This window comes from Hetaerina americana, unplaced genomic scaffold, assembly GCF_022747635.1.
Source record: "Hetaerina americana unplaced genomic scaffold, ioHetAmer1.1.p SCAF_9, whole genome shotgun sequence".
In the NCBI taxonomy this organism is placed as follows: Eukaryota; Metazoa; Arthropoda; class Insecta; order Odonata; family Calopterygidae; genus Hetaerina; species Hetaerina americana.
Genome location: NW_027287538.1, coordinates 33,086,356 through 34,053,033, shown reverse-complemented (window position 1 = coordinate 34,053,033; position 966,678 = coordinate 33,086,356). Strand labels below are relative to the sequence as shown.

The 966,678-nt window shown below is 38.5% G+C and overlaps 14 protein-coding genes and 3 non-coding genes across 22 annotated transcripts; 8 read left to right on the top strand and 9 right to left on the bottom strand.

Annotated features, from left to right (window-relative positions):
* Nucleotides 1–214: 214 nt before the first annotated feature.
* Nucleotides 215–30,314, top strand: Sec10 (Exocyst complex component Sec10). The gene is made up of 17 exons (XM_071597934.1): nucleotides 215–521; nucleotides 618–736; nucleotides 866–983; nucleotides 5,255–5,452; nucleotides 5,824–5,888; nucleotides 10,142–10,325; nucleotides 12,829–12,969; nucleotides 13,085–13,161; nucleotides 15,366–15,476; nucleotides 18,678–18,773; nucleotides 19,344–19,503; nucleotides 21,652–21,887; nucleotides 25,902–25,988; nucleotides 27,336–27,438; nucleotides 27,547–27,703; nucleotides 29,802–29,962; nucleotides 30,055–30,314. Exons 1-17 carry the CDS (start codon nucleotides 489–491, stop codon nucleotides 30,151–30,153), a joined length of 2,145 nt encoding a protein of 714 aa, XP_071454035.1. The 5' UTR covers nucleotides 215–488; the 3' UTR covers nucleotides 30,154–30,314.
* Nucleotides 30,315–36,794: 6,480 nt separating this feature from the next.
* Nucleotides 36,795–42,287, bottom strand: Art1 (arginine methyltransferase 1). 2 transcript variants are annotated; one of them, XM_071597838.1, is made up of 6 exons: nucleotides 42,205–42,287; nucleotides 41,342–41,575; nucleotides 41,066–41,236; nucleotides 40,830–40,984; nucleotides 40,600–40,747; nucleotides 36,795–37,908 (listed from the first exon to the last, which is right to left on the bottom strand). In XM_071597838.1, exons 1-6 carry the CDS (start codon nucleotides 42,268–42,270, stop codon nucleotides 37,525–37,527), a joined length of 1,158 nt encoding a protein of 385 aa, XP_071453939.1. In that variant the 5' UTR covers nucleotides 42,271–42,287; the 3' UTR covers nucleotides 36,795–37,524. The 2 variants fall into 2 exon arrangements, with proteins under 2 accessions (XP_071453939.1, XP_071453940.1); XM_071597839.1 differs by lacking the exon at nucleotides 42,205–42,287 and adding an exon at nucleotides 41,954–42,076.
* Nucleotides 42,288–42,531: 244 nt separating this feature from the next.
* LOC139699048 (microtubule-associated protein futsch-like) lies at nucleotides 42,532–100,513 on the top strand. The gene is made up of 26 exons (XM_071598051.1): nucleotides 42,532–42,654; nucleotides 43,177–43,244; nucleotides 43,449–43,556; nucleotides 56,803–56,868; nucleotides 58,479–58,572; nucleotides 60,500–60,671; nucleotides 61,112–61,336; nucleotides 63,916–63,995; nucleotides 64,498–64,622; nucleotides 65,693–65,830; nucleotides 67,768–67,895; nucleotides 68,007–68,175; nucleotides 70,294–70,663; nucleotides 70,718–71,316; nucleotides 71,742–72,004; nucleotides 72,952–73,054; nucleotides 73,810–73,971; nucleotides 75,403–75,769; nucleotides 76,722–79,434; nucleotides 87,366–87,462; nucleotides 89,022–89,404; nucleotides 92,533–92,651; nucleotides 93,450–93,725; nucleotides 95,126–95,254; nucleotides 97,729–97,869; nucleotides 99,107–100,513. Exons 2-26 carry the CDS (start codon nucleotides 43,215–43,217, stop codon nucleotides 99,139–99,141), a joined length of 7,092 nt encoding a protein of 2,363 aa, XP_071454152.1. The 5' UTR covers nucleotides 42,532–42,654; nucleotides 43,177–43,214; the 3' UTR covers nucleotides 99,142–100,513.
* On the top strand, nucleotides 86,678–86,750 carry TRNAS-GGA (transfer RNA serine (anticodon GGA)). Its single transcript has one exon. It is a non-coding gene; the product is annotated as a tRNA-Ser (tRNA).
* A 2,684-nt stretch (nucleotides 100,514–103,197) lies between the features above and the next one.
* On the top strand, nucleotides 103,198–436,900 carry ERR (estrogen-related receptor). Of its 2 annotated transcripts, XM_071597615.1 has the most exons (10): nucleotides 103,198–103,303; nucleotides 207,420–207,599; nucleotides 395,729–395,884; nucleotides 416,181–416,411; nucleotides 419,240–419,366; nucleotides 421,576–421,797; nucleotides 422,186–422,434; nucleotides 423,650–423,831; nucleotides 425,489–425,661; nucleotides 426,423–436,900. In XM_071597615.1, the coding sequence occupies exons 3-10, from the start codon at nucleotides 395,735–395,737 to the stop codon at nucleotides 426,583–426,585; spliced, it is 1,497 nt and encodes a 498-aa protein (XP_071453716.1). In that variant the 5' UTR covers nucleotides 103,198–103,303; nucleotides 207,420–207,599; nucleotides 395,729–395,734; the 3' UTR covers nucleotides 426,586–436,900. The 2 variants fall into 2 exon arrangements, with proteins under 2 accessions (XP_071453716.1, XP_071453714.1); XM_071597613.1 differs by lacking the exons at nucleotides 103,198–103,303; nucleotides 207,420–207,599 and adding an exon at nucleotides 269,755–271,292.
* A 2,858-nt stretch (nucleotides 436,901–439,758) lies between these two features.
* Nucleotides 439,759–444,288, top strand: MED6 (mediator complex subunit 6). The gene is made up of 6 exons (XM_071597666.1): nucleotides 439,759–439,865; nucleotides 439,956–440,115; nucleotides 440,198–440,372; nucleotides 440,573–440,828; nucleotides 440,916–441,068; nucleotides 443,772–444,288. The coding sequence occupies exons 1-5, from the start codon at nucleotides 439,850–439,852 to the stop codon at nucleotides 441,032–441,034; spliced, it is 726 nt and encodes a 241-aa protein (XP_071453767.1). The 5' UTR covers nucleotides 439,759–439,849; the 3' UTR covers nucleotides 441,035–441,068; nucleotides 443,772–444,288.
* An 843-nt stretch (nucleotides 444,289–445,131) lies between these two features.
* Nucleotides 445,132–450,691, bottom strand: LOC139698827 (uncharacterized). 2 transcript variants are annotated; one of them, XM_071597761.1, is made up of 5 exons: nucleotides 450,476–450,691; nucleotides 449,369–449,489; nucleotides 449,149–449,291; nucleotides 446,384–446,448; nucleotides 445,134–446,305 (listed from the first exon to the last, which is right to left on the bottom strand). In XM_071597761.1, the coding sequence occupies exons 1-5, from the start codon at nucleotides 450,590–450,592 to the stop codon at nucleotides 446,248–446,250; spliced, it is 504 nt and encodes a 167-aa protein (XP_071453862.1). In that variant the 5' UTR covers nucleotides 450,593–450,691; the 3' UTR covers nucleotides 445,134–446,247. The 2 variants fall into 2 exon arrangements, with proteins under 2 accessions (XP_071453863.1, XP_071453862.1); XM_071597762.1 differs by lacking the exon at nucleotides 446,384–446,448 and having other exon boundaries at nucleotides 445,132–446,305.
* Nucleotides 450,692–450,782: 91 nt separating this feature from the next.
* Mcm5 (Minichromosome maintenance 5) lies at nucleotides 450,783–470,494 on the top strand. Its single transcript, XM_071597641.1, has 15 exons — nucleotides 450,783–450,984; nucleotides 451,072–451,198; nucleotides 452,951–453,079; nucleotides 453,166–453,338; nucleotides 453,678–453,833; nucleotides 456,322–456,403; nucleotides 457,682–457,925; nucleotides 459,504–459,697; nucleotides 460,831–460,971; nucleotides 461,072–461,248; nucleotides 461,888–462,003; nucleotides 464,131–464,259; nucleotides 465,716–465,858; nucleotides 469,846–469,973; nucleotides 470,307–470,494. The coding sequence occupies exons 1-15, from the start codon at nucleotides 450,830–450,832 to the stop codon at nucleotides 470,406–470,408; spliced, it is 2,196 nt and encodes a 731-aa protein (XP_071453742.1). The 5' UTR covers nucleotides 450,783–450,829; the 3' UTR covers nucleotides 470,409–470,494.
* A 594-nt stretch (nucleotides 470,495–471,088) lies between these two features.
* Nucleotides 471,089–479,386, bottom strand: LOC139699113 (aldo-keto reductase family 1 member A1-like). Its single transcript, XM_071598140.1, has 7 exons — nucleotides 478,871–479,386; nucleotides 478,596–478,763; nucleotides 478,296–478,499; nucleotides 477,569–477,825; nucleotides 474,748–474,913; nucleotides 473,209–473,306; nucleotides 471,089–471,499 (listed from the first exon to the last, which is right to left on the bottom strand). Exons 1-7 carry the CDS (start codon nucleotides 479,255–479,257, stop codon nucleotides 471,460–471,462), a joined length of 1,320 nt encoding a protein of 439 aa, XP_071454241.1. The 5' UTR covers nucleotides 479,258–479,386; the 3' UTR covers nucleotides 471,089–471,459.
* A 21,334-nt stretch (nucleotides 479,387–500,720) lies between these two features.
* On the top strand, nucleotides 500,721–510,473 carry LOC139698655 (molecular chaperone MKKS-like). The gene is made up of 5 exons (XM_071597513.1): nucleotides 500,721–500,915; nucleotides 503,670–503,881; nucleotides 505,837–505,947; nucleotides 506,215–506,310; nucleotides 509,422–510,473. The coding sequence occupies exons 1-5, from the start codon at nucleotides 500,777–500,779 to the stop codon at nucleotides 509,791–509,793; spliced, it is 930 nt and encodes a 309-aa protein (XP_071453614.1). The 5' UTR covers nucleotides 500,721–500,776; the 3' UTR covers nucleotides 509,794–510,473.
* Nucleotides 510,474–514,846: 4,373 nt separating this feature from the next.
* Nucleotides 514,847–623,878, bottom strand: LOC139699047 (cyclin-dependent kinase-like 1). The gene is made up of 8 exons (XM_071598050.1): nucleotides 623,800–623,878; nucleotides 595,300–595,489; nucleotides 523,217–523,502; nucleotides 520,918–521,028; nucleotides 520,596–520,685; nucleotides 519,639–519,781; nucleotides 518,722–518,859; nucleotides 514,847–515,739 (listed from the first exon to the last, which is right to left on the bottom strand). The coding sequence occupies exons 1-8, from the start codon at nucleotides 623,865–623,867 to the stop codon at nucleotides 515,605–515,607; spliced, it is 1,161 nt and encodes a 386-aa protein (XP_071454151.1). The 5' UTR covers nucleotides 623,868–623,878; the 3' UTR covers nucleotides 514,847–515,604.
* Nucleotides 623,879–627,007: 3,129 nt separating this feature from the next.
* sas (stranded at second) lies at nucleotides 627,008–805,901 on the bottom strand. 3 transcript variants are annotated; one of them, XM_071597510.1, is made up of 15 exons: nucleotides 805,079–805,901; nucleotides 683,045–683,479; nucleotides 654,306–654,543; nucleotides 649,363–649,490; nucleotides 644,391–644,984; nucleotides 639,645–641,600; nucleotides 637,157–637,234; nucleotides 636,029–636,170; nucleotides 635,464–635,675; nucleotides 635,152–635,321; nucleotides 633,145–633,313; nucleotides 632,704–632,965; nucleotides 632,075–632,178; nucleotides 630,700–630,945; nucleotides 627,008–628,515 (listed from the first exon to the last, which is right to left on the bottom strand). In XM_071597510.1, the coding sequence occupies exons 1-15, from the start codon at nucleotides 805,368–805,370 to the stop codon at nucleotides 628,508–628,510; spliced, it is 5,034 nt and encodes a 1,677-aa protein (XP_071453611.1). In that variant the 5' UTR covers nucleotides 805,371–805,901; the 3' UTR covers nucleotides 627,008–628,507. The 3 variants fall into 3 exon arrangements, with proteins under 3 accessions (XP_071453611.1, XP_071453609.1, XP_071453610.1); XM_071597508.1 differs by having other exon boundaries at nucleotides 627,009–628,515; nucleotides 630,725–630,945; XM_071597509.1 differs by having other exon boundaries at nucleotides 627,009–628,515; nucleotides 630,725–630,945; nucleotides 644,391–644,966.
* Nucleotides 713,649–713,721, top strand: TRNAK-UUU (transfer RNA lysine (anticodon UUU)). The gene has a single exon. It is a non-coding gene; the product is annotated as a tRNA-Lys (tRNA).
* A 77,389-nt stretch (nucleotides 805,902–883,290) lies between the features above and the next one.
* On the bottom strand, nucleotides 883,291–893,456 carry LOC139698991 (isocitrate dehydrogenase [NAD] subunit gamma, mitochondrial-like). The gene is made up of 10 exons (XM_071597984.1): nucleotides 893,403–893,456; nucleotides 892,953–893,013; nucleotides 891,383–891,482; nucleotides 890,322–890,437; nucleotides 889,572–889,762; nucleotides 889,353–889,486; nucleotides 885,121–885,352; nucleotides 884,475–884,661; nucleotides 884,234–884,389; nucleotides 883,291–883,352 (listed from the first exon to the last, which is right to left on the bottom strand). Exons 1-10 carry the CDS (start codon nucleotides 893,454–893,456, stop codon nucleotides 883,291–883,293), a joined length of 1,293 nt encoding a protein of 430 aa, XP_071454085.1.
* Nucleotides 893,457–899,818: 6,362 nt separating this feature from the next.
* On the bottom strand, nucleotides 899,819–910,005 carry LOC139698990 (uncharacterized). The gene is made up of 3 exons (XM_071597983.1): nucleotides 909,841–910,005; nucleotides 905,745–906,120; nucleotides 899,819–900,045 (listed from the first exon to the last, which is right to left on the bottom strand). The coding sequence occupies exons 1-3, from the start codon at nucleotides 910,003–910,005 to the stop codon at nucleotides 899,819–899,821; spliced, it is 768 nt and encodes a 255-aa protein (XP_071454084.1).
* A 17,120-nt stretch (nucleotides 910,006–927,125) lies between these two features.
* LOC139698653 (UDP-glycosyltransferase UGT5-like) lies at nucleotides 927,126–959,809 on the bottom strand. Its single transcript, XM_071597511.1, has 6 exons — nucleotides 959,679–959,809; nucleotides 938,240–938,586; nucleotides 934,971–935,493; nucleotides 932,647–932,869; nucleotides 928,855–929,074; nucleotides 927,126–927,857 (listed from the first exon to the last, which is right to left on the bottom strand). Exons 2-6 carry the CDS (start codon nucleotides 938,557–938,559, stop codon nucleotides 927,548–927,550), a joined length of 1,596 nt encoding a protein of 531 aa, XP_071453612.1. The 5' UTR covers nucleotides 938,560–938,586; nucleotides 959,679–959,809; the 3' UTR covers nucleotides 927,126–927,547.
* On the bottom strand, nucleotides 952,726–952,797 carry TRNAE-UUC (transfer RNA glutamic acid (anticodon UUC)). The gene has a single exon. It is a non-coding gene; the product is annotated as a tRNA-Glu (tRNA).
* Nucleotides 959,810–966,678: the final 6,869 nt, after the last annotated feature.

The window sequence follows — 966,678 nt, the reverse complement described above, 5'->3', positions numbered from 1 at the left end:
AATTGACAAAAATGTCCATTTCCTATGTTTAATAACCCTAAAATGGTCTTCCCCTTATTTCCGCATTTTTAAATTCGGTTTATAATGTTCGATTTTTGCTCTTCATTTGAACCACCTTGTCATCGGTTCATTCGTAATTCGCTATAGTTATGTTTAATCTAGAATGCATTTTCTCGCCTGAAAATTGATGTTTTATTTTAAAGTGACGGATGAACAATCTAATAATTGGTGTAAGAAAACCAATCTTTGGGAGGCTTTTAACAGCGACAATGACTTTATTGCGACATGTCTTCTTCGGATTCGAATCACTCATTGACTCATAAGACCGGTTCATTAAGAGACATTTAACGGTGGGCAGTCTCTTGTTTCTTATTGCATTGTATTGTTCGAGATTTGACACCTCTGTGGGTGGGTGGGATACGTGATTTTATAGTTAATTAACGTTGAATAAGTTCTGACGACTGTGTTCAAACAATAAAGTATGCAAGATGATGATGCAGTATATGAAAGAGTTGGAGCAGGTACATCTTTATTGATAAGGGATTTCTCGACTATTTCCAAAAACTGCTAGAACTAAATAAAGCATAAGTGTTTATGATATTTTTCATTGTGTTTAGGAGCCCTTCGATCCAACAGAATTTGTGGAAAGAATGGCATGGAGGACTGTAGGGGCGACCAGAGAGGATGATAACTTCGATCCCGTTTTGCTCAACGAAACGTTCATTCAGGCAATCAAGTTAGTGATTTTGATTTAAATGATAACTTTATTTCCCCACTAAAAATGATTCGACAATTATTGTGAGTGTACTGTGTTTTGTTCGAAGTACCCAATAGAACAAGAGCTTAATTCACTTTTTGGTTTTAGAGATTTGCAAGTACTGCAGGAACGTCAGCGCAAAAAATGTGAAAAACTTGAAGTTATATGCCGAGAAGAAGAAGTCAACCATTGGAAAGAAGTAGACCGATTGCAAGACAGAAATAAGGTGAATTTTAGCTTACCAATGGGTCAGATATTTTTTAAGATTAAATTTTAATTAACTGACTAGCCATCTCTACAGACAATCTTTCTATCAACGACGTTTGTGGAATTGGTGAAGATTTGGAATGAATTTCTATATGAGGTGAAAATGAATGGAGTGCCAATTTTGTCGCAAAAATACAGTATTACTTGCGTTTTGACTGGGCTATCATTATTGTGGCACCATACCCAACACTCATCTAATTTCATTTCATGCATCACCATTATCTTTGCCCAAAATCGAAATGATAAATGTTGCATTGTTTGTCTTTCTCTTATTTGTCAGCGAGACTTGGATGTGACGGTTGCCTTCTTATATACAGCTGAGAAATCAGAAGTTATTGGTGTATTAATGTTTTCATTAAAACATGAATTATTGACCGCTGTATTGTGTAGAATGCTTTACTTTACTTAGCCTTAGATTTAATGTGTGTCAAGGTTTGCTGTCATAATTATAATTGCTTGTCTAAGGCAAAAGATGGATGCATGGGATACATGATATATGATGGGCCAAGATCGGATAGTTTCAAAAATGGCAATAAATATGAAGCTAACAAATAAACAAAATCTACAGAACTCAGGCCCATAAGTATACGCAAACATTGCAGCAATAAAACTAGTAAACAACCAGCTTGTAAAACTTGTTATAGAGATGCATATTTTCAATTAATATGAGGTTTTCATTTAACTTGTAATAACAGGGTCAACATTATATATCCCATTGCATTTTCCCTTGAGTATAAATTTCCAATGGAGAGAAATTGCTTTTAACATGAAGAAAATGGCCAAAAATATTTAACAAAAGCACTGGTAGCTAGTTGAGTGATTAATGCAGGTGCATCACTGCACTCAATGGCAATAAATCAGATTAACCTTTTTTGTTGCTTGAAATGTTGTTATACTGGGTAGAGGGTACCCAGTAAAAAATACTGTGAACAAAGCTACGAGGGTCATCCGGAAAGTAGTACCCGTTCGTGAAATAAAGACACAAAAGTAAATATTAACAAACATAAAAAATTTTATTTGAAAGAGGATACTTTAAACTACTTCTCAACATAATCTCCAAGCAAATTAAGGCATTTGTCATAACGTGTGACAAGTTTCTGTATTCCTGCTGCATAGTCCTTCGCCGCCAGCTCATTGAGATACGCGAGGGACCCATCTTGCACAAATTTTTGCATAATGCAGATGGTGTTTAACAATTTCATGAACAATTGTTCGAGAAACATTGGGAAAATGCTCACAGATGTCATCAATTGTGACGCGCCGATCGTTCCTCACGAATTCGTCAACTGAGCTCACCAGTTGGTCTGTAATGACAGACGGTTTCCCGAACGCTCATCGTCGTGTGTGTTCCCCCTCCCCATGTTGAAGTTGCGACACCACCGCCGAACAGACGACTCGTCCATTACATTGTCTCCATACACCTCCTTTAATTGGCGATGAATATCACATGGGCGAACGTTTCTTGCATTGAGGAATTTAATCACTGCCCTCACTTCACAACTGGCGGCGTTCTCAATTTTTTTAAACATTGTAAACAATCACAGAAACAACACAGGCAATGCTAGCATCACGCAACTTGGCTCAGAGAAGGCAGACAAGCCACTGAAGCTATCTGACCTCGTCCAGCGGCTACTCGCGTCGTCAGCACTTCATGCGGCACGAACGGGTACTACTTTCCGGATGACCCTCGTAGATATTCAATTGTGGTAATAAATATTCTTTATTTGCAGGTAAGACCACTGTTTTTGGGAATAAAGTTTACAAGGGACCAAATATTTCTTTCAAATAGTAAAGAAATATTGTATTTATTTATGGCTATTAGCCAATCATGATACAGTATGTCACAAAAGAGTTAATATCAATCTCAACTCATAAAGAAAGATGTTGATAAAATGAATATCCATAAACCATATTATTTTGTATTTAGATCTTCAAAAGTATAGAAAATAATTCCTGGATATATGTCTTTATTGTACCAATAGACCTCGTATTGCAAGTGACTACCTACAATTGGTTGTCCAGTGTTTGGTAGGTAATTGTTCTCCTGAATGATAATAATACAGTTTATTTGCCCAAAGATCATATTTCAAAAATATCAGCTGGAAGGTGTATGTACATGATATAAGGCACGTCAAAAAGGAGTGAAATGCATACAGGCTCACTTCAGATACAAAATATGGTACTAATTACATTAAATGTAGTGCAAGCACACACATTAAATGTCACATACCCACAAATATCCATTTGAAATCACGGAGCATTAATATAAACTAGACTAAGAGCATTGCTATAAATTTAAAGTATTAGCTCCAAGATCAGGAATATTGTTGAGATATTCGTCAACCGGGTAGAACCTGTTAAGTTGTAAATACCTTTTTAATTTATGTTTGTTTGCAGTAGTTCCCTTAGTATTCTTTATACTTAAGAATAATTTGTTGTATAATTTGATGCCCATTTCATAGGGCCCTAATTTTATTGCTCTAGTTCTAATATTGCCATAATGGATGTTGTGCCTTCCTCTGGTGTAATGTAGTGGCAGTGTAAGAGAAGTTAATCCCCTTTAATGAATTTGCTGTATCCTGATTCATATATATTGAGTAATGGTAAGTATAATTGTTGCATTGTAAAGGAATGATAATCATGTAAACTTTGCACTGAAATATGACCCATGAAACTTCATTTGTTCCTTAAACCAAAAGAATATATTTTATTATTAATAATGCTAAACAAATATAATGTTTCGAGAGGAATGGCATAATTGAAAAGTTGGAATATTAAAGTTATGCCTTAGTTTTGTAATTGAAATATAGTGAGTTACCATGTTTCATTTGTATACAACATATCTTAAAAACTTATTTTGGGCTTGTTCTGTGTCGTTACAAACATTTGTATAATGAATGACCTGGTTAATGAGTAATATTTTAGTTTTGGCCTCACTAGACTATGTTATATTTTAATGTCATTCAAATTTATAAAATGTTGTTCCTCCTCTTAAGAAAATCAAGGGTTTTCATAGATGAATTCATGGTGGACAATAATTGTAAATGAGTTTTGAAAGTATGTCCTTAGTCTATCATGATGCCTAAGTCTGTAATCGAGGCCTTCCTAGCTGAAATATGAGAGCCAATGAAGCAGTTGCTGTATGCATGTATAGTGATCTTCTCAGCAAAAGAAATTTTGGAGTATTTAGAGGAATTTAATCACAAGCCAAATGACAAGTGTTGATATATTTGAGAATAGTTGTATATGATAGGGCTTTACTAAGATTTTGATTTGATTGACGAAAGAGAATATTTAGAGATGTAAATGAAAAGAATAAAAAGTAGTGGCATGAATTGTGATCCCCGTGGTAACCTAGGAGTATAAAATAAAGTTAAGTAGATGACCCAGTGTGTTGACGTGTTCCACTCACATAAATTATTTATCAATTAGAATATCTACTATTTTTGTGGATTAAATCTGTGGGCTCAGGTTTCCTGTGAAGTCATCATTAATGTTTGCATTCATTTTATTTTTTTATTTAAAGAAACTGCATTTTCAGCTTGCAGATTTAAAAAGTTGTTTCTACACCAAGTAAGTAATAGTTTCCCTGCATTATATCTGCATACAACCTAACTTGTTACCAAGGGAGCTGAAAGTATTATTTCTACATTGTCTTTGCATAAAATGAGGCTGGCACCAACAATAGAACAATACAATCTGTCAGATTATCACTAGTTAAAATGAAGAGAACTGGTCCAAGTACACATCCCTGAAGAATGCCTATGTAGTTGCTTTTTGAGGTGATATGTATTCATCTTATCTGTCCATTTCAACTGTACATAAGTAGTACAGTTGTTTATGTAAGATTTGGTCTAATCGTATGAAGTTCCTCTGGTTCAAGTCGACATAATAGAAAATGGTGATTCATGCCATTGAAAACATTTTTAAAATGGAAAAAAATAGCTCCAGTAATTTTTATTTCAAATTAAGTGCTGCTAGAATATTGTCAACCTCTGAAATATTGTTGAGGTTGATCTAATCTTTCAGAAATCATGCTGAAAAGGTGATAGTGATTGGTATTCGTTAAGATAATCCTTGTGAATATTATAATGATCTTTTTCAAAACTTTTGCTGTACTAAATCAGTAAAGAAATAGTTCAATGGAATTTTCATGCTTACTTCCCAAGTTTTCTTGGCTGTTGGTTACTTTTCACTGAAATAAATCTTTTGCTTTCAAAATACCACTAGGCTGCTTATGAGACATTCCAGCAACTAGATGAAAGGATTAATGGAGTGGCAACGAAGGTGATTCATCTGGGTGACCAGCTGGAGAGTGTAAATACCCCCAGGTCCAGGGCTGTTGAAGCACATCGACTGATGACCCATTTTGCGGAATTCTTAGCCCCTGGGCCACTTTACTCTGATGTTTTCACTGATAAGTCACGGGTGGGTATATTGGCCATAAATTATGAAAGTAGTCGTGTTTCTTTTGCATTAGAAGATAAAAATTAATTTGATGCCATTGCACCAACGCATTGTTACTCTGTGATAAAAAAATTGAAATCAACCATGGTATAAATAGAACTGCACTGTAGCAAGGCCTGAAAAATGAACCTTTTCGATAGTTTCTCTCAAAATGTGTATAACTCTCACTTATACTATGCTGACAAAAGTATTCAATGTGTTTAACATTAGAAGCTATGTAATTTTTAGTACTTAGTTTTCCACATGAAAATTGTGTGTGAAATCGGTTGTAAATTTTAAAGGAGCTAAGTTAGCAATAATCCATGTCCCTGTCTCTCTCTTGCTCTCTGCAGATAGATGAAGCTGCAGACATTATCCAGAAACTTCATCTTATTGCTCAAGAACTCCCATCAGGAAAGTATGTCTTCACGATTTCTCTTCCTGAAATCATTAGTTAGGTTTAGTAATTGCAAATGGTTTTGTGTTGCATGGTAAAATTTAGTGAATGGAACAATGAAAAAAATGTGATTTTCCACTGTTTTCATCTTAATTCCTATTTAAGATGATCTGAACCCAAGTAGCCCAATTCTCATCATCCTCTTATCAATCAGTTGACTGTGTTTTAAATAAAGTTCTTTAAAATGTCAACTACACGAAGATTATATTTTAGATTCAAAATAGAGTGAACTGGCAATAATCCTTGTTGTTTACTATCCATGCTACTCTCTTCCCTGTACCTCAAAATTGTATTAAAATTACAATGGTAAACATAGTTAAATGTTTTGCAACTTCGATACATTTAAAAAAAATACAAGTTTAAAATTCCTCAGCTCTTTTAAAAGTTTTCAATTTCACCAGATGAAAAGTTGTCAGCAGTATCAAATGCCTTAATTTAAACATTTTTGTACTGTCTCTATTTCCTCATTATCGTTTCCATTGCATTCATTAGCCCTGAAAATTCCACATTCTCATTTAAGGTGAGCTAGTACATGATTTTACTCTACAAACCAGTTATGAACTATCTACAATGCGTTATTTCAATCGGTATAATATGCCAAATATGAATCTGCGTTTGCAATCCTTTTTTCAAAATTTATCCCTCTCCAGTCATTTGTTTTTCCCGGCTACCTGATCAGTTTAGCATGTGGGGAAAATATGTCATGCTATCCACTTTATGATAATCATTTGCTCTTGTTCTACCCTTCTAAAATGATTAAAAAATGTACTTTCCTTTACTTAAAGCTCAAATTAATGGCATGGGATGAGAAAGGGTAGTTTTGTTGTGCGTCTGTTTATATCACAACTGTATTTTCCATGTATTTCGGTTATCCATATTTTTGGATTATCTGTGCTTCATCATGTACCCATTAGCATGGATAATCAAGAGCTTATTGTAAAAGAAAGACTGAAAGATACTTATCTGCCAGCTAGGGAGTATTGTATTTTCTATTAAATAGTTTAGTTGTAGTCCATATCATCAATTAAGTAAAATAAGTAAATGCAAAAGTTTTATGAATGTGAGAGGGATACATCTCTGCCAAAATATTTACCGGGGGATTTTTCCCAAAAAAAATAATCCCTTGTATAGTAAAATAATTCTTTTAAGCTTCATTTATATCAGTTGATTTACTCTTCACCAAGAAGATGAAGTATCTGAGAATAAAACCTTTTTCCTTCTAGAGATATTCACCATATTTCCTTGTGCATGAGATGCACCTTGATTTTTCATGTTATAATTTTCAAAAAATACTTAGATCAGACAGAAAAGGATCAGAGTACTTTGATGTTAAAGCTTAATACAAAAAAAATTGAATTGTTAAAAATTAGCGGCTATATTCACATTTATTCATCGTTGAATCCCAGAATGCATCATTACTTCTTCTAAAATCATGTATGCAGTTATTTTCACCAAAGTTTTCACTTAGTTAACGTTTCACTTAAAGTTATTGTCAGTTTGAGGGGGGCCAAAACATCTATCAGCTGCCTTATTCCCATGTTCTGAATCTTAATTTATGACTTCAAGTTTAAATGGAATGCCATATGGCAATCTTCTGTCTAAAAATCCCATGAGATTATTATCATTTTAACTTTTTGTGATTGCTTAGTTACTGCTGTTATTTTGATATTATCAAAATTTTTATGAAAAGAAACCATTCTCTAGACACCCTCATACTACTTAAGGTTGAATGCTTTTTGACTCCAAGTTTATCGAGGGAGATGCAATGTATGCATGTATTAGGAGAGGGATGATATCCTTTTTATTCCAATGCATATAAGTTTTGTAGGAGCATCACATGTGAAATGTAACTAAATATGCTACATTGTTTACGTTTGCGATGTTTGGGAAATTTTATTAGAAAGAACTTTGACCATTATATTATAACTCTGTTGCTTACTGCTGATGCCAAAACAGTGAAATTAATGGCATTTGTTATAAGTTTTTTCCGCAAATTGGCTTGCAGTCATAGGTAGAAGTTATACTCGTATTTCGTATGAGATGTTGGCACTGCACTGCACATTTTGGAGTAAAAAAAGTGTTTCTAAAATGGTATAGAAATACAGCAAATGTAGTTAGTAGTATTGGTACCTAGGCAAGGTCAAGTACTAATGTATAGCTCTTCATGGCTAAACTGGATAAATGCAAAGTGAGATGTTCAACTGGCAAACTGCTTGCCCACATCCTAGGTGGATGATGCAGGTGGTTACCTCAGCTTGTGCAATAATAATTTGCAAATTATGCTTTGACTACCAAAGAAAATTGGCTACAATGTGACAGGTGAAGGAAAGTTTCATGTGTGGCATGAGTAAATACAATTTAATTTAAATAAATTCAAGCACTGTGTGGTTTAGTATATCAGTTGAAATTTTTAGTTTTCGTTGAAAACATTGAAATTTATGGAATAGATCCTCTTTGGATATTTCACAATTGATAATACTGCACTCATATTCAAATGATGAATAGTTAATATCCGAGTGAGCTCAATGAGGTGTATTCAACACTGTGCCTTATAACCTATGCAAGGAAAGGTCGAAGTTGGATGAAAGGGCAGGTGGTACCAAGAATTTAACCCTTAGAACCAAGCTATTTCAAAATCTTGACTTCTACAGCACCAATTCAATGCTAGTATTCCGTGGCTGTGTGCAAAAACATTGCAAAGTTTTTCTGTTTTGTTATTGGAGCTTGATTTTTAATTATTAAATCTTTCTTTAAATTAATGCAACAATTGGTACTGAAAATTACTAAATTCATTGCCAGAACAAAATCCAAGCATAAAGAGGATGGACTTGAAGGTCTGCTTAGGATTGTGCAAACTATCTGGCAGATATGAGGATGTAATGACTAAAGGATTGATACATTATTCTATGTCTTGAATACAACTCTAAGGAAGCATCAACCACGAAGATCAGGGCAACTCCTATGACAATAAAAAACACAATGAGCCCTCAGCAGGATCTTATACTCAGAATCAGCTTTACACATCATCTTATCAGCTATCTATTTCATCAATAGACTTTCCTGTTCTAGTATTGAAAGGCCACATGCTGAAATTTAAACCGAATTGGTATTATAAATGCCGTTTTATCTATGTTGAACCTAATGAATTGAAAGGAAGTATTGTACATTATGCTGCATAACTTTCATAAGAAATTATCTTGAAAAAATCTGCTTAAGAAAATTGAAGATGTATTCTGAATTTAAAGATTTACTAATTGAAAGAAGTCAACCGAGAAATTTCAAATCAATGGAAATTCACAATATGATGCAGCTATCAGTATTCAGTTTTAAATGGGAGTCACATCAGATTGAAAACCAGTCAAGTGTAATTCATAAGAATGAGAAAAGAATAGCCATGCCCATTATTAAAGTAGTAACAAAGTAGATCCAGAGTAGGCTTGATTTTGAGGATAGCCACTTCAAGGAATAATCATGACAACATAGCTGAAAAGTATTCCCTATGGGGTTAACTGGTTGCAATCTCTCACATGTAGACATTTTTATTAAATGGTGGAGGGGTATTTATTACCTTTCGTCACTTAAATCCATCTCACAAGTATCCTATGATGAATTAGGCCCAACTGTGTTTGAATTCGTTTGCTACAAGTGAAGGATCGGTCTCCTGTGACATAGATAGTCTTGACAGTAATTGCTATTGAGATCTAAATTTTAGCCAAATAAAAATTGAAGTTACACTAAAAATGCTCTTGGGAAGTATATAAAAATGAAATAGAGTGAATCCATTTGACAAATAAAATAAACATTGTAAAGTATTTTCATCTTTATACTATTTTCCTGAAACTTTCAGATTTGCTGTATTAAATCAATATTTTTGAAAGAAAAGATAATTCTGACCTGAGTTTTTTTCAACAAAACGGCAGTGTGTTGCCCTTTTGAAGGAATTGCAGAGTTACTGGGAATGAGAGCCTAAGCAGAGTTTCTTGCAGATTGTATTGGAGCCTTTGTGCCAATTACATAATAGTTATGACCATGGCACTCAATAAGTATCATGAAACAGTCTTGCAATAACTTATTCTACTTTGTTGATTATATTAGCTTCAATGGATTTATTTGAGCATAGATTTTGAAAGAGAGAATACAAGATTTACCTTCTACTTCTCAATTATTCCCTGGAATAACAGCTAGTTAGTCTGTCTTTTTGGTGTTTTTTTCAGGTTTGAGGTGGCAAAGAAAAAGATCGCATCAAAATATGATGAGATAGAGAGAACGTTGCTTGAAGAATATGTGAAGGCACATAGTAACAAAGATAGAGTGAGAATGAAGGAAATAGCATCTATATTATCTCACTTCAAAGGATATTCCCAGTGTATCGATGCCTTTATTGAACAAAGTCAAATGGTAAGTAAACCCCCTTTGTCATATAAATTTCTTGTTATAATTGTGGAAAGGAATGTTTGCTTCACTCTTGATTAGGTGTTTTAGGTATTGCTATGTCACCAAGGCAAAGGATTTGTTTCCATATTTTTGGTTGTGCCATATATTTTATTCCATCCCTTTCCGCTGTGTTCCCTTGGCAGTAAAACTTTTTATTGGGATTGCAAAAATGTCTCTTATTTTATCTGTATATGATATTCAAATAAGGATTATCATTTATTCAATTCCCCAATTTACATATTTTACATAATCATAATTTTTGTTTTCAAAAGAAACTGATTTGATGCAATAAGGGTCCAGGTGCAATATATTGGAAATATTTTATATCAGCAAGCTATGTAAATACTTGTGTTGAACTTCTTATATGCAGTGGATGATTGCAGTATTGTTCCTTACTGTGGCATTAATATTCCCCGATAGTAACCCCTATATGATTTTCATTTAAAGTAGGCTCAAGTCCTCTGTAACTTTGTCTCAATTATTTTAAACCCTTGATTTCCTTTTGTATCCCTAAACATCCATACATTCTTAATGATGCAAGTGATCCCAGAGTTTGAATCTCCAACAATAGTTCTATAGTGTTTGACTTTGTTGTAAGTTCAAGGTTTTTTTCATTCAATTTACCATGGTAGATTTTTTTGGAGGAAATGATCATATAAATATATGATCATTTCCTACATTTAGACAATACATATGCATATAAAGGCGTAGACTACACTATAATAAAGCTCACTAGAAGATCATTTATCTTAAATGATCAGGACTTGGCCCATTTCAGTTTTTTAAGATTGAATATATTGGTCAGTTAAAGATATTTTATCTCTAAATTATCCTTTTCTCATTAAAAATGGTTTCCAATGTAAAATGTATTCGTGAAACTCTGTATTAATCATAAAATTCACTCTATGATATGATAAAATGATTCAGGATTGCAGAAAGTAGTTTTTAATTATCTAGTTTACTGACCTGAAAAATGTATTGGGTAATTCACTTGCAAGCAATTAATATCCCTGAAAGATGTTTAAGGTGGCACATCAGTGTGGGTGTTCCTCGTATGGAAATAATTTGTACTAGAAAGATATAAGATGTGTTTTTATGTCACTATCAGGCATGTCATTTATTAATTGTGTGGTATTAACTTTTTACAGTTTTAAGAGTTTTTTTTACTTAAATATAAACATATTGATGCCATAAGAGCTTGCATGTTTTTAGTTATTGAGTCAAGTCAATATTATCACTTCCTCTTTTGAATATAAATTTTTTTTTACATCTGTGTATACTAGTATTTTACATGAATTACGGCTGTTGCACTTTATATGATATCACTGTATACTAAATGGAACATTTTTATTAATTAATTTTGATGAACATAAGTTTTATGAAATTTCAAAGCATATTAGTTTCACTGAGAGAGTGAAAAGGTACATTCACAGTAGCGTACCGTGCGAACAATTTAGGTACTTTCACAGCAGGGAAAGGGTTAACATGCTCAACATGAAAAACTAGGAACTTATTTCTGTAAGGAACTTATTTCAGTATACAGTAACAATTTCTTTGAAAGATAAATTTCTTCATCCCTGCCATATTATTAGTTACATTTTAGTCACAATTCTATGATTACATGCATCACTGAATCTTGTTTACTAGAATTTTACGTTACCAAGCACATTTGAATACTAAACTTCCAGTAGCAAGAAATGTTTTGAACTGTCATGGATTTTTGTGGAATGATTAATGGGTGCAGCATTTATGACTTCAGACTATAAAAATTCAATCACTTTTTGTGGACTCTTTTCCTATTATGTGACATGAGAACTGGAATATGCACAACACATTGTCCCTTTGGTTCTTCTGGTGACAGGGGTCTGCAGTAAATGTAAGATAAAAGAGGACCAAATCTAAATATTGGCATGTTACTAAGTCATATCTCTTCTTTAACTTCATTTTCTGTCAAAGTTTATGTATGCGAATAAAAAAGTTTAAAATGAAATTTCTCTGAAAAAGTGAAAGTATACGGGTTTTTGTTTAATCATTTTAGTTTATGCCCAAATTATTTGCATTTTGTTTAATATAAATAATTAATTTTGGAATAGTATTTCTATACTTGTCAAATTTTCTTACAGTTATTTCAGGACATATAGTCACTAAGCAGTTCTGTTAGAGCCAATATTCATTTCTGAAAAATCATGTAAAATCAATCTATAAAAATTTTATGAATGGCAGTTATACCTTAGGACACCTCATGTCTTCAATTACTGTGTTCTTGGGCATTTAAGTTATGTAATCTAGTACCAGTTTTCTTTCAAAAACTGTTTGATTAACAATTTGCTAGCATGCACTGAAAATGACTTTCAAAGTAACATATAATGTAGTCAAGGCATTGAAGTATATATAATGCTGTTAAATATATAAATTAATGCTTTTTATGATGATTAGCATGGAAGTGATCAATTTTTCATTTTTTCAGGAATCATTCCACAGCAAAGATATCTTTCTAGATGTGATTCCTTCATGTCACAAGAATTTTGCCATCATGAAAGAAGTTTTCACTAATCCTGATCAAGTGATGGCAAAATATGTCCTCAACATATTCCACTTGAAATTACAAGTTGGTACAACTTATTTATAAATAAAGTACAGATAATATAGCTCAGTATAGATAATACTACTTCTTTACTGCAGTCAGTTTTCTGTGCTAACACTTTTGTTTGGTTATATTTCAGAACTACATAGTTACAAAACTTACAGAAAAAACGGATCTTGAATCTCGGTTAAAAAATTTGTATGAATTATATAGCAGGTTTGTATACTAAATTTATAGCTTTTAATGACATTCATATATTTAAATCCAGTTTTTTAAATTACGAAACCTAAAATATTTTGTCTATGCTTTCATTTACCTCAATAAATAACATATGATGACTAATTTATATTAAATTGTTCTCATTTGGGTGAAAAATTCAGATATGTAAGTAAAATGTTCAATTTATTTTCATTTGTTCAATTTTCTTCTTATTTTTTAACTTGTATTAACTGTTTGACTATTAAATATCTATAAACAGTGTTGCTAAAAGTTATTTGTCTGGATGTGTGAAAAGTTGGTTATTTTTATTTCATTTTGGCCACGATGAAATAAAATTATTGTGATAAAGGCAATATTTGAATCTATAGAAATGGTTTGCTGTTAGCTCTAATTAATGTAGCTCAATAAGCATATAGGTATTAGGATAGATGGGTTATTTGCTGTATAAACTTGACTGCTCTTGGTGTAAAGGCAAGTCTGGGTGTTATTAATACCATCTGCAATTAGTGACAGTCCCTTTTAAATTGACACATTTACTTTTGTAGTCTAATGTTCTTCTTGAGCCCTGGTTAATTCAGCTTCATTAAATTGGGAGGCATTTTTTTTTGTTATTGGAAAACCAAGGTATGGCCAACAAGAATTTTTCTTAAGCTTTCTTCTCAAGCTTAAAAATGATGTAGCAATTATTGAAAAAAGTTCCTTTTTTTCTAAAAATATTGGAGATATTCCTTTTAATCATCTCGTACCAATCAATTTGTACAACTTTGGCTTTAATATGAGCTCCATTTGAGAATATCTTCATTGATAGATAATGGCATTCATTCCAAAACTAAAGTTATAGAAGGAATGTTGAAATGTATTCCATTAAAGAAATTTAGTATCACAGTAAAGATATTTACAATGTTAAGCAAATGGAAAGGGATATAATTGTGCGTGGTGACTTTTAATACCTAAGTATGTGGTGATTCTTGAATTAATCTTGAGAGAAAACTTGGGAGGCACTCATGAAGTTTGCCATATTTTTACTGCTACCTGGTGAAAAAATAAATTTTCTTTGGTTTAATTACCAGTGTTTCTATTTGTTGGCATTTGGCCCTCTTCTATTAGCTATATTTTATTGAGTATTCAGGTGCAGCATGGTAAGTGCTTTTTTCTTTAGGGTACAGGAAAAGATCAGTTAATAAACTTGTAGTCCACACTTTCACATATAGTATTTGCTGCTCATGACTGCTATTTGCTCCGGATATATGAAACAGTTTCTGGCGTCACTTGGTGGAAATTCTTCATATTGAAATTAAATTTAAAATATTTCGCCTTTCCACATAAACTGTGGAAAGGCAAAGTTTGTTTATGTGGAAAGGCGAAGTATTTTAAATTTAATTTCAATGCTCCGGATATGTTTCATATTAAATAAGCTTTCAGATTTTACAAGATAGAAAATGCGTGTGTCACTTCAACTGTTAAAATAAAGCTACACAAGACCTATTTAAGTAAACTCACAAATAGCATTTTGATTTTTATATGTTTACATTTCTATTGTTTGAGACTCATTCATGGTAATGATCCAGGATATAGTTGTGCTCTACACAGTAAATCTCCGTACTCTATTTATCATCTAGGCGAGATGAAATATGCGTCACCATTATTTTGATGTCCTCGATAATTTGTGTTGGGTAAGCTTGCGACTGTGATATTACCATATCACAGGGCCTTGAAATTAGTTTGTAGTTTTTGTTGTCCCAATGAAGTACCACAAGAGTTTTTGCATTGCTGCCATGAGCATTCATGTTCATCCTAGATGGATTTTAATGATACACAAGTTCTTACTAATAAGAATTTAGAATTTTAACTATATAGGAAAGTCGCAGTTTATGCTTAGCTAAAACTTTTTATTGAAAATAATTTTTGGTCATCTTATATGAAATGCAGGGGGTCTGAGCTATTGGCTGTGTATCTGTGAGGTGACAAGCCTATTGTCAATATTGATTTTTTGTTGAAAACTCAACTGATATTTCAGTCAACTGGGGGACCAAAATATCAGTGTGGAGTGCCACAAAAAATCAATTTGACATGAAATTAACTTTCATAATTAATTTTTTAATAAAATCAACAAAGTCTAAATTTAATACCCTTGTGATTGAATATTTTATGGATTATTTTTTTTATTTATAATTTTTAAAGTGTATTTTTTTCTCTTGCAGGACAATAAAGTTGTCAAATGATCTCAGTCAATTTGATATGGGAAGTGATAAAACCTTTTTAAGTAAACTCACTAGCAATATTTTTCAAAAATATTTAGATTCATATATTAGGTGAGTATTTCAATATATTATGCTGTTATTGTAATCGTTCATTGTTTGTGATTAATACTTTGTAATGGTCCACCTAGAACAGATTTAAAAAACCCTTTGAGTTGGGCATCACAGCTTCATTTTAAAGATAAATTAAAAATTTATCCAAGAATAATTGTGTGTATTTGTTGTAAAGGAAGGGAGGTAATGGGTTGTCATTGTGGGAGGAGGAGTTTGAGAGCAAGGGATAGCTTTGTAGACTGAATCATTCTGTGTGGACATAGGAAGGTTTCATAAACTTAAAGGACTGGTAGTAGGCCTGTGGAATGTTGCAGATGCATTATGTTGTGAGGAAGGATAGGGGTAAGGTATTGGGATATAAAAACTTTTAATGCTATTGGTATTTTAATTATGCAAATTTTTATCTCATTGATTACTATTTTATAGTGAAGGCCATTTATTTAGCTTTGTAATAATTGTTAAAACATTTATGATTTAAAAGAGATTTGGTACCATAATATTTCCCCCTGCAAAACATATCTGTAGACCCTGAAAGGTGGTTCATTTGACTGCATGATATATCATAACTATAGCACTTGATGATGGAAAGTAGTCACTGTTTTTATTTTCATCTACATCCCAAGTTGTTGGATGCTATGTGAACATTTATGATATAAATGCTGTTTGCAATTTTGTTCAATTAATTCTTCAAGAAATTATTTCTTGTTTCCAATCTCAACTTGCAAGTTGTTTTTGTCAGCATATGGGAAATTATATTTTATTGCCTTTTATCTAAATTTTTGAGTTTTTTTACTGAATAAATACTACCGCTATGTATGATCTAGCCATGGCCTTGGTTTAATCTTTGGGAACTATTAGTTTGCATTGTTTCCTGTGGAATTATTCACATTTACCACCTTTATGTTGCCTTCTTGGGACATTTTTTCCAAATATTATCTCCATTACAGCATTATTATGAGTATCTGTGATATACCCATCTTTAACACCAATGGGCATGTATAACTCACAGGTTGGAGAAGCTAGGTGTTTTAGAGGGTGTGCACTATGAGCTGTGAAAGATTCGACAAAGGAAAAGGGCTATCTCAACATCAAATTTTGTGTCCTTTAAAATTTTCATCCTACATTGCTATTCTGTCATAAATGTTAAGAACATATTGTCTGCTAGTATCAATGGCCATATTTTAACCATTATTTTTACTTATCTGCCAAAAGTTCAAGTCATCAATTTCATTCCTCCCAGATAATTTTATCGTGCTTTTTCTTACCGCTTTGCACCCTTTCACTTGTACAACTGCCCAAATAAGGAAGGAGTTTCTTTTTGCATTATTTTTGTCCTCCCAATTCAGGTGTGCAAGTCTCCTTGCCTTCCTTTCCATTTGATTTATCAATATTCTAATACTATTTGCATAATTGCAGAAATTCCTTCAATGCCTTGTAAAAGATGTGATATAAATGAGGTAGTAAGAGGAAAGTAAATCATAAATGGTAGATCTTGTGTTTTTCTTCTCCCCTTTGGCATGCTCTACTCTTTCACAATTTACATAAGATCTTAGGCTATGTTTATTTTCACCGGTGACTTTGAATGATAAACCCCAGAAAGTTTGGAAGATATGTGATAAAATTAACATTTTAACTCAAAAGGAAAAGAATGTGCATTGAACATTGCACCAATTCATGTAATTTATTTCCTTGCAACCTGGATCAACATCTCCATCCATGTCACTTTGAGTTTTGCATTCATGGCAAGCATGGCCAAATTGATTTCATTTTCTTATTTTTGTTGATAATTCTACTCTTTCTCTTATGAATCGCCTTTAACACTTTGAATTTCAGTTTGTGATATTTGACCATGTGAATGAGGCAATCATCTCCTCTTCTTCCATACAAAACTTCAAATAAACCTCATTTCATTGAAATCTTTTTTGTGCCATGTTATTGTTGCTATTCCATTGATATTTGTTTTAGTATGTCTGCATTCAAAAGTGCATGTCTGAGCGGAAAAGCTGTGTCATAATAATTTTCTGCTGGGATTGGAATCAAATCCTATATTTCCCATTCCATTAATTACCATATTTAATTGCATATAAGATGCTCTCCCATTTCATTAGGGTACTCACAAGAAAAAAAGTTAACAGTGTACACAAAAGCATGACACCCCACCAGCATAAGTCATAGTTCCTTTTAGTTTTATGTTTCGGAAAAGCTGATTAGCTGAAAAGATTAGCTGGCACAATCATTGATGTAATTACCAAAAGAAAGTCTATCTATTTATATTCTTCTTAGCATAGTCTAAAACTTAGTTTAAATGTAATTTTGTGGCTTAATCTCTTGTTCCTGTTGTCATTTTTGAAAGCAAATAATTCTAGTCAGCAAGGAGAGCATACTGTTTTGTTATGGTCAGTTTTGATAAAATATGATGAAGTCCATTCGATGTCTTGCTCACACCCCTTTCAACATTGTAGAATTGAGCAATATAATATTCGCCACGTAATAGCGATGACCTTAATGATGACAATCTCTGCTACTACATTCTTCAATTGAATAGTAAATATTATATCTAAGTAAATATAATGGAGTCAAAAAAAAGGTATTACTGACCATCTGGGGGTAAAAATTACATTCAGTATGGGATGTTAACCCATTGAGTTCAAACCTTCATGTGTTAGACACTGGTAATTTTTGAACCATAATTTTTAAATAAAGTTGCATTTAATATGCCATCAATATCAGTTTCTGTTGTGTGGCTTTGTCTTTCATAGAGTTATAAGGAATTTAAGCCCTGTAGAAAATGAGTCCTATCTGTGTTTCATCCATCTCTTGCATGAAACACACAGGTAGAGAATCTATATATGATAGAGCTTGATGTATGAGATGGTGGATATTTATAGTGGTGAGATTATATCAGTGTGCAAACCATTTATTTTGGGACAAATGTTTCAGCAGCAAATTTGGCAAATGATTGAATTAGACTTGATTATCAATGTGCTCAATCGTTACCCAGGGTTACTCTGGGTGGTGGGTCAGTTCTAACCACAGTCATGGATATTGATGAGATCAAGAGTGTTTAGAGTTAAATATTCGATTTGGCCTAAGACATCAGGGCACCCAAAACTCAGTATTCACTACTGAAGCTATTTGAAATACTCAATGTGAACAATTTTCTGGTTGTGTTTGATTTATTTTTCGTTTATATTTACCTAGTGTTGAAATAAGAAGCCTAAGAGAAAAATGTTCCTCAATCATGCAGAGATATTATGAGTCAAAAAATCATCAGAAGAAACAAATTCAGACGGGAGGGTAAGTAAACATCTTGCAATCATGTAATTTTTATGTTAATGCATCCCTTCTTCTTTATGGATGGGCACAGAATTGTCTCCACCAGTGGCCCCTTAGGATATTAACAGCCCCCATTCTCGTTCTTACAAGTCCATAGAAGGACTGTCATTAAACATATTCATATTTTTAGCTTCTTTTAGTGATTAAATGCTCTTATGCTTAAAAAGATTACAAATTGGCTTGAATCAACTGGTGTAATTTAGAAATTAGTGCTGTTAACATTTTTACAAGGGAAAGTAAATAATTTAATGTATTTGCTAAACAATGACAAATGGGGATTCTATTAATACATAAATGTAAATTTAACTTCCTCATATAAATATGCCTGAAAGTGATGCCTATAATTTCCATTATATTTTCTTGCCTTGCATCTTTTTGCTCTATGTAGGCATGAAGTTATGAAACTTCTCTCCTAAATATCTTCATATAGTATTTGAATTACTGAATCCAATGATCAGTGGGTAAACACCAAACAATTACTTACCGCCGAAGTAAATACCTAATAATATGAATTTAACCCTTAAATTTCAGTTTCCAAGATTTGAGAAGAGATTTACAAGCAGTTATTGGTACTAGAGCCAACATTAACATTGCACAAATTGAGAATTATGGTGGAGAAACATTTCTATCTGAAGAAGTGGCCATTGCATTGCTGCAAGAGAGTAAATTTGCTTTTCTACGTTGTACATTGGTAAGAATTCATATCTTGTTCATGTCCGGAGTGCTTTTGCTTTGTGTTATCACAAAAGTATGGGGGGTGTTCATTTTGTGGCATTTCATCTTGAACTTCACCAAATTATGATATAATTTGGTGAAGTTCAAGAAATTCAAGGAAGGATATCTACCCTCCGAAGTCATTGAACATGGAATGTCAGGGTACAGTTAATAGGTAAATGAGAAATACTTGGCAAAATTTTGACTCCAGAGATTGATTGAGGAAGTGGTTTGAAGGTTAAGTGAATGCAGCCAGGAATCATATGGATATGTTTAAGTGACATCAGTATTCTTATTGGTTTTTTACCATTCAAGGTCAGTTTTGGATGGACAAAGACAACTATAAATTTCTTTGCCTCTTCTTACAATACTTGACCTGACATCTGTCACTGCAATCAACTGCTCTTCAATTCCTCATATTTCATACCTCCTTCATCTAATATGCCTATCATTTTCCTACCACTTACTTCCTTGTCTAACGTTCACACCCATCACAGATTTCAACATCCCATTCCCAAGTAAAATGCTCTGCATCCATATTTGCTTTCTCCTTTGAATATCTTCCAAAAACTCCCTCTCCTCCCTCCATGGTGGGGGAGAAATGATGTGGAGAATATTATTTCCCGAAGTACTTCTTTTTTTTTCTTTCTATTTCACCTTTTCCATTCCTCCTCACACCCACATTTCAAAAGCCTTCAATCTGCGACTATCATCACGCTTCAATGTCCGTATTTCTGCTCCATACAAAACCACACTTTATCAAAGTTTTCATTCAAATCTTTTGTAAACATCCTTACCCAACATCCCAGTCATCAATTCCTTCCTTGTAAAAGCTTCTTTTTCCAGTGGAATTCCTCTTCTAATATCCCAACTACTTTGGTTGTCATGATCCAAAACACTAATGTGATAGTTAAGCTGCTCCACCTGTTGTAGCTTGTGCCCCCTATTTCAATGTTTATCATGGTCTTCTTCTTTCTCAAAAAGTTGTAACCTTAGTTTTTTTACATTGATTCTTATTCCATACTTATTACACTCATGCAACATTACACGCTACAATCTACACACTCAGCAATACTTGCAACCCCTTGGCTGACTGGCAAACTAAAACTTGATCATCCATGAACCTAGCTGATTTTATGAATTCCCTGAGTAAATCATTTGTTCTCCTCTCCATCTTATTGTTGATAATCCTAAATTCCCTTTATCAATCGCTATTGGGGATGTTGTCCCTCTGCCAAACATTGTATCTCTCATGGTAAACTCTCTACAGGCACTCAACCAGATGTGATATGATAGTGTCATTCAATGCCTAATACAATCCTTTCTATTCAGTATGCATATCTGCTTTTCTTGCAAAAACTAAGTGTTGCGTAAAAATGGTAATGAGAATAATCTCATGGGATGTAAAGAGAGAATATTGTCACCAAGTATTGCATTTTAACTTGAAGTGGTGAATTGCTCTTCTGAATACAGAAACGTTAGCTGAAAGGTGTTTTGGCACCCATACTGGGTCCTGACAGAAAGTTAAAATTAAGATTATCACAAAGTCTTTTAAAAGTTTGAAATAAGCAATGCACTAGATGGCAGTGAAGGTGACATAGCATATGAGGAAAATGAAGACTCTGTGGAGATGACATTTTGTGTGGGAAAAGTGGAAAAATCAGTGAAGAGAACTGTGTATGATTTTAGCAGCAGTGATGATGAATATCCGAGTTCTTCAATGAATAAATTTTTATATATTTGCAAATTTTTAATGAAACAATTCCATTTTCATCATATTAAGTGTTTTCATAAAAATACTTGGATCTTTTTGATTTGATTCAATAATTTTTTGTTGTTCTGATCTAAAAAATCACAGAGCGTGTTTTATGCCAGGAAATACAGTTATTTCATCAAGGAGAAAAAATCATCCTGCCTCTCAGAGATATTTAAATCAGAACTCCAGATCTCAACTTGGAAGGAAGATGTAAAGTCATTTTAAAGAAAACCATTTTCCACATTTAATATTTTTTGGATATATTATTATTAGAAGTTGCCAATTTGCTATCATGATTATGGAATGGTTCCATGTCATTAGATTTGATGCCATATTGTAAATTGATTGTTCTCAATGGACTATTTCCAGCTCTCCCGCCCATCCGAACTCCCAGGTAATGCTGTGCAGATATTTGACTGTTTGCTACATTATTTGGTAGAAGAACATGTCGACTATGCCCTGGAGCTGGGATTGCAGTCTGTTCCCATACCAGAAACAAAAGTAGTGCAGCCCCAGCTATTCTTTTTTGATGTAGTGAGACAATGTAATGCTATCATTCACCTCCTGGAGAGGCAGTGCATGGACAGTGTCATGCCACTAGTTGTGTGAGTATTTCACTGCTTCTTGATTTTCACCGTGTCATAATAATTTTATCATAATATAGAGCATGTCTTGCTTCATGACGATGTTTGGTTCCTTGAAAATTTGTTATTAATTGGCTTAATATATCATTGAAGCATTTATCATTTCACATTTATTCATATGATGAAATACTAGACATGTTGAAATTACTATGGACTCAAAATACAGAAATTTCACAATTTAAAAACAAAATGCCTTGACCAGGATATGAACCCAGATCCTCCCTATTTCCAGAAATTTTACCATTTGAATGAGGCATCCTCTTACTATGTGAATTTATAGGGGCTTTTAAGGATCAAGATGTTATGATGAATTGCAGTACATTCAATGTTACAAGCAATTGTAGGCATGATCATTGCACCAATGTCCAGGAGCTTAAAGGCTACTTAAAACGCCAAGGTATTTTCCTCTGAAAAAATTCAAATACTGCAGGAGATGTCATGGCAGTTACTTCAATGGAGTCATGTGCTGATCAGCATCAAAATGCTGAAATTTCAGTGTAAATATCATTCCTTGTGATGGAAGCTGAAAGTTACTGTCCCAGTATCTCTCACAGTTCTTTGAGTTTGCTATACTCTGATCAAATTTCTTTCAAAGAATTGTTAGTAGTTTGATCACAGGGATATCAATTTTCCAAACAATGAATGCTTTTACTCAGTTGTTAGCCAATTAAAACTTTGTTTTGCTCATTTAGAAGCAGATTTTTGTCATTGTTTGTGAAATGACTCGGCATAGAATGTGAAAGTGAGAAGCAGACATATTTAAATATGAATATGATATGCTTAAAATATCATCTGATTTATGTAATTATTTATCATTCACTTATATTGGTTTACCAAAATAATAATTTACCTGAAGACTTATGGCTCTGCTTTTAAATTTTTTCTTTCGTTATGTTTTTTACAAACATATTACATTTATATTTTCCTGTCTAAAATTTCCTATTTTTGTATTAATGCCTGTATTTGCCTTTTTTTTCAAAAAAACTTGGGAAGGATGAGGTTGCACTGCTCTTATATTATGTGAGCAGTATTGTCATAAGACATGTTTAGAAGGGAAAGTTTACAACTCCTATCCTCCCTGCCATCCACGGGTAGGTTTCTCACGTCAAGTATTCAGGGGTGAAATAAAATGAGAAATTTCCTTATAAAGTCTGTGACATATATAGTGGCTAATCCCCCAGGATATTCAATAACAAAATTGTATCATTAGAATGTGTTGACTTTGATATTCATTTGAAGTGAAATCTTGGCTATAACTAGCTAAAATGGTTGTGCTTTAGCAGTTTGCCTTCTGATATTTATAGTAGTTCAATATACAGTTTGAATTTATTAACGTAATACTTTGATATGATCAAAACTTTGCTGAAGTGGACACTGAATTATAATTGTCTTGAAATAGCGAAATTAAATACAAATATTTTACTGATAATTATCCCCTTAAAGATACATTTTTGGAATATATTCTATTGTTTCAGGCTTCACTTCGTGGAAGTATTTAATATCCATTCTAAAAGGAAAGAAAGACTCGTACTTTTCCACAGAAATCTGTGGAAAAGTACGAGTCTTTCTTTCTTTTTAGTATGGATATACATTTCTGGGTGTGTAAATTTGTTTTTGCCTTTTTTGCGCGAAAACCTTTAAAGGTCTTGTAGAAAAAATGGATGGTTAAGTCAGCATTGATTCTGTTCAAATTTTAAGACAACAGTGTGTTCATTCATTGGTTGGGTGTGTACTTCACACAATGGTAACCATCACCAATTCAGATATGTAATACGTATGTCACCGTGAGAATAGAAGTATTTAAAATGTCCATGTCAGCCCAATACAATAATGCAACTCTTGGTGAGTTCTCGCATGATTATAAAACATTCTTTATGGTATTGAATATACGTTTTTATTTTTATTTAAATAATGATTTATCTCATTATTACTTGGTTATAGAAATTCATTTTATGTAGGATATGGATTACCTTTAAGATGGTTTTAGTGCTTTCCTGTAAAAAATTTTGTTCTTTGAAATCACAGTTGTTTACTGATATTTTTTTTATGGGTGTAATATTCATTCCTTTTTTGATTTAAAGTTAGTTGTTGGTGGAAATAATGCTTTATTTTTTATAATAATGTTATTATAAGCATATTGTCAAATATTTAACATTTTATAAAGGCTGATTGAGGTAAAAATTTTTCAAAGTGTAAAAATCATTCGCTTTGACCAGGATTCAAACCTGACCCTTCGATGTCCGGCTTAGTGCTTAGCTAGTTAAGCTACTGAGGCATCCTACTCTTCGAAATGTTAGGGGCCTTAAAGCAACAAGATTTTTTGTTGAAATATCATGCATAAAATATCAGAGGTACTTGTAATTGTGTGCATTGCACCTCAGTCCCCAAGGTCAAAGTCAAAGTCTAGCTAGCATTTTCCACAGTTTCTTTGGATTTGTCAAAGGTTAAACACCCGGGTGTTTAAATTTTGGCTTTAAATTTGTGGACTGTGGTGCAATGCAAAGTAGTAATGCATGTAATCTATAGTCTAGTCATGACATTTGAGGGATTAGCTTGTTTTTAATTTTCCACTATACCAAATTTAGGCATGCCATCAAATGATTATTCTAAGTGATTTTGAATTGCCATAAAGCAAGGCATGCCTCTGCCCTTTTTGGCCATGTGATAGGAAAAGTAATGATGCCCTTATGAATGGAATGAATTGGTACAAATGGTATGTTTGGTATAGCATGAAGCTAGTGATGTGTAATTGTGTGTACACTAAAATAAGCTGCTAAAGTAATGGTATCAGGCTTGACTTTGTGAATATGCAAATGAATGTGTTACAGTATAGCAAAATGTGTTGTATCATACACCAATGAAAGTGTGAAAAATAAGTAATTTTTTAATTATGAGAATACTACTATTTCCAATAAATATGTGACCTGAGGCCATAAACACTTTACTTTGAAAAATTTAGTCGGCATCGATTTTTTCCCGTTTAAGATCCTCTCAATTCGTTGCTATGCACCTATTCCATCTTCTTTTCCAATGTTTAAATCACCCTTGGAAGTCCTCAGCAGTAGGCTTTTTAGTTTTCTCGTCGTTTCTTGCTTTATTGTGTCCACCCATGTCCCCTCATCACATTTTTGCATTTTAGGAATAGGAAAAAGTCGTAGGGGGCGAGATCTGGTGAATAAGGAGGATGATCAAGGATGGTGAATGAATTTTTAGCCAGTAACTGGCAAACAATCAATGCTGAATGTGCAGGTGTATTGTCATGGTGAAGGATCCATCTATCGTATTCAGTTGAAATAGTGTGAACTGTTGATTTTCTTAAATTTAGTTCATCAGCTATCATTTGGACAGTTTTTCGATGATCAGTAAGAACAAGAGACTACACACGATCAATGTTGTTGTCAACACAGGTGGTTGAAGGTCGTCCTGGTCTTGCATTATCCGTGGCGACTTGTCAGCCTTCTTTAAAATGCTTAATCCGCTTGAAAATGGATATTTTCTTCAGAGCATTATCATTGTAAACAGCTGTCAACATTTCAGAAAATTTTGATAACTTTTACCGCACTTCACCCAAAACTTGATGTTGATTCGTTGATCCGTGATTTCGTCAATTTCCATTTTCAACAAACAGTAAAAACAAAGACAACAGAAACTAACATAGCTGGCACCATACGCACAGGTCAACGATCCGCCAAACACAGGCAGCTCATTGGTTCTCAGGCAACTAGCACCGCTAGTGGGTGGGGCTATAGTATGCGTCATGGCCGCCAGATTGCATGAGTTCGCGCCTTTATTGCACAGACGGCGTATACTGTCGTAAAGTTACAGGTTTTAATTCTGCCTTTCATATTTTCGTCACCTTCTTCTTCCCTGCCTTTCTTATTACAATGGGTTGGCTTTAGTTGTTACTATCCTTTCTCAAATTCATTTTTTGATCACCTTGTGTACAAGTAATAACAGGAAATACTTACTTTGCAGATCTACGCCTAAGCAAAGTGATTGCTTGTTCAAGAAAAAGTTCGTGTTGGAACAAATTGAGATGAAGCTGGATACTGGATTAGATAGGTGAGTTAAGTGATGTGTGCAAGTTGAAGTTTTCAATTTCCATGATTATAAATTATTTTCATTACTGCGGTATGATTTTGATTGCTCTGCATATAGGTTGCATCTCTTTCTGGAGTAAATACTCCATCTCCTTCACATGAAACGCAGGACCCAAAATCATGAAGTTATGAGAATCTGTCAATAATGAGTATTGTTTAGGTCTTTTCAGATTTGCAACTGCTCCACGAGTGCTTTCTAATTGACTAAAAATAGATAAAAGAGGAATTAAGTTATCTTATGAAGTAGCAATTTTTCATGTACTAAGTTTCGTTTCAATGTTTGTCATTACTGTAGATGAATGCAACATTGAGCATGTTTCTATTTATTGGGTGATGAAAGCATTTGAAAAAGCATTACAACTCCATTTGGTGGTCATCTGGAAAAACATGATTAATTTTTCCCATAATTTAAAACCAATTTTTAATCTTTTATTTATTCATTACATCCTATCTGTAAGGGAATCTTGCTGGATTCATTTTTAATCGCTATACATTTTAAATTTACCATTTTCATATATTGTTAATCTAATTTTGTTTATTAAAAATATTCATTAAGTACAAATATAGAATACCATTCATATGAAACCAGTTCAAATAATATGACCTTTTTCACAGAAACTCAAAAAGGAGTGAGGACGGTCCCTTCCCTATAGGCATAAAACTGTATAACCTTATACCCGATGCCCTAAGAAACATTTCTTTATCGGAATCTTTTATAATTAACATTTTATACCTTGGATGAGTTTGGCCAATATTGTCGAGAACTCAACTAAATATCTGTACCTACAGATTATGTTTATAATGTGTTTTGATATGTCATAATTTTACAGTACTTACAAATGCCTATCCCTGCAAATTTTTGTATTGCTATTGGTCAATAAATAAATTTAAATTCAATTGTCACAACTATAATCAACCTAAAGGCAATTTACCTAGGTGATTTTAGAGTTCCCTATAATTAGTCTCTAAACATATTAAGTTCTAACATTATGGTTTAGATCTAGTTCCTATCCTGGTTCTGACTTGGTTTATCACAAAGTTCAAATAACCAGAACGTCAAACCCTTTTTATTATTAATGGGGATGTGTAAAGGCATCACCTTGGATTTGAACTTGGAACCTTCTGGTCAGCACCTGATCACTCAGCTCCCTAGGCTACAACTTACATTCTTAATTACCTTAAAGTAGAGGCATTCATATGTACTTGCAAATATTTATCGATGAGTGCATATTTTTATGGCCTACCGCCATGCTGAGCATTGTTAATATATTCCATTAAAAATAGGTGAAACTCTTAATCTCTTTCACAGGTCCATCAATGCTATTATAGGTTGGGTAAAGATATATCTCCAAAGTGAGCAGAAGAAGACTGATTTTAAGCCTGAAACTGACCTTGACACTTTGGCTTCACAGGTATAATCTGCCCTTGATAAATCTTTTCAATGCCCTCTTAATGCGATTATTTTTTGTCATTTTAAATCATTGTCTTCAGTGAGAATGATACAATATTTCTTTTTACAGGCATGCATTACAGTGGTTCAGTATGTTTCCAAAATGGTGATTAGAATCAGGGACAGTCTAGATGGGAAGAATGTGGAATCCCTGATGATGGAGTTGGGATGTCGTTTTCACAGAGTTATTTATGAACACTTGCAGCAGTTCCAGTACAATTCATCAGGTGGGGATGTTGATACTTTCTTTTACCTTGTAATTTCCTTTTCTAAATTATATCATCATTCAGGTCAGGGCAAATGAAAATCAGAAATATATTTTTAAAAAAGGAATGATCATCTCAGGTATAGTTAAGTGACTGTGCTTACTGTTTTTAAAAAATTAAAAAAAACTGCATGACAGATTTTTATGATAAAGTGGAAGTGCAAAACTCCTTAACATGAAATGGAGAAATAGTCCATTTTGACTCTTATAATTTTATATGTATTCATTTTACTTAAAATGGATAAACATGAAACAATGATTATCACAAAAATAACCCTTGGTCCTCGGATAGTAAATTGCCACAATATTATTCTGGGTAACATGAAGTGGAAGTTTTGGCTGAATTGCCTGATCCACTAGTTTCTCAATTGCTGGTTCTTTTAGGGCCTACCTATAAACCCATAATCCTTAGGGAACCCATAATCCTTCAGGGAACCCATAATTCCCTCACTGGGTTGAATAGCTTTTTCTTGAAAACAGGTACTTTTGTTTCATATTTGATTCATGTGGAAGCTCATTAAATAACCTTAAGCCCATTGCTGTGGGCCCATGAGTAGTGTTGTGTGTTCTGACAAATAGCTGGCATTATATTGGCACTATTTTTGTAGATTTAAGAGGGCTTGGGAAAATTCCAATTTTTAGGGATTCATCAATTAAGAAAAGCAGCTGATCTTTAATTGTATTAAATTACCTTTTTATGACTATCTCCTGGCTGCCATCTAATCCAGGGTTAAATTTATTTTAGGAATTTATTGATAGTCAGTCAGTTCTATACCTGAACAGCGGAATAGATGTAATGAATTGCCTGTGTTAGGAAATGAGAATGATTAGCTGGATGGACTGAAACTGTGGGATTTTGATGGAATATCACCAAACCAATATAACACCTGAATGTAAGAGTGACAATGGCAGTGATGACTCTGACGCTGTAGTGTTGACCTCCCTTAGGGCTGTTAATGTCAGCGGGATGTTTAATTGTGTGTTTATACTTGGATATTTAGGCCGATCTGGACAAATTGTATGAAATGGGTTATGATTTGGTACATTTCATAGACTATAAAATAATCACCAAAACTGATGACTCTATGACTGACTTTTTTGTTAAAAAGTAGATTTAACGATAGTGGGATGATCCTTGTGTCAATGTCAATACATTAAAGATTAAAATATATGCTATTGATAAAATCACATTGTGACTGTGGTGAGTTTATTGGCTTATGTAAATATATTGTCTTCATTTTACAAATATATTCTCGTTGCCAAGGGAATATATAAAATGCATTCCTACTTAGTGCTTATGTTACTCAAAGGGGAAGAAAAAATTAGGATAAAATTTTGATGCCACTAAGTTCAAATAACACAAAACTCTTGGATTGGTCCTGTACATACTTGTCAACTGTTTCCAATTTACACTCAGACCTCTCAAGACATATTTTGATGAGGTAGAGAAAATATAAAATTGGGGTTTGTTTAAAATTGAGTTTATAAAGAAAATATATTTGAAATGTATTTTTATGTTTTACTCATTAAATATCTCACAAGAATATGTTAAAATTGTGTATGTATTGAATTGGAGGTTGCATTTTCGATAGAGGTTATGTTAAAATTAGTAGGAAATTCATGTTTTTCTCCGATAGTGGAGGCCATCTCTTCATCTTACATTACTGCTTGCAGTTATCTTTGTGATAGAAGTTGCTCTCTTATGTTTCTAAGAGCAACTGTCTGTTTAGTTTTTTTTAAGAGGCGAATATTAGTGCATGTTAAATCAAAGGGAAACAAAAATTGGTGCTTTAATATTCATATCATTGTAATATGTTTGTCATTCTCAGTGACATAAACTTATATAACTAACACACAGGAGTGACTTGGGTAAGGATTGAAGGGTTTATATTTCAATGTACTAGAAAAAATTTTGGAATTCATCTGACTAACCTATAGTAAATTAAACTTCTCAGTCTATAAAAACTGAATTAATTTAGTTAAATTAAAATGAAACTTCAATTCTGGTGATGGGTTAAGTACTATATCATGAGTTTAACATTATTATTCTTTTTTCCCAGGTGCAATGTGTGTTATATGTGATGTGAACGAGTACAGGAAATGTGCCAAAGAATTTCAAGTTCCTTTGGTGAACACACTATTTGACACTTTGCATGCTTTATGTAATTTATTACTGGTTAAACCAGAAAATCTAAAGCAAGTTTGCAGTGGTGACCAACTTGTAAGTTTGCATTAAAAATGTAAATCTTATTGTGTTATTTTCATAGAAGTGTTCAAAGATAGTGTGACAGTTACTTTTTTATTCCATTACAGGCTGTACTTGACAGATCCATTCTCCTCAGCTTTATTCAACTAAGAAGCGATTATAAGACTCAGAAAATTGCAAATTCTTTAAAAGGCTTGACAACATAGTAAAATTTGTTGAAGGAGGCTAATGTTCAACGAATGTTTGTTTTTGGGCACTAAAATGGGCAATATTTAAAGAAGCCAACTCTGTAAGAATGGTTGTCTAATACTCTTATCATTTTTATATAAATATTAGACTTAGTTACCAATAAAGCTTTATTGTTATTTATGCTTCTGTGCATCAAAATCCTCTCGACTACAATGGAGTACACTGGGGGCCCATTAAGAATGACATTTTTACGTGAGGAACGCATTATTTGGTAATATTTATTGTGAAAACTTTAAATGTATCTGCAGGGAATGGAAAATCATGCCTCTTTAATCACCGTATGGGGCATAGTAGGTAATTCCATTTGACCACTCAAAAAGTTGGTTACTGTATTCGACGGTATATAAGATGTACCCTCATTTCAGTAGGGCACCAAAGAAAAAAGTTGTAACAGTGCACGTAAAATCACAACACCCAACCAACTTTAAGTTCTAGTACCTTTTAGATCTTATATTGCAGAAAAGCCAAATAGTGGGCACAATCATTGATGTAATTACCAAGAAAAGTCTATTTCTACTTCTATTCTCCTTAAAGTAGGCTAAAACTCAGTTAAAATTAAATTTGGAGCTTAATCTCTTGCCTCCTATTGTCATATTCATTACTTAATATTGTTAAACGCAAAAATAATTCCACTCAGCAGAGCGCATCCTTTTGTTATAATCAGTTGTGATAAAATATGACCCAAGTTCATTTGATATCTCTCTTTCACCTCTTTTGACATCACAGATGAAAGGGAGATGATATTTTTGTCACATAATAGCAATTAGCTTAATAATAACAATCCCTACTACAGCATTCTTCATTCTTCTGGGGTACAAATAACATTCAGTTTTGTAAAACAACAGTTTCAGGCTTACCTTTAAGGAATTCCTTCATGATGAGGGTAGGAAAAGAAACTTGGCACTTCCACCGAAAGATTTAATACTTCTCATGACCATGGTCATCATCATCTAAACCATGGTTGTGTGAAGTATTAAATCTTTATGTGGTAGTGCAAAGTTTCTTTTTCTACCCTCTTCAGTTTTGAGAGTTGGCCCATGGAGTTTGAACTCTCACATGTAAGATGCAGCTGAATTTTTGTAAACCATAATTTTGGAAAAAAAAGATGCATTTTATAAGCTGTCACAGACAGTAGTCTAAAGTAGTAGTAAATAAAGTGTAGAAGGTTCTTCCTAAGTATCATTTTCCTTCATTAACATTCAGATATTGGGAAATTGCACCATTATTAGTTTTTGGTAAATGCAGATTTTCTTTGGAAACATTTTAAAATTTCTTAAAGTTCATGCTATGGGTTGGTGTGTTATGTATGTCCCACTATTCCAAGTATCAAAGCAAATGTGACTGAACTAACAGTATATACTTTTCGTGCACTACATGCTAGACTGTTTTGCTATCCGAGTGATTTTCTGCAGGGAGTGGAAATCACTGGTATTAGTTAACCTCTCTCTCTTGTTCTTAAGTTGTCTTTCATGAATAAAATAGGAAAGTACCTAAAAAGGCATCCATCTGTGTGGGATGAAAATATCCTCCAATCAGCCAGCTCCTTCACATCACCCATAATTTTTCTCTGTCGTGAAAATGCTTGATAAAATCATGCATCTCTGTGATTTTTTCACTCATCCACATCCTGTTGGACAATAGGAGCTGCAGAGAAAAGATTGGAAGCAATGGAAATGTTGTGCTACTTGATAATAATGAAAATAAAATGGATTGAGAGAGTAAAGATGGAAGTACTTAAAAGAGTGAATCATATGGAACGCACTTTAAAAAGAAGTGGGAAACAATTTGATGCACCCTGAGGAATCATAATCTATTGGGGATCAGTCCAACTAGAAGGAAACATAAAAGAGGGGAAGAACAACAGAGGAAGGCCGAGGATATTATTCCTTCATTCAAGGTATTCTACCCATGAAAGGTAGGTTTTGGATGGTTCCCAATGCCTATTTAATTACATGTCTCGCAAGAACTTCTTCTTTTTGTACTACATTATTTCTTTGAAACTTCTGCCTTCTTTCTTGTTATCTAATAAGCCTACTCTCTTTCTCCCTCTACCCTGCATACTCAGCTTTCTCCCTTCTACCACAGCCTTCAAAATCTGTATGTTTCATACACTCACTTTCTGCCTCTTTCATATTGCAGAAGACAGTAATTATATGTTATTTTATATTTCATGTGATATGCTTGATTGATTTGGTCTTTAATAATACTATGGCTAAAAACTTATATATTTTTCTATTCTGCATAGCACTCCAAATTGCCTTTTCCTCTACTTATTTAGTACTTTTGTCTTTATAGTCCATATTTATTAGATTTCCTTTCTTCTCTAATGCACTTTTATAATGATATATATGGTCCATTGACTAAGACACATTTTCATGCTTTTTTTGTTTTTAACATTATTTTCTTTGGGCATAACATTTTCCCATCAATAAAACATTCATTGTCTCAGGTGTACTTTATGTAATTTTCTCAACTTAATGCATTGAAAGCAATCAATTTGGGTTATATACATAACTTTGTTTTTGTACCATCTTTAGCTAGTTTCTACAAAATGCACTGTAATTCAGGAATGTATGAAGATAATGAAATAGTTTGATTACTCTTGCCCACCTTTTAGAACAACATGAGAAAAAGAGCCTTAACCATTGACATGAACTAAAATAGCTGTTAACAGGTTCCCTCATTTCCCATTACTGATGAGTGGATTTACTTGGTTTTCAATCTTGAATTCATCTTGGTTAAACTCCATAATTATTTTTCGTTAGTAAAGGAACTAACTGAAAAGCACGCTCTTGAATTGTGTAGAATTATTTCCATGGTGATAAGCTTAGGCATAATTAGCAATCTGTTTCAAGGAAAATATTCAACATGGGGCCAAAATTATTATAGTTTTACTATTAACATTTTTTAATGCTTTCTCTGGGGTTAGCAAAATTTTCACTTGACAGGTCAATTCGTATACTTATACCCCTATATGTGACGCAGGAATGATTTGCCACATTGTGCACCTCTTTTAGATATTGCCTTACTTCTGGGGACATTTTGAGAATCAATAACTTATAAATTCTCCACATTTCTATCTTGTCTTATTTTTTGAACTCTGATAATTGTCCATGGCCATTTTTTGAGTGGGCAGCACGCACAGTTATTATTATTATTACTTTTTATTTGCCCAGAGATCACAATACAAAAATACCAGGTGGGTGGTGTATGTACATGATATAAGGCACGTCAATGAGGAGCAAAGACACAGGCTCAGTTAAGATACATCAAAGAAATGATGCTCATAGTTACATAAATGTTTGGTACAAACCCATGAACATTGGCTGTAACATGCACATACAATATCAAATTCAGAAAAATCATTGATCATTAACATGAATCAGACCATGACCATTGCTAGAAACTAAAAGTATGAACTTACTGGTTGGGAATATTGTTGAGATATTCATCAACCGAGTAAAACATATTGCGCTGTAGATATCTTTTTAATTTATGCCTGAATGCAGCAGTTCCCTTTGTATCCTTGATACTTTTGGGTAGTTTGTTATATAATCTGATGCCCATTTCATTGGGTCCTAATTTCAATGCTTTAGTTCTTATATTCCCATAATGGAAGTCATTCCTGCCTCTGGTGTAATGATGATGATAGGCAGAGTTAAGAGAATAGTTTCCGATGTTATTTTTTATATATAGAATTAAAAACATAATGTAGATGCATGGAAGTGGTAGCAAATTTAATTCACGGAAAATAGGCCTTGATGGAGCATACCTGCAGTATTGCCTGTAGATCATTGTGAAGTTGAACATTTTTTGGTCATATCCGTAAAGGTCAGGGAATTTTGTGATTACGTTTTGCTGGGCATGTTGATTTTGTTCCTGATAATTTTGACCTAGTTTCCCGTCTCCAGTCCTGAGTTGTTATATTTTCTCCTCCACTTAGTATATTCATTACTTACCATCTCTGTAATCCATAGTTTCCAATTGCTTTCTTTTACTTCCTGGGTTATAATTAGTGTGCAATTAACTCCTCTATATTTTCATTTTGTATTCAGAGCTTCATGTAGTACCATTTAGAAGGCCAACGAGTGTTGCTTCCAAATGGGGCCTGTATTTCAAAGCTAAAGTCAATTTACAGCTCAAAAAATAGTTTTCCATAATTGGGAAACATTCTAAATAAGAGCTTGAATTTTAGCAAAATGGGAATCCAAAAATTATTAAGGACATATGCTATGGAACATGTAGTTACATGATGAAGCTGGGAAAACTTGCCATTTATAAGTCCCAATTTGAAGCATGCTATTAACTTGACTTGTGGCTTTGAGAAATGTGCCCTTTCCTGTGATTTTTGTTATCTCGAACAAAAAGTTACTATAAAAAATTGAATGTTCTTAATGATTAAAGTGAATAATCCCTTAGATTTGAAAATTACATTAACATATCTAGGATGTTTTCAATCAACTTGACTATTCTTGAGAAAACATTTAACCAAGCTGTCTTGTCAATTTTCTATATCGCCAAGTTCTAATAAATTTTCAGTATGAAATTGAAGCAGGAAGACAAGATGAAATACTTTCTTGTGAGAGGGTCATTTACATTGTATCAGTGGGGTTAATATTCCTGGATATGACTTCTTTCTTTGTTGGACCATTATTGGCCAAAAGATTGATTGCACTAAAGAGTGTTAATTTTGAAAATAAATGATTGATTTTAAATGAATATACGATTCATTCTAGTAATTCACAGAATTGTTCTACGAAAAAAGCAAACAAGTTTAATCTTGGATTATTTTTTGCGTGACAAATCCCATTTAATTGAGATTACCAAAGTCAGTTGAAGTCAAGCATTACCGTTGATCTTAGTGGAGCACAAGATGGTCGTCCCTTAATCTGGATGAAATTTTGTGATTTGATATTCCGGTTGGGTAAGAAGCACTCTTTAGTTGAATATTTTGGTTGAAGACCACCATCATCATAAAACTTAACTGCAAATCATAGCAGATTCCATGACCTTCTGGTGGGCCAAAAGAATAGTGTTCAGGTGCAAAATGTCAGTATTTTTTTTACTGTCAGTGGTTCTTCAACTGTTGACTCATTTCTTTCTTCTTGGGAAGAATCTTTTAGCACTCAATTGAAAATTATAATTGTTACATCTTTTCATAATAGAAAAACGCAGGTCTTAAGCACACTTAAAATTAGCTTGCTTTCCCATACGACTTCATTTAGGCTGTGTGTATATGTAAACAACAAGACATTGTCAATGTATTTTGAAAATTAAGTAAACTCATTTGACCAGAGGATGCAGTACACTCCTTAAATGCATATTACTAGGATGTTGATCCAAAAATTACTCTCACCTAGTTTTCTCCCTTTGTACACCATTCCAAAGCATATCATAGTTTTAAGTGGGTATTCAAATTTCTGCCACTAATGGCAGTGTACATACTCAATTACTATTTTCAAATTCTAATTCCAAACGTCACATTAATACCAGAGATGAAGTTTATCTATGCCATGGAAGGACATCTCTTGGAAATTAATTGAGTGTATGACAAAACGAAGTTGCAAAATTTTCTAAACAGCTTGGAAGCACAAAAATATTTATAAAACTGAAATAATTTAATTGCAGTTTTACATACATTTAATGGGACCTGAGAAAGTTGTAAAGGGGGTATAATCCAATGACACAAGATTTTACTGTGCTCATGTCCATGTTATGTCTCATGATGATGCCAGTCAACCGTCTCCCCCTGAATTTATACATGAATCAGTTCACAGTAATTATTGCCACTTTGACTACCCTGAATTTCCTTTTCAGAAAATTTGCACGTCTAAGAGTAGTAAAGAACTATAATTAATAGACTCGTGATTCAGATCTAACTTTAATGAAAATTATCTATCGTTAGAAAAATCTTTTTAAATTCTTTTCCACCATATTACTTTTTCATAACCAATCTCTTCCATAAACGGATCATCTTGCATAGTCTATTTTCCATTAATCCTTTACTTGCACAGCTGATGGTGACATTTGAGTTTGGAAACTGGATGATGGAATTGAAAAAAGAAGAGGCAATGAAGAGTAAAATAAGAAGTGCTTTCAGGCTTAACTTCTCAAGTTGCAAACAGAACAAACGTTTCAGAACTCTGCTTTATTTCAGTACATCAGGTTTATTATTTCATCACACAGCCTCTTCAGGCACTGGTCAAATAGCAATATATGATTTGAGTAATCCAAAAAGGTTTTATTTGATCTTTAAATGGTACAAAATTGTTTTCACCAACGTTGAAACTTAAGTTATTCTTTGAAATACTGCATCCCATCAAGAGATCCTGATTAAACACCATATTTAAGAATTTCGCACACTTGACACAAAAATCATCATCAGAAAATAATTCTGCAATGCAATATCATGATGGGAAGTACTCTCCTATTTAGTAATTTGAATAAACATCTTTAAAAGAATGCTTAAGAACACTGTCCCTGGTAACTTAATTTGAATATTTAATTCAAACTTTGTGATGCTTTCAAAAAAGGTCATTGTAACAATGTGTGAATGAATCATTGTGTGTGTATGTGGGGCAGAAAAAGATTATCCATATATGGGGCTGTGAAAATCTTTTTTAATATTTCATCATTACAATAGACTTACAGAAAGTAAATCAAAATATAACGAGGATAAGTATCATCTCATAAATACAACTTTGGCACAAACCTTCGAAGATAATCTTAAGTTTTCCGTGATCTTTCAGGAACCAAAGTGGTTTTTAGATGAACAAATCAAAAAATTAAGTAAATAACTACCCTCCAGGGGTAGTGCACGCACAAAGGTTTTCCAAGTGATATGGGGCCTTTTCTCCAACCAGTAAAAAGCTGCTATGTTAAAAATCAATACAAAATGACGACAGGACTGAGTGCCTGATTTGAAAGTCCAAAAAGTGCATCCTGTCTAAGCTGTGACCACATCACTGACGAGCCACACCAACGGCAAAAACCCGTTGGGATTTTTAAAAAATTCAACAGAATCGATTAGTCCACATTGACGTTTTTTAATTAATAAAAGAGAGAGAGGACAATGTCTCACAAGTGAGAACCCAGATTTTTTTACTTTTTTTTTGCACAGTGAATCACGAAAGAACTACTTTGTGGAACCATTTTGCATAGTCCCTCTCCCTCCTTTACTTTTACAAGAGAGAAATTATTTCCTTTGTTTATTATCTACTCCCATCTTTAAACATGGGAACAGGTACCTCATTCAGAGTTGACTGAATGCTGACACAATACGAGATTAAATTTTAATATGGAGAGGAATACAAAGAAGTCACTGCAAATCAGCGCATACGATATACATTTGTTTCATGCATCTCACACAATTCACCCTTAAAGTCAATCTCTATGGTGAAGTCAAGATCTCGATTGTTGCGCTCATTTGGACGCATTGAGAACACTCCGTAGATTTCCTCCCCCTTACGAACTGTGAGGTAGTCATCAAAATAGAATACTGTTTGCTTCCAGTGTGTATAGGGGGCCTCAGGTGCAGTGCTGAATCCTATGCGCTTGTGGCATTTGGTGAATTCCATGTTGAAGAATGTCACCAGGGCCTGGATATAATCATTGCGCCGGACTTGGAGATGGAAGGGTGCCTGGAAACTAAGGTCTGCCTTCTGCACTGTGTACAGGTCCACCTCCTTCAACATACACGCATTAGACACCACCTGCAAACAAAATTCCAGTGTCAGCAAGCTGAATCAGAGGTAAGAGAGCCAAAGCTTATAATTACTTGCTCCTAATATTCCTCGTATGACCATTAATCCTAAGTATTTTATGGCCTAAAAGCAATTTCGTGAAAAGTTGGAATTTTCATGGATTGATAACCAACCTATAATCACATATTTCATGATAAATGATGTCAAAAAGCAATCTTGAATTTGTATTCAACCATGCACCAGTATGTAATATTCTATTGTGTCAATAATCTCAGGATAATAAGTTTCCATTATAATAAGCTCCAGAATTCACTGTAGTAATTTTCTACCAGTCATTATGAGAACCATTTGTTCTGGCCAACTTACTCCCAAGCTGGATGCTTATTCAATTGAATGTAGATGCAAAAATAAAATCTTCAAGTTAATTCTCTTGTGTACACATGAAGGTCTTTATTTAGGCCTGCTATCTCAAAACAATTGTTACTTCCTAACTTGAGGAACAAGCAATGATCTACAGCAGCATTTATAGTGTAGTTGACACTCCAATAGATGACAAATTTTTGAAGATGAGCGACCAAGAGCAACCCATAGAATCTAAGTTGCATACTTCATCATTAGTAATGATATGTCAAATATAGAATTCCAAGAGATACTATATTGAACGCTCATTGCAGATACCCCAAAGATTAATGTGAGCCATGGCAAATCTCGTCATTAAACATAAGCGATTGCGATGTATTTACTAGCAACGCAGAAGAAAATAATCATTATGAGATCACAACAATTAAGTTATGATAGACGTGTCAATCTAGCTGCAATGTCAACCACAAATACCCATGGATATTATTGTCAACTTCCCACAGATCAATGGATGTGTGACAATAGAATTTCACCACTATATGCTCAACAGACATTAAACAGGGTGGCCACTTGACTTCAATTCTATAATTTTCCTTAACTTTCCCGACAAAATTGTCTTCTTCACTCAATTACAGCACAAGCCTCTTGTATCACAGCTGTCAAACATCCTCATAGCTTTAGTTAGGGCCAGCACACATGGGGCCAAACATGAGATGGTCTCACAACTAATGGGATCACTTTTCTCATCAGGAATTTCCAAATTATTTACTTCAATTTGAACTTTTTTCCATTCTTAAACAAAATTGGACACCTTTATAGATTAAAATTCAGACACATGGGAAGTAATTAAGTATTCTGAATCAGTTTTAAAGTTGGTATGAGTGCAATTTATCATTGTAATGCTTTTGTGTTTCTAATGTATCATTGGAAATGCTTTTCAATAATTATAGGATTGATAACCCATCAAAATCTCTTCTAAGCTTTCATAATCAAGAAAACAAACTTCTGCTATACCATTTTTTGGGAAATCTAAGTTAACTGAACTGGATTTCCATTCCATTCTCATTACCCAGCCAATTTTTAACAGAACATTCTTATGTATGCCTCACGTTACTCTTACACTTTCCTCATTTGTAATTCCCAAATTCTGAAGAAAATCTTAACTTTTTTCAAAATTAGGCCTGTTTCCCAAACTTAACTAACCTCCCTTATTTAGAGCATTTGAAATTCCAATTCTGCTTACTGATGAAACAGAAAATGTTTTTCACAGAAGCTCCTCACTAAATTATGTGTTTTACCTTTTAGTAATTTTGTGTTAAATCCAACACACAAAATTGAACCCCAAACCAAAGGGAAAATGGTATTTTAAAAGTTAAAAACTTTCATTGCTTGCCAGTATTACTTGGAGAGATGAAACCCATGAACTCTGATTCCACTATGCATATGTTACAGAAAGTTAGAATATCAGTTTAGGAATTTTTTTACTGATTATGGTGGAATATGGGTCTCCCAAAGTGTATTTTGCAGAAAAATAGAGCTGCCTCCTACTCAGCTGAACATTCATAATAATTAAATTCTCATTTACTCTCTAACGTGAAATTTCACTTGAAATCACAAGACTTCACCCTTCTTAACCTACATTAAGATCTTAATACATTTGCCAAGGTTGAACTTAGTAAATTATTTCTTTTCAAACTGGCAAGAGACCTATCATTAGTAATAGAATAGATTGTGTACAAGCATCAAACAAACAAGTATGAACATTCAAAGCCGACCTTCCCTGACTCCTATACACTGCTTAATTGTAATATTTTCAAAACTGGAAAAGTAAGTAGCATTTGATTACAGTGACAGTGTCATGGTAGCATCAGTTTGCAATGCTCCTAATGTACCAGAGAAACACTATAGCATTTATGTGCCATGAATTTTGTCAAGTGGGTAGCTGATTATTTGAACCAAAATTGATTTTTGAATATTTACACTGCCACATTCCATAATCTACTGGCACAGACATATCCCTGGAATGCATACTTTTTTCCGACAATTTGAAATTTGAAAAATTAGAGTGTGGCCATTATGCTAAAATGATGCAAGGAGAAAGAAGTCTATTCCTGCAAATATATTTAAGGAATTGCTACGCAACATATTGTACAGTCAAGCAAGAGAGCTTATATTTGGGCAGAAAAGTGGAGAAGCAGTGGAAAAATTGTTGGATGCCATATGTGATCTCCGAATTGCCTATCATAAATTACACCAGCAACAGTCTTTAGGGATAAAGAGAATTATGATTACGATTGTTGTTACATCACTTTTTAATGCGATTTGATAAGGTTTACATACCTGCTTAGGATCAACTACATCAACCAGCGGTTCACTTATGGCTACCTTCCTAATTGAGCTCATGTCAAATCCATACACATCATCCCACCAATTGATTTTCTCGTCCTTGTATTGCCTGTCTTCAATGCCACACACGAACAATGTGGCCCTGAGATACAATTGCAGAAATTAAAATAACCATGTAACTAGGAAATTAAACACCAGTAACACAATGCAGCAAAGATACATACTTATCTGGGAACATTAAGCCATCGGGTTTGAGCCACTTATCTCTGGCGTATAAAACTGTATCCAACATTGATTCATAAAATAAACAGTATCCCATCCATTCGGAAATGATAATGTCAACCTTTTCTACGCCATCGGGTAAAGTAACTTCCTCAACCTAATGAATAATGAAAATAATGCATAAGTTCAATATCATTCTATTCAAAGATAAAACTATTAAACAGCAGGTTTAACTAACCTTTCCCTTGACTATTTCTACGACTTCGCTCAGCTGATTCGCCTCAACGATTTTCTTTGCATATTCAACGATGTTAGAGCACTCGATGCCATAAACCTTAGCAGCTCCTGCTTTGGCGGCAAACATGGACAGTATACCGGTACCACATCCTATGTCAAGGACGATTTTACCCTAAGGAAAGATTTTCACCAGGTTAAAATAAATTCGTTCGATTGAGTCTACCACCCATTGAATGAATACACATTCTTCATGTCGAGTATATGTAAAATGAAAGACCTTGAATAAGTGCTTGTTATGGTACATTGAATTACGGTACGTTAAGGTCCGCACTTCATCCTTAAGCATCTCTTCATGGATACCAAAATGTGCGTACGAATCAAAATAATAATCTCTGGACGTCATTTCATCAACATTCACATCCTCTTTCACTTCTTTCTCCACATGATTTTGCTTCAGCTTAGAAGGAGACACATTTTCTGAAGAAACTTCCATATTTTCCATGCTTCCAATCTTAAAAAAAAAGAACAGTTAAAAATTAGTAAAATACGAAAAAGCACAAGCCTTAATACTACAGAATAAATTTTACTAACTCGCGGTATGACAAGAGATCATGAACGCATCTTGCGCGGCAATTGACAATGGGTAGCAATCGATAAGTTGGAATTAGTATTAAAACATTCAACAAAAACACAAAATTAACATGCAACACCATATGTAAACTAATGCTGTCAAAAATCCTTCATCAGAGTCAAAATTCATCAACTGAAATACCCTCAACACGTGTTCTTAATGTAAAAGTGAAAGATGAAGCATATAATGAATGTAAGTTTATATTATATCCTACTGACATAAAACGGAATTTAAATCATAAATCACTACAATACTCACTAAAAAATGGGTTATTCGATACAGAATTCCAAAATATTTCTACCGGCAAACTAACAATGACCACAACGGCGCGTCGTGAGAAAATTAAGGAAAAAGGATAACAGCGCCGTATTTGAGCAAACTAAGGTATTGACTGAAAGCGAGTCTATAATATATACAGCAGACAACTCAAGAAGTTGCACAATATAACGCTAATATAGTACGAAAACCTTAAAAATATACGCACAAATGATCTATAAATGCGTACGTACCGTAATAGGGGTATCGTTTAAAGTGTTCTCATAACCCTCAACGGTCTCAACTACAGCATTCGCCATATTATAAGCCGGATGCGCAGGCGTTCGCCGATGCTTCTTTTTTGACCGTTTATTTCAGATAAATAAATAAACGAAAAGAAGTAATTGAAATTAATATTGCAAAAAAATAATTCGTCTTCAATGAAATTGGTAAAGAAATTTTTCCAATGAACAAAGACGAATACTGAATACGTTCAAGAGTAACTGTGTTTGGGTTGACCAATCGGAGCAGAGCTTCCTTTGACAAGTTGTTGTAGCCTCAGCTTGCCTGATGTCCTGATGGATGAGAAGGAGGTCAGGTCAATTTGTTTATTCTTAAGTAGTTCAGCTATTCTGTGTAAATTAGTGTAAAAGTATCCTTCCCGAGTAAAGCGTTTTTTCAGATCATCATTTGTAGAAATGCTGGTAAGTACAAAATATCCTTGGAGAGATGCTGTAAACAGAAAGAAATCACGGCTGCTCTGTAGTACACTACGTTGAAAACACAAACGTATTTTTTACTTTTTTCTGCCAATTAACATTATGAAGTAGATCATCTTGAATTAAATACTTAGGATTCATAATTCAGCGTAGTTGTAGCCTCAGTTAGCCGAAAATATCTGATATATAAACGAAATGCTCAGTAACTAGAATAGGTAGCTTTCTACTTGAAATCTCTACCTGTGATCATGTTTATCAGACATTCCTCCGGTTATTTAAACGAAATCTATATAGGGGTGGTATTAATTTTGCATGGTTTTCCGAAGCGTTTCATTTTCGTGGGATAGTGTTATGTTGTTAATGTGGCGTCGTTAATTATGCGTTATATGTATTCATCATTGCCGCGAGACTTTATTTGAAAATTTTCATTTTGGCTTGGCTTTTATTTAAATAAATAGTTGTAAAAATGTCGATGAAACTATTTTTAACCCAGAATTTCAATTTCAGACAGTTGGGCTGCCTGTGGAGGCTCCTGGTACAACTTAATGCAGGCTTGTATTAAAAGAGAAGCTATGGTAAGTGTATTTCTCCTAGACTTCACTTAATTAGTTCCTCTAAGTGAAAATATTCTCGAGCCAATAACTCTTCAATGATATCCGTGTTTCCTGAATGTTTTAGCGGAACTTAAAAGTACCTGGTTCATTGAAGGATTTTCTTTACTTTAACGTTGCAACATGTATAAATACTTAACCTTGGTTGATACTTTTCTTCTGTTTCAGGGGGATGATCCACCCTATTTGGCAGTCGGCACTGAAGTGAGTGCAAAATACAAAGGGGCGTTCTGTGAAGCTAAGGTTCGGAAGGTGGTTAGGAGCGTTAAATGTAAGGTAAGTGTTCATTCCATGATGTCGTTTTAGCTTACATCTACATCTACATAATACCCCGCAAGCCGCCGCAAGGGCGTGTGGCGGGGGGTGTTAGGTCACCAACCGTAAAAAAGAAAAATACCACATGCAAAAAAAACAACACGGAAAATTACACCCACAGCAGCGCACACACTCATGCAAAAATCCCTTCATCCAATACTCATGCAAACACATATACCGCAAAACAACTAAAAAATTGCACCCCATGATGCAGCACGAAAGACATTCTACAACACGGAAGCCAGGACACAACAAGCAAGAAATTGAAACATCACTACCACATGAAAATGGACCACGAAACACTCTACCCCCAAAGAGTCTCTAATTGGCAGGGAATGCGACCCAACGTTGCAGGTAGCAGGAATTTGCCCCCGCGGAGAGGGACGAGGGATTGAGAGGGAAACTTAAAAACAGATGAACGGAACACGAATGAGGTCATTCGGAAAGAATGGGTTATTATAGCAAAACCCATAAGGTTAGTGGAAGAGCATGCATTTAAATACAACTAATTATTTTTTAGACGCTGAGGGTGGAAAGCTAATTGGTCGAAAGAAATATTAGGAAGGCATTCGGACTAGGAGAACACATTTTATAGATGTTTTGTTTTCGAAATACATTTTCATGCTTCTGTCGCGATGTACAAAACGGTATGAAATTGTACTGCCACTTGTACTTTCACGGCGTATTTTAAGTATCGTCCTTTGATTATTACATTTACCAGTAAGATTGTACTTATCTCCTTCCAGCCATTTAAAGTTCTATTTTCTAGCTCCTCATAAAATGTAGAAGTCTTCCTACCATTTGCTTGGTGCGATTGTTTACCAGTAAAACTCAATATCAGTAGTACAGAATATTTTCAAAATATTTTACTATACCTGTGATCAAATGTTGCCCTGTGAAAGTATATGATGATCTTTTTCTTAGCTTCTAATGAAACTTATTTCCTATCGTTGGGTACTGTGTACGTCTTCACCATATTTTAATATTATCAGATGAGGCACAAATGGAGTTCCTGTTCTTGAGGACCACACTGAAATATCTTGATTCGATTTTACATTCTTATATTTTGGTCTGCCCTGGCGTTGGGGTGTACTTTATAGTTTGGGCTGAAGTTGAACTGAATTGGTTATTTGCACCATTAATGTTAGTCTAAATAGATGGTGGCTAATTTGTAATCACACAAACTAGTGACAATAATGGCAGTTGAAGTTTGCATTCAGTAGAAATTTGAGCAGATGTGATTTGCGTTTTGACTTTCAGATGGAATGTCATGATGTGCATATGATTACAATGACCATCTTGGTCATTGGTGCTGTTGTGTGATGTTATTGCATTAGATCATTAAAAATAAAATTTATGTAGCATGTGGGAGTTACATAATTGTGTACAATGAGGAGAGACCCAGGAAATAACTATGAGTGGACATAGTATGTTTCCTCCACACTGATAGTTGTCTGACAAGATATCATGTGGAGTTGAGTATTTTGTTAAAATTATAAGTTATGATGCCATTGTACCTAGAATGACACTATTTTCGAGGAAAGTCCGAATTTCCTATTCTTTAATTTAGCAATGAACCTGAGGTATGTTTTGAAAGGAATTTCATGAGTGGCCTTGTTGCTTTCACACTTTCAATTTTTCCGAACCACCAAAATGGCTAATCGTCTTCATATAGTTACATTCTAACCGATACAAATGATAACACTAGTTGCTGGACACAGTCTTGTGCTTTGAAATTGGTAACGTCATCTTTTTATTCATGCTATCAGAGGTGATGGTGGCTATTCATGATGGCATTTAACTGTCAAAGGTATCTTTTCGCTTGTCCTCTTTGGCTATTCAAATACCGAAATTTTTAATATTTATTGTATTAGTTAGTTGGCTGCGGTATCTCAATTGAAACTGCATTTCTATCATCTTAAAATTTATTTTGGATTGTTTGAGGAACGTGATGTGATGGTTTTGTTTGCTGTAGGAGCCATGGATTTCCTTAATGTACTCCTCATCATAAATTATTGTGTTTAAAATTGGGATAATCATGCGGCAGTGTTTTGCCATCAGATTCAGTGAACAATGCACTTCCCTTGAAATATTCTTCGTGTAACTTCTCTTTTTGGGGTGTACATATTCAAACAAAGCCTGGTTTAGTACACAAAAGGAAATGAATTCTTTTCTAATTTCCTCCATTTTGCCCTATTCTTACACCCATATTTTTTCTTTTTACATTAATGCATTGTTTCTTGCAATTTCTTCTTCAACCATATTCACGCAAGATTTTTTCAGCCTACTCCATACTCACAAACTACTTGTTCTTCTGCAGGAAAATTTAATTTCTTCCTTGAGGAATCATTGAGTAGTGAGGGAAGCGTACATAGTTGTTTCATTTTCATGTGAAGTTTTTCATGATAAAAATGTGTATGAGCCTTATCAAATCTTTACCCATACTTATTGTGTATTGTTTATTTTAGAGAATTAGCTGAGGAATTATTAATGTTTGAGAAGGACGGGAAGTGGAAGTCATGTTATAGTTTCTGCATGCAACTAGTACTGATGCACTGAACATCCAAATATAATGATGTACAGGTTTATTGCTTGTGTTAAATGGTGAAGTACAATCTGAGGCAATAAAATATTTAATTAATTATGAATCACATATTTAGTAGAAATGCAATGTAGTCTTCTTCATTGACAAATGACACTCAAAATTATAATTTAAGGGAGGTTTTTACACACAAGAAAACCTTTATAAAGCTAGATCATTGTAGGTAAAATCCAAGAATGCAGCACACATTTTAACCTAGAAAAGGAGACATTTCTATCCCTTTAGGATTATAGGTTAAACAATCAAATTTTTGAACAGGAAAGAATTTGCTGGTTTTTGATAACCTGCACAACCTGAAGTCATTCCTGAGTGCAGTAGAAAATCAGTGTGATAGGCCTGGGCAGTGCATAAATGTAAACAAAACAAAGATTATGATGTTTTTGAGAAATAGGAAAGCAAATACTATAGCTGGGGAAGTTTTTTGCTAGTGTCTTGGACCAAAATGGTCACAGTAGTAGGGACATCAGATAGCGCAATGGAAATATTGGGTATTCTAAAATGGTGAAATTTGAAAAATTGAAGAAAAAGGAGTAGGTTGGGTGTGGGTACGGAATAGTTAAAGATGACGAAGTGTTGGAAGATTTATGGAAGGAGATAGAAAAGCCAAGGTTTAAGGGAAAAACTACCACAGTTTTGAAAGAGAAATAAAAACAAAAACATAAATAAGAAAAAATATTTATGTTTTAACAGAAGTATTGTTGAATGAAACCAGCTGCCTGGAGCCCTTTTCATCAAATTTTAGTAGTTTTAAGAATAGTTGTAAAGCATCCTTTGGACAAAGGACTGGATAATAAACTTTGTCAATGATTATTATATTATTTTGTTTATTAAAATATTAAACTGTACTTAATGTGGATAGCGTGAGAAGTTGGATTATAAAAGTGCATGGTGTCATTACGGTGCATGAATTTGGAAGGGGTATGATGTAGAAAAGGGTGTGGTTTTGGACGGAGTGTGATGCTAAGTAGTGTGAACCTGGGTCATATGTAATGGTATGGGTTGGGTATGGTTGTGAAGTTCGTGAATCTTTAAGTGCCATTGTTTTTATATGCGTTTTGTTACAAATATGTTCTTCTTGTGTTTATAAGGGTGAATCGCTAGACTGTTGCCACCAGGCACACCTAATTCAAATGAAAAAGAAATGAAATAATAATATATTAAGAAGCCTTGCATTCGGAAAAGGAGCTTTCTCAAAATGAGGCAATTCATGATGGGAATGTTAAATAAGGAGTTTGAGAAAAGACTAGTGAAAACTTTGGCATGGACTAGAGTTATTGTAGTATGTAGTATTGGGTTATAGATATGTCATGTCATGTAAGGTATGGCTTGGGAATAAAGAAGTGTTTAGAGCCAGGATTAATCGAAAACCTAACCCAACCTGTTAGAGTACTGCTAGTATTTCACCCTTTGAATATTCTTTGAAGAAGAAATATCATAATTAATTCAATGCCAGTTATCCCACACAGTAAATAGTCAACATGACCTCAAAATGAGCGTCATTGTATGATATTTCATAGTTTCCTTTTTTGATGGTTATTTGAAAAAGTTGTGTCAGTTTCTGTCACTATGATTGATCAATCTACTGAATTACAATTTACAGTCCACCCAAAACTGTGGGCTTCCTTTATAAGGCAATATGATATTAAGTATACATCCTTTCACTAAAATAGAAACATTTAATATGTCATGAGTGTCATAGTAAATAATGGACGCTACCTGGTGGCATTTTGATAATGAATGGCTTATATTGGATAACTTAAAAACGTGAATTGTTCTGTTAAACCGGGAACATTTGGTTGTACAATATTTTTCTGGAAATAGCTAAAAACAGACAATAGTTATAATTTCATTGGTACTTGAATATTTTAGCTTAGAGATTAAGCATAGTTAAAATGGAGTGACTTACAGTATTTGGTGTAATTATGCCATAATTGTAAAATCAGTTCTAAACAAAGGAATAGTTACTTGCAGAATAGTATGTCATCATATATATCCCAAATGTGGGAAGGCAAAAGCTTTGGTTGTACTCTGCTTTTAATGGACTGGTTTTTCATGATTGGTTAAAATATAAAAATTAATCTAATATTTGGCATAACCAAGAATGGTTCAATTATTTTCACTCATAGTGCAGAGATTTGTAATTTATTGCAGGAAAAGCAACTATTTGTTAAGTTCTGACACCCTAATGAACCTTCATTGAGTTTCTTTTTTTCTGAATCGGTGCTTTATGCTTTCCCTCAACATTAAGTGGATATTCATTTCATTTTATACCTCATGAAACATTTTTAAGGTTTACTGCTCTGCTAGCTATATTAACACATGTTCTGTGTAGTGCTGCAATGTGCATCAGTTTTATTGCTTAAAGTAAAAATTTGTATGTGTTTAACAAAAATTTATTGATTTCAATTGAGTTTGGGGCAATAGTTTATTTCACTATTGTTTGGACTTAATAGAATTGAATGTCCTTCACTGTGATATTTAAATGGCATAAAAAGGCTTTGAAAGACGCTCTTTAGGGGCAATCCAGAATGTGAAATTTGGAAAGGTTAATCGGGAGAAATGATTCTCTTAATAGAACTGATATTTAAATACACAAAGTGAATAACGTGAAGCTTAAAGTTCAGTCAAAGTTAAGCATGGAGATCCTCTTTTTTTCATTTCATGCATCTTTTGATTGTTTACTTTCATCATCATTACGGGTTATCAATCTAATCGTTTGTCTGTAGCAGCTCTCCTAACTATTCTGTTCTCTTACAATCTATTCATTCTATCCTAACTCCTTGCACTGACATTTTCTGTGGCCTGTTTCTCATAGTTAATCCTATGCCTTCCCCTATAATTTTTCCACTCCATTTCAATGCAGCAATTACAGAGTGTAAAAATCATTCGCCTTGACTCAGGATTCAAACTTGGATCCCTCAATGTCCGGTCGAGTGCGTTAGCCAGTTAGCTATCAAGACGTCCTCTTAAACTCTGATAGCTTAACTGACTAAAACACTCAACCAGACGTTGAGGGATCCGGGTTCGAATCCCTGTCAAGGCGAATGATTTTTGCATTGAAATGCATATTAGCAGATGACTCCATTAAAAGTCGCTGTTACGGCATCTCCTGCAGTTACTTTGGAATTTGTTCCACTCCATGTTTCCTTGGTTAGTGTTTTACTTGACTTTTTATGCAACACTGTAAATGAACTTTTCTTGGTAAGAATAAATTCAGCTTCTTACGACCTCTTTTCAGGTTGATTATTTTAAATAATTTTTCCATAAGCTGTAAAAGGTTTTTTACACCACTGTGAGTGAAAATAGAAAGGGTGGTGTAAAAAATCTTCACAGCTTTGGGAAAAATTATTTCATATAATCCATCTGAGATTTTATAGTTGATAATTGATAGTTATTGAGACTGCATAGCATAAGTATATGCTTCATCTAGGCATATGGAGCAGAATAAAATTTATTACTGTTCTATACCAATAGTTGTACTTGTTGGTTACTCCCAAACATAAGCTTCTAAGAATCCATTAAGAATAGTCACCTTTTTCAATTAAGTATTTTTCAGTATACTTACCAAGATAGGTCAAATTGCCTTTCATGGGGATGTATTTTTTGTTGCTATTTGATTTTGAATTATATAATTATTTTGATCTCTTGAGTTTGAATCCTTATTTGAAATAGCCAATGAATAATTTTTAAACCACTGACATTAGCTCTTAGGGACTAAAGCCACCAAAGATTGTTCATCTTTTTACAATGTAATCCCTTTATTGCATTGCTTTGATGCAAGTAATATTGGTTCCATGTTAAACCAATGCCAGTCACTACATAATTGACCTATCCCACTTCAGAGAAATAAACAGACGGTAAACCTGTTTTACCTAATAGTGCATTTGCATAATCAGCTCTTTCATAACTAGAGTTATTATGTTATTTTTCATAATGTCCCTGGTTATGTAGTAGATGATCTTGACATTGTATGATTATGTAAAGCAGTTATAAATACAAGGCATGTGTCTAGTTGTGACATTTTGGGGCCAATATAGAAGACTTAAATGAGAAGGAGGGGTGTGAGATATCATGGCATTTTACTGTGAATACTAGTATACATTCATGTATTTTTGGGCACAAAGTGTCTTATGGTTTTAGTTTATCTACCTCCCTCGCTTTATTCAATGGCCTATTTCTCTGAAACTACACTAAATTGAATCATAAAATTATTGTATTGAAAAATTGCTCATTTTCTTCTGATAGCTCACTCTTCTATAAGGTGTTAAGTTACATTATTATTTATTATTAAGTAATCTACTGTTTAAGGTAGGTTTTGGATGGGCACAACTACTAAATATAAATTTTGTGACTCCTAACAAAGCACAATCCGTTAACCTACTCTACATCAAGTCCCTCTTCATCTCTGTGTAATTCCTTCCTCCCTTCATCCCTTCCAAAATCAGTATCCTTTTCATACCCTTACCTCATTTGCCTTACATTCTCCCCTCTTTAATAGTCTTCAACGTCCCACTTCTGGTCAATACGCCCTTCATCCATTTTTCCTGCCTCCATGGGATTTCTCCCGGCAAACCCCCCTCTTCACCCAACATACCCAGTACTTCCTCATTTGTTTTCTTCTTGGTCCATTTCACCTTCTCCATTCTTCTCCACACCCACATTTCAAAAGCCTCCTATCTACCCCTTAATATCCTGCTTCAGTGACTATGTTTCCATGCCATACATAACTATACTCCATATCTAAGTGTTGGTGAGACTTTTCTTAATATCCTTAATCAACATCTCTCCCTCCTTGTGAAACCCTCTTTTCCTAGTGCAATTCGTCTCCTTACGTCCCTACTACTTCGACCATGTTGGTCCAAAACACTTCCGAGATACGTTAAGTATTCCGGTGATAATGGGTAACTCTGCCTTATACCTCTTCCTAACACAGCCCATCTGGACTCTCCGTTCACCTCTCCCACCTGAGAAGTCTCAGACATCTACAGGTTGCGGATTAGCCTCCTGTCCCCCCAATCTATTCCTATTTTCTGCGATATACCTGTACACATTAGTTTTACACCATTTCACTCACTCAAACCTTTGAAATCTACAATATGGGCAAATACGTACTGATTGTATTCTATATTCTTCTCGATTAGTTATCTCATTCCTGCAACGGTATCACGCGTAGCTCTCCCCTTCCTAAACCCAAACTGGTCATCCCCTAAGTAATCATTTGCCCTGCTCTTCATCCTTTTGTTGATGGTCCTGAAAACCACTTTAGCCGCGTGGGACATCAAATTTATTGTTCTGTAGTCTTCACATGATGTAGCCTTTACCTTTTTCGAAATAGGGACTAAAACTGATCTCACAAAGTCTTCTGGCCAGATTCCTTCCTCATAGATGCAACGAATCAGTCCTAATAGTCTCCTCCTGCCACATTTTCCTAAGCCTTATAGTAGTTCCGCAGGAATGCTGTCTGCCTCCTCAGCCTTATTTGATTTCATCTCCCTTAATGCCCTTTCTATCTCATTGTCGATTATACATGGACGGAAGCTATCTTCCTCTACGTCATGTTCCTTTTCTATGGCTACCTTTTTAGCCTAAGTTCTTTACCGTACAGTTCTTCTATATATTCCTTCCATCTCTCTTCGATCTTTTCTGTTTCAACTAATATCTTTCCTGACTTATCGCTAACTGTTAGAACAGATCTTCCCTTCTTACTTCCTGTTAGTGTCTTAACCGTCTTGTATAGCACACTGATTTCGCCCTTCTTCTGCAATCTTTCCATATCCTTGCATTGCATCTTCCACCATGTTTCTTTTGCTTTATTTTTTTCCTGTCTCAATTTATTATATAACCCTTTGAACTTCCTTTTGACTTACTCTTTGTTTACATTCTGCCATTTTCTTCCGTCTTTATAATCTTCTCATTTGTGATCCATGGGTGATGACTAACCCCTGTCTTCCACAATACTTAATTGCTTTCGCCCCCGGTCATTCCTCGTACCTAAACTTTAGCCCCCCATATCATCACCATCTTTACCTTCGCCTATCATCTCATTCCAATCCTCCATCTTTATCAAATGTTTCCCTGTAGGGACACACGCAATTATGTCCTCTAACTGATCGTGTATCCTATCGACTGCTTCCTCCTTATGATTGCTTTATGGCATGTATAGCTGAGCAATTACCAAGTTAGTCGGGTCTGCTTTTATCTCTACTAGCAATATTCTGTCCGTAGCTTGTTCTGTGTTAATACACCTCATCCTACTTCTTTTTTCAATATTAGTTAAGGTATATGTTCAAATAAAATAGAAAAAGCTATATGCTTAAAATTTTGGCCAGAGATGTGAATTAAAACTATAGCATGTATTTTGAGTTAGGAGGAGCATTTAATTTTTTTTAAATTTTCAATAAAGAAAGGGGCATGGGGTTTGGTACAGGTTAAAAAATACTGACCACATTTAATAGCCTGAAAATTGCATGAATTATATTCATGTATAGCCCTCGAATTTAAAAATAATATGAAGAGGATGGCGGTAATTAAAAGAAATAAAGTAATGATGCTATCAAAATTCACGCCTGAATTCTCTTTTTCTATTGAGGAAATGTTAATTTTATCCAATCGGTTTATAAACCTTGTTAATATCAGTCGCTGTTCTTGTGAAAGGTTTTACCTCAGGTCAGATGTACGCGGGCAATATTAAGGTTTATTTCCTGATGGATACCCAGTTTTCTAAGATGAAATGGAAGCTTACAGATGAGTCCTGTTTTTCACCCCGCTCATTGGGTATCAGCATCGTCCTCCATTTCGCATAGACGGTAGTCTCGATGCCGTTCTCAATCATCAAAATCTCTGGCGGCCACGCCGTCTTCCCGTTTTTATTTCATGATTTTATTTGCTCGGCAGTTTAAATGTCCGAAACGTGCACTCTCAAGGCCTCCGCCTAGGCAGTCGCGCCCGTGGTGTGTGCCCGCGCGAAACTCTTCCCCTTCGTTCCCTTCACTCCCACAGCTCTCTCGACCGATCTCACTTTCTCTCCAGACGACGCCATCACCTGAATTCGGTTGCTTAAAAGAGAGAAGTGGGAGAACCCTCTCGGTGTTTCAGTCGTAACCTCTTTTCAAGCGCTCCGAGAGGCGGCTATAACTCATGACCCTGACCCGTCATTTGGATTGCCACGTGACCCCGCTCTCGATCGTTTTTCCCCGGAAGATCGATGAGACCTGAATCCCGAGAGGCTCCAATGAGCTGCTTAGATGGCGAATCTTCCTCTGTTGTGGCAAAAGAACTTACACTGTTGCATACGCTTCGGCCACATCACGCCGTCCGTCTCGTTCGCCGGTTTCGCGTGGTTTCATAATTACGCGCCTTCGATCTGCCGCGTCCTGTCGGAATCCAGCCGCGACCTTCGTGCTTAGCAGTTATCGCCTGAGATTTTTTTTCATTAATTTTTATTCAAGGAAAAATTCCAGCTCTGCTGTCATTTCTATAGGATTGAAATTTCAATCTGAAGTAATTGTCTGGGGTCGTACGCTCGAGGACTTGCGAGGCAGAAAGATTATTTGTTTGATAACAATTCGATTAGGTACATACTTCGATGATTCGCCGTTAGAGGTCCAGGCGCTTTCAAAGAGCTAATCTAGGCGCGTAATACGAGGAAATCCACCGAAACTCTGCCACCCACGTAGATAAAAAAACCATTTACACAGTAATTAACCCAAAGGTTGATTTGGTAGGTGATAGTTGAGGTCACCCAGTGCTAAGTCCGACGGTGTGTTAAATTCACATATCAGGGTAGGGGGCCAGTTCTTTCCCCTGTGCCGATTATGGTTTCCCAGGAAGATCTGGTACCCGAAAAATCACATAGCTTAGGTGGAGCTGCCGGCGCCCAGAGAGGCTTGCCCGGGAATCTAACCCGGGCCCTCCAGTCAGTATTCCTACGCTCTACCCTTGGACTACCGCGACCCACCCATGTAGATAGGATGTAGATATTTTTTCAGCTAATTTTTTAATCGGGCAAGGTTTGAATGAAATCCAACGCATTGGCCTCATACTATCCCCGCTGACATGGAGTCGATTCATTCATAGCCTATGGTCCTTTGTCGTGGTGTAGTAAAATGTTCTCACTTGCCGTACTTTACATAATGTTTGCATCGAGCGTTGTGGCTCATTGGGATTATATTTTCCCAACGTGTACGATTTTCTCCAGTAGTACATTCTAAATAGGTTCAATTCGAGGCATCCATCGTTATTCATCTGTTTTTCTTAGGTTCCTATTGATATTGTGAATGAAAAGTAGAAGAGAATTGTTCTATGCATTGTTTTTAGGCTGCGTAATACGTGGCATGGACTCGGAAGGAAATGCTTGTGAAGAAAATTCATCTAAGACCCGTTTTTTGCGTAAAAAAATGTTTACGAAAATTAATAATATCAAAAAGTGTATCAGCGAATTAGGTCTCAGTTCGTAAATACGCTATATAGTCCCACCAATGACTTCAAATGCTCGATATTCCCATGCTTTTTACGCGAACGCCACAAATTCCAACTGTTTAGGTTAGGCACTTCTATTTTTTGGTAGAAAGACCTCGTATTGGCCTCTTTTATAGAAATCATTCTGCCAATAACCGGAGGGCCGGGTTCGATTTCCGGTGACTAGGGGCACTCCCTAGCTTTATCCCAGCAGATTCACTAGATACCAGATCTACATGGCAAGGCGGCGACGACCCAGGAAGGGAACTGGCTCCCTCAATCCTGATGAGTGAATTTCAAAGGCCGTAGGTTTTATTTTTAGGTGAGCTTAACCCTCACCTATGGAACCAAGCTTCCGATTTCTTGCAGTGGTGGTTTATATAATTAAATATGAATATTATAGCACTCATTGTCTAAATGCTAGATGCTACTTCTCTTTTGATGCATTTACGCGTTTGAAACAAAGCGTTAAGGGTAGTGAGTTTTTATTGGAAGCGCTATTTGTTAAGTTCCGTGCCACGTTTATTTCCTCTTTTGCGACGGGTGAGACCTCATCATTCAGTAATACTATATGATGCCCCCAAATATGGAAAGAATGTCTCAATAGTGTAACACTCACTGTGATTTTTCCCCACCGAAAATTGCTTGCCACGCTACCCTACATGAGGACGTTTCAGGATGTACACTTTTGTTTGTCCTTTCGGGTATTTAGTTTGCCCTTTCCAAGTAAGGTTTGAGGAACCGAAGAAGGCAGCCCTACCAACCCAACTGCGAACTTGTGTTATCGAGCTGCTTTGTATCTCGTCCGACGGATATGCCATATATCGTATAACTGGGTACGATTATGGAAAGGGAGTTCTTAAATTTGAATTACTTTCTTTGGAAATACCCCTAACGTTGTCGTGGGAGACCCATGGCATGACCGAATGCACCATTGCTTTTGCATAAGTAATGGGATAATTCCTGATGCAATGGTTTTATCAGCCGACTCCGGGGGCGACGGGGTAACGCCCTCGCTTGCCAATCCGAAGGTTTGAGTCCCTCCTAGGTGGGTTTTCCTCCGTCAGGGCATGGATGTTTGTGATTGTCTTTCGTAATGTTTTAAGGGTTACGTGGAAGTAGGGACTCGCCAACGGACGGACAATATCGCCCCAGGAAACGTAAAATAAAAAAATGACAATAATATCCATGTCATTGTCTTACGATGACCATCTTTAGAGGTATTAATGATTTATCGATATTACTGAAATATGCCCAACGATGAGGATGAAGCTGCTTGTCTGCTAAAAATGTGAGAATTATACACTCATTTTCATGCATTTCATTTTCCATGTCCTTGTAGCTTCCGGGGTAAATTAATGGTCAGTAATTGAATAGAATGAAAATTCCGTTGCGGCGTAGAAAATTATTGGAATTAAGTGTTTTTCAAACAAGGCAAGGTATTGTTTATCACTAAATTTCCACCAGTGGATAAGTTGATAGCGATCGTAATGGTTGGGGAAAACATTGGTCAGAATCAAGAATCAAATAAGTTGGTGTTGATTACGTACGTACTGTATTTAATGGAAATTTGAGGCAATGCTTGAGTGTTTAAAAGGATTGTTATAGACCTAGTTGGCGAAGTAACAAATGTGTTAGTTGTAAAATAGTTCATTTTGAACTTTTGTGGGCTAGTATCAGGACTGCCGTGGTCACCTCTTTTCTCGCTAGCGAATGTTGAATATTAATTGACAGTGTCATTAGCTCGAATCACTCAAGTGCGGCATGTTTCCGTGGAATGCGATCATTATGTAAGGGCTTAAAATGACTACAGCTATAGAAACACCAAAATATAGTATTGTTACCTTCAACATTTATTCAGTGATTGTTTAATGTAGTTTCTTAAATGGTTACACTACTACTGGGAGGGTTAATGTATAAAAACATGGGAGTACGTCGTCGGGCGTGTAATATCCCATCGTCCAACGGAGGCCCTAGTGTAAGGGGGAAGATATCTCCTCAGTTAGCTTCTTAGCTTACCACTGGCTTGTGTACCTGCCGCCAATCACGCTCGTGAAAAACACGCTACGGCGCGTGAAGGCGGAAGGTCGCGCCTCTCCTCACGGCTGCTGACTGACCTGCCTATCCTTTGTCATCTCTTTCAACCAGGTGACCTTCAAGCTCGGCCTTGGTACAGCCATCGTCACTGATGACCAGATCCGTGGAACGCTCAGGGTAAGTACGAACTTAATTGGATCTTTCGCTGTGCCATTAAGTAGCCATTAGCGCGCGTTAAATGCGCCTTGGGGCGGAAAACGGGGAACGTGAATGTAACCATCTTTGGTGACAGTCGTCATTTCTCTCAAATAAATGCCTAACTTAGGGAATGAACATTTCCAAACTCAAGAGTATTTTAAAGTGTTTTGCTCTTTGGCTACAATTCAAAGCTTTCTTAACATTATCCTAACTGGATTTTCCTTACAAGCCAGTCGTTTCGTCCTCCACTCCTTCAAGGGGTCCTGGAGAATCAATCAGCAGATGTTGGAGTGCTTGTCCTATCTTTCCATTTATTTTATCCGCTCATCTTCAAATCGTGTGTCTGCTCAGGCTGATGTGTGATTGAAAGCGAAATTGTCTTCCTAAATAGAATCCGCGTTAGGATCTGAATATTAGTCGTACGTGACCAAGGCCTAATACATGCGGGGTCTCCGAGGAGGCGTGAAAGCAACCATATGATTGTTTTTCAAAGTATATTTGCAAATGTAAGTAATAAATCAAGTGTCAGATGCCAGGTGCTTTGTGAAGCCGTTCTTGGCCGCATTGAGTATAAACACTTGTGGGTGGTGTAAGTAGGCTACCGATGTGAATTTATCTCCCTTGCCCGTGGGCGGGTCTTTCACTTGGAGCCGGCGTCGTGAGGGAGTATTGGACTACCGTGATTTGTCGCTCGCCTCAGAAGTTTATCTAGATCTCATTACGTTATCGTGTGCGGTCGCAATGTTATCTAGTACGGTAGCCATTCTCCGTTTTATCGGTTCTGCAAAACTGAAACTTACTACGACAAACTAGAAACGCATTACTTCGTAGCCGATCACTTATTCAGAAATAATGGATTTTGGTTAAATTTGATGACATATGGAATGTATGGTTCAGTTAACTTGATTGCAAACTGATGATGCAAGGAGTTCCTAGCTGGGAAACACTTCTGCAAGAGCTTGGAATGCGAATGTGCAACCTGTGAAGATGTTATGGTACCAGTTTGACATATGGCATGAACATTTGATCTCAGACTAACTGCTACTGGAACTTTCATTTGACTGCATTTTGTAGAACTGTGCTCTTTTTATTGGGTTAGGTGAGTATAAATTCAATGGGCCCTTTCAAGGTTATTTGAAATAGTAGTTTTCTGTGTATTTCAAACTACTGCTCAGTTGTATATTACCATTCCTTTAAATACTATGAAAGCTTACGAGAAGGTAAATTAGTTTTGAGATACCGCATTCCCAAACATTTTAATATTTGTTTTCCATTTTTCATTGTTATTTCCTAAAAATTTCTGATATTTTCAAAATAATATTTTAAGATTAGCGATTGTAAGTATGCTTACATGAAATCCAAGAAAATATTTCCAAGCATAATTTTAACTGTGGAATCTATTTTATTTTTTATAATGCATAGGTGTTCATTTAAAGATTTCATGATTGCATCACTAAAATTTTGTTTGAACAGATTGTTCTTTTTGTGATTAATAGTAAATTAACTTGATTTTAAAACGTAGCATTTTGTGCTCTGATGTGTGTTTATGGTATTATTTCTTATCATGATACTCATTCCTTTTATTTCAGTCGGGTTCATCGGTGGAAGCAAAGCATCCCGAGAAAAAGGATTTTGTTGAAGCCAGTATTACAAAAATTCAAGATTGTAGTCAGTATACTGTTGGTAAGATATACTTTTTCACGCTGTTATGTGTAGTATGTATAACATTATTTTAATAATCCACCATAATAATACTCCCTACCATATTTTTAACATCAAGTGCACAATTGAGCAGCTTCAGCTGTCATTAATTCATTGAATTTTTTGGTTTCTTCAATGATGTAGTCACCTAATTTCTTCCTCACTTATGACATCTACCCATTTTTATATATGCTATGGGTACTTGTATTTGATATATTCTCTTCTGCTGCTCTACATAACAATTTATCTTCCCAGTATTATTTTCTGAAGGCTGTGATCCTGAGTCTGTTTCTGCTGTCTTGTTGTCAAGAGTTAATTCTTCACTTAACCCATTACAAAATTTTGAAGATTTGTTCTGCCCATGAAATCATAATTATTCTACAGTAACTTCATATTTTTCAATCCACTCTTCTCTGCTGCTGTTCTTGTCGGTGCCTTAGTACCATAAGGGATTATGATTCATATTTATGTTATTATGCAGTGTTTTCTCACATTGAGGACCATTCTGTAAGCTATTGGTGGACTTCTGTTTTGTTAGAATACTTTCTTTGTTTGAGCTATTCTAAAAACTATTTTGTTTACATTTTTATTGCTGATAAGCCAGGTTAATCGCGGAAAGCAAAATCCTTCCTTTTATTCCTGTTTTTGTCCCTATAAATTTCATGGTCTTGTTGCATTGTAGTCTTCTATATCTGTCCCTTGGTTTTAGATCCAATATCATCAATGTGACTTATTTCCTTTCTTCCAAAATTTTATCATCAACTAAGTGTAACTCCGCAGTTATTTCTTTGTAAGTTAAAACTTGTCAAGCATTAAAATCTCTGTTTTTACGATGCTGCAACCATTAATATTTTAAAGTCACAGGATGTGATATGATTCTGTGATTGTGGCATGTACATAAATGCCAGTATTCAATCTGAAGGTTTCTTTGAGAGGTGGCACAGACCTCACCTCAAATCAGGGGTATTTAAAGGAAAACTGAACGCGTACTACAATGACCAGTACACGCACCAACAAGGAGATAACCCAAAAACATGTGCCTGTGAGTTTTCACTATGCAGTTCTCCTACCCCAGCGATGGCAGTACCAATATGTAAAAATTTTAGCGGACTGTGTTATGGTAGGTGTTCAGTTTTCATTTGACTGTCTCTAGTCTCCTATGATATTTTTAATAAGAATTTCAGAGTTAGGCAGATCATTCTTTTTCCTGCACCACTTTGTCTCATAAGTTGACCCGGTCCCCAGGGACATCACTTGGATACAAACCTCTGCTCATTATTCATTCCAGATGATCTACCTTGTGAGCTATGCATGGTAAAATATATTAATTTGTCCTTAAAAATTTCATTTTCATACACTAAATCTTTTACTTCAAAAGGAATATTTTAATATTTATTTATTTATTAATGTCTGCTGCCTACTTCATTGAACAGAATATAGAGTTATTTTTACTTCACTGCTTATATATTAACATGTTCTTAAGGCTATGACTTAAAAACTGACAATTCTAAGGATTAGAGTTTATTCATTATTTGAGGAATTTTCTTTTCCTTTGTGTTAGTTTTCCCATGCTGTTACCGATGCATTATATTTATTTATTTGATTCGAGTGTTATAGATGTTTGAAATCCATCCCTTTGTTATCAGTTTTATTTCGTACTCGATTGTTCAGTATTCCTTGAATCTTTCATCTTTTTTTTCGATGAATTTATTTTGTTCTTCAGTGCATCTTTGTCTTGCTTCCATGAATAAACAATGTGAAGTTTTTTGTTCAATAACATTATCATTTGCATACTTTTTAGTGAGAGTTTGATCTTTGAAGATAGTCAACAACCACAGAAAGATATGCAGAAAAGGATAACCTTTTGATAGGATGCCTCCTATGAATGTTGTTGTTTGCTATTTTACAGTGTTTGATGATGGGGACATCACCACCCTAAGGCGATCAGCTCTCTGCCTCAAGAGTGGTCGTCATTTTGCTGAAAGTGAAACATTGGACCAACTGCCACTCACACATCCAGAGCATTTCAGTAATCCTGTCATTGGAGGAAGTCGGAGGGGAAGGAGAAGCCGTCAGACACAGTAAGTTCCCTTGGTTGGTTCTATGGAGCCAGTTAGTTCTTGTATTCACATTTATGTCATTGAATGACTTTGGAAAGTGTTAGGACTGACTTGATGGTTTTTTGTATTGTTAAATTGACCCAGTGGATCTATTTTTTGCCTTTTAAGTCCAGAAGTCATCATCTTGGTCGCCATCTCAAATTTTAGTATTTTATTAAATAAATTTAAAACCCTTGGTTTGTAAAATGGCAGTAATCATAATTGGACAGTGTTCAAGAATGAAGCTTTAGTAGTATGGGTCTGGAATCAGAAAAATATTTATGTCACTTAAATATGCCATTAATCTATATGGGTGAATTGTTTTTGAAAATATCACTGTAAGCTATTATAAATGCTGAAATTGTTTGATGGTATGTTTTGTGTGAAGGTATAGAAACTAAATTGTGATTTTTGTCAACCAGTGATGATGGTAGTGAAGATGAAGAAGATTCTACAGCACGCAAGGGCAAGAAGAAGGAGGAAAAGGAAGTGGACATTGGTAAGGTGGTGTGCGTGGAGCTTGGAGAGCGGAAGAAGCAGAAGGATAACTGGTTCCCTGGGTTGGTGGTTGCCCCTACTGCACAGGACACCGTTAGGATCCGAGTGAAGGACGAGTATCTTGTGAGGTCCTTCAAGGATGGGAGATAGTAAGTAGACTTCAATGCTCAAACAGTCTTCCTGAATACCATTTCGAATCATTAGCAACCATATTAAGTCATGAAAGCATATGTCTTCAGAATCAGTGTTAACTTAGGTTATTTTCTTGTTTGAGTCAATGTCATGGTCAAATTTGATGTTAGTAACTTTCTTTATTTACTATTTTGTTACAATTGCAATTGAGCAGTAGTCTCTCTGGTGGAGCAGATATATTTATGACACAGTAAAACCCCTTATTTAAACTTTTCTAGGAATCCCAGAAAAAGTATAAAATATGGAAAATGTAAATAGTGGGAAAAGGAGAATTTTCACTTTTATATGCTTAATGACTGAATTATAAATCTATAGAATTTTCAACACTATGAATAACTTCAGCTGGAATTTCACCACTGCTCACATAAAATCCTTCCTTCCTAAAGCAGTTGTACATTATAGGATTCTAATCTCCCTTCCAAGTCCATGATATGCAGTGTAAAGCATGCAGTACTTACAATTTGATTACCTTTATATTCCTACCACAATCATGCAGATACATGAATTACTGTACAATCATTCTTCAGTAATTTACCTCCAATTAGTTAACTATATCTAAATCAAGTGGTTGGAGACCATTAGTGAAATTCGTGGGAAAAATTGTAACTCTAAATTTCTCAAGTGTGCATTTGGTGGATGGGCTGGATACTGATCCATAAACAGCAGATTTTGCTGTTCTGAGAGACCATTTTAGCATCCAGAGCATGAAGCTCATCTTCAGATATTTCTGAGGTGATTCTTCTTTTGGAATATGTCGTCTATCTATTGGGAAACATAGGTACATATTTGACTTAGGGCACATCTAGGACTTTGATTTACCAACCACTTGTGGCTGAGACAGCTCTCTTCCATCTGCATTTGCGATTAATAAGACAACAAGCCTTTGTTTGCTCAGCATATGTCGATGACATTGAATACCTCTGAAGCACAGTGTTTTTGCTGGCAGCACCTTAAAAAATGTCTCGTCTGCATTGAGAACACATTTTGGGTTATAGCTTTCAAGAAGTTTATTAAATTCTGACACTTTCCGCTGAGTTGTAGCCTCAACGTCAACACTTCTACTTTTTCCTCACACCAGCCTTGTATACAAGATTGTGCCTATTTGTAAACCTATCCAACCAACCATTGGACGCTGAGAAATCTTTGATTCCCAATCTTGTAGGAATGTGCAATACTTTTTATCTTATGATAATGCATTTCACAGGGATAGTTGACGATCTATCGCTTAAAAACCACTCTTTCAGTAATTCTTCATGCTTCGAATTGTTGACATTTGTTTAGACAAATGCTCACACTGGTTTGCATGTTTCAGGATCAAATGGCAATTTTCACTACTGTATTCAGTTCAGATACCTGCAATGGTAGATGTTTCACCATATCAAGACTAATTCTATCTTGAGAATCAACTTGTTCCTAAATTTTTATTTTACCCTCAATTGTAAATGCTCTTTTTTGCCTTTTATTTCCATTTCTGTGCAGGATAATTGCAATACTTAATGTGGTTTTATCTGTTGTATTGAGGTACGAGTCCACATGTCGTGCATCTTCAGTCACCAGTTCTTGCATTTTTCCCTAGTCATCATGTTTGGGTCGAAGTCATTTTCATTCCCCATGTTTTTAACATGTGTGCGATATGAATACATAGACATCCCTCTAATTTTATTACAATGCATAAATTACAAAACTCCTAGTTGTGCAATTTATTCATTTTGTAGCACAAATCGAAAGGATAAGATTATGAGTTCAAGTTGTACACATTTCCGTAAATAGTGCCCACCCTATACAAATTGTTAAAACCGTCACATTACCGCTCTCTCCTGGCTCTCTTAGGTGTAAATATGATAAGCAAAGTCAAAAGTTTTTCATGGGATCGTGATGGTGCGGGGGCTAACGTACTGGCTTCCCACCCTGAGGGCGCGGGTTCAACTCCCGGCGGTGTTGAATATTTTTCAGAGGTATCTCGATCCCTACTTGAGGTGCTTTGTGGAGGGCACTTTGAGTGAGTACGCCGTCCGTCGGGTGGGACGTTAAGCTGAGGACCCCTTGGCGCCTTTCGTTAAGAGTAGGTTAATGCCGACGCCGGGTTTCTCTCCACCCTTCATCCTTTCCTGTCCATCCCCTATGGCGCAAATGACCTTAGCTGTCGGTCGCCTCCCCTCAAAACTACTACTAGTTTTTCATAAAGCCTGATGTACATTGGTAACTGTTTTAGAAATGTGAAATTTTTTTAAATCCAGCAAATAGTGATGCCATTAATGGGAACACCCAAATTTGAACTCGTGCAAATACGGTGTAACTCATACATAGTGGCAATAGCAAAATTGTATGGGTCATGATAAAAATGTGGTTATTTGCTTGAAAATATAAATTCTGACAATGCATATACTGTTTTAATGTATTTTGAACTTAAGAAAAATAATTCTTCAAAAATGTGAAACATTATTTCATCCAAATCAAAACCCACATTTTTTGTTTTAATGTTAGATCACATTTTGATTCTAATTTTAGATTTTGACTGTGTTCTATTGCTTTTTAGTTTTACAGTTCCTAAGAAAGAGGCCACTGAATTCACACGTGAGATTGGTGCGAAAGTGGACAACAACACATTGAAGGCTGGTGAGTACTGGTTTTTATTCCTCTGGATTTCCTACAGTGATACATTTTATTTGAGAGATACATTTTAATTCCGATGAACTGATGTAAGCTAGTTGTAGTAAGATGTAGCTAGTTATGTAACAAGCTGGAAGTTTGGCAGAATATCTTTAAATTTACCTTGGTGCCCTGTTGCTTCGTTTAGCATTGTAATTAATAATCAATTGTGACCCAATATTTTTTCCAAGCAGAATCCCAAAATTTAGAATTCCGATTGTATTATTAGAAATCATTGAAATTAGAAATCAGTGAAAAGTTGTGTGTGAGGAGACGGAGTTAGTTTTTGGTCAATCAGCTTAGAACGTTTTGTGTGATAAGCAGTTTTTTATGTGGAAAACCACTCTCCAGTAATTTTCCTTCTGGTTAAAGGAATTAATCATCTTCATTTGACATTTTTGTGAAATTTTCGCCATTTCATTGAACAAATATAAGCATTTTCTATGTAATATTCCTCTTGATGGTTCAGCTGTGGAGAAAGCCCTCCAATTTCTAGACAGAGATGAGCTGCCACCTCACTGGGATCGGGAGTTGCTGTTTAGAATGGATGGAAGCAGTGGCGACAGCAATTCAGAAGCAGGATCAGATTCAGATGTAAGTGTAAAGTCATTCCTGTGAATTATTTTGAATTATTGACCAAATCTTTCATCTGAAATAATTTTGATGGTTCTTAGCTGCATCTGGAATGTAAAATAAATGTTTATTTTTATATTCATAAATTGTTTACAAATAGTGATATTTATTTCAGAAATAAATTCTCTCCCTCATTATCTCTGTTGAATAAAAGTATTTTATTTCATTTTGCAAAAGTGAAAAATGATAGTTCCAAACTGAGAATTATACATTCATTTTTTATTTATTTATCGACTTCATTGGGCGATATTGAGACTAATAGTCCCATCTACCACCTAACCCTTAGACATGTCATTGAAGACAATTACATGCACCCAAGCCCTAAGTGGAGGAAAATTCACCTAGGTGGGAATCGAACCCGCAACCATTAGGTTGGCAGGCAAGGATGTTACCCCGCCGCCACCGTGGCCGGCTTACATAAACTATTGCTAACCATCATAGTTCTATGTACTGCAGTAGATATATGTAAACTCTGCTTTTATTCTGCCATACATTGTTTAATGCTAGCAGTAATAGTATCCAAATATATGTGAGAATAGGTGGTTTACTTGGATTGAAAAATATATTCTTCAAATAATTTGAAACTACACTAGTTTTAGAAATACACCTAATCAATTCAGGTTATTTTTGGTTTTAGTGTTGATTTAGATGCATGGATGGCCGAAGTTCTCTGTGAATAATAATTATGTGATGGAAAGAGGAAATTGTATGAAAAGTATTATTGCTTTGAAGCCTTGTAACTCAATGTTTAATTATTCCATTTAATTTAAATATACTTAAGTCTTCATCATAATGGATGTCCAAACTCAGACTAGAAATAATTTATGTCACAAAAATATTAATGCATTTGATTTTTTTATATTGATAGTATGAAGTATGGCGTTGTTAAAATGATTATGTAGTGATGGTATTAATGTTAAATCAAGTTTACCTTTAATATTTATTTACTTTCATGTTTCTGCTTTTAATCATGTAAATGTTTACGATTAAAGCATGAGTTATTTATAATTTTTTCATAACCTTTATTTCAGAGTTCTGATGATGAGCCGAGAGAAGAGAAGGATCACTTTGTTGCACAATTGTACAAATTCATGGATGACAGGGGCACACCCATTAACAAAGGGCCTACTATTGGAATGAAGGATGTTGATCTTTATAAATTGTTCAAGGTAAAGAAATTTCCCATGAAGTTAACATTCAGATTTTCTGCACCATGATATGTAAATTTCAAATATTCAATTGCTCTTAATGGCGTTCTCACTCCCTGTTTGTTTGAATTCTTAATAATTTTTTGGGAAAGGGGGCATATCGTTTGAACATTCACTAGTATCAAAATTACTCTCTTCATTATTCTCTCTCTCTATCATTACTTTCAAGAATGAATTTTTCTACTCAATTTCTGTCAAAATCAACCCCTTTTTACTGGGTGTTGGTAATGAAAGGAGGGTAAGTAATACATGACTTAAAATACCTACAATTCAATAAATATTGTTCGAGTGCTGTTGTTATACAGTAGTAAGGCAAAAATTAGATTATTAACGCAATGAAAGTATATGCCGTCAAAAGTGAAGGATAGTATGGTATCTTTGGCGATACAAATTTCCTATGAATAGTGAATTTAGATTGCTGAATCAGGGTGGTGTTCAAATACTTCATTGATGGTATGGAAATACTACTCGCCATATAATTTTATACACAAGAGTAAAAAGAGTTGTAAAGTTAATATGCTCTGGAAACACTATAAGGACAAAAAAATATTGTAGAAACCAAACAATGGTTATTTGAATCAATTTTGATGATGTTCCATTTTCTGGAAAAGTCACTATCCAATTATTTTATCTAGAAGAATTCCCCATATGTCATTTTGAAAAGCATTCTTCTATTCTTTCATATTCTTTGCAGTCCCTACCCTGCTTCTCTCTCCATTGAGAGGTAATGCTTTCATGTTACATTTGTTGAGGCGGTACCTTTTGGTGAATTTAAGGATATATGGGTTTAAACATTTTGTTCTGTGAATACTTTTTGAGCTAACTTATTTTCTATTAATTTTTTACAAAATTAGCTGCAGCAATTGTTTGTTTGATTTTTTTTAAATGATGGAAGTATTAAAATCAACCATTTAAATTTCCAAGAATGGTTTTCTTGTATTTTCAGCCTTTCCTTATTGTATGATAATGGTAAATTTTTAATTTGACTGAAATGACACTGTCCTCACCACTGTTGGCATTCTATTTGTGGTGTATGGTTACAGTGAAGCAGTGTATTATTATTTTATCAGGTTGTTAGTTTAATATTCCTGGCAATCCATGTTTCTCTATAAGAGTGGTCAGTCAACTGTTGGTGATCAAATGTCTTTCTACATTAAAGATTAGATTAGCTCGAGGGTTTAAAGATTGGCTTGAACTGTTAGTGTTGCATGTTTATATAGAAAGAAGCCATGGTGCAACTGATAGAAAAATGAATGAATAAGTACTAGGCATATTAAAGAAGAAAGAGAAATATTTGGAAAAAATTGAAATACAGCAAGAGAAGTATACTCGAGGCATTTTGATTAATGATGAAATGTTGAAGGTTAGCCAAGCAGTTAGTGAAACTAAAAGAATAGTCCTGTTGAATGGAATGGAGGCAGAAGAAATGTGAAATTTAACGAGTTGTGATAGAGGTAGTGTTGCTGCTTGTTGACACTTAGACTTATAGATGTAGTTAGTGTTGTGTATCAATTCAAAACTTACCTTAACCAGCTAATGAGTGTTGATAATAAATTATTATTTGTATCAAGAAAGCTAATTTTTTCCCAAGCCTTTTAAGGTACTTTTAGCATCAACAGTATGACTGAATTTTTGTAATGTAAATAATTGGACTACATTGTCTGCAGGCATTGTACTACAAATTATCCTCAATTATGAATTATCTCCACTGAAATCGTTATCCAGAAAAAAATGTAGCTTTGGCCTGCTCATGAATCTAGAAATGTATTTACATTTGAATTCACATGAAGATTATTCCTATTTTTGTGGTGGCCTTGTGCTACCATGTCATTCCCAACCCTTTTATAATAATTTCATAATTCATTGACTGTGAAAAATTCCTCTAATTTATATTGCAGGTTGTGCACAAGATTGGTGGTTATAATCGTGTCACCAATCACAACCAATGGAAGATGGTTTCCCAGAAACTTGGATTTGGTCAAAATAACACAAGCAATACAAACCTTGTCAAACAAGCATACAAAAAGTAAGTGTTATTAATGTTAGTTTATTAGTGCTTTTTTTTAGATTAATGCATTGTTAATGTCTAACAATGATGGTAACATGAAAATTATGTATGATTATTTCTTAATTTCAGATTTCTGCACAGCTTTGAAGATTTCTACAGGAAATTGGGTTGCACAATGGTGAATCATCCCCGAGGAAGCCGCTCTCGCCACCGCTCAAGCCGTAGTTTAATTCGTGATAGAGACAGAGCTACCCCCATTAACACTCCAAAACGCAAAGAAGCTGATGACAAAGAAAAGGTATGTTATAGTTTTATGTTACTTGTTGTTGTAAAGAAATGACTTTTTGAAGTTTGGCTTGTGTTTTCATACATTTTCGAATGTGAAATCTAGTCTTTGAACAAATATATCACTGTAATTGGTTGTAATTTTATCTCACCCAAAATAAATTGTGTGCGCTTAATCTGAGGAAGGTGCTGATTTCATTTTCTGGATGGGTCTATATTTAGTTCTGCCCATGCCTGTGTGAAGCTAAAATGAGCTTGATATTTTTATTCCATTGTCCATTACCTTCTAAGAAAAATATTCTGAAATAAAATTTTAGTAGCATGCCATCCAGGTTAGTTAAATGGGTCACTCAGCCACTTGCCCATCCAAAAGGTGTAGGTTAGAGTGCATCCTCGGGCATTTGTGCTGTATTAACTCTGGGGGTCTGGTCCACCAAAGTTGCCCTGAGAGCCAAAAGAGTAAGATATACTTCTCAGATTTGGCTCTGCGTGTTAAAAAAAACTAAGGTTTACTAGACACAGGTGCTTCGAAGCCCATAGCTGTTTTCAATTTTGAATAACAAACCCATACCCAATAGCTGCAAGGTCATATGAATTTGAGTTCTTTAGTAATCTATGAAAAGTGAAGAGTCAGGCGTGATATTGTGGAATCGAGACATAATGAAAACTTCGTTGCAATTTTCCACAGTTAAAACTTTATTGCCGACCATGGTTTCGATACACTGTATCATCTTCAGGTGAGGAAAAATACAAGGAGAAGGGATATATATACACAAGTTACAAGAAGGGGTGGCAGGGGAGGAGGGAGCGGGGGAAGGGGGGGGGGGGTTTGTCATAAAAGGAGAAAGGCAGGAAAAACCAATGGAACCCCCGAAGTGCGGGCAGCTCACTCTTACGGACCTAGTGATTCCTTCTGATTCTTGCCATCCCATTTCCCATAAGCTGGCAAGCTTCCACTGCATGCTTCACAGATTAATTAGCATTCCAATGCCTAAAACTTCCTTTGACCGAGAACTCACCACCATCAAGTTCATTGCAGAGAGGAATGGCTACAACGACGACCTCATTGATTCCCTATTAAGGGAAAAAACTGAGAAAAAGTGCCGTCGAGCTCCACACAACCCTCCTGCCATACTCCAACCCCTCGCGTAAATGGTGCAAAATCCCCTTCTCAAACTCTTTGTCCTATAGAATTGCCAACATTCTACCCAAGGATAAATTCCGTGTTTCATTTTACACCCCTTTTTCCATATCAAAAGCACTCTGCTTAAACAAAGATAAATTTGACATCGAAAAACAGTGTGGTGTTTATGAATTAAAGTGCCAATGTAATGCGACTTATGTGGGACAGACTGGACGAAATTTCGCCACACGCATCAAGGAGCATCGGAAATGTTATACGTTAGGCCACACCACATCCATCTTTGCCACCCACCTTTTGGAGAAGAACCATTCCCCGGATTTTGAATTTAAGCCGTTGCACAAATTCAAAAAGAGCAAGAAATTGGACGCTCTCGAGAGTTTAGAGATTATCCAACGGAGAAACCAGAAGATAGAGCTACTTAACGACATTCAGTTCCTCTCTTGCCCCTCCCCACTTTTGTCCATTAACTTCCCTCAGTGCCCTTCATGACGACACCTTCCCCCCCCCTCCTCCCCCCGTAGAGTGAGCTGCCCGCACTTCGGGGGTTCCATTGGTTTTTCCTGCCTTTCTCCTTTTATGACAAACCCCCCCCCCTTCCCCCGCTCCCTCCTCCCCTGCCACCCCTTCTTGTAACTTGTGTATATATATCCCTTCTCCTTGTATTTTTCCTCACCTGAAGATGATACAGTGTATCGAAACCATGGTCGGCAATAAAGTTTTAACTGTGGAAAATTGCAACGAAGTTTTCATTATTACTTTAGTAATCTATTAACATTTTTGAATTTTTCAATGCAGAGAAATGTTGAAGGCTGTAATTCCATGTATCTAGCATGCTCTGGACTCATTGTCTTGTCATCTCAGTCAGTAGAATCTTTTGCTGTGAGATCATACATACTATTGAATATTGTTGTTTAAAAAATAACCCTTGTGCAAATGGGGTTTTCATTTCACGTATGTTTTAACACTTCTTTTTTTATTCACATCAAGTCTGGTGCTGCTGCCTCATCCAAAAAGACAGAAATAAAGTCAGAGGAGGCGAAACCAGAGGAGAAGGAGGATACAGTGGTTGCCAAAGTTGAGGAGGAGAAGAAGGAATCCGGGAAAACATCCACATCCACAGAGAAGAAGGAGTTGGAGAAGAAAGCAACAGAAGAGAAGGGGAAGACTGGAGGCTCAGAGGAAAAGGGAAAGGGTGCTGGTACATCAAGTGAGGAGAAGGGCAAGGGTTCGGGTGCAAGTGAGGAAACCAAGGCCAAACCCATGGCAGAGAAGAAGGGAAAGCAGCGGGAGCAAGAAAAAGCAGCAGTGACAGTGGCGGTGGTGGAGGAGGTGGAGAAAGTTGTAAGCGTCCGAGGAAGTAGGGGAGGTGGTGGCGAGGAGGGAGGGAAGGGAAAGAAGGAGGCGAAAGGGAAATGGAAGGATGACACACCCGGGAAGGGGAGGGAGACTGGGGCAAAGGGGAGAGCCAAGGAGGATGCGGGCACAAAAAGCAGGATCTCAAAGGCAGAGGAGAAGACTCCAAAGGAGGATTCCAAGGCAAAGGCAAAGGAGGAGGCCGAGAAGAAGGTGGTGGCTGAGGAACCCAGTCCTCCAGTCAAGGTTGAACCCTCTGAGAGCACTGGAAGCAAGGCTGGGACGCCAAGCACACCGTCATCTTCTTTGAAGACAGAGAGTGTCAAGACAGAGCCAGTTGAGCCCTCAACTCCTGTTGCGGAGGTACGCAAGGGAGGGAGGGAGTTAGGGTTGCGCTCGCAGGTGAAGGAGGTGGCCAGCTTAGAAATTGCACCAAAGGACGTGAAGCAGGCAGAGAAGGATAAGTCCAGAGGGGTTGTCGATGATGCAGAGGACAATGAGGAGGAAGAATTGAAGGTGGATGATGACGAGGGAGAAGAGGAGGATGGGGATGATGAGGGTGAGGAGGAGAGTGTTGGGAAGAAGGAGGGGTGTGGGGATGCTGAGAGTAGGCGTGAGGAGAGGCGAAGGGAGAAGAGAGGCGATGATGAAGAAAAGGTTTGTATGGATTGACTCATTGTTTAAAAATTTAGAGAATGACCCGTGATGTCTTTGATATCATTGATTATATCCTCATTAATAATACAGAATTCATATAACTCCTAATTCATGGAATGGGGAAATTTCAATTTTTGTGGGCCAGTATGGAGCTTGTAGATTGCTAGTCAAAAGTTAATGTATTTTGAAACATATTTTTGACTCCATCCCTTTCAATCTGCTGCATGTGGCATTGAAAGCCATCTTTACTGAGAGAGCTTTTGAATGAACAATTTTCTTTGGGCGTTATCCCATCTGTAGCAGTTTTACCCTTATTATGCTCTTACCTTTGTTGGTGTTGACAAAATAGTACTGTTCAGTCTTTGTTACTATTACAAAGGAAATTTTTGGGTTTTGAGCCTGATTTAATATCATTAATGTTGCAGCTGACTCGGTCAAAGTCAAAGGAGAGCAATCCAGAGGGAAGGAGAGCAAGGGAGAGTCGCACACCTATCAGGGAGTCTGAGATGAAGAAAGGGCCTTCGAAACCTGGCTCTGTCCTGGGTGTGGTGGGCAGTTCAAGCACAAAGAGGCCCGTGTCAAGCAGCAGCAGCAGTGCAAGCAGTGGAAGTGGTGGTAGTACTGAGGAGGAGAGGAAGAGGGGACGGAAGAGGAAAGACCTTGAAGAAAAAGGATCTAAGGCAGAGGAGTGAGTTGCTTTCTCCTAATTGTTACATTTAGGTGCTTTTTATGTTAGGTGTTTTTTGGGCAAAGGATTGTGCTATCAATCTGCTAGATATCTATTTGGAATGAGTTGATTCCGAAAATCTTATTTTCGGTGCTGAAAGTCATTCCCTGAGTCTGATCTTGAAATCCACTGCCATTACCATTAATAAACATTACTACTAAGGAGTACATTAGCATAGGAGGTAGAATGAGCCAAGAAATCATGATAGCCTTACATTTTTCTTTAAGCTGGATGTAACATATTAAATGAATTTGTAAATTACCAAGGTCTCTGTTGCAAGAAACAAGAATTTTCATAATCTTTGCAAGTCCAGTCTGTTTGATGATTTGTCCACAATAGCTCCAAAAATACTGAAACTGCTTGCTACCATTGCCAATGGCCCTCATGTATTTGAAGGCTAGTGTTATCGATATTTAGTGCAAATTATTTTTCTGAATTCCTTTCATCAGCTGTCCACAGTCAATTTCAAATTCAATATTTGGTAAAGTTAAACACAGACTAATTGATTTATCTTAAAAGGAGAACATGTTTTATTTTCAATAAAGTTGAGTAGGAAGAATACAACATATCATTATTTAATTTACTTTTGGACCAAAAATATTTGAAGTTTTTAGTTGGTCAATTTTGTCTAACCTCAATACATTCCTCACCAGGTGTAATGCTTTGAGAATTAACTAACCCTTGTGTTTGTTATCTGCCAGGTATTTTGCAGAGAAGGATGTCAGTTTTGTTTTTGAAGCGAGCCTCATAAAATATCCTGAATCCTAGAATTTTACATATTTTGTGATTTTATTTTTACTTCATTATTTTTTTAATGCTGTGTTTGAAACTAAATGGATCAAATATTTGTTAATATTTTAATGCCGTGTTTGAAACTAAATGGATCAAATATTTATTAATGTTTTCAGGCATATGGGACAGTTGTCCAATCACATTCATGTTGGTGTTGGTGACAAGCTCAAAGTATATTATGGACCAACTCATGAATCAAAGGTGACATATGAAGCCAAGGTAAGCTAAATAACTCTAATTACAGGTAACTAACCTGTATATCCTCTGAATTAGCCTAGCTATTAATGCCCTATTTTTTGTATTATTTTATGGTTTGGATGTAATGTTAGTTGCTCTAATTAAATTGATTAACTAATTTGCATCAATTAAACCTCATTTCAAATGTCTTAGTGATTGAGAGGAAGGAAAAATTTTGTGGTAGAAAACTCAGTCATGCCCATATCTCTGTGATGTCAACTTTGATTTTCTGTTAGTTCCACTGCCAAGTGTGTTGAAAGTTTCTATTTGAATTTTTAAAACATTTGTCTCAAACCACTTGAATCCCATGATAAATGGCAGTATTGAGTTGAAACCCTCTCCCCTTAGCAAAAGGTACATATGTTCAAAGAACTCTTGTATTTCTCAGACAGAGTCAGTTTCATAGATATTTGAAATAGATATTAAGTATCAATCAAATCTCAAATACTGTGGCAGCTCTAATTTTTTGGAATTTCATTTTAAATAAATAACTTGGGTCTGTATTTTTCTGCTCTACTTTGATTTAAAGTTTGCAATGTGTCTACATTAGTACCTCATCATTCCGTACATCCATGTATGAATCTGAAGATGGCATACCAATGCCAAAAAGAATAGTAGTAAATTACAAGCCTAAGCTATTTATTTTACTATAAATCAAATTTACATTAAAGTAATGTCAAAGGGACATATATCAGTGGATCCTGGATGGTCTTGAATTGTTGTCATTTCATTTACAGGTTGTAGATACTGAAATGGATGGCCACCAGACCCTCTACTTGGTCCACTACACTGGATGGAACACTCGGTATGATGAGTGGATTAAGAGGAGCCGCATAGCGGAGAATCTTAGTTGGAACCCCACTAGGGCCAAGAGATTGAGGCAACAACAACAGTCACAGGTAGGTGTAGAACCCAATGGTGGAATTATTTATGCATAAATAAATCCTTGTACTTGCCACTTATGATTAACTTGTCTAAGCATTTTTAACAATAGTTGACCATTGCAGTAACGCTGTATGTTACAGTGGTTGTAAATATAGGCTTTATTTGTGTAACAGAATGTGACAGAGATTCAACCAGAGCAATGGGTTTGTTTTACATGATAACATATTGTGTTAATATTTTTTCTTTTGTTAACTTTTCATGGGAATCAGAATCTATTTTGAGTAACGACTTATGGGGTATATATTCTTAAATATAATCATATTATAGTATTTATGAAAACATTCTATTCCGTGAACTCTTAATACTAGTGCTGATAGGTGTGCATTAAAAGTTGGAAAAAATTAGTCTCATTGAGAAATCAGGAAAAATGATTTTCTGAATACTATAAGTACTTCAAAGTATTGTCAATACAAATGTAATTTGCAGAAATTCTTCACAATTACATTAATTGAAACCAGCTTGTGGCAGTTCTCTTGCTTGTGATGTATATGCCCAAATAGAAGTGGACACCCCTCCCAATGTTAGGTTTTTTGGAAAAGTTTAATTTTAACAGACATTATGCTAAGTATTTTCGAGGCATGTATTTGCAATCTAGGATCAATATAACTCCTGTGAGGGTTTAGTGTATAGTTGAATAGTGTCATTGTTCTACACCAGGAATGAATTCTCCTAATGTGACACAAATAATTTTATTGTTAGCCCTCTGCTCTTCCAAAAGCAGTTTTTTTATCACTTTTCAAACACCCTTCAGGTAGTTATCCATAGCCATTTCATTAATTGCTTTTCTATTCCTGAGGCAACGTTCAGTTCATGCTGTCACTCAAACTGGAGGAGCAGACATCACTATCATTGCTATCTGAGATATATAAAAATGCAAACATTTGAGCATCAAAATCCATCATTGAGTTTTAGTTAACAATATTCAGTATTTGCTATTTAATAGCTAGTGTAAATTGAGTGGACTGATTTGGACAAAAATCCAGTTAAAGTTAACTTTCAATTGTCATGAAGACAATAAAAATTGCTTTCCATTATGATGCATTACATAGCCATGAGGAAGATGTTTGGTTAAAATTTTAGCCGCTGAATGACTTTTTCAATAGTTTATTTTCGGAAACATTGACTTATATTTAGGCAGATACTATTCAAACTTGAAATGCTCATCCAGGATATATTTACAGGCGTTCCTGGGAAAATTGTTGAGACCTTGTCTTGTGAATAAGAGTAATAAAAGTATACTGAGCTGTCAATAGTAAACAAAACTCCCTTGTCTCACTTTTCTATAGGAGTTACTTTTGCAGGTTACCATTGTAGGGAGGCATGGTGGAGTTATTCAATCTGCTCAGAATGTGAGAGAGGCTTTAAAGCAATTTCATCCTTTTCAGTCAATGAAACCGATGGGTAAACGTGGCAGGCCTTCACTGTCAGGAGGAAGTAGCCGTACATCTGTGGATAGCTCTGGTAATGGTGGTGGTCCACCAGGCAGTCAGCATTACCAACCGATGGGTGCTCAAACACGGTCTGCCACTCCCAGTGGATCGTCGTCACAATCTCCAAGTGTTAGAGGTGCAGGTAGTATGTCTGGTGCTTCCCCCCATCCCACAACCCCCACCTCCAGTGGCAACAGTTTTCGAGGTGTTACCACCAGGGGCAATGCAGGCTTGAATACTTCCACCGAATTTTCTCCAGTTTCAAGTGGCAATTTCTCTTTGGAGATGAGAAGACGGTCACGGAGGATGTCAGGACACACGGGTAAGTCTAACCATATATGAGATTGATTGGCTTGGATGAAAAAAGATCGAAGGAGTGCATGCATGCAGCTCTCTTCCTGTGCCAAGAAAACCTCGCAGTTCATTTCAAACTATGTCATAGGTTATTTAATTATGACTTAAATATTGTATACTTTTTCTTTTATAAGTTCTGCATAAAATAGTTGCATGTAGTAAATATGATGACTGATAGTATTTATGATTTCAATTACAGAATCAATCAAAGTACACTGGTTTCTTGGTACAGTCTGCATCAGTTTCACTATATTCTAACTTCAGTGATATTTTGCTACTCTGTATGTTTATCTGTCGACAAATTTGATTATTGCAGAAATTAAATCTATTAACAATCAATATTGTCCTGATTTATGCACGGATTGTTAAATCAATGTTTCCATTTTTATCAACTTCAGGTTTCACATTTGAGGGTGTTATTTGGAAAAATATTATATTCATTTGAAAAACTGAAGCCTAATTCTTAGCTTGTCTTTGATATATATAGAGCTAGCCTTTTTTTATTTACAGCTGTCTAACTATTTGCATGTAATCTGAAACCTTATGTGGTATAGTCCTCAAATCATAGTGGATCTGGGAATCTGATAAATTGTTTGTAATTAAGTATTCACACTAAACACTGTTGATGCTTCATTTTTATGACGAAAATAATTGTTTGCCTTAGGTTTTGCTAATGATTTTATTCTTTTTAATTCAAAAATTTCATAATATTTGCTGCAGCAACATAACTTCCTTTTTTGAAAGCATTTTGTGTTTGAAAAAAGCAAGTTATGTTGCCCCAGCCTACATAACCTATTTTAACTTCATGATTGTCTTTTTTCTGAGCATGTATGTTAGTAAGAAGTGGTACATTTTTTAGTTAAACATGGAATATTTTCTAATGCAGCTAAGTCCAATGTGAAATGGTTTCTCCCTTTCAGATGTGTCCATGCCATCAGAATCTGAGAGTGAGGAGTATGAATCTGAACCAGAACCTGAGGTTGAACCACTTAGGACGAGGAGTCGTGGGGAAAGAAAAACCTCCATCACCATAATGCCATCCAAAGCTGAAGAGGCAGTCATTGCGGCAGTTGTTGATGAGAAACCCAGCACCAAAGAGACCAAGGGGGGTGACAGGTACCTTCGTAAACGTGGCAAGAGAAAGAAGGAGAAGGCAGAGGAGGAAGAAGAGGAGAGGAAGGAGGCAGCCTTGGAAGAAGGCCCTGAAGGTGTTGAGGGGCCTTCAGGAACCCCTCATAGCTTTGAGGGTCAGGAGCCAGAGAGGACATCAGAAGTGGCAGCGGTGGAAGAACCACCACCCTCGAGTGAGAAAAAGAGGGTAAAGAGGACAACCAGAAGGTCAGCAAGGGATGACTCTGAGAAGCAGGAAGTCAGCTTGCCCCCTGAGACTTCTCAATTAGAAATGGAGGAGGACACCCCCAAAGGTAGGGACTTTGACCTTAACCAAATCAGGTCAGAGTTGAAGGGCATAGAGAAGGCTGTCAAGCTTCCAATTGATCTCCCTCCCATGCAGAGTGATAGTGGTGAAGCGATTGATGTTACCATGGAAAATACAGCTCAGGAGGAAATGGACTCCAAGGAATCTGATGTAAAGGAGCCTCCGACGTTGGTTTCTGAAGCAAGTGCTCCTGTTGTTGAAGAAGTGACAGAAGACATTTATGAGTTCAAGGAGCCAGAGCCTTTTGAATTTGAGGTTCGGTCAAAAAGAGACACACTGATAATCGAGGAGAGGGGTATGAAGCTAGGGCGTAGGTGTAACAGTCGATTGATGAGGCGAGAGGTGAAGACATCACCTTCCAAAGTGTCCGAGGGCAGCAAAGAGAGCCTAGGATGGACTGATAGTCTACCAAGCTTCCGGGCCACCTCTAGCAGGAGGGCTGCCACTGCTGCTGCCAAGAAGAGTGAGGAGTCACCCAGCAATGAAGAAACTGCTGCCAAGTCACTATCTCCTGTCAGGCCTGAAACAAAACCTGATGCTGAATCACCTCATGTGACTCCATCTAAGGCTTCCTCCTCATCTCCATCTCAGACAGAGCATTCATCCACCAAGATGCATCATTCTTCCACTCCCACTGGCACAGAAGAAGATGAAGCTCACTCTCCTCTCTCCACAAAGCATACCTCACTGCCAGAGGAGGATGAGTCTTCAAAGAAACCTGTGCCTTCTTCAACAGGTAGTGCAGCCAAGAGTCGATCAAGTCCCTTTGGACTGATGTCTTCATCAATACCCATGTTTTCCCCTAGGAAATCCCCCTCCCTCAGCTCCCCATCAGCCATCTCACCTCCTTCAATGCACTCCATTGATCTGGAGCCACTCTGTCTCTTTGGGGACCTCCCATCCTCAGCCGATGGGGATGTGGGGGAGGATGACGATGGAGGTGATGAAAGTGGGGATCGTCTTATCATCTCAGACAAGCCTGGAGATGCAGAGCCTCCCCTTTTCACCTACCCCCAACGCCATGAGGAGCTCTTCCCAGCCTCCCTTGTGAGTAGCGGAGGAGTGGGCAGCTCATGCGATGATGCTGAAGATTCAAGGAAGCAGTCGGATGATGAGCCCCCGTGTCTCATCCCCATGCCCATCTTTGATCTTCCCAGCAAGTCTAGTGCGGAGAAGGGTGACAAAGATAACAAGTCCACAGCAATTGAGAGATCAGAGGTTGTGAAGGTGGTGGTTCAGGAGGAGGAGGATGGGGTTGAAACCGAGGCAATCGTAAAGAAGCCACAGGCTCTTAAGTGTTCAGATTCCTTCAGCACTGATATGATCAATCTGCTTCTGAAAGACGATGAGGAGGAAGAAGGGGAGGGAGAAGGGGATGAGTCCATTAGTGCAGCGATCCAGAGGGTCATCTCCTCAGAAATAATGGATGAGGATGATGATGATGAGGAAAATCTAACTCTATTTGGAAAAAAGCCTACCAAAGAGTTTTTCAGGCGTGGTGGAAAAGACAAAGAATGCCCTCCACCTATGGAGAAGATTGAGGAGGGAGCTGCCAAGATGGTACAGTTCACGGTGGCTGTAGAGGAGGAGTGTGCCCAGGAGGAGAAGCAGGAGAAGATGGAGGTGGTAGAGGAAGTGAGAAAATCTCCAGAACTGAGGGATCAGGTTGTGAGCCAGGGACACTCAACACCATTGCGAGATGAAAGCATGAGTGTAGTGATGAGAGATGATGATTCATCCACGGACACGGACTCTGATAGTAGTGAGGAGAGTCGACTGGTGATCGACAAACTGGACGAAGGTGGTGATGACGATGAATCAATGCAGTCTAGTTACAATGAGTCTGAGAGGAAACCGAAGGAAGAGACAGTGGTGATAGTTGACAGTGCCAAAGTGGATTGTGTAAAACAATGTTCCTTGAAGATGTTTGGTGTCAAGGAGTCACCAAAGGCAGAAGAAGAGGCTGCCAAGGAAGTTGAGTGTGATGAACCACACCCTAGTCCCATAATTTCTTCTCCCAAGAAGGAGGTTGAGGAGGGTGTGCCAAAGGACAAGAGTGAGGATGTCATGTTGAAGGTTGCTGTGAAAGAGGAAAGTGCGGACTGGAAAGAGTCAGAATCTGACAAGGAGGGTGAATGTAAGGTGCAAACAGAGATGCAGATAAAGGCAGAGGAGGAAGCAGAAAGCAGTCTAAGGTACGTGCCCTCACTATCTTGGTCTATGGCTAATTTTCTTGATTATTTATGGATTCCATTCTTAATATCAACGTTTTTATTCATTTTATATTTGTTTGTAATCTAAAAGTCACTCAGGTGCACCTATTTCAGTTCATTCATAACGTACCATGTTACTTTTGGTAGTTTATATTAAAAAATAAGGTATCCATAACCTTTTAGTAACACTAACTTTGTAATGTTTTCATCTTTTGCAATCCATCATTTTTAGTATAAAGAACTTATTATGAATAAAATTAGCATTTTGACATTTAAAAATGCTGCTTAGAGATGATAAGGGAAATTGCGACTATTATTATTTGTAACCCTCCCATGGACTACTACCTTGAAGTGGTGGAATGGCTTGTACATTCTGATGACCCCTAGAGCTGTGCTGGCTAGAGCAATGTTAATTGCTCCTGGTAGGGTCACCCATGCCAGATAGGTCAAAGGTTAGGTGCCAGACAAAAGGTGGTACACACAGGGTCTGCTCCTCATTGAGGTATCTGACCCTAGTGGAATGGTCATTGAGTGATGGTGTCATGTTAAAAACACTATTGGGGAATGCGATGCACCTCAATTATTATTCCCAAGAATATAATGATGGACACTATAAAGAATATGAGTCCTGGCAACTATGGGACTCCGCCCAATCAGCCGTGTGGCATGCCCGGGAGCGGGAGAGACAAGGCTTCCAGTGTCGTCTTCTCACGAAACCCTTGCAAAAGAAAATCTACAGCAGCAGGACCGAAGATGCAGAAGAAGAAACCAAATTAGTTAGAATAGGAACGTGGAATGTTGGGACAATGTTGAGAACACGAAAGTTAGAGAATATTAAGCGAGAGATTGAAAGGGGAAATATAGATATTTTAGGTTTATTCGAGGCGAAATGGAAGGATATCAGGGATTGCTGAAGTGATAGTTATAGAATGATATACTACCTTGATCAAAAATTTCCCGGAATTTATTCAGAAAATTAAAAATACAAGTTTATTCATCTAAATCTATATTGTCCCCTTCAAAGTAATCCCCATCGACTGCAACACACTTATGCCAGCGCTTGATCCAATCCTCGAAACATTTTTTATATTCGGTTTTCGGTATGTCCATCAGTGCTTCCTGCGATTTTTCCATTACTTCCTCTCGGCTGCTAAAACGCGTTCCCCGCAATGGTTTTTTAACTCGATTGAACAGAAAGAAGTCACAGGGAGCCAAATCAGGTGAATTCGGTGGCTGTCGGATGGTATTTGTTGCATTTTTCGTCAAAAAATTACGAATAATGATAGCACTGTGCGACGGTGCGTTATCATGGTGCAAAATCCACGAGTTTTCTGCCCACATTTCTGGTCTCTTTCGGCGAATTGCTTCACGCAAACATCTCATAACGCCCAAATAATACTCTTTGTTTACTGTCTGGCCTTCTGGCAAAAATTCATGATGCACTACACCGTTGTAATCCATGAAAACCGTCAGCATTGCCTTCTTTTTTGACTGAAAACGACGTGGTTTTTTTGGTCTCGGCTCATTTGGTGAACGCCATTCACTTGCCTGATGTCTGGATTGCGTGTCGTACTCATAAACCCACGTCTCGTCTCCAGTAATGATCCTTTTGATGAATGTGGGATCGGATTCAGCCTCGCAAATCATGTCTTTTGCGACGTCAACACGGTCTCTCTTTTGCATGAAATTGAGGTCTTTTGGCACCAACTTTGCTGCTACACGACGGAAACCCAAATCATTAACCACAATGTCTTGGGCGGATCCATAGGCAATGTTCAAGTCCTCCGCTATTTCTCTGATGGTTAATTTGCGGTTATTGACCAACATTTCTTTTACTTTATCAATTTTTTCACCGACTTTCGATGTCGATGGTCTGCCACTGCGTTCATCATCTTCGATTGACTCACGACCACTTCTGAACCGCTCGTGCCACTGGTAAACGACCGTTTTTTTTAGAGAATCGTTGCCGAAACACTTTTCCAACATTTCCAACGTCCGTGCGCCACTAAATCCGTTTTTTACGCAAAATTTAATACAAGTTCGTTGTTGCAAATTTAAATCCATTTCTGCAATTGTAAAAAATCGCCAACACACACAGAGATAGATGTACTCTTGGCTACGTAACTTTTGCAAATGTCAAGTTATGACACTAAGATTTAAAGGGAATATCAACAACAGATGTACCAATTTAACAAAAAAAACAGAACTCAAATCGGAACGATGGGAGCGCCACACGGTGGTTATTCCGGGAACTTTTTGATCAAGGTAGTACAGTGGCGGGGACGAGAGCCAATGAGGGATTGCTGTAATATTGAATAAAGAGATAGGTGTAATGTTAAATGAAGCGTAGTCAACATAAAACAAGCAACAGATAGAATAGTACAAGTAGAGATAAAAGCAAAACTGACAAACTTGGTCATTGTTCAGGTATACATGCCACTAAGCAATCATAAGGAGGAAGAGGTCGATAGGATATATGATCAGTTTGGGGACATAATCGCGTGTGTTCCTGCAGGGAAACATTTGATAGGGATAGGGTATCGGAATGCGATAGTTGGCGGAGGAAGAGATGGTGAAGAGGTGGGGACAATGGTTTAGGTATGAGGAATGACCGCGGGGAGAAAGCAATTGAGTTCTGTAGGAGACAGGTTAGTCATCACCAGCATTTGGTTTAAGCACCACAAATGGCGAAAGTATGCATAGAAAATGCCAGGTGACTCAAAAAAGTATCAGTTCGGTTGCACTATGGTTAGGCAAAGATTCAGGAACAGTGTGATCAATTCATACAGCTTCCCGGGAGCAGATGCAGACTCTGATCATAATATAGTTGTTATGAAGTGTCCATTTCAAAAAGATAAGGCAGGGGCGGTGGGTTAGGAAATGGAATGTAGAAGCATGAAATGGATTGACAAGGGAGGAGTATCAGCAGGCTGTAGAGAAAATCATGGATGATGGTAAAGAGCTGGGTACTATCGAAAAAGAATGGGAATGTATCAGGAAATGGGTATCTCAAGCTGCAAAAGAAACTATTGGAACGTTCATGGGAAAATGAAATGGAAATCATGGATCACGGATGAGATGTAAACACAGAGGCAAAAGGGAGTACAAATAGTTAAATATAAATTGAGACAGGCAACAAATAAAGTAAAGAAGCATGGTGAAAGACACAGTGCAAGGATATGGAAAGTTTGCAGAAGAAGGGTGAAATTGGTGCACTATACAGCAAGGTGAAATCACTATCGGGAGGTAAGAAGGGAAGATCTGTGCTAATAGTTAGGGATAAGTCGGGTAAGATAATAGTTGACACAGAAAAGATCCAAGAGAGATGGAAGGAATATATAGAAGAGCTGTATGATAAAGAACTTAAGCCAGCAAGCTTCAACATATAAAAGGAATATGACATAGATGAAGATAGCTTAGGTCCAGACATACTCGGGAATATGACGTAGATGAAGATAGCTTAGGTCCAGACATACTCGACAATGAGATAGAAAGGGCACTAAGGGAGATGAAACCAAATAAGGCCATGGGGGTAGATAACATTCCTGCGGAACTACTGAAATGTTTAGGAAAATGTGGGAGGAAGAGGCTATATGGGCTGATTCGTAGTATCTATGAGGAAGGAATCTGGCGGGAAGACTTCGTGAGATCAGTGTTAGTTCCTATTCCGAAAAAGGTAAAGGCTACATCATGTTAGGACTACAGGACAATAAGTTTGATATCCCACGCAGTCAAGTTGTTCTGAGGATCATCAACAAGTGAGTAGGGAAAATGATTACTTAGGGGATGATCAGTTTGGGTTTAGGAAGGGGAGAGGTGCGCATGCTGCCATTGTAGTAATGAGATTATTAATCGAGAGGAATATAAAATACAATCAGGAAGTATTTGCCTGTTTTGTAGATTTCGAAAAATCATTTGGTAGGGTGAATTAGAAAAAACGAATGAGTATATTGCAGAAAGTAGGAATAGATTGGAGGGACAGGAAGCTAATCCGCAACCTGTACATGTCTCAGACTGCTCAGGTGCGAGTGGGGAGTGGATAGTCCAGATGGGCAGTGCTAGGAAGAGGTGTAAGGGAGGGTTGTCTCTCATCACTGGTGCTGTTCAACGTAAATCTGGAGGAAATGATTAAACAGACATGAGAAGAACTGGAGGTAGGAATGAAAGTCAGAGGGGAATTCATAAAATATCAGTAGTATTTACCTTGTGACTGCCTAGTTGATTTGGCTGAAGGAAGATCAAATGCCCTAGTCTGCTGCAGTAATTCATCTGGATGATATTTCTGAGATACAGCTTATTTTCTTGTGAAAAGCAATTTTAATTATTAAATTGAATGAGCCTGAGAACTTACATGATTTATGATGTATCAAACTTATGTATGATATGAAGGCGTATGATTTCAATACTTTGGTTTTTTCAAGTTATTTAAACACAATAGAATCCCTTTTTAAATCTTTTCTGGGGACCTGGGAAAAAGTGGAAATTGCAGGAAAAAATTCATCAGTTTTACTTGAAAATTTTCTTAATTGGGCAAAGGTAAATTATTTGTAGAATAGTAAATTAAGGTATAAAATCAGTACATGAGATTCTGAGCTATGGTTCCCTACTAACTACAATGACTACCACAAGTCCTAATGAAAAATTCATTTAATAAATAATTTTCAAGGTGTTAAACTTCATGAAGTGGGTTTTCATGGATTTTGTCAAGATTAATATTCTTCAAATTGTATCGCATTTTCACGTCCAGACTTTATCATCATTAAATGGAATGAATCACTTCTTCACGGTTTGAAAATCTATGACCACTGAGCCATTTTTTCAAGTTTGCGAGCAGAAAATAATCCAAGGGGGCTAAATCTGGCAAATAGGGTGCATGAGGTAGCAATTCAAACTTTAATTAAAGAATTTTGGCCATTACAATAACGGATTTGTGAGCTGGTGCATTGTCTTGATAACACTTTCTTCTTAGCCAAACGTAGCCACTCTTGCTTGATTTCTTCGCTCAAACTTAGCAAAAAGTTCGCTTATAACTCGCCATTGACAGCTTTTCCTTTTTTTAAGATAGCCAAAGAAAATTATCCCAAGCGTATCCCAAAAAAACAAAGCCATGACCTTGCCTGCAGATGAAACTGTCTTTGCCTTCTTTGGAGCTGGTTCTCCTTTTTGAATCCATTTGTTTGATTGTTCTTTTGTCTCGGGTGTGAAGTAATGCACCCATGTTTCATCCATGGTTATGAAACGGCCGAAAAATTCTGCTTTGTTGGTGTGAAATTTTGCTAAACACGACACAATTGAAACATCTTCACGACAGTGGTTTTGCTCGAGTGTGATTAAACGTAGCACCCATCTTGCACACAGCTTTCCCATGTCCAAATTTTCAGTTAATATACAATGAACCTCATTTTTTGAAATGCCTATTATATCTGCTAGCTTATGCACTTTCGGGCGACGATCATTCAGTATCTCTTTGTAGATTTTCTTCACCATCTATAGAGGCGTCACTTCATTTGGTCGACCAATGCGATGCTCGGCTTGACAGTTCATATGGCCTCGTCTAAACTCAGCTACCCAATATTTTACTGTGGTAAACGAGGGAGCAGACTCACTCAGGGTAGAATCCAGTTCAGCTTTTATATTAGTTGGGCTGAGGCCTTTCAAATAAAAGTATTTTGTCACATAGCAATGACCAATTTTCTCTGTTTTCACAAATTCACTGAAAACGTTCACTATTGATGGCTGCCAAACAAATACTACGTGGCGTCTTCAAACTGGAAACATATGCTTTATAGATTGCATACTTTATAATGCAGTGACATTTTTGAAACAACTACCGCCATCTCTAGTTCAAGCCGGGTACTAATGGGACCACCCTCGTATCATTGAAAACTTGTCGTTTTTTGATCAAAATTAAAAACTTTTACGAAATCCGATACATTTCAAACTTTAATTTTTTTTAAAGTGTATCAAAGTTACAAAGCATTTAATTATCTTTACAATTGAAATTTTATTAAACTTTTTGAGTTGCTGGAAAAAGAGAATAGAACGGATCAACTGCTCAAAGATAATCAAGAGTTTAATGTGTTGGAAAAATTGAAAATGAAATTATACGTCCATGATTTTGAATGCATAGCATTAATGGGAAAGTTGTCTCGTCTGAAATAAAAGTTGTAAATAGCCAAGAAATTTAAATCCAATAATAAAAGTGTTCTACTGTAAGTGTATTGTAAAGTTCTCTGTGGATGTCAGCATTATTTCATTTCCTAAATTTTAAATAACATTGTTTCTATCCTAAGTTGTGGCCACTGAATCTTAGTCTATCCTTTTCAATGGCAGCAACCTTATCCTCTGTGTTATTCTCTATCAATTGAGAGATATTCAGCTCCAGTATTTCATTTTTTATCAATGAAGCAAAAGAAAAGTAATAGGAAAACCAAGGAAATGAAGGCAATAAATGTTTGTCAGTGCAGCGTGCATATTTATGATGTAAACAGCTGGGGCCCGGGACTGAATTTAATACATCCGAATTGGTCCCTGCTGCATCACCTTCCCAAGTTTCCTTAGTCTCAAATAAATTGAGCCAGCCCCAGGTTATATATATTGATTACAAAAAAACTATTACAGGTAGAGAAATATATTTTTTATTTGTGGAAGTATAAAGACCACATATACTCGGATGTTAATGAATCACTGTGGTTGTAGGTGCTTTCATCATCAATGTATATTACTATTAATGTTAGTTGGTTGCATTAATTATTTAAGTAGGTTGTTTTCTAATACTCACTTCAACAGGGTCGCCACTTGGTTGGGAAAATAGTGTGGGATTACTACATTTCTGAAAAACTTTGGGGAAAGGTCCAAATTTTTTTTAAGTGTTGGAATATAATGTGTTTTGCATAGGCTGTTGTACTTATATGACCCCTTTGCAAAAACCAGAGCTTTATTAAGACTATCTTTGTTGATATGAATGGTATGTGTGGTAATGGGCTATGATTTACTTGAAGAACATACCGTAGTTGATGGCATATAAAAAAAGTTTTTTGTTTACAAAATTATGTTTCGAAAAGCACATGTGTTGTTTATGCGAAGGTTCAAACAGCATGAGTTAAAATTCAGTACTAAATGTTATTTTTACCCCTGATGATCAGGAGTACCCATTTTAACTCAGATGATATTTAGACATAATAATTATTATTCATTCCAAAGACATTTCATAGTTTAAGAGGACGCCTTGATAGCTTAACTGGCTAAAGCACTCAACCGGACATTGAGGGATCCGGGTTCGAATCCCGGTCAAGGCGAATGATTTTTACACTGAAATTGTTGCATTGAATTTTTATTCAATTTTAGAATGTTGTAGTTGGGATTGTTATTATTAAGCTCATTGCTATTATATTGTATGAATATGATGTTGCTCACTTCTGATGTCGAAAGAGATACAAGCTTAAGCTGAATGAACTTAATTGTATTTTATCACAAATAATCAAAGCAAAACAGTGTGTGCTCCATTTGGTGGAGTGCTCCGTTATTGTGCGGACTGTCAAAACGTTTTTCATGAAATGAGGGTGCGTCCTTCATGCTGTCAGATGTGGCAATTGTATTCCAAATGTTCTGGGGAAATTAGCGCATCTTTAGAGGGATAATCTGGAAAGTATTATAATTATGATTCATATATTTTTCCTTTGGGTACAAATCTATTGGAGTGTTTTATTTTTTTCATCAGATATTCCTCTTGTGTTAGCTAAATTCAGAATTCTGGTTTTAGTACATGTTTATTATCATATTCCAGGTGATCATGAATGTAATTGCTTTGGACAAATTAATTTCTAGTTCCTTGAACCTAGCATTTTGTTAATGAATGTCAGTGATTGATTGAAGGATTAATGTTTTTTTCTGTTTTCTTGGTGGCTGAGCAGATCCCTTCTGTGTGAGGAGACAATACCTGGTAGTCCTGTTCCTGCTGCTAATGATTCTCGAGAATGTTGTCAGGATATTCCTGAGAAACAGTCAAAGGTTGGTGAATTATTTAATTTGTCTACTGAAAGTAGCCATGGGTAGAATTATGATGCATATAAATTATAATCTCATAGAAGTTGGCATACATTTAAGTCTGGACAAATTCAAGTACCTTTAACATTGGTTCATTTATTTTAATTATTTATCTCTGAAAAACAATTGCAGGTATTGCTCAATATATTTCTATTTAGGATTTCATGTTCTAATAATGCTTATAAAAGTATAGGATTTGTGCTGGCTTTCGTGTTAGTATCTTCAACATTGGAAAATTTGCCTTTTTTTGTAAATATTACTTGGAGATAAAATTGCAAAAATAAATTTTTTCAGTGATCATTTTGCAGTTTTCCTCACAATATTTTTTTACGATTACTCTTAATCAAGGCCATAATGCTAGTTTCATATCTTGGTGAAGAAAAGAATATTCATCGCAAACCGTAAACTCAAAAAATCAAATGAGCAAACTTTGCAAAAAAAAATTTCGGCTTTCTATAATGCAAAGTGCAGTAGCCATTTTATTGTGGAATGGTTTTTATTTCATAGTGCTATAATTATTTCTATTATACCAATACCTCTTAAAAATAAACTGTTAATATATCTAAATCAATATATTTTTGGAAGGTCAATTCAAATTTGGAAAATATATTCAATATAAACTTAAATGTAACATATGTTGGAACATGCATCACCCTCATCAACCATGGAGGTTGCTTCCTGACAAGAAAACTGTGGTTGGTAAACCAATTAGTATATTTTAAGTTAAGGGCTAGGTTTTGGTGTCCACATTAATATGGAAAAAATTCAAAGGTGAGATGTTTCAACACTTCATCAAGTGTTAAACAACTGATGACTACTTCTTGTAGCTATAGGCCATCTTTCTAGTAATTGTAAGGCCCCTGCTTGAACTCCAGTCTCAGCATTTTGTTTGTGATATATTCATAAACCTCTTCTTTTAATTGCCCAAGTAATGAGCTCCCTGGCACCATGATCTATGCAAGTCAGTGCAAACCAAACTCGACTTACATTCTAGAGCACCATCCATCCTGTAACCTTAAATATAAATATCTTAATTGCCCTATAACATTAGTGGGGCTTTGTTTATGGTAAATTTATTTTGTTGCTTAATTAAAAAAGGCATTATAATGATAATATCATGTGGGGGACTTAAAAGTTCAAATCCTCGAACTCCTCCTAGGGGAAACTTAAAGGGAAAGAGGGAAGTGAATGCAGTTCGGGAGGGGAAAAATATCCAACTAGTTGAAAGGGAATGGGATGCATTTATATAGGAGTAAAGTTTGCAATCATCATCATTGATTTATCAGTTGTAAGACTGGTTTGATGCAGATCTTCCCTCAGGTCTTCCATCAGCAAAATTCTTCATATTTCTTATTCGCGGCATCTGTCATTCCTTTTTTTATGCATTTCATTTGGAAGGCTTTCTCTGTAGTTATTGAATGATGCATTGATTATAATAAAATGCATGGAATTTATAATTGATAGTAGTTCAGTATTAAATTTCACATGAATGTGACTGAAAATGAAAATTTATTACCTTCAAGGTACCAGAAATGCCATTTGCCAGTGTTCCTGGGAATGAGAATAGCAGCTCGAGCAGCCTCCTTCGTTCAGAGAGTGTGAGGAATGATGGGAACATTTGTGGTGGCCTATCATCTAGTGCCCAGTTGTTGAAAGGCTCCCTAGAGCCATTTGCCTGTGAGAGCAATATCACCACCAATCCCCCCCCGTGCCGGCCGTCGGCTGCACCATGTGCTGCTGCTGCTGCTGCTGATGATGAACCAAGTGCACCAGGAAGTGAAAGCACCAGCACCACTGCACCTAAAGGGAAGGATGCGGGTGGGAATGATGCTGCACCTGTGATGGATAACACTCCTCCAACCACCCCTGAAAGTTCGCTCTCCACCATTTCGGGTTCACCCAGAGAGTGAGTATAAGATTTTTACTCAAGCTTATGAAAGTATTTGGAAAATATTGACTTGTTTTCCATTTTGTATTTCAGAAGTATTGAGGCATTATCACTTGTGTGGTTTTCTATTTAATTTACTTCTTTCCAAGTGCTTCAGGCAATTTGGACAAGTTTTGGCATAGACCAAAGCAGCTGAGGAATGTGTCATAAAGTCGTAAGGGATAGCAGTAATAATATAGAAAAACTTTGAATTTAGGTACCCTGATTTGCTTTAACCTTAAAATTACATAATATTGTAATGGTCTGGCCGTGACATAAATCAATTGAGTAAAAACCTCAAATTTATGCTTCTTTATCTGGAAATTGTGTAAAATGTCGAAACCACTTAGAGATGATGGAGCGAGTTTTATCCAATACTACCTTGATCAAAAATTTCCCGGAATTTATTCAGAAAATTAAAAATACAAGTTTATTCATCTAAATCTATATTTCAATGCAACAATTTCAGAGCGTAAAAATCATTCGCCTTGACTGGGACTCGAACCCAGATCCCTCAATATCCGGTCGAGTGCTTTAGCCACTTAAGCTACCGAGGCGTCCCCGGTAGCTTCGTGGCTACCGGGGACGCCTCGGTAGCTTAAGTGGCTAAAGCACTCGACCGGATATTGAGGGATCTGGGTTCGAGTCCCAGTCAAGGCGAATGATTTTTACGCTCTGAAATTGTTGCATTGAAATGCACATTAGCGGATGACTCCGTTAAAAGTTACTGTTGCGGCATCTCCCGCAGTTTCTTTGGAATAAATCTATATTGTCCCCTTCAAAGTAATCCCCATCGACTGCAACACACTTATGCCAGCGCTTGATCCAATCCTCGAAACATTTTTTATATTCGGTTTTCGGTATGTCCATCAGTGCTTCCTGCGATTTTTCCATTACTTCCTCTCGGCTGCTAAAACGCGTTCCCCGTAATGGTTTTTTAACTCGATTGAACAGAAAGAAGTCACAGGGAGCCAAATCAGGTGAATTCGGTGGCTGTTGGATGGTATTTGTTGCATTTTTCGTCAAAAAATTACGAATAATGATAGCACTGTGCGACGGTGCGTTATCATGGTGCAAAATCCACGAGTTTTCTGCCCACATTTCTGGTCTCTTTCGGCGAATTGCTTCACGCAAACGTCTCATAACGCCCAAATAATACTCTTTGTTTACTGTCTGGCCTTCTGGCAAAAATTCATGATGCACTACACCGTTGTAATCCATGAAAACCGTCAGCATTGCCTTCTTTTTTGACTGAAAACGACGTGGTTTTTTTGGTCTCGGCTCATTTGGTGAACGCCATTCACTTGCCTGATGTCTGGATTGCGTGTCGTACTCATAAACCCACGTCTCGTCTCCAGTAATGATCCTTTTGATGAATGTGGGATCGGATTCAGCCTCGCAAATCATGTCTTTTGCGACGTCAACACGGTCTCTCTTTTGCATGAAATTGAGGTCTTTTGGCACCAACTTTGCTGCTACACGACGGAAACCCAAATCATTAACCACAATGTCTTGGGCGGATCCATAGGCAATGTTCAAGTCCTCCGCTATTTCTCTGATGGTTAATTTGCGGTTATTGACCAACATTTCTTTTACTTTATCAATTTTTTCACCGACTTTCGATGTCGATGGTCTGCCACTGCGTTCATCATCTTCGATTGACTCACGACCACTTCTGAACCGCTCGTGCCACTGGTAAACGACCGTTTTTTTTAGAGAATCGTTGCCGAAACACTTTTCCAACATTTCCAACGTCCGTGCGCCACTAAATCCGTTTTTTACGCAAAATTTAATACAAGTTCGTTGTTGCAAATTTAAATCCATTTCTGCAATTGTAAAAAATCGCCAACACACACAGAGATAGATGTACTCTTGGCTACGTAACTTTTGCAAATGTCAAGTTATGACACTAAGATTTAAAGGGAATATCAACAACAGATGTACCAATTTAACAAAAAAAACAGAACTCAAATCGGAACGATGGGAGCGCCACACGGTGGTTATTCCGGGAAATTTTTGATCAAGGTAGTATTTACTTACTTTTAATTAACTTTTAATTTAATTACTTACTTTTCATTTTTATGTTAAAAGGGCCTTTGATTTTTGCCAAATAGGAATATAATTTCTTATGGGGGTTTCCATCGGCCAGTGATAGTTAAACAGAGAGAGTTAAAGTGGGATAATGAAGGGGGAAGATTAAACCGGGAAATGTGGGCTAATGAGGCTTGATCACTGACTGGAGAATCCATTGGGCACCTGCAGGACCACTTAGATGCTGGTGTAACTTGTATTGTATCCTAGTTGCACTTAATCCTTGACTTGGTAGTCCTTGAGGCAGAGATGTACTGTAGTAAAAGGGTAGTTTGTGAGGGACAAAAGGTCTTTAAGTGAGGATAATAGGGAAAGGAAAGAGAAAAGGAGGATCTGATAGTGATTTGAATTGAGGACTAGACAAAATCAAATACATCACCCGAGTAAATGGCTACAATTTATAAATTGTTTTTAAATTTATAAATTATCAAATCTTTTTAAGTCAAAAGGAAAGAGATGTAGAAAAAACGTTTATGGAGCTATCTCAGATGTGGATGCCAAACTCTGCTGAAGTAGATGGTAGGCATTAGCTTGGAGACCTGAGAAAGCACTGCTGAATAAAAATGTCATTACTGAAATATGATGTGAAAGTCTCCTTTATATAAGTGTAAGTTACAGAACCAATGTTTTTGGTTTTAGGTGCCATTCTCATTTATAAATATAGTGGAAGCTAACTGACCTAGCACTACAACCTTTGATTTTCAGCCATCCAAGTTATATTTTTATTCACTCATGTCATATATAGCATTTAATTTGAGATTAATCAAGGGTGAATTTTCTCACTCTGGAAATCAGCTTCGTTAATGAAATCAAAGTTCTTCTCATGCTTTTATTCTCAGTTGGGTCAGGATTGTTTGAATGGTTTGAAAATTGTTTTTATCTCTTTAAATTGAGGTATATGAACGAGATTTTTTCATTTATGAAAATGTAAAATGGTGTCATATGATTCAAATGTTTATGCATGCATCATAGTTTAGTTTGTTTTTCTCATTTTGATCACTTCTATTCATTTTTAGGGAGAGGGGTGGTTCATCTCCAGGATTGGACAATGACAGCTCAAAATCTCATAGGGAATCCTCAGAAATAGATCTTGACAGTCCAGTTGAAGGAAATAAGGTGGATCATTTTAGTGAAGGTAAGTAATTTTTGTGTCATTGTTTTTGGGCTAGTATTACTGCAACTTATAAAGAGAGTTTAATCAGTGTCATCAAAATATTGTGAGCTCATATAATTGCCATTGTGATGCTTTATTTTTGACTGAGCCAATACCTAGAAACATTGTGAATTTCAACTGTGAATGAATTTCAACTGTCAATGTTATACATTGTTCTTGAAAATATAAAACAATTTTTTATTGTGTCTGCTCCATATTGGAAGAAAATGTGATTGAATGATATTTATGTTCCCATCCTTGAACTGAGAATATCTAGGATTATAATCCTAGTTACCAATAGCTATATTTTTATTGCCCTAGGAAACATTCCTTAGTAAACCCATATGGAAGTTAATCCTAGGAATATTAAGAGGCATAAGTATTTATATTTTTTTTCATTTTTTAATGGATGAATTTGGATATCTGTAGCAATTACCAGTTAAATTAGAAGGAATTGATTAATATGATTTCCCCATAAAAGACGTTTTAATGCAGGAAATAATCGCAGATTAAAGTTAGTTATTTCCGGTCTCATATATCCATTGAGGATTCTTACACTAACCACCAACCCCTAATTAAAACCTTATCCTTTCCCATCAGTTGTTGAAACTTACTTTTTGAGTTTTCAATATGATCCTCTATTACGATGCATTTCTTTTATGACGTAGAGCTATAATGTCAAGGTAGACTTTTTTTTTAGCACTTTTGTGTACAATTATGTTTCCACTCTCACATCAAGGTTTTCCTTTCTTTTTGGTTCCATCATTTTTCAAAACGCAGATCTTTCTGTCTCAGATTCCCTTCTGAACATTGATGTGTCCATCTCCGAAGACAACAACCAGCTCATGCTCCTGCAAGGGCTGAAGGTTTCTGGTCCACAAAAGAGGTCTGGGGTACAAGATCTTGAGAAGGACACTCCTAGCCATGCAGCTGGATCTGCAGGCATGCAAGATTCGCCATCAAAGAAGAAGAGGAGGACGCACAGGAGATCTGAAGATCCAATGTCTCAAGGGGCCAAGAGATTGAGGCATAGTTCAGGCCGAGGGCGAAACCTTGGTAAGTTTGTTGAATTAGTTGTGTTATTATTCCACTGATGCGATGAAATTTGAAATGTTGGCCAACATTTGTGAGTCTCATAATTTAGAAATGTTTGATGGTTGTGTGGTATTCAGATGCTGGGAGGCCTGACCATATATGTGACCACTTCCTAATAGCATAAGCATTAGAAGTTATCATTATTATTCCTTTATTTCATTATTAATTTAAAAGGGTGAGCAATTAGAGGCTTGTGCTCATTATTAGCCACATTGCCAGCCATTATGGAGAGTTTGATTATTTGTGGCTTAAAATAGCTTCTGCCTGGCTTAAAGTACCCTGTATTGTTGCCTTTGCTGGAGTTACACATATCTCACTATTTACATGAATGGTAACGTGGTAACAAATTCTTTTGTGCCCCAGCTCTATCTTTTATGAGAAACAGCAGGTGGCCCAGGGTGGGCATTAGCCATCCTATCCTGGAACTCTGTCTTGCTATTCATGGGTCTTAGTTGAGCTCTACCTTGGCCCATCAAGACTTACTTGAGATTGATAACTGTGCTGTTGGATGCAATAAAAATTTTGAAACTGATAGTATGATATTCATTGTCGATAGGGAATTTTACATTGGAGTAATTCGAAAGGGTGGTTCTGAAGGCAACATACTTAAGGATTGTTTTTAAGTGATGAAATAGGATGACTTTTGAATCTTAACCTCGGTCTTCTATAGTCTGCAGAACTTAATTTGATTTGGAAGTCTGCCCTTCAATACTTTGGACATTTTTGTGAACTAAACAAAGCACCATGTATACGATGTATTTAATTATCTAATTTAGTGTTCTCAGTTTTGTGAATTATATACACTAAATGGGCAAAATGATGGTCCTTACCCAGTATTGAAATAAGATGCGTGTAAATATTGTAGAGAATTAATACTATGCTGCATACATGTATATGAACAAGAGAAGTAATCATAAATTTCATATAAATCACCCATGGTACAAACGTATTTACGTACTATATCTGCCGCAATGTGTGGCAATGTTTTTTGCCAAAATCGCCCATTGAAATATCCATTATCCTTAACTGATGATAGCATGTTTCCAAGTGGCATCACAAACAAATCATAGTACTACATTTGTCATTTATCTTTGAACTAAGATTAATTTTAATAGATATTAAGACAAGAGTATTTAATTTACTATTCAATATTTTTGCTAGTCTTGAATGCTGATTTTTTTCATGATTTTCGGTTTCAATGATTTTTGATTGATGAAACTTCTCAGGAACTCCTGTCTCTGAGACAGTAACAAACAGGTTGGCCACACATACTATGACCTCACAAGTTTTGCTGTTGAACAGGGTACTAGCAAGTGAGGCAAACATTTGAAAAAAATTTTGTTTTTCTTGTTTGTTTGCAGGTGGAAGTGACAGTGATGACACATCAGAAAATTCCACTAGCGGGGGATGTACTCCTCTGACCAGTACGGAGAACGTAGTTTCCTCTAGGTCACCACGGCCTTCCAAGTACAATTTCTATGTTGAGCTGGGTAAGTCTAGTTCTGGGAGTCTTGCCTGTTTTTCAGTAATTTCTCCGTTCAAGAATATCTCTTATTGCTTTGTCGGAACGAATACCACTGAATAGTGTAAATAATAATAATAATAATACATTTATTTGTCCGGAGATTTGTTGCATATTCATACATACACAAATATAGGACCCGTCAAATATAATTTTCACAATTTCACAATAGAAGAGATACAATATATAAATATATATCTATATATATACATACCAATACACTAGTATAATTACATATCAATTGTTTAAGCCGGAATTGATGCATTGCGACAATTCAAGGTATTCATTTACAGAATAGAACGTATTATTTTTTAAAAGGTTAAACAGCTTTTTCTTGAAAACAGGTACTTTTGTTTCATATTTGATTTCATAGGGAAGTTTATTGAATAACCTTAAGCCCATTGCTTTGGGCCCATGGGCAGTATTGTGTGTCCTGACAAATGGTTGGTGCAGGTCATTGCAGGTCCTTGTGTAGTGACTATGGTAATTGTGGTTGCACTTGTAATGGGAAATATTACCCTTTGCATGTAAGATGACATTAAATATATATATGCAAGGTACTGGTAATAAACCAAGTCTTTTGAAGAGAGGTTTACATGGTGCATCGCAAGGAGCATTGCTCATAATGCGTATAATCCTCTTTTGGATTTTGAAGATTATGCCCACATGGGGAGAGGAACCCCAGAAGAGGATACTGAAAGTAACACGAGAATAAAATTCACCATAGTAAATGGATAGAAGGACCTCTAAATTTACAGAATACCTAATATTTCTAATAAGGAAGCATAGGGAGCTTAACTTGCTGCGTAATTTGAAAATATGTTCCTCCCAAGACATGTTTTTCTGCAGGACTACTCCCAGGAATTGGGTACTGGAATTTTGGGGAATGCTCACACCTTCTACATCTACTGAGATTGCAGATGAAACTTTCTTTTTATTAGTAAAATAAATCAGGCTGGACTTATTTATATTGGGTTTTAGAAAGTTATGAAGACACCATTCATTGAAAATCTGAGCTACTTCGGCTGCTCTTTCTGTCAAGCTGTCTACTGAGGAGGCTGATACAATGATATTTGTATCATCAGCATACAGTATTGGGTCTATCCCCTTAATGAGCTTAAGATTGTCTGGGAGATCATTGATATAGATTAAAAATAAAATAGGACCAAGTACAGAACCCTGGGGAACACCCAGTGTTACTTCTCTACCAGGGGAAACAAATTTGGAGCCATTTCTTGAGAGCTCAACATACTGATGCCGTTCACTTAGATAAGATTCAATCCATTTGTAGGGTGTGCCTCTTATACCATAGCATTTCAGTTTATATAGGAGTAACTGATGATTGACGAAGTCAAAAGCTTTACTGAAATCGAAAAATAATCCTAAAGTTTCAGTTCTATTATCCAATCCTGAAAGTATTTGATTCACCATGTGATATGTGGCTGTTGTAGTGGACCTTGTTTTCCTAAATCCATGTTGAGATGTGGATAATAGCTTATATGTCTCAAGATATGATACAAGACGTTGATAAAAAACTATTTCAAATATTTTCCCCAGCTGGTTTAACAGGGATATTGGTCTATAAGAATTCATTGCCATTTTGCAATCTTTCCCTTTGTATATTGGCACAATTTTTGCTGATTTAAGAGGGCTCGGGAAGATTCCAGTTTTTAGGGATTCATTAATTAAGAACAGCAGCTGATCCTTAATAGCATTAAACGACCTTTTTATGACTATCCCTGGGATGTCATCTAATCCAGGACTAAATTTGTTAGGTAATTTATTGATTACGTTGGTCAGTTCCATGGCTGAACATGGGAATATATATAATGAATGGCATGAGTTAGGAATTTGAGAATAATTAGCCGAATTGACTGAAACTGTGGGATTTTGATGGGATAGATAGAAATCATTCAGGATGGAGGCCATTTTAGAGTAATCTGATATAGCATTACCAGCGGAGTCCTGCAGTTGAAGATCTTGTACATGATGTCGACCCTTGGATTCGTTAATAATTTTCCAAATCTCTCTAGATTTATTGTCTGCATTGGTAAGTCTAAGGTTGTTGAAAGATTTTTTGGCATGCTGTAAGGTTTGGCGATAACTTTTCTTGAGTACTGAGTATTCTTGGCGATCTGCTGGATTTGATTTACTTTTGTAATACACTGCGGCATCTTTCATTTTCTTTGAAAGCCAACGAATTTCATCAGAGACCCACTGACTTTTGTAGTTAACAGAAGAGCTTTTTTCGTATGTAGAAGAAATTTTTCGTATGTACGCCAAACACTGTGTAAACATAATCCAAGGAGTCCAATTCATGACTAGATTAGGTGTTGCATTTGTATTGCTCAAAATATCACAGATGTTAATGTATATTTCATTGAAATATGTTCAAATTTTGTGCGGTGTTATTAAAATTGGATGTATGTTGCTATTGTGTAGATCCAGAATTGGATGGCACTCAGAGGATAGCCCTTCTGCAGCAGAAGTTGCAGGAACTTAGGAAAACATACATGTCTGTCAAAGCAGAGCTGGCCTGCATTGATCGGAGAAGAAAAAAGCTGCGAAGGCGAGAGAGGGAAGGTAAGTTGTGGAGTTAATTGTTATTATGTTGTGGCATACTTAAACTTAAAATTACTTTTCTTTTAGAGTTACTTACATTTTGAGGCTGCAATTCTTTGCATATTCATGACATTTATGTATAATACGCTGTTTTCTATCCACATACATATCAATTTAACAACCAGTGCAGTAAAACAGCCCTGAGGGGGGGAATATGCACTATAACACTCAATACTTAATGTAATGATGTTTGAGGTGTTTGGATTATGTTACATTTGACCGGAAAACCAGACGAATAGTTTTCATGGAGAATAATTTTACCTTTTGTGTGAATTTCTATTATAGCTGCATCCAGACTCATTAGGCATTAGGGAACATGGATTTAGGTGCCTAAATGTTAGGCGCCTAAACAAAAGGCAGCTTGAGTTTTGACACCCTACGTAATAGTTCTGCCATCTAGGTAGCTAAGAATAATGAATAAACAGATGGTGTCCGAATTTGACGTAGATTGTGCAAACAAATTTTGTTGTTGAAAAACTGCAGAATGGTTTTTGTGTAATTCTGAGTTCACTTTGCAATTCATTCGGTAGTCTTTTATTAAAGTTTTCATTTCTGTCTTTTAATTCAGCAATATGGGTGATTTTTGGTACTATTTTTGTATTAGTTTGATCTTATCGGGCTATGTTTAATAATTGATTATTGGTTTTTTTATATTTTGCTTTTATTATTAGGTCAGATAGTATTACATTTAAAAAATTTAATACTTTTTATCTTATTATATGGCATTTTACTTGGGGTTTATTTTTCAGTCATTAATCCTTGTCAGTAATAATTTTTAGATATGCTTTGTGTCCTCTGTAGTTCATTTATATTTTTGCATATTATTCTTCAGCTAGTTGTCCTGCTTTTAGCATGTAGAATTATAGGGTTGCAATATGGTATATTTAGAATACACTTCTTGTGTCCTAAATCTGGGGATAAAATAGGTGCCTAAATTTTTGCCCTCTTGCTGCCTAACGATTTTGGACATCCCTCATGATGGCGTTCACCCTAAATCAGGCAATTTAGATGTCTAAATGACGAGTCTGGACTCAGCTTATTTAATTTTGGAGTGATGTGCTCATCTCTTGTACATCCAATGAAAATGGGATGTGTGCATTGATATTGAGTGAATAATTAAATTAATTTTAAATGTTTCATTTTTTCTCATCTGCAATTATCCACCTGATTAATTTGTTAATGATCTTGATTTCAACAGAAAAGGCAGCAAAACATGAAGTGGCATGCTCATGATGGTAGCCGTTCTGCTTGCTTCCTGTTCAAGCCAAAGGTGCAGTGATACTTGAAGCAGTGCTCTCGTAGCTATGTACTTCAGAAACACATGCCAAATGTGGGGACAATTTATAATCATAATGGTTTGCAGACACTTTCAGATTCGAAATTTACTGAGGTAGTTACTTAAGTGGGTGGCAAATTATGATGAATTTCATCCTGTCTATGGACAGAAGAGAGGATGTGTATACATGATTATAGTCTCCCCTTTTGTGGATCCCTTGATCTTTAATGGTTAAGGGTCTGAAATTTGAAATTGAAGTTCAAAGATAGCAAACTGTAATTTACCTGATTCCCAATAATTGCCTTCCTTTGTAAGGAACGTTAAATGTACATTTTGTTCTGTATCATGAATTCCCCCCAAGCCCTTAATTGTGTGATATGTTTGTTGTAATTAATAGGTTATTAATTTGTGTTTTCGCATCATGCAGTTGTGAATTGTTTTTAGAGATAGTTGTGTGGTCGTCTAAGAAAAACCCCAGTTGCCTCAAAAATTAGAATTAAATATTGTTAGAGCCCCTCCTGAAGCGTGATTCAAAATTAATGTAGTTTTATACAGAAAAAAATATTTTCATGGTCATTGTATATAGTGATACTGTCCTTATTGATACACCAGAGAATCAGTTGTTCAGTTAACATATGAATTATTCTGATAAACTATTGTATTATGAAGCAATACAAGGCAACGAAGAAATATGAGAGAAACTGCAGCAATCACCTTCAGGGTAATGTAATTTTCTGGCAGCAGTATTGTAAAAATGTTTTAAAGTGTTGAGAATATTGTAAAGTTGTACATGTTAAGCTCATCGCAAATAAGGAAATTATTTAAAAGGAGTTGAGAAATAACTTGTGTTCTATGAAATGGGACTTGTTTCTGACGATAAAGGATCCACATCCTTGAGTTAATGAATTTGGTTTGAATCAGAGGACCATGTTGCTTTTGTATTTTGTCTACTTTTCTACTCCTTTAATGACATGCATAATTTGTATAAGGCATGATCCAACTTATTTATTTATGCAGTGTTGAAACTGGAATTGAGTTGGCCCCATTGTTTTTATGATCTAAATGTTTTTATGTAGCTGTTAATGTGATTTCAGTCATAGGTTGTGGTTGTATAAATTGATCAATTTTTTGTTTCCACTTTACACTGTTGTGATGGAGATGTTTTTTTTTTAACTGAACTCCCTACCTATTGAAAAATATAAATTTTATTGTTTTATATTGAAGCCATTTCACTCAAATAGTTTTGTAAATCTACAGAATTAATCTCCCTTTCACAATTGGTGCATTTGAGATATTTATACTGATGTTTGTAAAAATACCATCGAATGAGAATATTCTGGTTTATTAAATGGCTAGATATGAAAATTTCTGCCATTTGAGTTTTTCGCCTCACATTATTCTTGCATATATTTTGTGTTATCAATACATTTTTCATTCATTTTATGTGCAAGCATGAGCAATTGAGATAACAATTTACATCGCCCTCATCCTGTTTCATTTCATGCTAAGGTAGAAGATGAGGGTGGTGGCTCTTAAAATTTAATTGTTTTGCTATTTTGAAATTAACTTTCATTTAAATTTTTACTTATATGAATGCAGTTCAGCACATTTTTGCTTTTCTCGCTGATTTAAATTTAGAGTCGACATGATATCAGATGAAGAATGGTACCAGATACAAGTGAAAGTAGTAAATCATGCAGTGCTGTTTCAGGACGGGATTATATATTTGTAGAATTGTTGGTAATCATAATTCAAAATCACCAATGTGTTGAAAAAACCTTAAGACATTATACACACTCCTTAATTTTCCAAAACAAAACCTTAAAAGGCGACATCCTAGCATAAAATGAGCTCTGATTATCGGCATCACGTAATGACCAGAAACTTGTATGTTCATTAGCTTAGTTTCAGGTGCGATATTGTGGTTTTGGAATGTGACCGAATAATAGTACTTTTCCACTTGATAAAGAATTATATATACTATAAATATCTATTTATAATTTTTTATCTGGTATTAAATTAATTAGTGGGAATGTGCTCTTATTTGATCATTAACAGATGTTATTTCGCCATGGGATTCATATTCTCCCTATGAATGGTAATGCCCTTCATAGAATGTTTTTAGATGAAAATCAGTCCGCAAAAAATCTTAATTGAACATTCAGAAATGGTTACCTGTGCAGTGCATATTCACTTTTCGAAGTGTTTCTGTTTCTACAAAGCATCAAATCTGGACCAATGTCACTCTTTTCTTATACCACAGCTACCAAGCACCAGTTATTTTTTTTATTAAAAAATGGTGGTAATAGTGGTGCATTTAGCTACATTAGTATATAGAAGCCATTTACCATTACTTAGAAGCAGTCATTCATATTGCTCCGAAATGAAATATTCACATCAAAGTACTTAATTGAGTGATATATAATTTATTTTTCCTTTCACAAATGTACTGTGTTATATGCTTGAAGCAAACTTTTGAATCTCTTTCAAATCACAATATGAAAGTCTTGGAAGTGATTTGAGAATATTCAGAAATTACTCTCTTCATTTGTAATTAGTATAGATACAAGGTTGATACCAGTAACATGGTTGTGATGAAACATAAAAGCTCCTTCAATTTTCCTCAAATTTAGTTAATTATTATATGGTTTACATTTGCACTTTTAGTATTAGCAAACATTGTCAAATGAGGTTTGATGGTCGAAAGTCATGCCTCAAATCCTTGAATGACCTCTAGGAAAGAAAATGTAACTAGCTAAGTTTGATTACCATTTTAAATATCTCTATTACATCAATTAACCGCTACAGTAAACTTCTCTAATATTACGTGTAATTTGTGAACAATGGAAGCCTAAGGATTAATTCCTTTACAAGGTGTTTGTTATTCTATTTTAACATTACCATATTGTATTACTGAAAAGTAATTGAAAGTAAGTTGACTTAGTTTGGAATTACAGAATCTTGAGCCAAAACATTTGGGGCCTGAGATGAGAATATAACATTCGTACTTAAGAGGCAGTAAAAAGTCATTGATTGCCTAGTCTTGGATGAATGACACAATGTACGAAGGTATCCATTTACGCAAAGCAATGTATAACTTATATTCTCCAAAGAAGGCAATTCATTGAAGTGTACCTAGAATAATTACGCCACAAAAATTTATAATCCGATACATCAAAGATTCTTTCCATTTGAAACCACTGTTTCGTCACATGGGCCATCTTTGCAAAGGTGATATGCTATCCTAAAGCGCCCAAACTCGTCTTGAAATTATTCAAAAATGTAATTTCTCATTCTATACTCCAACGACCTATGAGCTGGTGCTGCTTTAATTTGTCGTCATTATGATTTATCATTCCAAATACCTATTGTACTTGGGTGTTAATAAACTTTTCGCCAATAATTCAATTGATCACTCCAAGGCAAGCACAAGAACTCATTCTGTAAGTCAATACCATGTGCCTAATTTCTTCCGACTGATTTTTTATGATATTAAACTTCCCTCGAGTTAGACTGTGGTCACGCTGATCCCTGAAAATTGTCGGCAAGTTAGAATATATCAAAATTAATATTAGTTAAGACGTTATCAACGTCAGACGTTATCACATCCTCCGATTCAAAACCAAGGCATTACCAGTTCCTAATTCACGAAGGCTGTTATAGAAATGCATAGAAACAAACACGGCGTTGCATATTATTACTCTCTTTGCCCATGAACTAATATATTAAAGGCTATGGGGAATACTAAGCAACATTGAAATAAGTACATTCTATACAGAACCGGATTGGAATCGGCTAAAATATCTGGCTGTGTCGATCGGTGGCAAGTGTTATAGTTAAGTCACGTATGCCATACATGGTGATTTTTCCGAAAAGGTTGGTGGTAGAAGGTGTATTCATAAGGAATTGTCGAGATATTGTTGTGATAGATCACTAGAAATGGTCCAACTAAACAAATACGCGTGCGCTTGCAGATGAACCGATTCCACCAATTTCGTTGTTAGAGCTGCTCTCTTCAGGAAACAAATTGAACTGCATTTCTCCAAGGACAAGTTGTATTTTGATTGTGTTTATGATGAAAAATGTGTGTCCTCAAGGTCTACTAGCCCATTCTCGTCGGTGAGTAAATTTTTTTATATCAATCAAAACTTTTAGTGTTAGCACATAGGTTAAGGAATTGCGCCCAAAACTTGCCGTTATCTAACTTGTGTCAAGGACGTGTTTGTTTTATTTTTTTATTTTGCTCGTTGTTCAATACTTGCTCAAGAATAAATGTTAATGTGACTTGAACTTATTTACGTTGGAGAATGCAATAAGCCGAGTTGAGTTATTTTTACATTTCACCGGATTCAAATGAAATTGAAACTTTGCTTCCAAGATCATCAAATCATACTTCAGTTCGTGGACTATGACTCTTTGTGTATAGGAATGTGAAATAAAACTAGAAACCAGAAGTTAAAATTGTATTTTATTCATTACACTGCATCGTGTGGAACATTTTGAGAGGAAGGAGCGCATTGTTAAATGTTCCACGGCGTGTAAGTGCTTGGTTTATCAAAGCTGGAAAGTGTTATTTCTTATCACATTTCACCGAGTCCTGTTTTCGTGCATTCTGCTCTTAGTGGTCCTATGGTTGTACGTCAACTATTTAATTCGCACTACACCCCGAATCAAACGTAATCACTCGCTATTACAGAAGCAAACTATGTTACGACGGAGGTAATTACAAATTAGACGACTAAGTGCCTGTGGTAGCATGCGTTTTGTCAACTTTAATGCTTTGCGGGTTATTGCTACATGAGGCTGGAATTCTAGCAAAACAACTCTGATAATTTGAATTTATAATGATCTTGAGAGCAGTTATATTTTTCTAGTTCCAATATGGGAGGCCACAGCCTCGGTCAAGGACACAGGAGGTAACCCTGAATCTACCCTTTATGAGTTTGAGGTTTGTAAACTCATATACTGGGATAATTATTCAAGTAATCGAGTCTCATCGTCACCGCAGTTGCCACATTTTCCTTTAACGAAATGTGTGTGGTTGCAGTTTCAACCGATACTAATGAAATTATTCTTTATATATTTTTCTTGAATTCTATGGATAACTTATTGAATTCAAATTTTTATTCAAGTGTTTTGTGATTTGCTTACGTTATGCAGTCATTTAAATATGCTTACGGCTCTAACTGGTGATGCAAATGTTGACATAGTAGCAGGATGCAGTAGTGCAGGATCGGGAGGGGAGCGAATCGGCGAACAACCCCTTTGAAAGTACCGAAGATAAATGTACAAATTTCATTCCGTATTTCGACAAATATGAATGTGTCATTTCCATCGGTTGACGGCTCATTAATTCTTTTATGTTTCACCGTATTTGCATACGAATTTCACCTGTAACGATAATATCAAGTCTTTCATCCGTAATTCGTTTTGATGCGATGATATGCAGTCACAACTTCTTTAAAACGTTGTCAATCGTTATCAGGTAAGGTATGAGTTGCAGCAACATCAAATGTCAATGCAATAAGTTTTATCAAGCTGGTAGAACTAATTCAGTTTACCGTAACGTGCCTAATCCATCACACGGTCTGCTATAAAAAAGTAGAGCTGTTATACATAGACAAAACGGTCACCAACTCAAGAGGGCAAAAATTATTAGTCTGCTATCTGTATTTCCCGAACAATAATCGTTAGGGTGTACAAGTCACCTCAGAATATTTATTTTCTATGTATCCTCTTGAAGTAATATTTTTTTTAAGTGCTCATTAACGTTTAATTGGTAGAAGGCTGCCGGCAGTTAAAACATGGGAGAGCATAACTTTAGTCCAAAATTTCATCTGTTAAAATCTTGTTTGAAATGTGTTTATTCATATAATTCTTGGAGTGGCAATCATAATGCCACCATTATTCACTCCACAACACCAAATTACATTCCTGTACCCACTTGTTTTTCCTTCTGGAGATCTTTTCAACCTTGGTTCATTGATTTATAGTTGCTGGGATGTATAAGTTAATTTAGTTTACTAATTAATGGTATACTATAAATAGTTATGAAACATTAAGAAGTGTCCTTCATGAATTTTGATGACTTCATACCTCCTTTGTGCGCATATCATTTTTCTTATCAAACTTCACCTTCAGGTTGATTAAGGTTTCTCAGTTCTTCCACCGTGTCAGGGGTTCCATGCTAATATGGAACCCCTGACACGGTGGAAGAACAGGTGGTCCATGCTAATATGGAACCCCTGAACTTCAAGTAATTACACTAGGAAAGCACCAGATCTTACTTCACCTTCAGGTTACGCAGTTATTTCTCTTTTATGCCGTTTTCTTGTTTATCTTCTTACCACATCCAGAAGAAATTCTTTAATATGGTTCTCCGGCATCCTCTATGTTGAACATACAAAAACTTTAAGCCCATGTTTAGCCTCCTTTCTGATTCTTACTGTACAGCACAATGGTCATTGACTAATCTATGAACTGAGCCTCTCTCCTGCCAGCTCAGCATCTTATTTAGTTGTTAGATCTTTTGGATAATAGCTAATTTGCTTCTTTATGAGTTTGATCAATTGGTTCGATAAATATTTCTGTTTTGGATATCATATAATCCTGATCTCTTTCATCATTCGTCGTAGTACCTTGATTGTCCAACCTGAAAGATGTGTGAAGCTCTCTCTGTATTATTCAGGTAGTGAATGTAATAATATTATGCTTAGTTAAGGAATTAGGGCTACGCTATCCATCAGGCACAGTGGCGTGGGCCTACTGAAACATGATTAACAAAATAATTTACGGGGTATGATACTTAAAAAATTTGGGGAGAAAAATATTTTATATATTCAACCGTATGAATAACAACATAAGTTGACTGAACACTTTTTGGGACATGCTTTTGACCCTGGAAGGTATTACCTTGGAATCTGGCAGAGTTACAGGAAGTAATTTCGAATATCATTTATCTCCTTTAGTAGGCTGTGTTGTTATATGCCTGTAGGATGTGTGTTTAGTTTGGCCTAATTTCCTCTTTTTGCCTGTTCACTCATTAATTTGTCAGTTGAAGATAAAGAGTTTTGGTGGCGCTTGACTTTGTATTCAGTGCACACCACCAAGGGATAAATTAAATGTTATTTTAATATTAAAATATTTCTGTTGATAGTCTTAGTTGGCAGAAGTACTGATATTTCCCTCACATCAGTTTGAATTAACAATATTATTTTGTTGAAATTCAACTTATTCATCTGTAAATAATTTATATATACTAATATTTTCCATAGATTTTGGGTGAAGAAGGCAAGTGATGTAGTCATGTGAGGTGCTTGGTCATTTTTACAACTGGCTCATGTAGATGTTCGCAACTTCATTAGATTTAATAGGGGCATAGTCATTAGCCATCCATTGTGAAGAGGGGAAAGAGTAAAGGAGTCTTATGAATGAAAATTAAGGGTTGAAAAAGAATGTTTATTCATTGATCTTGCTCTCTCGCTGGAGGTTGTTGGTAGTGGGTGTTTGGAGGACCAGTATGATGTTGATAGCACTTGCATTTCTTTCTGAAAAGCATAAGAATGGGTGTTCAAAAGGCTGTGTTCATGTTAATTCCGTCTTCATCAGTGTGATTTCAAAATGACTGTATATCTGATCCCAAGGAAGTAAAGTGAAAGGGGTTAGGGAAGCAAGTGGAAGATCTAGAGAGAGGGAGGTGGTTGAGAGTAGGTTAACTGTATGAGGATCATTGGAAGAGGTGGCCCAGAGATAACAGAGCCTAAGTCTGAATTTGAGCAATTGTCAAACTCTGAGAGATGAGGTACATTCATAGCATTTCAAGGTGGTGGTTAGGATTGATTTATAAAGGAAGTAAGTCTAGAGTTGGTTTTGGAGGGGTGTGTATCAATTAGGTATTTGCTGATTCTGTAATTTTATGGTCTATTGCATCTAAGTGGGCTAAATGTTCCTTGAAGGTAATGCAAAATTGGTGTTTGGTTAGCCCAGTGTATGTATTCTTGCAAGATATGGGCAATTTGATTAGGTGTATGTACTAGATTTCTTAGGGTTACTGGTTAGGTCTTTTACATGGAAAGTAGTTTTTTAGATTAAATTGTCTGAAGAAAGAAATAGATCTATTGTTGTGTATTGAAGTCACAAGCAAAACTAAGATTAATGTCTGTGATAAAATCTTCTCAGACAAATTCCAAGAAACTACGGCAGATGCTGCAATAGTAACTTCTAATGGAGTCAACTGCTAAATATGCATTAAAATTCAACAAAATCCGAGCGTAAAAATCCTGGTCTCTGTGAATGATTTTGACACTCTGAAATTGTTGCATTGTAAATCTTCTTGGGCTATGTTCTTTATTTACAAGGTGTTACAGTAAGTTTGGTGGATGAATAGTGGTTTTCCAGTTGCTAGAGAAGTATTTTCAAACAGTTTCTGTTTAAAGTAGGTGATTCCTGGCATTACTTTGTGGAAGCCATAATAAATAGAACACTTAGGTTTCCCCTATATTTAATACAAGACCCAGATTTTGACGTTCTACACCATCATCAGGTGGAATTTGTAGAAGTGTTGCAAAGGATAGTATATACAAAGATAAGGGTGGGACATCATTGAAGGAATGAAAGAGGGTAATGGTTAAGGGAATATGAGTCCAAGGGCTATGGTTTGGTGGATGAAAGAAATGTGTGAAGATGGCTGGACTCTCTCAATCAGGAAATAATTTTAAAATGTGAACAGAATGATTGTGTAATTTTCAGCAACATATAATATTTCTATTCTCCTATCTTTGACCTTTTACCTTTACATAGATTAAGAATTTCTCAGCTCCGCAGGATACTCCCCTCCCCTCTCTCTGGTCGCATTCATCTTTTTCACCTGCCACTGTGCACAGGTTGCTTTTCCAAATTACCTGCCGTGTTCCTCCCCCAGGAACTCCGCCACATGCCAAGCCCTTTGATTCTCATTCTCTGAGGTATCTCCCACTTAGGAGTATCACCACATTCCTCCATAACGTGTGTTTTTTAAATGCTATACAAGTGACAACTCTTTTGTATATTTCACCGATGATTTCATAGAGCAGCAAAACCTGGGTTGTGTACCCCGTATCAGATGTTGCAAAACTTAAAATGTTCCTTTTAAATTACTCTCCGTGTGCTTAATTCCACTTCATTTCTAAGATGACCTAAAATAGTTTTTAAAAGTGTATATATGTAAACAGCACTTCAAGGACAGTTTGTTTCTTTTCCACCTCATTCATAGAAATTGGAAACCTTAGGAAATAGGATCGTTGATAAGATGCAATCATTGGTATTCTGATATCAGTTTTGGGTCAGTGTTAATATATGACATTTTGAGCAATGGCTGAGGCTTAGTTTAATTACAAGACCTGTCAATGATCAGCTGTGATTGTTTATTTATTTTTTTCCTAGCCTCTACTGAAAAGATCCCATGATTTTGGCTAGTGCTAAAACTTAATTGAGATTTTTATTTTGCATGAATATTAGCTCAGCTACAAGCAGTTAAATCAGGTTTTATTTCCAATTATCTGAGATTAAAAATCAGTGATTACCATGGCAAAAAGATTATTAGTTTGCTATTGCCAAAATTGTGCAGTTTACTAGATAGCATGGAGCAGAACCAAACCAAGTCCTGTTTCATGTTCAGATCAATGTAGACTTTATTTCCAACAGTTATAGAGTTTAAGATTTTTTCTTTAGCTATTTTTTTGAGGGTTTTGTATTCACATTCAAATTACATTTGCTATGGCAGTAAAGGTAATTAATCATTAAATGAATAAAACAGTTGAATGACATTTCATCAAGTTTAAATGAATTATATTGAAAAAGTAAATTTTGCTTTCCCCTTGGTGACATAGATTTCCATAATGTTGTGATTGATTATTCTTCAGAAATAAATGTAAAGAGCCTGGTACCAAAAATGGAACATGCATTGTAGTATGACCTGAGATTTAAATCTTAATACTGTATTTATTTTAAATATTTAATATATATGTATTTAGGTTTTGATTTTAGTCAACAATGTTGGAAGATTATTATGGTAAATTAACTAATTAATTTTAATTTTTAATAATTAACATAATATTTCCACAAATTAACGATGATACAACTTCTTATTTTGATCAGTTTAGTTTGATGTGATGTTTTATAAATTGTCATATGTGTATTTACTCACGACATAGTCTTAGTATATATATATATACTAGAGATATAGAATCCATTTTCTAATTTAGTCTTTTCTTCATAAGAAATATACTCCTGAGAACAAGGTTAAGTGGACCCAAGTACATGCATGCCTTTCCTTTAGTGAAAATTCTCGTCTACTTACCAGAAATTCGCTCTAACAGTCCTGTTTTTATTTCATAATCTCTTGCATTGGGTCATGAACTTAATAGAGCCAATTTCACCTTTGAACAAACAAGCTGTGTTGATTGCTGGCTTCAAAGCTATACCAATTAGTTAAAATACTGATTGATATGTGCAGAAATTATGGACAATTAAATGAAGAACACAATGTATATTTCCACTGTTCTTTATTTACGTACAACTAGTTTCTCAACACTTAGGCGTCATCATCAGGTTTATGAAGGATTATGGACAATGTTGATGACTTACTTATACAGGTTCATTCATGATTGCAGTTAACAGCTAGTCACTTGAAACTCTGATGAATGCACCCTTAAAAATCGTTTATAGCTAGTCCTGTAGCCTACAGGCATATGGTATGGAATGTAGCCTACAGGCACATACTGGCCAATAAAAAGGTAGATTCAAATTCTGCCACATTAAAAGGTGGTATTTTTTATCTAAGTTAATTTGCTTTTGGCTTTTAAAAACCTCATCCATGCCTTATTTACATTATGTATCGGTTGAAGCATTAAAAATGCAAAATTCCATTGTTTCAGTGTCACCAATATACCCTAATGAAATGTGGATTTTCATCCAAACTTCTCATAAGAGAGGAGGGGAACTTTAAATTTTTAAATGATATAAAAACTGGTCCCAATGAGTTTAATCCATCTCAAAACACGTTTATGAAATTATATGTATGTATATAGGACCTAACTGAAATAAATGTGGAAGTCAGAAACTCCATTAATCCTTTACTTTCCAAGTTAACAAATGTACAAATATATGGAATGCTGCCCAAATGTAAGTCACCCTATTTTCAATCACAGGTTGAGACAATATTTTTGCCTTTAACCATTTATTTCATACCAGTTGATCCTGCTATAATGGGCTAGCCTTAATGAATTAATAATACTATCTAAACTGAGTTATGCAAAGAAACATTTTCAGTGATCTCTCAACTCGGTGGCTTGTCATGTGAAATTTGCCCTGAAATCAGTGATTGTATTATTGCCCCTCTAACATTTTATTGCTTAATCCAAGTTGATATAATATGAGGGCACGTGAAATAATCGTTTCACATTTTTTTGTTACATTCAGCGTATCAATTGATCAATCTTTTTTTTTAATTTCAAGTTTCAAAACGTGATAAAATTGATGGTAAGGTATGTATGATGTAAATTATATCGTTAAAAGTTTTTTTCGACCGACCGACACCGGTTTTATGTACAAGGTTCATTAATATTCTAAATTATTTAAATAAGGGAGCATAGCAAATGAAAACTTTTCAGTGGAATTCCAGTTTGTATATTTTTTCATCTCAATATGGAAGAATTCTTCAAGAGTGATACCTAAAACTGTCTTACAGATCATTATCACTGAAATGTAGTCTATGATGTCATTGTTCACGTTAGTTATTTCCGTATGTCATAATGCTAGCATCACGTGGGTGCCATTGGTTGCTAAGAGTCAAATCATAATCCCTCTGAGTTTTATGAATCAGAGTTTGATCTATCCTTGTTGTTATGCAGCCGACATGGCTCCTAAAAGGTGGTAGGGAAGTCCGATTTGTTTGCTTGGAATGTCAGATGTTTATACCGTTCTCGATTCGCTGTCGTCCCGGTGAAATTTAAGCCCATTGTGTATGGTTAGCCAGTGAAGAGATTAATTTACATAAGTATATATTGGTTCAAAAGGGTGTTGGAAATGATATGGCTTGACCGAGTAACAAATGAAGTGTCTCGACGAGCGAATGAAGAGAGAAACCAATGGAAGGCAAAAGATGGATATAACAAAGTGAGTAGGTCTTGAGGCACGGTATTTTATTAAGGGATATGGTGAAAATAACCTTAATTGGAAAATCTGACCGAGGACAAGGTTCAGACCAATGCTCAACGTAGAATGATTATTAAAAATCGTGATTTCTGCTATAATATTTTTATTCACACGACCCTCGTTTCAAATCTCCGTCTCATCTTCAACACGGAGTGTTGGAACCCGGGTCGTGTGAATAAAAATAGTGAAAATCACAAGTGTTAATTATCATTTCTCTCCAATATGGAAAGTTTCCACGAAGATAAGCCTACTGAAACTACACGGTTCGTTGAATGATTCATTTGAGCATCTATGTTTTCCCTGTGTGACTACTGCCATTCATGTTTTTTTATTCTATGGAGGTGATAACTTTTTCTTTTGTAAATTTTACCATTTTTTTATTGTTTGTTGGTCTCTATTGATCTTACTTCGTGTTATACTCTTGTGTGTACATTCTAGTCAGTCCTGTAGGCTTCTATGCCATCCTCAGACATGGGTTGTAGGTTACAGGAGTCGTCAGCAAGGAAGGAATCACGAATGAATAAAGAGAGTAACAAGTAACAGGATTGCTTGTTGCTGGACTTCAATCCTCCGGACTAATAGCCTATGATAATTATATTAGCGGAGAATATTTTCCTCTGCTGATCATGAACTACGTTATGTGGTAGACCAATCGGTAGAGCAATCGGCTACTGACCGAAAAATGGGTGTTGACGTCTCTAGCTTTATCCTGGCTCATCCCAGTTACATTTTGCATTCACTAGCCTTGTTTAAGAAAGTTTCAGTATAAATTAACGTTCATCGTAATGAGATGTGGGCAGGATTTGAGGAAGTGATGGAAGATTGTGGGAGGGAACTCGGCGTTCGGTCTTCGACTCGTCTTAGCGAAAGGTACATAATAGCCCACGCTCCTTTGGAGACATGGGAACAGAATCCCCACGGAATCCGAATTAGGATCCGAGTTTCATTATAATATTCGTTACTCTTGCTCATCAACGTGGAAAGGCAATAAACACACAAGGCTTGGCACTAATCAGTTATCAAAACACGAGAGTTTTAAAATGTTTATAATTTTCATAGAAAAAATACGCATTAAAAGGGAGTACGATCAGCTACCGCTAATGTCGTCATCAGCTGGTTTTGTGAAAATATACAAGGGGGCAATTACTAAACGATCCGTGTTTGCTTAACGATGTAATTGCACCTAGTCGCAGCCTTTTATCTGAATTTTGGCCATCAGACATTCAAAGAAGTTTAATTCATCTCAGGATTTTCTTATTTCCGGTATCAAGGTGTTTCTGTCATAGCGTTTGACTTGCAGTGCCTCCGCTACTTGAGTCATTATCGCAAGGCTGACACTTTTGCATCGAGAAAGCAAATTCACTTTACTCATTAGCGATCTCAAGTGGGGAGGGGTTTCTTGATGTTTGTACAGTAAAATCGGAAGAGCGACAGTTTGATGTTCCAGCTCAAACATAGGCACAATGGTTCAATCGCTGCGGGCATACAAATATATCCTTAGTCATAGTTTTTGAAACATAAAATATATGTGTGTGAAACACTGGTTTGTCTCGCACGGAACTGCCTCGACAAATGAGGAATCGTAAATGAAAGGCGTTAGCCGGCTCGACGGCAACACCGCGCCATCCAAACTGGTCCCGGTCACTGCTGCCATCGCCACCAATCGCCCCGCTAGCGCCATGCTTCCCTCGCCCCGCAATCCTCACTCCCGTCTCCTTTCTCTCCCACCCTACACCCCCCTCTCTCCCTCTCTCGTGGTTCGGAGCAGGGAGGGGGAAAGCAAGCCGGCCGGCAATTTCCTGCACCGAACGAGGAGGAACATCTTGACCCATCACGCAAAGACTCTCATCCCCCTCCATACCACTTTCTTTTTTCTTCCACCTCTTCCTTTTCTACTCCCCGCTCGCGTAGACACGGTCACGATTTTTCGGCTCGCGGGAGGGGGAGGGGAGGTTTTAAGGAAGGGGGTGGAGTGAGGGGAAATGGTCGGGGGAGAGAAAGGGTGGGGTGTGTTTCTTTTCATCCCATTCTTTTTCTTTTCATTTTTTATTTCTACCTCTCCCTTTCGAGCGGGGAATGAAGCGGCTCCAAACACGTACCTGGGAGGGAAGGTCCGGAACGTATCTCCCACCTTCCTCCTTAGCCCATGAAATCCTACCGGCTTGCACGTGGATTAACTCCTGACTTAATCAGTGAATGCACCTCCCGCCTGTCTTCTACCCAGGAAAACCCTCCTGGAATGAAATCATGGCGGGATGTAGTAATGTTATTTTACTTTGCCATACCATGGTGAAACAAACGAAGTACTAGGCGTGCTGGGGGAGGAGAGAATGTTGCTAAGACATACTATATTCCGAGGAGGCAGTAAATGTGAGTGTTGGGAGTTTTGATTGGCGATGGAATGCTGAAGATGGTGTTAGGGTGGGAATGTTAGGTGGGGGAAGGGAGGAAATAGTTAAGCTGTTAGACGGAATTGAGAGAGATAGGGATCCGAAGATTTTAATTGTGCCTTCGCGTTCATCTACATATACATGGTACCCTGCAAAGCCATCGCCAGGATATGAGGCAGGGGGTGATTCATCACCAGGCATGTGGCAATGAAAATTAAATTTTTCTAAATTGTTACAATAAATATGTGAGATAATTTTTAAAAAGTTGATGTTAGTCGTCGAGTAATTATTAGAGGAGCTACTAGTATCAAAGACGATTAGCTTAAGGTTAGATGAAAGGATGACAACATGCCATGTTACTTAAAAAAAAGAGGAATATTTGTTCCTACTTAGCGCCGGCGCTTACTGTTATTCTGATCCCTTATCTTTTCGTGAGAAATATGACATGCCAAATTTGACGATTCTTCACTAGGTGTTACACGAGACTTATAATGTACCAGTGGTTAGTGGCCATGTCCCAAGGCAATGAATCTACTTCTGTCATTCTGCTTCAGTGACCACGTTTCCGCGCCGTACATAACTACGCTCCATATCATAGTTATGACGATTCTTTTCTTAACATCCTTACTCTACGTCCCTGTCATCAACTCCCTCCTTATGAAAGCCTCTTTTTTCAGCGCAATTCTTGTCCGTACGTTCCTACTACATTAACCATGTAGGTCCAAAGCACTTCCGAGACACGTAAACTGTTCTACGTGCTCTATTTTCTGCCCCCCTATTTTAATATTTTGCTCAGCCTTTTTCTTTCTTAAAAATCGCATAATATGTTTTATTAATATTGATTATCATCACACCTCTGTCGCACTGAATTTCCAATTCACTCAGCAATGCTTGCAACCCCTTGGCTGACTGACAAACTAAAGCTTGGTCATCAGCAAACCTAACTGATTTTACGAAATGCCCTCCGGCTTTCATTCCTACCTCCAATTCTTCCCATGCATCTTTAATCATTTCCTCCAGATATTCGTTGAACAGCACCGGTGATAATGGGCAACCATCCCTTAAGCCTCTTCCTAACACTGCCCATCTGGATCCTTCGTGCCCCACTCGCACGTGAGCAGTCTAAGACATCTACAAGTTGCGGATAACCCTCCCGTCCCTCCAATCTATTCCTACTTTTTGCAATATACTAATTAGTTTTTCCCAATGAACTCTACCAAACGCCGTACGAAATCTACGAAACAGGCAAATACTTCCTGAATCTGAATATTTCAGTTCTTCACACCCAATATTTCGATTTTTATTCACAAAATATCTCTTGAAGCCAGCATTTTATTAGATATTAATATTTTAACGATCCTTGATCTATTAAAATATAAAATTTTCGCGATTTTTGTTTTCCCCAGAGTCTAATGAGCTAGAATGAAGATACGAGGGTCATCCGGAAAGTAGTACCCGTTCGTGCCGCATGAAGTGCTGACGACGCGAGTAGCCGCTGGACGAGGTCAGATAGCTTCAGTGGCTTGTCTGCCTTCTCTGAGCCAAGTTGCGTGACGCTAGCATTGCCTGTGTTGTTTCTGTGATTGTTTACAATGTTTAAAAAAATTGAGAACGCCGCCAGTTGTGAAGTGAGGGCAGTGATTAAATTCCTCAATGCAAGAAACGTTCGCCCATGTGATATTCATCGCCAATTAAAGGAGGTGTATGGAGACAATGTAATGGACGAGTCGTCTGTTCGGCGGTGGTGTCGCAACTTCAACATGGGGAGGGGGAACACACACGACGATGAGCGTTCGGGGAGACCGTCTGTCATTACAGACCAACTGGTGAGCTCAGTTGACGAATTCGTGAGGAACGATCGGCGCGTCACAATTGATGACATCTGTGAGCATTTTCCCAATGTTTCTCGAACAATTGTTCATGAAATTGTTAAACACCATCTGCATTATGCAAAAATTTGTGCAAGATGGGTCCCTCGCGTATCTCAATGAGCTGGCGGCGAAGGACTATGCAGCAGGAATACAGAAACTTGTCACACGTTATGACAAATGCCTTAATTTGCTTGGAGATTATGTTGAGAAGTAGTTTAAAGTATCCTCTTTCAAATAAAATTTTTTATGTTTGTTAATATTTACTTTTGTGTCTTTATTTCACGAACGGGTACTACTTTCCGGATGACCCTCGTACATCGAATGAGCATTTAATGAAAGGTAGGAGAGAGGTCTTACTTTACTTTAGGTAAACCACATTTAGATATGTGGCTAGCAGTTGGGATCCATAGGGGAAAACTCTAATTCTAGATTTGGAAAAAGGTTCAGAGAATCCAGAGATCCAGATTTGTTCAAAACTGTTGCGAGAATAGAGTAAGCGTGACGGAATGTTGGAGGAATTAGATTGGGAGCCATTTGGTTAACAAAGAGAACATTGAAGACAGATTTTTAGAAATCACCTGAATTTTCTTGTGACACCGTGGCAATCATTACGGTCCCAAATTTTAATGGCAGAGTTGACCATCGGTAAAAAATAATAAGAGAGAGACAATGTCTTCGACAGATTCAATTACTCGTTATTCCTTTGCACGATGCACAGTCGTGACAAAATCAAACCCTCGGACACAGATGTATATTAACTTAAATGCAATTATTTATGGATTTATTCAATTAATGCATGATTTACATAGGCATTTGTGCGTGTATGTGCAGTACTGTGTTATGTATGGATGAGTATACAATAAACTGAAGAATGTTCAGGTTTTGGCTCTAGATTTGGCGGCTACCCTTAAAGTGTCGGTTAAGAACAAAAATTGTAATATGGACATATTGCGTTGAATAAATTTTTAGCTTTAAAATACATTTTTATTTATTATCCTTATGATATGAAAATATTAAAAACCCTAAGTGTTCAAATGTATTTTCATCAAAACCCTCAATTTATTTGTTTATCGATGGATTGTTGGTAAAGGTCGTTAGTAAAATATTGGTGTTATCTAAGGTAGCTTGTGTGAATATCTCAGAAAGTGAATGCTCGTCTAAAGAAGTAGAAATATGTGCACAAATGCGTATTCCGCCTCACTTGTTTGTGCCAGGATCAGCATTCACGTTGCCCGAAGACGGTGGGAATTGGGTACTTGGAGAAATGTTCTTGGGGAAGAGTAGGGAATTAATTGTCATGAAAGTACGTGGATTGAATACGCGGGTAAAAGATGAGCATCAAAGAAGCATGCTTCGTTGGTTTGGCCGTGCTGAGGGAATGGATGATATTCTTATCACTGTACAGCTTTAGGAGAGGAGAGCGAATGGTTAGAAAAAAGAAGTGGTAGACAGAAAATCTTGAGTGAATGTAGACTCCCAAAAGAAGGGACACACAAGTGTCCGAGGTTTGGAAACTATGTAATAAAAATTTTAAAAGTCCTTAATCAGTTATCGCCGTGAGAATGGGCAAAATTTGAAAAGGATGGCTATGTTGGTATACATGCAATGACTGGCAGGAACGTGGGCTGCAATATTTTGACGTCTACATCTACGCAATCCACAGCAAAGCCGCCTTGTGTGGTGGGGGTTGTTAGGGCACCAACCATTCAACCACAAAATGGCTGTATAAGTACTCGTACGTATGCGGGGCTTATACATGAATTTACATTTGCTCATATCCACTGGTACACGCACGTTTACATGCTTTTATAAATCGTGAAATTGTGGATATGTTTGACTAAGTCATCAAATGCTTGTCGTTAAGTTAATATATTCGGGTGTTTGGGTTCGATTTGTGATGACTGCTTATCGTGCAAGAGGATAATGAGAACTTGTTCATTAATTTATTTTAGTACCCTGCAAGCCACCGCTAGGGTATATGACAGGGGGAGAATGCACACCAGACTAATTTTGACCCGAAAATGACCCCACCGCGGTCGGACAATATTATTATGATCTCTTATCGTTCGTGGAAAAAATGACATCATGAATCTATCTGTTCTGCACTTAATCTCTCTAATTTTACTGACATGATCTCTCCTACCGCAGTTCGATGAGGGTAATAATACATTTTCAACATCACTGCTAAAGAGACCTTCCTATTTATGCAAGAGCTTCAATCTGTACGTCAACCTTCGCCCCGTAAGTGCTTCCCAGCCTAGGTGCTCTAATATTTTGGGTACGCCACTAAGTTTATAATATCAAAGTTTTACAAGTCTAGCTCCTCTACGCTAAAGAACATGTAATTCGGCAATTCATTAAGCTTCGTGAGGATCCCTTGTACTTGTAGTATATTTTAATTAGGCCTAACCAGCGTTCTGTTCAACGAACAGAATGCTGTTAACGAAAGAAATCAGCCGATGATGGTGTATAAACTCTTGTATTTTATCGAAGTGGTCGAATCTACAAATGCAATTTGCTGTCATTATAATTCCCTCTATGCCGCAAGAAAACTAAAATGTCCTGTATCTTTCGCAAAGCCTCTCTTGCCTGCTCCCTTCGTGAGCCATGGGACTCCCATCTTAATTCCTCCATCAAACCTCTCTCGCTTGCTCTCTTCTCCCAGCAATCTTTAACAAATCTGGCGCGTTTCCTCCAAACATTTTCCAATACCCTATTTAACGTTTGCTCCCATGTATCTCAAATATTTGTCTAATTGAATGCCAACATAACAATAGTTTCACCTATCCCATTATCTCGTCCCGCCGGTGAGTGGCTCCAAACTTGAGGAAATTCTAGTACGAAGCAATGCATGTACGTGACAGAGTCGAAAGGGGTATGCGGCGGATAGTCTAGTGTAGAGGAAAGTAATAAAAGAGGGTCGGCCGGCCTTCCCTAAACCACGACCTAAAATTAGCTTTTATTGACCGTGGCCATCCCTACCTCCCCCGAAAGGGGAACGGCGTGTGAAGGGTGTATTCGTGTGCATGCATGCATCTACGGGGCTCTGAGGTGGCGCCTCGTAAACCCATTCCGTGTATACTAGTAGTATAGTATACTCCGTAGCGTACTCCTATCAGCGCTGCCAGGCAGGCGATCGAAGCTTTTGTGTTTTTTTTCTTCTCTGCTTGAAGCGTTAGGAAATGGGGGTGGGGAGGATGTTGGGTGGAGCTGCCTCTCCGAGACCTCCAAAAAGTAAACGACTCTTGTGTGTATGAGGTGGGGAAGGCAGAAGAATGTACAGGGAAGGAGTGCCCCGTGGCTCTCCCCCGCCCGCGCTTTCATGACCACCGTGGTTCCTCCTCTTGCCTCCAAACTCCCCCGCCGCAGCTTCAACATCCTGGTTCCAGAGATGCCCTGGGATTTCCCGTGTATTCCGAAGAAGCGAGACTTAGCGAAGTAGGTGAACCGAGCATCGTAACCGTGACTGTCATTAGCAGAGATCTACGGGGATGAGGGTAGGTTTACGTCGGACCCGGGCACTCCACACCGCTGCCGCACTGCCAAACCCGACCCAGCGTGACACTGAAATTCTTAAACCCATACTCCAGTTTATAATGCTTTAGTTCCCAATACTTTCCGCCCACCATCATTCCATCCAAAATGCTTATTTTCTTCCTCCCTTTGCCTCGCTCACTGAACATTCCTCCCATCACACATTTTTTTCCCATCAATATCTCTTTCTACCAATTTTTCTTTTTGGAATTTTACGCGACTACCCTACAGCGACGAGCATTTCTTGGTTTGTTTTTTTTTATTACGTCCATTATATTTGCTTACGAAAACCCACATCTTGAAAGTCTCCGGACCTACGCTTATCCTTTTACCTCAACGACTAAGTTTCGGAGTCGTAAAAAACTGCGCTCAATACTAAAGTTTTCACGTTCTTTTCCATAAATCTTTATCCTTGGTCACTGTCTTTAACGCCCTCAGTTTTGGAAAATCTTCTTTACCTGACGTGATTCATATTTTAATTTACCATTATTTTGCCCATTTAGATCTAGGACTGTTCCCAAACAAGTAAGGTGTTCTACCTCATGTAATTTATGCCTAAGGTAATGTTTAACTTACCCTTCCTATTTCTTGAGAACCTTTTCATATTGAACTGACCTTTCTTGAGAACCCGTCTTTTCATATTGCCTGAGGGGAAGTGGAAATTCATATCGTCCTTGCGTTAGGACCGCGCGATTTGACGGTATTTTATCGTATTTCGACTTGCGCCCCCCCCTCTCTGCTTGACCGCTATTCATAAATATGATAGCGATGCACTCTTCGTTTCTCGATACATCCGATGTATTATTTTCTTAATAAGTTCTCACTTATGATGGGTCCCAAACACTTGACGCGCATTCAAGTTGAGGACTGATCAGTGCGAAATAATGCCTCCCCTTAGTAATGACTGGTGACCCAACCCTCTGCCGCGCACTCTCGTTTGTCATTTTGCATAGAAAGATGTAGATGTATTTTTTATCTTGGGCCGATATTTAAAATTCAATGCCGCCCATCATTTCCTGGAAGGGTTTTCAAGGGTTTGGGTGTGTGTTGTGTCGGTATTGCTGCCGACGCTCTTACGAGGGTTATTGAATAGAAGGATTCTACAAATATGTATTCAATTACCCTCTCTCGGGTAATATCAGCCATCTTCATGAAATCGAAGAAAGTTGGTCGTAAAATTCACAGTAATTGAAAAATCTCATCCCTGTCCTCGCTACCCCCAGACAACAGCGCTTTATACCTAAGTGAAGGTAAAAGTACGCTCCGAGCTACGGCCTTGCTTTTCCGTCATATCGCATCCCCAAGCCTTGTCATTATTTGAAATAAATAAAATCCACCCTGTAAATGTGGATATACATGTTATTCAATATTTTCGGAACAAAGCTAGTGTTTTAGCGCGTGACTCCCGAGGAAGGGGATTGTGTCACGCGCGTTTCTGTTATGTATTATTGGAGATAAAATTGTCCGCGAGATTAATAGTGTTTCTCATAAGATAAGGCTTTGGAAGCATTCGATAGCACTACCAAGGTTTGGGGTAACATAGTGTTAAAATTTCGCGGCGATCGAACTGGCAATATTCGTATGGTTTTTTACTCAAGTTTTGGTGTGACTCCTCGGAAGTTTTGGAATTGGGCTACCTTTTCTTTCTCACCCGATACCATGGTTCGTATACCATTGAAAAAGCATTCTTATAGCCATTTCACTCTCATTAAAATAAGCTACAATATCTGTTTCATTGAAATCAGCTCAGGACATTTCTTGTTAATCAACGTCATTCTCGGGGTTGTGTCTCCATAGTGAGAAGAATAGGAGCGTTTTTTATTTTAAATTACCCACTTGAGTAATAATTGATATTGGTGAGGGTAGAGCATACCTGATATTCCCTATACCGCGAGGAATTCTTCGCGCATTCAACTTGGGGAACCATTTCCTTCCCCCGGAACACTTGTGGTTTACCGGAAAGTTCTGGTAAACAGGAAAACACTCAAACTGGGCTTCATTTGGTGGATTAATAGACAATTTCCCCAACCTCTAACCTTTTTCTGGTAGTGTTTTCCCCACTTCAACGCCTCTTAAGATTTTGAAGCTCCCTCTAGCATAATAGCCAAGTGCAGGAAAAATTGTTGTGTGTGTGTATATATATATATAATTATATATACATATATATACATACATACATATATCTTTTTTTTTTAAGGTAATCTACCGGTTAAGGTAGGTTTTTGGATGGACACAACTACCAAACAGGCATACATATATATATACATATATATATATATATATATATATATATATATATATATATATATATATATATATATATATATATATATATATATATACATATATATATTTATTTATATTTATATATATATATAACACTTTTTTGAAAGTCTCACGGACGTAAATTATAATGCATATGAAGTTAGCACTAGTGGACGTAGACAAAAACACAGAAAAAAAGACAAAAAAAAGAAAAGAAACTCACTAGGTTTCGAATTTTCGTTGGTCCAAGCCACCTTTCTCAAGGAAGAGAAGGATAGTTATATTACTGTTAACCATTTTACGATTCTGCATTATTTTGAACGCCATGCTTGATTGATTCTGCTCTAAAGTTTGTTTTCGCGTGGAGTAATGACGATTAAGGTGAATAAATCGGTAGATATGGCCCTATCCGCGACACTTGTGCGACCACTATTAGGTTGTGAGGTTTGTAGAAATATAAGCAACCCACTCAAATTGTGGGTTGTATACGTTTCCCGAAGCAATATACGTGTTACTGTTTGACCCTTGGTTCGGGTGTGCGTATAACATTTGTTTGCTCTGTTTTGTAAATTTTACTGTTATCTTTTGGCCAGCCAATTCGTATATTTGCTCATCGTTTTGCATCTTTGCCTTGTCGTCTCGTCTTTCACTTGAAAAAGTCACGCCGTCTCAAATATAACAAGCAATTAATATTGTTACATAAATGCATTTAAGTCATTTAATGTTATTATTAGTGTTGTCTTGGTGTGGATTTGCGTTTCCATATCACTCCCTCACCGTGGGATCAGCATGATTTCTCCATCTTCTAGTAAATTTCAATTTTAGCCTGCGAATGTGAGAGTTACTCTCAGGATCCAAAACTTCACAGCAGTCTACGAAAAACTGCGACTAACCTCATCCCTACTCCTTATCTAATCAACGGACCGTAGGATTTTTTGCCATCTACTCTGATAGCAGTGTATAAATGCATCGCCTTTCCCTGAATAAGGAAGGTTTGTGTTCCACTGATGCACCCACTGAAATTTAATTATTTGCGTGGCGATAATCCCGATGAAGTAAACGAGGAATGTGATTCGGTGTAAAAGATGTTTTCGCAATATTCGAGTCGCATTAATAAAAACAGTATTAGTGTGTTTAGATATTTTAGTACCCTGCAAAGCCACCGCTAGGGCTGGTGGCAGGGGGTGATTACACACCAGAATAATTTTGACCTGAATATTACCCCACCGCGATCGGACTATGTTATTCTGATCCCTTATCGTCCGTGGAAAAAATGACATCATCTGCTCTACACTTAATCTCTCTAATTTCATTGACATGATCTCTCCTGCCGTAGTGCGATGGGGGGTAATAATACATTTAAAGGGGTCGAAAGATATTTAGGTTAAAGAAAATATGTTTTAGCGGCTTTTTTCTGTTTATTTGGAAGACCTTGACTTCCCCCCGAAGCTTCTTTGATCGTCTCCTGAATAATTTAGACCGTCTTTATTTTGCTCCGGATGCGAGCAAAGATTTACGTACAGTACTATTCAGCATTAACACCCGAGTGAGAAGGAAAAGGTGGTAGTGTTAAAAAAAAAGAAAGTCACACACCTATGCAGTTAATGTTCTGTTTTTGTATGTATTCATCTGTTAAGAAATTCCGCAAAAACCAGGAACATTTCCATATTGTAGATATATCTCTTGCCAAATTGAGTACGCTTTAAATCGGGTAATTGTGCCTGTACGTTAGCTGAAAACTCGTGGGAGATGAAGAGTCCCAATAAATTCGCCAGCACAAAGGGGTCTGTGTTATTTTGCTGGCTTTCGATTTTTCCTGAAATAATACGGTTGACAGAGGTACAAATATGTTCCTGAACCCATGGCTAGAACCATTGTCATATTAAATGTCCAAGTGGAATGTTGCATGGCATAATAAATAAAAAGTTATACTTTTATTAACTCAACGAAGATTATTATAACAGCATAATGGAGTGAGGGACCAGATGGATTTGTTACGCTTTAAAATGGAATTTTTTTCGTCACGGTAGGAATGTCGTATGTACGGAGTAAGAGCTGGATCGGCTCAAGAGATTGAGCATTGGATGAGTAAGATGAGGGAAGAGTTGCATTTGGGCGCATTCAACTAATATTCGAATTGAAATACAAATTAATGTATAAATATGTAGTTTTAATTCAAAATTCAATCGACATTCATTCTCGGCTTGTTAAGTGGCGGAGTTCGAGGTTTACAAATGAATGGAATCTGATTTAGGCGAATGAATGAAAAATAGGCGGTAGATAAATTAAGGCTTGAATCTTCGAAAAACTGAGAGGAAAGAACGTTACGTAATTCAAGGAAGTATGAGTACGTTGTCTTGAATTCATTGAACACAGACTTTCCAGAACTGTGTTCAAAGTTTGAAAGTATCTATCATATACTGATGTTTACTGTAATAGAGGGGAGGATGTTAGGCAAACGAGGAAAGGGAAGGAACAGGATAGGGATGTTGAACGGGATGAAGGGAGGAAGAAAGTACTCAGAGATGAAGAGGGACCTGATTAAGAGTAGGATACTGGATTTTGTGTTCTGTTAGCAGTCACAAAATATTTATTTAGTAGCTGTGTCCATCGAAAAACTACCTTAACCGGTAGATTACCTAATAATAATAATAATACTGTTCTTGAGTTTTATAAGACACTTATTTATACAAAATCGTGTTAGTTATTTTACCCTTTGGATAAGAATAAACTAGGACTGGAATGAGGAAAATATGCACGTGTGATAAAAAATTCTAAAGAACTGCGGGTTAAATTAATATTTGCACATGCATAAACGCATGCGTCTCTAATGCATGAATTGCATGGGTAGAAATACAATTGTATTACCATGCAATGGTGGGCGTGTCCGGGTAAAGTTTTTAAACTTTGCCCTAAAAAATGGATGGTACGACTGATTATGGTTATGTATCGTGCGAGGGAAGAACGATATCTTGGTCCTGTCAGTGCTGGTATCCGGCTCTCGTAATTATGTATAGGTTGGACAAAATGGGAGTAGAAAAAGTGCAATTTCCGAAAACAGTTACCTAAAATTATGTTTTTTTGGACCGTCTTTCACGTTAGTGGACCGAGCGTGAAGGATCTAAATGCGCACGTACAAGGTATCGCCAAACCGAAGCGAAAGCTGCCACTTCGAATTAACCAAACCCACCTCACCCCGTCTGTAGGACGGCGTTGTAATTAGATTTTGTCACAGCGACAGAGTGTCGGGTTGAACGAATGCTTCCGACGTAAAGGCCTCGGAATTAATATTTCAATCACCCCAATAGGTTTCTTGTGCATGGGTGGTAGGTATCTTTGCCTGTGGTATAGGAATCCCACCCTCGCGTCGCGCTGCAGATAACTCGGTTTTTTCCTTTCGCGTCAACGGTTGATATTTTTCGAACCCTCGACGGAAACTTGAGGTTTCTTCGCGGTTCACCATTGCTGGGGATTGCATGCCCCGTGTGGTTTGGGCGGATGGGTGTCCTTTGCCAAAATACCTTGACGGAGGAGTACTTAAAGGGCTTCCGAAGAGGCTGCGTTGACGACTGTGTTATGCCTGATTAGGCCAGTGCGCCCACCGTTGTTCTTCGAAACCGCTCCCATGGCATCGGGGTTGAAGGGTAGGAGCACTCGTTATTTACTTAATAGTTCCACGTATAGTCGGAATTCCAAGAAAAAGAGGTACATAAAAAACGGTGCGAATACGTTAAAGAATCAACATTTTATTTTTTGTTAAATTATTTATACAGAGTGCGGCGCTTGCATCCGGAAATATTGCAATTTGAATTTCCCGCCATATCGTAGTTCCACTGAAGGTCGCGATTGGCGTTCTTGAAAGCTATAGGCATCTAGTAAACAGTCACAACCTCAAAATTGCCGAGATGTTACGTACAAGTGCGGAGTACAATCGTAGAGCCGCTATTGTCGAAAGTGTTCTCGCTGGGCGTTATATTTCTAAATAGTTCGATTCTTCGGGTACCCCAGATCAACTGTTACGATATTGTGGTAAAGTATAATGCTTCGGAGAAGTCTGTCGGCGATGATGAACGCAAGGTGGAATTCTGGTCACAAAGAATTAAAAGGCTTTGAAAACTATCCTACCTCAATCAAACCATCATAGATTGGAAGTTTACCTGCAGAGGTGTTGGAGTCCTTTCCATGCTATTTAGTTATTTTTAAGAAAAGGTGTAAAATACTTTTTCTAAGATCCATAACATTTCCATAGGAAAACAGTTTTTTTATTTTTTCCTAATAGTTTTCTGTTTGCCCATTTTATCTGTATAGTATGATATGCACAAATGACCTTTGTATATCAATTGTTTGTTTATAAAATAATATGTATGTTGCCACCTGCATATAGCCAGCTTGCTACATTTTTGATAATAGTATTCATAAAATTAAGGGTTATTAATCCGAGGGTTGGTTTTTAGCAGCTCTTCAAACCATCCTGTTCCTTGTCATTCTCATCATTACCTCATGGCTTCGTACACCGACATTTACACCTGCTTCTCGTAGTTCACCCTTGTTATTTTTCTATTAATCTTCCTCTGTATATTTATTTAAATTATGGTCTTCTGTAGTAGTATGTAAAACCCAAGTATTTTACCCGTTCTGAGACAATTAATTCGATTCCATCGTGAAATCAAGTATTTTTTTCTTGATCTATTTATATTTTCTGGCATTTTATTCTAATCCCCATTCCTTACACATTGTCTATTATGGTTTTACATTTGGCGTGGAATGGACCTAGGGCACTGATGTGAAAAATTTGACAACAATGGACTCCTTTTCACAGGAGAGACATAGATCGGATGATTTTGTAACGGATCCCATGGTTGTGGAAGGTCAGTCGGTTATCTATCGCGCCGCCCGACTGCGTCGTTGTTGCCTCTCCCAAGCGCCCGCCGCGCCTTTCATCCGAAGGTGCGGCACCGCTGTTTATCCGAAAACGAATTCATACACCCGGCGCGGGAGACTGTTGCCGGGAGACACCCGTCGCTCGGCCGCGTGGTCCTGCCGCCGACGACGCTAATAGGCGCCCTCTCCTCAACCCCCTTCCCCGCGGATAACTCTCTCTTTCTCCTCCTCCCTCTTCCTTCCTCTCCACATCACGCAACCGCTCCTCTCCCGCCTCACACCACTCCCGGGCGACCTTTGCCAACATCCCCCGCCCCAGCCCCCCCTCCAGCTCCTCATCCACCTTTTCGAGAGAATCCGTCGTGGCGTCCTCTTCAGGGAGGATGGCGGCGGCATAGCAACACGTGAACGCGAGCGGCCGCCCCTCACTCCCTCCCCCTCGAATATACCCGCTTCTTCCCCCTCCCTCTCTCTCTCTCTCTCCTCGCGGTGTGTGCGCCGAAGTTTTCGCGGATTCTGGCGCCTTTCCTCGCGCGGGGGTGGCCTCCCTCCCTCTGCGCCTCATCCTTCGCCCGCCCACCCACACCCTTTTTCCCGCATTGGTTTGTCCGGTGGGGCTATGGGGCGCGGTCGAGGGAAGAAAGATCCGGGGATCCAGGATTTTCGGGATGTGTTCTGATCGGTTCTAGTCTTCGTTCTCTCGTAGACAATTCGGGGGCATTCGCGGCTTCCGTCTTAATTAGCGACTTACTATGGCGGTCACTCGGTCGGGAAAATAGGGGAAAAGGGTGCGAGGATCAGGTTGATGCAGTGGCTAGTGTATTGGCAGTAGTGTAGGGCGTTAAAGGGGTAGGTATAGTTAATTAGGGCTTAGAAGTTTTTTAATGTGTAGTTTTTGGGTCTATCAAAAACCTGTGTTGACTGGTAGCCTTCTGTTAATAATCATATATATCCAGGATCCCTACTTGGGTATAATATGGACAGTACGTCATGTGCAGTATGCCGTCCGTCGGATGGGACGTTGAATTTTGTGACCCCTAGGCACTTATCGTTAAGAGTAGACGTGGCGAATCTGGATTTTTCGCCTACCTATTTCCTCAATTTCCGAAGGTCTTATCTCAACAAAATTACTTCAGCTATCCCTAGTGGCATAACTGGTCCCAGCTGTCGGTCGTCTCCCTAATAATTAGTTCTGCTAGAGTCGGAGATCACCCAATTTGTTTTTTAAAATCAGGGGAAAATGGGATGAAACCGTATTGTTTTTGAAAAGTCAGGAGTTGGATACGCTAATGGAGAATACGATACGGGAATGGGTAATTCCATATGAGAACGTCGTTTCTTTTAGTTTCGGAATAACTTTCGTTCGTATTAGAGCAACTCACGTGCAGGACCTCTTAGACAGCGAATGAATCTATAGTCTGATCAACTTCAGTGATAACAGTGGCCTATGATGCGAAAAGATTTATCTTTTAAATATCGTGGTATATGTGATTGTATTCATGTAAAAAGTAATTATTCGGATTGAAAACATTTGGGGGGGGAGGTGGGAACTCGGGAAAATGATTGGTATATTCGTCGGGAAAATCGGGGATAAAATCTGGAGTGGGACTCCATAAAAAGACAGGCGACCTTGATTCACTTGCGCTGTCATCACTTCCGATAAGCGCCTACGTAGCGTCGTCGAGAGAATGAATAATCGGCGCAACCAAAACATTCTGGAAAACATCAAAGAAACTGCGGGACATTCCGCGACAGTAATTTGTAATGGAGCCGCACGTTGCTTTGCGCGCAAAAGTGGGACCTTGGTGGGAAAAATAATTCGCCTAGATCAGGATTCGAACCTTGGTCCCACGATTTCTGGCCGAGGGCGTATAATAGTGAAGCTACCAAGGCGTCCGCGGTAGCTCAATTGGACTACGCCGCCGAAAATCGAGAGATCCGGGTTTGAATCCCATTCTTGTAGAATTTATTTTTACAGTGCGAAATATTTAGAAAACGAATCTCGTAACAGAAAATCCTTGCTTTACCGGAACAGCGGTGCGAAATGCTGTGTGTAGAAGTGGGTTCCACACGTGGGTCGAATTATCAGTTTAATCGTTGATAGCTCAAGATTTAAAATCAATTTGGCGAAAACAAATTAATGTAGCCTGGACACGGTTTTTAGTAACATTAGATACCCGTTAACTATTCAATCGAATATATCAAGTCCACAATAGCCCACGCGCGCCCAGCTCTGGCATTGGAACGGCTGAGCATTACCTCACACTAGGAGAATGGACGAAAAATATTTCTATTTTTCTATATTCAAGGTTTGTATTCCAAAAATTCATATTTTGCATTATTTATGGCTCAGAAACATAGTTCATCAATCGAAGGATAGTGGTAGCCTTCGAAGATATTCCGTTGCCTATCAATCTCTTCGTGTCTTTTAGTTTCTTGCGCTTTAGTCATCCATTTCCTGCCTCTCATTATTCAGCCTTGGTCTTCTCTATAATCTTTAGCTTTCATGGTTCCTTGATGCCTGGGCCTCTGTAGTCAATGCCGCTTCAAAATATATCCAGCTTACCTGCTCTCGATGTCTTTTCCTTTCTATCTCTCTTTGAAATATTTTAATGTGTATACTTGCCCTAAAATTTCCAGCAGGCATATTTATCGATATCTTTCGAAATTAACTTCTCCATTGTATATTTTTCATATGCAAGAGTTCCGTTTTGATTTTTGGCCGAATGTAACTAAAAGTAAAATTTCCTGTACTTACTATTGAGAAAAACACGCATTTGGTTTTACGCTGGAGCAGTTTTTTATAGAGAATTTTCATGATTTTCATCGTGAAATTTTTGTTTCCTTTATTTTCCCTAATTCCTCGTAGCAATAATTGAATAAATTCATAAAAATCTACAAAAAACTATCAATACCCACTACATCTTTCAGTCAATAAATTCTTATCGCCTGGGATGCTCTCTTTATATCTCTGCTAGTTCCTATATTTATATTTATAGGAAGCTCTATTGGATCCATTTGGTACCTTTAAGCACAAACTAAATTGTATCTATTTCAGTCAAATTGCTTTGCGACTAGTGATTTGAAACCTGGCTTTTTGAATTATCTTGTATTGATTGGTGACCATTTCTTTGCCTTCGGTCTTTTACTTTTTTTCTGTTTCCCAAAACACCTCATCCCCTTCGATAATTGTGAAAGTTTCGTGTTATATCTAACCATACTCACTCTAGTCCTCCAATCAACATCGGTTAGCAATGCTGTGATTTTTTCTTATAGTCTTCTCGTATAATTTTGTTCTGCCCACTTTAATACTTCATTCAAAATACCTATCTCTTTTCCTTGTCATTCTATCATCATCATTTAGTATAATGAAAGGTTTGTTTTTCTAGGAAATATTTTTCGCAATTTCGTGTGCAGTCGGCGAATCTGTTCATATGTTATCCGTAAGAAGATTGTAGTGGTTATGCTGTTTTCGCTCGGTCAGCGCCACTAACTGAATAATCTTTTCTCCAGATTTCTCCATGAGCTGTAGTTTTGGCAGTTAAGACTCGTGTTGATAACCGTGAAAAATATACGCGAGGTTTCTGAAAGAATTTTGACCGCGCGCCCCTCTCAGTTCTAGTAACTAGTCGCTTTGTCTTTGGAAAAGAGTCCCTGGAAATACTATAAATGTTGTTGTGAAAACACTCCTATCGGGTGTGAAATTGAAATTTTTTACCAAGTTGCAGGCTTATGACTCATTTTGCTGGTACAATATGTGGAGAGATCTACTTCATTTTCATCGTGTCGAAACCCTTAAAAAAATATAAATATATAAAAAAGTTTCAAGCCCTACAATGCTTATTTTGCCAAATTTGTCTTGTTACCATGCACGTAACATTACCTTCCTGGGACTGTGTGCTACGCAAAATGTTTTTCCCTCTTCTCTCTAGAATTAAATAATGAAAAAGTCAGCCTCTGGTTTGAACGGAAAGGAAATACGTTTTTCAGTTCCCACGACTACGTTTTGACGATTTCCTCGGTGATGCTTCAAATTTCATTCGAGCCTTGTTTAAAAATTGTAAATACGATGTTTTGCAATAATTGAGTTACGTATTTCTGCCCTCAAAAATAGAAGTGTAAGAAATATCGTGATTCATCCGAATTTTATAAAATGCCTCCCTTTGCATGTTTTTAAATGATGCTTGGAGATTGAATTTCCTAGAAAATGAAATTGTGTACAACTTTTGTTGTCTGAAAAAGTTTTGTATTCATGGTGTACGTGGTATCAATGGTCTGGATAGGTACTCGCTTTGCGTGGCTGTGGGAATTTCAATTCTTAAATCAGAATATCGAATAGAATGTTAAATTGAAAATCATGTTTGTCGAATATTATGTACATTTTGTATCCACGATGTAAATAGGAAGCATCGAATTTAACATAGCCTTTCGTATTTTCCATGGTGTCATATGGCATTGATGGAATGTAATACAGGGTTCGTTCGGAAAATAAGTGTACTGAGCTCAGGAAAAAAAAATGTATTACACTTTTACATATCTTAAGCTAATATTCCTCAAAATAGGACCCTTGTGAGTCGATACACTTGTTCCAGCGGCGTTCCCATTCCTGGAACGCTCCCGCGAAGGCATCATCGGGAACCTCTCGAAGACTCGTCGTCGACCTCTTCTCTGCCCTCCACAAACATCTTGTGCCACCGAAAGATCATGTTTCTGGACATGGCTGACTCCCCGTAAGCCTGGTTAATCATACCGACAGTTTCGGTAGACGATTTCCCAAGCTTTACCGTAAATTTGATGGAATAACGCTGCTCCAAAAACTTCGGCATCGCGTTCCGTGACGTGGGTCGAGCGTGGAGGTTCGCGTTAACAGAGCTCCTCACTACACCACAGATCAGAGCCAACTGCCTTTTTCAGCGTCGCTTGCCAACATACCCCCCTCCAATCGCAGCCCGTCAGAGCGGTGCTGGGCGCGCCTGGAGCGGCGCGCCCAGCCCAGGAGTCAGTACACTTATTTTCCGGACGAACCCTGTAGTATGTTAGTAGGGGTTTGGACCCGCTCCCTTGCAAGGCACTGTTGCATGTTTATACATGCTGTATGCCTGTATATGTGCTTGATCGGTCTTTACTCTGAGAAGGGTCAAGTACGATAAAGTATAACAGCCATTGAGAAAAACCAACGTAATAAGAAGAATCAACCATCCAACGTTTTCAGAAGGTTTTAGGTTTGGAGTTTTGGGGACAATGATTTTAGTAAGGCATCACACTCGTGAGAATAGCGATGTGTGAAGATGTGATGGGTTTTGAAGCAACATTCTATATTTCCCAATTCACGTAAACAGAAGTTACGCCTTTTTCTACTTTTTATGTTTTTTGAAACGATAATTTTCGAGAACATTCTCAAGGTTAAAGGCCATCCTTTCATCATGGAATTTTATCATATGGCAAGTCGTTAATAGTATATCTGAAATGCGTAGTTATTTATAGTGCCAAAGATAAAAGAGTAAATTTATGGGCGAGAGTAGAAAGTTTTGATGAAATAAGTAAGGGCACTATACATAAGTTAAAACTCATTATAATTTTTCTCATGCACAATGTCCGTTTAAAATTTGATTTTCTGTCGAGAATTCCTATCATGAAGTCTGCTGATAGCTAATGCCGTCACGACACAAGAGGCTTCTCCCTTTTCTTGTAGTGTCGATCCCAATTAAGCCTATAAAATATGACTGATGATTTTTTATGCGAAGCAAGTCCTTGCATTAATGCGAAAGCTTGGCATTATAACTTAGTTAAGCTCCTTTTGAGCCGTTGATATGGAAAAGAATGGAGGCATTAAGTTGGGCGAAGATGAAGAAAGCGGTGAAGTATCGAGGGGACGTCATGGTGTGGATTTTGCAGAAGGCAGAAGAAAAAGGCGGACAAGATACTAAAGGGCAGTGAGATATTGTTAGCCGTGATAGAGATAAGTGGGAGACGTGGGAGGAAAAAATGTTTTCTTTTGCGCGGAAGAGAGTGGAAAGAATGAAGATTGGAAGAGATCTACGGCAGATGTCATTTAGACTAAAGAGTACGTGCATTAGAAGCCTACCGACCGTACATTTTCGGACCCCTACAAAAGTTATAATGTTGAGTCGGATATTTACGAGGTTTTTTTGATATGTAGGTTTAATTGGATATATTGATAGTAAACTTCTTTAACGGTAGTGATTTTAGCTTCACGTTTTTACTTTAAACTGCGGCTGGCGTTTTGCTTAAATCATGAACCAGGATATGTACTGCCCTCTGTAAATCGGTGGTAATTACATTTTCCTCCGTGCTTTATAAAAAACGCCGTTTCCGTCGACGGCACTCCACCCTATGGGCTGGTACGATTTGATTTTTGTCACTTTTGAAGTACTAATAGGGATTCATCCCTTTGGTTGCGATATGGGGAAAACATCCCACACCCTGTGGTAATAAATTGCATAAATGAAGGAGTTAGTTCTCTTACGGCTTACGTACGCCCTGTCTCGCCGTCAATTTCCCTCTGGTGTATCTATGACAACGAGGTAGGGTTCGAACCTACGACCCTCCGACCGGGTTAGTCAACCAGTGCCTTTCTCATCGTACAAAATCGAATTTAACGCGAACATCATTATAATTAAAATCGTAATGAGTTGTCAATTCAATGATTCTTTCAACCCTCCATGGAATACTCTCACTTGATAATATTTTAATTTCCCCATAGCTCCTCACGCTGACGTGTGCCATCACCGACTTCTTCTGATTCATTCTCGGCATCCTTATGCAATTCTTCCCCCTTTTGGGTCTCTCAACGACGGTATTTGGTAGACCGTAATGCTTCAAGATTTGTCCACTTAGTTTCCCTCTTCTTTGTTTAGTGGGCCATGTGGTTTCTCTTCGTCGCCCACTCTTCAAAGTACTTCTTCATTCGTTAGTTTTGTGTATACATTATATTTTCATCTCCCTATAAGTCCACATTTCCACACAATTCTAATCATATTTTGTCTGCTGCTCATATCGTCCATCTCTCGCATCCACGAATTAGCACAATTCCTTTATAAATTTTCATGTTTCCCTTCCTTTATTTAGGCTAGTGCTACTTTTCGTTCGTAATTTTATCCTCCTGATGGGAAACCTTCGACATCTCTATTCTCCGTATCGGGACCTACATCCCGCTTGCTTCTTCCTACGCTAGTGATCGTGTTCCTCTGTCGTAAACTGAAGGATCTCAATTTATTATGATCCCATTCAGTCTTACACCTACGATCACGAACGCCAGGTGGCTGCTGAGTTAAAATTTGATCCCGATCCTAGCGTGGGGTTCATGTCGGTCGCCCAGCCCACCTGTGCTTCGGCGTTGCCCGTATTTACATAAGTTATTACATTCCTGACTCCGCGACAATTTATTCCGTTCGCTCTTAGGTGCCCGTACGATACATGTACATCACCACCTACCAGCCACCGCTAGAGAATGTGGCAAAGGGTAGTCACACACCAAACGTTTTCAACTCACATGTCGTAATAGTAAAATGGTAGGAATTAGTGGAGAGGTGATATGATTAAAGCGCTGATTACAGCCGCGTGTTTACAAAGAGCTTGACGTGCATTTAAGTTTTAGCTAGTATTTCTCTTAATACGAGAAACCTTTTATGTGGTGCATATGATGTAGTAAGTGTTTTGGCGAACAATGCCGACAAACGAGGCACTAAGTTGTCCAACAAAATGTTGAAGTTTTTAGTATTTTGAACTCTTAAAATTAGCAGAAGAAATGCGTATAATGAACTCTCTCTCGGTAGTATTATGCTTTTGATGCGACTTAAGATCATATGTTGGTGTGAGAAACTGTTGTCTTCTCTAGGGCCTCTTAACTTAACCCACTTCATGCCGTCTGCGTCTTATTTTTTCATCTCTCTTCCCTAATTACCCAAAGCTCTCTTCTGTTACCATTTTCAGTATCCCGAAACCTCTCAATATCTCTTCCCAACTCCTTTTACGATCTGCTGTGAATTCTGCCCACGCAGTTTCCATTTCTCCCTCCCCCTTTGAGAAACTTGTACGAATGTCTTCCTCTCTTCTCAGTTTATGTTACATATCGTTACAATTATAGCATCTCAAAGCTGTCGAATATTTTTCATAGTCTTTCCTCGTTACAAATTTACGCTCCATGGAAGACTGGATGATGTATTATTTAAATCTCTTATTAATGATCGGAGTGATAAGTACCTTCCGTAAAAATTGTTATACCGAAATATTTACCTTCCCAAAATCCTCCACAAAGTATCTTTCTAGAAGGCACCTTTGAATGCATAAATATATAATTCGTTCATTTTATAACCTATTACTTAATTATTTAAATGAGACTTATTATGAGGATGTCGTTACCTTTGTCTTCTGTTTGTTGAGAATTAGATATAATTATCATAATTGGCGTTTTAAATTGTGTTTTTTTATTATTAGTAGTATGCTGATAAGATTAGATATTTTTATTGGCCCAGAAAAGTTACCACAAAGTCGTGGTTCTTTTTGAACTTAGCTCTGCTCAACGTGATACCAAGTACCCTATCCGATTGCTTTACTTCAACTCATTCTCCTCTCTTCATGCTGGTTTTAATACTATCTCCCTTCATGTTGTCGGAATTAATTAGTTTTTCCAACCCTCTACCTCGCTCAATCAACGTTATCCCTTCTACTACAGACTTCCACATCTTTTTTCCTGCCAATATCGCCTCCATTCATTTTTCCCACCTCCGTTGAATTTCTTCCAGCAATGTTCTCTCATCCCCTACCCTGCCTAACACTTCTATCCATGTCGCCCTCTTTCCCTTTTTATTTTCTCCATTTTGGACAATTACCCATTATTTTCCTCTCGAGTTCGCCATCAATCGAGTTTATTTACCGCTCCTGAATACAATTGCAAAAACGTGAGTCATCGCTTTTGTTTCTGAATTGAACTTCTGTTCATAATTCTTCAAACGGAAGTCATCGAAAGTCGTTGTGTTCTTATGTGAGTATGATTGCGATGAATTGATTTAATCTCTGTTCCTCCATTCTTTCGTCCTCTCCTCCCCTCCCTCTCCGACCCCATGTGTTCCCAGGCGCACCCTTTCGGCATCGCCTCGTCACGTGGCTGCAGAACTATTGAGCACCTTACTTCCATCCGCATACCTCGCCCCTCCCTGGCCTAACCTCTCCCCCCACTTCGCCTCATCCTTCTGTTTGCGAATTTAGGAGGCGTTGCCCTCCGCCCCTGGGGGATGCTCCGCATTCCACGCCTTAATGTTGTCCCTATTCCCCGTGCTCCCTGCTTAAAGCACACGGCGCAAAGCCGCTCTTTCGTGCGATCCAAGCGTAGACATATCGTAGGTTTAACCTTTCACGTTTGGTCACGTGAAGATGAGTATTTTTAACCTATTATTTTAGTATTCTACCGGTCGAAGTAAGTTTTTTTTGTGAATCTAGGTACTAAGTAACGGTGCACTACTAAACCTCGCTTTACTTGAAATTAAACACACTAAAACTCTGCATTACAGTAATCCAGTCTTCAACTACTCGTACTCTAAAACTAAGGTGTTGAATTCCGACAGATATAATTCAGACCAACTATGACATAAGCACGTGTCTTAAAATGAGAGAAATAGACTGCCGGACGGATATATGCAAGCATTCGTATTTCCCGCGCACTGTTCGCGAAAACTCGAGGGGTAAACGCTAAGACAGAAATGAGTAGGGACTGGCGAAAATAGCTGGAAAGATACAAGTTTCCTTCTTCCTCAACTCATTTCAGGGTTACTGTCCTAACGCTCCCTGCCACGCGCCCTTGGACTGGTTGGTGTGAATATGTCAAATAATACCATTGATGTAAGTAATGGTAATGCATGTTACACGGCATCTAAGAATGAAATCCTTCTCTACACATGCAATACGAGCTGTTAGTAACGTCGACAATGTACCAAGGTTAACCGAAATAAGGACAGCATACTTAGCTACTTAAAATGAAAAAATAACTCTCTTTTTCTCTTAGGACGATCGTCGGTGGTCATTCTGATCCCGTGTTATTCGTAGGAAAAATGGAATCTTAAATGTATTGATTGTGCACCTAATTTCTATAATCCTAATTTCAGGATCTCCCCTAACGTGTTACGATGGTGCTAATAATACATTTTCAATGTCATCGCTAAAGAGACCTTCAATTTTACGAAATGTATATACTCTGTAATTTAACCGTGATTCCCAGCCTAGTTCCTCTACTAATATAGATCCTATAAGCGTTATGTTATAAGAGAAATTTTAGTCTTAAACCCGAGGGCCGATTCGATCCGGGAGGATGCATCTCGCATGGTATTTGTCGTAAGCTCAAGGGAGTGTGAACGTTCACATATCCATGGAAGAGTGCACAGTTTCCTTCCCTATGTCATTGCGGTGACCTAGAAAGTACTGGTGCTCAGAAAATCACATCGTTGGGATATATCTAAAGGTGTCTAGGTACATCTCCAGGATTTGAACCCAGGATCCTTGATCGGTGGAGCCGAACGATTTAACTACTTCGCCTACTGCAAGAGTGTGAAGTTAAATTTAAAGATGAATTGAATACGTTGTTTTTCATGACTTTCCCGATTACGTTCGAGAAATTCCTCAGGAATTTTGTTTAATTATTAATGTAAGTTGTTCATTTAATGGGCCAAAATGATGCATTTTGTGGGGAATTTCTATGTTGGACTTCCTGAACAGACTCCGACTGCATAGAATTGAGGAAACTAAGTTGTTATATCCTATTTCAAATTTGGCCACTCATCAGATGGCGGTAACTAGCCCTTAATTGGCGCATTTTATCTCTTCAGATTATTAAAGTAGACGGCAAGTCTGACAAAAAGAACCAACTATAGTCATAAACGCGCAAGCATTGCTAAACGCACGTGTAGGTGCAGTAAATGTGAAAAATGGCATGTAATACACATCAGGTGCCTCGAGTCCACCATCATGAATGTTATCACCGATTACCAATACAAATCTTCTCTTTGATTTCGGCTATGGTTGAAGACAAAACCTTAGAATGTGAATTGATTGGATGGATTCAAACGAAATGAGAGTTCACCACATTGATTTTTCGTTCACAATTAGAGGGTATTCAGCTGAAAATTTTAATAAAACTGTGACTTAAGGCGTGGGGACAATGAGTTTCATGTGGATGAAATAGTAGAATTTCTCCCTCTTACTTTCCAGTTCTGCGTAACCTATCATGTTATGGTGGAGGTCTGTCGTATAAATGGTTGTGGTTCATTTTTATTACCTTTTTTATATTAACAAAGAACTAATTTATCAGGTAAAATCAACACTTATACCCTTCTCTATCACATACCCTTCCCGCCTGGTGCTTGCGCCCCCTGCCACACACCTCTTTGGTGGATCGCGGGGTATTTATGTGGATAAAACTGTAAATGTTATGCCCCTTGGTATCTCTCGTTGGGAGTAGGCTAATGCCCACTGTGTTTCTCCTCACCTTTCCTCCATTGCCTAAGCATCTATCCCAAATGGCGCAAATAACCTTAGCTATTAATCGCCTCCTTTTATAACCACTGTGTTATTTTCAGCGGCCATTAGACACGTAAATTTCATAACCGGTGGATCGATTATAATAATAATATGACCGATTTGTTCGCCGTTTGGCGGGATTTCGTGTTTGAATGCATATATATATATATATATATATATATATATATATATATATATATATATATATATATATATATATAAGAGAGACAAAGACAATAGCAACGATAAGGGAGACAAGGGAATTATTACTGTGCCGTTTCATAGCTTATGTCCAAAATATCTAGAGCCTACCTCAACCGGTAGATTCCAAATAATTATAACAATATTTCATAAAATGTAGGGTTTATCTGGTTTTCATTATTGTAGACGGGCCTCCACACAGTCGCGCAACCACCCTGGGTTACGGGTGCGGTTCCATAATTATACTCTCCTCGCAGATCGACCAAAAATTGGCTCATTTTAACCACCGCTACTCCCTCAGAATGAAAACAGATCACCAATCTCTATGTAAAATGGCAAGACGTAAACTCGGGAAAGAGACCTGGAGAAAATAAAATTTGAAATGTGACCTTATTCTCGGAAGGTCAACCTTGTTTTTGCAAACCAAAATTGTACTTCCGTTGGAATATTTTCTGCATCTACAGCTTCGTTCTTCGAGGGGCCCATTCACTAAAGAGAGGCTGCTTCGTTCGTTTGGCGTTTGTCATGGAAGGCATGGAAATTATATAGTTGAGTACACCTCGTGCATCGAAAAGTAACACAAATATAAAAAACGAGTCACACACACACACACACACACACACATATATATATATATATATATATATATATATATATATATATATATATATATATATATATATATATATATATATATATATATATATATATATATATATATACATAATTGTACAATAGTAATATATACATATTTGTGTATATATATATATATACACAAATATATAAAAACACAAATGTAGATTTTTAGAATATAGAGACAAAGAAAGGACACTCACAATTTGTTATTTGAGTTTGTTAGTTGAGTTATGTGAGTGTCCTTTCTTTGTGTCTCTATATTCTAAAAATCTACATCTGTGTTTTTATATATTTGTGTGTCGCCGAAGAGCGTTCCATTTCGAAGATATTTTATATATATATATATATATATATACACACACATACATATATACATATACACACACACATATATATATACATACATACATATATACATATACACACACACACATATATATATACATATATATATATATATATACGTATATATATATTAATTTTTATATTATATATTTGTATATATATATATTGATTTATATATATTTATATCTGTATAGATGTGGGTCGCGGTAGTCCAGTGGGTAGAGCGTTGGATTGCTAACCAGAGGGTCCCGGGTTCGATTCCCGGGCAAGGTACCTGCAGCTCCACCCAAGCTAAAGTGATTTATCGGGTACCAGTTCTTCCTGGGTAACAATAACCGGCACAGGGAAAGGAACTGGCCCCCTTACCCTGATGTGTGAATTTTCACACGCCGCTTGGGTGATCATAGGGCTTGGGTGATCTCTACCATCTCCGACTAAACCAACCGTCGGGTTGATATATATAGATACGAGCGGGAGATTAAATATATATATATATAATATATATATATATAATATATATATTATATATATATAATGTATATGAAGTTAGCACTGGTAGACAAAGGCACAGAAACACACAAAAAAGAAATGAAACTCACTAGTTTTCGAATTTTCGGGTATCTAGTTTCCCCTTATTTTTTGACTCTTGGAGCATGTCAAAGTTCATGGAGATATATGTCAACAAAAGGGCTCCGTTTTGATTGATGCTTATTCAACAAAAGGATCCGTAGCAATCGTTTAGGCCCCTAGCTTTCGTTAACCCAGTTCTCTTTTATTGGTTACAAATTGAATGTGCATTCTGCCAGGAGTTAGTATTCGTTTCATAACTACCCGTGGGGCACGTAGCGTCAAAGCAGACGACAGCGCCGGGCGGTCTTCCCCGATAAAGGGTTAGAATTACGGCATTAATGGGGTTGACCTACATTTCTGGGATTCGCATGACAAGTCCTCTTTCAAAGTACATGTTTACACGTGTTATTTTCCGTTTGTGCTGCTTGGAAAGTGACGTGTGAGTTGTACTCGGAAGGAAAGCTGCTCGAACCATGGGAAATAGGCGCATAAAGGAGGATTTGAAGGAAGTCATTCTTGGTCGGAACTGTTTCAGGTGCTTCGGCATTGCCGACGTTATTTGTACGAAAGTGATTCCTCACATGGTCTTTCACAGCTTTCTCTCGGACGTAGATATTAATTCGTAAAGCACAGCGTTTCAAAGAGGTATCCTCAAGGATTTGTCTCGCATGTGTTAATTCTCAGGAATGGTATTGTCATCGTTGCACGGGGCTTTAGCTAGAGTTCTGGCTTAAGCAGGTTTCCACCATTCTTCGCGCATACACCATTCACAAGTTATTTATTTTTGCGACCAATTTCAGGCGAAAGGCCATTTTCACGACGAAAATTTAATACAATGTCGTAAGGTGATCGAGAGCGATTTGTACTCACTACCGTATTTCCCGAAATAAAGCTAAAATTGTTTGTCCAAATTCATAATAAAAGACATCCGTTGGCTCAAATTCGAGCATAAGAAAAAGTATTATCATGTAGAGTAAGGTTAGCAATATTTTTAATTATATTTAACAGTAATAGTATTTAATTTTGTTTAATTACGATTGATTATATTTGTATATCCAATTTCTAGTTTCTTTTAAAATATTATTTGCTTATTATGCAGCACTCCATTCTTCTCCATTCACTGTTAATTCCCTTAACTAGTAATAGCTTTTCTGTTTTACGTCCTTTTATAATTCATATCCTCCGTATATATTCATAGTCTCTTCTTCTTCCTTGCTAGATTTTCTCTTCAATTTTCCCCTGTATTATGTTTCTAAATAATTCATTGTGACTCATTGTGTGTCCAATCCATCTAAGTCTTTCCCGTTGGGTTCATATATTCCCTTCCTCTTCTGCTCTTCTTTATACTTCCCCGTTCCTGACTTTGTCCATTTTTGTCCATTGTCTTCAGCATTCAATTGGAGTACCACGTTTCCAATACCTGTTCTGCACTGGTTCGCTTTTCTAATGCTCTAGTCGTATGTCTCTGGGGGATCGAATGTTGCAGTGGCTAACGTACTGGCTTCCCCCCCAGAGTGCCCGGGTTCAAATGGCGGTGTGGAATATTTTTCAGAGGTATCTCGATCCCTACTTTAGGTGCTTTGTGGAGGGCACTTTGAGTGAGTACGTCGGATGGGACGTTAAGCTGTGGACCCCTTGGCGCCTTTCGTTAAGAGTAGGCTAATGCCGACGCCGGGTTTCTCTCCACCCTTCATCCTTTCCTGTCCATCCCCTATGGCGCAAATGACCTCAGCTGTCGGTCGCCTCCCTTAAATACGACTACCACTACTACTTTATGTCTCTGATCCTTAGAGTGCAATGCTCTATTCGAACGTTTTGACTAACTTCTTTCTTGTTTGCACCTCAGGATCTTTGAACGTAGTGGTTGCCTCTACTTCAAAATCGCCTTATTAGCTTGTGCTATTCTTCTCGTGATGCTAGTCCAATTTATTCTATCCCAAGTTTTACTGCTGCGGAGGTAGATGAAGAATTCCGCTTGCTCTTGTTTCACTCCTGAGATTATATATACCTTCAGCTTCTATTTTCCACCCTCATTAGTTTTCTTCTTGGTGATGCTGCTTTTATATGCCTGAAGTACTTGGTGCATAGCATTGAGAGCTGCTTGCAAGTTCTCTCGCGTTTCTGCAACTACTTGGATGTCACCTGCGAACCGGAGCATGTTCATTTCTTCGCTAATCACCTTTCCTCCTTTGATGCCCAATTCTTGTGCTTCTTCTATTGCTTCTTCCAGAATAATGCTTGTTGAATAGTGCTGGGTAGAGGTTGCATCCTTGTCTAATACCTTCGTTTATTTTAGTTCCTATTTTCCTTCCGTTGTTCATTTGTACTCTCTAATTTTACCTTCTTTTATCGACCTGTAAGAATAAATATTTCTGTATGTACAGTTGGTAGAGGAAAGGGAAGGAACTGGATGGGGATGTTGGACGGGATGAAGGGAGGAAGGAAGTACTCGGAGATGAAGAGGGACCTGATATAGAGTAGGATGATGGATTTTGTTTTGTTAGGAGTAATAAAATGTTTGTTTGGTAGTTGTGTCCATCCGAAAACCTACCTTAACCGGTAGATTACCTTAAAAAATACAGTTGGTGCCCGAACACCCCCGCCACACGCCCTTGGGGCAGCTTTTAGAGTATGGTTTATGTAGGCGTAAAATCGAGATGACTATGTGGAACTGCAGAGATCCCACGGTACTTTTACAATCAGTAATTGGCCATTCTCTTTTTGAATTGCTTCAGAAAAAAATTGATCTTTCCAGTAATAATTAAATAATTATTTAATATTTGGCTTACGCCAACGTTTCTGAAAGGCTCTTTAACCGGATCGTGAAATCTGCACGCTCGCTTTTTATTTGTATCTTTTGACGCGAGTGACATTCCTGCTTGTCTTTTTTTTCGGTGAATACAAACGGGAAAGTTTAGCTCAACTCTACTCACTTGGAGGAAATCGATTCGACTTGGGTTTCAAGGCACATTCGGACCGCGGACTTTTCAGAAATGCATCACTCCGCGTGAAGATGAGCGTCGCACGCAGAAAGCCGCCCCTAGCCACGGAGATGAGTGTCGTGTAGTACCCGCATGCGTTGTCGATGATGATAAGTAAGCTCGGTACGAACGTACTTGACGACGGTGCCTACGTGTTAAACTCACCCGTCGCACATGGCAACCCACCCAACTCTTCACTGTCACAGACACACACACACACACACATCAACCCCTCCCATCCCCCTCCCGCCGTGGGGCTCCTTCCTCCCCTACCTCCATCCCAGCATTCAATGCATGCACGTTATGTACGTACGTAATCCCCCGTCAAAGGCGTTCGCGTGTGGCATTGTAAAAAGCGTCTTCCCTCCCTACCCCCGACACACACCACCTCTGCCAACGCTTCTGTTGCTTCTATGATCCCTGGAACTGAACCCGCTCCTCCTTGTACAACTGGGGAGTGCCAAATACTCCCCTCTCCCCGCCTCAATCCCTCCCGACTCCCTCATTCCCCCCCATCTCTCAGCTGTGCATTACGCCTCCACTCTCTTTTCTCTCTCCGGGAGTAGGACTCTTTAAGTGTACGCGCGCGCGTGTGTATGTGCGTGTGTTATTATTGCGTGCTTCGTTCGAAATGGCAACGTCGCAGAGGGCGGGCGCGTGAGGGGACGGAGACGAGTAGTGCTCGCGGTCGTATGTATTGCGTGAGTGTGATGAGGGGTGGGGAGGGAGTGGGGAAAGGGGAGGAGTGTGGTGGGGGGGATGGGGATAGGAATCAAGGCCAGCCAGGCAGGCGGTCAAGTTCATGGCTTCCCTCTCCTCTTCCTCCCTCCCTCCCCCTCTTCCTTCCATCCACACTCCCCCTCTCGGCCCGACTCTCTCCCCCCTCCTCCTCCATCTCAAACTGGGAGTCTTTTTCTCCAAGGAAGGGGGGCTCCAATCTGCCGTTTCCTCTGCTCTCAGCGCTCTCTCTGTACCATCAATGCTGCCTGCATCTTCCTTTCTCCCTTGCAAGTGACGGTGAATTTAATGTTCCGGTGTTGGTGCCTGGGATGAGATTTATTTCGAATTTTGGAACATAAATTATGTAACGTACTTAAATGATTAATTAGTCCTACCGGTTAAGGTAGGTTTTTGATAGAATGGCTGCCACATTTCCATGCCTCACCTAATACGATACTCCTCGTTGCTCCTTCTTCCCCCTTTACGTTAAGCAATCATAACAAATCCAATTCAAGTACCCGAATATATTACTGAGAGACGAACTTTTTATGATATAGCCAATTAATGCCTGATGTATGCCTATGTATGGATGGTGCCCGGCGATCCCGAACTACAAGCCCTTTCGGGGTATTGTGTTAATGTAGATGATAAGAAAGCTCAACTCGCATGCGTAGAGAAGTATTTCACTGTTCGAAACGGTTGTGCAAATACTTGTAGTTAACATCTGTCCATTTTTAGAATTATTTAACATATTTATTGGTGACTAAAAATGAATAAAAATGTAATTTTTGATGTTACATAACTGGTGTTGAATCACCACCGCCTCCCCTGCTCTCCCTACCGCACACCCTAGCGGTTCCTTGCAGGATGACATGTAGATGTAAATAAAAACAAACTTATGGGGCGACCACTTTCGGAGGATCTGTGGAGCCGAATTGAAGAAACTTAGATTCACTCGATGGGTCATGAGGTGGTAAGGATGAGGTATTATTTCAAACTTGTGAGGCCGCACTTCGATTGCGCTGCAAGTATTTGGGACCCGCCGGAGGAGCTGCTTAAGGTGATGAAAAATGTGCCAAGAAAACGGCTGTGTTTGTGAAGAACTGGTACGATTACAAAGCGAGCGCACGCGGTTAATAGAGGAACTAGGATGAGAATGTCTTGTCTTCAAGCAACAAGGGTGAAGGGGAACATTAAAGCTCTTAGAAAGTCTAAGGACTCTCTATTTAACTTATGGCACTGAAGAAATTATTACGACCTCTTAATTATATTGGCAAGTTTGACTATTAGGATAAGATTTAGTAGATATATTTGCTATTCCAATAGGTTCAGATTCTCTTTCTTTCATCGTAATATTCGTGATCACAAAAATAACGAAGATGAAGAACGACAAAAGTACGTATGATGAACTTAGTTGCGAACCTCCAACTTCGAGCATTCGTCTATTTAGTTATTGAAGACTGGTGTCTTAACACGCCTCTTGGGTGGCCTGCAGTAGACGACGTAGATGTATGTTGGAATCAAGTATTTTAGTTTTGATGTTGATACTCTATTATAAGCCCCATCTTCCTACTGTGGGAGAGATCATGTAAATAAACTTAGGGTGATCAAGCGTAAAACAGATACTGGTAGATTTAAGATGTCGTTTTTCCCACGAACTATAATTGTCTCCGATCACGCTAGGTATGAAAGAGTATTTTTCATTCTAACTAGCTCAGTGTGTTGTCATTTTCTCAACTAACCTTAGTTATTGTCCTTTTTACTACAGGCTCGTCCCTTACGCGTAGAAAAGGATATCTCACTTTGGCACCAAAATGCATGTACTTGTACCTGTAGTTACCGTGATTAAAATTACGACCGATGAACTTAGCTTCGAACCACTAACCTCGAACTCGTATCTATTTAATTGTTGAAGAATGATGACCTAACACTTCCTGCCTCACACCTCCTGTCCGGCTTGCTGGATACGTTGTAGATGATATACTCATAAAACTGCATTACGATTAACTATTCTTCAATTACATAAATTTCCATACCTTACATATGACTATATTATTTTCCAATTTTCTACCTCATTTACGCTTATTCTTCTTTCTATCATAGCCTTCCATTGCCATAATATGTACTTAGTATGACCTGCATCCACTTTTCCTGCTATCTTCGGATTTCTAATGTACCTAACTTAAGTCCCTAATTCTGTGTGATTCCCAGTAATTGCGTATGTTAACTAATCTCAACTGCTTACTTAGTAATACCTCTCTTTTCTTTAAACTGCTCAACGAGACGTTTTCAACGTCTCTAGGATAGTTTTGTCACTCGTGAGCTGTAAAGATATTCTCGTGAGTGGATCACCTATTTGTAAAAATTACCATGAGTTACTTAATTGATTCAAGATTTTGACTTAACGTTTAGTTGACAAGGCGCGTTGTGACAGCTCATTTTGGCTCTCTGTTCCTTTGGTCATATTCTAGCATTCTACTTAAATATGGTACCCTGAAAGTTACCCCAAGGGTGTGTGTTAGCGGGTGATTTCATACCAAGCGTGCAGCATGAAAATACGGTTTAAATTTAATACTATGCAGTCGTATAATAATAATCGTGTGCAGTTATTGTGTTACGTTACCGTAAATTATCATCTTAATTCTGTTAGTTCTACACTCTCTGAAGTTATTGTCATGATCTCGCGTGCCGTAATACGACGAGTCTAATGATACATATTCAGAGTCATCGCTGAGGGATCTCGCTTCCAATACATGCGATAGATTTATCCTGTAAGTTAATCTTTGCTCTGCGAGTGATTCCCGACCGAGTTATTCTAATAATCTAGATACTCTACTACGTTTATCGAATACAGATTACGTTGGACACGTCTATCTTCTCCTCGATGCAGGCCATCCAATACGGCAATCGAACTGTCCGCATGAGGATCCCATATATTAGCAATGTCGAAAATACAAAGAGTTAGGACTGCCTGTTGATTTTAGAATTTTTTTCATTTAAATCAAATCTCTGAAATGTTAGTTCGAAAGGTTTTGATGGTCATTCCCAAATCCGAGCAAGGATGAATTCCCTTCGTGGCTGCATACACATCCATGCGATATCACGCAAACCACCAGTATGGTGCGTGTGTGTGGGAGGAGGGAGGGGCAGGAGATGCGTCCAAACCAGACATTCTCATTAGATAAAGAGTTGCTATCACATGCCTTACTCAAAAGATCGGCAGAAACAAAAAAAAAGTACTATTGGATTATGAAAAATTGGAATGTCAAATTCGTGCAGAAAGAACTATCACCATTAGTAAAGAGATAATGCAAGCAATGAAAAAACATAGTATCCCTAAATGAATACTCAGAGTACATTAAGCAAGAATAAAACAAATGAAGAGGCTACTACTATGCTCAAAGAAGATATGGATGCAAACAAGGAAGTAACACGTAAAAAGTTTTTGTGGAGCGTGTAACTGTATGAATCAGACAAGGCAAGGACCATCGGAAAAGCGGTTCCAAGAAGAACAGAAGCCTTTGGAACAGGGTGATGGACAGATGAAGTGAGGAACGAGGAAGTATATAGGCAAGTCGAAGAGAAAAAGACAATGAGGAGCAGGGACGAGGAAAGAAACATACGGAAGAGGAAAATTACATGGATTGGGTACACCTTGTGGCACAGAAAATTCGTTAGAAATGTAACAGAAAGAAACATGGAAGTTAAGGTCTCACCGGTAGACTGAGGGACAAGTATGTAAAGAGTGATTTTAAATAGATAAGTATTCTGGGTATAAGAGAGTTATTAGAATTAGGTAGGTCAAAAAAGGAGGGCCTGAGTGAACCAATATTGGGATTGACGTACTAAAGGCTGAAGGAAGATCACGCTGTTTTCCCTGAGGTAACTCACTCTAATAATAATTAATAGCGGCTCTGTTATTCATAAATTAATGTTATGTGAATAAAAAAGTTAATCGTATACATGTTGTCACCCTAGCATTAAAATTAAAACTAGCTTATAAAGAAGAAATTTATTATTTATCATATTTAACTATAATAATATAGAACCATTGTATTCTCCTCATTCAACAAAATTTGGGCTTTTTAACGAAATTAGTCATGGAAAAATGGAAGGTGGCAGTGGACCATTCTTCGGGTTGAAATACTGATGAAAACAGATGTGAAATACATAAGGAAAATAATGAAAGAAAATAAAAAAATACATCTGTAAATACTGCTCAATTTCGGCTTGGTATTCCGGAAAATCGATTCACCCTTCCGCGTCCTCAGTTGGGTTATTGAAAGTCGTTGGAATGTCGTTATGAGTGGTTGGTTTTCATGAAAGCCTCCTTTCAGCCATTGATAATTATTCCTTCTTATATGCTAGCTTTGCAAAAATTGGCCCTTGACGTTTCAGAGTGGCGCGCGAAGAATGAAAATGGATAATAACTGATGGATTACCCCTGTGAAATGATGATAACGCCTAAGCGTTGAAACTAGTTGTACCAAGAAAAAGAGCAGTGGAAGAATGCATTGTGTTCTTCATTTAATGAGCCAGGTTATAACAAAACAAGGTTAATCACAGTATTGTGCTAATCAATAATTAAATTTGCCTTGCCGTCACATCAGGTTAGAAGGGTCTTGGATTTTTTTGGTTTGTTTTAAAATCGGGAGAAAGTCGGCCTGGGTAAGTGGATAGTGGGTAGTTGGCAGTGAAAGTAAAAGACAATGGAAAGACGAAGCCTGACAAGGTGATTTGCTGGAAAGCGAAACGAAACACGCAGGCAAAATTTCTTCGGAGGGAGGAAGTTGCCCCAGGAGCAGTGTGGGCTTGGGATTCCGAGAAAAAAAGGAAAGAGGCGAAGAGGAAGACGAAGGAACAGGTCAAGGCGAATGAGTTTTTTTTAATATTATTTTTCATTGGTTGACGAGGTCCCCGTGGAAGGAGGAGGAAGTTCGAATGGAAGCGGGGAGTAGGGGAGAGGAGTGTTGGGAGTGGAGGGGTGAGGATAGGAAAGAGAGGAGGGTGGGTCGGGATTCGGAGGAGGGGTTTGATGTGGTCGACGTGGCGAAATAGTCGAATGCTCAATCCCTGCCAAACCTTTGCCGCTCCCCCCCAACCCCAAAAAAGAACTCCCTGTCGGGTGAGGAGGTCGGAAGTTAGGCAATGGACGTCATTCGTGGTGTATCAATGCCAACTCCCTTCATGGTCAAGGTGACGTGCCTCAGGGAAGACCTGGGAGAGTCGAGGAATTCTTGTCTCGGCGAGATTTTACTGGTACGCTAGCGTAGCTGGGGGGTGGCTGAGGATGCAGTCCCCTCCGGCAGCACTTATATTCCAGTGCGTTGGTCGGTTATACACAATATTCCTCAAGCCACCGTAGGACTCTGTTTAGGTGGGCGTTTTATTGCTGTTTATGCATAAATATTCTCTCACACAAATATATATTTGCAGGTGAATAAACACACGTGCACTTACACACATACAAGCCTACATTATGCATAAATAGGCGTAATTCGAGGAATCTTTAAAAATTGGTCTTTTTAATTAAGAAAGTAGGAGTAATTACTTCTGATTTTAATTTAATAATATGTCGTGCGAGGAAAGAGCGTGAATATACCAGTGGTTGTTTCCGTATCCAAGTTTTCACTATCCTTTTCTTGGTATCTTTGCTCAAGATTTCTGTCATAAACTCTCTCTTCACTAATTATAATTCTTCTCCTAGTCGTCTATTAACCTCGTCCAATTTCTTCTGCAATGACTCTAAAAGACTTTTTCAGACTTTAAAAAATAAAGCAATGTCCCTACTAGGCCTTCTTTACCGCTTCACAGAAATTAAAGATCCAATTGCACTCCACTCGTACTTCTCATTAATTGTCCTTCCCATCATATCATATTGCTCCCCCATTTGGTCCACATCATCCCCAACTAACCTTAAATCCCTTGATTCCATCTCTCACTTCTTTACCAAAATAGTCCAACACCGAGTCCCACATTACCGCAATATGTCCTCAAATGCTGTTCTGTCTTCCCTATCCATTTCTAGTCCCCAAAGCTGCAGACTTAAAGCTGACTTAAAACTCCTCTACAAGACCCTAAACTCGGCTATTGATTGCCCTGAACTGCTATCTTTCTTTAACTTCAGAATACCAACCCGATCCACCCGCACCCACTCCCTACTCCATCTGCCTATTCCTAGAATATCTCTCACCAAGCGCTCACTGTTATTTCGCCTCTCCTCCCTTCTAAATTCACTCCCTCACACTGTCGACCCCTTTAACCTATCATGCAAAAACTTCACCACCCAAGCTTTATCCCACCTTTCAGTAAATTAAAATTTTCCCCTGTCCATGCTTGGTTCTCGTTGTTATTGTTATACTGTTATTGTCTTTGTCCTCTTTTATGTTTGTTATATTTGTCACTGTAAATTGGCGCCACTGCTGTATGTGAACAATGTTTTAAAATAAAATAAATAAAATAAAATAAAATGAGTGTTTTACCAACAAGAATACATTAATTCCTATTTCGTCGTTCCATCTCATATTCAAGTTATCGTAAAACATAGCCTTCAGCTTACTTGAGTAGCTAGCCAGAATAATTCACGAAATATCGCCTCCGATTGCCGATAGATGTGAAAAAACAATGGAAATTATCATATTCTGAAATAATGCATTGCTTACAAAAACGAAACGCTGTTTAAGTTTCGGAGACCAAAGCTAGATTTTGGGTCGCGGGTAGAAGCTCGTCGTATTATTTAAAGCTCTGGCGGTGAGAAAATTCGTTGTTCTTCGATGAAGCAGTGAAAATGTTTCCTCGACTCGGGGCTGGAAAATCCCGGTTAACCGGCTGTTTCTATCTGGGTAACCCGGCATTCCCGGTAACTCAAACTGTAAAAATAAAAGAATATTTTTAAATTCCGATCTAAATTAAATCTCGTTGGATATCTTTTGATCGATGTTGGCGTTGTGCGAGCCACAGCCTCTTCTTTTAGCCAAAGACCTTTAGAAATTGTGCAAATATGCTATTACTGTAGTATTTTTCTCGGGATCATCCTTAACCACGAACGTTTACTCCGTAACACGGAGATTGACAGCAAGAAGATAAAGTGTGGAAGAAATGGAATTCAGAATTAATTTCGTCTTGTTAGTCTCTCAGTATTTTGGTGGACTTTAAAAAATTGTAATTCCTTCGAACTATTGCTGATTTTTGAACCCTTCACACTAGAATCGACTTCGATCCATCCCATAGATCAGCTGCCATAGGTAAATTAATAAATTTATTTATAAATTTTAGTATTCTGCAAGCCACCGCTAGGGTGTGTGGCAGAGGGTGAATACACACCAGACTAATTTGGACCTGAATATGACCCTACCGCGGTCGGAAAATGTTATTCTGATCTCTTATCGTTCGTGGAAAAAATTATTTCTAAAATTACCCTTTATCTCTCTAATTTTATTGACATGATCTCTCCTACCGTAGTAATTTGGGCGCAATAATATATTTTCAACATCACTGCTAAAGAGACGCCCTTCCAAAATATGCAAGAGATTTAATCTGTAAGTTAAACTTCGCTCCGTGAGTGATTGCCAGCTTAGCTGCTCTAATATTTTGGATACGCTACTAAGTTTGTCATAACAACTCTTTATTAATCTAGCTCCTCTGCGCTGCGCGCAATCCAATTCGGCAATTAATCCAACTTCATGAGGATCCCATATACTTGTAGTATATTCTAAATGAGGCCTAATCGGCGAAAGATAACATTTCTCTTTGACCTTTTCATCACATTTACCCCGTACTCTTTTAATAAACCTATATGTTTTGATAGCCGAATTTAAGCTCGCGTTGTCTCGCAAGGGGAATCCTCTGTTTTTAAAAAACTAGGATGGAGTCTTTTTGTTTTTTAAATAGAAAAGTAACCTAAAATCTAGAAGTTTTTAATTAATTTTTAAGTAAACAAACTCCCCAAAATCTGGGTTTTTGATATTTTTAAAAATTAAAACTAACTCAAAGACTAAAAGGCAGCAGTGGCGAGAGAGTCATATGTTGAATGTATTCGAATACTCATGGCTTTATGATTTGTACTTGTGGAGAAAGAAAGTGTCCATTTTAGGGGATGCGATCTAATATTTATGTTTTTTTAAAATTATTTTTTTAAAGTACTTGGATTTTGATTAGCAAGTACTCGTTTACTGTGCTGAAGCTCAATTTCTTATTGGATGCCTTGCAGGATCCGCAAAACAATCATTCATTCGTCTCTCTTAGAGGGTAATAGCGGAGGATGGAGACAATTCAACATTAGCGATGAATGGAGGGAAGCAATTACGACACCGAGAACACGGTGCAGGCACACAATGCGATCTGAATATAGACGAATGTGACGGAAGTGTGTGTCGCAATGCCACTTGAGGAGCACTCTTCCTTATCAAAATTGAAACTGCAGCGATGCAGTAGCTTACGTTAAGGAATCCATGCGTCTGCATGTTAACCCTCCACATTTTTACTGCTCTTGTGATTAAGTAATGTGCGCGTAATACAGCATTGGATGTGGCATCGCTGTCAATGTTTAGCTCAATTTCTACTCTGTAGTCATTTTTAGTCTCGTGTATCAATGCAAAGTGGGACTAGGGAGTAAAAAAGTAATTTTCATTTTTCAATGCACTTAGTCTTGTATTTTGTCACAATGTCATCTTGTCGTAATTTATTGTCTTTCGAGTACCTAGCACCTAGTCTCGAACTTGTTGGGTAGTATATCACATTTAGATACCGTAGTTCATGTATCTATAGTTTCCATTATCTACATATATTTAATTATTTTATGTATTTATTGTAACTATCAATTAAGTAAAACAATTTTTGGTGTTGGTTTTGGTCGGATGCTGAATCACGCCCTGCCACACAACCTTGCGGTGGCTTGCGGGGTACCATTCAAATTGAGATTTTCTCCGTATAGATGTTTCCCTTCGTTTGAATGTCTTTAGCAGATGGCTTCATTTTGATTGATTCTTGTTGATATTAGATTTTTAGAGGACAAAAATCTTTGCCAATTTTTTAATTAATTACCGTAACATCTCATTCCATAGTCAGGCATGTTTGCCACACCTAAGTGGAATACATGGATCGGTATTCCATCTATTGATCAAGCAACAAGAATAGGTGAGTTAATAATATATTACCTTGGACATAATGCGCTGACTGCAGCAGTCCTATCTGTACCCGAGACTGATTTTTTCCCAATTTTATTCTTACAATCTCCATCAAATAAATTTATTACGCTCGCATTGTATTCCATCGTCATTGGCTATGAATCTGAGGATTGATTTGGCACGGGCAGCTCAATAAGATTGATTTGACTCATCTCCTGTATCGGATAACCCTTTCATGCCCACATATTTCTTCTCTTTGACGTCTGCCATTATTTGTTTCCCATAATTCATCCGGAGTCCAAATTTATTATTCTTTCCGTTCACCCTTCCCTCCATGAATGTCTTCATGAAGCCATTACGTCTGAAGAGGTGTCCGATAAAGTTATTCCATTTTCTTTTTAGAGTTGTCATTATACCTTTTCTTTTCTTTCTCTTGGTAGGACATCTTCGTTTGTTATTCGATTTGTTCACTTGATCTTCATCATTATTATTATCTCTATGCCATTTTTATAATTTTTACTACTGATAGGAGGAGGATCGGAATAAGATTCTAATTTTTTTATGATAACAAGATGGCGATGTAAAATGATGCGCATTCGCTTCCCTGACGACAGTGAAGTTGCTGGCTGATTGATGTTCGCCGTGTTCCTGCGCCATCCAAGATGGCGTCCTAAATCCAAGGCGATCATTTACGCCCATGGCTGAAAGTTCATTATTGAGTTCCTTTGTTAAATGGCAATTAACTGTTTTTGGAAATTAGAGGTGCTTTCTTCTTCCATGATGTTCTTCCGCAAAACATGTTACATATTAATAATCAGTCTCCCAATAGTAAGGTGGTTGAAGTTAAATGACATCATAAACATTGGCGTTGTATTGAAATTCACAGCATTACGGTTGGGTATCATTTTTGCTCACACTAAAATATCGTTTTCTCAGTGGCATTCGGCTTATAATCTATTTACCAATGTACAATACGAAGACAGTGAAATTTTTTATGACAATTTATATGCGACCCCAGTTTGCAGGATGTAAACTACGACACTCTCGCCTGTTAGTATCTTCAATCGTAGGATGGGATCCTGCGAGTGGGGATCGTTCACTTTTATTGTAAAAATATTTATGCTGACGGCCGTAGATTAGGAATTTTATTCAAACGATGGCGTTTATAATGAATTTAAGGACACATTTGTAAAAAATGCCAATCTATTTAATTATCTCGTGTTGTTTTATTTTGATTACTAATCTCATATTATATCGTTATCAGCTCAAACCAACCACAATAATAAATTCAAAGTTTGAATTGATTGGTGGGTTAAGAGCTCACCTAATAAGAAGCCCAACCGCGTGGGAAATTCACACACCAGAGTAAGGGGCCAGGTTCTTTCCCTCTGTTCCCTATGGTATCCCTGTAAGACCTGGTATTAGTAAAATCACTCGGCTTGGGTGAAGCTGAGGGTTCCCAAAGGCTTCGCCCGGAATCGATCCCGGACATTCCAGTCAGTAGTGCAGCCTTCTACCCGCTTGAGCGGACCACGCCCCTTTTGCGAAGCTTTTCATTTTGCCCCCATTTCAGTTCAATTGAAAATAATTTAGGAAAGCCGAGAGCCAATTTGTGTTTTCTGCAACCTTTTTTCACGAAAAAGAAACGGGTTTGTTTGCAAATGTAGATATTCTCACGTGTTCCGACGTATATATTGATTTAATACCTCCGTATTCAACTCGATCGTGAACCTTTCGCGTTCGACTGTATCTTAATTTCTGATATCACACCTTCTTGTTTGTTGTAATAAGTGGTGACTTGCTTCTATGATTCTTTGTTACTTCTCATTTTTACCAGTGGAACGTAACATTCGATTACATTTGATCGCTGATGAGCAGTATCAACGCCGATTAGCTTATCCATTAGATCTTCATTATTCTTATGTATCATCTTGTCTCCTGAGATTTTAATCTATGACGGACTGTGACAACGTTGTCATCCGTATGTATCGCCATAAGGTAAGAATCTGATGCTGAAAAAATGCGTAAATAATGTATGTCGCGGGATCGAAAGAATTCTGAATTTCTACGGCTTATCATCAACAGCTTTCCAGTAGATCGTGATTAGGACGCCTGCCATTCCAGTTACATGCATTCCCCTGAATGAGGTATTTTTGGGTTTGCCTCATGGTTACTTTACTTACTGCCTTTACCCACTGAGTCCGCAGTCTCTTATCTGCAGTCTCGTGATTATCCTTCCCCGCTGAAGTTTTAGCTTTTGAAGAGTTTTGTGGAAGAAACCTTCAGACATCGGCTTAGTTGCAGTAAGGATCCAGGGTGGAATGAACTTGGAAATCCCGAAAGCTTTCTCAAAGGTGGCTGTAAGTTTAAGTGAAAGGGAAAGAGGAAAAAGTGAAATTAAATGAGCGTTTTTTCCCCCACTGCTTTGCCCGCCGGGAGTTGTTTGGGGTCGTGGTGGAAGTTAGGAATACTTAACTCGAGGTCGCAGGCAGGTAAGCTGGCCCAAGTGAGCCAACAGCCCTTTGCCGGTCCATTTGAAGAGTTAAACATCTACTTATAATCCTCGGAGCACTTGAAGAGCTACTCACTTTGGCCTTTACGTGGAATTTTTGTTTGATGTTATCAAGTAGAAAAGTTTACCATACCAAATGTTGGCCGAATTCTCTTTTGTGTAATATTTTCTTGTTTAAACTTTCTTTCTTCTTGAAAATAAGCAGTTGGCGGTGTTTCGAGAAAGTTCCCCCAGTGTATTTCATTCTTCGAAATTCCTCTGTTATTAAAGTTAAATCTACCTTAGGTGGAATCGCAGAGGACCAGGTGATGTGGCGGTTTTCCAGTTTAAGTTGTTGCAATGGACATTGACGTCCTAGTAAAAATTAAAAAAATGAACAAAATACAAAATTCATTTTCATTGAATAATTTACCGTCCATAAACAGAATTTTAGAAAAAGGAATAATTATGAAAACAAAGAATAACTGATCGAAGCACTTTTCCACTTGATAAAGTGGAAAAGTGCTCAAAGAGTGCTTATCAAGTGGAAAAGTGCTTCGATCAGTTATTCATTATGCTCGACTTTCACCACATCACGCCTGAAGCTACTCAATTTGTTAATTTTGACAACATTTGCCATTGCTTTTATTTTCCACCTTAGTCGGAGTTTTATGCATCTGACTCATAGCTACAATGAAAGCTTAAGTGAATGCCTCACGGGCTCCGTATTTTGAGAGGACTTATTTGAGGATGAAGAGTTCATTTAAAGTTGTGAGTTGTATTTACGACTTCGAAAGCTCCTATGAACTTTCTGCCTCGGACAGGCTTCAGTGTACCAGAATTATTATAAGCATCGCTGAAAGTGATGAACTTATGATTGTTATTTTATACAAATCACTGGGCGAACTACAGAGCAGCTCGTTTTTCGGGAAACTCATATTTCTCTAGTGGCATAAGTTAAGCAGCCTACACTTAACGCTTCCTTGTTTGTGTATTCCACGTAAATGCCTCGTTTAAAGCAATTGATTTATCGTTTAAGTCGTTTATTAGAGTTTGCTCCTAATTGTGAAAGTGTGTGTTTACTCGGTATATTTGTGATTCGACGACACCTCATGAAATAACATTTGATTTTAGCTTATTTTTAGAGTAAATGGGTTAAAGGTAATTGAATGCCTTTTCCTTTAAGGAAGTGAATTATTTTTGATGCCTTGTGGAAGTTCATGCTCGTAGTGCGTTTCTATGTTAAAGAGATACTTTATTTGCTACTTCTTCTACTTAGCATCTTAAGGTACACTGTTCGTTATACTGTGTACCTGAAGAAATTGCAGCGTTGTGAAACATAAATAAAATATTTTTCCCAAGGAAGTTTTGACATTTGATGAAGATTTTGGTCATCCATCGACTGGCAATATGAATACATGGACTTTGGGAGAAGTCAAACAGTTCGAGACGATGCAAGAAGTAGGGTTAGGGCTGTGTGACATAGATTTTCCAACCGACCAGCCAATTTAAAATGATTTCTTGTTATAATTAATCTACCTACTAATGATAATCTACCTACTAATGATAATCTACCTACTAATGATAATCTACCTACTAATGATAATCTACCTACTAATTAATACCTAAACATGCCTTGACTATTAATTAATAGTCAAGGCATGTTTAGGATGGATACAAGCTATCAAAGAGTACAGTTACAATTCCCTTGTACCTCTTAATAAAACGCAACCTGGCATCCAATTGCAATTAGCCCCTCTTCAATTCTGAATATTTTTACTCTTAAAATATTCCTCTTCCTCCCCTCATTCCGTTCAAACATGCCCGTCCTATTCCCATCCCTTCCTCGTTTGCCCAACACTCTCCCCTCTTGTCCCTATAAAAAATGGACAATGTCAGATGTATCGAAAATAATCAACAATTCTGGGTAAGTTTAACGAGTTATGTGTATATCAATAATATCCAGAATAGAGATGGTGTGGTGGCTATCGTATTGGCTACTCACCCAGAGGGCTCGGGTTCAAATCCCGGTGGTATCTCGATCCCTACTTGAGGTGCTTTGTGGAGGGCTCTTTGAGTGTGTACGCCGTCCGTCGGATGGGGCGTTAAGCTGCGGACCCCATGGCGCCTTTCGTAAAGAGTAGGCTAATGCCGACGCCGGGTTTCTCTCCACCCTTCATCCTTTCCTGTCCATCCCCTATGGCGCAAATGACCTCAGTTGACGGTCGCCTCCCCTGAAAACGACTACTACTACCATGATTCTCCGTTGTCAGCATTGATGTTGTCCGAGGGGGCTCAAAATGTGTCAGTGTTTGAGCCTGCTAGAGCTAGGGAGCAGTAAAGAGAGAAAGCAGCAAAGAAGGGCTTCCAGACTTCTAAATTTGGTATTTATTTTCGATAATTTTCCGTACTGAGTTCGAAGATTTTGCTGAAGACAAGAACAAATAACTTTTGTTCCTCGTTTCGAAAAAATATGGAGGATTTTTAACGAGGGATTTTAATCGATTCTTATATTTCGTCAATTACGAATATAATGGTACGTGAGACTCCACAAAAGTGCTGCGTTTGTGAAAGTCACATGAGAACCCTTCAATAACCATTGATGAAGACGTTTCTTCTGCAGAAAGTGTCTGGTGATTTAGTTTGGGGAAAAAAAGAGAAAAATAAGAATCTTTTTTGCCAGATATGACAGCTTTCGTCCGGGCCCCTTTCTATAAGGAAATAATATATTTTGCTGCTGCTCTTGGCAAAAGTTATCATTGCAAAATATTACTTAGTTCGTAAAATATTCCCTTAACTGAGTATCCCGAATCGCCTCGTAGCCATCACTTTTGGTATGACTCACTTTTGGATTTAACTCAAAGACATTTTAAGATGGGATGGGATTGGATACGAGTATAATGTGAATTATGTCCACATTTTTTGGGTTTCGTCCCACTGTGTGCCGGCTTCATGTGCAAATCTGTTCGCCTCCCTACAGGTTCCCTTTAGTAAATTTCACGCTCCAATGATCTCAGTGCTAGCTGAACCCTGTACCCGCCTATGAAACCGAACATGGGGTGAATCAGTGTATTTTACGAATTAGTATTCGATGGTCAAGTAGGTTAAACTTTCGGGTTGTAGAATTTTTCGTTAACGGTCGCGTGCATTCGCGAGTGGAATAGATGTGGAGTGAATCCTCCAGACCCTCGACGAGCAATCCAAAATATTTACTTCATATTGCTCTTGATTTGTATGAATCACTGCAAAATTTTGTCATTATTTTTTAGTATATGTAATATCAGTAATATTTTTGTTTTTGTGGGACAGTGGCGCTGCACATAGCAAAGTTTTGGGAAGCAATGCTTCTATATACATCTACGTAGTATCTGGCCTATGGTGCCACTTTAACGTATAATCTAATGGTCATATTAATTTCGATCTATTTTTTTTTAAATATCGTATCCAATATGAACGACATCTCGAAGAGCGTTGTTCAAATGCTGCAATAAGCTCGTACTAGCAGGCTGCGACCTACGTCAAAAAGGCGATGCGGGCAGTATGCACTTTGAAGAGACCCTGGCATTCTTCTTCGTTTCACCCCACCCCTCTCCCACAAGGCCACTTCTCGACCCGTCCACGAAACTTACCCCTCCCGCATTAAGCATTATTCCTCGGAAGGAGGACGCCTGGACTCAAATGTCAAAGGCCCTTGATACCCTTATCAGTGCAGTAGATTTAAGTGTTTAAATGACACGATATAATCCCGGCGCAGTTCTGCAGTTAATTTTTATCTCCGAGAAATAGCACCGCGTCTATATGGGCACTGAATTGTTACGTCACCGCTTTCTCGCTCAGGGACATCGTTTTACTTTTCCCTAAAGGTGCTTTTGTTTAGCCCTCATGTAACATAGCCATTATTTCAAGTCATTGTGACCTTTCTGGAGCAAGATTTAGCAAAGTTTTAGGCGATTGTGGGTTAAAACTGTGAAAGACGAGGACCCTCGATAAGTTCACTCTTATGCTTGCAGTTTCAAGGAAAAAAACTCAAAAAGTTGGCATGATAGGCGAGGGTGACTTATACTAAATCCAATTCCGTTAGTAAAATTCATGCACCAGAGAATGGGGACTGTTCCTATCCCAGGAAGAACTTTCACCTGTAAAAATAACGCAGCTTGGGTGAGTCTGACGATGTTAGGGGTTACGAAGAATCAAACTTAGCAACACTCTGGTGACGTGGTGAGCACTGCACCCTCTACGATATCAACACTGAAATTTCAGAAGTCACCAGCAGCAATACGGTTCTGTAGGATGGGTTTCACATGTCATTTTTTGTGTTCCGAAAAAAGTGGGTATCATGTCATAGGTATAGGTTAGGGTAAAGGCTAGTTTTATTGAGAGGTGGTGAGAAAAATACGGCGAAAGTTGAAATCTATGTAGAAATATTTTACTGGATAAAATGTAAAGCAGACTTGATAAGGAAAACAGATACGTTAGGGTGTATTATTATTATTGAAAGAAGTAATCAAAGTAAGGAGTCAAAGTGAAAGGGGACTAATTTACATCTACGTTTACGCAATGCCCCGCAAGCCGCCGCTAGGGCGGGGAGTGTTAGGGAAACAGCCATACCTGCAGACATATTAGTTAGTCGTGCATACATTTAAATTAAATGTTAGTTGATAAATGATTCTGTCTGTAACGGTCCTGAGTCTCTTATTTTAATTCTGTGGTCGAATACACAAATATAATTTAAGGCATTCAGCAAGAGCATTTGCGACCGTGCATTATCGTGGCTTCGACATGTGACCTTTTGGGATTGATATGACCCAGGAGATTTTCAGGACGGGTCTATAGTGTACTACATTGCTGGTTGTTTGTGCTGATACGATTTGCTGATGCATCCTTCCATTAATACCGAAAAATAATCTGGCCATAACTTTCTTGGTGACATTCGCGGACCAACCGCTCACAAATATATCACCCATGCAATTTTTCTGTTAGTTACCAACGTGTGGAAGGAACCAAATTAAATATTTATTGCTCAAAGTGCCCTGAGAATTATTCGACGAGCTTCTCTTACCCAGCCCAGCATCGGTGGTAATGTTTACTTTCGTTAGAGCAGTAACTGAAGCTCCGGCTCCACCTAATGTTGAAATGTATTGTTCCCTCTCCCACTTTAAGGGAGACAACATGTTCAACATATTCTGCCTGTGCTTCAAAAAAGAACTAAAGAACATAAGTCTCCTGTAGCATTAAATTGCCTTTGACTAGCAATTTGTTCATACGAAATGAAAATTTCAGAGCACGGCTTTGTTCATTGCGCTGCTGCACGCAAACATCCTCCATTGTTATTGTAGGCAAACTGAACATGTTCCAAAATGTAACGTCGCCGCTGGCGCAATATTGAAGTCGAATCAATGAAACTTGTGCCCCTTGTATATGACATATTAGGCTGAAAATATGGCATGAAATTAACTTTTTACGTGATAAGTTAATGAGATAAAACATTTTCTATTAACTCTTTACTGAACGTCCCTCGTTTTTCACTTCCTTTTACGATTTGGAAATAACCCCGAATGAGGTCAAAGTACTTTTTCCTCGTCTTTACCTTTGACTCATTTCTTTATGTAAACTCAATATTAATCCAGGAACAGCCAAGTTTGCCGTTTGATTTCGGATAATAAAACATAAAATAACGTCATGGAGATTCAAAAGCACCTTATACCTATGTGAAGGATAACCTAACGAGACTTCAATTGAGTCTGCAACCCCAAAATTAGCAGGCGAGTGCATTGTCCCGCTGCAGTAATATGGTAATTTTAGTCTATTCCTCTTCATTCCTTTCCCACTGCCTATTCACCCATCCTTTTACCAGCTTCCGTTGTATTTTCCCATAGCATGCGTCGATATGTCATTACTTGCCATCATTTCCTCTTAACTAATTCTTCTGTAATTTTCCACTAAATAAATCTCTATTCATCCCCATGCACTACATCATTTTCAAGTGAAGCTCTCACTGTACAAGTCCAATGTCATACATATATATATATATATATATATATATATATATATATATATATATATGCTTATTTATTTATTTATAGCACACGAATCGCAGGTTAATCGCAATGCGGGTTGTTGCCATTATGGGATAATGTCAGGCGCTCTCAAGTTTGTTGCCTCGTTTAAATTCTGACTTCTTTATGTATATGTAATTATATGTCAAACAGAGAACTTGGAGGAATGCGTTTTTTTTCTATCGATTAACGAACTAGTTTATTTTTGTAGGTGAAGAGGGAAAGAGTGGCTTATTCTTGCAGTGTTTGAAATATGCAATAGGAGTGCATTTTTTTTACAGATGTCTCATCAGAATAGGCCAAACATGGGCTTAGTATGTTCAGCTATTTAGAAACTTTTCCTTGCATTATTAGTGTATTTATCAAGATAAACTTTCGGGAGAAACGAAATCCAGATTGAGGTTTGTTTTTCCATCTACAAATAGAATTTTGGAATGGAAATGAGATAAATCATTAGGCATGTGAAAACATTAGATTAGAAAACTAGGCGCGTCCCAAACATTCTGTGTGAAATCTCACGAAGGACTTTTAAGTCATCACAATCTGCGTATTATTTTTAGCTTGACAGTTATAAGACTTCTAGGTCAATTAGAGTCGTTTATTGACATTTTGGCCATGGTAGAGAATATCATCGAACAGATTTACTCTGTTAAATCAGTGAAAGTTGTCATTTTTCAAGATGAAATCTAATATGCAATGAATCATTTTGCATCGTTTGTGGAGGTACAGAAAAGAGGTCGTCATTACGACCGATGTTTCTAACAGCGATGACGTATGATCAAATTTACTCGTGACCCATATGTTGGTAGCGAGTTTCCTGGAAAGGGCGATGAAAACCCTCCACGTAAAATCGAGAAAATTGCAGAATTGTATCCATCTTTCGAAAATGAAAATTGAGAGCTTCGAGTATCGCAGGGCATGCCATAGGTACCATGTCGACCCTTCCTCGATATGCCGATGTCGACGATGTCTATATCGACCTCGAAATTAATGTCGACGCGGGCATCGATATCGAAATTAATTTCGATGCAGTTGCTATTCATCGCATCGATCTAAAAGCTTACTGCATCATTCGATGCAATAAGCTTTTAGATCGGTTACATATTATTATCAAAATCAATATCGACGACATCTTAATTCATTTTCAATAGGTCGAAATCAAATTTAATATCGAAACCCGCTCGACGTATCGAAGTGTCGCAAATCCTTAAGTGAATGGTTGAAGGAAGATGAGTTCTTACTGAAATCATTCTTTTTTCAATGTAACGGCGAGAACGCGAAGGTGTGATTGACACAAGCGATGCAGTTGACGTTATTTGCTGGAAGGACTCGATATATGCTTAGGTACGTTTATATCACGGTTTACGGGTTTCGCCTGTACAATGCTGCTTCGTCCGGTCACCGCGTCCAGGGAGTGGAGGATAATAAAAATAATATCGCGATAGCCATAACGAGCGGCTGTTTCCCATTGTTCTATATATTTTTTCCGCGATTGCATTTTATCCTCACGTCACATTGTTGGGAGTCTTTGATGTGAGAGCCTGCGGGGAAGGGGGTAGGTGGAGAGGGGGGGAGAGGAAGATAGAAGGAGCGTCCATAAGTGAGAAGACCTGGACAATCTGCATCATTGCCACCCTCTCCCATGCCAATCCCCGCCCTTCTCCGATGGCATCACGCTCCGTCGAGTAACTCCGCATTCTTCCCACCCGTCTCTCTCGATCTCGCTTCCTCCCTGCCCCCTTCCCCCCCACCTCCAGCTCCACCCCCCTTTTTCCCCTCCCCTACTCCTCGCTTCATCATCGTCGTGATCGTGTTGGCGATGTCGTAACCGAAACTCGTCGTGCAAAACAGTTCGACTTCGTCTGTTTTTTTTGCGCGCTTCTCCAATCGGGGCAATCACTGTTAATGGTCGTCACTACTGTTATTTCGTTGTCAGGTATCAATGACGGCACCCTTTTTGTCTGTAGGACGCCGTGATGTTGAATAGCAAAGGGTGCGAGTGCTCGAAATCCCGCGTAGGTCGCCGCCTTTGGAGTTGGTTAACTGAAATAGTGGCGTTCGTATCCCCAAGGTGATTGTATTCGATTTCATTCAAATTACAACATTGTATGAATCGGCATTAACGACGTTTTGGCCATCCAGGAATCTACTGGTAATAATGGCGATTTGAAATATTATTGGTAACAATACAGGGTTTGCCCCAAAAATAAGTAGAATAATTAGGGAAAAAAAGTATTACGTATCAAATGTCAAATTATTATAATTCTTCGAACTAGCACCTTTGAGCATTGACACGCCGATGCCAGCGAATTGACGCTATCGAGCGTTCCAAAAAGAGATTGCCTTTCAAGCTCCTTTTTATTCTTGAGAACGAAAAGGGGTCCGACGGTGCCACATCGGGGCTGTAAGTCTGCGTTGCCACCTTGTGCTTGGCCAGGTACTCGGTCGCGAGGAAGGCGGTGTGGGACGGCTCGTCGTGGTGCATCCTCCAGTTGGTAAAGATCTCCTTCCTGACACGTTACTCTCCTTTCAGCAACTTTTCGAGGACTTCCACGGAAAAATTGCTCTTCGCAGCCTGTTTCTGATACACAGCATCTATGTGGATAAGCCTCCTGAGTTGCAAAAGATGATGGGAAAATGCTTAATTTTGGGACAGATCCTATAGACACTATATGAGGGACGTTTTAGTCGAATGAGTGGAACCCTGGGCTGCTGACCATAGGAACAGGGTTCTATTTCGAGTGACGCCTCAGGGCTTCCTCGGATTCACCCAAGCGTGATTTTTCGAGCACCACATCTTCCTGAGGAACCTCAGACGGCACCGGGAAAGGTACAGCCAGCCCCCTTCTACCCTGAATAGTGATTTCCACGCGCCATTGGGCCAAGTATTGGCGGTGTTCTACCCTTACCTGTCAAAGCAAACTCTCAGTTGTTAACTGTGTATATTTTGTTATTAAGGTTGGTCGCTTTTCCGCATTTGAATCAAGAGCTGCAGTCCTCCACGAGGGTTTATGGGGCGTGTAATTTTATCGTAGGATTCTTTCGTTTAATACTCTCATGCACTCTGTCATCGTAAAATCGTATCCACAATGCGAGTGAACTAGTATTATCAAGTGTTTTCGAGGCAGAAAGGTTTTAGGCCGTTTAACTCACATTATTTCCCCTCGCCTCAAGTCTGCTAACTTGGCGTGTTGGTAGCTATTTTCCACATCTGCTTTCGTTTTTTTCCTTTATTGCCGCTGTTTCTCGTTTGATGTTGCGTAAATTCTATTTGGGTGTTGGCTAATGAGCTGCCGATCCCACGCCTGAGCGGTGTTGTGCTATTTGTATGCGTTTAGCTTAGAACGTGATCGTCATAATGGTCCTATTGGGTCCCGATAAACAACGACATCACCATCATCGTATCCGTGGGTACAAGGATTTAAAAGTCCTCGGTCGGAACGAACGCATTTCAACCGTTGTCAATTCAGTGTAATGGGGCCACATTGCACAGGCAGTAAATATTGGTGCATACATATGACTGGTGCCACAGTACCATCTGCCACACGCCCATGCAGCGTGTTGTGGGGTATTTTGTTGACGCAGGTGAACAAAATCGAGCTCAAGCAACCGAATATACATATTTACTTAAAATACGAATATTTAATTATGTAGTCCAGTATTCCATGGTGCACGTGGGTTGTAGTAGTAGATTTAGTATTTAATATGACAGCTGATGTAATTTGCGCCATTAGGTATGGATGGGAAAAGAGGAAGGATGGGGAGAAACCCAGCGGCGGCATTAGCCTACTCTCATCGAAAGGCGCCAAGGCTTTAACGTCCCATCCGACGGACGCCGTACTCACTTCAAGTGCTCTCCACAAAGCACCTCAAATAGGGATCGGGACACCATTGAAAAAGTGTCCTTGGGTTCGAACCCAGGCCCTCTGGCTGGGAAGCCAGTACCCTAGCCACCGCATCATTCGGATCCCCGTGCATGAAGGTATTCCTGTGTGTATGCCTATGCGGCTGTAGACCGCATACGACCCAAGTTTCTTGCGACACCGAGGTAATTATTACGGCCACAAATTACATTGGTAAATTCGAACGCAGGGATAAAATAAGACACCGTCACGGACAGATTCAAGTAATCTTTCTACTCGCGGGAGAAAACTCATGCACCCTGTATCTTAAAATCCTTAAAAGTCTTGCCTGCTCTCTTCTTGAATCAAGAGCCTCCTGAACTAATTCCTCTAGCATACCCGTGACACTTACTCGAATCAATTTTAAACACACCTAGGGGATATTGTCCGAGTCTTTTCAAATTATTTAATGAACGATTTCTTTTCGTTACATTTTCTTACCACCTTTTTAATGAAATCTTGCATCTTAGAGGCTGACCCGCTCATTCTTTTGTCGCTGGAAGTCGGAAAATTCGAAACAAAAAACCTAAATCTACCTTTTAAGTTTCATTGACGTAATTTCACATACAGGTGTTAGTTGTACAGTTTTATTTCTTAAATCTTATATAAATAATAACCGCTCCAAGGTGGTATTTTTACCAAGTGGCTAACGACATCGTCAAAGAGGTCTGCCTCTTATGGGCACTAGAGATTTAGTGTGTAATTTAACTTACGGTGTGAACATTTATGATTTTGAACTAATCGAAATCTAGAACTGCTTGAAAAATTCAAAAAGGGTTCCTGAGCTTATGACAGGGTGTGCTTCCTACGAAAAAAATAGTTGTGGAAGTTCCTACAACTCTTTGCACTCAGCCGTCGGAGCTGGGATCTAAAAGGCGAACCCTTAGTTTAATTCACGTTCTGATATGCTCCTTAACTATCACGCGTTCACACTACCCAACTTTCTTTCATCTTACACCTATGTTCCCTACCTCTTCTTTACTCTCTCTCTCTCTCTCTTGGAGGAAGCAAATCGAGATCTTTACCTTGGAGATATATGTGGTATTTAAGACAAGGTTAACCCTTAAATGGGCAACCAAACGTACCGACAAGCAATCGCATCCATTGGTTAGCTTTCATAATTTATCATAGAAAACTGGGCTAAATGTCTTTTAAGTAAGTAAGTGTAACGATGGGACCGTCTTGTGTCACAATTATATAGGCATTTGTTACCAAAAACAATCACCGATTATCATGTGACAACGAGCCACTTAATCGCATTCATTATCGTGAAGATATATTTCTGAAAAGGTTGAATTAATACAAAATAAACAAGAGTGTTGTATGAGAATATAAATACAAAAACAGTATAATATGGTAAATTTATATTGCAATTAGGAGGACAAAAATTTCGATAAATTCATGTACACATTAGAATTATCGTTACGCCACAATTGACATTTAAACAGTCGCCTTCTTGATGAATACAATATGTGGGAGGTTTTGAGATCATCAGGTAATGAATTCCTAGGTTTTGCTCCAACAACTTCGAATGACTTTTGAAAGATGGTTGCCTGACGAGCAGGGTAGTACAGATATTGGAATGAGGATATAGTATTGGCCGGTTAAAGGGTAGACGGCGTAGCGAGAAAAAGGTTTTGGGATATGTTCAGGTTCTTCATGTTAATGCAATTTGACGACTGGCGGCGCTCAAGGCGTAGCTTGGAAGAGCTCTCCCAGTGCGATTTCCACCTTGCCTCCTCGCCCTGTTCGTTCGGTTTAAAATACTCACTAAAGACGAGCAATTAGGTAGGCGAGGGAAACAAAGGAATATTAAAGTCCGAAAGGAAAAGGGTGGGGAAATCAGGACCTAAAGGGGGTGTCAACGGATTACATAGAAGTCGTTTTTGGATTTGTGAAGACACAATAGTGTTAGTAGATTATTAAAGAAACTACTATAAGGGGTTCCTTCAATCACGAAGCGTGGATTAGAAATGCACCGGACACTATGGCACACCTCAGGCGTGATGGGATTTATCACGATTCTTCACTCTATCATAGGAGGGGGCCACCTGGATTAATTTAAAGAAGTGGTTTCACACACCAGTAAATAAAAATATTTACCTGTTTTTACCTTGAAAGTTTTCCGGTCGTCACAAAACCAAGGTTAAATACCCGTGCTTTAGTAGTAGAAATACCTTGCTGTCTTCTGCCACTTCTTTTGCGAACATTTCATAATGGACATCCATAATTCCCCGCTTTCATTTAATGGCTGAGATCCTGCCACTCCTCCAGTGCACACAGCACCATGGGACTTCCTAACCTACGTTAACCGGAGATGTTATTTATCTAAATATATTATTAATCCCTCCTTAACTATTGCGAAGCGCGATTTTGATCAATTTTCTATCTAACGGAAAACATGAACAGTATTAAAATCAATATCTCACCAAAAATATGTTCATTTTGTGAAATGGACGAGGTAGTCCAGTGGGTGGGTAGGCAAAAGACAGTGGGATATTTAATTGAGTGTGTGGACAAAATATTGCATGCATGGTCGAGGCCCTAACACCTTCGTCACACGCCTTTGCGGTGACTTGTGTGGTATCGTGCAGATGTGCAGCGCTGGGCTACTAACCGGATTACCCTGGTTCCATTCCCGGGAACGCCCCTGGACACCCTAGGCTTCACCCATTCTCTTTGATTTTTTGGGTACCAGATCTTCTTGGGAAACCATTGTCGGCACCAGGAAGGAAACTGGCTCCTCACATCCGATCTGTTAATCTCTCATGTCATTGGGCTTGGTTTTAGATAATCTCTATCCTTAACTATTAAGCCAATCTTCTGGTAGATTGATGTGGTCTATGTTTATAGGTTTTACTAGGTAAAAATTGTGACTATTTTTTCGGCGTAATATTTTTCTGGACTCAGTGATAAAAAGACATCTTTAATTAACATTTATAAAAAGGTCTGGGGGCACATCTTTGAACTTATGGCTTCACGCCAGAATCATGGCACACTGGTTGAAGTAGCTGTGATAGAGGAAAGCGTCACATTTATGAGTTCAACCAAGGCATGTTTCAAGGTGCCCTGAAAGTTTCATCAAAATGTTTATTTGATTAATTTTTCTCTTAAAACAATCCTCGTAGAAAACTTTTCATCCTTTCTAATTATGGTCGGTACGTATATCCCGTAGCTTCCAATCGAGTTATATTTGTGAATATTATCTGTATGGAAGTGAAATTGTCTAAGGTTTACGTTCGGGACAGAATTTTTTAATAATCGAAATTCCATAGATATACGTATTTCAGGTTACTATGACATGCATGTGTCGCCAAAAGTTTCACGGAACACCTATTTAAGATCACCCCATGAAGAAATACTCTTTTAATCAAAATGAAGTACGAAGTAATGTTTATAGAAAGAGAAAGCTTTACAGAGAACTACGTTGACCTGGTGAATATATATTATTAGCATATTGGTCGATCTTCTTGGCATTAAAATAATGTGCGAAGCAATAAGGGAAAAAGTCAATGATTCATGAGGTGTCTTTACTAAATTAGAATAAGTTAGTGATAGGTATACTAATATTGAAAAGAAAAGGAGAAAATTATATAGTACCAAGAATAAAGTTAAGCATGGATACTAGAGATGCCAGGGTAGCCTGAACACAAGTTCGTCTTTTAGAAAGGCTCAAAAGCCTATTTAAATATATAGTATAAATCGATAGGGGCCGTAGTAGCCTAGCGGATAGAGCACTGGGCTACTGATAGGCGGGTTCGGGTTCGATTCCGGGTGGCGCCAAAGTGCACCCTCAGCATCATCCAAGCTGTGTGATTGTTCGGGTACCAGGTACTCCTGGAGAACCTCGGGGTGGCACACGTAAAGGAACTGACTATTATTTCCCTGTAAACTACATTTATCAACCCGAAGGTTGATTAGATAGTTGACGGTAGCTCACCTAGTACTTCGCATTACACAGCATGTATAATTCACATATTCATGGGGTAATAAGGTGGCTCAGTTCCTTTCCCTGTATTGCCTTTGTTTCCCAGGAAGATGTGGTGACCGAAAAATCATACAGCTTGGGTAAAGATGGGGATTTCCAGTGGCGTCACTGGGAATCGAACCCGGGTCCTGTGGTCGTTACACAATCCCTCTGGATTACCACTTCCTTATGAAATCCCTGATGTATGAATTTCACGCGCCGATGGGGCTTAGTGTCAGGTAAACTTTCTCACACCTGCTAAACCAAATTAAGGGGCGATTAATATTGGTTAATGAGACCACAGTAAGTTAAACAATAACACAATAACTTAATAAGTTATTTATTTTAAATCCATTTGACTCGTATGCATTTTAAAGCAATCCAACGAGTGTAGGAAAGACCTAATTGTGATCATGCATGACGCTGTGCTCCGCCTTGACGAATTTTATTGACATATTATAGATTTATATCGGGCTCATTTTTAATTATACAAAATGTTAGATTTTATTCGGCTGGTTTTCCTTGAATGTGGACCAACTAATTCGCTGCTAACTGAATTTTTTTATGTGAACGTGTTTGGCGACATCTATTGTCACGTATATCTACTTGTATGTTACGTATCTACTTGAGTATATTAGACCACAAAGATAAAATAAGGCAGATAGATACAAATACTCATTCTTTCCCCGAACAATCAGAAATCATAATAGTAAGACACCGAAATCACTTTAGAAATATTGAATTTACGAATCGGAACAAAATTAAACATTGCAAAGATGTTAGGTATACTTTCAGGTGCATGTTTATGTTAGTTGGTAGTTTGATTGTTTGCATGTGTGTGGGGTGTAAGTGTTCTTGCATGGATTTATGCCATGTGTTTTTGTGGCTGTATAAATTTGTGGTTTTTGCATGCGGTTTTTTTTCTTTTCTAAATTACGGGTGGTGTCCTAACACCCTTCGCCACACGCCCTTGCGGCGGCTTGCTGGGTATTAAGTAGATGTATAGTATATGTCTGGGACGTATTTCCGAATGCCGAGACGCTTCCGACTGTGGATATAAACAGATATAATAACATTCTAACTCTTCCCTACTAGGACAAGCAGGGGGGCCGGTAAAAAGGTTTTGCGGCGGAACCATAGGTCCGTGCTGAAGCCTATTGTCTCCCGTGGATACCCCAACGCCTTTCACGCCTCCCCCCCAAAGAAACCCCCTTCCTATCGTTCTCCTGCGTAACCACGAAATCCCACCCTAGGCCCGTCACGGCATCCAGCCAAAGAGAATAGGGCTCTCTCTCCTCCGCGTTCGCGCTCCCACAAACGCACGCTTGCATTCATACGTGCATCCAGCTCTTGTCCCCTCCCCTCCTTCTCTCTCCCACCCTCCCCCGGAACCCCCGTCCGCCCTTCCCGTTCGACCCTGGCCTTGGATTCTGTTGCTGCCGCCTCCTCAACCGCCCTCCCGCTCCCCTATTCCCCCTCACCTCAACCCCCCCTTCCCTCGCAAGTTGCCTTCGCGGTGCTATCATCGGGACTGATGCGTCACAGTTGGGTAATATTCGAGCCCGTGGCTCATACGTCACGTCAGGAGGATTCGCCCCTCCAGCCCATCCCCCCTTTTGCTGCCAACCAGCACCCCTCCTCCTCCTCTCCCCCTCTCCCGCGCCATCCGAGTCCACACCGAGGCGAGATGTGCATGTATTGTAGGCATGTGTGAGTTGGTTTTCATTCTTTCTCTCTCTCCCTCTTTAAAAACCATAGCGGCGAGAGTGCACGATTTTCTTCCCCGCGACTTACGTAATCTCCACGGCGATGGGTTTTGTTATGGGAGAGGCTCGGTGAATTATGGGAAATAGGAGAATGGGGGGAGGGAGTTGGTGGTGTATAAGTAGTGGGGAGAAATGCACAAGTATGTATGTAGTTGGGTCGGTGGGGGAGTGCGTGTGACTTGTTGTCACCTCTTTGTCATTTTATATTCTCTCGAGCGCTGTTCGGCGGCCGCCTTTCCAATTGCCTTCATGCTGGTATATTAATGGCAGTTCGGATAATGCCCGTATGGGTGGAAGATTTCAAACAATGAGTAAGGGTTTCGGTTCCCTGTTTCGTGGCAAAAAGAAAGCAGGGGCTGCGGATCCGATCGCCTATATGGTTATTTTGTTACCTAGACCTTTTTGGCTGTTGGCGTGTGTATTGGACATTCTTCTTCTACTCCTTGTTCTCTGGTATTGGAAGTTAATAATGATAATTTTTCACACACAGCGTTGCTGTTAGATTCGAGGATCAAAATGTGGTAGCCAAGTTTTATCTGCTGTGATAAAGTTCGAAAGAAGCTCCTCGTCTTCATGTGACGTCAACTTATACTACAACACACCTGCACGTGAACTTGATGTTGTTTGGGAATGAGTTGTCTTGGAAACCACCGCTCACAAGCACTTTTCATGTGCAATTATCTACATCTATAAAACCCGCAAACTACCACAAGTGCGTGTGCCATGGAGGACTGGGACATCCTTGAAAAAAGACTGCAACTGCATTATGCCGTACCAACGAAAAACATGGGTACGCGCACTCGCATAGGTGTACGAGGATATGCAAAACTTATTTTGAATTACACACATGCGTATGGGTATACATATGACAAATATGCACTATTACGTGTACCTACGAATGCACTAGATGACTACGCAGCGTTTAATCTGGTTCCCGCTTGGAACAACATTGATGTCAATATTATTACTAGTGTGATTTCGATCGTCAGAGGAAAGAATGGATGTTAAATCAATTTGATCTGGAGTCTATCTCTTAGAGTTCGTCGAATTATGCGATTATGATACGAATTATGCTGTTATTAAGGTGTGGCTGGCACCTGATGAAATTTCCAATGCTTCTAATAGTGTTTTAACGTTATTCGACGGACTTTCCTCACAATGGCAGCAGGGATGTTTGTTTTTGCTTACGTAGGAGAAGTGGCTGAAGTTCTGGATCCACCTTCCTGTGAAATTGAATATATTCTCTCTTAATAGATTCTAGATTATCTTGTAGCTGTGCTATTGGGTACTATAGACTCTTCATAAGACTTCTATGGCATTGCATATCCCTCGGCTGTCAATTCATTCAGGCGAAAGTAAAATTTCAATGCATTGTCGCGTATAACCTCCCCATCTTTGCTGTAGGCGAACTGCAAATGTTTCAACTTGCAACGGCTACCGCTGCCTATATATATATATGTATGAATATATATATATATATGTATGAATATATATGGAATGAAATCAATGAAACTTTTGATAAATTTGATGATTAATATTTTATTGTGATCCCTCCTTATAGGAAACTTCTCGTAGAACTGAGTTGTAGAGTGGAAATCATTGCATTTGACGGCAATTTTGAGGATTTTTACTCTCCTCTCTCGGAACGATGATAGGAACTTTCAAGTTCCTTTCATCCAGCGAAATTACCTCCAAATATTTTAATTTAAGCAGCCTGTGTACAGTGAATGCTCTTGAGTTTCGATTGGTTCAAAAAAATCTCAATTCAAAACTTCGTACCACTCCCCTTAGCGAGGAAGATAGTTTTTTAATGTGTCAAAAGACTATCAAATCCTATGCCAAAAATTAAACTTACAGTGGAGTAAATATAATCGTGATCATATTCCGGTTTCTTGTCCCTGGACTTGATATTTCTATGAACAGTTTTATTTAGGGCGTAACTGCATTATATTATCGAAGAAAATTATTCACGAACAGTAGGGTGGCGAGAAAATTCTGGCGCTAGAATCAGCTACTGTTAATGTCTTAGGTTGACCTAAAATTGCAATTTGTATAAACGGTTTAACATTACGTAACACCCTGAAAAATAAATTTCCTGTCTTAAGAAATCCAGTGTTGACTAAATGAAATTGATCGATTCAATGGAAATTTGTCCCGCGGTTCTCCAACTGCCTTCCATTTCTTTTTTCATCGTTTCGCTCTTGGCTTCATTTGAAGACGTTAGAATCGGATTTTGTGCGTGACATATTGTCCGTGATATATGTTATGGGATTGGAGGTCATAAGTATTCCACAGTCATAGTACAATTGCACCGGATTCACGCTTGGGTTACTTTCAAGTGAGATATGGATTGGTACGTCTGTGAGACAGGAAGATGTAAGACTGTTTCCGGGAACCATCAAGAGTCAGGAAAAGCTATTGAGAAATGCTTTCGGATATTTTTCATGGACTTTAGGAGATGAGAGATACTATACAACGAATCCCCCTCCCCCGTACGTCCCTTAATTAAGCACTTCACTTCGTTCGTGTTACTATCTCGTTACTAATCTAGAGAGTTTATTCCTTTGCGTAAAGGTTTTTTTTATGTTTTAAACCTTTTTTTGTACATTTATATTAATTCGCCATTTCTCATTGAGGAAATCGGTGTCATTGATAAATTTATTCATTGGCATGGCACCCTGAAAGCCACCGCCGGGGTGTGGCAGGGGGTGAATGAACGCCCGACATACATCGTTTTTTTTATTTGTTAGTTGCCCTAAATGTGTAAAATAATTCAATTTAAATGCAAATAAATGGCTCCGTCAATCGATTTACCGCTTTGGGCGATTGCAACTACGCTATTTTTTCCTCTTGGTACTCTTAATAAAAATCCACTGTCAAGCAAGTAAAATAATTGTATGCCTAAAATACACAGACACATCAATAACTTCTGTTAAAGCAAATTTTTTTTATTGCATAAATAATTATTTATAGGTCATATAATCTACCCAGATAACTGTACGGTATGACCTCATGCTGCGTTTTTTTAATGATCTTATGAAACGGAAAGCTTTAAAACTGTGACGATTTTGAGTTTATGGGATAAAATTCCGGCGGTGATTTGCTTATCTTAGGCTTGGCTCTATATCATGCACCGTAAATAATTGAAATTACTTTTTTTATTTTTTTGATGATGGATCCAGGAGGTCGATGTGTTACAAAAACTCTTGAGATGCCTCGGGAGAGCTTTATTCTACGGATTTCACAGCCATGTTAAACTTGACCACGCTGAATCGTGTAAATCAGTGTTTGCCTACTTTGAGTACACGACCACCGTGGAGGATAACCAAGAAGCACCATGGGCATTGAAGGACGTAGGGCATGTGATTCGAAATGGCCAAATTTATTGTACCGTATTTGAGTTCATATAATATGCACCATCATTTTAGAAGGGACTACACCAAGAAAAAAACGTTTGAACAGTCCTCGCGAAAGCGCAGGTAATTTACTAGGTTAATTAAAAAAAATAATCTCACCCAAAGTAAGGAGAGCACACGCTGTTTTGTTACGATCAGTGGTGATAAAATAGGATCTCGCTTGCGCCTCTTTCGACATCGCAGGGGCGAGCAACACGATATTCACGTCGGATAATGCTGATGAGCGTAATAATTACAATATCAACTACAGCATTCGTTAATTGAATAATGAATACTATTGAGTTAATATAATGGAGACAAAATAGGTAGTATCGGGGGTAAAAATGACATTCAGTACTGAACGTTAACCCATGTAGTTCGAACCTTAACTCATAAGAGGCAGGTGATTTTTTTCACCGTAATTTTGGAAGAAAAGGTGCGTCCTATATGCCGCCAATTACGGTAATTGTAACTGTAACTTCGCGATATTTTTAAGATGTTTATTAGGGACGAAGAAGCAGAATAGTCTAGGTATATTGCCACAATCATCTATTAAATGCTGGCTAGATTTATGTTAATAATTTTCACGTAATCGCATATTTTTTAGGTGTTGTTTAAGAATTATGTAATAAGTTTTAAAATCAGGTTTGTAGATGACGCTTATTGTTAGTTAAAGCTTCTCTGAAGATACTATGAAGATCCTGTCATTTTTTCAGATGAGATGAAAAAATTCTAGGACAGCCTAAAAAAATGAGAATTGAGGTGTGCAATCTAGAATAAACCTGTACAAATCGTGAATGAGGGTGAAATATGAGAATCGTATGTCTTTTATTAATTATCGGTAGACGTTATGTGGGAGGAAAACAATGATTACTTCTTCCTCTTCTGAAACTTAATAATATATCTTCCGATTTTACTATCCATGCTTTCATTTGGTCTCTTGTTATTCACGAAGGCCAAATTTTTGCTTTTAAAATTAATGTGTTACAGAAAATGTAAACATGCGTCCGAAACAACCTGAGAGAAATATACTTTGTCTTATAAAACCTGGAAAAAACGTCATTGGGAAAATATAAAAGTAATGAAATTGTGTCGCATGTAACTTGTACTTGATTTCCTTTGTACTTAGTTTGCCATTCATTCCCTCTGAAAGGAGAAGGAACCCCTCGCATTTGAATTATTTTCTTACGGAGCTCAGATATAAGCGAAGCGCGTAATCTAACTCTAATTTATCAGAGTATGACTCATTTTTAAAATGGGAATTGCCCTGAAATTATCTAAAATCCGAATTTTTATCATTCTACATGCTCTGAAAGGGTCAGCGTTAAGGGTGTGTGTGTTGCCATCCTTTACAAATATTGGATAACCGGCCAAGACATGTGGTGGAGGGTGTAAATCATTAAATTTTAGTTTTTAAGGTAATATATTCGGGCGTTAGGGTTCGATTTGTTGTGATTGCATATCGTGCAAGGAAAGAACGAATCGGTCTCTGACGATTTCTATGTCTCTTGTATTATTTCGGAGGTCGAATCTAAAATTAGGGCAATACCAATACCCTTGTTGTCGCATGCAAACTCACGTGCTCGTATTCATACCTTTCTAAAAGTCTAAATCTTGTCTGCTTACTTTCAACATTCCCGTAACGCTTTCTTAACTTTGTAGCAACGTTTTTACAAAACTAGCAGATTTACTGTGAGCCTTGACCATTTACATAATTAACATTTTCTCCCATGCTTCCGAGTTCCTTCCTCGCATTCCAGAAGTGGCTGAACTAAAGCAAAGTACCACCTCTCCCTTGATTTTTCGTAGCATTTTCCTACAACTTCACTTATCAAGCCTAGCTTCTCTTTTCACTGGCCGCTAAATACAAATAGTTAATTATGTACCTTCCTTCACTTTGTGATGTTGTCGTGAATACATGTCTGTCTTTCGTGTAACATTTTCCTACCCCTTATATTATTTTGCTTTCTCAGCGATATCTTTAATTGAACTAAGTGACTTTAAATTAGCCTTGGTTTCAAATCTCAAAACCTTTCACCTACTCAATACCGCCGATCTGACGCGGTTAAGTACTGGCACACTTTGTGTAGAGAACTCTCCGTACTTTTTAAAAATTACTTTTCCGTTTTATCCTCGAAAGTCGTTCGTTTCTTATTGGCTGGGTGACGATGGGGATACGTACCTTATTGGAATGTTCAATAAAAGTACTCCGTTCCTTCCCGCCAGTGTATATACCCAAAGGATTCGATGCTCGTGACCTAGATTGCAGCCTCGTTCTAGTACTCCGCGAATCGTATCCGCATGCACATGTGCTAAAATTCCAGACGGCAAGCACCCGTCGATTTTCTTTTATACCCCAATAGCGGCGGATTTCGTCGAGACACCGTGGAGCATTGGGTTTGTTTTTCCGGCATATACTCTTTCGTCTAGGTCAAGCGACTGGTGAAGAGGAGAGGATGCGTTTCTCGAAAGGAGAATAGTTCTTTCAGCCAAACTTGTTTTTCGTCCATCCGAACTTGATTTTTATCATAAGGAATGAATAATATAATGGATATGGAGTTATTCAATACTCGTATCTCTTCTGTAAACATTTAGTATGCTGAATGTTTGGATGGCCATAGGTGTAAGTGCGTAAATATTTAAAGCGGGTATCTGAAACACACAGAAAAACGAAACCCACAGAAGTTTAAGAAATACTCATATTTAAAAATATTTCGATGTAAATGTATATATGTAAACACGTATGACATGAAACACGTATGACATGAAACACGTATGTGGAGACAGAGAAACAGATGAATCAAACACAAGGAGACAGTCGGCGGCGTTGAGGACACCACCGTCTGCTGGGGTTCGAAGGGGACTCAGGACGGCAGGGAATGGAACAAGGAAACAAAATATTAAAATAGGTGTGGACATGCTCGCCGCATGGAAATGAGTGAAGACTCGTGCCAGAAGGCACGGACGGAAATAATGAAGGAAGTGTGAATCGATCTTAAGTGTTGCTAAGGGGCCCGCCCAGAGGAGTAGGACCCTGCCCTATTCCTCTACATCCAGAAGAACAGAAATAACCGCAAACCGCCGTAAGGGCGTGTAGCGTGGGGCAGTATGGCATCAACCCGTCTTAAGAGTCCGTTATATGTATGGTACCATAATAAAAACGATCCGAGAAGTTTCCAACATACTGTCAGGGTATTTGTAAAGTCGTTTTTCATATCTAGGTAACCTTTGATAGTCTCGATGTAACCGAGGAGTTACATCTGTGTTGTGTACTCCATGTCCTAGCTGAAGGTTTTAAGTGAGGATTAGTATTATTTGGAAGTGTCCCGTTAAAGGTATTTTTCAGATGGGGCCAAATTGGACAATGGCACGCTTATAATTCTTGCCCAAGGGGACACATCCTGACACCCCATACTGCAATAAACTTCTGTTTTTATTCCGCATACATTCAACCTCCCTTCATTCCGTCCATCATACCTACTCTTTTATACCCCCTAAGTCGTCAGCCTAACGTCCTCCCCTCTTATCATAGTCTTCAACATTCCATCGCCTATCAAAATCTTCTGCATCCCTCTCTCCTGCTTCCTTCGGATATCTCGCAGCAACCCTCTCTCCTCCCCCACCGTGCTTGCTACTTTTTCTTCTCCTCTCCGTCCATTTTACCTTTTACTTACTCCCCATCTGCGTCTCAAGAGCCTCCAGTTCACACCTCTCATCTTGTTTCAACAACCGAGTTTCCCCACCGGACAGCACCACGCCCCAAATGATAGGCTTAATTAATTAACTGGCAATAAAACGTTCAATATAACCATTTATTATGTCTCGGCGTTTTCCCGCTGTGCTTAATATATCCTGGTTTTGTACGCACATTTTCCATGAATATTTTACCCATTCATGTCCGGGAGTATACCTAATTACATTACTCATCAAAATAGAAAGGTATGAATAACTTACAAACCGGCTGTTTTGATTCTATAATTGGCATAAATATGAGCGGTGTAAATAATCTTTCTCTAAAACTTATACAGTTTTGTTAAATTTCAACATTTACACCAGTCTTCCATTACATTTTAATTATTGTTTCTGCTCATTCTAATTTTTGTAACACCAAGTATCCATCTCAACGTTGGCTAACTAAAATAAACACTGTATTAATTAAAGGGATATTAATTTATTACTTGAAAGGAATATGAGCGGATGGATGATTCTTGGGGATCGGAATGGTGCGTTGGCTTACGTACTGGCTTCCCACTCGGAAGTCCCGGGTTGGAATCCCAGCGGCGGCTGATATTTTTCAGTGGTATCCCGATCCCTACTTGAGGTGCTTTGAGTGAGTTTATGGAGGGCACTTTGAGTGAGTATGCCGTCCGTCGGATGGGACGTTAAGCTGCGGACCTCTTGGCGCCTTTCGTTTAGAGTAGACTAATGCCGACGCCGGGTTTCTCTCCACCCTTCATCCTTTCCTGTCCATCCCTAATGGTGCTAATGACCTCAGCTGTTGGTTGCCTCTCCTAAATACTACTACTACTTTGTGATTCTTCTTTGGAGAACACTTGAAATGAAAAATCAAGGCAAACACCATGTGTGCAATTAACGTTTTCGTGGAACTATTTAAGCGCAGACTCATTCAGCGAATAATAACTTCATTTACACCCTTAATTTTTCAATTTCTCCGGTAATTTATATGGGCGCCTTACCCAAGCCGTTTTCTATATCACAAAGAAAGAAAATTGACGGTTGATGTCGTTACATTCTTGGTCTCTCGTCCCTAAACGGTGCCGCGTATATTGGATTTTGGCATAAAGTTTTCCAAAACAAAATGTTTATATGTGCAGAGGCGGCTCGTTTTATAGGTCTGCTGCCATAAAAAGGTACTAAAAGCAGTCGTATATTGTTTGGAGGTTTGCTCTTTAGGCAGCGGAATTATTAGAGATGGAAGAAGCGATATTGATAGAGAAAGTAAAGTAAGGATGGCGAAGGGGCTTTCGTATCAGAAGAAGCGACTGCTGGCAAGCAGTACTAGGATAGACATGAGGCGATTCGTTCAGAGTTATATATTGAGTCAACTTTTCTGTGGATGCGGAATTTGGATGATAGGAATTTAAAGAAAAGAAGCTTAGAGACGACGTAAATGCGATGCTGCTGAAGAATTCTAAACGTAGTAAAGTGGATGGACAGAGTAACAAATGAAGTACTTCGAAGAGTGGGTGAAGAGAGAAGTCTTCATGTAGGGCAATTACAAGGAGGAGAAGGAAATTATTGTAATTGGACGTATTTAGATTACGTTTACATCTCTCCTTTGTTTCTAATTTTCTCGTGAAATGTTTAGAGGTAAAGAAACATTCTCGGACAGCAGTCTCCGCCCCTGTAATAGTTCTAACGTCTGTAATGTATGTCACGAACCTTAAGTGAAAAACCCCATTTTCTTGGTCTACAGCCGTGATGGTCGATTTTGATGTTTTTTTTGAGGTGTACGAAATTTGAGGATATATTTCGTAGTGGATGCGGTGTCATTCTATTGATCAATCGGGTAATTAATATTTCCATTCTGTTCGCCAGTTCAGTGAAAGCGTTGCGAAAAGTCAAGCGGTTCGATATCGCCGTCTTTCGATTTCTCCCCCCTCTGCCCCCTTTGTCCTCGCTCATCTTCCTCCATCACCCGCCTCTCCTGTCTCCTCTGCGCAGGCGGATGTACGTATGTAAGTGTGTGAGTACGTGGGAGGGGTTGGAGTGACTCCGTTTGTGTTTTCCTCCTCGGCAGCTCGGGGGGTTTTTCCGGGGCTCGCTGTCAAGGTATTTGCTCCGCCTTTGTTTCCCGAACCTCCCGTCCACTTTCATCGCCCCCCCCTCTTTTGTTTTCCTCGTCTATCGCCCTAACCCCTTACCTCGTTTCGAATCCCTCGGCATCCAGCCCTTACTTCTCATCCTTTTCCTTGTCTTAACCCATTACTCAGTTCTCCAATCGTCTCTCGCGAGCAGGGCTGACAACATTTCGAAAAATTTGCTGACGTGTCTATCCCGCCGTTGGACTGCGTTTGGGTCGAGCTGCTGGATTTCCTCACTCGTATGCTTCATCTTATTTGGGCCCTGTAGTCATGTCATTTAACCAGTGACCTATGATTTGCTTCTACATCTACATAAAACCCCGCAAGTCGCCGCAAGAGTGTGTGGCGGGGGGTGTTAGGTCACCACCCGTAAAAGGGAACAAAAACACATTGAACACCAACACACGCAAATATTTGCACCGCGAATTCAGAAAAAACTAAAAAATCCAACTATGGCATCCCTATTTATAAGCCTTAAGTATATTTTTAAAGCCACTTTCTGTGTTCTTACATATTTGTCGCGAAACCTAACACTGGTTTGGACCAACTCTGACAATTTGTTGCAATCTGACCTGTTTCTACAAATCTTTTTATTTCACCGCAGGTTATCTCGGTCCCGTCGTCCATTACCTGCTGCTGGTTTTAGTAATTACTAATTAATTTTTGGTCTTCCGCTGTGATAATTATCTCATGTTGCATCCAATTAGTTTATCTCTTCGTATTAGTCCTTCTCCTAGTGTCATAGCCGGTAGACTTCTGTTAATATGCATATAAGTATCCTTATTTCTACTTGGGTGTTATGTGGAGAGCATTTCAAATCCGGAGTACCCTGCCCATCAGATGAAACGCTATTATGTGGACCCCATGTGGCGTATCTCGTTGAGCTATTTAAACTAGTGTAAAAGGGTACCATTATGCTTTTTCCGACGGCGTGTTTCTCTTCAACCTTCCCCCATAACCTGAAAATCAACTCGGTCACCTTCTCATGTTATCAATTCGAGGATTGGTTTTTGAGATCTCTCACAACTCTCCTGCTCCAGGTCAATCTCTTTATTCCCTGTTAGGTCCTTGCACCGAATTTTCCATCACCTGTTTCTCACATTTCATCCTTAGCGACGAAAGAAGACACTTTGCTTTTTCTAAAAGAATTTTATTTCTGCGCGGAAAAGCGAAGTGTCTTCTTTCATCATGAAAGATTTCCGCCATGTTACGCCTGAAACTGTGTCATTACATCTTTAGCCTTCCGCTATAATTACCTTCACTAAGCATCGTTCCTCAAGATATTTTCAATAATTTTCCCTCTTCTTCTTGCATACATCTTTTGTAAGGTTCCTAATTCGCACAAATCACAAATTCCTTCTTCATTTGTCACTCTATCCATTTGATTTTTATCATTATTTTATAGCACCACATCTCCATGGCTGATAATCTTCTTGTCTCTGCCCTTTTTATCATCCCTATCTTGCAGCCATTTAGAGGCAATTTCAATATTTACTCCAAAGTGTGGAAAGGTATTAAGTATATCTGTATGAAATTTCACATTGCCATGTGTAAGTTTTAATAAGCCGCTTCCTTCCGACAAAACATATCGCTCTCAGTATTAGTACTTTTTTCGCGTTGGAATCCTTCGTATACTTGTCCTGTGTAGTATATGTTTTATTCATCGCTGGTTATATTGCTAACCGAATAGCGAAATTCCTCCATTTGGTTCAGCATGCGTATCCCTTCCTGGTCCTGTCTGACAGCACACTTCGTTATTAATTCCCTTCCATCCCACCCAAGTTCCTCAATTCCCTGGACACACATACATGCCTATGCACACCATGCAACAATTGTTGTTTGACTAAATTATTGAATAAAATCTTTAAGTTAATTTTTACGGGTGGGTTCGATTTTGTTATTAATGCGTATCATGCGAGGGTAGAAGGAACCCTCTGCCACACACCCTAGAGGTGGCTTTCAGGATACTAAAACAAAAAAAGAGCGAGTGCTTAAAACTGTCTGTGGCAGGGTCCCTTTGTCTTATTTTATCTCTGTAGTCGAGTCTACCGATATAATTTAGGGCCATAGTAATTCCCTTGGATAACCCTCAGGTGCCCAGTGAATTTCTAAAAGATATAATACCTGCTTCATCGAGAATCAAGAGGCTCCCTATCTAATTCCTCCAGCATGCCTCAGACACGCTTACTCTCTTCTCGTAGCAATTTTAACGTACAGGCTTCCCACCGAGAGGGCCGTGGTTCAAATCTTGGCGACAAATATTTTTCAGTGGTATTTCGATCCGTACTTGAGGTGCTTTGTGGAGAGCATTTTGTGTGAGTACGACGTCCGTCGGATGGGACGTCAAACGGACGCGGACCCCTTGGCGCCTTTCGATAAGAGTAGGCTAATACCGACATCGGGTTTCTCTCCACCTTCCTTTCCCATCCATGCCTAATGGCGCAAATGACCTTAGCTGTCGGTCGCTTCCCCCGAAAACTACTACTACTCGTTGCAATTTTGAACTAACCTTGCGGATTTTTTATGAAACTCATATAATCTATTAATTAATGTTACCGCCCATGAATTCCTAATACTTGCCACGTATTCCAATGCGACCTAACTTAAGCGAGGTAATATTTGGTGCTTTCCCGGCGTATTTGATTCGTGAAGGATTCTCGGGCCTTCCACCAGGTCAAGGGTTCCATATTGGCCGACGTTTCGATGCCCGACTCGTGCATCGTCTTCATCAACTCTGAAGACGATGCACGAGTCGGGCATCGAAACGTCGGCCAATATGGAACCCTTGACCCGGTGGAAGACCCGAGAATCCTTCACGAGGTAATATTTCTCTTTTTCTTTTTCATTGTATATAAGTGAGGCGTATAAGTATTTTCTGTTGTCAAATATCAATAAGGAGTGTGACCCTTGATAGGCCATCAATTTATTCGATTTAAAATTTGAAAATAATTTCTCTCCCTCGTAGATGAATATTGATACCGCCAGTCCATTTGTGGTATAATATTAGGAGTTGAGGGGTGTGAAAATTATCAAATGACCTTGTTTAGAATCTAGCGTATTATTTACTTAATTTTAAGGCGCGAAAAGAGTAAAGTACACATACAGTGCTCTAGCTTTACCCGAATCTGAAACATAATTCCCGAATAACTGCGTATTCCAGCATTTTATTTGGAATTCGAATACGAACCTTGGGACCACCTCCCCTGTTCCCGCGATACACCTATTCTAACGCTACTCTACTTATTATTATTCTCATATTTATTGTGGAAATAAAATCCATTGCCGTAGTTGTGCTAGGGTATGTATCGTGTCTATTTGTACGTAGTATGATGTTTTGGATGCATTTTCACGTGGAGCCTACCACAACAGGTTCTCAAAGTGTCCTTCAGGTAGTCAAGGTTGTTTAGATTGTAGGTGGCTATAAGTAACATTTTAGTTTTAGCGTATCATAAATGAAATTCCCCTTTATCGGAGTGAGCAAATGTTTCGTTTCGCCGTAGCAAATAGTAACACGATTCCATGGAGTCTCCAGCTCCATGATTTTAGCACTGTAGTTGGGTCAGAATTGTAGTTCTGAAATTCTCTTAGTTGATTTTACCGTGATTTTCTTGCGATCTTAAACATGGTGCCTATCTGTGATGTTGGAAATTGTCGACATATATATGCATGTGTGTGTGTTTGTTATTCGGTGCAGGTTTTTTCAATATCATTACACTTCGGTAAATATAAGTCAAGAAAACCTTACCTCGTTTGTAATAGGAAGATGATGATACATATTATAAATAAAGTATGCTGAGTGTGCGAGGTCAGACTAAAAAAAACTGTTGTTCTTATAATTCTATGGAGAAAATTATGCCGTGTGAATGCTGCCCTTTAAATATACTCCCCTCCCACGCCTCCGCATCGTCACATGTGACTCTTGCACTGTCGGAAGCACTGCTGTGAGATCCTTTTCCCTTAGCACGTTCACGAACTCCGTCGCTTTTGCCTCCACTCCATCTGCGGTCTCGAAATGGGTCCCTTTTAATGCCGATTCGATCTTGGAGAATAAGTAGTAGTCGCGGGGGTGGGCTATATCCGGTGAATACGTTGGGTGTCACCCTAAGGAGATCGTGCTCTTCGCCAAAACTTTGTGACGGACCGCACGTTGTGTCCTGGCGCGCTGTCCTGATGAATGATCCATGAGTAAGTCGTTCTTCCAATCCGTCTCCTCGCCCGTACTCGGAAGGTTTTTCGAAAACCTCCGGATAGTGGGCCTTGGTTGTCTGTCTGACCTTCAGACACCTCTTCGACTTTAATAATCCCTATGATATCAACTGAAAGAATAAAACGACCATCACGCCTTTGAATTCGGACATGCTCGTGCTTATTTTGATTCCTGGTGAACTGGAACTCTTCCGCGTGGGACTGCGGGGATTGGCGCTTAATTTATGGGTCATGCTTAAAAATTTGGTTTTCGTCACTAGTAAATACATTGTCGCCAGTGGAGAAAGGTTCCGATTAATTAATGATTTTAATGACTTAGTTAAATACTGTATTATGTATACAGACATGAACGCGCATATGTGTACGAGTGTATTTTCTATATTAGCCAATATATATTTGAATGGATGTGTGAAATAATGGTTGTCCATGCATTTATATGGTAGCACCCGCGTAGCAGTTGGTATTTGCGGATGACACGGTGATCTATGGAGAGAGAAACTCTCCAGTCGATCATTGGCTAGTCTCCCGCGATTTCGACAATATTTCGAGTTGTAGCAAGGAATTAAATTCTTGGAAAAAATAAATAGGAAACGTAACACCGCATATAAAATTGACAAAGTCGAAAAGCGATTTTAGAACAACTGAAACACCCACAAATAAAACTTCCCTTATTCGATTCCGAGGAAATCCTTAAGGTCCCTTATTGTGCTGGCAGATTGGGCCATTTGGATAAGATAAGGGAGACAGACAGTGACACTAGTAGATTCAAGTCCTTTTTCTTCCTCATAAGATTCGCGATCACAATAAAAACGAAGATGTAGAACGAAAAAACTGCGACTGCAGAACTTTTTAAGATGTCATTTTTTCCACGAGCAATGAGGGATCACAATAACTGCATTCAATCACGCTAGTAAACTTAGAGTGTTTTTCTTTCATTATTCAAGTAGCCCAGTACATCGTCATTATCTCAACTAATCTTAATTATTGTCCTTGTTACTACAAGTTCGTCTATTACGCTTAGGGAAGGATGTGTCACCTAGATAACTTAGTGTTTGACCCTATAGTTATCATGATGTACTTTATTCAAATTAATTAAGTTTGCATTTTTACTAAAAATTTAGAAAACTTAATTTTTCATGTTGCGTGACTGGCGTAGAAATACCCTCTGCCGCACTGTGTAGCGGCGTGTTGAAGGGTACCAAGTAAAAGTTGCAGATGTGGCTGGTGGCCTGCCACCCCCCGTCACACGCGCTTACGGCGGCTTGGGGAGCATAGAATAGATGTGAAATGAACAAAACCAAAATACAATGTGTTAAAGGACCTTAGCAAAAATCATCACCCCAGTTTCCTTTGTCTCTGGAGGTACGGAATCACCTTAAAACAGTTTCATTCCAGGATTGAACGTGTAAAAATTAATTTTCTTATCGAAGGCAATTGTTTAAAAAAGTATTCAACCCCCCTTCAGGTAACGTACATCATATCAAATAAAATAATCACCTTTTCTTTTTCTCCACCCGTCTTCCTCAGCTTAGGATATCTATATTGAAAGTTTGTCCGTTTCCTGATTCACTTTTAACCTTCTGTTGCAAGTGCCTATTTTCCTGTAGTTCGCTGAGAGCCACTTTGTGGCTGAAATACGTGTATCCGACGCACACCCTCGTCTTTTCCTGTTTGTTGTTATCTCTTGGCGTTGCTTAATTTGAGTGATATTCTCACAGCAGTTAGGCCCTTTTTGAATGTGTGAGTGTTTTCCTGAGTGCCTGTGAGTGTGTCAGCTCAGTGACTGTCTCTTGCGCGGAATTTATTCCCGTAAACGGTCACAGACAGTTTGTATGTGTAAACATAAACCCAGGTATCCTCAACGGAGTCCCATTAACCCTGTGAAGGAATGTATTTTGGTTGAGTCTGTGTGTGTATCTCTAGTTGGTCATTGGCGAGGAAGTAATATTCCCGCAGACTATTGCAGAAGGGTGTACTGGTTGAGTGGTTGTGGTTGGTCGCTGTCGTGGAATTTCTTTTTATTTTCCCACAAACAATCACTACAAATTTAGTTTTCTTTGCGGGACGTTTGGTGCTAATCCATCTCTCTTGAATCATCCCTGTTTCAATTAATCATTTTCCTGACTTATCTTTGATCGTCTGTACGATTTTTTCCTTCTAAACTCGCCGACAGTGCTCTTACCTTTCAATCTAGCGCACCAATTACACCATCCCTTTTTAAACTTTCCATATCGTCCCACTGCAGTTTCCACCACGCTTCTTTCCCTCTATTTGTTTCCCTTGTTGGCTTATTTGTGAATTTTTAAATCTTCCTTCTAACCGACTCTATGTTTGCATTCTTCCATTCCTTTTCTCGTCTACATTTCTCATTATCTCGTCCGTAATCCTTGGTATCCTTATCCTTTTTTATTTGCTGTTCATACTCATATATTTTTGTTTGCGCCTTTTTATATCCCTTTTTTGATAATTTCCCATTTTTCTTCTGTAGTACCCAGCTCCCTTTCCTAACTCTTGATTTTAGCCGCAAATTACTGATACTCATTTCTTATCGTTTCGTGTGAAGTTTCTATATTCAATTCTCACAACCGTCTTCACTGTTTTTTAACCTTTAATCTAACAATTCTTTAACTCTACATTATGATGTAAATCCGCATCAGCTCCTGGTAAAGCACGCTGTTCATGAATCTGTCTTTAACCATTATATAATCTAAATCGTTTGAAATACCCGAGAAATTTCCATGCATGACTATTGTGGTGTTTAATCAAAGTGTTCGTAATGATTAAACCGCATCTCCTGCTGAAATCTAATGCTTTTTCCCCGCAGTCATTACCTGTTCCTAAACCTGGTCCTACCTCACTCCCATCTCTTTCTTCCCCCACCTTCGCGTTCCAATCTCCCCCACCTCACTATCAAATGCTTCTTCTTAGGGACGAACGGAGTCATTTCCTCTAATTGGTCGTATTCCCTGTCGATTTCTTCCTCTGTATGATTCCTTGTTGTCATGTAGACCTGAATAATTCCTAATTTCTTTGGTTCGGCTTTTACTTCTACTAATAATATTGTATCACTTCTGCCAATAATATTGTATCACTTCTGCTAATAATATTGTATCACTCACCTGCTCTATGGTTACTGCCACCCCTCGCTGGCACGCTTCCTCTCCGCTGTATATTACTCTGTAAATATCCCTCCAGTTACCCTAGCTATCCTTCCATTCCCCCCCCGAACAGCTCTCAAATGTTAGGTCTCTCTGCATTAACCGCTTTACATTTGCCATTTCTCCCTTTCTTCGACATCGTCCTAAAATTTCAAGTACCTATCTACTGTAACTGTTTTTGTCCTCATCTGTGTCTTCTTCTCTACTGCGGCTGTCTGTTCTACTTTGCAAGTATTTCTATAACTGCTGATGAAGTCTTGTTTCTCCCGGTATCTGGAACGATAAATGGCTCAATGGGCTGAGTCTTGTAGTTGTCAAGATGCATTTATATATTTGTGTCCATCCTAATTCATGTAAGAAATAATTGAGGTGATTTTTCGTCGTCTTCCTCAACAATTTTAATGAGACACCGTCAGCCAACGGCCGCCTCACCGGGTCCTTCACAGCCACCTCACTTAGAAACGAACTCTTCGCGGGCTGCCTCGGGCTGGCACTTACCCTTGCCTAACTCTATCTGGCATAAACGACCCTACTGGAAGCAATTAGCAAATAACTGCGGGAGATTCCGTGACGGTAACTTAAATGGAGTCATCCATAAATGTGCATTAAAAATGCAACTGTTTCAAAGTGTTAAAATCATTCGTAATTCTAAGTTATTTTTTTTAGGTGCAATTATTTTTGCTCACACCTGCGCAACTCTATGGGTCTTTAGAACGTCCAAGCCCTTCCACCACGTCAAGATTGTTTGTGTAAAGAAATTTCTAATTAGGATTGATGACTATTTTAATCTTTCGATACTTATCTCGGACGTTTTGATGATTCATTTTTAAAATTACCCTAATGAGATCTCTATTCATTTGCTAAAAGATGCTTAAATAATTCGGCGGAAACGTGTTCTTAAGATCTATATTTTCTTAGTAAGCAGACATTATTCTTGCCGGTTAATCGTTTTACAGCTCGCTTCCCCAAGTGGCTCTTACCTTCAGGTTCATTTACCCCGTAGATTCCCTCACTGTTTATCTCATAATTATAATTATAGTTGAATCCAGTTTCTGGGTATAATTCCGATTGAAAAACATCGACCTACCCCGCCACACGCCCTTGCGGCGGGGCTATAGGTCACCGCCTGTAAATGGGAGCTAAAACTTATGCAAAATCAACACGTGCATGCAAACCCATGCCCACAGCATACAATTAAGCAGTCCATTCATTAATTCGATCATTGGTGGGTGAATTTGCATGTACAGGGCTTTTTTGCGTGCCAATTGTTGGGAATCGTTAAGTACACGAAGTGGTGATAAGGAATTTTCTCACGCTTCACCAATACAAGGTTTGGTGAGCAAGATACCATTTGGCAAACGTAGCTCACCTGGACATATTCGCTATAACTCGCATGATTTCTCTCATGTTGGAGTCTTTAGAGCTGTAAAACCCCTATTGGATGCAAAGACAAAATATTCATGCACGCAAATGGTTTTTACTGCAATAAATATGATTTATTTCGACGTCAGTTAGTGTTCCCAGCTCTAGGACATTTTTTCTGCAATAAAGAATAAACGTACACATTTTAACAGCGGTACCTGGCAACGAATAAACAAACAGTCATGGTAACTGCAACTGTTTTGCAATCCTACGTCACTTGATGATATCCTCGTGGATTCCAGCTGTGCTGCAAAAGTGCAATTGTCTTTAGAATATGATGTATAGGTATCATTTTGAATAACCCTTGTCCGTCCTTCTTGAATCTTGTCTTGTACCTGAAGATGGCCCTGTGAACCGAAAAGCGCACGTTACCAATAAACCTGTAGAAAAGTGCAAATGCGCTTCTTCTCGTAATTTTCTTACTACTCTTAGAGGTATAAATATTAATGATAAACATCAACCCGTAGAAGGTATTATTATTAATGTTATATTATTATTATTATGTTATTTATATTATATTATTTTAATAATGTTATTAATATTATATTATTATAATAATTATTATATTATTATAATGGACTTATAATATCTCTTAGACGTGGATCGGCCGACAGCATATTTATTGCCGCCATTTGTTTCCATGGAATTATTCAATCGGATATTTAGTTTTTGCCATCTTTATTGGTCACTGCATGCATATTTTCACCGTCGGATCTTAAATGGTAGTAGCTTCGACGTCCGCATACTGACGAACGTTGTGCAGCTAACGTGAAGGCGTTGTTTGACGAGCTTCGGAGAGTGGGGAGGAATGAGTGTGTGGAAATGAGGGAGGATGTGAGCGAGGGGAGAAGGGGAAGTGGGCGGGAGAGGGGTGCTAAGATGGAGGCCGGGGGGCATTAGTGGGCTCGGGTCCATTATCCGGAGGGCGAGGGGGGACTCGGCCCTCGCGTGGACTGAAGAGTCGCCGTGCATATTCATCGCCATGATGGCCACGTCACATTCTCTCGAAACTTTCCGTTCTGCGATCACTGCATCCGCATAACATATTGCACTGCTCTGCTCGTGTGCATCTCCGCGCTAATCCATTTTCTCGAAGGTCACTGAAGTGTACTATCTACAATGCATCAAATATTCAGGTGGCATTATTGACTGTTTGATATTTTTTTCCAGTTTCACCTTTTTTTCAGTAAGCAACTTGTTTTCACGGAGTAAGTGCATTAACCACTCTTGCCATAGAGGTTTAGTGTTTTTAGGCGTAACCATTATTGTCACTTGGAAATACTGGAGAATTAAATGCCCGCGGCTTGAGTCCCCGCATTCATGTTAAAGTAATCCTGTTTGAGCTCCAGGTTATCCGTGCCCACGAAACAAAGCTAAATGCGAAAGATTTTTTTGTTGAGGTTTTAAACTTTTCAAATGGTTTTTATTTGAGTTCGTGTTTGTTTTTGGTATCTGGAAAGCCGTACATGATCTAGGAAACTTAATTTGGATGTTGTATGCCTTGCCCCATCGCCACGCAACCTATTGGTAGCTTGCAGGGTACCATTTAGATGTAGAAATACAGTTCTCAAAACGAAGATCAGCTCGCTGTGGATACCCACTCTCCTCTCCCAGTTTGGCGCTACCTACATATCTTTCAGAGCGTCGTTTCCCCGTGGTATTTCATAGCACACTTCCTCTCTCCGTTCTATTATGAGCATGAGATAAGGTATTCTTTGTCCTTCCTTCTTGTCTAGCTCTTCACAACCCTTAAGTGATCTTCAGGTGGCCGTGATTTCATTCAGTAATAAGTTTCCGATATCTATAATAGCACCCGATAAGTTTGCCCTCTCTTTTTCGTAAGGTATTAAAAAATATTTCTTTCCCTCCTACTTCATCGTCACGTCAGTTTAATCTTCATCATCTAACACAGAATTTCTGTTGCTTCCCGTTTTCTTTCCTTTTTCATTCAGGGTTTGTCAACATGGAAATATATCGAGCAGCATGAAATTTATTACAATATGTTGAAGACTGGCAATTTTTGATTCTGTTAGCAATATTCTACCTGTCACGACATATTTTTTATGGACCCAGGTACAACATGCTACAGCACTTCAAAGTTCCACCTAGCATGACACTAAATATTCTTAAGCGTCATTTTGTATTTAACCATTTTTAACTTGGCATGCTTTCCACTTACCTCCAACCCTTCCACTCATTCTTAATCTAATCGGAGCTATTCCTATTGTCGCAACGACCATGTTTCAGATCCATAAAAAACTTCGTTCCATGTTATTGTTTTCAATAACCTCCTTGTGTAAAATAATAGAATCGTAATATTCCAAGCCTACGCGTTTCGATGATTATGCATTAGCCTTAGGTACAATATCGGCTTGAAAGTACGTGGGAGGTGGTATGGGTGCGAATGATGTCAGTATGTGTGCTGGTATTGTTGTTATTGAAGGTATTTAAGATAAGCACCAAGCAAGGAGAATGGTTGACAAAAGTCAATTAATTCAAAAATTTCCCGAATTTTGTTGAATTATTTCCAATTGTTCCTGGATATCGAGCCTTGGGTATTTCAATCCATAATACCGGATTTCGAGGATAAACTTTTTTGAATGTGAAAAATCTGTCAGATGCCTCGAAGAAATGTGAATAAGATACATATGCATATTATTTTGCGCTATTATTAAAAATATCCAGGAATTTGGAAATACGTACAGCCTCCAAGATGCAATAAAATAACAAAATTATAATTTGTCATAATGGTTAATTTCCACGAATTAGAGCCTGCCACTGTTACATAAATTTCTTCCCTACATGTTTACTCATATTCCTGGTCATGAACTCCCTATGTTTCGTAAACAAGTAATCTTTTCCGTCCGGTGCAATTCAAAATGTGCAAAAGTCCAGTGAATGTGGTCTAAACTTGGATTTTATTGTCATATTCATTTGTCGGTGGCTTCCAAATCACTCATTGCCATTGGAAATCGGGATTTGGCGTTACGAGGCAAGGGGCTGGAAAGTGTGTCGTGGTTGGTTTCGCTAAGGAACTCTACCCATTAATATTTAAAGATAATCTATTCCTTTTGGCATGTAATACATTGCATTTTACAGTAGGCCAAGTGCATTTGTCTCTGTTGCCAAATCAAGATTTGTAGGTGGCACAAGGGTCGTCCATCAAAAGGCATAATCGAAGAGTTAGGCTGAAAATGTGTGCCACCAACTGTAACGCCCGATGGAGAGCATCTTCGCTTTATTTGCACTGCCCAAATCGTTGATGTAAGAAATGAAATGCTCAGGTTAAAACATTAATAATTTTAAAGAGAAATCGAGGGTGATAAGGATGCTTGAAAGTTACGCAAAATGACTGCATCATTTTGGAGAAATGGACATGCTTCTTATGTGTTGAAATTTTTCAGTAATTCTGTAATATTGTTTTATAACACTGGTTTTACTTTCAAATATTTTTGTTTTAGTCACAATTTTTGCACGCAATCTCACAATTAGCATTATATCTCGCATTGCAGTCTTAATACCCTTGGACGAAGGGGAAAGTGCTGAAAGGGAAAAAGATGAATATCCAGTGGAATTGATGAACAACCCAGAGATCCCATGTCACGTGGCTCGAGATCACTTGGAAAGCAAAATTGCGAAAAGTCGTCTACAAAATATTTTGCTATGGGAAAAGCTTCCTGATTAAATTTTAGTCACTAGCAAAAGCGTGTGCAGTTTAAGTTTGGTTTGCGTATCTCTTCTAATGCGAAGCCACTTTACCTGCATGCGTGAGAATAGGGAGGTATACATTAGGGCTGATCAGGTAGTACATTCAGAAAACATTTTGGATGAAACTGTGGAAAATATCGTGGCAAGATTTGCGATTGCAAAATATTAATCCGTCAAAAGAATGATTTCAATGATCGGAACTCCTGAGTAAAGACAAAAACAGAAAAAAGTAGTCATAACAATGGAACCTATCGTAGTTTCAGAAACATAAGTCTTCCTTCCTTAAACTCCTATAGGGGAAATATACGTAGATTGAGTGGGGGGTTGTATCTGTGGACATTAAGGGAAGGATGGAGGGAAAGAGAGAGAGACAGAAATTGGGTGTAGAAGATAGGAAAAATAATGGGATGCTGAAGGTTTTATTCAGAGTTGGTAAAAAGGGAAAATTTTATCTAAGTGTGGAAGCAAAAGGAAGATGAGAGACATTTTGGACATCGTGAAAGTTGGTTAGATGGACGAATGATGGAAGAATCGGACCAGAAGCCATATACTAAGCTTTAGTTTTCAAAACTATACACTGGTGGATATTCCAAAGTTTGCATTTTTCAGTTACTCAAAATTCACATTCAGCTACTCAATGCACATTATTGCGTACACTTCGATTTCAGTCTGAAGGTTGTTTTCATAGGTAACGGCATAGCTTCCCTGGAAACTAGCTCTTATCTTAATGTGTAACAGTAGTGCATGCGGAATGGGGAGGAGAGAGTTGCTTTCTCTTTGTTGCATGTGGTTTTCCTAAAAGATCAACCCGCCAGGTGATTTGATAGCATAGTTTTAACCTTGGGCGTTCGGCTACATCACCCAGAATCGAAGCCGAGAGACCCTGTGGGCAGTGGTCTAAGGCACATTACGAAGGCATCACACGGAGGCACACGTGGTATCCTCTACGCCATAACGCCTCCGCGGTCAAACGCGATCTGCTTACAACCCAACGCCGCGAAATGCTAGGGCACGCCACCGGAAAGTGATTTCGAACTTCCCATGCGGCGGGAGGCGTTATCTTTCAATTAATTATTCATGCTAATGAATAATAGGCACTCCGCACGACATACTACCTATAATTAATGTACAAATATAATGCATTATTCCTTTCATTTTCACCACCGTCGGCGCGGGAGGTTTAAATGTCTCGCAATAACTTTCCCGGACTTGTCATCGTAGTCTCCGTGCGGATGGGCACCTTCGTGACGCGTCCTTCGCCTTCGGTTGTTCGTCCAGTGGCGAGGTAGCTGGAGTGTGAGCAAGCGCGTTGGCTGGACGACAGGGTGCGGGGGAGGAGGGAATGAGAGAGGGAGAGAGAGGGTTAAGAGCAATGAGGGGGAGAATCGGAGAGGGGTGTCGGTCGAATGGCTCACAGCTGAGAAGGAAAGGGGGTGGGGGTTAGCCTCGCGCGTTCCGAAAATAAAAGCGAACGCTGGACCATCGCCCGCCTTACCTTGTCTCTCTCCCCCCCTTTCTCTCTCTCCTTGTCTGGCAACAGCTGAGAAAAGGATGGCAGGGCATCGAACAAGGGAGGGAAGGGAGAATTTGGGGCCCAAAGGATTTAGTGTTCGGGTAAGACCATGCGACGTTGACAAACATTTCGATGTCGGGATCGACTTCTTCTAACGGTTTCGATGTAACTATGCTGTTTAATTTGTGCCTGCATCGGCCAACGTGTTAATATCGAAATCCACAGGCTCTCAACATCCATTGATTTCGACATCATCTGGTACTTAATGTTACCATTCCTCTAGATTCGAAATTTCCGATATTGTTCTATATTTGATTAATGTCAGCTTCGACGTTTAATCTGCATTGAAATCCACTGGTATTCCACGTATATCGGTATTTGATGTACTCATTATCTACCCACCCTCCGGATCTTAGATATACATTTACATGTATCCACTAAATATGGACACTTACTACATTCACCGATATCAGTGACCTCCACCGATATACTTTAATGTGTGTCTGCTTAGAGATTTTTACCATGTTCACCGATATTCGACATCATTGGTACCCACTAGATTCCGAATTGTATCGAAGAATCCAAAATCCAATATTTTCGTTATCCATTCTCCTTTCTTTCCTATCGACATCGACCCCATATCTGCATCGCCATCCAAGTCCTTCAGCATCTGACGGCTTGCGACTGCTGTGCATCGTAAGTATTTTTGACAAATTTCGGCATCCGATGCTCAATATTTTTCAATAAATGATTTGCCCTTTTTTACCGACATGTCGTCGTGCACCCAGCCTGAAAATCTATTTGAACTCAAGATACGGAATCAGTATTTAAATATATAAGGCCCTTTTTGTCAAGCGTGGAAGCCATCTGCGGGCGATGGAATTAACGCTGGATGGAGAGCAATGGAGGGCTGCTCTAAACCAATCTTAGAATTAACATACTGATGGTGATGAAGACCAGTTTAGTCGGTTGCCTTGGTTACATCCGTCCAAGGACACTAATGTCCACGGTCCTCCTCCGAAATAAGACTACAAGGAGCGCCGACGAAAATCGAGTGTGGATCATCTATTACTCCCCAGCCTCCGAATCTGCCCCAGATGTGAAGGCCGATTTATACGATGCTTATTTCACCATTGAATCCATGATACTTAAAATCGTATATTGTAAAAGGAGAAATCGCATTCAATAAATTAATTGAATTCAATTCACGGTCCTGTTAAGAACGATTCTTATTTTCTATTCGATTCTTGAAGCCAACAGCCAATAACAGGTGAAAAGGGCTGTTGCAAGAGACTACCGATCGTGGCGCTATATTTCAAATATCTGTGATCTGTCGATAAGAATTTGATCTTGGACGATGAAGCCTGACGAATACTGAAATACCTCATTTTTCATAATCGGGGTACACTCGTAAACCACTTCTGTAATTATAATTATATTTATTAAACAGTTCACAGCGCAGCTTTGCCAAAAATAGCCTTGTTCCTTAACGTTCTCCTGCCATTGCGATTCTATCCCCAATTTCCCTTTTTCGATTTCGGCGATGTCAACTCCTGGAAATTAATAATGCCTTCGGCACAAATGCCGTTCCCTCGTGATAATTGTGGATTTAATCTGACATGACGACTTCTCAGTGGTTTTTAGTATTGAAGCAAAAATATTAGAGTCTTCCGAAAGCACAAGTGTGTGCGCATGCGCGAAAATCGAGTCTTAAGGAGTTGGATCGTATTAAAAAAGTGTCCATCCGAGACGATGTACTAAGCTCACATGAAATAGTTAATATCTAGATTTCAGCACTGATATCAGTCACCAATAAAAATCGTGTACTACGACCTCAAGGGTGGTCGGTGACTTGACTTCAGGAGGTGGCCTGGAGATGTCTGGGTTGCATCGGTGGGTGTGGCCCACCTGAGTGTATCGAGCGGCAGCACGAATCCCGATGTGGCCCAAAGTATAAGTCCGAATTTGAATTCCCCTACCACCATGTTAACGTACGAATGTACTCCCGGGGTGATGTGAGCGGAAATAGTCCTTCCCTTTTGGTGAGCATTCCTTGACCACTCAGATCGTCTGAAGCCATTTATCTACATCCGCACAATAAGCTGTAAACTGCAACAAGGGCGTATGGTTGAGGGTGCTTAGGCACCTACCTTTTGTGCGTAAATATCCTACTGTGCAAATGTAAATTTATAGTTGCACAAAGATCCCTGTCTACGTCATGCAATACATGAGTTCAGGAAGATTAAAATTATGCCTTTTTCATTAAGAATGTAAGAGGGGTTACGTCTGATATTATTATGATCATGTATCGTGCATGCTCATAACTATACTTGGATCTTTGTGTGACGTTGTCTATCTCTCTTATGTTTTGGGGTGATTCAATCAACCAACAAAATTTGGGGACATGGTGATTCCCTTTTGTGTCGAAAAGAAAATTCAGGTGTTCTGTAACTTTCTCAAAGTCTTGCATGCTCTCTTCGATAATCAAGGGGTACCCAACCTAATTCATTCAACATTCCCGTCACGCTTACTCGCTTCTCGTAGCAATTCCTTGATTTAAATTTTCTCCCGTGGATTCCGATTACTTACGAGCTTACATTTCAAAAGTGGCCTAACTAAAGCGAGTTAAATACTCTATTTCATTTTCCACGACCTTTTCCCACAATTCATACTGTGAAACGGTAGTTTCTTTAAGGTTGACTTGCATATTCTTCTAATATGTGTGACCCCCGGAAGATTTGAAATAATTACCACACACCTAGACGAATAGATATGTATATAAGACGTAACTCCACAATCCTCCATTAGGCCTTCCCGCAAGTAGTTTAAAACACAATCCTGAAAATGCCGAGGAAATAGTTTGGTAAGGGAGGAATATGCATTTTTGTATGTTTCCACCTTTTTGGCTATGCGGCCGTTCATTGCATGAGCCAACGAGAAAGCCATTTCTTCTATCGGAGATTGAAATATCCAACTCACTTTTCCACTGCATAATAAGATTTTTTACGATGGCGCATTTTGGAGCCAGCATAGCTAACAAAACTTACTGCGCTTCATTTGATTAATATATATGATATGAATTAATATGAAGGTACAACATTAATCACCCCGAAAGATGTTTTGACGGATGAGGGTAGAGTTCACATTACCCTAAACCCCGTACGGAGTGTGAAATTCATGTCAGGGTAGGGGGGACCTGTTCCTTTTCCTGTGGTTTCCCAAATACTGGCACACAAAAAATCACACAGTTTAGATGAAGTTCAGGGTGTCCTTTTGGGTCTCCTGGAATGGAACCCAGGCCCTCCGGTCAGTAGCCCAGCGCTCTACCCGCTAGATAATCACGTATTTAATACGGAAATAGATGTGAATTAATTTGGAAATGATATCCATAAAGTCCATGAGTGAAAGTATATGGAGTGTTGAATAGAAGAGCCGTTTCTCGTGGTTCTAATGAGTGGTTATTTATGAATTAAAAAATACTACTGCCAGTGAAACTAGTTGGCCCTTGAGCGACTTCAGTGAAAAGTATTTTACGTCGCGATTATGGGACTGTCTCTTTGCTTTATCACAATTGATACAGATTAAGTGATTCTCGTCTGTTTACATAGTTGACGATCACTTGCAGATCTTGCGACTCAGTTATAATGGTTTGCAGTAGCACCAAGGAGCACTTAATGTGTTGGTTTATGTGACCTCAACATTAAAGACCGTTTTCGTAATCCATCGCATTAATAAAGTTGACGTAAGGCCGTTATTAAGATCCATGATCGTGTCCATGGCATTTTCTTGTCGAAGGAAAATAAATGACATTTTAAACGTGCCCATTTTATATTCTTTTCTCTTTGATCTCACGTTTATGATCTACTCGACTCAAGTTGATGGTTTTTTTAATGTCTCCTAAACACCCGGAGAAAGTAGATCTGCTTCGAGTTTATGTGAGACACTTAGCCCATATTTTAAAATTTTATTCTCTGGATCCAGGTATTAACCGACTTTCGAGGTTAAAAAATTATCATCCTATGTTAAAAGAAACAAATTTTTCAAGGCCGGAGAAAACTATTTTTCAAGGTTTTAAATGGGATATTATAATTTTTCCTCGCCGCATGCATTTTCGACGATATAAATTATGTTACAGACCATTAGCAAGTTTTCCTCTGAATTTTTTTATTAATGTTTTTTAGTGTAACGTTACAAAGCGGGAATTTTCGATGAAAAGAGAAACAAAGGAAATTGGATTTATTTCCACCGTGTAACTGTTTTTAATTACCCGTATATATAGGTTTTTTCATACTAGTTTTTTTTTGTTTTCCAAGTTATTTTCATCAGCGCGGATTCCCAGTGGGTAGAGCGTTAGGTCATTGACTGGAGAGCCTCTGGTTCAAATCCTGGATGAGGTCTCCTCAAGCAACCCATCTAAAAAAGATATGGGTGCTATTTTCCGACTACCAGAACTTCGCGGAAAATGGCGCCACGGTAAATAAAGCAGCCTCCTCCTCATGCCATGCTATAAAAATTGCGAATGGTGATTGCGTGAATATCGTATGATTTTTGAATTATTATTACGCGACGAGGCCTGCCCTTATCGATCGAAACCATCCTTTTGGTTGTTTTCTGTTAATGAATGGAACGTTTTCCCCATGTCTAGTTTTTGTACGATTTTATGTTAAATTTCCAGTGACCCTTGGACAGCCTGTGGGATAATCGAGAGTACCTTCACTTGCAGTACTCTGCCTCAAGTGACTCACTTAGAAACTCTGATTTGTCTTACTTTCATGTGCGTGCTACTCCTCGCTCTTCGACGAAACTCACAAGGAATTCTAGTAATCGGACGTAGGCTACGAGGTTATCTTTGTGAATTCAAGTGATTTAAAGGGAAAGTGAGTAGTAGGGAAGTGGGTGGAGGATATATTTAGGCTCAACCTCCCTCCACAGCCTGACCACGTCACTGCCATATCCTTTGTGCTACACCCGCTCATTTTCCGTCGGCGGCACCAGAAAGGAAATGCGCTAATCGCAAGGACTGTGTAAACCGGAGTGATTGATGTTAATGGTGTTACCAGCTTTTTTTCCATCACACTGTGTTATTAGAGGAACGTTACGTTGGGTAATTAGTGTCCAGTGATTAGCACGCTGGTGTTTAGTGAATGCCAAGTCCACAATAGAAATTCAAGGTGAAAGCCGTGATGAGGATAAAAGTGAACTTTATTGCTGAAATATTGTCCTTTAAGGGGAGTTTTTACATTGCCTGACAGTACAAATGAAATGAGGATTCATTCAAGCATTAGTATTCGATGTGAAAAGTGTACTGTCTATACCAAACATATTATCAGTTGAATCAAGAATATAATGGAAGAATAGAAATAATAATCAAGAATATATATTCCTTTAATGGAAGTTTGTAATATTCTAATGCTTCTGTAATCCGTAATATTATCTTATCATTATTTGGCACTTCTTCAAATATAATTTTTGCGATGAGACTCGTGTTTAACCGGGGTTTTTCGCGTAGTCATAACGACTGCAAAAAAAATTAAAACCATTTCAACTCTAACAAAATGAGCTTTTATCGTATATCGTTTCCGCTTTGGTCTTGAGATAAGATTTTCCTTCACTTAATTTTTATTATTGAAGGGCGAATATCCTTAGCGAGAACTCAAGGTTAAGGAATGAAAGGAAGTTATCACATTTCGTTATTTTATATTGGCTTGTGTTCGTATTTCGATTAGAATATTAATCATCTTCTGGTGCTGTCCGTAAGCATATAATGTGGTGGGTATATTTTGTTCTTAAAGTACTTAATACTTATCTTCCTTTCACCGGCGGGGGTCTTTTAAAATAAAATAATTGCCTGACTTTAATTTCCTTGTTAATTAGTCGCAGCTGATGAGAAGATTTGGGTTGGGTAGATTAATCTGGATTAATCGAAGGTATACCGTGTTGGCAGAATTTAAGGCGCACTTTTTTTCCAAAATTATGATTTTTTTTAAATCACCATTAAAAACTAAAAATTATTTTTACTCTAAATGGTCAGGACTAACTACTTTGACGCCATTATATTTAGATCTTTGTATGTGTTCACTTAGATGTAATATTTGTTACTCAAGTGAAAAATATTGTAGATGGGATTGTTATTATGAAGCTCATCGCCATGATGTGATTTGAATGTCGTGTTTATCACTACTGATCATAAAAAAACAGCATGTGCTTTACACACTGATATTGTCTTCTATTTGGCTTTTTTGATACATAATAACTAAAAGGAACCATAATTTGAGTCGGTGGTGTGTCGTTGCTTTCGCATGGACTGTTAAAATTGTTTCTTGTGTCTGCCCTACTGAAATAAGGCTGCGTCTTATACGTATACCGTCAAATACGTTAGTTGAAAATATGACTCTAGAGTAGCGAACCCTATCTCAAATGTCGCTACTGTGTAACATGACGGATATCATGAGAAACCTAAAATATTCATGCAGTTTTATGCTTGAAAATTAAACCGCACACTCATTTACTCAGCTGTGACAATAAGAAATATATCTTGATAAAATTTATTTCCTAATACACACAAAAAGAACTCATCTAAATTTTTAAATTATCCCGGAAACTACGACTGGGGCGTGTTCCAGGGTTTTTAGGAAAATTGTCCGCTCAAGAGGAGTGGGAGGAATCTGTAAAGGAGAAATATGCGTTAATTTTTTTGGCGCTTCCCTCCCATTGTTTTGTGGTCGTAAAATATGAGGGGAGATGGGAACGAATGCTTGAATATATCTTTTCGACCAACTCCTCTCATTTTGTTTCTGTCCTGTGGCCTGCCAAGTGCGGGAGTTGAATTATTCCAGTAATGTCGTTAGTAAACTCGCGCTTGCACTTTGGAAAAACTTAATTCGAAGCACCGGTATTAATAAAAGCAATAATCTACATTCATTAGTAACGTGATTGTGATTTATGTCGTCAATGGGAGTGGTATAACACTAGTTGAATAAGTAAAGGAGGAAATTACTCTAAAAATGAAAAACATAGCTCTTGAAATATAGCTCATTGTACTCGTGTATTAAGTGCATAGGTCTGTCGGACAACTACTTCGACAGTACCACTCGAAATTTGTTATTGCTTGCAAGTTAAATAGCATTTGGTGCCATGTTATAAAATGTAATAACTTCTGTTATGAAACGAAAAATAAATGTGTGATATTAAATTTGTACGAATTTAAAAACTCAAAATCCAATATCTGTATCCGTTCCAACTAAAAAGGGTTTTCCCTTAAGGTGCCTAAATGGCCTCGCATTGGTTTAAAGTTATCTTCTCCTTCTGAAGGCGGCTCTTGTTACATATTGTCATGCTTATCGCGAAACCTCACTTTACATGGAAATTCAATATTACGGTTCCGCGGTTCACAATTTAGGAACACCGGTTCACAAGATGCTTAGCTAGTGGGTATAATAATCGGACTACAATTACATTATCGAAAGGGAAGTTAAGATGCACGGTCGTCAGTAGTTTCGGTTCATTGGAAATTATTGCGAATATTGTTCAGTCTCTCCCAACAATACACCAGGGTAAATATTTTATTGCAGATCAAAGTATGAATTCTTAAAATTCTTCAAAATAGCATCCTTGAGCTTCGACAAATCGATGCCAGCGTCTCTACTATCCGTGGTACGCTTCAAAGAGCGCGTCGATGGGAGCCTCGTTCAGGCACCTTGTCACGGCCTCTTTGACGTTATCCAGCGTTCCAAAATGATTGCCTTTCAAGGTCCTTTTTATTCTTGGGTACAAAAAGTAGTCCGACGGTGCCACGTCGGGGTGGCAAATCATTCTAACAGTGGTCCAAGAGATCATGCAAGATTTTCACACGAACAGTCTTCTGATCTTTCGACAGTACCTTGGTGGCCATCTTGGCCCACGCCTTTCTCATAGCCAAATCTTCGGTAAGAATTCAATACACTCCTGTTTTTAGAATATTGCACTCTTCTGCTAATATTCTGATACTCTAATCGGAATCGAGCTTCTTTTTATACATTTTCGTCGCACTGTGTCGTTTGAGGACGTTCAGGGAATTTCTTGTCACCAACCCCCTCCCAATCCTCCCGGATCATCTTGTGCCAACGGAAAACCATTTCTTAAGACATAGCTTCTTCTCCCGAACCCGATTTTCCCAGTTTAACACAAAATGTTATCTCGTATCGTTGCTCCATGGAACGTGGCATCGGGAATTCGTGATGCAGCTCTCGAATATGGGTCCAGTCTAGCAGCGATCCGCACAGATAACTGACGTGGGTCGCAGAACAATTCAAGCATCCTCCGGGGTGCTTGAATTGCTCTGTGATAATTATTATCATCCCAGAAATGTATTCTTCTCCTTTGAATTCCTCGAGTTTTGCCCATGCTCTAGGGACAGGTTGCGTTAGTGAAAATATTTTCAATTCCTTTCCTTTTGAATTTGTTCAAAATCCGTGAAGGAACTTCTCCACAATCCTACAGTTAAAATTTCCAAATGCCTGAATAAATTTTGGACCCGCATCCAGGTCTGATTTTCGTTCTCGGAGCCGAGGGGTTACTCGGGACTTGTTTCAAAGAATGATTTTTTTATTTTCTGTTCGCAGTCTTTTATAGTGATCGTCCAATTCGCACGTTTTTCATTTGCGTGTTTTATCGCATTTTTTGGCGCGGCACCGTGAAACCACGCATTCGATTCAAATGCTTTCCGAGGTTCTCGGGGAGTTTATCCCCCTCCTTCCCCGGTCGCGTTTTCCGCTTCTATTTGAAGCGGTGACATCGCATGTTCTTTCGAAGTTTCTAAATGTAAATGGCCTTCCCTGCCTACTACGGAGGCGCATTATCAACTTTGGAATGTATAGTTTCGAACTGCCGACCCAACGCTGCGTTCCTGTTGATAAGGGTTACCCGTGCTTTGTGGCGGCCGGAGACGCTTCTGGATCTTGAATGCTTCTGGAGGAATAATAAATGGTGTTTGGACACGTGAATTCCTATCATTGTACCCCTCGGTGTGCCAGGTATTAAATGTAGGGAGGATACCTGAGTCCGGAGACTTTTAGTGCTCAATAATTTATCCTGTTCACTCAATGATATCAAAAAAACGCATACTGGGACAATCAGTCTATTGAACGACAATTACAGTTATTTTCCCTTTTTCGGTCGTATTCTCCATTTTCCAGGCTCCGTAGTGCCTGGGTTTTAACATTGACGCGAGGAATTAAAATATCAGGCAGTAACTGGATAGTTTTCATAGTTTATTATGACAAATAGCGTGTGACGATAATGAAATTTTCACATCGATCACCTATTCGTTACACTTTCCTCATGCATTTCCCATGTTGATAAGACATCAATTTGCATGGCATTTTGGGGGGGGGGGGGAGGGGGGGTAATCGTGTGTAATCGGAATATTCAGCATGTTTATAGTAGCAGTAAATACGCAGCAACACCGGTAATAAGATCGGGCAGTGCAGTAAGGTGTCTTTTTGTGCATTTCAAGCCAATCATTTATGAAAACGTCGTTCAGGGATAAACTCCTCTGGCAGCAAGATGTTTCCAAAAATTTTGTATGATATTAAAGAAGGAACAATGGTCTGCCATCCTTGCTGATGATATTATTTAATCAAATTTGTGGGGCAGGTGTGATGTAGGTACCAAATGGTTGAATTTGGGGATAATCTACATCTACACAATACCACGCTAGTCGTCGAAAAGGCGTGTGGCGTGGGATGGTAGAGAACCAGCCATTCATGTATCTGTTGGTTTATGCATGCATTCGCATATATTGGCGTGTATGTATACAGAAAACACTCGTATACTTACACACATATGGATGTTTTTAAAATCGTGCAGTAATTGACGAAATTATGAACTGTGTATCTTTTAGTAAATATATTTTGATGCTTGGGTTCGATTTGTGACGATTGTGGATCGTGTGTGGGAACATCGAATATTGAATCTTTCGGTGACCGTGTCTATCTTTATTATTTTATCCCTGTAAATATTATATGCCGGTATATATGTTTAATTGTATGTTATTGTATACCAATTAAATGCTGGGCCATAATAATTCCCTCGGTGTCAAAAGCAAACTCGGGTGTCCTGTGTCCTTAATCTTGCCTGCTCCCTTCGTGAAATAAAATCGGGCTCCAAACGAAATTCTTCCAACATATCCCAGACACGCTTACTGTCTTCTCGTAGTAATTGTAATAACTCGGACAGGTCCTCTCCGAAACTTTTCCAATTAACCTGAATTAACGTTTTCTCTCATGGATCTCAAGTAATTGATTCAAAGTTACTTCAAATATGACTAAAGCGAAGTAACACTTCTCCCACTCCCTCACCTTACCTTTTTCTTACATTTGACTCCAACCCGTCTGATGAATAAACGGCATTAAGGAGTGCTAGTCTGCGAATAGGTAAAAAACAGCTTGGTACAACTTATTAGCTGTCCTTTGGTTAACAATCTCTCAATTGAATTCCAGAAAATACATTTCTCCCTCAATGTCCATCTCCAACCATTCTCTTAATCTTCTTTGTATGAGAGTTAAATATCACGTCATCCATGTTCAGTTTCATGCATTATTGTCTGGGTATTTCTCTTCAATCCTTCCCATTAATTTTTCCCAATCTATTATGGTCCTCAAGAGACTTCCAAGTCGCATTATACATATATATCCTACCTACTCATCCCTTCTTTGCAACTTTTCCATAGTTCCAGTTTTTTTCTGTATTTCGTAGGCTCACATTTCGTTGCCTTTTCCTCCTATGGTCACTGATGATAGGCATAGATTGGGGAGTTTTGACTTGAAGTTGTGGAGAAGGAAGAAAAAGGTAAGATGGACGAAAAGGAAAACAAACGGAGAAATACTAGGCATGGTGGGGGTTGGGAGCGTATTGTTGGGAGAACTCTATAGGAGGTGAGAAAAGTGTTTGAAGTGTATTGCGTTTGGCGATGGAATGCTGAAGAATGATCCTGGGATAGAGGGTAGGTGTAGAGGTAGAGAACGTGAGGTAGGCGTGGTAGGGATAGGGATATTGGACGGTATGAACGGAGGAAGTATACGGAGTTGATGAACTGTTTATTGTAGTGTGGGGCCTTGTTAGACGAAGTTATGAAATGTAATGTAGGCGTGTTCAATCTGTGTCCATCCAAAATCTACCTTAAATGGTAGATTACCCAATTAATATTTACCTAAATAACTCTTATCAATCTTCTAAAACACAATAATTCCACGGCTATCAGTCATATTCGCTCCGTTGCTTTTACATTCCGTATTTACCACTGTACAATAAAATGCTGTATCCAAAGCAGTAATTCAGTGAGTTGTCCCATGTCCAAGGCGTCCACTCCATGTGAGGAATCCAGTATGCTGTCGAAAACCGGATTTTTTCGACTCGGGAGGGCGGGTTTAAAAATATTACGGATATTTGGAAACTCGGGTTCACAGCCAGTCTCTCCAGGCCTGTACCCGGGTGAAGGACACGCTTTATTTGGCATCCGCGTATGCGGGTCCCCGGGAAACTCTTAGGCCGAGGGGAAATCCGGACACTTATTTAAAGGTACCTGGGGATTCTGGAAACCTGGTTGTTTCCAATAGATTGGGTACAGTTGCATTTCAGTTAAAAGATAAAAATATTCGAAATGACCTCAAGTGATAACGAAGGACATTTATGAAGAAATAAATTTGAGCCAAATGGAATTAAAACCCTACTCTTCCAATTACTGGTCAGGTGTTTTAGTCAGTTAACGTCACATTAGTTGCTCCTTAAATGCATTTCCCCTCTGAACCAGAGTGCAATCCATAGGTGGCAAAATTTACTTCGCAGTAATGCGTTCGGAGATTCGACTAACGATAATATGAAGTTAAAAATTGAGCTCATGTTTCCTCATAAACCATGTCTCGATGAAGAGGCGTTTAATGTATTTAAAAGAGACAAATTTGAAAGCAGTGACGGAGTCCGTAAAAAATATATGTGGAACTATAGAGAGTAGATTCATGGGCCATGTGAAATAAGGGCTCAGAGCCATTCAATCTGGTGCTATAGATGGGCGTTTGACATCAAATGGACATCTTAGTGACATAGGGAATGTACCTAAGTCTGTAAATGGAAGAGGGGAGAACAGAAACCACAGTTGATTCAATGTGTGTGCATTCAACAAAGTAATTGCGTGGAATTTTAAGGAGTATAAGCACTCAGCATGGTTACCTGTAATACCCTGAAATTTTACCCAAATTTCTTGGAATTTGTGTACGAGTACGGCGACGGCGTGTCTTTGTTTATTTACCATCGTATTGCTATTTGCAAATGTTTCTCATATTATTAAGACATTTTTTTCAATTCAAAAGGAAAATTTTGGATCTTTTTGGGACTGAACAGGTCCTCAGCGAATGCAGAATATATTTTATAAAAACCGTTGTTTTGTATTAATATCTATATTGCAAATCCAAGAAACTGTGGGAGATGCCGCGACAGTAACTTTTAACGAAGTCATCATCTAAATGTACATTAATGCAACCATATGGGTCGCGGTAGTCCAGGGGGTATAGCGTTGGACTATTGACTGGAGGGTGCCGGGTTCGAGTCCCGGGCAAGGCACTCTGGGCACTTGCAGCTTCACCCAAGCTTAGTGATTTTTCGGGTACCAGATCTTCCTGGGAAACCATAACCGGCACAGGGAAAGGAACTGGCCCCCCTACCCTGATGTATGAATTCCACACGCCGTCGGGCTTAGTACTGGGTGAACTCTACCATCACCTACCAAACCGACCTTCGGGTTGAATACTGTGTTTATGGTTTTTTTTCATGCAACCATTTCAAAGCGTAAGCGGAAATTTGAAAGTTTGCACTCATCTCTTTGTGGCCACGATGATTTAATGTTTCATTAATGAAAAATAAACAGATTCAACCATTTAAAGCCGGAATGTTTAATTTGATCAAAATAGGGCCACATAGATGGGTGATGCTTCGGGAAAGGAATAGGATTGTTTTAAGAGTCTTGAAGGAGATAGATGCAATGAGACAGTAGTAGTCGTTTTTATGGGAAGCGACCGACAGCTAAGGTCATTTGCACCATTAGGGATGGATGGGAAAGGAAGGGTGGAGAGAAACCCGGCCTCGGCATTAGCCTACTTTTGTCAAAAGGCGCCAATGGGTCCGCAGTTAAACGTCCCATCCGACGGACGTCGTACTCACTCAAAGTGCTCTCCACAAATCACCTCTGGTAGGGATCGGGATACCGCTGTAAAATATTCGACGCCGCCGGGATTAGAATTCGGGCCCTCTCGGTGGGAAGCCTGTGCGTTAGCCACCGCACCATCCCGATCCCCCTATTAGACCGGTAAATATATCAGTAGAGTGGAAAAGAACTATGAATCGTGAGTGAATCAGCGTTGGGTCGGGTAGAGCGGTGAAGTGATCTCAATCAATCCTCGGATGGAAAGTTTATAAGCCAATGAATGAGTATCGCCCAAGAAGAATCAGATACATGAAACCTTATAATTCAATCATTAAAGTGTATTATACCAACGACGTCGCAATACTTAGGCTAAAAATAGCATAATCATCCATTTATCCATCTCTCTTTTCAGGTGTCGGCAATGACCAATAAGCGAGTGGGTGTGGCATGATACGCGGAATGACCGCTAGGTAGCGGCTGGACGAAGAGGCGACCCCCCCCCCCCTTTCAACACCATCAGTTGGATTACGCTCGAGACCGTCAAATGTTCCTCCGTCGGAGCAAATGATTCTGCTGGCGAAGTACTTCGAAGGTAAGTCCATGCCGCCTCAAAATACACGGTGCTTTTTGTAACGATCAATATATTTTGTATCATCAGGCGCGATGCATGCTAGGACTCAGGTGGAAAAATTTCCGCGACATTCTTCCATGATTATTTCCGAGAACATCCATTTTAAACACGTCAAGGTGCTATGAACGCGTGGTATTATCGACAGAATATTATGTCGGGCGTATCTTCTGCACGTGCATACCCTGCCATACTCCCACGGGACCCCATCTCAAACCCTACGAGTCAATTTGCCAAGTGTTCTAAAAATAGTCATTAACATGATGTATGGCAGAGGCATCATCGTCATCACCGGTCATCAATCGTTCGACATTTGACGTGACTCTCCACCGAATCGTCCCGTCTGGTGACCTCTTCTTGGATACATAATTTGTTCTCTTTGACGTCCGTCATTACTCGTTCCACGAACACTGGCGCAGCTATGGATTGGGTAGGCGGTCCGCTCCAGGCGGCCATTATTTGAGGGTGGCACATTTGGTCATCTGCATTGTTCGGCGAACCTGGGTAAGTACTCGTACGTATCCCAAGCGGGATAAACATTTCGTGGGCCAGGAAGGCTAAATATGCATGCAAATTAAATTCGTTACGCATTATTTGCCGGCTGAATTCTATTCATTATTTTACTTCCATCTAATTTTGTGCTGCGTGACGGACCTACTAAGTATTTCGCAAAAAAAATTCGCCTGAAATGTATATTTATTTTACATACATAATGAATATGTTGGCGTTATCATTTCCAAAAGTCCGTAGGCAGTTACCGGCGAGCCGGGAATTTGATAAAGTTGAAAATCTGGTTTCAGTGTGCGTTGTGATTATTGCATCGCAGGCATTCCGGCATCACAGAGCGACGTAAAACTGCCGCACTCCGGACTCAGGCGCTTAGTTGTCATAGAATGCCCAATTATCAAACGTCTACACCGTCCCCCGATTCTCCAAGCGCCAGGTACTGGCTGCAGACTTAAGGGAATAATATTGCTTGTGACCCTTTCGAGCTCCTTATAATGTTCTCACGCGTTTCATATTTGAACTTCGCCGTTTTCGCTTGAAGGGATTATTGGAGGTGTATTGAGAAGGGCGACAAAATCATGGTTAGCCTCGGGCATCAAACAACTTCTAGCTGCACTACTCTGCGTGTATCTCATCCGTGCTCTTCATCTGTAGTCTTTCCCGTTCACCAAATTTCCCTGACGAATGTCTCTATGAGGTCATCGTGTCTATCCCAACCCAATCTACAAGGTGATTATCCCATCTCCTTTCCTTATTTCAATGTAAACATTTTTCCTCTCCTACCCTCCGTGGAACCACGTCTTTAATTATTAGATCCCTCCATTTGATCATCATCTTTCTCCTGTAGCACCCTACTTGCGATGGCATTTTGAAGTCCGTGTTAATTGTCTTAACAATCGTCTCTCAGCTCTGGGATTCTTTTTGGAAACTCCTGCGTAAATGGCCACTAGGGATTTTATACGCAGAAGACTCCTCCAAGTGATGAAAGACGACAATTAAGACCGTCCTAGATTTAAATTACTGACTTTATTTGTTTGGTTATGGGACGTATTTATATTCATTTAGGGATCCTTAGCCATACTTCTAAGAATATGTAAATTTACTTAGCCCTTTGAGAAACGGTGGCTTAGTGTGTTTTTTGGGACGCGGTAAGGCTGTTCTATACGTTGGTTGGTTTAGTTGCTAGATAAGATCAGGAGTTGGCAGCTCGAAACATCTTGATAGTCACATGTTGGCGTTGAAACTACGGTCGGTGGTTGATATAAATGCAGTGGAAAACTGCAATAATATCTAATATCCTAGTCGGTTTCCTATATTTAGTGACACCGAAATAACTCTCTGTACTTGAAATTGTATCTTTTGGTGGTCAAATTTTAATTCCCCGCATTGGTTGAGTGGTGCATAACTTACGTTCTTTGTTTCATCCGATCCTAAAATCTAAGCAGGTTGGAGCGTAATTGTACGGGTCAAAGTGCCTCCTTTGTTCCTGTATTAATGACTATAAAGTGTTTAGATCTATGAATATTTTGTGTCACGTTAGTTAGGGCCTACGATTAGAGTATGGGTAGTCCCAGGGACCATAGGAAACTTAACCCAAAACGGTAATGTACTACTGAAAAACCTGGGTCGTGTATTAAAATTTTGAATGAGGAATTAACCGAGTTTTTGAGTTCTCTTAATCATTGAGCCCTAAGTTAAGTTGGAAAAGTGCTGCTAAAAAAAGCTAAAGATTAGGTGTGGGATTCTGTTTCTTCATTACAAGATGTTTCATTGACTATGTCGTCGTATCTCGTTTTTAGGTTTATCTCAAATATCTTTCAATATTTACTTCTGTGCGACAGCGGCGTAGTTTCCGTAATCTTGCTACTACACAGCGATTTTATCGCCTCAACAGTGAGGTAAATCTACAGTGCATACAATCTCTTTCGCTCTACGAAGAAATTTAATTAAATTCTAGGGATTCTAAGCAGACTTAAGCGTGGAATACCCAGACTACGGAACTTCGTGTTATTTCAAGATCCATCGTCATAGTTGAAACTTTTTTTTGGCAGGGTTTCCAGACGCTGGGTAGTTTTTTTATCGAGTTTATACAGTGTGTTTACTAGGTAAATAGCCCTCGTAAATTCACCGAAAAGGCCTCTGCTATCGCCTTATTGATCATCCCTACTCCAGGAAAACTTACCTGCGTTAACCTTGAGCAGTTGGAATGCTTGTAAAATTTTCCCGTCCCAAGTTCCAAGCGCAGGTAATAAGTAAACCGACGCAAATTTCGGGTTGAAGTTGAAGGTTGAAAGGCAATATTGCCGTATGGTCGAGGGATCCACCCTCAACTTTCATTGCAGAACTGTTTACCTAATTTGGTCTCCCTTTCTCAGTGGGACCATTAAAGGTGACGCCCTAATCCCAGAACATTCAACCTTGGGGTGAAAGAATACTCTCTACTAGCACGATCTTGATTACGCAGCAACTTGGGCTTGCTATTCTCTAACGCCACTCATGGGCACTTGGCTCCTACGTACCCAGTTTCTTTATTGTTTTGTTGTTCTACATCCAAGCTCACGTTTCAAGAGATATTCCTGCTGTAGTATTTTCTTTAGTTAATTCTAATATTTTGAACGTATTAGAATGCAAATGACAAGTGCTTAATAAACAAGAGTGTAACGTATTTTAGTGTGTACGAGATTATTGCATTGGAACCAAGTTTCATCTGTGGTCCCAAATCGGCGCAGAAAATCTTGTTGGTTGCACTAAAACGGGTCAAACATTGTTCGGAAGTTTCAAATCTGATTCTTTTGTTATCCTACATCAAGAGTGGTGTAACTCATCTAGCAGATAATTTTCGCATATCGAATTCCAATGTTTTAATGTTATATGCACGTTCAGATAGCATCCCTAGAGCTTCAGCGATTTTTCGCACTTTCAGCGTTCCTCCATGACCTTTTTATGCACTTTTGCAATTATTTCTGGTGTAGTGGAACATTTTGGCTGACCACTACGCGGATCATCTCTAAGCTATCCCGACCAAATTAAACTCGTTTGCCCCTTGGATACAGTTGAATATGATGGAGCAGATTCCCCTGAGTGGTCTGGAAGTCGGCATGAGTTTTCTTTGCTTTCATACGTTTTTTTATCAAGTGTTTAATCACTGCTCAAATCTTAATTTTTTCCATCTTCACAAATCACTAGATGGGGACAACAGCAGGAAGCCGTCCGCAACATACTATAGTTCCCTTCCCAGAGCAATGACGCGTTACCTGTTTACTCATAAAGGATTGCCTATTACTACGCGGGCAACTCGTTGCGCTAGTGTTGGCATCTGGTGGTGATTCTGAGAACCTTTCTAGCAAACCTCGTAGGATGGAGTCTTAAGATTATTTTGTGACAAGAGTAACGTATTCAGCACATTAATTGCTACCAAGTCTCCCTTATCATTTAATCACATATCATTTCCTCAAAGTTACGCTAAAACGTCGGTAAACGTCCATTGAATTGTTTTATAAATGTCAAATTATCTATATTTCTATGATTATTCTTTAGATGTACAATTTTGTAATTTTGTATACTATCTTGTGATTTTCAGTATTCGGCAATTCACGTAATAAAGGCGTCGAAATTTGGAAAAACAAATACATGCAAGCAACGGCTTGTTTTCTCCTCCTCAGATATTGCCGTGGAAAAATTTTCTTTACTTGGATGACCCTTTGAATTATACGTAATGAGTTTTGCACGTGTTGAAACCGGCTCGTTAATGTGTCCTGAGTTGACCAGTTTTTCTTCTGTTTGCCCTAGTTGGAGAAAAATCTAAGAGATATATAACCATGTCGCATTCGATAATTTCAATGGTATTTTGTAAGATTTTACGTCATGCAATCGTTGTTTGGAAGGAATGTCGAAGGGGACACTTATGAAATCACAAAACGTCTTATTTTATTTGATGAAAATGGAGATTAATATTTTACAATATCAGCACACATTGTTCTCTTCGGTCGTAACTCTATCTCCTTGTCAGAATATGGTGTACTTGAAACGCAAATATTGTTTTTTGAAAAAACATAGTTGTATAAGATCGATGTTTTATCGTGTATTCTATCTTACAGAAAGCTTTCTGATACTCCATGAAAAATTCCCATCGTTTTCTATATACCGGTCTGCTGTTTGCAATCAGCAAGTATCAAGAATTGGAGGAAATGTCCGATAAATTGAACTGAAGAGTTTTTTTCCTGGGAGATGCGGAAAATATTGCCGTGAAATATTTGGAATCTGCGAAGTAAATTCTATTGTGCTCGTTTTCCTGTCAGTACTTGGTGATCGAAACAGAATGAGATATTTTTATTGGGTGCGCCAGGGGAACGTATGACTTGAAAGTCATTGTGATATTTGTGCTGAACGCAAAGAGGTATTTTCATCCGTAAAATAGCCCTTGTGGTGATAAAATGCATTTGAAACGAATGCGTAATCTGAAAAGATGGTAAATAGCGATGATCAATGAAATATAAAAGTAAGTTTAAAATGAAGCGGGAAAAGGATACTTACGTAGTATCGCACAGGATCTAAAATGTGTGGATCGAGCGACGAAGACTTTCGTTTGAAGAAACAATTAGTAAGGGCAAATATTGTTTGACTCGGTATTGAGGAAACGGTTAATAAAATATACTAATGGCAGTTACCCTTCAATGTGTGTGGGAATGGAAAGTATCAACATCAGAGAAAAGAAGATAAGAAGAAGAATGAGACCGACCCATTGAAAAGCCAAGTCCATTGAAGGGGAGTGAAGAAATAAGTGTTTAGAAATTAGCTGATGGAAGAGGAGGAAGGCGATTGGATATTTTCCGAGGCAAAATTACTGTATGTCGTGGCTTAATGGACTTTTTACAAACAATATGGAACTGATGACATGGACCGTGACTTAAGATGTAAATAAAAGAGAATAGTAAAAACAATAATACAAGTATGGACCGTGGTATTGTACGGCTCGGAAACTTGGTCCCTGGGGAAAGAGGATAAGCACAAATAGGAGGAATGGATGAGATGGTGAGGTGGATGGAAAGAAAAAAAAATGTAAGGAATTGTGAGGTAATTGTAGGCATTGTATGGGATTAGAGGCATCAATTGGGAAATCAGGAAAAGTTATTGAGCATGTTGTGTGGCAATGGATCATCAAAAGCCAGGGGAAAATATTGGGGAGAATGTTGGGCAAACAAGGTGGACAATAGGGAAAGAATAGCCAGGACGGAACGAAAGGAATCAGAAAATATATGTGGGGTTGGAGAACAGTTTAATGTAATACATGTGTTAGATAAATAATTAGTGGCGTATTATTTGGGGATGAGAAATGCAGCGGTCCTTTGGAGTGGATCCATTAAAAACCTACCCTGACTGGATGAATGCCCCTGATAAAAATGAAATAGCCCTATGGACTGTGCGACCTAAAAGCCATGGAGGAAGGCCAAGGATGACTTGAACGCGTTGCAAGTGTCGGAAGACGTAGGCGCGGAGAGTTATGAAGGGAATGGGGAGACTGGCAGGTAACAGGATAGCTTTGAGAGCTGCTACAAAGCAATTCTTGGATTGATAGCTCATGATGACGATCAAGCATTTAGGTGCGTAGGATATACCTACGATCGCTGTCTAACGCGAAGAAGTGGGCTGGGTTTCGTGGAAATGGCTAGACAAGCACTTTTAGCGCAACCAGAAGCGTCCTGCCTGATGTAACTTTACGAGATTAAAAAACATAAACTGGTACCTCATCATCCTCTCCTAGATAATATCATCCTCTTGACATCCCTCTTTGTATCATCCTTAACAAAGCGTGCATTTAAGGTTTGGGTGGTTATAATCTGGTGCATGTCGGTGTCGATTTGTTGGTTGTATGAATTGATCCAGCATCCTACGTCCATTTGAGAGCCGACTATGAGTGGCGACGTTTCAATCAATAAATAGGAAATGAGATTTTCAGGTTATTTTTAAAATTTCAATAGGATTTTAATTGAAGCCGTTATTGGGAGATCAGAAGTGATTTAAACGATCAAAGTTGTGCTAATACTTTGGCAGTATATTAAAAATAGTAATTTGTATGAATCTTTTTCTGCAGTTCTACTTAATTACTTGGAAAAATGGGTATTCATATTTTTTGTCTTTTGTTCGGATCTTCAACTGCACCAAGCAGCCACACTAGGTGTGTGGAAGGGTTTGATTTCACACCAGGCGCGCAACATGAGATTTAATATTCGCTTCCAATAATTATGTTCGTTCATTAAAATAATGTTAACAACAGATGCCCATTCACTACGGTATCTAAGTGTAAAATATATGCCTACGTATTTGAGATGAGCTGCTAGTTACGAGGAGGATAGTAAAAATCACGTATTAATGACCTCAGTTTGAAATGAAGTCGTTAGTGTGTGTTGCGAAGGCATTAAGAAGTAATGAGAACTCGTGATAATTTTACTGAGTGTTCAGAAAATGATGATTGGTATTGTTGATACGGCGTGGTAGATAACCAGGTAGACGGTAGAGGTGTGAATTCAATTCCCGGGACAGTCTTTTAGTCAACACCGACTAAAATCCTAGCGGTGATATTTTCTGGTCTCCAGCACTACGTGGTAAACTGAATAATGACAGAGAGAAGGAATTCTACTCGCTACCTGTGATTGTCATCCGCCGAAGGATTAGTTATGTGTGCACTCCTCTCAATATTTAGTTATTTTTTATGTTGTCCTCTATCCTCATCTGTTAAAAGCAATCTGGTCGCTTACTATAGCGGGTGATGACTCTCGATGATCTTTTCTCCGGTGGAATTGGGGCGAAAAAATTGGGAAAATTTAGTTGAATTAGGTAATCTGTTGGCAGGGGAAAAATAAATGTATAAAAAACGCATTTTAAGGACGGTATCCGATTTTTCAGTCAATTTAAATTCCTAACGTCCTTTTTAATTTAATTGATTCCACCTTGGTCGATGTTGCTTGGAAAATTGAATTGGTAGGAATCATAGGAGAATTCGTTGCAGTGCTGGAAATGTCTGTGTGACCATCTACCTTTCTGGAGTTTTCCAAGCGACTGCTAATTTTGCGATCGGCAGTTCCTCTGTGATCCCCGTGGAGGCCCTAATATTCGAGGTGAAGTGCGGGTCATAAATACAGTACATGTATATTCTGAGAATCAAGATCGAATTTCGAATAGTATTGAGTGCCTGGAGGTAAGCTTGAGCATACTTCTTCTATTGCGTATTGTTTAGTCAAGTTTTTCGTTTTTGGCCGGTGTTATTTGTTCACAGCGAGGAAAAGAGTTTTCCATTTATGAGGAAAGGTGACGTTGAGTGGCCATTTTTGTGATAAAACTGATGTTTGGACAGAACTCGCCGTTGGCGACGGTCCGCTCAAAGAAGGAAGGCCTCAACTCAATTCGCAGCCCGCCAATATCCACGGCTTCGCTCTTCGTTTACACAAAAGAGACAACTTGTGAAATTTGATGCCTTGCGGGCGACCCATTGGATACACCAACTAACTTGGCTTCTTCCTAATAATATTTTATTCGGACTAGTTTCTATTTATTGAACTTTTTTCAGGTGATTTCTCCGTTCCTCTGACGACACTGCGGCTCTTCGGTGCTCATTCTAAATTGTCTTTCCTTGCCTTGGAGCACCGACGACATTATCTGATCTGAATAATCCCACTCTTTAACCCTACTGATCCCCATAAAAATTTAATTATTTTCCTAATTTCGCCCAACCGATCTTAAAATTTCAATATGTGTTATCTGTGTAAAATACTGGCATCAGTTGGCCTTATATCCCATTTAATTTGTAGAATCAGTGTCCTTTGTTCGTTTTCTGTGTTTAAATACAAATGGTTGTATCCTGATATAATATAGGTAATGGGTATTAACACTTTCCAGCATTTTTCCTGATAGATGCGTGTATATACACTGTGTGTCAGTGTATGTGTGTGTGTGTATATATATATATATATATATATATATATATATATATATATATATATATATTTTTATTTATTTATTTATTTATATTTATATTTATATATACGTACACATATAGGTCAATGTTGATCGTTTTCTTCTTCTTACGATAAGTCCCACGAAACGCACTGTTTCTATCCTTTATGATGTTGTATGATTGCCTTCCCTTAAAGCCTTTCTTCTTGTGTCCTTGTCCATTTTGTCTTTTGGTGGGTGAAACAGCTTCCGAACGCCATCTCCTGGCCAAAGAGTAGGGGCACTTAGTTGCTTAAACCCCCCGCAGATTTCAGTGTAATTTACGTTTCCTCGATAGCCCAAGTGGTTAGAGCATCGGCCCGGCAAATGGAAAGATCTGTAAATTATGTCCCGGTCAAGGAAATATTTTTGCGCTTGTGATCTGCTCGATTCCGCCTTCCCCACCTCTCCTGTGTTTGTCTTTTTAATGTGTTCCTGTCCCTTATCCTTATATCTACATTAATCCATGTGGATGAATATTTGTTCGCCGTTTGGCGGGTTTTTGAGTTTGAAAAAAAATATATATATGCAAACATTCTGTGTGTGTGTATATATATTTTTATACACTAATATTTTCACAAATACATATTTTATATACACATATATACACACATATATATATATATATATATATATATATATATATATATATATATATATATATATATATATATATATACACACCTGTATATATATACTGTATACATGTACAAATGTATTTATATATATGTGTGTGTGCGTGCGTGTGTGTGCGTGTATTCATCTTTTGCCAAAGTGTCACGGATACGTATAATAATTCAAAGGAAGGAGCGAGATGGCGTTAGCCTACGAAAATATAGAAAAACAAATAAAAAAGACACTCACACGTATACCGAAATTTTAGGTGGCAAGGCCACCTTCCTCTGCCCAAAGAAGGAAGTCGCAGTTCCTTGGGTGAAGCTGAGGTGCCATGGGATCGAGCCTGGGCCTCTCTTAGTCAGTAGCACAGGCTTATACCACTGCACTGCCACTTCCCTGTTGTGTGTGATGATTTGAGGGAAGGATACCCAGCAGGACGGCTGCGGAGTCTTCCTCAAGAAAGTTTATAGAGGACAGAAATTTAACCAGCCCCTGGTCTCCCATTCTGGTTCTATAGTATTAATGCAATTAATTATTACTCATGATTCGTGAAAATAGATTTATTTGATTGTTACTCCTTGTAATATTTCCTCATCATTTTTGTTAAATATCAGCTGGTATTTTGGGTCGCTCTATCTGTGCATTTTTTTATTACTTGGCGTGTTCCTCAAATTTATACGTTTATTAAATTTAAATATATTCAATCAACGATGCCATTGAGAACTACTGGATTATTTGAGTTGTGGAGTTTTAAAAATTCATTTCTGACAGTACACCGTTGACTTTAATGTTACAAGTAGTGCATCTGAACTTTTATGTCTTGGAGTTATACATACGTGAAAGCTGTGAATCTTGGTAATGTTTCAATATTCCGCTGCATTTGGTGACGATGCAAAATCTTTAAAGTAATGTAGTGCTCTATTGATTCGAAAATTCCAGAATGTAAGTTGCTTTTATAGTTAACGTAAATTTAAAGTGATACGATTAGCGTGGCACATGTGATTTAAACAAAATGAGCTGGATTCGTTTTTAAAGACACAAAACGTGAAATTCAGGTTACCCGACTGCGCTGGTACAGATTCCTTCGGCTTTGACTTGAAACCATTGCCTGAGATGGCCCGAAGCCAGAAATGGTACAGCATGCTTTCATAATGTGATTGCACAAGTGGCGTGGCAGAGCGAGGCTTGCTCTCTTCCCCCTTCTCCTGAATTTATAGTTATGTGATTGACTCATTCCTGGTTTCATCCGTCTACGAGGATATTTCACCATTTTGACGTGTCACACGATGACAATATATAAGTGTTCATTTTTGTTCATACGTATAAAGTCATCCATGGTGTTAGGTTCTCTTTTTCAGTTAAATTATTAAGTACTTGCTTAAATTTCCGTTGAAATTCGACGGGAATAATTATAAATCATAGACATAATATGGCCCTAATTGGAAGTGTCTTCGCAACTATGATAAATTCCTTGAAATATGTAAATTTAAAAATTTTTGTATCGTGAAAACCCTTTGATATAATAGTCCAAAATTTTAGTGTGGTCGATACCATATACTGCCGTATATTATTCCTCGTATTCTGTTTACCTTCCGTAATATATCTAACTTGAGTTAATTAATTATTGTTTTATCTGTAACAGCTAGTATCGTTTTCTCGTCAATGAAATTCCTCCCCATTGTCTTTATCTGTATGGAACCTGCAAGTCCCCGACAGGGTGTGTGGCAGAGTTGATTCAAACATTAAACTTTACCTACAAAAATTGAGTTAATCTAAATTTTTAGTTGCATTAAACATCTAAAATAATTCTGATAGTGTAGATATTGATAACTGCAGCTACACGCCCTACGATAACAAAGTGTGAAGCACTTTCAACGCATGAGAGTTGAGCTGATAGTAAGAATAAGAACAATAAAATAAGAGATAAAACAATTACAACATTCTGGGATACTTTGAATTTTAACTAATGATATTTTTCCTCATATTGCGGTATATGAAGGTACTCGGATCCCTTGTCGTTTGTCGGAAAAATTACGTTTGAAACATTGTTTCTTCTCTTGATCTCTTATCTTACTCTAATGATCGCTCCTACCATAGTATTATGGGGTTAGGAGCACATTTTCAACATCATCGCTAAATATCGCTAAAGCTCTATGTGTGATATAAGCGTGTACCTCATTATTTTTCACGTTCAACAATATTAATTATTGACAATTAAGTGGTGCATTTAATTTTAAATATGACTTTAAATAATCTCGATATTCTGCTCACCGACTGTCTTTTTTTACCGATGCCTCCGGTAGAGCTTTGTGTCCATGGGATATCTGTAAGGATACCTCTTGTTATTAACTTTTTCAAGGACCGCACCTATATAGATATGCAACAACCATTCACCTGGCAGACCTTGAACACACAAAAATGTTCGGTTAGAAAGCGAGTGGGAAACTCTTCCTACGAACCCGGTTGGGTTTACATATTGCGTACGAGTGTCATTTTTAATGGGATGCCATTTTCCTGAATTAGCGGTAATAAATGTGTCTTTTATACCTACTCTCACGTAAAAAAATTAAATGATGCACATTCCAAAGAAAATGCATACTTTTTTATTGGTATTCCTTGAAAACAGCTGGAGCTTTTCACTCGTAGAAGTATTTATCAGTAGGAATACTGCGCTTAGTTTGATGATCCTAAAATTAGTATTTTTAATTGATAATTGAAGGATAATATAGTTGATTCATTGCCTAATTGCAAATGCTGTGAAAATTTGGCGATAGATTGTAAACAATGCAGTATTTAATAAAAGTATTGACGATATGAGTTGCGGTCACCTACCGTACATGAAAGACTGGTTGCTCCTAAACAAGTCTATCGTATCAGGAAATCAAAATTGAGTAGGTCTGTTTCATCGGAAAAGGACCAACAACCATTATTAGAGAGATCACACGGACAAAAACTTCCTTTTCATATAAAATCTTTCGAGTATATTAAGCAGTTGATGTGTATAAAGCGGTTAATGGCCGTGTGGGTTGTTGCTAATTTGTTTGTTTTTTCTCGTGGATAAATAACCTGGCCAAAACTTGCGAGTTGTTTCGTATTGCGTTCGCCAAAGTAAGAATTCTTCAATCGACGTGCACTCTTCTTCTTCGTGTCGCCCACGAGTTGATGATGCCTGCCTCTGGAGCTTTGAGGTAGGAAGTATTCACCAATCACTCACCAAAGACTTCCTTGTTCCACTTCGTTCCACTTCCTCAGCCATTGCATTTCCATGCATGTTAGACCTTGACCTAGCAGCTTCGAAACTTCGATCACGTTCTCAATCCGAGGGCTTTTTTCATTACGTATCTCCTTTCTTATCTTTTTCTAAACCCACGAATAAATGGGTTAATGGGGTCTCTTTTTATAAATTCCCAAATGCCCCGATAACGCGGTTCACTATCATGCTACACATTTTGTATTTCTGAAATGGTGCATTTCCCGTCGGAAATGGGATGAAAACATTATTTTGACAACCGATATGAACTTTTATCTATCTATGCAAAATCCCTGCAAGTCGTTTAGAGGGTGTGGGGCGGTGGTTGTTATGGCACTAGCTGTACATGCCCAAATTACGGTAGGAAAACAGATTTTCTCATAGCATTAATAAAAATTCGTTCACACGTAAATGCATGCCTATATACATTATGTACGAATTGGTGTGTTTGATAATATCATTATATTTCGGTCTTGAATTAAAAATATTTTGGGTGCTTGGGTTCGTTTTTTTTTAATGATTATGTAACGTGTGATGTGAGAACGAGTGCTTGAATCCTTCAGTGACGCTGTTTTTGTCTTTTTTTTATCTCCGAGTTCGAAACTACCTATATGATTTTGGGCCATAATAATTCCCTAAGTGTTGCAAGAAAATTTGGGTTTTCTTGCCATTCATTCAAGGTGTTCCACCTAGCGAAAAGTAGGTTTTGGATAATCTCTAACAACCATTAACTTTAAGCAGCGTGAGAATTTCTGCTTACTTCCTTCAATATACCGCTACATTACAGTATTTCCTCCATCCACTGTCTCTGCCTTTTTCGGATTTCCCCCAGTAACGTCCTACCCTACCCCTCCTTATTCTGAACCTCCGCATTTGTCTAATACATGACTCTGGCTAGCTTATTTTCTGTATTGTACACCCATATCTCCAAAGTCTCCAATATTCACTCGTTTTCTTGCTTCCTATTCCAGGTCTCACTTCCATAAAGTATTACGCCCAATGCTTATCTTTGCTAATCTTTACTCATCCTACTCGTCATCACATCTCTCCTCCTTGCAAATTCCTCCTTCGCCAACGCAATTCTTTTCTTATGTCACCACTACTGTGACTCCTTTCCTCTACTGCCCGAGTACGTGAACTGCTCCACCTGCTCTAGTTTATTCCCTACCTCTTTTAACTTTTACCTGAGATATTCTACTCTTTGATAATCTCCTTTTAGATTTCTTCGGCCGCCCTGTACCCTTCTATTTGTCAATGTCTTCCCTGTCCTCTTCGTGAATCAGGTGTCTCCCAACGCAATTTCTCCAACGTATCCTTTAAGCTCTCTCTCTCTCTCTTCCACGGCGTTTATGAAACTGTAATGAGAACTGTGTGCTTCATAGGGTACCTACGCATCACTTCGGCGGTTTTTGAGCGGTCGACATCCAAATCAAAGAGCGACCGCCAACGTTTGTAGCTGATGTGGTCATTGCGGGCGAATAGGGAACCGCGTCGAGAGCCAGTGCCGCGGGGTCAACGTGGAGGAGGAGGGAAGGCCCAATTGCAAAAGGAAGGGAGTGTGTGCGTGCCTTCTAGTTTTCGCGTGAAACACTTTAGTGCGCATCTCCGTGGAATTAAATATCCCCATTCATCAGATACCCGAGAGAAGTCGACTCGGCCCTTGGTGAGGGAAATTAAGCCGATAGCAGAGGGGATTTTTGCTGGAGTAATTGCGGCAAAAGGCCGTGAGCTTGCTCGTATTCGCACGCGAACACACGCTCTCGCACTCCCGACGCTGCGCCGGCGCGGAAATCCAGGCTGCGAGCCGTGCACATTGGTTTTTTTTGGGGGGGGGGAGAGGGAGAGAGAGAGGAGCGGGAGTTGGACATTGTTCAAAGCGCGCTCGAATGTATGTATGTGTACGTGCGTACATTGTTGAATACGAGAGGAGTCGTAATTAATCTCTCTCGTCCGACGGGAAAGAGAAACGGTGGGGTGAGGGGGACCGAGAGGAGTGGGGTGTGGAAGTTATAAAGCTTTGGAGCGTAAAAAAGCGAACCGAGGGCCGCCCCTACGGCTGTGATACAAGCGGCAGAGAGGAAATGGAAGAGTTATGAGAATCCTAACGGCCAAAGCAAGCGGTGGTGCGGCGAGAGAAAACTTCGATTCCCTCACATATCCGACTCCCCCCCCCCCTCCCACCTCCTCATCCACCCCACCTCACCCTCTCCTTCCTCCACCCCTCCCTTCCTGACGTTACCCCAGCCTCCTCCCCCCTCCAAACCCTGTTGTTGGATCTGTCCCCATAAGAGGAAGCCTATATTCAGACTGGCCTTGAACTTGAAGAAGAGTTATGGGGGGAGGAGTTTGGTGGGGAAGTGGTGGAAGGGGTACTCGCGAGAGTGAGTGAGAGAGAGAAGGGTATTCCTTTCCTCAATAGTATCCTTCCAAGATCTTTCCTTCTCGGTTAGCGGGGGGAAGAGGGGAGGAATGGCTTCATGGCCACGGTGGAGGGGGAGGAGGATGGGTAGGGTGGGCGAGGGGGCATCAGCGCTGTTAAGGCCCCCTCTTAACGCCCCTCCCCACGTTCCTTCCTCCCTTCCGCCCCCCCCCCCCGACCAGAACCGGCCTGGAATGGGGAGAAAGGCAGCAGGGAGAGAGGAGTGGAGAGCTGGAGGGATTGGGGGAGGGCTACTCTCATACGCTCTGTGGGTGTAGGGGGTAAGGAGACCCACACAGATGTTTTATAAGAAGGAGATTGAATGAAGGCGGTTTTTGAGCAAGGAGAAGTAAAAAAAGAGACCCGCGGGATGGGGGGGGAGAGGGGCTATCGGGAATCGGGCGAAATTGGGACCGCTCCGCATCAGTCGCGGTGCCGTATTCAAGGGGGGATGGACGTTCTTGAGGCTGGTCTCAGATGGGCGGCTCACCCCTTCCTTTCTATCCCCACCGCCTCCGTTGTCGTCAACTCGAAAGTTTGCCGGGCGACCGCGACTGAGTTGTGTCCCGCCGGATAAGACTGATGTTCTTGAAAGGTGGGATGACGGGTGCCCGATGATTCGGAGCGCGAGGCTTCATGGGAGACGCGCCATCTTGGCGGTCTGGAAGTCGCTGGTTCGACTCCGCCCATTGGTCGCTGCTATCTTTTGAGCTTCAAATTGTGATGTCAAAATGTGAGGGTAGTTAAGGGATGGACCACCCGCAGCACGAAAACGAATGGAGCCAAATATCGTTTAACGTGAAATGCAGTTCGATCCGTTCCGGCTTTCACATATTCCAATGCGTATTTATTCGTTTTGGACGAATAATTTACACGAAACAATGGTTTTACGAAAATATTCTTTGCTCCTAAGAAATTCAGGCAAAATCATTTGGATCAAGCGCAAGCAAGTAAGACCAAGGCGACATTACTTTTTTATCAACCATGCTCATGCATCATATACCTTTCTGAAATTTTATTCACATTGCTAGAGTACCGCAGAGAATGTATTTGTAGTTAGCATTAATTTCTTTATTTGAAATAGTTTGCATATTTAAAAGGACTCACAAATAAGAAAAACTTAATCTTTAATGTTGCATGCCATGGGTTGAATCGCCTTCTACCACACAGTCTTGCTGAGCTTGGTATAATATTAGTAGTTATTAGGAAGGGAAACGGACGGCTAATGTCATTTGTACCATTAGGTTTAGGCGGTTTACTTGGTAGATTGTCCCGGGAATGATTTTAGAGTGGAGAGAACCTCGGCATTAGCCTACTCGTAACATTAGGCGCCAAGGGGTCCGCAGTTTAACGTTCCATCCGATGGACGGCATACTGCACTTGAAGTAATCCCCCAGTGTGGATTGGGATCCTGCCATCACCGGAATTCGAACACAGGCCCTCTGGGTGGGAACCTAGCACATTATCTCCTACCCTTATCCTGATCCCCTTTAAACTGTTGAATTGACGTAGTACATAAATGGAGTTGATAGTTTCAATAGATGATGTAAAAGCACTCGCGGGAGCAATATATCATTTGGACGGCACAATAGAACACAAAAATAAAATAAGAAACACCGCAAAGACACATTTCAGAAAGCTTATGCTTTCGGCTTTCTCTGAGGCCATCTTCAAGACAGACTGGAAGGTTTCGGGCGGAGGGAATGCTGGCCGGGAATTCGGGACGGAGAAGGCGCAGGGTATGCTGGGAAGGGATAGTGATGACGGTTGCGCCCGGAAATTTTGAAGCATCTGAAAGCTTATATGTACGCGGATTCGCGAATTCTCACCTCTATATTGGTGGCTGAATCGGGTAGAGATTTTAGGATGGTTAGGGAGAAACAATGGTCGAAGGAAAGGTTGTGGGAATCCGCGTGTGAAGGGATAGGAAGAGAGAGGCAGAATTACCGGAGTAACGGTGATTGTTCATTCGAATTGATAAGGGGGTAATGCATTCGCTTATGTAAAATGAAAAGCATTGATTGCATGTCGAAAGGTAGATAACGTTTTTGGACGGGCAATTAGCGTGGGAACGAGGTGGGGAGGCAATGAAGAAATGTGGGGAGAGGCGAGCAGATCTGATTAGCGGACATGTTTTACATCGGGTATGGTTGCAAGTAGGGTAAAGATGAAGAATTTCTTCTTGGGGGATTGCCAAAGGGTTATTGAATCTCAGAACGTTTCTGAGAATGGCGGGTCGTCTGTATGTGAGAGAGGGACATAGGTTCTGAGATCCACCAACCCTTCATGATTCGAGGCCCTGATAATGCCCTTGGTGTCGCAAGCATACTCGGGTGTACTGTACCCGGGTGTACCTGTGCTTTTGTAAAAGAACAGGTCTCGCCTACTGTCTTCGAGAGTCAAAAGACATCCAACCTAATTCCTTCAGCAAATCGCAGACACGCTTACTCTCTTCTCGTAGCAATTTTAAACAAATTTGACGGATATTCTCCGCAGGTAAGGGCGAAACCGGGATTGGAGGAACAGTTGCTCTGCCTGGTATGAACGAGTTCTCAGGAGGAATCCGGTTCTTGGAAGGAATTGATCCTAGCTCAGGAATGGAGATGGACGAGAAGGATAGCGTCTTAGTATAGGTGGTCAAGAGATGATGGCATACTGTATATTGATTTGCTGTCCATTTGTTTTTTTTCCTTGCCTTTTTTTTTCCTTTTTTCCTTGGAAAATCGTTTTGGAAACTTGTTGCCGGTTTCACTTCTGGTCCACAATATGTCCTAACATTCCTCTTGAAATGATGGAGAGAATTATTTAGATAATATGGTGTCCAAAAAGGAAAACTTTAAGAAAAGTAAAGTATACTCGTATTTACTAGGGACACCGAGGAAAAAATATTTTTACCCCAAATTAAGGGGTCAAACCCATTGGGAGATGGGATCAGCTGGATAATATAAGAGTGGCTGACATCTCCACTGATAGATGCAGGTGCCTGTTCTTACCTCGCACGATACATAGTACAGGGTTCGTCCGGAAAATAAGTGTACTGACTCCTGGGCTGGGCGCGCCTGGAGCGGCGCGCCCAGCACCGCTCTGACGGGCTGCGATTGGAGGGGGGTATGTTGGCAAGCGACGCTGAAAAAGGCAGTCGGCTCTTAGCTGTGGTGTAGTGAGGAGCTCTGTTAACGCGAACCTCCTCGCTCGACCCACGTCACGGAACGCGATGCCGAAGTTTTTGGAGCAGCGTTATTCCATCAAATTTGCGGTAAAGCTTGGGAAATCGTCTACCGAAACTGTCGGTATGATTAACCAGGCTTACGGGGAGTCAGCCATGTCCAGAAACATGATCTTTCGGTGGCACAAGATGTTCGTGGAGGGCAGAGAAGAGGTCGACGACGAGTCTTCGAGAGGTTCCCGATGATGCCTTCGCGGGAGCGTTCCAGGAATGGGAATGGGTATGTATACCATACCATCACCTACCAAACCGATATTAGGGTTGATCACTATGTTTATGGTTTTTTTATTGTGTATAATTTTGTTCTAGTGCATATTTTTGTTTGAACGGATGGTACCCTAACATCTCCCGACACATATTTGCGGCAGTTTGCTGGGTATTTACGCATAACAAGCACGTCGTTCACGCAATTCCCTTTCGGGATAGGTCGAGTAAAGTGATCTGGTCGAGTTTATTAGGAAATGGTTTAGGGAACTGATTCTTGTTTTTCAATTCCATGCATTCTAAAAATTACTATCGTTTTTCGACTCTGTCACATTTATCCATAGTTTCACCATTGTTCTTCCATTCCTGAGACTTCCAATATTTCTCGTCTTTAGAGAATCTTCAGTCCAATTATTACTCACGAATTTGTCGGCCTTCTTTTCAAACCGTTTACTATTTTATCATGCGCTTGCTTCGAGAAGGGATACCCCTCCATTCTCTGAGCTTGACAGAACCATCCTAGTTCACTCATATAATTCGTGTATGTTACCGGTGCATACTTCTCGTGTGTACATTCCCTCTTATCGGAAGATGAATTGCACGCATACATCTGTTTGTCTGTACTAGTGTGTGTTTATTTATTTGCATATGTATATATTATATTTAGGTGAAAATGAATATTCATGCAAAAGTGGCCGTTATCTTAACATCCATCATCACACGCCATTGGGCGTACCTCTTGGCTGCTGTAGACTCTCGGAAAAGAGAAGCAAGTGCCGAGAGTAGGCGTGACTCTCGTCGGTTATATTCGCCAACTTACAACCACGTGGTCATGCTTCCATCCACCCTGTTGCAAGTTTTTTTGAAGGGCGTTTAGCTACTCTGGAGCATCGAGAGTCGCCCGTTGCTAAGTAGTGATACGCTTTTGTTCAGAGAGCAAGTGTTGTCCCATTTCAACCGTTCAAATTTCTTTCCAATCAGTACTCTTGAACTGGACCAAATTGACCCTCATTTTCTAGTGACCGTCCAAATACGCGAATCACTCTACAGCAGTTGTCCCCCGGATGAAAGCGCCTTGAAGCCCTATTTTCCCGTGAAGTGTGCCGTTTCGAGAGGCAGAAGAATACTTAGGCATTGCCAGTACCGTCTTCATAATTGAAGAACCCTTCTGAGGCCGATTATTGGATATTTTATTTGAAGTGGGCCGGGCATTGATTCTAAATAGTTAACGTTTTTCGGTTTTCTCTTTGTTTTATTGTGTCATAAATGGATGTTATTTCAAGGGCGAAGGCAAGAACTTTGGATCATCATTACGGATTATCAATCCAAGGATTGGTTTTTAACATCTCTTCAGACTATCTTGTTTCAATCTGCCAATCTTTGCATTCTCTAATACGAATCGTAGGTCCTCGCACCGACATTTTCTATCACCTACTTCCCGTAGTTCATCCTTGGGCTTTCTTTTAAATTCTCCCCTCTTGTTTTCTTCAGTTATTGCCTTCGGTAAGCTATCGTGCCGATATCAAAAGAAAATTTTGAAAGGATAACGTTATTTTAGTTTTTATAGTTTTCCGGTTTCGGAAATTATTATTCTCTGTGGTTGTGCGTTATTTTTATATTTGAAAATGTTCCGCAAACATGTGAGAAATGCTAATCTAACGCAGTATTTCGCCATAATGCGCCCTTCCATGGTTTTATTTGTTTGTGAATTTTTCCAGGGTTCGTTTATTTTGGATGCTCTATGGCTAAACATACTCCCGTACTCGTGTCAAATACGCCACAATTAATGTACCAGTAATTACCAGCGTTGTTTTCAGGTCTTCATTGAATAGTTAAGTTGAGGTTACTAGAGAGCACACCTCATCTTTGGTTACGAATCTCTGAAGTCACTCTCAAGTCAAGCTTTAATTTGAAGTTAAGAAAGAAATTTTTTCTTAGAATGTCTCAAGTAGTTATTCTTCCTTGATAGTGTTCTAGTAATGCAGCTTACCGACTAGGAGATTGTGAGGCGTTGTTGGTTGCTCGTTCGGGTTCAACCTCCACATACGTCGATTGCGACTCGATGGGCGTTGTGTTGAAACGCACAAGTTGTTCCAGTCAGCAGCGGTGACACATTCGGACATTTTTTACCGAGTAATTTTTACGAAATTAGGCACGCCTGAAGTTGCAAGCAGTAGAGCTCAAGTGTTGGGAAATTACCAAATTCATCAACTCCGGTACGTATGCGTGGATATCGGCCAAAGCATCATTGCCAATGTCAACGAGAGTCTAAATACAACAAGTTCGTCTGGTGTGGCTCTGTCTGTCTGATAAAGTCCCCGAAGTATTGACTGAACCGCCGGTATTAGGCAATATTTCCACTAGGCAAACCGCGCATGGCTTAATATTTTTTCTTTTTGATGCATGTGAATGCCTTGAGCTAACGAAAGAGAGAGGGCCAATGAGCTGATTTACAGCGGACTTGAATTTACGGAGAAAGTAAAAATTATTGTTTGAAATGGCCCTGAAAATTAGCGTACTGAAGTGAAACTTAAATGTCAAAACAAATAATTACTTCAAGTCACAGTCATTGATATAAAGGTTTCGGTTTCAATACACCGGTGATCGAATTAATTTTTCGAGTTATGAATTTCACCTAAAATCCAATCATCGTTAATGAAATTCGAATAAGGGAGATAATTCTGCAAATGGCGAATGTTTGCGTAAAAGTTGATGCCCCCTGGCATTGATGCAAAATCTTTTTATACCACCGTTAATATTTTCAGTGGCCTTTGTTTGTCGATGAAAACCATCTGGTATCCCTTAGGTATGGTTTCAGAAGAAGATCAAGGCAGCTAGTGTGCGTTAGGTGTTCGCCGGTTAAAATGATTTTGTTATTATAATGTTGGAGACAGAAATACTCTTAAGACGGGCTGGCAATCTACCAGTGGAGAACTGGCACTTGCCTCGTGACGTGACTGCGAGAAGCCGTACTGTTTTAGAAAAATACATGGAGTGAAGGATTTCATATCATCTTCCGTTTTACGAACTACGATTAATTTTCGCAGTAGTAAAAAGATGAAGCCTCTTGGTTTCTTATATTTTTTCTTCGGAAATAAATGCTATGGTATTATAGTTAATAGGTCAGGTCAAGTCCCGGGCAAGTCTTGATCTTCCGTATTGGGAATCTCTTGGAAAAACTAGTAGCAATCCATAGAATAGAGACGCAAATTCCATGCAAACTAATGTATAATCATGCTTTTTCCTATGGAATTCCATAGAAAATCGTTGGTAATTACAAGTAGAATGTTTTCGCTTCATAAGTTCCATCTCCGCCTTACGCACATCGGCAAATGTTGCAGAATTCCATCAGTAATGGCCCATGAACGTTTTTGATCCTTGCAAATACCTTTTGTGGGAAACTATCCCCCTTTTGTTCCCTCCCAAACATCCCATCACCCATTATGTGTTACAATTACAGACACTAATTCCATGCCTCTAGAACTCCCAGCAGTTATCCCACTACCTCAGCAACGGAAGATATATGTGACCTGCCGCTGAACGCCATTGGGAGCCACAAACCTTTTTAACCCGAGAGTCACATTATAAAGTGTTCACAAGGCTCACTTCCTGCATTATTTCCTGCGTGTTTGACGTATACACTGTTACATTTTGCAGTTAAAATTATATTACTCTCTTTGGTTTTACCTCCCCACTTCTATGTGCACATAAGTTGAAGGAGTTGAGAACAAATTCCGGCATAAGGATGGGGCATTTAAGGGGTTAAAGACCGCGAATTGCTATTCAATGTTTAAATGTGGGAAAAATATTTTTACGATGTGTCGTAAATTATCGTGACAGTTATGTTAATTTTAAAAACACTTACGTTGAACATCTGTGGACTTAAATAAATCCACTGTTGTTCTATAAAAGGGATGAATATCAGAGTTAAAATAGGTGTTAATATTGTTTAGGGTTATCTTGGAAGTCCGCAAGGATGCGTAGTGGTATTTAGGGACCACCAAAGCTTATCACTTCCCGGTAGACGAACTAAAATGGTTGGAATGTGACGAACAATAAGTATTTCCTTTTTAAGTCCGAATCTTTGTGTTCAGTAACGTTTTCGCGTCAGTGTAATACTTGAGGAAATCGCGTTAGGTAAAAAATCTTTTTCGAGCAGGCTATTGATGGCAGAAACCTTGAGCACGGATTTTCAGAAGAGCTAAGTAAATACGTGGATATGGAGGATTTGTACGGTGCGGTAATTTGGTCTTTGAGGCAAGATGACATGCGTAGATTGAAGCGTTTTGAGATTTAGGTGTGAGGAAGAATATCAAAAATTAAAATTGGACGGAAAGAAAACAAACGAAGGAGTAATAGAAATGGTAGGGGAGGAGAGAGAGTTGCTGTCAGAAGAAGACAGAAGAACTGCTTATGTCTCTCTCTCGAAAAGCGAATTTGTGATGGAAGATGTAAGAAATAAGTACTGTACTACTCTGTTGAAATCGCAGTGTGGAATCTTAAATGTGAGTATATAAGAGTAAGTATGCTTAGTTAAACGATGCTATTATACTTAATTAAAAATTAAGTATACTCGCATCGTTCGTGAAGTAGGATCTCGCTGTTTATAATTCGCACGCTCTGTCTTTGTTAAACCAATGGGTAACGATAGCGTTGATGGCTAAATTTTTCATCATCGTTTGTTGTCTCTCTATTAAAGGCAGATTTTTCATGGTCTTAAGGAATTATTATAGCCCTTTTCTCTTCAGTTCTTTATATTTGGTACCGGAAAGGGTTATCACTACTATTCAAATGCCTACAACAGGAGTCAGCACAGCTCGATTCCTGTTGAAGTTAACTATTCCTTGAAGCTACTCGAAAGAAAAAGAACATGGCGAAAACGATACGCTACGCAAACACGTAATGCAAATAATGCGCAAAGCACTTAACGTGATTTTCTTCTGCGTCTTTTTACGATCGCCGTTCTAGCAATCCAACTCCGGTGGCTCTTGTTAGGAATTGTCGAGGTTCTGGATATTATATCGCGAATTTGAAAAGCAAAGATCGAATATGTTACTCATCCACCACGCGCTAATGTGTTGATTCCAGTAACGCGCACCCGTGACGTAGATCCGTGACTCAGATCGTAAAGTAACGTCTGTGGTGAACGTGAAGTTACAAGGGCGTGATTTCTGGCGGTGTGTTTTTTCTCAATTCGACGTTTCAGTTTTCTTCGAGCAGCGTCTTCAAAGAGGCGGGTGTGGATGTAAAATGGAGGAGGTGAAGGGGTGTAGTGGGGTAAGGCGAAGAGAATGGCGGCTGTTCCAGCTTCTATTATAGCCAGAGGAAGAGGGGCCGTGCTTAGTGGGTGGGGGAGGAGGGGAATCGGTGGAAAAGACGGGCGGATGGGGGGGGGGTGACTGTAGGAGAGAAGTCGGGAGTCCGACGAGGCAAGAAAGAAGAGCTCACGGCAAAAAGCTCTGCGGAACTCTTTCACGCACTCTCCTTATTTCTCTTTTTCTTTTCTTTTCACGAAGAGACTCTAGGCCAGTGAGTGGGGCTCCCACCGAGGACGACCGGAAGGGTGATGGGGGATATGTGTGTGTAGAGGATGGGCGCCATTAGCTGCCGAATGTCGATTCACGCGGGTGATATCGTTGGGTGTCGATCCCCCGCAGGAGCCTCCCGACCTAGGTCCCTTTCTTGGGTAACATTAGGGAGGAAACGAGAATTTATTCTCGCGTACGATTCTTGTTACAGCCGAAATTTCCATCAGTGAATTTCATATGCTTCCCCAAGTCGAAGAATGTCGTAAAAGTTGCTTGGTCTTTTTCGTTCTCAAAAAAAACTTTCGGGACTGGAGACTCTTATCTTGTACCTCTGTTTTCTTTTTCTGAAACAGAAATAGTCATCTTGGAAAGGAATTCTTTCGCTCTCGGACCCATGGGTGATTCTTTGGTTACATTTTTGATCGGCGCCCAGAAACGAAAATTGGTTTAAAATCTTTTGATAAAAAAGAATAAAAAGATTTGTCTAACATCTGTTTCCATGATACTCGTGACATTCGGGTTCTTCGGAGAATCCATTGGAATTTTTCCAGGTTCATAAATGTCATCTTCAATGATGGTAAATCCGAGAATTGGTTTTTAACAGACCTCCATGCTATCCTGCCAGGCTCTTCGTTCATTCACAATCCATCGCGTCGACGTCTTCCAGCACTCGGGTCCTCGTGTATTTCGTCCTCGGCCGGTCCTTTTGGTTCATCTCTCCTGTACTTGCTTCAGTTGCGATGTTGAGTGAACTGTTTTTCCGCCAGATATGTTACTACTTAATTTTATCCACTGTTATTACTTAATTTGTCAGTGCCTTCCTTAGACTTCTCTTTCGCCCATCTTCCAAATGACATCTGCATTAGTCACTCGTAATTTTAATCACTCTTCGATGAAGTTTTCTCGGGTCTGGGGTTCTAAGGAAAACTTCATCTAGCAGATACGCCGGGAAAGCACCAGATCTTGCTTCATCACTCTTCGTAAGCATCACATTTTCGTTTTTGTCGTTCCTCTTTTTTCTTATGATTTATTGTCCACGTTTTACGAGCTTAGTGAATTCTATGTACGTTGATTTTCATGAACTGTTGCCTTATATTCAGGCTTATATTTATAGCCCTCATCAGTCGTTTCTTATGCTAGCAAACTTTCCTCAATAGCGGGCCAACTTTCTTGCTGTTTCCTCCTGTTTCTTTGATCTTGCTGCAGGCGCAGCGATGTTTTTCCCCATTTATTTGTGTCCTTCCATATTTTTGTTTTCTCATTGTCTTCATTGTATCGTCTTGGTTTTAAGTTTATCTTGAGGTTGCACTCTTTCTTCATTCCCTCCGCTATACACGCCAGTGTGTGTACTCTTGTTAAGATTTTTTTCTTCCCAGAATATGCAATTATGTCGTCCGCAACCGGTAGCATAATTTTCCTTTCTCCATGCATTCGTAAACGACCATAATACGAGGGTCATCCGGAAAGTAGTACCCGTTCGTGAAATAAAGACACAAAAGTAAATATTAACAAACATAAAAAATTTTATTTGAAAGAGGATACTTTAAACTACTTCTCAACATAATCTCCAAGCAAATTAAGGCATTTGTCATAACGTGTGACAAGTTTCTGTATTCCTGCTGCATAGTCCTTCGCCGCCAGCTCATTGAGATACGCGAGGGACCCATCTTGCACAAATTTTTGCATAATGCAGATGGTGTTTAACAATTTCATGAACAATTGTTCGAGAAACATTGGGAAAATGCTCACAGATGTCATCAATTGTGACGCGCCGATCGTTCCTCACGAATTCGTCAACTGAGCTCACCAGTTGGTCTGTAATGACAGACGGTCTCTCCGAACTCTCATCGTCGTGTGTGTTCCCCCTCCCCATGTTGAAGTTGCGACACCACCGCCGAACAGACGACTCGTCCATTACATTGTCTCCATACACCTCCTTTAATTGGCGATGAATATCACATGGGCGAACGTTTCTTGCATTGAGGAATTTAATCACTGCCCTCACTTCACAACTGGCGGCGTTCTCAATTTTTTTAAACATTGTAAACAATCACAGAAACAACACAGGCAATGCTAGCGTCACGCAACTTGGCTCAGAGAAGGCAGACAAGCCACTGAAGCTATCTGACCTCGTCCAGCGGCTACTCGCGTCGTCAGCACTTCATGCGGCACGAACGGGTACTACTTTCCGGATGACCCTCGTAATATCCTTTTCCATGTACCTTGCCCTCTCGTCGTATGCGCTAAAAAGCAAGTAAATATTGCCGATCAATGTGTGTACGCTACTCAGAGTTTTCCTTTGTGCGTGGTGATGAGTCTCTGATGAATTTTCGAGAGTTCCCACAGGCTTTTTTCCGGTAAAACCTTCACTGTGGAGTCACATTCTGAACGGAGAACAGGGACCCCTTTTCTTATTCCTCCGCAGTTTCTTCATTCTCCGGTATCCTTTCGTTCCACGATTTCCCAGTGTTAAGTGTCTTCAGGTATTTCTATCGTTTATTCAGTTGTTGGTTCGTTTTTCCGTGATAATTTCGACCTAATCATTCCGATGGTCATAGATTTTTTAAGTATACTCTTTATAGTGATTTTTCTCGTTTCTTAAACTTCTTGACTTTTCCCAGAGATAAGCTGTGCTGTATCCCTTCATTTAAGTTCCCCGCCCAATCGTCCCGATATATTCTAAGTGAAGGAAGCGAGCTTTGCCCTGGGCTACGTCCACTTTCCATCAGTACTTTTATGATAGGGATTTATGGTCATCCAATGCTTTATGTTACATCGCCAACCGATGAACGAAAAATACAATGAGTGAGTCAACACAGCCTCTGAGCACAAAGTTTTCAATCGAATAGTCAGTCTTCAGGGTAGGCGAATAGGCAAGTTATCTACAAAACCAGCCACGTTGGTGGGTGAATGTATTTTCACCGACAAAGCGGTGTCCTGCTTTCCTCGAGGTAAGACCCGTACTCAGCGGGAAAAATGCGAGAACCCTAGAGAATACCAATCGTGTAGCGAATTGAGTACTTGTTTGGGAAACCTACGGACGGGCATAGGATGCAGCCTTAAATCCTTTTTCGCCCAGTTGCGTCGTCGCCTTTGTTAAGCGATGGTGGATTTTTGGCGTCAGCAGTTTCCTTCCCTGGTTCCACGGTGGTAACGATCCATAATTACGTTTTACGCCCAGGGCGGGGTCGGGAGGGGTCGAGCGACATCGAACGAGTCGTTTTCGGTCGAGGGAAAAATGATCGATCCGAATGTGGAATATCGGAGGATCCGGCAGTCTCCACCCTCGCACCCATCCCTCACCACTTCGACGGTCCCTTTCGTCCAAGAGTTGCCTTTCCCATCGCCGTGCTTACTGACGGTGGGCGTCGAGAGGAACCGCCGGAAGGGTGGGGGCTATTGAGGACAGTTTGCCCACGTCGTTCGGGAGCGTTCTCATATTGATTGGGAAGATTTTTCGTAAAGATTGACATTTTACGTTTTTGATGAGTCCACCGTAAAAGTTCATTATATCACGTTCATTTGGATGGTAGCTTCGCTGCTGCGGGGTGGCGTTCAGTAATTTTGAGTTCCGACAAAATTCTTTAAGAATTTGCGAAGAGTATATCCTATGGGAGTGTGAAAGGAATAAATCAATTAAAACCACCCTGGTGATATGAATTTGCGAAGAGTATATCCTATGGGAGTGTGAAAGGAATAAATCAATTAAAACCACCCTGGTGATATGCAGTAATCCACCAAAAACATTGAAAAAGGGCGCACAAACGGGAATGTATGAACGCCCTTGCGGCGGCTTGCGAGTCATTGTGTTGACGGATATGTTGAATTTGACCAAAAGTGTAGAGTTTCGTTCTTTATCTTGAGGGTGATTGTTTTTTGTAAGAAAAATAAATGTGAATTGCCAGAAACGCATTGCTACTGAAGTAAAAAATAATCGTATCATGTAGCGAGTGAGAGCATATTGTCTAAGAATAATTCCTGTGAACATTAGAAGCCACAATGAATATTCTTTATTGTTTAGGCGACAATATGAAAAAAATTAATCTTGGTGGAGGAGAAAATGATTGTAAGTAGCCAGTGGGTAAGGGATATCTCTATCTCCCTAGCTATAATACCTACAATGTAGACCCATTGGGGAACGAATTTTTTAACTGATTGTCTTAGTGTACAAGTCGCAATATATATTTCAGCAAACCGACATTTTATCTTTAATTATTGCTTGAAGTTATTTTTTAAAAATTATGCTTCAAATACACGTAAATAAAGTCATATACATGTACATTGTCCCCTGCTAGCCATCGCTAAGCTGTGTGGCAGGAGACAATTCCACTCCAGGTATGTTACATCAAGGTTTTGCTTTGATTAATTTTTAATAAACAATAAATATTTCAAGTAATGGTGATAATGTCAACTAAAGCTCACGGAAACTAGGTGTGAAATATTTCTCTACTCTTGCGAAATGAACCACTGGTTACAAGAAGAACCGTAAAATAAATTTTAGGTAAAATAATGGCAACACACTCGGCTACTTGCGATAAACAAATGCTTTTGCCCTTACGCGGTTGTTTTTAGTTATTCTAATCCCTTATCGTTCTCGACAAAAATGGAATTTAAAATTTTTCGATTCTACCCTTGATCTTTCTAATCTGATTTTCATCATCATTTCTCATATTTCTCATTCCAAACGCTATTGGATTCGTTCACGAATGTAAGAGTTATGGGCGTGGCTGATCAGGACTCGCCTAAGAAAACATCGACTGATCCGTGTAAGGATGTGTCGCTAATGTTGTCATAAAACTTGGGTGTAGTTGGAAAGCCCGAGAATTCTTCCTTTTGATTACTTTATTGCTGTTTTTCGATGAGAGTTGCTAGTCTATTTAAATGTGAAGGAGAAGTCTTCGGACCTACGACAGTAAAAGGAGTCTTGTGTCTATTAGCCAGACCATTGACCGCCCCCCCATTGGCTCTTCTTGTGTTTAACATTTCTAAATATAGAATGAAACCTGAACTTGTCTTTATCCCTATTTCTTGAAAGCCATTTACCTGTTTTCTCCAACTGCCTTTTTAAAAGGTGATAATCTAATCTCGGTAGGTTCTATTAACCCTTTTCAATCTTCGTATATGTTGCTATTTTTGACGTGTCCAAAACGAAAAACTTAAATACCGCGAAATTATGGTGATCTCCTGCGATTTTACCCTTTACCTTCCTTTCCTAAAGACAACCATGAATTATTTCATAGTGTATAATGACGTAAATGATCTTTTGATTTGAAAAATTTTCTGAGAATATTATTGTGTTAATCAAATGAAGTTTACAATGTCGCACTCGAAGAAATGAACACTTAATAATCAGTGTTTGAATCGAATTCAGTATTTCTCAAGGTTTGAGCTATCTGGCAAGTCCGACATATATTTTCGTTATTTAAACAAATATAGCCGATACATTAGCATGATTTTACCTTGAGATTTCAGTAGTGCGACTTAAAGCGATCGCATAAGAGAAAGAAAATGTTCTAGTCCTCTATCAGTGTTTTATTTAACCCATTTATTATAGTTCTTCATACTAGCAGTTTGTCTCGCGTGCGTAGAAAAATTTTTTACTCTTAAATACTGTAGTGCACTTAGATGTGAAATTATTACTTCAATTATTGGAAAAATTTAACCTATTGATTGATAGCGGAAATTTAAGCTTAATTTTGATGTCGCGTGTCTGGTGTGGAATTATTTTCTTCCACACACGCTATTGGTGCAATGAAGGGTGTCATGTAAATCTACATAACAGTTTATTTCCTTGGTACATTTTTTCAGCTGTTACCAGCCTATCACATATACTTTGAAATTTGATTATCTTCCTGCAAAAATCATTTTCAATTGCGTTACGACTTTGGTACGCGACGTTCTCTGAATAATATTTCCTTTAGTTTATTTAAGCATGTCACGATCATTCCCCTTCCGTTTGAGTACAATTATCAAATTCCTCAATCACCATCTGCCACAGCCACTACCTTCCTGTAATTCCCTGAAGTACCTCTTACGTTCCAGCCCTCATCGTCGCGGATCATCTCAATCTTTGACTCCTACTTTCTACCTGTCTCATTGCTGCCCGAAGAGTCTACTCGTATTCTATTCCTTCCTCTTTCTCGCTCTCCTAATATTGACATAGTATGACTTATCATTATTTGCACCCCCTTCAACACATCAGGGGGTGTAGTAGTCCAGTGAGTAGAGCGCTGGGTTATTGACCGAAGGGCACTGGTACGATTCCTGGGGACGCCTTTGGGCACCCTAAGCTTCAACCAAGCTGTTGTTTCTCAGGCACCAGATATTCCTGGGAAACCGTAGAAGGCAAGGGGAAGGAACTACTCTAACTTGTAAATGTCAAACGACGTTTGGTTGAGTACTGTGTGAGTTCTACCCTTACCAATCAAAACAACCTTCGGGTTGATCACTATGGTGGTTAAGCACATCGTTACTTTATGTAATGCTATCATAATTCAGCTCTGAGAATAGACTTCAAGGAAACATTGATATGCTATGTCGTTTTTTAACTCACTTAAATTGAAATAAGTCATGCCTAAATTAAAAACGTCTTGATATTACGAGGATTCTCGCACTTTCAATCCTAGGTTGAAAGGAGAAATTATTGGGCTCTAGTTTAATTTTCAGTGTCTACATGTCTAGTATGAACTCGCATCATTACCATCCATTACCATCAAATACCATCCAACAGCCACCGAATTCACCTGATTTGGCTCCCTGTGACTTCTTTCTGTTCAATCGAGTTAAAAAACCATTACGGGGAACGCGTTTTAGCAGCCGAGAGGAAGTAATGGAAAAATCGCAGGAAGCACTGATGGACATACCGAAAACCGAATATAAAAAATGTTTCGAGGATTGGATCAAGCGCTGGCATAAGTGTGTTGCAGTCGATGGGGATTACTTTGAAGGGGACAATATAGATTTAGATGAATAAACTTGTATTTTTAATTTTCTGAATAAATTCCGGGAAATTTTTGATCAAGGTAGTATGACTTATTTTTCCCAGATAGACGGAAGGATGGACGGCGGTTTCTCTGGCTGGGTTCGAGGGACGGGTGTCTCAGGAAAGGCTGGAGGCCGGTGACAGTTGGCTCCCAGCCTTAGTAGAGTGCCAATCGTTCGTTTGCAGCATAAGCCTCTATAAAGTGACTTCGTTACGCTCCGTCATGAACCGGTTATTGGAACAGCTCTACGCCATCAAATTTTGTGTGAAACTGGTCATAACCGGGAAAGAGACTCATGACATGCTCAGGGCTGCTTATGGTGATAACGTCAAGGGTAGGTCGGGCGTTTTGAGTGGCACAGGTTGTTTCGGGAGCGTAGAGAAGATGTTCAGGACGCTCTTCGATCTCAAAAAGTGACGAAAATCTTGCTATATTTAAAGCTTTGTTGGACAGGGATCGCAGATTAAGTGTTCGCATGGTTTCTGATGAACTTGGGATCCGTAAAAGTGATGTTCATCGACTTGTGACCGAAAACATGGGCATGAGAAAGGGTTTTGCGAAGGTGGTATCGCGAGTTCTCGCGGACGAACAAAAGGAAACTCGCACGCGATCTGCCAAGAGCTTCTCGACCGCGTGAGTGAGGATCCAATTTTTTAGACAGTGCCCCACCAGACTTTTTCTTCTTCCTCCGTCTCAAATCCGTGTTGGAAGGACGTCACCGCGGCTAGATGGATGCGTTACAACGGGCCGTGACGAGGGAGCTTAGCAGCATTCCGGACGCCGCCTTCCAGAAGGCGTACGAGGCGTGGAAAACCCGGCGTCAGCGGTGTGTGGACGCACTAGAGTGCTCTTTGGAAGACTTTTGAGTGAATGTATCAATTCTGGCAATACATAATACATTTTTTTAAATCGACTCCGTCCTACTACTTTTGGGACTGGCCTTGTACTCTTCGAACATGTGTACGCCGCACACTTCGTATTTCAGTCGATTTGCGAAAAGTTATGGTAATAGTGCGTAGCTGTTTTCGTTATTACCAACGTAAAAATGGAGGAGTATCCTATTGGATGCCCTCTTTATTCTCTCAGACGGTTTCAATAGGTATCTAGCATTCCTAAAAATGTTTTCCTTCGCTGAAGTGAGCATTTATGGCACCCGATCAGCGAAATCGGACGCGGTGTTAGATCGTTTTGAAGGCATTCGTGTAATTTGGTGATTTTCGCTGATTTGTATGAATAACCTTCCTGAGTTCCTGAGAGGTTTCCGACTTGGGAATGAAAGCGCGATAATAATATCCCTCCCCCGTTGTCAGCCTACAGCCCCACCCTCCGCTCGGGAGAATGCCTCAACCTTTCGGGTACCGGGCGATCGATTCGGGCCCTCCCAGCTCTCTGCATTGTGGGTATTTCACTGCTGTGGGATGGGTGCTGATGATTCGATCCTACCTTAAAGAAGTTGGATGATTCAATAGTACCGATTTGCAATGGTTTCGGTTCTATCTTGGGTCGCTTTCAGACTTCAGCGTCGTGCGGTCAATACGGTAGACCCAGACCCCTTATCTAATTCCTTCTCCGTGTTTTTCATAGATATTTTTCCATCGCTCGCTTTGAATGATGATTCACATAACAATTGTATATCCCTCTGAGTTAAAGCAAGACGAGCAAAGCGAAATGATTTTCGAATGAATAGTTTTCAGGCATTCTGTGTGCACTAGTAATAAATTATGTCGAAATGTCAACCCTTCACAGGGAAAAATTTTGCGCGGGTCCGCAATTTTGTATTCATTAAACTTTCGAAAAATATCTTTTTTCCGACAGCCAAAGTTACGTTAAATTTTGGTTTAGCTTGAGTAAATCATAAAAAATACTGTTTTAATAAAGGAATAGCAAAATGTGTAAACTACCATCCTCTCGCATATTCAGGAAGGTGGTAGTTAAAGCGTGCACGTTTTAATTTAACCGTAAACGAGATGGTTCCACAAACCTTGTTGGTTTTATGTCTTTGATTTTTTGAGCGCTTAGTAATTTTCATTTGAACGGAGAAGTTCAAACGCATCTTGCCGTATTCCGGGAGGTAAAGTCACTCGTACGTAGTTAAGGAAATGTTTCACAGTTGCTGGCTACCTTTTGTTTTCAATTCGTCTTCACTGCAATCGCTCTTGTGATTTCACCCACAGAAGCATGGGCTACCGGAGTATATACGAATACTGAAACTTTGTGGCAAGTGAAAAGTGTGACAAGACCAGAAAGTACACAATTGTTACGAGTCAGCCGCCGGAGAACTCGAGATTATTGCGAGTGGCGGCCGCCGGTTATAGCGAAACTGGTTAAGATGACAGGCATTTTTTCTGTAGTACATTGTGCATCACATTACGTGCGATTAATGTCTGAAAGATGGGGTTTCGTAGCTGTTGTTCGACATGGTGAGCGAGAGGGGAATGGGATTCCAGGGATGAGGGAGAGATTTACATCTTCCGGCGTCCTCTCTCCCCTTGTGTTGCCGGGGGAGCGCTTTTTCGCGGTTCGCTGCCACGAGGGGGGGAAAGAAAGGAGTATCCCCCCGAGACACGTGGACGCCCCTCCGCAGGAGTAAGTTGCACACACCAGAGGCGTGTGATCATCCGGCGTGCCTTTGAGACGTGCCTCGCCATCCCACCAGCTCCCCCCCTCGCGTTCCCCCCGCGGGAGCCGGGGCGCGGTGGCAGGTGATGGGGACGTGGGGAGTGGGGGATTTTCACGTGACACCCGGCAGGGCTGAGATCACGCGTGGCTTCGTTTGTTTATTCCGTAATATTTTGTGGGAGAGCTACCATTCTCGGCGGATTGAAATGCTCTTTGTTTGCTCTCTCACGGTGAGAACCAAGGTTAAAGGGACAGTGCTGACTAGTGTTGTGGTATCCTACCATTAGGTCCTTGGTTCGTATCACTTCGGTGGCAGAATTTGTCCAGTGGTATCCAGATCCTTCCTGGGGTGAATCGTGGTGAGCTCAAGTGGCAGTGCGTCAAATTTTGTGAATTCTTAGCACTCTCTTCGGTAGTTGTTTGATGCTGACGCTTGGTCTCTCCACCTGTCTAATCATTCACTGAAAATCCTACCTCTACCAAGTATCCACTTATCCCTAATGACACAAATGACATCCGCTGTCGATCACCTGTCCTAAATACTACTACTACCACTACCACAACCGCCAAGAGTAAATATCCCCATGGTTGCGATGACAGTGCTTACAAACCAAACCTAAGCTCATGGCATCTGCGCATCGTGCCAATTTTCTAAACGTCTCAGGCGTCTTATTATTTGCGTGGCCAACACTTACGGCTGTTCATGAATCGAATATTTGGATATTACGCTCGCCATTTCCGGCCAATGTTCTCTCGACTTAAATGACTGAAAAGGCATTGTAAAGGGAACCATTCACGTATTTCACGCACTGCCCGTCTTCCTAGAAATCGTTTATGCCATTTTATCATGGATCGTGACAGACATGACGTGCTTCACTGACTATTTCGACGATCTTCCGCAGGCTGAAAGTATCGCGGAAAAGAAAAGGTTAAGTCAATGTTACGAATTGTAACCACATTTCACACAACTTGGACAACCTTTTGATTTGTCATGAAGTTGTCCCATGTTTCGAATCCGCGTTTGTGTTCAAAACTATTCCATTTCCAAAAATCGCAAGAGTTTTGCTTGATGTGCTGGCATATACACAAATTAGCTTGGAGAGACTGTCATTTATTTTGACTTACTTTTAAACCCCTAATTCAAATGTACTACAATTTTTGCTTTAGCGAATCCAGTGGAATCTTGAAATAAATGAACATTTTTGTTGAATTTGAGAACACATTAAACCGTGAGAGAATGTGTTAGGTGTTGTCAGGTCAGATGATTTCTTCTCTTTAAGTTTTACGAATCATAAACGTTATGGCCTGTTGATATCACTTTCCTAAAAGTGAGTCAATTTTTTAGAATTTTCGGTACCTTGCATGCCACCGCTAGGGTGTGTGGCAGGGTATGAATACACACGACTAATTTTGGCCCGAATATTTTTACCCCTACCGCGGCCGGAAAACGTTATTCCGATCCCTTATCGTTCGTGGAAAAAATGACGTCTTAAATGTATCAGTTCTAAACTTAATCTCTCTTATTTTATTGGCATTATTTAGCCTACAATAGTACGATGGGGTAATAACACATTTTCAACATCATTGATCAAAAGACATCCTTCCAATGTATGCAAGAGATTTAATCTCATTCATTTGAGAAAAGCTTATTAGTTTTCAAGCTTTTTGTCAAATAAGGATCTTATAAAAACTGTACCATCTAGATTATCCCATTCAATTAATTATCTCCCTGACGACTTATAAAATAAATAAGTGAAATAATTTCAGTAATCGGAAAGCTAAGTAGTGACTTGGAATGGAAGCTGTACTGAGGAAAAAGATAAATGAATGCCTATGGGTAAAAAACCTTTTAAAAGGTGAAAGGACTTTTGATAGCGAGTAGAATTCCAATAAAACTGAGAAAGAGAATTGTTAAATGTTTTGCTTGGAATGTGGTGTCGTACATTAAGGAAAAATGAACGCTTAAAAATGAAATGAAAAGTGCTTTGAAAGTTTTGAAAGACATTTTGGTTGAGGCATATATTACGCCTGAATTGCTTACTGTGGAGAGTCATGTAGGAAAAAATTCAAGGAAAGTGAGGAAGGATAAGATAAAGCATTGGAGTGCTTGATGAAATAATAATTGGCCTAAAATACAGAGAAATGAAAGAAGATGCTCAAGACAGGGTGCCGTGGAGGATATGTTACTTTCAATTGTAAAACATGAAAATGTGACTATTGAAACCTTTCGGAAGAGAGTTCCATATGTCAGAGAGAGACTTCGATGGCGAGTTTTCTGGTCTCTTAACGCACATGGTAGTTTCAGGACACTTTTGCGTTACGCATCACTTCCCTTTGATCTTTTATGTATCGTATTATCCGTCCTTCCTTAGCATGACGGAGTCTGCTCTGCTTCTTACATTTTCAGAAGGAAAACCTGACCCTCGTTTGCATAAAAGTTTTAGCATATATTTAACCTCCAGCCTAAGAATGTTCCTCACCGTAATTATTCGAAAGGGCAGGTCGTAATTCGCGGTAACGTCTTGTTGCAAATTCACCTTCCATCGTTGAACTCGCTTTCCTTGCAATTAGGTGTGGAATCTAATCTACTTCGCATGGTTCCCATCTAAGTACTACCTGGAACACGTTCTAATTTAAGGATAATAATCAGTAGATAGCAACCCTCAAATTTCTTGTTTTACTTTTTCCATGTACCCGTATTATATATCTTAATCTTTGGGAGGTTGGAATAGTACGGTGGCTAATTTACTGGCTTCTGACGTTTAGGGTTCGGGTTCGAATCCCGGAGTTGACCGGATTTTTCAGCAGTGTCCTGTATTATACTAAGGGTGGCAGGTGAGGAGCTTTACAGAGTGGAGTACGCTTTCTGTCAAATGGTGGTTTAACCTGTGAACAGCATTGACCCCTTTCGTTAAGAGTTATCTAATGCCGACGTTGGTGTTATCTCCGTCCATCCTTCTCTCATTCCCATAACATCGAACCCCGACGGAATTCCCTCCAATCCCCAAATGCACAATTGGCGTTATCTGTCGGTCTCCTTCTCCTAATAACTAGTGGTAATACTTAATTTTCGGGTGTCTCATCGGGATAATAAAAATAATAATAATAAGGAAAGGTTGTGAAGGAGTTTCCGCAATCACACCTTTCCTTTTTTTACTGCGGAAGCAAATTTAAAAAAATAGCATACAATATAATAGCATGATATGTTGAGGGGGTTCCTGCTCTCGCTTAATCCCCCTTTAGTGTTCTGATATAATTAACATCAATTACACAACATGAGAAAAAGAAATATCAAACAAGATGACACAGTAGCATTAAATTACCGAAGTAATGTACGACCGAAATTTAGTACAATTAGAGATAATAATTATTATGAGAAATAAATATATTATTTTATGAAAACACTTCAGTTTACAGAGTCATACAAGATTTTTTTTCCTTTGATCGTGCACTAGGCAAAATAATACACGTTAACTTGAAATAGCAATTACATACAATTTTATTTACTCAATAAGCGAGCAATACAATTACTAGTTTTATCAAACTTATTTGTATTAACCTTAAATGTCACTACAATTATCAAATTTCATTGTACCATTTTAAATAATTGGTCGTTGTTATGCTCAAGGAAAAATAGCACAATCTCACGTATCTTGGTTTTCTTATAAGTCATGCTGTGCCAAATTTCATGTCTGGGTTTTTCATACTGAAGGCACTCCTTATTTCGCATATACGTGTATATCCTTGTATATTTTCCCCAAGGTTGATTGTCGATTACTTGTGAATACTTGATGGGTACTACGCTTGCCATTTCCCTTGGGTCGATTGACGCCTTTATGTGAGAACTGGTTTTTCGAAAAAATTAATACTAATTATTTCTTTTTTTCTCGAATTAAATTTTTTTAAACTGCTTGGAATGCGGGAGCAGTAGCTTTTAACGGAGTCATCCGCTTATTCGCATTACTGTTAAACAGATTTCAATGTGTAAAAATCATTCACCTTGACTGGGATACCGACCCGGATCCCTTGATGTTCGGCCGAGTGCTTTAGTTAGTTAAGCTACCGAGGCGTACTCTTACACTCCGAAACTGTGATCTCCCTAAATTTCGGAGTGTAAGTGGACGCCTCGAATAATTTTTACAATTTGAAACTTGTTGCTTTTCTCTAAGTAATTTCAATTTCCAAATTGCAATTGCCTCGAACTCCATTCAGGTCAATTGCCAAAGCTGCTGTGCCATATGTCATCCATATGAGGAGGAGTTGATATGTGGATAAATCGACGTACGGTGACTGTTTTCAAATGAATGCAGTTCTAATAAATGCGAGATATGAAATGGTACGCCATCCTTTTAGCTCTTGAATTCGATACATTGATAGACTTTTAGACTAATTACCGAGCTATTGGCGGGGAAACGTTCGCACGAAAACGTTGAGGAGTGTTTTTGTTTCCCAATAGTTAGACCTCACCTTGGATGAACGTAGTGTTTGGCACTATTTGCAGAAGAAGGCCAATTAAAGAGTAAAAAATTATATGAAGAGAAGTTACGCGTTTTGTGAAGAATAGTTATGAATGAACAAGAAACGTACATTATTACTAGATACGTGTCGCTTGGGTTGCGATACACAGGGAATGTGAAGATTAAACGTACGACTTGAACTTACAGGAAAGTGCATAGCGTTCGAGTTCAAAACCACCACCAAGGGAGAATTCCAGTGCCGCATAGCATTTGTAGACGGGAGCAGACTGAGAAGTTAAGACCTGAAGAGAAGTGACTGCAAAGCCGATTGTTGTATGGAGTGATTCGCCTCTCCCACAATTCTTGACCAAAGCAATAGGAAACAACCGATGACAAATTGAACTTCCCGAAGGCCATTAGTCACGAATCAACAGTTACTGTACGATGCTGGTGAACTGACAACCCCTGCCGCACGCCCTCGTGGTGGGTTGAACATCTCACGAACCCTTATCTGAAACATAGAACGAAATGATGATAGGTGTTTGGTAACTGTCGTTAAAATGTGCGGTTCCACTTCATATTATGTGTGTGAATAGCGATTGTCTCCGATATAACCCACGATGCCGATTCATTGACTTGAAGCCTTTTTTGTGATATTCCATTTACGTCGAAGTACTTACTTTTGCGATATGGAGAGGTAGAAAAGAACGGGGGGGATCAGCAAATATTAGACCGTCGTTAATGGGTGCAGTCCCAAAATATGCAATATGGAGTGCGATGTCAGTACATTGACACTTTTACGATATTCAGTCTCACTGACGTACGCGGGGGTCGAAGGGGGATGTGCGCACGGCTGATGTCTACAGGACCAACAGTCCCAATTCATATGCGATATGAAATACGATGTCGATGGATCGACATTTTTGCGATATTCAATTTACATCCCTTCGCGGAGACGGAAGAGGCGACTGAGGGAGAAAAGGGGGGTGAGGTTCGGGGCGAGAAGGGAATGGGTTTGGGGTGTGGGTAGCGTAGGAAGAGAGGTGATAGGGATGAAGAAGATGCATGGTCGAGGGTTCCCCGCCCTCTTCCCCCCAACCTTCTCCCCCTCCCCATTCCGCCCCTCCACTCACCCCGCAGCCACCCTCCTCTCCTTTCACCCCCCCCCCCCGCCCTCCGAAACCGCTTTCCATCCCTCCCCGCTTCGCGAGTGCCCGGCGTTCGGCGAAAGTCTCGCGTTTCAAGGCCATCCAGCGGCGGCATTATGTGTGGACTGTGCTATTAGAAGCCCGGGGAAGCTTTTTCTTTCACTGGCCGCATCCTGTCATGAGGTGGCCGGTGTCGAAAATGACAAATAAATCTTTAATTTCTATACTCGTTGAATCGCTCGCTTTCAATCTTTTCCGTTGGAAATTAAACCGATTGGAACAGCATCTTTAACGAGAGTGCACGCATAAAAAGGTATTTCTCTTTTTGTTATGACAAATAGCAAGACCGGGATGATAATTTAATAGCTTTAGATTCGTTAATTTATTCCAATGTATGCATTGTATAATGTTGTTATATTTATGTATTTTCGGTGATGTCGTGTAGTCTGAATTAGACATATACATACATATTTGGCTGTTGTTTTAAGACCCCTCGCCTCACTCCCTTGCGAAGTATTTATAGATGTATTTATGTTGACGAAAACACTAACAGCTACATAGATATGTTCATAAGTTCATAGGATGAAGCCAAAATGGTAAAAGAGTGGACACTATTTTCGCGAAATAATCTGTTCGCAGCTATTTTCATCTGCGTGAAGGTAGGAAATAAATATCTCTTTTTATTTTGGTACAAATGGAAAATAACTTATAATTGTTCATTCGTCACCTACATCAACTGCGAGGTGAGAAGTGGCGGAAGATTTTATTGTTAACCTAAACGCTGGCTATTGCAATTCGTGTGTGTGGCTGAAGTATGTGTCGAGTTTAAATTACATTAAATCATCATGAATAGAAACGGAAACGCTTCAGGCATTCATTTTTTCACTCCCGACCCTTGATTCTGCGTAAAGCATCATCGCCAGGTCATTTTACCTTCGAAATCCGGGTCGTGAGGGAATAAAAATTGCCTGGGGTAAACATGCAATTTCATTGCCATTCTTGTCGAAACGATCCCAACCACGAAGGGATCTTGTGAGACTAGAGGATTTGAGAAAGGTGCAGGGCTCCAGTATTTAATTCTGAGGAGATCGTTAGGGCCCCCACAGTATGTCAGCCGATTGGACCACTAGAAGGTAACAATAAGGGTGAAGGACTCCAGGGTTAATAAATTTCAGTAATCGATCTTTTCTGTTTGCATTCTCAGTCACATCAAGACTAAGGTTTTTCGCACCGCAATGGAATCGTTCGTTCGGGATCTTGTTTTCCTCTGTCATTCCTCCCCCATATATTACATTTGGTCATAAATGAATGTTTAATAGTTGGTGTACGAACTTAGTTCACCTTTCGCCCGCGGGTGTTGCTGGAAGTTTACACAAAGCTGAGTAAATTGCGAATTTCCTTGAGCCAACGGAATCGGCTATTGATTTTGGCTAATTATTAACAATAGGGATCCTAAGCGAAGACATGAAGGTATAAGCGAAGACATGATTGGTAAAGACTAAAATATGGAGCGTAGCGCTTTGTGAATGTGAAACTGGGTCTTTATGGGAAGAGGACGAGCGTGGTTTTAGAGGCTTTTTGTACGTGGGTGTGGCGAAGAATCAACATAATGATTTGGCCTGAGAGAAGACAAATGCTGAGGTTTTAAATAGGATGGGCAAAGTTAACGAGAGGAATATGTTGGGGAAAATCCGGAAAAGGCAGGGTAAGTGGGTGGGAGAAATATTGATAGGTAGTAGTATGTTGAAGGCCGGGATAGAGGGAAGAAGTTGGGTAAGCGAGGCAGAGGAAGGGAATACATGTATGTAGGCTTTTTAGACATCATTGAGGCAGCTAGATGCTGAACAGAAATGAAGAAGGAAATGATGTAGGGCAAACGAAACGAAAGTTCTCATGATACGACTAAAGATTGTAGTGATTATGGACCGTCCGAAACTTACCTTTTATAGGTAGAATATCTTGAATGAATGAATTAACAGTTGGCGGATATCAGTTTCTGCTACTCATTTCCGCTAGTATGTTTTCATGACTCTCAAAATTGCGATGCAAATCACAATGTCCAAGGCGTACCTCAAAATCAGGCTAAAATATAGAAATGAAGGCTTTTGCTTAACTGTATGGAAACCGAATTCTGGAAATAAAGTGGCGTAGCGGAAGAAATTAGTACAAAGTTATTTTTACCAGTTGATTATAATTGAAATTCTTAATGAATAATCTTAGTGAATAATCGGCGACTATACAAATTAGTTCCCATGTCATTCACGCCTCACCATTATATGTTCTTTTACTAGATCTCTTTCGTTAAAGCCAGATTAGAGCTCTTGTAGAAAGAGGAATACTACCTTGATCAAAAATTTCCCGGAATTTATTCAGAAAATTAAAAATACAAGTTTATTCATCTAAATCTATATTGTCCCCTTCAAAGTAATCCCCATCGACTGCAACACACTTATGCCAGCGCTTGATCCAATCCTCGAAACATTTTTTATATTCGGTTTTCGGTATGTCCATCAGTGCTTCCTGCGATTTTTCCATTACTTCCTCTCGGCTGCTAAAACGCGTTCCCCGTAATGGTTTTTTAACTCGATTGAACAGAAAGAAGTCACAGGGAGCCAAATCAGGTGAATTCGGTGGCTGTCGGATGGTATTTGTTGCATTTTTCGTCAAAAAATTACGAATAATGATAGCACTGTGCGACGGTGCGTTATCATGGTGCAAAATCCACGAGTTTTCTGCCCACATTTCTGGTCTCTTTCGGCGAGTTGCTTCACGCAAACGTCTCATAACGCCCAAATAATACTCTTTGTTTACTGTCTGGCCTTCTGGCAAAAATTCATGATGCACTACACCGTTGTAATCCATGAAAACCGTCAGCATTGCCTTCTTTTTTGACTGAAAACGACGTGGTTTTTTTGGTCTCGGCTCATTTGGTGAACGCCATTCACTTGCCTGATGTCTGGATTGCGTGTCGTACTCATAAACCCACGTCTCGTCTCCAGTAATGATCCTTTTGATGAATGTGGGATCGGATTCAGCCTCGCAAATCATGTCTTTTGCGACGTCAACACGGTCTCTTTTTTGCATGAAATTGAGGTCTTTTGGCACCAACTTTGCTGCTACACGACGGAAACCCAAATCATTAACCACAATGTCTTGGGCGGATCCATAGGCAATGTTCAAGTCCTCCGCTATTTCTCTGATGGTTAATTTGCGGTTATTGACCAACATTTCTTTTACTTTATCAATTTTTTCACCGACTTTCGATGTCGATGGTCTGCCACTGCATTCATCATCTTCGATTGACTCACGACCACTTCTGAACCGCTCGTGCCACTGGTAAACGACCGTTTTTTTTAGAGAATCGTTGCCGAAACACTTTTCCAACATTTCCAACGTCCGTGCGCCACTAAATCCGTTTTTTACGCAAAATTTAATACAAGTTCGTTGTTGCAAATTTAAATCCATTTCTGCAATTGTAAAAAATCGCCAACACACACAGAGATAGATGTACTCTTGGCTACGTAACTTTTGCAAATGTCAAGTTATGACACTAAGATTTAAAGGGAATATCAACAACAGATGTACCAATTTAACAAAAAAACAGAACTCAAATCGGAACGATGGGAGCGCCACACGGTGGTTATTCCGGGAACTTTTTGATCAAGGTAGTATTACGGGTTCGAATTAGTGTGCAGTGCATCACTAAATGCGGCAGACAAATCGAGTGTATGTGTTCCCGGAAACCCGTAAGTCGAGTATTTTAATATATGCACGGTATTTCCGGTTCCGCTTGGTTACCGAATTAATGAGCGTGGTATGAAATGCCATCACCGATCTTTTGTAAACAAGGACGCTGTTTAATTCGGAGGGGGCCACGTCGCAAGAGACGTCGAAACTTTCGGCAGAGTTAGCACCGCACGTCTGCGTCGATACGCGTTTCGTCGCTCCTACTCGGTCTTCATGAGTGACGATATGCCGCAGAATCATTCTTTAATCCTCGTTACCCGATCTCTGGGCAACGTGGGGAATGCGTCGCTCCCAGTTCCACAAAATTCGTCGTGAATAATGTTCAATTCAATCGTCGTTCATGCTGTGAAACTAATGCATGGTTTCAACAGTAACATATTTTTTTAAGTTAGCATATATTTTGGGCTGTTGCCACCCAGAGGAAAGTGGATATTTAAATTTTGATTTGTTCCTCTGGTTTTCCTCTTGTCCTCCATTTGTTTTCTGGTTAAGTTTTCAGGCACATAGCTCGACGTATCATAGGGGGACTAGGTGCATTACTGAGCGGATGCGCCAGTCAATGGCACCGCGACGTCATCCCTGAATCGATTATAAGGGCATTAATGTAAGGCCTTTGCATTTCAAGTAAATAATGTGCAAATGCGAATCATAAAGAAAACATTTTAATTATTATTGAAAATAATCACTGTCCATTACCTTATCTGATAAATGTAGCGGTTTGGAATAAAGAGATGTCATTAATTAAACATGAGCTCGTAAGTTCTCTCGAATTTTATTTCCCTTACAGGCATTCCCATGTACTCGTAACTTAAACGTTCATTATCTGGGTTAAGTACTTACCATTTTTTGCTTCTACAGAGAGCCTCGTATTCTTGCTGGGAATTCGCTCACTTTGTCAGTCTTATTCAGTAGGCCTGAATGTCACTTTTATTGGTCTGGTTTTCTCGGTGCGCGTTGGTTGATATCGGCCGTAATCGTAGGATTAAATAACCCATGGAATTTGTCAAACTCTATTGAATTTGGTGCTTGCGTTCCAGACGTTTTTTTGTGTTGGTTAACATTTTGTTTTCAAATTAATTAGAATAAAAGAAAAGAACAAATTAAATTAAATATACCGACCTTAGGTTTACTACGCGGTTTCAACACAATGTGCCCTAACCAAGGTCCGTCGGACCAACTGTTGAATCCATGGTCGGTGTATTGTAAGTGTGAGCATTAACTATCCTTTTATTATAATGGAAGCAGACAGATTATCTTTCGCTGGTTAGGCCTCGCTTAGAATATGCTGCAAGTATATGGGATACTCCAGGTGTTAAATTGATTGCCGAATTAGGTCGCGTGCAGCATAGAGGAGCTGGATTTGTAAAACGTTGCTATGATAAACTTAGTAGCGTATCCAAAATATTAGAGCAGCTAGGCTGGGAATCACTCTCGGAGCGGAGGTTAAATTACAGACCCCCATCGTACTGCGGTAGGCGAGATCATGCTAATAAAGTTAGAGAGATTAAGTGTAGAACAGATAAATTTAAGATGTCATTTTTTTCACGAACAATAAGGGATCAGAATAATATTGACCAACTGCTATAGGATCATATTCGGGTCAAAATTAATCTGGTATATTGTCACCACCTTCCACACACGATAGCGATGGCTTGCAGGATACTAAAACATCTAAAAAAGAAAGTTGTATGCAAAGCATTTTGATTGGGAATGGGATGTTAAAGACTGTGATGGAGGAGAGAACGTTTGGCCGGCGAGGTTGGGGGGGTAAGGATAGGAATGTTAGATGGAATGAAGGGAGGGAGGAATTATGTGGAATTGAAGAAGTGTTTCTTTTAGTGACGGATTTCAGGTTGTTTTTTGTTATACCTGTAGTGGTGCATACATTTATCGTTGTTCAGTCTTTGTTTATCCAAAACGTACCTGTACCTTAAACGGTAGAGTACTAATAATAATAATGAAAAATAAGAGATTTTCTTCAAGTTGCGCCCGGGAAAATATTTCTATTCTTACTGCAAATCAAAGTGACTCGTATAGCAAAAAAGAATTGTCATGCAAACGTTATTGCATTTTGTGTGTTAATTTGAGCTATAATGTATCTTACCAGCTATCCGAATAATTGTAAGACTTAAACCGTCATGTTACTCTCCCTATCCTAAACGAAACCCTAAAAATGATTGAGTCCCTTCTCTCTTGCTTTCATTATATATTTTTTAAGCTCAAATGTTGAGCGTCTCCCCTCACTACCCTGAAATATGACACAAATCGTCACCAATTGAACAGCCGGCAGTGAGAGTTAAGACAGTGCCTTGTATACCTTGGCATTCATTATACTTTTTAACTATCGTCAATTGTGGTAGTTGTAAGGAGGAAGAGGGGAAGAATGAAAGATCTATCCTCCCTCCCTCCCCTCGCAAAGAGTATTCGAGTGGTGCCTTGGTTATTTTTCTTCTGTAATGAATTCGTGATGGAAATATTCACGTCGATCAAAGCATTATCTAGGAAATTACGTTACCTGTGGCAATCTGTAAAGAAATATTTATTGTTTGGCCTCTGATAGGTAATCTTGCAAAATAATTTATGCTAAAGGCAATATGTCTGTCCTTATCATATGGTATTGGATAATGTCACCTCTCTTTGCACAAAAACCCTGATCAATACACCCCTGATTTGCACTGAGGTGTCGCACTTTAATCCCTCCAAGGTCCTGTGAATGATTCACATGCACACTCGTGTGTGTGTGAAATACTTTTAAATGAAAGTTCGAACGTTTATTAACGTATATAGTTTGTTTCTCACATCTACGTGCTTCTGGTAATAATTTAGGTGATAGCAGTTCTTTTTTGGTTTGATTTCACTGTGCGCGGTGTTTAAACTTAATTGTTTTTGTTTGAAAATCCATTCTATTAATGTAAATCGCGAGGGGAGGAGCATTTTCCTATCTCCTCATGGCCACAGCCACCAGTTTCTCGCCACGCTTTTCTTATTAGGGCAAAACTTCGTCGAAGGTAAATGAAAACTTTCGTTTTCCCCGGGAATGCAGTCGGATGCATAATTGCGCAAGGGGATGTTTTGAAGTGGCCTGGAGATGATTTCGTATTTGTTTATATTTCGTATCGTATTTGTTCTGTTAGCTCAGGGACGCCACCTAAAGTCAGCGTTGCATTAAGGCGCCCAAATTATAGTCGATAAAATGTCGAGCTATAACCTTATAAACAGCTAAGCAGTTTGGTTGAAATTGAAAAAAAAATTGTATCATCTCGTATTTATAAAAGGAGTTCAATTCTTTTTTCATTAGTGAAAAGAGAAATAAAAACGATATTTATTTTTTATCAGATTCTTGAATCCAATAGCTAATCACAGATGAGAGGAGGGCTGTTTCAAGAGATTATCGATCGTGGTGCTAGATCCCACATTTTCGTGATCTGTCGCAAAAATGTGTTCTCGGACGAAGAATTCGTACGAAGGTTGAATAATCTTAAAATTTACTATCTGGGGGCACTCGCAAAGCACTTCTCTAGCTGCCAATAATAATAATAATAATAATAAACAATTTTAATTGCTCTAGGATCAAAGTCCCTTGGAGCAGAATACATGTTACATGAGGTTCTGAAACCTATGGAGTGAAACAGGTTTACATAATAAATAGAATAAGGTAATTAAACCAGTCAGAAAACACAATTTAACATCATTTGACCGAAACATATAGTACAATACATACATACAAATGCATAGAACAATAGTTAAATATTTAGCCTGATAGAACAGTAATAAGGTAATTTTGGTAGTGTGGTAGACAGATATTCAAACATGTTCCTGTTGAATTGAGATGTGTTCCTGGATAATTTTACTTTATTAGGCAAACAGTTCCATAGTTTACAGGATGAAATACTGAATGGCTTTTCATATATAGCCGTGCGGTATGTCAAGCCGTTCATATATAGCCGTGGCCAATGTCTTAAGCCAACAGTTCACAGCGTAGCATCGCAAAAACACCAGCTCCGTTCCTTAACGTTATCCTGCCGTTGCAATTCTTTTCTCAGATTTCCCCTTTTCGGTTTCGGCGTTGTCAAATCTTGGAAATCAACAATGCCTCTAATACCACTACAATTTCCTCGTCATAACTAAGTATGAAATCTTACTTGTCGACTACTCAATGATCGGTGGCATTCGTCGAAAAAATTAAAAAAACAAAAGCGTTAGCGCATGCGCAAAAGTCGAAAGTATGAAGTAAAATTTGATTGTGTAAAAGGATTACTCCGAGATCTGGCGCCATAAGTTCGCATAAAATATTTGAATATCCTGATTTCATTACTGGTATCAGTAATTTGTCATGTAATAAGGCCTTTGGCTGCATGACAACTGTTTAATGTCCGATTCTGGTCGCTCAATGTTGATTATTTCGCGGCTCAAGTATTTACTTGTTCAGAGACGATTACGCGTGGTTTTCCTTGTAAGGTGATCCTTGATGCCTGCCACACCCACTCCCAAACTTGTTCACTATCGACCTAGGTCGAGTTCAGGTTGTCGCATGAGAGTTCGAATGTTTTGGTAAAATCATTCGAATTGTGCTAATAATCGACGTAGTTTTTATTCATAAATAAATGCTTATTCAATCATTAATAATTGATTTTATGCTCGATTGTTAAGCTGGTTTCTGCGTTGCCAGCACTGCAGCATCCCTATCTCCGGCTGAGAATGTGTAGATGCGATTCGCTGACCAAGTTAAATCGATCTGTTATTCTATTGAATAAAAGTAGATCGGTTGCGAGAGAGCACCCTTATGTATCTGGGGTTTTTACCAATCCGTTGGCGTGTCTCCTAGCTTCCATGCAGTTTTTTTATGTTTTCTGTAAAATTAAGGTTCTCGTCCAGTTGGGTCGCCTTGCGTCGTGTCATTCGATTTGAAACGGGTCCAAACCGGCTCTGAAAATGTTTCCGGGAGCTGCTCCTCGCACACCTGGCCTTGTTCTTCGCAAAAAAAGTGGCAAGCGTATGATTCCCTGGGTCCAGTGAAGAAGATCCCAGCGATTCGACTCGGTGTCGGGGGAATCGAGCTATTCAGCGTTGCTTGGCGGTGATGGAAAAATTAGTGAATTTGCTAAAATATGCCTAGTTAGGTACTTATAAAAGTAAAATTTTTTCAGTGGTATTTGATGTGGTTTCTCGGGAATATTTGGTACCCGGAAAATGACACAGCATGTAAAATGAATGAAAATGTAACGTTAACGTCCATAGCTCGAGTTCAGTTGAACGAATGTTTCTCTTGATAATAAAATCGTATTTCTCCCATAACGATATTTAACACCCACCTTTAGTCACCACTGAAATCGATCACTTTTGTCCTACAAGCTGCGCAGAGAATTTGTAATGGGCCCCATTTATTTTTAGATCGAAATGCTGTGCTGTGCGGTTTTAATTTCGTCGTTATGTCCGCGCGATTCTTAAATTCCTTCCTTTAGAGTCCATAAATGTCGTCCTTCAGAAAACCGCGGTCCGATTTTCTGAATTTCATGAGGTTGCCGCCTCTGCATTTAGATGGCCCATTTGTGGCAATCCTAATTCTCCCGCTCGCGTTCAATTATTACAACATCCCTGTACAATCGCCTCAAAGCGGCCTGAAATAAATATCATGGATGCACTGGCGATGTTTTACATACCGCGGGGAAAATCATTCGGAACTGTCTTTTACCAGGATTAATGGAATTATTGCTAAGTATCCGTAGCCGTTGTCTACCGGTTATGGTAGATTTAGGATGGACCTAGAAACTAAGCGCAAGTACAGCTCTACTCCCGATCCCCGATTAAACTGTTATTAAATACCATGATACAAATATTTTTTTTAAATTGAACTCTACATACCTTCGATAGATGTATGCAGAGCATTTTGGTCTCGCAATGGGATGTTGAAGACTGTGATATAGGGGAGAATGGTAGGGGTAAACGGAAGATGGGTAGGAATAGGAAAGGCTTGTAAGAGAGAATGAAGGGAGGAAGGAGGGTTGGGAAATTGAATAGCGGCTTATATTGGTGTTGGAACTCAGGTTGTGTTTTGCTAGGAGAGGCTAGGGAATTGTCGTTGTGCTATTGTGTATCATGTGACCATCCAAAACCTACCTTGACTGGTAGAATACCAACAATGATAATGTTTTCCATCGCCTTTCATCCCGTCGACAATGCCTAGTTAGGAAATCCTTCCTATTTGGACCAACAGTCGATTTTGCACGCACCGTGGTAAAAGTCGCTTGATGCGGAATTATTAGGGCCGTTGGATTGAGATCGACGAATGCGCCTAGCGTTTTTATAATAATAATTTCATTAATTATCATAGCGGTTTTATGCTTGCATTTAAAACTTCATTGTTGCAATACTTGAATTATCTCTTGATAGAAAGGCTTGTTTCAAGCGTAAATATTTTCGATGCACTAGGCGTGGGGCGAGGCCAGGATCATTACTCTTGAGAACCTGTTATTTGACTGTAAGTAATGAGATGTCAGAAATCTCTCAAACTGGAAACTTGCCGTGTGGTAATGCACGGGAGCGTGTCTTCCCTCTTAATAAAATTCGACCCCCGTGGTTGGGGATCTATCACGAAGCTTGGCAAGAGCAAAGATTACAATTATCAGTAGTAAAAGTAGTAAAATTATCGGAAAAAATATCAATAGTAAGTAAATAGTTTAGTGACTACGTTAAAGACATTGCCCTCGATCCCCCACCTCTCGGTTTTTTCACATAATATTGTTTTAATGGAGGCGATTTGTAAGGTCGAATAGCCCCCGAACCCGGAAAATAATTCGAAGAATAATTAATCATATGTCCAAAAAGTCATGGTTAGTTTATTGAAATCTCATTTTCAAGGTTTCCATAAAAAATTTTTCCAGCACCGACTATTAAGGACCTATGAGCATGTCCCATGCTTGTCAAAACGGCGAAAAAATGGCAAATTCCTCACCGCCCAGAGTCGCACCTGGGTAAATGTTTTTTCTAAGGAGGACAAAAAAAACCTGTCCAGAAGAAAGCGATCTGAAATCGGGAAAAGGGGCTCCAAGACCGCGCCTCACGTAAGCTGACATGCATTGGAATGACGTGTTATTGCTAAAAAACGGATAAAAATGATGAACGCCCTTCGCGCTCGAAAAACTCAAATCGCCTCTGATTTTCGATACGCGTTGAATATTGAGGTGCAAGGTAGCGAGGGTTCTACATCTACATCTACATAATACCCCGCAAGGTTAAGTCAAGAAAGTAGTGTGTTTTGCTATTGTGTAGCAAAGCACAATGGGGTCATAATAAAGTCATTACTGTGCGAAAGGCCGTCATTTTTTTTCCTTAAATGACATTTCACCACTTTTCAACCCCAGCTATTCACTGAATGAATTATTACCCCTTGTTTATTGTCAAATCATCCTAATTAATCTCCACTTGAATGGGTAGTTACTCGTAATACTCGCCATACCACATCATTACGCCAGTTTTGTTAAAAAGTGCTAGGACGGAGAGTTAGCGTGACGGGTATGTTGGAAGAATTAGGTTGGAAGCCCCTTGGTTCATGAAGAGAGTGGACAAGACTGAGACTTTAAGAATTTTACAGAACACTCGAGTTTTCTTACGACACCGTGGGAATTCTTATTGCCCGACCTTATATTGGATTATTGGAGTATAAGAACAAACAATATTAAGCACAGATTCAAGTTTTTTTCCCTCGCACGATACACAGTCATAACACAGTCGAACATTTACTCCCGAATAATTTTATTCAAAAAGGCACTTTTGAAATCTTTACTCGAGCACAAGGCTGTAATCACATGATGTAGAGAGGTAGGTACGGGTATGTGCGCTCTTTTTATGTGCCTTAAGTATACGAGAGTATTTATTAAAATTAGGTCCGTTTGTTTTTCAAAAAATATTAGAAAAATTTTTTAGTGACGGTTTTAGTTTCCTGAAAACCTATTTCACTTGTCTACTTATATAGAATTCTTCTTTTGATTCTAAGCACTTTTTGTAACTCTGCTCCCTTAATCGCTCAGCATAGAAGTTCGCCGCCTGAGAATTGAATCAGTTAACCACTGGGGTCTTGAGTTCCTCGTTGTCTTTAAACCTTTGTTCACCACGCCACTGTATCTAGTTCAAGAGAAAATAGTCGCTAGTCGCTAGCTGCAAGGTCAAGTCATCTCCGTCTTGTCGATAGCGGTCCATAAACGCTCGTCCGCTCAAGATTCTTTGCTCTTTGTGCTGGTCGGTATGCATTTTCGGTACCCACCTTGCACACAATTTGTGGAACCCGTACCCTTGCACACAATTTGAGATTTTCCGTAGCGATCGTGTAAATGGTAGGTCATTCAACAATAGAAAATATATCAGCCAGAGCATTAATCTTCAATCGTCGATTAAATCGCAGTTCTTAGTCCACTCGTTGAAAGATTTCATCGGTCTGGATACTGGGCCTGCCTACTCCGCTCTTCATCGTTAACAGTTGTGCGACCATTTTTGAAGCCTCGGCACCACTGTCTAACCTGACCTTCACTCATTACTATAGGTCCATAAACTAGACATAACTCTCGATGAATTCTGGCAGCTGATGATCCTTTTGCACACAAAATTCGAATCACAGCTCGAACTGCGAAACTGGCGGAAACAGCGATTTTCGCGCACCTTGTTCTCTGATCATATCGATAGGAAAACGACTACTGAATCAAAACAATAACTTCAGTGGCTTCGGAAACAATCAGTAGTTGGTGCTACATGACAGATGCTTTATTTTGAACCGCTAATGTGTAAATGTAAGAAAACGGCCCTTAATTTTCGAATATGCCTCTCTCTCTAAGTGCGTATTAGTGCACGAAAGACTAATGCCCTTAACACTGCCCGTCACATGACCTTGTGGAATCTTGCGGTTATTTTGTTTATGGATAGATGTTAAACAATTTGCATGTTTTTTTCTGCTGCACTACCGTTTGTCACTGGTCGATTTTACCTTTTGTTTGGTTTTGTTCATGCGAGGTGTTTTTTTCCAGCGCTTTCCGATGCACCCCCTTTCGGCAAATCGCGGGTATCGTATGAGCATATAATGGGTCATAAATCTTCCTATAGAGATAGTAGTAACTTGCAGGGATCAGGGAACGCTGGGACGCTGCACAATGAAAACTGTGCCCTCTCTCGCTCGCATGCGTTTGCACTTGACCTCCGTCGGTTCGATAGGCTTGCGGATAAGCGAAATTTTCCTCGCGGCTAATGAATGAGCAATGGGATTTATGATGCAACTAGCGGGCACGCAAGTCGTGGAGTAATAAACGCCTATGTTGCGGGGTCGGAAGGTGGGAGTTCGAATTGTTGGGCTAGTGCGCTAGGAAGAACAAGTACTACGGTCGTAAAAAAAACGCAGATCAGAAGCTGTGTGTTCGTGGGACGAATTGGTCGTCTTTCATGGCGGACAAGCGGGTGAGTGCGTTAGTTGAACGTGTACTCGTTCGGAATATTTTTATTTGTTTTTGATGGCGGTTGGTGGGCTTTTAATTTTATCATTGTTGAGGTTTATTGCAGGAAAAGTAATGTTTGTTTTTCATTTATGGTGGTTGTCTTGGAAGGCCTGCTGATGTAACCCGATGGATAACAATCTATCTACCCATGTCATTTCATCGCTATCTCTGACCATCATTTGGTTTTCATTTTCATATATCCCAATGGGTGACAGGTGCCCTAACACCCCCCGCCACACAGGGGGGGGGATTAGGGCACCCCGCTTTGTGGGTTACTATGTTCATTTGGAAATCAACGATTGTCAACCATGTTTTTCCCTCAAAATCGTGAATAATTGCCGTTGAATCTTTTGATGAATAGCTCCTGTTAAAGATTTTCTCGTTAAAATTACGCTGGAATTTGTCGCGCACCGCGTGTAACAATTGATGAAAGATATCCCTTTTGAATCCTCATGATTTTAATTTTATGAAGAAACGCATCGGTCACTGATAACACAGTGCTTCGGGAACCGTAGATGGTGGATATAGGCAAGTGTACCTTTTGACCAATGTGCTGAAAAGTTGCAGACAGATGCATCGTAGCTATGCTCACTGATAATTTAAAAGTGGCGTCAATGCAAGAGAAAGTGTAGGCAGTAGTTATCTAATATCAGATAGGGTGTACGAGTCACCTAAGTGTCGACGTTTACTGATTTAGTATAAACCATAAACGCAGTAGTCAACCCGGTCGGTTTGGTAGGTGACGGTAGATTTCACCCAGCGCAAGACCGACGGCGTGTGAAAGTCGCGCATCAGGGTAGGGGGGCTAGTGGCTTTCCCTATGTCGGTTATGGTGTCCCAGGAAGATCTGGTACCCAAAAAATCGCATACCTTGGGTGGAGCTGCAGGTTCCCACAGAGGCTTGCCCGGGAATCGAACCCGTGCCCTCAGTAGTCCAACACTCTACCCCTGGACTACCGCGACCCACTGATTTACAGTATAGAATAAATATTTAAAACCAATAACCAATGGATGACACTGTATCGCGGTTTCTTATGTGAAATATTTAACATTTATTCATCAAAACTCTGTAATTGTATAGGGTCAGTGCAATATCAACTTGTATACTCTTTTATTTTAATATTCGTATTGGTACTAGTGCAAAAAATATTGGTGCTCTGGGATCCACCAAAATCGCCTTAACGATTTTAAATTTCCATGAGTAGCTAAGTGTACGGTATTTACATACCTTCAAATCCATGGTGAATCTCCAGAAGTTACGCACTTTTCTTAGAAAAAAAAGGATTAATAAAGAATATAGAATATCTACGTCAGAATCTTAATTAATTTATAAATGTCAGCTCTAAAAGAAATTAATTTCTGAAAACTTTACTACGCCTCCGCCAAGTCAAAGATTGATAAAAATTATGGGAAAGGTTGATATTTTGTGCGAATTTTCCTTTACATCAGTATTAGTGAGTTGAAAATAGTTTTGAAAACGCTGCATCTCCGTTTTCATGTCGTCAATTGTTAGTTGTACGTTGCAGCGAATCGATTGGTTACTTTTTTAAAATTCTTTTCGCAATATTTTATTCCATTCCAATTTTCCACCGACCGAACCTGTGGCTCGTCGGATGACGCAATTTCTGCGTTAATTTCCATCCAGCAATTAATTCCCACGAGGAAAGCTTCCGAACCTTCCACCGCTCGGAGGGCGTTTCCGAGTGTCTAAAAAACAGTTGTACTCAAACGTTACGTGATTTCAGGAGAATCCAAATGCGTGGGGTCCAATCACAATACCGTCAGAGGAAGTCTGCATCGATCTATCTACATCCACACACTACTCCGCAAGCCGCCGCAGGGGCGTGTGGCGGGGGTATTAGGGTACCAGCTACACGTGTAGAAATCTTAGTTCTTACCTGCTTTTGAATTTATATCAGCTAGTGTAAAAAATTATTCTAGCACAAACACGCGCACATGTCTATATGCAATAATTGGCAGGTTTAAATCAACTTTTTTAGTTTTCAGGTCAAAATAATCGGGCGCATGGGTTTGATTTTATGATGATTGCGTATTGTTCGAGGTAAGAGCGAATACTTGAATCCGTTTGTGACGCTTTTATTTTATTCTAGTGGTCGAATCTATCAATTAAATTTGGGGCCATAGTAATTTCTTCGGTCCCGCAGGAAAACTCAGCTGTCATATGGTACCTGAAGGTAAAGACGGTCAAATGGTTTGGACGGTACATAACAATCAAGACACATCGTCGGTCACTTCCTAGGTCTCTCTCCGGGTAATAACTCTTGCTTCCCACTCATTTCTTTCTTCAGTTCTTCATTCATTCTACCATCCGTCGTTCCATTCAAAAAGCGTGTTCTTTTCCTTCCTCTATCCCGCATGCTGTCTCTTCTTTCACGTTCCTCAACAATTTCTTATCTCGGCCAACAAAAATGCTATAGCTTTAATATCCCCCCCATTCAGTTTTTCTGCCTTCTCCGAATTCCGCCCACCATCTTTCTCTCTTCCTTCACCCATTATAAAATTCCTTCGATTTTTTTCTCTCTCTCTGTCGAACTTATTTTCTTCATTCTTCTCCGTACCTTCAGTTAGGTCAGAAGAAGCCTTCAATCGAGGGATCTTGCCGCGAGTATCGGGACTGGACCGCTCTACAATTCAAGTTAAAGGTTGCTGCGACAGTGTGACCTGCTTCGATAATGAGTAATGTTGCCAATCCCAGTCCTGATTGGTCCTGCTCTGGCACTTTTGGAGATATCCGTTCTCCGTAAAACCTAGATTCATTTTTTGAGAATAATTTGTGCCAAGTGTGGAAGGATTTTGGTGAGGGAACAGACGGAAACACTCGTCATATCCAATAATATTCTATTTCACAATCCGGGTTTCAACTCTCGGGGTCTCAAATAGTTGAAAGCTGGATCATGACAATGAAATAGCGGTAATTACATGTGCTTTATTCTGTCACTTTTCCCAATTAGAAAACTTTAGCCTAGGACTTAACACTTTGTGGAAGAGTCCGTCAGAATAATGTGTTCGGAGTCTTTTGCACCCTTGCAGAATAACATTCATGCACAGTTAAGTGAGAAAATTTGAATCTTATTCAAATTTGCCTTTTGTTTTGATGCTTCCCCTTGGAATGGCACAATGAAGGTGGTCGGAGAGCGGATTAGTTAGTTCTCTCCGCGGTTTAAGAACGATTGAGAAACGCTGGCCTAGATCATGGCGTAACTTTGGTCTAACGTTCAGTTCGTCGTAACTGTAATACCAGTGGCGTCCGTCATCTAAGTGAATGGGTTTCCCAATCGCTTATTGTTTAAATGCCCTCTGATGGGCAGGCCCCATCCATCTTCCATCTGGAAATAATCGTGGTCGTCTCTCGTGGACGAAGCGGAGCCGTATTCCACTCTCCCAATATCGATGTGACGAATCCCATTGGCCACATGTGTCATAATCTCCCGCCATAATGGGGGAAGCTATTGCAAAGTAATTCGGCTGGAACCGCGTGCATGATTTTTTTAAACGAACCGAAATTTTATCCACGCCAAATAAGCACTTCTCCTCACGAATTCCAGAGACTCAATGAATTATTCGTTATCTTTTTCTACCTACGGCGGTGCGTACTTTTCAAATTTCCCCATCGGCAAATGTCATGTCGAAATTAAAACAGTTTACATTACACACAAACATGGCAGTTCAACGTCCGACGGTGACATCGCAGCGTACGAAATTTTGCTAGCCAGTGTGTGCATTAGCCTCCATCCCGGGAATAGGTAAATAGTTTTAAAATTCATTGGCAGCAGATAGCCATTCTGTGCTCCCATCTTCTCTGTCGTCGTCATTTCATAGCTGTTGGCTATCTCCGTGGTTTTTAGAATGCTTTAGCGTACTCCGTCGGTTTTTTCTTATTGTTTATCATCAATCCGTTCATTTTCTCTTTTCTTTCGATCTTGCTTTTGGTACGTCTCCTAAGCTCTTGAATTCATCGTTATGATTAATTAAATATTTTGCCAATATTTCAGTTTGAAGATTGGTTGACTGCAGTCCTCCATTTCCCTGTGTAATTCTGCCTCCCTTCCGACCTAATAGGTATTCCGTCCAAAATCTAATTTACGTGACCACTTGCTTTCCTTTTGGGCTCTTCTCTTAAAAGTGGTGGGGTCTACTTTTGAGCGTGTTTAGCTTTCGGCGCAATATGGCACGTATGCTTTTCAAGGTCCGTCGATGCGTATGTATAGATAAGGAAAAGTTTTTATAACGCCCGGTTAGTTTTATCAGCAAGTTAAGGTTTTTAAAAATCTAACCATCGGACCCTCTTGGGAGAGTGGATATTGCCGGGTTAATTCCTGTATCTGTATCTACGCTTTTACTGGAAGACATACCTAAATACCTTTAATAGTATGGATCTCGCCTTTTTTTTAATTTGTGCTCGTTACAGGTTGCAATTTTCGTATAATTTTCTTACCATAAATTCCTATTGTATTTTTTTTAATTCGCGCGTGCGCGGTGGAGTAAACATTTTAAGGTTATTTCAAAATTATGATGAACCAACTTGATGAACCCCTGTATCAACTAACCCCAGTCTACCCTACCCAATGCAATTAATTTTGAATAACCTTTTTATATTTTTACAGAAAGATTTTTACGCAGACGGAATTTTTGCCTTCGGCGGTCCTTTCTAATAGGGAATACATTTATGTTCGGACGCAGAACACGTCCATTAACATGTCATCATGTATTCTCATGTGTCCTCCGTTGTGTTCCTCCTCCATGTATCGTTTGATGGACTATTTCATGGCCACTCTTGTCTCTCAGGTCATCATAATTCTTCTACATAAATTACTTACTAATGTTTCTATTGGTGGCGAAGGAATGCTATCCATATGATTTGATATGGTGCACTCTTGAGGTCGATTAAATCAGTTGGATTACGACATCATCTGATACTAAACTCGTGATAACTCATCATATTATCCTCCAGACATCTGCATCTACATTACATAATACCCACCAGATGCCGCGAGGGCGTGTGTTAAGGCACCAGCTAATTATATGTACATAATTGTGAATGTTTATTTGAACATACGTACGTATAGCTCACGTAAACTTACACGAATACATGCGTGCCTGCGTCATGCAGTTTTGAGTAAAGCTAAAAAAGTAAAAAAAAGAGTAAAGTTTGAGTAAATTTGAATGAAAAACGTGGGGGTTCTCAAGTTAGATTTTGTAATGATTATGTATCGTCCTGTGTGGTTCACCGTAAATACTTTACTTTCACCGCTCTGCTGACTTCCCCCTATTTTGAGCTTAGAAGTTGTAGTCACGATTTTACTTAGGTGCCGTCTTCAATGCAGGAGCATGCGTTTAGCCGGATTTGGTGTTTTCTTATTCATGCGGGGGTCCTCGTTGCGTCAGATGCCACGAGTCCGTGCCGTAGCCAGGTTTTCAGGGTCAGAATCTATTCATAGTATTCATATTCTTCCTACCTGTCAGGTATATGCTTGCAAAAAGATTTTCCATTTTATTCCAGTTCAGAATCGTCTGTCATCTATGCCAATCCCGGGAATTCATCGATTGTTAAAGGGAATGTCACTTCAGATACGCTAAACTATACTTTTGCGAATATTTCAACGTCCAGCAAGAAAAACTTATTTTTGTAATTCCTTATTTTTTTAGTCGTAATCCATTATGAATATTTTTATTAGTAATAACTGAATAATGTTGGAAAAATTTCTTGTCATACTTGTTCCGAGTTCTGTAAACGAAACTGGCGTCATATGGTGGAACGTTTTCATAATTCCAAAAAAACACGTTCTAAGTTCTTTACTCTGTGTTTTCATTGCAACTAGTTATAAATTATTGTTCATACTTGCCAAGTTATTTCTTGAGTGGATATGGTGACGGCCAACGTATTGCCAATTTATGAGAAAGAAGCAGTGAATGATTCACGCTATAAGCCGAATATGGCAATAGTGAAAGTCGTCTTGTCTTTTGTATAACGCAGGGAAACTCGCGTAACAATGCGAAAATAAAATCTTTTAGCGTCGTACGTCTTTTTTTTTTAAATGAAAGCCACGTGTATGATGGAATGGTATGAATCGTACTTAAAAATGAGTACATTTTGGTAAATCGAAATAAACGGGAATGGAAGGATAGAATTTTCTCGAATTAGTAATGTAGCGAGTAAAAAAAATAGGCTTCGAATGTTCTCTCTGTTGATTTGACCATCTTAAGAGTCAGGGCATAGTAATGACTTGACTCAAAGGGTTTCTATGGGCGCTGAATCCGAATATGACGTCTGAAATCATGCCCAATCTTGTAGGAATCTAGTGTCATTTTGAAGTAGTAACTAGTATGCTAGTTGAACTTCCTCAATTTCAGCTAATAGCTTGTTTATGTGAATATATAAATATCATCCCACCATGGATTCATTTTTTTACTCAGTTTTCACAACTTTTTAAACTTTTTTGCAATACCCCTGTCTTCATATTCCTACGGTTAATTGTCCTAAATGTCAAAGAATGTTTACTCTCACTTGGAAGCAATCACGTCGTATTAAAAAATCTTCAACTAGTTCTTAAACGCCACTGCAGAATTCTCAAGTTACACGACGGAGAGCTTTTGATCGATTGTATGGTGACCGTCAATGAGAGTCCATTTCGAATAGAACTTTGCGTAATCACCACTCAACCTGTCGTCAGTGCAAAATTTACCTCTCAATACCTTTAGTGTCTCTGATTTCAAAGAAGAACAAGATTACATCATCTTGTCATACAACGTATCAATTAACTTTACATTGACGATGTTCTTTGTCGTAAATTTAATTTGAGTGGCAAACGTGACAGTCCTAAATGAATTTCCTATATTAATTTGTTCCCTTCTTAATTTTATTGACTGTGACAGTTGCTGTTTCCTTTTTATATGAAATGTAAAAAAACTTTTGGATCCATTGGCTGCGAAGCAGAGCTGATGGGCGTCCTCGTACCGGAATCTAGACATTTATGATGCCAATTTCTCGATATGGTTTCATTATTCTCGAACTATTTAATGCCTCTGAATATGACGCCGATGAAATTCTCCTGATTAATAATAATTATTCGTTGTCGTCACTGTAATGTGTTATGCTTTCGATTGCTGGAACTCGTGGTTGTGTAGCATAAGGAAGAATTATAAAGCAAACTTTACGCTCTCTCGGTGCGTATTTCACTTGATCAGTCTGATTGTATTGTTTTGACCCATTGCTTAATGAATGGCCTCCCATTGCTTAATGAATGAATTTTACTATGCACGAACTAGGTTTCGACTCACCAAGTCATCATCATGTGAAGTACCTAGGTCGTGAATAATAAGATACATGTGGAAGGACAAAATATTTTATTTTCCGAAATGAATCGCTTCTACAAATTGACGCCTCCAAACCCTTCTATTTATCGAATGCCTGGCTGTTACTCATAACTGCGGTGCATCGTGTAGATGTGGACACGGGAGCCTTCCTGGCGCTCGGATGCCTCAGTTTTGTCATATCCGTACTTTTTAAGTTTTAGGTACATAGGAGTAGTAGTGAGGGTGCTATGGTAAGGAGTTTTGAGTGAAAATTGAAGGTGGGTGGGTAGACGATGAAGTAAAGTTTGCGGATGAAGTTCATTCCAGTTTGGGATTGCAGGGAATGGCTAAGGAATCGGATGATAAATGCGAGGTATCTGAGAAGGAAAATGACGAAAGAAAACAAGATTACATGAGACTAAATATTTGGAAGTCAATACGAGGGTAGGAGGATACGATTCCGAGCGGGAAGATCGGTTATCGTATATACTCGAAATTCTCAAATTTAATTGGATAGAAATACTGACGGCAGTGAGATCATTTAATAACTGGAATCGCTTGAGAAAAAAAATTATACATTTCTTGTACGCTGTTTCTATACGGAAATAAAAACCTATAAAACTAAAACTTGAGAAAAAGAATGAATAGTGAACTTGTAAAATACATCAGTCAGGATTGTCGTTCTACTTAAGTTGTCAGTGTTTGGAGTGCGGTTTGAATTTGGGATCAGAAACTTTAACTCTACTGAACGTAGTTTTTTGGAAAAATAGTTTGCCTTGAAAAATGTAAGGCAGGGCGGGGAAAAGTGGAAGTCCGTGGAGGAGATTCGAAGAAGACGCAATGAAGTGTCGGAAAAGAAAATACTTTGTTCTTCCACATATACGTATTTTATTATTCACGACATAGGTTTCGACCTACAAAGTCATCATCAGGTGATGGGACATCAAAGTCATCACCTAATGATGACTTTGAAAGTCGGAACCTAGGTCGTGCAAAATAAAATATATGTGGAAGAACAAAGTATTTTCTTTTCCGATGTGAATCGCTTCCACAAAGTGACGCCTCAAACCATTCTACTCGTAAAAATGTGGTTGGAATAGACATCGTGCAATGTAGGATGTTAAAGAAGGGAGAATGTTTGCTAAGCGAGTAAGAAAGAGAGGAGAGTAGGCATCATGAACGGTAGTAATTATACACCAACACCACTACCTCAGCCATCAACCCGAAGATTAGTTTCTGATTGGTTGAGTGTATTGGTCAAGATCGTATTGGCGCAGTGGACAACTCGTAAACGATGCGAAATTGAATATTGACATTTCGATATTCAGGTACCCAGTTGATAACCAGGTTTTAAAACCAGCGGCTCTCCACATATGACGAGATCAGTGGCCCATAATCCATATCCATTAAGCTGCCATACCACACAGTACAAAATGATGAACTTCAGAAAGGGAATAGTTCAGTCCAGAGACAAGATTGCATCGTATAAAATAGTGAAGGGTATGCACAAGTAATCGGTTCAAGTCCAACGTCTAGTAATTATGAATAAATGAAGAGGATATTGTGTATCGTATGTTAGGCTCCTTACGTTGTCGAGAAATTCTGAAGGGATAGAATTGTGGAATGGGAAGGGAGTAAATACTCGAGGAATACTTATGTTGATGAATGAACGGCCAAAACGTAGTTACACGAGTAATTTAAAAAGGAAATAGTTGATTACGGAACACTTAACTTCTTCTGAGTAGTGAAGGATGTGCACTAGTATTAAAACAAATTACCGAAATCTTATTATTATGGGTAATTTATGTAGGTAATAATGTTCCGCATGTGAGTATATTTGCGTTGCTCACATGATAGCGAAGGACTGAGAGATACTCGGGGAGCCTGTCAAATCACGAAATACTTCCTGTGTGGCAATACCTTGAATGTTCCCTTCGTCTCCAGAAATGCTCGATTGGGGTATTCGCCGTGCACGTAATCGCAGGTTGTGGGGGGACGAGGTAGCCGAGGGGAGGGGAATGTTGGTCGCCGGTCGTCCGCTTGCCTCGTGTGTGTGCCTGAATCCTCCCGCTGGGGATCGGGATGATGTGAGGTGAGTTGGAGGAGGCGAGGAAGGTGGAGGAGAGTGGGCGGGGGGGTTGAGGGACTGGGAGAGGGTGGAGGTGGGAAGGGGGTGAGGCCAAATAGGACCGGTCCTTGAGCACGTGGTTTGTGCTCCCGCTGAGTGGAGGCGCGGAGGTAGCGTGAGGGGAGGGGAAGCGAGGGAGAGCGAGAAGTTATCCTTTTTTTTCTTTTCCTCCATTTTTTACTTCGTTTTATTTCTCCCTTCAGCTGGCTGGCGGCCTATTCCCCCCCCCCCTTCACCCCTCCTCCACCCCCTCCTGAACAGGCATTCGGTCTCCCTTCTCCCCTCTCCCTCCACAATCCGCCCCTCCGGTTTTCATTCCCCACTTCCCCCCTCTTTCCTTTCTCCGCTCCTTTCCCTCCGCCCCCTCCCTCCCTCGCATTCCCACTCTCCCTTTCTTCCCCCCCTCCCTCCTTCGCGGTTCGGGAGAGTGAGCAAGTAGGGGCGAGGAGGGGGAGTGAGCGAGAGAGAGAAGGGAGAAGAGGAAGCAGTAGTCTTGGAGTCGGCCAGCAAGCTGTTTCCTAGCGTGTTGAGAGCGACGTCGACGGCTGAAACCCAAGCGGCCAAGCCTCGACGGGAGACCCGACACTCCGCCGCTTTCGTGCCTTAGTCCATCGCGTTCCACTCTCCCTTGTACAAGCGCACGACCTTCTCTGGCGTCAACGTGTCCGCCACCCCCCCAACGTGCATTCCTTTTCGACTTTTTTTACAAGTATAATAAGCAACCTCTCGTGTACCGGCCGAGCGGAAGAGATTGTTTTTGCTTGCCAAAGTGTTCCTCCTCCATCGGTCTCCGTGGGATTTTTACGATCATCGTTAATTCCGGGCCGGAGTGTGTGTGTGCGGTCAGCCTGCCGTCAGCTGTATGCGCGGCGCGACTGGGTATTAGGAGCCCCAGACGTTTTTGAGTGTCTTTCAGTGGTCTCTCCCTCCTAGTGTGCCGGCGTTCATTGTTTTTTGTTGTTGTTTCTGTTATTGTTGGGGACCGTCGTCGTGCTTCCGAACAAGGACTGCCTCTCCTCCACCCGCTTGAGCCGGCCTCCCTCTCCATCATCCCCCCCCTTGGCCTGTTCTGCCGCTCCCCTTCACCCTTCCTCCCTCTCCAGCGGCGCCCTTTGTAAAGGGCGAAGGGAAGGAAGAAGAAGGAGCCCTCCTCGTCTTCGAATCCCTCTCTTCCCGAAGGAGTGGAGAACTCTTTTTTTTCTTTCCCTCTCCTCGTCGTGGTCCGACTTCAAACCTCCCCTTCCCTCCACAATACACATCACCATCGCCGGGCTGACGGCGAAGTCGCGGGGATCCGTACGCCACTCGCACGGCACGACTTAAACCACTAACTTCTTCTACTCCGTCCTCTATTTTTGTTTCTTCTTTTCCCTGGTTCCGTCCCAGTGTCCGCCCGCGTACCTCAGGGGGCCCGGCTATTCCCACCTTTCTCGGGAGGCCGGAAACATGGATGGAGTGTGCAGCCGCTGCCAGTGAGAGTGCCGCCTACTCTACTCTCTCGCGAGTGTTCATGATCTCCCACCGAGACGCGTGCAGGCTGCAGAATAATAATAATAATCCGACGAATTCGCGGTGAAATCGGGTCGGGAGTTGTTCGTCGGCTGAAACCGGGGACACACATAAAGTGCTCGTGAAGCCATCACCCTGGAGGTGGGTTTGTGCTTTGTTCAAAACCGTTTGTTTGTGGTGGGAGGGGATTTCGGATCCCAGTGCTCCCAGGGGGGGGTGGCGGTATAGTGCGTCCGGAACTCCCAAAACGACATCCTCCTTAGACCTCACGATTTCCGCACGGAGGATAATTTCCCCGTCTGCAACGTTTTCCTTCGGTCGCCACCGCCCCCTGCACGCCCCCGTCCCTCCTCCCTCGCTCCCCGTGCCATTGGATTATCCGTTGGGATTGCAGCGGAGTCGGCGAGTGAAGAAGGAGGTGACCGCGGCAGCCACCAGCCACCATAGTGCCGGTCCGCCATGCGACAACAGCGCCGCAGCCAGTGATGTGAGGGGCGGAGGGGAGCGAAGCATGGATGCTTGGATGGAGGATGTGGTACGTCACTCTCGCTTCAACCACCACCCCTCTCGTCCCCTCTCCAACCACCTCCTCCCCTTACGCCACGACCGCCCCCTCCTCCGGGCCCCCGTTCCCACCCTACCCCAAGTCAGGGGAGTTTGGTGGCGTCGCGGCGCGGAGCCTGCCCGTCGAACGACAGGGGCGCGGTTGCCCCCCCCCCCTATGAACTCTCCTCGGGAGTGTTGAGAATCGGGGGGGAGCCGCTGCCCCCCCATGCCGCACCCGACTAATGGACGCAATTGCGCGCGAGATGTAGATTTACGATTCCGCGTGACAAGGGCGTGCGTGGCCGTGTTTGACTCGAGGTCCCCCCTATCACTTCTGGTTCCTTCAAAACTCTGGGTTGAGGGTTGTATTGCGGCGTCCAAAAGTTATGTCACGCTGGAAGGGTTTTGGGAGCGGTCCGGAAAAGTATTATGGTGTGCGATGTGGAGAGGAGGGTTTGGAGGATTTTCCATGATGTCCTGTCGAAAGTACCGGAATACCGCACTCCGAATACTACCAAAGTTACAGGGCGTAGAGCATATTTTGTGCTCCAACATTTATGGGGGAGGTCCGATGAACCATAGTGGTTGAAGGTGCTAACTTAATGGGAATGAAGGTTTGTCTTCGTCTGCATGGTGTAGGGGGTGATTCAACACCAGGCCTGCGAAGTTTAAAGTTTTTAAAGTATTAGCTACCAGTATGTTAAAAAATGTGTAGAATAATTCGAATTGCGGGTATTACATATATTAACCGTAGGTAAATGCACTACGGTATATAATGCAAAATACTTGTTCGCTTGCGAGACGAGCTCCAGTAAAACATGTAAATAAAAACAAAATAAACACGCAAAGACAATGAAGTAAATGTGAGATAAGGGTAATGACACCATACACGGTTCAGGTGTGACTTAATCAGTTCAGGTGTGTGAGTTGGTTGTTGGAAGCGTATGGAATGAGTTATTTTGGGAGTGGGCGAGCGAAAAAGACCAAAGATAATGTATGATATTAAATATTGTCATATATATTGCCAAGATCGCGAGAAATCGTTAAAAATTCTAATAAACAACATACTCTCCCCAGGCATGTAATTTTGTTATTTACATTGGGTTCAGGTGAACAGTTGTAAGTGACAATGTAAATAACTTAGAGGCTGCAGTTCCTTATTCCGTGGCGGTTGTGATCTACAATGTCATCATACCCTACACGTTAATTTTAGGATGTGTGGCAGGGGGTGATTCAACACTAGGCATTCAACATCCTGAATTAACTGTTTCTTAATATGTAGTTACAATATGTAATTGTAAATAATTTAATTAATGTTGATCATGATAACTACAGATTCATGCCCACGGTATCTAAGCAAGATATACATCTCTACGCATAAGAGAGGACCTGTCTGCAACAAGAATAGCATTGATCATTACGGAACGTAACTAACGAGGAAATTTAAGCCTTGTTGATGGAAATACAAATTATTTCTTGAAAGTACATGTATGCAATTCGAACCAGTTCCAAGTGGCTCCGAATAATGCAAAGTTAGAGAAATGGCGTGGCTTGAACTCATGGTAAGAAAGTACTATTCACAAAAACAAACTTTTGAAGTAAAAGTGGATATTAAAATAGGAATAGAAAAAAAAAGATCACCAAGATGTCAAGCATCATCATGATCAGATGAAAGCGGATTCACAATACAGAGAAGGCTTGGAAAACGGATTAATACTTTTCTTATAAAAATTTTGTAAAAGAGGAAGTGTTTTTGTTTGGAGATTGAGAGGCTGGAATGGGCAAGTTGGTTGATGGTCCTCGATTGAACGGTCTTTTGTGCCACCATGTTGGCTTCCCTTGACTGTCGCAGGACAAATATTCGAAGTTTCTACCCGTGTACATTATATTATGTTTGAAATGTAATAAAGGGGGTTGGTATGTACACGAAAGACTGTTTTTCAAGTCTCGGAAGCACGTATTTGTGTTGAAGAAGCATCCCTATTAATGTGAATCCTATATTAATGCGGTTTTGCGTGAAGTTCTTCGTATGTAATCGATTGGAGTGCAGAAAATGGAGAACGCTCGTTGTCCATTTCATGTAGTTATTGTTGATTTGTTTACTGCATAGAGATTGCAGCGATAATCCACTTATTTTACCCCGACTTGTTAATGCGAACTAGCGGAATTTCGTGAGTACCCTCGACAAGCAGTAGGGATTCGATGGTTGGTGTGGTAATATTTTGGGTGCCAAGCGTAATACGACTTTTTGTAGTACGTACCCATTTACTTTCCCTTTCTGTCGCCTTCTCTAATTTATTCGTTTTGTCCGCGGGTTTTTTTTTGTTTCGATCCGATGTCGTGCAGTAGCACTGCCTGGCGTAATTCGGCCTTGACCTTAGCCTTTCGTTCTTCCTTCCGTTTTCATCGTTCGCTCTTCCATCGAGAGAGCTGCAGTAAAGGCGTAAGTCGTGGTGTTCATCCCGTGAAACGCTCTAGGAGAATTTTGAAATTTTCTGGAACGTTAAGTGGATAGCCAATGCATCCGAAGATTGATGGTTTGAGAACAAGAAGGTTTTTGGGGTGGCTGACAGATCGGATAATCAAGCGAAGATATACCGAGAGAATTGATGATTAAAAATAAACCCTCCCATCACTCTGAAAAAAGGCGTGCGTCGTGCGATGGAGGGAATACGGATGGAATGTATTCAATCACGTGTTTAAAAGTTTCCATATATCCGCCCAAAGAATTTTGTATAGCGATTTTGTTGTGTGTGTAACAATTGTGATGACATTTTTGTTTGTTATTGTTCTGTGCGTTGATGGTCGTCGTATTTCAAATTAATTTGAATACCTCGTGTGCTTAGTTGAGTTTTGTAGCGTTATAGTAGTATAAAATTAGGTGTACCCTTTTATATCCTGTCGTTTCGCTTTTCTATTGAATCGTTCATCAACATTATACTTCCAGCAGGGTTAACCTCGAGCGCAATTTAGCCTTCGAAAGCGTCTTTCTGGCTGAGATTTTTTACAGCCAAGGATGTGTATGTTTTTCTTCCGACAGTGAAATATTTTGTCGTAGAATTGGACAGTGAAGGATACTACATTCATTTGAATGTAAATTAGCTCATATACAAAACACTCGACCACATTCACACAAGCAGGCCGATATGCAACTGGCAATCTTTGGCGTGTTTGCATAAATGTATAAATTTTATTCTTTTAGCTAATGTATTTGGGTTCGATTTTTTATGATTGCGTGCCGTCGGGAAGAGAAGAACGAGTACTTGTGTCAGTATGTGACGGTGTCTTTCTTATTTCATTTTAGTGGTCGATTCTACCAATGTAATTGGGTGCTATAGTATTTTCATCTGTGGCGCAAGGAAACTCATGTTCCCTGTGCCTTTTTAAAAGTTTTAAAGTCTTGTATGCTCTCATCGGGTATTAGGAGGCTCTACTCCAACATACCCGTCACGCTTCTCCCTTCTCGTAGTAATTTTTTTAAAAAACCTTAGGGGATTTACTCTGGACCTAATCCAATTCTCTATTTAACGTTTTCTCCCCATGGATCCCAAATAGTAGGCCATGTATAAAATATGGCCTGACCAATGCGAAGTAACATGTTTCTCTTATTTATTCATTCCATTCTTCAAAATAGTCTGTCTCTTCGAACGTCTTCACGCCTGGTAAATGTTGCATACCCTATCGGTCCTACCATTCCACATCATATGAAGAGGAAGGGGATCGAGATGGTGCGGGGGCTAACGTACTGGCTTCCCATCCTGAGGGCGCGGGTTCAAATCCCGGCGGTGTTGAATATTTTTCAGAGGTATCTCGATCCCTACTTGAGGTGCTTTGTGGAGGGCACTTTGAGTGAGTACGCCGTCCGTCGGATGGGACGTTAAACTGCGTACCCCTTGGCGCATTTCGTAAAGAGTAGGCTAATGCCGGCGCCGGGTTTCTCTCCACCCTTCATCCTTTCCTGTCCATCCCCTATGGCGCAAATGACGTCAGCTGTCGGTCGCCTCCCCTCAATACTACTACTATGAAGAGGAATACAAATCAGTTTGTTTTATTAAATGCGGTTTTGCAGATTTGATTTAAAATGATGATGGTCGTAATGGGAGACCAGATTAACGTTTACGTCTTGGATCTCGCAATAGTGGCCGTGTGTGTTCGCGATCGAGTTTCTACCGAAGGGGACAACATACTTGTGTGTCGTGATGGCGGCCACAATGGTGTGGAGGAATTAGTTTCGGAGCGACTTGATTCACGAAGAGAGCAGGTAAGATTTGGAAGTTTAGAAAGCTACAGAACCCATAAGTTTTCTTGCGACACCGGGGGAATTATTATGGACCCAAATTATATTGGTAGATTTGATCGCCAGGATTAAATAAAGTGGGATAAACACCTCCTCAGACAGTTTCAAATTCTTGTTCTTCCTCGTATGGTCCGCTATCAGATAAAATCGAACTCAAAGCGTCCGAATGTATTTACTTAAAGTTTGACATTTTATGATTCTGTCAATTATTGAAACATGTGTATATGTAGATTGGTGTGTCTCTATGTGTGCGAGTGTTTTTTTATATGAGCTCTAAATGATATTCAGAAGAATGTATGAACTGATACTTGTTCATTTATAGCTGGTGCCACCCCTCCCCTCGCATAATGGTCCTTGATGATACTCTCCGATGGAAGACGACAACATACACGAGCGAGGTTCTTGTGACTAGAGCGACATCATTTTCTTAAATCTTATGGAAATGGATTGAATGAAAATGGAATAAGATTAATAAGGGTGAGGGTTATCTACTGTTTACCTGTACCTTACTTTTGTTTGTGCTAAATTTTACTGGTGACAAATTTCCTCAATGTAATTTGGGTGTCTCCATCGTGGGTTCAGTGATACAACGTTTTAATTCTCAATCTTAAGCGAAATTCAAACCTTCGACCTCTAAGGTAGTCGGCGAACGGTGCGCTTCTCTCACTCTAGCCCAACCCTGTTTATGTTCGAAAAGTAGTCACGTATTTTCGAAGCTCCATTCACGTCATACACTGTACAGCGGCGATTCTGTTCCCTCCCCATAATTTCTTTGACGATGATAAATACTATGCTTAACCAAGGATATATCAATAGATGATTCAAGAAAGATACCGCAAAAGCAGTTCAACCTGCCCACAATTTCGAAGGCTTATAATATGCTACTACGAGGGTCATCCGGAAAGTAGTACCCGTTCGTGAAATAAAGACACAAAAGTAAATATTAACAAACATAAAAAATTTTATTTGAAAGAGGATACTTTAAACTACTTCTCAACATAATCTCCAAGCAAATTAAGGCATTTGTCATAACGTGTGACAAGTTTCTGTATTCCTGCTGCATAGTCCTTCGCCGCCAGCTCATTGAGATACGCGAGGGACCCATCTTGCACAAATTTTTGCATAATGCAGATGGTGTTTAACAATTTCATGAACAATTGTTCGAGAAACATTGGGAAAATGCTCGCAGATGTCATCAATTGTGACGCGCCGATCGTTCCTCACGAATTCGTCAACTGAGCTCACCAGTTGGTCTGTAATGACAGACGGTCTCTCCGAACGCTCATCGTCGTGTGTGTTCCCCCTCCCCATGTTGAAGTTGCGACACCACCGCCGAACAGACGACTCGTCCATTACATTGTCTCCATACACCTCCTTTAATTGGCGATGAATATCACATGGGCGAACGTTTCTTGCATTGAGGAATTTAATCACTGCCCTCACTTCACAACTGGCGGCGTTCTCAATTTTTTTAAACATTGTAAACAATCACAGAAACAACACAGGCAATGCTAGCGTCACGCAACTTGGCTCAGAGAAGGCAGACAAGCCACTGAAGCTATCTGACCTCGTCCAGCGGCTACTCGCGTCGTCAGCACTTCATGCGGCACGAACGGGTACTACTTTCCGGATGACCCTCGTATTAGTTGATTGGCGACATAACATAACATTCGGAACGTGAAAGTGGAATGGTCAAAGGGTTTTGATGTGGAGGAAGATTATTGCGTGACTTATACCAAGTTTTCGGCTTGCTTTGCTAATTTCACGCACTGCTGTGTACAGCTTGATTCTTCATGTGGACGTGCAAAACATGTCGTTAATATTAATTGATAATTAATTTAACGTTCACACCTTTAGTTTTTGAATTGCATGATTAGTGTGGCTATATAAGATTTCAAGGAGAGATTAGTGATGAATGAAAGTCTCTTTTTGGAAAATTTGTGGAGTTCTTCTATCTTTCTTAAAAATTTGCAAATTGATTTTGTGGCACGCACTTTAGGTCATTGTATTTCCCTCCTTTAAACAAGTAAATTTTCCTTTTAGGATTCTTATTTCTGACCCCATTAAGCGAAAACTTAGCATTTACTGCCCTGTGGTCACTAATTCCTTTTACATTATAGTTTCTATAGTTGAGGCTTTTTCGGGAATGTCCGTTGCTAACAAATGAAGAATATTATCGTCCCTAGTTGGTTAAGTGACAAGTTGATTCAATTAGTTCAACGTAAAAGAATTCAATAGCGATTCGCAGATATCTGTCTTTACCGCCCGTTTTAAAACTATATGTGCCCTAGTCAATAGATGGGAAATTGAAATCTCCACCGTCGTATAAGGTCGCGATCATTGTATTGCGATAAAAAACCTGTGACTTGCTGATCCAATTCTAGAATTGAGTTGTCTCTGGCGACTTGCGGTCTGTAAAATGCGCATACATAAATTCTTTTGGATTGAGGACTTTTAATTGAGCACCAAACGCTTTCCAAACCAATACACAGAATTACCACTGCCCTGCTGACGCCAGAATTTTTAACTGCAATAAAGACACCACTCCCGAAGGGTATAGCATACCCCGAACAAAACCCCCTTTGGGGCACGAAACGCCCACATCCAGTGTAATTGGGGGGGGGGGGGCAGTTCATTTCCCCGCGCAACGTTTTGGCTTCTTGCCAGTTCAATCCACCTGAAAATCACACCGCTTGGATTTAAGACTAGTTTCGTTCCAAGGCACCACCCGGGAATTCAACCTGGGCCACCCTCTCGGTTAAGTAGCCAAGCGCTGCAACCACAAGGCTACCCCGCCAGCCTTCCAATGTTGTAATAGCGTTACGTGTGGGAGAGTTGGCATTCCTCCCCTCACGCTTAAGAAATATAATCTCCGTAATTGCGTGCCACGTTTGGGAGTTTCCACGTGCCCTCCCGTCACTACCTACCTCCCCGAAAGGCACTCCACGGAAGCACACGGGCATTGCCACTTTCTCCGCACGCGTTTCGCCCCGCCCCGCATGTCTCGTTTGTTGCCCCAGTGCGCGGCCCCGCCGCCTCCTTTGCCGTTTTTGTCCGTCTACAACGGCGAGGATTGAGCTCGGAAATTGCACGTTTTGGGGAGTGCACTCGGCTGCGGCACGCCCGCGGCCCTCCCAGATGGATTGCAGAGTAGTCGCGCGGACCGTTATTCATTTGGTGGCGTTTCAAATGATTTCTCTTTCTTTCCGGGAGCAGGGAATGGCGCTGGCGGCCACCTGGGGGCGTCTCCGGCAGTTTCGTCCGAGTCGAGTTTCTTTTCGCGATTTTGTTATCGTCATCAATCCGTACCCGCATAAGGATCTTGGATTTAAATTTCTGGAATAAATCTGTCAAGTTGGTGCAAATAGTGAAACCTGACAATATCTGAATTCGTGAAGTGTCTTCTGTCGATTAACCATCGTTAATATATATACTTGTGTGAAAATGTTGCATTAAAAATTGGAAAAATGTGTCAAGGTTGTAACTCGGTGAAATCTTTCCGAGGCAATCTTTATGTGACAAATTCCTCTAGTTTAAGTTTAAAACATCTACTCGTAATGAATACTATGCGCGTTATATTCAAGTGAGTCTGTTAGGAAGACGGAACATACGAGAGGCATACGGCAAACTTTACGTGTATCAATTCTTGTGAAAGAGTCGCTTTGGATATTCAAAAGGCGGAAATGAAGTTTCAAATATAATCTTATCGAATCTTTTTCGGGTTGTGAGTTGTGAAAGTACTACTTTCGATTCAAAACTCCTTTTATTTTAGCCAGTGATGACTTCTTTTTATGTACCGGAAATTTTGAAAGGAAAATTATTTTATTTTCGATGAATTTATTTCTGAATTAAGTGCTTCCTCATTTTAAACTAAAATATCCATCCAGAGGTTCCCGTTTTTTTTACATGTCTAATATGGTGAAACACTACGTACTTGCGACTACTTGACAGTGCATAGATGTATACGAGATATCATCTCGTATGTACTACGGAGATATCATCTGTTCCCTTGGGATTCTACATTTTACAGGGTTCACTGTAGTTTATATTGCAAATGAAAGGGCTGTAATTGTTATGTTTAGCCAAGAAAGAAGAATAGTTAAAGGAGTGTAAATGGTTCCATTAGCGATGATAGATAGATAGGTCGACGATGTTTCATGATACTTGTATTTCTCACGTGCCTATCCGAAGCAACTAACATTGTTTTTTTTTCCTTTGATGGTATTCTTGAAATAAATGTGAACCAATAATAAGGGAGTCAAAGACGAGATTTGAGTAAATTATTAATGTTTTCTTGAGATCAGTGTGGCGAATGAGAAGAAAAAAAATTGTATAATCTCTATGGGAAAGCGAGTGAAAGTAGGAAGACACCTGAAAAGATTAAAGTAACTTTTGGTTAAAGTAAAAAATCAATTTTACAATCGCAAATCAAATCCAAAACGACCTTAAAATTTCTTATTAAATTAAAGACCGAGATACTGCGTTTAACTTTCCCATATTCATTTACAAGCACGTCTGAACTACGTCGTATTTATAAAATCGCAACTGTCGGTAACCACCACGTTAAGTAAACTTCCACGGTAGTTAACGACTGGGTTAACTAGGAATTATGAAACCCGGGCCTGAGTGTGTTCTTCGGGAATCTGTTGACTAAGTATTGTTTGAAGAATCAAAGAGAGCATTTAGGTTCATGACGACAAGCAGGTAGGAGGTCACTGTTCATAGTGTTGAGAGAGTCGATACGGAGGGCGCAAATAAATAATGATGTCATCGGGAAGATATTGCCCTAGCACCTGACAGAACGAAGAAATTTCGATTAAAGGATTTCTAATCGTGGAATCCGTGTTTTGAAAGTGAGCGGGCGAGTGGTTTTAAGCAGTTCTCTCCTTATTCTAGTCCGACCTGTGGTTTCGGAGATAATGGCACCTCAAAGTTTCTACATCTTGCGGAATTATGCAGTCATTGCAACAGGACTTATAGATTTCATCACCATCATCGTTCTTTATCGATACGAGGTTTGGTTTTCTGGCAGCTCTCCTTGCTATCCCGTTACCTGGGAATCGCACCTTTCCCTCCCATAGTTCCTGGCGATGACGTCTTCCATCACCTGCTTCTCGTAGTTCATCCTTGGCCTTCCTCTGTTATTTCTTCTCCTCCATTCTATCTTCAATATTATGGTCTTCGGTGAACTGTCGTGCCTTGGGATCTTCCCAGTTAAGTTTCCTTCTTCATTTCCTAAGTGTCCTCGAAGAGACAGCCGCCCAATCATTCTTAAAGGTACTTATTTTGTACTCTTATATCGTTCATATTTGCGTGGAAATATATTTAGATTCTCTGAAGCGAGTGCAGAACGGGTGTATGTGTATAAATGAATCACTGTTAGGGCATAGTTTCTCTTATTTCATCCAGGTGTCCTTGTATGACACCGTAATTGCTCATGTTCGTCTGCACCTACAAGATATCGCCGTAAGGGCGCGTGGAGGGAGTTGACTAAGGCACCAACCATGCATGCAGAACTATAAGTATATTATATATTAGCAAAACACTCACCCACATGCACACCTAAATGCATATATCCATCATGATATTTGGCGTGTTTAACTAAATCCTTAAATGTTGGTGTTTAAGTTAATTTTTCTGAAGGAAAGTACTTTTCTTTAAGACACTGTGCAGAATATTATCGATTAATGTCATTATTAAATATAGTCTTAACGGTCAAGGTAGGTTTTGGATTAATCAGCTGCCTAAGCACTGTTGCACTTTGAAGTTCCGTCTAATATGGCACTTATTTAATACTCTTAAGGCCCGGTTTTATATCGTCACGTTAAAGCAAATCATTAGTTACCGTGAACGTTAACTCCAAGTGGAGGTTATCGACAAATCCTATTTTATAAACCAATAAAACTGTTCATTGATTAATGTGAACATTGTAACCATAGTAACATCGTCTGCCAGTTATTGAGCTGTTTAACGGTCGGTTTTGAACTTGAATAGTGGTCATAAAACTTGATTTTTGGTCTTAAACAGAGGTTAACGTTAACCTTCAGTTTAACAAGACATTAAAACCTGGCCTTGATGGTACGCAATAAATTTTATCCTATGATATGCTGAGTGAATTTAATCGATATTTTAATATGTTTAATAATCCCTTGTCTCCCACTTTTAGTTTCATCAGCTTTTTTTGCATTTTTTTCTCCAATAGCGAATGCGAAAATTTCATCTTTGATCTGAATTAGGGCAATAATTGATATCGCACTAAACTCAAGGAGACGAAGAATGCAGGCGCACGAATTGCATGTGAGGATCGATGGGGTGACCCTTGAAAATTTAAATGGTGAAAATATTCCATTTCGATTGTGAACTTCAATATGTTTGTCATTATCATATGGCGCCTCGTGGGAATTCACCACGATCGGGAAGATTTTCTTGCGGAATTGTGATCGCCCATGATCGCAAAAAGTTGCTCCATCGATACGAAATTGTGATGAAGTCTTTTTTTTACCCATTCTTTCACCCAGGGAATGCATCAGTCGCGAAATAAAAGATTTCGTTCTTACGGTCGTTCCGACCAAACGCTGAGGAAAAAGACATTGAGCGCGTTCCGCGCACCAGATGATTTCCCTGGTGAACTAGGTACAGATGAGCGAGGGAGAACGGGGCGACCTTGACTTTCGTTACCCAACGCGAGAGGTTGGGGGGGGGGGGACCGCCGCTGTTTTCCGCCATATTGACTGCGGAACGGACGACTCCGAGCTCGGTGAACGTAATTTTCTTTCGACAGAAAGTGAGAAGAGTTCGTCGCGGGTTTCCTCCTACCGGCATAGGCCCTGCCCTCTCGCCGTGGCACCTCAGCAAGGCTTTGGTGAGGTAGTTGGCGATGCAATTGAATGTTGGAAAACTACCGACGACGTTTGGACCTCGAGATGTACGTGGGAAACTTTGGATTACGTTTGAATTTTAGTTTTTTCTCATCCGCATTTGGTTTGTTTACTCGGGTGGAATTTGATTCGGCCATGTCGAATATCACGCTTAGCCGCCCACGTCACTTTCGATTCATTACGGAAGATGTTGAGGTTCGATACCCCCGAATCCTGCATTGCACATTGGTACTCTTTATTCCCTGGCACGATACGTTTTGTTAATAAATTCAGACGTAACCACTCTTGTATTCATAATACAAATCTTTACTCGGACACATCCATCCTTGTATGACGTTGACGGGCGTGTATAAGTATATTGAATTGTATGTTTTTTCTGTCCTGTGGGGGCCGGTAATGTGTGAGTGTAGGTAAAGGCTATCGTAAAAGTTCAGAACATTCGAATATACTTGTGACACCATGGGAAAAACACCACATAACATTGACAGATTGACCTACCAGGATTATGTAAGAGAGAGATAAGATGCCAGTACAGCAGATTCGAGTATTCACTATTCCATCTCGCAATGCACAATCACAACGAAAGCAATCGTAACCACTCCTCTAATTTCTTAATTCCCAAGGCAAATTTAAACTGCGAGAACATAGCCGCTGCATGATACAGGTACGAATGCACGCATGTGTGTAAAGGTTCGTGTGTTTACGTATGTGCAAATGCGTATATATGTTTATGTATAAGTGCATATTTATGCATGGATGGGTGGTGGTTCCCTGACATCCTCTTCTCACGCCCTTGCGGCGGTATTGTGTAGTGAATACGCTCTTCCCTTATCCGCTTTCACGTGAAACGCCGATAAACGTTATCAGGGCGTGCAGCAGGGGTGACCCTCGGACACAGGCCTTTTAATTATGCAATATTTATACCTTAATGCAATATGTTATATATCTATATGTATTTACCAGTATTGAATATCCATTGTCTTGCTCTCTACGTTCAACTATCTGTGGAACTTGAAAGGTGCTGGAAAATTGAAATTTGACTAGAACAGTTGACATTGCAACTCTTTAATGGGTTTCGTTTGCCCCGTAGCGATAAGATCTCAACCTCATAAGAAAAAATCATTGAATTCAGTGATGAGGTATTAATTTTTGCTATTTTTGAAGCATTTATCTTTGTGGTAACTGTTTTGGATTTAAACAATTCGAAATCAAAATTTGACCGACACTTATTTCCCTACTGTCAGTATTTTCGTCTATCTCTCACGCCTACTTAAGGAACTTGGGGAGTCCAGCTAAGAAGTTGGAACGGAAAGTGATCGTGTTACACGTTCTCCGTACAATCCGATTACTATATTTCCGTGATGGTTATCAGATTTCATTTTCTCTGAAATAAAACCGGCTTGATTTGTTTAGTTTCTGCCAATCCATGACAGCGGTGCTAACTTTAGAGCCGATGGATAGTGATAATTTATAATAATGAACATTGCCTCTATTCATTATAATATCTCTCATTGAATTTCAACGGCTGTGTCTGTTCGTTGCGCAAAATTGTGAAAATTTCGCTAAAGATGTGACAGGAGATACTAATGTTTTCAGATAACCGTTGTTAGGATACTGGGTCATGACTTTTTGGTGGTTGAAAATATTTTCATCAGAATTATGAAGGACCATTGAATAGTATGTACTAGTACTGGAGATCATTTTCCTTATTTAATCCGTATGGTTTAATCTGTAGGTCCAATGCGGGGCCCAATTCTTCCCTCAGTCTCCAAAGGCAAATGCGTGATATTTTTCCTTTTTCAAGAGTCTACCGACCGCTTTTATAATCGCTCCACAGCGCTGGAAGTGGGAGTCTTTAAGAGTTTCACTAATCCAACATTCATGTTCGATTCATGAGGTAGGAGAAACTTGAGGGATGATCATTAATACGAGCCGTAGTCTCGTCTACTCTCATCGTTACAGGGGGTTTATTTACAAGTTTCTTTAATGATCCCGGCGTACGTAGTTTCTTCTCGGAAAACTTTTTCGCGAATGTAGAGGACCCTCTCTAAACTTTACCCAATTCCTTAATTAACACTTCCGTCGAAGAATCTCGACTACTTCCCGTCTTTTTAGGGCCTTCATAATGCGAAGTAACTCGCTCCTCTTGTACTTTTTCACTTCTGTATTTTTAATGGCTACGTTAATTTTTTATATCACCCGTCGTGTGAACTCTGGTTTCTTCAAGGTGGATCCCCGAATTCTTCTATGTTCGTTGGCCTTGAAAGGACGGAGATAAAATCATATCTTGTGTCCGTGGATCACTTGTTCCGAGTTAGTTAATTCTTTCCCAAATATTTGGTAAGTAATGCTGAGTTTCTTATTTTCATTTTTCCAAGTTATCAATACGGCTCATTCTGTACTGTTACTATCTAATTCTATTCACCATTCTTTACCCCATTCGGAAATGACACCTAAACCCAGTATCAGCTGCATTCTTTAATTTTCCGTGTTAAACTTTGTCCTTTGCAAGTAATCTCATATGGCATTTACGTAGGAAATTGCCTCAAATTTATGTAAGTAAGGCAGCGGTCCCATCATAGTTCCTTGCGGCATACCCGTGTCATACTGCCTCTTTCAGATCATTCCATCGCTGACTTTTTCTTTACAGTGAGTTTCTGAGAGTTTCTGTTGATCGACCCGGGGTCGATAATTATGTATCTCATCACAAGTGTACTTTCTTTGATTTAAAGTCGTATAAAAAGTGATTTAAGCAGTTAAATACTTTCTTTTCAATTACATTAAAATGACATAATCTCAAGTAAATATCTTAAGTTTTTGTTGATCGACCCGGAGTCGATAATTATGTATCGCATCGCAAGTGATTTAAAGTTCAAATTAGACTGCTGGGTTGTGGAAATTTGTAATGTAATAATTTAAGTGTTACAAGGGAACCTAGAATGGGAATCCCGTCAAACACGAAGAGAGCAAGACTGAGACTTTTTTCCGAATGTCAGAGAAGGTTGAGTGTGCTCGTGACACTTAAGGTTCCCACGCTATGTCGACGGTTCAGGCTAACTGTACGAAATGAGATAAATAGATTAGGGTAATGACAGATTCAAGTGTTATTTTTTCTCTGCCACTCAAAATTCGCGATTATAACAGAGCCAAGGTTACGAACACCTACGTGGTGGGGATCCGACCACTTTTAATCCAACCCTTCTCTAACAAACACTGCACGACAGCCCACGATTGGAGAATAAACAAAATTGTCGTAACTCCCATTTGCTCCCCCTCCCTCCCGGCTGCCCGTAGGAGATGCCATTTAGTTGTACGTAAGTATGTGGATGCCCTTCTCCCATTGTCGGCTAACCTCCTCAAACCTGCGTGTTTCTGAATCGACGCTTACAGCGCGTTTTGATGTGTTTCTTTTGCCTTCCCCCTTGCCTTCGAATATGGCATCTGTTGAATTTTAATGCGTGACGGAGCGGCCGTTACACGGCATCTCTGTAGATGAGGCTCGAGCACAGCTGCTCCTCTGGTCCACATAGGAATTGCGAGCCCCCGCAGGAAATATCTTTGTTGGAAGGGGGGAGTTGGTGTTTGGGACGTCCCTGAGCGAATAACCTACTCTACCTTGTTTCATCTCCGTGGAAGCAAAATAGTTGATCGTCTTTCGATTGAAATTTAAAGAATTTTGCTTGAGAGTATGTTCACTCCAGTGTGATTATTCAGCAAGTGTTTTGGACGGAGATGCTAGAGGAGTAGAGGCGTAAGAAGATTAAATGGGTTAGGTAAAGAAGCTTTCAAAGAGATGAGAGAGTTGATGATGAGGACCTTGAATGAGGATCTTAAAAAAAAAGGTTAATGAAAACACTGATATGGAGCGTAGATATGTACGGCTGGGAAACTTGTTCGTCGAGGCGCGAGGATACACTTAGACCTTGGGTTTTTGAGATGTGGGTATTGAAAATGGTTGAAAGGGTAAACTGGTCGGAAAGGGAAGCAAACGAAGTACGAAGTGTATTGGAGAAATTCCAAGGAGGTAGGAAAAGTGGATGCGGCGTATTTTGATAGGAAATGGAATGTTGAAGATCGTGATAGAGGGAAGGAAGTAAAAATAGTTGCTAGGGATGAAGTGAGGCCGAAATAATGCGGAATTGAAGAATGTTTTACAGTATATTGTAATGTAGGGTGTCATGCTCTATCATGTTAGGTGAGGTTTAGAAGTGCCACAGTGCTTGACCCATTAGTCCATCCAAAGGCTGCCTTAACCTGTAGACAACCACTGATAGTAATAATTTTCTCTACTTGTGGTCAGCGTTAATCGGTTAGAGAGTGAAATTGCGCGGTTTATATTATGACGAAGAGGAGCCATTCCTAAGAATGGTTTGTACGATTTCTTGAAAATGTATTGTGATTTTAATCTCCGCGCAATTTTTTCTGGAGGTCACTGTCACCCGATGTCTTATGCATCATAAAGGATAAGTGGATAATTGTGGGAAGTAGAATTTTTAGGGTGGTGGGCGGGTAGAAAGTCTGCGTAGTTACAAGGCTACTCTTGTCAAAAGGCGTGAACGGTTTAAGTGTCCCATCCTCCGAACGGAGTACTGCACTTGAAGCGTTATCCACGCGGCAATCACAGATAGCGATCGATATCACTCTGCAGAGAACGTCATGGTCGGATATAGAACCCTAAACCTTAGTGTGCAATATCAGTACCCTCCTCACAATTTCAATCTGATCGTTATTGGTGCTTTATGTGTGTCTGCTTTGCAAGGCAAAATGGAAAACGAGAATTTTAAATGGTTTAGCATTGCTGTCGTAGCGTTTTCTTTACTAGTGTTTCATGTAGCCGCCGACGCCTTAATTCATTTAAACCCGGCATTTACTCGAAAAAAAACGATATTCACAGGAGGTCTTTTTACCTGCAAAATGTTGAGCGAAAGTATAAGAGAACATGAGTTCCAATGTATTTCATCTGGAAATCCTTGCGTAATAATGTCCCAATCAAATTATGCCGCCCTACAAAATATGAATTCTTAGTAAGTGTCTAAATACGAAATGGTAACTTACTTTCGTAAACATATTCGTTGGTCCTTTTAGTATTATTTCCCCTTGTACAATACCAATATATTTGTTGGGATGTTAAGAAAAAAAGGCTGAAATGAAAAAGGACTTATGCTTACTACCCCACCCATACCCCGACCGTTCTCCCTCCAGTCCGTCTCGAGGCATCCCCACTAATGCAGGCGTTAATGACCTTGACTGACGTGGGGAGTCGAAAGAAAGACGCCCCGTATAAGAAAAGGGAAAAAAACCAATCATCTCATTTGGGTTGTCATCTTCCACATCCCCGGGAGGAAAGGGGGTGGGTTTGCCCCCCCCCTTCTCTGTGTGGGAGGGTGGGGGGCGGGGCCGCTCCGCATCTTGGGAGTGGGGGGCGAACGATCCAACTTGATCCTCTCGGGGGAATTGTTGAACGGCGTCCAAGTCTCGCGAGTAATCCCGTCGACGATCCCATCATCCTCGTCCCGTACATCCGTCGGCCCGGATGCGCTGTTTATGTTTCCGCCGTTCGGGAGGCTCATGGGCGGCGTCCGAAAGCGAGGGAAAGTCGACGAGAAATGCGAAGATTTCAGAGGTGTACCGTTTCAAGGGACGAAATTGTTGAAGCGTGTGATGGTACGGAATCGTGATTCGTCGAACCGAACTCCCCGGGAGGATGCGAAGGAGTTGAAACTTTGGCGAACGGCGTCGTTGGTCCAGGAATATAACTTTACGCTGATGATGACATCGAGATGAAACCATAAAATATATCTATAATCTTAGCAGACGTGGGCGTGTAAAAGAATGCACGGAATGAAGCTGGTGGATAGAAAAACAAAAGAGGATGTGTTTCAGGCTCGGTGTATGAAAACAGATTCGATGAATACAGGATAAGTGGATGATAGAGAGAATTAGAAAAAGCTTTGTGGAAGACAATTATAGAGGGGAGAATGTTGGGTGAGAGGGGAAAGGAATGGGAATTTAGGAAGATGTGTCTGAAGGATGCAAGTATATGATGTGGAAGAATCTTCTTTTTCAATGTAGACTGTAATGTCAATATGTTTTTCATTAAAAAACCATCTTCTGAGTGGTACAACTCTGTTAATAATTATATACAAGTGAGACAGTAGCGAATGTAATAATGTTGCGTGCATATGTAATGCAGTTACGCATTGAGAGCTGAGAGACAAGTTCATTTAGATAATTTTCCAGGATTGAAAGGATGTTAAATTTGATATTTGCCGAATGGAATTGATTCATTGAATTTATTTTCATTGAAATAAAAACGTGTTTGAGATCGAATCATTTGACCCAATTAATAATTTCTTTGTAAATGTGTAATCATAATATTTATTTAATTTATTCAAAAATATTTAAACTCGCAGATATGTCAGCTTGGATACGTACACCGTCGCAATGCTAAGAAAATTCGGAGTAAGATAAGGTTATGGAAATGTTTATTCGCCCTTAATCGCTTGGATCAATTTTTTTCTTACTGATCACTTTTCCTGTTATGTAAGATGTTTTTCTGAATCTTTATTGATTATTCTTTTTATCCTCGTGAGTTTTCTTATCATTTAATCTATTTGTTTATCTTCAACAAGAACGATAGCTGCGTATGTGATACCAAAGCATCTATCAAGGAATCCTCTTAGCGATGCGTTTAGAGTTTTTAAAGGCTTTAAGTTGTTGAATTTCGCAAACCATGGCCTCCGGTATTAGGAGCTTGTCATTGTTTACGTGGAAGTTTGGCCGTAATGTGCTTCATTTCATTCGATAATGATAGAGAGAGAATTTCCTTAAAGGAGCAATTGCACTCTGCATTTTACTCATTAGGATGGTCGATTTTCGTGCATATGATACGTACCTATTCCAATACTTGTTCACTGTCGATCACTCCTGAGCTCGATACTTGCATGTAGTAGCCGCTATCCGAATGATACTGTTACTTCGAACCAGGCATCGAGATGAGGAAAGCAATTTTTGTTTGGTTTGACCTTGAAATGCATTATTAACTTATTTATATATTTCTATATGCTCGAAGATATTTGGGGCTTATTTCAGCTTTCCTACAGCCTCAACGCGGCGGCGTTGGTGCTTATACTTTTGACCTTGAGTCGGTAAGATCGGAAAAAGTCCGGAATTGCTCAGTTCATTCAAAGATTCCAGAAAAATGGGGTGAAGAGTCAAATTTTGTAGGGTCCCGGGAATTTGATATCCGTATTCTCGATGAGAACGGCGTTCCCTTTAGTTGTGAGACCAGTGAGTGCTATCGGTAAATCATCTCGCGTGTAAGCCTTGCAAAAACCCAAGAAAATATAGTTGGGCCTACCTCATTGATGCCGTTGGCAAGCGAAGTGTTGAGGGACGGTCCCCAAAAAATATATGATTAGGTTCCAAAAATTCCAAATCGGGAAAAAGGGCGGCATGTTTGGTTTGGCAAAATCGGGAGAAAGTCAAGAATTCACGAAATTAATCCCCACCGGGATTATGTATCGGTGCTTCTCCCAGTTTGGGTCTACTTAAAATTCGTTTCGATTAAAATCGACCGGTTAAGAGTCATGTTCGATGCGCATCCGGGGTTCAAATCTGACCCTCGCAAGGAGAAAACCACGAAATGATGAAAGAAATGATCAATCTTTCTTCAGGCAGTGGAAATCCGTACTTTTTTCTAGTTTCTTACTGCTTCTCACATTTTCCAGAGTCGTGTATTCGCATATCCACAATCGCCAACGCGAAAACACTTCCCTGAAATAGCGTTTCACGCTTACGAAAGTTAAATTTTTTTCGAACGAAACCCCGGGGTGGTCTAAGCGCATGTATAGGGCGTTCGATCCTTCTCTCCGTAGACCCCGTGTGAATACGTTCACCTCCATGCAAACCATCATTCAATGCACAAGCGAGACAGTTTGCGTGGCTTGCGTTTAATATTCGAGTGTGAACATGTTTCCTTCGCTGAAGAGAAAAGAGAAATTTCCCTCTTGCTGATAAGTGTGGGCCTCCGGAGATAACCAACTGTTCGCCACGGTCTCACTACCTTCCTAGTTGGGGCAGTCGACTTCTGTTCGATAACATGGCGTATCTCTCGTCGCCATCTCTCGCGGACACTGGGATCGATAGAGGGGGGAAGCCCAGAGGCCATCATTATGGAGTGCACACTAAAGAATTATGAGGGGAGAAAGTTTACGATATTGCCAGGTGAGAACGCTTTGGACACAGCTTAGGGCCATCGTCGTCCAGCGTTCTTGTATGTGCAATGCAAGGATGAGGGTTTATTATTATGGCTCAGTAGTTCACGGTTTAAAAATAGTTTAATGACGTTCCAGAAAGCTATTTCACATTCTTATGAAATACTTAGAACAATGCGTACACAGTTTGCTTTTAGTACGAACTTCTTTTCGGCGGCTTCTGATAGTTTCCATCCCTTAGTCCCTTCCGAAAGGCTGATTTATTCTTTTCACTCCGTCTTATCGGATTTACTGAAATTTTCCTCTGCAACTTCTCATTACAGCCTTGAGTTTCCCGCTGCCTCACAATATCTCCCGACGAGAAACAACCTTTCAGTTTTCTGCTTAATAATTCTATCATATATACTTGTATTTCGTTTTCTTTGAATCTAGCGCAAAAAAGTCCTGTCGAGAATAAGAGTAATGGTTAATAATGGAATGAGGAAAGAGTGGGTCATGAATGAAGGTGATTTGGATGCGCCGGTGACAGGGGAGAATGAAAGAATTGTGATACGCTGGTTTGGTGATTTGAAAAGAAGCATGGTCGAGAATCTTCATGTGAGAGATGGTTTATGTGTAGGCTATTGAATTTCATTTATGCAGTCAGGACTATTTTTTCCTGTGAAACTTGATGTATACACTATAATGTAACTTCCCTATCTTAAAGTCGTGAGTGTAGTTCAATTTTCCTCGTCAGTCTTTAATAGCTTCGAGGGCTTTGCATTATGGTGGCTGGTGAATTATTTTTGGTTGGACGACTCACTAAAGGGTTTCGGCACTATAGTCTCATCAGCATATGGCCAAAATATTAATATAAGCAAATTACTCAATCAGGCATCATTCATCGCTGCAGGGTTAGCAATGGAGACGATATTTAAAATTATCATAATTTCAGTTGTTTTGCTCAAGGAAGGAGCTGTAAAAACGAAACTAAATGGAACGTAATACATGAAACATAAGTCGGGAGTAAATGAACCCAGAGTTTCGACAACTTCTGGTCGAAGCTACAAGCTTGTAAACTGATTAAGGATCACAAACCCAATGCAGAATAGTTATCGGGTGATTGTGATCACCAGATAACTATATGAATTAAAATTACCCTTGTGATTTGTGTAGTTAAACTTAATTATAATTTGTATGTGAGGTTATTAAGGCATAAGTGGTGACATAACGTAAAGTTGCGATGTAATTGGGTCACTCCAATGAATAAGAGTTTCACGTCCTGCTTAACGTCGAGTTTGGGGTTCAAATTCTTCTGGTGCTGCATCACCACCTTCTTATTATTTTCTCCTTTAAAATTTCATGAGAAACAACAGGTGTAAGAGGAGAAGGGACTGGTCAGATTGCCCTGAATTAATGAATTTCACGCTACATAAAGTTTTTATTTTAAGAGATAGTTGAGGAACCGATACTTTGTGGGATTCCATTTCAATGAACAAGGAAGAAACATATAACTTGGTGTTTCAAGAGAATAGAATTTTTATTGTTGACTAGTTTCGCTATACCGTAGCATCATCTGGGTTCCAGGTGAGTAATACTTCCTTGCTCATATAGTTATTGGTTGAAGCGTGAATCTTAGAACGAGGTGAGGGCTATCGTAATCTTTCTAACCAACTCCCAGATCAATTACTATGTTTCGGTGATGTTATACGCGTGGTCTTGCATCTCAGTCTCTTGTTTAGTGTCGCAACTGCAGATGAGATTCGAAGCGTTTCCACTCGTTCCGGGGAGCCAAGTTTCCACCCAAGCCGAAAGTAAACTCTCGCAATTTGTTTCGCTTCGTACTGGGACGGAACCTCCTGTTTTCGCCTCACCCTCGTTCGCCCGGGTCTGAAGAATTCCGTGGCCTCCCTTGACGAATGATATTCCAATTCCCTTTGGCGCTTATTTGTGTCCAATCCCCGGCGAGTGTTTTTTGGCCAATGCAAAGGGGAGCGGAGGTATTTCGAACTCGAGTCGTTCCTGGCCCCCCGAGAAAAAAAGAACGACTTTGGGGGAGTCATCTCGATCAGGCCCCGAAATAAATCATAATTTTCCAATAGAGTTGAAACCGTGGCGTTGCTATGTGGGAAGATTTGGCGGGATATTTTGAGCGTGGAAGGAGGACGCGGAGGGGAAGACACGGGAGGACACGTTGTCGCCCGTGCTGCGTGCCGACCTCGAGCCAGTGCCATTTATTTCCGAGGTGTCAGAAAATGACAGCCGGGGGAAGGGAGTGGGGAAGTCTTCGCCGGTCTCTTTCGGACGAGTATTTGAAATACGAGAGCTGCCGTCAGAAGTTTTCCCTTTCCGCCCTTTGAAAAAATCTCCGACAATATATCGTCTCGCCCTTTTTAAACGATTCATGAGACTGTGGTCTTCGCCATGCCTTAATGACGACCGCGTGGACTGTGTGCTGGTGATTACCATTTTCTGGGCACCTGAATACTTAATTTTTGGGATAAAAGAAGAGGTGGTAAGGTAAGGTATAAATAAAAAAATAGGGCTGGATCGAGTTAAGCATCTCATAACACATCAAGCACTTGCTACACTGAAATCTAAATTTTCATGGGGTGCACACATCAGCAAAATATATGAAAGTTAAGTTTTATTAGATGGGCTGTAAATGCTATATAAAGGTAAGAGAGAGAGATAGGTGTTGCTACCCTTTAATTATTTAGCATTTTACACCCGCGGCAAGTATTTGGGATCCATAGGGGAAAAAATCAATCAAGGAATTGAAAAAGATTCAGAGGAAATCCGCTAGGTATGTTTAGAAAAACTAGAAGAAGAGATTAAGCGTGACGTGAATGTTGGGGTAATCAGTTTGAGAGCCTCTTGATTCTCGAAGAGACCAGGACAGACGGAGACTTTGATAAAGGCTGAGGAAAATTGATATTTCCTGCGATACCGAGAGAATTATTATGGTATCAAATTATATGTATGGTAGATTCAGCCACCGAGGTAAAATAAAAGAGATAAACGCCGTCACAGACGGATTCAAGGATCCAATCTTCCCTTGGATGATACACATTCTTAAAAAAATCAAGCCCCAGCTCCTGAATGCATTAGCTTAAGGAATAATAGACTTGAATGATTTGGTCAAAAACACCTGTGATTGCTTGATGTTCGTATCTTGACATGTATGTGTATGCGCTCGAGTGCTTTTGTATATGAGCTAAAAAACTATAAATACAGTAAACCCGAAGGTCGGTTTGGTAGGTCATTGTAGAGTTCATCCAGTACTAAGCCCGGCGGCTTGTGAAATTCACACATGAGGGTAGGGGGGCCAGTTCCTTTCTATCTGCCGGTTATGGTTTCCCAGGAAGATCTGGCACCCAAAACATCACATAGCTTGGGTGGAGCTGAGGGTGCCCAGAGAGGCTTGCCCGTGAATCGAATCCAGGCCCTCAGTAGTCCAACGCTCTACCCCTGGACTACCGTGACCCACATGTGAGCTAATATATATATATATATATATATTCAAATGCCCCTCTGATAATTTTGAATGCATGACCTTACGTTTTCTGTGACTTTCTGGGGTATTTTTTTAATGTAGGTGTGATTTTTGCGCCGAAAATATCCCTTCTCCTTATCGTGAAACTCTTTTTTCTTCGTTTAACTTTATGGGGGTGTTTTTTGCCCGTTATGTGTTCCATCCCATTAAGTGATATTTCAGAGGAATGGAAGTGCACACTTAAGAAAGTAGACTGGCAATGATGAGGCGGAGAACACGTCATATTTCAGTGATCCCCTGAAACCGATTGAAACCCTTTACGTCCACTGATAAGTATTGAGCTAGCTAAAGACGAATTTACAAAAAGGAGGAAGTCAGTGTTAGAAGCCATAAATGAGACGTTAAGAAAAGTGAAAGTAAGATAAGTGAACACTTGGATTCAGAGTGCAGCGTTCTGTTTCCGTTGCGCGAAGAGAATAAACTGTAATGAGAGCTTTTGAAATGTGAATATGGAGTCAAACTGAGAAAATGAAATGGACGGAAATAGATAAGCAAAGCATCTCTAGGCGTGGTTGCCGAAGAGAGACTGTTGTTGGGAGGAATTTGAAGAAGGCAGGACAAGTGGAGGGTGGGGTAATTGAGAGGAAATGGGTTGTTGAAGACTGATAAGGAGGGGAATGTTGAGTAAGCGCGTAAGTGAAGAAGAGGATATGTTGATAATGTAAGAGATGGTATATATAGGAACAGGGTAGAGATGTTTGACGGGATGAAGGGTGGAAGAAGGTACTCAGAGATGAAGAGGGGACCTGATGTAGAGTAGGATGTTGTGTTTTCATAGGAGTCCCAAAATATTTATTTAGGAGCTGTGTCCATCCAAAAACCTACCTTAACCGGTAGATTACCTAATAATAATAATATATATATTATATATATATGTATGTATATATATATAAATATGTATATATATATATATAAATATGTATATATATATATATATATATATATATATATATATATATATATATATATATATAATGTATAACACTTAGCACTAGTGGACACAGACAAAAACACAGAAACACACAAAAAAAGAGACTCACTATTTTTCGAATTTTCGGTGGTCGTTGCCACCTTTATCAAGGAGGAGAGGGACAGAACTGAGTTCTGTCCCTCTCCTCCTTGATAAAGGTGGCAACGACCACCGAAAATTCGAAAAATAGTGAGTCTCTTTTTTTGTGTGTTTCTGTGTTTTTGTCTGTGTCCACTAGTGCTAAGTGTTATACATTATTATACACGTCCGTGAGTCTTTCAAAAAGTGTTATATATATATATATATATATATATATATATATATATATATATATATATATATATATATATAATATCTTCGAAATGGAACGCTCTTCGGCGACACACAAATATATAAAAACACAGATGTAGATTTTTAGAATATAGAGACACAAAGAAAGGACATTCACAATTCGTTATTTTACGTTTCGACAGCACGGCTGTCGTCTTCAGAATCAAAGACGTCTTCAGATTCTGAAGACGACAGCCGTGCTGTCGAAACGTAAAATAACGAATTGTGAGAGTGTCCTTTCTTTGTGTCTCTATATTCTAAAAATCTACATCTGTGTTTTTATATATTTGTGTGTCGCCGAAGAGCGTTCCATTTCGAAGATATTATATATATATATATATATATATATATTATATACATATATTTATATGTATGTATGTATATATATATATATATATATTATATACATATATTTATATGTATGTATGTATGTATATATATATATATATATTATATACATATATTTATATGTATGTATGTATGTATATATATATATATATATATATATATATATATATATATATATATATATAGATGACGTTTGAACGAGATGAAGGCAGGTAGAAAGTATTGTGAGCAAGCAAGAGCTGGAGTTGTTTATTTCAATGCAGGCCGTTAGGGTTTGCGAACGTGTTATATTTATAATTTATTGACCTTGAAGGTTGTCCGAGTTGGATTCAGCGTTTCTATCGCAGTGTGTTCATTATAATTTGAAACACGAGGACACGATTTGTCCTCCATACTGTGTCGATTTGGATTCCCGTTCGATTAATATCGACCAGTAACCAATCAGAATATTGAATGGGATGTAGGGAATGTATGGACCCGGGTAATGATGTCTTGTGATTAAGTGGTTTACTTTACAATTTCAAGTTTTTCAGGAGATCATGTTACTCTGTAATAGTGTGCGGTGTTCGTCCAAAACACATTTTTAACTTGCACACTATCGCTAGTGATAAAAAATAAAGTTTCGACGGAATAGTTGGATTTTAGTTGATACTATGTAAGATAATTATCAGTGGAGAAATTTTAAAGGTGAGATAATCAATGCAAAGATTTGGGTACGTAATTCCAAACCACAAACCCTGGATCTTTTTGTATTTTTTTGCATTGTGGTTTCAATCCCTGCTCGGGATAAGACGGACGCCGCCTGGGTTTCATCCCATCGTCTGTCATCTTCCTCTTAATTTTCTCCGTCCAATATTTAAGCACCTCTATTAAACCAATTCGTGATCTGTGACCTTCCACGTAAATGTTAAGATTTGAACGTATTGGAAAATATCCCGTGGGACACTCTCTTGCTTTCTTGCGAGGCCAGCCGAGGGCGAGTCGTGATTAATAGTACGATAAGAGTGTATTCACAATGATGGATCGCACGAATTTCCTAACGTGTCGGTTTACACGATGTTTATTTCACTTATTAAAGTCGATGTTAAATATTGGATGCGAATTCGGTGCTAAGCCTCTGACGACATTATTATAGCGTGCCAACTCTCCATTTCACTTTTACGAATGCACAAACGCTTTTGTTTGATGTTTTTGTCCGCGTCAGTGTTTTTGGAAAGTAAAGATTAGTAGATGTATGCTTTTAACTGTCGTTTGCCTAACTCTTCAAGTTGATGTTATAACAGATGTGAATGCTTCCCTTCCTCTAAAATTCTGAAACTGGACTGCTAATAATAGTTACATCATTACGGGTATGAGAGGGCATTTCAGTTATGTAACAATGCATGGCGACAAAGAAAACCAGCAAATGTCGTAGCTGAGAAAAAAATCGAATAATATCTGGTCAGCCAGTTAGGGTTACGATGTTAATATGCAAGGACGGGTGAGCTCTTTCGGCTCCACACATAATTATGGAAATAATTCACCATCTTTAACTTGCAGAATAAGTTTTCGAAGAAAATTTCCCTTCCTTATTTGTACGTCTTTGATTGATCTATCTTTTGATTGGTGGTTGATTGGCGATTAATAAAGTCGCTTGAGGAATAGCGCTTGGTTCCACTTAAGGTGAAGTCCCTGGCTTGACCAGAAGCTGGTTGTTCATCAATTGCTACCATTAAAGTTAAATTTATAGGAAAGGTGAATGGGAATTCGCGACGGAAAATCGTTTTGATTTCCTGTGGGTGTGATCAGGTGTGGAAGCTGGTTGCCTGCATGCCTATCACCGGTTGGTAGGAAATAATGGGTCGAGTATATTTCGCCATGATAAAAAACACTAACCCTTGTACGTGACAACGTTTATATTATTTTGGTAGAATTTCCCGAATAATGATTGCGTACAACGTTACATTTGATGAATCCCCTCGAAAAATAGGTGCTCGCATGGTTAAATACGGAAAGGATAGTGTTATCGTTTTTTTTTACCTTTATTCTTTGCATGATAAGTCTCCTTAGGATAGCAATGTTTAAAATTAAGGAGTTTCAACGCAGTGACAAAGGAGACGATTGGATGAAATGGAAACTTGTTGGTTAGTTCTCGCAGCGAAGCATCTTGGAGTAGACCACGTTTCATGGAAAGAATTTTGAGCAAGTTCGTCTATCGCACCTTTATCTGGGTTTACTTTTCTTTGAAAAAAAGGTCTGTTGTTCGTCTGGGGGACGTCCAGAGGTGCTCGAAGATAAGGGTGAAGCTTGAGGACTGGAGAAATAGCTCGAAAAACGTGACTCCCGACTGCCATTCGGCTTCACTTCTTCATTTTCCGAGTGCACTTCTCTCTCTTGTCTGATTTCATTTTTGTTCTATACGGGTGGCCACACGGGGGTCTATGCTCTTAGAAGGACGGTGTCAGGACCTTTACCGATTGCCTAAGCTCCCCGAGCCGGCGGAGTAACGGTACTAGTTAGTTATTCGAGCCACCCTTCGCAATTTCTGAACTCACCAACAAAAAAAGAAACAATTTTCTTACCCATTTCCTGCCTCGCATTTAATTTCGAAGACATTTTGATTGACCGCACGTTCTATATTTTCTTGTGTTCGTTCGTCATTAACGTCAATCGGTGAAATATTGATATGTAAATTGAGAAAATGGAAAGGTCTTCTCGTAAGGGAACGGCAACTGCCGCTAATCAAACAGCCGCTATCATATGCATTGTTTTTTTTCGCCATCCATCACAAGGAAAATTGTGGTACGCGGTATCACTTTTTACTGTACATATCCACTTTCCATCGGACTGATTGAAATATGATCTAAAATATAGTGCCAGATGCTTTCTTGAATTATTTCTTAATTTATAAACAGGTCCCGGCGCGCAGGTCGGCAACGCTTTCAGCTTAGTGCACCAGAGAATACTAGTTCGAATCCTGCTTCGGCTATTATGGACTTTTTCTGTTTGGTTGTGGAAGCCGAAAGCTAATTTACGAATGCTCACCCATATCCTTTGAAAGATAATAAGTTAGTTTCGAATGAATCGGGATGTTTTGGTAGCTAGTATACTGGCCTCCCCCCCCTCCCCGAGGACTTGGGTTCAAATCCCGGCGATGGACGACTTATTCAGCGGGATCCCGATTCCTACTTGGGGCGCTATCTGGTGAGCACTTCAAGTAGAGTGCGTCGACCGTCGGAAGAGACGTTAAACAGTGGTCCACACTGGCGGCTTTCCTTAAGAGTAATACCGGCGCCAGGTTTCTCTAAGCCCTTCCCACATTCCCTTAAAATCCTACCTCTACCAATTACGCTCCTATCCCTCATGGCGGAAATGACCTTAGCTGTCTGTCGCCACCCGTAATAAATACTATTACAACTCTTGGTGTCATTCTACACTTGGTGGCTCGTACATCTTCGTACTTAGCGAGTGTTTTAAAATATATCTTACGTTTGGAGGATTATGAATTTTATCGCAGTTTTGAGATACTGATCTTTGATAAAATGTTTGCTAAACTGCCAGAGCACCAGAAACCGTTTTGTGGTACTGTTAAGGCGATTATCTGCGAGTTCCCTTTGAGGAATGGTGACACGTTTAAAAATAAATCTATTTTAATTATTGCACTTTTTTTATACAGTAAGTGTGTGAAGTGCTATTATTTTATTTTTTTCAAACCTGTTTTGATGCTTCTTATAATTTTCCATTTCTCTCTGAGTAGCTTTCATTATTCCGTTGGTGTATTCTCGTATATCCCGGTCTAGTATCACGACACCGAGGGTGTGAGGTGTCTCCGTGCCTGGAAATTTCCTCGACTCTCCCCTTGTCTTCGTTGCCCTGGAAGCCTTTCCTCCCCTCGTTTCCCTCCCGCCATCCCGAAGGGGATATCTGCCGCACAAAAACACCGATAGGGAAAACACGACGGACGACACGTTCCTGACGTCGCCTTAGGAGCACTCATGGTTAAGCCGTAGTTCAACTCGGATTTGATGTTTTGTGCCCTTTCGCATCTTCCACATTAACGACCATTTGCGGCGAGTTTAAAGTGAGGTGAGCGTTTGAAATGCTTGGATTTGCGTGTACGGAAAATGCACTAGACTACCTATCAAGGCGTCTCGCTCCTACCCATTCTGTCTGCGACGTGCGATCAAATTTTAAATTCTCTCTAAATTTGTTTTCGGGCAGATTAACTGTTAGACCGGAAAGTTGAAGCTTCTGTTACATTTCGGCATAATCTTTCTGCAGACGGCCAAAATTTTCACAGCGTCGGTGCCGTTATCCCATGCCCGTCGAGAGCGCTTCTTTTGTGGGTCCCTTTAGCCCACCCTTAGCCTTCAATCACTTAACCTCCTGGTGCTTGCAGCCGCTGCCACACGCACCTTTTTGGTGGATTGCGGGATATCTATGTAGATGTAGAAAATAGTCCGAGGCTCTTCTTGCGTTCGTTGTCGTACGCCTTCTTTGAGCTCTCCGCGTCCATTAACGTACATTTTTCACAGCCACAACACCTATCACCGCATTTCTCACTCGATTGACGATGAATTTCGATGGGTATTTAACCACAAAAGGGGTGAAAACGGATGATCACACTTTTCTTGTACACTAGAAGTCATTAAAAGTAGGTATTGAAAATGCTGAAAAACGGTAGTACTGTGCTCTGAACTATACAGTCATCCATGTATTGTAGATGTATTTATGAAGAACGTGCACGAATGTTGAGCTCAACCACGTCAAACGTAGAAAGGCGTCCATAGCTACCTTAACGCTCGAAGATCCCATCCCACCATGCGAAACTCTACGTAGATGATGAAACATGAAAAGGACATTCCCTTGTTCCGTCTCTCATCGTTCGCAACAACGGTCTCTCCTCCACCTCTTCGAATTCTGTGTTATATCTCCGGTGGATCTCTTCTCTTCCGAATTCCCTCTTTTTATTACCTTTGGCATTTCCCATCCTTTCCTGGAACCTTTTGCCTTTCTTAGTTTCTTGTAACCTCCCTTCTTGGGCGTCACTTGTGATAGGTGATACATTTGTTGATTTTTTTCGTTTTAACGTATCAGTTTCTTGGAACTTTTTGAGATGTCAACGCAGAGAGATATGGAAAATATAGAATGGACAGAAGTAAAACAAAGAAATGACTGGCATGGTAGGAGCAGAGCGAAGGTTGTTGAGTGAAATTGGAAAAAGGCAGAAAAAGAGGATTCGAGGCATATAGAATGAAAATGAAATGTTGAAGACTATAATAGATGGGAGGTTATGGGGAAAACAAGGTATGTGAGGAGGGGGAGATTAGAAATTTTGGACGGAATGGAGGGACGGATGTAGAGTTGAAGGGTGGTGTATTTTGATGCGGGTATTCTAGTAGGTATTTATTTGATTTACGGCTAGCGGAGATATAACAGTAAGTGGTCCCTGGATACATCAAAATCCTACCTTGACCAGTAGAAAACTGTTTTTCATAATATCCGTTTTTCTCGTTGTTCTAATGTTAAATATTTTTATTGCATGTTATTTTTGATGACAAATTAATGAATCGGTTATCATGATAATTTGTGAAAATAATCGAAACTGGTCATTAGTTTTCTCAACTCATTGCCGTCCTAGATTTAGACGGATTGTAGTAAAATGCAATGGAAGAGTAAGATAGAGGTGTTTCTTCGCATTAGTCAGGCCACGTTTGGAAGATTTGAGTGAAAATCCACCAATTTTATTATAACTTACTACGATAAGAGAGTAAGCGTCACGGATGTGTCGGGGGAATTAATTTTGCAGCCCCTTGATTCATAGTTAGTCATAGTCGGTCATAAATTACGAAGGTTTTTTTCATGAATATGTATGTCTCTGTGGCATGAATTTTTCGGTTTTGCATGTGGTTTTATTCTGTTTGACAGGTGATGACTTAACGCCCCCGCCACACGCCCTCGCGGCGGCTTGCCGGGTATTAGTTATGTAGATGTAGATTCACGAAATACAAGACAGATTTTTAGAAAGGCACCGGGTAATTAAGTTTTCCTTGCGCAACCTTGCGATTTATTGTAACCTCAAATTATATCGGTAGATACGATAAGAGAAATGGACACCGTCCTGGAAAAATTCTAATCCTCCTTCTTACCTCGCACGATACGTGTTCCTAGCAAAATCGAACCCAAGCGTCCGAATATATTTACTTAAAGACAAACATTTAATGACTTATTATTGCATGCATATTAAGTCTATTATTGCATGATGGATATGGACATGCACGCGTGTGTACGAGTGCCTTTGTATGTTAGCTAATTAGTATACAAACGCATACAAGAAAGAGATCGTGAATTTATGACTGTTGCCTTACCACCCACCCCCCGCCACACGCCCTTGCGATTGTTTTCGGTATGCAGTGCATATTTAGGTGACCAATGTGTTTGAATCTGTTTACAGTTCAATGTACATGCACAACTTTCTTTCAATGGAGCATTATCTCTATCATCCCCATGCGCAAGGGCATGTCCTAACTCAAAGCAGGGATTGACCAACTTTTTTCATGGCGACGCTTTGACTCAACTTGGTCATCATTGCGATATTATATCCTTTTTCGTGTAGTTTTTCCCCCCGAAATATCCCTGCCGTCGATTTCAGCCCCCCCTCCGATAAAGTATTTGGCTTTTTCTTTCTCTAAAGCCATGGAAACTGGGCAGACAGGCGAGTTCGGAGGTGACGCCACTTGAAAAATGGCGTCCAATTAAGGAAATTTTCGGTCGGATGATACTGTGAAGGGTAATGTGGGCGTTGGTTGTTGATTTACTTGTGTGAGTTTCCAGGTTAAAAACAAGTTCAATTACGAACCAATCAATGAAATAGCGGGAATTGTGCGAGACTCGAATCTACGACGTGAGAGCTTTCAGGAAAGTGCCCCTTCGTTGTTATTCATCCACGAGCTTAAATATCATTACATTGGTTAGATAATTCATTAGAATTATCAATAGCACCTTTCCTTACTTTAATGTGCGCCCGTTCATATTAAGCCTTTTGGACTTTCTTATTATGATGGCAGTTTTACTTGATATCATTGGTTGTTGCCAAGGATTGTGTCGACCAATTTATGCGAATCAGGATTACACCGCGTCAATATTTCCACGCTCTTTATGCATCCCTAACGTGACAATACTCTAAACCTTCAATATTTTGCTACGATTCGAGGTAAAATTGAATACCATTTTCATGTAAATATGTTTAAACAAGTTTCGCGAAGGAAAACATCGTTCTTGTTCATGTTGGCTTATGAATTATTTGATGTACTAAATACTAAAATAAATACTATTTCTACCAGATGTCACTACTCACTCATTATAAGCATATTTATATATAAGTGATATATTAGTTTTTCAACGTGGTTGTATATTTTAAAATTTTTTCCAGATGTGTGACGTTGATGATTTTTGGGGGTGGAGAATGGTGTCTTAAAAGCATGCCATTATTGCAATTGCAATCGAGACTAGAGTGATAGAGAAGGCTCGTTTTTTAAAGCTAATGGTTGATTTCAAAGTCCTCCGAAAGAACTCCGAAAGGTAATGTAAATCTTTCAACCTTGCATACTTCATAAAACAGGCAAGTAAAAAGCGCTGAACTATCTATTTACATCAGCTGAATCCATATATGCGATCAACTAGGATTTGCAAACTGACTCGCAGCTTTAAGAAACGATTCGTATTTTCATTATTTTTAATTTGTTTCAATGGCGCCGTTAGCGTAAGTTATGGGAGCAGCATGCGAAGGGATTACAATCGTGTAGCGGATATGCTTACAGTGGTCGTAAATGAGAGACCTTTAAAAACTTTCCATTTCTTTCGGGAGAGGGAAACTTGGCTGACTGCGTGGATATTGACACTCGAGGTCTCCAGCCGTGTGTCGAAGTTCCCTTAAACCTGAATAACGAGTATTTACCCATCGGAATACGAACACTGGTCCATAAACCCTGGAAGGTGGCCATCCACATTATGAATTTTTCGGGATATTATCTACGGGGGAGGTGTGAGGGAGGGAGTTAAGCCTTTCTGCCGTGGTGGCGGAAGAGTATGATGGACCCTTTTCACTGTTTACACGAGTCGCTGGCCATTAGTATAGAGAACGGATTAAACCTCCCCCCCCCTGGGTACTGTGAGCAAGTTCTACACCCGCTCTCACCCTAGCCAGCGTTGCGCTCTCAGCGGGAAAGCAATCCAAATCGATGGCTGGGATGATCCGGAGGGGCCTGCAAATGCCCTCCCCCTTCCCGATGATCGCTTCGGATTGGAAAATTTTCAAGAAATCCCAGGAATCATTCCCATTTAAGAATGCAACCATAAATGGGGTTACGTGGGGGGATGATACTCTTATTTATTCCGCGATCGTAGAATATCTGTTGACGATAGAATTTAAAGAGCGATGATATCTTTCGCTTGTAAGGCCTCATTCAAAATATGCTGGTATTAAATGAGATCCTCACGAAGTTGATCTAATCACTGAAATACGAGTAAATCTTGTTTAGCGTATAGGAGCTAAGTATGTGTGACGTTACGATTAACATGGTGGCGTATCTAGATCCTGAGAGGGGCTATCACTCAGCGAAGGTTAAATTACTGATTGAGTCGTTTGCATAAATTAATAGCAGATCTCTTTAGAAATGTTACTTGAAGTGTGTTATTACCTCCGTCGCATTGAGGCAAGAGAGGTCATGATAATTAAATTAGAGAGATCAAGTGTAGAACTGACGGATTTAAGATGTTATATTTCCTTCGAGCGATAAGGAATCAGAATAACTGCAAACCAAGGTGTTAGGAAACAAAATATTTTAAGTTTTTTGGTGTGTCTTTATTTTATTGAACCCTTATTTTGCAGTTCTTCTTCTAACTAGCAACTCTTTGCCCATGCAAATGTAAGTTAGTGTATTTTACACTCACATACCGTAGAGAATCTATCTTTTGTTGAAATGATTTTAAATTGATTGGACAATTATTGGTTGCTAAAAATTAAGCAATACTTGTTGTTGCATACATTGTGTGGAATCGCCCTCTCAGACATATCGTAGCGGCGACCTCCGCAGAACTTTTATTCTTTCGCGTATTGCGCGTTGGATTTTGTATTGCGGTCTTTTGCCACCTTAAATAAAAGAAGAAAAAAGTTTTGGACATCGCCTACTGAGTCGTGAGCGAATGACTGGGTTGCTTGACGAATTAATCCCGCGGCACTTAGCACACACCAGGAGCAGTGGGTTTGCGAGAGGCGGCGATAGCCGACCGGGCATACACACGCATTCACGTGTTGATCGCCAGGGGTGTCCTCGACCGGGGCAAGGCGTCGTTCAGCGACGAGAGATGGGGAAGGGGTGCGGGGGATCCACATTTTGGGGGGATGGGTAGGGGAGAGAATTTATTCCGATCGCGGCATCCTCTCTCAACTCTCCTCGCAGCGGGGTGAGTCAGTTTTTGACGTGTATGGGCGCGTTGGCAATAATTTTGGGGAAGGGTTTGGCTTCAGTCAGAGGTGGTATGGATATGTATAATCTACATCTACAAAATATCCCGCAAGCCGTCGCAATGGCGCGGGGGAGGGGAGGGGTTAGGGTACCAGCCATGCATGCAGAGTTCGGGGTTTATGCATTCACTTGAATACATGTTAGCTGTTACCACTAGTGCATATATATGCCTGTATATCATGCAGTAATAGTTGTGTTTGACTAATTCATTTGGGCCTTTAAGTATTTGACCAATTCATCGAATTCTGAAATTGAAGTTAATTAAGGTTTTTCGGGTTCGTTTTGCCATGATTGAGTATCATCCGAGGGAAGAATTAGTACTTAAATGTGTCTGCAACGGTGTCTATCACTCCCACTTCATCCCGGTGGTCGAATTCAACAATACAATTTGCTGCCGTAATAAGTCTGACCGTGTCTCATGGAAACTTGGGTGTCATTCCCTTTCTAAAAGTCTTTCCGCTTCACTTTAAGATATGCAAAAACACACTTCGTTTACGTCACTCGGGAAATTCAAACTGTGCTACGTTATGCCTCCCTATGTTGTGATATCGTGTTTGGCGAGTGAAAAGCGATTCCTTTTATTCGGTATGTTCAATTTTATATTTGGTAACTTTATGCTGCTCACAAGAAATTTTGAGTCGTTAGCACGGCGTGCTCCAACCATAATGCATTTGCAAGTGTACCGCACTCATATTCATGGAACACAACAAGCCTAGGATGTGTGGTAGATGATTGTGGTGTTTTGCGGCGCGTCAACGCTCAAGATATTAGTGCCGCCTCCGTTTGTTTTTCTATCGAGTTATTTCAAGTTTACCCTGGTAAAATGAATTAATTACACTCTTTAAGTGTAAAAGTTTCATTTCTGCTGTTGACTTCAGCAGTCCCTGTTGAAAAATATTTCCCTAGTTGGTCACTGTCATATGTGATTTAAAATACGGGTGTCCTTTAAAGTGTTGTGTGTGCCAGGGGCTGATTCCGCACAAGGTATGGAAAGGAAAAATTAAATAGTAGATATTTGTTACTCTTTGTTTCAAATGTAAATGTTATGGAATGGAACGATGGAAATAATGTTTAAAAAGACCAAATGTACACTACAGTATGCGAGTTTAAAATAAGAGTTGCGCATGCGAGAAGAGCTGTTAATCAAGGTTCCAGTAAAATATTAGTAGATATGTAGTAATAGATACAACCTAGGCTACTTTGGAATTATAAAATGTTTCCGGGGCACCGTCATGTGTTATAATTCTGATACCTGATCGTTTGTAGTGAAAATTTAAATTTAAACCTGTCAGATCTACATTCACTCATCTCTATTTTTCATCTCTCATGACGTATCACTCCGGGGTTAGTAGTACATTTTTAACTTCGTCACGTAAGTGATCTGCTTCTAATTAGTGCATTAAATTGATCCTTTAATTTAGCCTTCCGTATGTGATCGATTCTCGACATAGTTCTCTCTGTGGAGATACGAAGTTGATCGTGACATCGCTGAACGAACCCTCAAATAGACCCATTCCCAGTGGTCATATCACCCACGTCGCGTTACGGGAGCCCTTGTGAGCGATTTTCCGAAAATTATTGGAGTTAAATGTAATATAGTGGTTAACGTTACTACGCTGGGGGTGTAATGCCCGGTGGGTAGAACTATCGGGTATGTACGAGCAGGTGCATTATTCTGGTGGCGCAGAAGCTATGTTTCGCCATAATTATGGGCGTTTTTATTCGTATCGCTTCACGCAGACGGCGTTGAACTTGTAATTAAACTAACATGAATAAATTCCTAAATAAGAATATTTCTAGGCCACATGGCCGCTTATCATATCAGTAGTTCTCATCATTTCCGAATATCGCCAAAGCCTAGTTCCCCTAACCCGCAGTAGACCATGTAATCCGTTAAAGTAGGTCCCTGAGAATCCCATTTCCAGAAGTAGGTTTTCCCTCACAAGCTACCCCTTCGTCAAGGTTAGGAACTTGAGATCATCCTTCCATATTGGGACCACTGTGCTATGCTTTAGTTTTGTCACTAGTGGCCGTGGGATCAAAGTTCGATTACTGGTGACCAAGGGCTCCTCCAAATTTACCCAAACTGTGATTTTTCGGGTACGATATTTCCATGGTATACTGCAGGCGGTACAGAAAAAGTATTCGCTCCCTGCCAAGAATGCGTGATTTTCAAATACAGTTGGCTTTAGTACACGTATACGGTGAGCTCTTATCAGTCAAACCTTCAGATTAATGGCAGTTTAGTTTTGTGGGTTATATTTGATCTAGCAGATGTAATCATTTTTATCGATTTCATAATTTTGATGATAGTTGCTCCCGGTCTATGATGGCGCGGCGTGTGAAGTTGACCGTCCTATGTCATCCGGAGCCTTAAAGGTCGCGTTCGTTCATTCGGGGCGTCCGCGGCCTCGTCTCCTCGCCCAATTGCAGCCAATGAGCTGAGGCCATCACCAACTACAGCAACACAAACCCTCTCCCCCTCCCCCTCTACTCTCCGAACCATCTCTTCCCAAGTGGGCTCGGTTGGGAGAGGCCAGATGATTGCATTTAATCTGCGCAGTGAAAATAAGTCCATCCTCGCACGTAGTCCGCACCTCAGGCCGAAGTGCGTAGCTGGTTTTTCTCTTTGACTTGCACTCGGTAGTTGAGAGTAGCCTTTCCGGGGATGTTGCTAAAAGTTAATGAGCTACTACTGTTCAAACAACTATTAAGTAAAATGGATTTTAAACCTCAAGTGCAGGTTTTGTGCCAAAACGGCTTGTTGCCCAGATTATGTAAAATAACACTAAGCCGCAGTAAATTGAGCCGAAGGTATTGTAGTAGTAGATATTAGGGAACCTGCAGTTGAGTTCATTTGCGCCATTACGGATAGGTAGATGTGATGTGGTAGGGAAATTTCAAGGAATGGGTGGAAAGAATGAGTGGAAATAAACCCGGTATTAGCCTACCAAACGATAGGAATCGACGGGTGTTAAGTTCATTATCCTATCTGACGGACAGGGTACTCCAAATAAAGCACTCTCCACGTGAAACTAAGCGGTCACAAAGAGGTACAAATTGATAAATTCTGCCACCGATATTCGAACACAGGCCCTTAGGGTGGGAAGCCAGTTCACTTGCCACCTCACCAGCCCGATCTTGATCAACATCAAGGTTGGTTTGATAAAGAAAGTAGAGCCCTCCCAATGTTAAGCCCAATGGCATGAGACATTCGCTCATAAAAGCATTACGCATAGCTGATCCTAATCCTGTGCAGCTCGGATTTATGAGGAAGGTACCCGAAAAATCGCTGAGGGCTAGTCCAAAAGACTGGGGAAATGTGATCAGAAGTTTAAAGCGGAATGTTACCTTTCGCGCGTTAGTTTTTATTTAGAATATACTGCTAGTATATGGGATTCTCATGAAGTTGGAATAATGGGCGAATTAGATCTTGTGAAGCGTAGAGGGTCAAGATTTGTAAAATGCTGTTATGACCAAATTGAGTAGCGTATCAGCATTTTCTAAGTTGTTTCTAGGTTGGGAATCACTCACAGAGCGAAGGTTAAATCACCCATTAAACCCCTTGCATTAATTGGAAGAATGTTTATTTAGCAATGACGTTGATAATGTATTATTAGCCCCGTTGTACTACGGTAGGAGATATCATGTCAATAATATTAGAGAAATACAGTGAAGGATAAGACCGATTTATGATGCCATTTTTTTCAACGAACGATAAGGGATCGGAATAACGTTGTCCGACCGCGCTAGAAGGGAGAGGTATTTTTGGTCAAAAGTAGTCCATTGTATAGTCACCCTTTGCCTCACACCCTATTGCATGGTACTACAGATATGTAAAAAAAGCTTGGTTCCGTCATATCAATAATTCATGGCGGAGAACTCTTGGACCAATGGGGTATGAGGCCCGGCCATACTCCCAAAGCTGCCTTCCTGGTTTGCATGGGCGCATTCATCGACCTCCCTTCTTGCCTTTCACTTTTATCCTGGCGGGGTTGGGCTGTTCTGTGTGTGCTCCGCCTGTTATCCGTCCAATCTGCAGCGGCGGGGGAGGGTTGCGATCGGCCAGCCCAGCAGGCTCACGGCACCCCTTGGTAAACTATTTATTCGAGATGGACAAAATGTCGTCATCAACATTTTTTCAGTCGTTGAGCTAGTCACGGAATTACTTTAAAGCATTGCATGAGTGTAGGATAAAATACTGGTAAAAGCGTTGACATTACCGAATTATTCACAATTATTTATTTAAATTATTTAATATTTGCGCCTTGCGTTTCATTCGCTGGTATATTAATTTGTCGATACATTTTGCGGCATAATAAATAGCCAGATTATGCGTGGGCTTTCGAAGATTTCAATGCATGATTTTTTATAACTTCCTAAAACACACACTAATTAAAGACAAAAATATCTTTTTACCGTGTGGGAAACGGGAATTCACTCCTGTCATGAGTTTGTAAATCGGATGAAGAAGAACTTCCGTAATGTGCGTAGAATAAGTGTTAATTATTTCCATTGTTTGAATTATATAACTTCATGTGTTTCCTGATCGCATATTAATATTTGAATGTGGGGATTAATAATATTATACCAAAGTTAATCTGTGATAGAAATCTAGAGCTAATTGTCTTAGATGGGAATTTTAAAAACAGACAAAACAGAGCGAGCAATGTTGTAACGAGCATTACGGGTGTTGAAATAACACCCCCCGCCACACGCCCTTGCTGCGGCTTGCGGGGTATTATGTAGATGTACATTATTTAAAGGCATTCTAATGCGGTCATGTGGAAAGAAAGGGTTTTGACAACAAAACACACGAGGTTAGTGAAAGTGCATGCAATTGAGTTTAACTAATTATTCCCTATGCGCTGAGAGTGGCAGGTGAAATTTTTGCTATCTATAACCCTACAGCTACTCTCACGTGTATTCCTTGGGAAGGAGTCCTTGAGTCTGCTAGTTCTGACATCTATTTCCCGAATTTTATATACGTGATCCAAACGACCGGTGTATGTTGGAAGTGCGAGTAATTTCGAGACCTCGGTGATGAAACAATCGGATTTGAATTTATTTATTAAGTTCAACCTAGCATTAAATCTTCTTTCTTCAAATGATTCCCACCCCAACTCCAGAAGCATTGCAGTGACGCTTTTCGTGTCATCTTTAGAGTTTTTAACTAAACGGGCTGCCCGGCGTTGAACCTTCTCAATTTCCCGAATGAGGCCCTTTTCAGTCAGATCCCTTACACTGCATGCACATTCTAAATGAGGCCCTACTAGAGCATGGTAACAACGTTCCTTGACCTTGGAGTCGCCTCTGCCAACAATGCGTCTAATAAATTCCATTTTTTAATATGCAGTCTTCAGTCCCTCCGCGGAAATTTTTCTCTTTGCAATTAACTTCTAAGACCTCAGCAAACCATTAAAATGACATGGTTAGGTACTATTACTAAGGCTCTCGCCGTGAGGAATGAGAATGACCGTCGGAACCGCGATGAAAAACTCTTTAGCACGTAGTGTTAAAGAGTTTTTCATTGCTCACAGTGAGGCAAGGTTTTTGTGGAGTCTGGCGTGCCGAGCACCACTACGACTCTTAAATGTGTTTGCAGAATTAATCTCCGCTTATCTGTGGGCGTGGTGCGCGATGGAGGGAGTGAAAGCGGAGATAAGGATTAACTACTCTAGTATGTCGATCATTGAGTGGTTTTTACGATGACGGCCATATTTATCGTTTTCCCTCCACGGTGTTCTGTTTCTACTCTCGCCTTAATGCAAGTGATAGTGTCCGCGAGTAACTGTAAGAACCACCGGGTGTGCGCGTCGGATTCATTTGTATTCCGGAAGACCTTCATGCTGGAGAATTAGAATGAATCCTCATTTCCTTCCGCAGTTTACGTTTAAAAATGTCTCCTACGTCACCTTACTTATGAAAGGCACCAATCCAGGGTTATGTAAATGGCTACAACCGCAAGGCGAAAGTGATGAGGAATGAAAAGGAATAATTATAGGATTGCGGATTGATTTACGATTTTATGCTTGACGTTATGCTTATTTGCGGTAATGATTTGAATGTTTAAGGTGAATGGGAGTCGCTAAATTCATAATTTATGGCATACACTTATCTCCTACTTTAAAGAGTGCTACATGTAAGTTTAGCAGCCCTTACGTTACCTATGCCACGTGCAGAATTTCCTGTTGAATAATTCGCTACCTTAATGTGGAATATGAAGGTTTTCGTGCCACAAGCAAAACCAAATGTTGAAAGAAACTCCTGGTTCACTTTCCCTTACCACCTTATGGTCTGGTAACCCTTCTGATGGGACTAATTCTATGATTGAACGTTTCCCACCTCTAGTAGGCATAAGGCATAAAAGGCATGGTGTATACAGACATACCACGATGTTTTTAAAAAAATATGCTACGCTTGTTCATATTGAGGTAATATTTGGGAGTCGAATTACCAAGCAGATGAGCTAGGTTTGTATAAGGTGTGGTCAAAAAAAGACTGGACTGAAATTATTCTGCGCAAACCGTTCAACGGATCGAAACGAGACACAGTGCGCCGGCTCACACGGCGCTGATCGTGACAAAGGTTTTCGCCAGAACTGGAACTTCCGCGACCGCGCAGCCACCCTACTCTCCAGACGTGGCTCCATCAGATTTTTTTGTTTCCAAAGTTAAAATCAACCTTGAAAGGGCGCCGTTTCGAGTTTATTGCGGACATAAAAACTAATTATACGGCGAACCTGAAGAGGATCTCTAAGGCGGCTTTCCAGGTACGGTTCGAGAGCTGGAAGAAACGTTGGCAAAGGTGTGTCGTCAGCCAAGGCATGTACATTGAGGGCGACAAGTTCAATTAAGCTGTATCCATCGAAATAAACAAGTTATCAAATCAGTCCTGTCTTTTTTTGATCACACCTTGTATAAAAACTATCGGTGATAATTTTTTCCTGTCGTGTGGGTGAATTGCTGAATTGAGACCGTCGGTTAAGCGTGCCTGATCGCGAATCGTATTGGCATTCATAAGATGACAGTTAACACCATTATCCCTGAAAATTTGGCGATGCGAAACATCTGCGCTAAACTCTTCCCGAAGGTCTTGACGGGCAACCTGGAGAAGAGGCAAGTGTCTGCATGTGAAGACCTTATGCAACGACATCGCGACGATTCCCCGGCCTCCATTTAGTCCCGAATTGGCACCAGCCGACTATTTACTATTCCCAGAAGTGAAACCCTCCGTCTAAGGACAGCACAATGGGACCCGAAGTGCCGTTAAAGAAACTTGTACGCATACCCTTAAGGACCTTCCGTGATCCGCCTACCATGGAGCCTTCGATTCGTGGAAAAGCCGCTGGCAAAAGTGTGTCGATGCTCAAGGGATGTACTTTGAAGAATTTTGAAGCATAGTAGCCATATCTTAAAGTTTCTCGATACTTTTTGTGCCAACCATATATGAAAGAAGAGGAATTGGCTTGAGAGATACATGTAGGAACGGTGTATTTTAGCATCCTTTTCAGTAATTTTATTTTCTTGGTACAGTGAGCTAAAATAAGTTGGGCCTCGAATGATTAATCCAATCCGAGGCCAACGCAAGAAATCCTGGGTCCGAGCCTGTGGGGCAGAGCTCTGGTAAAAGAAAGTTTGATGTCAGCGAAAGAAATTCTGATGTTACCGTTCCGGATCGGTCTTTTTAACGTAGTATTTCTTCGCGGTAGAGGAGATTTTCTGGGCGGCATCCTCAGCGATCCATCGCATGCACTGCATCAAAGACTTCCCCAAAATCGAGTGACAGGCACAGGGTCGCCGCGTTCCGCTGACATAATCTAGAAGGATTATGGATCCCAAAGAGCTCATCCTCTTCCCGCGGATGCCGAAACTTTAATCCCGAAGGGGAAGCTTCGGGACCTGTTCCTCCATGAAATGGTACAATTACCAGTCGCCCTGACGGTGGGTGGGCCCTCGATTTCCATAAATTTGGTGGCTAACAGCATGGTCGCATCAAGGTCGCATCTTGTGGCCCGTGGCCGATGGACTCACCCCATTTAGACTCTCTTAAAGCACGCAAGAGTTTTGATTAAGAGGACTTCCATTAATGTTCTATCCTCTCGTTTCTAAAAATACTTTCCCACAGTTTTAACCTTCGCTTTTTCGTTTAGTCCACTCTCCACAATTGCTTGTTTTATATTTGCCGGTTTTGTTTCGTGTACTTTTCACTTGATTTGCTTATCATCTTGATCGCCTCTTTCTGATTGTCTTAGGTTTTTGGTCCCCTTCATAGTAGCACGTTGATATTCGATACATGGTTTGGTGATGAGTCTCGCGATTGGAGTTCAAGTGGGTGAACTTGTTTGAATTTAATGTTTTTAATTGAACATAACCTCTACTCGTGACTCATTTCGTTCCAATATTAAAACAGCATACTTATGTCTAAGTGATAAAGGCGAGGTAGGATTGAAAGATTATTATTATTGTATTATAAATGGCCAATTATATTTAACTTCTTTTATAAGAAATTATGTTGCGAGTATACTCACTACACGGCGTAATGGTAGGCCGACTGTAAGCAAATTTCCAATTATTAAAGCGATATTATTTTAGCAACTTTGAAATATGGAAGGCATAATTGGGTTTATAAAGCATCTATAAATCTTGAATTGCATTAGAATTCAAGAAATTTCATAGTCATTGTAAAAAAAAGTTACTGCAACCTGGCATGAAACTTTTTTCAATTCGTTTCATCCCCGTACTTCAAATAATTCTGCTGGCACCCATAATTACAGCAAGAAGTAATGAGCTCACGGCCTCTCAGTTAAATAAGAGGGGGGGGGAGAAACTCCAATGGCCGTAATAATTAGTCGCAACTCTCTCGTTAGACCAATTGTTGTGTTGGTTTAACGGGAACCACGTCAGGGACCAACAACAACCTCTCTACCAGAATACCCTCTGTGGTGGTTTACGGGAAATCAATCCGCGTCAGGGACCACACACAGCCAAATGCACACTATCCTGACTGAAATCCTTCACGAGGCTGTGAGACCCTGTTAAAGAATTTCAGATGGAGATGGAATCCTTCACGAGGCTGTAGAATAGACCCCGTTAAAGATGCCGGGATATTCTCAAGCACACACTTTGTGACTGGCACAGACCAATCACACACACAAGCACTCAAGAAACACACACTCACACACCCAAAAGGGCCCAACTTCTGGGAGAATCTGGACACAGGTAAAGAGCGCAACCGAGGATATGCATCGGAGCGCAACAAAGCGTCGAAACTATTTGCAATAAACACTTTTTTAAGTTGAAGATGCACACGCATCGTGACTGTGTATATTTTATTCCTTCCTCTTTCCCACTTACGGAACATTTTCTTTTTCTTAAAAACTTTCAAAATCCACAATTCCGTTAATTATATTTCTCTCTCTCAATTTATCAAGTTTTCTTGTGGGTTATTTTTTTCCTCTAAGTTTGCTTCTCTTATGGTATGGTTCCCAAATACACTTGGTGTTTTCTTAGCGTTGGATTTGAGCATTTCTACCTGTCCTATCCCATATATTACACTTATTCTTGAAATTTATCAGCCACACACATTATAAATAGGAAATTTTCAAGCCTCGGGTCCATTCTTGTATTTCACTCCCAGGAAAGGCACTAAACGACAATGCGTGTCATGTCGATGGTTATGCGGCTTGGATGGTCAGGTGTGTTTCGGTCGTGAGATTCTCGGATCGCATTATCAAACGTATATGAAGATAAATGTCGATACCGCCTCGATAAACATCGGGAAAAACGAGCTAATGCTTAAATATTGTTTATGTTGAATGTTGATGATATGGTCATAAACTGCTGGGATAGCATTTCTATTTTCACCACATAGAAAGATGTCATATGTCCTATCCTTCGTGTGAATTAAAAATAGGACACTTATTGTCGACTATGTTCACATTTTCAAAATCGTCCATATCGTATGCTGCCATATCGATGGTAATTATTGGTCACCTGATGTATCAATTTATTAGAATTACCCGTATCGATATGCTGAAATAACGACCTTGTGTCAGTCTTAGTCATTGTTCTCGCAATTCTACGTAGTCGAGTGACTAGCGCGCCCTCCCCACACGAACCAAAGGTCGCGGATTCGAGATCGCTTTGTACAAGCGTATTACGTCAATACCGGCTGATAGGTCTCTATTCAGTCTGACCAATGACAATTCCGGGGTGGTTTATCCCAGTGGAAAACGAAACGCCGGAAACAGAGTATAAGTTCTCAACCTTTACTATATGGTTCCATGGATTTCGATCCAGTTTGCTATCATCTTTCCGCCTTCTCCTCCAAAATTTCATTGCTATAGGATTTGATTAGAGCGTAATTGGATATATTTCTAGCGACATTAAGTAACTTGGAGAATCGATCTGATCCATTACACTTTCGATCTTCCCGACGGTGGACAGTCTTCCGGAGCGTCCATTTTATCCCATTGTGACGTCTCCTCCGCATTCCGGGGATGGTTCCGAGAGCGACCTTGGCCGCCGGGAGAGGAGGGCGCGACTCTCCACGGTCCGAGGGCAATTCCGACACAAGAGGCCCAGGTCAAGGGAGATAGATGTTTGTGCCGGCGCTTGCTACGACAATATGCTCCGATCATCCATCTTCCGTTTCTCCCGCATTTAATTTTTAACGGTGGAGCGAAGTGCTGGTGTCTTCATCGTTGAAACGTCAAAATATTATTCCGGCCGAACACCATGGGTTTACGATTGCGTAGTTACAGACGTGATATGGTGGAATTGAAAGATTTGTTAATGACCTAATGATAACATTTTCCGGCTAAAATAAAATTTACCTACCATGTGTTGATGAACTACATCATCTTCAGTACAGAAAAAGATGAGAGATGCTATGCGTTACGTTATGAACAATTTGAGATATAACTTCGCCTGATTCAGAATTACTATGTTAGCGTTACGAACGAAGCGTGTAGTTTCGGGTGTGGCAATTGGAGAATAAGCTGAACTGTCAAATTATTCTATTTAAAGCTGTCGGCTCGGTTATGTTAAAGCGAATAACACTTATTCTTCCACTGAAATTGTAGTATTGTATGACTATTTGCGTCTAGACTAGACGCCTGTGTGTTGGAACTAGTTTTATCTATGTAATATTTCAGTGGAAGAATGCAATAGTGTTCTTCATTTCGTGATTTATTGTAGATTTAATGTTTATTTGTTGGCCTGTAAACCTGAATAATGAACAAATCTTTTGGTTCAGCTTTTGTTTCTACTCATGATATTCTATCACTCACCTATTCAATTTTCACTACGTCTCTTCCTACATTTTAGTTTAAATATTGCTGCCACCCCAAGAGTGACTGACCCTCTTCACTTCCGCTGGTTGTTTCACCTCCTCTGTATATTCGAGGTGGGGGTAGGAAAAGGATAGTCCTATTGGACGGAATGGAGGGAGGAAGGAGATATGCAGAATTGAAGTACAGTTTAATGTAGTGGGAAGTCGGGGTGTTCCTGTTGGACGAGGCTAAGGAAAGGTTTCTGTTGGACGAGGAAGGAAATAATATTTCAGTGTAAGAATGCATAGTGTAGCTCTTCATTTCATTATTTATTTTAGCTTTTTAATGTTTATTTGTTGGCCTGCAGACCAACGCTTCGTGAATCTTTTTGTAAGCAAAATCAACCAATCAGATCAGTGCTGTGTCCATCCAAAACCTACCTTAAATTGTAGACTATGAATATAATGCCACCAATTTGTCGTAGATAGGGGCACAGTTTTGAATCCCTCTCTAGACGAGGCCTTTTTTTACAGCGCGAATATTACTCGCATTTGTCCGTGTAAGCCCGTAGTTTACTCCGCTTTAAGTTATTATTGCTGCATTCCCCGTAGTTGATTTGAATTTATCCGAGAGGATCAAGCACCAATGTTCAGATAACCGAATTGGCCGTCACATGGTGAAAAATACGATGATTGTGTTTTCCATTTCCAATGAAATTTTATTGAAAACTGAACAGAATCATTTGTACCGTACAAATACGTACGTGATTAAACAGTATACCAGTTCTCCTCCCCTCATTGCAATACACCTCCCGCCTCATGCCCTTGGGGCGGTTTGCGGGGTATGGTGTAGATGTGGGCGTATTGCAATCGTAGCAAAATCAAATCCAAGCACCTGAATATTTTTATTTTAAAAGCAAAATTGAACTATTAAGTCGAACATGCCCAGAATAGCCTTATATATATTTAGGCACGCATGTGTGTATGAGCGATCATATACTATTCATATATATTTATTGAACTAGTATCTGCGCATGTACCTTAACACCCTCCGCCACACGCCCTTGCGGCAGATTGTGGATTATTGTGTAGCCTTAGCATTAACCTCGTGAGCAGTGGCGTTTTCGCACTACTATGGTTTCTTCGTGACGTTTAATGCATGATAATTCGTCAGAACATCTTGTTGGTTTAAAGCGCTTGTAAATTCGCGATGTACGAGAACGCCTCGGTAGCCCAGCTTGGAGAAAGGACTGGACGGAAATCGGGCATCTGAGTTCGAATCCCGGTCTTTAGGAATGATTTTTTCTCCACTGAGTAAGTTTTTCGCATTCCGAGAAACATTTACTTAATAACCATGTTAATTCAGTGTAAATTATTTTATATACAATAATGCGAACTCGTTTAGTTCCTCCATCAGACAACTTGTTTTCGTTCGCCGCATGGAAAACTTTAAAAATACGTACTGTATACGCAGGTCCGGCAGAGGCGTCTTCACTCCTGAGCATATCCACTCAGTCGTACGCAAACAACCAAACATGCACTTTTGCTCTCGCGTGTTTTTGGATGCATGCGTTTCTGTTCTCGTAAATGAGGACATCTCTGGATTCGTGTACACCGGAATTTCAGCTTTCTCCCTGCATCATGTTGGCACGGTGTGCCAGACCGCCAGTATGAACGAGTTTGAGTTATTGTTCACACTTCTCCTCGGTAAAGAAACAAGCCCGTGGTGTTAAATCTGCTCTGTTACAAGACACAAGCCAGCGTTGCCGCAAATTGTTTGTTCACCCAACGAAGAAAGTTTTGATTACGGAATTTGTTCGAGTTAAAAAATGAAAATTGCGTTAGATTGACGTTTTGATGCATAAGGAGGATGTTGCCATGGTAGCATATTGGGCGGTGTGTTGCATGATCCAGGGTTCAAAGCCGGATGATGCCTCGGGTGACACCCTTGACTTGACCGGATTGCTTATTTATGGATTTTCCAAAACGCTCCGGGTGTCGGAAATTTCTGTGAATCCTCAGGCGGTACAAGGAAACGAACCGTCCCGTCTAACCCGTGTGTATTTCCCGCGCCTTTGGGCTTATAATTTGGTGAACCCGACCCTCGACTCTCAGTCTTGCCATCCGGGTTCGAGGCCGTGGTTTGGTCATGTCTCCCGTCACGTAGATACCTATTATTTCAGAGTCGAGTATGACGTCCTCCCGAATTCCTACACACTTCTGACTAGGGGAAAAAGTGAGATAATAGCCCCAAGGCCTATTCCTACGTATTTTTGATGCAGCGCCAAACGAATTGGTGCCAAGAGTTGTGGGATGACGTTGTCACTGACAGTGCGACACCAAACGTTTATAAGTTGGTGTCAAAAAAATAACAAGGAGGGCAGGAGTTGAGTGAGAAAACGGCAAAATGACGTGATTGAGTTGTTTTTGTGCTAAAGAAATACTTGTGGAGAGTATTATATCCACTCCATAACACAACGAGTTAGTATAGCATGCGAGAAAATATTCACGTCACTGGTGATAATAATTGAAGTGAACCGCCTGGATAAAAGATGACTGCACTATTTTTTCCATTATTGAATATGTGGCGACAGCAAAAGAGTGATTGTATTCGGAAGCATTACTTGTTCTTGGTTCTAATGCTTGTTTTCCATTGTACCGTCTATGATCATGACAAGATAATAGTATATGGCAAAGTACTCCTCCAGTTAAATGATTTTAATAGATACAAGGACGGAGACCAGTGGCATTGCAAAGGAATGGGGCTATAAAAAAGAATTCCTGAGTAGGTTTCTTTTTTCTGGTTTAAAAACCACGTGCGCCATATGAACACCATCTCAGCTCGACGTCCATGGTGAAAAGCTTGACATCAAAGTGCTCTTATTTCAGACTTATGGTGGAGCTTTACGTCTCGTCTTTGCATTGGATCCTGGGATTAAGGAGTGCCTCACACTCATATGCCCCACCGAACGCACATAATGCGTCCTCACAAGGATTAATTCCTGGGTACGCTGCTGTTGCATCTTTCTTCGGCCCTTTTCCATTGACGGCAAGTGTGAAAATATTCGCTGCTATTCCATAGTTAACCGTGTTGCGCAATGCACGTATGCTGACATCCTTCATCGCACGACATAGTTGGCTTCTGAGTCGCATCCCGTGGATGTCCCTCGTGCCATGTGCTATTGCGTTCGCGGCTTTCACCGTTAGGATGTTCTATCCGTCTCGAGCGAAGCTGTTTCAGTGGATGGGATATTCAGGGGGGTCCGCGCAACAACACGCGCGATGATTCCCGAGTTCTTCGACGTAAGGAACAGTCCTTAATTCATCTACCATTTCCTACTCCTGTTACCCCAACCTCCATTTGCAAGAATACTTAAAGAGACGAACCCCTTCAGTTTGTGGGTACGCTGTGTCTATTTCTGAACGATAAGGAGGCGTTGTGGTTCTGAATCTGGTCCATTATACAATATCAATACTATGAGTATCTTTGCGTCTAAGTCGACTATATCAATGTCGTCCGGGTCAGGGGCGTAAGCAGGGCCCCTATCCAATTAAACCTTATCGGTTATGCTTCGATTCTTCCCGCAAACAAATTTTCATCTCCCTCTCCGTCCGATAGTATCTGCCATATCGTACTGGATGGAGAGATAGTGGGTATTCACGTGGCAAATTTGGTATGCGAATTAACACCGCTTTTCACACGAGTGTAGATAGAGGCAAATAAGATTAGTTGACACGTGCGATTATCATCGTTGATGTGAATATCTTTGGATGTTTTTTTCTGAATTTATGTTCGGGAAAGAAGAAAATAGTTATTAGTATAGGAATGGCGAATAAGACTTTATGCAAAAATAAGCTAACTGCAGACAGCACTGGAATAGCCGAGAGTGTTAAGTTTGATAAGTGTTAAAGTTAAAATTTGCTAAGTGTTGCTAGCATAAATTGAGTCTTTTCTACCTATGTGATGCTCGGGCGATAGGAGTAACGGAGAAAAGAAAATTTGAGACTTAAGAAATGTGGTGCTACAGAGAATGCTGAAAACCAAACGAATGGACAGAATAGCAAATGAAGAAGTACTTCTAAGAGTGGGTGAAGAGAGAAGCCTATGGAGGATATTTACTGGAAGGAGAGGGGAATGAATAGGACACATCGTGAGGTAAGACAGTTTACTGAAGATCGTGATGAGGAAAACACGGAGGGAAGGAGTTTAAGTGGAAAGCCGAGGATGAACTACGAGAAGCAGGAAATGGAAAATGTCGGCGCAAGGAGTTACGAGAGAATGGTATAAGACTAAAATCATGGTTAGCTAAACATTTCCAAAATGGTATGTGGAGATCGATATGAAAACCCCACTAGTTAGTATTGACCAATTCAATTTCGTGGTTTTGCTACGGATCGATTATTATTGATGTGTTTCACTAAATTTTCGACTTCCACTTGAACAAATTTAAATCACCATCAGATCAAACTTGAATGCTGCATGATCATTTAAGAGAGAAATGTAATATTATAAACGGCTCTTTTAGAATTACTGCCATTGAACGAACCATTTTTATTGATAGTCTGATGGGACAACTGCAGAGTAGGATTTTCAGCGAAATCAGCCGGGGGTTAGTGGTAATAATCATTCGGAGATATTCGCTTGATAATCTTCGAAAGGTATTCCGTAAGATCCCTGCGGATCGAAGGCCCATTTAATTTGGAATGGGAAAAACAGGCATTTTTTAATATAATAAAGTAAATAAATATTATTTCTCTACTTTAAAGAGCAAATATTACCATTCGAAGAGTGGTTACCATAGAAAAAAGAAAGTACGTATATGTCTTTACTCCATGGAAATACGTGTATTTATCCGCCACGTAAGTCGACTCGGTATCCGTAGAGGTTGCACTAGGTTTCTGTTTAATCATATTCTACTCAACTGTCAGAGGGTGTTTTTAAACTGGAGAGAATATCTCCCTGGGCTCTTATGTTGAGCTCTATGCTCGAAAATGTTTCATTTTTTGGTGTGGAGGTAAAAAACCGCATTATGACGAAGCCGGCTCGTTTACCAATGAACTTGGACACGCGCTGTGTGTGTCCGTCGATAAAAATGGCAATTCCGAAAGGACGAAGAATCTCCGAGATCATTGTTGATTTAGGCGGCGAGCTGATGGGAGTAAAAAATTTTCTAAGTTTCAGTTTCAAACTATCTTATGAATTGGCACGCATTTTTCATTGCTCGCGTACCCTGAGCGTGTGACGCTTAAGCCTCAAGAGCGATAAGGATGGGAAGAGGGTCTCACGAGGCGTTACATTTCTCGTAATGACTCGCTGTCGAGCGAAGAATGCTTGCTGTTATGCATTTTATTGGGCTTTGGTTTGTGTGCCGCCTCGTATGAAATGTCTGCAATTTTCTCTAATGAGACAAAAGGTATAAAGTGTAAAAAATTTAATTGTGGAGGCCTTGATTTTGTGAAATTCCTGGGTTATGTGGACTGATGAAAAAAACATCGTCATTAGACGTTGATGGGCTGAAAATTATCACTAGGTGTCGCGTTATCATCAAATTTCGCTTTCAATACACTTGATGATGGAATTTAAGGGTCGAAACACGTTTCGTCTTAATAAATAAATGGTGAAAGTTTACTCATTTGCTTTATCTAACCTGAAATTTCTGCTGCTTTCCAGGCGTTTGGTATTGGTGATAAATCTTTCCACCTTAAAATATATTGACCACAAAATTAAGAATTATCAAAAAAATATGTTCCCAGCTTGCATTCTCGTTTGCCTGTCGCTTAAGTCTTATTTCAGCACAGAGATCGAGTTATAGATCAAACTCGACTAGCCCAGAGACGGCAAGATCGGCCCAAACGCGCTTGTCTTGTGTGAGCCAATTGACGGTGATATTGCAAGATTATTCCCCAGGTGCGGACGCTTCTGCTTGACTGTCCACCCTTCGTAAAGTTACCAAAGAGCCCACTAATACTAAGACATAATGTAATACTTGTACACTAAGGCTAAGCCCACATCCAATCATGTAGCTATGCTACGCACATATCGCATCTTAGCGTCCGTGACATACATTTAAATGGCTTCCATGACCTAGGAGTTCTTACATTTTTCTCCTTTGAGGTTAATGGAAAATATGTTGAAAAACGGAATTGCGTGGGAGATTGAAAAAGTTTTATCCGATTATTATTGACTAATTAAGCATACATATCGAAACTATTTACTCCTCGTGGGAAATCATTAACTGCCTCACACCCTGGTAGAGAAATGTAGTATATAACTTAAGGGTAGAGATTTAAAAAAATCCCCCGCGTAGCAGACAATTCGAATCGAGAATATATTACCCCCCCTCCATCCTCTTGGAAAATTCTTGCCCACCCCACTGGAACCACTAATCAGAGGATCTTTCGTGCCTTTAATCTGCCCTGCATAAACGAAGCTCCGGCCTTGAAGCATTCGTACGCACCGCTCTGCCGGAGGAGGACTACGGAGGATCTCATGGCGGATTTCCCATCGCCGGGAGTCGAACAGGTGTTGCCGGGGCAACGGATCGCCATGGTCCCGTCCCAAGTGAGGTTAAAAACAAAATCGAAACGGAGGGAATCGCTACAGAATGTGGGTGAAGCGCCGTCCTCTCCAACTCCCGTGTAAGCGGAAAGTATTTATTGAGAGCCTTTGAAAGTTATGGAGGGGCGGGAGAATATGGGGAGGTATGGGTTGGAAGCGCAGTCATGCGGCAGTTGAGTGGGGGTGAGGGGAGGGCGTCCTCCCTCCCCCTGTTAACTCGCCCTTTCCTTCCTTGTCGTTTCCTTACGAGACGAAGGCGCTTCGATCCTTCGCCTTTAAAAACGTCCCATATTATTATCCATTCACTACACCATGGGGCTTGCGTGCGACAAGACGATAGATTGCCGCCAAGTCGACTAGTTTCTTTTGCATCGATTCGGTAGATAGGTCTGGATAAATTTAATGAAAATGTCATCATTATTACGATATGGGTGATAAAAGTCGATATGTAGCTCATACGGAAGAGAGTGTTGCGGGAAACTTTCACGTTACGGCATGGGAGATTCTATCCCTGTAAATGCGATAACTTCAGAGCGTAAAAATCATTCACCTTTGCTGTCATGTTTCTTTTAATGTAGCCTTGTACACAAAAGACGTTGTGCTAATATATGTATATGCATATATTTTTTGCGCCGAGATATCGTCGCCAGCTCGATATTTCTCTTGTATCGACGGTCGATACTGGAAAATGAATATCGCTCAGCCGTGCTGCCTGGAAGGTATATTGGTATAAGAAGCAATACTTTCGGGAGATCATGCTCAAGGAAGCTCCACGTAATTATGTATTTCAGCGTCGAACATGGTGCCTGTGGCACACGTTCATATGATATTCCCACGTGATCGGTGAATTCATCGTTATATCAGTGCAAAGATGGTCCGGAGCTGTTCTCCTAGCTATCCGGTTACCTGTCAATCTTTTCCTTTCCTAATACTTCCTCGTACTGAAATCTCTCGTCACCAGCTTCTCTCGTAATTCATCCTTGGCCTTCCTCTGATTCTTCCCCTCTCACTGAGAAAACTTTCTCGCCCCAGGGTGTGTCCAATTAGCTTCTCACTCTCCTTGTGGTGTCTTTCATAGGCTTCTCCTTTCACTCACCCAACGATGTAGTTCTTCACTAGTAACTCTGTGTATAGTCATAAAAATTCTTCATTTTGAATTTCATTTCCGTCCCAGACATCTCGATGTCATTTTTTTAAGCTTTTACTTTCCTAGGAACGAGCTAGTAATTCCTCGGCTGTTATATTCGAGGATAGCAGAATTTCGTACATTAATTTTAGAGGGAAAAACAACCCTTCAAAGTATTTCAGTAACCTTACGTTAAACATGAAATTAGACTAGAGTAAAAGTTGACTCTCTGGTAGGATCCAGTTTGGTTTTCTTTTTAAAATTGAGTTCTTTGCGATGGTAATACTGCCAGGAAAAAACATATTTAGGCCACCTAGGTGGGTGGCATATGGCTTTGGTAATTAGTATAGTCTTACAAACTAATGCTAATAGTTACAATTTTTAATGTGGGAACTCATTAGATAAAATTTCTGTTATTTGAAGACTTGTCATCAAATATCCCATTCGACTTGTGATTTTATTTATGCAGAAATGTATTACATTTTTATTGTAACTATTACCTGTACGCAACAGTCATAATATGTGATATGTAGAGAGTAATAAAGAAAGATTTTGGACGGCCCCCAATAACTATTTTAACTAATTATTATCCTCTTGCTTTAATGTTAAGAATTCCTAACGCTTGAGAATCTCACTTCTTTCGTTTCCACCTGACTAATCTCCATGGCATATTTCTCTCATTGATCCCGTACTACACATCTCAGTAGTCTTTATGTCTAATGAATTCTTATATTCTGAAAATCTACCATGGATGTCTTAGGTCCCCACCCTCCTTCATTCCACAACAGAAAGGCAAAAAAATGGATTATGATTCTTAGGGAAGAGTTTGTGTTGCCTGACTGAAATGGCGGTAATTTCTACGCGAAAATCGCAGGTGGCGTAGAAGGATTTTCATTTCCGTTTCATATGGATGTTTTTGGGAGATATTTGAAGATGTCAGGGAAATTTAATGGAGGTAATGTTAAAAGAAAATGCTGAAGACTTTCGTTGGAGGAGAGAATCTTGGCTAAGCGAGGGACATAAAATACATTTTAGAAGGCATGATTGGGTGAGTAGGGTAGGTTTGGAATTGAAGAATGATTCAGAGTGATTCAAGTGGCTAGGGTAGTGTTATGTTTAGCAGGGCTTGGAAGTTTAACGTTTCAAAGAGGAGAGCGCCATGGTAAATATTTCGCTCGGATGGTTAAAAACATATCTTCGATAGATGATCTACCAGTAGAATATGCTTCATTCCGCACTACTTGTAAAAGTATTTATTTTTAGTAGTTAACGTATTTAAATTACGTCAATAAACTAAATTACCCTGAAGTAAAATCAAATATATTTTACCTTAGATAGAAATGTACTCGCGGACTTAAATTAAAAAGTTACGGAATTAAAATGTATCCATTAACTTCCTTCTTGCTAGGACTTAACATGTGCTTAGTACGTCAAATGCTTGATTCCACAGGATAAATTATACGTAAGTGGAGAATCATTTGCGCATTTATCTTTGTCCCGCTGAAACAAAGTATCATTTTTCTATCGGGCTATCTCGTTCCTTGCCAATGTCTTCCTACCTTGATAGTTCCTCGCGCTGTCGTCTGGAAATCGCCTACTTCTCGCCATAATTCATAGTTTGCCTCCCTCAGTAATGCCACTCCTCTGCGGTTCCTTCCAATTATGGTCTTCGGTAAACTATCGTGCCGGAGGATATGTCCAATTATTTCCCCCTTCTTCTTTTTAGTGCCCTCCATTGCCTTCTCTCCTCGGAAGTGCATACTTCTTATGTTGCTACGTGATCAATCAATTTTAATCACCATCCTTCTGTAGTATCATGTTGGCATCCCTCATTTTTTCAGCTGCATCTATCCTTCAGGTCTCATGGTCGTATTAAGGTTAAATCCGATTAGAAGTTTAATGGGAAACTTCTTTATCCATAGACCTGTACTATTTGACGTTGGTAGTTGTTTTTTTCCGATGGGAAGACTTATTGGCCTATGCTCTTCTATTTGGTGGGGTGCTAATGGTGATACAAAAATAACAATTTTAAATGACCGAGGATAGGGGTCGGGGGATCTCATCTACTTCGAGTCTCCGCACTTCCCTCGTGGTCGTCACGGGGGGGTCCGCGATTCAACTTGGCCCGTCCCGCTCTCGTTCCAAACGCTTATGCCTGGCGATCACGGTACGCGAATCTCGCGGAATCATTCCCCCCTCAACTCCCGCCCCGTATGCCTCCTTCCTTACTTCTCGCTTCACGTGACTCGTTTGGTTACCTACTCTGACACAGAGAGAGGGAGTTGCGGCTGGTTGTTGTAGGATGGGTAGATAATGGGAGGGGAGGGCGAGGAAGAAGAAAGTGTGGTGGTGGGGGTTTGGGAGGAGAAGGGGGTCGGCCCCCCTCTACTTATTACGTGTCCTTGGCAATGTGTGGGTGACCTCGTCCTTGTTACGCTGCCGCGATCGTTATAATTCTCTCTCCACCCCGGAGGGTGCCCATCCCACCTCCCCCCCCCCCGATTACACAACTGATCGCCAGAGGCGCTCTCTAGCGGCCATGTGGGCGTGAGTGTGTCCATGGGTGTGTTTGTGTGTAGTACAATTGTTAATTACGACAGGGCACTCTTTTTATTCCGCGAAAAGCTCGGCGCTGTTTATGTATTCGTCCATTATTCTTCCTCTCTCTCTCGACTGTTCCCGCGTTTATTCGGCTTCCGTCGAGAGTCCTCGGGCGAGAATAATCCAGGGATGCGCCGAATAATATCTTTAACATTCTCCCCTTAAGTCTTACCTTGCACCCCGTGTCCCTGTTCTCATTTACGAGAGGCGCTCCAGTTTAACGGGCTCCTGTATAATCGGTCGTTTGTCTTCATACAGCATTTGCGAAGGTGGTGGTGGTGGTCTTGAAGGTGTTTTGATGACAGAGGTATGTATCCCATAGGGGTGCAATGCAATGAAAGTGTGGCCGAAGGGTTAATCGACTTCAATATATTTGTTTGCTCTTTGTATTTTGCCTGCTTTGCGAGTTGAGTCGCGGAAATTCATGGATCCGACTTGAGGTTTTTGAACATAAATGCTTTAAAATTCGTCATTTGACGCGATGTTTCCTAAGTGTTGATAGACTAGTTTCTTAATAATCCAGCGCCTCTTGGCCCCGTTTATATCGCATTATACTCTACATGCCCCAGGGCTGGCCTCACGTTTATGGCCCTAGCATAAACGATAGTCATATGAACTCGTTGATGAATCGGATTTATACGTAGTTGGAGCTTTCTCGTGCTGATTGATATCGGATTAATATGACCTGATGAAGCCTTTACGTGGAAAACTTAATTATCCTCGGGATAAACTGGAAAATACATAGACATCCAGAACCTTAGCAGCCATGCTACCAGGCGGCAAATGACTACAGCAGGCCTGAATGTCATAACGATAAGTAAACGTGACGAGATTATTTGAGGAATACAATAGGAACCATGTAGTCACAGATGAAGCACGTCCGGCAGTCTATACATTCGAGTTTTTGCGAGTCTAAGGATATAATTCCAAAGTGATTCAAAATTGAACACTTAACTCGAACTCGGCGGGTATTTCATGCTGTACATGGGCATGTGTGTACGTGTGCTTGTGTGTGTGGACGTATATATTTATATATTTAAGTTGGGAGAATGTTAGGCAAGCTAGTTGGAGGAGGAAAAGAATAGGCATGTTGGACGGAAGGAAGGAAGGCAGGAAGTATGCGAAAAGTCAAGAAGGGTTTATTGTGGTCTGAGTTGTCACATTAAATTGTGCTGGCTGATGCTTAGAAATGTGCGTTTAGTTGATTAGTTTTTGTGTACTCGAAAAACTTACATGGCACCTAAAATAATAAAAGTGCACTCTTAAAAATAAAAATAACGGTGGGCGCCCTAACACCCCCGCATCACGTTGTTACGGCGACTTACGAAGTTTTTTGTATTAGGGTTCAGATTCCGCGTAATATCTGCAGATTAGACCATTCAGTATAGAGAGACTTCGACTCTGGCACTAATAGCCATAAGCGTACGGTCTTTCATACTTTTTTATTGCAGTAAAGTCGAGCGTGTGCACGGCAAAAATGTTTACCATTGCTTTCCTTTCACTAAATCTAAATTATTCTCTTAATTACGTAACATTAAAGGCTAATTCCATGGTACCTTCGTCCTTACGCCCGCATGACATATCTCAAAGTTAAGAAGTAGCACTTGTGATAGTGGTAAATGTGAGATAGATGTGTATCCACACTTGTGTTTCGGGGAAAACGAAACGCGTATTAAATCTCCCACTATGGTACTGATGACACAATACCGCCGGAAGCTTCTTCTAGATAACCCCTTGTTTGTTTCAGCATGCTACGTAATCCTCGATTTAAATGTCTATAGCCAGTATCTCATAGCAACAATTCAGTTTAAAAGTCTGTGTAATTTTTACCGAAGAATTCTGCGTACTGTTGTGACTTCTGAAGCACGAAATTTCACAAAATGCGAATTTAAAAGTTTTATGCTAAATTTGGACTCTATTCACTAGACTTGTATATATGAGAAACTGACCTGTGGATGAATAGAGGTGTTGTTATGGAGACGGCATGAGAGAATGGGGTGGAAAGTTCGAAGTAGAAGATCAAAGATCTATTAAGTAGATTAGAGGAAAAGGGAGAAATAATTGTGAATATAGGGAGGGAATGGCGCATACTGTCGAAGGATTACTATCCCGAATTCATACCAGGTGGAGGAAGTATTAGGAAATCAGAGCGGCTTTAGCGAAAGGTAAATGTTCAGATGTAAATTTAACCTGAAATCGAGGGAAAAAATAGAAAGCATTGGTCGAGGATACGAGCGGAATTGGAAAACGGGTAATTAAAATTTAAGGGTCTGTCACGTGACAGAGCACTAATGAATAACTAAGCCAAACTCTAAAGAGAGGCCTCAGATAATTTGGATTGGGTAATAAGGAATTATTGATCTCTGTCCTTGAAGGTAAGGTTCGTACATTTTTGGATGTTGATTGTATTGACCGCATAAGTAATTCCGTCGGGAAAGGCTGCTTATCTCATTTTAGGAAAAGGGATATTCCTTTCGTTGCCAGCAGAACATGCCTTCCTGACGATCTGTGAGATTGTGTAGATAGGCATACGATTAGATCTAGTATTTATTTTTGGAAATGGAATTTTATTTCAACGTGCGTTCAGTCGTCAGTTACTTATTTTCGGATTGAAATTCCCTAGTGGATAATTTTTTTTAACCTCCGAGCCTTCTCTGCCGCCTAAATCTTAAATAAAAGTGTCAGAATTCTCCAGTGAAGCCGTGAGTCACCCTGTGTTTAAATATTAATTTCTATTTAACTTCGATTGAAAGTACTCAATTTTTCGCTATGCACGATCATGTATTTCAAACATAAATGGCGTAGATGATAATGGCAGTTGATGACCAGATTGTTTAATCAATATTCGCGGTGTGTAATCTTAGTTTTGTGCCCACCGCGAATAGCGCGAGGGAAGAGCATTCTGGGGTCCACGTTTCTCCTTATTTCGACCGGGTGGTCAAATGGGTGGGCGTGTGTGCTTGGTCTCCACAGTTCCCTCGGAGCCAGATTTAAACTGAAGGGTACTATATATTTCTAATTACCTTAGTTTCTCCCTGTTCCCCTTGGTGACCGAAGGGTCTATCCTATTTCCTAAAGTAATCCCGTTACACTTTCTTCTCGCAATATTTTTGTCACAACGCCAGCGAACCTTCTTTTGAACCTAAAATAATTCCTCAATTAACGCTTTCTCCCGTGTGTGTCCCAAATACTTTCCGTGAGCGTGCTCCGTTATGATATAAATAAAATAATACCCGTGAGTCAAGTATTAAGAAAGAAAATAAGTTGAAATTTTGGTTCAGTTGTATTGTTAGTCTGTAGTTATAAAAGTTAGGGGTCTACCTGTCTAAGGTTGGTTTTCGATAGCCATCGATTACATGGTCTTCTAAAAAAACTTCACACTTCTAATGAATCTTTAACGGAGAAACTACTTGCATTCACTAAATTGTTATGCTCTGTTCTTTCCACCTCCCTGTATGCTGCCTTGAATGAAAATTCTTTCCCCTACCCTCCCTCGCTCCCTCAGCACCCTCAATTCTATCATAAACATAATTATCTTACATGAATTATTTAAAGGAGGTTCTGCACGGGTGCGCCAAATAAATTTACGATTTTGTGTTGTGTACGATGATGCGCAATTTGAGACAATTGAGGCGATTTGCATCTCAATCCATATAAATCACGATTTCGATGGATCGACTTTTTTAACTATTCAATTTTAACAGTGAATGCTGACGGAGGTGAGTCATCTAGTGGTCTGCGTGGAAGATTGAAGATTTTAGTGATTCATACTCAATCCTTGACGAGTTTAAAACGATCATGGACTGTTTCGATACGTCTGAAGACTGCCCGAGAGGCCGCTTAAGTACAGAGTAGTTCTCGTAGTAGATGTAGAGGCTGAGGTCTTTCGCGCCATCAGAGATGAACAGGAAAGGAGGAAGGGTGAAGAGAATCCCGGCGTCGACATCAGCCTACTCCTAACGAAAGGCGCCAAGGGGTCCGGAGTATAACATCCCATCCGACGGACGGCGTACTCACTCAAAGTGCTCTCCACGAAGCACCTCAAGTAGGGATCGGGATACCACTGAAAATATCTCCAGATCTCCATCTACAGGATTCGAACCTGGTTCCTATGGGTGGGAAGCGAGTACGTTAGCCACTGCACCAATTCGATCCCCGCTATCCAAGTAAATCAATTATTTCGACCATATCTAACGCACCTTACTAACCTCAAAGGGTAAACGGCGTAATTTCCCTGTTTAGTTTTCCTTGAACTTTATTTAATCTATCCATTTATGATCGCATAATAGTAGTTTCAAATAATAATAGTTTGTTTCTTGGAGTTCTTTTTTTTCATTGCTGCCACTGCAAAATCATCTCGATGACGGCTTTGGAAGTGTGGGCATACAGCCTTCCAAGTTGAGTCAATTTGTTTTTTGATTCGATCACAGTTCATCGATTACTGTAAACTTATCAATTTATGTTCGCTTAGCAATAGTTACTTTCATTCTAGAAGAATTTTTAATCCGTTTTTGTAATTACTGTCACTGTAGAATTACGTCGATGCCCTTAACCTTCCAAGTTGAGTCGATTCGATAAAAATGTATAGGTTACAAGTAATTCCGCGGTACTCAGCGCGATGTTCAAATTCGCCAATTGCACGAGTTTATTCTGGGGGGGGGGGGCACGTTCATCGACCCGCATGTATGTTCACATGTGCGGGGAGTATCGAGCGACCACCCCCCCGCCCCCACTTTACTCCACTCCCCCCCTCTCACCGTGGCTAAAGCAAGATTGCTTCCGACGGTTTTACCCCTTTCACCAAGCCCTCTCTTTACCCGCCACCTCCCCCCAATCAATTATCGGTGGAATATTTTTCACGTCCAGTGGCAATTTATGCATGGGCCCTTTTCTGGCACCATTTCGAACTGTATTGGCTCAGCCTAGCGTGCGTTTTCAGTGTCGTTTTACCTCACAATCAGTCCACGTTGTAGCCTTGTCTTTCGCGAACGGGTTATCGAAAACATGGGAATGATAAATTGAGCGGCATTTGTCGCTCGGTTCGTTTGAGCTGGGAAAAAATTGAAAGTAGAAAAGCATTCGAGAAAGCAGTGAAAGTATCGTAAGTGTAATCCCGTAGATTTGCAAATTTGCCCTAAAAGTAGGTTGTTAAGCAAAAAAATTGCAACATTATTCGCTGGAAAGGAGGTAAATATGCACTAAGGTGCAAAGGCCGGTTACCGAAAATAATTAATGCAATGGATAGGTAGGTAATACAAACTAAGTAGTAAACATGAAAAAAAATAAGGAAATATTTACGAGGTGCGTTCAAATTCTAAGATCAACTAACTTTTTTGGGTTTTAGAGATTTAAATGTGGTATAGAATAAGATACGTTGGCAATCTTTATGAATACTAGCCATAGTTAGCTTCAACATTCACATGATTCACACACCTGTGTATGGAGTGGAAGGCGTTTTAGATACTTAAAATACCATCGTTTGGTTTACAAGAATAGCGTGTAACGATATGTTTTCCCCACTTCTGTGGTTTGACACCGATTGAAATTTATCCTCAAATGAGTGAGGCATGCGGTGATGGTTTTATGGATGTGAAACATTTGCGTTCATGGTTTCGACTGTTCAAAGAAGACTGCATGATGTGTAACACCGAATACAAGAAGCCTCGGCTACGGACCAGCTGGTTCTTCCAGTGGGCAACATGGGGATCTATTGTACATTCGTCGTGGCGGTCATGGAATCATGGCGTCGACGTTGTCAAAAATGTGTACGCCTACATAGAGATTATATTGAAAAGTAACATAAGTTTCAAGATTCTGGTTTAAATAGCTTGAAAGAAACTGGAAGACCTTAAAACTTGTATCCAACCCCTTACTTCGGCAATAATTGTGATGTGTATTGTCATGTAGTTCACGCTTTTCTGCTTTTCTGGTTGTAGGTTCCTTCATTTGTCTCTCAAATCGTTGTGATAAACATTTAAATAATTCTGTCAATAGAATGAGATGTGAATGGATGACCAGGAAGTTTTTGCCGAAAATTCGCGAAGCTAACTTGGGTGAAAGCAAGGGTTCCTGAAGTCGTTACCCGGAATAGAATCCGGACCGCGTCTATGGCCCGGCTTCCCTCTGGAGTACTGCGTCGCGCTCTCAAATTTCAGTTAATCATTGGTGATTTGTTTGGTGATTAATTGACATATTTTCCTTTCAAAACTTCTTATTTTGGTGTTAGAAGTTTTGGCCCGTGGGCCCTTGGCTGTTGCCATTTAATTTCTTTTGAATCCGTGAAAACCTGGTATATACTTATCGTCCATAGAAGGTGTGGTGTAAACGGTAACGATTGCTCTTCAGAATTTGAGACCATATCATGGAAAGTTCCTTCATCTCCAGTGGAAGCTTTAGAGAGGTATCCTTTGGAACAGGATGTTCACCTGGAAATAGTGGGCCGTGGATAGTGTAGGGAGTTTTCAGCCGAGAGAGGCAAAGGAGAAGGGAGTCACTGCAAGTAAAAATATCCATGCTGTGTCCAATAACAATGCAGTGCTTTGCCGAAGGAAGCAATTGAGACAAGTAGAGGCATGGATAATTTACGCAAAAATCAGAGTTTATTTGTTAATTGAGAAAAATGCCCACCTGCATTATTGTAGAAGGGAGAACCTTGTGTGAGGAAAAGAAAACCCCTTACCAGGCGAACACTCGCAAGCGGATAAAATGTTTATTTTCTTTAAAAGATGAATGGCTGTGGTTGCCGAGAAGGATAGAAAAGGTTAAGTGGACTGAAAGCAAAACAAGCGAAGAAGTGCTAGGAGTGATATGGGGAGGTAGGAAAGATGGATGAAGAGCATTTTCATTTGCAGGATATTGGAGACTGTGATAGAGGGGAAAGTGTGAGACAAACGAGGAAGGAGAAGGAATAGGATAGGCGTGTTGGATAGGATGAAGGGAGTAAGTATGCGGAATTGAAGAGGGACTTATTGTAGTGTCGGATGTCAGGTTGTGATTTTTGTCAGGAGAGACAATTAAATATATTGTTGAATAATTGTATTGACTGTGTCCATCCAAAAACTACCTTAACCGGTAGAATACCAATAATAATAAATGAGGTGAAAGGTATAAATCAAATGAGCCGCTTATTTTCTCGACGAGTTTTAGAGGCTTGCATATGAGATACGTTCCGGTATTTTAAGAGAAAAGTCGTACATATCAAAATCCTTTCCCCACTCGCCACGCAATTGATTGGCCAAGTGCATTAACCCTGCCCCGTTTTAAAGTTTCCTTAGGTTTTGATAGATCTGGCAAATGGTGGTCGTTCAATCTGACGGTTGTTGAGCTCTGTAGTTGGGCACGAAAAGCCTTCCTATCTATATTCGATCACATCTGGTGTCTCAGTGATACCATGGCCTGTGGTTAAATTTGATAGAAATGACGACGACAGACCACAAACTGTTTCCGCGCTTCTATCTGACTAAGGATGGGAAACAGAGGAAATGAGGCCACAAACAGGGTAGAATTCAAGCAGTTATAGATATAAAGGAAGTTCGCTGATCAACGTTTAACCCCAGAATATCCGGACATTCAAGTAAACAATGGCCATAATCAAAAGTATAGGATGAATAGATTGTAAAAATTAAGCGTATACTATATTTAAATTTAAAATTGAAGAGGGGCTTTTTGTAGTGTTGGATACGAGATTGTGTAGTGTTAGGAGAGGTAAGGGAAATATAGTTATACCGTTGTATGGCCTTTGTATATCCAAAACCTACCTTAACCGGTAGAATAGCAAATTAAATAATTCTCTCCTCGGACTGTCGACGAATGGAATGTGGGTAAAACGTTACGTTCTGATAAAAACTACTGAAATATGCATTTCTCTGCTTACAGGATAAAATGGTCGAGTGGTTTTCCTTTTATCCGATTTACCCTCTTCTCTCTTCATCCTTTCCTCTCTCAATAGCCTTTCCGAATAAAATTCCTCCTTATTGGCATGTCTTCAATGTCACTTTCTAAATGTACTTTGGAATTCTCGGCCAGAAAATTAAATGTTCCCCCTCTATTATACCTTATTCTCATTTGATCTAGAGCGTAGTTTATTATTTTACTTCGCAAAATGTCAGCCTCAGATGGTTGCCGAAAAGGCTAATTACTATTTGCAGTAGAAGGGGTTTATTTAATGAAAGTGTATATGTTTGATTGGGATGGACACAATTTATGACTTTAAGACGAGGCAGGGTTACAGTATGTGTGACTTCGGCCTTCACTTTGATTAATTCTATGAGTAGATACCAGTTGTGTACTTCGTACATGGCTGCTCGAAATAATGGACAGTGAACCTTGCTCAATGTGTTTAATAATGTTAATCGAATATAAAAGAGTGTAGAGTGGGCAAAAGGGACTTGAAGTAGCTTGATACTTTAGTTTTAACCCTACGAGACAGTGTACTGCCCAGGGGAGGAGCTGGAGGGGTTCATGCAGCTATGAAAACGTAGCCTATTGTATGGCCAGCCCTTCTGATGCCCCTGAGGTAGTGTTCCTAGCTCTTATTTCTTCGAGTTCAAGTAGTAACGAGTACGGCATAGTGGATAAGGTGTGTAAGTTCGAAGTGGGCTGGGCCGTACTGAATAATAAATGTGGATATGACGTCAGAGAATTTCTCCGAATTCACGAGGAAAAGTAAGTCTGCTTAACGAAAGACACATAGTACGTGTATTTTGAACCTGTCGCTAATGTTGCAACGAAGGAATTTTGTCGTTAGGACGATTCCCTTTCGAATGGGTTTGCTCACTACATGAAAATTTCGAGTCTTGAAAGTGATCTTTGCTCACGAAAAACTTCCCACGAACATTTTCCTTCGCACGCTTACCGAATAGTAATGAGCTTTCGTTTTAGGTCTTCGAATGATTTTTTTAAGTCGCTTGAGAAGAGGCTGAGGAATAACTAAATATTTAAGTATATGAGTATGAGAATACGTAATTATCTGTAACCATTGCATGCTGTCGTGGTTGATCCATTCCGTGGATCTTTGAATAAAGTTACTTCCATTTACCCTTTACGGTGTAATAGGTTTTTGGGAGAATCGAACGTTAATTCTTGCTGTTGTCACTAGGGTTGCTGCCAGATTCTCGGGATGAAGACACGGGTAAATGATAGCTCACGGTAACGAATATACGCTTCAGAGTTTCAAGTTAGACTGTAGCATACTTTCTCGGAGGTAAAACTGCGTTGGAGTAAAAATTCGTTGATGTAAGAAGTTTTTCCTAGCGAAGTCATCATAATAGATCGTATGGTTCTTTAGCAGGTCCAGCAACCATTTGTTACTTTCTTTTCCTTTCCTCTATCACTCCCGTTATTTCTTTCCAAGTGCATGCCCCTTCTCAGGTCTTCTAGCAACCTTATTGTTCTTATCGCCCTTTTCTTCTCTCTTTCAACCATGCTTTCAATAGCAGTCTTTAACAAACCATCGCCTCCTAACACATTGTTATATCAATTTCCGCTCTTTCTTTCTTTTTTATAGTCGCTAAAAGTGCTTTCTTTTCCTTGTTTTTCCCCCAAAATTTCCTTATTTCCTAGTCATATCTTTGCAACTAATCTTCCGCATCCGCCTCCACCATTTTGTTTCAAAAGCTTCAATCCTCTTTTCCTCAGTTTTATTTAGAGTCCATGTCTGTGCACCGATCAGAAATATTCTCCTCAGAAAACCTTTCACTTTTCGATTTCTTAAATCCAAGTTGAATGGTCCGATTAGTATCCTTTTCATTTTCAAAAAGGTCTACAACGTCTTGTGTATCGCCATCCCTAATCTGGTCGTAATTTCCTTATAACTTCTTAAATTTAATATTATTAAAGATTTATTAAACTTTTCCAGATCTAGAGAGAGACTAGTCAAGTCCTCGTGTTTTATTGCCACTGTTACCGTATTAGCAACGTAAACATTGTTTTGACGGCGACGAAAGTTAAGGGGCTCATGCTATATGATCATTACCGTAAAGTAAAGCGATTAAGCTCCCAATCGGAGATTCCTGGGCGATTTATTTGGGGAAACCCTTCTTAAAGGTTCTGCTTATCTGGATTTTGGAACATTTCAGGTGGCAGAATGCAACCAAAGTATGTTAAATATGTAAACTTAACGTGCCACAGATCTGAACTGTGGGTGAAGTCTGATTTCGCCTTGTAAAACCTGCGCTGTTTTATTTCTTGTTGGTGGGCCTTAAAGCAAAAGCCGAGTGACCAATGAAGCAATGGTGGATCCAAGGAGGGAGGGGCATCCTCCCTTCATTGTACATTTTTATGGCTTTATTAAAATTCAAGATGAGTAATACTTATATGCCAATCTGTACTTACGGCATACCTACCGTCTCCTGGGCGTACATTTTCAACTGAAGGAAGAGTAGTGTTCTCTGAATTCGTGGGACTATTTTCAGATTCATTATGATTTCACTTGTGTTGTTTTTTGTTTTTTAGTACCTTGCAAGCTACCGCTGGGGTGTGTGGCAGGGGGTATTTACTCAAACATTCTTCGTAGAAAAAAGGATACGTGTTTGCGTTAGGGGGTCGGGCGTGCAGGACTCGGGGAACAAAACTGAGGTTGTAGTTTCGTACTGACATCAGTGATGGTAGTGGAATGTACATAGCTAAGATATGATCAGCAACAAAATCTAATTAGATACCGAGCAATCGGGAGGACTAGGGGATGAATGACGGAGAGGCGGGAAAAAAATTGAAGATGGGAATCCATGGAATTTCTTCCACCCTGAAAGGGGTTCTTCTCCACCAGTACATACTATATGGCGAGAATAATCCTTTGCCATCGCGGCACCCTGACTAGCAGCGTTGGTGGGATATGCCACAGGGTTCACACTAGCGCGTCTAAATATACCCGAGTGTGATAATCACAAGCCTACCCGTCGCCTGCCACTCCTCTTCCCTAGAACGGGGACGGCCCCGCCAGCGTTAATTATCCCTGACCCTCCCTGTGCGAGGCGACTCGGTGATAGTAAATACAGTTGGACCGAAAATGTTGACTGAATGACTTTGAGAAGTAGGTGAGAAGTATTTGTTGCTTACTAAAAGCATTTTAGTTCGTAGATGGTCGATGTTGTAAGGCTCCGACCGTAACTATTCGAATTTTCGAAATCATATACATAAGTCTGGTAAGTAAGTCGTATTTTTCAAAAACTGTGTCGAGGGAAAAATATAGCGCTTGGGGAAACAAAATACAATGTTTAGAACGCTTCAATTGTAGAAAAAAGACGCTTAAAATATAGAACTTAAATATCTTGTCGCTGCCTGATGGTTGATCATTTCCAGCAGTCATTGAGATAATGCTTGATGTTTCATTTCTAGCTATGTACTACTTTTAATCAACTAGTGCTATCTTTTGCCTGCATAGCAATGTGCCCCTTGGATCTTAGGTTACGTTAATATCTTAAGTGATTGAAAATGAAAGCGGTTATCGAGACGAAGGGGGTTAGTCAATAGTGATTAATGCGTGTGCGTTTCTGCGAAGCATACTTTTGTGTGTTCCAGATGGTGGAAGAGGGGAAGAAAAGTGTGTAGAACAAAGGTTCAAAAACCTTTTTGAGTCAGTTTGGAATGTAGTCTTATGGCTGAGCGACGACTCACTTCCACCCTTTCGTGATTATGTGTGCAAAACATTCAAGTTATCCGTGAACTAAAGAAAGTTTAAGATATATTTTGTAACGGGAAAAACTTGTGTTAAATCCTAATCGTACTCTTAATAAAATTATTGAAATGTAATCAAACTTTTATGGCATGAGGTGCCCCGGTTCCTTAAGGATTGACGTCCCACGGCAATGTTGTTTTTACTCTCAACTAATTCCTGCGTAAATATGCTTGGCTGAACAAAATAATTTCAGTAAACAATGGCTCAATAACAGATGAAAATGCAGAGGAAATGGGGACCTGGTTCATGTAACACTGGCGCTGAAGGACCCATAGCTTCACAAAATTACAGCGTAAATTGGAATCCTGCGTTAGAGTAGATCTGTAAGGTTTAGTTACCGAGCAATCGAGTTTTTAACTCGTGACACCAGGGTAATAACCCACGTCTCAAACTACTGGTGTAAGTTTGAAAACAGTAAATGAGGAGGTAGCACGGTGAGAAAATAACCTCAAGGTTTTTATTTCTTGGCGACCAGTCCATGTTCACGATCAGAACGGTTAAAAAATGTTAATCAACAAATCGTCACTAATGCCGCTTCACCAACTTTTTCCTGGGTATTTCCAACTTTCCAGGGCTGGTGTTCTGCACACGACCATAAAATCTTTCAGCGAATCCCTTGGTAATGTGTTGGTGGATAGAGTTAAATAATTTTTCATGGCCTCATTCGCAATTAAAAATTTAAAAACATTTTTCACAAAAAGTCTGTAAGTAGTTAGTATATATTTATGATAATAGCATAGCAGTTTAATAAGGTTTGATTTGATAGTGAAACGAAAACTAAAGAAAAATTAGCTCATTGAGCAGCTATCACCCCTGCAAAGTGTCAAGATGAATCGGATTTAACGTGAAAAAGAAACATTTCTAGATTTCGGTTCTTGATTTTTATGACACATCCCCTGACCTGATTCCGAGTCTACCCAAGAGACTGGCATGAACTGGATGAACAGGCGAGGAACCACACTGGAGTGAAAAAAAGACCCACCTGAAACTATGAACAAAGGCGCATATTTTCCGTCGTTTAATCCATAAATTTTTAGACTCACTTTTCTCGGAAGCCGAATATTCATCATTTAATGTTTCAACTTCTGACTACGTCAGCGATTTCGTTGTCATTATCAAGGGAGTGGGAATTGGTTCGTAACCGATCAAGATACGCATCCTGTTTCCTGCCAGTCTCAACATTCCCTCATACGTAGTTCATTACGCTGACGCCTTCCTCCACCTGCTTCTGGTAATTCGTCCTTGACCTCCCTATGTCATTCTTCCCCTCTACGTCTCCTTCAGCTTCGGTGTCTAGAACACCATCATTTCTCTAGATGTGTCCAATCAGTTCCCATTTTCTTCTTGTGAATTTGTAGATTTCTCTCTTCGCTCACTCTCTTTGAGTTCTTGGGTTAACTTTTATTAGGCGTATCCGTTTCATAACAATCATTTTTGCGTAGCACCACGTTTAAAATGGCTGCATCTTTTTTTTTCAATTCGCTGTTATCGTTTACTTCCACAGCCACGCGAAAGTTGACTCAATATGTAAAATTTTGCAAGTCGCTTTTACCGCTTATGATTTTGAAAGAAATTACAGCGAATCCGATGGATAGGTAGGAAATTGTTTCAAAGAGGCAGAAAAAATAAATTGTGGCATTTATAGTGAAATCGAATAACAAAGACCGTGATAAGAGGGGAGAAAGTAGGGTAAGTGACTTAAGAGTGAGGAAAAGATAATGCATGCTAAATGAAATGGAGTGAGGCGGGGTGCAATGCAAAGTAGAAGAATGGTTTATTGTAGCTTTAGGGCGATACCTTGTTTAGTGTCGCGTTAGGTGGGGCTTGGAATCGTGGCCGTAAAGCAGTCTCTGTGTCAAAATGAATCAATAATCTCCTTTAACCGGTAGACAACCATTAAAAATAGTGCTTAGACCTTGGATGAGAACAGCATATCGGCCCTCTGAATATTTAGCTGAACGTGATAAAACCTTCACCGTTGTCGGTTAATTGGACCTTGTCACTACCCTGTTCGTGTAAAATATGGTGTGCGTGCATTGAAATTGAAAGTATGGCTTACGCTCATTTGCAACGAAAACCAGTTTGGTTTTCTGAGCGTGGCGGTCCAATGTAATAATTCATTCTTGTTCTTCCGAATGGACGAACTTGGGACCGCAATGGTACTGTTGGATGTGGAACTTTGCCTAGTATTGTAGCGTTTTCTCCCGGCGTATTTCATTATTCCTTACCTCTGATTAGGTTTTGCCTTACTTCCGAGGTATTCCTTGAAGGCCTCGCCCATTTCTTCCGGTTATGTCTATCGGCCTGTCTACCTTGTGCGTCTGTTATTCCCGGCTCTTTTATATTCTTCTCTTCTGTCAGAAAAGGTGCGTTAGAAGAAGAAGGACTTGACTAAGAAGTACATATGTAACTGGGATGCTCATGAAGTTGTATTAATTGCCTAGCTGGGTCGTGTGCAGCGTATTAGAACTAGAGGTGCAAAACTGTTTTGACAAACTGAGTAGCGTATCAAAAATATTAGAGGAGCTGGTTTTTGAATCACTCACTGAGCCAAGGTTAAATTACAGATTAAATCTCACGCATTAATTGGAAGATGACTCTTAAGCAATGGTGTTGAAAATGAATTATTAGCCCCATCATACTGCGGGAGGAGGATAGATCATGTCTGTAAAATTTGAGAGATTACGTGTAGAACGGAGATATTTAAGACGCCATTTTTCCTACGACCGATAAGGGTTAGAGTAAAATAACGTTTGTTCGACCGCGCTAAGTGGGGAAAGTATTTGGGCTCTAAATTAGTCTGGTTTTTAATCACCTCCTGCCACGCACCCAAGCGGTGGCTTTCAGGGTACTGCGTAAATAAATAAAGATAATAATGAAATGAAAATCAAGTATGTCGTACACCTGTTAGTATAGTATAATTTATTTTAATGGGAATCTCTCCATCCAAATTTCAAACTTCCGGAACCCAGTTTGATTGTTTATTCGGCGGCTTCACAATTTCGTAGTAGTAGTAGTTTTAAGGGGAGGCGACCGACAGCTAAGGTCATTTGCGCCATAGGGGATGGACAGGAAAGGATGAAGGGTGGAGAGAAACCCGGCGTCGGCATTAGCCTGCTCTTTACGAAAGGCGCCAAGGGGTCCGCAGTTTAACGTCCCATCCGACGGACGGCGTACTCACTCAAAGTGCCCTCCACAAAGCACCTCAAGTAGGGATCGAGATACCTCTGAAAAATATTCAACACCGCCGGGATTTGAACCATTTCGTGTGTGCCTACGTGACTGGGGGTTTTTTTCACTACTCGCGTAGGATTTTTGGTATCTCTCGTGCGCGTTCAGTTTCATGTGCAGTTCCCACAGCGAGCTGAGCTGGGATAGACGGGCCTCGCTAATTGGAGTGAAATGGAAAGCTGAGCGTCCGCGTGAGAACGCCGTGCAAAATGATGTAACTCGCAAGGTGTAGGCGATAAATGGCTGGGCGCCTTGTGGCCGTCCATGAGGTGGTACTGAGGTGGATGACACGGGATGATTGGCGGGCTGCGGGCAGAAGGGCGGGTTTGGCATATGGTACTTGGCCGATCGATCCCGTGCCTGAGACGAACTCTCTCGAGAAGAGCGGCTAATGATTTGGTTAATTATATTTTTCTTTGATAATCAAGGCTTCCGACATTTGTGCTTTCACTTTGTTCTTGTTTTGTTTGGCATGCTTTGCTCTCTCTTCTGTTATACTTTCTTCATTTCCGTTTTAAAGTTTGAACGTGGTCGGTTCTCATGAGCGTTTATTGAAATAGGTGTCATTACGCCCTTGCTACGTTAATGAAATTCGACAGCAATACAGTTCATTTCCCAAGTACGATGGTTTGTGGTATTTTACTTATCCAGTTATCAATTTTAGGTGCCTGTGTCCGGGTAATCTTTGGCTAAATTCTTCCCTTCTTTCCTGTTTAATGATAACTCTAACGTCTGTCTCGATAGTGATTTTTCTCCGCATTCATTTGTTTGGTTAACGTAAATGTCCTTTACTCTTCCTCTTGAAACTTTCCGCTATTTTTATTCCATTCCCATTCTTTGGTACTCTTCATTGGTACAACTTTAGACAATCAAGGGGTGAAGGGAAAAATAAAACTAATAGCAGGCGAACCAACTTTATAGAATATAGACATACACAGCCACAAAACTATTGTAGACCTCTTGAGAATTATGCGGAAGCGTTGAAGCCGGTTGAGCTATGCTATTAGTGAGGAAAATTATTAAGAAATCAAATTTTATTACTGTAGTTGAGGGGCTATTCTGGAAGAACTCGGAAATTCTATAGCCTCGATAATGACGACACTGTGACGTTATGACCTAGATGAATCCTCAATCTTACGTAGAGCAGTTGTATATTATCGAGACTTCTTACGTAGCGACCTCGGTATTTTCGAGGGAACGACGATTTCTTAAGCTTACAGGAAAGCCCTCAAGCACGTGATCATCGTCGTCTTTGTTTACGCATAGTAGCAGTAAGTGGGTCGCACGGTGAAGAATGTTCATCGACACTCGGCCCTTCCTGGCGCCAGCATCCACTTGGCTTCGGGCTCACGAGATCACGAATCACGGCCAAAGTTGATAGAGTCGACATATTCGGCATCAGGGTCATTACCATCGTGAAAGTTATGTAAAAGCTGATGGAATATATTTTTCTATTTGTATTTTTTACTACCCTGTGCCACACCGCTAGGCTGTGTGGCACGGGGTGAATATGCCCCAGACTAATGTTTACCCGAATATGACCCTACTGCGGTCGGATAATGTTATTCTGATCCCTTATCATTCGTGGAAAAGGGACATCTTCAGTCCATCTGTTCTACCCTTAATCTCTCTAATTTTATTGCCATGATCTTTTCCTCCGTAGTACGATGGGGGTAATACTAGTAATGCATTTTCACATCATCGCTAAAGATACATCCTTCCAATTTATGCAAGATATTTAATCTGTAATTTAACCTTCGCTCCGTAAGTGATTCCCAGATCTCGTAGTCTGTATAAAGTATTCTCTGCCTCGTTAAATCATGCTCAACTAATAATTATCGCGGTGATGGAGTGGCAATAGCGCGGATCAAAGCATCTGAAACGGCTTCGCCCTCTCCCTCGACCGTGCTCTTGTAATGAGCGAGGTTTTTTGATGTCATTCTGGAGGTCAGCCTGTGAAAGGTGGCGAACGTAGCGAGTATCCAGGTGGGCGGAGATTGAACGAGGGTGGGAGAGGTGGGAAAGGATTGCGTATCCGGAGCTATCGCTGTGAACTTGGAAGGCATACGAGGTGCCCCCATCCCGCCCACCCCATGCTCATCCGTCCCATTCCCACCCATCCCTCATTCATTGCCCCCCAACAACCTCAGTTCTCTCCCTCCCTCGTTGAATTCGTGGTCGAGGCCAGCATGGAGGGCGTGACGTTGTTGCTGATTTCTCCCTTTTCAATTCCTTCGAGGGCCGTGCATTCGGAATCGAATTCAGATCCGCGTCGTGAATTGCGAAGCTGAGAGAGAGCGCGGAAATTCAAATGGGGTAGGGAAGAATGTGTGGGCCCCATCAGGCGTTGCAATATTCAGGGGGCGTTGGCAGCCACCGCCAGTGTTGTTGCAAAACAATGCGGTCGATTTGGATTTCGGCTTGCTTGCTTCGCAATCGAGTCAAATACCCCCCTCTTCCGTGAGTTTGTCGTGATTTGATTGAAAATGAACGTTTCCGTCGGCATCCTCGTAGAAATTGCTTTTTTCTTGTTTTCTGGTAATGGGCTGTCGAGTCCCTTCCGTTGCAGCTCCATTCCATGTATAATAATTAACGATAATTTACTTTCCAAGTAGAGATATCCTCGTAGTTACAGATTCATCGTCCCCGAGTTTCTGAACTTGAGAAACCTTTTTGTTGATCACGGGAGATGGGAATCCCCCGATCATTATTTGTTCTACAAGCGAGCTAAATCAGTGGTTGTGTTAGGTTTTCAGACAATATCTTATGCCTTTCTAGTTCTTAGTTAATTCCCATCCTGTATACGTACAGGTAAGGAGTCATGGCATCAAACGATACATGAGCTGTTTCTGAGCCAGTGTTTTGCTGTCATTTCCTTCATAATGTTGTTCCTTCTTTTATGCCGTGCACAATGAAGTACGAGGGTCATCCGGAAAGTAGTACCCGTTCGTGAAATAAAGACACAAAAGTAAATATTAACAAGCATTAAAAATTTTATTTGAAAGAGGATACTTTAAACTACTTCTCAACATAATCTCCAAGCAAATTAAGGCATTTGTCATAACGTGTGACAAGTTTCTGTATTCCTGCTGCATAGTCCTTCGCCGCCAGCTCATTGAGATACGCGAGGGACCCATCTTGCACAAATTTTTGCATAATGCAGATGGTGTTTAACAATTTCATGAACAATTGTTCGAGAAACATTGGGAAAATGCTCACAGATGTCATCAATTGTGACGCGCCGATCGTTCCTCACGAATTCGTCAACTGAGCTCACCAGTTGGTCTGTAATGACAGACGGTCTCTCCGAACGCTCATCGTCGTGTGTGTTCCCCCTCCCCATGTTGAAGTTGCGACACCACCGCCGAACAGACGACTCGTCCATTACATTGTCTCCATACACCTCCTTTAATTGGCGATGAATATCACATGGGCGAACGTTTCTTGCATTGAGGAATTTAATCACTGCCCTCACTTCACAACTGGCGGCGTTCTCAATTTTTTTAAACATTGTAAACAATCACAGAAACAACACAGGCAATGCTAGCGTCACGCAACTTGGCTCAGAGAAGGCAGACAAGCCACTGAAGCTATCTGACCTCGTCCAGCGGCTACTCGCGTCGTCAGCACTTCATGCGGCACGAACGGGTACTACTTTCCGGATGACCCTCGTATATGGTTATGTAATGCGTCACTTAGCTGCCCGTAAAGAAAAGCGAGTATTGATGGTTGGCATCATAGCAGAATCGAACGATGTATTGCAGTTGAGCTAACATTTAAATGGAAATAAAGTGGATAGTGCTCTCGTGATAATGTTTGTGCAATTCAGTCATACCTGAATTTGGCCGAATTATATCTGTTCAGTATAAATCGGTGCCCAAGTAGTCGTCGCTTAAATTTTAGGCAATACCTGGACGACCTTAGTCGTCATTCAATAGGTATTCGGAGAGTTTTAGAGAGAATTTTTTTGCTGAACCTGCCCACTTACTAAATATATGCAAGGGTAGGCTAAGTGAGGGATTGAAAGGCACGACGAGGAAGAGAGAATGTTGTTGGGGGCAAATCGAAAAAGGTAGGAAAAGTTGACGCTAGAGATACATTGAATGGCAATGGAATATTGAAGACGGTGGTGAAGGGGAGAATATTGTTGAGTAAGCGAAGTGGGAGGAAAAGAGCATTGTGGATATTCACTAAAAGATGTGGAAAGTATGTGGATTTGAGAAGTAGTTGCCGTAGTTCCTGATAAAAATCGAATTACCTTCAAATGAAAAATGTTAAGACAAAATTTTGTAAAAATAAATTAATCCGCCGTGATAAATTCAGATGTCCATGAATTTAAAAGAAGTATTCTCGAGTTTTCCTACTTGCTAGTGTTGAAAAAATTGTTGCTGGTACGTGAACAATCCCGCATGGTAAATAAATAAGAGTAAATAATAGTAATAATAGTTAATATTCCCGCAGTTGAGAATATTTTTACATTTATTAATTTTATATTTTATATAATTATTACAGTTTTGTCTTTACTCAGCCGAAAATATGTTGTGTGATTTTTATAGTGAGACGCGTTAATCGACTTTTATTCCTCTCTGGGGACAGCGATTGAACGGTTCTTACCGAAGTGACCTGCCCAGCTTCTCCATTTCCCTTCTGGTCAGTCGGTGGCATTGGGTGATTGGGCTGAAATATCGCGCGTCATGCCTCGAAGAATTCGACTCATCAAAGGAGGAAAATGTCGCTGGGGAAACTTATGTCGTAAAGTGCAAAATGGGATGTCTTAAGGACATGTATTAGAGTCATACTGTGTCAGATATGTCTACTCTAGGAATTCAGGTTTCTTAGAGCGATAAATTGAAATTACGGAGTGAAATGTATTCTTCAGATAATGCAATCTTGGCTTTTTAATTGCTTCATATCCAACTACGCTTCTGTGCGATAATGAGTTCAATTTGGTGACCAGGGACTTATTTCAGGCCGACAGTAATAATGAGTTTCCAAGTATTGCGCCGATGCACGTCGGGCCATATAAAAATAAGAAACGGGTGGAACGAAAGGAAACATGCTCTTGTTTTTTTTAATTTTTCTTATAAGAACGGGAGGGATGGGTTCCGAAATTTGTTTTTTTTTAAATAATGATCCAAATGGATAAGATAAATCCGCACGCACATGCCCACAGGTTTTGCTCTCTTTTTATTATTTTTTTCTCATGAACAAAAGTTCTATTCCGTGACACGTATTTCGTCAACGGTTCGGGTATTATTCAGTGGCGTGTAAGGGCATGCAGGCTGGGCTCGGGCACCAGAGGGCGGCTTGTTTAGTCACGCTTGCAACTGTCATTTTCTTATTTCGTATAGCGATCTAGTTCCCCTACTCAGTAGAATGATGACATATTTTAGCAATTGATTGTTTCCCACGTTAAATTCGTTGTTTCCAATCAAAAATATAATTGATATATTTCGCAGTTCTCCCCATCTTTTCTTCGAATAACTTCACAGACTTATGCACATCCAGTCAGTTAATTTCGTTTTAGCTGCAATATAATATTTCTTTTAATCTTTACAAAGAATTTTTGTGTGTATTTATATGATGAAAAGCTTCATGTTGGATATTTTGAGCGGCGAGAGAGCATTTCACTACAGCTAATTTTGGTACACTAATTCAGATATTTTTATAAAAGAAAGAAATACAACATTGAGATAAACTCCTTCTGGTCCTACTAAGTCAACCAGCGGTTGCCTCATAAACAAGCAAAAAATATCACATTACATAGATAAGAAAAACAAATATTATTTAACCTATTACTCCCTCCAGTCTAAAAAGCTAGAGTTTTCATTTCCTTTATTTAATCAATTTTTTAAAGAATTTAGGCAGCTCATTAAAAGTAGATAGATATCTCCAATTTTATTTTAACCTGATTTTTGTACTATTTTTTTATTTTTAACTTCATGTTGTCCCTTAATGCTAATTCACGCTTTTGTGTGATATTTATTTTCTATTTATCATTGAAATAGTTATCTATTATATTTACATACATATAATGTCTGTCAATTGGCTATAGTCCCAACTTTTGAAAATATCTCTTCCATTTAACAGATTAGCCTTATTTATTGTAGGTTTATTTTTATATCCCTGTCGATTATTTGCATATCGTCAGCATTAGTGACAATGTCTCTACATTGAATATCACAATATGCATAGGAAGGGACTCTTGTTTCGTTGCGCGATAATGAAACGGGTTATTCGATAAAGTCGTTCATTAAAAACTGGTTAGACTATTTCATAACAACACCTCAGTAAGAGCTCTTTGGGCGCATATCTGTAAAGCAGAAAAGTTGAGTTAGACGGAGGGGAAACCACAATATATAGTTGTATTACGTAGGTCGAGGGACGCGAGAGGTCAGCTGTGAAAAACAAAGTCGCAAAAAGTGAATCGGAAAGGAATTAGAGCAACACACCTGCTGAAAATGTGATAGAAGGGAAAGGAATGATGATTTCAAATAACCTTCAAATGAAGTATCTGGAATGAGACTTCGTTTAAACGAAGCAAATTTTGAACTTTTTGCTTCTGGTCTTCGTTTTTCACGCAATATATATGGAAACCTTTCGTGAAGATAGATATAAATTACGTATTGCAATTCGTAGTGTCAAATAAATCACATTGGATGGTCGGGATGGTGCGGTGGCTAACGTACTGGCTTCCCACTCAAAGGTCCCGGGTTCAAATTCCGGAGTTGGAAGATATTTTTCAGTGGTATCCTGATCCCTACTTAAAGTGCTTTGTGGAGAACCCTTTGAATGAGTACGCCGTCCGTCAGATGAGACGTGAAACTGCGGCCCCCTTGGCGCCTTTCGTTAAGATTAGGCTAATCTCGACGCCGGGTTTCTCTCAGCGTCCCTCAGCTGTCGGTCGACTCCCCAACTGGCACTACTAAATCACATTGTTGATGACCACAAATGAGAGAGTAGATTATTGTTGACAGCATTAAGGAAAATAAATATTTAAAAAAATGAGCTTAAGCATTCGATGGATTAAGAACTAATGATTGCTTCCCTTGGTGTATGATTGTTTAGTTGGAAAGCTTCCGAAAATTAGGCTGATCATTGTAATGTTGGCGTAAACGAGAGTAAAATTTGATCTACATGCGAACTGACATGTTTATGCAATGTTTTTTATTATTATGGATTTAAAACTTGTTACGTAATATTACTCACCAAAGATGTTTGACCAAATCAGTGTGGCCTTTTTCATTTTCAGCGGGCTGTTTAATTCTGGAGTGTTGGTAGGCCTAATACTCCAGCAATCACGTCACCATGGTTACGAGTGTATCGCTGTACAATAAATCCGATGAGGTGTCTCTCAACAATCGATCTGAACCCTTCGCCGGAGCCATTTTTGGAAGGGGTCGCCCTTATGTACACTATGCTGAATTTCTGTTAAAGAAGGTGAACATTGGATAATTAGTGGGATGGAGAAAGTTCCCGTTGTTTGAACCAATAGACTTTATTTCCGAGTGCTGATGTATTGCTCGATGTGAGCTTTAATTTTAATTTCACGTATTCTTTCCATCAACTGTGCCTGATAACATCAATGCGATCGATTCTCTGGCCGACCCCGAAATAATTAGCGCGCTTGCTACTATTTCGGCCCCCCATAGGGACACCGTGCTGATGGTCACGTCCCGCGTGTCTGGGGGGTACGGCATGGGGTTGGGGGGGGAGGAAGGGATGGCCGAAATTCGTCTGGGGACTACTCGCTCACGGGGACCCAAGGGCGTATCATCCCTTTCCCCCCCCCTCCCATTCGCAGCCCCCCTAGTGAACTTCCCAGACTTAAGACTTCGCCCCGACTTCCCCCCGACTTCCCCCCGACTTCCCCCCGACTTCCCCCCGACTTCCCCCCGACTTCCCCCCGACTTCCCCCCGACTTCCCCCCGACTTCCCCCCGACTTCCCCCCGACTTCCCCCCGACTTCCCCCCGACTTCCCCCCGACTTCCCCCCGACTTCCCCCCGACTTCCCCCCGACTTCCCCCCGACTTCCCCCCGACTTCCCCCCGACTTCCCCCCGACTTCCCCCCGACTTCCCCCCGACTTCCCCCCGACTTCCCCCCGACTTCCCCCGCCCCATCCCATTGTCGGGTGGTTCGTTGTGTCGTCGCAAAAAGTGGGCGGTGATTTTATGTCTGTGCGGGGGAAGGGGATTGTGGAGTGTTGCGGTGGGCGGGGCGAAGTGACGACCTTGAACGCCGAACTGTTGCGTGTGCCGAGACTGCGGGTCGAAGCGTTTCGGCACACGCGAAACGTTGAGTAACTGGGGGAGTGTAGGCGGGGGTGGATGTGGGAGTTCGAGTGGAGATATTAAGGGAGATGTGGGGTGGGGGAGGGCGGAGGAGGAGGGAAATTTGGAGCAAAAGTTTTCATTCAAATTGCTAATGATCCGGTCTAGCTCCTGGCGCAGCGGTCGCGAACCGATTGTCCGCGGAGAAATTTCAAACAAGCAGCGACGGATTTCAATCTAACGATTTTTTCTAATTAAACAAGCTTTGATAATTGTTTTGCTTGCATTCAAGTGTAACAATTTCATAACAATGAAATTTACCCTTTTTGATCATTATTTACGAACTGATGACTGAACGTTTTTCAAAAAATCGTGTAAGCGGTCCTTAAAATTCAGTTTAGTGGTCCCTTCGGTCCGAATGATTTGAGAACCGCTGTTCTGAAGAGATTGTTCTCGGAATCTACCATTTCTCCTGACGATTTCATGACCATCTTCATCTTCGTGTCAAAGCTTCCGAGTTACGTGTCTTGGGAAAATTCAAGGTCAACATCATTTATTTTTCCATGACGACATAGCAATATTCAACGCCGAAGGTTGGTTCGTTGGGTAAGGGCTCTTAATCTTTGAGTAAGGATGGAAAAGCTCACTTTGTACTAAGCCCTACGTCGCATGAAGTTCACCCTAAATGGTCGAATGGTCAGTTCCTACCTGCGGTTTCTTTGAAAAATATCGGGTACTAGTCAAATCAGAATTTGGGTAAGTTGAGGGTGTCTGATGGCAGATTTGTAGCCCTTTACCTTCCGTCCTCCAACCCATGAAACCACCTGAGATCCCTAAGTATTTACCTTAAGGACATGAAAGCCCCCTCCTCTTCATGTACATCACTGATTTGGTCTCACTATATTAATTTGGCTTTTCTTCCTGTATTTTTAGTAAATATTAGAGGAGGTGACTAACAGCTCAGGTCATTTGCGTCATTAGAAATAGGGAGTATTTTGGTGGAGGTAGGGTTTTCAGAGAGAGGAGAAAGGGTGAAGAGAAACCTAGTGTTGTAATTATTCTACCCTTCATGAAGGAAACTAGGGGGCACCCAATTAGTTGCCCAATGGACGATGTAATCCAATTGAAACGGATAGCAACCCTAGTATGGTTTGGGGTACCACAGATAAATTCTGCTATCACTGGGATTCGAACCCGTGCCTTCGGGGGTGAGTTGTCAGTATATGAGTCACCGATCCCCTTTCCTTGGCATATTATTATTAACCCACACCCCTCGGGGATATAAAGTTCTTCGATCCCTGCGAGGCTGGTTCTACTCGATTGCTCCTCGAGGGTACCCTGGCTGGTCAGGAAAGGAGATTTCTGTCATGATGCTTCGTGAAGTAATTTTTTGATAGGTTTAATCACGCTTTCACTCGTCCGTTGGATGTTCATTCTAGGTTAGCGGAAGTGTGGTTGCCATTCCCAGGCGCGTCACTGCTCAATACTACACGAGCCCCTCTGTTTCTGTGGTGAATCTCAGACCTAGGGTCTAAATCCCCGCTAATAGGGTTGGATGAGTGAGGTTGCACGGTCGGCAGAAAAACGTCCCCGAAGACTGTTAAGTTCATTTTTAATCTCCTTTCAATTAGTAAAGTTAATCAGACGAAATAGTTTCTGGATCACGTGCCGAAGGAGGATTTGGACGATCCCCGAAAACTAACTCAAGGATGAAAACTATGACTCACTACTTTAGGAAGTGTATTTTTATTTCAAAAAACTTGTTCACATGAAAGCAGTAGTTGCCAGTTTATGGTGGAACATAAGGTAATGCATGTTGTTCACGGCGACAGCGTATTATCCGCTCCGTGCATTGTAAGCAAATGGTATTGATTTCCGTTAATCAACACCCAACTCTTTCAATCTCGCGTAATTTCGATTCAGAAATCGCTTATGGAAGGATAAAACGGCTTGACCCGTTACTATTGAACTCGCAGGTACTGATGCTGTAGTCCAAATGCCCAAAACGTTCCTGCTTGCTGGGTATCGTACAAAACAAGTGGTATTTCAAAAAAGTTTGTTGTTATGGTTGTAATATGCTACCAATATAAAATGGTTTTTTTACTCCTTATTTTATTTTCGAATTTTCGTTCAGCGTGAAAATATGGTCGTTGGAGCACGATAATAGGCGTAGATTGAAGGATTTTGAATGGTGGGTGTGCAGAAGGGTGGAAAGGTGAAATGGACAGGGAAGAAAACAAACGAGGAAGTGCTTGGCATGGTAGAGGAGGAGAGGGGGCTGTTGGTAAAAATCCAAAGGTGGCAGGAAAGATGGATGGAGAGTTTTGATTAGCGTTGGGACGATGAGGAGTGTGATAAAGGAAGGACGTTGGGCAAGGAAAGAAGGGAAAAAATAGGATAGGCCTGCTGGACGAAATGAAGGGAGGAAGGAAGTATGAAGAATTGAAGAAGGTTTTATTGCGGTGTCGGAATTGAAGTGTGTTTTTTAGGAGAGGCGAAGAAATGTATCGTTTGTCAGTCAGTGCCCATGCAAAGCATACCATAAGCGGTGTAATACTAATTAAAACGATAAAAGTAAATTTCATTTTTGGTTCCTCTATCAAGAAAGTCCTTCAGGACAAGTATGTCTTTTGTAGGTAATCTAAATTCCCCATTAAGGTTGATTTATGGGAAGGAAAAGGATCCAGATGAAAGATTACATCAGGTCTAAAGGAAGCACGGCACTGGAAGAGTTGGCTGAAAACCAAATACAATGGAGGAACTGACCATGAGAACCCCTGCCAAATAGGCAGAAGAACTAACGATAGTGATTATAAAATAATTACTCTCGATTCGGTTTCGATCAGCTGGCTGAAAACTGTGACATAGTACTCACCTTTTGCATCGCAATCAGAAAAAAATAGTAACAATGTGTAAATGCGACATGAGGCCAGGTCGCGAAGAATTTTAATGGAATTGCTTAGAAAGTGAAATGCGATACCGCAAGAAATTAGTTCTTGAGATGTTTTTTATTATTCTCCACGAATTTAGTTTTTTTAAGAGGTAAATGATCGCGTCGTGGGTAGATCTCCTCCTTATCTCGTCCGAAACAAATATTTTTTAAAGACTTAACATTTTTGAAGGCCACGGCCACTTGATCTGTCACGACTCCACGGTTGTTATCCAAGGCATAAAATTCCTCGAGGCTTTTGAAGAATATTTAATTGGGTCTGAGATTTGGGCACTTGTCCTTGGACTGACTCACCGTCGTTATTAATCGTGAACTGTCAAGACAACACATACTTGCTTTGCTTTCTATTTCCATCCAGAGTTGGGTGCCAGCGTCGGATGTATAAAAAATATTTCGAGCGGAGATTACAAAGTCGATTCGCATACGAGTCCACTGGAAGGCCGACTTTTGACTCTTATCACTCCCTAATGAGCTCGATATCGATTTTGGCCGAATTAGATGTTTTGTTGGAGTAACCGCCAGACAATGTGTCATCTGACATCGATTACAGCATTGATTGTTTGAAATGGAATGAGCGAGGCTACCATAGCAACAATGATTCCACGGTTCGATTTGCGAATAGAGTCGACATAGTGTTCGAATCGATCGAAATCGGACCGCTACCTATACGCTATAGTGCCTATTTCCGTGTGTATTTAGGAACGCGCGTTAATGCGTTTTATGGAACTTTTTTCCCTGTTAGATTCTTCGTGATTTCGAATAAATTAGAAATACCTTTGAATGAAATTTTCGCCCATTTTATCGCAATGGAAATTGGCGGTATAATATCGCCTCATAAACCCGCCTCACAATTATGTTATTATCCGATCTACCAGATATTTAACTGTCACCAAACTATCGTACCACTTCGACATTTTTTAGGTTAAACGCCCTGTACTGTATTCAGGTTGAAGTAGTGAGTGTGGGTTTGTGGGTTAGCATAGGTTTGGATCGTCAACTTGAGCACGTAAGGGGCGGAAAAGATTCCCTTGCGTAAGGTTTCTCTGAAAGATTGATTCCTCGTCTGGCCTTATCTTTTCCCGGAAAGAATACTGTTTCGTTTCCTGTTGTCATTATCAATGCGTCATCCAGGTAAATGTGTAGGTTCTACTTGTGGATTCATCGGGCGTTAATCCTAGTCCAGGTTTAAAATCTCTCGTATTTTTGTCTTTAAACGAGTAAGTTACGAAAAGTATATACATATGGTGCTTTTAAAGTCGTCACTGGCACATCAGAGCACACATATCCACATTGCTTATTGGATGTGTTAAATCGAAAATTCGTGACCTGCGTCATGAATAAAGAAAAAAAAACATGCGTAAGATACGCGGAGAGAGCCACAGGAAGGCAGAGTTTTTTGAGTGATGTTGCGAAATGTTTGGTTCTCAAGTTACTTGAGTGTACCAAAACCGCGGGGGATAAGGGAACGTGATGACTGCATGTTTTTTTTTAACTCTAGTCCCAATTTGCCCTGAGATAACGGTATTACAGCTGTATTTCGAGCATTAAGTGTGTATAAGGTTATTCTCAGGGCGATAACAATCTTTTGCCTCTATCATTTGTGAGTTTTGCGCGAGAAAAATAATTATCTTCTAATTTCCAGAAAAAGTACTCCAGTCTAGAAGAAAAGTAATTTTATGCCTTTATTACTGTTATTATTTCTAAAATGGATATACTATAAAGATGAAGAGATGAAAATTCTGGAGTACTGTATGTCTAAGGGTCAAATCAAAATGTGAAGGGTTAAATTAAAAAGATAAAAATATTCTAGGTGGAAGAGATATCTTTCAACAATTTTGAATTCTACCTGTTGACAGGCTGTATAGATACGATATTACAATCGGAAACTATTTTAATGACAAATATAAAATACTTGACGCACAAAGAAATGAATTAAAAATTTAGGGACAATTTGAAGTATGTTGCAAAAAATATACAAATCAATAAAAGAAACTTGGAGGTAACCGTACCGCTAATATTTAATGAAATACCTAAGGATTTAAGGCTATTAGATTGAATAAATGACGTCGACAATGGAAATCAAAGACTGGTTGTTTCACGGGAGGGACTAATGCATTGGAACAAAACACAGAATATAGTTTTATAACTTGCAACAAATTGTGATGTCTTTTTTTGTTTATGTGTCACCTATTGTCCAGCCTGAACTGGCTGGTTTAGCAAGACCAGAAGGAATGGCCAGCATTTAAATATAGGCATTGTTACATTTCTACTTATGCCAAAAAAAAAGAAATTTCAGGAATCCAAAAGTTTATTTTTTTCGTTCGGTCAACTGATATGAAACTCTGAAGAATAGTTAATGATGGAATTTTGCCGTATTATTAAATGAAAGTGAAACTGGACGAGCTCACGGCGACAACTCTCCCGGTCACTGATGGCCATTCACCGGAATTAATGTAGAATATTCGCTTTCGATCGATGCATTTACGTGGGTACTCGCATTGCTTCGGCCGTCGAGAACCCTGAATTAATGCCTTGGTAAAGACTCGTGAACATTATCCTCAAACACATAAATTAAATATCGAGGAACATTTGAAGCGTCACTTTCTTCCGCACCTCTTCGTCCAAAGAAGCAGCAAAGTGATGGCGCGCGGCATCAGCTGTTGACGTGCCCCGTCTCCCTACGAGGCTGAACCGCCAACGGCATGGGTATACGATATGTCCAACCGGTCTCGCCTGGTAACCAGGACAAATATAATTAGTGGGTGATTTAGACCCGAGCCATATACCTGGACGACACGTAGGGCCATTATTTAACTGCTCGATTCAGTATACTGCCTTGATATGAGTGTACATATTCCTTATTTCCAAATGTACGTACCTTTATTTTTTTTCATTACGGAAAAACTGGTTGTGCGAAAATTGAGTTCTTCCGCTGAACAGAAACAAGTTCGCGGCTGGGTAAATTAGTTAGCACGCATGAAAATCAGCGGATTTTAGTCAGCGTCTACATTCATTAAATATTAAATTATGTATAGGTACCAGGAATTCATGGACATGTCTATAGAAAGTTTGGCAGCATATTATACGAGTCTGTTATTCACAGCAATAACTAGAGTCAATTCAAATTAAATAAATCATTTGCATATTAGGCCATGGTAACAATTCAGTTAAGAGTTCAGTTGAAACAAAATTATTAAATGTGCGGAGTATTCCAAACACTTGTCAAAGATGTGTTTGGAAAACACAGAGCAGAAAAAAATATTTTTGTGCTACATAAGTTAGGTTGCAAAATATGGAATATGTGATGAAATGTTAAAAATAAATTAATACTGTTATGTGGTTAGACTTGTACTTGTTAGGAGAAGCTAATAAATGTAGTGATGTTCAGTTTGTGTCCATCCGAAATCTACCTTAAACGATCGAATGCCAACGTACTCCATGCGTGCTAAAACTTCACCAAAGTCTTCTAAGTTGCTTCTTTATCTTAATAAAGCAAAAAACCTTTGAATAACGGCGCACAATTAGTAAAATCATGATTAGACGGAGACTCGCTGTAAACATTTCCTTCGGTAGATTTTATATTCCACAGGAACACACACTAATGTAAAATTTATCGGTTTAATCTAATCCTCCTTGATACTCCTTTTCAAACACCTGCTCATTGGGATTCAGTTTCTGAAGCAGCAACTAACCGTCTCAGATAGTCTGAATCCTGAAACTAACAAAAAATAGATTCAAAATGAACGAATTTTGTCGTCGTCTTCTTGTAAAGTGCTGTACGAGTGCTCGTAGTTCATAGTAGTTCACCGGTCAAGGTAGACTTTTTGATGGACTCACCACTGCTGCAATTCTAAGCCCCACCTGGCATGCTACAACTTGGCTGTAACACTCTACACTACAATAAACCCTTCTTCAATCCCGCATACTTTCCTGCCTCCCTTCATTCCCGCCACACGCCCTTGCGGCGGCTTGCGGGGTATTATGTAGATGAGATTCCGTCGAACGTGCCTATTCTTTTCCTCTCTCTCTTCCGCGATTGCCCAATGCTCTCCCATCTGTCACATTCTTCAACATTCCATTCCCATTCAACATGCCTTGCATCCAGTATTCTTCCCTCATTTGGATTTCTCCCGAAAAAGCCTCTCTCTCTTTATCCACCATGCTTGGTACAACTTCGTATGGTTTCATTTCTGTTAATTTTTCCATTCTTCTCCTCACCCGCGTCTCATTGCGTCCAATCCGTTCCTATATTCTTGCCTCAAAGACCAAGTTTCTCTGCCATACAACACCATGCTCTATGTATATAAAAGTTTTTCTAGTATTTTCTTCACGTAGTTACTCGTCCCTGTCCCACTCAACTTCCTCCTCACGGTAAAAGCGCCTTTAACTGACTAATTCTTTGCCTTACATTATATCCCTATTACTAAGATTATATATGTCCAAAAATAGATAAACTGTCATCTGGTGCACAAGTTTCTGTACATTCTTCCTCTTACACTTCCCCTTTATCTTTCCTCTCCTTCATAATTCATATCCTCCTTTCCCTCCCTGTTAAGGCTATCTTCGTTTCCCCTCCGCGTCGCAGTGGCTTCCACACGAGAGCTTGACCCTCGACGAAGCCCTCTCTTAATCTCCCAGCTCCCCTGGCGACTGGCCAAGACAAAACAAAATGGAACAAAAAAAAGGGTCTCCAACGAGCAAATAACTGTTCATCAGGGAAATTGAAGGAACCATTTTGTCAGCGCGCGACCTTGCTCTAGACATGTTTTGATTCGGGTCTAATTTTCCCATATTCATTTATCACGGGGCGAGGGTAAGTCCATAGTCGGCATTAAGCCCATAACCTGGGGTGCGGGGAGAGTTGCGAGTAAAGGGAGCGTTCCCCCTTTTAGATTTCCGGTGATTATCTGAAATTATCTCAATAATTCATAGCCAGGGAGAGTTAAAATAAATGGATTCTCTGCATAATGAGTCAATGGCTTTTTGTCTTATCTGATGAGTGTATGCATTAGTATTTTATTTTTCGCTGTTAGAACTGTAAATTATCGAGATATGTTAATATAAGTGTGTATTTTCATACAAACACTAGAAGGGTTTATTACAGTACCGGATATCAGGTTGTGTTTTGTTAGGAGAGGCTAAGAAATGTGTTGTTGTTCCGTTCGTATCCACCCAAAACGTACTGTACGTAAACGGCAGAACACCAATAAATAAAATAAAAGAGAATGGTCGCATGCATTAATGTACCTGTGAAAACATTTAGCTCACTTGCAAAAGACCTGGGAAGTTGAAATTTGACACGCTGGTAGCCTTTACGTTAAATCCGATAGAAAAATTGCGAAATCCCACGTGGGATCTTTAATACCCCATAGGGCGGAAAAACGGTATATTCGTAGATTACATGAGAAAAAATACTCTAATAGACCAAAATGTGTTTCGGTCTTCCACAATTTTTGATATTAAATTAACTAAATATTAATTGATGAGCAAAGCAGAGTCTATTGTAACTCATCAGAACTCTAATTAGTTAAACTGTGGTAATCGTTTGTTCTGGTCTTGCATTTATTCTCGAGTGTAAATTTCTTGGCGTCTCTGTGTGGTTACCATGCGCAATTGATGCATGTTTATCCTATTCGAAGCTGACACGTATTACGTGCTTACTTAATGGAAGTTATACACCATCAACTTTACACTTATTGCAATCGGAGCGGTACTTATAAGCTTAACGGACCTCGTAAAAACTTAATCCTCTCTATCAAAGTCCATCGCGTCAAATAAAGATCAAACGTAATAAAAAGAAAGGGAATTGTTTTCTATCTACTTATAAATTTTTCAAACGGATGGTGGAGACATATTCGAATGAAAAAAATGGAGATGTTTCTTCGCATTAGTCATAGCTCATTCTTGAATGAGCCTGGAGCGTGTTGGACCCAGTAGAGACGATTTACCGTACGAGCTAAGCTAACTGCGAAATAAAATCCTGTAAATTTCATTAAAAATTGTAATGGACGAGCAGAAAAAGATTAAACATACGATTAAGCCAGTGAAATAATTTCAAAATATACAAGTGTAATGCTGACACGGAGGGAATAATCCTAATCATGCATATTGCAGCAGTGCGGGATACCCCAATGTGTAGCGATAAACTGTCCGCAGTCCCGGCCAATAAATAGTTCCTGGTTGCGGATTTTACTGCGCAATATGGAGGCGATTAGGTGGAGGATTCGACTGATTGGATCCTTATCGTTTAATATAAATGTTGTTGTCGGGTGCTTTATCATTGTTTCTTTAATTACAGCATTTGTGGATGCTTTTTATCTGTGTCGCGATGTTTTCTAAGCGCATCTTGCAGAACTAAAAATTACTCTGTTTGAACGAAAGACCTTTCATTGCTTTTTGGCTCTTTCTAATTTCCTACTCAACTAATATGACTGTTACATTGGCTATTGTTTAGATTTGTTAGTATTTGAATGTATAAACAAATACTGACCTCTTATCGTATTTTTTGAAGAGGCTCAGCTGGTTGTTTTTAAGAGGTGCCTATTACCTAGTACAATGGTTTTCCAAATTATATGATCACTCGATATTTGTGTGCGCAGTCTAACTAAAAATTACGTTGAATAGAAATATTTCTGTTTATTCGAAGGATACAGTTTTGCTCCAAAATACATGTAGATGAACGAATACTAGGACAACACTTTATTAATTTTCTCGTGCATAACTTTAAATAGCTATTTTAAGTTACCGCCGCAAATTTATTGGCATATTATTTAATTAAAAGGTCAACCTGAGAGCTTGGAAGATGACGGAAAAAGTTTAGTCTAGTCATTTTTTAGTCATATATTTTGTTCGTAGATAATCGCCTCATATCGTTAATAATGATCAGTAAAAGTTTTCAGCTTTCGTATTATGGGCATGTGTAAGTGTTGTGTCTCTCTGTCTAAGTCACAAAAAGTTGTGTAACACGCACACAACTTTTTGTGACTTAGACAGAGATGTTACTTTGTTGTTTTTATTTGCTCAGACACAATTCATGAAAATTTTTACTACCTCGGTCTACCCTCTTTTAAAAAGAAATATATATGTACCCCTTTCTTAGCGTCTAGTTTCACCGTGGGTTCTCCGTGGAAATATCTGAAAAAAGTAACGATGAGGTAAAAAGTAGCAAGTTTGACTCATCATGTGGGGTGTGGTTGAAACTTAACATTCATAGAGTGTGGAGATCGGAGAGGTGATATAGAAAATGACAAGTGGGTCGATTAAATAAAGAAGGAAGAATGTTCGGAAGAGTAGAGAAGGAAAAACCTTGGTGGGGCACGATAAGGAAAAGAAGTACCAGATGGAAAGGGTTGCCTACAGCTTGAGACGTAATGGAGTTTTTAGGAACTGGATAGTAGGGAAGGACCTACGATAAATTTCAACGCCAAGTGATGAGGAATATTAACCACATCAATCAGGGCATCATAATAAGGGGTATAGCGTTCGGAAGGGAAGCTTGCATCCAATCAGTGTTTTGATTAAAATATCGATGGTGATGATGACGTGCAACCCCTTGCGGACGTGTGCACCCTACGCATGAAATTAGACAGATCCTTTGAAAAGGCCGTAACCCCTCCGTGCCCCCATCCTCCCCCTACTCGAAACCCCCGTCATTTCCGAAGGAAACTATGAAATCGAGATCAAAACAGTCCTCGGGGATCGTCTCCTTGAGGTGGAACCGAATAAAGATCGCGTATCTCGCGTCTCGCGAGACGGGTACCAGGCGGAAGGGGTGGGGTTTAGTGGAGGAGGACGCCGTGCACGGCAATTTCAAAGTCAAGGTGAGGTGGTCGCGGCGGGACTAGGCCACCTTCACGGCGGGACGAAGAGGAAGGGGGTCCGGCGGCCGAACCCCCACCGCCTTCCCTGCCCCCCGCCATTCATGCGGTGACGCAACTGGGGGGGGGGGAGTGGCGGAGAGAAGGGGCGTCGCCGTCGTGTCCGAGAGGGAGAGTGTGGGGGAGGGGGGGAGCCGTGCGGTGGTGGTGATTTATCCCAGCGGAGCGTGAACCGCCGTCCCAGCACGACGGCGTGAGTCGCCGGGCGGCGGACGGTGTGTCCTCCCTTCGCCGGCCAGCCTCCCGCGCGTATCGTCCGCCACTAAACCCCCCACCCCCCTAAGGTCCGCGCGCCCTTCCCAGGGGGGAGTAGTCATGTGGGAAAGTCACGCACGTGGAAACGCTCGTCGAAGCGCGTCGCCCTCTCCACGACCAAAGTGTGTCTGTCCATTCGTCTTATTAAAAAAAAAATTCTAGCCGTCCGAATGACATGCATTTGTGAAACTATACATGAGTTTATATATCTGCATGATATATTTCATTCATTTAAGCTATTCTAACGAAAAGGTAATTTTTGAACGGTCCCTGGGGATAACTTACTTTTTAAGTAACACGAGAACTTAATTTTTTGTTTGCCATACATAAGTTCTTTCTTCATTTTTTCATAACTTCTGCTTACGTTCTTGCTACCTAGAAAGCCTTAGTTGTATTCCTCCACCCCGCTTACCTAATTTCTCCTCTCTGTCAGGGCCCTCAACCGCAATAGTACCACTACCTTTCATTATTCCCTGCATTCACTTTCGCTGATTCTGTCGCATTTCTCCCAGCAACCAACTTTATCTCTTTTCCCCCCATATTTTTATCGTCAGCGTTATCCCTCCTCTCCATCCATCTTATTTTTTCCATTCTTTGCCATACCCACATCTCAGAAGTCTGTACGTTTTCCTATTGCCTCAAAGACCAGGTTTCTCATCCATTAAGATCTCCTGCTCCGTATTAAAGTCTTCACTAAACTCTTCTTCGCCTATATAATTGGTGCACGTTACATCCGCTGCCATTCTTCTTGTGATTACATTTCTATTTATGCAGTATAAGTAAACATCTATCGGTCAAACGTTGTTGTTTTTACTTTCCCCACCACACGCCTTTGTGGTAGCTTCTGCGGTATTTTGCATATCCCTACTGCCCACACCGTCGTGTGCAATTGAATTTGCCGTAACACGCTGGGAAACTGGAAAAAATAATCCCCACGACATCTGTGGAAATACGTGGGTCGATAGTCTGATAGTGGATGAATTCGGAGAGAGGGGATGCCGCGCCAGTGACTCTTAAAAATGAATATGCAGCAGTTTGAAAGTGTACAAATCATTCGTACATCTTCATCATTATTTGTGACATTTTATGCGCGGTGTTTTGTCATAACATCTTGTACCTTTAACGACCCCTGAAAGTCATGGTGTAAGAGGACGACGTATCGGCAGCTTAATTGGTTAAAACAATCGGCCTCAAAATGAGGGATCCGGTCCGAGGGAATGGAATAGCTTTATTTGTAGCTCCCCAAGCGTTCCTATTCCCAATTCGCTATTTTGTCCAACATTTATGTGCGTTGCCAAATTCGTTGAGGATATTTGTGGATATAGTTTTTAATTTTTAGGAAACGTCAATTCAAACAGGTGCTAACCCCACGGTTGGAGAAGTTGGATTGGTTCAGGTAACGGGAAAATTATTTCGACTTGAGTGACCAACTCGATTCACTTATTCGGGCACCTCCTTGCCGTCATTTTCATACTCGGACTGAAAGCGAACCAGCCAAACCAAAACGGTAAATGGATCCCTACAAAATGATGATCTCTTCTCCCTTTCCCGCCGTCACTCCTCCCGGTGCTGGATGTGAAATAAATTATAAATTCACTTTCCAGCTGCACGGAAATACAACCTACACAGCCACTTACGTAAGTCTTCGGGAAGAGACTTGGTATCTTCATTTCTAAAAATGGTCAGATTTTGGGTAGTTACGTGTATAGTGTTTCACCGTTAGGTTTCCAATGTTAATTTTTAGATTACTTTACCGAACTAAGTTATTTTCGCATTAACCTTTCAACGTAACGCGTTCATTTTATTTATATGAAATTAACGTAATACTTAACTCTTTTAAAAGTAATTAATTCGTCTAGCAAAAGGGGATCCTCATATGAATCATTTACATCGGTACAAACTTAAAGCCTGGCAAAGTAGAGGAAGCGAAAAATATATGAATACAGTGTTTTTCACGTAAATCAGTTGAACATAACTGTTGGTCAGTTTCTATCAAGATTCACTTTTTTCCCTTCAGAAATGAATATATTTTTGCCTATCTTCTGTGGGATTAAAATATATTCGTATAATTATCATGTGAGGGTTAACTTAGCTGTTCATTCTGATTTAACCTAAATTGATTATATGAGGTCTTGGCTTTGAACTCTACTCAGCTGTAAATATTTTATATATATATATATATATATATATATATATATATATATATATATATATATATATATATATATATATATATAAGGAATGTTCCTAGTTCTAAGCTTTCTTAATTTTTTCGGGACAAATTCTGTGCATCAGGACCTTGAAACATTTGTTATTTCGTGACCTGTTCTCTCTGTAGTCATGCTTTTTATTACAAGGTCGACACATCGGAAAAGAAATACTTAGTTGCTCCTCATATATTTTATTAAACACGACCTAGGTTTCCACGTACAAAGTCATCATCAGGACACCATAATCGACACCAAAATTTCATGGTCACCAAGAGCGCTTCTGTAGAATGCCCATTTCTTTTGCCCACTGGTAAATTGCTGATGGTTCGCGACCGAGGGATCGTTTTCATTTGACGGTCGGCCTTCTTCGAACTGTCCAAGCCACCAACGAACATTTTTCAAATCCATTACACTCTAATGCATGCCTTACTATATTGAAAATGAATTTAGATAGATTTTTTAACACGAGAGTGGGGTTAAAGGATAATCACACGCTCTTCTTTAACAATCGACGCCATTGTAATTGTTGAAAACGCTCCTCACACTAACGGCAGCTATAAGAATTCATTTCGAACTACTAGTAGCTGTAATTACTTCTTGCCAACAAAACATCCCTCCTGTTTACGGTTTTTTGAATGAGGGTCGTAGACTCAGGAAGTACATCATACTTATGACGCGTCGTAGTGTTGTCGAAGAATCCTACCTTTTACGAACTGTTTCTGTTGTTTCGGTAGGCTTGGGTTGATAGCTATGTATTCATTCTACGGGATGACTTGAATTTGAAATGTGATAGTGGGAACGACCCAGAAGGAATGTATGTTATGTTTCGCGTATGTACATAAATATGTATTGTAAATTCTATTCAAATCTATAAGTGTAGTAAAATACTTGTTGAACTGATTCACTGTTCAAACGGGGACATTATTATTCCTGCTACTTGCTTTTAACGATCTTCACTGATTTGCAATATTCATATATAATGCCTAGTATCTCTGAATGACGCCGGTTGTCCGAAATTGTCGACAGTATTTTTTTGGCTGAAAACCTGTTGTGAGGACGCAAATGACCTCGGCTCTCGGTCGCCTACCCTCATAACTACCACTGTTATGATTACATGGTAATTTCAAGGAGTGGTCTGTTGTGGCATTCCCCTCTATAAAGCGTTGGTTTATGTTCAATTAATTTCGATGAATTCCTGAAAATTGAGAATTTTCCTCCTTATGTTTGTTGCGCTATTCGCGTCAATAAAAGGGAAAGCTTACTTTTTTGCTGCGACTTACTTCATGCGTCCATGACTCGATAAAGAGAAGGGCACGGTATTGATTTTAAAGTTTTTCTCTAGTATTAAAAAAAATGTCTTTTTCCTCAACTCGGTCTTTATAACTCTTTGTAATATACCTTTAGTGTCACGTAAGAGTTACTCTCACACTGGGAACTGATGCTACTATTTCAAAATTTTACGCAAGTTCTCAACTTACTATAATCTCATGTGAACTTCTCATCGATTTACAGAAATTTAACGAAGCAATCTTCTGTTGAAGCGAGATATTTTTCGCAATTTTTTTTTCAAATCTTCTTTGTCTTATTCTCAATTAAACTGTAGTAAATCATTGAGAACACATAAACATGTTCTTAGGCTGTTAATTTCGCTTTAGTATGTACGCTAATTACAGGCGTGGTGCCAAGGGAGTAACTCAAGAGGGCCATCGCCTTGAGGCAATCCCTAAGATTGTCTGGGATATACACTGTAATTTTGAGCCTGGACAATTAGAAGAAAATACATTATTCTGCGCAAGTGTCACATACCATACTGTAGCTTAAACGTAGTATCATGCTATTTTAAGATTATGGTTACTCTGGTGGACACGAACACCAATTGCTCTCTTCGACCGATATCCGACTTAATTTCCTGCATTATCTAATAATTTTGCCGACGGACGGCTCCAGAATCATAGGGGTGTGTTCGTAAAACAGAACCGTCTGATTTAATGCTCATAATTATCAGTGTGGCATCATGTTCATTCATAGTTAACCGCTTCGGACTGTGTCCAGTGCCTCTGGTGCACTGGATGATTCTCGGCGTAAACCTGTTCTACTCGTGTGTGTGTCCCGTCGCTATTCATATGATGCGCGAGGAACGGATGAAATAATTCAAGCGAGCGGGTCTCCCACTTGCTCGAGAGTTGGACAGTCCTTCGGAGACCGGTGATTTCAACAGGAGTGACATTCCTGAATGCTTTCAAGATGAGGAGGGTTTTGATGACTGGGAACTTGTCACCTGCTCTCTTATTTGACGACTTTCGGGCCTCAAACCGGTCAACTATTTCCCTCGAGTATCTCATCGCTTGGATTTTAATGCGTGGAGGAGGATCGGATGCACGGGATCTCGATTGATGAGGCTCGTGCAAAGCTGTCCCATTGGTCCACTAAGAAATTTCGAGCCCTTTGGAGGATCTATCTTTGTTGCGAGGAGGGGTGTTTGTGTCGGGGACCGCCCCTTGGTGAATACCTTATTCTTCCTCGTTTTATCTCCATGGAAAAGGGAAATACTTGCGTGCCCTACGATTGAAATGACAAACATTTGGGTGGTAGTATTTTCTTTCCATTTCACCCACCTAAGAAGTGTTTTGGACGATGATGTCACGAGTAGTGGAGGCATTAGAAGAAGAAATGGGTTAGGCAGAGAAGCTTTAACGAAGAGGAGGGAGTTGATGACAAGATATTTGAATTATTATTGGTATTCTACTGTTTAAGTTAGGTTTTGGATTGACACAGAATGAACAACGATACATTTCCCTGCCTCTACTAAATAAATACAAGCTGACCTCCGAAACTACAAATTCTTCATCAAATCCGCGTCTTTCATTCCTCTATTCCTTCCAATATGTCTATCCTTTCCCTGAACCTTCCTCGCTTGCCTCTAACGTTCTACCCTTCATCAGAGTCTTCAACATCCAATCGCCAATCAAAATACTCCGCATCCACCTTCCCTGCCACCTTTGATTTTCAGCCAACAATCCCCTCTCCTCCATTTTGCCCCCTCCAAATCCCCTTCCAAACATTTTGCCAAGCGAAGACATTTCTTGTGATCGCGCACTGAGTGAACGCTTTTACCGTATTGACATTTTAAGAAAGATTCCTTGTTGTGGTATTGATTGATTGTAACTGACGTTTTAGAAATTTGATGCCGAGTGGCGCGGTCTTATTCGTGCCTGGTTTCTTATGATTCGCAATTATCTTTTAAATCTAACTCCACGTTAATCATTTCATAACAGTTTTAATTGAACGTGGTAAGTTGAGAGCCATCTTGAAGTTAATTGCTAGTTTCCTGTTGCATATTTAATAATTGCCTCATACGTAAGTTTTCCATCGATGATTTGAGCTGGTCTTGCGATAAGGAACACCTTCTTCGGCCAGGCGCGAAGGACGACGATATTTTACTTGGCACATATTAACAACGGTTACCGAAGCAGTGTTATCTTAGTCACAGACGTGATCATGAGTGCTTTCTTAATTTCACCGTTATCTTAATTCCGATTACTCATCACAAATGTTGCTCTTTCAATCTGATTAGTTAGTATTGGGCGATTCGACTTATTCGTTCGTTACTCGACTTATTCATGCGTTATAACTGGATTTTCATCGCATCACTTCGTATTCCTACGATGTCCGGCTGCCGCTAGTCAGGTTTACGAATCTGGAATCGTTTGACTCAGGTATTTGAACCCATTTTATGTACCCACTAAAATTTTATGTGAGTGAATACATTATCTTCATGTGAATGATTTTTTTATATCTTGGCAGAATGTTTGCGAATGATGGTAGGATAGATAAAGAGATTATGTGGCATGCAAATGCGAGCAGGTAGGCAGCAGAAATCGCAGCATAAAACAGGATTCCTACCCACATCATTACCAAGTAGAGTCAAATGAAAAATATTTTTCATCTCTTAATTAATGGAATACAAAAGAAAGGTACATACTTTGTTTTTATTTGCAATCGCAATTTCTTGCATTACGTTCTGGGAGTACATGGATACCTTTAAAAAGACCTTCACTTAAACAAATTAGGATTAATTAGAAGAGTACTGGGTAAATGTGATGTAAGGTCATAGGGAAATGTTATCTTTCGCTGGTTAGGCCTCATTTAGAATATGCTGCAAGTATATGGGTTTCTCACGAAGTTAGAATGATTGCCGAATTGGATCTCGTGCAGCGTTAAGGAGCTAGATATGTATACTGTAGCGTTTATATGATAAACTTTCTAGCGTATCCAAAATATTAGAGCAGCTAGGCTGGGAATCACTCACGGAGCGAAGGTTATATTACAGATTAAATCTCTTGCATTAATTGGAAGGGTGTCTCTTTAGCGATGATGTTTAAATGTATCGTTAATTCCATCGTACTACGGAGGGCAAGATCATGTCAATAAAATTAGAGAGAGAAAGTGTTGGATCACAGATGGATTGAAGATGTCATTTTTGCCACGAACGGTAAGGGATCAGAATAACAATATCCGACCGCGGTAGGGTCATATTCGGGTAAAAATAAGTCTGGTGTGTACTCACCCCGTGCCACACACCCTAGCGGTGGTTTGCAGGGTGCATTAATATCTGAAACTGCTTGAATGGCCTCTGGCAACACTACTTCGTGTGCATGACCTGTTTGATGCGAGTCTGTGACAGGAGTAACGCGCTTGTGGAGCTTCTTAGTATGCAAATTAACATTCTGACCTGACGTACATCCATCACCGTACTTTAATTCTTTGATTATGCAGGTTCAACCCCTTCAGTGCTCAAAAAACAAATGACAACGGCGTTACTCTCTGGTGCATTTAGAAAGAGGAGCAACCATCTTTAAGCTATTGTTGTGCGGTATTTTTGCGTGTTGGTTTCGTGATTGACAATCGTGGGGAAATGTCAAAACCGTGTGCATTACTGCTGCGAGCCAGCGGGACATTGGCCTGACGTTGGACATTTTTAGTGCACTTCAAAGGTTTTCATTTGACCCGCGTGTATTGGAATCAAATCTTAATATATGTCAGGAGCAATGAATGCCGACCAACTGTAGCGACGATGAGGGTTTGAGGGACTTCTGTGGCAAAAGTAGGAGAGACAACGTCAGGAATGATTGAGGCATGAAAGGAAGTGGATTTGAGGCGCATTTAAATGAAAAGTATCAAAGAAGTCGGCCTTCGATGGTTTGATTATATTGAGAGAATGGATGAGAGTGGAATCACCTCATAGATGCGTAAAGAGAAGGTTGAATGGTTGTAGAGAAAGGGGTGCACCGAGATATATGGGTGTTTATGAATGGAGAACTCCCAAGGCAAGAAATATTAGAAGTCTCAGGAATAGGAGAGTATGTACGTCGCTGAACTTCCGTATGAGGAGTTAATAGTCTTCATTAGGTGAGGCCACGACAGCTAAGGTCATTGGCGGCATAAGGGATATCATTTGATGGAGGTGGGTAATGGAGTAAGGGTGTATACCCGGCGTCGGCATTAGGATACTCTTGACGAAGGCTGCCGAGGGTTCCCTCAGCTTAACCCCCCATCTGATGGATGGGGAACTCCATTTGAAGTGCTCTACACAATAGCACCCGAAGAAGGGATCGGAGTACTACTGAAAAATCCTGCCATCTCAGGGACTCAAACCCGGGCCTCAGGGGTGGATAAGCCAGTACATAAACCACCTTGTATCCCAAGCCCGTACATGTGATGAGGGGAAATAAGCATGTCAGGCAACGGTAGTATGGAGGAAATTAATGAAAGGGTAATTTTTTGAAATAACTTCAAATGAGCCTCTGTTCACTTTGCCCGCTCCGAAAAGGGATCGCTTGAAGAGTATGTATGTATTCAATGTGTGCTCTTGAGAATTAGTTTCAAAGCTATAATGCGCAACCTCTGTCCGGCATTGAGATGTTTTCCTAACTATCGGGCTGCATTAGGGAAATAGAGCTTGTAATTTGTAGTGTGTGTTCCTCTTTGTGTGTCGGCCCATTGAGACGCGGCATCCGTCGAATCGCTGATATGCTTCCATTCGAATTCATTGCGCATAGCCAGGGGGTTGATCCCCCCTCACCCCTCCCCTCTCTCCATGCCCTCATTGGGTTAGAGGAAAAAGTGGGGCTGATGGTCTCAATTTCGCCCATAGATAGAAGTTCATCCATATACCTATCCCACTAATCCGCGATGGTTTTCAGTGACTTACTTACACGTAAGCATTTGACAGGCTGGGGTACGTAGTTAGAAAAAAATAATCAGCTCTGAATGGAAAGGGGTTCCAACGCTTTAAAATTTAGTTATGTCTAATCAGAGGCAACTACTGAATTTTGGGGCCCATGGAACCTTGACTTCTCGAAGATTAGTGGAACACTCCAGTATATATCATTGAAATCAGGAATGGTGAAGTCTTTTCCTGGTGGCTCACGAACCTGGGCCTCTATTCTGGCCTCCTCCAAATGGCTCGTCCATCAATCACATAACTCTCCCCCGGGAGAGGGAAAGGGTTCGTGATAGGGTCGCTTTTTGGGGAGAGGGGTGCGTGTGTACCTGAGGGAGTCATCGGGGACACTAATCCTCCAAGGCTACCTCCAAATAGAAACACTGAATTGCACAGTGCTTCGGGCTCGCTGTCCATAGTTCGGTCGGAAATAGGAGTTCGTTCATCGATATTTAGTTTCTTCCAGGAATGCGTAAACACGAGACAGATTTCCTTTAGAGACGTATTTTTTTATGTTTTACCCTCCTCCCCGTTATCGCGCGGTCAATCAACCCACACAAGTAAACTTGTAGTAAGTAGTTTTAGCGGTGATCTTTTAAAAGTTAAGAGTATGTGTGATTAATCTCAGGAGTAATTAGCAGTGTTTGTTTTCAGATTTCTTTATTTTCCATCAAAATTATGGTATTTTTCCCACAAAATTAGGTGGCACCATTCTCTCGTGCATGTCCGACGAGATGAGTGATTAGTATAGGCCCAATAAAACTAATGAGTGGCCCATTTCAAGTTGTTGATTTTCCCCTCTTTCAATTTGTCCCATTTCAATATCTCTAGCATACTGGTCACAAATGTCTGTTCTCCTACCCTTCCTTAGTACATACCGAGCCTTTCTCAGCAACTTAAATATTTTGTAAAAATATGCGATCGATAACAATTTGGTAACATATCTTGTAGCTAAATGTTTTAATGCTGGTTATCATCCCCAAATGATATGGTGGTCGATCATTTTGGAAAATCGTGGAATCATTGAAAAGCCCTTTTTTAAATTTATGTGCGGAATTTGTTGTAGCATTAGAATCGATCCTGTAGAATCATGGGCGCCCCCTCTGGGTGTGAAACAGTATACTGTACTGTTTGCTGATGATCAAGTATTGAATGATCATTTCCGGCAGGATGCTGAAGTTTATCACGAGAAAGAATTTGGAAACCTTTGAAGGAGTGGTGCTCACTGTAAATCGAATATCTGGTAGTAAGAGGAGATGGGAAAGGTATCAATCTGCCCCGATGGACCATCATGACAGTAAAACAGTTTATCCGCAAGGTTTTGATATGTCGAATTAGGAGTGCATCAGGCTCGAGTAACAATCAAAGTGTTGAATGGGGTTGGTTTGAGCAGAGCTATAACAAAGGAAATAAAGGAGAGTATCCTGCAAACAATAGTAAAGAGCATGCTGACTTATGGGGTAGAGGGCTTGTGTGAACATCTGAAAAGTGAAACGCAGTCTGAGGAGGTGGAGAGGATAAGGAAAGGTGCCTGGAAAGCAAGTTAGAACTGAAAAAGAAAACAAAAAAAATCCTTTGGTTTACCAGGAAGATCTGATACCCTAAAAAATCACACAGTTTAGATGAAGCTGGAGGTGCCCAGAGGCGTCACCCGGAATCGAACTCGAGCCCTCCGACAGTGCCCCAGCGCTCTACCCAATGGGCTACTGCTTCCCCATGTAAATGATTATAAATTTACAAATATTAGTTTCAAGACTCCAGCTTGACCTAGTGAAAGTAGTGGATATGCATAATTCTTATGAAATAATTCTAATATCCGCTAGTCTAATTTTTTTAAGTGCTCACTTTTTGTCTTGCATTTGGGTTAAAAGATTCGTGTAAGGAGTTCAGAGGGAGAAAAAAAAATGGCGAAGGCACCGTAATGGTCAAGTCATCAAAAAAATTATTTTGTCGGTCGATTTTAATTTGTCCTGAGGAACATAAGGCGGAAAGTGTTGATCTCTAAATTTTACGTTGAATTTATTTTCCCTTCAATTCTTAGGGGTGGCGTTCTTTGCATGCCCCTTCAGTGTCCGCCTGCACCCCTGCCTGGGTAAGCGCTTGACGGGGAATGATTTAACACTACCGTGTAACGCAAGCGTCAGATATATTTTGCTGCTCAAAATGCTCTCTTGTGCTAAGCTTTCCTACGTTCAGTGGGATTCGTGTCTCCCCGAATTTAAGGAGTGAGCGTACTTGGTGGAATTTGGTCTGCAAGGGTCATCGGCGTCGGTGTGCAAATGTTTTTCTTACCTTACATAAAAGCAGCGTTGTGTCTCGAGCAAGACAGCATTGTGGGACAAGGGAAAGAGTTGATGAAAAGAGAGGAAAATGTTCGTGACTCAGATAATGAACGACCCATTAATCATTATTCATCACATTCTTATCTGGTGCCGTGATTCCAGGGGTAAGCGAAGTCCGAATCTGAATATTGCAGTTCGGTGTTAATAGAATGTCACGTTATCGCATTCATTACGCAATGTCATCTTATTTACAATATTATATGTGTGCGGCTCCTCGACCTTTTACAATATTTCATTTGACGCTCACGAAACGTAAATTACCCTCTCCTCCTGCCTTTGAACTATAAATCTACTCTTTCGTTATGTCAGGGTGTGTGGCCGAGGGTTTAATATGATACCAGATTCAGTTGTAACAATGAGATCTATTCTATCGTCCGCGAGGTCTAATCAGCTGATATACATGTATTGTCGTGATGCTTTGTTTCCCACGGTGCCGTAATTAAATTCGTTGGCAGTGGACCTTTGAAAAAGTCTTGCAGTTAGCCTCGATTGCTCACTTCGTGATTTGAGATATTCCCATCCTAATTTCTTGAGTAACACCGTCTCACTATTTTCCTGTCATAACTTTTTTACGAATGTATTTAAAGTTTTTTTCTGTTTTTTCGGTTAAAAGTTTTTTCACAAATGTATTTTAGGGTTTTTCTATTTCTTCAGTCAAATTTTTCTCCTATGTACTCTGAATACTATCCGCGTACAATGTGACATCAAGTAAGCGCGGACCTCTCCTTTCTTTCCAATTTCATTTTCTCGCAAACCGTCTGAATAGACTCGATGAAAGGTTTAATGAAATCGATTTAGACGTTACGTTCGATATAGCCTATCTTTATCTTCATCACGTCGACACCTACTTGTTTTGGAAATGGTCGAGTGCTAAATGCGATACCGCACGACCTACATATATTGCATCGCAAAGTAATGCCTCATGAGTTGTCGATACCTTTCAGTATAACACAGGCATGCGTGGATTACAATCGGAATTCTTTGACCGTACTAATGCTTCACCGGCAGTTGTACTGAGGTTGCCTTATTTTTTATTTTTCCCGTGTTCCCTATTGCTTCTCCCCCTCTTTCCCGAGGCTCTTGCTCGGAAGGGAAGAAATAATGCGATCAGCCGTGTTTTTTTTTTCAATCTCTGATGGCTCCGGATCTGTGATCTGGGGTAAATTGAGAAGAAAATAGTTCTGTCTAATGGGATGCATCGTAAGCCATGGACGCCGTATGTCGTCCGTCAAAAAAAATTGCGGAAAATAAAGTGATCAGCGGGATCATTTAACACATGTTTTTACGCGTTGGTTTTATATTTCTCCTGCGGCAGAAATAGTCTTTGCTTAGTAAACATACGATGGCGTCAGCTAATTGCGTTGACGAAAGAAGCATTCGCAAGGAGAAGGGAATTGATGACCGATATGCTAAGTGAAGAAATAACGAAAAGATTAGTAAGGCTTGATTGTGGATCGTAGGGATGAATGGATCCGATGCCTAGTCGTTGAAGCAGGAAGTTCGGAGGTTTTGGAGATGTGGAAATGGAGGTGAAATAAGAAAATAATTTGATTAGAGAGAAAGGCTAGCGGCAAAGTTTTCAACACGACGAGAGTTGAGAGAAACTTGCTGGTTGAAATCCGAAGATGGCAGAAAAAGTTGGTTACGGAAATATATCTGTAGGTGTAAATGTAGTGAGATGTACATTGATAAAAAGCACAAGTTGTTATGCCTGTTGATGACACCTTGTCGTTGAAACGCGTTATACGAAATAAAGTAAAGTGGGCAGAATACAACTTATGGTTTTTTATCTAAATTAGATGTTGCTCCACCACGTTTAGCTCGGTTTAGATAGTGAGATGTTGAAGGCTTTGATGGAAGGGAGAATATCAGGTCAGCGGAGTAGATTTAGGAAGAGGGTAGGCTCTTTATGTCACTCATGCTTCGTTAGTTCAACGGGTAAAATCCAGACGAAAGGTATTCCGCCCAGCATCGTCTGTGCCACTGTGAGGAGGCTGCGAAGGTGTCAGACACCAGTATGGAGGTCATTTTAGCGATGGTGTCACGTTAAAAATACCATTGAGGAATGCAACGGGAAATCACCTCAATTATTGATCCCACGAGCTCGTGAAGGACCCAGCTATGAGACGGGAGAGCATTAGGCTAGCGAGATAGGAGAATGAAAATGATAAGACATGTTGGACATGATGAAGGGAGGTATAAAGTATGCGGAATTGGAGAAGGGTTTATTTTAGCGTTGGGTGTCGGGTTGTGTTTTGTTAAGCGATGCCGAGAAATGTATCGATATTCTCTGTGCATCCATAGCCTAACTTAAATGGTAGACTGCGTAATGACATACCAATGGTATGTTAATTGGTAGAGTATAAAATGAGCTGGAGAAGGAATTGTAGCGGGGCAAACAAGAGGATGTTGGCTGGATGCGTAATATTTTGTTATGCTGTGCTCGAAACCTACCTTTGCGTGGTAGATTTCCTCTGATGAACAGCCATTCATGTTGAAGATTGAATCTCGCCAATCGGGCTGTATATTTTTTGCCGTGAAAGGGGAATCTCCGCGCAACACTCTGATGCTAGAACTTTCGCCATCTTGTGTCTTTGACTGGTTGCTCTGATGAGGATTGAGATTATTACCCGGTGATTTGCCCGGCGGCGACCGTTAGGGATTCATAAAAACCTGCGTGGTGAAACGCTGTCGAAGTCGCTGTTCTCGGACTTTCACTCTTCTGAATCTTCAATTTTCGTCGAAGTGAGAAAATCATCGCTCCCATTTGCACCTGGCGCCCTCCTCGCAGCTCCTGGGAATCCGATCTCGTTCCCTTACTTATTCAGTTGCTTTCCTTGTTTTTGCGATGATTTTGATGGTATTCCGTTCGATTCCTCGATCTGGAATCATCCTTTGGAGGGTCACGGCAATCACTGTGAAACCTCGGCCCGTAATTATTGTGTCGTGTTGAACATTGAAATCAGTTGTCAGCGTTAAGTAAAAATTCCCAGGAATGATTCAGGTTTAAGTATAAACATACAATCGGTCTGTAATCAAACTCTTGAGCTTTCGAATACAGCTATCCACTTGCAAAACACGAAAATTTTCCGCCGAGGAATATGCACGCTCTGGCCATATTTGGAATGAGATGGGTTTTGTTCTGTCCCTCAGAATATGTAATTTTTGACTTCACGCCCATTGTAATTTTTTCTCGACAACAAAACGACAAATGAATGATAAAAAGGCGTTTCGCTCTTTATAGTGTCATGATGTAAAATGTCTACATTTAAGGGTTCAAATTGTATGAAATAGGTATGTCGTATAACTCAATTTGCGTACTTCCCAGCTGAATGGAGCTCTTTTTAGATGTACTAGATTTATACCGTACTAAAACGAAACGCGTGTTACCGCCAATTTATAATTATATGGAAAATAACTGATTTCAAAAAATACGAGCAGCTATTCGAAGCCTCCGATTTTAGGTATTCGTGGCGATTATTTAATTTACTTTCCATGTATGTTTCGCTGAGACTGCTGTTGACCATATATATGTACATTTGTTAAAAATATCATGCGGCCCGTTTATGACTCATTGGTGGTTAGGTGTCTTTTTCTCTCAGAGCTTAGAAGATAACCATCTACCCTATTAAAATTAGATGGTCGTTTGGCTATCTCGATAGTGATCTTTGTTATCGCCTCTGGACTGTGTGTGGAAAAGGTACTTGACCACTAATGAGTCATAAACGGACCGCTTGATAATGAAGCAAATTTAAATATGGTCTGCAATGATCAACTGCCGTCTCAACCAAAGGCACATAAGGGCGAGAAATGATACGAACTTCACGGTTAGCCCCTGACGACGTTATTAGCAACAAAATGATACATAGAGTCATTTGAAAATATGTTCAATTCACCGTAGGAAATCCGAAAACCAGAAAAATTATATGTCGGGAACCCATTCAAATTTTCCCCCAGATTAAGTCCTTAGCAGTTGATTTCATCATTTGGCGCACTACGTGCCGTCATGGTCTTTCGTCATTCACGATCAATTATAAAACTGTATTCATTTACTTGAGTAAAGAACTTTTGCATCTTATGTATTTGGGCTGTGCGATTCTTAAATTTGGGACGAGAAACTTGTGTCGCATAGTGTAGCGAACAATGTTATGTTGCGGGCACGACAAAATAATTTTAATTCCGAATACTCCATTCTCACTTATTTTATCTCTGAACCACGAGCCCTTGGAACTGGTCAATGCCTTAAGCGGTCTAGGACCGTTACTCTTGATTTAAAATTCTGACCTTTCACACTTGACCGTTTATATGGGTATACCTAAAGTGTAGATTCGTAGACTCGCTGCTGTTAATTTTGACTTATCAGTCTTAACTGACCAATACCTCCTGTTAACCTTATACAAAATTTCGCTCTTTGCTATCAGGAAAGTTAACGATACTGATTTTTGCTTGGTTACCATTTCAAAAGGGAAAGACTGAAAAAAATATACGAAAAGTCCAACGGAAAATATGAAAAAATACGACAGATCGAATAAAATGGATTCCATTTTCTTGATTAGACCAGCAAAACAAATCGTTCTTGCGTCAGAGTTTCGCATTCCTACTTTTGATCTTTTTTTTTTACTTTTCGTTTGGCCTCATCGTTTCTTTGCATCAAATATTCCTTTTGAGTTCGGCCTCCTCCCACCCCCGGCCACTCACTTTTTTATGTTCTTCCGTTCCGTTTCTTTAATGGAGTTACAACTTCTAAGTTGGCCACTCCTAACAAAGAAGTTCAGGGGTGGTGTTGTTTGGATTGGCTCAACACGTGTTGGTTTATGCCCTCTCGGAGTGCCTCTTAACGGGTAACTTCGAGTGGGATGTGTGTTGTGTTTCATATATTTTTTGGCAATCATTCGTTAGGAAAGGCTGCACGTGGTAATTAGTATGACCAGAGAAGGTGTCTAATTACGTTTCAAATGACGTGCTAAGAGCTGTATTCACGAGTTCTTTTGATTTGTTAGTTTTGATTTTGTTATCTGTATTGTAATAGTGTGTTATTTCGGAATTCGCCTAATTTTATTGATATTTTTATGGCTTCACACGTGGAATAATTCGATAGCTTGGTAGTCTCTTAGGAATAAAATCGTTAACCGGTAGCGCGAGATAAAGGTATTATTAAAAATATTTTAAGGGAAAGCTGAATTGTTCATATTTAAATAAACTATGTTGAATACTATTTATTACGGTGTAGTAAAAATGCATGCATTTATCCTGTATTGTGAGTTTGAACGGGTAACTATTCTCTTCTGTATGTACTAAAAATCCTCGTTTAATTCATGAATTAGAGATATACAAGCGTAGAGGCTATTCGTTTTGATTTACCTGTTAAAGAAAAACTCAATTATCTCCCATTGGTTACGTGAAAGCAATAAAAAATCATGCATCGATCACCACACTGCATTCACGTCCATTCACTCCTAATTTTACATTGATCGATTCCCCCTTCTTTATTTCTATTAACTTCTTGAAATAAATTGATTTGTCAAACCGTTTTGACCTCGTACTTTCAGTTCTAATGAACCAAACTATTTTGGGGGAACTGCTCAGGTGCCTGTAGCGGTTGGAGAGTCAGCATGTGCAGGGCTAAGCTGGGGATTGAGGCTGGGAGACTCACTATCACCTTGACGTAGTTTGGGGGGGTGTTAAGGTATGTCTTGTTAGACGAAGCTAAGAAACATAGTTTTTTCAAGTCTGTGTCCATTCAAAACCTTTATGTTAAACGGTGGACTACCCAATATTAATAATTTTAGACGGCAGTTTGATTGAATTGAAATTCTCATCCCAAGCCGTAATAAAATGTTAGTTATGAATAATGCGTTTCCGTAATGCGTTCTGGACTTATTTTCCAAGAGTTTCAGTGAAGGTTAAACCCCCATTTTTTTACAGTTTTCGATAATTATTTTGTCCTTTTACACGAAGCCTAATTACATGAAAGTGTGGGTTGACTGTAGCGCAATGATGAATCGAACATCTAGTTAATGTTAAATTATTTCTCAACCAATCAGAAAACTCTCCGACTTTAAATAAAACCAAATAATTGAATAACCGACTCTAAGTCTATGACTCTTTTGGAGAGGTGATAGCAAATTTTCTCTCGATTCTTATATTACAACAACCGAACGACGATTTCCGCATGCTGCAATGTGACACTCGTTTGCGTTGGTGAGAAACCCTATTCAGACATCCCGAAGCCAATTTTTCTTTCTTTCTCCTTATCCTTCCCTCCATCCCCGTAGCTGAATCACCATTAACGAATCTAAGATTATGTTCAAAGATTGATAGCAATGGAATCAAATTTTATTTACCCTTTCCCATGCGTATTTCGTCAATCCATGCATCTCTTTTCCGTTTTTGAATGTATTTTTGTTCCAGTTTCCCCTACTGACCGTCTACATTTTAGTTTTCCCCTCAATAATTCTTTCCCTAATTACTAACGAAATTACCGATAGTCAAGTATTCATGAAATGACCTCCGACTTCATTTCGTGGAAATAGCATAGCTAGTGAGGACGACTAGCTAAGCTCGGAATGGCTTTGCTCTTATAGATTCTTCAAAATTGGAGTGCACGTAAATGGCAGGAATGAGTCTTATCTAATCTCATAGCTGCATAATCTTCGTCAAGTCAAGGTCGACACTGACGTCGGCTTATTACTTCGTTTATTGACATAGCGAAACAAAATTTGACTGATGTCTCTATCTGCTTTAATTGTAACAATATCGGAGGGAATCATACGGTTTTCGCGGAATAAAGTCGGCTTCCCATGCTGTAACTCCGGTTAGGTATTCCATAATTCCCTTTTTTTGATGTCCTAGGTGAGCATTCACGTGCTTTCGATGGGGTGACCATACGTACACCTTGTATTTCTGAGATGGCGGGGGCGCACACCTTTGTGTTGTAGTGGGATGCCAACCAAGCACGCAACTATCAGTTCATACATGCATTTGAATATATATTAGCTGATGTAATAATGTATGTGGAATCTGATTAGATACTTTTCGATATAAATCTCTTCGCATGTTATTAGTATCACCGCAGTCGTTGCTGTTCATAGTTTTGGAGTATCTTAGTTTCTAAAACGCAGCGTAACCTTTCACCAACCCTGGTTTCAGACTTTTAAAAGGTTCTTAAAAATTATGCAATTATCATTATATCATCGTTCTCATCGGAAATGCTCGACTAGTTAAAAACGATCGACCCTCCTCACGGATTATTCCCGAAGTGGCAAGGAAGTTGAGTTATTCGGGAAGTAATTGAAAAGTTAATCAACTCTCAAAATATAAAGGGGAAAGAGTAATCAGCAGTTCAGAAAAGGTCAACTTATTAAATTCCTTCTTTCGAAACGTTTTCTCCATATTGTCCTCGAATATTGCATTTTAATTATGTATAATTCTGATATAAATTGCCTAGAATTTAATACCGAAACTACAATTATCAACCTGAAGGATAGATGGAAGGTTTGATAGGTGAGGGCAGAGCTCGCTTAGTGCTAAGGCCAACAGTGTGTGAAATTTATACATAAGGGCTAGTTCCTTTCCCTGTGCCACCTATGTTTTCCCCGAAAGATTTGGTATCCGAGAAATCATATTGCTTGTATGAAGCTGAGGGTACCCAGAGGCGTGCCCGCAGATCGATCCCGGGCCCTGCTGTCAGTCGCCCAGTAGTCTATCCACAGGTTATCATTCGGCCTTCTACGATTTCATAAACCATAAAAATGACTTAAGGAAAACACATCATTTTCATGATTATCGTGGAAGATAGTATAAAACTAGGATTAATTAAAAAGTTTGCTTAGTTAAAGTTTTATTGTTGTTTTAGTGGAAAAATTTATTATATATGATGGTTATGAGAAGAGTTGTTTTTTTAGCTGACGTAAATAATGCTTTTATTTGATATTTTTGAGTTCATATTAAATAAGATCTTCATCAATTGTTTCTATTCGCTTTCATTACGGATGTCAACCTTAAATTGTTCATCCGTAAGTCGCTGGAAAAATGTGCATTGTACAATTATACTTGTATCGTCTTTGTTACAGAGCAGTCCGACGTGATTGGTTATTCTGTTCGCGCGATGTCTCTCTCAGTCCATTATACAGTATTCTCTCAGAAAATATGTTCACCGCAGCAACCTCGGAAAAATGAAATTACGCAACGGAAGGTAGCGATTTTCTAACTTGGCAAATGCGGGAGCAAACCAGACCTTTTTCTTCTTTAATTAAGGAACATTCTTTGGGGTAATGGACTTTCTCTCCATAAAGGTCCGAAAAAGAAACAAGTTTCATGATGATACCCTGAAGCATTTCGCAAAGTTTGTTTAAACGCGCATTGATCATTAAACGCATCATCACGCAGGACGATTCGCTTAAGGGGAAAAATGACGAAACATAAATTTCTACGCATAATGGAAGGGGTGCATTTGAGAAACCCGGAACGAGTTAGATGGGAGCTTAATAGGAGAACCCATTAAACCTGAAGAATCATAACGAGCCCGCACTAGAAAAAATAGGGTCCGCCTTAAGAAACTCACTTTATTTTACTGCATGGTAGATAAATGGCTGTAAAAGTAAGAAAATTTAACGTGGTAAAACCACATTGGAAGGCTCTTTTAAGTTTTGGGTACTTATTATAGAAAATAACCCATTAATTAATTTTAGAGAAGGATTAACGGCAGTGTTATTTCTTATGGCTTTACGAATGGTACTTGGAAACATTCCCAAAATTGAATTGTAAAAGGCGGATGCCCTAACACCTCCTGCGGTACGCCCACGTGAAGGCTTATAAAAGGTGACTTAGATTGCTGTTCTCTATAAATCCTGCTGTTTATCCATCACTCTTTCGCGTTAATTCCTTCGCTCCCTTCCGTCTTCTCTTACTCTCAACCCCCTTAATCTGACTTAATTCGTCCCTTGACCTTTCTGTTATGTTCCTCCCTCAAGGCCGATTTATGAAAAAATCATCAATTTCAATCAAGTCAACGTCAACTAAGGAAAATGTTGGTGTACTTTCACTGCCGTAGCACCCATGAGATTATTCGCGGAAAAGTTAACGTGCATCACGAGTTATGGAAAAGATTAGCGGGAATGGGCAGAGTTACTTCACTTGGAAGTTAATTTAAGAAAACGCTTTGTAGCAGTCGCTTGTTTCGCATGATGCTTATATCGCCTTTTCTCCTATGTTTTTATATTCAGATCTTTGGATATTGAATAGAAAAAAACAGTAAAAGGTAGAGCAAAAATGTGGGAACCCTACTTTATAATCTATCAATTATTATGTCACATAAAAACTCAATGAATCTAATCAAAATTTGAACAAAAGGACTTGTTTCTCAATAATTTTCATTGTGAGAATCCCTTAAGTTGTTAAATGAATTCTAAGTAAATTTTGAGTTTAATTTTGTCGTAATTCGTCTTCATGTACGTGATTTCCTGCGATCTGGGTGCAACGTCATTAGGAAGAAGAATTAGGAAGTCATACTGAAATATGTAATAGGAGACAAGTAGGTATGGAGTGCTTGCTGGAGGGAACATGAAAGAGAATATCAGGTTTAGGTGAATAGAATCGGTTTTTTTCTAAATTTATTGCATCTTATTTAATCTTATTTAAGCCATTCATTGACATTCAGCCCATCTGCTTGGGTGTGTGGATTCTACAAGTTCCAAGGGTTTAGCGCTTGATGAGTTCTAACCTCATATCCTCCATCAAACCAACTCCCAGGTTTCAACCATCAACCATGTTAGAGGGAATACGGTGGAACACCATGGCGTTAAATTATCGTGAATCAGATGTTTCTGGCCTTTTGAATATTAGTTTCGATTGCAACGCCCTGTTCAATACCTTGGCGTAATCATCAGGCGTTAAATTTTATCAGGTTTACCCTTACGATGATGCGTAAATGTTGAAACGGACGTTGGTTTTGAAAAATATGAGTGAATAGTGGCATCTCTTTCTGCCGTTAACGTCGGGCTAGTGACTCTGGTCTGATTATAGAAATCACCTATGGTAACTTTCTCCGCAATTTTAAATAGAATATAGCAGGCTGCGGTGGAATTTAATGGCAAATATGTTATTGCTCTTTGTGTTGGCCACAAAATAAATTCACTTTTAAGCAAGAAATTGGTTCATTAGAGCATGCTTACTCATGGGATATACCAATGTACGACCGCAAGGTATGGAACATAGAAGCAGAAGAAAATTGAAGACTCAATTCATTCGAAATGTGGAGTTAGAGGGAAATGTTGAAAATGAAGTGTATTTGTAAGGTTATCCATAGAATTGGTGGAGAAGAAAAAAATTTGGAAACATATCCGTAGCAAAACAAAGATGCGAACTTCACCTCTTCTTTTATTATGCGTATTGGGGTAATTAAAAATGGAATGCTCCATGATTAGGTTCGAGGGTAGAAAAAAATGCAGTCTGAGGCCAAGACTCCGAAGGTTACGGTCTACTGTTACAAATGATCTCCATAGCAGTTCCAAAGATGAAATGGGGGGGAAATCACTGCAGCCAGCCATGTGGGGACCAGCTGCAAAACAGTCTGCGGACTGTAGACCGAGGAAAGGTCGCCCGTCTCTAAATTCCGAGGGTTCGTCACCACGCTTCTCATTCCCTCCCCCCCGGTCCCCCTCTTAATCGCCACCCGCGGACCTGAATGGGGAACCCGCCCCCTCCGGCCACTTCGCCTCACCACCGCTCATCTGTCCGCCCCGACACCTTTTCTCTCGCACAAACCTTGGGGCGTCAATATTTATTTTGGGATCGTCTTTGGAACTTTCGAAGCCATTCTATTTACGTTTCGCTTTCGGCTTCGCTCGTCCGCACACGCTCCTTATCTCCCGTCGACGACTCCCCGACCGGCAGATTGTCATCCACCCCCCGGGTCCCCCCCCCTCCCGCTCTTATTCACTCCTCCTCCTCTCAGTCCGGTGTCAGTCGGGGGGAGCACACGTAATTTTACGTAAAGGCGACTGAAGTGTTGATTGCTTGAGACCTCGGGTGTTGTTCTTGATTTGTCTGATCTCTTAAAAAAATTAAACCTGGATTTTCGGCGGGCATTGTACGGATCGGAAAATGGTACGTTCAGACTAGAGGAAAAGGGTAGATTAGAGGCATTGGAGATGTGGACGTGAGGCAGGGTGGAACAAGTGAAATGGACCTGAAGAAAGACGAAGGAATGTACGGTATGGACATGGTGTGTTAGGAGACAAGATTGTTGGGTGAAATTCAAATGAGACAATGGAAATGTTTGCAAGGATTGTCGTATTGAATGACAATGAAATGAAGAAACCTGTTAGGTGGAACAATACTTAAAGCGATGAGTTCATCAAAAACATATCTTGACAGGAGGATCACTCTTGATGAAATAAATCCGAGATCTAAGTGTATATTTGGAAGTACATTTACATCTACGCAGTACCCGGCAAACCGCCGGTAAATCTCAGTTCTTGCGGAAACACCCAATACTTGGGGAAATATTAGTTCATCCATACATTGAAATATATGTTTGCCCATATTCAACTCTCGTGCGCATACATATCTATATACTTGATGCAATAGTTCTTTCGTTTGCTCAATTCACCAAGTTCTAGCATTCAAGTTATTTGAATTTATTTTGTGTTCTTGGGTTCGATTTTGTAATGTTTGCCGTTCGTACGAAAGAAGAACGAGTACTTGAATCTGCGACGGTATACCTCTCTTATTTCAGACCGTTAGTCGGCTATACCAGTTTAATTTGGCGCCTTAGTAATTCCCTCTGTGTCGCAAGGAAAGTCAATGGCCTGTACCTTTCTAAAAGACTAAGTCTTGCCTGCTCTCGTCGAGAACAAAGAGGCTCCCGGTCTAAATCCTCCAGCATCCCGGTGACACTCGCCTCTGGCAGCATTTTTCAACAAATCTCGAGGATTTTCTCTGAAACTTTTCGAAATATTTAAATGATGTTTTCTCCCATGGATCCCAGATACTTGCCGCGTGCCCTAAATGTGGTCTAACAGAAGCAAATAAACATCTCTCTCTTAATTTTTCATTATATTTTTCCGCAACTTGTGTAATGAAATCTAGCTTCTTTTAGGCTAGCCCAAGGTTAAGCCCATTAAGTTAGTAGTTGCTGTATTTGCTTGTTTAAATATAATACGGCGATTATACCTAGACTTCTGAGGTTTTTTTCGAATCCGGGAAATTCGTACTAAATTTGTAAATGCGGTAAGAATGCGTTTCAACTAAGTTTATGCAAAAGGAAGGCAAACTAATGTCAAATCAGTAGGACCCTGTTAAACGAAGAGATCAACAACCTGTATGTGTAGTGAAATTAAGCTGGGTGAGAATGTGGCAGTATCCATGATTCGGCAAGTTTTGTCGACACGAAATTTTTTATTTTGATTAATAAATATTTATAACCTAATTTTGTTTGTAGTTTTAAACAATTTAGAGTAAATGCCATGTTCGGGGAAGTCAATGGGACACAGATGTTTTATTTTGTCACATATGTCTTATTAGAATGATAACATGTTACCTACACATAACTTTTAGCCTAGTTTATTCTCAGTGTTAGAACGAGCTTCACTTCCAACCCTTAGGCCAATGTAATTTTTTCACTAGGCATTCCCGGTCGTGAAGTGAAATTCAATTTGAAAGCTCTAACCGTGTTCAAACGGCCACACTATTTATGTTTCAAATTCATGGTCGATGCCACGCACTTGCATGCACTCCGCGTGTCGCGAATCGTTTTGGCACGTATTTCAACCTTTCTGGTTGCCACCAGGATTGACAAGGGTATGTCAGTTTTGATATGTGTGTTGTTGTTTTAGTTCTAATCATGGGTATGTGCAGACAAATTATTGACGCTTGGATGTCGGCACGATTCAATGCTACCGAAAATTAAGGAAGATGGACGATGTTTGCCGACGGCCACTTTAGTTGAAAGCCATTGGTAAACCGAATTTCATGAACCTGCATTCGATTCCACGGTCTATATTTCTGGCTTGAGCCAGGTCGTAAAGTAGCCTTTATAGTGCCCTCTTCCGAATAGTATCCCGTATCAGCATTCGACAAAGCCTCCCGTTCAGGTCGTATTCTGTCTGCTATGATGGCCTTTGTGGCGATGAAGGCCGCTAGCCTTCTGTGCTGGAAGATTAGGAGCGTGAAGACTGCACGAAGATTCCGCTGTGAAGTAGGCATCACAGCGGAATAAACCTATTTACGGATTGGTGGTGTATTGGATCAACGCATTGGATAGTTGTAAAAGTGTGTATTAAGATGAAAGGAGAGGATGATCTCGCGGCCTTGTGATCATTAATTGGACCAATAAACGTAAAAATAGGAGAAATATACCTAAGAGAAGAGGACAGTGTGTAAAAGAAGAAGCACTGGATTGAAGGGGCTGCTTCAGAAACCATAAAAAAACTATAATTTCTGGAGAATATTATTAAGAAATATACCAGTTATGGTAGGTTTTGGATGGACACAACTACGAAATAAAAATTTTGTTGCTCCTGGCAAAATACAATTCAGCAACTACTCTACATTAGGTCCTTCTTCATCTCTGTGTACTTCCTTCCTCCCTTCATCCCGTTCAACATCCCTATCCTATTACTACCCTTTCTTCGTTTGCCTAACATTCTCCCCTCTATCACATTCTTCTACATCCCACTGCATATTTATTTAAATGGTAACAAATAAAATTAACTTTATTAGTAGATGAAAAAAATGCGTTCCAATACCTCCAATGCTGAAGGCTATGTGATAGCCTCCATTCAGGTCTTTCGGAATCTGTTCTGAGTAATTCCTGCCTCCCTTCATCCCATCTAACATCCCTATCCTGTTCCTGCCCTTTCCTCGTTTGCCTAATATCCTCCCCTCTATTACAGTCTTCAGCATCCCACTGCCAGTCAATACGACCTTCATCCATGTTTCCTGTCTCCCTAGCATTTCTCCCAACAAACCCCCCTCCTCGCCCACCATGCCTAGTGCTTCCTCATTTGTTTTCCTTTCGATCCATTTCACCTTTACCATCCTCCACACTCACATTTCAAAAGCCTTTAATCTACGCCTATCCTCCTGCTCGAGTGACCACGTTTCCGCGCCGTACATAGCTATGCTCCATATCAAAGTTTTTACGAGTCTTTTCTTAACATTCTTACTCAACGTCCCTGTCATCAACTCTCTCCTCCTTATGAAACCCTCTTTGCCTAGAGTCTTTCACAAGAAGGAGGGAGCATTATGGAAGGAAAAATTAATCATAAATGTAAAGTAAGGAAGCCAAAGAACTCATCATTTGGGTATATAAAAAAACACATTTTAGGATGAAGAGATGTTTGAAGTGCCAGACATGGTAGGAAAAGAGTGATAGTTGTTGGGAGAAATTCGAAGAAGGCCGGACTAGTGGATGTGGAAGATACTAAGAGGCAATGAGATGATGAAGATGGTAATAGAGGGGAGAATGCTGGGTAAGGGTGGTAAAGGGAGGAAAATAACAGGCATTTTGATGAAATTACGGGAGGTAGAAAGTATGCAGTGCTAAAGAATGAGTTATTGTACGAGGGTCATCCGGAAAGTAGTACCCGTTCGTGAAATAAAGACACAAAAGTAAATATTAACAAACATAAAAAATTGTATTTGAAAGAGGATACTTTAAACTACTTCTCAACATAATCTCCAAGCAAATTAAGGCATTTGTCATAACGTGTGACAAGTTTCTGTATTCCTGCTGCATAGTCCTTCGCCGCCAGCTCATTGAGATACGCGAGGGACCCATCTTGCACAAATTTTTGCATAATGCAGATGGTGTTTAACAATTTCATGAACAATTGTTCGAGAAACATTGGGAAAATGCTCACAGATGTCATCAATTGTGACGCGCCGATCGTTCCTCACGAATTCGTCAACTGAGCTCACCAGTTGGTCTGTAATGACAGACGGTCTCTCCGAACGCTCATCGTCGTGTGTGTTCCCCCTCCCCATGTTGAAGTTGCGACACCACCGCCGAACAGACGACTCGTCCATTACATTGTCTCCATACACCTCCTTTAATTGGCGATGAATATCACATGGGCGAACGTTTCTTGCATTGAGGAATTTAATCACTGCCCTCACTTCACAACTGGCGGCGTTCTCAATTTTTTTAAACATTGTAAACAATCACAGAAACAACACAGGCAATGCTAGCGTCACGCAACTTGGCTCAGAGAAGGCAGACAAGCCACTGAAGCTATCTGACCTCGTCCAGCGGCTACTCGCGTCGTCAGCACTTCATGCGGCACGAACGGGTACTACTTTCCGGATGACCCTCGTAATATGTGAAGGTCCACTTAATTTTCATTTGCAGGGCTCCTATTGAGCTATTGTAGGTCTATAATTTATATTTGGTCAGTAATTTATATTGGTGTAATAGCTACCAATTAGTTTCTCTTATACAAAAATGCGAACAATATTTTCCTTGATTATGTCGGAACACCTCAGTAGTAAACAAAATGGTATTCAAAGAGTCATGTTTTGTTTGTTAACGTGGCGACTATTCTAGAAAAGTATTATTTGAGCACGTGACTGCCACGTCGAAGTCGTGATTGAATTTTTGAAAGTTATTTCTTTATGGGAGTTAAAAGATATGCTTTTGCCTACACGTCATTTTCAATTCTGCTTGTCAAACTTCGATTGTTCCGCGTGTGGAGATTTGATACGGGTAAAAGTTGAGCTTCCTCCAAGTGGACTCTTAAACGATTAATATTGGCTGTGAGGAGGTCTGTTCCCACTCCGATGCACCACGAGTTACTCCGAAGCCCCTCGGGAAAGAGGACTTCTGTATTTATTCATTGCACCAAAAGTTTTATTGCGTTATCTATTACTGTTATCTGTAAAATACTTGATATTATATCGTGAAGAGATGCGGGACCTTTGAGAGAAGTTACATTTATCCAGTCATGTTTAATCGTTTTAATTTAAAGGGAAAACTTTATCTTAATTGCGCGCATAGGGAAAATTCATAGCATTGCAGCAGAGAAACTCGTGATGGCAGTCCGGGCCACTGCGCGTATTTGACTTTTTAATTGCCCATATAATTTGATAGCCCAGTAGACTTTCAGCGGTGACATCGGATTTTTTTTTAATAATTCATTTAATATCCGCTTTCGAGTCGCTCGCGGACATAGTTTCAATTTGACGAGCGTTTACGTCATTCCCTAATCCCATTTAAGATTTTTATGACCTAATTTTATGATTACGGATTTGGTGGCCTCCCGTTGGCATCCGTTTCATTTAATGATCCTCCGTTTCTTTTTTCGGCCCATAGCAGTGTGTCAAAGTTCCGATCTCTTCCGATTACGAAGTAATATTTCACGCTTTGTAGTGTGATCGTGGCTGGTTAGAACGCGGGACATGTTGCTTCATATGGCTCGTTCCCTAGAGTGTATCTTTGCCGTGTTGAAAATTATAATTATTATCATTTATAGTAAAGTTATCTACCGGTCAAGGTAGATTTATTGATGCATCTACTACACAAGCACTGCTATATTTCTAAACCTCACCTAACACGATAGTAAATAAATATGTCCTATAAGACCTGGATTATGAAACTAAATCCATCCTCAGCTCCACATAGCATCCTGCCTTTCCCATTCCGTCTGACATGCCTCTACTTTTCATCCCTCTGGTTCGCTTAGGATGGGAAAGATTAGATGCCATCCTAAAACCTATTTTAAAGCGGTATGCTGCCAAAATAATGACATAACTTACCCAACATTCTCCCATCTACATTACATTATCTTCAACATTCCATTCCTCCATGTGTTTCGCGTCCACTTTTCCTTTCTCCTTTGGAATTCTCCCAGCTCCCCTCCTCTTTTCCCTCAACCATGTTTAGTACTTACTACTTAGTTCTTCTTTCTGTCCATTTTACGATTTCTAGCCACCACGCGAGCATCTCAGAAGCCTCCAATCTACGTTTTTCTCCTTGCCTCCAGTTCCCTAGCCGTACAATATTGCGATCCATATTCAGGTTATCACCTAATTAGTTGTCCTATGCTGGTTTATGATGGACCATGGGAACACACACCACGGTACTCCTAAACCTATATGACACAAAATATCATTTGATCCTATGTTAAATATTACAACTACTCATTTTTTAGCACTGTATACTTTCTACCACCCTTAATTCCATCCATAATGCCTATTCTTTTCCTCCCTTTACCACGCTTTTTCCCAGCATTCTCCCCTCTTTTCTCGTCTTCAGCATCCCAGTACCTCGCAGCATCTCCTGCATCTACGTGTCCTTCCTTCTTCGAATTTTTCCCAGCAGCCGTCTCTCTTCCCAAATTACGATGCCTGTAACTTCATCGTCGGTTTTACTTTCCGTTTATTGTATTTTATCCATTTTTTCCACACCCACATTTCAAAGACCTCCAATTTATGCTTGCAGTCTTTCCTTGACGTCTTGGCTCGACTGCAATGCCCGTCATAATGACGGAAGTCCGTAAATATACGCGACCGTCGGAATTTCTCTTGGTTTTCCGGTGTTGCTCGTAATCGTTTCGTTTGGCCTGTCTGCGTGTTGTGGTATCTCAAAATGTGGTCGTCGCGCAGGAGGTGAAACCACCGGTTTCTCTACATCACTTGGGGACATCTTATTTTAGTGATTTCATCTGTCGTCGTGGCATGGATTCACCCGAAATTTCATAGATATTCGATCACGTGCACATTTTAACTGATTTTCATTATATTCACGATTACACACGTTTAGTGAGAATTTATTGTACTTCCCCATGAAGTTGGCGCACCTAATTAAATCTTGTTCTCCCGACATAAATCGGATATCAACGGAAAACATTGGACCTGTGCCACGCTCCCACATGGCGGCACACAGGATATGATGCAGTTGCAATGTCAGTAATTTATACACATCACGTAGGAAATAGTGTCTCGATCGAGTCATTTAATTTTACCCTCCTCTTCGTAGGAAACGAGAAGTTGGCATTCGGTTTAGTTTGCATATTTGCTGTCGTTTGAAGGTGGTGGTTATGATTACGACCATAGCTTTTGCTTCGTCGTATAACTGCCGTCAATTCATAGATTATAAAAATCAAGGCGGAAACTCTCGCTGTAGTTGAATACGTTTACGTCCTTCCCAATCATATTTGATGGGTTATTTTCCGTTTGATGTTGTGCTTTCAGTTTCACCTTTGAAATATTTGGGGATTTGAAAACTCTGAGGTGTCATGTATTGTGACAGCAACTTGGTTGTATTTGGGTGAGTTCGTTCGGGACCAGAAGTATTTATTTGATACCGAGGACAGGTGCTTGTTAACGGACGATTGCTTTCACCGTAAAACTCTAAATGGCAGCGTTATTTGTCCACCTTATGTTTAGGCAACAGCTGAGTTAACTTATTCTAGACTCTCTGGACTATCATTTATTTGTTCTTATAATTTAATTGCTCTATTTATTAGCGTGCGTAAGGTTGTAGAGCGGCGAATCCGGAAGAAAAAATATTTTAAGGAATCTTATATCTTCAATATGGCTAATGAAACTTCGAAATTTGAATTAATCAAAAAATGTTAGTATTGCATCCTCATGGCATAAGACTTAATTCCAGATTTTAATATGTCTCGTTAAAATTTATGGTTAACTTTCACCTTTTAAGGCCAAATCTCACTTTTATGACCGCCATTTAAGTTCAAAACCTACCGTTAAACTGCTCAATAAATGACGGACAATGTTAACAACGGTTGCAATGTTCACATTCATTAACCGGCAATCGTATTTGTTTATAAAATTAGATTTGTCGGTAATATCTAGGTCAAGTTAACGTTCACATTAACTAGCGGTCAAATGTAATGAGTCATTGTAAAACCAGGCCTAAGTTAGGTAGTTTAAAAAAATATAATTTTGGAAATAGAGTACAAGTCAGGGTCTGTTACTGGAAACGAATGTGTAGTAATCCTCCAGATATGTTTTAAGATAGTGAGTACTGCCAAATACCGTAATTTCATCACAAAAATCAGGTCAAACTGTTATGTCGGCATTTTTACGTTCCTTCCTGATATCATATGATTTAATAAGATGACTACATCTTACCAGTAAAGTTGTTTAGTCCATCATTTGTCATAAAATAATGTTCAACTTTTACAGACAAGTCAAGTTAATAGGAATGTTACGAAACGGTGGTCAAGAGTTGGAATTTGAAAGAAGGTGTATACGTGTATGTTCAGTCTGTCTTGTAGAGCACAAAGTAAGAGAATGAGGTATCAAGACAGGCGAATGCTTAGCTCTAAAATAGTTTAAGATACTTCACGTATCTTATTTTACTTGATACGTTGTTGTATCAGTTTTCATATTTTCTCTATATGCACTTTTTTATCCTATATTTTTAACTTCACTTTGCGCGTAAATTGTTTTCCAGAAATTTAGGGTTTTAAATGTGGGAATTGGTACATGGCATAATACGGAGCCCTTTATTGGAAAACTTTTATTTATTATAGTTGACGACCTTGATGAAAAATGTTGACATGTTTTAATTTTCTTTGAGAAAAGATTTTCTTCATCTAGAAATGAAAGAGTCTCATTGGAGGATTTTCTAGCGACGTACCAATTAAATCAGGGAGAGCTGAAATAATTTTTTTATGCCTCGAGGACTTAAGTCAAATACAGTTTGATGGCATTTCTCTTTAAAAAACCTGCTATTTTTTAATATGGGCGGAAAAAAGAGAATAAAGGCTTGGAAAAGTTTCAGAAGCCGGCGTGACTGAGGGTAGGCAAAAGTGCGGGAAAATAATGGAAATTGACATAGATAAAGTTATGTGGAGTAAATCTGAAGTATTCCCAACTGCTTTCCATTGCTGAAAATTTGAATATTACCCGTTACCAGATAGTATTAAACATATGTACTTGACTCAATATTCGTGGAATTCATTGTTTTCCTATCCAGGTTTTTGCCATGTGTGTACAGGAGAGATTAATGTCAGATGTGATCCCGGTTTCTGTACCTTCTTAGGTCTATGGTCGTCTCATGCTCTCCTTCAAGTTCAAGTCTAATGTATAGACACGAAGTATAATAGTAAAAGTGATATGGACTATGAAGGAACAACTATCCGGAATCCCCGTTGTAGGGAAAAGGTTCCTCTTCGGAACCGGAGTTCGGCTACGAAGATCGTGGCAATGGCGGTGTGGTATACTACGTGCAATTCGGCCGACAAATTCCCCTGCATCAACGCTTTTCTATTGGTGCCTATTTGTTTTCTTTTTTACTATGTATTCCGCATCCGCGAAGAAGTGTAATCCATAAGTATATTTTAATGAGAGTATTTTAATGGTGTGACTTGAATGTGAGTAGATTTATTTCGCCTTGCGGAATGCCTTTTGACTTGTGTTTGCCTCTACCGTTCACCTCGTTTTTTCCATCGGCCATGATGCTGATGTGCGCGTAACAAAACCTCTCCACATATCAAGACTTTTCCTTTCTCGTGGCTTGCCATTTTTATATCTTGTGTTGCATTCATCATTTTATATTAATTTACATTTGTTCATCTGTAGGGTTGACTTTTATCGTTACCTTCTGAGTGCGTACGAGGGTCGTTTTCTTTCTCAGGAATGCCATCTTCTTAGCTAAATAGGTTTTACCACGTTCGGTTCTTCTTAAGAGTTTTATTTAATATCTCATTTTCGCGCAGTACTTTTTAAATGTTGTTGAGCCTCCAAGGAACGTGGTAATCCAGTGAATAGAGGCCTGGGGTAATAGCCAGAGTGCCCTGACTCGAATTCGGGTGGCGACGTTGGGTACCCTCAGCTTCACCCAAGTCGTGTAAATGTTTGGGCTTCAAATCTTTCTGGGAAACTGTAGGCGGCACCAAGTAAGGAACTGGCCCCATAATTACAATGTTATGTTTGAATTTCACTCATGCTTAAGTTTAATATTGGATGAGCATTATCCTCTCATATCAAGCCAACTTTGGTATTAATTACCGTGGTATATTTTTGTATCTTCCTATTTTGGATACTTTTATTTCATTCGATGTTGGGTCTTAGTATCCGGCGAGTCGATTAATGCAGAGGTGGTTGAACATATAGTACATATGTGTAAAGCAAATGTGCTCAATTTGTTGGAGCCTAGAGAATTTATATTAATTGAGATTTGATGTTTATTTGTGTAGAAAAAGATGCAGGGTGCCATTAAGGACTTTCCCGCGGACCGTCACATTAAAAATATCCTCTTTTAAATACCAATTGCAGCTGAATTGTAATAAAAACAATTTCTGCCGGTTTTATTTACGGATGTTATTAGATAATTAGAAATAATACCAATTCATTCGAAATAACTTATAGTCTGCGCATGAAGGTATGTCTATTGACTTTGGATGCTTTAACGGTGCACCTGCGTAATACTCGTATTCAACTTTCGGCAGGAATAATAATATAATATGGTGGAGCATGTGTAATTCTGAAATCTCCTCAAAACACGAAGGACATTGCGAGTTATCCTGAAACTGTTTCAGTTGAAGCAATTCAATCAACAGGCTGTGCTGACAATAGTCGTAATAATTTCTACGAGGCATGCCCCATGCTTATAGTTGTAAGGGTATGACGCAACTCGTATCTTTGTAATAAAATTCACTCTTGTTACACCTGATCCGACCAGATAGTAGATCTGAATCACGACCGAGGGTAGGCATGGTAATCCTTAAAAAAATCGCGCTTCACAGTAATGAAATGCGGGTTGCCGGGAGGTTAGGATAAGGTTGTCTTAAATGGCTCGCGGAAATCTAATGGGTGGTGATCTAACAGTCTTTTTTTTTAAGTGAAACTTATTTTAATCCATCGAAGTGGTCGTGTTTCATCAAGCCAAAATAGCGGATTTCCTATTCATTTTCAAATACTTTTGGTAGTGGTCTGAAATACTCGTATTAAGATAGCAATAGGGATCAAATTGAGTTCCAAGCACGTGTCACCATTCCCCTGTGTTGATCATATCTATAAATTGATAATATTTTGTCTCCGTGTTATTTATGTTTTGTTTAAAACATATTAGGAAGCAAAAGATCCAGAATAATTACAATTGAATCCCTACATCTACATCTAATTAAAACCCCGCAAGCCGCCGCAAGGGCGTGTGGCGGGGGGTGTTAGGACACCACCCGTAATTTAGAAAAGAAAAAAAATCGCATTCAAAAACCACAAAATCATACATCCACAAAAAAAACATGGCATACATTCATGCATGAACACTTACACCCCACACACATGCAAACGCTCAAACTACATCTTACATACACATGAACCTGAAAGTATACCTAACAGCTTTGCAGTGTTTAACTTTGCTCCGACTTGCAAATTCAATGTTTTCAATATTTCTATGGTGACTTCGGTTTCTTACTATTATGGTTTCTGATTGTTCGGGGAAAGAATGAGTATTTGTACCTATCTGCCCTGGAATCTATCTCCCTAGAGAGTATAGACACCTCCATTTTGGTGACCTGAGCTATGCATGGACTTTGAGAGCTGCATCCTCTGGGAGCTAAGAGTCTGAGCGTTTGCACAATCCTTGAATCTCCAGTAATCAATGCTATTCGCCCAAACGCCGTTTTATTTTCATGAGTAATTTTCAGTGTTTAGTAAAATGCTTCATTTATGGCGAAAACTGATTCTAGTGCCATCATATAAATGAGTTTTTTCGAATATAAATTTTTATGTTTTTTTCTGGATCTCGAATCTCTGTTGTTGGCTGGGGGCCTTAAATAATAGAAGCACGAAAAGCTTATTAATAATACAGCTGTGGGAAAACGTGAAAAGTGAGAGAACTTCGCTAATCCAGTAGCATTTGGTGTACCTCTGTTATACGTGGTCCAAATAAGTACATGTTACCGTCGCATCATGTCCGTTTATGAATAAGAGAAGAATGTTTCCGATAACATCAATCCAAAGATCGATTATTCTAATGCGATTATCATTTTTAAATATCTGTTAGATTTGATCGGCCCGCGATCCCCCTGCACGGTCCAATCTTTAATATCATTCTTATTTCGATTCTAATCAAACCGGCTTATCTGCCCTCTATTTTGGGGATACGATTTTGCTGATGAATCGATGCACGTGATCGATTAGAATCGATAATGTCCTCTCAATCGCCTGCCTGGTCTGCCGAAAATTTCTCTTTAGGCATACCGCTTAGAACGGTGAGCTTCGACTGCAATTTTTATTAATTGACCGGGTATTGAATTCAGAGTGTACTTACTGAATTCGTTACGGTGGATTTCTTCGCGTTGAAGAAGGATTGAGTGTATAGGTGGGAAATAAAAACATTCTAATTCGTAATTGAACTTAATTTTTTCTAAAGACCCACTTTAGCTTTGCGCCTATTGCGCGTTTGTCAACAAATTAATATTATGAGTAACAATGTCAATTAATATTTCGGGCAGAAATATCTTTTACTGCGACCCTGAGCCCTATCTTCCTGTCTGTGACTTTGAATATTGGTGCATTGGATTTTCGACCTGGGCACTGGTATCTAGGCATCGGCGGCCATATATAGGTAACTAGGTACTATTGTTAAGATGCCGGTCAATAGGATTATTGTGAGATATACTGTTATCGAGAAGCAGTTTGTAGGATTAATTTGTTAGACACTGTTACAATAGTGATCTAGTTTGATTGCCCAAGTTGCATTTCAATGGATGGTTTTGCTTGGTCCGCCGTAAGTGTTGACGGAGTGCTCATATCTCTCTTTCTCTTGCCCTCAGGTATCCATGATGTCGGAGGAGGGCGGGGGCGCCGTGATGCTGCCGCACATCAAGAAGGAGGAGGAGGCGTCGGTGGCGGCTGGGGGCGCCTTCCAGCCGTGCTCCTCCTCCAACAGCAACCTCTACTCGCCCACCACCACGGTCATCCAAGCGGACGTAAGTGGGACCTGAACCTATCCTCCCTCCCTCCCTCGAAGTCGTCGGTCGTCATATGTCGAAGGGACATGCCGATCCCGGGGGAATGGGGGTGACCTTCCGATTCAGCGGAAAAGACCGGATGCGACTCCCCTGATTTTTCATTCACTTTTGTTTGGATCTTTTTTTTCAATCGCGTCTAAGTACATTCGGAAAATACGTTTCCGAAGACTTTTGATGTGAGCTGAGCAACACGTATTCAGTATTGTGCCCATCGAAAACCTACCTTAAAATGAAGGGACAACAAATAATTTCAATTTAAGTCTGCATCTTTTCCCGACCCTAATTTTCCTTTCAACCGACTTGAAACGTATTCCTATTGCATTTTTGTGCTCCGCGTGAATTCCAAAAGCTCATATTGAACTCCTTTTGAATTACTCCCTGCGGAGAGGGTAATATCCTTTGTCATCGGGATTAACATTAAGTCCCCTTATTTCGACCTTCAACTCGGTAAGTTTTCCCTCACGTGACCCATGGTAATATTAGGCACTTGACAAAGAGCCAAGGGTGCTAAAGGTGTCAAGGAAAGCGGAAAACTAAAGGAAGCGCTCTGAGAGTGGCGTGTTTCAGTTGGGTTCGCCATTGATCCCTGTGCTTGTTCGCGAATTCTCCATGCAGAGACGTCCGGTGGTGGGGAGGCTGTGCGGTGCGCTGTGGTATTACTGATGTGTTGTCCAATTAACGCCGTAAACCAAGCAAAGTCTTTTAGAGTTAAAACCTGCGAATGTTCAATCAACGGACCCAGGGTTCTCCCAACTGGAAGGAAAATAGGGAATGAAATGTAATATGACTAATTTTGCTTTCAGAGTAATAGAGCAACGTGAAGTAGGACGTGGACTGTTCTTCCGAATTCAGGGGAGGGAGAAGGACTTGAAAAAAATTGGAAATTACTCAAATTCAAATTGAAATCGTGAAAATGGACGAATTTATTGAAAAGCCACCCAAGCCTTATAGTTCCATGGTCCATCGCGAAATAGGTGCAATATAATGACCGTGAATTTGATCAAACATTATATCGTATGATTTTCACGATATGGATGTTTAGAATTTTCTCTGTTCCATGTGACTTTGTAATTCTATACAACTTTCTTCAAAACCTGACCTAGGTTTCTACGTTTGACGTCATCATCAGGTCGTTGGACCTCATCGTCACCAGATGATGACATCCAACGTCGAAACCTAGGTCGTGTTTTAAATGAGTGTGTGGAGTTTCTTCCTGCATTTCAATATCTTACTCGTGGTGTCAAATGATATGGTTTATTAACTTGAGGTTAATTATCTTAACGCGCAAATTCAGAAAATAATGTTTATATTTTGTGTGATTCTCGAAATATTGATTTAACCATGGGGATAACTTAATAGGACCAAATAATAGGGTTACGTTCACGGTACACCAAGTTTTTCATGAATGAAAGATCATTTGATGTTTCATTCATCAGCCTTAGCCATTAAATGTGTTCATGTTCTAACCAGAATATCCGGATTTTTAAAGTCACCATTGAATATAGAAAACGACCCAAGTAGATAGATAGTCGTATTTATTTTTGGGTGAGATTTAGACTAAGGCGTCTCTTCGACCACCTAATCCCTTAAAAGTAAAGGAAAGTCCAGCACATTTTATAGTTAAAACACATGAACTTTCACTTGTAACTATTATTATTGGCATTTTACCGGTTGAGGAAGCTTTTAAATGGACTTACACTGTAGATTATACTACTGTATAACGATACATTTATTTGCTTCACCCAACAGATTACAACCTGGCATCCTACATTGCAGTAAGTCCCTGTTAAATTCCGCATACTTCCTTTATCCCTTCAATCCGTCCAACGTGCTTATCCTTACCCTTCCTCGCTAGCTCATTATTCTCCCCCGCTATCACAGTCTCCAAGATCTGATTGCCAATTAGAATGCTCTGCATCCATCTTTCATGCCTCTTTTAGATTTCTCCAACAAACCTCTCTTTACTTCTTAATGCCCATACTTTGTTTTGTTTTTCTATCTGTCCATTCCACCTTTTCCATTTTTTCCACAACCACCACTCAAAAGCCTCCAATCTACGCCTATTATCCTGTCTCAACGACCATGTTTCTGTGCCGTACGTAACCACGCACCATATCAAAGGTTTGAAGAGCCGTTACTTAACACTCTTAACCAACGCTCCTATCATCCATTTCCTCCTACTCGTGTGCCTAAATAATAATAGAAAATAAAATATCATGCGTCTAATTTTATGCTTAGAAATAACCTATCTAAGAAAAATATGGAATAGCTGTATTTGCTGCTAGTTTTCTCCATTTAATGATGCCATACGATCATATGTCAAGAATAACATCTTCTTTATTTGGAATATTTATTTGTCCCTCAGCCTTCCCCATGGAATCTTTCTCTCTGTTTTAATTTTTCTGATTTGTTGCGTTTTATCCAATGTGTAAGCAGATGAAATGGTAAAAGAGACATGGCAGGAATGTACCTTAAACCTCGTACATAGGAGTTAAGGTGGGGGGGGAATTCTTAATATCATTTAGGTTCGCAGATGATCAAGCTTTGGTTAGTCACTCAGCTAAATGGTCATAATCTATGATGAGCGTATTAGGAAATGAGTGTGATAGTTATGGGATAGGAATCAATGGAAAATAAACAAAGATTTTCGAGAAACAAGAAGGCTAAGTTAAGCGTTAAAATTGGAGAGCATAAACTAGAGCAGGTGACCAGTTGATCAATCCTTGGAAGTGTTTTGAACCAGGTTGGCCAAAGTAGCGGGGATATATGAAAAAGAACTAGGTTACACAAAGAGGCTTCTACAAGTCGGAGAGTTGATGACAGGGAGATCGAGTAAGGATGTTAAGAAAATATTCGAAAACTTCGATGTGAAGTGTAGCTTAGTGCGACGTGGGAACTTGCGTTGAAACATGATGAAAGGCGTAGATTGGAGACTTTTAGGGTGCGGGTGTGGGGTAGGATGGGAAAGATGAAGTGGACTGAAATGAAAACAAACAAACATATGCCAAACATGTTGGGACATGACAGGAGGTAGGAAATGTTGATGCACTGCATTCCGATTGGCAATTGAATGCTGAAGACTGTGATAGATGGGAGAAAGTCAGGCGGGCGTGGTAGGGGTAGGAAAAGAATCGTCATGTTCGGCGGAATGAATGGAGGTAGAAAGTATGCGGAATTGAAGGAGTAGTGCTGTTGTATGGGATGTCAGCTTGTGTCTTGTAAGGCGGGGAATAGAAATGCGGCGTTGGTTACCCTTTTCACTCGAACCCTACCTTAAAAGGTCTTTTGCGAAAGTAAAAAAAAGGTTTCGTGATTTTTTAGATAAATTAGTTGGTAGCATTTTTTAGTATTCGGGTATTTGTTAAAAAAAATGTCGGTAGGTTTTTTTAGTACGAGACACTCGATGTGTGAGTCTGTGAGCTGTAAAATATTCGGTCCCTCGTGCTTCTTTCTTCTCATAGCCGTGGGGCGTCGTCGTCTGGTCCAATCCCCTCAAATTAAACATCGGCGGATTACGTCTCATGGGTGCCATTAGCTCCCTGCGGTCGCGCTCTCGTCTGCTCTATCTTTGAATCCGCGGCGAGGGAGGAGTGGACTCCCAGGGAGAGTACAACGACTGCCCCGGTTAATGCAAATTGAAACAAATGCAACAAATTGTCTCGGGAAGGTTACTGGGGAGGCAGTGCGGCCTCCGAGAGCGAAGCGAGAGTGGATCCACGTTTCCTACTAACCGTACGGGGTCTGTTGACGTTTATGGAGGAACAATACCGGCATTACTTGTGTTTTCTTAGCTATGTTAAAGGGTTGGATATTTTATTCCCCGTAGTTAACGTATGCGTAAATACGTTTATGTGAGGTTTAAGGTCCCCCCCCCTCCTCACTCCGCGCACAGTTGGCAGAGCCGTAAAAATTATTGCATTCAATCACCAAAACCGTTCTCGTTTCCTTGGCATGAAGACAATGAAAAAAATCAATATTGAGGAACCGTCGCGTTGAATTATATTTTGTCACAGCCCTTGCCTGTATGTGATCAATGTTAATTTTTTATTTCTTTTCGTTCAATTTTAAAATACTAAAAGTAACATAATGTATTAATTATTTATTATATTTTATCATATAAAAATGTTCTTGCGCTACAGATAATGTAGATCCTAATGGATATAAGTTTATGATTGTCATAATATCTTAAGAGTTTACTCGTAACTTGACTTCAGTTCCACCTGTTGTTTCCTTCGTTTTGTGTCAGATTTTGGCATTGTGTAATTATAAATATTAATTATTAGAATGTATTTTATTTTCAAATGATCAAATATTAAATGATTGCAATGAATGTTGCTGTATTTTAAATCGTTCATTTTCTGTTCACTTTAAATACTTGCATTTAAATATGACGCCACTTTCGGCTGTCCGCAAAATATTTGGAAAAAGATACACTCACACATGTAATCTAACGTGAAAAAACCACCAAGCGTCAAAAACGTATTCATACGAATGCAGATTCAGGGAAAAGGTGTAGAAACACTGAAAAAGGACGAACTCAAGGTTAGTGGGGAAGGCGGAAGGGAGCAAATTCCAAGCATGAAAAAAGTTTCTATGACCCGGACTTGAACCATTGACCTTCGGCTGCCGTGTCGCTTGTCTACCAATTAAGGTGTCAAGGAAGACGTAAGCACTTCTGTAGTTATATTTGTTTCTACCACGTCAAAGGCTATAGAGAGGTACAAAACGCATGAGTTAAGTTTGCTAGTGCACTGCAGGAATTATTATGCTCCCAAATTACATCGGTAGATTGTTCCTTCAGATCAATTAAAGAGAGATGGCCACGACCACCGACAATTTCAAATACTCGTTCTTCCCTCGCACGATACACAGTAATAACAAAATCAAACCTACGCCTTAGCTTGTAAAAACAAAAATTGAAGTTTCACTTTAGCATACACGTACTTGCATGATGTAAGTAGGCATGAACATGTGTTTATGCATATGTGCAAAGAGATGTATGCTTGATATTGTGTAAATGTAGACGTATATCAAGCAGCGTAGACGATAGAATCAATGGGTTCAAGCTTTGGCCGTGGCGTAGCGCTGGTATTGCGGCAAGCCATCACATGACTGTGATGGCTCTTCGCTTAAAGAATGTTCGGGTTGAGCCATTCGAAAATTTGGTGCAACCTAACCAAAGTAGCATATTGATATAGCTCCTACCAAGTAAACTAATTGTAATTAGTGTGTCAACTTGTGGGTTTTATTTTTGCTGTTTGAACCAGCCTGTGAAATATTTACAAAAAACATTAGGCTTTGAGAATTTTGTCAAGTTTGCAGTTATAAGAAGGAGATGCGAACCGTTGAAGAAGTTCAGCAGAAATCAGATGTAACCATTCATTTCACACGCTTCAAATTTATCAATTTTATTGTTAATACATGAACACTTTTGTTTCGGAAATACTTTATGAGGAGGTCTCTGAAAGCACGATAATTACCTCCAAGATTTGAACCAATAGAAAAATATATAATTTGGCGTTACCGCCCATGTAGAGAAAATGATTTTAGCTCCGTATTCATTGGTAGGTGTGACCACGAGGCGAGAAGACTTCCGAAAAAAAACTAATTCTTTCTCCATCGCACAATTCGTGATCACAACGGTGTAAATATTCACACACGACTATTTGAACCTCATTTAAGTAAAATGGCACGGCATTCAAAGAATCACCATTGATACTATTCTCTAGTGATCATACCTTCCGCCGCACTCACCGTAAAGAATTGCATGGGAAGATGTCGATAGAATATTCCACAAACAGTTTTCACGCGTATTTTTTGCTGATTCTGGAAGGTCTCAAAAGTCTGGGTCATTACAAGTCGGCCCTGTTTCGTCGTCATCTTTAATTGTAAGGTGCTTAATTCCGAAATGAAGCGTCACAATACTGGGCAAAAACCTTGGTTATATGGTTATTATGTTGCAAGATTTGTACTGTTTCGTATATCCATGTATGAATTATCTTGCAGAATTCGATGTTTTCCCTTTGCTTTAATAATTGATGTATTTTTTAAAGAGAAAGCGACTTTGCTTAAAAATATTCTGAAATTGAAATAATGGTTTACACAATTTTTTCTATTTCAGATTATTGTTTAATTTTGTTTTACGCCTCTCATCGACCCCTCCCGTAATCTCTCCCATTTTATTGGCACTTTTGTTAAAAATGTACTTCTTAATAGGTTGCGTTTCGGCCAAGTTTTTGTAAACTCTGTAAATCCAAAGATACACCAATCGTGATCGACTTGAAAGTATTCGCCATATTTTGGCTAATTCACGAGGTTCACGAGGCAGAAATGCATAAAAATCAACATCCGAAGAATTAGGCTCAAATTTGTTTGGATAGAAACTGAGCGTTGTTTTTTATGTTTATAGTTATCATTCAATTTAGCAAGTATGGCTATTTTTTCTCGTACGTATTCTCCCACCAATAATTAATTCTTACCACACCATGTTTGGACACATCTTCCTTTGTCTCTTCCGTCCATAATTAAGCTATATTAAGCCGCCTAAAAAGTCTTGACTGTCACCTTGTGTATTATTAATTTCTTACACTTTTTGCTCATTGTCCCTGAACTCTGTCTCAGAAATGTTAATTGGAGTATAAAATGTATATAATACAATAATAAATAATACATTTATATTGATGGAATAACATCCTTATAAAATTGTGGACTTCTTTAGAATTACAGTAAAACTCATGGTGCGTATCGTCTCTCAAGTATCCCAGGGGAGGAAATACAGTTAAAAAATATCAATTTAAGTGGTTTAATACTAGGAGTTTTAACTAATGTTTACCATGCATGGTCACTTTTACCGCTCGACTAGGCTTTATATTTAAGTGTCCTCATCAATCGGCATACTGTTTTTTGATTGGCTGAAATTAGAATTTGTACTTAACGACGGTGGTGTCCCCAGTTGCCGGATGAGCAACTTGACATCAACGAGGAAATCCTTCTTTTTTGATTGCGCTCAACACTTTTTGGCGGGAGTCATTAGCGCTGTAGAATGGGAAAACGGTCGAATGAACACGGTACCTGTGTTTTATTTAACCGGAACCTTTATGTGCAATAAAAATCGTCATTGAAACTACTGCTGTCTCTTTTCAAGCGAAAAGAAACCTCACTCACCCGGGTGTCTGATATTTTAGCGAGAAATTCCTGAAAGCGAATGTATTTGCGAACGCGACCTGCATTCGAATTCAATTTTATTCGCATTGAATAGCCGTCATGGCTTTATGCTGCTGTGTCACAAGACTTTGAAAGAGGAGTCGGACCCTCGAAAGATTTTAATGCAAAAACATTATTAAGTTTGTTTAGTTATCGGTTTGTACTTCAGATTCCTATTTCGATCGATTTGTTTTGTTTAATGGCTCTTAATCAAATTGTCAGTGAAAACAGGGCTGTAATTGTTGCTGCGACCCCTAGATTATATCATTTTAATTTTTGGTGAAAGAATCGATATTTTTCATTAAAAGGATTGAGGACACTCGATTGCTTCCTGTTGTTTTTTATACGAGATTTCGCCGTCGTATTTTACTCCAATTGCCGTTTTCCGCGGCACAATTTATACCACTTGTTTTGCTGCTCCCGTTCAGTTTAATCTGGTTTGCTGACTCTTTAAGCATTCGTTTTGAAACGCCATGAAGTGTTTGTCATCTTAGGAATCACTGAATTTTCGAATCTCGCCATTTCCAGTTGTGTTTGATGTTCTCGCGAAAAGTGAAAGGAGAGAGAGGTTGCAATTTATGGCCCTTGCCAATATTATGTCAGTTATTTTTGGAAAGGCAAATTTCTCTCCGTCGAAACGGGAATATTAGTCCTACTAAGATGACTTTCATTTTTTCACGGTTCATGCAGCTGGCTTATTATGGTAAGCTATGTTCGAAATTTCCGGTAAAACAAGTTTTATGCAGTCATCAAAATACTCTTCTGGGCGTGAAGAGTGCGAAATTTTAGGTAATTCAGGTTGTCTTGTACGGAGTGGTGTCAGTTTTTTCGAGGCTTGAATTTCAAACGTCACTGTAGAATACCGGGCTATAGAAAGAAAGGAGGAAGAATAGACGTCATCGAAGTGCGAAATTAAGTGTATGAAAATGTATCGAGACCCTTAAGTCGGGTTGATTCTGCCTGGTTGACGGGTTGTGGTCGCAAGTTAAATGTCGGCGAAATGCGGACTGAAAATTTAAATTATCGCAATGTCATTATCCTTCACTTCCGTTGGATCCACGTGGTACTGTACTGTACTAGTGGCAGTTGTCTAGACGGGAGGCGAGGGATCATTGAGGCAATTTGGGCCGTTGAAGATTTTCGTCTTCTCGGACGTAATTCTCTGAAGTCAATTCGTTATGAATTTAAGCAAAAGTACTGACTGGTTCATTCCGCACGAGATGTATCAAACTCCACTCTGGTTCCAACGCGAAACGCCATCTTCAGGTGATGCCATGTTGAAAACTGAATCCTTTTTATTAATTCTTTTTCAAAATAACTAAGTGATTTATTTCTTTCCGTTCCATTGACGATGGTTGGGCAGTTAGGTGTGGGTTCCTCAGTTATTTCGTTTTTAAGAAAGGTTCGCAACCTCTTTTAGCATAATAAATTAAAATCACTTTGTTAAATCCCCACTTATTTTTCGTTTCGACATTGTGTGCTGAATCCTACACCTTGATATTGACGCATTATGCAAATATCATCCTCGGGAAAATGAAAGAAGTAGTGTGGATCGTAGTGATTACGTTGTGATTGTAATTCGTCATAGTTATGTAAAACATTTCCATAAAATATCACCAGATACCATCTGACAGAGTTCCCAATACATCTCAAAAAGGTAGCCTTATTATTTCATCAGTTTTATTGAGTCCGATGTTGGTTTTGGTAGGTTAGGGTAGAGCTCACCCCGGACTCAACCAAAGGCGTTTTTAAATGCAGGGTAAAGGGAGTGAGTTTCTTTGAAGTTTCTTTACCTCTGCCACCCCTAGATTTCCCATGTAGATTCAGTTGCCAGAAAACTTTATCGGTCGGGTTATTAGATTCGTCGCCCAATGGCATGTCACCCGGGATATGAATGCGAGACGCTCCCCTCCAAGTGACCGAAAGCACTGCCCGCTGGGGGCTGCTACAACTCTCTTTCCGAATAATTATCTTATGTAAATTCCGTCGGGATTTCATCCTACGACTTCAGCGACAGATACCAGTGCTCACCCGCGCCTATCAGACTCCCACTGCCATCTGGGGATATGGGGATATGTTTTTTTTCGGGAGCGATGAATGGGGCAGAAGTGATGGAATTTACTCTCTTATTGAATATCGGCTCCGAAAGGGAATTGGACGTGAACGAGGCATTATTCTCGCCCTTAACAATGTCAAAAACGTATCCTCACAGTGTGTGAAGTTCAACTTTCACCTTTTAAAGCTTGCAAAAGACAATAGCGACAGTTGTATTATCTTTAGGGGAAGACTTGATGGCATAGTGGGTCAAGAGTTCGGCTTCCGAACGGAGGGTCTGGGTTGCATTCCCGATGAATTTGAGCAGCCCCATCACCCAACCCCATTCACCCAAACGCTGGAATAATTTTTCGGGTTCCAGATCTTACCGGGAGGACTCCAGGTGACACTGAGGAAGAAGTTTCACCCCTCCCATCCATAACCTGAGGTGTGAATTTTTGCACGACATATAGGACTGTGAAAGCAGAAATTATGCAAACCTGAGTTTTGCGCTGATTATTAAGAAAATCTCTGAGCGGATTCATAGAAACAGATATCGCAATGTAGTTTTTTCTAATCTAAGATTAATAGTTACAAGTACGATTTTTTCAGTGCCATTAATATCGTGTTTTCGGGGCTAGCGAGAAAAATAAGTCCAGTTTTACTAAGTGAAAATTATTGGTTCGATCCCCAAAAAATGGCTACTTCACCCCAGGAAAGCAAAATGACCGTTATTTGAAACAAGGAGGGAAGAAATGGATCGCTATCGAATGTAAATTGCCGTGGTGGGCTAATCGATTGTCGCTAGTACAGCAATAACAGGGTAAAGAAATAATGGCTGTTCGTGAACTCTGAAGTTTATAATTTCTCTCCCCCCCCACTCTTCCTCGATCTTCGATCATACTCAAGAGTGGGGCGGGCATGTGTCCCCGCCCCCTCTGCACCCTCCACAATTCTCACCCCCGTCAAAGGCCCCCCGCACACTCGTTTCACAACCGGTGACACCCACACTCCAAATGGCCGCCCCCGAGAGGACGCAATGAATGAAACAACAAAAATGCAAAGCGTTTGGCTTTGGGCGACGAAGGTTATGGTATTTTATTCCCTTTTCGTTATCTCCGCTGACGATCCGAAGAGGGGGGGACTCGAAGGACCGATCGGCGGTAATGTGTGCGCAGGCGGGGTGTCCAGTAGGAGGGATAGAGAGTCAGTCGGAGGAGGTTGTGTTGAGAGCGTGTAGAGAGTGGAGGAATTACCGGGGGATGTGGGAAGGGTGGGGGTATCCATCGGAAGAGGTCGGAGAGGAAGGGGGTCCCGCGCCGCCGGTCCACCCACGCCGGCCTCCAATGCGATGAGCTGGGGGGTATCTCTCTTTCTCTCTCCCTGTTCCCAGTAGCTGTCCAGCCGAGTCAGGGATACTAGGTGGCTTGGCCCATTCCGTGGCGTAGGCACGGTGGCATTATTTACGGTATAGGGACTTGTTGTTGCGCTCACGGCCATCTTTTTGGCTCCATTTTGCTCGCGGGGTAATGAGTTTCGTGGATAATCCGTTAGGTGGATTCGATTGTGTGAAGTTGGCGATTCTCTTGAGTATGATTAAAAAGTAATGAAATGTAGTTTCATTTCTCTCGCTCCGAATCTGGTCCAATAATGCGTGAAGAAAATCATTTTTTTAAATGTCTCAGTCATCAGAAGTGGTAACTACTTATCGACGTCGGGGTTGCAGTTTTCTTTAGAATAATCAGGCTTCATCAATAAATTGTAGCATCATGACCTGGTAAACTTTCACGCTTCTGGCATTTGTTAAATGTGCTGATATTAAATTCCACATTTTTCCTCTAAACGCCAGCAGATTTCTCATTCATAACAGTTCGAAAAGGAGTAATGTACATTTCTCTGTTTTTTTCGGGTAAAATATTTATTAGAATGTACTTAAGGTTTCACATTTTTGTTTAAACAACTTGGCAATTTGCATTGAATTATTTCCATTGCATTATGTAACACCTCTGCTCCATTAAAATCAATGGAGTTGTCTTCATACTGCACAATTCCCGGGTGAACCAAAGTAATGTGCATTTGGGCCAACTCTTAGCCAAAAGTACAATGCTGCAGCGCTTTAGAGGTAGATACAAGTGAAAACTATTTTTAATTATCCTCAAACTTTGTTTGGGCGTACAGAGTGCAGTACTCAACAGGGAAATAACGTTGCCTTTTAATTCGTGGAATAAATCGTTTTTACCGAGCATTAAGACCTGGTGACAGTCTTCGTAGAGTAGAAAGGGGTTAACTTCTTAAATTTGGTGATGTCACACCTCTCTTTCTCAACTTATTAAGATGCCTTTTCGAGTGTGCAAGGAAATGGAAGGCACCCACGAGCAGTAAAGTACAAGGGACATCAAATCCGAATATATCAGTACGATAGTGGCCAGTTATATACGGAAAGCTTGTGTTTTATAACCTGGATTTGTAGGCCGAAGTGGTCATTGCCAGATTCTCTGTATTCGTTTTTGTACCTTAAGGCCGATATTCATAATGCTTAATTCAGTACTGAAAACAGGCTACCTAACATTAGAAAAATGGGAATGAAATTAAATGAATGGATTGAATTAGATTTTCAGTGCTCAAAATAGAAATAAGTCCGACACTTATTTTCTCTCCGATTCTTGAATCTAACTACCAAGCAAAGATAAGAAAGGCGTTTCAATATGATAATTATTTTTACGCCGTAATCAATATTATTTATGAATAAAGAATGGCGGCGGTGACGAAAACACAAAACGCGTTCGCAGAAGTTGAAAGGAGATTTGGATCGTGTATAAGGGTTGATGCGAGATTTTGTTGGCATCCAGTTTTGAAGATCCTGATTAAGTACACGATTATTTTACACGATCTTGCTTCAGTAAGCATCGTGTAAAACGACCTTTGGAGGACTCTTACGGCTTTCTGGAATAGCACATCGAATGCCTATGGTAAAAATAAATATATCTTTCAATGTGAACTGACACGTTCTTCCGCCGCTAGAATTTTAAAAGATCTTTTTGATAGCATAGTCATTATGGTTATACGAGCTTGTAACTGTTACAGTGACATTTTGGTCGCACGTAAATCAGCTATATTGACCGAAAGTGGGCTTGTTCTAATTATATTGTTACCTTGTAGAAGATCTTAAAATGGTGGAATAACATCATAAGATTAACATTTTGGGAAACATTTATTTCATGAATGTGAAATTCGGTTTTTGAACGCCACTTCAAGGTAGAATGCGGTGTTTTGTAACTTAATGCTATGGTGGAAAATTACTTTGTTTTACTTAACGGCCTGTATACCCTTTACCAATATTACATTATTAATTTGACGTGTTCCCACCGCCCTAAAAGTCATAAATGATAAATGTTAAGGAAGAATCTGCAATCTGAAACAAGCTATTACATCGGCTGGTTCCCTCAGGCATGGGCATACATAATTCGTGGTGCTCTGGAAGATTTTCATAACAATGGACGCTTGCTCATCATTAAAAGAATTACCATAAAACAACTGACGGGCATTGCTTGCGGTGCAAATCGTGATGATGATAATATGCACAAGGAGATAAAAATAGAAGATTGGCGAAAGTATGTCATTACCGCAAGGGTATGGAGAAAGCAATCGGCGGCAGTGACAAAAACTTGAGATAATTCAACTTTTTATCTGCTCGAATACAGAAATTCTGATCGGTGAATACGCGTGGCAGTTATGGAATTTAGATAATGTTGTAATAAATTCATAATTTATGAATTGTCGAGATGAGGACATTCATGGGACCTCAAAATAATTTCCTGGAAATGAATCACGGAAAAAATCATGCATGTTTGCTTATTCAGAGACCACTGACCACAGTGGCTATGTACTTAGCTGCAGGAATCAAGTCCAACTTGGCGTTCGTCGTTCAAAATTGTCGTTCTTTTCCGGATAAATGGCACGAAAAAGTATGCATATATTAAAAATGTACAAGGTTTGCATAAAAAGTATCGATAACAATTTTTTCCTAACGTGTGCGTGAAGTGTTGAATTCAGATCGCGGATTCGGAATCAGATCGTGCGCCTGATCGCAGATCGCATTGGCATCGATAAGATGACAGTGCTCACCATTATCCCTGAGAATTTTAAAATCTAATTTTCCGAAACTTTTCCCGTTCCTTCTAATACAAACCATGTGTATAAAATGAATGCAGATCTCTACTTTTGTATCGAATATTTTTATGAAGAATTCACACTTTCGCTTGCCTTTTCATGGTTAAACTTGGTGTTCAAGTTACTGATAAATACAAAGTTGGTGACACTCCTGAATCGAATGAGACATGGATGGTAGACCACGGCACTCGGGTAGAAATGGAGGTGGTGACTAGAGGCGAGCTTTTGGTGACATTACTTTGAAACGCGGGAGGCTGACATATCTCCATCTACATTTGAACTCCAATTGTAGCCACTCCATCGAAGGGAGCCAAATACTCAAGGGGGGATTTTGTCATTATCAACCGGCGAGAAAGACATTAATGACTGAGAATCTCGTGATTGCTGGAAGGAATTCGAGGAATCTTACCGGTACATCGGTGACACGATCTGGGTCTTCGTTGTTTTCTCCAACGATAAAACTTTGAGGAAAAATCAGTTCGGTAAATTCGGAATTTCGAAAACAGGAAGTTCGATCTAAATACATGCGGTGAAAATTTGTCCGTAAAAAAATGCCCAAATGACATTGTAGTATTCATTACAATTTTGTATATTTTTTGAGGAACGAACGGGGATAAATTACTCAAAAAAATATCCCAGGACTTAATAGCTCGAGTTTCTAGGCAGAGATTAATGCAAGTAGTCCTAGACTTTTGGTAAATACGTCATTTGGAAAGAATCAAAATGGTTACGATGAAATTCTGAGAGAAAATGGACTGTTTTCGAGTTGAGGTTGCTCTTCTTGATGGAGATGTATATGCTCTGGAAAATTGTCCTTTTCTTTTGGAAAGTACCGTAGCGCTTATCTTTGCATATAAGAAAAGTGAAGAATTGCCGTCTTGCCGGAACTTTTGGGTGGATTCGTCCTTCTCGGGGATATGGTCGTAAACGAATGGAATGACAAAGTGCCTTGCCGGTTATACCAGCTAGGCACTTCGTTCTGTTATTGTGGAATAGCTGCAGCCGTCGCAGAAACAATAACAATTAAGAAACTCCGTTAAAAACCATGAAGTATTACAATATAGGAAAATATTGTGAGTTAAACGTCTCGACTCTATATCGGAGGTCGGAGGTCTTCACCATTCCTAAATATACCGATAAAACAAATTTTTTAAGCAGTTATTACTTTAATGTCTGTTTTTTTACTTGTCCAGATTATCATTCCCTCTGCATTATCCATTAATTTTGGAGCCTAAGTTCTGATTGAGTGACTCACATAGTGGACTTCGGTCATCTAAAAAATTCCATCAATTTTAGCCTTTACATTCATTCAAAAGTGCTGTTCAAGTCATTTACACTATCAAAATCTCCAATTGTTATTGGCATTACAAACAATTATTAAGAGGAGAGTTGCTAAAATATTGTCTATTTATAATTTACAACAATCGTGAGTACCTTTTCTCTCCCCATCATTATATAAATATCTATAATGCAGTTAATCTTTACTAAGTCATCCATATTATTCTTTCCCCCTCGCCTGGACTCTGCAGCTTGTCTATGGTAATACGCTCGTATATCCCTCGGAAGGCAATGAACTGACGAGTTATTCCGAAGTGCCCTCAGGGTAAAGGAGACGGGTCGAGAAAGGCAATACATTCAGAAACCCCATTCCACTGTAATCCACCATTCTGCCGTAGTACGTCTTTTGCACGGTCTTTCCAACAGTATCGTTTAAATGTCGTGCGTGCGGACACGGTCATTCATTTGCCTCAAGGAACTGATGTGGTATTGTGAAACAAGGGAGGAGGTTGGGTAGACGGGGTGGAGGTTGAAAAGAAAAGGAATTTTGGACGACTTTCATGGTTGTTAGAAATGTTAAAAGCTGAATAAGGATATGATCGAGAGCAAGCAGGATTAAGGGTCAGAGAAAGATCTTAAAGTCCACGAGGAGATACGATACAGTAGTCTGTCTGGTACGTATAATAGGTATCAGGGTACATCCAAGGTCTTCTCCTAGTCGCCGGATCGCCTAGTATGATGATGCTTTTCCTCTTTAGATCTTAGCCATATAAATCCCCTACATGGTATACATTCACTCTCATCTATGTAGTTCTGGCGTTGGAATTGAAGGAGACTCTTGTGGACCTAGGTCAAGCCCAACTTTACTGACGAATGTGACTGAAACGCATTCGTTCCTTCCTGCAACCTTAGCGTAAAGAAGAAGACTTGTTTGTATTTTATTTCATCGACGGACCAGTAGGGGAAGTCTTAAGGCCTCTGCTTATTGTCCAGTCAATAGCTTGATACACTCAGTATTATCTGGAGAGAAAAGACGACTAGAAGCGAATGAAGTGTGGCACTATAGAATCATTATGAAAGCAAAGCGGGAATACACAGTAGCAAATGAAGTTACCCTTAGAAAGGTATATGAGGAGAAAAGTTGGAACTACCGTGAGGCATGATAGGTCACTGAATACCATAATTTAAGGTACCGTGGAATGGCAGAATTACTAAGGAATACCGATGATGAATTATGAGAAGGTGATAATGAGATTGGCAAATAGGAGGTGCAAACTAATCCACGGGTAGATAACCATGATAGTGATTTCCCCCTATTTTAACTTCAGAAACGAATGTTAAGTTCCAGAGATCATGCAAGTGTGACGCGTAAACAGAAACATTAGGACTTACAGGCTCTGCGAGCGAATTTGAAGTTGAACTACAGCGTCGAGGACCCGTTCTGCAGTCTTGGTTGTCTCCAAACATCAGGACAATAACTGAGGACATTACTTGAAATATGTGTGTGGCGGCCGCCATTTTAGGTGCAGATCAGTAAAATAATAAAGTTGCTCTTAGTATTTAGTAGAATGTGTTGTAAGTAGTTGCTACAATTGTTATAGTTATATCGACCCATCTAGCCATAGAATAATAAATCAGAGGAGAATAAATGCCAATTGCTCTAGGTGAAATGTACAGATCAAGTAAGAAAGGAGGAAGTACACAAAAGGATAAAAGAGGAAAGGACCATATGCAGCAAGGAAAAGGAAAATTAGATGGTTTTGATACACCTAGATAGACAACGAATTTGTAAAGAGTATGGCAGTAGTGCAAATAGATGAAAAGGCCCTTTGAAGAAGGCCCAGGGACACTTACATCGCCCCAATGACCGACAGGACAATTATCAGTAATAGGACAGTAGGAAAGAATAGCTATAAGGGCATAGGGGAATTAGTATGGGGAAGGGAAGGGCTGTCGTCAACTAGTTTTAGGATTGTAAAGGACTGAAGTTGTTACTCTTACCTGATGACTGCTTCCTAGGAAGGGGAAGCCATCCATGTCCAAGGATGTATTGGAGCCACTCAAACTTAATTTTACCAGATCGGTGCGCTGCGATGACTTCCGCGACGACGTAAATTGTCATGTTTTGGATGGAGGACATTCTTGAAACAATTAACCGTTTCCGTGACGTCAATCCATTCCATGGGTATATAATCTTCCTCGTACAGAGTTTGGCGTAGGTGAGTAGTTTCAATATGGCAACGGAAATTAGTTAATCGTGGATTTCCTCGGCCTTGGAGGTGTAGTTTGCGAAATCGGTAAAAAAAATAAAGGAAACCGCGTAAAATATGGTCACTAAAATAAGAGGAAATATCGATAATGTTCTAGTGGATTCCGCCTAGAGGAATGTGAGAACAGTGACTTTGTATAAAAAGATACTTTTCTGGCGTGATATGGTGGAATATCATGATAAATTAAAAATTGGCAATTTTCCACAAAATGAAATTTATTGCGACCGGTTTCAATGTAACTACATCATGATCAGGTGACTCCCGATGATGATGTAGTTACATTGAAACCGGTCGTAATAAATTGTATTTTGTGGAAAATTGCCAATTTTTAATAAATAAGTAACTTTGTAGTACGTTTTTATCGTTAAAAGTAAATCTTGTGTTCTAATGTTTTCAATTGTTCAATACTTTCGTTTTCACTTTTTCTTTTAACGTTTCAACGCCGTTCTATGTTATTCGTGTGTGAAACATCTGTAGTATTAAGGTGCAGAAGCACCTCACTGTCTCAAATTAAAACATCCCGTAGACATATTTTTGCGAAAAAGGTGCACAGAATATGAAGGACTAATAAAAAACGCGGTCATTTGTTTACATGTACCTAATAAATTTGAGTTTTCGTGAGGCCAACTCAAGGACCGCTCCTGGTGGTACCAACTCGAGCTAGAGCTGGGTAATCGTGGACTCACAACTAGCGTGTTTTTGATAAATATAATCGGGGAGCCGCGATCCACAATCCATCGAGGATTCATCATGCCGTGTGTCTATTAGACAATGTAGGAGGATAAACGGAATGTTAATGATGAGGTTATAGAGGTTAGTAATGTTGGTGCGACATCTGCTCGCCTCTGCAATTATGGTTGCGGATTCGAATGCCGCCCCGAACTTTGGTGCCTTGTAACCCGGGTGTTTATAAGGTTCCTGAGAAACCCGCGCACAAGTCTATATCTCCCATTGGCCGTGTATCGCGGTCATACCTGGCCATGGGTGCTGGTCACCAGGAGAGAAAAAATATGTTTTACGGAAAGTCGAGAAAAGTTCCTACTGCCGGTCAAACTGCGGTCCTTTTCTATAAAGTCCGAAGAAGTGGAAAAGTTCGGTCGGCGGCTAAATTATGACCCACGGAGGAGGAAAAGTTGCGATGGCAGTCGCCCTAACGGTACCCAACGCGAGGCCGCGTGATGTAATCGCGCTCAATGGACGCACACTATTTTGAAGGGCAAAATTAGTGTTGCGACACTAGATAGCCGTAATTTTCGAATGTCCCAAGGCGGACGTGGTGATAATCGTTCGGCGGAAGGGTTTTCAAATATGTGGGTGGAGAAATTACCTGTGGGGGTGGAGGGCAGAGGCAGAAAAAGGGGTCGGTTTTTCCATCTTATCTTCCGCGGCGTGTGGATGGAATAATTTTTTTATGATCACCCTTTTAACCAACCAGTTACCGTCCACCTTTGTTGGTTCTGCGTCCTCTTTTCATCCTCTTCAATCTTCCCATGCTCCTGTGTGTATTTCGCATACATTTGGAATTTTCGTGAAACTTAAAAAAAAAAAAGTCCCCGGGCTCCGCAGAGACGCATAAAATTCCCCGTCAGAGATCAAACAGAGGGCAAGTAGACTGTTGACCTTGTCGTGGAGCCATCAGCTTAAGGTGGTGTAATCGCTCTTGGCTCTGGTAATCCATTCTGGTTCCATAATTCATTGTGAGGGCTGCCACGAGACTGGAAAATCGGGGAAAGTCGGGGAAATTGAATGAAAGGCGTGGGAGGCTGGTGTCGCGGAAATTGGAGGCCTTCAAAATTTTTGAAATATCCCTAAAGAATCATCAAAATAAATATTCCGTAATTTTGGTAATTTTCAGATATTATTTTAATGAATGGTTTTGTAAAACTGAGGTAGCTTTCAACTGTAAATTCTCTACGATTCTTCTTCAGTGTAGCTCTACTGCAGTAGTAATAATTTTTGTATTTAAGTACGAAATTTTCACTGTGACAAATTCCAATGCAACTGTTGCAGTTTCATCTGAAAAATAAAATGATTTTCGCTCTCAAAAAGTCAGGGAAGTATATCAATTCACGGACGTGCAACCTTGATGCTAATAAAAGTTGAATTTAGAAATGTGCTTCCACTGGTTTACAGGGGCCCATTGATAGAGGAAAAGGATTGGAAAGGGAAGTCTATTCGTACCCTGTGGTATTTTCTTTGTGGGTGGCACTTTTACTCTACTGCTGTGGGAATGTAGCCTGGGTAAATATTCCAAATGGGTTAAAAATGAAAATTCATGTGATGTTGAAGGGTGGATAAACATGCTAATAAAATTTTTTTGTGCATACTAATCCAATTTAGGGCTGCATCTCATTCACTATTATTACTTCCCCCTAAATTTTTGATTTTTGATACTCTATGAAATCTTCTGCAAATTATTTGCCCAAAAATGTATATTTATCGCACATTTCGTACATATTAGTACAAATGACTGCCTCAAGCATAATTACCTTCACCCTCTCATTTTTGCAGTTTTGCCATCCCACAAAGTGGAATTCTTGTCAAAATTTCTGTTCCAAAAAAATGTTTTAATAAGCATTGAGAGAGAGTTGGCAAACTTAGAGATCATCTCTGATGATACAAACTATAGTTCTCAACTACTGAATCCTCTCCAATTTTTAAATTATTTTTATTAAGAGATGAATGTCTCATGGTTTAATAATCTAGATGAGTTATAATTTTTTTATCATATCAAAGCTTTTTCTAAAAATTTTGCAGTAAATATCATGATAAATTATCAAATAACAGGAGAATCAGGGTATCGAGATGATGCAGTGGCTATCGTACTGGCTTCCCACCCAGAAGGCCCGGGTGCAAATCCTGGCGGTGTTGAATATTTTTCAGTGGAATCTCGATCCCTACTTGAGGTACTTTGTGGAGGGCACTTTGAGTGAGTACGCCGTCCGTCGGATGGGACGTTAAGCTGCAGACCCCTTGGTGCCGTTCGTTAAGGGTAGACTAATGCCGACGCCAGGTTTCTCTCCACCCTTCATCCTTTCCTGTCCATCCCTAATGGCGCAGATGACCTCAGCTGTCGGTCCCCTCCCCTAAATACTACTACTAACAGGAGAATCACAGACTTACCCGAATTACCAGCAACCCTTACTGTAATATCTTTCTAATAGTCGTGAATTAATCAAGATTTTTTCATTTTGCCTACCCTGTAAAAGGAACAGCTTTGAAGGCTCTGTTATTGTGTAAATAGTTCTCTGCTGAACTGTGCAAGCTCTCAAGTGTGGCTGCATCCTTGCTTGTTCCAGATGGATTTCTGTGAGGATTCCCACTCTCCCAAGCGAATTAAGCTGTACCAAGAGGACCAGGTGGAGGTGTGTGGGGGCGGAGGTGGGCTGATTGGCAGTGGGGCAGGAGACGAGGCCACTGAAGGGTCACTGCTTGACGCATCTGGGTCGCGCTCACCCGGGAGCCCAGACCAGCAGTACTGCTCATCGACAACGCAGCCTCTGGGGGACAACCTGCTAGCCAGGGCTGAGGTATGACATCTGGAAATGAGGTGGTCACACAATACCCCTTCCTCCATGATATATTCTTTAAGGACAACTATGTGGGCCTATAATGAAATGATTCTAACATTTTTAAAGTTTGGTTGTGGTACTTAATACATTAAAACGTGTCAGACACAGGCTCTTAAAGAGGTGGAAATCAGTAAAATTCAGAAACATCTATGTAGTAATGTGCTTACTCTCAAAAGAAGGACAAAGCCTGTGATGGATGGGAAGCATTGTCTGCACATTCATTGCTTGAAGAGGTGTGTTTGGACCTAATAAAGGTGGTAATTAATTCCGGATGGAAATTTTAGACATATGTCTGTTCAATCTTGAAGTTCTTCTACACACTACCCTTGGTCTTTGGCCTTGATTATTTGAAACTTCTTTTTTAGGCCTCAGAGCTTTGAACGGAGAACAATGGGGAATGAATGACCTGGGTTCTTTTAGATTACTATAAAAAAGGCCTTTACAAATAGATTTTTTCATGAAGTTAAAAAGCAAGGGGTCTATTGTTATCGATTTGGCCAGGAATTAAGTTTTCTCAGATCATAAATAATTTTAAATGCGGCTATTCTCACTCTCCCCCGTGTCTTTCTTTCACCATGTGAAAATTTACTGCACAATGTAAATACAAGTAATTTCAAATTTCTCTGTGTATCAGGTGATTTAGGGCTATTAGGGAGAGATGAGACATAGGATTCTTTGGATATGTATTTGCCAACCCCATCACTAGCCACTGCCTAATTATTTAAGCCCTTTTGGCTTCCTCCACAAAATTACTCGATTATGATGGGACCTCAATCATGGTGATTGTTAGTGACTTAGGCTACTTCAGTGCTATCTTTTGGCAACCTGTGTCATAAAAACTCTCGCGCAAACATGTGAATAGGTAGGGAGGAGAAGAGGTCCTCTCCTCCATGAGTGTCTCATCAGGAAAGTAGAATGGGTGAAATCATGTATTTGGGAAGGATGAAAATGAAATGCATATTATGCATGGCGATGAGAACATTTTGGTCACGTATAATTCATGGAGAAGAGTGCAAAAATTTCAGAGTGTAAAAATCATTCGCCTTGACTGGGATAAGAGGACGCCTCGGTAGCATAAGTGGCTAAAGCACTCAACCGGATATTGAGGGATCTGGGTTCGTATCCCAGTCAAGGCAAATGATTTTTACACTCTGAAATTGTTGCATATAAATGCACATTAGCAGATGACTCCGTTAAAAGTTACTGTTGCGGCATCTCCCGCAGTTTCTTTGGAATATGTCATGGAGAAGAGAGTGAAAGCTGTGAGAGAAAAAATGGAACTTGCTGATGATGTGCATCAGGCTGTGAATAAGTGTTTTACAAACACAATTAATTATGAAGATTTTACAGAAGTAAGCTCTGCATCCTTGGAGCATTGAATGTGCAGTGAATGAAGGGATTAAGAGCTGATACAGGCCCTACTTGTCCAAAATTTGATACACGAGTGAAAGACAAAACACTGACTGCCATCACAAGTACCAAAAATTTCAAATGCTTAACTAACTAAAACTGTTGATTTTATATTCCTTTTGAGTTGGGTTTTTTTATAGATCTTTATTCAGAAATGATATGAATTGTATTCAATTTTACATTTTGATTTTAATGGCTGTGCTGTGTAGTTCAGCCCTTACCATTTCTTTCCATTTTTAATGAAACTGTGTTGACTGTTATTATTTTTATTTAACCTTCATGTGTTATATGAGAACTATGTATCATGCTAGTACACTGAGTTACTGGATATGTGATTAGTATATTTTATCTTGGCAGGAGCTCTGTTTTATTTGCTAATAATGACAGTTGCATTATCATCAACTTAATAAATATGAAATTGAATGCTAATTTTTAAAAGCAGGAACTAAAGAGTTTACAACAGCTTATTTATTTCAAATTTAATGCTAAAGTTTTTCAGTATTTATTTTGAAATAAATAAGCTGTTGTAAACTCTTTAGTTCCTGCTTTTTGCTATCAATAAAAATAAACTATTCGCAATCTTAATTTCTTTACGATCTACAAATGACATGTCTGTTTTGAGTTTATAGCAAACAAGCCAGCTAAATGATTGAATAATATAATGATTGACTCTATTTTATGTATGTCAGTTCTAAGCGATGAACATAATGAAAATGGTCTCCAATTGGTCCATTTTTTTAAGTCAGAAAGCTCCTAAAATTGATCTCTACAATGTTGGGAAGCCCTGGATGCATTTGTTCCAAGGTTTCATGTTAATTTGTGCTCAGATTTTATATTTGACACTTTGTAATGTAAACCATTAAATAAGATCGCAGTAATACTAGCTTCCTCTATTGGACTATAATATTCATGTTATCTTTTCATAGTATGCAACTTGGTACTTTTTGAGATTTAAATGCCACTATTTAGTTGCTCTTTACCTTAAAAAGTATCAGTCAGTTATTTGGCCATCAAATCTGTTTTGACCCCTGAAAATATACTTTTTGCTAATGTGATTCAATTGCCAAAATTGGAGGGGAAGCTTACTATCCATTAAATGTAGGGACTTCTGATAATAGCATAATAAAAGCATCAAGAGGGCCACAGTCTTTTTTTCTATGGTAGATGAGGAAGTGAATGTACTGTTGAAACTGAAATAGGAGTACCAGGTACTAAATATAGGTGAAAGCTGATAATTACTCTAATTTTGAACTGCCTATTGTTTTTGTACACTTTTTCTATTTGAAGATTTTTTTACTTGAGAATGAGGTTATTTTGTAAATGGGATGAGTAATGCTTTGTACATTTAGTATGATATGTTCCATATTCTTTAATAGGAAAGTATGAAGGAAGACGATTCTCCAAGGAGGCTATGTTTGGTGTGTGGGGATGTAGCATCAGGTTTCCATTATGGTGTTGCCTCATGCGAAGCATGTAAAGCCTTCTTCAAGAGGACTATTCAGGGTAAGTGATAAATAAAATTGTCCAAAGAAAGTGTGTTGATTTTGCTTTTTAACATATTTACTGCTCTACCTTCAAGGATGAATTATTTATGAGACGACAATACTAAAAAAGCAGAATATAGATAAACGGACAACATGCGTTGGATTAACAAAATCTGGAAAAAAAATAGGTTGACAATTATAGTAAAAATTTTTTGTGCAAATTGTCAGAATACAGGACTCATCAGCAATAGGCTATTTACTGTTAAGTTTCAGAAATTGGTTTTTATTTATTAAGTGATCATTTTTATAGGGACTCTAAAATTGTTAAAAGTGATTGGCGCTTCTGTATTTTATTTCATAATTACTAAAACTTCTAAAAAAATAATGGAAATGTATTATTGGCATTTGGATGGTGCCGTAAATCAGTGATTATGTCATTTAAGTATTTAATATTTAGCCATGGACCATGCATGCAATGTATATAATATTCATCTTATATTAGCAATACTTGAAAAGTATATGCATTATTTTACTTTACAGTGCGATTGAGTGCATTTTGAGCCAATTCGTCTGAATGGACAAGGTCTTTTCTTACACTTTCATATAGGAGTCATATATTTTTCATGCATTTTGTTCTTTAATAGTCCTTTTCACTTTATTTCACATCAAAAATATTCTTTGTATTCGGCAATAAAAACTAATCGTTTTAACTTCTCCCTGCATTGCTGAAAAATTCTGTTGCTGGTAAATGCTTCACACATTTTAGGAAAAATGTCCATCTTACCCGCTTGTTTTTTCCATGGATAATTTTTTTGTTTGTATGTTAGTGTAAATGAGAATCAGCATAAATGGAGGAACGAGGAGAACAAGCATTATCAAAAGTACTTAATACAAGCACATAAATATTGCAAAGTTTAGATGAGCTCAGAAAATGTTCTAGATTGGGGGATATTTTCTTATGAGTGCTTTGAATTCAAAAACATTATCCTCTGCCCTAAAATAAGGTACTTGCACTTGCTCTGCCATGTTGTTTTGTTCTCAAATTTTAATTTACGCCTTCCTTTGCAAGGTAAAATAATAATTTGGTATAATTTAATCAAATTATCAGTTTCATATAAAACTTTTATAAAACCAAATGAGATATTATCAGAATTTGTTATACCTGTACAAATGAAGTCATGGGCCGTTGCTTTTTGGATATTTTTTCACCAATCGAATAACAAGTCATAAACACAGTAATCAACCGGAAGGTTGGTGTGGTAGGTGATGGTAGAGTTCACCCAGTACTAAGCCGCATGGCGTGTAAAATTCACACGTAAGGGGGCCAGTTCCTTTCCCTGTGAGCTATAAGTTAGAAACTTAAAAATGTCTCCATATTCTTTGAACACAGTGGGAAGACCGTTTTTGAGTTTAGGTTTAGAGAACTCAACGGTCAAATTTATTGGGTGAATTTGGGTAGTATGAAATACCTACCATAAAACTACCAGGCCATGTGTGACACTGTTTTACAGTACCAAATTTCTCTGATGCTCTAGAATGAATCAATTGCGGTTTTTTGTGCCCTCAAAAATTTTCTTGACTTATTTTGCTTATTCCGTCTGTGAAAAAATACCTGCTCTCATGGCCTGTGAAAATAAAAATGCAGTCTAATAATTTTGCTTATTGACGATAAAGGGAAGTTGCATAAGAGAGTAAAACATTCTCTGAGGAACTTGAAAATCCAATTTAGTGTTTATTTCCAATTCAGCTTGTCACAAAAGATAACTTTTAGAGAACCTGATGGCAAACCAAATATGGCAATCAGGTTGTCTGTGAGCATGTTAGTCATAAGACTCCTTTATTGGGGAGAAGCCGATGGTTGGTCTGCAGTCATTCTTTCCTTTATAATGAGGTGGGTAAATTAATAAAGGTGGGATATTAAGGGAATGAAGTAAGGATGGAGAAAAACCATTAGGCATTAGCCTACTCCTAAATGAAAGGTGCCATGAGGTCTTTAGTTAAATATCCCATCTAACAGATGGCATACTTCACTTTGAGGTGCTCTTTACTTAATATGGATAAGGATCAGGAAATTCTGCTACCATTGGGATTTGAACCCAGGCCCTCAGGGTGGGAAGCCAGTATATTAGCTACTACACAATTACAATCCCTGAGGTGTTCATCAGCTTTGCATCTCTCAACCTGATCCTAATTTATCTCTACTGTTTTTTATCTCTGAATTGATAAAGGAAACATTGAGTACACATGCCCTGCATCAAATGACTGTGAAATCAACAAGAGGAGGAGGAAGGCATGCCAAGCATGCCGATTCCAGAAGTGCCTGCGGATGGGGATGCTGAAGGAGGGTGTGCGACTGGACAGGGTGAGGGGTGGACGGCAGAAGTATCGACGAAACCCTGACATCCCATACCAAATCCTTTCACTCCCTCCAAGCAAGCCGACGCTGGAAGGTGAGCTTAGTGATCCAAATATTTGTCAAGCAAGGTATTTCACAGTGCTGTTATTATAAAACCAATGGAAGCAAGGTGAAAAAGTTTGAATGTCGTGTCCAGATAATCATGGATATTTCCATCTCTCTGTTGAATGATCTTCCAGTAACTTAGTTTTTTTATGTTTTTAAAGTACTTGGAAGTTGAAACCATCAACCTGCCAAATTTTTCTTTCCCCTTAATTCTTTTTTTTAACTCATTATAAATTTTGATTTTACGTTTAAGTAATATTTGACATTTCAAATGCCGGGTATCCCTCAGATACCAGTGTAGAGGTAGAATTGCCATGTCATAATGAGAAGAGAGATTAGGAGTGTTCATTTTAATACCTGATTTATCACCCCTACAGAGAACAAGATGCTGGAGGTGCTGGCGTCATGCGAGCCTGAGGCACTGCAGGTGATGGGCGGTGGGAGTTCATTTGGCGATGGGATGGGTGGGGGGGGCATGGGCTCTCTCTCTTCCTCACCCTCCCCAACGTCTCCTTCTTCCTCCTCCTCGATATCGTCGCATGATGGCTATCGGACCATCAGCACTCTGAGCGATCTGTATGACAGAGAGCTTGTGGGCATCATTGGATGGGCCAAGCAAATTCCAGGTGGGAAAGAGTTATCAGAGTACATCAATATTCATTAAAATCAAAGTTTTCTTGCTGAGTAGCTGAGGATTTGGCTCCCAGTATGGTAGGCAATGTGAAGTGCATACCTATGTGAAAAAACCTGTTCACGTCCCTCATCCCTCTGCAGTTAAGACAATCCTGCAATGGGCGTAAGCTCTTAGGAAACTTCAAAGGGTGTGCTATAATTTCTTGCTGTCAATGAAAGGAGATAGTCAAGTTCTGTCTTCATGTCTTGTAGCAGGCAAGGTGCTAGCCAGACAGAGCATATCATTAATACTGTCAGAACCAGTGCAGTAACTTGCGAAGGGAGGCCAAGATATTTTAACTTCAGTAGTTTTTTCATAGGTTGCATTTAATTTTATGGACAAAAAACGTTTAAGCACATGAAAATACCATTCCTGTAACCTATCACAACTATGTATACATTATACGAGTAATGTGATACTTGTATACTTATTTTTTAACTGTCTTCACCCGAAACATTTCAAAGAAACAGGTTTTATGAGCATGGTTTTAGAAATAGCTTTTTATGAGTTCTATATCTGTAAAATTAAAGAAAAATAAAACAGCAATAATTGTTTCTTTGTAAAACAGTTGTGGTGCAGATATAATCTTGCCACTCATTTGTTTTTGTTGTTATTCATGTGGAATGCTTGCATCTGAAGACTCATTTGAGACGAGCTTTCGTAAGGAAATGATTACTGATTTAGTAGTATAGCTTATGTCTCATGTCCATGGTAGAATGGCCTTCAGCTTCCTCCAGTATTAGTTGCTGTTGTTTGAATGAACTCTACATAAAGCTGTGACCTTGGTGCTTATGACTGAGGGAATTTACATGAATGTATGACTCATTAAAATATTTCCCTCAAAGTTTCTTTTAATTTGTGATAAAGAAGCCAATTATTATTATTTCATTTTTTGATATATCAAAGCATTTTTATGCTTTTTTGAGTCCCAATGTTAGTTTCTCTTTCCGTCTCCATTCTGAATTTCTCTGCATTTGCCCACTTGTAGAGGTGAAAATTGCATTGATTTACTAATTAAGCTTCATATCCCAGTTCTGTTATGATCAAATTAGATGATTTATGCTGGTACTGAACATATGTAAACACAAAATGTTATTCAAGGAGGTTGTATTAATAAGAAAGCTCCTTGGTGTCCAGTCTCCTAAATGAAATATTATGTCTTTTTCAGGTTTTACAGATCTTTCCCTGAATGATCAGATGAAGCTTTTGCAGAGCACGTGGGCTGAAATTTTGACTTTAACCTTAGCATTTAGGTCACTTCCATCAAATGGAAAACTAAGGTTCTCATCAGACTTTCACCTTGATGGGAAGCAGGCCAAAGAATGTGGTGTTTTAGACCTTTATGAACATGTAAGTTTAAATTGTATTTTTGAAGTAATGTGCAACCTCTTTTGTGTACTTTTCTGGAGTATCTAGAAGAGAAATCCAGTGAAAACCCTGGGTATATCCTCTTTTTTCCCAGAGTAAATTGGTAATTACTCAGTTTTTTGGGTTTTGTTAGAGCCTTTTCATGGGGTAAATTCATTTACCCCATGTAAGTCTATCATCAAAGCCAAGGTGTAAACCATGTGTTGTTCATCATACGTAATCATCTCACCTTTTACCCCATATGTCATACCAGCAAACTGGTAACTTGTTTTTTAATCAGTATATTTTTCCTGTACATAATTTACTATCTTTGGCATTGGTTTGCAAATTCAATGGCAAATTACCCAAGTGGTGCCTATTGTAATCTTGTGCCATGGGGTTTCTTGCCCTAATGATTCAACAACCAATAAATGCACAGCCATCGGAGACATCAGACCTGCTACAGACTGTTCAAATAAGCATTAAGTGTTTACAAAAAATAATAATAATGATATAATCTGTATAATGAAATTGTCACTTTTATGCTGCTTAGTTTAAATAAAAGGCATTGTTCTCTTTGAATGGTCTCAAGCCATAATCAAAGGGTACCATGTACTTTTTAGCATGGTTTAGCTTTGCATAGCATACAGCTTAAATAAAATTTTGAGTTGTGACATGATCCTATGATAGGCAGTGCTTACTTTAAAATTATCAATATATTAGGTAGTGGAAACTTTCAGTGCTTTACATGCATTCCTTAAGATGTCTAGTGGCTAGACTACATTCATTAGGATTTGCTGAAGAGGTTCTCATCCTAGAAAGTAAAGAAAACCCTCGGACTTCAGAAGTTATGTACAATGTGGACATAACTTCATTGCATATAGTTTTCATGTTATGGGTGTTATAATTGGATAATTATGGTAATATGCTTTTGATGTTGAGTGGAATACCATAGTGATAGAGCCTGAAAAAGAGGGATTGGCTTTGGTATCTGGTGAACATTTCTCATACCAGAAGAGGGGTTTGCATCCCAAATTTTGTCAAATAAAGATAGTAATTATGTATTATATTCAGTTGATTTCCCATTTGGCAGTGCTTGACATAATGAGTCACTACATAATGCTATCAAATTCTTGCCAAATGGCCTGAAGTCATGAAATGTATGGATAAAACTGAGCAAGTGTGGGGATCGAGATGGTGTGGTGGCTAATGTACCGGCTTCTCACCCAGAGGGCCTGGGTTCAATTCCCAATGGCGGAAGATATTTTTGAGTGGTATCCTAATCCCTACTTGAGGTGCTTTGTGGAGAGCACTTTGAGTGAGTACACCACTTGCCAAATGGGACGTTAAACTGTGGACCCTTTAGCGCCTTTTGTTAAGAGTCAGCCAATGCTGATGCCAGGTTTATCTCCACCCTTTATCCTTTACTGGCCATCCCTAATGGTGCAAATGAACGCAGCTGTCAGTTGCCTCTCATAAAACCTACTACTGCTGAACAAGTCTTGCATAAATATTGTTTCATGTCTGTCAGTTGGGTTTCATCGGGAGAATATTTGGTACTGATTTCACTAAAATGAAATGCAATATATTTTTAAAGTTCACTCAAAAGTATATTAATGGAATACTGTGAAAAAAATTACCCTTTACTTTCTCTTCGCAGTGCATCCAAATTGTGGAGCGCCTGGAAAGGTTGGGTGTGGTGAAAGAGGAGTACTTTATCATGAAGGCCCTCGTTCTTGCCAATTCAGATGTCAAAGTTGACGAGTTCTCATCCCTCAAAAAGCTCCGAGACAGCATAATGTCTGCGCTCAGTGATTGTGTTGCAGTGATTAGGTGAGGCATTTGCTAACCTTACTTTCTCTTAAATGTACAAATTAACCCTTACTTTTTCAGCACTCACATTAAATTCTTTAATCAAATATTGTTCTCATTCTCCGCTTGCCTTTTTTTTTAGAAAGTTTTTTTTAATATGTTAAGCATTTGATAATTTTAAAGACAATAACACTTGAGTGAATTAAGTTTGTTTTTATGTAAACAATGTTTATTGTTTATTGCTTATCTCTTTTAGTATAAGTTGATGGTTATATACATTAATGGTGGATATCTTCAGTTAACCCATCATAAAGGCAGTAAAATCTGCGCATATATGACCTTACTTTGGCTGTAACTTTTATCCAATTGTACATTTCCCCTTAGCAGCAGAGCGTCGAAATAACGAACTTTCAATTTTCCCCATGCATGGCCAGTCAAAAAAATAATGTCCTAAATGTCATCACAGATGATATTTGGGACATTATTGTTGCTAAATACTCAAGTTCATTGAGTAAATTTTAATTATCAAAAGAGTATTTTTCAGCTTTACATTAACTCATAATGCATGTGGAATATTTGGCCCAGGAAAAGTGCCCTTTTTCTGGTAACTGGACTATTAATAGAAGTTAAGCTTTCATGGTGATCAGGATGGGAGACATTTCTTGATTTAAGCATGATGAATGTGAAGTGCCAAAGTACTGTAATAATGAATTTGCACATGTGCTCCGGCAGCAAGTGTCCTAATGGTCATCCTAATTGAATCTCTTATCACTTTTTTCAAGGCCATCTACCTCCACATACCACTTGCAGCAACTCCTCCTGTGCTTGCCCTCGTTGCGACAGGCAGACCAAGTGCTCCGAAGGTTCTGGACGGATATCCGGAGGGAAGGCAAAGTGCCCATGAACAAGTTGTTTGTGGAGATGCTAGAGGCCTACTTCAGATAATATGGCAGTGGTTCTAATCCACTTGGGCTCTTGTAATAGGAAAATGAATAAACACTTTAGAGGAGGAAAGTGTGCATTGTGGCACATGTGTCCAGGGATGATGTGTGTGCTTGATAGAAGGAAAAAGGGCATTCTCTACCTCTGCGCAATGAAATCTGTGGGAGGTATGCATACTGTGGAGTTTAAACATAAATATTGTTGTCATTCTGTGACAATTATGTCATGTTATGATATTGTAAAGAGTTACTTGGTCTCTGGGGATTCGATTCCCTGAGCATTGTTGTTGATCACCACCTTCTCTCATATAGAGAGGTTCAATGATTTGCTTACTTGGTGGCTTCACTACAGAGAGCCATTATTAATCCTGTTATATTCAGTAGAGGTAAGAAGTGGCTTAGCGGGTGATGGAGTTGTTGTTGTACAGGGGAAGGTGTGATGAGGGCTTCCTCATTACCTTTTCTTTGAACTGGTGTATGTAACTAAGAAATGCAAACATTAGGTGGAAGAAGCTCTTTCAACTAAAGACTGAATGTACAAATAATAATTACAATGCGATAGAGTTATGTTAAAAATGTTGGGATATGACTACTGAAGTACTGCTGACTGGTAGGAGCTAGGATGTAAAGAGAAGGCTGATGGGTAGTCTTTATTATAAATATTATTGTAAATTTCTTTGAGTGAATGCTGAAGTGTGATTGCCGAGGTTGATACTGTTCAACTTCAAGAAGAATGTCTTGTGAAAATAATGCTGGTTGGCTGTGGCTAGCTAGTTCAGGTTGTGGCACCAATGTTCATAATTGACAGTTTATTTTTTGAAAGGGGTGTTTCTCAAGTCTCATCGAATCAAGTAATCCCAATTAACTTATAAGCATTAATGTGTGGTTTAATTTTATTGTAGAGGTATCACTTGTCTGGGATACCATGCGTGCAAGCAGATTTGTGAGTTGAAATAGGGAATAGAAATTTTAGTGGTCTTCTGTTCATATTCCTTAAGCTATATAGTTTATACAAGGAGTTTGGGGTGAGCGTTGTTGCTTTTAAGCTTATCAGAAAGTCTACAACTACAATTGGTTGTTGCTTGTTATTGCAATAATAGATCACTGATTAAGTTTTGTTGTCTCTATTGGAATCTTAATGCAGTCATATGTTTATCTTTTAAAGACTGAAAATAGGTAATTCTTTGCTGTTGAATTCATACGTATGTATATGTGGAAAAGCTATAGGAAAGTGTACAAACATCTTTGCCAAGTTCTGTTTTATTGTACATTACTAATGAAGTACCAGTTTGATTGCTGTAGCTATTATTATTCTGAATTTACTCATGTTCATTTATCAAAATGCTGAGCAAATATTTCCGTATTAATTTAAACTGATCTTTCAGTATTTGGAAAGGTTGAATGGAATATTCAAAATGGTCTAATCTTAAAGGAAGTAACCTAGTAATTACATCATAAAACATTCTTAAGCTGTATGAAAAATTTTATTTTCATTGAATTTTGTGGAGAAAGTATATATTTTGATGGAAGTCTGCAGTTTCTGTAGGTGTTGTTCCCCAGTAATCCCATCAGAGTATGACTGTTAATCGCACAATAAATTGACTCAGGATAGCATTCTTTGAAATGAGTGAATTTTATTTTATTGTGTGCAGGACCTCATTGATACTCATGCTCTTAATTGCCAGGTCTGCCTCAGCCACTGTGGAAGAATATTAATTTTTCAATTTTAGAATTTTATTATTGATTAATAATGGACAGAACTAAATAAATCCATACCTGAGCTTAAATAGAACCCATAAATTGTTTTGCTATTGATGGAATAAAAGTTATTGTCTGCATAAAGGTGAACTTAAATAAGATTCAATGCCATGTTCCACAGAAATACATATAAAAAGGACAAATGTATATTTTTGTGGTAACCATGAAGTGAATTTCTAAAATTTAGAGTGTACTTTTTTACTCACATAATTATGCAAAAAAAATTACAATACTTAGGTGCATTAGTCAGTAGTGGTGGGTTGACTCTGATATTGATGTTGAAAAATTTATGCGTGTGGTCGCAGATAATGTTTTTATTGTTGACTCTGAACTGGAAAGGGAGAAAATTAATAATTTAAATTTTAAAAATGATTACAGATCAGGGAATTCAGGAAAATATCTGGCAGAAGTAATTGAATGGCCATGAAATTCCTCTGAGAAGGTTTCACTGAAAGATAAGTTGGTTGTAGCATAGCATAAAATTTATGAAGCATATGTTTCATTTCTCTCATTTAATATTTTTCATGAAAAAATTATTCTTTAGCTATTGATTTGGATCACCTTTGGCAGTTACAGTGATGTAAGTATCATTCAAATCACATTAAATTTCTTCTGTACATTCTTGAGTCTGACTTCTATTGTGGGCATCTTTGATTTTGAATGTCTTTTCAGTAGTTTTTGAAGAAAATTTGAAGACATTTGGCTAATCAGTAAAGGGAGAAGTAAACAAAAGTTGTTTGAAAACAAGTCATTAAGGAAGGAAATGTTCACCAGAAGCTGTAGGGCAGTGTCTATTGTGGAACATTTTATTTGTTAGAAGTGTAATGGAAAGGCATTCATTGTTGTCTAATTTGTACAGCAAACACCGACATGCTTCTCAAACCAAAGATATGAAGCTTAATATTTGTCACCAATGGATTCATTTTTACTTAGAAAAAATATATATCAAAAAGCCCATTCTAGATACCCATTAGAAGGAATTTATCTTAACTTCAAAACTTTGCATTCTGAGGAATTCTCTGATCAAAGATTGATGTTCCACAGTAATTGCCCTGTAGCTGTTCACTGTTCAAAAGTGGATGTGTTACTAAGGAAATGCTCATCAATACATCCGATGACATGCTTTAAGTGGTGGCATTTTTACATTCAGTCCTGCAAAATTGATTCAGTATCTAGCTTAAAAATATTTTCCCCATCCACTGTTAGATGACTCTTATTTATGATTAAATTACTACTGACATATTTGTGACTAAAAACAACATATACTTTCAGTAAAATATTTTAGAATCATGTATAACTGCCATCTAAGGTTTTCTTCCCTTACGGTTCAGTCTCTATGTTTAATCTTTATAGTTCATTAACTAATAAAAAAATAAAACATTGAATGCAAGCAATGATAAAGATTGCTGAAAAAAATGAAATTGGTAAGGTAAAATTTTGCTTATAGTGCATATTTATGCCTTTTTGAAGTGTGAAAGAGCTAGCTCATGGTGAACAGTTTATTTTAGCACTGGAAATTTCGATGATGTAATTTTAACTGGGCTCAGATATCACATCAACCCATTACTATGGATAAGACTAAGCTTTTACTGTTAAGAATGATTGATGCATGCATTGGTTAATTGAATATTTTAATGTTGACTGATGAAATTCTTTTTCCCTCCAATTTTTGTGATAGCATGCAGCATTATGTCAGTGCCATGCTACTTGCCATGCTTACCATAAAGAAAGACGAGGCTATACAAAAATGTCTGAACTATAAGAGTCACGAGGGGTTGTGTCAAATAGCTTTATGTGCTGAACGAAAATGTGCAATTTAATGTTGTGATGAATACAAATTTTGTTTATCTACAGGAATGCGTCTCTTTTCAACAACAGAGCATTGAAATAAATGTAAGAGGAACACAGTAACAATAATAATTGCATCAGAACATGGATGCGGTGTAGATGATTCAATCAAATCTTTGTTAGTGTGCATATTCATGTTTTGTTGGCAAATCATGCTTTGTATTGTCAGTGAGAAACTTTTAAATTTAAAATTTATATGCCAGTTCGTACTGCAGAAACTTAATGAAAGTCTCACATGGATAGATTTTGGGAGTAAAACATTTAGTAATTGCAAAAATGTAGCTTGGATCTCGTCATTATTTTACTGTTGTAATAATTTTAAACTCTTTTCTATGGGAAATATGGAATGGTGTGAATTAACTTGTTGAAGTTGTGACTTCTCCCTTTAAGAAGACTTCATGTTTTTCATCCAAACTTAAAAAGCATTTAATATACATACACGTTGATCAATTTGAATTGTGGTTTGAAATGTGATGGTAGAGCTCACGGTACACTGAGCCATTTATGGCATGTGAAATTCACACTTCAGGTTAAGGGGCCACTTGAGGTTTCCTAGTAATATCTGGAATCCCAAGAACTCACCCTGATTGGGTGCAGCTAAGGATACCCAAAGGCATCGGATCAGAATCAAACCTGCCTGCCCCTTGATAGAGAGGCCAGCTAATTCTTTTGAAGGAATTGGAAACATGCTTGAAAAATCTGAAATTGAGGGATAATACTTGGACTTCTGGAGAATTAATATGATTTTCCTGCAAAATTGATAATTCAGAGTAGAAGGGAAAAAATACTTGTATTTTCTTTCTTTGAATTTAATATGAATGACTAATCTAGAAATTTTTTTAAACTAGTGGGTTTCAATAGGTAATATATTCTGAAAGAAGGGAAAGAATGTTGCATCACTTCTCTTTATATTGAAAGACCATTTGTACAGTTAAATGGGCAAAATGCGATTCAAGCTGCAAAACAACTGCCGAACTACGGGGTCCTAAAATTGAGTAGTAATCATTAGGCACTTAATTCTTGTCGTGAGAATATCAGAGTGGATAAATACTCCATCGGAGGAATGATTTGATTCAGTTCTGTCCAGGGGAATATGATGATATATTTAATCATCTAAGAATAGCAATGTCTAACGTATTACATTAGGAAAACATGGTTGTGAAATAGTAACACAAAAACTTGAAAGAAGAATTTTTTATGTTGAAAACCTGGAATCAGAAATTATCAAATTACTGGCCATATTTCTTGGCTATAGCCCTATATTATACCCACTGTATTTCCTCATACTGTGATATGAATACTCATTTCCTATTGTTCACCTCTTTTTGATTATTAGAGTCATAAAATTGTAGTGTGTGCTTTTAATTTTATGAAGAAAACTAGAAACCATATTCACTATTGAAATGACTCCAAGAGAGTCTTCAGGAAGCAATATGTAAAGATCACTTCATACATTGAGTATATACATTCATTTTGTTGATGTTGCCAGTCATTAGAATCTTTAAAGGACCCTTTCATAATAGATGTTTCTACAGTTAATTGTACTCTAGTATCTGAAAAGCAGGGGCAATTTCCCAAAAAAACTGTATGCTCATTAAGAATCCACACTGCAAAAAATAATATCCAATGGATATCCACATTATACAATTCATATCAGTGGATATGTTATGTGTATACATTTGACTTCCAGCTTTAGACGATTGTTGAAATGGAATTGATGCACATTGCCCAGTAAAATTATATCTCATGTTAATTTCCTAAAAATGATTTTTCTTAATTAAATGCATGTAAAACCTGGATGATACATCTGAAGCCACTCCACCATGTATACAATGTATATACGAGATATACGCAATGTATATTCATATGTGAACATTTATGCTTTAATATTGAAGGATATTTGGATATCCATTGTTTGTAATCTGTGTATCCAATGGATATTATGGATATCTACCGTGGTTATGCATTGTATATACAATGGATGAGCTTGTGCTGTGTGGGTAGGCAGTTGATAGCCATGGAGTACATAGAAAGTTTATGTGCCTGTAATTTTAATCCAAAGAAATCATTTTCTCACATTCTTTCATATACATTCATATATTTTTGGGTATTCTTCTCATTTAAAAATTCAGGCATGCATTTCGTAAAAGATGAATGATTTTTTTTTTAAGTTTTACTCTGTCCAAGTCTCCCAATATTTTATTTCTCACTCAGCTAGTGAAACTCCAGTCATTTTTCAGCATAATACCTCTTGTCTCTACCCAGTTTAATTTGTTTCATCAGTGAAAACTTTTAATTTCACTATTCCCTCTAAATTTCCCTCTAAATTATTCCATAATGTTTAAATGTGTGTTTATTAACTAGTGAAAATTAAATGCATTTACATTAACTGAGAGCTTTTATTAGCTCCTAATTTTTATACATGGTGAAGGCTATCCAGGAATGACTCATAATGAATGGGGGAAGAGTGGCAAGAAAGGTTATGTAGACGTGGTCGAGCATGCTTAGAAGGAATGGAACTTTTCCTTATCCTTAAATTAGTTAAAGTTAATTAACACATCATGATGCTTGTATTGTGGTAGATCCAAAATTGCTCGAACTGAGTGACATAACCCTAAATGATGAATAGGCAGTAATATCGTTGATTTTCATTGACCATGCCTATCTATTGGAGGACCATTATAATATCGTAGCTGTCTTTCTTTATGGTAAATATGGTGAATATACTTCAAATTCTATTTGTTTAAATATCTGTTTGAGTGTAAACTCTAGTATTTCAATATTTTTCATCTGCATTAAGCAATAAGAGAATGACAAAATAGGCAAATGTGTTGACATCCATGTGGCTTAAACTTGCCAATGCAAATATTGAAATGTCAAATACAACATTAAATTTAGTTTTCATAGCTGTGATATGGAATGTGGGGTACATAACTCACAGAATAACAGGTACCACCGATTACATAGTATTTTTGCATTTTCTAGCAAAGCCAACATGTTTTGTTATAATGGCCATTAAAGTGAAGGAATGATTATTAAAATTTCCAACTCCCTTGTCTTTATCATTGAAACTTTTTTGTAATGCATCTGATGCCTCATGTATTAGCAAGCTCATCTTCCACAGGGCACACAAAATGAATACAAATTAAACAAAAGGTACAAACTGTCCTCTGGGGCATATTTAAATGAGAATCATAAAGTTATTAAAAATGTTCTTGATATAATTTATGAAAAGTTGGTTTAAAATTTCCAGGCTGGATGTAGGTTGTTCTGAAGTTAATGATTGTGTATCATATTTATCTTATTATGTGTTGCATGTAATAGATATATAAATATATGTTTATATATGCAAATATATACATTAATATATATATATATATATATATATATATAATATTCAAATATAGAAGATGTATTCACCCTGGTATACTTCAGTAATTGTATGAATAAAGAGAAAAACTCCATTATTTAGGTATATGATAGAGTAATTCATCCAAAGCCACTCTTTTTTTCAAGAAACTATGCAATTCATACTTTTTTGAGAATCCAGCTACAAATTGAAGATATCTGGCAGCAGTTTACATCTTGATTGTAAATCTATGCAATTGTCTGCCAGTCATTAGAAATCATTTCATAATTTGTCCATGGTTTGGGACCTGGTAAAAATTGATACCTTATTGGAATAAAAAAATTATTTTTGTAAAGATGCAGCTCCTTTTTTGTCTTGTTATGTGGCATATCTTGCTAAGAAGTCCTAAATTACCTTTACTTTCGTTTTAGACACAATATTTATTGATAATTCCAATAAATTTCTGTTGAGGGTCAATTTTTGAGAAAATCTGTCATGTAGTATCTAGTTAGCTTTAGTTGAAATGGGTCATCTCGTGATAGAAATACTTTATGCAATCTAACTTGATGTTCTACACCTTTGTTTAGTTAACCTCATATTCTATGGATTTAATGGTGTTTGTTTCAATTTAACAGTGAATCAATTTTTTTGGAAAGGAGAAATAATGGCATTATTACGTTAATTGTTAGTTTTAGGACAACTCGGGAATAAAAAGTATGGACTTGTCCATGCATTGAATTTTATTTTCGCTGTTTGCAAAATTAGATGAATATACTTGCAATTTCTTTTTAATCTAAATATTTTGGATTACTTTTGTGACCAATAGAGACCAAAATGTAAGAAATCTCGTCAGAACCATATGCAGAATGTTCAGATGGGGTTGGAGTACTACAATGGTAAAAGATATGTTTTTATTTTTTGTGAAACATAAAGTGTTGTTACATGCTCGTTAAGATTCTTGAAAAGTTTGAAAAATTGAGAAGATGAATTTTGGACTCGAGATGCTTATTGAATAGTGGTATTAATGATAGAATTTTTTAAATGAAAGATGTTTTTATGTTGAAAGATTGTCATCACAAGTTTCATTATTCATCCTTTCCTAAGACTTGTTTATCTTTTCAGCTATTTTACAATTTGGATGGAAAGTTTCTACTGATTTATAAATGATTTCTTATTGACAATTAATCCTTCAATTGCAGATTTGAAAAATTTAGTCGTTTTTCGATAACATCCCAGTTCATCTTTGTATAGAATACACTTGGCTTATGAAGTGATTGAAAGCAAAATTGTTCATTAAGCCTGTAGTACATGCTTTTAAAAGCTCTGATATCTTTAGGACTTCTAAGCAAGATTGTAATTGTTGATGTTAAAGTGAATGAAAACTGTATTTGGATTGGGAGGTATGTTGAGAGAGAGAGAGAGTGTGTGTGTAAAGAAAATCCTCATTTTTGTGATGGAATTGTGAAGAGATTGAAATTGTATTTTGTTTTGCTTTTATCTTTGAATTGTGAGGCAATGGTCTTGAAAGTAAAAGAGTGCTTATTTCAACGTCGTTATACAGTTCTATGTGCATGGATGGAGAAAATTGTGGCAGAGGCAAAATCCGCTGTGAAAATTGTGCAATTTCTGAAGATAGGCATCAACTTTGTGTTTTTTTGGTATCTTTAAGGAGAGTGGAAATACAGACTGAAATGAAGTTGTTTTGTTACACCTGTGGTTTATTAATTGCATACCATGGTGTAGATCTTTGTGGTTGAGCCAAAATGGTGAGACTATTTGACCTCTTCTGACTCATTGGCAGAAACAGACTGCTCGGCACATTGAAAAAATTGGAGGATTGGTTGTGGCATGAGAATGTGTGTCTACTAACTAATAAAATATTTTCTTCTTGTGGAAAATACTCTTGTTAGCTGTTAGCATGAATAAGTAAGTTATATTAACAGCTTATTTGGCACGTAAAACAAAATATAGTACACAACTGATGGTGGTGCACACAGCCATTGAGTAGTTGTGGATATAGTGGAAGCATAGTGACAAAAGCATTATTTTGTATACTACACCTCTAGTATTCCTTATTCTTTTGTATTGTAGGGAGACAAACTAGGGTTTTGGCACTTGAGAGATCACGTGCCATAGGGAGGAAAATGGCTTGAGGGGGTAACGGGAGGATTTTCTATTTCCCTAGTGCAGGTTGAAGGAGCAGAAATTTTGAAATGCATTGTGGTTTTTAATGACTTATTATTTTTTTAAAGTGATGATGAAATTGGGTAAACAAATGAAATGTTATTTTCTACTGCAGCACCGATATTAGGAACAATTTTATTTCTGGTAAATAAAGAATACAGACAGGCTGGGTAAGAAATCGAATTATTACCTGCTCTTTCCCTGAGGGGTGAAGTGAGAGGAATGTTGAGAACTAAGTGGTTTAGTATGTGAATCTATTGACAGGCAATCGTCGAGAAATACATGAAAAATGCCCTCCACCATAATAAGTGATCAAAGTAGGTGCCTTCCTCCTTCCAAGGCCTTTTTCCATGCATTGGCTTGAGAACTGAAGCTGTAGTTGGTTAAATACAACACTGATGTTTTGTCTAGAAAGGTGCACTTTATGTTATGCATGTGAAAACCTTGTGTGTAAAAAAATAATGTGGTTTCGGTCATGCTATGAATCTCTAGATATCTATTAATAATTGGGAGGATCATCAATTGTTCCATTTTCCTCAAAATTTGATGATTAAATTAAGGCACAAACTTAAACAGTCATCAAGATACTTTTTTTCCCGTTTCTTCAAGATACCCATTCAGACTAAACTTGAGCTTTAAATTTCCGTGGGCATGGGATACATTTTGAAGGTACTTCATATTTGTGCCCAAATTGTCCCTGATGTGTCTTTTTTTATTCTACAAAGGCATTATGTTTTTGTCATTAAGTTTGATTACCTTGTAAATTGTACGTATGATTTGTGGAGTTCATTGCTTTATGAAGATTGGTCAAAATTTTGTTAAAAAGTAGAATGAAATTTTGCTATGATAGAAATGTTAGCCTCATAAATGTATTTGATTCACTATGTGTAGGGAATCATTACTTTTAAGGATATTCACTCAATAAAATGGCCACGAAGGCCTTTCTCTTCTGTGTTGAATGTGGAAGTTCTGTGTCAGTGGAATGAGGTGTCGTTTTGACTTGTTAGCTGGTGATAGGTCTGAATTGAGGCAATATTATGGAAGTGTTACTTGAAGTGAATTCTCTCAACTGAATTGGGGAGAATATATTCACAGCCTGAGTTGACAACTAAAAAGTGCTGTTAATTGTTTTAGAACAATATGTGATTGTAATTGAATAAATATATTTTTGTTTCAGAAATGTGATGATTTAATCTTGTAATAGGTTCCTATTTGTAGTTCCAGTTCACCTATTTGAATTTGACTGATTTTTTCCATTTGCTGTTTTTCTCCGAAATATAGTTAAATATTTTTTCAAGATTAAATGGAATGACCACAATCAGGTCAGAAGAAATACAGCATCATCAAAGTAACAATTAAAATACTCTTCAACCAAATGAAATGGCCTGGATACCAGCGAGGAGAAAATTGCTTTGAAAAATCTGTGTTACACTCACTATTCTGGTCGTCTTACGTCAGATGTACAAATTGTGAGATCTTGGAATTTTTAACTAGTTCAAGAAAATTCTGCTATATTCACCTGGTTTCTGGACTCTTCTCTCATGGTATTTAAATAAATTCTTTTTGAGTCAGTTATTTGTTCTGTGTGGTTGCACATGAATAGGCACTGAAATATGTTGATAAATGAATTAATGAATATCATGTACTCCTGCTAAAGAACTGACAATGAGCCAATGCTTATGAACATGATTTGAGAAATATACAAGTCACAGTAAGTGCCTGTGAAGATATATCTCATTCCAGCATTCCTAAGTAGTAGTAGTATTTAGGCGACCAACAGCTAAGGTCATTTGTGCCATTAGGGATGGACAGGAAAGGATAAAAGGGTGGAGAGAAACCCGGCATCGGCATTAGCCTACTCTTTACGAAAGGCACCAAGGGGTCTGCAGTTTAGTGTCCCATCTGACGGATGGCGTACTCACTCAAAGTGCCCTCCACAAAGCACCTCAAGTTGGTATCGAGATACGACTGAAAAATATTAGACACCACCAGGATTCAAACCCAGGCCCTCTGGGTGGGAAGCCCGTGCAATAGCCACTGCACCAACTCGATCCCCTCCAACATTCCCAACCAACACATCCTGCCATAGTGTCAAGAAAGGTCATCCAAAGCCGGTATGACCCAGCAAAAAAGTAAGCCTTGTCCCAATGTCTAATTTGTTTTGTAACAGTGTCTGATGGCTGCAGGAAACCATCTCACCTTCAGTGAAACTTAAAAGCAAAGCATGCAATATGATGAAACTAGACTCATTATTTTTTGCTGAAAAAAGCTTAGTAAGAAGGAAATAAAATCTTTTTCTACTTATAATGTTATATTAGTTGGATTGTAACTTAAACATAGTTTACAAATACTACATGTGATAATCACACATGGAAAAAATTTGTTCTGCTTTTTTTTGCTGAAAGAGGAAGTGAAGAAGATTTCATGGTGGAATGAGGCAGGTGATGCTGATCAATATTAAATAATACAGAAATGCCAATGGGACAACTGATAAGAGCATGAATGTATAGTAGATAGCTAAAATACTCGTAGAAGTGTGGGTGGTCACAAGAGGAGAGAAGGGGAAATGCTTTGGCCCAACCCTTTGGGTGGATTATCTATGATTAAGCTATATTCAGGTGTTTTTCAGTGATTTTGAAACACTAATGAACAAGTTGTTTTATCATCATAGCCTTATATTTCTCATTTGTAGAGGTACATTTTTTCTTTTTGAGCACATTTTCGTTCCTTTCAGTCATGCAATTCCTGCATGACAAATTAAATTGCTTCAAGAAAATAAAGGTAAAATGCTGGTGCAGGAGTTTGCAACCTTTTTTTTATCTAACTTTGGCAAGGGTCTGAAGCTCATGCTTGGTCGTGTAGTGTAATACCTTAAATCTTTGTTGTATGTACCTATAATTCAACTTTTGGTAGACCGGAATGAAATATTTTGTAGAGTGGCTTCAGTTAATGAGACAGGCTGCTTACCCCTGGAGTCATGGAATTAATGTGCTTTGATTACTGAAAGCCAATCTTGAATTACATTGGTCTCTCTTGTTTCGCTACTACTGTGTTCTTTTTATGGTCAGTTGGTTTCATACCAGCCATGTGCCCCTCATCATGTGATGCAAATTGAGCCTAAAATACAACAAAGTCTGTAAAGTTGTATGCATGCTTCGATTCGGGTAGTTTTTTCATAGATAGATAGAGGTCTTCATTTGGGCGAAATTAAGACCAAATGGTCCCTTCTCCCATTTAACCCATAGGGGTATCATGGAAATGGAAAGTCATATAAGTGTCCCAACAGGTGTCCATATCTAATATTAGGGTTCGACAACAAACATACCGCCATCATAGTTTCACCTTATGCATGAATACATGATATTACTTGCCTAAAATTTCTGATATCCCATGCGTCGAGAATCGTTTCGACTCCATTCACCTTGGTTTGTCCCCTTCTATCAATCTATTTACCATTCTCTCTTATAGGAAATTGGGGATTTGAATCATCCTCTCTCTCAACCAAACCCATATGGCACATTTCTTTTATACATGTCTATTTCTAATATATCCAACTATAATTCTTTCATGATATTTCTCTGATGCCTAACGAGTTTTCTCTCTCCACCAATTCACCAGCGTAATGCATTGTTATATAGCTCAAGTAGTCAATTACCTCAATTTTTTTGCAACACCTTCGCATTCGGTGAAATGACAGGTATTTTCTAACAGTTTAATGCTATTAAGTTTACGCAAAAGTGAACCAATCTTGCCTTGTGCGGCAGCTTCATTGCCCGAAAAGACTTTCCCCATAGTTCTGTCAAAATGGATTTATAATACAACTTCATAACATAATAATATTCTTTATAGATCACTGTTTTAAGAACACAGTATGTATCAGATGTGCTACAAGTTTTGCCTTCCATGATATTTCCTATGAGAGCTGTCGATGACTATAATACATATTCAAATTTTGGGGTTGGCAATGGTTGACAGGGAAGGCTTGTACTAGTTCGGTGGCAATTCTGTCTCATTTGTTTGAAACAAGTGCTGAAAACTTTGCGCAATCGCTTGAATTGTTTACGTATGGAGAGCTGAGTTCGCCAGTTTTGAGCTTAACGTTTTGATTATAGCTGTTCTGCTTTCCACAATGACGGAGACAAAGGGTAATATTATTTAATATGTGTTTATTAGTCACTGTATGAATGATTTCAATCAAACGTCTAACTTTTGTCATGATATTCAATTAATTTCAGAAAATCCACTTGGGTTATCTTGGCACGACAGTGCTTGGATTCCTATCCTAAATCCGTCTAATATATTGGACTACTTCTGTGAAAGGAACAACCCATTTTTCGATAGGACCTGCAACAATGAAAGCATTAAAATGCAGAGACTGGCTCCTGAGCAGTTAACGTATGTTATAATCCTTTATGATTAAGCAAGATAGCTCCAAAATCAGCTTGTTCGTATGATGTTTTGTATCCCACGATTTCAGGAACATGACTGGCCCAGAATACATTTTACTTCACGTCCAAGAGCCTATTCTTTATGTCATACGAAAGCAACACAGGCATTCTCCTACTCAAGCTACACCTTTGGCAGATTATTATATAATTGCCGGGGTAATTTATCAAGCTCCGGATTTGGGATCTGTATTAAATTCCAGACTGGTGAGTCGGAGGTCCCCTTCCTCGTTGAATAATCTCTATTAATCATAAGCACAATTGATCAATAATTTTTTTATTCACTGTAATTCCGTGTAATCCTGGACGCCTAAAAAATTCGGCAACCATTGCCCATGGAAGTCCATAGATATACCTAACCACTCGTAATCATAAACTCGCTTAAATGCAGTTTGGTTTTGCGACAGCTGTCTACGATACATCATCTACAGTCAGCTTTTGATGAAACGGTGTCATACTCAAGATATCACCCATCGAAAGGGTACACATGGGATTTAAAGGAAAAGAATCTCAAAGATAAAATGGCTAAGAAAGAAAATGCGAAAGAAGAACCAAGTTCCTTATTTCAGCGTCAGAGGGTGGACATGCTTTTAACTGAACTGACAAGAAAATTTCCCATTAAAGTTCCATCCATGCCTGCAGTTGACGCTAAAATTAATCCTGGTAAGTAGTTTCTTTTAAATAGAAATGACTAAGTGAGTTTCGTGTCTCTTGAGTTGGCACGTATCTATTTAATTGTATTTTGATTAGTTCCAGAAGATGTCAAATCAGATATCAGGGTTGATGTCAAGATAGAAAAGCCAGACACCCCTTTGTCGCAAAACACTCGAATGAAACCACCTCCTGAAAAAAAGGCTCGTCTAGCATGAAAGGCAAACATTCAAATTTGACAACTCTATTTGGGTAAGTGGTTAAAATGCATTTTTATATCCGAGACTCCTTAGAAGCGATGAGAGTTGCCTGTGTGCATTTTTAGGAAATGATGCACAATTCCCATTAAAATATAGCAAAAATGCATTTGGACATGGTTGTATTACATGTTTAACATTTATGATCTTCTTTGTGCCAGTGGAGAATAGATTCTGCGTTCAGGATCGTTGTGATGACTGAAGACAGCCATTACAATTTGATGTTAATTAACTTTGTCTTGCCATCATTATTTTATTCCAAAGATAATTTTGTATAATGGAAGTTATTAATTGTAGTAATATTAAATTGATTTCATTGATAAACTTTTAACATTGTGGGGATAATAATTTAAAATGATAGTGGTGACTCCATCTTGTTAAAAATTAACAGCTTTGTAGATCATGGTGGTGACAAAATCTGGAAATGAGGGATGTCATTTGAAATTCTGAAAAAATGGGCATGTGGGAAAAATAAATGTCATGTCAAAACATCTTGTGGAATCGTGTGGTCTTTTGCCTTCTCAAGTTATAGCTCTAACCGAACAAATGCTTGTCTAAGTCTATTCTTAGTGTGTATTAATTTTGATAAGTTATGTTAATTTGGTTTGTTAAGTGTTCATGTGCTTGCTATATTTATTTATTTATTTATTTATTTATCGACTTAATTGGGCGAGGTTGAGACTAATAGTCCCTTCTTCCACCTAACCCTACATTACACACATTATATTGAAGACAATCACATACAACCAAGCCCTAGATGGAGGGAAATCCACCTAGGCGGGAATCGAACCCGCGACCTTTGGCTATAGGCATGGAATTAAAGGGTCATTATGGGCTTGGTTAGCCGGTGTTACCCAATTTCAGGCAAAATCAGGACCTCAGGGGTAAAAGCACAATAGAAACACCAGAATAAAGAAACATATTGTGCTAGTGATGAGCTAAGGCTTTTGATATGCAAGAAGGAAAATTATTTTTTCAGATATTCTTTTTCCAACTTCTGATCATTCATCCAGATGTATACATTTATGGCATTAGATGAAATCTACGGTGAATTAGGAGACTTATCATGCTATATTTTTGCAAAAAAATCAGGAATAAGTGTTAACATATGCTTTATTGAATTGAGGAATACATTCAAGGAAATTTAGGGTTTATTATAGTCTCAGATGTTGACCAAAAACAGCTCTCAAGAGAATGTGTTGTGTTCATCGTTTCAAACAAGGCTGAGTTTTAAACCAAAGTGAGTCTTTTTTGAGATACTACCAATTCTGGACAAAAAAAGGTTGCTCTTGTATCTCCTTAGCACCTGCTTTCCTCCCTGACCTCCTGTTCCTTACGACACCCTTGTCGTGCTAGTTCAGTTTCTAAACCCCTAGCAGATTGAATATGGTGAAGGAGATGTGTTACCATGGTGAAAATTATAGTCTCTGTTTTTCAGCTCTCACTATCAACTCATTGATTGCTTCAAGTGTATTTGACTTATCTTTTAGATTTATACTTGACGGTATTTGGCGTGCCAATTGAAGTTGTACACTTAAAGAGTGTACTGATAATTAGATTAGTTTATGCTATTTTTGAGTTCATAAATGTCGTTTATCTGTGACATTGAGCAAACATTCAAACTCAGCCAGCACAAGAATAAAACTAGTAATAGTGTATTATATTCCAACTAAAAATGACTGCAATCTTTACTGTGTCAAAATTAGTGATTAGAAAGAAAGTGTGCTGGGGTAACTAAGATGGAAAATTTTGCTACAAACATTGTATGCAGTTACACATACTGTTATAATTTATAGTCTTTAATGTATGGGAACTTTCCATGGAAAAAATAAATTGCTTTTTCCTGAATTTGAATCTCAAAATTGGGCATATTTGGTCTCCATAAAACCCTCCAGTTATTTCCCCAAAGGAAGATAGCATGTTGATGTAATTCACTGACACATTAAAAACAGGAGGGTTCAAATACCTTTCAAGTTGAATGTGTTCTATCATGGTTAATTTCCACATATAACAGAAATATGTTTGACTTAGGTAAAATATCGTAGCACAGAAATATTTGTTTTAAGAAAGAAGTTTAAGAAAATAATAATCATTTGTAATGATGAATGAAGGAATTGATAATTGCTCAGTTGAAAACAGTAGAGGATGGCATTTATGACGAACATGGTTTAGGATATTGGGAGGGTGAGAAGGTCACTTGCCACTGGGTGGTCAAACTTAACTTACTTTTCATTATGTAATTTTGAAATTATCGTTCATATGAAGTTGTTTGGAATAATACTCCCGGGTGTGTACAGTAGGGAATGTTGGCTCTTATGAATGTATGTGCAATTCAGATGTAAATGATGTTCATTCAAAGAATCATCGATTATTTTTATACAAATTGCAAATTTAAATCATTTGTTGTAGTAAGCTTGAATATGATGTATATTGCACTTCAGTTTCCCAAAAACAAAGTTAACTTTTGTCTGGTACGTTATGGTTTGTTACAGTTTTGCTAATAATTCTACTTTTTAAAGTAAAACTTACTCCTAATTGGTTACTTGTTTGCTGCTTCACATGTATGATTTTTGTGTTCTGTATACATGCATTCTCATTTAATTCTCAGCTTAAGTGAGTCTTCCTTTTATAATTGATTCCTTATTATTACTATTGTAATCTTCACATGCCATTACATATGCAGATTCCTCCTTTACAGCATGAATATTGATCTCCCTTGTTGAGAAATCAATAAGTTGGGAAAAAGCCCACACTGAAGAAGCCAATATGGACCATTAAGGATAACACATTTGTAGCAGAATTTGTGTACCACTCTTTTGCAAGATTTTGTTCGTAAGATATTGAAGAGAAAATGAGTGTGTCATGAACTCCACTACTGAAGTGCCAGCAATTTAATTTTGTACAAGAGAATTGCATGGTTTCCATTTTGATTTATGTTTCTCTTAGCTGTTTTTCCATTGTCATGCATTTTCTCAAAATAGTATGTTTCCTACTGTGATAAGTTGAAAATATTAATTAAGCCTTGTTTCCTCATTTCTTTTGGCTGTATCTTCCACATTCAATTACATCTTGAAATTGAACCCTCAGCAGAATGTGAGTTGCAATTTTAAATGAGTGAATTAATTCTAAATATGTAATTAATTTTTGTTTTTATTATCAATGTTTATGTGCTGTAAATGTGCGATGAAGAATTTAATAAAGATTGTACCAAATTATTCTTTATTGCCTGTCAACCTGTATTCCGGAAGCTCTGTAATTGTTAGAAAAAGGACCGTATTTCTGGGCCCACAAGGTGCACTATGGTTTTTCAGGTTAGAATTTATGGAAAATACTTGGATCAGACTGAAAGGATCATTTTGATGTTAACACTTAATATGGAGAATATTGAATTGTTGCGTGGATCTATATATAAATATGTATATATATATGATGGTTCGTGGTAGTCCAGGGGTAGAGCATTGGACTACTGACTAGAGAGGCCGGGTTTGATTCCCGGGCCAGCCTCACTGGGCATCTACAGATCCACCGAAGCTATGCGATTTTTTGGTCACCAGATCTTCCTGGGAAATTTTATCAGCACAGGGAAAGGAACTGGTCCCCCTACCCTCATGTGTGAATTTCACACGCCGTCGGGCTTAGTACTGGGTCAACTTGACTGTCATCTACCAAACCGATCTTCGGGTTGATTACTGTGTTTATGGTTTATATATGTGTGTGCGTGTATAAATATATATATATACACACATACACCTACAATAGATAACATGCCAAAGACTGAGTCTTGACCTGAAGAAGGCCAAAAGCTTATCCTGCATGTTATTCTCTTTATTTAATAGACCCACATTTGTAACAGTTCTACAGAATGATTGGAATATACAAAGCCTTTTATTGAATAGTGTTTCGAATGCATGATCAAACTAATGTGTGTAGAGGTAACATGATTGCGATAGTACATGTATGGCTGAGGACCTAAGACCCCCCCCCCCCAGCCACATGCCCTTGCAGGGTTTTGTGTAGATGTAGTACTATATTCATCGTAAACTCCCTCTTTTCTCGCATCATCTTCTCAGTCAGAATTGGCCGAATTGCATTTCAGCCCCCTTGTTTCCATATCCTGAAGCATAATTAATGGCTCTTAAGTTTAAATGCAATACTGCATTACAATCTTTTCTATTAGGGTGACATGAAGTAATTTTTGAAATTTTGATTTGTCCATTTTCTGTGCCTTTATGACTCACTCATATTACTCAAGGTCGAATGCCTGTAGACTTTAAAGTTGAATGGAGAAATACGATGTATGTATCAGCTGAGGGAGTACGACACCATTAGTCCAATGCATATGAAGTTTTCCAGCTGCATCACATGTGAAATGTATCCAAGTGATATATTTACAACTTGTTTGGGAACTTTTTAGGCAGTACATTAAATGAAATATTTTCTGATGACTTAAGTGGGTTATATTAGCAAAATTATTAGCAGGGAATCTCTCCTTATCTTTTGCAACCTGACATCAGCCTAGGAATCAGTCTGTTTCCTAATTTGAATATCAATTAGGGTAATATTGTCATATCACTATAAGTTTAAAGGGTTAAAATAAAGCATAATATCTAAATGGATTAACTACCCAAGATATGGCATTACTGGGTGCCAATCTTTTGGATCCAAAGAATAATTAGAGAACTGAAGTTAATTATCATGAGCTTTTATGCTTCATTACCTCTTGGTATAATTGTTCATATTATGTACACAGTCACAATATTCTGAGGATTGCATATTTCTACATCATTATCAGCAAGGCAATGTGGTAGTGCAGAGGTAGAGCACTCGGCTATTGACTGGAGGGCCCAGGTTCAATTCCCAGTCAAGCCTTTCTGGGTACCCTCAGCTCCACCCAAGCTGTGTGATTTTTTAGGCACCAGCTCTTCCAGGGAAACCATAGTTGGCACAAGAAAAGGAACTGCCCCTCTACCCTGATGTCTGAATTTCACAAACCACAGGGCTTGGTACTGGGTGAACTCGATCATCACCTACCAAACCGACTTCCAGGCAGGATACTGTGTCTAAGGTTTTATCTCGCAGGAATGTTCATTCTGACAGCTTTTTATATTAGACAAGCTTTTATGATGCAAGGAGAGCCATTAAATGACACATACTCCCAAGGGAAGCACATAAAGTCATGGCAAATATACTGCCTTCAAGAAGTTGTCTTTTCCTGAGATCTGCTGGCAGAGTCTGAAATATTTGAAAATGGCATAAGTTTGAACTAGGAAAGCACTTAACATCTTTATAAAATCACATAACTTGACTCACTGTCTGAAATGCTCCATTCTTGTATGGTCAGCATGCGGAGAATACTGGAGAATTATGAAAAATGCCTGCAGGAATGGAATGGAAAAGCATAAAATTGGAAGGCTAATTAGCAGAATATTAAATTTAAGTGCAGAAGGCGAAAACCATGGATTTTTTTTGGTTTTAATGATTATTGTAAGCATGAATCAAATTTGAGGCTTCAATTCCATTATGTTTCATCTATTGATGTGATTTAATTACTCAAAAATTTTTTCCTTGAACTATCGAATGCTTGACACTATTATGGGCAAAATCTTCAATGAATCAACTGCAGCAAACACGTGAAAAAAATTTTTTGCTGGAAAACTTGAGTTCTAGAAGACAGCAGAGTCTGAGGAAGCTGCAGACATTTTCCATTACAAAGTATTACCCAAAAAGAAGCAAGAGTCTTAATGACATTAACTCTCAGCATGTGATATTTCATTTTAAGTTGCTTAGTCTCCACTCTATTTGAAGTCTTGCTCACAATGTATTTTTATGGTGGTTTCAGTACAATATACAGGTACATTTAGGTGGTATCTTTTAACTATTTCACATATTTCAGGACCTCAGAAATTCTTTTGTTCCAAATCAATTTTTCTCTAAGGTATTCTCTAATTAAGATTTCCTTAAGCCCATAGTTTCCACCACATTCATGTCATCTAAAATGAAAATTATTTCCTTCCTCTCTCCTGCTAAATGGAATTCATACTTAAATCACAGCCTTTAACATCTCAACTAAAATTTCTATCTGGTTTTTATACTTTTACTTACACCCAGAAGCCTATAAAAAGCTCCTTCCTTCAGGAAGAGATGAGAATTCTCGAGAAAGGGTTAATTTGTGCACCCTACATTCCAATATCAACCAACCAGCTAAAGAATCTTGGAGTGGATTGTGACCTGGCCCAGCCCTATTACAGTAGTAGTAGTAGTTTTGAGGGGAGGCGACCGACAGCTAAGGTCATTTGTGCCATAGGGGATGGATGGGAAAGGATGAAGGGTGGAGAGAAACCCGGCGTCGGCATTAGCCTACTCTTTACAAAAGGCGCCAAGGGGTCCGCAGCTTAATGTCCCATCCGACGGACGGCGTACTCACTCAAAGTGCCCTCCACAAAGTACCTCAAGTAGGGATCGAGATACCTCTGAAAAATATTCAACACCGCCGGGATTTGAACCCGCGCCATCAGGGTGGGAAGTCAGTACGTTAGTCCCCTCACCATCTCGATCCCTGCCCTATTACAGGACAAGTCAGGGGCCAAAGAGCAAATCGCCATGGCTGAGCCCTCTGGAAACTACCATCAGGGAAGTGAGTACTAAGTATTATCCAACTTAAATGAGTTCCTCCCCAAAAACAGTCTCGTTATAGCAATAGCAGACATAGACAATGTGGTAGTTATAATGGAGAAGAAATATAACTTGGAGATGTGTATAAAGTTCCTAGAATCAAGTGACATAATACAGTTAAATAAGAACCCAACATTATATATTATAGGCAGAATACCAAAAGGCAGTGCAAAGAGTTGATTTCATCGAGTAAGACCCTATTCTGCCCCAGAGAAGTGTTCGAACTCGTACTAATGAATGCCAAGTAACCAAAATTCTATGGCCTTCCTAAAATTCATGAATAGGACTACCTTACAAGACCCACTGTGTCTAGGGTCTCCGCACCCAATCCTTGACTTTCATGCTAGGTAAATGAGTTGCTTAGACAGCAGAGTAAATTTTCCCCCATATATCACATTAAGAATTCCTAAGAACATGCGAACTTGCACTCCAAACAAAAGTTGCCAAAAAAGTGCATATTGGGGCAGTTTATGCAATTTACCTGTTTCCAAGGGTGCCCAGAATAGAAGCAATCAATTTAGCCAAAGCCACCTTTATCATGTAGTAGTAGTACTTAGGGGAGGTGACCGACTGCTGAGGTCAATTGCACCATAGGGGATGGGCAGGAAAGGATGAAGGGTGGAGAGAAACCTGGCATCGGCATTAGCCCACTCTTTATGAAAGGTGCCAAGGGGTCCGCAGCTTAATGTCCCATCCGACGGACGGCGTACTCACTCAAAGTGCCCTCCACAAAGCACCTCAAGTAGGGATCGGGATACCTCTGAAAAATATTCAACCCCGCCGGGATTTGCACCCGAGCCCTCTGGTTGGGAAGCCAGTACGATAGCCACCGCACCAATCCTGATCCCCATCCTTATCAAATCCGGTACACCCCACCCAGGGATACATGAAAAAACCAGTATCTTTGAAATGAGTTTCTTTTGTTAGATGTTAGGCCATACATAGTGCTATTATAAACTGATTTAACTTGAAAGTTAAAAGTGACTTGGTGTATTGGGCTCCAAATATCAACTAAATGTTATTCTTTGATATGTATAGTGCATTTACAGAGGTGGATTCAATGCAGTGATCCCTTAAATCTGAATAATTATAAATTTGAGACAATTAGCAAACATCACTTTCTCACCAAATTGGGTGGTTGGAATTTGGAAATTAAACTTAATGTTTTTTGGGTTATTCTACAGACAGGCTCGCCAATAACAAATTGAGGGTGTAAGCTTGGACTTTATAGAAAAGGTACACTCTTTTTTTATAAAGCTAAGTTATGAGTGCAAGTCTTTTTCATTTGAAGGTCCTGATTTTGTGTTTGCATGGTGACTAGAAACTAAAAAAATTTACTACCATCACATCTATCTGATAAATGTATAACATTCTGCAACCCTCAGCCAAGGTAATAGTCTTACCTTCCACATATTTCTGTACAACAGTTGATCCTTGCGGTCTTTTAACATATTTAGTAACAGAAGTGAGGCATCCTTCCAATTGTGAGAAATGAGAGCATTTCTCAACTGAACACTTTTGTAGGTTGCGGAGCATGGCATGAATTCTGAAAAAGAATAATTAGTCATAAGACAAAAACAAGATGCATGTGTATTTACTGTACCCCTAAAAGATCTCATGTACTTGTGCTTCTGGCTCCTCCAGGTATTCTTCCAGGGATTGATTTGCATTTCTGTATTTTCTGGGTCTGCATTTTTTCTTTATCTGCCTGCATTTTCTCTTCCAGTAACTTCAAAGCAGCCATCTGATGTAATAGAAGAATTTAATGTTACTAACCATACCCTATGGGATAGTAGGTAATTTCTTTTTGATAAAATGCACACAAAAATTTATTACCATCTATATTATCCTACTATTTCACTGCCACATGAAACAGGTCAATTCTGTGTTATTACCTTTATTAAATAATTCCACCGCAGCAGACCTGAGATATTGCAATTTTTCTTTGAATTCAAAGAAGTATTGCAGGAATTTTTTTCTTCAAAGTGAAGACTTCAACGGAGTGTAGCGATTGAAGATCGAAATCTTCCAGGATTTTTTCAGCGTGGGTAAATTCTCTAGGACGAGAGTTTCACAGGCGTCTTCAGGTCAGTTCACTTCTGACCTCAAGAAGCCGACGAAACTGTTGTCTTAGAAAATTGAACCATGCGGAAACAATCCAGGAAGATTTTGATCTTTAATTTTATTCTTGTATATTACGCACTGATCAAGATTTAATTACAATCTCAATAGTTGTACCATTTTTGTTAAAATGAGAACGCCAACGCTATGAATATACAAGCAGACCTAGTATTAATAGTGAATATTCTTCCCCAATTCCTTTCTAATATCCATGATAGTGAAAATTTGAGTATTATTTGACGTGGATTCAACGGAATGTTTCTACAATTTATCTGAAGGGTTGAGCAACTTGAAACGGCTTCACACCATTTATCATTTCACAGAAAATTTCGTTTCCAACTAGGTCGGGAAGAGTTGCAATTCCACACAAAGCTCAATGCTATGTCAAAGTAAATGCTGAGACCATTAGATTGGTAGTATTTCACCACAAGGAAGCGCCACGCGACCGACGAAATGGCAAGAGACAAGTTAATCTCCACCAGGCAGGAAACATTTTTTCGGATAATTCTTAAAATCTCTTGATATTTCAGATGTGAATCTCACGCAATAGCCAAGTTGTTAATGAGATGTAATGCGATGGTAACGGTCATTAAAAAATAAAATCCTTACCAATTTGCTACGAGAACAGCTCATCACAACATTGTCATCTTCTTCATTCGCAGTTTTTATTTCTTTGACCTTGGGTACTTTCTTCCTTTTCGACTTTATTCCAGACTTCTCTTTCATTGCTGCTAGTGCCTGCAACCCGTCTTAAACGGATTTTAATGAATTGCATATATTTTCCTCCGAAACTTCACGGATCCTAATTCGAAAAGATTTCTGACATTTTCTGCAGTCATTTGATTTTCTACTTTAAAATATAGGGGGCAAGCTAATCGTCCAATTGGTGATATTCCCGCGCTTTGTGTCCCGGCGATAATTTGTTGTTGTGTAGCTGTCTTGGAAATTTTGTCTCGAACAATAATGGAAGGGTTTGACGATCCCGGTGTATTTTTCTCAGATAATTTTGCTGGTGATGACCAGCAAAGTGATATAACAGTGTCATTACAAAGCGTCAAAAAGAAATTTAAGGACTTCATTCGACAGTTCCACGAGGGGAATTTCAATTATAAGTACAGGTAAGCGCTTTGTGGTTTCTTTCTAATGCTGCCAATAAATATCCGATACTTCGTTTGTGATGCATAATATCATCGTGTTCATTTAAGGGATGCCCTGAAACGTCAATATAATCTGCGAAAATTCTGGCTGGATGTTAACATTGAGGATTTGGCCAGCTTCGATGAATCTTTGGCGGATACGGTGTATAAGCAACCATCTGAGCACATTCCTCTGGTGAGTAGTTTTTATTGCCTCTGGTTCCTTTGGTTTTTATTGCCCTTTAACATTTGTATTAGGTTAATTTGGAGTTTTGGAAAATTATTTAATTTATTTAAACGTGATTTATTAGTGTTTTAGTTTACTTTGGCAGCAATGGAAATTAAAATGAGACTGGGTTGTAGGGAAGTAAATTTTCTAAATAATCTTAATTTTCTGTTTAATGACGAGTAATAGAAATGGGTATTCAAAATTTAGGGCGTTAAAATTAAAGTCGACTGCAATATATATCCAAGCATGAATTTATTATGGAACAATTGAAAAGTGCAGAAGTAAAATCGACTGCTCTATAGGGTGATTTTCGTAGGTTTTTGATGTTATTTGCAATAAATTACTTATTTACTTCCAGGTTAGCACTTTTCCTCCCAATCTGCTCTCAAATTTCTATTTTTATGACGCGCTCTATTGTTGTTGTGTTCAAATCTTTGAAAAAATAAAATTATTATTATTAAATCAAGTGTTTGGGCCGTATTATTTTCTTCATCAGTTCTCCAAATAGTCTACCCCTACATTTTATATTAATTTTATATGTTTCTTCTTTTTCCGCTATCATTTCTCCCTCAATATCATTAGGAGTTGGTACATTCACCTGGATGAAATATGTCATTGTTATGATGTTGCTGTAAGATATTTTTTGGTATTTTACTTCAAATTCTAATTCCAAACTCATTTGTTAAATGGGTTGTGGATGCAGTCGATAAACTTGCCACATTTTTGCACCTTCTCGATAAGCTATGGACCCATTCAAGTTGGTGTGATCCTATTTCTGTGATGCCATGGCACAAATGGAGATTTTTCCTCAATTTTCCACCTCTATTCATCTCTTCTCTGCCAGTCTTCTCCAGTCCCTTGCCTCAAGTAGTTCACGTGCATCTTTGTTGATGATGTATTCCCTAATATTCCCTGGTTTTGCCACTGGTATGTTGCTTCCCATCTGCCCTGTGAAGGCCTTCTTTGGTGCCTGTTCCTCTGGCTGGATGGCCCAGTCTATCGTAGTCTTATTAGTTAGATGTGGGTAAATGTACTAGGTTCCTTGTATCATATATATAATTTTTAGAGCCACATCTCCAGGTTCCTTCTGTGTATACTGGCCTGTAGATTCTGGTTAGTGTTTTCCCCTCAAAATCTTTTTAGTAGAGATGCAAAAAGTGAATAGACACAATGTGCCTTCTTCTCCTTAATGCCAATGTGAAAATCTGAAAGGGTATTCGGGAAAATCACTAATTCATGCAGCACTCTCATGTGACAGTCGAACATGAACAATGACAGTCTGATTCTCAGCTGTGTATTTTTTCCACTTTAGTGCCCCACAGCACTCCAAATGGGCTGGTGTTCCATTGTGGCCTGGATTCACTATTGTTGTCCTTTCTTTTTTTGTGGGTAACTTAGTCTTTCGACAGTTTTGTGGCCTAGGTAATAATTAGTCTCATGAAAAATACTCAAGCCATGTTAAAGTCTTATCAAAGTAGTGATTTTAAATCTTAGGAGTTGAGATGTGCAAAACCTTTGCTTAGATATCAAGATGCCATTAGCCATTCTTCTCTGAGAAAAATTTTTATTTGTATTTTTGTTCAGTATTTTTTGTGTAGTGAGTTTGGCTTGTACAGCTTTGACTACCAGTTAGTCTGTCTGGCCTTTTATTTACTTTGGTTGTACAATTTGGCATAGTTTTCCTGCGGTGATGTCAATAATGTTATTTTTTGTTCTCAGTTTGAAGCTGCAGCAAAGGAGGTGGCAGATGAAGTCACTGCACCACGCCCAGAAGGGGAAGAGACAATGGAAGATATTCAGATATTACTTTCTTCAGATGCAAATCCATCGAGCCTGAGGGACATGAAGGCAAGTACGATATGTTAGTCCTGTTCTTTTTTTCTTCATCTTGTCTGCAGTCATTGTTCTGAAAACCAGTAATTTTTTCCATCCAGTCAAATGTGGTGTCTCGATTGGTGAAAATTCCTGGCATTGTTGTTTCTGCATCTGGAATCCGAGCAAAGGCCACCACCATGTCCATTCAGTGCAGATCTTGCAGAAATGTGATTCCCAATCTACCCCTTAAGCCAGGGCTTGAAGGTTATGTGTTGCCCCGGAAGTGTAACACGTGAGTTGAATTTAATTTATGCATGGCCTTCAGATGCTGATCATACAATGTTGGAGAGCCACCCGCAGAAACATATGCCCTATTAGTTTTCTGAAGTTTTCATGTGGTAAAATACTTAAGAAGAATGATTGTTTGAAAGTATGTGCGCATATTAAGCTTGGTGTTCAAAAATATCATCGAGTATACATATAAATGGAAGTCGATGAAATCAGATTTGTTGAAAAAATGAAGTGAAACTAATTTTTACATAGCATGTTGGCTGCTGTGATGAATTTTTGTTGTAAAAAATATGCCTGTAAATTATGCCATAGCATTTAATGCTGTGTTGTTGCATTGCAGTGAACAGGCTGGCCGGCCCAAGTGTCCTTTGGATCCTTTCTTCATTATTCCCGACAAGTGCACTTGTGTTGACTTTCAGATTATAAAACTCCAAGAGTTGCCCGAGTCGATCCCTCAGGGAGAGATGCCTCGTCACTTAAAAGTCTATTGTGACAGGTATGTTATTTATTCTCACCTCACCTCTTTCAGGATCTTTGTGCTCATTTCAGAGAAATGTCTTAATAGAAAAATATTTTTTAGCTTTTATTTTTTTCAGTGCTTAGCATATTTTTTCCTTAAATTAGTTCTTTATGGTTTTACTGGCCTCAGTGGCAGTGGGGTATCATCCTCGTCTACCAAACCAAGGGTTGAGGGTTCAATTCTTGCCTGGGTGGGTTTTCCTCCAGCTAGGGATTGGGTGTTTGTAATCGTGTCCACTTTTATCACTGCTAATAGTCCAATGTACAGGCCTAAAAGTGCTGCTTTCGGACTAAGGCTAAATAAATAATAATTTTCATTAATTTATATTTTTAAAAAAATATTTTTCTGAATAACTTAGAAGCACTGTGTGAGTGGGCCAATCATCTTTGCATGTTTGTGATTTAGGACTAACTATAAATTTTGACACAAATCAGAGCATTATTACTTTTTCTTTGAATTTGCGTATATTTTCCTGCTACAGAAGGCTGTATAGTGAAGTATGTTAGTTGGCAGCTGTTTGAGGGTAGTATTATAATTAGTACTAGTTTGTTTGGATAGTTTTTACAAGTTGTAACTTGTAGGGAATGCACTTCATCTGTATTGATAATGTAAGTAAAATGTGAAAACATGAATTGTTAACATTAAAAGTTCCATCATGCAATATATCTTTGTGAAATAATTTCCATAGCTTTTTCATTTTTTACTATTTTAATCTTTTATGAGAATACTACCTTGATCATAAAGTTCCCGGAATAACCACCGTGTGGCGCTCCCATCGTTCCGATTTGAGTTATGTTTTTTTTGTTAAATTGGTACATCTGTTGTTGATATTCCCTTTAAATCTTAGTGTCATAACTTGACATTTGCAAAAGTTACGGTCGGTTTTCGGTATGTCCATCAGTGCTTCCTGCGATTTTTCCATTACTTCCTCTCGGCTGCTAAAACGCGTTCCCCGTAATGGTTTTTTAACTCGATTGAACAGAAAGAAGTCACAGGGAGCCAAATCAGGTGAATTCGGGGGCTGTTGGATGGTATTTGTTGCATTTTTCGTCAAAAAATTACGAATAATGATAGCACTGTGCGACGGTGCGTTATCATGGTGCAAAATCCACGAGTTTTCTGCCCACATTTCTGGTCTCTTTCGGCGAATTGCTTCACGCAAACGTCTCATAACGCCCAAATAATACTCTTTGTTTACTGTCTGGCCTTCTGGCAAAAATTCATGATGCACTACACCGTTGTAATCCATGAAAACCGTCAGCATTGCCTTCTTTTTTGACTGAAAACGACGTGGTTTTTTTGGTCTCGGCTCATTTGGTGAACGCCATTCACTTGCCTGATGTCTGGATTGCGTGTCGTACTCATAAACCCACGTCTCGTCTCCAGTAATGATCCTTTTGATGAATGTGGGATCGGATTCAGCCTCGCAAATCATGTCTTTTGCGACGTCAACACGGTCTCTTTTTTGCATGAAATTGAGGTCTTTGCTGCTACACGACGGAAACCCAAATCATTAACCACAATGTCTTGGGCGGATCCATAGGCAATGTTCAAGTCCTCCGCTATTTCTCTGATGGTTAATTTGCGGTTATTGACCAACATTTCTTTTACTTTATCAATTTTTTCACCGACTTTCGATGTCGATGGTCTGCCACTGCGTTCATCATCTTCGATTGACTCACGACCACTTCTGAACCGGTCGTGCCACTGGTAAACGACCGTTTTTTTTAGAGAATCGTTGCCGAAACACTTTTCCAACATTTCCAACGTCCGTGCGCCACTAAATCCGTTTTTTACGCAAAATTTAATACAAGTTCGTTGTTGCAAATTTAAATCCATTTCTGCAATTGTAAAAAATCGCCAACACACACAGAGATAGATGTACTCTTGGCTACGTAACTTTTGCAAATGACAAGTTATGACACTAAGATTTAAAGAGAATATCAACAACAGATGTACCAATTTAACAAAAAAAACAGAACTCAAATCGGAACGATGGGAGCGCCACACGGTGGTTATTCCGGGAACTTTTTGTTCAAGGTAGTATGCCCAATTCTTTAGTTGACATTTTTTCAAATCTCCCTCCAAGTGCTTAAGGTATATTCTCTGGAAATGGAAAAGAATGCAGAATATACCATATCATTTCAGTATGCTTATTTTTCTTTGTAATGTTCATTAAAGGGACATTTCATGAACTTTATCTAAACACATCTGCCTACATAATATGTATACATGTGTGTTTTCCATGTGATGGAACCAACAGGGAATTCCAAACTTTGGTCTTCTCTTTAATCACGGAAGGATGGCATTTCAACTCCATTGGTGGTACATTAAATTATTTTAAGAACATTTTGGCATATACATTTGACAGGGTCTTGAATCTCTTGCTGATGTTTTACTTTAAAATATTGAATTTTTTTGGAAAATGTGTTTATGTTTTGACAGTTGTTTCATTTCCTTTTAGATACCTCTGTGAGCGGGTGGTTCCTGGAAATCGTGTTGTCATTCTCGGCATATTTTCTATCAAGAAAGTTGCCCAGACAAGGGTATGGATGCAGTGCATGATACTTCAGTTGTATATTATATTAGTGAATTCTTTTTGATCTTAGTTTTTTTATTTCAACTTTTTCTCTTTGGGATTTTTTTAAATGTTTACTTATTCCAAAGAAACTGCGGGAGATGCCCCAATATTTACTTGTTTTGTCCCCCTATAAGCAGCAACTGAAAGCACTCTGTGATTACAGGATAAGGTATTAGATATGTGCAATGATGCTTTGAAATAGGAAATTAAATTAATAGTTTGCTTTTCGTGATTTTTCAAAATGATTTTCTGCTCTATTATGGTGGATAGTAAAAATTAGCCACTAAAATTTTTGAACAGATTTGGAAGTACATTTATGTTTTGATCTGAAAAAAATATTTAGGTGCATTATTGTGAACTGTCCCCCTTTTTTTGAGTTGAGCTCATTCTTCAAGAAGATTTTTTATAGTTACAAGATTTTACAGTTCTCATTGCAGTAATTTTAATAGAAATTTTTTTATATACTTGATGTTAATCTGGTAGTGACCAAATTACCAATGTTGTTGCTACTTTACATATTTTATCCACATTCCTTCAGCTTTCGGTAGAGTTGCATAAAGATATGAATCTGTGCACACTAATTGTAAATCTGAACTTTCCTATCTAAATATCCTTAGAAATTTGCTTTATCTGCTCTTGCTGTAATATCTCTGGCATTCCATTTAAATTATAGCATTAAAAGTAACTGATCTGGACAATGTTGCGTGGACTATTTATCCTTTTTGCCAACATGCATAGTGTTCAAATTTATATTTTTTCCACTGTTGCATCACTTACAGCTTAATAATAGTAATAATAATATAGTTATAACTTATGTTTTACTGTTTTAATGCATTAATGAGTGTATACATTAGTAAGACTAATTGTTCATTGTAATATATTGAGAAAATCAAAGAAAAGGGGCATAATATTTATTTGGTTTATATTGATATTTTAATATACTAGCTGTTATTACTATCATAATGGTGGTCCTTAATGTAGTTGTGGCTTTCAGTTATTTGCTGCTTCAAAAAGAATATATTTATTCCATAATTGAATGGAATAGTTCGAATGAATGCTCAATTTGAAGTCCCTTGTATAGTGCATTTTATTTAATTTCTCTCTGTATTTAACAATTACATTTTAATTGAGCTTTGTTGATGAGGAAATTTGTAGTTGTAATTGGTTCCGTTAAAAAAAAATATTTGTGTAAATATCCTTGGTCTCATGTGGCAATATTGATTAATAATTGCCATTATTGCAGAGGGGTAACAGGGAGAAGGGCTCCGTTGGTGTTCGAAGTCCTTACCTTCGAGCAGTTGGTGTTGAAGTGGACACAAAAGGCTCGGGCTTTAGTGCTCGTCTTGCTGTCACCCCTGAGGAGGAGGAAGCATTCCGAAGGCTTGCTTCTTCAAATGACATTTATGAGAGAATCTCAAAATCTGTTGCTCCCAGCATCTTTGGCTCTGCAGACATTAAGAAGGCCATTGCCTGCCTTTTATTTGGAGGTTAGTTTCAGTAACTGATTCACCTGAAGTTTTCCTGTACACTGCTAAGTTAAAATATATGAGAGACATTGGAGAGGGAATAAAGAAAAACTGGTTTCCAAAAAGTGTGAAATACAAGAAAATGATTACAAAGATAAGCATCTTGAGTGTCCCTACGGTCTTAATTTATTACATATCTGATGGAATTAATTTTTCCCCTAGAAGGATAATAGAAGTTCAATGACATTCATTGATGATTACTCAAATTAACTTACTTAATATTTCTTTCTGTTCTTTGTGTGTGTTAAATATTTGAGTTTTGTAATTCATACCTCTCTGGTTATTAAACAGAAACTTAAAACTATTCAAAACATATATCCGTATCTGTTAGGCAGGGATAAATGTGAAGTGGGGAAACCTTGATGAGCTGGAATGCCACGTGAAATTGGGCAAAACATGGTGGGGTTTGAAAATTGTGGATTGGCTTGATCAATTAAAAAGTTTTAAGTCAATAGATTCGTTATGAGGAAAATACAATTTAATTCCAATTTTTCACATGTGGGTTTGAATTTTATATCGGCAATTCCTGTACTTTCCTAAGTTAATTTTCTTTCTTTCATTTTTGGCTGTTGTCATTTCCTTTTTAATACTTTTTTGCTGATTTCATTTTGATATTTTAACACTCTCTTACTATTTGCTATCCTTATCATATTTAAAGCATACTAATTACTTGTTTACTATGTATCATTTCAAACATCAGCTGACCGAAGCCAACAACCACCAAACTTCTCTTGATGTAAACATTTTTTAAAAAATGCTTTGAACAAAATGCTTAATGTTTTATTTTGGTGCAGAAGAATCCCTTTTCAAACATTTATTCATTTTGACTTATCCTCTTCATTTGGAGGAAAAATATTGATCTTAATATTGGTGCAATATATGTTAGAAAAAAATTTAGCTAGAGATATTGTGTAATGCAAGGGGACAGATAATAGGGGTTTGCCTAACATTCACTTTAACAAAAACGGAGCTCATTGAATAACCTAAGTTATTAACAGGAGTAAGTATTACTTTCATGTCTATGTGATAAAATAATCAACCTTTGAAAAGATATAGTGGTTCCTTTCATGAATTATATTTACATCCTTAGGCTCTGCATGACTGAACCATTTTGATACCTGCGGTTTTGCCCAACAGCATGTGATCTCTGTTTATTATGTTTGCCTCAAAACAATGAAGTAATGCTCCATCTATATGTATATACATACATGTATTTAAGTTATGTAATTCATAATATCATTTTGGTGTGCAACTTTAAGTTTAGGTCAGCCACAGTCTTTTTAGTAGCTAGGTGTCATGAGCGCCTCAGGGGTATACCAATGTACTGGCTTGTGAGGAAGTACACCAACGATTCCCATAAATTGTTGTACATGCCAATTGCTTGATTGTCACTCCATCAAATTTTAAGGAAGTAGCCTATCTCAAGGAAGTGTTCACCTTCATGAGGCATTTGAGGAGAATTGATGAATGGTATGGTGGTGGGATTAGGGCCCCTTTTTCTTGAATAGTTTTAAGTTTGATTCCCTTAATCCTCTCCAGGCTCAAGGAAACGACTACCGGATGGGCTGACGAGAAGAGGTGATATCAATATTCTCCTGCTTGGTGACCCTGGAACAGCAAAATCTCAGCTTCTCAAGTTTGCTGAACAGGTTGCACCAATTGGAGTGTACACATCTGGGAAGGGCTCTTCTGCAGCTGGTCTGACTGCATCCGTGATCCGTGACCCCTCAACCGTAAGTCTTCGATAAATGACACTTGGGTGCACAGTGGTCATTAGTCATAATATGCTGCTCGGGTGAGCATTGCATGGTCATTTTTCACTTGTGAATTCAGGGGCTTAAAGGATTCTAATTCCCCCTTATTGAAATGAAAATGCAATGTGGTCTGAAGCCAAGGTGTTGAAACCTGTATTGTATATTATATTACATCCTTGGATATTACAAAATGTGTTCTTCATTCATTCAGTTCAATGGTGTTTCATCATGCCATGGCGAACACAGTTGGTTTAAGGTCCTGGGGCAGCACAGCAGTGAAGATTAAGAATACTGATTTATTCCCGAGAGAACACGGTTAAAAATCATATTTTGTGATGATTTTCAGGGATTGTGTCAGTGGTCAGGATTTCTGTCCCTACTATGGTTATTCAAGCCATCTCTTATGGAAAATATATCGCAGGAATTGTGGATTCCCAGCGGAAAGGTGTCAATTCAAATAAGAAAGCTAACATTGGAAAGTCCTTTTGTTCAGGCAAGACTCTCAAAATAGATGGAATGGAAAGCCTGAAAAAAGGTTACGGACCCATGGCCTTTCACATTCTTAACCTCTCAATCAGACAAATTAGTGCAATGGTATTATTAAAGCAAAGTTGAAAAGAGATTAGTTCAAGTTTTATGCATCAATCTCATTTTATTTGCCAATACAAGCAAAGGCATGTTATAAATCTGGCACGTGTGCCAAACCTGATATATTGCAGAGAAATCAGTTTTGGTGCCTTTTTCTCCATACCTGGAGGGAAATTTGCTAGCTCGATGGATATTATCATGTTGGTGTGAAAATAATTGCTGAGTGAATTATCTTTTGCCCCATGGCTGACGAGCTACAATTTAAATTACTCTGGAAATTATGTGAAACAAAACTATGTAATATGAGTCATTGAGTTTTTCTTTAAGTTCGTTTTTGGTAACAAAAATGATGACTGCCAAATGACCATTTGGAAGTGCTGAGCACTCCATGCTGGTCTCATAGCACTTATTGTGTGCTGACAATAGTGTGGGGGCCATCTGATTTGATTTTTTTACCTCACTGTTGCAGTGAATTCAATGTTATTCCACTACACTTTCAAAGGGAAACTTTGACCTAATTTCAGCGAAACTTTGTGATGGAGGGAGGTGCAATGGTGCTTGCTGATGGTGGTGTCGTGTGCATAGATGAATTCGACAAGATGAGAGAAGATGACAGAGTGGCCATTCATGAGGCCATGGAGCAGCAAACAATTTCCATTGCCAAGGTGAGGGGACATTGACTTTTGGACTTAGTATTTCTATAGAATGTAAGATTGGAACTCTATGATAGATCAAGAAAAATAAATTTTTGTCCTTTCATTTTAGGCTGGAATCACTACCACATTGAATTCTCGCTGTTCAGTGCTTGCAGCTGCCAATTCCATTTTTGGGCGTTGGGATGAGACAAAGGGGGAAGAAAACATTGATTTCATGCCCACAATTTTGTCTCGTTTTGACATGATTTTCATTGTCAAGGATGAGCACAACCGGGAAAGAGACATAGTAAGAATACTTTGTTTGTTGAAAGCAGGCCGAGTGTTTTCTTGGTGTATGACGAGTTTCGTGGAGTTTAGAAAGAACAAGGGCTTGTACTTCTGAATATAAATGTTATGGGCCATTTCCTTTAGAGTTCAAATTTTGTTTGTCAAGATATAAAACATGGGTTTGTAAATCGGTAATGAGTAGATTCTTCTGATACTGAAAATACATTGGATTCATTAAGTTACTTTTGTCAGTCAGTTCATGTTATAAAGTGTTTGATGAAGCGTTCTCTCACACTACATCTATTTTATCATTAGAGAATAGTTATAAAACATTTCAGCCTTTTGACATTCATAAGCTAGAAAAATCACACTCCTAACATGGAAATTCTTAATCATAGTCGTATTAAAAAAATACTCTTGCAAAATAGGTCTTCAAAATACTGTTTCTTTTAGAAAGAAATATAATAATTCATTTAAATGTTTTATTTATCAGTTCTGTGTGGGTTTGTTTTGATGGATTAAATTTGTATGGTTACTGTGAATAACAGCATACATATGTGATAGTTATTTTAATTATTTCAATAAGTTTTTTCATCAAGTGACAATATGGCTTCATTATCTTCAGCGAAGATGTTGACAAATTTGTGATCACTTCCAGACTTTGGCTAAGCACATCATGAGTGTACACATGAATGCCCTGCAGACAACGCCAGAAGGCCAGCCTGGAGAATTTTCTTTGCCATTCCTGAAGAAGTACATAAATTATTGTAGAACGTAAGTTTTTATGGGTGTGGAGACGGTTGTTCTTAATATTGTTTTTGGGAGAGAATAAATGATATAATAGTTCTCCATTCATTTAGAATTTAAGGGACCAAAAAGGTTGAATTATGGTATTAAGTTTAAAAAAATTCTTGCATATCTGCATTTTTCTGATAAAATCTCAATATCCTTTTATCTGTACTTAAAATACAAAGACAGGTAATTGATTTGGAAAGTTAAGAATTTAATTTAGTTACTTAGCTAGTAAGCATTGCTTGGATCCCACCTGGGAAAGAAAAGTGTTATTGAAGTTTTGAAGAAGATTATTAATGGGATGAGCTTATTCATTATTTTTTGGTAGTTAAATGAAAAATCTCAGAACAAGATCCTTCAATTTTTTATCAAGTCTAATGAATGGAATCATACAATTTCCGGGCATAGTTTGCCTTTAAAAAATTTGGATTGCAGTGTTTGTCTCGCTTGAATGCAAACAGTGCTCTAATGGCTTTTTTCTGTAAAAGTAGTATAGTTTTCATGCTTTTTGAATGTCCCCATGGCAATTACCTATAAATAACCATAATATGCATTGATTGATGCATAAAACGAGAAGAGGTTTTAATTTTCTGATTATGTACAGAATTCTGCTCAATTAAATGCAATTGCTGTTGATGTGGTCCTCTCAAGATAGATAGAATAGGAAAAACCTTCCATTCAGTTAGCTGACTCATGGCAGTAAACACTAATAATAATAATAATAAATTTATTGGTCCTGTTGATATGTTAGTACATATATAGGCCTTGTCAAATATACATTAAAATAGTAGTACATATTACAAGATTTAAACATCATACAGCAATATTAACAGTCATTTAAACAAGAATTCTTTTACATTGTAAAAACAATTGTCTAGTAAATATTTTTTAAATTTAATTTTAAAATACACGTCTTTGCTCATTTTTTATTTCTATTGGCAAATTGTTAAATAATTTACAACCCATATACGTAGGCCCATTGCTGAACATAGAAAGTTTATGAGAACTTGTTACATAATTGGATTTTTTTCTGGTATCATAGTTATGCACATTTTTATTTGTTTTTAAGTTAAATTTACCTTCAAAAGTTTTTACAAATAATATGGATTCATACGTATAAATGCAGGATAGAGGCATAATCCTCAGCTTTTTAAAAGCACTAAAGCATAAAATAGAAATTCATAACAGGTCTAGTAATTAAGGGTTTAGATGCTGCATGTATTTCTTTATCCGTATTATTTATGTTTACTATTTTCTCAGCGATAAAAGAAGTTATGTTTTTGGGGACACAAGATATTCATAGAAAGAAATGAATGGTATGTTGTAGAAATGCAGTATCTTAGTAATTCATGCATATGACATTTTATACAAGCATATTGGAGTGCAATATCTCAAGGAATTTTGAAAGAAAAGATACATCAGTGAGCCATGAGATCGAAGCACAACTTCAAATGATAGGGTAGGTGTATTTTGATTTATCTGGGCTAAAAAGTATTTCGCCAAACCTTTGTGGATAAGTTTTAATTTTAAAATGGTATTTAATTGAGTGGGAATGAAAAAAGAGGTTTTACTGTGTGTGGAGAAGAATATGGCAGTGGGCATTGAGGGATCTGGGTTCGAATCCAAGTCAAGGGGAATGAGTTTTACACTGAAATGGTTGCATTGTAATGGATATTAGCGGATGACTCCAGCGAAAAGTTACCGCTGTGGCATCTCCTGCAGTTTCTTGGAATTTGTCAAAGGTAAAACGCCCTTAAGTGTTTAAAGTTGGCTTTAACCTTGTGGACTCTGGCGCATCATGCACGGCTACAAATGCCCGTGACATTGTATGTATGGTATTTCATCACAACATCTTGTTCCTTAAGAGCCCCCAAAATTTGAGTGTAAGGGATGCCTCAATAGTTTAACTGGCTAAAGTACTCAGCCGGACATCGAGGGATCTGGTTTCGAGTCCCGGTCAAGGCGAATGACTTTTACACTTCAAAAGTTGCATTGTTGTGATTTATAGCCTTTTGATTTGAACTTATTACTATTGAAAAATGAAGGGTTGGTTTAAGTTCATGTTTCATAATGTGATGTTCATGGTAAATGGTGTTTTTACTTAAACAGCACTTGTGGACCTCGAATTTCTGAAGCTGCTGGTGATAAGTTGAAGAATCGTTATGTGTTGATGCGAAGTGGAACCAAGGAACATGAAGCAGAAATGGACAAGAGGCTTTCTATTCCCATCACTGTGAGGTGTGTATTTGTGATGATACTATTTGCAAAACATTGGGAAATAAATTGCAACTTCAGGTGTGCGAATATGTTATTATTGATTTTAAAGCAAATTAGTTTAAAATTAAGTGAATCAAACATTCTTTCTTGATGAATTCCTAGGCAAAAACACTTAGGTAATTCATGTTTTTCCTGGTACCATGGGGTATGTGGTTACTTTAAATGTGTTACCGAGGGAATTAGTGGTTCATAATGATGCAGGTAAAAGAAAGGCAAGGCATGACAGCATTCTGTTTTAGACTCAGTGAACTCCATGAATCCAAAATTAAAGTCATGATGTTGTAATAATTAAGTTTTCACCAAGCTCATGGTGTTAACATTTTCTATTGACTCATAAATTAAACTGTGCCTTTTATAGGAGAAAGGTGTGGTTCAATTCATTAATAGCAACTCATTTAACATCTGGTTTGTGATTTGATTTTTGCAAAAAAATACCAGCTCCACAAATCTATTATTGCCACCCATAATAATAACAATGTTTATTTGCTCCTCTACAACATCTTTGTAACAAGTATGGAACATGTCACATTGTCCATATTCTTTGCAGACATCGCATAGTGTATATTACTGAGTCAGCAGATATCTCAAAATAAAAATATAAGTAAGTGTACAGAGTAAAAACCAAAAACGGGGGTCAGGAGCTATTAAAAAAATATTCCTGTTGAGTTATTCATGAATAAATTCCTTTATCTATAGAAAGGTACATGAATTCATCAACTGTATGGTATTGATTATCGCAAAGGAATTGATATAGTTAAGACTTAAATAACAAAAAAATACCTATTTCCCTTAATTTTCTTGGTAGTGCTTTCAAGAATTCCACACCAGTACATCCAGGGTTCTCATCAAATATTAATGAATATGTATGTTTATAGAGTTTCATTATCATTAGTCTTTCAATCCTGAGATTGGTTGACTGCAGCCCTTCATCCTACCCTATCTGATGCTTATTGGCTTAGTTCCTGTAATTTTTTGCAATGTGTTTTCTTCTTAATTTTTCCCCTCTATTTATCCCTTGGCCTTACTCTTGGGACTTTTCCCTCTATTATATTCTTCACGAATTCATTGTGCCTCAAGGTTTGGCCAATACACACATAATGTTTGTCATATGTTCGTTAATAATGCAAGAATTTTCTCTCATTCAAAGATGTCATACTTACTGAAAGTCTAAGCATATATGTACATAGTATTTATTGGCTCGACATGAAATATGTAAAATTAAAGCATTTAGTATGAAAATTTTTGATTTCTGGTTACATGAATTATCTTGTAATTGATTTATAGAGGATACGTGGTGTTGTTTCAAGTCATCATAATAAGATACAATTGAAAAATATTTTGCCTAATTTTCAGATAACAATACTTTTTGTATATTTATGATTGCTTTTTGAACAGCTGTAACTTTTTACAATTGCAGGCAGTTGGAAGCTATAATACGTATATCAGAATCTCTGGCTAAGATGCAGTTGAAACCCTATGCCACAGAGACGCATGTTACTGAAGCGTTGAGACTGTTTCAAGTGTCAACATTGGATGCTGCAACTTCTGGCAGTCTATCTGGTATTTAATCTTGTTTTTTCTATCTTAGTGTCATGATGTGCTCCTACTTAAGTATCAGGTTTTAGGTAATGTTTTGGAACAGCTAATTATTAAATGAAACCATTATTTCCAGCCGGTGCAAAAATGCTGTAAGCAAACATTTTTAAATTAACTTTTTGTATCATGTCCATTTTGATGCCCAAATCTTAACTCTGGAATCTATATATTTATCCATCCTGTAAAAGCATACGTATGGTAGAGGAAGTCTTATTATTAATGGTGAGCAGCAGTATTAATTAATGACAACTGTGTAAAAGTAAATTTTTTATACCTAGTAGTATAACAATCCACTTCCCATCAGCCAGACTATGAATAACCAAACCCTAAGCTCTTAAACTGCTTATATGTTGCTCAGGGGCAGAATTTCCAGAATCGTGTCCAGCTCTTCACACCACCAAATCATCAGTTTCATTCATGTTAGCTTCTTCAAATCCATCCTCTTCCTGCTTCCAGCATCTTTCTCTTCATGAACTTATAGCATCCTCCAAACTTTTAGCAATAAGTACCTGGTTTTCTTCAAGCAGCAGAAAATGTATTATTCCATGCTCAAAGTGGATACCCTTGTCATCATAGGAGTAATTTCTTTAATGTCTGGCACACATTTTTGCATAAGAACTGCGTTAAAAAAATGTTGGCTCTTCACTTTTAACCTCTTGAACATAATACAGTGGCAAGAGTGTTCAGATATTTAATAAAAGAAGGCTGGTGTTAGTTATTTTTCATTTTAAATTTATATTTCATTATCTTAATTGTGTTATAATGTTATGTACAATATACAGAGCCTATCATACCTCCAAGCCTTCAATTGGGATGCTGGAGATTGGAGTATGGGTTGCATTCCAATGCTCTTGAGATTTTGCATACCATACGTGACTTTAAGGCAAGCCAAAGCCCACACTCGGGGGCCTAAGCCGCTATACCAAGCTACTTCTTTCCCATGATAAAAGCAAACTAAGAATGGTGGGAATGCTAATGGCTGCAATTGACTGAAGAAGCATAAACATGCTATGGGACTCATCAACTCTGAGGTGTAGATGGTATGAGGAAGGGATTGAAATCACACCCCATATCTTGTATGAAGGCTATGTACTTTCCATGGCATGCAATCACTGCCTAGGATCACCATTCTTGGCTCCTAGGGATTTTAGTAAATTACCCATAGGGGACACCCTTCAGTAATGCCATTGGACTCCATGAGTGAGACACTAAGGTGGTTAGCTCAATGGACCAAAATGCCCTAAGGCTCTCTATTATACTTTGTGTCTATCAAAGAGTGGTCAGTATGAGAAATTATCTGCAAAAGAATTAAATCAGGAAAGAACTCGTGATTTTTCCTGAAGTAGGTGTTTATTTAATATTTCTTTGTGAATTATTTTTCACAATCAAATTAAATCTTTATTTTTCACATGTGCTAGGAAATGATATCTTATGTTCTTGCAGATATCTTGGAAAACATGCAGGTTATTTGTTCAAGTGTTTTGGACCAAGATGGCCACAGTAGTAGTGATATAAGAAGAGAAGTTGCAGTTGGAAAAGAAGTTGTTACAAAGGGGTAGGGTGTTGACTTTAGGGCCATCAGGGATAATAGAAAACAATTATGGAAAAACTTTGATTTGGAATTTAATTTGTACAGTGCAAAACTTAGATGCTGAAGTAAGAGTTGATTAGGACCTTTAAGATGTGGTTGTAAAGAAGTATGGAAAAGGTAAAATAGACAAAAGGAAAACTAACAAGAAAGTGCTAGACATGTTTAGGGGGAACAGAATTGTTGGGAGAAATCTTCAGGAGGCAGAAAAAGGTGGATGTAGAGCATTTTGATCGGTGATGGGACATTTAAGGGTGATAGAGGGAAGAATTTTAGGCATGGCTGTAAAAAGAATGGACTTGTGTAATGGAATGAAAGGACAGGAAAGTTTTATTTAGAGAAGGTATCAGATATGTCTAGATGGGTGAGCTACCATAATAATATTTAGATTGTATAAGGCTGTATTACCTGAAATCATGTTTCATGGTGCTTTTAATCCAGATTTTAGGGTAGGGCATGGAAAAAATTATTTTTGCCTTAAAAAATCGGGGAATAAACAAATCAGGACAACGTGGAAACAGAGTCCAAGTGTCTTCTAAAATTGTTCCCCTGTGTGGGACATAATTTGTGTGGTTTCACTTTCAAGGCCTTGGGAGACTCTGTAAGTGGCTTTACTACCACTGGCCTAGCCTCCATCTTTCCCTTTCCCCCTGGTCCCTTAATTAAGGTGATGTCCCCAAGGGGAGTAAAATAATTTTCAATGGTATTGAAATGTAATGAAATAATTGACTTTGTAATTCCACACACTTTATTTAAAAAACACACGACCCAGGTTTCGACGTTGAACGTCATCATCAGGTGGTCCTCATAGAAGCACGCTGGCTATATATACCTTCTGATCATAGGAGGGGGGGGTTGGTCAGAGAGGGAGGTCGGAGGGGTAAAAAAGGTTACAATGTAGCTGGGAAGAAAAGAGAATTACATTTTTGATTTAGAAGAGTGGTAGGTCTAGGAGTGGGGAGTGGGAGGGATACAAAATTTCGTTGGCAAGATCATCTTTCCAACGGACACATTTCAAAATTTCTAACTGCTCCAAAGCATCGAGCCTTTGACCTTTTTCTTCAAAATGAATAATTTTTGTCACAAAGTCACTTTTGTGATCACTTTCGATGAGGTGTTTTGCAAAGAGGGATGTTATGTTCTTATTTTTTACACATGTTTGGTGTTCTTTAATCCTTTCTTTAAATTTCCGTCCTGTTTGTCCAATATACTTTGTGTGTGGACAGGTTCTGATAGGCAACTAGATCAGTTTCTAGCACATCTAAATTCTATCAATTCTAATGTACAATTCACGTGTGAAAAAGAGGAAAAAGGTTCCCTGAATTTCCTCGACCTATCCATTTCTAAAGACAAAGATGGGTTACAGTATTCCATTTTTAGGAAAGAAATGTATACAGACCAATTAATTAATTCCTCTTCAAGGCATTGCTTCACCCAAAAGCTTTCGGCATTTCATGCAATGATCCACCGTTTGACCGCTATCCCTATGTCAAAATTCAATGTAAATAAGGAACTTAATGTAATTAAAACGTTAGCAGTAAACAATGGGTATTCAGAAGATCTAATAAATAAACTTTACCGGAATAAACTTACAAAAATAGCCTTAAGCCACATTTACAACCCCGAACATGTAAAAGATCCCACTGCCAAATGGCGGAGAATACTATATCTTGGGACTATTTCTCAAAAAGTAATTAAAAGTTTACCTAAAGAAAAAATTAAATGTGCCTTTTACAGTCGTTCATGCCTTAAGAACCTGATCTCTCACACTAAAGACAAAGTCCCCGAAAACGAGAGGAGTGGAGTGTATGAGTTAAAGTGCTCGGATTGTAGCACAAAGTATATTGGACAAACAGGACGGAAATTTAAAGAAAGGATTAAAGAACACCAAACATGTGTAAAAAATAAGAACATAACATCCCTCTTTGCAAAACACCTCATCGAAAGTGATCACAAAAGTGACTTTGTGACAAAAATTATTCATTTTGAAGAAAAAGGTCAAAGGCTCGATGCTTTGGAGCAGTTAGAAATTTTGAAATGTGTCCGTTGGAAAGATGATCTTGCCAACGAAATTTTGTATCCCTCCCACTCCCCACTCCTAGACCTACCACTCTTCTAAATCAAAAATGTAATTCTCTTTTCTTCCCAGCTACATTGTAACCTTTTTTACCCCTCCGACCTCCCTCTCTGACCAACCCCCCCCTCCTATGATCAGAAGGTATATATAGCCAGCGTGCTTCTATGAGGACCACCTGATGATGACGTTCAACGTCGAAACCTGGGTCGTGTGTTTTTTAAATAAAGTGTGTGGAATTACAAAGTCAATTATTTCATTACTTTTCAATGGTGTTTAAATTTGGTAGGTGCTGAGGGATTTACGACTGAAGAAGATTATGAGATGCTAAATCGTGTTGAAACGCAGCTGAAGAGAAGGTTTGCCATTGGTTCTCAGGTTTCCGAGCAAAATATTGTTCAAGACTTCTTAAGACAGGTAAGTCTCTCATTATTTGCAAATATTGTTTCACGTCATAGATGTTTGATGAATGAAGGCACGAATTTCCTGCATAAAACAAGTTTTGTTATGACCTAGGTTTCATTACAGATATCACTATAACAGATAACATCTGTGGATGTTACCTGTTACATCTTCACCAGAAGATTTTACACTATTGAAACCTAGGTCATGATGAAACTATTTTATGTGGAAAAGCCAAGTGTATTCATCGAGAAGGATTTTCAACATATTACACCTGAAACTATTATTCATAGACTTTTTAAAAAATTTTTAGTTATTGATAACATTCCTCATCTCACCCTCTTTTAGAAATATCCAGAAAGAGCTATACATAAAGTAATTCACACCATGATTCGCAGAGGAGAATTACAGCATAGAATGCAGAGAAAAATGCTGTATCGCATTATGTAACTGGAATATTATATTCCTGTTGCACAGCAGCATTTTACCTATCCAGTGTGTTGTGATGTGAAAAACGAAACTTTCTTATGTTTGAAATATCTACAATAATGTACTTTTTTCAGTATCTTCTATTTTTATTAAAATTTAATTCCTAAAACATGGAGCCTTATAATTCAATTCCAGATATTTGTGATTTTTGGTCCTTTTGGCTTGGTGACATGAATTTTCATTAATGTTTGGTTATCAGTTGTTTCAATGTGTATAATGATTTGTTTTTGATGCGCTGTCCTAATGCAACAGAACATACATAATCTTCTGATTGGTGTCTTTCCCATGGGAAAGTCCTGCAAGTGGCCTTGTCAATAATGATAAAAATGGCATTAGCATTCAGTGTTCCAAAGGTTTACTGAAAATTTCAAATAAAAAGGAAAACAAAATGCTACATTCTGAGCATGGAGCAAAAGTACCTGAATGTCAAATCACCAGAAACTATACTACTAACTCTAAGACAGGTTAGAAGGGTTGCTGTTTTTTATCATGGAAGTGTGGATATTGCATTTCAATGCAAACAAAATTGAAGGTTAAGTGTATTGAGGTAACAGACACGGGACATCCCTGGGGATAGCTCAAAGAATGTTTCCAGAATTTCCAGACTTGAACAATCCTGCATGCAGAAGAAAAATGACTAGTAGAATTAGGAATTATTTATTTTGTACATAAATATACATGTTGATTGTCCCATCTATTCATCCAGCTGCGTGATATTCCCATGTTCATTTACAACTGACCAATGTATGCTCTTGAGGATCACAACAAAGATTTGTACACTTTGAAGAACACTTGAAAGGAGCTTATGTAGCACAACCTACCAGTGAAATCCTTGTCTCACATCTTTACACTGAGGATACCTTAATCTCAACAGGGGCTGATCTCTTAATGTTTCAACATGAAAGGTAATAATGTAGTTCTGTTCAAAGTATACCCACCTTATGCTTTTGACCAGTGTCCACACTAAAAATTGTAGGTGAAAGTATACCATTCTTTCTCCCATCAAAATAAATTAATTTTTTCCAAATGGATACTCTGGATGATTTTCAACCCTGTGAAATAAAAAATTCATTTAAGTTAGTGGTGTTACAAAGTAATTGTTTGCCAATAATGAGATAGAAAAGTAAAACAGGCTATAAAATCATTAAGGTTTGCATTACGAGGGAGAAAATAGGCCAGCCTAGACCTAAGCCCTGCACCTCATAAAAATTTGCAGTTCTTGGTCTAAGCCACCAGTGTGGTTTACTGAAAAGTACTCTTTTTAAATTTGCTTATTTAAGGGGAATGCTGTTTAGAAGTATCACCTGGGTTAAGTCCAGAAACCATTATAATAAGTAGTCAAATGTTTTACCCACTTGGCTACTACAACAGGCATACCTTGTTTTATGGAATTTGCTTAGTGATCATTCCTTTGCTTCATACAAGGTATTCTACCTATTAAAGATATCTTTAGATGGTTCCTAACCATTATTATCTAGTACCACAAAAACTTTCTCTTGTTAACATGATGCTTTCATTTCTTTGTCATTTATACCTGCCTTCGTATGTCTATTAGCCTCTTCTGTCATTCATTTTGCTTATTCAGCATTTTCCCTTTAATCATGGGTTTCCACATTCCACTACATCTAAAAATTTCCCACGCATACTTTTACTGCCTTGGGATTTCTACAACAAGTAACTTTCTCTTTGCTGACTACATTTGAAACTTTTCTCCATTATTTGCAACATCCAAATCGTAAATACCTCCAATCAATGCCCATACTCTTGCCTCAAAAGACCAATTTACAGTTCCAGCTAACATGGAATTTATTCCCATAAACAGTCACAGATAGTGTGTGTGTTCATAAACCCAGGTATCCTTAAGGGAGGCCCTTTAACCCTGTGAAGGACCCCATTTGGGTGAGAGTGTTTGTGTCTGTAGTTAATCACTGGTGAGGAAGTAACCTTCCTGCAAACTATTACAGAAGGGTATTCTGTTTGAGAGGCTGTGGTTGGTCACTGTTGTCAAAGTTCCTTTTATTTTCCTACAAAAGATCACAGCAAATTTAGTTTTCTTTGTGGGACAAGTGGTGCTAACTTATTATGGCTATAGGAATTTTGCTTTAATTTATTATTCGTCGAGGCCATAGAGCTCAAGTTTCCTAGATTTTTTATATTGTAACTTGTAACAGATCATGTTGTCTTTTCTGCAGCCATGCCAATGCCGTGTCCCAGATGTACAACCATTTCATCTTACAAATCACTACACATTAGCCTGCTTTGGAATGATCCCAAGAAATATCTTCCTTTGGTTACCACTAGAGAAAACTATTCAACGTATGCACTACATTGATGCTCTAAATGTTTTTAAAATTGCCATTGTCCCATAAGATTGTGGAATACACACATCAATGTGTGTGTAGCAAGCATAAAGTAATATCAAACTTTTAATAACTGAAATAAATATAAAATGAGCAATCATTTAAATACATTCCAAGGATGCAACAATTTCAGAGTGTAAAAATCATTTGCCTTGGCCGGGATCTCCGTCAAGGTGAATGATTTTAACACTCTGAAATTCTTGCATTGAAATGCACATTAGCGGATGACTCCGTTAAAAGTTACTGTTGTGGCATCTCCCAGTTTCTTTGGAAAATTCCAAGGAGCCTAAAACTGTTATAAAACAAGGTATGCCTGCACAAAATCATAATTATGTTGCCATAACTTTTTAACAGAAATGAATGATGCTAATTCTCAACTTTATCCATGCTTAACTCTTTACCCTTTGAAAAATAAGAAGTTAAATGTCCTTCCATTCTCTCCTTGGTCCAATTCTTCAAGCTTCTTCATTTCACTTTCAGATAATTTAAAGTCAAAGACCTGAAGGAAAGAATGATAAGTAGATTAACAAACCTTATGAAATTAAAGCTCTAAAGATGAGCTTAATTAATGCTCATCTTATTAGGGCTAGTTTATATGCATACAAAACTGCAGGTAGAAACTTGAAAGAATCAGAATTTCCACCTTTTACACTGCACAAACAGTGAATTTTAAAAGTATCATAATTTATTTAAAAAGATGCTCATTTAATTTTCAGCCAATGATGGTTTTTAGATAAAACTTGTAAAAGAGTGCTTCTGTTCTGCAAGAAAGACACTCGGTGCTAAGTCAAACTTCAGCATTCAGATAGCATCCCCTTTGTTTTTGGAAGCACAGTTTTAGATTATAAGTTTCACTATAAATGAAATGTAATTTTGAAAATATTGAAGAAAGCAGACAAACTTAGGCTTCAACTGCTTCAGATACATGTAATTTCATAATTCTTTTCATTTTTCAAAATATATCCATTAAAATCATACATAAATTAAATTCTGCCCATAATTATGGAATATGTTGTCAAATATTTTAGAAAATCAAATTTATTTAAAGAATAGTTTTAGTTATTGAGGATAAATGGTCAAGTTAAAAGCTTGCATCAGTATTCTCTTCACAGCCATATAAGTGTGCTTGCTTAAAAAGCAGTGTGACAACAAAATACCTTCTAAAGCAGAAAATCTAAAGCTAGCATTCCATAACCTGGTATAATAAAAAGTAGTTTGAGCAATATTTCCCTAAGAAATATAGACCATAAGAGCATGTAGACAATCTTGTTCTGTTTGATAAGAGTAATGAACTGCATTCATAAATTTTTGATGTAGATTTGAAGTCAAATAAACCAAAGCACTACATAAGGTGGAAAGAAAAACAAGAGATAGATTGATTCTAGTAAATGGAATTCTCTATTTTGTTAAAACTCTAGCAGGAAGAACGAAGCTTTTATATTTTTTTTTGGAAATTAATTAATTTATAGTTAATTTCAAACGATGCGAGCCAAAGTGCATTAATGGAATTCATGTAATTGATAAATTTGACTTGTAGTTAACCAGGAAGGCTGATGAATTCTATTCTATGTATAATGCACATTTTTAACAGAAGGAACCATTCTGATGAGTTATGTACACACTTGATGGTATATTTTAAAATTTGATAGCCGTGAATTATATCAATCCTACTATTACTTGCATATTAAACACTGGTGAAATTGCAAGACCATAAAATAATGGTTGTGAGGAAAAATGTGAAACATTGTAAGGTAAGAAATGCAAACAACAGCACTAAGAAGCAAACTTGAAATGAAATTCAATATTATCTTGGAGCACAAAATATTAGCAGGAATTTGGCATTAAACTGAACTCCTGTACTTAATTTCCTAAAAATGTAACAGAATTAAATACATGAGAGCGGAAGAAAAATGTCCCTTGAATGTTTTGTTACTATGTACCTCATGATTCTGTTGTATCCTTGCTGGTGAAACACTCTTTGGTATCACGATAATACCCTGCTGCACAAGATGACGAAGCAAAATCTGTGCTGGAGACTTATTGTGAGCAGAGGCAATTTCCATCACGACAGGATTACTCATAAGTCCTGCAGAAACTGTCTTTATTCTGAAAAAAAGAAAGAATGTCAACATTATGAGGGTAAGCTGAAAAGTTCTCTGCCTAACAATGAAAGACTGCGATTTTCAATTAAAAACTGATTTTATTTTTCCACATAATCTCCCTTGATTTAAACCCACTTGGTCCAGCATTTCTCTTACATCAGTATTCCTTCCCCAAATTGAGAATCTGGAAGGCTGTGAAAATATCCATCTACAGCCCTTTCAACTTCTTCATTGGATGTAAAGTGCTTCCCAGAAACAAATTTCTTCCATTTTGGGAGCAGATGGAAGTCTGAGGAAGCTAAATCAGGAAAATAGAGAGGATAGCCTAGCAAATCGTACCCCAAATCCCATAGTGTTCCCATCGATCACGCACCTTTGTGAGCAGGTGATAGCAAGTTGTCCTAGTGAAAGATGATTTTTTTCTTCTTCAAGCCAGGCCTCTTCTTGCTAAATTTGGCATCCAGCTGGTCAAGAAGGTTGGAGTAGCATTCCCCTGTCATTGCTTCTCCTTTTTCAAGGTAATTGATAAACAGGATCTCTTTCGTATCCCAAAACACACTGGCCATGACCTTTCTGGCAGATGCGATCAACTTTGCTTTCTTTGGCGCTGAACCACTGGCTTCCACCTACTGCTTTGATTACAGTTTCGTTTCTGATGTGTAGTGGTGGACCCATGTCTCATCCATTGTGACAAATCACTGCACTAAAGCGGTCGGTTCAATCTTGAATCGGTCCAAACATTGCTGCGAACATAGTTAGCGCACATGCTTTTGATTGGCATTCAGCAAATTCAGCACCCACCTTGTGCAGAGCTTTTGCATCCCTAATTCTTTGAGCAAGATGTTTTGCACCTTTCCTTCCATTATCCACACAGCTATCTCACTCGCCTATTGTCTAACACGATATCGTGCACCTTTTTGGTGGTTTTCCGTGTGGTTGTGGTTTTCGGCCATTCTTCGCACAGGTAATCCTGGTGGGAAGTGGGACCACACTTAAATTCAGCTGCCCACTTTTTAATGGTTGATATTGAAGAAGCAGTTTCTCCTAACACTAATATCAACTTTGGATGAAGTTCTTTAGGGGATAATCCATTCAGAACGAAGAATTTTGTGACCATACGAAATTCAAGTTTTTCCATTTTATTGAAAAATACGAAAGATGTCTGCTGTAACAATACGTGTGCAGAAACTACTTGCGAGAACAAGTTGTAACTTATCTTACGAACTAATGACACGTGCACTCGGGCAGGAATCATAAATGTTTGCTGCTTGGAAGGTCATCTCTGTGTCAGGCCAAGAAATTTTTACCTTACCTTCATGTGTATGCATTAATATAAAATGGCTTATTCATAGCACTAAAATGGCAGGATTTTTTCAACCTTAACGGGACAATAACCAGGACTTCATGATAACTGTTGGCATGATTTAGACATAGTTGCTTTTTTTACTTAACGTGATATCCATTTCAACTCAGATTAACTAACTCCTGCCCAAAAAACATTAGTATGAATCACAATCCATTAACCACATTATTAATTAATGATACTTTTCTTGTAAAAAATTACAAGTAGACTTATGTAATGAGAGAAAAGAAAACAACCCTCTGGTCAGTGTATGACCAGGGAAAAGTATTGTTTGGCTGTCATTTAAAGGAGTAAATACATTCTTGTACAAATTTGTTGTCTCGGGGGTAACTTTATGGAATTTACACATATTAAAATGAAGGAAGTAACTTGTAATTCCATTCACACTTTATTAAAAACACCACCTAGGTTTCCATGTAGGATGTCATCAACAGGTTTGACATTCTGATGACGACGTCAAACGTCTAAACCTAGGTCGTGTTTTAAATAAACAGTGTGGAATAGCAAAGTTACTTCCTTAATTTCAACACAATCTTCTTCAGCTACACAAAGCACATTTTGGTAACCTTCGATTTTTCTTATCAAAATGTAAGCCAAAGCTAACATTGATTTAGAAAAATAATTGGAAATACATTGGGATGTTTTTAATTGCTGAGAATTGATAAACCGAGGAGAGCCTAGAGAATTGAAACTAACATTTCTTTAGAAATCTAATGCATTTATACCACAGTCCTCACTGCTGAAAGGTATCAAAAAGTTCAAGGATTGTCCAGATAGAGGGACATAGAATTGCAGTAGGTAGAGTGCTGGTCTACTGAGAGAAGGGCATATATTTGATTCAGAGTAATGTCACTGGATACCCTCAGCTTGACCCATATGTGTGATTCTTTGGCTACCACATCTTCCAAGGGTACCACAGGGAAAGAAACTGGTCCCATAACCTGTTTCTGAATTGCACGCACCACTGAGAATAAAGCAGATACTAGGTGAACTGTACTTCAGCAATTGAACCAACCTTCGAGTTGATAACTATGATTTATGGAGAGATTCCCATGATTACTTGGTTGTTATGTGCTATTTAGGATAGGTAATTAGGTTGAGGCAAATCCTGCATTACATTCAGCATAATCTTAAGGTGGGCAGTGGGAGGTCCACAAAGCAGTATGCCAGCTGATGGGTGTGCTATCCTGCACTAATTGGCTTGGCACCATAAATATCACTGAAAAGTCTTCTAGGAGAAGAGTATGCTTTGCAAGAATTGAATTGTGCTGTACACATGCTTATTTTTCCACTTACGAGTAACCATATTTGCTTTGAAAGTGCTGAGGAGCCGCTGGGGATCCAAGGGGTGAATATGCTGTGAAGACAATATTTGCCGAACACTTGGCGCATTCTCTTCTTAATTCCTTCTGCTGGTTGACGGCATGTAACTCAACTTGAATACAAGAGATTGGATGATGGGCTACTGTACTTATATTTGACACCTGCTTTGCATTGAAGTTGGATACACCAATGGACTTCGCCCGACCAGCATCAACCTGGGCCTCCAACGCCTTAAGGTGACCATGAAACAGAAAAGGAATATTTATTGTCTTCTAGGTACACACCATTCAGATGCAGATGGATTATGAGTAAAGCAAATGGAAAAAAAGTCCAAATGCAGTTACCATTAAAAATCATCAAATGGAGGGACAGACACCATTATTGTGTCTTCACAATGGAGTTAGTAATCATATAAGCATGCAAGATCCATGTTTGTCATTAAGGTTTTTTCCAACTAAGTTACAATTAAAGTAAGGAATGTTTACAGGTTAATATGGTACTAAAAATAATAATCCTCAAAATATTACATGGGATTCAGTCAAACACTGAAAAGAGTTGAGAGATTTTCACTAATTATTTACGGTCCTGCGTCAATTTATTAAAAAATATGTTACACCGTTGAAAGATCATGGTGCAAAAAGGGTTAGTAATTTATCAATTCAATGTCAATTGTCATTAAGAATGTAAATGACGATCGTACCTTCCATAAACTCCGATGGTCAAGGCTGAGATCTAGTACAGGAGAACCATCTGCGTTGGTTAAAAAATTATCACCAGCTTCATTTGACATTAAAGCAAATGGCATGTGGACTAAATACAGGTCAACATAATCCAACTGAAGGCGCCTTAAAGACTCTTTTAAGTACTTCTCGACATCATTTGGTCGATTCCCGTACACAGGAAGCTGGTGAGGCAAAGAAAGATTTGATTACAAGGTTCATTTGCTGAACTCTTTGTAAATATAACAATTTCAGTAAACGCAGCCCTTAGATCTATATACCTTCGTTGTTACGAATAAATCACTGCGAGTTCGGTCCGTTCCATTAATCCACTGCTTAAAGACACGACCAATGGCATATTCATTTCCATAGTTGAAGGCGGTGTCGAAGTGACGATACCCTGAAGAAAGAGCTTCCGTGACTGCTGCTTCCACTTCCTCATCTTTGGCCTGTGAAAATCAATAAAGTTACAGCAATGGGTGACGTACACAACGTTACCATTAGTGTACCACCAATTTTAAGACAAAGGTAGGTAATTCCTAATCATCTTCCTTACCTGCCAAGTGCCAAGGCCGACAAGGGGCATGCGATAACCAGAGGGAAGGAGAACACTCCTTCCCTCGCTAAACTCCATATTCTCCCCTCTGCTGCCCGGATCTACCAACTTAGAGTATTTCTGGCGCCCATTGCTACTCCAGTGATCTTTTTTGCAGCTGTTTTGGCTCGTGCTGTCTGTTTTGGGATTCGACGTCACAGATGAAACCATTTTGGACCTGCTGTCGTAATCCGTAAGGGGTTTAAAACACGGCCATGAAAAGAGGTTAGCACTTGTACATTTACCCCATGTTCTTTTAACTGCGTTACATGTCTGGGTAATTGCTGATGAATGTAAACCAATATTGCATAAACTTAGGACACTGCATAGGCCGGCTTTGAACAACATATTTATTGCATAAATAATATACAGTACAGAGAATAAAAATCTCCAGAAGATGAACCGTAGCTGCTAACTCCAAAGGCTTCGTCAACATATACGGATTACATAAGACTTTCAACGGGAAAAATCAATTAATTCATGCACGCCAAAACACAACATAAGTACACATTAAAAACGGTGGAATAATGCTATCGACAGGTCGATTCTATAGCCTTACCAACTTTTGTTAATAAAAATGTAAAGATAATTAGCGGAGATTCTCTGAATGAATTTTTTATTAAGAGCTACGTCAAGGAGAAATATCATGAACTATAATCATCTTTCTGTGAAAAGACATTTCAATTGTTAAGAAAATATCAACAAGCACAAAAAGAAGAAACTTAGGTTGGCTGTTTCAAAGTGGAGAAGTTGGAACAACTGTGTGCCGTAATGATGGATGTCTGCTGAATTACAACGGGAAATGCCCTGAAGTGAGTTCACATTCGTGATTTAAATTCTGAGCCGTTGTGCCAGAGAATTTAAGTGTTTAATGGCCCAAAGTCCACACCTGTAAATAAATTTATTTTATGCTGAATGTTTATTGTTTTTTTCAAGGTCTGAGAACGGCGCGAAAACTATGGCTTCCGGGGGAAGAATAAAGGAATTTCTTAATAGAAATTTGGTGACTGTGGTGATGGTGCCTGTCCTTGTAATGATACATTGGGGTTGGGTAAAATTACAGGATAATGAAAACTACGTTCGGCAATATGATAAAAAGGAATTACCCCTTCTGCAGGTAGCTGGCCCGCTGTTTATGTTGGTTTCGCATTCTTTTTCGACAGTGGATCATTAAAGTTGGTTTTATTTTCTATTTTAGGGAGTTAGATATGTGGAGAAAAAACTGGGGCTCACGCAAGAAGAACAACAGGATAGTAAAAAGTAGTGTTACTTCAAGTGACTCATGAGGATGTTGTGCAGAGTAGGAATCAGTTAATTGAAATCAGTTTTTGGGTTAGGTAAATGTCGACAGACTTGTTTCAGGATGGATAATAATCCTTCCGAATTTAATGTGAATTGTTTTCAATCGCAATCAATTAGAAGCCATGGTTTTCTGGATGTACTTAAGTCATTTAATCAACTTTTATTTACATCCATTGGCCCGAATGGACAAATTAAAATAGTAACATCTGTCGGAGGAATAACGGTTCTAACGACATCTTCGAAAAGATTGATTGAATGGATTGAATTGGATAATCCGCTATTGCATGTCATATCTAATGCAATGAAGAACCAGTGGGAAGCGTATGCCGATTTTGGACTGTATACTGGTCTGACGAGTACATTGTTGTTACTACAAGTGTTGAATGATCGATTACCTTACAGCATATTGTCATCTTTGATGAAGTGCCATAGCTCGACTACCATTTCATTAATCGATGAACTAAGAAAAGATTTGAAGGTGGATATTTCTTCTTTGGAATGCCTAATCAAAGTCGTAGAGACTGTCATTTCCTCAAAACCATTGTGCTGTGATCCAGCTGTTACGAATGTTTCAGACCTAGCAGCTTGTGTAGTGGGTGTATTCATTCGCGGAATTTCTGAAAATCTTGGATCATTGGGAAAAGTTTCAGTCGTGGTTGATGAGGGCCATTTGAATGAACCCCCTATCAATTTTACTGGACTTCTTTACGGTTCACCTGAGTCTAGTTCAATCAGTGAAAGCAAACGGAATGTTTTATCCGATGAAAATCGTAAAATAAGGGTGGTGTTGTTTGCTGTTAACCTGACTGCAACCAACCAAAATGGAAGTAACGCAGGTAAAATTTATATTCAATTTCATTGGAATGTTTTAACATTACACGCAATGCTAGCAAATGTTATTTTTCTCATTTAAAATTTAAAGCACTCCTAACAGCGAAACTGCTAATGATCATTTATTGGAAATCAAAATTCATTAAAATGCCACAATTTTGAATTTTTTTAAGGGTAATATAGTATTTTTATACTTGAAACGTCGTAGTGTATCTGCACATGGGTAAGGTCATTTCACTATTTCCTCTGTAGTCTGGCATTTGTATATTCTCGTTTTCGAACATCTTGTAGCATCAACTAAATGTTTTCAAAGATTGTAACTTTCCATCAGCATTTTGTCAATAAAATTTATTTTTGTTTTCAGCTTTTTATAGTTTTTCACATCCACCATCTATCTATAATTTCGATTGTTTCAGCACAAATAATTTCTCTTTGGTAGCACTTTGTAGTGGTATTAATTGCAGTTCCCACTAGTTGGTTTACTCCAAACGAAATTGCTGTTCACTCTTGGACTAATTCAAATAGAAATGGTCTTACCTTGTGAATCCTTGCTTTATAAGCACGCATGTAAACTTAATATCCGCTGATAGAAAGGAATGAAATGTATGCTCTATAATCCAGAGATTTAGAATTGTTTTACTACCATTTCTTATGTTTCTCAGGGAATGTCAACCCCTGCTTTTTATCCTCTAGGCATTTGTCTCAAAGATATACTAAGATTTCTACTTATTCTTGTATGATAACCAAGATTCCATCTGGTATCCAAGGTAAGCACTGACAATATTTATGAGGAAAGTGGGAATGGATATTTGTAGAAGAATAAGATTGGCAAATGATTCATAGAAGGGAATTGATGGCAGGTATTCCTGATTTAATGAATAAAGAAAAGATTGATACATCCTTTAATGTGGAGTATAATGCTGTATGGATCTGAAACCTGATCTTAGAGCTAGAGGATGAGCATAGATTTGGGGTATTTGAGACATTTTTGTCAAGAAGAATGGATAAAATAAGTTGGACAGTGGTAGACTAATGTTGAATATTTACATTGGGTGAGAAAAGAGAGGAATTTGCTGGGGGAAATCTGGGAAAGACAAAGAGTAAATATTGATTGGTAGTGGGACTTTAAAGGCTGTGGTAGGAGTGAGAATGCAGGATAGAGGATATGAGAGAATTGACTGTATAGACAGCATAAAGGCAGTTAGAGTTACGAAGAAGTTAAAAAGGAAAAATGTAGAGTAAGCAAGCATTCAAACAGATTAAATGATGTTAGCACCATTTGAGTAACCTTTAGAAATTTTAAAATCGATAGGGATAGTTTTACAAAGCTTGTCCCTGAGGGTTTTACTCTTAGCAGAGATTATGGGCGGTACTCATGACTGCAAAAATGTGCATTCTTTAGTTGAAGATTTGATATATGCAAATAGAAGTAAGCAAATATAATAATGTGAAACTCATTTGTAAGAAATTTCAGGGCACTGACTTAATTCTTTTTTAGTGGAGGCTTTTAATATTATAAGAAGAACATTAGTTTCATGATTTCATAGGAAAAGATTTTTATTAATTGTGTTTCATGCTGTACATTAACATTTACTAATTCCTTTATTTTTTTATCAATTGTACATCGTTAGGTGTTAATGGTTAACAGTTGTGCCCTTCATAAAATGATTTTTGGATGAAATAGGTGACATTGGAGCCAAATCATATCGAAGACCATTTATTTAGAAGGAAAAAAGTTTTCGGGGAAAGATAAGGTAGGGACGAAGTGGAATGACAACTAAAGACTCTTTGCTGTTGATAATTAATATCTGCTGTTGCTGGTTGGATGGTGGGATTGATGGGAATTCTGAGAAAAGTGTACAATGTCTTGTGGTTAAAACCACATCACTAGCTCCTACTTGTTAAGTGGGACATACTTTTCAATTGATAATACTTCAATATGACACTGCAGAGGCCTGCATATTTTAGGAAATTTTTATTTTTGACCAAAATTCTGGTGGATGCATCGTCCATAGTCTTATTCAGTTTCCATGGTGGCTGAAGAAATGTTTGAATCTAATCAATATTGCCATTGTACTAGATTATCTTATTATTATTAATTGGAATAACCATTTTTACGAAGAGTAAAGCAAAAACATATTCATTGAACCATTATAAGAAACATCATCACTATGGTAAAGATCTCATAAAGGTACCTACTCATAGTTGAGAAGTAATGTTTAATATAGAATCGAAAAATAATTTTGAGTTTCAATGCACGAAGGACATTTTCAAATGGTATACATGTACACATGCATGCATAGCTTAAATGATGTAGGAAAAAGATCAATATTAAATTATATCCATGATTAGAAGATTTGAACAGAAATAAGGCACTTGTTACAGACAGATGATGAAACTGTGTTAAATGGTAGTAGTAGTTATTAACAGACCTCTTTATATCAGAAAACAAAATGTATGCAAAATTAAGTGTTCTAAAATTTTTGAGGAATTTTTACAACATTATTTTAAGGGACTGTTGTGAGATAGAAAATAAATCAATATTATCACAGCTGTTGGCATCTCTCCTAATCTGACGTATAGGTGAGTTATAAATTTGATGTTGTGCGTGTTATCTAATATCAAAAAGTGCTTCATACCTTATGTAATGAGGAGGTACTTAGCAATATATTACACTTAGGAGTTCCAAGGAAGCAATCATATTATGTAGTAATTTATAAAGAAAAGTTATGTTATTAATAATCCTACTTTATGTAAGGAGGGAAGGCTAAGCATAGTTAACGTTTCATGATAACTAGGGATCAATGTGAAAGTTGAATTTAAATGCAATTTTGCACTCGAATTTTCTCTCAAGCACATTTAATTGTGTGAATATAGAGTTTGTTGTAGGGTGACCAGACAATATAGCAATATTCTCTGAGTGTCCTTACTAATGAGTTAAACAGAACTTTAAATGGCTCTATATGACTTAAGTTTTTACTATAGAAGAAGATAAATCCAAGTAATTTAAATATGCTTAAGATTGGATAGAGTCAAAAGTTGATGAAATGTTAGCTGTGAGTCGAATGTAACTCCTAGATATTTGTTAGCTTGGCTGTATGAAAATTGTCTAGTTTACATTTATTAAGCTGTGGGTTTCTTTTCTGGCTGAATGTTACAGAATAGCATTTTTAAAATTGAGATTTAGATGGTTATGCTTGCACCAGGTTTGAAGCATGTAAAGACAATTTTGTAAAGTTAGGTGATCATGAAAAAGTGCATACTAGGTAATCAAAAGTCATCACCTGCTCAAGAGCTTGATGCCACAGGCAATTTATGATGTAGGCAGTATAATCTCATGCTTTCATTTGATTTTCAAGTGATGGAAGAAGACAGAAGGTTAAGGTCTTCTCTAGCCAGGTACATTATTCCCATATTATTCTCCACCCTTATTATTCATTTAAGCCTTACATATTTTGGGATAGTGTTGATATTTGGTTATTATTTGTTTAGTCCATGCAGTGGACCTGGATAGCAACAATTTTTCATTCATTAACTTATTGCTGAATGGGTTACACCAATTGAAGTTGGTGACTTTGGCTGTGTGTAGCTTTGGTTGTAATCATATTACAAACAGTATCTTATAAGTTGAACTTTGTATTTCTTTAGCTATTTTGCCGATTAAGGAGATGGGTAGCAGTTGGTGGGCTATAAGTGTGTCAAGATACATTTTATTGCAATGATATGATAAGTGAAAATATCCCCTGCTTTTAAGATTCCTGAAGTTAAGGTTTACAGATTTGTTGATTTTATGCTATTTTCACTATCTGTCATTTGTGAATGGAACTGTGAGGTAGATTTTTTCAAATGTGTTTCACCAAATTTAAATAACTTACTAATAAAGACTGCTAGTTTAAATTATTTGGCCTAGGGACCAGAAAATAGTTTTTTTAAGCTGTGAATTAGTTACATCATTGTTTATTACATAACATGTTTTCAGCCCATGTTCTTAGAGGTTTTATTCAGTTAAAGCTACCAAGGGGTTTTTTGAAAAAGTTTTTCTAAATGCAGCCAGGAGATTTGGTGTAGAATGTGTTTCAGCCAACTTCAAAAATACCCTATGTTAGGGATCTGTGAAGGTTGAACTGTGCAGAAGGAAACCAGGAAAATAATACCTGCCTCTCACATAAGTAAGCTGACTGTCATATAAGACGTCTTCCAGTGGAGTAACATTATGCATCTGACCCAAATGCGTTCTCACAATTCCTAAAAGAAATATTTAAAGGTAGGCTTGAACTCGATTATTGATCTTATTTTGTAAAATATCAGATTCACTATTTCTGTTCATAATTTCTCCGACTGATAAATGCTGAAGAAATTACCTTAACTTTAATATGCCAAGTTGATTTTTGTAATAGTTTACTTGGTTAACTATGGTTGCTACGGTCTGAGGGGTATTGCTTTCAGGAGTTATATATATGTAACCATTTAAGATTTTAAAAATAGGTTTTAACGCATTATATTTATTTATCATAGCCATTATTACTTTTTACTCTTATGAAAAGTATGTATATATTAACTCTACATACTGTGAAAGAAATATCAGGTTATACTATGTATACTTCATGATTAAGGGTGTTGTTGAGAAGAGGAAGTGAAAAAGGCAAAAATTGTGACAATTTATTTGAAGTTAATCAATCGTAGTAATTTAGTTTAGAATTGAGTGATGGACCGACCCTCTGTGGATAATGAGTGCATACCATTAAAGACAGCAATATCACAAAACAGCTTGACATGAAATTGGATTTTGAATTAAAAGTTTCTATATATTCCTAAGGATTGAAAGAAAATGTTGACATGCGACAAATAAAAATGTTGCTACTTACTATTGTCGACAAGCGGAGGTGAGAATCGACTCGGAACACAAATCTCCTCTAAGCAGCGGCGACGATTTCCGTGGGTTTCCTTAGACTTCAAAAGGCCGGTATGCTCAATTGTAGGGCAATGTCTTCCGACGTAGACTAACGCCGTGGTCCATCTTAGAACCCATATATACATGCAAGATTTCTCGGAGAAGGGAGTAGTTGTTGAACTGGTCATAAAAGTTCCTCAGTGGGAGGCAGTGGAAAGGTTTATGGAAAGCACTACACGGAAAGTTTTTCCTCCGCGGGGGATGAGTTTGAGGAAGGTCGTTTGAATGGATCATATGGGGGAGGGAAGAAGGGGTCCGGCAAGAAGCCTGTTTACTACCATACGAACCATGTGGTCCCGAAGTATCAGAGGGGCAAGCCTAGGGTAGAGAATTCCAAGAGCTGTTAATTGCCCCTCGGTGGGATAACAAGGGGATCAAACAGTGGGTTATGCTTTCTTTTGAACGCGAATGTTTCTGCCAATTGACTGGGGGCGCCGCCTGTCTCCCCGCAGCGGCGAGCAGTCTGTGATGGGAAAGTGGAATTCTCCCGTCTCGTATTGTTCTTGAAAATTCTTGCTGCGGAAAGTTACCGCTTTGTGCTTATAGGAATTAATCCAGTCAAGCCCGCCCGCTGGAAAAGGGGGTGAGAGGTAGAGAAGAGATTAGCTGCTCCGGGCCCATGATGACGTTAAATTGAGTCTTAATGAAACATTGGTGAGGAAGGGCCATTTTCTCCCATCCCGCATCATCATTGCTGTCGTAAATTTCAGATGCGAAATGATTAAATTCCATTAATAGTTGGTGGAAGGAAATGACTTCTTTGGAAAGAGATATCATAGAGGGAAGGCTAATCAAGTAAGAATATAACAATCAAGAATTTAATAATGATAGATTTGTTTACGTTTCATATCTCCGCTTCTTTATATTTCAACAAACGGTGCCTGTGTTGAAATCAATACGATAGTAATTAATAAAAAAATTGAGTTACGCGCTGGGATGCATAGAAGGGGCTATATAAAGCAAACTTGAGTGAATAAATTTTGGTTAAGGATCGAGGAAGATAAATGGATACAAGATTAAGTAAAAATAAAGTAAAAGTCAGTAAAATGGTCGATTGGATGTGATTTAGCATAAAAATAATCGCGTCATTTTTTAAAAATAATTTCTATTGTTATCATAGCTAGACAATATCTGCTGTTATCATAGTCAGGCAGTTCGAATGGAACGCGTAGGGAAATGTATCTCACTTAGATACCGTAGTGAATTCAATTGTGGTTATCATGATTTTATCCTTATTTGAATTATTTTTCAGAAATATATTGCTACTAAAAATTAAGACAAACTTAATTTTTGGTGTTGCATGCCTTGTGTGTAATCACCCCATGCCAAACGCCATAGCAATGACTTGCAGGATGCCATGTAGATTAAAATTGACCCTTATTTTAGCATATATTTTATTATTCATTCAAAATAGAACAACATAGTAGTAAAAAGGTTGAGCATGTTTAACGAGTGAGTCCGATTTTTGGAGGGGGTTGAGTAGGGGAGGGATGTGGTATTTTGATGATTGGACTGAGTCATTTAGTTTAGGGGGTGGCTGGGGCACATTTTAAATATGACGATCGTGTTCGGGGTGGGAACTGTGAAGAAAAACGTGGTATGTATCAGGTTTCGAAGGGGGAAGAGTTTACCCTCTATATTGCTTCAAGCTGCCCTATTCTGTGCATGTCTACTTCTTCCACGTTTGTCGAATACGCACATTAATGCAAACATGCTCTTCTGCTCCTGAGACTTACATGTATGATATTCCTCTTCTCGAGGCTCTCTGACCACATTCGCCCATCACTTTCACTGACCACAGTTTATTATCAAACTATTTATTATGCATATTCTATCGTGTATCTGTTTGGTTTTGAATTTTATCTATTCTCTCAGAAATGGTCAAACTGGCGAAACAAACTTAAGTCATCCTAGGCTATAAACCAATGTTTTTAATTCACATTCTTTCATGGCCTTCTTATTACTCACACTTTTATTTTTACAGGAAAATATACGTGCTAATATCGTACTAATAACCTTTCCGTCGGCATTTCCTCACTAATATATATTAGGGAGCTTAGTAAGAATCATTTTACACGCTCAACACTTTATCATCATTATCCTTCATGTGGAAGTCGTCAAAATGCTGGAGCACATTCTGAGGTATCCCTCTAACATACCAATGCAACCTCTGATGTGCCTCATTCAAAAGTTCTCTCAATTTTCTCTAGAAATCATCTCCCATGCCTTCAGTCTCGCCATCGCTGATGTTTAAGGAACTACAATCACATCTCTTCGAATACTAACTTTCATGCAAATCCAGAGAAACCTAAACTCGTATTTCTATGCATGCGTCTCTTTCAGAAACAAGTCAACCCTTTCACTACACTGTTACAATCGTAATTTCTACACCGTAACACCCTTTGCATTGAGTTTCACATGCACAGGGGACATACATTCGTTAACAAATCTTTACACCCAACTACTCTTCTTCCTTACTCAACTCTCACATGTCGAGTATCGCGGCCCGTTTCTCGATCGGTCAGTCTATACGATCTACAGTGTTCATCCGAGACTTTTCGATGAAATTAAGCAATGAAAGAGAATGCAATGTTATAAACATTTTGCAGTTCCTGGGGTATTCCTAGAAAACGGTTCCGCATCTTACCCGGGTAGTTTTGTCACATTGTCACTCTCATACCGGATGCGAAACCAAAGCCTATTCCCGTCCCGCCATCAGTAATTGAACATGCTAGTACGTTTTTTAAGGGTTTGTCCTGTTGGCAGTATACCGTAACCCGCGCCGAGCCAAAAGATAGGTGTGTAAAATTTTCATTTTCCTAGCATTCTCCCCTCTGTTTCATAGTCTTCATCAGCATCCATATTTCTTCTCAGTATCTCTAGCATCCACTTGTCCTGCCTTCTGTGGATTTCTTCCTCGAAACCTTCTCTCTTCCCAAACCATGCCTTGTAACTTCTTCGTTTGTTTTCCTCTCAGTCCATAGGCTTTTTTCCATTCTTCTCCTGTACCGCGTCTCAAAAGGCTCCGATCGCGCTCATCCTCATTCCTCAACGACCAAGTTTCTGCACTCTATGAAACTACACTCAGTGTTAAAGTTTTCGCTATTCTTATATTTACATCCTTTAATAAGGTACTTGTCATCAACTCTCACCTCTTTGTAAATGCTTCTTTACCTTAAGCAATTCTTCTTTTAATGCTCCTATCAAATGACTTGGGTATTAATCAGAGGTTGCATAATTTCGGCAGGGATATCGGGGCCCCCTTCGTAGACCTTCAGCGGCGATCCAACCATGTAGGACTCTGAACCGTTCTGGTGTTCATTGTACACGTCTGAGGCCGCAAGGTGTGTAGTGGGTAGGATATTCGATCACTGCTTGTTTTTTTTGGGTGAAAGGGTAGTTCAGTATGTAGGTCAAATAGTGGGTATCTCAAGTCCTCTTTGCTTTATAATTTAACTTTAAATGAAGTGAGGGTCAGTGTTAGAGATGCATACTTGTACAATAGTTCACTTGATACGAATCAGGTAGCATCGATCGGAAAATTTTACTAGGGATTAGATAACAAAAGGTAAACAATCCCCGTAAAATATTTAAGTATCCGTTATGTCAAGGAAACATCTGTTTTAGAAGTTAATTACCGAAGTTTAAAAAACAAATTCGTGGAATATCATCACCCTATTCAAAGCCCAAGCGCAGATATAATTATTGGATCAGAGAACTCCTTATCCACTGATATCTTCGACGCTGAAATGTTCCCAAATCCTTTTCCATGCACAGAAACGACAGATTAAATAGAATCGGGGGCGGTGTCTTTTATTGCAGTTAAGAATTCTTGCGTCTGCAGGGCTGAGGTAAATCCAGGTAACGGTTTGGAAATCGTTTGGTACTTAATTAAAATTCCAGAATCCAAAAGACTATGTAGATGCGAATTTTACAGCCCGCCGGACAACAGAATTCTACACTAGAACTAGATCAGTAAATAAAACGTTATTCTTCCCAAAACAACGATCGTGATATTTTAATCGGTGGAGATTTCAACGTCTCATCTATTGATTGGAGCACATATAGTTGTAAAACGGAGGTAAAACAGAGATGCTTGCGAGTCGTTGTTGAATTCCTTTACGTTGAACTTCTTACATCGACTTGTCTCTTCACTAACTAGGGGTGATGATATTTTTAATTTGTTAACAACGAACATGCCCAAAAAAGTTTTAACTCTAGAAACTGTTAGAGGAATCAGTGACCAAAAAGCAGTAAATATTAAGTTTCTCCTATATGGGGTCCGAAGTAATAATCCTAAAAGAAAAAATTACTTTTTTATAGGAGAGGACTATAATGGCTTAAAATTCGTGTGACGGAGTCAAATTGTTAATTTTAAGGAAGATAATATACGCCGTAATATTGAGGATACATGGAATCATTTCCTTGACATCACGTGCTCAGCAGTCAGCAGGTTCATTCCTAGTAAATTTATAAAAGATATCGCCGATCCTAGATATTACAATGTGGATGTAATAAAATCATTACAAAACCTCAAAGGCTATGTCACATCAAGATGAAAAATTAGGAATGATACCTCTAGTGAAAAAAGAAATGAGATCACCTATGATTACAAGATGTCTAGGGCGAAAACCGAGAAGGAATTTCGAAACGTGTCAAATGAATTCAAAAGGAAAATTTGAAGGAGAATCCGATTGAATTTTGGGCGTACGTCAAAGAGGTTAAGAGAAATAAGTCTACAGCTAATTCCCTCAGAAACGATAAAGGCGAAATAGTAAGCAGTAATTTGGAAAATTTCAACTTATTAAATTCCTTCTTTCAAAGCGTCTTCGCCATTCTCTCTGAGATCTTACCAATTCGTTCCCGACAGCCGATGTCCAAAATTGAAAACTCATAGAATAGAATAGAACGTTTGCTGAAAAATGTTAAGCCTTATAAATCCTCCGGGCCTGGTAAAATAACCGCTCGTATATTAAATGAACTGAAGTCGGATATTGCACTTATTTTAGAAATCATATTTAAGAAATCGTCAGTAGATCACAAGGTTCCCAGTGATTGGAAAACGACAAATGTAACACCTATATTTAAAAATGGAGATAAGGATGAACCAAGCAACATACCTATTTCCCTCACATCCATATCATGCAAGAATGTGTAGACTCAATTAAATACCTAGGCGTTACCGTCACTCAGGATATCTACTGGGTGAAACACATGCGGAGAATATGTGGACAAGCTAACAAAAAATTAGGATTTATTAGAGGAGTACTAAGGAAATGTGATGAAAAGATCAAAGAGAAATGTTATATGTCGCTGGTTAGCCCTAATTTAGAATATGCATCAAGTATACGGGATCCTCACGAAGTCAGATTAATTGCCGAATTGGATCGCGTGTAGCATAAAGAAGCTAGATTTGTAAAACGTTATGATAAACTTAGTAGCGTATCCAAAATGTTAGAGCAGCTAGGCTGGGAATCACTAACGGAGCGAAGGTTAAATTACAGATTGAAGCTCTAGCATTAATTGGAACGAGGTCTCTTTAGCAGTGATGTTGAAAATGTATTATTATCCCCATCGTACTAGGGTAGGAGAGATCATGTCAATAAAATTAGAGAGATTGTGTGTAACAGATTTAAGATGTCATTTTTTACACGAACGATAAGGGATCCTGATAACATTTTCCGACCGCGGTAGGGACATGTTCGGGTAAAAATTTGTCTGGTGTGCATTTAGACTCAGCCAAAAACCCAGCGGTGGCTTGCCGGGAACATAAATAAATAAATAAAGGATTGGGTGGTTGAACAGACTGGGGAGAGATAGAATGCACGCGAAATCGAAGAAGTTCGCGAATAGTTTCAGCTGTCAGTCGCTTCCCATTATGACTACTACAAATATTGAAGAAGAGTACCCTACCGCACGCCCGATTGAAGAACCATTGGGTTTACTCTAGGGTAGGGTCAGGTTATTTCTTGTTAGTCGAGGCTTAGAAATGTTAAGTTTTTCAATCCATGTCATAAACCTAATTTAAACGAGGTTTCGAAATATTAGTAACCGTCACTTTTCCGCCATAATTTCCATGAAGTATTATTGTTTCGATTTTATGGCACATCTATTTCGATTTTAAGAAAGGAAAAACTATTTGCGATACGTTTTGAGGGGTACATTCGTTGATCGTGAACTGTGGTTTTCGCCATCTAGCACCAAACGTCATATAATTCGGAAAATATGTTTCTCCTCTGAATTTTATTTGCAGACTTAAGGTAAAACAGTAACTGATGAAACTTAAATGTCAATTAAAACTCCAGAGATACACATTTTTACAGGGGATTCGCGAAGTGTGCGTGAAGCCGACATGCTTTCTCTTATGATAACTCCTGCTAAATCATTTTATCTGCCAATGTAATGAGAGAAAGTCCCGGAATTGGAAAATTGCCATTGGAATAAGCTTTTTTTCATGGATTTGCAACTTATCTCAGAATTGAAAACAAAGAAACACTACTCCTACTTAATTGGTAATTGCGATGGTTATCTTGAAGGAGTAAGGGATTATCACAGATGGACTCTTAGGAGCAATGCTGGCTGAAATTTTAGTTAAAATACGCTCTAATTTAAAATGGCAATTCATCTTCTCTCTGAATGTCAAAACTTAAAAGTAAATTTTTTTAGTGGTTGTTATTCCAACCATTCCCTGCGGCAGGGATGAGCTCGGTGTGCACATGGGCTGGATACACAGTCTGTTTAAAATAACCGTATTTCGAGCTTGTGAGTAAATATTTATTTTCCCAAACGTATGGTAACCTTGGCCCTCCCACGAGGAACGAATGTTTTTTTTTCGACATAGAAACTTTTCCGCGTGGATCTGGTAAATTTGTTTGGGCAACTTCCACATTTATGCGTGAAGGCTATTTACGTTGCAGGCTGTTTACTTGTACCGTCTTGAAGTGTTGCCGTTTTATTTCGAAGGTAATGGGTAACTTTCGTGAGGAGAATAATTTTTTTTCGTTTTCATTAATCTCTCTTATTGCTCTATTTTAATTTTGTAATCAAATATGTGAAAATTTCGAATTTGTAATCTTTAAGCATTTATAAAGGTCGCGATAACTACGAAAATTTCCGATATTACTCTTAAATACCCAGATAATAATCTGGATTAATTTATTTTTTTTAAGAAAACGCTTCCAACATGTTTGTTACTATTTTTACGGAAAAATAATTCTATTGAGGAATTAATTGAAAAATTGTTATTCTAGGATCCTCAGACGCTTTTAGACAGAAAATGTTTTCCCATCTGGACGAGTTTTAATTAACATTCTGATATATATATATATATATATATATATATATATATATATATATCAGAATGTTATATATTATATATATATATATATTATATATATATATATATATATATATTATATATATATATATATATATATATATATATATATATATATATTATATATATATATATATATATATATATATATATATATACACACACACAATATAGACACACAAAAAAAGAAGAACACTCACACGTTATTTCTTGATATTTCGACGGAAACAATCCGTCTTCATCTGAAGATATAGAAGTAATTCATTCATTCAAGTCATTCATATAGAAGTCATTACTTCTATATCTTCAGATGAAGACGAATTGTTTCCGTCGAAATATCAAGAAATAACGTGTGGGTGTTCTTCTTTTTTTGTGTGTCTATATTGTGTGTTACTGTGTATTGTACTATTCGGCACTTCCGTGTTACGTCTACGAAAGCATATATATATATATATATATATATATATATATATATATATATATATATATATATATATATATATATATATATATATATATATATATATATGTAAGACAAATATGCTGATCCGTGTGAAATGCTTTAACCAGTTGAACTGACGTCCTTTTGAAAATGGACTGTGGTTTCATGGATAACCCACATACATCAGTGAATTAAACGGAAAAGTTCTATTGTTGAGACCGTAATATCTCTTTCAGTAAAGCCATTTAGTTTTTCAACAAGCTCGTCTAAATCTTTTTCTTTCCCCGATAAAATAACCTTTCATGAGTAGAATGCCTAATTTAAAGCAAAATTTTTAATTCAAATTGTTGTCATTGCTCTATATATTAATTTTTTGTTGAGGGGTCCTCGTCTGGCAGGGGACTTAGGGCGATCGAATCTTTCGTTCCCGTATGAATCCGGTACTAGAGTTGAGGATAAAAAAGTTCAGCAAACCTTTTTCACTTTAACATTAGACGTTTATGGAATAACACGTGTCTAAATATTGGATCAACACTTGAGTGTTTATTCACCGAAAACCATGAACTTCTTTAATATAACTACATACTTGCAGCTCGTCTTCAGTTTTTTCGTTCGCCAACTAACTTTCCAGCTCACCCTCATCAAAGAAACGAATCTGCCACTTAAAAAAGATAAAAATTAAGGTATACTAATGCAAGTCAAATGATCCTATTCCGTCAAGCATGATTCCTTCATTAACATGTTTGGATGTGACGACGTCTGGGTGATGTAACGGAAATCTCGTATCCAAGACTGCATTCTATCTTGTTAAGGGATACGGTTCATTCTTCGATGCTCGGACATATGGTGATCCCATGAAAGTGCAAGGTCGCTGCGCACTGCTGAAACTCATCAGCTACTGCCACAGTCTAAGTAATCTCTAGCACAGACTAAGGCTTTCTTAAACAGTGGTACAGCCCAAGTACTCATTCTGGCAATAGCCTACAGAGGAAACATTTCAGAATTTAGGCGTTCTCTGTGTGACTACCTTCATCAATAATATCCTTCGCACTGCAAAAGGAACGTATGCATCTTATTGCTACCTTTAAATACCGGTGATGAAATATATGTTGCATTACTTTATGTATTTTAAGGTCACTTTTGCGCACAAGCTCAGTCGTTTATAACAAGCTAGTTAGAATAAATTTCCAGCCGGCGATGAGCGTCAACGCCGAAAAACAAAACGTATTACTTGACATCATTGTGGCTTTTGTTTATTAATGATATTTATTCTGTTTTATCGTAGTGAATTTGTCTATCGACTATTCGTACGAATTTTTCAAAAATGCCAATGCTATTGTATTTCCTTGTTCGAAAAAAAATATGGAGTTCCATCATATTTCACCTTATCGCGAGTTTCATTTCATTTCTTATGCTGGGTCTATGATACGAGTATCATCTCGTGTCATTGATTATTCATAAGAAAAGGAAATCAACTGTAACGATAAAATGTTATGTAAACACATAAGGTAATATCTGAGGTTCTCGAAACTGATTTGTTAGTCAAATAAGCGGAATTGGGTCGGATCGTGACGAAGGGTCGGGTAAAGACGAGAATTTTGGAAACTTAGTCTTAAAGTATGAGAATAGGGAGACTTATAAGCGAATGTTGACTGCGAAGCACAAATTCTAGAACATCGTCTATTAGTTAGGTAATACTTTGATTACCTTTGATTAACCTTTTTTTATTAGGTATAGAATCATGACTGTATTTTGTTTGTATATCTTTAAGGCTCTGATTCATGTGAAAGTTAATCTAGAAACTTACCAATTAAGATCCAACCTCCATAACTATTCCACAAGAGGTAAATCGAATCTAAATACTACTTATTGTAGATTGTCATCAACTTACAACACATTTCACAATATGAACATACGACTGTATAACTATCTGCCTACTCAGTTGAAATCAGATGGTATCCAGAGTTTCAAGAATAGGGTATATACCTGGTTACTTGCTCACCCACTTTACTCATTGGATGAATTCTTTTGTGACAATCTTCATCACATTTAAGAACTTATGTTTATATATTAAGTAATATTATGATTGACGACATTTAATATGGTTGTACCATTTTTAAAATGAATAAAGTATTATTATTATTATTATTAACTCTCAGGAATATAACTACGTCATCCACTCTAGTTTAAGTTACGCGGAGAACGGAGAACATTTCATATCAGCGGGGACGCAGACAGGATGCTAACATCCGAGGTAAATCAGCCACTAAACTACCAATTTACCGGCGACTTGATTTATACCCAGAATTATCAAGTAACAAAACTAAGTTGATAGACACTGAAATTTAACCAAGCGTTAATTCTCAGCAGATGATAATATTTTAGCAAACACACTGTATAGAAAAGAAGCGCTCGGACCCTATATCTCCTACTTCGTACTTTCTGTCACCACTTCAACACTCGATTCCCATTTCTTTCTCCCCTCTCTTCTCAGTTGTCCGCGTCGTCCAGTGTTTGTCCACGTATCGCAAATTACGTTTCGACGCACGGAATATCGGGGACGACAGATTTAAGATGTCATTTTTTCCACAAATGATAAGGGACTATATTAACTTTGTCCGACCGTTGTAGGGTCATGTTCGAGTAAAAATTAGCTGTGTGCATTCACCCCTTGTCACACCCCCTAGCGGTGGCTTGCAGGGTACATAAATAAAAAAATAAATAAAAATAAAAAATACCAAATTTGGAGCGTCAGTCCAGAGACGTTGCGAAGCTTCAATATTTACAATAGTAATAAACCTGAAGGTTGGTTTGATAGGTGGCGGTAGAGCTCCCCTAGTATTAAGCCCAACGGCTTGTGAAATATACGTAGCAGGGTAAGCAGGGCTTGGGGGGGAGGGGGGGGGCAGTTCCTTTCCCCGTGCTGCCTAGCATTTCCCATGAAGATCTGGTGGCTGAATAATAATCACATAGCTTGCATGCAGCTGAGGGCGTTCGGGAGACTCATCCGGATTCGAACTCGGGCCCTTCGGATAGTGCCCTTTGGATAGCCCCTCGGGCCCAGTGCTCTACCAACTGGACTACCAAATTCCCATGCTCCAATGTAATGATGCACAATTTTTAAATGGTACTTATCATTGAATTGTACTAAGAACTGAATAAGGCACATGCTTTAAGTTTGCATTACACTGGTGAACTTTGAGAAAACAAGTGATCAATGAGTGACAAAAATATCATACAGAATATGAATACAAAGCATTACAAACAGGGCACTCATGAAAGATGATCATCCATTTGTTTTCTCTGTAGTAATGTCTGTAGATTTATATTTATATTCCTGGTTTACAACTGAGGTACTATGACTTGTGAGCTTCTTGTAAGAATTACAGTTTTTCTAGGTGAGAGTTGACCTAACACCAAACCAACAATAAGCTTTCGGGGGTGTGATCACAAATCCAAGGTATGGGTGTGGGTTTCTTTCCACCTACCATGATTTGGTTTCCCACAAAGTACTAGGACTTCAAATTGCAACACTTGAATTTTGTATGATGTTGTTCAAAGGTATCACCTGAGGTTTGAACCCAGTGCCCTGAGGGCAGTGACCAAATGCTCTACCAACTTGAATGCTACAACTCTTTGTGGAAGTATAATTAAATATAGGTGAAAAACATTGTAGATTGAGCATCTAAATGACATAGGAGAAGAAATAGGAAGCCTAAGATGCACATAGAAGTTGGAGGACAGGTATGAAAGGAAAAACAGTTCACTTATCATGAGGTGTTTTCAAAGGAGGGCAAAGTAGTTAGGAAATTTACAGAAGAATTGTGTTAGGTAATGGAATGTAGTTTTGTGCAGTTTGGAAACTTGGCCATTAAGTCAGGAATATAAACATAGATTGGAAGCTTTTGAGATATGGAAGTGGAGAAGAATGGGGATAAGATGGATGCAAAAGAAAACAAATAAAGTTCTAGGCATGATTGGAGAAGTTAGAACATTGTAGGGAAAAATTGAAAAAGAACAAGTGAATGCAGGTGGTACTGAGAGGCAGTGGGATACTGAAGATGGTAATAGAGTGGAGAATGTTGGGAAATCAAGGTACAGGGTGGGAAAGAATATTGGACATTTTGGTTGGAAGTAAGTGAGGTAATTAGCATGGAGAGCTGTGTAGTTAGTTATTGTAGTATGCAGTTTGGGATTAAAAGGATAGTTTACCATGTCAGTCAGGGATCAGGAGTGCTGCATAGTGGAGTGAATGGGTTAATCAGAAACCTACCTTAAATTGGCGGGCTATTGCCAAATAAAAGAATTCTAAATGAGGCTTGGCACATAAGTAAACTTCACAGTTTGGTTACTGAACTTTCAGAGTTCTTCTTCACTGTGGCACTAATAAATCACCAGTCACGAAATCTTTTAGGTTTCTGTCTCTAAAATGTAAGTGTGAATTTTGGTGGACCCTGAAATAGCTTTAATGACTGCAGCACTTTCCAAGACTATTTTTCTCAAAATGGAGTTGCAAAACCATGAATATAGTAGTTTATCAAGTATGGTAAAGTCATTTTCTATTGGAAACAAGTAAATTAGGAACATGGTCAATAAAATCTTCATAGGTTTGGTCTACCATGAAGATTGTTGGAGTGTTCTTTTTGGAATTTCACTAAAGTTTCTCGTAGAACTAGTCATTACTTTTTTGATGGTAGTGGGAATCCAAAATGGTCATATATAACGAATACTAAAAGTATTGACTCACAAAATATCCCTGGATAGTTTGCATGGCTTGGCTTTCTATTGAAAATTTAAAATATACCCTGGAAAGATAATAGCTTCCTGGAAAAGTTATTTCTTTTAATGCCTTTGTTGTACCCGTGAATGTTTGGGCTTGAAAAGTCTGAATTGGCATGAAATATCCGTTATTTGCAAAAAGAACGACCATAAGAAAGAATCTTTACAATAGAATATATGAAATTTTATTTTTTAATATCAACAATGTAAACAGTTGTATGAACATCATCACCCAACCATCCGTCATCATGATTAATTACATCTAGAACCCCAACTTTTGTTTTCACAAAGGCGAATCTCATCCTACCCTCCCCTCTGATGTAGGACTGTGTCACGGAGATGATGCACATCATATACTGCCTCGACAGCATTATGAGTCCCTTCCCATAATTGTCTTTAAGGTGCTTTTTTCACTTATGGTTCTAAAGCCAGATCAAGTTCCCTTCCTGAATCACTCTTTCCTAGCTCGTAGCAAGTCTAATTAATATCCCTTGGAATGTTATTTCTTCTACCCGACTAAAATGAGGGCCTTTGGCATCGGATCTCCCATGTCTTTCATGTGATAAGTGACTATACCCTAGGTCTTCTCTTATTGTCTCTAGTGGCTTTCTGGTGATAAACACTCTGTCCAGTTGTTTTCTGAAGACCCATTTACTCCATCAATTAAAATGGCAATAGGCAATACAGTAGTTTAGTCTTAATGAAATTAAGAATACAAAGTAACTTTCCACTGTTCTTTATTAGCGTACAACCGGTTTCAACGCTCAAGCGTCATCATCAGGTAAGTACCTGATGATGACGCTTGAGCGTTGAAACCGGTTGTACGCTAATAAAGAACAGTGGAAAGTTACTTTGTATTCTTAATTTCATTAACATGAATTTCCACAAGGTTGAGCCAGAAACAATTGAATAGTTTAGTCTTGTTGAACCCACCACATAATGCTATTATTGGAATTATATTGAGTCAGAAATCTTACCCTAATTGGGATGTGGCTCAAGCATTACTCCAAACCTAGGTAAGGATGTTGATGAAAGCCTTTTAAAGATTTGTATCTTCCGTGATCATAATTGAATAAGCCTCATGACATGTCCAGATGTGGCCCGCTAATAGGGACTTGACTAGACACATGCAACTGGAATCTGTATGCTCTCATTTTTTCCCAGAAACATCCTTGATGCTTCAACTATTCATTCATAAGATTTTCAAAGTGTTTATTTCATTTCACTGTATGTATTCCAAAACACCCTGAAAAGAGTTGTCCATCTAGGTAAATACACTTTTTCTTTTTTTAGAAGTAGATCCTGCTTATAAATTAATTACATTTTTTTAAAGATGACCCCTAATATGTGTCAGTTGACCTCAAAATGTTTGCCACTCAGTCATGGCTTAGGGTGCTGGTCGGGGATTGCTTTGCATCTTATTATTTATAAGGTACTCTGTATCACAGGCCTGTGGTGTAGTACTGGTGCCTTGCTAGGTATTATTTGCCATTGTAGTAATATATTACTTCTATGTTAATTGATTTTGTTCTAAATTGATTGATTAAAGAGTGTTATTTTCAATAATTTGCATAAACAGTACCCTTAACATCATCTCACAGGAATGAAATCGGCAGCTAGCCCAAGTATACAGATATATAGGCATTTCCTCTTCACAGCCTGTGAATAATAATATGTGAAGCAATTCTCTCCGTATGGAAATAATTACTGTCAACAATTTTTTTGTGCTTAGCAAAGCTAATGGGTCTGCCATTTTCCTCTTGGGTGTATTGGCAATCAAGGTGTAATGCCTATCAATTGTGATTCCTAACGCTGAAGGCAATAGTATTTTATGGTGTAATTTTTTCCAAGCTATTTCTCTTCATTGGAAAAAATGTATGCACTCATTCAAAGAAAAAATCATATCATCATGCTATGAGTTATCATATTAGTCTCAAGAGGTGTAAGAACAAGTAGCTATCATTTCACTTTTTAAAATCCAGCTTGCAATACTTTGTAAAAATAAAGGAGTCATTTGAGAGAAATTTATTTTTCCAACAGTAAAGAAAAATTGTAAGAGGGAGTTACATCCCCATAAACCTTTTTTAGATCCCACATAACGGAAATTCTGCCACCCAGCACATTGCTTTATGAGGTTTTGACAGTAGCATTTCTTATTTTGTAGGAAAGAACTTTATTTTAGATGAAGAATATTCAAGAGCCCAGGAGAATGCTCTTCTTGAGAAAATGGAGAAAACATGTGAGAAGTTTTTGGATGCAGGTGTGAGGGTTTTTGCTTGTCAGAAGGTTATTCACCCTCATGTGAAGTGCTTCTTGCAAAGAAGGGAAGCCCTTGCACTGGAACGAATGGGAAAAGAACTTGCAGGTGAGTTTAGTCCTGTTCAATATCATAAATGCTTGCTATTATTAAGCATTAATTGAGGTATTATAATCCTAGTATAGTATCATCAAGAGCCTTGGGTCAAAATGAGTTACCAATTAAAATTTAAGGGAAAGTGTTATCTTTGTAGGTAAACATACCCATTGATGAAGGAAACAACAGTGAATTAGAATTCATAGTCATTATTGATTCTTATATTTGTATATAACATTACAAGTTAACATTCCCATGTAACTGTGGTAGCTAGCACCCTAGAGAAAGCCTGATTTTGCCAGCACTTGCCCAAGTATTCCCAGGAGACGCTCTCAAAGTACAAGTAACGAAAGAATTATTAAAAGTATTCTAGATTGTCAAATAAGCACATGAACTATGAAGTGAATATGCAACATCCTCTCAAATTTTATTTTATTGCATGATACATACCCCAGGTGAGAAGGTTGTCTCAAGTCCCTTTATAGAGCTTGCTGGGTGCTTCAATTGCTATTGTAACCATTTCTAGAGATTAAAGCCTGATCTGTCATGGTATTCTTGTGTCTGCAGCTGGTCTCTTAATTCTGTAACCATTGAGGGGGAGAGAGGAGATAATTAGTGGGCTGGAACTTTTTGAAAACTCATGGATCTTTTCTTCTCGCAATAATTTCTAGGTTCCAGAAAATTTCACCTTTTCATCCAGGAAATTAGATTCTCTTAAAGAGAGTACAAATATTCTATCTTTCAAATCACAGGCTGTCTGTTGGCGCTAAGGAATCTTTGCATCTAATGTCCTACATTCCTTACATGGATAATTAGTTAACTTATAATAAAACCAGAAGTACAGTAATCAACCCTAAGGTCAGTTTGGTTGGTAATGGTAGAGTTCACTCAGTACTAAGCCCTATACGGCATATGAAATTCACACAGTAGAGTTGGGGGGGCAGTTCCTTTCTCTGTACCGGTTATGGTTTCCCGGGAAGATCTGGTTCCCGAAAAATATCACAGCTGGGGTTGCCTAGAGAGGCTTCCTGGGAATCGAACCGGAACCATCCAGTCAATTTAGTATTCCTAAATTGATGAGCAGATTTAGTTGATTCGTAGACATTCTGATTTATTTCATAGCAAATCATATTAAATTCTTAAACCATGGCAAAAATGTTAGCTTCTATTTACATTTCTTTCTTTCATTATTCTTTTCACTGTTCTGGGATCATGCAGTCTCTCCCATGTTTAACTTAATGTATAACAAAAATGATTGAGCTTTTTTATGGAGCACCATTGGGAGATACTATTTTTTTCTTCTTTTTCTCATGACAAAATTAGTCACCGTACCCTACCTCTCTCACATCCACTGCAAAATAATGCAGGTGAATACAGTGTAGAACAGTGCCTTGGATGGTTCGGTTGAGAGGGAAGAATTTGGGGAGGGAGAAGGGCAAATGATGTTATACAACCCATGAAACACAGAGATACTGCAAATTTACACTGATGGAACAAAACAATTAAAACCTTTTGATTTTTTCAAGTTTTTGATTAATATTCCCATTCTATAATATAAATTTAGGTGCAGATTCAGGATATAGATTTTGTACACCCAAAAATATGTTAAAGATCCATTAGTTATTGTAGGGCATTAAAAATTTCTGAGGGTAAGTAAATAATTCATACATGATTGAATGTGTGTGTGCATCATATATAAATAAATATATATATATATATATATATATATATATATATATATATATATATATATATATATATATGATATTAGATAGTATTTTTTGTAGTTAATGCATTAGTTGCTCACCAAAGCACGTAGTGAAAGTAGTAATACTTTGGCATTTAATAAAATGGTCAGCTTACAACCCACAGTGGTAATAATGATAATATATTTATTTCACCATTGGCAAACCACATACATTTGCATGGCCATGTTAAGTGATAGTGCAAAATTAGAAAAAAAATATTAAGAAAAGGATTGCATTCCATATTTGACTACGTCTTCCATAAAATTACACTCTGTGGTGACAGTTTTTCCAAGAAATAATTTGACCCTCAGTTTAAATACTGCAAGAGAGGTGATACCTTTGATTTCATTGGGAATTCTATTGAAAAATGCAGAGGCAGAATGATACAGACTTCTTGGACAAAGAAAGATGGGGTATTGATTATAATTATCATGTGTTAGTATGCATTTGGAGAGTGATGAGATTTTCATGGGAGGTCTGTATTATGTGATACTTAAGAGAGGAAAGAGCAGTGGAGGAGGGTGGGATAAAATGGCTAGACCTTGTGAGTCATGAAGAAAATTTCATCAAGTCAATTTCCAATGTCTAAATTGTCTCTCCTTAGGGCTTATTGCTCTCCTAAAAATGATGAGGCTGAAAGGACATCGTAGTCATCCATGACATGCCGAAGTCAAGGCATCCAACTTCTATCCCGAAATTCATGTTGTAAATCAGTAGTTCTCAATGACTAATGCAAGATCAGGTTTAGTTGTTAAGTAGAAAGGGTAATTACACCTTCTTGCAACCCATCGCCTATACTACTGGTGAATATGTATTGGGATATTTCACCCTGCTATAATATTTGCCAGTGGAGAATAAAATGGCTTTAAAAAGAATATCTTGAGACAAGTACTCATAAATCCCATTCCTCTTATGGATGGTGTAAGATTTAATTAATAATTTTGGAAGGGTTCAGATATTGGGAAATGTAAAAAAAATTGCATAGAAGTTGTAAGAAGTATTATGTTGTCATTTTCAGATTCGTTTGCAGTGTTGACTGGTGCAGTTCCATTGGGAAGCCCAACTTTTGATGAGGTGCCAGCTGGTTGCATTGGTGAATTGGAGTCGGTGAAGTTAGTTGAAAGGGGTGGAAGAAAATATATATTCCTTGGGCGGGATGATGACAAGAGTAGTGGTATTGCCACAATACTTGCAAATGCTGCTGGAGAACAACAGGCTGCTGAGCTAAAGGTTGGTTGTCTCTTCCTCCTCCATTCCCCTTGCCCGTAATTTGTATTTCTGGTAGGAGCTGAGGAATAACCTTTCCTAGCCTTTAAATGACATTTTATTTTTGATGGTATGACCCATTAAATTAATTATTTGATTTCTTTATAATCAGTTTTACTTTTGTAGTGTACATGAAGTTCATTGCTTAGTCCTGAGTAGGGCAGACTGGGAAAGTTTGTCAATTTTTTCAAGTGTTGATAATATTTGGTGCATGTAGAAATGCTTTGTTTTTCTTGATATTCATTAATTTAATTTGTCAACTTTGTCAACTTTTGTCAATAAAGCACTTGTTACAAAAAATGATGGTACAAAATGATAAATTTTAGAAGTACTCATTAAATAGACCTTGTGGCATCGGTTGAGAAATTTTACCCAATTGATATTACAAACAACTTATTGACATGTACAGATATCCACACAGCAATAATTAGCATTCTCAACTTCTTCAGTTATTTTAATAACATTTTTTTGAGGGATCCTGGTAAGATAGAATATAGGTCAATTTAATCACAAAAATGTGGGTCGCAGTAGTCCAGTGGGTACAGTGTTGGACTGCTGACCGGAGAGTTCCGGGTTCGATTCCCAGGCAAGGCACTCTGGGCACCTGCAGCTCCACCCAATTTAAGTGATTTTTCAGGTACCAGATCTTCCTGGGAAACCATAACTGGCCCAAGGAAAGGAGCTGGCCCCCCTACCCTGATGTGTGAATTTTCACACGCTGTATAGGGCTTAGTACTGGGTGATCTCTACCATCACCTACTAAACCGACCTTCGGGTTGATTACTGTGTTCATGGTTTTTTTTTATAATCACAAATGTTGGCATCTCTCATAATCTGGGCAATAGACAAGAAGTAAGTGTAATTTTGTGCATGATATCTAATTTAAAAGTGTGCATCATACCTGATATGTTATATGAAGGTACTATGAAAGATATTGCACATTGGAGTTCTAAGGATCTTATTATGCAGTCATTTATAAAGAAAAGTTATCTCATTAGCTTTTCTATGTTTATGCAAGGATGGAAAATTTAGTATAGGTAGCATTTCATGATAGCTATAAAGATCTTTGTAAAAAAATGAATTCAAATGTAATTTTGTGCACAAATTTTCTTTGAACATGTTCGATTGTATAAATTTGGAGTTTGCAATAAGGTGACCCAATAGTAGAGCAGTATTCGCAGAGTTAACTTACAAATGAGATGAACAGAACTTTCAATGTCTTTATATGATTTAAGTTTTTACAGTATCAGAAGATGAATCTAAGCGATTTGTATGCATTTGAGTGAACATAGGTAGAATGTTGATGGAATGTTAACTGCGAGTGAAATATCACTCCTAGGTCTTTTATATTTTTTAATAAGGCCATAGAATAATTGCATAGTCTATATGCATGGTGCCTTAGACTCCTTTTCTGGCTGAATGTTACAGAATAGCATTTTTTTAAATTGTAAGTTAGATAGTAATGCTCACCAGGTTATAAGCCTAAAAAGGCTTAAAACCAAACAATTAGTGAATTTTGATCTTCCTCTAGTGAAACCATGCTGTTCAGGGATGATGATACTGTTAAAGATAGGAGTTAGCTTATGCACATCTAATGATTCTAAAATTTTTGCTATTATTAAGTGCTTTTCAATCGGATGATAGTTATGTATGTTATTTCCGTTACCCTGCTTATGTATTGGAACTATATATGTTGATTTAAGTATGCTAGGAAAAATTCCAATAATAAGGGATTTATTAAACAGCATATAGAAAGGATAAAGTAATGGCTCAAAGAGTAGGGCTCTCAAGAAGTTGGGCACATACTCAGAAGTAGGGCTAGGATATCAGGACCACAACCCTTTTGGAGGTCAAGTTGGGATAGTATAGTTTTGGTATCTTCTACTGAGATGTTTAGCTTTAGTTTTGATGTCTTTTAGGTGGTCATCCATCAATCCCTGCAAACATTACGTCATTTGGTTTCGAAACCCTATGTACTGCCTGGTTCTGGGTGCCTGGAGACATGGCTGGCAGTACAACTCCAAAAAAAGGTTAGTATTAAAAAAAATTAATTATAAAAAAGTCTTTGAATAAAGTGAATATTCAGCATAAAATACCTGTATTCCACATCTACAGTTAACTATTTTTGGTATTTCATTCAAAATATGTTGATCCAACCTATTCATTAACAGTAGCATTCCAATCATGGTAATAATTTTTGGACATGATCTGAGGAATTCAAGTGATGAATAAATGTTCTCTCTAAATTTGATAAATCCATAACTCTAATAATTGAATTATTTGTGTTTATCTTTTAGATTCTATCTAATCTGGATGAACTGTGTAAGGAGCATAATTGTAGTTCAGTAGAGGTGCTAGCAGTTTTAAAGTGGTTCAGGAACACTTTCTTGGCTGTAAGTATCCACCATAGCATATTTTATTGTGTTCCAATCGCTTCTAAAATTTATTAAAGTGATCCACACTGATTTTTGTGTCTGATCACTGGACTGAAAAAGTGAAAATTTATTTGTTATAATTTGTAATTTTAAGTTTTTTGCCCCCCCCCCCCCCCTGTTAACTATGATGCGTTCCTTGATATTTTAGTTAGTTGAGTTGGCACAAATGGTCTTATTTACTTCTGCCACTAACATCTTGAAATGTACATGTACATATTTAATTGCTGAATGTATTCTTTGCATAATATTTCCTTTGTTGATTTGCTTTTTGATTAGGTCTACAATTTAATTCACCCAGTATTTCTTTCTGTAGCGTATAATTCCTGTTCCTTCCAGTTTTCTCTATGATTATATATCATGGTATGTACCCCACTCGTGACCTCTAACATGATGTAGTATTATTTAAGTTACCATTATGATAATTTGTTCTTAGCATGTGACTATTTTTCCATCTTCTGAAATAGTATATCTTATTTTTACAAAATAATTATTCTTTTTGTCCTTCAGAACTAGCTTCTGTCCCTTCTTTTGTAAACATTTGTAAAACTGTAGTTCATACTGACTTGCTTTTTTTATGAAAGAGTACTAATTTAGTTTTTAACTTTTCTTTCATTTCATTGCTTGTCATCTCAGTATTGGTTTTCGGATCCATGGTGATGATATATATGAATATAATAACTGTGCCTGATGAAGGAAAGTAGCCTGACAACAGGCATACATACATATGTACAATCCTTGCTTTTCTCTTGAAGGATAGGCAAAGGAAAATAAAGACTAATACTAGGGCATGCCAGAAAAGCTATTCCCTTTGATGAATTTCTTCCATATTGCTCTTAACTTACATTCTTCTTTCACCTCAGTTGCATGTGTGCAGTCTTCATACTCTTCAAGTTCCTGATATTTACTTGTTGTAGTGTTCCTTGTCTTGAGGGTCTCTTCACCACATGGAACATAGCTTTATCAGTCTATTCTTTCCTCTCAAACTATTCTCTCACATGCAGGTATGTTTGCGTTTGGTGATTCAACTCTCATACATTCTCCAAAAATGAACAAACTGGGATTGAAAACATCTATAATATTTAATATTCTACTTGTTCATCTAGCTTATGCTCTTAGATAATTCTCTTATTTATCACCCTATCTATCCTATTTTTATGACAGCCACTTCCCCGCATCCAATACCCACTACATTTAGTGCATACTTACATATACAATGCATACTTATCCTGGCATACCCAATTTTTTGTTCTGCACTATAGCATGAATAGGATTCAATTTTAATACATTGCCAGTTTTGCTTTACCAGATCAGTATTCAATGAAAGGCAACATAAATCATAAATTAATTTTATGTGTTTGGTGATAGGAAATAAATATTTTCCCTGAAAGTGATTTGTAAGCTTAGTCAAATGCAAATGTATGCTCAAATAAGTAAAATCAGACCAGGCAGACAGCCCTTTGAAAATTAAAGAGGAGTATCTCAAAGTTGTTAGGATACATTTTTCGCTCACATACATTTTTCGCTAACATCTGCACTTAATTTATAATTTCCACATTGGAAATATAACTCTTTATTTCTAATTTCCTCATAGGAAATTTGTATATGTGTGGTGTGTAATTTATTTTTAGAATTTATATTCAAATGTACTCATTAGGAAAATTGATGAAATATTAGAATTTTTGCTTCTTCAAGACTGAGGAAACTTCAAAACTTTTACCACCTATTGAAAAATACTTGGTGATTTGTATGTATAGTGTTATTGAATACATTTAGAACTTACTAAATGGTAAGCAGAGAGGAAAAGTTATGTTCATGGTTTACGAAGAATGGAAGATGCTAGGGTAAATTCTTAAATGGCAGAAAGAGTGGGCGAAGGAAATATTGAAAGAGAGTGGGATATTAAAGACAATGATTGAAAGACTAGGATTAGAATTTTCGCTAAACAGGGCGAAGAAAGGAAGAGAATGAGCTTCTTCGGCAGCATGAAGGAGGACAGAAGTTAACAAAGAAATGAAGGAGAATATCATGTAGGGTGAACATAAGGAAGTTTTTGAGATTGAGAAGGCAATAGTATTTATAGACTGCCCATAACCTGCCATTAAATAGGTGGAATACCTTGAATGAATAAAAGGGAGGCAGATAAAATTCTTCACCTTTTGTTTCGTAATTACTTAATCTAAGACAGTAATGCAGATGAAAGATGAAAGTTTTAATCAATGCAATTTCACTTCATTGTGTTGATTCTGTGAAAACCTGCTGCATCATAACTAAGGTGCAGATATTGATTTTATTTACTGTGTTGAGATTGAATGACATCATTATTAAAAGTATGCTAGTAGAATTTTAAAGAATGTTATAGAGCATAAAATAGATGCTAAAAGAAGTCACTTTAGATGAAATTTCTACTTATTTCATCAAAATGATTTTTATTAGAAATTAATAAAAAATCGAATGAGTTTGGGTATAAGTTTTAGTTAGAGGAAAGAGTGGTTAAAGGTCGTAACTGAAACTCATAGCAGAGGTTGTAGTTGTGGAGGTGAAGGAGTATATTCATTAGAACTGTTAACAAATGTTCAATCGGACAACTTTTAGATCTTGATGGTACCAGGCTGTTCACATGTCTGGAGATAATAAAGATGGTATTGTTTCCAGTTAAAGGATATATTTTTTTTAAACATATCACAGATAAGAATACATAATTGGAAAAAAATTGGTTTTCTCACTTCTGTGGGTTTTAAATTTTGTATAAAAAACTTAAAACTGAAAAGATGTTTACATAAAATCAAACATTTTAATGAGAACATATGCATTTTTCAATGTTTCTCCTTGAAATAATTTCGTTTTCAGGGAATAAAGGGAAGTAAAAAGTTAATTAAATTATTGTGAAGTAAAATCAATTAATGTCTCCCCATGAACTAGACTCTACCACAGCCTTGTTGATGTACTATAGCATTCCAAAGGGTTGCTTTCAACCTTTTAACTGTTACATATAAGTATAGGAATCGTGTTTTAAAACTTTATAATAAGTTATCTTATGTGTTGGTGATAAGATACAATTTGTGTGAACAGGTTAGCAAGAGAATTTCTGTGACGAGTGGGTCATGTTTCATTGTGGACTCACTTTATAATCATCGCTGGCAATCCCTGGACGCTGCAAATTGTGCCTGTGGACTGTTAACCAATGATATATGCGATGCTCATGGAGCAGAATTTGTTGACTTTGAGATTGAAGTTAATGAAGAAAAACTATTAAATGCATCATCTTCCAAGAATTTGGCATCCTTAAATGCCACTTGTATTGATGATGGCGGCATTTTGTTTCCCAAGATCAATTTTTCCAAAACTGCTAATATTGATGTATGTTCAAGTAAGATGAATGCAATATCCTTGGCTCTGGAAGTTTGTCAGAGTATTTTAAGTATAGGCGTGGTGGTCTATTAATTGTTTTACTGTAAAAATAAGCCATTATTTGCTACTGAATGTTTAAGATTTGTTTATTATGGAGAAGGATATTGCCCATCTGTGTAAGAATCCTTGCTATGAAAAAAATCCTTTACTCACTCCTGGAGGCATATGCAGTAAAACCTACAGTATTGGAATTTTGTTGAAGTGGTTTGGATCTTTGTAGAATGAGTTTAGATGGCTAAAAGGACTTGAACTTTCATTGTGCCTCAAAAACCAAAACATGATTGATACAAGCATGATGTGTTCAAATTACATGCAGTATTTATTTATTTATCTGGAATACACAGTATATCCCCCATGATGGTGAGGGGACATGCAAATCATCATCCATTGTCAAGTGTGAAGTAAGGGTAGGAGGCAACTTACTACCAACAGTCATTGTATTCCTCCCTTTTCCCACAACTCCTTCCTTTCAGGAAATAATACATGGAGAACCCTTGTAAAAAAAATCACTAACATGGTGACTGAATAAACTTGGAAGCATTTTGGTGGGTGGCTCAAGGGGAATTGATAAGATAGTGAGGCCTTGACATTGTCTATGGTTTTTGTTCTGTAATCCTATTCTGTGGGTGGTTGTAGCACCCAGCTTCTTCTGCCTTTACCTCAAGTGGCTACCAATTCTGCCTCCACTATTAGTCATCCTCCTGATAACTGGCTTCAACAGCATAGTGACTTTGACTTCTCTTTTGTCTATTTAATCCATTGATTAGACAACATTTAAGGGAGAGAATAAAATAACTGTGTCAGGACAGTAATACGATTGGCCAAAGTACTGGCTATGATTTCCTTTCTCCTCCTCTTGGGAGAAACCCTGTAAGTTGGTCTTCTGATAAAATATTGTGCTGAAAGCCAAAACAAAAATTCATAACATATCTAGTAATTCATTGATAAGATTCTGCATCCATATGTTTTTCATGGTGACTGTAACTTAGCATAACAAAGTTATGTGCTTTGAGGTCATCATTTTTTTGAAAAAAGTAATAAAAAGGAAACAAATTGCCTTAATAATGAAATCACATCGCCATACAATATACAAACCCTATTCGGTGTGCAAGTTCTTATGGAAAGTTTCAAAATGTACAAAAGATATGTTTGAAAGTCATGGGACCAGACAATTTGGTAGATTTTATTTGAGTCCAATTCCAAGTTATCCATACCACAAAGTTCACTAAATCTAATACTTCTGGTCAAAAATAAGGTTTTACTGTAGTCCCTTTCCTCATGCCTCCAATCACCTAACAGTTGAATCTTATACCCAGGTAAACATATCTGATAACCTTGGTCTGCTGAGTTTACACTTAAAGACATAACCTGATTTTGAAGCAAGTTTTCAGCTTCAAGGCCACAATCCAGTCGCTGGTTGATTGGCCACTTTGTGGGTTAGCATGCGTTCATTTTATTTTTGGCATTCTTGCTAATTCCTTATTTATTTTACTTGAACTCATCACCACAACTATCAACCTGAAGATTAGGACAGAGCTCACCTGTTTACGGCATATGGTATAAACACAATGGCAGGTTAAATTCACATTCAGAGTAGGAAATCCAGTTGGTTTTTCCTTGATCACCTGTGGTTTTCCACCAAGTTGTGCTATGCATAAAAGTATAATGCTTGAATTTTAGATGTGGTTGTACAAAGGCATCACCTGGGGTCATGAGGTCAGTAAATGATTGCATGGTCCTCTAGGCTACCCTGCCCTCACACTGCTTGCTCCACCATACCAACTCTTGGGTTGACTCTTGTGTATGATTTAAATAATAATTATGTTCATAATTGCCATTACATAAATACCTTTGGATGTGTCTGATCCATATCTAGGTCCTTGTTTGTTCCTAGTCAATATATAATGTTTATGATCATCCTTATGCCTTTTGGTTGTGGCCAACTCTATTGTCTCATTGCATTCTGCTGAAATGTAGAAAACCTCAGTTCCATTTGTTGTTGCAAGGTGCTTACTATGAGAGGAAACTCTGAATGCATATTAGTCATTGTTGGGAAAATCCTTCATTAATCATATTCACTAATTATGAGATTTGAGAGAGGGCATAAGGCCCCAGAGTAAAAACATAAATTAAGGGTTTAGCTTCTTGCTATGTACTTGCATATTCTAGGAACATACAGGTACCTGCATGATGAATGCTCCATTTACCTTTGAATGTGAGTAAGGTTTTGTGATCTGCTCTGACAATCACCTTGAGCTTTTCTTTCTCAGTCACAAAATAAATTGCTTTTATTTTTACTTCCTATTGAGCAAAGAGAAATATTTTGATAAATCTATCATTTTTGTCTACTTTATATGGATGGATTTTGTTTGGCTGGTACTTAATATTTCACCTTGACTGACAGATCCTCATAGTTACAGGATGTTTTCATGCTTTGTATGATGTTTGCACAATATTATGAATTCTCTAAGGCATACTGGGTAGAAGAAGAAAATGTTGGGGTCAGTAAGTGTGAGAGTTTAACCTGTAAATAAGGGACCTAATGTATAATATAAGAGGATATTCAAATTCCTTTTCTTTTAAAGGTATTGTTTGAAGTTCATCCATCACTGTGTATCAGAGATTGTAAAATTAAGGAAGCAACTTTGCACATTCTTCAGACATGGAGGAAAGGATAACAAATGGGCAAGGGAGAGTGGGAATAGTTCAGTGGAAGGGCTGTTACCTATGAATGGGAACAGACTTAGGTCAAGGAGACTTCTTTTAGCAATAAAAGCTACATCACGCGTAGCATGATGCTCAAAGTAGAGTTGTAAAAATAATACTAGGGCTGTACAGAAAGTAACTTATGTTTTAAAATAAAATATGAACATAGCGACGAGACAACATTTTACTAAACACAATTCAAAGGCACATTCTTAAACTATTTTTCTACATAGTTGCCATTCCAATTGAGGCCTTTATCATTACAATATACAAGCTTTTCAATTCTATCTCTGAAGAAATCTGCTGCCTTTCATTTTTACCACTTGTTTACACCAGCATGCAATTCTGCATTTCTGTCAAAGTGCTGTTTTGCCAGCCAAATCTTTTTTGCTCATAAGAGGTAAATCGGGGATTTTCACAAATTTTTTTGTTGATATTCATCATCAGTTCATCTGTCACAAGGCTTGGCCGACCACTGGGGTCCTTGTCGTGAACTTTGGTGTGACCATTTTTAAACTGAATGCCTCACTGCCTAACTACACCTTCACTCATTGTGACATCTCTGTGCACTTCACAAAGTTTCCAATGAATTTCAAATGGCATGTGGTTTTATTGCCAGTAAAACCTAATCACAGATCACACTTCACAACTCGCAAGATTTTCTATTGCAGTGCATATTTTAGCAGTTCACAGTGAGCAAAGTAGAAGAATCACAGTCTGCACACTACCACAGCAGGATGCGTACTGAGTATAGGGACGTTTAGAAACCAGATGGTGGCTCTAGCCCTACCCACTGCCATGCTAGGCTAAAACATCTGCCTAGCTCTGTCCAGCACCTGCACGTGTCTACCTAGTTCTGGTCAGACCTGGTATTTTTAAGAATCTCAAAATTCACTTTTCTTTGTTTAAAAATATTGTGCGGTCATGATAACATGTACTCTTTGTAAAATAAAACCTTTGAAATTGATTTGTCTATTGTACTCTTTGGCAGTCAAATGTGGAACTATCTTCCCAACATTAATGTATTTTCATGTTGCTAGCCTCCAATGTTCTACTGCAAAAAGTCGGCTGCAGACAGAATCTTGAATTAGATAGGAATCTGAAAATGTTGTAAATTGAATGGGCTTAATTTTTTTTATCTGAAGCATAAGGTATTAACTTGAAATTATGGTCCTAAATATGTTATCAAACCCCTGATTTGTTCTGAACGGTAAAGTAAAAGTTCTCTACTTCTTCAAATACATTTGCACATGCTTGATCTCAGATCTGTACCTCTGTTAACTGTTTAGAATAGAATCTACCCAATACCTTTAAAGTGAAAGAAATTTCATATGTTATGCAGTGTTTATGTTATGATATCTGTTGAAAAATAGGGTTAACTATTACCAAAGGAACTAATTTGAGAGCTCTTTACAGCTATAGGTGCAATAATTTTCGTATTCATATTTACTTTTATCAATATATGTAAGTGTTAAGCAGTCTGAGTATAATTTTAAGAAAGTACTTTTTATCCCAAAATAGAGATCAAATAGTCAAGAAAATGTGAAAAGTTAGTTTGGAAATTTATGATGAAAGGTACATGAAAATAATTAGAAAAGCAACTTACTTGGAAAAACCTTTTGGAGAGCAATTTAATGAAATGTAAAGCTGCATCAGTGTTTTCATTAGTCAATGCAAAAAGGTTCTATTTTTACTAGTTTTTAAGTTGCAAAAAATTGCCTGGGAAGAATTTCCTAATATTTTGACTCAACTGCAAGTTTAATTTAGGCTTTGATGAGCCTGAAAAAAAACAAAAAATCTCTTGACAGACATTTGAATATATATAATATCTTGAAAGTTGGAGTTAATTAGGGAATGTGATATCTACTTGATTAAGTAGACATTGTACAAAGGAAATTGGAGAGCAACTGACAGATAAATTTAAAGGGATGAATAAAAAATGATTTTTACTCTTAAAAATTGGTGCATTTTAATGCACATTAGCAGCTGACTCCATTAAAGTTACTGTTGTGGCATCCCCCACAGTTCATTGAAATAATGAACCCTTTTTGACTTACATTAGCATCCATTTTTCTTGAAGAAGGGGGATTTCATACCTCATAATTTGAATTAATATATTTTTTCTTTAGGTATAACTTTAAATGAAATTTGAAGAGGCAAACTTGTGAAATAATAAGACATGAAAATAATGCAGTAATATTGTATTCTTTATTTCTTTCAATTAGATTATATTTAGTTATATTATTGATCATACAATACATAAGGTTTAGGAAATCAATTTTGATTTTTGGGACTCAACTCAGAATTAATGACAGTTTTTTGCTATCAAAAATAAAATAGAATTTCCATCAATTGGTCCCTTGACTTTTATGTGTTTAACTTTAACTCTTTGAGTGCAACTTTTGGAAAGAATTACATAACTTGCACAAGTGGAATGCTGACTTGCACAGTACAAAATAATGGCATGTAGAAGTAAAACAAATATTTATCGTTTTACTGCTGGGAAATTCTATGGGAAAACCAAATATTAATATAATCAACTGATTCTTGTAGGAGATGAAGAATTAGGTTTTTATCAGTGGTTTTTCAAAATCAGTTTTACATTGACCATGGCCATATGAGCGCCTCATCTACTGTATATTTAATGACAGTTAACATAAAAACTGAGGAATATATTATATTTACACTGGTAGGAGGTAGGGTGGAGTTAACCACCCGCATCACTAAGCCCTCCTTCAGCCATGGGCTTCCTGAACTTTTTGTGGGGGTCATTCTCTCCTTTTAACTCGTTGCATCCCTCATCCTATTCCACAAAACACATTTCTGTAATTATTTTTAAAAAATCTACAACATATTTACAAATAGATTTACATATTTTTTTATGTATATATATTTATATAATAGTGGGGATTACTTATATTCTAAGACACTCATTTCCTTCAGCATCTACAAACAGCCCTCTCGAGATGATGCAGGAATGCATGTAAGAAATATTCTTCTGTAAAAATAAAAATATAGCATAACTTCTTTAAGGTCTGGAAGAATGAAAACAGGGAAAGCCTCTTTAAGCCACATACAGCTCCTTCACTTTCTCCTTCCCTCTCGTCTTGTTGGTTGTTGCTCTTGTATGGCTCTCGATCAAAGACTCGGCAAATGTGAATTTCTGTCATCCCCCTTGCTGCGACCCCTCTTTGCTGGTGACACGGATTGACCCAGACCCTGAGTCACAACAATTATGCTGTTGTTGGGTATCTGGGGCAAAGATGGGATATTCTGTGAAAAGAGAAACATTGAAGAAGGGAGTTATCCACGTGGATCAGATGACACAATGGGTCACATGTACTTAATTTAGTATATTTCAGTTGCCAGGAAATTGGTACATACTACACGTGCAGTGAACCATTTTGTGAGGAGATATTTCCTTGATATGTGTGTTTTCAATCACTCTTTAACATTTTGTCGTACAAAAAATTCTCCTTACATTTTATTCAAGGTGTATGACATATGTATCAGCATGAAGAATTTCTTTACTGAATGGGATTTGGTATAAAAAATATAGCTGGAGATTGATAAGTTAACAAGATAATGATCAATTGTTTAAGACATGAACTTCCATAGATGGAATCATGTACTCTTGATAGCAATTGAATTGGTTTTTAATATTTAGTCTTTGTCAGCCATGATATTTTGCAAAGTAAATATTATTGTACTTTTTGAGAAATCACTTATTATTTTGATGATACCTATAATTACTATAAATTGAGAACCTAACTATTCTTTAGATTGATCCAGTAGTAAATTATTAATCCAAACAATTTGAATTAATATTTGTTTTCTTAACTGTCCAATATGTTGTTAGTTTTTAATGTTTTGTAATGTTTGACCATGAATGATTTTATTGTGCTACTCTTTCAGCCACTAACTGTAATTACTCTCTGTTGTTGACCGCTACTTACCTGTAGCTATGACTAACTAGTTCATAGTCTTTCTAATACACAGTGAAATGTAGCACTTTAAGTAAACATTGCATTATTTCTTCTGATAATGAAGAAAAGGTAGTATCAAAGTGCTGTATTTTATGGCCTTAAGATATATTTCAGTAGATATGTTTTGCATCAAAACTTACTGTTAATATTAAAGGAGTAGATATTTTCCTCAGGTTGTGTATGTCAAAGACTATTGAAAATGGCTATGACCCTAAATATGCTTATTATATTAGTGATTATTCCTTTATTTAGTGCATCAGCCCTCATTATCTTTGAGGCAAAAAAGGTACGTTGTCTTGGTTATTAATTGGGTGAACTATTTTTACATCAATTTTTATTTTCTGTGTTATATAGCAGTTCATGTTGATGTTAGGTCCTAAATGTTAAATATACATGGTGTCTCATGTGTGCCAAACCTGAGAAGGTGATTCCTCATCATTTTTCTCATCGAAAATTCAATTTTAAATACAACAGCAATATTTTTAAGAGCTGGAAGGATTTAAACTTCAAGCTTTTGAATTTTATTTTAAATTTGCAATTTTTCTGATATCTGAAAAGTGTGCTTGTATATTGGTGGAAAGATGAATTTTCCTCTTGGAGATATGATTAATTTCCTGCAAACAATGAAAATCTAATACTTATTTTGAGTGAATTTAATTCCTATTTTCTTCAGTTTCATACCAAGGAATGAAATTTAACTCAAGTAGAGGATGCCATGTCTTTAATATACTAATAGAAATACAAATAATATGGGGATCAAGATGGTGTGGTGGCTAACGTACTTGCTTCCCACCCAAAGAGCCTGGGTTTGAATCTGAGGTGACAGATATTTTTCTGTGGTATCCTTACTTGAGTTGCTTTGATGATAGCACTGCGAGTTCATCATCCATTGGATGGGACATAAAAGCACAGACTTCTTGGCACTTTTTGTTAAGGGTAGGCTAATACCAATGCCAGATTTCTGTCCATCCATCCCAAATGGCATAAATGACCTTAGCTGTCGGTTGACTCCCCTAAAGCTACTACTACAAATAATGTCTTCAATGATGAATAATCAAGCTATAACAAAAATAAAATAGTAGCCTGGTGTTCAAATTTACTAGTCCCTAAAATCTCTTCACTTGTGGAAAAAGTTATGAAAATTATATATCTTCAAGTTGTCTAGCTCTAGCCACATTTCAAGTTTAAATACTTATAATGAGTATATGATTGTTCATTTCATATGAAATATTTCATCAAAGAAAAGTATGTAGCGTGTGGTTAGTCAAACTATTGGTATGCTTTAATATCTTACATGGAAATTATGTCTTACATGGCAATTAGAGTGCTAGCTGAAAAATTTTTACTGTCTCCTGAGTTTGCATCTATTATTCCTGATTGCTGTAATATTTTTGTAGGTTTCATGATGAGTTTAATTTTATAAATTAATCATTTATTATTTTTGACAAAATGATTATGCCATGTACAAAATGGTCTTTAATCAGAAGAAATTAGGTGGTCTTGTGATATAATGTCGCATTGTAGGCTTAATGATTGTTGTTACGTACTGTTTCAGTTAATATAATGGGTGAGAAACTTTTGTGGGTAACATCTAAATATTATTTTCTTCTGAAAAAATATCATAAATCACTTATCATCATAAATCACAAGGTCAGAATTTTAAAAAATGTGGCAGTTTTAGGGCATTCTTTGAATATTCAAACATAATTCAATTACATGCAACCCTCTAATATTTGAATTTTCCATTATATTTATTTCTTATAGGTCAAAAAATGTTGGTTTATATTGAAAATTCCTTTGTATTAAAATCCTAAAGCCAATCTCTTCATATTTGGCATTTTTACATGAGGTTATCAATACCACTATGAGTGGTGATTGGATGTTGGAGGTCGTAATATAGTGCATTATGTTAGGTATGCAAGGTAGGAAGAGGAAAGTGAGAGTCATGTCGGATGGAATGTAGGGAGGTAGAATATACATGCTGTATGAGGAATTTAAGAACAGTAAAATGTGGTGTCAGGTAGAGCATCAGTTTGAGTCATGTTATTATGTTAGGTGAATCTAAGAAATGCTGGGGTGTCAAGTTTGTGTGTATCCAAAACGTAATTTAAAAGGTAGACTACCAAGTACCAATAATTATCAATATCATAATATGTATTTTTATTATTGCTGTGTGCACATTTACATATATTTAGGAAAGTGATGAAGAACTAGTAGAGAAGTTGTATGTTTGTGCGCCTAAAATTATTTTAATTTTTTTAATTCTCACCTTTGGCCTTGCTGTGTTGCCAAGCTCGTAATCACCTGTGAAAGAGCTTATCTCACTCGTGTGGAAGTTACTGAAGTATGGCAATTTTAAAAGCTGCTCTGCCGTGTACCGACGTGCAGGGTTTTTCTCAAAGCATTTCTGAAAGATATTTTTAAATTAGTCAACTTTGTCTTAGCTTTTAGGTTTTAGTTAATATTAAACCACCATTATCACTTTATTGAACCAATGAATATACGTAATAGATCAATGATTAGCTAGTAATTTGATTGAATATGTAGGGAATTTATTATAAACTCTGTCATCATTGAGCTTTAACATCATGTGGTCATTTCTTCTTTTATTTATTTAAAATGAGAGTGGAATTTGATAAATTGTGAATTCATATCAAGAAAATCATTAATTGAATACAACAGGCCATCTTGTAGTGCTATATGAAGAAGCACCTGCTAGAAGATTGTTTCCAAAAGCAGATTGGTTTTCATTAATTCCTAACAGCAGTGGGTAGGGTTCAAAAGAGTTGCTATTGTGAAATCTTATAATTTGTTTAACTTTATTATCATGATTTAATCAATAGGAAAAAAATTAATCATTTGGCCTCCCAAATAAAAGAATTTCCAGAATGAGACACCACCTGAAATGATTATGTGACACCAGAATAATGTAAATGACTACCATAACCCTCTAAACTAAAAGTTTTATCAAAACCTATCTGGTCATTCATGTGTAATTGACTGTTATTTAACCAAAATAATAAATATAGTAGATTTATCTCTTCTCATTTGGTGAAATATACTGAACAATCCAAGTGTAAAATATAATGGTGGTCAGAATCATGATTTTATTCACACAGATAGGATTGTTGATATGGCAGATAGCTTGAGTAATTCAAGTTCCAATTTGGAGCTGGAGTTACTTACTGTAAGGAATTCAAATCCTTGAGGGCTGAGGTTTTTGGGCAGCATTTTCTCTAGGGGTTCCTTGGTGATTGTGGGGCTGTGATATTTACGGGTTGGAGATTCTGAAATCCTCAGTGCCTGCATTTGCTCTGGTGTGAGATCACCTGTAATATCAAGGAAAAACATGAAAATACTGCAAAATGAACATTTCAAAAAGATAAATTGATTTAGATTGGATCTCCCAATTAACACCAGCAGCTGAAGTAATCTTGGAAAGTAATAAATTTTGGGTAGGGAATGGCCAAGGAATAAAGTGAAAGATTTTTTTGTAGTAGGTTCATTTTAAGAAACAATAGGAAAATGAGGGATCTTTGATGCTTTTAGGCTGAAATTCTTTGAAATATGACTACTAGCACCGGAAAACACTGCAAACTCTTCTTATTGTTGTGGAAAATAAATATAATTTTATAGTGCTCGTTTTTTAGGAATAACCTTAGTCATCAAATTGTGTAATATCTTCAGGTTTGCAAAATCATGTGCATATTTGCTTGCTTATTCACTTTTATAAGAATGATGACAGCAGTATATTGAAATACCTTGGTTATAAAATTGGGACATTGAAAAATTATTTCTTAACTAACCTAAGGTTCTTTCTTATTTGTAACAGTATAAAATACTGTTTACTTTTAAATTCAAATGATGGTGAAATTTGCACATTCATTTTATTTTTTGTTAAAATATTACTAATGATCCATTAATAAACATAAATGATACCCCTATTTATTATTAAATTTTTTAAGATCACCATTACTTTATTTTGATGAGAAGCATAATCATAATTTGGATTTGGGGAGTTATTTAGCAATAAAAAAATTAAGCAAGTTTTTCTTGAATAAGTCTTTTGATGATATTTTAAGAATTAGAAATATTAAAAATGAATGCTTTTTGCTTTCCTTTGATGAATTTTTAATTTCTTACCTAAGGTTTTTTGAATCAGAAATAATTGGTCCATGTCAGTGTTTCCTGGCCACAGGGCTGCTGACCTCAAGAGCTCTGCATACACACAACCTAGATAATATAGAATTTATTTATGCACATTAAATATATTTTATTACTTAATTAAGCTCTTAATTTCAAGTAATGAGTGAAGAGCCCAGATCACCTATTATTAACTGAGAATCAGTTTTCATTTTGATAGTGGAGACTGACAATTGGTATGATAGGCAAATATTTGCAGGAAATTGCATTAAAAAGGAAAGTTACAATTTGACATTCTATAATAACCATCAATCCCTCTTACCAACTGCCCAAATGTCCACAGCAGGTCCATAGTTAGTCATAGCGCAAAGAAGTTCTGGTGCTCTGTACCATCGTGTAGCTACATATTCTGTCATCTCTCCATTAGGTGATGCTGTAATCAATTAGGAAAGAAATATGACTCTCAAATAGATGTGAAATTTTTTAGGTTGTTGAGATACCTAATTTTACCAGATATTTAATGTATATTAATTTTTAAATTATATTCTTTCTAAGTTTGGATTTAATATCTATTTAAGTGTACACAATACCAAGTGTGCAAATTACCAAGAAGTAAACTTTCATGACCTGTCAAGCTCATGTGCAGGCTCTTTAGTTTTTTTTTAATTTTTGAATATATTTTGTCCTTGAATATCATGGATTTTCATACGAGATGAAATATTTGTATAAACTAGCATAAAAGATTAATTTACAGTTTTCCACTTCATAAACTTTCATTTAAATGGGTGCTATGTGTTTACATCACTCTCACAATTTCTATTTGGTCCGTTTTGTTCTGTTTGCTTTGCATGGTCCCCTAACCCCTCTTTATCAGGATTCTTAATCCTTTGGACATTCCCTCCCACAATGTCAGTGCCCCTCATTGTCTTTTTAACGGCCTCAAAACTTGAAAATGATGTAAAAACATGGAAACTATTGAGAAAAAGTTGAGTGGAATATAACAAGTAACTCCTCTCACTGTATAAATGAATATATTTTGAGAATTATGAAAAATGAAGGTGATAGTTCTGCATAGTTTTCAAGGTTAGGTAATTTTTAAATACCTAGAGACATGATCTTTGCTTAAGGCAGGTGGCACTGTGAATGAATATGATTTTTTAAATGCATACGAGTTACAAAACAATAATATGCTAATGGGTTTGAAATACCAAATATTTGGTGTAATCGACCATATTCCATCCTTTAGGAGAATTCTTTAGAACTTTAAGGTGAAGAGGGAAGATGGGGGTTACAAGAAAATGCTAAGGGGGGTTTATCGCATGAGTAAGAAAGGTAAAGTCATGAAAGTGAATCGATCATGATGAAAATACCTGCATTAGCTGATTATAAATCCAATTAAATATAATTTTATTCTGGAATAAACTAATGTTGCCACCAACATGACTTTAACAATCTCTTTATTCGAATGTTATAACTTCCATCATTATTTAACCCATGGCATGACGTTACTGCTTTAAACATTTATTCCCTTGCAATAAAATGTATAATAAGTAACTGTTGCATTTAAATATTACAGGGCAATATGTTAAGAGCTAGATTTTGTCTAGTCCCAGAAAATATTTTACATCTTCATGGATTTGTAATGTACTACCTCGTAGGTCTAACTCTGTTTCTGAATTGTTTTCTTTTTAGTTCTTCATTATTTCTGTCACCCTTCATGTCATCCAAAATGTCTACTCTCTACATCCCTTTTCCTGATATATCAGCAGGTTTTTTACTTCTTCAACCTTCTACATCACACTATCTTTCAATATCTTATTTATATCTATAAAAACATCAAATATAGATTTATATTTTGTTGAAAATTCTGAAAGAGTATAGAATATCACGTAGGCCAGATAGGGGGAGGGGGAGGAGAGGTATGGATAGCTTGGACGAAATGAAGTGAGGTAGAAAGCATGTGGAATTGAAGAAGGGTTTATTGTAATCTGTGGTGTCAGGTTGTGTATTGTTAGACATATCTAAGAAATGTAGTTGTATTTAGACTGTATTCATCCAAAATCTTCCTTAAATGGTAGAATACCAAATTTAATATTATTTTTATGTACTAGTGAATATTTATGCATAAGAAGCTGATGTCCTAACAACCCCTCACCCCACCATATGACCTTGCAGGGGCTTTGGGGGTATTGTGTGGATGTAGATGAATTTCACCACCATCCCTATTTACTGGCTTCTTCAAATATCACATAGTGTCAACAAAAGGAACAGACTCTTTAATATTTCTCTCAATCTGGCTTATTTGCTCCATTTCCTGCTTATGAGCATTTCAAAGGCCACTTTTATGCGCCCATCCTCTTTTCTCAATGACAGGTTTTGAAACTTCATTGGAAATTGCTATTAAACTCTTTACTAATCTTCACTTTTCACTCAAAAACACTCATCTCCTTTATGAATGCTCCTGTGACTAAGACAATTCTCCTGGCCCTCTTATTTCAGTGCCTAATTATACCGTACTCGTATATCCTGCTTAAGGTATAGGGCGCTATTCATGGTTAAGAGTTAGTTGAGGTAAAGAGTGTCTTAATTAACCATGGAAGGAGGAGGTAGAGGCAACTTACACATGGACCGTGCGAATCCGAAATCGCAGAGCTTGAGGAGACCATTGGAAGTTAGGAGAAGGTTCTCTGGCTTGATATCCCTGTGGACGCAATGGCGGCTGTGGATGTAGTTTAGGCCCACAAGGGTCTGCCAGGCGATCATCTGAGCCACCTCCTCGGGGGCACCGTGTGGGTGGGCCTCCACCTCGTCCAGAACCGTCCTCTCACAGTATTCGAAAACGAGGTGGAGCCGACGCTTCCGCCGGAACACCTCGATCAAATTCACCAGGTTCGGATGCCGTAAGTTCTAGAGAGAGAGAGAGAGATGAAGGAAAAAGATACATGAATAAAGGTTTGGTTAGAAGTCATGAACACTTATCCTTATATTTTGAATTGCATATCACAAACTTTTATGTTTATAATAGATAGGTATTTATTTCGCTGCACTGAGAAATAACTGCTTTGCCGCGAAATATTTTATGCACAGCCAAACTCAGAAGCCACCTTTAGCGATTCGTAGCGAACGCTCGTTAGGACCAACGCTAACTTCCTTGCTTTCATAAATATATATTAAACGCACGATCATAGTTTTTTGGGGTTAAAAGATAGTAACCACAGCAACAATTTAACAGCAACCGCAACAACAGCAACCTTAACCTGGAGGTTGATTTGATAGGTGAGGGTAGAGCCCATTTCGTACTTAGTCCTTCATGGAGGTTGAAATTCACACATCAGGGTAGGAGGGGTTAGTTCCTTTCTCTATGCCGCCTTTGATTTCCCAAGAAGGTCTGGTGCCCGAAAGATCACACAGCTTTGAGTGAAGGTGAGGGAGCCCAGAGGCCTCGTCCGGAATCGAACCCTTATCCTCCGGTCGGTAGCCCAGCACTCTACCTAATGGGTTACTACTCCCTCTTAAATAAAATAGCGAGATTTTATTTAATAAACCCGTAGGTGTTTTAGAAAAAAATTTTCACGCTGCAAATGACACTGTTTTTACTATCAACATTTCTGTTTGAAGTTTCAAACTTATTTAAAAATTTGTATTATTGTTACCATTTTATGCTCCAGTTCAAAATATCCTATAAAATCCAGAAATAACGAAAGTTTCTTTAAAAATTGCTATCATAATCATCGATCACTTAAAACATTATTGCAGTGAGTCACTCCATTACTTCATTGGGTGTGAGTCGATTAGGTGGATTGAAGTCGATTGAGAATATGAAACTTGCTGCCCGCGAAAAATTGCAAATACACTTGCACCCAGAAAAAATGTTTTTATGGTGTCTTTAGTGGAGCAGTATTTTACTTAAAATTGCTTTCCATATGTAATATAACCCTTTAACCCTTACATAAAATTCTAGCAGGCACTTCCTTTCCACTTCTCCCTAACACTTTCTTCCGTTGCTTCACCTCCATTCCTCCTAACTCCTTTACCCCGAAAAATCTACTCGTTCCACCTCACCCTGTCAATTTGAACGCAAAAACTCGACTGCAAACAGTGGCTCTGCACCAACCTGCTTTCGAGTATTCTGCAAATTTATTTCACCCCAATGTTGGTCCCCACGTTGACCAATATATCAGTAATGTGTAGTATATGTCTTTTATAGTATATAATAGTTGACCTATACATGAAATATACGGGAAATAAAAACCTCTTCCATGGAAAGCCAATAGCTCACAGGATATTCTGCAATCTTAGGTCGAACAGATCACATCATGTCCTGAGAATACAAGTCAGGCGCAATCAATAACATTGCCTCTTAAGATTTTACTCTAATCGTAGTAGTTTCTCATATTTGGGAAAAAGGCTTCTGCATTTCATTGCATGAAAAACTTCATAATGATGTTTAATACAGATGCAATTTCTAAATTCATATATATTTTACAGAAGCTGTAAATTCAAATTAAGCTTCCGAACATTTTTAGAAGCAATGAATCAGTTAAAAAGTAATCATAAAGGCATACTTGAAATCTAAAAATGTAACTCTTTTAAGGAAAACTGAAAAAATAATAACTTTATTACTTTGGCCGTGACGAGATGAAACTAAAGCTATTTCGCCGTTATTCTTGTTTTTCACGCCATTTTCTTCTCATTAGTTAATGAACATTTTTGATTTCATTAATTTATGAAGATTGGATTTTGTAGGAATTTAAAAAAAAGAGTAAAAAAATGCATCCCTGAAGTTCTTGCGGCATTTTATGCAAATGGTATAACTCAAGCGTTCTGCTTTTTTTGCGCTGATACGTGTAGTTTCATTCCTTATTTTAGTTTCCTGAGGAGTAGGCAACACTCAACACTTAAAGTATAACAAGTGGTATATACTTCAGGATACTAAATTGATGATTAATGAATCGCAGGAGTTGAACCGAGAAATTTAACCGAGATGATTCGATGAGGGGTATGCTTCATTGGATGTTGGAGAAACCGAGTTAGCTCGTTAAACATATTACATTTTTGTACTTTGAGTGTCAATAGGAGGAGGGGGTTCCGAACTCGTCTTCATTTGGTCAACCTGTTAAGTTGTCATTGTTTAGAGTCGTTAGAATGTTGTTACTTGAATTTTTGTCTTTTCATGCTTCAACGGTACTTCTCCTGTAAATTGTACATGATTTTATGTTGAAAATAGGTGTCAAGGTAAACGTAAGAGTATCATATTTTCAAGAATGACGAATTGCATCCTTAAATAAATTTTATATTACTCAAAGCAATAAACACCCAATTAAAATGGCTCTCTCCAGAGTAGAGTATTGCAATACATATGGGATGGTTGATATTGTAAGAACGTACCCTAAATATTGGTAATACTATAACTATATGGGCAAGGAAGAAAAATACTGAATAATATCCAATGGCTCTTGGAGTTTCCCCAGGGATTAGTATCCGCATCAGTACCGGTGTCTATGCATCGAGAACACAGAACTCTTGCACTAACCACCGATACCTGGGATTATAGCCCTAGAATTAAGTCGAACCATATGACGTAATTTTTAATAGTGATAAATATTTTTTACGCAGAGATCAGTACAGAATTGAAAGGATGAAATAAGAGTACCTTAATCTTCTTTTTCCAGAAAATTTGCGAAAGATACAATAATCTATTTTGAATTACCTTGATAAAATCTTTTAAACGAAATATTGACGGACGGAAGTGACGCAGCTTGAGTTAATCGAATAAAAACATTCGTAAAATAAACATGTATGATAAGTACCGTTGCGCCTGGACTAAACAAATGCTATGGAATGAGATATACTATATTACCCATTAAAGGTTTTGTGGATTATCACATTTAAGTAGTCTATTTTCAATTATGTCATCTACAGGGAAGGTGAAGTTATTTATTTTAAAATACTCCTCATTTTGTAAGCAAAGGTTTTACGTTCCTAAGTATTTTTCGCTTCTATTTTCTCTCTTTTCCTTAAGGAGAACCTTGAAGTAATCATAAATGGAAATTTATCTAGCCCTCTAGCACACTCATTGAATGGTGCTTTGACATTACGTGAGAGAACTGCAAGGTCATTATCTAGTGTTCGCCCCTCTTTATGGGGCATTTATTTCCCAGCGATGACCTTTAAAGACCGCAGACTTGGAAAGAGAAGACGAGACGGTCCGCTCATTATTAAGAGGCATTCAGATCATTGCGTGAATATGGTAATATCTGCTTCGCTAAAGGCTGAAGGCAATCTACAAAGCCGGAAAGACCTTTAGATATTTTATTTGCAGTAGCAAGGGTAAAGATCGAAAGTATAAGGAAGATGTTTATTTTTTCTTTAGGAAAACCGTTCGTTTGGGGTAATTTATTACTGTAATAACTCACCCCAAGTATTGCTAATACCCAAAATATTTCGGCGAGGAAGAAAAATACTGAATAGTATTATATGGCTATTTTTTCCAACTGGGCAATTAATCTTAATTACCATTGGATAGGGTAAGAATCCCTATTTTTCTCGGTAATCGATTGCTATTGATACAAGTACCGAAATGAGGTCCGATACCAGGACTGATACCAACCCCTCTAATCGGTAATAACCTACAAAGGATTATTCCCCCATCCACTGGTAACTAGGATGATTTCTCCAGTTATTGGTACCAAAGTACTGGTACCTAATTGCATACCCCTACCTTATTCGCCTTAATTTGTACCCTAGGTTCTTATCCCTGAAATTGTATGATATAAACTAATTTTCATCCAGTGAACTACCGAGAGACGTTACATTTTAGCCTGGTATGCGACGTGATTTGGTTTTACAGTTTATGAAAAAGTAAATTTAGGTATAAATTACCGGTTCTCTTTCTTCGAGGCAACGCTAATATTTTTAATAATTTTAAATAAGGTTTTACCGAGAATTGTAGCAGGCTTTTTCAGGTATTTGAGGTTTCATGAACGTATTACGTGATTTCTCGAAGGGAAGAATATAAAAGTATAAGGAGCGTATAGTATGCAAATGAAAGCAAAAATTGGAAATAGACTAATTATGTAGATCAGAAAAAGCCCCAAGCTGGCCAAGAATTTAAGCTGAGGGGAAGGAGAGAAGACAAAAGTCACGTGAGTTCCATTAATAGCGTCTAGGATCGTTCGAAATTTTCCACCTGCAGCAGATGGTAAGATAAGAGGATTAATTGTGCACCATTGTTTCCAAACCTATTTTTGAAGAGAATCCTGACGTCTGTTGTGACAGAATTAAAATGCAAGAATATATAGAACCAGCCTCCATCGCAGTTACTCATCACTAGAAATCACGGTCCAGCTGTGAAATAAGATTTGAGTGACTGTGGGTCTTTCTAATGCCGAGTTGATTCCTCCAGCGATAAAATTTTTCACGTCGTTGAGTTTATCGTAATAAACAAACGATGCCGACACAAGGGTGTTTCAAAATGAGATATATGGTGCTTATTTTAACTCTTTTCGGGCCAACTTTATGATTAAGCCCTTAAAAATGTTTGGAGAAAAGTAGCAAAATATATTTGCGTGAGAATTAAAAACTAAATTAACTTAAGACTTAGAAATCGGTGCCTAGGAAGATTTTAATGAGTATCTAAGAGCAGTCAATACACACTCAAAATGCACGTACTGATCCATGTTTTAGCTATGTGACGATGTAATCCAGGCATGGTTGGATATTTTGTTTTCGTCGATTTAAAGCGAAAAAATATATCATGTAAAGCTTTACTTTCCCCGTTAGTATTTGTAAAAAATTATCAAGTATAATGTGTGAACATAGTAATTATATTAATATGTATATCTACATATACTATATGTACGAAAAGTTAAGATGAACTCTTCTAAAAGCGTTATTAAAGGAACTGAAATAAGTGTAAGAGGACCTCTCGAAAGCTGACCTGGCTAAAGCACTCGACTGGTCATCAAGGGATCCTGGTTTGTACCCCGGTCAAGGCGAATGATTTTTATCCTCGGATATTGTTGCATTATAATGCACACTTAGCGGAGGACTTTGTTAAAAGTTACTGTTGCTCCCGCAGTTCTTGAAACTAAAATGATGTTGATATGATTTACATTCACGTTTATAGAAAATTATTTTATCTTTCCAAAGTCATTAAATAGACTACGCTTCAATATTTTAATTAAAGTGCACATTAAATTCCAGAAATTTTCAAACTTTGGAAAATATCAGGTTATTGCAAATGAAGTCATTTCCGTCAAATAAATGTTGATAATTTCATCCTCTCAAAATATTTGCTGAAATTATCATCACATTTAGCATGCCGATTTAGAGTATGCACCACGTTTGTCCCAAATGTAGTAGGACTGAGTCGATTAAAAAAGACGTTGCCAGATTTGACACATTCACTCAGAAGTCTTCGAAGTAGCACCCTTGTGCGTTCACATACAGCTGCCAGTGAGTTTTCCACGTCTCATGCGCCTTCGGAAAGGCGCCGCCCGGAATGCTGCTAATCTCCCTCGTAAGAGCCTGTTGTAACGCTTCCACCAAACCGTGGTGGCGTCCTTTCAGCACGGATTTTAGGTGGGTGGGGAGAAAAAAGTCTAGTGGGGCATTGTCTAAAATATGAGATCCTCACTCACATAGTCGAGAAGCTCTTGGTGGAAATGCTTGCGAGTTTCCTTTTGTTCATCCAAGACCTCTCGCGGCACCAACTTTGCATATACCTTTCTCACGCTCATGCTTTCGGTCAGAAGTCGATACACATCACATTTAGGGATACGGAGTTCACCAGAAACCATACAATCACTTAATATGCGATCCCTTTCCATCGAAACCTTCACTCTTGCAAGACTTTCGTCATTTTTTGAGGTTGAAGGGCGTCTTGAACGTTCGGCGTCTTCAACATCTTCTTTATCCACCCGAAACACTTTGTGCTACTCAAAAACAGCCGATCTACCCATGGCGTTATCACCATAGCTGCCTTGAGAATTTCATGAGTCTCTTTCTCGGTTTTGCCAAGTTTCACCCAACATTTTATGGTGTAGTGCTGTTCCAATAACAGATTCATGACGGAGCGTAACGAGGTCACGTTACAGAGGTTTCTCAAATGAATGATCCGCACTCCGCAAAGGCTGGGATACAAATGCTACCGGCCTCCAGCCTTGCCTTGACCTTGTATAATGCACAGAGTCTTATTAATTTTATTTATAATTGCTTTATTTTAAATAAAAGGAAATTATGGTAATTGCCATAACCAAATTAAAGTACCTAGCAGAAATTATATTTCACATGTTTTCTCCCATTTTTAATAGGCCCAAGATATTTGATACTCTATACACCATTAAGAAGATGCCGTAAAGCAGGATTATGCACTTAATCCTGCGAGGAGCAGGAGGATTTAATCGTTAGTTTAATCAAAACACCTGCCTTTGGCATAAGTTCACACCTGATTTGAATGCTTAGGCACACGTGATTGTGATATGATGCCGATATGAATACATTTATACGGTCAAAATTACTGCTTCCACCCTAGTGGTCGATGTTCTATTTTTGTTCTGAAGCCATGCCCACCAACCTAATTTTAGATTCTCAAAAGACTTTCGGGAGAAAGAGAATTTTATATTTAAGCCGTTAGCTAAGCTCGAGCTAAAGCTTAAAAATTTAGCTCCCACATGCCTTTCTCGTTGGCTGTCGATATTTCTTTTAATATCCCTGTCCTAAAGACCGGGCACGTGTATAGGTAGTAGGACGGATCGTATTGGTTTCCTCAAAATTGGAGTACAAAAATGAAATGACGTATTATATCGTGAAGAGTTATCATTATCTTTGAAAATCGTTTGATTACCTCAACTAGATTGAAAGCCGTCATTGAATAATTATTTTTACATCAACACACTTTGGTTGGTCGAGTGGTTCCTGAGGTATAAACATTTTGAGATTTTCTTATAGCGGCCCCGTAGAGGGCTGTTTCAAATTCATCCTTTTTCCTGTGAACATTTTGCGCTATCAATCCCCGCTACATTGACCCAAGAAGGTGACTCAGTCGGCGACAGTAATTTTGCAGATAGCAGTGGAACACAATGCATGGTACTAGGCGTTATATTGCTGAAATTTTTTACGTCCGTTATGATAAATTAAAATTCCTATGTGAAGTTTGACATTTATGTACACACTTCCAATCCTTGATAATGGAACACAGTGATAACACCATACAAAAAAGAAGTTTAGAACTTTACCCAGTGATTATATTGATCAGAATGATCATTAAAAATATGCAAGTTGATTGGTACACTTCTTTCAGGAAATAGAGTAAATTAAAGTGTCCTTTTTTGAGAGTAGCAAGGAACAGACATGTCCTCTTCATTATTCAAATGGATTAATATCCTCAAAATGTTCTGAATTTTGTGATTAACCAGCGAAAATATTTGCAAAATGATAAAAAATTAAATATCGGATATGCTATCGATGCATGACCACTTTATCATCCGGAGAAGTGCATCACGCCGGCAAAGTTATTGCATTACTATTTCTTTCCTCGTCAAAGATCAAAGAGAAGATGACCCTATTCCACTCCACCTTAAATTTATCTGCAGGGATCATCGGTTGGGCATTCAGTCGGTGATTTAATGCTCTTTCCTGTTTGGCCCCTTTTCCCTTGTCCTTCGGTAGCCGGTGGTGGTTTCGTGCGACCTTCATGTGGTTGGGGTCGCGAGGTTCCCGTTCGTGATTGCCGCCGAGCGACCGGCCAACCCGGGAACGTGGGCCGAAGTGACGCGGCCTCGTTAAGGGCAGAGGGGATGCGAATAGATGAAGGAGCGAGGAGTGGGAAAGCTCCGACTCGCCGGATAAATGGTCGGCTGGAAATAATAGGGAGGGCAGAAAGGAAACCAGGTGAGATCTTATCTAGGTCCGGTCATTGGCGATACCAGTAGTGATCGGTGCGGGGCCGAGGATAATATGGCTGACCGCATCCGCTGCGTCTTCATTTTATGTTTTCTGATAGCTATAGTTGAGATATTTTAATCGGCTACGAATGCTAATAGGAGTCGGCCCCTTCAATCTAGCACAGGAAACGTCAATCTCTAGAATTACTACCTTAAAAAGTGTTGATTAGAGAACGAGAGATGGAAATGTCGTTGGTAAATGGTCTCTGCTCATGCTACGAGAACCATGCTTGCTCCCCTCATCCTCTTTTGTGTTCAATAAAACTTTCCAAATGTGAGGGCGAACGAAATTTTCTCGTAGTTCCGAAGGCATTTGCGTAAAATAATTTTCTGCTCAAGGTTATCTTATTTATAGCTGCACAATTCTTATCGTTTTTACCTATGAAGTCCTCGGCACGCAGATGAAGATAAATGTATCATTGATTAATTACATTCAAACACTTTCATCCTTTCTCTCCTCGTTCCTTTGAAACCGTGATAAAATGACTTGATTTTATGGTATGACAAAAAGTCACACTCTTGATTAAGTGGTGGTAAGATTTCTTTTCTCTGTCAGCATAAACCTCACACGGGTTGTGTGCATTAGGTTTTGATATAATTTTGTTGTTTTAATTTTTTAGTATTTTTGTGACAAGTTTTATTCGTCCAGGTAAATCTTCAATTAATATGGCGTAGTAATTTTGTTTTTAGTTTGATTAAAATAACCGGGTCCCAATTTTCTCTCCATTCTTTAATGAGTGAAAGTTGTAATTGGTATGTATTATAGAAATGGATATATAATATATAGGGGCTTTCGATATAACGAATAAAATGTGTGCACACTGAAATGATTGGAATAGAGATGGTACTTTTCAAATGAAAGAAGTTAATTTGATAATTCATTTTGAAGAAATGGCATTGACTTTATCGACGAAACGGAATGTGTGCACAGTGAAATGATTGGAATAGAGATGTAATTTTCAAATGAAAGAAGTTAATTTGGTAGTTCATTTTGAAGAAATGGCATTGACTTTATCGACGAAACGGAAAATATTGTTGACTTTAGATGTCTTGACTTTGTGAAATTAAGTCTTGAGTGAGAAAAGATATTCAATCTATCAACCAAAAGGTTGGTATGGTAGGTGAGAATTGTGTTCACCTAATACCTCCAACTGTGTGTGAAAGGGTAATAGCGGGAGGGAAGTTCCTTTCCCTATATACCACTGCTTTCCCAGGAAGATGTGGTACCCGTAAAATGACCCAGCTTGGGTGAAATTGAGGTCACCCAGAGGCGCCATCGACAATTGAACCCGGGCCCTCCGGTCAATTGCTCAGTGTTCTACCCACTGAACTATCTTGTCTACTTGGAAATACGAGGGTTGTCAAGAAAGTCAAGGTGGGTGGGGATAGAGCCACCATCTTGTTGTCTAAACGTCCCTACACTCAGGACGTATCCTTCTGCGGTAATGTTTAGACTGTGGTTCTTCTATTTTGCTCACCGCAAACTATTAAATGTGCGCTATAAAAGAAAATCCCGCGAGATGTGAATTGCAATATGTGATTAAATTTTTACTGGCAAAAACCCACAAGCCAATTGAAATTCCTAGGTAACTTTGTGAAGTGTGTGGAGAAGAAATAATGAGTGAAGGCGGTGTTAGGCAGTGGTGCATTCAGTTTAAAAATGGCCGCACCAGTGTTCACGACGAGGGCCGCAGTGGTCGACCTAGTCTTGTGATTGATCATTTGACGGATGGCTAGTTCTTGGACATCATGGACATTTGTCCGTTCACTCTTGAACTAACAACATCCCTGACGCATAACAATGTCACTTATCTCTTAGTCGGTGCAAAGAACACATTTCCCGATGAATTTCAGCCGCTTTGAAGTTTATTGCCGGTAAAAACCTTATCGCTATACGGATTTTACAATTAGGGGGATTTTAAATTGAATTGTTCATTTTGACTTGCAACTGTAAACAGATAAGAGACGGAACAACCTTCCAAACACTGCAGGTCAAGGCGTACTGCCCTAGTGTTTGTGTAAATACAGCAAACATTCAGCTCCCCCCCACTATTAGTAGTAGTTTTAGGGGAGGCGACCAACAGCTGAGGTCATTAGGAATGGACAGGAAAGGGTGAACGGTTGAGAGAAACCCAGCGTCAGCATTAGCCTACTCTTAACGGAAGGCGCCAAGATTCCGTAGTTAAACGTCCCATCCGACGGACGGAATACTAACTGAAAATGCACTACACAAAGAATCTCAAGTAGGGATCGGGATACCACTGAAAAATACCTTCCGTCTCCGGGATTTGATCCCGTACCCTCTGGGTGGGAAGCAGTACGTTAGCCACCGCACCATCTCGATCCCCACCCCCAGCTACTTCCCTCGCTACACGGAAATGTTTGTTACTTTCTGGACATCCCGCTTATGTTTCAACTAAGTAAAATTTTCCAACGTTTATCTCTAAAGCTGTTGAATTTAATTCAGTTTCAAGTTTCTTCATCAATCAGAAAAATAACCCCTAAAATATAATTAAATTTTTTTCATATACATATTTTAATCTCATGGAAAATCGTCGTGACAGTTACTCTTATATTTTCGGATAGTGAAATCAGTAGTGTGTTACTAGGTGTACTAGCGCTATATGAATTTTCTGGGAACATGTTTGCCTTCTTAACATTATAGAAAACTATTTGAAAAATACTCAATTATCGAGTGGCGTCCAAAGTGGCTGATAGGTTGGAGAAAGGTCCCCCAGGTAAACTAAAGAAACAACTACGACTCCCGTCTGATGAATTTTTGTCAAGGGAAGGGGCTCAGCGAGCCAATTAAGATTTTCATGGAATTGCTTCAAGGCCGGTCGGGAATCGCTTTGGACTTCGTGTCAGGGCGGCTTTTCACCAAATGATCTAAACAATCACTGAGTCGACTTTTTCGATTGACCCTCCCTTGGACGTCATGGCCAGCCGTCGCTCGGTAAATGGTGGGAAAATTAGTTCCTATAATCCTTCGTGACATGAGCATCTTCCAGCTCGAGCCGAATAACTATGAGCGTCGAAGTCACTTCTTGAGCATGTTTGCGACGGAATGGCGAGCCTAAAGGTGCTTGCTTGTTGCCGTCCACCTCAGAGAAAATAGCGAAAGCATGAAAAATTTTAGCTCACGGTGGGCGTACTGACCTACTGTGAAAACCAGCCTTAAAAAAGTTTTTAACAGCACGATCAAAGCTAACAGGCCTTGGGTATCCCGGAAAAGTTCTCTTTCTATCGCCGTCGGGAGCAGTTTGGACGGGATTTTGATAAATGTTTGTAACTTTCCGTGCTTTTAAACCGTGTGTACATGTGTTTTTATTCCGATCAGAAAAAAATGCGTTCCGCGTCGGGAATAGAAATATTATATTCCTCTTAGGCTTCTATCGAAGAAAGTTTCAAGGGTTCAGGATGACTTTTTCTACTCGGATACAGGTATGTTTCCATATTCCCCAATTAGGGTGGTTCTTTATCCGTGTATCACTCTTTTTTCCTTTTCTACATAAAAAACTATAAGTGTGTATTGTCGGCGTTAGGCGCGTTTTTGTGAACGAATGGATTTGTGTGTGTGTGTGTGTGTGAATATATACAGGTGTGTGTGTGTTTGTGTGTTCATAGAAAATTTAATCTTTTACTGGAATTTTATCCTAGGTTCCCATTTTAGCTCTCCTTTATTTTATTTATTTTTAACGAGTAATAATCAAGCAACTATACTCGTACTGTACACACAAGTACTGTAAGTACATAATCTAGGCTTAGAATTTTCGCCGTTTATCATTACACACATTATATTTCACATGGTCAAGCAGAAATGAGAGAAGAGTGCTTGCTGCTACTTTCAAGGACACGAAAAAGTCGCTGAATGACCTTAACCGCGAAAAATAGCATTCATATATAATTAATTTTCTAAAGAGACAGAGGAGAAAAAGCTAAAATATGCATGGTCAATTACTATGTCTTCAGGTGACCCTTATGGAGGTCTTTGGTGAATTGCTGAGAAGGTACCTGGCGGTCACTCTAGTCCTTTTTTCTCACATGAATACGTAAAGGGGCGCGCGTCTCACAGCAGGACCGTATAACAGGGTGAAGGGCGGAGGGCAGGGAACTGTGGAAATGAGCGGGAGGATGTTTTGGAATACGGGTTCTCAGATCTGAGACGTGCGGCGTCCCAAAGAGAGCTCATCTTGAGGGGGGGGGAGGGGGACATGGTCGAACTTATCGAAGGATTCGCTTACCAAACCCTAAGATAATTTGTCATTTAACGATCCGGAAAAAAACTGTACGTAATCATAGTCAATTAGTACCAACCAAGGTAATATATGCGCATTAATTCTTTTTAGGGTACCATGTGGCGTCAATGATATGAGCTAATATTTTTGCTTTATTCTAACTTAAGGTTTCATAGGGAATAATTCAGGAAGCTGGAAGAAACAGATGTAGAGCTATGGAATTTCTACAGCATCGTGCGTTACTATTTAGAGTTACACGACGTACATGTTTACTTGTTTTTATGTATTTGCTCGCTTATAAAAGTAAAAGCGGAAATTCCGCTTTACTGAACCTTTAATTGCCAAATAAATCAATACTCGTACTTTAGTAAGGTATATTCACAATATTTGTTGTTTTTTTGGTAAAATTTCATCTTATAAATTGATTATTTTCCATGCTGTTTCAGATAAAGGGGATGTATACCTGTTCTTTTGATTGTAAATCAAATGTAAAATATGTGCTAACTGAAGATTAAGGCATTCACTTCAAGAAGAAAAAGCAAGGAAAGACCGTAGACATAATTGGCCTCAGCAGATATATTTAATTAAGTAATTATGTATTGGACTTAAAATCAGTATTTATATTAAAGCTATCGATGCAATATCATGCCTGGCCACATTACGAAACATTTTCTCTCTAAACCAAAGTATGATATTAGGGTCCAATTTAAAAAAAAGTCTGGTTAGACAATTGCAAATATTTTCATTAATCCAATCGAACACTCACTTTCAGTTGTATTTTCCGGATTTTTATTCACATTTGTAAACACTACTGCCCAAGTTCCTTTCCTTGAAAGATAAACTTTGGGACATACTCAACCATAATGAGAGGTATCAAAACCCCTTCAGCTCGAATTTCGGTGAAATTAATTCACGTAATAGTAAAAAAAATCTATTGTCTAAAATATTTTGGTTTCTAGTGCACACGAAAAATTAGAAACATGTGGACCTTTATAAAAATGAAGAGATTTTTCTTGATAGGTTTTTAAGTAACCCGCTAGCAATATTTTTTCTTATCGATTTTTCTAAATTTCACTGGATGGTTTATTATTAATAGAGGCCATCAAAATAAAATGGCCTACACAGATGGTTCATTTTTACGGCATACGTAGCCATTTCAACAAAACGAATGGAATTTTATACCGAAACTAGGCACTACAAAACATATTGTACCCTAGTCTCGTTGATGAGTTGTTTGACATTTGGCAAAGCAGAGCTAGGATATGATTAAAATTATTTAAGATCAAATGTGTTTATTAATTAACCGAAAGGGGATGAGAAAGTGTAGATTGTCACAAATTATTAAAGTCGCCAGTGATAATACTCTCTCCAAAGGCTAAAGCAATCTACGGCTGAGAACTATCTTATTCTTCATCGACTTGGCTGACAAGCTGAATCGCTCAAGATTTGCTATCGAAGTTTATATTTTTTTGCGAGATTCCTTCGTATATTTTATGTAGGAGGTGCTGGGGGATCGGTATTGAGACTCGGGAGTGTAGGAAATTGGTCAATTCGATTCACGGCCAATCTTATGAATCATTGAACTGCGTTTGTTCCAGTGAAACACGTCATTTCGCGTGAATACGTTCGGAGTAAGGACTCTGGAGGAGACGCCCTTTTCTGCCTGGGGAAGGTCTCCCCTGCAATCTTCTTTTTCTGAGAAAAACGTCTACTTCTGAATTTAAGGGCTGTCCGCGTAATTGTGAAGCAGGCTTCGATCTCTCTTCTTTTTTTTTTTTGAAAGCATTGGGTTGTATCCCACATTTCAGATATTCTGCTGCATTTATTGAAACAGAATACTGCAGGGGGATCGAGATGGTGCGGGGGCTAACGTACTGGCTTCCCACCCTGAGGGCGCGGGTTCAAATCCCGGCGGTGTTGAATATTTTTCAAAGGGATCTCGATCCCTACTTGAGGTGCTTTGTGGAGGGCACTTTGAGTGAGTACGCCGTCCGTCGGATGGGACGTTAAGCCGCGGACCCCTTGGCGCCTTTCGTAAAGAGTAGGCTAATGCCGACGCCGGGTTTCTCTCCACCCTTCATCCTTTCCTGTCCTTCCCCTATGGCGCAAATGACCTTAGCTGTCGGTCGCCTCCCCTCAAAACTACTACTACTACCAGAATACTGCAGACACCGATCGTAAAAACTTAATACCTCTTTCTCCAACAAATCCGAATAATCTGTTAAAATATCTTCGACAGGGGAATCACATTTTTGATTGATACGGCTATATTTACCAAAAAAGTATGAATTATTAAATAAGTTTTAATTCGATTAAAGAACTTTGGCTGTCGTGAAACTTAAATAATTTTTCTCTGAAATTATCCCAAATAAGTTACCCGACCGATACTCTGGATTATAATTCAGCGACAGAACTGTCAGATTATGTCAGGCTGTGAATGTAAAGCGCCCAATACTCTGCTGATTAATTACCTTCGTGAATGGATATTAATATTATTTTTGATTAAATGTTGATTTTTCATAAAGTTGTTCTTACGCATAAAAAGTCTCATAAAGACATCTATAATTTTAGAAAATTGCATTAAAGACGATGGAAAACCTACTTTTATATCGATATTTTTTTACAAATTAACTAAAGAACAGTACTTGAAATGACGAAGGCTTTAAAGATCGGATTTTTACTGCACTGAACGTTTATTTTTAAACTAATCTATAATCTTTAGTCACTCTCTTATCTCGACTGTAAATTGATTACGGATGTATTTTACGTTTTCAAGGGCACAATGTTTTCAACCAAAAAGGAAGCATAATTATGTCGAGGATCTTCAAATGACGAGGAGGTCAGAATACGATGTGTTATATTCCATCCAGGTTGTTTTGTTTTATAATTTTCTTAATAGGTTTCAGAGAAAACTGAGAAAGAATACCCATGGATCTTTTGCAAACAATTTAATTAATAGATGGACGTGGGAAATTATTTCTTGCTGAAATACGCGCACGTGACCTGAGCGGGATATGTTTCACATCCGCCGATCGTTATCGCACGTGGGCTTGCAATACGGAGGCGGAGGCGACCCGTGCCCTTTGCATGCGCATTCCATGGCTCAAGGATACACATCTGTGCGATCCGAGTGCGTGACGACTTGGCATTCTTGTTGCCTGGCCTGATGGCCAGAGATCCGCTTGATTCTAACTAGTTTCTAAGTCATACTTGTAAAAGTAGTCAATCAATAAACGCAATTCTTTTCCCATTTACCTCGAAATTTGCCACGTGCCCACGCTGATATTTTGCTTAGAAAGGTCGGAAAGTTTGTTATATTGTGAGTTTTTAATATTTATACTTTAAAAATATTGTTTAAGCATAGGAACCTTGGCGTGAATATCGAGGTCTTCAATACTTTTGACACTAAAATTGGTTACTTCCTTCGAAATCTTGTTTTTCCTATGCAAGGTGGCAGATTTGTGAGATGGTTCATATTATCATTTAGTGTTTATCAATCATGAGTTCGTAGGACAAATTTCGTTGAAAATACTTTTGAACTGACGAAGAAATGTTTTCTTTAGAATTGAATTTTTTCAACTTTTTTGTTGTATTTTCATCAATTTTTTGCTAGATATTGTTAATCATAAACTGAATAACGTTTTATTTGATATTCACTGACGTTTTTTGTCAAATAAACAATTATTCTTGATCATGATGTAGCAACTGTTTAAACGCTTTTTAATGGTAAAAGCTTTTCCCCGGGACGTGATAAACGTTAAAATTTGCCTGCCGTGATGGTTGTTCTTTAATTTACGATTACTGATGAATAATTGCATAAGCTTCTTTCACTTTCAAGAAGTAGGGCTCATGAAATATTCAGCGTTTGATGATGTTGATATTACTAGGAAAAACATATTCGAAAAATTGATTGCCACAACTCACGCGTTCCCAGGTGACTTAACGTAGTTATTGGGAAATCTTAGCGTATTAACGTTGTTTGCGTATTGTGGGCATGAGTCTATTTTCTCATTCAGTGATACGGGGAAAGAATAAAAAAAAGATGATTTCCATTTACGTTGAAGATCTGAATATATTTTCTCAATTCGGTTAGGAGCCAGAATTTTCGTTTTGCGTGTGCCAACGGTCTCCGCCTCTCTGGGAAGAGCTCGAAAAATGGTGAAACTGTTCTTTATTTTACTGTAGGCCCTAAACCACCGGAAAATGCAAATGATTTGTCTGGGAAACCTGGGAATAATGTGAAACTGAGAGGAAGCGATGAGGTGTCACGATAGTCTGTTTCACTCAGTCGTTTCATATCCGGCATGTTACGCCCTGAAACAAATCAGCTTAACGCATTTAAAATCGTTCAAGCTTTTGCGAGTTGTGAGCAAAGTTTATCAATTATGTGTTATGAATCATCCGGGGGAACGCCATAATACTCTCTCATGTTGTTGATGTATATGTATCTGAGCAGTATAGCATGCTTCCTGATTTATTGATATCATAGAAACAGTAAAAACAAGGAATTATAATCAATGCTTATGTGGAATAGCACGTGAGAACTATATCTGAATGGCACGCTGAAAATTATTTATGACATATTCATATAACTTTTAGTTCAAATAAAATGAAATATTTCATGAAAATAGCTTTCGGTACGACGTCACGCAAAACAAGCAAGCAGGAACTACCAACGTAATCATTTATAAATGCAACGCTTTTAATTTTGAATCAAATACATAGGCGATCTTTGAGAACAAGGAGGACGAAGTAAACATTAAATTAGGAGGGCATAAACTAGAATAGGTGCACCAGTTTACATAGCTTGGGAGGTGTGTTGGACCAAGATGGCCAAAGTAGTGGGGACATGAGTTTATTTGTATTATGCAAAGAAGCTTTCAGAAGTAGTATGGAGTTGATGAAAGTGACGCTAAGTGAGGATGTTAAGAAAAGATTAGTGAAGACTTTGATAAAAGCATGGGTTAGTGCGGCGAGGCAACTCGGTCATGAAGGAAGATAATAGCCGTAGATTGGAGGTTTTCGAGATCAGTTTGTGGATGTCGAAACGGTAAAATGAACGGAAAGGAAAATAAACTGAAAAGCACTGAGAATGGTGGGAGAGGAGAGAGCATTGTTGAGGAAACTCTAAAGGAGGCAGGAAAGATGGAAGTAGAGCATTTGGATTGGCAATAGATTGTTGAATACTGTGATAGAGGGGAGGAAGTTACAAAAGCGAGGTAGGGGTAGGAAAAAGGACAGGCGAATTGAAATGAATGGAGGGAGGCAGAATGTATAAGGAAGTGATGAAGAGTTTAATGAAGTGTAGCGTGTCAGGTTTTATCTTTTTAGGTGAAGCCAAGAAATGTGACAAAGTCCAGTTCCTGTCCATTCAACTCTACTTTAAACTGTAGACTACAAAATAGTGATAGTCAGTCTCTTGTTAACTCTGGTTCTGATTAAATATGAGCTAAGGAACGTCTTTGGTGAGTTTGATACCTAATCCATAGTAGCTATTGTTTACTTCAAACTGACAGTAGGGTTTTAAGAATTTTTAAATAGCCACATCCTAGTCAATGTATCTTTTGGAATACTGATGTTTACTTAAAATCGCGAATTTTTATGGCAATTTAAATATCTGATTAAGGCACTATTATTTTTCCTATTATCCTTGTATACCATTTACATGTATGAAATTCCGACCCTTCGAAATTTCTCTGTTAACGTTGCACCATACTATTGTCATCACCATTAATATTGTTATTCATTCAATATGAAACAAAGATAGAAGATATTGGATAATTGATTGCATTGCTCTTGCTGGATAGACACGGTGTTATTGAGATACATTTTAGTGTAGATCACTTTCACGCCAACTTAGTGAGCGTCATATTCAATAGTTTTCATTATTTTTTTTATTTTTTTTAGCCATTATAAGTTATAAACTGTGCCTAAATTACAAATTGACATAAACAATAATAACATATAGCCACTTAATTAACTCAAAACTCCGTCTCAGTTTCATTAAAATTCAATATTATTTCGCCAGTATTGTAGTCATAACGCTAAGTTATGACTAAGATAGCGGAAGTGGGCTTATATATATATATATATATATATATATATATATATATATATATATATATATATATATATATATATATATATATATAAACGGAAGGGATGGAGCGTTCTGGTAAAACTTAATCAAAATACCACTTGAAATTACTTCGAAAGAAAAACCGCATGTGATAAATTTCATTGAGTGCCACAACATCTGAAAGGTCATGCAGAATATGCGTGCTTCAGCGAATAATATTTCTTTCCTCTGTCCCTATGTCCCTAGAAGCATACGGGATTATTATATTTCTCCGTTGATGGCGTGATTAAAGCCATGGAACGCGCACGATTTGCAGAATTAATTATGGCTTGGAAGATAATATGGTACATTTAAAAAAATATTCATTCCCCTTCGGTAACATCAAATTTTTATCACATTGCTGTATATAAAAATATCCTACCGGACACGAAAGAATTTTGCTATTAGTTTGATGAGATCGATTTAAGAATCGCATGAGGTTTTTATTGAAAATACATGTGATCTCCGGGAAGGGTTTGGTAACGGTTTTATTCCTTCAGTGTTCTGGTCATAGATCGTACGGAAAATCCCTAGGAATAAAAGAAGAGTTTGCGTGAATTGATGGAGGACAAAACTAAATCTAAATGGAGGGAGGTGGGTGCGTGAGGGATGTTTGAAAACTTTTGAGAGAATTCCTCATCGTAAGCAAGGAGTCGCGTGGTGAAATCACGACCGAATGGTATTGCTGCGCTTGAGTAATCACGTCTGAAAATATATGTGCGAGATGTGAGGGGTATTGGCTCGAAGCGAACATAATGGCAGGGCACAGGGGTAGGCATAAGGGGACAGGTAAGGCTTGCGGCCGAAGGTTGGGAACGTATTATTTCCTCACTCTTTTTACTACTCCTAGGCTTCATGTGGGAGCATGGATTTTGCCTCAATGTCAGGGGCGCGCTGGGAGATTTACGATCGGTGGAAGTGCGCTCGCCGTCTTTGGAGTTCTCACGGGGAGAGGAGGTCGGCTGAAACGAGTCCATTTTATTCTCACGAAAGAAATATAAGGCGTTCTGACCCAGGCGGAAGTGAAACTTTTTGCCGTCTGATGCGGACGAGGAGTGTTTATAAACAAAGGTGCCGTGACGCGTCATCCCGCGCGATTCTGTCATTCGAAACAATCGCTGTTTACTTCTGCGAAAGGATTCTCTCGGACACGATGAAAGCTTGCGGGATATTCGCGTGAAAGTTCGAGTGTTAGAATTTTGGACGTTGAGTTTTATCGGAAAAGAAATGGTTCCATTTTAGAAAATTATATTTTAACTCCCGCCTTTACCTGATTTTGAGATATATTTCAAAATCAATAATTTTGTCAATTGTAGAGTTTTTTATGGAACTCACCAGTGCTTACTGTCCCGAAGCAAAATATACATTTAAGTTTGTCTTGCTGTCACAAAAAATAACCCAGTGTGTGAGATAGTGAGTTGAGTATTTTTTAATGCGTTTTATAATGATGATTTAGAATTTTTAAGAATCATTAAATTTTTAAGAAGCACTTAATGCTTAAGTTATTTTTGGAGTAGAAATGAAAAATTAAGACATGAACATTAGGTTTGCAGAATTTTAAATTTTTTACCCGAATCAGTGTGCTATGTGTTGTTCAATTTATCATAACAAGTGTTCATCGTATGACTAGAAAGGGGAACGAAGCGTCGGTTGGGAACCCCTGGGGCACAACTTTGGCTTTTCGAGATTTGAGGGGAGTTTGTTTGCGGATAAATCTCTTTTTAAATGTCAAGGTCCCACTAAATAATCATCTCCGAACCCTTGAGAGTCTCTCAGAATTCTCAGACGTTAAAATCGCACATGAATTTTTGACGTTAGGGACTGCCAAGGACTCACAGAGGTGGAAGTCACCGTCAGTTTACTATTATTGATGCGGGAGTTAGGAGATTCTTCATGCAGTACCCAGAAGTCCTCCAAGAGGGGATATGGCAGGGAGCGTTAGGGTACCCACCTTCAGTTACCTCATTTTCGGGAATTTCACAATAGAATTAGCCGAAGTCAAAAATTGTTGGAATTTTTTTGTATCGCACTGTTCATGGGAACAAAATGTTCTCAAATGTATAAATGATGATATTTCATTTATTTTGTTTCATCCGGTAATTATTTTTGATCCCCGTTTAGGATATTATTTTTGATTATTTTTCAATACAGAGGTAATAAGTAACTCCCATGCTATTAAAATTCAACGCAATTGCCTCTATTACCTTTCTAAACACCTTAGTTTGGCTTGCCATTTTCGTGGAAGGATTATTCATAAGATGACCTACAACCGAGGTCATTTGCACCTTTTGGGCTTGGTGGGTCAGCTATTGGTCGATAGGTTTAGGAAGAGGGGGAAGGGTTTAAGGAAATACAGCGTCGAAATCGTCCTATTCTTAAAGAAAGGCGCCGAAGGGTCAATACGGTTCAACGTCTCACCTGACGGAGGGAATCTTCACTTGAAGATCTCTCAACAGGACACCCACAAGTAGAGGTCGGAATCCGCCATCATTGAGATTCAAACCTGGATCATCGGCGCAGGAGACCCAATACACTGGTCACTGTACGCTGTCTTCGTGATCGGGCCCCATCTAAGTTTCTGTAACTACCCCGTAGCGTTGATTTTCTTATACTTGAAAAAAGTTACGTGGTGTTTGAAAAATTGCCGTGAACGAATAAATTGGTTTACTGGGTGACACGGGATAGTAATCGCTGGGGAGGCTTGAAGCTCAAGATTAAACTCATTACAGGGATATTTAAAGCATGCTTTTTTACTTGCTGATTATATAGGTGAGAGAGTAATGATGCAATAAAGACATATTCTTTTTTACAGGTGTTAAAAGATTCGTTTTTAAATAATTTAAGAGAGCAAAACACGAACAAATCAATAGGTCTGTCCCTAGGACGTTTTTGCAATAAGCCATAATGCCCTGCGCAACTATTACCCGGGCAAACGCCCTTCCTGCGACTCGCGGGGAATTACGTGAATGTCAATGATATGTAGAGTTAAAAATTGTAGACACATCTACCAGATCTGCCTCGAACTGTTGCCTTATGGCTCAATTGATGCTTTCTCTGTTGAATCGTCTTCACAAATATTCTCTGAATGCGGCCTAAGTCATGTGATATCAGGCCAAGCCCCGTCAACTTATTTTCTCAAAGTTCTCAACGCGATTTCCCACTCCATCTCTTTTCAATCTTGTTGATTTGGTGGGGATTTTAAAGTTAAAATTACCCATGAAACGATAAATGTTAAAGTTTAAATCATTTAGTTTTTGCTTATTTCATAAATGTATGAAATTTGATATTCCCTGAGATGCTTTAGCGTGTAATCTATAGTGTAACAATCACTATAAAATCGTTAATTATACGCATAATATTTTTGTATAATTATATATTGTGAAAATTCATGATTTTTATCTTGTTTTTCCCTCTGTACGCTAGTAATAATGACAAGTACGAGAAAAATTGTTAAAATTTTATGGCTTAACATTATATCTCATTGGCCGGATCTATCAATTTACCATGTTACCCTAATATGCCCTCTCCCTGTGGATGTGAATTGGAAAAGGGTTTGTGGGGGTGGCGCGGAGGAAGGGAGGAGGTCGGGTGGAGGAAAGGGGTGGGGTGAAAGGGGGGGGAGGAGGGAGTAGAGAAAGGTGAACGGTGGGGACTCCCTTGAGACTGCTCTTGAACTCGCAGTTCGAGTTGCCCCGGGAGACCGAATTATTTACGCGCGGCGGCAAATCGATCGGCTCAAAAGACAGAGTTGTTTGTTGTCTCGGGAGGCCGCCGGCCTTGGTCCGGGGGCCTGACACGTCCCCACTTCCTTCCCACCGGGTGGAGGGGGGCGGGGAGGAAGGGTATGCTTGAAGGGGCGGGGGTGGGAGGCAAGGAGTAAAAAAAAAATCGAAACGAAGCCCCTTTTCTTTCTTCCAAGGTCTTTATAATAAAAGGAAGAGGAGGTTTGGGTTAATATCCTCCCCTTACTCCCTTTGTCTTTCTCTCTCTCTTCTCCCCTCCTCCGCCCTCCCTGACTTTCTCGACAAACAACGCATAATTCACCGAACGTCGCTCTTCTTCCGCCCGCCAAGCTATTGATGGAATATTTTGTGTCGTTCCTCACTTCAGTTCAGATGGTGGGGGGAGGGAGAGGGTCGTCTCCTCTGGCCTCCATTCTACCTGAATCCCTCTCTCTTTCTCTCTCTCACCCACTCCCGCCTTTTCCCTTTTTTAATGGCTCCCCGATGCCGCCTAATCGTGGCTAGGATCTCCCTTCCCGTTCCGTCCCTGTCCTTCCACCCCTTGCCGCCCTGCGGGACGCCCGTCGGAGACAAGTCGCGACGGGCGACCTTTTGATATCCATGGTTGTTCGGGACTTGCAGAAGGTATCCATGAGACTTCTCTTATGAATATCCAAGCGGTGCGCTTTCGTGAGCGACCGCGTTCAGGATTTCTCGGTTTTTAGTCTGAGATCTTTCGACAAAGCTGTAAGCTGCTGATTATATAAAATATATACCACTATGTATCCCTACTGAATCTTGTCTTTGATTGAAGATTTTCTCGATGACTTTTTTCGAAAGTGTTCCAAGCGTCTTAGCCATAGCCGAGCTGATGACGCTCTCGGTAGGAAGAATGAAACTCTAGATTCATGATAAAATGTACGTCAGGTAGTGAGGACTCTCCCAAAAAGATTATACACCCGAGAGGAAGTTTTCAGAAATTGTGCATAAATGTATGAAGTGTTCCTTGGAAATGACGTGGCATCTCGGCCGTTAATTCGCTCCTGTTCGTGTTTTACCCCTCACGCTCCTTCGATTATTCAAAAAAGCCGAAATTACTGACATCAGGTTGACAAGTTAACCTCGGGATCGCTAAATGGTTGTTTTTTAATTCAAACCCCTGCAACCAATTAGAAGGAATGATTCAGGCTCTCTCTCTCTCAGTGGGAATGTTAAGTATTTCTCCTCTTCGTCACAAATTGTTGCCGTCTCGTGCAAATAGCAGCGAGTAGAATCAGTTTCTAGCTCAGCCGTCGCTATTTATACCATTTAACGGAAGAAATAAAGTGTCTCGAAACCCTGAAATCACTCAACCACTTCTCATTAATTACGCTGCATTCCTTTGTACAGTTCTTGTTGTGTGACTTTCGGGAGCGCTATAATAAGTAAAGGATGAAGATTAATCAAGATAAAACGAAAGTAATAGTGTTACGGAGAATTAGGGGAGTTAAGTTGAGCATTAGCTAGTAGAAGGGAATAAACTATACTCTTTGGGCAAAAACATTAAAGAAAATGTGATTTAGTAGGGGGGAGAACGAAAGAATTACGTTGGCAAAAGAAGTAGTTGCAAGAAGAAGAGATTTGATGAAAAATATGTCAATTAAAGACAAAACAAGGATTATTAAACACTTCCCTGAGGAGGGTAGAACTGTGTTTGTGGATTTTAACCTGGTCTTTGAGGGAAGGAGACGATCGTAGGTTTAGGATTTTAGGGTGCGGGAGCGGGGCGAAGAATGAAGACAATAAGTTGGAGATAAGGGAAGATAAACGCTTAAGTTTTACATATGGTGAGGGGAGAAAGGAAGTAGTAAGATGTCCGATACGACAGATAAAGTGGGCTGAGGAAATATTGGGACGGAGTAAGATTTTGAAGGCCGGGATAGAAAGGCCGTGGCGTAAGCGGGTTGGGCATTCTGGATAATATGAATGCAGGAAGAAATTAAGAAAAACTGAATAAGGAACAATTATATTATACAAGAGGGTATTCTCGCGATTTGTATAAAATATTTCTGTCGTTAGGAACTATCGAAAATATCCATCTTTAATTTTTTAAATAAATTTAATGAAAGATATCTTCTTTCACGGAAAAATGCATCAGAATATTTCTAACCATCGGCACAGCACTTGTCTACAAATATCTGATGGAAATAGTGCTAATATTGTTTTACATATTTACCAACGGCTAATACGTAGAAGTGTAAATAAAACTTAAAAGATACACAATTTCAGGGTTGATGTAGGGGAAGGAATCCATAATAAAACAGGCACATAGCACTTTTACTCGAAATAAAATTAGTTTTGCGGAAAAAAGCTTTATCCTTGCTTTATTTACACACAAAAAATAAAACATCATTTTCCTGACTTCATTTTCATTAGCAGACTGACATTAAAACTCAGACATGACATAAGCACACTATGATAGGACTGCGATTGCTTGTATCAATAACATTTCAATATAGCATGGGGATTTATTTACAAGGAAATCACAAAATTGTTCCTCCTATATTGTTTCTTACATTCTAAGATAATGATTAATCCCCGGAGATCTTCCTTACTGTAATCGTAACTCCTGGTATCGTTCACCAGTCGAAAATTATGTTAATTTAGTTACCCAGAGTTACCCAGAGGTATTTTCTTTCTGTCGCATTAACTCTCATTAGTCATGTCTTCCTTCTGTGTCGCTTAGCCAATATGCCATGCCATAATCGCTGAGCCAGTATTGGCAATCATTCGCAAAAACGATCATTATTTCAACCTCTACTCTCAATGATATGGTTATTTTATATCTTGAGGTTCTTCAGAAACTATACGCTTCATCTATCGGATATTTACCCTAGTGCGATTCACCCTTGTATGATAAGATGAAGAATATTGTACTTCTATGGATGGTATTAGTTATGGATTCTGCAATGCTCAACAGGGAAAACATAAACTGAAATGATTATTGTAGATTCGGGGCTGCAGTTTGAGGAAAGAAGAATTGGAAAATTGATTGAAGGGACAAGGTAGGACGAACCACTTATTACAGGAATAGCTCGAGTGCTACCCAAAGCAGCTGGCGCAGCAAACGAAGGTGCATCCTTCGAATTATTTTAAGGTTTTTCATTTTGCTGAAATGCGACAATCATTCCAGTTCAGGGGTTCACCTTTTTTCTGTGTTTTGGTAAAGCAGCACGTTAGTTACCTTAGCTTAATAGAATTTTTTATGCTTTGGTTATACTTTATCACGATTATTTGCAATACATTAGGTCACTCGCCTATACTCATCGAAATATTATTTTATGGGATTAATAAATATCTAGCATTAATGACAGCAGCGCAGGGTAATCGTCTGTACAATTAAAATTTCCCACATAAGCCTGGCAATCGTTAGTACGATTTAATTTTCCCACATAAGCGTCCGTTATGAATTCTGCACGAAAGAAGTTCTCACAGAAAAGTCGTTCCTTTCATTCTGGGGGAGTTATTTTTTGATGAAAAATACTAAGAATTAAAGGAAAATTGAGAAAACAACCCATAACTACCTATAAAATCATTCCTTTTCGTCTTCGACGCATTTCCTCCGGCATGAAATTTAAAATACCTTTGAAAACTTAATATGAATTCATTTTTCCGCATAATAAATTCAAATTTTACTTCTCAGTTATTGCGGTACATATGTGGGGTTAGCAGAATATAAATACGTGTGTCCATAAATGCAGATATCAACACTTGATTACTTACCTCTGTTTAGGAGTTTTTCAAAATATGTTTTTTTGTTTCATTATCAATGAAAACTCAAAATACAGCAATGCTGCCATTAAATGTATGTCGAATCAATAGCAAGGCATGCCTTAATAGGCGTAATGCGTATATCTTTCAGCGTTTGACGTCACTGCCTGTGCATCGTTCATTTCTTCCCAGTGACTATTTTTAAAAGTTTCATCTGGAAGATATATATATATATATATATATATATATATATATATATATATATATATATATATATATATATTTATTTATTTATTTATTTATTGATTTTTGAAAAAAAATATTAATTTGCTATTGGAAAATTTTAATCGGTAAATCTACGATCATTTATGGCACATAAATCTCTCAAAATCAAATACATTTTTCCGTATTATCTTCACGCAATGATGTCGAACTCTGCATTTGATTGGCTTGTTCGTTCGGAAATTTACGCCTAACGTATTGGTCATTTAAATATTATTTCTAGTCCTTTTTTGCTCTGATTGAATCTTTGAAGATTAAAAGAGAGCAATTATAATATAATAAATGGAGGCTAATAAATAGTCAAATGCTTCTCGCAAAGTTATTTCTATTTTAAGGGCAATGGAATTTTGGAAAATAACATTGACTCTGTGCTTGAAGATAAATTTCCAAAGCTTCCATTATAATACAAAGCGGATTTTTGTCAATAATATAGCAAGTTTAATTGAAATTAAATTTAAAATACTTCGCCTTTCCACATAAACCACTTTTATTACTACCTAGGTTTCTTTATTGTATAACATCATCTGATGTTATCTGATGATGTTATACCATAACGAAACCTAGGTAGTAATAAAAGTGGTTTATGTGGAAAGGCGAAGTATTTTAAATTCAATTTAAATATGAAGAATTTCCGCCAAGTGACGCCAGAAACTGTTTCATTTAGCAAGTTTAATTTGGATTATACTTGAAACTAACTAGTTTATCGTAATAAATTACAAATTTGGAATTTTCATCAAGTTTTTACATAATCTCAAATGTGAAATCAAATTTGTTTCTCCAACTGCATACCTGAAATTCTGATTGAACTATCTCATGGTGGCATTTCTACCAAATTTATATCCGATTGCGTCTTTTCTGCAAAAATGTGTACCATCCCACATGGTTGTCAGGGTAGATGAACGATTGTTTGATTTACACGTATTTCACCGCGTCGTTCAATTTATGTGTATTCGTTGATACCATTTCGATTGTAACGTCTTTCCGAGATTAGAACGCTGGCATTGGATATAGGGAAATAGAAAATCAAGTGTTTAGATCGTGAAGCAATCATATACAAGGATAAAGTGAGATATTCTTGGCAAAGGTACCTAGGAGTATTATTTGTTGAAAGTCCGAAAATCTCATTGTGAAACCAATCCCTTTGTTCTTCATGCTTTATCTACCACAGTTATCAACCAGAAGGTTCGTTTTTCAGGTAAGGGTAGAGCTCACGTAATGCGAAACCCAACAGTGTGTGAAATTCACACATCAGGGAAGGGGAGCCAGTTCCTTTCCCTGTACCCGTGTTTCAGGAAGACCTGGTACGCGAATAATCAAACAGCTTGAGTGACGCTGAGAGGGTACCCAGAGTCCTCCCTGAGAATCAATCCCACCGCGCCGTCTAGCGCTCTACCCACTGTACTAATCACGTCTCCTTATTCTTAATAATATCTTTCTTTAATCGCATCTCCTCTTTTTTCTTCGAAAATATTTTTTTTACCACAATCTTCTATATTTTTGTGAAAATTCTCCACTGTGCACACCGCTCAGAATGCAGTTACAACCAAGAAAGGAGTGTAAAAATGTAAAGACAACGTATCATTCAAAATTGTCCTCTAATAAAGGTTATATTCGTACATTTTATTGACCGACTGTAAAGAAGGCCATCAGAAGAATTTTTAAGCACCACAAATTGAACAAGAATTATCTGAAATGGATGGGGACTTTAAATGGCCGATATATATATCGGCCATCTATAAAATTTTGATAGCATGCTCACATATATATATATATATATATATATATATATATATATATATATATATATATATATATATATCTGAGCATGCTATCAAAATTTTATAGATTTAATTAATTAGATTGTAGTATGCAGTATTAGAAAGGCTAAATGTATTTAAAAGAACTCTTTTGGTTGGACAGTCGTCAATGTTTCCCGCAAATTTGTTGAAAATGGTGTGGAATATTGAATAGAAACATTGAATATTGAACGTTGGGGGTTTCCGTGATTTGATCAGAAAAATTCTTCCGAACGCGGAAGGATGTTGTGCATACTCATCAATCGGATTTCTTAGATAGGGTATCGTATGATGTTTAATGTTAGATTGAAAAGATTATCCGTTATAACAACTAAATAAGTATGGATGCATGAGATTGATTGAAATGTTATTTATTCAGAGTTAGTTAATATTTTCTTGTTGAATGAAACGTTGCTTAGGCGGCCCGCAGGGCGAAAGGGATGGACGCCATTACTACCATCCAGTTCAATAACCCTTCGCTGTGGTTTACCTGTTCTCTTTGATGATGGATGCGGAAGAGATAAAACTCTAAGGAAGCCAGGCCTACCCCGTTTCTGGGAGGAATTACCCATCAACGGAATTTATTAAAAAACCTTTAAAAAAATATGTAGGGGTACGAATTAGACCTTTTTTCAGTGTGATCGACATACAATTCTTTCCTCAGGGCTCTTTGCGAAATAAATAAATACTAAATATTGTCTTTACTGAAAGTAGGGCGGCCAGACGTTCCCAATAAGTCAATAATGACAAGACAGCAAGCAAAAGGCGCAACATTCATACACATCCGGAGACGCTGAGCAAATTTCGGAACTCGCAAGTAAAAATACACGTTACTATTTTCTTGAGTTCTAATTTGAGCTAACATAAAAAAACATATCTTATTATAATTGCTCTTTTTAATATTTAATACTGCAGTTACTCGGAAGTTCGGTAATTAATACCTCCAAAATCTACCAATTATACCCAAGTAATGAATTTTTAATCTGATCCAAGTAGCAGTTTTACTGGTAAAAAAGTATTGATATTGCTATTCAGTACTTCAAACAGCATACTGAAAGGGAACATCGTTGGTAGGCTTCTTCTGGTCAATGTCCTCCCTCTCTAAATTTTCTGAGCGATTCATTGTATACTTCTTTTCCCGCCGATTTATCGACATATTCCTTGAATTAAATTTTCTGTAGGCATGGGAACCCCGCTCACGAATGTATGTATTCCTTCACAAATCGCTTTGAATGCTCTCTAATGCTATTCGTGATGTCAAGACCGGATGATTCAAAATCCATCATCGATTTTACCATCCGACACCGATTCAGGATAGCTGTCACCTTGTGGGACAGCTAGTCGGAAGAGAAGGTTTCGAAACAGCAAGCGTACCAGTGAATTATGATTATTATTGTAGTCTACATACTGTTTATAGGGACAGACTGATCATGTCTATACTTCCCAGCGCTATCAAAATTGACAACCTGACATCCCACACTGCATTAAATTTTTCCTCAATTACATCTACATATTCTATCTCTCTTCATTCGTCTATCTTATTTTCCCCCTACCCCGTTTGCCTAACATTCTAACATCCACCACAGTCCTCAGTATTCCATCGCCAATTAAAATGTATTGTTTCTACTATTCCTGTCTCCTATGGACCTTTCCTCCTCCCCTACCATGCCTAGTATTTCCTCGTTTGTTTACTTTCCTGTCCACTTTGCCTTTTCCATCCTTCTCCACACTCACATCTTAAAAATTGTCTAGACGAACATGTTCTCGAATTGTACGTAACGAATCTCTGGTATATATCCGTCAATAATTTGAATTTAATTACTCCAGGCCCCTCCATAGCCGTCGGGATCTTTACTGATTGATAACTGCGAGCAAGTTTGATGTTGGGCGAGATACTTTTGACGTTTCTTCCCATTATACAAGAACATAACTTAGAAAGCACACGATTAAAACTTTCGTGGTACATATCAGTAATAAAATAACTTGGGAATACTCCCTACGTTGGTCTTTAATAAGGACACTAAAAGTTTTTCAAGCATATTTTCCCATATTCCTCCTTCCCCACACTAGTAAAATATAAAAAAACGACACCCATCACCTCATATCTCTCTCCTTAATTATAAATCGGGCAGAGTTGGTGAAACGTCGCTTTTAAATAAATAAAATGGGAAAATTTTTAGGATTACTTCATTAATAATAGAGACATAGTCCTTACTTAGAGACATAGAGACAGAGTCCTTAGAGTCCTTAGAGACATAGCTTGTATTATTTGGCGTATGGTTAAGTAGCTCAGCCAATTAAAAAGCTCCTGTCTTCCCTCAAGGTGACCAGTAAGATTTCCGAAACAGTGTTATGTTTTTAAATTCAAAGAAGTTGCGGGAAATGCTGCGACAGTTACTTTAAAAGTAGTCATTTCAAAGGGTAAAAATCGTTCGCCACATGGTTCGCCACGATTCCGGTCAAAGTGAATGTTTTTTACACTTTGAATTTGTTGCATTGCTTTATGCTTGTTTCATTGCTCGTGAATTGTTCACTTTAACTTATCCTTCTCCTCCTAGTTGGGCTACCCTCACGACAATATATGACCAGGAGCTATATTTTACGTGATGTTATCACGGCGCTTAGCTTTCTTAATTAAACTGCTTGCACTAAACGTCATATAAAAATTTGACGTGCCCTATTTTTGCACGTAAAGCGTTCATAACTGACGTAAAGGATAGCTATATCATTCACTCCAATTTCAAAATATCCGTCGTCGTTATGAGAACCGTGTCGCATCACAACATTAAAACGAGAGACATAATGCGCTATATCGAGAATCATTTATCGACCACCAACGTCTATACATTCCCTACGATTGCATGAAATCGTAAGTTATGTGAGAAATTGTTGAAATTGCAAAAATAGGTCCAATTAATTGTTGATTGTCGGGCATTACCACATATCGGTGTTTTGTAGAGTTAATTTTTGTGATAGATATTTTTTCTACTGATGTTAATTATGTAATTTGTGTTTTAAAAATGCATCTCTTCTTCATGACCGAATCAGTACATTCATGTTACGTAATTTATTGAAGTATGTGTTACGTGAAGGGGGTTCGATCGAAGTATCAGGCTCAACCACGCTCTGTTCAATTATTTGTAAAGGAAACGAGTTTCGTAATTACGCTAAAATGTGACTCATTTGCTGCGAGATAACATCCCGATGAAGAATTCATCTATTTAGAGAAAAATATGTTTCGCCATTACCGTTCCCAAGGATCCTGTAGCAGTAAATAAGAATCCTTGGATCCCAAAGAGCCCATTTATTATTTACGCTGTCGACGACCGCTATCTGAGGAAGTGAAAAAATTCTTATCCAGTCGTTTCAATGATTAATGTGACCACTGGAAATTCCGCCTAAGACTAACATTCTGTATTATTTTCTTCCCTCATCACGCATTCTTCAAAATCATTAGTAAATGCGAATTGTTATTTTCTATTTAAGAATGAGTCATTATATACAGGGTCCACCATAAAAGTAATTCGCATTCTCTGGGAAAAATAGATTTATTGATCGTACTTGTACAAATGCTTAAAATTCTTCAAAATACTCTCCCCCTGCATCAGTTCACTTAGGGAGACGTGTCTTCTACGCCTGGAAGGCACTCTGGAACTGTTCGACGGGAATGTCTCTCAGGAACGGTGTAACATGCTTTTGGATGTTTTCCACGGTCTACCTATGCTTTGCTTTCAGTTCTCTCTTCAGTCGGGTAAACAAAAAAAGTCCCACGGAGCCAAGTCGGGACTGTAAGGGGGCTGGGGGACCACCGGGGTGCTGCTCCGGGCCAGGAAGTTGGTAACGATGAAAGACGTGTGGCTAGGGGAATTGTCATGGTAGAGCTTGACCGTGTCTTTGCCGTGTTATAAAGTCAAAAACACCCTTCACACGGAGGCATGTCTTTCCTCTCACTGCTCAAGCCAAACTGGCAACCGGCTGCATTGGAAAACAGACCCCCCACCACATTTTCCAACCGGTTTTACCGCACTGCCATGGATAGTCGCGTCACAATTAAATCATGCGGATTACGTTCATAATGAACCATGTATGAGGACAGTGAAATACTTAATACATTGCGGAAAATTCGGAGTTACTATTAGATCTGGACTCACAGCGTTGATAGTGCTTATGGTCAGCGGAGTGTGTTGTAAACTTGATTGCGTGTACTTCAAGCGCTTTGTTCTAGTAGATTATTATGATTACATGGCGTTGGATGTATAATATGTCATTTCATATCGCATAGAGTTTATAATTATGGGTGTAGTCCATATTGGAAAATGTTAACCAATGTTTTTATGTTTATTTAGGGATTATATGCGACGTTTTGTTTACATTGGGACCTCAATTGTTTAGAATTTTTTGCTTTAGTTTTCCGGAGAATATTTTTCGGAAAAATAACCTTCGTTTGGTGTACCGTAGTAAGAGATTTAGTAGAAAGTCTTTGCATCGCTAAACCTCTCCGACATTACTTCCGGGAATTTCGCTGAGCATTGGTCGTTAACCCGTGAACCTTTCACCTCAAATAATGACCTGAAGTCACTGCATGCGTGACCCGAGACGTCAGCGTTTCTTGAAAAGCCTTTCATCTGATCCTCATTACCTCACGACGAAAAGAAATACGTGAATCTTGAAAGAGAGCAGCTCCCATCAGCTTTTACTAAGGGACTGGTCGATTTTTTGCATTATGATATAAATGAAATACTTTGATGTATGCGTGTTCACAGTACCAGCATTTAAGTGAGTAGAATATTTTGATAATACCCTATGAAATTATGTTGTTGTAGTCAAAGAACTGCGGGAAATGTTGAAAAAGTTACTTAAACGGAGTCATCTGCTGGTGTGAGCCAAAATGCAGGAATTTGAAAGTGTATGAACCATTCGCCTGTAATCTATAACCTCATATAATCACGGTTAATGCGATTGATTTTGGCAAATTGGAAATTCCTAAATTTCTATGTTACCATGTATTAGATATACATATATAGTAGAATTTTGAGGTTGATAACCTTGGTCTGTCTGAACGTATTATATAGTTTTATCGTCTTCATAACATCCTAAAAATGGCTAACTTAATATGATTTATAACCGTCGGCTTTATTCTATTCGTAATAACTCTTTTTTCATAGTGCTTCTTCATTTCGAACATATCAGCATTTAAATCTTATAAATTACTTTTCCAGAATTTTCCTGTATATTTTAACACTGTACTGGTTCTTATTTCCCTTATGACTATATTTCTTCAGTTATATTACAATACTAAAAGCCGCTCCTCAAGATATTCCGAATTACCTCTTATTTTCAGCAATTATATTGTCAACTTCTTGACCCCCCCCTCTCTTTACAGATCCTACTTGGGGTTTCAAACACTAATTTTAATAAAGTTATCCATTGGATATTGATATAATTTTTACTGGATTACCGTAAATTTATTCTCATCTTCTCAGCTAGAACGAATAAAATTAATCATAGCATAAGAACTGGCCATGTAGATGTTCTAAAAACATAGTTTAATATTTTATTGATAAAACGGCTGGCATTATAAAATTTTTCTCCCTCAATTGTTGCAAATATTTATTAGGTTAGATCGAAACTATTCTTCACTCGGCAATTATTGACAATACTTTTTTGGCAGTAAAAAATCATTTTGAATATTTAAATTCCATTTTTTCGAAAACGGTTTCATATTTACATCTACATCAATACCCTGCGAGCCACCGAAAAGGTGTGTGGCAGGGGGTGCAGCACCAGGAGGAAAGGGTAAGGGATTAGGGGGTTAGGGTTTTTCAAATGGATGGGGAAAGGTGGGGGGAACCTGCAAAAAAATATATAAATATACTAGTTTAACCATGCGCAGTCGCTACCTTGTAGGTTAATACTTATTGAGTCGAGCCGACTAGTGGGTTAAACTTGATCAGAGTATTTGAACTTGGACCAGAGTAAAATACACATTAGTTTTGTCGATTTGATTCGCTGGAAAAGGAATTTTGATATTTTTGGAATCAGCAACTGACTCAAGAAAGAGGTTATCGGTTTTAATGTATTTTTATTCCTGCTCTGGTACCAAAAAAAGGGTGTCAATTGACCTTGAAAAATGGAGGATTATACCCAGCTCTTTTCCGGAAAATAATACACATAGCAAATAATCTAGTTTTTTTGCGACCAAGGGAAAGGGATTTGTCTTGAGTCTGTGGTCGGACTTGGTGAAATGTAGAAACCCTCATCACAATTATCACCGGTGATCACTCCTAAGATTGGTCGGACGCTATCCTCCCTTCAATTCTCCTGCTGGCTAACCTCGTCATTTCTAAACACTACTCTGCTACTACTTTGCCATTATCGAAATGAATTTCAATCTGTAGGCTGTAATGTCCGACCTGAGTTCGAAGGATTTATCGTTATCATTTCTCAGTGTTGGCTAAGATTAGGAGGACACGAGAAAATCTTAATGAGAATATATTATTAACCTGGTCATGTTTTCTTTTGTAGTAAAAGTCGGAATCAAACAGTCAAACTATTTCGAAAATGCATGAGCACTCTATCCCTTTTTAATTTTTTGCCCGCAACGCGTTTTGTTCGGTCAAACGGTCGCTTGGAGTCGCTCACTGTCTCGAGTGGTGTAATACGTTGCGCCCTACATGTTGCCTCGTAAATTAGTATAAGGATAAGCATTGTCTGGCACTGTTACCAAGCTTCTTTCGTGGTAAGAGGTTTCCTTAGCGTACTTCCGCCATCTTACTTACGTATTATCACCCCGAGTATTGGACTCGAGGAACCTTTCAAGCTAACTTCTCCACCAATATCTTCTTAGTTAGTAGTATCTCAGAACACATTTGTTTACTTCTTCATCTTGACATTCCCTTTCATAGGCTTCTCACCCATTCTTAGTTAGACTAATTAATTTGGCATTTAGTCTATTCTATTTCCATCACTGTGGTCTAGAGCCACATCTCAATCCCATCTCTCATTTTCTTTCCTCTCTCGATGCGAATAAGTATGGCAGTCACAGAAAAATAAATTTCATAATACAGTTTTTTATAAACTGTATCCTGTTTGTAATGGATATTAGTGTGTGCTGTCAATTATTATTTCTTATGATTTACGTCTCATGCAATATTTTTCACAGCATGGCTCTGTCTTATGCTTGCAGCAGGGCATTAATTTTTTCCATGTAGGTATTTTTGTCCCACCTTTTATATTTTCCCTTATATTTTTCATTGCTTTTTTGATGAGTTAGGACTACAACTTCCAGGTTAGCAGACTAGTAGGTGGCATATCAATCAATGGTGCATGACAAATTATTTAAGGCCTTAATCGCCAGCTAAGAAGAAGATTAGTCATCCCCCCCCCCCCCCCCGGGCTACGGTCATGGTCGCGGACGTGATTCTCGGCTACTTTCTCACGTCATGAACGCTCTAAAAGTTGAAATGAAATTAAAAATGCTGTATTATTCATGCCAGAAAGTCGTTGTATATCTTAATTAATGCCATTCACCAGTAAAATTCTATTTTGCTGCGGGACAGTGTATTTCCCGAGCAGAACTAATGCAACTCTGAAGTTACAGCGCATGTAATGTCCGAACTGAGTTCGAAGGATTTATCGTTATCATTTCTCAGTGTTGGCTAAGATTAGGAGGACACGAGAAAATCTTAATGAGAATATATTGTTAGCCTGATCATGTTTTATTTTGTGGTAAAAGTCGGAATCAAATAGTCAAACAATTGCGAAAATGCATGAGCACCCTATCCCTTTTTAATTTTTTGCTCGAAACTCGTTTTTTTCGGTCAAACGGTCCCTTGGAGGTTGTGTATTTCTCACACAACATTAATGGCTCAGCACCATCGTTAATTTTGCACTTAAAATAATATAACCCTTATTAAAAGCTCTATGAAACTTGGGCAGTAACTTAGAAACTTACAGCTTTTTTAGTATCATATTGATTTCCTCTGTTTAAAAAAAATTATTTCCTCTTGATAAGCTGACGGATCAATGACGTGAGTCATTAGTAGTGTTCTCTTGTTGTCTCTTTGAGAATAAAATCCCTGATGCCCCGAAGTTAATGACATAATGCTACATCCGTGGAAACTTATTTATAGCGAGGAAATTTCTAATATTACCTCGCCGGTAGCTTAATTTAACTTCTCCGGTGCTTCTCTCTGAAATAGTTCACCCAAACCTCAATTTAGGTAGAGTCTTTCCAGGATTTATTCTTGTACTTGGCTTAGTAAATAAGTCTGCCACATCACCCGCTGTCGTTTACCCTTTAATAAAACACGAGCGCTTATACGAGTTTTATCCAGTGTTACTCCGTGGTAGCTATTTGCGGTGAATCTCCTCCACATAAAAGATTTAATTTGCGACTTAGAATTCGACGTACAACGACGCAATCAGGGTAAAAAAACGCAAAAGTATATTTTCCCTCTGTCATTTTTATAGGAAATAGAATGGAAAAAATTTTCATTGTTCTGGGTGTAGCCTCTCTTCGAGTTTGAACATAATTACGAGCCATCAATGTTTTACAATCATATGATGTCAAAATAAGAAAGAATACAAACCTTAAAATTATAGTCACAATTCTTACAGTGTGAGATCAGTAAATAATCGATACATAAGAAATCATTAGAAAAAAGGCACCACCTTAAAAACACGTATTGTTATAAATAACCTATTCACTAGTCATTTATCAAAAATAATCCCTGAGTTACAAAAGTAGGTGAAAAGTAAATAATAGAGATCATGAATCAGGATAAATTGAGTATCATACCATAAAAAACACATTATGTCAGTACAAAATATATAGGCACCTTACGTATCAGTTGATCGCGATATACTTTACATACTCTATATGTACAATCACATACCTTCAAAACTCTCAGGTGCTAAAAAGACGTTTTTGACAACTAGTCAAGGAGTTCCAAAATTTACAGAAAGTAATATGAAATGATTTATTTGGAGGGGTGAGTGGTACTGTCAAGTGAGAGTGAGGAAGAGAAGTCAATTAAGGAATTCGGGATGCTAGGCCCCGGGGATGCGGGGGTGGAACGGAAGGAACAACCAGATTGTTGTAGGGAAGGGGGGGTTTGATCGAGAAACCGTTGTACGGAGAATGGAAAATTGTGGTCGCAGAGGAAGAAGTGAATGGAAAAAATATAAGAATATACGTGAATGGCAAGAATATACATTGAACGTTTGGCAGATTTATAACGACGTTTTCATATTGCGCAAGAACTACCAGTCACGGAGTTCGTTAATCTCTCAGTGAAAGGCTTAAGAGTTATTTTGAAAATTGGATCGCTGTATTTTTATATCTTAGACAGAACTTATGCTCTTTCGCTCGTTTGCAAAAATTTCTTCCTGTTTGGTATAGTTACTCGTACATCTACGTAAAAATCGCAAGTACGTTTCTGGGCACCAGCCTTTAATGTGGCATTATTTTGGTGTCATCGTTTGTTCATCGCACGTTCATTGTACGTGGCGGAGTTGACAGGATATTTTAAACACTCATCGCTCTTTTCCAAATTTGGAAATTAATTTTTTTCGTTTGAGAAAAGGATTTCGAGCTATGGTTGTTATGAAAAGGCGTCGGAATCAAGTCTTTTGTTGAATTCATTTGCATGCCAAATCTCATATAATGAATGGCCGTTACATGTCTCACGAGTTCTTTTCATTTCTCTCTTTTAATTGCCTCTCTTGCAGAACGAAACATTCCGTATTATTTCTCTATCCCCAGCGCCGTTCATTCGTGACTCAGAGATCACGTACATACCGTCGTCCGTACATCCTCCGTTAACTCATTCCGCTTTCTTCTGAAATTGATATCTCATCCCCAGTTTCATCTTTCTCCTCCTCAACTCTGGAGACTTCCGCTCTATTCACTGTGGTATAACTTGTGGCTGATGAATGGACTTGTCTATTTTGTGCCACTACTACGAGTTTTGTTGATATCCATTTTAGTCGCCAATGTGTAACGTGAGGTAAATATTTTCATCCCAATCTATCCTTATCATTTATTTTATAGTTATTTACTTTATTTTAATACTTCAATTTTTTAAATAATCCAAATGCAAATTTAGCTGTTAATGGGTTTTTATATATAAATAGATTGAAGTGAATCTTTGTCATTTAGTTGCGGTCTACTTTATGAGCGTCAATTTAAAGATGTTTTTTTTCGCTAGTTTTCTTTTTTTAGTGCAATTTTCCATTTAATTGGGACTATTTAACGATTATAACTGTCCGGGTTGCGTTAAAATTCCAATTTTCTGCAGGTTTATCACCTGATGCTCACGTATATTTAAACCGAACTCAAAAATAAAAGTTTTTCATAGGAAATAAATGCGTTAAATCATAAAGAATTTATATACATAATATTATAGATAGCATAAAGTATTTTAAGGTTAGTTTTTGGATAGACACACTGTACACCTATATATTTCTTAGTCTCGCCTAACAAGGTAAAACCTGATACCCTAAACTAATAATCTGTACTTCAGTTCCGTATAATTTCCACCTCCCTTCATTCCGTCTAATTTCCCTGTCCTTTTCATACCCTTACTTCGCTTGCCTAACATATTCCCTTCTACATCACAGTGTTCAACATTTCATCGCCAATTAAAACGTATTGTATCCGATTTCCCTGCCTTTTTCGCATACCGTTCCCAGTAATTCTTAGTTTGCTTTCCTCTCCGTCCATTTTGCCTTTTACATCCTTCTCCGCACCCATGTCTCAAAAGCTTCCAACCAACGGCTACCATCTTACTTCATTGACCATGTTTCCGTGCCGCAAAAGACTGCGCTCTAGATCAAGGCAGTGATCTCAAAATGCTGATGTAAAAGGTTAAGTGTTAAAAATGGTTTAATTAATCCAATAAAGTGAATTGATAGGATTCTTCATTCAAGAAGCCTATATGACGAAATAAGTTAACCAGTTAATTCCTTCACTGACATCATAAGATACATTTGCGTCGGGTAAATAACCGTTCTTCGGGCGCATGATATAGAATTTTTGAGGATGTTAATAAATGTAAACACTTTTTACGTGAATGAAAATTTTGCTAACTTTTTGGCAATCCACGATAGGCGGTTATGTGTTTGTGCATCTTGAAAAATGAAGGACAGTTTGACCTACTCGCTGCTGTTGCACGTCCGGTGAACGAATTCCTCCCAAGACCTCAATCTGTTTTTGTAAACTAATGGGATTCCGAAATTCAGACTATATTTGCTTACGGCGTCTTTGACATGGATTATCATATCCGACCGTCTCGGGGAATATCGAGCTGGAGACTTTCAGCAATTTATATTTGAATGGAAAAGGGAGTGTACAATCCTTGCTACCAATGACGACATTTTTTCCGTGGAGAAGAGCGATAGTCAATGGAGTTAAGTTTATTTTCGCAACCCGGCCGTTCGAATGGAAATAGCGGCAATGGAGACACGAAAGCCCAAAGAACGAGTTGGGATGTGACGTATGAGATACAATCTTCTCCCCATGTAAACACTAAAGTAGTAATTTGGCCCCACCGATTCTATTTCCATTCAAGTTTGTCTTTTGAAAATCAGACATGATGAAATCTGTCGATCCTGCGTACTCACCGTACACCGGACGCCAGTTCCGCGACTTGCCAAAGCTATGATTCCATGTGTTGACGAGTTTGATTTCCATAATGTAATGAACCGTAGTGGCCATTAGCGAGGGAATCAATGAAAGAGGAAGTTTGTGCCAATAGCACATGCTCTCCGACTAAATAAAAGTTCTCCTATTCGTATACCCACCTCGGCCTTCAGGAGTGTTCCAAACGAATTTAATTTCTGCGACTTACTTTTCCTTGAGATATGACCACAGACGACAGAGTAACTAAAATACACACGGCACAAGAGGAAAGGACGTGTCGTGTGTATTTCTCCTTTGGTGGGTGAAGCAGCCCCCTGACGCCATCTCTTGGCTAAAGAATCGGGGCGCTTGGCGACATATTAGACCCACGGATCTCAGGGTAAAGTACGTTTCCTCAATAGCTCAAGTGGTTAAGAGCATCCGCCCGGCAAGTGGAAAGATCCGGTGTTCGAATCCCGGTCAAGGATATATTTTTACTCTTGTGATCCGTTCGATTCCGCCTTCCCCACCTTTATTGTGTTCGTCCGTTATGTGTATTCCTATCCCTTTTCCTTATATCTGTTTCTATATAAATGAGTATATATATATATATATATATATATATATAAATATAAACACTTTTGTGAAAGTCTCACGGACCTGAATAATGCTGTTTATAAATTTAGCACTAGTGGACAAAGACAAAAACACGGAAACACACAAAAAAAGGAAAATAAACTCACTAAGTTTCGAATTTTCGGTGATCCACGCCACCTTCCTCAAGGAAAAGGGCAGAACAGAAGGCAGTTCTGTCCTTCTCTTCCTTGAGAAAGGTGGCGTTGACCGCCGAAAATTCTAAACCCAGCGAGTTTCTTTTCCTTTTTTTGTGTTTCCGTGTTTTTGTCCACTAGTGCTAACTTCATATACATTATAAATATGAATATATATATATATATATATATATATATATATATATATATATATATATATATATGTATGTACATATACTAATATACATATGAATATAACACTTGGACCTAAAGAAGGCCGAAAGCTTAAACGTTCTTAAATATGAGTGTCCTTTTACATGTTTTCTATTTATGTTTTTGTGTTCCATTGTGCCATTCAAAATTACTCTCGTGAGTACTTCTACATCAGCATATATATATATATATGTGTATATATATATGTATATATATAATTTCAATGGACACACACATACAATTATACAAGTAGAAGGTATGCATGGAGAAGGGTTGGTATGAAAATTTCGGCCGTTGGACATTACGTAGGCACCAGGGGTAAGTAGGCTGCCACAGCAGAATAATTTAGTTAATGTTAATTTTGTTCTTATGTTCCTCCCCGCAGAAACACAATAAAATTTATTCATCGTTTATCATGCGGCTTTTAATCTCTCTGTCTTCGAAAGGGACGTTCAACTTAAGACCCTTGGAACATCTTTCTTTCTGAGGTTGTTATCTTGCCTTGTCACGAAGAATCTGATTTATTTTCATCACCCTACCGTCCAAATGAAATAGTGGCGAATGAGGCACAAAATCCACGAAGGGTTGATCGAGATGCGACCTGCGTGATAATAAACTTTAGGTTTCCTCCCAGGACAACTACTGTCTCTTTACCTTTTCCATATTACTGGGATATCTCGAGTAATGTGTATGATCTCCACCTGCAAAATTAAGACAGCTGGATCGATTCTTCCAGATATATTGACGGTTTTGACGTTTGAATATTATTTAAAATTTAAAGGGATTCATTATTTAAATTAATGAAGGCCATTATAAATAAAATTTAGTTTTCAATTTGAAAAAATCGACATTTTTGTAGAAAGTTTGCAATATAGTTGTCCACTCTTTACTTCCAGATTTTCAGGAACGAATGGCGTGAATCATGTAAAATAATAGCCGTTGCATCTTATTCTGAAGAAGCGATAATTTCCGGTATTAATATTAGTAAAAAATCAACTTAAAATGAACTTTATTGCGTTTGTAGATCTGGCTCGGATTGAGTGAAGTTTAAACTGCTTATTTAATGGAAAATTATAAAGTATTTTCTCTAATGTCTTGCCAATTACAAGAAATCTGGTGCTAGTTTCAATTATCCAAAGCTGTTGAGATAAAAATGAGGTTCGCACTTTTCCAGACTCGATTAAAAATTCCGTAATTTTATCTCTGTAAAATTTGGGTATACTTTGGGAATTCGAATAAATACTGTCTAAATGCACCGAGTAGCGAGTGCTCAAGGATTTCTTTCGGCCGAAATAGAAGATAGAGAGAGGGGGAGAGAGCGAGGAACGAATGTGAATAAAATGCTTCGGTAATAAGATAAAATTTTAGAAGTGTGAAGTGTCGGTTTGGACATATGGGAATGGGTTATAGTCGAATTACCAAATATAAGAGAAGAGTTATTGGTTTGAGAGGGAAGAATGGACCAAGAAAGTTGGGTGGGTGCATTTTATCGAAGAGACACTGGACGTGGTACAGAAGAAGTCTCAGGAAGAGAAGAGCTGGCTTGAGGAAATGTAAGAACGTGACAGATACGAAAGAAATATATAAGGCGTTATATATTGAGGATATTAGTAAAAGGGAGAACATTTTCTTTATTGGCCTTAAGTCAGGCTTTTGCTTGACTGTGAGCACGTTGTAAGGGAACTGCGAGTGTATCTGCTTGTAAATAAAGAATCAAAAACAATCAATAGCTAACAGTTACCCTCCTTTCCCCTTAAATGAATTCTAGTCCTCGTGATTTTAGTACTTGATCAGTGAGAATGTTTGAACAGATGGAGAGTGCATTCAATGCGTCGCTTCCCCTCCGAGACGGCAAGCCTCTGACGTGGAGTGCGATAAGTGACTTTAATGCCCGCTAAAGAACCGGATTAAAAACCACAGAGACAACTGGTGGTATTTTTAGGACATTTCTCGAGTAGCAGAGCTAAAATGATTCCGGGAAGTATTTCATTACTGTTGTCTTCCCCGTTGTAAAATTCTCATTACTGTTAATGCTCTACTAATTGACCGAAATATTGGTACTGAGCTCTTCAAAAATCAATATTGGCTGTAGGATTGACATCTTATAAACTCGTAGTTAAGGTTCTAGTACACAGCACCTCGTCAGGAAATCTCTCGTGATGATATCCACCGCATCGATGAGTGTTCAAGTGCATATGCAAAGTTTGGAGACGACGACAGTATCTAACTTATCGGACGCGCAATAATGGCAAGCACTGCCATGTTTTATTAAAGTTAAAATAATCATGCGCACAAGCTCGGGTAGAAAGCGATTGGGTAAAAACTTCTAAGAAATCGAGCGCTCCGGAAGTTTCCGTATAACATTTCTTGGAGAGCAGAAAAGGAAAATGTATTGTTGAACACGATTAAAAAAATATTATTTAGTTATTAGAATAGAATTTAGGAATTTAATTAAAATTATTCGATGTCTCTGTTACCTCGGAAATGTTTTAGGACACAATATACACCTTTATCTCAGCACTGTTGCTTTCTTCAGTCCCGTCATCCAATTTACCAATCTTTTAGCAGTCAAAAACATCTACTCCTTTTTTTATCTCCCTGCTAACCTAAAGTTAACCTCTCTGATTAAACAGCTTCAGCATTTCTTCCTGTCTACCCATCCCAGTTTTTCTCCATCTACTTTCTCTCTTCTAAAACCTACAACTAAAACCCACCTTTGCCATCCACCTCAGTACGTCTGCATCTATAAAGAGGGATTGGCACTGCTTAACTTTAATTTATTTTCATTCTTCCCATTTTTGGGCGTCCGTTTTGCTTAAATATTTAATTAGCTAATCTTTTATCTAGTGTTAGACTCCGATAGCATTTTACAGGCTCAATTTTGCACCCGGAAAATGCTGGGGTATTTCCACGATCACTGAATAAAATATCTTGCCTACTTAGACGTAAGTCGATATCATTCTGACGGGGAATTCTCCAATATCCTTCACCCCTAGGAGTTTGCATTTTTTATTTAACTGTTGCATTTTTTTCGGGCGGATAAACAGTGGAAACTCGATAGAGTGAGTTGATAGTATATAATCGTGAACGCGACGAAAAGGTAAACTTAAAGAGTCGATAGTCTACGTTGAGCAGATTACATTGTGTCAATGGCAATTTTTCTATGGTTTTTCTTCATAAACCTACTTTCCTATGGGAATGAATATACAATTATACGAGGTACAGTCAAGTTCTAAGATAGTCTATTTTTTTCTCAAGACTGGGAGCATGAGGAAAGATGTGATTGAGCTAAAATACACGTAAATATTTTACAAATACAAGACATAAATGGCTGCGCTGCACAGGGTATAGGTTTTGCACAGTTGCCACTACAGTGAGATGCGTTTTAATACTTAAAATGGCGTCTTTTAGTTTGAAAGAACAGCCTTCAATCATACGTTTTCTCCACTTGAGTGCTTTAGCACCTAGCGATATTCATAATTAATTGAGTGATAAATGCAGTGATGCTGAAATAAATATAAAAATGACCGTTCCTTGGTGTAAAATATAGACGAACTACGTTTCGAAAAGATCTCAACAAGTCTCGGCCACGGATCGGCCGATTTTTCCTGGAGAATCATAGCATAGGCATCGGAAATAAAACGTGCACCCAAAGAGTGACTACGTAGAGAGTAATAGATGTTTTAACTGTCTGGTGCAATCAGGTTGCCATAAAAAATTGGCAGGCTTTATAACAGTAGCGCACCTCATATTAACGCGGTGCAATTGCTGTTTGTCGTTCATAGCAATTCAGTTGAGGAGGCGTGGTCCCCGACCAGTGAGCAACCAATTACCGCCGGGCCAGCAAGACATTTGAAAATGCTTCTTCTGTTCACAGTCTAAGCTACTTACTGACTAATTAACATGTGTACTGGCAGGGTAAATCCTTGGTTAGGGAAAGACGAAACAACAGTGGATCTTCCTCATAAATCCTTTTAAATTACCTTTCTTTTCCATGTTTTACCTTTTCTTTTTCATGTGTGCCAATTTATTCTAGCACTTATTCTCTATTTAAATGGTTTAATCATCAAAACAAATCGGGACGCTATGAGATTTTAGAGAACGTCGAAATTCTACGGAAGTAATACTCCCGCTAACCCCACCCCTCTGATATGTTGTTTAGGTACCAAAATCCGACTGTTTTCATGTAATTCTCCGGACAAAAATCGTAATTTACTGCGTCTGTTTTTTTGAATCACCAAAGTCCCTAAATTTCTGCGTTAATTGAATCTCATACATCTCAAGAAACTCGAGAGTTCATTGCGTTGGAATGATACGGCGTTTTTCTGCGTGATGAATAAAATGAATCCGAATCTTTCCTTAAAATAATTAAAATGTGTTACCACGCGTTTCGGTTCGCTTAGTTGACAAGAGTCACTGTAAATTTAAAATATGAGAATAATATTAATAATAAAATATTTAAAATATTAATATAAAATTAACAGCGAATGCTATGATTTTAATTCATCATCCATTATGTAATATTTCCACCACTTTAATATCTGAAAGGAAACTTTTATACGGTATTTAAAGTAGGTAGGCAAAAAATAATGAAAGGAGACACTTTACTTTACAGCATAGAGTACTTTTATTACTCTCACTATTACTACTTACTTTTTCATTTCTACAGGCTTCCTTCCTTTGCACCTTTCTCTTTCCCTTCTCTCCTCTAATCCAGCCTTTCCCCCACTTTCCCTTCTCCCCCCATTATTCTTTGGTTTGTTCCCTCCTACTCCCCTTCCCTCTTCTCTTTCCCAGAATATGTGTGTTCCAAGATCCTAATTTTACCTGAAGATGTTACGCTTTAACGAAATCTAGGTTGTAATAAAAATAATCTATGAGGAAAAGCAAAGTGTCTTCTTTCATCATGAAGGATTTTCACCAAGTTACACCTGAAGCTGTGTTATTTACGTATTCAGGCAAAAACAGTTAAAATATCAATGGTGACGCCATTGTGGAGGTTACCAATTCAATCGCAAATTGCCTTTTACTTAATATTACGGCGAAACGTAAATATACTCTAAGGTTTTTCCTTGAAGATAAGTTAAAAGGTCATTTTTGTCGAAGAAAGAAATTCACGGAGGCAGAGGGTAAATATAGCCACTTGGCGCTGTTAATTGACGTAGTCTTTTATATTTAGGATTGATTATATCCCTAGTTTTATTTTGAAGACTTCAGATTATATTTAGTTTGTTAATCGAAAGAAATATTGGTTTGAGTGTTTATATTTAGCAAGAATCTCATAATATTGGGCCGAAACACGAGGATAAGTTAATGGGACTCAATCATGTGAATAAGTTCAGGGCTTCCAAGCAATTTTCACTGATGCCTACTTTAGTCTTGATATATGTACATGTTCCAATCAGAGTATCGGATTTAGGTACTACGTAGTTAGTTGTCGTAAAATATTCCCTCGCATATAAGTGTAAGAAGGAAATATTTTTGTACATATAATTAGAACTTAGAATAAATATGTTCTTTCAGTTTAGAAAACCGTAGCATATCGGTACTTATTGCTAGTGATCTTCTAACCTAAAAAAAGCGGAAATAGTACAAGTATTGATTGAGTGCATTTGTGTAAGAAAAGACGCAGCCAAGCTTATTGCAATGAATTCGTTATATCTGCGGAACGCTAAGAAATCTTCAATTTTTTGAGCGTTTCAATCACGATGAATTTACACGATGGTTTACGGCCATTAGTCATATCTACTCGATCTTAATCACTCTATTGTAAGTGATATATAATTATGCTAATCGCATCTTCTCTTTTGGATAGCCAATAAAAATCGAGATAAGAAATTTATCAGCATTAGCACCGAACGAAATTCTCCTCCGTGCTATATGGTCGAACAATCAACTATCTCGTTAGATGAAAGTTACGATTATTGGCTTTAATCCTCAATAAAAAGACAAGGTTTTTTGTTACTGTTTATTTCCTCGCACCTGAAAATTAATCTGATTGTGTCTTTTGGTTTCGTTTCTTCATTTATTTCTTTTCCTTAGGTCGGTCTCCTTGGGATTCGCTGGAAAGGTTAATAAAGGAAGAAATTTTCTATTCAATCAATCAGGAGATAATGATAATTGAAGGGAAGCTTCCCCCTTTGACTTTGAATTTCATTTTTAGGGTGCAAGAGTCTCAATAAGGAGACTGTTGATAAAATCTGCACAAAATATTTTAATGATGTGAACTCGGGAAGTAAATTTAGAATTGTAGAAATTATGAAAATATTACTCTCCATAATGGAAATATCATTTTCTCAATATTGGGATCCGAAGAGTTAAGGAATAAAATGACATTCCGATTGCTCTATAATCGAAAATAAATGCACTTGATCCAGAGATCCAGAAGATGTACTTCTTCTTAACGCTTTTTGGTATTGAGTCATCATACTCATCAAAATTGGATCACTTGAATCGCGTCTGTTTATTGTGTAATTGGAGGTAATTTTGTATTCGTTTTATGTGGCATTCGTAAAAGAATTTGGTGATATTATCTGCTTTTATAATGCGGGAGATTGATAATTCCCTCAGTACTAAAATCCAGTTCAAATTTTGTGAGCCTTTTCCTTAATGCTTTTATGGTCCGCGTTCTCATACACGGCGTCATTCCAAAATCCACTCCTAATTTTTACGTAATTTGCAGGAAGTATAAATCCTTTCGTTTTGGTTTACGTAGAATATTTGGTGCCCTCATGAAGAAGCTTGCAATAGTGAAAAGCTTAATTGGAATAAAATACGGATGAAAAAGCGAAGGAGACATGCTTGCTCTGACCCCATGCCAAATATACTAGGCAAGCCTTTGGAAGGAATCTAAGGAAAATTTGATGAGCGAAGCTTAAGCAATCCTTTGCAAAGATTCACGGTTCGAGGAAAACTTCCTCGGATACTAAGAGCGTCGCACAATAGTAACGTGCACTGGAATGAAAGCACGATTGAGTTTAAGAGATTAACCGGGAGATAAAACATATTATAAGCTCAAGCCCACCTCTTAAAAGGCAGGTCGGACTATATTGAAAAAACTCGATTTTTCTGAAGTAACCTCCTGAGTCCATATCTATAGGATTGTTACGGCAGGTTATATCGGTCGTCTATTTCTTTTTTAGACTCTTTAAACGATTTCAGAGGCAAAGGGGAAGGTTTATCCTCTATTGTCCGTCTGAAGGTTTGAAATGAAATCATCGCTCATTAAACGTCCTCTGTAAAGACGAAGGGGAGCGAGCAAAAAAGTAAAGAAGGAGGCAACACTCTTGAATTAAAATTCAGTGATATGACTCAGATTATTCTGTAAATGACTCTAAGAGTTGGATATGTGGCATAGACTGACGACGTAGAGTATGGACATTTGGCCTTTGCAATTAATGTTCTATTCTTTTCATCATTTTATTTAATATTTTGCACAGTCCTCAAGGGAAAAGTGATACCAATCCATTTTATATTTACCAAATGATTCCTCAAATAGGTACATAAAACTGAGAATCAATGAATATGGATGATTAAAATGGGTATACATTAAGTATAAAGAAGCTTATTAACTAGTTTATACTCCATTGAAAATAACAGTGAAATAGAATAAACATAGGAAGAAAAACTTTTACTGGGGTTTAACAAAACATATTCAAATATGAGATCATCTAAAAACATTATTTATGAACTTGAAACCTGTCCATTTTGAACCTTTATTTACGCAACACATTATTTGAAGCTGTATTAATATCAAGGGCAATATATCAAACAAATCAGTATCATGTACACGATTATCTATTACAATTAGCCAAAAAACTTTCTAACAAATCACATGTGAAAACTTTATTCAATATATCTGGTGATATACTATGAACGAACATGGAGAAAATATAAATATGAATTTTTATTGCTCATTTTAATTCAATCATTGAATCACACACAAATTAAACTCACACGTATTCCGAATTTTCGGTGGCAATACCAAATTCCTCAAGGGAGAGAAGGAACCGAGAGCTTTATTCCTTCTCTCCCTTGAGAAAGGTGGTATTTGCCCCCGAAAATCCGGAATACGAGTGAGTTTCATTTGTGTGTGTTTTTGTTCGCTAGTGCTATCTTGGTGTACATTTAATCTATATATACGAGTACATATACATACAGGGTGAGGCAGCATAACTTCCTTTTTTAATAGCGTTCTGCAATTGAAAAAAGTAGGTTATGTTGCCGTACCCTGCATATATATGTGTGTGTGTGTGTGTGTGTGTATATATATATATATATATATATATATATATATATATATATATATATATATAGAAATATATATGAGCATATACGTAAAACGATAAGGGATTTATGTTTAAAGAGGGGTTGATGTATTTTTGCCAGAATTTTAATCCATCCTGTTTTCTTGTCAACCGTACAGCAATTAAATACCGTCTTCACGTAATATTCATTGAATACTATATTCTACATATTAAAGATAGCGTTTTTATAAACCTTACTGCGGAATATATTAGATATCGATTGAAATAGTATAGGGAAAAAAGAAATCCTCGTATCATGAGAACCCTTTTTTATTGGACTTACATTATTTCTTCTTCATATATATATTTTTCAAATTTTACTCTACCTTTATGCTTGAATTACTTGATGCCAGGCACAATACGGCGGGTTTTGAGCATATCGACCAAATAATAGTACCTTTCCCCTCGATAACAATTAATTACCGATCAGGTTTCTATGTACTGCACTATCTTCAGGTCATAAAATGAAGACCAAACCAAACCTTGAGATGATGTAGTAAATCGAAAACTGGTTGTTGATAAATATTTATCTTTTTTTATTTTATTATTTATTTTAAAATTTTGTCAATGGAAAAGTGGTATTATTTTGTCATTACGCCTTTATGCTGTCTAAGTAGAGGAAAAAAATTCTGTCAAAAATTCTTTTCCTTCCTCTCCTGTTTCCCTAACATTCTACTGCGGCCTTGGACATTCCACTTTTTCCTGTGTTTCTTTCGTTCAGTTGTGTTTCCTCTCGCAATACATTTTGAAACATTTTTTTCGTATTTTTCTTTGTAATTTTTTGAAATTCCCCAAAGAAAATAATTCTTAGATGGGTCTCTAATGCTTGTCAAATTTTCCACATAAACGTAATGTACCTGCATCTCCTATCCTTACAATTTCGACGATCGGTGGAAGTGAGTCGTCAACCCTGTCACCGTTTACTCCCCTGCTCTGAGAAAAATAGGGGGTCGAGAAAGAGGGAAGCAAAAGCTTTTAGTGAGTGAGCAATTGAATTGTTTACTGGGGCGGAAAATTTCCGTCCTTCATAGCCATATTGTATGGCTTACACCCACCCTCGCGAGCCTTTCAGAGAGAATTACGAAAAAATAATCCCCCGGGATGGGATCTGAGGTGGGGGAGGAGGAAAGAACAATCCTCCTCGATAACTCTCGCCTTGCAAATCGTGGCCCCTATGTCGACCCCCAGAAAACATTCAGGACAGAAATCGAATGGATTAAAGGGAAGAAATGCATTTGACCCAGTGACAGACAATGGTGAGGGGGGAGGGAGAGGAGAAGTCCTGCTACTTCTAACATAAGCTTCCTCCTACGTTCTGCCCGCCGCGCAGGGGTTATCGGGAAGGGAATATGGCGTGGGCTTTCGTGCGTGCGTGCAGACCTAACGACATTCTTTCTTTCGTTTCTCCTCCAACCGAGCTTCCTCCCCCCCCTCTCTCTCGCGTTTATCAGGGGAGACGATCAGTTCGACCCACCTGGCCTGTCCCTCCTCCCCGCCTTACTACCTCGGTCTCCTCCTCTTGCATGATCTGTCGAAGGATTGAGTGGAATTAAGGATCGTGTGGGAGAGGGTAGGGGGTCGAGAATTAAACCTCAACTAGATCTCGAATCGTTTACGAGGCAAAGCGTTGAGCGATATGGTTGCCACAACTTAATAAAAAGACAGATAAAATGTTAGGATTTTATCCAAAAGTGGAAAACTCCATGCCTACGTGTATACCTGCTGTCCACTCCTCTCCTATATAATTCTATTCCAACAAAATAAATCCATCCCAACTCTAACCAGGTCTTTATTTTACATTATACTTAATTGATAGTTAACTAGATTACATATAAGGTCATTTTAGTAGATCATATGTGAGGTATATAAGATTATATGCTCGTAAATTAACTTGCGGCTTTGAGATCCGGTTTCTAGTTGACTCCACATTACATGAGCTGGTTCATTACGAAGATGAGGGCAATGGAACTGTGCACACCATAAGCATATCCCACCAATATTGCCTCCTCTCATTACACCGCCTCTTTAATTATTACTATGAATTCTTGTGTAGTAAAAAGCATGTTCATATCTTTAAGTCTCTACCGTAAGACTTAATCCGTGATCATAATCTTGGCGAAACACTTTTATATGTGACATTTTAAAGTATGTGATAGCAGGAAGAATTTTAGAATGGCGGCTAAAAGGAAATATAGGTAAAAGTTGAAAAAATAAAGAACTCAATCATTTAGGACAGACAAGAGTGTCCATGCGATTATATTTGTTGGAGACCATCTAAAACCTACCTTTAATGGGTTCTAATACCTTAAATGAGAATTTTACGTACGTAATTTAAAAAAACTTGTAAAAGCGTATTCGATATTACTTCGTATAAGTTGCTGAACTATTTTCGCGAATGATGGTCAAACGTTTGTTTTATTGCCATGGTCGAGAAATTTTATAGAGAAAGGTATAAGATTCTAATTTTTGGATACCTCTCTTGTAGAATGGGAACTCCACTCGAGAGAATATTTTCTCTAACGGTTCCGAACTCCATTAATTTCCTTTGCCAGAACACGAGATCCGAACATTCCATAAAAAAACCATTAACACAGTAATCAACCCGAAGGTCGGTTTTTGTAGGTGTTGGTAGAGTTCGCCCAATTCTAAGCCCAACGGCGTGTGAAGTTCACTCATCAGGGTAGGGGAGGGGCAGAACTTCTCCCCGTGCCGAATATGGTTTTTCAGGAAGTTCCAGTGCCCGAAAAATCGCACAGCTCGTGTGAAGCTGAGGGTGTCCAGGGAGACGTGCCCAGGGAACCACCCCGGGCCCTCCAGGCAGTAGCCAAACGCTCGAACCTTGGTCTACCATGTCCTCCGGATGTTCCATAATGTTGAAAAAATTTGAACAAAATAAAGAAGCCACGTTCGAAGAAAGTCGAACTTTTCGTTTTTAAATACCATTTAAGAGTTGATTAAAAATTTTTGAATACCAGCCGAAACGCATGGTTTTGCTTGATAAAAATTTACTAATTTAATTACAGGCATATATAATTGGAATAATGTTTGAAAAAGTGAATGAAAGGCTTAATGAACTTTCCCGTAATTATGGAAAGACCTCTTCGTATGAAAATTATGGAAAAATAATAGAAAATAATGGTATGATGGGAAGGCGTTTCAGTTGGCAGAAAGAATGAAAGAAAGCTGAAGCTGAAAGTTATTCCCTGTGTAGCTGATTCGATCGCCTCAAACGTAGCGCTCCCTGTGCCATAATAACCCAGAATAGTTCGGTATAATTATATACATACGTGTATGTATATAATATTACAACAACTACCAGTATGTGGCTTGGACCTTATGGGCCAACGTTTTTGTCCATTGTATCATTTAGTGCCAACGTTTGATTTAATTTGGGTAATAATGAATTAAAACACCGTAGTATTTAGGCGAGCTCTACTGTCACATATGAAAACGACCTTCGGGTTGATAACTGTGGTTTATATTTAGATATAGGGGTAGGCTAATGGGTGGCACGCTGGAATGTTGACGGGAAGGCCCGGGTACTAATCGGAGGGTCCAGAGGTTAGGAGGTGAGCTCTACCATCTTCGAGAAAACTCCTTTTGTTTCTGGTTAATTGATTTCGTATTTTCTTACGAATAATGCTGTAGAAATATAGTAAAACGAGTTTCAAAAATGATTTATTATACGGTTTTTGTTTATCAAAGTTAAATAAGTGTCTGAATATTGTAATGGATTTCATTATATCGCGACTTATTAAATTGTAAAACAATATCTTGCCACAAGTGTTTCAAAAATTATTTCCTACTGATACGGGTTGGACGTGTGAATCACCAAATTCAATTAGGAAAAGCCGTTAAAAGTAAATTTAGGAGAACCATAGAGAAAAGTGGCCCTTTTCTTCAGTGGTACTCTTTAATAACAACTTTTTTCCATTTAAATGATGATTAAGAGTTTTCGGCTTTTATAAGTTGAACAATCCCTTCAATGTGAGTTGATTATATTTTGGATAGTAGTATAATTTTCTCTATAGTATATAAATATGCTGATAATCTGGGATTTAAATTATGATAGGTTTTAATTTTTAAATATTTACATTTAATTTCAAGTAATTATGACGAGTATACAGAATGAATACTCTTTTACCGAGAAACCAGTACTTTTATTAAGATAGATTCTTAATTAACGGTACCAGTACCTCGGTACCTCAGTACCAGTATTATTATTTGGTAGCCTTCCGTTAAGGTAGGTTTCAGATGGACAAACATTTAAAATACATTTCTTAGCCTCATCTAACAAGCTACACCCCCAGCATCCTTTACTCTATAAACTACTCTTCAATTCCGCATATATTCTACCTCCCATCATTCAGTCCAACTTGTCGGTCTTTCTTTATATACGTACCTCATGTTTGATTTGGAGAATGGGACAAAATGCTACGTGTAAAGGGCGAAATATATGAACGTAAAAAATGATTTCATAAAAAAAGACTCCTCCCCACATTATATCATGAAATTAAAACTTCGGTAATACACCATTATAAGCATAAATATTGGCTAAGTGCATTTGGTTTGGGGTATTTGAGGAGTGCTTCTATTACAATAGAAAGATAGGGTAAGGAATAAGTGGGCTCTAAAAGAATGACGATTGGCTGTGCCAGTGTTAGACATTAGTAAAGCGTGTAGGACATAATTATCACAACTAAAATGAATGAAAAAGTTTATCATATGCTGGAATCAATCTAATGAACGTTTAAATTTCCTACATCCCTCATTTTAATCTTAATTCGAGGCATAGGAAAATAAATTCCACCACCAACTAGTACAATATTATATTTATGACCCAAATAAATTTGCGAGATGAGGAACTATTAACTTTGACCAATACTCAGTTTTAGAGAGTGCGGATAGTCCACGTACTTTATCATAATAGAGCTAAACTTGTCTATATATTACTGAATAAAAATCACGCGTAGGTTTTTTATGACCAGAACGCTTTCATTATACCTGTCATTTCGGGCCATGATTATTTAACGTACACCGCCAAACCGTGGGAGAAGCAGAATTTTAACTTCACATTCTTAAGGGGAATATATTATATATTCTTGGTTTGGTCCTGTAGACAAAATAAATGAGAGTCAAATCACCAAGCAGGTTTACGAGAGAAGAGTTAATTGATGGTTTCCGGCGTAACTTTATGGAATCGATTCATATTGGAAATAAAAAATTGTAACTTTGTGATTTTGTGAAATATATTTTTCAGTGGAATCACAAAGTTACTATTTTTCATTTCCGAGAGAAGAGTTATTGGCTCACGCCGCTAACGAGAGAGAGGAAGGTTTAAAACGGATGAATATAATTGAAAAGTCTCTCTAGACGAGGAATAATAGAAGTCTAAGGACCAGAAGGGCATACATGAAGCAATGAGTTAATATGACATAGGAGAGAGTAGTATGCAATGTCTGTCTGTATGGTAGGAGATATTATAAGAGTCAATATTATCGACAAGTACCAAATAATTCGACTTTTATTGCTGCCTGCGTGCCTGTCCCATAAGGGGATTTATTGTAGACAATAAGAGGCACAAAACATTGGGAATACTAGACCGTAGCAATTAAATGCCAAGGGGAAAAAATCTAGGTGATTGTAGGTAACTAGGAAACGGTGCCATCCCCCGACGAAAACTGAAAAAAAAGAATATTAGTCCCTTCCCTTTTATGGCCATTAACCCTGGGAACATCCTCGATGGATTGTTTAGCCCCTTTTTATTTCATTTAACCACTAGTTTTAAATCCATTACTTGGGCGTTTCTCATAATTCCGTTTCAAGCGGTGCCAAAAGCTATCCCGGGCGCGCACAGTAAGAGATGGGGAGAGGGAGGGAGTGTTTTTTTCGGCGCCGAACGAAAAATAAAAAAGATTGCTCTCCGGGACTGTAAAAAGGTCCCTCTTCCGCTTCGTGGAAAAATTAGTAGGGCTAAGGGGTGGTGTAGGGCGGGGGGAGAGCGACTTATTCGATTGCAATTGGGGCGAGAGCCCATGAGAGCTCTCGTTTCATCAAAAGGAATTCGTGAGGCACGGAGAAGGGCTTTTTTGGATGTGGTTTTCGGGGAATGGGGAAGCCGAGGGAGGGGGTAGAAAGGTATAGGAGGATTAATGCCGACCCACGGGCGTGGGGGAGGAGAGAGAGGGTTAACCCGTGAGGTTGGGAACATGAGAGAAGGGCTCGCGTGGGGAATTGGCTTCGACGTCCTAGCCCTCCACAACCAAGCGAACCCTTCTCCGACCCACCCCGAGAACCCTTCCTTCCCCTCTCCGATGACTTCTTACTTCCTCTCCGCCCTCGCTTCTTTATCTCTTCTTTCCATCTGCCAGCTATCTCTCTACCTTTTCTTTCTTTCTCTCTTTCTTTCTTCCTTCCTTCCTTTCATTCCATCCCTCCACAAACCAACGGACAGGATTAAATACGACCCGGAGTCTCGATCTCCCATTCCAGTATCCTAACTCCCGCACCGTACTTCCCTCCACCAGCCCCTTCTCCTCGCGCATCACCCCTCCACTCCCTCCTTCCTAAATATAAGTTGGTGATTTTGTGCCCCCTACCCCTTTATACTCCTCCTCCCCCCTCAGAACCTCGCCCACCCGGATCGTGCCATCTGGGAATCGTTTAATTAATTGTAAGGACTCGATTCATTAAAGTCGGCTGCTCGGAAAGTATTAAAAAGAAACACAAAAAACGATCCTTCCTTTCCCTCGTCCCAACCAAATTCAGAGTCTCTTTCCTTCAGGGAGAGAAAAGAGAGGAGGTTAAGGCTTTGTTTTTTTTATTTCTTGCTGTCGCTTGGTCTTTCAGTTCGTTTAAATTGTGTAGTATCTTCTCTCTCTTCCAGTGGCATCGTCCTTTTTATTTTCTGTGGGGCTAATAATATTTTTTCGAGATCCCCAAAAGTGAAATTTCCATAGTAGTTTTCGTTTTATACATAGTGGCGATATATTTTCCAACTGACGGGTCCCCCGAGGAGAATTGGCTGCTCACGCAGGATAATTGAGTAGTCGTAAACGGGGTTGATTCGGTGGTTAATGTACGGGCTTTCTGCCCCGAGAGTCCAGTTTCGAATCCCTGCGGTGGCAGAGTTTTTCATTAGTATCCCCTATTCCTACTTGCGGTGCCATATGGAGAGCACCTTGCGATGGAGTACGTCGTCCGTCAGTGGGAACGTTAAATTTTGGACCCCTTGGCGTGTTTCGTCAAGAGTAAGCTAATGTCGGCACCAGGTTTTTTCTCCACCTTTCCTCCATTCCCTAAATATTCAACATCTTCCAAACGGCTTAAATATAGGGGTGAAAATGACCTCAGCTGTCGGTCGTCCTCCATAATAACTGCTAATCCTTCGAGTTGAGAAAGGTTGAATATTCTCAAATGATTTATTGAAACGGGCTTAATTTTACCCGAACGTTACGCGATACGAAATTATAGGAGCCTTAATTTGGTGGAAAATATATTTTTAACTCTGGTTGGTGGAGTATCGCAAAGCAGCATTATGGGCAAAGTGTTCGGGTGCTGACCAAAGGATCTGGGTTCGATTCCGCATGACGCCTCTGGGCAACCTTAGCTCCACCCAAGCTGTATGTTTCTTCATATTGGATCTTACTTTGAAACCACAGGCAGCATAGGAATAGGAATTAGTCACTCTTATTACCCTTTTGATGCATGAGATTCGCACACCGTATCCACAAGCCGGAAGGGGGTTGATATTAAGTGAACTCTACCCTCTAGTATCGAAACCATCCGTCGGTTTGAATACCCTGGTGCCGATGGTATGGGTATTACAGAAACTGAAATTAGGTTGCCTAATGCTACAGTTCAGTGCTGCCCTGTATATTTTATTCGTAAATATGTGCACTTGAAATGCCTTACGTGTATCCGAATATACGAATATACGAATTCTTGGAGAAATGATTTCAAACTCATCCGCGTCACTATTTATAATGTAGTTCAGCCTCAAAATATTCAGTTTAATATGATCAAGGAATACTAGATAATATTCCTGGAAATGACTATATTTCAATCACATCATAAAGGGCACTAAAATTTCAAACGTGGGCTAAATTAAATATTCGATCATTAAAAAAATGTTTAAAGCAGTATATCAGGTTCGTCTTCATTCCTTTGACACTTGCTCCTTCAACTACAATTAATTTTTATTTTAGGCTTAGAGGTGGGTAACTTGGTAATTCGAAGGTAAACAAAGAAGGAATGAGCAGTGTTCGTGATTTCTTTCTTTCAGATAGATCAGATTTTAAATTGGAATTGAACCCTATAAATACTGTATTTTGGGAATATATATCGAAGCTATGGACTAATCTGAATGTGATACCAAATCAAACATAACGTACTTGTTATTTGAACGATATAGGTTATAGATAGAGTTAATCATCCGTCCGATAAAAAGTGTACACATGTATCAAAATAATGCATTTTATCAACCTTCGATTAAATTCCATTACAGGAGTGTATCTCAAGAGAGATTAAACATTGCAAATATAAAGAAAGACTAACTTATTGTATATTAATAAAATTCAGTAGAAATGGTATCTTTTATTAGTTCAATAAGTATTCACGATCCGTGTGCCTGTGATTTAAGTTTAATTAAACCCTTTTACGTTTAATTTATGCGCACTTGTGAACTATAGCGGTTGAACATTATAAAAAATAACGTATTTCAGCAGATGATGACTCTCAATGCTATGGTCAAGCGTGGGGAAATTGCGAGAAATACAACGAATTTAATGCAGAGTTGATACATTTTTGCTGTAATTGTGTTCACCTGTGACACCTGAATAATGAAATTATTAGAAAACTTCCTCTTGTTTGGCTTTATCTGTTCAAATCAAATCGTTAACACGTTTTTGTCGTGCATTTACGCATCAAATTGAAGGGTTGCTGAATTCGATGTTAAAATTCAGGCCACTGCCAAGACGGAACACTGCCGGAAATTCATTTGAATTTCTGACTATCAAATTTTTTCATTTGTCCTTTTATGGAACCAGGTAATTTGAATTGTATTACCTCTCTTATCTCTCCATCTCATAAATGAACTTCGGAAAGGCCTGAAATTTAGAGCCTTCATGGGAAAATATTATTGCTGAAAGGAATTCGTTGAATTGTTCTGGCACATTTTAATGCATACGGCGCAGTGAGGGATTTTTCAGTCCATTTTCCCTTGATAATTGCCTAACTGTGGAACATACTTGTCAAAAAAATTACCCACCCTTGCCTCTAGACCTTAAATAGCCTATACAATATGGCCAGAAAAACGAATGCTGCGACTTAAAGTCGCAAATTCAATTCCTTTACCATATATTTCCTCAGGAGTGTTGAATACATCGCCTGAAATCGTTGATCCGTGCTCTGGTTTATATAATGATTGTGAATTCACAGTAATGGGCAATGCTGTTCTGTTTTCACGTTTTCCAGATCTCCTCGAATACCATAAAAGAGCACTTTGGCAAGCTAAAGCTTGAACATCGGGAAACCTAAATGATTTATGAATCCTCCGCCGACTTTTATTCCTATCTCAAGTTCTTCCCATACATCTTTAATCATTTCCTTCACATGTACGTTGGACAGCACCGGTGATAATGGGCAACCCTGCCTTACTCCTCTTCCTAAAACTATCTATCCGAACTCTCTGTTCCCCACTCGCACCTGAGCAAGCTAGGCAATCTACGAAACAGATAAATACGCCCTGATTGTATTCTATATTCCTCTCGATTATCGGTCGCATTACTTCAGTGGCAAAACACGTGCTTCTCCCCTTCCGGAACCTAAACTTACCATCCCTTAAATAATCATTTACTTTGATCTCCATCCTCTTGTTGATGATCCTGAAAACCACTTTAGCCGCGCGCGAAATCAAACTTATTATTCTGTAGTCCTCACATGATATAGCCTTTACCTTTCGATTTATTATATTTTATAACTATTACTTAATGAGAGTCTTTTAAGAATATAAATCTTAGGTGTGGGAAGTCAGGTGATGGCTATGTCAGAAATATTTACTTATTTTTAAATACTTTCAATATATCATTGATGTATTGTGCACATTAAGCAACAGAACTGGCACTTAAATTACGTAATATAAATTTAACGTTTACCTTGACTAACATAATACAGGTATAAATATTATTTAGGTATTATCAATATTCAAGAAGTATTCGTAAACTTGCAAACCAATTGTCAAATTGTTAGTTGATGTTCCATTTGAATGTAGAGATATCACAAGAAAGAACGGAGAAATTAATTTGCTTAATATATCAAATCTTTTAATGTCTCAAATATGCGGTGATTTTATATATATATATATATGCATGAAGTTTACATTCTTAAAATGTAACAAAAACCATCCGTAAGGCATTATTATTTGAAGAAGGATTTAAAAAAATATCTCATATGGAGGCAGTACTATGTCAACTCTCTTTAGCGTGATGTGCTGGAAGAGCAAGCTCAACATAAAATTATAGAAGTTCACGAATGGTGTCTAGCGTCCTCTTAATTATTCATTAAAAGCCCATCGGGTATATCAATTAAAAGTCGCCATTTTCCAAAAAAAATATTTTACGGAGGAGGGTCAATTACTTTTATTTTTTTACAGAAAAAGTGTGAATTCTCTCTGTATTCAAACGCAACTGTTCATAGCGTCTTAGACTCTAAAGACGACGGGGGAGGATGAGGTTTTTCGACGCTTTAAGGGGCAAAACTAAATAAAAGCTCTCGTGCTAAATTGACAAAATCTTCCAATATATACATAATAGAAACACAGAAATTCCATAATTAATTTTCTGGGTAATAAATAATAATGTTGGGGTAATTTGTTTTAATTGTTAAAATTCTGTGTTCCTATTACATATATTTTCATGGAAATATTTAACCGAGTAACAGCAAAAACGGTGTCATAAATTTGTCCAATATAAAATTTTTAAACATATACGGGATGCTGAAGACTGTGATTGAGGGGAGAACATTAGGCAAGCAAGGAAAGGGTTGAAATATGATAGGTATGTTGGACGGAATGAGGGGAAGAAGGAATTGTGCTGAGTTGAAGATAAGCTCAATGTAGTGTGGTGGCGGTCTAATTGTATTTTGTGACAGAAGTAAGGGAATTATCGTTGTAGCGTTGTGGAACTTTTGTCCATCCAACAACTACCTTAACCAGTAGATTATCATTAATAATATATGGTCATTTAATGCGGATTAGGTGAACTCGAGACATTCTCATGGAAGTGATGATACGAAAGGGAGCTAGTAGTGTAAAAAAGTGGATCTTAAAAATCTAAAATGGGAAGGAGGAGAAATTTCACATATGAAAAAATATATTTTATCAAATTTTTTTCAAGAAATGCTTGTGAAAATCATGGAAAATTGAAGCTCATTTTGAGGAATGCAACGCAAGCTACGGTAGATAATTTTATCCTTGGGAACAACAGGTATTCAAGCAGTGCCTGGCATATGAGTGATATTGTGATATTTTATAAACCCAAGGGGTGGTGTTACTATTCCCTTCTCTATCCTGGATCCACAGCAGCCTAAGCAAAAGTACTGACAGTAAGAGAAGAAGCCGGTTGGAGGCTAGACTCACTCTTCACACAGGATTTGAAAGATCGACCGCTGGTGTCGTTTGAGTCGAAGTCGTCAGGCAACCCACCTATGGCATCCGAGTCCCATCGAGTTATGATTCCGCGTCTTTATGCCGCCCCGCACTTAATAATAGTTGACGGCCTCTTGCGCGTGACCTGGGGGGAAGAGTCGTCTCGAGTGCTCGGGATGGATTTACAAGTCGAGTGAGGGGGGGGGGGGTCGACGCGGAAGTTTCCCAGGAGGTAAAACCACGGAGACGTTTAATATATACTTTATTTTTTTATTTTGATGGCCGACATTATTCCCTATTCCCCTTCTTAATCCCTAGAATGCAACTTCCATAAAGTCAGGGGAGAGAGAGGGACCTTATGAATGGATATTGCGCTTGAGCAATGGTCGTTGACAACGTAAATAATTAATTATTTCCTCGGGATTGGTGGTAATTTATTGACCGCTGAGGGATCTACGAAAGCTGTCACTGGCTTTGGAGTTCGCATTCATTCTAAGTATATACATTTATTGGTGGTCGTTTAAAAGTGACTGCTCTGATTACTGGGCAGGTAAAATATTCAGGAACTTTTCGTCCAATCGCAAACTAGCTTCTTTTCCTCCAGGAGTCAGGTAAAAGGTAAACAGAGACTATGAAGTCATAGGTACTTAATCGACGGAGATAGTCATGAAAAGTAGGTTTGAGGTCCAGAAATAGAAAATAAGAACTCATGACTTTATTCGTAGTTTTCTAATTTCAATGAGTATGATATTAATTGGGCAGATTCTCAAGCCGAAACGTACGCCGAAAAACCTTGAGCGAATGAATTTATGTAGAGAATAAATGCAGTCAAAGGCTAAGATGTAATGACGGTATGCGTGTTTTAGAACTCAAAACCTCTGAAGGAACGAAGGTATTGGCATGGTACAGATAGTTTGATGGCCTGATGCAGATTAATTCTAGGTTTGATCGGACCCGATGTACTGTGGACGAATGGAATAAGAAGGAATCTCCTAGACACAAGTATGTTGGAGGTATTTCCTTTTGCAGAAAGTTTTAGAAATTGCGTTACTAGAGGATAAAAAATGAAAAACTTGAAGAAGAGGGAATGTGGTGGGGCGTTTAATGTACGAAAATTACTTTCGAGAAGAATGATAGTACTAGTGAATTTCGAAGAGTTACTCTTTGGAGTAGCCGACCATAAAACAAAAGTGAAGGCATTAATATGGTGTGGTGTTTCATGAGTCAAATTCATTTCGAGGAGGTGGATTCTTGTTAAGTTCCCGCAATGAAATGGAAGAATACTTTTTATCTCCCTGCTTCGAGGTCACTCGAGACTCGAAATCGCCGGTTCGCATTTATTCGCCACCGATTCGCGTGCGGATTAGAAAATGGGGACGGAGCTCGTGAATTCTACACGTTAGGAAAAACATTTGCATTTAAGTGCGGCTGCTGTCATCCTCTGGCGCATAGCGTGAATTATGGAAGACTGTATACGTGTCTGACATGCCCACGGTTTGGTTGTGCGGTCTTCGGGCGGAAGCTGTTTGAAATAGCATCTCCGCAGGAACGTTTTATCTTTCAGCGAAATATTTATCGCCGCCCGCGTGATTCTTCGCTGTTCTCCTCGTGCAGTTTCTTGGAGGGAATTCTCCCAACCGTTTTCGAAGAAGGGGATCAATACCAACGAAAAAGCTCATGGGGAGATCATCTTAGTTTTAAAGGGTTAATGTGATAATCTTTCGAGCAATACAATCGTACATTAGTTAAATTTTTATTTTTTGTGGTTGATAACTTGATCTGGAAATTATAATTAATTTAAGACCTCAGCCTGTTCATGAAAAAACCGCAAATAAATAAACACAATGCAACAATTTCAGAGACTAAAAATCATTCACCTTGACTGGGATTCGAACCCAGATCCCTCAATATTCGGTCGAGTGCTTGTGGACTGTGGCGCATCACGCACGAATACGAATGCCGATCACATTGTATGTACGGTATTTCGTCACAACATCTAGTTCCTTTAAAAGCCCCAAAATTTCAGAGTTTTAGAGGACGCCTCGATATTTCCTTCTATATTTTGTGAACCCTGCCTTCATTATCTCCTTCCACAGTATTGTTCATGGTCACAATTGTTTTATGCAATGTATTTGAATATATGTTTATGTAAGTGTGTAACCATAATAAGAAAAAAAAATATTCTGTAACCTGACAATGTGTACAATGTAAACACTAGCAGTGTAACATACTAGACCGAATAAAACTAAATTGAACCATAGCTTAAGTGGCTAAAGCACTCGACCGGATATTTAGGGATCTGGGTTCGAATCCCAGTCAAGGTGAATGATTTTTAATCTCTGAAATTGTTGCATTTAAATGCACATTAGCGGATGACTCCGTTAAAAGTTACTGTTGCGGCATCTCCCGCAGTTTCTTTGGAAATAAACACAGGTTAAGGCTTAATAGCCCATTGGGTAGAGCGTTGAAATATTGACCGACTGGTCCCGGTGCGATTCCGGTTTTCGTCTCTGGGCACCCTCAGCTTCACCCAGGCTGTGCCGTTTTCTGGTACCAGATATCCTTTGGAAACTACAGGCGGCATAGGGAAAATAAATGGCCTCTCTACCACTAAGTATGCGTGAATTTCACACAGCGAGTAGGGTTTAGTATTAGGTGAGTTTAACTCTCACCTATAAAACCAGCCTTTGGGTTCATTACTGTGATTCTTGAATCTATTTAAAGAATGAGACTTTTATCTTAAAAAATTGGAGTGCACTTAGACTCTCGTATGTTATCCGGAATCGTATTCCAATTCACATCAGTACGCCATCATGTTTTGAAATGTCTTCGTTCTTATTTTCGATGTTTTCCTTGGGCTATTTTCTCCCACTCATCTACATGGTCCCTGTAAGCCATCACTAGAGTATGTGTCATACGATTGTTTCACCCCAGGCATGCATCATCAAAGTTATGCTTTGCTTAAATGTTGGTAAAGCAAAATATATACGAAGTATTTCAAATAATTTAAGGTAACGTTAACTTCAGTTACTTGTGCTTGGGTATCTAAGTGCAAAATACTTCTCCAAACATTCGAGATGAGCTGCTATTAGCATGAATAACAATGGATAAAGGCTAAGTACAATAATTACAAGATTATAGGCTATTTACAATTTTAAAACTACTTTTTTCCTACTGGGTGTTAGTTTGCAGTTTTTTCTGATCAATTATCGCATACGGGAAAAACAAAATCTTAAAGGGGATCGAGATGGTGCGGGGGCTCTCGTACTGGCTTCCCACCCAGAGGGCCCGGGTTCAAATCCCGGTGGTGTTGAATATTTTTCAGTGGTATCTCGATCCCTACTTGAGGTGCTTTGTGGAGGGCACTTTGAGTGAATACGCCGTCCGTCGGATGAGAAGTTAAGCTGCGGACCCTTTGGCGCCTTTCGTAAAGAGCAGGCTAATGCCGACGCCGGGTTTCTCTCAACCCTTCACCATTTCCCGTCCATCCCTAATGGCGCAAATGACCTCAGCTGTCGGCCGTGACCCCTAAATATTACTACTACGACATCTTAAATCTGTCGATCCGCCATTCGGGGCACTTCTTCGTTAATTTTTTCAGTCCGTCCATCTGATCTTAAATAGCACCGCATTTTCATTGTTTAACATGATTTTTCTTCTACTGCTCCCATCGCTGATGGCTCATGGGAGAAGAGAATGATTTGGTGCATTGCCACTTTTCGGGAAGTAATTGCGGACCTTAGTTATGAGTACGCCATGGATGCCCGCAGCGCTGGGCGTACTAAGGAGATCAATCACCCAAACCCGACCCCTTGAAAAAGAAAATTAGTGCAGAAGAGGCAAGAGAAGAAAACCTTTTCCTTCTTGCCCGTCCACTAATCTTCTCCCATCTTGGTTACCCTGATTTTTATGGGCCAAGCGTTATTGCACTTCCTGGTCTCGACCCACTTTCAAAACCTTACCCAAATTCCCCTGCTATTTATCCTTAAAAACTTATCCACCCTTTAAAAAATAAAAAATAAATTGCTCTAGCATCCAAATTTGCGTGATGGTGTCATTACGATTGAACTACACCTGAGGTAAAAAAAACAACTGGTTAAAAAAAAAAATTCTACGTGAGCGTTTAACCTATCCCTTTTTTATCCTTTGATGATTCTTGTTTTGGTAATTATGTACGCTCTGCGTGGGAGAATAATCGAGAGAGTAACCGTCTTGAGCTACGAGTTTGTTGAGACAGTGTTAGTTATGCTTTGTTGTTTGACCCTCGATCAAAGAGATTACACCAGCTACCCTTAGATATCGCTCCATCGGCTCCCACACAATAGCCCCTCGTTAAAGTCTCGGGCACTCGTGGGGTCTATTTCCTCCCTTACAGCTTGTGTTGACTGATGAAATAAAACCAATATTGAGTCAGAAGAAATACTATATATCAGGATGAAAACAAATATTCAATGTTTAAATGCCAAAATATGCTAGTGAATTGCAAATACCTACCTCCTATTGGAGAAACGCGGGCTACTGTATGTTGGCTGTCAGAATGGCGCATTCAGAAGTTGTACTAGCTTGTTTAGAATAGTGAAAACGGTACTGTGGAATTGCTTGGGTTTGGTTTTTTTCTGTGTCACGTTGGTTAAAAATGAAAAGAACTGTGCGGTAGAAAACCGGATAAGGGAACGCTTCAGGTAAAACGGTGATGTGAAGTCTGGTAACCTTACATACTCTTCCATTACTCATCTTTTTTCAATAATTCAATTTTGAATCTACATCTTCACCTATCGCCATCCTACGAAAACTAATTTTGAGAGAAGTTGATTCACACTTACGAGAAAAAAAGGAAAGCATGGTGGTGTACCCTGATACTCTTTTACTTACTGAAACGGTATCTGAAGGAAACATAGAGAGTGAGAATAACAGAGGAACACGTGAACTATGAGAAGTAAGTGATCGTAGATGTCAGGGATAGGAGCTATGAGGGAATACAGAGGTATATTTAGTAGAGGAACTAGATATACTATATTTTAGAGCTGCTCTAAACCAACCCTCATATTTTTGACCCTTAATGATGAAGGCATAAATTTTTCCTAGCAATCGAACCTGTTTATCATCGATGTATGCAATGAAGATAGATTTAACCCTAGAACGGCAACGCTACTTTTTTCACCCTATTCTAGTTACAATTTGCAAAAATTCGTATCTCACGCCCATTATGACTATGAGAGTCCTATGGGGGCTCATATTTTTCGTTTTTAACGCAAAATCACGCGACACAAAGATTTTTCTTCAAAGTTTATCGGGTGAGAGAAAATTTATTTTATACAGCGATATTTTCAACCGCTCTTGGGTGTTTTTTCACCCCAGTGACCGTTCTAGGGCTAATCACCCCCTCTCTCTTTTTCAAAATGTGTTACTGTTGACGTCTAGTGTCACTTGTTACGCTTTGTTCAAGCACCAAGTAAATCCCGAAGTTTCAAAATGAGGTACATCGTAGAATTTCAATCATCCATGATTTTCGTTTGGATTTCTCAGTTTCTAAAATAATAAGTACGTGTTGACGAGGCGTTTTGCATTTGATTTTTTTCTTAATGATATAAATGAACGGCCTTGGGAATATATACATAAAAATATAAATAGTTTTGAATCTACATATTCAACCCTCTCGCCACCCCACGAAAAATCCCTTTCACACGGATTGACATTTAAATGTCCCTAGAGCTTCCCTTTCTTCGCAGTCAGCAACCACGCATTCATCAACATCATCGAGAAAAATTACCACTCGTAAAACCGCGAACAGGAAATCGATTTCTGTGGCGGACAGAGTTAAGAGAAAAAAAGTGCGACGTTGATCCGCATTCTTTCCCTTCTTTTTTTTTTTCTTGAGCAGGACCAGGAATCGGGTATCAGATGATCTCGAGCGAGTCGCGGGTGCGGAAAATTAGACGCTGGACTTCGTGCCCAAGGGGTAATTCGGGACTCACAACTAAAGCTGCCGGAAAATGTGCCCGCGGTCACGAAAGACGGAGGTGGGAGAAGGAGGAAGGGAAAAGGGGGGGTGAAAAGAAAAATTAACGCCCACGAATCTAATGTACTCAAGAGGAGGGCGTGTCACGGCCAAGAGATTCGTGTCCATGGGCAGTACCGTGACAAAAGTGTAGAAACAGTCTTTTGTTTGAATAATATTTTTTTCCAAGGAAGGGCCCTCAGTGAGAAAGTTTCTTTACATCCAGTTAACGTTAAACTGATAACTGTAAAATAGTGTTCGGAACTTCATATAGAAGGTGAGCATGAAGTGAAATACTTGGACATTCAAAAAAATATCAGGTAGTTATTATAAAAATCCAAATTCATTACAAAATATCACAGCAATCAATTTCAAGATTCGATTCATAAGTAAAGATATGGGTCGACTCGCATTTAACTTCTCCTGGATGCGTAATTCTCACGGTAGCTGAATCTAGGGTTCAGTTCCTTCTTCTTTGCTACATGAAAGAACCAACTATAACTCAGAAAATCATTGCAGAACTCGGATGAGACTGTGTCCTGAGATGTCAGTAGGAGTCGAGCTTAAGTCCTCTATCAAGGCCACTGATCTCCATTTACATCAATACCCTGCAAGCCACCAAAAAGGTGTGTGGCAGGGGGTGCAGCACCAGGAGGAAAGGGTAAGGGATGAGGGGGTTAGGGTTTTTCAAATGGATGGGGGAAGTTAAGGGGAACCTGCAAAAAAAATATATAAATATAATCGTACAACCATGCGCAGTCGCTACCTTGTAGGTTAATACTTATTATTTCGAGCCGGCTACTGGGGGATTTCGATTACAAGCATTCTGGTCTCTTATTGTTCTTGGAAAAAATGACCATTTAAACCTGTGTGTCTTGCAGTCAATCTCTCTAATCTTATATTCGTGATAATTGATTCGTGATTCGTGACTGATAGGTCTTTCAATTTTATATTTGGGTATTTTTTCGAGAGATCTGAAAATAAGAACATTTATAAGGTCTCTTTTTGTTTGAATGAGATCTGACTGAAAATCCTCTTCATAGATCCACCACCATCTGTTTAACACTTCGTCGTCATGTAATCCGGAAATTTCTTATAAACATTTCAAGAATGGATGTCGAGATTTGCAATTTTCTGGGTGTCGAATAATTCTCTGTGCGTTGTCGTTATTTTTTATTCGCACAACAGTCAACCCGAAGTTATGCTAGGTTGGTTTTTTTTAAAATACCCGGGCAGATGGGTATCTTGAAACCCGGTTTTTGGGCCCGTCTCTCCACCCACAGTTCTCAAACGCGAATCCGAGTGCAAAACCTAAAACATTTTATTCTTGCATTGCAGTGACTATTCGGAATTTTAACAGGAATTCGTGCGAACTGTAGGTAGAATAAGATCTTGTTTCCAGTGACCCAGGTAGTTACAATGCTTGAATTAACTGAGAGATTCATTTTGTCTACTTAATTACCAAAAATAATAATAATTGACTAATGAATAGTAGAGTCAAATAAATAAATTGATATGTTCATTGCGAGCGAAAATCGTAAAAGTATCAATACTGTTATATTTTGTATTAATATTAATTCCAAACATAATGCTACTGTGTTACTATAAACTCAGGTTTCGTAGTTACTCATCTTTCGTTTTGGCAAGGATGTTGAACCGGGTAGAGGCCCGAGTACCGATTAAAAGCTGCAAAAACGAAATCAAGTTTAGTGAGAACATAGTTGATACCTATAACTGAATAATAATGACTAGCGATGTATGCTTGCTCCATCTCAAGTTGCCTCTTAGCTTTTTCAATGCTGATATTTCATTTAAAATAAACTGATTTATCAATAGATCCCATTGAGGTTTATGTCCACTCTGAGGTTTTACTAGTGTTTAGTACAGTCACTTCTATTAATATGCTTATATTAAACGATAGTAACAAACTCAGATATTTTCATATGGAGGTCAAGTTTTTAAAAAAAAATCCGTTTAATGTGCCACAGCAGGGGTAAAGCACTATTACCGCAAGATGACTAGTATGTGAACTAATCGGGCATAAAGGAACCCCACAATCATTATGTTATGCCCGTGGTCCTAGAAATGCGAATTATTTTCACAAATAGCGACAGTAGTAGTTCTGTTATTCCTCGAACCAATTTATTGTTAGCAGTAAAACATTTGCAAACACAGCATATCCTGTCTAGTTCGTCTTCTGCAACCAGTTTTTAGGTCTAGTTGAAGGAAATATTCCCATTTTTTAATGTTTTGCTTTATTTTATCATTGGGCACTCGTTACGACATTTTCTTGGTTTCCGACAGGTAGTTAACGAGAAAATTGCTTTTCGTTCGCTCATCTAATGTTCACTCTAGGGGTGATCTCTATGGGTGCCATACGGATCGAAGGCATAAGTTTCTTGCATTCTTTTCTGTCTTCTCTCACCAAGACAGAATACGTAATTCTTCCAATATTTCACCACTCGAACCTTCTCCACGCCCCAACCCACCATTCATTTTTACGATCACCCTCTTACACCACAGGTCAACGGGGTGCTTTCTTCAACCCAGGTCACACCGAATGGAGGGTACGTAGCGCCCGCGTAATATACATGACGATAATGACCCGGTGACCAGCGGACGCCATTCCTAGCGGGCAAATCCATCAGACGCGAGGTCGGTCTACCACCTAACTACGCCGCTCAGCCAGGAACGGGTGGGAGTTCTCTTTGCTTCACCAAAGGGCACTTGTGGGGGCATTTATCGCAACCCCTTCGTGAAAGGGAAGGTTTCCAGCAATCGGGAAGGAACTGAGGAGTGTGAGGGAGGAAGGTTAGGAAAAAGGACGCGGTGCGCGGTTAGCTCCTCCCACCCTCTTTTCCTGTCGAGGCCCCACCACTTCTCCAAGTCTCCCGGTCAAATAGCCACGCGAGATCGCTTGGAAGAGATATCCACGCGCATGAGAGCCGACGCCGAGGGCGCATTTAACGTGTCGCGCGGGAAAGACGTGCTCACCATGCCGCCTTCCGTTTTAGTTTCATTTTTCAAGCAAATGGCTTTTCCACTCCTTCCCTCTCGATCGTTCTCTCTCAACCCGTTTGATGAATCGCTGCTGCCGCAGTTATCGCGACAAATGGCCGCAGGGAGGTCACGTGACTGCACGACGAAATTCGCAAGCTTCTCCTACCTCTCCCAACCCATTCCCGAAGTTTCCGATTTGTTGCGGGTGCGGTGAATTAGTTAGGTCCGGTGATTTTCGCGCCCACATTGATCGGCAACTCCTCGACGGAGTTGCGGTCGAGTCAAGCAGGAAAGACCCGAGTTCGTAGCGGACGCTCGTGAATGGGTTGCCCTCTGTAGCTATCACGAAGACTGCTTATCAGACCACCTAGCAAGTTTTGCCCGCTGGTCGGTTATCGCAGCTCCGTTTTATTTTGCGCGTTCGCTTACTTAATGCGACTTGGTTCACTCCATAGAAATCAAAACTAAGGCTGGTATGAATTAGAAAGGAGAATCGATCGTATTATTCCACAGAGTATTCTGTGGAATAATACTATTAGAAACTTCCAAGAAGAAATATAATCGAGAGAACATCTTTCTAACAATAAATTTATCTGACGTGGTAAAGAGGTAATAAATTAACAATTTCAGATTGTAAAAATCATTCCCCTTGACCAGGATCCGGGTCAAGGCGAATGAATTTTACACTCTGCAATTATTGCATTAAAATGCATATTAGCGGATGACTCCGTTAAAAGTAACTGCTGCAACATTTCCCGCAGTTTCTTGGAATTTGTAAAAGGTAATAAATGATAATGGGAATAGGTTAATAGTATTAGCACGAGTATATAATTTTCACTGAGAATCACAAATAGATTCTGTCAGCATTAAAATATTCTCGAAGTTATAGGAAGCCATCATTGTGTTACTCAATTTTCAATTGAATATTCACTGGTAGGCTAGCAAACTGAAACAAAGGTTAAGGATTTTAAGAGTTCAACGGGATGGAGGATGTGGGAGTGATCACTTTTCCCCGAGGGTGTCACTAATTTTGAACAAAGTGAGAAAACAAATAACGGCAAGAGTTTCTGGGAAACAAGAAAACTTTGAAATTCTATTATTAAGAAATTCTAAATGAGGGACCTGCACAGTTAATATGCATATTAAAACCAACGAAGACATTGCAATTATAGAAACAAGGCATAACGAGCCAATATTTCAACTGAAAAACTTTGTACCCAAAACAGTGACAAAATACTTTGGCATTAGAAGTGATAGATCGCAATAACGAGGGAATACATGATAAATGACAGAACTATAATTAATGGTCAAAAGAAGAAATTAGAGTTTTTTTAAAATACTATATGCAATAATAATAGATGGAGAAGGCAGGAAGGATAAGATGCATACCTATATTTGTGACGCAGCATTACGTGACGTGACAATCAAAAAGAATGATCCTAAATATTTTTAGGGCATTAACACTTTTTGGTCATTTTTAGCATGGGATTGTTGGTAAATATTTATTTTCTATTTGAATTGAAAAGGGTGCATTATTGTAGTGTTATATTATTTCTGAACTACTCTATTGTTCCAAAGCTAAATGATGAAATTTAAAGCCCACTTCTGCGGTGCTAATTTGGGACACGGTCAAACTCGGTATAAAATGTTCTGTATTAACATACGGAGATAGATAGATAGAGGTCTTTATTTGGGCGAAATTGAGACCAAATGGTCCCTTCTTCCATTTAAATTTTACGTACGGTGCACATACCTATGTTTATATCATGAGCGAGTTCATTTTTTAGTTGGTCTCCGATGAGTTACTTTAGTTTCTCCGACGCAGAAAAAGATTTTTCCAACAGTATTCCTCAAGTAGAGGTATCCCAAGCATATAAGAGATAGGGTGTGGAAAACAGGTCAACATATGGGCGAATACATAGCGTAAGTAAATTTACAAGAATTAAATCTGACCCGTCTGAGACTATAACCGGGTACCTATATATATGTACATGTGTGTGTATATATATATGCATAAGCTACATATATATATATATATATATATATATATATATATATATATATATATATATATATATATATATATATATATAAGCTACATATTAGGGACAGGCCCTGGACAGTTCGGACCCTAGTCTTCATGTTTTCCGTGTGTAAATAAACTTAATGCTCGAAGAAATTTCATCGGTGATGTAGGACGAACATCCTCATGATAATGTGACTCGCCAAACATAATTTACACAAAGGAAAAGAAATACAAAAAAGAACAAGCACAAATACACATACAATTTTTTTTACCTTGAGCATCCGTATTTCACGGAGGGCGATCTTCCTGATGACGGGGTCATCCTCTGAGTCCACGTATTTCTTGATGGCCACCAGCTCCCCCGTCTCCCGGCAGCGGCATTTGAAAACAACGCCGTATGACCCTTCCCCTATCTTGCAGATCTTCTCGTACCGCTCCATGGCGCGTGACGGGCCACGCGAGCTGCCCATGGGAAAGAGAAGGACAAAGAGAACACAGGCGTGTAAATCATTTGCGAAGGCACATGGGTGACTGATGAAGGGGAGAAGAAGGGTCAAATCCCCCTCCCCCTTGGCCTTGTTTCTCTGTTTCGTACCTTAATTCCAGGGTCGAAGGAAATATACCCGGTCGGTAATTTTATGGAGTCAAAATGGGATCAAGTTTTTGGCTTAAAAGCAGCCAGGAATTACTCCAGGAGGGACCTGCTTTAAAAATGTTTGCCTCTCTAATCAAAGTTAGAAATTAAATGAATTGAACTAATTTTGCTAATCTACAATACAAGTCATTTTTTGCCATTGCTTAATAAGTTTAACATGTGCAACCGATGTTTATTCATGTTTCATAGCGTTTACCGAAAGCCTTAAAATATTTTTAGGAGTGAAAATTCAGTTATAATTAATCCTAGTCAGTTTGATCCTAGATTTTTTCTATATACCGACCTCGCTTATAAGAATGTTGGACTCAAATTTAAAAAAATAGGATATTACGATTTAGAATTTACATGTTGTTCTCTTGGTATTAATATTTTATTTTTTGGGGTTATTGTTGGAAATTCAGTGCGCCAGATATGGGATGAGAATCAATATTAATAAACAAATGTTATGCGATTTTATATAAAGAAAAAGGCTGAGCTAAACATTAAAATAGGAGGGAAGAAAACTAGAGCAGGTAGAACAGTTTACGTATCTCGGAAGCGTTTTGGACCAACGCGGTCAATTCAGTACTGACGTGAGGAAAAGAATTGCGCTAGGCAAAGAGGCTTTCACAAGGAGGAGGGAGGTGATGACAGGAACTTTGAGAAAGGACATTAAGAAAAGACTCGTAAAAACTTTGATGTGGAGCGTAGCTATTTACGGCACGGAAACGTGGTCATTGAAGCAGAAGGATAGACGTAGATTGGAGGCTTTTGAAATGTGAATGTGGAGAAGAATGGGCAAGGTGAAATGGACCGAGAAGAAAACAAATGAGAAAGTGCTTGGTATGGGGGGCGAAGAGAGGGTTTGTTGGGAGAAATCCTTTGGAGGCAGGAAAAGTGGATAAAGGGGGTATTGACCGGCAGTGGGATGTTGAAGACTGTAATTGAGGGGAGAATGTTAGGCAAACGAGGAAAAGGAAGGAACACGATAGGGATGTTAAACGGGAGGAAGGAAGTACTCAGGGATGAAGAGGGACCTGATATAGGTTAGGTTACTGGATTGTTTTTTGGTAGGAGCTACAAAATATTTATTCGGTAGTTGTGTCCATCCAAAAACCTACCTTAACCGGTAGATTACCTAATTATATATATATATATATATATATATATATATATATATATATATATATATATAATTAGGTAATCATAAAAAATACAAGTTAAAAGTATACATACATATATAAATACAAGGTAATAATAAATAAAAAAAAATACAAGGTAAAAGTATACATACATATATATATATATGTATATATGTATGTACACACACACTATACATGATGTGGGGAAAATAGACAAAATGTACGAGGGTCATCCGGAAAGTAGTACCCGTTCGTGCCGCATGAAGTGCTGACGACGCGAGTAGCCGCTGGACGAGGTCAGATAGCTTCAGTGGCTTGTCTGCCTTCTCTGAGCCAAGTTGCGTGACGCTAGCATTGCCTGTGTTGTTTCTGTGATTGTTTACAATGTTTAAAAAAATTGAGAACGCCGCCAGTTGTGAAGTGAGGGCAGTGATTAAATTCCTCAATGCAAGAAACGTTCGCCCATGTGATATTCATCGCCAATTAAAGGAGGTGTATGGAGACAATGTAATGGACGAGTCGTCTGTTCGGCGGTGGTGTCGCAACTTCAACATGGGGAGGGGGAACACACACGACGATGAGCGTTCGGGGAGACCGTCTGTCATTACAGACCAACTGGTGAGGTCAGTTGACGAATTCGTGAGGAAAGATCGGCGCGTCACAATTGATGACATCTGTGAGCATTTTCCCAATGTTTCTCGAACAATTGTTCATGAAATTGTTAAACACCATCTGCATTATGCAAAAATTTGTGCAAGATGGGTCCCTCGCGTATCTCAATGAGCTGGCGGCGAAGGACTATGCAGCAGGAATACAGAAACTTGTCACACGTTATGACAAATGCCTTTATTTGCTTGGAGATTATGTTGAGAAGTAGTTTAAAGTATCCTCTTTCAAATAAAATTTTTTATGTTTGTTAATATTTACTTTTGTGTCTTTATTTCACGAACGGGTACTACTTTCCGGATGACCCTCGTGTGTGTGTGTGTGTGTGTGTGTGTGTGTGTGTGTATATATATATATACACACACATACATGGTGGCATCATAGTACCGGGTCCCAAAGAAATTAGTCCTCTCAATACTTTCTGTGTTCATATATTTTACTTACCCATTTTATTTGCTTCGACATGAAGGATATAACGTCTTGAATATGAATCTATACTCACATCTCAATTTCAGAATGAAGATTGCTCACGCCGTGTGAATTTCTCTGCTTTCGCTTCGACTAGAAACGGCATTAACGAAAGGACAGGGGGTGACTGTCCTTCCTCACACCCTGGATTCTCTCCCGGGCATGATAGAGACACTCTGCCGCTATGACCGAGTCGATGGTGAGTTTTATATGGGCATATGCTTCAGTGTTTTCAGATCAACGACCATTTGATGAGTTTATTGGATGTTTTCGTGGGGGGTATTAAAAATGGTTGAGTGAAATTGTTGCTGTCCCATAGCCAAAACATTTGAGTTTGTTACGAATAGTATTACCTAGATTTTCGGTCATTGTTTTTCTCGTTGTTTCCATGAGCGTCGCCTGAATTAGCCTCTTTAGGTGAACCCGATGTAACCTTATTTTAGACCTCCTGCGGTTGGTGTATCACAGGGATCTTAAGGGGAGACTTGTTCACATCCTTTTGCTGCTTCTCCTTCCGCAAATTTGCACTATGAGGAATAGACGAAGATGAGAGTAAAGTGGATTGTTGTTTTGTTGCTATTATTTTTACGTGTCGACAGTGATGTGCTCGTGATGATAATGTTTCTAAAACCGTGAAAGATACTTATTAAATTAACAGTTGATCCTCCAACTGTTTATTCTGCTTGGGCTATAATAAAATATAACATGATGAAAGTATATTTTCACCAATCCTACTGGAGATATTCCTAATTAGAAGTGGATTGCAACTTGTACCGGATACAAGAGAGGTATGAAAAGTATGAAGAGAGATATTGTCCCCTACAGCCTCCATGGGGAATATTTTTGGCGTTCATGAAATTCAAATTATTACTTTAATGCCCGATTCTAACTCGCAAATAAGTCTTGTTCCCCGAAAATAAACTTAACCTGCTGCAGGTTTTCTTGCAATCTGTATGAAAATTCTCCCCTCTTTAGAGGTTTTACAGATTCTCTAATGGTTACAATAGATATTTTCGATTCAAAAACCTAAAAACCGCTGACACTTCTAACTCGAACGTCTATGTAGGAATATTTCATGGTAGACTCTACTTGTAACCATATGTAATATTCTTCTGATGGTTGGCTAATAAGGATATCGGGTTGGATTTTTACTTGCATCAAATGAATGAAACCCAAGACTAATTTTAATTTTATGAGAAAATTCTACACCAGTTGCCATTATGATTCAAATAAAAAACTTTGGCCTTGGAACCACAATTTAAAGAAGGAGAATGGGAGCTTAAGAATCATAAGACCTTTAATTTACTGTTTCATTAATAGTTCATGGGCTTTGATTAAATGAAAGTTGTTTTAACTTGCTTTATTTTTGACAAATTATTCCACAAGAGCTACATGTAATTCAGAATTCCAATTGGATTTCTCATTCAGGAGGCAATAAGTGTGAATACGAGTATGTAATTAGGGAAACGACCAAATCTGATTGTTGAATATCTTATTAGAAGTTTCTCCTAAAAAGTCGTGTCTAATTATCAGAATCTCCAGTAGGGAAGTGCGTATGTGCTGGTGTGTGTTTTGTTCCAATACTCGGTGCCAAGGTTGGTGTGCTGAGATAATTTCCGTTTGCCGTTTTCTTGATTCTTCCATTGTCCAAATAATGTTTCGTAAATTTATAGTTAGACCGCTAGCATTCCTCTTCGAAAAAAATAAGTATTGATCATTGATCATTTAAAAGTACAAAATCCTTAATGAAAGGGAAAATAATGACATAATTTACAAAAGACAAATTGTTTAATTCATTATATTATTTACAGCAAATATTTTACAGAAGGATGATGAGGGAAAATTTATAAAGGGCTACTGTTAGCTTTAGAGTAGAAACAAAAGTTAGGAATATAAATGTGCAATACGGATGCTCAAGGTAAAAAATATTGCATAAGATAATTAAAGGTGCATTTATTATTCCTGTGCTTTAGTTTTAATTTTTATGAAGTCAAGTGTTACATTATCATTAGGATATCTTAGGTGTCCCACTTAAGATATTCTTCTGGTCGTGCATTGGTACTAGATATTTAAAATGTGTACATATCGTTTTTCGGTCTCAATGTTGCTATAAAGTCAACGGCTGGTGCATTACAGTCAAAAAAGTATGTATACGTGTCAGAAAACACTTCGTGAACATGTGGTTGGTTGACCGCGAATTATTTTGTCACAAATACGTCAGTTCGGTAGTTTTCAAATAAAATAAAAACAATCTTTAGGCCTGTACTGACAGCAAAATTCTTGATTGATTGATAGATGGAGTGGATGCAAAAATTAAACAATTTTTATCTTTTCTTATAAACCAATATATATCGCCTAAATATCGTCCTATAGACATCTCTCAGAGTGACAGATGTAGTAAGGCCATTACTGTACTACATTTGGCACGGCGTAGATATTTATTTCAAAATAGCGTGACATGCGTATTTATCTCCCTAACATATTTCCTGAGATTCAGATGTTAATGAATGGCATTAAGTTTTTAAAATCTGCTGAGCAACTGTTTATATGAGTAGTAATGAAAATAAGTGAGGTAAGAAAAAATGTTAAATAAGATTAGACTTTTAAATTATATAATTATTCAAAGAGGAATTAGATTATGGTTTCGATAACGAAGCGCCCATCTATTGATGAAAACTATTATTCTTAGGGAAATGAAACCAAGTTTACTTATATAAAATTAGCAATGCGAGAAGAATCTTTTTCAAAAAGAGTAGTTCCGGTCACCGCTTGTTGTACTACGTTTAAAAAACATAGCATCTTTGTTTAATGTTAATTATTTTTCTTTGTGAGTGATTGCATTTAGAGTCACAGAACTTCATTGTAATTTTTAGAAACTTACTATGTACACATATAATTGTATTTGCCATACTTTAATTTTTTCAAGCGCATTAAAATCGCCGTTTGTCCAAAAACTTTGTTACTGAGAGGACGCCATATAATATAAAATTGGTGTGATTTATTTTTGTTGGGAAACTGCAACAACACTTTTCTCTACTTTTCAACTTAGTGTGCGTGATGAAATCATATCTATTTTAACCAATATTAACATTACTTGAAATTATTTGTGATATTTACATGTGCTACTTTATCATGTGTATTGACGGGCTATTTACGAGTGTGAAATGTTAAGTGTGGAAAGGATGCTGTACACCACTACTTCAAATAAATACAATACGAAGTTCAACTGGGAAAAATATGAGTATAAAAATGAATACGCTATTGTTTTCTACATAAGTTTCTTGATTTCGTTGTCTATCCTTTAAGGCACGTTTTGAAAGGACAAGAAATAAACGCCTCTGCGTTTCTTAAACTCGTCTAACAAGACACGACTTGAATGCATTACAATAAACTCTTCTTAAATTCCTGATACCTTCTTTCATTCCGTTAGCCATGCCTTTCCTTTTCCTATCCCTACCGTACTTAACTAATGTTCTCCCTCTGTCACAGGCTTCAGGATTTTATCGTCCATTAAAACGTTCTGCATCCACATATCCTGCCTTCTTTAGATTTCTCCAAAAATCTCCTCTTCTCTCCCAACATGCCTAGTACTTCTTCGTTTGTTTTCCTTTCTGTCCACTTCACCTTTTACGTCCTAACCACACCCACATTTCAAAAGCCTCCACTCAACGCATCTTGCTTCAACGTCCGTATTTCCGAGCCGTACAAAACTACGCTCCATTACGAAGTTGTTACTAGTCTTTTCTTAACATCCTTACTAAAATTCCCTGTCATCAATTATTTCTAAATATTTTTCTCTGTTATTGATGTCAAATATTCCATTGAACTCCATTAAACTGTCATTTTAGTTACTTTCCGCATCGTAAAATATTCAATTGGTTAATCTATGGACATTTATTTACGGACATTTCTATGGCCATTGACCTTTTGGACCAAATAAATATCGCACAGGGGCTCAATTGTATAAATGATGATACATATTTTTCTCGGCTTCATAGTTTTTTAAACTATAAAGTTGTTATTTAGATACATAAGGGTGTTATTTACAATTTTAAAAATAATAGGTAACAGTGCAACATGCATGTAATCATTTTTTCATTACAATTAATTAGGAATGAGTTCAAGCGAGACATAGGAGATACTTCGTAAAAGAGGATGGGGAGAACATTGTAGCTATGATAGGATTGAATTATATTATTGCACTATGGCTATTGTAGCATTTTAATGGCATTATTTTAATAAATAAATGGTGGAATATTTAATTTAAGAACATGTGTGAGGTATAGAAATTCCGCTATTATTAAAAACTCCACCTTATATGAATCGCACAACGTTAGGCCTGTGAAATGTCTCTGTGATGAAGGTAAAGAAAAACACTCTAAGAACACTAAGGTAAACTTCTTATTTCAACGATCCGAGTTTCTAAAATTTCGGATATTTTGATCTCAAGAAGACAAATATGGCATCATGGTATTAACGCTTTTATATTGAAATTCACAAAATGTTGTTCATTTGCTTTCATACATCAAAGTTATCGAAATGATTTGAGAGAATTAGAAAAATGATGAATTAATTTTAATTCCAGGGACTGTTGTTTAGATGGTTGGTGAAAATATAAAATGGACAGCATGATTACAAGTAAACCTTTTTTTATAATCACTACATGTGCCATTTAGTGATCCACTTCAATAAAATATGACTTTTATTCCCATCGAAATTCATTTTTGCAATTTAAAATAATTTAAATTAGTAGTAAATGACCGTCTCTTTAGGTTTTATTACCCTCTTTGTTGTTATGAAATTCTAAATAACCCATGCCAACATCCGTGTAATGTTCTCTATTTTCATTAATGAAAACATTCTCTGATTGTGACAAGCCAGTAAAAGTCTGCTTTATTTTTCTTCATTTAGATTATGATAAAGCCTAGCACATTCTCTTGCGAATAAGGATGAAGCATTGTTGGCAAGATAAGAGCGCCGCGTTCCAATCAGATTATTTTGGAAATACTGCTCGATATTGTTGCATTTACCGCCACGCACCTTGCCATAAAATTGCGAATTCCCTGAAGTAATTTGAATTTGCGACCCTGATAGTCATAGGGTTGCGTGAGCTCCTGTGATTTTGCGTGAGCCCTTGCATACAAGGAGAATGGCGAGTTGATTGCAAAACTTTCAGGGCAGCGATTCCTTAAATTATGTTACGAAATAATTTTCTAATATCTAATCAGACTTATACCCCTTAAAATAATTATGGTTGTGAAGAACGTCAGAGGCTTACTATTTAATCTCATATTTCAATAAACTGTGGGAAATATTGTTACAGCAACATTGGCGGAGTCACCCATTAGATATGCGGAAGAAAGCAATTCGTCAAGAGTTATATATGGAGTCTCATTATTTATAGATTTGAGACTTCGAGGTTCAGCAGGGATAAGAAGATTGGGGGCGATGAAAATACGGTTTTATGGAAGAGATTAGGAAATAAAATTGATTGAGTACCAAATGATGGAGTACTTCAAAGAGTGGTTAAATAGAGGAAACTTACGAGGAGAAGAGGGAAATTATTTGGAGATATTCTGAGGAGCGATAGTTTACTGAAGGTCATAACTGAAGGAAATACAAAGGGTTAAAATGACAGAGAAAGGCATTGGGTGAACTATGCGAAGCAGTTCATGGAAAATGTCCCGGTAAAGAACTATGAGGGAATGAAAGGATTGGCAGGGATCTGGATTTTTGGAGAGCTGCCACAAAACATGACCCATGATCATGGAGCTTTAAATTAAGCAATCACCCAAAAGAAGCGATCCGATGACCTAGACGGAAATTGACCGAAGATCCGAACTTAATGCTTCAGAGGTCATGGCAGCCATATAAATATGTCATTCCTCAAATAACTCTCAAAGAGATAAGAATGCGTTCAAATACGATTTTTCTTCTTTTTTTAAATATGTAAGTCTTCACCTTGATCTCATTAAATAACTACCGATCATTTCAGCCTCGACAACGTGACAATGTTTTCTTTCCGGAAGCTTGCGGGGATAGAATAAGAGAAATGATGAAGTGGAGGAGGGTCGAATCAATTTCGGGACACCAAAGTATAATGTGTGACAGTTTTTCTTGAGGTCTTAGAGATTAGGAGTCATTTCGTAGATAGGAGAAAGAGAAGCACGAGCTCATTTATTTCCCTCGCCATGCGCTCTCTCCTGCACGTAATGCCAAGTGTGCCAGTGCCACACGCAAACTTACGGGTTTCGTGAAAAAAGTGAAATCCGATAAATCCATGGCCAGACTCTCTCTCTATCCCTTATGGTTTGCGTATTAGCCTTGAGAGAAACAAGCCTGTGGCGATGAAAAAAAGAATAATACTCGAGAATGTCGATTTCCTAAATCGAAATGGTCGTTTAGACAAATGCCAGCGCGGATTCCTGGCTTGCTGCTGGGGCAACAATAGACCTGTTGGGAGGGGAATGGATAGCTCAGCCATTTCATTATTTAGGTAACTGGGTCTCATTTACATAAACATCCAAATGATATATTTCTACTGATAAGGCTTTAGGTAAAAATGAGATATGTTTCTATCGCAAGCAGCAGTGGTGATGAAAGAGTATTGAATTTTTATGTAAATCGGTAAATTTACGAGTACTGTCAGTGACTATTATTTTAGTTCCTCATTTATGTGTAAGTTTTAGATTGACATAAACTTTATCTGGTATGGGTGTCCAATCACGTATGATAACTAATACTTTTTAACCTTCAACTTGATACGAAAAATTTTCCGGCAATTTAAAGTTTTCCTCATCACCATACCGGGAGTTTTTTTTTCTTTCGAATCGGAGATAATGTAGTAAAATATTATCTCCCACTTACGAGAAAGATTCAGACCATGAAAAAAATTTAATATAAGGCATAATCTAGTACGCTCTCGTCTGGAAAAAAGTTTTCTAGTTATCAATGAAGCATGAGTTTCCGTTGTGGGTCCAAAATTGCACTTATTGAAGTAATTATTTTTGGGTCAATTGAATTTTATACACACCCATGGGTCATATAGTTTATATATCGTGCAAAAGTGGAGGTTTTTGCAAATGAAAATAATTTATTTACAATTTCCTAAAATACTAGATAAAATGGTCGAAATTTCAAAAATTTGAGCCTCTTGGCTTATATTTAAATACGTACCAATAGAGTCAATCAAAATTTCAATCGAATCATATTTTTCAGCATTGGCTTCGGAGGAGTAAGTTTGAAAAAGCTCGTAAACGGCAGTGTTTCTCGGAGACATACTGCATTTCCGACAGATTAATTCGTTAACTTGGTACAAGTATCTTTTGTATGATACAGTGCTTTTAAAGTTGCAATAATGATTTGATTTATAATGGAATTCAGGCCAATTAACCTAGCAAGAGTGAGGCGTATTGAAAAACCTGACGAAATGAATAATTTCAGTGCCACATTGCATTGAGGCCAGAGTGAGTTAAGGGAAATTCCCTGCCGGACCGATCGATATAAGGAATAATTTTTCCCTCATACGATTCGAGACCACAGCAGCAGTAGGGAATATAACTTGCGATAATTTGAACTTCGCAATCGCACAAGTTACCGATAACTAATTACTCTAATGGGCAATGATCTACATGCTCCCCCTATCACATGTCCTTGTAGCGGATTGTAGGATACTAATGAGGTGTGTTACGGAATATTTCGTGTGCGAATATATATATAAATATATATATAATATATATATATATATATATATATATATATATATATCGGTTTAGTAGGTGATGGTAGAGATCACCCAGTAATAAGCCCTATACGGCGTGTGAAAATTCACACATCAGGGTAGGGGGGCCAGTTCCTTTCCCTGTGCCGGTTATGGTTTCCCAGGAAGACCTAGTACCCGAAAAATCACTTTAGCTATATATATATATATACATATATAATCTGTATTTTTTGACCTAAGATACGAGCTGAGGATTAGGGATGTATGGTAATGGATAATGGAGGAGAGAAACCCGGCGTTGAGAAATGGAATGCGCCAAGATGCCCGCTACCCAACGTCCTATCGGACGGTCCACATTTTAAAATCCCAAACTGCTCTCCTCAAAGTACCTCTGGTACCAAAATACTGAAAGTGAATACCACTGAAAAAGATCTGCCTCCTGGAACTCGAACCCGGGCCCTCTGGGTGGAAAGGCATTACGCTAGCCACCACATCATCCCGATCCCCGGGATCGTTCTATATTATTAGTTAGTTTAAAAAAATTATTTAAATATGCATCAAAGCATAACCGGACAGATTTTGAAAACATCTAGTTCAGATATCTGTTAAAATATAGGGCAACCAGAAATCGATCTTTAAGATACATAAACTAGAATTTGTATCTCACGGAGAGAAATAATATGTAATTAAATAAATTTAAGAATGAGTAAAAAAATTTTGTTTATTTTTTTAATGACTATTGTTAACTAAGCTCTTCTGAAACGTAAGTTGAAGGAATTCATTCTTTATCTGTAACATTCGCTGGAAAATAATCAGAGGCTATTTTCATTTTAAAGGTAATAATCAATGTGTTTTTAAAATTAGATTATCATACAGGTAGGTACGTGTGTATCGTAATATGTTGAGTGCTATGGAGAATGTACCGATGGATATAAATTTTAATGGTTTTAAAACTAAAATTCAGAAATCCTTATCACAGATTTCTATTTTGTAGGAAAATTTGATTGGTGTTTGATACTTTAGAAGTATTTCGTATCATTCTTAGTAACGCTACCGACAGAGCAGAGTCATATAACCTCTGGAAACCAGAATTACCATATAAATGCATTAGTGTTGCGAAGTCATGCTTCGCTAACTGTCTTATTAAGGAGTTCAGGTGTGTTTCATTCATTGTAAACAGGCAAATAGACGCTATTTATAAATGCTGGACTTCCCCAAAGAACAAATCCGCATATCATCTTACCAGAAAGGATGAAATTAGTGCTTTGAGAGGAGGTGGTGGAGGTAGGAAGATACACTTAGTTGGGTAATCAAGTGAGAGAGATGAAGAAAATTTTTAATAGGAATGCTATGAAAGTAGATAACGTTTAAGTTACACGAATAAAAAATATACCCCAAAAATAGTGGAACACACAGAAGATGAAACGACTCAATATTTCGGTGGTCACAGCCACCTCCGTTTGAGTTACTCATCACTCAGATGAAGGTGGTTGGAATGACCGAAATATTGAGTAGTTTTATTTATTGTGTGCGTTTTGTGAATGTATATATTTTCTTTTTATTATATGCGCGTTCTATATAATTAATCATATTTATTAATTATATAGTTATAATTATGCTACATTAAGTCCAGTACAGATTTACGTATTTTGGCAGAATTTTGCGATGGTATTTCAGCTCCTGCATGAGTACCTCCGCGGAAATTATTGAAATTTCATTATACTGTTCGTAAAGTGAGACAATTTAGCTTGTGAATGTTTCATTTTTTCCATTGATTGAACTGATTCTGACCCCGCGTCATCTCTGCCCTCTATCATCTCACCAACTCCCCACTTTTCCCGATGAATTGCTAAGAGCGAATACGCCAATCCTGCAATAATTTCTGCAACTTATACGACAATTGGTGCCATTTATTTTTAATCCATTAATTATTATTATTAAGGCGGCGTGTCCAGTAATCGTGGATCCACCAATGTAATAGACAATTGCTATTTATGAGTGGTGTTGTTTTTCCTAGCAACGGGGTTTATAGCTATAAAGGATCGGGATTGAAGTCATAGCATATCTATTTGTCTTGCATTTCGAGTAATCAGGTTCATATAAATTCGATGGTATTCCTCCCCACTTCTAGCAAGCCCGTGACAAATACTTTAATTGAATCGCAGTTGGTTGCAAGGCAACTTAAATGGCGTCTGCATGTCCATTACGTGGAAATAATTTACCTTAAAATAACCCAACGTACTTGTGTGTGTGTTCCTGAGTGGGTTTGATGTGTTTTTTTGCTTACGAGAGTTAATCCTTGGCGTGGGATTTTACCATGCGATTCTTCATTATGTAAAATATAATGAAAAAGTTACTTTTCACACCGCGCTCTCTGCACTGACAATTATTTCTGCATATGCTTGTGACAACCAGGTTGAAACCATAATCGGTTTAATATGCGATATGTGAAAAGGTGAGTTTTATTTTGTTCCGCTAGATGAATATTAGCAGTATTTATTCGACAACTCCGATTGAATTGTCTTATATTAACCCTTAAAATCACTACGTAAAATTGTAGTGAAAAGGTTTTGCCTTGTCTTAAATAATATGCGTATTTGGTAAAAGTAAGATTTTAATTGCCATTGATAGATATAATAGATCTCATTGGCCATTGAAAACCCTTAAAGGAAAAAGATGAGTTTCTTTAAGAACGATTCACTCGATGCTTATTTTAGTATTTAATTCGGGACGTTTAAAAGCGTATCGCTTAATTATGGGGAATATTAGCGATAGATGATAAGATTAAAGTTAACTAAATTAGATTCGATTAAGTACTGAAAATAGAAATAATTACAATACTTAAATTCTAACCGACTCTTCCATTTAAATAACAATCGCAGATGAGCAGGGATATTACAAGAGACTACCGATTTTTGCGCCGACATCATTGTTATGCTTCAAATAAATACTGTCGTCGAAAACGCAAAGCAAAAGCGTATGCGAATGCGCAAAAATCTAGCTCTACAGAAAAAATGGATTCTGTTAAAAGAACTCATCCGGGACTTAGCACCAAGTTTGCATCTTATACTGAAAATCTTGAGTTAGGTACGGATTTCACTAAATGAAGTAGCGTAGTATAATATTTCTCTTATGGTGTAACATCTAGATTAATGGCAAGAAGTTTCCAGCAAAAGGATTTTTCCCGAATTTTTGACGTTTTATCTTCTGTTGAGAGCAGGCCACGGCGGGTGCTTGGCTTCTATTCTCGCTACCTTCAGCCCCACCATCCCTTCCCTTCCTCACACCTTTCCTTTCGAGTTCCGAGTAGTCGTTTCGTGCAGGAAAGACTTGAAAAAACATGAGAGAGGCATAAAACGAGGTGGAAGACTTGACCAGTGCTCAGCCACCACCCGCATGAGACCGCATTTCACCCCCGCCTAAAATGTAAATTAGGATGGAAAAATAGTTTGCCCCAATTCCCAACGAGGCCTTGGTCCATTAAAGCCCTAGAGTTATCGCTTCCCATCCTGCCCGGAGTTCTTAATCTGAAGCTCTAAATTTGATGTACGAGATACAATATCCGTGATTCCGATTATCCGCACATCTGCCCCAATTAGGCTCTTAATTAAAACGGCATTCAATCGGTCGGTCTTCCGCTGCCGGAATCACCTTGTCGCTTGGCCACAGAGAAATAAACCCAAGGATGGTTTCCCAAGGATGTCTTTGAGACCTTGTTCGACGTTTGCCGCCTGTTAGTAATGTTGAAGCACGAATGAAAATGAAGAAAACGAGAAATTTGTACATTCTTTCTCCATAGCTTTACCGTGTTCTTATGAGTTAGGGAACATAGATTTTTACATACGACCCATTTATTACTATCGGTAATCTACCGTTCAAGGTAGGTTTTGGACGGACTAAGGCGTCACATATTTCTTAGCCTCGGCTAACAAGACACAAGCTGACTTCGGACACTAAAATACACATAAATCCTTTTTCAATTCCTCCCTTCACAACATTCAGCATGCCTAACCTTTCCTTGCACCTTCCCTTCTTTTCTAACGTTCTCCTCTCTGTCACAGTCCAACATTTCTCCTCCAATCAAAAGCTGTGTGTCCACCTTTCCTGCCTTCTTTTTCCTCCCCAAAATGTCGTTTTGTTTTAGCGAAAAAATGTTACAAGACTTTTCTTTCTTAGGAGCGAAAATTTTTTACGCCCTAACCGTTTGTTTTGTGTTAACAATTTCGTTTACAACGACTAAATAAACATTGAGAAATATAGGAACTGGAGTGGAATTTACATGCACTATATGTTGTCGGATTCATGTTAAGCGGTTCCTGTACTATAGTTGTGGTGGAGGAAGGACGAATTTGCTTAAGGAATGCAAAAATTGTAGACAATGTGAGTGGATGCCTTATTGAATTTTAGTGGGATGTTAAAGGGTGCTGTGGGATTGAGAATAATGAGTAAGCAGGGAAAGAGGGAGGAAACAGGCATTCTAGACGAGATCAAAGGAAGGAAATAAGTTTTCTTCAACTCTATGACAAAGGTTTTTGTAAAATCTGTTCGGAAGGATATGCAATATTTTCAGGAATAACCAACTTAGCAGACACCTTGAAATAGAAATAAACGATTCCCATTGAGGAACACTGACCTTTGCTTAGTGAGATCGCTGTATCACTATGCCAAGTCAAAATCTACTGGATATCCGCAATCCATTGTTTTACTGTATTTAAAAATTAAACTGTAATCGAAAGATTCGATGCAAAGCCAATTTAATCATAATTAAATTGATACTCGTGACCTGGTCACTGGTGATCAGTCGATAGCAGCACGATTTCACCGATCTTTGCTATTGAGTAATCAATAAAAAACCATGAATGGCAGCTATAATTCCCACATTAATCATGCTTTAATCACAAAATTTGTGGAAAATTGTAGGTATTTTTACTGTAGATATGTGCGCCTGAGGTTGATATTCATTTATAAAATTCCAGGAGTGCTATCTATCCTCGCATGCTACTTTTATTCAAATGCGTACCGATTTTGAAAAAAATTGACCACTTTCTGGGATAATATCTTGTAAATCTCACCGTGTGATCACAGTGTTCAATTTTTTGGTTTCGGCTTCGGAGAAAAAAAAGCCTGAAATTAGTCGGAGTATAATATAGAGGTGAAAATAAAGAAAATAGATATCCTAACATGCAGCAAAGGGTGCTGTCGAAATTTGAAATACCTATACACCTTTTGCGTATTTTGGGAAGGTAATTAACGGAATCAAGGAACTGTAAGAGATGGTGTTGGAATAAAAGGAGAAAGGATAAGTACGCATGCTTCGGTTTGCGGAAGACATAGCTATAATTACAGCTGGAATTGGCAGAGGAGGCAGAGGATATTACTAAAAAGACACTATCAAATATTAAGGAGCAGATGAAAAATTAGAATCTCAAGATAAACAAGTTAAAACTACGGTAACGGTCTGCAGTAAAAATAGGAAAGATAATCTTTCAATGATAGTAGAGAAAGAAATGCTGGAACATATGGGAGATTTCTATCATTTGGACAGCAGGATCACTAGTGATGGAATAAACAAGAGGAGTATAGAAACAGACGTTTAAAGGAATGGCTAAGAAGGCTTTTTTTCAGAAGAAGCGATGAATAATGGCAAAGATGTAATGAAGCGATTCGTCAAGAGTGATATATGGAGTCCTCTTTCTTACGAATGTGAAACTTGGACGATAGGAGCGACAGAGATAAGAAAATCGGAGGTGATGAAAATATGGTTTTACAGAGGAATGCTAAAAATAAAATGCATGGAAAGAGTACGACGTACTTCGTGTATCAATTTGTTATTCTAAAATTTAGCTGTACCTTACAGCAGCTAACTCTAATTATTTTGCCTTTACGGCCCATCTGGTAGTTCTTGGGATCTCTTTGGACCCCGGTGAGCCGTGATCCACATTGGCAACTATTTTTCGCTCCATTTCCGCATCAGTATGCTCGACCGATGTATCTCGTTTTAACGCCTGATACAGAGCCGGAGGATGCCAGGGATGACCCATGCGTTGTGTGTTTTGATCAAGCAAGTTGGAAGCATATGAAGTAGATATTACCGCTCCAGGCGTAGGAGAAAAGCTTGTGATAAATGTGGGTTGATACTCACTAAGCTATTCCCACTAAGCTCAAAACTAACTTCAGAACATTGATGGTATGTGGTGCAGATTTTAGATTCAAATCCGACGCTTAGCTTGCGAATGTCAAAAATCAATGCATAAGTTAAGCACTCAGGCCAAGTCTTCATGTTGGAAGTAGTTTTCATCACCAACACTAATGTGGACATAAATATTAAAAGAGGAAACTTGGTTCAGCTGTGCCGCACACTGATCATGTGATATAATAAAATGTCAAATTGAAAATATAAACTAAAATTGACGAGGACACTTTTATCTCATTCATTTAGCTTTCATGAATGCTTTGATAAAAATATATTCAAATGAAAAAATACATTTAACATTAATGAATTAAAAATATCACTATGGGCATGCAGGTAAGGGCATTGTCCTCACGGTCCTGTCCAATAATACCTCTAACTTGGGTTTTGACATGAGACTGACAATTGACAGCGAGCGTCAGTTTTCGCTCACCGGCATCGCAACCTGCGTTGGAAGTCGATGCGTGTGGATGGTTTGGAAACTACTGTGGCAACTCGGACTGCATTGGCGATCCACGTTTGTAGCAGTTCCACCGTGTGCAAAATTTTTTTTCATAGCGACTATTTTAAACTACTTGGGTTATTATGCAGAACCGATATATCGAGGGCCGATAGATATAGTTGATTTAACGACAATGGCGTTATTTTCGAAATGGAAAAAAAGTGCAATCCTAACCATATATGACCTATTTAAACAGTTTCGGTAATATTCTGGAAGTAAATATGTCACAAAATTCTATGAGACGACAGTAAAGACTTAATCTCTTTTATTGTCGTCTGACCATACAATGGATTGACGATATTATTGGTATGAACGATTTTGTAGATTCTTTTCGAAATTAACGACATAGGTTGTCATAACGATATATCATCGCCTCCTTCATATCTCTAGCTCAGCATAGGTCATTATTGGAAAAGAAATATCGCACCATTCTATGTGCAACACCACATCCTACTCCATTTGCAGCCTCTCTGCAATTTTCCGCCATCGGTGGAAATTATTCTCATAAATTTCTGATACAAAATGAATTCATTAGACTAACTTACCCAATTAAACCCACTAGGAATATGCGTTAGAAGAAAATGATATCCCTGTAAACGGATTACCAGAGCAAAAGAAGTTTTATGATAAAGAAAAATCTCAATTGGTCCTCCGTGAAAATTTCAATCTCCGGTCTCCAAAGCATGAGGTCTCATGCCGCTAAGGAATACACGTGAAAAAGCGATTTCACAACGCTTTCTTCCCATTCTTTTCACTTCCAAGGAGACAGAGTCTTGAATTCATATAATAATACTAGTTCCAGTGCACACAATTCTACCATAATACATAGTTCATCAGAGTCGCAGTAGTCCAGGGGTGGAGGACCCGAGTTCAATTCCCGGCCAAGTCTTTCTGGGCACCTACAGCTCCATCCAAGCTATACGATTTTTTGGGTACCAGATCTTCCTGGAAAACCATAACCGGCACAGGGAAAGGAACTGGTCCCCCCACCCTGAAGTGTGCATTTCGCACGCCGTCGGGCTTAGTACTGGGTGACCCTATCATCACCTAACAAACCGACCTTAGGGTTGACTACTCCGTTTATGTTTTTTGAAATATAGGTATGTTTATAATCTAATTTAAATGTTATCTAGATTTTGTTTTTATGATCGTGTGCTTCTTTGTTTGCTGACCCATGATCCAAGAGCCCTCGAACCGATAAGACATAGCATGTTATCAGTTTTCCCAGGCACGAAAACACTCCAGCTTACCAAAAACCATTCCATGCCCATTCCAGGAGAGACTCGAACCCTTTGATTAACAGCTTAGATTATCATGAGAGTAAGTTGCCCAAGAGACTAAATTGGCCGGATTCTTGGCAGATTAAAAGCGCTTAAGTTGCAGATCAACGATGAAAATACTGTTCCCTAGCACGAGAGAAAATTAATTCCGTTGACGGCTTCCAAAACTAACGATATTTGTTTCGCGCCGAATTAATGACGATGCTTTTTCATTTATTTTTTTCTGATCTCGCTCTCTTCCTCCCGTTTATTCTCCAAAATTCAATAAAGAAAGGATGCATCCTCTCGCTACTAAAATCCCAAACTCACGATTGATTCATGTTGAAGCTGGGATTCTTTCCGAAAGGTTGTTACGTTTGAATTCTACCTAAAGTTAAAAAAAAATATTTCGCCGTTTACTTTAACGAGATTAGTTTTGAGATAAATCGAGGTTCCGCATTTATGAGATCGTAATATCAGCTGACCCGCAAAATATTTTCTTAATATCATAATCAGATTTTGCGATGTTTAAAAAGCTCTTTCGCCCTGCTAAAACCTTGTGTTTATTAGTATGAGGTCAAGTTGATATCATTCGAATGTAAATGTAAAGTCAAAGATACTTCAAGAGGGTTGGGTTGCGTGAAATAAAAAGTGTTTTCAAAACATTATTATTTTGTAGCAACAAGGAAAAGTGTTTACAAAAACCTTTTATGTTCATATTATTATGTTTTTCCCACTCGTATTAGTATTTTAAAAATATTTTCAGTATACTGCTATTCATCCAGTAGGTGAATGCCGGACCAACTCTGACCAATACGAGACTAACTCTGACCTAAGTTTTATTTTAAAAGCTAAATTTATATAATTAAGAACTTTCGGATTGTCAACAAATTTACAACTATCAATACCAAATGAAAAAAGTTGATTCCGCCCAGGGTTTATTTTACAATTTCACAGTACAAATAGTTTGCAATAAAACAAGTAATCCTTATAGGCATCACTAGGTACAATTTGAAAAACTTTCCGTTTTTTAGTTTCTAAGGTTAAGCAAATTAGTCTTTTTTAAATGTGTTTCACGATAATAATGTAACCATATGTGAAGTGAGAGAAACCTTAGGCATTCTTTGTATAAAGCATAGTCGTAAAATTAAATGCAAAGCGAAAAAATTAAGTATTTTTTGCGAATGAAAGTCAGAAAAACACATTATTCTGAGTATACTTTCTATATTGATAACATTTTGAATTATATACGTACTTTAATATTTGTTGCTATTGAAAGTAATTAGTCCACATTTGCAGTTGTCTCTACACTGAAACATTTTGGTTCCAATTTATCACTTCTTCCCCTGACCTCGGGTGTTCTCAATACAGGATATGATTTACTTATGTGGTAGTCTAATGGGTAGAGCTTTGAACTACTAACAAGATCTACCAGTTGAGAGAGGAAGGAACTGGCCCTCCTATCTTGAATTTTGGTTAATTACAGTTGAATTAAAAGGTTTTGTATGAGGCAAACTCTACTTTTGACTGTCATACTTTCTGGTTCATTATTAATGTTGATGATCTACCTTGGCTACATTGAAATGACGTCCTTGAAAAATGTTACCTGGGTCTGGCGTATAATGTGTGTATGCAGATTGTACTTCCAACGCTTGCGGGTGCTTCACTGTTGGCTAGAAACCTATTTGGTTGAATTGTTAACTACCTCATGAGGTTGGGTCGCGTTGGGTTTTCTCCATCATTCATCCTTGACGTCCATGCGATACTAAGTTTTTGCTTACGAAGCTCTTAAGTACGTCCACACTCAGCATATTGAGAGGTTACGATTGCACAACTTGCCTAGTGTCAACTACATGATTAATAATTTGCCACACCACCTCAAATGACATGGAATCCGGTTCCTGTCGACTTTGAATGCTAATAGTCTGAGAAAGCCTGAAGAACTCATAACTCATTGGCGGGGTATCGTTTTACTCCAAATGCACCCTCCTACCCACCAAGTGTTGAAACATACGGCCTCGAAACTTGGTCAATTTTCAAACTGCAATTCTCACCTATTTAATAATAAAATTATATGGAATACTATTAGCGGATTAGTAAATGTCTCGTTTTCAATATCGTCTTGAGTAAGAGATTCACTATTGGGTAACCAGAATTTATCAGAAATGCAATTCCACAGGGAACATTTAATCACAGAAGAAAGAGTTAATATCATCATAATCCTATCCCCACATTCCGGAGATGAGGCTTGTCTTTATTGATTTACTCATCGCAAATACCGCAAGTTTATTAGGACATTTAATCCCGCATCACAGATACTAGAGATAATAAAAATTGGCGCCATCATTGTTTGCAATAGTTATTGTATAATTTTGCGTTATGACTTTCGGAGGATTATGGAGTTGATAGCAAAGAGGTGCACGAATAATGCGATTGTTTCTAGACGCCTCCTTGTCTGCAAGTCCTCGGTACTTTAAGGTGTAAGGGAATCTCAGTGTGCCACAAAATATAGACACCCCAGTCATGTAGTACGCACGTAGCACTTTCCTCAATGTTTAAGTCCCTTTCTACGCTTATTCCAGAATTTCATTCCTAGTTTTTAGACAGTTTCGTCTCACCAAAATTTTCAGACCTTCAAATTAATATTATATGGGGAATCCACTATTAATAAGTAGGACAAATAGGGTTTGGTAGCATTTGCATGAAAGTCTTCACAGTAAATTTTGATATTATGCTGGAGATTTGCAAGCACGTATATGGGCGTGGGTGGAAACTTCAAGCGGAGCACTTTGTAAGGGGTTCCGAGAACCATTAAATGTCACCGCGGCGAACTTACAGGAAATGCTGATAGGGTCATTCGCTGAGGTCGAAGGGTAGACATTTCCCAAGACCAAGTAGAATGAATATTCAAAGGGGTCATATTTTGGGTCTCACTCCTTTAGATGACTGCCAAACGTTCATTATTCAAACTAGCGTGAATCATCAGAAATTACATTCCTTAAACTCTTCTGGAAATCATTCTCGAGTCATTACCACGAAGAACTCGTTGCCGTTATTTATGGACTTACGTTGCTAGAAATCTTTGGAGAAAAGAGTAGGTAAATAAAATATTTACGTGGAAGTCGAGGGTTTTACTTAGAACCGGGTACTTTAGTATGTGATGCTCTAACGAGCCAACGAGAAAGTTAAGAGTTGTATTCGTACCATGGAGGAAAATGCTAAATCGCCACGAAGTGGACATTGATGTGAAGGAAGATCGTCGTTAGGTCATAACGGTAATGCGATTAGAGGCAACATTTCAACATAATGAGATATAAATATCTCTGTTTGATTGTCAGTAACATAAAAATATTTTTCATTATTTGCGAGGGAATAGCACGGACAATAAGAGGTGTTAGAGGTACTAGAACCACTCCTTATTTCCTCCCCTCTTTATTGAGCATTAAAAAAAATTACAGTTTCCTTTATTGCACCCGATGATGATGTTAAAGTATTGAAACCCGGATCTTATGACTTTTTAACTGTGGTATTGAAAAAGGTTTCCATCAATAAATAAATATGGATTACCAAAAGGTTTCGCAGGAGACTGTTATTTTGTGCACTTATGTTTTCACAATTGCTCAAATTTACCTATATGAGCCGTTTTACAAGTACTTTGCTACAGTAAACCATATGCCACTGATTTTCACTGTCACAGAGTGACTGCGACGGTTACGAAATGCAAATTAAGCACAGTCGTTTTAAATATATTATGCCTCAAACATTATTCTCATAAAAAGTTGCTCCAAAAGTTAGGAAAATGTGGGGATGATAAATGCCTAATAGATTAGATCAATAACTTTATAAAAGGCCCCGAGAAAAGGGTCATAATTGACGGGCTATCATCTGACTCAGTAAACGTGACATTGGGTGTCCCACAGGGATGTGTTATTGGTCCGTTATTGTTCCTGTTATAGATTAATCACATCCGGTCTAAGGTTTCCAGTAAACTTCGTCTATTTTTCTGACGATGCCGTGACATATAGGGAAATATCCAGTCATGAAGATAGAGTATCAATAGCTAACGACCTTAACGCAATTAAAAAGTGGTGCGAGACATGGGAATAAGAATTAAATTTGAATAAATGTTTCTATATATTTTAGGAGGAAAAGTACTACACCAGAAAACACTTACATTTTACAGGGAAGCAACATTACGCACGTGGAATCAATAAATTACTTAGATGTAACGATAACTACAGATATGTCCTGGCGAAAACACATACGTGAAATTTGCGGAATACGAGTAGCTAATAAAAATTTAACATTCATAAAAAGAATACTCGGGTATTGTAATGAAAGGGTCAAGGAGCTTTGTTATTTCACGTCAGTTAGGCCCCACCCTGAGTATGCTGCAAGTGTATTGGATCCTTATTAAGTAGGCTTAATTTTGGAACTAGATCGAATGCAACATAGAGCAGCTAGTTTTGTGAAAAGTTGTTATGAACAAGGTAGCAGTGTCACGACACTATTGAAAGAATAAGGATGGGAGCCACTAGTCGGCCGTAGGCTTAAATACAGGTTAAATTTACTGCGTAAATTTGAGGCAGTTTATTATCTGAAGATGTTAAAGACATATTACAGCTCCCCACTTAATATGGTAGATCAGATCACCAACGTAAAATCAGGAAGATTTTTTATGGAAAGGATACATTTAAAATGTCGTTTTTCCACGAGCCCTCAGAGATCACAATAGACATGACCGCAATCGCGTAGGAGATAATTAGAATTGGTAGTGTATATATTTGTCGATTTATTGTATGTTTTTTCCTACATGTTTTTCTTTTTATTTAATAGATTCATCTTTTTAATAGTTCTGCTGAATGATTTTAATTTACGTATCCTGTTATGAAATATTGTGGCATATCTGTACTTTCTTTCGTGTAATTAAGGTTTGTCGAGTGCATGAACAAACCAATACTTGTGTAGAGGAAACATAATTTGGTTTTGCATGTGGATGTATTCTAGTTTACGGGTGGTGACCTAACAACCCCCGCCACACGCCCTTACGGCGGCTTGCGGGGTATTGTGTAGATGTATATGTTGATGAAACTCAATCTTTGATATACCTGACCCCTCCCTATTCGATAGCTATGACAAAGCGAAGTTGATCAGAGGTAGATCATCAGGTCGTCAATACAGATTTCCTGTGGCTTGGTTCCGACCTTGTAAATTTTTGCTAAAATTTTCGTGTGTAACCCTCGGTTAGATTTTAATTTGAAAACAGCATGAGGAATTCAATTAATTTAATGAATATTAACGTTTCAAGGAAGGTTTAGTGCGGTACCTGAAAATTATTGTATGTCTTCTTGGATTAAAAAGAACTACCACGCAACATAACCATGTTTTTTCGTACAAAATTTACTTGGTCAGATCTGTAAACTTTACTCCAAAAGTCTTGTCCTGCCTCAATTTCCTCCGTTGTCTTGACATTGTGAAATCAGTCACCGCCTCTGTCGTCATCCATCCACTGTCGGAGTATGCTTAAATGTCTCTCTATCACTCTTACTCATATGTGAAACTTCTTACTTTGATTTCTCTTCATCTAGCGTATTTTATCCGTATCACTATACATACACTTGAAAAGTTCGAAATCTAAAGTCTATCTGACCATATAATGCTAATATTTATGAAAAACCTTAACTGAATACGAATTTATTTTTGTCTCTACTCCAATCAAGTCTCACTTACATTCATATTTCTCTTTTACAACAGAAATCCTGATTATTATACCAAATACAAGCACTTTTCCACCTGCTCAACAATATCTTCCTACTCTGAAGTGTAAAGCACTCCTACTCTTTGAGAATCCTATTACTTTCTATGAATTATCTTCATACCGAAATCTCTCACGTTGATTCTGTAAATTTCTCAACTATGCCCGAGGTAATATATTACTGGTTAATTCAAGCTTCGACATTTTGTAAACATAATTTACGAATCTAATAACGAATTCTTCGGGCCACACTCCTTAATTATGAGTATATAAATGAGACTAAAGGTATTTCACCGTTTATTCTGAAACTCTTTGTAATTCTTTGGCGGTGCTGCCTGGTTCACTGCCAATTCTATGGGCGTCCCTTTGTTTGTGCCTTTTTATTTGAGATTCCCTACTCACATTATCCTCGCCCACAATTCATTCCCATTTTATACATACGCCAGTTTATTATCGTATTAAGTCCCCCCAATTCCTTTTTCAGCCTTCTCTGAACCTCTTTCCTCTTTATGAATAACTTTCTTATCTGATAAATTTTAGGCGTCGTCCTTTTCTTACGCATCTTCGAATAATTCGATCATCATATCCACTTTAAATAGTTACGTTTTTTGTATTATTTCATCGTTCCTTACACAACGCTTCCTTTGCTCCATTGAATATTGAGCATCATTATCTGCCATTGTTAATCAATCCGCGATTTTTAATCTTTTATCCTGAATTTATGGGTTCCTACTGTCCTTGTGATGTTTTTTAAAATATGGAATAGCCGCTGTTAAATCTTTTCTCCTATAAAACTCGATTGCCGATTCAGCACGGTCTTTATTGGCGTATTCTCCCCTGCCCTATACTATTTCTCCATTCGCTCGCCAATGTATTACAAATCCCCATCACTATCTCATGTTTTTTTATCATGAAATTTCCTAATTATTTCCTCCAAATGGTCCATGTTTCTTTTATCCTCTCCGAATATCTACCATCCTCTGGTGCTTACATAATCATTACAATTTTACAATGAGGTATGTTGTATCCGAATTTATCCCTTCTAATTATTTCTAAACACTCGTCCGTTTATATTTAATATCTTACTTCCCAATTTCTCTTCCCTTTTAATAATTTAAAACGCTATTTGGCGCCGAGAGAGGTGTCAATTTCCTTTCATCTACCAGCGGAGATTCTCACTGCGTAAGCGGCTTGTCTTGCTCCGTCCCCGGAAAGATCATTTATAACGTGAGAGTCTCGGGTTTAAATGAAATACTACCATCATTCAGGTAGTTGATCCATTCTTTCTCCTCCACAATGGTTCACAGCTCATTGTGGATTACAAAACAACCCATCCCCATGGCGCTAATAAGTGGATGTGTAAATACACAAAAATAATTCTCATACCTTAGACCCACCTCTTCCTTCACTCTCTTAGCCAACACACATACACCCAAAAAACTTACAGGTTTTACCTGTATTGTTATGTTACATCATCTGATGATGCGCAGCATCCAAACCATGGTCGTTAAATAACTTTTGCGGGATAGCGTTGTTTTTCTACCCTTTTCAATATCGTTTCGATTCAGTGTCGCGGAGCAAATCCTCGCCATTAGTGCAGAAATCGTATCTTTAGGAATATGCTACTTTAGTAAATACTGAATGATTGACATTCATTTCTGTCAGTAGAAAAAATTAAATTCTCATGTTGATAAATCAAAATCACTGGGTGGTTTTCATGTATGGGACTCCATTTCCAAAATATGCTTGTTTTAGGGAAACTTTAAAGAGAAAATTAAGAGTTGATTTTTATTTCCTTTATAAATATTAAAATAGAGTATTTTCACAGGTCGAAGGGTGAAACACAAACTAAAATATAGGTGGTGAAGTAGGAAAATGAATGAATGAACCAAGTTGAAGAAATAATTTGTGAAGGAACGTTTGTTCATATTAATATCCATCATGAATACAATGGCTGAGTGTACGAGCGTTATCTCGGAATTCATATATATAATTTTTACAGCATTCATTTTAGTGAGGGGCATACATACGGCACTTAGCGCCTCGAAAGGCGCATCGGCTGATTCTATTCATCAATTCACGCTTAATTTTTTTTCCTTTAGTGGACACGACAGGAAGTTAAATGATTAAGGATTTAAAAAAAAACATCGCACAAGCAAAATAACCATTTTTGTTTAGTACAGAATTGATTGAGTGAACTTTGAACATAAGGTTAAGAAAACGTTCTTTTTGGTGCGTGGGAAAGACAGCTATCAATATAGCGGAGGCTTTCAAGTCGTGGGTCTGGAGAATGAGGTAAAAAGAACGACATATAATAGGATAAAGATATACTGGACTTGATTGGGTACCGGGGAAAAGGAGGTTGGACTACGTAATAAGATACCGTAGATGATATCCTGGGAAGATGATGAAAAACATCACTTGAATGATGGGCATGTCGAAAAAATGATGAAAGGAAAATCGCCAGATGGTCAATGGATGAGTAGTAAGAGAACAATTCTGGACGGGAGTGCAGTAAGTATAGAGAGGTGAATCATACATAAAATACTTGGTGAGACCACAGGATATTTATTCTCATATAGTTTTTGGGGGAGAAAAATTAGCGTTGTTTATTTGATGCATAGATAAAAATACTATATACGTAAGAGTTCAAAGAAGACACAATGAAGATATAATAAACCAACATAAATTATATGGATAGCAACCGATAATTAAGGCCCGAATTGTATTTAGCCCGAAACGTTACCAAGAATCGTGGGAACACTGACTGGATAAAAAAATGAAAACTTAACTGTGTCGCAAATATTTGGATTGATATTACGTAAAAACCTTGTGTTTGTTGTTTTCATTACCGACGGAGACGGAATGCGTCTCAAGTGAGTGAGTACATTGATAGAATATATCTGTTATGTGAATTTGTGTGCATCGCGCACAATTTCATTTTTTTATTTTCATTTTATATTTCATGTTTCCATTGACTAAGAAAATACTAGATATTCTGCATCAATCGGCATGTTTTGAAAAATGTTCGAATGTCCCTTATTGGATCTATGCCTTTTGAACAAGACTAAACGTGACGTAAACCAGTGCTATTTTGATTATCAAGTAGCGAATTAATTTATTTCATATTAGTGAGGTGGTCATAATATTTTAGATACACATGCGTTCACATGATGTGCTAAGTTTCTTTATTTTTAATTGGGGTGTCACATTTACCCTACCTCGTGCGTTTCGCCTTAAACTGTCAACAATGGAGTGATGTTTCGAGTAATAAAAATGCATTATTCATTCAGAAATCAGCTAATCATGTTTTGTAAAAAATTTTATCTCGTATCAATCTATTGAAAATTCGAGGAGGATAATTACTAAAATAGAAAAAATGACCAAAAATGGTTGAAATTAAAAAAAAATCCTTCAAGATGAGTTCAGATAGATTTAAAAATATTATTAAAAATATATTAACTATTAAGGTTCAATTGATCACAATGAAAAAACGCATGGCTTCTCAAGACTTCAATCCCGCGAATATTTTTCCACCCAATGGTCATTAACGATTAGCCATCAGTTCGATTTCCGATTTCATTTACCTACCCATCGCGATAAAAGTTATTTCAATCAGCTTTATCGAATTGAAACCTGATGGTAATTTCATCACAATCAATAAAAGACCTGGAATTATCGGGGGCGTATTATTAGGGTGAAATATCATCGGGAATTCTACCGTCTCGGATTTTGCTTCTCCGCTCATGTTTCAATGTGCGACTCGCCCATCACCTTCAGGGCGGGAAATGGACGGGTCGGACATTGATACACTGGTAGAAATGAACAATCCACCCCAGTTGAAGTCTCGAGAAAATTTCGCAAATTTCTATTGACAGAATAGAGTCCTATTGTGTTCCTTGCAAAGTAATTTTCCACGCGTGGATGCTGGATCAAAAAAACCCACATTAAAAAAGAAATAGTACCCGTCTCAGCTTAATTTACGGAGGATTCAACATTTGACACAGGAATCCTCCAGTCTGCGGTCGACCTTTGCCCTTTGCGTGATCTTCGATGCTTGACTACCGACGTGCACGAATGGGAAAACCAATAAAATCACTTAACTATCTTACCAGCTTTGTTTGCCATCATCGGCGGATAGCTATAGGTACCTACATTGCTGTGAAAAAAATAATTTAATTTAACGGCGAGGTTTCCGGCACCTAAATCTCGCCAAAGTCTGAGCAACTGATCAATAGGGAAATTTTCGGGGGACGGGACCATTTGGATACACGTGCAAGTATTGCTTGAATGTTTGTGCTGAATTGGTAAGTAATGCTTTGATGATGAGGATACCAAAAGTGAGTTGCATCTTAATTTGCGAATTTTGAAACTACTCGAATTTCCTCGAAAGGGACTGGATTGTGGATTAATAATAAATCGAGAATCCTACTTACCGTCGAGGTAGCAATGGCAGGCGGTTGCCGAAGAGCCAGAACCGTCTTTCACTGAACCATTTCTCCATGCAGCAGGTCCTTTTCGTGTTTCCGAAAGTGTTAAAGGTAGGTCTTCAGGACAATAACAGTGCCGAAGACGGACGATATGTCGACTACTCCCTTGAGTCTCACAGTAGCGAGTGACGACGCCATAGAAGTCCTTCGTGTCGGCGCGCTTTGTCCGCCACGTGGAGAAAATCCGAACCAACGCCCTATCCCCGCGTTCGATTAAACAGTTCGATCGGTGGTTTCCAGCAACGCAGGGTAGGATTTAACTATCAGTCCGGTAATTGATTCGCTGCGAGCGACACAAGAGCTTACCTACACGAATGATCCACATTCGGAATAGGCCTTTAACGTAGTTAATACTTCGTAACACATCGACTGCAATGTAGCTTTAAACACGGGTGTGTACATCACACTGGAGTATTTTATTTTTACTTGTGCCATCTATTTATCATTGTTTTCGTGTTATTTGTGAATTGTGTTTTGATATTGTTTCGTACTACCTTCATGGTAGGAAGTTTAATACCATCACCACAGGTTTTCAATCTTAGGATGGGTCTGTAGCAGCCCTTCAAGCTATCTTGCTCAGTGCCATTGCCATCTTCCATCATAATTTACATACCCTACATAATTTACATACTTCCTTCATAATTCGGGTTTTCTACCAATGTAAGCATTGGTATTATACATTGGTCCTTTTTTATTTTTATTAAAGTTGTAAATGCCAAACAATGCAGTGTGGGGTAGGTAAGCTAAATGTCAATGCAGCTTCAAAGTCCTTTGCTGAAATAATAGATTGCTACGTTGAAACTTTTTCAGTACAGTAATGCAAATCATGTTTAGAACTTTAGAAATGTGAAACACAAATATTTTATTAAGGTTGCTGAAGGGTTTTTTATAAAACACTCTGCAGCATAGTGTCTGAACATCACATCTTAAGCTACAATATTCAAGCAAACTTTTAATGATTATGGCTAATTTTATGGTTTTCTTCTTATTCAATTCTATTGTAAATACATCGGAAAGGAATTTGTGTGGGAGTATTATTTCAAAAGGTTATTGGTTTAAAGAATATTCTGAATATTAGCATGATGGTGTATCAGACTTTAATGTTTGTTTGTATTCAAATGCTGTTTTAAAATTTTACGATTTATTTGCAATGTATCATGAAAGCAGAAAATTAATGAATAATGCATGATATGATGGTTTGATATAGAATTACATCACTGTGATTGACTCACATTAATTCCATGAAGATAAAAAGGTCATATTTTTATTAGGATTTTTTAAAAAGAAAAATAATTGATCACGAAATGTGTTGCTACTTACAAGGAGATGTCACCACAGAGCATAAAAAATGAATGAATTAGCATGTAATTCTTTTAAAGCATGCTAACATCAGTACTTTTTCATATTTAATGGATAAATTCAAGCTTACTCAAAAGAATTGTTATTGCAGAGAAAATTTTAAACATTGTGTTAAATGGTATAGATTGATTATTGATGAGAGGGGGGGTCTTTGACAGGAACACAGGAAATTTATATCTCTAGGTCTATTGTGCCAACCCATGTTTGATCTGTCTGCCACATTCAGGCAGGTGACAAAAGCACTACAGTAAAAATATGGAGGTCACCCATCCATACCTCCATCTGGGCCCAATATTGGTTAATTTAGAGGATATAATCAGATCTATTGTGTCAGTGAGGCTAGACCATTGCTCTTCAGAGTCAACTAGTAAATGAAACGTTATTACATATATTTACAGTCGTTTTAAAAGTTTAATGCAACTGTATATCTAAAAGGGATGGAAACTCCCTCAACATAAATACAACTTCTTGAAGAGGTACCTAATAAGGATATTAAGGGACTTCAATGACTGGGTTCACACCATCCTGTGATTCCACTCAGAAAAATTCAAGCATTACATTATAGCATATGGGATTGGAATTCTGAACTTCGAGCAGAAGCATCATGCAAATACTTCTTTTGTTTTATATTTTAGACGCATTTTGTGGTGAAGTTATATTTTAGAGATATAATCAGAGATAAAATAATTCTGCACGATGATGTGCAAAATAGGACTTCATAAAATAATACAAGAGCTTGGCTAATGCAGATGTAGTGTCCAGAGAGTAGGTACAGAGTGGAGAGTTGGTCAATCCTCACACAGATCTACTTTATTTTATTTTTTTAATAACTTAGAAAAATGCAATAATTCTTTTTTGAAGCCTTATATGCTTAATGATTCAATTAAAAGTGGTGAGAAAGACATTTCTCAATTTACTGAAGCTATTTTTACAAATTTTCTTGAGTAATCCATTTGGTGTATCACATTACTAAATAAGTTGTAATTTTTCATAGTTCTCTATGCCCTTTGCTGCTTAGTGCACATAAACATTTCATGCCAATTCCTGTTAGCATAGGTGAAATAAAAAACCCTCATTTTTAAGCAATTTCAGTAAAATCACTCCATTTCTCTAATCTCCTCCAAACTGATCTTTGTATTCCTCTTTCTCTTCCATCACACATTGTTTGAAATACTCTCTTCTGTTCTGGAGACTGCTAATACTCTATCTTGTTTTGACCAACCAGCACCCTGGTGCGAATGAGAATGACTCTGAGTGCTTATAAATAATAAATCTCTCAAAAGCATTCATATCTTCCGCATCACTCATTATTTTGACATTGCAATTTCTCATGCTCTTCTACACATTACACAGTGTTCATTAATTTGCTCTCCTTATTCTCATATTATTTGTGCATCACCTATTTCTTTGCTATTCTTATTCTCATATTCAAGTATTCCATACATTAATTGATTATTTGAACATGCAATTTCTTGTTTCACTAGCATAACATTATGCTTATCATTTGTTCTAGAAATACTAATTTCCACATTGCCAATGGTCATGCCCTTCAATGTTATACAACCCTTAGTTCTAAATGGAGAGTACCAATCCAGCTTGCTTAGAATTCTGTGATATTATTGGTTTCACCTGTGGTATGTTATTTCATAAATGCCGTAACATACTGGTAGAATTTCATAACCACGATTATCTGGCAGTGTTATAAAATGTGGGATTACATTTGATTGACACACATTGATTTAAAGCAAGAGGGATTTCACGCTTGAAATTATTTTCTTTCATCTCTCAAAGTAACTGAAGGCTGAGGCTTATCTTTCCTGCAAAAATTACGCCAAGTTTTTGACTGAGAATTTTACTACTCCATGTAAAAAATGATGTCATCAAACAATTTACAGTTAACAATGGATATAAGGAAGTAGGGACCCATTCATTGTAGTAATTAAGTAGGTGATGACATTTATCAATAAAGAAATCATGAGGCAAATTTTTGCTGTTCCAGATGAGTCAGACCTCAATGTGTGTGCAACTGCTGATCCCACAAGTACAGAAATTCAAGTTGATTGGACATACATGACTCCTGATATTTATTTTTATTCCTACATTCCATTTTTATGAGCCCCCCCAACAACTGAAGAAGGGATTTTATGTCACAGTCACAATAGCAAACAATCATGCCACAACTTTACAAATACTTAAATATTTACCAGTGGTCTGTCAGTTCTGTTGAGCAGAATAGTTGATCCTGAGAGACTGGCAATTTCTCATACACACTGCTAATTTAATGATCCCCCTGAGAATATTTGCCTCCATGCCACTGGTTAATTTTACATAGCTAAGAACTAGGTTCTTGCATGTAAAACTGGACATCATTACAGCTAACTAAGTTACATTAATAGTATGATTTTTAATCTAAACATTTTAATTACATTCAAAGCATATATCAGTTGTACACATTAGTTCCTATCACAGCATTAATAGAATTCATGATGACATTACAACATTATTTTTGATAAGGAGATATCTCTCAGTTGCATTTGAAAGTAAAAAATAATTGAAATTCAGACAATTAATGCTTATAATTTTTCAACAGAGTAGCTATAGTCATCATATTGTCTTAACTGCATTAAGTTACAACATTCAATGTACAGGTAATGGCACAAAACATGAAAAACTGATTTCACCAGAATAGGTGTATTTACGAGCTTCAGATTTGGCAGAAAACAATACTATTTACAAATTATTTTGTGTGATGGCATTCAGGCCAAGAGTGAGGTGCACTGTAGAACACAATTTTAAAGGTATTGCCTTAAAAATTAAGTAAATTGGATAACAAGTTACTCTAATAATATCTTTAAATATTACAAATGTACAAATATGTATATATAGTTCTTCTGTCATGATGAACATTTAAATATGAAACAAATGTTAAAGTTCTTCAAGAATAGGTACACTGTTCTCCAATGGTAATTAATTGTACTAATGTCAACATGAACCACAAATAATTAAAAAAAATATTTGAACTTGTAATGCTGGAAAATGTCTCAAGTCTTCAAATGTTGCCTTTTTTCTACTTTTGACAAATGGAAGAAGTCTTAAAATTCTAATTATGATGTGAAGTTAATGCATCTGATGATGAGGTTAAGGGTGATAGTAATTTTCATGGTGATGATGATGATGATGATGATGGTCAATGAGATGACAATGGATGAGAGATGTTTTGGTTGTAGCAGGTCTAACTTTTCATGCCTCTTGGAGGCGTGCTGAGTTCTTTATCCTTCCATTTGTTGAATCATGGTCAGAGGTCTGTAAAATGAAAGTAATTCAAGCATTAGAAGCACACATATTGAGAATCATCATTTAAACATTTTTAAATATTTTGTGGTGGCTCACTAATTAAAGACAAGGTAGTTGAGTTTGACTTTCCCGACGCAAAAAAATCTTCTTTTTCTACAATACCTGATGCTTATTGATACTAGGTTGGGCATGACATAATTTCTTGAAAATTCAACCAAATTTCTAAGTGGTGGCACCCCCAGATGGGGGAAAAGAAAAGAGACAAAGATATGATATCAAAATAAATTAAAAATAACACACTACAATGTACAATACCAATTTGATTCGAAGATTGCAGTTCCGCCATATGTATTTAATCCAATGATGTTCATATGCTATCTTTAGCATTTGCATCCTGATAATTTGAATAGTAGCACAATATAAAATATATCTTAGCAATTCAAGGTTTGAAAGTACATAAATTATTTGAAACAGACAAAAAAGCATCATTCTAGGCAACAATTCAAAACACAGCAGTATATATTAACTTAAATGATGCTAAAGTATTTCAGAATATGATTTTTCTTATAATTCATTAGGTGACTACCCTCTGTTCATTGACTGCAAAGGTTTATGACTACTGGTTTATGATGAAGCAGAATTTTTTATATCAAGGATTACCATAAAGGTAATTAAAATAATAAATAGTTCTTCATAATTATTCTAGCACTGAAGGGATAGTAGGAATGTGATTATGCAAATAATTTAAAATAGGAGACAATTTGTACTCTAAAAGATTAATGTATGGGCCTGTCAAGGCACCCTCTATAGAATATTTTAGTCTTCAAATCATAACTCATTCATTAGTTAGGTAAAGAGGTAGGATCACTCAATAATACTTCGGTTTTTATTACATATCTTAGAAAATAAAAGGATCTATTATTTGCTCTCTGATTAATTGCCTAAATTTCAAGCCACAAGATATTCAACATTTGTATTTATCACTTTGTGCACTCATTGACTCAGGTGATCATTCTAAATTGTTCATTCATAACATCTCACTTTATAATATCATTCTATAGATTTCAAGTCATCTTGCTACTGATCATTTTTTTAATTACCAGGATACATATTCATTAACCCCAGATTGGTCCTTTTCCAAAGTAGTTGTCTGGCAAAGTTACTTTAAATATGGTTATAATCAAAGTTTTTACATTAATAATTTTGTGGCTTCTACTATTTTTAACAATGAAGATTATTTGTGCTGGAGAAACTTAATTTCAAATGATATAGGTAGGGAAAAAATTTCAAATGAAAATAGTATGAAAATCAAATCCCTTTTGTTTTTTCAAATTTATCTGATAATTTAAATTAGCGCTACTACATGATTCTCGAATTGGACGTTTTAATGAGTGTTGCATGTAAACACTTACTTTTATTTGTGACCATCTCTTTTAAATTTTAGGTCTTTCTGAATGGGACTCAATTTTGGAAAACAAGTGCTTAGTGCTAAATGGTCCTTTTATACCAGTGTGATATTTGTTTTGTAGTGTCTTTGTAGTCACAAATTTTCACTGGAAAGTTTTTATCCATATTCATTGCACTCACAACTTTTTTTTTGCTAACTTTACGTCTAGAAATTTGTGGTAAGTCGCTCACAATAATTGATATTAAAAAAAAAATGTTTTTGTCCAAAGTAATCAAAACTGTTCATAGAGTAGCCAGTAAATTTTAGCCAAAATTTCAATTTTTATACATTTGGAGCCATAACCTTGGCTTGAATAACAGCAATAATGAGCCAATATTATCATTGTAAGGCAAACAGTGAACCATTATTAAGCCTGATTTATGACTACTAGGATATGTTGAAGCTAATATATTTATAACTTGAGATAATAAGGATCATACTTGCAACTAAACAACTGTAGATTTGTTCATAAATATGTGCATAATTGTAAATGTTTTGTTTTAACAAGTTAATATTGATTACTCATTCAGGTTCATAATATAACTGGTTAAATATGAAATTCACTGAACTCCAGAATAGGTAGGAACATTTTAAATATTAAATCTGAATAAAAATGAAATAGCATATAATACCTCATATTTTCTTTGTCAATAAAGCTATATATAATATTTAGGAGGATCTCTTTCATCTTCATTCACTTGAGCATTTTATGTCTATAAATAATTAAATGTATGCAATATGTTTACCCATTGTTTCTTGCTGGATTTCTACCTTGTATGTCGGGTTGTCATAGGCTGATTCTGATTTTCTGGCTGTGGAAATGGCTGCCTTTTTAGCTTGGCCCTGCCTTTTGAGGAGCATTAGAAGAAGAATGAGGATTGCAACAAATGCGAGGGCTGCCAATATTGATACACCCACCAATCCCCCATAATAGTCCCCGCTTTCTTCCGTAGATTTCTTCCCGACCTCCCCTACTGATGCCTCTAGTTTTCCTGCACCAAAAAATAAAGAAACAAGTGTTAGCCGTTGAAAGTTTTAAATAATCATAATTACTTTATCACCAATCAAATACATGGAAATTTTATCTCATACATTTTTGTTCAATGCATAAAATACAGTCTTTTGAAATGAATTGGTCAATTTTGCCTCAGAATCATTTGATTGGATGAACTATTTATATTTTTGGTTGCAAATTTTAAATATTTAACCTAGAGATTAAAAACCCTACCAATTTTTTTATTAAGTTGGTGTTAGGTATTGTGATAACTGTAGAAAATTGACCATTATTTGATTAATTGAGTGGAAATAATCACATTGTCATGGGTGAATCTCATTCTCAACTTTCAACCTTTCAATGAATTCTTGAGAAAACAGGTCAATGAAAATAAGCCTTCATTCTTCAAATTAATTTCACTTAAGACAAATAAAATATTAAGATCAACTTAAAATTATTTGTTGTACCTAATGCCTTATGCCTTTAGAATGAGACATTTTAAAACTTTTCTGTAGAAATTGCAGGATTGTGACCAGTGTCACTAATTAGAGATATAAATAAGCACAACAATTTTTACAAGTAGTCAAATTTTAAAGGATGAATCACAATAATTACTTAAAATTTTGGTTACCTATATATGGGCAAATAACATTATTGTACTATTTGAATATTCCCAGGATTTACTATACTTAAGGATCACTGTCACTTCATTTTTTTTGGTTTGAGTATATTTACCTGGATTTACTTTGTTATTATATGAGCTCTATTGCAGAGAAGTGAATTTTGAATGGCTTATAAAAAAAGATGAGTGAGCATTCAAGAGTTTCTCAAAAATTATGCAAACATTTGATCCCCTCAACTATTATTGCCTTTGTTATCTTTTCATTTTCGTGACATAATAGAAATAACAATTACATTCTCTCTCTTCCTTTTTTCCCTAAAATTCTCCATTTTATCTTATCCTTTCACTTGCCACTACTTCTGCTCCATCTAATTTTCTCTGTTCATCTACGTAATTTAAGCATCTCTTAAGTGCTCCAATTAGCTCAGTGTTAGGCAAAAAAAATGCATAAATTCTTTTACTTTATCTAATATTAACCCATTGATCTGAAACATTGAATACATACCTTGTTTTGTACTTGATGAGGAAGAGGGCTTAGTCACTATATCCTTAACATCACTCTTCTTTATCTTTCCATTAGTTAGGTAAGCCTCAAGCCACATTCTGTACCTGTAAGGAAATGATTAAAAAACATTATTAAAGCAGTAATTATTTCCTAAATTCCATTATTAGCAACATAAAGGAATTGTGGGCTCATCCATGTAACTGTAAGCTAATCCTTAGTGCACATTCACCTAAAGTCAATAAAACTCCCGGCAGGTTTTGAGTTAATTATTAAATGAAAAAAAACAGGATTACTAGAAAGAAGGAATTTCATTCTTACTTATATCACAACCTTCATCATTTCATTTTCCCTCAGTCTTGAGGGTATAAAATTTTATAAAAATCATTGGCCTTTGCACTTGATTCTATAAAAATTGGATACTTACCTGGTTTATTCTGAATTTGATAACTCATTTCTTCCTCGAATGGAATTCAAAAATCTTTTGACTAAAGCCTATATATGGCCATTAACATATGCCTATATTTAGCTATTAACTACCAACTTTCATGAATCATGCAAATACTGACTGCACCAAGTTAAATTGATCCGATCTCAGTAGTACCTTTAGTTTTCAAGCATGTAACACAAACCTTGTGCCTGGTTTGAGGCCAGCTACAAGTGCTGAGGGTGATGGGTCTCTCTTGGCAACCTTGAAGGTACTGCTCCTCTCCTCACCATCAGCTCCCCCTTCTGACCCCTCTCCACCTTTGGTATTTGCTGAATCACTCTGGTATATCACTCGGAATATGTTGACATATTTGTCTTCAGGATATGGAACGCCAGACCAACTGACTTCGGCAGAGAATACTTTGACTGCATCAACCTTTATCTTAAGATCAAAGCCATATGGATCTGGAAACAGAAAGAATTGAGGCCAAATTAATGATTTAATGTGGATGAATACTCATATAAAACCATTATGAAATAAATCTCTTGGGATAATACATCAGTTTGGATCAGTTTGATATTTATACAGACTGAGTAGTAATCCAACAAGGTGAATAGGTACTTATATTTGAAAATTAACTTACCTTTCTCAGCAGCTGTAGTGATATGCAAAGTTTCTCTTGCAATCAGTTCAGTTTTTTGATCTGGGAATGGTACCAGAAGCAATGAGACTTCATATGTTGAGCTAGGTCTAAGTCCTTCCAATGTGTAGCTGACAGTTGCTCTATGCAGGAGCTGCGTTGTTGAATATACCTTATTGATGAATTAATAAAAAAGTTAAAATTTGAATCCACCAATAATATTTGCCTAGAGGTAACATGATTCGGTTTTGCATTTGGTTGTATTAATTTTATGGGTAGTTACCTAACATCCCCAGCCACACGCCCCCATAGGGGCTTATGGGGTATAATGTAGATGTAGGTGTAGATGATTTTTTAAAATTTTTAACTAGTTTTGCTGTATTTCAATAAAGTGACTTCTTAAATCCTAAGGTACATTAAATAAAACTATTCTTTAGTGAAAGCATTTTGTTCGTGAAGTGCTCTGATAATTGAGTTCATATCTCACCATAAACTCAGGTAACAAATATGTAGGTAGGTATAGGCAGAGGTTCAAACCTGCATACTTCTGTTACTACCCTCCAGAATAACTGGGTTTTCAAGTCGTTTAGTGTGAAGTTTCATAGGAGAAGTACATTATATGTAGTGTTTTTAAAGCTGTGCATGAAGAAAATAATGAATGGCTTCTTAATTTTTCACTGAGAAGAATTAATGCATAGAGGCTACAAATTTAATTAATAATATCAGGTTTTACTCATAAGAAGTTTATTATACCCATAATTAAAACAATAAAGTCATTAAGTATCACACAAAATGAAAATTGGTGCTTATCATTTATTATGTAAAATTAATGCAACACTATTATTTGGGGGACACAAAGCCATAACATTTTTTTACTGGATGGTAGTAGATGGATGTCTTGAAAAATTAACTAAAAATAGAATTAGGCTCTTTCTGTTTGAGATTATATGTTCCAAATGACTTTACAGAATTTAAATGGCATCTGTTAGCTCATCTACATATGTATTCTTTTAACTCCATGACCTATGACATGGGCATGCATGCTAGGAAACCTTAAAGGACTATAGCATTTAAGGAAGTACTTTATGAACTGATTGTAAATGAAAACAAAGAGGCCACCGTATCAGGAACATTTGTTATGCTTGATCTAATTCATGTTTTGAATTTGAATTAATAGAAGGGAAAGCAACTGAAAATTTTATACATTGTGTGAACTCTAACCTCTTCAATTTATTAAATGCTTATATTTAAATGGAGGATTTCACACATTCTTTATTCTATTACATTAGACAATTTTGAGGTAAGCTGTAATTATATTTTTTTAAACATTTGAGATTTGCTTTTCTTATGAGATCATCATGAGGATAATGGAAGATATACAGACATCAAATCTTTTATATAATCCCAGGTGCCCATGGCCATTGCTCCATTGTTGGGTAGCATAAAAAATACAAAGTCACAGACTAATTTGATTCATGATTATAATCCTGATGGTACTCCAAGTTAGAGAAATGAAGATTCAGGTATTTATAAAAAAATATTTGTACTAACTTGAAAAATGTGCAACATAGTAAAAGTTCAAAGTTCTTTGTATTGGAGATAAACTTAAGAATATTCTAATCTGGGTGTATGAATGGGAGTTCATGCACTAGCTGTTCAGAGTTCATCGTCCAGTCAGAGTCATGGTCAGCCTGGAGTTCATGGCCCCATTGAGGAAGATTTATAAATACTTTTGCACCCCAAGTAAAATCTTAAGATCACAATGGGACACACTAACTGAAAATGTATGTAGTTAGCAATCCTCTCTCCTCTGTGAAAATTTAGGGCCTTGAATGGATTCTCACTTCACCCTGATACAAACCTAATTGAGTTGACCCAAGACTTTAAATTTTGCGAAGACATAATTTTTCCAAAATTCAGACCACTATTAGAAACTTCATGAAGAAACAACCATAGACTTTAATGTTGAAGATAAAGAAAGGACTTATTTACAATACCATACAAACTTACTTTTCCTTCAATTTCCTTATATCGAAGCTGCACTCCATCAATGAACTGTAGTTCAAAATCATTGAACTTCCGCCAAACAAATCTAGCCCATGTTGCATTTACTTCAGCAATTCCCAGCTCTACATCAACCTCAATTTGGGATGGTAATTGAGTTGTATTGACTTGATTTCCTTTATAATAAAAGTAAGTTAATGTGTTAGAAAGAGTCTATATTTAATACATAAAGTATACATTACTCATGAATCAGCAATTTTAATCCCTTATTATTAACTTCAGCACTGAAAATGGAAATTAAGAGCAGATAAAAATTACCGGAAGGTGTTTGTACGGTGAAGATGCGGCTGGATGGAGAGTTTCTTAAATCTCTCAAAAGGAGCATGATTCTTATCCTGTAGACTTTATTTGGCTGAAGCCCTGTCTTCCCATTGAATGAAGGAAGAGTGTACTCCAATCGCCTTGTCTCAATCAAATCACCAGGTGTAGAAACAATTTCTTTTCCTTCCCATGTGGCTGGATCTTCTTTCCTTTAAAATATATTTTGACATGAAACAATCATTACAGTTACATACTCTACACTACAGTTGAAATTGAAAACAGGAGAGACATTGAAAAATTTGAGAAACATGCCTTAAAATAATTTTCATTTTTAGAAAATATTTTCTATGATAGGAAGCAAAGGAAAGTTGTCAAGGCCTGAATGTAGACTTGTGAAATAATAGCTGTAAAAACAATATTTTAAGTTTACTTGAGCACAGGAAAGATATGACACAGATATGAAGAGGATATCATGCTTAGGCCACACACATCAAGGTTAAAATAAATGCATTTCTAAAACTAGTGATAAAAGAATAAAATAAAAATGACTTAGAGAACTCACAATGGATCTTGTGTGTAGCTAATTTCCACTTGGCCATGCAGCCCCACGAACAGTGAGGGTAAGGAGAAAACCAGATGCACAGATGAATCAGGCAGCACGTTTGCAGCATCCACAGTGATTTCATCAGGTGGACTCCCACCAACTGGGGAAAGGCAGGAAAAATTGAAATGAAAAAGCAATTTCACGAAATGTATTTTAACAAAACTTGTTCATCTAACACAAAAGATCAGAAGCAGCCATAATAGTTCCTCAAGAATTTTTCTTGACTTCAATTTCTAATCCATGAAACCTTCAATGTAAAAATATTGATAAACATCCTTATGTGGGCATCTTTTAAAGATAAATATGTATATATAAACCATATTTTCCTTTGGAATTGATAGCGCTGAAGGTAATTTGATTTCATTTAATCATAAAGTTATGTAGAATATTTACCATATATCTGAAAATGTCAAAGTGACACAGAAAAAATATTCAGCACTATCATGGTTTAATAGTTGCATAAGGCTAGGGTGCTAGCTGTACCTAGGGCACCCTGAAGAAATGCATGTAAAAGCAATCTTCCTTCCTTATGCTTTCATTTGGTATTTGAAACATTTGTTGAAAATTTATAATCTACTTCACAGTTAATTTTGAGTGAAAGCCACTCATGAAGTATTACAAATGAATTTTATTTTGAAGTTTACCTACACCCCTATATCACAAGCACATGTAAGGGCTTTCCAACACAGCAAAAATTATTCGCTTTTTGCGCATTGGAGACATTTTTGTCTTTATATGAAAATCAATTGTACTACCTAGTGCCACTTTGCATAGCATTAAAAACAAATATAAGTATAGACTTCAATTGATGCATTTGTATCATGAAGTGAGAAACATGTATAAATAAGTAGAATACTATATATTATTTTTCAAAATTATCCTCAGCATCTTAACTTGGGGGTTCATGGTCAACAAAGCAGGTATCTAGTTACTGGCTGACTTGGGCAAGACAACACTTTGAGCTGGTAATATGTTTGTGCATAAGGCCTTCTTCTCTTATGAGATATGAGATTTAAGGATATGAAAGACCCAGTTACATTTGGCATAATTGAAATTCAAGTTCACTCAATAAAAAAGCGTACAAACCATTGTGTAGCTGAGGGTGAAGTTGAGGGTGTAGGGGCACATCTGGAAACCGTGGTGGTGGTGGAGGACGGCCAAAGTCTATAAACATGCATATAAATTTAGTTATCAAGTAAAATACAAGCACATACTATTTCATTCAACTAAATTATGGCATTAACTCTGTTATTAATAATTTAAATATAACTTATTCCATAATTTTCCATATGGGAGTGAAGGAATGTGACTATCAATTGAATTCAAAAGTAGGTTTGTTGGAAGTAAAGCATGTAATCAACCAATATGAGTAATATCTTTTAAATAAAAACAAAATGAAAATGCAATTAGTGTTCCTTTCACCACTGGATTTCAGCATTTAATATATTTTTTATCTACCTGACCATTTGTAACTAAAGCAAAGGTATTTGCTTATCAAGGTTTCTATAAAAGTCCTGAAAAAATATAAAGAAAATTATTTTGTTATAATTGATATAGTTTGAATTCAAAAATATTTAAGTATCACATTCATCCTTAATTTATATTGACATTTACAATTTCTATTGAATTATTATAAGGGATAAATTTCACTTTAAAATGTTGAACTTCTGTTATCTCAGTGCAGGATAAGCATGTGAATTATATGTAAGCAAGTATTTTACCCCAAGAAGATACAGCAATATAAGTGTGTAATGTTTTCTCAGATTACAGGCTCAGAACCTAGTTAATTTGTCTAACCTATCCAGAAAAAGTTTTTTGGTTCTTGGAATCAAATTTGTATTTTCTCTCACTTCTCTTCCTTTTCAAACATGTTTACCAAGAAGTGGTTGAATGAGGGAAGGTATGAAGTACCGCTATGAACATCTTTCAGAAGTTGGTTTAACGAAGTTTGGTAATTATTTTCATAAAGTTTAAGTTTCTGAACAGCCAATAAGGTACAGGAAAATCTCACAAACTTTAATACAACTAGTAACCACCAACCAAACTATTCATGCAATTGAGTGAATTTCCCAAGCCATACTCCCACATATATGTGAAACATTTCTGATGAAAATGCTGAATGTTAAGGAAGCATGGTTCAATACAGATGCCTAGTTTGTAACAGCTTATGCATAACATCACCATGGATTAAAAACCTCAACCCTTATTTTATGATAGCCTATGTGACTTTTTGTGTTCTGCTTTGCTTTGTCTCCTACAAACAATATCCTAAACTGGTCTTCCATGTGTTTTTCTTTATTTCAACTCAATAAAGCCACCAATTTTCAATTTCCTTTTTGATAGACACACATTAGAACTTGCCTTCCACCCTGAGAATGGTGTGACAGTCTAAACTACAGTTAAGAATGAATATCTTGTGAATAGCCTATCCTAGGTATTTTTCTTACCTTATATCTGCTGAGCCTTGGAGCTTTGGGCCTTTTGCCCATAATATGTTAACTTGATTATGATAAACTTGGAGAAAACCTGTCATTGGAGCTACAATAATGTCATGAATATAAATCTGGTTATTAATGAAAAAGTATTATTTTTTAGATAATTTGTCATAATCAAGTAATTAATAATGACTTACTGTATGCCTGTATATTGTCTCTTTTTACCATAATTAACTCTAATTCTCATAAACATGGGTAAGAAGAGGAAGAGGTGTTTTTTATTTATCAATATCCAGGATGTTGAATATTATAATTTAATAATGGTGTGATTGGTTGGTTGTACAGTGAGTTGACTCAATTTGACTTCCTAATGTTTATGAAGCTTTAACAAAGCCCATATCTGAAGAATAAAATTTATGAAATGTATAGGTGGTGACATAAAATTCTAATCTAGAGCATTAGAGGATACAGTCGAGTTTCAAATCTGGTTGATGTCATTAGATAGGTACTTCCAACTGCATATTTATCAGACAATGTGATTTTCTGGGAGGCTACAGGGTGCACAGGGAAAGGAACTGACTTCCTTAAGCTGAACAAGTTAATTTATCAGTATTAGCTGCCTTTCTACCTCACCTATTAAATTACCTTCAGGTTGAAGGATGTGGTAGTTTTTTTATATATCTGTATTATCCATAATGTTTGCTCAAGTGATGGAGTTGATTCATACAGAAGTAACTATCAGACATATTTCCTTTACAGACCTTAGAAGAGAACTATGCCTCTAAGAATTTTTAATGTGATACTTTCAAGTTTCCGTTAATATTTCAAAGGGGTGTGGAACTCATTTATTTTATCAGAGTCTAAACAATGAACAATATAGGTTCTTGAGCCTATAATTTTAGTCAACAGCTAGTTAAGGTGTTCCAACATAGGTGATTTTTTTACCAACCGTATTAACCCAAATGTAGTACCTAGACCATGAGTGAGAATTCAAACATGCAGTATTTTGGAATCCGAGAAGGGAATGCATAACAAGGTGTTCTAACTAATGCAAGAGAACAGGTTTTTTCTGCATTTCATGGTGGCGCATGCGAAGCACATAGAGAGGCATTGGAAGGATTAACAAAACATGAACGCACCTGTACCAGGATGATTGAGAGGAAGATCCTCAGTCAGGTGTGCATGGTCATGAGTCATATGAGGTTGTTCGTTGTTCGTTTTGGATGGAGAATTCGTCTCTTGCTTTGTCCTGTTGTTGTGGTCAGGGTGCTCACCTCCAAAGGCCAAGTGGTACAGTTCGGGTGGCAAGAATTCAGGTTCCACACCTGGCAGGAAAGGTGGTGGACCAGGAGGAGGGGTGTGGGTTAAATGAGGCGGACCATTCTGGATTGGTGGTATCCTGGGTGGACTCCTGTAATTCGTTGGGTCTTGGGCTTGTATGAAAACACCTTGGTTTTGAGCCGTGGGGTGAATGACTGGACCGGATCCACTTGGCACATGAAAGAAAACATCCTGCGGCACTGGTATTCTTTGTCCCGGTCCCCTAGGAGGAGGTGATTGAGGAGGCAGTATCCTTTGGTCTTGCTGTGGTGGGCCTGGGGGCCTCTGATCACCTCCTGGTGGGTGTCTCGCTCCCTGAAGGGCCCAGAGGATGTGCTGTGCTATCTCGGGAGACACTGGTCCTCCTTCGAGGTCTTGTATTTGGTAGTGCTCCTGTGGTGGGGACCCTCCCTGTTGGTGATGTGGTACAGTATTGCCACCAATTGGCCTTCCACCTAGAATGGGCCGATTTCCTGGCCCCTGCACATGTGGGTGTTGATTTGGCGGTCCATTGGTGGGGACCCTTTGCCCAGGATGGATCAACAGTGGCACAGGGAACCCACCATGTTCCACGGGAAACTTGGTCGTCGGTTGCCTGAAGGGTGGCAGTTGCTGCCCGTGAATGTTCCCAGGTTTCTTGCTCAATCCATTGGGCCTCGTAGGAAAATTTTCTCCTTGTTTAGTATTTCCACCTTGGGGATGAAAGAATATGTGGTCCCCAGGACCAGATGGAGGTATTCCTAGAAATGGGCTTTGATATTCAAAATCGTTGGCATTAGGAGATGTAGGGCGTTCCGGCAGTCTGCTTTTCTGAGGGTCAATGCGTTGTTTCTTTCCTGACTGGACTGGATATCGCAAGAATATGGGCAGGCTGTCATCTGGCTGTTTTGGTTTCTTTTGAACACTTTCAGTTGGTTTTTGCTGGGTGCTGGGTGTCAGCATGTGCTTTTCATTTTGATTAGGTTTAAACAGATCTGTTGGTTCATCTGGTTTGGCTGCAAAGGGTCCATGATAGTCTGGAGCAAATGGGACTTCAGAAGAGGTCTCACTCTTCTTGGGCAAATTAGAAGTTGGTCCATACCAAAAACTGTAAGGGTCTTCCTCCTCTGGAATCTGGATAGGGCCAGGGAGTTGGGGGCGTTTTGTTTCACCCTTTCCTTCTGCCCTCCCTCCAAGGCTTCCCCATGGGCTTTGGAATGCTGGCTTGTCATCTGCAACAACTGGCTTCATTGTTGTTGGCTCTGTTGATGCCATAGTGCTTGTTTCTTTGGTCATGATGATAGGTGTGTGAGATAGCTCAGTTGTATTATCTGGGTGTTGGAAAGGGATGAGAACGATGGGAGGTTTGGTGCTTTCATCCTCCTTATGTTCATCAACATCAGGCTTTGGTGGAAGGGTGGTGCTTTGTGCATTGTCCTCATCAGTCACTGTCATGGTTGTAGAAGTCATTAACTTTTGGGAATGGATGTCGGCTGTCATATCTTGTGATGTAACTTCACCGATCATTGTTATGTTTGGAGAATCAGTTGAGTTTTGTAAAGGGATATTTGATGTCATTTTGTTTTCATTGGTGGCATTGATAATTTTGTCCTTTGTATCTATTTCCATATTTGATGCCATCATTTCTGTCCCATTAACGTTTTCCAGGAGAGTGGTGTTGGGATGCATTGCTGTCAATGGTCGTGCTTTGTCATCAGTCGATACAGTCACATTGTCCACTTGGGGAATCATCATAACCTCAGGTACAGGACCCTCTGCAGAACTGTTGATACTCCCTGCAATTACCAATTGCTAGTAAAGGGCAGTGCATGGGAAAGCCATGGGAAAATTCACAAGTCCAAGAACTTACTGATGCAGTTAGAGAGATCTCAAGCTCACTGATTGAAAATGAACACAGAGAACATTATATTATTTGGAATGAGGAAAAGCATATGGTGGAAGAGATGTACACATATAAAGCCAAACATATGGTGAATATGGCAGGAGAGTGACAATCCTAAAAGAGTCAAGTTGAAATATTATATTTTGTCACAATGGTCATTTGAATAGAATGAAAGCATTGGAATTAAGGAATAAATTATTCTGGGAAGTGTGATTCGTTTGCAAACTTTATGGTATAAATGTTTGCCTTATGTTATATGAATGCATATAGAATTTTTAAGGATAATTGAAGCTACTCACCTCGGTAATCTTTTTTTTCTGATTTTTTAACCACAATACTTCAGTTATTAGTAACATACAGTAATGCTGTTTTTTATTGGGTTCATGGCCTAATTGAATAATTAAAGACAGCAGAAGGATTAGATTGTAGTGAAAAACAATCAAAGCAGTTTTTATTAGAGCTGAACTTTAAGTATGTACGTACCTAATTATTAGATTTACAAAACTTAAAATTTCTTCCCATATAACAAAAAAATCATATTTTCAGTGCTTATACACCTAGTATGATGGGGCAGGTGTTGGGAACTGAACATTCAAGAGACTGTGTTATAATAATCAAATACTTTTTATAGTTTAAGCTTTTCTCAAAGGAGAATTTTCTACTTCAGATGATAGGATGATTTTATTTGGATAATGGTTACATTTGAATCCCAAGCCCAATGAAAATGTAGAAAAATTGTTGCTAACTAAAAACTAGGTACCCTTTCATCATCAATTCTTTCACATTTAAGATTTTGCCTGAGCCAAATGTGTTTTTTGATCACTATTCCATCAAGTATAAAAAATCCATCTGTTAGGAACAATCATGGCTATAATTCTAAAGGCATGAATGAAACTTGGTGCTTCAGTATGAATATTGGTTTATTGTTTCATTGAATTGAAATATGTATTGGTATTTTACTCTTTTATGATGACCTAAAAACGGGAAGTTTGGGAAGGAATACTGGGCTATTTTTATGATTTATTATTTAATAGCATAAACTCCAAGTAATGACTCTGGTTCTAAATAAATATATAGCATGTAGTATTTATATTCCATGCTAATCTGAAAAAAAGGTTAACCTACCTCAAATCATAAAAAATGAAATCCATTGCATTGAAACATTATGCCTCACAAAATGCATCTCATATTGCAATGAAATAAGTGGATAGCAATTGACAAAATTAAATTATATATGACATTGATTGTTATTGAGAAAGTTTAATGAATGACTATGGCATCAAGGTTTTTTGTGTATAATCATACTGCCCAATAAAGTAAGTCCATATTGCTGGATTGCAGTTACATTAGGTTTTTCTAGTTTGAAAAAATAATTGATAGGTAATTAGGGATATTTATATTTTCATACCAGTCTCAAGATATTTAGTGATGAAGTAAAGAGCTACATATGTAGTTGTTATTACTAATGAACTGTTTAAGATATACATGTATATTTTCTCATTGAATGATAATACCCATTATGTAGTTTATATTTATGAGTTTTTTGAGTTGCTTTTCCTTTTAATATTTCACTACTATTCTGCATCTAGATAAGTCCAGGGTTATCTAGGTGAAAACAGTTCTGGTGAGTAAGAAAAAGAATTAGGGTACATTTAACCCACAGTTCTTACATGATTCTAATAGTTTTCACTTTGTGCCTCATTGATTATAAGCTCTTTTGAAGTGCTGTCATTGTGAAGGTGCTTTAGTGCATCTGAAACTGAGTGGAAGAAGTGCTTAGAAGACTGACCATTTCCATATTGGAGCTTTACTTCCCGATAATGCCTTTGATCTGTAATTGTACATATATATGTGTGTGGAGCAACTTTCTTTGGAGCGCTTTGACCAACTCTTCATCAGCAGCATATATGCAAAGCAGTTACCAAGCATCTCCAATTCATCAAATGCATGTTTATTTGTAAACTAGGCTTGACTCAGAGCTATACAGGGCACACAGATTGCAGCTAGGAGCTTCTCAGATGAACTGATCTAAAAAGTGCATATGCTTCTACAAATGAACTCATGTGCTTATCCATCTGATAATTCAAACCACAAAGATAACTACAAAAGTTGTGGAAGCAGAAAAAGTTGTGATATAACTTTGAATAATTTTCAGAGGAGAATCATGCCACTGGCATCTACATTGATTTACCCACTGATTTGATATGAAAAATCCTAAAATTATGAAATTTTTATCCCAAAATGCCATTTAATGTGAGATTCAATGGTGGTTACTATGAAAGATATTTCACAAAAGAAGTCATTTGAACAAAGGGATAAGATGTTGGGTAACTGAGATTGTGGCTAGAATTCAGTAGAAAGAGAAGAATGAGAGTAACTCGGCCAGTGCATTATTTTGCTGGTATCAGGTAGTGGTGTGAGACACACAAAGTGCTATGCCAACATCATTCAAGTGATGGTTTATAGCAAATGGGGGGTAGATGCTAACTAGCACACCAATCCTGATTCCATTAAAATGCAATTCTAATTTTGGCTCTATCTGGAAGCCCCTATTTGCAACGAGCAACTTAGTGACAGCCTGCAACCTTGAAGTGCAAATACTTATGTGGTGACAGTTTAATTGAAACTGTCACCGCAAAAGTTTTCTTGAGAAGGCCCATCCTGGAGCCTCTGTAGGACAAACCTTTGTCGCTGGAATGCATGTCGACATCCTCAGGACACACCCAGGCCAGGCAGCACTTGTCCCCTGGGGGGTGAGCGAGCACAGCAGAACCCAGACCCCCACCCAGGCACTCCAAGGTCCCCGGGGGGTGTGCTGGAACAGGGGGGCAGTTGGTAGGACCGCCTCCACCTCCACATGTGATGTTGCCAAACTCGCAGAAGCACCTGTGCCCGGAGCAGCCATCAGCCACGGAGGCCGGGATCTCGGCGAAGTTGTCAAAACGCTGTCCAGCGTATTCACATGAGCCATTGTCCTTACAGCGCATCTCGGGACAGCACGTCGGGCTGTCACCTTCATCTTCACCAGGCTCCAAGGGTACAGGCTCCCATGTAACACAGTGAGGGTCCAGCACATCAAGGCCAGAGTCAGTTGGGCAGTGAATGGGGGCACATTCAACATTCCCATCATTAGAGCAGATGCAGAGCGCCTGGCAACCATCGTGGAATTCTTGACCATGCGAGTACTTGCGGCCTTTGTGAGTGCAACCCTCCTTGTTGTCGTGTTGGGTCACAGGGAGCATGGTGGTTGAGGGTGCATCTGTTGACCATTTAGATTCTGTTGAAGGAATTATTTATGAAAGAGAAATGATGCAAACAGACTTTCTTCATTTAGGCTTTCGAAATATGGGGGTAAAGAAGGATGGAAAGGAAAACATTGAAGTTAAAGATACTGTAGCAGAAGAAAGATGCCAGGAGTGAGAAATGGAAAGCTGAAGACTAATAGAGGGAAGAAATGTTGAGAAAAAGAGGTATGGGTAGGTAAAGAATAGAGATTTTTGATTAAAATGTAGGGATGAAGGAAGTATCCACAGCCAAGGAATGAGCTATTATAACATGAGGTATTGAGTATAAGATCATTTTGTTACTAAATAGGACTAATTCAAGTCAGGACCTGGGAGTACAGTGGTTTGTAGCACCAAGGTCAATGGAAAACCTGCCCTTGCCCCATAGACTACTTTGAAAATCCCGCTAATCCTAAAATTACATAATGCATTATGAAAAACATATTACAGAATCCCAAGAAACTACTAGGGATGTCATAACAGTAACTTATAATGTAGTCAACCGCTAAATATTTGTTACAATATAATAAGTCCGCCCGTGTCAATATAATCAGTACCCCCAATCAAAATACAAAAAATATAGTTGATTGCACAAAAAATTGCTCTGTAAAGCTTCTAAATCAAAACATTCAATAAATAGCAAATAAAAAGCTGGAAATTGAGATCCTATTGCAGGAAGAGAGGCCGGATTTTCTTTGTATAACGGAGCACGGCCTAAAAGATAATGAAATGAAAAGTCTAAAGCTTAAGGATTATTTTCTTGTCGATCATTTCTGTAGGGAAAGAAACAAAGGTGGTGGTGTTGCATTTTTCGCCAAAACTTGTCTTGAATCAGTAACCAGAGCCTATAAAAACTTAAAAAATAGAATCGGCGAAGAAAAGGGATTTGAAATAACCTTGTGCAAATGGCCCAAGACAAATGAAACTTATTTTTTTATTGGTCTGTACAGATCTCCAAGTTCACCAGTCGATGAATTCCTCAAAAAAATGGATAAAATACTTGAGAAAGTTGTCAAGAAAAACAATAAAATTATCATTGCTGGGGACCTGAATATAGATGTCTCAAAAGATAACAGCTCTACTCAAAAGCTAAAAGAAATACTTCTCTGCTACAGTGTTCAGCTAACTATTTTTACCCTAACCAGAGAGTCATCTCACTCAGAAACTGTTATTGACAACATAGCTACAAATCTACCAGAGCATAACTTCAAATCTCTAGTTTTGGAAACTACTATCTCAGACCATCATGTACAAATTATTGAATTTAACGCACACACTCTAACAGATAGAAGTGACAGAAACACAGATACAGTGTACACACGTATATACTCACAGGAAAATATGAATCTATTTAAATGGGAGTTGAAGAGTGTTGACTGGGCAGCAGTACTAAATGCAACTCTAGTTACAAACAAGTTCAAAGAATTTCAATCAATTATTGAGTACTACTGGGATATTTGTTTCCCATTGAAAAAGCTAGCCATAAAAAATAAATCTGCAAATAAAGGATATAACTGGATAACAAATGAGGTTCTGACTGCTAGAAATAGGCTTAACTACTTAACTAAGGCTAATAAAGTGGATGCCAGTCTGGTACCCTTAAGAAATAAAATGAAGTCCGAGTACAGGATGCTGCTTAGGAAAGCAAAAAATGACCATGTCCAACAAATTATTTCGAATTCTACCAATCAAACAAAAGCGTTGTGGTCTGTAGTAAATAATGAAAATTCCAGTAAAATATCAGAGCCCGCGAAAAATAAATGCTTCTCAATAACAATTGATGGAAAAGAAATTAGAGATCCTCAAAATGTGGCAAATGAATTCAATAATTTCTTCGTAGATGTCATTGGCGAAACAACAGCGCAGAAAAACATTCTAAATGATAGCATAGAAAAATTAATGTACATTAGTGAATCAATTTACTTAAATCCCACCACAGAAAATGAAGTCAGAAATGTAATCAAGAAACTAAAAAACAAAAAATCCAGTGGGCATGATGGCATATCAAATTATCTAATAAAACTTTGTCAAGAATCCTTCACTTTACCTATTACCAATATAGCCAATGAATCGTTTCTAACTGGGCAATTTCCTGAAGAATTAAAAATAACCAAAGTTATTCCACTACACAAAAAGGGAGCCAAAGACCAACTGAATAATTACAGGCCAATCTCACTAATTTCGTGTATTTCAAAAATTCAGTCCCGGAGACCTTCAGTCAAATATTTCTGTAGAAATAGAAAACCAATTGATTTCTGAGTTAGAACATACCACTTTATTGGGTTTAGAAATAGACAACAAGTTAAGCTGGAGGTTTCAATTGGAAAAATGTAGTAAAAAATTATGTTCAGCCCTATTCCTTTTAAAAAATCTTGCCAACTATTGTAATACAGAAGTATTAATCCCAGTATATCATGGTATATTTGAGTCCATAGCTCGATATGGCATTGTCTGCTGGGGGAGTTCAGCACATGGAAACATCAATAGAATACTCACACTTCAAAAACGTGCGTTAAGGGTTATATTTAAACTAAATGCAAGAAAATCCTGCAGGGAGTATTTCAAATGTCACAAAATCATGACCATTCCCAGTATATATATATGTATAATGTGATATTGTATGCCTGCACGAAAACACCTTCACTGATCAGAAATAGGGACGTTCACAAGTACGACACCAGGGGCAAGGAAAATCTTCATAATGGCCATTGCAGAGTAGCAGTACTAAAAAAAACCCCAGAAGTTTCAGGAAGACTACTGTTTAATCGGCTTCCTGAAGAGTTAAAACGAATACTCCCCCAAGAAAATAAATTCAAAAAAATGTCAAAACATTTCTTTTTAAATAATGTTTTTTATAGCGTCCAAGAGTACACAGAAAGAGCCAATGTAGGAAATTCAACTTTTTTAAATCCTTAATACTCATATATGTCATGTACATTATTATTCCTAAGAACCTGTATACAATTGATGTAATTGAATTTTTGACGAAGCCCATACAATTATGTATTGTTCTATGGCGAATAAAACTATCTATCTATCTATCTATCTATCTATCAACCACAATGCAAAGATTTTGGAGTGAAAAAATCATTGGCCTTGACCGGGATTCAAATTCGGATCCCTTGATGTTTGGCCGAGTGTTTCAACCAGTTAAGCTAATGAGGAATCCTATTACAGAAGTTGAAATATTCTTAGCGTGCAAATATAAGGCACCCCTTTGACATACATTGCTGAGTATTCCACCTCAAATTAGGATATTTGAAAATAGGAAGCTGATATTTGGAAAATGTTGTGCATTGGCAAATCAATCTTGTAAAAAAAAACTCAAGATCCTATTTGAGGAAAAATTATAATTCAGTTCCATGAATTTGTGTAAAAATACCAATTTTAGATGGGAAAAGCCAAAACAACAAGATAATTTAAACTGATGGTAATTTGGATGTTACGACAAATTATTAAGATCTATGGCATGCGTTACTTGATTAATAGAAAATGATAAATTGCTTTATATATATATTATACATTATTTAAAGCATGAAACCTGCCACATGTATGTGTACTACATTTTTATAAATGTGCAAACAAAATTTGGAACTAATGGTCTTACCCCTTCAATCCTTTGTATACAATTATCCTGCATCTTCATGATATCCAGCATAGCAATACTTTAGTAAATGGACTACCCATAACATCAAGCTGATTATAAGCAAATTAGGGAGTTGATATTAAAAACTGAAGTACCTTGACAAACATGTTAGACAAAATTGAACAAAGACAGCATTGAACCTCCGTCTCAGGAGGTTCAATGCTGACTATAAACAAATATGTAGTCTCAACACATGATATTATTGGTGTCAATTATGCAATGACTAATTATTCATTAAAATATTGAGTAACTCATGCTATAAATAATGTATATGTATGCCCCACAGCAAAAATATGCACCATTAACTTTATTTATTAACTCTGATGCTTGTACAAAATAAGCACGTGCTCCATTGAACATACTATAATACCTTATATCGAAAAACATTCCATATCATATATATATATATATATATATATATATATATATATATATATATATATATATATATATATATATATATATATATATATATATAAACACTCCATTAATACTAATTATATTTGATATCAAGTGGAAAAGTGCTTCGATCAGTTATTTATTATGTTCGACTTCCACCACATCATGCCTGAAGCTACTCAATTTGTTAAAATAATGGGATACAAATATTTGCAGATTTTAAATTGATGAAAAGCAGTAAACTATTTTAAGAGAAGATATTTAAAATGCAAAGAAATGCAATGTAAAATATAGTTACTATAATTTTTCTACCAAAAGCCATTCACCTTGGACATTAGGGTTTGTATCTTGATCTCCAAGAGTAACATCACAGAGGAGCTTAGTGCAGCAAATATCCTGTGGGTCTGGTATCGTGAAACACTTTGATGAGATATTTTGTGGCATTTCTTCACACCTGTTGCAGAAATAAGAAAGTATGGTTACAAGGTATTCTTGTCATATCTCACAACTTAATGAAAGGACTCTGTTTTGTTGATAATCTGATAGAATCCACTTAGTTGATAAATGAAACAAAAGTAAATTTTCACATAATCTAATATAAGCTTTATGTTTTTAGTAAAAGTGGAAGGAAGTAAAAATTTAAAACGATTTTTTCCTTTACATGAGTATTTCAAGACTTTCTGAAAAATAGTTACCCTTCCAAATTGGCTAGGTTTACATTGAAGGTAATAGCTAAATAAAATCAGGTAATTATTCCTAATAAAAATGCTCATCAGTGGAGACTCCTTATTTTAAACAATTTTTGGCACTTTTCATCATCAACAGCCAGTTCTAGCTATTTACGAACGATTTTCAGCAACTTTGGTTCATATAATTTTCTTTGATTTTCAGACGTCATGCTAAGTCCATGCCTGTGACTTTCTCAGAGATAGCTAATCTTTTAAGCATCTTTGTCCAAAACAAGAGTGAGAATAGAACTTTAAACATTCCAAATGATAAGTAAATACTCCTTTTAGGTTCTACACCTATAGAAGATTCATCTTGCTAAATTTAAGATATTCATGATACTCAATGGTGTAGAATTCTCATAGAATATTAAATAGAAATCGCTGATAAGCATTCTTAAGTAAGCCATAAAGCAGAAAATTTCTAAATTTGAAAATATCTGAGTGTCAATGACTGGAGACTATTCAGTTGACCAAATATCAGCTTGGAAACTAATGAATGAGAAAGTTCCATTAGAGTAGTATTTCACACTTGGTAATGCCCTAGAAAAATGTTATATTAAAGTTAAATATTTATTAGCATTTTCCTATTTCACTGACATTAATGAAGGAACAGTCAGCACCAACTGACCGAATTCCTATGGTCAAGACTGGACTAGGGTTTTGATGATGAGCTGAATTTTCAATCCTTTATTGTAGACACATCAATTAAAGTAATTGGTGGCACCATTGGTGGTTAATTGTGTAGAAGTAGGATGGATTTTCAAGTAATAGCTGGAAGATTGGAGAGAAACCAAATATTTGCATTAGCCTACTCCTAATGAAAGCCTCCGAGGGATCCATAATTCAATACTCAGCATACTCCAGTTGAAGTGTTCTTAACATGGTATCCAAGTAGGGGTGAGAATCGGGGATCCCTCTGAATAATTTTCTTGCCTCCAGGATTCAAAACTGAGCCCTTAGTGTGGGAATCTACTATACTAGATCCCACACCAACCTGATCCCCAGCTCTTCATTTCAATATTTTTCAGATTCATCATGTCAATACAGATAATATTTTGATAATGATAAATCGAAATTTCTGGAAAATTTTGGTGATATTGTGGCTGTACAATTAAGAGTTTGATTCTACAACATTCCATGAGATGGCATTCGAGTTAATATCCAAGCAGTATTAGACCAAATATTTGATATGAGATATTTATATATTTGACAAGATAATAAAGTCGATTTATATTTTTGGCTTCATTGCTGTGACAGTTATAGTTGATTCATAGTCATCATCATCCATGGTCGTTCAATACTGAAATTGGTTGACTTCGGCCCTCCATCCTACTCTATCTGAGGCTAGTTGGCTTACTTACTGGTATTTTATCCCTTGACCTTCCACAAGGGACTTTTCCCTCTTTCCTTATTTTCTTCATGAATCCATCGTGCCTCAGGGTGTGGCCAATCTATCTGGTTACTCTTTTATCTATGGTGTTCCATAAGGTCAGTTCTTCATCTATTCTTCTCTGTACTTCTTCACTTCTTATTTTATCCTTTCATTTGATCTTAAGCATCCTCCTCCAGCACCAGATTTTGAAGGCTTCTAGTCTTTTCTGGTCTACTTTTCTAATGGTCCATGCTTCTGATCCATAGAGTGCCACCCTCCACGTTTTCACGTATTTTTTCCTCGTCTGTTGTTCTATCTTCTTTGAACACAGCAGTTTTCTTTTCATTGTCAATGCTCTCTTAGCTAGAGCTATTCTTTGCTTGATATCTGTAGTACTTCTTCCATCCCATATGATGGTACTTCTGAGATAGGTGAAGGAATCCACCTGCCCTAATTTTTGTCCTTCAGTGTGACTACTGTATACTGCTTCTCTCTTCCACATACTAGGATTTTAATCTTCGTCTTATTTATGTCCATGTTGTATCTTTGTAGAACTTGATCCAATATGTTTAGTGACCTTTGAAGATCCTTGTGGTTTTCTGCTATCATTGCAATATCGTCAGTGAAGCGTAGCATTTTCATCTCTTCTCCATTGATACTAATTCCGTTCAATCCAATGCCTTGTACTTCTCTTATTGCCTCCTCCATGTACATGTTGATCAGTGCAGGTGAGAGGCTGCATCCTTGTCTAATTCCTTCATTAATTTTATTCTCTATATGGCTTCCATCTCTCATCCACATTGTGGCTTACTTGCTTCTTGTATAGCTGATGGATTATTCTTCTGTCTTCGTAATATATTCCAAGTTTTTTCAGCATTCCAAACATCTTGTTCCATTCCACATAGTTGAAGGCTTTCTTTAAGTCCACAAATGCCGCATACAGTTGCTTGTTCACATGTATTGTTTTCTCCATCATGATATTCAGAAAGAGTATGGATTCCCTGGTCCTCTCTTCTCCCTAAAGCCAAATTGGTTTTCCGATAGGTTATCTTCAATATTCCTTCCATCTTTCGACTCATTATTCGCGTAAGTATTTTTATGCATGTGACACAAGACCCAAGGTTTGGTGTTCCTCAAATTTCTCTATACTCGTCTTCTTTGGTGTAGCGATTATCACACTCCCTTGAAAGTCTTCCATCTTTCAAACTATCTTTGATTATTCCATACAGATTGCCCTTGGCTTTGTTTCCGAGTGCCTTGATGATGTCTCCATCGATTTTGTGTTCCCCAGGAGCTTTGTTTTTCTTAAGATCTTTTACTGATCTACGGAATTCGCTCCTCAGTATCCTGTACGTATGGGCCCTGGTTTTCGTCACCCGTTTCACTCTCGTCCTTCATCAGGTTTTCTTCCAACGGCCTAAGACCTTGGTAGAGCTCTTTGATGTATTGCTTCCATCTTTTACCAATACCTTAACCTTCAATCAGTATGTCCTTGTTTAACTCCCTGATGTTGTTTTTTTCATTTTTCTTTCTCCGAAATGTTTTTTCACCAGTTTGTATGCTATGTCGGTATCCCCTTCTTCATATTTTTGTTGATTTCATCGCAGCAGCCTTCTATCCAATTCTCCATGGTTTCTTCGTGTCGGCTCTTTTTCTCACCAGTTGCTCTTCTGCATCTTCTGCGATTCGTAGCAATTGATATATTTTTGATTGAGGTATTACCGTTGAAGACTCGGGTTTCTCGATATTATAAATGTTCGACACGCAAAAAGATTATTGCAACGTCGATTAATAAGGTATATCCAGAAACTACGTGTTTCTCTCCGGGATCGTAGTACCTGGTGGTTTGTAACAGCGGATGTCCAGACGGGGAGAGGCGGGATGGAAATGAAGCGACTTGCGAGCGAATAAACTCCGCGACGGACTCGGCGAATAAACTACGTATGTGCCGCTCGTGCGTCGGCCATTGGAGTGCATCGACTCACTGGCAGTAGCTCCCGAACAGCCTTATTTTGGATGTTCTCAAGGTGACGCCCGCGCGTTTCCCGTGAGGCAAACACGGGGCAAGCGTACAGAAGCTGCAGGCAAAAGATCGACCTGTAAAGTCGCATCCTTTCGGCGTGACCCAGAGGAGATATCAAAGTGGAAAGGCAACCGAGGCGGCTCCTTGCGACCAGTGCCTTCTGACGGCAAAAGTCGAGGCGCGGCTGGGAAGTGAGCTGGTTGTTTAGAATGACACCTAGAAATCGGTGCCAAGAAGCTCTCGGTATATGTGTTGCTGGAAGAAAAGAGGAACGTGGGGTGTGCACTTTCGTCTGCAGTGCCATCGGCGTAAATCTTAAGAGAGTGTGAGGTGTAGATGGCAGATCGTTGACTTCCAAGTTGAACAACATGGGACTGATAAGAGAGCCCTGCGACACGCCCGCCTCGGCTCCCTTAACAGAAGAAGGCATCACCCCACGACACGCGGAATGTACGATCGGAGAGGTAATTTCGGACGACAGGGTGAAGGGGAGGGGAAAAATCGAGGATATGCATCTTATATATGAGGCCCTTGTGCCACACGTGGTCGAAAGCCTTCTACTTTTCAAAACAATCGGCTAAGTCCTTTTTCGGAATGATTATCAGCTGCCTCGTCGCATTCTCCTCAAGCTCGTCAACGTCAAGAATTTTGTGCTGCAATTCCAGGGGACTTCGTGCTTCGAGCCGCAAACGATGACCCAGGTTTTCTAATGAAGGTGATGAATCATGGGTCTACGGTTATGACCCAGTATTCCCAACAGTCGGTTTACGAGGAAAAGGAGAATGCGACGTGGCAGCTACTGTCCATTCCGAAAAACGACCAGGCTGATCGCTTTGAAAAGTGGAAAAGACACTGGGATAAGTGTGTGACGTCCCAAGGGAACCTCAAAGGGGACTAAGGCCTCATTGTTCTGGGTAAGCTACTTTTATCAAAATATTGCATAGATGGACAGTTTTCGGACAGACCTCGTATCGTCACCTCCTCGAGCTCAATTTTACATCAATGGTCTATGTTGGAAAATACTTACCACAGACCCCATTTGTTCGGTAGACACGTGGATGAATGGGTTAACATTGTTTCCAGACCAAGTGTAAGCAAATGAATCGGTAACGTCGGGTGTGGTGGTATGAAGCAGCGCGTGCTTACCGAGGTTTGCATGACACCTTCCCGCCGGCTTCGCAGGTGCACTTGTGTTCGCATCCGTCGTGGAACTCTTCTCCGACAGAGCGGGTCTCATTGTTGTGGGTGCACTTATCCGTCGTAGCTGCAGTTGAATTCATTCCCTTCTCCACCGTAGAGTTATTCGGCGTTGCGGTCGTTGAGGCGTTCATGGTAGCGTTGCTAGCCAGCAGTTTTGGCGCCATTTTTGGCGGTTCGGTTTCACCTGGCGGGGTTAAAGGAAAATAAACGAAAATTAGTGAAAGGCAGGACAAAAATTAGGGGCGTCTCATGGCCTCCATTCCCCTCTAGGACATTTAAGTTTAATTAAGAATGAAAGCAATGGGATCATATCCGGTTGGCCGTGCGCATTTCTCATTTGAAATACAATCTTGTAACTCAAAATCTTTGTTAAAAGATTTCATAAAGAACCTGGATAGCGCATACATATATGATTTTTAGGATGTATCATCGGCGTATTAAAATTATTAAAACATTTCGTATTTTAAGGGAGAAGCCATTTATTGAGCTTATTGAAAAAAATTGAATTTTAATGCAGCCTAAAATTTATTAAGTATACTTTATTACAGGACTACTGCTAATAAGTGAAAAAAACAGGTCTTAAAATCTCCAGCTCTATAAAAATTTTTATTCCAAAACTTAATTCCATTATTGAAAGTAAAATCCGAAATTAAATTTCCGACAAAAATTACGAAAAACAAAAGGTAACGATTTTTTCAATTATGAAATGCAGTCCATTTTATAAGGGATTGCTAAGTTCTTCTCACAAGTTTCTAGCACAAAAAAGCATGGATAAACTGAGGACAGTAAAACAGGAGAAAACAGACAGGAAATTTTAATTAAAAATTACATATGCCAAGCAGGAAAAATAGTAGATAGTTAGGAAGGATGAAATGAAAAAAATTGTCATATCAGAATGCCAATAGATGAAGAAATATGTGTCCAAAAGCATCCTTTAAAGAAGTCTTATCCCAACATTTTAGGTATTATGGGGTGATTTTCACAGGGATTGCGTAGTATGTATTCCACTCATTTACTTAGTGTAGAGTGTAAACTCTGCAACCCGTTGTAATAACTTATTTCCATAGGGCGTCTTACGGAAGTTTTAAGTGGACTAAGATAAGATTTCCTATCGATTTAATATGTTGATACCCTAAATACATACTAGATAATACTCCCAGAACTTATTAGAGATTTGGGAATATGTGTTTAAATTTAGCTTTTTACCCGGTAAAATGAAGCTGTTGAAAGGAAGCTGGTTGGCCATTGAAATGGAATATGTTAACAATGACAAAGAGCAAGTATTACTTACCGCCAAAAGCACTAGCAAAAACACTGCAGTGTAGCTAAGAAGCTGAAATTTTGTCGATCTATTTTTCCCGCCGTTAATCGACTTGGTGGTACCAGTATTTAAATAATTAAAATTGTTGTGTCGACGAATGACAACTTTGTTTTTAATTATTCCAATTGTTAGTTGAATAAAGAATTTTCATTGCGAAATCTTTTGCGACGTCTTACTCACCGATACGATTTTTGAAAACAAATTTTGTGGTGAAGGTATGCCAACGTCTTCCCCATCTCCCATGCGATAATGCTGGAAAGCTGGGGACAGTTTCAGTTGAGAACAGTTTGACATGTCCTAGACCTGACAAATTTCCGATTGATTCGAAATATTCGATGAGGACAAGTTACACTAAAAGTTCTTTCAATACTGATGCTTCATCCTTACATGACAACCACAAGTAAGTTATCGCCATTTTGTTGAACTACTCATATTAACGTTGCAAATAGAACTTTCAAATATTCCAAAATTGTCAACTGACAATCGCTAATAGTTAAATCACAATACTTGTATTCATTTATATGCTATGTTTAACATAAGCATCAAACGATATTTGCGAATTAGACACTTTATCATAATATTATTTTTAAATGTCGAAAATCATTATCTGGGGATGTAATATAGAGACCACATGCGCTGTTTATAAAAATCAGGTTACTTTCCTTATTTACCAGAAATTTTTCTTTAGTTAATTATTTTAAAACCTGTTTGTGGTGTTTCAACCGCGTTATATGCGTTAAATGCAACCAAAGCCTTAATGTTTCAACTTTGTTGGCTCTGATAAATCTTGTTCAAATTCTTAAAATAAGGACAACACGTATTTTCCGTTAAAAAAAAGACTTGACGATGATTTGCTCTCAAATTTGCTCATGAAAAAAGATTTATCTAATGTAGCAGTCACGTGATCGATTTAATGGGGTAATATTATCGAACACGAGTAAGAAATAATGAACGGTTATTCGCAATTTAACTTCATATTTAATGTTTTTAAGCTTTAACAGGAGGCGACGTCATTAATTCCTTGACGGCCTCGGATGGGATAGGTATGATGTGAGTTACGTAATCTGGCGTAATTGAGACCCTGCGTCGTTGTTTCAGATTTTATGTCGATTGCTTTTCCTCTTTAAAACGGTACTGTCATCCCATGGCGAGGTCGTCAATATGTTTTACTCACTGAGTGTCCTCGAATATATTTTTCCAAGGTCTAGTAAATTTTCTTCAAGTTACGATGTGGTGGTTGGGAGATATATGTATTGTGGCCGATATCACGAGAAGAGTTTAACTCCTGTGCTCTATTCTTCCTATTCTCTGTGTTAATGTTTGTTTCGTACATAGACCTGTAGTCAAACAGGTACATAATTTTCCAACCTTGAGTTCTTAAAGCCTCACCGCTCACTACTGTCTTGGAACGTCTAGGTCTGTATTCTACAACTTTCACAGTGGATTTTGATGCATGTTGTGAGCATAGAAATGATTTAAATTAGTGCAGCCATAAAATTTAAATAAAAACACAAACCTATGAAATATTTGTGTCGTGAAATTATGGCTCAATATAAAGGATTCCATCTACCAAAGATACTCTCTCTTTTTCTCAGTTATCATTGGGATAATTCAAGAATTTAAGACAATTTTTACACCTAATATGTTTTACGTATATTGTACTTAATGCGGGACAATTTCTCACTTGTTTTAACCCTTCCATTTCGCCCTGAAACCTTCAATTTTCAACAAAATACGGATTTATAAATCATTCAGAGTTCGTTTTTCCAGATTATAAAACAATTTTTGATCTAATTCAGGAACTCGGCATTTCAAAATATCCACTGTTCGATGCTTAGCAACAAGTCAGTAGTTGACCCTTGCCTCTGACGCGACCTCCGAAACTCTCTCTCTCTCTCTCACGTAATTCCGTCTCAGTATATCATTTTCTACCATGCTCACGACCGATGCAATTCTCGGTTATTGAAGGAATTCTTTATTGTAGGTCGTATACAGGCGATTGAGTCATTTGTATACGTCGCAAGAAAACATTTATGGATTAAATCTAAATATGAGTGACGGAAAAATAATTTGTTATCGTTGGCGCTATTATACATGCTTCAGGAAGGTAGTGGAGAGGTTTTTTTTATCAGTTCAGAACCAACTAATCGGCAAACTTTACGGACAACGATTCAAAATCATCATTCAAATAGTATGCCCAGCAGAGCCATAAACCGGTAGAGAAGGCTTTTTTTACGATATTAGATTTTCGCCATACTTTCAGATACCAACTTTTTATCATTATGTTTCGTTTGAATAATACATGTACACAGTGAAGCACCAATATTCTCAACCAAAGGAAATCTGTCCGGAGAGATTATTTTTAGCTCGGACTATCAAGAAAGCCGCTGCTCATATTTTTTATTTAATTTGGTTACAACTTTTGGAATCGCTAACACAACTGGAAAAATGAAATGGATTCAATTGTATCAGGCCGAAATTTGTGAAATCGCATATTGAGGAATTAGAAAAACTTCTTAGATTTCACCAAACTTTATTGCGGTACGACCAGTTTCATTACATAAGTGATGGAGGTATCTATGGATGTTACAAATGTGATGAAACCGGTAGCAATAAAGTTTGGTGTAATCCACGAAGATTTTTTTCTAATTGTACGAACGAAATGGAACAAAAACACGTACTATCATTTTCACGTAAATCTTTATAGAGGAAGGAGGATTTGGCTAATTCAAAAGTCTTTTCAATTACGTTTTCGGGATCAGCACAATTAGGTATTCAGTTTGTCTTGCGTAGAACCGCTGTCAAATTCAGAGCTTGCAATGCTTGAAAGTGACAAAATATCCAAAGAAGATACGATGTGTCATTTTTCAGTCATCACAAAACTTCATTCGATACATGAAAGACGAAGGACTCCGACGAATAATTAAGGATATCGGAAGTGTTTGAATTAAGGCGCATAAGATGCGTGCTCCAGCGTTACATATTTCAGAAAGAGACGGTCACTACTGACGTTGATGCTGTGATAATTTTTTTACTCTTTTGGAGTGCATTGAGGTAAATGTACTGATCAGGATGCATGTGCGTGATTTCATTTATTGAATATTTTACATGAATAGATATCGTGAGGGACCAGATGGAGGAAGATTAAGAGCGATCACACCTCGATTACTACAGAAGCTACTGACGCAGTACGATCTCCTGAAAGAAAGGCTGCCGAGAACCAATAATTTATCAAATGGAAAAAGATTTCAGTGACCCTTTTCTCAAAGCTGAAGTTAATTTTTGGTGTCAGATAAAAATAGACTCAAATGGAAAATCGATTATTTGAACCGTATCCTTTGAAAGAGAGGCAAGTGATAAGTGCCAAACAATTATATCACTGAGAGAGTTTCCTTGTGATCAAACTGTGGATTTATGTGACTTATGCATTAATTTGTTCGTTTGAGAAACAGTACCAGGTTGTAATAGAACATTAATATACAAGTTAATGAAATTTATTTGCACAAAAGGAACAGTTGAGCACGAAAAGTATAATATGCATACTAAATACGTGGCAATGAGTGGTCGCGAAGGCGTGCGACTGTGAATCCTGGTAGAAGAATGTTATTCAAAATAATTGATTCTAAATATCACGAATATGCTGAATATGTAAATTACTCCTTCTGCTTTAGGGTACGTTCGATTGCCTAAATTCGAGTGTAAATTAAAAAAAAACAATTTGAGAACCCGACCGTTTGGAAGAATTATTTGGAAAAATATCTCGGTCTCAAATTTCGACACCGATCATAACCAACCGAGGAGTGGCGTGGTTGCATAGTGGGGTGGGAGAGTTGAGAAACTCATCCAGGAGTACGGAGCTCAACTCCCGCATGATGCCTTTGGAAAAGCCCATCTTAAATCCAAGATTCAAGATTTTCTGGTTACTGAGAACTTCGTGGGAAAGCAGATAGCGAAACGAGAAACTGACCCACGGTGTGCTAAATACGAGAACTTAAAACACCTCGGGGGTTCGCTTCGGTCTGAGCTCTACCCTCATCCGTCAAGAAAATACTTCGGGTTGGCTCTGACATGTGATTGTGGAGAGGTGTTTGTGATGAATACACGATGGGAAAGATTTTGGACAATTACTTTGGGAAAAAAATTCATGGCAGTCTTGTACGTATTTCATCCGTAAATTACTTCTCGCCCTTTCCCGACGAACCTCTCGCGTCCATCACAATTCGCACTGTGAACTTTATGTAATTTATCACTCAAGACAAGATGCGGCTCGGTAAGAAGATCCTTGAGAGGCTGGGGCATCTTACGCCCGCTGTTACAATCCCGGGATGATGCTCTAACGGCGAAGGTGAAAGTGGTTGCCATTAAATGGGACGTCGGAATGAAAAAAAATTTTGCCCTCAGAGAGAAGAATTGTTTGCGAAACGTCGGCAGTCGGTGGTGCATGCAACTCACAGCGATGTCTTGCAACGATCGGAGCAGATTGAGAGGGGTGACTTCGGACTACGTCCATTCCGGAACTTTTCATTCGTATGTATTGAGTCCAGTGGAGTCAGACTAAAATTCTGCTTTACATCTTCTTATAAACCACAAAATTAATTAATGGCCATTGGCAAACCCACCCAGTTCATCTTATTGCCATTTGGACGTAAATCAAGGGCCAATACAGAATTATCAAAGAGTTATGACGTTGAATCTAACGGCTTACGGTTCCGTAACGTCGAGCGTCAGTCACAGAAAATTTCTTTTTTTAATTTCCGTTTGAATGATCAATTGATCATTCAGATGTTTGGTTTGATGAACTATTAATGAAACTATTTCCTTCCATAATATTAGGTTCAAATGAAAAAAGAGCTAGACGTCTTCACCATAGATGAATACGTGCGCGGCCTCACCAACCTTTGCATCTGTCAAAATGTTTTTCCAAACCAACAACCAGTTTTTCAAGCAAAATTTTGGTTCTGACACGAGTGATCCTCTTTCTCATTCTTAACTGAATAATTATTTTTAAAAATTGAAACTATAATCAAATTCTTCATCAACTATGCCCCGTTTACTCGCGTTGCGTCGTTTTCACCACAATTGGCACTTCCACAGCCAACACACGTACATCATAGTGCATCATACACAGTCGACTCCTTCCCTGACCTCTTTGGTGTTTCCCTAATCTTTCACTGCGTACGTAAAAATTCCCAAACCTCCACAATGGAAACAGAATCCAACAATTCCCTACCCTTCTTAGAAGTTTTAATAAAAAAGTACCCGAGTAATTCATTTCTTTTAGAGACAATTAGAAAACTTATCTCATTTAGATATTTAAATGTTTAAAGGATACTGCCACTACTACAAAAACGAAAGCTTCCCTTTCCCTCATAAATAACAGTTAAAGGTGGCTGACAACCCCCCCCCCCCATTTTGTCTAATTCCTATTCCTTCTTGGCCTTATAACGAGGTCACATTCAAAATTGGCAAAGATATATGGAATAGTATTCAACACCGTATGGTTCCGTAACCTAGGCGACTATTATTGAAAATCTCGATCTCAAAGTTTCCGTTGAAAAAGCGTCCACTATTTGTAAATTTTCATCTTCAGTGCCTCTTATAAGAGCGGAAAAAATCAGTGTTTACGGATGAACTGAACGAAATGGAGGGTATATCACTTGATATCTGACCATTATAATCAATGTAGTCTATAAGAAATTGACGATTTTTTGTGAGAGTAATTCTTACCACCATTTTTATTGAGGATTCATTACACTTCCTTCTTTTTACTAACAATTATAGAGGAATATAAAAATCTCCATTGGCTGAGATTAATTCATTATTATAATACTACTTATTTTTTTCCCAGCTTGTATCATGGATATCTTTCCCTATCCTGGGAATGTTTTCTCCGAGAGTTGGTTTGATTTTATCATGATATATCCAGGGTCATTTTATTATTATTACATTGTTACGTATTTAAATACGATGTTTGATTTTTGGCATCTGTATTTACATAGTTAACCTACGATACTGAATAGCCCTCCACTCTTTCCTGTCTAGTGCCAATTCCCTTACGCCCTGATGAGCCTTCTGTTTGTCGTCCGTGTTTACCCAATTGGCCTACGAATTTGTCCCTCTTGTCTTCCTCCACGTGGTTCACTCCATTCTATATTTCCTTCTATTATGTTCTTAATTGATCGTGTCTCAAAGTTTGCTCAATCCATGCGGTTTTTCTTTTCTCTTATACCATTACATCTGATATCCTTATCCTCCACTGCTCTTCCGCATACTTCCTTCTTTCTCGAACTACAGATTTGATCTTAGGAGCTTCTGACTTCGAAAGGTTTTATTTTTCTCTGATCTGCTTTTCAAATTTTGAATACCTATGAACCAGAGATTGTCTTTGGCCATTAGGTGTCAAATTTAAGAACGATTGGTGCCCCTTGAGCGGAAATGTACAGTAAGAATATATTTGTTAATGGACGTTCTGTTTTTTGCGTAACAATCGGTCTCCCTGCTGCATAATAATTGCGTATGAATTACTTTAGCACTATAAAATGAGATTATAAAGGTCGATAACATTCTGCGCCCTCCAGCGATATCCTAAATGCTTTCGCTCATCGTTTGTAAAAGCTATGGTTTGTGAAGTCTTTTTGATGACCCTCCTTACTGTGTAATCAACCGCCGCTACTGCTACCTACTAGTAGCAGTTTTGAGTTAAATATACGAGCAGAAACGTCAGAAAATGGCGACCATAGCGATCTGGCTAACAAAAGGAATCGTGTAGTATATCTTAGCAGTTAATTTCTACGGCTAGTACCAGCTGTTTGAACAACAATTAAATTATTATCGCCTAATTATTTGACTATCGATTCCTTGATTCTAGAAAGGTTATTGAAACTACAATTTCATTGGCAAATTTCCCGATTGCTTCTTCCAACTATATACAGAATTATAACATGCGGTGTCGTTAGATAACAAACGGCAACTCACAACAAATATCCAAATTACGTAGAAATATAATGTTTTATGGTCATAAGTATACTTTCACTGTTAATCCCTACCTCGCATAAAACCCCACTTCATTGTAGTTGATATTTCTTCTTTGCTGCGTAATAATATGTACGAGTGTATTGTATGTGTACATGTATTTAAGAATTTAGGCCAAGTGCCAAGGAAAGTTCTCATTGAATAAAAATAATGTTAGTATACCTTGAATGTCGTTATATCTCCAACCCATCCCAACATGTTCAGCCTTCCTTAGCTATCCAAACCAAATGCTAATGATTTCCCCCGGCAAAAACATTAAAATGATAGTTAAATAATTGTTACATACAAATTGCTACTGTGATATGGGAGATTAATACTAGGACGAGCAATGAATTATTTCATTTGTCCATTTTATAAATGAAAGTTAGTACGTTTGTGGGAATTATTTATCACCATCCATATATATCCACCATCATATGTAACGATTTGCAAAATGATGCACATGTACCAGGAGCTAGATTATGAATATTCAAATATTTTATTGGTCACATTTTGATGAAACCAAGCTTATTGGGCACTTTGAGTGAGTACGCCATCCGTCGGATGGGACGTTAAACTGCGGAGCCCTTGGCGCATTTCGTAAAGAGTAGGCTAATGCCGACGCCGGGTTTCTCTCCATCCTTCATCCTTTCCTGTCCAACCCCTATGGCGCAAATGACCTTAGCTGTCGGTCGCCTTCCCTAAGAACTACTACTACCCAAAACGTATTTGTAAATCGGTAAAGTGAGTTTATTATTGGTGGCAAAAGGATTATAATTACTAAAGTAAAATTAATTAGCCAAACATAATAAATAAATAAATAAATATTTCCATAATTTTTAGTTTTAACTTTAAATAATAAAAAGAAATAATAAAATTTATTTAAAAAGATTTTTACCGTACATTGTTTATATCTTTTTCATTCGTTTTAATGTCAACATTTTCCCTCATATCTCTCCGATTGTTAAAAATGGCCATTGTCAATACCCCGCGGAACTCAAGACCTCAACCGCCGAGCGAAATACATGTGTGGTAACTTTTACGGTGGCAGTACCGTTTTGCGTCCCAAATTAAGGCAGAACTGGCGAATTTTGCCGTTAATATGAAAACACATCCGACTTCTGTTTTTTGGCAACCTCTCATTTCGCATAAATCTTTAGTTCCAGCGCTTATTGCTTATTTCAGATGTTTGGCTTACTTGGGAGTATGCCATGCTCACATAAACGAGTATTATGAGAATTTTTTAATCGGAGTAGTAAAAGTGATTTTTTGACGCGTACACGTAATATTTTTGCGTAAGTAAAGAGTTTCTTTCGAGAGCGGATACTCTCACGCTCATAACCGAGCCATTTCATTGCTCCAGCATTCGCTTGAGAACAATTCCTATGCTAGCTGATTTGCCTGGTATTTGGTGAATAAATACAATGGAGGGAGAAAGTGGAACACGTTTTATCCTTCAAGAAATGCGAGCCTAAGAGAGATATAGACTGAGTCTCAAGAGATATCGTATGCCACGTTGTCTCGCCCGCTTATCCTAAAGAGAATTCGCTGTCGTGAGAATTCAGCGTTTCTTCTTCTTTCCTTCTCCCAGGTAGAGTTTCTTCCCTTTGTCGCACTTCTCAATTTATCCAGAACGATCGTGTTAGTACGTATACTATATACTTGTGTACATGTATATCATCGGAAGGGCCGCTAAAAATCGTCCGCAAGATGTTAAGCTCCTCCTATTACCAATCCTATGATTCGGAGAAGTGAACAACTTTGATTTGTTTCAACGTTTTCTTACTAGTTCAAATCTACGGTCATAGTATTGTGTGTGGAATTAGGATGGATACCATGACTAATCACCGCTACATTTCTAAGATTTGCTAAACAGGAACACCTGACATTCTACACTACAGCAGGTCTTTCTTCCATTCTGCTGACTTAGCCATAAGTTTATAATTCAAAATTCAATCATAGTATTTTTCATTGTGCAACCCTTGTAATTTCATGTGTTTTTTGTTGTAGTGATAGATGCTTGTTTTTCTGCTTAACTTGGATTGACTCTTCCTCTTTAGTCAAGTAAATTAAAGCGTTATTTCAATAGCACAGCATGAATATAATTTAAAATAATCAGTTTTTTGAAGCAATATGCAGGTACTTCATACGCAAGTATGTGAGCACCCGTATGCATTATCAAATTTCAGTGCTCTTATTATGCTTTCAACTGAAATATTAATCTAACAAGTCGCTGTAGTTCGTATCAGTCAAGTGCCTTGAAGAAACACTCCTTTAAGATAACACTTAATGCAAAGATTAAAAAAATCAATCCATCTGCAGGGCCCTTGCGGAAGTACAGGTATTTCATTTCCGCGTCAAAATGAAGTTTGTTGATGGGGTGATTAAGGGTTGCGTATCGTAATCAACACTGCAGGAAAGTTCTCACGACCTCATTTTTTAAATAATTTCATTTCTGTATGGGTAACGAGAAATGGGACAGGATTGATATCGAGCCAACACCTTTGAGATGGAGGTGAGATCCGACGGCACATTAATCTCATGGAAGCGTTAGTTAAGAGAAGTGCTATTTTATCTTTAAAACAATCTTTCTCCCCTTATTTTAATTCTCAGGGGTCGTGCCTGAGAAGTTTTGGGAGAAAAATGTGGCAGTTAATAATTCTTGAAGATAAGCGATTTTTATCTTACTGGACTCGATAATATTGGTCTCAAATACTCGTATATTAATTTCCTTTAGAGAACTCATTTTTAATATTGCCCTGATTTTTAAGTATGGCACAGATTTATGGAACTGAGTTTTAGGAGCATTTTATTCAATAGATTCTTAACGTTCGCCTTCGCATTTCACGAGAAAACTGTGTATTTTAAGATAGTAATAATTATATTCATAATGATGATGAATAATTGTTCTGGGACAATACCATCTGCTTAGAACAAATTTACGTTAAATCAATGAGATAATAAAAAAATGAGAGAGTCATTTTAGGAGAAAGTTTTAATGACTATAAAGAATTTGCAAACATTTCAAAATGTATGGAATGTTATTGAAAAATAAACGAAATTGAAATATATTGAACGTTTTACGAAAAGCCAATATTCGATTTGGACTCGGAGGTAGTGGTTCAGTTATTCTAGTCTTTCGTACTTTCAAGTCTTTAAAATAGCGAGTGTATTCAGCCAGATGAGGGAATAGCGGATGTCAATAGCTTAACCTTAAACGAACCCAATTGATAATTTCCACATTGAGTTCTTTTTTAAAAATTTCAGTTATACATATCAATGAAATGAGGTGCAGGAGTGATGAATTAATTCTTTATATCGGTCGTCCAAAGAAGTTTGCATTAATTTGACGAAAGTTGTCTCCAGTTTGGAAGAAGAATTTCCGTCATTTAAAATCATATTTTATGCATCGAGCTGAATTTTACCAACTATTCATTATTAATTAAATATTTTAATTATCACTTTTATCATTATTATCTCGTTTATTCTCTCTGTTGGCAAGATATTCTGATAAAAAGTTAGGATTTTAAAAGTGATGAAAATAAAAATAATTTTAAACCGTTATCAAAATCGTTCTATCGCATAAGGAACTTCGTCATTGATTGCGTACTTTTTTAAAACATGAATTCGGTCGAGTTAATATTTTGAGAATATGTATTGTTCTCGAGTCTGGCGTAGGGTTCTTGCGCTAGTTTGAGAAAAAGATATATTTATTATTTTATTTTATAATTGATTTGTTGATAGTGATATGGGCTGATTTTCAATTCATGTTGAATCGTTTATAATTACCTAAGTCTGTGATCCATCTCAATCCGTTTTTATAATAAACTAATGTGGGGAGTCTTCTTATCTAGCCTTGGCTCTTAACTACTTTTAATATCGTAGATAAAATAAATGGATTATTGCTCGCTTTACTAATTTCTGTCTAAAAAATTACTGAAACATGTAGTTTACAGGCTCTAAGCATGTAATTTCAAACTTTAGCTCAGACAAAAATTACTTTTGCTTGCTCAGAATGGTATTTTTATACTCGTACAGGAAGGATTGGTATAGTGATGGGTTGGAATATAGCAATATGGTCGTAGTTCATGGAAATAACCATTCCATTTTTATACCAGGAGAATCGACATTCATTTGATAAATTGAAAATCCAGCCCAAAAATTCTTTAATTATTCTTGTTTTTAAGTTTGCATGTATCTATAAGTAGTAATAAAGTAAGTATGTTGTTAGTTTAAATATTAAACCCAGCAGTATGGTTTTCTACTCTGGATTACCTAGCGAGGCATTTCCACATTTCTTTTCTTATCCTGACTGTCTATTCGCACATCCTTTCATTTTTCCATTTCAGTTAGAAAAAAAAGTCAAACTGGAAACTACTGGTTTGGTTTCCTACAATTTGCACTTTGCTTCATGTACTTAATTTTTTTCTCTCGGCCATTAACTTCCCTCCAGAACGAATCGACTCCTGCAAAGTTTCCTCATCGAATCAACTGCGGAAAGTTAGCACTCAGTAAGTGATGAATGTGACCTTTTTGGTTCGTCGCCAGTAGATTTCTTTTTTGCGGGATAATCGAGACCCGATTTCTTTTCTCGATTCCAATTATGCAACCGAGCAAATCGAAGACGGTATCATACCGGCGACCTTTGGATCACTGGCTCGATCGTTACAGCCGAACTGCGTGGATTTCGAGTGCAGGAGCGTATTCGTATGCACGGTGTTACGATGGCGGAAAATGAACTGTAGCAAAGAAATGCTTACTTACCGATATACCTCAAAGATGAAATACGTATACTACTCCATGAAATAACAGTTGACTCAATCAATATTTGAATACTTCTCTTGAAAAATAATTTTAGATTGACAAACCTCTTTATGTTGTATGCTGTTGCTGAAGGAAGTCAAATGTTCTGTTTTTGTAAAAAGATAAAAAGCATAAAAATGGCTTGCAAAACGTTGATTTTAATGACATGAATATTTATACTTACTAATTATTCCACAGATAAGTTGTTGAACACATTTTTCAAATCCGGTATTTTGTACATAATGTTTTATGGCGGCAGTTGCGATATGGTGTAGTGATTTATCTTCCGTGTCATAAATGAATGCCTTCAAATGTTTCATTTTACAGCTGTTACATCTGTTAAGAGACGGAAGCCGATCATTATTGAATAAGGCTATTTTATAACCTAAGCAGCAAAGTTGTCTTGTATGCAAAGCAGCTTTTGACTTTACACAAGATTTGCCCGCCGTGGCCAATTTTTATGCCGATGTATAAGCAATTTGACTCTTCTATAGCATTGTACGACTTACGTCGTAACAATAGTTTAGCGTAGGAAAACTTCTGGAAAATTGTAAAATGAGCTTCCTAAATGGCTATCAGTAAGGTGAAACTTCCGTAGGAAAAATGCAATATTTTTTCGAAGAATCGTGAGATAATGCCAGCCTTTTAAGGCCAATGTTTTTATTGCCATGGTCAACCCAAGCATTATGTGGCAAGTGTTTCTTTTATAGATTTCTCAGCGATTTTTAAAATACTTCCTACGCTATAATTCGATAATTTGGCGACGTTTAAAAACATACCCAGATCTGAGGAAACAATTGCAAAGATTTATTGTACTAGGCCTTTTTCATTTCCTGTTCTAGGCTAGATAAATTTCAGCATAGTCAGACTTTCGCCCTTTACGTTTACTTATATTTTTAGCAGTTACTCCCATCGTTTCCCTACGCTCAGTGAGGTTTCTCCGGAACTTTGGGATGGTCGACACCTGCCTCTCCTCGGGATAAAAATAAATCAACGAGCCATTTCGAGCACTTGATCTCCTGGCGAAATTAAAATAAAACACTTGCATCGCTTTCTCCCGGACCTCATCGAAGTGGTCGTTCAGGAAATGTCAAAGTAATCAAGGTGATGCACACGCAAGGCGAAAGAAGCTTGAGCTCTCCCGGATGAAGCTGTCGGAAGCGTCGCGAAAACATTTTTCTATTCGTGCCCTACGTTTGTGGTTCGGAGATAAAAATTAATATTCGGACTTCCTTTCGGCAGGGGCGTAATTTCTGCCGTGGTTTCACACGAAATCATGGCCAATTTGGAATTCTAGAAACGGCTTCCGCATATTAAATTCTTCCGCGACGATTAAATTCTTCCGCTGGTTTGGAATGTGAGGCGGGTTATTCAGGGACTCGAAATTGTTGAAACTCGATAATATTAAAGTTTTGACGTCAAATTCGTATTTTTATACACACATTCATTGGTATTTCTCGAGTATGTGACGCCATAACTTCGACATTGTCACTATTCAATGACAAGCAGTCTTTTATGTCTGCCTATGTTGGATGCTGTTGTCTGTAGCCAGTTAGCCTAAGAAACAAATAAATTACCGAAAGTTGTTCTCATTCAAAGTATTTGTAAATACTTGAGAAAACAATGCAGTTTCTTGAAAGAATAAATAAACTCCAAAGACACTGCGGTAGATGCCGCAACAGTAACTTTTAACAGAGTCATCCGCTAATGTGCATTTCAATACAACAATTTCAGAGTGTAAAAATCGTTTGCCGTGGCTGGAATTCGAACCCAGATACCTCAATGTCCGATCGAGTGCTTTAGTCAGTTAAGCTATCTAGGCGTCCTCTTAAACTGAAATTTTGAGAGGACGATTTCGATAACTTAACTGGCTAAAGCACTCGACCGGACATTGAGGGATCTGGGTTCGCATCCCAGCCACGGCGAATGATTTTTACACCCTGAAATTGTTTTATTAAGAGTAAATAAACAACTTTTACATTGCAGTGAAATAAGAAAATTCGTGGTGTTACGGGATTTTCCAATGCGTCGTCTTCATTCTCTAAACGACGTTTCGGAAGCCTTGCACTAGCCATGTTAAAGTGAGGAGTGACATGTATCGAAAAAAATGTCCCTTTTATAAAAGAAAATCAGGATTCATCACAGCGAAAATATCTCGGAAAACTCCTGAGTTGGCGGGAAAACACCGAGAAATACTCCCAAGAGATTTGCATTATAATACGCTTGAGAAAAGATGTCGCCGACGATAGGCTTACGTAGATAGGCCCCGTGAAAGTCCCGTCTTTTCTTGGAGGTCGTTCAAGAGTCACTGATCCATGAAGAGACTGGATCACGAGCAAGTCCATTGACCATTCAATAAACACAATAGAGCCGTCACATGACCATTCTTTCATTCGATTACGAAGTCGAGATTGGTCATTCAAACACTCACGAGGCCGTCGATAAGAACGACTCTTTATGAAACTAACACTCCCTTCATTCGAACTGATTTTTCTGCAGTGGCTGAGGAGTGAAGACGGATAACCGTCATTCTAAATTTAAATGATGGATTGACTTTTTTGTGTTCTTACTAATGAATTAACAATCGTTTCTTGAACTATCAAATGCCGGGGAGCGGCATTGTCTCGGTGAGGAATGTGACATGATGACTTTCACGATCTTCACTTCCCCGTTCTCTAGTTTCTCTGTTCATTTCAATAGTACCTGCTTGTGCGTTGTAAGCTGCCAGTGTTTTTTTTATTTGAAGATTTCTCAGCGGGTTTTTTTTTTAATGTTCCCTATCTTTTGAATGTATACTCATATAATTCTTGCAAGTATTTTAAGATACGAGAAGACAGTAATTAATATGATTATTATAGCGCGCTTTCCACATTCCATGGGCTATACAAGTATAATATTTTGCATATTCGGATTTCCATTTTTTAATTTTGCATTTTTTCTAACCCTCTTTTTAGTTGTCAATTATTACAATACTTGTTAACCTCTACCAAACTTCGACCTACTTTCGGAAAGTTTTGTGAATGGAATTCTTTTAAGGGAGTAGAATTGACGCAAGTGGCGTGTTAATATTTATTATTCTAATGAAGGAAATTAACTTGCAAAGTCTTTGCGTTTCGCGGAATATATTAATTGAAGACGAGTTTCATTGCACTGGGGAATCATGACGACTAGTGATGCAAGACAAGACACATTACATATATCGTCAAGAGTTGTGGGTTGGGAGGGAAGGGGGAGGAACAAGGGCTGGGCGTTGATGTGGGGCAGGAGTGTTGGGGAGGGGTATGGTGCACGGAGGGGCAGGTCTTATATGTTTTGCTCGCCTCTGGGAAGGAGGAGAAGAGATGGGAGTTTTATTATTCCGGTTATTTCTATAATAATAGTCTATGTTAAATGGTAGGGTTCAGGTCCAAGTTTTAACATCCGTGGGTCCATTCATGTTTTAATTTCCAGTCGGGATATTACTGCTTTCGCCTAACCTTAGTTGATGTTCGATATTATTCCTCTGATCTGAAAAGGGGATGGGGTTTTCCATTCATCATGCATGGTTGCGAATGATCCCTACGAGTGATGAACAGACGACTTTGTTAGCTTATATTATAGAAACACAACAGGAGAACATTTATGCAACTGCAATTGTTAGGGCTGTAGGTTTATGGTCGACTTAGAAAGATTTTAATCGACAGGCAAGATAGTAACGAGGCAATCGTTCCCTTCTTCAGGAGCTAACCCTCAGATTTTCGTTTGAATTCCTTAATAGTAATGTCTCAAAGCAAGGTATATGCACTTTCGGAAAAGAGTTCTTTCTTTTTTCTGGATTCAAGTTTAGGAAAGATAATAAAAAAACTTAACTGATTAAAAAGTTTTGAAAAAATGAGAATGGCTCCCCTCAAGCCCTCAAAATTTGCATTGATTTTCATTGAAAAAACTTATGCAAACGAACTCTGATAATGATTCTGTAATGTTCGCGGCCAAATTGATCTTGCAATGGTCCTGACACCCAAGTTCCCATTGTAGTCATATTTATTAGTTTTAATGCAAAAATTTCTTTGACTAACTGTACTCTCAATTGGCTCCAACTTATTGGTTCGAATGTGGCTACTTTTCGCTTAGCCATATTCTACTGTTTCGATTATTTTGCTCGATAGTTCAAGTAGGTAATACGTAGACAGATTAAGTAACCAAACCGATAATATTTCCCACAAAAAATATTCAATGGATGGGCGGAAACTTCCTGCACTTCAGGAAGGCGATTCAGATATCGGGTTGAGTGGAATAGCCTGAATCATATCTACTATTGCGAAATTTCTATTAATGCGAATTGAATTTATGAGTAGGTGAGCGGTGTTTATGATACAATTTCATCCCCACTCTCTCATTAAAAATATACTTGCTACGCCACGCTCTTTAGCCCAATTATCGCGTAATAGCGGAGGTGATCGCACTCGAGAATGGGGTCGTTTACGGTGAATGAAGTCGACACGAAACCTCCATTACATTGAATGATGCATCTCATGGGTGGACATAGAAAGCGGTAAAATGTAAAAGAAGCGATGAAACGGATTTTTGGTAAAATGATGCTTCATCGTTTATCTCTTACATTCTAATTAACGGATAGTGAAAATATCTAAATATTGCCGCATTACTCGATGATGAATGCCACACCATCGGTGACTACCCCTAAGTGCCATCTCCGGCGTTTGGGGGGTGGAATGAGGGGTAAAATAGTCTTCTGGACAAGGATGGACTCGGCAAGAGGTACTAAGCTCCGCGACGAAGCGATGCAAGACGCCCATGACGAAATATGCATTGCTCCGCCCGCGTCGGTTCATAGGGTTTAAGTGCGTCGACGTTAAGTCGCCGGGAATCCGAAAAGTTTTCGAAATACAGAGGAACATAAAAAAAATGCTGTTCTTTTCGCCGCGAAAAACGGCAATAAAAAATCGTAAACGGGCAATTTACGCTCGATATTTTTCGTCCAAGTTTTGTTGGACGGTGAATACGGCGGCCAAAGGATACGTCGTCACGCAGTTGGCGCCATTTGTGAGTGGTTTTCTTTGTTTTTGGAGGGGAAGGCGCGCCCTTCCCTCTCCGAAGAGCCCCTTCTCCCGCATAGGAACTCTCTTCCTTCCCCTCTCGTCCTCCTGCTACGTACGTACAAAACGCATCAAATCGTATCTCCTCACTTTGCTTCCCCTCCACCTTACCCCCTCGACTTCCTCCCACCCTTCTCACCCTCCTACCCTCGGCCCCACCCACTACTGATCTCACTCCTTCTCTTCCTCCTCCTCTCTCTCTTTCTTCTGCGCCCCCGGGCCTTCCACATTCCGATCGCGAATTCCATGCGAGGCCGTCAAACCGAACAAAATAAAAAAAACCGAGGAACGTTTTGAGCAAGGCGTACGCGTGCAGGAGGGAACCTTATACCAGCAGTTGGGTGGAGGGAGAGGGCTGTATAAGGTGGTGGGGAAGAGCGTCTAAACAGGATATATAAGCTCGGGCATTGTTTAGAGCCTGAAGGGCCAATGTTTTATCATGTGCAGCCTTCGTGGAAAAGAGAGCAGCGTTTCTAAATTTTTCTCCCTCTCTTGCGTCCACTTCTTTCGTGGAAGAATTAGAACGATTATAATTTCGTTGACGTGTACATTTCTCAGGGATTAAATATACAGTGCAAACCGCCAATTTACAAGTCCAGCGAAGGACTAGCGAGAGAAGAAGTGTTCTGGAACCACTTCGCAAAAAAAAACATAATATCATCAGATTGCATTCCAATGTTCAACAGGCCCCTTGGGCACACTTCTTACAGCTAAATTAAAATGTACAAACTAATATTTTAGTGTAATAATGCAGAGTCATCTAATACTAAAATAAACTTTGCGTGTGCTGATTTTTTTAATTGAGGATAGTTTCGAGGAGTGGTCGTCAGCCGGTGGTCCCCTAAAAAATTTACATATGTACAAGCAGGAAAAAATACGATGCAAATTATTTTCTCGTAAATGATTCACCTTTGATACTTTTGTTATTATGTAACAAATGTAATTACTATTTCACATGAATAAAATGATTGTTGTACGACCATCAATGTCTCTACATTTTCCAAAAAAATATATTTAAATGTCATTTAAATTGTTGTCCATCCCGTGAGGCTCGCACGATTGGCGATCGCTAATTTAGAATATCTTTATTTAAATTTGCAAATTCTAGTCATTATTACTTGTAGGTTTTTTAGGCGAGTCCCCGAAGTCAGCAATGGCAATAAGGATGAATTGGAAATGCAGCACAGGTTGAAAATGTGAGATTGAAGATGTCAAAGATTGAAGAATTGAAGGTTTCAAAAAGAAAACGAGGGGTGTACATACATGTACATTTTGGAGACAAATGTAGAGATTTCCTTGGGTGAAAACCACGGGAACGCAACAAACTTCCGATCAACGAATTCCATTTTAGAAGGAAGGGGGGATTGGTATGCGATAGATTTGAGTTATTTCAACAGCTCGGACTGCCGGGCAGCAGCTGAATGCCAAAATACTTGTAACGAACGTTATCTCCTTTTTCCGTAATTCTCGTCACGTCCGTGAGGACTCACAGACTTGTGGAAGCGATACTACTTATACGTACTGGATCCAATTATTTCGGTGCGCACTTCCCTATCCTCACCAAATTCAACTGTAAACGAAGCATTTAACATACAAAAGACGGTTATTGGGGATGGATTTACGTTCGGTTAGATCGTGCGTGAAGGAAAATTTTTAACTTTTTAAAGCTTCCGTGGGGTTAAGTACGTATAACTCACTTCCGAGCGCTTCTCTGTTGACTTTATTTTAATTGCAACAATTTTTGACGGTTGAGGTTTACTTTCTTCAGGTTTTGGATTGCGTTAATTTGTTTCGCATAAATATTGATACATTACATTAGCCAGTTGGATAAAAAATACCAACGTTTTATTTCTCGATTCTTCAATGCAACAATTTCAGAATGAAAAAATCATTCGCTGGGCGAATCCCAGTTAAGGCGAATGATTTTTACCCTCTGAAATTGTTGCATTGAAATGCACATTAGCGGATGACTCCGTTAAAAGTTACTGTTGCGGAATCTCCCGCAGTTTCTTTGGAATTTCTCGATTCTTGGGTGGGGCAATGTAAATATATTCCCTTAATCTCTCAACTTCCATCATTATGGGATTCGATCGTTTTGGCTTTTGGTCGTCCCGAAAGGGCATTCTATCTTCTGTGACTGAGAACTGCGAAGGACTTTTTTCATCATAATAGGTTGAACACATGTTTGAGTTTGGTTTTGGACGGCCTTCAAAATCTTCGGATACTTCAGACTACTTATTGGCGAGCTCTTCCGTACAATATTACCTTTTTTGTGATTCCCTCGTCTTGACTTCCTACTCCTCCACCGCCTTGGATTCTCAAATGGCTCTTCTCCCTCACTCCTTTCCCTGCTTGCGTGACACTCAACCTTCGATCATATACCTCAACACTCCGCTCTCTCTCAATATCTCCTCAATCATGGTTTTTGTCGTCTTAGAATATCTTTCGTCTGGTTCCTCTCTTTCCTCACCCTATCCAAACATTCCTCCTTTGTTTCCCCGCTTTTTCAAATCTATTTTTTCTCTCCTAATTCAAACTCAATTCCCAGACTCCTCCTGTTTAGAGTATTTTCTTCTTCACAAGTTCTAGGATAATGCCTGGATTCACACATATTATAATATTTTTTCTTTACGTCTTTAAAACGTACAGTCTCTGACACCAATCTCCCAACTTTTAAACATTTCTTTTGCTAACTCAGTTCTTCTCCAGAAGTTCTCGCTATGGTAACTGATTGATGACTGTGTGAGTTGATTAAGCCCCCCTGCTTTAACTTGTCATCTCCTACGCGAAAGTTTTCAAAGATATAAATTCAGTAAAAAATGCATTCGCTTTTTTGTGGATTCGGTCATTCATTGGCTCTTATGACACGAATAAATTTGGCAGTTGACCTAAAGTACTGCGAGAAATGGTGTGAGGAAGAAGTATGTATTTACGAAGGAACTCAAAAACCATTTTTTTACATTAGCTGTCAGTTTTTAGACTGAAATAATTAACTGTGAACTTTTGTTAAGATAATTTTTGCCATTAAATTTCAATCAGAACATTTTCAAATTAGCAAGTTGGTTACTTATGGTAAGAATCCACCCTTAGTTAATAGAACAACTCCACCTTAATCCAACGGTAGAGCGTCACCTTTAAGAATATCCGAATTCATTAGGCAGTATTGGGACACCTACCTAAGGTGTATATTTTTTGCCGAAAGGGACATGATCCTTGAGGCTAGGCATTTTTTAATCAACATATTGACAAAGGCATCATGATAACTCTTAGTTTTCTCCATATACATTTAACCTAGATCAGAAGTTGGAGCTGGGATTTTTGTCGTTGAAAATATATCGCGAATGACGAAAATTGACCGCGGAATAAAAATATAATTTCTTTGACACTATCTATCTTTCCCACGCTTGTCGACTTATGAGATCGTTGCCAAAGTTAAACCTCTCTTCAGGAATTGAGAAAATTTTGGAACCAACGTGAGATGGTTTGATAGGTGTTTTGGTTTTCGCACATGATGTTTCATATTAATGTAGTTGCGAAAAGTTCGGTAAACTAAGAATGTTTCACATCACACTGTTCGATAGTCGATTTCTCTTCACTCATGATATGGTCTCGACTACCAACGCAACGCTAAAATCGTTCCCTCGATTCTGCATTAAACTATGATGATTTGCATTTATCTAGTAATTCAAGACGCACATTCAACCTTCGGTATTCTAGTGGCTGACAGCTTCGGATAGCCATTGATAATACCACGATATCAGTGCGTTTACAATGGTCGCTTAAGGAACTAGTAAATTTTTTCTTAATCTTTTGGTTCCGAAATTAAATTATACGCAGGGTCCCAAATGTTCGACGCATTCCCCCTGTGTGGCCTAACCAAAAACAGAATAGTGTACCTCTCTTTTACTTTTTCTTTCGATTATTTCGACCCTCTCTTCGTTTGACGCATGAACTTTCTTTAATGCCGATCCGCATATGGTAGAGGTTGCCAATATGCCTGGCCTTTTGATTCACATACGTCGCTTACCCATCATCCTCCACTCTGATCACCTTCTCACCGTATAACGCCCCTGATATCCTACATTCATTTCTTGAATTTCTCTAAACAACCTTCCTTCTTTCCTATCATGTCTTTCTTCATGATATGTCATACACTTCTTTGTCCGTTTTCCTTTAGGTCCATTTTATTTTATCTATTCTGTTCCTCACCCCAAATTATCGAAAGCTTCCAAATTTACATTTACTCTTTTTTCCTTAACTATAGAGTTTTGAAACCATAAAACACTATGTTTTTCGTAAAAATCTTCTTCGTCCTTTTATTTATTTAAGATCCCTGTTAACAACGCCCTCTTCCACGTAAATGATTCTTTGACTCATGCATTCCTCTCATAATATATTCTGAGAAATGGTACTGTGCCTATAATCTTCTTGGATATTTTCCATGTAATTATTGTACTACCTGCTTTAAAGCATTCTATGCATAATAATACCGTCCTAATTTTACGTTTAACTACTTTTACGTCACCCCACTATTTCTAGTTTTTGAGAACTTCGCTGCCTTAGTTTTATCTTAAATTGTTTGCTTCCGGTACCACTGATTTTCTAATGCGCTCATCAATGATTGCTAATCCTTAATAACTAAGATTTAATTAATCTCCCCCCCATTTTCATTCCAATTAAATGCAGTCCTTCCTTTGATTACCTTTACACTCCCTCTATAAATGAATTTAAAAGCTCGGTTGATAATGGAAAAACTTGATATAAGAAAAATTGCGCAGCTTACATTTAACCTGTCAGAAGTGGCATTCGAATTTCAAAGCAAGCTCTCTGGTAGGTAGCTAAACTACTTAGCTACCCCCTATTTAGACTACTTTTGAATTAGTTTTGACTGATGGTTGTTGAACCTTTGATGCCTAAAGAACGTATTTGATTTCTGTCGCTCCAGTGACTTTGGATATAGCTCAACTGGTTCCTGACCCTATGTCCATCGACTCGATTTTCTCGCTTCGCAACGCTCTGATGCCCATAATGATCGAATCATTGAGGGAAAAAATTTGATCCCTATGCCTCCATGAGCTCATGATGAGAGCCATTTCCTTAGAGAATTTGGGTTTGTTCCGCATAACTGTAGCCGCAGAAGTGAGTTCAGCAGCTGCTTGAGCGACATTGCCAGTGACAAATGGTGCCTCGGATGAAGCACCTGCTGACCGTCTTCCCGTAGAACTGAACCGTAGGACGAATAGATGAACGCCTTCACTCGTGTGAAATTAAAACCGCTTGGCGACCTCTTTCATTTTACGAAAGAGTTCTCGTGTTCATTTTGCCTCCCCTCCCAATTATGGCTGAGTATTTCAGTCTCCCTTTTGTCCTGGCGTAGCTAGATCTGCCGGAATTTCAATTCACTGGGGGCATCTGAATTTTCCATGGTTCCATGCCGTTTCTTTGAATTTCAATGCGAGGATGCATTGAAGACTATAATAGAAATATAGTGGCAACATCCGGTTGCAAAAATAAAAAATGGTTTTATGGCTCTATGATTACGAATTTTTAAGTTCTAAATTCATTAGAAGACATGGCATTCATAGCAATACGTCCTTTATCGCGTCCGTTATTGTTATCTCTTTAGCTCTTATGCAAAACTGACATTCAAGCATATCATTGCTATTACATAGTCTCGCTGTAAGAATTAAAATTCTATGCTAGCACTTTTAAATTTTTTTATATGTTCTTCTCCGTTCGCAGAATACTTGGCTCCCACCACCAATATGGATCCGGAAGCTAAACTTACCCCTCGAACTCTTGAGAAGACCGGTTTGAAAGTAAGTGCGACGATTTCTTCTATACTATTTTAAGGGGTAAAAAATAAGTCAAGGGACAACACGACCATTATTTCCATGAAAATCGTTGATACATTTTGGTGAAGGGAAGATGCCTCTAAGGAATTCGAATTTAGTGCCACTTTGGTCTGGAAATGCAAAGCTCGTAGCAAAAAGTACGACAGGAAGATCAAGAGGGATTGAACATGAAGGGTAACAATAAGTTGTTTCAGAGTTGAATGCTAATTTAGATAACCACTGTTTTTATTTCAGGCAATTTCGTTCCGAACTATGCTGAGTTCAAACTACTGTAAATTACAGAGGAATGATAGAAAGTTCCACCAATACATTTCCATTTCCAAGAACTAGGCTTCGACATCTTCTTTTATCACCTGTGAAAAATAATGGAAAAAATGCGGACACCTATGCCGTGGATGAGGAAATACAATTCCTGGGTGTAACTCTTCATACCATTCTCATATGTGGAGCATTAAATAAATGAAAAACTCAAATAGCCGTAAACAGTTTGTACTACTAGCCGTAAGAGCTCAATTCTATCAATACATGTGGAGCAGTTTCAAAAAATGAAGCTAGATACGGAGTCTGTGATTATTGAAATACATTTAGTAACTGTTTTAGCTCTAAGATGTCTTTTTCCATGTGTTGAAAATTTCTATATTAGAGACAAATGAAAACGCGGCAATTGCACGAATTAATACACATTTTCCACTGACACGATCATCGTTCAACCCCTGCGTGGCGTCACTTGGTACCACAGAGTTGTGAAAAAATAGTCCTGGGTGTGGAAAATACATATTAATTCGTAGAATAACAGTGTTTTTATTTGTCTGTCTGCTTAATGTTTTGAAAATAATGCAAGGGTGGATGTTGAAAAACCTTTCTTCAATGCCTCTGAGGAATTTTAATCGTACCAATTCATAAAATATAGGGATGCGCATTAGATTGTATTCCAGAGGTAGATTATAAATCAGAACCCAAAATCTAGATAAATTCTCACCATAATATCTGTTGACCCTTGCACCTCAAAGTGAGTCTGTCGGCGACTCAGAAATGAGAATTTATTATGAATATCCGTGGGATTAAGCGGTTATAAGCCCTTAAGTAAAGGACACCAGTATCAAAAAGGAGCTCCATAATGACCAGTTCTCATTATAGCAGCGATGCCGTCGCTCGCTGCGGCTATTCAGACACGTGGCTTTATTTTTGTAATTAAACGGGATAAAGCGGATTGCGGATGGATCGATGGATTATTTTCTTTCTCTTCAAGGCATGACACGGAAGTTCCGCCCAAAATATGTCTCTCGTATTTTAATTAGAGTGCGATGCTGGACAAACAGTGGGGTATAAATACACCCGGGTAATGATATCGATATCAGTCTAGATTATACAGTATTCATTCTTCGATTTGGTCCTTCGTCATCATAGGCCTTCTGATTCTAAAGCAGGTGCGGCAACCATTAAGCAATTTATTTACCACTGTCGCTTTTCCTTTGCCATTCTTTTCATGCCATAAAATTACACTCCTCTCCTTGAGTCATCCAGCATGTTGAATCTTCTTCCCAGCATTTTCATCTCATATTCAATCACCCCCTCAATTACGTTTTGTAACAAACCGTCTCCTCTTAACACAGCCTCTCCAGTTTACTTTTCTCTTCTTTATTGTCCCCTGAAAAGTTTTCTTTTCTTTGACCTTTTCCAAAACTTACCGACTAATCTTCAACGTTCGCCTACGAATCCACATGCAAAAGCCTTCGATCTTCCTTTTCTCGGTTTTCCTCAATGCACACGTCTCTTTACCGTTGGAAATACGCGTCATACCAAACAGCTATTCTCTACCTTAAATCCAAGTTTAAAGGCTCGTTTAATGTCCTTATCATTTTCGAAAAGGTCTGCTTAGTCCTTTAGTTTGTGAAGTATAACTATAATCGGGAGTTTGACTGCATTCTTTCCTATCTAATGCTAAGGTCTATTCACACCCTCGTAACTTTTCCGCATCAAATCTCTTTGCATTTTATCTACGAATCTGTTCCTTGTAGGACATTTTCTAATTAAAAAAATCACCAGCTACAAGTAATCGAAAAATATATTTCCGTTTCGCAATCACAGTTCCATTCACTTTCACAGTTTAGTTTCACATTCATAGGGTCTGAATCGATTTCAGGTGTATGTGCTACTAATGAGGGCTAAGAGTTGTTACCGTAAATCGAACCGCTCGCGGCTCATGAGAGGTGCTTCAAATAAATGTTGTTTTGGTATTGGGATTGGTGAAATGCTATAAAATGACACTCGTGACTCCCCAGATGAGTGCGAGTGCTCAAAGGCCTGCAGAATATCAAAAAACTATTCCATTCAAGCGCTTCTACTGTTTGAGCGTATTATCACGCCGCTAATCCTCGAGTTAGCAGCATGTTCGAATGCCTATTATAACAATGTATGTGTTGTCAATTACACAGTGATAAATAACAACATTGAAAAATACTTAACAAATATGAAAGTACTTGAATATAACACTACGGAAGATGGCATATTTTGTATTGAGTGGAGGTCATCCCTAGAACTGGCCAATGTGAATTCCACGTTACCTCTTATACGTTAAGTTACGCGCAAGCACCGGATTTTTCTCTCTTTACCACTTTCTTTCTGAGCATGCAATTGATAAAATATTTCGATAAACCTACTAAGACTTGCGATTCCTGCCTTTTGCTGTAATTTAAAACTATCTAAGGAAAACGTTCCCTTCTAAGTTTTTCTGAGTGCTAATAGCTACTGAAATAGTTAATTTAATGAGCAATGGTTTATTGTAAATTTTAATTTACATCTTAAAACTATTAGCAGATTACTTGAGAGCGAGTCATTATTTCTTCACTCCTCCGTTTTTGAAACTTCTATTTCAGGCTGTATTTTGTCTTATTTGAAAATCTGAAAATTTGATAATATTAATTGTCATTTTCGCTATGATAGCTCTTATGGATTGATTTATGTTATTTTATCTGCAATTAATATTTTCTAAATAAGGGCACAAGTAAAGATTTTCAAAAATGAAAGCAATATGCGAAGAACTTTGAAATATTTTTTAAGAATATCTTACCAATACCAAGTGTGTCAAGAACATTCTGATATAAACGAATAATTTAAGATTCTATTCAAACCTCGACGATTGTAATCGGTGATAACGATTACCTCAGTGTAAATTATAACTGTGTGTACTGAGGGTATATTTAAATAGGCGCTAAAGTTCATGTGTACACGTACTTCAATCTAGATTTAAAGTCGATTAAACGCTCTTATAGGGAACTGTTTAATTCTTTTAGTCTATTTAACAAATCCAGCAAAGATGGATGAATACTACCCAGGGCGAAAGTTTCCACTTGAACAATTCATCGCACAAAAGTTGAAAATATCCTGAGCAACATAGTGACGACGCGGTTCTGAGCGACGAACAACTTAATTTTGTTATTGAAAAGTGAAATTATACCCGGAAGAAGAAAAACTTTTTTTTGCACCGGGTGCAGCAATCCAATTAATTAAATAAAAAGCACATTCACAAAATTATTCGTGATCAGACCCAACAATGGAAAAGATTGGTGGATATTTTAGAAATATTTTAACGAGCAAAATTAGTACAGATTAACATGGAACGTGCACGAATACTTAACAAAAATGATAAAAATATTTTCTTCATTCCAGTCCAGCTGGTAAAGTTATCCTTGAACCTCCTACCTAAAACAATTGGCCCTTCTTGTGAATTATTTCGAGCATCATGGATATGGATGAAAGAAGCAGCAGATAGGGGAAGACTGGAGTCGATGGAAATGTGGTGTTTCAAAAGAATGATGAAAACCAAATGAATAGGCAGAGTAACAAATGAAAAAGTACACCTTTTAAGAGTGGATGAAGGCCAATAGCCTTTGGAGGGCACATTTAGGAAGAAGGGGGAAATTGATTGAACAAACCCCTCGGGCATGGCAGTTCACTGAAGATTGTAAACGAAGGAAACATGGTGGGGAAGAATTATAGAGGGCCTACGTTGAACTACGAAAAGCAATTGCGGAAAATATTTGCGTAAGGAACTTTGAGGGGATGAAGAGAATGACAGGGAACAGGATAATTTGTTGAGTTGCTAAAACACCAACCCTCGACTCAATAATCCCTGATCATGATGAAGAGCCTGATGTTCAGTAATCCATGAATTATATAAAATCAAACAAAACTATTTTAATGCAACAATTCCAGAGTGTAAACATTATTCACCTTAACCGGGATTCGAACCCGAATCCCTCGATTTCCGATGATTTTTACACTCTGAATTTGTTGCATTGAAATGCATATTAGCGGACGACTCCATTAAAAGTTACTGTTGCGGCATTTCCCACAGTTTCTTGGAAAAAAATGTTACTTGATTCAGCACAACCTTGAAAATTATTGCATGATATTTTTTGTTATAATTCAGTGGGCGAAACTAGTGAAGACTCAAAACGTACGTGGCAACATGTACAACCTAAAGGATGTTTTCCTCATTCCGACCCTTGCAGAAAAATGCTTCCTAAATCTCACGCATCAAAGGAATGCCTTATATCTCTCGCGGATAATGCATGGGGATCGTCATCCCCCACCACTCACTTATGTGGGAGTCGGCGCACACGACCAGCACGCAGCAGGGCTTCTCCGCCATCGGCCTCTCCGTGCACCCGCTGTCCCCCTTGACGGCCCCCATCCGGAAGAACGGCCGGGGGCAGGCGCAGCCCACCTCCGCCCTCAGCACGGCCTCCACCCCTCCAATCCGCCCCTGGTCCTCATCCGCGGACCCGGGCAAGAGGGCACGCGCCTCATACGACCTCTCCGGCTTGAGGCCCGTGATGGTCATGTTCCACTCCGGGGACTCGGTCATCTTCTCGTATTTCTGCCAAGGGGTCTTCTCGGTTCGATTATCGCCGCCGTCCGTGACCTCTCGATATTGGATCACATACCCCGCGGGTCCCTTCCAACCAAGGGTTAAAGTAGTCTCGGTCGCCGACAGGGCGGTCAGCTGCGTCGTGGACATCAGAGCTGATTCATCTGCGGGAAAAAAGAAGAGTAAATCCGGTCAGTGAAAAGTTTCTCGAAAATCAAATCGCCCACCGCTAAATGGTAAAGAGTCATTGAGATTCAGGGGGAGGTGATCGTTAGATTGCGGTATTACTTGCAATGCAAAACTGTATACAATTCCAAATTAAATATATCATATCGGATAAAAATGGCCAATCATCAAGGTTATTCTAGAATTCAAATAACCAAGAAGATGCAACGTGCCAACGCCATTAGAGGAAGAAAAAAAGGATAAAAAATTTCATGAAAGCGCACAAACAGATAATTTATAAAATTTTCTCAAGAAGATTTCAACGACCTACTGAGAAAAAAATGATTAGGTTGTATGTATATATATATGTGTGTGTATGATATATATATATATATATATATATATATATATATATATATATATATATATATACACATATATATATATACACACACACGATCGTATATGGCCTCCACCAATTACCACTCGATTTCCATTTCAATACCAATCAATCCTCAATTCGCGTCGAGGCGGTCGAAGTTATAATATTATCATTATTATGAGATAGTCTATGGTTTAAGGAACATTTTTTGATAGGTACAGACTGAAACCGCTGCATTTGTAACTAGGCACAACCTGACCCTCTACAACGCAATAAATCCTTACTCAATTCCGTGAAGATTCTACCTCCCTTCATTCCATCCAACATGCCTAGCCTTTTCCTCTTACTACTTCACTTGCCTGACATTCTCCCCACTGTATCACGAGTTTTCAACATTCCATCGCTGATCAAAGTTCTTTGCATGCACCTTTCCCGCTTCCTTTGGATTTCTCCAAACAATCCTCTTTCCTCCAGCACCATGCCTAGTACTTCTTCGATTGGTTTCCTTTCCGTCCATTTTACTTTCCCATCTTTCCATTCCCTTTGGCAGACTGTCTGTCCAAAGCTTCATAAACTATAATTGTGAAAAAACATTTTCTTATTTGTATTTCGTATGAATCGCTTTCATTCATGGGATCATGCCGCAACCCGATGCATGTGCAAACGACGTGTTTTCTGGAATCTTAGAGCGTTGTCGACGGAAAATAAGCTTCCTGGATTCCCACAAGCGAGCGCTTGTAGATGATAATGTCTCCCTCATATACTATATGTATTCATATTTTCCTACGTCTCTCTTGCTTCGTTTCCTTCAATCCATTACCGTTCCGTCGACGCTCTTTCTTCAGAAATTCGCCCACGCTCTCCGGAGCTAAGCCCGAGGAACGGGTCATCGGAATGTCATTCCTCGGGAACACTTCACAGGTACGCTCATTGTTCTGCGGTGATCCCTTCGTTTCGCGGAGGAAAGGGAGACAATGAATCCTCCAGAGTGAGACTCTAACCTGGAGAATGAAAGCCATTCGGTCACTTCCACGACGTCAGGCGGACGGGTTGCGATGGCCGCTTTTTCTCCACCCCCGCTCTGCCCCTTCCGGCTAACCTGCGCGCTCGGCGCCGCGGCAGGGGCCGATGGGGAGGGGAGGGGGCGATTGGTTCTCGGTCCAAGGGAAGTCCTTATTCAGTGGGAGGGAGACCGCCTGCGATCGCGAAAGGGAGGAGGCGAGGGGTGGCAATTATCCTCCTCCCGCTTCCTTATTGTCTCGTCCTTCCATCCTCCGATTGCTGGAGCGTGAAAAACTCCCCTGCCCACCATTTCCCGCCCTTAACCCCCCCCCCCGCATGCTCACCCTTCTCAGACTCCTGATTCCTTTCTCGGTGGACAAACAGATGGAATGGCTGTGCGATGCAGTAAACAGTCAACCATCTCGCGGGAGTCAATAGTTTTTCTCTCCACGGCTGCCTTTCCAATTAGTCATGGTTGGGTGAGGGTCTCATTTCTTAACATCCCGTGCTTTTAACGATGCGCTTCCCACGCCAACGCCCTATCAATTAATGCAGTAAATGCCTTGGTGACAAACAGTGAACATTTTTTTACATTGTGCCCTTTTTATCGAGGATTCAAACGTTGCTTGAAACGCGATACGGCTCTTAACTTGCCAAATACATTTCGGCCGCGTAGGGTAGTCTTAACACATCCTGCCACGCTCCTTCCTGGCGACCTGCAGTGTATAGGCTGAATGTAGGATTTCCATATATTTATTTTGGATCAGGCATTTAGATTTGTATTGGCCACTCTTATGTACATGTATTTTTGACTGTTTTTTCAACTCATAGATTCATTTCAACGCATTCATATAATTATATACACTTCCCAGTTATACTATTTTCAGGCTCCGAACAGCGGCATTAAACAGTGGTTTCTAATTTACGTAAAGCTACTTCTGATTATCGTATATGTGGGCTTAGCTGGTAATATGTTCAGAATATTTAAATAATATTATAAAATATTTTATGTAGACGGAAAATAGTAGCGTTTTACAGATGTGCAATGGCTGATGAATGTTATATGAAAATAGCTGAAGTTTCAAAAAAAGTCTTGAAGTAATTATTTAAAGTAATAGCTTAAATAAATGTCCGATAATTACATTATAGTAATCTATTACATTTTTTCATGATATTTGAGTTATAATTCAGTTACAATCATCCATTTTTATCGAGTACGAATATTTGGAAATATGTTTAACAAAGGGGATATTTACCATAAGCCGCGGAACATCTGCAAATTTTTTAGTGGGCAAAACTGAATGATATATCCATATGGTATTACTTATCAGTTACATCGACTATCATCAAAGATATCCACTATATCGTAATTTTAACTTATCGTGCATCGACTATTAACGCGATATCATCCATATCGTCTATCGAAGTTAAATATAGTAGATATGGAAGATAGTTTCATGGTAGTAGTAGATTTCGGGGGGGGGGGGGAGAATGACCGACGGATGAGGTAATTTGCGAATAGTTAATTGTTTCCAATTTAAGTTATATATATTTGTGAGCATTTTTATTTTTTGTTTGCGGATAACTACTTATTCTCTTCGCTGCATTCATATCTTTTTTTCAACGACAGCTTTTGATCGATTAATGTATCAAATTGGTTAAAATTATTCACATCGACTTGGCCACAATAAAAAAAATATTGATATGGTTTTAAGATTTCTTCATATGGCGCCATTCTCGTCGGGAACACCTTGGGGCGAGTGCGGTCGTTCTTTCGGGAATTGTGAAGCATAGGGAATTTCCCACCCTGCGTAGGTTCGAAGAAACTGGAGTGCGAACCAGTGGGGATCTTCTGTTCCCCTCGGGGTGAGAACTCATTCCCTGCACAGACATGGGACACGGGAAAAGCTTTTTTTTATATTTATTTTTATTATAATGTGGCACGTGGGACACGGAAGCACCACCGGTCCTGGGAACTCGCTTTCGTCGCTCACTTGTTAACCCATCCACCTGATCTGGTTGGCCTGACCGCCGCCAAGATTCCCAACCCAGAGAGAAGGTCGCCCTTCTAGGTAACACGTGCGCCCGGCCATACGCGCATTCATGCTCCGAATCTAAGACATTTTTTATACTCCTTAGTAAGACCGAAGAGTCGTGCATGCAATCCTATATGCATATACCTACAGTCAATTTTAAGTCAAAATCTGCTCTTCCATCTTTATCATCTGATGCCGGCAAATGCGCAAGGATGTGGGGTGTGTCAAAGCTAGCTCAGAGACAAACAGGCTACTTGCCGATAATGGCTCCGAATTACGTTCACAGATTGCACCATCAAGATGAAATAAGAGGGACGAACACCTTCACTTACAGATTCAGGCACACAAAATACCTAAGCAATCATAACGAAATTAAACATAAGCATTAACCTAAGACCTATAAAATAAGATTTCATTAAGCTTTGTCTTAAGAAAATGTATCGGAAATGTAATAGAGATGAATTACCTCTCTTTATTTAGGCAGCGTTTGAAACACGCGGTGATTATTTGGGAGTCATGGAAGGAAATGCTAACTCAGAAATTAGAATAATTTCTAAGAAAATCTGCCAGATTTGTTGAAATATTGCCATAAGATACGAGTAACTGTGACGGTTATGATGAATACATCACGATAACAGACCTGGGACAAGAAGAGAGTTGTCAAAACTAGGGATTTTAAAAAGGTACAGAATTTAAGATTAAAGGTGTAGAAATAAATGTCGTTCTCACGAAAAAATGAAATCACGTGCGCAATTATATGAGTTGTAATATTGTCAACATCTCAGCATATATCCACCTTTTTTCAAATAATATTGATTAATTTGTGGTGAAGAAATAAGCCAAAACCGCACGGCTTCAAAAACTGCCGCCTCAGACGTAGTTAAAAATAAGATTTATGGCATGTTTCAAAAATTGATAGGAACCGCGTAGTCCTTAACAAATTTATAATCACACAATATCTGTTTACAAAAGACGCACGTGTGGATATTTCATTGATTCCATCCCTCGTCATTAATATATAAACTAAGTTGGCAGTTTGACTTCTGCAGTGACGATCCAACATCCTTAACATTCACAATACTCTTTACCTAATCAATGAAGTTCAAAGTACGTAAACTCAAGTTAAATTATCATTTTGTCTGAGAAAATATTTAAAGTACTGAGTAATATATTTGAGTGATTTCGATGTTTCATAATGTATAATTGTCTGTTTGTCATAACTGGATTTGCAGTCATTAAATATTCGCGTCATTATTTTGATACAATTGGCATTAATTTTGTGGCAGTACACAAACTTTTTTAAGAGTAATAATGCACCTCGATTACACGTAAGATCCCGCATTCAAAGGAAAACCGGCTCCTTTTACCCGTTTCCTCCCTCAAAATAACAACAGAAAATGACTCGGAGATTCAACATCTGGTTCCGTTGGATTTGACGGGAACCTGTTTGAAAGACGATGATCAACCGGCAAACCAGGCCTGCGCACGTTGGATTAGCCATTCATGAATTTATGTTAATAAGGAGAGCTAATTACTCGGAACTCATGTGGAAATTAAAAAGAGTGACGGGCGATAAAATCCACGACACCTTTCGACCTTTCTTATTAAAGTTGTGCTGCTTGATCGATGGAATGATTTATTTCAGCTCGGTTCCAATTGAGAGCATAGGACTCCACCGGGTACTCATGTTTAACACCCAAATTTTATATTTAATCGAGTAAATTTAATTTTGTGTATTTAAAACTGTTGTGGCGTCTTTGGCTTATTATGCTAAACTTTACTTTGTCATAAATGTTTCTGTTATTTCGTTTAAAAGATAATAAGCAGTTGAAATGTTCTTCAGAATGACTCATTCAGGTGAAAAATATATTTTGTGTAACTTTATAACGGTGCACAATTTACTTGCTTAACATTTCTCTCCTCTGAGATGTTTGAAATCAATTATAGGCAAACTAAGTGACTCCTGTGGCTACAAGAAATTTTAGAGACCCATTAATGCACTCTAAGAAATAAATATATTGAGGAATACCTGTATTAATCGTGTGAGCTAGTCGATAAAAGTGTTGTGATTTAATTCGTTTATATTAAAGTGTTTTTTACTCTTAATACCTCGTTTTGTTATGACTATCACATTCATAGTAACCCTTCCTGTTTAGAAGCAATTTTGGACTGCTTTTGGTTGAATTTAGTATAGATAGTGTCTGAATGCAATGCTGAGCATGAATAATATGGATATATTAAATAAAAATGGGATTTAATTGTAATCATACGAAACATATCTTTATTTTATGATAGTTAAGAAAGATTCATGTAGCATACGTATTATATAATTTTATATTGAGAATGTATTCTTTCATAAAGCTTTTAAGAGGTTTAAATTTAAAGTGACATCGCAAAATTGCGTGTTTAATAAAAGGGAATTAATACCTATGGTGTAATATTTCTTTGGTGACAAAAAAAAGGCGTAGGTATCGCTCTCACCGTTTTAGTTAAGAAAAATATTTTTTTTGACATCCCTCTATTTGTTAATTAGTTTAGCTAATGAAACTGTATATTTATAAATTTTTACTGACACTATGACTTAAAACAGCTTTCATAAACATACATCTATCAAGAAATGGTACTGGTACTAGTGCATCTAAATTTAACCAAACGATTGTACGAGAGACCATCGTAGACCTCGTAGACTATCCTGGCTCAACGACGCAGTGGGTAATTTTATTCTATTTTCTCCAGCTATGAATCTGACGATCTTAAGAGCCTAAAATATACAAGAATACCAATACAAGACTACAATTGTACAAGAATAATAATAAGAAATGTGATTTAATGACCGAATAACTGGAGATTTCTGCCCACTATCCTTTACTATACTTGAGGTTTTCACAGAATCATGTTATTTGAAATAACGGAAATATCGGTGGCTCACGCAAATTTGTGGCCAGGGAATGAAATTCCATTGCATTTCTTCTTAATACAATGCCCGCAGTCGTGCCCATCAAAACCACAGCGATGTCTCGCATTCAATTTCATCCATTAACAAAAACTGACACCTAAAATTTACGGAAGGAATACTCATTCTTATGAATAACACCAATGGCGGTCATAAACACGGCGACTTGCGTTCAAGCATCCATGTTTTGGCTTTATGACGAATCCTGCAAGTGGAAGTTGTGAATGATAGTCTACACGCATGCATAAGTATCAGTTGCGACTGTTATTTCGTCTCGAGGGCATAAATGGAAGGGAAAATTAACTCTCAATGGGCTTGGTAAAAAAAATAAGATCACTCAATCGTTAATATAAAAAAAAGAAGACACCCGATACCTTTTTTTGGATGGATTAATCCCGAGTGAGAAGAATTCCCTTAAAATTCCTTCCGCTCTCAACAGTTTGAAGCCGCGAGATAACGAGGAAGTTTAATGAGGCTCTGGGAATAGTAAGTTTTCAGCGTGGTTTATTTCCTTTTTCACCGTCTGATTTAACGCTCTGTTGGTCATGTGAGATACCGATAAGCAGCGGGGTAACGCGTACGTAACGACGGTAAATTGCGCGGAGCGAAGATTTTTTTTCGCAATTAACTCGGTGGCGGTAACGGTCCCGCGGTATAAATCCCGTCATACAAGAAAGACGGTAGAGAAGGTGTGTTGTTCACCGTGACCACCAAGTCGTCGGGAATTGGTTGAACCTTCGTTAATGACTTTGAATTATTGAGCTTTTTAAGGTTATAAGAATATCTAAGGCGAGTAATTTAAGGGAGTATTAGTTCGTTGCACAGTGTTAAGTATATCTTGCTAATTTGATCTCTTAAATAAGGGAGCGTCTTGGAACATGATATATTATACATAGAAATAAAATACACCTTTAAAAGAATGACATTTTTCATTTTTTTCAGCATTGCGAGTACATTTGTAATTCAAACACACATTTCCTATTTGCTAGAAAGAATGAATCATGATATTTCCGAAGATATTGCTTAGTAAGCTACTAGTAATTAAGTTTAGAGCACCATGTAAGACGATTATCTGAAGAAAACATGTGGTGGGATATTTCTGGATTTGAAAAAGTGCTACGAAAAAGTACCAAATAAGATGAAAATCTGCAATTTTTTTCCCAAACTCTAAACCCAAATCCCAAAGGGTTTTGCTCTTTGGCTTAAACCATTATGCTTTGTGCTGTATCAAAGAATCCTACAGCTATCGCGAACTACAGATAGTTATTGACCTTACAACAGATAATGCAGTCGAAGTAGCATCAGGTTTTCCCCAGGGAATCATCATAGACCCACTTCTAATTAAAGTACATATTAGCGATCTAAGCAACGTACTCAAGAGTAATATTTGTATGCACCAATTTTATGACGACATATTAGAATTTGCATTTACACACAGTCGGATATGGGTGGGTTGCCTTATAACAAAGATGTGATTCAGAACAGGTGCGATGTATGAAAATACTATATAATCAAATTTAAAAATAGCTTAGCCACGAATTTTTTGCTAAGGAATAAGTGACCCAAAACTCTTTAAACCATTCATCAAACTGGAATAGCGCACGGAAAATCTGTTGGGCACCTAAACCGCACTTTACCTCTTGAACTAAACACATACGACCAAAATGCGGCGAAGCGAACCAAAATTGGCATCAAGCAAAAAATTTAGCCTTTAGATTTGTTACTTCTCCCATGTTAGGCCTATCTTTGAGTACGGTGGTTAATATTTAGCTTTACGAATTGATTAGATTACGTACGACGTAGAGCAGTGAGATTTTTAAAAAGAAGTAACGACAAGTATAGTAATGTTTGAGGATTTATAGAGCTAACACCTCCAAACATGAAGTTTTGTTTGTAAGTTGCATCTCTTAAGCTAATTTAGGGCACATAAGTTTTCTGTTTCACACACCTATTTTCTCCCTCACTCAATTTTGCTATGGAATACAAAATCATACATTCAAGATCATAAAGATAGTTTATACCACGGTTAGTGTGGCCATGTCGTTTTTTCTAAGAACAAATTGAGAAAAAAATATAAGCGATAGACATCAACTAGGTAATAAACAGCATCATTAGGTAGTATAGACTTTATAGATGTATTTTTTATTATTTTTATTTAGTGTAGCTAAGGGCACTAAACTATGCCAACGCCTATCATATGTTTTATGTGTGTCGGTATTTTATTCTTTTCTATTTTTTCTTACATCGTTCACACTTTTTTCCTTGTTAGAAAAGCTAGCTTGGCGTGTATGTTGCCTGTTGCCTTTACTAATGGGAGTGGTCTCTTCCCCAAATAATTTGATACTTGTAATATTTTATTGCATTTTTCCATAGACATTTTTGTAACTACCAATTGTCATATACTGACCCCACGTAAACAAAAGTCTTAAGGCTTGTTTGCTCCCTTCGGGATTCTCTTGGCTCCCATCCTCCGAGCATACCCGTCACGTTTACCCTTTTCTCTTGGAAGTTTTCAACAAGTCTCACGGATTTTCTCTGCAATCTTTCCGATTCCTCAATTAGCATTTTCCCCATTGGATACTAAATAGTTGCCTCGTATTCCAAATATAGCAGCCTAACTAAAGCGCGATAACACCTCTCCTTTACTTTCTTCCTACTCATTTTCTCATCATTATGAGCCACGGGACATCGCGCAGCTGCAATAGGATCTCGCGCAGCTACAGCCCTGTTGAGGATTGCTCGAGTACGTGGAAGCAATTCACAATGAAGTGCGTGCGGACAATATGCCATGAGAGGCCAAGCGGGAGGCGAGCGTTTACCTTCTTGGGTGGCTAACCCCTTTCATCCGGGTGCTCCATCGTCTCCTCTCGCGGCTGCTCTTTCTCCTCAAGGAGGTGAGGCACCCACTTGCCTCGCCCTCGACTTTTACCTCTTGCTCGTCCCTTTGTGGCCGCTTCAAGGTCAAGTGACGTCACCCTTCCTTCCATCTCCTTTGTAATTTTTTTCTGTTTTTTTTTCTTTTCCATCCAACCGATCCTTCTCTTCCCCGCCCTCTCTTTCTCACTCTCCCATCTTGGTCTTCTCCTCCGCTCCAATCTCACCTAGTAGTGTGTGAGTCCCTCCTTTTCTTTGTAATTTTTTTTGTGAACTTCCAACCGTTCTCTCTTTCCAGAATCACTATCCCTTCCCACTGAATGCCCATCTATCTTCTCTCCCCGTTTCCTCTCAGGTGCGGAGATTCTCTCATTCTAGGATGGCCAATTTGTGCTACTCTTCCTTGGAACGCAGGAGTGAGAATGGAGGAAGTTTTCTAGCTCTATCATTTGCCGATTGTGGGATATATTCGAGTAATACTAGGAGGCTATATCGAAGGCCTTTGGGGTGAGGGTTTCGATAGCGAACAGCGTGTGAAGTTCACGAGAAGTTGACTTTCCTCCAAACTTGCCCTATTGTGTTATCCGTTTAGACATTCGAAATTCGTGATGAAGATCTTTTGCAAGATCTTTATCTATGATTTGATCGCGCAGCGAAAGAGTTAATATGAATATATTTTAAGTTACCAAAGGGTCAGATAATGCTTATGTTCTTTCAAGAGCTAAAGGGCTGAAAATAATATCCCAATATTTACACTAGTGCATGAAATCTAAATAAAATATTGGTATATATGTATATACCAACCGTTAGCAACCTTACTTTCACTTTTGATCTGCCTTCACACGCCCTGCTTTGAATTATAAATGGCGTATCGAGGAGTTGCAGGAAAAGTGTACTATTTAAAAATAATAGTTATAATAGGGCACTTAACGCACAATATAGGTTTGAGAGGCTCTGAGATTTGTCGAAAAAATATACATTTTATTTATTCATTCAACAGCAGTTATTTCATATAAACAAATCAAATCTTTGTGAAGTATATTGAAAAAGAAAACTTGGTTTTTCCACATAAAATATTTATTCACGACCTAGGTTTCGACGCTCAGCGTCATCTTCAGGTGAAATACAGGCCAAAATCTTTCTTTATATAACAGAAGGAATGGGGAGGTGGGGGTGGGTGTATGGATGTAAGAAAGGAAGAGGAGATGGTGGGGGAGGGAAAGGAGGACAAAGAGTTTGGGAGTTTAAGGTTGAGGAGGGGTGACCGGGAGTTACATAGCACGTCGTTCACTATTATTCTACCTGCTCTAGAGCTAACGACATGAAAGTTTGCGTTTGTAACGCTAACTTATCAAAAATTCTCTAGGTATTTGCTTTTTTTCCTTGAGCTGTCTTTCATTTCTAAATTTCATATTTATACTCTTCGCCGATAACCAAACGATGAATGCCTTCGGAAAGTGAAACCCTTTGGAAGAGAAAGTTGCATGAAAGTGAAATCATTTGATGATATCATGCTACTTGAGCCCCTTAATTATAACTACCTAGGGAATTTAAAAGGGCAAAGTATACGGAGATCGTTCCCAAAGGTTTGCACTACTACGCGTCCCACAAATAGTTTTATGGCGAACATTCTTTAAGATCTTCCCATATTGCATATCTCTCGGTCTCCGTCACTCTGGGTCCGTTGTAGTCACCCAGAGTTTCAGGCGTTGAAATCTCTCGTGCATAACCATTTTTACGGCTCATTGATAAAGGAGGAGAGCGGATGAAATCTGGTCGTCTCAAACTGGGAACCAATTTCTTCGGAGATGGTGCGTTACAAGGTGGGATATATACAGATAGGCCATAGGAAGCAAAGCTCAATCCTCCTAATGTAAAATTAATTAAAAAATTATTATTTTTTGATGTTCAAATTCAATTTAGTGCAGAATAGTGAGCCCTTAAGTTGGAGAAGAATGGATTCATATGTAATATAATTTTATAGAACGTAAAAAATGATGGAAAAATATAAAGGGACAAAGAAATTAAAGAAATCTATGCATTGGCTTAAAATCAATATAAACATAAAAACAATGCAAAGAACGGTACTTAGAGAAATAAGCTTGAAACCTATCTATTTATTTCCAAGCGGACAAAATTTTAAGGGTAAAAATATTGAAAAAATATCGTGCCATACCCAAAAAGCCGAAATAATCTTAAACAAAGCGAATATTAAAACGGTTTATACAATTTTTCAAGCGAGATGCAAAGTAGAAACATGGGAAGAAGATTATTTTACTATCAGCTTCTCTTTAATTCCAAGTCCCAAGATCGTAGCTTACATGCAGGTCATTTAATAAAGCAAAAGAAGAAAATCTGTGTATTGAAGTAAATATTTTTCTCATATAGGTGAAATATGAACAATATGAGATAAAGGCAACTGCTTAAAATACTAATTTGCGAGTGCTACCATCTTTCCGACCAGCTGAGGCAGGAGGTAAAATTGTCTTTTGGCTTTTATTTCAACGTAACTACGTTCAAGAGCTGTTAAAAATCTATTACGTCTTACTTCACTCTTTCACCTTATCATATTTGTGAATATAGGCCAGGGAACGCAGAAACCCTTCTGCACATGCTACTACAACGAAGCTCACGTATTAGGTAATGTTCCTCTTGAAGATTCGGCTTAACGGAACAAGTCACGTGACTCTTTATATGGAAAAAAACAGTCGATCCCCGTAAATCTTGAACTTGAAGCACAGCCGTTCTCGTTGTCGAGGCCATAAATCTCTCCCCGCAAGAATCCACTGAAATTCGCCAGTCAGCACATGTAAGATGAAAATCTCGTATTCTACATGTAATTCGAGTATTTTGTCGAACAGTATTGGCGGAACATTGTGCAGCCATACTTTTATTTCCTGTCTGATCAAACCTAATGTCCGAATGCCTGGAATTTAAATTGACTGCCTTGCAATTATTTAAATTCAACTAATCTTCATACGGTTTACGTGCATTGAATTTTCCGGGTGTTTCATGAACAAATCTCAAATAAAGGAGTCCCTGTCATCAAAACAAAGTTCCTTTGCTGTCTTGTTCGTCTGAGAGGAATATCCTGCATCTTAAATTTAAAGACCTTACATTTAAATCCTATATTCCGTGTAAATATATATATATACACACACACACACTTTTTAGTGTACGTGCGTCTAAATGCGATTATCTTTAATTAGTTTTTTTATTTTTTATTTTCCCTTACCTAAACGGAGGATATCAAAACTGGACTACCAGATCTGTCCAACGGCTTTAGTCAAGCAGCGGTTCCCAATGGAAATATTTTAGATTAAAAGCAGATTTATGTCTCTGGTGATTCCCAACCAAATAGAAGTAATGTGACGTTATGCTTTTTCATTTTTCTCAGGTTACCTAAGATGGTACCGGGAAACGAACCGTCCTCCTTGCACTGAACGCTTCATTTTACGCGTTGCAGTTTTTTTGCTGCTGGTTTTTGTGAGAGCATGGCAGCTGCTGAAGTTCTCAAACCTTGGGCCACGACTCTGTGAACGGACATTAGGAAGAAGACAGTATTGAATAGCACAAACCTTGAAGTTGTGCATGAGCTTTATTAAATTACGAAGCCTGCGGAACTTTTTCCAATTGACTGGGACGGACCCTTTAAGCCATGAGAAAATTTAACTCATTCAATAATAGTTTTTTTGTTATTAGATCATCTTAACACTTAGGTTTATTTTACATATCAAAAAATGCAGGGGCACAATTTACAGACTTCTATTTGCAAAATTATTCACGCTTCCCCGCCTTTTATATTCACTTATTTATGGGGCGCATAAAACATTGTTTCGTTTTATTAACGGAGGAATCAATGAAATAAGCTTTGGAACCCCAACGTCAAGGTAATCTTGGATGGACGGTTTTAGAGTCAAGCATGGTTTGGGTAAGTATGGTTGGTGGTAACTCATTGTCTGTTTTGGACAATTCTTCAAAGAAAGGCATATTAGGTCTTAAGGCCAGTTCTCATGGAATGCAAGCACTTAGCGTGATAACTAAACTTCGAAATTTCGAGTCAAGGATATGAATAAGAACGAGGCCGTTCATATTTCACCTTAAAAACTTAACGTAACGTGAAAAATGGCTCATATTTATCTTTGAAGTTTAAGTATTTTAAACCGCTAAGTTACAAAATCACGGGAGAGAACGAGTTCTTAATTTCCCCAATCATGTACGATCCAGCACTCACACGTCACAAGTAACTAAAACATACAATGCTGTTACAAACACCCAAGTTACTTTTACAATTAAATTCACCTCCATTAATCTAATGGAGGTGAATTTAATTGAACTCATGAGAAAAAAGCTGTTCATTTAGTACAATTAGATTAAATTAATTAGCAAGCAATAATATATATATATCTCCATCAACTCGTCGACAAACATGCTTACCCATAAATTTTCATCTTTTCACCGCAATTACGACTGCAGTTATTTCCACGACTGACCTTCGTGAGCCAATGTACTCAGGTTTTCCAATTGGTGAACACTAGAAAAACTATGCTCTTATTGGCTAACGTTATTATGTTTGCGGTCATGGTATCGACGCACCGATTTCTGTGTGCTTTACGGTGACTTTAAGTTCTTACGTTTTAAGTCCTCACATTCAATTTGAACCGGCCTTTAGGCTCACCTCCTTCAGGACAAATGTAGTGGCTGTGCTTGGAGTTCCGTACGAATCCAAAATCAAAACCTATGCTCATCCTCGCCCATCTAGGAACGAACCTCGGTGTGATGTTCGACGTCCACGCTTGCGTAGGCATCGTGAGAAAAACGCATCAACCTATTGTGCGTGAAATGTAGGCATGCGGATAATTATAATTTTCCGTCCATTGAATACCTAACTCCTCAGCGTCGTGGAATTAAGCATCCGCAAAACACTGCTGTGTCTCTGTGGGAGAATCGTTTTTTCGGGCAGGGATTCGGCGTGAAAGAAAGGGCTCGAGGGCGTTTCTTAAAGGTTTTCGTGGAGGCACGCCGCTCGACACGTTCATCTGATGCCCACCCTCTCTCACTCCTCGCCTACAGCCTAATGAATCACGAAGCGCCCTTCTCTCTCCCTCTCTCTCTCTTCCTCTCTGCCTACCTCCAATCTCCACCCCTTCCCTCCCCTCTGGGCCTCAACCCATAAAACCATCACCGTCGTGGGTCAGGGGTCAGCCAATCTCACGCCCCCGGACTGTGCCCGCGTCCGAGGTGCTCCCCGGGATTGAAGTGTTCGGGTTGGAGGAGATCCTTGAGCGCTGCTTGGCACGTTGCGTCTTTTTCTGGCGCCTTCGGGTTTATTGGAATTTTTCATTCGAAGCATCTGTAGTTATTGGGGTAGAAGATGGGATGCTGAGGTCATTTGTGCCATTGGGTGGGCAATTTGATGTTTTAGGGTGCTATTGAAGTGTGAGTACCCCAACTGAATACACTTATAGACTTCATATATCCCTAGATAAATTATATAGATTATTTTAAGCGGGGAGTGTTAACGGTTACACGGTTTTGTGTCCCGCCTAAAATACGAAGTAGTTACTGTGTACCTACTTGAACTGGTTACCTCTCTGAAAGCTATCCAAGTAGGATTGGGAATTCCACGGGAAAATCAAAGAGAAGTCAGAATACTAGCCGAAGTTTTAGCATGATTGACAAAAGTTATATCCTACACCGCACAGGCAAGAGTCAGTATTGTTTTGCTTACTAGGAGATTGAGTTTAGATAAAGAGTCTCCAGCAAGATTCCCTATTCTATTTTTTGATTTCCAATAAATTTTGGCAAAATTTGGGTTCAGTTAAAATAGCGTTTACAGGTACTTTAATATTTTCGCTGTTTTTTAAAATAATCTGTTCACATTAGTACTCGTAAATAGTGAATTCTATGGTCTCGGGCTCAACTTTGTGGAGGTTCATGTTCGTTTAAATGAATATACTTTGTAACTTCCACACAATTTTTATTCGTACTACCGGTTTCAACGCAACGGCGTCATCATCAGGTGCCCGAAAAATGTTTGTACCTGATGATGACGCCGTTGCGTTGAAACCGGTAGTACGAATAAAAATTGTGTGGAAGTTACAAAGTATATTCATTTAAACTCGTAAATAGTATTCCATTTTGTTGTATTGTCCATAATGTGTAATTTGAACATTAATCTGAAGTCAGCAGATCAAAGTTGGGATCAGAGTTATGATTATTGAAGTACGGGTAACATCTGTCTCAGAGTGACCACCCGAATAATTTTAAATCGAATATAAAAGTTGTTCGGCGTAAATTAACTTTGCGAGCATCTTTCATGCAGGTAAACTATTAACAACAATTTTTTATCAAAAACATGCTTGCATAAGGTCACGTTTTTCGACGCTTTTAATTAAATTCCTTTTTATCCATACAGGTTTCATTTCTCAAACGCATCGTAATTTTTCCTGAGTATTTGTGCCTTTTTAGTCTGCATGAAGATAATGTTATTTTTTCTCCCTTTAACTTCATAATACTCTAAGAGATATTCTAATGTCTCAGTTTCAAGGCAATTTGTGATAAACTGAGCGTATTGGTAAAATCAAAATTTTTGTCGACTTGGATAGAATTTTTTCCATCCAAACCATTTTATATTTTTATATTCACTTTTCCCGTGTTGCTATTATTTTTGTCCGAAGCATTCAACTTGGAGATTGGCTTTAGAGAGTAAGTGCATTTCACCCGTTAAAGACTACACAGTATATTGTTAATGGATATGTATATGCATTAAGGTATTAGGGGGACCGGTTTCTTTCCCTACGCTTCATGTCCCAGGAAGATATGGAACCCAAACTTAACTCACAGCTTTGGAGGAGCAAGGGGCGTCCAGAGTCATCATCCCGATTAGAGTGCGGTCCTTCCGGTCAAGAGCCCACATCTGCGTCCGACTGCTACCAAAGCTCACCTACCGTTCACCTTAATTCTCGTACGTGTTACTTAATTTAATAAAAGGTAGTGGCAATTTTAAATAGAATGTACTACGTACTAATTGTTTCACTGAAAATGCATTATCTTCAGGATCAAATCACAAAATTGTAACAATTTATGAATTGTACTTCAACATTGAGAGTTTACACGCAATTGTATGGAGAAAATTGTATTTCGTACCTGAAGATTGTGCTTGTGCCTTGAAACTCGAAGTACCTAATACTTTCTTTAGAAAAAATTACAACTAACTTTTATTATATTGACATGTTTTCAAAAATTGCAAATGGTCTAAATTACTCACATGAGGTCATGCAAGTTTTTGATAGTGTCCAATTCTTACAGAACAACTTTCTTATTAATTCATCAGATAGAAATTGTATTTCTGCTTTCGAGCAACTAATTGCTATCGGACTTTGGTGTTCTTTTTGTTCACGTGCCTAACTTTGAATCTGTTTAATAGGCTGATTCATTTTTCTTGCCGATTTTTTTCCGTTGACACTTTGTGTTTTGGCGCAGCCACAGGAGTGGAATGATTCCCATTGTACATCCCTTAATGGTTTTTTAAGTGGACGAAACGGATGGAGGTCCTACATGGACGGAAATGCATTTGTCCCGTAGTTCCTATCGTCGCGGTTTGTGACGCCCTCGACCTTCACTGGTCCCTGCCCCCCTACCATCCTCAATACTCTTCCATATTGGTTGAAGCAAACCAAACTCTGCTGACGAAAATAGCTTCGTAAGGATTAATTCTGAGGATATATGATATTGTTGTATTTTCCTCATTGATAATTTCACGGCCCAACGCGAATATTCTTTCTTTGTTTTAATCATTTTGGAAAGAGAGTCGCAATATACTTGTATTTGAAGAAGTCACTGTCAACCGTCAACCAACACTCGTCAACCGTTTCCTAAATACTTGTTTTTCATTAAGTATACTCTTTACCTCCCTCCCTCTTATGGGTTAAATGGAAGAAGGGGACATTTGGTCTCAATTTCGCCCAAATAAAGACCTCTATCTATCTATCTATCTATCTATCTATCTTACACATTCGATTTGCATGAATGAGACTAAACTAGCTCTAAATTTTTCTTCACAACAATTATCGTAAATCTATTGAATTATCAATATTATTTCTGTGGTAAGTCGTAATTAACAAGTTGAAAAAAATAAAGAAATGGAAAGTCTTTCTTTAAACGGTGGGACATGGAAGATAACTGGAGTAGAGGAAAGACTTTTGGAAGCATTGTAAATAAGGTATCATCGAAGAATAAGGAGAATCAAATGGTCAGACCGTGTGAATAATGAATATTCTCATAGGTTAAAGTTATAAAAATTCCTTCCAATAGTAGATTGTAAGGTATTTAAACTATCACTGCTCTCATTATCCAATAGAGGTCTATGGAAAAAACAGACAAGAAGCACGAGAGTTATGATCCGACGCATCCCAATCGGAATCACATCAATATCCAGGATTTTGCTAAAGAATTGACGGAAAATTCTAAAGAGGCGTCTAGAGGATAAATTATGGAGAGGATATTTAAGAGGGCGTCGGTATGAAGGCATAAAGAGATTGAGAGGGGATAGGATGGTTTAGATGACTGATATAAACCCATCCTCGGGCTCGTAAACTGTGATGATGATGATGATCATGCCGTGCTATTTTGATGCAGGTTTTGGCAGTCCCTATAAACTATTACCTATCCTAATGTTGGATGTTTGAAATTTCTGCGGCTTATGTAACCCTCTTGATCAAATTAAATTTGGCTATTCCACAATGATTTCATCTATTAAATGCGTCCAAATGCTCACTTCTCATCCTCTCCATTCCCCGCTGTCAGTTAACACACTCCTATAGCAACTTTAAATACATCCCTTCACATACGAGAAGTCTTTTGTCTCATTTTTTAACTCAACTGAAACCGATTTCGTCTTCCTGTTCAAATTTTCGTTACGGCCGCCGCGTGAGCCAAGGTCTCCAATAAAAGTCTCTCTTCAGCAGACAGACAACAACGATATTTTCACTCCAGCGAGGCAAGCGAAATACCCAGAATATTTATGGGATTAGATAACGGGAGGTAATGGACCTCACATAAATTAAATATCCGGGCACTCATGAGAAATATTCTCTGGGCCAATACATTTCTTAAACCACTCATTTCGCGCCACCAATCCGATGAATTGTCATCAATTAACAATATCAGAGTGAATTCGGCAATGGGTATTTTTTTAACAAATGGCATCACCGATCACTATCCTATTCTCATTATTGATGAACGCTTGTCTTATCTAGTGTTTGTGCTTCGTGGACGTAGGATTGAAACAGCAGATGGAAGCTTTCTTTCTTTAAATTTATATTCCGGTTTATGATAAATCAACTGCCGTGGCCAATTTTAGATTGAAGGCTGAGGTCGCGGTTAACAGTGAGATCCCGATTGCTGAAAAATACGAGACACTTTGATCTCATGAACGTTCTCTTATCATGTACATACATGGTCATTTCAAGAATGAATAACCACCCATACTTACCCCATCTTAAAGTTCGAAATGGCCTCTGAAATAAGAGGCTGCGAAGGTCTAAACAACGTCTCATTCATGCCCGTTGACAGCGCTTTTAACGAACCGTGGATTGTTTCTTCGTAAGAATTACGAACAAGCGTATCTAACAGTCTTCACTTCATATTTATTTCAATTTACTCCCACTGAAACTAGAAGCTCCGCTCTAAGTAAATTTCCGTTAGTTAAAGTCGCGTATTTTCTAGTTTAAGGCTTTAATTTGTCAGTAATGTAAAAATGGGGAGGGAAAGTGTTATTTCCTTTGAAAAAAGTAGTTTTAAAACAGGAATCTGTTCGATGAGGGTAGAAAATAAAACTTTACACTTCCACATAAATATTTAATACTTCACACGACCATGGTTTCGAATAAGCATCATCGGCGAAACCATGGTCGTGTGAAGTATTAAATATTTATGTGAAAGTGTAAAGTTTCTTTTTCTACCCTCATCATGAAGGAATTCCCCATAGTTAAGCCTGAAACTGTTAAGTTATGTTTAGGAATCTGTTCTTCTAGATACCACTGATCTTTTACAGTCCTTCCATGGAAATATGAGTTTCATATCAAGCTCTATAATATTTTCCCTTAATGTAACGAAAGCCATGAGGAGACTAAGATCCATTTGTGACCATGAGAACTTTAATACGAGAATGGGAATAAACTGTTATTCATGTCCAAGAGGAAGTTTTGATGCAGAATTCGGTCATAAAAAATTGCGAACTTTCTGCGTCAGTGTGTGAAATATTCACGGGTTACAGATTTTAAGATAAAAGACGGCAACATCTTAATAAATATACACCCTGACCACCGGCCTAGTTAGTTTGGTATGCACAGCAGTCTCAGTACATGGAACCCACAGACCGCAGCTTCGGTAGGTTTCATACTCCCCTTGAATAAGTGTGTTGATTTGTCACCTGATGCCTGCCACAGAAGAACAGCTACGGCATGCTACTGTGATACATGTAACTCCCGGAGAATCCAGATACTATCACTTCACAACTCCGCACTTACGAGGTGCTTACTCGACCACACTCATCCACGAATCGTTCGCAATTGTCGAGACGAGTTCAAGGCCAAAGACCAACACAACACACTTAAAACTATTGTTACTGCCGAGCTGAATGACTCTCTTTCATCTTGACTTTTTTCCCTAATTATCACGTGCAAAAATCCTCTCAATGTTTCTCAACTCTATTCAAAACCTTACTAAACACAAGGAAAATATTTCTCCATGCAAGAGTCAAAACGGACAACCTATTATGCATTGCAAATGCCACGTTGGTCATGAAAAATACTCGGTAATTTCATTTTGTCATGGTTATAGCAACCGGTATTGTGTACTTTTTACGCAGTCAACTCTTTTGTTGTGCCGATTTTACACGAAATATTGATTTTTCTCGTGACTAATTTTGTTTTATGTTTGTGTGGTTTTATTATTTCGAGAAGTTTCAGTTTACAGTTAGTTTTTAGACGTCACCTGACAGTTATTACACAACTTTGTTTTAATATCTGATACCCTTCACAATGGGAACAAATTTTGGCATTCCATATTAACTTCACAAAACCTTATCACTTAGCTAAAATTATCTCTTACATTGCAATATCCAAAAGCCTTCTACGTCTAAGTATCTCCTTATGATTTTTTCCGGTCTCTATCTCACCCCCACCTCATCTAAAGCGACTACGATCACCTTCCTATTCAGGTTTTTTTTCTACCCTTTCCATATCAAATTATCATAAGCGTCCGATCCACGCTCAATATTCATCTTTCTAAAACGTCTTCTCTGCAAAACACAATTGTTCTCTTCACTTTAAGTCCTTGGCAAATACTCTTATTCGTCTCTGATTACATACCGGTCATCAGCTCGCTCCTTTTATTTCATTGAATGTTGGTGCAATTCTTCTCCCAGTGTCCTTGATATTACTTTTACCGTCAAAAATAGGTCTAGGTGATGGAATGGATCCAACCACTGTGAATGTATACCTCACTTTGTGAATTTCGCTTTTCACAGATGATCTCATTCACTTAATTTTCGCATTGTTTTTTTTTTCATCGCGAACAGTTAAAGGAAAGTCAGTGAACGAACTCATTCCCTCACGTCACTCCTACATTCCGTTTCATTGATTCCATGGAAACATTTTGGTAATCGAGGCATCCTTTTTTGGAGTCAATTATTAAAAAAAACAAAGCCATTCTTTGTAGCCATTTCCTCGTTACCTTGGAATCTATTTGGAGATTTGAGAGAAAAGCTAAATAGAAATTACATTAAAGCGGTGGCGCCTTTATGAAGCCTTTAATAAAGGGAATATGTTTGATGAGAAAGGAAGAAAGAGAGAGAGGGTATTAAAAGCAGGCTTTTTGGATGACATATTGCAGATGGAAGTTATGAAGAGCAAAAAACGGCAGATTATAGGATAAATGGTTTTACAATCTGTAGAAATGTTAAATGGATCACGAAGAAGATAAATTATTATTCCACGGTAGTCCAAGACGGTTGTTTTGAACGTAGATTAAAGACAATAGTAAGCACTCTCCCTTGTAAATTTTACGTGCTTATAATTTGCACGGAAAATCAATAACAGGTGAAAACTAGATTAATATTATTGCGAGATCACGACGGTTCACGAAGTTTACGATTAAAAAAAAGAGCACACAGAAATGAACTCTTTTGAATTCATTTTTTGAACATGGCACCTGGAATGTCACTGCTAGGGTGTGTGGCTAGGGGTTATCCCACATAGGGAGGGCATGGGACTTCAAAATTGAATGCTAATTAAATGTTCATCATCAGTGGAGAAGATAAATAATTCAAATAATAAAAATAAACATTATCAAAGTTACAAGAACTACGGTTTATATGTTTAAAATGGGCCTCCACACATGCTAGACGAGCTGCTGGTGAGGAAAAAAGTATAGTATTTTAACGTGAACCCGAATCATTGATGTCAAGATACGGCACATGGAGGAGTGAGTACGCAAAGCGGGCAGGGTTAGGATTGATTCAGTGGTTTATGTATTGACTTTCCACCTCGAGGGTCTCGGTACGTACCCCGGTGGTGGCAGTTTTTCAGTGGTATTCCGAATTCTACTTGGGTGCCATGTGGAGAGCGCTTTTTGTGTAGTACGCCGTCCGTCGGATGGGACATTGAATTGTGTGATTCCTAATCGCCGTTCTTTAAGAGTGCGCCGGGTTTCTCTCCAGCCTTCCCCCTTACTCCTTGTAAGTCCTGCCTCCGCCAGATTACCCACCCCTCCCTAATGTCGCAAAAGACCACAGCTGTTGGCCACCTTCCCTCATAACTACTGCTGCCAAAGTGGGCTTCCTGCTCTTCTTCAACGGCAGCGTTTCCTTTCCAGTCGTTATGCCCATTTGGACCCAGAGCCGGTCTCTGTACATCGCGGGGAAGGAGACGTCTGTTCAAGAGGGCGCTGATTGGTCGACGCGAGGATGCGCCGGGGCGTAAAGGGGGCTTTTATGAGGTAAGGGTGGGTGAGGGTGAAGGAGGTTGTATCTCTCTCATCCGCACTTCTCCCTCTCCTCCTTAAATGCCAAAGCGCGATCATTGCAACACTCAGTCACGTTCCACCTGTGGCTCTTGCGCCCGCGCGCGCGAGCGAAACGGGTCGGGAACCGGGCAAACTCCATCCTCATTGAGGCCCGCGCCGGATGGGGCAACAGATGGTAGCCCTCATTCGCCCATGGCCCGTCCTGGCCCGCGACTGGGTGAGATTTGAAACTAATGCTGTCGTGAAACCTTTTCTTGCCTATCGGAAAAATTGTCCCACGGATAAATGACGACCGGAATCCCGAATACGTGTAGTGAGGGGGTGCTCGCATTGAATTTAATGAAAGGGAAAAAAAGATTCAACATTTCTGTAGGAAGTGTTAATTGGATTCATAATTGTGGAATGACTTATAAATATCATTATTTCATTCCCTTCGTACTGTCTCCACCCTGAGATTAATTTTGAGAAATCATCAACGAAAAAGTACTAAGACCGACATGCCCAGAACTAATACTTTACAAGTATAAAATTAAGGTGCACTATCATAACACTCAAATGCCATAAAGCATGCTACCTATGACCAACACCCAGTAAAATTACACACGCGTACTCTACTTAGTATCCTAATCAAAATGCCATCCTTCAGAGTCCACCCGCTAAGGAATACCGGAAAGGGTAATCAAAGGCAAGCTGAACGGCGTTCGGGAAAATATATTGTTCTAGGAATCATCTACATCTACATCTCCATCTACATAATACCCCGCAAGCCGCCGCAAGGGCGTGTGGCGGGGGGTGTTAGTTCTAATCGAATTAGAACTGCATACAAGGACACTTCTGATCAGAATTTTAATCCAGGCCAAATATTTTTAACACATTGGTTAAAAAACACTATGCACTGACTGAATCCCGAATAGAAATGTATTTATCATTACCATTCCGCGGAAGCTTTCACCGAAATTGAACACAGCACGTACGCAATTGATCGTTAATTTCACTCAAAGGGAATGGAGTCTATCTTTTCATTCGAGTCTTTCAAAGGGTGACACACAACCTTTGAAAGACTTGAAACTCATAAAAGAGCATTTTATTTTCACTCTAGTTCACCCTTAAAGCATTCGGTTTCTTCCATTCGAATGGCTCTCTTTTCAAACAAGAATGCTGGAGATACAACAGTCATAAGTTTCCACCCATACTCAGTAATGAATGAATTTTAAACCAGATAATTTCATATAATCCAATAATCATCGGTATTTCAATCCTAAGGTTGGTATAACGCATCCCTCCATTCCTTAATATTCATTATTAATATTTTCACCCTCTGATAACGTCTTTGTTTTACGTCCTCTTGGCCTAAGTACTTATCTCTTGGTCTTTCTCGTGGGATCTTCCCTTAAAATATCCCTTCTATTACGTTTCTAGCTGATCCATTGTGGTTCAATGTGTATCCAGTCCATCTAGTTTTTATTTGGCGTAGAACTCTCCATATGGCCCTTTCCTCTTCTGCTCCTCTATATAATCCCTCGTCTCTAAAACGCTTTTCTCTTTTCTAATCCTGTCCTTAAAATTTAGTTTTATTAAAAAAAACTAGATGGATACTTTGCTCGGACTCAGCCAGGGTGTAGGGGAAAAGGTGGTAGTACCATAATGACCTCTCCAATCAGTTCCCCATCAAAAACTGACGCAGTGCTGGGCTAGGGGGCTCCCAAGTGGGGCCATGAGTTTAATCATTATGAAGGACATTGAGCCAATAGAATCTGATATATGGCGTGATGTTTTCCACTTATTTTGTAATACTTTCGTTTTGGTCATTGTACTCCCCTCATCGAATGCCCCAAGCAGATAGAAGAATAACGACTAATAGTAACACCACATTCTCTTAACCGTGCTATCATTCGTTTTCTCCACTTACGTGGTTTCAAACCCATAGACATTCATTAATAATCGAGTGAGGTATGCAGCGATGGTATTGCGGGTGTGAAAAAACGTTCATGGGTGCGACAGCTCAAAGAATGCCGAACGTTGCGTGACAACAAACCCAAGAATGGATCATTGACAATTTTCCAGTGGACGAAAGGGGCCCATTCTGCCGATTCATTTCCGACGGCCATGAAATCATGACCTTGACTTTGTAAAAAATGGGCACGTCTGTAGAGAGATTACGTTGAGTAGTAACAAAAGTTTCATTTTTCAGTTGTAATTAATTGGTCAGAAAAAAATAGGAGATCTTAGAACTTAGCGAGCACCTCGTAGGCACGCTGCAACCAGTATGTATATACGGGTAAGATTAAGGATTATCACCGCAGCGCCATTTATTTTAAATTATATAAATACGAGAGGATGATAAAATAGAAAATATTATGAGATATTTTTTAATTTAATATTTTTTCGTGGCTCTTATTTCGGGAGATCATAACTTTGGATGATTTCGGTAAACATTATTTCCACCGAGTGCTTTTGGGTGCTCGCAATCGTCATCTTCATCATATTTACATAAAAAGGACAAATGAAAACCTGTCTGGAGAAAAAGGAAGTAAGAAAAATGAGGAAGACAAATGGTGTTACGTGAAGCCATGCTTCGGTTTCGGCCACCTCGAAACCACCCTTCGATTCTTGTACAGCTTTAAAACTCTGCGGAACTACACCTCTTTTATATTTTAATAAATATAATTATATTCGATTTATTAATACATTAATATTGATACGATATAGCATGCAATAATTATTTAAAATAAATACATGGTGGCCTCAATTTGGTACGAGTCTCCACCTAGTTTTCATAAGAGGAGATAACAAAGTATGGGGCCGGAGAAGGAAATTTCGAAGGGCTTCAAAATAATTTCCACCTTCAAATTTCACTATCACTTTGCCAACGGGCACCATTTGCCACTCGGCGAAGGGCCGCTGACTTAGGCAAATGTGGTCACGTGTTTGACATCCCCGATTGTTGAATGATGTATGACTCGTCCAATATGTTTGATACGTTCCGCACGCGGCCACCCTGCCAGGGAACTGAGTATATACTAGTACACCCTTAAAATACCGTCAGCCAAAGAGGGTATTGGCCTTGGATGGTCCTCTGGATAACGAACGTATTATTCTCCTTTGGATTACGACCCTCGATTCAATCCAGAAAGATGGTAGGTACATGTAAATAATTCGGCCATCACCTATGAACATTTACGGGAATAGCTTGCCGAACTCTTTATACAGGATCTTATGCGGCCATCAAGTCCGCAGATTTTTTTTAATAGCGACACACTGAATAAGGAAGTAAAGTGTTTGATTATTTTGACGGCGCCTGGATTGAAATTTTAATTTATTAAGCGTGACACGAATTTTTAAACTCCAACGTTTCCCCAACGTCTATAATGTACTGGAACCTTAAAAGGAGCTCCAATATAGGAGACTTCATTCACAGGAAGAGAGATTAAAGAAACTTAAAAGAAATACTAATTAATGCATCCCAATCATACAATTTCTCCGGGCATGATAAGTTGACAAATGTTTCAGCGAATTAGTTTTTCCCGGGGTAATAATCATTTACCCCTTCATTCCTTATGTCGGACAGGGAAAATATGATACTCTATGATGCATTATTAAGGGAATCTCTCACGTCTGACACTTAACTATTCAGTAATAATTGATATTTTATTTGTAAACGTTTAATAAACTTCAAAGTTGATAATCTAAGTTAGGAAAATTCTCAATTTTGGTTTGAATTTGGTCTTCTAATGTCTTTCGGTGGTCCACTGATCATTTATTCGTAATGACAGGACAAAGCGTGTGAAGAAATTTCTTTTTGAAATTAATTTGCAGTGATGTACACCCCCTTCTTTTCTTTAAATGATTTACTGTATGCTTGCCATTTCAGCAAGCACCAAATGGAGTTATTTTGCATAAATTCCGCAAGATATCAAGTGAAATATTTATGTTCGCACTGACTGTGCTATAATTTCGAGTGAGAATCATAACGACGAGGCACGTCCGGAACCAATTCTGGGTTATTTTAATGGTTCTGCACACCTTTCAATGAAAAAAACTGTGCCTCCAAGGTTGAAAATGAGTTCGAGACAGCTGCTGAAACATTTCGCAAGAGCACTCGCGGTTAACAGAGTGACGGATTCATACAGAGATTTTCAAATTATTCGCACTCTGCAGGCTTGTCCTTTCTCCATCGTGGGCGTTCCCGTAATGGACTAGTTATGCCCACATAATATGTTTGCCTGGAGCCAATATACAATAGTTTTAAAGTCGAGTGAGAATTTAAGTTTCACAAACAAGTAGGGCAGTCGTTACCTAATAGTGTCAGCTTAAGAAAGGTTGTCTATCGTCATATCCTCGCATTTAAGTCCGCGGGAATATTTTCTCTTCTCTGCCTCTTAATAAAACACTTGAATGCATTACTGTTATTCACATATGTATGTTTACAAGAGTTAGAATTGCTCATTACTTTTTTCTCAGTGCTATAGTAATATGATAATTTATATATGGATATATGGTGATAGTTGAGTGACTAATATGTTTTAATTCAACTTCAGGTGAACCAAAATCTATGTTGATTAATTTCCATTCTAGTAGTGTTTAGTATACGATATCGTATGTAGCTTTATGCAGTCTAAATTACATTCTGCAGCCACTATACTAAAACCTACTTACCACCGCTACTATTTTGATCCTAGCTACTTGAAAATACCACGGGATTCCACAATTATTTCATGCTTTTTTTCTCCGCCAGCGAAGTTGAAATTCGCAAATTAATTTTGAAAACATTAAGTGCGTTGCTATGCAAAACCGAAAAAGCTTTCAAACCCGTATGAAATTTGAAGATTCAAAACAGCAATCAAGTTTGGCTCTTGTGGAGGGACTTACATCGGATTTTACTATGAGTAAATAATTAGGATCTCTCAAATCCCTGCAATACAATGCAATATCGTATTGCGCAAGCGCTAACATCATAAGACAACAATGACGTAGAGAATGCAGCGACATTGGAAACCTTTGGCACATGACCAATAAAACAGCCTTCTCAGAAATCGCATGTGCTAATCTTTTCTCGTGAGTATTTCTAAACTTGAAATCAGTGATAAACTTAAACTGGATATTACGATTTTATTTAAAGCCATTCATTGCGGAGATAGTGGTTTCTTGTTCGCCTCTCTGGAGTTTATAGCCAATTCCTGACAACCGGCTTGCACAATTTATTTTTCTGTCGTGGACGAGGAGACAGAGGCAAAGGAGATGGGATATTCTAACCATGCAACATTTTACATGATTAGCCTTGTTTTATCGTTCAACTCTTGATGAACGCCGTGTCCGTAAATGACTACAGTAAAATACAAGAAGGCCGAATATGGAGTTCCGCGGGCGTTGGATCAGAAGGGGTATAGGAATATTTATTTACATACGTTTATCCGCGATTAACATACCTCGGTTCGTCTCGACCAATATGACACGCGGGATCGGAACATCAACTTGCAGGTTGAAGGAGCATTAACGGAACAACGCTGGGGGAAATTCTTCCTTCGTGTAGTGCCATAAACCGACCGAGGCGAGGGTGGATGTTGATTCCACCCGATGATAAGTCGTGTTCGGTTCCCTCCTCACCTTCCCAGAACCTCGTCCCCCGGAATCTTCGCATTCACCGGACAGAGAGGTTTCGATCCCCTCCGATCCTGGGCGAGCCACAGCCAATCGCGTGACGTCGATCCACTTGTTAACCCTTGTTCTTTAGCTTTTGCACGATTTTTCTAATCAATAGCACTGGTCTATTTAATGCTAGCACTAAAAATGTAACATAAATAAGAGAATTTTTCGTAAATACAAATTTCATGTACGGATATTTAAGCGATACTCATCGAGTATAATGCATGAGGATTGCCTTAACGTTCAATTTTATAGTTTTTTGTTTATGTATCATTAAGGCAAACAAAGGGAAGTTTTCGAGATAGATTGTTAATTAATAGTCATCAGGGACCGTCCAAAATCTATTTTTAATTGGCAGAATACTTTGGACGAATGGAATGATTATTATGGATGATTGATGGTTGAAAATTGCCTGTGGAAGCCTTAATTTGGTTCATTTTTTTAGTGATGTCAAGAATCATGCAAGAGGAATTATTCCGTTTATTTTATAATGAACATCACCGGGATGTAGTCAACATTGTGGTTGCTAATATGTTTTCATTTAACACTATTACCCCTCATACATCATAGTTATATCACTGATGGCGAGTTACAAGAGTTCAGATTTTAAACACATTAAATTTCATCAAAGAATTGCAGGGTATGTCACGACAAATATTTAAACAGAGTCGGTGGCTGATTTTTACTAAAATACAGGAATTTCACAGATTTTAAATATTATTCTACTTTACCCCGCCAAGGCGAATGATTTTTACACCTTGAATTTCCTGCATAGCATTATAATTACTGTATTAGGCTCATGTTAAACTGCTTTTTATTATCAAAGCTGTAAGTAGTATCGATTATTCACGCAAGAGTAAGATAGATACGGTTTTATTTGTCCAAAACACAAGAAAACCTATGTAACTGTGATTGTTCGTGGATGTACATTGTAGAAGCTTTTTACGTGAATTAATAAATGATTTTTGGTAGGTATTTTTTATTATTTTCTGATGTTTCTCTTAGGTCTTATTCTTCTGGGATAAGCCACTCTTTACTTTCCATTAGATTTTCTAGAGTGCAAATCCTAGAGTTTTTAATTACATGGTTTCTGGAATATATCTAAATACTTCTCATGCGTATTCAAGGAAAACTTGTAGACTTAAATTTGAAAAGTGCAAAAGAATACTATGTGATGGAGTAATCAATCGGATAAAATCGTGAAGTACACAAATCACAGTTTAGGATTAAAAAAATCTTTTACATAAATTGCTCAAAGATCAATCAAACTTTTGCATTTTTAAATTGCCTTCTGCCAATGATAGTTGACGTGAATGAAGAGCTGGACACCACTGTTATTTTTCCCGTTCGTGTCGACTAAACTTTAAGCCTTATATTACCAATCTGTTCCACTCAGGAATGATTCCAACGCATATGGTATTGCAATGAATATCCGCTTTATTTGCTGCGCCAAAACCCCTGCAGTGCTGTTGAACTCAATTAATGGCAGACAGATGGGAATACTGAGTAAAGCAATCCGGTGTTAGAAAGCACCAGATATTTTTCAGTGCACTTCGCTATCGCGACTTTTCCAATCTTGATTGTATGGTGCCCAACGGAATAGAATCAATCATTCGGAAATGAAAGGAATGAAGAGCTAATTGAAGTATAAAATACGGTGCAGTGAACATATGCCCTGAATTGTATACGCGCGCGTAGTTAAGGTGATTGACTCCGCGCCATAAATACGGTCGTGTATTACGGCTTAGTTAAAAAGATTATCATTATTTTTAGTTGCAGTTAGGCAATATTTCTTTTGAGACAATTTCTCACTTGATTTTATTTTAGAGAAGTTCCCCAAGTCAGATTAAAACTTAATTTTTGTAAAGTTAAGTGATTAAGTTTTAATATAGCCTTATGATAAACCATATTTTCAATGGTGAATTATATGCTGTAAGCTATACAATATTGTAAAATATTACTTTTGCAAATCGCCTTCATTCGTTTCCATATGTGTGGCGGTAAACAAAGCGATGATAAAAAGTGTTACTTTTAGCCAGCTTTTCCTTTGAACAGCGTGCTATTAAGCTCTTTCTTTCACGTAATTTTTAATGACTGAGAGTACCCACAAGCTGTGGAAGGTTTAACCTACTTTTAATAAAGTTGAAAATAGCCAAAACGGGTTCCATGAATAACTAGGCCATTTAAATTGGCGCTTAAAGCACTTCCACAACTTTTAAGAGCACTTGTGTTACCGATGTTGATAGCGCGCCCGGATAGCTCAGTCGGTAGAGCATTAGGCTTTTAACCTAAGGGTCCAGGGTTCGAGTCCCTGTTCGGGCGATTTTTTTACTTCTCTGCCAATTTTTCTCCAGTGATTTTTAACCAAGTAATGCGCTTCGATCAGTTACCTCGAAAAAATGCAACATTTTTAGTTTTCAGCTCAGGAAAATAATTTACAGGAACTTCCTTAATTTTCGACAATTACATTTTCCACGTCATACGTCCCGCTACCCTTTTCCTTTCCACCTTAGTGAAGGAAGTCAATAGTGCAAGGAGCAAAGGACCTTAAATGAAATCGTTGAGAGGATTCAGACCACCAGGGAAGCAGGTTACAAACCTACCAGACCCCCACCTTTGCGTATTGCCAGTAATTGTGGGAGGCGGATGAATTGTTTGCGTCTCACTTGAGAACTTCTGCCACGGTTGTAATGGGTTGGTAGGAGGTGGAGTGGCGGGTAACCAGATGTCCCACTGGTGGTCAGTGGGACACATTTGTAAATGATTTCCTGTTATACCAACTGTGAACTACATTTAAATCATGCTATTCAAGACATCTTAATTATTATTAAATAAAATCCCAGTAATTAAATTATTAATTAATTAATAATTAATTATTAATTATTAATTAATTATTAAATAAAATCCCAGAAGAAAAATGGGAATGTATCAAAAAAGGGTTGTCTAAAGCGGCAAAAGACACTATTGGAACCGTTAACGCTAAAAGGACTCGTAAACCATGGATCACGGATGAGATGATTACAAAAATGGATGAGCGGCGAAAATGGAAGAATATAAATACCGAATTAGGCAAAATGAAGTACAAAGAATTGAACAATAAATTGAGGCGGGCAACAAATAAAGCAAAGGAAGCATGGTGGAAGACGCAGTGCGAGAATATGGAAAGTCTGCAGAGGAAGGGGGAAATCGGTGCGCTTTACAGCATAGTTAAATCTTTATCGGGAAGTAAGAAAGGGAGATCAACGATAGCAGTTAGAGATAAGGCCGGTAAGGTAATAGTTGACGCAGGAAAGATCCAAGAGAGATGGAAGGAATATGTAGAAGACCTGTATAGTAAAGAGCTTAGACCAACAAAGTTAGACATTGAAAAGGAACATGACGTAGAGGAAGATAGCTTAGGTCCAGGCATACTAGACAATGAGATAGAAAGGGCATTAAGGGAGATGAAACTAAATAAGGCCGTGGGGGTAGATAACATTCCCGTGGAACTTTTGAAATGCTTGGGAAAATGTGGGAGGAAGAGGCTATATGGGCTGATCCGTAGTATTTATGAGGAGGGAATCTGGCCGGAAGACTTTGTGAGATCAGTTTTAGTTCCTATTCCGAAAAAGGTAAAGGCCACGTCATGTGAGGACTATAGGACAATTAGTTTGATATCCCACGCAGCTAAGGTTGTTCTCAGGATCATAAACAAAAGGATAGAGAGTAGGGCAAATGATTACTTAGGGGATGATCAGTTTGGGTTTAGGAAGGGGAGAGGTACGCGTGATGCCATTGCAGTAATGAGATTATTAATCGAGAGGAATATAGAACACAACCAGGAGGTATTTGCCTGTTTCGTAGATTTCGAAAAAGCGTTTGATAGAGTAAATTGGGAAAAACTAATGAGTATATTGCAGAAAATAGGAATAGATTGGAGGGAAAGGAGGCTAATCCGCAATCTGTACATGTCTCAGACTGCCCAGGTGAGGGTGGGAAACGGGGAGTCAGGATGGGCAGTGTTAGGAAGGGGTGTAAGGCAGGGTTGCCCATTATCACCGTTGCTGTTCAACCTGTACGCAGAAGAAATGATCAAAGAGGCATGGGAAGAACTCGAGGTAGGAATGAAAGTGGGCGGGGAAGTCGTAAAATCAGTTAGGTTTGCTGATGACCAAGCTTTAGTTTGTCAGTCAGCCAAGGGGCTGCAAGCATTGCTTAGTGAATTGGAAATTCAGTGCGACAGGTATGGGATGAGAATCAATATTAATAAAACAAAGGTTATGCGATTTTCTAGAAAGAAAAAGGCCAAGCTTAACATTAAAATAGGAGGGCAAAAGCTAGAGCAGGTAGAACAGTTTACGTATCTCGGTAGTGTTTTGGACCAACACGGTCAAAGTAGTAGGGACGTAAGGAGAAGAATTGCGCTAGGCAAAGAGGCTTTCACAAGGAGGAGGGAGTTGATGACAGGGACTTTGAGTAAGGATGTTAAGAAAAGACTCGTAAAAACTTTGATATGGAGCCTAGCTATGTACGGAGCGGAAACGTGGTCATTGAAGCAGGAGGATAGACGTAGATTGGAGGCTTTTGAAATGTGGGTGTGGAGAAGAATGGAGAAGGTGAAATGGACAGAGAAGAAAACAAATGAGGAAGTACTTGGTATGGTGGGCGAAGAGAGGGGTTTGTTGGGAGCAATCCTATGGAGGCAGGAAAAGTGGATGAAGGGGGTGTTGACCGGCAGTGGGAGGTTGACGACTGTGATAGAGGGTAGAATGTTGGGCAAAAGAGGAAAGGGAAGGAACAGGATAGGGTTGTTGGACGGGATGAAGGGAGGAAGGAAGTACTCAGAGATGAAGAGGGACCTGATATAGAGTAGGATGATTGATTTTGTGTTTTGTTAGGAGTAATAAAATATTTGTTTGGTAGTTGTGTCAGTCCAAAAACCTACCTTAACCGGTAGATTACTTTAAAAAAAAATCCCAGTTTGAGATAACGCCTTTAATCAAGGACTTGCTCTATCTACCATATCAGTGTCAATGTCACGCAGGCGTGTCTGCCTTATCAAACATATTCATGTGTATTAAACATACTGAATTTATCGAATTTTAATCAAAAGCCTTGATTAAAAGGACATCATCCGAACCTGTGCAAAAAATTGGCACGGCGAAAAAAAAGAATAAACACATAAAACAATGATAAAATCAGTACTGATGCATGGGCCCGAAGGCTGTGGGTGATACACATGACATTAACTTATGGCAGCAGATGTGACACACAAATTGGAGAAGACTTTGTGGTTCATCTTCATTATATAGTGTTAGGAACGAGGAAATAAGTCGATCGACCTCAGCAAGGTGCATAGTTCTAGACGTAATGCATGTAAAATGGTTTAAATTATACGGGAATCTACGCCGAATGTACAATGACGTAACACCTATTCAAGGCTTGGAACTGGCTAGCATCCAGGAATAAAGATGCAGTAAGGACGACTAAGGAAAAGATTTCTGAACAACACCGAAAGAAAAATGGCTTGAAAAGGGCTGCGACCTTGAGATAGGAACTAGAAGCGAACATGGCGCTTCGCATGCCAGAAGCGGCAAGCCTAACGCAGCGAATATTCTATTTTTTAAACAAATAAAACAAAAGAGGTTTAGAAAATTACGATTATGGAGCGCGACGCCATAATTGATCGACGTGTGATTATTGTAAATGTTGTTTCATCGGTGAAATTTTCAAGCATGGCAGGTGTCGAAGATATACTAATCGCTTAAAATATGAGTGATGATTTCAGAGTGAATTGAGGTAAGCCAGTAATGAATCCATTTATTGTTAGCCCTATGATAGAGCCGCGTTATTTTGAAGATAACTTTTAATATAATGCTTTGACGGAAACCCGGCTCATGCCTCATGGGGTGGGAACGTATACGTGGTCTTACGTCTTGTACGACGTACAATGCGTTGTAAGAGCCAAGATAAACACAGCAGAGTTACGACTTCGCTCATCGATAGGGGAGCGAAACCTTACTCTTACCATTAATATTGGAGGTCAGTAACATTCTCCAGCAGCAGATAACCCACTCGACCCCCCACCGTGGTGTTTTAACTCATGCGGTTCATGTTAACGCGCCATTCAGTAAAGGTTGCAATGTGATCCAGGTTTGCGCGATGAGGCGTGCTTGAGTGCCAACACAATCCCTCAGCCCAGCTCCACAATGAGAATGGCGCCGACTAAAGCATTCCCACTCAATGCTCTGACACCTTTTAACACAAGGGTGGTGAGTTTAGGGGGTCAGGTAACAACCCGCTTATTCGTTTTAATCACTTGAGCAATTTTTTAGCCTCTCCCCCATTTGACCACCTTGACAACGAGTCAGGGCGCTCGTAATTCTAAGTCTACAACATCTTCGCGTTCAAATGGTGTACGCATAGACCCTAGAAATCGTTAATTTTTTTTAAATTCTGTGTTTAGATAGGTCTCCTTCACCTTTATTGCGCCTATACGTTTAAAATTGCCTGTAAAAAATAAAAATAGATGTTTCAGGCGGAATATCATGATTAATTAAAAATTGGCAATTTTTCAAAAAATAAAATGTAATGCGACCGGTTTCAATGTAACTACACCATCATCAGGTGAAAATGATGTAACTGTACCACCTGATGATGATGCAGTTTACATTGAAACCGGTCGCATTAAATTTTATTTTGGGGAAAATTGACAGTTTTTAATTAATCACTTGTAAAATTTAAATAGGTCCACATTTAATTCCGATTTTATTAATCTTAGATTTTTGCCTTTAGGCGATATTTTTAATGCATGCCGATATTTATTACTCACATACATTAAATGGCCGGTAACCTAAAATCCCAAGTCACAAGCACCAGCGATGGCTTGTGGAGTATTACCTAGCATTTGGCCGCCATCGATATACGTCCATAATATATTAATATTATTCATATTTCCCCTATCCGATCAACATTGGCTCATCCCAGTATTAAATTAAATAGTTTCCAACTACCAACCTTCATCTTGTCCAAAATGCCGAAACCTTTCCTCCCTCTTCCTCACTAACTCAAAAATGTCTCCTCTCACATAACCTTCAACATCCCACTGCCTCAGTATACTCGTATATCTCCTGCGCTACCTTTTTCTCTCAGGATCTGTTTCTTAGGGAGGCTGTTTCGAAGGCGTCTGTCTCCAGTAACTCGGCCATTACAGCGATGGTGTCACGCTAAAGACGCTGTTAAGGAAGGTAATGGAAAACCAACTCGACCATTTTCCCCAGAATATCACGCGAGGGTAAGGGTGTAAAAAGCTAGAAGGACGAGAAAGAACACAAATGAGGTGCCTTCTAGGGATGATATGGGACGAGGTTGTTGAGAGGACTCCAAATGAGGTAAAAGTCGAGGTTCATTGTGTAGATTGGTGATGGAATATTGGAGGATGTGAAAGATAGGAGAATATTAGGCCGGCGAGGTAGGTGTAGGAAAATAAGAGGTATGTTTAACGGAATTAAAACTGGTAGAAAGGCTACGGAATTGAAAAAGAGTTTAATCTAGCGTGGAACGTCAGGTTGTGTTTTGATTGGTGGGGCTAAGAAACATAGGCGTTAAGCTTGTGCCCATCCAAAATCTAGCGTCTTAAAAGGCAGACTAAAAAAATCACGAAGGATGTGGGCAGAAAAAGGGTGAGTCAACATCAGTAATGCGAAACCCATTTGGGAGTCCATTAACACAATACAGCATCTCGGCGGTTCGACTTATGCGATGCTGTATCGAGTGCGCACGTAATTCGATTCATCGAAATATCGCATGCCCTTTAATCTTAGAAAATCTCGGCACCGAAGGCTTACGGACTAAGGAAATGAATTCTGGCGTTGCCAGGTGAAACGAACGGTCTTTTCCGAGAGTTTTCGGACTCGAATTACCACCGTAGAAAATAGAAAGATGGCCTTCCAAGTGTCCGTTGCACTCCTTGTAGTGATAAGGAAGGAAGTGAGTTGTGTGGCGTGTTAAAAGACGTTTGCGGGGGTGAGCGGCCTGAAGGGAGCGCTGTGGGGCTATTAGCGGAGGAGTCATGCACCGCTACCCGGCTAATTAAACACTCTAGGGGCCCTTGACCCCTTTTTCAACGGGCCACACCGATTCCACCGTCCTGGCTGGCGTTCTGGTACTTTTTTTTTTTAGTGCTTTCTTCCTTCGCGTGCAGACTGAATTTATTCGGGCGAATAGAAGTGGTAACTGAGCTGGAAGGCCGACTGAACAACATAAGTTCACCCTAGTCAGGTGCATCTTTCTAGAGAATAATGTTGTATATTGCGAAATGGAGTGGATTAATGAAATTAAATTCGTGAAACCTCTTCCGCGAGCGAATTTCTTATCATTGTTCATCAATGTGTACTCGACGTCGGTAAGGTACACGATGAAATTATATTCAGTGGATATACCCGCTTGCACTTCAACTACTGAAGAAGGAAAATAATTTGTTTTTTTTGAGTAAAAAAACTATAAACTCTTTGAAATTTCAAAATTGGCAATGTATATCTTGATAACATTATTATTACTTATTTGATAAACACATTCATCGGTAATTTAGATTGAAATACTTCTATTTGTCTCGAGAGTCCCGCTTATTTTGGTTTTAAAATTATGTGGTAACATTTTCGTATAAACATCGAAAAAGTTGGCTTACGAGCAAGATAATAACGTTGCATTTTTCCAGAATGAACTGACAAAATATTTTCAAAATAGACAAACATTACTTTCAGAGATTTCACATTTGCGGAAACATCCTTCCCCATATCCTCTACAGTTCCATGTTTTTATATGTCCTAACCACGCCTGAGGTATTCTCATTTTTGTTGGACAGTTTATTTCGTGCATGCGGGAACTAAATTTATCGTATAGCTCGAAGATACTGTAATGTTACGAAGGTATAATCTTTTTCCTACTCATAACGTTTCCTCGATGCCTGGGAGTCGCTTCAGAAACTCATAGTTTGAAGTAGAAGAAGGAATGCTGAAAACTGGCGATTGGCTAACATGTGACCTGCCTCACTACAGCGAACCTGATTATATTGCTGTAAAACTGGAAAACAAATTAAAAGAATTATTGCGAGCGAGTATATGGAATTATGAAGATGTTTATATATTAATATATTGGGGACAATATTTATTGAATAATTAAATATCGAGGAAATTTCTTTTGTCGATGACCGCAGATTCTTTAAAAACAACTTTAAAAATGGGTGGTACACTCCAACATTATTTGATATACCTCTATTGTCATACACATCACTCCAATTTTGAAATCGTTGCCTCGATCTGTCAATATTTACCACAATTACGTCGACTTCATCATCAATCGCACATACTGCTTTTGCAGCCTGTAGACCATAGTAAAGTCTTCACATCACTGCTACCTTTCACTGGGGAAAGTTCGGATTATTAAAAGAAACATTTCAAAATTTCTTTCTTTAAAACGTTTCCCCCTAAATCCTGATTCTTTCGGGCGGGGTGATGTTTATTCGTTCTTTTTGCTGAAGCTTACTCAAAAAACGTCGGATCTCCATGGAATGGCGTGCCTTCTTGGCTTCCCTCGACGAGAGATGTGCTCTGCGATCGTAATGCAGCCAAAAATCACCGTATATCAACGGCTTCAGAGGGCCTTGGCGTGAGAATGGGGACTTAATTGATTTTCCGGGGATTCAGTCGGTTGGAACGAGTTTTAAGAGAGGGTAAGAGAGAAAGGGAGGGAGAGTTATGGAGTATTGTAGCAATCTAGGACAAAGATGGATGGCTTTATTCCAAACAGTGGAACGGAGGGGACCTAATCTCACATTTCTCGCATTCCTTTGCCTTAAGGTACCCCAGGTTTCATGAATGAGATGAGAAACTACAATTTTGGGATCCAAAACGTTTCGAAAAAGAAGATAACATTGTATTAAGAAATAAATGCAAAGGATAAGATTGCAATAAGAATAAAAATTCCTTCCACTCCCTGCCACACACCTTTTTGGTGGATTTCGGAGTCTTTGTGTAGATGTGATGTATAGAACGCGCTCGCATCACGGATGAACTATTTCGGCTATGTATGAGGAAATGAGGAAAGTGATGAGGATATTTCAATTTAGACCGTTAAATATTGTATCAGCATAACGATTAGGTGTCCATTGACTTAAAATCAAAAACAAATTATTTCGCCCATTAGCTGCATTCAAATGAATTCATGCATGGGAACACAACACAAACATTTTGAACACCGTCAGATAAGGATTCCTGCACACATTTTTTTGGAATTACGAAATGATTTTTATTCTACCAGAAAAATATTAACCTATACTACTTACTCATGGGTATGCAGAAATAAATTTAAGTATGACTTTAAATACCCTCAAACTTGGGTAGCTCACAGACACAGGTAAAGTAATGTAACTTGTGAGCTTATTTCTATATTTCTTCCTCGTCTATTATTCTGGAAAAAAGTCCTCAAGCGTGCTTCATCTTCATTACCTCCTTTATAACCTCCACATACTTCTAAGTTCTAATGGATTATGTGTATTCTTGAACTTATTTGAAAATTCTTTCTGCAGCCAAACGCATGACATGTTATTTTCAATTTTATTTGAATTGTACTCATTTATTTGTTATTTACTGCAATCGCAACTCATCTCTTACATATTTATTAGACTAAAGTAACTCAAATTAAATTTTATAACGCAATAGCCTAATAGTTTAAGCCTCATTACCCATCATATTATATGAATGCCAGGAGTTTTGGATAAAAATATCTAAAGATATAACACAAATAGAATTATCAGAAATCATATTTAAATGGGTCGGTTTAAGGCTTCACGGCAGATGACGCGGTACAAAGTGATTTTTTTTGTTATTACGTCCTAAGATTCGAACATTTATTGAGAATGGAAGTCCATCGAGTGAAGGTCTCTGCAGTCATTACTATTTCTTCTTCTTGGCGTGTTCTTATTTAAAGGTGTTACGCCGCCTGACCCACTTGTAAGGGAGCAGTATCAGGTGTGTCGTACTACATTCGCTTGCCATAACGCTGTACTCTTTACGACTGGAGAAGGATTTCGAGAGGAGGGAGAAATGGAGAGGGTGAGATATATTACTTTAGGGACGTGGAAGGAGGGCAGGTAGATGTTAAGTGCCGGGTTACACCTATATGAGAGTGAGACTGGATGTTAGGTCCCGAGGTCGTGTAATGACTTCAATCTCCGCTAGATGGACGAGAGATCGTCGCTAGATCGAGGTAATGGATACCAAAAACTTTCATTCCGCCCCCGCTTTTCCATATAATTACATGTAAAACCTCGAGTAAGCGCACACCGTTCATCCTAGGTGACGTGGAGTTAGTCACCCGAGAGGTAAGACCTTTCTTCAGATACCGGAATCTCATTCGTCATTCCTCGGCATCGGTGTTTTTCAGAATATGGTAGATAACTGAGCAACAACCACTTTCGTCAAAGGAGAATCAGAACAAACAAACATATATCTTAAAAATACACTCACATATATGAATATTTGTTTGTTTGTTCTAATGCTACATGTACGTATATCCATGCACGCAAATCTGCTCAACGGTGAAAATATTCTTCAGGGTATTAAATCAGAATACTGCTATATAACAACCCCTCTCTACACTCCCTTAGATTCTGCAGGAATGCAATGATGTATTTATGTTTTTTCTTAGATAACTATACTCTCAACGATACCTTTACGCTCTGAAAATAAATAGTGAGCGCATGAAAGGGAGAACTTAAAATTAGCATGGAAGGTGGAAGGAATAGCATCTCAAGCGTAAAAAAATATTCCCGGTGCCGGGATTTGAACCACGCATTCCGACTTTCCGTATAAATTCCCTGAACAGCTGGGCAAGTCCGGATCTTATCATTTTTGTGCTCGCTATCGCTTTCCTCATGCTTTAAGTATTCATCATCAATGAAAGAACAAATGTATAGTAGCATCTTTTCAGCATATAAGGGTGTGTTGAAAGGATATAATATTCACGTGATGGTTTTTGTACTCGTAGTAATCGGAAGGAAAAAAGACGCAGTAGTTTGATATTTTGATGTAGAACGCATTGGAAGAGGCGGAAAGTAAAAAAGGAGGGAATTTATCACAGGAATTCCAAGCAAAGAGTTAAAAATAACACCAGTAAGACTTAATATAGTTGTATGATTCCAAAACCTGATTTTTAAACAGACAAGATGATCGTGTTTTAGAAAGCTTTGGAGATTTGAATGTGTAGAAGAATGAAGAAAATAAAATACGTACGGAAACGATAAGGGGAAGAGAATGCGTGCTGGAAGAAGCCCGAAAGAGCGGAATAAGCGGAAGGTGGGGTTATTAAGAGGGTCAGGAATGCCAAATTCAGTGAGGGAAGGGTAATGGGATATTGGGTGAAGAAGGAAGGGGGTTGAAGGATAGGTATTTGACCGGAATGACGGGAGCTGTAAAGTATGCGGGTCCGAAGAACGTATGGAAAAAAAGAACTAAGGTTGGGAGGAAGTTCCTCGAATTCTTCGGCAATGGATAATCTTTTCCAAAGACCATTGAAAACGTACCTCAAATCGGTACACTGCGAGACAATAATGGTGATAGATTATTACTGACTTAAAAAACGAAGACTTAAATGATAGAGAGCCATATATCACATACTATAGTGACACTGCTTTTAACCGCGCAGACCCTCAACTGGTTCGTATATTCCCTACTTGGTGGGCATCAAATAAACTGTAGTAGAGAGAATGATGAACCCATTTAAAGGCATTATATATATATATATATATATATATATATATATATATATATATATATATATATATTAAAAAAATACTTTTATTTTAAGTTTTATGAATAATAATAATAATATTTTATGAGTTGAATTAAAAGTTTGGGAGTGGTTAAGATTTACCGTTGAAATTTTTTCTTGTCGCGAGATGAAACCTCCGGAGATGGCGGAGTAACGTCCTTACCTTCTAACCCAAAAGGTCGAGGGCTCGATTCCTACCAAGGTAGATTTTCCTTCATCTAAGATTTGGGTGATGGTGGTTGTCCTTGTTGCAATTTTAGCGTTTATGATCTGTTTTAAAGACCAAAACTCAGTTTTTACCGACTAGCACAACATATTAAGGCAAGGGGAGAACACCTTTTCAGCGTAAATTTCAGTAACTTTTAGCTTCCGTGCGGTAGAAGCTCTTATCCGTAAAGTAATTCTAAATTGAAATATCACAACTTTTTTTAACACTGAGTGAGGATAATTACGTTTAACATGCATTTCCACAGATATGGGACGTGAATTTGTTTATATTTTGCCTATACAGGTATTATACAATGTAACTGTATAACAACGTCAAAATTTGGTACTCTTGCGTCAACGAGCCGTGCACTGTAACCACTGAAGCAATTAAGTATTTAAATTCCGTTGAGATGCTACCCCATGAATGTCCGTTTTCATGGCGGGATATGAACTTATCTCTCAGTCAGCTGGCGAGCGCATTGGGCCCACGGGCCTTGCGGGGCCGGAGGTTATCGAACGGTCTCTCGCGACTTCAGCCCTCACCACCTGTCCCTCCGCGTCGAGTTCTCGAATTCCCAGCGGGGGTTGAGTGGAGGGGGACCCTCGCGCAGGCATGACCATTACCCGCTGACCCACTGCCTCCTTTAAGTTAAAAATCATTGGGTTCCTTAGAATCTCAACTCCACGGATATTCTTCCCCGGGAAGTCAAAATCTTGATCTTGCAGAACCAGATTGATCATATAACGTGTGTTCGATACTTACGGAAAAATTAATTACTATTTTCTACTTCTTTCTTACTAAAATTACTTACTAGAATTATACTTTCAAATATATTATCAACGCAATAACAATGTTGCGGAGGAACCATTTGAAGCTGATTGATTTTAATCTAGTACAGGATAGCTGATGAAACCTTTTCAGAAAGAAATTTTATATAATTGTCTTGTGCAGGACATTTAAGTCGTTAATTAATGCAAACAACGAAATTTATTATGCCAGAAAAAGCTTAATTATTTGCAAAATTGGGAGTAAGACCACTTTCAATTTGGCTAATTAGTAAATCTTGGTTAGATGTAATTCATATCCGCTGAGAAATTAATTTAACATATTTTATAGTTTATAAATATGTATTACATTATTTTAATGAATTATCCATCCATCCACCGATTTATAAATCATAACTATTGCTTTCATTAGCATTAATGAAGTTCACGATTCATAAAATAAGTTCCATTTCCTCCTGTACCGTCATATTACATGGAAAAAAGATGTCTTCTAATTCCATATTTCTTTCCATCGAAAATCAATCCGTTCTTGTTACGTATATCAAGCATTTTCAACGTAAAATGATTCTAGAGCTCTTAATATGTTTCCTCCGGAAAAAGCCAACCGGACGCAACGCGTTGCCCTTGGATATGAATATTTCACGAGAAATTATTTAATTTCAATTGATCAGGTAAATACATCTTTGATTAATCACTTGAATTAGAAAATCAGTTTCTTTATCCTGGATTTACAAGTTTGTTCGTCAGTTATCTAATTCTATATTGATTTTTAAACCTCGGATCTTTTTCAAATCTAAAATACTCGTCTCCTCAACTGAGGAGCACAAACAAGGTCGCCGAAACCCATTTGTTCTTTGAACTGGAATCCAAAGGGGAAACATGGTGACCATTAATTCATCTACCATATGCTCTCCTCTGTCGGTTGCTCCCATTAAACGACACATTAATTACCATTATATTGGCTTCTTATTTGAAAATTAAAGTTTCCATGAGTCTATTCAAATTTATTTTCTGGTCAGTTAGGTTTTGATGCTGCGCTACAATACGACAAGAAAATTCTGAGAGGTTTCTCAACTAAATTGCTCTGAACAAGAACTTAAGATAGGTACAATCATTTATATCAGACGAATGAAGGCTGGTTCATGAGGTTCTAACGGGAAACCTTCTTTTAATGTTGATAGGCGTCTGGACTGTATGGAGATGAGCCACATCCCATATTCCTTCCAACTATATCTTATACTATTATCTTATCCAGTTGGTCCATTGATCTTCCAAGTACATGTATATGATATTAAAGGATAAAACATAAAAGGATAAAAATTACTGTACCAGCAAATATTTTATGATATTTTGATATAATTTTAGGTTTCTCGTATTTCGATAACCGAACCGAAAACAGCCGAGAATGCAGCTTGAGATCGATGGGATGAGAATTACAACCCCTTCACTTGATTTAACGAAAAAAGTTCGCTTGTTCCAATTTCCATCCTCGAGATACTAATCTACGGCCTTCTTAAAGGTTGACTTTATAAAACACGTTTCAGCCAAGAATGTAACTATCACTTTATCCAAAGGCGCCCCCGGGGGCTAAATCAACACTCACCTCATTCCATGCACAGAGATATTTATTTTATTTTTCCAATCGTCAACCTTAAGAAAATTTTGACGAGTCACGTGCATATCTTTATTCAGCGAGGATTTAGTCGACCAGGCACAATTTATTTAGGCACAAGGTATTTAAGGTAGGCGCAATTTAATGCCATCCGACATGGACGAAAGGGCACTGGATGATGGAGTGATAGTTACTGGCTATAGAACTACTGCTCTCAAAGAAAAATGTTCCGTTAGTTTAGTTGGGTTTTTTTTAAGAAATAGAATAGAAATTCACACGTTTGAGTCATAGTGTGAGGAAAATCTTCAGTTAGGATGTAAATCATAAGCGTGCATGTTAAAAAGGTATTATTTTCAAGTGAGTACGTGCGTAAGACCCGAAGTTAACGGGACTGATGGCGTTTAGGGATTAATCTAATATCGAATATAATACAGAGCTACAGTGTATCTGTTTGTTCGCCATCATATATGGCTATATGTGATTATGTAACCGCGGATGCAAACGTTTCACTCACAAACAATACAACTCAATCATTAGTTCGTTCGTTTATCTGTTTTTAACGTTTTTCAACGGTACTGTTTAGAAATTCTGGCTTTTAAGTATTTTAAAAATACAGTTTAAAGTTAATTTTTATAATTTACGGAAAGAAAAATTAAATCAGGTGGAAAATGAAACGACTTTTACAATATGTTAAATCTACGAGACAATACCATTTACTACGAAGAACCGAAGAACTGCGATTCGTCGTTTGCGGAGTGCTGAAAGAATTAGAAGTATAAGGAATGAAGGAACTGGAGTATCAACTAAAAATTTGTCTTTCGCATAATGCCGAAAGAATGACACAATGCCGTTTTCGGACAAAATTACAGAATCAGAGTAGAAAGTTTCAATCTTGACCTGGAAATTTCGGAACATGAATGCGATCAAATCAATTTGTAATGCACTGCATTATTCCAAAGAAATACCTGCTGATGAATAACTTAATAGCTGCTGTGAAAGAGGAAGGGCAATTTAATCGCGAGCAGCTGAACAACCAATCTTATTAACAAACAATTAATAATTATTCCAAAGAAATACCTGCTGATGAATAACTTAATAGCTACTGTGAAAGAGGAAGGGCAATTTAATCGCGAGCAGCTCAACAACCAATCTTCTTAACAAACAATTAATAATTATTATAGCAATTTACTATTTCACTTGCATTTGTAAATGGTTTCACTAGTTCATGAATAAATAGACCAATAGCTTCCCTCATTTTTGGGCCATCATATTTAAGGCAGCGAGTTGAAACCGATTCGTGCATCGAACCTCTATTCGCCACTTTAATAACTTCATCCGAGACGGAAAATTCACGTCCTCATGTCAGGTGGTTCCCATTAGATTCTTTAGTTCGGAAGACCTTCCCTCTTAGGGTGTCCGAGCCCTGGTGATTTACGCAAAAGATAATCGCGCATTGCTGTTTGCGCTGAATTCTTTATCGTTCGGGCGTGCGGTTATGGTGGGTGAATAATGGCGTTGGAAGGGAGAATGCGCCAGGGGCTATCGTCACCTCTGGCGCATTCGATCTCTCCACGCTTGAATTAATTAGGCGAGAGATTTAGGGCGATGGATCGACACGAAGCACTTATTGACGCGGAGGAACTAGTCGATGACCGAAAGGGACAGTGGGTCGAACTATAGTATTCTGATAGCTGGGACACATTTGGGGTCAGAAGCAATTGATCCCACCTACGTCTCAGTGTTTGACGATCGAAAGGTTAAGGCAGACACGCATCTCGTTTTCTTGGAAAATGCTCTGTTTCCCTTTCCGTATTTACCCTTGTTGTGTACTCATAAATTTTGCAAAGCGGTCAATGAGTTAACATTCCAATCATAGAAAAACGTTCTAATATTATTTCTGTAAAATTATACCTCTTTGGAAACTAAATGCGAATTCTGTCAACAATATTGGAGGAAAAACTTGGGAGTACAGTGTTTATCTGAATGTGTAAGTACATGTCAATATTTCGTTACTTTCACTATAATGACTTTGCCTATCGTTGTTCAACCGGAATATGAGAAAACGTTTTAGAATAGAATATGGAAAACGAGGCAGAAAATGGAGTGTATTATGAACAGTAAATAAGAAAAACAGAGTTTCTTGAAAATGGAATTTGGTTTCCTAGAGTTGTAGTTAGTTAGCTAATTGAGAGAGTGCTATTAATGACTAGTTCGGTGGACTCTGGGGAAAGTTTTCCTATGTTCCTTTTTCCATCTGCAACTGTTACATATCCACCTATACGATTCAAAGTCGCTTTCAATTATTTTCAGAGAGCAAGATTTTTTCTGACAAAATGGGGTAACTATTTGGAAGCTTTTGATCATTAGTAAATCCTCGGCTGCCTTATGCTTTACGCTGACTTGAGATATTCCGGCAACATATTGGAAGAATATTTATATTTCTAAGAATTTTTATTGGCCATTGAAATGGAAAAATAAGAGGAAAATTATTGAAATTTCGTGTAGAAATGAATCAGTTTCGGGAATCATAAATTTATAATTGGGCTAAATTTAATGATTTTATAGCTAATTAAAAAAGGCGGGAGGGATTTCCAACGGGACCCTAGAGTTTCGGCCGGGTATGGAGAATTAAGTAGTTTAGATATTTTGTTCTTTATCAACACGTTTTCGAAATGCCGGTATTATTCCTTTCCCTCAGAAATTTGGAGTTCTCTGCAAGACTGTCAATCGATCTGTGCCAGAATTTAAATCTGCTGTATTTTCAAAAAACATATATATCCAAATATTTATAATTTTGCAAATATTATGACAACAGTGGAGAGTTAAACGTATGGGAAATCATTATAGAAAACCTTTGAGCATTTTACTCGCCTGAGATTTTTTTCCAGGTGAAATGTGCAATTTTAAAGCACTATTGAGATTTGAGATCAGTTGCACTATATTTCCAAATTATACCGTATTATTCCTGTATTCATACCTATTCCTACTGGAGCAATGCAATATTTATGCAATGTAAGACCAAAACATATAGTTTCCCCGTCCGTTGCATGCTACCGATCCGCCCCTATATGCAGAATGCTGACTAAATTTATCGAAATTGATTAATTCACCACTCTGCAACGTGACCATTATCTCATGATTGAGAGAAAAATGTTTTCTGGGTAAAGCTTGGACTGGTCGTAGAAATTACAGGAATTTGAGGCTTTACGGAGAAGTAATAGTTCACGCGGAGAAAATGCCGGGGTCAAATTTGGTAGCCTACAAAGAGGAATTGAATGGGCACAGAGGTGCGAGTCAACAGATCATGTTTCCAGGCAACGACACGGGACCATGGTGAGAGGTAAAAAAAAATTCATTTTATTTATACATTGGGTGGAATTTTCGCTGGCTAAATATGCATAATGGGATAAGTGTGTATGGACTCTCGTGGAGTTGTGGTCTATCAATACTAATTTTGGCGTTTTGAATATTTCTTGGCGCCAAATTTAGGACGGCCTCTTGGAATTTCCCAGGATTTCACGTCTCCTTCGTGACCTACTATGCTCTGTACGCACTGCGAGGCTCTAACAAGAAAATTTTGTTTGTGAGAATAGACTCTACATCCCTTCGGAGTTAAATTGCATACCGCATATTAACTGGAGGACTTAACGGCTTTCATTTCTTCCCCATAAAAATAGCCCATGTATCTGTTATCTGTGTTCATTCCTTTTGATGTGTCCTTTCCTTCGAGAATAGAAAACATTCCCATGGCTGTGGTGCGTTTGCGATTGCCGATATGCCAGTCCCTACCACGCCAGGATCGAAGTCACTCATTTCAGTTTTGTGATGAGGTAGAATTTTGCAGTATGTATCTATACATTTACATACAATCTATATGTATATATATATAAATTATATATATTTTACTATATATATAATGATTGTCGGTATTCTGCGGTATGAATCCTTTGTATGTATTTTTTGCCTGTTTTATAAATGAATGAAAATAATGATATCTATATAATATGCACCCAAATATAATATGAATATGCAGTTGGTCGCATGCTTCGTTGTGGTGTTTGTTACGCGATAGTATTTGCGGGGTGGTTTGATGAATGTGAGGTCAGAGTTTGGTTCACTTGGTCACTTGCTCTGTGAAAGTCGGCCAAGGTCGAACCCAGGCTTCCTCTATCCACGGCTTACATTCTTATTTTTTAATCCGATAATTTACACATATTTGTCGTAGACCATAAATACCGTCTTTGTAATAATTAATTATTGTAAATTTTTATCAATAATATTTGTTCAATGGAGGTGGAAAAAAACGGAAGCAATTTATGGCCTCAAGGTTCTCTTAAAATATTTATCTGTAGCCTCCTGATACATTTGGAAGAAATTTTACTCATTATTTTCATTGTCACTGTAATGCGAAATATTAATTTGTGACGAGTATAGGCAGTGGACAAGAATAGCTTCGTTGATTTCAAATTAAACTCAAGGCATATGATTTTCTGTAAAAATCTACATGTTTAATGAAGAGGATGCACTCTCGTTATTTAAAAACAATTCTCTCATTGTATTTTAACAAACTACATTTGGCGAATGCTTCTGGGACAATTCGTGCAATGACACAATTAACAAAGTGCGTACCACGTAAATTTTTGCCATATTGTGGTTCTGGGATGATTACATTTTGCGCTGTTATTGCTGTGCATCAAGTAGAAATTGGCGAATCTATTGAGCAAAGCACTCTGAATTTTTGCCCACGAATTTTTAACGAAGAAGCAGATTATACTATCCCCGGGGATATAGAAAGAGAAGAAATATTGCAGTGATTCAAATCAAGAAATTCGGTGAAATAAGTGAGATAGGACCAATTTTCATAACAAAGGATGATGATTTTACCATATTTAAGAGTAGGATGATTTTCTCTGCGTATAAGCTCTTTAAAGAGCAGGCCTTGGCTCACTTATAGGACAAGAGGAAGTTGAGCTTTTTGTGAAATACTTCTACTGACTTGAAAATGAAAGAAATCCACCAGCTGGATTTCTTCATACAGCGATATCTCACTGCGACCTCGCCAAGGGTTTTAATTACCCATTTTCGAACATTTATTGCCTTTTTGCCAATATTTTATCTACCAAATTGAAATTGTGATGATACAGTAGATTTTGGTACTCTAATAGAAATGGTATTACACTAAATTTTACTCATATCCTTCTCCCAAAAACCCGCTTTTTTTACTCAATCTTGTAAGCCAATGAACTTTCAAATCTTAGTGAACGAGAGGATACAGTTTAGCTATCTTCACTTGAAATAACTTTTTTTTCTTGTATATCGGACATAATTGATGAAATACCTCGATTTCTCAGACATACTTTGCTATAGATTAGATTCAATCGCCGGACGACAGCAGAAAAATAATCTAATCTACGATTAACTCTCTTTGTTTGGAAACTGTTAGTCTCCCGAAATAAAATTGAGGCATCCTCAAGTTATCACGGCTTTCAAAGTACGTCCCGTCAAGATGTGGGACATGAGTTGATTAAATATTTTCATTAACTATCGCCGGAGGGTCTTTCAAATTTCGACAGAGATCAAGATGGTTTGGAATGGTATTATCTCTCTATCCCTCTTCCTCTATTCCTATGAAACGTGACCGGCGGATAGATAACGGCGGATGAAGATGATTTTTTTTATGACTTGGACGCGAAAATCACAGGAAACGTTGGCCGGAAGGGCAAGCAAGCATGGAGCGAGAGAAGAAGAATTAAGCGGCGATTACACACCCGACATTTAAGTGGTATAGTAATCCCGTTTTAAAGTAGACTTCAGCGTGAATATATCGCACTTATAAGCGTAAGCTCACGATCGACCGCGGCCGTTTTCGATACTCGAAGTAGCAGTCCACGTACTTATCCGAGTGAGTTCGATTTTTTAGTCGTAATCTTTCGGGCATGATCTTTTAAGCAGGTTAAATGACGCTAATTTCACTCATTGCTTCCTTCGAACATTGAAAAGATGTGCTATTTACTCTATTTATAATAATTTCACTTTTATCATTTATACATAACCATGAGTTCACCGCCTTGCAAGTATCATACTTTTTATTTTGTTATTGACGATAAAATATTCCACTCAGAGAAGCCATAAACAATATTCAACGATAATAACTTACTTAATGTGGTTCGGGGTTCAACATATGAGACGTAAATTTTATAAAAAACTCTTTTAATTTGATCTATTTATGTCATATGAAAATTGATTTATCATCCTAAAAGCTACTACAGTATATTTATAACATTATTGGTTAAATGCATACATATTAAAGTCGTTGGTGAAATATAATATATAAAATGCAACATTTCTGGGATTATTTTTGAGCTAAGGTAAAATCACTTAAATGTTAGAAGGTTATTTGTCCTGGTTTTAGCTTCGAAATCTTGGAAACATGTCCGCTGAAATTATTTACCAGCCCTATCTTTCTTCGAGAAGAGAGGTTATGAACATAATGTACAGAGATGAACTAAGTAACCAACAGATTTAAGGTGAATTTTACCCAAAAACAATTAGGGATAAGGATGGAAGCAAACGAAGGAGGTAGGAAAATAAATGTATTCTTAAAATCCTTATATGTTGTCAATACTTTATCTCAGCGATATTTTATTGTTGATCTTACTATCAGGTCGTATCGGTTGCGTAGAGAAGAGTATTTCCATTGGATGCCGAAGTTAATCTAGCCGTTGCAAACTTTTTTACTTAATTTGAATTAGTTATCATGAGTATTGGCCACAAGCATTTAAGAAAGACTTAATTTTGATGTTGCATGCTTGGCATGGAGTCTTCCCCCGCCACATACACTAGCGGTAGCTTGCTGGGTACAATATAAATGTAGATACAGCATATACACCATTGAAACAATGTTAAGGTTAGTTGGGAACGGGTAGATTCGATTATCTTTCCATTTGTCATCTTATTCGATAAAAATCGTTAATTTTAACATTCAACGCCTATGCGCACTCCATTGCCAGGGTCCATTGAGTCGAACCCCATTGCATGGTATTAGTTGAACGTCGCGTTCTGAGGATGGGGGCGATTTGAGTTTTTTTCCGAAGAGGAGGCGGAAACAATAAAGCGACGAAACAGAAATGAGACAGGCGAAGCGGAATTCCGAACAGAAAAGGGTGGAAATCGCTTTACAGTTAACTCGCGTGATGTAGCCCGGCGTGATAGAGAACGGCTCGATTCAATCGCGCGAGAAATTCCTCGCCGCCTCATCTCATCAACGGAGAATCGCATCCCCTTGCCTCACAACGTGCCTACGATGACTTCGGCCACGTTGAAACGTTTCGGGAGCCGGCGTTGACGTGAATAGGCGGGAGTCGGGAAGGCTCTCTTGGTGGTACCCTCTACTCTCATTCCATTCTCTCATCCTCGCTCTTTCCACGGCAAAAAAAATTAGAAACCGCACGTTCCCAGAGGGAGAGATCCATCCCATCGTAGGGAATTTTGAAAACACAGTTCATGCTTCTACGGGAGAATGTCGAAAACAAAACGCATAGGCGGAGTGATGAACTCAAAAGCAGTCGGAAGGAAAGGTGAAGTGAGGAGTCTATGGAGGTTGCATACACGGAGAAGACGGATGCAGACCTCCTAATACGCGATGATATACTGAACGCCGAAATATTGAGGGAGACATAAAAAGGAAGGTATGCATAGATGTATATTATATATATATATATATACATATATATATATACACACACGAGGGTCATCCGGAAAGTAGTACCCGTTCGTGCCGCATGAAGTGCTGACGACGCGAGTAGCCGCTGGACGAGGTCAGATAGCTTCAGTGGCTTGTCTGCCTTCTCTGAGCCAAGTTGCGTGACGCTAGCATTGCCTGTGTTGTTTCTGTGATTGTTTACAATGTTTAAAAAAATTGAGAACGCCGCCAGTTGTGAAGTGAGGGCAGTGATTAAATTCCTCAATGCAAGAAACGTTCGCCCATGTGATATTCATCGCCAATTAAAGGAGGTGTATGGAGACAATGTAATGGACGAGTCGTCTGTTCGGCGGTGGTGTCGCAACTTCAACATGGGGAGGGGGAACACACACGACGATGAGCGTTCGGGGAGACCGTCTGTCATTACAGACCAACTGGTGAGCTCAGTTGACGAATTCGTGAGGAACGATCGGCGCGTCACAATTGATGACATCTGTGAGCATTTTCCCAATGTTTCTCGAACAATTGTTCATGAAATTGTTAAACACCATCTGCATTATGCAAAAATTTGTGCAAGATGGGTCCCTCGCGTATCTCAATGAGCTGGCGGCGAAGGACTATGCAGCAGGAATACAGAAACTTGTCACACGTTATGACAAATGCCTTAATTTGCTTGGAGATTATGTTGAGAAGTAGTTTAAAGTATCCTCTTTCAAATAAAATTTTTTATGTTTGTTAATATTTACTTTTGTGTCTTTATTTCACGAACGGGTACTACTTTCCGGATGACCCTCGTGTGTGTGTGTGTGTGTGTGTGTGTGTGTGTGTGTGTGTGTGTGTGTATATATATATATATATATATATATACACACACATACATGAATACACATATTAAGATTTAGGATGACTTACGAGAATCAAGTAATGCAAGACGCCATCGAAATAAACTTTGTAGGGAAGAAGAGATTTTCAGATAAAAGATGCCTTTGAGTGTTTTCTATGAACAAATCCTCGGTCTATCACGTCGTCTCAGTACTTCTTCTGGAGACTGGATTGCGATACTTAGTCATTAGTTCAAACTTCAATTTACACAATTATGTAAATATGTTGGACTGCTGACCAGAAGGTCCCGGGTTCGATTCCCGGGCAAGGCACTCTGGGCACCTGCAGCTCCACCCAAGCTAAAGTGATTTTTCGGGTACCAGGTCTTCCTGGGAAACCATAACCGACACAGGGAAAGGAACTGGCCCCCCTACACTGATGGGTGGATTTTCACACGCCGTATAGGGCTTAGTACTGGGTGATCTCTACCATCACCTACTAAAACGACCTTCAGGTTGATTACTGTGTTTATGATATATATATATATATATATATATATATATATATATATATATATATATATATATATAATATACACATACACACATAAAAAACACAATATGAGATTCGTATTTGATTTACCAATAAATATGGCCCACTCGAATAGCTCTTTTTTGAATAAAATTCGCTTTTTAGAAGGCTTTTTTGGGTAATATACCATGGCCTCCCACGTTATTTCTGGTTTCTCAGTGATTCTGTCTGTTTAACAACGCGATATAAATCTCAGGCGTTATAGAGCCGCCAAATGATATCTGCTAAAATATTTTGCAAATGGGAAATAATGAATGAATGAAATCACCAGGCTATGATGTATTTGAGATTCGATGAGTAGAATAAAGTAAGCTAAACTAAGTGTCTTTTCATGACATTTTCCTTTTGAGTGACGTTGAAGTCAATGTCCGCTCAGCTTCAGTCACTCTTGTATGACAGGAGGCGGTCTACGACCTTGTGCGTAATAACAGGGCAGAGGAATTGCTTTCATTCTTTTCTTTTTATTTTTGGAAGAATTTGGGTGAAGGGTGCGCTGCTGTAGGGGAATCACTTCCTTGGTTACGGAACCTTTCGAGGACATTACAAATTGCTTCGCTATACGGCCAAGAAGAGACGCCGTGGGCGATAGCGCCAGAACGATCATCGTAGTTTAGCTCCGGGCAGATTTCAGGCTACTGTCGGTTTCAGTAAGTGGCATTTGAATGCCTAAAAAACTCTGATTATTCTTGTCGTAGGGAAGAATATTGTCATTACGTTTAATCAATCCGAGGATTTGTTTGCAGCAGGTCTCCAAACTATTATGATCTGTGTCAATTTCTTAAATCCCTCTCTTAAAGCTCCTAATACAAATATTTTTCATATTTTTCCGCACAGTTCATCCTCAATAATGGAAGGAATTATAGAGGGCTTCTACTATCATTCTTCCTATGTTTTCTTCAAATATGAACTTCAGTAACCTCTCGTGCCTTAGAAAAACGTGTGGCCAATTTCATTTTTATTTTTGTAAGTGCCCTCCATAGGCTTCTCTCTTGGTATCCCCTCCAATGTGTATATCTTAACCGCTCCATTCATCAAAATATGCCCGACTTCAATTGTTACTCTGCCCTTTCATATTATTTCAGCTTTCAGCAGAAGAACCATATTTCCATCACATTCAATCTTATTTTATTTGATGTTGTTTGGGGGAAGATATCTTGAAGAGGAGATATATATTTGGGTGTTAAAATTTTGGTCTCTTTGTTCAACCGTCCTAAATATTGTGAGAGAAAATAGAAAACTCGAAACGATTAACTCGACGTTATACATCCCCAATTTTTCATTCTGTCCGGCCCGACGATGTGAGTCGGGATACAAAACTTGAATAATATTCACGATGAAAGTAAATATAACCAAAGATATCTATGAAGAAGGTTTTATCTAAAATGTTAGGTTTGTCTCCGGTTGCGCCTAACCAAGGTATCACAATAAATTCTGTGACACTTTTTTCCCTTTCGTCGTAGTTATTCATGAATATGAAAGCTCATCTATGACTTTTTTCCGTTCCAACCAGTTTTTTTCTTGTATGTCACCCAAAATATTTTTAGCATATTTGATGAGGGGAATGACCTCGAAAAATGGCATGTGTCATTTTCTTTTTCATCGCCATATTTTCCAAACAGATGTACGTGCAGTATATGGATGCATATGAACCGTGAATGATCTAAGCAGATTGATAGATACTTAGATTAATTTATGCAAAGGTAACGGAATTTGGTCGATTTTGAAGGTGAAGGATTTTGAAGGTCGCTAAAATATTAATACATGGGAGATAAAATAAACCGTGGGTTTAAGTAATAGGCATTTTTATTACTTGAATTTGAATTTGGGACTGAAGCCCACCAAATTCTTTGCCATCGGTAAATATGACTTGCGTACAATAATTTAATTTTTTCGTCAAAAATCAATGGAACAGTGTTCACTATTTCTTCTCGTCACGTGTAATACGAGACTGAGCCTTTTACTTTATTAAATAATGATATCATGACCATCATCAATGAATTGCTGCGAATTATTTTGCAAAAACCCAGATTCCTATCATTCTTGAATGCGTCCGCTATCAAATCGTTTCGTCCTGAATTTTCCGCAAAATTTTGTTCTGAAACATTCGCACTTTTTCCCATACATTGCGGTAGGAATATGATTGGTATATCTCTTATAATTTCACTTGAATTAAGAGAAAAATAATAGTCATGCAAACCCATTGCTGGATACTGTTTCTGAAGATCAAAGAAGAAGATAAAGTAAGACATTAATAAGTATAAATACAGTAGATTAGAGGATAAGAGTACTGCATGGAGTACGAAATGGGAAAGAGGATCCAAATGGATCGGACACACTCCACGGTGTCATGTATTCGTAGGAAAAATTATCGCATTCGTCTACATCAGTAAAATACCACGAATGCCATCATAAGGGTGTATGGCGGAGGCAAGGGTGTATGGTGGAGGGTACTAAGGCACCAAACTTTGATTCACAAATATGCACTTGTTCATAAAAACGTATGAGTAAAATTTGCACATACATAAACAGACGCACACTTACACATATGCATGAATACCACAAGCAAATATGACGAAATAATGGGTGTGTTCGAGTACAGTTTTAATATTTGCTGTTTTAGTTATGACTGTGGCATTTTTAACGCCATATTTTGCCATGATAACGATAATGGAATGAAAGACGACATCATGGAGACTAACGGACGCAAATGTAGACAAAGTTAAGAAGGATTTTAAGCGCAGGGAATGCAAGGAATTAGCGGAGCTGGCGTTAGAAAAGAAAGCATATAAGTCTGCAGTCAACCAGTCCACGGATGGAAATACTGATGATGAAACATTAGGCGCAATCTTTGTAAGCCGACATCTGCCCACGCGCGCCCCGAAAACCAGCGGGGCGGAGTGGGTGCACGGACCTCGTGATTCCATATCGGTGACTTCGACGACCCACCTCCAATTCAGGGGGAGGTGACCTTCCCTCGCCCCCTCCCCCCCTTAACTTCTTGCCACATGTTTGAGACACGCGTACCCCTTCGGCGAGGGCGTATCTCATCCGGCGACAGCCCTTTGCGGTCGCGATAAAAAAAAATGTTACGTCCCTTTTCCCATCCGTCCTTGGGTTTCCTTTGCAAACCCCCAGAAAAGTGTTCTCGAATTTCGACCACTCAAAGATTACGTAAGCGCGAAAAAAATGCGAAAACCAATTCTCGAGGATTGCCAAATATGACGTGAAAATGGTGGTGATCAAAGATTGTTGACGAATGACGTTGGAAATACCAGGTTTTGAGAACAACAAGGAGGGACCCTGGGCCTTTTGTGTTTCCCTGAGCAAAATATGCACACAGGATTCGTCTTCCTATCGCAACCTTGTCGCTTAGATACGAAGGGCTCTGGATATGGAAGTCTACGACAGAGAGCCATTACATCTCCATGCAAAGGCTTAAAACTTCTGTCCATTGGCAATGACGATTTAAAAAAAGATAGATTTTCAAATAGGAGGGAGTTGATTGATGGAAACTTGAGTAAAGACAGTGAATAAGGTATTGGTGAAAAGTTTAATACGAAGGGTAATGATTGATGGTTCTTAAGCTTGTCATCGATGGAAGACGATGAGCTTAGATTGGAGGTTTTTGAGTTGGGTATAGATGTGGATAGAGAAAATAAAATGGGCGGAAGGGAAGGCGAACGAAGAATGATAATAAGGTATAGTGGGGGAAGAGAGAAAGTTGTTTGGAGAAACTCCAGGAAGGAAATGTAGATAGAAGAGATAATGAGTGTTAATAATATGTTGAAGACTAATAGAAGGATGATCGTTAGGAAAGCAAACTCATCGCCCAGGGCAGCGTACCTAAGCGCAAATGTATTCAGTGCCTTAAAGTAGAGTTTTGAATTCCGTTGACAACGTCTACTGAAGGGCAGTATTGATGACATTAAGATACCACTTTAATGTGCCCAACAATACGTACGGCACTACGAGTTCGTAAATGGTGCTGGGTGTGTTATTATACATAATTATAACTATATTCTCATATTAGGAATCTATGTAGTAGGAAAAATGACCTCGGAGGTCACTTGTCTCCCAAAATGGCTTCAGACATGGATCACGCACCGTGTTTCAGTTGCTATCGGTTTCGGTTCATGGAGCTGGGGAGCTTCACTCGCGAACCTTTCTTCGTCTTAGCTCGATTCATAGCTTTGGCTTGGTTCATATTGTTTAGAATTTCTTTCTATAGCAAAAGCGAAAACCTTGCATTATGTGAGTCGAAGTGGCCGCGTTATTTTGGGATGCTCGCGTAGACACGACCTCGGTAAAATTCTCGAGTTTTCCCACGGATGTCACTTAACCAAACTCTCTCTTGGGTTTTCACGTTTGAACCAGCGCTGCCAACCTCTGGGAATAAATTTTAAGGACCGGGTGAGAAAAGAGAAAAGCGAAATATAAGTCTTAGAGATTCGATACTTCCTTATTTGATCGTCGTTGATTGTGTCAACACAAATAGTTAGCAATTGAGTGGGATGAGAGCTCAGATTAGGTTTCAGTGATCAAAGATAATTTTTAAAACTGCTTTTATTCAAATGGATAATTAATTTAATTCCCAAATATTAACCAGCTTGTAATCAACATTTAATATTAAATTTTCATTACATCAGGGGTAACTATTCTGATTAGTAGACGCTTTTTTCTGACTTATAACTGCACTGGCGAAGACTTCGGTGTAGCATTAGGTGTGAGCTACTTTCTATTTCCGAAGATGACAGAGCTTCTTCCGTAGTTTCTTACTCATCTTTTCATAATGCGTGCCTTCCAGAGGACACGCTTAAACAGCTCACCATCCGTCAAGATAGATCATAAAATTATTGGCCCTGAGATAACTGGAGGCTTTTAAACATCGACACCAAGTTACCCTCCGCCCTCGAATATCCTCCTGTGAAGCTTAATAATTTATCCCCAATCCATTATAATTTGAATAAACCCAGCAGACCCGCAACTTTCATGAGAAATTCGTCACCCTTCAGTCAGTAAATCTTCAGTATTTCTTTGCCAGGATCAAATAAATATTTAGGTATCTTGTTGTCACCTGGGTTATTCCGATGCCACGCACCCTTGGGCCGGGTGTTGATAGTAGGTGTTAGCGTTGAATGTTAGCCCATACTCTTCAATAAGCCTTCTTTTTGTCTTCTTAGTGCAGTCAGTAGAGTAGTTGCTAACAGTAAAATAACAGTTCGTGTACAACGGAAGTTGCCTGAATGAATTACGGTCGCGCCCTGCCACGCACCCTTTCGGTGAATCACGGGGGCGCTACGTGTTTCTGGAAGTAGTGGAGTAGGTTTGGTATGGCTGAAGACCTAACGCACCCTGCCACACGTCCTTGCGACGGCCTGCGAGGTAGTGTATAAATAAGATGCGTGGGTCACGCGCCCGTCTACTGCCACACATGTTGTGCTCAGTCACAAGTCTTATTCCTGGAAAGGGATTTGTAAGAACTCTGATTGGTCAGTCTTTGCGAAACCCGATGACAAGCCTGAAAGTGTTTTGTTCGGATTCCAGTGGTGCACGGACCACTTGAGGAAAAGAGGATGACTTTTTTATGATGAAGGCATTTTGTTTTGCTTCAATTAAAAGGCTCAAAAAGGGTGCGACGCGGGGTTACGGGAGCTGGACCGAAATGCTTATGGTTATGTCGCTAATTCTTTCAAGTACGGTAACATGAAAACTAAACGTAAGATTGTGCTCATCATAAAGGGATAGGGGTCGGGTTAATGCATTGGCTTGTACCCTAGCTTTGCACACTGAGGACCCGGGTTCGAATATCGGCGGTTGAAGAAGTATCCAGTGGTATTCCAATTTACACTCGAGTGCCATGTGAAGATCACTTCAAGTGGAATACGCCGTCCGTCGGACGGGACGTTTTAGTGTAGACCCCATGGTGGCTTTTGTCAAGACTAGGCTAAGGCTGAAGCCGGGTTCCCATTCCATGAAAAGCCTACCTCCACCAAATTACCCAACTATCCCAATAGGTGCACATTTTCTCGGCTGTCGCTTGCCTCCTCAATGTGTACTACGACTCATTACAAATGTTACAATTGTGCAATATTACTCTCAATATCGATGTAATAACTCATTTGCATAATATGCCCTGCATTGCATCTTTGGAGCGGAGAATAACGACAATACGAGAGAGATAGGTACGAGACAGGCGAATAGATACGCTCAAGGTTTAATTTTTCCTCGAGAAAAATATTTGCAAACTCAACTCAAAACTTGAGTCACATAAACAAATTAATCGTTATTCCGAATTATTGAATTTTTCTGGGATATTATCATGACCACACAATTTCGTGCGGTGGCTGGAAATGTACCGCATAGTTATAGAATCGATATAATTCACTCATGATATAATATTAAAATTTAATTTTCCTTCCTTATGTACGTTCATCAAGGATGCATATGTGTCAATTGAATACAGTTATACTAGAGGCGTGAAACATATATCTTCCGATACGAAATAAATGTTATTTTCAATCACTTCAGTATTTTCAGTTCTCTTCCCTCTTAACTCTTGACGAGAAAGAGTTGGGGCGAAAATACTGAATTTTTACGTTTACTCTGTAAAATTTACAAAAATGTTTTCGACTCATGTGGTCTCGAGAAAGGCAAAGTAAAATATGACATTAAAAAACCTGAGTCACGAGATCTTCTCGAAAACAAAAATAGCGCAATATTGCGGAACACCGTGACTAATCCTAGTATGAGTTACAGTTGCAGGAAACTAGTATGATGGATAGATTTCCCGTTGTAAATAAATACGGAATTCTTACATTCTAAAGTGGTTTCAAGGGACAGAGAAACATTTGATTTATTACATTTTATGTAAGTACCTGCATCTGGGAGTCTATAATCGGACGGTGTTTAATAAATGTACGAATATATTCCGGTTCCCTTCTTCGTCGACGGAGCTCTCGTGAACTCGCGGGGGTTAGCGGTGCCGTCTGCCCACATCACTCGTCGGCTCCCGCCGCGCTCCGTTGCACCTCTAATAAACCGTTTGATCACGCACGTTGCCCACTCCTCACGGCAGAGGGCAATGCACCCACCGCCCTCCCCGGCGGCCGGACCCCGATGAGGGGAGAGGGAAGGGGGCTCCATAGGGTGTTATTAGGGCCGCACGCCCTATTAGCATATCTCGGCAAAGGATCGGTTGGGCAAAATTCGGTCAGGCGTCGGGAGTCGATATTCACTCTTATACGCTCCGAAGCTTCCGTCACCGGTCGTCGAGTCCGTTCGCCGCTCGGTGACCGTGTTTTGTTGCACACGTGCATTTGTTCTTTTCATACTGTCGTCCGGAGTGGCCTCGTCACGCGAATTCCTGTTTTTTTTAGCGTGTCCCAACGGTTCTTATGAAAGGCTCACCTTCCGAAAGGATATCTTTGCTCGTGTTCCTGGATGAAATAATTTGAGCTGAAGGAACGGAATCACGCCCTGCGAATCTTCCTAACGCCTTTCGAAAATCCGAAAATACTCGTGTTATCAAAAGGCGTCGTAGGACGCCGATGCTGAGTTGCGCGGCATTAGTTACTCTTGTTACCAGTTCACACTCAGCCGTTTTCCTCCCTGCCCATGTCCCAGCGAAAGTTTTCCAAAGCGCGTCTAAGCAAAGGGATTATTGACACGATCATTTTCTGGAGCGATATAATCTCTTTGATTGCGTTCATTTGAAGGACTTAGAAACGAAGTATTGACGTCATCATCTCTTTTCAATTAACTACGAAGGGAAAGGTGAGGAAACTATCGGCCGCAATTCCTCTTTTCACTTTCTCCGTGCTTAGAAAAGGGGAAAGTAATACCTACTAAAGCCTTTCCATTAATTATATATAATTAAGAAAATATTCCTCTCGGCTTAATATCGTTGGTTTTTTTCGGGATAAAATTTGACATCCACACCTATAGCTTTCATTTTGAATATTCATTTCACTCATTATTCGGTGAGGCTGGAATTCGAAGGCGTTCTCTCTATGATTCTGCGTTATCGCCCTAAAATCAACAATTACTTGGAACAAACGCTCAAACCTTTCTGCACCGACTCATAATTTACAGTGATTTAATTATACTTAAATCTTCAATAATAAATGTATCCGCCCGAAAATTGTCACTAACCTTGAATTTCTCCTCATTTCTTTTACGTAAGAATAGTCTCTTTTGAAAATAAATTTCGGGTTCTTTAATGAGTGGTAAATATGTTCATGGTCACAACTATAAATGCCATTACCATTAAATTTTCGAAAGTTGAAATTAATTTGATCTGCTTGAATCTTCTCAGACGTGAGTATATGCCACTTAGGTATTGTTTACTCAAAATATTTGAAGCTGCGGACCTCGTTACCTGTGTAGTCAGGATATAAGGCGTGTAGCCACCAGCATGGCTCCAAGATTTCGTGGCGTTTTCATTCTGCTATCGAAACGATGTCCCAACATTACAAGTTTATTATAAACAGTCGTCTACCAGTCAAGGTAGATTTTTTATAGACTCAGAGACTGAGCATTGCTACTGTTCCTCCTTTCAATGAGCAAGGAGCTCAGAATAAATACATTACAATAAACCATTTTTTACTTCGAATAATATCTACTTTCCTTCATTCCGTCCAATATGAGTATGTCTGGCACGTATTTGCCCCTCTACGTTGCTCTCTACTCTATCAAAGTACTACCCACTCGATTCCCTCGCAATATGCCCTTTGTCCAATTTCCCTGTATTCTTCTAATTTCTCACAATAATCTCGTCATTACAGAGCACTTTTTCGTTTATTTTTCTTCCTGTCCATTTTACTTTTCAATTCTTTACCGTACCCATATCTCCAGACTATTAAGTCTCTAGCTTACGCTCAGTCTCTACCCTTAGCGACTAAGTGACAGAGAATATTTTACGTGGATAACATTTTATTATCCGGGAAGTATAGTGCAAATGACAATGAAAGGTGCAAGAAAGAAAGTGAGCAAACGAAGTAATGAAGTTTTTAAACCTATCCGAGTCAATTGACTTAATTTTCGCAAGCATATATCCTGGAAATGTTCCGCGGTTACTCCTCATAAGATAAAATCTGACCTCGGAATCCTCTTTCTTCATTCCACCCACGAAAGCCATCGATGGATAAGTTCGATTTATATTTCCACCGCCATAGTTATTCTTTTGTGCTTTATGACGCCTTGCGTATTCATATTTTTTTTATCCGCGGAAGAGAGAGGAAGGAATACGCAGAGGGATAGATAAATCCCGTGCACGTACTGAGACGACGCTTCGCTTCGGAGAAGGTGTAATTTTTTTTTCAGCTGCACGGGTGGAGGCGTGATGGAAGCACATGATAAAGAGTGGCTCATGGCTCGTCCGTCAATGCTCTTCAAGCTCGCACACACGCTCACACGAACACACCGAGAGACGCACACCCCCAAGCACGAATCGGAGTTTTTATATTTCTCCTCTCACCGCTTCATTCGTTCTCACCGCTCATTGCGTTTTTTTTGTTCCCTAAGCTCATTCATTCTGTGGCAAATGTAACTTCCCCTATACTATCCGACTTATCCTGACGGTGTAGTGTACACCGGGACTTGCATTATTGTCTTATATTAGGGAATAGATGAGAACTATTTTAGGAGATGGCTCAAATTTTCTTTGTCGAGTATTACTCTTATTAAAAGAAACTGAAATTTTGACGAAATTATAAGTTTAATACTGTACATAATATGGTTATTATTGGTATACTACGTTTTACAAACTATTGCTCACACATTTTCCCAAATTAGGTTTTAATACAATTTTCTGAATAAAATATTTTAAGTTCATGCGCTATATTGTTGAAAGTATGCGGTTTTGAGGAACAGTTTAACGTAGGGTGAGATTGTCGTCGTGTTAGACAATGGAAAAATGTAACGATTATCAGTATGTGTCCATCCAAAACCTACCTAGGTTTAATGATTGACTACAAATAATAATTTGATTACTGTACAATAATATTCTGCATCTCGTAAAATGGACAGACCGGGTAAGGAATGAGAAGCTGTTGAGGAGAGCGGAGAGGAGAGAAGATTGCTACTTGCAAACAATTGAAAAAAAGACAAGAAACTGGCTTGAACATGTGCTAGGAAGGGACTACCTATTGAATGAGGTGGTAGAAGGTACGGTAAGAGCCAGGAAGGAGGAAGATCAAGATGACGGATGATGTGAAAAAGGGTGATGGGTATGAGGGAGCGAAAGGATATCCACGGGCCTGCCAACCACGGCAGATGATCAATGATGACAATTAAACATTGAGATGTGGAGAGGTGTAAAATAACCCTTGTGTCGTCGGTGTATTCTAAACTTACAAATCTACTATGCATATTCTCCAAACCCACCTCGTTCCCTAAGCGAGAATGATTCGTTTTACCTTCGGAGGTGAAATCGTGGTAACCGCACCAAATCTTAAAACTCTAAATTAAACGTTTACTCGATGTAAAATACTCTTTTTTTTTAAAATGGCTTCAAATATAAGTATGTGCATCAACTTCAAGCTTTAGAGGAAGTATATACGTACCTGCAATATTTTTTCGTGTCAATGTTATCCTATGTTATTATGAAGATAATTGAAAAATTTTTCCGATAAGATAAGCGTTTTGAAAGCTTGTTAATTGGGCGCTTTCATTGTAATATTCATTATCTTTCCCGTCATTCACGGTAGTACGAGTACTCGGAGGTTGGAAATAATTTCGTGACTACTTTTAATGAATGAAAACCACATAATTCCGCATTAGAATTTATCGCAAATGCAATCTTTCACGTAATTTGGAGATAAGTAAAGTTCATTAAGAAATGGAGATGCAGAAGAGTATATATTTATATTTGTCTATTGTGGATTTTTTCCTGCTCGCCAAAGTTTTCGTTCTGCTACGTCTGTGCATCACGAGATGGTAGATACAAGCCTAAAAAGTGAATTGCATCTACATGATATCTTTCTAGCCAATGGAGCGGTTTGCGGCAGGGAGTGAATCCTCACTAGGCATGTACAGTACGAGAAGAGTTGCGGTCATGTAACAAATATGAAAGACTGGTAGGATAAAAAAACTTCTGTTGATTCGGAATTGAAGAAATACCTACGTCAAAATCTTTGAGAAAAGACCATCACCAATAATATGGAGATCATGGAAACAAAGATACCAACTTGATATGCGTAAATAATTCTAGTATATCAGCTACGCAAAGAAAAAAAGGGAAAAATACTGAAACAAGTATTATTTGCCTATGAAAACCGTAAATGGGTATTAGCATACTCGTACTTTAGTTCCAGCAACTTCGCTAAAAAACCAAACTACTACATCTCACTCGAGCCAACTTGGTGCTTGGATAGTAATTGGAAACATATGGATTTATTTTATTAGTTTATAAGTTTTAATCATGTATGGTGAACGTGCCTTTTAACTACTTAGAACCCATCATAAACATTATGCGTTGCGAAGCCGTAACTGATACCACGTTTCTCGTAACCAGAACCCAGAAGAATGGAACTGTCGTTGGTGTATTGGCCTCAGGTTCAAATTAAAGTGGTGCATGCCAATTTTATTTTTTCATGAGTTACTCCGGCATAGCGGTGCAAGGCAACAGCATCCACCCGAGTCAAGTCAATGATAATCACCAAGAATAAATTGCAAATAAAAAAAATATATCCACAGCCAAGAATGGAACGGATTGCATGAGTCAGGTTTTTATCTTTTATGCTAGGACTAACAGCTTGTTTATATTCCGAACCACAATATATCCTCCGGGTAAGATAGGAGAAGTGAAACTTTTAAACCCCCTGGCAGTTCCACGAAGACAGCCTCAAGGAAAAAAGACGTCGATCCCGGAGGGAAATGGTAAGTAAATTAAAAAAAAAAACAAGAAAACAATCGGTGAACGGTGCGAAGGCCGAGGGCGATTGTTTATCCGATTGTTTCCATTCGTGACGCGGATTCGCGTTTCAATTGTTTTCGGAAGCTGCGTGATTGGAGTGTGGGACTTGACGACGCACGTGCACGTTGACGCGGAATGCAAATGCCCCGAATTGGAAAGAAGGAAGAGCTGGGAGCTGGCTAGTTAGCTGTGGGAATCACCGGGGACTCCTTGGCATAGAGACGCTAGGGAGTGTGATCTGGAAACAAAAGCGAAAGGAAAGAGGGGATTTGATGAAGGAGATAAGCCGCTAGTCTACGAAGAAGAAAGTATAAGCGTGATGTCGCTACGCTTTCATATTTTCCAATTTCTCTCTAAACCTCCTTCTTCATAATCTTTAGATATTTAAATATAAAAATAAATGAGGTCTCTTCTCGAATTGACGACGGCTTACTACCGAAAATTTACGATTTAAGTCGTGTTTTGCATCATCTGTATGTTCCTGTTTCGTCACCCTCTTTCCACGAGACATCATGTATATATTGTACGGACAACACCTTTATGGTTTTCACTAATGTTTGATTCACACGAATTTATATATAATCAAAATAAAGAATAGTCATTTTGAAAATTAAAAGGGTAAATGAGACCTCGTACCCTGATGAATGTGGCTGGGACCACCGAAATATTGAAGTGAGTTGTTTTCGTTTTGGTTTATCTTTTAAAAAGAAACTATTTTTCCTTTTTACTATATTTATATAGTTTATTTTTATACACACACACATATATATTTATATGAATATATTTGTATATATATATATGCATATATATGTATATATATAAAATTTAAACAAAGGAGCGAGATATCGCTAGCCAACAAAAACAAAGAGACACACGTACAAATAACACTCACACATATTTCAAATGGAAAGTGGTTTGGTCACCGAGAATTTGAATTATGTGTAAGCGTCATTTGTATGTGATTTTTTGTTTTGCTGGCTAGCGATACCTCACCGGTTCATTTAAATTATTATTTACATCAGTAAGACTTTCTTACTAAATACACACACATATGCATATATATATATGCATATATATATGTGTATGTATGTATATATATACGTATATATATATATATATATACATATATATATATATATATACATATACATATATATATATACATATATATATACACACGAGGGTCATCCGGAAAGTAGTACCCGTTCGTGCCGCATGAAGTGCTGACGACGCGAGTAGCCGCTGGACGAGGTCAGATAGCTTCAGTGGCTTGTCTGCCTTCTCTGAGCCAAGTTGCGTGACGCTAGCATTGCCTGTGTTGTTTCTGTGATTGTTTACAATGTTTAAAAAAATTGAGAACGCCGCCAGTTGTGAAGTGAGGGCAGTGATTAAATTCCTCAATGCAAGAAACGTTCGCCCATGTGATATTCATCGCCAATTAAAGGAGGTGTATGGAGACAATGTAATGGACGAGTCGTCTGTTCGGCGGTGGTGTCGCAACTTCAACATGGGGAGGGGGAACACACACGACGATGAGCGTTCGGGGAGACCGTCTGTCATTACAGACCAACTGGTGAGCTCAGTTGACGAATTCGTGAGGAACGATCGGCGCGTCACAATTGATGACATCTGTGAGCATTTTCCCAATGTTTCTCGAACAATTGTTCATGAAATTGTTAAACACCATCTGCATTATGCAAAAATTTGTGCAAGATGGGTCCCTCGCGTATCTCAATGAGCTGGCGGCGAAGGACTATGCAGCAGGAATACAGAAACTTGTCACACGTTATGACAAATGCCTTAATTTGCTTGGAGATTATGTTGAGAAGTAGTTTAAAGTATCCTCTTTCAAATAAAATTTTTTATGTTTGTTAATATTTACTTTTGTCTTTTTATTTCACGAACGGGTACTACTTTCCGGATGACCCTCGTATATCTATATATATATATATATATATATATATATATATATATATATATATATATATATACACACACATTCAAACACGAAATCCCGCCAAACGGCGAATAAATAATCATATATACAGAAACAGATATAAGGAAAAGGGATAGGAACACATATAAAGGACGAACACAATAAAGGTGGGGAAGGCGGAATCGAACGGATCACAAGAGTAAAAAATTTCCTTGACCGGGACTCGAACCTCGGATCTTTCCACTTGCCGGGCGGATTCTCTTAACCACTTGAGCTATCGAGGAAACGTAATTTGCTCTGAGATCCGTGGGTCTAATATGTCGCCAAGCGCCCCGATTCTTTAGCCAAGAGATGGCGTCAGGGGACTGTTTCACCCACCAAAGGAGAAATAGACAGTACACAAGAGTAAATTACGTTTCCTCGATAGCTCAAGTGGTTAAGAGCATCCGCCCGGCAAGTGGAAAGATCCGAGGTTCGAGTCCCGGTCAAGGAAATATCTTTACTCTTGTGATCCGTTCGATTCCGCCTTCCCCACCTTTATTGTGTTCGTCCTTTATATGTGTTCCTATCCCTTTTCCTTATATCTGTTTCTGTATATATGAGTATGTATATATGAATATATATGAGTATATATATATATATATATATACTCATATATATTCATATATACATATGTATGTATGTATGTGTGTGCATAAAATCTCAGGCCTCGAGGCTTCGAGAAAGAAGTGAGCTCGTTGAGTGGTCTTAATCTTATCTTTCAAGTGCAGGTCTCCTCCAACGGTGTAATCTATAATGGAGCATGAAGAACACCAAAGTGGGAGCTTCCTTCGGTGCCTATTTATCAACATTAAGGAGAAAAACTAAATCCATTGAGACACTAATGACCATGTTCTCTTTTAAACGCTCGACTAATCTGCTCAAGGAATAAGTACTTGTCAAGTAACCCTTGGTTTTTAAATGTTTCGTTTCACTCTTTTCTTCGTTTCATTGGAAATAAAGGTCAAATGTTTTTGCTGACTATTCTGATACTAGACAGTAGGCATAACATATCTTCATAAATTATTTAACGCAACGACGAAACATTTGTGTCTTATAATTTGTTCACAAATGTGGAAATATGCATGCATTACCGGAAAATGAATTGATAAAATAGAATTACGCATGATCTAAGTCTTTTTGGCGAGACGTGAAGAGGAAGTCAAATTCTTGGGTTATCTCTACGAAGGACTGAATTATGAATATATTTATGTTTTAACAGTTTGAGATAATAGATTAATAACAGCTGCTTTGGATGTAGATCCCTATGGAAATGTTTCTTTACACATCATGCAGCCGTAGCATTTCCATTAAATATACTTCTGTTTGGTGGAACGAGTAATCCTGAGATTCAATAAAATTGTGGGAAATCACTCAAGTTCATTTTTACCTTGGATGTTAAATAATTGCACGAAGACATACGTAAATCTGTCATGGATATGTAAACTGAAATTTAAAAGCTTGAATTCTCATAAGTAGAGCCCTCCCAATCGTTTTAATTTATAGAAAACAGTACAACTATATTCGTGCATGAAATGGTATTAACTTATAGATGTCGTGGATTGACCTGCCCTAAATTTTTTAGGATTCTTCGAGTCGAGCTATTGCAATTATTTCAATTAATAACTCTCATGAGTTACATGATTTTATTCGTTTAGTTATAACAAGCACTATTTATAAGTCCTCACGGTAATCGTCAACCTCAAGTTACGGAATCTACACCTTTGTCATTTTTGCGTGCATTAAAAGAATGGATCGGTATCCGCAAAACTCGAGAGCTTGTTCTTTCCCCCTATTCCAGTCTCTCGGGTTTACATATAATTTCACACCTCGCTTCATCAGCCTAATAATTACTCGGACGTTGAGCTGAGTCGTGGAAGCAAGGAGGGTTTTCCAGCACCCCCCGTATTCGCGCATGCAAATGAATAATCGTCTACGTGCATCTCCATAACATGATTTTCCTTGGAAATGCTAAGGAATGCATGAAAATCATTTATATCCGCATTCAAACCAGTACTGTTTCTGCTGAAAAAAATATCAAGCGGAATAGTGCGCTTAGGTAAATACTTAATACTCGATTATTATCTGCTGAGAAACGGCAATTTTCGGTGTACACCACATTCATCTACGTAAGAGGTGTTACCGGGATATCTACTAAGACAATTAATCAAAATACTCCGAGTGCCTAGTTATGTCCCATAAAAACCGTTAAATGCTAAGGCTTACTTTCTGTTTCCTTATCCGGTTGCCACGGAAGTGGGTGTATTATCAGGAACCTATGGGAAGGTGGTGAACCATGTCATTAAAATACGACGTATGAATCGTTTTTTCATGATAAGGTAAATAATAAATATGTTTTACTGCTGGATTCCACTCTCTTTTTTTATTTTAGAAAACATACATAATGGGTGGATACTAATTTATATTTTAGCAGATACTCATTGACTTTTCAACATATGAACTACGTCAACCGTCACTCAGTATATGAGAGAGGTCTTTCGTTAATAAGGGGTTATTATTATCGATTTTACGTTCTGTTACACGAGAGGAAGATATGTAGAAAGGGAGAGCGAAGAAGTTCTACGTAGATTATATCCTGCGAGGTAATATTCACTAAATATGCAGACAGCATTTTTTTCCGTGACTTCTTTTTACTGATCTTCGACCCACAAATTACTCGCACCTACCCCGTGTGAACTATTTGATGAAACATAGGCATCTAAAATTTCTATACCCCACAATTGAAGGCTTAATGGTGTTCCATTGGGTCTCTTTGAGCCAAGTTCATTTTAACTCATCTTTCTAAGGTGCTTCTGTGCTCTAAATACAATTGACAGTCTACTCTTAAGCTGCAGGTTGAGAGGATGATTAAGAAGCTGGTGGATAAAATAGGGTTAAAACTTGAAAAATGCATTGTGGTCCTGGATGATCCCTGGACTCTCTAAAAGGTTTATTCTAATTCGTTATACTTGGTCGGACCTCTAAAATATATCTTCAAAGCCATGGGTAATAATGAGGCCTGAACCTTCTTTCGATTCTATTATCTATAAAAATATTTTGTTTTTATTTATTTCTTTGCCTCTGTAACAAAAACAGGCGTGCCTCTCAAAATTTGTTGTATTAAATGTTTTCCATGGTAAAAAATAGATCAATACGACAAAATATTAGCAAATATAGTTTCGCAAAACGCAAGGAATAAATTTACATTTAAAAATCCAATATTTGCGTAATGCAGAAGAAATAATTAAAAATCGCAGGTCTACGCTTTTTTTCAATTTTCGAATAAATCACTCAATTTATGCTATTATCTTTTCATTGGTGCAGCTATATTATTTTGTTTCTGGTTCAGGTCAAGGGAGATAAAATATTTTTACACTATCCGTGATTCAATATTTGTTATGAAATTCCTGATATTCTTTAAATTTCTGTATAGTATCGTTTAAGGGCATTTTATCGACCGGTATGATTAAAAATTGGTCTTCCCGAGCTACAGTTTCCATAACTCTTCCTTAAATTTTAATTGCTTTTAACATTAACTCTTCTTAACCACCATCTATTTCTTCGCCCCAAAAATCGTTCACTCAACTAGATTAAATGTTTCAGACGTTAAAAATAACTGATAATGAAAGACCCTGGTTCTCTCTATTCACGTAAATGATATTTACATATATATTAACCGAAGTTGGCTTTGCAGGTATTAATATTTTGGCATATATTTCGCTGACAGCAGTAAATGACACCGTATCTAAAAGGAAATATTTTACGGTGGACCGAAGGTGAACGAATCAAAAAGAAATAAGAATTAATGTACTAGTAATGATATGATATTTGATCATTTGGAAATAAAAAAGTATTCCACCGTTAATATTTTTAGGTATATATAACCGAATCCTTTAAGGAAACGAAACATATCGGCAGTGTAGCTGAAGAAAAGTTACCATTACCTGTATCGTATTATGACAAGCATATATTAATATCCATCGTGATCGAATGTGTTGGTATTTTAATGCCATTTTTAAAAACTGATACGTAACATATAATGACAATTAATTTTTGATATTTAGAAATTGAAAGAAAATAGTTGACAAAAACGCGTAGGCAGACCGGTCACCTTCAAAAAGGGCGGAGATTAGGGTTTCAAAATTCTCGGGGACCGGATTGCTTCAAATCCCGTCCTCCCGAGTTTCAAACAGCCTTAATCAAAGGATTCGTTTTTCCCTCTTGCGCATTATATAATTGCAAGAAAAAGAGTGACAAATTGGAGAATTATGAACAGTTTTCCGGCCACCATGATTCTCTCTTTAAAATGCTTTCGTTCGTGACCATTAAGAGCCCCAGCGGCGGTGGCGGCCCGCGGGTTTATTTCGCAGATGCAGATCTAGGGAGTGCACTTAGTCGCGCGGAGCAGATGCCCCGCCCCAGTCTCAGGACTGCATTTACGGTTGCGGCGTGCCCGTTTCCCCTCGTGAGAATCGAGAGACTTAGTGCCGAGTGCGGCTGGGGGTGGGTGTGCGATCCGCTCACACTTATCGCACGCCCTTGGCGCGGCGAATCGGACCGTGACGCCGACGACGTCGCTACTCCCGACGCCATATAGTGCGCCTCTCGGGACCCATCCTCGGAACGGTCCCGGCTCTCTCTCTCCAACAACTCTCTGTGTTCAGGGTCCCCTTGCCTTCCGATGCGCAACAACGTTACTAAGCGTACCGGTAACCACTTTCATCCCCCGAGCGTCGGCGTCGTGTGCTTCATCATGTTAAATGCTTGTCACACCTGTGCCCCACCCAATTATTTAAATATGTATATATGCGTATGCATGTAGGTATATATTCGTGTGTATATGTATATATATATATATATATATATATATATATATATATATATATATATATATACATACTATACTATATATAGGACTACACAACAGTAAAACGAATCATTTCCGTGCAAACGGCTGGTGCAATTCACACATAAGGGTAGGGCGACCAGGTCTGTGCTGCGAGGACATGTGCCACCTGCGGTTGCCGAGGAGGATCTGGAGTTCAAATAATCACATAGCTGGAGTGGCTCTTCATAGATGTCACCAGGAATCGAACCGAACCTTCCAGTCACTAGATACAGTATACCAACTGGACTACCCACTTCAATACATAAACTAAAAATCAGGCTTTACAAAAATAAATCGTTTACCATCAAAAACATGCATATAATTTGGAGTTTTCGGTAGACTAACCATATTTTTAAGTTAAATTAGCCGACTGACTCAGTAAATTCGAGGGTGTGATTTGGAAAACAATAAACTAATGACTGGAATACTCGTAATTACTTAACACTGAGAAGTAATTGTTTTTAATGATTTACTTTATAGAATAGAGGGTAAATGCAACGTAAAATACATAACTCCATCCCTTCCCAGCAACTGGTTAAGTAATAACGTTGTTTCACAATCCTGAGGATCAATTCACGTTTATCCTCCTCGTTTTCCATTCGTAACGCCCCTGATAGAAATTACTTCTATGTTTGAGATTCAATTAAGGTTTTTTAGCTTTAAGTGCCATCGCCCCATGACCATGTTCACCAAACAACTTCTGCGCAATTCTAAAACTTTGAGAATATAATAATTGATACCTGAAAATTATTCGAGTTGAAGGGATTATTATTTTTGTGTCCACACAACTTTTCAATCCGTTGAACTATCTCCTTTAATCATTTTCCCAAAATATAACGAATATATTAATTGAATATCTCATTTTAAACTTCAACTTTCTGTGTACAGGCCCAATTTTGCTACCGATCAAAGTCTTGCATTTTCCCTTTCAACTGTCTAATTTTCAGAGAAAACGTTTCTGGACACACGAGAAGAGTAAAAAACTTACACTAAAACTTTCAATCAATTACTGAAACATTACGGGATGGAATTTCCTCTGAGCCACGTCAGGGAAATGTCAACCTGGCCCTGGAATGCGGTTCTCATCCACGGTCAACACATCTTATAATTACCAATTCACCTGGCAACCTTGAACATTTTTTCGTTTGCTCATTTGCAGCTGCATTTTATGTCTGAACCCTGTGATATTCAGCTTATGCATGAAATGCTTTCGGGAGGTGAAATCGTTGATCTTTAAAGAGAAATTGAAGAATTAACGGATCTGGAACCATTTTATCAGTCGTATATTTTCTTTCGTCTGTTGTTTTAATTCCATGATTTCAAGATAATCGGGACAACGTCCCATTTCCAACAAAGGCCATCTCTTTCTCAGGTCCAACCTTACGGTTTTGACGCCTGTGAATTATAGGCTTTATCTCTTGAGATTGGACTGCATCCCTGCATTCCAGTTTATTCCTCCAGAGATGGCAAAAGGGCGAAATATTTATAACGGCTTTCGTTGCGTCCAGCACATGATAACGAGATCGTTGGACGCATAATAATGCTGGTTAATAGGGAACGGATATCACTTCTGAAAAACCGCCTAGGGATGCGTTTACCGTTTCTGAATTCCTTTTATGCTTACTTCCCGCTTCTTCTCCCCCTCGATGCGACGGGGCGATGAATTCCGCCTTTCAATTAGCCGATCCGTCCGTCCAATGTGATATTAGTCGTTGGGTTGCATTAATGGGGATCGCATGCTGACTTTGATTTTCCTGTTGCAAGGGAAGACAGCATTGGGAGGCATCTCTCAATGTAATTCGCCAGCACTCAACCACTTCCCGTACAGCGGACTCCCCGCACGGTCGACCTTCTCGGAATCTGCGCTAATTTTGCACCGACTCACAAAGAGCATGCACGCATCCACTGAGGTAACGGTAGTGCATCATTCTAGAAGGTTGCTCTAACAGAGGGCGTGGTGAATACTGTTCGTTCGTAGCGAATCCCCTCAGCTTGATTTCGAGGGGTGAGCGCTCGGAAAATTCTGATTTGCATGTAATTTTGCGTGCCTGATAATAAATCACTATTAGTAGTATTGTATACACACATAGTATTTCTATGAATCCATTCATTTAAAAATCCCTCTGTAGTCAGGGAAGGAAGAACTAAACATGAGAGGGCATTTTATATGCATTATTCAGCGGGATGTTTCATGCAAGTTTGAACTACTTGAAAATGGAAATCGCCCCTCAGATTTTCATGGCTATTCTATTACAGTTAACTCGTTACTGAAAAATCATATAGAACACAGTTTAAACGGCAGATGGCTCGGGTATTAATCCATTATGGTAATGATTGTAGGTGGTGAGGAGTCTTAACACTGTGGCCCACCTAATGTATTGAAACCTAGGTTATGTGTAATTTAAGCTGTAATCTGCATATGTTTCAAGGAATAAATCAAGTCAATTATATGGCGCTAGAATAATAATTTTAAGCTTATAATAATTTATAAGGAATCCCGACCGATCAAAGAACCAGAATTACTACTGCACAAAGAAAACTGGCGTTGAATACGAAATGGGGAGAATATCAGAAAATTTGGCGTTGTTTAAAATCTTTATTAGTTATCCATTAACATTTTTCGATTTCAAATTGTTTTCGGTTAGTTATTTCTATTTTTTTAAGTTCTCCAGCAGTCAAGGTAATGTCTCATTCGACTGGAAGTTTATTACATATATATATATATATATATATATATATATATATATATATATATATATATATATATATATATATAAATGTCTCCAGCATCAACTCACCCACAGAACGAATCTCCGCATTAATAGACTACCACCTTCAACCGATAGCCACTTCACTCCCTTCTTACATTAAAGACTCGCACCACTTTCTGGAACGTCTACACTCAATCCCAATTCCGCACAACACAACCATTCTCATGGCCACGATAGACGTCACATCTCTGTACACCTCCATTCCCCACAAAGAAGGCTTCGAAGCCCTGAAACATTACCTCTCCCTACGATCCACACCACACACCCCATCCACAGATTTCCTCCTCGAATTAAGCCAAATCGTTCTTACCAAAAATGCTTTTCAATTCAATGACAAAATATATTTACAAATAAAAGGCACTGCAATGGGCACGCGTATGGCTCCTGCATACGCCAATCTTTTTATGGGTAAACTAGAACACGACTTTTTGCAACAACAAACCCTAAAACCACTCTTCTGGGCCCGCTATATCGATGATATTTTCCTCCTTTGGTCCCACGGACGCGAAACTTTATCCTCTTTCATTTCCTCTCTCAACTCCTCCTCCTCAGTATCATTCACTTCTTCTATATCCGACTCGAATATTACCTTCCTAGATATCGATATTCACCTCCAAAACAATACGTTTCACACTTCAGTCCACATTAAACCAACCAATAAGCAACAATATCTTCATTTCGACAGCTGCCATCCTCCTCACACAAAGCGCTCCATCCCATTCTCACTCTCTATCCGTGGCTTCCGTCTCTGCAACAACACCCCCTCCCAACAGAAATACTTGGACCAGCTGCATGAATCCCTCAGAAAATGTGGGTACCCTGAAAAACTGCTAAACAGTAAAATCCTCAAACCGTCAACACAATACACTCCCCTCCCCAAACCAAACCGCCCAAAATGCCCTAATCTTATCACCACTTTCTTCCCCGGAACACACAAAATTAAACATCTAATCCGTGACCTCTTCCCAATTATCAATAACACTCAGTCCACATCACTTTTATTCCCACACTGTCCCTCTGTTTCGTTTAAACGCCCGTCGAACCTGCGAGACATCTTTAAGTCCACAAATCCAACTTCAAGCACCCCCGTCTCTCCCCCGCCCCTATCCGCACCATGCAACCGCCCACGCTGCAAATGCTGTCATCTTTTAAGACCCTCCCCCTCACTCAGTACCAACTCCCAACCACTCGCCACCTGTACCTCAAAAAATATTATATATCGCCTCTCCTGTAACTTCTGCCCTGCCTTCTACGTGGGCGAATGCACGACCGCACTTTCCCTCCGCATGAATAACCACCGATATTCCACCAAATCTCCCACCTTTCTTAATTATCCCATCCCTACTCACACCGCTTCCCACAACCAATCTTTTGACGACTGCTTCTCTGTTTCAGTGATTGAAATCCTTCCCAAATCTGCGAGTATAATAGAGGTGAGAACCCGCGAGATGGCGCATATCTGGGTGGCCCAATCATTCAAACCGCCCGGGCTGAACCAAGCCCACTGAATGCATCAATTGGCTGCCTACATATCCCCCCCACCCCCTTGTTCATTTCCTATTGGTCCCTTTACCTCTCCTTCCCCCACCTCTCCCCCGCACATCCTCTCCGCTCTTCCCCGAGAACGCCATTCTGAAGACGACAGCCGTGCTGTCGAAACGTAAAATAACAAATTGTGAGTGTCCTTTCTTTGTGTCTCTATATTCTAAAAATCTACATCTGTGTTTTTATATATTTATATATAAGTATATATGTATAAGTATATATATATAAGTATATATATATATATAAGTATATATATATATATATATATATATATATATATATATATATATATATATAAGTATATATATATAAGTATATATATATATATAAGTATATATATATAAGTATATAGTATATATATAAGTATATATATAAGTATATATATATTTTTTTAAGGTAATCTACCGTTTAAGGTAGGTTTTTGGATGGACACAACTACCAAACAAATATTTTATTACTCCTAACAAAACACAAAATCAATCATCCTACTCTATATCAGGTCCCTCTTCATCTCTGAGTACTTTCTTCCTCCCTTCATCCCGTCCAACATCCCTATCCTGTTCCTTCCCTTTGCTCTTTTGCCCAACATTCTACCCTCTATCACAGTCTTCAACATCCCACTGCCGGTCAATACCCCCTTCATCCACTTTTCCTGCCTCCATAGGATTGCTCCCAACAAACCCCTCTCTTCGCCCACCATACCAAGTACTTCCTCATTTGTTTTCTTCTCTGTCCATTTCACCTTCTCCATTCTTCTCCACACCCACATTTCAAAAGCCTCCAATCTACGTCTATCCTACTGCTTCAATGACCACGTTTCCGCACCGTACATAGCTACGCTCCATATCAAAGTTTTTACGAGTCTTTTCTTAACATCCTTACTCAAAGTCCCTGTCATCAACTCCTTCCTCCTTGTGAAAGCCTCTTCGCCTAGCGCAATTCTTCTCCTTACGTCCCTACTACTTTGACCCTGTTGGTCCAAAACACTACCGAGATACATAAACTGTTCTACTTGCTCTATTTTTTGCCCTCCTATTTTAATGTGTAGCTTACCCTTTTTCTTTCTAGAAAATCACATAACCTTTATTTCTGTTACATTGGTTCTCCAATCAAGCTTAAGCTTGGCCTTTTTCTTTCTAGAAAATTGCATAACCTTTGTTTTATTAATATTGATTCTCATCCCATACCTGTCGCACTGTATTTCCAATTCACTCAGCAATGCTTGCAACCCCTTGGCTGACTGACAAACTAAAGCTTGGTCATCAGCAAACCTAACTGATTTTACGAATTCCCCGCCCACTTTTGAAGATATTCCGAGTCCTCAAGCAAAACCTTACTGGCCCCATAACCCCGTCCGTTGTGGTTCTGCGTAGCATTTGTGAAGACGAGCGCTGCACACCTCCGCCCTAACGATATTTAACTGACGTGACAGCGGTGACGCCCCTCCTAAAAGAAAGGCGATATCGCAATTTTGCCTATCCCTCGTTCTCCATCGCGACAACCCACGTGCCTCAGAAACGCGCGGCCTCTCTGATGGTGTGAAGGGCGGACGAGAAGCGCCTATGGGAGTTGGAAAAGGTGGTATACTTCCAGCGCCCTGGAGGGAAGAGAGAGAAAGCCGCACAAACGCACACACGTGGCCCTGGTGTGCTTCGCGCGCCTATTCAAAACTTGCTTATGCCCAAAATAGATTTTACGACAACATTATGAAATTCATGAGTCAACTGAAAGTCGTCGCGGAAGTAATTATTTATTTATCATGTTGTTGGATCCTCAAAGAAAAAAATGGTATCACTAGGCTGGTATAAAGAAAATACCGTAATAACTAAAATACGTACATTGCGCTTATCAGTAATCTTATTTTTTATGTTTAGTTTAGTTAATCGACCGCTTTGGTGGTAGTATCGGATACATATGAACCTTCCTCCATCTATTAATTCATTTTAAGTGGCAATAACTACTAATTAAATCATTTTTTCTAAATAACATCTCCGTAAACTATTGAATCGTAAATATTTGCTGTAGTTGCCAATGGCTGGACTATACCAATGACCTTATGTCACGTGCCATTGGTACTCTTCGACAAAGTTATTGTGTGTCGTTTTGGGTGATGTCATTCATGCTCTAGCTTTTCGTAAGGAAGCGCCGCCCTTAAAGCACAGTCACCCGTGTGTACGAAGAATTCGTGAGTCACGTCGGGGAGGAAAAAGGGTGCGCCGCACTCATAGAGGATAACATGGGAAAGGCGGGAAGGGGAAGAATGCAAAGAGAGTGGAAGAGAAAGACTCTTATCCAGTTTTTTTCTCGCAATTTCCCGAGGCCTTTCCCACCATCCACTTCACGAAGAAAGAAAAAAAGTTTCTCGCACTCTCGAGGGCTTATATCTGGAGTGGGAAACAGATGCATATTGGTTCTCAGTAGGTCGCTCAAGTCCCGGACACGTTGGCGATTTTGTGGTTTCAGTAATGGATTCGTTTAGCGAATTTTTTTCCCAAGTCCCGTTCTTTTTGAAGTACTTGAGATTGCGAATGGTGGTCATGTTGAGAGCAATATACAAATTTCGGCATTACTTTATTCGTAAAGTTGTGAATTGAAGGGTTTTTAATTATGGTGACACCAATTGAGTATTAATTAGCTAGTAATATTGGTAGTATAGCAATATTCCAATTTGTTTTCATACGCATATATTTGTTAGTTAGAGTTTGAGATGTAAGCGATCTAGTCAGTTTAAATTACAGCTGAAAAAATAATAAAGAATTTCAGCAGTGAAACATTCACCATAATGAAAATCTTCGGAGGATTGCTTTGGTTTCTCAGAGGCCATAATTTTTCTTCCCAGGTTTTATCAACTCTTTAAGACACTTTGTAAAAGCATAAACGAGATCTCGTACCTTGGATAAATGACTAATGAATGATTATGACTAAGATGAAATGAATAGTATAAACTCCGCAGCGTAGGGCACAAATGCGGGAATAAGCGCAGTAAATTTGTAATGGTAACGATAAAGTGGAATTTTGAGATGAATAAAACGATATTTTTTTAAGATAGATCATGCCGGAACCAAAATGTGTGTACAGATGTCAGGCGTCCAAAGTTTCTTAGACTCCTCCCAGTTTCCTGTGGAGTTCCGTTAACGCTGCTGCATAAAAGTTGGGTGAAAAATGAGCATATTAGTTTGCTTATTATTTTATTACACTAGTCTTGCGTTATTGGTTCACATTTTGCGCATCAAATTGCGCGATCTAGATGTACAATCAATGATAGCATTTCACCACGCAATCCAATACATACGTAGATACACAATCCCGACTTAACCTTTAAAAATTAAATTATTTTAAGCGGTAAACCAACAGGAAAGCACTGCAGTTTTAGTTTTGTTGTCAAAAGAAAATAGCTAAGAATACCTCCGCTTAAATCCGAGATTATTTGAGACATTCCAAGTGGTTTTGGTATCCATATCGCGTTTCAATTTCGATATAATACGCTTGCATCAATTATGGAAAACTTCTATATTCACCACTGTTCCTCTTAATAGGATGAACGCCAACCTTTGCACACAATGGTACGTAGGGGTAGTAATAACATAAATTGCTAATTTAATAGCAGCCTATACAATCAAGCGAGTAAGTAATTATGGCAAATTTAATGCTGATAATGGGGTTAAGGATTTTGATGAAAAACGGGCGATGACGTACCGAAAATATCGACTGTTTTCGGGTGTGAGAAAACGACTTTGCCAGATCTCGGCTCAGGAGAAATTCACTAAGAATATTATCTTATCTTAAGGTCTCAAAATCCGTTAAAAGAACCGTTGCTTTTTGTTTTTTTGAATTAAAACGGGTGGATACCATAATTGGGCTACTTATAGATTGTCTTTTTCTGTGTCGAACATTCAGAAAAGAATGTTTTTGTTTCAAAACTTTTCACAGGAATCAGAGATTATAAAACTGTTCCAGTCATTCATCCATCATCATCGTTTCGGCTCGTATTTTTATGTCTGTGATTTGTCATTCCTTAAAAATATAGATGACCTTTTGACTTAATATTATATTATTTGAAAATATTCGGAGTTGTACATTACAATTTATTTCATTTTAACGGAAAAAGCTCTTTTTTATACAAACAGTTTTTGATAAAAAATTGAGATTGCTATTTTCATTTTTTTTACTTCGAGCAGCATATGAAATATTTTGAGTGCCCCATATAATGAGTCGAAATTAGGCGATTTCGCATATATTTTTAAGGGTTTTGCTCTCAATCTCACATCTGCAGCATCGAAACACGAGAGCCCTGAATCTGAATAATATCGAATGGTTAAAAGAAAACCGGAAGAAGGCGATCATGAATGTCGACCGACTCTTATTTAAAAAAATAGTCATAAATGTGTCCAAAAGTATTGTTACACCTCTGACATTTGACGCAGTCAAACGGCCCCGTTGATTCCCCTTAAACTCCATTCTGGATGAAGGGTTCACACCACAGACGTGTCTCCATGGAGATCGACCGATGTGCATATAATTAATAGCGCCGTCGGCGCCACGGCCTTGCATAACCTGTGCCCTTCCATAAAACAAGCCTCTCGCCTCTCTCTACCTGTTCCGGACTGGGGGAGGAACTGCTCTCGTAAAGGTCAAGCCGCTCTTTTTACATATCTTCGTCAACCGAGATGGTGTGGGTATCTGTGTGTGTGTGTGTGTGTGGTGTGTTCACGTATGTTACGTACCCGTGCCTTCTGTGGGAAGAGGGCAATTGCGTGTCGTCTGTCTTAAGGTCACGAGCGACGCCGTGGTAGAGAGGACGGAAGGAAGGGTATTCCTATTTACGTCTCTCTCAAGACTGTGGACCCCAGAGACGAGACCCCCTCTTCCTTTTACCATAAAAGAGAGAGAAATACGCGCAGATTCCTCCGGAACACTCACGCGAGGAAGCGCTTTCTATGGCGGGGGCTACGGTGGGGGTGGGGAGGAGGTGGAAAGGGAATTATGACCGAAGGGAATGAACATAATTAAACCCCCCATGAATAATGTATTCTGTTTTCTCCCCATTTGTTTAAAAACATTATCTTTGCTTGGAGAAAGAAGTCGAGTGAGTTTTTTTGGATATTTCTAGAGTAAATTCCAAAAGATTTAAAAACATATTTGTAAAAATACGGAAATGTTTGTAAAGGGGAATAGGAGAAGAACTGCGCCAGCAAAAATTGCGTCTACGAATGTTCTTCATCACTATCTACTAAAGTCACATTACATTGGTTTTAGAACAAGGGAAGTAATTGATTCGTTCATTTATTCGTGATTTGACCCGATGTTGGAATTCGCACAATTTAATTCTCCGGTGAATTAGAGCTCGGATACCAAAAAGCGATGGATCACTCGGTAGCTAAGAGATCATTTCGGGGGATTTAGGCCATGGCTTTTTTTCGCAATGGGAGTAGTTTAGGGAACCATTGAACGGAATCGTTTGATTTGAGGCTTAAAGTACAAGGTTTGTATAAAATGTATCTGAAACAATTTATTCCTGACGTGTGCTTCGAATGCTGAATTGAGACCATCGTTCAAGTGGGCGCATGACAGCAGATCGTATTGGTATTGATAAAATGACAGTGAACACCGTTATCACAGAAACTTTGGCGGTAGGAAAGATCTGCACTAAACTCGTCCCGAAGAAAAAGGAGATAACTTCAGGCGTCACTTTGTGGAAACGATACATATTGCAAAAGAAACACTTGGTTTTTCTACATAAAATAAAAACTCGTCCCGAAGGTCTTGACGGACGACCAAAATCAGAGTTGAGTGCCTGCTTGTGATGGCCTTCTGCAACGTTATCGCGATGATTCCCCAACCCCCTTACATTCCCGACTTGGCACCAGCAGACTATTTCCTTTTCCTAAAAGTGAAATCCTCCCTCAAAGGATACCACCATGAGACCCTAAATGCCGTCAAAGAAGCTTGCACGCGTACCCTCAAGGACCTTCTGAATCAGCCTACCAGGGAAGCTCCGAGTTGTGAAAAAGCTGCTTGCAAAAGTGTGTTGACGCTGTAGGAAAATTGTGTTGATGCTCAAGGGAAACACTTTGAAAAATTCTGAGGCAATGTGGCAATATCTGAAATAAATCTATTTTTCCGAAACTTTTACCGATAATTTTCATACAAACCATGAGACATGCAATTAATACATTCACACAATTAGAAGAAACGTCGTGCATTGAGAATACCCAGTACATATCAAAGCCGGTTTTCAGGTGCAGAAATAAAAAAATAGAACGCTCTCATATTTTAAGGTTGAGCCGCCTTCGTCGAACGAAAAAGAACTTCCTGAAGTTCTTCGGAGAGGATTCTTCGAAGATTTTTTCTTTGTTTCATGAAGACGAATCCTCCCCCGAATCGTTGAAATATATAAACGTTATGTGGCCTTGTTATTTGCGTCAATATTTTAAGAGTGTTTGTAATATTAATATATATATTTATTTCATAAACACAGTAATCAACCCGAAGGTCGGTTTGGTAGGTGATGGTAGAGTTCACCCAGTTCTAAGCCCGACGGCGTGTGAGATTCACACATCAGGGTAGGGGGTTCAGTTCCTTTACCTATGCCGGTTAAGGTTTCCCGGGAAGATCTGGTACCCGAAAAATAGCTTGGGTGGAGCTGCAGGTGCCCAGAGCCCGAGAATCGAACCCGGGGCCCTCCGGTCAGTAGTCTACCGCTCTATCCCCTGGACTAGCGCGATCCACACATATATATATAACAAAATATATATATATATATATATAATAATGTGCTGACACAATAAAACACAAATAGAATAGAATAGCAACATTTAAAAGGACACTCACACGGTAAATTGTTCGAGCTTTCGGCCCTCTCAGAGGCCTTCTTCAAGTGAGACTCTATATATATATATATATATATATATATATATATATATATATATAACATTAATATGTATATGTATAAATTTAATCAGCTGTCAATACTCGCACATTCGGAGGGATTGATCAGTTCCTGGAGGATCAGGGGGTAGACTTCAAGCTGGAGATGGATGGTGGATGGAGGAGTCACTAGTACATAGAACGAAAACAAGCTGGCTAGAGAGGAAGAGGGGAATGTTTGATAGGGTGGGGCAAGAGAGGAGGTTGGTGGGGGAAATTCTGCGAAGACATAAATGGAAATGGCTGATGAGGTAGCGGGACTTTGAAGACCGTATTAGAAAGTAGATTGTTAGACGGGCGTGAGAGGATGAGGAAGAGCTTTGAAATTTGGACACCATGAGGTGAATGGGTTTGACCTTCGGGTAGTTTGAGCTATCCATTAAGAACAAAGAATATTAATTTTGTCCCATAAGTCCATAAAGCAACTGATTAAGTATTTTTGATCATAGGTATAAAACCATATCTACCCAGGGCACTTCCAATAATTTAAAATATACTTTAACTTTTCCATTGACATCGGACTTTTACACTCATCTGAATAAATTCATCAGTAGTGCCTTATTGAAAGAATCAATACGTGTATTTACGGCATACAGGGGTAAAGGACTTCTCGTGTGACTTAGAGCCATTCGGTGGAAAACTCTTATCTTTAGGTATATGCAAAATTGTGAAACTTTTAATTTTATTTATTTTTAATCTTTTACTTAAGGTCTCTCTTTAAATATATATATATATATATATATATATATATATATATATATATATATATATATATATATAATTCAGGAAAAATGTTCACAAAAGTGTACATAATTTTATTTACTAGCGTGATTTTTTAATATAAAATTTAAAATGTTTTTTTTTCAAGATTTAATAGCTGTCACCACGCTTGTGACTGAACTTTTGTATACGTATGCATACAAACATACACACACACGTGCATCGCAAGCATGGAATTCATTATGCATAAAAATATTCATCTTTCTTTCTTATCAGTCCCGATAATTCTGAAATAATTAATGGTGCAGCAAGATCCCGTGAGATTAAAGAGACGTTTTTCAGGGGTCTTCGAGAACATTAATTTTGAGATACACTTACAAATACAGAAATACTTTCTATTTGCTAGAGGCACATACAATCCAATAATTATTTCGTAGTTGCGGACAGAAAAGTACATTTTGAGTCACCGTGAAGTAAAAGGTGAACCGTGAATACGTACATCAGGGATACATACATTAGCATTAATGAAGGGAAGTATGCTCTTTTAGTGGCCTTTGAAAACGAAGGTTATCTCACGACATTGACTTATTTGTCTGAGATATTTGTTTGGTTAATTCATTTTCGTCCTGTTGCGAAATGGTGGTATAATTGTAACCCAGGTAACTATTTATTTCCGAAAACTAATGTGAGCCGCAAGAAAATTATATTACAAAATATGAATGTGGGTAAATTTTTACATTCCACTTACTAGGCGACTTTACGTTTTGACATCTAGTTAATGGCAATGTCGAAATATGGTGGCTTCATTCATTAGCCAATAATAGATATGATAGATTATACGGAATCACGTCGATAACATGAGCATTCTTTTGAATTATATATCTAAGGCCTATTGATACACCTCAGTAGAATATTGCCAATTTTGGTAATAAATAGTTCCAATCTATGGGTCGACTATGAAAGTCCAGGTTTGGCGTTTCAGATAGAAAGGAACGATAAGAAACCTTGGACTTGAGTTTAGTGATCTCGATTTTTGCAACTTTTATCACGCGTCCGCCACGGTTTAAGTACAAAAAACATCAAGCTAATACGCAGCTGGTATACGATTATTTTCACCCGCATTGCAGAGAATGACTGAGGACTACCTTGTAAATGCATTTCACAGATTTACATATTCAGCGAATTTTTCTCGATGCTTTCCGTTTCAAACCATATCACAAAAAGTAATATCAACAATTAAGTACAAGTGGAAGGCAAATGAAATTTAAACTGATCATGAAAATAAGCCGTTGTTCAAGGTAAGATGTTCCGATTTGCCGATTTCGAATAAATATTTCAAATGATGTATTTTAAAAATATTTCTGTGTGAAATATTTTTCCTTTTGTTTTGAATCTTGAGTATTGTGTAAGTTACTGATATAAACTTTAAGCTTAAAATCTCTATCTTTAGGAGAGAAGAAGGATGAACAATTCATTTTTACAAATAGTACTTAATCAAGCCTTAATTTCACGGAAATAAATGTTATATTTAATGAAATTGGGGTTAGAGGGTTCATTATTATTTTGTAAAGCGCTATAAAATAAGAGCATAAGAAATTACGGGTAGCAAAAATAATAACTTGACGATTAACACAAATTCTACACCGATTCTCCCTCCAGTCAGACTCTCACAACTTACTTTCTCATAATTCTTGATGAATTACTTCTCACGAGTTTGAAGGTTACAACATTTTCCCCACAACTCTTCAATAACGCTTATCTAACCATTAGTTGTAAGTATAAGTTAATTTAAAGTTCAGTAATCTGAAAAATATTTGAATACGTATTATGCATCTGAGTCACTCATATATATTTTTAAGTACCTTATGCGTCAAAGGAAACTATACCAATTTTATATTGCTGTATGACGTTCATACAAATAATATAATAGAGTAAGAGGTGTTGGTATTTCTTTCTATTTTACGCTTATGCTTTAATAAACTTCTATTGCTTTGCTGAAACAGCCATACTTACACGAAGGTAAATATTACATATGTATAATTTAATTTTGATTTTGTTCTTATCATAAACTGGTCGTGTCTTAACCTAAATTTGTACATTGAGGAAATATCTATTTCCTTGAAGATATTATTTTTACCACCAAACAGCTTAATGCACTTCCCTCGTTTTCCTCGCTCTGGGCTTTAAATTAAATCAATATAATCTCTTCATTTAGCTTCGAAATATGTCATATTCGGAAATGCATTCGAGGTGATATGCGGCACATTAAAGTTTCGATTCTCATTCGAGGGGCGTCCAGGCGATTATGACGCGGCTTCGCTGTTGAATTGGTGCACGTCCCATTGGACGAGCGGCGAGACACAGAAGCCAACTCGAGCTCTCTGTCCCATAAAAGGCGAATGCGGCGCGGACGCCGAAGAATGTCGCACAGGGATCACACGGTGTGATTTCCGAGGGGATTCATTCGATTCCAGATCCATTTCAAGTTCCCCGGTTCCCATCCGATATATTATGCAGCCACCCAACCCTGTCTCTCCCCCCTTACCGACTCTTTATTATTTTTTCTCCATATCTCTTCTTTCCGCCACCTCACTCTTCCCAGTTTTTATTAAATTTTAATTTAGTGTATGGGGATAAAAGTGACGTGCGCCTGTTCCCCGAATGCGATTCCCTCCCCCCCCTCGCCCCCCGCGGCATCCGTCACGTCATCCAGTTCCGGTCGTTCGCGTGTGGCCCGGCGACATGTCTGCATCCTGACCGTCGAGGAGAGAAGAGGAGGCAGCTGTTGGGAGAGCCGACGGGAGGAATTATGCAAGGCTCTCGACTCGAATAATTCCAGACACACAGAAAGTTTCACCACAAGCATCTCTAAATATACGAGTAGAATCCATTGGAATTCTTAATGACTATGCCTTTCACGTTAGTTTTCAGTGAATTGCTCTCCACAATAGGACGTTTAGCGCGGGGTCTAATGGAGGGTGATTTGAAGTAAGCAACTTAGGTATTCCTCCACATAGAAATTAATGAATTCTTTCTAATTAAACCAGCCCTGACAGATGAGGCCGATTCGTTCTGAAATGACATTCATGATGATTGGAAGGTAACACACTACGCAGAATTTGCGTTCTACGAGTTAAAATGCACTGTTGCCTATGTGTTGGGGTCCTATTAAAAATCCTATGACTTCTGAAGGTGCTACGGTGTAGTGAAACTAATTGATGAATAAACATAATTTCCGTGTCTTAGGTAGTACATTTAACTTGGACTGTCTGTGGCGACGATGACTGGAAAGTCACCTAAAATGCGTTTCACGGAAATAATATTTATTCTTCAAATAGTACGTATATAGTTTAATACGCTGTAACATCTTCATGAAATATAGAATCCTGAATGAGATTCGAGGAGATGCTACAGTGTCGTAAAATTTTTGGAAGAATAAAAATTATTTCCGTGGAACGTTAAGTCTGTTTTCAGTGATGAATTGCAACAATTAAAAATAGAATACCACAAATCACCAGCCTTAACTATCCCTTATATCTCATACTCGGTACTAGTTTCTTAATAAGGAACTCATTATTAATAGGTATGTAAAGGAAAACCCTGATTTATTAAAAAGTAGTATGCTAAATGTTTATTGTATAGTTTTCGTTTTTGTGAAAAATTGTTCATGCCTTTCCACGCGCTAATGGTTTAATGGGCTAATATTTTCTTATATCTTGTGATGGGATGATGCCGCCTTGAATCAACGGCGTTTTGCAATTTTTAAGGGATTTATCAGTTTAACTTTAAAGCGATCTTCGAGGAAGAGCCAATCACGAAGCAGCTAGCACGCGGGTGACACCCAATATAAAGACAGCCAAAATTTCCTGGCCAAGCAGTGTTTGAACAAATAATAGCTGTATGCACATAGCCAATGACATAATTTAATTGAACCTGAAAAGGCTCGGGCCTATAACGGATATTGCTTGTATTTATTACATAGTGCACAGCGGCTTGTAAAATAGGGAAAAATTACAAGCAATAAACAATAAAAACCTTCAAAAAAAATTAATGAACTCCAGCCTATAACGGGTATTTGATCGCTGATTAACAACTGTCGAATATCAGTGTGTCCAGCGTATTGTGGAATAGGGTCCTAAAAGCATCCAATAAATAAACTTTAATATCGAATCAAAACCGATACCTTCGATCTAAAGACACTAATTGGGGCACCAGCATAACTGTTGTCAACAATGTCATTGCACGCGGTAAAGACACCAAAAATGGTGAGAAAATCTAGTGATAAACGCCGCTGAAACATAAGAACCAACAATATGATCTGTTGAGCTCCTCGCAGTAAGACAGGGCTCGTCTTAAAGACGTGGAGGATAGGGAGTGCTGGACGACAATAAGAGAGGAGAATCATACTGGGAGCAGTTAAAAGGTCTTCCGCCCTGTGGGCCATCGCCCGTGAATATGCAAATTTTTCGCTCCCCTTCGCCGCTCGTCACTGCGCCTCGCCAGAAACCACGCACGCGTGAACGTGTGCGTGGTTCCATTGAATGGAAGGGGACTTTCGAAGGTTTCCCCTGGAGGTCTTAACCTTCCTCTGTGGAGGATGGTGTGAATAAATGGATTTCTCACTAGCCAGAGGACTTGCAAAAATGTGATACCCTTGGGAGATCCCCGAACACTCGCGTCGTTAATCATTTAGTCATCTATTCTATGGAAGTGCACACGTACGACTGAATAATTTCACCAGTAGCGGATCTCGAAATCCTTTAAGAGGAAAGCCATTGTCATGTATGAACCGAAACATTCTTATCATCCTATTTTATCACAAAAAGCTGAATATTCTGTTAAATTTTAAAGCAATAGCACAAATTTTAAATTGATGACTAAAATTTAATTATTTAATCAAACACTTCAATTATTGCATGATGTATATCAGAATTTATGCGCTAGTGTTATTATAAATTAGCTAAAATACAGTCAAAGGGATGTATGAACTAATATTTCTGTTCGCATGGCTGGTACCCAAATACCCCACGACACACGCGGCGTATTTAGTATTTCAGTATGCTTTAGTACCCTGTAAGCCACCGCTAAGGTGTGTGGCAGGGAGCTAGGGTGTGTGGCATTGTTGTGTATTGCGTAGATGTAGAACTGCGGGACCGCAATGCACTCTGATATTAATAATTTTACGCTCTGGGGATCAAAAGTTGTAGAGGGCATAATTGTTTGTTTATGTGAAATTTTATTAATGACAGAAATATTCCGCTAATCTCCCATATCCTGGCCCTTTGGATAAGGGGTCCTCACTGGGTACCTAGTAGTTTTGGAGAGATTCATGTACCGTCTTACATATGTGAAAAGATAATTAGTATAGATGTTCATGTTTTGGGTGAAGCATTCTGATAATGACTCTCATGACTTGGTGAGGTAGCTGAAATAATGACTTTAATTGCTAAAAATTGCTAAATAATCACAAGCAATTGTAAATGACAAAATATATTCATTTTCAATGTCCCAGAAAGTTCACCAAGTCACTTAAACGTTAGTTGTTTAAACTCTTCTTAAACATTTTTATATAAATTCATCTGATTGAAATTGCAAGATTGGCTATTACAGAATCATTTTTTTTAATCAGTCACAGATTGGAAAAAATAAAGGAGTTTTTACATGAGGGCTGAACAGGGATAAGTCATTCTGTTAAAGAAAACACACATGGCTTGTTGTTTTTTTAGGAAGACATTTATTAGTAATGCACCTTCATTTAACGTGGCCATCTACCATCAACATGTTAGGGTGTAAGAATTTTATTAAATAACGACAGCATTTCTCAAGTTGAAATAATGATCATGAAAAGAGTTTGGTACGCTTAAGCCTAACAGCACTTTCAAAGCGATAGGAAGTATTAATGCTTCCAATTTGTTATTATTAATTATTATTTAATTGTTATTATATTTGTTATTTCTAAGAATTGAAAAACATCATCATGTTACTCTTCGTTCCTGTAGTTTGGAATACCTAAGATACGTAACAAAGTGGCGGAGTGGAGCACACATTTTGTTTTATCAAACTGTAGATATTAATTCAAATACGAAACTGAAGGGTCAGCATCTTGAGGAAGCCCAATGTTGTTAAAAATGTCATTCAGGACTGGGGTATTCTTTAAGCAGTCGATTTTGTGTAAATGGGATGGAAAAGAAGAACATACCAGGTGCGCCGCTTTGAAGTGACTCAGATATTTTTCATCGTAGTGTTCTGACAAAGAATTACTGGTCACTGATTCAGACTGAGATTTTTCGCGGATGTATGTACTCCAGGAAAAGAGTTTCGAATTTCATCACCTGTTTTCGTTTTTTTCAAGCACCATGTCTTAATCATATCTGCATTAGTACCTTATGATCTTGAACGTCATTCTGTTTCCAGTTTAGATCCGAGGAGGAGTTTGTCTTATCCTTTCATAAGTCTTTGCATGAGGAATACGAGATCCTTCATGGTGCGTCACCTTACCCCAACGGTGGGGCGGGGCATCAAGTCGGGGAGACGAGGCTTCACCTTATGGCTTATATCTAATCGTTTCATCTTCTTGAGCACTCTTAACCCCCTTTTGCGTGAGAAAAATCTTCCCTAGAGCTTACAATTGGCCTTAGTTTGCCCTTGGATGAAGCGGAAGGTGCGTGGTGGGAGTTAAGAGCCCTCATGGGGAAGAAACTGCGTATAGCGTCAAGGGAGATATAGGAAAACCTAAACTTGAATTCTTTATTTTAGGTATTTTATCTTTTCATATTTTTGGTATATATATATGTATATATATGTGTATATATATATATATATATATATATATATATATATATATATATATATATATATATATATATACATTCAAACACGAAATCCCGCCAAACGGCGAATAAATACTCATATATACAGAAACAGATATAAGGAAAAGGGATAGGAACACATATAAAGGACGAACACACATATATATATATATATATATATATATATATATATATATATGTATGTATATATATATGTATATAAACATACAGATAAAATCAGTTTATTGGTACCGAATTCAATAAATATTATATCAATGAAGGGTTCTTTAGGGGAACGAAGGGGGGCTTGCTTTCCCATTCCCTGTGAATCCGCCACCGGATCAGATAGATTATTGTCGAATGCCTAGTTGTTTTTTGTTAGAAGAGGCAAGTGAATGTATTGTCTTACTATTGTATAAGCTATTTCTATTCAAAACCTACTTTAACTGGGAGAATAGCAATAGTAATAATAGAAATTCAATATATAGTCGCGTGAATGATATTTTTTCTATAAACCTGTCCACTATTGTCTCCCTCACTTTGGACATCTTTAGGGTTCATTTACAAAAATATCAAAATGGTGTTGTTCAATTTTGATAATCTTGATGGATTCACTCAATGTTACTTTGTTATCAAAATATTTCGGCTCGTTCAAACTTTCGCTGCCCAATATTATCCGCACTTGTTGGGATAATTCATTATATGATGCCATAAAACTCACTGAAGAAGCGTGCGATAGCGAAGAGAACAGTGTTGTACTTGTAGTATTGAAACGACCCAAAAGATATGACGTTTCAATGAGTTTCGTGATCCTTAACGAAATATTTTTACGGGTATACAGATATGATTTAATATACCTGTTGAATGCTTTTGAGCAAAATTTAAAAATAAATGATTCATTAATTAAATATTAGATTATAATTTTAACGAATTATTAATCACATGTACACTATATGTATTTCATTCGGTACTATGTATCCTCAAAATCAGTGAAATATGTGTTTGCTTGCGAAATTACTTGCGAAAGAAAATTTAAATTATGCTTCTCGCCACCCTTCATTGTGTAATTGAAGTCATTCTAGATTAAAAAGAAGACTCAATGGAGTAGAAATGACAAACAAATATATTCAAATTGTAGTAAATATACGAATGGATAGACATTTTAGACATATTAGGAAATATAAAACAAGGAAAACTATGCAAATGAACGAAAGCTCTATAATGCATATTTAAAGTGGCTGCATTGTACCTTCGACTGTTATACTATCATATATTACATTCTATTTATGAAATAGCGACACCAAAAAACAGAAGAGGAACAAAAATAATGTGTATTCATCACCTGTTGTTTTTCTAAAATCGTGACACGATTGAAATTCGATGGCCAGAGTGTCTTGCGCAATGGGGAATGCCAAACTGCGCAATAATAAAGGAAATAAATAAAAATTCTCTCGTGAGACAATATCCGTGATGAGAAATGGCGACGAGACGGCTGTGGCAATGACATAGACTCAAGACGGTGGCTTCCCGGATTCCCCTCCCACAGCCTGGCAGGCACTTCTATTTTTGCTTCTTTGGGTGGAGTTTTCTCTTTTCTTTCGTCCTTAAGGTGACGGTCAACTAGGGGGAAACCGGGCATCGGAGGTGATGTCACGCCTGGTTAGTCCACCTCTTCCGAATCATCTTCTGGGGGTCGGCTGAGGAGCGGTGAAATACGGACGGAAATCCCATTTGAGCCGGCGATTTCCCCAGGTGAAGTGTTCGTTAGAGAATGGGATGAATAATTCCACGTTAAGGTTTGGTTTAATGGTTTTAGACCCAGCCTACTCCATTACTTCATCCCCCGTCACCCTCCATTTTCGCGGGACTTAAACACCAATGAACTGTTCCCATTCCTAAAGTTCAACTGGTGTATAATACCTTGGTCATGGGTTTTTCTCTCGTATCGAAGTTTCGTCGCCTGAGTTTATAACTTTGTTAACATACACGCTTACGTAATGCCCGCAATTTCGCGTGATTGAACAACGATAGGCAACAATCAGAAAATGAAGGATCTGAGTAGAAAATGTTGAAAGAATTTCTATCGATCCATAAGGATGAAATGACATCGTTTTGTGAAAGCTTAAAAAATAAATGAACTTCCTTTGAATCGTGATTCAACTTTAAGGAATTATTGATTCTTCAGTTAGATAGATGGAGTACAATTGGTATTAATCCAAGGACATAATAAGCTTCAAGTTACAGTAGAATTTTTTCCCTTTTATGCTACTTTTCAAATGAAATACAATATACTGGTGATCTTATTCACGAGAATGTCCTTGCGTCTGGGGCAAGAATTTTGATAATATCTGATTTTCCCACAGGGCGATTTTGCCATAAATACACGGTGTTCAGGGGCTGTTGATGCTCAAGTAAAAAGTTGCTTCTTTCATAAGACGTTTTTTTGCTAATAGTTGTGAGTCTACCGACCATTCTGCTTGACATAAATTCCCAAAAACCCCATTTTCATGCATCATATGAAAACTCGTACTGATCCACTAATTGACAGTCAAGGTCAGACAATTTTATATTTCTTTTAAAATCCTCTTGGGTAGTTATTAGAATACTGGGTTTGCCTCGTCTTAACATATGACGTACGTACATAAAAATGTGACATTATGTTTTGGGTCTTATTACTCCGTTAAATCAATATCGTGAGATAGTATTACAACTTCATCCAATATCCTTATGAACACCGTTGGATTCATCTCAATCCAATCGCTTTGGACTGAGTCTAAATTACACATTGAGGAAGATTTTCGCTCAAGCACGGCTCAAAACCTCAAAAAAAGCTGATGATAAATAACCATTTTAGTGCAATGGAAAGCAGCAACACTTGCCTTTTGGATTGCTGAATGCGAACACTATAAAAAAAATGAAAAAAATATAAGGCGGTCGCAAAAAGAGGGCGTTATTCATTGCCACTACGGAAGGAAATGATTTATCGCCTCTATGGTATCTTCAAGATAGTGGGCATTCAATTTATGTGATTGGCCACGAGTTTATCCCTGTTTGTGAGAGGAGAATAAAATAACCTGTTGGCTGATAGGATGGGAAAATTATGACAGATCGACATGGAAATTCTGGAGAGAGAAGAACTCGTGAGAAAAATCCATTGGAAAGAAAAATGAAAGCCATGCGATATATTATTCTGCAACCATAGATATTTCTGCTTAAATATCTTATGCACTTAGCATCGGTATGTTTGCAATGCCATTACATGCCTACTAATAATTCCTTCAGGCGTTGGTTTGAGGAACGCTTCCATGGTATAATGAAAACCAAATTGTTATGGTCTACCCTATTTTATTATTTCGACTGCGGTTTCAACATCTTAGCATCATTGTCAAGAGGAAGACATTGAAAATACATTTTTGTCCTTGATAATGCCACAAAGACGTTGAAATCTCGCTTGAAACTGTAAGATAGTGAGGAAAATTACAAAGTTTGATTTTCATTATACCAATTGAAAATTTCAGTATCCAAATCCCTTTAGATTATTTAAAAACTATTCCAGATCAAACTTACAGAAATAAGAAAGTCAAAATAATTTTGGGCGTCCGCATTTCAATAATATGTTAGACGAATCGGAAAAAAAACATGAAAAAAAATTTACCTTCAGTAAAAAATTGTTGACGGTTTTAGAAATAAACCTCGGAGAAGTCCGAGGATGCTGTTACGCTAAAAGTCATAGGGGTACATTTTTATATCAACTATGCATGTCGGCAGTGGACTTAAGGGGTTTAAGGATCAATGAAGTCGTAGAATATAAGGAAATTGTGTAAGAGTATTTTATATAACACATTATAATCAGGTAACAAAAGTTCATTCTGAAAATCCTGTGGGGTCTAAATCTTTTAAATTAATTGTTAGTCTCTAACTCTATCAAATTCATGGATTTTGAAACCAAAATCTCTATAGTTTCTTTTAATTTAAAATTCGGGAATAGGTCTGGATGTATAAGTTAGATCACTATGGCTATCAGGTGATTGCCTCTTCATTTATTTTAATTATTTTTATCTAGTGACTAAGTTTCACTCCCGCAAGGATCTCCATCCTGATGATTCCACTCCAGAAAAAGAAAACGCGAATAAGAATACTATGGATGGTTCTCAAATGAAAACGGTCAATCACAGGGAATTATCTGGAACTATTTTATCCATTTGCATTATAATCCAGCAGTTATATTTACTACTTCTCAAAACTTTTTTATATTTTGGTAAAAAAAATCAATGTATATTCTTGGAAACTGCGATATTCAATTATGTTCAATCGGAAATTTTGAGAAATTTTCCATAAGGATCGGAATGGAGAAGAACCTCAAGTATTCGCAGTGCGCCGGAGTGGTCTAGTTTAATTGAAATATCTAGGGTCTCAATGTCTTAACTTTCCGTTCGAGTGGTATCGAGTGAAACAGTCTATTGTGGTCACATTCGGCCGGAGCTGATATCTCTGCTAATCGGGGAAATAATTTATAGGGATTATACTTGGTAGCGTAACCGTATATTTCAGTCCAAATGAACAGTTCGGAAAATTAAGGAATAGAAGCTATGATGACCTTATCTTATAGAGAACGGTTCCGTGATTCGGATCAGCTTAACCGTGACTCGGACTACCGAGAGCGCTCTCGTTGCAGTGCCTGCGGCATCCGATGTCGGCCGTTGAAGTCTCCATCGCGGCTTTGCGGACACTTTCGCCGTCTTAGGGCGCGCTCACGACCCTCAAAAAGAAAACCATCGATCTCTGTGTGGAGGGAAAGGGTCGCGTGGGAACACGCACCCCACCCTCTTCACATTCATTCACGAATGACTCCACCTCGTACGGCTGCCGGAATTATCAGCTCAGTACCTCCCATGTTAAAACCCGGAAACTTCCCGCATGTTCTTCTTCTCCGCTGCGCTTCATTTTCGGGTCAAATAAGATTGTGCTCCTCATTTCTTTTTTTTTAGAGCTCACTCTGAATGAGGGCTGGGCGATCAGTACGACTTAGTATCAACGCAGAAAACTCTAACCCGTTAAAGAAGCGACATAGCTCAATGAGGGCGCCATAGTGTAAGTAAATTGATTAGATGCAATCAATATATTGTCTATGAAAACAAAACCATGGTTAGATTATGTGCCACTGCGTATGGCAGCCACTTGATTTGGCAAGAGTGAATCGTGACTTCATTCAGAAGCAATGTCCGGTGAAGTGTATGCTGCAGAAATTCTTGCTTAGGAAGAATTAGAAAACGGCAAATATCAGACAGATTTCAAGAAAATGAGTGCTGTAATTAGATCATGAACTCTCGCGTTATCTATTCAAGCCTTGGATATTAAGAACTACGTATTTGGGTAACACTTATGACAGGATTATTGAGGGGAAACACATTAAAAAGTAGTCCCTTAGAAGAACACTGATGCATGCAGATATGGTTCTCTGACAAGTATTCGTATTTGCATGTAAAAATAATGAGGGATGGATATGCAAACGACAGAGATGCGTGAGTTCGCATAGATTCAAACACCAAACATGTTTGAAGGCATGATCACCTTCTCTTGCGTAACACAATGGGCGCGCTTGGCAAATTGCCTTCAGGGTATACGAGCTGCTATATAGTGGATGATATTTAAAATGGCAAACAGGTCTTGCGAAACGTGCATGGGCATCAAATATTGATTGCTAATCTAAAAAAAATGTCATGCTGTGAAAAGGAAGCTGTATCTTTTAAACAAATAAGAATAGGTTTAAGTATATGAAAGTTTAAAAGAAATAAATGATAGTAACATTGCCTCAATGTTATGAAACAAGGACACCATATGTTTAAAAAGGCGGAAAAATATCACACCATGTTTAAAACAGGTACAATAAAGGTTTTACCTTGTCTAACAGATATTAATACATTTACGGTAAACGATAAACTAACCTGTTTGTTCTCTTTCGAATGATGGTAGCTTTGTTTTCCACTCTTCTGTGAAATGAGAGGTAGTTGCTTAGAGGTGGAGTTGATGACAGCAGAGATGAAGGCCACTGAATGGCGATCTCCCATCAATTACTTGCAGCAATGGGGCCGCACTTTCCAAATGATCGATAATAAATCACGTATCTCCCAAGACATCGTGTTTTTTAAAGAGGTTTGTAGGCATTATTTTAAAATCATTAACAGCGTTGCGTCATTGTTATAGCACCCCATTGCCAGTTTGTCAGAGGAATTTGATCACTCTAATTTGAGAAATAAAGAGGACATTTCCACGCTTAACAATAATAGCTGTTATATGGTCACAAGTGAAGACAGCCTTTACAGGTTGCTGGGGCGTAAGAGTAATGTATGCAGTTCTTAATGCATTAGCACATGAATTTTTATGTCACCACTTAGACTAGTAATCTGGCTCTTTGAAAACTGGGAAAAACAGATGTAATATAAGGTCTGCCGGGTTTTACAACTCAGAATTATGATCTGAAATCAGTAATTTGTGTTTTTAAATTCCTGTCATCTTGAACTGACGATGGATTTATTTCTATTGCTGTCGTAAATAGATAAATTAAATGTTGACTTTTATTTAAGAATGCCTGAACCTTTGAACTTTGATGTCATCATTCACTTGAGAACATTGAAGTGCTTTACAATAATCAAATAAATGTCAGTACAAGTTAAAAATTTAGCTTTTCAATAAGTAATGAATGAATAACTCTTTCAAATAAGTTTCCCAATTAACGTAATTCACCAAGTTTCCCATATCATAATCACCGTGTGTCAAAAATGGAGCAATGCGAAGTATACGCATCGGTTAGGAAAGTGAAACCATTGGCAGGAGTCTTATGAAAGTTTTCCGTGCCCGTAGAAGTGACGAATCATTTGAGTTTTCACCAACTGAGACAAAGAAAAGAATTGACTGACACACCTGCTCTCTCTCACCGCATTTCTCGCATCACGAATCACCCTCTCAGTTTTCATTTAATCTATTTAGAAACGTTACAAAAATTTCATTTAGCCAATTGTATATGCCATTTCAATATTATTTTAATTTTCATGCATGTTAATTATGTTTACTGTATGATCCAAAATGAAATGAGCATGACAATCCTTCATTCAGGTCGAATGTTGAGGAAAGGAAGTGCGTGCCTCAGGAAAGTGAAATTTTTAAAGACATCGACAAGAGCCTCGCGACTTTTTTTTCATCCGTCATGGAGTCAACGAAGCAATCCGTTGTCGATTACAACAAAGGAAAAAAATATCGACCCACCTTGCGTTCTCTCTTGTCTCATTTCTCTCAACTTAAGTTCGCACCTGCTGAATTTTTTTACCCGAAATACTTGGCGAGGTTTCTACTTGTCGCCAAGGTGTAGTGCCTCTCCAAATTCCTGAGGAACATGTTTTGTTTGGTATGTCAGTAGGTCGTCGGAGTTTTGTGCAATGGCAGATAAACTACAAGGTTAAAAGTGCCGAAACAAGTTTGAAATCGGGAATTCTAAGAAAGTGAGATCCTGAAATCTGGGGAGCCCCGAACGGGCTCACTCCCGGGGAACAATCAACACAGGAGATTTCGTCAACTGCATGCGCGATCGCTCATCACCGAAGGTCTTGGCATATTTTTGCAATACCCTTTTCTAGAAGACTCACGAAGCAAAACAAGGCCGCGACAGAGGGAGTTTTTAAGAATGCTTTCCACTAGGAATTTCACGTATTCTGTTGGACCTTCCCTTTTTCCGTACTGAATTAATTGGAACCGACTCGAGTCTCGGAAGTCTAAATCATTGGCGCCAGCTCCATCGAGAGAACGGGGGGAGCAAAGGCATGAGGGGGGGAGGCAGTCAATAAATCTCCAAGATCTATCATCCACTTCCTGCAGATCTGTCGCAACGGAGACTTATTTCCAAACGTCCGAGAAACTCTCTCTCCATCCCAACTACAAGAGATAACGGTATCTGCCACCGGTCACTCACATATACCCCAAAGTATATACATTTGGGACAAATATAAAAGTATATGTACAACGTAAAAACGAGACACATAAAGGGATAAGTAAATTACGGAAAAAATATATCCGGGATCTGAACTCAGGCCTCTCACCTTCCGGGAGAGTGCACTCACCTACTATGCTAATTAATCAAGTAGATACTTCTTTGTTAAGGTTTTATTATCTTAATATAGCAATAATACATAAAATTAACGCAACAGAACATTTAATATCGTGTTGATGTTTTTTCAGCATAAATTTTCGTCATCTATGAATACATCCCTGATGAAATTGTGTTTAAATTCTACAATACTCTGTGAGTATCTGAAGGAATAAGTAATATGCTTCGGATACATAGCGGGATAGAGAGCTGGCGGCACGTAGCGCATCATGAAAATTCTGTTCACGCAATGCTGAGATATCTCCGTAAGAATATTCTGCGCATCTCAATCGAACTGCGAAAAAGTTCCAAAGAAGACGTGTTATTTATATTGCCCGCATTTTGATGCCTTTTTAGTATCCATATATTTTGACACTGTCCAAAATGTGCCCTCATCAAATCGAAATCCGTATCTCTTTCCCTGCAGCACCGAGCGAATTACGTTTGGGGAGAAGACCGAGGGATCTTCTCCCCACAAATCAAACAGTCGCATCATTGTAAGCATTCCGCGCCGCTCCATAAAATACCCTCGCCCTGAAGGTACAAAAGGCGGACGGACGGGTGAGAAAGAATACGGGTTGTACGCAGTCTAAGGTTTTTCTCGTCTGTCTCTCAAAATGAAGTTCTCGGCCTATTAACATATTTTGCACTTAGCCACCCGCATAGCTTTTTCCTTCCCGAAATCTCTCGCTTCATGATCCATCCACGATGCGGTGTTGGGCTCACTGATAATGTATTTTTGTTTTTGGGGCTCCCTTAGGCCCCAGCGGCTGATACTTCCAAAACCGGTACTGAAGCAATTTATTTAGTTATTTGGGCCACATCAAGACAAGGCAGGACCCACCCACTCCAATGGGAGATCCGTCCCGGTGCAAACTGGATCAAACATGTGATCGGCTCTCGAACGTAGGGGGAAAATATGGACAAGCTCCCTCACTGGTCCACTGGCTTTCCACCCAGAGGGCCCGCGTTCAAATCCCGTCGGTGTTGAATATTTTTCAGAGATATCTCGATCCCTACTTGAGGTGCTTTGTGGAGGGCACTTTGAGTGAGTACGCCGGCCGTCGGAGGGGACGTTAAGCTGTGTGGACCCCTTGGCGCCTTTCGTAAAGAGTAGGCTAATGCCGACGCTAGGTTTCTCTCCACCCTTCATCCTTTCCTGTCCATCCCTAATGGCGCAAATGACCTCAGCTGTCGGTCGCCTCCCCTAAATACTACTACTATCTACATGTATAAACTATTTAATTTGATTTGAGCACTTCTTACCGAATAATTAAAGAAAAGATGATCACGGTAATAAAGAAAAAAATTAAGTACCTCGTACTCAGAACAGGTAAAAATACTTGACTGTAAAAATTACATCAAACCTTTCATTGTGAGCACACATCGGAAGAAAATGCTGGTCAGTATTAAAAAGAGAAGTTTCTTTGGGCATGTTTTGGGAAAATCTAATTAAAAAAGTAAAAGAGATGCGTCGCTTTGTTTTAACTAGGCCGCATTTGGAAGATGCGATATTTGATAACAAATGGTAATTAAGGCATTTAAATAAGGTAAGAGAAAATCTGGGATATTCACAATAATTTGCTTCGAGAAAAGCACAAATTTGGCGGGTATGTCGGAAGTTGGGAGTCCTTGAGTCACGAATAGTGCCAGCAAGACTGAAGACTTTTAGAAAGGTATATAACACACGGAATTACTTCTGACACCGAGGGAATATTATGACCATACATGACATTGGTCAATTGTACCACGAGAGGACAACAAAATAACAGTGAAGGATTCAAGTTTTCGTTCTTCTCTCGCGTGTTAAACGATCATAACAAAATAATGATTATGCACCCTTGTATTTGTAATTAAAAAAGCAAAATTTACATCTTGGCTTGAACATACCCATTTAAGCGTCATGGAGATAAACAACGATGTGACAAGTGTACAATTGTTTGTGAATATGCGTAAATATATATACATGCATATTCATCTACAAATGCATCTTTACATGCATATTCATGTACAAATATTTAATTTACTAACAACCGTTGCTACACACCCTTATGACAGCTTACGAGTCATTGATTATATGTAGATGTACCCCTCTGTGCAGGGTGGCATAGTGATCAAATACATCTAATTTCAGTTCTCTCGCATGCATACTTGAGAGATACAGAACAATTATCTTTAAATTGTATCTCCGCTGAGAATCTCAATGCAACAATTTCAGAATGTAAAAATCTGTCGCCTTGACCGGGATTAAAAGTTACTGTTGCGGCATCTCCCGCAGTTATTTGGAATCCACTGAGAATATTTCGTTCCCTACGAGAAAATAACGGAATTTAGCCAAACTGATCAATATTAATTTAAAATACGCAAGATTCTAGTCATTGGTATAAATAGCGCATTTTATGGATTATTCCAAGGGCGCGGGGTCTAATTCAGTCAATGTTCCCATAAGTAATGATTATCTATATCTATACAATACTTCTCTCATCTACACAATTCTCTGCAAACTAACACGAGAATACGTCATAAGATTGTTAGAACACAAACATGAAAATATATATAAACCCGTAAAAAATGAATGTGTATTAATATGGCATTGTTCAAGTGTTTACATGTATGTCATTTAATCTATCTGTTCGATACTATCTCGAATACTTTCACTGTTTCCAGATCTGCCAGCGTAGCCTAGGACTTGGGTTATACCATCGGTGTAGAGAGTAATATTATATTTTTATCGAATTTTTTTCTGATAGAGCGAAACTACCTCAGCAGTTTGTTGTTAATAGATAAATCAATCTCGTTTCCTAAAAATTGTCCATGACTTCATTTCCCTAGCAGAAATTTTGGTACGTGGCATTTTAGTGAGGGGGGCTGATCTCTCTCTAGACTAGTCAAGACGTTTGTCTTTGAAGCAAAGGTATAAGTGTAGGAAGTAAATGACAACGGGGATTCTTCCAGGGAAATCTCTGATAGAAAAAGGGGAAATTTCAGATGAACCGTGAGATGTTATATTTTTTTTACAAAATAGAAAACCCACAGCTTGAAAGTGTAAATTGAGAGTAAGAAATTACTGAAAAAAATGTCTTGCTCGTTGCCTTTAACGGAAATAAAAACAGGCTCATTCATCAAGGTAACATTTGAAGGTGACGGATACTTAAAATATAACTGGAGTGAAACTAGAGGAGAGGAAGCGGTAGAAGCGGCGGTTTTATCAGCCATAAAGCAGAAGGTTGGTTTAGTAAATAGGAGTTGAAATCACCAGACTTACTACACGTTTTTAATTAAAGTATTCTGAGTCTAAGGGCTAAGTTTATTTATTTCTGGAGAAATTAATTCGCTAGGGAATTATGGTAGCCGACAAATTACATATCGTGATTTTAGCTGGAATTTGTGAAGAGGTTTTACTTGAGAACCTCAGGTAACCAGGCTATCTTTTTTGTCACCAAAGTTCTAAGCTGATTAATGAATTAAATTTGCATAAAACACATATCTAATTCTTTCAGCTGTTTCATTGAAGTATAGACGTTATGTAATTTTTCCCCATCGAATGTTTTAATCGTGATAAGTTGCTCAGGAAGGCGTGGTGGGTGGATTTGTTAAACCTGTCTGTGAATTTGAATCTTCTTTGGTATGATAATTCTATCGATAATCTTTTTTCCTAGGTATGATATCATATGGCCAAAGTCATCAAGTATCTAATTTTGCTTATCCTGCTTTCAAGAATTTTTAACCCAATATCCTCTGGGATACCATTTAGGAGGAAATAGCACACATCGCTTCACAAAAATGGTTACTATTCCTTACGTGATATTATTTTTAAAAGTCACACAAGCTAAGAGCTATTTATTAGTTCTCCTTTACCTCATAGCCTTTCCAATAATTTGATTCTAGAGTTGAATTGAGTGAGATTTGGAAGGAATATAGCATTATCATATCCACACTATATCACAAAAAAGTCTCATTTTCCGCTCTAATGCTGACGTTAACTGCACTCCAAACTCTGCCAGAAATATGGTTCCAATTTTGTCTGCTAATAACACACTAAGCGCATATACATTCTTTGTTCCAACGTAATTTTCAATATACTGATTCTATTGAGAATAATGGTGCATGGAAGCTAGGCCAAGGTTACTGGCTACGCGCACTGGAGTTCATTTAGGGCCCTAACGACCTAATGAAGAGAACAACAGAAAGAAACGTATTAGGCAAGAATTATGAATTCTAAGGATAGAATGCATCAGAAAATTAATGAAGGGACTAACAAAAGACCCATGTTAAGTAGAAGAAGCTATATGAACGGAAAATGAAGCTGGAGGGCGCAGAAAATGAATCCTCGGTTAGAAAACTAATTGCTTCTAGTTACTCTTGATGCTTATCAACTAAATTAGCTCATGAACTCATTAAACGTGTGCTCCAAGTGGCAATGCGTTTCACCTTCAAAAATTAACGATGAAATTGCTGATAAGCGCGAGGAAACCCCACCGTGCCATCCAGTTGAAAATGAGTTGCCATGTTTCAAAACTAATGCAATTCAAGAGGGTGATAGATGTATCCTTTCGAAAAGGCGAACACGATTGGATGGAACGGCACCTCAATGCCATCCAGACGAAATCAAATCGCTGCGTTTGAAATCTCATCCTGTTGCAAGAGGTTCCTGACATATCCTTCCGATAAGGCAAAGACGATAGAAGTGCGGAGATGGCACAAGATGGAAAGGAACGGGAGGGTGCCAAGAGAAAGAAGTACGCACGCACGCCTTCGTGACGCCGGGCAGAGGGGGGTTGGGATGGGAAAAGCCGTACTCCGATCGTCGTGGGATTTGGCCTTATTTATCACCATTACCGGAGGATCCGGGGACGACCTTGATCTCAATTCGAGAAGAGAGGGGATTGAGTGAGTGGGTATTGCTTGTTTTAGCGTTGGGGGGGGGATTAGGAGAGTGGCGGGAGGGGGTGTTGAGATTGTGGAAATGGATGTCCCCATCTCTCGTGTGGGGAGGGTTTGTACGTGTGTATGTGTGGAAGAAAAAGGGTTGAAAGTTTTCTCCCCGCGAAGGGAAAAAGAGAGTTTCGGGGTTGCGGAGGAAAACATACCTTCGAGTCACCGAGATCCCACGAAGCGGGACGGAGTGTGCCCCGCGCGACAACAATTTCCCTCGCCCCGGAGGCCGCGGGCCGGCTGCGCAAACGCAAGCGGAGACTCTCGCGGCCTCATCCATTAGTCCCTCTCCACCATCCCACTCCACTCCCGACCGCCGCCTCTTGCTCTTTTTTCCTCTCCCGCAGCCTGCTTTCTTTTCCAACTTTCATCGCGTACCTACACTATCCAATATTCCCCCCCTCTCTCTCTCTCTCTCTCTCAATCCCCGCTAATGGTGAATGCTCATTGTCGACATGGTGTTAGGCATACTTTTCGAGCATCATTTCCGTCCACTTCCAACAATCTACTGTGATTCTGAGCATATATGTACTCGTCCACCGCGCGTGCACGAGTACAAGTTGGTCACCGTATGCGTCGGGGTGGAAACGGGCACAGGCCGAAAGAAATACGTTTGAGAAGTTATCTCTGAAAGCTGTCTCTGAAATAGCTCGTGTCACCGAAGGCCCGTTTCCTCAAAACTCGATTAGTCATTCCGATTTTAATGTCCTCTGAAATGATCTTAAACAAAATTGGGGACATTGCAAAACACTTAAAAAAATAAACATATAGGTGACTAAGTATGGGGTTTGTTAGTGCCATCAGAAACTAGCAAATGAGTAAATGAGAAAACTTCAGACTCATAATTTGACTTGGAGATTTGATGAAATATTCCTGATATCCATCGACAATGTCTTGCTGTCCATTTTCGAAAAAGCGTGTATTTGTCAAAATGAAGGAAGGAAAGGGAGACCAGCGATCAAGTGCTAGGTATTGCAGGGGAAGAGAGACGGCCATCGTAATAAAGTCTAAGGAGGCAGGACAAGTGGATATAGAAGATACTGAGAGGAAATGACATACTAAAAACGGTATTAGAAGGGAGAGTTTTGGGAAAGCAAGTTGGAAGGAGGAAAATATCTTAGGACTCTTCGATCAAATTAAGGAAGGTAGAAGGTGTGCAGCACTAACAAATGAGTTACTTGAATGAGTGAAGCAGGGTAAAATAATATTTTGCGTCATGCTAGTTAAGGCTCATGAGTAGATTAGTGAGTAGTCTCAGGGTTCATAAAAAGCCTATCCTAAGCCGGTAAACCATTGCCAATAATAATAACAATAAAGAAACGAAATAATATTTGAAATTACGTTAAATTGTGTTATAAATTACTTTTAATATTATAATTATGTAAATAATATGATCTCATCACATAAATAAACTTTTGGGTTTAAAAAATTCCGATTATTTGGCTGAGCTGACAATAAACGAAAATGGCATGAAACTTATAATGACCAATCACAGAAGTGTAACTTTTGCATTGTAAAATCATGGCAGTAGTAGTCTTTTGTAGTTTTCTTCGAACTAGAAGCAATGAGCAAATAAACTATGTGAATAGGACATCTGAATGGACGACTTTGTTTCACAATGATTATTCTTATTTTCATTGTTTTTTATTACAGCTTAAGCTAAGTGGAGGTGTATCAGTTACTTTAGGAATGCGTGACCGAATGAAAAAGTTTTTGATGAAAACCTCCAATAAATTTAGTCAGTAATGATTGAAATAGATTATCTCGTTTTTGTGGGCTGTTTGATGAATAATTAACTGCCAATTGAATTAGGTAAAGAGGAAAAAAAATTCATCGACCTAATTAAATGATAAATTGAAGCCAAAGAGGGCTTTTTGTTAATTTTTAATGCCCTGGGAAACAACCCAAAGGATACTTTTCCTGCCTGCGATCTAGTTAGAACTGGGACATGTGTAATTTTAAATCATTTATTCCCAGGAATCAAGCCATTTTTAAACCATGCCCTGAACAGTCTAATGCACTAGTGATTTACCTTAGTCTGGTGTGCGCTATGTTCTCTGACGGATTTATCACGTTCGGGTCGGTTTATGAACTGTTCGGGGAATATCGAGACGAATCACGGGAAGTCAAGCGATTTGAAAGCGACAAGGAAACGACGTCAACGGATTACATTCGGCTGGAGGAAATATTAATAATATCTGAACTCTATAGGAGCTCAGCTTTCCCATCCGTGATCCTTTTTTTTTAATTCCCCTCGATCCTCAGAGCGCCGTCGGAACTATTCTGATTCTAAATATGTGTGCCAAGCGAACCTGTTACCTTCCTCCTCTCCTCTCCTTCATCTTTATTCTCCTTCTCCCCCCCCCACCACACCAAACCTCCCTTCACTCAGCCGCTGCTTTCACTCCGCCAGAGATTCCAGGACGGTCTGCCGGCTGAAAAAGGATTCACCCTCGCCGCGGTAACCGGATGTTTGGTATTGCGGAGTTGCCCTCCTGCCTTTTGCACAACTTTTCCATAAATTTTAATGCTTTCTCCATCCTACTGTTTTCATATCCTTATCGAGGGATTCCTGGTGCAAGGACGCTTGGAATTAATTGTCCCCTTGCGTCATGCACAGTTCCAGGAGAAATCCGTGACTCGTTATCGTGCGGGGGCAAGAAATGTTTATTTATTTTGCCGTCTAAGTTGACATTCCAGTAGTACCATATTAGATAAAGATGGAATGGTAACCTGACAGCTAAGTAACAGGATGTTTATAGAAAGTGGTGGGCATTGTTTGCTTGTCGTATTGCCGTTGGCCGTCACCATACCAGGAAGGACTTTGAATTAGAGAGTACTCATTCATTCTTTGGGATCCGGATGAGAATATTGTCATTCTAGGCATCAAAGCACGCGCAGACACAAATTAAGCTATCGAAAAGTTTTCCTCAATATACGATTTTAAGTTAACGTAATATTTTTATGGGAAGATTAGGAGTAGAATACATTTGGCGGAAGAAGCATTTACCAAAAAAAAAGAAGTGACGACACACGGGTACTCTCAGTTCCTACCTATCATTACTGAAGACTTCAATAGGAAGCGTGGCGTTTTATGAATCTGAAACCAGGTCATCTGAGGCAAGAAGATAATCGTACATCAGAGACTGAAAATATGGACGAGGAGAAGAATGGTGAAAATAGGTTGGTCAGAGAAGATAACGAACGATGTTTTTTAAATAAATGATGGACGAAGAGAGGAAGTTGCCGGGGGAATCCGAAAAAGGCAGTGAAAGTGAATGGAGGAAATACTGAAAGGTAGTGGAATATAAACGATCGTGATAGAAGGGAGAACTTTGGGTAATCGGGATAGAGGAAGGAAAGGGCTAAGCCATTTTAGGCAGAGAGAAGTTGGATGACATGAAGAAGGAAATAATGTAGGGAAAAGAAGGAAGTTCTTGAGATTCGTGGCAGATCATACTTATTAGGGACTTTCAACAGGTAGAATTAAATGAAAGGGAATGGCGTTGCCTTTTACATTTAGTATAGGCTCATGTTATAATTGGAGATTATGCTATTTTAGCTAATTTATTAAGATGACCTTAGACAAATATTTCGTACCTCTTCTCTTTACAGGGTACCTTGTTTCATGACTGAGATTTTAAAAATATGATTTGTGATTCGCTAGCATAATCTTAAAAGCGAATGTCACTTGTGGATTCTGAAAGAGAACACATGCTAAAAAAACACACTTTTCCCTGCAGGGTGCACTTACACCAAGAGGAACAAAAATTAAACTGTCAGAGTAAGTCATCTGATATAAGATTTATTCCTCGTCATTACAAGAAACGCGATTTGTGTTACATATTTTTAATTAATTCCAGCAAACATCCCCTCTTATAAAAAATCTACTCTTCAGGACTCTCGATGAGTTTAAAGATGCTCAGAAAAAAATCAACATTAATGCTAATGCAAATTTTCCAACATATAAATCCCCTACATAACGTAATAATCTAATGACCTTCGCAAAATATACCGAATAGTATTTATTCCATCCTATGAGTACACTCGCCATCAGCGAAACATTACAATTATTTTTCAAAGTCCATGTTTAAGAGCCAGAGTATTAAGCCATTAGAAATAAATCAGGATGATAAGGGAAAGGTTTTACCCGCATTGCAATTACAAAACAATTAAGGGCTTTCTTAATCAAAGAGGTGTTCTCTGATAGAAGTAAAAATAAATTATTAAAATTGTCTATGAAAGAATATGAAAATAATGGAAAGATTGATGAATTGGCCGGAGAGCATTTGCAAGTAAGAGTAAATTACAAGGGCAAAACACTAGAGGAAATTACCAGTTGGCATCTGACTGAAAGAAGGCAGTATCGGACCGTGTAGGATTCATCTGATTTATGATGTTGGAGCATGGCATGAATCCACCCCGAGTGTCGGTTTGTAGGAAAGTGTTGTGAATAACGACCGGACACCGAGTGTTGGGACCCGTGATTTGGTTCGCGCGCCGCGTGCTGAATATCGACCAAACTCCGTCCCATTGATCCGACTGGCACACAGTCAGTCACGCTTCCCCCTCACCCATCCTCACAATCCTAGCACGTGGCCCCCAAAAGACGCTGCTGGGCGACCAGGAATTCGGTGAAGGGTTGGCCAAACCATCCCTTTCACCCAATCCGTCCTCAAATTAGTGGGAATGAGACTGAGCTCACGTAGGGTGTTTATTCTGGGATAGGAAAGCCCTTGTATTCACACGCAATGGCTTGGGAACCGAAATAGCAATCTTTTTGTTTTCTTTTGTCCAAATCACGCCAATAATTAGGACAAGTTGTCGCTAACAAGAGGAATTTCAAACGAAGGAGAAATACACGTAGCTTCAAAATCGTGCGATACATCGTTATTCACATTCTTCTCAAATTGAGAAATAAAATTATAACCACCTTTTCTTCTGTACCTAATTCTTATTCTTGTTAGGCCGAATGTACTAAAAGAGAAACCAGGTTAATAATGAGTTAATTAATGTGAATATGACTTATTATTGAGTAAATTTAGCATCTTATATGGTACCTTGAATATTTTCCAAGCTGTGGCCGTAAATTATCTTAATGTGCAAGCCTTTGTGATTTCGATCGGCTTTATAAGTATCTGTGCTCATTTAATGTTGGACGTATGTGCATCGGAATACCGGTGTGAGGGTAATGATGATGATCAATTTTATTGAGCAAATCTGTGCTCGGTATTTGAAAGAGTTTTAGACTGAAGTTTTTTCTTCGGTTCCTTAATGAGAAATAGCAGCCCCCTCTCTCCGGTTTAAGTAGCTATAACGCACAAGATTGTGCAGCATATAATCCTTGTGAAGGGCATTATTTTGCAATATTCTATTAATGTGTGAATAGCATAATATGATGCGAATATTAACGATGAACAATGTATTACTGCCGAGTATTACTGGCTAATTAAGTGGAATACATCGATCGTATGAAGGCAACCATTTCATCTTGTGTGCGTGAGAGTGATCGCGCTATCTCCTGCACACCATCGATAGTGCATGCACCCATACGTTTGCCTGACGTAGAGGAAGGTGTCCAAAGATATTTTTGTGGAATGAATGAGTCACCGGTAATTTGAACTTGTGCAAGACTCTTCTCCTTTTGCCGTCCGACGTGACCGATTTTGCTAACGGTATCCTGGTTGCTTCTTATTTTTCTTTTTCCCCGTCACCGAATGGTGTCAACAGTTCGCCGCGGGGACGTTCGAGCTAATTGAAATTATTACACTCAATAATTGTTTGGGTGGAGGTGTGAGTGGATAAATACCATCCAGGCCAGCTCAAATGTTTATGCTAATAGCGTCACGTTAGAGGAAGTCACCCGGGAAGTGATGCAAGAGCGTTCGCTGTTTGTTTTTCATTAATTTTTGTGAGCTGTATATTCTCTACTTTCTCGGAAGTCCACATCCTATAATAAAAATCTAACCGCTTTCGATTATTGCCAAACAAACAAGAGCATTTATCAGCGTCTCCTTGAAAATTATTTCACAAAGCTTCCTTCCCTGTTCTGGATGCGCCCCGCGGCGATATGGATATTGTCTTAGCACTCCGCATTGGAGTATGAAAAAATATTTATATGAAGATGCTAAAAAAATTGTGAAATCATCTCAATAGCCGGAAATCACACTTGGAATGTGTCCAAAAAGTAACCGGAGAAAATTAACGCTGGAAATTCTTATATCACAAAGTAATCCAGTCAGGATCAAGACTCAGGACGCCTTAGATCAATCATATTTAGAAGAGCCACTGAGTTCATTTTCCTTGTAAACTAGTTTTTTTTTCAAAATAGGTCGCAAAGATTTCCGTGTTGCATTATTGAGAGCCAATCATTTTTTATGCGGGATTGTAGTTAAGGAGGAGACGAATAGTGACTCTATGCTCCATGATCGGAGAAAAATTCTCCCTCGTGTTACGATTGGTCGTTGAAATCTCTGAGAACCTTATCATATTCTTTGGTTGATTGAATTAAATGCTCAGCTCCATTCAAATAAAAGCGCGAAATAAACAATATGCTGATACTTGCTGTCCTCGGTGGCGGCGGGGTAACGTCCTCGCCTACCAACCCAAAGGTCGCGGGTTCGATTCCCGCCTAGGTGGATTTCCCTCCATTTAGGGCTTGGTTGTATGTGATTGTCTTCAATATAATGTCTGTAATGTAGGGTTAGGTGGAAGAAGGGACTATTAGTCTCAACCTCGCCCAATTAAGTCGATAAATAAATAAATAAATAAATACTTGTGAGTAAAAAAACACTTAAATTACCGCCCAAGTGTTTAAGATATTTATTATATTATTATATTTAAGATATTTACACCGTGAGCATGGCCAAGTTTCCGTATAGCATTTCGTTTGAGTTAAGGTAGGATACGTGTATGACTCCTAGCACCTTGTCTTATGTGCCCTTTCACATGCCATTTCAATGGCAATATCAACGTGAAAAACCTATTTTAAAGCGTGAAAATTACTCCGGATGTCTTTTCCACGTGTCCACAACTCCGCAACCAATTAAAGGAAATCTTTACAATAGTTTAGTTCCTACAACCTTGTTCATTGTTTCATTTGCTCTTATTAGTTTTGGAGGATAAAATCTCGCGCTTGATTGACCAGCGAGGGAAGATTGGTCCTTTTCAGGGCGTCGCTTTATCTAATAATTTTATAAAGAATTAAATGAGAGCACCCCTGGTGACCCGGGTATTCCAAAAAAAACCCTCATAGGACCGAGTTTTGTGTATTGCAGCGACTGCCTAAAAACTTTTCAATTTCGAAAGAATTTCTTTCGATTATTAAACAGATTAGCCTTACTGCATTTATCAGGAAACGAACTGTAAATGCTAATTTTTTATTCGTTTCGTATTTTTAATGGTGACTTGCGAAATAATTTTAACCTCAGAAGATATATCAACCACGCATTAACGTAGAAAAAAATACCAAAATATCTCGTTAGGTATTTTGAGCTGTCGGTATGTTGTTGTAAACTAAAGGACGAGTTATAGTACTAAAATTGTCTTTATAACACATAAGGAAAAGATTGCATATTTCATTTTGTAAAAAAATTATACGGTTCCACAACGCAATTATTAGGTGTGTAACGTTTGCAGTTAAAATATGAACCGGATTACCAGACAATTAATTTTTAACTTCTGCTTTTGCTGTTCACGAAAAAATATCTTATGCGGGCAACGCACAGATACCATGGCCGCCCCTAGATAAAGAAATTAAAGTTTCACGCGCATTTCCAGACAAGTAATTTTTAACTTCTGTTTTTGCTGTTCACGAAAAAATATCTTATGCGGGTAACTCACAGGTACGATGGCCGCCTTTGGATAAAGAAATTAAAGTTTCACGCATCAGGAAGGGCGTAATGAAGGAAATTCTAAAGAAGTTGTGTGTGAGTGGGGCGGGTGGATTTAATTCTCCATGCCGCACCGTGCAAATCGCCGGTACGAACAGTATAATTGGGGTCTCGATGCATGGTCAGCTGACTCTGTTCGAGTGAACAGAGTGTAAAGAGGTCCACAATGACCATCGAGGATTTAAACCCGGAAGGATAAGAGTCATTGGGGCGGGTTGAGGAGGGGAGGTTGTGGGATGCTCATTTGCTTCTTTCTAGTTTTCTTTTCTCCCCGTTTTTATCCCTCACTCTGTATAAGGATGAGCCCTCTCTCCTTCGTCTCACTTACTGGCCAAACACAAACTCGAAGTCGGAAATCGGGGACGAGAGCTCTCCTTGCCATTCCTCGTTCCCTTTCGCCTCCTCCTTCAGCCACGAGCTCTCTCGTCTCGGGGAGAGAGAGAGAGAGAGAGGGTTCGATGGCCTCCCCTCTCTCGCCCCAACCTCCTTCCTCCCCTCTTAACTCTCCTCAACCTTTCCATCCAACGGCCCACGCGCTAAATCTCTCTTCCCTCCCCCTCCACCCTTTTGTCTCGGGGAGGGGGGAAATAAAATTTTCCATGTATTCCCCGCTTCGTCCACACGCGGTGGGATCAGCGGCCGTTCCGTGGGTTTTGGCAAGTTTTATGAAATGATATCTCTCCTCGTGCTCTCCCGATCTCATCACCGCGGCCGGGCGTTCTTCCACCCGGGAGGTTTGCTCAGGCATGCGTGTCCGTCCCGACTCCTCGGGGCTCCGGCGAGCGAACACCCTGGTCAGCCATCCCCTCCGCGTCTTCGACGTGACGTGTCATGATGCCATCGACTCAAATGTTTTCCTGGGACGATTTGCAAACTTGTTCATTGCTCCGAAAACACTTAAATTATTACGTGTTCTCCGTCTGATTCGCACCTTAAATTGACGCTCACTATTGTGCGTTTGGTTATTTTTTTCCGCTTATTATTGATTATTTTCACATTTACGTCGTGCTCCCCAAGAAATTGGTCACTTGCTTTTAAATTTTAAGCAAATAAATAAAATTTTAGATTTATTGTAAGGGGAATGGAATAAATGCGGTGCAAATTAAAGTTATTAAAGAAAAGTGTTGTTTTTAGTGTACGAGTACATAATAGGTGATTTTCGAAAACAAATAGAGCAGATTTTCCATCAGGTTCTCAGAGCAGAGCAAAAAACGACTGCGTGCATATGTATTGCATTTCCACTTCTGCCAACTTTCTCCGCATCGTAAATTTTATTTGTATTTTTAATATGGCCTTCGCGATCACGCGATTGCATGTTGATGCCGCAGGTTGTATATTTAATTTTCGGCATATAAATATGAAAATGAATATGATAATGTTATAAATAATGAAATGGAATCAGAGAAGGCAGAATTAACCATAATAAACCATCAATAAGCGTGCCTTTCTATTCATGTACAATTACGTAAAAGGTATGATTTGTCTTATAAAATAAGAATAATAATGGATGTATTCCATCATCATGCCACCATGATGATTAATCCTATTCCAAATACTACATCGAAATTATATTGGTCACCGGTTCGAATTCATTTTATTAATACGAGCACCAAGTAAGTACCACCAACTTTTGTCAAACATGTTTAATTGGAAATTTTGGTAATAGTCAACTTTGGTTGGCTGTACTTATATTTGATATTTTTATATTGTGTGATTACTTCTGGCTTCAGAATTTTTCGAGGGTTTGAAGTTGTTAAATAGATACTTAATTACATATTTTCAATGCTGCAAGAGATAAAGATGCAATTAAAAAAACCTTTAACATCTGGATGAAACGAATATTTAATGTACGGATGTCTTCAAGCTCATAATCAATTAAACACTAATTTCTTGGGTGATGATGTTTATAATTGTACTCTAAATTTGAAATGAACAAATCAGAATGCAATCCACTCATGTTGAAATTAATTCTAAACGCTCGTGTCATTGTTTCAATCCCCAGGACAAAAGGTGAATCAAAAACTTTGTTTGTCACTTTTATAACTGTTCCTTTCATGCCAATATTATTCAGCCAAACCTTAAGAAAGAGTATCACCTAATTTCTTCACTAAAGTAGCTTGAAAAAGACTATTCGTTAGGTTAGGTCGACAACCCCTTTGCTTCTCTTGTTAAGACTCAAATGCTGCCAAGAACTTCCAAGGAAATTTAAAATCTCTCCGTTCTCTTTCCCGGTGATATATCTTCATTAGTTCCACCATCGATTCAGAATCGCATCTATCTCTTTTTCCATTGATTTCAAGAGAGCCTGCGTGAATTCCAGGTTTCTTTTTCTTGGCCTAAAAACTTCTTAAGCCGCGTGAAGTAGGGCGGGATATTGGCGTGTATGGATCAATTCCGATCGCCGATGACCAATTTATGTGTAATTACAGCATCTAAGGGTGTCGAATCACACGGCCGACCACAGATTCAGCTCCGCGTAGAATTCTCAGAGAGCGTATTGGAAATGTCTCCTTGTATTGAGCCGAGCTTGAAAAAGGAAACATTTTCATTTTAATATTTTGAGAAGGGGTACCTAAATTGTTTAATTGGCGACGAAAGTTTCACTGACGTAGATGGTTGTCACAGCATTGCATATCACTTTGGTCTGAAATTACTAGCATATAATCCGAACGAATCTAATTTTTACGATTAGTATTCGAGTAAGGAAATAAATATTCATTATATTCTTCTTTTACCATAATATATCTATGCATGTATTCATTAAATTATGGGCGCGTGCATTCAATTATGAGCGTATAATTGTACATTCACAATACATGTAACATCTGAATATAACTGTAAAATAAAATATGCTAGAAACCTCTCACGGCGGAACTATAAAAATATTAATAGGAATTATGTGGAGTAATTAATTGTTGTTTAGCGACCAGTCTGTGAGGTAGCTCATTATTATTTATCTATAAGAAAATGTTTTATTTTATATATATAATCTTTCAATAATGATGTAAGAAAACGCATGAACACAGTAATCAACCCGAAGGTTTGGTAGGTGATGGTAGAGTTCATTCAGTACTAAGCCCGATGGCGTGTGAAATTCACACATCAAGGTAGTTCCTTTCCCTGTGCCGTTTATGGTTTCCCAGGAAGATCTGGCACCCGAAAAATCACATAGCTTGGGTGGAGGTGCAGGTACCCCGACAGGCAGGTACCCCCGGAAGTCGAATCCGGACCCTCCCGTCAGTATTCCAACGCTTTACCCCAGGACTACCGCGACCAACAAACCCCTCTCCTCCCCCATCATGCCTAGCACTTCATTTTATTTTCCCGTCCACTTTACCTTCTCTATCCTTATTAGCTATTATCCTTATCCTTATTAGGGTAGCTATTGAGCTCATTCCGACAGGGAGCAATGAATTTGTAACAATTTGAGCCTGTATTTTTGTCCTCACAAATTTATCTGAGACGTAATTGTAACGATTCCTCATTCATGAGATCTTTATCTGTTTAATTTAAGACTAAAAATATTTTATTAGGTTTCCAAAGATATTGTGATAAAGTCACTGTATGTGTATGCTTTGATAGACGAAACTATCTAGAACAATGAATGATGTCTTTTATGGATGTTTTCACTTAAAATTTCAGTTGAAAATCTCACCTTGGCTCAAGTGCCAAATCAAATAAGAAATCTGAGTCACAGATTCTTTTTCGTTGTTTCTTCTTCGTCTCGGTCTTTTCTGGTTTTTCCGAGTTTGTTTGTCGTTTGCACGCATGAGGTGGCGAAAGATTATCACTCCTACGCTAAATTTCGATGGATCGAATGAAAACCCGAATATTAAAATTAAGGATAAAAGGAAAATTCAAACGAATGAAAGAGTTGAGGAGAGGTGTGAATTCGCGTTGGCAAAGCATCCACGTTAATATGAGCTTTGAGCACATGGGACCTTTCACCGAAAGACCTAATTTTAGCATTGAAAAAGCTTAATTCACTGTAAGACACTGGAACCACATGGATTATAGGTACTACTTTTCGGCACTCAAATTATTAAAATTAAACGCTGAAATAGAGGGAATAATTTTAGCTCCGTACTATATGGGTAGGTCAGATCAAAACAAGAAGTTAAGGAAAATTGATAGATTAAACAGATTGTACTGGTTAAGGAGAGTAAGGAATCATTTTTCAAATGCAAATTTCATGTCAATTACAGTAGGAAATTTAAACTACCTATAACGGTTCTGGCTTCAAGGAAATAAAACTTTACGGAATGCCAATAAAAACCATTGTAAGTAACTAATTCATTAGGGCTTGTGACACAACCTCTTCCACTGTCAAATATGATATGTAGATCTAGAAAACTTTACTCAAAAGCTATATTTGTAGAGTCTAACTCAGTGTCGATACTCTTATTTCCAAAAATTTCCACCGGGTTCTATGTTTTAGCGAAAATCCTCACCAAACGATATTAATGGGTCGGATATCCTAAGTTATTTTGATGAAATGTTTTAGCACAAAAATGTTTACAATGTGCATCTCTGCTGCGTGTGAAGCATTTTTTTAGGGCATTGAACACATTTTGGTATGGGATCGTGCCTCTAGATCGACTCATCTTGTGAATGAGATGTAGTTTATCTCCTCAGTTACGCTAGAACGTTTAAATCATTCTCTTGAGTCATCTCTATCGGTTGTGAGACTTTGACACTGACTTGCTGAATTTATTAATCCAAACTTTGTGTTTTTATTGCAGAATAAATATCGATAAGTTGTATAGCTGAATCGATTATAAAACAAATATAGCTAGGAAAATGTGTTTGTAGAATTACTTATGTCGGACAAAATGGTGGGCGTTGGTGTAAAGACAGTAATAGCCACTAAAACGGCAGTATCTCATTCTGATTTACGATCGTTGTGCTTGCATTGTTAATGAACCCTACGCGCGCTTTATCGCCGTTTACTTGGAATTGAGGATAAATAGTATAGTAAATCCAACAAACAAGGTCGGGAAGAATCGAGAATCTAATGCGGAAGACACTAAGGACATTAAGAAAACACATATGTTTAGATATGTTAGCATTATTTAAAGAAAATTATTTAATTTATAGCGCATAATCTACTCATAACTAAAATCTTACGCCTACACACACTTTCATTTACAACCCACGTAAAAGATTTTCGTCTTTCATTTATTGGTTTAGAATGGACTCAATAAATTACTAACGCGTCCTAAGTAATAACAGTAAAGATGTTCGATCAAATTAAAAAGGTATCGACTGTGGCCATTGACTTAGCTTACTGTTTAGGGATCTGAGTGGTTAGGTTCTCTGCAAAATCTTCGCCTCCATGAAATCTTCGTGTATAATTCCTAAGACTTAAAAGGTAAGGTAAGGAAATAAGGAAAAAAAATCTGGTGCAATTACATCATTTTTGCTTTGATTTTCCATACCGACTGCTTCGTAGTGATTTCGATTCTCGAAGCGGGCATGTAAATTTCCAAACAGGTTTTAATTCAAGCTAATGTTATACGAAAACTACGAAGTTTTTTGGCATGCCATGAAAATATAAATGCACGCCTTCATCCTTAATCCCACTTTTCTTGGTCATTTCACGCTCACTTTCCTCAGCACAAGGGCAAGCGTCGGCAGCGGAAGCCGTTGTGGTATGATTTTGGCAGAGTGGAGTAGTAAGTCCTTGAAGTCAATGCCCAATTTGCGACTTTTATAACGGAGTAAACGGTCTCAGGACTTGAAAATGTCATGACGCGACGAAACCTAGGCCGCGTAAAAAATCATTGGTAGGGTTTAACATTGTTCTTTTCACTATCTCCGCACTCTGACTCCACTATCAATTAATATTTAATGTATAAGGCCTAAAAATACTTTATTAATAAAATTACTTTTTGCATTAAAATTTACTGCTAATTTTAGGTGTGGTATGTCAAAACTCATCGGGGGCGGCGGGTCTGTGATATCAATTCGTCCCAATATCAAATTTTAGATTACATAAGATGACTAATTTCTGAATTTTGTAGATGGACTGTTAGGCTAAAATGTTAAACTACTGTCGCCTGCGCCGAGAAAGTTTCATGAATCTCATCTTGAGGTAGGTAGGCGTTTCGGAAACGTGGCAGGTGGCCGGCAGTTATAGTTCCTTTCACCTTTCACGAAAACAATTCACACTGTGGTAAAGCGGAAGGTAGGATATTTTAGGAAAGCACCTGCTCTGGTCACATTGGTACCCGAGGAATTCATTGAAGCAGCATCTGCCCGTAATTCTTACATTGAAGTATTTTGAGATGGACGTTTATGCTAATGTTCTCTGAGGTAAACGGTGACGTTACTTTCACTTGTTATGCAAGAATTCCAAGCAACAGTTAACATTGTAATTCATTTTATGCGTACGACATGAAATGGAAGTTTTGGAACCAGACGCAGTATTAATCTGGGGTTATCATTTTTTAAAATACTGATAGTTCATGGAAAAAACGGGGCAAAAATGTTGTCCTTTAATTACATATTGATTAATTGTTTTATCTGAGAGGAGCAATTAATTCTGCCAGTAACCCTAAGGAAGAATCGTTTAATTTCAAATGCAAATAATTAAAATTCCCTAATTTATCTAACTGGGTTGTGCTAATAATCACCTGAGATAGAGTTTTTTGGTATAATGAGATTATAACACCAATTTGATTCTACATGCAGGTTAAACTAGATACTATAATATTAGCAAAACTTTTAACTTGAAAGATTATTGAATAAATACTAAATGCAATACGTTTAACTTTTGATGCAGTGGAATAGTATCATATATCGTATTTTTATACCTTTTTAAATTTTTTACAGCCATATAAAATGATATAAAAAGAGTGTGTAAGTACCATTATATTCTGTAACTTCAGATTAATGGACGTCATTCATTAAAAAATCAGTGGCATGAAATCGGTAAACAGCTTATTTTTGATACGTTATTTCTATCGTTTAAATACGAGTAATCTCGTAATATTTGGTAGAAATGATTCAGATTTCAGATTTCAATGACCTTAACTTCCTTAATAAAAAAATTCACGACCGTAAACTTAAATATTCTTCTTTTCAAGATCCCTGTACCAATATTTTGAAGGCGAGAATGCAGGATGATCAAATTTTTGTAATGTCGAATATGGATTACATAATTACTTCAGAAAATAACTCATACAGGAACGTAAATACTAAATATGTTTTCATTGGTGAATTTGAAGTCTCTGTAAGGGGGTGGTATAACTTGCGAAGGATGACATTAGAGTTTGGGTGAAATTATCAGAGTAATGAGTCCACATTTCTGCTGGTTCACAACATTAAGGCCAAGTTTCACAAACCCTCAGTTGACCCCTAATCACAGTAATCAATCCGGAGGTTTGATACTCGGGGTAGAGCTTGTTGTATCAAATCAACACATCAGGGTAGGAAAGGGGGGGTAGTTTCTTCCCCAATACCGCCTGTGGTACTCTAGGAAAACCTGGAACCCATAAAATGACATGAGTGAAGCTGAGAGTGCCCAGATTTGAACCCGTGGCCACCAGTCAGTAGCCGATCGCTCTACCCACTAGGCTACCACTTCTTCTCCAACGTGCAATTGGCAATAATTCCCCGGTCACTAATTGGTTTATATGGCCGTTTCATTTAATTGATACTTGGTTTGTTTGGCATTTCCTTGGCTATTAACTACCCCTGGCGAGAGGTAGGTTTTTTCGTAAAAAGCTACTGAACATGTGATTAAAACGTAATCGTTCGGTTGATGGAGTTCCGCATGAGCTGATCCCTGGCATGAAATACTACTTCAATAAATCACCATCGAAGAATTTGTCTCATGGGCTCTGTTTTTGATTTACCACGTTTGACGCCACACCTATACATGGTTAGAGTTATTTCCTGTTTTGTTTCAACAACGGCATAGAGTTGGCAGTTTTCTTAACAAAATTCTGCCTGGCGTAAGCAACTAACGATTCAGTAAATAATCGAAGAACAATCATTCATTTTGATGTCTACATATTTTCTCAAAGAATGTAGTCACTGACCAACGCAAGCTCCACTCAATTTTCGTTTGCCTCGATCTTTCGCGTGCATTGACGGAAATTCTTAGTGTTGTGCAGTGGATAGTGGTTGACGTACTGTAGTGGCATAGTTGTGTACAGATTCTGAAGTAATCTTACGACTTAAAGTGAGCAAACTAATCGCATTCCTGAGGGCTTAAAGGAATTTTGCCACCTTCGGTTTCGAAATGAGTCTCGGACCCATGTCACTATCGTTATCAAAGACTCTAAGTGATTAAACCTGTGTTTACCATACAGCTCATTGGCTATTTCTCTTACGGTTGGAGTACACCTGTTCACGAATTACCAGGTCGTTTGCAAAGATAGCCTTACATGATAAAATTTAACAGCAGTCCTCCTTGTGCTTAAAAGGCACATTTCGAAGAGATATGTTCCTGAGACCCTAATTCCATATTTTTTGAAGGACTTTGTATGGAACTACAGCTATCTAACCGTTTATATATCATCACCCAGCAAGGCTCAGCTGGCAGCAAGAAGTTTCCCCTATGTCTGGAAAATGAATGGAATTGATATCCAGAAATTAAATTCATATTTTTAATATTGTGAAATCAATAATTTTGGACGACTGGAGCCCATTGATTAAAAAAATATCGATTTTGAAAAGATTTGTGTGGGTAGCGTATCCTTACCTAAATCATCGACAGAAAGACATCACCTTTGGTAGTTTAGAAGCAAAATTTTGAGCCAGCAGCCCGTTTCACAAGGTTGTGAAAGGACTGCGAAGCGTTGGCTAAATTAAAATCCATCTAATATTCACTATTTACAGGTTAAATAAAAAAATTCGCAGCATCTTTTAGGCAGAGATGACGAACAGTTACAGTATCAAACTCCCTGCCCAATTATTACTGAATAATACCCGATAGAATTTTGCTAAATGAAATCACGGTGAGAACAGAAGTATGGTGTATCGTAGGCACTAAGGCCCCAGCCAGAATTTGTTCTTAGAGGGAAACGGGCATTAAGGTATTTGGGAAACGAAATATTTCATTCGATACCGGGAGCGTTGGATGAAGCAATCGTGCTCCAGCTGCGCAAGTAAGGCGAGGAAAACAAGATGAAGTAGTCGGTTTCAAGCTGCTGCAGAAAAACTTTCCATTGTTTTAATAGAAAGGCAGCGAAATATGGCCGCGTAGAATTATTGGATAATGCATCGATAAGCATACTTTGCTGCTTTGAACTGCAATCGATGAAGTTCCCTTTTTCTTAAAATGCTCTCGCGTTAAACAGGAGACCAAGGCATTGCTTGATAACTTATAGCACCCGCATTGGTAGTGCTAATATGCAAGTTAAAAATTTCTGTTATTTTTACCCTTCAGTAATTAACAGAGCGTCTATATTTTTTCCTCTTGCCAGGTGTGCCGGAAAACAACAAAACTCATCCTAATCTCTGGGACAAGCACAGCCTTATTTCTACTTCATGGCGTTGCAACCGAGCTTTGGCGCTCTTCTTTTCCGAATAAGGCGAATTGGATAATCCGTGAGTACCTAAAAAGTATATTAAATTTCCTATGGTATATTTTATTGTTTTTCTCCGGTTGTCCGCATTATATCTATTGTTATGTTCCTAAAATTTTATTAATAAGTCACATAGTACTGCGTATCGCACATTATTTACATTCTTGGAACGATGAAGGTTTTGCTCCGACCTAAAGCATGAAAATATCATAGGGTGCTTTAAAATTCGAGATGACTTTCAAGTGGAATATGAAGGGATTTATTCAATATCTGCATCCACAAGATACCCTACAAAGCACCACAAAGGTGAGTGGCAGTGGGTGCATTCACTCGACTAATGCACGGTAAACGGAGTTGCGCGTGAAAGACTTGGCAGTTGTAAAAAAATGCACAACTGTATTTCAGTTCAGTAAGGTTGCATCAAGTCTCAAATATTTATTATTTCTAACTTCTAATTCTATTTCCAACTTTCATGACATTGACCTCTGCAGTAGGTATGTTTTCCGGCATAATTGTCGTTTTAATTATTAAAAAAAATGTATTTCCCATCCGGTGAAAACCGGGATGAAAGTTCAATGAGCATCGGGTGTGATGTCGTAGTGATTACGGATCATCGAGTGCGCTTAATTTGCTTACTCGTGCGAATAAGCGAGTGCCTGTACTCGTTTGTGCGAACAATACAAAGATTACAGAATTAAGGAAAGGCGGGCAGGACTTGACCGCGAGGGCGTGTTATTGTGTAGCCGGGGCGCACGGAGAACATAAGAGACCGCTCTCGCCGCCGATGGGCTCCGTGTATTGGCTGAAGCGGCAACGCTGCTAGGCCGCCGCTGCATTCCTCCCGGTGGGTGTTGAGTCGGTCGGCCGGGTCGGTTCCCCTTCCTCCCCTTCGCCTCCGGGCCCGCCCCCCCTCACCTCACGTCCACCCCCTCCCTTCACTACACAACTCCCCTACCCACCCCCTCCCCCCTTCGCGACCAACCCTATTTATGTCCTCCGGACCCTTTCCTCACCATTTTTAAAAATCCTTTTCGCCAACCTGTCCCCGGCAGATTCGGACCCCTTACCGATCACCCTACTATGACCCCTCACGTTCAACTCACCGGTACAGACGCCGGCGTCTCCGCAGAAGAGCCCGTGGTCGCAGGCGAGGCTGTGCGGACCCTCACATGACTCTCCCTTTCTCCGGGGGCACACGGCTTCGCAACAGGAACAGTCCTCGCCCCCGGGCACCATCAGGAGGCCCCGGCCACCACCGCAATCCTTGGGGGCCTCCTTGGGACACTTGGGTTTCTCCTCGCAGTCGCATATCTCCTCTGGTCGGACCGGCGACGTCAAGGATAGCGCCAGGGCAAAGAGGGCGATGGCGCCGAGGGAAGCTTTGTTTCCGAACATCTTGGCAATCTGCCGACTCGCCTCCCGGGAGAGAAGAACAAAAGAATGGATCGGAAAAGGACGGGACGAGAGAATGGAAAGGTGGCAGGAATAGTTGAGGATTGGAAGGCAGAGAAAAACACTGCGGTTGGGAGGGTAGCGGAGCCTACTCCTTCTCTCCCTTTATACGGAGGGCACCCTCTCTCGTTATGAGATTGTCACGTCTCTCGCCTCTCTTTTGTTTATTTTTGTTTTCACCTCGACATTATCGTCTGCCGGTCGTCTTGGGCCTCCCTCCCTTTTCGTAAAGCGGCGGTCGGATCCCCAGGGCCCGCCTCGCCCTCGCAAGCGGGAGTTATCAACGGAGCACACAGATTTAACTACCAACATCCACCTGGGAGGTCTTGCGTTGCGGCCCGGTCTCACTGTCGACCGGGTCTCACCGTCGGAGCATTCACGCCAGAAAGGCCAACCAACCACAAGGCAATCACACACAAACGGTACACTGAATCCACACACTCTCTCTCTCTCCCCAGCACGCGAGCTACGGTCACGGAGTCGCACGACTAACTCAGCGGAGAGGCCGCGCTTCTCCACGAAGAAAGAGCCATCCACCCCTTTCACCTCTCTCACTTCCCCTCCCCTCCCACCTTGGCCTACATCTTCCCCCACTACCACCTCTCCCCCTCCACTCCTCACCCTCCGAACCTCCCCCTCACGCCCCCTTCTCTCTCTCTCTCCCACAACATTCCCTTCACCTGACTGAGCGGTCGAGGGAGGAGGAGGGGGGAGGGGAAGTTATACCTACCTATCCTTCTTCTTCTTCCTCCCACAACCACGGATGTGAGGTGCCCAACCTGAAACTTCAACCTCGATGTTCGAAGAGCATCGAAACTTTTCGCTAGCATCGATATTCTAACAAAAGAATAGTCGACAATGCAATTAGATGATGCTATTATAGCTCCCAAGGTGCTATTTTTTACTCTTTTTCTCGATATATATATGGCGCCGCATTGTTTTCGAGGTGTTACGTTAGTTCTTTGTAACGAGTAAAATTATTTATTTCTCTGGTGGTTTTGCATCGAGCAATGGTTCCTCCCTCTCCATTCACATTCCGTTTCGAATACGGCGCAATTTACTGGGCATTTACTTCATTACAGCTATTTCATAGAACTTTTATTAGGATTAATTCTGGGAACCAATAAATTTCGTTCACAAATGTCACCGGACTCCCACAATTACTCCATAAAATCTACGTGACCGTTTTTTTATTTTAAAATGAGCAGCGCCATATTTAAGTGTGCGGTGACTGCTTGCGCACTGCGCCTTAAAATGACTAAAACTCAATATTCATAAGAATTCGCGCCCTCAGTCAAGGCGATAGAGGTAGTGGATATATCAACCGATTGACTCAAATCCAGAAGTCAGAAAGTAACAGAAAGTAAGAAGTACTTGGGATAGTTCAAATGCTCTGTGAATTTCTATTCATATGAAACATTATCTATCGTATTTCGAGGTGCAACAGCAACATGAGCACATTAAATCCATATTTAATGGGATGGACTTCAATCAAGGCGGCCACGGTGGGACTAGAACTCTGCTTGGATAAACAGAAGACCGAATCAACAGAAGGAACTCGCAAAATATCATTTAAGGACTACAAATAGACTAATTGCATAATTGTTTCAGCAATTCTTATCATGAGAGACGCGAGCATTATTGAATTAGATATTATTAAATACGAGACATGTAATTTCGGAAGCCAAAACGTTGTCATGTGATTAGCGGACTTCATTTTAAATCGAATCCCTGGGTGCCATTAACACATTCACTTATTAATTTTATGCCTGCCTTCCTTAGACCTTAGAAATAACACAGACAGGATACCTTCTTTTCCGTTTAAGTGGACGAAATTCTCGGAAATCTCATTCACTTAGTGAGCCTGTGGCATGGGAAACGAGAAAAATCTATGAATTTCATTTCACAAAGAGTCTATACGATTCGCCATCTGGAGAAACCGATAATGGCCGAAGTGAGATCGGGTTGAAATAAGTCTTATGCTACTTGTTAATGGTGTCTTAACCTTTTCCAGCCTAGTGGGAGCACCAATCATTATTCTAAATATTCTTTTGTCTGAGAAAACTAAATGTAAAGTGAAAATATCGGAAAGAGCTGGAGAATTCAAACTTCCAATACCGATCAAAACATAGACCTGAGTTTGCTGTCAAGATTTAGGTCTATTTTGTTCAACATTTCTTGGTTTTTCAATGCCTCCGTGACTGCAATTTAAATTTCGAGTATCCTGAGGATTTTTTCAAGAAAATTCAAAATGTAATATAACCAGGAGAATAAGTTTTTAATATTAAATGTACCATTCGCCAATTAATATATTTACTAAATAATTTCAAATTTTTGTGGAGGCAATGAGACATGAGAAAAGTATTAAATATTAAGGGGGAGGAAATCGCTAATATTGCTACTACACCCTGGCAAATTCTTACTAATAGAATTAAAAAAATAAATGTATAAGTCGTCAAAATGTAAGATTATCCATAAAAAGTATTTATATTATGAATATTAAGTCCCATTGAATGATAAATATTAATAAATATTATCTTTTGAGAATGCATGATTCGGACTCATAATATTCTGTTCAAGTATGTACTTACCGCGGCAATCGAAAATTAATGGTAGAAAAAAGATTTTCTCTCCGGGTTGAGCGAACGTTTTCGTCCTTACTTGCGTGCATGAAAAATACTGATTATATTTATCTTCAAAGTAAGTAAAAAAAACAATATCAGTCATTCGAAACAACCTCTGAAAACCTAATATTATCCAAGCACACTTATATCCATGTAACGTCTCAGACTTCTCAGGTGCGAGGGGGGAATGGAGAGTCCGGCGGGGTAGAGTTAAGAAGAGGAGTAAGGTAGCGTTGTCCGTTATCACCCGTACTGTTCAACGTATATGTGGAGGATATGATTAAAGAGGCATGAGAAGAACAGGAGATAGGAATGAATGTCGGTGGAAAATTCGTAAAATCAGTCAGGTTTGCTGATGACCAAGCTCTAGTTTTTCAGTCAGCCAAGATATTGTAACATTGATGAATGAATTCAGTGCGATAGATATGGGATGAGAATAAATATAAATAAAATAAAGGTTATGGGGTTTTCCAGAAAGAAGTGGGTTAAGTTAAACGTTAAAATAGGAGGACAAAAACTAGAGCAGGTGGAACATTTTACGAATCACGGAATTGTTTTGAACCAAAATGGTCAAAGTAGTAGGGGCATAAGGAGAAGAATTGCTTAAGGCAAAGAGGCTTTCACAGGAAGGAGGGAGTTGATGACAGTGGCGTTGAGTGAGGATGTTAAGAAAAAACTCATAAAAACTTAAACTCGTATTACTATTTACTCGTACGTAGGCTACATATTTTGACGTTTTGAAACACACACACACACACACACACACACATATATATATATATATATATATATGTTTTTTTTGTGTATATATATATATAAGTTTTTTTGTATATATATATATAAGTTTTTCTTGTATATATATATATATATGTATATATATATATATATATGTATATATATATGTATATATAATGTATAACACTTAGCACTAGTGGACACAGACAAAAACACAGAAACACACAAAAAAAGAGAACTGCCAACTGAAAAGTGCCAACTGTGCCCGGCCTATTATATTGGGCAAACCACCACACCCCTCAATATCAGAATCAACAACCACCGAGCCTCATGCAAAAACTCTTCCTTCATTGACATGCTCCCTATCCCCAAACACGCCTCCGAACACAACACTCCCTTTGATAAATGCTATAGTGTATCAATCATAGCATCCCTCCCACCCTCTGATCCTCCTCTGAAACTGAAAACACTTGAGCAATCCTTCATCTGGCTTTTGGAGTCCTGGAACTGGCCAGGAATCAATATTAGGCACTAATTACCCTGTTCTAATTATATTTTCATCCCCCTTCCACCCCCATCACCTTCTACATTTTCCCCACCCTTCTAACGCTGCCCCTCCAAACCCGTCCCTTCGGAATTCCCTCCCCACCTTCCCCTTCCATCCATCGCTCCAGCCCTCGTATTCCCTTCAGTTCTGTCCCTCTCCTCCTTGATAAAGGTGGCAACGACCACCGAAAATTCGAAAAATAGTGAGTCTCTTTTTTTGTGTGTTTCTGTGTTTTTGTCTGTGTCCACTAGTGCTAAGTGTTATACATTATTATTCACGTCCGTGAGTCTTTCAAAAAGTGTTATATATATGTATATATATATATATATATATATATATATATGCTTTTCGTCAAAATAAGAATTTCTACTTCATTGACAGGAATTTCTCTTATTATATTTGTATTTTCTTATGAATAGTGAAAATTGTCACTTTTCCATTAAAATAATAAGACATGGCAAAGGAATAATATAATTCAATAACTTAAGTTATGCCTTATCAATTCAGGCGTGAAACAGAAATTATGATAATAAATATTGATCAAAAGATTTCGCGATAGGCGTGGGATGGTGAGAATGTATATGGTCTGAGGCCGAGATCGCCCGAACATTAGATACAATTATTGGTGTTGGATAACCGAAGTAAGTTTGTAGCGGATGTTTATTTTGAAGTTGTTGTGAACCAATTTATACTAGTAAACATTCGTATCACTGCGGCACAAGGGATTATGATAATAAGCTCGGGCGGATCGCAGTACGAAAAAGTTTTCAAATCATATTTTCCGCTTAAGTTAAGATAAAAGAAGTTGCCCAGGAGATAGGTCCTGAAATTGTATCGGTTACTTTTAAGGGTAATTAGGGTGCTACAAAGACTTATAGAAGCTTGCCTCGCACGCGTGTTTTCTTATTAAAAATTAAATACCTTATAGCATATAAAGTTGACTGTATTCCCAGTGAAATCCAGGGCTGTACAATTTAGCGTCCATGAAAGATTTTATCATGTTCTGTGTTGCTTCTAAGCAGAGAAAGAGCGAATTTCATTCAATTGTATTTTTTTAGGTTAATTGCACTATTGACTGGTGATTTAATTATTTAGATGCATGAAGTAAGAAAAATTATAGGCAATTTTACAATCAAATCGAAAAAAAGATATTTAATTTTGAGCAGAAGAGTAAGATTCTTGGAAAAAATATTCATTTCTCTATTTTTTTTTATTAGCTCACTCCAATTCCGTTATTATTATATTTGAACCAAATAATATAGGTAAATTGATAGATTAGTTTGGCAATTAAAAATTATTTCAAACATTATATAACAAAACGTAACGATCTTTGTAGCAAATTACCATACACTCCTTTAGTGGGTCTTTCAGCGAGAAAGATAATTACACCTGGGTCTAGCGATACCTAGCAGTACTTTAATACTTAGGCGGTAGTTTACCAATTTCATCAAAACTTTTGAATTCGTTTTCGAAGTAATACTTACAAGAGCTGATTGCTTTATGCTATGCACTTAGGACAAGAATCATTAGATTTGTTGCATAGAATGGGAAACTTGAAATGTGTCTTGCCTGCCTCTTTTGGAATCACCTCCTACTCTTAGCCTATAGGTGATTACAGTAAGTCATTGTTCATTTATTTAAGTGTTAATGTTTGGTATAGGGATCTTGGGGTAGGGAGCACCTATAAAAAGAATATAGGAGGCCCGGAAAATTTAATTTGGGATGTGAATAATGATGGCATTTCAGAATTTAACCCGTATGCATTACATTTTTTCAAGAGTTCAATCTATATTAAGAGGATACTTCTATTTCGGACATGCCCTACTACTTAGCTTGAATAAAATATATATGATTGAATATTCATACCCAAAACGAAGAGTGAAAAATATATTTCGGGAACCCATAATTTAAACAAGAAAATCAATTTGAAAATATTGAAATTTTGCTTCCTATCACATCAGCGTAATGGCATAACGATAACATTCGTTGACGTATGTTTTTATTAAAATTTGGCATGAATTATTTCCTGAAACATTAAAATTACCCATATTAGCTCTCAAGGCACTTAGAACGCGTACTACATTTCTTAGCCTCGCCTAACAGAACACAACCTGACACCCCAATCTAAAATCAACCCATCTCTATTTCCACATAGATTCTACCGCCCTTCATTACGTCCAACATTCCTAACCCTTTCCTCCACCTACCTCGATTGCCTATCCACTATCAAAATCTTCAGGATTCCTCGGCCTAGCAAAATACTTTGCATTCTCCTTTCCTACCTCTTTTGGATTTCTCCCAACAATCCTCTCTGCTCCCTCACCATACCTAGGGCTTCCTCGTTTGCTTTCCTTCCTGTCTAATTCACCTTCTCAATCCTTCTCCTCACTAACTTTCCAAACGCCTCCAATCGACGCTAATCACCTTACATCAACGACCGAGTCTCCAAGCCGTACAAAACCACGCTATATACGTAAGTTTCCCCAGACTTTCCTTAAAATCCTTATTTAACGTCTCTGTCATCGATTCCTTCCTTGGGAAAGCGTCTTTACCTTACTTTGTTTCTCTTATGTCCCTACTATGACCATCTCGGTCCAAAACACTACCGAAATAGGTAAACTGTTCTACCAACTCTAGTTTTCACCCTCTTATCTGAACGTTTTACTTTGCTTTCCTCTTTTTCCAAGACCTCTTAAACTTTGTCAGCAGTGTATTAATGCATTTTGACACCAACCTGTGCGTATGATTTAGCTTTACTGAACTGGAGAGTAGCCCAAGAATCGTCAGTGATGCCAGGAATGACCAAAGATGTCGATGTATCGATACATTGCAGGGCCCTTCCATCATGCCTTCGCCTCACACCAGAGCACGTCACCACCTTTCCACACGTGAAGGGAAAACCCGAGACAACTCACACCCTTACGAACGCCTATCCTAAACCCACCCCACTTCACTGAAAGACTTGTTCCTCTTCCACTCCTTCCCTCTCTTTCCACACACCCTTCCACCTCTTTCCTCTGCCCCTGACATCCCCACTCTCGCTTTCCTCTCCCCACCTCCCCAAAAAGCTTCCCCTTCCATTTTCCCTCTCCAATCCTTCCTAACAATATACCTGAGAATGGAAGGTTGGAATGAAGGGGAGAGTTTTTCACGACCGTGCTGCCACCTCTACGTGAAAGGTTCCCGCCCCAACTTCCCCAACCTGAAACAGCGGTCTCAACTCAACCCCCTCCCCCCCCCGTAGTATGCGGGTTATTTGTTTACCTGTTGGTTTTGGGGACAAAACACAGCGAATCAGACGAGTGCAGTGATATCTTACAACCCGATTTAGTGGAAAGGGAGGCAGTCTCATACAAGATTTCCTGGGGATGAAACAACATGGTGAAATATCTTTGCGTCGTCTCTTCATCTACACAATACCCCGTAAACCCCGCCAATGTCGTGTGGTGGGAGGCGTGGTGTGTCATAGAACTAGCCATTTATGAGAAAACATTACTGATGCATAAATATGAATGTATATTTGCACATATATATATAAACAAGAGGCGTGGGTAACCAAGTGTGTAGAGTGCTGGGCTGCTGGCCGGTGGGCCCGGGTTTAATCAATGGTGACGCCTCTGAGGACACTCGGCTTCACTCAAGATGAATCATTTTTCGCGTGTCCGAACTTACTGGGAAATCACAGGTGGTACAGAGAAAGGATCTGACCAACCTGTCTCGTAGTGTTAATTTCACACACCGTATATTGGTTGGGATCAAATGAGATCTTAAGCTCGCCTGAAACACCAACTTTCGGGGTCATTACTGTGGGATAAATAAGCATATACATACGTACACTTACACACCCACATGCGTATATGCATCTTTCAATAACAGATGTGCTCGAGTATAGCTAAATATTTGGCTTTTTGAGTGAAACATTTTCTAAATTCAGAGGCTTGACTTATTTATGATTGTGTATCGTGCGAGGCAAGGAAGAGTACTTCAACTACCATTTATGATGTCCATCTATTTTATTTCACCCATCCTTATTTAATCTGCCGAGCCGGTCTAGGGTGAAAATAGGCCCGTCCGGCCCGTCACCATGAATTATGAACGTTATACCAAATAAATTGTTTTAGTCATTGAATTGATGTATTTTGCAAGTTTCAATTCGTTCGATCATTTGTATGTGAAGGAGAATTAATGAATGAGAGCATCCCGATATCTAATTTAATAATCATAAAATTGACCGCAAGGGAAACAAACAAGGAAGCATTATTCATAACAGTTTCAGGTTTAACTATGTGGAATTCCTTCATTATGAGGGTAAAAAAAGATACTTTACACTTCCACAATAAATATTTTAATATTTCACGACCATGGTTTTGATGCTGCGCATCATCATCAGCCATCGAAACCATGGTCGTGAAATATTAAAATCTTTATTGTGGAAGTGTGAAGTATCTTTTTTGCCCTCATAAGGAAACATTACTAATGGTCGGCGTGCAGGAGGGATTGTTGGGAATAATTCAAATCAGGCAGGAGAGGTGGAAGCAGACAGAGCGTTTTTGATTGGTGATGGGATGTTGAAATATGTGATGGAGGAAAGCGAGGAAGGGCTAGGAAAATGCTAGGAATGTTGGACAGAATGAAGGGAGATGTAATCTATGTAGGTTTGAGGAAAGTATGGTTATGGTGTGGGGTGTCATATTGCGATGTGTTAGGCAAGTCTAATAAAAATATCGTTGTATTATTGAATAGCCTGTGTCCATCCAAAATTTACCTCAATCGGTAGAATACCAATAACAGTAAATATCTTATTCGAGAGAATTATGATCAGATGATCAAGTTAGCCATACAGTCAAGAAATTTAGCGGAGATATTATTGAATAATTTAAAATACGAACTAGAGAAGAATACAATTGACAGAAATTTTGAAATGAAATTGAAAGAAAACGAAAGTAATGATATTCGTAAGAAGTAGGAATTTTGAGTTTTTTTCAAATACGAGGGTCATCCGGAAAGTAGTACCCGTTCGTGAAATAAAGACACAAAAGTAAATATTAACAAACATAAAAAATTTTATTTGAAAGAGGATACTTTAAACTACTTCTCAACATAATCTCCAAGCAAATTAAGGCATTTGTCATAACGTGTGACAAGTTTCTGTATTCCTGCTGCATAGTCCTTCGCCGCCAGCTCATTGAGATACGCGAGGGACCCATCTTGCACAAATTTTTGCATAATGCAGATGGTGTTTAACAATTTCATGAACAATTGTTCGAGAAACATTGGGAAAATGCTCACAGATGTCATCAATTGTGACGCGCCGATCGTTCCTCACGAATTCGTCAACTGAGCTCACCAGTTGGTCTGTAATGACAGACGGTCATCGTCGAACCCGAACGCTCATCGTCGTGTGTGTTCCCCTCCCCATGTTGAAGTTGCGACACCACCGCCGAACAGACGACTCGTCCATTACATTGTCTCCATACACCTCCTTTAATTGGCGATGAATATCACATGGGCGAACGTTTCTTGCATTGAGGAATTTAATCACTGCCCTCACTTCACAACTGGCGGCGTTCTCAATTTTTTTAAACATTGTAAACAATCACAGAAACAACACAGGCAATGCTAGCGTCACGCAACTTGGCTCAGAGAAGGCAGACAAGCCACTGAAGCTATCTGACCTCGTCCAGCGGCTACTCGCGTCGTCAGCACTTCATGCGGCACGAACGGGTACTACTTTCCGGATGACCCTCGTAGGAGAGAATGAAAGAGAAGTTGGAGGATCTTTCATATTTGGGCAGGTTTTCGGTGTAATATTAGTATAGCAATAAGTGTAACTATGGAAAAAATTGCATTGGCAAAATGAGGATCAACTAATTCCATTTCAGTAGTTTCATGAAACTATAGACAGCAAAAATTAACAAGTCGCATTGATTGCAAACGTAAGTCCAAGTGCTCCATCTACAAAATTTTAGTCATAAGTGTGACTAAGTTTTCATATGGTCAAATAGTACTTCATGAGAATAGTGACTACTTTGGTCACACTTTTGATTGTGAAGCAACACACGTAGAGGAAATGACATTTGTAATTATTTTCATGCTTCATGAATCAAAGCAATTTTAAGTGCGCCGCAAATTTGAGTATAATTTCCTCGGGAGTGAAAATTTCGCGAAAATACTCGAGTGAACGAACTCAAACGTTCGAGTTTACCATACATTTAGATATTAATAGGCCAGTGACAACAATCCACAAATGTTTTTCTTATATTGAAAGTGTCATAATGGTAACCGAAACGTAGCAGTTTGAAAAATAACCAACACAAACATTATTCATTTCCATTCCAACAGTTGCGCATCGCCAAGCATGCTTTAAAACGCGAGTTTTGATTGGTTAATTTCATTCAAGAGCGTTGCATATCGAAGGAATTAAAAGATCAGTGTTTAAAGCAAGAGCTTTGCAACAAAACCAACCGTTCAAAGTCGATACAAGCAACGCATGACGTCAGTTAGGATTTTCAGATTTTTGCACTAGTTTTGTTGAACCACATTTGGAGAACATTTTGACGATGCAGATGGAATTTTAGTCAATAGGGGGGATCGTATGATTGGAATGCAAAATTAAGATGAATTGAAAATATTACCGAAGACATACGAGAAATATGAAGCTACTATATAGGGTTCGGAAAACTGTCTTTGGGGCTAAGGAATAGACGTAATGTAGATGTTGTCGATATTTAGGCATAAAGAAGAATGGAAAAGAAAATTTAACGGAAGAGGACTTATGACGAAGTCCTAAATATAATGAGGAAGATGATGAATTTTCTAGATAAATTCGCAAAAGGAAAAGTAGGTGTATAACAGAGATATTGAGCCGCAGTGGGATATAAAGGCTAATTTAAATTGAATAATGTTAGGTAAACTGGGTAGAAGAAGGTAGGAGACGCTTTTTGAGCGGAATGAAGGAATTTAGATTGACAGATAGATAGAGGTCTTCATTTGGGCGAAATTGAGACCTAATGGTCCTTTCTTTAGAAGGTACGAAGAACAAAAAAAAAATGTAAGGAAAATTATAGTTCTGTGAATTGGCAGTTCACGCGATATGCAATAGCTGTTTGTACAATATACATTCATTAATAAATGACTCTCTAAGAGATGGTTGGGGGATTGCATGGATCTGCATAAATTAAAAAAAACCGGCGTCACATCGATTTTCTGGACTGGCACGTTGATGTTATTTAATCTGAAAATGTCCAGATTAACTGTGAATTTGTCTCCTTATTCTTGTGCCTAACTTCTAAATTTTCTTTTAAAACGTGACATATTTGCGGGAAACATCAGGGTTACTGTTTCCAGATACCCTGAAATTATGTCACGATTATGTCACGTATGATTAACGATTAACCGTGACTGCGAGAGAGAATGACTGCTGAAAAACACCAGATGGGGTTTAAAAAATATAGTCAAGCAATTTTAAAAAATGTAGGTTTTTATATACATTTACTGTGATATTCTCGGAATGAAGACCAGAACATTTATTTCTTTATCATAACTCCTGTAACCATCCAAGCATGGTCCTCATTGCAAGGTTTTATCTACAAGCTATCCTCGGTAGGAATAAAAAAGTTTATTTTTAGGATAAATTAGAGAGCTCTAGTATTAAGGTTCAAATTATCTTTATATTATGCTCTTAATTTCATTTAGTATGTGGAAATATTTTATAGGTTTTAAAGACAGCTAAATTACTTAGTGTGAGGTAATGCTTGCGACCGATTAAGTGTCGGGCAGTCCAACCGATAATTGTTTACTGACTTTCAAATTGTATTTGCTGTATATAAAGGAAATTCGGCGCATGAGAAATTCTTCATAAGTGACTGCATACAGCAGTGGAATACTTCATTCCTAAGGAATCAGCTATTTGTCCCAACTACAATTAAATTTAATTATTAGTTTTTATAGATCTACTCAACAGTTCTCTGGGCACCCAGGATAACTTTAAAGGTTCGCAATAACGGAATGGAGCCCAAAGTGCAGTCAGAAATGGTACTTCCTTGCTTCACTATGAACGATAAATGTATGTTTTATCTATGACATTAAGTCTGGGAATTTTAGTTTGAAATTTACGAAAACTAGGAAAACAGTCACTGTTTAATTTCTGTATAAATTTAATGGATTTAACAAAAACATGCCCTAAAAAAACTCAATTAAAAAATTAATCCACATCCCTCCTCATTCCATCATGGCTCTCCAACTCTTTCAAATTTCCCGAAAATTTGAGCGATGTATTTAAATTCACACGATTCCTACTACTCTCCTTTTATCCACGTTCTTGATATTGCAACCACTTAAGGTGAAAATACACGTACTGCTTTAGATTGCCTCCGCAGTCTCTTCTTTCAAGCATATCTCAGTGGTAATTCTCTGTTGGAATAATGTCATACTGTATACCACTACCCTTCCAACTTCTGTTTTTCTCTTTACAATGGCAAATGCAACGCCATTCTTCCATTCCAATCAATAATCACCGTTACGCCAGAATATTTCCTGTATTTCTCAATCACTCCATTCGTAAGCATGCTGCTTGCCATAATCAATCCTTCGATTACTGCTTGCTTGATCGTAACAGAAATAGAAGTCCTCTCCGAATCAGCAGGCAGCATTGAGGTGAAAATTTGGGAGTTGCCACATATTTGGCAGCCGAGGGCTTTTGAATCTTCCGGGATAAACCAAGCACAATATCAACCAATAGCCACCAATCCCTTCCCATCACAGCCGAGGCAACCCTCCACCTCTCTTCTTGTTAAGTTTTCCATGCTAAACCGACTCCTCACAAAATTATATGTGAGTGTGCTTTTTCTTTTTGTCTACGTTTTAAAAATGTCTTTAATATACACTAGTGGATGCAGAGCGTTTTAATTAGGAGTGGAATCTTAAAGACTGATATAGAGGGGAGGAAATTACCCAGGTGAGGTGGGGGAGGAAAAGGGTGCGCTTGTTTTACGGATTGAATGGAGTAAGGAAGTATACGGAATTGGAGAGGAGTTTATAACACGTTGCGTGGAGTGTCAGGTTATAGGTTGTGGCGAAGCTAAGAAATGTAGCGATGTTTTCTGTATCCATCCAATTCTTCCTTGATTTGAAGAGTAATAATACTTATGTATGTTTATGTGTATATATATAAATAAATAAATAAATAAATAAATATATATATATATATATATACATACATATAGAATACTATTTTTGGTAATCTACCAGTTAAGGTAAATTTTGAATGGAGACAACCCATTGTAACGGGACGACAAGAACCTAACCTGACTCTCCTAACAAGAACACAACCTCACATCCCACACGGCATGTAATGGACATCGTTTTGAGTATATACTTTGTGTGTGTGTAAACACATGCCTTCCCGTCATAAGCCTGAAACAACCTCTGCATGTTTCGAATAGCCATATGGCATTGAAATCACACCACTACACTGTAGCTGAATATCTGAATTCGATTTTGTTTTTCCATTAAAAGCGTATGGTATATCGCCGAATACTGGGGAAATTACCACTGAGCAGTAGCTCATCTACATATTTCAATCTTTTTCATCCGAACGGATGAAGTGAGGGTGTGGTTAAATTCTGGTCCTCTTAGATTTAATGTGTTCTCATTAATTTCAGATACACTACGTTTACTATAATTATCACAGTTAATTATATATCCCGAAAATATTTGCTTGAATATTAAGAAATGCCTTGGAAAGAGAAGGGATAATGGGGAAGGTACCTATTGAGGAATGAGAATGATTCTGTGGTCTTTAGCGATAGATACAAACCTCCGACCCCCTCCTGTCTTCATACTATAAATAATTAAATGGGCACTTTCGATATTTTAGATCTACGTTTTCTATGCTCTAAATATTTCACGGATTCTTTTGTTTATCTTGTCTTTTGAGAACCGGTGACACGCAAATGCTCTTCGGGCTCCGCGACTCTCACTTGAATAGTCAAAGGAATTTCATCTATCACGTTATGGCAAGATGTTACTTGATAATTATGGAATAGGGGGATAATAAAAACATTCTCCTTTTATTTCTAGTTTCTATTAACTGCCGAATGTCAAAAAGTTGAACTTTAAATTTGTTTCACCCAAAGTTTAGCCAACAGGCATGTCATTTTGAGAAAAAAAAATTGCACTTTTCCACAGATTTATTTGTAACGAACAACGCGTTTCAGTTCATCGCGTTGTACGTTAGAAATAAATCTGTGGAAAAGTGCAAATTTATATTTCTCATGATGGCGAACTTCCATCTCGTCTGAATCTGTTGAACATAACAGGCATATCGTAAAAGTTTATTTTCAAGATCGAGCATAAATTATCGAGGATCAGTAAAAAATATATTTTACTCAAATGTCAATTTCATCTGAAGAATATACGAGGTTGATTAAATAAAAAGAGGAACTTGCCCCACATTCACAGGTTTTTCCAAAAGTTCCAGGAAATCAGATGGGCACGCCACTTAGTAGGCGATCGATCGGTGAACCCTCCACGCCACCGCTGCTTCTAAAAACCTAGTAGCAATCAAACATAGTATATCACTTTCAATCTTCTTGAGGAGCTAGATAGAGGGTATGTTCAAAAGGAAACTAAAAGGCACTGTCGACTGGGAAGTCCCTAATGTCCCCATACCTACGCAGGTTACACGAATGTTTACCTTCACTTATGAAACTTAATATTTTTTTTCATTATTCTTTATTTACCCTGCTATGCAGTCGTTTGCTGATGATTCATAGTATTGTTCACGTCGCATGCTAAGTTAACTTACATTAATAAACAGAAACAAAATAAAGTCTTTTAAGTTGACAATTTTTTATTTAAACGAACAATTGAGATCTTCAGCACTGTTCGAAGAAACTGGTCGTTTAAATAAAAAAATGGGGAACTGATCTCAATGACATTGAAGTCACATAAATAAACTAACAACACGAACTTCTGGGTGAACGATTGCAAAGTTTATGACAATTTTGGATGTAGGAAACTTGTGAGATAGTGGCTGGAAAGAGAACATTTACACAATTGGTAGAGAATATATTCTGGACTACTTTGTTCACGTCATCGTCTTCCACTAGGCTGTATGACTGGTAGATTAAATGAAATCAATGAATGGATTGCGAAAAATAAGGATTGACTAGTGAGGTAGTTGACTTATTCGATACTTATCTATCAATCAGTTTGCGCAAATAAGAGGAGTTGAGGGAGCGTCGGGAAGGATGCTAGAAAATGACAGGGAATTAAGGTAAAATTATTGCCCACCGCATTGACTTTCAACTTATTAGAAATAGTTAGAAAGAGAAATAAACCTCCTTACATGTCTCCCCAGAAGATGTCAAGGGTGAAAAGGAAGGAGGTTGAAATAGGAATGGAAGCAGAAAGGGAGCCGACTAATTTAGCTCAATATGAGGATGATATGGCTTTTACTTGTTTACGAGCAGATATTTATATTTTTTCTTATAGAAAATTGTTACAATTTGGCAGTTAACTAGGTGATGGCATACACTCAATTTATATTCATGCAATAAACAGCATATTACGATTATATTTACGTACATTGTATTTATGCATAAAGTTTCACACATTTATGCAATTATCGTATATATTTTTTACATATTCTTTAAATATACGGATATACATTGATAAGAAGGACTCGAATATCTCTGCAGGTAGATTGTTCCAGTCAATGATAGTTTTATTGAAAAATGCACATTTATTTTGAGCCATTAGGCCAACGAGTTGCAATCACTGTTGGGCGAATAACAGTATTAATGTGTGGAATTTGGACTGAAGGAAAATCATCAGGAATCCAAAGCAAAAAAGTTTTCTAAAAGTCAATGTGCAAAATGAATATTAAAGTAGATAAGTAGAAATTAGCGTACTTTCACGGATATTTGTCAATTTGCAGTCTTTTGGGGAAAGGTAGTACGTAACGGGACATTAAGAGAAGATTTCGGGAGTTGGTGAAGACGTACCACTAATCAGAGATGGCCTCTAATTATTATAGCGATATTATGGCTTGAATTAAAACTTAGCACTAAAAGCAGTGGCGTAACCATGATTTTTCAGGTAAGAGTGTATATGAATGCCCATCTCTAGCTCGATACCTACTGCAGGAGTTTCGCGTGCATAATACGAAATTTCGGCCAGTATATTTATGGAAAATGTTCTATAAAAGGGAAAGTTTTTGAAAAATTAATGATCCGTTATCATTACTTCCAATTCAAGTTATAGAATTTTATTACTTAAAAATTAGTCATTCCTCATTATGAGCCTAATAAAGTCTACAAACTTACATTCGTTTTTCAGAACGTTTACACAATGGCAGAGACTAATGAAAAGTCTCATAAATGATGATATGTATTAGAGCAATATTGTTTATAAAACTGCGGCCGTTCAGAACTGATAGCCAACTTATAGCTTATTCCAGAATGAAATGATACAATAACAAATTGATTATATTCATAGCCAACAAAGCAAAATATAGCCGGGTTCAAAATGTGCGTAATTTTCATTAGTGCTCAATTTTGGTATTTCCGCAAATTCAAAAGGTATGACACAGATTACCCTCATCCACAAAGAACTATACTTTTTTCAGTATCCAAGAAAGTATCCTATAAAACGCGAATAATGTGGGCATTGGGGAAAGTCCAGCTAGAAAAGAAAATGGTACAAGTACCTTCCGCTCTCCGAGCGAATATACCTGTACTGACCAGATACTATGGGGGGGTCAAACTTAGTGTACCCTTGTACTCTAAGTTTGACCCCCCCATAGTATCCATGTAATTATAAATCCTGCTTAGAGAAGCCACCACCTTTGCCCAGAAACTTAATACTTATCTTAGAAAATATGTATTTCAATCAAACCGTTTATTTTCCAATTCGATCTGAACTTTGCATAATTTGAAAAGGAACAACAGCGTTATAGAAAAATTAAGTGCTTCAGAATATAACTTGGATAGTTATGTTACTTATTTTAATCTAACTGTTAAGCATTCTCTCGAATAATTTAAGTAACACTTATTTTATATCATTTAACCAAGCAAATTTTCTAAAACCAAGGTAATAATCCCATCCCAAGGAATAATTTTAGGTGAAAGTTTACCTTACGCATCAACCACTAGAATGGCTGTTTACGTCAATGAATATCCCCCTACGAAACATAACCGTAAAAGAGTGTTGTTGCCTTCACGCCGAAGAATGAATGAAGCGGAAGGTATGGCATTAGTCATGCCGCCATTACACATGAAACGGTGTCAAGCCTAGTGTGTTTTCCCGCGTTCGGCCGGCGTGGGCTGGACCCATTGTTGTGAAATTCGAGTGCGTGTGGCGCGACGAATGTACGCATCCGTCACAAAATCTAAAGGATATTTTGGACTCAATTACTCCAACAGACGCCGCCGTCCGGTGCTATAGCACGCTTGGTCTCATTATGCGATTTGGTGACATTTATCCCACATTTTCCACCGAGAGTAAACTGGCAGGTGCCAATGTTTGGACTCTTTTCCTTCGTCGAAAATTATGTTGAGCCTAGTCCAATTTTTAGGATTTTATATACTATATATATATAATCTGGGCACCTGCTCCAACCAAGCTGTGAGATTTTTCGGGCGCATATATATATATATATATATATATATATATATATATATATATATATATATATATATATACACATATATATATATACACATATATATACATATATATACATAGATATATATATTTTTATATATATATACATATGAGTGTCTGTTTATAATCTATTAAACTGCTCTAAATACTCCAGCATCCCTGTTTTAGATGTTACCAATGCATGGCTTCTTTGAATGAAATTTCTGGTTGTTTAGACGAAAGACTCGTTTTCCCAAGAAAAGGGTTTTCCCATGGATTCATCCATTCAGAGACAGTGCGAAAGGAACTAAAAAAAGATTACCTTTACGGTTTCCTCATTAAGCACGAGAGTCCAATCACGGATGTTCATGTACGGGATATCGAGGAATCGCTGTTCACCTGAATTACACCAGGAGGAGGCTGTCCAATTCATGTGTCTGTGAATTTGTTCGATGAGCGGAAGCTTTTGCGTTTCCAATCTCATTTTAGGTGTTGCTTTTTTCATATACGCTCGTTAGGAATGTTGCATCGTTTCAAAGACGAGCGGAAAATTTTCAATCGCAAAAAGAAAACTTTTTGAAATCACCAGTCATTTGCTAACGGAGTGAAATCCGATCCTTCTTGCGGCGACAATGAAATCGGCTACTCGCGCAACTTTTTGAATCGATATTTTTTTTGCCCCTCATTCAAATTATGCCAATAATCGCGAATTGTTTTGTGCTAACCGCTGTTATGGATTTTTGTGAGAGTTTGCTTTTCAAGGATACTTTTTTTCTTGAGTTTCACGTCAAACTGTACGAAGGAAATGAGTTCAAATATTCACTTTTAAAAATAACGCCCGATTTATATCCCGTGAGAAAATATTAAGAATACTTTTCAAGAAATTTCATACATAGTATAGTTTTGAATAACATGTAGAGAAATTATGTAAATGAGCTTGAATGTATTCTATGTATTTGTGGCTTTTGTTCGAATATGACTCTGGTTTTCATGACGCACTCTCGTCAAATTACGAGGTATGACGGTAGTGATAAAATTTCATATTTTACTTTTCATAATTCCCTAATTTTATTGAATAAAAATTTGAATTGGTCACCATTTTGATGCAACTGCGATTTACATTTGTAAGAGGCAGTTTAATGCCCTGAGCGACGATCTTTTATAAACCTATCCCGGCAAACAATGGCGATTTATTGTGACAACAATAACGGATTATTACGCCATGCTCGTATTCAGCAGAGTCGATTCACCTTTTGAAGATAATTCCATGTTCTATTAATGAGAATTGAAAAGCCCTCATCAATTAGCTAAATGGCGATAAGGTTGTGAATTATTACTGATCCATTCCTTAAATTCTTTCCTCTCCAAGCTTGTCTTCGTCCACTTCGTTTCTTCCCTTTTTGTTTTTCTCCGATGGCGGAATCGTTTCCATGCGACATCTTGGGTTAATTGGTCACACAGGATGCCACCAGCCGGTTTTCTTAGGTGTTTTGGATGCGCCAATAGTCTGGATCATTTTTCACCATATTCAACCTGATATTAGAAAGTAGTCATATTTGTGAAAAAGTAAGGTAATATTACACAGTGAGAAGATCTGCGAATCCTTATATCTATTTACCCTCATCAGATATGTATATATATATATATAATATATATTATATATATTTATATTATATAAATATATATATATATAATAAATATATATTATATATATTTATATTATATATATATATATATTATATATATATTTATATTATATATATATATTATAAATATATATTATATATATTTATATTATATAAATATATATATATATATATATGATAATTCATTTGTTTGTATGTTTGGCAAGGGCTTCTATTTTTTTGCGATAATAGAATAAAAATACACAAGGTTATATAGGCTCAGTACGATTTTGGTATACTTTTCTGAATGTTTTTGATGCTGAAATTTTTTTCGCACACAAATTGCAGCACATGTTCAACTCATAATTGGGATTTCAATTCATTTACTTCAATAAAGTTTGACCATTAAACTTTTGCATTCTTTCTCTAGCCGTTATATCATTTAAAAACGTATGATATAATATATACTGACAGCTGGGCAGATGTCTCGTAATTTGTAATCAAATACTGCAACAGTCTCGGATTATTTATATGCAAGTTAACATGAAAAAGTATGATTTTTTTGGTAAACTACAACTGCAATGAAATTCTATGGCTTTAAGTTAATCCTTTAAGGGTTAACTTTTAAAAGAAAATGTTAAGGCTACCAGTGTTTTACTGTACAGGTAGAGTGCTGCATGGCAGTATAGTACCTGTTATTTGTACGGGCAATAATGCTCAAATTATGTGGTACATTTGCAAAACTGTGATGCAATAATGATCAAATCACATATATTAATATTTGTTGCCATAGCAGTATTTCAGAATTACATTGTATATTAATAAATGCAATTATTTTATCAAAATGCTTTCATATTTTTTGTGCATAATACAAACACCTTGATAACGTGCATGAAAAGTTCTATGGTACGAATTAAAACCATTTGCCCCTGTACGGATATATTGGTCCGGCAAATCCAAGCCAAAGCCGCTGGTATCAATACATGGAGAGATTAAATATCTAACAGAACGTGGTAGTCCATGGGGTAGAAATATCGTCTGCATATACCACCAGTACCATAGTGTTAAACTCAATTATTACCACCACCTATCCAACTCATTAGTAGGATAGGTGATGGTAGAGTTCGTCTGCTACTAAGCCCTGTGAAATTCACACATCAGACATGGTTATCACAAAGAGGTCATGATTCGTATTTTTTTTGACACCAAAAGTTGCACCGCTCTGCGTTTGACATTTTAATCCGGAAGGAAAGTCCCCTCAACGATCGAGTTTCGTAACGTTCAGGTGTTTCCTCCGTTGCAAGCGATTCGATAACTGGGCGTGCATCGATAAATAATTCATTTCGTCGCGTCGCGACTAGAGGGAAAAAGAGAGAGAGAAGGAGACCTACATTCGTATACTGATACCCGAAGGGTAGGGGAGTGAATACATAAAACATTACACATTTCGGATGATACATAATGTATCGGGGATCGGGATGTTGGCCAAGGGCAGTGCCTTTTGAAGGGATTCAAACTATCCGGGAAGTCCGCACCCCATTCGGTGAGTGCGACCGTCATTAATACTTCCTTTGTCATGCTAATTCTCCTACACTCATACCTACCATTTGGTTTAACCAATAGTCCGCATGGTGGTCATCCCTTCGTGGAGCTTGGTTTTTTTCTTTTGAATGCATTAAGGCCTCATAAAATAATTGACCACCTTAAAGCACTCTATGAGTTTAAATTCGTCGTGAGGATTTGGCGCACATACATATAGGGTACTTTTTACAGTATTGCTTGCTCTGTCTTGTCTGTTTTTAAAATTCCCCTAACATACCTCGTTCTTAATGTTGGGGGACTCTCCCACTACCTGCAGCGTTGGGTCACATTCCCTGCCTGTGTCCTTGGTGGAGAAGACCGTTGTATGTTGCAAGTACATGTGCTAGTGGAATTTCGCCTCTTTACTTTTCAAATTCTAACTTGGACGATATTGTATAAATTTCTTACTGCATTCTAAGGTGCAATTATTTATTAGATGATAGTATATGTATTTGCATGCGTGTAAAATGAAAGGATATTTGCATGAATGTATATGCCACTGTGGGTAAAAGTTTGCATGTGTGTGTTGATTTTGCATGTGGTTTTGTTTACTTTCACAGTTGGTGACCTAACATCCCCGGCCATACGCCCTTGCGGCGGCTTGCGGGGTATTATGTAGATGTAGATGATTTGATTTTGCGAGTGTTTTTATTCCAGTTTACGGGTAGTGACCTAAATGTATAAATGTAAAAAAATACTAGGCGTAGAAAATGTCCAATAATGGAGTATTCAATCGGTATCGATAAGCTTTGTACTTGTCATATTTGTTTAACAAAATTTTTTATTTTATTCCACTTTTTCGCAATAATTTCTTCTACCTTCTGATCGGCCTGGATGTAAGCCTGTGAGGCATAAAAACCAAAATTGAATTTTAAATAAAAAAGTAAATCAGTTTCAAAAGCAGCCCTAAATTTAGCAATAAATTGAGAATGTTCAAATTACTTACTTATTCGCGGCTCCATGAGCAGAAAACCTGCAGATTTAGGAGTTCAGAAAGTCTTGAATCCATACTTTTCAAAAGATTTGCTCATAACTGTGCATCACTAATAGTATATTCCTTGTGTTTCGTAAAAATTTCATTGCAGTAGCTTTTTCTTCTGTGCAACAAATTCTTGCGTAACAACCGTGCTTGAATACATTTTAAATTTAAAAACTCGATTAATCTCACACCTGGATTTATGTAAATTTGGCAACACACTTTCCTCTGTGTACATGGACTATGTTTGCTTAGTATTAATGCTTAATGCGGCTGGAGGCTATTGGCAGAAGTTAAACTGAATAAAATATGAAAAATGTTGGGAATAATAGTAATATATTGTTCAAAATGATTGTTTTATCAACATTATTCAGCTCAGGAAGCATACTTATTTAATGTGTCGCTAGTACACAACAAGTACACAACATTTTGAAAGTATTATTATAATTTTATGTTATTTCTCAAGCGTCTATGGTTCGTCCTGCTAATATTTTTCTAGTGCAGAATCGAAAACCTATTTAAGTTAAATTATTAAATGAGGAAGTGTTTGATCTAACGTTAGGTGCGTAATACGAAGTCAAATAATAACTGCAACTTTTTTTACTGATATTAAATTAGAAATTTCTATTAGGATATATTCAGTTATTGACTAGCTCCTTAATATTTAAAGAAAATCATCTGTTTTATAAATTATTTTTCAAAGATCGGGGAACATATGCATCGTTCATCGGAAAGAGGATTACTAAGGAGTAATAATTCCGTTTCAATTTTAAGAGGTGAAGCCAGACATTCAGAAGGGCGGATGCTCTCGAATGTACGGGTGATTTTTATGTCTGAATTAAATTCACTCGTCTTACCACCATAATTACGCTGCATGCAGCTTCATGAATTTATTCATAAGTCCTTGAAAGGTGATATTTTTGCATTTTTCTCGCTGTCAAAGGATCATTATCTTCGAAAACCCAGTTATTAGAGAACATAATACGCTTTTTAAATTGATAATTTCACAGTGAGGCCTCACGTGGGCTTTACGCTGATCTCATGGAATATTCTCGTCTGGAGAATCCTATTTATTCGAAAATATTGCCCACTATTTTTGTAGAGTAAACAAAGGCTTACCATAAGTCTCTACTAGACTCTGGTCCCAATAATATGTTTTAATCAGTATTAATTCTTTGGTTTTCGAAACGCTTTTAGGGGTTTCAATCGTCCGTATATCTACAATGTTTATATTGGATTTTTCTTAGGTTAACGACGTGATATTTCTTTCAATTGAGAATTTGTTCATGGTTTCGTAAATTATGGCCGATAAATACGCAAACATGTAGGGTTGAGATAACGTCCTCCATATATTTCATAGAATTTCCGGGAAAATTTCAAGGAAGTATGTTAATATTATTTTATCGGTCACATGATCGTCAAATAACGCTGACACCAAATGTTTTATGAATAGAATGCTGCGTTTTCATATGAAAATATTTAATGACATTTTTCCCCTTGAAAATTTCTATTTATAACGTTTTATGTTATTTATTTACATAAAATTTGTGGAAAGGTATAATTCATCTCCTGGATCAGCGCAGTAAAAATGAGAAGCGAGGACGCCTTTGACACATGCATAATGATTTCAAGTTTCCCAACGTTTATGACTCATTGGTGGACGTCAATTTCAATCGTGCTATTGCTCCACCAACGGCTGAAAGCGTAGTGACTATAGAATTGCCATTTTTCTTCATGCTCATTGTTTAAGCATCACACGTTTGCGTAGGTTTTCGGGAGTTGCAGAGACCGCTAAGCGAAAAAGAATATTCGTCATGAAATTTAGCTCCCTGCCCACTATTTTTGCGGGTGATCAGTTGGTTTTGAATACGCGATGATGAGTGGGATAAGGATGTCATGACAAAAGGCAATCGTCTAAACCACAAACTGTTCTGTGGCTACGAAACAATGCATAAAAATTGAACAGCTGTGAACTCTGCGGAATCACGCACTTAATATTGCTGATAGATGCATTGTATCCCTTACGATCAACTAAGAACCTTGAGGTCAAATCACATCCAGCGATGTCAAGTGATTTTCTTCGCGGTGAATCACGGAAAAGGAATGTATTTACATAATGAAGGAATGCAAGTCCTATGTGATGTACTTTATATTCTAAAAATATCGATAGTGAATATATAGTAAATTAATCGATTCAATGAAATTGTATTGATTTCAATAATCACATAGAGCAAATTAACTGTCCTTATATTACGTACACGTTCTGTATTACTTCATTCCGTCCAACATACCTATCATTTGTCTCCACCCACCTTACTTGCCCAATGTTCTCCCCTCTATTACACTCTTCAACATTCTGTCGTCAATCGAAATGCTCTGCAACCAACTTTCCTGCTTTCATTGAATTTCCCCCAACAACCCTTTCTCCTCCCCCAACATGCCTTCAATTTCCCTCTTGCCTCGTTTTCGATATCCGTCTTCGAACGAAAAGAAGTAACTTCGGTCTTGTGGGTCCCATCGCGATGGATTCTCTCTGCTTGATACAGACAGAAGATTAATCTCTCTCTTACTTTAATTAAACTCATTAAAGCTATGGTTGAGGAATGTGTGTATGTATATGTATTTTAAGTTTCGATCAAACTCTACGCACCATAGACGGGATACTTACTCTAATATCTACACTGGGCGCCTTAGCGTTGCGGGTGAATTAACATCAACGCAAAAGTGTAACATTTAGTTCCAAAAAATGACAATTTCAGAAGATTGCGTAGTCCGGTCAACGATTTATATTTAAAATTGTGAAAATTGTGGAGTCTTTCGATAATGACTTGCCAATGTCGACGTCGGGGTTAAAACTTCACCCTTCGTTCACTCTTTTTAAGTCCTAAACTACCTCCAATTGCCCACTTATCCTCGAAGGTTCAAATGACCTCAGCAGGTGGCCAAAATCTTCCCTAAAAAATAAATGCTCAATTTATATTATTTTTTTGAAATAAAAAAATGGGAAGTTTAACCATTTTTTAATTATGTTCAAAGCAAAGGACGGGCAATTTTTACAATAATTTATCCGTAATAACCTCTTCCTCGAGTAAACGTCCAGCGGAAGAAAATTCAATGCATGGATCAAGTTTTTCTGATCAAACGCGCTAAGTCCCAGTTTTTTTCCCCTAAGCTGCATTTTTAGATTTTCGGGAGGATCAAAGGCGTTCATTTATGCAACATTAACTAAAGCGTTGCATGTACGTCTTGATGAGTTTTGTAGTACAGGCTTTCGAGCAGTGTCATCATCATAAGCGGAACAATATCCTGCTTGGTTCCCCGTTCTCAAGGAAAGGAAATTCGCCCATCATAGTGAGTTTTACAAGGGTTGATGTATGCATTGATTATCATTAAGTACGAAGCAATCATCTTAAACATCCTACAAGAAATTGCATTCTTACCATTCGATGGGTAGGTTTCCTTCTGGGATATGATAGGTATAAAATCAAAGGAGGTGGTAGTTGCAAAGAACATTTGATGATGAAAAAAGCACTATACTGATCTGGTTATAAGATGAAATCATCCGTAGGTTATACCGTCTTCGTACTTTTAGACGTTTGAACTTGGGTCTCACGAAAATGCATATATCACCGCTCGATGAATTATCGAGTAATATTTTCTCCATTGGAAATTTCAATCATTGGTCAATGAATTAACTTATGATTCGAGCTATTTCATCTCCGTAAACCAAGTGAATATCTGTTGTAATCCATGCTTCCTATTTTAATTACTGAAACTCTTTGCTTAAAGACCCAAGCAAACATAAGATAACAAGTCCCAGCCGAGTCAGCATCACACTTTCCACAAACGTATTTTTTATTGCATCCTTTTTTACGATTATCACCATAGGGTCGTCAATAATATAATCAAGTCATCGGTTAAATATAATCGTGAAAATAAAATGATGTCATTTATTATTATAAGTATATTTATTGCCGCTAAAGATGTTCACCTGGAGCGAAACACGAATATTTCGCTTGGAGTACAGTGCGCTGGATTATATATTTCAAGTCAATATCAGGTATAAACGAAGAAACTAGGGGTAAAGTAATTCCTTCATTCGTTTATAATGAAGAAGAGGAAAACAGTAAAAATCATAAACAAAACGAGATTTAACCTTGCGAATCGTGAGGGCATGCATATTTTTCGTCGTCACAATTTTCTCTGGCATACAAGGTTATGTCTTTCATTATACGCAACCGGAGAAATGACTGAGTCTTAGAAATAAATCATTCACACGGCGTCACGCCATTTAATTTCCGAATTGGTTTATGAATGGGTGGTGCTGTTTTGGCATATGGTTAGTGTTGCCTCTTGACATGCGACGCAAGGTCGTGGCGAAAACAATGAAGAGATTCCCCTCGCGAATTACCTACGTCCTGAAAAATTGCGAGCGGAGATATCCTGTTTTGTTTATTTTATTTGAGGCCATGGTTACGACTCACATATGGAGGAAAGTTGAGCAATTTCCACGATGCTCACGATACGGTCGCCCTACGAGGAGCAGAGGTGCGAAGCTCACTTATGCAAAGAAGCCCGCCCCCGCCCGGACTTTGCAGTTTTCTTAATTTCAAGGGTGGCAACTGTCGGCGGAGTGACGAAGAGTCAAGTACTGGAACGACGGGTGAACAGCAACATTGGCATTCTATTGTTTTTCCGGGGGATTGCGGGCCAAAATATTTTGGGTCATTACCATCTTAATATGAGGAGTAGGTGGGACGGCTGGTCGTTGTGAGCTCGTGGCCATTTCTTCACAATGTCGAAAACACTATATTGCTCCTTCCACTAATTTTGTTTCACCCCATTTGTATCTCGACTTAGTTAATTATTCAATTAGTTCTGCTACCCCCTACTCTAAAGCAGTGTTTATGTTCCATCCATCTCTCCTCTGTCATACGTCTTTCGAACTAAATTTTCTGCAACCCAGGGCTCCTGATTCACTTTTTTCCGCTGTCGATGTCCCTGTTTTCAGATATGGCTAACTTCTACGGTAACCATTCTCGTCTCTTTTCGTCCCTGTATTATCCTCTTAATTTAATTTCTTATACTTCTCTCATTTTTTATACCTTTTGAATGTGAAATACGCTTCATGGGCTTTATTAGATCCGAATTCTCATCCAATCGCCGGGAATTTGAGACTGCGGATTCGGTTCATATTAATCTCGCGGAAAATCGAACCGATGACACTGTAAAATAATCAGCATCTACCTATCTAATATAGGAAGTTCCCTGGAAACTCCCTGCATTTTTCTTATCTAGTATCTAGTCCTACGCGGTATTATAAACGGATGGTAAACCATTCCTACAGCAGAATCCTATCGTTTTCTCCTGAGTTGGAAAGTTTGCTGTTCCTTGACATGGTAATCTCACCCGTACCTCTTCATTTGCAGAGAAATACGACTGCAATATTAGACTGCAAAGCCTCTAGAGATGATGTGTCCACAGATATGGAATAGGGAAGTAGGAAGTATTTTTAAAATATATTGAACTCGTTATGTAGAAGCATAAAAAAATATCTTAATGGTAATTGAAAACTACAGAAATAGTCGATATTGATCGTTGGCACAGAGTAAAATAGATAATAAAAGAGAGAAACACAGAATGGCAGTCATAAAAATTCATTTCCCAGATATATAAAAAGTGATTTTTAATGCAAAACGTACGTATAAATAGGTTTCAACAAAGCAAAAGGTTAACTTATACCCTTCGGAACAAGGAAAATAAACGCGAAAGTAGCTGCAAAATATGCTATAATTAATTGGTGTTTAATGTGCTTATCTCAACCACAACCTCTCGTGATTGCTCAACCTTCCGGAAAAATATACTATATACTCGCCTTTATGGCAATCAAGTTCAATGACTCAAAAATCTTTCTCCCTCTAATTTTCTATTTTATCAAACGTCAATCCAGTCAGAACTACATCTGATATTTAAGCAAAAAAACCAATGCCGAGAATTTTTCCACGCAATTTTAGTTTGAACATCGACTGCTTTCACTGTTCGAATTTCATCAATTTTCTCAAAAAATGAAGGATTTCAACGTAAAAAAATCTTTCAACCTTTGATAATTAAAACATTTGGGATTGGGAGGATGGAGGGTTGACACGAGCTATAGCGATAGTACTGATTCTTTAATTATGAAAGTGTCTTTAATCTTGTAGAGCCAAACGGACCATATACCTGTCCTCCTGATCCCATCTAACTTCGTAACCTGCCTATAGATACGAGGTCGGCACGACGGATAAAAATTTAGCCGCCCGCTATAAAATAAATAAGTGACACAGCTCTTATACAGCTCTAAACGTTTTATCATTTTCTGCAAGGAACCCTTTCTCCTACGTAATATTGTACAGCCAAAAAGTGCATTTATTTCGAGTTTGCTTTTAGGCTGTGGATTTTGAAGCTTCAGAAAAAATTGGGTAGTTGGGGAATTTCTGTAAATTGTATTTCCATAACGATTTTCTTGGGGTGGAATTAGGGCGCATAGTGAAATAAGATTTTAGATTTCTTTAAGACGACTGGTTGTTGTGATATTTTCTGTTGATCCTCCTTAATTCTACATCAATTTCTTAGTTATTATAGGTAAACAGTTTTAATTTTATGATTAAAATAATCTCCTCTCTCGATATTAATCTGACGTTACAACAGCACCGCGCAGGTCACCTAATGACACTTGACATAAACCCTAACCAAAGCGTATTTGCTGCAAATAGGTTCAACGTATGACCAAGGAAGGGCGTACTAAATACTTATAATCGTACCCTATATGGGTGTGAACCCGGAAGTTAGAGGGAGGAAAGGAAAGGAGGCTAATGTTCTTTAAAGAGTAATAGTTGGTAGTAGTTTTTAGGGGAGGCGACCGACAGCTAAGGTCATTTGCGCGATTTGGGATGGACAGGAAAGGATGAAGGGTGGAGAGAAACCCGGCGTCGGCATTAGCCTTATAGGCATATGTATATAGGCATTATATATAGGCATTACAAAAGGCGCCAAGGGGTCTGCAGTTTAACGTCCCATCCGACGGACGGCGTACTCACTCAAAGTGCCCTCCACAAGGCATCTCAAGTAGGGATCGAGATACCTCTGAAAAATATTCAACACCGCCGGGATTTGAACCCGCGCCCTCAGGGTGGGAAGCCAGTACGTTAGCCCCCGCACCATCTCGGTCCCTTGAAGCGTGGTTCTGTAGGAAAATGCTCATATATATTTTAAAAAGAAAAGATTCGACGAAAAATACGAGGGTAGGCTGAAAAGTAATGCACACATGCTTGTCGAGCGCGAACAAAAACAAATAGCAAGATCGGAAAAATAGTGCATTAAAGTACAATTCTTAAGTTTTAAAGTAATATCTTCATTGTTCAACATATTCACCGTTAAGGCTTACAATTTATCCCTACGTGTAACAAGTTTTTTTTGGTTACTGAAAAACTCTTCCAACTTTTCTCGAATCCAGGACTTGACAGCTGCCTTCACTTCATCGTCCGAGGTGTAATGTTTACCCTTAAGGTGACTCTTGGGTTGATGAAAAAATAAAAATCGCAAGGCGCAAGATCTGGGGAATAAGGAGGGTGTGAAATCGGTTCAAATTTCAGGTTTCGCAGAGCCTCTCCAGTTGCGCGCGAGGTGTTTGGACGAGCGTTGTCATGTGGCAAGATCATTGGCGCCAGGCTGACTTTGTGTTTGAGTTTTTCATTTGTTTCAAAGTAGAATTGTGGATTCAATTGTTTAAAACTACTTCATTCTTATGGTACATAAGATAAAGTTGTGCTCGAGGGAAGGATACTTCCATTTGGCGTTGGGTTTTTTCCTTTAGAGCATACACGAACACCTAGCTTCTGTTGACATGAAAGAGACTGTTTAACTAATGGTGCATCGAAAGGAGTTCGTGTTCTCCTTAAAGGTTAATCATGCTTAAGAAGGCGGGCGCGTGAAAGCAGGGCGTTAATAAATCGAACCGTTCTCTGTCTACTCACGTAGATCACGCCGTCACGTTTTTCCCAACACTCCGTTTTTGGAAAGAGAATCATTAGTTTTTGCACTGTGCCGCAGATTGTTTGGTGGTATTTTCGAATAGCGATATATCAATTATGACGATTAATTATGAATCGAAGTCACGTCAGTGGTGCCGTTTCTTTTCATTTTACAAGAATTAAAAAAACAAGATTTTTATCACCCCGATACTTTGAACTAATTCATTATGAGCTATGAATTTTGGTTCTGCTCTTGTATCAACATTTAAATGTATCGTGTTTTAATTTCTAGTACTGTGCCATCCTGCATACAGAAACGTATTTACTGTGCATATTTCCTGTGTAGTCTGTTTTCTTTAATTAGCGTTTCAGTGAATTGTTTTACTTATCAGCTCCATAAATTCGGTAAATATATTATTTTCCACATTAAGTAAAACGAAATAGCATAGCATTGAGTTTTTGTAGTTTTAGAATTGAAGTATCCTTTCATGTGCAATCAAGTATTGGGAATCAATAGCTGCAGAAGTCTATTGCATTTTATGGATATCTGGATTGTTGTAATGATTGAAATTCCAATTCCTTTCCATGGAATGTCTAGATTTAGGTCGATTTATATCACCGGTTCGATTTATATCACTCATAAGAAAAACTTTCAATGGACTTAAGTTTAAAAAAATATATTCTAAATAAGATGATTTGTATTGACTAAATATTAGAACTTTTCCATATAATAAACATTGTTATGCCATGAAAATGTGCTATTATTTCGTCATTAATATGCTAAAGTTCTACCATGCCCGCCTGAAATTACGCAAATCGTAAAACGAGGACTTGTCCTTTCAGATTTTATAATTCCGTCGACGACGCTGGAATTATAGGTTTGTTGTAAAATTGTTAGATTCCGAATATTCTGAATTAAGGGTTAGCAATTAAGGAATAATGCCGCCATAGATAATATTAAATAGTTGTTACTGTCGGTGCTAAAGCTGTAAAAAAAAATAATGCTAAATAAATTTATTCCCCAATAGTAACTGTTTATCACTACGAGGAGCGCACGTGAGAATCCGAACTTATCAATCGTTTTGATCATCTATTGATAACGGTGTTATTCAAAATTGAAAACTTACTTTTGAAAGGCAACCTCTTCCGGAAATGGACTCGCAAAACATAATCGACAGCATGTATAAGTCATCAATTATTTCTGCGTCGGGTAGGAGAAATCATGTTGGGCCCATGGAATGGTGACTATTTGTCATTTCGGCGATACAGAACAATTTTGCCCGATATCTGATAAAATATTTCCTCACATTCGTTCTTTAAATAAAGTGGGTGTGCAATTTATACGATTGTTCATTGAAGAGTGATCATATATTATTTATTAACATAATTTATTGTAACTTTGATTTTATATTTATTTGCTAGCCTTCTGCTATATATATATATATATATATATATATATATATATATATATATATATATATATATATATATATGTATACGATTGTACGGAAAAACTCACACGAGCGGCACAATAATGGGCTGACACAATATAACACAAATAGAATAGAATAGCAACATTTAAAAGGACACTCACACGGTAAATTGTTCGAGCTTTCGGCCCTCTCAGAGGCCTTCTTCAAGAGAGACTGTTTCTGGCCGTCTCTCTTGAAGAAGGCCTCTATATTTTTTTTATTATATATATATACACGCGGTAGAATTTTTAATCATTTTATTCAAGTATTACGTCACCGGCAGCCATTGTAATGTGAAGAATATTCATTTGGCCTACGGCAACGATGGAAGTAACATGAGACTGCATTAAAATTTTGCTTCCGTTTGAAAATGTCGTCATCCTAGGCTTATGTAACGCATAGTGGAGGTTATGGAGACTATTATTCCCTGTACGACTGCTAGAAGATGGTTTAAAATGAATAAGGAGGGCAGCCAATCAATTTTAATAAAAGACGGAATTTAGTCACTACTCTTACGGCAGTGAAGATTAACACCGCTGCTGATATTCTGAAAGATCATTGTCGAATAACATTGAGAAAACCATCAAGAAGATCCTTCCCTCATCCTCCCTTTAGTCCCACACCTAGCTCCATTTGGCTTTTTCATGTTCCCCGATATGAGGAAACACAGTGGTAAGTAAATTTCATCAACAGAATCAGCCGTATGCGAACCGAACATGTTTAAAATTGCAACGTCTGCCACTGGCGTATATAGAGGGTTGAAATCAATGTAACTCGTCCCACACATACCTCATACCCCGAGCTAATATACTTGTACAGAGTGAGTCAGCTTATGCCAGACTTAAATTAAAATTTTTGGCAATAAATTGCGAGAATAAAAACGCATGATCACCTCTTATTTAACAACCCTCGTAGCTAACTTTTAAAATAAATAAAAATGCCCTTTAACAAGTAACATATCATAAAGAATTCTCTTAATATACATAAATGACTTAAGCACACACGTTAGTAGCTATCTAAGGTTATTTGCTGACGACACGGTGATATACAGGGAAATAAGGAGCCAACTAGATCGCGAGCTACTCTCTAGAGACTTAGACAATATCTCGGAATGGTGCAATAAATGGGGATTAACACTTAATATAGATAAATGTGCAGTTTTGAAATTTTGGAATAAAGGAAACGAGGAACAGGATATAAACTACAAAATAGAGGGTTCAGTATTGACTACGGCAAATCGAGTTAAATATTTCGGGGTTGTTCTAACACCACGCTTTTCATGGGGAGCACATATCAGGACAATATGCGGATCAGCTTTAAAGAAACTTGGCTTCATAAAACGGGTGGTGGGGAAATGTAATGAAAAAGTTAGAGAGAGGTGTTATTTTGCTCTAGTTAGACCTCATTTGGAATATGCCGCAAGTATTTGGGATCCGTGGGAGAAAATTTGGCAAAAAGAATTAGATAAAGTCCAGAGAAAATCCGCTAGATTCGTTAAAAATTGTTATGATAAAAACACAAGTGTGACAGGTCTCTTAGGGGATTTAGGCTGGGAACCACTTGAAGTGCGGAGAGAACAAGCGAGGCTTAGACTTTTAGAAAGGTTCAGAACAAACGAGTTTAACTATGACACTGAAGGAATTATAATGGCACCACACTACTTAGGTAGATCAGACCACAAAGATAAACTAAGGGAGATAGATTCCAAGACAGATAGGTACAAATACTCATTCTTTCCCCGAACAATCAGAAATCATAATAGCAAGAAACCGAAGTCACTTTATAAATATTAAAAACGTTGAATTTACAAGTCGGAACAAAATTAAACACTATAGAGATGTTAGGTATACTTTCAGGTGCATGTGTATGTTAGTTGGTAGTTTGAGTGTTTGCATGTGTGTGGGGTGTAAGTGTTCATGCATGAATGTATGCCATGTTTTTTTTTTATATATGATTTTGTGGTTATTGCATGCGGTTTTTTTTCTTTTTCTTTTCTAAATTACGGGTGGTGTCCTAGCACCCCCCGCCACACGCCCTTGCGGCGGCTTGCGGGGTATTAAGTAGATGTAGATGTAGAAAGAAATGACTGTTCAATTTGTAATACAAGGTCTACCCCAAAAGTGGCAGGATTGAGTCGATAAAAAAAAAGATTGCTAGAAGTGACACATTCGCTCAATAAAGTTTTCGCAGTAGCCCCCTTGTGCGTCCACATACCACTGCCTGCGGGTTTTACAAGCCTCGTACGTCTTCTGGAAGACGGCGCCCGGAATGCTGTCAAGCTCCCTCGTCAAAGTCTGTAGAAACGCTTCCACCAAGCCGTGGTGACGCCCTTTCTGAACGGATTTGAGGCGGAGGAAGAGCAAGATGCCTGATGGAGCATTGTCTAAAAAAATTAGATCCTCACTCACATGGCTGAGAAGCTCTTGGCTGTCCGCGTGCGAGTTACCTTTCGTTCGTCCGAGAGCACACGCGGCACCAACTTCGCACGCACCTTTATCATGCCCATGTTTTCGGTCACAAGTAAATTCAAATCTTTTTTATGGATGCCAAGTTCGCCAGAAACCATGCGAGCACTAAATCTACGATCCTGGTCCATTAAAATTTTCACTCTTGCAAGAATTTCGTCACTTTTTGAGGTCTAAGGGCGTCCTGAACGTTCGTCGTCTTCAGCATCTTCTCTATCCTCCCGAAACCACTTACTCCACTCAAAAACACCCGATCTACCCATGGCGTTATTACCATAAGCCACCTTGACAATGGCATGAGTCTCTTTCCTGGTTTTTCCCAGGATTACGCTAAATTTGATTGCGTGGCGCTGTTTCAATAACCGGTTCATGACTGAGTGGAACGAGGTCACGATAGAGGTTTTGCAAACGAACGATCCGCACTCCAGAAAAACTGGGAGCCAGCTGCCACCGGCCTCAACCTTTTCCTGAGAGATCTCCCCTCGAACCCAGCCAGATAAACCGCCGCCCGTCCGTCCGTCTATTTAAGAAAAAATAGGTCATACTTCTTTTGGGAAAGACCTTGTAGCTGATGATACTGAAACAATCGCTCTGAATATTGCCACCAGAACAATATATTCCTGTCTAAACCAAGGATCTTTAAATATTTCTTTACAGTATTTCGTGTGTATTTCTCCTATTAATCACACCATTCTAAAGGATCGCTCTTACTGAACAAAAGCCTATGCTAAAATCTTATCTTCGTAGGTAATTTTACTGTCAACAATATCCAAATCATTATTCTTTAATCAAATTTCTACCCAAGAATGGTTCCATTGTTCTCCATTTATTGGTACTTGGACTGTCACGGATCTTTCTGAGGTTAGAGAAATATCCTTGATTTTCACGTATACGATAGTCATACACTTCTGACTCGTGAAGTCACGTACTTGCCTCTCTTGTTAAGCTGAATTACCTCAGAAAGAACTCCAAAAATGGATTCCTCGTCCTCATTTCCTTTGGCAAGCAAAGAACTGTTGGATTTCAATCATATAGAAAGTGTCAAAATGGTTTGAATTTTCAACCGAGAGGAATAACGAGAATTTGATGAAGCGCGCCATCTCCACACGGGAATATCTCTTGGGAAGATGTTTTCTATGGACGAGGGAGAGTATTTAAATCACCTCCCTCGAACCGAACTCCGGCACACAAGAGTAGAATAAAGATTTGACGAATTAAGAAGGCCTATACTGTGTGTGTATATATATATATATATAAATATATATATATATATATATATATATATATATATATATATATATATATATATATATATATATGTACACACACATAATTTAGGCAGACATGCACTAATGTTCAATGTTCAGGAGGGTATTTGTGCTTCATCGTGGTCATCTTAATCAGTTTCTCAATCCTATGATACCTCTGAAGCAGAAAATATTTAATCCGACCCTCAGCTAAAAGTCCCACTTGTACATTCATATTTGGTTTCAGAATTCCTAATTTCCCTGATTCATACCTGTATACCTTTCGTTAGTACTTTTTCCCATAAATTCGCAAATCTTTTTCAGGTATGTTCCCGTCCTTTTTATTTCAATGCCATATTCATATCTTTCTTTAAACCATATGCGATGCTGGTAAATAAATGCCTGCTTTTAGCAACATTTTCTCTTTAATACCATTATGATCCTTCGTAATACTTTCTTGTTGAACGGTACGGACATTAGCAGAGAATATAATATAAATGTCCAACGCGAGTGAAAAATACTGCTATTGTGCTTTAATGAATTTACCCTTATGAAAATCTTCGAAGCGCGTTTAGCCACGAGAAATCCGGCGCCTTAACTAACTCATTTTTATTTGTGCCACTTGGACGCTCCCGTCGGGCCCGATCTTCCTGAAGAAATATTTTCTGTGCCTCAAATAATTTTGGGTTGAATGAACCTCATTAATTAACATTGCGTTGTGAATATTTTCACCAAACGCAAAGATTAGAATAACGAAATAAAGACAGTGTGGATTCTGCTAAAACAGTTCTACTTCAACTGTTAGAAAATCGTCATTGTATTTGATATTGTGCTCACGATACTATAGTAGTCCGTTGCTCACTAGTTCACGGAAAGTTTAAACATGATAATCTAATGAGCATCGAGGGTTGGGCACTGTTAATCCACGGAAATTGGTAACTGGGGCAATAGGCCAAATTGGGTGGGATTATTACGGGGGAGGAGTGTGAAGGAATTGAGGTATAATAGGCGTCGAGGAGTTAGAAAAATGTTCTCTTAACCTCTGCGGGAACAAGGTTGCATTAATTAAAAGTGACTCATTTTTTCAGCCTACTCAATCCATAAATTACCTTGTCATACGCAGGTGTTGTTTAGATACAAGGTGGGGAAAAGAATATGAAAAATATTCAAAATACATGTGGAAGTCCACGAGTTACAAAGGAAAATACGAATTGAGATATTTCCCATTTTATACAAATATAGAGGTAACATTTAAAGCTTATTAAGATATCGTTCTCATTATTCGTGCATCTTGTCTTTACTCTCTGTTTAAATGATGTGTATATGCATAATTTATTCATTTTTTTAGAATTAGAACTCAAAATTTAGTTACACTAAACATGTTACACTAAAATGGTCCATTTTACTTAATAGCAGTCCTCTTTAGTATCGCACTCCTATTTGTTAGTGAACAAAATCCCAGAAAATATGCTAATTTCAGTTATAACGGGCTAAAGTGTACGGAGTAAATTGTATCTTCGTGATATGAAGTTCATTATAAAAACACCATTCACCTGGTATAAGCTCATTGGTTATCATTAAAAATTTGAAGCACAAGGTTTTCATCGTTATGCAGGTTTGTATTAGTAATAATATAAAAGGGATCGAAGTTTTCTCCCACTTGTATTTGACTTCCTTTTATGGTAGCGATTTTTGCGATGTAAAACCTGTTATTTGCATCTGCTTGCACGGTATTCGATTTCTCTTTCCCTATCACCGTGGTCTAATCTGATGGTATAATGAGATGTAGGGATTGTCCTCTTGGCGACCAAAGGAAAGTATCATGATCGGAATTTCGCAAATCTCCTGCAATAAATCTGACAACAGGGCAACAGTGGATTTAGATCTAGGTTTTTCAAGGAGTTGATTTCCGCGACTTTCAGATTCGTGAGACGCCGTATGCTTTTTGTGCATTATCTTCTAATGTACTTAATAGCTTAAAACGTTGAATATACATATATTTGGAGTGCTACGCTAATTTCAGGACATTTTAGCCAATGCAAAAGCCTTTGTGCCGTTTTTGGCTGCTTTGTTAAATGCATTACAAAAAAATTCAATTCTCCGATAAATGAAGGTTAGCTAAGACTCTTTTATAAGGAATGGAATCAAGTGTTACTTTTGATAAATTAAGGTCATTCGGTTAAATTTCACACTTCTTTATTTAACTGAACATGTTTTTGGCCACTTTATTTGGACCTTGATAATGGTCGGATAAATAAATAAAATAAGGTAAACTTAATGAGTAATTTTAAATCATAAAAATGAGCAATACTCTTTGCTAAATTATTTTCTAAGAAGTAGAATATAAAATGAATCTACTAACGGATTTTTAACTTAACATTACCGTGGAAAAGAGGAAAATTTTGATTGGCACAAGTAGTGTGCCTACTGAAGAAAACGCTCTGATTTATTTTTTTCCAAGTGCTTTTAGCAGTCGTTATGATCAATCATCTATATCCTAAGCAAAATGTGTGTTGTATAAATGTATAATATGCGCGTATTTCTTTTTAACTACGATAAAAACAGTGAATAGTTGAAACCTGGTTTCAAATGCAAAGAGAGCGTGGAAGAATGTGAAAAGTAAAATATTTTGGTGAAAAATGTTATTTTTCGGGCAGTTTACTAAATATTTTAACAATAAAAGAAGGATGGCACTTGTGTGGTGCCAGTATATTGCAGCGACGATTGTTAAATGCAAATAAATTCACACTCAATGAATGTAATTAATAATTATACATCGCTCAGGTGATTTCTCCAGCTCAAATGATTGTGGTAATGAGCCCTGTGGGGAAAGTAGAAAGGAATAAACGTGACGACCGAACTTAACGAATCCTGTTTGTCAGTTGCGCATCGGATACAGTTCGAAAGACTTAAGCTTCCAATTAACCGTGAAGTAGAAAACGTTTTCCCCAAAACGTAAAAAAAATGACTGGCGGTTTCTTGAAACGCTCTAGTTTTCGATCTCTCTCATGTCTTGGTTCCAGGGTTCTCAGTTCTAAATGGCTTTGAAGCCTCTAGGATTCAAAATTCAGGCTAATGAATGGAAAAAATTACTCTTTTCCTCTCAAGACATTCATTGGCCTACCCGGCAAACATAGTATGTTGGTGAGAAATTGAATATTCTATCTGATCTGGACTTCCGAACGTAATAAAGTAAGCCCAACGAAACACCTCCTTCCCCACGAAGACGCATGGCTTGTATTCTTTCCTCCTAAGCCTTCCCGATCGTTCTCTCGATCACGGGGAAATTCTTCGAAAAATTATACAGGTCGTCCAGGGGCAATAAACTTCGAGTTTACCGTGGGTGACATTTCCGGTTCTTAATTTTAGCTATGCCGCGCCTCTCTCCATTCAGCTGCTAAACTTCATGGAGGCGTTGGTGAACTCACGAAAAAACAGAACACAAAAAAAGAAAACAGGTGGTAAAATGATGACGTGGCAAATATTTAAAATGGAAACGCTTCCATTCTCTTACGTTCTCTCATTATTGTCCAATCTAGTTGACAATACCCGAACCCTTTGATCTAATTGAAATCTGACCTTTAGGCTTAATATTTTGTACGACTTTGCGTCAGTATTCAGTTGCATTTTTTCAGACATGTCGATCCTTTCACTATTTGGTGCCTTCAAGTTTCTGATTTTTACTGGAACTAATTATAAAAACAAGATAAAGATGGCTGCAACATACAACAAAAGCTACCGCTAGGGTAAGAAGCGCTTTCAATACATAAAATAGCGTTGTCAAGCGTAGAAAAGCAGAGTAGTCCTACGTTTCCCAACTAGAGTGGTTTAAAACCAATCGAAATTCATCGCAAATTGAGTGAAAGTGAGAGATGATAGTGCCACTGATGTGAAAAATGTACTTTCATGGTTGCAAAAAATCATAGAAAGCCGGACGTAGTGTGACAACTAACCAAATAAGCCTCTAAGTCTACGGACCAGCCGGTTTTTCCAGTGAGAAAAGGTTTCCATTCTATAGAAGAGTTCTCGATGGCCATCTAATCGTGGTATCTGAGCCGATAAAAGTTCGTGCATCGACAGGGTTGCTATGCTGTGGAGTTAAAGAATGTTCACCTTTCTGTTGCTAAGTAAGTCAAATAAATTTGGAGGTTGTAGAATTTGAGCACTCCTCAAAATAGGTCGTTAGCTATAGCTATCAAAAGCCAGGAATGCAGGAATGATTGGCAAACAAAATTTTGCTCCAGGTTTCTCTCTTCTACATGAATACTCCCTTAAACTTTTGTGGATATTTATTCAATCTAATATTTGCAAATTTCATTGGTTAAATATTTTGGCGCTACATATTTCACATTATGGCTAAAATTAATTTGTTACAATTAGCTATTGGCTTTTAACCATGTACTAAAGAAACTGCGGGAGATGCTGCAACAGTAAATTTTAACGGAGTCATCCGCTAATGTGCATTTCAATGTAACAATTTAAGAGTGTAAAAATCATTCGCCTTGACTGGGATTCGAACCCGCAGTTTATATTTTAACAAAAAAATTTTATTTGTTTAAAAATTTCAGTTTAAGAGGACGCCATGATAGCTTAACTGGCTAAAGCCCTCGACCGGACATTGAGGGATCCGGATTCGAATCCCGGCCAAGGCGAATGATTTTTACACTCTGAAATTGTTGCATTTTAACTGGAGGAGATGATCAAAGAGGCATGGGAGGAACTGTAAATAGGAATAAAAGTCGGTGGAGAATTAGTGATATCAGTTAGGTTTGCGGATTGATCAAGCTTTAGTTTGCCAGTCAGTTATGGGGCTGCAAGCATTGCTATGCGTATTGGAAAGTCAGTGCAGTAGGTATGGGATGAGAATCAATGGTAACAAAACAAAGTTAGCCCTTACTTCTCCCTGCTGATGGAACCGACTGACCGAAATAGCGCTATTGGAGCTTTCTAAAGTTTATTATTATTGAATATAGGAATTTACTTAACTTCACAAGGTTATTTCGGTTTTCGAGAAAGAGAAAGACTAAGTTAAATATAAAAATAGGAGCTCATAAAATTGAACATGTAAAACACTTTACCTAACTCCAAAGTGCTTTGGTCGAAAATAAGAATTGTGTTCGACAAATAAGTTTTCACCGAGAGGAGGGAATTGATGACCGGGACGTTGAGTTACGATGTTCGGAAAAAGCTCGTCAAAATTTTTAAATGATGCGTGGCTTTGAACGGCTCCGAAACATGATCAGTGAAACAGGATGATAAGCGTAGATTGGAAGCTTTTGAAATGTGGGTGTGAAGGTGGTGAAGTAAAGAGAAAGGAAAAGAAATGAGGAAGTGCTGGTTGTGGTGGAGATGTGAGGGGATAATTCAGATAAATCCAAGGGAGCCAGGAAAAATGGATGCAGGGTTTTGTGATTGGCAATCGAATGTTCAAGACTGTGACAGATGGTAGAACATTGGGAAAGAAGGAAGAGGAAGGAATATGATAGGGATATTGGACGGAATGAAGAGAGTAAAGAAGTATGCATAATTGAAGAAGAGTTAATGGCAGTGTGGGATATGGGGTTTTGTTCTGTTAGGCGGAGCAAAAAATGTCTATTTGTACTGCTGTATAATCTGGATCAACGCTAAACCTACGAAAATATGAATATGTATTGTGTGCATGTATATGTGCATGTTTATTCACATAAATGCGCGATTTTCGGAATCTTCCCATTGAATGATATACAGTGCTCCTGGAGTTCCCGTAATCTGATTATGCTAATGCTCACATAAGAGGACCCCCATTGAAGTCGCCGTGAAGTGCTATCGCCATACGTCATTTCTGCGCGTGCGTAAATCCCACACACATGCGTCCCTCGTGTTAAGGGCGAGGTGATTTATCATGGCCTTCGGGAAATAATGGCGGTGGTTGTCCAGAATTCTACAGAATTCGATTTTGAGCAGCGCATTGCAATGAGATGGAGATTTGGTGTTGCAAGTGCTTCCCCCATATAAACATGTAGCGTGGATGGAGAACACATTGTCTCATACCTCTCATTGAATTCACATAGCACATTGAATTTTCAATGTGCAAAATATATACAGGTTCCTGCTGCATTCCTGCAGTGTTCTTTCGCTCTCTTAATTTTCTTCTGACCTATTACTTCCGTGCTCAATTTGTCTCTTTCATTTATATATACCGGAATTCATTTTATATGTGTTGCTATTATTTGTTATCCGTAAGGTTTTTATTGATATTATTTGTTTTTTTGTTGATTCTCCGATTCGATTGGTGTGATACTCTCTTTGGACTACATAAATATAGTGCTTTCACCTTAGTCACCAACCTCTGAATAAGGTAACATATGGCGTTCTAAACAAAGGGCAATATGATAGTGTCAAGAGGGAGTTAGCCTGGCACTAAATCCTACGATTTGTTAATTTCATTGATTCAGAGAAAAAATGAGTTCCTTCAGTGTGCCTTCTAATGATTCCAGGATAGCTTTTTAACCAGAATTAAAGAGGCACCGCCAAGGTTTCAATTCGAATCCTCCGGTATGTATCCGAACTCTCAATCTGTGCGGCTACGACAAAATTCGAACTACTACTGTAAAATTTGAAATATCGGTAAGGTTGGTGATCGGATTTCAAACAAAGCACATTAAATGGATTGAATCAATTTATCCTACTACCGGAGTGCCAAAATATCTTGGAATGTTTTCAGACTGCTAGGTCACGTGTCTGATACATGGAAACTGGATGCATCGAGTTAGATGCTATACGAATAGGAAACTTCGTATGAAATAACTAAGTTGATAAGAACGGAATAGGTGTACGCCATTGTCAACAAACGGTTTCCATAAAGGGCTGAGATGTTATTTTATTGAAAAACTGTTTCAACTCCATGTAACTTAAGTATATCTCTGCTTGTGCCTACAAAATAATGAAATGGCTCAAGGTCGTTATTAAGTTCGAATAATTTATCGAGGTAAATAGTAGAAGTTTTACTTTGAAGAAAAGGAACGTGCATAAAATGTTGCTTAACTCAAAAGGACTGACGAAAGTCGTACAGCAGTCAGAATGCATGTTAGTTCTAAGCCCTATTTAATATAAGTTTTAGTGTTTGTATAGACGATAGATGTGAATGAAAAAGTATATATTCATTATTGATAGTAATTTTTTTAATTTGGCTGTCATAAAATTGGCGATGTTTGGCGCTTGTTTGTAAACTGTTTCGATTTATTGGAATGCTTAAGAAATAATATATTGTAATGTCTAGCCAATAAGGAAAGACATATTAAAAATTTACCTACATAACATTAGGGTTGAATGTGTAAAAATGGAGGTGACAAAGCTAGAGAGGTATGCAAATTTCCTTTCCTGAAACACGCTCTCTTTTTTATTTGGAATTATGTATTTTTTGACATTCTTACCATGGGCTCACTGAGAGCGATTAAGTATAACCAAGAAAAAAAAGGTTTATTAGTGGAGAAACAGCTCCATATCCATAAATGAAACAAAAAAACAGAATTTTCAGGAAGTTAATATTTATCATTCGTATTGTAATCCTGTTTCAAATCAAGCTTGGGACACTCTCAAATCCACCCAAGATGCAGGTTGGTGATTTTTCATGTAACATGTTTCCCGGGAGGCCGCAAACAGCACTGAGAATGGAACTGGTTCCACGATCCTGATTGTGAATTTCACGCGCCGCAGGGCTTAGTGTAAGAGGCGATCACAAACCACACCTTCCAAGCCAGCTTTCGCGTCGCTTACTGTGGCTTTTATCAATTCCAACAAACCCTTCCTTATTCTTTTTCCTGAAAAACTAAGGCTGGCGCACTAATGTACAGACCTTAAAAATGTCGGTAAGTCGCTGGGTCGTTCATTCACGTCGGCTCTTTTGTAATACTCAAATCATATAGTGATGCTTTTCTCTAATGCGAGCTTTGTGCAGCCCTAGTGTGTTGGCGTTGCCGATATATTCTGAATGAAGGGCTGGACCGTGAGGGACCTGATGGAATGGGGAGGAGTATATTGAGGTCGGCGGGGACTGTGATAGAGAGGGGATTTCTTCGTCCCGCGTGTGGGCGTCTTTTCTGTTACCTTACTCCTCGTCACCGCCACCGCCAGATCTCCTCCGATAACAGCGCGGGGTCCACGGGGAGAAATAAATGCACGGTATCGTGAACTAGCGGAGGAGGCTTGGGAGGTGAAACCAGGCTGAAGTTGCAGAAAACTTAGGGACGTCGGCAATCGGCAAGTGGATGCAGTCTTCTTCGTTGAGATTGATCGTTTGAGAACGAAAGAGAATTCCTGACCGCGTGGCTCACTGCGAGTTATAAAAAAACAAGACGTTGGATATCGAGTTTAAAGTTAATTAAAGAGTCCACATCAGTCCGTATTGTAACTTAATTCAACAAAGCTACGTATGAGATAGGGATTTTTATAATGTCGTCATGCACGCGGAATTACATTCTGACTTCCTTCGACTGTAAATTCAGTTAGAAAAATCGCGAATATTCTTTAATTTTCGTAAATAATTAATAAACATGGGATTATGGAGATAAATATTGGCTAATTTAAAAAAACATTAATTATATTTTGACAGCAAGCTATAGAAATATTTGGGTGAAAGTACAGTCCTCTGATTATAATAATAATAATATTGTATGCTCTTTTCTAGTATCCAATGTGATTTTCTCGCGGAGACTTCAACGACCGATGGGAATATTTCGATGTAACCTTCCGGGATGCACATTTCCTCCCGTTTCATAAAGAATTCCGTCTTTATTTAGCTTGTAATTTGCATTAGCATTTAATCTTGAATACTACTGAATGTGGATCAACTTCGTCCGAAACTGTTCTCTTCGTCCGTTTCCTCTCCTTCATAAAGAAACTATTGTGCTTTAACGTAGAACGTCGTAGTTTATCAACACTTAGCTTCGGAAGTAACCAATGAAATCGTATTAAGAAACTTGTATGGTTGGATGAATAGATATGTTCTCATTCATGCGATAATTACAAATCGCGGCTTCAGTCTCTATCGGGCAAAGGTGCCGCGTGAACGCTGTGGGAATACACGTACATTTAAGAGTAGGTCAGATTTTGGAGGAGTTGTTGGGAGGATGGATTGGCTTAATGGATGGGATGAGTTTGGGGGTGTGGGATAGACTATTAAAAAAGTCTTCCAATAATCTTTTTATGAAGGCTAATTAAATATCATGAAGATAAAAATTGCATTGAAGAAATAAGGTCGTGAAGGTGGACTGTATCGAAGAACACACAAGACGAATCAAATAATGTATAAACTTAATTTTCAGGTGTATCGGTCACTAATTTTAAACATTCTGAATCACGTAACGGATGTGCTTTATGTTGAAATGAAGATCTAAAAGCAAAGCCCGTAAAACGCCCTCTTATCCTCCGACCTTCCTTCTTTCTGAGCCGAGCCTGCGGATCCTTTGAAGAGTTTCTTTCAAAGAATAGCAAACAGTCGGTGTGGTGCAAGCGAATGAGGGTAAGGTTTGTAAGGATAGAGATTACGTCACTCTTACATATTCATGACACTTCCTTGCCAAATACAAAAAATAATGATATATTCTCTATGTTGAAAGGCATCCTTATAGAGAAGATTTCTCCCCGCTTTAAGGTTGGACCTTCCTCGTGGCAAATATCCATTCATTCACTCAAACTCTTCTCTCGGGATAGCTTAGGTTGGAAAAAAGAATTTCAAATAATACTGCGGCTGAATCAAATAGCGTTACGAGAATCTTTCATTTAGATTTTTCTCAACAAATTATTTCGAAATACATACTATATAAGGGACTTAGAGAGTCGATTATGTATGTGTACCAATTATCATCTTCACGTTATATCTTTTTTAGAAAAGATTCTCTTTGATATTAGTGAAAACATTGAAGAATACACTAATTGATCGTCTTAAATATTCTCTAACATATTGAAACTAGCAGGAATACTATTTATGATACTTTATTGCAAATAGTGAAACAATATTTGTCGTAATTTAATACCGCATAAAACCCTTAAATACCTTTCCGTTTGAAAAAATGAAATAAATTGGGCACTGACGTAGTTAAATTTGGAATTTCATCATTCTAATTGTTTTTCATTGTCTTGTTTCAAAGTCTCGCTATGATTAAAATCTGCCCTGGTATATTTAAAATTCACTATGCACAACCACAATATTAACCCGGAAAGTTTATTTCATGGCTCAGGGTAGAGCTGGCCCTGCACGAAGCCTTAAACGGGGCATGAAGTTCCCAAATCAGGGTATAATAAGCAGTTCTCAACCACCATTTTCCATGGGAATCTAGCATTGGAAAATAAGAAGTTTGTCCCAAAAGTAGAAGTAGTATCTTATTGTTTCCCGGGTAGACGGACGGACGGGCGGCGGTTTATCTGGCTGGGTTCGAGGGGAGATCTCTCAGGAAAAGGTTGAGGCCGGTGGCAGCTGGCTCCCAGTTTTTCTGGAGTGCGGATCGTTCGTTTGCAAAACCTCTATCGTGACCTCGTTCCACTCAGTCATGAACCGTTAATTGAAACAGCGCTACGCCATCAAATTTTGCGTAATACTGGGCAAAACCGGAAAAGAGACTCATGCCATGCTCAAGGTGGCTTATGGTAATAACGCCATGGGTAGATCGGGTATTTTTGAGTGGAGCAAGTGGTTTCGGGAGGCTAGAGAAGATGCTGAAGACGCCGACCGTTCAGGACGCCCTTCGACCTCGGAAAGGGACGAAAATCTTGAAAGAGTGAAAATTTTAATGGACCAGGATCGTAAATTTAGTGTACGCATGGTTTCTGGTGAACTTGGCATCCATAAAAGAGATGTGAATTTACTTGTGAACGAAATAATGGGTATGAGAAAGGTGCGTGCGAAGTTGGTGCCGCGTGTGCTCTCGGACGAACAAAGGGAAACTCGCACGCGGACAGCCAAGATCTTCTCAGTCATGTGAGTGAGGATCTAAATGTTTGAGACAATGCTCCATGAGACTTCTTCCTCTTCCTCCGCCTCAAATACGTGCTGAAAGAACGTCACCATGGCTCGGTGGAAGCGTTACAACAGGCCGTGACGAGGGAGCTTAGAAGAATTCCGGGCGCCGTCTTCAAGAAGGCGGGCTACTAGGCTTGGAAAACTCGCTGGTAGCGGTGTGTGGATGCACAAGGGTTCTATTGCGAAGACGGTTTAGTGAATTCATCAATACTGGCAAAAAATTGTTTTTATCAACTCAGTCCTACTACTTTTGGGACAGACCTTTTACGTATAAATTTAACTCTTCTTGGGATTATCTGTGTGTGCGAAAGAGCCATTACCCGTATTTAAATCTTCCACTCAGTAGCTTCCCAGTCAATGTAACTCGGTCTGCTGAGTTAAATCAAAGTTTTAATCCACGTGACCACCTCCAGGCAACTTTATAAGTCGCATACTTTTTTCTGTATAGTTATTGAAATTACGTATTGAAAGAGATTAGCTACACTTTTTGTTTGGAATATGTTTTCTTCCTGCATGCACGTTTAAGAAAAAAGATGAAAACCATTTGAAAAGTTTTGAAATATGGTTATCTGAGAAGAACGCTCTAGGTAAAGTGGGCTATTAAATTGAGAAATGAGGAAGTAATGATGAGAATGGGAGATAGAATAAAACTCCAGAGAGAAATAACTAAGGGAAAGACATCTTGGTTGGGGCATATATTACGCTGAAATATCTCGATAAGAAGAATCATGTAGGGAATATTTGAGGGAAAGAAAGGAAAAAAAGTTCTGGAATGCTTGAAAAAAATAATAAATGGCACAAGTTGCAGGTGAATGAAAGGTGATGCGCAGGACCGAGTGCGATGGAGGACATCCAGTTTAAACCTGTTGGTAGGCAGTTCCTTTTGAGAGGGAAAGAATTATATGCATGATTTCTTCCTTATTATTCATGACTATGACTCCAGAAATCACCATGCGTGAATGAAAACGTTCTAATTTCATGTGACTAATTATTCACGCAGCTTCACATGCATACCTAATGACTGCTTTACCCATGATACGTGTATTCATGTTCATAGGTGTGGGATTTTTTTGCAAAAAAAACAATTTGTATTGATGCGCTGCAGCGGATGTAGAGGAATTCATTCATGAAGATACTCAAACAGACGAAATCAGTACAGCAACTTAATGTTTTCTAAAAGTAATTACTTGGAGAAATAATCGTGGATGAGTGCACCAGGTACCAGTAACATTAAGTGGATTAATATGGATTAATGCCGATAAGTACGCTGAATGCGCACATGAACAGTCGTTGCGGAACGCGAAATTATCATTAACCAAGCATACTACCTTGATCAAAAAGTTCCCGGAATAACCACCGTGTGGCGCTCCCATCGTTCCGATTTGAGTTCTGTTTTTTTTTGTTAAATTGTTACATCTGTTGTTGATATTCCCTTTAAATCTTAGTGTCATAACTTGACATTTGCAAAAGTTACGTAGCCAAGAGTACATCTATCTCTGTGTGTGTTGGCGATTTTTTACAATTGCAGAAATGGATTTAAATTTGCAACAACGAACTTGTATTAAATTTTGCGTAAAAAACGGATTTAGTGGCGCACGGACGTTGGAAATGTTGGAAAAGTGTTTCGGCAACGATTCTCTAAAAAAAACGGTCGTTTACCAGTGGCACGAGCGGTTCAGAAGTGGTCGTGAGTCAATCGAAGATGATGAACGCAGTGGCAGACCATCGACATCGAAAGTCGGTGAAAAAATTGATAAAGTAAAAGAAATGTTGGTCAATAACCACAAATTAACCATCAGAGAAATAGCGGAGGACTTGAACATTGCCTATGGATCCGCCCAAGACATTGTGGTTAATGATTTGGGTTTCCGTCGTGTAGCAGCCAAAAGACCTCAATTTCATGCAAAAAAGAGACCGTGTTGAAGTCGCAAAAGACATGATTTGCGAGGCTGAATCCGATCCCACATTCATCAAAAGGATCATTACTGGAGACGAGACGTGGGTTTATGAGTACGACACGCAATCCAGACATCAGGCAAGTGAATGGCGTTCACCAAATGAGCCGAGACCAAAAAAACCACGTCGTTTTCAGTCAAAAAAGAAGGCAATGCTGACGGTTTTCATGGATTACAACGGTGTAGTGCATCATGAATTTTTGCCAGAAGGCCAGACAGTAAACAAAGAGTATTATTTGGGCGTTATGAGACGTTTGCGTGAAGCAATTCGCCGAAAGAGACCAGAAATGTGGGCAGAAAACTCGTGGATTTTGCACCATGATAACGCACCGTCGCACAGTGCTATCATTATTCGTAATTTTTTGACGAAAAATGCAACAAATACCATCCAACAGCCACCGAATTCACCTGATTTGGCTCCCTGTGACTTCTTTCTGTTCAATCGAGTTAAAAAACCATTACGGGGAACGCGTTTTAGCAGCCGAGAGGAAGTAATGGAAAAATCGCAGGAAGCACTGATGGACATACCGAAAACCGAATATAAAAAATGTTTCGAGGATTGGATCAAGCGCTGGCATAAGTGTGTTGCAGTCGATGGGGATTACTTTGAAGGGGACAATATAGATTTAGATGAATAAACTTGTATTTTTAATTTTCTGAATAAATTCCGGGAAATTTTTGATCAAGGTAGTATATTAAGGGTGGTAGTTCATGATTTTTTTCAGTTTCGACGTGAGTGTGGGATTCAGTTTAACTATTCACCCTGGCAACGACTTTAATTCATTTTATTCGTGTTTTGGTCTATGTTGAAGCATGAGAAGAAATACCTTTCATTTCTTTCTGGTCAACAGTCAGATTCTTCGTGATGGACTCTTAATCGTGCTCACCGATGACCTATCGACACGGCACGATTCATCGATGTCCATCTTAGAACGCGAAGTGATTGCTCACATCAGCGATTCAAGAACCATAGGAGAACTGTCCATGCCGTTGGGTGAAAGTAATGTATACAAATTAGATTCCTCACGTAAAGAGGAAAATTATTTGAGTGCAATTTCAGAAACGATTTGAAAATTTTCTCGCACGGTTGTATTTCGCGAAAAAATACGTACAATCAATCGATATTCTCTAGAATAAAACTTGAACTTAAGCCGGTGAGTAATGAAATCACCTATAACCAAAACAGCACCCTATGTCACTCGTACCTGTTGCATCTTTCAAGGAAATATGAGACTAAAGATGGAAATATATTTGGCATAAATATAAAGGCATGCTTGAAATGCTATTCAATTTTCACAAACCAGCTTTTGATTAGGCAATTGAATTTTAAAATAAGGAAGTATAAAGTGGATTATTGATTCTATGGGAACTGGTAACCATGTCAACTAGGAGTGTGCAGCGTGTGAAATTCACATCAGGGTTGGGATGAGCAGTCCCTTTCCCTGTGCCGGTTATGATTTCCCAGGAAGTTCGAGTAGCCGAAAAATCACATACCTTGGGTGGAGCTGCAGGTGCCCAGAGAGGTATGCCCGGTAATCGAACCCGGGCCCTCCTGTAGTCCAGCGCTCTACCCCTGGCCTACCGCGACCCACACATATATATATATATATATATATATATATATATATATATATATATATATATACATATATATATGTGTGTATATATATATATATATAAATGCAACAGGTACCGACCGTTATCAAAACAAGTGAGGGGAATCTGAAGCTATATTTTGGGAAGCCGTTAACGGCTGAAAAACAAATCATCCTTTACCTAGATTGGCTAAATCTTTCCAAATCTGTTGTTCACGTTAATAAAGAGGCCATATATCATCGTTTTAAATGACGATCTCTTGAAAAGATTTTACGATGGACTTAATACTTACACTCGCTGTTGACGTAAGATTTTCATTAGCGGAAGAACTATTTGTGATTCTGGAGATAAATACTTAAAGGGGTCCACAAAAAAAATGTTTTTTGTCGCGTGGGCCATTTCGTGTCGAATGACAGTGTCTAGCTAATCGCATTTTTCCATTCCCTCTACTCATGTGAATGAAGGGATTTCCACGTGCCTATGGCCACGCACGGACGATGCGGGACTTCCACCGCGAAGATAAAGCCTTCGGTTTCTGGCTTTCCCTCATTTTTCCCCATGATGCTGCGTCCAGTCACCAAAAGGTCATATATTCGACGGGGATTTCGGGGTCATGAGTGGAGCCGTCACGCTTCCCATGACGTTGATGGACGGGGCGATTAACGCTTTACTTGATTTTTTAAACGAACGAGATGCGTATTTACATCGTCGATTACTCATTCTGTTGCAATTTCCAAGTTTGGGTTTCGCTCTCAGTGTTTTCAAAATATTTCTATTGTAATATCATGCCGGAGATCTTCGTGCACCTGCGAGCATAATGGCTGTTTTTTGCCCACTATTGACATTTGCTTTCGGACAGTTCTGGTGAAATTTGCTCCTCAAGAACCTCCCCAGTTAGGTATTTCCTTATTAGACGGAAATAGAAGCAGCCACATCTAGGGCGAGCGCCTGACTCTCCAGGATAACGTGGTCAGAGAAATTATATTAATAATTTGTATCAGCTTTTGATATCCTTGTTTACATGTATGTTAGTCGGGCGTCTCTACTGAAGTGCTCGGAACTTTGTGCATACGCCATTCGGATTTCGAGCCGAGCTAGCAAGTTGAAATTTGGCAGGCACGTAGTCAATAGAACTTAGTTCCAAACTGACCGGTAACATAATAAGAGTTTTCACCTCACAAAGGAGGAATAATATCTCTTCATAATGTTCCATTTTGAATCCTTATTTTTCTCTCCTCGTTAATCCCCCACCAAACTAACAGAACCATCGCAACCGTTTATCAGTGAATGAAAACTAAAATACAATACTATATAGTCAACACGAAAAAAGTCGTTAAATCAGTGCAACAAGCAAACTTGTATAAATCATACTTTACAAGACCAGCCTTTGTTTCTGTAATTCTAAGGTAAATTTTTTTTATGAAATGTACGTGGAATGAATGTCAAAATGGGGCAATATCTTTTTCTAGAATTTTTAAACTTATTTCTGTGGCTCGTATTGGGAAGGGAAGAACAACGTTTAAATTTATAAATTGAGAATTCTTCTCTTTTTTCTGGATCGCCTTCTCTTCCGATGTACCATGGATAAGGTCTTGAAGATTCACATGCTTCCAACTCTAGTCTTGCTTCCTTTCTTTATGCCTGGAGGATCTTCCCATATCCAACACCAACCCCTGAAAACCTTTTTATTAGCATACATTTTCGCAAAACTGTAGTATTTGTTGATATAATTTTTTACATTTAAGTATTGAAAAAGTGTTTTCCATTTGATGTTTTGAAATTTTCACCGTAAATGTACAAAATATTAGCTGTCCCTAGTAGTATGAACAAAGGGAAAATAGCGCACAGAGAAGCAAACATAATTTTTGTGAAGGTTTTACACAGCATAGTTCTCCAAAGCCAGATAATGTGCTGGAGACGTGGCTTAAAAATATCGTTGTCATAACTACATCAGCCGTAGCCACAGATAAATATGAGATAATAAATCCCATTTAACTTAATTTACTTACTTACATGGGACTCCCGTATGACTACAGATATCTATAAAATGAAATCGAATTTCAGCCATCATGGATTTTTTCGCATAAAGGCGGAGTTTAGGCCCAGGCGGTGGTAGTTTTTTTTCGAAGGTACTTATCTTAATAAACACATGATCCCGTACGGCGAAAAGTTGTAAGTGTATCCTTTCGTCCTTCACATGACTAAGCGGTAAACTATGTGATACCTTGACTCAGGTGAAGAATCGGCGGTATGAATGGTGGAACCCGGGTTTCTAACCATAATAACTCCGCACCTTGAAACCTAATCTCCCTCCAAACCAAAACAGGTTGATTGATGAAAAATCGACATGATAATAAATGTCTTAACTACTCAGCTCTAAAAATACGTGAATCATTAGTTCTATTTTCCTCACCTCTTAGTACACATAATCATTTTAATGTGTAAAATCAAAAATAATGACTTACAAGCCGAGTATGTGTGGATTAAACATTTGATGAAAAATTGCTCTGGGTCAATATATTTCGTTTGGTTCGCTACAGGATCGCCATTCGTTGAAATCCCCTAACCATCCTGTTCATCAAAATCATACTGGCTGTCGGTCACCCTCTAGATGTTTTCCATTACTACTTAGAGATTTGAGACACGCACCACTCAGATAAATATTCAAGTGCACGGACTGTGCGCACAAATTAATGATGATTTCTTCGAAGATAATAAAGCAGTGTTATCATTAATATTATTTAAATAAGGTTATTTAAGTAAAAGCATAATTTTGAATAACATTTATTTTTCAAGCACAAGCAGTAATTTTTTTATTGGTCCTTGGAAATGAATGAACTCGTAAAATAAAAACTCAAGAATGCAGATTTATGAGAACACAATTTTATCAGGAAGAAAAACCAGTTCTTAGCGTGTAAAAAAATGGAAGGGTCAAAAGAGCTCTGAAATTATTGGAAATCTGTCCGTGGTTATTTTTGGTGCAATGGAATTAAGCAGACGGGGAGAAAATCCTTGGCTAAAAGCGCAATTTGCGACTCATTTCATCAGCGTGAAAACATTTCCCGGTTGTGCTATTTTGAAAAAGGAGAAGAATGAGTGGGTTTAACATCGCTGTGCAAGGTGACGAATAACTTTTTTTGTTGAAGGGGAAGAATAATCACTGGAGATCGTTTTTGGGTGGGAATATGGTGATCGAGGAAATCAATTTTTAGAATATTACTCGAAATTGGCTCGGAGGTACGATCTTTTGTGAAAATTAAATTAATCGGATAAAAATTGTTTTCCTCACTCAGATTTCTAAATCAATTCGGCCGGGTTCGTTAGGTAACACGCTCACCCTCTGAACCCAAAGGTCGCGGGCTGAAAACATGGGAAGTCGTGAGGTCCGGTGGTTCGACCCTTGGGTACAGAAAAACACGTTCTAGCACTGACCGAATACTTTAGATTCAACCGATGTCGAGATGCCGCGGATTTAGCGTGCCTCTCGACGAACTAGACACTTTTTAGAAAGTGGAAACAACTGGTAACAGGACCGCTTTTTCCCACGCACACGCCAAAATGTAATGGGCGCGGGAAATTTGATGGATCGCATGGCTAGCAAGTCACCCGTGACGTCTCCTGTCATACACCCTGGCGCCTACTTTAAGGTTAATGAGCAAACGGGGTGAGCTCGAGTCCCTGAAGAGGAAAGCAGCTTGTACCAATATGCCGAGGTCTCCTTGCGCATTGTTATACTAAAGTAGCTGGACCTAGTCTCGCATTACTGCTAGCTGGCAAGACTTGTTCATGTGGTAGGTATGTTACCGTGGAATTGAAAGCCTAATCATTAATATACTAGTAGCATCAATCAGTGGCATGTTAGCGTAACTTATCTTTAGTAGAAATTATAGATATACCGTAAAATCCTTACTCTCCTTAACCACAAAGCAATTCAACGTCTATGAAGCTAACAGCTTTATAATGCTTCAGATTAGTTAGAGCAGAATATGGATGCCATTCAAGTTTTTGTTATGGTTTCAGGCACTTCATCACATTGCTCATACTGGGTTAATCGCCTCTATCTGGAAAGAACCTGATAAACCAGCTAGCACTTCCTCACTTCCATTTTAATTCTATTATAATGGACGTTATACGAGTTTTTTGAAAGTTTTCCATGGTGATTTAGCAACCTTTATGGTTCTCGAGATATATAATAGTAACCCATATCCCGTAATATAGACCATATCATAATATTTTTTACAACTCTGGATATAATTGGAAAATTGTAAATAGATACTCGTATGTTTCCCTATTTCAACACACTTGCTGCGTGTTAAAAGAATTGAAGCACTCAACACTATTGAAATAGTCGAGCCTGCACTTATTATTTCATAATAAAATGTAAGTACTCGCTATTCCGAAAACTAAATATTTTCAGGGACCCTAGTGAGAATAATTTCTTCCTGACTTATTGGATATTTTCCTTCGTGTTCATTCCTGATCAGTAGAAAAGGTATGCGTTCTACTTTTTCTCTGATCTGTATCTACATAATACCCCACAAGCCATCGCAGGGGCGTGTGGCGGGGGGTGTTAGGTCACCACACGTAAAAGAGAATAAAACCACATGTATTATCAACTATTTTTCTCTTATCTGTCTAGCCCGCGTATAAGATTTAAGGAATCGGTAGAATTTACTAGAGTCGGATCAAATTAACCTAATGTACATTTCCATTAAAATACAGGTATATGTTGTGTACACAAATAGATATCGCTCAAAAGGTTCGCGTAAATAAGATTCGTATTGCCGATATAAATTTAGGAAACAATTTGTTCCAAATCCTCAATTTCTATCACATTCGCTGAAATCACTCGTGTGAAAGCTTTCGGGGGAAACGTTCGGCCATTTATCAGGATTATTGAACTTGAGTGGGACAATTTTCGCACGTCGGTTGCGACAGTTGAATCGTTCCCGCTTTCCTCAAGACGACCGAGCCGCCGTGACCCCGCCTCGCAGTCAGTCAGTCCCCTTTTCATCCGATTTCTTTGAAATCAACATGACCAACTGTGCGAACGGCTCCGCCGCCGGTGAATCATCAGCGTCCTGGTTGATGATGCTTCTCCTCCCCACGCGCGGGTTTCCTTCGCTCTCGGAAATTCCTCTCTTCCCTCAAGCGTCGGCGAAGCACGCCAAAAAAAAAAGAGTCGAATTACGAATGCGCGCATAAAGACGCGTCGGGATGACCTTCGCTGCGTGCATACGGACGAGTGGAGACGCCTTGGGGTTTTTCCACGCCTTACTGACTTGAAACAGTTCTCCGGACGCGGATTCTAAGTCCCGAGTTCCATTCTTCGAACGCCCACTTCCTTCTCATTAACGGTACACACATGGCTCTCGACAGATTCACTATGATGGAATTCAGTTTCATTCACTGCCTTAGACTTTTCACATTAATATAGGCAGGGTAAAAACATACTGCAATGCGTCTAAGACAAATTTCAAAGATTCCCTAAATTCACAGAAGGCTCGAAGAATTGATAGAATGTAAAGAAAATTGAAAAAAGAATGTCGCATCATTAGGAAAGAATGTGTTAATGTTACGATACTTATTTTGTTCATAATTGTTTTAAAAGCCGAGGGCACGGATGAAGTATACTCTGGCTAACGATTTAATTCATTTATCAAAATTTCACCCCTTGTACCTGATTTAAACTTTTATTTGGCTTGAATACAGTCAACTGTGGAGAATATCAATTGCATTTGGTTCACACACTAGCGGAATTTATGGTGCAAAATGAAGGACGGAAAAGTGTTATTCACCAGATGAAATCGTAATGTTTGTAATTAAGAAAGAATTAGTGATTAAATACTTTCATTTTTAAAGTGGTTAATCTTATTAGAATATTTTTTTCTCTAAAGTTTAGCATGCAGAAACCAGCTAAATTTTATCGAGTTCTTATTTATGCATCTCATTATTTGTTCTTCGAAATTTTAATCGGTGGTGAGTCTAATAAATATTCTGTCAATGCATAAAGGGGAGAAATAAATATTTATTGATATTTTTATCCTTTCCTGAATAAATAAAATGATACCTTAACATGCAGTTCGTAAGGGATTTTTCCTTTACTTGCAAAGAAATAAAGAAAAGAGAGATTTTGATTTTTTAATTGTAAGCGGAAGGTTCTTGCTAACTTTCCTTGATATTTTGCCGTTACGGCTAGCGGAAATTATTGGACATTAGTCATAGTATTCCGGGTAACTGAAGTGCTGCAATCTTCTGTTTAGTACCCTTGAACACCTGATTTGAGGCATTTTTGGATTTTCCACGGCCACTTTCCAATCAGTAATATCATTCGTTCGGTCTTACTTTCTTAATTAAAAGGGTATTGCGCGGATTAATCCCTGAAGTTTTATATTATGGTGACTGAGGCACGTCTTCAGTACAATACCACCATTACTGCTTTCCATTCTCGGAAACATTGAGTTATTTTTTCGAAAACCGTATTTAATGACATTTTTCGTTTTCAGAATCATTGTGCACGATTCGGAACGTTATAAAAGCCAACTATCTACCGCAAATTTTGTTTCATTCATGAATGTGTGCGCATCGTGGTAGCCGAGTTGCTCCACGTGCTCGACTGCTGACCAAAGGGTAAGGGACCAAACTCGGGAAGTATTAGACAGTCTCAAATTCACCCGCGTGCGTTAATTTTAGTATATTGCATTTTTTTTAAGAAAAAGATGTGTGAATTTCACACACCGTAGTGCTGAACTCTGCCCTCAAGCATCAATTCGACGACTTGTATGTTTTATTATTGGGCAATAAAGAGTTTCATGGCAGTACAATAAAGACATTCAAGTTTCCCAAAGAGAGTTGGTTGAAAGTCCTTCCATTCCACTAAATCACCAAAGGAGGACCTATAAGGCGAAACCTAAGATAATTCAGCTTTTTATACTGTGGGGCACTGTGAAATTGATTAGAACTTGGGATGGAATTGCTTATGTAGAGATTCGTCTGCTGCTTCTCCCTAATGAGCATCAATGAACGTGAAAATTAATGGCACTTCTGTATGCTACGACTTTTTCAATAAATTTTAAAATTGGGGGCCAATTCCTTTTCAATTTCAACCCTCATCATGAACCCCCCAAAGAGTATTATGAAATAGAGTCGGTCTAGGGGGGGAGATTTAAAATTTCCTTTGCGGTCACGACTGTTGTTACAAGTTTAAAAAAGGACCTTGCCGCCGGTATTTTCGAGAAGGGTGTCTGACTCATTGCGAGGCGAGAGTAAAAATCTTTGTATTGTGACATGAGAGGAGGTAAATACGCATTGCCCCGGCATTTAAGACTCATCGATCAGAGAAATCAGCAAGCCGATAAAAAAACGGTTAATCCTTGAAGAACCGTTAGCAACACTAACTGGTGGAAAAAACCAAATCTTGTGTACATTTTTTTCTTTCACCCTTCCTTTCCATATCCTTACACTGCATCGCCCACCATGCTTCTTTTTTCATTTTTTGCCCTCCTCAATTTATTATTTAACTCTTTGTACTTCATTTTGCCTAACTCTATGCCCACATTCTTCCAATTTCTCCTCTCATCCATCTTTGTAATCATCTCATCCGTGATCCATGGTTTCCTAGTCCTTTTCGCGTTAACGGTTCCAATAGTGTCTTTTGCGGCTTTAGATAACCCTTTCTTGACACCTTCCCATTTTTCTTCGATAGTACTTAGCTTTTTACCATCCTCCATAATTTCCTCTACAGCCTGTTGGTACTCCTTCCTTTTTAATCCATTTAATGCTTCTACGTTCCAAATTTCTAACCCGCCGACCCTGCTTTAACTTTTCTGAGTCACCTGGCATTTTCCATGCATACCTGCGCCTTTTATGGTGTATAAACCAAGTTTTGATGATGACTAACCCCTGTCTCCCGCAGAACTCAACTGCTTTTTCCCCGCGGTCATTCCTCGTGCCTAAACCGTAGTCCCCAACCTCATCACCATCTTTTCCTTCGCCTACTGTTGCATTTCAATCCCCCATCACTATCAAATGTTTCCTAAGTTCGTCGGTTCTGCTTTCAACTCTACTAATAATTTCTATCCGTTGCCCGTTCTATGTTGACTACGCTTCTTCCTACCTCTTTATTTAATACTATGGCACCCCCTCGTTGGCTCTCATCCCCGCCATTGTATATTATTCTATAATTATCACTCCAGTAATCCCCGCTATCCTTCCATCTCACCTTGCATAGACCTAGAATATCTATTTTTCCCCTTTCCATCTCTCGATTAGCATTCTCTAATTTCCCTGTCCTCATCATTGTCCTAACATTCCACGTTCCTATTCTGACTAATGTGGTCTTCTTCTCCTGCGTCTTCTGTCCTGCTGCTGCTGGTTTTCCTTTGCAAGGGTTTCGTGGGATGACGACCGCGGAAGCCTTGCCTCCCCCGCTGCCGGGCACGACACACGGCCAATTGGGTCGAGCCCCTTAGTTGTCAGGACCCAAAATCTCTGTATAGTCCATCATGTTAATCTTGGGAATGATAACTGAGGTGGTTTCCCGTTGCCTTCCTCAATAGTGTTTTTAACGTGACACCATCACTTACTGGCCGCCCCACTGGGGTCAGACGCCATTGCAGCCGCCTCACTGAGGAACAGACGCTGCGTGGACTACCTTTCGTCTGGCTTCTAACCTTCGACCTATCTGGCATGGGTGACCCTACCTGGAGCAATTATTATTACTCCCGCCAGCACAGCTCTAGGGGTCATCGGAACGCACAAGCCCTTCCACCACGTCAAGGTTGTAGTCCGGGGATGGGATACATAATATAAATAATATATATATATGATGTATGATAATAGTTTTATATATATATATATATATATATATATATATATATATATATATATACACACAGGTATATATGCACTCCTCAAACGCGGTTACCCAAAAAAGCTACTACAAAATAAAATCCACCGATCCACCCGACCACACACACCACATAAAAACAAGCCCACATCTGTCGCAGGACTCAACCTTTGCACCACCTATTTCCCTGGATCACACAGACTGAAAACCTTCCTTAAAGAACTGTTTCCAATTTTACATGACAATGACGCGACCTCATCCTTACTACCCCAATGCCCATCTATCTCATACAGACGACCCGCCAATCTCAAAAACCTTCTGAGATCTACCAACCCTTTGGCGCCCCCCCCCCGTGACAAATTTCATAAATTTCCCCTACTTGCAACCGCCCCCGATGTAAAATCTGTCTTCTTATTAGTTCTACTCCCTTCTCCCTACATTCCCTCATTGCCCCCTCACCTCGTTCCCACGCTAATTTCCTCTCAAGAAACATCATTTACCTTTTGTCATGCAAACATTGCACTTCCTTTTACATAGGCGAATGCATTACTCCCTTATCTATTCGAATGAATAATCACCGGTACTCCTGCAATTCTGCCTCACTCTCTTCTCTTCCTATCCCTTCACACGCCAATCCCCACAACCTTTCATTCGACCAGTGTTTTGCTCTCAGCATCCTAAATTCCCTACCTGATTCAGCCACCAACATAGAGGTGAGAACTCGTGAATCCGCCTACATACTAGCTTTCCGCTCTTTCAAAATTCCCACCCTTAACCGCTATCTTTAATTTCCCTTCCAGCATTCCCTCCACACCTCCCCTTCCCGCCCATACCCCTTCTCCACAGCAACAGCATATACATGTGTGTTTGCATGTGTATATGTACATTCATTCATAAAATTGTAGCTTAGTTTTCCCTCTTCCAAGCATCTTCTTGTGATGATACCTATCTTATATTATCACTTATGCCACTTATGGAAACATCGCTGACATGTCTTCGTAATAATGTGTGATGGGGTTCTTGAACGCCTTAATCACATTTATTTTGACGATGTCGACGTCGATATTTCATTTCCGTTTTTCTTTTGTTTCAATTGCGGGAAAAGGTAAATGTATATGTGACAGAGGGGTTAAACTAGATTTTTCAGGAAACTTAAAAACTTTAACTTATCAGAAAATATTGGGTGCTAATTTGAAAAAATACTTTTTTACTCCCCTTGCTCTCCTTCCACGTACTTGAACTGGTCCTGCTCCTAGCCGTTACTTTTCACGTATGAATGCTTACGTACTTGTACTTCTGTAGTTAAATATTTCCGTTATTCATTCTGGCTTCCAATACCCATTCAGCATGAATGATGTATTCAATATTCTATTGTAAATTGGAAGAACTCTTCATTCACCTTCCCTGCCTTCCTCGTATTTCAGCCAGCTATGTCCTCTCTTCGCACAACATGCCCAGCACGTCCTCATTTGTTTTCTTTCCGACCATTTTACCTTTTCCATCCTTACCAACATCAGGCATCATCAGCTTCTTACCTACCTTATCTTCGAACGAATTTATGGAAGCATTAAGATCAGTTATGGATACCTTTCTGAAAGCACACATTTTCCTTAACATATAATTTTCTTGCTACTGAAAGTTTTATCTTCATAAAATCTAGTTTGACTTGTTGGAATCCGTACATTTATGAAAATGCAATAGAAATTCATGTTAAGGAAATTTATATACAAATAAAATTATGGAATCTTCAATGAAATATCGTATGATCCTTAGACTTTGGTGCATATATCCTTTGAGTAAAAATCAAATAGCCAAGAGTGGATTTTACGCATAACTAGAAATGAACCATTAAGGTTCTTGTATTTTGGTTCAAAAACTTGGAATCCCTGATAATTTCAACCCTTTTTTATGGCATTTGCCTCATTTTCATATTTTTAAGGTCTTAAGCACTTAAATTGCAGAATTACAGCGAAATCTATTGACATTAAAAATTCGATCCGTCAACCTCAATAGTCCACCCTTTGAAGGTTGGTGGGTACGAAATCCCCCGAACATTTTTAATTTATTATAAAAAACGTGCCAGGAAATATGCGCTGCTTTCTCTTTAAAGAGGGCTTAGTACCTGGGCAATTTGGAGGAGAGAGTAACGGTGTATACAATAATGGTGAAAGCAAGTGAACAAGAAGTTTGATGAATCGAACGCTGTGGAACGAACGAATGTTTTTTGGCCGTGACTGAACTTGGGTTATTCTTCAACTTTTGCAGGTTTCTCATCTTTTTTTAAGAAAAAAATTAGATAGAGATATGCTGAGAGACCGAAAACGAACATTACTGAACTAAATGTACGGGAAATAAAAATATAAGTTAAGATTTGAAACAGCCTGATATTTTTATTTATCATTTAATAGCCGCCATTTCATATTTTTGTTACTATTTAGCAGTGTATCCTAATTTTCACTGGATATTAAAATATTTAGGCGTGATACATATATAAAATTTTTTGCACGAGTTTTTGCGGGGACATACCCAATAAGCCAACTGCATGTATTATATTGCAAATGGTGCAAGCATCATTTTAAAGGGACTATGAACAGGAAATGGGATTAACGAATCGAATTCGAAGAAAGAAAATGAACATTAATGGCTGTTTGAAATGAAGTAATTCGTCATTAATACGTTTCTTCTCATTTTGATGTGTTTTCGTGTAGCCGTTAAGTGACTCAATACTACCACTTTTTATTTATCGATTTTTAAATATCAAGGGAAAAAATAATGCTACAGTTTTCACAATCAGGTTCTATTCTGCGCACAAAGAATATTGTGTATTTAAATTATATGCACAATTGTAGATATAAAGCATGGAACAGTAGAATGATGTAAATTATAATTTATGAAATATAATTATGAGTGTTGCAGTGATGCTGTTTTGCAACCTTACCAAAATGAAATACTTCCATTACATACTAGTATATACTCCATATGACTGTTTTCTACTTAAATTTGGTATATTTAATTGGCAACGTCCAATCGGCGAAATAAATGAGTTCCAAATAATTAAAATTTGGAATGTATTTTAGTTTGGTTTCAAACGGAATAAGAAAGTTTCTCAATGAAAATGAATAACTGTCCACTGTCATAAGGTAATAATTCATAAATACTTGATATTTTAGACACCATTGCATCTTTAGCATGCATCGGAAATCGAGGCGCAAAGATTTTAGCTATTGGGAGAATAAATATATTAGTTTTAAAACTAGCTCAGTGCGTGAAATCACTTCTGTAAAACAACTGTAATTGACATGAAATTTGATTTTTCCTAATTCATATTAGGTAATTTTGAAGGCCCTCTAAGAGAACCTTAACTCTTGAACTTAATGGTATGACATAAATGTAATTAGTGTTTTTTTAATTGCATATCGTACCTAAATAGTAAAGGAACCCGCGACTTATGAAAACCCTGTCATCAAATGTACTCGGACGCAAAAAAATTTGAAAATATCGCCTTTCGATTTCTCATCTAATATACGGTTAGCGGAATTTATTCGTGTGTGCAGATACTGATTATGCATTATTTGCAGGTTGTGCTGGAGTGCTCGATGGAGACCATGAAAACTGCACTTGCAAATGTATAAGATTTAAGAATAAATATAAAGATATGGATGTTGTTTCCGTTACATGCGTAGTATAAAATGACCCTTAATCCAATGACCCTTAATATCTAATGACCTATGAGTCTTTTAATTTCTCTCCATCATATTTTTAGTCTCAATCACCGATAAGATATCAATTTTAAATAATTTTAGTCTTTATTCCTCCAAATTTCGGTGTTAAGCCGGTGCCAATAGGATTCGGTATGGACCAAGAGATGCGGTATGCTTGCTTATCAGTAGCCGGTTTTACGGAATACCAGTTTCAGAAAAAAATATTACTCAAGAAATGCATATCCTAACCTTGTGGATTGCATCAAGGAAGGCGAACATGAATGACTTCGACTCTTTCCTAATTGGGTCAGGCATCAACTCTGCTCCCAAAGTTGCATGCCAACTTACATTTCTACTAATTAAAAATTACAGCATGTAGACTCTTCCGTTGACATAAATCATATCCGACACGGACCACTTTTGATTTTATAACTATATGTTATTTTAGATTTTTACTTTTTCAATTGCGATTATTTTTACAGTATTCCTACAATTTGATCATCACTAGATATGAGTCAGAATATGGCCTTGGGCATATGCATGCTGTTGTTCATGCATTGGTTTCTATAATGGAAGAATACACTTGGCTTTTCCACATATGATATTTTTATTACTTAAGTATACCATAAGAAATAAAATATTCTATGTGGAAAAGGCAAGTGTTTTCTTTCGTATTAAAGGATTTCCACCATGTTACCTCCGAAACTGTGTCATTCGTTGGTTTCTACTTGAGAGATTTTAATTTCTTTTATCTTAATCGACATGTCGTGAATCAGAAAATATAAGCTTTTTTTGCCCGTAAAAACAAACTTTATAAATTGGCGATTGGTACTTAGACTCGCGTTGCTTTTTGTAAATACTTGACGACTTAACAGTTTGATTGAACTACCTCAAATACTGCGGCCAACTAGAGTTTTATTAGTATTACGAGAAACAGACCACAGCAGGAACTGAAAAGATAATACTATATAGTATTGTATGCAAGGTTAGTCAAAAGAGCTCCTCGGCCATAAGAGCTGTGCCGCTTATTTATTTTATAGCCTACGGGTAAATTTCTAGCCGTCGTGCCTGCCTGGACTCGTATCTGTAGATACGTGTCAGAGTTAGCCGGGTCCAGGCATTAAGGTATATGGTCCAGCTAGCTTTCCAAGGCAGACTAACTTTCATAATTAAAATGCCAGTACCATCGCTATAACTCATATCAACTTAACACTAACGCAAAGAAAGGAATCATTCGTTATTCGAGAATTGTCTCCCGATCCCAAATGTTTTTCAGCTCAAAGGTGTAGAGATTTTTTCCTTTGAACTCCGTCATTGTGAGGAAATCAATGACATGGAAGCAGAGAGGGTGGCAACTGAAATTACAGGGACCGTAAAAAAGGTCATAATAATTGCCAGTTGAAATAATTTTTGTCCCTAAGGAAACAATTCTAGGCAGTTCCTTTTTTGCTTGAACGTCATGTGTAGTTTGAAACTTTTGCTGGATTAACGTCTCATAAAATAGGAAAATATTGGGAAAAAGATTTGCGAGTCATCGAAACTGATTGCCACCTGCCGTATCGACGAGTATACCTTTTTTTCCGGAAGGTTGAGCAAATACCACAACAACGATAGGTCGTGGTTGGGATAAGCGCATTTAATTCTCATTAATTTTGAAATATTTTTGTATCCACTTTCCTATTTACTGTTTTTGGTTCCTATGGATGTGGTTTAACGTTTTTCTTTGCTATAGTACATGTATTTATACGTACAGGTATATTGTGAAAACGGAAATTATATTTCATATATTTTTGAATTGATTTCAATGACTGTCTTTTCTTTTTTTATGAATTTTCCTCCACTTTAACGATCATTATCGATCGTTTTCGCGATTTTAAGTTAACAACAAGAGATTTTTTACCACACTATTGAATATATTTCCTGGTCAATACTCCGACTCATTTTACGCAATTGATTTTCTCACAAAACGAAGGAGTCCAAAGTTCAAATGTTTTAAAAATACTTCCTACTGCGTTATTTCGTATCTGAGGATTCATTATTCCTAGAAGTGCTGCTGACTATTACTACAGTCATATTCCTACGAATGACAAGGTAGTTAGGCAGGTGGGATCACCATGTTTTTCGACTTTGATGTAGGAAGAAGGAAGTAAATTATAAATTCGATGGCTTGATGCTCTACTTAGTGAAAATTCATGAGAACTAAATAAATAAACTTAGTTTTTTTGCGTCAAAAAATACTAAGTTTATTTATTCAGTGAGGTAAATGATGCCTAAAAAAAAGTCACCTAATGCATTGGTAAAGCGTTTCGTTATTGGCCGGAATGCCCGGATTCAAACCGCTGTGACATCACTGGGCACTTCCAGCTTCACCCAACCCACATGATTATCCTAGAGACCCGCAGTCATCGCAAAGATTTGAAATACCCCATCTCCTACTCAGAATGTGTAAATTTCATATTTCATGTAGGATTCAGCACGAGTTGAGCTCTACTCTCACCTATTAAACTAATCTTCAAGTTGATTACTTCGGTGATTTTCATTCTCCACGGTTTGAAATCATGAAGTACGACGCGAAAATTTCCGCATGGAACGAAAAACTACAAAACTGGATCAGCCATGCGGTCGGTTGGACAAGTAGACAAAAGAAAACTAACATGAGGTATTGGTAACGCGGTGGTGTTTTCAGACTGATGCAGATCAAGCGGCGCGATTAAGTGAAACATGGGCAGGTGTCAGTATGTGAGTCAAAGATAAAATAGGGACCGACGGTAAACCGTAACTAGACAATTAGCGCGGAGGAAATGTGACAATTTCGTGGATATTTTGGTTTTATATTTATTCCAACTTCCTAATGAGCTGGATTTAGGAAGTGACGAAATTATTTTCGAAATATGAGGAATGGAAAAATGGAAGATAAAACTAAGGTCTTCTAGTCTTTCCCTAAGGATGATGTAGTATATCGAACCTTCATCGAAAAAACGTTTTTTTAATGTGTAAACGTTCTACTGCTTAGTCATTCATGTGACCTAATTGCGCCACTTCACGCTTGAAACTACGAAGTATTTATTTTCTTTTATTTGTTTAGTACTGACCCGGTAAAAGTCAATTTTTGGCACTTAACATTGGAATGTAAACATAAAATAATAAGGACAACCACAAACATCCAAACCCTACGTGAAGGAAAATATATTTATGCGCCAAGTTAAACCAGAAATCTCTGGGTTATCAAGCGAGTGTGTTACTCCGCCGCCACTGAGGTTGGCAAATATAATTAAATTATTATAAAATTGAAGAAATGTTGCAAATGTTGGAAATATTAGAAAAATTATATACTATGAATTTTATGATTTAGACAAGCATTTAATAGCGACGAATGGAGGATCCCAATTTGACCAATTTTATTCGATCAAAAACCACCGCCGATGATTGCCCGTAAGTATTTATACCGTGAGATCAAAATCGATTTCACCTATTGATTGGAGCGCTATACTTTATTTATTTATTTAACGCCAAAAACAGCACTAAGGACTTTACATTGGGTTATATAAAAATAATAAATAATAAACTACTTTCTTACGGAATTCGGCATATAATCCACGTATTAATTGTAGTAGACTCCTGATATGGGGTACGTTTCTGATTGATCTTGAGAAAACGATTACCCAATCAGATTTTTGTAGTGTTGAAATTGGGCCACGACTTCGGAGTATGTATTCTCATCATAATGGAGTTATGCTATTTAGTTTCCAATATACGTTTTTCTCTCTCCATATTCAATGACTTTATTCGTTATATTTGGCATCTGACACGAACGACCATGTGTGGTCACAACTTCCTTAGAACAGGCGAAAAATATTTTTTACACAGCCTCGGCTAGATTTCTACGAATGAATGTTAAGCAAGAAGGATGTAAAATACATTTACTGTATTTTTAGCTCAATCGTCAGCGTCTTCTGGGGAATGATTCAAAAAGGAATTAAAAAAAAGGTTTTATCATGGTGTCTAAATTTATTTGCATCAATAGCGTTAGTCATTTAACTTTAACGTGCATAGACAGTTTTAAAACTTGTTCATGCCTTTCGGTCAAAGCATGGTAGCCATTCGAGAGGAATCCAGAAGTATTATGGAAGTTAATTTCCGTGAATATATAACAGTAGTGATGCAAATTCATATTGTATGTAGTGAAAAGACAAGTAATACTGAGAAAAACTTTTTACGAAGAGCATTCTAGTAAAATGTCCAATAAAACTAAATACTGAAATGTTACAGACAGTATACCACTTGAATCAAATCCTAATTTTTGTGATATATTTTTTTACAATTATTGTTAATGCGTTGTCAAGTGGGTCAACTGAAAGTACGGATTTGGGTGGGTGTAAACATTCAAAAACAATGGTTCAGAATATCAGATATTTTCTCAGTTTTCTGAACGCGTGGATCATATTGAATTGAGTGTACAAAGAGGAAAGACTGCAGAGGACATTATTTACTAATGATTTTTAGTAAAATCCTATGAAGCAATCAGCAACAAGTAACAGGCGAATTCATTTTAATTAATACACTCTCTAGTAAAATACGTACTTTCGATTTGTGATTTTTTGTGGGTGGGGACTGCCCCTAATAAATCAGTTCAATGGGACAACACGTTACGATTTCAATTGATGTATGGAGATCACTATTGTGCCAATATGTATGTATATGTATGTCTATTGGATTGGTGCTGTTTTATTACGGACGCGGTTGACTCTATATGGGTTAGGTGCAGCACTAAGCGTTCAGTGTCATACGCACCGCTGTCCTCCCTTCTCGTCTCCCCTCCACCCCCCATTCTCGATTTTAAATCTCCTCTCAACCCCTCCAGTCTTGCTCCACTTTCTCCATTGTGAGATAGGTGTGGAAGGGAAGGTGGGTGAGGAGGGGGGTAGAGGTTGATTATCCACCTCTGGGACGTCGGCTGAAGGGGGGAGGGAGCGGGGACAGAGCCCGTTATTTTTTTCGAGAGGGGCGTGGTCTTTCTGAGTCTCAGATTTGAGGCCATCGGTGCTCGACTGAGACCACAGCAGCTTCTGGCTTCCGAAGGGCCTCCACCCCGCAAATCCCTAAACCCGTTGTAGTTCTCTGCCCGGACCCGTAATCCAGAATATTCAGTGAGCATATGGACGATCCCCGTAAGTCCTTAGAAATCTAATAAATATTATCATAATCCTTAGGTTAATAAAGCCATTGAAAAGTGTGTCAGACGCCCTGAAAACGCACTTTATTCCCTCTCGCACCACCATAATTTGGGCTAAATTTGTTGAATAAAATATTAGGAATGATTCGGGGAATCAAATTCCAATTGAACGAAGGACATAATTTAATTACACTCCACAGGCACCATATAAGAAAGACAGTGATGGCAGTAAATGTTTCCTTCGAGTTACATTGACACATTATAAGTGTAGAAAAGATTATATGGAACACCTTAATGAAGTCCATTCTCTCATTGGTAAGTTAGTAATATTAATTTGATGTGGTAGTACCTTAGGTGCCGGAAAAAAGGGCCAACAAAAATTTACTGAAATGCCACCATATTAAATGATTTAACTTCCTGTAGGAATTGTTAAAGAAATTATAAACTAAATTAATTGAAAAAATAGCGTTTGGTAAAAAATATACATAGATGAAATTCCGCAGATATCATGCCATCATGTTTATTATAAAGTTTTAAAGTTAAAGACACTTTTAGGGGTTAATACAATCCAAGATCGCGACTCTCAACTAATCCCTGGGGACTCCCCTTCTCTTAACTCCCCGTTTCACAACTCACTCATCTGGTTGGGACGGAATTACAACAATTAAGGAACAAAGTCGCTTGCTGAAATATGCCGTGATCGGAAACTGCTCATTTGCGAAGAGTAGTAGTTTTAAGGAGAAGCGACCGACAGCTGAGGTCATTTGCACCATTATGGATGGACAGGAAAGGATGAAGGGTGGAGAGAAACCCGGCGTCGGCATTAGCCTACTCTTAACGAAAGGCGCCAAGGGATCCACAGTCTAACGTCCCACCCGACGGACGGACGCGAACCTGATTTCAGGTTTGAACCCGGGCCCTCTCGGTGGGAAGCCAATACGTTAGCCACCGCACCCCATTTGCGAAGACGATTGCGCGTGTGCGTACTGATGTAATCTCTCCGATCGGAAAAGAAGTCATCCGGTCGCAATGCATCCTCCGCATTCAATCCAAAACGGGAAGCGTATTAAGTGGGGAAATACGAGAGCAGAGCGTACGTCTGACTACCGGTGATAAAACTTCCTGCGTCGTGGAGCACTCCTTAGTACTAGGAGTGTTGCACTCTTCCACTGCGAACAAAGGGACAGGCTCCGCTTCTTGTCTCCACTGCGAAAAAAATGTTTGGGTTCCGTCCTGTAAGTAAAGCCAGTGGCGCCGGACCGGCGCCCCTCAGTCGGACTCCGGTGTCTCAGATCTAGCTGCGACTTCACCCACACAAAACGCTGTAACGCGAAAGCGAGACCTTGATTAACGGACCCAAAGGCTCTGCCCTTTATGTTCGGTCTCCACTCACGCTTTCCGTCCCTTATCTCTTCCAGCCGTTGGCCGTAAGTTTTGAAAAACGTGTACCGTATATCTCCGCGTTTAGGAGACTCAAATTTTAAAGCTGGAATGCTAAAAAAATCTGGAGATATTTTCTTATAGGTATCTCTTATAATGATGCGGAAAACAAGGCGACAAATTAATAGTGTTGCGGGAAGCATGGGTAATACAAATATTTTGCTGCATAGGAGGGATAATTTCAGATGTTTTTAATTAAGATGTCATTTTTTTCACGAACGATAAGGGATCAGAATAACATTGTTCGACCGCGGTAGGGTCACGTTCGGGTCAAAATTATTCTGGTGTGTATTCACCCCTAGCCACACACCCTAGCGGTGGCTTGCAGGGTACCAAAATATATTAATAAATGAAATACAGTAAAAATATTGGGCACAACGCCAGTTTTTTACTCTCCAGATGCTAAAGTAGATGTCAACGTACGAATGCCCGCCTTCGGTGGAAAAATCTTCGGAGCGTGTTAAAATATAAATTTAAAAATGCTAAAATTTGCTTAGGCAAATATAGAAGTGAACCCGATATCCGATGGGTTCATTTTGTAAGAAATTACGGTATTATGCAAACAGTTTATTTTACTCAAATCTTGTAAAATGAATTTGTTGGTTACCAATAAAACCCGTGGTAATTGCGTCAACGGCACATAATTGAGGCAAATATTTAGTGCAATGAAATAATGATTGATGGAACGAAACGTGATCGTAATTAATACTTGACTTTACTTAAGAGTTAACGTACTCGATATTTAATTCTTATTCAGGCGACTCACATGATACATTAATGAAAACTTGGGTTTTTATGGGAATTCAAGTAAAATGAAAAAAAATCCTTTAAACTAAGAGTGATTTGGTTGAGCATGTGGGATTTTCACAAGAGAAACCCTTTCTTCCTTATTTTCTTTCCTCAAGATTCATGGGAGTACTCAATATAAATATTGAATGATCAATCCAAAATTTAAACTGCCATAACAAGAGAATTGTTTCCTCGTAAGGTAATATTTTCCCAATAAACTATCATGCAGCTATTTTAATGACCTTTCTTTCCTCTGATTCACATACCGAACGAGAGCTTGTTAAAATTAAGACTCCTAAGCGTACAGTGAGATACACGTATGACTTAAAATATCTCCTACTTGGGCCAAATATGTCTATCCATGTGGTATTATCTTTTCCGGTAAATAAAATCATAATTTTGGAAAATAACTCAATAATATAAGACCGGAAGAAGTGCTTCCCGACCCAGACCTTGCCATGGAAGAGCGTGTTCTAAATACCGACGAACCGAAATGTAGCATTATTTGCTGATCACCTTTCGAGCATTCAAATAACAGAGGAAGACCTTTAAAAAGCCGCAGGAAGATAATACGAGTGCTGTTCAGTAAAGAGTGGCAATAGATTATTTATTCATCAATTTTGCAAACAATTATTTTGTCCTAAGCTTAGGTGTGTAATGTGTAGGTGGTAGAGCTTTTATTGATTTGAATTAGGATTGTGTCAACGACAGACGTAAGTTGAAACGTGTCCAGTTCACCTACACCTAATTATATGTGGTAAATTCTTTCCACCTAGGCGTTCCTTCGAATTTGGGAGCAGAAAAAGGTCATACGGGGTCAGTGTGACTTCTACAAGAAGAATGAGAAACTCAATTCACATTGCGCTCCTCGAGAAAACGGTTATTTCCCTGTGGTTTTCGTGAGACCCACCACGCACAAACACGCCTCTTGCGCAGTTTGTTTCCGTCATTAACATTTGTATAGAACTCAATAAAATCTTCAATATTACTGACTAACATTATTTGAGGATCTTTTATCACAATGACGGCAGTTGCTATCTGTCATCTCAGCTACAGGGAAGGAAAGATTTATCAAGTATCTTGCAGAGTTATGTAAACCTTGGCTGATGGCTTGTTCAGGCAGAAGCCAACGTTCAATGCGGCAATTTTTTTATGAACTAAACGTGTTCAAATCGCAAAGGCCACCGCAGTCGCAATACTGGGTTCAAACAAATGAATGTTGTGCCACGTACGCAACGCATATTTATCTAAAAACATTTACGTAAATTAAAATTTTGCATTGTAAGTTATTCAACAGATTCAGATTCGGGCAAGATGTAGTAGAAGTTCGTCATTATGAAAAAAAATTTGCACTTTTCCACACGAAAAGTGCTCAATTTTGTTTCCCTCATAATTTGAAATTGTTAATAAAATTTATGATCCATTCTTTACTGAACTGTCCTTGTACAAACTGTCAGATAAGTTTACTCAAATATTCGTTGCAAGGCAAGGTCATGATTTTTCAAGTAAAATGGGTACACCATGAGGTCCAAAATCAGAATATACACAAAACAGCCATAAAAGAAATCGCAACCGAGGTTACTTATAACATATTAGTTATAATAACGCTAATGATGTAGAAAGAAGTATATCGCTTTGAAGATACGTTTATGCGGAATCATTAACCAAAATTTGTGAAACAATGGTAACATCGACTCTAATGTATCGCAGCTAAGTATGGATCTCATCTTAACAAGAAAAGAACCAAATACAATTGCCCATGTGAGAGTCTTAAGAAAGGTCAATGGGTGTGTCAGTAAAATGAAATATGGAATGAAGACACAAGCAGACTTAAAAAGTTATCTTAAAGGGAAAAGAACGAAGGAATACATGGGAATGCTACAATGACAGAATGGATGTCATCAGACTGCCCAACCTAATTAGAGCACATAACAAAGAAAAGGAGATGGTGGACAACCCAAGAAAATATTTGAGTAAACCCATGATTGAATTTGATGCATGCAATTTACCTGTGCCTTAATCTCTAAAACAATATACGGTTTATTCACAGTCAAACAAAACAAAGAATGCATAAAACAGTACTTTGCCTTTAATCTTCTGGGAGTGGTCAAAATGTTCGGTAACTAAATTTGGAAGTTTTGGTGGAACTACCGGCCGAGGATCCTGAAGGTGAAGGCAGAAGTGCTTTCCTTATACGAAGTATTACGAAATGTATTTTAGTTCAATCAGGCATTATTACAAAAGAACACGAATCGTCAAAATGTATTCTGATATATTTCTACCGTCTAGTCTTTAAGATAACGAGGCGGAATTCTCTCTTCCTCCCAAAATATATTCCATTTCGTGCTTCTTTCACGCTCTTTGCCCTTTTTTTTATCGCCAAGGGTCATAAACGCCCTGTCCTTCTCACGTTTCGAAACCCTCTTTGGCCTTTCGCGGTGTTTCTGGAGGAGGAGGTGAGTTTTATGACCACGAGATCTCGAAAAACTTGACAGTTTTTACGCGCGAACTTGTCTTGTCCATTTTAAAACCCTCGTCTTTGCTCTTGCAGGGTGACTTGGGAAATCTATATTGTACTTTACATCAGAAAAATGCCCAGAAAGACGTCGCAATGACGAAGCGGTAGGGAAAACGGATGAATGACTACACACTCAGGCACTCGGAAATGAATTGTACAGAAGAGAAAGAAGTCTGGTAAGGCTATTGGTGTCTGCGTGTGCTCAATTTCAACTTGATTTTGTCATGAAACGTACGCTAAAAGCTGCGTCAAAACTGGTTAGGCATTAAGAAGCATGCATTTAGGGGCCTAAATTTAAGGCGCCTATTGAAAAGGTAGCTTGAGCTAGGGCACCCTACGCTATAGCACACCCATCTATGTAGCTAAGAATAAGGAACAGACATATCATATCCGAGTGTAAATATTTTGATATTTGAGATGGCTTGTAAAAATATTTGTGTGTCGTTGCAAAATTGCTTAATGGTTTCTGGGTGATTCTGAGTTCACTTTACAATTCATTCGGCAGTCTTTTATTAAAGTTTTACATTTCTTTCTTTTAATTTAGTAACTTGGGCGATTTTTGGTACTAGTTTCGCATTCATTTTCCCTTAATTTTAGTTAACTCTTTATAGATAATTTTTTTATTATTAGATTATATACTTCAATAATTTAAAACGTTTTATCTTATTATATGGTATTTTACCCCGGGTTGATTTTTCAGTCATTAATCCTTGTCAATAATTCTTTTAAGATATGCTTTCTATCGAATGTAGTTCATTTATATTTACGTGTATGTGCATTTTTCTTGCTACATGTTTCATATTTTTAAGTTAAGTCTAGGATCAATTCAATGTTTATCTTACAATTAGCCTTTGCCGGCACTTATTCATTGTTGTTCGTTTTATTACGTTGTGGGCTTACGTAGTGTAGTGAAACGGTGAATCCTTTTGCAAAGGTCTGGCGAACGACCTATGATTACCCAATTGGATGCATGCAGACAGCTATATATTTACTAAGGACATTGCGAAATGCGTATACTATCCAACCTCAAAATTATGCTGTAAGAATATTTTCCGTAATGCTAATATACCAAAATAAGATTTAACAAGATTACAAACGAGGCATGGAAATTCTTAGTAATTAAATTAAACACCAAACAAAGAAATGTGAACTTATCTCTACATTTAAAATATCTGTTTTCAATAACTTGTTAAAATAAAGCTATAACAAGAATTAAATTACATTCATGCGAAAGATGCCAAATTTTTCTTAAGCGAATTAGGCGCCTAAATGACGAAACTGGCCGCAGCTAGAGTCATCAGGATGAAGGTATGATTGAGTGTTTAGTATGCACATGATCTCACAGCCTCCTCCATAGAGGGCATTCGAATTTTTAGCTCAGAAGAGATTAGATTTAGTTTTCTAGTAGTTTGAGTAGTAGATTTAGGTTTCTGATAGTTGTGTTTTTTTTCTGCTGTGATTGCCAATTGAGAATGGGAAAACGATTTTCTTCAACAGTTAAGACGAATATTTTTTCTCTCATTGCTTATTTCCGATAATGAGAAAACTTAGGCCAAAATTATTTCTTTATTGTCAGTAATTAAAACTTTAACTACATGCATGTATTGTGAAAAGTTGTTATGAACAAGGTAGGCTCTTCTTCGAATGACTTAATTTTGACTTTAGTAATTTGGAGTGTGTCAATTTTACATTCCCATTTCATCTATTCCAAATACTTTCGTGTTGCTTATAAGGCGTAAAATATTTTTTGTTTGATCTAATTGCATTACTGACCTTCTTCGTTTGAAAACTTCCTCATGACAAATATCAACTGTCTCTCCAACTTTCTCAGTCCAGTGAATCCGTTTTCCCCTGTTCACATCGCATTATATTCGAAAACATGCCGATCCCTTTTCTTCCTCTCCCTATATATATATATATATGTAGTCTATATAAACAATATGATAGAAAAGAAAGCACGCATTTATTGCTAATTAAGCCTATTTATCCTTAATGAAAAAGTATTTGCCATTTATTTAAATACTGTATTTCCTATTTGAAGGGTCAAACTATCAGGTAAATAAAAAAATTCCATGATACTACATTAATGGTTCTTGTCAACAGATGGACTTCTGTATGCTTTAATGGAAACTACTACCATTGTCTCTGAGGTTACAGGTTTACATAAATGAGAAATGTAATTTATAAAATTAAATTATCAATCTGGTCTCTGATAAAACACCACTAGCTTCAATCCACTTGTACAAGTATGTCTCCTTCTTTGCAGTCAGAATTTGTTACACTTCTTTATTCCCCTTGATATAACATTTTATTCTCTCGACCACACCTTTACAGATAGCGCATGCAACAGTCATTCTTTTCTAACTCTCCCAAGCATCAAAACACACTAGAATTTTTGATATGCTGGTGTTATTATAGCTGATTCGAGCGTATCCTCAAAACTCTGCAATCACAATTCATTCTTACATTTTGATGCTGATAGTAGGTTTACTATTTTCAGCCTTTCATTCAAATATGAGGAGATGGCTTCCCTTCCGGAGGTCAATTTGTCCCCCGATCGGATCTCCGGGTAGGGTTACTGGGAGGGGAACATCAGTCAAGGTGGATAAATGCAGAATAGGGATATGGAACGTTACGTCATTTGGGGTGTGCAGAAAATTATAAAATGCAAAGATGGAGATGGATAGGCTGAGGAGAGACATCCTAGGATTGAGCGAAATTAAGTGGGCGGGGACGAATGACTTCTGGAGCGACGGCTACAGGGTGATATACAGGGTTCGTCCGGAAAATAAGTGTACTGATTTTTTCCCGCCGCTCCAGGCGCGCCCAGCACCGCTCTGACGGGCTGCGATTGGAGGGGGGTATGTTGGCAAGCGGCGCTGAAAAAGGCATTCGGCTCTGAGCTGTGGTGTAGTGAGGAGCTCTGTTAACGCGAACCTCCACGCTCGACCCACGTCACGGAACGCGATGCCGAAGTTTTTGGAGCAGCGTTATTCCATCAAATTTGCGGTAAAGCTTGGGAAATCGTCTACCGAAACTGTCGGTATGATTAACCAGGCTTACGGGGAGTCAGCCATGTCCAGAAACATGATCTTTCGGTGGCACAAGATGTTCGTGGAGGGCAGAGAAGAGGTCGACGACGAACCACGGCCTGGACGCCCATCAACGGCACTCACCGACGAAAATGTGCGAAAAGTTCGCGATGTACTGAACTCTGATCGTCGTCTTAGTGTTCGGATGATAGCAGAGCAGTGTAATGTGCCAAAAACAATAGTGCACGAGATTATTAGGGAGCAATTACAGATGCGAAAAATTTGTGCAAAGTTGGTGCCGAAAGTGCTCAGTGATGATCAAAGACTCAATCGTTTGGAAATCGCGACACAACTTGCGGATCACTGCAAAAATGATCCACATTTTTTAGAGAACGTTGTTGTTCCCGAAGATAAAGAGGAGTTTGAAAGGAACGCGATACGGGACTTTGGACGCCGTCAAAGAGGCCGTGACGACGTGTCTTCGAGAGGTTCCCGATGATGCCTTCGCGGGAGCGTTCCAGGAATGGGAACGCCGCTGGAACAAGTGTATCGACTCACAAGGGTCCTATTTTGAGGAATATTAGCTTAAGATATGTAAAAGTGTAATAAATTTTTTTTCCTGAGCTCAGTACACTTATTTTCCGGACGAACCCTGTATACTCGGGAGACGACCAGAAAATCGCAGGTGTAGGCATCATACAAACGAAGAAATGGGCTAGGAAAATAATATCTTGCTGGCAATATAATGAAAGGATATTGATGATAAAGTTGGAGGCAGAACCTACGGATACAGTTGTATTAAAGGTGTACATATATACCGACTATATAAATAGAGTGGAAAAGAGGACTGCAGTAGACGAATCCTAGGATTTAAATGTTGATGATGAGTAGGTTTTCAGGTTTTTCTTCAGCACATCGTAATTTGAGTTTAAAGAGAAATTTTCCAGTAAAAAGCCGTTCATGTCAAAATTTTTGTGGTCATGATCCGACTCTTGAGACGTGCATCATCTCTTGGCATAAAAAATTAATCCATACTGAGATATAGGTAATACTAAGAGTTTCTAGCATTTAGGCTTCAGTCATATCATGTACACAGACCCTGTAAATTTATTTCTATACCGGATTAGTATAGGATAGGCTATGTTTTTTGTCTTTCGATAAGGCTTGGTAATTTTTAACTATTCTACTTTTGAAGTTTTATCAAAAATTCATGTACACGGCCACTTCTATATTTGCCATTGATAGGTTTGTAATTACCTCGCGGGTGCATAAATTCGTGAGCGATATTTGTGACTAGGTCGCGCATGCTGCATTAAATTATTTGAACAAGGTTGACGTTACATCAAAGGTAGCTTCTCTCTAAATGTAAAAATGAGAACTCGCATAGCAAATCTGTGGATCGTTTTGAAGATTCCACGTAACTCTTGTCCTCCGAATGACTAAAATCCCTAATACTTTTTATGAAAATACTAATATACTTGTTCATTATATCTTTAGCGTTTGAGTTATGTCGAGGGACCAATTTCGCACCTTAAAAAATGGATTTTTCTCTAAACGTACTTTACTTGGCTCAGATTTGCAAAGCGGTATGGTCGAAAGATTTAATCGGAGTAGGAATATAATTATATATGTACATGTGACATGAAGCGAAAATACTTCATTTCAGAAATCCACGCAAAAAATATCAGCACCACTTCGCGAGGATAGTGGTACGGGTTGAAATAATTATTAGTTATTTATTATCACTAAAAACGTAAAGTAAAAGGAAATCCTTATTTTCAAATGTTTACAGTTGAGCGTCTCTTCGATACTTTAATGAACGCAAACCACTTTAGCACCGTCCAATAGGTAGATGTCCTTGTTTACCGTCGTAAAAAATTTGATTCTAATTTTTTTTATCTTCGTCCAGGTGCTTTGTGGTTGAAGGAAATTCTGAATTTCGCTGTCCGAGCTGGAATTATGAACCACACTCACGCATGCTCTCTCCCTTTCTCTCTCTAGCGTTGCTTTGTGAGAGTTTTCACTTTCGACTTCCCATCCTCCCTAAATTTCTCGTGACGGGAGAACAATTTCATGAGGAAATCGGTTGGCTCGGATTGATGGCGGACGTGGCCACCGCCTCGGGCTGTATGAAAATGTCTGCTCACAACCGAAACGTCTCCTACGGCTCACACCCGCCGGCACCGGTGCCACCACAGCTAATGCCCCTGGAATTGCCTGTTGCGTGTTCGAAGGAGAGAGAGATCTGATGGTATTAGATAAGCACCAAAATCATTATCATTATTATTACAAATTCGTAGTGCGCCGATTGAATAAATGTTTATCAGTATGGAACATGAAAATTTATTATTCCCGATCATATGATTCCAAAGCACTTTGACACCAAATTTTTCCCTATCTTGTTACCATTTTCAGCTCTACATACTTTCCATGACCTAGTACTTGGTTAGAATACTGTATGTGGAGGGTCCTGATATACGTGTTGGGACCATGGACTTGAGCTAGAGATTGAGGGATAGGATCAAAGGTTTCGAGATGTGGGTGTGGAGGAGGTTGGAAAGAACAAGATGGGTGGGGAGAATGAGATACTATTACACAGTGTTAGTGAGGCTAGAACACTTATGAAAGCTATCCAAGAGTAAAAATAAAACAAGTATAGACCCATAACAACAGAAAAAGTATTACATTTGGAGAAGAAAAGGAAGAAAGAAAAGGAGTTATAGATGATGTGAAGAGAGGAAGAAAATACGTGGAGACCAAGACAAGAAAGGACAGGAAATTTTAGTGCCAAAAAAGCCTGCCAACGGACAGAGCAATATTATATCATCTTTCATATCTTCTACTAGTCTTTTCATTTTCTACCTCCATTTCTCTCAATCAACATTCTTCATTCAGTGACAGGCTTCCGCGTTCCACTGCCTCTTAGTATCACCCCTATATGCTCATGCACTATTGACAATGGTAAGTCATATCATCCTACATACATTCTGCTATTCACTTGTATTACATATCTTTATTTCTGTAATTAGACTGTGAGCTATTTACTCAGTGAAATGGAACGAGAATAGCCCCATTAGCATTTTAGTTCTCATTTGATCATGGAAGTTAAGCAATTTTAGCCTGGGCAGAGTTTAGATGGGTGAGCTTTTACTGTGGTGAGCCATTACTGTGGTGCTCTTTCTGCTCGGGGCAAGGAGGTTAAATATTACTTAGATTACTTGGCACAACTGACCATGAGGTACTAAAAGACCCCCACTCCAACAATCAATCTATATAGCAATTCTTAGTGGGAGCCTAAGGATATCTTATCTATTCTGTGTAGCTTGATGAATTGGAATTCAAAGGCATAACTTTTTATTCTAAGAACAATCCATATTTCACAAAATTTGGCATCATGTGGTTTGGCTTCAAAATGAAATTCCAAGGCAAAGTCTTACTTCAGTAAGGAAACATTCCAAGTGGCGCCCAACACCATGAACTCTATGTTGGATTAATCTAGTTATTATAAATTGTGAAAGTAATGGAAGATTATGCAATACACATTGGGTACATTTGTCTATCATTAGAATGTTGTTTCCTCTTGGATATTGCAAAAATAACAGTGAGTGGGGTGAGAGTAGAAAACATTGTAATCTGGTGAAGCAAGTACAATTATTCTCATGTGATCCAATATAGAATTCAAATTGTGATGATGCGGTTATCAAAAAGTTATTGGTGCATAATTTATAGTTATTTCTTGTTTGATTTATGTTGCTCTATAAAAATTTAAAAACCAGAGATATCCATTCCCTTAGATGAATTTTAACTAATCTAGAATTTCAAACACCTACACTGAGATATTGAATTCAAGCAGTCTATTCTGAGTAAACACAATATTCCGAAAAATATTGATTCATTCTCATACCAGTTGTGGTTCCTGCTCAACTTGCCAATCCTCTTTAGAATATTATGAATAACATCAGTACTGGAGCTGGTGCCTCCCAAATCTGTGTAGTAAAAGCATTATGAAAATTATTTCATAATGTTTTATTGACTTCACAAAATCACTAGAGTGGATAAAACTTTTCTCACCAGGTGTGTGAAGATGATCTTCATTGATAGTAAACTCAATTGCTTTTTTAATGTTGGATGCATGATAGTTGAACTCTAAATGTTCCAACATATCAGCAGATGCATTGAGCATAGCCGTTGGATTAGCAATATTTTTGCCTGCAATAGATGTGCCAGTGTTTCTTGTGCCAGGCTCAAAAACAGCATACTGCAGCAATAGATTTAAAAGGAATATTATTTAACATTCCCAAACATTTACCAACATCAACACTAAAATGACCTATAATATCAGAAAATAATTTTTGATAGCCCTAGTGTACATCAATCTGAGATATAAAATTAATTTGATATTACATATGAGATTGGTCTCAGTTTAAGACATCAGAAATTTGGGCAAAAAGTTCAAATGATCATATGTAATTCATATGATCTTTTATTGATGATTTTGGCATTAATGAATCCCTTATATTTCCAGTTATTAGTCTTTATGGTGGTCTCTACCATGATTTTGCTGAACCATAATTCAAGTGTTAATGCTAATTTGATTGGAGAAGGATAACTTCTTGTCCTCCATTTTAATTATATACTTCCTTATAACAATAAGTGGTGTAGGTCAAACTTTGAATTTAAAAATATTGATTTCCACATGGATCAAGGCTACACTTACATGGTCACCATAATTTCTTCCAGAAATCAATCCAGCTCCTCCAACCAAACCACAGACTACATTAGAAACTATAGCCCCATATAGGTTTGTCATTATCATGACATCAAATTGATGTGGATTTGATACCAACTGCATGCAACAATTGTCAATGATCATGTCATTATGCTTGATGTCAGGATAATCTTTTGCCACCCTCCTTGAAGTCTCCAGAAAGAGGCCATCAGAAAGTTTCCTTCAAAAGAAAAATGTTTTCAAGTTTTAAGGAAGATTGTATGCAAAGTTTTAAATGAATTCAATAGGAAAAGATTACCTGAAAATTCAAGCAATAATCCAATATTATTTTGGTCCTGTTTCAAAGAGATATAGGGAAATAAGGCTACAGTTATTTCAGTCAAAAACAATAAAGGCAAAAAAGTAACCAGTAGTTAAAATTCAAAATAATTGTTTGTTCAATAGTGAGACGCCTAGATGGTCAAAAGTTATTAATGAAAAACCAGCCCAGTTTCTGAAAGAGTAAATACTGCAAGACACAAATAATGCACTTTGTTCATGATATCCTAAGTTCTGGAGATAGCAACGTTCCAGTGGAGATGGTTTTTCTGGATTTTAAAAAGTACCTTATAGTAAACTATCCATAAAACTAGAAGCCTATGGCATAGATAAAAATATCCTGGGATGGATTAAAGACTTTTTGAATTATCCCAAATAAGATGTAGTCATGTACAGTGTTATATCTATAGCACTAAAGGTCACTTTGTGTTTCCTAGGGAAAAGTTATTGGAACATAGCATATCAAAATTATTAGAGGAGCTAGGCTAGGAATCACTCATGGAGCAAAGGTTATATTGTAGATTAAACCCTGAACATAATTTGAAAGTACAGTTTGTAGTAAAGTAAATTGTATGTCTCTAGGGCAAAGATGTTGAAAATGCATTATTAGCCCATCATACTGCAGTAGTTGATATCGTGTAATTAAATTTCAATATTATGTGCGGAACAAATAGATCTAAGATGACATTTTTTGTAAGATCGATAATAGATCAGAATAACATGCCCAACCATGCTAGGGATGAAAAGTATTTTGGGACAAAATAGTCTAGTGTGTAATCACCCCCTGCCGCACACCCTAGCAGTGGCTTGCAGGGTACTATATAAATAAATGTAAACAAATAAAAAGGACAGGTATCGTGACAATTTTTTATTGAGGAATACACATAATTATTGGCACTGAAGGCTATGTGTAACTTCAATTAGGATATGAGTTAATTTAAAACCAAAACAGTGTATGCTTAAAAAAGAGGTGTGCTGAGAAAAGATTAAATCATTCAATCTGTATTTCCTTGCTATGCTATACTGTCTAGATAACCTGCACAATTAATGTAATTTTTAAATTCAAATTACTGCACATTATTGAATAACATAATTATAGGCATTGCTGAGCAACAATCAGTTAAAGTTTTTAAACGATGCCATAACAAGTGTAGAAATATGCCACTATAAGATTAGTTGGTGTGGTAAGTAGACAAAGAAAATAATTTAAATTAACCTTATTGAACTAAAATGGAAGCATTCTCCTATTAGAGTTGGAATATAAGACAATATTGAAAAAAATATTGATAAAACTAGTCATTGATATCCATAATTTAACGATTTTATAACAAATGTAGCGCAACACACAACAGAGGAGATGTCTCAATTGAAAATTAAATTTACTTTTTTTATTTAATATTACAGTACATAGTAAAAGTATATATCTAAAACTGTGGTAATAAATTCTCAGGATGACATGACATACCAGTACCAAAACTGACAGTCTACATAAATCTGATACATTGGATCCTTTCTAAAACACAAAGGTGTTATTTATTTGCTAAACCAGCTTTGTCTACTTTTTAACAAAATTTGTCATGATTAGCATTCTACCTCATGTAAGTTCTGTATCAAAACAAAATATCAAGAATTTCTACTCACTATATAGGGTGATAGGGGTAGAGTATGCACTAATTACATGACAGTTCTTGTATGCACAAGTTTTTTGCCTCTTATGATACCAACACTAACAGGATGTAGCTGGTTTTGAAACTGGGTGAATGATATTGAATGATTTCTTATCATAAGATAAAGAACTAGAAGAATGGAACATGATGTAGGTACATCATTCTTATCTATAAAAGTGGAAATAAACAAGAATCTCGTAGCTTTAGACCAAATAACACACCTCTTATCAAAATTCTGAGCATATATGTGTAATACCACATGCTACTACTAGCTATAGCATCTAGAAGGTGAAGTTATTCACAAATAAAAACATGATTTCTGAAAGAGTACAAAAACCTTGAGACCACCAAAAAATTTTATAACCAAGATTGAGAATCCATTTTGGTATGCCCATCTCATGATTTCATCATAGAAATCAACCTGAAGTTTTGTTTGATATGTTAAAACAGAACTCATCTATTGCTAAACCCATTGGTATGTTAAATTTACATTTCTGGGTAGAAGGGCAAGTTCTTTTTCCTGTGCCACCTGTGGTTTTCCAGTAAGATTTGGTACCTACCGGAAAAGCTTCACACAGCTTAGATGAAGCTGATGACCTTGAGAAGCACCTCCTGAAATTGTACCAGGTCCTCTGGTCCATAGTTTAGTGTTCCACCCAATGGACTACTACATCCCACTCATGATCTAAGATTATGCATCTCAGTACAGTCTCAGATTGCATTGTGAGTTAAATAAGAAATATGTGATGCTTGCAGAATTAACTTTTAATATCAGAGGTAAAAATAAGAGGGATATTTCTATTGCATTTACGTAATAGAAGGAAAAATTGCTGAACATGTCACTCAAATTAAAAAACAATTCCATTCTTATTGATTTCATGATCATATTTCTCATGGTGGTTGATCCAATTCCTACCACATCTCTGTGTTGGCTTGGTGGGGAACATGTTAATGCACATGAAACAGTCAAATTACTATATCACTTTAGAGTACATTAATTAATATGTTCATTAAAAGTTGACATGTGCCTGTAACTTTAGACTGAGTTTATGCAAACATTTTATGACTCTCATTTCATTTTTATCCTCATTTAGATTTCCTCTGGCAAACTCTGATTTTGCATCTATCCATCATCATTTGTTTTGCCCATGCTCAGTCATTTCATCAAACAAACTGAAGTTCACTATACTAAAAACTCTTACAGTACAATAACTTCAAGTACAAAAATGTTAGGTCTACATTCTATGAAATGTCTGGTATAGGATAGGATTTTATAGAATATTATGTCAAAATTGGCTTCAATAAATGTTTCCAAAAATTCAGTTAATTATAGAAAACTTTTGTCATATCACAATCACAAAGAAAACTTGCACTTTTGGAGTTGTAATGATTATTTGGCTCTTAGCCCTTCCCATGAAATCTTGTTAGCATGTTCCTTACCTTTTTGACTGCTTACATGAAATATAAAAAAATGTACATTACACTATCCACAGAACAAAATCAAAATTGTTAAATATTATTTTTTTTTTCAAAACTCCACTGCACTCTCTTCTAAAGATCAGTAAAATTAGATTGAGAAATATATAAGTACATGTGGCATCCTGAATAAATTATAATATTGTTGAAGTAAATTTTGACAATAAAATAAATGAATAGTGGCTGGTATTTTTTATACATTTTTGCAAGCACAAATTTGATTTTTGATTGTGCAGTTTACCTGGTTTCTTCAGCTGCTTAAATTTTTTCGAAACTTAAAATTTTTAAATGCATATGCCATAGGTGGTTTAGCGAGCTTTGGCATTTCAATCAATTGTTTTTCCATAAAATTGAAATTGTGGTAGGATTCAGCAAATCAAATATTTGTGCACAGAGAATTCAACAAGAGAGTTTATTCATTGGCCATTTTTGAGCTATATGTATTTCAAATAAGTAAAGATCAAATTGATTTCTGCTCAAAGTCATAATCTCTAGGGTGCACTAAAGAAAGAAGAAAACTAGTAGCTATGAGGATTTGAATAATATACCTAGAACAGTATATACTCTTTCATACAGCTTTTTATAGGTGAATTTGTTCAAAGTATTGCAGGAGGAGGAGACAACAGGAATTAATTTAATGCTTCCATTACCATATCGAAAAAATGAATTTATGCCATTTGTAAGCCTGAAGTTCTGTGGAGTTAGAGGTAAAATGATAACTTATCTCTAGAAATGTCAACATCAAAATATACAACGTACATGATGTTTGCCTTATGGACAGTTGTAACCTTTTTTCTTCCATTCTTCTGGGCATATTCAAAACCATATCTGGCAACCCTTTCTGCATTCTTGGTTGTAACAACTTTCATACTCTCCACCACACCATGAACACTCTGCAGCAAAATGCAAAACAGCCATAAACATTGAATGTACTTCATGAACAGTTTAAGTTGACTATCCAAATATGTTCACACTCACTTCATGTTCAAGCATAGAATACTCTCCTTCAGTATTTTGTCGAACTACAACCACATCTATCCCCTTATGTCTGCATTTTATCCCAGGATAAGACTTGCAGTGTAGCAGACTAACAAACAAATCTAGTTCACTTCTTATTGCAACATTGCGTGAGGGAACTCCAGCAATGAAACTTTTAGTTTCAATATTCCCTGAAAAGTCACAATTTAAAATGCATTGCAATATGGGAAAAGATAGTGAAAATATTTACTAACTTTATCATGGAACTGGTTCTTTCACTTCAAATCGAGGTACTTTTAACTAAATCTATATATTTGTTGCTGATACTCCCACTCACATTATTATATATTTCATTAATATAATCTTCACATATACCTAAGTAAGAAATATTTCAATTATGAGTGAATTTGACATATAAAGAATGTCCTGTAATAGTTTATATTAATTCCAGTATATTAATAGACAGTTCTTCAGTTGTTCTGGCATATCTAAATAATTCACGTGAGATATTTTTTGATAAAAACGTCTCATTTTTATTCATTCTTATTTATCAGCTCTTGTTTTGGTACTTCCTTCTTTCCATTCATTTCCTTTTTGTTGCTTCTTTCATCTCCAGCCAAAAAGGAGCTCCCAATTGGTCATGCTAAGTGTACCTAATGATATTCTGAGAAAGAGTTTCCAGGATAGAATCCCAGACCATTCCCTCAAAAATAGTCTTAGCCACAAATAAAGTGACTATATTCTCCATACCTTTTAAGCAAACACCATTTCTTTTAATGGAAGTCATTGCATATTCAAATTCTTCATTCCCTTCCCTCAACGGATCAATAGAGATGGTTTCAAAATCCACTGGAACACCAGCAAATCTAAAAGCATGCATTTAGGATACAATCTTTTTCAATAATAAAATACAGCTCATTAATGCATACACAACAAATTTTTTTATAAAAAATGCAACATCAATATAGAGGTGCAATTTAAAAATGATAAAAAAAGAATTGGCAGTCCAATGAGATTTTTTTCATGGATTCAAGTAATAGCCCACATTCATTATATAATAAAAGGTTATTAGGTAGTATTTAAACTAAGAATTCCACAAAAAAAATTATTAGCATTTAAAAGAATAGCTAAGAATAGTTTCAAATTTTTGCGTACCATATTTGATGGCATATAAGGCACACCAGTATCTCAGATACACCCTCATTTCAGTTGGCTACTCACAAGAAAAAAGTTTTAATACTTAACATGAAAGCGCTACACCCTACCAGCTTAAGTTTTAGTCCTTATGTTTCAGGAAGGTTAAATAGTTCAAAACTGACAGTTCAATTGCTCAATAACTGAAAGATGGTGTTACTTTTTCTGTGGAAATTAAATTAATTTATTTAAATGATAAATTAGTTTCCATAGAGACAAATTTCAGTCTGGTTCAGTAATTGGTGGGGTTTCATCCTGTTCATTGAAATTAACAGTTTACTCTGATGCATGGATATTCATGGAGGAATCGAATTATGACCAAATCATACCAAAATACCCAATTTACCTTCTATTTTTTTCTATGTAAACATTCATTTTAACTGCATAACCTATGATGCCACATAATATAGCACATTAATGTATTAATACATGCTCACTTGAAACAGGAGTATGTAAAATATCACTTGACTCTTATTTCACACACTACTTTTGTGATTTCCCAGTAGCACACAATTCTCCAGAAGCAAACCCCGTAAATTTAAATGAATTTATAATGCATAAAGTTGGAAAATAAACTTTTGTTAAATATAACTTCAAAGAAATGAATTAGCACTAACTGAAAAACCTCCTTGACATATTCCATCAACTCAGGACCTATTCCTCCACCAGGGAGCATTGTAACAGTATATCGACCTCCATACTTGGCTTTAGGAATTGCTTTCTGTAAGAGAAGCAAAAATTATAAAATTAGGTAAATGATAGAGTTAACAAGTATCGACTAACATGCTTTTTCTTCTTCAATTTCACTCTTGCAAGGTCAATTCCGGTGAAACGTTAAAAATCAATAGAATAATCTTTGTGTACAGTTGTGCGAGCGTGTAGATAGCATATAAAATCATCTAAAATGCATTCAATACTTTGGAAAACGACGCTCCTAACCCTCCCGACGCGTTATTTCGTAGCTGCGGAGATGCAGCTGGTAATGTTTTATCTTTCGAGGCTACTTGAGGCCAGCACCAAGCCATGCCAATAAGCTTCAACCAAATGCCGTAATCATGATTTGCAACCTTCTCGAGACTTCAGCTGAAAGACTTCTACTTAAGAGAGATCCTCTAGAAGAGAGACCCGTTGTAGATCGGTCTTCCTGGCATTTAAACATCACTTTTCATGGTGCACTTTTGAGAAAATATGTATCCAGTCAATGTGAAATTGATGAACTTACGATATAGGTATATGAAGTGGCTCGGGAAAATCATCAGGAAATGCAATTATCAATCGCTTGAGTCATTTATTAATTTAATGCAAATGCTTCATTTTCCACTCATAAAGCATGGCTATTAAGTACTCCATGTTGGCTCTTACACTGTCTCGGCGTAATAGACCTGGTGGCTGACTCCTACAATGTTACCATTGAAATTTTAATAATTGTTATACTTGGAGCTGACCATTGTTTCTGCCTGTTCTTTTGTAATTGAAGCATTGCATTTCAACATTTTGAGCACAACAATGTAATTCTCATGGCCATCTACCGGGAAACAAGCGCGTAACTTTAATTTGGTCTGGAGGATAATGAGCGCTGAGTGAATCTATTATATGAATGAGGTCGTAATGTCTTCATCACTCATTTTAGTGGACTAAATACATCATATACGGGTTATATTAACAGTTCCATTTCGGTGTATGCACTGTCCAGAAAAACCGAAAACTTACTTGATTAATTCATTACGTATTACGCTGTCCTTGATACTTATAAACCCATGTCCTTGAAAATTATATTCACTGTGAAGGAATATTTTTGGTGAATTCATAAGCGTAAAAGAATGAAATGTGAAATCAAAAGTTTCTGTACCCTATCGATCGCTTTTATAGAAAGCACCTTCGCTCATTTTCATTACCGACTTAGCATAGGACTAAACAACATAGCCTTGCGGACCCATGCCTCTCCGAGAAGAAACACATTTTGCGAAATTGCGTAGGAAAGGTAGACCAGCCTTACCAAAATCGCGTCATTAATTCGCACTACGCAAAGACGCACTATACTTTAAAGGGTTGTGACAACACAATTCCTTAAGGAATGATTATATCGCTAATGATAAGTTATTACCATTAAAATACTCAGCAGAGGAAATGGGTGAAACCAGATGACTAATATTTTTAATTCATATCATACTCATTCAAAAGTTTGACTTACCACTGGTTTGACTGTAGGGTGAATATGCTGCGAGTCATAGGATTGTACCAGAGAGGCCTGAAGAATTAATCAAAGCTAAATTATTGACAATGAATATAAATAATGCAAATATTTTAGTGGGTTATTTAATTCCTATTAGGATTTTAAAAAAAATTTGCATCTTGAACGATTGGTACTCAATTAGTGAACAACGTGATATGCCTTACGAGTCACTTCAAAAACAGTCTTAATATCACTTCTTAAGCTAATCAGGTGACGTAGTTAAGCTAAATGGGGCATACTTACCGAAAGTTAGACAAGGCATAGCAATTTTAAGGATTCTAGTTAAGTTTTACGTTCTGATAGTGAAATTACCTTTCGAATGACGGTAAATGTAAGCCCTTGGGGAGTTTTAAAAAGTAGTCGAAGCCCTCTAAGCACTCGCACAGACATATTTAGCAGCCAACAAGAATGGAAGAGGACTGAGAGGTTCCTTCTTGTTGTTTTGCCACGGTTACCATGGCTATCACCCATAAAATAATTAGAAACGCCCTCTCCTGTTTCAACTCGTTCAACATTGCAGGAGCTTGGAAGTTACTCTCACGGCGCCACACGGGTGCCTCTGTTCTTTTCACTAATTCGGATTCCGTTCGGATACAAGCATAGACTTCAGATCAAATATTTGTTTCACTGATTTTTTCACTTTCAACACCGTAAGTTTTTTCGTAAATCATCCAGTGACTCGCTGTCGAAACAAGAGATCGAAAATGTATCGCAACAAATACCTCTTTTTCTACAAGCATCCATTTCTACATTCATCTCCTTCTCATGCTATTTGTAGTCCGAGTATTGAAAGCTTCATTTTAACTTACTCCTTTTCATTATTTTATTTCTTGCTACTTTACCCTCGAATACATGTATTTACGCGTTTCACTTCGGCTTAATTCATAATTTGTTGTAATCTTGCTGTTTTGTTCTTCCCCTCCTTAGACAAGGACAATTAATGGAAGTGTCTGTGGACAGCCCGCGTCCAGCCAAAACCTTCATTAAATGGTAGGCTACCACAAAACAAATAAAAATCTTTCACGAAAGCTCCGGGATACGATAATGGTAATGGATGGAACGAAAATCCCAGCAGTAATTTTCAAGTGATGAAAATGTTCGTATGAAAATTGCAAGGAATTTTTCCAAAATGCCGATTGAAATTTTACCTTTTCGCGGGTGACGTATAGTGAGTTGCTGCTTGATCACGAACATTTTTGACCAACAATACCAGAAGCTTAGTATATGTACTGAAAACTCTAAGCTTTGTCCTTTCTTTATCGCAAGGTCAAAATCTTTCTCCAAAAAGCGGAATTTATTGGGATTTTTGGGTGGCAAATATATATAATTTGTCATTCCGTTAATTTCTACTATACTGTATGAAAGATTTTCGTGGCATTTAGAAGAGTTGTAACTTTAATAAAAGAGTTTCATGTGGTGGGCCGTAAAGAATGAATATGAAAAGCTAGGGTATGTAGATATCTAGAAAAATCAGTGCCTATGAATACGTGTCAAGTAAAAGAAATAATTTTTTAATGAGTTTAGAGAAAGTTGCGTTTGGTTTTACGAAAAACTTTAATAAACTCTCCGGCCAATCATTTATAAAGATGTATGTGAAAATATAATATAAGTATATTATATATATATATATATATATATATTTATTTATTTTAACCATAAACACAGTAATCAGCCCCCGGAAGGTCGGTTTGGTACGTGATGGGTGTTCCAAGGCGTCACACGACCAAACCAAATGACGTATCTACTATATATATATATATATATATATATATATGTTTATATATATATATATATATATGTTTATATATATATATATGTTTATATATATGTTTATATATATATATATATATATATATATATGTTTATATATATATATATATATATATATATATATATATATATATATATATATATATATATATGATATATCATTTCCTATTGGTCCCTTACCTCTCCTTCCCCCACCTCTCCCCCGCACATGTCCTCTCCGCTCTTCCCCGAGAACGCCATTCTGAAGACGACGGCTGAGCCGTCGAAACGTCAAATAACATATTTGTATGAATATATATATATATATATATATATATATATATATATATATATATATATATATATATATATATATACACACACACACACACACACACATATGCTTAATTTCATATCATACGACGAATGGCGCCTGCAGTACCAGTGTGATGTTGATAGTACTATCACTTGTATTTGAGTGGAACAAGAGAGCTGGTGGGGTCACCAGAGTAGGCAGTGGCGGTAAAGGAAGATGAGAGTAGGAGGAAGGAGGTACGCAAGGGGCAAATGGCGTCTAAGGGCATAGATTAAAGGTTAGGAAAAAAGAGAAAGTAAATTGGGGTGTCTCAAAACCGTTTCGATGATAATGCCGTCTGCATCAGTGATTGTGGAGAAATAAAATTAAATGGAGATGAGGGAAGAAATGGTTGGGGAGGGGACGGAGGGAAGAATGAGTGAGTTAAATTTTTAAGGGTAATTGAAGTGAAATAGAAATTCAATAGTGGTGGACAATATAGCCCACGTTTGAATTTAACCAAATTTGCGGATGAAAATATATTTCTCAAAGGGGCCAAGAACGGGAGACGTTTTTAAAGGGGTAAGTCTGTGCTAGGCAATGTGTTGGCTGGTATGATATATACAGGGTTCGTCCGGAAAATAAGTGTACTGATTTTTTCCCGCCGCTCCAGGCGCGCCCAGCACCGCTCTGACGGGCTGCGATTGGAGAGGGGTATGTTGGCAAGCGACGCTGAATAAGGCAGTCGGCTCTGAGCTGTGGTGTAGTGAGGAGCTCTGTTAACGCGAACCTCCACGCTCGACCCACGTCACGGAACGCGATGCCGAAGTTTTTGGAGCAGCGTTATTTCATCAAATTTGCGGTAAAGCTTGGGAAATCGTCTACCGAAACTGTCGGTATGATTAACCAGGCTTACGGGGAGTCAGCCATGTCCAGAAACATGATCTTTCGGTGGCACAAGATGTTCGTGGAGGGCAGAGAAGAGGTCGACGACAAACCACGGCCTGGACGCCCATCAACGACACTCACCGACGAAAATGTGCGAAAAGTTCGCGATGTACTGAACTCTGATCGTCGTCTTAGTGTTCGGATGATAGCAGAGCAGTGTAATGTGCCAAAAACAATAGTTCACGAGATTATTAGGGAGCAATTACAGATGCGAAAAATTTGTGCAAAGTTGGTGCCGAAAGTGCTCAGTGATGATCAAAGACTCAATCGTTTGGAAATCGCGACACAACTTGCGGATCACTGCAAAAATGATCCACATTTTTTAGAGAACGTTGTTTCGGGTGACGAGACGTGGATCTTTGAGTACGACCCGGAGTCGAAGAGACAAAGTGCGGAGTGGCACACCCCATCATCACCCCGTCAAAAGAAAGCTCGCATGAGCAAATCTCGGATCAAGGCGATGCTCATTGTCTTTTTTGATAAAAGGGGAGTCGTCCACTACGAATTTGTACCTGAACGACAAACTGTAAATGCTGCATTTTACGTCCAAGTGCTCGACAGGCTTCGAAAACGAGTCGCCCGCGTCCGGCCAGCGATCAAAAACATCTGGCGGCTGCATCACGACAATGCGCCGTCTCACACCGCGCTTGTCGTGTCGGACTTCTTGGTCAAGCACGGCGTGGCAACGCTGCCGCGTTACACCCTACAGCCTGGACTTGGCACCACCGGACTTCTTTCTGTTCCCGAAGATAAAGAGGAGTTTGAAAGGAACGCGATACGGGACTTTGGACGCCGTCAAAGAGGCCGTGACGACGTGTCTTCGAGAGGTTCCCGATGATGCCTTCGCGGGAGCGTTCCAGGAATGGGAACGCCGCTGGAACAAGTGTATCGACTCACAAGGGTCCTATTTTGAGGAATATTAGCTTAAGATATGTAAAAGTGTAATACATTTTTTTCCTGAGCTCAGTACACTTATTTTCCGGACGAACCCTGTATGTATGCGTATGAGTGTGTATTTTTGCGTATATATATTGATACGTTTTTCCCCCGAGTGCAGTTGAATTTGTTGTGAAGTGAATAAAAATTTTTAACATCCAGAAATAGATATTGATCAGTTCTCACAACATAAAATACACAGAGACTTAAGAAATCGTGATCCTATATAAGGTGACCGTACCTCTATCTCGGTTAAAATAAGATTTGTCTTTCCCGACACTTTTTATGACGCGTTTATTTTGGTCATCTGTCTCCGCGCTGCACTCGGTACAAGAAACCTTCTCAAGAATTTAGGTCACTAGCCCCCCGACCTCTTTATTAGCTTTAAAATTATTCGCAATCTCGGAACGGTTGAAGTTTTATATGAAGTCAGGACAACTAGCTCACGGCCTGCTTTTAACGAAGAAACAAGCTTTCTAAGTGGACTAAATCCTCCCCACAATAATCGAATGTTCCTTTTTTATGAGTTCTAAAGAAAGATTTTAAAGACTTCGATGTACCTGAAATGATCATTCGTGAATATTAAGCCATGGCCGCATTATTTATTTTCGTTTATTGAAACTTGCGTTTCATTTCCAAACTGTAATTAGAAGAGTGAAACAAGGAATTTTTTCGCCAGTAAAATCAGAATTGGATAAGAATGTATAGGCGATAAATTGGATAGAAAAGGATAAATTTGTCAAGTAGGTAATCAAAATATTCTTAGGTGATTCACACCGATAGAGAGTCAGTTGTTTTATAAATAGTGGTCAAATAAGCTTGCATTCTAAAGCATTTTGTTTCGATGTTTGAGTATTCAGTTATCTCAGTCATTCGAGTATTTATATAATTACTCAAATGATGACTAAAATCTCCCTTTCGAATTTCTTTCCAACTCTCTGATGTTTATAGAAAAAGAATATTAACAAATAAATGACTTTCCTGAGCCTTGGTGAAATACGATAGAACATCCAAGTTGGACAGATCGTCACAGGCTCATCTAGCGTCATTTCAAAAGTACACTGAAGTTCCCATTTCACAATCACCTGATGGAAAATAAAAATACCAATTCTTAGCTACTCAACATTTGCTTGTTTCAACCGACACTTTTCTATATTTTACGATAGTTCGATATTTTACTAACAAGAGAGAGCAATTTTTAAACAGAAAAACGTCACCAACACTTCCCCAAAATCACAGGGAAAACATGCCTAAAACGTACCATTTTTCAATATCCCGTCTAATTCAACCACCGAATGCCTAATCCGTGAACAAAAAGGAAAGGTGGACATTAATAAAATACTGGAAACACGAGGCAGAAAATCAGCAGTGGTGAGTAAATAGGGCATGCTACGTTATTTAATATTTTTACCTAAATTACCTAAACTTTGAAAGTTGGTTAAAAATAATGAGGCACAGAGTTATTCAAATTAAAATGAAAAATATTTTGCATACGTACTTTTAAAATTTAAAAGCCAGTAAAAATTGGAACATTTGAACTAACATAAATTTTCTGTACCTTAAAGATAAGGTCAAAAGCATTGCAATCAAGCTTAACACATTTTGATTTACAAACTATTAATATAGCCATAATATTTAACGATGCAAGCTGAAACTATTTTCAATGCCTTAAGGATTAAAATGACAAAAGACGAACCGTATATTTTCATAAAATATCTCTGCCAGGGACATTCGTTCGATACAATAAACTGAAATAAGAATTAGTTTAGCTGAAACTAGCATGAACATGATGGTTTTAATCCAGCTAAACATTACCAAAAATAAACAAATAAAAATAACTTATTACTTAGTATATTTTATTCAAATATTATCAATTTTTTCTTTACAAAACAAGTAGGTGATTTTGATTACCTTGCGTCACTGCGAAAGTCTGATGATAAATGGATATATGTAGAATTATTGCTTCTGTCTGACCATAGGCGACCTCCGACCATTAGGGAGCCAGAACTTCGAACATTAGAGTGATTCATGGTTATATTTACTACAAGTAGCTGGTAATATATATACAATTCCCCTGGACATATCACAGGAATTCAAACCAATGTGAGGCTTGCCATGCATAGTCTCTTCACGGCTTCTTCGGATAGCCTACTTCTTCAAGACATGGAAGTCAATTCTTTGAAACGTGTAAGATGAATAAGATGGAGAATTAGATAGATTACTAACACAGATGAATGATCATGAACATACTACATGAAATTATTACAACAATAGCACGGCTCCCTGACATCTAAGCTTCATTAAAATCGTGTAGTGAGGCCTTGAACACGCAGTTCAATAGCACTTCAAATAATGGTTTGCACATCATTGTGGTGTGCATGGTATCTTTTGGATAAGAATTTCGTTCAGGTGCACATTTCAAGACTTTGGCAAAAGATTTTTTCCTCAACGTGTCTGAAGTTTTACTCGTTATCGAAGCCATAAGACGGAAAAATTGAAATCGACATGAATCACTTCATTGCACGACGAAAGTTAACTTCATTTAAAAAAAAACAATTTTTCCCTCCAGTGATGTCACGGAAGTGAGGTAATCACGTCCGTGGAAATTCTTTACAGTCATTGTAAATAGTTTATTATCACTATGAAGCATGAGATAAGCGTCCCTTCCATTGCTTTACTTCACTTCGACTGCTGTAGCAGCGTCCACTTGGATGAGATACGTCACGGTTCCCATGAAACGATCGCCGGACCGAAGATTTTTATCGGGACATTTTTTTCGATCTCCTTGCCCGCTCGCTGTGATGGAAGGAACCGCGGATAGCGCTGCCGGCGCTGGCATTGTGAATCACACAACCACACTCACACGCACACAGTTTCCCTCTCTCTCCCTCTCTACCGTTGTTTCGTGAGAGTTTTCACTTTCGCCTTCCCAACCCTCAAAACTTTCTCGTGACGCGAGAACAATTTCTTGAGGAAATCGACGGGCTTGGATTGGCGGTGAACGTGGTCGGCGTCTCGAGGCTCGGGCAATATGGAGACGTCTGCACACGATCGAAACGTCTCCTGAGGTCCACAGCCGTCGGCACCGGTTCCATCACTGCAAATTCCCCAGGAATTGCCTGTTGCGAGACAGAGAAAATATTTCATACATCACCATGGCTCAAATCACTGTGGTCAAGTCCATCATTTCTATCGTATTTGTGGAGGCTGTGCAGTTTAGTGGATGTTTTGGGAGATGCTTTAAAAAAATAACTTAAAACCGTCACTGTAAGACTCCTAATAGGTGTGCGTGAACATTTTATTCTAAACTATTACGGTTTTCCATACTTTCGGCTCTACTTCGTGTCTTTAGAAATACACATCCCTTCCCATCCTCCTCTTCCCTATTTACCCTACTTTCTTCCTTATCTTTGCTTAACAGCTGTCAACATCCTCTCAGTATCTCCTCCGTTACGTTCCTCCACCATCAACGAATCTTTCCGATGTCATCGACCGCTTAAGCAGTATGCATGTCTTTCGAAATCTCTATTATTTTCCACGTCTACAATGCACATCACTATTATATTGCAAGCTGTTGCGAGAGGTTGTTACAAGGGATACTAACATGTCAATTTTATTGTTTTGTTAATCGAAAAACTGAGACTTTTTGGGTACCCTTTGTTCCTCAAGGAAAAAGATGAATAAAATTGGGGATCGGGTTGGTGTGGGGGCTAACGTACTGGCTTCCCACCAAGAGGGTCCGGGTTCGAATTCTGTAGACCGCAGATATTTTTCAGTGGTATCCCGATCCCTACTTGAAGTGCTTCGTGAAGAGCACTTTGAGTGAATACGCCGTCCGTCAGATAGGACGTTAAACTGCTGAGGCTTTTGTTAAGAGTAGGCTAATGCCAACGCCGGGTTTCTCGCCACCCTTCCTCCTTTCCCATTCATCCCTAATGTCGCAAATGACCTTTGCTGTCGGTTTACTACTAAAACTACTACTATGGATAAAATATCATCGCTATTGTCAATGTGTATAAAAATCGTCAATGATGTCAATGTGATTGAGCGGGTGATTCCGGCATCTTAAGATCCCGGTACATGCAAGGTTTGTTTAAAAGTATCGGTAGCAACTGGTTCTTGACGTGTGCGTATAGTGCTGAATTCAGATCTTCGGCTAAGTGTGCGTATGATCGCAGATCGTATTGGCATTAAAAAGAATGACAGTGCACACCATTATCACTCAAAATTAGGTGAAGCGAAAAATCTGCACTAAACTCATCCCAAAGGTCTAGACGGAGCACCAAGAGCTGAGTCGAGTGTTTACGAAGACAGACTGCAACGTCATCGCGACGATTCCCCAATCCCCTTACATTTCCGACTTGGCACCAGGGGACTATTTGTTTTTCATAAATGGGAAATCCTCCTTCAAAGAACACCACCATGGGATCCTGAGTGGCGTCAAAGAAGCTTACACGCGTACCCTTAAGGACCTTCCGGAATCTGCCTACCAGGGAGCCTTCGAACGTGGAAAAGCCGCTGAAAAAAGTGCGTCAACTCTCAAGGGATTAACATTGAAGAATTTTGAGGCATTGTAGCAATTGTTGAAATAAATCGATTTTTCCGAAACTTTGTGTACAAACCTTGTATCAAGAGTGATATAAGCTGCCTCGGTATGTACACAATCTGCGGCTTCCAAGGACTGAGCAACTTTAGGAAACTAAATTTATCTCATTGTCATTGCACTTATATGCAGCAGAAATTTATAAAACTTTCATTTTTGTGGAGTCACTTCCAATAACTGGGACGGCCATTAAATAAGACAAATATGATCAAAGCTCAAGACTCTCTTCCAGATAATTTCTTATTCGGTATTCATGGATAAGCGGGTGAACTTACTCATTATATCAGAGAGTAAATTAATCATCATTTTTTTCGGAAATCATCATTCATAAGGTGTACATCTGCTTCGTCTAATGAGTTTGCGATTTTTTTTTAAATATTGAGAGATGGAGCAAGGAGCCATTGCAAAACTATTAGTGAATAATTAATTGAACAAGAAAAGTCAATGTAAACGCGTAATGTCATTCATATTATGCAATTAGAATGGTGGTATGCGCTGAAAACGTGGCCGATAATCTTAAAAAATGATCATCGAAGTACAGGATTGAATGATTAAGGCTAAAGCATATTATTTTCAAGAGTCAAATCGCGTTTCAAAAGTTAAAGTGCGCGAAAAAACCTTAAACCTTATACATCGCATTGAATTCTTATTTTCGGCATGTCCTTAACACTACACTTGTATGCGAATCCGTTTATCCAGAGCGTCCAATCGAATGGGTAGCGATTTCCTCAATTAATTTTTATTTTGAGCTAATGGGAGCAATGAACAAGCTAACATTCTGTTAATACACTATCCGGTATTCAAATAAACGCAATAATGGTTCATATTATTAACTAATACAATATTAATGAATAGTGATAATATTGACAAAAATACGATAAAAACTTTATATAGCGGGTGGTTTTTTACGGCGCGGAAACATGGTCATTTGAAGCAAGATAATAGGCGTATATTAGCGCTAATCTAAATGTGGGTGTGGAGTAGGATGGAAAATGTGAAATGAGCAGAAAGAAAAACAAACAAGGAAGTGTAGATGTTAGACATGGTGGGGGAGGAGAGAGGATTGTTTAGAGAAATCCAAAGGAGGCTGGAAAGTTGGATTCAAAGCATTTTGATTGACGATGGGAAATTGGAAGCTGTGATAGAGGGGAGAACGTTTAGAAAACGAGACGGGCAGGAATAGGATAGGGCTGTTGGGCGGAATGAACGGAGGAAGGAAGAATGCGGGAATGTAAAGGGAATTCATGTAGTGTCAGAACAGAAAAGGAAATAAATTTTCCATCTTTACCATAGAGTACGTCGGATTTGAGTATACGAGTTGGTCAGTACCATCCTCGTTAAAATTCTCGGGTCGCTTGCGAATGCGTGGCGGGGGTCGTGGATTTATATAAAAAATATCCCATGTAGAGGTATTGCACTCATCCCGCCGGCCCCTTAATCGTAGACACCCTGGTTGGCGCACCCCTAAGCCACTAGGTCCGTAATTTCGTAGAGCGCCGGATCACTTATTTCTCAATCGATGTCATCTCTGATTCTGTATCGCAAACGTCTGTTCTTATAAATTTTCGAAGGGAATAAAGGAGAGTTCCTCTGAGGAGTTGTATATTTTAGAAATTACCGGGCAGATATTTTTGCAAATATGCTTGATCGAAGTCTTTGTGATTCGGCAGGCATAAATTTCAAAGGGTCAGTCGGGGTTGCCAAAATTGAGGAGAATGGATTGATTGCCCGACGTTTTTCGATGGAAATTGTTCGGACGTGGCCGATGGGCCTACACTTTCGATTCGTGTGATCTCTCTTTTCGAGAAAACACTCGCCTAATGCTAGAACCAACCTTTCATAATTTTACGGTTTTCAGAGGTAGACCCGTTGAGTTTTTAGATATATTCTGTTAGGCTGCTGAGATACGAGGTGCTTTCAAGTACTAAGCTCACCCAATTTTTACTCGGGCCTGGAAGTAGGTTAAAAGATATGGCTAAGGTTAAAATACGCGGGCTCTCATTATGAATTCGAGACAGATACCTGAACCGTACAGTGCACGAAGTTTGTACGAGACTTGCCCGGAAAGGATCCAGCCATACAATTTTTTGAAAAAAATAGCCTATCTAAAACAATGAGGCCTTGATAATCTTCGAAGCATTCCCCTTGAGACCTCACACACTTATCCCAGCATATCGTCCACTTTTCAAAACAATCAGCTAAGTCCTTTTTCGGATTGGTCATCTGCTGCCTCGTCGTATTTTCTTTTATCTAGTCAACGTCTAGAATTTCGTACTGCAGTTGTAGGAGACTTACTCCATGCCGCAAGGGGATCGGGATGGTACAATGGCCAACGTACTGGATTCCCACCGAGAGCGCTCGGGTTCGAATCCTAGAGGTGATAGATATTTTCAGTGGTATCCCGATCCCTACTTGAGGTGCTTTGTGGAGAGTACTTTGAGTGAGTACGACGTCCGTCGGATGGGACGTTACGCTGCGGACCCTTTGGCGCTTTTTGATAAAGTAGGCTAATGCCGACGCCGGGTATCTCTCTACTCTTCCTTTTCCATCGATCCCTAGTCATGGGTCAACGGTTAAGTCCCTGAAACAAGTTTTCCCAACATTTGGTTGACGAGATAAAGGAGAATGCGACAAGGCAGCTGACGATCATTCCGAAATAGGACTTCGTCAATTGATTTGAAAAGGGGGAGAGACGCAGGGATAAGTGTGTGAGGTCCAAGGGGGAGTACTTCGAAGGGGACTAAGACCTCGTGTTCTATGTGGGCTATTTTTCTCAAAATATTGCATTGCTAGATAGTTTACGAACAGACCTCGTATAGCTGCCACAACAGTGAGAAGCATTATTGATAGTTCAAATGGACTCTTATAGTTTACATGAATAGCGTTTAATCATCCGTTCGCACTCATCGAAATTCATCCTCAAATGAGTGAGCAACATGCGATGCAATGGTGTTTCGGACGTGAAATGTACGGTCTTTGGTGCGTGGCAGTTCAAGGAAGGCTTCTGGGTGCGGCAACGAACCCACAAGCTTCGACCACGGACCAGCCAGTTTTTCCTTTGGGCAAGAGAGGGCAACAGAAGGGCCTTTGGGCAACAGAAGCGTTCTCGGTGACCATGGAATCATGCCGTTTCAACTTTCTTTTCAATCATGAAGTTTCAACTTTCTGGTGCAAGTAGCTCGTGATAAGAATATTAGGAGGTCATTGAACTTGATGGCACCTCGTACTTTTCATTATCAAAGAAATGAGGTCAAACAGAAACGAGGTAAACACAGCATATACTCGAAAAAATTCATATAATAATTTGGGGTTCAAGTGCTACGGAAATATTAAATTGAATAATACAATGTCACTTTTGGTTCATGTTATTGTATATCGTCTCTCTGTCCGACATGGACACTTTTTGCTATTAAAGAAAAACTTTAAGCAAAATGTGGTATATACTGTGAGGTACCATGGACTTCCGTTTTATTTTCTGAAAAATAAATGAAAATATCACATAATTTTGTTTAAAAGATAAATTGACTTCCGATCATAGTTAAAACAGATGATTGCTATTTGCAAGGCACAATTAATATGAAGTCAATAAATTGTGTGAATTCACTAAGTTATCCGCTGAATTTAATTTGGAAAATTTTCGTCTATACTCCTGGGGCAAATATTTCGTGTATTATGTCACATTTTAACTCTACAATACGGGTGCAAAAAAATAACTTTTAACAAATCTGGACGCAGACAGGACCGGGAAAAATACATGAATGCACGAAATGTTTTTTGAACCTTGGGAGCGAATAGGATGGTATGGTGGCGTAGTGGGTAGGGTGTTTGGCGTTTATATTTACTCATGTTTGTCTAGCACCAATTTCTACTTTTTATAGCAATTGAAGCTATTTTTTATCCTTCGTAAATCCATAAACGCAGAAAGAAACAGGCTAACTTTTGATGAATAACAAAACGAAATCAGATTAGCCATTATTCACCTACCTTGTCTCCAACTCGAGCGTACAAGGTTTTGAAACCGATAATAGTCACCTAAACGGGTGAATTTAGTTTTCGGGGTATTCCCTTTGCTGAGGTGGGTTCACGAAATTAGCCAAAAAATAAATATCTCCTTCCTGACCCCCTCACAAGAATATGTCCATTCGCCCCGACATCTCCAGAGCGCGCGCGCGCGCCTTCGTCACGCACGAGGGCTCTTTGATCAGCGGCACTCACCCGCCGTGTACTGCCACCGGATGACGCACCGCTCGCACGTGACACCTTCCGGAAGCACCACTCGAGTCGAGTAGTCCCCGACGTACCACGTCTTCACGCGGTACTCGAACCCAGACCCGTCGGCCAACTGGAGCGGCACGAAGCACTCCTCCTCTTCGAGCGCATCCGGTGCCCCCAAAGGGCACAGGTGGAATTCGAAGTGGCCGAGGTGGCTGGCCGTGATCTTGGCAGTGACGTTGATGACGACCCCAGGGGAGTACCTCTTCACCACATAGCCAATGACGTTTTTCCCCGTGTTCTCGTAGGGACGTGGTCGGGAGAGTGCGTAGTCGTCCCCGCAGATCCCACACCGACCGCCATTAACGCCCCACTGTTGCTGTAAGAATCGAAGGACTGGATTATAACTCGCAGTAGGGTAGCAAGAGTAATAGGGTTGGAGGGATAAACTAAATTAATTTTCTTTTTTAGTGTATGATTAAAGTTAGGTCTTGGCCGAAGACGGATTGAACAACGCTACATTTTGCCTCTTCCAAAAATACGCAATCTGACACCCCACACCATGTAAACCCTTCTTTAATCCCTCATAGGTAAATTCTACATCCCTTCATTCCGTCCGATGTGCCTATTCTTCCTTTTTTCCTCCTATCGCTTGCCTAACATTCTTCCCTCTAAATTACAGTCTCCAGTGTTCCATTACAAGCCAAAATGCTCTGCATCTGCCTTTCCTGCCTCCTTTGGTTTTCTCTCAATAATCCTTTTTTATCCACCATATGCCCCAAAAACACGCTAGTAAAATGAACATTTACATGAAATTTAACGTAATATTATTTTCAAGTTTTAAAAAAAATAAGATTTCCATTTTCTCATTTCTTCCTGTACGTACATGTTCAGGATGAAGAGGTTTGAAAAAGATAAAATATGCTTGAGAGTCGATTATTTATTAGACTACATTTACGATAGTTCACAATAATAGTGACGGGTGACGGTGCTTTCTCTAATAATTTGACACACAATAATTTTTCATTGCTTACTTTAGCAGAGAAGCTATTACAAAGAGATGGAATGCCAGGCACCTTAATATAACATGTAAAGTAAAGACCAGCGAAAACTTTAATAAGCAATGTCATTTTATATGATACGGAAACTTGATCGTTGAGGCAAGAGGATAAGTGTAGATTAGAGACTTGTGAAATTCGGGTAATGAGCGTGGAGGAGGAAATGATGGAAATACAAATATAATGGACGGAAAGGAGAACAAACTATGAAGTTCTGATCATGGCCGAGATTGAGAGACGGCTGTTGAGAGAAATTTGAAAATAAGCAGGAACAATAGATGCAGGAGATACTGAAAAGGCAATGGGATGCTAAAGATGGCAATAGAGAGGAAAATTTTGTGAAATTGACAAAGCGTAGAATGGCGCTATTCATTTGAAACCTATATGAATCATTCGACGCACATTTGGATAGCGGAAGAAGACTCTGAATGGCATTGATAAGCAGGGGAGTAAGATAGTATTTACATCATTGACACTGCTAAGTGATATTCCGAGGAAATATTACGTGTGGCATGGGAGTGGTATGATATCGACATAAGGGAGATGGGATGTTGATTAGGTCAGTAAATCGTGCAAATGAACATATTTTGTCGAGCAGCCAAAGGATTTTAGTTTTGTGTTTTGTACATTTCTGGAAATTTTATAGAAATATGGGATGAAAATAAATGAAAGATATCGGAAAAGATAAAAAACTAAACTGAACACGGAAAGGGATGGAGTGTTTATCTGAGTAAAAAGTCCATTTATAGTATTTAAGTGCTTGTGATGAGCAACAATACATACACTGCATTTAAGAATGACGTATTTGGGAAGGGGAAGAAAAAATGGCGGGTATTATAGGCAAATATGTAAATAAAAGATTGGTTAAGATTTTACTATGCAGTCTAACGTGGTCCTATGAGAAAAGAACATTAGCGGCTCCTGAGAGGCGGTTACGGAGAAGAATGAAGAAAATTTATTTCTTAAATAGGAAGACAACGACGAAATTATACACACGAGCGTTTCAGGACTGTTTCAAAAAGTGGAAAAACCATTGGAAAAAATCTTTACGTTGGGGAAAAGACTAATTTGAAGGTGACCATGTCCAATAATTTCAAAGTGAAATATTTGTTTTGTACTGAATAAATTTCGGGAACTTTGTGAACAGAGCTCTTATAGCGGGGGATGGGAGAAAGTTACTAAGTGGAATTCGAAGAAGGCAGAGAAAGTGAATGGAGATATAGGTACCTGTACACGTAATAATTATTTGCTGCAATTACGTCGCGCTATTTTATTTTTCTGGAGACGTCATGTTCTGGTGAGGCTTCAATTCTATTACTCGTTAAATTATGTGTAATGCCATGGGTGAATCCGGGTGTCTATAACGCCAGTAGAAAAACCCTTTTCTATTATCCCAGAACGTTAGGGAACCTATTGGTATTATTTTATTATATTATTATATTATAGCCCCCCATAGAAAGTATAGATAATGAACCCCATACCCCGAAAACACCTGAGCTATACCATCCCCAAAATACGCACCTCCTGGTTGACGGCTTTGATATTAAGTGAATATTTTTTTCCAAGTGAACTATCTCATTAAGAATATCTGTGGGGGTGGTCGACCTTGAAACGCATTTCCGTCACCAAGAAAAGGTAATTGGGACAAGGAAAGAATGGATAAGATTGTGCAGGTCAACTCCATGCTTTCTTTCATGATAATGCTGATGAAAAAAACTCAAATCGTTGCTAGTCATGAGAGAGTGCCCCCTCCGACGGTCTTAGGACTCAATGGAGTAGAATTCTCCGTAATGCATAAGGCACGAACGAAATAAAAAGTGTAGACTCGATTAAATACTTAGGCGTTGCCCTTTTTCATGACCTCTCATGTGTGAAGCAAACACAGGGAATATGTGGGCAAGCTAGCAAATAATTAGGATTTATTACAACAGTACTGGGTAAATGTGACTAGAAGTTTAACATGCTACATTTCACTAGTTAGGCCTCAGAATAATATGGTTATAGTTATGGGATTCGCATGAAGTTAGATCGCCGAATTAGAGCGTGTGTAGTGTCGATGAGTTCGATTTGTAAAACGTTCTTATGGTTAAACTTAGTAGCGTATACAGATCATTAGAGGAGCTAGGCCGAGAATCACTCGCGGAACGAAGGTTAAATTACCGATTAAATCTCTTGCATAAATTGGAAGTAGGTCGCTTAAGCGATTGTAATGGAAATATGTCCATTGCCATTGTGCTACGGTAGGAGAGATTATTAAAATAAGATTAGAGAGTTCAAATGCCGAACCGATACATTTACGATTATGCCGTTTTTCCCACCAAAGGACAAAGTATCCATTTAAATTACCGATTAAATCTCTTGCATAAATTGGAAGTAGGTCGCTTAAGCGATTGTAATGGAAATATGTCCATTGCCATTGTGCTACGGTAGGAGAGATTATTAAAATAAGATTAGAGAGTTCAAATGCCGAACCGATACATTTACGATTATGCCGTTTTTCCCACCAAAGGACAAAGTATCCAAATAACTGTAAGCGACTGCGCTAGTAGACAAAATGTTTTTCTTTTTTTCATTCTAAGTAGGCTTTTATGTTGTCATTATCTCATATAATCTTAGTATATTACCCTTCTTATTATTAGCATTCCGTCACTTATGCGTTAATAAGTATTTCGCATTTAGGCACTGTGGTTCATGTACCCATAGTTATCATTAGCTACATTCTTTAAATTATTGTATGTATTATTTTGACTGAATAACTAGAAAAACTCAATTTTTCATGTAGAATTCCTAGTGCTGAATCACCCCTTGCCGTACACCCTGAAGTGACTGGCAGTTACCATGTAGATTAATGAGTAAATGAACATCGGAAACCCCACTCTTGCCACAACAAGCAACCAGGGTTCTTGATAGATACACTGGGACTAAACTTTGACCATGTGAGACAATAAGCATGTCATTGCACTGATACAAACTACATAGTAACCCGATTTAAGTGTACGGTGAATAAATGAAAGAATTTCCTAGCCTTAAAGATTTCTAACCTGAAAACCACCGCAGAATTGCTGGTTGTCATCAAAGTTGAATGGGGCACCTGGTACTCCATGCCTCCATAGCGATGCCCTGTTAAGTGGATCCTTGAGGTAGCCATGGCCGTAGACGAGGGTAAAAGCATTGAGGAATGCCAGGAGGGCTGGTAAAGCTTTCATCGCTAGTAAATGTTGAGTCTCGAAATAATTTCTTCAGAAAAAAGAGAAATGACTTTAAATATGCATGTGAGAATAATTAATTGCATATGAGAACAATTCGGAGTCCTCGCAGGAATTCGAACAACTTGCTTCAAGCGGACTCAAGTAAGCGTGAAAGAGGTTTGCTTGGAGTATCTTCATAGGCTAGAGTAAACACAAATGTTTCCCTTTGGTCTGATTGTGAGTATATATATACCAAATAATATATATATATATAATGAGTGTCGTCTCTAAAAGCTACTAAGTCTTATCTTTTTCTGCCATGTCTGATGGTTATCTTTTCTGCCAAATGTCCTAACCAACGCCAATATCTGTGGCGTGCAGTGAGTCGAAAACGATTATGATAGGTGTATCTAGTACAAACCTCTGAAGGCTATATCCAAATGTTTATTTGCGACGTTTTTTTCACTATCTCTTGGTTAAATTTTCACCTTCTTCTTATCTCCTGCTTCATCGTCCTCGACTGAGGATTCCTAGATGCTGTTTCTTTGTTTCACAAAGAGTTCCAGAAAAAAGGTGTAATTGCCTGTTTCCAATATTGGTTTATTCTTCTTCAATTGGTCCATATATTTTTTGAACGCACTCTTAAGGGTAAAGATTCATGCTTACCGTTATCCTTATACAAAATAACGCATGTAACGAAAAATATTGTGCATCGAAGTAAATGAAGTTTAAACTCGATGAATATCATTTACATATTCATTAGGATAGATCGAAAAAAAATTTCTCGAATCTCCTTAAAATCTTTTCCCACCAAAACTTTGCTATTTTGGGTATAATATGTAGATACAATCGAATTCTAAATTATTTGCTTTCACATTTTCATATTCCGGGTTAAACACTCAATTTTCCAGCATTTTAATATAAGTTACGGAGATTTGTCGTACTGGGATTTAGTTGCTTCCTGATTCATGTGTAAGAATAGTGCACTAACGATATTTGTTCAGAACGAGATTTCCGTTCCAGGAAGCGTAAAACGACTGGCAGAGACGGTGTCATCAGTGGGTCGATGCACAAAGAATGTTATTTTGAGGAATTGCAGTAATTTTTGATCTGCAATGCATTTTTTTCCGGATTTATCCTACTTATTGTTAGGACAGACGCTGTACATATCATTCGGTTTTAATAACAAAATAGTCGGTATAATTTCTCATATTTACTGTAATAACTCTTTTCAGTTGCAGATTATGACTATTTTGCATTCTAGCAATGATTGTGTTGTGTTAATCCAATTTAAATTTTATGCACTTTCATAAAGTGCACATTTTAAAGTTGAAGTTGACCTTAAATTGACCTATCCCACGGATAAAAAGCGGTATTTAAAATTCCCATTTTCCATCTTTAAAACACATTATTTTCGTGAAACTTTAAGTAAAAGGAGGGAGAAAGTCTACTTCCTTTATAAATACTTATTCATTTATCTACGCATAACAACTCCTTAGCATTAAGTTAGCTGGGACCGAAATGATTTAGACGTTGTTGAATAATACACTTGCTCTATTAACGATCGAATACAATATAGATGTTCAGATTTCTTAGGGAAGATGGCTTTGGACGATTAACTCAAGTTGTGGAAATACTATGTGCTTATTTCTGCTTACATTTCTCAACACTCTCTCTCAAGCTAAATGCCAATCTAAGGAGCGTAGTAAGAGAAGAATTGCTTACTATTAATGGGATTACGAGTACTAGAATGATGTGTCAAAAGATAACGCTCGATGTTACCATCTATAGTGACCAGATATGTATTGGCCTTCAAGTTGTTTGCCAGTTTCAGGGCAAGTAAGATGGAAGGAAAATCTTCAAAATGGCGCCTCTACAGGTAGGACATATAGTATTCGTCTCAAAATTCGGCAATTAAGTGCCTAAATGCTCACTTTGTCGGTTGGAATCTATCTTGAGTGGTATCCACATCCTTTAGGAATCAATTGAACGACGGCTTCAGGTCTTGTTATTGTTGTCCGGTGAGCAAATGAGCGAATCTTATTTCCACGACATTTTGAATTTAATGAGACAAATTAATGCTGAAGTTAATGTAATCGGGTTAATTTGTTCTTCAGATAATATCTTTTAATGTGCAATTAGTTGTAGTATATATTGTTATATTCTAAAATTTATATTAATAAGTTATTAATGCCCGTGTTTTGAGATCTCAAGGTTTAGTTCTGACAGAGAGTTGACGAAGGTTTAAACAATGAATATTGTACTACAGAATATTAACTTGACTGAAATTTTTTGGGTGGGGATAAAGTTTATGAAAGTCTTTCTATATATTAAATGAGGGCTTGTCTTTGCAATTTTTAGGACTATGTGCACCAGTTATTTTTTTCCAATATCACTGACGATAATTAAATCGCAAGAAATGACAAGTATATGGACGAAAATTTTGTGAAGTTTATTTTTCTGGATATTTTGGGGTTACATCATTGAAAATACGTCTAAAGTAGCAACATTTGAATCCTTTCAAATATGTCTCTCAACGGAAGAGTCACGGAAATTCTCATCCCCTCCATCCTGAGTCTCTCCTTAGAGAATCGAAACGTCGGCACAGTTTCTGAATGTCTCTTGATCGCCGCATCCAATGGCTGTAGTTCCATCAGGACAAACGCCCCAGCTGTTACCTAGACATATGAGAAATCAATAATATTAGAAATACGCACTTTACAGTCAAATTGATTGATACTTGTGAATCGCGCCATCATGAAAGGTGTTTACATTTTGTTGAACAGACTTTATTATCTGCATTAAACTGCATATTAACATAAGGCCGTCATATGTAACGCAAATGAGGCAAGTTCCTTATGATTGGGCGGATGTAAACTGTCATATTTCTTATTGAACGAATCAGATTCGATTATGCAATTGATCCTAAAAATTAAAAGTATTTGAAAAAACTTGGTTTCAACAGGCGGTTTTGGGGAAAATGTAATAAAAAAAGTAAATCAGAAATATTATTTCACGTTGATTAGCTAAAATTTGGAATATATGGCATGTATTTGGAATATATCGGTGACAAAGTGAATAAAATATTTGGAATATATCGTTATTTAATAAATTAGACAAATTTCAAAGAGATCAGTCGAATTCATTACAAAATGTTTCTGGAAGAATATGTGTGTAACAGGATTGCCAGAAAAAATTGCCAGAGGGGAATCTCTACAAACACAAAGGTGAAGCTAAGGGATTTGTAGAGAGGTTCCAGTTGACTTCAGTTTATTACTGACTTCTAAGGAATTATTTGGACCCATAATATATGTGCATTTTATTCCCCTGAATAAAATTCACATATATTATGAATAAAATATAAATGAATAAAAAGAGGGATGGACTCTTGCAAGGCTGGATTATATAGTATATACCCCCCGTGTTATTTCAAGTACTCTTACAAAACTGATCGAAAAACCTAATGGTACTCTTATGGTTTTATTACGAGCACATCACATTCAATTGGATTTTATGAAACAAAGAATGGCGTATGTAGATATTGCCTGCGACACGCCCACAGTGGCGACATGAAGGGTTTGACGGGGATATGCTGTAAATAGTTTTTAAATGCACAGCTTATTCTCACCTGCGGTGTACTGCCACCTAAGGACGCACTGATTGCAGCGGAGTCCGCGGGGGAGCCTTAGTTTGACATCAAAATTTCTGGGACCATAGTTGGGCACCTTAAACCGGGTACCGGATCGATCAGCGAGCTCCAAGGGGTACCTGTCGAAGCATTCTTCCGTCTCAATGTCCTTCTTGGAGGCCAGCGGGCAGAGGCGGAACTCGAAATATCCCCCGTGGTTAGCGGTCACGTCCACGGTCGCGGTGATCTCCTGGCCGGAGGTGTAGGTCTTGGAGACTACACCTCTGCCGTACACCCCCGTGTTCTCGTTCATTCTGGGCCGGCGTTCGGAGTAGTCGTCCCCGCACGGGCCGCAGCGACCACCGTTCAGCCCAAACTGCGACTATGGTGAAACGGTTATAAATTTAATATGTATTCCATTTGCTACCGTTAATGGTAACGCGGTAGTCCAGAGGGTAGGTCAATAAGCTATTGATCGGAGGACCAGGTTCGATTCCCTGGGATGTCTTTGAGAACCTTAAGCTTCATACAAACAGTGACTTTTCGGGTACCAGATCTTTCTGGAAAACCATACGGGGCACAGAAAAAGGAACTGCTCCCATCCTGATGTGTGGTTTTCAGATACCACTGGTCTTAGTACTTGGTAATCTTCACTCTCATCTATGAAACCAACCTTATGGCTGATAACTCTGACTGGTTTCTCACGAGACAGTGAGCATCAGTTAAGGATATAAACAACCCAGTGGACAAAAAAACATAGGTACATGTAAAGACAGCGGTTGGTGCTGTACTTAGCTACCCATAAATATGTAAACTCTTGCCCAAATTATTGGTACTAAGGCACCGGCATCTAGTATTATTCCTCATGTTGCCTAGTATCTACTTGTAAGTGCCTAAAAATACCGAGAACTGTTGACCAAGCTACTGGTACTCTCGTATTTAGTTTTCTTACTCAATGTACCAGTGCTAACCTTGCTAATCAAATATCGAATAGATGTATTAGGTACCAGTACCAAAAACCCGGTACCTAGATTTATCACCTAAGGCACGGGTGTCTAGTTTCCGTTAAGCAGATATATGCCGTCTGAACCGGCAACTAATTTTCCTGCCAACTAGGTTCCGACCGAGTAAAAATTAGCTTTATCCATATGTTTCTTTATTTTACCGAATATGGTATCATCTGATTTTTGATCGAAGCCTCGGCTCATGCCAAAAACTTCCAACAGGAAGGACAAAGTGAGCCGGCTTCTTTACTTACGCACATAAATTGCTAACTCAGCCCTGCGGAAACTCGCATTTGATTTAAGCTGAGGATGTCTGGGGAGACAACTTGGTATACTTATAGCAAAACTAAAAATATTTTGCTCACCTGTGCACTAACTTATAAGTCTGCTGAACTATTGTAAACGTAGAGTTAGGCATGACCTGGTTTTCATGTTACGACGACTTTCAGTTGGTTTGATGAAAATCGGTTAGTTACGTGTTCACCCCCGTGAATACATACTCGTTTATCCCAACAAAACCCCCTGTTGATGCAGATATCAACAGACAATCCCAACATCTCTAGTTTCAATAAGTTTCCGGCACAATTTTTGAATTTTCGCAACGTCACTGAGAGTAAAAAATTCGATTCAGCGTGTTAACTTAACTTCAAAGGGTCCCTTAGCATTTATAGCAGCTATGCTTTCGTTACCGCCAAATTATTCAATAGTTCAATGCTCGGAATCGAATTATCTCGTTACTATACCCATCGTCCCCCGCAGTTGAGCTGGTTGTCGTTGTAATTGACGGGTGTCTGGAAGCCCTTCCTCCACATCGTCCCTCTTGCGGCCGGGTCCATCATCCTCCCGTGGCCATGCGCGAGTGACAAGATGGCGGCCAGGACTGAAAGGGCTCCGATGTGGCTGGAAGTCGACATGGCCGTCTGCGGTGCTCTTAACTCACTTGCGTGCACTAGCGCGCTGGGAATCCTGGACAGACGAACGGAGCCCCCACGGGATTCGTAGACTTTAAATACTAGTCGTGCAATATACTGCCTCTTACGTGCGGCATTTATTCCTCCAGAACGAATTACGGAATTATGGCACGCCGCTTAATACTTACTTGCCTACGAGTTTGCGTAGGATAATCCATTAATTGCCTCAATTTCTGTGTGCCTGCATTAAACTGTCAACTATCCTGCTGTTATCACCTTATTTCGGCATTCCACACGAAATTTGCTGAGTGTAGGAGAAATGACGATATATATACTTAGTCCTAATACTAGCGTTTCTTGAATTCTCCGCGGCAATAGAAGTATTATTAGCAATATCATTGAATTATTAAGCCGAATGTTGGTTTTAATAAGTGAAGGTATATATCACCAAATAGTAACCCTTATGGCGGAATGTGAAATGCGGGAAATCAGGGTAGGGCCGCCTGTGTTTTTCCAGAAAGATCTGGCAACCGCATTATTTTAAAATTCTCATAGGTTGGGTAAAGCTGAGGATGGCCTATGCCCTTGTACTTCTCAGAGCAAGCAAGTCTTTCAGGAATGGCGAAGAAGGATGCAGAAAAGGCATTGGTGGCTATGCTTTTAGCAAAATTACTTTTTCTATTTGTATCCATGCACTTGCAAATTTATGAAATGCTTTTTATTGCATGCCATGGAGACTGCAGGATAATGATAAGTGTAGCATATTGTTCACTAAATTACGATATAAAAATAAATAGATTTTCATTTGATCCTCCGTGTAAATATGTACCATTACATATTCTGAGAATTTTGGAATTAAGTCTCATAAGGATATCGTTTAGTTAACGTCCTAAGAAAATTTCCTTCGCTCTGGGATATTAATCCAAATATTATCTGTTCCGTTCCCTCCTAATCATTTCGTTCCTTCATAGCCCTTTGGGCTGACGTCTTCTTCCAGGACCTGCTCCTCACAACTCATCCTCGATCTTCCTCCATAATTACTTGACCTTGGTTACTTTACTTATGGAATTAATATCTTAGGTAAAATCCACAAACGATAGGGATCAAAATAACATTGTCCGACCGCGGTAGGGTCACATTCGGGTCAAAATTAGTCTGGTGTGAATTCACTCCCAGCCACAAACCCTAGCGGTGGCTTGCATGTTGCTAAAATAAATTTTGAAAATAAATAAAAAAATTATTTAAGCATCAAAATGCATGTGCTGATATGAGTGCCATGTTTTTCATTGTTAACCTATATGAAGCGCACAAATCACAGTACCCTACAATGGTATTCATTGCCCAACATAGTGGTTTCGCTCAAAATGTCACTGGCATTGATTGAATAATAATTACCAGAATCCTTAGGAAGAGCGCAAAGAACTTTTAGAAACATAACTCTTGCGGGAGAAATTAACCAGGAAAGATTCTTGATGACGTACGGAAAAGAGGAAGTCATTTCTCAGCAACCAGAATGGAATGAACAAGAAAACTCGCTTAAGCGAAAGTAACAAAATATCATATATTCTGGGCCCGTTTTCATTGAATCTTACCACATATTCAATCTTGCGATTTAAATGGAATGCTCGAATTTATGTTAAATGAGCATCATCCCACCGAAATTAATATTTTCAAAATGGCTTCACTCTTCTTTTGACTAGTTGTCGTATGACAAAATCAACTGGAATTAATCTCCTGAAAACTAGTAGGACTAAATTTTATGAAAAAACTGCCATAAAATGGTGTTATCAACATTTTGTTGGCAGAATCATTTTTTCCAAAATATCACGATATAATAATCATTCGGTGTCAATATCTACCTCATATGCACCTCTTCTTTCGATCAACTTCCCTTAGAGCACAATGTGTCTGTGAAATACTCATATGTCCCTCGTCCCCTTTGTTTTTTAAGCCACATCTCCTAAAACTACCACTTTTCTCTTACCCTTTCCTCCCCGGTTAAAATAGGTATCGTAGTCAGCATATAAATGCAGTTTTCACGTGATGATGATGCAGTACATCGAAACCGGACGTTTTAAATAATAATCAAGTGGAAAATGCTACAATTTGTTCATTATCTTTAGCAGGCGTTGTGACAGATAGTCTGCAGTTTTTAAATGAATTTTAACGTGAATATATTGAACTGATATTGAAGGTATCATCAAATTTTAAAGTTTTTCTAACAATTGTTCATTCATATTTTGATGGTGGCATATTCATTGTCCAATCACCTTCCTTCAAGGATCAGGAAATAGAATTCTAGCCTCCAAACTAGAGTTGACATCAGATTTCACCATATTTCCATGAAGCTGCATCTGACAATGAAAACCTACGCAGGTTCAAATTAAAGATTTGTCAGGAAATTTACGTATCCGATATATGTCGCAGCACCAAGTTTAGAAAGTACGTTATTCAAGGTCATGGTGACAGTTACTAGTGTTAAATAAACGTTGGTGTGGTGATAAGTGTTTTATCCTATTCACCACCATTTCTTCTATTTATTCACCTCCTTATCTACGGATCCTTATTTGAAAACAAAAGCAGTCTAGTCGAGCAAACCGTCTTTATTAGTCTGTTTGTGTAAAAGATACGTAAGATTAGATACGCTTCGAGCATTTGGTCTAATAGGAGCATGACATCCACCTGGACTGAAAGATAACGAGGCATGCCCTTAAGTCATTCCCTAGTCAATTTAAATGCTCAATGCGGATTCCATTATGTTTAAAAGAGGAATAATAAGAAACTAGCCTAAAAGAAAAGATCAACCCCACTTTTATCATTGCTCTATGTTATCATTACGGAAGGTGACATATCCGCAACCTGTACAAGTCTCAGGCTGTTCCGGTGCGTATGGCGTTTGGAGTCGGGACGGGTAGAGTTGGTAAAAGCAGCCAGACAGGTGTGTTCATCGTCACTCTTGTTTTTCAACGTACATATATGTGGAGGAAATGGTGGAAGAGTAATGGGAAGAACTGGAGATAGAAATGAAACTCGGCGAGAAATTTATAAAATCAAATCGGTTAGCATTGGTCAAGCTTTAGTTAGATAGTCAGCCAAAGGGTTAGCATCATTGTTAAGTGCATGAAAAATCGGGGTGATGGGTATAGGATAATAATTAATATAAAAAACTAAGTTTATGAGGCCGTCGAGAAAGAGAAAGGCTTTTAACTTTAACCTTAAAATAGTAGGATAAACACTAGAGAGCTGGAACAGTTAACCTATCTAGGCAGCGTTTTGGACCAAGATGGTCGAAGTGTGGTACATATCAGGGAGGTAAGAAGATTTGCTTAAGGCGGAGAAAGTTTTACAATGAGCGGGCTATTGATGGCAGGGGCCTTGAGTAAGAATATTATTAAAGATAGGTGAAACCTTGGATATAGTGTGGTTTTGCTCTGTCAGGAAAACAGTGTCAATGAAACATGATCTTTGATTAAAGATGATAGGCGTGGAGCCTTTAAACATGACGGTGTGGAGATTAATAGAAACGGTAAACTGGGCAGAAAGGAAAGCAAATGAAGAGTACTGAACATGGTGGGGTAGGAGGGAGGATAATTGGTAAAAATCCAACGGAGGACGGTGGATACTGATCCTTTTGGAATGTTGAAGACTTCGAGGGTAATCCCAGAAGTATATGGCCCAGCAAAGAAAACACAAAAATTTGGAAAAAATGTGTTTCTTTGTCAACATAATCTCCTTTCAGCTCTATACACTTCTCCTAGCGATGTTCAATAAGCTGGATACCCTTTTTATAGTAAAAACTGTCTTGCTCCTCAAAATAGCCATTAACTTCTTTACGGTTGGAAAATCTTTGACCACCGAGCAATTTTTCAAAATTGCGAACAGAAAATAATCCGAGGAGGCTAAATCTGGCGAATAGGGTACATGAGGTAGCAATTCAAACTTTAATTAAAGAATTTTGGCCATTACAATAACGGATTGGTGAGCTGGTGCATTGTCTTGATGAATCAACACTTTCTTCTATGCCAAATGAGGACGTTTTTGCTTGATTTCTTTGCTCAAGTATAGCAATAAGTTTGCATAATACTCACCGTTGATAGTTTTTCCTTTTTCAAGATAGTCAATGGAAATTATCCCACGCGCATCCCAAAAAACCGACGCCATGACCTTGCCTGCAGATGATTTGATCTTCGCCTCCTTTGGAGCCGGTTCTCCCTTTTGAATCCATTGTTTCGATTGTTCTTTTGTCACGGGTGTGAAGTAATGGACCCATGTTTCATTTATGGTTATGAAACAGCGCAAAAATTCAGCTTGGTTGCTGCGAAACTTTGCTAAACACTCAAATGGAACATCTTCACAACACTGGTTTTGCTCGAGTGTGAGCAAACGCGGCACCCATCTTGCACACAGCTTTCTCATGTCCAAATTTTCAGTTAATATGCGATGAACCGCACTTTTTGTAATGCCTAATATGTCTGCTAGCTCGCGCACTTTCAGACGACGAGCATTCAGCATCACTTTCTGGATTTTCATTACCGTTTCTAGAGTCGTCGCCTCATTTGGGCGACAAATGCGATGCGCGTCTTGACAGCTCGTACGGCCTCGTTCAAACTCTGCTACCCAATGTTTTTATGTTGTACATGAAGGAGCAGACTCACCCAGAGTAGAATACAGTTCAGCTTTTTAATTGGTTGGGCTGAGGCCTTTCAAATAAAAGTATTGTATCACACAACGATAACCAATTTTCTCCATTTACACAAATTTGCTGAAAACGTTCACTATTGATGGCTGCCAAACTAATGCAAAACAACGTGGCGTCTTCAAACTTGAAACATATGCTTTATAGATTACCAACTTTCTAATACAGTGATATTTTTCAAACAACTACCGCCATCTGTAGGTCAGGTGGGGTACTTCTGGGGATGCTGGACTTCATGTTGGATGGTGTGAGGTGAGGTTATAATGTATGTGGCATTGAAGAAGGTTTTATTGTAGAATGGAGGGTCAGGTTGTCTTGTTAGGCGAGGGTTAGAAATGTGTCGCTTTACAATATGTGTTTAACCATAGCCTACCTTAAACGGTAGGCTACGGAAATAATAATTGAATGAAAACTCAAAAATCAGAATATCTTGCAAATCTACGCTAAGCATCAGTAGTGGCGCATTGAGGGTTGCCTTATGGATGGGAAACCATAGTCATCAGAAAAAGTCTCTTCTGTAAAATATAGTATTTTTATGGTTACTAGCAGGTTTTTCACTCAAACGAGTGAACCGTTGAATTATCTCATGTTCCAGCTCTAATTAAAAATATCATCGATTAGCTTGGGTTTATTAGTCTACAAATTGTTAAAAGCTCTCAGAATAGTATATGTTTGCATATTTATTCTGAATTTGGGAATGAATACAAAATGTTATCTTCAAACTAAAAATTTATTCCAAAAAGTCAATCATTTATGATTTTTTGCAATTCTTTTGAGAAAGATATTCTGAATAATCCTCATCACGATGCTGTATCCCCTTTGTTGCTAGCCAGCCAACTTTGATTGCTACACTCCTGTGCTATCACTTTTTCACTTTTGACCTTCTCCCTGCACACTGCTCCAACTTCGTCCACAATTATGAGTGTCTTTCCATTCTAAATTTTGTCTTTGGTATTCTGAAGTCCTGTTTTCGGGGGAGATATCCATTGCATCAAACTAGGTCTTCCTGTGGTGACCAATTATCTTTCCTCACCCATGCTGCATGAATAGGTTTCTTTAGTCAGTGTCTCCTCAGCAATTTTCTCCAAATGCCCAAACCACATCAACACATTGCTCTCATGCAATTCATACACAGTTTCAGGTATAGCGAGTAGGGTGGTCAGTCCGAAATAAATACGCCCTCAATGAGGTAACGACAACTTTATTTTCGCGCGGTACAAAATGTAACAGCGGTGCGAAGCGAGGGAGCGCGGACGAGGAGAAGCGTACTCGTCGACGGCTCTCGGAAGACCTCTCTTTCTGGGGCCCTCTCTTCGGGGCCCTCTCACTTGTGTCGTGGTGGCGGACTCTGGCGACCTTCCGCGTCACCACCGTCGACAGATGACGGCGCGCTTCCGGTGGGAGTCGCCGGTAGCAGACTGGTTCCATTCGGAAGCGGCCGCTACACCACCCCCCTGGCAGTCCTTTGGTCCATCTATGTGTGGAGATAAAAGGAAGAAAATTATAATGAAAGGGAAATGGTGTCTAGGTAATATATTCCCTAAAACGCTGCGGGAAGTGGACTCGGCGGCCGGAACGGGTCTCCCTGGGGGGCTCAGCAGGAGCAGGTTCGCTGGGTGCTGGCTCGTCTTCGACCGTGATTTCTCGTGGTAGCCCCTGTGGTGATTCATTTTCGCCGTGGGAAGACATCGAGTGTGCCGGTTTCAGGCGGTCGATTGACACCGTTGTCTCTCTGCCCTTTATGCGCAACTTGAAATGTTTTTCGCTGCGTTGTATCACCTCGTACGGCCCATCGTAAGGTGGGTGTAGCGGGCCCCTGACGCGGTCGTTGCGTATGAATACGTGGCTCGTTGAACCCAGATCCTTGTACACAAAGACCTTCCGGTCCCCGTGGCGCGACGCCGGTCCCGGAGATAACGATGCCATCCTCTGCCTCAAGGCGTGGGCGTAGGTCGAAGGATCTCCGCAGGTCGGCTGTGTCGGTGGACACAGAAATTCGCCGGGGAGTCGTACGGTCTCTCCGTACAAGAGTTCTGCTGGAGTAGCTCCTAGGTCCTCTCTCCAAGCCGAACGGATGCCCAAGAGAACGAAGGGAAGTGTATCTACCCAATCTCCCGTGAGGTGACACCGGAGGGCAGCCTTGAGCTGACGGTGAAACCTCTCCACCATACCGTTCGCTGCGGGGTGATAGGCGGTGGTGCGGAAATGATGAGCACCGGACATCTGAGCCAGTTGTCGAAACAACTGACTCTCAAACTGCCGTCCTTGGTCCGTCGTTATGCGTAGGGGAGTGCCGTATCTTGCGAGCCAACCCTGCACAAATGCCCGTGCGACCGTCTCTGCTGTAATGTCGTGAACTGGAATGACCTCCGGCCAGCGCGTGAACCGATCTACGCAGGTCAGGCAATACCTGAAATCTCTGCATGATGGCAATGGTCCAACCAAGTCCAAGTGGACGTGCTCGAACCTGGATGCCGGAGATGGGAAGGTGCCAATTGGAGCGGACACATGGCGTGTGACCTTTGACCGCTGGCACGGGATGCAGTTCCGCGTCCATGTCCGGCAGTCTCTGCGAATAGACGGCCACACAAATTTCGAGGTGACCAGTTTCGTCGTCGCCCTGATACCGGGATGGCCCAAGTTATGCAGCGATTCAAAGGCCTGTCTCCGGAAGGGCTCTGTAAGGAATGGTCGTGGCACGTCCTCCCTTTTGTCGCAGTACAGCCGTAGGTCCGTCCCTGGAATTGTAATAAGCTGCACAGGCAAAACACCGTCAGACCTCATTAGCAATTTGAGTTCATCATCCTCTTTTTGCGACTCGGACAATGCCGCGAAATTGATAGCGGAGGACACTGCCTCCACCCTTGACAGGGCGTCGGCGACGACATTGTCCTTCCCGGAAATATGGAGAATTTCGGTTGAAAATTGTGCGATTAACTCCAGGTGCCTAAATTGCCGCGGGGAGCACTTCTCCGGCTTCTGCGCGAACGCGTATGTTAAGGGTTTGTGGTCAGTGAAGATGACAAAGTCCCGACCCTCAAGCATGTGGCGGAAGTACTTGATTGCTTCATACACCGCCAGCAGTTCCCTGTCGTAAGGGCTGTACTTCTGCTGCGCTCCCTTGAGTCTGCGGGTGAAAAACGCCAAGGGCTGCCAACCGCCGCTCGTGCGCTGGTGAAGCGCTCCACCTATGGATACGTCTGAAGCATCTGTAAAGAGAGCTAAGGGTAAGGTTAGATCGGGGTGCGCAAGCATTGTCGCCTGAGCGACGGCGTCTTTGCATGAGTGGAAAGCACCCTGAAGTTCGTCGGTCCACTGCACGACATCACTCCCTTTTACACCCCCGCGAAGCACATCGTTCAACGGCTGTTGTAAAACTGCGGCATGTGGGATGAACCGTCGGTAAAAATTAACCATGCCCAGAAATCGGCGTAATTGCTTCACGCTTTGGGGCAAGGGAAAACACTTCACCGCGTCGATCTTCTCTGCTGTCGGTTGGGTGCCGGACGCACTGACACAATACCCCAGGAATGTGACTTCCTGCACACCCAAGAGGCATTTAGCGGGGTTCACAAGCACACCATACTCCTGCAACCGCGAAAACAACTCCCTAAGATGGCGCCTGTGTTCATCAGCGTCCACCGAGGCAACCAAAATGTCGTCCAAATAAGCATATGAATGGTCGAGCCCCCTAATCACTTCGTCGATGAATCGCTGGAAGGTCTGAGCGGCGTTTCTCAGGCCGAAAGCCATGAAGGGAAACTCGAAGAGACCAAACGGCGTTGTTATCGCAGTTTTGGGAATGTCTTCGGGGTTCACGGGGATCTGATGATATGCACGTACCAGGTCTATGCGTGAAAAAATTGCCTTCCCAGCGAGATTACCGGCAAAGTCCGCGATATGCGGTACCGGATATCTGTCCGGTATCGTGCGTGCATTAAGCCCGCGGTAATCCCCACACGGGCGCCACTCATCGTCTTTTTTCGGCACGAGATGGAGGGGTGAGGCCCAGCAGCTGTCGGAGCGTCGGGCGGTGCCGTTGCGAAGCATCGCTTCAAATTCGCGCTTCGCGATGGCAAGCTTGTCCGGCGCTAAGCGACGCGGTTTACAGGACGAAGGCGGTCCCGGTGTCGTACGAATATGGTGCACCGTGGAGTGGCGCGTTTCCCTCGGCGTCCCGGCTGGGCGAGTAATCTCGGGAAATTCGCTCAGAACGGCGTGAAAAGGGGAATTGTTCACCACTGTTTTCACCTGCGGGGCCGCGGATTTCACCTCGCGGCCGCTGATGGTCAGCGAAGTGGTCGCGTCGAAAATTCGGCGATTTCTAATGTCCACCAACAGGTTGTAGTGGGACAAAAAATCTACCCCGATGATAGGTTTGTCGACGTCAGCGATGACAAACCGCCAAGGAAATTCGCGTCGAAGGCCCAAATTCAAAATTAAGTCAATGAATCCGTACGTCGCGATAACCGTTCCGTTTGCCGCAAAGAGTTCATAGGAATTCGGCGCACGCCGACCCCTAACGAGACATTTCGGGTACACACACAGGTCGGATCCGGTATCAATTAAAAAGTTTACCTTTGACGTCGCGTCCATTACGTGCAAGCGGCGCGGGTTGGGGCAGCGGTCGTCGGCCGCCATTAGTCGCTGCCCACGCGGTTTTCCGCCTCGTGTTCACATGGGGAACGGCACTTGCGAGCGCGGGCACCAAACGTCGCGTGGTACCAGCACAGGCGGGAATCGGGGGGTTCTGAAGGGCTACGGGCACCACGTTGTCGGCTTTTCGAGCGTGGACGGCCGCGGGAATTCGGGCGAAAGGCAGTCAGCGCTGCGACTTGACGGGTTAACTCCGCGATGTCCTTCCGCAACTCGTCCATTTCGTGGCGGGAAGAAGTGCTGGCGACTTGATGCCTTGGGGTTACCTCGTGGATCTTGTCGGCCAGTTTCGCCAGCTCTCCTAGCTCCACCGAATCCTGCGTGACTAGGATCGACTGCACGTAGGATGGCAGGCGATTCAGCCAGAGCGTCCGCAAGAACCCGTCCGGCACGGAGACGCCGGCCTGCGTGCGAAGATGGCGTAGGAACTGAGACGGCTTCCGGTCGCCCAACTCCTCGTGCTCTAGGAGTTGGCGTATCCGCTGCTCCTGGGAGACGGACAGCCGCTGGATTAACTCCTCCTTGATCCGTTGAAACGGGTTTTCGGCAGGGGGATTAATTATCACGTCCTCGACCTCTTGCGCGTGGTTACTGTCCAACTGCGCGACCACGTGCGAGAACTTTGTAACCTCGTTGGTTATTCCCGCTAAAGAAAATTGCACCTCTACTTGCGCGAACCACAGCGCGGGTCTATCAGGCCAAAACGGAGGGATCCTGATGGTCACACGGCTAACGTTTGAGCCCTCCATTACGGCAGCCTGGTAGGGGACGGACCACGTGGCGAAAAACTGCGCGAACTCGACAAAATTAACGATTCTCCTTTAAGAGGATCACGTCGGGGTCACCACTATAGCGAGTAGGGTGGTCAGTCCGAAATAAATACGCCCTCGCTTCGCACCGCTGTTACATTTTGTACCGCGCGAAAATAAAGTTGTCGTTACCTCATTGAGGGCGTATTTATTTCGGACTGACCACCCTACTCGCTATACAGGTATTGCACATTCTTTCATGGTGTCCAGGACCCTCACATGGCTCATCTTAACTCTCTCTATATGATCTGCAAGTTTATTTCTCACCAATTTGCAACCAAAATCCTTTTTAGATATAACCTAAAGCTGCCACTTATTTCGATTCTCTTTTCACACTCATATCTCTAACATGCCCAACTCAAATACAATACTTCATCCTTCTAACTTGCCTGATCCTGATGTACCCATATATACTGATGCATATTGACTTATGCCTAGACCATGTGTTAGAGACAAAGTAGCCATGCTCCAAGCAGAAGTTAAGCACCATCTTACTAAATTTTGTGTCCTTCCTTTCCCTTTGGGTGGCCACCAATCTTTCTGCACCCGATCATCTCCCCCTTAGTCATTCAGCTCACCCAGTGCAACAATTCTTTTCCCGTCATCACTTCACTGTTGGATTCTCAGAACTGTTCTTTGGCGCCCTTCCCTCCAAATGCACCCATTCATACCCAAAAATCATTGCCACTTTCAGTTTTCTGTCTTCATTCTCACTCATAGCAGATGCAGGAACGCAAACTTTCATCTCCACAAGTTATCCTTTGGCTTAACACTGAGGATTATGCTTTGATAGCCCCCATATTTCAGCATCCACTCCAGGTTACATTCCCAAACAGTCTCTGCCCCTGCTTACTGACTTAAAACCCTTTTTTTTTGTCATTCACATATTTCTTTTACTCCTCTCATCAAGCAAATCCTGCTCCTTTCAATTCACTCCTCTCAATAATCTTAATTTCCAAGATAAAATATATTATTATTGTAACACACATGATTCATTTTTAAAGAAGAAACTTGGAGAATTTCTCAAGAAAGATCTACTGATGATAAACATCACATGGCTGCAGTGTTAGCCCCACACACAAGAAATATGAAGAAAAATGTACAAGGGGAGAAGAAGAAAATGAGATCATTTTATTTTAGCACTTAATAAAAATCAATTAATTTTTTAATCCAATTTTTTAACACTTTAGATATAGTTTTGATAAGCAGTGAATCCAAACTTTAGGCATAGCCATCTTATGTTAAATATGTATGACTATTCAGACATTGTGAATATAAGTATCCATTTTCAGATGTCTTTTATCATCTAAGAAAGAGAGGCGATATCTGCAGATCAATGTAGAAATTCATATTTAAATTTAATTTGGAGTAAATGAGAGTTACCTATGTATAATTTATGGCAATATCTTACAAATAAAACAAGGTCCTTCAAAATATACTTTATTGGAATTTAGCATCTTATCAAGTATAGTTATGTAAAAAACAGGCAATCAGACAACATTATGAACAGTCACAATACACATTCACACTTTTCGACTTTGGAAATGCAATGAAAAACCCTACTTCGTTATGACTTAAAACTTAACATAGGTATCACCAAATGCCACGATATGACCCAAAGCAGGGTTTTCTCACAGTTGCAGATGGAATTTTTCTTTTCAATTGGGATTCAACAGGGAAATCGTTTCTGATGTTCTTTGGACACAGGGCCGAAAGAAGTTTTAATTTATAAGTTTGAATTGAATACAAAAACAAAGAAAATGAGAATGAACACTCATGTGGTCCATGAAAATTGGCGGTTGGAGAGTGAAGAATATCCGTTTTCTATGGCCCTTAACATGTGGGTTGTATGTATCTCAGTGCTTCTTCTGTTTGCTGGACTTGTCTTTAGCTGAGCCTTTCTTGGTGGGTTTGCGTTTGCAAAGCCTAATGAGATAGCAAAGCATTAATACTCCAATTGCCAACACTCCAAAAACAATCCCTAAAATCACAGTTGCCACATCAATAAGATAATACTGGCACCAGGCAAGTTCAGTCCCAGCGGACATCAAATGTTTTGCACCATTGTGACGCAGAACATACTCTGTCCAGTACACTGCCTTCTCCAAAGGTGGCTCTGGCCGGTCCTTCCACAATGCACTGAGTTGCTTCATCCTCTTTGAGTAACTACAAAATATACAAACAAATTAAATATAGCTTGCCATATTTAATGCATATTTTGTAGGTGAGGGAGTAACAAATACTGGAACTATAATCTATATCGATGACCTTTTTTCATCCTGATTTACTCTCATTGGGCAATATTTTTGGTTCCTTAGTAATTCATTAATATATTTTTCATCCTTATATCAGTTGTGTGTTTTTATAGCTAAATATATTAATACATATTTGGAGAGCATTTTGCATATTTCTTAATCATAGAATTAATTTGATTGAATGTTTAATGACTTTGAAAATCGGGTCCAAAGGGTTACAGGAGACGAGGGTGTTTTATTAGCAGAAAGTGCTCCACCAGTTGGACCTAGTAGCTATTCAATAAAAGCAGAAAAACTGCGAAATAGTGTCATCTTCTCTGAAAAACTAAGAATTGCAATGCTTCTTTACTCCTAATAACACCACAATAAGCACAGCATTACAGTAAGCCATTTTTCAGCTCCACATACATTCCATCTCACTTCATGCTGTCCAAGATTCCAAATCTTTTCCACCCTTTGCCTTGCTTAACCAAGAGTCTCCCTTTCAATACAGTAGTCAATGCCCCATTGATTCTCATCATCTCCTGCATTAATTTTCTGCCTTGTTCAAATTTCTTTCAACAACCAAAAAAGTTGAATATAAGTTTTACTCACCCACACACCTAAATTGCATAATCCATCAAAACTAATTACATAAAAATACCAGTCATATTTGAATATGGGTCTAAAAAATTAGGCTCATAAAAATAATTGGCATTTGTGTATCAACTCTTTCATTCAATAGTATTGCTAAAATTATTTTTTTTAACTACACTGACTTTACTAATGAAAAATTTTAATATGCCCAAGATTTTGATCCAAAACAAATTACATTACATAGGTGTTCCATTTCCAGCCAGTTAAATAGTCAATTTACTTGCTGATAAAGATATGAAAAAGAACAGGACAAAGCTTAATTGCTGACTTGCCTTGGGTCCTTCAAAATCTGGTTGATATTTTCCAATACCAATTCCTTTGTGATGGATTCATATTCCATCTTTAGGCCAACACCCAAATCGGAGACATGCTTCATGTTCATGTCCTGGTCACCATAGAAAGGGATTCCAATAAGTGGGACCCCTCTATCCACAGCTTCCTGGAAGCTTAGCAAACCTCCATGCGTGATGAACACCTTTATGTGTGGATGAGCTGAAAAGAAGAAAGGGAGTAAAGTTTCATCAATGTGCTCCAATACTTTTATTTTAATGTCACCTAATTTCACAGAAAAGTCTGTACTGAAAAGTATTCATCAAAAATAAAGCATATCCAGGCTATGGCTTAATTTTTTAATATGAGGATTCTCAATTCAAACAACATGGCTTTGCATAAAAAATAGCTGGATATTATCACCTCACTCATAAAATGACACCCATGCTGTTTTATGGGGTTGGTAATTATGTTTTCCATAGAAAATTCCACTGAGGTATAGCTTTGTAGGCCTCAGGTACTTAGACAGATGTGACATTAGCCATTTTCCAGTCACTGGGAACCGTGTGATATGCTAGGGGCTTCTTAAATATGGTTTATAGATAAGGAATAATTTCTGACACCACTGTGAAACTTTGCCTAACAAGCACCTCACATAGTAAGTAATTTGCATAACAAGCAAAAATATTGGTCCTGAAAATGACTAGCTTAATGAGTAAACTTTGCATTAAGAGTGAAGAGGAGATGGGTCTTCCTGGAATAATTGTCCACCTGCTACTTCAGTTTGTGTTTAGTCCTTGTTCAACTAGCATTCAAAGTCCAAAACAGCAGGCTAAATATGATGAAGAGGTTGTGGGAAACTGTTACCCTAATAAGGCAGCACCCTAATGCCCTCATAGGGTATCATCCTAATATAGCATTGGCTGTGCACAGGAGAAATTAATTTCATGATAATTCTGAGTTTCATTTTCATAACATTTTTGTTTTCACAAATGGTGTTCGGTTGCTTCATTCCAGGGTAAAAGAATTGATAAACATGATACACTATCCTAAAAAATGTACTAATATATCATTTTCTTTGAAGAAATATTTTACATAGTTTATTTTTTTCTGCATGGAATTTATTATCATATTTTATATTAACTTATACGTGAAAAGTTGTTTCACTAAACAAGTGTCACTTTACAAGAAAGATCACAAAACAAATTATGCTCATTATACAAAGTTCCCCTGCAGCTCCTTAAATATATGACCTGGTATTTGCTCAGATCTACATGATTTGTTATGGATAATGATACTGATGAAGTGTAACATCAGATTCAAGAGGCAAAAACAGGAAAGATGGCTGAAGAATTTGAGAAACATTTACCAAAAATACAAGGAGTATCAACATGTAGCAGAGAAAATCATCGGTTAGGAATAGGAGGTTGTTAACATAGAAGAATTTGGAACATATCAAAAAAGGATGTTGAAAGCTGCAAACAAAATCGTAGGAACAGATAATAGAAGAAGGGCAATAAAACCATGGATGACAGACAAGATGAGGATCAGGATGGTGCAATGACTAACATATTGACATCCCACCGATAAGGCCCAGGTTCAAAACCTGGAGACAACAGATATTTTCCAGTGGTATTCCGATCCCTACTTGAGGTGCTTTGTGGAGAGCACTTTGAGTGAGTCTGCGTCTGTCTGGTGGGATGTTAAACGGAAGACCCCTTGGCACCTTTTGATAAGAGTAGGCTAATGCCAACATCAGGTTTATCTCCACCCTTCCTATCCCAACCATCTCTAATGGTGCAAATGACCTTAGCCGTCAGTTGCCTCCCATAAAACTACAACTACTAACAGAGAAGATAATTAGAAAGATGAGGGAGAGAAAAAGGAAAATGTATACAAAGAGCTTGGTAAAACAAAGGACAAAAAGTTGAATAATGAAATGAAGTGGGAAATAAATAGGGCAAAAGAAGACGAAGTACAAGGATATGGATGGAAAGTTTATAAAGGAAAAGTGAAATTGGTACACTAAAGTAAGTAAGTAAGTAACAATTACACTAAAGGAAGTAAGATGGTTAAAACTGAGCAAAAATCTAATATTAATCATGATAAAAAATATTAATTTAATCAGGAAAGATTCAAGAGTTATGGAAGAAATAGTTAAAGGAACTATATGGTAAAGACCAGCAAGCTTAGACATTGAAAGACAATATGATGTGGATGGGGATGGCTTAGGTCCAGGCATACTGGACGATGCAATAGAAGGAAATTAAGGATAATGAAATCAAATAAGGTCATAGGGGTAAAATATTCCTGAGGGACTACTTAAGAGTTTAGGAAAACATGATAGGAAATGCTTTTATGGACAAATTTGTAGCATGTATGAGGGAGAATTTGGCTAGAATATTCCATCAGATCACTGTTAGTTTCTACATCAAGAAAAGGAAAAGCAGCTATATATAAAGACTATCATGCAAAGACTTGAATTTTACATATGTAATAAGACTGATACTCAGAATCATCAATCAGAGAATGGAGAGCAGAACAATTGATTACTTAGGGAATGATCAGTTTGGGTTCAGAAAAGGGAGAGGCACATATGATACCCAAGAAGTAATTAGGTCAACAATAGAAAAATTTTGAGAGGACATTAAATTAAATGAATTGGGTGAAATTAATCAATGTATTGTCAAAAATAGGAGTTGATTGGAGGAATAAAAGACTTATTTGAAACCTCCATATGTTTCAGACTGCTCAGGTACAAGTGACAGATGGAGAATCTGGTTAGGCAATATTATATAGAGGGGTAAGTCAGGGGTGTCCATAATAACCTGTGATTTTTAACATATACGTGGAGGAAATGGTAAAAGAGGGATGGGAAGGACTGGAGATAGGAATGAAAGTGAGTGGACAGTTCATAAAATCCATTAGGTTTGTGGATTATCAAGCTTTAGTTTGTCAGCAAGCCTAGGGGTAGCAAGCATTGCCAAGTGTATTAGAAAGTCACTGGAATAGGTATGAGTTAAGATATTAAATGTAAAGAAAACTAAGGATATGCTGTTTTTGAGGAAGAGGAAAGCTGTTCAATATTAAAATAGGAGTTCATAATCTAGAGCAGGTGGAACAGTTTACCTATATCTGAAGTAATTTGGACCAAAATGGTCAAAGTAGGAGGGAGATAAGAAGAATTGCATTAGGTAAAGAAGCTTTTACAAGGAGAATGAAATTTTTAATGGGGATGTTGAGTAAATATGCTAAAGAGAGGTTCATAAAACTTTGATATAAGGAGTGGCTTCGAATGCTACAAAACATTGTCATTGATGCAAGATGCTTAGATTGAAGGCTTTTTAATCATAGGCATGGAGAAGGATAAAAAAAGTTAAAATGGACAGAAAAGAAACCTAATTAGGAAGTGCCTGGTTAAGGGTGTGAGGGGATTGTTGGAAGGAATCCAAAGGAAGTAGGAAAGTTGGATACAGAGAATTTTATTGGCAATGGGAAGGTAAAGACTATGATAGGGGAAGGGATAATAAGGGGTAGGTAAGCGAGAAAGTCGCAGGAATAGGATATGCATGTTGGACAGAATGAGGGAGGGATGGAAGCAGAAGAGTTTATTTTAGTTTCGGATGTCAGGATGTGCTTTGTTAGGATAGGCAAATAGATAGATAGATAATGATTCAATGTGTTAATAGTTTATGGCTATCATATGCAGGCAAATTAGAAAAGAATTGTAGAAAGATTAAGGAAGAAGTTTTCTATAATGTTCATGGTATTACCCTATGGAATGTTACACTGACCTAATATATCTGCTTGTGGCCACCATTTTGAAATCTTCACATTTGAGGGCTGTCCCGGCAAGGAATCTTCTTCCCACTTCCATAGCACTGTCTGCTTCAGTTCACCAAAAGCAGCCATTAAGGAATCTCTAATTGAATCTGGAAGTCCTGCACTCTTCAAGTTAGAGCCCAAACTGAAGTAAATGACACCATTTTTAGCATCATCCATGATTTTCTTTATGTCCTGTAAAATTAAAATAAAATTATTTGCAGCATATCTTCAGCATAAGATTGATAATTTGAAAGAATTTATAGGTTTTTAAGAATTTGAACTACTGTTAATCCTCAAATTTTAACTTTTGAAGGAATCGGTGAAAAAGTATGTAAATTTGAGGTTTATGTAAAATTGCTGTTATAGAGTGCAAGTATGTATAAGCTATCAAATGAGAAGGCATCCTATATTTGCACACGCTATATTTCCTCACCCATAAGATGCATTTTTCTCACTTCAAAATGCACTCTAAAATCAGCCTGTGTCTTATGGGGCCTGGCCAGGGGTACACGGGTATGATTTCGACCTAAAAATGCTAGTCAATTTGCCAGAAAAATTACTTTGGTCACAAACCGGCACAGAAAATCTTGTTGCTTGCTCTTAGAATGGGCCAAACATTTTTCAGAAATTTCCATTCTGATGTATTTGTGATCCTGAGATAAGAGTTTCCCATCTAGCAGATAATCTGGCACCCATCTAGCAGATAATTTTATCATATCCGATTCCACGGTTAAAATGTGATATGCCTGTTCAGATGACATCCCTACAGCTTCAGCAATTTCTCACACTTCCAGTCAGGGATCTTCCATGACCATTTTATGCACTATTGCTTTAATTTCTGGGGTAGTGGCACATTTTTGCCGACTGCTACACTGATCATTATCTAAGCTGTCCCCACCAAACTTAAACTTGTTTGTCCACTTGGCAACAGTTGAATATAAGGGAGCAGAGTCCCTCAGACTGTTCTGGAAGTCAGAATAAATTTCCTTTGCTTTCATACCTTTCTTTACAAAGTATTTAATCACTGCTCAAATCACAATTTTTTCCATCTTCACAAATCATTACATGGGGACAACAATAGAGAGGTATCTGATCCACAGATCTCTTCCCCGAGTGCTGACCCATTACATGTTAACTCATAAAGGATTACCAATTACTACATGGGGAAACTCGTTGGACTGGCACTGACCTCTGGCGGTAATTGCAAGAACCTTTCAAATTACCCAAATACATCACCAAGTGTAACTGACTATAAGCGTTAATTTCAGGAGGGTTAGCTGCCTTGGCCTAACCAGAGTGCAGGGATTGACTACTGGGCCTCTTTAATGCTGCTGTTTCATGAAAAATACAAAAACTTGATGTAAGAATACTAAGACACCAGAAACCATCACAGCTCAAATTTCTTCTCACCTCGGAGGGTTTATTGCCTTTTTCTTCATAATTACACTCCTCATACCTCTCCAATATTATTTTCCAAAGCCATCATCCTCTGTTACACATTCACCTCTCCCCTCACTTGTAATATGATTGCCTTCCCCTCCATAGATCCTCTTCCCAGCAGAAGTCACTTGATACATCCCTGAGACATCATATCATTCTCCGAAATGTATAATAAATTATGTTTTTGTGACAAAAACTGGCCATTTTAGTTTCATGCCAAACTATTACCCCCACCTAATAGCTTTGAATTAAACTCGTGCATATTAATTCATGGAAAATGATTTAAAGGTAAAAAATATCTAATACTATTGCATGCACTTAGGTATTACAAAACATACTAATACAATTGACCTTGTAATAATCTTAGGTTTAATCTAATAAATAATGAACTCCTCAATATCTTTTTGTGCAAAAACTTTTTACCTTCTATTGGTAGAGGAAAAATGAGAAAATGTGATGCTGTCAAAGAAGTGTAATAAAAATTGTTCTGATGTTAAAATTCTGTTCAGTTCACCAGTGTAAGTGTTCCACATTTGCATGTTTTTTGGCCTGCGTGACATCATCTAGGCCCTCCAACCGTTTACCACAGTAAAATCTACCAAATTTTATTACTAGAAAAACAAACCTATTTCTTGAATTAATTAGAGCACTGAGGTTATATGAAAAGGGATGATTGTTACAGTGTCACGCATCTTGTGGCGAGCTATTACTTGACCATGGTTAGTAAGAACTGATTACAAGATGCCCCAGAGTTTAAGGTACAGAAGTTACGTCAGAATTTAATTTACAGACTAATTAATGAGCTCATAGCCCCTTACAGTCATCTTTTTATCCACTTGCAAGCAGCAATTACCTGGGGCAGAGGCTTGGGTGGCTTCACATGCATCCCTCCGACCTCCACAAGGTTGGGCACTAGGGGTCGTGGAAACAGGATACTGTGATGTTGGTTGAGTAGGACCAAGGCAACCCTCTTCTCAAGCTCTTGCACCGAGGGGAAGGAGTCACCAAAAACCTCCCTCAGGATTGCATTGTGCTTAGGGTATATGAGGGTATGGTGGAAGGTGAGCGTACCCAAGTGTATGAGGGAATTCATGACTCGCTCCATGAAACTCATTTTGTCGGAGAATGGCGAGAAGACATCAGGGACAAATGAGGGCAAGGCAGGGTTCCCAACCATGGTGTCAGTCACAGGGAAGGACCCTGCTGGAGATATGATGACCAATGGAGCATCAAATATGTGAGCAAAGGCATAAGCACAATCACAGTAGAACATGCTCACAACCACCATGTCATATCCTTTTCCAGTCTTTGCTTCTTTGATGAGATCCTGCACTTCTGGCGATAGCAGCATGTCCTTGCAAATTGCTTCTGAGAGCCTGGAGAAAAGAAATAAATTAACTATAGCAATATCAATAATGAAGAATAACCAAGTACCATGTGACTGAAACTAGAAATTTAAAGATTTAGTGGACACCACCTCATGGAATTGTATTTTAATTGTGTCCAAGTCTTTAATTTAGGACAAGAGATGCTTGATATAAAAGGTACAGGGAATCTGTGAGACGCAAAATGTACAGCAGGATGCGTGCTGAGTGTAGGGACGTTTAGACACCGAGATGGTGGCTCTGGCCCTACCCACCGGCAAGCTAGGCTGAAACATGAGTTACTCTCTGGTCAGTCTTCGTACATTGGCTAATAGGGATATTGCCCCTCTACTAATACATTGTACCTATCTCGATAAGCTCAATAGGACTACAGGAACTCAATCTCTGACAGAATTGTAAAGGCATAGAAAATGTTTGTCTTTAATACAAGTTTTGAAAATATCAAAATAGTAACAGGACCTGAGGTTTGAATAAAAAGTTAAAATTAGAACAACCTCATGGAATCTAAAGAGATAAGACTGTCATTCTGTTTTGCATGTAAACTTAAATTACTCTTCACTGTAAAGTCTGGAATTACCCTTCAGAACACAAGAAACTATGTAGCTGAAAGGCATTTTGACCAACCTCCAACAGAGAAGATGATACAAGAGTACAAAAAGCAGAGGATGAGTTTAGTAATTTAAGATATATGTAAAAAACTGTATTTTCATGTGCTCCTAAATTGCTTAAGCTTGAGGAAAATGTTTAGAACTTGATGATAAATCACAGGAATCGCAGAATTACTGTTTCAACCTATATAATTTTAACTGAAGCAAGAACATTAGTGATAGGCTATTGTCAATTTTTTAGGGCAATGTCATGGCACAAGAGATTTATGACAATAAATTGTTGGTGCACTTATACATAACAGAACTACAATAGCACAGAAACTGCCCCTTGAATACGAAAGACAAGTTATAAGGCACATACATACACCTACTGGAAGAATGAAAGGGTTGTCGATTTCTAGTGTTTGTGATTGGTTGAAAAAGTCCGAGCAGAAAGTAAAAAGCAAGACAATCAAAATGTGAATTTATCAATACACTTTAAAGAAGATGAAGATAAAATTGTGTATGACTGTGAAGTGACTACCTCAGTGAAAATAGCAGTGAAAATGATTTAGCATTTGTGAAGATGAATTTCTGGAATTTTACAATGAATAAATGTTGATATAGCTGCCAATTGATTAATGAAAAAATTTCATTTTCTTCACATTAAGTGTTTATTGAAATACTTTTATCTTTTTATGTTTGATCCAAAAATTTTTCACTAATTCTAATCTGAAAAATCACAGTACATTTTATGTGGTGCCAGTCAGTCTTATGGACAGGGAAATGTGATGTGTGACCCATTTTGTTTGCTAAAAAGGATAGAGATAGATCAATCCAGATGATGCACAGCACTAAAAATGTGTACATAAATACATAAATCAGCCTAATACCTGATCCTCCAACCAGAATGTAAGTACTAATGTAGTGTAGCTTGTAGGGGGATGAGTTGGTACACTACTGCCCAGGGTTTATTCCGAGAACATTCCCAAATTTTTTAACAGGTGTTCCTTAAGCCTTCTGAAAATGTTCCCCAAATTATTTGATTGAAACTTCTAACACACAGAAAGGGTTGACTAAACTCTCTGAATGCTCAGGGAACATTTCTGCACCATCTGTAATATTATTAACGTAGGAATTATGCCCATGAGAAAAATTAGTAAGTGACGTATCAAATAGAACCACCAAAATTATTTTTTGTTCTTTCCTGTTGGGAGGTACTCTCCCCAAAACTTAATATTTCCTTTGTTTCTTTGGGTGTTTAAAGGTCAAAAATGGAATCAAACATACCATACCAGAGTGAGCATCTCTATATGTAATTGGATAAGTGAATCCATATTCAAAATGCAGCACCCTCTTCTCAAGCATAAAATACATCATCTGGTCTCCTATCAACTACTACTTATGAAGTCAGCCTTGGCAAACCTCAGTAGGTGAGTAACACTCATGGCACTAATGAGTAATGGATTCTTTTATTTCTAATATTTAACAGACTGAGAGCCATTAAAAACACAAGGAAAAATATAAATATTTGACATGAAACTCAATACTGAAAAAATTTGTCAATATTTTAATTATTTTTATTCGCTCATTACTGAAAAATAGGATAAGGTATGAAATATACTTTTGTCTTTGTGATTTTACTTGATAGAAAGTCCTGTAAACATTACTATTTTTTGTGTACTATTAAAAAAGGGAATTACATATGTCAAATTTATATGATTTAATAATATCTATATAAATCTTTATTTTGGTTCCACATATTTATGAGTACCGATTATCATTGGATTATGGTAAGGAATATTTTAGTTTTTTCTCCTTTCTATGAAAAAATACGTTTGAACATCTTTTCTCTAACGTAATTCAACAGTATCGGCGAAAATTAGAAAGTGATGTCACTGTAATGTTGCAAATGGTTGTGTGAATAAACAACTCCAGGGAAAATGGAAAGTGCAAAGCCATTTTTACCAATTGATCATAATTTCACCAAGTAATGGCCAAGCCTATTTCATTTGGATAGTGAAGCTTTTTTAATGTAAAATAATGCTGAGGAGATGTTTGTTAAAGAATTGTGAGAGAATATTCTCTCAAGCTTTGAGTTTTCTATAAATATATCCCAATAATTGAATTAATTCCATCCACACCCTCACCTTGAGATAAGGAAGCACGTCTCGATCACGCTATTTTTGTCAGTCACTTTCGGGCTCTGGAACAATCCTTTGGTACTCTCAGAAGTGTCAATCTGCGTGTAGTTTACCGGAGGATCCTTAATTGGATGGGGTGTGATGACCTTCACTGTGTGTCCACGGACTGCAAGCTCCCTGGAGAGGGTTGTGATGACATTGTTGTGGCTCGTTGCAGAGAGGGGCAAGGCAAATAGGATCCTCGAGGCCCCTGCAGTGGTCAGCACGCCAGCTCCAAATAGGAATGCCACCACGTAAAACACTAGTTTCATGGCACTTGGTGCCATGTTTTGTTGGTGCCTTGACTTTGGAAACTGAAGGAGAAAGAAAAATGATACATTAACTTTTATATTCAGCAAGCTCCTGTCAAATAAGGAACAATGACTTAATCCTGTAGTTTCTGTGTTACTTTGCAAAGGCAATACCACTTACTTATATACACTCACTTATTTGAAATCCAGCTCAGATATTGACAAAAACGTGTCAAATGACAAATCAAATGTCATATTAATTCAAGTCGAAAGGTTTATCAGGGTCAAAAGTTTGTAATGCAATTCTTATATCTTTCTAGGCCATTTCAGGATTATTATATCAGCAGTATACTATATTTATATCTGATCTCTCTCTCCATTTACTAGCTCTGGATTCATCATTTCATCCATGTACCAATTTGTATTTATTAATCAAAATTAGCACATTTTTATTTATTTAATACTTGGACGTTGATTGCTATTAAATGTATGCACAGTATTGTATGAAATGTAATGCATTATTTTTCAAGGTAAGTAGGAAACTTGTCTCTATTTAATTCATTTGCAGACGCGAGTTAACTGATGACAGTTATAACTGTGTATTGACGGAGTTTCATGTAGTTCCAATCGAAAGTGTATCCAGAATTTAATCATTTAAAATTATTACTGAAGTGATACCGGGGCAGTAGGGAAGTTTGCCAATAAAAGAGACTGAGGCTGTTCTCCCCTCGCAGACGTTAGGGAAGGTGGAAAGCTATCTAAAATATAGGAAACATGGTAGTTCTGCGATGAATGATAGAAAATCAACGCAATTACTTAGGTACGGTAGCGGGAGAGAAAGGATCGCTTTTGATCTTTAGTTCCCGCCGCTATCTTCGCATTTGGTCAAGTTCCTTCGCAGAAATATTAGCTCGCCACAAGCGAAAAACCGTCTTTGTCCTTGACTGTAATCAGTAGTCGAAAAGTTCTTAGCCGGCAATCATAATTGAGGCAGGTAACCAGGTATGAGTTTTAGTTTTCACAATTCAAAATCCAATTGAAAGAACAGGCCTTCTTAACTCTTGAACTAACGATCCCACTTTGTCTTATTTAAGAATTCAACGACGCCTCCGTTGGAAGGAAGCAAAAGCAAGATAATATCGTTGATTTCAATGCAAAATCCATGATTGATTTTTTCACTTTAACCTACGTCTACCAATACTACATATTGTGTTTAGTTTCCTCCAGGAATAGCTTGGGAATGACTGCTCAAAATTCCATTGAATGTTTTAAGAAATTTTCAAGGTTGGTAGAAACCTCTCGGTGGACAAAGAATAGAGTTTCGTAGAATGCTGACGTCATGCCATCCAAATCTGATGGGTTGTTCGTAACATTTATTTTTTCACCTAACGCGCTTTAAAATTTTAGGACATGAAGATTCAAAAGCGGCAGGGAGGCAATCGTTTTTCGTTAGCCGGAATCTTAAAAAGAAGCAACCCAGGTTGAAACAATTAAAAAGAAATTAATTACTCTTCTCTTTGGATGTTCATCAAACAGTTATTAAGTGATTACCTAGTGTCGCTTTGTAGCTTAAAATGAAGAGGTACACAATGAAAAGGGATATTTTCCAGCAGGGATGAAAACGGCGAATGCGGCGACGCAAAAACAGAAGGCAGAACTAGATGCATAAAAAGAGCTCAAGTTCAGCGCGGTGAGAGTAATTTTGAGCCTCTGTACTTGAAATAAAAATTAACCACTTTCCTTTATATTTCCCTTTCAATTTCAGTTCATCAGCGTCGTACACTCTACGTCGCAGATGACGCCCAAATACCTGTAGATGTTAAAGAACAGAGCAGGAAGAATCATCTCATGCCTTCAAATTCCTTCATTTGCCATCGCGTGCTCGCTGTCTCTAAAAGAGTCCCCCAAGGCACCGAAAAAACAATCAGTCATCCTCTCTCATTCTTTAAGGAGCCCTCTCCTCTGCCTCCCGAGGCCCGCCCTATAACAATACAGCGACTCATTATTGGTGACGCAACAGTCGTAGTTTGGCTTAGGATGGCGTGACCTTGGATGATCTTTCGGCCGCCGGTGGGACGAAGGTTGGAATCCTTACATCCACTCCCAAGAACGTTCCACAGGCGTCCCTAACCGATGAGAAGGGTGTGAAATGCTTTCATTTTCTTCCATTTAATTTACGTATACGATGCGGCCAACTTCCGACTCGGGATACTCTCGCAACTCCTCAGTGGACTAGAAGCGAAAGGCGAATGATCATTTTCTGTTCCGGAACAATATCAAATCCTACTGCGCATGCTTGCATTTCTGACTCGGAAATTACTCACGTAATTTTTTTAATGTTTGTACAATCAGCCTACCAAAAGAAAGCGTTGTTACTACTCTGTATCCTCCAGGCTTAGAGGTGTGGAGTTGCTAGTACAGTGAGAAAGCAAGCATCTAATTTCCAAGAGTAATAAAACTGCTCCAGCACGCCATGACTTCAGACTCGAGATTGAAGACCAATTGCAGAACGGCCTTCATACTATTCGAGGGGCTCGGGACCGTCGAGTTTACTAGCGACACCTAGGGAATTTTTAAGGTCTCTTATAACATTAGCGGATCGGACCACCAGGAATTAGAGAGCTACATATAAGCAGAGAGAGATCAAAGTTTTCGTTTTTACCTTGCACGATACATAATCCATAATCAAATCGGACATAACCACTCATGCAGGCTAAGTTCAATAAGTATAATTGGACGTAAAATGTGTGTTTTATACATATTTATGAATACGTGCATTTTTATACATAACAATCTGGTGTTCCAACTGCCTCCACCACATGCCCTTGTGGCGTCTTGCGGGGAATTGCATAGATATTAATTAATTAGTTCCAGGTGTAGAGCTTCACCTCTCAAACCAACTGCCTACTAGCAAACAAACCTTGCCCCGTATTAAACCCTACGACCTGTTGAATTCCTAAACACATTCAGCGTTGAAGCGTAGTTGAGGGCAGTTCTTCGTCCCTCTCTTCTTAGCGGTTCTCAAGGAAGATTTGGTACCCTGAAAAAATACAGCTTGTTTGAGGATTTCCACAGGTGCCACCCATTTTATCATCCGGGACCCTAAGGTCGATACTCTGCCCTTGAAAGTGGATTCTTCGGAGGACATTTTTTAAGTGATACGACAATAATTAATTGTCATGTGATTGCGTAAATCTGAAGTATATTGTACAAGTACTTGGGTAGGAATTCAATTATCTCCATTTATCAAAGTTTCACTCATCCGGAGAGTATGCATTCGCAATGCTCTAAAACAAAAAACGGTGCATAGGAGAAAAAGAGACGCATGCGAGGAAACGTTGCAAATTTTTCGTGCTGACGCAACGAAAGTCAGGTAGCAAGTCATTCCGCCAGCAATCGGCCTTCCCTCGCGTTCTATTGAATAATCTTTTACACAGACACTCCTAGAGATGAAAATCTGAGGCTGTTACTGAGGTTGCAAGACGTGATTTTAATTGACCGAGCTTCTTACTCGCGATAACAACGCCTAGCATGGCTACAATGAAAGCTTCATTTTATTGGCATAGAACTACAGTATATAATTCATATTGTCAAATAATCTACATGTACTCAATAAAGCTGCCGCAAGTACGTGTGGCGGAGGGGGGATAGGGCACCAGTCTTTTATACATTAATGCTCAGTTATATATAACACATTTGGATGGCACCAGGTTAACATATTAGAAAAATAGTATACTACCTCGATCAAAAAGTTCCCGGAATAACCACCGTGTGGCGCTCCCATCGTTCCGATTTGAGTTCTGTTTTTTTTTTGTTAAATTGGTACATCTTTTGTTGATATTCCCTTTAAATCTTAGTGTCATAACTTGACATTTGCAAAAGTTACGTAGCCAAGAGTACATCTATCTCTGTGTGTGTTGGCGATTTTTTACAATTTCAGAAATGGATTTAAATTTGCAACAACGAACTTGTATTAAATTTTGCGTAAAAAACGGATTTAGTGGCGCACGGACGTTGGAAATGTTGGAAAAGTGTTTCGGCAACGATTCTCTAAAAAAAACGGTCGTTTACCAGTGGCACGAGCGGTTCAGAAGTGGTCGTGAGTCAATCGAAGATGATGAACGCAGTGGCAGACCATCGACATCGAAAGTCGGTGAAAAAATTGATAAAGTAAAAGAAATGTTGGTCAATAACCGCAAATTAACCATCAGAGAAATAGCGGAGGACTTGAACATTGCCTATGGATCCGCCCAAGACATTGTGGTTAATGATTTGGGTTTCCGTCGTGTAGCATGCCAAAAGACCTCAATTTCATGCAAAAAAGAGACCGTGTTGACGTCGCAAAAGACATGATTTGCGAGGCTGAATCCGATCCCACATTCATCAAAAGGATCATTACTGGAGACGAGACGTGGGTTTATGAGTACGACACGCAATCCAGACATCAGGCAAGTGAATGGCGTTCACCAAATGAGCCGAGACCAAAAAAACCACGTCGTTTTCAGTCAAAAAAGAAGGCAATGCTGACGGTTTTCATGGATTACAACGGTGTAGTGCATCATGAATTTTTGCCAGAAGGCCAGACAGTAAACAAAGAGTATTATTTGGGCGTTATGAGACGTTTGCGTGAAGCAATTCGCCGAAAGAGACCAGAAATGTGGGCAGAAAACTCGTGGATTTTGCACCATGATAACGCACCGTCGCACAGTGCTATCATTATTCGTAATTTTTTGACGAAAAATGCAACAAATACCATCCAACAGCCACCGAATTCACCTGATTTGGCTCCCTGTGACTTCTTTCTGTTCAATCGAGTTAAAAAACCATTACGTGGAACGCGTTTTAGCAGCCGAGAGGAAGTAATGGAAAAATCGCAGGAAGCACTGATGGACATACCGAAAACCGAATATAAAAAATGTTTCGAGGATTGGATCAAGCGCTGGCATAAGTGTGTTGCAGTCGATGGGGATTACTTTGAAGGGGGCAATATAGATTTAGATGAATAAACTTGTATTTTTAATTTTCTGAATAAATTCCGGGAAATTTTTGATCAAGGTAGTACGGCAAATAAATGTAGATAGAAACTGAAATTATTGCTGTGTGAGGTCTATGGGTTTTTATTTTCTTGTGTGTCATCCATCTTGTGAATCCTGTGCCATCCATCTGCCAAATATCGTTTCACGAGCTATCATGCACATATTCATTTAAAAATTAATATATACATATATTAAAAATAATATAAGTATATAATAAACACAGTAATCAACCCGAAGGTCGGTTTGGTGGGTGATGGTAGTATTCACCCAGTACTAAGCTCTGTACGGCAAGGGAAGGTCACACATCAGGGAAGGGGGGGTTCCTTTCCCTGTGCCGGTTATCGTTTCCCCGGAAGATCTGGTCCCGAAAAATCATATAGCTTGGGTGGAGCTGTATGTACCCCGAGCCCGGGAATCGAACCCGGGACCCTGCGGTCAGTAGTCCAACGCTCTACCCCCTGGACTACCGCGACCCATCCCATTATATATATTTATATTTGCACACACATAAACATGTAAATATCATATATACATACCTATATAAATCATTGTGAATGCATTTGAGTAAAGTGGTAAATTTAGTTTTTTGAATTAAGAACGTCTGATTTTGTTGCAGTTATTCATCATGCGAAGGGTAAACGAGTACTTCAATCTGTAAGTCCCTCCATCCATCCATCTTTTTCAACCCGGGTGGTTCAATCTGCATACATGTTTTGGTACCATAATAATTCCCTCAGCAGCACCAGCAAACCCGGTTGTTCTGTACACCTCGTAAGTCAGGGTTCCAGAAGATCCATGAGTCCAGTCTTCATTTCCTGACATCTTTCTTTAGTCGAGCCTGTGCTGTCACATTTTTACATTTCCTAATTCCCATTAGTCATCCCGTGCGATACTACCGTCCAAAGGTTGATTGGAGAAAACGAGTTTGTGTACTTGGTCCACCACAGAGATAGGGCTATGAGCACGTACGGAGAGGGAAAGTCAAAACGTCGAAGGTTGGCCGATGGAAGGCAGGACGAAATCGCTGACGAGATTATCAGGCACTCTCGAAACATCGAACACTCGGAGACTATGTGTTTGAAATGAGATAAGGAGGATGTGATGACTTTGATTTTTCGGGCTTAATCGATTATGAAATCGATTAGAAGCTATGGTGTCATCATAGCCTAGAAAGCCTTCTGTTCATGCAGCCTAGTCTACCCCGACGGAATTCTAAGTGGGTATTAATCGATCGAACGCTAAAAGTGGTTCTAGTTCCGTACATTGGTGTGGATGTCGGAAGACATTCAGAAGATTAATACTCTTCATTTCGGCATGGGTGTAATCACCTTTCCAGTACACACGTGCCCCAACTTGACAGTAATTAGTTTGTGACATTAAGTAGTTAAAAGTTCCACACTATACGAAATCAATATACGAAGTATTATCATTGAAGCGGATTGTATCATTTCAATTCCAGGAAAACCATTAAAAATTTAATTAAGATTGGACGATAGAAGTAGCTGAGAAAAGAATATTTGAGGCGACGGAAATGTGGAGCTACAGAAGAACGATGAAAATAAAATGAATAGACAGAGTTATTATTATAGGTAATCTATCGGTTAAGGTAGCTTTTGGATGGACTTAACAAACAAAGAATTCTCTTGTTTCTCCTAACAAAACACAACCAAACGTCCTACTCTACGGCAAAGTCCCTCTTCATCTCCGTATACTTCCTTCCTCTCTTCACTCCGTCCAACATCACTATCCTATTTCTGACTTTCCTCATTTTCCTAACAATCTCCCCTATACCACAGTCTTCAACGTCCCACTGCCAATCAATGTGCTTTGTATCCATTTTTCCTGTCTTCTTAGAATTTATCCCTTTTCCTCCCCCACCATGCCTAGTGATTCCTCATTTGCTTTTCTCTCTGTCCACTTAACTTTCTCCATCCTTCTCCACACCAACATTTCAAAAACCTCCAATGTACACCTATCATCCTAATTCAATGACCATGTTTCCCCGCCGTACATAACTAGGCTCCATATAAAAGTTTTAATAGCCATTTTCTTAACATTCTTTCCCAACGTTCCTGTCATCAATTCTCTCCTTCTTGTGAAAACTTATTGGCCTAACGTAATCCATCCCCTTACGTCCCTACTACCTTTACCATTTTAGTCTAAAACACTTCTGAGATACAGATACGTAAACTGTTCCACCTGCTCTAGTTTTTGCTCTCCTATTTTAACGTTTAACTTAACCTACTCCTATCGGGAAAGCCCCATAACCTTTGTTTTATTAATATTTATTCTCATCCCATATCTATCGCACTGAATTTCCAATTTAATCAGTAATGCCTGCAACCTCTTGACAGACTGACAAACTAAAGCTTGATCATCAGCAAGCCTAATTTTATGAATTTCCCATCGACTTTCATTCATATCTCCCGTCCTTCATATGCCTCTTTAATCATTTCCTCCACATATACGTTGAACAGCGGAGGTGATAATGAACTACTCTGCCTTATTTCTCATCCTAACACTGCCGACCCGGACTCCCCATCCCCCACTCGCACATGAGTAGTCTGAGACATGCACAGGTTGCGGATTAGCCTCCTGTCCCTCCAATCTACTCCTATTTTTTTACAATATATTCAGTAGTTTTTCCCAATTCACTCTTTCAAAGATACTTTTCAAAATCTACGAAACCGGCAAATACATCCCGACCCAAAGGAAAAAGAACAGAGAAGTTGGATGAAGAGAGGGCAATGGAGGACAATTACAAGAAGGAGAAACTTATTGCACACATCCTGAGGCACCTTAGCCTAATGTGAAGCATAAGTGAAGGAAACATGGAGGGAAAGAATAATGAGAAGAGCCAAGTATGAACTATAAGAAGGTGGTGATGAAAATGTCGGTGGAAGAAGCAATAAGAGAGTGAAGAGACTGGCATGCAACAGTACAGAGCTTTGAGAGCTGTCATAAACCAATCATCGCACTGATAACCCGTAATAATGATGATGTGCATATCAAGAGAACTAGCTCCTCCTTTAGCTGCCCACCAAGGGAGTTTTGAAGGCGGACGCATGGAAGTGTTAACAATGAGTAATAATCCTTTTGCAAACATCGCTCTCGGAGATGGATGTGCCGCTCGCAGGCTTATGGGCCAAGACTCGTATAAGCCTTGGGATTATATCCTCGATGATCGAGCCTTAACAGATAAAAATGCTAAAATTCTTGGGAATTCAAAGGAATCCACCTTTGGGAACACTCCTAGCAGATTTCACGTGTGTTCAATTTTGGGAATATTCAATCTTAACGAAGTCATGATTGGTTGATAGAAAATTTCCCCTTCTGCGGCGTATTTTCCTAAAAGCTCTTCCAAATAACTTCTGTGGAATTTATTTTGGCAACCATGAATTTGAATAAAGAAAATTAGATGGAGCTTTTAACCACGCCATGCAAATATTGACGGTCCACACTTTTTCGCACCATCTCACACCTTAACCATTATGGATGGGGGAGTCTAAACTCGACGAAGGCTCACTCAAGACTAAATACCATAATGTCATCATTTCATTATGCCAATTGAAAAGAAAGTTACATCCGCGTAGCGATCAGTGATTCACTTACCATGGTCAATGACCTTGTTGCCTTCAGCAAATATTACGTAAAACCAGGGTTCGTAAAACGAAAACAGCGGAGAGGTAAAAATATCGTCAACATGAAACGAGATGAAAATGTAATGGGATTTTTTTTAATCACAGTCGGTTTGAATGATTGTTTTTTTAATTACGTTCCTTCATCTATACGCTAATCAACACTGGTGGGATTGCTCACGTGGTATTTGAAATTACCGAGAGCAGCTCGCTGATAAAAAGTCTCGATTGATAACACCGTGATAAGTAGGAGTACTTACAGTGCTCACTGATTACGACGAAAACGGGGCAGTTTACTCCTCCTCTAATCCGGGGGTAATTGGAACGTGAAGGGTCAATTAAGCAATGAAAAGTAGCACTTATAATGTTGCACATAACAGAGAATAGAAGAACGTCTAATTACACTAACATCTGCTGAGGTTTATGAAGAGAAATGAAACGATTAACAACATAATAGCGATGAGAACATCAACAGAATAACATATAAAACAAAGTCTGAATGTCTTTACTTCATCCCTGAATTTCCAGAAGGCGCAAGGCGTTAATAGTCTAGTGTAATATTTCAAAGTAAATATTGTAGGATACAAATATTTGATGGATATTAGAATTAATCCAAGCATGTAGATGAATCAGACAACGGCAGCAGATGTAGTCGACGGTTTCCCGATGGAGACAGTGCAATTTAACTTGAGCTTACGCCCAGGAAATTACAGAAGAGACCTCAGGGAGGGGCTGCCAGCGGAGCCAAGCAATCCATACTGAGTTGCGGAGACCGTTAGATTTGCGAAATATGAAGCTTGTGTTAACAGTTCGGGTGAGAGATTGCAGCCACTCTTGGGACCTTGACAAAGGGTCAACGTGAGAAATATGGGATGAAGATAAATCATGCGGAAAGTAATTTTTGAGATTATGAAGAATTATGAAGGTTAAGTTAAACATCGAAGAAAGCGAGTATAAATCAGAGCGGGCAGTAAAAAGTAAAATGGGAGAATAATGGTATTGAACATTCCGTGAATTAGGGAAACATGAAAAATTGGCGTTACTCAATTGGCATAAAATCCGTTGCATTGCATTTTTATTGAGTGGCCATCATTGAAAAATGATATTGCATTATCACTAATATACTCTCATTTTTATCGATAGTTTGAATAATATGTTTGTTATCGCATAAGATATTTGAAATACCTTTTTATAAGAAATAATAATGAGCATCGTCAAGTTATGAGATATTGTAAAAACTCCCATCCACCGATGAACTATATTTTGCTCCAGATGAACATATTTCTCTGTTAATATTCAGGTAGGCGAAAAAAATCGTACTCGTTGGCACAACAGGAGATAAGGCGGTATTGAAATTTCCGGTCCAACTTGGCACTGCATGAATTCACTCATGGTAAATTAAAAATGCGTGTCTGGGCGTTTACCGTTTTCTTCTTCGTTTCTTTGTTCCAGTCTTTATAGAGTTTAAAAAATGTTACTCTCTTGAAGTATAATCTTGTGCTTTCCCGGCGAAAGGTTTTCGAGTCACACAGGGCTATGCTACGTTGTATAGTCATTATCCATCTTTAAATTTCTAATTAATGTGCCACTCACCATTCACCTCTGTACGCTTCTCCCTATGTCCAAACTAATTCTTCTACGCCCATTTGCCTTCAAAATACTGCCTAAATATAAGATGTATTCAACCTGCTCGGGCTTTTCTCCTCCTACTTAAATGTTAATCCATGGCAAAGTGGTTTAAAATTTTTGGTTGGTCATTTTAGGTTGTTAGGCTGAGGGATCCTATGGACGGCGATTTTTTGGTATTTGAGAACGGCGGAAGAAGAGGTTCAATACTTTAGTTCCAATCGAGAATTGTAGCAGTTTTGGGTGCTAGAAAATTGCGAATTAAAAAAGGAAGTAATGGTTGATTATTGAGTATATTCTTTCCTTCACATATTTTTAGAATAAGGAGACATGGCATTAGGGAACGTGTAGCAGGATCAAGGTGATGGAATAGTATCATTCTATTACCTAGTGATAGGACAGGACCTGGTGTACATCATTATGTAATTTCTGTCAGCGCACACGTACTTTAAGCCAAAATAAGTCGTCCGAAAGAAATGTTTCAACATTACCAAGTTAACAACGCTCCTTTATAGAGGTTTTGGAGGAGAATAGCTCCATATTTAAGACCTAAAAAATTAACCGCGCTACCTCCGAGACTCTAACATATGCCAGACGTTCAGGAAAATATGAAGACTACTACGTCATGTGTGGCATTTAGTGGTTATTACCTGGCTATTAGTTGAAAACCTGCCTTTGCAAGTTGGTAAGGAAGGCAAAAATAATAAGGAAACTGTTTTTTAATTATTCTGATGCTCTTCAGAAATCACAGTGAAAATACACAGAAGAAACACATTATAGGAGTTATTCGCTGCGACCGCTACAAGATGGACTATCATTGGTGTAACTACATTCCGTTCCACGCCAGGCGAACAGTCTATTGGCGCCCAAAAGCCTCGTGTGCCAATTTCTAGTACATGAGCTAGATCGTAGGATAAGTTAGCCTTAAAATTCAGTGCTCATCTTGTCTTCCGGAGAATTCGCAAGGTGTACTATTAGGAGGCATTTAATATTTGATTAGAAAATATAGCATTTAAAAATAGTGCATGATTATTCAGTAGAAACTGACACAATTGAAGGATTGTGTGGTGGCATATGTACTGGTTTCCCAGCCCCAGGGCTGAACCCTGGTGGTGACAGGATTTTTCAGATCCATCCCGATCCTTCATTGGGGCGCTAAGTGGAGGCACCTCAAGTGAAGTATGCTATTCGTCGGATGGGATATGAAAGTGTGGACCCCTTGGTGCCTATTGTTGAGAGAATAGTAAGAGTATTTTAACGCCGATGTCGGGTTTCTCTCCCAATCCTTCTTCCCCATTCCCTAAACATTCTACCCCAATCAAATTATCCATATATTCCTAATGATCAAACTTGACCTTAGCTGTCGGTCGCCTCCTCTAATAACTACTACGACCACATACGTGTTTCAAAGAAAACGATGTCTGGCTCATTTCGGTCGCGACGAGTGAGTCTGATTTTTCCATGCCCACAACTTTTTTTACTCTAACAGTCAATTCCTTAAAAAAATTGCGGTCCCCTGCAGTGCAAACCGAATTGTATTTTCTCGTACCGCGGCGCAAATGTCAATGTAATGCATATCATAAGTTTGTGTATCGCCCTTTCATATAATCTCGAGGCGGATATTTCCGGGCTTTATAATCTGTAAAAGTTTAAAAAAGTTTGGAGGTCAGAAAGTCCCCATTGCTGGAAAACCCGGGTTGAGGTCATCGGCTCGAAAATGACAAAAGGACGTGGAACGACAAGGAAATACGGACGTGAAACCGACCGAAGAATTATGTTAATATATTTTTCCAATTTTCTACCTGGGCATACGTTTTGCTGCACAGTCGTTCATCGAAGAAAATACCCATTAAATCCTAACGCATCATAAGATTACCCATTGCAGATACACATATGGAAAATCTCTTGGCCATACGCGAAACAAGTATATCGGCGGATGCTGATGATTTATGGGTTGGTGACATCACGAATGAGAACGGATATGTTTATTTATTTATTTACACAATTACGTTGCAATTAGGCAAATTTCCTGGTGGCAACGGTCAGGTTAGGTCAAAGATAACTCTAACAACGAAAATTACATACGAACACATAAAAACAGAAGAGATAAAATATTTTTACATAATGACACTTCCACATCACATAGAAACAAACTTCCACCTCACATACAATATGCCGTCCACATCACATACAAACAATATTTTCATGACTACAATGAAGTTTATTACCCAGTGGCTGCTTTACATTTCAACTTAAAACTTCTAAAATTGGATGGAAAGGGCTCAAACAAACCTCCAGGCAGCTGGTTCCAGTCAATTATAGTTCTATTTAAAAAAGAGTATTTTTTCTTATTTGTTTTTTGAGTCCTTATTTTTATTTTGAGGCTATGGTCGTTTTTTCCCTTAAAGTTAGGCTTTTCTATCCCTTTCCATAAATCTTCCCACGCTTCGTCCTTTTTAACAATTCTATACATCGCGCCTAACCTACTCCTTTTTCTTCTATTTTTCAAACTCTCCCATTTCAGTATATCTAACGTTTCTGTGACACTATCTGTTCTTTTGTACCTTCCGAGTACATATCTTGCTGCCTTTCTTTGAACTTTTTCTATCTTTTTAATATGTTCCACCTCATATGGATCCCATACTATGGAGGAGTATTCTAGGATAGGGATAACCAGTGCCTTATATGCTTTTTCTTTTGTGGCTACGCTACTTCCTTTTAAATTTCTCATCACCCAATGCAATACTTTACATGCCTTCCGTGTCAAATTGTCTATTTGGACTCCCCACCCAAGATCCCTTGTTAAATAAATGCCTAAATATTTGCATTGACTAGTACATGGGATTCTTTCTCCAAAGAGGGTGTAAATTTCCTTTTCTGCATTCTTTTTATTTGAAAATTTTATATGCTTACTTTTACTTATATTAATACCCATATTATTATTTGTAACCCAGTCACCAAGGCGATCGATGTCATTTTGTAATATTACGTGGTAATTTACATGCTCTATCCGTCTGTATATAATGCAGTCATCAGCAAAGAGTCTTATTTGGGAATGTAAATTGTTTGGTAGATCGTTTACGTAAATTAGGAAGAGTAATGGCCCTAGAACACTGCCTTGTGGAACTCCTGCTAATACGCTCGCCTCATTTGAAAATGTATCCCCTCATTTTACTTTTTGAGTTCTGCCTCTGAGAACATTTTTTATCCATTGTTTTACCCTCAAGTCCAATGGTAACGAATCCAACTTTAACAATAATTTATCGTGAGGCACTCGGTCAAAAGCTGCCGAAAAATCAACAATTACTGCATCCACTTCCTTTCCTTCGTCTATTGTCTATTGCGTCGGCGATGTATTGGCTTAATCCCAAAAGCTGCGTTTCACACGAGTATCCCGTTCTAAACCCATGTTGGTGTTTGAATAGCCATCTATCTCTTGCCCACCATTCCCGAATGTAGTCAGCGATTCTTTTTTCCATTATTTTGCAAACAACTGAGGTTATGCTTACCGGTCTATAATTGTTGGCTATTGTTTTATCCCCTTTCTTGAAAATTGGTGTAATATTTGCTTTTTTCCAATCATTGGGCAAGGCATCATTATTTAAAGTTACTTTGAATAGATGACTCAGGTACAAAGCTATTGCGGTATCACCCAGTTTTAGAATGTCAATTGAGATATTATCCGGTCCCACTGACTTATTTTTCCTCATCCTCCTTATTTTTTCACAAAATATGAGTCCTCCAAGAAATTACCGTTTGTCGAGGGCAGTATAAAGGTTGACGTGATTATATGAAATAACCACAATACAACTAATACAGATTTTACAAATTCCTTCGTAAATTACCGAAGTGTCTCCTAAGGAAAAAAGTCCTCTACACAGATGAATACTTCGACCAGAAAGTTCCCATGCCGGGAATCGAACCCGGGCCTTCTGGGTGAAAGCCAGATATCCTAGCCACTAGACCACATGGGATGTCGATCGCTTCAAATTTGCCGGTCCCTATGTCTGGCGTTCCGCTCTCTTCGGCGCACCCCTACTAACCCCCGGGCATATTCCGGGGGTGTAAAGTCCTCCTTATTCAGTACACACCTGCTGAACATCTTGTAACACCGATTGTGATGACGTGAAACAGACTTTCCTTTCATGAAGACATACTTTGAACATCGAAACTAAGGATGAAAGAATGCGGGTCCATACTAGAAGAAATTACGCGTTCCTCGGTAAGATTGAATTCTTCACGTTAGTAGGATGTCGAATGCAAGATCCTCGTTTTTATTAGCATTAGCTGGAACTGCTGCCGAGGAAGCTTTCGAGTTGGTTCGAACTATTTTGTGACTCCAGTTACGTTAGCCTACAACTTTGCTGTTGACTTCGTTCCTCTTCTAGAACTAAAACTACACAAAGCTTTTGGAGGGCGAGGTGAGTTTTCCACTTCATTATTTATCGTTACGGTGGATAGAATACGGGGGGGGAGTTTCAGGAGGAATATTACCAATCTAAGGTCCCTTATTAAATTATTTCAGAAATTTTTTATGAAGAATGAATTTATATTTTCCTGAATCACCGAAGAATAAATTGTGCTAATGATCACAGGAGAAACTATCGCTTCAGAATTATTTAAGCATTTATCAGTCTTTCAAAAAATTTTCAAAATACTTATTTCATTCCACTATGGGTATATATTCAAACATCACCACTATACATTTTTAATTCACCACTAAAATTTAAAAAAATCATGTCCAACAAGTTAATGAAACATTATGAACATATATTTTAGGTGATCAGCATATATAGAGGGTGAAAGCGATGTCGTGAAACCTAAATATTTTTTTTTTAAGTGGCCTTAAAATTATTTAACGATAGCGCCGATAAATCACGTAAATGTGAGGAGAAAGGGGGTTCATATTCATACTGTGATACAAAATGCTGGGGGATGGATAACAAAGACGAAAATGGCCTTAGATAATAAAAGGATGGCCTCCACCCCCGGCATTGGCAAACGCTGTGAAAACCTCTGCACTGTGATCACAGAGTTTGGGAGCATTCTGTGCATTGTGAAGTAAACGGTAACGAGAGGACAATCGCTCGTTTTATCACTTAAGACAAGCTCTACATCGGACGGATACGTGATGTAGTAAGATCAGTGATAAGAGATTACGGTCGCAGCAAAGTGCGAGCGCTTCTCAATTCCTCTCTCGTAATGGGTCAGCATCGATTAGAGACAGACCAATACATGCAAAAAATATGAGAAAGCGGTCTCACCTGCTTCATCGTTGGAGAGCTTATCTATGGTATTCACCTCCTCGACACTTTTTCAACGAGAGAGAAATAGAAGTGGTGAAGTATGTCTAGCAAACGGGCGAAACGTTTTCGCGGTTCGCCATTCACTGATCGCGGATGGGAAATCAGTCTAGGGTGAGACTCGTATTGCACTATCACTATCATAACCAGCAGATACGTACAAGTTTATTTAAGTTTTTAAATGGCGGCACACCCTCCATTCAACAATTTAAACTATCAAAAACACAGAAGTACTTAAGTGGGATTCAAAACAGGTCAATATTCGGCATGGCGCGATAGATAAACTAGTATTTCACAGACAATGAAACAATAATACTGGTACGTCTCCAAGTCGTAACTGCTTCACGTTTGTACCCACAACCATTCTTTAAGTATGATCAAACCAGGGCAGCAAACGTTTCATAATCTTCATTTACCGGTGGGTCTACTGCACATTATTTCTTCACGCACTCATTCCTCGCTCTCCCTCTCTCTCTAATTTTAACCACAAACACTCATCCTGGCATATCCAAGTTTCTCGTCAGTACAGTCAAGAGGTAAATTTTGCGTTTTCATACATTTGCCATTTTTGCCGCCTCGGAAATGCAGTCTTTTAATTGAACTCTTAATTTTTTCACAGATTTTCTATGTTTCTCCTCCTCCGGAGGTGTGGTAGTCTAATGGATAGAGCTCTGGGCTACTGATCGAAGGGCCCGAGTTCTATTCCGGATAACGCCTTAAGATACACTCAGCTTTCTTTCCGATCTACGTCGATATGATACATACGAGCTATCCCCAGGGCTTGCGGCAGGGATTGATTAAACATCAGACACGCAAAATCAAATTTAAGGGTTCTTGATTGTTATTTAACAATAAATGTGTAAAATAATTCAAATAATGGAAATAACCTTAACAACAAGTACATTCACTACGGTATGTAAGAGTAAAATAATTCTCTACCCAAGCGATAAGAGCTGCTAGTAACAAGAACAGTAAAATAAGGGTTGGATGGAATAGTGACCACGTACCGAGCTACTTAGAATAGAATAAAACTTTAATTAAAGCTGTGCGATACTTCGGGCACCAGACCTACATTTGGAACCGCAGGTGGCATAGGGGAAGAACACAGGTCTCATGTCAAAAAAGTTTGAATTTCACACGCCGTATAGGGCTTAGTGCGTATTGGGTGAGCTCTGTCAACACGTATGACACCGATTTTGGTTAATTACTGTGCACTTTTTTGTTCGTCAAGGTTTTTTACCTTTGCGCATACCCTAGCGGCTTTCGTTTTTGCTTGCTTCCGACCTTTCACCCAGTATCTGTTTAGTCGATGGGTGAGGCTAAATCGTTGGTTTTCTATGACACCAAACGTTTTCCCTCTCTCAATAAGAGAGCTTCCCCGGCTCCGAGGGCGAGTGCATCCTCGGCATTCTTCTGGCGATGAGCGCATGGATTGCGGGTGAGTGGAGACGCAACAGCGCGTGACAAAGAGGGTGGAGGCAATGAGGGTCTTTTGTCATCGACCTGATCCTTGGATGAGCAGTCAGTCAAAAGTAGAGGAATCGAAATGCAACCTTACCTTTCCAGCTCCATACCAACTAATAAGAAGGCATGATATAAGAAATTGAGCTATTCGGCCTCGTAAATTAATAAAATAAAAACTCTTCTAGCCGTAATAAGTTGTTTATAACTTATTACGGATATGGGAGTTTTCATTTATTTATTAAGAAGGCATGATATATATATATATATATATATATATATATATATATATATATATATATATATATATATATACAGGGAAAGGAACTGGCCCCCCTACCCTGATGTGTGAATTTTCACACGCCGTATAGGGCTTAGTACTGGGTGATCTCTACCATCACCTACTAAACCGACCTTCGGGTTGATTACCGTGTTTATGGTTTATATATATATATATATATATATATATATATATATATATATATATATATATATATATATATATATATATATAGCCCCAGACTTCATAAGATTGGAAATTTTTCCCCGCGTTACGCTCATCAGCTTATGCTCTCCACAGTTGACAAGCCAATACCAACATTTTGATCAACATATCGTCCACAGGCAGGGCTGAAACGATTAAAATTGGTGCTTAAATGAGACTTATTTAAAAGATAAGGAACATAACTCGCATTACTTTGACCCAGTCCGGTATATTTACCTCGGAGCATACATGACTCGGAACAAAAGATTTAACGGGAACTGGATAAAATTAACGTTGTTTGCGCTGAAATACGTCGTCTCGGGGTGAGAGATCTCTTTGGAATGCCATGTCCAAGAATAAATACACAAGCCCTTCGCGTCACTCCCTTTCAGATTAGGCCGTAGGCCTTCTTTTTGTTTATGACCGCAGACTTGTTGTCTTTCACCAATTTCTTTCATTTTGCCCAATTCTACTACAGCCAAAGTCACCAAATTTATTGAAAACTGCTTTGAGCGAACAAGGAACGTAAAAGAATGATAGATACCTTAATGCGTGAGTCATTCGTAGAGAGATGATTGCACCAAATACTTAGCCTACTGGAAAAAATCGAATGGTACCTCTTGAATGCCGACACAGGGAATTAATTTAGACCCAACATATTACTCAGCGAAAACAATTTGAGATGTTCGGAAAAATGGGCTATAGAAGCAATATATTTACCAAGGAATTATTGTCCCCAAACTCTATTCGCGATCTTTTCAGTAAAACATACTTCACACTCGGAACTAATTGTTCGCTAAGGTAGTAAATTTTGAATTGCGTGATATATAATAATCCAGTACCGTGGATATGATGTACGGTGATATACATGTACCACCTTTTCGCTCCAGATAAGAGCTATTTTTTCATCTTCAGCTAACGTGGTGCATTAATGCGAATTCGTAAAGGTCGCTGTAATGAGCGTGGACTGTGTTTGTCTTCTACGGTACATAATGAAACTACATGATGTACATCTCACCCAGCATTCATTGTTTTTGGAGTTACAGCGACGTGAACAAATGCAGAAGTTCACTGAAGTCAGTCCACGTAAACGCCGGTGAAAGATGCCTGAAATTATGTTGCTTAAATTCATTCCTGCCATTGATTTATGAGGTGTGTCAAGTTTTCGTCCTCTCCTTTTTTCGGACCAGTTATTTTCACCAAAAGTATAAACTTCTGATCCTACTCAATCAAATCTTCCTGTACACGTTCATGCACACTGTCGAGGATGTTTCTGTAAGAGTCCCTTTCGTCCACTAGTTAATTGATGATGGTCCGTGACTTAGGTTTCCAGGGTACGACCTTGGACCTCCTTTGAATATTCACACCTTTGAACGTACATTTTTCACCCCCATAAAACCATCAAATTATGCCTCACTCAATTGAAGATGAAGTTTGATGGATTTTAAACCATATAAGTGAAGAAAAACGAATGATTAAACGCTATCATTTTACAACAAAACTCCATTTTAAGTCATCAAAACGCTTTTCGCTTGATTGGCAGGTGTATTTACCTCGTACCTTGCAAAGTGCAGTCATCTCTCTTTTGTATTAATAAAGAGTGTCCGCGTTTTTAATGCTCAACAACATCTCACCATCTACTCCCAGGCTGTAGGAAAATATTGGTCACTTTAAGACTTGTCTGTAGAACTAGTCTACCGATCAAGGCAGGCTTCACCTGTAGATGGACCAAGGGATTGGCCGCGGTCTCGTTCAACGCTCAAATATAATAAAAACCCACATTACAAAAACCAATTTTTCAACCCCACCATTTCCTACCTCCCTTAGTGGTGCCCAAAATGCTTTATCATTTCCTACCTCTGACTCGATTACCGAAGAGGGAGCGCTTTGGATAAAAATGGTCAAAGTAGTAGAAACATCAGAAAATTGCTCAAGGTAAAACTTTTACGAGGAAGAGGGCATTGATAAGTGATTTTCACTTAGACCTTCAAGAAAATATTAGTAAAAACTTTGAAATGGAGCGCGGTTTTGAATGGAACGAAAACATGGCCGTTAATGCAAGATGATGGTTGTTGACATGTGGGTGTGGAGAAGGATGGAAGAGGTGAAATACACAGAAAAGAAAACAAACGATGAAGTGCTAAGCATGGTAGGGGAAGAGAGGAGCTAGTTGGAAGAAATCCAAAGGAAGCAGGAAAGCTGGATGCAGCGGGTTTTCATTAGTAATGGGATGTTGAAGTTTGTGATTAAGGGGGAAGAACGTTAGGCAAACGAGGATGGAGTAGGAAAAAGATATCATGATAGACGGAATGAAAGGATGAAGAAAGTATTTGGAATTGAAGAGGAGTGTATTGTAGTGTCGGATGCCACTACAATAAAATATCACTACAATGGACTATCACTACTGGTTGTTTTGTTAGGAGAGGCAATTGTACCGGTGTTCAGTCAGTGCCTATCCAAAACCTACCTTAAACGGTAGATTACATAATTTTGCGGGTTTTTACCGCGTACGGAACAAGACGTTCAACTGTCATCATGGAGAGTAGTATAATGTAGCTCGAAAACAAGTCGTAAGGTATTGAAAAATAAATATAACAATCATACTCAAATTACTGGACGATCAAATCAAACTAATTCGCAACGTCTACAAGGTAACATACAAATTGTAGCCGTTTACACACCAATTCCGATTCAAGCATTGATTCAAGCACGCTCGACGATACGACGAGAAGTAAATAAATAGCTGTTTTCTTCCAACGTCATTGAGTGACCGATAGGGAGTCGCTCGGCGATTCCCTTCTTACGCAATTGTTGCTGCAAGAGAATACACGCCCCCACGATGACTTGGCGGAGGAACGGAGGTCACTCGGTTGACGGGTGGCTGAGGAACATGTCGGTACTATCCGTTAAGAAGAATGCTCATATTCTGGTCGAGCCAGGGCCTTGATTCCACACCTCTCTTCGAGTGAAAAACACGCTAATGTCGTAGTCAAAGCATTCCTCTTTTTTCCCGAAGAACACGTGAATTTCCGACGGAGATGAAAGCAACAGACTCGGTTTCACTCGACGCATGAATCGATGGAAGTGTTATGAAATCAATGACTTGCCATGCGTTCAGGTGAGCCGATCAAAGACATATCTTCAGGCACGCGTTCGACGATCACTTGAGAGATTATATATCCACACAGCACCACCAAAACATTCAATTGGTTCACAGTTTAAAAATCACTACCCATATTTCCGATTTCCGATATCGGGTGGTGAGGTTGTTTGCAACGTCAAGAAGACTGCCGTGTTAGGAAGTACGGACCGCGTTCTAACGAATTAACTTTCATCCGTTTTTGACAAAATCCCTTGTTTTGCCACCGATAGATTAAAAAACTGTTTGATCCTTTTCGCAAAGTAAAAAAAAAATCGGTTTAGGCTATATATTTCTATATATATCAATTCGGGTCGAAAAAATTTAGATATGATTTCCGTCCGTACAGATGAATTTTCAGGATTAAAATAACACAATCCTCTTCCATTCAGTACTTAGAGTCACTGAGGAATAATGGGAACATTCTCAGAATTGTGGCCCTTGAGTTGGAAAGGTTCATTCACTCACCTATTCCAGGGATGTAAGCACGCTTTTAAATTCTGGACGACGCAGCAAGCGACGCCTTCCAGTGGAGGATGATGCGGCGATGCACTTCCCGATTCGTAGCGTCGAGCGATGTCCGTGCCGGCCGGCTTAGAAGTGGCGGTAGTGAAGTGTGGCCAGTGGCAGGAGAGGAGTGGGACCACTTCTTTCGAAGGGGAAAAGAGGGGGGAAAGATTAACTGAGGGAAGAGGGGAGTATTTTTAGTGGGAGGGGGGCTCGGAGGGAGGTGGGCAAGGGAGAAAATGGTCGTGACCAGCGCTCGCGTGGTTGATTTCGGAGCGAGCCAGAGAAGGAAAGGTTGAGAGCCGTGGCTCACAGTACGGACGACGCCTCCATTCCACGTACCCGCTTCTTTGCCGTGACGTACGGGAGGACGATGTGCCTCTTTCTGAAGATGTGGCTGTCATTCAAATCCAGAAACTATGTCAAAGACCTTGAACCTTTTCTTCTGTGTCCTTGAACCTCGATGCACCCTTGAATTATCTGCGGGTGACTTACATTATAGCGGCTTTACTTAAGGGAGGAACTCAAGTTTGATCTCATCCGGGTTCACAACTTTAATTTTTTCTTTGTCCTACGCTTAGCGGCGTTGAGGGGGGTCATGGGAAACCTTGATCCCCTACCACAGTGCACCAGTAGAATAGAGTCTTAGTAAGAGTAGACTGCCCCCCAAATTCGCCTTCGCAACTCATCGGCAGCCCGATTGGCCGCATCCCCTAAAAAGCCGAGCAAACTCAATAGATATGTCAAACATTGATTCCTTCTAAACAAAAAGATGTGTCGAGTACGTCAAGCCAAAGCCTATGGCTACAACATTTTGGCTCAGTATTGAAATGTGTTCTGAAATTAGGATTCTCTACATAGCATGCCACCGAGCCTCTAAGGTAATCAATCCCAAGGTTGATTTAATAGGTGATAATAATTAAATAATTAGGCCCGTTCGATTAGAATTGGGCAATTTATTGTTTCAATTTTTTTAGGGTAATTTTTTTAAACCCCTAATACAATTTCGTTAATTTTTTAAAAATATGAGTTACATGCCTTTCCTTTCCGTTGCTCTCCCCGTTCTTACATTATCTTTTGTTGATAAATCTTTCCAATATTTTCCTAATCGGTTCCTCGTGTAGATATTTCCCAATTCGTTGAACGTAATGCAAATATCCAAGGATAGCTTCCAGTTCGCGTCTTTCCTCGGCATAAATTGGGCAATAAAGGACTCTTGTGTATTGCCGTGTCCTCCTCCATCATGCATTCACACGTCCCCTCCTTTTTTTATAGAGCTCACTCCATTCTTAAATCCCTATTACGTGTGAAATATAAGCATAGTAATGACAGATTCTTTTATGTAACCTGTGCTGCCGGTGGTTCTCCAGGGCAGGGTGGTCGCACCAAGCAAATCCTTGCACCCAAAAATTTGCTTGGTGGGATGAAGCTGGGAGGGATGCGGCGTCTTTAAGCCGAAATCTTTCCAATTGGGTTGCCACAATAACAGGGGCAGGCACCCATGCCAACAATATTCTTGATTTGCTTATCAGGTCAAGATTTTGCATAAATTTGATACTTAAAACAACATCAAAAAATTATAAAAAAACTCCCGGCTAGAGTTTTTTACCATAGGAAAATATGCCATGAGTCTAGGCAACATAGGTCTTATAGTTCAGGGAATTTTTTTTCCAGAAGGAAGGATCTCAATCTTTTTTTAAAGATGTTGGCTTTCGGAGAATATTTCGCAGATAGTGAAATTGTATTATAAATGTTTACTGCCGCATTAAATATACTTTGATGACATGTCAGTTTGTAATGGGAATCATAGTCATATCGGGGGTCATTTGTCAAACTCTTGAGATTCGATTATGTAGTTAGATTCAATTTTCAGTTCTGAAAGTCAAAAATAGACACGCTTATCAATTGCAAAGATTCCTGATCCCAACAAACGGAGACCATGAAAGTTCCACTGATTTTGAGATCCATTCACGAGAGCACATGAAAGAAAATAGTACAATAATTTGTAAGCATGGCTTGTTGATGGTCCGCAGTGCGTTTCGTTTGCTTTCCTTTGTTTTCTTTATCTTCTCAACGGGCTACAATTCGTCATGCGACCGATAGCCAAATTTTCCATTCGCGATGACATTTTTGAAACGGCAGGTTCTTCTTGCCCTTTTGACTTGGGGAGGTTATTCCCTAAATATGGCGCCCGTTGCTAATGGCTTAAGGATGCCGTTATGTCATCGGCAATGTGAAACGGCATCGGAAGCTAATCCGTAAAAGTCGCCGATTCCATTTCCGGATGTTATTTGAGTGTCGGACTGCCGAGCCCGTGACATGATGGCATCGCTGAAATAGCATTTAAAAATGCGTTACTTGATGGTAGTCATTTTTCAAATTCGTCAGACAACACACAGTGTAAACATAAAAATTCGCGAGAATACGGAGAGCTGATGCGTCTGATTTTTATTCACTTGCTACGGGCTAATATACAAATATGAGTTGTAATAATTTTAAAGAGAAGACTACGGGATCAATCAAATCATTTCGTAGTGTGCGACGAAGATTTTGTCCGTTTTTTATGAGTTCTCTACGAATATTGAAGACGCGATAGAGGGGAGAACGTCAGGGAAGCAAGTAAGTACGTAATCGGATTGGGATGTTGGACGAAATGAAGGAAAAATGTGTGATTGAAGAGGGGCTAATTGTAGTGCCCGATGTCAGGCTGTTTTGGTAGAAGAGGCCAGTAAATATTTCATTGCACAGTTATCTAGGCTGTCTCCATCCCAAACCCTACATTAACCGGTGGATCTTCATTAATAGAAACGATCATAACACTATAACCATAAACCTATACCAACAATAAGAGGCATGCCTTATATTTCACCGATCTGTAACAGTTGCAAAAAAATTCACCTGATAAAGAAATTCTATGGAATATGCCAATTTGCAACGTTATTGCTACACAAGATTATTATTTGCGAATCGTCAATTAAGAAAAAATAGTTTGTAATATTAGACGAAATATAGCTGCATAACGTATTCATTTCATATTTTTGCGGAATGAATTTTTAATTCAAAGAATGTTTGATGAATTTTACAAAATAGCATTTTGTACAAAAGCTACTTTTCTTCGAACTAAAATTTGTGACTACCAGCAAGTTTTTGGACAGAAATTCTGTGCCAAGAATCTAGTCGTTAACTTTTAAAACCGTAATAATAATATCTTTATTGTCCACTGATCATACATATCATGTAGGTAAGGGAGCCGTCGATGACCAAGTAAAGTACATATTGCAGGTACATTTCAGCACTACGTTTGAAAATTCTTGAAAAAGAACTACACATTGTGTAATAAAAACAAAATGTACTACACTTAGTTTTCATTTAAAAAATTTTAAATAAAAATTTCATTCAATGAATAATAACACTGCCATAGGAGGATGTTCTTGAGTTTCAATATGAAAGAAAATTACCGTGTTTTGTTTTCCTTAAGTTGCTTTTACGTTTTGATGTAGTTTCGAATAAAAATATTGTTTCGGCAATATCTTGTGACATGAGTGATATTTGCAGAGGAAAATGAATATGCACGGCCAATGATAATACTTTAAAAATTACTATCAAAGGTTTCTTGTTTCACAAGTTCACATTTGACTGTAATACCTATCACAAGTTATCCAGGATATAAAAATGTTAAACATAAATATTTGGAAAATATGAGGGATACGACACAGTTTCAGACGTAACATGGTGGGAATCCTTCATGATGAAAGAAGACACTTTGATTTTCCACATACAATTTTTATTATTATTACGACCTTGATTTCGTTACAGTGTAGGTGGTTTTTGACCTGAAGATGTTACTCTGTAACGAAACCTAGATCGTAATAAGAAAATAAATTCTATGTGTAAAAGCAAAGTGTCTTCTTTCATTATGAGGTATAAGACTTTAAAAAGTTCACCCGTGAATATGAAAATAAAACTTCAGTATAGTTATTCAGTGAACATAAATAATCCGCGCCGATTGTTTCTTAATTGCGGGGCACTATCATTTCAACCAATGGCATTGATTGAAAGAATGTTTTTCTTTTGTCAACCTTCCATCAATTTGGATCGTCATGCAGAGGGGATTAACTTCAGTTTTCCCTAATTCCTCCGTAGTATCAGAAATTGCATCGTTCTTACCCCGTGCCTTTTGCCGTTGCTGATGCCAGCGGCTTTTACGTAATAACTAACGATGCCATTTTCGGAAGCCGTTCGAAGAAAAGCATCGGACGACTTACGATTACGGGATAACCACCCTGAGTTAATTAAACTTGGCCCACGACTCCGTCTCGGCTGGTACAATCTATAGATTTTTCAGGATTACCAACACACACATATTGTTTCACAAAGTACACGACTATATCTCCTAAACCAGCATATTAATCTCCCTCTTACTGACACAGTACACTGAGAAGTACTTCCTCTACTCGCCTGCATACGCAAACCCTATGTTCATGACCTATCATAGAAACCAGGGCCACCGATCATGACAACAACAGTAGTCTGAAGTTAGTCCACGAAGACAATCGTCTTTTCTATCAGATTTTCCAAATATTAGATTATAGCTCCTAAACTGAAATATTTTTCTCTTAAAAATTGACGAAGTACAATAAATAGTACTCCCTTTCTTTGGCTGGAATATGATCCAGGGCCACAGTTCGTGACTAGGGTCATTTGTTCAATCAGAATTCAAAAAGTACTAAACAATATCACCTAAACTAGAACAGTTTTTTCCTTAAAATCGAAGCAGTATACTAGACAGTACTCCCTCTATTTGCCTGTGAAAATATCTCCTGAACAAGACATTTTTTCTCCTTGATCGCGAAACAGTGCGCTAAACAGTACTTTCCTATTTGCTCGTATACACGAACACTATGCATATGACATGGTATAGGATCCAGGGCCCACCAAAGGTGATAATATCTCGTAGCCTAGCTCACATTGCTATATGAAAATAACACAGTACACTAAGTACTATTACTTCTATTGGCCTATCAACGCAAATCCTATGCTCATGGCCAGGCTTAGAATCCAAGTCCCTCTGTTCGTGACGAGAGCCATCCTTTCAGTCAGAATTCACCAGCACTGGACAATATCTCTAAGTTAGAACATTTTTTCCCTTGAAATAGAAACAGCAAATTAAGCAACACTCCCTCTATTTGCATGTGAACGGTAAAACTATGCTCATGGCCTAGTATAGGATTCAGGGATCGCCATTCCTGACGAGAGTCGTTAATTAAGCAATTGAGATCTGCAGGGGGCGAGGGGAATTATCACCAACACTTGGTTTAAACATCACAAAAGGCATGCATGAAAAATGCCAGGTGACCCAGAAAGGTTGGATTATATTATAGTTAGGCAGAGATTTAGGAATAGAGTGATCAGTTCGCATAGTATCTCGGGAGTTGATGCAGACAGACTCTGACCACAATATATGTAGTTGTTATGAAGTGTAGCGCCCGTTTCAAAAAGATAAGGTGGGTTAGAAAAAGGAATGTAGAAGCATTAAATGGATTGGCAAGGAAGGAGTATCAGCAGGCTGTAGAGAAAATCATAGATGACAGTAAAGAGCTGAGTACTATCGAAGAAAAATGGGAATTCATCGAGAAAGGGATATCGAAAGCCGCAAAAGACGCTGTAGGAACCGTTAACGGAAAAAGATCAAAGAACCCATGGATCACGGATAAGATGATTAGGAAAATAGATGAGAGAAGAAAATGGATGAAACATTTTTGCCTTCATGAAGCGCATCTGCTTTGTTTTCAGAAGAGCTATGAGGAAACATTTACATGTCTTATATTGATATAGTTTCATTTGCCGATTGCCATTTCATGATTCGAAATGTTATTAATGACACAATTAAAACTAAAAAAAACTTCATTCACGGTCAATTTTAAGGCCTGAGTTCACAGTGTGATTCAAATTCTTGAAGAAATTCAAGAGACCCTAGCACATTCTCTCTCAATAAGGAAGAGAGAAAAAAAGAGGATCACTGTTAATTCAAGGGTCTCGTGGGTATGAAAAGTGGTTATTAGGGATGCAGCACTAATGAGTAGTATTTAATAGGCAAGAGGATGGTCTAAATTTATTTTTAATCAAATTAAATTTAAAGCTTCCTGCACTTGCTCCGAGCACGCTTCAGTGTGCCCTCATCTGACTCAGAATCCTAAGGACTCCGAATGGTGACCTCGGTTGCCTGCGTGGTTGTATTAGAATTTTCGAAAGGTGTGTAATTGTCACCCGTGGATCCCTTGGCACTGAGGGATGATCGAATTAAACCCGCCTCTAGAGAATAAGTATTTACTGCCGCTCCTACCGCATTGTACCCTCACCTGAGATTAAGATTAGTGGAGGAGTGGAGACGCAGGCCCGCATCGCTGCCTCTCGCCTGACGAGCAAAACGCTCACTCTATCAGTTAATGTGCTTGCTGTGAGACGGTGGGAGCAGAAAGGGCTGGACTCACTTCGCGATGCAATGGAGAGGTAGGTGACTACCAGATGCCTTCAACAACTCGAGAACTGGAAATTGTAATTCTGAATTTCTAGTGAAAATATTATGCGATCCGTAGCAGAGCTCAATTCGAATTCGATCTTCTTCGTTTTCATAGGTTTTGATCGAAAGAGCCGAACCTTCGGCATTTTCCGAGATACCTCCGTGGGACGTCAGTAAGTAAATTTTACTCTTTACTAATTGTGCTACTTAATCATAAGTTACCCTCGCATCCCAGTTAGGTCGAAGGTTAGGGGCCGGACGAAAGGTAATCCACGCAGCGTCTGTTCCCTAGAGAAGCGGCTGCAAAGGCGTTTGATCCAAGTGGGGCGGCCATTGAGTGATGGTGTCACGTTAAAAACACTATTGAGGAAGGCAACCGGAAACCACATCAATTATTATTCCCAAGACCTTTATTATCAACAATAAAGAGAATATGATTCC

What these genes read in the sequence shown, in the direction of transcription:
- Sec10 (XM_071597934.1), top strand. Translation starts at nt 489, where the DNA reads ATGATGATGCAGTATATGAAAGAGTTGGAGCAG. An exon ending in ATATGAAAGAGTTGGAGCAG is followed by an intron (nt 522 to 617) that starts GTACATCTTTAT and finishes CATTGTGTTTAG; the next exon opens with GAGCCCTTCGATCCAACAGA. An exon ending in TATTTAGATTCATATATTAG is followed by an intron (nt 15,477 to 18,677) that starts GTGAGTATTTCA and finishes ATATTTACCTAG; the next exon opens with TGTTGAAATAAGAAGCCTAA.
- Art1 (XM_071597838.1), bottom strand. Translation starts at nt 42,270, where the DNA reads ATGGCGAATGCTGTAGTTGAGACCGTTGAGGGTTATGAGAACACTTTA. An exon ending in TAAACGATACCCCTATTACG is followed by an intron (nt 41,576 to 42,204) that starts GTACGTACGCAT and finishes TTTTTTTTTAAG; the next exon opens with ATTGGAAGCATGGAAAATAT. An exon ending in ATAACAAGCACTTATTCAAG is followed by an intron (nt 41,237 to 41,341) that starts GTCTTTCATTTT and finishes ATCTTTCCTTAG; the next exon opens with GGTAAAATCGTCCTTGACAT.
- LOC139699048 (XM_071598051.1), top strand. Translation starts at nt 43,215, where the DNA reads ATGCAGGCTTGTATTAAAAGAGAAGCTATG. An exon ending in GAGGCGATGATGAAGAAAAG is followed by an intron (nt 71,317 to 71,741) that starts GTTTGTATGGAT and finishes TTAATGTTGCAG; the next exon opens with CTGACTCGGTCAAAGTCAAA. An exon ending in GAGGATGTCAGGACACACGG is followed by an intron (nt 75,770 to 76,721) that starts GTAAGTCTAACC and finishes TCTCCCTTTCAG; the next exon opens with ATGTGTCCATGCCATCAGAA.
- ERR (XM_071597613.1), top strand. Translation starts at nt 271,269, where the DNA reads ATGGATGCTTGGATGGAGGATGTG. An exon ending in ACCTGCTAGCCAGGGCTGAG is followed by an intron (nt 416,412 to 419,239) that starts GTATGACATCTG and finishes ATTCTTTAATAG; the next exon opens with GAAAGTATGAAGGAAGACGA. An exon ending in TTTTAGACCTTTATGAACAT is followed by an intron (nt 423,832 to 425,488) that starts GTAAGTTTAAAT and finishes TTCTCTTCGCAG; the next exon opens with TGCATCCAAATTGTGGAGCG.
- MED6 (XM_071597666.1), top strand. An exon ending in CTGGCTCCTGAGCAGTTAAC is followed by an intron (nt 440,116 to 440,197) that starts GTATGTTATAAT and finishes CCACGATTTCAG; the next exon opens with GAACATGACTGGCCCAGAAT. An exon ending in TGACGCTAAAATTAATCCTG is followed by an intron (nt 440,829 to 440,915) that starts GTAAGTAGTTTC and finishes TATTTTGATTAG; the next exon opens with TTCCAGAAGATGTCAAATCA.
- LOC139698827 (XM_071597761.1), bottom strand. Translation starts at nt 450,592, where the DNA reads ATGAAAGAGAAGTCTGGAATAAAGTCGAAAAGGAAGAAAGTACCCAAG. An exon ending in GCTGTTCTCGTAGCAAATTG is followed by an intron (nt 449,490 to 450,475) that starts GTAAGGATTTTA and finishes CTATTACATCAG; the next exon opens with ATGGCTGCTTTGAAGTTACT. An exon ending in TGGAGGAGCCAGAAGCACAA is followed by an intron (nt 449,292 to 449,368) that starts GTACATGAGATC and finishes ATTCTTTTTCAG; the next exon opens with AATTCATGCCATGCTCCGCA.
- Mcm5 (XM_071597641.1), top strand. Translation starts at nt 450,830, where the DNA reads ATGGAAGGGTTTGACGATCCCGGTGTATTTTTCTCAGATAATTTTGCT. An exon ending in CATCTGAGCACATTCCTCTG is followed by an intron (nt 451,199 to 452,950) that starts GTGAGTAGTTTT and finishes TTTTGTTCTCAG; the next exon opens with TTTGAAGCTGCAGCAAAGGA. An exon ending in ACAACCGGGAAAGAGACATA is followed by an intron (nt 461,249 to 461,887) that starts GTAAGAATACTT and finishes GATCACTTCCAG; the next exon opens with ACTTTGGCTAAGCACATCAT.
- LOC139699113 (XM_071598140.1), bottom strand. Translation starts at nt 479,257, where the DNA reads ATGTTGTTCAAAGCCGGCCTATGCAGTGTCCTAAGTTTATGCAATATT. An exon ending in TCGGCCTTGGCACTTGGCAG is followed by an intron (nt 478,764 to 478,870) that starts GTAAGGAAGATG and finishes TGATTTTCACAG; the next exon opens with GCCAAAGATGAGGAAGTGGA. An exon ending in CAAAGCAAATATGGTTACTC is followed by an intron (nt 474,914 to 477,568) that starts GTAAGTGGAAAA and finishes TCTTTTTTTCAG; the next exon opens with AATAAAGACAGTTTCTGCAG.
- LOC139698655 (XM_071597513.1), top strand. Translation starts at nt 500,777, where the DNA reads ATGGAGAAAACATGTGAGAAGTTTTTGGATGCAGGTGTGAGGGTTTTT. An exon ending in AATGGGAAAAGAACTTGCAG is followed by an intron (nt 500,916 to 503,669) that starts GTGAGTTTAGTC and finishes TGTCATTTTCAG; the next exon opens with ATTCGTTTGCAGTGTTGACT. An exon ending in TCAGGAACACTTTCTTGGCT is followed by an intron (nt 506,311 to 509,421) that starts GTAAGTATCCAC and finishes TTGTGTGAACAG; the next exon opens with GTTAGCAAGAGAATTTCTGT.
- LOC139699047 (XM_071598050.1), bottom strand. Translation starts at nt 623,867, where the DNA reads ATGGAGAAATGGTTCAGTGAAAGACGGTTCTGGCTCTTCGGCAACCGC. An exon ending in CGGATTCGCACGGTCCATGT is followed by an intron (nt 521,029 to 523,216) that starts GTAAGTTGCCTC and finishes AATTGATTACAG; the next exon opens with CATCACCTAATGGAGAGATG. An exon ending in TGTGGACATTTGGGCAGTTG is followed by an intron (nt 520,686 to 520,917) that starts GTAAGAGGGATT and finishes TATATTATCTAG; the next exon opens with GTTGTGTGTATGCAGAGCTC.
- sas (XM_071597508.1), bottom strand. Translation starts at nt 805,370, where the DNA reads ATGTTCGGAAACAAAGCTTCCCTCGGCGCCATCGCCCTCTTTGCCCTG. An exon ending in TCTCAATCATCCTGGTACAG is followed by an intron (nt 637,235 to 639,644) that starts GTGCGTTCATGT and finishes GCATGTTTATAG; the next exon opens with ACTTTGGCCGTCCTCCACCA. An exon ending in GGCCTCAAACCAGGCACAAG is followed by an intron (nt 632,179 to 632,703) that starts GTTTGTGTTACA and finishes ATTTCCTTACAG; the next exon opens with GTACAGAATGTGGCTTGAGG.
- LOC139698991 (XM_071597984.1), bottom strand. Translation starts at nt 893,456, where the DNA reads ATGGTAACCGTGGCAAAACAACAAGAAGGAACCTCTCAGTCCTCTTCC. An exon ending in CTCAGTCCTCTTCCATTCTT is followed by an intron (nt 893,014 to 893,402) that starts GTTGGCTGCTAA and finishes TTAATTCTTCAG; the next exon opens with GCCTCTCTGGTACAATCCTA. An exon ending in ATTCTATGCTTGAACATGAA is followed by an intron (nt 889,487 to 889,571) that starts GTGAGTGTGAAC and finishes ATTTTGCTGCAG; the next exon opens with AGTGTTCATGGTGTGGTGGA.
- LOC139698990 (XM_071597983.1), bottom strand. Translation starts at nt 910,005, where the DNA reads ATGAAAGCTTTACCAGCCCTCCTGGCATTCCTCAATGCTTTTACCCTC. An exon ending in AATTCTGCGGTGGTTTTCAG is followed by an intron (nt 906,121 to 909,840) that starts GTTAGAAATCTT and finishes CGATTCTTACAG; the next exon opens with CAACAGTGGGGCGTTAATGG. An exon ending in CCGGTGGCAGTACACGGCGG is followed by an intron (nt 900,046 to 905,744) that starts GTGAGTGCCGCT and finishes GTCTCGCAACAG; the next exon opens with GCAATTCCTGGGGAATTTGC.
- LOC139698653 (XM_071597511.1), bottom strand. Translation starts at nt 938,559, where the DNA reads ATGGCACCAAGTGCCATGAAACTAGTGTTTTACGTGGTGGCATTCCTA. An exon ending in ACGTGCTTCCTTATCTCAAG is followed by an intron (nt 935,494 to 938,239) that starts GTGAGGGTGTGG and finishes TCTTTTCTCCAG; the next exon opens with GCTCTCAGAAGCAATTTGCA. An exon ending in GCCACAAGCAGATATATTAG is followed by an intron (nt 929,075 to 932,646) that starts GTCAGTGTAACA and finishes TCTTCTTTTCAG; the next exon opens with CTCATCCACACATAAAGGTG.